The sequence below is a fragment of the Gouania willdenowi genome, chromosome 19 (genome assembly GCF_900634775.1).
Source record: "Gouania willdenowi chromosome 19, fGouWil2.1, whole genome shotgun sequence".
Lineage (NCBI taxonomy): Eukaryota > Metazoa > Chordata > Actinopteri > Blenniiformes > Gobiesocidae > Gouania > Gouania willdenowi.
Genome location: NC_041062.1, coordinates 6154435 through 7217494, shown reverse-complemented (window position 1 = coordinate 7217494; position 1063060 = coordinate 6154435). Strand labels below are relative to the sequence as shown.

The 1063060-nt window shown below is 36.5% G+C and overlaps 24 protein-coding genes across 44 annotated transcripts; 9 read left to right on the top strand and 15 right to left on the bottom strand.

The window, feature by feature from the left end:
* Positions 1 to 6044: 6044 nt before the first annotated feature.
* LOC114481254 (uncharacterized) lies at positions 6045 to 24557 on the bottom strand. Of its 2 annotated transcripts, none has more exons than XM_028475922.1 (7): positions 24401 to 24557; positions 22773 to 22903; positions 22558 to 22658; positions 22324 to 22472; positions 20357 to 20585; positions 20038 to 20258; positions 6045 to 7297 (listed from the first exon to the last, which is right to left on the bottom strand). In XM_028475922.1, exons 2-7 carry the CDS (start codon positions 22889 to 22891, stop codon positions 7130 to 7132), a joined length of 987 nt encoding a protein of 328 aa, XP_028331723.1. In that variant the 5' UTR covers positions 22892 to 22903; positions 24401 to 24557; the 3' UTR covers positions 6045 to 7129. The 2 variants fall into 2 exon arrangements, with proteins under 2 accessions (XP_028331723.1, XP_028331724.1); XM_028475923.1 differs by having other exon boundaries at positions 24397 to 24551.
* A 13900-nt stretch (positions 24558 to 38457) lies between these two features.
* On the top strand, positions 38458 to 45665 carry LOC114481253 (G-protein coupled receptor 26-like). The gene is made up of 3 exons (XM_028475921.1): positions 38458 to 39329; positions 42069 to 42182; positions 44959 to 45665. Exons 1-3 carry the CDS (start codon positions 38662 to 38664, stop codon positions 45185 to 45187), a joined length of 1011 nt encoding a protein of 336 aa, XP_028331722.1. The 5' UTR covers positions 38458 to 38661; the 3' UTR covers positions 45188 to 45665.
* Positions 45666 to 51357: 5692 nt separating this feature from the next.
* cpxm2 (carboxypeptidase X (M14 family), member 2) lies at positions 51358 to 79585 on the bottom strand. Its single transcript, XM_028476773.1, has 14 exons — positions 79144 to 79585; positions 74197 to 74295; positions 71480 to 71589; positions 69634 to 69773; positions 65388 to 65472; positions 64213 to 64363; positions 62559 to 62647; positions 60166 to 60289; positions 59843 to 60039; positions 58059 to 58235; positions 55389 to 55686; positions 53890 to 54029; positions 53653 to 53752; positions 51358 to 52787 (listed from the first exon to the last, which is right to left on the bottom strand). The coding sequence occupies exons 1-14, from the start codon at positions 79412 to 79414 to the stop codon at positions 52537 to 52539; spliced, it is 2232 nt and encodes a 743-aa protein (XP_028332574.1). The 5' UTR covers positions 79415 to 79585; the 3' UTR covers positions 51358 to 52536.
* A 9723-nt stretch (positions 79586 to 89308) lies between these two features.
* chst15 (carbohydrate sulfotransferase 15) lies at positions 89309 to 131906 on the bottom strand. Its single transcript, XM_028477169.1, has 8 exons — positions 131668 to 131906; positions 107571 to 108149; positions 104992 to 105331; positions 98265 to 98408; positions 93223 to 93379; positions 92056 to 92212; positions 90475 to 90622; positions 89309 to 89711 (listed from the first exon to the last, which is right to left on the bottom strand). Exons 2-8 carry the CDS (start codon positions 108009 to 108011, stop codon positions 89509 to 89511), a joined length of 1590 nt encoding a protein of 529 aa, XP_028332970.1. The 5' UTR covers positions 108012 to 108149; positions 131668 to 131906; the 3' UTR covers positions 89309 to 89508.
* A 33609-nt stretch (positions 131907 to 165515) lies between these two features.
* oat (ornithine aminotransferase) lies at positions 165516 to 177473 on the bottom strand. The gene is made up of 10 exons (XM_028476920.1): positions 177313 to 177473; positions 173063 to 173281; positions 172311 to 172535; positions 172126 to 172221; positions 170603 to 170730; positions 170229 to 170351; positions 169373 to 169501; positions 169158 to 169271; positions 167935 to 168079; positions 165516 to 166511 (listed from the first exon to the last, which is right to left on the bottom strand). The coding sequence occupies exons 2-10, from the start codon at positions 173274 to 173276 to the stop codon at positions 166351 to 166353; spliced, it is 1335 nt and encodes a 444-aa protein (XP_028332721.1). The 5' UTR covers positions 173277 to 173281; positions 177313 to 177473; the 3' UTR covers positions 165516 to 166350.
* Positions 177474 to 178707: 1234 nt separating this feature from the next.
* On the top strand, positions 178708 to 202174 carry lhpp (phospholysine phosphohistidine inorganic pyrophosphate phosphatase). 2 transcript variants are annotated; one of them, XM_028476379.1, is made up of 7 exons: positions 178708 to 178862; positions 178963 to 179150; positions 180192 to 180345; positions 180433 to 180496; positions 181125 to 181217; positions 182989 to 183080; positions 200766 to 202174. In XM_028476379.1, exons 1-7 carry the CDS (start codon positions 178801 to 178803, stop codon positions 200860 to 200862), a joined length of 750 nt encoding a protein of 249 aa, XP_028332180.1. In that variant the 5' UTR covers positions 178708 to 178800; the 3' UTR covers positions 200863 to 202174. The 2 variants fall into 2 exon arrangements, with proteins under 2 accessions (XP_028332180.1, XP_028332179.1); XM_028476378.1 differs by having other exon boundaries at positions 178723 to 178858.
* A 10676-nt stretch (positions 202175 to 212850) lies between these two features.
* On the bottom strand, positions 212851 to 236107 carry fam53b (family with sequence similarity 53 member B). The gene is made up of 5 exons (XM_028476819.1): positions 235978 to 236107; positions 224874 to 225096; positions 223095 to 223137; positions 219604 to 220361; positions 212851 to 213738 (listed from the first exon to the last, which is right to left on the bottom strand). The coding sequence occupies exons 2-5, from the start codon at positions 224961 to 224963 to the stop codon at positions 213430 to 213432; spliced, it is 1200 nt and encodes a 399-aa protein (XP_028332620.1). The 5' UTR covers positions 224964 to 225096; positions 235978 to 236107; the 3' UTR covers positions 212851 to 213429.
* Positions 236108 to 240031: 3924 nt separating this feature from the next.
* Positions 240032 to 245232, bottom strand: hpdl (4-hydroxyphenylpyruvate dioxygenase-like). Its single transcript, XM_028476157.1, has 5 exons — positions 244436 to 245232; positions 244169 to 244335; positions 242681 to 242832; positions 241833 to 241960; positions 240032 to 240630 (listed from the first exon to the last, which is right to left on the bottom strand). Exons 1-5 carry the CDS (start codon positions 245086 to 245088, stop codon positions 240423 to 240425), a joined length of 1308 nt encoding a protein of 435 aa, XP_028331958.1. The 5' UTR covers positions 245089 to 245232; the 3' UTR covers positions 240032 to 240422.
* A 740-nt stretch (positions 245233 to 245972) lies between these two features.
* Positions 245973 to 261704, top strand: zranb1a (zinc finger, RAN-binding domain containing 1a). The gene is made up of 10 exons (XM_028476155.1): positions 245973 to 246300; positions 247049 to 247890; positions 252406 to 252593; positions 254218 to 254371; positions 255902 to 255973; positions 256750 to 256948; positions 257076 to 257196; positions 259131 to 259260; positions 259375 to 259604; positions 260905 to 261704. Exons 2-10 carry the CDS (start codon positions 247074 to 247076, stop codon positions 261118 to 261120), a joined length of 2127 nt encoding a protein of 708 aa, XP_028331956.1. The 5' UTR covers positions 245973 to 246300; positions 247049 to 247073; the 3' UTR covers positions 261121 to 261704.
* A 12937-nt stretch (positions 261705 to 274641) lies between these two features.
* ctbp2l (C-terminal binding protein 2, like) lies at positions 274642 to 418936 on the bottom strand. Of its 5 annotated transcripts, none has more exons than XM_028476131.1 (11): positions 390054 to 390369; positions 371480 to 371525; positions 340518 to 340718; positions 296577 to 296731; positions 289713 to 289857; positions 288126 to 288332; positions 283854 to 284068; positions 281411 to 281541; positions 278963 to 279090; positions 278724 to 278841; positions 275506 to 275686 (listed from the first exon to the last, which is right to left on the bottom strand). In XM_028476131.1, exons 3-11 carry the CDS (start codon positions 340573 to 340575, stop codon positions 275506 to 275508), a joined length of 1338 nt encoding a protein of 445 aa, XP_028331932.1. In that variant the 5' UTR covers positions 340576 to 340718; positions 371480 to 371525; positions 390054 to 390369. The 5 variants fall into 5 exon arrangements, with proteins under 5 accessions (XP_028331934.1, XP_028331932.1, XP_028331933.1 ...); XM_028476135.1 differs by lacking the exon at positions 371480 to 371525 and adding an exon at positions 277417 to 277491 and having other exon boundaries at positions 275553 to 275686; positions 390054 to 390368; XM_028476133.1 differs by lacking the exon at positions 371480 to 371525 and having other exon boundaries at positions 274642 to 275686; positions 390054 to 390368.
* Positions 418937 to 420153: 1217 nt separating this feature from the next.
* mmp21 (matrix metallopeptidase 21) lies at positions 420154 to 437465 on the bottom strand. 2 transcript variants are annotated; one of them, XM_028476665.1, is made up of 7 exons: positions 437042 to 437465; positions 435548 to 436331; positions 433708 to 433847; positions 433436 to 433577; positions 432100 to 432357; positions 431860 to 432032; positions 420154 to 420240 (listed from the first exon to the last, which is right to left on the bottom strand). In XM_028476665.1, the coding sequence occupies exons 1-7, from the start codon at positions 437177 to 437179 to the stop codon at positions 420205 to 420207; spliced, it is 1671 nt and encodes a 556-aa protein (XP_028332466.1). In that variant the 5' UTR covers positions 437180 to 437465; the 3' UTR covers positions 420154 to 420204. The 2 variants fall into 2 exon arrangements, with proteins under 2 accessions (XP_028332466.1, XP_028332465.1); XM_028476664.1 differs by lacking the exon at positions 420154 to 420240 and adding an exon at positions 428676 to 429065.
* A 77-nt stretch (positions 437466 to 437542) lies between these two features.
* uros (uroporphyrinogen III synthase) lies at positions 437543 to 443409 on the bottom strand. The gene is made up of 10 exons (XM_028476667.1): positions 443336 to 443409; positions 442822 to 442897; positions 442662 to 442745; positions 442492 to 442588; positions 440276 to 440350; positions 439897 to 439974; positions 439738 to 439821; positions 439093 to 439178; positions 438914 to 439012; positions 437543 to 437882 (listed from the first exon to the last, which is right to left on the bottom strand). The coding sequence occupies exons 2-10, from the start codon at positions 442882 to 442884 to the stop codon at positions 437736 to 437738; spliced, it is 813 nt and encodes a 270-aa protein (XP_028332468.1). The 5' UTR covers positions 442885 to 442897; positions 443336 to 443409; the 3' UTR covers positions 437543 to 437735.
* Positions 443410 to 443703: 294 nt separating this feature from the next.
* On the top strand, positions 443704 to 448072 carry bccip (BRCA2 and CDKN1A interacting protein). The gene is made up of 7 exons (XM_028476666.1): positions 443704 to 443892; positions 444987 to 445061; positions 445130 to 445210; positions 445292 to 445378; positions 446197 to 446384; positions 447447 to 447612; positions 447689 to 448072. Exons 1-7 carry the CDS (start codon positions 443731 to 443733, stop codon positions 447857 to 447859), a joined length of 930 nt encoding a protein of 309 aa, XP_028332467.1. The 5' UTR covers positions 443704 to 443730; the 3' UTR covers positions 447860 to 448072.
* A 4559-nt stretch (positions 448073 to 452631) lies between these two features.
* On the bottom strand, positions 452632 to 582675 carry adam12a (ADAM metallopeptidase domain 12a). Its single transcript, XM_028476005.1, has 23 exons — positions 582521 to 582675; positions 558665 to 558786; positions 556857 to 556930; positions 512975 to 513053; positions 505728 to 505804; positions 503080 to 503266; positions 494127 to 494192; positions 493249 to 493320; positions 492197 to 492366; positions 490713 to 490797; positions 484676 to 484824; positions 474113 to 474290; positions 470747 to 470836; positions 469117 to 469312; positions 468910 to 469018; positions 467604 to 467802; positions 465372 to 465449; positions 461741 to 461849; positions 460520 to 460655; positions 460156 to 460270; positions 458049 to 458300; positions 454272 to 454438; positions 452632 to 453331 (listed from the first exon to the last, which is right to left on the bottom strand). The coding sequence occupies exons 1-23, from the start codon at positions 582630 to 582632 to the stop codon at positions 453262 to 453264; spliced, it is 2892 nt and encodes a 963-aa protein (XP_028331806.1). The 5' UTR covers positions 582633 to 582675; the 3' UTR covers positions 452632 to 453261.
* A 6122-nt stretch (positions 582676 to 588797) lies between these two features.
* Positions 588798 to 609017, bottom strand: c19h10orf90 (chromosome 19 C10orf90 homolog). The gene is made up of 11 exons (XM_028475388.1): positions 608892 to 609017; positions 607722 to 608442; positions 605904 to 605967; positions 603696 to 603787; positions 601420 to 602689; positions 598581 to 598736; positions 598185 to 598288; positions 596639 to 596795; positions 594654 to 594717; positions 594394 to 594484; positions 588798 to 588968 (listed from the first exon to the last, which is right to left on the bottom strand). The coding sequence occupies exons 2-11, from the start codon at positions 608280 to 608282 to the stop codon at positions 588930 to 588932; spliced, it is 2598 nt and encodes an 865-aa protein (XP_028331189.1). The 5' UTR covers positions 608283 to 608442; positions 608892 to 609017; the 3' UTR covers positions 588798 to 588929.
* A 2539-nt stretch (positions 609018 to 611556) lies between these two features.
* On the top strand, positions 611557 to 822574 carry dock1 (dedicator of cytokinesis 1). 2 transcript variants are annotated; one of them, XM_028475386.1, is made up of 53 exons: positions 611557 to 611738; positions 632473 to 632556; positions 634512 to 634552; positions 634643 to 634698; positions 636409 to 636505; positions 637588 to 637736; positions 637940 to 638075; positions 640539 to 640696; positions 640817 to 640898; positions 642875 to 643010; positions 644061 to 644133; positions 647147 to 647226; positions 653553 to 653678; positions 653755 to 653879; positions 658602 to 658700; positions 661567 to 661639; positions 667032 to 667135; positions 668516 to 668699; positions 674479 to 674576; positions 676588 to 676677; positions 678072 to 678172; positions 678296 to 678424; positions 681111 to 681219; positions 682833 to 682844; positions 685907 to 685977; positions 690052 to 690158; positions 696309 to 696436; positions 699617 to 699712; positions 756206 to 756307; positions 757407 to 757501; positions 768884 to 768962; positions 769219 to 769319; positions 773182 to 773240; positions 774183 to 774331; positions 775920 to 776005; positions 776926 to 777082; positions 777852 to 777892; positions 778190 to 778280; positions 784631 to 784750; positions 787198 to 787287; positions 787700 to 787804; positions 791101 to 791242; positions 791889 to 791970; positions 795009 to 795093; positions 796443 to 796529; positions 797055 to 797231; positions 798976 to 799059; positions 808513 to 808650; positions 813161 to 813303; positions 814608 to 814806; positions 815386 to 815554; positions 818364 to 818515; positions 822014 to 822574. In XM_028475386.1, exons 1-53 carry the CDS (start codon positions 611693 to 611695, stop codon positions 822107 to 822109), a joined length of 5619 nt encoding a protein of 1872 aa, XP_028331187.1. In that variant the 5' UTR covers positions 611557 to 611692; the 3' UTR covers positions 822110 to 822574. The 2 variants fall into 2 exon arrangements, with proteins under 2 accessions (XP_028331187.1, XP_028331188.1); XM_028475387.1 differs by lacking the exon at positions 682833 to 682844.
* insyn2a (inhibitory synaptic factor 2A) lies at positions 705440 to 743398 on the bottom strand. 2 transcript variants are annotated; one of them, XM_028475389.1, is made up of 4 exons: positions 742973 to 743398; positions 729369 to 730584; positions 722049 to 722120; positions 705440 to 706440 (listed from the first exon to the last, which is right to left on the bottom strand). In XM_028475389.1, the coding sequence occupies exons 2-4, from the start codon at positions 730577 to 730579 to the stop codon at positions 706257 to 706259; spliced, it is 1467 nt and encodes a 488-aa protein (XP_028331190.1). In that variant the 5' UTR covers positions 730580 to 730584; positions 742973 to 743398; the 3' UTR covers positions 705440 to 706256. The 2 variants fall into 2 exon arrangements, with proteins under 2 accessions (XP_028331190.1, XP_028331192.1); XM_028475391.1 differs by lacking the exon at positions 722049 to 722120.
* A 4973-nt stretch (positions 822575 to 827547) lies between the features above and the next one.
* foxi1 (forkhead box i1) lies at positions 827548 to 829901 on the top strand. Its single transcript, XM_028476729.1, has 2 exons — positions 827548 to 828416; positions 829275 to 829901. Exons 1-2 carry the CDS (start codon positions 827819 to 827821, stop codon positions 829718 to 829720), a joined length of 1044 nt encoding a protein of 347 aa, XP_028332530.1. The 5' UTR covers positions 827548 to 827818; the 3' UTR covers positions 829721 to 829901.
* Positions 829902 to 865743: 35842 nt separating this feature from the next.
* Positions 865744 to 870962, bottom strand: clrn3 (clarin 3). Its single transcript, XM_028476705.1, has 3 exons — positions 870615 to 870962; positions 868120 to 868305; positions 865744 to 866318 (listed from the first exon to the last, which is right to left on the bottom strand). The coding sequence occupies exons 1-3, from the start codon at positions 870844 to 870846 to the stop codon at positions 866041 to 866043; spliced, it is 696 nt and encodes a 231-aa protein (XP_028332506.1). The 5' UTR covers positions 870847 to 870962; the 3' UTR covers positions 865744 to 866040.
* A 3804-nt stretch (positions 870963 to 874766) lies between these two features.
* On the top strand, positions 874767 to 942260 carry LOC114481100 (receptor-type tyrosine-protein phosphatase epsilon-like). Of its 9 annotated transcripts, none has more exons than XM_028475486.1 (22): positions 874767 to 874898; positions 903268 to 903517; positions 918932 to 919009; positions 921408 to 921504; positions 923292 to 923365; positions 924038 to 924082; positions 926215 to 926351; positions 928008 to 928098; positions 929267 to 929343; positions 929575 to 929611; positions 929696 to 929793; positions 931180 to 931299; positions 931998 to 932161; positions 932955 to 933090; positions 933179 to 933328; positions 937525 to 937618; positions 937720 to 937796; positions 937892 to 938026; positions 938128 to 938253; positions 939535 to 939686; positions 939778 to 939913; positions 941249 to 942260. In XM_028475486.1, exons 3-22 carry the CDS (start codon positions 918937 to 918939, stop codon positions 941321 to 941323), a joined length of 2094 nt encoding a protein of 697 aa, XP_028331287.1. In that variant the 5' UTR covers positions 874767 to 874898; positions 903268 to 903517; positions 918932 to 918936; the 3' UTR covers positions 941324 to 942260. The 9 variants fall into 9 exon arrangements, with proteins under 9 accessions (XP_028331287.1, XP_028331285.1, XP_028331289.1 ...); XM_028475484.1 differs by having other exon boundaries at positions 931995 to 932161; XM_028475488.1 differs by lacking the exon at positions 924038 to 924082.
* A 10042-nt stretch (positions 942261 to 952302) lies between these two features.
* On the top strand, positions 952303 to 969838 carry entpd1 (ectonucleoside triphosphate diphosphohydrolase 1). Of its 4 annotated transcripts, none has more exons than XM_028475497.1 (11): positions 952303 to 952781; positions 953559 to 953710; positions 962784 to 962911; positions 964568 to 964685; positions 965332 to 965482; positions 965659 to 965818; positions 966688 to 966891; positions 967006 to 967263; positions 968103 to 968216; positions 968337 to 968474; positions 969310 to 969838. In XM_028475497.1, exons 3-11 carry the CDS (start codon positions 962786 to 962788, stop codon positions 969514 to 969516), a joined length of 1476 nt encoding a protein of 491 aa, XP_028331298.1. In that variant the 5' UTR covers positions 952303 to 952781; positions 953559 to 953710; positions 962784 to 962785; the 3' UTR covers positions 969517 to 969838. The 4 variants fall into 4 exon arrangements, with proteins under 4 accessions (XP_028331298.1, XP_028331297.1, XP_028331296.1 ...); XM_028475496.1 differs by having other exon boundaries at positions 953556 to 953710; XM_028475495.1 differs by lacking the exon at positions 953559 to 953710 and having other exon boundaries at positions 952304 to 952781.
* A 1082-nt stretch (positions 969839 to 970920) lies between these two features.
* LOC114481102 (potassium channel subfamily K member 1-like) lies at positions 970921 to 977484 on the bottom strand. The gene is made up of 3 exons (XM_028475498.1): positions 977031 to 977484; positions 975801 to 976205; positions 970921 to 972219 (listed from the first exon to the last, which is right to left on the bottom strand). The coding sequence occupies exons 1-3, from the start codon at positions 977383 to 977385 to the stop codon at positions 971909 to 971911; spliced, it is 1071 nt and encodes a 356-aa protein (XP_028331299.1). The 5' UTR covers positions 977386 to 977484; the 3' UTR covers positions 970921 to 971908.
* A 13355-nt stretch (positions 977485 to 990839) lies between these two features.
* On the top strand, positions 990840 to 1044288 carry psme4b (proteasome activator subunit 4b). Its single transcript, XM_028475500.1, has 47 exons — positions 990840 to 991033; positions 992136 to 992276; positions 1007702 to 1007818; positions 1009132 to 1009176; positions 1009351 to 1009500; positions 1011101 to 1011164; positions 1011482 to 1011556; positions 1011634 to 1011756; positions 1012878 to 1012970; positions 1013276 to 1013454; positions 1015879 to 1015965; positions 1017086 to 1017272; positions 1018310 to 1018399; positions 1019667 to 1019731; positions 1019912 to 1020062; positions 1020643 to 1020741; positions 1021513 to 1021582; positions 1022405 to 1022472; positions 1022734 to 1022937; positions 1024749 to 1024906; positions 1025536 to 1025631; positions 1025745 to 1025800; positions 1025931 to 1025987; positions 1026082 to 1026137; positions 1026229 to 1026327; positions 1026408 to 1026470; positions 1026560 to 1026655; positions 1026752 to 1026883; positions 1028669 to 1028878; positions 1028977 to 1029113; positions 1029943 to 1029996; positions 1030108 to 1030237; positions 1030391 to 1030472; positions 1031229 to 1031382; positions 1032631 to 1032697; positions 1033243 to 1033368; positions 1034403 to 1034555; positions 1034665 to 1034769; positions 1035717 to 1035808; positions 1035925 to 1036056; positions 1036836 to 1037038; positions 1037977 to 1038062; positions 1038308 to 1038436; positions 1040362 to 1040517; positions 1041546 to 1041684; positions 1041897 to 1042030; positions 1044043 to 1044288. The coding sequence occupies exons 1-47, from the start codon at positions 990840 to 990842 to the stop codon at positions 1044175 to 1044177; spliced, it is 5439 nt and encodes a 1812-aa protein (XP_028331301.1). The 3' UTR covers positions 1044178 to 1044288.
* Positions 1044289 to 1046430: 2142 nt separating this feature from the next.
* Positions 1046431 to 1052351, bottom strand: chac2 (ChaC, cation transport regulator homolog 2 (E. coli)). Its single transcript, XM_028475499.1, has 3 exons — positions 1051996 to 1052351; positions 1050056 to 1050091; positions 1046431 to 1047742 (listed from the first exon to the last, which is right to left on the bottom strand). The coding sequence occupies exons 1-3, from the start codon at positions 1052128 to 1052130 to the stop codon at positions 1047347 to 1047349; spliced, it is 567 nt and encodes a 188-aa protein (XP_028331300.1). The 5' UTR covers positions 1052131 to 1052351; the 3' UTR covers positions 1046431 to 1047346.
* Positions 1052352 to 1063060: the final 10709 nt, after the last annotated feature.

The window sequence follows — 1063060 nt, the reverse complement described above, 5'->3', positions numbered from 1 at the left end:
TTTGGCAGAAAGATTAATGAGCTAAAGGTCAAATTGTTTAACGTGACCGTTGGAAATGAAAGTGTGTGGAACATGACTTTGTTATTGTGGATGGTGATATTTTAGTGTGATGGAGGAGTGTTTTGATGTAAACCAATAACCCACTGCTTGACACCGTTCTCAAGTGTAGGGTGTCATAATGATCCATCATACGGTAAATGGCTGTGTTTATTTCCCCCCAGGACACAAAACCACTAACACTTAAACACCAACAGACCCAGAAACACTTTTCTATTACATGTCATACAATGTAATCCACTTGAAAACATGAAACCTGTTGCATTTACTTTAGAATGCGTGTTTTTAATTATCAGGGCGCGTCCCTATGGGGACACTTCCTGTTGTAATTTGACTTCTGGTTCTTTTCAGGTGAGAGTCTTTGTAGCTGGCGTCTAATGGCTTCATGTCCACAGGGTGGAGGTTACAGTTTGTCTTTGCTACAATTAGCATTCACGGCGAGCTTAGCTGGACAAAAATAATACACAGCTCGGGTTTCTGTTTAGCCTCTGGGTGAAGATGGTAAACATTTAACCAACTGCTTATTGTATGGATTTATCAGCAAACATGAGCAAAACAAGCCAACAAACCACCCTGTTTGAACGAACCCTTAGAAAGTCATGGATTACAAGTCTTCACGTTACTGTAATTGAGTTGCTTTTATGAGTACTTCATCCGTGCACCCTTCGTTCTTTGGTTATTTTGTTTCAAAACCAAATAGGAAAATAGAAAAAAATGATTGTTTTTTTTTTTTGTTTTTGTTTTATTAATTTAGAATCAGAAACAGAAAAATGAAAAAAAACCAAACAAGCGGAATCGAGCTTCATCTTTTAATCTCGCCACATAAAACGGCCATTTCACCACGTTTTATACCACGTTTTGGTCACTTTGAACCTATTTTATTTTTGATTCAAACAAGGATTTACATCTTTAAGATGACTACATACTATGGCACAAATAAAAAAGAAACTTCCTGGATAACAGTGGATATTATTCCGACAAATTATTTCTGCACATTTTTTCCACTTTAAAGACATTTTCGTCACTTATAAACCCTTTCCATCACTTTTCCCATGCATCTAATGTCATATATTGTCACTTTAAACCTGTTTTCACCATATTTCATGCTTATTTTTGCCAATTTAACAACATTCACAAATTGTCATGCCCATTATTTGCCAGTTTAAACTAATTGTTCTGACTAATTCTTCCAATATTGACACTTTGAACCCTTTTTAACACTTTTTCTGCCTGTTTATGGTCACTCCAATTTGCAACTTTTAACAGAGTGTTTTTTTTTGTAACTCAGTGTTTTTACGATGGAGTCAACAACAATCATTTCTCTCATTTTTCCAAAGAACTACCTTCACTTTGTTGATCGGAGGCCTAAACTGTCTGTCTGTGTTAAAAAGTGATATTTATTGTCGCAAGCAGCTTCTAACACTAACTGTCGACATTTAAAAGACAAAAACCACAATAACCCACAACCATCCAGAGAGCTATTGAGAAGAAAGCTTTAGTATATTGAAAATAAGTAAATAAAGATCCATTTTCAGAGTGTTTCCTTGAAAAGACTCCATGATTATATCAGTCACGGATGAAATTCATTTATGTATTTCACTCGTGTGTTTAAAACTCAAACCTTTGGTTAAATAGGAGGGAAAAATCCATGCTATTGAACACAAAATACATTTGTCATTTCCTAAGTGCATCCTGTCTGAGTGATAAGTGACCGCCGTGCATTATGTAGACAAATCAATGCCACACAAAAAAAAACGGAGGTGTTTTCATAAACAGCTTTTGATTATTGGACATTATCAACTTTGGTGAATTCACTGAAGTGAAACAATGCGCTGTCCCCATCAACTCTACGCACAGATTAAGCAAACTAATGTGAACATGAATCCATTTGTTGGGTCGGGGGCAATGTTTCTGTGATGCAGGGGAAAAGTCAGCTTCTAATTCATCATCATCCACACATTATACTATTATTGATGGTTTTAGCCCCGGGCGAGTCCATTTGTTTTCCCAGATACGTGACAGGGAGCGGAATACTGGACGGAGGTTTATTTTGAACTTTGCCAGCAGCAGCAGCAGCAGCACATACTGCTCTTTCATTTATGTATTGACCATCATACCTCTCAATAATCTGGCACCTGACACATTTCACAACGTTATTAGGAACAGGTCAGAGGACAATGCTAATAAAATGGCTCGATGGATGCTGTTATCTGCAGCATTAACTCAGCATTTAGCAACACGTGGCTGTGACCTTGTGTTGCTTTTTGTGGGAAATGCAGAAGATAAAGGACTGAGGTTGTTCCGGAACGTTTAGATACGCCGCGTATTATGTTATGGTTTCATTTATTCAGACAACTTTTTTTTTCATGAAATGTACTTTGATCTCCTTACTTGTTTAAACTGCCAACTGCCAGTCTTCTTCAGAGGTGTCTGCTGATCGCTTTGCTCGGTCCTTGACATTCGCATAAAATTTCCAGCAAGTTCTTTTTGTGTTATTTCGGTTTCATTTATTCAGATGACATTTTTTCAGGAAATTTCAAAGACACAGATGCCTCTGAGGAAGACTGGCAGTTGACAGTCGAAAAATGTCACAAGATCAAAGTAAGTTTCCCGAAAAAAGTATCATGATTATTGTTATTCAAGAAGATGACAAAATGAATGCTGGAATTATTATGCGGAAGTCAAGGAAACATCAAAGATATCAGCAGATGCCTCTGAAGAAGACTGGCAGTTGACAGTCGTAACATGTCAGAAGATCAAAGTAAACTTCCTGAAAAAAAAACTGTCTGAACAGATGAAACCTTAAATTATTTAAAAATGACTTGCTGGAATTATTACGCAAAAGTCAAGGAAACATCAAAGCAATCAGCAGACGCCTCTGAAGAAGACTGGTAGTTGTCACTCAAAATATGTCAGGAGATCAAAGTCAATTTTCTAAAAAAAAAGTTGCCTGAATAAATGACATTTTTACAGCACATGAATGCTTTATTTTCTTTGCTTATTGGGGATTTTTTGTGGATAGTTTTAAGGATTAACAACAATATACTTTAAAAACATTTTTCAATATTTACCTTTTATGTTGTCACAGAAAATGATAGTTCTTTCAGGAGCAGAATATCAAGCTGGTTTTCATAATTTTCTTGCTTTTCTTTATAGTAGTGATACAATAGGAAGAAAGCAAACACATTTTTCTTTGATTATTAGAGAGAAGAAAAAAAAGACGTGTTAAAAATCACATTTGTGCAAGCGTCGCTGTGAATGAATTCATAAGAGATGGGGCTGTAACACCAGGTATGAAGTGAGCTGTAGTAAGACGTCTTCCATTTTACCCTGGCTAATGCATCCCTCTCAATAGCCAGGGACAAGAAAAGACTGCTTGTGTGTGTGAGGCACAAAAAGCCTCATCGTGGCAAAGGAGGTGAGTTTCATTCACCCCGTGAATGTCTTTTGTTGTCAATATTTCTGCAAGTGTACTTTTTTGGTGAGACTTTTCAAAACAGGTGATATTCCTGCAGCCTCCAGTCCTGCTTCGTCCATATGGCCATCGCTGTTATTTCATTTGAAATACTGTATATATTTTTAATTTAGATGAAAAAATTATGATTTTTCAATCCCTTCAGGAAAGCATGGCTAGTACAACAAAAGTTTCATGAGCTTTAAATCAACTATGTTGTGTTGTAGAAGCAAACCACATAACCACGTGTATTTATTTATCTGAATAATATCTACTGTTATCCAATAAGTTTATTATTAGGATTATCATTTGTGCCATTGTATATAGTCATCGTGAAGATGTAAATCCTTGTTTAATAAGAAAAAAAATAGGTGAAAAGTGACTAATAATGTTGGAAAAAGGTGGTAAAATGGGATTTTAAAAAACAGAAATTGGTAAAAAGTTGCTAATTAGAGTGGCCAAGAATAGACAGAAAAAGTGACTTAAAAGTGGCAGAAATTGTGTGTGTGTGTGTGGGGGGGGGATGTTGGGGTAATGTAATTTAAAAAAGCAGGAACAATTAGTTTACTCTGGCAAATAATAGGCATGACAAATCGTGAATGTGGTTAAATTGGCAAAATTAAGCATGAATTATGGTGAAAAGAGGTTAAAAGTGACAATAATGGATCAACATATGTGATATTAGCTGGAAAAGTGGTGGAAAGCGTTTATAAGTGCCAAACATGTCTTGAAAATGGAACAAATGTGCAGAAAAGGAATTGAAATTTGATGTAATGTAGCAAAAATGCATTAAAGTGATGAAAATAGGTGTAGTTATAGAAAAAGGGTAAAAATAAGCAAAAATGGGCTCAAATTGTTCAGAAAACATTCTTAGTTTCATAAAGGCATCTGACGAGCCCACCCCAGTGTCCTGCGACTCCAAGTAGGGTCCTGACCCCTAGGTTGAGAACCCCTGGCACAAAGGCAAACGACACAAAAACGTACTTTTGTGATTTGTGTCAGTTGAAAATTCTGATACCAAAAATATAAGATGAAGACGCGAGCATTACGTATCTACCAGATGTAGATGTAGATTTCTACTTTTTGTTTTAAAGTTTTTTTTGGTATTTTCACGTCCTGAATAAAGGAGCGGCCCATCAAACCAAAACACATGATCTGGCAACAATCAATGAGAATTCAGTAATGGACAAATGATCTGCTGCTGGTTCATAGGTTCTTAAAGGCAGGTTACGAATGCTTGACATGTATATATGTTTAGTGAAAATGAGAACTAATCGATTCGGTTCTTCCTAAACTCAATATTCAGGTGGATTTCCAATTCAAAGCGAACCTTTATTGATTTAGCCTCCTAAAGAACTGCAGCCTTACCTTGTTACCTTGTCACACTATGTTCTGGTTTGATCTTTATGACTATTTCCACTCTGCTTCCCCTCCCAACACCGTTTTTTTTTTTATCCCATTAACAAACCCTCTGTGATTCATCCCTAATCCTTGACTGTGGCTTTGCCAGCTTTCAATGAACATGGTGAACTGGTGATGGAGGTCCTGCTCATAACGAGACTTTGATGAAAACCATTGGTTAAGTCGTATAAAACCGCATGGAATGAGGTGCATTATCGCACGCATACCTTTAGAGAGATTTTTTTGCCAGTAATAAACAGAGTAATTCATAATATGAGCCATTATTGTTTTATTAGAACATTTAAAAAATACAGACATAAAACTACAAAAGCTATTAAAAACAACAACAACAACAACCATAAGCACCATTTTAATTGGCTTTCATCATGTAAAGTGCTTTAAGGAGTATATGGCTAGTAAAATATAGCAAGATAAAAGTGAATGGAATATCTTTGGAGCGTTTCCAGTTAATTTTTACAGAAAAATATACTTTGGTTTATACGGAAGCGGATTAGGGCCAGTTTTGGTGGAGAAAATAATTTTGGGCCAATCAAGAAAAAAGTTGAAATTACAAGATTAAAGTTGAAATATAATGTCGAGATTAAAGCTTTCTTCCATATTTGATGGAAACAGATGATTTAACTTAATTAGCAAACCTTTGACTTTTATCCCAATATTGTATTTTATTTTATTTATTTTAGAAATTTTGACTTTATTCTCGACATTTTGACTTTATTCTCAACTTCATTGTAGATATTTTGACCTTAATCTCATTTTTTCGACTTCAATCTTGACATTATTTCATTTTTATTCTTGACATTTCTACTTTATTCTTGACATTTCAACTTTAATCATGTCTTTTTTTACTTCAATCTCTACACTATCTTTCAACTGTGATCTCGACATTTTGACATTATTCTTCATTTGCCCAAAATTATTTTCTCCATCAAAATTGGCCGTAATCCACTTCCGTAGATGCAATTATGCCTTATATGAACTAAAATGTATCAAATTTAGCCATAGTTGACTGAGGCCTCTAACCATGAAGATGACTTACGCTAACAGACTGTCCCTCAGGTAAACAAGACGGTTATAAAAGTGAAAGGTTTGAGTACAGTGTAATGATGTTTCAGGTCAGCAGAAAAAGCTCTTTTTATTACATTACATATAACCACTGATATCTTGATGGAAATAAGTTCTTTTTGGCTACGTCCAGGCCTATTAAATACATATTCTAGCTGTTTGCACAGCTTTGCTAACTGAAGAAAGAGACTTTGACACCCATATAACTGGCTATTACTAGGTATAATAATAAAGACCTTTACTGCCTAAACCAGGGGTGTCAAACTTATTTTAGTCAGGGGGCCAAATACGGAGAAGTTTGATCTCTAGTGGGCCACAGATTTTATGCGGGAAAACAAGTAATTTCAACATTGGTTGGTGGCCTGGTTTATACTTTTAAGTAACATAAAATATGTAAGAAATCAACCACATCCAAGCAATAAGTGAAAGATTTCAGTCCCAACACGATCTTCACTTTAAATTTCCTAGATTTTGTGACCAATTTCTACTTAATTAACAGAAATATTTTGTAACAACTTGAGGAAAATTGAAGGATTTTGTAAGAATTTCATGTTAAAAATGACTGCAATCATGCTATATAAGCACCAGGATTGTTGAGTTTCATTTTACACAATGATTCATTGTTTCTCTGTAAGTTTTACTTTCTCCTGCAGGCCGAATTAGATGCTCCAAAGGACTAGATTTGGCCCCCGGGCCATGAGTTTGACAGATGTGGCCTAAACACACCACGAATAAGTTCCTATTAATCCTGGAGAGGAACACACCAACACATTCTAACCTCCACAATTAGCACATCAAACACTTGAGTCCTGAACTGCTGTGGCACAATTAGCTCACACAATAGTTAAATAATGTATGTTGTGAAGTGTGGCAGCCCTAGACATTCAACACAAGAGAAAGTTAATCAGGGTAGTGAAGTGATATTAACTTAGCTTAAACAGAGACAGCAAATCAGGAATACTGCAGCCGTTTTTTCAGCTTCTCCTCATATAATGACAATCGTATGTTAACCCAATTAACCAAAGTACGAACACTGCACAGTAAAAGGCACTTAGCAAGTTCTCGTTCTGAAACGTTGAGTTATTTTGAGCACACCCCCAGTTTTATACACTTTCTCTCCCTCTTGCCAACCTGTTAAACACTCAGTGTGATGCTTTCAATGGAGCTTGCTTGGATTTTGGTGTCCAGCTCCTCCCCACTGATCCTGAAGGTCACACATGTGTTGGAAGGGATGGTTGCCGTGGCATTCGGGGACTTACCCAACCAACCCTGAGATCCACGTTTATACATTTTAATCGTTACCTGCAGGATGGAAAAAGAAGAAAGTTGACTTTTTTTTTTTTTGGCAAAATAAGATAGACATTCATGAGTTCCAACTTTAACATCAACATTTGCCCTCAGACAAGGTTTAATAATTACATTAATAAAAACACTGTCCAAACATTCAAATACGACTTGAACCAGATGCCTTCAAGAAACTAGCGATATTTTTGAACAATTTGAGCCAATTTTTGCTTATTTTTACCCTTTACCTTCAAACTTGCCATAGTTTTATGTTCGTTACATTTTAAGCGTGCAGTTGAAACTGCGCTCCAAACGACAGACCAGAACTGAATGAAAATTAAGTTAACCTTGTTCTCACCGTCAGCTTTAATTCCACATTTCGACCGGAGTCATACCGCTCTTGATTTTATGTAGGTTGTGGGGCATAATACACTGACAATAGAAGCCTTAACTAGATTTAGACATGCAGGTAATTGAACCATGTCTATTTAAAAAAAGAATGCCTTGCTGCTTCTCTTGTTTGGCTGCATTTACAGGGTATAACAGAATATTACAGTGCCTTTTCACAGCTCCATTTTCTTTCACTTTAGCATTAGGCAATTTTTCAATTATATATTTTTTTCAGTGTACTTTCATCCCGAGCGCTCCATAATGTCTCGGCCTTTTAGTTAATGGTAGCGACAGTCAGGGCCCGGTATATTGGCCCTTGTCCATTTTGCAGGTCATTGTGGGAGCCCAATAGGCCTTTTATTACGCCGACATCAAAAGGCAGATAAGCATTAGAGGTGGGGGAAAATACCCTGCACTAGATATGCTCCCTCTTTCCTTTGTCTGCTATTGAAAGTGATCATTTTAATAGTGAAGAGGTTGCTGAGCTTCGGGGCTGATGGGAAGTGCGACACCCCCGACAGCCCACGAATACGAGCACGTCGATAACACAACGTGAGCACACCGCGGACCCTCCGCACCTGCACACTCTAGCTGCTAACCTAATTATCTACAACAAAAGCCGCCGTGATTTCACTCACAGAACCTTTCACCATTTACTTACTTATTACAGAGCACTGAAACCCGGATGGAGACATTGGTCGGTGGAAGAAAAAAAAAAAACTAAACAATTGTGTCTCACATTGAAGCTTTGGCCAAATGTAAGTAATGTACAAAAAAATAATTATTTGACAGCTGGTGGCAAAAAGCCAAGACAAAGAGTGGAAATAAATGTAGCGTAACCAAAAAGTTGGCCTTTATTATGTCAATGCATGAGAAACAAGAGCTCAAACCTCCGCCAAATGCCAAATCTGCTCTTTGCCAGATATTGTCAGTTATCTGGATCAGATCTGATCATAGTGCTAGTATTATTCACAGTTTAAAGGCTTGGGAGAAATGTATATCTCAATAATAATGATACAATAGGTCCAAATGTATGGGCACCTCTATTTTTCAAAAAATAATTTAGATAAAATGCACAATCCGGATCTGATCCGCACGAAACTCTGGAGTCATTGAGAAACCAATTCAACATAACTGAGTCAAAGTTAATAAATATTAGTAAATTATGAACCGAGATATACATTTTTGGAAGTTTCGCCAATGATCCATCACTTAAACTGATCCAGAATCAGTATCTTGATCCAGATCCTCTCCAATATTCAGTTGAATCTTTCATGGTTTCAGGTCTGTCTTTAGTTAAAAATTTCATCAAAATCCGTTAAGCCGGGGGTGTCAAACTCATTTTAGTTCAAGGGCCAAATACGGACCAGTTCGATCACAAGTGGGTCACAGGTTTTAGGTGGGAAAACAAACAATTTTAACATTAATGTGCCCAAGTTTGCATTTCCAGTTTTCATTTGGGAAGATTTTGTAGAATAAGAAAAAATTCAGAATTTTGGAAAAAGAGTTCTCTCAATAACAATTTACAACTGAATTATTTAGTAATTAACAAAATGATTCCTGTTTTCTCTGCCATTTTTACTTTCTTCCGCAGGCCGAATCAGATGCTCTGAAGGGCCGGATATAGGCCCCGGGCCTTGAGTTGGACACGTGCTTTAAGCTAACCTGGTGCAGAATATCAAACATACAATAAGAAACATCTTGTACAACCCAGTCCAGATTAGCAGCACCTACAGGAGAAAATCAGTAACAGTACCGCCACACACTGTTCGCTGTTGTACGGTAACGCAAACACTTATGGAGGGATTCTTCTTTGTTGGTGTTCGGCGGACTGGGTATCAAAAGTAGGAATCGAAATTTTTAATATGAACATTTCCGAGAAAATTGGAAAGTTATTCCCGGAACCAATCGACAGAGGTGTAAAAAGTACGGATATATCCTACTCAAGTAGAAGTACTGTTACTTGATTGAAATTGTACTCAGAAACAAGTAAGTCTTATGTAAAAAGTAAAAAGTAGCTAAATTAAAGAGTACTCAAAGTATGAGTTACTAGTTACTTTCACCCCCCCACATTTCATCTAATGTATAAACCTAAAAAAGAAAAGAGGAAAACTTGCATAATTCTTTTTTTAAATAAAACAAATGATCAGCTACTTATAAACTCAAACAGAGAAAATACCTGTCATTCAATGCCGTTTTGGTGCCGTGCATTACATTTAATTTGATTCGTCGGTTATGATGGGATGCATTTGATTGTTGTCTGCTCATTTCATTTTTTGTAGTTTCACAATGTCCGTTGATCACTTATAAAATGAAAAATGATAATTTACTCAGTAACTGTTTGGTGTAGAAATGTAACGTTTTTTTTATTTTTAAAACATACTTAAGTGCAAGAGAAATTACTGATTTAGAAATATACTCAAAAAAGCACCCATAAAACAAACTCAATTACAGTAACATGAGTACAGTAATCTGTTACTTTCACCTCTGCCAATCGATGCCCAACCCTATTTATGATCAATGGGAATAATTATAATAATTAATGAAAAGGTGTCAGTGAGATGCCTATACAACAGTTTGTTGACAGTCCTTCAATAATTGTGTTTGTCTCAACTTATAAAAGGTAAAACAAATGTCAGACTAAGCTCTAAATAGCAACAACCTGCCTTAGTGAACAGGAAACCATTAGAGCCTCGGTAATAACCATTACACCCAGTCACCCAGCTTTGACTTCATTTCCATCCACATAAGTGCATTTTCTGCAAGAGGTTAAAATATGAATCTCCTCCTTTTTTTCTCCTCAGTGGGTCTGGCTGTCTGGCCGACTTAAGAGGGCACAATCTATGACTGATTTAATTTTCTCTTTATGAACATCTCTAACACTATTACTCCCGGAGCATACACTGACTGCCCCCATCCGACTCCATTAAGAAACAAATCAGGTTTAAAGACCATATTGATGCCGTCCGTTATTAAGGGTGATTATCAAAACAACAGACAATGGGCCAAAGTGTCTGTTAACCAGCTTAGTTGTAATTTCACGTAACTGTAACAGATGGCGGGGCTGTCAATTATGTTGTAGGCCTGCTGCTCACATTAGCCTTTTTACATTAAATGAACGATAGTCTGCTCACAGGTGGTACAAACAAACAAGGACAGAAATAAGAGTTTACACATTTACAGTTGATGCATTTTCAGTCTACGATTAGCACGTATTCCTCTTCTGCACCTTTACTCTCCTCAATTAACGAGAATGGCTTCCAATGCTGTAATTAAGGGCCTCCGCTCCACTCAGCCCTCTTCATTATTCATGAACCCACAATCGATCAAATCTCATGAGTCCATGCAGCAGGCTTCACTCTTAATATCCTGAATCCACAAAACAGATATGATCTCAGAGCTTGCATTAATAGCTTGGTTACTAGTCAAATAAAAGCTCCTTTTAAATAGCATGTGAAGCATTTCAAGGCAAAAGTGGCTCAGGCACGTTGACAAAATAATGGTTTGATTTTTAATTTAGAAAAAATATAACTACAAAATATCTTTGCATTTTTGTCAAATCATGTGTACCCCCTCTTCATATCATAGTACCCCATAGTTCCTCCTTCCTGTGTCTCGAGCTTTGGTCTTAAGGCTTAATCATAAACTCAAATGAATAAGTGCATTTAAGAAAAAAATACCAATGCAACTTTATTGTGATTATTTTATTAGTAAGTAAACTCAATCAGCCTTTGTAAGTGTTCGAAAGTCGGATTAAAGTGCTTTGACGGCATGAATTATTCCTGTTTCGATAAATTACAAGAAAGGACAGCATTTATTTTACAGAGCAACATTATTGTTAATTTTTGGTCAATATGTCCCCAAAAATAGCCTAAAAATGAACTAGAAACATTTTCTCGATATTTTTTAATTGATTGATAAATGTTTCTGAGTATGCAAACCTCTGTTTGGGATCCACTGCTTTAACACACCTGAATGTAACACATTGTATCTCGCCAACAGGAGCTAGAGGTCAAGGATTTTTTAAATTCAATTAATACCAAAAACATTTATTTTACAACATTCTTTTCTTTTTTTTGTAAGAACTGAGGATAAATTAAAAAATAAATAAAGAAAACATATTTCTGAAATATGATTACGTCTATTCGGCCTCTTTACAGGGAGTAAGCTCGAAGTGGGTCAAATATGCTCTATAGTAGCAAAGCATTTTAAGGTTTTAGCCTTTTTTCCCCCCAGTTTTGGTCCTGAACAGCAACAAAACAAGCTTAAAGTAATAATAATTAAAAAAAAAAAAATCACATCTTTAGAAAAAAATATTCTTTAGTCATTCTTACTAGCCTTTAATGTAACTGTTGGGAACCCAGGATCCCAACAGGACCTAAAATCAGGTTATTTGAAGACATTTCCTTTAAGTGACCAAGGCCAAGGCTTTTCTGTGAAGGGTTCCTGGTACTGAAAATTAAAGCAGAACTAAGTAACTTTTTCACCCTAATAAATCATTCTCGTAGTCCCTGTGAGGGTAATAAAAGTGTTTATTGGTTGATTAGGGGGTCTTTTATCTCCCCCTGCTGTCTCTGGCCAGAAAACAGCACTTGCAACTTTCCCTGCCTCCGACCCAGTGGCAAGACGTACTGCTTTACGACAGCCCAACACAAACTAATGCTAGATTATGACCAACCCCCGTGGCTGCACATGGTTGTCTACAAATTAACTTTTCTCAGACTTTTATCATGGCGGAGCCAGCAAAAAAAAGGCAGAGAAGACCTTTGTCCAAGCAATCACACACACCGTCGTCGCATCACACATACTCGCAAGCCAGCGCTCCATCAGGCATCACACACACAAACATCCATCCATCCATCTATCTATCATCCATCCAGTTTCAGAGTCGCTTTGTCATCAGACAAACAAACACATCACACACATTTCCACATCCCCTTCCTTATTACTCCCACATCATTCATTTATTTTACTTGTCTCTCTTCCTCATACTGTTCACATGGTCACATGGGACTATATGTGTGAAAGCACCCTTAGTGTCACTTGTATTAGGATTTTTCAGTGATCAGTTGCTACCATCTTGGGAGAGCAAAGGTGCGCATGTAGCTGTGGGGTGGGGCAGGAGGAGGGGGACGTGGAGTGTTTTACGAGAGTGACATAACCAAAAGGGACCTTTAGGGGGAGCTCTAAGTTACGGCCAAAATTGATTTTATTGTTTTTTTTACTAAGATAAGCCTGAAATATCAGTGTTCAATTTTTCCTACCCCTCAACCTTGTTTTAGGACACCATTTTGAAAATGGCTGTCTCCAAGTTAAATATGCCTCATAATGACCCTTCTAAGTTACATACAATCATAAACTTGGTGTCTAAACTTGTGTTTTTGATTATGAGTAAAATTATGGTATATATTAAAATGATTATGGAATCGCTGTCATTTTGAAAATCCAATATGGCCACCAGAAAATATGAAATTTTCCATGCTTTTCAATTAACGAGTGCTGTGATGGGCATATTTTTGTCTAGAATTATGTTGTCTACACTCAATAACCTATAGTGATGTTCAGGTTTATCTCTCATGAATTTATTTTATATATCAACAAATTAATAGCTAGTTTAGAATTTTCACATGGCTGAAAGTCATTTCTATACCATGCATACGATTAATGTACTGTATAGAAGACAAGTGTGATATAAATTGGGAATCGAAGGGTGGGAAAATTGAACCCCAGTATTTCTGAAATCCAACTAAGCCAAAAAAAACAGCCAAAATGACATACCACTCCAGACTAATAGGTTCATTGGTCCCTACAATGAAAAATGGAGTGAAAGAGTTTTTATATGGTTGGGTCACACAGATGTTTTTATGGTCAGGCTAGTATAGAAACATTAAAATGAAGCAACGTTATAGCTATTGTATCTGTATGTTATTATCATTACATAATTCAGGATTCCTAACAGTTTGTAATAATATATGCCGTCTTTTGCAGCATCCTCTTCCTCTTCCTCCTCCTCCTGTATTTGATGTAATTAGTTAATGCATAATAATGTATTGTCGCTCAATTTTAAACATGAATTCATACATACAGAAACTCGCCTGTGTTAAGTGGATGAGTAAAACATGAACTCCAATAGCTGGTGTTTAACTAAATTAACAAAAGAGGCCTTTGAAGAGCCCTTTAAACTGACTGATGCTGCATGCAGAGCGATGAGTTTGGAGGAAACGCATGGAGTCATCTTCAAATAGTCAGATGTTGGATCTCTCCACTGGGACTCGATGGAAAAGAAGAGATTTTCTAACAGGTTTAATCACACATTGTCACAAGGCAGCGTTTCATCATTGCCTTCCCCTCTTTAAGTGCTGGTGTCTTCACGAGTTCATTAGAGACTCTTGTCATTTTGCCGCACTCCTCTCTACTGTAATTGCGTGGCTAGTTTCCCTCTAAAGCTTCCTACACACTGCCCTAAATGATTTCCAACACTTTTTTTTTTTCAAGAGCGTCACTGCAATTACAAACATCAGAACACTCTGCTAAAGCAAACGCTAAAAGATTTTTCTTGTTAGAAATCCATCAGAAAACTTTGCTTATATTAACTCTGCAGGGCTCAATTGTTCCTTTAATTTAATCGGTTTGTTGACAAATCGTCACGTGACTTGAACTTCCAGAAAAGTTTCGCCACATGCATTGTAGGATTGGTAACCCCCATAGAACACATGTAGGGAAACAAGCCCCTTTCAAGTTGACCTTTGTCCTAAAGACCCCCTCTCTAACAGGATTTATTAGGGAGCCTGTTTCTTTATCACAAACAGAATGCTGTTACAGTAACTTTGAAGTGCATACCTGACCCTCATATTCACCATTTGGTGAACATAGGAACCCGTCTCTTATCACCAACTGTTTACATGATCCTTCTTTCATCCCACTTAGAAAGGGAAAAAGCTAATAACTGGAACTCTAACCAAAACTTTGATCCACTGTCACCTCGGACACATCCCAGGCCTTCCCCAAGAGTCTTTTTTCCCCTCCAAAATGAGAACAAAGAAACTGTTAAAATACGTTTGAAAAGTCACAAAAGGAAACATTATTGGAATGGTTCCTGCAGAAATTGAATTGAGGTAATTCTGTATACAACAGAATGCTATTTTACATGTTTCATCATTTAAAAAGTGCTTAAAATACCAGAAAATATCACGAAAGTTAGTTTAAGGTATTTACTGTTAACAATATAGTAAAGAAAAAGCATAACATGATTTTTGACATTCATGTTTAACAGTAAAGTTCGATATGTGAAACTATGCTATTTTTTAGCCGTGTTTGATATCAAAGTGTCCCATAATACATGATATTTCAAGAAATAATGTTGAAAAGATCATTTGAATTACGCTGAATTAATTATCATCATTGGTGTGTTATGTTTAGAACCCCTCTGTTTGTCTGTCAAGTGTTTAAGTAATATTAAATTATCAAATAATTCACACAAATGTAATAAAAATCCACAGTATTTGCACAGTTTTGTCATGCTTATATCACAAGATGGCAGTTATTTTCAATCTGAAATTGGAGAAAGAATGTTACTTTCTTGCTATATTCCTTAAAGTTTCCCACAGAATTGTTGCAAAATCAAGAAACTTTATGTGAATTTAAGTTTAAGGTCACATATTGTTGGTTCCTTTCATACCTTACAAATGTTTTATACAAAGAAGTGCATGCCAGACCACATTAATGATGAAATTGCAGGTTTTCCCACTAAAATGTGTGGCCTATTTACGATCGCACTGGTCAAAATGATGAAAATGGGGCGGAACACTTCTTAAGTTACCTAAAGAAGTTTTTTTTACTTCACTATTACTATAATTTCTTTTGTTTCTTTGCCAGAGAAGGAGTAGACACCATTTTTGTTCAACTTTAAAAATTTTTTTTTTACAGGTATTCCCCGTGATATGACGTCACACTGTATTGGGTTGCATTCGGATGTTTCAGTTTGGGAACAAATGCATTTTTCCCAAATGATGAAGATCAAAGCAAATTTTTGATTGTCAATTTCGAACCTTCTATGTTTGTTTGTGAGTAAATAATCTTTGATTTATGAATCTATTAGGCCTACAATATGTCACATTCTCTGTTTTATTTCACTTGGTTATTTTTAAACACAAAAATACAGCAAAGGATTCGGGATTCTCCGGCGCAGCCTTTTGCAATTTTGCATCACGCGTTGACTACCATCTCTCTTATGTGTGGAGTATATGATAACCTATAGTACACTCTGAACTCATCAGATTGATAAATTCGTACAGTGTGAAGAACACTACATTTGCAACATTAATGGCTACTTCAAATGTTTTTCCTATTATATGAAATGAGAGTGAAAAGCCACGGCAGCTGTCAATATGAGCTACTTAGGCGACAGAATTCTTAGAAAATGCTTTCCTACTGGCCTTTTGTGTTCCTCCATTCATTATCAGCACAAAGTGGTTGATGCCTTCCCTTTCTGGCTTTTTCTGTGCCGAGCACCCGACGCACTGTGGCTTTTCCATTTCAGGTCCGTGACGCGTGCAGGCCAAACAGAGAAGAATGTTAAATGAACAAGCTGTGCTAATGTGGACATCGCGGTCAGTAATGTAACTCCGGCAACCAATATCTAATTATTGGCAGTGATTTCTGTTAGCGGAGATGTTGTCTCTGAATTTACAGCTTTGTTTTCCCCCTGGTGGGTTTGTTCCTATTAATCAGCTAAAGCATCAGGTTACAGCCAATTGGGTGTATTTTTAGTTGTTTCGCTCAGTGGTTCTTAAAGTAACCCATTTTTCTTATATTTGAATCCAAGTACCGCCATTTGTCCGACTAGAACATTTTTCTCAGAATTCTGCGAAAAAACAACATAATGATGGTATGAATGAGTGATAATACACATTTTTAAAAAATCTCATTTTGTAAATAAGTAGAATGAAACAGTATTTAGTGCCCCCTGAATAAATTTATACCTTCAGTTTTGATCATTTACAGTTGTATTTTCAGTTCATGTTCTAATCAGCATATTTTCTATAATCATTTTGTGTGTTTTTGGTGTCATAGTGTAGTTTGTTCTTTTTATTATTCAGTATATTTTTCTCTTATTTTGTGTGTTTTTGTGTCTTGTTGGTATTTGTTATTTTTGTGTATTTTGTAGTGATCTTTATTTTTCTCTCAATTATTGTGTGTCTTTGATGTCGTTTTGTGTGTTGCTGGTAACAGTAAATATTGGTGTGTTTTGGGTGTCATTTTGTGTAGTTTGTCATTGTTTGTCTGTTCTTTTTATTCTTCAGTATATTTTTTCTCTAATTGTGTGTGTTTTTGTTGTTGTTTTGTGAGTTGCTGGTAATATTTAGTATAAATATCATTTTTCAATAAAAATAAACATAAAACCACATATTGTTAATGCTGTCATTTGTTACATTTTCCCTCTCTCTTTCTCAAGTACGCCCTGTTGTGCCATTGCGTACCCCTAGGGATACACGTGCCCCCTTTTGAGAAACATTGGTTTAACTGTTAGACACACAACCAATATTTTTATTTTATCTTTTTAAATTCAGGGTTTCCTTTGAATAAACTCAGTTACATAAAGTGATAAAAAAAAGGCCTTTTAAATCAGAGAATGGGAAGACATTAAGACGAATAAATAACCCCCCCACACACACACACACACACAAATTATGACATGAATGGATCTTTAGTTCTTTGTCTCTCTCTTTAACACACACAGACACACATCCACGCGCTGTAATTACCCCCACGATCCATACAAATTGAATGAAGCCAGAACACTGGTCTAAGAATAAAAGGCCATAATTAATAAATTACAGCCACTCTACTCAATCATTCTCCACTTTGGGGTGAGCAGACATGCCATTCTTTGTCGAGTAATTGGCCAAGCTCACAGAACACACACACACCTAGAACCATCCATGGTGGCTTTTTGAATGCCCGTGGTGGTGTATCTCACAGGCAAACAGATGCTGGAGTGAAAGTGTAGATCATCACAGATATATTTGAGCCTCTGTTGTGTTTACAAGTGACAAATCAAAAGGCGTGCATTTTTTTTCTGTGGCTTGAATTCATGCCTGGGGGAGCTATCGGGTTTCCCCCGGCAGCTGCTGCTCACGAGCAAAGGGTTAATTAACAATGCTATTAAAAAGCAGCAAATTAAACTTATGAACGATCCATTAACACATTTAAATTAGGATGACTTATGATTGCCGATGTAAAACAGACGTTTCAATGGTTATTTGTCCTTATTCTTTTACATTTGTTACTGGCTACATTTACATGAGAGCTTTAACTCTCCTTTAATTCAGAATAAAAATTAAAAAGACTAAAAATCCCCTCGTAAACACCTAATTCCGAATGAAAATGGCCATTCCGCTTTGAACTTAAATCTGAATTAAATGGCTGGTTTGTTCTGATTTTATTTCCGAATGAAATTATTCCAATATTTTATCAACATTCATTCCACCATAATCCAAGATGGCCGCTCGAAGCAAGCGTTGGACTCGAGCCGAGACTATTTATTTAATAAGAGCCTTAGAAGATATAATGAAAAGAGTGGACGGAGGAGTAAACACACTCACGGACATATTACAAACACACAGACATCGGCAAACGAAACAGGCTTCATCAGGGGACATGAAGCCCCAGCACGAGCTTCACAAATGTCGTGAAAAAATCCCCCAAAAAAACAAACGAAACAAAAAAATGTTGCGCTGGTCGTCCGAAAGTTGTCTTTCCACTCAAAATCAAGTAGAGTGGAGGTAAAGAAGCTGTTGCATTAACCATTGGCTTTGATTGGCCAAAGTGCGGTCTTCTATCTCCCTTCTACTTCTCAGCTGACGAAAGTCAAACAGTATGTTATTGTCGAGTTGCTGCTTCAAAACTACAATCAAACCAAAAGTGAAAACAGTTCTTATTATGTGGTCTTTTATGTTGCAGCCAAAAAGGAAAGGTTTGTTGTGTGTTTTTTTCCGGTAGACGTGAATACGTCACTTTCGGCCCTGTCCAATCAGAAGCGGAATCGAACAAAGGCGAAAAAAAATGTATTTTCCATGTAAACCTCAAATCAGAATTACTACTTCTATGTAAACATGAAGCAGAATACTTTAATTCTGAATTATTTAATTCTAAATAATTAATCCAGAATTCAAAAATATCATGTAACCGTGGCCAATGTGCCTCAATCTACAAATATTTCTTTGGAAATTATTATTATTTTCCTGTCGCCGTGTGTGTGTGTGTGTGTGTGTCCCTGGGCTATAAAAGGGCCCACAGAACACTGTCTAATGACTGTTGGGTCATGTATCAAACACACAGCAGTTGGTACATGCAGTCTCAGGGTGGAGGGGGGTGTGACGGGGTAATATCACAGCAGGAAGCTGTGGCTGTGGATGGGTGGAAATGCGTAATAAATCCCCAAAAAGCACTGATCTTCAAGACACATTAAGACACATTGTTTACGTTATAAAAGAAAGTGTTTATAAAGCTTCTTTTTTAGCAACAAATAAAACAAATAATATTTAATTATTTCTACTTTGCAAAGATTAAAATGACGATATGTTATAAGGATTCATTTATTCAGATAACTCTTTTTTTCTTCTTTTTTTTTTCTTCAGGAAATTTACTTTGATCTCCTCCTGACATGTTTCGACTGTCAACTGCCAGTCTTCTTCAAAGTCTTCTTCAAACTGCCAGTCTTCTTCAATTTATTCAAAATTGAATAAAAAGTTGCCAGAAAAAAATGAAACCTTAACATATTATTAATAAAGACAAAAAGGGAAAAAAAGATCTAGAATTATTACGCGGAAGTCAAGGACACATCAAAACAATCTGCAGAGGCCTCTGAAGAACACTGGCAGTTGACAGTCGAAACATGCCAGGAGATCAAAGTACATTACCTGAAAAAAAGTTGTCTGAATAAAAAAACCTTAATATATTATTCAAAGAGAAAACAAAATGAACTAGCTGGAATTATTAAAATGACTTGTTACATTTTTGGCATATAGCAGTGGTAGGATTAGTGGTGTTTGGTTATTTTTGTAAATACATGGAATTTATGATTAACATCTACCAGTGTGTTGATGGAAGAAACTGGAATAGCCTACTACGGTAATAATTTTAGAATTCCCCATGATAAAATTCAGTTTGATTCTCAAAAGACATTTTTGAGGGTTTGTATATACATTTATATCATCAAAACTAATCAAATTTCAATTTTTGGCTCAAACCGAACCTCCTGTTTAGATTGATCCCAATAATGAAGGAATTAAGATATAAAGTACTAGTGCCACCTACTGGTTTCTGTGGGCGCTGACAAAGGATTGCTGGGAATTATAGTCACTGACCTGAGGAATATGACCCAGTAGTGCCCACAGAGAATGAGCAGACAGCGTTCTGATTCTGGAGAACTCCAGAGTGTCCACCTCCTGGCGGTTGAGTGCGATGAACGGGCAGCCCTGGTAGTCTCCTTTCAGCTGTTCACCTCCATGCAGCCTCAGCAGATCCCACGTGCCCACCTTCCTTAACACTTCCCTCACAGTCTCCATTTGTCTGTATGACAGATGACCTACAGGACAAGAAACCCCCTCTTCAACATCCTTTTAATCATGTTAAAAACATGATTTACCTCTGATCAATTCTTTTTTTTTTTAGGGCAATTCTCACCAGAGATCCACGATGGCGTCAGAGAATCTGATATCCAGGTCATGTAGCTTTTTTTGAAAGACTGGAGAAAGTCATCAATCTGTTGGTGGAAGATCAGCTCCCTCCTCTTCCTCAGGTCCTCATCCAGCTCACAATCAGAAGAGAGGAATATAACTCTAGGGAAGAAAAGGCTTTGGCGTACGTGGACTCCATTCCTCTTCAGATGAGCACATAAGTTAGCCATCTTTAGCTAAAAACAAGGAAATACACAACGATCAAGGGATTTGCTTACATACATTTCTTAAAAGACTTTAAATTTGGGATTTTTAAAAAATGTTTTTATAAATGTTACTAGTGAAAAACGAATAAACAACAAATCATTATAAGACAGAGGCAAGCTACAATGGCCTCATGTAAAGGATTTTCAATATTGGCGAGTGGTGAAATAACCCAAAGTTTGGGTGCAAAATAAAAATGAATTAGTTGCATAAAGAAAAATAGTTTCACTTCCCATATACTATAAATTAAAACAGATGAAGTTTTTTCTTACATTCCCACATGTAGTTATGGGCCAATGAAAATAGTCAAAAAACTTATTTTGGGGGATTTCAAGAGACTGTGACCCAAGAACCAATGCATATGTGACTTATCATTAGTAATGTGAACAGTCTATGTACATAGCTCAAAGCTGATCAAATTACAGGGAGATGAGGCATATGCTAAGTTGTTTACTGAAGGCCCAAACATGTTCCAAACCCAAACCCTGACAAACGGAAGTTGAAAATGGATGAAAAACAAGGACGCACAAAAATCGGCACATACCTTCCTCACTAAATTGGCCATATCTCAAATAGTATTTATCCGATCAAATTAAAAAATGACAGTGTGCCTATTGAATGATCACGGAAACAAATGGTCAAAATGTCAGAATTTTGTAGACCAAAGTGCATGGACCATTTGTTGAAATGACATGGAATGACCCAGATACATTGTATCTACTCTGTTTAGATCATAGAAGTTATTCAAACATCATTTCAACAATAAAGCATCTGTTTGCAGATTCCCCTTCAAAATGGAGCATCCATAGAAATGCAAATGAATGACTTTAAACAGACCCATAAAGGTGACAGCTGTGCTAAGGCACCCGTCTGCTTCTCAACCTGGGGAACATAATTATGGCCTTTCAGAGTAAGAGTGGCCACTCGTGAAGTTTAGGAAGCTCTGCTTCTGCCGTGCTGGAAATTTCCATATAAATTGTTACTGTGACTCAGAATCTCTTCACCCGAATGCAGTTTGTTTAAATACTATTGACTAAATCAGTGTTTCTCAAATTGGGGTACGTGTGCCCTTAGGGGTACGTGATGGCACTACAGGGGGTACTTGAGAGAGAGAGAGAGGAAAATTAACAGTCAGTCTGAAATGACAAAACCTATAGAAATAAATGTATTCAGGAGCCCCCAAGTGTTCCTCAACCTTGTGGTTGGGACCCCATGTGGGATCGCCTGAAATTTCAGAAAAGTTGAAATAGATTTAAATGTTTTCATTACTGTTTTTTTTTTCAAATCAAAACAACACACAATCTTAAACTGCATTGTTATACTTTCACTTTGTGAAATATAAATATAGTTCAACTAAAATGCAGTTAAAAAAAAAATGTCTTTGCGGTCGCCAGAAATTCTTGATATCACATGGGGGTCACGAGCCAAAAAAACTGCACTAATTACTGTTTCATTCACTTATAATTACAAAATGAGATTCTTTAAAATATGTTATAACTCATTCATTCCATCACTATGCTCGATAGTTGTTTTAAATTGTTTTCTAAGCAAAATGTTGTAGTCGGACTAAGGGGGTATTGGATTAAAGAAATAAAGGGGGAAAAAGGGGGGTTTGAGCCACAAAAGTTGGAAAACCACTGGACTAAATGATGCGATGGACCTTTGATTTAAGCGTTTTCATTTTTTTCCAAATAAAGGAGAAGTTTTTACCATGAGAGCTTTTAAAGGGTCTTCCACTTGCTCAATGTAGGTGTTGGTGAAGTTTTGGTCCTTTTCTTTTACTTGTAAATGCCATTGATGGTTGTGATCTGACAGAGTTCCCCTCCAGGGTTTCACATCGATGCAGAATATCCCCTGGCCTTTGACGAAAAAAACAAAACAAAATGGAAAGCATAAAACTTCCATGCTTTTCTCCAAGCAGGCCCAAGCGTCCTAGTCACCAACCTGAGAGGATAACGATGTCGATGTCATCCTTAGCCGTTTGATGGTGGTCAGGGATGCGCAGGTTGTTGTAAACATAATCTTTTCTCAGTCCAGTGAGTTTTCTGTTATGACAAGGAACTTCTAGATTTAGCCTGACAGCTTCTCAGCAACATGATTCTCTTGTTTTCTAGTTACCATGTGATATGACAGTAAACAAACAACTAGGGAATACTTGCATGACATGTTGCAAAAAGTCGGGTAGCGCTGCCGTCTGTTTTAAATGTTGACTGGAAACGCTTTCTGATGGTTTGGAGCTGGGGTGAAATTGCGTTAACAGACTTCCGAGCTGAATCATCCTGGTGTCAGTCTGAAATGAATCAAGTTTTGACATTGGTAGTCTCACAAATCTAGATAAATATTGGGACAAATGTCTATTCATTTAAAATGTTTAACGACATTTGGTTTCTTTAAGCTAATCAACAGAGTATCGATATCATTAACTCCAAAATAAAACTCACTTCCTTCACACATTTGTTTTTAGGTTGGTTTACTGTCCAAAGCAAGTCTCAACATGCTAAAATTAGACCCACTGATACTAAAATTCTAATTAGTCATATAAATCCAAAGCTGTATAGATTCCCTTTTTCGTTCCCGTTTGGGGCCCGTACTACGAAGCTGGATAAGTACATCCAGGATATAGCTCCATTAGCTTCATCTAAACAAACATTCTCCATCAGAGAGCAGCTGTACTACAAAGCAGGGTATGAATACGTTCACTTTTGCGAGGTGATTTTAGCGTGGCTATGTGTGCGCTCTAGTGAAATGGGTGGAGGTTGCAGCGTCAGACCAACCACAATCACAGAGAAACTGTGTTGAGCAAATTACATTACAAATGAGGAATAATTCTTTAAAAATATGAAGAATTAAAATCAATAATTCAGACCAAAAACAACACTGTTGCTGTAGAAAAAGCAGGAAGAAAAGAACACAGGCAGGAAGCTGCTGACACGGTTAATGCGTAAAAGCATGAGATTATACAAGATTAATAATCTTTCTTTCTTAAACACATTTGTCAGATCTGACACCGACCAGGACCTTCTAACAATGGGCAGGTCATTTTCCAAGCGAACTGATTGGTCAGGAGGCGGAACTTTAGTCGCTCAGATCTTATCCACTTCATAACCTGGTTCCGCCTAGGTTATGTGTTCAGCCTAAGTTACCATGGTGATTTAGCCCGGTAAAATGTTAGCTAGCGTCGTAGTGTAGCACACACAAAATAAATCACAGAAGTTAGCACGATAATAGGAAATCCAGCCTCGTAGTACAGGCCCAAAGCGACTTGATGAGATTTTTAAGGAGCAAAAAGTGAGCCTGAATGCAGCAATAATATGCCTAGTTTGCGTACAGTGACAACAAATGTTTAAAAATGCATTTATATCAAAACCATTGCTTTCTAGTGTACTAGTAGAACTAAAGCAAAACAAAACCATTTACACATACGTGTCACCCCAGCAAAGTTTTAAAACGTCAAAGAACGAAATAAATGAAAAACTCCGCATTATTAAGGCTTAAAAACAACAAAAAGCAAAGCAAAACAGCACATAAGTGTAATGCCAGCAAGGTTTTAAAACGTCTATTTTTTTTTTTTTTTTTTTTTAAAGAACGAAATAAATGAAAAACTCCACATTATTAAGGCTTAAAAAACAAAAAATAAAATACATTCAATTAAATTAAAAAATAAAATAAATTAAAAAAAAGAAGAAAAAAAAAAAAAAACAGCTTTGTGCGGGACAATTGACCATAAGAAGACAAAGCCTGCACTAAAGCACAAACATACACTAAACTAAAGCACAAACATACATACTGCAGATGCTGTAGAAGAGTCTTGGAGCAGAACTGTGGACGTGGACTCTCAGTGGAACATATTTCTCTAAACTTAGTATCGTTATTTTACCAAACGCTGAGTAACGTTACTTCATCCACGAGGAACGTTTCCCAACGTTGGCCCCTCCCCCTCCTTTTCCTCTGGAAGAAGTAAACAACGGACCACGTGCACCACCTGCGGTGTCAGGTTTCACCTACGAAGACGTGACGTAAGATGAAAACAATGTGATGCAATCATGGAGATCCCCTGATTAAAATAGGCCTGTATATTATGCAAGCCCTTTTAACATTTAATAGCTAGTGTGGATATGTAAGACACATATCCTCAATTGAATTCTTCCTAGTCAAAATGAACATTAAACAACGACATTCTTCCTATCCACAATTGTAATGTCAGATATCCACTACGTAATTCCTCCTAGGATAAATTACGTCACTTTCTCCATTGATGTGTATGGGGTTTGTCATTCCAGATATCTTTAATTCAGTCATGTGAGATGTGGATATCTGCAACTAAATTATGACTATCCATAACTCCATTTAGAGATATCTACATGTGCATTCTGACGAGTCACAATTCCAAATCAAGATATCTTCAACCCCCATCCATTAAAGATGTCTTTAATGACATTTGTGGATATCTTTAATTACATTTTAACTAGTCAAAATGGCGTTATAGCTATCTTCAACTGGAATTACGTCTAGTCAGAATGCACTTGTAGATTTTTCTAAATGGAGTGTTATGGATAGTCATGATTTAGTTGGAGATATCAATTATCGAGATAGAGATATCTTTAAATTATTTGTGGTTAGAGATATCTCAAATTTGAGACATCTTTAACTTTAATTGTAACTAGTCAAAATGTAATTACAGATATCTTGAACAAGAGTTTCGACGAGGTGAATTGTTAGCTTTCTGTAATTGTTATGACAGGTTGGAGGAGGGGTGAACAGTGTATGGCAAGCCCTTTTAACATTTAATAACTAGTCTGGATAGACTGCAGTGGTTTTATCATCTACATTGGGTTCGTTTTTGTTGTCGTTCTGTTGTTAAATCTAAATCTTAAACTTAAATACAAAATGTTAAATCTACTTGTTCAATATTACATCTAAATCTAAATGGTAAATCTAAATCTAAATGTCAAATGATATATATAAATCGAAATGTTAAATCTTAAATCCAAATGTCAAGGGTGAAACCAAATTTTTTGCTAATATGCAAATTCACCAAAAGTACCAAAATAAAAATGCAAGAAAAGTAAATATCACAAATTTCACAAATATTGCTGTAAATCTGGCCAATTTTTTTGCAACATTTATCAACAAATCAAGATTAAAAAATACATGTGAATTTGTAATGTTATATTTGTGAAATTTTTTATCTCGTAAAAATACTGTCAATGTTAAATCTAAATTTCAAAGTTGAATATTAAATCTAAATGTTAAATGTTAAATACTAAATCTAAATGTTGCATTTAAATAGAAATGTTAAATGTAAATGCTGAATGTTTATTAAATCATAAATCTGAAACTAAATGTTAAATCTAAATGTTACATTGAAATATAAATGTTAAATCTAAATGCTAAATGTTATGACATTTAGCACATTTTCCCACATGCAAAACTTTCATGCAAATCAGGCCTTAAGGTTGACCTGTAAAGGCTGTTTTTTTTTTTTTTAAATATTGTGTTTTTTGTCTGACTTCATAGATATCCAAAAGTATTTGCTGGCACACCCTACAAGTTTCTCACATCCTGCATGGGTCGACAAAAAGGATATTACAAAAGTGATAAAGAATATTTAATTCAGTGGTAAATACATAGTGAATATCTCAATGTGGTGATAAACAATATCCGGATAGCAGAAAATACTGTGAAAGAGCTGAATATCAAGAGCAGATAGCCAAATCAGCTCATATGGACTCGGTGGGAGCCAATAAACAAAGGCACTCCGCTTCTCCTGACCTTCACTTCTGGTTTAGATGGGGCTGATAAAGCAGGCACGACCTCAATAATACTCACACAATGGAGTAAAAATAAATAGATATTAAATTAAAGCAGAGGCAATACTGAATGATCTGCGGCAGGAATTCGAGAACAAAAGCTCCTTTGTGCAGTTTAATATTGTCTACAATCACCACCTTGTGATACATTTCTAATGATTTTCATCTTTTACCTTCATGTATCAACACATATTATCCTCCATAGTATTGGAACTGACACGTGCACAGTCATGTCTATATATTAAATCTGCTCTATGTTTATAGTTTGACTTTAATATCACATTCATAATCTGCCACATCTGACTGTCCAATGAAGGAGTGTATGAAGTCAAACCTTGTGAGGGCATGTTTGTCTTGCACAAACTTTACCTGAGGGACTTTGAAAGATTAAGTGTCTCACTAAACACTCAAAATGAACAACTTTGCTTGCAATATTTTCTTGCACATGTCTGATACGGGTTTGTATAGGGGAAATTATATAACGGTCAAAATATATTGTGTGAAAATCATATACCAAAATCGCAGAAACACACCAAACACGTTTTACTCATGCCAAACAATCAAAAGAAACTCAGTGTGGTTTGTAAATAGAAAACATCATTTACATATGAATGCATTTTTTTTTGCAAATAAGAAACATACCTATTAAACAAACAAGACACATTTTTCAAGTACAAAATAAATATCCTTCAGGTAAAACAAAACAAAACAGGGTATTCGTGTGTGGATCTACGGGGTGAACAATAGTCAAAGTAAAAAGAAGGTAGAGAAAATGTAATATCATTGGTTGTTTTTCAATTTCCAATCTGTTAATTTGAAACATCTAATTTTCAAAAGAAATGGGTACACGGTGTCTCTGATGCCTTGGGCACTAAATTTTGCTCATTTCCGTTACATTATTAATTTGAGAGGTTCTCCATATACGCTCTGAGGATCTATTACAATTTGAGAGGGTTTTCTTTTAATAGTCAAGAGTATAAAGATCTTAACTGCTCCAATCAAACAGGGACATTATAATATTTAACGGCAGGGTTGCACCTACATAACCCCAAGAAGATAGTCTGAAAACATCAAGTGCATTATTAGGACATTTTGCAAGAAGAAAGCGAGACACTAAAATCCGAAAACATCCGCTAACATTTCAGGGACAGAGTAATTGCAGCCCCGTACTGCGTGCACAGGCTGGAATATCACCAAATTGATCATTTTACCAATTGTTAGACCTACTGTCTATAGCAGGGAGCAAATATTTATTATTAATGTTTAGCTAATGCAAGGTTAATACTAATTAAGCTAATGCTAGGTTAGTTTTAAAGAAGAACTAAGTAACTTTTTCACCTTAATAAATCCTTCTCATACTCCCTGTGAGGGTAATAAGAGTGTTTATGCTGTGATTGGGGGGTCTTTCATCACCCCCTGCTGTTTCTGGCCAGGAAACTGCACTTGCAACTTTCCTACCTCCGACCCGGTGGCAAGACGTACTGCTTTACGGCAGCACAATACAAACACACTGTCGTCGCGGCAACAGGAACTCACACACACTCGCAACCCATTGCTCCATCAGGCAGCACACACACAAATATCTATCCATCCTTTCAGAGCCGCTTTGTCAGCACACAAACAAACACATCACACACAGTAACCAATAAGGGACCTTTAGGGGGAGCGCTAAGTACAAGTTACTTAGTACTGCTTTTTAATGCTAGGATAATGCTAATGCTCGGTTAGTGCCAATGATAGGTGAATGCTTTTGCTAGGCTAATGCAAATATTAGCTCATGCTAGTAAATGCTAATCCTAGATAATGCTAATGCTAATGTTGATGCTAGCTAGCTAATGCAGTGCATCCCCACTTGCATTTTCTTCAGAAGGTGCAAATATTCTAGTTATGTCTGTAATTATGATGTTGCTATTATCATAATTTATGTTGAGGGACCTCTCCATGTACTTTGATTTCAATATAAAAAAAAAAAAAAAAAAATGGTTTTCAAGCGTTTCCGAGCAGTGCCTGGCGGAATGCATTAGGAACTAATTGCCGGTAAATAAAGCTCAATAAAATTTAGATAAACAATAACCAGGAATATATATTTGCTCCTGAAAAAACTTTGATACTGATCGGTCTGGTCTGCGTTATAAAAAATAATGTTTGCTTGAGGTTTTTAAAACACTAAAGACCGCATTAATAACGGTAAGTTTTTGATCTAATTCATAAAGCTTGAAAAAAAAAAACTTTTTTTGGATATTCCCCAGAGAGCAATCACGGTGACTGTCCTGCTTCTGTAATTAGCAGTGCCATATGAAGAGGTAATTTTTATGCTAAAGTTTAATTGTTCAATTATCCCTGGACGTGAGAGGAGACCTTGATGCCATTTCATCCAGTCTGAAAATAAGGTTGAACCCTTTGTGCCCCGTTTTGTAATAGTGTGCAATTACACAGAGAGCTCTCCACCTGAGATGACTGATGTAAAAGCCTGTTCTACCTGCACGCTGCATTAGAGTGAGTCCCATTCATCCTGTGGAGCTGAACCAGTCGGGCTCTCAGGATGGAGAAGGACCTCAACAAGCAGTAGATGGAAGCTGTAAATATCAACCGTTCGAGTACAGCTGAGGAGAACATGTTAAATCAACATTATGACGGAGTAAACAAGAAGAGGACCTACTGAGCATTGAATGCTATCAGCCACTGACAGAGAAAACTTTGGTTTATACACATGTTCCTTTAGATAAGGGGCTCTTTCAACAATTTGAGACAACTTTTGCTTATTTTTACCCTTTTTCTGCAACTGCACTAAACTTCCCATATTTTAACCAATTCTCATCACTCATCAAGGACGCACCTCTGGACGGCATGGAATTCCACCCCCAGATGCCTTCAGCCCCAGCCAATGCCCACAATTCAATTGAACTTTATTTATATAGTACAAATTACAACAATAGTCATCTTGAAGAGCTTTGAAAATATATATATATAAAAAAAAACCAACAAGGCCAGATACCATTGTATACTGATGGCATTCACCAAAGTCTTTGCCTGAGGAGGCTCCGCTATGTTTATGACTACAGCTATCAGCAACATACATAACACTGAGAAGACAACAGCAGATTTCACTGAGGCATACACGCTGAAGGCTTGTTAACCTCTGAATCCCACACCGTTCTGTTCCCCAAAACCTTTTGACCAAACAAACCCTGTGTCCGCATCTAACCAGCAATCCTAAAGCTTCTTTTCATCCACACATTGTTAGTTTCAAACATCAGCAGCATGTGTGCTAGGTAGTTAAACTGCCCTGCTACACCACATACTATTGGATTTTGATGGTTAACTTCAAAACAAGAGCCCTAATTTCAAAAATGCTAAAAACTAATGGAAGACAAAAAGGGAGGCTTTTGTTTTGAAAAGGAGATGATTTTTAGCTTAAAGCCGGTCCCAGAACAATTTTACATTCCACTCGCAATGCATCATGGGGCTGTTGAGTATGACTAGTGTGTCCACCGTGCATACCTGAAAAATATCCTAATATAGTATACATCCAGGTATTTCTCATATACTCAATCTTTTCATACTTTCTAATGTGAATGCACTGCGTATTAATTTTGACATCAAAATTAATGAGTAGTACGTTAGTATGACATTTACAACACAGCCAGAGATTTTGCACCCACGTTGGAAGTTTTCATTAATTTCATTTCAAGGTTTTTTTTTTATTATTCCATAATACACATTTCACACATGAAAACAAGTAAAAACAAGTAACAATTTGATGAATGAAATTTTCAAATCTGAGGTACGACAACAGTTTTTTTTCTGCTCTCCAAACAGCAAGTGATCCTTTCTACTTCCTCCACTTGTTGCTTTAAAAACTACAACAACTGTACGATTGTGGTTGTCTCCAAACAATGACATTTCTCTCCTCTTTACTCCCCAAATCCCCTCATATCATTTCCACAAAGGAATATAATTAGTCTGTCATTGGGTCTCGGGGTATTAGTCCAATATAGGCCTACTTCATGACAACACCGTTATTAGTAGTAAGCTGAGACTCAGGCTAATGAATCTGCCTCTGTTCAGGAGGCCAAGGCTTTTTTTCAGGGGATAAATTAGATAAATATAACAATTCTAAAATGTGGATGACAGTAGAATCAGATTGTCAGGCTTACAGACACTGGCCTCTGTTATTCTATCATCCCTGTGGCTCAGACCCTTATCATTCACAGGGTAATTTCCTGTGTGTTGTAATTAAATGAAGGCTTTCTGATTACAAGTGACTACCTTTAAGAGGTACTCCATGGGTTTCAGGGGGAAACGGGTGTTTAGTGGACTGTTCATCTCCATGTAAATGACGCTTTGAAACAGAATGATGGATGTTGATATTTACGAATGTAATAAAAAATGACAGGATAAAAAACAAGCCTACCTGCAACCAAACACAGGATGACCAGGGGCGGGTCTAGAAAATCTTGGTTAGGGGGCACAGACTTGGATTGTGGTGGCAAACTAAATTTCAAATGATAAAACAACCACTTAAAATCCCAGTTAATACTGTTTACCCTAAATGATATAATTATTTGCAACATGGGCTTTTCCATGATCTTAAATAATCTCACGCAATCTGTGTGTGAAACAGAGGTATATTGTAATTAAGTAAATGTACTTTGTTACAATAGTAGTTTTGTTTGCTGTTGATTTGTACTTTACTCGAGTTTCATTTTGTTAATCAGGACTTCTAGCTTGGACTGAAACACAATTAAAATATTTTTAAATTTACTTTTACTGTTGATGTATAATACCTGTGTATGCCTACTGCAAAGTGAAATTTTTAGGCAAAGTATAAATCAGTCACATTAAGGTTTTTATGCAGGTATATTTGTGTCTTTATTATTCAATGAAAAAATAAATGAATCACTTCAATTAAAAAAAACAACATTTACAATAAAAAAGTTTACTTTAATTTTCAATCAAAGAAAAAAGTGTTCAAATGCAAAAAAAAAAAAAAAAAAAAAGACATAATATGGCCTAAATACAAAAAAAAGGACTTTAATTAAAAAAAAGTTTACTTCAACTTAAAAAAAACAAAAAAAAAAAAAACATTTTCAATTTAAAAAAAAACAGGGTTTTTGATTAAATTGTTTTTATTTTTATTAAATAATGACAAATCTACCTCCATATATTTTAGGAGTTAAACTCACCGTTGAAACTCAAAATATCCTCCTTCTGTGTTAAAAACCCAACTTTTTAAAATATATTTTTTTGATGAATCTTTCTTTTTTAATTGAACATTGCTGCTTCTGCTGGATTCCTCTTGGCCTTAATCCCACTCTCATATAAATTCATGACTTCAGAGAACAGGGTCATTATGGAGGTTGTGTCTCTATAGAAGAAATGGGACAGTGGCTTTCAGCTTTAATGTGGCTGCTATTAAATCTCAACAAGGGTTGAAGTGGCCCCCATTACAGCAGAAAGAAGCAGGACAATGGCCCCCAAATGCTGCCTGGGTTAAATCCAGTTTAGCTGTTTGTGCTGATCTCTGACATTACAATTATAACATGCTCACACTTACTGCTCGAAACTGGTGCTAAATATTACATTTGTGCAGATTTTCACACATAAATGCTTCCAATGCTTCCAAAGTTCACTTCCAAAACCCGTGACGTCACAGAAAAATGTCCATTTTTTGTAAATTGATTTTTATTAGAGGTTTATAATCATCTTTTGGTGAGAATGTGACAGCATATAAAGTTTATCTGCACTGACTTTGCTTTGCCACAAGGAGGAAGCACATGTTAGGTTTAATTTCCTCTTTATGTTTTTGTATCAGGATGATGTAATACTGCAGTAATTCACTAGATGGTACAATCACATGATTTATGACTAAAGTGCTGATAGATCATAAACCTGCAGCACAAACAGCAGATCCAATGTTGAGTGAGGAGCAGGAATGGGGTCAATTATAATTGTAATTGCATAGTTGATAATTAATTACAATTATGGCATAATTAGAATTTTAGCAATCTGTTGCTGTTGTAATTGTAATTGAGTTTAGAAAATTGACTTTGTAATTGCCATAAAAAAAAAAAGAAATATATATATATACATATATATATATGTCAATTATAATTTAACGCAAAACTGGGGAACCATGTTACAGTTCTATGTAGATAAGAATTATTAAAATATGTTTCATATAAAGCTTTCCTACATTTGACCAAAATGAGCCTTAGGGATATACTGACACATAAAGACTCAGGCGCCCACACCAAAAATATTAATACCAATATTTTCATTGATTAGGAAGCCTAATAAGGAAACCAATAGATAGGAATGAAATTACATGATAGATATTTGTTTTTAGTGTATTTTACGGCTGATTTAGCACCCGTTAGAGAGATGCTAACAGAAAGCTAACACAAGAGGAAGGCTAACTTTCATTCAGTTATTTACTTCAGGCTCAATAATTGTGAATAATTTTAATTGAACTTTAGTAATTGAGAATGTAATTGCAATTGATTTTCTGAGGATAAATAAATAATCGGAATTTATTTGTAATTGTATCTGAAAAATGTAATTGATCTCAACCCGAGTCAGGAGTATTAAGCGGATCTATATGGACTGGAGCCCCAGACATGACATGGTAAAAAAAAAAAAAAAAATGTTATCTGTGGCCACGAAATACAAACATTTTGCTAAAAATATAAATTTGTGGCCACAGAGTGCATTTAGTTTAATGGACTGCATGTATTCTGGCTTCAGTGGCAACAGAAAATGAACAATTAGTTAAATGGTGGAAGTACTAACGCCTAAAAGTTACTTACATATGTAAAGTAATGGAAATGACAGACAATATCCAACCTTTAATTTTTCTCCAGTTTGTGAGCAATTTTTTATTCAATATAGAAAAAAAAAATTGTGGAACAATTGTAATAAAATTGCAAGAATTAATAAAAAATAATAATTACAGTTTGTGATTAAAAATGACAGCATGTGATAAAAGTACTACAAAACCACAGTTTGATTGACTACAGAAAGCTACTGGTTTATTAAAGTCATAGTGTATATTTTGGACCGGTACTGATACAAAACGTGCAATCAAACTAATGGGACTTTAGCCTTATTGAGCCAGATTCCAAGTATCGGGCTATACTCTATGAAATTCACAGCTCTTACACCTATTGTGTCTCCTGCTGGAAAATTAGAAATAGGAAGATCGATTCCGTACAAATTGTGTTTGTTTTCCCAATTGCCGGAGGATGATGGGCTTTAAGGAGCTGTGTCAACTCATCTGTGAAATAAGAATATGAGACAGACAGTGTGATAGTTGAGTTGCCATATGACCAGAAGAAGGTATACATGAGATTTTCAAGGATTGTTATAATGCATAGTAAAGATGACTGACTTCAGTCAATTTTTTGGTTGAGGTTAACCCAAGTGTCCTCTTTATGAAGGTCAAAATATGGTCACCTGAACGTGCACCCAAACCCCATACTTTTGGTAACTTTTCTATTACTTTAGGTTACTTTAGTTAAAGGGGCCAAATATGAACCAGTTTGAGCTTAAGTGGGTCAGATTTATGTGCCCTGGTTTGCACTTCCAAGTATAAATGATATATAAATGATAAAGTATATGAGTATATCAGTCCCTGCAAGATCTTCAATAAAATTTCCATGATTTTGGAAAATTTTGTGAAATAAATTGTGGTAAATTTGCCAGGTTTTGGAAAAATTTTAAGTTCTTTTAACAATTTCAGATTAAAAATTACTGCATTTATGTGATATAAGAACTGGAAAACTGTGCTTTGCAAATATTGTGGATTTTGTTTAAATTTGTGTATTTGGAGGGGCTGAGATATCTACTGTACAACTGAATTAGTTTGTCTATAATACTTTATAAGTCGTATCCTTTTTCTCATTAAACAGTCATAAATTGTTAAACCTGGTGGAGATCAAGGCAGCTTCAGGTCTAATGAGGGCATTAGTAACCAGTTGAGTTCTATAAATATACCTCATTCATATAGCCAGTGATTAGTCCATGTAATCAACCCTGTCTGGTTATTACAGGTCTGCTTCTGATGGAAATGCATTTAACCCACACTCTAAATATCAAACCCATAAACATTTACGATAACTATTATTCACTGATGCACCCAACATGCATTTTCACACATAATGTGCCACCGTAGTTAATGTGTTGTTCAGAAGCCCGGGGGCCCTCGCTCTAATTTAGAGTGGTCCACAAAGTTAAACGCACAAAATGACTTGAAAAAAACACAAACGCACACAAAATTGTGAAAAAGATTACAAAACAACAAAAGTAAATACACAAAAATGTCTCCAAACTCAGAAAATGACAACAAATACACAAATTGCCCATAAAAAAAACCCAAATTAGAAGAACATAAGCAAAATGACTTAAAAAAAAAAGACAACAAAAGGTAAAAAAGGGAGAAAAATAGACAAAACAACCACAAAAAAACAAAACAATAAATGACCAAAAACACATGAAATGACAACACAAACTAATTTTTCTTCCCTGTATTAATGCTCAGATCACTCATTGTCCTAAAATTCTGACGTGAATGTTGATAATGAGGCCCTCGGATCAGACAATCACATTTTTGTGGCCCTGCTGTGGTAAAAGTTGCTCACCTCTGGTGTAGTAAATAACCACACAACACTAAGTTCTCCTGAAAATTTTAATTTTGATGTTTAATTATTTGATTAAGTCACAACCTGAATTTTTTGAAGTGTGTTTGCATTTTTTTACTCACTGAACAAATCATGCAGTGAGGGAGGAAAGTCCTGTTCATTTATCTCACTTAAGGAGCCACATGGACTCCATCCCAACTGACATTCAGGAAAAAGCCAGGGCACACCCAGCATGGATCTCCAGTCTGTGACAAGGCTAACACATTCAGACAGTCAATAAATCACACACCGACACACCCTGCAGGGCCACTTCAGATTCACCATTTAAGTTCACAAAGTTGTGGATTGAGTAATAAAAAGCAGAGAACAGTGAGAAGTTGTGCAGGAACTGGAAACATCTTCACACACAGGTTGATAGTGACAACACAAGCCACCAGAGCGTGTGAACCATTAAACACAGGATGTGATGTTCATTTAGCATTAGCATTAGTTTTTGCACTTTTTTTCCTCCTTTAATTAATCTGAACAAATAATGTCAATTTGTTGATAAAAGCACTTTTAAATAGCACTTGTTACAGGCTATTACCATCAGCATTAGATAGCATTATCGTTAACTTTAACTAGCATTAGCATTAACTAACATTCGCATTAGAATTAGATAGTATTAGCATTAGCATTAGCTAGCATGAACATTAACATTGGTATTAGTATTATCTAGCATTGGCATTAACATTAACGAACATTAGCCAGCCTTAGCATTAGCTAGCGTTAGCATTAACTAACATTAGCCAGCCTTAGCATTAGCTAGCGTTAGCATTAACTAACATTAGCTAGCTAATCTAGCATTAAAGCTGATATCCGGAGTTTCTGAGAAATCTGTTTTATTAGCCTAGCATTATCATTAGTCTAACAATAGCATTAACCTAGCATTAGCTTACCATTAACTTAGCAATAGCTGAATATTAGCAATAAGGTTAAAATGGGTTGAAAAGGTTGAAATGCTGAAATTTCCAATAGAAATAAATGAGAAAGAAAATTTGTAATTAGTTAAAAAGTTTGAAAGTAACAAATTATAAAGTACAAGCATAAAGCCCTGATTTTTTTGAAAGCTTATTTGTCAAAATCAGACAAACAATGTGGAGGAGTTAGCAACGACGAAAGAAAAAACAGATTTATTAGCGAGGATGCAGGAGGCATCCTCACTAATAAATCGGTTTTTAAAGATGTGAGATAAAGAATGTTTCAGTATATTTATATTGTGTTGTTTTAGATGTTTAAGAAGATGAAAAAAAAACTTGTCTTTCTGGGTAATAAATATTTTGTTGCCAATTTACATTTTAGAGTTCAGTTTCTCCTAAAAACTGCGTAAAAATGCGTGATTTTATTTTTTCTTTTTTCAAAATCATCAAAAATGATAGCGTGCTCCCTCAGTCTTACATCTTCTGAGCCATTCTGAATACATTGTCTATTAATTTTCCTTTGTCTATACCAGTTCATCTCATTTGAGTTGTGTATTTACAGGGTTCCTCATGGATGCTAAATATTGTCTGTGGAGCTGCCATTTAATTATGTAAAGGATAATTAAAATGGGGACTGCAAGCTGCACATATGAGATCAACTGGTGGAGGCGTGCTGATAACAGCCCCCGAGCAGACGAGTTGGCACTTGCATGACAGAGTGCTCGTCTCACCAAAGGGTGATTGTCACATCACATAAAGAAAAATAAAATAAAAGAATATAATGGCGAAAATGCAAAGCCTTCCTCTGGGGTTGCTTTTGTCACGGCAAATTTGCGGTTGACCTCATTTGACACTTTTCAGCAGCTTTCCCATCAGCAACAAACGTGCAAACATGTACAAGTATGTGGAAAATATCTGTTTATGTTATTTAGAAATAAGTAAGACACCCAGCACAGTATAGCTTTAAACTCAATGTGTGCAGCTCACGTGCTGCAGCACAAACTACTACTGTGTGATGTGTCCTATGCTTCAGAGGAGGAGGGGGGAGGGTGTGGGGGGATGTAAAGTCTGGAGGGGCAGCAGAATGCGGGGGCGTTCAGCTTTCAGGGAACCATGTTGCTTCCTATCAATTAGATGGAGCAGATCTAATGAGGAGGACGGCAAAGGAAAAGACAAGCATTGAACTAAAAGACATCTTTCATCACTCCCTTTAGAGTTTAAGATAAAAGCGACAGAAATAATTATGTACAGTAGTATATTTCAGATCTACTCGTTTTTCTCAAACAAAAAAAAACTACTACAGTATAAATACACATTAGGGCTGGGACTTTGACGTGTTAATTGCGATTGATTAATTAATTTTAATAATAATGCAACTAATTGTTTTGGTTTTTTTTTCACTCCAAACAGCGTGGAACCTTTCTCATTGCACAAGTTCCCAGTGTACCCATAATACTGATGCACAGACCACAACACAAGAAATGGGAGAACCCGAGGATAAGTTGTTGCTTTCTAATATTATGTGATTAATTTACATTATTTAATTGCAAAGTATTGCGTTAGATAAAATAAAATTAAATGAGTCCCACCACTAATATATATCACAAAAAAATATGAGGTAATACCATATCAAATTAATAATAATTAATTAATTTCAAGGGTGGGACGATAATCATGTGACAATATATCACAATATAAAAACGTCACAGAATATATCGTAGGAGTGGTATCGCGATAATTCAGGGGTTTGGTGAATAAGTATAGAATACAGTTATTTGATATCTATTGTGTGTAATGTGTGTTTGGGAAAAAAAAACATTCAAAAAACTTTTAAAATAGAATTTTAATCCGTTTTTTCACTCAGTAGTTGTTGTTATTGTTTTTTTCCTATCTATTACTAGACATTTCAGGCGACCCCATTTTAATTCCAGGCAACCCCACATGGGGTCCTGACCCCAAGGTTAAAAAAACACTGGTCACCCACTTTAATTTCTCCACACCTGTCACCAGACTGGCTTAACTGATACACAACACAATATGCACAACTGTTCACACCACCTTGCACTCTTACCTACCCTGACTCTCTCTTTCCTGTTCCCTTCCCCCCTCACCTAGGTGAAACACTGCCCTCTCTTTTTATAATCTCCCTAAAGATTTTCTTACCCTTCCTTGGGGGTAATAGAATAAATGTATTCATTTAATTGCAATAATAACACATTCATTGTTGTCGCTAAAAGATTACACTGCATGTAGTGTTGACCCTCGACAGCATGTAGACAAAGTTTAAAAAAACAACACTGGTCAGTTTTATTTAGGATAAAGTTGAATCTATCGAGGTCTTTTCTTTCAAAAGTGTATTCATTCAGAGTTTTTGCTGTCTTTGGTGAGATGAAAGAAGATGCTCACTGTACCACCAGTCGAGGGGTGATAGTGATGGTGATAGTTGCGCATCATTGCGCGCCCAGCGCAGGACGCAGTGCCAGAGCAGAGCACTGAGCAGCGGCATGTGACATCGACACTGTGTTTATTCAATAGAAAATCCTCATTTTCATCCGTGCACATCGTCTACTCTACAATGTAGAGCGGAGAGATGCGCGCTCAAAGCGGGTCAAAGTGAGAGCCTGGGTGGGGGGGCTCAGGATGGACCCTGCTCAGCTCATCCTCTCTGTGTTGATGGTCGTTATTATCATAGTTTCTTTGCTTTCCAACGTCCTGGTGCTGATCTGCTTCCTCTACAACCCAGAGATCCGTAAGCAGGTCCCGGGTCTGTTCAACCTCAACCTCACCTTCTGTAACTTGTTGCTGACGGTGTCCAACATGCCGCTCACCCTGGTGGGGCTGGTGAGCGACGCCCAGCCGGGTGGGGACGGCTTCTGTCAGACCCTGGGCTTTCTGGAGACCTTCCTGTCCACCAACTCCATGCTGAGCATGGCCGCGTTGAGCATCGACCGCTGGGTCGCGGTGGTTTTCCCCCTGAGGTACCACTCCAAGATGCGCCACAAGGACGCGGCGTTGGCGCTGGGATACACGTGGGCGCACTCCGTGTCCTTCTCCGCGGTGGCCACCTGCCTCTCCTGGGTGGGCTACCACCGGATCTACGCGTCCTGCACCCTGGCCAACCCCAGGACCAGCAGCCGGACCCAGTTTGTAATCTTCACAGTGTTCTTCCACTCCTTCACCTTCCTCCTGTCTTTTATAGTCTTATGTGTCACATACCTCAAAGTCCTCAAAGTGGCCAGATTTCACTGTAAGAGGATCGACGTGATTACGATGCAAACTTTGGTTCTACTGGTGGACATACACCCAAGGTTAGACCCTTATTTTCTCCTCTCTCAACAGAATAGTTTTTGTATGAGACATTGTTTATTATACCAAAGATGAAATATAATAGATTACTAGTACTCATGCTACTGTAATTGAGTTGCTTTTATGGGCACTTTAAGTATATTTCTGAATCAGTTATTTTACTTGAACTTAAGTATGTTTTAAAAGAAGTAATTTGTTACATTTATACATTATTAGATTTGTGGTGATCTTTAACCCTCCTATTATATTGAAATATTATACACATTTTACCCTTGGGGTCAGTCTCACCCTAGGGATATTTTGTCTCCAGAAAATGATTTTCAGAAATGTGTGCGTGTGTGTGTGTTGTGGTGGATAAAAGACTATTAATGACCTTTGCCATCCTTCCATTGACAATCCTAATGGTGTCCTCAGTATTCAGAGGGGATGCAGCATCCGATTCTACTGAAATGTCATTCAGAGTGATTGCTTCCCTCTGCTTCGATATACTGAAGTGTGGTAAAAGGAATATATAGCCCGCGTGTGTGTAAAAATCAATCAATGTAAGCCAGGTTACAGAGCCTACACTGTAGATCATGGCTGAGATCTAGGTGTATCCGCTATTCTAAATCCTGCCGGTCATTACTCAAACTGATCGCCTCCGTTCAATAAAGTATCACTCAAAGCCAGAGGTGTAAAGAGTGTAAAGTTTGTCAAAATGTACATCTTTTTTGAAAATAATAACACCAATGAATTCAATTTAAAATGTAGAAAATTATCTAAACTCTAAAACAGTGCCATGCAAAATGTTCATAAAGAGACCATGAAATGGAAATATAAAAAGAATCATTAAATTTTATAGTTTTAAAACGTGCTTAAGTACAAGTAAAATTAGAATATTTGCATTTCCTGAAGAAATGGCAAGTGAGGATGCAGGTGCTGGCCCGCGTCACTCTGTGTTAGCTTAGCATTAACATTAGAAATATCCTAGCATTAACACTTAAAAACATTAGCTAGCATTAGCATTTAATGGCAATAAGTAGCATTAACATTAAATAACATTAGCCTAACAATAGCATTAACTTAGCTTTAGCCTAGCAATAACATTAACCTAGCAATAGCATTAACCTAACAACAGCATTAGCACTAACCTAGCATTAACCTAACAATAACAATAATTTAGCATTAGCACGACCCTAGCATTAGTATTACAATAGCATTAGAATAACAATAGCATCAGCCTAGGATTAAAACTAATCTAGCGTCAGCATTAGCCTAACATTAGCATTAGCCTAGCAATGGCACTAATCTAGCATTAACCAAGCAATAACTGTCAGTGCCCAATCAAGGACCGGATCCTTTCAGATCCTTTCAATGCATGCGCGCAATGCGTCTACACCCGGGCCTAATCCTTTCGGATCCCTCCAATGCAAACGCGTCTCCATATGGTTGGCATTTTTTACGGCAGTTTGTGTACTATTTAAAATGTTGAAACCCTGCTATTTAAAAAGAATTACAAATGTATGTTTTGAGTGAATTCCTATTTATTTTGGTTTTTATCTCTTATCTACTTTTTGTTTGGTTTTTGATTGTCAGTGTTGTGTATTGTGTTTTTATCCGTTTTATTTTTTAAATTAACAATTAAAAACACCACAAAACAGTCACATATTTGTATGGTCGGTTTACATTCAAATAACACGTCCCAGCAGCTCTGTCGTAAGGATTGCGATTGAAGAAAGTGACGTTGTCTACGCGCATGCGTTGAAGGGATCTGAAAGGATCCGATCCTAGCATTAACATAATCATAGCATCAACCAAGCATTAGCACTAACCTGGCATTAACCAAGCACTAACCTAGCATTACATAACAATAACATTAACCTAGCATTAGCATTAACCTAGCAAGACTCTTTTGCCATGGCTCCCTATATATTTTTTTTTGAATATATGAAAATAATGAATTATTATTTCTTACAGAGGGTACTGACAATTAATGACATTAACTTCAAATGAAATTATGATAAAACCATTTTTTTAACCTAAAAATAAATCATATTGTGCAATAACTGCCACCTTCCTTCTTCACCTCTTATCAACTTTCCTTGCACTTATGGCTAACCTTAAATTTTAAATCCCTGGTAAAATAACTAAACATTCAAAAAGACTATTTTAGAAGAAAATAGTGATTTCATTTGTGTGGGGAAAGTGTTACTTACCTGCAAACATGCTGTCTTAATATGCACTCTTGATACTGCATGTTGCAAGAAATTAGCAATTAGCATGTGTTGACAAAGTAATTTTTTGTAGCACTTCGAATACTTTAACTCAAAAAATGTTATTTACATAACAATATTTGAGATAATTGTAACTGTATAGAATTTTACACACACTATTGTCTTCATTGAGAAGACATTTGTTTCGGCTCCGGAAGGACTTTAATCCAGGTGAGATTAGACAAAATGGCTCCTTTAAAAGTAAAGGTTGCAGACCGCTGAGCAATAACCTAGCAATAGTTTAACATTAGCAATAAGGTTGAAAAAGCCACATCCTCACACAGGAAGTGAGGATCCTCTTTGCATTATATGCCATGAATGTTTATGACTATTGGCATCTGCTTCTGTGTTTAACCTCTTCTCAGACACAAATTTGCACTTTGTTTGGACTTTTTTTAAGCCTTGCTAATACATATATATATATATATATATATATATATATATATATATATGCACATTAGCCACTAATTAAACAGTTTTGCTCTCCAGTGTTCGTCAGCGTTGCCTGGAGGAGCAGAAACGGAGACGACAAAGAGCCACGAGGAAGATCAGCACCTTCATTGGCACCTTCATGCTCTGTTTTGCTCCTTATGTGATCACAAGGTGACACACACGCGCACACACACACGCACACACACACTAGACTGAGAGGATGAGATTGGCTGACCTTGTGATAAGTAATACGCCTGAGCTCTGCCGTCGCTGCTGCTGCATTAGCACTTTTTCTTTTTTGCATAAGTTTGCTTGGTGCAGCTCAGTTTGTAAAGTAGAGCCACTCACATCGGACACAAGACAAGCTGAAGATTTAAAGTGACAATATTAAGTGGTGAACAGAGGAGATCTATTATGTGCTCATATGGGGAGGGAAGGAAAAAAAAAAGAGATTTGCAATGTTCAATAGTATTGTGGGTGCTGGGGGTGGGTATCATATCGAATTGCATCCTTGCAGCACAAGTTGGTGAAATAAAACCCTGCTGACTTTTGTCTCTTTCTGTGCAGAGTTTGCATGTTCTCTCTGAGTGTGTGTGTTAGTGTATTCCTTTATGTTTGGACAAGAGAAAAGCAATTTTCAGACCATTTTTGGGACAAAGTGCAATAAAAAAAACGTGTTTTGATGGAAATATGTTACAGTAAAGCTGCTACTCCCTATTATTTAAAAAAAATATATATATATTATTATGATAATATCTATGCCTCATAGATCAATGAATCAAACAATTTACTCCAAAAAGAAAAAGGAAACAGTTTTTTTACATTTTGTGGGACATAGAGTCCTGTAAACAGATGCCTGGAAGTGTTTTTACTTCATTTTTACTGTGATTTCTTGTTTTTTTACAAGGCAAGGAGGAGTGATTCACTTTTGTTGTAGTTTAAGTAAAAAAAAATGTCTATGAACCTGTCTTTTAGACTCCACATCCCACAATGCAATGCGCGATAATGTTAAACTTTTGCTTATCAACTTTTGCTTATCAACTTTTAAGTATTACATTTCATATCAGTAAAAAAAAACATTTCTAAACAAGGTTTATTAAATTGGAATTTTACTTGCATTTTAACGACCAAATTTGAACAGTATTTAACATGTGTGTATAGTATTTATTTGTCAAGTCTTAAAGAAACAAATCAAATATTTATAAACATTCTTTTTAAACATACATTTTTAACAAAATGAGATTGTTAAAAGTAACTTAACTTAATATCCTTTAACCCAGGTGGTATTTTAAGACTTTTAAGCAATGCAGATCATTTTAACCATTTTATCTAAACTTATTATTATTGTATTTCACATTAACCAAATCTAGTTTCAACTACACAGTTAACAAGGCACCTGAAAAAAGCTTAATACCTCTTTAAATTAAACAAGTACATCAGACTAAAAAAAAACATTCCTTGAATTTCCTATTAAACAGTACACATTTGCCAAACTTTACAAATCAATGAACAAAAAAATGCATTCAACTGAAGTGCCAATGCTAAACAATGTTTGTTTCCTGATTACTTTTGAATGAACTGTATAAGCAACAGAAGTTTATATGAAACCCGTGGCTATATTTTGAGGATCTTACCATGAGCTGTTCATCTAAACATGAAAAGATTATTTCCATCAAAGTTCAGGCCCAATGGAACTGTTTCCTCTGTAGCTGCTAAACAAGCGCTGCCATTGCCCCAGTTCACCCACAGTAACAGGTTAGTGTCATTAACAGAATCAGGTGTGCACACTCACAAGTGGGAGGGGCTTCCCCCGGCCCCTCCCCTGCTCACAGGCACTTTTTTCTTTCTTTTTTGGAATAAATGATGTCCAATTCAGGGTTGGGGTCAATTACAATTCCATTCTCAATTATCCATGTTTAAGTACAACTCAATTATGACTATGGTGACCAGTATTTTTTCCAATTACAATTATATTTTTTCCCCCTGAAAGTCTATTACAATTATATTCTGAATTACTAAAATTCAATTACAATAGTTAAATTACAATTAATCACAATAACTGAGCCTTTAATAAATAAGCCCATAAAACATAACCTTCCTCTTGTGTTAGCTTTCTGTTAGCATCGCTTATGATAATGGGTCAGTTTTGACCCATATCTTCAATCAGCTGTTAATTACACTAAAAAATGTAATTTATCATGCATTTTGGTTTCCTTGTTAGGCTTCCTTATCCATTAAAATATTGGTTTTTATATTTTTGGTGTCTGAGCCTTTTTTGTGCGAGTGGAATGGAAAATGGTCCTGGGACTGGGTTCAAGCTAAAAACCAAACACTGCCTTTTCAAAACAAAAGCATCTCTTCTTGTCTTCCATTAGTTTCTTAACACTTTTGTAAATAGGGCTTTTGTTTTGAAGTTAACCGGAAATTTCGTCAGTAGCACAATGGCGGGTTTCTGAAAATGTCGAAATTAATTGTGTATTTTTAGTAGTTTTATAGATCAAATGAGCACATGTTGATCTTCTACTTGGTCATTTTCTCACTTATAATGTTTTGAGAACTTTCAAAGGTGGAAAATCTACGGAGATATTTAGCCTCAGTGTGCTGCAGGTTTTTGTCATTGTAGATTCCAAATGTACTGTATCTTGGGAAACTTGGAAGTATACTTAAGTGGGAACGCTCATCATCCTAATCATACTAATAGTATATAGTAGACAGTATATACTCATTGAGTTTGTAGTACATAGTACGGAGTGTGATATTTCAAACACAGCCAAAGTTCTCAGGTAATTGTATCAGTTGAGAAGCTTTCCCAAACAATGTTTATAGTTCCTATAGTATGTTTAGTTCCTATGGTATCTATCGTTCCTCTAAGCTGAGAACATGAGCATTTCACCCCTCTCACCCGCTCTTTATTCTCTGACAAGCCCTTTTTTTTGCTCGCCCACAGGATTGTGGAGTTATTTCCAGCGGTGCCTATCAACCCTCACTGGGGAATGGTTTCTAAGTGCTTGGCATACAGCAAAGCGGCTTGCGACCCCTTCGTGTACTCGCTGCTGCGACACCAGTACAAGAAGACATGCTCCGACATCGTCAACAGGCTGATGAAACGCAGCTCTCTGAACGCCACCAGGGGCCGACATGAGAACAAGGGCAGTGGGACACCTCCGGGCCAGTAAAATGTTGCTCACCGCTGCTGGGTTGGATCCGGTCCCTGGAATATCTTTGACTATTGTTACTGAGATACAAAGACGTGTTGGTTTATCCTGTGTACAAGCAAAACTAACTGTTCCAGCATACACTGGTCCCTGGACATCAGATCTTTGCAGTGAACTCACTTCTTTCTCTATTTGGAGGGATTCATGTGCTCACCCAGGAAGAACGGCCAGGGGTCCACTCATTATCTCTACGATGGTAGCTCAAAGTCTGATGTGACATTCTGTTCGATATGTATTGATTTCTTACTAGGTTTGTTTTGACACCTTACTCTACTTCGCAGAAGCATCATCTTCTTTCAGAACGATCTTTCCAAGAAATCATCCGAACGGCACTTTATCGTTTATTTTGTGCAATATGCTCGCAAGTGACTTGTCGTATGTAATTTCAGCAAGTTCATTTTTGTCTTCTTTTTGAGTCATATGTCATGGTTTCATATATTCAGACAACTTTTTTTTTTTTAAGGAAATTTACTTTGATCTCCTGGCATGTTTTGACTGTGAACTTCCAGTCTTCTTCAGAGGAATCTGCTGATTGCTTTGATGTGTCCTTGACCTCCGCTTAGTAATTCCAGCAAGTTCATTTTTCTCTTCTTTTTGAATATTAAAAACAACAATAACGTAGTATTCAAAAATAACTTGCTGGAATTATGTTGCTTTTCAGACAAATTTTTTCAGGAAATTTAATTTGATCTCCTGACACGTTTCGACTGTCAACTGCCAGTCTTCTGCAGAGGCGTATGCTGATCAATTTGATGTTTCCTTAACCTCCGAGTAGTAATTTCAGCAAGTTCATTTTTGTCTTCTTTTTGTATGGAAGTCAAGGAAACATTAAAGCAATCAGCAGATGCTTCTGAAGAACACTGGCAGTTGACAGTCGAAACATGTCAGGAGATCAAAGTAAATTTCCTGAAAAAAGTTGTCTGAATAAATGAAACCTTAACAAATCATTCAAAAAAATTTAATTAACTTGGTGGAATTACAACGCAGAAGTCAAGGACACATCAAAAAGTGCAGCAGACCCCTCTGAAGAAGACTGGCAGTTGACAGTCGAAACATGTCAGGAGATCAAAGTAAATTTCCTGAAGGAAGTTGTCTGAATTAATAAAACCTTAACATGTTGTCGTAGCACTAAAAGTTTGCGTAACCAGAACTTGATGCAGTCAAAGATTGAGAAGAAAGATATATGTGTAAAACTATCGAAGACAACAGAAAAATCTGTATTTCCGTTGCAGTATTGTTGCTAATAGAAGGAATATAAGGTCTTTTTCTTGTGTTAAGAGCTCATTGCTTTAATGTCACTGACTTTAATCTGAGTTTCAGTGATGTAAAACATAAAAAATGGTCCATCGATGCAGCTGCCTTTGCTGCAGTGACTGACATGTGCCCTTCAGGTTGATTCAGTGGAGCGTGATCGACTGTACTTTCCTCAGACACCAGTGACCCAGAAAGATTGGCTTCATGCTTTCTAACACATTTGGACAAGATAGGGCAAAAAGGGAAAATGTTCAGGATACGATGGTGTGTTTTCTGCCCCTGTATATCAAATTACAAATGAATACAAACATTTGGTACATTTGGTTTAATGCATGAGGAAAACATTTACTACAAATTAATTCTGATTTGATATTGAAGCACTTAAACAAAGGTACTTTGTTTTTCTTTGGGATTTCATAGTTTCATCCACTTTTAGGTTTATAGTTATGAATGAGATTGATAGATTTATATAAAAGTTTATAAAGGCCGAGCTAAGTGAGCAAGCGAGTGTTTCTTGTGTCAAAATATATATTTTGATAAAAAGCAGTTATCGTTATCATTATACAGGTAGATCGTAAAGCGAGAGAACTGCTGACTTTGTCGCGGAAATTGTATTGGATTTTTTCTTTATTTAAAAAAGGAAATATATATATATATATATACATATATAGTGCATTTATTTTCTATTTATACAACTGTGAGGAAGTGAGTGCCAAAATATATAAACGATGCCCAGCGAGCCAACGTTAGTAGCTAAAAATATGGATTCAACTATTCATGTCTTCATTTAAATGTTTTAAAAATAACTATATGAACTAAAATGATGTAATCCATATTTAAGTGTCCCGTAACTAATGCCTTAAAATGCTGGTTGCTTTACAGTCTTTTAGGATCATCATTGCCTTATTTACTTCAGTTCACTGACATTACAGATCCAATTTCTCACTGATGCACATTCATTTAATCTTGTAAATGTATATATATATATATATAATAATAATTTATGACAAATAAGCTCCCATTAAGTTCAGTATGTGTTGACAGAATTAGATAAATGCCAATGTGAAAAGTGTTTTCAGGTCTTTTTGATATTACAGTGGGATTATGTAATTTGAGGTTTTCTAGAATGTGCTGCTTTTAATGCATTTAATGCTAAGAAAAAAAAAAAGGAAAAAAAAATTACCTCATTTTGTTGGTAGAATTAATACCAGACTGCCAGTTATATGTTTTTAACAATCTGAAATCTTGGATTGATGCTGCTAATGATGGATAATCAGATGTGATGTCAGATTGTGTAATGTTTGTTTTCACCAGCTGGGAATAATATTTATGTTAATGGTTGTTGTAGCTGTTATACTGGTGAAAAAGAGTAAGATAGCTGTTATAGACTTTTTAACATAATAAAGTTTCCTTTAAACTTTAAGCGCAAGGTCTCTTCATTTCAGATGTTTTTTTTTTAATTGGAAGGAAATTGAAAAAAATGTAAAAGAAACATATACGGTCAGAAGATGTAACTTGACCAGCCAAAAAACCTGCATTTGGAGACCATCTGTTGATATGTTAATAGAGTTTTCAAAAAACAAGTTAAAAAAAAAGGTGTTTCATTGAAGATAACCTTTTTTCAACGTACATTCAAGCCAAAGCTTAAACTCTTTTCAAAAGTGTTCCACCCTTTTTTTACTCGTCTCGTTTGCCTTTAATTAAAACCTGGCATGTACTTTTAGTGATAAAACATGTTTGCCAAAACACAAGTAGATAAGCACATTTAGCCAAAAAACAGCTTTTGCTTTTACTTTTGTTGTTTGGAGCAATGGGTGCATTAAACAATGCATTTTCTTTATGACGACTAGTAAAATACACTAAATACAAAACAAAAGCCAATGAAATATGTGCTGTAATAAAGTGAAAGTGACTGTAAATTATCTGATTAATCAACATTGTATAATCTCATGATTTTACGCATTAAGAGTGTTGACAGCTCCCTGCCTGCATTCATTTTTTCCTGCTTTTTCTGCATCGGCAACAGTTCTAAATTATGGATTTTAATTCTTCTAATTTTTAAGAATAATTGTGTGTCTTATGTCACAGTACATGAGATAAAGGAACATCCGCGTGGTTTCTCCGTGTTTGTGATTAGTCTGACGCTACAGTTTCCACCAGTTTTATATGAGCGTGCATGCTGCAGGTTGGAAAACCCTGGGTTAAGTTAACGCGTTGCTATCCTGCTTCGTAGTACAGCTGCTCTGTGATGAAGAATGTTTGGTAAAGTCAGTGGTTCCCAATCTTTTTTTTGGATTGTAACCGTCCCATGGGTCACCCCATCACAAATTTCTGTGGTGACCCCAAAGACATGTAACAATTTACCCTATATAGATAAATAAATGAGAATATATAGATTTGATTTGAACAAGAATGTAATAATTGAATGTATGTTTTTTAATAATTCATATTTTTTATTTAATTACTATTCCAGGTGACCCCAAGGTTGAAAAACACTGGGTTAAGTGAAGCATGCTAACATAGAGATAAATCGTATATATTTCTCCAGCTTCGTGGTACAGGCCCTAGATTTGTCTGTTTTGCACCTTTTCTCCTCATGATGATGAACTGCCTGCCAGGTGCAGTTTTATGGAAAGTTATGACTTATGGAAACATTCAACCAAAGCGATTGTCTCACAAAACTATAATCCAGCCATTGTTTCTTTAGGCTTTTACACCCATGAGATCAGGAATGAAACAACACCTCTCCACAGCTCTTTTTAAAGGGATGAGGCGTCTTATTGTCCTCATTCTTTTCTCTTTGATGTCCAACAAAGCTTTAGAGTGTGTCAACAATCCATAGAATGAGACGGGTAAAGGTTAAGAGCTGGTTTACCTACACAGCATGGCTACTCTCTGCTGTGATGTCGTAGCCTGAGCTCTTATATTCTTCAAAGGCTGGACTGACTTCTGAAGAAAAGGCTGGTCTTTCAACTGCTGGTGCCCATGGCTTCATAAACATCTGCACAGTGTCACAGCTGTAGACCTGAGCAGCTCCTCTGCACGTTCTTAACAGTGTAACAAACCCTCTCCTATCAGCCTGTTCTTTTTACACTTGTCTGTTGTGCACGTGCACAGCATTTGGCCAACAGTCTTTTTTAGATACTCCAATTAGTATCTCACACCAGACCCAATATTTCAACAGGTTTTCTTATTATAACTTATAATAAGTTTAGTTTTTTTTAAGTAGCAAGAGCTCAAGAAGCAAATTCACCATTATAAATGTTTTAATTCTCTTATGTTGTGGATCAAAACAGTTCCTTCCATAATTAAGGATGGAGCAGGGGTGTCAAACTCATTTTAGCTCAGGAGCCAAATACCGACATTTTTGATCTCAAGAAGACCACAGATTATAGGTGGGGCATAAATACATTTCCACAATGATATGCTCTACTTTAAGACAAGTAAAGTATGTATAGGCATCGATAATATCCAAGCAATACTTGATTTTATGATTCATTTTTTATTCAATTTGGTGAAATATTGTCGAATAATTTAAGTTAATTTTCAGGGTTTTTGGAAAAATTGAGAGTTCCTTCAACAAATTGCTTATAAAAACGAGTGCCTTCATGTGAAATAAACTTGGAAAAACTGTGAGCGCGAGCAAATATTGTAAAGTTTCACTGAATTTGTGTATTTTGAGGGACTATGATATCTACAACCAATTAAAATTCTGTGTTCAGAAGGACTTTTATCCTCAGTGTTTGTGTGTCTTCAACAGTCCGTGATTTACTCGCTAACCTTAGCCATCAGAGCGTGCAAGCTCACTGTTTGGGGGAGAGTAAAAGGTCCCTTAGGAGAGCTCGTCTTCTCTGCCTCATTGTTTACTACCAAACCACAGAGTTGGAACTATTGCCGCCTGTGGTCACACACTGATTTTATCTTCTTTCAGTAAACAAAAGAGGTTTACATCAGCATTTTAAACTTTTCCTGGTTTTTTTTTCGAGCAAAAACAATCTGCTTAAACTGGCATATTGACCAAAAAAGCGGATTAAATGATCTAAAAAGCTGGTCGAATGCTTCACTCCGATAGAAAACGATGGAATGTTCAAGTAGTCCCATTTTTAAAAGGCAATTAAACAAATATGGTGCATAATAATGTGTTTTGTTAGGCATAGATCATGTTCTAATAAGTACATTTCAAAAGATTTTAGGAGGATCCCTTTAAGTGTATTCCAGTAAATTGAAATAAAAGCTCACTTTCACTCATTTCTAATGGAGCAGTTCTGCTTTATACGCCCGTGTTTTGAGATGACAGGTGTGCACACCTCCATCCGATACCCTTTAGAGGATGAGATAAGAGGTGGAGGTCTCCCTATAATTGCATGTTGGCCGTAGAGAAGGCAGGCTGGTGAGCCGTAAAAGCCCCTGTAGAGCTCTGATAATTACAGCCTTTCGACTTCCACAAATCCACACTCCCAAGATACAATCTCTCAGCTGCAGAAATCAAACGAGATGACGCTATAATTAACCAGAGTCCGTTAAACAAAGTTGTACATTTTCCATCCAAGTTTTTAAATTCCCTTCACGGTGATATTAATCTTGACCCTGTTTTACAATCTATTAAACAGAAATAGCTTAATGTGAGAATTTTTAGTTTTGCTTTCCTTTCAGAGAGAATAAAAAGAGCAAAGAAATGAGCTTGTCGATTAATTAGAAATAACACTGATGTTCAAATTGATAAAAGTAAAGTAAATAGAATGTAAAATGTACAAGTTGTCAAAAAATACATTCAATACTAAGAAATTAAATATAATTCTTTGAGAGAGGATAGTGACTATAGCTTGCTGTACAAACATTTATGTTTACATTTCCAGTGAAATACACACAGAACCGTATTAGAAGCTGAAAACTTTAATTTGGGAAAAAAATATAACCAACAACTTTGTGATCAACAACAAGCTTGAAAGAGCAGCCAACGAAAGCTTTTGTTTATATAACTGTGTTAGTAGGGTGGCAAAGGGGCAAACAATTACAGGTACATTTTCACTTAGTTCCTTAAGCTTGGGAATTTTGGGAATATACAAAAATGTAAACTTTTTGGGGAAATTATTAATTAAAATTACTCAAAAATTGGAAGTAACTTCAAAAATCCTTGATTTTGTGACAATTTTTTTTGATTTTTCCAATAAGACTGCAGTCGCGTGATATAGGCACAAAACATTTGGAGGGAGAAAGATAGATATAACATACAATATTTAGTATTTGATGCAATAATTCACGTTTTCTTTTCCATTTTATCTTTTTTCCTGTGGGCCGAATTGGAGGATCTAAAGGGCTGGATTTTGCCTTGAGTTTAGCACATGTGTTTTAGATGATACTAAAATACATTTTTAAAACTATATTTAAAATCACTGATAATTAGGTCCAACTTTCAACTTTGAAAATTCCCCTTTTTATTCTCATGGAAAGTCTCCAACTTTTAAAATTTCCAGAATTTTTCAAAGATAGTATTAAATTCCATGGATGCTAATACTTATGTTTGGATATGATACAGTTATTTGAAGATTTCTTCAATTTCTGGTTAATTCCAATAAATAATTCCCATTAAAAGTTTGCATTTCTAAATATTCCCATATTTCCTGATCTTAACTTAGTTTGGAAATGTTTCTGCCCCTTTGCGATCCTATTTATAACATAAGTTAATACGTATATGTACATTATTAGATTTGTGGCAGTTCTATTAGTGTGTTTATTATATGTATAAAAACACATTCGTCATCTCATGGCATACATCCAAAATGTCTTTACTTTGCATTTATTTAATTATAGTTGAGGACAAGTGGTGGAGCTATCAGTTTGTTAAAAATAAATGGGGATTTTGTTTGGATTTGGTGAATTGAAAGAAAGCTCGTATAACAACGAATTCAGCAAGAGCCGAGGCCGAAAAACATCAACACAGTCCCGCACTTTACATGACGCACAACTTTTACCCAAAACTCCATTTCCACAGACTGATGCAGGTCCATAAACCAACCCTTGGTTATCGGATCGGATGTTTGCATTTGAATTCTTCATTATGTCCCAAGGCGTCTTGACCTCATAGCTTGGAGCTGCCTCGCTGACAGGCGGATGGGCTGCTTGTTGAATTTTTCCATTATTTCTTTGATTCGTGACAAGTTGGTGCGACCGATGGTGAAGTCGCACCTGGTTGCTCCCATCTCGTAGCCCACTTCACACTTCCTGGTGCTGAGGCTGTAGCCTTCGGCTCTGGCTATGACTTGGTATTCTCCAGGGTTCAGCAGGCGCCAATAATCCCCGTCAGCAGCTGAGGACACAAACATGGCCGGTAAATATCATTTTGAAACACTTTTTTTTTTTTTCATCATATCTCTAATCAATTCCGATGTTTAGCAAGTCCAAAGGTAGAAATGATATGTTTTGCTAGGCCCTGTGAGAAAATAAACATCAGAAATTTAAAATTAAAGTGAAGTCTAATCTATTGGTTTCCCACAGCCAGGGTTGAGATCAATAACATTTTTAAATTACAATAGAGTAAAAAACATCATCTATCATGCAATTTGTTTTTCATCTCTTGGTTACCTTGTTAGGCTTCCTTATCCATCAAAATATTGGTATTAATATTTTTGGTGTGGGCGTCTGAGCCTTTTTTGTGTCAGTATACCCTTAAATTTCAATTTTTTTACTTGGTAAAATGAATCTCAAGAAAACTGATATGAAACATATTTTAATAATTGTGACAGCTGTTGTTCACAGTCCCCGCCCCTTTCTTGGGACTGGAGTGCCGTCTTTTTTACAGTGTGTGGTCTGGAGGAGTAGAAGATGGAATTAGCCACTTTTCTGCTTGAAAGGTAATTACTGCTGCTTGTTTTATATGATGTTTGACTTGTAATAGTTACACTAGAACTCTGTGGTGCATGTGTTGTTCATGTGCGCGCAGCAGCCTCTGTTTGGGCTGCTGTAAGTGACACTGTGTTGTTGTTGTTGCTGCTGCTGAGGTGTGTGCACATTGAGAGAGAGAAGCGCTGCAGTAATATGCTTTTAACAGAGCATGTTATATTACTGTGATTTTGCTGTTGGACTAACGTTAGCTTGAGGGGAGGGAGGGAACTGAGAGTTGCGGAGTGCACCTTTAAAACAGTACGTTAAAAAAGCATCAGGTTATAGTTCACCAGTGTGAATATCATGGCTGATGCCTTCCACAGAGATAGTAGCGTTAGCTATTCCACGTCCTTGCAGGTCCCGAACGACTCCTTTAATCCCACGATGCACCTGGAAGTAAAAAAGTGTTCCAATCAATTATGTTTCTCAATTTTCTAATCGCAATATTTTCCATGGAGTATCACAAATGAATGTCATGCTTGAGTTTATTTTCACAAGTTTTGCTTGTATCATCATGTGAGCCGTACCTGCTCCATGAAGACGAGAAGAGACTCTCGGTTGTTCTCCCACTCCTCTGGCAGCTCGTTCTCGTGTGGGAATTTGTCGCAGCCCACGTACATCGACAGCTCAAAGCAGTTTGTGTGCAAATAGCTGAAATCGTTCATACCTGCCAAGAAAGAGCGAGAGATATTTGTTCACCATTGTGTTTGTGTGTCGCTGGCGTGTGTTGGTCGAGGCTTGACTTGATTCATGATGTTTGAGGTTAAAGCCGTGAAGGGGCCACGGCTCAAGAGCTCAGACACAGTGAAAGGACCAGTGAGAAGACACACATGTAGAAATGGACACTGGCTAAGTTTCCATTACCCTTGGAGATGTGCAAAATCTAAATATCTCAATACAAACTGGTAATGGAAACACCTGAATTTAAAAAAAAAAAAAACAGAAATATTGCTAAAAGGTTTTTACGCTTTCATGAGGAGGAATTTCAGAGAAAACATGGCGCTGTACGTGTGGACAGAAGAGGAGACCCAGACATTTCTTATAGCTCGGCAGATATGTCAAAAAGATGCTCACTTCAAGAAGAAAGTATGACAATTTGTAATATGGGTTTTTTTTTTTAATATGCTGAATCAATTTTTAATGGAATCCACGCTGGCAAACCAACGATTCCCACTCAAAATCAAGAAATCCAAGATGGCCACTGATTGTGACGAAAGGGCTTAAAATACAGTTATTTTGATATGTGCTGATGACTGAGAAATAAATCAGTGTTGCAAATGTTGATGCATCACAGTTTTACTCCTTCCATTTTCATTCCGACTTTTCATTTCATTATAGAGGTTTGTTGAACTTCATCAAACAGTTGGTTGTCATATTGGATCTTGCTCTATATGCAATATATAGTATTTTGAGCCATTTCATTACAATCGTTGTCCCCAAAAACCTACATTTTGCCACAAAGATCATGTTTATACATCAAACAGAACCAAGATTTTGGTAAAATTTAAATTCAAAATGCGGATGGCAGTCATCTTGGATCTTGCTCTGAGCACAATTTACAGTATTTTAAGACATATTATTGAATTCCTTGACCCTGAAAACCTATAATTTGCCACTGAGATCATGCTTATATATCAAATAGAACAAAGTTATGATAAAATATCCAAACTGGCAATACGGATGGTGGCCATCTTGGATTTCTTGATTTTGAGTATTAAAATAAAAACGGTTTGAGCATACTCAAAAACCCCCATGTACAAATGTTCATGGTTTCTTCTACATGTGAACATCTTAGACTAATATTACGACATCTGCCAGACTATTAGCATTATACTTAAAAATGATTACTGCCAAATTAGACGTGAAAAAACAATGCAGAGTGTTAGAAGGAGGTTTGGAGCTTCTCTCGCGGGATGAGATTTAGCAGAAAATAACCTTCAATGGAAACAAATTATACTTCGTCAAAATTTCAAAATACCGCTTTTATTTTGCGAAAAAAAACTGTAATGGAAACACAGCTACTGACTTCCTGCTGCCGTGTGCCATGAGGCTCCATTGATGGTGCCGTCCTCTTTGGCGAAGTCTTCCGTGTGACAGACCCGTCGGCTGGCATCCGTCATCAGCCGGTGGGTGGACGCGTAGGAGAAGGCCAGCCAGCGAAAGACGTGATCATCCGGGGTAGGGGTCTGCTCCCTGGCCACCCACTGGGAGCGAGTTCTGTCGTACGGGAATGTCACCACCAGCTCTCCTCCCTGGAGGTTCCCGCCCAGGACAAAGGGCATCTTCTCCATCCATGCAATCAGAGCTCGTGTCTCCAAGGCAACCTTACAGAGGGGAGGGTAATGTAATTCATGCTATGATAGCTAAATTAACTCCTTTATAATGAAAACACTTTTCTTTAAATGGAATGTGAAGAGGGGGAGTAAAGCTGTCAGCTACTAGGAGGTCATTTACACATTAAGAGCTGTAAACAAACATGCATATTCCTCCTCAACAGGCACAAATTATTATTATTTTTTCCCAATGTACTAGAACAGTGTTTCTCAAATGAGGGTACGTGTCATGTACCCCTAGGTGTACGTGTCGTGTACCCCTAGGTGTACGCGATGAGTTTTATGATGTTTATTTTGAGTTAAAAATGATAATCACACTGAATATTACCAGCAACTTAACAAAAACACACAAAACAAGAGGAAAATATACTGAATAATAAAAAAAAACAGACAAATAACAACAAAATACACAAAATGACACCAAAAACACACACATTGTGAGAGAATTACAATTACCATTACCAGCAACACACAAAACAACAACAAAGACACACAAAATGAGAGAAAAACACACAAAATCACTACGAAATACAGAAAAATAACAGAGGAACATGCTAAACGACATAAGCAACAACTGAAGGACACCAAAAACACACACACTGAGAGAGAATCATTTAAATAATGCCAACAACACACAAAAACAACAAAAACACACAAAATAAGAGAAAAATATACTGAATTAGAAGAAACAACAACAAAACATACAAAATGATGATAGAAGTGATCTTGATTGGAACATGAACTGAAAATACAAGGATCAGTCTTTATTCCACACCAGGAGGGAAATGATAAAAACTATGAAAATCAATCTATTCAGGAGATACTAAATACTGTTTAATTTTTCTTATTTACAAAATGAGAATCTTTAAAATGTGTGTTATCACTCATTCATTCCAGCATTGTGCTGTTTAGTTGTTTTTTTTTACAGAATTCTGAGCAAAATGTAGTAGTCGGACATACTTGCATTTAAAAGCAAAAGGAAAATCCCCCTGACATCCAACCCCCCCTCATATAATTAATGAACAGCCTCATCTGTGATCAGCTGTTTGTCTGGTCATTTAGCCAGGCAGGCGAGGATGGATTTCACAGCTCTTTGAGTACCAATGGGAATCCTGAACATACAGCTGCAGCATCTATTCTGGAAGCCGCGTGTGACTCACTCGCCAACGTCAAAACACTCGTGAGGATGAGGTTTTAATAGATCGCTGGGTGTATTTTAACTCACAGCCCCTTCGTCACAGATGGCAAACGCATTATGCGTCTCTCAAAATAGCCACACTGTCGATATGCCTCCATGAATGTGTTACCCTTTTCAAAAAGGTGCACGGTCTTCTTCGCTGAGATTTGGCAGGACAGGAACACAGTGTGATAATTTGTCACCTTCAGGGGAAGTTGGCGATCATGGTGTTGAAATAGATTCACGTGGGAAATTAAATTTGCAGACAAATAGGAGTGTTTTCTGTGTTTTCTTTGGTTTGCTAACCAGTTTAGAGGAACAGATTCTTTAAAGCAGGAGGTCAGGATCCAATTTGGGGTTGAGAGACACTGAAAAACTGAGAATTTAAAAATTTTTGCTTATTTTTACCCTTTTTCTGCAACTACACCAAACTTGCCATATTTTAACCTATTTTCACCCTTTTTCTTGCAATATTTTTGCTCTTTTTAATGCATTTTCTCTACATTACTCCCATTTCTGCCACTTCTTTATGAAATTTCAATGCCTTTTCTGCGCATTTTTTCCAGTTTCAATACATTTGTGGGACTTTTAAATGCTTTCCACCACTTTTCCAACTAAATGCACATATGTTAACCCATTATTGTTACTTTTAACCTCTTTTCAACATAATTCATGTATATTTTTGCCAATTTAACTCAATTTTCTGATTTGTCATGCCCATTATTTTCCAGTTTAAATTAAGTGTTCCGTTTCTGCTAATATTGACACTTTGAACTATTTTTACCTCTTTTTCTGTCCGTTTTTGGCTACTCTAATTTGCAGCTTTTAACCCATTTCTGTGGTTTTCAAAATCCCATTTCACCACATTTCTCACCATTTTTAGTCACTTTTAATAATTTGTATGACTATGTACTATATAACAGTGGATATTGTTTAAATCAATAAATACATGTGGTTATCACAGATTCATCAAACAATGGAACATCATTTTTGCTGACTTTATGGATGGGCCCCAAAAAGCTCCCCCCTTTATTCCAGATGGCCCTGTCTCCACATGACTGTTCTTCAAAGTTCATGTCTGTGTTCAACCACAGCATCGAAATCTCTACATTTAAAGAGCTCGCATCACACAAAAACATTGAAAACAACCTAAATAAACTGACTGGTACATTTCAGGAACACTCACTGAGGCGTTTGATGACAGGTACCACTCAGGAATGGGCAAATGGCTGAACATTTTGCGAGGAACGCGCTTCATCGCCTCCAACTCCCAGAGAATAGAGTTGAGGTCAGGGAAGTTATGATGGATGTCAATCCCATCATTGCTCCATCGACCCAGAGACCACCCACTGAGCTCTGAGCCCTGTGTCGGAGCACAGGAAAACACAACATGCAAGAGTAAACACAAAAAGGTTATCAGTAGAAGCAGAGGTACAGGGTTTGAGACGTATAACTGTTTTGAAGTTCCATAGAGGCTTCGTAATTGTGTTTCAGACTAAATCAAGAAAAAAAAAAAAATATATATATATATATATATAGCTCCATAAACCGTTACCAGCCTCTCTGGTGCAAATGGTCCTATTCATCTTTCCTAAAGGTTCTTATTTTGTTGTAAATGTGTTATTATTACTTTGTGAAAAATGCTCTTTCCAATCAGATCCTTTTATTGTAACATGTATTTAGTGGTATCTACAAAAAAAACATGAATTGGTCATTTCATTGTTCAACATAGTAGCCATGGATTTGTGGTAGATTGAGTCCCCCAATAACTGAAGGGTTGGGGGTTCGAATCCCGCTCTAGCCAAGTCATTGTTGTGTCCTTGGTCAAGGCACTTCACCTACATTACCTCGTATGAATGTGGTGTGTGAGTGAGTGTCGGTGCTGGTCGCTGGTCAGAGGGACTGATGGTTCACTATGGCAACCACACTACTATCAGTCTGCCCCAGGGCAGCTGTGGCTACAATAGTAGCTTACCACCACTGTGTATGGAGTGAAAGAATAATATGCATCGAAGTGCTTTGAGAGTCTATGAAAAGCGCTATATAAAATCCAATGCATTATTATTATTATTATTATTATTATTATTATTATTATTATTATTAACGTTTAGGTATTCTACAAACAAAATATCAACCATCTTGGCAGAAATCGTAATGGTAGCAATTTATGTTTTGCATAAGTAAGAAGAGTTTTTTCCCACCTTTGTTCAGGTTTTAAGATGGAACATAGGGGATTATTTCAGTTGCGGTTAGTACAATGAAAACATCAGGATCATGCTGATCAACCATATCTTGTAGTCCCTAGAGTCAAAAAAGTAGTCGGTAAATTTTCATTCAAATATAAAGCTCCATTTGACTGGAACATTCTCCCATTATTGATCCGCTCTCTAACCTCTCTGTCTCTGTTTAAAAATGCTCTTATCCTCCATCTCCAGAATATCTGTCAGTGTTTTTGATTATAGGCTATGTAACCGAAACCTTTTTTATTCATTTAATCTAATGAAAGTTTTTACTATCATTAGATAGCTACTATTAATGATATCACTATTATTACTTATTTATTTTTGTATAAAACATTTACTGTTTTGAGCAACTGTTAAATGTATACTGTGTGTGTGTGGGTGTGTATGTGTGTGTGTTTATCTATATTTTGTTGTATTTATTATTTTTGAAATATTGAATTTTTGTATTGTCTGCTCTGCTGTATCTGTCATTTTATGTAAGTTGAGGACCCCCTCGAAAACGAGATGCTCCATCTCAAGGGGCATATCCTCCAATAAATAAATTTGAAATTTACTGTAAACAGGTTACTAGTTTTCTATGCAACCAATTTGGGATTTCATCCCCTCGATCATTTAAAATTGTTTATTTTTTTTACCTGCACCATCACAACATGGACTTCTATCAGGCCTGTAAAGCAGTCATGGTGCTTTACATTACATTATGAGGTCAGTAATGGCTTAAACTTACAGCTTCAAAGGCTTTCTCGTAGCCATCGGGGTTGACAGATGGCAACAAATGGATCCTGGTCTCCTCCACCAGGTGACGTATCCGCTGGTTTCCAGAGAGATACTCCAGACACATGAACTGCATCAGCAGGAGCAGCAGCTCCCGTCCCAGCGCCTCGTTTCCATGGGAACCAGCCGTGTAGCGAAACTCTGGTTCACCTGGTCGTAGGGTTTGGAGAGTGCAGAGAAGATTAGTAGTTATACGTTGGTACAACATCAGCTGCATAGAGGAAAATAACACCAGGGATGTGAGTTGTCTAATGTGGTTTTCATCAGAGAACTTACCAACTTCATGCTCTCCTGGGTTGTCAGAGATCTCGATTGCGTACAGTTTGAGGCCAGCGTGGCTTTTTCCGATGTTGTAGATCCGTGTTATGTTGGGGCACATGTCATTGACCACCTTCATAAGCTGTTAAAGTCCAGACAAACAGAAAAGATCAATTCTGGTGAACTTAGTAATGGCGCCTGGCTTCGAATATTGTAAACAGTAACAAATATACCGAAATATTAAAATATTTTATGCTTGCTGGTCAGATACGGACACAGGGTTTTATTATGTCAAAAGGTTTTGGGGAACAGACCAGGGTTGGGGTCAATTACATTTTTCAGTTGCAATTACATTTTCAATAATCCACATTTAATTACAATTCAGTTATGATTACAGTGACTGCAATTTTCCCAATTACAATTCAATTACAGTATGTTTTAACCTCAGAAAGTCAATTACAATTACTTTCTCAATCACTAAAGTTCAATTACAATTAATCACAATTACTGAACCTGAAAAAACAACCTAATATAAGTTCCTTCCTCTTGTGTTAGCTTTCTGTTAGCATCTCTCATGATAACGGGTCCTAAATCAGCTGTAAAATACACTAAAATAATAATAATAATAATAATAATAATAATAATAATAATAATAATAATAATAATAATAATAATAATAATAATAATAATAATAATAAATTGGACAATGCCGATGCATGTGAAGAAATAAATAATTATTCAAAACAACAATATTAATTCCTAGATGTGTTATTGTGATTTTCATCCATTTTGTTTATTTAAGTGAGAAGGAATTTACAAGATCATGAATTTGGTTTATGAGCAGATTCTAAAAAGACGGCACTATCTTATGCACAGAAATCTAGGAAATAATGTTTTTCAGGTATTTTCCTATAGGTTTAAAAGGAGACCAATAAAAAGATGTGATGTTTTGCACATTAATGGAGTCTTAAATACTCTCAAAAGGACTTTGTGCTGGTTAGGATGTTACCGTTTGTGAGATAAATACTTTACAGATAGTACGGTATTGTAAAAATGTTGAAACCAGAGTCGTGAGCAATGGAGTGGATCTCTTTAATGGTGTATATTGTATTTTAGAGAATCCACACGGAGCTGTTGGGACTTAAAGGTCAAGTGCTTTTCCGTCCATAAAAAAACCCACTTTGGCTTTAGAGTTCAGTAAAATGTCAAGGTTGAAAATGTTTTTGAAATATTGGGTCAAAGGAAAGCTTGCAAACCCATCCTGTGTGACCCCCACATTAGCCTCTGCAGAGAAAGAAAGGAACAAAAATGGTAAATCACGTTGATTCTTCTTCTGTGGTATCTGAGGGTCTATCAGTGAGCTGCTCACGTAGATCTGTACACGTTTGGTTATGGTGGCGCTCAGCAGCGGTTCAGGACACCTGTGGTGGCACAGGAAGCTGCTACATTACTGGAAATGAGAATACCCAGGAGCCGTGTACACAGTGACAGACCCAGCTGTTCCCACTGTGTCGTACCAACAGGCCTCTGGTCATGACAGCCATAGAAATACGTTATAAGACAAGTCACAAGATGCTCTATGCATGTTCATGTGGCTGAGTGACCGCGCTGGGTTCATTTCTTATACTAATTTTTACAATTTTTCTGCAACGACACCAAACTTGCCATATTTTAACCTATTTTCATCACTTTTTCTTGCTATATTTTTGCTCCTTTTAATGTGTTTTTGCTACATTACTCCCATTTCTGCCACTTCTCCACCAAATTTCAATGCCTTTCCTGCACATTTTTACCACTTTCAAGACATTTTTGGCACTTACAAATCCTTTCCACCACTTTCACCACCTATTGTCACACATGTTGACCCATTATTATAACTTTTAACCTCTTTTCATCATTTTTCTGCTTATGTTTGCCAATTTAACCACATTTACGATTTATCATGCCCATTAGTTGCCAGTTTAAACTAATTATTCATATTAATTGTTCCAATACTGACACTTTGAACCCCTTTTACGGTTTTTTCAGTCAGTTTTTAGCCATTTTACCACCTTTTCCACCATTTTTGTTCACTTTTAACCCATTTTTTCTGATTAAAACAAGGATTTATATCTTTAAGATGACTATATGCTATGACATGAATAATAATAAACTTCTTGGATAACAGTAGATATTATTCAGATTAATAAATAAATGTGGTTATCACATATCTATAAAACAAATGGACCATCATTATGACGACTTTATGGATGGGCCCCGAAAAGCTCTCCCCTGTATTCCCCCTCATAGATGGCCCTGTCTCCACATGACTGTGTTCAACCCCCTTCAGGTACCGTGGGGGTCCCTGGTCTCTGGCACCTTCATTTTGGGGTCGCGCGTTGAAAAGGTTGAGAACCACTGCTATAACTGACCTGCCTCATTTCTTTGTAGCCGTGATGTCTGAAGTCCAAGTCGTCCGTAGTTATGACTTCGTTGCGTCTGTGGTAATAGTTGTTTGGATCTAAAACGAAACATTACGCAAGTTGATCAGATTAAAGATGGAAGACGGTAAACAGGTCATGTGTTTGTCAAAGTGTAAGTACACCCTAAAACCATTAGATATGATTAGGTATGAAGTAATGTAGTTTATTGACACTAGTCCCACTCTTAAATTTAGCATTTTTAATTTTAGTAAAATGTCAGAGTGACTACCCTCTATGGATTGAACGCTGGCTATTGCAATTTAATTTTTCTATTGGCTGAGATTAGATCAGTGATGTCACTAACGTCAGTGTTGGCCCCGCCCCCTCCTATAAAAGAAGGGAGGACAGACTTGATTTCCTCGTCTCACAGCAGTGAGCATTAATTGACAGCTCCATGTGGAACTGTGCAGCGCTGTAGGGGGCGGGGCTGCTGTGGCTGGGCGTGTCTTAACTACTCAAGAATCAAGGGCTGCGTTCGAATAGTCCCTCCTATCGCCTTTCCTATCCACTTTTCCATAAGTTAACCAGAACGACACATTGACATTCCATCACTAATATGAATTATGTTGAGTAAAACAAAATGTGGCTAAAAATGTCTCTGATTCCTTGTTTTTAGCCACACAGTGTCTGTTTTATGTCAGTTATAATGTGATAATATGTCTTACATATAATAAGATATGGGTTTTAGATGATTTATTTTAAGTTGTTCAAGGTATATTATTGAATTGGTACGGTCATCGCGAGTTTCCGTGAGTGCTCGGGTGTGCATTTCCCTTCAAATGTTGTCGCCGCAAGGAATTGTGGGTCAGCATTATCTCATCTCCTTAGGTAAAGGATGCACCAATGCTTCCCTGGCTAAAGGAAGTAAAAAAGAAAGCATTGAGCCTTTTTTCCTGCGCTTAAAGAGAACTCGGATGTTCTTTATCATGGCCGCCACTTAAACAGTGGATAGTAAAAGAGATAGGAGGGACTATTCGGACGCAGCCATCACTTTTTTTGCATTCCCCATTAGTGCCAGATCAGCAAAAACCTGGGCGTGTACTAAAACTGTTCTGCCATATTTCTTTAAACGAATGATTTTCTCTTCTTTTTATCATTACTTTGGTCACAATGCAAAGAAACTGTACTTTACATGGAGCTAAGAGAGTACGGGACAGTCAGGCCCATCATTAATTAAACACAACTAAAAATATACTGTACATTAGATGTGTGGCTTTCATTTTATGGGACTTGCATCCAAGACAGTCAAATGATGGAATTACAACTGATTTTCTTTGGCCGGCTTGTTTTTTTTTGGTCATTTCACTTTCACTATTCAAATCTATGTATAAAAAAATAAATAAAAAAATTCCTTGCTATAATGTTAAAGCTTTGCATGGTTTTCCAACTCTTCATCTCCACTAAAACATTGGCTTCTTTATTACATCATACAAAATAATGATACATAGAGGCCCATTTACAGAGTAAGTACAGTATCTGAGAAATGTGATATGGTGACCAAGTGACCCAGTAAAATGTTTTCCACATAAAAGTCAAAAGGAGTGTTTAAAGTAGCAGGACTCCAGGCTGTCAGAGATAGATCATGTGTCAAAGCATTGTTCACCTGGCATAGGACAGCCCAGGATCTCCACTCTCATGCAGACGCTGCCGCTGCCAAACCACGACTGAGGATTTACTCGGATGTAGCGAGCGATCACGGGCGCTGGGAACACGTTTCGTACGGGAATCTCTTTTTCCTTGTTGGCGCTGAATATCTACTGAAGCACATGTAACAAGGATGAATTCAAATGTATTTAATTACAGATAAAAATAATATAATATTACATTATTTTCTTAAACCTCTTTGGGGTCAATTTGACCCCATTCAATGTTTATCCTTCAAAAAAATTTATAATTGACTTTTGTTTGCTTTACATTTCATGACTTTTCGTAATTTGACCAAGCAAAAGATTATCTTGATGATATTTTAACACATATTGTAGGCATTGGTGTTCCTCTGGGGTCAACTTGACCCTAATCTGTTTTTGCTGTATAAAACTTGTCTGTGTGTGAGCCATGTGTGAGAATACATAATTAATTATTATATATTCAACAAATAAGCAAAGTGCCTGACACAAAAAGGTGGTCAACAATGTTCTGAAAATTATTTTTTTATGAAGGCAAATATCCCTTGGGGTCAAATTGACCCCAGGGGTAAAATGTGTTAGTAATATTTGAGCTTCCACGGTTATACCATGATGAAATTCCAACAAAGACATCTCTGTACATTGCTTTTCTGTGTTTTTTTTTTCATTGCAGAAATTTGGATTTAATGCTTTTCCTTATGTTTTAGTCAACATAGCCAAAGGTGTGTTTATCTATAAAGAAATCTAGAAACTGCGATGTGATCCATAGAGAGCAATAAAAATGATTACTTCTCAGCTAAAAAAAGAAAGAAAGATCAGATTTGTTCTGTTTTGATAACAGGATTACTAAAATTGTAATATAGTTAATAGTTATAGTCAAATACAGAATTAAGTTTACTGGCAACAATTGCTAACTATCAACTGTAACTAATACATCAAATTAAAAGCTGAAATATAAACAAGATGGAAGCATGAGTGAAGTTCCCATCTGTTAGAGGATCATCATTAATTAATAATGATTGCGGCTTCTCGTCTCATTAAGTTTGGAGATTGGTGGGAATCTGAATCTTCATCTGCAATGGATCTCAAAGCAAACGTCCAGAGTGAAAAACATACGAAGCAGGAGTTTATGTTGCTGGTTTTTGTGACTCACCATGTCCTCAGAGCCGTTCTTTAGTGTTTTCCAGGTGTGACTGTCGTTGCTGAACATCACCTTGTACGAGGTCACCCAATCACTCCTATTGAACATCACAGGCACAACAGGAATTACAAATATATGTAATATTAAGGTGAGTATAAGGGTAAGAGGTCTGAGCTGCTCTATACATTTATTCAAGAGTTTATCATAAAGTAACAAATACAATCACAGAAACACATTTTCCTCCCGAAGCCAAAATAGAAATACAAATTGTCTAAGCCAGAGGTTCTCAACCTTGGGGTCGAGACATAATTTGGGGTCACGAGACACTGGGAGGGGGTCGCCAGATGCCTTCAAGAAACTAAGATTTTTTTTTTTTTTTTTTTTACAACTTGAGCCCATTTTTGCTTATTTTTTCCCTTTTTCTGCAACTACACCAAACTTGCCATATTTTAACCTATTTTCATCCCTTTGTCTTGCCATATTTTTGCTACTTTCAATGCATTTCTGCTACATTACTCACATTTCTGCCAATTCTAGACAACTCAAGACACTTCCAGCACAAACCCATTCCAATGTTGCATATGTTGACCTATTTTGTCACCATATTTCATGCTTATGTTTTGCCAATTTAACCACATTCACGATTTGTCATGCCCATTATTTGCCAGTTTAAACTAATTGTTCCAGTTTTGTCTCATTGACCTTTTCTGTCCGTTTTTTGCCACTCTAATTTGCAACTTTTAATTAATTTTGGTGGTTTTTAAAATCCTATTTTACAACTTTTTCCACCATTTGAAGTCACTTTTAACCTATATTTTGGATTAAAACGAGGGTTGACATCTTAAAGATGACTATATACTATGGTGCAAATAATTATTCCGATAAATAAATAAATGTGGTTATCATTCACTAGATTCATAGAACAATGGTTTTTAAATGAGACGTTTTCATGTACAGTATGGGATGGAGTCCTAGTGGTTGAAATGCAATGTATTTAAAATTGCTTGTCTGATGATTATTTCCCATAAAGACAGACAGAGCTTGATCCAGAAAGTCCTGCTTGTAGGTCCCACAATCTTCAACACAGACTTCAGCTGATTGTTGGTGCAGAATGGCATAAATTCCCAGTTTACCCAATTAGAAACTAGTGTTTTTACCCTGGTGTCCGGGACAGTTACACACCCTCTTGTTCTCATCGCAGAGATCGTCTTTGTAAGTGTGTGCAGCTCCTTTAGAAAAATTACACCATCGCCAGACTAAGTATTTCCCAATGGTTCTAAACTGGGGAAACATTGCTGAACTGGGCCACCCGTTCCAATTAAAATGAACAAAGAGCAAAAAGTTGTCCAAAAGGTTAAGCAGAGAAAGAAACGGCTGAGGGAACGTATAGAGAAACTCAAAAATGTCCTATTCTTTCAGTAATAATAGTCGGTAATAGTAAAAGTAAAAAGTAAAAGTGGTTCAATAGTTCAATCAAACACCAACTCATTGTCTTTATCTTTTAAAGGGCTTTGTGAATCCAATAGAACAGACATAGACAGCTGGAGGCCCAGGGGCCAAATGGGGCCCTTGGTCTAATTTTTTGCAGCCCCCAAAATCAAATTATTATTCATGAAGTTATATGAAGTCCAACATTGCACACAAAAGTCCAGCAATGCAGAAAACGACAGCAAAATGCACACAATGTCAACAAAGACACACTAAACAAGCACTTAAACACAAAATGACTACAAAAACCAAAACATACACAAAAGGACTTTAAAGACACACTAAATGCCAACAAAATTGCAAAAAAAAAATGACAGAGAAAAATATACAAATTTACAACAATAACACAAAAAAATTTGGAAAAACACACATAATGACTCGCAAATCACATAAAAATGCTACAAAAATTTGCCATACGGACAAGAAAATAGACAAAAGGAATTCAAAAACACAAAAAAAAAAAAAAAACAAAAAAAAAAACAAAGAAACAAGAAATGACTAAAATCCCACACAAAAGGACTACAAAGATAAAACCCTTTGTTCTTCCCTGTATTAATGCTCAGATTGGTCATTATTCTAAATGCTCACATGAGTGTTCATAACGTGACCCATGCTCTGATAGAAGTGGCCCATCTCTGCTATAGAAAAGCTCAATTACATCTGATTAATCATCCATGAGGAAGAATAAGACCTTGAGTGTAATTAAATGTTCCTTTTCATAATGTAACCAATGCCACTCTTCAAAGAGGAGCAAGACATCACTTTAATAATTGTGCAACGATCTTTACAGTTTCATAATGAAGCATTGAGTCTAATTTGACCCCTTATTTTATGCAGGAGGCAACCATTCAGTTAATTTGTGCAGAACTTTAAAATAGTCAACAATGACGTGCTGCACAAAAGACGTAGAATTTACAAATCTACATTGGAAATGTAGAACCACTGCTTTACATCCTCCATCGCGTGTTCTTCCTACAACATCATGACCTTTGAGGAGATTTGAAAGAATCTTTGTGTACAATCATATTTATGAAGCTTTATCTAACAGGGAATTCTGAAAAAGGCAAACAGCAGTAAAGATGAATTATAGGGGTGTACATTGCCATGGTCATGACGATACGATACAATATATCCAGATACTAAAAAATATGATATACATCGCGATATCAATAATTACCTATTTCACCTTTACAAGTACAAAATGGTGTCAAAAATAATTTATTTAATTTTTTTTTTTTAATTGCAAGAACAACTAAATAATACGTGTCAAACTCATGGCCCGGTGGCCAAATACAGCCCTTTGGAGCATCCAGTTCGGCCCACAGGAAAAAGTAAAAATGACAGCGCAATCATGAATCATTGTATGAATGAAACTCAACAATATTTGCAGGGGCTCACAGATTTGCCAGTGCTTATATCACATGATTGCTGTCATTTTTAAAGTTCAATATTTGAAAATAAACATTTGCCTTGATTAGATAGGAAATTTAAAGTCAAGATCCTTTTGCAACTGATTTCTATCATGTATGGCTTGGATATTGTTGGTTTCTTACATATTTTTATATTTTGTATATTTGTAGAAGTGCAAACTAGGACACAATAATGTTGAAATGACTAATTTTTCTGCATAAAAACTGCTCCTTATTTGGGCCCTGTAATAAAATGAGTTTGACACCCCTGAAGTAAATGGTAACGAACTGTATTTCATGTACCAATATCAAAAACATTACATTTTTCAAAAAAGTTTAACTTTTGCTTCAACAACCGATTCAGATTCTGTTAAGTTTTTTAATTCTTCAAAATAAAAAGTAACCACATACAGACCCTTTCCAAAAAATTAGAATATCAAGGAAAAGTTGATTCAGGGCCCACAATTTAAATGATTTCAAGTATTTATTTGTTTATTTTTACATAATTTAGGCTTCCAGCTCATAAAACCCATGAAAATAGGAATTCAAAATATTGGAATACTGTGAAGAAATCACCATTTACTTTTCAGTTTTAGCAGAAAAAAAAAGTGGAGAAAAAGGACTGGACTGTTGGCCAGTGGTCCATGGGCCTCTTTTCAGATGAAAGTATACTGTGCCTTTCATTCGGGAATCAAGGTCCAAGGGTTTGGAGGAAGACGGGGTGAGGAACAGAAACAGAACATTGCACCCCAAATCATGACTGACTGGATATTTCACACTGGACCTCAAGCAGCTCGGGTTCTGTTCCTCAAATTATGTAAAAATAAACAAATAAATACTTGAAATTTATAATCTCTGAAAGTTTAACTTTTTGAATGGAATTATGGAAATTAAACAACTTTTCCATGATATTCAAATTTTTTGGAAAGGGTCTGTACATCTATAAAAGTGCCCAGTATTTCATTGCTATAAAGTGCATTCAACTTCCAAGCTAAAATGCATTGAGGACTGAGGTAGTTTAACAAGGTCTGATGTGGTGCTATGTATATTTTAGCAAAATTAAAAAAAAATTCTGTTAAAAATTATGATAAAAAAAAAAAAATCAATTTTGGACATATTTTTGACATATTTTCGCACGAAGAAGAATCATGATATATCGCCAAATAATTTTTTTTACACCCTTAGTTAATTAGAGTTCTAATGTGACCATATTAGAACTGCAAACCAGCATTTTCTTTCCCAAACCTGTGTCCCATAGGCACAGTTTCTATTTTAGAGGTTTGCGTGCGTATAAAAATCCTCATCCTCACTGTGCAACCATCTGCATCGCTCCGTGCACGTCTGCAGGGGTTTCTACTCACGACCAGAGGGAGTTCCTGCCTTGTGTGACGACCCCCGTGAACTTGGTCAGCCTTCTGGCGTCCACCTCAAACCACTGCAGCGGGTCGTCAATCCCGGCGCACCAGGCCCCATCGTGGAGGTCATCTTCATAAAGGCCAGCCTGGAGCCATGGAACATCCATGTTTTAATTACACATTTACAGTATATTTCAAATAAACTCACAGACATTCCTCCTCATCTACAGATTACAACTCAGCTTCTACCTTTCTCAAGTCTTTTTAAAATGCCTAAGCTTTGTATGACATGAGGGATTTACAGTACATGACTTAATCCTCATACATTGGTTAGATCTTTTAGTTAAACACGATGACTGTTCTGATTATTATTGATAACGATAAGAGGTGGATATAAAGGGAAAGACATTATTATGCGCATTATTGTTCCCATAATGATCAGTAATTTGCATCTGAATGAAATGCTACCAGTGTGAAACAGGACGAAGTCAAATGTTAATGTTAATGAGAATATCACCTTTTACAAAATCATACAGTAATGGTCCCTAACCATTAATTTGGTGCAGCAGGTCTCTGAAAAGAATCATAAAGTTTTTAAATAATGAAATGTATTGTATTTTCCTGATTAGGGCCAATTATTGATGGCGGAAAAAAAATATTGAAAAATAAATAAAGTTGAAAAGTCGAAAAAACAAGATTAAAAATGAAATTTCAAAAATAAACTTGAAGGTTTGCTAATGAAGTCAAATCTATGGAAGTGGATTTTTGTATTTTGAGTTCTAAATTTTCAAAATTGAAACTTTAATCTTGATTTTTTTTTTTTTACTTTAAGCTTGACATTTCAACTTTTATTTAGGAGTTAATTCCTCCATCAAAATTGGCCCTAATCCTCTTCCGTAGATGGAGAAGAACTCATATCAATAAATCAAAGATCATTTGCTTATAAAAAAAATATGGAAAAGGTTGAAATTGCTGCTTTTTAGTTTTACCACTGCACATAGCAGGTTTATTGTCATTGTCAGAAAAGTGTTGCACATTGCATCATACCTAAATTTGCATGAGATACAATAACGACAGTAGTTAATGATCAAATAATGTACATTATTTAATAAATAAAATCTACTACTTAAAGAGATTTTAGAAGGTTACTGGTAATATTACATATTAAGCATAGTACACACTATGCTATATATAGTATTTTTGCTACCTTCCTGATTTTTTTTAACTTTCTTTTTCACATTAGTAAATACATTTCAGCACTTTAGGTTGTCATTTAATCTCAACAATAATACAAATAATTAACTGGGTACAAATTGATTTAAAAGCAACATCTGTTCCCCCGTCTTTAGCTTCTATTTTGTCTATTATGGAGTTCTTTGTCGTTTAAAGTCAGAAAATAGCGCATGAGTGTGTATGTTTTGTTAGTTGTGCTGTTGGAGTTGGACTTAGTGCAACATCCATCATCTTAAGATGAGATTTAACTGCAGATTGCGTGCAGGCTGAGGCTAGTACCCTTATAAAACAGTTAGTTTTAACCAGAAATACTGTATATCCAGTCCTCCCCATTGAGGAGATGTGCTCCTGATTTAATGGGAGCAGTTTCGGTCTCCATATTTCATGAAGGAGTAGGTTCTTTATCAGCTTTACCATCAATATAGAATCATACATGCACAACGTTAAATATGTATTATTCAATTGATTATGTAATGCTTCTTTGGGGGAAAGAAAAAAAAAAAAAGACTAGAAAATAAGTCAAGCCTTCAAGGAAAAATCAGCACAGCCCGAGGAATAATGCATGTCCCAACGTTCCCATCAAGCTTTCCCAAGCCGTGCATGTACATTCCCATCGTACCTGAATATTAAGGCGACCTCTGTGTGCACCGAGTCCATAACGTTTAGTGGTAGAACCGTGAAGCTGGAAGTCGTCAATCTTCAGCCCCTCCAGTCCCATAGGAGGGCATTCTGGGTGAAAAATGCAGAAAGGAATGAAGCAGTGATGTAATGCATGTTGAATGATGTTACATGGCTTTGTTTTAATGGATTGCACAAAAGCCTGGTTTTCTTTTGGGAATACTTGTGGAAACGTGAGCCATCAGACTTTTACCATTAATTGCAGACACCCAAGAAAAAAGATTCAATATCATTAAAAACCAAGCCAACCTGAAACAAAACAGTGTCTTTTTGACATTGTTGCAAACAACTTCCTGTCTTGTTTTAGCTTATTGATACTTAGAGCTTATTTGCAACTTCTGACTGTAAAAACTTGCAGATTTTGAAGCCATTTCGTCCAGTATCGGAACATTCAAGAAGGAAATCGCATACTAATGTACTACACACTACAAACTCAAAGAGTATATACAGTCTACTATATACTATTAGTTTGATTAGGATAGTAAGCGTTCCCACTGAAGTGTACTTCCAACTTTCCCAAGATGCATTTGGAACCTACAAAGACAAAACTTGAATCACACTGAGGCTAAATATCTGTTGATTCTCCACCTTTGAAAGTTCTGAAAACATTTTAAGTGAGAAAGTGACCAAGTAGAATATCAACATGTGCTCATTTGATCTATTACACTCACGTAGACACATTTCATGCTGACATTTCTGAGATTTTCGGAGACCCTCCATTGTCAAAACAAGAGCCCTATTTACAAAAGCGTTAAAAACTAATGGAAGACGAGAAGAGATGCTTTTATTTTGAAACGGGGATGTTTGATTTTTAGTTTGAAGCCGGTCCCAAGATGATTTTACGTTCCACTCGCAATGCATCATGGGGCAGTTGAGTATGACTAGTGTGCCCACCGTGAATACTCAAAAAACATCCTAATATTGTATACATCCGGGTATTTCTTGCATACTCAGTCTTTCCATACTATGTATTGTGAACACACTAATACTCATTATGACAACAGAATTAGTATGAGTCATACGTTAGTATGACATTTACAACACAGCCAAAATCTCATGATCTGTTTTTAACAATGCAAAGAAAAATCACCTGACTATGGGAGAACATGCAAACCAACAAATACCAGAGCTCTGAACTCTAAAAGCTTTTGCCCATTGAAAACAAAGGGAATGTTGTCAGAACCAGCAAAAACAGTGAAGGAACAAGTACATAATATACTTTTCTAGATGGGGTTGAATTATTAGAGGAACAACAATGAGAAACCACCACTTTTTTTTTTTTTTCTCTTGACATAATAATGGATCAACTCTGAGCTCCTCACCCTGTCTCTAATATCTGTATCTAATATTGTTGTTTTGGTTAATAAACAACCTTGCTCAGGATCTCCTGCTGTTGATTAAAATGTTGCCTTTCAGGGTGAAGAGTCAAGTGTTCGCTGATGGCCTGGAGCTCTTCATGATATACAGACTCTTCTTTTTATAGCACTGAGGATGTTGTCCATTTGTGCGAGAGAATAATTAACGCAAATTAGAGTTGACGTGTATAATCTCTGCTGCGTTTTTAGCTCTCGGGTAAAACTTAGACTACATTGGATTGTGGAAAAGGCATTTGGAAACATGTATTATACCAACTGGATTCCATTTGTACATGTGCTGCACATGTTGCCTTAACATCTGCGTTCTCTGACAAAAGAGAAAAAACCTAGCGTAAATCTAGATTCTGAGGTTCTTTATAGCCATGTGCATAGACGCTATACAAGGTTTCAGTGTGTATTATTATACCTACTGCATGGAGGAAAACAAGTACAGACAAAGCTTCAGCAGCAACTCCAAGAATCGAATTTAACATGAAGGGGAAAAAATGAGGCAAAGCCTTAAATCATGATTAAATACCACAAAAATACTTCATCTGTCGTCAGCAATGACTTTCGAATAAAATGTCTCAATAGACCCAATATTATTAATGGATTCAAGGTTTGTCAGCTTTCCATATGTTTTTCAAAGCGGAACTGTTATTAATTACATACATTATGATGTTTATACCCAAGAAAGAAAGAAAGAAGGAAAGAAAGACTGAGTTTAGGCCAAAAAAGCCACACATTATGATGTTTATACAAAAAAGAAAGAAAGAAAGTCTGAGTTTAATCCAATTTAGCATGAGTTGTTGAGTCTTGACTGTTAAAGCGATGCAGGTATGCTGGCAGCTCCTGTTTTCCAACGTGGAAAAGTTTCCAATTTTTTGTTCTGGTTCACCTTTGCCAAATTTGAAATGGCAGCCTTAGTGCTGCTCATCCCAGAGAGAATTATTAAAATAGCCTTAACATAAAAACATGGAACCAGAGCCATAGTTTGTGCCCCAAACACTAAAATCCCAGAGAGCAGTCATTTTAATAAAGGCAGACATTCGCTGTGTCTGTGTAAATACGTCATGACTCACAGTTGTGGTGGAACGTCGTACTCATCATTGGATCCAAACACTTTAGTGTGTTTAATCCATTATCTCATTATTCTGTGATGATTTGAAGCCACACACAGTGCTTCACAAAATGGGCATCATCTTCTCTCCTCTCAAGACAAATAAGCTTCGTATAAACTACTCTGGAAATAAAGCAAAAATCTTTGTGCAGCTATAGGGGAAATCTAAAGTGTATGACCCACCTATCATCGACTCGTCTTTTCCATCTCTTCCTTGGATCCCATTTGGATTTTTCAGGCTGCTCTTCTTGGTCTTCTCTGCCTTTTTATTGGTTGATTTCACTAAGAAATGCAGAAAAAAGATTCAGACCATGAAGACCAAACCTTTCCTTCTTTTGTGGTCCATAAAGTCAGCAAAATTGTGATCCAATGATATGTGAATATGTGATAACCGCATTTATTTAATTGTCTGAAAAATATCCACTATTATCCAGGAGGTTTATTATTATTTGCGCCATAGTAATATAGTCATCTGAAAGATGTAAATCCTTGTTTTATTCAGAAATAAAATGGGTTAAAAGTGACCACAATTGGTGGAAAAGGTGGTGAAATGGGGAAAAAAAAAAAAAAAAAAATGAAATCGATTAAAAGTTGCATGTTCATGTCCCATAGAATTAAACCAGGGAAATCGCACACGCTGTTTTATTATGCACCTGAAAATAAACCCCTTTTCTTATTTGGAGATGATGTCGTTTCAAAACGTTAGTTTGACCGTACGCTATTTAGACCGGACAGACCTCACCCGGAAGTGATTGACGGCAATGGCTGCTGTGTTGAAAGCTACACATTTCTCTGCAGCGCGTGTGTGAGAGAGAAAAAACATATATTACAGAAAAATACACCAAACGACAACAAATTGACTTCAAAATACACTAAACTAAATACTTGATGACAACAGAAATGCACAAAACTACACAAAAAAACAAACATACACAAAACTTACTCCAGAATCACACTACAATGCCAACAAAAAACAATAAATATACAAAAAATGCACAAAAAAACAACATAAAAAAAATTACACATAATGATGACTTAAAAAAACTTACATTACAGAAAAATACAACAAAAATATGAAAATGGCTCGAAATACACAAAACTAAATATTTCTACTAAAAATACATAAAACTAAATATTTTCACACAAAATGACTCCAGAATCACACTACAATGGCGACAAAACAATATTTATATAAAACATGCACAAAAACGCAACAGAAAGATACAAAAATACACATGACTCCAAAAAACATACGTTACAGAAAAATACACCAAACAAAAAAATATGAAAGTGATGATGAAGTCATGCACATGTCCCATAGAATTAAACCAGGATAATTCCACCCGCAAATATACGCCTTATGCTCCGACATGAATGCATACTTCCGACGGGCACTGTACTAGTTGGATATAATTGTAGGAACAATTAGTTTAAACGGGCAAATAATGGGCATGACAAATCATGTGGTTAATTGAAATAAGCATGAAATATGGTGAAAAGAGGTTAAAAGTGACAATAATGGGTCAACATATGTGACATTAGGTTGGTAAAGTGGTGGAAAGTGCCAAAAATGTCTTGAAAGTGGAAAAATGTGGAGAAAAGACATTGAAATGTGATGGAGGCGTGACAGAAATGGGAGTAATATGACAAAAATACATTAAAAGGAGCAAAAATATCACTAGAAAAAATGATGAAAATAGATTAGAGGTTCAGTGAAGTTGCAGAAAAAGGTTAAAAATGACCAAAAATTAGTTCAACTTGTTCAGAAAACACTCTGGCGATCCCCTCCCAGTGTCTCGCGACCCCAAATGTGGTCCTGACTCCAAGGCTGAGAACCCCTTTATTAAAGGACTAAATCAGAGTGGTAAGATACATTGGATAAGGGCAGGAGGGAGGCTGGGAGAGGAAGTCAGCTCTTCCAGGAATAAACCACAAATCCAACAAGAAGAGTTAGTTCAACAACTGTAACATCTGTGAGCTGAATCATGACAGGAATTAAGGAGCTGTTTGTAAAAGGGAGAAGAGAGCTGCTGAAATAGCTTCAGCCACAGCTGAAACTATGGATCTGACTTTAGTAGATCTATAGAAATGACAGTTTGGAGCTGATTAAAGATAAAGATGCAGTACAGGCCTCATAGATCAATTAATGGAAGATTATTAGCCAAAAGATTTGAAAGGTTAAATTTGCTGCTTGAAAGTTTGTTTTGATCTCCACTGTAAACACTGTATTCTTGACAATGTCGGAAAAGTTTCACGCATTGCATTGTGGGTTGTGCCGTCCTGTAGACGGATGCATAGAAGTGTTTGTTTTTCGCCCACAAACTCTGCTAAAGTGATTTTTCAACACATTTCTGGTGTTTTCATAGACTAAAAGTTGCAGCAAAACAATGGCGGAATTTTAATTTTGGCGTTTACATGGAAAAATTAAATGTCTTGCGCGATATTGCTGGGAATTCTGGGAACAAACTATAAGAAAAATGGTGTCAAGCAAATCACTTTCCTCCATGTCTGCTACATCTATTTTTTTTTTTTTACAAATGATCTTGGGTTTATTGATCGATGAGGCCTACACTGTGTCTTTAATAATAAATATGTCCTAATCGGTTTCTACTTATTATCTTATCATTTATCACAACTCTTATCATAGGCCGTGGGAAAGCGTAGTTTTCACCCACTCTCATCTATTTTTGTTTGAAAGATAAAGAAGCATTTGTAAAATCTAACAAGACTACATCAACTACTGTACAGTCACATTGTACCACTGCTCTAGCACATAAAATCTGTTTCATATTAGCCATGTTTGATATTTATTAGCCACGTGTTTGCAACCGACCATCACTTTAATCTGTTTTTGCTGGAAAAACTCATTGCAAAAGTAGTTTCACTGTGGAAAAACATACAATACCCAATACAAGGAAGTGAGTAGGAAGAAAAACGGTGCCTTTAAAATGATTTGGATGGTGAATAAAATAATATTTGAAAAATATTGTTAAAATATCTCAAGATTAATTTATTTGGGACATCTTAGGAAAAAAAAAAATACAAGTTTGTTAAAAAAAAGTTCAACACTCATACAGCAGGGGTTCTCAAACATGGGGACAGGACCTTATTTGGGGTTGTGAGACACTGGGAGGGGGTCGCCAGATGCCTTCAAGAAACTAAACATATTTTCTGAACAATTTGAGCCCATTTTTGCTTGTTTTTACCCTTTTATTGCAACTACACCAAACTTGCCATATTTGAACACATTTTCATCACTTTTTCTTGCTATATTTTTGCTGCATTTAATCCATTTTTGCACCATTACTCCCATTTCTGCCACTTCTACAACAGATTTCAATGCCTTTTCTGCACATTGTTTTTCACTTTCAAGACACTTTCTGCATTTTTGAACCCTTTCCACCACTTTTCCCACCAAATGTCGCATATGTTCACCCGTTATTGTCACTTTTAACTTCTTTTCACCATATTAAATGCTTATTTTTGCCGATTTAATTTCTGTACGTGTTTGGCCACTCTAATTTGTAATTTTTAACCAATTTGTGTGTTTTAAAAAAAAAAAAGGAAAAAAAATGACCACCTTTTCCACCATTTTTGGTCACGTTTAACCCATCTTATTTCTGATTAAAACAGGGATTTAAATCTTTGAGATGTCTATATACTACGGTACAAATAATAAACTTCCTGGATAACAGTGGATATTATTCAGATAAATAAAGAATACTGCAAAGGTTGAGAACCACTGATATACAGTATATAGAAGTGTGTTGGTTAATCCACCTGCAGCAGGTTCTCCACCTGAAACATGAAGTCACATGCCTGAAATATGAGGTCACTGCTCTGCATTACTCTACAACCAGCCAATCACAGGGCTGAATTTCTAAACATACCTACAAGCCGTCAGAGAAACATGGACCACATGAGAATAACCAAGCCTCTGGGAAAATGTGGATTTCAAAGTTCCTCCCCAAAATGCACTGTTGACCTCTGCAGAGCACGAGGCACTTAATAAAGCTGCTGCTGTGCAGGAGCCTCACAGGCATATGGAGGTGGACCACTTCAGGAAACCATTGTTGTTGTTTTTTTTTTTGCACATCCATCTCAATGCGATCAATCAGGAGTTCACAGAGAACACGGAGGTAGATTTTATCAGCCCAGACTTTCCACTATCATTTGTCAAACAGCATGAGAGGGTGCTGGAGATAAGTTCATAAATAGTAGCTGTTGGAAAAAAAAACAGAAGAAAAAATTCCTGCAGCGTCTTGGGATTTATTGGAAAAATATCAGTCATTACTACAAGCAGCAATAAGTCAGTTTTTTTCTTTTTTCTATCCATGCAAATCTTCGCATCTGAAGACTTGAGATGATAGCATAAGTAGTAACATTTTATTATTTATTATATAAGTTTTTTGAAGTTTTATACATAAAAACTAATATGTCATTATTATGACATGAAACACCTGTCATTAGCATGAATAAGGTGTAATGTCATTAAGTGACATTTGTTACCATAACCCTTACCCAAAAAATGCCAACATAGCTCCAAAGATGTCATAATTTAGAAAATGTCTGTGTTTAACTGAACACACATATTGAAAAAGGAAAACTTGATTCTTCATTTTATTTTATTAAAATTTTAGTTGCTTTTAATTGTTTTTTTTTTCTTTCTTTTTTTTTTTTTTTTTACAAATCCTCTTCTTTTATCATCATTCTTTTATTTTTCTCATCTATTTCTATCCCTACCTAACCCGAAAAATGCCAACATAGCTCCAAAGGTGTCATAATTTAGCGAACGCTAAATGTCTGTTTTCAACTGAACACAGACATATTGCTTTTTTTTTTTTTTTTTACAAACCCTCTATTTTTTTATCAATGTTCTTTTATCTTTTCTCATCCATTTCTATCTCTACCTACCCTAAAAAATGCCAACATAGCTCCAAAGGTGTCATAATTTAACTAATGACAGCCCTTATGACACCTTATTCATGCTAATGACAGGTGTCATGCCATACAAATGACAGTACAATGTCAGACTAATGCATAAAACTTCAAATAAAGTGTTGCAGCATAGGTTTTACTTTAATATACAGAGATAAAGATGATGTTTTAAAATATTTTGTTGACTTTTACCTGCTTTTGCATCGTTCTGCTTGCCTCGCTCAGGTTTCTCTTTGGTTGTTTTACTTTCATTGTGTTTTCTCGGGTCTTCGTGTCCATCACCAATCGAGGTCATTGGTTTCTCCATCGTTTGGATCTGGTTGTACTGCTCTCTTTTGAGCAGCTCCTGCATGTAGTAATCCTCATCCTGAGCTACGGAGCTTCGGCTGTGGTGTGCAAAGCCCACAAGGAGTCCCAGGACAGCCAGAGGAGTCAGAAGGTTGAGGCACGGTGGTCTTGTCATGACCCAGGAGATTGTCTCCAGCTGAGGGTCCTGCGGGGGTCTCCAGAGGAGTCCTCTCTCTCTCTACACCAGTTCGAAAAGATCTCAGAGCAATCCAAGTTGCTGACAAAAACAGGAGAGCCAGAGGGTCCATGGACACCTCAGCTTTGGGGAAAAATGCTGTGAGGGAGGGAGAAGTGCAGAGAGGAGGGAAGAGTAAGGCAGACAGGGCAACTTTCCATTTTAAATGCTGGCAGGTGAGTGAAAAACAAAGATTTTTTAGACTCAAACCAGTCCCGGCTGTTGTGCTCTTTTTCCTGTTTCATTTTTTATTATTTTAAATTGAGAAATGAACTGGAAGTGGCAACAAAACTATTATCTGATTTAATTTATTCTAATTAATTTCTCTTTAAATCTCTCTCAAAACGTTATAACATCAACCTTTGGGTCAGGACCCCATTTTTGGGTCACCAGATGCCTTCAAGAAACTAAGAATATTTTCAATTTGAGCCCTTTTTCTGCAACTACACCAAACTTGCCATATTTTAACCTATTTTCATCACATTTTCTTGCCATACTTTGGCTCATTTTAATGCATTTCTGCTACATTACTCACATTTCTGCCACACCTCCATCAAATTCCAATGCCTTTTCTGCACATTTTTCCACTTTCAAGCACTTGTAAACCCTTTCCATCACTTTTCCCACCTAATGCCGCATATGTTGACCCATTATTGTCACCGTTAACCTGTATTTACCATAATAATATTTTTGCCCATTATTTGTCAGTTTAATCTAATTGTTCCAATATTGACACTTTGAACCCTTTTTACCACTTTTTCTGTCCGTTTTTGGCCACTCTAATTTCTATGGTTTAAAAAAAAAAACATTTCACCACCTTTTTCACCATTTTTTGGTCACTTTTAACCCATTTTAACTACAATGTTGACACTTTGAACCCTTTCTACTGACTTTTCTTCCGCTTTTGGCTATTTCACCACCTTTTACATAATTTTTGTTCACTTCTAAATCATTTTATTTCTGATGAAAAACAAGGATTTACATCTTTACGATGACTATATGCTAAAGGGTGAATAATAATAAACTTCCTGGATAACAGTGGATATTATTCAGATAAATAAATGTGGTTATCACAGATTCATAGAACACCTGGCACCTTTATTTTGGGGGGTCGTGGGAAGAAAAGGTCAAGAACCACTGCATTATAAGATGCTTTAATTATTCAGAAATGTTGCCCTTTTTCCCTTAATTTTTAGAAAAAATGACCAAAATCAAAAGCTTATTCTTAGGATTCCTGATTTATCTTTGGTATAAGCACTTACACGATTAATAAGTAAGTATGACTTTGACATTAAGTCAACCTGAGGCAAAGAATATAATCCCTTCACAAGCCCCATCACTTGGCTTACTTAATGGATGCTTCCCAATGCAAATACAGTGAGTAATTACACAGAAGTGAAGGAAACTGCAGGAAAAGGTTAAATGGAAATCCTGAGTAGACGTGGGATCGAAGGGCATGAACAGAGCTGAGGGGATTGGGAGAGTGGGTGGAGAGCTTGTGGTTTTAAACTGGTCTTACTGACTGGGCAGACGTTCTCACCGACTACTGAGCCGTGTGTGTGTAAAGAAGAGCAAGAAAACAGAATGGCTGCAAGACGTGAAATGTCACATCTCCCCTTTCCTGTGGGTGAGGTTCTTTAATGCACGACCACACAAAGACTGAAAATGCTCAGCTGTGAGCTCCACATAGACTTGGTTTATATAACAAGCTAAAGAGAATCAGACTAAACCTTCAATCATCTATTTTTTTATTTTCTATAGTATTGTTCAAAAAGAACATGATGAGATTGTTATGCAGAAGCCAAGGAAACATCAAGGTGATCAGCAGACACCTCTGAAGAAGACTGGCAGTCGAAACATGCCAACAGATCAAAGTAAATTTCCTGAAAAACAGTTGTCTGAATAAATTAAAACTCAACATTTTCAAAAAGAAGACAAAAAAAACTTGCTGGACATAGTACGCTCAAGTCAAGGGAACATCAAAACGATCAGCAAACGCCTCTGAAGAAGACTGACAGTTGGCAGTCGAAAAACATGTCAGGAGATCAAAGTAAATTTCCTCAAAAAAAGAAAGTTGTTTGAATAACTGAAACCTTAACATAGTATTGAAAAAGAAGACAAAAATAACTTGCTGGAATTATTAAGCAAAATTCAAGGAAACATCAAAGCGATCAGCAGACGCCTCTAAAGAAGACTGGTTGTCAAAACATGCCAACAAATCAAAGTCAATTCCCTGAAGAACAGTTGTCTGAATAAACGAAACCATAACATATTATTGAAAAAGAAGACAAAAAGAACTTGCTGGAATGATTAAGCAGAAGTCAAGGAAACATCAAAGCGATCAGCAGACGCCTCTAAAGAAGACTGGTTGTCAAAACATGCCAACAGATCAAAGTAAATTTCCTGAAAAACAGTTGTCTGAATAAATTAAACCTCAAAATGTTATTTAAAAAGAAGACAAAAATAACTTGCTGGAATTATTAAGAACAAGTCAAGGGAACATCAAAGCGATCAGCAGACGCCTCTGAAGAAAACTGACAGTTGAAAGTCGAAAAACATGTCAGGAAATCAAAGTAAATTTCCTGAAAAAAATAAATGTGTGAATAAATGAAACCTTAACATATTATTAAAAAAGAAGACAAAAATAACGCTGGAAATTATTAAGCGGAAGTCAAAGAAACATCAAAGCAATCAGCAGGAGATCAAAGTAAATTTCCTGAAAAAAAGAAAGTTGTCTGAATAAATGAAGCCATTTCTTTTCCTGTTCCTCTTTGTTTGTTAAATTTAAGTGTAGTACTTGCGGCTATTTGTTGTGTTTTTAAAAGCCTCTAGGGTGCTTTTGGGGAAATAATGTAAATACACTATTTTTATGTTTCCACATTAGGTTTTTCTCTCTCGGTGTGAATCGATCTATTTGAGCTATGGCGTTTGACTTTCCCAGTTTATTTACAGGAATAGAAAAGGTGACACCATCATTTATTAAAACATGACATCATTTCATACAATGGCTGTCTGTATCTGTTTTAAATACCTGTGTGTGCCTGCGTGTGTGTGTGTGTGTGTGTGTGTGCTCTCTTAAGCAGACGGATCAAATGGCTATTTATCAGGAGGTGACACATTTTGTGACTGAAGCTGTGTGGAAAGAGCCTCAAAGGCTTCCGTCTCTCTCCATAATCCCTTATGGGAAGAAAATCCTCATCTGAATTCCCATCAATGGGATGTCAGTGTATGGGGTGATAGTTGAGAGGCTTAGTGGCAAATACCTTCACTTCTGCTTTGTCACCTTGTAATTGGTGAATAGAGCTTGAGTTTGAGTTAGTTTATCCTATAAAAGGCTCATGCACAACAGTGTTCTAGTGTTCCACATGGCAAGGTGATGTTTCTCTGAATAGTATTAAACCCAGACTGGTTGGAGCATCTTTTGTTTTTAGATTTAACATCAAATTTGTTCACATATTTATATATATTTCTATTTATTTAATATTTTTTCACCTTATCTTTCATTTGCACATTTTCTTTATGTAGTCGCTCCTTTTTTCTGCGTGTGTGTATGATTATTATTATTGGTGTTATTTTTTTTTTTTGTTTTTTTCAATATGCCACTCTTTGCCGTTCTAATTACCCCTCAAGGTGTAATAAAGTATTTTCTGATTCTGATTTTCTGAAGTTAGTCAAACAAACACAGCATTACCGAAAACCAGGGTTGGGGTCAATTAATTTAAAAATTAAAATTACACATTTTTTCCAATTACAATTAAATTTACAATGATTATTTCCCCCCTGAAAGTAATTTCCAATTATGTTCTCAAATACTAAAGTTCAATTACAATTAATCACAATTATTGAGCCTTTAATAAATAAGCCCATTAAACGTAACCTTCCTCTTGTGTTAGCTTTCTGTTAGCATATCTTATGATAATTGGTCAATTGTAGTTAACAATTGAAAAATAATTTTAAAAAAAAATGAAATTGAAGGGTATACAGAAAACTAATAATAAACAAAAATAATAAAACCAATATTTCCATGAATTAGGAAGTGTAACAATGTAAACAAGAGATGAGAAACAAATTAGATGGTAGATGATATTTTTTAGTGTATTTTACAGCTGATTTACGACATGGATCAAAACTGATTTGTTATCATAAGAGATGCTAACAGAATTGAACTAGAACATCTTTCACGGGGAAAAAATAATTTTAATTGTAACTGGAAAACATTCCGACCATTGTAATCGTGATTGAGTTGTAACTGAACATGGATATTTGAAGACGTAATTGTAATTTAATAATGTAATTGACCCCAACCTGACCTTTTTTAGCTCTAATTTAGTACTGCATCACTTTTTAATTTCCAAGTATGATTATCTTTCATTTAAAAGTGGTTATTCATCCCGCTAGCTATAGTGTAAATGTAAGCAATTCAATGTTAAAGATGCTTAAAATCATACTCTGAAGTATATGCATTCACAGGATATGTAATTTGCGAATATGCACAGTGAGCTGTTCCAGCTCATTGAACAGTAAAAGGTTTTTATTCCACATCTGTCTCTTGCACTGGAATCTGCCAAAGTCTCTGTTTTTTCCTTCTCTGCGTCTCCGGCCGGTCATAACTTTGTTGGAGGATTTTTGTACAAATCAGTTACTTTTGTCATATTTCCACCATTACTAACAAAGGTTTATAGGGTTTATGTTTCTCGGTTGTCCAAAAAATCACCACAATCAGTATTTTTACATCTTAGATTGGGAGAAAACTTGATTTAACAAAACCTGGACGGTGTAGAGCCTTCTTTCTGAACTCTTGGGTTTACAATTGTGTCCAATATTTTCTTAAGGTTGGGTGTGTAAACTACAGAAGCGTATTAGGGCCCATTTTGATGGAGAAAAAAGTCAGAATTTTGAGAATAAACTGAAGTATAATGTCATGGTTCGTTTGCAAATGAAATCAAATTTACGGACTTTTATCTTGACATTATATTTCGACTTTATTCTAAAAATTTAAACTCTAATCTTGACATTTTGACTTCGTTCTTATTTCAAATGTATTCTTGATTTGCTCAAAATCATTTCCTCCATCAAAATTGGCCCTAATTTGCTTCCATAGGAAACACAATGTGTAGGATTTTGTGTGGTTTTAAACTAACGACTAACACCCGTTTCTGGAACAGGTGAGTTTTTCTGAGTGAGATATGAAAGAAGAGAACAAAAAGGACGTGTGATTAGGTCTGTTTTTGGCATCTTGAAGGACAGCCGTCAGTTCTGCTGCTTCCAGGAAAGTCTTGGCCTTTCGACGTAAGCACATTAGCTTGCAGAGCCGTGCCTGCTCTTAAATGCCAGGCTGGAGTCTGAGGTGGAAGCTAATGCAGTGCAGTGATTCTGGAAGTGTTGCACCTTGTTAACAGAGACATGACAGCAAAGGCAGTGACAGCTAGAGGAAACAACCAAAAAACAAAAAACAACAAAACCCAAATTGTAGCTCTTTCAATGATTTACATGAATAAACAAAACCATCAGGATGACTGATAAAATCATACAACGTGTGGCATTTTCCAATCGATGGAAACATGTAAAGTTAACCGTAGCAACAGTGTAATATGGGGCGTCAATTGTAAAGTTGTGCGCGCTAAAATAAACAACTTTTTGCGACATTGAGCAAAAAAAAATAAAAACACCTTACTTTTGACCAGATTTATAGCAATATTTGTACAATTTTGGATTTTTTGTTCTTGTAAAAAATGTAGATGTTAAATCAAAATCTAAATGTTAAACATTAAATCAAAATCTAAATGTTAAATTTAAATCTAAATGCTAAATGATAAGTCTCAATCGAAATGCTGGATCTAAATGTTAAATCTAATTCTTAAATGATAAATCTAAATCTAAATGTTAAATCTAAATGTCATGGGTGAAATTAATATTTAGCTAATGTGCAAGTTTACCAAAATTAGCTTTTGGTAAACTTTGGTATTTTGGTACTTCTGGTGAATTTGCATATTAGTAAAATATTTAGTTTCACTTGTGACATTTAGATTTAACATTTAAACTTTACATTTAGATTTATATATAATATTTAACATTTAGATTTATATATAATATTTAACATTTAGATTTATATTTAATATTATATTTTTACGAAAAAAAGAAATATCACAAATTTCACAAATATTGCTTTAAATCTTGTCAAAAGAAAAAGTAAAAATCACACATTTTTTTGAAATTGGGATTTGTTGCTAAATGTTGCATAAAGTTTATTTTAGCATGTGCAGCTTTACAATTGTCACCCCATAGCGTAGCTTTGCAGACTGTGTGAAGAAACACGCGGGGCAATCAGTAATCACGAACATGGCCAAGTACGGACCAATCCAAGTGCTGCAGTGTGTGTCCAAAACCGATTAAACTGCAAAAAGACTGTATATCACAAACAGATGCTTTGGATTGAGACATTCCAGCCTCAACACTGCCCACGTTTAAGTTCTATAAAAGAGAGCATTGTGGTTTCCTGACTAACTTTCAGCAGCAGATGAGATTTGACCCTAATAGCGAGTGTTTTACCACAGATGTGTGTTCTTTGGTGCATTCCTCTCTGACTCTATCAGCGGACATGATGTTTATTCCTCTCACAATCTGGCAACCCATCAGAATACTCAGTCACTTTAATAGATGACTGTTTGCTACATAATCGTGTTAATTTGGATGTTTTTTCTCTTGTTATCTCAAGGAAGTCTCTGTTTGTCAAAAGATGGTTTTCTAATTGTCTCCAGCTTGTGTGAAAGCAACACTGGACGAGTTTAAGCAGGGATTTAGGCCTTTTTTAAAAACATGGATATGTGAGCTAACATTCCTAACAAGCTTCTATTGTTAAACAAAAAACAAAACAAAAAACTAGGGGAGTAACGATTCGTTTTGGCAACGATTCGATCACGATTTTGCTGTTGCCGATTTAATTTATGGATGATTTTGGTCCATTTAGAATGATTTGATCCAAAACAATTGACTTGAAATCGATTCAGTAACTTTTTAGCCAAAATAATAATTCAACCAGTGTGACCAGGGGTGGAATGGCCATCTAGCATCCCGGGCATCATCCCGTTGGGCCGTCAACCCAAAGTGGACCAGTCCGCTACATATTTTCTGTTGATTTTTGGTTTGTTGGTTTTGATTTGAAAATTGACTATAAATGGGCCAAAAGCAGTCAAGAATGGCCAAAAAAACATGCAAATAAAGAGGAACCAGGTGGTATGTAATGCAAAGGGTAGCTTAAATAGGCTAAATGTGGCAAACAATAGTGAGAAAAGGAATAATTGTGGGAAAAAAAGAGGCAAAATGTAGGGAAAAAGGGTAAAATGTAGAGCAGCTTCCCATAACACCCTGTTCACTTTCCAACCAGCATGATGGAACAGGCTTCATATAGCTGGAGAAGAAAGACTTTTGGAGGCTGATATGACTTCTTAAATTTCCCAAGTCTCGATACAAAATTGTAGAATGTATCAATGACGGCATACGCAGGAGTTTGCAGGCGGCAGGGGGAGTATTGCTTCCATAGTGGTCAAAAGTTTTCATTGCAGTTTTCCTGAATTAATTCGAAAAAAGTTTTTTTCTCATGAAATAGTTTTCTACTGCTTTGATTCTAACATATTACTGTTAGTTTCATGTCACAGATGTTAGTTCTACCTCAGGTGTGTCGTATATGTTTTCAGTGAAATGGTTCCAAACTTTTGACACTTTAGGTTGGTTCTTCTTTTGTTGCACAATTCTTGACAAAATGAATTTCAAATAAGTGGTCCTAATGCAATGGCTGATGTGAGGAAAGGATCCTCTCTATATAACTGATGGTACATCTGTAGAAATATCAGGCCCCTCATGTGTTTCAGCTGTGTTGAGTTTAGTGCATCCTTTTTGGAAAAGATGTCCGACCCTGAAGGCCAAATATCAACTCTGTACTTATATGTTCATAAATCTACTCCACGAACTGAAAACCTGTGACTTTCCATTACACTACATCACATTCTCAGCCAAACCTTTAACGCACAGACACTCTGAAGAAGTGAGTTGAATATGTGTTTGAGAAAGTCTCTGGAGTTTCTCCAGGGTCAATAGTTGTCCAGTTTCCTGTTTCTCACTTGTAGTCTGACATGTCACAGCCAGGGATGAAAGAAACCCTCGTGATATTTGTGATTTCTGAGGAAATTGAAGTTGGTTGGAGCTTTTCTTTGAAGCCAAAAGCCTTGAGCTGAGCCGGCCAGATGAGCCATCCAAGCTCTAAAGCAAATATGCAAATGATTTGCAGCCACTTGTTCTCCAGGCAGATTGTCTTGATTTAAGAAATCCAGCCTGGTTCTGCACTGTTTGGAAACAACTCCATCTGATGGTGATGGAGATGAATAGACCAGTGTGAGCAACAAGTTATTTAGTCATCTTTTGCAAAGTTTTATTAAGATTTGTTTGGATGGTTTGTGTTTGTGTCCTGGAGACTTATCATGTGAATTTTACATTATTGGGGCCCATCAATAAAGTCAGCAAAATGATGGGCTATTGTTCTATGAATCTGTGATAACCACATTTATTTATTTATCTGAATAATATCCATTGTTATCCAGGAAGTTTATTATTATTATTTGCACTGTATAGTCATCTTATAGATGTAAATCCTTGTTTTAATCAGAAATAAAATGGAAGAAAAGGTGGTGAAATGGGATTTTACAAAATCGCATACTGTAAATTGATTAAAAGTTGCAAAGTGTGGGTAATAGAATTTGAAAATATTGGGGAAATGTATTTAAACTGGCAAATAATGGGCAATAAAAATCGTGAATGTGGTTAAATTGGCAAAAATAAACATGAAATGTGTTGAAAAGGGCTTAGAAGTGACAATAATGGGTCAACAGAAAAAGCACTGAGTAATGTAGCAAAATTGCATTAAAAGGAGAAAAAATATGGATAAAAAGTGATAAAAATGTGTTAAAATATGACTAATTTGCTGTAGTTGAACTTTTAGTACTAATACGTAAATGTTTTACACTGTTCTATCAGTCTAGTCTGCCCTCTAGTGTTGAAAAATCCTACATTAGTAGAAAAAAAATCGTTTATATCATCATATTATCAATATTAAAGAGGGTCAGTTTTATTCAAGCCTCGTATTTTAATAACACAGACCATCTCATTGTATAGTATAAAAATATGTACTGTAGCACTTTATAACTGTTTTTATTCCTTTTATTTGTTGTACTGCACAGCACTTGATAGTCACGATAAAAATTTAATTTGGCTTTTTTGTTGACATTATTCAGTTACATTTTTACGGTGGCCCTGAAAGCTCAAAACGCAAGACAAAAGCCACAACGGAAGAAGAAATTCCACGAAGAAGAAAAAATTGGGAGGTTTACAAAAAAATAAAAATAAAAATCCACGAAGAAGAGTTCAACCTAAAGTGAGAATCAAACGAATACTAGCAGCAAATTAGTATTTTGTCCTTTATACATAAATTACAGTTTTAATAATCTATGGCCATAGGAATTCCTACGTGACGTCATCTAACTTCCGGTTAGTGCATTTTTGTAAATATCCCAGTAGATGGCGCTGGTATTTCAATGTTTTATTTAAAGTGTGACAGTAAGTATGGCCAGGAAGGTTTATGACAAACTATATATAAATCTTCAATCCGTTATTCGTATTTGTATTTGAAACAGACCGGCTAAACACTAATTTACACACTTTAAATAAAAATAAGAAAATTGTCCACAAATATATTTTTTAACATAACTTTTATTTTGTACATCTGATCATAAAAAAAACCAAAAAAACAATTTAAATCACAATTTGACTTAAATCCACAGTCATTTACACATGTTAAAATAATAATAATAATAAAAAACCCACCAAGTCTCTTGTGCTTTTTTTTCTCTTTGATTAATGTTTGGTTTTATAACTTAAGTAATAATTTAATTTAAAAAACATAGCTTTTTATGGGCACTAAAGTTTTGTGTTTTCCAAAGGGTGATGGATGATCAGTGGTTTTAAAACTGAATTATGTGAGATGTTCATCGTAAAGAAGAGACGTTCTCCCACAGGAAGGAGTTATTGTGGAGAACTTTGGCCAGTTTTTCATTGAAGGGCGTGTAGAAGTCCCTCAGGATTTCTCTAGTGATCCCCAACATTGGTCCCAGGTTCTTGTCGGCAGGTCGTCTGGTGTTTGATGCTGGACTTCTGGTGATTCCTGACTCCAGCTCTTTTGTCAGTGGTCCTGTATGTAATATATAAACACACAGACATATTTTTCACATGGCCATCAGACTTTTTTCTCTGGTACAAAACAAACGTACGTTACAACAAGTTTTTTTGTGTATTTTTGTTGTCATTTTGTGTTATTTGGTGTCATTTTGTGTATTATTGTCTTCATTTTGTTAGTTTTTGTTGTAATTTTGTGCGTTTTTATCTTGTCTTTTACTGTATTTTCCTGCAATGTTGTAATTCACTGTATTTTTTAATGTATTCTTGTTTTTTTAGAACGAGGGCCGCATGTGGCCCCTGGGCCACCATTAGCACATGTCTGCCCTAAAGCCATACAGATAAAATAAACTTCAACAAACAAAATAAATGCAATATGAATACTTAAATAAATGCTGAATAAATTGGAAGAGATCAGAGGTGAAAGTAACGGATTACAAGTATCCACGTTGCTGTAATTGTGTTTTACTTGTCCTTAAGTAGAAGTAAAATAATTAATTACATTTTTATACCAAACTGTTACTGAGTATATTATTATTTTTAGTTTTCAAATGATCTACGGACATTGTGAAACTACAAAAAAAAAAAAAAAAAAAATGAATTAAATTAAAAAATCTGCAAGATTTTCACAATAAATTGTAAGTTTTTATTTATGTCATCTTAACGTAGAAACCGAAAATTAAAAAATTATTAATGTGTTTTGAATTGTCAGTTTGAGTGCTTGATATACAATATGTGTTGTGTGTATTTTCACATTTTGGGAGGCGTCGCTCACTCACCCAACTTCAGGAAGTCAAACACTCGATTCATGGTGTATTTCCTGTTGGAAGCGTGATCCTCCAACCTCAGAACCAAAATCTGCTCCTTGCTGAAGACGGTGAGCCAATCCAAAAGGTACACGATGTAAAGGCCAACCTGCAGTCGGACCTGATGGCACCATGTGGAGAAAAAAGGAAAGATTCATGGAAGACATCCTCCGTGAGATAAAAAGAAGCTCTTTCAAGAGATAAAAGGTGCACAGGAAGAGACAGTGGTGGAACGCTGAGCAACTCAGAGCTTTGAATAAAACCTAATAATAGTAATAATAATAAACTAATAACTATACATCTTATTCTATTGCTACCATTTTCACATTGCACTGCAAAACCTTCTCATAATAAATATAAATAAATTATTTTAAGGTTAGATTTTAAAATCTGGATTTAATCTTTGATTATTCTAATAGAATGAGCTCCCAGTCCTCAAAAGACACTGTTTAAAAAGTAGAAAAAGCACCTGACACCATCATAATGGTTATGAAAATTAATTTTGTGCCTCCTGATATTACAAAGAGGAAGTCATAAAAATGTTAGATTGATGATTTGTCTCTTTCATTAGTCTCTAATCCAGGGTTTTTCAACCTTGGGGGTCGTGACCCCATGTGGGGTCATCTGAAATATCAAGTAATGACAAAAAAAAAAAAAAAAAAAAAAACTGATTTAAATTATATTTAAGCATTTTAAATGCTTTTTTAAAAACTAAATTAAAAACAACTTTTCAAAATAAAAACACATTTAAAATATATATATATATATTTTATATTATTTCACAGTAATAGATATACAGTGCAGGAAGTGGCAGAAAGCCCAAAGAGCAAAAATAAATTGTATTTTTCTTTCTAATAAAAACACCACACACAATCCCAAACAACTGTATTCTATACCTTCACTTTCTCAAATATAAATTGTAGTTCAAATAAAATGCAGTATAAAAATATCTGAGCTGTGGCTTTGTAAACCGATACTGGCTACTCTGTATTTGTAACACAGTATAACAAATATGATCAAATAGGGGGGAAAAGACTCTGGGGTTGCCAGACATTTGTGATATAAAAATAGGGTCACGACAAGAAAAAGTTTGGAAACCACTGCTTTAATCAATATCTTGTCTTATCTTATAGCTGTCAGAGGCCTCAAGGGCAACTGTAAAGTTTCCAAATTGGATATTAACGGAAAAAATGTTTGTCAAAATGAGTCATTATTAGTGAATAAATGTGCAGCCCAGGGAACCTGCAGAGTTGGAGACATGGAGATACAGGAAAGCTAAAAGAAATAAAATCATCTGCTGTTCCTTCTCCTCTCTCCTTATCCTGTTCTGCCCCGAGGGTGGAAAAAGCTGGACACTGCATGCTTTTAACACTAAAGACTAGGAAAAGTTCACAGCACGGGCAAAGCGGCTTGGATTTCACTCAGAGGGTGGGGGGTTGTTTTACCAGTGGAGACAATTATTTTCACAAACTTCTCTATTTCCACTTGTTTTACCTAATTTCTTTTTCCTTCCAGATGAAAGACTGAATGCTGCAGGGTAGAGGAAGAACTTACGGGCATGGCATTGTTGACGGTGGTGTTGTAAACACAGGAGCGGGTGGAGGACTCGCTGAGACACCCCTCAAACAACAGCAGGGACTCTGACACCTTCTCATGGAAATCCTCCACAGATTTATTGGCAATGCCAAAGTAAAGGTAGTCAGAGTAGAGCCTGGACAGGAAGTGGGAAACATATGAGAAGTAATATTAGAAAGCCCTTCCTGAAAGACAAATGTTGGCATTTTTACTTCTGATTTATTTATTTATTTTATTTTTTTACCTAAAATTCAACAGAATATCCCATTGGTCGTCATTGGTCTCTTAGCTTAAAGCTACACCACATAAATCACACTTTTTTTTTTTTTTTTTTAAATGTACCTGTATATCATCCAAAAACAGTGCAAAAGTAACATTTCTGGTGTTTTTACTCATTGAAAAATGAAGATGATCAACGAAACCAGGACAAAAATGATGAATCGTCTTCATTGTTTAGCAAAGATACACAAGAAATTGCAATAAAATCACTTTTGCACATGACCATTTGACAACAAACCAATAACCAATAATTTGTTATTGGTGGAGTCAAAAACAAAGTTTGGAGCAGCAATTTCTACCTTTGACATTTATTTATGAGTATCTAGAGAATTTAGGAGAACAACTTTAGGAGGACATACAGGTACAGTTTAAAAATGTTGCACACCCTTGAATCAAGCAGCAGCCATGTTGAAAGTCTCGGGTCAATCTGAGCCTGATTCGCAGAGATATTTGAGGAACAGACACACACACTCAGACAGACAGAGATCCTTGCTTTTATAGATATATGTAAATTTACCCAAGTTAACTACGATTTAAAGCTCTGATCTCTGCAATTCATGTCAACCCGTTTGAAAAACAACGCTACAGAGATTGATTTGAATGCTGTAAATGTTTTGCCTACTTTAGTTTGATGCATTGACTTTGCTGAGGCAATGTGTTCATTGTAAAACAGTCTCACGTTGTAGAAATTTGCACAGCAATCAAACATAACAGTTCAATCCCACAAAGGTTGTGATTTGTACAGGCGCTCTGTCCGATAAAGGTATCACATTCTTTTCTGACAGTGTTTTTGATGAAGAAACTACTGAATTGTTGGTTAATAGTCATTCCTGCCAGTGATGTATATCTGCATCACATCACTGCTACCTTTCCACGGGGTCCCTGAGCATCACAATGAAGCGGGCGTCAGGCTGGAGGGCATGGATGAAATCTTGGATGAGAAACGGAGGCTCGCCCTCAGTGGTGTTGTCATAGAAATACACCCATGCATTGTTGTCCCACATGGTGGACGCACTGGCTTCTCCTGTGACACACACACAAACACACACAGTGGTTGAAACCAAAATGAGTATGCAGTAAATGACACCGTTAAATGTTTTTGCCCACGCTTACAGGAAACAAGCCACACATGTTCAGAGAGATTTACACTTTTAGTTCACATTCTACGACATTCCTGTTCAACCTACATACTTTAAATTTACCATTATTCATTTATTTTTCTAAATTTGTCAAGGATCTTTTAATAATATGGAAGACACATCAATATAATGTGTTTCGAACTCATGGCCCGGAGGCCAAATCCGAAAGAAAACAGGAATCACTGTGTAAATGAAACTCAACAATATTTACCCGGTGCTTATATCACATGATTGCAGTCATTTTTAAGGTTAAACTGTTGAAAACACTCCAAATACTTCCAAATCATCCAGTTTTTCTCAAAATATGACATAATATTTCCCTTAATTAAATAGAAATTGGTCACTTAAACTAGGAAATTTAAAGTGAAGATCCTGTTGGAACTGATATTTATCACTTATTGCTTGGATGTTGTCAGTTTCTTACTTATTTCATATTTTATGTCTACGTAGAAGTGCAGACAAGGGCGCAATAATGTTAAAATTCCGGCATAAAATCTGTGGCCCTCTTGAGATCAAACTGCTCCGTCTTTGGTCCCTGAACTAAAAATGAGTTGAAGTTCTTGTCTGCATCCATTCCAATGCAAAAGTGCATTTTTCACTTGGTGCTGTTATAGATCATACACTAATCTGCAGAGGTGGAAGTAATGGATTACAAGTACTCACGTTACTGTAATTGATTTGCTTTTATGGGTAGTTGTACTTTTTCTAAATCAGTAATTTTACTTGTACTTCAGTACAGTTTTAAACGAAGTAAAGTAAATGTGTTACATTTCTACACCCAACTATTATTTTTGTCAAAAAGATAGAGGTGTAATGAGTACTGATATATTCTACTCAAGTAGAAGTACTGCTACTGGATTGAAATTATATTAAAGTACAATTAACTCATACATAAAATACTGAAGTACAAGTAAAAAGTAGCTCAAGTGAATAGTACTCAAAGTAAAAGTCACTAGTTAGTTTCACCTCCCATGTTTATTTTTGTTAAGGATGAAAGAGAGGAAATAATGAGGGAGACATAACTGACCATGAATCTACACACATTTCCTCACTTTCTATGTTTTAACTGCACTTTTATTCGCCGGACATCACTCGTCAAACTATTTGAAAGCTAAAACTTTATCAGGCTTCGCTAAGAAATGCTATCCCAGCTTCATTAGGCTGCCTGCGCCTTCATTATCCTCTTATCTGGGAAACGTCGAGAGATGCGTTTGAAGGGAACGCAACACGAGCCTTATCTTCCTTCCTCCTCTGTAAGAATACGCAGGGATCATAATAATAAGAGCCCGTTTTACAGAGAGAGTGAAACTGGATCAGTTTGCCTATACATGCCGTCAGAGAGTTTTTCATTACAGCTTCCAAATTCATTTGTAAAAATACAATTCTTAAAAATATTTGCACTGTATGGCACTGCAGCAAAAATGAAGCAGAAAGCATCCGAGCGTCCTGATTTTTATCATGAATTTACAACGTTAATCTAAAACTTAGGATTTTTAAAGACACGGTCAGCCTCACAGAACTAAAAAAATAAGAAGAAATCAGGGCGGAGCTGCTTTCTTCTTGTAAATAAGACGTTACATTTGATTTTTTATTACAGCAGTTTTTTTAAAAATTTTTGAATGTCTTAGAAAATGAATGAATGTCGCTATTTTTCATTCTCCAAATAATTGACTGTAGCTGTGTTTCCATTACACGACAAACTATAATTGCGATTTGAATATGTTTCCATGTCCCGCGACACTTTGCTGCAGGAAGACGGACGCTCCAAACCTCCGTAGAACACTCTGCATTCCTTTGTTGCTTCACGTCTAACGGGGCAGTAATAATGTTTAATTATAACGCTAAGAAATGTCTCCTCTTCTGTCCACATGTACCGCGCCATGTTTTCTCGGTGAGAAGTGGTCACGTGACCAGGTACGTCGCGTTCCGTGACGTGTATTTGCGGAAACAGTGTTTTCGTTGAGCTTTTGCGACACATTTCAATACCGAAATTCCCCCTCGTGAAAGCGTAAAACATGTTTTAGCGATATTTGAGTGTTTTTTTTTTTTCGAAATTCAGTTGTTTGCATTACCAGTTTTTATTGCGCCATTTAGATTTTGCGCATTTTCAAGGGTAATGGAAACACAGCTTGCGTTTGCTGTGATGGTTGTGTCTTAGAATGGATTAAATTGGTTAAAAACAGAAGATTCTAAGCTTTCAAACGATATATAATACTTGTGATATGCTGCTGTAATTGAGAAGCATTGAATCCTTTAAGAGCATGAATAAGTGAGAACATGCATTTGGACGTTAAGGGATTAAACGACGCCCCAACGCAAATTTTTGTTGTCAACATTATGAATTATGTCAAACTCTGCCTATGCATGCTGTGATCAGGTCTATTCAATACGTCTCCACGTCAATTAAAAGAGCTTATTTTGCTCCCACAAGTGTGTCTCTGACAGGCCAAACAAGTGAAGGAGTCCCACTGGAATGTTTGCGGCATTTCACGGGAGCTCAGACGATACTAGGGCATGCTGGGAATACTGAGCACACTCCCTCTCCCTTACGACCATTATTCATTTCAAGAGGGGAAACAAAACAGGGCAGCATGCTAAAGCTGCACCTCAAAGCACCAACTCTATCCAGACAGAAAAAAAGGCCATCATGAAAAACAAATGAGTTTCTCTCTGTGCCTGAGCTGCGTTTTAGAGACGATGGAAACAGGATATGCAGATCAGCTTCTCCTCCTCCACTGTGGATACGTTTGCTTCACGGACACACAAAAAATAACAAAGATTCCTTTATACAGCACTTCACTGCATAGAAGTGGCTAATCCTGGGGTGTAAAATTCACTCATTTTAGTCCAGGGGCCAAATACAGAGCAGTTTGATCTCAAGTGGGCCACAGATTTTATTTTACATTATTTTGTACTTCTACGTATATATTAAATACAAACTATGTAAGAAACCGTCAATATCCAAGCAATAAGTGATAGATATTAGTCCCAACAGGATCTTTACTTTACATTTCCTACATTTTGTGACCAATTTCCATACAATTTCGGGAAATAATATATAATAGTTTTAGGAAAATTGAAGGATTTTGTAAGAATTGTTTGTTTTTTGAACAGTTTAACATTAAAAATGACTGCAATCATGCAATATAAGCACCGGGAAAACTGTGAGCCCCTGCAAATATTGTTGAGTTTCATTTACACAGTGATTCATGTTTTCTCTGTCATTTTTACTTTCTCCAGTGGGAAGAATTGGATGCTACAAAATACAAAGGGCCGGATTTGATCCCCGGGCCATGAGTTTGACATGTGCCCTGGGGAAAGAGGTTTTCCAGGTCATTGGAATCCAGCGCAGTGTTTAATCTCACATCTTTGCTATATTGTGTGTATTTTCCCATGTTTCTCCTGCATTCCAATCTATTGTAGAAACTAATTTCATGCTTAATTTGTTCATTTGGGTGTTGCTTTCATTTACTTGGACCAAATAAGTTTTTCTAATACATCTTATTTATTAAAAGCGGCTATGTTTGACACATGTGGGCTAATTACGTGTCTCCTTTGGGCTGAAACACCGACTCGAGTGGAAGTCGCTGCTCGCTTACTGTCTGCTGCTTTAATAGCAGCTTTTGTAATATTACAGACACGATTACAAGTGAAGTCCCAGCCAAGTGTCAGCCCACCCCCAAGCAAAACGCAGAACCCCTCCTTGCATAGATCACGGCGCTGATGCTGACGCATGCCCAGAGTAACTACTAGACTCAGTGAGATGCAAAAGAACAAAAAGACAAGGATTAAGCAGAACAGGAAACATCAGTGCCTAGAGATCTGATTAGTAAGATGTCTGATTACTATCTTACAATGTTTATTTAGCTTATCATTAACTCAATGCTTGTCTTGATGTTATCATTTAGCAATAGCTTTAAGGTGCTCTATGGCAGTGGTTCTCAATCTTTTCAGCCCGCGACCCACATACAGTATATAACACAGACATGAACATTAATTTATTTTTTTGAATAATACCCACTGTTATCCAGGAAGATTAGTATTATTTGTGCCATAGTATAAAGTCATCGTAAAAATGTAAATCTTTGTTTCAATTAGAAATAAAATGGGTTAAAAGTGACCAAGAATGGTGGAAGAGGTGGTGAAATGGGATTTTAAAAACCACAAAAATTAGTTAAAAGTTGCAAATTAGAGTGCGCAAAAACAGACAGAAAAAGTGGTCAAAAGAGTTCCAAGTGTTAAAAAATTGGGAACAATTAGTTTAAACTGGCAAATAACGGGCATGAAACATTGTGAATGGGGCTAAGTTGGCCAAAAAAATAAGCATGGAATATGGTGAAAAGAGCTAAAAAGTGACAATAATGGGTCAACATATGTGACATTAGGTGGGAAAGGTGGTGGAAATGTCTTGAAAGTGGAAAACGTGCATGAAAGGCATTGAAAGTGTCAGAAATTGGAGTAATGTAGTAAAAATGCATTAAAAGGAGCAAAAAAATGGCAAGAAAAAGTGATGGAAAATAGGTTAAGATATGACAAGTTTGGTGACGTTGCAGAAAAAGGGTAAAAATAAGCAAAACTGGGCTCAAGAAAAATGTTCATAGTTTTTTGAAAGCATCTGGCGACTCCCTCCCAGTGTCTGACCCCAATGTTGAGAACCCCTGTTCTATGAGATCGCTATAAAGTCATTAAAAAGAAAAACTTGCAATATCAATCTCAAAGATAACCACTCATTTTAACCTCAGATGTACAGCACGTGTCGTTTTCCCTTACCGATGATGATGTTTGGGTGGCTGGGCGACCCGCTGGTATTCGCCGTGATGTTCCCCTGAATTTGGTAAGCAGCTTGATCAAACAAGTCCAGGTAATCTTCCACTGGGTATCGATCATGGAAGCCTTCGCTGAGACGAATGATGCCTGGCGGAAAAAGGAACACATGAAACATTTACAGCTGCTGAGTGAATCTGGGAGGAATTCAACAGAAAATAATCTGGGTTTGTATCCTCCTCTCCTCTTTATGCGCTGCAGTCGCCAGGCTGATAGAGGAACATGAAATGATTATTTACAAGGTGGTGGTGAAGGTGTTGTTAGATTTGAAGATACTTTGACAGGTTTTCCACCAAAGCAACAACATCTTCTATTTACAAACACCTTCATTCTGAAATATTGAACCAGAGTTTCACTCATCTATACGTCTTGTTTTAAAAGGTACGACAGCTACGGTCGGAGATTAGGGCCGATTTTGATGGAGAAAATTGTTTGGGGCAAATCAAGAATAAAGTCGAAATGTCGAGAATATTATTCTCTGTCGTTCCTTTTAAAGTTCAAATAACTACAAAACTGAGATTAAATACGACACGTTGCTTAATGTGTCACATCAGATCAAGATCAATCCACCAATCAGGATTTGTGAGTCTTTGTGAGGATTAGAGACGTCATCAGCAACTGGATGGACTTCAGAGGCATTTCTTTGGCTATGACAGCAAAGCTTTCCTAATATTTATGATGAAAACTAGGATGTCCTGTGTATGCAGTGCTCTTAATTAAATTTAGACCAATAGCTCAGAGCAAAACTCAGTGTAAGGAGGAATAACTCAGATCCACGGAGAGTTTCCCACGCTAAACTGACGTGGTATTACAGCTGCATTTCTTGAAGAAGAATTACAAGATTATCCGTACACTGTAAGTACACAACTCAGTATGAAGCCATTATCTAATCTGCTTTGGATTTCATAAGCACAGTGGAAAGAGAGATCAGTGTCTTACAGCAGGGGGTCCCAAACTGTTGGGTCGTTGCCCAGAACTGAGCCGTGTGAAAATGGATGGGTTTCTTTTAATCTCTGCTGTCCGTTTTTTCTTGAAATAAATGCCTAACACCACGATAACTGAAGAAAGAAACATGGCTGTAATAACAAATTTTAACTTATGTTGAATCACAGTGTGATTTCAGGTATGTTAAAAAAAAAACTTTACTAACAGCATTCTATCTAGAATCATTCACCATTTACAGCAGAAACCAGATGAACTGGAACACACTGTAGTAAAGTGAAGTGTATCAATGTATTTAACATCTTGATATTATAAGGTTTATACTCTTTTCAGCTAAGGTTAACTGTTTTCAATACATCACAGTGAAGAGCTTGGAGGCCTTCATTTTTGAGTCAAAAAAAAGAAAAACATCTAGAGATATATTTAAACTTGGGGGTCAAACAACAAGCTCCCTGTTTCACTGATTTATATGTTGTCTTTTTCTCCAACTATTTCTAGAGCATGGTAATTCCATATATGGTAATGAGCTAAAGTTATAGATATGACCCCGTTGTATGACCTTTCATCTGGTCTTTATAGGCACTAGCTTGCTGGGAAATGTTTTAGAGTTTGCAGTGTTTGCAATGATCTGGCCAGCAGCTCTCAGCAAGTTTTGGCACCCTGGTTTTGGACTCTGATTGTACAATAAATGTCATAATATTTGCAATTCAGTTGTCCCGAAGAGTTCTTCTACGCCACCTTTTTGGTCATCACCGGTTGTCACACGGGCTGTCTGTGTTTCCAAAATAAAAGCGATATTTCAACAAAGTATAATTGTGCTTTTAACGTGTTTCCATTGTAGCTTGTTTTGGAGCCTCATAACTCCTGGAAAATCTCATCCCGCGAGACTCTGCAGAAAAAGTGTTTCCATAGCGCTATAGCCATACATTTCTATATGGTAACTTCTGAAAAAACTCCTCATGAAAGCATAAAAACTTTTTAGCGATAATTTAGTGTTTTTCTTCCAAAAATTCCGATGTTTCCATTACCAGTTTGTATTGAGCTATTTAGATTTTGCACATTTCCAAGGGTAATGGAAACCCAGCTACTGTCTCCCATTAAACACACCTAGGAATGATTCAAATAGATACATGCAATAATACAACTGCAACAGGTCAGGGCTTTTTTTCAGCATCAAACTGAACAAAAGGTCGATTTAGGGATTTCAGTAAACATATGCTTTTGTGTCAAAATATTAACTCAGGAGACTAATAATGGCATAATATATTTTAAAATAAATCAAATCACTTTGCTTTACTCAGGACAGAATGAAGTGAAGTGCAACTTTACACTTGTATTAAATTTTATCACAATTTATTGTTTTACTTTATATACTTTTGTTCATTGTAAATTCTTGCAGCATGTTTTCAAGGTCAATAGAAGGAAATACACACATTTTGCGAGCATAGACTTGAAAACCCAGCAGAAAGACTGAGACTTGAACCCACAAACATTTTTACTAAGCTTCTACAGAACGGCCATCTTAATAGAGAGTTTCTCATTTTGGGTTCCCCCCCCTCCAACATTTTGCACAGCTTTTAATCCCATCTGTGCTGGTTTGGTGGGTATTATGGAACCACAGATGCTCATGGAAAAAGAAAAACCAAGATGGCAGCCACACTTTCAGATGACAGAACAGCCATATGCCCAGATGCCTGTTGCTGCCAGGCTGCTCTGTGCACAGTTTGACGGTTTGTGTCTTTATTTGATAAATAACGTATTTGAATAACCACCTGTTCAGAATTCTGACTGCCAGTATCATAAGCCTCCATTGTTGGTTGTGCAGTTTTCATAGAAATGGGCTTATGCTGAGAAATGTACACTTACATCAAAGTGATATGCAGTTGATAAAATGTGCAGCGTATACGATTCTTCTATACGTGCTTTACTCATCCTGATGAGGTCACGTGATGCTGCTGGCAGGGTTGTCAATTATATGATAATTAATTGCAATTATGGCATAAGTATATTTAATTGTAATTTTAAAAATGTATTGCTGTCGTAACCATTTTTAAATTGTAATTAAGTTCAGATGATTGACTTTGTAATTGTAATTGCAATGAAAATTCTATAAAAAATTGCCAATTATAATTTAAAGCAAAAATGGGTCACCATGTTACAATTGTCATTTTTTACCATTTAAAAAATATGAAATCTAGGGCTTTACTGACACAAAAAAGGCTCAGGCACCCACACCAAAAATATTAAAACCTATATTTTCATTGATTAGGAAGCCTAACAAGGTAACCAATAGATAGGAAAGAAATTAGATGATAGATATTTGTTTTTACAGCTGATTTAGGACCCGTTATCATTAGAGATGCTAACACAAAGCTAACACAAGAGGAAGGTTAAGTTTTATTGGGTTATTTATTTCAGGCTCAGTAATTGTGATTGAATTTTAGTAATTGAGAACAAATTCGCAATTGACTCTCAAGGGGAAAATGATAATTGTAATTTATATGTAATTGGGAAAAAATACTGGTCACTGTAATCATAATTGAATTGTGATTATTGAAATTCAAAATGTAATTGTAACTAAAAAATGTAATTGACCCCAACCCTGGCTGCTGGACCCCAGCGCGGCTTATGATGGGAACAAGGTCGGAGACACACTGAACTGGTCCCTACTACTTCCATCGTCACACAATGACTAAAATATTCAAGGCACGCACACACGCACACACACACACACTAATGAACCTGACCTGCTAATGTTACAGAAACTAGCACGTGTACTCACTTGGTTCTTTTTTTTTCTCCTTGACAGAGACAAATGTGTCACCCATAAGGCTGAGCTAATACAACTCTTTAACCTTATGAATACAACTAATGGGAAATGCTGCTGCACAGTCTCAAGCAAACACAGTGAGTGAAGTTTCACTAATAAGAGGCTAATGATGATTTAAACCCACACCAACAGAAGTTTAGAGGGGAAAAACAATTAGTGCTTCGAATGTTTGACGAGAAGCGATGGAGAATGTAAATAAAGATTTAGCAAATGTGACGTTTCGTGAGTTTGAAGTTGATTCTTATGTGCAGCACGTTGTGAGTATTGAATATTCATTCATTGGGTAATTGCATTTGAATTGTTCAGGGAAATTGAAAGGCACGCAGGAAAAATTCCTATTAAATTCCATGATAAGGTTGATATGTAGCCAATTTCATTTGCCAATTGCCAAAGACAAGCATATTTTGGGGAATACAAGATATCTAGAAAGTTCTACTTTTAATATTCTGTATGGGACTTCAATAAAAGCTGAAATGTGCATAAAAACTAGTAGTAAATAAAAAAAACTTGGCAAGACCTGTAATCGCAAGGCAAATACACACTTGGCAATTTGAAAGAAGTGGCAAAAATATCAATGATTTGTTGACAAGTTTGTTCTTTTTACTAATTAAATTGAAAGTAATAATGCATGAAAAACAGAAGACTGACCTTGACATTAATTTTGACCTTGAATGAAAGTCAAGGTCACACATTGAAAGGAAATGTTGTTCAATGGTACCAGTCTGAGCACCGTATCTCAATTTGTGACCAAGTTATAGGGAAAAAATGAATGTAAGCTTGCACGATAAATATTCGTAGAGATATACAAAATGTTGGTTTTTGACACTTGACGCGACCTTGACCCTCCAACAAAGGTCGACTGCACATCCTTGACATAGCCCCTATGAGATGACATACGTGTCATTAGTGATGCAATAATAGCCTAGGAGGAGTTCTACGACAAAGAAGTTGCAGAAGAAAAATCAGAACTTTTATGATAACAATGTATTACAATTATGAACACTAGGAGAAAATCACTTTTAACCCTTGGAGCGACTTTGGTACCAAAAATGACATTTTGGGTGTTTTAATTAGTTTGGCTCTCAATATTCCGGTCGTTTTAAAGGGGACATATCATGCTAAATCCACTTTTTTAGCCCTTAAATGCATTTTGAGTGTTTAGAAGTACAGAAAAGTTCAAATTAGTCTCTTCAGGTGCTCCGTTGATATCTTTATATTCTGTTTCGGTCATATTTTTCAATCTGTTTCGATTTTTCTATTCTTTATTACGTTTTTTGAACAATAACGTCACAGAATTTGCAGCAGAACTGCCAAATTAGGACATCGACTCCAGGCCTAACACTTTGAGCAATCCGCCATTTTTATTTCTCGCTTTTATTTTGTAGTCCAAGCTCAAGGATGCAGAAGTTACGAGAGGATTAGTCAAAATGTTTGGTTGTTGGTGTAATGAAGCGTGTGGGTTACTACATCCGTCTCCCAGCATCAGAACCTTTTCGAAGGTCCTGGTTGAGTTTTATTTTTCACGGAAACGTACCCACATCTGTGGGTAAGGTCATTTTTGTGTGCGCGAAGCACTTCAAGGATGACTGCTTCTGCAACCTCCGCCAGTATAAAGACGGATTTGCCAAAAGACTTTGTCTGATTGAGGGATCAATTCCTTCTATCTTTGGAGACGACGAACAGAGCACTTCAGTAAGCTGTAAATAACGCTAAAAAGTGTGATGATAAGACGTCCCTGTCATTGTTTTGTTAGCAATAGCAGTTGCACCGTCTTCATATGTTAGCGCTGTGTGCTCGTTTTAGATCCTTGATGATATGGCCTACGGGATTTAATTTAAGTCTAAAGTTTTCATTAGTCATTTCATTTTGCCATTTTTGTCTTTGAAAAGACTGTATTAAAATGCATTTCGTGACGTTAGCTTGGCGCTAGCGTTAGCTTGGCGCTAGCGTTAGCTCGGCGCTTGTGTTAGCTCACTTGTTAGGGTTCTGTAGGTTCATCATCATTTTCATCTCGCTCCGCCGGGTCCGACTCTGGCTCGAACATGTAAGGCTGGATGGACAAGTCTTCTGTTGTTGACATTTTGTAAATAACGTGGGAATAAAAAGTTTCTGCGCCGCTAAATAATCGTATCTCTTCCATCAAACTACAAAAATGGCCGAACAGGGTGGAGTTGAACCGAGTGTCACTTCTGCAACCTGGAGAGGGGGCGGGGTATGAAGTGTCTCATTTGCATTTAAAGAGACCGCACCAAAACGAGTTGCTCTCCGAAGCACATCAGAAAAGGGGTAGAAAAGGGGCCTGTGGAGCTATAATAATGAGGAATTCAGACCCAAGCATTGCAGTTCCGCTTTATATAGACCACAACTGTATGATTTATATGTAAAAAGGAAGGACTTAAATGCATGAATGTCTCCTTTAAAGGCTAGCTGTATAAATTTTACGACTAATGTTATTTCATGTTCATTTGCTTAATTCTAAAGTCCTGTGTATTGGAAGTGTACAAATTTGCCCCATTGACTCCCATTATAACCACATATTATTCATACACTGTAATCATGACATCATAATGCTTTATCAATTAATACCTAATAAGGCAAGTGTGGCCAAAAGTTGAGAAAAAGTGCCAAATTCGGCCTGCTCAATTCTAAACTTCCTGTTGAATTTAGGTTATGGCTCCAAATTATATTTTTGCTAGTAAGGTCCAATCCATATACCTACCAAATGCCATCCAGCTAGTTCAAACCAGTGGAAAGTTAGAAATGTTAGGTGGTGCTAAAGAGTCCCATAATTGCATCAAAATAACTAAGTTACATTTTCCACTAAACTATAGCCTCCTGCCAAATTTCATGAAATTGCACCACAAAAGACCCTAAAAAATCCAAATAAAAGCCTCTACTCACCAAATCTCTTGCGAGTCCACCAGTGTGGTTCTTTGAAAGTGGTGAACTTGACGTGTGGGTGTAGCCTCAGTCTATCATACAAGTCCGTTGTGCCACACTTTGGCTGGCCGATGATGTAGAAATAAGGAAGGCATCGCATGCGGTAGAATTTTCCATTATGGTGAAGCAAATGTTCCTGGAAAGCGCTCCTCAAGTGCTGGAAAATTGTCCGAAAGCGCCGTGAATAGCGTCCATACAAGTTCGTCCCGTATGGGTCTGCGGTTAAATTTCCCGTGTGTTCTTTGTACCAGCAGGGATTCTTCACACCAGGCAGAAAATCCCGAGGGATCACTGAAAACATCTGTGAAAAGACAGTAATTTCAACAAATGGCCCATGCACTTCAGTATAAAAAAAAAAGAACTACTACTGCATATATCTGACTAATCATTAGTGATGTGAACAGTCTATATGTACAAAGCTCAAAGCTGATCAAATTACAGGAAGCTGAGTCACATGTAAAGTTGTTTAATGAAGGCACAAACATGTTCCAGCCCCAAACCACGAAAAACATTTTTCCAGTTTTGAGGGTCTGGCATGCCCACCAGATTGGATGTATAGCAGATATTTTTGTAAATTCTGAGAGAGTAGATGGAGCTTTATTTTTATACCAAATTTCAGTTTCCTATGTGGTGTAGTACCTGTGATATTGGAAGCTAAAAATTGAATAAAAATAAGGATGCACAATAATCCACCCATACCACCCTCACTAAATTGGCCATATCTCAAAAATTATTAATCCGATCACATGAAAAATGTATAGTGTACCTATTAAATAATCACAAAACAATTGTCAGCATTTTTTCGATACCGAAGTACGTAGGATGTCCTGAAAATGTGTTGAAATGACATAGAATGACCCACATGTAGCTTGATACTCACTACTACTATTCAAAGATAAATTGTATTTTTACACCTATAGGCTTAAACGTGTGATAATATTTCAATAATATTGATCAAATATGTTGTTAATTCCAGTGTTTTCTTAACTGCAGCATCTGTAATGCTGTTTTGTGTTGTGACATGCACAGAATGAATTCCCCCAGCAGGAAACGTAGCGTGTCCTTAGCTCATTCACCCAAAAACAAAGCAGAATTTGCATCCTGCTTTAAACGCGTATACACAGTCAGTGCACACAATTAATAGTTGTGTACATTAAGGTGAGCTGCAGGTAGCAAGGAGTTGCACATAATTATTTTCAACATTTAGTAAACATCTGGACCAGTTCAAAAAGGTAAAAGCAAAGAGAACAAATTGATCTCTTATTTTTTGGTTGGGAAGATTATCTTTAGAACTCTCAGGCTTTGCTTTTATTACCCTAAAAACATCACCATGAAGGTAATGAGTGACTGACCAGATACCTTCAAGAAACGAAGAATACATTTTGAACAATTGGAGCCCATTTCTGCCTATTTTGACCCTTTTTCTGCCACTACACCAAACTTGCCATATTTTAACCCATTTTCATCACTTTTTCTTGCCATATTTTGGCTCTTTTTAATGCATTTTTGCTACATTACTTGCATTTCTGCCACTGCTCCATCAAATTTCCTCTTATGAACATTGGTTCCACCTTCAATAACATTTTCAGCACTTTCCAACCTGTTGTTGCATTTGTTGACCCATTCTCAATTTGTAACCTTTTTTCACCATATTTCAAGCTTATTTCTGCCTAAATTGACACGTTCACGACAATAATTGTAATGCCCATTATTTGCCAGTTAAAACTAATTATCCCATCCTTTTCTAATTCACAATTTGCAACTTTTGACCAATTTTTTGGGGGGTTTTAAAAAATCCCATTTCACCACATTTTCCACCATTGTTGGTAACTTTTAACTGATTTCTGGTTAAAACAAGGATTATTCAGATAAATATATAAATGTGGTTATCACAGATTCATATAACAATGGATCATCATTTTGCTGACTTTATGGATGGGCCCCAAAAAGCTCTCCCCTTTATTCCCCCTTATAGATGGCCCTGTCTTCACATGACTATTCATCAATGTTCATGTCTGTGTTCAACCACTTACAGTGGGGGTCCCTGGTCTCTGGAATCTTTATATTGGGGGTCGCGGGCTGAAAAGGTCAAGAACTACTACTTTAAATTACCAATTAATTGAACTATGCTTTAAGGTTGGATGGAAACCCAAAATTATCTGTTGATAGCTGTTAAAAGACAATATTATATTATTTAAATTTTTTTGTTTTTCTTAGGGATGCTTTATCTTCTTAATTAATATTAGATAGTAAAACCCGAAAGTAATTTCCCCTGTTGTATCTCTATTGAAATGAGCCTTGAATACTAATTTAAAGCACCCTTCATCTAGCATTTAATTATGTTAAAAGACAGATCCGAGATTGTAAATTAAATGATAGATCAGTATCATGCTGTTTCACTTAGGGAGACAAATCTAATTCCAAACCAATGGGGGGGACTATTGTGCATCGATAAATTAACATCAAATGTCTTTAGTTCCACAGCCTTCATTTGAATATAATCAGTAAGCACAGAGGATGGAAGAATGTTTGCTGCTTACATGTGGTTCACTCTGAACCAAAGTCTTTCGCTCCGGAAGCTGTCGGCTACTGCCAAACTCCACCTTAGCCATAATGGACTTGACAACCACTTTTATATGTGCATAATCCTTAAATGAGGAGATGTTGAAGGCAAAAGGCCCAGGGCTGACCAGGCTGGTAAAGTGGTAAGGGGAGGGGGTGAGGAGGAGGCCCTTCTTGTCCCCCGTCAAAATGTACGAAGCCATGATGAGGAACATGACGGCCAAGCCGAACAGGAAGCTGTAGAGACGGTTCCGGCGGAGGTAGCTTAACGTGCTCCATCTCTTCGGTAGTTCCCGTTTGACCTCTAAAACTGCAAATAGGTTGAGTGGCGTTTCGTCCACCTGCAGCAGCAACGGCCTCTTGTGGTAGTCGTCCACTGTGGAGCCCAACAGGCTGTATTTGTAGTCCATCTGTGTCATGGTCCGTGAGTCCTCGTTGTCACAACTCAGACACGAGGGGCCGGTGTGAAGCTGGAGGCATCAGGACCACACCATAGTATGCATCCATGATGGGTTGTAGAGAACAGCCCACCTCTTCCACCGACCGCCCGCTGCTCACTGGACAGAAAAAATGAGTAAACCAAATGAATACCTTATGTGATTACTGTTGTCTCTGGTTCTGAATGTATACAAAGATTAAAAAGTGGACAATTAGATTCTGATGGAATACAGATGGTTTTAGTAAAGAGTTTGGGTGCGTTCGAAAAGTCCCTTCAATCTCCTTTCTAATCCACTTTTCCTCTACGTCACGGGGTTAAGGTAATGTGTTAGGAGACTCCTAAAGGAGTTAGGGAAATGCCATTGCGTTTGTTTTGACAATCAGACGCACTTCCACTAGGTGACCTAATTATCCAATGGCAGCAAAGGTTAATGACGTCTGCTGTGGTTAAAAAAAACTACAAATTTCCAAAAATGGACTACTGAAAGAGCATTTATAACGCTTTCCCCTGTGCCACCAACCGCTGTAATAATCTCAAATATCACAAGGTTTGAATATAAATCACAGGAAAAGAGGTTATCCGGGTACAAGAAATGCATAACCGCACAAAGCATTCCTAGGTGAATGAAATATGTTGAATAAAACACAATGTGGTTAAAAATGTCTCTGATCCTTTTTTCTTGAACGACCGAGTGCTCGGTTCTTATCGTGAGTTTCCGTGAATGCTTGGGTGAGCGGGTCCCTTTAAATGTTGTTGCTGGAAGGAATTGTGGGTCAGCATTATCTGGTCTCCTTTAGTAAAGGATGCATCAGTGTTTCTTAGGCTAAAGGAGGTTATAAAGGAACCATTGAGCTTCCTTTTTTGAGTTTTTAGAGAATTGGAACGCTCCTTATCATGGCCGTTATGTAAAACACTTCCGGGGGTTAGGGAAAAGTGGATAGGAAAGGAGATAGGAGGGACTATTCGGCCACACCCTTTGAGATCTTTTTATCTCACCCTCTAGATGTACATCCAGTAACTACTATGTCAAGAAAGGGCAAACTAATTGACCTGACTCCCTCCCTCCTTTAATCAGCCAGCACAGCAGCATTCATCAACCGCCTTACCCTTCACCCACCCTCTCCCTCTGTCAACCCATCCTCCCTGTGCATTCAAGTCACAATATGGAAGAGGCGATAAAAGAAGAGGGAGAGATGCAGCCTAGTAACTTTGATGAGAAGCATATGAAAAGCCTGACCTGGACAGCAGGAGAGATTAAATGATCTGGAAATAGTGTCACATGGACCAACAGTCATCACAAGACAAGGAAAGGAGAGGCATTGACTCTCCTTTTATCCTTGGGGTCAATTTGACCCCATTACATCTTTCTCATTCAAACCTTTTTTTTGCGTCATATTTCATGAATTTTCTTATTTGATGGGTAAAATTGATTAAGGATAAAAATATTACGATGATACTTTTTGAATGTGCTGAACCCATATTGCATGCAAAGGGGTCAATTTGACCTGCAAGTGCAGAGTTGATACTTTTGAGTTGCTACATGACATGGGGGGAAGGGCACGCCCTCTTCTGTTTGAAAATGTCCTCTAGGAAAAGGTTTATTGTCAATGAGGTATAGAACAGCTCTTTCATTAGGTTTTGGAACAGCTCTTTCACAGTGAAAGTGACGTAGAGGAGAATGTTTCTGAGACAGAGGATTCTGTTGAGAAAGACATTGATATTGAGGCATTCTCATCTGATGAGAATGAGTGTTGACCCTCCAGCAGAAACAACCCCTTCCAAAAAAGACAATATAGTCCCTTTCCCCACTTCAACAGCAGGGTAGACTTAGCGAGAAAGATTTTCAAGACACACTAACTCTAAAGCTGAAAGTTTGACCTGATGGTGTTGCTGCAGGAAGGTTCATATCACCACCACAATCAATAGGGTTCATACTTTTGTGGTCATTGATGTTGTCAGTAAATTGGAGAAAATTTGGATGAAAACTATTCAAGATTAATGAATTCTAATTTAAAAGTTTGGCCTGGTGGTGGCGCTAGAGAACAGGTCACGGTTTCATTATCAAGAGGTTATTTATGTATTCAACAAATTGAGCATCGTGTTAGTTCAGGCAGGCATTAAAGTCAAGCTAGCCCAGCCCCATCAGCTGACAGTAGCTGTTAACAACTCACAGCATCATCCCCTTAATTCAGTCAACCATCCAGCTGGTTATATTCCAAGCTTCCCATTGGTTAGAGTTAGTCATAGCACTGCCTTTAAAACCAATGCAACATGTCTTCTTCTGCACGCTTCGTCCGCAAAAGCCTCGTAACCCAAACCCCACCCCAGCTCCTCCTCTGTCTAATTAAACAGTGTCGCCTGTTGCCATCTAACATCTAGGGGGTCCTGCTGACCGCCCTCTCTGCTTATGCCTCTCCATGTAGCTAATGGAAGAACGAGGGAGAGCTCCGTTCACTTTGGGCTTTTCACGCAGCTGTGTGAAGAACGGAATAGAGCCTTAGCGCCAAATCTAAACTGCATGCTAGTAAACAATTTGACTAAAGTGATCCTGACTGAAACAACCAAAGTGCCTGACACAAAAACTTGGTCAAAAACTTTCTGAAAATTATTTTTCTGGAAGCAAATATCCCTCGGTTATATTGACCCCAAGGGTAAAATATGTTAGGATTTGAGGATAATAAGAGGGTTAAGATAGAAAGAATGGATGAAAATTAATCACATTGTTCATACAGAAGATTTTTTTTTTCTAGTTGTCTGGAGCTGAGCCAATTATGGGATGAGAGTGAATTACAAAACAAGGACAAGAAAACATCAATAGTGGAGGGTATTGCACACAAGTAGTAGGATTATCTGAAGGATGGCTGAAGTATCTGCAGATAAATTACATCATCAGATGTATATATGCAGCCAGGAGGCTAGTACTGTATATGATGTATTGGTATCCGGTGGCTATTCACATCATGAGATAAGGGGAATATTGAAGTGAGTCATCGCTTCCCTTGGAGGCTGGGTGATGTTGTCTGCCGACTGCTGCCGCTCATCACCTACACCCTGAGCACGACTCTGTTTTCACACAGCTAAGGGCAGGAATGATAAGGCCTGTCTGCTCAAGATTTGCCATTTACACCAAGGTGGGCCTTTCTCCTCACCATCATTACAACAGTCCTTCTCAGAGACAGATGTACCGAAAAATGACATGACTGACTCTCACTCGTCAACTAACATCAGTTCAAAGATCAGGATGCAGACGTAAGCACAGAAAGGTCGAAACATATTACAGCTTTTAGGAATGATTGATATTAGGATTTAGAAAAATCAGACTCCATAGTGACACCACGGTGGTTAATGTAAATGCATCCATCAGCCAAGCCACCGTGGGAACGTGCTTCTAATGTTTGTTTATGAACGGAGCTGATACTGTGAAGAAAGGATAGACACCCGACCGAACTCTGATGGGATGGTTTCGGACAGATATTTTGAACTGGCGTACCTCTAGGGGTACACGTACCCCCATTTGAGAAACACTGCTCTAAACTATATGTAAAAAACACTTACGGTAATATTTTGGCTATTTGGGTTGTGACCATTAATCAATCACTGACTTAAAACATCTCTAATCATACACTTGGCAATTAGTCATTGACATCTTTTTAATATGTAATCAAGTTTAATTACAGAGTAAAAGACAAGTAAGTTAAACAAATCACACAAGATCGGAATGAATAACAACCAAGAGGCCTCTCTTATAATCAGTCGAAAATGTGCGGCAATTACCAATTTGTTGCTAATCTTTAAAGACGAATGTCATCTGACTGGAAAGATCAAAGGAATATTACCCATGCGAATGACTCGAATTCAGAATGATTGTAATTGACTTCAAAGACACGGGCATCAGAAGCGATGGCCGCCATGCTGTGCTGATGGCTTCCCCTCTGTGCTGTGTAATAACTCATCTGAGGGAGGCTTCTCTTCCATACTATTGACCTTGTCTTTTTGGAACATGTGAGCAAAACAGGCAATCAGGCAGACTTGTTTAAACTCAATAGTTTACACTGCATTGAGCGAAACCAACCCCCGCTAATTGCTACTTTCCATCGCCGCCTCATTTAACAATGCACGTCTTTTCTTTATTTTAACACTCATTTAAAAACGCCGCATTGTAAAAGCGTCACAGATTATCTTGGTCCTGAATTAACTCGTCTGAAAATGTCACTGCTAGACATTTATTATTAAGCCTTCAAATCAAACTTCAAACAGAACAGGTCATTTGTTTATAAGTTTCCTTTTGTTATTCTCAGACAAATGATGTCACAAAAATAACAGTCAAAGCTTTTCTGTGTTTGTGGTTTCTTAATATTGTTCTGTTTCTTTCTCCTATGTGAGGTCGTTGAGTTTTTTGTAAATTATGTCAATATTAGGGCATTTTAACGCATTGTGATAAATTAATTACAGGAAAAAATGACAGTCAGAAAAATAATGTTTATTTTTAAGCGCAAAACCATTCTCATTTCAAGAGTTACGGGAAACTACTGTGCTTTTGTTGGCGTTAATAGCTACAGTGTTTGGAAATGCGCAAAATTTAAATAGCGCAATGAAACCTGGCAATGGAAATTTGAAAAAACACTAAAATATCACTAAAAGGTTTTAACACCTTCATAAGGTGGAATTTCAGACGTTTCGATATTCAAATGTATCGCAAAAGTGATATGGAAACACCTTCTCCGTCATGTCATGGTCACATGACGTGAGGTCCCTGGTCACGTGACCACTTTTTTTCTGAGAAAAAAAGGGGCAGTACGTGTTGACAGAAAAGGGTCATTTCTTAGAATCATACTTAAAAATTATTACTGCCACATTAGACGTGAAACAACAAAAGAATGCAGACTATTATAAGGAGGCGCAATTATAATTTGTCGACATTTAGAAATATCGCTTTTATTTTGCGAAAAATCTGTAATGGAAACCCAGCTAATTTTGACTTATAAAAAAAGAACAGATAGAAGACAAAAGCCCAGTTATGTGCAAATTGTGCAAGAAAGAGTTTGTCAATCACTGGAGCTTTTGTAGCCTTTGCCAGCACCTCAGTGCTAAACATGTAGCAGCTAGCACGGACAGCTAACGCGGACTCTCAGTCAGTGCTAGCTGCAACATGCTGCAAGCACACAGTGTCTCCAAGCCACACAGGGTTCAGAGCCAAAATTAATAAGTCCATGAGTGACAAATAAACAACGTCACTGGATAAATGTTATTATCTGAAGGAGAGAAAAAGAAACAAGTTTGGTGTTCAATAATAGTATTGCTCAGAAAAGTGTTCTTACTGTTTTTGATGTGCTAACTTATAGCGCTTCATATGGACCTGATGTTTTATTCCATTTGTATTTTGTATTATTAGGAGATTGATAACGTACACAATATTTATATGGTCAAAACTAAAGGTGGCAGCAGCCCTTGGGACTAGTTTCACATACAGCATTAGAATCAGAATCGGAATTACTTTGTTTATCCCAGGGGGAAATTACTTGTGTTACAGAGGCTCGAGAAATAATACAAATAAAAATAACACACACTAAACAAAGAAAGAAATAAAGATGAAGAAAAACGTACATAATTAAGTAAAAGACTGTTAATTAAACACAAGTGCACACATTACAGTAGAAAAAAATAAAAAGATCAAATAATAATAATACAAATGTGCATTTGTATAATACAGATACAGTGTATACAGCAGAATGTAAATGCTATGCCTACATCCGTTCAAGTCTGTTAAAAACAATAAATTACTTTATAAAACCACTTTGTTGTATCAAACCATTGATCTGCCATAATAATGTCATTTAAATAAAAACACCTCAAGTTAAGGGCGTTTCTCAGCAGTTTTTAGGTGAGATTAGAAAAGATATTACTTAATAACAGAGCATAGTAATCACTTTTTTTTTTATCTCTTGACGGCACTAGTAAATGTAAATACTATACATAATATAGGCATCCATCAGTCTTTTTTCATTTACTGACCCTTTGCACTTGTGGAGAGAACTAGTCTAAGCTGCGTAGAGCCCACTGCCCTGCTCATCCCTATTGTCTGTTGGTTCAGAGGAAATTAATTGCATTACCTCCTGAACGTTAGTGCAATTACCTGCTGAAATGCCCTTTCCCTTTCGATCCCTCCTTCTTTCAGTGTCAATGTTACTCTTTCTTATATTTGCCTGCTGGAATTCCAAAAAAGCAGATATTTCTATTAGACAGTCAAATCCTTTTTTTTGTTGTGGTTTCTTTAAATAAAAATACTCTTGAAGAGTGAGAGCAGGGTAAAGCAGAGGGCGTTAGGGGCTCGCAATAGATTTAAACAGTTTATTTAGACAGTGAAGGTATACAAAAGACCAAGAGAGACGAGCTCCTTGTTAGTCTAGTTGAAAGCTGGTCAGCAGTGCAATGGGGAACACAGACAAACAGAGCAGCACTGGGACCACAGCTTAAATACACCTGAGAAAGAACGATTACAGCTTGTAAACACAGGTGAGGTGAATGAGCTTAAATTAGCAAAGCAGGAGCTGGAAAACTCTGGCTGTGTTGGGAATGGTACACTAAACGGGGTCACCCCTTTAACAATAACAACAGTTACACATACATTTCTATATGATTTTAAACTTGAAATTGGATGTAGTCCAATCTACCATAAAAGAGTCAATTTGGAAGAAATGTTGTTTTGAATATTTTTAAGCACAAATTCTAATAAGTAAAAAAAAATATGATGTGATATTATGATAATATTTGATCATATCATAGTTAGAATTTAATATTTCCTTCAAAATAAAATCCCAGGATTGTTTTTCTTTCATTTATTTATTGGTTTATTTAACAGGGACAGTGTACATTAAAATTAATACTGAAAATATACCAGATGTAAGAATGTTCAATTGTCACCCTAAAAGAATACATTTACACAAATTACAGGAAATGTGCGATAAAATATAAAGTGAACACATGCAACTACATGATAATATATAAAACCTCCATTTACATATAAAAACAACATTATGTACAATATTCCTACCCTCTCCCACATTTCCATGACCCCCCATGTATCTATCCATCCATTTTCTGCCGCTTATGTAAGGTTGGGTTGTGTAAGCAGCATTCTTAGCAGTGAGGCCCAGACTTTCCTCTCTCCCAGCCACTTTGTTCAGCTCCAGAACAGCCGAGAAACGGGCTGTTTTTGAAATGGCACACTACAAACTCAATGAGTATACTGTCTACAATATACTATGAGTATGATTAGGTTGATGATCGTTCCCACTGAAGTATACTTCCAAGTTTCTCAAGATGCATTTGGAACCTACAACAACGAAAACCTGAAGCACACTGAGGCTAAATATCTTTGTTGAATAAGAATATCAACATGTGCTCATTTGATCCATAAAACTCATTTACACATTTCATTCCCACATTTCTGAGATTTTCAGAGACCCTCCATTGTGCTACTGACAAAACCATTTTACATTCCGCTCGCAATGCACCATGGGGGGGTTGAGTATGACTAGTGTGCCCACTGTGGATACTCAAAAAATGTTCCCATAATAACAGTGGCTTAGATTTATATAGCATTTTTTTCAAGGAGACTCAAAGCGCGTACAGTAACCGTTATTCATTAACACCAGTCACTCATATCAGACATACCAGTGATGGTAAACTACAATGTAGCCACAGCTACCCTGGGGCATACTGACAAATGCGTGGCTGCCATTTCGCGCCTATGTCCTCTCTGACCACCACCAACATTGATGCACAACTCATACCCATTCATACAAGAAAATGTGGTTGAAGTTCCTTGCCCAAGGACACAACGACAATGACTTGGATAGAGCTTAACCCTTCGGTTATTGGACGACCAACTCTACCACTGATCCACTCTTAAAAAGTACTGAAACTTTTATTATCTGTAGATGAAATCTATCCGTTTTCTTGATAAGTCCATCTTGAGACAGATTTGTTGGTCTAAGTTCTGACTTTTATTTCAACATTTCTCCCTGAAAATGGAAATTAACATTATCAACATTTGAGTATGAGTAGTACATGTTAGTATGACATTTTGAACACAGCCAAAGACACTTCAAAACAATTGACCTTTCCACGGACAACCAGAAGAAAAAGAAGACGTTCCTTTCGAATGTTTAGGGTTTTAATCATTCATATGATGCCAGGTGACTAAGTCGTGGTTGATTATGGATCACTTCAGCAGGTACCAACACTAACAGTCTGCCTCTGCCTCAGGTCATCTTTTTACAAGAACAGTTGAGATCAGCGTTAGAGAGGGGACCATAATATGAAATTGAAATGATGAAGAGAGTGGAGAGACCTTGAGAGCGGAACAACACATTGTGCCTTCTGATGAGTATGAGGGTATGAGGGCAGTTGCCCAGCACTACTCTCATCAAGATAGATTTCACCGTTCACTGTCATAGCAACTGTTTGTCATTCAGAGACGCGCTTGTCTGGCCGGCCAACCTCAAGAAAACGTCCCTTTATGAATACTTACTGATCCCCTAAAGCAAATAAGCAAAGAACAGCTAGGAGAGGAGGCCACTAATGACTCTGATTAGACTGATCTAAATGTCAACCACCAACAGATTCAGCCACTATCCTGTTGTGGCTTTTTCCCCTTGAGAAACAACTGAGGAGCTGATTGCAAAAGTCAATACCAGCAGAAGAGATGCATTAGCTTTCTGTTTGCATTAAAGAAACCATCTGTATCTCTCAATATTCGGGAGTTAGGGAGTATATTTTGGTTCAAGTCTATTATAAACACAGGAAGCAATGACAAAGTTGGGTTATAGTTCAGTCTGAGGCCACAGACAGAGTGGTGAAACAAATTATCTTGATTAGAAGAGGGAAATGCTTCATGACTTCAGATACCTGACCTTAATAACTGATTTATTTGCTTAACATCAAATAAAAGTGTGACTTTCCTGCAGTGGTAGAGCTATCAGTTACCAGGGAACCTCGGGTTCGACCCAGGGATTACTAGATCACTACACTGTTGCATCTGCACATGTCCTAATTAATATAGACAATTTGACTGGACACGTATAAAAGGTGTTGTCTCCAAAGTTATAAATTAAACAAACTTAGGTTAAATAAGTCTGTGACCTAACATCAGTCTGAAGAATTTGTGTTGCATTACTCTTAAGGTGCGTTCACACCGACAGATCCTAGAGCGTGTTCGAGTGAATACGCAAACAAAGTCAAGAGCGGATCAAACAGACGAATAGTGTAGGCCTACCTGGTTTGATAAATCAAAGATCACTTGCTTGAAAACATTTTTTCAAAGTTTAAATTGTGGTTTATTGACATTGTCAGAAAACTTTCGTGCAATGCATTATGGGATGTGGAGTCCCATAGATGTGGAGGACAGTGATTTGTTTGACACCTTCTTTTCTAACTAATTAATCCATGAGGCCTGCACTATGGCCCTCATTCATCAACCACGCGTTCGTTCAGATCTGAGTAAGTTTTATTTCTTTTTAAGGGTTTTGTTAATGTCTTTCAGTGTGAAATGTATTGCCTAAAGCGTGAGTACTGAGGCCAATAAACAGCATATTTCTGTGTCTCTCTGGGTTCTCTGCTGTGAGGTTTGTTCCCACTGCACACAGGGGGGCAGACGTCACCTACTCGATAGCTGATGATGCTGATCCTTTTCCACAGAGCGTTTTAATGAGCACCTTTATGCGGTGGCTGACAGGGACAAACGCGCCGCAAACAGCAAAACGATGCAAACACAGGTATGCTGCAAAACCATGCCTTTAAGTCCAGTTTTCACACTGTCAAAAAGCAAATCGGTGTTTTACTTCACCTCAGAAGTGAGGATTTTCTTCTTTTTCTTGCCAGTGTTTGTTTGATCCTCAGTGGACGGGGCCTCCGAACCAGGACGTTTTAAGGGCATAACATGTTAATAATGATTAATCGGCAGCCGATCATTTGTATGCTGGGATTGGTCAACAACAAATGTTCAATAAATCACACGATGGTCCTGTTGTACGACTAAATGTGAACTCAAATTTGCACCTGTATTAATGCAAGGTTGATAAATGAGGACCCATGTCTTGATCTAATAAAATAAGATAAAAGTTGAATTCCTCGCAGCTTTGAATAAATATTATATTTATTTTGTTTAATGAATTTGTCCAAGTAAATGAAAGCAAGATTTAAAGTAAGCATTAAATGAGTGTATTAGATTAATACCCACAATATAGCAAAAAGATGTGAGATGAAAGAGCTGGATCCCAATGACCTGGCAAACCTCTTCCCCCAGGTTAAGTGTCAAACTCATGGCCTGGGGGCCAAATTCAGCCCTTCGGAGCATTCAATTCGGCCCACAGGGGAAAGTAAAAATGACACAGAAAACATGAATAATTGTGTAAATGAAATTCAACAATATTTGCAGGGGCTCACAGTTTTCCCGGTGCTCATATCACATAATCGTCATTTTTATTGTTGGACAATTGAAAAAACTTAACATTTTTCCAAAATCCTTTCATTTTCCTTTAAATTATAACACAATATTTCCCTTAATTAAATAGAAATGAGTCACAAAATGTAGGAAATATAAAATGAAGATCCTGTTGGGACTGATATCTATCACTTATTGCTTGGATATAGTTTGTTTCTTACATGTTTAGTATTTAATGTATAGGTAGAAGCGTAAACTAGGGCACAACAATGTTAAATTCACTCGTTTTCCCGCAAAAAATGTGGCCCCTGAACTAAAATGAGTTAGACAGGCCTGCCCCAGGGCCTGAAGTCTAGTGAGATCATGTAAATCACAACCATGTAACACAAGCGAGACACAAAGCATCAGTATTTGCTTCATGTGGATTCATTGTGAGTCACGGCGAAGTCATCCATAACGTCCTTCCACTTCACTCGCCTCGTTGACCGAGTGGATAAGAATTTCACCCCCGGGAGACCCCGTGGACCCCCCCAACCGACCACAGGACAGCCAACGAGCCGCCTGGTGGAATTATCAACAAAGCTTTGCACAGTGTCTCTGTAGAGCAGGAGTGTGTGGCCTCTGCCCTGCATTCATCACCACACACACACACACACACACACGCGCACGCACGCACGCACGCACGCACGCACGCACACACACACACACGCACGCACACACACACACACACACACACACACACACACACACACACACTTCAGCACTTTTCCATTCATCTTATCTTTTATTCATTATTTTAATTTCTCTGTCAGCCTCCCCACAGTCAGGGCTCTTTATGAAGGTAAGATAAGTGCTTATGATTGTCGATAAATCCACTCGCCATAATTTGAATTATTGATTTTTTTTTGGTGATTAAATCTGCGAGGAAGAGCTTGATCTTTTCCTTTTTTCTTCCACGAACAATGAGAAATAAAACCAGAACAATGTTAAATAATGACTTCTTTTAATCACAGTAAAAAATCAAGGTTATCTCATGTGAATGAGGGGCATATGCAAATCAGCACACCAGCTTCCCATGAATAACTCATCAAGATGAACCTAAATGTAGTGTATCCATGACGTAGGCTCTAACTTTAGAACAATTCACACTCAAATCAACTAAAAGGTCACTTGTGTGCGGATGCTTGTTTTTCCAGGACTTTTGAACATAAATGAAAACCAAGCACTTGTTTTTATTCCATTACTCTCTCTTGTTTTGTTCAGCGTTTTGTCCCAGTTGGATGACGATGCACACATTCCTACTTTGTAAATAGTCATCAGTCTGACTGAAAGACTTTCAGATGCAGGCTGCAGCAGAGAAAGTTTCACAACTTCGACTGTCGGGAGGTTGTTGTAAACTACAGCAGGACAAAAAACGCAAACATGATATAACAAGGGAACGCCTTGATTTTGTTTAGCTATTCTCAGAGGGACGATGATGTTTGGGGATTTTCTCAGAGCTGACGATTGAATATTCTTCCCCGCTAGCTGCTAGTTCACTCTCTGATGATTTAGGCCTCATCTACTGTACATGTCTCCTTATTATTCTGTGTAGAAAACTATATCCTTGTGTGTTTTCCTGTGATTTTCCTTGCTCTTTTCTATATTTTTCTGTCATTTCTGTGTATTGTTGTTGTTTTTTTGTGTGTTTTGGTTGTTGTTTTGTGTGTTTTTGGAATAATTCTGCATTTTCTGTTGTCTTTGTGAATTTTGTGAGTTTTCTCAGTCATTTTTTGTTTTGTATTAATGCTGTTTTCTTTGTATTTTCTTTTGTCATTTTGTGTGTTTTTAGTCATTTTTCGAGGACAAGATGTAAGGAAACTCATTGATGCAAGAAAGCACAAAGGGTTTTGTGTGTTTTCCTGTCATTTATATATATATTTGTTTTTTTTCTTGCATTTTGGTTGATGTTTTGTGTGTTTTTATTAAATTCTGTACTGTATGTTTGTGTTTTGCTATTCTTTTTTGTATTATTGCTGTTTTCTTTGTATTTTTATGACATTTTGTGCAGTTTTTGGAGTAATTTTGTGTTTTTACTTTGGGGGGCCTCACAAAATTAGACCGAGGGCTGCATGTGGCATTCATGTATGTGAAAAACTTAGAGTATATGAGTCAAAGTAATTATATACAGCGACATAAACAGAGTATTCAGATTGTAGGATACCCTAAATATGAAAGTTCTCAATCAGCAATATTAAATCTGCACATAATCACATGTTATAAATGTAAAAAGCAGCGATCTGCACAGTTTCTCTCTTTCCACATAAAATGTGACACAGGTTCTCTTAGAGGAGACCAAGGTTCAATCAACTGTTAATCTTGCTTTGTACAGAGAAGCAGACAGACCAGTGGAAATGAAGTTGGTAATTAATCTAATGGGAATGTTCCCTTCCAGTGAAATGCCTGTGAACCCACAGAGCGGCAGAAACGCCTCTGACCTGAATCAGCTACAGCAACATTAGTGAAACCAAAGTACACGATGAGAGGAAACACTAGTAGAAAGAAAAGCAGTCAAAGGTTAGGAGACATTGAGGGACAACACTGTAGTCGATGTTTTCTGGAGTTTATCTCTAAACATAGTTCAGTGTTTTGCAGATCAGCCCTCAGCTTGTTAAACCCTTAAATGTGACTTTATTGCTTGGCTGTGCAGTTATAAATACATCACGTATTTTGGGAAACACTCCATGGGACATTCGCAGTTTCATTGTTTGGATCACAGGTCTGTTTGGAAGTTTGCAGTGATCACGGGAATTACTTCACAACTATTTCGTTTTTCAATATAAAAACTTCAAATCACAAAGCAACAGTAAAGTTGTTCAGGGCCGAATGCCTTAGACACTAACAGAATTTGTTGGTCCTTTTGATGTGAGTTGAGAGCTGATTTTATTTTAATCCAATGCCTATCCAAAAATCTTCCCAATGTGTTGGATTATGGGCGGTTTTATTTCATTATTGCTTTGCTGTCTGCACTCCAGGTTGGTGCAAACTGAATATTTCTGTCATCATGGCGTTCCAAGGATGAAATTCAACCTTTCGATCAGCAGATAATCAGTGTTTAGCCGCATCTGTTTATGTTACAGCTGATTTATCGCACCAAAGTTCATGGATTTTTTGATGCCTTGGAATGTGTCTTATATGGAGCGTGAATACGGCTTATAGATAAAACAACAAAGTGGAAAAAATGTGCAGAAAAGGCATTGAAATTTGATGGAGAAGTGGCAGAAATGGGAGTAACGTAGCAAAAATGCATTAAAAGGAGCAAAAATATGGTAAGAAGAAATTATAAAAAATAGGTTAAAATATGGCAGGTTTGGTGTACATTTTGTGTGTTTTGGGAGTAATTTTGTGTATTTTTGTTGTCATTTTGTTGTAGTTTTGTTTATTTTTCTATAATATATGTTTTTGGGAATCAATTTGTGTATTTTTAATTGTTGTTTTGTATGTTATTGGAATAATTTTGTGCATTTTTGATGTCATTTTGTGTGTTTTAATTGTTTCATGTGTTTTGATGTCATTTTGATGTTGTTTTGTGTGTTATGGAGTTATTTTGCGCATTTCTATTTTCATTTAGTGTATTTATTTATTGTCATTTTGTGCATTTCGTGTGTTGTTTTTGTGTTTTTGGAGTCCTTTTATGCATTTTTGTTGTCTTTTAGTGTATTTTTTTGTGTTTGCATTTACTTTCACAAAATTAGATCGAGGGCCGCATGTATAGCAAAAAAAGTATTCATGCAACAAAGAAGTTCCAAGGCAAGGTTGCAAACTTTTAATATAGAATATCTTCATCCCTGTTGAAAACAGAACACTAAAGCTAGAGACAAACAAACCACCGTCATTGGAGGCTTTAAATGGAAACCTGATCTAATGAGAAGTTCTGTTTCCTCTGATATTTATGTTCTTCAATCCCAGCAATGCACCAACTTCACAAAGAAAAAACTACCTGTCTCTTCTTTAATGCCCTGATTTCTTTGTTGTTGTTTTTTCCGGAGGACGTATAATAATCCTACGCATCGCGTTCACAGCGAGAGCTTCATCTCACAGCGCTAAGAAAATGAGCCTCGATCGAGGGTTAGCCTACGACTGCCAGAAAAATGTGCAAATTAGCCAGACTTTTCTAATACACTGTCAGCTGGCTCTCTGCTCCATCACTCAGGAGCAGGTTAGTTTTAGGAAAGATACTCGTGGGCATCCCAGTGGATCCATAATATTAACTCGGGTCTATTTAGGATGCCGTACTTCGGCTCAACCCCTGCTGCATTATACATTAGATTTCACAAACAGAGATGTTTTGATGAAGCCTTCGGGCTTCGACAGACGAGATGGGCGGGATAATTCTCTCAATGCATGTTTTATATTTAGCAGATACATTATATATATATATATATATATATATATATATATATATATATATATATATATATATATATATATATATATTGTAATAGAGTGTGAGTTTCTTCGGCAACAAGATTGTGTCAAAATAAAAATGTCAAACATTTCTTCTTCTAGCAGGTCTGAAAATGGATGGATGGATCTCTTCTTCTTAACATGTTAAGGTTTCATTTATTCAACTTTTTTTTCAAGAAAGTGAAATTGACTTTGATCTCCTGATCAAAGTCAATTTCAGGAGAAATTTACCCTGGTCTGCCCCACACCTAGGCATGGCCAGCCTGACAGAACTGTGAAGTTGGCCACACCCAGAAATAGCTCATAAGGGCACATCAAAGCAAGACGCCCCTGAAGAAGACTGGCAGTTGACAGTCGAAACATGTCAGGAGATCAAAGTAAATTTCCTGAAATAAAACTTGTCTGAATAAACAAAACCTGAACATATAATTAAAAATGAAGACAAAAATAACTTTCTGAAATTATTAAGCGGAAGTAAAGGAAATATCAAATTGATCAGCAGATGCCTCTGAGGAAGACTGACAGTTGGCAGTCAAAACATATCAGGAGATAAAAGTACATTTCCTGCTAAAAAGTTGTCTAAATAAATGAAACCTTAACATATTATACAAAAAAAAGACAAAGAAAACTTGCTGTAATTATCATTCTGAAGTCAAGGAGACAGCAAAGCAATCACCAGATGCCTCTGAAGAAGACTGGCAGTCGACAGTCGAAACAAATCAGCAGATCAAAGTAATAATTCCTGAATAAAAAGTTGTCCGAATAAATGAAACCTTAACACATCTTTCAAAAAAAAAAGAATAAATAAACTTGCTGGAATCATCTCTTTTTCTTCTTAGCCACAACCTGAGAAATAAACCTGCACATACAGTAAAACTTTAGCTCCAATTTAGCTTGGCAGGTATAATCCTACAGTTTGATGGAGAATTCTTTGGTAAATGCAAACCAAAACACCAAACCTGTGCGATGAGAGATGTTTAAAACAAAGTCTAAACTGGAAATGAATCTGTCTTTGTGATGCTGTTTAACTTTTTAACTCCCTGCAGGTCTATGTTGGGGCTCATTAGGGTGACATCTGGAAGACAGATACTGGAGTAACACACAAACACACAACCACTAACATCAGGTCCTCCTCCTGCTAACCCAAGGGAAGCCATGGCAACACATGAAAGAATCCATAACCCAGTGGTGGAGGATCTACAAAGACTGATGTGCAAAAACAGAACCACTGGGTAGTTTGGAGACATCCACAATCACCAAGTGTTCATTTTAGCATCATTGTAAATGAAAAACAATATTAAACTTAGCATTAAAATTAAAGAAAAAACATGAATAAACACTAGAATCACTAGTACACTTCTAAGTATTTCTTCTAAATTCCCAAAATCTGTGAATTTAACTGATTATGCAAAAACTAGCAGACTTTTTATGCTAATCATTTAAGGATTTCGGTATTTTGAAATCATATATTTTTTGGTATTACTTAATTATTTCCACAAACGCTGCAATTTCTCTGAAATAGAAATTCCTACAAATTGCAATTTTTTAGACATACAACGCAAATTCAAGTCAAATAGCAAATATGATTGTTATTGCTCCATACTTAAGGATTTTCTAAGTGAATTACACACATTGTTCATACAGTGAAAAGCATATTGTTGTAATTGCACGTTTTTCATCAAAGAAATCAGTATTTTTGTGGTTCGACCAACCTGAGATCAAACTGGGTTGTAAATGACCTGGAATTAAAGCGAGTTTATGTAACTCCTCCTTGTAAAAACCAAATCTATCAATCAAACTTTGTTTGTGTTTCAAGTTTTCATTTTGTGGGAAAATAAAAAGAGAACACCCAAGTTGTTGCTTCTCTTCGTTGTGTTGACCATAGCCAATAAAACCAGATTAAAAAGGCTTAGATGCACGTCATTGGTTAAATAAAGCAGATTAATGTCCGTCAGCCTGTGAGCTTAATCAGTGAGACCTCATCAATCCACGTGAATGATAGTCTTCATACACACAGGGTCCTCCACAGCCACATTAATCCTCTCCCGTGCTCCACCGCTCTCATCAGGAATACATAACATAACTCCACTGGAGGACACATCCATCACTTCGTGTCTTGCATGCACCATTATTTTCACAGATCAAATGATGAACTTGAGCAGAAGGAATCGGAGAATCAGAATGTCCGCAATTCATTTTTTTTTTGTTTCAGGTAATTAGAAATAAAATGGGTTAAAAGTGACCAAAGATGGTGGAAAAGATGGTGAAATGGGATTTTAAAAACCACAGATATTGGTTAAAGAGTAGCAAAAAAAAAAAAAGAAAGTGGCAGAAATGGGGGGAGCGGTGGGGTTGGGTTCATCATAATAATAATAATAATAATAATAATAATGCATTGGATTTTATATAGCACTTTTTCATAGACACTCAAAGCACTTAACATTGATGTGGATTATTCTTTCACACCACGCATGGTGGTGGTAAGCTACTATTGTAGCCACAGCTGCCCTGGGGCAGACTGACAGAGGTGAGGCTGCAACATCGGCCCCTCCAACCACCACCAACACCCACTCACACATCACATTAATACGAAGCAATGTGGGTGAAGTGCCTTGCCCCAGGGCACAACGACAATGACTTGGCTAGAGCGGGATTCAAACCCCAAACCCTTCGGTTATTAGACGACCCACTCTACCACTGATCTACGGTTGCCCAATAATCAGTGTAAGTTAAAAAGTCAAAACAATTAGTTTAAACTGGCAAATAATGGGCATGACAAATGAATGTGGTTAAATTGGCAAAAATAAGCATGAAATATGGTGAAAAGAGGTAAAAAGTGACAATAATGAGTCAATATATGTGACATTAGTTGGGAAATATGGTGGAAAGTGATGAGAATGTCTTAAAAGTGGAAAAAATGTGCAGAAAAGGCATTGAAATTTGATGGAGGAATGGCAAAAATGTATTAAAAACAACAAATATATGGCAAGAAAAAGTGATGAAAATAGGTTAAAATATGATAAGTTTGGTGTAGCTGTAGAAAATGGGTAAAAATAAGCAAAAATGGGTTCAAATTGTTCAGAAAATATTCATAGTTTCTTGAAAGCATCTGACCCGCTCCTACTGTTCTGGGACCCCAAATGGGGTACTGACCCCAAGGTTGAGAACCAGGAATATATTGTATTTTTCTGTTGTGATGAGAATTTTTTTGGCTGTGATTTTATGTTTAAATTGTACTAAATAAAAAGCGCTCCACTAGCTTTTGTGCGCAGGAATTTTCTGCTTTTAGCTGCAGGAAAAAAAAAATTCACCTTTGAGTATTTACACCTGTTTTCATAACATGGCGTTCCCAGCTTGGTAAATAACATATAACTTAATTACAGAAACAGTTTGTAGTGCACTAATCTAACTGCCTTCTAATAAAGCTGAAGCTTTTCAGTATTTGGTCAAACTAAAGCTGAAAGTATTAAGAGGAGCATAAAGAGGAAACCAAAAACCCAAACCACAGAGATTCAAACTAAATCTGCTAAACTACTCAATGCAGATTTCTTCAACAGAGCATTCTTTCTTTAGTTTCCTGCACAGATAGACAATGTGTCAAACTCAAGGCCCGGGGGCCATTTCCGGCCTTTTAGAGCATACGATTCAGCCTGCAGAGGAAAGATAAAATCTTGAACCATTGTGTAAATTAACTAATAAACTAATTCAGTTTTTTGATATCTCAGCCCTTTCAAATACAAACTCCAGCACTTCTTCAATGCTTATATCACATGATGGCAGTCATTTTTTACATCTGAAACTGTTGTAAGAACTTCCACTTTTTCCAAATCCTGCAACTGATCTTAAATTATTCCACAAAATGACCACAAATCAACTAAAAATTGGTCAAAATATGAAGGAAATTTAAGGAAACGTCTGACACTTTTAACTTGGATATTGTTAAAAGTGACACTAATGGGTCAACACATGTGACATTAGGTGGGAAAAGTGATGGTTTATAAGTGTCAACGATGTCAAAGATGTAAATCCTTGTTTTAATCAGAAATAAAATGGGTTAAAAGTGACCAAAATGGTGGAAAAGGTGGTGAAAAGGGATTTTTAAAACCACAAAAAATGGCTAAAAGTTGCAAATTGTGGGTAATGGGATTTAAAAATGTAGAGAAAATTAGTAGTCAAATAATGGATATGACAAATCGTGAATGTGGTTAAAATGGCAAAAAAAAAACAAGCATGAAATATGGTGAAAAGAGGTTAAAAAAAAGACAATAATGAAAGTGATGAAAAGGGTTTATAAGTGCCAAAAATGTCATAAAAAAGGAAAAAATGTGCATAAAAATCCTCGAAATTTGATGGAGAAGTGGGAAAAATGGGAGTAATGTACCAAAAATGCATTAAAAGGAGCAAAAATACGTCAAGAAAAAGTGATGAAAAAAGGTTAAAATATAACAAGTTTGGTGTAGTTGCATAAAAACGGTACATAGCGTGTAATTAATATCAAGGGAATTTAAGTGAAGACCCTACAGAGACTGACGTCTGTCACTTTTACTTTGAATATTGTTATTGGAGTTATTGGAAATGCTTTCAATTGGTTTCATGTATTAGGATACAGACGCACTTTAGTGTCAGTTTCCGTAGTCGGCCACAACATATAGTTCCTACTGGGTGCCCTGCAGCAGTAACTGAAATAAAAGACCCTGAAGAGAAGTCTGATGCTTCATTGGAAAAGCACAGAGTGTTGCTTCAGGCTGAAAAAGAGATGCAAAGAAGAAGAAAAAAGACTCTGCTGAAAGTAAACAAAGCAGAACGTGAACGCATCATTTCCTGAGAAGGACAAACAGGAAGTATCTGCAGATGCTGTTACTGCCTGGAGGTGTAAAACGTTAGCTAGTGATGTGACGAATGATGAGCAAATGTAAAGTAGGAAAAAAACACCCATTTATCAAGTATGTCCAAACTGCTTGGTTTTACATTAATTCATTATAATAACCATTGTTTCTATTGTTCCATGCAATGCACAAAAAAAACATTGAAAATAAACCAAAAAAATGAATAAGATTATAATGCAATTTGCACAAATGCGTCTCAACTGATAAAAGCACAATAATTCCAGCAAGTTTATTTTGTTTTCTTTTTGTATAATGTTAACGTTTCATTTATTCAAACAACTGTTTTTCAGGAAAATTACTTTGATCTCCTGACATGTTACGACTGTCAACCGCCAGTCGTCTTCAGAGGCATCTGCTGATCGCTTTGATTTTTTCTTGACTTCTGCCTAATAATTCCAGCAAGGTATTTTTTGTCTTCTTTTTGAACAATATGTTAAGGTTTCATTTAACAACTTTTTTTCAGGAAATGTACTTTGATCTCCTGACATGTTTCGACTGTCAACTGCCATTCTTCTTCAGAGGCGTCTGCTGGTCACTTTGATGTTTTCTTGCCTTCCACGTAATAATTCCAGCAAGTTATTTTTGTCTTCTTTTTGAACATGTTAAGGTTTCATTTAACAACCGTTTTTCAGGAAATGTACTTTGATCTCCTGACATGTTTCGACTGGGAACTGCCAGTCTCCTTTAGAGGCATCTGCTGATCGCTTTGCTGTGTCGCCTCTGAAGGTTAACTTTTCAAAATAATATCAAGTAAATTTCCTGAAAAGAAAGTTGAATAAGTGAAAACTTAACATATTATTCATAAAGAAGACAAAATGAACTTGCTCGAATTATTTTGCGGAAGTCAAGGACACATCAAAGCGATTCACAGATGCCTCTGAAGAAGACTGGCAGTTCCCCGTTGAAACATGTCAGGAGATCAAAGTAAATTTCCTGAATAAATGAATCCTTCACATATTAATAAAAGCGCAAACTGCTCAGCATTTGATTTCCAACACAATTTTTCCTTACAATAATCCAGCATGTATAGATGCACATGCTGATATATATTGTATCCATTGGCTTCAAACGACCTCAAGCACATGAATCTGTCTAAAAACGCCGGCTGCCAAATTCTTTCCAGTATTTTATGATCTAGTGACCTTGAGAAGGCTATTGAACCGACTCATTCCCTCAGCTGATTCAATTGAATTTTCTTTCCCATGAGAATTTTCTTACAAAAATTCACCAATCGTGGCATTCCTGTGATAACAATGAGCCGACAGCTGGTCGCTTACTAAACTACAAATACAAATGTGATCACACACGCTGTGTTCTACTGATGACATTAGCATAGTAAGAACATCTATTTAGTATTCTCTTTATAAAGGAAGTAAATCAATATCTATTACTCTTCACCTCTATGGTTCAACTTCTCTTTAGCTTTAGTCTTGTGAGGAATACACTAAACGAAGCAGAAAGGCTGCAGAGTTGTACACACTGCACCCATGAAATCTCACTAATCATCCATCCCACTCACTGTATAATAATATATTTCACAAAGAAGCGTGTTTCCGACTCCTACATCTCGTCTTCCCACACAGCCTCGACGTCAACTCACAAACAGCCACACACACCGCACAGCAAACACACGATAAAACAAAAACAGCACTACTATGAGAGTTCAGCATCAAAAATGTCGGAGATCTGTGTTAAACACAAGTATTTCCATAATAAAACCATGCTGTAATCATTTAAAGTGGAGAGAATGAATGCGTAGTAGTTTTACACTATAGGGATGTCCGATATTGTCCAACACTAATATGTATCTCCATATAAATAAGAAAGTGTCTATTCATACGGTTGCCGTACAGACAACCCCGGGCGCTATTGTTACGTTTACCGAAGAACACGTACGTAGCGTCTTAGGGTTAGGTTATAACCCTATATCGCAACATTTTTTAGGGTTAGGGTTACGTTTAGTCTTAGTCACGTGACCTAAACTGGCCAATGAGGGGCGTTGCAGATAGAATGTCGGTATATTGATACGGCAACCGTACGAATAGCCAACAGGTAAAGGCTACTGTTAAAGTGATGCCCACTGGATGTAGTTCACAAATAAACAATATCGGAGCAAAAAAACAAACAGCTTATTTAACTTCAGCAATGGAAAAAGTGGCCTGATAACTTTTAATACATTATGTTCACGAAGCGGTTTTTCAATATCAGTGGAAAAACCGATGCAAATGTCAACCGATATCTACGAATGTGGATAAATTTTGATGGAGAATATAATTTTGGGCAAATCAAGAATAAAGTCAACATGTTGAGATTAAAGTTGAAATTTTGAGAAAAAAGTTTAAAGATAATGTGGAGAATAAAGTCGAAATGTTGATAATGAACTCAAAATTGTGATAGAAGTCGAAGGTTTGCTAATAACGTCAAATCTACGGAAGCCGAGGAGGGCCGATTAATCTCAAAATTTCAAATGTATTCTTGAAATTTCAACTTTAATCTCAACATTTCACCTTTATTCTTGATTTGGCCAAAATTATTTCTCCATCAAATTTGGCCCTAATCCACAGAAATCACATTAAATGGCTAATATCGGCAAATAATATCGGTGGACCAATAATATTGCTCATTGCTAGCATGAAAAAAACAAAATGTGTCACCAGTGTGCTATAATTGACATATATTGATAGATTTTTCTACAGTAGTTGATCAATAAACATCTGTAACATTAGTGCTCATAACGGATCAGAATCAGAATTAGAATAAGATATACTTTATTGATCCCAGGGGGAAATTGCTTTTTAACATATGCTCCAGCAATATTTCCAATGAAAAGAAGAAACACTAAAACATAGAAAAGTAAGAAAAAGAAGAAGACGTACATAATTAAATAAACGACTGTCCATCAAATAGGGAATAAACACAAGTGCAGATCTCCAGTAAAATATAATACAAATGTACATCTAAATGTCCTTGCTGATGCAATGTTGTGCAATAAATTCAATGTAAATTTGGGTTATTGATCCCATCCAATAACCAACGACTCTTTTTACACGATGTGCATCATTACAAACAGCTCAGGTTGTGGAGGAGGCTTTGGTCATTGGAAGTGAGTTCAATACGCACTGATCCATTACTTTAGAGCCTCCTGAACACTAAACACAGGCTGACAGATAACTGAGTGCAGTGCGCGGTGCGTCAGTGCGCGGTTTCACACGAATTTGATAGAAATCAAACTGAACAGGGCGCTTCTGTCTGTGTGTCTGCGGCTGGTGTTTGCTTTCTGTGGTGCGTTCATGGTCTGAGGGAGACAGGACAAAGAGGAGAGGAGAGGAGAGGAGAGGAGCGCTCCGGTCCTCGTCGGGCTTCCCTCGGCTCCCATTGGTCAGCGGGGAATCCTTTTGTTTTGGCTCTCACGGTTGAAAAATCCCCCATCACATGAATGGAAACCTCACGATCTCTGAGAAAACGTCTCACTTTCATTTACCGAAAACGCAATCCTTTACAATCCAACACTACTTTGTTTTCTATTGTTTTCCATGTGCGTAATGGAGCGGTTAAGTGCGCGTAAAAGGCGACACAGACCAACTCCAGTCCTCAGTCCATCCACATACATAGGAACCCATTCATTCTATATAAAACATGCCTCGGAGCTGAAAGGAGCCCCTTATGTGGGCAGAGGTCTCCGCTCTTAATCACACCCCAAAAACTTTTCCATTTCTGCACCAACGCCGCTTTAAAAAAAACAAACCAAAACAAAACACGGAACACAAACGTCATAAACGCAACACAAATGAGGGAAACAAACAAGCTGAGTTACGGAATTAGAATAAAGAAATGTTTAAAAAAGAAAAGAAAACGCTCACCATGAGTTTTCCTCCCAGCGCTGAGATCACAAACAGCCTCTCATTGTCGGGTCGTATATTTCCATCCTGCCGTTAGACACGGGATTAAAAGCATTTGATCAATCCGTCTAATAATAATAATAATAATAATAATCAATTTATTATTTTGCTTTCCGTTGGTGGTGACAGGAGAACAAGTTGTTGAGTCCCTGATACGTGACAGAGTCTCTGTGCAGTGGATCCCCATAACACAGCGAGATGTGAACGACAGTCAGTCAGTCTCTCTCTCCCTCTCTCTCTCTGCCCCCCCCCCCACCCCCACCCCCACCCCCCCGGGCATCCATCCAATAGTGATGCACCAACACCGTCACCCCCAACAATATGATTTAAAATCTCGGTATGATTAAATCTACCATAGAAGACTCAGTGTTGTTTTGAACATTTTTAAGCACAAATTCTGATATAAGTAAACAATACTAGAAAAAAATATTGAGCTGTAAAGAAAACCAAATGACTGCTGCCTTTTGTTCGACCTAAAGTAAGAATAACGTCTTTATGTTGGATATATGATAATATTTGAATAATATTTGATCATATCATAATCAGAATTTGATATTTCCTTCAAAATAAAAGCATGTGATTGTTTTCCTTCCCTCGCCCACTTTTTCATGACCTCCATGTATCCATCAATCTATTTTCTGCCAATCGCCTATGTGGTATGGACACGGGGGCAGCATCCTTAGCAGTGACGCCCAGACTTCCGTCTTCCTGGCCACTTCGTTCAGCTCTTACTGCTGGATCCTGAGGCGTCCCGAAGCTAGCCAAGAGGCATAGGCTGTGTTTCCATTGCCCTTGGAAACGCGCAAAATCTAAATAGAGCAATAAAAACTGGTCATGGAAACACCTGAATATTGATGGTGGAGTACATGTACAAAGAAGAAGAGATCGAGACATTTCTTAGCATTGTACTTAAAAAGTATTACTACCACATTAGACATGAAACAACATCTTCCGGCAGCTCCAAAGTGGGCGGGATGCTAAGCGGGGTTATCGACGATCCTGCAAAAACGACAAGCAGCCATTTTTTTTTAAGCTCGCAAGCGGCTTGTCGCAATCGCGCACATCCGACAAATAAACATTTAAAAGTGAGTCCCATAAGACACAGCAGTGGTCAGAGGAGGAGAACATTGTTTCCTGGTACTGTGTGTCGGTTTCCATAGTAACGCGTTTAAGGTAAAATACATTGGTTTGAAAAGAGCATCAGATGGTTTAAAGGACTATCATGAGTCTCCAGGGACGTGAGGGAGATGATTCATCACGATGCATCAAAGCCGAGCTAAAGTGGCCATGCAGCATGTGGTCAAATTCATTTCCATGACCATAAGTTATAAAAACATTTTTGATGAGTCAGCTGTGACTAAAGGAGAACTTTTAGCTCGCGTTCCTCCAGATTTCATCCCTTTAAAGTGTTGCCTTCTTCCTATTCTTGACAACGCACGCTTCACTAATGAGTTGCATCCTCCAGTAAATATCTTCCTCCCTCCCAATCACAGACGACGTCTAAATAAGCCCAAGCACACAATGTTGATGAGGTGATTGTGTAACGGCTGGTTCTCTCTTCAGAGAAGTCCTCCACAGCATCTGAGTCACTGCGCCTGCAGCGTCTGCACTCAGCCCTGCCTCAGAGCAACCGTCGATCTCATTCTGCGTGAAATCCCAGAGGAAATAAAATGAAAAAGAAACAAACACCAAAAAAAAAAAGAAGCAGCAGTTTGTTTGGGTTCGTCTCATTCAGATTCTGTGCGTTGATTCTTGATCTTCTTTCCGTACTTGCTTCATCTTTTTAGTTTTCACAGTGTGTTCAAAGCTTCATGTTTGATAAGAGAATAACACAAAATAGTTGATGAAGCCAAACTGTCGACGGTTTACTATGAATCAAGATGCAAGAAAATCATTTGAGACACATTTTTTTTTGTTGTAAAGATGTGAAATTTGATTTAAAACTCTTTTTTTTCCTCCTCTTCTGTTGGTTGTTTGTCTGCCTTTAAAAAAAGAAACCTCCTACCAAAATAAATGGGGTTATTTCATGTCATTTCAACAAACGGCCCACCCAATTCGGTTTTTTTCCAATGTGCACAATATAATTTTTTATTTTGATAGGATGAATACTTTTTGAGATATGGCCAATTTAGTCAGGGGAGTGTGTGTCAATTTTTGTGCTTCTCTATTTTTATTCCATTTTCAGCTTCCATTATCCCAGGAACTACATCACATAGGAAACTGAAATTTAGTATAGTAACACAGCTCCACCTACTCTCTCAGAATATACAAAAATATCTGCTATACATCATATCTGGTGGACATGCTAGCTCCTCAAATGGCCTCATGTAAAGAATTTTCAATATTTGGAAGTGGTGAAATAACCCAAAGTTGGGGTCCAGAATAAAAATGAAGAAGTCGCATAAAGAAAATTTGTTTAATATCCTAAGAAAGAGTCATCTTCATACAATAAATTAAAACAGTTATCAGATTTTTTTTTTTTCTTACATTCTATGTTACATGCAGTTATGGGCCAAATAAAATAATTTTTAAAAAAAAGTATTATTTCAGAGTTCAAGAGACTGTTGCCCAAGAACCAATGCATATATATAACTAATCAATAGTGCTGTTCCTGAGATATTAGAAGCTGAAAAAAAAAAAAAAACATACTCCAATGAATAAATTGGCCATATCTAAAAAAAAAATTCCATCTAATCAAACTAAAAATGTAGAGTTTGCCTATTGAACAATTAAGGAACAATTGGGAGAAATTTCTGAATTTTTGAGCGTGGGATGGTTGTGAAATTTGCCAAAATTACATGGAATTAACCAGTTAATAAAGACTTTAGAAACATTAGTATAACAAACCTCTCATATTAAAATCTTGTGGTTTTCTTGTTAGTTTTTCATAATCGTGTGGCAAGAAAGGTTTTAAGTGTTGCAAAAAGCTCCACAGGAGAGTTAAATTGACTCTGAAGTAACGTCTTTTGCATAAGCCTGTGGCTTGAAAAGATTTATGATTAAATCTTAACAGCATTAGCAAACGTTGACCTCACCTCTTATCTGATTCACTGTTTCTATCGAATACAACATTAATGTGTTTTGTTGTTGAGGAATTCGACTCCCCAGAGCAATTTGACAGCAAATGTTGTCCCATATTGATTCCAGACTCTGTATTACTCATCTCAGTCATTTCGAGCTGTCCGTGTCAAGGTTGAGCAGTAAATATTGCCACAAACTAATTATATAGTGGGAACCTTTTTATTATATGTGACATAGCTTCCCACAGGTGAAATAATACAGCTATAAATGTGAAAAAAAAGGCAAGGAATGCTCATTCAACGTAAATACCAACACATTTTTAAATGCACTGAATGTCTAATTGAATTACTATCCTCACTATGGAGATGTTTATACAATTATTGCAGTAATGAATACCTGGAAGAAGATTGGAATTTAGCCAGGAATGGACCACAAGTCCTATTTTGATGGTTAAGACCCACAGAGTAGATGGAAACGAGCCCATTCTTTTCTGTACACACAGTGGAGAACAAAGGTGCATTCTGGGAGGTGCAGTGCAGTGATAATACACTTTAAAAAAAAGTATTTCAGCTGTTCTCAAAGTTACTTAAAGTTCTGAGTGAGTTTCATTCAGCTGCCTTTTCTTGAACAGGGGTTCTCAACCTTGGGGTCAGGACCCCATTTGGGCTCGCAAGACACTAGGAGGGGGTCGCCAGATGCCTTCAAGAAACTTTGAATATTTTCTGAACAATATGAGCCAATTTTTTGCTTATTTTTACGCTTTTTCTGCAACCACACCAAACTTACAATATTTAAACCTATTTTATCACCTTTTCTTGCCATATTTTTGTTCCTTTTAATACATTTAAGCTACATTACTCCCATTTCTGACACTTCTCCGTCAAATTTAAATGCCTTTTCTGCACATTTTTTTTCCATTTTTGGCACTTTTAAACCCTTTCTACAACTTTTACCACCGAATGTCACATATGTTTATGCAGTATTGTCATTTTCATGCTTTTTTTTTTTTTTTTTCCAATATAACCACAATTACGATTTGTCATCCAATTATTTGCCGGTATAAATAAATTGTTCCCAATAGTTATTCCATTGACACTTTTAACCATTTTCTGTCTGTTTTTAGCCATTCTAAATTGCAACTTTTAACCAATTTCTGTGGTTTTTAAAATATCATTTCACCACCTTTTCCACCAATTTATGTCACTTTTAACCAATTTCACTTTTGAGTAAAACAAGGATTTACATCTTTAAGATGAATATATACTATGGCGTGAATAATAATACATTTCCTGGATAACAGAAGGAAAGGAAAGAAGAAGAGAGGATCAGTTTAAAAAAGAGCAGGATTTTACAAATGATCATTTTAGAAAAACAGAAAACTGAACAATGACTTGCCTTTAATTTTAAGTTAAACAAATGCAAAACAATGATGAATGTCAAATAACTTCATTCATTTAGGTGTCGCCAAATGAAACAACTATTTCCTTTCTTTCAGTGAAGCCACCACACCATTGTGCTGCCCTTTCACTATCTCTCTGCAGATGAAAAACTTTTTTTTAAAAAGTTCAGACGTACCAGAAAGATCTAAAGCAATCTTCCAACAGTCTGATCCATTTGAGTCACAAACGCAAGCATCCACTGAATTTAAACAAGGGATTCCTTTTACCTCGTGTGGTCCTGCCTTTACAGAACGGAGCAAATAATAACACCCTGGGTTAGATTCAAAGCACTTTACAATCTCTTTTTCTTTTCCTTTGCTTTCCCTAACCATTAAAATATCGGTCACAGTTGGCCAAATGTGACTAATGCTTCTTGTGATCAACACTGATGTGTAATTTTAGAGTTCAGAGACAACGCAGTGCATTGTAGTTTATCACTGCCTTTTTACTTGGATCAAATGATCAGTTATCCACAGTACAAGTTTAATGAAGTCTGACTGGATAACTATAGAAAAACAAAAATGTATGGATCTAATTGAGCTGAATATGTTAACAGTGGCACAATCACCTGACAGGGCAATAATAGAAGCTTCCACTTTATTGTTCTAGCTCTTCCTTTCAATCCATTTGTTTGAATGCGAAGATTAAATTGAAAAAAATCAGAATCATAATTTGTATTTATATGTGATTAAAGGAACCAGAGGTAGTGTAATGAATCGACTGGTGTTCCTTGTGTGTTGACGGCTGCAGTTAGTGGCTGGCGGTATTATAACGTGCTAAATAAATATTTTTACTGCCCTCAAAAAAGCTGCGTGACTGTTTTTACAAAAGTGTCAAATCATAAAAGTTCTCAAATCTATTGTTCCTCACACCAGCCTGTCAGTCACTAGTTTATTTGGATATTATTTGGACTGTAACAGTGTTTGGTAAAGTTGGCACAATATTCACAGATTCGGCCTTCCAGCATAAGTATAAATATAAGTAATTTATTTTAGTATTTCATTTTATAAGCGCTTTTTGCGGATAAAATCACAAAGTGCTGTACAGAGCTGTGGTGAAAATACAACTGCAAAATCACAATAGAATAATAAAACTTGGGTGCATATACATCATAAGAGCAGCATTATAAAAGGATAAAAGAAACAAACATTTAAAATCCAGTTAACTAAAAGCTTTGCTGAAAAGCGATCTGTGTGTCGATGAAACGTCATCGACACACAGTTAAACACCTCTTTGCCATCGGTGTGTGAGGTGGACAACAGAACAAGATTTAATTTTCAAACAGAAAAACGCTGCTTGTCTGTTTTTTGATTTTTCTGTATGTCTGTTTTGATTTGAAGTCAGTAAAACAAAATAACCGTACTGTTTGTTTGTTATTTTGATTCGGTTTTAAAAAAAATAAGAGCAACCAAAGAAGGAAGGGTACATGGATTAAGGAGGTGTGCTTGTTTTTCTTTTTCTTTCACTGGGTTTCCACTCGGCTCTGTACTGGGTAAACAGGGTGAATAAATCAGAGCTGACATCAGGCTTGACTTAATGACTGATGGTGGTGAAAATGAATAATAATACAGCCTAACGTTGGTTCTGCTGGTTCGTGTTTCCCAACAACAATCTGTCAATCACAAACAGACGACTGGACAGAAACCATCCAGGTGCTCGGAGGTGACTTCACAGTCTCCATTCACACAAAGTCCCTTTTCATTTAAAATGGGAAGAATAGCCAAGAGTTGAAAAACTGACATGAATACAAAAAGTACTTTTTAAATTTGGGGGGGAAAAATACATTTTGTGCCTTATTTCTATTGGAAAAAATGAGGATGGTTAGACAAATTAGCACCGCAGTAAAAGTCTATCAGAATTTTCCAGAATTCAATGCCAATTTAGTGATTTGCAATTGTATTGCAATGTATTCAAGGCCAAATATCTGTTTTAAAAAGAAAACCAAATTTGACGTCAATGCTGTCATCTCTCCACCATCTTTAAGGAATGATTCCAGACGGTACTAGTGGTGGGTCAGAGCATCTCCAGAGCTCTGTGCAGTCTGACAGACGTGGTCCAAGGAAAGAGAAGCAGTGAACTGGTGATGAACAAGACTCCCTAATGCACCGTTGGGTCAACGAACGATCCACCGTCACTGTACGATACGCAGAGCATCACGGCTGGTTATGAAAGACTGAAACAATATCGGGCATCAGAGGTGTTAATACAGAAAATGATATATATACTCAAGTAGAAGTATTTTTACTTGATTGAAATTGTACTCAAGTACATGTACTAGTAAATCGTACATGAAAATACTCAGGTACAAGTAGTGCTTCGAGATGGCTATTGTTGTAATTTGCGGAATATAAATAACGTTGAGTTGAATTGAATTGATTTAAATTAAAGTAAAAAGTAGCTCAATTAAATAGCACTAAAATTAAAAGTTACTGTAGTTACTTTCACTCTGCCACTTTTATTTTTGGTAATAAATCTTGCCACGGTTCTCTTGCATACAGTAAACATCTCAGACCAAATTTTGCACAATTGGAACTTAATTTATTTTTCACAAAGGCATCTGTATTTGTCAAAATGTAAATGTAATATAATAATAATAATAATAATAATAATAATAATAATAATAATAATAATAATAATAACAACACCAATGAATTAAATTCAAAATAGAATAAGAAAAATGACCAGAATCTAAGTATAGCTACATTTATGAACTCTAAAAACTGAGAAAAATAACCTCCATTTAACGCTGTTTTGGCGCCGTGCTTTACATTTAATCTGATTGGTCAGCGATGATGTGATGCATTTGATTGTTGTTTGGTCATTTAATTATTTTTGTAGTTTCACAATATCCTTTGATCATTTTCAAACAAAAAATAATAATTTACTCAGTAACGGTTGAGTGTAGAAATGTAACGAATTACTGATTTAGAAGTATACTTAAAAAAGTACAAATACCCAAAAAAAACAACTCTCTGTCAGGCAGTAAGCATAGGTAAGCATGTTATGGTTTTAATTTATTTATTTTTTTGTCTATCCTTCAATAAAAATGTGAATTAAACCCAAACTGTGACCTTTCAGACATGCTCAAATAAAGACTGAAAAACCATGTCCTTTGCTTCTTTTCATCATCACGTTTGTTTTCATTCTCAGGGAGGAATGTTGGACTGAAAGTCAGAAATTCATAACAGTATAAGAAAAACATTTGATTTAGCGATATATCGGGATATTTCACCGCACGATTATCGTATCGATCCAAAAAAATGTCAAAATCGATTGTTTTCTGATCATGTTTTTTCAACAAAAAACTAATTTAATTGCACTAACATATACAGTACACCTACACTTTAAACTTTAGAATGTAAGAACGTAACAGAATCATAATCTGTTGTAGAAGCAAAAGATGAACTTTTTTGAAAAATGTAATTTGACAGTTTGATAATTGTTTTATTTTTAACATTGGTACTTGAATTATATTTAGTTACCATTTACTTGTTCTCGCAAGTTTAAAAAAAAAAAAATGAAATAAATTGTATTTCATACCATTTTGTACTTGTAAAGGGGAAATTTGTAATTATTGATATTAACATTGTTATCATTTAATTTTCTCTTTCTCTCACTTATTTCCGTAAATATTATCTTAGATGAATATTTTATGCAGAGCATGCATGACCAGGGTGTGTCGTGCTCATTCTAAACACGGTAGGCTAAGCTATTCTAATTTGTGGAAATGCTCTTTTATTCTCTCGTCTTCTCCTGAAAGTTAATGACTTATTTCCGTCCGTTCTTCCTGTACACTGTTTATCCGATAAATCAAAAGGAGACAAACTCCCTCCAAACAAAGGAAGTGAAGCATGAACCCACGACAATGGCTGTGAGGCGACTGTATCCCTAACCAATGTCTCATCGAGCGTCCCTTGATGCATGAATTTTATGCTTCTTCAAAAGGAATTTGTTTCTGGGCAAAACACAAAACAGATTGTTTTCTTGTCTATATTTCTAATGCATGTAATTCATTTTTTTTAAAAAATAGTTTCTCCCCTGCCATCTTCCCATGCAGCTTCTGTTTGAGTTAGCAAAGCCAGGCGGATACTGCCGCACATTATCTTTTCATGGCTTTGAGCCGCTAGAGTCCTTTCAACCAATTAGCTCAGACGGTTAGGGCCTCCAACACGAGCTGAGAGGAGGGCGTGTAAAAAAGATTTACAGCTTTGAGCCAAATCCACCCTCATGTCTTATCTCATCCCGCTGGGATTCTGGCCACCGTGCTGTAATGCTGGAAGCTTTAAAAGCTGGATAATGGGTCAGTCCCATGCTTTCATGGTGATGGTACCCACTGTGTCCCACTGGGAGAAACTGGGCCACATAGTTTACAGGGTCACCAGTCGGATTGGGATCAGAGTCACCACCACCACTCAACCATATTTTCAATATGCATCACTCACTTCACTAAATCAATTAGTTTAATTCATCTGGGAAACTATTAAAACAGCAGGAACTTTTTTTTTTCTGTATATTTTGCATATGTTTTGTGTGTTTTTGTTGTCATTTTGTGTGTTTTTGAAGTCATTTGTGTGTTTTTTTGTTGCTGTCAGTGTGTGCTTTTGTTGTCTTTTTCTATATTTTCCTTTAATTATCTATATTTTTCTAAACTTTTTGTGTATTTGGATTTATTTTTGTTATTTTGTTTCTTGTCTCCATGTTTTTAGAGTCATTTTGCATATTTTTATTGTTGTTTTGTTTATTTTTCTGTCATTTTGTGTATTTTCATTGTCGTTTTGTATATATTTCTGTCATTTTGAGCAACTATTATGACAGCAAGGGAATCAAGAATGTGCTTGTGTGATCTGATGGCCACGTTGTCAACATTCATGTCAGCATTTAGAATAAGAACAAATGGTTTGTGTTTTTGTTGTTGTTGTTTTGTATATTTTCTCTTCATTTTGGTAAATTTTTGATGTTTTGTGAACTTGTTTTGTGTGATTTTGTTGTGATTTTGTGTGTTTTTGTTGTTGCTTTTCTGTTGCAGTTTTGTGTGTTTTTTGGGGGGGCATCATTAATACAGGAAACTTTGTGTGTGCTTTTGTTGTCTTTTTCTATATTGTCCTCTAATTTTATATACTTTTCTCACATTTTTGTGTATTTTGATTCATTTTATGATATTTTTTTTCTTGTGTGTGTTTTTGGAAATTTTTATTGTCATTTTGTTTATTTTTCTGTTTTGTTTATTTTTCTGTTGTTTTGTGAGTTTTTTGAGTCATTTTGTGTATTTTTGACGTTTTATGTTTTTTTCCGTCATTTTGTGTATTTTTTGAGTCATTTTACACATGAACTTACTTTTGGGCCCACAAATTTAGACTATGGTACCACATGTGCTATTTGAGATCTAATAATGTGCTGGTGCTTTTATTTTGGTGGACCATCAGAGTAGACAATCTTGACTAAATCAGAGGTTCATGCTTGGATTTTTCACAGTATTATTGTGTCCACGATTCAGAAGCAAACTAATTTCAATTCCTGACCATAACTTGGAGCACACACACAATGCAGAATGTGTGTTCTGTCATTGTCTGCAAGTCTGGCCATCATTCTTATTTTTGTGCCTGTGAGATACTGGAATGAGAGTTCATTTACCATGAGTGAAACTTAAAGAAAATAAATGGAACGAAGCCACGGCAGATTTTCAGAAGGCAACGATGAAGACAAATAGCAAAGATGATTAAAGAGGTGAAGACATAGCAATATGGCTGAACACCTTTAATTCTATTCTTCATATTTTTTACTGTCAACAAGCACTGGACCACGTTTTAGAAGTCAAAACATGGAATGATGGACATTTCATGAGGAATAATCATCTACAGGAGCAAATATATGTAAACGTTTCTTTATATAGGCCTTGTTTCGGACTGAATACATTAACTAGGTTTTGTTTTATTAGGATAAAGGAAAATATAAATAAATAAAGATCATTTTAAAAGTATTACAGAGAAACATTTGAAAAACCTCCCAATTATCTGAGAAAAACACATTTATTCTAATATGTTAAGGTTTCATTTGTTCAGACAACTGTTTTTAAGGAAATTTACTTTGATCTGCTGATCGCTTTGATGTTTCCATTACTTTCATTTAAACAATTCCAGCAAGGTCTTATCTTCTATTTGAATAATGTGTTATGGTTTCATTATTTCAGACAACTTTTTGGAGGAAATGTACATTGATCTGCTGACATGTTTCAACTGTCAACCGCCAGTCTTGTTCGGGGGCATCTGTTGATTGCCTTGATTTTTCCTTGACTTACAGGTAATAATTCCAGCAAGTTCATTTTGTCTTCTTCTTGAATGATATGTTATGGTTTCATTTTTTTCAGGCAACTCTTTTTCAGGAAATTTACTTTGATCTCCTGACATGTTTCAACTTAAAACTGCCAGTCTTCTTCAAAGGCATCTGCTGATCGCTTTGATGTTTCCTTGACTTTCACCTAACAAATCCAGCAAGTTCTTTTGTTATCTCTTTTTGAATAAAATGTTAAGGTTTCATTAATTCAGACAACTTTTTTTCAGGAAAATTACTTTGTTCTCTTGACTGTCAACTGCCAGTCTTGTCCGGGGGCATCTGCTGATCGCTTTGATTTTTCCTTGCCTAACGTGTAATAATTCCAGCAACTTGCTTTTGTCTTCTTTTCTTGAATAATAAATTATGGTTTCATTTTTTTCAGACAACTTCCTTTTGTTTTTCGGGAAAATTTACTTTAATCTCCTGACATGTTTCGACTGTCAACTGCAAGTCTTCTTCAGTGGCATCTGCTGATTGGTTTGATATTTCCTTGACCTTCGCATAGCAATTCCAGTTTTTTTTCATTTATTCAGACATGTCTGAATAAATTAAACCTTAACATATTATTCAAAAAGAACTTGCTGGAATCACATTTATTATACTTTTAAATCACTGATATATCCTCCAGATATTTATAATATGCAAAGTTCTTACACTCTTTTCTTTTGGGAAATATGTGCTTTGATCCCAGCTTTGTTGTTTTGGTGTTAATACGAGTGCCTGGTAAAATTCCTTAGTGTTTGTCAAAGGAACATCTCTGTGCACTGCAATTTTCATGTGGAAATTATAAGAGCTGCAGGATTCCAGTGGAAAACTCTTTCTGGTCAGTTCTGAGGATCGGTCTGTGTTGGCTAACGTTGTGTCTCCAAACATCCACCCACACTTTCCTCCTCATTTATCCTCCTAAAGGTCAGCGTTGTGTTTTTGGAGCGAGAATCAACAGCTGCTGCTTCTTCTTCTTTGGATGTGACTAAAAAGTGAAGTTTAAAGAGAACATATTGAAGCTTGTTTAGGTGCAGAATATAGTAAAACACCTGCAGTGTCTCTGAAAACGTTGACGTCGTGGGCTTGTTTTTATCAAGCTCGTGGCGAAACCGTGTTCCACAGCTGTCGCTCTCACAGTAAGACGGGAGTCACATATCGACCTCTTCCTGCCAATATACAGCTTTACGACACACTTACTGTATATATATATATATATATATATATATATATATATATATATATATATATATACTGTATATATACACAAGCTGAGCCATATCACATTTTATACGTCAGAGCTTGTATATGGGTCAATGACGTGACACCTACATATTCTGTCTAACTGCATTTATTTTAGTTTAAAAAAAAAAAAAAAAAGGTTTAGATGCATGAAACGAGACCAAATTTGTAGTAACTACGATCACTCTTATTTTTATTTTTGTTTACTTAAAAATTATGTTACTTACTAAATGACGTCTGTAATTTCTTCTGTTCATCAAAGTGTCAACACATCATGTGGTACGAGTGTCTGTCCATGGCTGTTGTCTTGAAAAAAACTTCAAAATTACTCTAAATGTATTCAAATTTATTGTCTGCCCTATTTTAGTTATAGACTATAGTAGTTTTGGACAAGATTTCTATATTTATTTCCATAATAATATTTGTGCAAACCTTGCCCGATGATGCCCATTTTATGAAATATCATGCAGTGAAAATCCTTATGTCAATGACACATGTAACAAAGAAAAATACAAATACTGTACAAATGTGGTTAGTTACGCATGTGTGAAATTCATCCTAGAATTGGTATTGAGATTTTCACGTATATATACATATATATCAATTCATATATATTATGAATTAATCAATTTATTGATCTATATTTTTATTCAATAAATGTTTTAATCCACAACTATAATTGTATTTATCCATCCTTTTTTTAATATCCAAATACTTAACTATGTTTTTATTTATTTATTTTTTTATTTAAGTGCATTGAGATGACTTTGTTGTAATTTGCGCTATATAAATAAAGTTGAATTGAATTGAATTGAATTTATATATATTTTATTTTACTATTTTTTATTCATTCATTGTTTGTAGTTTTTTAAACAGAATACTTAGAAATCACCCTTTATAATGTAATAGGCTTATTTCAAATGTATGTGGTTTGTGATTAAATATACAATGTTTTTTTTAATGTTGAAAAAAAACAACAAACCGAGTTTAAACCTTTGTAACTAAATCACATTCAATGAGCTCTCGTGATGGGAAAACAAGTGTTGTGATGTCTGAAAAAAGAAGGAAAAAATAAATGTCTTCCTGAGGCAGATCAAGTGATGTTTTTACACGCCGTCTATTGCATATTCATGAGCATCCGTCGCTAATTGAGGATAATCCCACGTGGTTGTATGTTTCTATCTATAGATAAATATGGCATATATTCTAATCTCTAACCCTTGGAAAGATGTCATCCGTCAGCCACCCACTGCCAATCAGTGTTGCAATTAAATATAGGATATAGGATATTTCCTAAATTAGCTGAATGTTGAATATCCTGCAATTTAATCCCATTAGAAATGTTTTTTTTAAAAAATCACAAATTCACACATCAAACGACACGTTACATGATAATTACAGGTACTTGCTTTAATGCAAAGTAGAAAGCAAAACCAACAGCTGTGCATAGCTTTTTATTACAATTATTCAGTTACAATTAGGGATGTTAGAAATTAGGTTTTTGCAGATATTGTCCAACACTAAATTTCTGATTTCCAAAATTAACCTACGCCAATATATACCCAGGTAAATTACAGGTAAAGCCGACTTTTACATGTGATGTCCAACTGGAACTTTTCCACAATGTGTGGGCCCCAAAGTCAATGCAAAAAAAATGACTCCAAAAATACACAAAATGACAGAAAACAGCAAAAAAAAAAAAAGATTAAAAAAACATAGCAACAACAAAATTACATAAAACAGCAGCAAAAATACATAAAAACAAAAATACATAAATCAAGCAAATATACATAAAACAGCAGCAAAAAAAAAACATATAAATGAGCAAAATTGCAGAAAACGGCAAAATTGCATAAAATGGCAAAATGACATAAAACAACAGTAGAATGACAAAACAACAGTACAATGACATAAAACAACAACAAAATGACATAAAACAACAGTACAATGACATAAAACAACAACAAAATGACATAAAACAACAGTACAATGACAAAAAACAACAACAAAATGACATAAAACAACAGTACAATGACATAAAACAACAACAAAATGACATAAAACAACAGTACAATGACATAAAACAACAACAAAATGACATAAAACAACAGTACAATGACATAAAACAACAAAATTACATAAAACAACAGTAAAATGACATAAAACAGCAACAAAATTACAAAAAACAACAGTACAATGACATAAAACACCAAAAATACATAAAACAGCAAAATTACACAAAAAATCACTTCAAAAACATGTAATTTAGTTTTCTAACAAGATGACACCATCTTTACAATTTATCCTCTTTTGCTGATAAATGAGGTACAAAGGAAGGAAGTTACTTTTTCTCTCTCTCTAAATTTTGATCCAAACTATTGAAGAAATGTGTTTTTTTTGTAGTGGGAGTCACATAAAAGCCTATTTTTTATTAGTAGATGATGAAAATTTAATACAAAGTTTGCCTTAATTTTGATGATTTTAATGTTTTTTTGATTTTTGAACTGTTTTAATCACATAACGCATATTGAATTCCCTTGTGTAAGAAATGCTCTACACAAATAAATGTTGCCTTGCCTTAACAATGGAGATGAATTAAAAATGTACGAGTAAATCCATAAATGCTTGGTTCGCTTTTAGTCAACCTTTCTTTTGTCTCACTGAGGTTCAGTGTGTCAACGCCTCTCCTTGTTTTTAACATTTCTAACTGTTCAATGTGATCAGCAGACGCCTCTGAAGAAGACTGGCAGTTGACAGTCGAAACATGTCAGGAGATGAAATTCTGGTCTGAATAATTGTAAGCTTGACATATTATTGAAAAAGAAGACAAAATGAACTTGCTGGAATTACGTCTGTGTCTATAGGACTAAAGCGCGCTCTCCAAAGCTGCTGCTGGTACTTGAACGTCTCCTTTAAACAGTGAGAAGCAGCTGCTCTGAAACCTGCAGCCATACAAATGATGGTTTTCCATCCTGAGAGAATAGATGGAGGCAACATGAGCCCAGCACCACAAAGCTTTATGACAGCTGCACATAAATGAAATTGATTTTTTTTTTTTTTTTCCAAACAAGCCCTGAAGCAAATCAGTGGCTTTATGACCCTGAGGAAAAAGAGTCAGTGAAGTCACTGGACAAAGTGAACAGTTCATCTTTATGTGGAGAAGTTTGGCCTGCAGAGACAAGAGTAAATGACTGTAGGATTTCCTTTTTTAAAAAACTATTTTTAGAGGAAGAATTGCCTGCAGATATATTGCTTTTTTTTGTAGAAAATTTACTCAGCCTTTACTCACCGAAAAATGGGTTAAAAGTGATCAAAAATGGTGGAAAAGGTGGTGATTTGGGATTTTAAAAACCACAGAAATTGGTTAAAAGTTGCAAATTAGAGTGAAAAACAGTGGTAATAAAAAAGAGTTCAAAGTGTCCATATTGGAACAATTAGTAGGAACAATGAAAAAAGGTTAAAAGTGACAATAATGGGTCAACATGTGTGACTTTAGGTGGGAAAAGTGTACATGAATGTTCATACAGTCTCTGTCACCTTTATTTTGGGGGCCGCGGGCTGAAGGTTGAGAACCACTGAAGTAGAGGACATATAAACGCGCACTGTGCATTGAGTCTATGACATCTGGACACACGTAACATCCCACATGACGAGCGACATGTAATCCTTGAATAGTCATGCACTGACTATGTATTTGTCCAACATCACTGATCTCCACTGTGGATGTGTTCATATTGATCAAGTGAAGCAAGGTCCTTAGAAGGACGGGTCCCTCCCACCAGAACTGAACCACACTTGGCAGCATATCTAGGACCCATCGTTTTAGTTGTAACACGTTCACTTGATTTATTTCTCCATCACGGTCTGTAATATAAAGCCTTGGAAAAACATGCCTGAAAGAGACTCATAAAACAAACACTCTGGAGAAAACATTACAAGTGCTAAGTGGCTAATTTAAGTGTATATAATAAATCTGACAATTTAGTCATCATCATCATAACTACTTCAAAAACTTTTCCATTGCTCACTACAGCAGTGGTTCTCAACATTTTCAGCCCCCAAAATAAAAGCCCCAGAGACCGGGAGCCCCCACTGTACCTGAAGGTGGTTGAACATTAAGTAACAGTCATGTGGAGACGGGGTCATCTATAAGGGGGATTAAAGGGGATAGCTTTTTGGGGCCCATCCATAAAGTCAGCAAAATGATGGTCCATTGTTCTATGAATCTGTGATAAATACATTTATTTATTTATGTGAATAATATCCACTGTTTGCATAGTATGTAGTCATCTTAAAGATGTAAATCCATGTTTTAGTCTTATATAAAATGGGTTAAAGGTGACCAAAAATGGCGGAAAGGGTGGTGAAATGGGATTTTAAACACCACAGAGACTGGTTAAAAGTTGCAAATTAGTGTGGCCAAAAATGGACAAAGTGGTCAAAAAAAAAAAAAAAGGGTTTGAAGTTTCAATATTGGCCTAAAAATGGCAGAAATGGGGGTTAGGGTGTAATGTAATTTAAAAAGTAGGAACACTTAGTTTAAACTGGCAAATAATGGGCATGTCAAATATAAGCATGAAATATAATGAAAAGAGGTTAAAAGTGACTATTTTTGGTCAACATTTGCAATATTAGGTGGAAAAGTGGTGGAAAGGGTTTTAAAGTACAGAAAATGTGCAGAAAAGACATTGAAATTTGACGGGGGAATAAGGGGGGTATCTTTTTTGGGCCTATTCATAAAGTCAGCAAAATGATGATCCATTGTTCTATGAATCTGTGATAACCTTATTTATCTGAATAATATCCACTTTTTGCATCAGGAGATTAAAGTAAATGTCCTGAAAAAAGTTGTCTGAATAAATTAAACCTCAATAATTATTATTATCAATGACAACAATAATTGACCCCAACCCTGGCTTCAACTCAAGGAGGATGTACTTTTACATCACACGCAGTTGAAGTAAAATTCTGATGGATGTCAAAGGGGGTTTGTGGCCGTGAAAGATGCCTGTAAGTAATTGAAGGACCCAAGCCGCAGACAGACCAGTCAGTGCTGTCCTCCTCCTCCTGCTGCTGGTCAGCAAAGTGTCTGGAGGTCACACACCAAAGGGTCTAGAACAAACGTTTGACCACAACAGATTCAGACAAAGCTGGTTCGTTTTCACAAAAGGGAAAGAAAGAGGGCAAACATGGAAGGTTGTGGTAAAGCTGTTGCTGATGGAAAAAAAAAAAAAAAAAAAACTGACCAAGGGAAACAGTTCGTCCATGATAGCCACAGGAATTCAAGTTCTAGGCCTAAAAGCATGAAGCAGCTCAATCTGCACCAGTATAAAAACCAGCACATAATGGTTGGTGTGAGAAACAAAACAAAAACTAATCCTTGAAAGATTTATACAAAACTTTTAAAAAAGTCATCTATAAACCAACAAAATGTTATTTATTCCTAATTTTTCTCCACTCGTGCATATGCATAAGTAGGCCGCAAATAAGCCTGTTTGTGTAGAGTTGCTCAGAGAGTGACTTTTCAGAGGCTAAAACTCTGGAAAACAGGAGAGTTTGGGAAAATAAACCTCAAATACTGTTTTTGGGGTTCTCAGAACAAATGGAGATGGTCTGACCTTTATCAAAAAGATGACCCAGATTGGTTTAGGGTTAAACCCAGACAGTTGACAATATCAGGATACGCAACAGACGGAAGACTCTCCAGGTCGTCATTGATCCAAGACAAGGTGGTTTCAGACATTTATCCATCGCAGTGTTTACCTCCGAGTGCCTCCAATATGGCCGCGCATCCGGGTTACTGCCCAGATCGTGACGTTGGTGAAAACACAAGATTTTTGATCGTCCTCTTCTCTGAATTCAAAGTGGTTCTGCGGGGGCTTTGATCTCAAAGTGTCCTCCAATATTCTGCTGAAGCTGCACATTCACACCTCATGGCATGTTTGCACAGTTGTTTCTTCCCATGGGAAAATCTAAAGCCCCCCCCCCCCCCCCCCCCCCCCCCCCGATGCACCATGGTCTCTGTCACAGCCCTGAGCCAGAGGCAATCGGTTCTCTGACTCTGACAGCTCAGCTCAGAGCTGGACCTGCTGATGCTACACACACACACACACACACACACACACACACACACACACACACACACACACACACACACACACACACACACACACACACACACACACACACACACACACACGCACACACACACACACACACACACACACACACACACACAGGAATACCAAGCAGGGTTTGGAGTCAATTACAATTAAGTATTCAATTACCCATGTTCAACTACAATTCTATTGGGATTATTGACCAGAATTTTTTCCACATACAATTAAATTACAATATTTCTTTATCCTCAGAAAGTCAAAGTCAATTAGAATTACGTTCTCAATTACTAAAGTTCAATTACAATGAATAACAATTACTGAGCCTGAAATAAAAAAAACTTAATAAGAGTTAACCATGTCTTGTGTTAGCTTCCTGTTAGCATCTCTTATGATAGCTGGTCCTAAATCAGCTGTAAAATACATTAAAAACTAACATCTATAATTATTTAATTTTGATCTATTGATTACCTTGTTAGGTTTCCTAATCAATGAAAATATAGGTTTTAATATTTTCTGTGTGGGCGTCTGAGCCTGTTTTGTGTCAGTATACCCCTCGATTAAAACATTTTTAAAGCTTGATATTAAACATTTTAATAGATTGTTCACTACACGTGTATAGAACTGCACATAGAACTGTAACATGGTTCCCCAGTCTTGAATTAAATTATAATTGACAATATTTAAGGATTTTTCATGGCAATTACATTTACAAAGTCAAATATCTGAACTCAATTACAATTTAATTACGATTATGACAGAAACTGATTTTTAAAATTACAATTATAATTATAGTTATGCCATAATTGTAATGAATTATCGATTACGCAATTACAATTGTAATTGACCCTAACCCTGATACCAAGTGTGTAGCTTGTTGATTTTACTCTCAATGATTTAGTGTGGTAAAATTAACAGTAGAATTATGTGCTTTAAAAAAAAAAAATCCATTAAAGTTTTCTGATTGTATTTTTTAAAACATAAATCAGATTAAACCACATCTCAGATGTAATTGATATATAATATAAAGGCTGCATTAAGCTTGAAATGGGTGACCTTTGTGCTAACTGTGATTTAATGCAGTGATTAGATCTTCTTGGCTGTATTTTTCAAAGCATACATTTGTCTTCCTAAAAGTGTTGACACAGCAATAACCTGCCCTTTCAGCAGTCTCAACACAACGCACGCTTGCATTACAGAAGAAAATACCAAAGAGGCCTCCCTTGATATTTTTGCAATATGAAATCCATAAATGATCTGTATTTATGACCAGATGGCGGTTTGCGTTTATTACCAGACGTGTGAAAGATGTTGGTCTAGCAGCATTGTGGCCTGCCGACCACATAGTCTTTAATTAAGATTACCAATTCATTACATGTGCGTTTGCAGTCATGAAAAAATGTCATGTTTTCTCCTTGTCAGGGAGAGAAAGAACCAACGAACCTTGATAAATGCACCAGTTTTCATTTTTGACAATTTTCCCTTGACATTTGGACAGATACAGGTGGTAATATTTTAATAAGGTATTTGTAATTTAGTTTAGTTGGTTGTCACAGTGTCATTAGAAAAAAACATGAATGGACCAAAGCCTACTGGGTCATTCCATGTCATTTCAACACATTTTCAGGACATCACACACTCTTTCGTCTCAAAAAATTCTGAAATTTTTACTAATCAAAACAGAGATGAGATTTTTTCTTACATTCCCACATGCAGTTATGGGCCAATGGAAAGAGTCAAAAAGGTATTTTTTGGGGATTTCAAGAGACTGTCAGCCAAGAACCAATCCATTTATGTGACTAATCATTAGTGATGTGAACAGGCTATGCACATAGCTCTAAACTGATCAAATTACAGTGAGATGAGACATATGCAAAGTTGTTTACTGAAGGCCCAAACATGTTCCAGACCCAAACCCCGACAAACTTCTTTCCAAATTTGATTGGCTGGCATAGCCACCAGATAGGATGTATAGTCAGATATTTGTATATATTCTGAGAGAGTAGGTGGAGCTGTATTACTATACCAAATTTCACTTTCTTATGTGATGTAGTTCCTGAGATATTGGAAGCTGAAAATGGAAGAAAAATAAGGAAGCACGGAAATCGAGACATACCCCCCCCCCCCTCACTATATTGGTCATATCTCAAAAATTATTCATCTGATCAAACTAAAATCTACAGTGTGCCTATTGAATAATCACGAAACAATTGGTTTTTAGACCGAAGTGCATGGGCCATTTATTAAAATGACGTGGAATGACTCGACTCTTTTAGAAGAGAAATTTAAAGCTACGTGCTCCAAACATGAGCCATATTTGAATAACACACAGGCCAAAACATTGGCGCAGTACTGAAAGAGGAGCTAATGAATGGAAATGGAAAGGTATAAAGGCCCAGAAATGGGAAATAATAATAAAAATACAGTTAAAACAGTAAATTTGTTGCCATTCTTTATTTGGGAAGCAAAACTCTCCCACACACTGTCTCCAACTCACTTTTGCAGTCAAACAAAGATTTGGTACACATTTGTTACACTTCATTGGAAATTTCTCAAATTTTTCATATCGTATCGTGAGTGCTTCGTATTGTAAGTCCTATATTGTATTTTATATCGTATCGTGACTATTTCGTCATTTCGTCACACCCCTACTTTTAAAACCATTGTTCTCAGGCAGTTTGATGATCAATGTGTTTTGTGAGTTAATAAACCACATTAGATCAGACTGACCAGCCACAAAAGCCTCAGCCATGCTCACTTTATTCACTGATTAGCACTCTAAAAGGGATCTGAGCCAAATTGTAGCTATTGCCCACACAGACGTAACAAGCCATCAGACAGCTGAGCTTTCTCACTGACCAGCTCCTTCCTCTCACCGACACTAAGTCAAATGGCTTTTTTTTTTTTTTCCCCCTCTGCAGACATTGGAAGCAGTGTAATGTTTCATAATCAAGCTTCTCTATCCAAGCGTGGAGAGCAGCTGGACAGGACGGATATTAGTATGCCCCCGGTGTGGCTCGTGACACCAGTTCTCTCTCTGCTCATTGCATGGTGTCAGAAGAAGAATTTTATGTGGCAGAAGGCAGAAGAAAATGTGCCACAATTGAATAGAAATAATAGACTTTTTGTTCAAATAAATGTAAGTCTGAAAAGTGATATACACCATAGTTAAGCTGTATTGGTGCTCAAAATAGTGAGCACATGTTCTCACTACTAGTAACGTACACCGTACTAGTAAAGCCAAATCGTCTATATAGTAAAGGGGTTCTCAACCTTGAGGTCGCAAGACACTGTGAGGGGGTCGCCAGATGCCCATTTTTATCCTTTTTCTGTAACTACACCAAACTTGCCATATTTTAACCCCTTTTCATCAATTTTTCTTGCCATATTTTTGCTCATTTAAATGCATTTGTGCCACTTCTCCATCAAATATGAATGTCTTTTCGACACATTTTTTCCTCTTTCAAGACATTTTCAGCACTTTAGAAACCCTTTATTTTTGCCAATTTAACCACATTCACGATTTGTCACGCCCATTATTTGTCATTTTAAACTAATTATTCCTACTTTTTAAATTAACTAAGCCATTGCTTCCACTTTTAAGCCTATACTGCCACTTTAAACACTTTTTTTTAACCAACTTTTTTGTATGTTTTTAGCCAACATTTAACCAGTTTCTAGGGTTTTTAAAATCCCATTTCACCACGTTTTCTGCAATATTTGGTTACTTTAAACCTATTTTATTTCTGATTAAAACAAGGATTTCACATCTTTAAGATGACTATACACTACGTTGCAAATAATACTAAACCTCCTGGATAACAGCGGATATTATTCAGATAAATAAATACATAAATGTGGTTATCACAGATTCATAGAACAATGGACCATCATTTTGAGAACCATTGTACTAGTAGACAATTGTGTCACTAGAACTACTCACGCTCTAGTGGGACAAAAACCTTTAATAGCAAAAAAGAAAAGAAAACAAAAGTTGACACACTCCGAACCTCACTAGTAGTGCCAGTAGACTGTTTACTGTCTACTAGTTGTATTAGTAAAGCCAAAAGATTTCCTAGTAGTACTAGTAGATCTAGTGCAAATGAAGTAGGAGGGATTAGAACCAATACCAATATAGAATTTCATTTTTCATTTTTCCTCCCTGCTTATTAGCATATAAGGCTAACTTGTAGCTAGTGACACGTTTTGCTTCATTCGTGAAGACTACTCGTGTACCATTCATCCATTTTCTGACCTGATTGCTTCTTTTCAGGGTTGCCGGGGTACTCCAGTAGTAGTAAATGAAATTTGTGTGCATGTACTTGAAATAGAAGTACTAAAATTTCAGCTTTATGTCTTTTAAAGTAATTCTGTTCACATTTTTAACATTTTATAACATTATAGCAAAGAGCAGGTCATGATCTGAATCCATTTCCATGTGGTTTATCATTATCTGTTCTCTTTGTCCTTTTATTAAAAGAGCATTCATTGGTTGCCAGGTTTGGGACTGAACCGCTGATAGAAAACGTGTAAGTTTACCCACCTCAACATTTTTCCCAGTGAATTGCAATTCCTGGAATTTAAGCTACATCTCTTCATAGACAGTCTCTTTTGTTTTTTCTTATTTCTTATTGATGAAAAAACACTATCTCAGCGGCATGGCTCTTATAAACAGGTTTTTACCTTCTTGGAAGGGAATACATGGTGACAGAACATGGAGGCAGTCTATTTATAGCAGCTCATGTACACAATGTGCTTTTGTTTCCCTAAGGTGGTGTTGGAATGACAAAGTTGGTTTATGAAACATCGATATTTTGGAAAATAAGGATGTGAATTGTTGTAATTTTTCAAGAAACCCTGTTTCTTTATTGCTTTTATGATTTACAGTATTAGTCAAAGTGACTGGTTTAATCCTTTTTAATCCTGTGAGCTGTAAAAAGAGTGAATGATGTGTATCACTTTCTTTTGAAATAAAATGAGAATATCTGAGGACTTAAAGCATTTGCTTCCTCCATCTTAAAGGGGTTAAACTATAGAAGACTTGGTTTTTCTACAAGAATATGCCCCAATTATGCTCCTCTTTTGATTACATTAAATGTTTCACCACACGATTCTTCCATTTATTTGTTTCTTCTTCATGTATTTTAGGTTTCATCTCCTACAGCCATCGTTTCGTTCTCACCACATCAACATGGTGTCAAACATCGGCCCGTGGGAAATATGGACCAATTCAAGTGCTTATCAGTGGAAACCATAATTGTGAGATTAATCCAGAACAATTAAGTCTACAACCAAAAACTCACATTCACAAATCATTACAGTAATAAGACATCATGGTTCTTTCCCTGTTTTTCAAGGTTTACCCGTGTTAGTTCACACTATTTAATCCTAGAGCAAATTCAGAGCGTCTAAGAATGATTAATCTATTTATATTTGAAGATGGGCGATATTATCGTCCAATATTAGCCATAATGTGTATATTGTTTACATCAGTATCAGATTTTCTGCAAATATTGAAAAACCAATGTGTCCTGTTGTTTGGGACAACATAATAAAAAGGAAAATGATCAAAGTTGAATAATTATTCTTGTTTAGTAGAGATGATATTTTTTGTGTGCGTTACATCCAGTGGAGCATTGCATTAAAAGTCCAGCCTAACCTATTTCCATTATGAGGGAAGGGGGTCTATATACACTAGGGGTGTTGGAAAAAAATAGATTCGGCAATATGTAGCGATCGATTCAAAATGCATCCATATCGATTTTTTTTTAAAAAAATGAAAATTGTAACCTTTATTTAACCAGGAAAGACTTTTCCACTGCAGGAGACATTGTAACTGCACAAAGAAGTGCGCTGAAACCTGAGCATGTTGACCAGCTTGTGTTTTTTCCAAAAAATCCAAAAAGAAAGTATTAACTTTCTGCATTTATTTGTTGTTCTAGGACAGTGGTCTGCAACCTGCGGCTCTGGAGCCTCGTGTGGCTCTTTGACTCTTTTGCAATGGCTCCCTATAGCTTTAAAAATACATTAAAATTATGAATTGTTACTTCTTACAGAGGGTATTAATGATACATGACATTGACGCCAAATAAAATCATGATATAACAATTTGGTCAACCTAAAAATAAATTGCTTCACCCCCTAAAACATCTACAGACCTTTCCTTCCACATGTGGCTAACCTTAAGTTAGTTCTGGTAAGATAACTAAACCAACAAAAACACTATTCTGGAAAACAACAGAGATGTATTTAATTAACTGCCAATGTGCCGGCTTAATATGCATGCCTCATTTGTTGCAAGAAATTAGCAATTAGTACGTGTTAACAGACATGATCATTGGTTTAAAAGCCACAGGCAGATTGTATGTTATATTTTTTATTTTAAATTGTTGGCACATGGCATGTTTTTTGTGTAAAATATGCCAAAAAAATATATTCCACACATAATTTTCTCATGAAGGTGTACACATTTATAGATTAATTGTTTCTTAAGTCATATATACAAAAAAAAAAACCTTTGATATCGGGATATATTGTATCGTATCGTATCGTATCACGACCTATATGTATCGGGATACGAATCGTATCGCCAGATGCCAGGCAATACACAGCCCTAATGTATACATCGGCATCAGTAAATATCAGAATTTTAGTGATGGACAATAAATATCAGCATATCGACAAAAGAAAAAAACAAAAAAAAAAAAGAAGCCAACATCGAACATCCCTACTAATAAACTATTAACACATTTTGGTCAGATTTTGATGGTTTTACTCTAGTTAAGTTTTGATTTAAATATTTGCAACTTCTTGTAGTTTTCCAAAGCGCTTAGTAGAGCTGAGTGAATCCAAACCCAAAACCTGAAGATGAGCAATTCTCTGTATAAACATTCTACCAATTCAGGAAGCAGTCGTATTTGGGAACGCACTAAAATGCTTTCCATCAATGCAGAAGCAGCTAGCTGTAGGCTATGTGCTAATCTTTAGAACTGAGAAAAGCTAGCTGCTGTATTCAATGTGAGAAGATCATAGATTATATTGAATAACTACGCAGAGGAAAAAAGGTAATTAACAGATTTGGACAGGCAATCGAGTAGTTGTCATTGTCTATCTGCTCTCTAGTCCTTTAAGCTCTGTGTTGTGAGCAGAGCTTCAGGAAAATAGATTGTTGGTTTTGACGTGTGGCGCTAAATGGAAAAGCAGTGGAATAAATGAGAATGTGTAGAACAAAGACAATAAGTCTATTGTGGGTGTCAACAACAGCTAAATCCCCTCATTTATGTTTCTTTGTCTAATGTTGAGGCTTCTGACCATCTCTCTCTGTGTGTGTGTGTGCGTGTGTGTGTGTGTGTGTGTGTCATATGAGACACTTACACGCGCTAAAAAAGTGCTGACACTGCTGTTTTTCTCTCTTTCTGCCACACTAGGTGAATTCGTGTTGCTTTTCCCTCGCCTCCAGACATGAATATTGCATTTTAGTTTGACCCAAACGCTGACATTATTTATAAAGGCAGTCATCAGCAGCTGTGAAGTGAGCTGCCTGCACCAAACTGCTGACTTCTAACACGCCTGTTTATGTTCATGCAGCCTGCTAATGTGTTAATAATGTAGAAGATAAACTTAATTTGGGCCAGTGTCACTGGTACAAACACAGATCATATCTTAAGGTTTCATTTAACTGCTTTTCAGGAAATTTACTTTGATCTTCTGACATGTTTTGACTGTCAACTGCCAGTCTTCTTCAGAGGCATCTGCTGATCGCTTTGATTGTTTTCTTGACTTCCGCGTAATAATTCCAGCACGTTCATTTTGTCTTCTTTTTGAATAATATGTTAGGGTTTTATTTATTCAGACAACTTTTTGCCCACTTTGCATAATTTCTAAACATTTAGCTTTACACTTGGCGACTGATTTAATATTTAGATTTACCATTTGGATTTAGATGAAACATTTACTTTTAACATTCAGATTCGGATTCAACATTTACTTTTATATTTAGATTTAACATTTAGATTTAGATTTAGATTTGACATTTATAATTGACTTTTACATTTTGATTTAACATTTACATTTAGATTTATTTTTCTGTGTACTCATTTTTAACAATGATATATTATAGAACATGCTGTTTTACATGAATTGGCCTCAGATAAAAGAGAAACGTGAAGGAAAATTAGCTAAATGTTCAAAATATATCGGCTATGAAAGAGTGATCGAGTTTTTACATTCAGCACCACATACAGTTAGGAGCAGATATTAATATACGTATTAATGTATGTATGTATGTATGTATGTATATATGTACAGTATGTATGTATGTATGTATGTATGTATGTATGTATGTATGTACAGTATGTATGTATGTATGAACAGTATGTATGTATGTATATATGTACAGTATGTATGTATGTATGTATGTATGTACAATATGTATGTATGTATGTATATGCTGGGTTTAACTCATTTAGCTCATTTCAGTCATTCAACAAAATCAAGATTAAAATTATTCTGCAAAAGTTCTTTAAAGGAATCCCCTGAAATATGTCCCCTGTTAGATTTTTTTACTTATTTTTTTAAATGGAGCTCATTAAAAATTTAAACGTGAAGTTGTGAGTCATCTATAAACTTTTTTTCCCCTGTATTACTCATAAAGAGGATTGGAGGTAAACACTGAATTATCGCGTCACGGCGGCTCATAAATGGAGCTGAAAATGCAGGTACGTTCACAGGAGGTGCCAACACATTCCTGTTGATTTGTTCTACCTTAAAAAGCAAAGAGCGGCACACACACACACACACACACAGACATACAGACAGAGGCCTCAGGCTCACACCTCCTTATTGACTTTAGGTCATTAAGGTGCTAGGCTAGCTTCCACTGTAAACAGCCCACCAGGGTCGTTCCTAATGAGCATCTGCACCACTGTCATCACTGCGGTGCATGTTTGATGGCAAACATTGTAATGCATTATTCCGTTCAGGCGGAGAACAACAGAACAATGTGATGAGAAGAGAGGAGGAAAAAAAAGTGTAGGACATGCAATCAGGCTGAACAGAACCTGCACATGAATAAAACATCAGCACAAGGAACACGTTTCCCTATATCTGGACTTTTTACTCTACACAGAAAACCTCTTTCAGGCAGTAGGTGATAATACACAGAAAGTCACCTTTACACACGTCTCACTTTGGCTTCGCACCTGTTTGGATATTACTGCAAGCTCATGGTTTCTGTTTGACAGGTTTTAGGCAAGTAAAAATACAATATTGGGGGGTCAAAACAACTGTGTGTATTAATGAAGGAGAACATACTGTAGACACAAACCTGGAGAACGTACAAAAAGATCAATAAATTGATGATATTTTGCTGTAAATGTTTGAAATTGCAGCTTGAGCGTTTTATGATAATATGTTATGGTTTCATTTATTCAGACAACATTTTTTCAGGAAATTTACTTTGATCTCCTGACATGTTTCGACTGTCAACTGCCAGTCTTGTTCGGGGGCATCTGCGGATTGCTTTGATTTTTCCTTGACTTACATGTAATAATTCCAGCAAGTTCATTTTGTCTTCTTCTTGAATGATATGTTGTGGTTTCATTTTTTGCAGACAACTTTTTTTCAGGAAATTTTCTTTGATCTCCAGACATCTTCTTCAGAGGCGTCTGCTGATCGCTTTGATGTTTTCTTGACTTGTGCCTATTTGAATAATCATGAAACAAGTTCAAAACAACTGGTAAAAATTTCAGAATATTTGGACACCAAAGTGCGCAAGATGTTCTGAAAATGTGTTGAAATTACATGGAATGACCCAGCATCATTTTTAACACAATACGTCTTTTTTCAAGCAAATAATCTTCCATTTATTAATCTTTGAAGCCTACACTTTGTCTTTATTTGATTATAAAAAGATAAAAGACTAGTCTCCAGCAGCTTTTAAATCCAAAACAGCTAAATGCTAACATTTGAGCGCAGGCTGATGTGATTTATATTCATCTTATTAAAAAACATCAGGATTAAGCTTCCTCATCTTCCCATAAAATACCAATGCCTGACTGTGGCCTTCAGTGCTCTCCTTACTGAGGTGCTGTTTTCCGTCTGCCTCTGTGAAATGTGTAAAGAAGCTGCTGTTCCACCAGGCTTGGCTGCACCTCTGAGACTGAGCCTGAGTTTACATCCACGAGAGGCTCACAGGTTTTCATATTGCTACATTAGAAATTCCTGAGGGCTTGTTGCACAGTGCTGGGACTGTTCAGAGCTCCAGCCAGGACCTTAGTAGCAGACAAGCCTATATTTAGTCGTGTTTATAGGCTGTTGGACGGCACTTAAAATAGTTTGGAGGGAGACACTTCTCTAATGCTGCCTCACAGAGATTCATCAAAATGAAAAATGAAGAAAAATGGTTTCACATTCCAAAAACGATAATCTATATACTATAAACTAAAACAGAGATCAGATTTTTTTTAGTAAGAGAGACCATCACCTAAGAACCAATGCATATATGTCACTAATCATTAGTGATGTGAACAGTCTATGTACAATGTACAAATTACAGGGAGCTGAGGCATATGCTAAGTTATTTACTGAATGCCCAAACATGTTCCTGACCAAAACCCCGACAAACTTTTTTCCAATTTTGAGGAGCTGGCATGTCCACCAGATAGAACGTATAGCAGATATTTTTGTATATTCCGAGAGAGTAGGTGGAGCTTTATTACTACACCAAATTTCAGTTTCCTATGTGATGTAGTTGCTAAGATATTGGAAGCTAAAAATGGAAGAAAAATAAGGACGCACAAAAATCAACACATAGCCCCCTCACTTAATTGGCCTCAAACAGTTTTCATTATAACATAACCAAACTGCTTCAGCGAACATGAGCTCATCTGTAAACGGTCGCATTTGCTGGTACAATGAACGGGAAGAGATTCAAATTCTGATGTAGCTGGTTATGATTTACAGTCCACATAAACAGTACTGAATCATAACATAACCAAACCACTAGAGCGGACATGGGCTCGTCTGTGAACGGTCGCATTTACAGATCTTGTAGTCGCTGTTAGCTTACCAACAAATGGAAAGAGATTCGTCACCTTTACAATAACTGCTGACGAGGCCACTGGGAGTGAGGTCCAAGACCAAGACTTGTTATTAATGTATCATGTTTATGCAGTCAGTGCCTTCTCCTCGTCCTTCTCTCTCTGCTCTGTTTCAGGTGTCGTGAAGCTGAAGATGGCAGTTCCTGATCTGTGGTTCACGGCTCAACTAGTCTGAGACACTCTGATGTTCTATCTCTCTATCCTGTTCTGTTGGTCCTTCTGTCTACTAACCCCAACCAGTCGACGCAGATGGCTGCCATCACTGAACCTGGTTCTAACGGAGATTTCTTCCTGTTAAGGGAGTTGTTTCTTCCCACTGTCGCTAAATGCTTGTTCATGTGGATCTTGTTGGGTTTCTTATTATGAATTTTATATTTTGATAAGGGCTTTGAGATGACTTTGTTGTAAATTGCGCTATACAAATAAAGTTGAATTGATCAAACTAAAAATTTACAGTGAGCAACAACTGGAACATTTTCAGAATTTTTTGTGCGTAAAAATTTTTAGACATTTTGAGACCGAAGTGTGTAGGATGTCACAAAAATTTGTTGAAACCACATGGAACGACCCTTGACTAAGTTTTTCGAACCTGGCCTGCAAGATTAAACAACATTTATGAAGCACAATGACAACCCTCAGCATCACATACATCTTTGTCAGCGAAAACCAAGAGAGTGTGCAGCTGGGGCGCGCACACACATAGTATCAACAAGCATCTCCATTTATTCTAAAGGAGACTTTGATGAGCGTCTGCAGTCAGACGCTCAGAGACAACAATCCCAAACGTGGGCTACACCTTCGACACCCACATGTTTGATGCATTTTTAACTCTTGAGATTTACAGTAAACTCAACGGCACACTATAAAACAGCATGAACTTGCTCTGACATCTGTTATTCACATGGGAGGTTTTATTTTTACCACATCACATGGTCTCCAGTGAGGTTGTCTCTCAAGTGTAAACAATAAAACTGAGAGTAAAAGAAGCAGAAAGCTGCAACTACGTGAACAACTGAGGTCTGATGATGAGGCTGTAACGGTTTTTTTGGGGTTTTTTTTTAATCATGGAAGGATCCAGAGAAATACTGGGGGAGAAACTGACTGTATGACCTTCCCTTCCCACTATTGCATGGGTGACCATACGTCCAGATTTCCCCAGACATGTTGTCTTTTCACATCTTGTCCGGGGAACACGTTAATTTAAAAGAACGTAACTCTGCTAATATTTGCTGAGGAATTCCACGTTTCTGAAAGCTAAGGAGTTGGTCTTTATGGTGTGATAACGGTAATTTTACTCACACGTGACATAATCATTAAAGATATCGCTTTGTTTTGATGAAATCATCACACATGAGGAAAAGAGAAAGAGGACCAAGACCAAGAAAAAGAGAAAAGGTGATTAAAAGAGACCAAATAGTGATGAATTTAATTGAAAAGGCTATTCATTGATATTTAATGATATTTACCGTTCTGTAAGCCTTGAGGTTTTTTGTTATTGTTTTAATTTCTAGGAGACACTTTTTCTCATTGTTTCAATGATTGAGAGATTTCCAGAAGGTGTACGAGATTTTTGAAGGACAGACTGTTATAAAGACAATAATGGACAATAACAATCTATTTATTTATGATATTGTATTTTGCCATTACAAGGTAGATTCAGGAAAACGTTGAGTACTTTGAGTATGAAGTTGTCAGCCCAAGGAAATCAAAATACAGCCACTCTACGCTGTTGTAAACACCGGAACGTATCAACTCTTTCTCGAGGCTGAAACCCTAAGAGCACCATCTGGATTGTTGACATTATAGGCCCATACATACCACAGCCATATTTCCCACCAGCGCACATACAGTAAAATGTAATCGATCCAACTTTGTGCTTACATTACATGACTTTACTACACTACACTGCTACTATTGTGATCCCAGACCACAGCAGAGTGGGATTACACAACATTTTGTTCTGAATCTCAACAACAACAGCAGAAATCCACCTGCAGGAAGCTTATTATGTGCGACCAATGGAAATAGAACGACAACGGGGTCCAGGCCTGTGACTTTTTGAAGGGTTATTTCAGACAACCCATGAATATCAAGCAAAGCTGCTGCTGACGGCAGAACGCACGCCCTGATCACGCCCTGATTGCCTTCCTCCCTCTGCGCTCAGAATCTGAAGCAGCTCTGGTGGACCTCTGACATGTTCCCTATGCACAGCAATGGAATGGGAAAACAACGTGGGGTTGGTTTCCCTTGAGGCTACACAGCTGTTCACACGTCTGACAAATCTGGTGCCAGTGACAGCAAAGGTGTCTCTCTGTGATGAATGGAATATAATTATCTGATTCAGTTTATAAATAATTTATTCACTTTTCCATCCTTAAATCACAAGTATTTACCGTTACATGGATTTGAATTGAATTTGATATAATGAATCAGGAAAAAAAACAATTAGGGTGCTGCAAATACAATAACATAAACTTATTATATGATCATTTTTTAAATAGTTTGTTAATTTATCATTTAATTAATATTATACATATTTAAAATAATTTAATAATATATAAAGTAAAAAAATGTGAAGAAAAGGCATTGAAATTTAATGGAGAAGTGGCAGTAATGTAGTAAAAATACATTAAAAGGAGCAAAAATATGGCAAAAAAAAGTGACAGAAATTGATTAAAATATGGCAAGTTGCAGAAAAAGGGTAAAAAATAAGCAAAAATGGGCTCAAATTATTCAGAAAAAGCTTATCCAGTCTCTTCTCTGAATCAGTAAAGTCAAGCAGTCAAACACTTTATTCCCTTCACGTTTAATGGAAACAAAGATTTTACAGCAACTTTACTTAAATTAATTTGACAGGCTCATTGCTACAGTCCCAACCTTACTAAGCAGTGCATGGAAATCAGATTCTTACAATATGTGGGGGTCGAATACAGAAGAGGAATGAATGCAAACACGGAGAAACGAAGACAGAGAGAGACGTTAATTAAAAATAAATCAGCGTATAAGCTGGTTCTGAGTAAGGATGCATTAGATGACAGTGTGGACTCATGGTCGGCACATTTCTGTGTGTCACCCTGTGATAATAACCCTCTTCTGATCAGCTGACTAACTAGATTCCACTCATTTTTCACAAGCAAACTCCATCCTTTGCTGCTCCTCTCTGTGCTTCACTTTCTATGAAATAATGATCTGAACTTTTACCCTGTGCAGTAAAGGCTGTTTAAACACAACTCTAATTATTAGGTGCTTCTTTATTATTAAATATGTTGAGCTGAAAGTTAATCAATCTGTTTATGAAGGAAAAGATGGTTAAGAGACAGAAATTGGTTGGAAAGCTTGTTTTCTTAACTTTCATTTTTGAATATTCTTGTTTCGTGGAAAGGTTGAGTTGTTTTTATTATCAAAGCTCTATATTTTCGTATGAGCGGAGTGAGATGGTGTATTGTTGTAATTGACGCTATATAAATAAAGTCAAATTATTTTTTACTTTTTGAGTGATTTGTGCATTTGTATTTTCATTTTGCCGTTTTGTTTTCTGTCATGTTGCGTGTTTTTGGAGCCATTTTAGTTCGTTTTTTGTCATATTGTGTGATCTTGGGAGTCATTTGGTGCATTTTTGTTGCTGTTTTGTGTATTTTTAGAGTTGTTTTGTGCGCATTGAGATGACTATATAAATTGCACAATAAAGTTGAATTGAATTGAATGTAGTCGTGTTGTGTGTTTTTGGTCATTTTAGTTCATTTTTTTTTTTGTTGTATTGTGTGTTCTTGTAGTTATCTTGTGCAAATTTAGTATCGTGTTAGTTCGTTTTTGTTTTTTTTTGTTGATCTTGGAGTGATTTGGTGTGTTTGTTTCTCCGTTTTGTTGGGTTTGGGAGACCATTTTGTGAATTATTTTTGGTTGTTTTGTGTGTTGTTCTGTAGTGTGTCGGAGTCATTTTGTGTGTTTTAGTGCCACGCTGTGTTTTTTAGTGTCTTTTGTTTGTGTAGTCCTGCATTCATTTTGTGTTTTTTCATGTTGTGCATTTTTTTTGTCATTTTGTGTTCGTTTCCTTTCATTTTTTTTAATATTCATCTTGTTTTGTTTGGTTTTAGAATCATTTTGTGGGTTTTTCTTTGAGCGAAGCCGCCAGTGGCCCATTTTTGCACTAAAAAGATACGGTAACTAGTAATAATAAGTGTGATTTTAATTGTCATTGACATTTTTTTTTAACTATGGATACATGAGTCAGTGAAACTTTGTGTATGTACAGTATATTTAATAATCACATCTCTGCTTGCAGTTTAAACTTTTGCATCAACCTATGCTATGAGTAGTTTCAGTGTGAAGCTTTTTCCAAGCCTTAGTGATAATTCAATTTGAGTACAGCACCACCCAGTGTTCAACTGACTGCTGGGGTCACATACTGTATCGAATGAAGCTGTATATTAATATAGCTGCTTTGGAACCTGAATAAAAACCCAAGAGGGAAACGTTACGGAATGGCTCGCCAATCCATAACAAACACACACACATTCCAAAATGTGCACTTTTGAAATTTGAGGAAATGTATATGTTGTTAAACAGACTCCGACTTCACAAATGTTCCATGCATTTAATGATTCACTGGCTTGAGTAAAAGATCCAGATCAATGGACTCATCCAACAGGTTTCATTTCTGGTTCAGACAAAACAAATAAAAAGATCAAGTGTTAGATCTTTTTTTATTAGAATATCTTTGCATTTAGGAAAACATTCAAAATGGGTCATTCCTTTGAAAAAGAATAGATTCCATCAATGCAGCAAAATAATTCAATTTGTCAGCTGTAACAGTGTGAGTGTGACCTTGCGTTTTCTTTATCAATAAAATACAGATTATTCTTAGATTTGAGCAAACTGCACAATAGAGATTTTCAATATTTTCTTACATAACACATTTTTTGTATCATATTGACTTGGTTCCGTAACAGATGTCAAAATAATGGTTTAATGCACTTTGAAAATGGAAAGACGAGAAAAATAATATTTCTGGATTAACCAATTTAAAATGTTTTTCCAGATTTCCAGAGAAAACCACAATTATAGCATATTAATAGCCTTACTGTGTTAGTCCTGTATGAATAATTCAATGTTCCCTCTCTCATGGAAGAATAAAGCAAGATTGTAACTTTTGTGTGTGTAAGCCTATTTATTTGGTCTTCATAAAGTTTGAACAATATTAAACAGTCTTTCATGAAGACAATAATATAATTTTCTTTACAGCAGTTTTTCTACATAAAGTCTGCTTCCCCATGGAAGCACAGTATCTATTCACTGTAGATCTACAGTAAGCACAGTATTACTGCACGTGGGAAAAACAATTAAGTGGCAGAAATATGTGGAGCTGAACTTTTAAAATCAAATTGTTAATTACAGAGAACAGAGGCTGGCTGATGTTTAGAAGGACAGGATGGTTTTCTGGATAATGTCAATGCATTCTCGGAGCTCGTGTTCATTGATGATGAGGGGCGGGGCCAGGCGGATGATGTCACCGTGGGTGGGCTTGGCCAGGAGTCCGTTGTCACGGAGACGTAAGCAAACCTTCCAGGCATCGTAGTCTGAGACGGGTAAAAAAAATCCAGACATTTAATAAAATCACTTATTGAATTTAGACTAATGGTTATTTTTGGATTCAAAGTTCTTAAATGTATTAATCAAGATTCAGTAGGTTGGTAACTATCACAGTATAATAACAAAAACATTAGCCATTACACTACATGATCATTTGAAAATTGATGGACTGCTGTGAAAAAAAATACATTATTATAGACTGTGTACTATTTTACAGATCGGGTTGACAGTCACCATGGCAACAGTGACAGCGTAAGCAATAAAGGATTTTGCATTTGCATCACCTGAGTTTGGTTATACTAGGTTTGGTTTAAAAATTTGTACAACCCTATTTTAATTTTGGAGTTTGTGGATTCTAAACCTGGTGCCAAGATTTCCCAAATTATTGGAAATGTATGTTTTGAGCTACTGTAATTCCGATTTATTATGGTTTATGATTTTTTATTTTGTTTTCTGTTTGGTTTTTTATTGTCAATGTTGCATATTGTGTTTTGTTCAGTTTTTGTATATTTTGTTAATGCGAATATTTTTTTTTTTAAAAAACAATATGACATCTTTTTTTTCTACTTTATTTACACCAAATGCATCAATTCACAATACCGCCAATTTCAATCTCTAGCTTTTGTGTTAGCCAGCAGATATGGACTTAATGTCTGGTTGGATAAATGAAAATGTTATAAAAATGGACTGGTTGGGTGCATCATTCAGTGCAATGACAGTAGAGTGAAAAGGAGTGTAAAGATGATGGTACTCCTGATGTAGCGTAGGATAAATAAAGAAAAGGTTCTGAGCGTTTCTTCTGTGTTCTGAATCATTAAACGCACATAAACGGAATAAATAATAACAGTCAAGAAGACAGTCATCAACATCCCCCGCGAGATTGGTTCTCATTATAACTCACAACCTAGATCTACAGTATACATAAGAAAATATTATCACATCAGAATATAAAATTACTAACTAAACGGTTCCTAAAAAAAGCTGTCCCCTTTGAAGATAATTAAGAAAAACGGAACAAGGGCAATAACTCCAGAGAAAATAATTGCGCACTTCTCATTTTCAAACTCCATCAAGGTACCCTGAAGCCACACACCGAATTTGATTATCCTATCTTAAACGGTTTCTAAGAAAAGCTGTCCCCTTTGAAGATACCTCGAAAAGAGAAAAAAATGGAACAAGGGCAATAACTCTGGAAAAAATAATTGCATGCTTCTCATTTTCGAACTCCATCAAGGTTTTGATATCCTAAAGCCACACACCAAATTTGGTTACCCTATTTTAAACAGTTTCTGAGAAAATCTGTCCCCTTTTTCCTTGAGTTGACATCGTACGTCGTGCTCTTTGAGCTTGTTTTATTCTCTCTTCGTAGCTCAGAGTGAAAGGAAACAAAAGTAATATTGTGTACTTTACCTTTGGTTTCCTTGATGACGACGGCGTTGAGGAGGCCTTTCCCTCTCACTGTGGTCACAATGTCTTTGGGCAACTTCTGCAGCTCGGTCCGCAGCAGCGCTCCCATTTTTTCAGCGTTTTCTGCAAGTCTCTCCTCCTCCAGAACCTTCACGCGCAACAAAATGAAAGTCAAACACTAGTTTAATGTCGGATACGATGTTAAAGCTACTTTATTTAAATAGAGGGAGAAAATATTGTGGCATGATGAAATCAGGATCTGACAGTGAGGTTTGTTACTAAGGGTGTAAGCAAAAAATTAATTCATTGATATATCGCAATATATATATATATATATATATAAATAAAATCTGTTGTAGAAGCAAAGGTTAAATATTTTTGAAAAAAGTAATTAGACAGTTTGATATTGATATTTCTACTTGAATTACAGTTACTCACCATTTACTTGTTCTTGCAAGTTTAAAAAAATTAAACATTGTATTTCATACCATTTTGCACTTGTAATTGATAATGCGATGTGTATCGTATTGTTTAGTATTCAGATATATCGTATTGTGAATTTTTGAAGTTTACACAATTTTATTAACAATGTTTCAGCCATTGCAGCCATTTTAACCTTTTTCAACTTTATTTAGATTGTTTCAGATCCTTCAACCTATTTATTTACTTTATTTTTATTTTTGACTGATTTCAACAATTTTCATCATCGTCTGCATTATTTCAAAGGGTTCACTGGCATTAGCATTGTTAATGCTAGGCTAGTGTTAATGCTAGGCCAGTTTTAATTCTAGGTTAATGCTAGGCCAGTTTTAATGCTAGGCTAGTGTTAATGCTAGGCCAGTTTTAATGCTCGGTTAATGATAGGCTAGTGTTAATGCTAGGCCAGTTTAAATGCTAGATTAATGCTAGGCTAGTGTTAATGCTAAATTAATGCTAGGCTAGTGTTAATTCTAAGCTAATGCTAATCTAACATTAATGCTAATGCTAAGCTTATGCTCGGATAATGCTAAGCTAACAATAATTCTCAGCTAATATTAATGATTGGTTAATGCTAATGTTAGGTTAATGTTAGGCTAATGTCAATGCTAGATTAATGCTAAGCTAATGTATAGCTAATGTTAATGTTGCGCTAAAAATGAAATAAGTTGTATTTCAAACCATTTTGTATTTGTAAAGGGGACATCTATAATTATTTACATTGCGATGTATTTTGTATTGTTACTGACCTGTAGTGAAGCAATTGCGACTTGGCAGGCCAGAGGATTCCCTCCATAAGTGGAGCCGTGCTCTCCAGGTTTGATGGTCAACATGATCTCATCATCACACAACACGGCAGAAACCTGAAAAAAAATAAAGAAATGAAAGAAAAATAGTTCATGAAACAAGTACAGAATCATAAAATAAATCTCATTAAAGCCGATGTAGCAGAAAAACTAAATACCGGATAAACTCCTCCTGACAGAGCTTTGCCCAGCACCACCAGATCTGGGCGAACAGCCTCGTGGTCCACAGCCAGTCGCCGACCAGTACGAGCCAAACCAGTCTGCACCTCGTCTGCAATCCACAACACCTGGAAAAAGAGCCGATAGCTTTAGCATTTACTATGTTTACACTCACATAAAACCATCAGCTCGGAGACCAGATTCACACAGACTTTTTCCCCAACAAAATCCAATCAGTTTTCTCCCTGAGAAAATGTCCATGACATGTTATAGTAACTGCATTTTAAAAACTGTGTGGTAAAATACACACCTTTTTACTTGATTTCTCTATTAATGGGAAGAAATAATGAATCAATATCAACATATTTAATTAGCTAATAATTCCAGCAAGTTCATTTTGTCTTTTTTTTACTATTCAGACAATTTTTTTTTAGGAAATTTACTTTGATCTCCTGACATGTTTCAACTGTCAACTGTCAGTCATCTTCAGAGGCGTCTGCTGATCATTTTTGATGCTTCCTTGACTTTTGCCTAATAATTCCAGCAAGTTCCTTTAGTCTCCTAAATAATTTGTTTAATGGAATTAATACGCAGAAATCAAGGATGATTCAAAGCACTTAGCAGACGCCTCTGTAGAAGACTGGCAGTTGACAGTCGTAAAATGATAGTAGATCAAAGTAAATTTTCTGAAAAACAGTTGCCTTAATAAATGAAACATTAACATGTTTAATTACCACTAACACTAAGAACAAAACATTTATATTTATTTTTGTCATTAAAAACCTAGACATGAAGACTAGATATACTTTGGTCCATTTTAGTCCAATCTCAGAATTATTTTTTTTCCAAACTTACGTTATATTTTGTGCAAAGGTCTCTGACTTTGGTCAGATATCCGTGGTCTGGAACCACCACACCAGCTTCACCCTGGATTGGCTCCACCATGAAAGCTGCAACATTTGGGTCTTGCAGGGCTTTCTGTGGGAAAAAAAAAAACCCCACTAATGATTAGATTATTCTAACTTCAGTCAATCATTTACTTTCCGCTAGGCTTACGTTTCATCAGACATTTGGAAAAGCAGGTTAGTCATTTGGACTCAACTCAATTCCAAACCTTAAACAAAATCAACGTAGGCCACAGCTAGTGAGGGTTTGTACACACATTACTGTGATATCAAAACTTTCGTTGCCATCGTTCATGTCTTAAAGCTATGAATCAAAGACTTTACCTCCAGAGCTGGAATGTCGTTAAAAGGAACAAGCTCAAATCCTGGCATGAAGGGCCCGAATCCCTCATAGCTGCTGGGGTCAGTGGAGCTGGAGATGGCTGCCATGGTGCGGCCCCAAAAGTTTCCCTCTAATAATAACCACATTTATTTATAGACATTCAGAACACTGCTTTTAACTAATCTCAGTCCAAAACCCAGAATACAATTGTAAGACCATCTGACTAACGATAAATAGCACTGTGCTGAAAGGGATCCTCCACTGTTTTTACAAATGTAGCCTAAAACCTTTGAAATGTACTTATTAGTAGATATATGCCTAGCAAAACACATTATTTTGCACCATATTCATTTTGTTAACTCTTAAAAATGGGACTACTTTACTGTTTTAGAGCCTGTGTTCCACTATCTTAAAATCACATCAATGATGATGTCACTCGGCCCCACTGTCTGTAAACATCCCATTGTTTCTTATTGGAGTGAAGCATTGAGCCTGCTTTTTAGATCTTTTAGCAGCTTTTTTGGTCAAAATGCCAATTTGTGCTGCTTTTGGTTGCTCAAATCAGGGGTGACAAACTCATTTTAATTCAAGAGCCAAATACGGACCCGTTCAATCCCAAGTGGGCTGCAGGTTTTAGGCAGGAAAACAAACAATTTCAACATCAATGTGCGCAAGTATGCACTTCCAGTTATAAATTAGACATGAAATATGGAAGGCATCAACAATATCTAAGCAATAAGAGAGAGCTACCTAAATGCATTTTTATTTATTTATATTTTGAACCCATTTTTATTTAATTTGGGGATGATTTTGAGGAATAATTTGTTCTTTCAACAACAATTTACAACTGAATTATTTGGTAATTTACACAATGATTTCATGTTTTCTCTTTCATTTTCTCTTTCTCAAGTGGGCCGAATGGAATGCTCTGAAGGGCCGGATTTGGCCCCCAGGGCTCTAGTTTGACACTTGTGCTCTAAATAATCAGGAAAAGTTAAAGATGCCGATGTAAACCTCTTGTCCACCGAAAGAGAATAAAAACAGCAGGGAAGAAGAGCTCTCCTAAGGGACCTTTACTCTCCCTTCAACAGTGCGCTGACACGCTCTGGTGGTATGAGTATTCATGGACTGCTGAAGGACTCCCACCCAAAAAAGACATCAATCCTCAGGGTTTGTGTTTCCTGATTATTTAGATCAACAAAAAGCAGCATAAATTGACATTTTCACCCAAAAAGCTGCTAAATGATCTAAAAAGCAGGCTGAATGCTTCACTCCAATAGGAAATAACGGGATGTTTACAGGCAGTGGGGCCGTGTGACATCATCAATCGCATGACTTCAAGATGGCAGAACACAGGTTGCAAAACTGAAAATTAATGCCACTTTTAAAAGGCAAAAACAATGAATATGGTGCATAATAATGCATGTTGTTAGGCATAGATCTTCTAAAATGTACATTTGAAAAATTTAGGCCACATTTTTAAAAACAGTGGAGGATCCCTTTTTACTTTTGTTTGGTCGATTACCTGCAAATATGATTTTGGCCTTGTTCTTAGGAACCCCTTTCACATTGTAGGCCCACTTGCGGGCGAGCTTGCAGGCTGTCTCACCACCTTCGACACCTTTTAATCAGGAGACATTAGAAAAAGTAAAAACTTTGAACAAATGCATTTATTAAAATGTACTTTATGATGTCAGGGGTAGCATTTACCTGTATTCATGGGTAAAACTTTGTCATACCCAAACAATTCAGTGATGTACTCCTCATAGGCTCCTAGAACATCGTTGTAGAATGCTCGAGAAGTGAGGGTGAGTTTGGACGCCTGAGCGTGGAGAGCGGCTATGATCTTAGGGTGGCAGTGACCTTGGTTCACAGCACTGTAAGCACTGAGGAAGTCATAATAACGGTTCCTGTCTATGTCCCACACATAGATACCTGGAACAAAACAGAGAAAACCTCAGTAAGTTAAAACCTGAGTGTTGAAAATACAAAAATACTGAATAAAATTTACAAATACGGTATAAAAGATGTGGCATATGAATGGTATCTAGTTATTTAAAAGACACAAAACAGTTTGTCCAAATTAATAATTTAAAATCAGATGTTTGTAATATTAGTTGTGGGGTACCCCAAGGGTCAGTCCTTGGGCCTATACTTTTTCTTATTTATGTGAATGATGTTGTGTCCAGGAACTGTGGAGGGACACCAGGTGCAGCAGACTTCTGTTCTCACTCTAATTTGCCTGTAAATATCCATATATTACACAAACACAAGAATTAAAAAAAAAAAAAACAGAAAAACGCTGCTTATCTGGTTTTTGATGTTTTTGGATTTCTGTTTTGGATTTAAGACAATAAAGCAAAAATAACCACACCGTTTATTTGTTATTTTGATTTGGATTTAAAATGGAATAACCAAAGAATGAAGGGTACATTGACTGTGCTTCGTTGCTTTGTTCTCACCTTTTCCTCTCTCCAAGGCCACAGGCAGAGGATGATAGTTGTGCGCTCCACACTTGTCTTCGCGAGCATAGATTTCCTCCGAGGTGAGCGCACGGTCAGCGTTCTTTTTAGAAGCGGCGGCAGACGCCGTACGCATGCCCGAGTGGATGCTTCGACTGAAAAACGGTGACGCACTGCACACGGTGCGGCTGACCTGGGCGATCATGCACTTCATCCTGCCTAAAGGATTGAATACACAGAAAAACCAAAGAAAAACCAGACCATTTAGTCATATTCAAAAAGGACAAACAACTGTTAACTTTTACATTGCCATAAGCACTACAAAAAAAAACTGTGAATATCAAGTAACTGTTTCCTTGAGGCAGTGCTTCTCAAACTTTACAGCCCACGACCCCCAAAATAAAGGTTCCAGAGACCGAGGACCCCCACCGTACCTGAAGGTGATTGAACACAGACATGAACACTGAAGAACAGTCACGTGGAGGGGGAATAAAGGGCCATCTATAAGGGGGAATAAATTGGAGAGCTTTTTGGGGCCCATAAAGTCAGAAAAATGATGGTCCATTGTTCTATGAATCTCTCATAACCACATTTATTTATTTATCTGAATAATATACACTGTTATCTAGGAACTTTAGTATTATTTGTGCCATAGTATATAGTCATCTTAAAGATGTAAATCCTTGTTTTAATCAGAAATAAAATGGGTTAAAAGTGACAAAAAAATCATGGAAAAGGTGGTGAAATAAGATTTTAAAAACCGCAAAAGTTGGCTAAAAGTTGCAAATTAGAGTGGGCAAAAAAAGACAGAAAAAGTGCTAAAAGGGTTCAAAGTGTCACTATTGGCTTAAAAGTGGCAGAATTGGGGGAGGGGGGTTGGTTTAATGACATGGCATGACAAATCGTGAATGTGGTTAAATTGGAAAAAATAAGCATGAAATGTGGTGAAAAGATGAAAAAAGTGTGACAATCCCCATGATAAAACTGCTCATTCAATGTTTTATTTTCTTTCTCTTCCATTCTTTCTTTCGTATTGTTTTAAGGTATAAGGTAATCTTATATGTGCTGTACAGTATTTGCTATTGCTTGTGTAAAATACCTGTTGCAGGAATACCTTCATTTACATTTGTCATTGCACTGTAACCTGCTGTACTTCACTCCATACTGTGGTGAATTGTGAACAAGATTTTTGAATTGTTAACAAAAATAAAAAGTTTTAAAAAAAGTGACAATAATTTGTCAACATATGTGACATTAGGTGGAAAAGTGGTGGAATGGGTTTATAAGAGCCAAAAATGTCTTGAAAGTGGAAAATAATGTGCAGAAAAGGCATTGAAATTTGTTGGAGAAGTGGCAGAAATGGGAGTAATGTAGCAAAAATGCATTAAAAGGAGCAAAAATATGGCTAGAAAAAGTGATGAAAATAGGTTCAAATGTGGCAAGTTTGGTGTAGTTGCTAAAAAAGTATAAAAGTTAGCAAAAATGAGCTCAAATTAGTGGTAGACACACATATTGGCCAACCATATCGGTTGATTTTGCTGCATTCGCCGATTCGCATTATTTACAGAGCAGAAATATTTTTTACTTGTTGTCATTCTACCTCACCTTTGTTAATTTGAGGGAGAAAAAGTAGTATTGGCAGTGTGTATTGGTCATCGGCTAAGGCTGATGGAAAAAAAATCGATATCGGCATCTGCCCTAACAAATCCATATTGGTCTATCCCTAGTTCAAATTGTTAAAAAAAAATATTCCTAGTTTTTTTAAGACATCTGACCCTCACATGCACGATTTGAGAAAATATCACACATTTATATACAATTCTTCACCATTCGGGACTTTAATAGACTCCAATGACATGTGATCAGGGAAAGCCAATGAAACAAACAGAACAGAGAAGTGTAAAACGACGCAGGAATGGTTAAACTTTGTTAAATTTAGAAACTGAAAATCAGTGCCTCTAGGGATGACAAGTTGGTCTTTCAGATTGCTTCTGAATTCATATCCTAACCACTGGCTACAACTTCAGGTTTCTCCATGGACACATATTCCTCTCTTCAAATAATGGGATCATCAAGCACTTCACATCAGGAAACAACCAAAAATGCAGGGTGAGAGAACTGCACTGGGGTGTGGTCAGCGAGCACTCCACTGACATGGCATTTACAGGCCTGCTGAGCAGAATTTCTCTTTCAAACTGAACACAATGGATTTAAGAGGCCTTTTGTTATGGCAATTATTATATTCATCATCATATCGTCAAATGTGTGTTCATGTGTACAATTTGTTATGTTTTAATACACGATGACTGCATTACTCTTTGCACTTTTGAACAGCTGAGTCATGTTAGATTAACAGTACAGATTGTATTGTATCCACAGTGCCAGCAACACACAGTCTCTGCTGAAGGCCAAACTCAAACTCACATGCAGATATACACGCACACACACTATCAAGGACAGATATCAGTGGCGCCAGCCTTCCTCATGACATACGCGTCTTCATCATTCTCCAACGTCTCCACTGTTGGGCATCTGACCCCCTCCTTCTCTCTTCAGGGTTGGGACTTTTTCTCATATCTGTATAAAGCTTAAGCTGTGAAACTGTTAGTTAGTCCTGCATATCCCAAGCCAGGGAAGAACCACTCTGACCATCCTGCTTGGTACCTGGCTGCTTGCCCTCCCTACAGGATGGGACACTCTTTTTTTTTTTTTACTCTTTTTCGTTTAGTTTATAATAAATCCTTTTTTATAAAATCATCACGCTCTGACTGGACTCCATCATTCAACCAGGGCTCCAATCATTTCTCCAAATGAGGTCAACCGCAAATTTGCCGTGACACTTTTCAACATATTCTGCTAAAGCGATAGCTCAAAAACATCATGCTATCACAAAAAGAACTTCACAAAATGTGCCTGATGCTGTTGAATTAATTAAATTAAGATTAGATTAGATTAATTAAATTAAGCATGTAAAAAAAAAAGTATTTATTATCAATCAATCCATTTCCCAAGCTCATAAATTAATAATTTTGGCAAAACGAAACAATTATTGCATAAATATAGTCGCCTCACCAACATCACCGTATTATTTTCTGACAAAATTTAAAAAAAAATAAAGTTTACCACAATTTAGAATGGACTGGGATGATTTTAAGAGCTTAAACAATAGTCTGTCGTGTATAATGACGATGTTATGGACAATCTTGCGCAACATTAATTGTGAAGTCAAAATGTTTCTGACTGTTAATGTCACTTTTTGTCATCTGACGGCCAAAACAAATGTCAAAGTGACTCAAACTGTTTTATTAAAGATGTGTCTTGTCATCATTGTCGACATTTTGATATCAAATATGACGTTTAAAAAAATGTTTTGAAATATATTTATTTGGTAATTACATGTTATCGATAAATTGTAAAAATCGACACCAGGGTATATCAATAAAATGTGCTCAAAAACACCCCTGCCACCAATTCTGGAGACCACATAATCATTTTCTCACTTCTTATAGATCATACGTTGAATTTTTAAAAAATAATAATAAATACAGTTGTGTTTTGTTCTACCATGGGAAGGGGTATCCGCAACAACAATATTCTGCAGAATTATTTCTTAAATCATGCAGAAATAACTCTTACATGTTTCACTGGATGTGTAACCTAAATTTATATAAATTATTGGTTTTTATAATGGAAAACATTTGAACAAAACAACAAAATTAGCCAGCAATTGCAGAAAATGCCTTAGATCAATAAATACCTCCATAAAATTAAATTACCGAGGTTTTTTATTTTTTTGTTTGTTTTTTTTGGACAGACTTGAATAACCGGTTCCAGTTCAGAAAGGCCAAGGACAGTAGCTGTGCCAAAAGGGCAGATAATCCCTGTGAAGAGACGATAGGTTGTTAAGGGGATCTGCCTCCAAAACCCACCCACCACCAGCTAGAAGCTAAATACAGACCGGAAGTGAGAGTGTGTCCCGTTAAAGTAGAAATGCACCTGGAAAAAAATAAAACTAACCTCAAGCACCTCCATGAAAAACGTTCAACATATTTCTAAGTATTATACCACGTCACACTAATAACCCAGTATCCATAATGAGTGGCTAATACTAAGTGTAATACATTGTTACAATCGAACACAGTGACAAAAAACACGTACTAACATCGCTTACTCGATTCAAATCTAAGCTAGCATTAGCACTTCTCCGCTGTATGTTTCATCATCACCGCCTTCAAAAATCATTAGCATACCTTTCCGAGGTTTTCTCACAAATTATGGGAGTCGAGCCGTGTAAATAATACAAGTCCCGGTGGGCGTTAAAAGTCCTCAGCGGCTTTTTTTGACGAGTGACAAGAAGAAGAAAAAGCTTGTGCAGTCGGTGTGGTGTGTGTCGATTACATGAAGTTACGTCACAGACTCCGCCTTTGACACTGCAATTGTTTGTGGCTATTACGTAATGTAATCACCATCGCATCAGCGATAAATAAACAAGTATAAGTAATTTTAAAAAAAAAATACAATTAAATACAATTCAAAACTTAAATTTAAATTTAAAAAAAATAACGGTGCAAATAATCTCAAAATATATTAAATTATTAAATATCAGTAAATGAACAAAAGTGCTCTGCTCTCACATTTATTTATTTATTTCCTGCTGCAGACACTGTCGGCAAGGGTGATAGATAATCTGACTGTACGGAATTCCCATTTGGGCCAAAGCTATGGAGGACCAAACCTGCCAAAATTAAAAATAAATGACTAGATGACTGAATTTATATATATATTTATTTATTATTATTGTATTTTTATTTTATTTCATTATTATTATTATTATTATTATTATTATTATTATTATTATTATTATTATTATTATTATTATTATTATTATTATCTGTTATTTTTATTTAGTTTGCACATATTAGTTTAACTACTCTTATATTTATGTTTATACTTCTTTTTTTTATTTATTTATTTTTCTTTACTTTCTTTACTTTCTTTATTTTTCTTTATTCTAGTTGATTGTTATTATTTAACGTTACACTACCTGAGAGAGCACAGGTCACCAAAAGAAATTCCTCGTGTGTATTCATACACCCCTGGCCAATAAAGTTGATTCTGATTCTGATTCTGATTCTGATATATAAAGTGGAAATAATCTCAAAAATATAAAAAATTAATTAATTTATTAATTTCCGGCTGCAGATACCTATGTTGTCAAATGAGAGTGTGTGTGTGTGTGTGTGTTTCAAACAAAATAAAATGACTAATAAAAAAAACCGTTTTTAGACCCTAATAATTGCATTTTTTAATTGAATACACAAATCTACATATACTTTTGCACTGTGATGTATGTGCCTCACTTATACAAATAGGCAAACGAGAAAATGAAATGCTAAGACAAGCATAAAGTATCTATCTATCTATCTATGACTTTATTTATCAATAAATCAGGCCATTACAGCAGGTTACAGAGAATAAAAAACAGAGAAAATGTAAAAATAAACATACAACACAGCAAAAAAAAGTAGAAATTTATATTTAAACTGTAATTACAAAAAAAGAGAAAAGAAACTTGTTTTTTTTTTTTTTTGGATATTTTCCAACACAAACTCCACCGACCCGTGTACAGTGCAGTCCGCGCATGCGCAGTTTGATGGTGGTACTAATGGCTGTCTCCTCCTTCCCAGCGTGTGTGAGTGAACTAAAAGGTGTGATTCTGGACCTGTGTGGAGTTCTTTATGACAGTGGAGAAGGCGACGGGGTGGCTATCCCTGGCTCAGTGGAAGCTGTCAACAAGTGAGTGAGTAGTGTTTAATATTGTCGCTTTAGCCGTAAAGCTAAGTGCTAATTTTAGCATTTTTTTTTACTGTCACTTTCGTGTGAAAACTTTCACATTTCAGGCTCAAAGCGTCAAACCTGAAGCTACGTTTCTGTACCAACGAGACTCAGGCCACCAGGGAGAAGTTTGTGGGGAAACTGCAGAGACTTGGCTTTAATATTAATGTTTCTGAAGTGTTTCCTCCTGCTCCAGCAGCCATAGCGATCCTCACACACAGAGGTTTACGGCCCCACCTGCTGGTGCACGACGGTAATTACATCCATTCAATTTAAACCAGGTGTGTATAATTAATTAGTTAATCTCAGGTGGATCATATACCAGTATAATTTATGATTTATTTGTTTGGTACACAATAGATAAACCTCTTTTTACAAGGGTTGGGTTGTTATAGAGTTCATGATATGGTGCAATAAACCACATGTATCAAACTTGAGGCTCAGGGACCAAAATCTGGACCTTTAGATCAGGGGTTCTCAACCTTGGGGTCAGGACCCTATTTGCTCTCACGAGACACAGGGAGGCAGTCGCCAGATGCCTTCAAGAAAACAAGAATATGTTTTAAACAATTTGAGCCCTTTTTTGCTTAATTTTGCCCTTTTTCTGCAACTATGCCAAACATGCCATATTTTAACCTTTTTTCATCACCTTCTCTCGCCATATTTTAATGCATTTTGGCTACATTACTCCCATTTCTGCCACTTTTCCATTAAATTTCAAAGCCTTTTCAGTAGAGTTTTTTTCCACTTTTAAGACTTTTTTGGCACTTAATCCCTTTCCACTACTTTTCCCACCTGTCGCATGTGTTGACTCATTATTGTCAATTTTAACGTCTTTTCACCATAATTCATGCTTATTTGTTATAGTCAATGTGCTTTTTTTTTTTTTTTAACAACAACCTCTAAAGTACAATGACAACTTTCCTTGTCATTTCTTTATGTGCAAAAAAAAAATCTACATATTTTAATGCTTATTTAATTCTCTTTTTCAAAACATTAACGCAAATTGTATGGCGTTTCTTAAGCAAAAGTGCATGTGTGCATTACAATTTACAACACACAAATCAGAGTCAGGCTCTACGTTGGCACGGCAGATTTAATACCAGGTTTCAGGTGATAAACAACGTGGTATTTTACTTTATGAAAAGTAACTGAAGAAAAAATAGGAATAGCATTTACTTAGACTAAATAATCACAGGTAATGTTTTTTCATCCATCCTGGTTATTATATGAGATCATATACAAAGTGAAACGAACCTTTTATTAATCTTTCCCGTGGTTTCCTCCTCTGCAGGACTTCTCCCAGAGTTTGACGGTGTGGAAACGACCGACCCAAACTGTGTGATCATTGGAGATGCAGCTGAGAATTTTTCCTACCAGAACTTAAATCAGGCTTTTAAGGTCCTCATAGAGCTGGAGAAGCCTCTGTTGTTCTCCCTTGGCCAAGGGTAATATCTACGTTGTTTATCTAAAGATATACCTAAAAGATTACCCCTCGTTTTAAACTTGCGTGATGATACTTTTTGTGTTTGTAGGCGTTACTACAAGGAAACGGATGGTTTGAAACTCGATGTCGGGGTTTACATGAAGGCTCTGGAGGTACATCGAGTGCACTCATTGTCACAAAGTTACTCCAAAACACACACCAAATGACACATGATTATGACAAAAATTTCAGGGAAAAAACGAACCACATAAACCATAACACAAGCACACAAAATACAAGAAAATATGACACCAAAAAACACACAAACAAAGCAAAAATACACGTGAGACAAATACTAAACGACACCAAGGACACATAAAATAGCAGAAAAATACACGAGTTAACTCCAGTACACAGTAATAATAATGTATTTTATTTTTAGTGCACTTTACATTCATGCTCTTAAAAACATCAATAGAAATCAGTAAGAGTTGCAAAATAAAAACGTTTTTACTCCCTTTTTAAGAGACTCAACAGTCAGTGAATGTGAGAAAAAAAATGTTAAATGACACCAAAAACACACAAACAACAACAAAGACTCACAAAAAGCAAGAAAAATGTACTAAATTATACCAAGAACACAAACGACAACAAAAATATATACGAAAATGAGAATAATACTGTTCGGATTGGTTAGATTCTAAATGCTGACGTGGTCTCTCATGACGTGGTCTTTGAATCAGACAAATATATTTTTGTGGACACAATCCAACTCACTAATGGTATCCTTGTTCTCTCCAGTATGCCTGTGACATAAAAGCTGAAGTTATTGGAAAACCATCCCAGATGTTCTTTCAGAGTGTTCTCAGTGATATGGGTCTTCAACCACATGAGGTTAGTAATGCAGGTCGTTGTCTGGAGTAAAAGGAAATGATTGCTCTTTATTTTTTTTTACAGTTTACTCAACCATTCGTCCCAGTTGAACTAGTAGAAACTATGGCTGATCGATTCATTGCATTTGCGATATTATTGCGATATCATAACATAATTTTGTAATCGCAAAGGCTGCATTTTTATTTTTTTTAGTAATTTATTTTAAGTTTGTTGGGAGTTTGATTTACCGAGAAAATGTGTAATTGGTTAAAGCAGATGTTAGTTCTTACCTTTTTCTGCACTTTAGTATGTGTGATGTTACTGACTGGATATTAGTAAGCTTTATTAATTTTTTTTACATCTGTTTATTTTATTTATTTATAGACTGTCCTGTTAAGTTCAGAGAGTGTTTAATGATGCTTCATGAAACGTGTAGTTGGCTAGATATGTTGAATAGGTAAAGCCACAAATTTGTTTGCTTTATTGTTGTAATCTGTGCTTTAAAATATTTATTTTATATTTATTTAAAGTTTAAATAAATCTAAAATTGTTTATTATGAAACTGATTGATTTATTGCTTGTGTACATTGAAAAATACATGACAAGAGGCCCTTGAAAAAATAATCGCTATCGCAATTTTGAAGAAAAAATTTGCAATTAGATTATTTTCCCATTATCGTTCAGCCCTAGTCGAAACCCATTGATCTACATCCCAATTTTTGCCCATTAAAAAATGAAAATCAAGCTTCTTCACATTAATAAAGTTTTCTTCAGAATATATTTGAACATATTTCAAAGAGCTGTCCCAACCATGTGCCCCTCCTCCATGTGATATTTGGTGCTTCTAGCTGCTTGAATTATAGATTTGCTCGCAGGGTAATCGCTTTGTTTCATTTGGTCAAATGAAAGACGAGTAGAGAAGAACACGGACTGAAATTGACCTGCTGCGATCAGGTGATGTTTAGTGAGGAGGCAGAACCAATGAGAAGAATAACCTAAAAATTATGGATAATTAAGTCCTTATTACTCACATTAATACAATGATCACAGCACATTCCTTTCTTCACCACGTGACAGTCGTTAATTTGATAAAAATGAAATGCTTTAACCACTTTTTGCCAAATGCTGCTCATACTAAGTCTGACATCAAAATGAGTATGAAGTGCGTTCACATTAGATAGTATGAAAAGATTGAGTACGCGAGAAATACCTAGATGTATACTATAGGGACATTTTTTAAGTATGCACAGTGGGCACACTACTTATACTCAACCGTCCCTTGATGCATTGCGAGCGGAACGTAGAATGGTCCTGGCACTGGCTTCAAGCTAAAAATCAAACATCCCTTTTTCAAAATAAAAGCATCTCTTCTTGTCTTCTATTAGTTTTTAACGCTTTTGTAAGTAAGGCTGTTGTTTTGAAGTTAACCTGAAGTTTTGTCAGTAGCACAATGGAGGGTCTCCGAAAATCTCCGAAATTCTGGAATGAAATGTGTAAACGTGAGGTTCCAAGTGCATCTTGGGAAACATGGAAGTATACTTTAGTGGGAACACTCATCATCCTAATCATACTTATAATATATAGTAGACAGTATATACTCATTGAGTAGTGTATAATACAGAGTGTGACATTTCCGACACAGCCTTCGTCCCATTATTGTTACGTTATATACTTAGTTACAGTTTATAATCCATCATTCTCTTCTATCGTTAAAGTTGTCCCATATTCTGCTTTGTTAGCCAGTCACATTTTTATGTTAGGTCTAATATTATCCTTCCTCTTCCCCTTTCAGGTGCTGATGATAGGAGACGACCTTGTGAGCGATGTCGGGGGAGCCCAGAGCTGTGGCATGAAAGGGGTTCAAGTCAGGACAGGAAAATACAGGTCAGTCACATCCCGTGATACACCTCAGTTGTTGTTGTTCGGTGATGAAATAAAACTAACTGCACAACAACTGCCTTTGTTCACTGAAGTTAACAAACATAGCACAGCTCAGCATCCTAAGCCTCCGCATTGGTTCAAGTCGTCATTATTTTATTTTCAGTGTGATTTGCTTATTTTTGTTCATCACTGAGGAGATACTTTGTCATTAAGCAGTGTTTAACTGGTTGTCTGTCTTGCGATGTGTACATCTCAGTGGTATTTCTACTGATAACTTATTATAAGAGAATGTTTTCAGACTGGCAAATAATGGGCATGACAAATCGTGAATGTGGTTAAATTGGCAAAAATAAGCATGAATTATGGGCAAAGAGGTTAAAAGTGACAATAATGGGTTAACATGCAACATTAGTGGAGAAAGTGGTGGAAAGGGTTTATATGTGCCAAACATGTCTTGAAAGTGGAAAAAATGTGCAGAAAAGGTATTGAAATTTGCATTAAAAGGAGCAAAAATATGGCAAGACAAAGAGATGAAAATAGGTTAAAATATGGCAAGTTTGGTGTAGTTGCAGAAAAAGGGTAAAAATAAGCAAAAATGGGCTCAAGTTGTTCACAAAATGTAGTTAGTTTCTTGAAAGCATTTTGGGTACTCGTAGATTTTTATCTTGATGAAAAGATTTACAATTAAGTGATCTTAAAATCTATTGAACTTTGCCAGCGGGGGGCGCACCTACACTAGAATTAGTGTAAACGTTTCCTCAAAAACACGCGCACATCCTGTGAGTGAGCCAGCAACCTCATTCCTAAATCATCCAGATTTGTACTTTTGATTGAGAAGCTGCTAAAGTCAGCTTTTATTTCCTCCACATGTTAAGTTCTTCACGTTGGTGTCACCAGAAGGATTTATGGACTCAAATCTGGAGATTACAGGGGTTGCCTCCCACGTGCTGTAATTACACAAACATATGGCTGATGATTGTGGAACACTTTTGAGCCATTTTTGGAGTGAAAAACACAAGCAGGGCTGGAAAAGGGAGAAATGAAACTAATGATTGTCATAAAAAAAAACTATCAGTTATCCATGTCTGTATTGTGTCATTTAATGCAAAGCTTCTCAACCTTGGTGTCAGGACCCCATTTGTTTTGAACAATTCTAAGCTTATTTTTTAACCATTTTTCTGCAACCACACCAAACTTGCCATATTTTACCCTATTTTCATCACTTTTTCTTGCCATATTTTTGCTTATTTTAATGCATTTTTGTCACTTCTTCATCAAATTTCAATGCCTTTTCTGCATATTTTTTTTCCACTTTCAAAGCATATGTGGCACTTATAAACCATTTCCACCACTTTTTCCACCTAATATCACATATTTTGACCCGTTATTGTCACTTTTAACCCATTTTCACCACATTGTGTGTTAGTTTAACCACATTCACATTTGTCATGTCCATTATTTGCCAGTTTAAACTAGTTGTTCCTACTTTTTTCTGCCAATATTAACACTTTGAACCCTTTTTACCATTTTTTTTGTCTGTTTTTGGCCACTCTACTTTGCAACTTTTAATCAATTTCTGTGGTTTTTAGAATCACATTTCACCACCTTTTCCACCATTTTTGGTCACTTTTAACCTATTATATTTCTGATTAAAGCAAAAAAAGAAAGCGGGACAGTTGAGAAATATTTCTGAAAACGTTTGCTATTAATGGTCAGAGTTATTGTGATACAGCAGTGAAATAAAGATATAAAATAAATCTTTCACCTTAGCAACACAACAACAAGGATGTTTTAGTGCTGTTTTTTTTGTTTTTTGTTTTTTTGTGGGTTTCATGAACAGTCCCATGGCCTGTAGACTTCAGTCATGTGACCACAAACCCTGAGTGATCTTCTTGAGCATCATTTAGCTTTAAATCCCGCCCTAATAGCTCAGTCATTCACTGTAAAAGCCATCCCATTAGCACAGCTTCCTGTGTGTGTGCACATGTGTAACTGTAAATGTGTGTGAGGACAAATGCAAGCTGCCTAGTTTGTGGCTCTTGACAGTTTTCTATTCTAGAGCAGTGTGCGACTTCTCAATGTGCTTTAGCTTTAAGCCTGAGTTGTAATTCTACTGAAACATAATTTATCCAATGTGAAGAAAGAACAGCTGGTAGGAATTGAGAAGAGCCTGTGTGTAATCAGTGTCTGGTTACATGACATTTTTGGGTTTTATGCGGGATATTCTGGGTTTATGGAACAATCAGCGAATGGAGAAGTTACAGTAAATTGTCCTTATCAATATCCAACTTTCAACTTGAAAACTGTAATGTTGTCTGGGCCTTTAAAGTTAGTCATGCAAGCATATGATTATGTTGAAACATGACCCATTTATAAGAAAAAATTGATTTGGCGATATTTCACCACACGATTATCGTATAGATTTTTTAATCATGTTTTTTAACAAAAAAAAACCCAAAATATTTAATTGAGCTAACAATAGCATAGCACGTAAACGCCTGGTCACTAGGTGCCAGTGAACCACATCAGACCTTGTTAAACTACCTCACTCTTCAATCATTTTAGCTTGGAAGTTGATTGCACTTTATTTTCATAAAACATACTGGACACTTTTATAAATGTATGTGGTTAGTTTTGATTTAAGAACTTATCGGAATATGTCAGAGAAGCAAAAGTTAAACCTTTTTGAAAATTGTTATTTGACAGTTTGATAAACACACCACTTGTTTTTGTATTGGTACTTGAATTACAGTTAGTTACCACTTGTTCTCGCAAGTTTAAAAAAGTAAATAAATTGTAGTTTATACCATTTTGTATCATTTTGTAAAATTTGTAGTATTGGATTATATCGTATCGTGAATTTGTTAACTTAATACGAATTTATTAACGATGTTTCAGCCATTGCAACCATTTTAACTCTTTCCATCAATGCTAAGCTAATGCTAATCTAATATTAATGCTTATGCTAGGATAATGCTAAGCTAATGTTGATGCTAACTAAGCTGATGCTAGGTTAATGTTTAGTTAACGTTAATGCCCGAATAATGTTAACGCTAGATTAATTTTAAGCTAATGCATTCATTATGTTAATGTTTAGCTAATGCTAATAGGAATGTGAATGCTAGGTTATTGTTAAGCTTATGCTAGGTTAGTGCTAAGTTAATGGTAATACAAATGCTAAGTTAATGTTAGGCTAATGCCAAATAATGCTAAGCTAATACTGATGCTAGGCTAATGTGAGTCTAATGCAAAGTTAATGCTAGGCTAATGCTAATATTCTATAAGAATATATATTGTAGTTTCTTGTTATTTTAAAATTTTAGGTAAAATAAGACCTAGGAAGGTGGCTCCGTGTTGTTGTTTTTTTTTTTTTTTTTTTATAAATTCCACTATAATGTGTGCACTTGTATTTAATCTTTATTTAATTAACAATTTTTTTCTTTATGTACATTTTTTTTTTCTTTATTATATTTCTTGAGCCTCTGTACAAAGTAATTTTCCTCCTGAGATCGATCAAGTATTTCTGATTCTTTTTTTTTTTTTTATGGAAGTTTCTCACTGATAAGAAAAAGCTTGTTTCTATCCTTACCTTATGTTTGTTTTAACGAAAAGAAACAACTTGCTCAAGTGCTAAACACTGACTGTGTTTTTATTTTAGAAGTCCATCTGTTCGATAAGATAAAACCAGTAGAAATCAATTTAAAACTCACGGGAAAACAGGAAATATATTTAAAAATGTTTGTAATGTGAGCCTCCCTCCGGTCCCTGTCAAAACCTGTAGAGTTGATTTGTGAAACAGCTGAATTAAGCAATGCATGATAATGTTTGGAAACCAAAGAACAGGTGATTGATTAGTTGAAAAGGAAAGGTGATAAGCATGGTTAATGCTGGCATGCTCTGGCATAAATTACAAACTGAAATAATCCACCCTCTCACAGACAGGACACACACTGACAGGACACTAAACTGTGACATTTCCCATGTTTCATGTCTCTGTGGGAGTCAAAGTGGAGGGAGACGTGAGATTTAACTGTTTGGCCAAACAGACTCAGTTAGTTTGGGCAGTTTTAAAGCCGCAGTCGGACCTGGAAAAACACAGTTGTTTCCAAGTCAACCAGATGTTGTGCAGACGGTTCTTTTTCTCTTCCCATCAGGCTTAAAGAAAATACTTTTTTAAAATTTTAAATACCCCCTGCAGACCCAGGGACAAGACAGGAAGTGAGGAAAGATACAAATCACGGATAACTGATCATATGTTTTGTGTTATCATCATACAAGTGTGTGAAACAAACAAAAAGCCATGATAATGGTAAAAAAAAGTACTTTTTTGTGTGTGTGGAATGCAACTAAATAAGGATTTGAGATTTATTTTTATATGTATTTAGGGTTAAAGTTAATTAATAAAGCTTTGTGTATATTTAATACTTAGGTGATTGTAACAGTTAATCTCTGCTAGTAGTTTCTTCTTCATGCAGGGGTGGACTGGCCATCTGGCATACCAGGCATCGTCCCTGTGGGCAAGTCCGGTCTGCTACGTATTTTTTATTTTTTTGGAGGCTGACATGGTAACAGGTGGCCAAAAGTGGCAAAAACATGGCAAGAAAACAGTGTAAAGTGACTAAAATGGGCCAAAAGCAGTCGAGAGTGCCCAAAAAATTGGCAATTGAAGAGGAACCAGGTGGTATGTAATGGAAAAGAGTAGCTTAAATGAGCAAAATGTGGCAACCAATAGTGAAAAAGGGAAAAAATGTTGAATGAAAAGAGGTCAAATATAGGGGAAAAAGGAAACAAGTGGTCTTTATTGTGCAAAAGTTTGCTTATTGGGATGAAAAGTGGCCCAAATTTTTTTTATGAAAGGACAAAATTTGTGTCAAAAAGAACTTGCAAAAATGGGCACAAAATAGGGAGAAAAAAAAGGGTATTTATGGCAAAGAACTTTGTGAAAAGGGGCAAAAATGGGCCAAAAGAAATTGGTAAAAATAAAAAAGGGTTAAAAAGTTTCCCCCTTTTAAGGTTTTCTGGGGGAACAATAACTAAAATGAAGACAGAAAGAGCCACATGTTGAGCATCACTGACTTTATAACAGCTTCTTCATGGTGTCCCTGATAATATAGTGGACTGGTCTGGACAGAAAATGCCAGGGCTGAATTTTTGTCCCAGTCCACCCCTGTCTTCATGTAACGAAGGAGTTAAACGTTAGCGCACCTTCAGGGAGCCACTGTTCACTTTGCTAATGTTTAATGTAGAACAGATTTGCACAGAGGGGCCTCGCGTCAGACCAGTTGATGGAAATCAGACTGGAAGTTCTGGTCTGACTGTTGATGTTAATCAACTGCATGGGAACAATGTGCAGACCCCCTTTTTTTAAGTTCAGTTTTTATCTTTGTAGCAGATTAGTAATGGTTTATATCTAACGTTTTACAGCTAAACTTTTACTGATTGTTTTTGTAAACAACCAACCTACCTGTGAGGTGAAGTTTTTAGTTTCAGTTTAATTGTTTTTTTATCATAAAAACCTTTTATTAGTAGCAGGGAATGGACAGATAGTCATTGAGTGGATATTTATGGTCAAAACCAGCTAAACAAACTGGCACTCCCGTGAGTAAATTAATTAATAAATGTTAGAATGAATGAATAGTTGAGAAAAACAAGTAATGTGTGATAAAACTCTACTATAAACTGAGAGTTAAATGTATTGGCGATGTTTAAAGCAGCATTTAGATAATAGTTTTGGTAATAAAATAATCTAAAGCAGTGGTTCCCAAACTATACACAGTTCTGTACCCCTTCAGACATTTTTGTGTTAATGTATTTATTGAATTTTCAGAAAAACATTGAAACATAGTCTTACCCCACACTAGAACATCTTAAAACCCATTGTCACTTCAGACATTTAACATGGGGCTATGAACCTCTATACTCCTGCACACTTAAAACATAATGTTGGCCCTACACTGAAATTTGTAGCTCTCATCATATTTGCACTTTTTTGATGAGATTGTTTCTCTCTCACCACTAGAGGGCAGTCTTACAGTGGCCAATTTGTAATTTGTGCATGGAGGCTCCTGACTGTTGATCTATTTATATTCTAGTTTCCCATTTTTAATTTTTTTTTACATACCTCCTATGACAGTGTTTCCCAAACTTTATTGCCCCAGCCTTTATTTCTTATTGCAAGTTCCCCTTCGCTCATTTTTTGCATTATTTATTTGTGTCTGTAGGCTCGTCTAAACGTTTTCCTGTGTCTCATACAACATTAAACTTGAATTTAGGCCTTTTTTTTCATTTAAACTTCATCTTTTGGTGTATTTTAAAGAGTTGTGCCACAAATTATTATTGATGGACGGGAAAAAAAATCTGTGTGCATGTAAAAAAAAAAAAACTATAATGTTTCTGTATACCTCATGAGAAGAGTTCAAGTACCCGTACCCTACTTTTTTACCTAGGATCTAAAATAAGTTGGGTTTTTTGGAGACAAATTAAACCTCTGTTATTTTATAAGCAAAAAGTGATACTTTCTAAAGGTGTATTGTTATTATTACTATCATGGTTTTTGTTTATGTTCAAGTTACTTTGTTGGAGAAATATTAGGTTCTTCTATCGTCATTATAATAAACGACTGATTCAAACCTACATCAAGAAATAATATAGTGATTGGCATAAACCCTTATTGTATAAAATTGTACCAAAAACAAAAGTGTTTGGACAACATGATACATAAACACACTAGCTCTGCCCTCATATAAAGGGTTATGTATATTTTAGGCCAAACACAAACTTGTATTATTCAGCTTCACACCAGTCATCTAAAGTGCAAGCATGTGATGTGTTGCGTATCGCTTTAAAGAATCCAGTCTTTCCTACTTGAGAAGTTGCAAATTCAGTGTTGGCAACGATGAGATAGAGAGAGAATGATTAAAACAGGAACTAGACCAGGACACTTGTTACCTCAGGGTTTGGGATGACGCAGAAGTAGTAGCTTGTTTGAAGCATTGCTTGAAAAGTGTTTTGGGAGATTGGGTTTAAGTTTATAGTTTAGTATTAATCACACTTGAGAAAACAAGCTTCTCTGTATTTTATCCTCACTGTTTGTGTTTGGTGGAGCAGCTCGGTCATTAGTTTTGGGTCTTTGTGTCTTTGTCCTGTAGTCTCAGGTCTTTAAAAAAAAAGAGAGAGAGAATCTCCCACAGTTTGTGGCCTTCGTGTTCTCTTATGATCAAAGAACTGAATCAGCAGAGAAATGGACAAAGCTTTGAAGATCAAGTCGTGCTTTTCCCTCGTGCACTGTTTGTTGGCCAGTGAGGTTTGCTTCTACTGTTTTATCTGTGAACTGTATCCGTCACAATGAAAGATGTTGAATTTCCAAACAAGACGAAGAACCTCAGCATGGGTACGTGTTATTCTACCAAAGGTGAACGCGGTCAGATAAATACTATTGATCAGTGTTTTTGAATGAGGACCAGTGCCTTAGAAGAAGCAGTTTTACACAGTAGAAACTTTTTGCACTGTGAACATCTACAAGTGGGAAAGAAGCAGTTTGGGCCAGAATAAAGCTCTAGAGAGAGAACTATAAACCATTTTAGAAAAAGCCATGCTGGTTTGTGACCTTTTTGTCTGAAGCCATCATCGAGGGACGCAACAGGAAGCAGGAGGTCAGTGTTCATGTGTTCACAAACCAGACCACTGTTCTCTTCAGCAAAGGTTGTTTACTGTTGCTGTGAATGATTAGGATGAATAAAATCCTTATAAATACAACATTAATTCCACTCTTCATGCCTCTACCTTTTGCCATCATATGAAAACTAGGCATGTAGAGTGTCGGGGCCTACAAGACGCAGATATTGAAAATTACAGAATTAAAATAAATACTTTTCAGGAACCAATAGCAAGCGGGTCAAAAAATGGATGGAAATACGATCCGCCTTGAACTCGGAGTATTTTATTTTGACCTTTATTGCTGTTACGCTGCAGTTACACATCCAGTGGAAATTGGGGGTCAGTGTTTTCCTCAGGTTTCTTCTTAGAGACCAAACACATGCATGTTAGGTTAGTGAAGTCTCTAAGCCAAAGGGCTCAAACTCAGTTTCTGGAGGGCTGCGGTTCAGTGTCAAATGGTGTGGCATCTTGCATCTCTACAGAAATCTTGTTATTAAGTCTGGCCTTCCATTCAGGTTTGTTTGAGCAAGGAATGATCTATAACATGCTGGACTGTGGCTTTTGATGACCAGAGTATGAGATCCCTGTGGACCAGTGATCACAGCAGGATCCACACAAAAGTAATCGTCTGATCCGAGGACTACATTTTTAACATTCATGTCAGCGCTGAGAATAATAACTATTCTGAGCATTAAGGCAGGAGAGAATGAATGTTTGTGTGCTTCTGTATTTTTTGCAGGTACTTTTGTCGTCTTTTGTGCTTTTGTTTATTTTTCTTCTTTTTCTGGATGTTTAATCTCATTTTGGGTGTTTTTGAGGTCATTTTATGCATGTGCATGATTAGACTGAGGGCCACATTTGGCCCCAAGGCCACCAGTTGCCCATAACCATAACAGGGAACATGTGTACCTGAATTGTACCCAGCTTTGTCCTCTTGATCAAGGTAAACGAGTGTAGGCGATGTTTGGGTGGTTTTTGTTGTAGTGATGTCTCCTTGACTCAAGATGATTTCATAAAATGATGAGGCCAAGTGTTGTCAACGGCCCCAAGATAAGATCACTGTTTTTTAGGAATCAGACGGACTTTAGACAGAACAAGGAAATGCAATGTCAGGTTTTTGCCTGAGATTTGTAACAGTGAACCTTGAAATGGTGATCGTGTCTTTCTAATCTGCTTTTTTAAGCGGAGCGCCGCCTCTGGGAAAAGCTCTCAGGTACATACTGTATTTCAACCAAGCTTATCTTTCACTCCTTCACTGGTGTCCTTTACCTTCTGCACGCGGATATGATAATGCACATTGTCTCAAGTGTGAGCCACATTTTGTTTTTAAAGGTCTTCATTGGTTATGAAACGTCTTTCAGCCACAGTCAGATCATTGAATTTGCTGGATTAAAGGTGCAGTCATGCCTGAGCAGGTTAAGCTTGAGTCACACTTTCTCTGTACTGATCTGTGTCTGTACTGCACATTTTCCACTGTTGACAAGAGTTGAGGTATTTTATAGAGCCTATTACAACAGCAGAGTCCCACGCCCTGTCCTTCTAACCACTGCTAGCGTGTTAGCTTTGTCTGTGTGGGAAGGAAATGAAGTTATCGCTGTGCATTCTTCTCCGCTGAGGCTGTGGGCTGTGAACTTGTCAAAAGATCATCAACACAACAGACACTGTGTTTTGTGGAGCCCTCACACCACAACAGTGACTTTATGCAGCAGTGCAGGGACTGCGTGCACAATGTGGCCTTTAAACTGAAACTGAATGCACACGAAACCTGACATTAGGTTAGTAAAACTACCCAAAACGTAATAAATACTCAATAATACGCTCCTTTACAGCTCCTTTTTAGCTTCTCGGGGAGAAAACAGCACAGCCCTGGCAGGATATTTACATGATTAAATGGGAAAATACATGTTTGCATAAGGTTTTTGTTTCCTCTGCTTTGGCATCCTTTCTGTTTAAATTAAGGGGGAAACTGCAGAGTTTTTTTGTTAAACTTCTGACTTCTTGGCACCTTATCTCCTCTCCCCCAGAGGAGGGTGGGTGAGATATACATTAAAAAAACACCCTTTTTTTTACCCACAAGAGTTACAGGACTAAGGCATAACACAAGTACTTCTACTTGAGTATTTTATGTGTACCTACTTGTACTTGTGTACAATTTAATTCAAGTAACAGTACCGGTACTTCTACTTGAGTAGGATATATAGGTACTCTTTACACCTCTGGTGAGAAGTAGTAAAGGGAACAAATTAATTGCTTGAATCTTGAAAGAAATCTTACTTTTTCACTTGTTTTATTGTAAGAATCTCGTTTGGCTTTGACAAACCTGGATTAATAAGATCATATAGTGTCTTAAATTAGCTTCATCCAGTGGAGCGATGGCAGACGGAGCACAAAGAGGTTTAGGAGGGACTCCACTGTGCGCCCAGGCCTGGTTTGCCATCTTTTGCCACCCTGGGGTGACAGCTTCCCCTATACCTGCAGGTTCCTCTAAAACCTGCTGTGTGTTAAGTCAATGAGGTATCAATAATTAACCTGAGCTTTTTTTTTCCCTCACCATCAGACCAGAATCCAATGGAAAACAAAGGAGCTAACACAGAGTGCTCCACAGTACTTTTCCACCTGTGTGTGAGTGAAAGCCCACAGATGGCAGGCTGAAACATGGCACTGCCTCTTCAACACATGAATTGGGGAACCAATCCCTCTGGCAATTACCAGCTAACAAGCTGCTTGGCTCGGGGGGGAAGCTGGGCCTCTGCCTGGTTACCGTTGGTGTGTGCGTGCGTGCGGCCTGCATGTGCTTTCCCTCATGTTTTTTCGTTCCATTTTCTGTCAGACAGCAGGTGAATCAGCAGTTATCATGAAACCCAAAACAGTGGGCTCAGCAACTCTTCAACTGTCATACACAGACAGGAATTCATAGGCAATGCACACATTCACTCCAACAAGCTAACATGCATGTTTTTTAGACTGTGAAACCCGTGTAAGTTTGGGTCTGACAGTGAACAGTATTTTAAATCAATTTCAGCAAGTTAATTTTATAGTCTTTTTGAATAATATGTTAAGGTTTCATTAATTCAGAAAATTGACTTTGATCTCCTGACATGTTTCGACTTTCAACTGCCTGTCTTCTCCAGAGGCGTCTGCTGATCGCTTTGATGTGTCCTTTTCTGCTTTAGCATGTTTTTTCCCCCATATCTTATTAATCTTATTCCTCTTGCTGCAACCTTCTGATTATATTGCAACTTCCTGTATCCAAAAAGATACTGTAAGCTAAGCACTGAATTCTCCTCTTTTTGCTCTATTGGACACAAACATCTACGAAAGCTTTGAAAGCAGCCTTCACAGTCGAAACATGTCAGAAGATCAAAGTAAATTTCCTGAAAAACAATTGTCTGAATACATTAAACCTTAATATATGTCACGTCATATTTTTGTGAAGGATAATTAAAGCTAGAGACAAAATATAGTTTTTATAGTACGTGCATGTGCATGTTTAACCTTCTCACTCTAACAGGATGGGGGAAAAAATCACATTGCTCCCATTGCTGTAACCAGGGATCCTCCCTTTTTGTGAATAGGACTGTTAATCTGTGGAAAGTGTGAAAACTTTGTTCGGCAGCTGTTTGCCTGTCATGATTCTTTAATACACAACCTTTGCACTGGCAAGTGATTCCATTTGCTGCGGAGGCAACAAACTGAGCAGAGGATGTGAAGGTTTTGAGTGATTTCTGTTGCCACAACAAGCAAATAACCTAGTGGTTTCCTCTCTTTAGTTAGTTTCATAAGAAGAGACATGCACAGCTAGAATAGACAAGTGCCCTGTACGTAGGGGTGTGTATTGCCATGAATGTGACTACAATACTATTCACTATTTGCATGTCACGATACGATATACATTGCAATATATTTTATATACATATATTCTAGCATTAACATTAGCCTAGCATTTCACTTCGCAATAACCTAGCTTTGGTATTAGCTAAGCATTAACCTAGCATCAGCTTAGCATTAGTCTAGAATTAGCGTTAGATTAGCATTATCCTAGCATTAGCATTGGTTTAGCATTAATACTAGTCTAGCATTAATATTAGCTTAGCATTAAACACTAGTCTAGCATTAACATAGCTAATGAACCCTCTCTGAAATAATACAGAACATGTTGAGAATTGTTGAAATAGTTTGAAGGATCTGAAACAGTGTTAATAAAGTAGTATAAAGTTTTTAAAAAATTACAATTTAGATGTCACAATACAATATATCTTGATTCTAGACAATACTATTTACGTCACGATATATTATATCTACATATAGTGTATATATTCTAGTATTAACCGAGCATCAGTTTAGCATTAGTCTAGAATTAGCATTTAACAGTCTAAAGTTGAAATAGTTAAAACATTGTTAATAAAGTCGTATAAAGTTAAAAAAAAAAACACACACACAATTTTCATGCCTGACGATATATCCCAATACTAAACAAAATGATATACATCACAATATATCTCAATATCAATAATTACTCATTTCAAAAGTACAAAATGGTATGAAATATAATTGATTAAATTTTTTTAACTTGTAAGTACAAATATTGAAAACAACTTTTAATATTCTTTTTAAAAAGAAAAGTAACCACATACATCTATAAAAGTGTCTAGTGTGTTTTATGAAAATTAAGTGCAATCAACTTCCAGCTAAAATGCATTGAGGAGTGACGTAGTTTAACAAGGTCTGATGTGGTTCTCTTACAACTAGTGACCAGGCTTTTACGTGCTATGCATATGTTGGCACTATTAAATGTTTTTTTTCGCTAAAAACATGATTAAAAATGATCGATTTGGACATTTTTTGGATCGATACGATAATCATGTGGAGTTTTTCTTTATGGAGAGAAGACAGTGTTTGGGCTGGTGGAGGCTTTACTTCTGCATAACAATAACAAACCAGTTCAATGTGTTTTCCATCCCACGCAGCCAAACTTATGCTTTCTTTTCTTTTAATGTCAGAGTAGGTATTAAAAAGGGATTCCTCACCATGTGAACAGGTGTGGCAAGGAAAGTGTGTACATAAAAAAACAAAATGTATGGACTTCAATTGAGTCACAAAGCAGACTTTTCACAAGGAAACCTTTTTTTTTTTTTGTTGTACATGTAGTTAAAAGTCAGCTGCTTTTGTAGACTTGATTACATGTTCTTTACTACTTTTATAATAATTACTGCTGACAAGCCTACATTTTTTCCTGACTTGCAGAAACTAGTTTGAATCTTTTTTCTATACGTTATTACATGAAGTTATTTTAAAAGTGAACGATATTCAGCTGTGGGCCTTCTGCAGAGCTGCAGAATGACAACTTTATCTATTTTTACGTCTGAAACTGCAACCCTGCAGGGAATAAGTTTGACGGCCCTGAAATAAAGTGAACATGGAAAGCGTGTACTTCTCATTGAACAAAAGTACATATGATGTAGTTTTGTGCAAAAGTATATCACAAATTAATAGTGTCATTTCATTATAAAAAAAAGAAGCCAGCCATTAGGCTTTCTGCTGAGTTGCACTACGACATACTGTAGGTTGTGTTGTAAACGTCATACTAACGTACCACTCATACTAAGTCTGACGTCAACATGAGTATGTACTGCGTTCACATTAGATAGTATGAAATTGTGTACGCGAGTATGCACGGTGGGCACACAAGTCATACTCAACCGTCCTGGGACCGGCTTCAAGCTAAAAATCAAACATCCCCTTTTCAAAATAAAAGCATCTCTTCTTGTCTACCATTAGTTAGCATAGGGCTCTTATTTTGAAGTTAACTGGAAGTTTTGTCAGTAGCACAATGGAGGGTCTCCTAAAATCTCCAAACTGTCAGAATGAAATTTGTATACGTGGGTTTTATGTATCAAATGACCACATATTGATATTTTACTTTGGGGTGTGAAATATGGACCAGTTTGAGCTTAAGTGGGCCACAGATTTTAGTTTGGAAAAAGAGGATATTCTGCATTAATTTCATGTTTTTTTTTGATAATTTTTACTTTCTTGAGTGGGCCGAATTTCATGCTCTAAAGGGCTGGATTTGGCTCCCGGGCTTTGAGTTTGACACATGTTGATATTCTACTTGGTCACTTTATCGCTTATAATACTTTCAGAACTTTTAAAGGTGGTGAAATAACGGAGATATTTAGCCTCAATGTGCTTCATGTTTTTGTCGTTGTAGTTTCCAAATGCATCTTGGAAATTGTGGAAGTTTACTTCAGTGGGAACGCTCATCATCTTAATCATACTTATAGTATATAGTAGACCGGTGTTTCTCAAATGGAGGTACGTGATGGCACTACTGGTGGTACTTGAGAAAGGGAGAGTGAAAAATGAACAAATAAAAGCATTAAAAATATGGGGTTGATGTTTATTTTTAGTTAAAAATGATAATCATAATAATGTTGATGGAAATTATCTTGATTAGAACTTTAACTGAAAATAGAAGGACACCAGGCAGGAGATGACCCGATATGATAAAAACTATAAAAATAAATGTAATTGATTCCATCATTATCCTCTATATTTGTTTTTACATAGTATTTTGAGCAAAATGTTGTAGTCGGACCAAGGGGGTACTTGGATTCAGAAACAGGAGAATGGGGTACATGAGCCAAAACAGTTTGAAAACCACTGTAGTAGACAGTATATACTCTTGGTTCTAGATCAGAAACACATCTACACATTTAGAACTGCTGCCTCGAGACCTTTGCTGTCATTCTTTGCCCCTAAAACTAAACCAGTCAATGGAGTGGCAGCTGTGTTGTTTTAGATTCTTGGCTGCTCCTCACCACCTACCTCATAGCTGACTTCATCCCTGTGTGAAGCCTGTGGGGTGTCAGTCAAGCTCTAGGGCCAAACCCATCTCCTCACGTTGCCTATTGATACTGCGTTGACCTCAAGGACACGCAGCTATTACCTCACCGGTAACACTAGCTGCATTGTGCTGAATTTTGCATGGTCACATCGACCTGGTAACCCCTTCATTATTCATGGCAACGGGAGAAAAGAAGCAAAATGAATACACACAAGCAAACATGCACTCACGTGCATGCATATGGAAGCCTCGGGTTCAGAGACACAGTGAGTTTTGTGCTCTCGGTGTGCCACTGGTAACCCAAGAGACGCATGACTAACCTGCAGAGGTTTGTGAACTCATGTCAGTCTTCAGGCAAAAAAGGAGCGCAGGAGACATAACACCCCGGCCATTAGTGGACTGGCTCACATAACCCCAGCACTGGCATCTCAAAGACTTGCGTAAATACTAATGCTGTGCCGATACCGATACTAGTATCGGAGTAGGGTTGGACATCGTTAAAATTCAAGTATACATTTTAAGTTTCCCAAGATGCATTTGGAACCTACAACGACAAAAACCTGAAGCGCACTGAGGCTAAATATCTCTGTTGATTCTTAAAGTGACCTAGTAGAACACGTGTCAAACTCAAGGCCCGGGGGCCAAATTTGTCTGTTCAGAGCATCTGATTCAACCCTTAAGAAAAAGTGAAATATTAACAAAATGTCAATTTTTCTCAAATTAGTCCACAAAATCTCCCCAAATTTAATAACAAGGACATTTAAGTATCTATCACTTATTGCTTTGATAGTGTTGATGCCGTCCATACTTTGTCTAATTTGCTGAAGTTTGCACCCAGTTATGAATCAATCTTGAAATTGTTCATTTTCCCACCTAAATCCTGTGGCCCACTTCAGATCGAACTGGTCTGTATTTGGCCCTTGAACACAATTAGTTTGACACCCTTCATAATCAGTGCCAAACCAAGCCACGATAGCAATGATTTTTACATCCAAGTGAGTATGCAGCTCAAAAACGGGTCATATCTTTTTATAAACACCATTGTATCGGCATCGGGTCCAAAAGAGGGCATCGGAACAACAATCGTAAACACGTGGCACTGCTTTGGTGGCTTCAGTATTCAACACTACTCCTGCACACATCCCGAACCCCACCCCCACCAACTTTCCATTGGCAAATGGCGACCCTCAAAATTGAACAAAACAACAAAAATACACAAAATGACTGAAAAAAACATGCATAATTACAGCAAAAGTACTGAAAAGACAAGAAAAACACAAAAAATACTCCAGAAACACACATAACTACTACAAAATTGAACAAAACGCCAACCGAAATACACAAAATGACTCCAAATAACACAAAACGACAACAAAAGTACACAAAATAAATGACTCAAAAAACATGTGAAATTTCAGAAAAAGACAGCAAAATTACAAAAAATTGACTCTGCAAACCCACGGTGCTAGAAACAAAAAAATGCAAAAAATCACAACACAAATACACAATATGACTCTAAAAGACAAACATTTTACTGGAAAAATACACAAAAGGACAACAGAAATACACGATCTACATACACAGAATGACAGAAAAACATGCAAAATTAGGGTACTGTAAAAACACTTTAACACTTTGTTAATGGTCATTATTCTAAATGCTGACAATGTTGATAATGTGGCCCTTTCGATAAAAAAACACATTTTTGTGGCCCCCCACCACCGGCTAGCTGCTCCTTTCTTTTGCTACACTTGGGCGGCTCACAGATATTTGCTGTGGTCCTCTGCGAGCTCTCAGAGGGCAGGATTAATGGTGGTGTGTGTGCCGCGCACCCCGAGCCAGACAAAGAGACCCCATCTGGAGCTCCAACCCGTGACTGGAAAACAGAGGCAGCACACAGAGCCCCAGCCATGGCCGTGGCCCACATCTATAGGAACCCTTTGCTAAATGCACAGGTCTCCTGGGCAGTGCCGCGGATGAATGAAAAGGGACTCTCCGTCTCTTGATGTGACGAGGAGGAAAAGGGCGGTGCATGAACCTGCCACACCAAATGGATTACATTTCCCTGACGAGCTGATTAAACACTCATATCTATATCCATCTATGGGCCTGATAGTGGCTGATGGGGACGTAAGCAAAGCTACCCTTTGGTCCCTACATCTGTCCCTTCATTTAGCTTTGTCACAAACTTGCACCAAGAGTTTCTAGAAAAATACGGAACTTCTACTGATCATTTTTAGGTGTAGGTTTGGGAAAAGAGCAATTTGAGCAGTTCGAATGTCTAGTCATGCATTGCCCTTCATGTCCTGCAGAGGCTTTGTTTTTAAGACCAGATCAATAGACGATAAAGTACATATATTTATATTTTTCACTTTTGTAAAAAGGAAAAATGACCAAAAAAATAAATGCTGTTGAAAAAATAACCATGCCTTTGTTTTACTTTAACTCTGGGCATACTAATCTATTGTATATGGAAGCCCATTTCTGCCAATAAAAATATGGATAAAAAATCATCATGGCAAGTCATAGTTATGAGAAAGTCCTAAATATGAGATAGAAAGTCACAGTTATGAGATAAAAAGTTATAATTATGAGGGACAGTCATAATTATAAGTTAGAAAGTCATAGTTATGAGATAAAGTCATAATTATGGAGAAAAGTGTCACAATTATGAGGTAGAAAGTCAATTATTAAATAGAAAGTTATAATTATTAGATAGAAAATCATAATTAATTAGGAGAAAGTCTTAACTATGAGAAATAGTCATAATTATATAATAGACTTTTTATGTGATTTTTTTATTTTCTTAGTAGCGGAAACAAGCTTCTATATATGTATGACTTGTGACCTTTTCAACTCAATATGAATATAAAAAAAATAATACATTTTGTGAAGTTTTAATATCGCTATAGCTTGTCGCACAAAACAATTGAAGTTGCTAGAAGCCATATTTATAAAGCTGCTGCTCTACAGACGGTGTATTTGATCCAGATCCACTACTTTAGAATTCAGTGACGGCGTTCTTTACATTAGTCTAGAGGTCTGCACACCCGTAATGTCTTATTTATAGACATTATTCTAGTTTTCTATAATAATCCTTTAAGTATTGTTGAAGTAGGTCACTTCCTGTGTAATTGTTCTTCTGGTCTTTCTGAGTACCATCATCCTGTGTCTTTCCTCCTCAGGCCCAGTGATGAGAGACATCCGTCAGTCACTGCTGACGGTACCGTGGATGACCTGGCCCAGGCTGTGGATATGATCCTCAGTCACAGGGGCCACTGATTCAAAGCAGATATAGTATACTAAACACTGAAATAGCACCGTAACAAAAAGAAACATGTGGTATTTGTGTAGGTTGCTGTGAAACACAATTACAGTAATTTTCTAGGTGCAAATGAAGCAACAAGACAAGTTTGACATGATATAAATCAATCATGTCAGATAGTGTTGCATAATAAACAACAATCTGCAGACTGGTTTTATCGTCTTTTGCACATCTTTTTGGTTTTTTTTGTGACACATTTCGATTTATTTAATTTCTTCTGAATGTTAATGCTTCCAGAAGAAAATGATCTAATTAGCAGATATGTTTTTGTATGTTTACTAATGGTGTGCTAGCATAGTTTGTGTTGGGTTTTTTTTTTACGATAACATTGAGAAGTTCAAGAGGCACAAATCCCCCCCCCCCAAAAAAAATCCCCAGAAATTACCACAACTAATGCATTTAGCATTTTAAAATGAAATATAAGCACTTCTTCGTTCAATATTTAAATAATTTCGTGGTTCTAAAATGTTCTTTTTTCCACCGTCACAACCGAATTTCAACAAAATGGGTTAAAAAGGTTTAAAAAAAAAAAAATGACTATGCTTCTTCAAAACTCGTAAGACTAATATTAAAGAATGTTTTGGAACTAATTTAATGAGTACTTGTGAAAGAGTCGATTTATTCAATTTATCTTTCTTGTTTTTAAAGTAAGTTGTATTTCGTGTCCAAATAGTCAAGGAAAGCAATGAAAGGCCAAATATTGCATCAGTTTTTAGTCTGTAAAATTGAGGTGTTTGGTAAAAGCCTGTAATATTTTCATATGAAACCAGTACAACAAAGTACATTTAAATACTGTTTCCTGACTGTATCAGAGATATTTGTGTTTTAACCTCAAATATTCTTAGACATCTTGAGGCTTAACAAACTAAATACAAAGGTAGCTTTGAATGCTAAGGTGCTACTACTGTGTGTTTTTAGGACGTACGTGGCATAAATAAGATACAGTTACTACAGTTAACGGTGAGTGTGTCTCTCACTAGTTGCTGATTGACAGTGAGATTAGGAATGTGTTCAGACTCTCACCGGTTGTTACTGTGTCACTAAGTTAAGTAGGAAAGTTGTAAAACTGCTGACTTTGACTTTTTGGTTGGTTTTTTTTTTCCCACAAAACGACAGCTTGTAAACAAACTGGAAATATGAGATGATGACATGTAGCCTGTCAAACTAATGTGTGCGTGAACGGGAGAATAAACAAACTATGCACTAGTATTGATGAGTATGAATATGAGTTCGACGGCGTATTAATGCCACGTTAAAATAAAATTGAATCTGAGCAATACGAGATTAAAGTCGTAATATTTCGAGAATAACGTCGTATTTTTATGACAATAAAATTGAAACACATAGAGAATCTTGTCTGTGTTGGTTAAATTTCAAAATATTTTATTAAGATACAACTTTATTTTCATAAAATTACACCTCTAATCTTGAAATATTATGACTTTAATCTCAAAACTTTTTATTAAGATACTAGTTTATTCTCATAAAGATACAACTTTAATCTAAAAAATATTACGATTTGTCTTGAAAAATTATGACTGATCTTGAAAAGTTGTGACTTTAATCTTGAAATATTAGAACTTTAGTCTCATGAAATTAAGATTTTATTCAAATACGACTTTAATTTTGTAAAATTACGACTTTAATCTCGAAATATTAAGACTTTAATCTCATGAAATTACGATTTTATTAGGAATTGACTTTATTCTCATAATATTACAACTTTAATCTCAAAATATTACGATTTTAATCTTGAAATATAACTATATTCTGATAAAAGTACGGCTTTATTAAAATATGACTTTATTCTCATAAAAACACAATTTTATTCTCAAAATTTTACAACTTGATTCTTGAAATATTACGACTTTAATCTCATAAAACTTTTTATTAAGATACTAGTTTATTCCCATAAAGATATAACTTTAATCTAAAAAATATTACGATTTATCTTGAAAAATTACGACTGATCTCTAAAAGTTGTGACTTTAATCTCGAAATATTATAACTTTAATCTCATGAATTTAAGATTTCATTAAAATACGATTTTTAATCTTGAAATATTACGACTTTAATCTGATGGAATTATGATTTTATTAAGATTCGACTTTATTCCCATAATATTACAACTTCAATCTCAAAATATTGAAATTTTAATCTTGAAATATAACTTTATTCTGATAAGATTACGGCTTTATTTAAATACGAGTTTATTCTCATAAAAATACAATTTTATTCTCAAAATTTTACAATTTGAATCTTTAAATATTGTGACTTTAATCTCATAAAATTACAACTTTATTAAGATACAACTTTATTTTCATACTACAACTTTAATCTCGAAATATTACGATCTTGAAATATGACTTTAATCCCGAAATATAACTTTAATCTCATAAAATTGCGACTTGATTGTCATATTACAACTTTAATCTCGAAATATTACTTTATTTTCACAAGATTAAGATTATATTCTTGAAATTTTATGACTTTAATCTCGAAATATATTTAAGATACGACTTTATTCTCATATTACAACTTGAATCTTGAACTATTAGGACTTCAATCTCATAAAAACTATAACTTTAATTAATCTCGTAGTGCCCAGATTTTTATTTTATTTAATGTGTCCCTAATAGGCCGTCGTAATTGAGCACTTTTCTCTCTTTTGTTTTGTTTTGTTTTGTTTTGTTTTTAATGAAATGCCTTGTGTGTTTGTCATTTTGTAATTGCCATAAATAAAGCAGATCTTGAACTAAATCTGTCTTTATCAGATGTATCTTGAAGCACTTTGGAACATTTGTTCTTGACTGTGTTGAACTGCACCTCACATCGAAGCAGTTTTACTAGTTCTACAACAACAAATCACTGGAAATGGGAAGTGAGAGACGATAAGTGCCCAGCCCTGACAAATGTGATCAAGTACATGCTGTTTGAGCTCATATTTCCTTCCCTGTAAACAAATGAATCATCTGAGTAATGAATCACAACCCAACTTTATTTACATGACTTAAAGCTGATCAGATATCTCTCGTTCATTGGTGGTAGCGGTGCCAGTTGGATCAGTGAGGCATAAAAAAACGATGATCCTCAATCTCTGCCCTCCAGCTTTTTATTGAACCAAATAGATTCACATGAACAAAAGCCCATTGCCAAGTAGAATGAGTGAGGTCTTTCTGGTTCGTTTCACCATTAGCTGACACAAGCTTTTTATTATTGGGAAATTAGAGGTGAAGAAATACCATGTTACACAACTATGTTAGAGATGGGCCAAATAAATGTTTTACAATTTGAACTAGATCATTAATTTATGCGAAGAACAAACTGCCTTCAGCTTATGAATGGTTTCTCAAGCAATTCACATAAAGTTTGCCTATCACAGTGACCCACAGGCAACCTGCGAATCCTAAATAACATGCACTCCAAAAACACACAAAAATAGCTGAAATTCACAAAAAATATACTAAAACACAGCTCGGGTCCACTGGTGTGTAAATGTGTGAATAAGCTGATATCGTAAGCAGTTTACGACTATTTATGTGGTAATAAAGCACTATATTAATCAAGACAATATACAAGATGACTACAAATAACTGAATGATCGACAAAACAACAAAAATGACTTCAAAAACACACAAAACAACTAGAAAAATATACAAAATGACAACAAAATTATGCAAAACAACTATACAGAAATATACAAAAAGACAGAAAAACGTGAAAAAATACACAAAACGACAAACACACTAGACAATTACAGAAATGTACAAAACATTAAAAATGACTACAAAAACAGAACAAATGACAGAAAAATATAGGAAACAACAAAAATATGCAAAATTATTCCAAAAGACTCAAAACGACTACAGAAATGGACCAAAAAAAGACAGAAAAACAACAAGAATAACATTTGTTCTGTCCTGTATTAATGCTCAGATCAGGTCATTATTCTAAATATTGACATGAATTAGGGCTGGGCGATATATCGAATATACTCGATATATCGCAGCTTGTAGTCTGTGCGGTGTTGAAAATGACCATACCGTTAAACTCGCGGACTTTTTTTTTTTTTTTTTTTTTAAATATCTTAGTGGCATTATGCACAAAAGGTGCACTTAAATTTAGTGTTGTTTTGAAATGTCATCTTAATGACAACATGCACAAAAGGGCACTATTTGTTTTAAAATATTGTAGTGACATTATGTACAAAAAGTGCACTTTAATTTTGTGTTTTGAAATGCCATGTGAGTTGCATCCTGCACTAATGTCTTGTTTTGAAATGTCTCTGTGACAATTTTGCACAGAACGTGCACTTTCTGTTGACAATTTTATGTTTGAGCCACTCACTGTTTAATAAATACAGTTATGTCAACTTTGACTTAGTTGTGATATCCCCTTTTTTGCATGAAAGTTTAAAATTGGCATATATTAATGCAGTATGATCAAGAATCTTTTAATGTAGACATATAGAATCATCATACTGGTGTGATTTTGTGCATCAAAGTGTTAATTCAAGGGTAATGCAACATATCGAGATATATATCGTGTATCGTGACATGGCCTAAAAATATCGCGGTATTTATAAAAGGCCATATCGCCCAGCCCTAACATGAATGTTGATAATGTGGATCAGAAAATCACATTTTTGCGACCCTAAAAGTTGCAGATCTCTGAGCTATATGGTTTAAAACACACACACACACTACCTATTGTTACAGTAGGTAGCCGTTCCTCCCAGGTCACCCTGAGGTAAATCCACTTGTTATAAATGACAGTCCATGTTCTGCCAATGCCATTGTTAGGTAAACACAGATCTATTTCTCCTAGAGATTACCTTGAAGAAAACAGCCATGACCTCATTCCAGGAGACATGTCTGAACATGTATGATGTCACCACCAGGACATATTGACCCAGCATAAACCTACCTGACTAATCTGTTGTGATTATCCAGCTGAAGACAATTGCCACATCACTCCGTCACCTTTGGACTCATTTTCATTCTAAACGCTGTTCAGTTTCTTTCTATTGACACAATTACATCAACATATTGACAGCAGCAGTAGCTCTAAAGCTGCCTGAGACCCAACGATAATCCAATATAGGTTAATAATTCAATAGATAATAGTGGCCTGTGTCAAACTCGAGGCCTGGGGTCCAAATGCAGCCCTTTGGAGAATCAATTTCGGCCCATGGGAGAAAGCGAAAATGATAGAAAACACATGAATATTTGTGTGAATGAAACTCAACAATATTTGCCTTAAATTACATGATTGCAGTCATTTTTAATGTTAAACTGTTGAAAAAACTCAAGATTCGTACAAAATCCTTCAATTTTCCTCAAATTATTCCCTAACATTTGCCTTAATTAAATAGAAATTGGTCACAAAATCAAGGAAATTTAAAGTAGAGACCTTGTTGTGACTGATATATACAGTATCACATAAAGTACATATTTTGTATTTTATGTTTACGTAGAAGTGCAAACTCAGACAAAATGGCTGCGTTCACATTAGCTCATCATCACTTGTTTTCCAATCGTTAGCATCGGGCTCTTATTTTGAAGTTAACCAAAAGTTTTGTCAGTAGCACAATGGAGGGTCTCCGGAAATCTTCGAAATATGGGAATGAAATGTGAAATGTGCACATTTTGATATTCTACTAGGTCGCTTTATCACTTAAAATGCTTTCAGAACTTTGGTATTTAGTCTCAGTTATTGTCGTCGTCGGTTTGAAATGCATCTTGGGAAACTCGATAGTATACTTAAGTGGGAATGGTCCATCCTAATCATACTAATAGTACATAGCAGACAGTATGTACTTAATGAGTGTGTAGTACGTATGCTGCTATTTCGAACACAGCCATACTCAACTGCCTCCATGATGCATTGTGAGTGGAATGTGAAATGGTCCTGGGACCGACTTTGACCAAAAAATCACACAACCCCTTTTCAAAATTAAAGCATCACTTTTTGTCCACAAATAGTTAGCATAGGGCTCTTATTTTGACGTTAACTGTAAGTTTTGTCAGTAGCACAATGGAGGGTTTCTGAAAATCTCCAAAATATCGGAATGAAATGTGTAAACGTGTGTTTTATGGATCCTAATCATACTTATAGTAAATAGTAGACAGTATATACTCATTGAGTTAAGTTTGTAGTGTATAGTACGAGTGTGGCCGATAAGTCGAGGTCTCTCTGTTGTACGTGGTGTGTTTGGGTACGGCTTCCCTTACACACACACACACACACACACACTGTTGTTCTTGTGTCACACCTGCGTTTACCCACCGTAACGACTGCCAGCTGTATGCCACCTCCAAACTTTCATCTTTGCTCATTTCTCTCTTCCTGTTTGACAGGAAGCAGCGGGGTCACCTGACCAGACATAGCATCTGCACCTGTGGCCCTGAATGCACCATTATCCGTGGAAACGCACAGTTGTTTTTACAGCGGTCGGTTATTTGTCCCCTCCCATCTGTGTGTGTGTGTGTGTGTGTGTGTGTGTGTGTGTGTGTGTGTGTGTGTGTGTGTGTGTGTGTGTGTGTGTGTGTGTGTGTGTGCGTGCGTGCGTGCGTGCGTGCGTGCGTGCGTGCGTGCGTGCGTGCGTGCGTGCGTGTGCACTAATGCATGCCAAGCCACATGGTTTTCCCCCCCTGTTTCATCACTCCTCTTCACTTATGGTCAGCCGTGCCAGCAGCTCTTAGTGGCGTGAGATGATTCTGAAACATTAGAAGTCATCAGGTTTAAGGCCTAAAGCCTGAATTTCCTTCTACACCTCACGCGCACACCCCACCTCAATCCCAACCCCGCCTTAACTAACGTCTTTTCAAGCAATCTTAGAAGTTCACGCTGCTCTGTGTGCTTCACTGATATGGCCTCAGTCATCACATCCCATTTTAAAGGACCCCACCCCTACTCAACTGTCCAATAAGCATATTATTCAAAAATAAGATGAAAAGAACTTGCTGGAATTAGTACACGCAAGTCAAGGAAACATCAAAGCAGACGCCTCTGAAAAAGACTGGCAGTTGACAGATGAAACATGTCAGGAGATTAATGTAAATTTCTTGAAAAAAAAGTTGTCTGAAAAAGAAACCTTAGCATATTATTAAAAAAGAGCTTGCTTGAATTATTACGCGGAAGTCAAGGAAACATCAAAGCCATCAGCAGACGCCTCTGAAGAAGACTGGCAGTTGACAGTCGAAACATGCCAGGAGATCAAAGTAAATTTCCTGAAAACTGTTGTCTGAATAAAAGAAACCTTAACATGTTCTAAAATAACTTGCTGGAATTATTACGTGGTCGAGTCAAGGAAACATCAAAGTGATCAGCAGACGCCTCTGAAGAAGACTGGCAGTTGACAGTTGAAACGTGTTAGGAGATCAAAGTAAATTTCTTGAAAAAAAAGTTGTCTGAAAAAGAAACCTTAGCATATTATTAAAAAATAACTTGCTTGAATTATTACGCGGAAGTCAAGGAAACATCAAAGCCATCAGCAGACGCCTCTGAAGAAGACTGGCAGTTGACAGTCGAAACATGTCGGGAGATCAAAGTACATTTCCTGAAAAACTGTTGTCAAACCTTACATATTATTCAAAAAAAGACAAAAAGAATTTGCTGCAATTATTACGCAGAAGTCAAGGAAACATCAAAGCATCAAAGTAAATTCCTGAAAAAACAGTTGTCTGAATAAAAGAAACCTTAACATTTTGTCCAGTAAAGCCTGAGATTTTAAACTCCCTGGACACACACACGACTACCATGATGCCAGAGTCAACCACGTGTTGTAAAATCCAGTTGTGGTCGTATGTCAACGCTCTGTGTAAACTAATTGTCTTGGTATGTGAAGGTCAGGAAGCAAACAGCTGAACCTCATTGCTTAACCTTTCCAAGGCAACTGGGACGCTTTCGTTAATGTGTTTTGCATTTTTGGAACATTAGGGGTTTGAGTTTGAAAAACGTACTTTTGTTTTTGAATCACCGCATTTTAAATCCTTTGGTCTTCTCAACAAAATGCAGTCTTAACTTGATTTCCTTGCTAGAATTAGAAGCAGGTGGGGTGAAAGGTCAACAAGGGAGGAGCCTAAAACTAATGAGGGACAGCTTTTTTTATTTCCACAACCTTGGAAATACGACTTCTTGATGATCATTTTCTTGATCTACTCAGTTTTACTTTAGTGTGTTTTCTCTGTTATTTCATGTGTTTTTGAAGGCATTTTGTGTGTATTTGGAAGATTTTGTGCATTTTTGTTGCGGTTTCCTGTGTTTTGTGGGTCATTTTTTAATGATTTTTGCTATTTTGTTAATTTTTCAGTCATTTTGTGCAGTTGCTTTGTTGATCAATCATTACATCCAGTTATAATGGAGTGAAAAAGAAACCACCCATGTAGACATTTTTTTAACTAATGTCTATGTTTTCAAGATCAGGGCTAAGTTTTACTCATTTAGAAAAACACTTGCTGGACTGGAAATGTTTTGTGGCCGAGTGGAATAGTTAAACTGGTTTCCACTCTGACCACATTTAGGGGCTGCCAAGCTAGAGCATAGACACAGAACCCACAAACTACAGCCAACACTCCGCTTGTTTCACACACGGCTTGAGAAGCACCATAAAAGCCCTTTAAGTGTTTGGAAGTGGAATTTTATTAATAAGTAAAAATGTTAAACAGTTGTGGAAAAATACCTGGGTGTGATTAAAGCGGTGCGAACGAAACACCTGAAACATTCAGGACACAAGTTGACATCTGTTGCCTGAAAGCATCATTAGTGCAGATAGGAGCGTGCATAACGTCCGCTGACAGTTCAAAAGTGACCACGGCTGTGGTGGAGTCGGTGCTGGAGGGGGTTGAGAGTGTGACGGGCCTGGGCTCGGCTCGCCCACCCCTCCTGTTGAACTCATATCTTCGCTCCAAACACAGGCTTCTTTCACTGCTGTGGCTCTGCTGATTAAAGGCCGAGGGGCCCTCGGTGTGTCTGTGTGTCCGTCTGCTGCACAGCACGTTAACGCCACCTCTGTTTACCATTTCCTCCTCCACTCACTGCATAGAAAGGCCTCAATCCTCCAAGTAGAGGATTAACATGTAGAGAACTAAAGGGATCCTCCACTGTTTTAAAACTTTAAAATGTACAAATTAGAAGATCTATGCCTAACAAAACGCATTATTATCAGAGGTGAAAGTAACAAATTACAAGTACTCACGTTACTGTAATTGAGTTATATATTTCTAATTCAGTTATTTTACTTGTATTAAAGTATGTTTTAAAAGAAGTAAAGTAATTTGTTACATTTCTACACCTAACCATTACTGAGTAATTTGACGTTATTTCAGTACGGCTCTGATTGGCTCTGTTGCTTTCAAACCAAGGACGTGAGCAGAAACGGCGTTACCACACCCACTTTCTTACAAAAAGTAAGGAAGTGGGTGTGGCTTATCAGTAAGGCTAGTTCTCATCCTCTTTCAGTAAACAAAAGAGGGTTACATCTGCATTTTTAACTTTTCCTGTTTTTTAAGAGCAACCAAAATCAGCATAAATTGGCATTTTGACCTAAAAAGCTGCTAAATGATCAAAAAAACAGGCTGAATGTTTGGAAACAATGGGATGTGTACAGGCAGTGGGGCCTTGTGACATCATCAATCATGTGATTTCAAGATGGCGGAACACAGGCTCTAAAACTGTAAATAGTCCCATTTTTAAAAGGCAGTTAAATGAATATGGTGCATAATAATGTGTTTTGGGGGGGGTATAGATCTTCTAAGTACATTTCAAAGATTTTAGGCCAAAGCTGTAAAAACAGTCGAGGATCCCTTAATAGCGTAGCTTAATGCTGTGTGTCAGACAGTTTTTATATGACTTTAGCCGACTTTTTAATGAGCCTTACACTTCTAAAGAACGGCATGGGTCGTTACAAGTCTGTGGAAACATGCAGAAGAGGAGAGAAGAGGGGTATGCAGTAATAACAGAGCAGTGAATTTGAAAAGTTTAATGACGGTGTAAGCTTTGGAGGTTTCAGCCACGGTCGGGGAAGGAAAGCAGCAGCATTAGCAGCAGCTCTGACACATGGCCCACATTCACAGCCACCTCCCACGTCACCAGCTCTCCTCAGAGAAAAGGCTTCTTTTGTTTCCCAGAGCAGAGTGGGAGGCAGGTCTCTGGGGTGAACCGTCGCTCGGCTCTGCTGCTCCACCCGCCATCAGAGAAGAAAAAAAAAAAAGGATCATAATAAAGAAAGAGGGGACCGGACTTCCCACCCCGGGCCTGGCGTCCTCCCTACACGCTCATCGCTCCAGCACACAAACACAGGCCCATCAGGGGTTCCACTACGGTTATGATTGTCTTTTCCTGCTGCTTAAGTAGGTCAGTCAGTTTGGTTTGCATTAAAGACTTTAACAACAATGACAACTTGCTTTACGATGATCGTACGCGTCTACGCAGTAGAAGTGATAAACGGTTCAAATCCTTTTACTAATAATAAGGGAAAAGCAACTTGGATTTTAGGTTCAAGGTTGAAGGTTTTTTTTATCGTGATTTTCACGTTTCCATAACTCGGGGCCAGCTGTATACAGGAAAATAAATAGAAGAAGAAGAAATATTAACCGAAATAGAAAATGTAAAAATTAACCAAAATATGGTGTAATATAAACATTGTACAACAAAGAGGAATATGAAATACGCTGACCAGGAGCCGAGAAGCCGCTGCATTACCGCGTGCCACCATTATTTTGGAAATCATTTTGATCATTTTAATCACTAACATTAGCTGTATATTTGAAATTATTGATTATTATTTGTTAGTTTATATTCCACAGTATTCTCCACAGTACCAAACCTGTAATTCCAACAAGTTCTTTTTGGTTTTTTTAAATAATATGTTGGGGTTTTATTGATTCAGACATTTTTTTTTTTTTAATTATTCAGGAAATTTACTTTGATTTCCTTACATGTTTCTACAGTGCACTGGCAGTCTTATTCAGAGGCGTCTGCTGATTGCTTTGATGTGTCCTTGACTTCCGTATAATAATAATTCCAGCAATTTCATTTTGTCTTTTTTTTTTTTTTTAATAATAATATGTTGGTTCCCATTATTCACAACTTTAAAAAAAAAAAACTTCTACTTTTATCTCCTTACGTGTTTCTACAGTCAACTGCCAGCATTCTTCAGAGGCATCTGCTGATCGCTTTCATGTGTCCTTGACTTCCGCAGAATAATTCCAGCAAGTTCATTCTGAATATGTTAAGGTTTCATTTATTCAGACAACCCACAATGTTGAGTCTTTAAATGTCATGAAGACATCTTATAGTATGTGTCAAACTCAAGGCCCGGGGGCCAAATCCGGCCCTTTAGAGCATCAAATTCTGCCCACTTGAGAAAGTGAAACATTTAGTGAATTACCAACTAATTCAGTTGTAGATATCTCAGCCCCTCCAAATACAAAAATTCAATTAAAATCTAAAGTTTTCCAAAATCTGGCACATTTTTCTCTAATTATTCCATGAAATTTAAGTGAATATCCTGCAAGGATTCATATACTAATACTTTAACATTTATATGTGTATTTATAAGTGCAAACCAGGGCACATTAATGTTAAAATTGCTCTTTTTCCCACAAAAAAATTATCTGTGGCCCACTTTAACTCAAACTGGTTCATATTTGACCCCTGAACTAAAATGACTTCATGCTTTATAGAGTTCTGAAGCACTGGCCATTGCCTTTATCAACATAGATCTACGTTTATAAATAATAATTTATTTTATTTTTGAAAGATCTAACAAATACATTTAGCTACAATAAAGTGAAGTGTACGTACACACCCACGTTTTTATAAATAAAAAGAAATCGGTAAATAAAACTTTCAATAAAGTTATGTTGGATCAAATTAAATAAAAAATAATAATAAAAATAAAAGCACACAAAAAAGTGAAATAATGCAGACATTACAGATGACACCTTTCAAAGTGTTTATTTGTATATAGAAATACACTTCTGTCCTTTGTAGTTACAAATCATTAAGATAGAATAAAACCCCTATTAGCGTCACTAAGGTTCTTTCCGATTGCCAGGAGCAGAGATGTGAGGGAGAAACCTGACGAAACTGAAATGTTAAGCTCTTAGATCGACTAATAGGCACCGTGTGTGTGTGTGCGCGTACAGTTTGTTGATGACGGTGAACAAAGGGGCTCCGCCTACAATGGGAAGTTTGCGTTCCCTCCACAATGTACCCGGGTACTACAGAAGAACGTCTGAGGCCATAAAAAAACCTTTCTTGTGCAGAGAATTGAAACAAACCTGCTGTGAATTCTCTTTACGTAGAAAAATGTTAATCAAAGAAAGTTAGACGTGGACATGACGTTTGATCTACGCTCCAATCCCGATCTCCTGAGATACGACAGTGAGGCCCAAGCTTCTAACTAAACACAAAACCAAAGGTTCCTGCTTAATATCAGAGAGAAAGCGTTACTTTTTACGCGCATTTCGTCCTTAAGACTCATGGTTTCTGTTTGATGGACCAGCTGTGGTCCAAGCTCAGTTCCTCTCGATTTGCTCGATGTCGATCTCGCCCCCCAGCTGATACGTGTCCTTTCTACAAAGCCCCGCCCACAACGCTTGGCTGTCCTTCCCGTTGGGCGTTTCCGGGGTCACATTGCCAGAATCTGTAGAGATCCAGTCCACGTCGGGGGACGCGTCGCCGGTGATTGTGATTTCTTTGGTCCAAGTGTCGTCCAAGTCGTCGTCGTCAGCGTCGCAAAGCGTGGAGCTCCTGAGAAGGTGGGGGGGGTCCTGCTTTGAGTCGTGGTCGTCCTGGCAACTGAGGCTGTGGAAATTCTGAAGTTTCTGTATGAAAAAAAGAAGATTTTTTTTTCCATTATTTCTTAGAAACATTACATTTATCTTCTCGAGGATGGAAGATTAAAAAAAAAAAAGGCTGCGTCAAGGGTTGCCATGGCGACGACTATTCAAAAACAACAAACATGTCCCTTTATCCCGGATAATGACCCACGTCTGAACTAAGATATAAACACAACTTGAGGCGTACAGCGAAAGTTATGGTAACAAACGTTTGGATGCTGGGTTTGAGTATGAGGTTTTAGTCAATATGAACAAAAGAGTGAGAGACAGTGGCAGGAGGTTTAATCACACACACACACACACACACACACACACACACACACACACACACACACACACACACACACACACACACACACACAGATCTACACGTGAGAAACCCAGAAACCTCTGACAATGAACGCTGCCAACTCTGCTGCAGGCGAGTGTGGCGACAGCTGTGGACGTAGGAATGAAAGGCTTAACCAATGTGGAGAGGGCAGGACAGCTGCCTAGTGCCGGACCGATACGGTGCGGGGGCCACAGGGACCCCGGGAGAAAGGCGCCTCTGTCCGACCTGCATTCATTAGTGTGCTAGCTTACGTAACACCTAACAAGCCAAGGGACTGATGGGAGATGCGTCTAATGGCCAAGTTTGAGAATTACTGCTGCATCTGTGTAAGAGATTAAAGATGCTTTGGTTTACATTTAAAATAAACTAAAACCCAAGACAAGGATTGAGTCTTAGAAGTCTTAGGCTGTGTTGGAAATGTCACACTCTGTACTGTAAATTGCAAACTCAATGCGTATATACTGTCTACCATAGACCATAAGTATGATTAGGATGATAAGCATTCCTACTGAAGTATACTTCCAAGTTTCCCAAGATGCATTTGGAACCTACAACGATAAAAACCTGAAGCACACTGAGGCTAAATATCTCCGTTGATTCTCCATAGCCTGGCAGATATGACAAAAAGATGTTCACTTCTGGAAGAAAGCATAAACATTTGTACATAGGGGGTTTTTGAGTGGGATCCCACTCAGAATCAAGGAATCAAGATGGCCACCATCCGTATTACCCATATTTTGTCATAACTTCTATTTGACATATAAGCATGATCTCAGTGGCGAATTATAGGTTTTCAGGGTCAAGAAATTCAATATTGTATCTTACAATACGGTAAATTGTGCTCAGAGAAAGATACAAGATGGCCGCCATCTGCATTGTGAATTTCAACCTTACCATAAAAAGTAGAAAAATTATCTTTGTGGCAAAATGTAGGTTTTTTGGGGACAAGGATTGTCATGAAATAGCTTAGAATACTAATACTATATAATATAGAGCAAGATATGAGATGGCCACCACACAATTTACCCATTAAACATTGGTTATCTTGAGACTTGCTACATTATCTGCTGGGCTACCACCTTTGAAAGTTCTGAAAGCATTTTTAGGTGAGAAAGCGACCAAGTAGAATATCGACATGTGCTCATTTGATCCATAAAACTTGCAGAAACTTTAATTTATTTTGAAGACCCTATATTGTGCTACTGACTAAGCTTCTGGTTAACTTCAAAATAAGAGCCCTATGCTAACTATTGGAAGATAAGAAGAGATGCTTTTATTTTGAAAAGGGGATTTTTGATTTTTAGCCTAAAGCCGGTCCCAGGACCATTTTACATTCAGCTCACAATGCATCATGGGGCAGTTGAGTATGACTAGTGTGCCCACTGTGCATACTTAAAAAATGTCCTTATATAGTATACATCCGGGTGTTTGTAAACGCACTACATACTCATTATGACGTCAGACTTAGTATGAGTAGTACGTTAGTATGACATTTACTACCAAACACATTATTTTACAAAAATAAATAAGTACACTTTCTCAATCGACGGACATTCGTTCCCATCACATGGGACCATATTTACAAATCCATTTAGTGATATATGAAATTCATGAATGTGAGACCCGTGGAAGACTGGAGGTGTAAATGGAGAGTTATGATCCATGTCTGAGCAAACATGAGTGAGAAAGGAATCCAGCATAGATCCAAAGAGGCCCTGCTGCTGGTTTATATTCTGCTACATTTGTCAGCCGTGGGCCAGTGTCACATTTTTAAAACTTCACTGGATGCAGTCAGATTTTTTGGCCCAGGCCCTGGGACATCACTGATAAGGCTATTATAAGTAGGCTAAGTGCACTAATCTAATGTTAAAATGACTGAGAACCAACGCTGGAGACTCTCCTCCTACTGACCTTCACTCAGAGTCATTAAATGTACTCGATAGCTCACGATAGCTCACGATCCATGCACTGAGCTGAATTTACAGGGATCAATACGTCCTCACCCCATGTGGCGATCTATAACCTCTGCCACAGCTGCTCTAGTTCCTGACATTCACAGAACCACGGCACTAAACACCGTGACTAATCACTGAGTAGAAAGGTGACTTTGAATCCAGACAAAACAGACGTCTCCATTCTAAATAACTGCCCGATAAAATTACTATTATATCCTATCTTTACTCAATGGTTTTCAAGCCAATCTGTCACATTCAACGTCACTTTATTGCTTTAAAAATTCCTTGGATTTTGTCTTTTTTAAATAACAAGACTCACAGATATTATCTGAAGTGTTTATTCCTTAAGCACAGCGCTGTATGACATTGTTTCAGTTTAGTTCATTTCTATAGGGGACAGTGCAATTTAATAAAACACATGATTAAACATGAGTAAAAAAGCCAGAATTAGCCATGGAGGCTATTTTTCATCTGTAGTCTTCTGTTATTGAAAATATTAATTTTATTTTAAAGCAGGGGTTCCCTAAGAATATGTTTTGAACAATTTTATACTTTTTCTACAACTACACCAAACTTGACAAATTTTAACCTATTTTCATCACTTTTTTCTTGCTCCTTTTAATGCATTTTTGCTACATTAACATTTCTGACACTTCTCTATTCTCAAATTTCAAGGTCTTTTATGCACATTTTTCCACTTTCAAGACATTTTCAACACTTTTAAAGCCTTTCCACCACTTTTCTCATCTAATGTTGCATATGTTGATCCATTATTGTTACTTTTAACCTCTTTTCTCATGATTCATGATTTGTTATGCCTATTATTTGCCAGTTAAAACTAAACGTTCCAATATTGCCACTTTCAACCTTCTTTTACACTTTCTCTGTCCATGTTTGGCCACTCTAATGCGCAAATTTTAACCAATTTTTGTGGTTTTTAAAATCCCATTTCACCACCTTTTCTAGAGGTGTCCCGATCCGATATTGATATCAGATATCGGTCTGATATCAGCCAGAAAAAAAACATCAGATTTTATCAGACTGCATCTAAGCTTTCCGATAACATTTTCGGCTCCAGCACTTCTATCCATAGATGACTGTGGTTCACACTCCAACAAAGTAACCTACTGTTGTTGACTATTGTTTTCTGTTTGAGTGACATCACTTGATCAAGCCTTTTCTAACATTCCACACTACAAAATAAGTAATAAAAGTATGTATGATTCGTGCTGATATCGTATCAGATCAATATCGGTATCGGCCGATACGCAAGGCTGCAATATCGGGATCATATCGTAAGTGAAAAAGTTGTATCGGGACATCCCTAACCTTTTCCATCACTTTGGTCACTTTTAAGCCATTTCATTTCTGATTAAAACAAGGAATTGCATATTTAAGATGACTATATACTATGGCACCAATAATAATAAACTTCCTGGATAACAGTGAATATCAATCAGACCAAACTGAATGCAATGACAGTATAACATTAGCTGTGTTTACATTACAGTTTTTCGCAAAATAAAAGCGATATTTCTAAATGTCGACAAAGTATAATTGTGCTTTGAACGTGTTTCCATTGAAGGTTGTTTTTGGAACCTCGTAACGCTCGTGAAATCTCATCCCGCGAGACTTCGCTGCAGGAAGATGGACGCTCCAAACCTCCTTATAATACTTTGTTTTTTGCTGTCTAATGTGGCAGTACAAATGTTCAAAGTATAAAGGTAAGAAATGTCTGGGTCTCCTCTGCTGTTTACACGTACTGCGCCATGTTTTCTCAGAGAGAAGTGGTCATGTGACCAGCTACGTCATGCTCTGTGACGTATAATTGCGAAAAAATTGTTTCCATTGAGATTTTGCGATGTTCTTCAATATGGAAACGTCTGAAAAACCTACGCATGAAAGATGACAAACTTTTTCGTGATATTTTAGGTTTTTTTTCCATTTCCAGTTTTTATTGCGCGATTTAGATTTTGCGCATTTCCAGAAGTAATGGAAACACAGCTATTGATACATTATCACCCCATGGTTATATTGTTCACCTTTGTGTGTATGTGTGTGTGTTGTCGTGTCACAGTCTTGCTTGAGATGCTGCTGAACTCTAATTGACTCTCTTTAAGGGTCCAAGTCCAGCTGTATGATTGTCACACTTCAGTGTGTCTGTCTGATAAAGCCAGAAATAAACACCAGCCAGTAGTTATGAAGATCCAGTGATTATTTTCACAATACCTGGGGGAAGTTAGTTTTTATTTAGCCCTTGTGCCCATACGCACGTACACCTGCATAAATGAATAACGGCCTGGAGCAACGTTTTACAAAAAGTGCTGATGAAGAACTTGCGATGGCCAAACTGGAAGTGTTTGTTGTCAGTGTTGCTCTCTAACATGTTGGATAAACACAGTAAAACAGACTAATGTGTGTGAAAGTGACGGGCCCTGGCAGATCTTGGTGCTGGCACCAACATTTCCTGAGAACAGATCTGGCCTGTGATTTTTATGGAATTCCAAATGGGGGTGTTTGTGGGTTCGTACATGAGAAAATGCTTGGAAAGGAGCCCAGGAAATGAGTGGTCTTTAAGCAAATGTGGGATACGCCCCGGCTCTAAACGACATTCAGGACCCCCTGCCTGTCTCTGACTTCCATTGTGACTTTCTTTGTGTCCTAATATGTTAAGGTTTCATTTATTCAGACAACACTTTTTAAGGACATTTACTTTGATCTCCTCACATGTTTTGAATGTCAACTGCCAGTAGATGCATCTTCTGATCGCTTTGATGTTTCCTTGACTTCTGTGTGATAAGTTCTTTTTGTCTTCTTTTTGAGAAATATGTTACAGCTTCATTTATTCAACTGAAATTGACAGTCAAAACATGTGGAAGTTGAGGAAACATCAAAGTGATTAGCAGACGCCTCTGAAGAAGACTGGCAGTTGACAGTCGAAAGATTGCCCCCAAAAACCTTGTTCCACGGGCCAACATTGCCCCCAAGGTTTTGGCAACAACTTAGTATTTTCCAGACATAATGTATATATAAATTTCTTTAGAAACTGTAGGTTTATTAAACTTCTATCATACTTGTGTTTGTTTTTAAGGTGTTTGTGTAAAATTTACAGGCTGTTAAGAGCTAAATAAACCCATGTGTCTTCTTCTTTCTGTAATAGCTGCTGTACTTGCAAACTTCTCTGAAAAAGAAAGGGTGAGCTTTTCCTTTATTTGCAATGTGCATTGTAATCTCTAAAAATATCAAAGCTCTAAGTTTTTTTTTTTTCATGGCCCCCATTTTCTAAATTTTCGTAGACAAAATTACCCCCAGAATATTTTCTTTATTTCATACCCTGTCTGGGGAACAAAGTAAATTCCCTGAAAAACAGTTGTCTGAATAAAAGAGACCTGAACATATTATTCAAAAAGAACTTGCTGGAATCCTACTTTAATACCCCCCAAGCCCTAAGTTGAGCTCATTAGATTTAAATGAAGTGTTTTTCCTGTTAAAACCTGAATGTTTAAACATTCTCCATAGTGGGATTTGTATTTTACAGATCAACGAATTTAAATAATGACCAACCTGGGTCATTTTGGCCAAATCCAGCGATGGCCTTTGTTTCTGCGTGTCCGCTGGTCGTCTGCGCTTCACTCCGATCTTCTTATCGTTAAGAACACACGGCTGTGAGCGACTCCTGGCAAGGCCGCCTGGTCCTCCGCGGCGCTCCAGCTCTGGAGTGGAATCAGGAGAACTGGAAGGTGACGGTCCACAAGGCTCAGGGAGGCAGATTTGTTCGTGCGAGAAGAAGAGTGGGCGCGGGGAGGGCTCCGAGGACAAGGGGATCCGGCCAGTGAATGCGGCGGGCCAGGGGCGGCGCTGTTGCTGCTGTGTGAAGCTAGGGGGCTCCGTCAGGTTAGAGCGGGTGGGCAGGCTGAAGCTGGAGCTACGCTGCATGGCGGGAAATCCAAGGTGGATGTTCCCAGCGTTTCCCCGCTGGACACTTCCCCCGCTGTGGCACCGCCTCTTCTCCACAGCCGTCCACACGCGTGAGCCCTGGGGCCGCCACCCACTACGGCAACTGGCCAGCTCGTCTGAGCAGGACAGAGACCGGCACTGTCTCTTACTGGGGGGAGCGGTTGGGATGGAGGACGCGGGCTCGCTGAGCTTCAGATCCTGCAGTAAACTGGTGATAGTGCTCGAACTGTGGCCCACATCCCAGTCCCAGTGGGTGGAGCTACTGTGCACCTCCGGTAAAACATCCCACAGGTTCTCCAGGCTGCTCCCAACAGGCTGCTTCTGTAGGACACAGCTGTGAGCGACCTCACGCCACCGACTGGTTTCTGTGGGAAACAGATCGCATACATGAGAAATTATAATGAATCAAGCTTCAGAAAAAGGAACAAATAAGTTTAGGAAGCTAATATTAGTAATGCATCGAAATTCAGGCCACCGAAAATTTTCGGGCAAAAATGGGCCAACAGAGCATTTTTGGTTTTCGTCCGAAGAACATTCTTGGAAAATAAATGAAGAAGAGAGGCTGATTTTCATCAAGAACTTCAATACACTTTATGTTTTAATGAGAGAACATTTGTAATTTGACTCTTTCAGCAGCCCAGTCTGTTATAGGCGTGTACAGTATTTTTTTATGTATGAGAGGGGTCAAGTTAAAAATTTTATTTTATATTGTGCATTGTTGGAATGTCAGTGCTAAATAAATATTTTCATATTTTTAATTGATTCATTCTTTGAAGCATTAATATTAATTTATACAACTGTACTTTGGTGAGGTTAGTACACATTCACAGCCATAAATGCAACAGGACTAATAATTTGAATAATAATTTATTTTGGTGTTTCAGTTTTTGGCCAATAATTTTCATTTTTGTGAGTCACTTGCTGCTGCTATATATTTACATTTTTCAACAAAATGCTATGTACAAATGTTCCAGCATATTTTATATAGTTTAACCTTTATTTTAAATTCAGTGATGCCAGTGAACAGTTTCTGATTGGATGATTATCTTAAATTTCAATAAAAAAAATCCAACATATTACATTTTTCCGTGCACTGAGCAGGAATTTAGATCCAGCTGTCTTTATGAATACATGTCCATTAATATAAAATGTGCCAAGTGTGAGTGTGTAAAACATACATACATACCAAAACAAAACTCTTGTTTTGGCCAACCAAACGGCTTCCCTTCTGGGAGTTTTGCAACCTCAGCACGAGCCACAGTTTGAGCACCTCGTGTTGACACAACTCACTGCTTCGTCCGATTCGTGCTAAAAATAAATCCCGTCCATCCGGGCTCAGTGTCTGTGAGCACAGCTGGTTTGAAACGGAGCTCAATGTCTGACTGACTGACTGTTATTGGTGCAAATACTGGTAACCACCGTGAACACTGGACGCTTTTTGTACTGGTTTGATAAAACAAACGTAACCTGTTCGTTAGGTCGGCTCTGAACCTTCCTTCACTGCGTCACCGCTACAGGGAAACAGCTGTTGATGTTGGGGAAAAACTCTTGAGTTGCTGATGAGCTTTGCCAACTCTGAGTCAGACAGCGAGGCCCCTACCCATTACTGGTATGCAGAAGGTCTGTTCATCTTTACTGGGGATTAAATTACAATTCTTAAACGAATCCGCCACTGTTTTTACAAATGTGGCCTAAAATCTTAGAATTTTGCACCATATTTGTTTTATGAACTTTTGAAAACGGGACTACATCACAGTAAGAGCCTGTGTTTCACCATCTTTAAATCACATGATTGAGGCCCTACTGCCTGTAAACATCCCATTGTTTCCTGTTGGAGTGAAGCATTCAGCCTGTTTTCAGATCATTTAACAGCTTTTTTGGTCAAAATGACAACTTGTGCTGCGTTTGGTTGCTTTAAATAATAAAGAAAAGTTAAAGATGTTGATGTAAACCTCTTTTGTTTACCAAAAGAGAACAAAAACAGTTGTGACCACAAGGGGTGCGACAGTTCCAACTGCGGTTTCGTAGTAGACAATGAAGCAGAGACGAAGAGCGCTCCTAAGGGACCCCCCTTATACAGAATACTGACACGCTTTGGTGGTTGAAGTTAGCGACTAATCATGGACTGTTGAAGGGGAGAGTTAAGGTCCCTTAGGAGAGCTATTCTTTTCTGCTTCATTGTCTATTACCAAACCGCAGAGTTGGAACTGTCGTACCCTGTGGTCATAGATTATTTTTCGGGTCACAACCATTTTCATCCTCTTTTCGTGAACAAAAAACTTAACATCTGCATCTTTAACTTTTCCTGATTATTCAGAGCAACCAAAAGCAGCACATGTTGTCATTTTGACTGAAAAAGCTGTTAAATGATCTAAAAATCAGGCTGAATGTTTCACTCCAATAAAAAATAATGGGATGTTTACAGGCAGTGGGGCCGTGTGACATCATCAATCATGTGATTTCAAGATGGCGGAACACAGGCTCTAAAACTGTGAAGTAGTCCCATTTTAAAAGTTAATAAAATGAATATGGTGCCAAAAACTTTGTTTTATTAGGCATAAATCTTCTAATAAGTACATTTCAAAGGTTTTAGGCCACATTTGCAAAAAAAGAAAAAAGTGGAGGATCCCTTTAAAGAAGCACAAAAGGCTAACAACTGCTGTTCTCTGTCAAGGCTTTACCAGGCTCAGACTTTAAAAACATTTCACCAAGGACAGAAGTGAGCCAACTCTAAAGGTCAGTACTCTGTCATCACCATGCCTTTGTAATCATAACCTAATTTCCAGTAAAGGGACAGCCTCTGCCTTTGCTTTGACGCTTCAAGGTGTGTCGTGAGATCACGGCTAATGATAACCAGCTAAAGTGCAGACATGAGCATATATTTATTTTGACTAAATAGACCTGCCTGACTTGTTTAACGCACACTCAGCTAACCATCGACCTAACCCAGCAGCACATGCCCTTGGGCTATTTTTCAGTTGAGTTTTTAAAATCAACGCCAAAACAATTAGCTTCAGCAACCTACAACAAGTGAGGTTTGTGTTTACTATTTACATCAGTGTGTGTGTGTGTGCGTGGAAAATATGAACAAACCTTACCCATGAGTCCACAAGTGAAAAGTGCAGTCCCTTGGCTCATGGTCTGTGAACGCACAGAAAAAGACTCGATGACTTATTAGATCCGTCAACAAAAGAACAGCAAATGCATAAATTCACACGTCTCAAACTCAAGGACCGGGGATCAAATCTGGCCCTTTAGATTGTCCAATTCGGTCAATTCGACAGAGAAAACATGAATTACTGTGTAAATTACCAAATAATCCAGTTGTATATAATTAAAATTCACCAACTGAACAAAACTCTACAATATTTTTAGGGGCTTGCATTTTTCCTTTGTTTATATCATATGAATGCAGTCATTTTTAATTGCAAAACATCAAATTTTTCCACAAATCTTGCAATTTCTCACAAACAATTTCACAAAAATACACAAAAATTGGTAACAAAATCAAGAATTTTGGAAGTAAATTGAACTGATATTGAAAACTAGGGCACAATTATGGTAAAATTGTTCTTTCTTCCCACCTAAAATGTGTGGCCCACTTGAGATCAAACTGGTCTATATTTGGCCCCTGCACTAAAATGAGTTTGAAATCCCTGATTTACAGTCTTTTGCTGCAGATGTACTTTGACTGAGCACTGATGCCTTTATTTCACATCATTAGTGGGAGTATTTTTTCACCCAGCGCTGTCACAAAGACCGTTTCCCAACAAACCCAACAAAAAAACAGCCCTATTTGGCCTTTTGCTGCAACTGAAATGTCATTTAGACTCCATTCTTTTATATTTTGTGATAGTTAGCAGCCATTATAGGACAATTATCGATAATGATAACATAAATATCCCGGAAAGTTCTTTTTGAATAATATGTTAAGGTTTTATTTATTCAGACAACTGTTTTTCACAAAATTTACTTTGATCTCCTGACATGTTTCGACTGTCAACTGCCAGTCTTCTTCAGAGGAATCTGCTTGAGATCAAAGTATATTTCCTGAAAAGCAGTTGTCTGAATAAATGAAACCATAAAATATATATACAAATAAATAAATATCATCTACAACTGAGCAGTTCCTTTAACAAACTTTCAAACTCATGGCTCGGGGGCCAAATCCGGCCCTTTGGAACATCTAATTCGGCTCGCAAGAGCAAACAAAAAATGACAGAGAAAACAAGAATCATTGTGTAAATGAGACACAACAATATTTGCAGGTGCTCACAGTTTTCCAGGGGCTTTATATTGCATGATTGCAGTGATTTTTAATGTTAAACAGTTGAAAAAAAATCAAGATTCTTACAAAAACCTTCAATTTTCCTCAAATTATGACATAATATTTCCCTTAAATAAATAGGAATTGGTCACAAAATCTAAAAAAATTAAAGTGAAGATCCTGTTGGGACTGATTGTCACTTATTGCATAGATATTGTTGGTTTCTTACATGTTTTGTATTTTATCTTTATGTAGAAGTGCAAACTAGGGCACAATAATGTTGAAATTACTCATTTTCCTGCATAAAATCTGTGGCCCAATTAAGATCAAGCTGGTCCATATTTGGCCCCTGAACTAAAATGAGTTTCACACCTGTGCTTTAACATCTCTGCCTATGGATTATCAAATGAATATTGGTTCATTCTTTTTTCTAAAAGGTTTGAAAGTAAATTTTAGGGCTGATTATACTTACCAAGGAATGGAAATCAAAAATAGAACCATGAACTGCAGTATTAATGTGAATGGTCACTAGTTCACTAGTTAGTTTTTTTGGAGGGACATTAAAAAACACAGTTCACACAGTAAAAATAAAAAGGAAAAATCATCTCACCAGGCCCAAATTTGTACGTTTGTACATCACATCCTCCGCACCCTTCTTTTCCGATGTTTTCTTATAGATGATTACCATGGCAACGCACATCCCGTTTCCAAAGTGTTACAGTAAAGGTAAAGGGAGCAGGCAGCCATGCTGACAGGGGTGAGGTGAGCAGGTTGGGCTCTCAGAAGCTTAACTCAACTCCTGCAGGAATGTGCTGCACCTCCTTGGCTCATTTCTGGGTGGGTACACAAAAGATGAGCAAAGGATTAGAATTCACTACATTTCTGACCTCCTCTCCACCATATTAGCAAAGGAAGTGAAGAAAATAGATCCTACAGAGGAAAGTTCCTAAAAACATAATTCATGCAAAAAGCAAACCAAATGCTGCTTAAAAACGATTCTCTGATTAAAATCTGTTTTCAGAGTGACATATATAGGGCCCAACATATATGAAACCGACAAGAAGATACTAAACAAAGCCAGTGCCAATTCTGGCAGATTTGTTAGACTTTACACCCTTATGAGAGGATCTCATTTATTCAGGCAAATTTTTTTCAGGAATTTTACTTTGAACTCTTGACATGTTTCGACTGTCGACTGCCAGTCTTCTTCAGAGGCGTCTGCTTGAGATCAATGTGAGTTTCCTGAAGAAAAGTTGTCTGAATAAACTAAACCTTAACATATTACTCAAAAAGAAAACAAAAAGAACTTGCTGGAATTATTAGGCAGAAGTCAAGAAAATATCAGAGCAATCAGCAGGTGATTGCTTTGATGTGTCCAATGCTTGGACACAGTCTTGTCCATGACCTACACATAATAATTCCAGCAAGTGAATTTTGTCTTCTTTTTGAATAATATGTTATGGTTTAATTTATTCAGACGTTTTTTCAGGAAGTTTGCTTTGATCTCCTGACATGTTTCGACTGTCATCTGCCAGGCTTCTTCAGAGGCATCTGCAGATTGTAATTATCACACAAAAGTCATGAACAAGACTGTGTCTAAGCATTGGACACAATGAAGTGATCAGCAGATGTCTCTGAAGAAGCCTAGCATGTCAGGTCGAAACATGCAAGGAGATCAAAGCAAACTGAATAAATTAAACCTTAACATATTCAAAAACAGACAAAATGAATTTTCTGGAATTATTACGCAAAGTCAAGGACACATCAAAGCAATCAGCAGACGCCTCTGAAGAAGCATAGCAGCTGACAGTCAAAATATGTCAGGAGATCAAAGTAAACTTCCTGGAAAAAGTTGTCTAAATAAATAAAAGCATAACATGTCATTCAAAAAGAAGACAAAATTAACTCACTGGAATTATGAGAGCATCTGCTGCTCTGCATTGAGCTTGTAGCTAACATTAGCATGCAAACACACTGAATTGTAACCGATGTTCTTCGTCTCTCTTTAAACTAACACAACAAAGATTTTGATGCATGCAGATTTGCAAAAGAGTTTCAGCCACAGCAGTGCAAAAGAAGGCGTAAACAACTGCACAGTGCATAGTTACGTTAATTTTGCTAAAAGACTGCAATTTACTTTGTATTGTAAAGAGTATGTTCAATATAAGTGCTCGTTAATGTAAAAAGCAGGTTTTGGAAGCAAATAATAAACAGTTTCCATCCTGTCTCATGTCACAGTCAGAAGGAACATCCTGTTTAATGTATACGAGAAGAGTAGAAAAAGACTCACGGAGGTTAAACATGCTGGGTGCTCGACAGACTGGGAAACAATCTCTAGTTCACTGACCCACGTTTTGCTCTCAAACAGCCATCGAAAAGTTTTCACTTCCACCTAAAACGTCTGGCATGCCCCCAAAAGTGGAACTCTATTCTTTTTGTTTTATTCCTCCTTGTTGGGCGAGTTTTCTTAAATGTGCTCCATAGTAATGCACATAGAGGGAAGTAGAACAAAGTCAAAGTTTTGTTATTGAATGCTTGAGGGTATGCTGGGAGTGTCCAGCTGTGATTTATCAAAACAACACATTTAGCATTAATTCTGTGCAACGATCACAATGAAAGATGACGATAAAGGAATACTTTCATCTATGTTCATCACAGAGTTCTGTTCCCTGACTGAGGCATTGATAGTCGGTCGTGATACGAGACCTTTGAACGATCCCTGCAAGGTCATAGTATGTTCTCTTAAATTACAGAGAGAGAAAAGGAGTGAAACAAGAGTGCCTGATGCACCAAACATGACACAGCGTGGGAAAGAAAAACATGATGGGTGTATATGTGTGTGCTTATGTATTAGGATTAGTTAGAATTGGACAGCATTCCATTGGCTGAGCAGGAGCACATATATCCAGTCATCTGTGTTTCCCCAACCAATAAAATTATTGACAGAACACAATGTAACCCAAGAAGAAAAAACCTAAAAAAAGCACTGGTCATGGGTTAATTCCAACCGATTTCTTCTAGTTTAAATCTAACAACTAGCGATGGACAATATATCGAAATTTAAGATATATCGACTTTTTGATTTTGGCGTTATAGAAAATGACAATATCGCCTATATCAATATATATGGTTTTATAGCTTATTTTGTATTAAAAATACTCGTTTTAGGAGTCACACTACAGAACTCACTCACACATGCTGTCCCTGAAGAAAAAGCCAAAAGTGGCACATATTGTGCAGCTGTTTGTTAAAAAGTACCTGTAGTGGAAATGTATACAAAAAAAATGTTTTAATGTAAGATAAGATAAGATAACCTTTATTAGTCGTACAAGGAAAAAAATTGCACAGTTTCAGCAGCAGATAAATAAAATAAAATAAAATAAAATAAAAACAGCATAATAAAAAATGGGGGAAAAACAGAAGATATGAACACACATGGGCCTGTACACATTATTACCAATAAACATAATATGTGCAGCTTTTTTAAAAAACAAAACAAAAAAAAAACACATTAAAAGGAGTCATATCCTTTCCAAAATGGCAGCTCTGCATAGTTTATGCCCCAAGGTAAAAAAATAAAAATAAATGTAAAAAATCCTTTTAATGCTTTTTTTTTTTTTTTTTTTTGGTAATGCAATAAACACTTTTTTTAAAAATACAATTTCCACTACAGGTACCCTTTAATAAATGTGCCTGTGTGGCATTTTGTATCAGCAAATTTAACCCAGAGTGTAAATTATATATCAACATTTTGAGAAAAAGACATCGATATGAGTTTTGGTTCATATCGCCCAGCCCTACTAACAACAAATTATTTTGGCATATCGATGAATAAAGTCATATATTAAACACATCTGTGTCAGTGTCAGTTTTCTGCCATAGATGTAAATAGAAAAGAGACATAAGTGGATCAATTCATTCTAACTCTAGGTGAAAGAGTGAAGAAGTAGAGAGTCGAATGCAATGATGAACAATTATCCGTTGCATTTCTATTGCTAGAGGCACTGCTATATGATACTGCACTGTTGCACCGTGGGAAAGATCTCTTTCAGTAGATATACCATCTTAAATCTATCAAAGCTAAAAAAAAAAAATAAAAGGCATTGTAATTTGTAACTTCAAGTAGTCCAAAAGTGCTAAATATTGTTCTTCATTTAAATGGCTGTCTTTTAAGTTAACTTTGCTTGATTACATAAGTACTGACATCCTAATTGATCCAAAGTACGATCATTTGACGAGGGTTGAATCAAATTGTTGTTTAATTTTTTATTCAGTCTTGCCATCTCAGTTATTCAATTATTAGGCTCCAATTTTCACTTTTTAGCCCCCAGCGCTCCACCCAAATAGTTATCTTTGATGCACACTGACTGTATTTTCCTGCTGCAACAGAGACTTAGCCCCGGCATTGAACTTAGAGAAAAAAAAAACACTTTATTTTTCACTTTTTTTACTGTACACATTGTATTGTTCATAAATGATATCAGTTTTAAAAGGTAAATAAAGTGTTCTCCAAATGGGACAGTGCCTTCTACTCATTGGGGCGAAGAAAAGAATCAGATGAGAACACATGTTAAAGATAACATTTTAACTCATTTTAGCTACTTTCACTGGGTTGCCACTGAAAACAACGCTAAGAAAATGCTAAAAAGGGAAAGCTTGGAGACTTATCTGTAACAAGGTCATGAAATATGGTGAAAAGAGGTTAAAAGTGACAAGAATCAATCAATCAATCAATCATCTTTATTACTAAAAAGCACTTTTCATACAAAGAAATGTAGCTCAATGCTTTTACATATGTGACATTAGGTTAAAAAAGTGGTGGAAAGGGTTTAAAAGTGCCAAAAATGTCTTGAAAGTGGAAAAAATTTGCAGAAAAGCCATTGAAATTTGATGGAGAAGTGGCAGAAATGGGAGTAATGTAGCAAAAATGCATTAAAAGGAGCAAAAATGTGGCAAGGAAAAGTGATGAAGACCAGTTAAAATATGGCAAGTTTGGTGTAGTTGCAGAAAATGTGTAAAAATAAGCAAAAATGGGCTCAAATTGTTCAAAAAATATTATTAATTTCTTGAAGGCATCTGGCAAGGCCCTCCCAGTGTGTCGCGACCCCAAAGTTGAGAACCCCTGCATTACACGATATTATGCAAACGATTGATTCCATGACATATGTAAATTCCTAAAAGTGTGATTAAATCGTGAATGAAATCATGCCTGGAGCATGTATTGGCAAAGGGAAGGGAAATAACCTTTAGTTTTATTATGCAGGCAAACTGAAAAGCAAATATACAAGTCATAGCAACACTACATTTATTACACTTAGTGGATACACCCAACACAGTCACTGCTGTGTTCACAAACACAATCCACCAAATAAGAAAAAGTGTGGAAGGAGACAGAAAGCCTCTATAACCGATAATGTTTTATCTAAAACAGGAGAGAAGTGTCTAATCTTAGAGAAGGGAAAGACCATACAGGACGTTTCCTCAGACGTGGCTTTCCATCACATGCACTGACAGCAACACTCCTACCAACGCAACAGTTATTGCTGAATTGGAGGAGCTGATGGGACTCCGTACATCCTGTGTGGTCACTGAAGACCTTTAGAACACCGCAAACCACGTGTGGAAAAAAACCAAAAACCAGTCTGCTCTTGCATTGCAAAAGTGCGATAGGGCGAGAGCAGAAACCTTGCGGTTGATGAGTCTGTGTCAAAGCGGGACCTGCTGTTTTATGTTTTATTACACAAACGCTGCCAGGGTTGGGGTCAATTATAAGTGGAATCACATATTTGATCATTAATTAAAATATATTTCTGTCGTAACTAAATTGTAATTGTGTTCAGATAACTGACTTTATAATTGTAACTGTCATGGAAATTCTATAAAAACTGTAATTATTTACAATTTAATAATGCAAAACTGATGAATTAGTGTATTACACATTTGTAGTTAATAATTTTTAACGTGTTTCATATCAAGTTTACCTGTCACTTCTCTTCAGGATCATTTTATCATTAAAAAAAATTAAATCTCAGGATATACTGACAGAAAAAAGGCTCAGATGCCCACACCAAGAATAATAATACCAATATTTTAATTGATTTGGAAGCCAACAATGAAAGAGATGAGAAATAAATTATATGATAGATTATTTTTTTTGTGTGTGTATTTTACAGCTGATTTAAGACATAACATTATCATAAAAGATGCTAACAGAAAGCTAACACTAAAGGAAAGCTACGTTTCATGGGCTTATTTATTAAAGGCTCAGTAATTGTGATTAATTGTAATTGAACTTTAGTAATTGAGAATGTAACTGTAACTGAACATAGATAATTGAAGACGTAATTGTAATATAAAGATGTAATTGACCCCAACCCTGAATGCTGCTATATTTAAAGTAACACTTAAGAGAAAAGCAATGTTTTTTTTTTTATTAGACTCACTAAATAAGGTCAAGTCCCAACAATTAGCTTCACGATTTAAACTTTTAGCGACAAAAGCTCTCAATTAGAGCAGCTTGTCTATACATTACACAGACTGTAATCCCACAAGTCAGGCCACCGTTACATAAGGATTGGGCAGCTTTGTGTCTGACTCACAATTACAGCTAATTCTAATCCATTTTGTAGCATTTGGACAGCTGGTGGACAAAAAACACACACATTATTGACTTTTTTTAAAAGAAGCTAAATTAGGATTTTATGCTACAGTACTTATAATCCTGTAGATCCATCTTTTAGGCTAAAAAAAGTTTTTTTCAACCTTGGGGTCTTGACCCCATGTTAGGTTGCATGGAATGTCTCGTAATTGATATATATATATATATATGGCAAGCCGTTCAGGAAATTATATATATATGAGACTTAATATATATATGAAAGACTTAATATATATATATGAAAGACTTATTATATATATGAAAGGCTTAACATATATATGAAAGTGTATTTATATATATATATATATATATGAAAAACCCGGACGCCATCTTTGTAGTCATTTATATCGTTCGAGACAGAAGAGTAAATACAGGCAGACACTGTGCAATTTTTTCAATCATTGTATCAGCTCCAGCTCAAACTCATGTTCTCACACCTCTTCTGTGTCGAATGACTTTGAGTAAATGGGCAAAAGTTGTAGACAGAGGCTGTTAAGGGACTTTCTAGAGAAGTGCTGCACCTCGTTTTGTCGCCTCGTGTTTAGTATCATTATATATCATATCCTGACATGAAAATTGTCAGATTCATGAAAATGCACACCCCTAACACCCGTGCATCCATCCATCCATCTTCATACCCGCTTATTCCCGTTTAACAGGGTCGCGGGGGTCTGCCGGTGCCAATCTCTGGCTCTCATAGGGCGCTGGGCGGGGGTACACCCTGGACAGGGCGCCAGTCCATCACAGAACACCCGTGCACTTTAGAGGAAATCCTAAAAAGCCTGCTCCCCAAGTTTTTGGCTCTACTTCTTACAAATACACACAATCCATACTTGCCCTGGAGAAACGGAGCAGTTTCTAGTGTCATAATAGTGGCTGTGATATATAATATATCCCTATATCTACACAAAAACTTTTTCAAACTAACTCCTTTTGTTGGTGGTGTCAGTTATTAGTCCTCCAGAGAGCAGGTGCCACTGGGTACAGTCAGAGCTTAATGACTAAAAGAAATGTATGAGCCTCATTGTGATGGTGCACGCCATTCCACAGCTGTCCTCATGTTCACAAAAATTAGCCTCTGTCAAACAGAAACAGGAGGCACACTCTCCATGTAAAGCAGCCGTGTGAATAGTCAGAAATGAGCATGGCAGTGAGGTTTCAATAGCAGTGATCAGGCCCCGTCGAGGGCTTGGGGTCCAGCCAAGGTCTCACAAGCCTGCAGCTGCCCACTTACCATAAACACAAAGGCCCAGCATGGCTACGCATGCTAGCCAAGGAGGCCTGCGCTTTAAAGCAGGCCCGCTGTTTAATTATCTCATACATAATCACTTGCACTGTAGACATTTGTCCAAAAACAAGAGTATTGTTGCTGAGCTCCGTAATCAAAGCTTTCAACAAACCTGTCCTGAGTTGGAGAGAAAACGTTGTCCACTTGAATGCTAAGTCTGATGAAGTCGCTTAATTACAGAAGGATTTAAAAACTCAACATCCTCTGCAGAAATAACGCAGATGCACATCTAGAGTAGAGCTGGGCGGTATATCGAGATTCAAGATATATCAAGTTTTCTGTTTCGCCTATATATAAAACATTTTATAGCTTATTTTCTTTTAAAATATTTGTTTTACGAGTTGCTGGATTCACTACTTCTCAGAACAGCATTAAAAACACAGTTATATGTATTTCTGAGCGTGTCCTAACCCTAAACAAGCCGCACTCCAGAATTCAGCTGTCTCTTATCGTATTCTGGTCTGCGAGGGGAGGAATTGTGCAAATTTGTCGACAAGCATGAAATTTGGCATACTTGTAGTTTTTGACCTGCTGAATTCAAATCTGGTGGGAGCCGGAGCCAATTCTCAAAATGGTGGTCACCCAAAAACATGTTTTTCTGTTACTAGCCAACCAAAAGTCACATAATCAACATTAAAAACACATTTCTAAGTTTCTGGACCTTTAGGGATTCTAAATATGATGCCTATATGACAATAACCTTGACTAGCATCACCATATTGGAAAATTCAATATGGCCACCTGTCAATATTTAACATTGAACATTTACGACCAAAAATGTCTTTATTTTACAACATAGAAGCCTGGCATCCCAGATCAACGTATCCTTAATTGATCAACCACATCGATTGTTTGGTAATAAATGTGCCTATGTGGCATTTTGCATCAGCAAATTTAACCATGAATTATATTTCTGGTCAGACTTCACTTGGATTAAAGTTATCGAGATATGAGTTTTGATCAATATTGCTCAGCCCTAATCTAGAGGTTCTCATTATAACCCATTCAGTGATGAAACATTGTGGGGAAAATAGTTTTACATGTAGGAATGTTTTATCCCTCCACATCATCAGGTGAGCTATATATTGTTCTATAATCACATTACCAAATACAGAGTTTTTATATAATTGGATAAATATGTCTTTGTGTGTACTTAACCCTCCTATTATCCTTTTTACCATTGGGGTCGATCTGACCCCAGGGATATTTGCCTCCTGAAAATGATTTTCAGAAAATAGCTAGGTTTCCCATACCCATGGAAATGTGCAAAATCTAAATAGCACAATAAAAACTGGTAATGGAAACACCTGTACAACACCTGAATGTCGAAAAAAAAAACTCAAATATCGCTAAAAAAACATGTTTCCGCAATTACACAACACAAGATGTGACGTACATATGACCACATGGTGTGGTACATGACATTTCTTAGCATTATACTAAGAAACAACAGAAATAAGTGTTATAAGAGTGTTATAAGGACGTTTGGAGTGTGCATCTTCCTGCAGCAAAGTCTCGCGGGATGAGATTTCACGGTAGTTACGAGGGTCCAAAACAACCTTCAATGGAAACACACTTAAAATGGCAATATACGTTATAAATCAGGATAATTTATTTCAAATTAAGTCAGCTAAAACAGCTCGGAGTCAAATTGACCCCAATGCGTGCTATATTTTCAGCACATTGAAAAAATATCATCATGATCATTTTATGCTTTATCGATTGCATCTATCATATTTGGAAAATGTCATGACATAAAAACCAAAAAAAAAGTCAGAAAATATTTTCTGAATGGTAAACATTGAATGGGGTCATATTGACCTCAGAGGAACACCAATGCACGCAATATGTGTTCAGCACATTGAAAAAATATTGTCACGATGATTTTATGCTCAATTATACCCATCAAATTAGGAAAAGTCAAGCAAAAAAAATTATATTTTTTGAATGATAAACATTGAATTGGGTCAAATTGACCCTAAGGAGAATAGGAAGGTTAAGCAAAGCTCGTCAAATTATTTTTCAGATGAGCTTGCAAAACCCTCCAGGTGGATGCTTTCTCAGTTTCAGAAAAATAGGCCCTGAAAACTGAGCACAAGCAGTCCATTAAACCCCTTTTTTCCCCCAAAATCCCCTCATGAAAGGAAAAGGAGTTTGGCTTAGAAAAATAGTGTGACTGGATCTTGCAGAATGTTGCACATAGGCTACAGAGTAAATACCATTGCAAATCTAACAGAACGATTACAAGCTACTACCTTATCGTAAAATATGAAATATGCATACACACCCTAAGGATTGCTCGGAGTCCTTAGAAAGCCCATAGTGAACTTTAGAAAAGGCTATTTATGGTAATGGCACATTTTAGAAGAGTTCAGGTTTAACTAGTCTCTTGTGTTTGTGATCCCGATGAGCACTTAAATAGCAGAATCTGCTGGATTGTGAGACTTTACACCTGAAGGAGGAAGTTAAACTTGATGAAGATGAAACAACAACATTCCTGTGCAACAGCAGAGTGTGCAACACAAAAGGAACCAAGAGAAATAATACATTTAAAATGAAGTGTCTTCCAAGAATGACCAAAGGGTTGTAATGTCACCAGGTTTAATTCAAACAAATTAAAGCCAAAAAATGTTAGTTTACCATTTACATTCAATTGGTTATTCAATGTATCCATGTTATGTTCAAAAATTGGCCTAGATTTACATTTCAAAGACTTGGTAAACAGATTAAAACTGTGTAGTAACTATGTATTAAAAGGGAAGAGCGCCATGTAAGTGTATAGGAGGCTATATTAGAGCTGGGCAATATGGCACCAGAATTCATATCTTGATATTTTTTTCTCAAAATGGCGATATACGATATAATTTGCGATATTTTGAACTCATTAAAGTCTTACCAGAAGAAAATTCTAGGTTCAATTTCAAAATAAGCTATAAGGAAGAAAAAAAATTCATATAGACGATATTGTAATTTTCTATATCGTCAAAATCGAAAACTCGATATATTGCCCAGGCCTAGGCTATATATGTCAGTACACAGACTGAACAAATGGGGGATGACTGAGGCAGTTAGGCCTGGGCAATTTACTATCAAAATTCAAGATATATCGAGTTTTCTATTTCGGCAATATAGAAAATTACAATATCATCTATATCGAAATACTTATTTTTTGTAGCTTATTTTGTATCAAACTACTTGTTTTCGGAGTTGCTGCTTTCACTACTTCTCAGAAAAGCATGAAAAGCACAGTTAAGATGGATTTCTGAGTGCGTCCGAACCCAGATCGTCCCCTAAACAAGCCACACTACAGAACTCACTCACACGTGCTGTCAATTATAGGAGAAAAAGCCAAAAGTGATACATATTGTGCAGCTGATTGTGCCTGTGTGGCATTTTACATCAGCAAATTTAACCCAGAATGGTCTTTATGGTCAGACTTCATTTTAATTTAAATTATCAAGATATGAGTTTGAGAAAAAAATATCGAGATATGGCCTAGCTTTAGTAGGAGGCTATATGTCAGTACACAGACTAAACAAATGGGGGATGACTGAGGCAGTTCACATGAGGAAAAGCTGCTAAGCTAACTAATAATAATAATAATAATAATAATAATAATAATAATAATAATAACAGCTACATTTAGATTCCCTATAGGAGTCTACTTGTATCAAAAAGAACATGAATTAGCATATCCAACTAAAGTAAGTTTGGGGCTTTGTAAAGTTAGTTGTTATTACACTATAATGAAAGAAAATGTGCACTCACAAGCGTTGCAGAGTCCCTGGTTATGGTGTCCAGCAACTTAAACTTGGCTAAACATGTTGAACAAAAGCACAAAACGTAGTTTTCAGAGAGAACAGGACGAGCTGCTCTACTCCATCACGACAGTGCTCTTCTACTGTAGCTGGCTGTATGCTAACGAGCCTCTGACAACATACACGGACCGTACCACTTTACACAGCAGCAGGGGGAGCCCTCGGTACAATAACTCATCTATCTATACTCGCAAAACTTCTTTACCACATATAAAAAATGTAATTTTCACTGTTTAATATATCTAAATATTTTATACTGATGAAAGAGAAAACATTTCATCGCTTATAACGTTTTTATAAATATATGTCGTCGTAGACCCCCCTACGGTTATAATGAGTGGTTCAACCCCGCCTGAAGTAATGAAAAGTAATCATAGTTTCAGCTGCGCATACAGACAAAGTACTTTCACAACACAAACATAAGGTAGCACGATAACCTACAAACTGTTTTTGAAGGTGTGTGGCACCAATACAAATGTTACAAAAAACAGCCATAACAGTATGACCACTTGTTGCTTTTACATGTTTGACAACACTAGTATAGACTAGTAATTACCTAAACTAGGGTACATGGATATACATATATACACACAAAGACAAATGTATTTGAATGCAAAAATAAGATGAACTTGAACTTTTTTTTTTAAATAAAAAAATATGTATTTTTTTCATCAAAAAGAAAAAAAGTGTTCAGTTGCAAATTTTTGCATGTAAAATATTTGTTTGGATTTAATGGGTACATGATCCCATTGCCAAAAAGTCATAATACATGGGTTTTTTTTATTTTTTATTTTTTTTAAATGAAATTAGAATTTTGTAAGTTATTTTAAAGGATTATTTAATGGCATGTAATGGTATCACCTTTCTTACAATGAATTGTATTAAGCTTTTACTTTCATGGGGAAAAAAAAAATCCCAAAAGATCAAATTAACTTTGATCATATTTTTGGTTGAATCAGATCAATAAACATGTATTAATCTCACATTTACTCATTGTTACTACCCCGCCCCCCAAAGGTTTTATAAGGTTATGTCATTCCTCATAGCATCGTGTACAGTAAGTTGAATTGTTAGAGGGGGCTAATGTGTACACTTTGTCCTCAGAAGGGTGGGGGGCCATGGCTCACCCCTGGCAGACACTATTGTTAATCATGGGGTAACATCTGCTGTGTGCCTCTAATCTCCCCCAGACTGTCCTCCCTGGTTTTAGACTGTCTGTCTTTTGTGTTGGAGACTCAGGATTTGTCTCTTCAAGCAGACATAGTCATTGCCCCCCCCCCCCCCCCCCCCCACCAAAATAAAAAAAACCCAACAGCCCTCCCCACCCCTCCTCAGCCTGAGAATAGGTGATGTAGCAACAAGTACACAAAATTGGGAAATGTGCGTGGATTGATCTTTCTTCTTCAGATAATCAATCACTGTAAGTAAGGAAGGTGTTCTCAACCTTGGGGTCAGGACCCCAAAACTGGGAGGGGGTCACTTGATGCCTTCAAGACACTATAAATATTTTTTTTGAACAATTTGAGCCCATTTAAGCTTATTTTTAGCTTTTTTCTGCAACTACACCAAATTTGATATATCTTTAACCTATTTTCATCACTTTTTCTTGCCACATTTTTTCCACTTTCAAGACATTTTTGCCATTTATAAACTCTTTCCACCACTTTTCCCACCTGATGTCGCATATGTTGACTAATTATTGTCACTTTTAACCTCTTTTCACCAAATTTTTAAATTACATTACCCCAACCCACCCCCCATTTCTGCCACTTTTAAGTCAATATTGACACTTTAAACCTTTTTTTTTTAAATCACTTTTAATGTTTGTATTTGGCCACTCTAATTTTAACCAATTTCTGTGGTTTTTAAAATCCAATTTCACCATCGTTTCTTGGTCATTTTTAACATATTTTATTTCTGATTAAAACAAAGAATTACATCTTTAATATATACTATGGCGCAAATATTAATAAAGTTCCTGTATAACAGTGGATATTATTCAGATAAATAAATAAATAAATAAATAAATGTGGTTATCAGTTTCATAGAACAATGGACCATCATTTTGCTGACTTTATGGATGGGCCCCAGAAAGCTCTTCCCTTTATTCCCCGTTATTGATGGCCCTGTCTCCACATGACTGTTGGTCAAAAGGTTGAGAACCACTGAAGTGAGGCAACAGGTCTGTTAGCTTGTGTTGTAACTGTCACAACCATAGAGGGCACTATAAACTAAAAATACTTTAGATATACAGATGTATATAAATACACAAGAACCCAAAAGCTTTGATTTTGTTGCTACTTTGCTTTTTTTTTTTTTTAATTATAATTTTTTTTCACTATGGTGATCTGTTTCATGGATGTGTTGAACAATGAATGAGAGGTCATCATATTTCTGTTCCCAGTGATGAATGCAGTGCAACGTGCCATCTGTGGCTCACACTGACCAGGGACAGATGGTCTTAAGGCCTCCTGTTACTGGAGCCATCCTTTCTCATCTTTAATCAACATATAATCCTTTCCATTACATGCAGTTTTTCTCCTCCCAACCATTGCATCTGTACAATCTCCCCTCCCCCCTATTTTTTTAAATACAATTTACAATACAAATGCAGTGAATCAGTCATTTATTTAAACTAAACAAACAGAGATTTTATTTACTAAGTGTTTTTTCTGATAGTTTGCCATTCAAACAAAGAGCAACCAGGCTCTAAACACGCAGTGTGGGTGAAAAGTGGATTAAAGGAAAAACACTGACACCATTTGTCTAAATGCTGAAGTACATGGACTCAGAGGTCTGTTGTTGATCTGTTAAAATGGCCTAATGTTCTCCAGAGAGGGACAAGCTACACCCAGGATGGGAAACAACCATATGGTCTTCATCTAAACGTCAATACCACTCATCTCTTTGACTAATCCCAGCTAATAATGTTAATAACTGGCGCGTTGCTGCAAGTTTGGAGATGTATTGTCTTTAAAGAGGTTTTTAAAACCATGTTTTTACGAAAGCAGATATTACTGTTTAATTGACAGCGATTCTCACGCATCTGCTGGTTTAATAATACATAAATCACACATTTGAAACTGAGTCTGTTGTGTGAATACATATTTTACAGGAGATTTAATACTTCTAAAGATTAAAATAAAAAGGGTGGGAATCATCGTTTACATTCTATAAACTTTGATTTCCCATTTAACATACCAAAACTATTGCAAGTAACATAATACAAAAACATACAGAATTAATTTTTAAATATCATTATATTTTATAATATTTATATAACTTCTTATGAATACATATATATATATATAATAAAGCAGTAGCTAATGTATACACAGCAATTTACATATTGTACATGCACACAAATACATGTATATTTAGTATATAACGTCTGAAAAAGGGTAGGTAGAATTATTTTAATCTTACCCCCCATGTATATAAATAAAACACAAGCTTTTTTACATTTGTCTCATAACATTAAATTAATAATGAAAAAAATTAATTAATTTTGCACTGACAAGTAATCAATCAAATTTGCACTTTTTTCTTCAAAATAAAATTTAAATAATTACATACTCTGTAACTTTACTGATTCATTTTACGTTTTAAATATTTTTTCCTTGTCTTTGGAGTCAAAAGGATTTCCCAACCCATTATATTTCACAAAATAGGCATCATCGGGCAAGGTTTATATGAACATTATAATGGAAATAAAAATAGTTATACTATGTATTCTATGAGATATTATACAGGAACTATAATATATCTAATTAAGGTCAGAAAATACATTTGAATAGATTTAGAATCATTTTAAAGATTTTTTAAATTCAGCAGTCATGGCCAGACAGGCCAACAAGATATTTTGACAATTTGAATAACAAAAATAATTTTAGTAACTCTGACTGAGCATGTCTCTACATTTTATTGTGTCCTTCTCATTTGCATAAATTAGTAAAAAAAGACAAAGAATGCCCTTCATAATAATGATGCAGTGCCTTGGTAAAAATGTTTTAATGTTTATTTCCCAAAGTTTTCAGGAAATCTTCATTAAAAATCAGGCTCAAATTGAAAGAAAACGACGTCATTTGAAACAAATTGTGGTTTCCTCTTTTAATAGGAAACAGTTCTAGATTATATTATTCCATCAAATACATGAAAAACAAATGTCTTTTCACTTACGCAACAAGAGTGTTTGTTTTGTAACTTTTAAAGAAATATGTCCAACATTTTGTTAAGTGCCACAGTTCACAGTACATATAGATTTAAAATAGATTTCTAAATCCATAGCACCAAATTTGGTAAAAGTGCAACAAGTACAGTAGGTTTACAGTATATTCATCTTGCTCCAAACATGGTTGATATATTTCAGTAAACATGCAGCACATTCTTTAAAGGCTAAAACTGGTTGGTTTGCATAGTTTTTGGTGAACTCTCTTCTGGAGAACGGCTCCTCTCGTTCTCGTTCTCCATGTAGGCCTGCACCGACCTCCACAGCGCTCGGATGTTCCCCTCGCCAAAGCCCGTCGCTCCTCGTCGCTCGATCAGCTCCAGGAAAAATGTGTCCTCTGCAAAAATGGGTTTGGTGAACACCTGGAGAAGGTACCTGAGGATGAAGGGATTGACAGTGAAAATTAGATATTGTTTAAATTTTAACCCACGTGTGTCAAACTCAAAGCCCGGGGGCCAAATCTGGCCCTTTAGAGCAGACATAGGCAACTGGCGGCCCAGGGGCCACATGTGGCCCTTGGTCTAATTTTGTGCAGCCCCAAAACAAATCCCCAAAAATTGCATTTCAAGAAGTTGGAAGGAATACAAAGCCTAACATAAACATAATACACAAATAAATAACTCCTGAAACACACAAATCGAAAGCAAAATGCAGAATGCAAAGTACACAAAAACACACACAAAAATAAAACAATACACAAAATAACTAATAATAACTAAATAAACTAGATACAAATTGACAACAAAGACAGACACAACAACCAGTTTAACAAACTAAATGACTATGAAAACACACAAAAAAACGACACGTTACAGAATAGCATCAAAGTCACACAAACTGTCACCAAAATTACACAAAAAAAAAACCAGGAAAATACAGAAAACAACAATCAAAATACAGAAAGTAACCCCAAACATGCACAAATCGACAACATAAATGCAGAAAATGACAGAAAAATACACACAATTTCAACAAGAACACACAAAGTGAGATCCTATCACATTATTGTGGCCCCTGCTGTGATAGTGTTGCCCATCCCTGCTTTGGAGCATCAAATTCAGCCCGCAGGATAAGTCGGAATTTAAAAAAAACATGGACCATTGTGTAAAAATACAAGGTAATTCAGTTGTAGATATCTCAACCCTTCCAAATACATAAATTCAATAAATATCCACAATATTTGCCAGGGCGCACAGTTTTCCTATGCTTTTATCACATGATGATGCTCATTTTTAATCGCAACTTGTAAAAAAAAATATATATATATATTTTTTCCAAAATCCTGCAATTTTATTAAAATTGCTGTACACTTTTTTCCCAAACAGAATAATGTTAAAATTACTTGTTTTCCCACCTAAAATTTGCTGCACTGGTCCGTATTTGGCCTTTGAAATAAAATATGTTCGACCGACTAACCCATCTCTCAATAGAAACTTATCCAAAAGCTCAAAAAAATGCAAGATATGGCATAAAGTGCAGGAGAATTATGCTTCTGTTAAGTACAGAGTTTAGAAAAAGTAACACTTCCATGTAAATGGATGGTAGTTGAATGTGAAATGGTTGAGAGTCTCACTCACCGTCTGTTTTCATTGGATCCTGATGGTGAGGTGAGAACCTGGTGCAGGTCTGTATCCAGGAGAATACCATGCTGCGCCAGCATTTGAGGGCTGTGTCCTGCTTCCTCTATTTCCTGCTGTTTTCCCACCTGTCAAAGCACACAGGAAGTGGAAAAGGATTCCCAACCAGAGGTGCTACACACATCCAAGATTAAACAAGACTTTTTTAGGTCCACACAGGGGAAATTGTGTCCTCCAATTTGGTTTCCTTGGATAGTTTGATTTTATTTGGCGGTTTGAAAGTGCTCTTAAAACTCTGGTGTACATTTTAGGACATGCTCAGGTCTCAGAGTGGGGGATCAGGAAAACCTCTGTCATTATTCAGACCAAACGGACTCATGACTCAGCAAAACGTCCGTCAAATGAAACAGCATCAGGCTTCAAAATAAAAATTATCTGACTCAATGGCCTCAGGCTGAAAAACACGACATGGTGTTTTATTTTGAAGGAAACGGAAGTACACATGGCGAAGTAAGTTGAAAAGCCGTTCTTCTTTTTATTTTTCAAAAAATGTATTGTTTTATTAATGAATACATAGTTAAATGGAACGTTGATATACATTATTAACTTTTAAAAATGAATCGACAGAAAAACAGCTTTCAACTTTACTCTTGTATCCAAAGCAGCACATATTAATGACGTCACGTGTATTTCTGGTTTCTTCAAAATACAACGTCATGTCGTGTTTTACGGCCTGAGACCATTTTACTTGAGGCTGTTTAGTCTGATGACTTTTATTTTGAAGCCTGAGACCGTTTCATCTAGTTAACAGACTGGTTTTCTATAGCTGCGAGTAATACAACACAAACCTCAGTGTAGTACGCTGGAGGTGGGGAGAAAAACCGCACACCTGCCTCTGCCATGGACTGTGCCGTTGACAGAATGTTTTTGGTGTAAAGCCCGATGTGTTGGATCCCTGGAGATCGATGCTGCTCCAGGAAGGTGTCCACTTGGTTACTGCCTAAAATAAACCAAAACACACACAATAATAATTAATTAATTACAATTATGACATTATTATAATGGTACAATATGTTGCTGTTGTAATAGTAATAGAATTGTAATTGGGTTTAGATATTTGACTTTGTAATTGCCATGGAAATTCTATAAAAATTGTTCATTTACAATTTAATTAACCTGTACAGTTCTATGGCTTACACATTACTCAAATATGTTTCATATTAACTTTTCCCACCACCTGTCAGTTCTTTTATGAATCATTTTACCATTAAAAATAAATAAATCGTGGGCTAAACTGACATGATTTTAATGGAAAAGGAAGAAACAAATTAGATGATTGATACTATTTTTAGTGTATTTTAGAGCTGATTGAAGACATGGGTCAAAACTGACCCATTATCAAAAGAGACGCTAACAGAATGCTAACACAAGAGGAAGAATATGAGTATTGGGTTATTAATTTCAGTATTTGTGATTAATTGTAAATTAACTTTAGTAATTGAGAACGTAATTATAATTGACTTTCAGGAAAAAATAATGCAATTCTAATTGTAATTGGAAAAAAAATGTCGGTCACCACAATATGTAATAGCAAAGGGTAGCTTAAATGGACAAAATGTGGCAAACAATAGTGAAAAAGGGCAAACATGTGGAACAAAAAGAGGCAAAATGTAGGGAACACGGGAACTAAGTGTTATTTATTGGGCAAAAGTGGATAAGTGTCAAAAATACTTGCAAAAATTGACTAAAAATAAAAAAAGGGATAATTATTAGCAATGGGTTGAAAAAAAAGTGTCAGAACTTTTTGAAAAGTGGGCCATAGGAAATTGGTAAAAAAGGGTTAAAAAGTTTCCCCCTTTTAAGGTTTTCTGGGGGAATAATAACTAAAATGAAGATGTAAAAAGCCACATGTTGAGCATCACTGACTTAATAACGGCTTCTACATGGTGTCGCTGATAATGTAGTGGACTGGTCTGGACAGAAAATGCCAGGGCTGAATTTTTGTCCCAGTCCACCCCTGAACAATGGAAGCCCATTTCCTCATAACTCATTATTATGACTTTGTTTTTTTTTTTTATCATTTTGACTTTCTATCTCATAATTATGACTTTGTTTTTTTTTTTTTATCATTTTGACTTTCTATCTCATAATTATCACTTTCTTTCTCATAATTATGACTTTACTAACTCGTAATTATGACTTTCTATCTCAATTATGACTTTATTTCTCAATTATGACTTTATTTCTCAATTATGACTTTATTTCTCATAATTATGACTTTACTAACTCATAATTATGACTTTGTTTCTCATAATTATGACTTTGGTTGTTATTACCTTGTTCAGGCAGAGATTCTGCGATAACAAACTTGCAGTCAGGCTCTGATTTCTCTACAGATGGGAGGATGATTCCAGCCCTGCTGCATTTCCAGTACTCCATGGCAGTGAGTCGCAAACCAATACCCTGTTGGTTTATTACAAATCCTCCTTCGACATCTTCATTACTATTAAAAAAAAGGCAAAAAAAAAAACCAAACAAACAAAAATCAGTGTTATTGTTGCAGAACAAAAGGCACAAATACAATGGACAACTGATGCTCTCACCTGTCAATGAAAAACCTCTGAAAACCAAAGTGCTTCTCGTACCATCTCATCACCTGATTGGTGCTTTTTCTGGGACAGGCATACGTGATGTGATCAAAATGTGTGATAGGACATGTGGACACGTGATGCTCCTCTAAGCCCCAGCCTTCCTCCTCTTCCTCAGTGACGTCAAACCCTGGTAAAAAGGGCCCCTCATATTTAGTCCTATCAAGCAGTGTGTGGCACACGTTTCCCACCACGGATTTAACAACTGAGTAGGTGACGACCCCATGGTCATCCTCAACCTCGGTCGGGGGCACCACGAAATGACAGCCCAGCTGACCGAGCACCTTGAATGACCTTTTCACATCTTCCACCTCGAAACACACGTTGCTCACAGTGTCCACGGAGTGATGCAGGTCCACGTCGTAAAGACACACCGGGGAGTCTCCATGCTGGTTACACCACCCCTTCTTCTTCTCATTCAATCCTCCTTTCCTCTCGTTGACGACAAACACAGCTGTTCCCTTCCTAAAAGCCAACTGCCGGGACTTATCAGTCAGTCTGCTAGCAAACAAATTAAATTTGAACTTAGAAACTAAGTCGTAAGCTATTTTCTCCACGTTAGAAACGTGAAGGGTAACGTGGTGTAACCGCTTCAGGAATACAGCCATGTTTTAATGTGACGTCATAAAAGGGGCGTGTCCTAAAATGACAGTTATATATTGCTTTTTAATAATGAACGAGCACGACGGAAAAAAACACATTTTAAAATTATGAACAGTATTTATCCGTCCAAATAATTACTTAGATTACGTTTTGATATTGAAGATAATGCAGACCATATAAGTATATATATATTATTATTTTTTTTTTTTTTTCTTGTGATGTAATACAGATATTTTGGCACAGTATTTCAAATAGGATCAAACCTGTGTCCATTATTTCCAGCATAGCGATGACATAACTTTTGGTATGATCTTGCAAAAATAAACATGTGGAACTCTGCTATAACGTGATTTCATGTTTAGCCAAATTCTTTATCCACAAAAATACAGTACTAAAATTGTCCCCCGAATTTGTTGTTTTCATAAACAAATTGAACTTGTATATGAAGTCTTTCAAAATATGTAAAAGCACAAAAAATATATGATACTCTAAAAAAAAAAATCCCCACTGACCTAGATTAATTAATGTATTTTTATCTATTCTTTTTATTCTAAATGAACAAAATTTTGATTGATATTTGTTTACACATTGTTTCACATTTGGTGTGATTTTTTTCCCCTCCAAATATGCACAAACGATATTCCCTGTCTTGTTTTATTGAAGAAAAAAAGAATACAAATTGTCCAAAAAACATGGAAAAAAATGGCACAAAAAACAAACCAAAAATACAAATAATTCAGGACAAAAAAAAATAAAAATCAAGTGAATGCAACACGCTTCCGTATACTTGTAAATTCTTGTTAAATACATAGCGTTTGACATTTAGTTGCTAATATAAATGTTATGGCACTTTGGTTATCCAATCAGGTGACGAGCTGGGCCAGATGATCAGTGACGTCACCATGCCAGCGTTTATTTTGGCTCCGCTTCTCATTTGTCTTTCTGTCGCCGCCATTAAACAACACGGAGACGATGTAAACCATGGAAATACACGGATTTACACCATGACTCGGGCTTTTCGAGGCCTTAGCGAAGGGTTCCATTTTTCCCGGGAGATGTTTAGAGTGTCCACGGTGGTAAACATGTGACGGACAAGGTAAAAGAAAAAAAACTCGGCCTTGGAAAGGTTTGATTGAGCAGGAGAAGGAGAAGGAAAGGTACAGGATAGTCTGTTTTTGGGTTTCAGCGACACCTGAGAAACAACCAGTCACTAAACGGTAAGTTATGGACATTTATAATATTCATACTTAAAACATAGTATTTTCTATGTAGCATTCAGAAAAATCCTCTTTTGCTATCACAGCTGCTAACACTTTACGTGCTATGTTAGCTTTGTAGCTTCAAGGCTAAACACTAAAACATCAATATATTAATAAACCTAGCATTGCGATTATTAATAGATAAATAAATAAAAATACATCTTAACCATAGACTGTTATGGATATAATAATTTTTTTTTAACCAGTCGTCTAAGGTGGTTATGTAATATAGATTTTATTTATCCCAAGCTGGCAAGTTTTGTCCTCACATTGATCACTACTTAGTTAAAGAATATAATTTAGTAAATGTGGTAGAGGACAAAATATTTGCATATTTTTTCCCCACATTATTCCAGAAAATGTTCCATGTATCTTAGATTTAAATGCACAATTTACAGCACTATTGTTATTGGCCGCGGCTATTGATACGGAAACGTATCCATAGACTATTTGTCTATTCATACGCCGTGCCCCTCATTGGCCAGTTTAGGTGACGTGATAGGTCCACCACGTGACTGAAAGTTAAATTTTATTTTAGCTCATATTTATTTTTTAGCTACCCTGCTAACACTTCTATTTTAGCCCTAACCCAGGAAATACCATAAAATGTATGACTAATCCCTGATACATACAGGACGAAAAAAAATATTTTATCATTTTGAGGTTATTTTTCTCTGCTTGTGTTTTGCATGATTCACCTCAACAGCTGGTCCTGAAAAAGGTGATCAACCATGACGGAACAGAAGACAAAGTGGGCTTGTGACTATTGCACGTATGAAAACTGGCCGTCCGCTGTGAAGTGCACCATGTGCCGCGCGCCGAGGTTGCGGAGCCCCATCATCGCAGAGGAACCGTTCAAGAACAGACCAGACCTGGATGCCGGTCCAGAGTGGGACTCTTCCAGAACTGAAAGTGGGAGCGGACTGCTTATTTGTCCTGACTCCAGTGCGAGGCCGAGAGTCCGGACTGCCAGCGTGGCTGAAATAGCCAGTAAGTGGTCATGCCAGATGTGCACCTATCTGAACTGGCCCCGTGCAATCCGATGCACCCAGTGCCTGTGTCAGCGTCCCAAACCCACCAGCCCCACGGAGTCCCCTCAGACCTCACACAGTCGCCCTGCCCTCCACTCCCCCGTAGACACCTGTGAGGAGTACAATGACAGGAACAGAATTAACACCCACCAGCAGCTCTGGACTTGCTCATCTTGCACTTACCAGAACTGGCACAGAACTGTCAAGTGCGTGGCCTGTGACCTTCCCAAGCCCAATAGTCCAGAAGCAATTCAAAGAGCAGAATCCTCAGAACCGTCGCCTATGATCAACGAGCAAGACCGAACATGGTGGCGTGGCACCTGCAGCGGGGGACAGGGTCAAAGGAGGTCCCCTCCTACAACAAAGAGGAAAGACCTGGGTAAAATGGACTTCCAGAGGATTGAAGTGGCTGCAGGTGCCATGAGCAAAGAGGAGCAGGAGGTGGACTTCAAGAAGTTGAAGCAGATCAGAAACCGAATGAGGAAAACTGACTGGCTGTTTCTCAGTGCGTGTGCTGGTGAGTACAACAAGCATCCCTTTGTTTGGCATTTCATAACTGCTCGCACACATGCCACTTCTACTTCATTTCTTCTATTGTTGTTCTCCTTTTTATTGAAAAAACAACAACATTTAAAGTATGGCATAACTATGAAGGTGCGTTCCCACCAAACACGACTCTGGCTACTAGATTACATTAAAATTCAATGTAAATGACCTCCTTTCAAACAAAGGGACTTGCGTGATTCTAGCGACTTTTTTGCGTGTCCTGAGTCACTGGAAGTTGCTCAAAGTTGAAGAATGTGAACTTTTCAAGTGATTTCAAGGGACAACTTCCCCGGTTGCTGCAGCCCTCCCTCTCGCTACAGCGAGAAGGCTGCAGCAGGAGGGCTGTACACTTCCTCAACTTACTGGGCCAAGTGAAAGTGACATATTCCTTGAATAAGCCTTTTAAGTTCTAAGTATATTTTGAGTGAACTCATCCTTTAGTAACTCCGTAAGTTGAGCATTTGAACCGTAAATACAAGTGGAGCAGTCCATGATCAGTGCTCTAAACGTACGGCCGGAGAAGAAGTGATCAGCCCTCTCTGTGCTGCCGCTGGGTCCGCAGACACTATTCACTGGAGTAATAAAGTGACCAAAAAACGCGACATTGTTCAAGAGACTCATCACGGGCAAGTTAAGCAACTGTGGTTAAAGTCACACTTGGTGTGAACGCACTATGATTTTGTGGGGCCCTCAGGAGAAAATAATCTAGGTTCTTTGATTGAACACAGCAGAAATGTGTCGTTTAAAACTTAACTCATCAAAGACTTCGTCCTCTGCCCTTTCACTGAGAGTGTCTTTGACCAACCAGAGAGGGTGTGTGTGGTTCCCAGCTGGTGGTGATGAATGGGTCATCTGGGCATCAAGATGAGAGTGAAGCCTGTGGACCAGCAGGCCCTGGCTCACAGTCAACAAACCTCATTAACAGTGTTGCTAGTGTTGGGTAAGCAAGGCCCTCATGGAGACAAAAATAAACCCAAAGAAACAATGCAAAAGCAAAACATAAAAAGAGGGAACATAAAGGCTTAGGTGCACATGTCGAGGCCTGTGTGCATCAGTTTGACTTGATGCTAATGCAGTGTGTGCTTCCTAAGTAGAGGAAATGCCTGAGTCAGGCTGGACGTTATGGCCCAGCCAAACACTTCCTGAGGTTTCAGAACTTGATCTCACTTGTGTTTGGCTACATTTGTGCTCCCAGAAAACCAGTGTCGGATAATCCTGTTGATTTCACAAAATCGTTGGCTTTGCTTGTTTAACGTCGTTTTTTTGTTACATTGCAAAACAAACACTTCAGTGGTACCTATGTAAAAAAAAAAAATAAAAAAAAAAAATGGCGTGCTGGTTGGTTAATATTAATCTGTTAAAAGAACTTGTTTGGCTGCCTTGTTGCCGATCCTCTTAATATTCTACACCCTCCAGGAGAAAATGACTGCTTTTGTGATAGAGAAGAAACAAATCTTGGCTTTATAATATTTTACAACCTGTTTGCAAAGGTTGATAAACTAGAAACTAGAGCCAGGGTCAGAATCACTGTTATATAAGAGTCTTAAAGCTTGAGTTTATAAGTATTGTAGTGTTATAGCAGCATCAGTGCTGGAGGCTTTCCAGTTACACAATTTACCACCTTTTCTTCTTATATTATCCAGTATGTGGGATGACCTCGTTCTGTCTGACTGCGTCTGTATGGGGCAGATTATTATTCTATAGACTAATAGCAGCTCACAGGGTGTTTTATATTTTATAGGAGACCTCCCGATGTCAATCTTTCACAAATACTAAAAAAAAAAGCATGTATTATAATTCAGGATAAATCACAAGTTTCTTGACAATACGATATGGTTTAAAATTTACTGATGTGACAAAGTCTGCGACGATTCCATTTCGATCCGATTCAGGGTCCTTTGATCGCAGTATAGAGTGCATTTAACCATGGACGGCTCCGCTGTGTTTGACTCTCAGGCATTTCACACTATAAAATTACGTTTTATCTGAGTTAATCACTGTGGTTGTTTATTTATGTAATGTAGATTTTTAGGCCTTTATTGAAGTAATTATTTTTGATAGATTCTTGTACATTTGTTTTTGTTTTTAACATCAAAAAGAGCTTAAAAATATTTTTGTGATTCGTAAAGTCTGTTGGCTATGGAACAAGATCAAGAAGCATCAAAGCTGCAAAACGTGTGATTTATCTTGGAATTAATCGATAATAAAAAAGCCTTATAACGTGTATTAATGCAATATGTAATGTATTACTAAGCCTAAATGTAACAGAATCTATCAAAGCTTTATAGTTTTAAAGGAGGTGATCAAATCCTTAAATATTTCCTAGCTTTGCTTGCTGCAGTCACATTGCGTACAAAATATTTCCCAATCTATTTACAGAGTGGTGTCTGAGGGTCACCTAGCCTAGCTAGCATGCTGTGTAAAATGAGATGAGGTGTTTCTGTTCACTCAAGGTAAGATGTCCCTGCCAGAATAGAACATCCACTGGTGCCTGTGCTGCTCATTTCACTGATGACAGATGTTGACACTGCTATAGCTAACAGGAGGAGGGGGCGGGACACTAAGCTGCGCAAGCCATCCTCTGTCTGTCTGTCTCGCCATTATAAGCCACACTGTTCATTTTCTTCTGCTAAGCAGCGGCGTGACGGTGCCATAACTCTGCTAATGCTGGACTAGCAACTACGTCAAACACAGCTCGTCATCTTTATAAACTGACGTCAAGACCCAGTGATTTATTTTCTTTTATTTCGAGTAGGGACAAGAAAGGAAAACAACAAAGAACAAAAAACTCTTTGTGTACAAGGAAACCCCAACAGAGAAAACAAAGCTGCTCAAAACCACATATGATCAATGTATTGTACACTTACATAATGTTTGCTCGAAAAGGACTGGGAAGAAGAAAGACTTCCTTAATTATGCAATTTTATCATATTGCTTCCTACAAATACTAAACAGAATAGGAAAACTAACTAATGATCAGTAAGATATACAAGAATACAATGCAAAACACCAACAATGGTAATAAATTCACAGATAAAGGCTAAGACTAACCGCAAGACTAACCGTAGATGTAATAGACTTGGATATGCAGATTTCTCATGAATATTATCAGTAAAAGGGTGATAATTTGAAAAAGTTAATTCAGATTGGGTTCCTTTCATTGAACCTTGATTATATATCCGCAAAATTTACTTAAACCTTTCGGCCAAGACGTTAAGTATGTCTTTAAAACTCCTTGACATTGATTGCTATCATAAAATATCAATTAAAATATTGTCGTACTGTATGTTTATTAAAGCGATTGGAGTTAAAGATAAGTCTGAAGTTTCTCGTGAAATGTTTTTTTTTGCTCATGGGGAAAAAAAGCTATTTAAAGTGTAAATATACCCCCAGGTTTTTACAAAAAAAAAATTGTCTTAAATTATTAAATTAAGACAAAAAAAGTTAATAACAGTTTGTCTTGCTTTCAGTGGCTCTGTTTTTCTCCCAGTGGCCCTAATCCTTTTCCATAGATATTTAAGCCCTTCTAAATAGTCAATTCTAATTTTCCCCATGCTTTTATCACATGACTGCAGCCATTTTTTTTTTTTTTTTTTAGAACTTTATTTTTCTCTTTTTAATAGTAAACTTGAGAAATGACGTTACAGAACATTCCTCGACAGCAAGACAGAGTATGCACAGCAATGTAAGAAAAAATAAAAAATTTGAATAATACATTATAGTAAAATAAAATAAGGAAAAAACATGTTGGATCCCAGAAAACCGAACAAAGCTGACATGATACAAATACACAAATCGATTGATGGCAAATCAAAACATTACAGAAAAGTGTAGACCCCTCAGTTACCCAGGTATCTCTCTATGGGTGACCATCTCCTCATGAAGACCTCATACTTCAACTGCAACTTTGCTGTTAAAACCTCCATTCTATACACCTCTCTCACTCTTTGCTTCCATTGTACAACGGTTGGTGGCTGTGGATTCGACTGCAGCCATTTTAAATCCTAAATTGTTCGAAGGACTTAATTTTTCCGAAGTTGCAGCTAATTATTTCCTTAAATTAAATAAAAATGTGTCACAAAATCAATGAAATTGAAAAGAAAAAATCCTGCTGGGACAGATATCTGTCACTTATTGCTTGTATATAATCGTTTTACATTCTTTGTCATTTTATATGTCAAAGTGCTAAATTATTGTTGAAATTGCTCGTTTTCCTGCCTAAAATCTGCGGCCCACGTAAGATCAAACTACTTTATATTTGGCCCTTGAACTAAAATGGGTTTGACACCCCTGCTTTAAACATTTCTTCACAATATTATTGTTTTTTTTTTTTCCTTTAAACATACAAAGCAAATGTCACATATCTTGGTTTCCGTATCAAGCGTGAAGTTCCTAGACATTTATGTTTTATTTTTTCATGCTTGCATCATGTTGACTTGTCTCAGTAATTGTTTTCTAAGGGTGTATGTCTTTCCTCTTGTCGTAGGTGTGGTAGAGGGAGACTTGGCGGCGGTGGAAGCGTACAAATCCTCCGGTGGTGACATCGCCCGACAGCTCACTGGTGACGAAGTGCAGCTCCTGAACCGCTCGTCAGCGTTTGACGTGGGCTTCACTCTGGTCCACCTGGCCATTCGTTTCCAACGGCAGGATATGCTCGCCATCCTGTTAACGGAGGTACCCCTGCCCTTATAATTCAGTTCAGATAATTTACTTTACAATTGTAATTGGCATGAAAATTCTATTTTAGAGAAACCTGTCAAATACAATTTAATTAAACCCAAAACTGTGGAATGTTACAGATCTATGGCTTACACAAACGTAGTTAACAATTATTAAAATATGTTTCAGATCAAGTTATTCCACTACCTGTCAGTTCTTTTGAGGATCATTTTACCATTTAAAGAAAAATTAAATCTAGGGCTATACTGACAGAAAAAAGGCTCAGATGCCCACACCAAGAACATTAATACCAATATTTTAATGGATAAAGAAGCTTAACAAGGTAATGAAGACATAAAAAAAACAAAATTAAATGATAAAAAAATATTTTTTAGTGTATTTTACAGCTGATTTAAGACATGGGTCAAAACTATCATAAGAGATGCTAACAAAAGAGGAAGGTCACCTTTTTTGGGGTTTATTTATTAAAGACTCAATAATTGTTATTAATTATAATTGAAAACGTGATTGTAATTGACTTTCAGGGGGAAAATAATTGTCATTTTAATTCTAATTTTAAAAAAATGCCATAGTCATAATTGAGTTGTAATCGAGAATGGATAATTGAAGACGTGATTATAAGTGAAAATTGTATTTGACCCCAACCCAGGTGCATTCCATATTATAGTCATTTTTTTGTCTTTGCATTTGGGTAAATGAAATATAAACCCAAATATTCACTGTAGCCAAACGTGTGTATTTTTTTTTTTTGTCAATATCATTGGCCTGTAATTGTTGGGTTTCTTTCTTTTTAAAGAGGTCGATGAAGAACAGATGCCCACAATGTCTGTAATTACAGCAGGAGTGCTTTTTGTGGATTAGGTGGAGGATTAGCCCGGTTTCTACTCAGTGCTTGGTTTCTAATGGACAAACCAGCAAGCAATGTCTGTTTTAAAATCTGATCTGTTTTTATTTAATTTATAGAGTAAAGGTTACACTTTTTTTTCCTAATTCGACTTTTTCATTCTTATTTTTGACCCCAAATTTGTGTTATTTTAACACTCGCAGAAATTGAAAATCTTTTACATTGTAGTTTGCATCTGTCTTTTAATTTATTGTTTATTTGTGTAGATTGAAAGTGTTTATTGTTATTTGCACAGTGAATAAATATGTTTCCCTGCACAATGAAATTCTACTTTGCTCACCACACTGGATGCCACAAAAAACAAATTTGAAACACAGAACAAAAAAACCAAACAAGTATAATAATTTAAAAAGTAAGAGATATTTATGTACAAGCTAGAAAAGATAGAAAAGTCAAAGATAAAGTGTATTGTGCATAGTTTAACTAGTAATATAAAAAACATTGCATCAGAAAACAGTTATTTTTGAAAACAATATTTTTTTTCTCATAGATTTTTTTTTTGACACTGAAATATGTGGGATGTCCTGAAATTTTGTTAAAATAACATGAAAAGACCCACTAGTAAATAATAAGAAACTATGTTAATATTTGATTCTAATTTGCAGGTTGGTGTATTGATTTTAGCGACCTGACCTGGTTGCACGTTTAATGAACTAATAAGATTTTTTTTTTTCCAATACAGTGTCTGATTATCTCATTCTTCTTGACGTGCAGGTAAACCAACAGGCAGCTAAGTGCATCCCCTCCATGGTGTGTCCTGAGTTGACGGAGCAGATCCGCAGGGAGATCGCAGCGTCACTTCATCAACGTAAAGGAGAGTTTGCCTGTTACTTCCTGTCTGACTTGGTCACCTTCACTCTGCCTGCAGGTAACGGCAACAACTCACAAATAAACCAGCCTCACCTTGGGATTCGCTCGTATTTGTGTGTCGGCACAAACAAACAAAGATAACTCTAGAATTTAATGCAGCTGCTAGTATAATGATTCATTGTAAGATTTCTGACAAATTCTATTGTAAAGTTCAAACTTAAGCTCAGGAATTTTGGAAAGATTAGATAATAAAACTTGAAATTAAGGTAATAATTTTAAATAACTGAATCTTATTTAAACATACTGTAAATATCAGCATCCATTTAAAAAAACAAAAAAAAAACAGTATTTCCACTAGGGTTATAGAATTCTGTGATATTTCAGAGTTGGAAACTTTCCATGGGATTTAAAGTGAAATTTTCCAAATTGAAAGTTGACCCTTAAACGGGTTTTTAAATATAGTTGGTAAAATTTATCTGAAATTTCCAAAATGACCAAAACATACACCACTTTTTTCATTGTTTGGCACTTGTCAAACCTGGCATTTGCCTGATTTTTGTTAGTAGAATAAATTGTTAATAAAATGATACTTATTTCAACATTAAAGAAAAAAAAATGTATATGTTGTGTGTGTGTGTGTGTGTGTGTGTATATATATATACACACACACAGACGCTTATTGCATTTACTTGAAAATAATATTTTTTTCTGATTCATTTATTTTTTATTTCGTTCGGTTTTTTTGGTCCGAAACAGGTTAAAAAAATTAGCACAAAAAACAGAAAAAAATAGCCCAATAAATAAAATGGAAAGATTTGTATATAAGAATATATATGTATATACAGAATTCACATGAATGCAACATGCTTCTGCATTATTATATATATATATTTTTTTTTATTTTTATTTTTTTTGGGAAAAATATCAGCATACGTTATTTTAAATTTCTCCCAATTTTCTTGTTAATTCTAACAACTAATTCCCATGAAAAGTTTTCATTTTTGAATATTCCCAAAATTCCAGAGCTTAAGTCCCTGTGGAAATTGATCAAGAAGTTGCTCCCTCTTTACAACCCTTGTTCTAAAGTTATTTGATCACAGTTTGTTCATGTCTGGCCTCAGAAATGTCCTTTTTTTTTTTTAAGACGTTAGAACTGTGGTTTGCTTTATCTCTGCATGGTTGCGTCCGTGTGGATTTGTGTCCTCACTGTAAAGACGTGCTCTCTTGCTTTAATGAAGCGCCAGTATTCGGATTCTTTTCCGCCTGTGCTGCTCTGGTGAAACATTACGCAGGCTTCACTGATAACTGTGAGTTTTTCATGTGATGTAACGCCAACCGTTGTGTAGGCTACATGTGCCCAGAGGCCAGCTGCCTGCAGGGCCTGTGCAGACAAAGCCTGTGTCATTCACTATTCTACTGGACTAGAGAATAGCCACCAGTGTTTCAGACTGGCTTTGTGCTGTTGTTTACAGACAGAATGTCACCATAGAACAGCCTCTCTGTGTGACGTTAGCGTAGCCTCAGTGTGAGCTAACACCTAGCTATAATAAGCATAGAAACACTGGAACTGTACTGTGTGTTTGTGCAGATATAGAAGACCTTCCACCGGCCGTCCAGGAGAAGTTGTTTGATGAAGTGTTGGATCGAGATGTTCAGAAAGGTACAAAAACCTCGGCTCATTCTTTCTAATCCACTGAAATGTTAGCGTACCAGTTTGTGGAATCTGGTGTATGTGGTTTGGCCTTCCAGTAGATGTTGTACTAACTAAACATACATCAGCTTTGGAAATGTTTGTTCAAAATGAAAATTCAACCAATGGAAAAAAAATAAATTGACAAATTGGGTAATAATTTAAACTTTTTGAAAGAAAAAAAAAGATAAAGATTGTAAGTATTCCTCTTCAAAACGTATAAAAATAACATAAAATGTGCAATCCCGATGAAAAACAAATGTGTCCTTTATTGAAAAAGATAAACAATTGTGAGAATTCTTCTTCAAAACTCATAGAAATAACATAAAATGTGCAATGCCATTTTTTAGAAGAGTACTAATAAAGTTATTTTAGCATGATCTCATACACCAGATTCTGCATTACTAGGACATTTGATGTTAAGGTTTTCTTTTTTCTCAAAAAGTTGTCTGAATAAATGAAATGGTAACATATTATTCAAACAGAAGACAAAACAAAGTGGCTGGAATTATCAGAAAATTTTACGTTTAATTTAACAAATAATCTAAAAAATCTTGGATTTTTGTACCATTTTATTTATTATTTTTTAATATATTATACTGTATGTGTGTGTGTGTGTGTGTATATATATATATATATGTATTAAGAATATATATAAAAAATTATTTATGTCTTTTTTTTGTAGGACATAATGTTTTTCAGCACTTGTCCTCTCTCAGTTTCACCCCGTTTCTTTCTGTGTCCAGAGCTGGAAGAGGAGTCCACTGTGATCAACTGGTCCCTGGAGCTGGGCACCCGCCTGGATAGTCGACTCTACGCCCTGTGGAACCGCACGGCTGGAGACTGTTTGTTAGATTCTGTTCTACAGGCCACATGGGGCATCTACGACAAGGACTCAGTCCTTAGGAAAACCCTCCATGACAGCCTGCACGACTGCTCCCACTGGTGAGAGCCTCTGCTCAATAAGAATATAGACATTTTAATTAGCAGCAGTTTTGTGGATTTAAACATTTTTATACAGACTAATTTTTATTCTAACCGTATAGTGTTTGTGTTTTTTTTTTTTCTTTAGGTTTTACACTCGCTGGAAGGAGTGGGAGTCGTGGTACTCTCAAAGCTTCGGTTTACATTTCTCCCTGAGGGAGGAGCAGTGGCAGGAGGACTGGGCCTTCATCCTGTCATTGGCTAGCCAGGTTAGCATACGCTGCTAGTGTTGCTACTGCTGTTTCCTCTTCAACTCATTTCCACCTGTTCCAAAGAGCTGCTCCGTCTGCTCTACAACCAAACATGATGTTTGGAAACGCATTCACTCATTTTTAGCGCTTTTATTCATGAAGTGGTTTTTTCCTCGAACACAACTCGCGCTGCAACAATTTTAATCCATTTTTGCTCATATTTACCCTTTTTCATCACTTTTTTCTTGCCATATTTTTGCTACATTACTCCCATTTCTGTCACTTCAAAATCCAATACATTTTCTGCACATTTCTACATTTTCTGCACTTATAAACCCTTTCCATCACTTTTCCCACCTAATGTCACATATGTTGACCCATTATTTTCACTTTTAACCTATTTTCATCATATTTCATGGTCATTTTTGCCAATTTACCCACTTTCACGATTAGTCATGCCGATTATTTTGTAGTTTAAACTAATTAGTCCTACATTTCTGCCACTTTTAAGCTGATTTTAACACATTTGAACCCTCATTACCAATTTTTCAGTTTTTTGCCACTCCAATTTGCAACATTAATCAATTTCTGTGGTTTTCAAAATCCCATTTCATTTTCCACCATTTTGGTCACTTTTAACCCATTTTATTTCTGATTAAAACATGGATTTACATCTTTAATATGACTAATAATATAATAATAAACTTCCTGGATAACAGTGGATATTATTCAGATAAATAAAAAAATGTGGTTATCACAGATTCATAGAACAATGGAGCATCATTTTGCTGACTTTATAGATGGACCCCAAAAATCTCTGTTCTTCATTGTATGTTCATGTCTGTGTTCAACCTCCTACAAGTACAGTGGGGGTCCCCGTTCTCGGGGACCTTTATTTTGGGGGTCGTGGGCTGTAAAGGTTGAGAACCACTGCTCTAAATAAACATGCAGCCCTTAGTTTCCCAGCATGTGAATAAGCAGCTGTAGCAGAGAAGGAGAGGCATCTCAAACACGGCACCACCCTGTTGTTCACTGGGCGAGGTGGGAATCTTGTGCCAATGACAGGAAGGACAAAAGTAATTACTGCTGATCTCCCCCCCTGAGACGAGTTGGTCACATGACTCGACTGCTGACATGGCACTTCCTTTGAACATGTGACCTCAGGATTACAGGCAGTTTAGTGCTGCAATGGAAGAGAGAGAGCAGATGTAAAGGATCAGGGGGGGGAGGAGGGGGGGCGTCTATTTATTTGGTTTGTTCTGTTGTCGTATGAAGAAGAGCAACATGTAGATTTTGGCTGTGTTGTAAATGTCATACTAACGACATATAAACTCATACTAAGTGTGACATTAAAATGAGTATCTAGTGCGTTCACATTAGATGGTATGGAAAGATTGAGTACGTGAGAAATACCTGGATATCTACTATATATGGGGACATTTTTTAAGTATGCACAGTGGGCACACTAGTCATACTCAACAGCCCCATGATGCATTACCAGCGGAATGTAAAATTGTCCTGGGACCGGCTTCAAGCATCCCCTTTTCAAAATAAAAGCATTTCTTCTTGCTTTCATTAGTTGTTTTTTTTAAGGCTTTTGTAAACGGGGCTCATTGAATGAAAAATGAAATGTTTCTGTGAGTACATGTTGATATTCTATATTTCTCACTTAAAAAAACTTAAAAGAATCAACAGATATTTTTGTCGTTGTAGGTTCTAATTGCTTAGGGAAACTTGGAAGTTTACTTTAGTGGGAATGCTCATCATCCTAATCATACTTATAGTATATAGTAGACACTACAGTATATACTCATTGGGTTTGTAGTGTATAGTATAGAGTGTGACATTTACAACACAGCCAGGGTCAGAGCTGCAGGTTTTCCTCATGTTTACATGAAATGTTCCACCTGATTTCTCTTCTTCTTCTGTGGTTTTTCCTGGTTCTCTCCCAGCCTGGTGCCAGTCTGGAGCAGACCCACATATTTGTCCTCGCACATATTCTTCGCAGACCAATCATCGTCTACGGAGTGAAATACTACAAAAGTTTCCGTGGGGAAACGTTGGGATACACTCGTTTTCAAGGTGAGACTGTAGTTCGTCAACATAATAAAATATTTAACGATCTCACTGATTTGATCATTTCTGCAGAATATATACCTGACGTGCTCTGTGTGTGTGTGTGTGTGTGTGTCTCAGGTGTGTACCTGCCGCTGCTGTGGGAGCAGAGCTTCTGCTGGAAGAGTCCCATCGCGCTGGGCTACACACGGGGGCACTTCTCCGCTCTGGTTGCCATGGAGAACGACGGCTACGACAACCGCGGCGCGGGCGCCAACCTCAACACGGACGACGACGTCACCGTGACGCTGCTACCACTGGTGGACAGCGACAGGAAGCTGCTCCACGTTCACTTCCTGTCGGCACACGAGGTGGGAGTGATTTGTTGGTGGCGTATCGTGAGCTTGTTTATTTAGTCTATATGTAAACAACTTCGTCCAATGTATGTGAGAATGTAAACAACTAAGGAAGGAGAAAGCTATCAGAGGTTCCTGGATTCATACTTAATTTTTGAAGTTCTAAATGGTCTTGCCCCTCCACCTTTATAAGTACCAGAGCCTTAACTAGAGGAGACAGACTAACTTTAGCCAAATTATGTCTATTAGAGGCACAAAATTATAGAATACATTTCCAGAAATTGGTAATTACCCAACCTTCACAGCAATTTTCAAAAATTGGTTGAAAACAAACCAGTCCTGCACCCATAGATAATAATGTTCTACTCTTTTCTTTGGCTCTGTTAACTCCTGACTGTTGTTTTTTATTGTAAATAGTAGGGCTGCTCGATTATAGGAAAAAAAACTATAATCACAACTTTTTGGTTGACATAATTATGACAAACTATTATTATTATTTTTTTTTTTTTTTTACAAAACAATGTAAAATATATTTTTTAAACATAAATGAAATTCTTCAAACACTATAATCAAGTGTGTTCACTATTGCACAAAACAAAAAAATCTATAAAAATATGTGCTTTGGAATGCAAATAAATAAAAAGGTGCAAAGTATTAATTCTTTGTTTACCATGCGTTATTGCTGCGTTTCTCGAGCAACAACTTTTCTTGTGCTGAACTTGAGCTCAAATTTAGTATTAGTAATCGTTTTTTCTCGTGTGTGCCAAGCTTTATTCTTTGTAGATATCCTAAATCATGGAAGTGTGTTTTATTTAGCAAATAGAAATATGTATAAATAAAAATACATACATAAAAATACCATTTTCTTTTTCTCGATTGTATTATTTTTGTAATCGTTGAGTGTAATAATCATAATCAAATTTTGATTAATTGCCAATTTGTCTCATTGTGCCATGTTGCTTAACTATATGTTAAATGTTATTGTTCAACTGTATTACTGTATATGCAGGGTTGGATTAATACAATACAGTTTTATGATTACATTTACCACCATTTTTCTAATTACAATTCAAATTACAATTATTATTTTCCCCCTGAAAGTCAATTACAATTATGTTCTCAATTTCTAAAGTTAAATTACAGTTAATCACAATTACCAAGGCTTCACCAATAAGCCCATAAAACTAACATTCTTCTTGTATTAGCATTCTGTTAGCATTTCTTATGATAGAAGTCAGCTGTAGAAAATACTAAAAAATATGAAATATAATAAATTAAAGTGTGTGACCACATGTTTCTTGTGTTCGTCTCTCAGATTGGGAACGAGGAGCAGCAGGAGAAGCTTCTGAGGGAATGGTTGGACTGCTGCGTGACGGAGGGAGGGATGCTGGCCGCCATGCAGAAGAGCTCCCGCCGCCGCAATCACCCGCTGGTCACCCAGATGGTGGAGAAATGGTTGGACAAATATCGACAGATTCGCCCCTGTGCCTCCCTCTCTGATGGCGAGGAAGAGGACGATGAAGACGAATGACGTAAATGGAAGCTAACCATGCATGTTCTCTGTGGTAGAAAGAAAGCAGAGCGGCGCCGTCCCACAGATTCCTGCTCCACGATGCACTCGGAGTCGTCCCGGTTCACTTTGCTACATTCAGAGCTCTGATACGAGCACTTGTACTTACTCGTAGGAAACTGCGTGGAATACTGCGTAATCCCCGACATGCACTAGAGCAGAACTTGATTTCCAGCTTTGCCTGACGCCACGTTTAAAGAGCACCCTATGTTTCTTATCACTCATCCCCCCCCCTCTGCAAAACCTCTTTGTTGGATTTATTTATTTGTTTAGGAGAGTCGGGGATGCAGAGATGACAGATTTTTGTTTTGCTTGTTGTTTTATCCGTTCAATCCATTGCAGTCTTGAAGTCTTTTATGTTATTTTGCAAATATAAAAACCTACATTCTGTTGATACAAATGGTGTTTAATGATGTGCAACTCAGACCTTCATGTGAGTGGATCGTGGTGATGATGCTCATGAGAAGAAGAAAAAAGAAGTCGAACACTTGAGCTCTTTCAATGAGAGCAGTGATATTAAAAATGAGCCACTTGCATCTACTCCAGTTGTTGTTTGGTTATTTCATTGTTTTACACCAAAAATAATACCAATATTTTCATGAATAATGAAACTTAACAAAGTAACCAAGGCTGAGAATAAATTCAGATCTGATTTAGGATATGGGTCAAAAACGACTCACTATCATTAAAAATGGTAACACAGGAAGGCCACGTTTTATGGGGTTATTCCCATTTTTCATGCCTTACTGCATTTTCATCCTAGTATAAGTATGATGATCATATATAAACCAGTTTTTAGGGTCCTATGATAGCATTATCTCAGAAAAAAAAATCCAAAATTATTTTCCATATTTATGCCTTACTATAGACTTACCTCAGACTTTGTGTTTTTCACAATTTTCCCATTTTTCATGCCTTAATGCATTTTCATCCTAGTATAAGTATGATGATCATATATAAACTAGTTTTAGGGTCCTATGATGGCATTATCTAAAAAAAAAAAAATACAAAATTATTTTCCATTTTTATGCCTTACTATAGACTTACCTCAGATTTTGTGTTATTCACACTTTTCTCATTTTTCATACCTTAATGCATTTTCATCCTAGAATAAGTATGATCATCATGTATAAACCAGTTTTTAGGGTCCTATGATAGCATTATCTCAGAAAAAAAAAATCCAAAATTATTTTCCATTTTTATGCCTTACTATAGCCTTCCCTCAGATTTTGTGTTTTTCACACTTTTCTCATTTTTCATGCCTTAATGCATTTTCATCCTTGTATAAGTATGATCATCATATATAAACCAGTTTTTAGGGTCCTATGATAGCATTATCTCAGAAAAAAAAAAATCAAAATTATTTTCCATTTTTATGCCTTACTATAGACTTACCTCAGATTTTGTGTTATTCACACTTTTCTCATTTTTCATGCCTTAATGCATTTTCATCTTTGTATAAGTATGATCATCATATATAAACCAGTTTTTAGGGTCCTTTGATAGCATTATCTCAGAAAAAAAAAATCCAAAACTATTTTCCATTTTTATGCCTTACTATAGACTTACCTCAGATTTTGTGTTTTTCACAATTTTCTCATTTTTCATGCCCTAATGCATTTTTTTATCCCAGAATAAGTATGATCATCTTATATAAACCAGTTTTTAGGGTCCAATGATAGCATTATCTCAGAAAAAAAAAAATCCAAAATTATTTTCCATTTTTTTGCCTTACTATAGACTTACCTCAGATTTGGTGTTTTTCACACTTTTCTCATTTTTCATGCCTTAATGCATTTTCATCCTAGTATAAGTATGATCATCATATATAAACCAGTTTTTAGGGTCCTATGAAAGCATTATCTCAGAAAAAAAAAAATCCAAAAATATTTTACGTTTTTATGCCTTACTAAAGACTTACCTCAGACTTTGTGTTTTTCACAAATTTTTAATTTTTCATGCCTTAATGCATTTTCATCCTAGTATAAGCATAATGATCATACATAAACTAGTTTTTAGGGTCCTATGATAGCCTCATCTCAGAAAAAAAAAAATAAAAAAAAAAATAATTTTCTATTTTTATGCCTTACCATACATAGCCTTACCTCAGATTTTGTGTTTTTCACAATTTTCTCATTTTTCATGCCTTAATGCATTTTCATCCTAGTATAAGTATGATCATCATATATAAACCAGTTTTTAGGGTCCTATGATAGTATTATCTCAGAAAAAAAAATTCCAAATTATTTTCCATTTTTATGCCTTACTATAACCTTACCTCCGAAATTTCTGTTTTTCACAATTTTCTAATTTTTCATGCCTTAATGCATTTTCATCCTAGTATAAGTATGATGATCATATATAAACTAGTTTTTAGGGTCCTATGATGGCATTATCTCAAAAAAAAAATACAAAATTATTTTCCATTTTTATGCCTTACTATAGACTTACCTCAGATTTTGTGTTTTTCACAATTTTCTCATTTTTCATGCCTTAATGCATTTTCATCCTAGTATAAGTATGATCATCATATATAAACCAGTTTTTAGGGTCCTATGATAGTATTATCTCAGAAAAAAAAATCCAAAATTATTTTCCATTTTTATGCCTTACTATAGCCTTACTTCCGAAATTTGTGTTTTTCACAATTTTCTAATTTTTCATGCCTTAATGCATTTTCATCCTAGTATAAGTATGATGATCATATATAAACTAGTTTTTAGGGTCCTATGATGGCATTATCTCAAAAAAAAAATACAAAATTATTTTCCATTTTTATGCCTTACTATAGACTTACCTCAGATTTTGTGTTATTCACACTTTTCTCATTTTTCATACCTTAATGCATTTTCATCCTAGAATAAGTATGATCATCATATACAAACCAGTTTTTAGGGTCCTATGATAGCATTATCTCAGAAAAAAAAAATCCAAAATTATTTTCCATTTTTATGCCTTACTATAGCCTTCCCTCAGATTTTGTGTTTTTCACACTTTTCTCATTTTTCATGCCTTAATGCATTTTCATCCTTGTATAAGTATGATCATCATATATAAACCAGTTTTTAGGGTCCTATGATAGCATTATCTCAGAAAAAAAAAAAATCTAAATTATTTTCCATTTTTATGCCTTACTATAGACTTACCTCAGATTTTGTGTTATTCACACTTTTCTCATTTTTCATACCTTAATGCATTTTCATCCTAGAATAAGTATGATCATCATATACAAACCAGTTTTTAGGGTCCTATGATAGCATTATCTCAGAAAAAAAAAATCCAAAATTATTTTCCATTTTTATGCCTTACTATAGCCTTCCCTCAGATTTTGTGTTTTTCACACTTTTCTCATTTTTCATGCCTTAATGCATTTTCATCCTTGTATAAGTATGATCATCATATATAAACCAGTTTTTAGGGTCCTATGATAGCATTATCTCAGAAAAAAAAAAAATCTAAATTATTTTCCATTTTTATGCCTTACTATAGACTTACCTCAGATTTTGTGTTATTCACACTTTTCTCATTTTTCATGCCTTAATGCATTTTCATCCTAGTATAAGTATGATCATCATATATAAACCAGTTTTTAGGGTCCTATGATAGCATTATCTCAGAATAAAAAAATCCAAAACTATTTTCCATTTTTATGCCTTACTATAGACTTACCTCAGATTTTGTGTTTTTCACAATTTTCTTATTTTTCATGCCCTAATGCATTTTTTATCCCAGTATAAGTATGATGTTCTTATATAAACCAGTTTTTAGGGTCCAATGATAACATTATCTCAGAAAAAAAAAATCCAAAATTATTTTCCATTTTTATGCCTTACTATAGACTTACCTCAGATTTGGTGTTTTTCACACTTTTCTCATTTTTCATGCCTTAATGCATTTTCATCCTAGTATAAGTATGATCATCATATATAAACCAGTTTTTAGGGTCCTATGAAAGCATTATCTCAGAAAAAAAAAATCCAAAAATATTTTACGTTCAATGCCTTACTGAAGACTTACCTCAGACTTTGTGTTTTTCACAAATTTTTATTTTTTCATGCCTTAATGCATTTTCATCCTAGTATAAGCATGCAAATCATACATAAACTAGTTTTTAGGGTCCTATGATAGCCTCATCTCAGAAAAAAATAAATAAAAAAAATAATAATTTTCTATTTTTATGCCTTACCTCAGATTTTGTGTTTTTCACAATTTTCTCATTTTTCATGCCTTAATGCATTTTCATCCTAGTATAAGTATGATCATCATATATAAACCAGTTTTTAGGGTCCTATGATAGTATTATCTCAGAAAAAAAAATCCCAAATTATTTTCCATTTTTATGCCTTACTATAGACTTACCTCAGATTTTGTGTTTTTCACACATTTCTCATTTTTCATGCCTTAATGCATTTTCATCCTAGTATAAGTATGATGATCATATATAAACCAGTTTTTAGGGTCCTATGATAGCATTATCTCAGAAAAAAAAATCCAAAATTATTTTCCATATTTCTGCCTTACTATAGACTTACCTCAGACTTTGTGTTTTTCACAATTTTTTATTTTTTCATGCCTTAATGCATTTTCATCCTAGTATAAGTATGATGATCATATATAAACTAGTTTTTAGGGTCCTATGATGGCATTATCTCAAAAAGAAAATACAAAATTATTTTCCATTTTTATGCCTTACTATAGACTTACCTCAGATTTTGTGTTATTCACACTTTTCTCATTTTTCATACCTTAATGCATTTTCATCCTAGAATAAGTATGATCATCACATATAAACCAATTTTTAGGGTCCTATGATAGCATTATCTCAGAAAAAAAAAATCCAAAATTATTTTCCATTTTTATGCCTTACTATAGCCTTCCCTCAGATTTTGTGTTTTTCACACTTTTCTCATTTTTCATACCTTAATGCATTTTCATCCTAGAATAAGTATGATCATCATATACAAACCAGTTTTTAGGGTCCTATGATAGCATTATCTCAGAAAAAAAAAATCCAAAATTATTTTCCATTTTTATGCCTTACTATAGCCTTCCCTCAGATTTGTGTTTTTCACACTTTTCTCATTTTTCATGCCTTAATGCATTTTCATCCTTGTATAAGTATGATCATCATATATAAACCAGTTTTTAGGGTCCTATGATAGCATTATCTCAGAAAAAAAAAAAATCTAAATTATTTTCCATTTTTATGCCTTACTATAGACTTACCTCAGATTTTGTGTTATTCACACTTTTCTCATTTTTCATACCTTAATGCATTTTCATCCTAGAATAAGTATGATCATCATATACAAACCAGTTTTTAGGGTCCTATGATAGCATTATCTCAGAAAAAAAAAATCCAAAATTATTTTCCATTTTTATGCCTTACTATAGCCTTCCCTCAGATTTTGTGTTTTTCACACTTTTCTCATTTTTCATGCCTTAATGCATTTTCATCCTTGTATAAGTATGATCATCATATATAAACCAGTTTTTAGGGTCCTATGATAGCATTATCTCAGAAAAAAAAAAAATCTAAATTATTTTCCATTTTTATGCCTTACTATAGACTTACCTCAGATTTTGTGTTATTCACACTTTTCTCATTTTTCATGCCTTAATGCATTTTCATCCTAGTATAAGTATGATCATCATATATAAACCAGTTTTTAGGGTCCTATGATAGCATTATCTCAGAAAAAAAAAATCCAAAATTATTTTCCATTTTTATGCCTTACTATAGACTTACCTCAGATTTGGTGTTTTTCACACTTTTCTCATTTTTCATGCCTTAATGCATTTTCATCCTAGTATAAGTATGATCATCATATATAAACCAGTTTTTAGGGTCCTATGAAAGCATTATCTCAGAAAAAAAAAATCCAAAAATATTTTACGTTCAATGCCTTACTGAAGACTTACCTCAGACTTTGTGTTTTTCACAAATTTTTATTTTTTCATGCCTTAATGCATTTTCATCCTAGTATAAGCATGCAAATCATACATAAACTAGTTTTTAGGGTCCTATGATAGCCTCATCTCAGAAAAAAATAAATAAAAAAATAATAATTTTCTATTTTTATGCCTTACCTCAGATTTTGTGTTTTTCACAATTTTCTCATTTTTCATGCCTTAATGCATTTTCATCCTAGTATAAGTATGATCATCATATATAAACCAGTTTTTAGGGTCCTATGATAGTATTATCTCAGAAAAAAAAATCCCAAATTATTTTCCATTTTTATGCCTTACTATAGACTTACCTCAGATTTTGTGTTTTTCACACATTTCTCATTTTTCATGCCTTAATGCATTTTCATCCTAGTATAAGTATGATGATCATATATAAACCAGTTTTTAGGGTCCTATGATAGCATTATCTCAGAAAAAAAAATCCAAAATTATTTTCCATATTTCTGCCTTACTATAGACTTACCTCAGACTTTGTGTTTTTCACAATTTTTTATTTTTTCATGCCTTAATGCATTTTCATCCTAGTATAAGTATGATGATCATATATAAACTAGTTTTTAGGGTCCTATGATGGCATTATCTCAAAAAGAAAATGCAAAATTATTTTCCATTTTTATGCCTTACTATAGACTTACCTCAGATTTTGTGTTATTCACACTTTTCTCATTTTTCATACCTTAATGCATTTTCATCCTAGAATAAGTATGATCATCACATATAAACCAATTTTTAGGGTCCTATGATAGCATTATCTCAGAAAAAAAAAATCCAAAATTATTTTCCATTTTTATGCCTTACTATAGCCTTCCCTCAGATTTTGTGTTTTTCACACTTTTCTCATTTTTCATGCCTTAATGCATTTTCATCCTTGTATAAGTATGATCATCATATATAAACCAGTTTTTAGGGTCCTATGATAGCATTATCTCAGAAAAAAAAAATCAAAATTATTTTCCATTTTTATGCCTTACTATAGACTTACCTCAGATTTTGTGTTATTCACACTTTTCTCATTTTTCATGCCTTAATGCATTTTCATCTTTGTATAAGTATGATCATCATATATAAACCAGTTTTTAGGGTCCTATGATAGCATTATCTCAGAAAAAAAAAATCCAAAACTATTTTCCATTTTTATGCCTTACTATAGACTTACCTCAGATTTTGTGTTTTTCACAATTTTCTCATTTTTCATGCCCTAATGCATTTTTTATCCCAGTATAAGTATGATCATCTTATATAAACCAGTTTTTAGGGTCCAATGATAGCATTATCTCAGAAAAAAAAAAATCCAAGATTATTTTCCATTTTTATGCCTTACTATAGACTTACCTCAGATTTGGTGTTTTTCACACTTTTCTCATTTGTCATGCCTTAATGCATTTTCATCCTAGTATAAGTATGATCATCATATATAAACCAGTTTTTAGGGTCCTATGAAAGCATTATCTCAGAAAAAAAAAATCCAAAATTATTTTCCATTTTTATGCCTTACTATAGACTTACCTCAGACTTGGTGTTTTTCACACTTTTCTCATTTTTCATGCCTTAATGCATTTTCATCCTAGTATAAGTATGATCATCATATATAAACCAGTTTTTAGGGTCCTATGAAAACATTATCTCAGAAATAAAAAAATAATATTTTATTTTTATTTCTTACCATAGCCTTACCTCAGATTTTGTGTTTTTCACAATTTTCTCATTTTTCATGCCATAATGCATTTTCATCCTAGTATAAGTATGATCATCATATATAAACCAGTTTTTAGGGTCCTATGATAGCATTATCTCAGAAAAAAAAAATCAAAATTATTTTCCATTTTTATGCCTTACTATAGACTTACCTCAGATTTTGTGTTATTCACACTTTTCTCATTTTTCATGCCTTAATGCATTTTCATCTTTGTATAAGTATGATCATCATATATAAACCAGTTTTTAGGGTCCTATGATAGCATTATCTCAGAAAAAAAAAATCCAAAATTATTTTCCATTTTGATGCCTTACTATAGACTTACCTCAGATTTTGTGTTTTTCACACTTTTCATGCCTTAATGCATTTTCATCCTAAAATATGTATGATCATCATATACAAACCAGTTTTTAGGGTCCTATGATAGCATTATCTCAGAAAAAAAAAATCCATAATTATTTTCCATTTTTATGCCTTACTATATAGCCTTCCCTCAGATTTGGTGTTTTTCACACTTTTCTCATTTTTCATGCCTTAATGCATTTTCATCCTAGTATAAGTATGATCATCATGTATAAACCAGTTTTTAGGGTCCTATGAAAGCATTATCTCAGAAAAAAAAAATCCAAAAATATTTTACGTTTTTATGCCTTACTATAGACTTCCCTCAGACTTTGTGTTTTTCACAAATTTTTAATTTTTCATGCCTTAATGCATTTTCATCCTAGTATAAGCATGATAATCATACATAAACCAGTTTTTAGGGTCCTATGATAGTATTATGTCAGAAAAAAAAATCCAAAATTATTTTCCATTTTTATGCCTTACTATAGACTTACCTCAGATTTTGTGTTTTTCACAATTTTCTTATTTTTCATGCCCTAATGCATTTTTTATCCCAGTATAAGTATGATGTTCTTATATAAACCAGTTTTTAGGGTCCAATGATAGCATTATCTCAGAAAAAAAAAATCCAAAATTATTTTCCATTTTTATGCCTTACTATAGACTTACCTCAGATTTGGTGTTTTTCACACTTTTCTCATTTTTCATGCCTTAATGCATTTTCATCCTAGTATAAGTATGATCATCATATATAAACCAGTTTTTAGGGTCCTATGATAGCATTATCTCAGAAAAAAAAAATCCAAAACTATTTTCCATTTTTATGCCTTACTATAGACTTACCTCAGATTTGGTGTTTTTCACACTTTTCTCATTTTTCATGCCTTAATGCATTTTCATCCTAGTATAAGTATGATCATCATATATAAACCAGTTTTTAGGGTCCTATGAAAACATTATCTCAGAAAAAAAAAATCCAAAAATATTTTACATTTTTATGCCTTACTATAGACTTACCTCAGATTTGGTGTTTTTCACACTTTTCTCATTTTTCATGCCCTAATGCATTTTTATCCTAGTATAAGTATGGTCATCTTATATAAACCAGTTTTTAGGGTCCTATGATAGCATTATCTCAGAAAAAAAAAAATCCAAAATAATTTTCCATTTTTATGCCTTACTATAGACTTACCTCAGACTTGGTGTTTTTCACACTTTTCTCATTTTTCATGCCTTAATGCTTTTTCATCCTAGTATAAGTATGATATTCATACATAAACTAGTTTTTAGGGTCCTATGATAGCATTATCTCAGAAAAAAAAAATCAAAATTATTTTCCATTTTTATGCCTTACTATAGACTTACCTCAGATTTTGTGTTATTCACACTTTTCTCATTTTTCATGCCTTAATGCATTTTCATCTTTGTATAAGTATGATCATCATATATAAACCAGTTTTTAGGGTCCTATGATAGCATTATCTCAGAAAAAAAAAAATCCAAAATTATTTTCCATTTTGATGCCTTACTATAGACTTACCTCAGATTTTGTGTTTTTCACACTTTTCTCATTTTTCATGCCTTAATGCATTTTCATCCTAAAATAAGTATGATCATCATATACAAACCAGTTTTTAGGGTCCTATGATAGCATTATCTCAGAAAAAAAAAATCCATAATTATTTTCCATTTTTATGCCTTACTATATAGCCTTCCCTCAGATTTGGTGTTTTTCACACTTTTCTCATTTTTCATGCCCTAATGCATTTTTATCCCAGTATAAGTATGATCATCTTATATAAACCAGTTTTTAGGGTCCTATGATTGCATTATCTCAGAAAAAAAAAAATCCAAAATTATTTTCCATTTTTATGCCTTACTATAGACTTACCTCAGATTTTGTGTTTTTCACACTTTTCTCATTTTTCATGCCCTAATGCATTTTTATCCTAGGATAAGTATGGTCATCTTATATAAACCAGTTTTTAGGGTCCTATGATAGCATTATCTCAGAAAAAAAAAAAATCCAAAATAATTTTCCATTTTTATGCCTTACTATAGACTTACCTCAGACTTGGTGTTTTTCACACTTTTCTCATTTTTCATGCCTTAATGCATTTTCATCCTAGTATAAGTATGATAATCATACATAAACTAGTTTTTAGGGTCCTATAATAGCATTTTCTCAGAAAAAAAAAAAATCAAAATTATTTTCCATTTTTATGCCTTACTATAGACTTACCTCAGACTTTGTGTTTTTCACAATTTTTCTCATTTTTCATGCCTTAATGCATTTTCATCCTAGTATAAGCATGATGATCATACATAAACTAGTTTTTAGGGTCCTATGATTGCCTCATCTCATAAATAAATTTAAAAAAAAAAATGTTTTTCTATTTTTATGCCTTACCTCAGAATTTGTGTTTTATTTACAATTTTCTCATTTTTCATGCCTTAATGCATTTTCATCGTAGTATAAGTATGATGATCATACATGAACTAGTTTTTAGGGTCCTATGATAGCATTATCTCAGAAAAAAAAATTCCAAAATTATTTTCCATTTTTATGCCTTACTATAGACTTACCTCAGACTTTGTGTTTTTCACAATTTTCTCATTTTTCATGCCTTAATGCATTTTCACCCTAGTATCAGCATGATGATCATATATAAACTAGTTTTTAGGGTCCTATGAAAGCATTATCTCAGAAAAAAAAAATCCAAAATTATTTTCCATTTTTATGCCTTACTATAGACTTACCTCAGATTTTGTGTTTTTCACACTTTTCTCATTTTTCATGCCCTAATGCATTTTTATCCTAGGATAAGTATGGTCATCTTATATAAACCAGTTTTTAGGGTCCTATGATAGCATTATCTCAGAAAAAAAAAAATCCAAAATAATTTTCCATTTTTATGCCTTACTATAGACTTACGTCAGACTTTGTGTTTTTCACACTTTTCTCATTTTTCATGCCTTAATGCATTTTTATCCTAGTATAAGTATGATCCTCACATATAAACCAGTTTTTAGGGTCCTATGATAGCATTATCTCAAAAAAAAAAATCCAAAATTATTTTCCATTTTTATGCCTTACTATAGACTTACCTCAGACTTTGTGTTTTTCACAATTTTCTCATTTTTCATGCCTTAATGCATTTTCATCCTAGTATAAGTATGATGATCATATATAAACTAGTTTTTAGGGTCCTATGAAAGCATTATCTCAGAAAAAAAAAATCCAAAATTATTTTCCATTTTTATGCCTTACTATAGACTTACCTCAGATTTTGTGTTTTTCACACTTTTCTCATTTTTCATGCCCTAATGCATTTTTATCCTAGGATAAGTATGGTCATCTTATATAAACCAGTTTTTAGGGTCCTATGATAGCATTATCTCAGAAAAAAAAAATCCAAAATAATTTTCCATTTTTATGCCTTACTATAGACTTACCTCAGACTTTGTGTTTTTCACACTTTTCTCATTTTTCATGCCTTAATGCATTTTTATCCTAGTATAAGTATGATCCTCACATATAAACCAGTTTTTAGGGTCCTATGATAGCATTATCTCAAAAAAAAAAATCCAAAATTATTTTCCATTTTTATGCCTTACTATAGACTTACCTCAGACTTTGTGTTTTTCACAATTTTCTCATTTTTCATGCCTTAATGCATTTTCATCCTAGTATAAGTATGATGATCATATATAAACTAGTTTTTAGGGTCCTATGATAGCATTATCTCAAAAAAAAAAAAATTCCAAAATTATTTTTTATTTTTATGCCTTACTTTAGACTTACTTCAGATTTTGTGTTTTTCACACTTTTCTCATTTTTCATGCCTTAATGCATTTTCACTTCAGTTTAAGTATGCTCATAATATCTAAACTAGTTTTTGGGGTCTTATGATAGCTTAATCTCAGAAAAAAAATAAAATCTATTTTTATGTCTTACTATAGCCTTACCTCAGATTTTGTGTTTTCCACAATTTTCTCATTTTTCATGCTCTACTGCATTTTCACCTCAGTTTAAGTATGCTCATAATATTTAAATTCGTTTTGGGGTCTTAGGCATTATCTCAAAAAAAAAAAAAAAAGAAAAGAAAAAAATTTAATTTTATGCCTTTGTGCTTTTCACATTTTTTTTCATTTTTTTATGCCCCACTGCATTTTCACCTCAGTTTATATGTTCTCATCATATTTAAACTACTTTTTAGAGTTCTTGTGATAGCCTTATCTCAAAAAAAAAAAAAAAAAAAATCCAAATCATTTTCCATTTTTCTACATTTTTCATGCCTTATTATAGCCTTACCTCAGAAATGTTCGTTTTTCATTCATTCTAAATAATTATAATTGACCACAACACTCCTCTTTACACTTGCACAAGATCATAATCAGCAGCTGTTGTCTTTGTCTCCCTCTTGTGGCCATGTTCGGAAATAAAAACACGTGCATCCACAAACAAGCAGCCGCTTCTCACAAGTGATATATTTTCTTTTTTTTTTTTAATTATTATTTGAACTGCACTGAATGCTAAATGTTCACCTTGTACAAGAAACAAATACAAATACTCACACTAAAAACCAAAACATTCCCAATGGCTGCCTCTTCTGCTATTGTTGGGACACTAAAGTAGGTTTAGAGTTTTCTCTCACAGAGTTACAAAGAACCTGGCCTTCAATAGAACAAAGCAAATGATAAGGACAGAGAGGAGGAGAGGGTCTGGATCACATAGGTCTATGGTTATAGGAACATTTAACTATAGGTCATAACAAATCTAACGGGACTCTTCAAAACGCCGGAAAAACTTGGGATGAATCTTGTGTATAAAAATACCACGATGATGAAAATGATGAAGAAGGAAGAGAGTCCGACTAAATTACGCGCTAGTCCCACTTTTCCCCAGAATTCTGCAAAAAAGCCTCAAAGTTTTTCCTGAGTCATTACAAAATAAATCTTGTTTTTTTTAACCCTTTCCTGTCCTGTTCTATCACTGGAGTGGAAAGTTACGCCCATAATTCTGACAAAAACTCACATTTTTAGCTCAAATTGATTGAAAAACTTTAAAACAACGTGTATTTTTAAATGAAACGAGATCAGACATGTCAACATTTAGAATAATGACCAATCAGAGCATTAATAAAGAGGGAAAAAAGATGCCTGTTTTTGTCTTTGTCTCTGGTTTTGTTGTTTTGTCAGTTTTTAGTAACTTTCTGTGTTTTTGGAGTCATTATGTATGATTTTTGTTATTTGTCGTGTTCTTGTTGTAATTATGTCTATTTTTCTGTCATTTTCTGCATTTTTGTTGCCTATTTGTGCGTTTTTGGGGTCATTTTCTGTATTTTTGTTGTTGTTGTTTTCTGTATTTTCCTGTCGTTTTTATGCAATTTTGTTGACATTTGTGTGTCTATTCTGTAATGTATTTTTTGGGTTTTCATAGACATTTTGTTTGTTTAAGCGGTTGTTGTGTCTCTTTGTTGTCATTTTGTGTTACATGAGTCAATTTGTGTATATTTTTACATTTTGTGTGTGTTTCTTTGTACTTTGTGCTGTCGATTTATGTGTTTGGGGAGTTATTTTGTGTGTTTGGGGTGTAATTTGATGTATTACGTTGAGCTTTATATTCCTTCCAACATCTTGAAACACAATTTTTGGGGATTTGTTTTGGGGGCCGCACAAAAATAGAGATAGAGAAGATGCTCCCCCCACTTTGTGTTGTGGGTAACTACATGTGTTGTAAAACATGTTTTCTAGGCAAGAAAGGGTTAATACCATAAATTAGGACGAATCCTTCCTCTCGCTGAATGATAAATATATATACGAGTCCATAATCCATTTGCATTCATTCACACAGAAAGTAAAAACACTTCTGAGGTGTATTGAGGGGCCTAAATACCACATGGATGTTACATAAAAAGCTGGGCGGGGCCAGGAAGGGAAAGGGGAGGAGTAATAAGGTCCAGTAGCAGGTGATGAAAGGTTTTTGTCTCTTGTTCTTCTATTGTTTTTGTTGAGATGAGTTTCATCAGGTGACCCTGCAGCACTATCGTAGGCATTTGTCCACAAGAAAACCCCCAAAAAGAAACCAAAAAAATATTATCAAAGAGTGAAGTTGATCCGGAACCAAAAGACACGGCGCGTAGAAACCGAGAAAAAAAAAAAAAAAAAAGGTTAAAAGTACAAATTCTCCCGTCACGTTTCCTCTGTTCCCAGTTGCTGACTGGGTCAACACTGTCTATTGGTCCCAGTTTGTCGGTGCTGCTTGGTGATTGGTCGGATGAGAGGGTTTTTTTTTCTTCGTTTTGCCAACTGAATCCTTTTTTCTGCTGCTATTGTTCGGTGAGGTGCTCTCTGGTTTCGCCGTGTTTGGACGGCTGGTTGGGCGACGGCGCCTGGGAGGGGTGTGTACCGGACGGCAGGGTGTGGGCGATGGGAACCCCGCCCGGAACCATGCCCTCCAATGCCCCCGGGAGGCCGCCCGGAGCAACTCCAACCACACCGGGAGGGAATCTGTGGACGGAGACATTACAGGGATGAGTCAGTGAAGTGCAATACTCACTAAATACTCAGTTATTAGACATACACGATATTATCGACCGATACTGGCTTTGAAATCAAATATCGACCATTCCGCCAATAAGATTAACCAATAAAATATCAGACTTTGCTTCCTTGATCAACCATTAAAACATAATATCTTAAGGTTTCATTTATTCAGACAACTTTTTTTTCTTAAGGAAATTTACTTTAATTTCCTGACATGTTTTGACTGTCAACTGCCAGTCTTCCTCAGAGACGTCTGCTGATCGCTTTGATGTTTTGTGATGAGTTATTTACTTTGCTGAAAAAAGTGGTCTGAATAAATTAAACCTTAAAAAGTAATTTAAAAAAAGAAGAAGAAATTAAAAAACAAAATTAAATTATTTGTACTTAACTATAGGCCCTTATATTAAGAAAAAATAGAAGAAAATTAAAACATTTAATGAACTCTGAAAAAGGAACAATTAAAAAGGAAATAGGACAATATTTCTAAAAACTATTAATATGTATGTTGATCATTGGATTAGTATTTGAGCATGTAAAAATATAACTTAATTAAATTATTGTTATAGCTTTTCACTTTGCATGTTTTGACTGTTAACTGACAGTCTTCCTCAGAGGATCGCTTTGATGGTGTCCTCGACTTCCGCGTAATAATTCCAGCAAGTTCTTTTTGTCTTCTTTTTGAATAATATGTTAAAGTTCCACTTTTTTTCATGAAATTTGCTTTGATCTGATGACATATTTCGACTGTCAACTGCCAGTCTTCCTCAGTGGCATCTGCTGATCACCTTGATGTGTCCTTTTGAGTTCTCTTTGGGCATTGCCAACTTGACAGTTCTGTCACATCATGGACTGAGACAACGCAACAATAATTGGGACAGAAGGAAACAAACACCAACGCTGGATCAAAGGACACATCAAAGCAGGACAGGAGATCAAAGTAAATTTCCTGAGAAAACGATTTCTGAGTAAATGAAACTTTAGCAAATTATTTAAAAAAGAAGAACAACATGAACTTGCTGGAATTGCTGTGTGCAGATGAGTGAAGATGGAGAGAATGAGTTCAAAGGAAAAGAAGAAAGGAAAAGGAGGGAAAGTATTGACCTTAACAGCTGACAAGCATCGACATTTCCATCTCGTAAAATATCACATATCTTTTAATTTCTCTTTGTTACGACCTCCTTAAAACACGCTCATTAAAACTGTTGTTCCACACTCGACTCAGAACCATGACTGATTTGCTGAGTTGTTTGTGAACGTCCTGATATTTGTGCAAACGTCCATTAAAAAGCCTCTCAGGTGCTAACGCTAGCTCGTTATATGAAAGACACTGCGGCTAAATGCTTCTCTGACTTATTAGGAAACATTTCCACCGTAAAATGCAAACAAACGACGCCGTTAGCATAATCGGACGATGTGCTCGTGACATATGCGTGGTTCGTAACTGACGATATTTAATTTGCATAGACATTAAAGGACAAAGTGATTTCATCGTCTAATTGTCACTACAATAGAAAAAGATATTTGCGCACACACCAAATGGGATTTTAATTTTCAGTGCCATTTTTTCCAACATAAAAAGAGGGTGTCATTCATCTCATCCTGAGCTCAGTCAAACAGGAAGTGCATGGGTATCATAGGGGAGGGGGGGGGGTAGGAGGTTAGAGGCTCTAATCAGGGACCCGTGTGTGTTTTACCTGATCCTGATCTAGGCAATTATTTTGTCTTGGGGCATCCCGGTCGTTACGGCCGGAAGAGTTTGGTTGACGTGGCTGCGTGAAAGAAGCACATGGAGGTAGACATGCTGAGCGTTTAGTAAAGGGAGCGGAGCTCTGGGATCGACATCATCAATTCATTTAATCACAGCTCAACAAATGATCAAAATCATGTGTCAAATTAAAAGTAAAGAAAAACAAAAAAACAACAAAAAACAATGAGGATGCTGCATACACAAGTGTGAGATTCTTTAAAGGGATCCTCCACTGTTTTTACAAATGTGGCCAAAAACCATTAAAATGTACTTATTAGACGATCTATGCCTATTAAAACACATTATTTTTGCACCATATTTGTTTTATTAACTTTTAAAAATGAGAATACCGTTTTAGAGCCTGTGTTCCGCCATCTTGAAATCACATGATTGATGATGTCACCCGTCCCCACTGCCTGTAAACATCCCTTTGTTTCCTATTGGAGTGAACATTCAGCCTGATTTTTAGATAATTTAACAGGTTTTCGATAAAAATTCCAACTTGTGCTGCTCTTGTTTGCTCTAAATAATCAGGAAAAGTTAAAGATGTCGAAGTAACCCTCTTTTTTTTTTTACTACAGAAAGCGGATAAAAATAGTTGTGACCCGAAAAATAATCTATGATCACAAGGGGCGACAGTTCCAACTCTGCGGTTTTGTAGTTTGACAATGAAGCAAAGAAAAACAGCTATCCTAAGGGTCCTTTACATCCCCTTAAACAGTGCACTGACATGCTCTGGTAGCTGAAGTTAGCAAGTAAATAGAATTTTTAACTAAAAATAAACATTACAAAACCCATTACTTTTTAATGCTTTAATTTGTTTTTCATGTTTTCCACTCACTCATTCTCTGAAGTATCCCCTATAGTGCCATCGTGTACCGTACCCCCATTTGAGAAACACAGATTTAGAGCAACCAAAGGGAGCACAAATTGTCATTTTGACTGAAAAAGCTGACAAATGACCTAAAAATCAGGCTGACTGCTTCACTCCAATAGGAAACAATGGGATGTTTACAGACAGTGGGGCTGTGTGACATCATCAATCATGTGATGTCAAGATAGGAGGAACACAGGCTCTAAAACGGTAAAGTAGTCCCATTTTTAAAAGGCAATAAAACAAATATTCTACAAAATAATGCATTTTATTAGGCATAGATCTTCTAATAAGTACATTTCAACGGTTTTAAACCACATTTGTAAAAACAGTGGAGGATCCCTTTAAGAAAAAAAAACAGATGCAATGTTTATTTGTACCTGTAGGCGACGCCATTGAGCTCAGGGTGAACGCTGGTCTGGTCCATCACAGCCCATGGTGCTGAGCTGACAAAGAACTCCTTGTTGACGCAGTTTCGTAGACTGTCAGGGATACGGCCTGTCATCAAACACACACACACACACACACACACACACACACACACACACACAATATTAAATACTTCAAACCTAAAAACACACTAATGGAAGCCCTAAAGTGAAGCACTGGTACTACATGCCTGTGATGGCTCTTCTGATCTCAGTGGCTGCTGCCTCTCTCATCTCCAGCGAGGCTTGCTCACTGTACCAGGCTGTGTGTGGTGTACAGATGAGGTTCGGGGCATCTTTCAGAGGCCCCTGAGCAAAACTACAACACAGACATTAGAGAAAGAGATAAAGATGATGTCAATCATTGAGAAAACGAGTGAAAAGGATGAAATTATAACAACAACATGGAGGAGTCACCATAGACCAAGGGGTGTCAAACTCATTTTAGTTCAGGGGCCAAATACGGAGCAGCTTGATCTCAAGTGGGCCACAGAATTTATGCGGAAAAAACAGTAATTTCAACATTATTGTGCCATTGTTTGCACTTAATGTATGAATCAAATACTAAATATGTAAGAAACCAATAATATCCAAGCAATAAGTGATAGATATCATTCCCAACAGGATCTTCACTTGAAATTTTCTAGTTTTTGAGACCATTTTCTACTAAATTACGGGAAGGAAAATGTAAGAATTTTGTAGGAATTTTGAGTTTTTTAACTATAAAAATGACTGCAATCATGCAATATAAGCACTGGGAAAACTGTGATAACGTGAAAATATTGCTGAGTTTCATTCACATAATGAATCATGTTTTCTCTGTCAGTTTTACTTTCTCCTGTGGGCCGAATTGGATGCTCCATCGGGTTGGATTTGGCCCCCAGGCCATGAGTTTGACACGTGCCCAAAAACACTGATTAGATCATTAGCCATTAAGTTTACAACATACCATCATTTCTTTATTTCTCCTCACTTATTTGTAATTTGACATCAGCTTCATTCCATTAACACTGTCCTTTTTCTTTCTTTTCTTCAACCACATTGGTTAATCAGAGAATCACCTGAGTCTACTCACTTTAAATATTTTATAGTATGTGGTTGACTGGTTGTAATTTGACACCAGCCTCATTCTGTTTTAAAGAGTTCAGTCTTTGTCTCACTCGAGGCCTTTTTCTCATCGACGGATAACAGAAGAAAATAAAGATTTTCTCACATGCAGATACTGTATGTTGTCCTAAATGTTAGTAATTTGACACCAGCATCGACCTTTGGATGCAGATTGGCGCATAAAGTGATATTAAACAAGCTAAACACGCACATACACACAATTATATTCATATATTCATAAGGTCACCTCTAAACTTGTAATATTTGTATGTATGATGAGTCGATTTGATGCCAGAGGGTTAAAATGTCACATCCTGTTATTCACAAATGTCACCATCTTCTTCTTCTTCTTCTTCTTCTTCTTCTTCTTCTTCTTCTTCTTCTTCTTCTCACTGCTGAAAGTAACACACTCCCTTCCTTCTCCTGTGTGTTGTAAAACCCATTCATCCCTCTGATATCTCCTCCTTCATCCCTGTATCACCTGACCTGGTCTCATCAGGTCAGCAGAGCATGAAGATCCAGAGTCAACACACTCACTTTCAGGCTGTGTAACAACAAGACGCCACCAGACGTCACTAAAGCCTCAACAGTATCTGACAGCAGAATAAAACAAAATGACAGAAAAGTATACAGAACGACAACAAAAACACACAAAATAGTAAAAAAACAAAAAAACAGAAATACAGAAAAGTATACAAAATGACAACAATAACGTACAAGATCGTGGAGAATACACAACATGACAGAAAAGTATAAATATGACCAAAGAATGACTCTAAAATTATACAAAATGACTCCAAAAATACACTAAAAGACAACAAAAAAGGCACAAGATAGTAGTAGAAAGTATAAATATGACAACAAAAAATGACTCCAAAATCACACATAATTACTCCAAAAGAACAAAAAATGACCACAAAAATGCGTGACAGTGGAAAAATACACAAAATTACAGAAAAGTATACAATATGACAATAAAAATCCAAAAAATGACTCAAAAATTCAGAAAAAGACATCAGAAATGCACAAGATAGTAGAAAAACACACAAAATGACAGAAAAGTATAAATATGACAACAAAAATCCAAAAAATGACTCCAAAAACACAAAATGACTCCACAAATACACAACAATGACATAAAAACATACAAAAAGACAGACAGCAAAAATACACAAAATGAGGACAAATATACAAAATTACATCAACAATATACAAAAAGACAACATATACACAAAACACAACAACATTAACAGGAAAATATACAAAACAAGAAAAAGAAAACAAACGCCCCCCAAACTAACATGAACAAATGTTTACTAATATACTAATGTTTGAAGCAGAAATGGGCAATTTTGATGTGTTTTTCTTTGAGTCAGTTTGTCTATTTTTGTTGACCTGTTATGTATTTTTCTCTCATTTTGAGCGTCCACTCTGCACATGTCTGGTTTAAAGGTTCCCGTGTCTGTGTGTGATCCTTTCTGTGAGTTATAAGTGTGTGTGTGTGTGTGTGTGTGTGTGTGTTTTGCACGTACGTGAAAGGCTCCGTCTCGTGGACGTCCAAAGCACCTCCACGTATCCTGCCTTCCTTCAGAGCCTGAGCCAGAGCTTTTTCATCCACCAAACCTCCCCGTGCAGTGTTGACCAAGAACGCTCCTTGGCGCATCTACGACATCCAAACATGTTCAGATAAGCTAATGTAACACAGAACAGGCAACTTCATCACACAAAAATGTGAATAATAAACAATCTGAACATTTTTGTACATTTTATTGTTGTTTTATATGTTTTTGTTGTCATTTTGTGTGTTGCTGGTGTCATTTTGTTCACTTTAGTTGTCATTTCTGTGTTCTTGGTATCATTTTGTATGTTCTCCTCACATTTTGTTTGTTTTTGTTGTTGTTTTGTGTGTTTTTGCTGTTATTTAGTAAATGCTTCGCTCATTTTGTGCATTTTTGTTGTCATTTTGTGTATTTCTGGTGTTATTTTGTAGATTTTTCTCTCATTTTGAATATTGTGTTCTTGTTTTAATATGTTTTTGTTGACATTTTGTGTGTTTTTACTCAGAGTTTGTGTTGTTTTTTTTCACATTTTGTGTGTTTCTGGTGTCATTTTGTGTTTTTTTAATAGTTGTTTGTGTGTTATTGGTTCCGTGTAGTACATTTTCCTCTCTTTTTGTGTGTTTTTGGTGTTATTTAGTATATGTTTGCTTCATTTTTGTTGTGTTTGTGTGTTTTTCGTATCATGTAGTAAATTCTTCACTCATTTAGAGCCTTTTTGTTGTTTTGTGTATTTCAAATGTTATTTTTTAGATTTTTCCTCTCATTTTGTGCATTTTCGTTGTCGTTTTGTGTGTTTTTGGTGTCTTTTAGTATATTTGTCTCTCATTTTATCTGCTTTTGTTGGTGTTAGTTTGTTTTTGTTGTTTTTTTCAGTTATTTTTGTCGTCATCTTGTGTACTTTTCTGTCATTTTCTGTGTTTTTGGAGTCAATTTGTCTATTTACTTGTAGGGTGTAAGTTGCCTATATCTGGTGTAGAATAGCACACACATCCCCAGTGTGTTTTTATTCTTCTTCTTAAATAAACAAACTGTTAAACTTTGTGTGAATGTCACCTTAGCGCACGGATTAATCTGCTAGATCTGCAGCAGCAGATCAAAGCGTTTGAGGATTTAAACATAATATCTCAGGGATAAAGTCAGCAAAGAGGGCCACCTTTGTTTACATGTGACACCTGAGAGATCCAGGAGACAGAGGCATCCTGGGAAAAAATACTCTTAGACGTAGGATAAAGAAAAAGCTGAGAGAGATGATAAGGATGAGGCAGAAGCGGCGGGGCTTTAAATGAAAAAAAAAACAACAAAAAAAACACAACAACAAAAAGTGAGAGAGGAGAAAAAAAAAAATCTAATGAATACGCTGATGAGAAAGTAATCCCTTAATCTTGACACAAGCTGATATCCAGGCTCACAAACAGCCTTTACTGCTCTTATAATGCTCGCTCTAGTAAACGTGTGTCAAACTCAAGGCCCGGGGGCCAAACCCAGCACTTTAGAGCAGTGGTTCTCAAACTTTTAGGACCGAGTGCCTCTTTTTCTTATTTCTGAATGCCAGTATCCCCCTTATGTCCAACTATTTGACTCAGAATTCTGTGAAAAAACAGCTATGGAGCATAATGATGGAATGAATGAGTGATAACACACATTTTAAAGAATCTCATTTTGTAAAGAAGAAAAATGAAACAGTATTAAGTGCCTCCTGAAGAGATTTATTTCTTCAGTTTTTATCATTTCCTGTCATCTTCCTCCTGATGTTGGACCAAAACTGACATTTGTGTTTTCATTCATGTTTATTTCTATCATTATTTTGTATTTTGTTGTTGTTTCTGCTCTTTTTTTTTTATAATTTTGTTTATTTTTCTCTTATTTTGTGTGTTTTTGTTGTCATTTTTTGTGAGTTGTTGGTATTATTTAGATTATTTTCTCTCTCTGTGTGTGTTTTTGGTTGTTTCTTATGTTGTTTTGTATATGTTTCTCTGTTATTTTTGTGTATTTTTTTCCCTGTTTAGTGTTTAGTCTTTGTTGTCGTTTTGCGTGTTGCTGGTAATAGTAAATATTGTTCTCTCATATTATGTGTGTTTTTGATGTCATTTTGTTTATTTTATTGCCGTCTGTCTGTTCTTTTTATTATTCACTATATTTTTCTCTTATTTTGTGCCACTTTTAAGCCAATATTGACAATTTGAACACTTTTTACCACTTTTTCTGTCTATTTTTTACTCTAATTTGCAAATTTTAACCTATTTCTGTGGTTTTTAAAATCCCATTTCACCACCTTTTCCACCATTTTTGGTCACTTTTAACACATTTTATTTCTAATTAAAACAAGGATTTACATATTTAAGATGACTATATACTATGGAGCAAATAATAATAAACTTCCTGTATAACAGTGGATATTATTTTTTTTGGCGTGCACCTGTTTGATGGTGAAGTCGTTGATGAGGTGGTGGTTGTGCTCGTTCAGGTTGCAGTGCAGAGACACACAGTCGCTCTGGTAGAGGAGGTCCTGCAGCGTGTAGACGCGCTGCACACCCAGCGAGCGCTCCAGGCCGTCCTGCAGGTACGGGTCGTAGAAGATGACGTTGAAGCCGAAAACTTTGGCGCGCACGGCCACGGCCTGGCCCGAACGACCTGAGGAGAGACACATAACTCATTAAATAAATACAAATTTCATGAATATTTCTTTTTTTATTTAATAAACAAATGCAAACAAAATTTTATAATAAAAAAAATCATATATTTTTTTTAAAAACAAAAAGTAAAAATTTAAATGGAAAATTGTACCTTCTGTTTAATGGGTGATACAATATTGACATGATTAAGATAAAATAATAAGAAATACACCAGAGAAAAGAGTGGTCAACATTAGAGGAAAAATTGAGGGGAAAAAAACAGCACAAACCCTTTGTTATTTCCTGTATTAATGCTCAGATTGGTCATTATTTGTGATAAAAGTTGCCCATCTTTGGATTAGTGCATAATAATAACCTAAAAAATAGGATTTTAATCATAGAGTAAAAGTACATTAGGACTTTATAAGACTTGTTGGAAGACAGAATGGTGGTTATGGATTAATAAAATCACATCAGTTGTTTCTAATCAGACACTAAAGCTGTAGCGGAGACGCTTCTAACAGTCTCACAGCCATTTGTTGTGTAGGTGTGTGTGCGTGTGTGTGTAGCTGTGCAGGCAGTAGAGAGCTTTGTTCTTTCTTTTCAGCAGCAGCTCAGAGATAGTAATGGAGAGCTGGATGTTGTTGAAGCGTAAAAAAGGGATCGATAAGGTCCTTTACTCTCTCAAGGTTCTGTTTTTGTGATGGAGCATCACGTCCCGTTTTCACCACAATCATCCCCTCGGTGTCAGACAGTCAGAGATGACAGGATAAAGACTCAGTTGTAGCTGCACCTACTTAAATAAATCTATCTAAAGCTATTCCTCAGATGATGGAGATGGATTAGAGCTCAGGTTAAACAGCGATTGATACGTTCATTAGGATTGGATCGCATAAAAAAAAAAAACAACTCCTCTGAAGTGAGATATTTTTGATCTCCACTAAGCTGATGTGCTTTTGCTTCAGTTACTCAGACTTGTTACATTCATGTTGGTTTTAAAAAGCAGTGTGAGGGATGACACACACACACACACACACACACACACACACACACACACACACACACACACACACACACACACACACACACACACACACACACACACACACACACAGCAGCAGCTGACTCGGCTGATTTAAAGAAGCATAAGGCAGGATTTGAGAAAAAAATAAACATTCATTTTAAGCTAGTACAGTGCCTGTTGGAAGTATGCATTCATATAGTGGGAGGAGCTTAAGTAGAGTATGTGTTTGAAGGTTGGTTGTACAAAGAGGTGTACATACTCTGTACTCTGTAGTGTTATAAAAAGGTATATTTGCGGGTGCAAAGTAAAATAGCGTGTGCAATTTCCCTGGTTTAATTCTATGGGACATGCGCATGATAAATGCATTTGTCTTTTTTACTCATTTTTATATTTTTTCGTTTGGTGTATGTATCTGTAATGTATGTTTTATGGAGTCATTATGTGTATTTTTGTGTCGTTCAGTTGTGTTTTTGTGCATTTTTTGTATAATTATTGTTTTTTGTTGTGATTCTGGAGTCATTTTGTGTATTTTTCTATTTTTTTTGGTCTAGTTTTGTGCATTTTTGTTGTCATTTTGTGAATTGTTTCTATATATATTTAGTTTTGTGTATTTTGAGTCATTATCAAATTTTTGTTGTTTTTGTTGTTTTCTTGTTATTTTTCTGTAATGTATGTTTTTTGGAGTCATGTTGTGTGTTTTTGGAGCCTTTTTGTACATTCTTTGTATTTTTTTGTGCATTTCTGTTGTCGTTTTGTGTACTTGTATAAATATTGTTTAGCTTTTTTTGTTTTATTTTACACATTTAGTATGTTTTTAGTATAAATAAATAAATAAATAAATGCAGAGACATGTGCACAGGTCTTGTAGTAAATAGTCACATGAACGGCGAGTAGATAAATAACCGTGTTACAGTTGGAGTGGCTGCATTTCCTCGTCCTCGTCCAACCCAACAGTGAAAACATAATTTTTTTCTTAAATAAATTACATATTTACGTTTGCTTTTAGTGTTAAGCACCAATTTCAATAACAAACAATTGTTAATGTCAACATCAGATCAGCACACGGTCTATTTACATAATCCATGTATCAAAAATAAGGATAATCCATGTTATTGTGCAGAAAAATGAATGTTTCAATGGTGTATTCTTTATAATTTTCATATTTTATTTAGTTTTAGTCTTCTGTAAAAAAAAAAAAAGTGATTTAATTATATTGTTTATTTCATGTAAATTTAGTCAACTGATTTGATCTATTTCAGGTAAATAAATCTGACCTAGTGAGCGTACTTAACAAAAGTAAAAAAAAAACATTTAAGACACTATTCACATGACTAAACTCGCAGGATGAGGCATTAATCATTAGATAGATCACTGTAGAAAACAGTTCCAGAAATCCATAACTAAATATAGAAACATTTAAATAATTTGTACACAGTTGTTTACATTTTACATTATGAATCATTAACAAAGGAGCAGTCAGAATAATCCAGGTCAGTTCAATTTATATCTACCTTTTAATTATTGTAGCTTTTTTATTTTTAACATACATTTTTGTTTAATAATGGTTTTCTTTTTATTAATATTATTCATTTTGTTTCCTTCCAGGAGTGAAAAACTAACGTTTTCTGAAAAAAATTCTAAATGTTTTTGTTTTTTTTAAAAAACAGAATAAAATGGAATTTGGAAAAAAAATAAATGATTTTTATAGGGCCCTAGAAATGTTAAAACTAGAGCAAAAATTTCATTTTTTTTTCCCTAAACGAAAGAAGACAAGCTTTTATTCAACTCTGCTTTATTCTGTCAAAGATGCACTGCCTCAAACCAAACCAGACAAATGTTAGTGTAAAAACAACAACACAAAACATGGTTTCGTTCTGTTTCGTTACTGTCTCATGGCTGCCACTTCCTGTTCTCCTCATGACAAAGTTCTCCTACGATCCATTTGGATACGATCGGCCCTCAGGAGAGTTTTACACTTCACATATAAAAGCAGATGTTGGTGTTCATAAAACAAGGTGAGACAGTAAAGAAACAGAACAAAGCAATGGTTTTTTTTTATTTTTTACACCAACTTTTGTCTGATTTGTCTGGGACAGTGCATCCTAGACAGAATACAGCAGAGTTGGAAAAATATTGTCTTCTTCCTTCTTTTAGAAAAAAAAGGACATTTTTGCTCTAGTTTTAACACTTCTAGGACCCTAGAAAATCTATTTTACTTTTCCAAATTCCTTGCTCTGTTTTGGTTGTTTTTATCTTTTTTCCAGAAAATGTAAGTTTTTAACTCCTGCGAGGAAACAAAACAAAACATTATTCGTAGGAGAACTTCCTGTTCCCCTCAGCCTGTGTGTACTGTGCTGCCAGCTGCCTTAGTGTGTAGCATCCTTGTACTGACAGGGTACCCAACGATCCAAATCTCCCCCCCCCCCCCCCGAAAATGGACATTGTTCTGGAAATGGTTGGAGCCAAGAAGAACCGTAGAGGATGCTGAAGTTTGGAGGATTCAGCGAGATGGAGAGACACGTGTGTGTGTGTGTGTGTGTGGACGCAGAGATAAGGTGGCACTGTGAGAAGAAAGAACATGTGACCGCCTGTTTATGTTGTGACAGGGCAGAGTGACGCAAAGGAGCACAATCAGTTGGAAAACAGGTGTAGGGAAGGGAATGTGTAACCACACGCACGCACACACACGCACGCACACACACAGGTTGAATCTAGTCCAGCATGTGGCCGGATAATGGCAGAGCACGACGTCGAGGGATGATAGAGAAGGAGTCAGAAACAGAAGAAGGAGAGAATAATGGAAATATAATAAGAGAGCATCAGAGCACAGGAAAGAGAAACAGAGTGTGGCAGAAAAAAAGGAAGTGAGCCTGGAGGGAAGGGGGGGGGCAGACAACCTTGAGATAATCTGTGGGTTTGGGCAGAGGGAGAAAAATAACCTTATCAGAGCAGGAAAACAGAAGGCGCACTGAGCCGGGAGAGAATATAATAAAAACACAGGAGGGAGAGATTGAAAACAAAAAACAGACAAAGCTTTTTCATCGATGCTCACCAAAACCGATGAGGCCCAGGGTTTCGCCACGGATACGTGCAGCACCGGAGGCCACCTCCCGGATCTGCTCCACACTCTGGACCCGCGTGCCCTCACGGAGAGCCTGGTAAAGCCAAGTGTTTCGCCGATAAAGGTTGAGGATGTGGCAAAGGGTGGAGTCTGCTGTCTCCTCCACGGCCGCAGAGGGAATGTTACACACGGCGATGCCTGAGGAAAGATCGGTGATGAACAATTTAGAGTTTATTACACGACACCGCAACCATAGAACGCCACAGTCTGAATGTGCTGTAGATCAGTGGTTCTACAGTCAGCAAAATAATGGTCCTCTGTTCTATGAATCTGTGATAACCACATTTATTTATTGATCTGAATAATATCCACTGTTATCCAGGAAGTTCATAATTATTGGCGCAATAGTATATAGTCATCTTAAAGATGTAAATCCTTGTTTTAATCAGAAATAAAATAGTTAAAAGTGACCAAAAATGGTGGAAAAGGTGGTGAAATGGGATTTTAAAAACCACAGAAATGAGTTAAAAGTTGAAAATTGAAAATAAACTGGCAAAGAATGGGTATGTCAAATCGTGAATGTGGCTAAATGGGCAAAATATATATATAATAATGGGTCAACATTTGGTGGAAAAGTGGTGGAAAGGGTTTAAAAGTGCCGAAAATGTCTTGAAAGTGTAAAAAAAAATTGCAGAAAAGCCAGTGAAATGTAATGCAGAAGTGCAGAAAACAGCAAAAATAAGCAAAAATGGGGTCAAATTGTTCAAAAAACATTCTTTGTTTCTTGAAACTGGTGACCCAATCCCAGTCTCTTCTGAACCAAAATTGGGTACCGACCCCAAGGTTGAGAACCCCTGCCGTAGACGGACGTATAGAAGTGTTTTTGCCGGAAAAAAAACTCTGCCAAAGTGACTTCTTAAAACATTTCTGGTGTTTTCAAAAACTGAAATTTACGGCAAAACAATGGCTGACGTTTATTTTCAATTTTAAAAGTGAATGAGATGATATCACGGGGAATACCAGGAACAAACTAGAACAACAAACACTATCCCCCTAGTCTGGGGAAGAAACACAAGAAATCATAATAAGAAAGAAGTCAAATCCCTTCAAATCCCCACAATGCAATGCATCAAACTGCTCTGAAGTCAACAAGAGAGTGTTTACAGTAGGGAATGAAATAAACTTTCCAAATGCAATTTCAACCTTTCATATCTATTTTTTCAAGCAAATAATCTTCAATTTATTGTTCTCTAAGGCCTACACTGTCTTTATCTGATAAAAAACAAAAAACACAAAAAAAGAGCTTTAATGTGACATTACCAGGCCAAACAAGTCAGCACAAGAAAATCAATACAACATGGGAGTTAAAAAAAAAGAAAAAGTAATGGTGACAGAAAACGCATCACATTTAATAAGATGTTTCTAGAGCATAAAAACAAATCCATTAAATCAATGTTAATGTGGAAAAAAAGGACATCGATGAAGTTTCATTACCGCATTTCACACACTGGCAAATGACTTCTGTGCATTTTTATTGTATTATGGAATGGAATCGGTTTGTGTTGGGGATGTTCGTACCGAGCTCTCCGGCAGCTTTGATGTCGATGTTGTCGTAGCCGCTGCCGATGCGGATGATGATGCGTAGGGCTTTAAACTTCTCCAGGTCCTCTCTGGTCAGGGTGATGGTGTGGTACATCATGGCTCCCACCGCCTCATTGAGGACCTGCACACACACACACACACACACACACACACACACACACACACACACACACACACACACACACACACACACACACACACACACACACACAATGACAATAAAAAGAATAATTTAAAAAGGTATAATAAATGTGAAACACACCCTTTCCAATGACTTTACATTGTCTCTTTCAATTTAGTCTGGATGTGTGACATTTTAAACAACATTGGAGATGTTGGTGAATCTTCTGCCCATACAGTATTTATGTTATTTTATTGAATTTCCTTTGATTTATTTCACCTCCTTCATTGCATTGCCTTTTTGCATGTGTAGTCATTCTTGTTCTATTCTATATAATTCTGTTGTGTTGTTTGCACATTGTGTTCTTTGGTTTATAGAGTTTTGTTTAGTAAAAACTAGAGATGTAACGATTAATCGTAAGGCAGTTAAAAATCGATTCATAGGTATCACGATTGACATCGATACTTTGAAAATTGAATTGCAGTACTTTTTTTAAACAGCATGGGGCGCTATATATTTATCCCTGCTCTTGTCCAGCAGTGTACGTGGCGGGCGGAATCTGCTACTACTTTCTTTCTGGACGCCATCTACTCTTAAACATGTTAATAAATGATTCATTACCCCTTTAGCACCGAAAGAATATCTGTAATATTACGTGAATATCTGTAAAAGTCACGTTATTCTATTAACTCTGTCTGCTAGCATAGCATCTCTTCTTCACTGCTAGATTAGCTGCATGCCAACCGACCACTGGGTTACCAGCGCCCTCTGCTGGTCAAAACAAATATCTGACGTAAATCAGTGCAATGACGGGTTTTTAAGGCAATTGTTAAGGCACAAAACACATTTTCAGTTGCACTTTTAAAAAGAAAAATAACTATTGAGTAGTTTAAACCAGAATTTAAATGAATCGGCTTCTTCTTCATTTGTATTATTTCTTTATTTATTTCATTCAAGATTTATTTTTAGTTAAATTGCATTATTTTGAATAGTTTACCATGGGATTCTTTTGAAAAGGAAAAATAAATGGAAAATAGAACAGTATTTTCTAGTTTTCTTCCCAAAAAAAATACAGGAATATTTTTCATCCATCATTTGACTACAGTCCCATTTTGTAAAATAAATCGTGAGAGAATCGTATCGTGAACCCAGTATCGTGAATTGAATCGTATTGGGAGTTGAGTGAATCGTTACATTCCTAGTAAAAACCAAAGTAAAGTAGAAATGTTTATATTTTATTTTATCTTTTGATTGCAGTGTTTTGCATTGCTTTTAGACCATTGTTGTTGTTGTTGTTGTTCCTCCCTGAGGACATGTGCACTGTACCTGTAGGTGTTATATTGTTGTATAGTGTAATAATACTCCAATTTTAAAATAAGTTGTATTTTTTCTCAATGGTTTTTTTTTTGTGTCACAGAATTGCATTGTTTTGTCTTGAAGTTTAAAATAAATAATAATGTGTAATGTAGACATTTTTTTTATTATCATTTCTATTCTTTAAGAGCTTATGATGGGGTCATGCAGCATGTCCATTTAGTCCATTTGAGATCATGACAATCACAGGATCACCATCAGAGGAGTCGTGAAAATCACATGTCCGACGTGACTTTGGACAAATGACTTTAGAGATTTAACAGCGCTAGCTTTAGCTGTCACGTGTGTCCCATGCAGCATTGACACAGCACCCATTAACACGTCAACACTGGAAACAAAAGGTTCTGTTACGCTTAAATTTATTAGAGCTTAGCACGTGGAAATTAACCGTCACAGACGACAGAGACGAGGCTGATCGTAAAATGAATCCTGAAATAATACATGAAAATATTTGATAACTCTTTGAATAACTATCTAATATTATGTCGCTATTACTTAATGCCTGAATAACTGAGCTTGTGTCATAAAAACCAGCAAAGGATCCTTACACACAATAATAAGTAAAAATGAAAAGTTTCAGTTTTGTTGAGTGGAAAAAGTCATCTAGATAAAGACGTTTTGAGCAGTGCATTATGACACGTGTCAAACCCAAGGCCCAGGGGCCAAATCCGGCCCTTTTGGCCTGCAGGTGAAAGTAAAAGTAAAAATGACAAAAGAAAACATCAATTATTGTGTAAATGACCAAATAATTCATTTGTAGATATCTGAGCTCCTCCAAATACACAAATTCAATGAAGCTTCACAATATAATGCTTATATCACATGATGGCAGATTTTTTTCATCTTAAATTGTTATAAGAACTTTTTTTTTTTTAGAATCTTGCAAATTCCTTCAAATTATTCCACAAATTGTACCCAGAGTAAATAAAAACATTGGCACAAAATCAAGGAAATTTAAAGTAAAGATTCTGCATGGACGATATCTATAACTTATTGCTTGAATATTGTAGGTCCCTTAAATACTTTATATCAATTACAGTATATGCAGAGGTGCAATTTAGGGTATTATTATCATGGTGAATTTGCTGGTTTCCCCGTGTCAAATCTGTGGCCCACTTAAGATCAACCTGGTCCATATTTAAAAATGAATTTGACACCCCTGCATTATGGTATGTGGAGTCTCGTGGAGTGAAGTGAAAAAACTAGAGCTATAATTACGTCAAGTGAACAAGAGAAATCACGATAAGAATGAAAGTAAAAACACTTTTATGCATTCGTTGACGGGACTTCACCTCCCACAATGCTATGCACCAAACTGTTTATATAGACCCTTTAATGGCCCACGTCAGGAGTGATGTGGCTGGAGGCAAAAACAGAAAACGGCGCTGGCTAAAGCATAGATATATATAAACACTCGATGACGCAGGCGGGACTCGCCAGCGTAGCTCAAACAACTGACGTTCTGACATTCTGACGTGCTCTACGGTAGCTGTTGGAAATACATACCCTTAACTTGATTAAATATTTACGGATTTATAAATGGTTTGCCTTATTACAAACCTTATTATACGTAGTTATGACATAGGAGGATTGTACATGTTGAAATTGTTGCTTGCCGTTTAAAAATTGGTTGAAATTGAGCAACAAGTTAGGGTTATTTAAACAGTACATGCACCATTCACATCGATGAAATGAGCGAGGCAAGCTGTATGAGGTAAGATGGCCGCCACATTGCTAAGTCGCTCCCATTGTCTAACAGCGCAGGTAAGTCATCTAGTGTTTATATATATATATATATATAGATATATATCTATGGTGGTTTGCCTCCAGGCTAAGCCCCGCCCCAACAAAATACATCACAATGTTTACAAACAATCAAAGGGTCTATGGATAAATCAATATTGTCTCAATCAGCTTTAATCACGTGCAACAATAATAAGAAACTCTTTGTTATCTGCTAGCTTGATTTAATACTTGATATTTACTGCACCATCATTGCACAGAGTTACTGCTGCTGAGCTACTTAACATGGACAAGGTGACCTGTCCTGGTGTTCAGCCTGATGTGGATCTAAACTACACTCTGTCAGTATTAGCTACAGGCCCTTTGAACACCTAAATAACTGCTCTGCACTCACCTCCAGCCAACCTGCAATAGCAGTCCTGGGATTAGCAGATTCATTTGCATATACGGCTACAATTCGCACCGTGGCAAAGATTCAAGGTTGAAAACGTAATCGTCTGGAGAAAAATTCATCCTGATTTCAGTTTATCTCAGTGGAAACCAATACATGCATTACTACTACTAAACCAAAGTCATTCTACGTCTGTTATTGAATCCACTACGCTTTAATCAACTTTAGAGTTTCCTGACGAGGCCTCAGTGAAAGGCCTCGTTTTAGATTTAGTGTGTGTGTGTGTGTGTGTGTGTGTGTTTGCCTGCACTGTAGTTTTTTTTTTTTCCCTGGGAGGGAATTTTGTGGCTATGACATCATCCCACACAACCATCAGAGTGGATGTAGAGAGAAGAAGAGCTGGATTTAACACTGAGTACAGAAGTTTTCCACAGCCTGTGTTGTTATAGAACAAGAAAAAGGAAGAAAAACAAAAAAAAGACAAAAGGGATAAATAGAAGAAAAATAAAAGAAAGAAGAAAAAAAAATTGTAATTTTTAGAAAAGAGAGAAAAAATACAATTGTCCACAGGTTCAGAGCCTGTGCTGTTATAGTACAAGAAATAAGGAACAAAAAGGGGAAAAAAGAAGAAGAAAAGTGAAAAAAAAAAAAAAAAAAAGGGAGGAAAAAGAGAAAACAAAGAAGAAAAAGAAAAGAAAGAAAAACAAAAACTAAGGTGTTAACAGGCACGGTGTTGTGCTGTTACAGTACAAGAAAAAAATGGGGAAAAAAAAGAGAAGAAAGAAGAAAAAGAAAAGAAAGCAGAAGAAAAAAGAAAAAAGAAAGAAAAAGAAAAAAGTTAAAAAGAAAAAAAAAACTAAAAAGAAAAAAAAGGAGGTGCGGGAGCCTGTGCTGATATAGTTCAAGAAAAAATAAGGAGAAAAAAAAGGAAAAAAAAAATAAAAAAGAAGAATATTGCAAGAATATTTTTGTTTTTCCACAGATACGAGAGCCTGTGCTGTTAGTACCAGAAAAAAGAGTGAATTATCACACAAAAGATCATTTATGTTTGTTTAAATTACCAAACATTGCTCGTCATTAATTGCAACCCTACATTTATAAAGCAGTACTGGATGAATAGAGGAGCCAGTTCTCAGTGTGATGGGCTGATACTGACTCGGTGCCAGATGGGCTGATGTCCAACTTCTCTCTGCACATGACTTGTAACGACAGTGACTAAAACACGGGATCGTCGACCTTGGATGAGGAGGAGTGTGTCACGCAGGTGCTTTGTGTAGCTTTTCATCTCATTCTAGTGGAATAGCAACCATGATTTCAGTCCCAGTCCAACAGACGGAGCTCCAAACCTATATGGTATATTGTCATGACTCTATGTATTGTGTGTGTGTGTGTGTGTGACGGCGGACCCTGAACATTACACCTCAGCATCAGCATCCTCACTGCAGATGGAAGGAATGGGACTTTTTCAATTTATACCATACGTCCCCTCTGGGTATCTAGACTGCAGGTTATTACTGCAAAGTGCTGAATATGCTGGCGGGGCAAACATAATAATCATGTTTTCCTTGATAAGGCTGTGTTAAAACAAACAAAACGCCACCCACTCCTTTAGGCCCCCACCATGCACCATTGAATTGATCTCTATGCAAATGCTTATGTTTTAATAGGCACTGTTTTCCTAATAAAAACAGCACAATCAGAGATGTAGCAGCTCTCAGACAGAGAGACATGTAGCACTCAGGTGATACACTGCATGTCTCCACGGCCATATATTGTTCTCCAGCATAAAAGCAATAAAGAGCCTCTACAAGGCGATGTAATTACACGGCATCCTCATCACACCAGACTTTCTATTAGAACAACGGCACTGATAGAGGCATTTCGCTCTGTGCCACAAACTGACATCAAATCATAATGAAAGCGCTGAACTTTAACTGGCACGTGTGCACGGGGTGGTTGGGGGGGGGGGGGGGGGGGGTGACAACACTTCACATCTGAGCGCCGTAATAGAAAAAGAAAGAAGCAGGTGGGGAAAGGTAGAACTTCATCATCTGCTCATCCAATGTCTGTATGTTTTTTTTTTTTTTATCAGAGTGGATGTAGAGAGAGAAGAGCTGGATTTAATAAGTTTTACACAGGAGCAAAAGCAAAAGGAAAGAAAGACAAAAACATATTTTTTCCTCTGGAACTTGGGCTTGTGCTGTACAAGAAATAAAAGGGGAAAAAAGAGAACAAAAAGGGTTAAAAGGAGGAAAAAAAGAAGAAAAAGGAAAGTTTCCACAGGAAGGGAGTATATGATGTTACAGTACAAGAAAAAAGTAGAAAATAAAAAGGAAAAAAATAAGAAATAACTCATTTCCACAGGGCACAGGAGCCTGTGCTGTTAAATTACAAGAAAAAAGAAGGGGAAAAGAGAAAAAATAAAACAAAAGAAGAAAAAGAGAAAAGAAGAAGAAGAAGAAGAATTTTTTTTCCCTCAGGTACTGAATCCTGTGCTGTTACAGTACAAGAAAAAATAAGAAAAAAAAGGAAAAAAGAGAAAGAAAAAGAAAAAAAGAGGAAAAAAGAGGAAAAAAGGGGGAAAAGGGGTAAAAAAAAAAAGAGGAAAATTTTGAAAAAAAGAGAAAGGAAAAAAAAGAACTTTACAGGTGCAGGGTCATGTGTTGTTACAGTAAAAAATAATAAAAAAGAAAAAGAAAAAAAAGAAGGAAAGAAAAAAACATTTTCCACAAGTGCGGGAGCCTGCGCTGTTACAGTATAAAGAAAAAAAAAGAAAAAAAAAGCAAGAAAAAAGAGGATAAAAGGGAGAAAAAGGGGAAAACCAGAAAAGGAAAGAAAGAAGTTTTTTTTTCACAAGCACGGGAGCCTGTGCTTTTGTTTATTAATTTAAATGTTTTTAATGATGATTTTAATGTTCTTACTGATTTTTAAGAATGTTTTCTGTTGCACCTTTTGATCATGTAAAGCATGTTAAATGCCTGGTGTATGAAATGCGCTATACAAATACATTTCCTTTGCCTTGCCTACAGCATGAGAAAAATAAGAAGAAAAATAAGGAAAAAAAGAGTTTGTGAGTTTATTTTAAATGATCACTCAAGAGTTAGAGGAAGATGACACTAATTAAATTTAATTTAATTTATGGTTGTTCAAATTAACACTTTCATCCCCTCATCCACCATCTGTGATGTGTGAGTACTATAGTGTTTTCTACCTTTTCGTGGATCTCCTGTGTGGATTGGGCGTCACAGAATGCAACGGTTGCCAGGTCTTTGAGGATGGGCATCTCCACCGTACAATCGCGCCCGTCCAGCAGCGCCACCAGGGGGCGCGGGTGCATCGGGCCGTTCATGATCTGGGGCCGAATACCTGGGGAGAGAGAAAGTTCAACACTTATCTCACTGTGAAGTGTCTAAGTCACTCTGGGAAATACATTTAAGATAGAAAGACTTCATAAAGGTCAACCTAATCATACTTGATACACGCGTCACAGACTTTAGTAAAACACTCTGCAATTCAAATGCAATCAACTATAACAAATGTCAAATTTATCCTTTGAAATTCATATTATACTAGCTGATTTTTTTTCATCATATTTCAAACTTTCATTTAAACTCATTTCAGGGATTTTGTAAGAAAAAAAAAAACATTTAAACACCATTTTTTGTCTCTTTTTCTGTAATGAAAGAAAACCCCAAAAAACATTTACCATAATCTTTCAATATAAATTAATAATAACGTCTTTAGAGTCACCAGAAATGTGTATAATTAAAAACGTTGGGAAGCACTGCCTTATTTATTGAACTCACAAAAAAAGTAAAGATGAAAAAGGAAATAAGTATCATTAACTGAGAAATTTGAGCACGTATAAATAGAACTTAATTAAATTATTATTATAGCGTTTCACTTTGCAGACAAATGTCTGAATGAAAGCAAAGTAAAGAGAGTCTGGAGTCAAATGGAAAAGACTTTCTGGTGTTTCTTTCTTCCTCTACACATTAGTGCTGGTGTCGGTGAGGCTTCATTGAGCTGACAAACGTCTAATAAATCGATGCAGCTCTTCACAAGTGGATTAGAGTCAGTCTTACATCAAACAGACACAGGTATCTGCTTAAATAAACATGTGGATGTACACTTGCTCTATCACACGGGTTCTCAACCACGGGGTCATCATCACATTTGTGCACGAGACACTGAGGGGGTCACCAGATGCCTTTAAGAAACTAAGAATTATTTTTTGAACAATTTGAGCCCATTTTTGCTTATTTTACCTATTTTCATCACTTTTTCTTGCCATATTTCTGCTCTTTTTAATGCATTTTTGCTACAATACTCTCATTTCTGCCACTTGATCATCAAATTCCAATGCCTCGACTGCAAAATTTTTCCACTTTCAAAGACATTTTCGGCACTTATAAAACCTTTCCACCACTTTTGTCACCTTTTGCATATGTTGACCCATTAATGTCCCTTTTAAACTCTTTTCACCATATTTCATGCTTATTTTTTGCCAATTTAACCACATTCAAGATTTGTCATGCCCAGTTCTTGTCGGTTCAAACTAATTGTTCCTACTAATTGTTCAAATATTGACACTTTGAACACTATATATGATATATAGATGGCCCTGTCTCCACATGACTGTTCTAGAATGTTCATACAGTGGGGGTCCCCGGTTTCGGGCACTTTTATTTCGGGGTTTCAAAAGGTTGAGAACCATTGCTCTATCATATTCCACACTGACACTTCATAGTTTTATTGTTTTCATTTCCCAACAAAAAGTTAGCATCCAACATGAGCTCAGCAACCAGATGTGGGAAACAATTAGAAATAAGCTCTACTGCTGGTCTGGCTCAAAAAAAAAAAAAACAATCCATCATTGAAATGAGAAGAATTTCATTTAATGCAGACAAAGAAACAGTCTGACACGCTAACACCCCGTAAGTCGACCTTCTCTCGCATCTCCCGAAGGAAATGTGTCACACTCAGATTTCCAACAATTCCCAGCTCTGCTTTATACAAAAGTTAACAAGTAAGAAGAAGAAGAAGGAGCATCCATATTCATGCTGCTCCTCAGCATTGTGGATAGATGAAGCTGAGACAGAGGGCGAGTGTTCCCTGCAGAGTACCAGCACACTAACACTGTGCAGGTCAGAGTCCACACCTATGAATCTCACTGAGCTGACAAAACAGGCCAAAACAGTCAGCGCGGATAAGATCTAGGACAATAAGCTATTCCCAGTAGATGTAGCCGTGTGCTCCTCTTATCTCATCATGTCACGCTTCTCCCCCCCAGATCTGTATCTGTGACCTCACTTCATGCGTGCATACATCTGTGTGCTCTTAAAACTTATCCTGCAGATTACAGTGACATCAGACTCTGCGGTTGCGATAGAAATAATTGAAAGGAGAGGCAAAGTGGAGGAGGACTCATTACGGGCCCATAGGCGGAGTTTGAGATTCTTGCTGGGGGGGGGCAAAAAAAAAAATAGAATTAATTTGCGCCAACCACAATGTGCGTAACATATTCATGATAAATCCGTATTCTGACTCTTTTTTTGCTGTAGTACCATATATGAACAACTGGGGTCAGTGACACTTCACCATTTACATTGCGAAGAAGAATTGGGCAACACAAGAAGAACCAACCTAAAGTCTCAAAAGTTTCGGACAATTTCACTGAAAACTTATACATTACACACCTGAGGTAGAACTAACATCTGTGATACGAAACTAACAGTGATATATTAGAATCAAAGCAGCAGAAATCTATTATATATTAAAAAAAATCTCAATAACATAGCCTTGAAAGGAAGACACTGGCACTTAAAATTTTTGTATTATGTACATTATAATAAGAATTAGATTTTTTCACGTATATGTTGGGATTACAGCATAAGAGGCTGAATAAGAGAGGTCATGGCCAGATAAGGATCAATTCAAATGGGGTGAGTTTGTGTGGCCACAGAACAAACAAGTGAAAGAAGGAACTGAGAGAACTGTCAAGACAGATGAGTTCAGTAAAAAAAATGTAAGAGATTAAAGCTCTGAGGAGCTCCAGGAGAGCAAGAGGCTGTGAGGCACAGAGCCAAGCTGACGGAGACTGAGCAGTCCAGGAGGGCAGGAGGAAGAGGAGGAAGAAGACAGCAGAGGTGTCATCCTCCCTTCGCCTTCCGCCTGTTGTCATGGAGATTACAGGCTTTAGTTGCCGTCTTTAATCCATTTTATTTTCAGCATCACCGGCAATCAGTGCCAAGTTCTAAACGTACGTCCCCCCTTCAGCCTCAGAAGGCGAAGAAGGTTCTTCCATCGCCTCACGCCATCATCAACCACATAACCCTCCTATTATCCTTGGGGTCGATTTGACCCCATTCAATGTTTATCAATCAAAAAATATTAGTCAACTTTTTTTGCTACATGCGGCCCCAGTCTAATTTTGTGTGGCTGTCAAAATAAATGCACAAAATGACTCCATAAACACAAAATGACAGAATAATACACAATACGACAACATAATTTCAGAAAATTACTCCAAAAACAGACAAAATACATAAAAGGATAACAAAACAAACAAAAATGACTGCTGAAAGCTAAAACGACAACTAAAAAACACAAAATGACAGAATAATACATAAAATGACAACCAAAACCCGCAAAAAGTCTCCAAAAAATGTGAAATGCACAACAAAAATAGACAAAATGGCGCCAATATTACAGAATAATACACAAAAAAACAACAAAACGCACAAAAATGACTGCCGAAACCTAAAACGACAACAGAAAAAAACAAAATGACTCCAAAAACACGTGAAATTGACAGAAAAGGACAAAGAATACACAAAAATGCATCCAATAAAAATGTAAAATGACAGAATAATACACAAAAGGACAACAAAATGCATAAAAATGACCTCAACAAAACCTCATATGACAACTAAAATACAAAACTTCCAAAAAACACAAAATGACAGAAAAATACACAATACGAGAGCATATTTTGACAAAATTATTCCAAAAACAGACAAAATGACAGAAAATACATAAAAGGACAACAAAACGTACAAAAATGACTCCCAAAACTAAACTAGCAAAAAAAAAAAAAAAATTGACAGCTAAAATACAAAAAGACTCCAAAAAACACAAAATGACAGAAAAATACACAATATGACAGCATCATTTCACAAAATTATTCCAAAAAAATACAAAATGACAGAAAAATACAGAAAAATACAAATATTCCAAAAACACAAAATGAAAGAAAAGTTCATAGAAAATGACAAAAAAAACACATTGTAATACTCAGAATGGTCATTGTTCTAAATATTAACATTATTATTGATAATGTGATTGTTTTTGTGGCCCCCGCTGTAATAAAAGTTGCCGTCTCATGTCTACAGAATGATTACAATAGGATTAATAAAACATCAAACGGACGCTGAATGTTTATTAGTGAAGGTGGACTCTTGTATTTGCTGGAGGTGGGTGTGCAGGTGTGACAGTGTGGGTGGATGGAGCCGTGCTGTAGTTGGCAGGTGATGTTCCAGCCTGAGGCAGAAAGTGAAGCAGCTGCAGTCCATGAAACATCTCCAGAGTTCCTCCGTCTCTCTCTGACTTTTCACTCTCTCTTTAAATCCTCACATTCAACATCTACAGAGGTACATTCTCTAACTCACTATGACACCATCTGACGGCTCTTCTTCTCTGCATTTAAAATGTCTCACTGTGGTTATATCATTGACTAACGTTATCGTTAGCCCTCTTTCACTCTACAACTCTTCCACCCTCACCTGCCATTCATTCTCCCACTTTTTATGATTTTGCGCTCGTCCCTCTTGCTACTTTTTAGCGTGTATTTGTGTGTGCGTGTGTGACAGATTGATTCTCACTCTGCTGATTCTGATGGAGAGGAGATGATATATTCAGCCAATGGGGGGTGGATAGGGAGAGGGGGGGGTGAGATGCTGACAGCATGCTCATCAAACCAGCTTCAACCAGAACCTCTGGGTCTGTCGGCAAGACAACAACCAGCAAACACTTCTCTGGTACGTGATGCATTCACTGACAAGGTGAACAGCACCTTTTCACATTTGTGGTCATGGTTGACAAGCATACCTCGGATTGGCGCAAAAGAGTCGGATATTTTCTACGCTAGGAAAGATGATGAGAAAGTGCTTAATATCTGCTTTTGTTTCTACTTATGATTATTTTCCAGCGCTTTCAAACCTTGCCTGGAATAATAGCGGACTGTCAGCCACCTATGCACAACCAATGGCCACAGTTACATAATTTAAGTCGAAATTAAAGTATTCTGCTTCGTGTTTACATGGAAATGGTAATTCCAAATTGAAGTTTTCGTGAAAAAACACGTTTATTCACCTGTATTCAATTCCAAGTTAGGTCTGGGGGTTGGGAAGGGTTCCAATTGGACAGGGCCAAAAGTGACGTATTCACATCTATCGCATAAAAAAACACAACAAACATTTTCTTTTCGGATACAACAAAAAAGACCACATAATGAAAACTATTTTCACTTTTATTTTGATTGTAGTTTTGAAGCAGCAGCGCGACAATAACATACTGTTTGACTTTTGTCAGCTGAGAAGTATAGAAGGGAATTAGAAGAAGTACTTTGGCCAATCAAAGCCAACAGTTAATGCAACGGCTGCTCTACCTCCACTCTACGGGATGTTGAGTAAAAAGATGATGACCTGTGCAACATTGGTGAAGTTTTATGTCCTGGTCCAGGGCTTCATGTCCTCCGATAAAGCCTTTTTTGTTTGTCCATCCAGTCTTTTCATTATATCCATGTTTTCTAAGGCTCTTATTAAATAAATAGTCTCGGCTCAAGTCTGGGCCGCCATCTTGGATTATGTCGTCACCAGCGAGTCATCGCTAGAGAACTAGCATGCGCAGAAGGGCCAGAATTAATTTAAACCAGAATTAAAAGTTTACAAGATAGAGGAGTTACTCAATTCAGAATTAAAATTGGAATAAACCAGGCACTTACTTTGGATTTAAGTTTAATTTGGAATGGCAATTTTCATTCGGAATTAGGTGTTTACAAGGTAGTTCTGGGCGATACATCAAGATTTTCTATTTTGGTGATGTAGAAAATTTAAATATCGCCTATATCAATAAATATATATTTTATAGCTTGTTTTGTTTTGAAATACTTGTTTTAGGAGTCACGGCTTTCGCTACTTCTCAGAACAGCATTAAAAGCAAAGTTAGATGGATTTCTAAGTGTGGCCACACTACAGAACTCACTCACACATGCTGTCTAGAAAAAGCCAAAAGTGGCAACAAATTTGACCCTGAATCGTCTTTCTGGTTTGACTTTATTTGAAATAAAATTATTGAGATTTATATCCCATATCGCCATTTTGAGAAAAAAAAAATATCGAGATATGAGTTCATATCGCCCAGCTCTATTACAAGGTGATTTTTAATCTTTTTAAAGAGGATTTCACTTTTATTCTGAATTAAAGTGGAATAAAAGCTCTCGTTATCATTTACAATAACAGTTTCAACCCTCATATCGAGTGCAGACAAAAAGAGGGCATCGCAGATAATAGTAATAACTTCTTCTCAATGCGCGCCGAGGGCAGGCGGAGGGTTATGGATAGTTGGAGGTTGTGCCAGGGCTGCAGGAGGGAGAGTGCTCCTAAATTCTCTTCTCCATTAATTAACCTGCCACATGTTGCCTCTGTCTAACGCTGCTGCTTTCTCTGCTAGTTTCTAAAAATGATGCCAAGCTGCAAAGTGTTTTTCTCCAAATGTTAGTGTTTGAAATGATTTGGAATGAGTTCATTATGCAGTGTAAGAGCCAGCTGTTACTGTGGACTCACCTGCCAACGCAATAAATACGGACACAGAGATGGATTATAAAGTCTGTAGCCCTCTGGTGATGATTAAGAGTGTACAGATCTGATATTTATATTGAATATCAGTCCAACATCATGAAAAGAAAACAAGTATTGGATTGTATCCACTGTATAAACGCACTAGAATACATAATTATTACATTTTATTCTACTTTATTTTTTATTTATTCTATTCAATTGTAGAATATGCTTTCATTTTGGTTTAAACTAATGGTTATTTTGCACTTTAAAAATATAAATTTTTGTTTTTTAAGGGTCTTTTAATTAAATTTGTATTACTTTATTCAGTTTTTCTCATATAAGTAATACAAGCATGTTTGATGTGCAGTGATATTGTACAAATATTGCTATTGTATCAAAAGTGAAAAAGTTGTATCAGGGCCACTCCACGTAAGGGTGTAAGAAAAAAATCGATTTGGCGATATATCGCAATATTTTACAGGGCGATTATTGTATCGATCCAAATGTTTTTTAACAAAATAAACCATTTAATGTCGCTAACATATGTAAACGCCCGGTGACTAGGTGTCAGTGAACCACATCAGACCTTGTTGAACTACTTCACTCCTCAGTGCATTTTAGCTGGGAAGCAGATTGAACTTTCAAAAAACATACTTGGTACTTTTATAGATGTATGTGGTTACTTAAGTTCTTAAATTCTTTTTTTTTTTTTAACAGAATCAGAATGTACTTCATACCATTTTGTACTTGTAAAAGTGAAATTTGTAATTATTGATATTGCGATTTACTGTACATTGTATTGTTTAGCATCAGGATATGTCGCATCGTGAATGATATCGTATCGTCAGATTCATGGCAATAATAATCTGAAAAGTGTGTTTTTAAAGCACAGAGTACACTCAGTTTAATTTAATATTTAGGTTATTCAAGATATTTTATACAATATTGTTGTATAGGAGTGTCAAACTTATCATAGTTGAGGGGCCAAATATGTTTGAGCTTAAGTGGGCTACAGACTTTTTTAGTGGGAAAAAGAGCAAATTCAACAATGTGCCCTGGTTTATACTTTAACGTATAAATGATAAAGTATGTAAGTATATCAGTCCCTTCATATTACAAGTACCCCCTTCATAATTCTTCTCCTAAACACCTGCTTGTGTCTGGAACATCGGTTCCCTAAGGTTTAATCTATAAAGTTAAAATAAGTTTTTTTAAAACAATGCAAATGTCATGTGAATGTAAGTAAATAGTGTCTTCTTTGTAAAACATAATTAATATTTGTCTAATTATTGTCTCCTGTTGTGTGATTAAATTCCCTCTACAGCATACATTAATCCAGTTTCAATAAATTACAGGAAAAGAGCAAATGTATTGAGCAGTAGTGATACAATTGTCCACAAAAAAGCCTAAAAAGGAACTAGGAACATTTTCCTATTATTTTGAAATGAAATGAGAAATGTTTCCGAGTACCCCCCGCAATGTGCTCCTGTACCCCTTGGGGAACACGCACCCCTGGTTGGGAATCGCTGCTCTAAAGGACTGGATTTGGCCCCCGGGCCTTGAGTTTGACACGTGTTGTATAGGCTTCATTCAATCGAGGCTGCCTCACAATTTTTTAATATTCAAAACATTTATCATGTAGATTTTTACAATAATTATCAAAGCTTTATTGATACTTTAAAGACCTAATGACTCAACTGTATAACTGCAATCAGTCAAAAACTTGCAGATCCCCTCTAGCAGCTGGAGAACCTGAGCCAGCGACACTTAGTCAGAGCCTGGCAGCAGGACGCAGCCGAGCGGCGCACCGGGGATGAGGCCAGACTTTCCATTATGTGGTGGAAGGGGGGGGGGGACGTACTTCCTACCACTGGCCCCTGGTGTAGGTTTTATGTTGCCTCCATTAGGAAAAGAATGAAGGAAAGAGAAGAAGTCGTCGACTCTTTAGTTGTAACAGCGAGCCAGGACTTGTTCCTCCGCCACAGCATCCTTATCTGCTGACAATGGTTACCTAGCAACCCTAAGCTGTTGTTTGCAGGTGGTCTTGTCAACAATATCGAGTGGGAGCGACCACTGAGTGCTTTACCATTAAGAACCCAATCAACCAACTCTTTGCTACCATCAACTCACATACATAGATCACAACGAGGGCCATTGGAAATGTCAATATCGGCTTTTACTAGAATCTGTGTGGAGTTTGCATGTTATCTCTAAGACAAACAGCTAAATTACAGAATAATACACATAAGGTCAATAAAATGACCCAAAATGACTCAAAAACATAAAACGACCATAAAAATACACAAAGTGACTCTAAAAAACACAAAATAGCAGATAAATACAGATTTAAAAAACAAAAATACACAAAATTATTCCAAAAACACACAAAATAAGAGACAAGTATATCAAACATTACAATACAAATACATAAAACAACCAAAATATACGACAAATGCATATAAAATGACAACAAGAACAGGTGTCATTTTGCAGGTGGTCTTGTCAACAATAATGAGTGGGAGCGACCACTGAATGCTTTACCATTAAAAACCCAATCAACCAACTCTTTGCGACCATCAACTCACATACTGTGATCACAATGAGGGCCATTGAAAATGTCAATATCACTTTAGGTAAATTTGAACCACGAAGGGGAATAATTGACGTTAAATCTCCAGGTTTTTTTTCCCAAAGGCTGATGAGAAACTTATCAGTTCATATCCTAATGGTGTTTTGGCATATTTAAAGAGAGCAGATGAGTTTTACCCATGACGCTGCACAGTAAGCATTCCCAAAGAGAAGTTCTAAGAAATAAATCCTGTTGAAATCAATAAGAAAATGTAAAAAGTCAAACTATGTACCCCAAGATGAAAACTCAAAAGAGAAGCAAGCAGATAATAGGAAACGTAAGCTGGGTTTTTAGACCGTCAGGTTAGTTTTACTTTCCTGATGATAACAGTAATCACAATTGTGTATTTGCATTGTTAAATTTGTAAAAAGCATAAACAAAAGAAAGAAAGAAATGTGTAAACTAGACTAAACTATTTTGGGGTACAGTGCTAGTTTTAAAAATAAGTTTATGCTTTATTTAGCAAGTACATACAATGCTAATCAGAGAGCGTGTAGTGCACTGAAAATCAGTCTGCAGAGTCACACACACGCATCCTTCAAATCAAAAGGCATCCAACATTCATCATGTCATACAACTAATTCTAATTAGGTCAAAAGAGATTTAAAAATGTTCAATCACAATAAGACCTTGGCTACATGTGACTTTTGTTAAACTAGGACCTTATTACTGTTACTCAATGGTGACCAATCCTCAGTGGGCTGTAACAGCTGTGTACAACTTTGGTAAGGTGACCAAAAGTTGTACATGTCCTCTTCTCACATCTTGTCCGGATGGATTTTTAAGACTCATGAAAATGTCCAGGTTTCCCAGGGACCCTGAACGCATGTTGGGGACAGTTAATTTAGAAGACCGTGACTCTGCTAATATTTGGGCTATCAGAGAAATTCCAGCAGCTTTTACTTAAGAGTCAGTATCATGTCATTACGGTATTTTTACACACAAGTGACAGAATCATTAAAGATGCCACTTTGTTTTGACGAAATGGTCAAACAGAAAGTCCAAGATGATTGAAAGAGACGGAATACTGATGGATTTAATGGAACAATTTAATCATGGAATACCCTCCAGGATGATAAAACCTCTATGGAGGTTCAGAGAGGGGTCTGGGATAAACTTAGAATGTAGGACGTTATGCGTAAAAAAAGTTAATTTCTGTAGCTAGTCTTTATGTGTATACATTATTTTTTACGCTTTTTAAACCATATGGACAATAACAACTTATTCATCTACTATATCATATTTTACAGTTACATGGTAGATTCAAGAAAACGTTGAGTGTTTTTTGAGTATGCCGAAGTTATCCCAAGAGTCCACTTTTTTGGAAATCAAAATATGGTCACCCTAACTTTGGGAATAAAAAAAAAAAACTCCACAAGAAATCACAGCGTGAGAAGAGACTTTGAAAAAGTTATTGCCAGTAACTTTACTCCTGTTTCACTGCTTTCTACCAGCATACCAACTTGTTATGCACGCTTCATCTGCATTGAGAGCACGGGGTCACTGCATGAGTCGTAGTGGTTAAAGAGAAAGAGAGAGAGAGAGAGAGAGGTGGGTATAAGCATCCTTTGTTGGCACCATGTCCCTCCCTTCACTTCCCCAAATGTAGCACACAAAGGCTACTTGTCCTGCACTGCCTGTGCCTGTGCCCCACCCGGCTGCCCACCATGCCAATCCTCTTCTGGGTATGAAAAAAACAGAGCGCATACGCCTATTTTTAAATGGTACCCTCTGTCTGGCCAAGGCTTACACTCCACTACAGGACAAAAGCGAGTGGCACAACCACACCGGACCTCCCATTTCCGTTACTACCCCCCTCCCCCCCAACCCCCTCTTCCTCTTCCCGCTCTTTTATTCAGTGGCGTTGCCCCGGGCGATAGAGCTCAGTACAGCAAAGGCAGCGAAAACCACGAGAGCCAAGAAGAAGAAGAAGTGGGACGGCACAAGACTGGCAGACCAGGAACTGACAACACCGGACAACTGGAACACCAACTTGAGCCACACACACACACACACACACATGCTAATCCATGCCCTCCCCTCCCAATCCATACACTCCCCTTGCACCTCCCTCATGCCAGACGTTATTAGACATCTAGAAAAGAAAACAGGAAACATGCAGCTTGCCTGGAAAATGTTGTCTCCACATTCTTCAGCTTAAAGTCAACACATTGCAACAAAAAGGAGAAGATTGAGGACTGCAAATAAACGAGGGGGGGAGGGGGGGAAGACGCCTTTGTATTAATCCAAGAATGGGCACCCCCGCCGCCCCTCCTCTTCTGTCCTATACTCCTTAAGCCCCCCCCCCCCCCCTCCCCCTCCTGTGGACTTGCTCCTCTTGGTCTGGCCCTGTTTGTAAGGGTGAAGGGGTTTTTCTGCGGCACGAGGTCTCACTTAAGCCCCCCGCTGCATCGTCTTTAGTCCACGCCTTTTGAAGGCTGGGTGGGGAGCACCACCATACACCCCCGTGGCGTCCTTATGCACACGCACGCACAGGTTGAGGAGCGGATGGTGAGTGGATTGGCAAAAGGAGGAGGGACAGAAGCTTTTTGTCCTGGTTTGTTAAGAGGAAAAAAAAGACAATTCCGGTCAGGGAGCACGATGGATGTAAAAAGTATCTCCGATGCTTCTGCTGGGCTATTCGGCACCAGTGTCTCTCTACCTCCTACCTCCCTCGCTCTCTTTTCAGCTCGGTTCCTCTGGCTTTGTCTCTGCTGGTGGTAAACCAGAAAAGGACAGAAAAATGATCCTGCTGCATTAAAAATAATTTGATTGCTGGCTAGAATGTGAATGTGCAGGGCTGAGCATTTACTCGCAATGTTCACTTCACAGATCGGCGCACATAACACACTCCTGTGCAAATTCCTCCTCCCATTTCCCTCCTCCTGCTTCTTCTCCCCCTTTTTTTTAATGTTTTATTTCTGATCTGGACTCCACAATGTTTTGAGAACGCCTGCCCCTCCCTCCCTCCCTCCCTCCCCCCATCCTTTTTCTCTTCTCTCCCACCGTCACCTCCCTTTCCCGATTATTTGGTTTCCTCTGCTGCTGCTTTTCCACTTTCACCCCCCCAACCAGCACAAAAACTGGCCCCACACTGGCATTTTTCTGGGTTACCGGTAAAGGGATTGGACACAGCGATACACACTCTCTCTCCATGCCAATGGCAATGGTGGCTTTTTCACACCATCAGGGAAGTCATCATAGTGAAGTGTGTTAAGTTCACAATTGAATCCCTGGAGGGGAACAAAGTGACAGATCGCTCAACTGAACAACTGCAGGGAAAACACAATAGTGAGTGCTAAGAAAAACAAATTAAGGCTTGCAAACATAGAGCACGAAAGATCCAGCATGGTCATGCGCCATTATTGATTATTGGTGGCAGTAAAAAAAAAAAAGGTGGGAATATCCCACGATAATATAGCTACTCTTATTTCATTGTGTGATAATGAGATGTGTGTGTGTGTGTGTGTACTTAAGCGATTATATGGGCTGTTGTTTTTCGGAGAGGGGTAGCGCAATGAGCTGAGGCAAGGCATGTTGTCTGAACCATGATACGACTGAGAGAGTGTGACCATCGAAGACAGCGCCATGCTGACCACACACACACACTCCTACGATCATACTCCCTAACAGTCATATTCTGACAGCAGTTAGCTACTATAATACAATAGATGTGATAGATCACAGCTCCCCTAAAGCCGTTCTGTGATGTTACAAGTAACAACAAAGTAATAAAAAAGGAGGACGGGGGCGTATCTAAGTGAACTTGTGAAAACTCATGAGTTCAAAAGTTAAATATGTATTATGTTCACTCAGAAAAGTAATACTGGTTTTTGTTTCATCCATTAAAGCGTAAGTACACCCCCAGGTTTTTGATGACCTGCCACTAGGGGGGGAAATTTAAAAAAAAAAGCTTTAATTATGGGCGTTGCTCTTAGAGTAGTTAAGACACGTCCAGTTACAGCAGCCCCGCCCCCATAGCGCTGCACATTTCCACATGGAGCTGTCAATCAATGCTCACTGAGGACTGTGAGAGGAGGAAACCAACTTATTTTTTCTTGCAGCCAACTTGAATATGTGCTATCACCACCAACTGTACATGGTTTATTTCATTACTTTTTCAGGAAGAAACCTGGTCCAACAGAGTTAGTGACGTCACTGATCTAATCTCGGTCAATAGCAAAATTAAATTGCAATAGCGGGCGTTCAGTCCACTCTGACATTTTAGAAACTAAAAACGCTAAATTTAAATACTTAAAGTACATTCACACCAAATGCTACTTCAGCGACTATAGTTGCTTAAATCGCCCGTAATGAGTCGCTTGAACATAGTCACACTTTTTTTTCTCACTTCATCTACCCTATCGATGTGACGACCGCGGGGGTGACGTGGGAAGAATCTCGTTGCCGATTGGATGTCGTGACACAGCGTCACTCGAAGTAAAAAAATTTCAACGTTGAGCGACTTCCAGCGACTCAGAGTCGGGTCCCTTAAAGGGAGGTCGCTTGACATTGCGTCATTTATATTGATTTTAAATGAGTTGCTGAAGTCGCGTTCTGTGTGAACAAAACTTTATACTAAAATGTGAAGAGTGGGACGAGGATCAATAAACTTCATTATTTCATACCTAATCATATAGTACGTATTCAGCAGAAAAAAATGGTTTTAGGGTGCACTTACACTCAGAAATGTAATGCTGGTTTGTGTTTCATCCATTAAGGTCGTCAAACTATTTTACTGACTACTCATTATTAAAAAGGGTAGGGTAAGGGTTTTATACCCATTGTGCTTCAGTACGCTAAAAGTGCAGGTGACCAAAAACAGTACACTTTCACTCACTACGTTCAAAAATGTGTTACTGCAAATGAATGTTTAGATAAGAGAAGGCTGCCTGCCTTGTTATTTGTATTATGTGTACAAGTGTTAGCAATTCACGCAAGTATTTTGAGGAAGATACATTTGCAAGTAAAATGAATGAAAATATGTAAATAACAACAGTTCAAATTAGTAAGAAAGCAGCCAATGTGTAAGCAAATGGAATCCTATTACTCAGGAATCCTCTGGTACCCAAGGCAGAATTAGAAAGCCTTAAAAAAAAAAAAAAGATAATAATAATAACAGAGAAAATTGACAATATTTTTTTTAAAAATTCTATGAGCAGCGTTTTACAGACATGATTATATAATGTGGGTTATTAGGCATTTATTTTTAGAAATGGATATTGTCTCTCAGTAGGTATAACAGTCCATTTCCTAGGTGAGAATTTCCATTTCTCTCCTGCTGCGTGACTTCTTTTAACGCTGACCTTTAGTTTAGTGAGACATCAAGAGCAGAAGGTCACGCTTGGGAAATCCCCACAAAAGGCTTGACTTTCCCTTTAGTCTGTGGAGGTTCACTTTGAAAAGGTATTACTCGTGCACTCCTCTGTGCAGAGGAAGTCTACTGTATACTGTGTATGCCCTTTCCCTGTAGTCACAGTGGGCTGGAGGTAGAAGTCAATTAAAGAATCCCTAAAAAAACTCCAGCTAAAAGAGAAGACTTTGACATTCCATGTTTGGACCACAGGTTCAGGGATCACTTTAATATATAGATGTTATTTTTCTTTCTTACAGATGTTTTAATCTACTAAGGGTGTAAGAAAAAAAATGATTTTACCGCTCGATTATCGTATGGATCCACAAAAGTCAATTTTTTTTTTTTAAATCAGGTTTTTTTTTTTTTTTTTTTTTTTAGAAAAAATAACATTTGATTGTGTCAACACATACATAGCACGTAAACGCCCGGTCACTAGGTGTCAGTGAACCACATAAGACGTTAAACTACTTCACTCCTCAATGCATTTTCACTTGGAAGTTGATTTTTCATAAAACATACTGGGGCACTTTTTTTTTTCTTTCTTATGAATTCAAGAACGTGAATCAAAATCTGTTGTTGAAACAAAAGTTAAACTTCTTTGAAAAATGTAATTTGACAGTTTGATAAACATACCACTTGTTTTCGATATTGGTATTTGAATTACACTTAGTTACCAATTACTTGCTCTTGCAAGTTTAAAAAATAAAAAAATAAAATGTATTTCATACCATTTAGTAATTGTAAAGGTGACATTTGTAATTATTAATATTTCGTATTGTTCAGTATCGGGATATACAGTATCATAATGTGACATGCAAATCGTGAATCGTGTCGTATTGTCAGATTCATGGCAACAAACACCCCTAAAATCTACATTGGAATAAGACAACAAATAGAGAAAATTAACCAAGCACAAACACTTCATGATACTTACAACTTCTGTTTCTGGAGAGCCACAATCCGGCACGATATAGACCCTTTGATTGTAAACATTGTGACGTATTTTGTTGGGCGGGGCTTAGCCTGGACGCAAAACCACAATTGTCTTAATTTTTTTCCTGGGCACGAGTGTCCGCTGGAATCCTATAAAACTTTAATTTACGTCCACTAACGTTATTCCTCCTATTCTGGCACTCAAACACACAACAAAACGACATTCTAAAGCTGTAACATTACTAGCCTCCACAGTCTTTAGCCAACGGCGTTTCCTGTTTGCCTCCAGCCACGTCGGCCATTAAGGGGTCTATGGACGCCTTTCTTTTCCAACATCCAATAAAAATTTCGCCACTCAGCCATGCAGAACGCCCGATGACAAGCAACTCAACACATTTGAGATGTTGAAGCGTAGAGACGCGTATAATAAACAGGGAAGCAGATCTCAAGCAACATGATGGAGACTACTTAGACTTCTCCTTAGACACCTTTCACAACCATAATTCACTAATGCTTAGAATTGATATGAATAAAGAGAAACAGGTTTGTAATCTAACGCAAAACAATTGGAAACAGTCATCGATGTCAGTTCTATACTTTGTGCACAAGATGTAAATAAATGCGTAAAAAGTTAGAAATTTTAATGCAATCAACTAAATCTATGATGTTGCTCAGTGGAAAGTAGAAGAAAGCAGAGGGGCTATATTTTAAATCTGATTTCCCTACGTTGAATATTTGTTTAGGCTTATCCACAGAGGCACCTGTCCTGACAATGGCAGCCGTGGTAAATAACCCCAGCAGGCATGTATGCAGACACGCACACAAGGCCTCACCAATGGTCCAGATAACAACCTTGAGTCAACACCGCCTCTCGCCTTTTGTTTTTCTCTGCCTTCCTCTTTCTCCGCCATCCAGTCCCCAGCGGAAGTGCAAGGACAGAAAGATGCAGGGATGAGCGACACAGATAGTGAACACAAAAAGAAAGAAGAAAGGACAGCGGGGCAGTAAATTACAGCACGGGAATGCAAATGATTGTGTTTTAGTTCGGGGAGGGCAATCTAGCTTTATTTTCATGGCTGGAATGCCCCCCCCCCGCCTCCCCTCCCATGTGGCCTCAAGATCCATGGCCAAGGTTACATTATGTTTTTATTCAAAATATTGGACAGGACCAAAAGTGACGTATTTACGTTAAATGGGTAAAATACACAAAACAAACCTTTTCTTTTCAACTACAACATAGTAGACCACAAAACAATTTATTTTGATTGTAGTTTTGAAGTAGCAGCTCGGCGATAACAAACTGTTTCACTTTGGTCAGCTGAGCAGGAGAAGAGAGATAGAAGACCGTACTTTGGCCAATCATAGCCAACGGTTAATGCAACCGCTGCTCCACCTCCATCTACAGGATTTTGAGTAAAAGGAGAACTTTATGATGACCCGCACGTCATTAGTGAAGCTCTGTGATCTGGTGCAGGGCCTCATGTCCCCCGATGAAACCTGTTTTGTCTCGGCTCGAGTCCAATGCTTGTTTCGGGCAGCCATCGTGGATTATGTCGTCATTTAAAGCAGAATTAAGCGTTTACAAGATCGAGGGATTATTCCATTTGGAATTAAAATCAGAATAAACCAACCACTTTTTAGTATCTCTTTCCTCATTTTTATTTTTTCAGTTCTGAAGTGCCAGGTTTCCCCATTTCTTGACAGATAGAGGGGAAACGGAGTAAGAATTCCAGCTTATGCTGGTGAGAACGGATAGAGGAAGAGGGCCGAGCCAGCAGCAGGTGGTCTCCAGATGTGGTGGCTCTGGGGACAGGCCACTCAGAACACCCCCTCTTCCCCCTCTATTTCTGCCATTGCTCCTCCTCCTCCTCCTCCTCCTCCTCCTCCTCCTCGCTCAGTGACAGGAGCCATCTGGCCTGGCAGTGAAAGCAGAGCAGAAAGTCCAAACCTCCCCAAGTGTGGTCTCTGCGTGCCACTCCACAGAGTGCATGAGTAAATAAAATGCATGCACGCACACAGCAGTATGTGCACACAAAGCCCCCCCCACCCCCGTACACCCCCCTCAGAAAGCCTGTCACAGGGCTATTAACCCTTGGAAGCCGCGGCCCAGCTGTGGTCCATTACGGTAAATACGCCGAGGTCATGGGGTCTTGTCAGTGAGACGTCAGCCGTCGTACACTCTGAGGAGTTCACTTACTGCCTTTAAAGCCCACTGTGCTAAAAGAGTTCAAGACCATTTTATCATCATAACCACCCCCCTCCGTCAGCACAACCCTCATCATCTTCCATCTACACTTACAAAGACCAAAGACACTCTCCCCCCCCACACCACCCACTTAGTCTTCTACCTCGCCTGACTGTAACAGATGATATTTCACACTTCCTCTTCTCCAAAAACCAGTAAAACCATTGGGTGTGAGTGTGCAATTCAGGTAAACAACACCACACCTGGGACACTGGACACCTTAAAACTACACTTCACTCACACTAATGCACCCAAACCTGCTTTTCTACAAGTTGATGTTAGACAAATACTTCCTGAACCTCAAAACAATCTTTTTTTTTATTTGATAGACGGACTATTGACCAATAAATACAAATAAAAAAACCAAAGCTCCACCAATTCCTTTTAGACAAATGTCATGTATGGCTAAAAATACGAGTTCGTGGTGGTGCAGACTAAGATATTGTGTTCAAAATGGCACACTACGTACTATACACTACAAACTACATACTGTCTACTATATACTATAAGTATGATTAGGATTATGAGCATTCCCACTGAAGTATACATCCAAGTCTTCCCAAGATGAATTTCGAACCCACAACGACAAAAACCTAAAGCACTCTGAGGCTAAAAATCTCCGTTAATTCCACCATTGAAATTTCTGAAACCATTTGAAGCAAGAAAATGACCAAGAAGTGTTCCTTTGATCCATAAAACTCATACTTTATTCCCATATTTCAGAGATTTTCAAAGACCCGCCATTGTCCTAGTGACTAAACTTCTGGTTAACTTCAAAACAAGAGCCCTATTTAACAACTAGTTATCAAATATGTGGTCATTTGATCCATAAAACCTGCAGGAACACATTTCATTCCAACATTTAGGAGTTTCCGAGATTGTCCGCCATTTACTACTGACAAAACTTTCAGTAAACTTCAAAACAAGAGCCGTATTTACAAAAGTGTTAAAACTAATGGAAGACAAGAAGAGATGCATTTGTTTTGAAAAGGTAATGTTTGATTTTTAGCTCGAAGTTGGTCCCAGGACAATTTTATTATGCCCTGAATGTCTGCTCGCAATGCATCATGGGGCGGTTGAGTTTGACTAGTGTGCCGACCGTGCATACTGAAAAAATATCCCAATATAATATACATCTGGTTATTTCTCGCATACTCATTCTTTTCATATTAATTAATGTGAATGCACTAGTACAGGTGTCTGCAACCACATGTGGCTCTTTGACTCTTTTGCAATGGCTCCTTGTAGCGTTTAAAAAAATATGGTCTTGATGATTAATGACAATAACTTAAAATAAAATTATGATAAAAGAATTGGTTACCCTAAAAATTAATCACATTGTGCAATAACTTTGCCACCATCCTACTTCACCTCCTGCAACATCTACAGACCATCAACTTTCCTGCTCCTGTAGCTAACCTTAAGTTTTAAATCCCTGGTAAGATAACTAACCCAACAAAAACACTACTTTGGAAGAAAATAGAGATTTTAATTATGTGGGAAAAGATTTATTTAATTGCCAACATGTCGGCTTAATGAATGCATGCTTGATTTGTTGCAAGAAATTAGCTTTTAGCATGTGTTGACCGACATGATCTCTCACATGTCATCAAATTCAAGTTATTTTTTTGTAGCCCTTCAAATCCATTAACTCATACAAGTATTTGATATTATTTTAACTGTATTGTCTTTATTGAGAATGTTTTTTTTTTTTTTGGCTCCAGGAGGACTTTAATTTAGGCGAGATTAGGCAAAATGGCTCTTTTGAGAGTAAAGGTTGCAGACCCCTGCACTAGTACATACTAAACTTAGTACAAGTAGTATGTACCATTGGCTTAAAAGATCAAGAAATAAAATAATTTGCTCGAAAGAAAGCACACTGTCGGAAAAGTTTTGCGCATTGCGGAATGTGTAGTCCTGCAGACGGAAAACTAAAAAATACAGTCAACAGTAGCTTTAAGAAGAGTTTTAGCTGTTGAAGTCCTTTCCTGCTTCCTTTAGGAACGTTTCGTCTTTCTACACTAGGAATTCCTGGGTAATTGTACAGCATAAAAAGGGGGAATGGAAGGAAATTGCCTGTAATGATGGAAAGGAAAGTGGTTCGTAGTAAGACAAGGGTGACGCGCGGTCAGTGCTGCTTAACCGTGTCAAATGATCAAATGGATGAAACAGCCAATGTCCTGCTTGCACGTACAGCATTCAGAATGATGGAGGAGGGACAGCCTGAGTGCTTTTTATTTTCTTCTATAACTTCTTTCATTCTTTATCTTAACATCTGCTCTCTGGCACAACGGAGACTCAGCACTTAGCATACTCATTAGTGGAATAAAGACACTCGTGCCAGCAAAGTGTGCGACAAAGGAACAATTGAGCCCAGATCAATAAAAAGCAGTAATCACGTAATTGAAGAAGAATCATAATTATGGCATATTTATTTTATACACAACCAAAACAATTCTCTATATTCAATTATAATTTTACGCTAAACTGTGGAACCATGTTTCAGGTCTACACATACGTAGTTAACGATTATTAGAATATGTTTTATATCAAGCTTTCCCATATTTTACCATTTAAAAAATAAATAAATCTCGGGGTACAGTGACACAAAAAAGGCTCAGACGCCTACACCCATAAATATTAAAGCTTATATTTTCATTGATTAGGAAGCCTAACAAGGTAACCAATAGATAGGAAATAAATTAGACGATAGATATTTGTTTTTAGTGTTACAATTACAATTTCATTTGGATTACAGCAGCAACCATTTTTAAAAAATTACAATTACCATTATAATTATGCCATAATTAAGCGATTACAATTAGAATTGTACAACACACAAAAAAAAAAACCTCTATTTACTTTTCAGTTTCTTCTCTTCTAGTTTAAAATGAATTTGATCTTTATTTTTTGGCGTCCTTTAGCCATTGCACAAACCTTTAAAGAATAAATATGGGCACAAAGTAAAGCAATTGGTTATCCTTTGATGCCCTGGCAATGAGATCTGTTCTCTTTTCAACTGGAATAAAAAAGAATCTAAGACGAGGAGGTGGTGGTGGGGGGAGAAATTGCAATGTTGGCCACAACTTCAGAGAGGATATTCAATATCCATGAGCTTTTTCATTTCACACTGATGAATAATTCAGGGTGACCTGCCCACTAGTGAGTGAGAGAGAAAAGAGGGGGAGGGACACACACACACACACACACACACACACAAAAAAAAAAAAAGGAAAGGAAAAGGGCCGAGGAGGTGTGCAGGAGTAGTTGTGTGCTTTAGTGGATGCAGCTGTTGCTGGTTGACAAGCATGAAACTGGTCTCCTCCCAGCTGCTGTGGACAGGGCGAGGGGGGATAATACACTGCAGAATGGACGGCAGATAATTGGGGAGATTATGTCAAAGCTCCGTCATACTTATGATGGCAAGAGCACGTCATCGCTAACCTGGTAGAAAAAAACTGTCCCGCAGTGAAAAGAAGGAACAGGCAAAAGCTTCACTTAAAAAAATGTACACACATACTTATCCTTTGTAGAATGACCAAACTTCAAATAACAGATTAGCGCTGCAGCTATTAAAGATTTTCAGTAATTATTGTATTGATTTTTTCATTGATAAATGGTGTAATTGGATCAGATATATTTTTGCTTAGTTAAAGCTACATTTTAAATATACAACAGAAAAAGACTGATCACTTATTATTAATAATAATAATAATAATAATAATAATAATAACCAATTTCTTTCAGATTTTTATTTATTTTTAAATAGCAGCATCACTTCGCTATAATCCTCACTTTTAATGTCTCCCCTAACTCCCTCTCCCCTGTTTTTTTTTTTTACATTTTCACTTTCAATAAACTTCAGCATACAAGCAATATAAATTTATTATTTTATTTGTGCAAGAATAAAGCTGTCGATTGAATACAGGTTGCACTACATGTAGTGTTGATCTTTGACAACATATGCAAAAAAATAATTAACATTTACAGGTATTTATTACAAGCTTATTATGCAAAAAAAAACATGCATAGAAAAAATTTAATGGCAATATTTTTGGTATTTGAGTATTGTATCGTTTTTGCCCTTGATTAATCGAGTAATTGGATCAAATGATCTTTTTCTTAGTTAAAGTTACATTATAAATATGCAAAAGAAAATAATACCAATTACTTAATAATAATAGCAACCAATTTGTTTCATTTGAATTGAATTTCATTTATGTATTTATTTTTTAGCAACATCACATACTTTCAGCGCAAACTAAATCCTCCCTCTTAATGTCCCCCCTTAACTCCCTCTCCCTTGTTCCTCCCCCTCACTAGTATGTAACGCTGACCTCTCTTCTTACTTTTTCACCTCCAATAAAGTCTAAGCAATGTAAATGTATTAGTTAATTTTTGCAAGTGTAAAGTATGCAACGGTTGCACTAGACCTTTGACAAAATATGCAGATAAAGGGAATAATTTACATTTATTTTTTACGAGCTTCGGATGCAGAGGAAAAAAAAAAAACATGCATATTTTTCAAGAAAAGATTCCGTGACAAATGCAGACATGGTTAAAAAAAAATTACATAAATATTAAAAAATAAAGTGCAAGTATTTGAAAAAAACAAAAACAAACAAGGCTTCGAGGCAGAGAAAATTAATCAATAATTTTTTGGAATCGAGGTACTCCAGGATATCGTTGCAGCTTAAAACAGAAATAAGAATAAAAGTAAAGCAAGCTGTGCAGAGTAACTAAAAAAAAAACCCTTAAATTTGCAAACTAGGAATCGGATTTGCAACCCATGCTGTAAGGTCAGCTGCTGCTATCAGGTCTACACACACACACACACACACACACACACACACAAGGACAAACACACATTCACACACACAAGCTGTCACAAGCAGGGCGATACCAGCTGTTCCTCATTCGCTCGAAGGCTCCGTTTCCACCACAAGTGTTGCTGCTTTCACAGAAACCATTAATCCCCCCAAACGCCACCCCACGGTTCGGGAAAAATCCACCAGAAGAAAAAATAAAGAGGCAGAGTAAAAGGTAGAGGGGTGGTCGGCTGAGAGAAATGACACTGTATTTGTTGTGTTTTTCTTTCCCTTTCCAGAGATAAAACTACTGCAGTGGAAAAATAGGTTTTCATGGCCATAATTTCCCCGGGGACACAAACAATACAGAGGTTGAGTGGAGATGGAGCAGCAGATAGTTCATGTAACATTTACCAGGTTCTCAGGAAACTGGAGATAAACTGTAAACTGCATGTGGTCTGTGCACGGATGAATGTTTAAGAAGACTATCGTAGAGTCAGAGAGGAGAAATATACACAATTCATTAAAAAAAATAACTTAATAAAATAAATTTAAAAAAAGGAAAGTATAGGTAAGGTTTTAAAATGGTATGTTTTTTAAAAAAATGTACTGAAACAGTTAATTAAGTAAGCATTTTTAATATCTTGCTTTAAAACTAGTGGTGGGACACAATAAAAGATAAATATCTAATTAATTACAGACTTTGTAATTAATTAATCTCAATTAAATTCATCGCCTAACAATATTGGACACGTTTTTCCAATTTAAATAGATTTTTGTATTTGACTGAATCAATGAAAACAATAAAGGAGCTTAAATGACAAAATTGTGTGTTATTTATTTAACACTGAGTCCTAACATAATGTACAAAATTTAAGTTAATAAAGAATATTATGATTGCATTGTGCATTGTTCACAAAGTACAAACTTAAATTTAAGTGAGCTATATTTATTCTTTTCTGGATTTTTTTTGGAAACTTTCTAAAGCAAATTTGTTTTTGTGTAATTAAAATAAAAAAAATCGTTAATTTTGGTAATTAATGGCAATTATTGCGTTAGCCTTATTCAAAACATTTTAATTGTTCTATATAGGGAAGCAAAAACATTAAATGACCAAATTAAAGTATTCTTTGTCTATTTACTCAATCCCTATAGAATTCCTCTAGTGGCCAAATTATTATTTTTTTAAATTTGACTATTTAATTAGAGAAGTCCTCCAGTTTGAAATAAAACATTAAAGGCTTTAATGCGTGCAACTAAAGAGCATATAAAACATATTACAGTTACAATCCCTTTACCACTTCACTGGTGAAAGAAAACATTTTCTACAAAGTTTCAAACGTCACGCGCAACCTTGTAGCTTTCAGCTCATTTAATATAGATTCAACCCAAAATTGCTTTGGAGTTACCTATATTTACATGAATGTAACACTTGTGCTGCTTTTATTCTAAAGCTTCCTATTTCTTTTTAATAAGTGCGCAAGGTCAAATAGGCTTTCAGCAAAAACCTTTTAGTAAAAGAAGTTTGCTGCTGATAGAAACGATAAAGAAATAAACGCTTCATTCTCGACTTCATAACTGCATCACTGCACATGTGTAGGGTTGAATGAAAATATTGAAAAGTAAATGTATTGCTTTGTTTTTTTGTTGATCTTCTCTGACCAAACCTTTTGTCTGCCTCCATTTTTTTTGTATTTCATATTTTTTCACACTGAAATAAGAGTGCTTTCACATGTTGGGGAATAGAAACAAACAATAGACTCACTTTTTTACAAAGATGTACACACATTTACAAAGACCCACAAATAGAAAAAAAATAAAAAAACACCAGCGGGCGAACAACGTATGCATTTGCTTCTTTAAATCTGTATTTTTTAAGCCAGGTCAACTAATTTTGTGCAGCTCTCAAAGTAAAATGGCTGAAAATACACAAAATAAAAACAATAATACAATGAAATATACAAAAAAATACAATATTACAGAAAAACAAAGTAAAAGACAAGGGTAAAAAAAAAAAATACTCCAGAAACACACAAAACTACTACAAAAATGTATAGAACGACAACAGTAATACACAAAAAGACTCAAAAAACATACAAATTTACAGAAAAGTACACGTTGATACAAGAAAAACACAAAAAAATTACTCTGCAAACCAACAGTAATGCAAACAGACAAAACGACAAAAGAAATACACAAAATTGACTGCAAACAAGAAAAACAACAACACAAATACACAAAATGACTCAGAAAGACATACATTTTACAGGAAAAATACACAAAAGCACAACAGAAATGCACAAAAAGACTTAAAACAAGCAAAACAACAACAAACATACACAGAATGACAGAAAACACACAAAGTTACTATAAAAACTATGTGTTTCTTTCCTGTATTAATGCTCAGATCGGTCATTACTAGGGTCTAAAGTCCCAGAATGGGACAGACGGACCCTATTGTTTTTGCTTTTATTCTAATTACTTTCATGAATGTAGGCAGGAGTTCAGACTGAAATCATTGTCAAAGATCGAAACAGAGTTTAAACCGTGGGCAGCTGAGAACACTTAAGGCACAAATCCTTGTAAATGTTTTCCCAAAAACATGCAGAAGTAAAAATCAGATTTAGGCCACCCATGAGAACAATGTACTGACAAATATGACAACCAAACTGTTTGTAAAGCAGTGCCTGAGAACAGACTTATAATATTATAGGTGAACTGACCCATCCCAAACATTTCCAAGTGTCAGATTTACTCCTTCCTGTTTGCTGCAACAGGCCCCGCCTCCAAACACTCCGCCAACCATCTTCATCCATGCTCCGCCTCCTAAGTCTCCAGCCAAGAAAAGCACAGCTGAAGATGTTCAGCGGATTATCTCGACTAGAAAACCCACGTGCGAGCAATCACTTTACTAAATCCATGGAACACGAACACAACTTGGTCCACTAGCCAATCGGATCGCTAGCTAGAGGGCGACTACTCAACCTCATGTGACCCTGGTAGATTTACCCACCTGTGCTGCTCTGTTGGTTGCCACTGACGGACAACTCCATGGCTATAGCGACTGGTGCAAAGCCCTCTCCCTGCTCTGGTTGGAGGGAAACTGCTGCAACTAAGCTTGACGCAATGGTTTAATGCCATTATTAACAGTACTTATGGCTTTAGCCAACCAATACAGCGCCCAGTGGAAAGGAACGCACAGCGAGGGCCCTCCCACCTGATGTATATCATTGTTACTCTGCTTTGAAATGTAACTAACTCAATGAACACTTTCATGTATTATTAAAAAAACGAAGTGTAATTTACACTGGGAAGAAGTTCCAATTCATTCACAAAGTGTCACCTTTTCATTAAAATGCATGATTGAATATAAAACATCAAGTGTGCCATAGGGCTGGGCAATATGAATCAAAACTCATATCTAGATATTTTTTTCTCAAAATGGCAATAAACTATATGAATTCAAATATTTTTAACTTAGTAAAGTCTTACCAGAAAGACAATTCCAGGTTAAATTTGCTAAAGTAAAATGCCACACATGCACATTTATCAACAAACAGATATCGCGATATATTGTGATATATCGGAATATATTGTCCCGTGACATGCAAATTGTGAATCGTATAGTCACATTAATGGCAATGCACACCCCTAGTATTCATAGCACTGCATTAAATATATTTTCAGGATGAAATGATGAACAAATAACAGGGCTGGGCGATGTGAATCAAAACTTATATCTAGATATTTTTTCTCAAATTGCCAATATACAATTTAAATTTAAATTTTTTTTTTTTAATTTATTAAAGTCTTACCAGAAAGACCATACCAGGTTAAATTTGCTAAAGTAAAATGCCACAAATGCACATTTATTAACAAACAGATGTACAATATGTGCCACTTTTGGTTTTTTTTCTTATAAGGGACAGCACATGTGAGTGAGTTCTGTAGTGTGGCTTGTTTAGGGCAGCGGTTCACAACCTATTAACCCCCAAAATAAAGGTTCCAGAGACTGGGGACGCCCACTGTACCTGAAGGTGATTGAACACAGACATGAACACTGAAGAACAGTCATGTAGAGACAGGGCCATCTATAAGGGGAATAAAGGGGAGCGCTTTGTGGGACCCATCCATCACCATTGTTCTATGAATCTGTGATAATCACATTTATTTATTCATCTGAATAATATCCACTGTTATCCAGGACGTTCAGCATTATTTGGGCCATAGTATATTGTCATCTTAAAGATGTAAAACCATGTTTTAATCAGAAATAAAATGGGTTAAAAGGGACTAAAAATGGTGGAAAACGTGGTGAAATGGAATTACGTTAAAAGTTGCAAATTAGAGTGGGCAAAAACAGACAGAAAAGCTCTTAATAAAGGCTTCAAAGCGTTAATATTGGAACAAGTGGTTTAAACTGGCAAATAATGGGCATGACAGAACATGAATGTGGTTACATTGGCAAAAATAAGCATGAAAAATGGTGAAAAGAGGTTAAAAGTGACAAGAAAATAGAAATCTCGATATATCTTCTATCTCCATAAATTGCCCAGGCCTAGCGTGTCACAAGAAAAGCTTCTTCCCGCACAAAAGAGGAGAGGTAATTTCTTATTTCTTGAGTTCTACATGCTCAGCAGATGGGAGAGAGAGAAAAAAGAAAGGTTTTCAACCAGTGGCCGACAGAGTTTTCATGTTTTTACTTAATTTATTTCTGCCCCAAGCTAGTAAAAAAAAAAAGAAAAAAGATTAAGTGCAACACTGCATGCAGTGCAGGGCTCCACTTTTTTCCCTTTTTCTTTATATAGGAAGATCATCCATCAGTGATTACCGCTGAAACCTGCGTTGCCTAGCAACAAACAATTACAAAGTATGCTTCCCGATTGACAGCAAAGCATGCCTGTACCTGTTCTCTCACAAACAGCTACACATGTCAGATACATGTAAATGAGTTTGTACTTAAAGGTGTCATCGGTTCTGTCTGGAAGGGGGGTTTAGTCACTGCTGTGACTTTGAAGAGAAATGTTTATTTCCCAGAGGCACTATAAAGACCACTTAAAGCATTTAATTATCCTTCCATGTTTGATATCACACCTTCTCCTGATTGTCTTGACATCATATTGAGGAAAGCCACTCCATAAAAAAAGTAATTAGTCTTTTAAAAGTGCAGCAGCAGCTCAGAGATGGGTTAAGGACATGGGGTTATGTAGCTAAAAAAAAAAACAAGGGTAAAACATGTACGGTATTTCTTCATTCAAGTCATGTCAGAAGTTCAATTCAATTCAATTAAACTTTATTTATATAGCGCAAATTACAACAATAGTCATCTCGCAACGCTAGTTAAAGCCTTAATGTATGCAAATGAGCCAGTAAACTAAGGGCAACAAATGGCTTCATTGTGTTTGATGCAAATAAACCTGTATATTAAGGCTGATTACACTGAATATATTTACTTTATTAGTACTAACTTTCTTAGCTGGTAATTTATCGAAAAAACTCATATAACTCAAAAACTGCTACAAGTGTCCACAGTTTTATTACCATTGGAGATATCTTTTTTTACTTGAATACAATGCTTAATGTCTACTAAAATAGAACTTTAACTTTGACTTTCCTTTCACAAAAACAGGTACCTATTATAGCCTACATCGGCACACATCCTATAACTGTAATTGGATTTCAGTTGGTTAAGCCTGTGATTAGGAGAGAGTTAAGTGTAAAATAGAAAGACTGCATCTCTATAGCGTGTAAATAAACCTTTACGCACTAAGAAAATGTTAAATGCCAAAGTCCATCGATAGAAATACAGGAAAAAAATGTATAAAGTTAACTTGTTCAGATTTTTGACCACAATGACAAACAAACAGAATTCAAGAAGTCATGCAAAGAAGCCAATTAAGCATCTTCTACATACTCCTGACAATCAATCCAAGAAATGTAAAAACACTCAAAAACTGTTGCCCTCCACATCAAGAGCACTGTTCACATGAAATGCTTCAACTTGGTGATGAGAAAAGATCCCCTCTGGCAAATGACACAACACTGTTGCAATACATGTATAAATAGTTGCTGATTTTTATATGAAGAAAACCTCTCAGTGCAAAGCAGCTTAACTTGTCAGATACATCTTTCATGCTACTCTGCTGCATGAAAAGAGTGATTTTCTTTATGAATTTTGCCAAATAAGAAAATCATACATGCAGAGAATCTTGACTAAAAGACACATAAATCACACCGTAATTCCCCTCCAAAAAATGAAGGAATAAGGACAGAGAATACACATAGAGAGTTTTGAGAAAATGTAAATTTGACATTACTTGTGTCAGGCGTGGTGGCCATGGTTGAGACTATGACGGGTGGACCAGTGCGGCGTCCGACCAGCTTGTTGTTGTTAAGGTTTTGTGCTTGAAGAGAAGATGAACTGACGGGAACGTGGGTGCTCTCTGAAGCACCGGAGATCCCTTTTCGTAGAAGCTGTGGGCTGTGGAGCGGACTAGCTGCTGCTACCATAGGTGATGCCGGGGGAAGGTTGGGGGCTCTCTTCATCAGCTCTATGGGAGAGTAGGAGCCAGAAAAGGTTTTTGGCGCCACTCCAGGGGTTCCAGGAGCAGGTGGAGGTTGTTGTCCGAGGGCAGACATGGTAAGACCGGTATGGGCATTGTACATGGGGAAGGTTCTTCCTTGAGATGCAACGCCAGTGTACCCTCCCGGGCTAACTGGGAAGGTTCCGGTTGCCACAGGCCGAACACCTGGATAGGTGGTGGTTTCCAGGAGATGTTGAGATGGTGCGCTGCTGGGTCTCCTGCCCAGAAACTCTCCCATTCTAGGGGACATGGTCTGAATGGTGGTGGGAGGCTGCTGCATCAGACTGGGATCCATTGTCAAACCCTGCGGTGGCATGTAGAGGTCGTTGCGATGGCTGAAGCTGTTGGATCGAGCACGTGCTGTTGTTCCCCCCGCTTTGCAACCCAGCACAACGCGGGACAGAACACGGGCCTGGGCCAAGTTAGGGGCCACAGATCGAACATCATGGTCTTCCATCATTCCCAGCGTGGAGAGCGAGTCAAAACCATGTTGCAGCAAGAGAGTAATGGAACTCTCAGCCAAACCTTCAGCTCGAAGAAAAGCCAAGAATGTAGGGTCTACCATTTTTTTCGGGTCTGCAGCACTGGGATGATGAGGAAGCATGTTTGAGGTCATACCAGCTGTGGCAGCCACCATGGCCATGCTGGGGTCATAGTTTGGGTCATAAGGAAGCCTCTGCGAGGCCACTGCTCCATAAGCCCGAGGGAAAGCTCCGTCCATTCCCTGAGAAACTTGGTCCACCACTGAACTGGTGGCAGTAGGCTGGCGTGGGTCCAGGGGCAAGCTGTTGATACTGTTGTAAGTGTGACGCCCAGAGAGACACGGCGCTTCCACGGCGTAAAGAGGATGCTGGGCCTGGGCCCCGTAGACAGCAGGTGAAGTAGATCTGCCACCAATACGCTGAGCGTCTGAGATCATCTTAGATCCCAGAGTTTCCCGGTACAAGCGGCTCAGCTCATGAAGGGGAGGGGGAGGAGGAGGTGGAGGAGGCGGGGGAGGAGGTGGAGGGGGCAGGGGAGCAGGTATAGGTGTAGAAGCAGAAGCCAGGACGGAAGGTGTGGCCCGAACATGCCCTTGATCCCAGTAATTCCTCCCCCCGCCAGCGCTCAGTCCGTACTGAAGGCTTGATCTGTTGTGCAGGAGCTGGTTATTCCTGTAAAAGCCAGACTCTTCAGCCGACTGACCAGGTAGCGTAGCATCAGTCAGGTAGTAGTCCAGAGGTGTTGCTGCGGCCTGGCTGGCCATCATTTGCCTGAGGTATAAACTACTGCTCAGATCAGACATTGACTGCTGTCCATGCTCCTCCTGCTGGAGACGAGTCTGTTTTTCTCCTGGATCTGGGTGATGGTGAAACTCAACTCCTACTTCTCCTAAAGAGTTCCTACACCCTGTTGCGGTGCCACAGAAGTGACAGCGACTTGCAGCTCTGTCGTTTCCACCTTCATTCCAAACAGAGCTGCCGAAATGCGACTGCTCACTTGGGTTAGGCATCAGGGAAGACAACATGGAACGGGCAGGTTTAAAAGCAGAAAATAGAGCTGGGTATTTAGTTTCACGTCTCCAATTACACTCAGTCCCAATCATAAGAGAGAAAATTGAGAGGACAGAAGAAAAGGCGAAGCCGTAGGTACCTTTTTACCTGATCAGCAGCTGTCCCCTCCCCTCCATTTACCCTCAGGTCAGGGCTATCATGTAGCTCCCTGCTGGTTGCCTATCTAAATAATTCAACCTTGGAAACATAAGAAATCAATGACGACACAACAAACACAAACACACACATGCATCCAGTGAAGTAACACACCTTTAGAGCGCTCATCTATTCCACTCTAGTGCAGGGATCATGATTGTGACGAGCATCACAGTTACAGTTAAGAGTAAGTGGAAGAAATTGGGGGTAAAAACACATGCGGGACAATGGCTAGAAAATGGAGGAGGGGACGAGACACTCTAATCCACTGGGGGTTGTTGCACCGCTATTGGCAGCAACAGCCCTCACGTCCACTGTGTTTGCCACAAGCGGATTAGCATCAAGCTAAAACCTGCTTACATCCACTGCCCTTCTGTGACATCACTTGAACTAGATAGTGCACGCAGCCAAGGCCACTGAATGTGTTACATTACAGCGTCAGGCCATTGTGTTACTGGTACTTACTCCTAAACTCTGAGTGTCACAGGAAAATATCCTTCAGTGGCCGTCAAGGTGAGGAACTGATGATTAGTGTATATAAATTAGGGTGAGGGGGGTGACAACTTGGACAAATACTCTTCCAGTGGAACTGAATAATGTCACAGTGCATTAACCATCATCCAGTTGTAGTTTCAAACTTATAAGAAAGACGCAATTAATTTAATGTTTTTACTAATTTAGCTTTTTTGTTTAATCAACTGCAGTCTATTTCAAGCAGTCATAGGCAACCGGTGGCCCTCATTCTAAATTTGTAACAGTAAAAGTACAAACTGACTGCCAAAAACATACAAAATTACAGAAAAATACACAAAATGACAACGAAAAACACTTAAATAACAGAAAAATTTACAAAATGACAGAGAAATGTATTAAACAACAAAACCCCACAAAGATGACAACATAAATACACAAACAAGCAACAAAAACACACAAAACCACAACATAAATACACAAACAAGCAATAAAAACACACAAAATTAAGAGAAAAACACAACAAACCACCACAAAAATAAAAAGACACCAAAAACAAAACAAAAACCACAACAATAAAAGAAAAAATGACCACACAACCCCTTTGTTCTTTCCTGTATTTTTGCTCAGATTGGCCATTATTCTGAATGTTAACATATTGTGGCCGTCAGATCAGGAAATCACATTTTTTTGGCCCCTGGTGTGATTTACATATATCAATGCATTTAGGCTATATACTTTAAAACTCACAGTGTTAGTGCTGGGCATTCTAAACAATAAATATTGTTACAAATCCTGACATTAAAAGGTGTTTTTTTTTTTAAAGGTAGCATTAATTGATATTACATTATATACTGTATATAATTCTTGGGATTTGATTTTTGGTGATTTTTGTGGCTACATTCACCAGATGAGTAATGGAGCAGACCCGTCCTATCTGACATGTTACTATAAAAAAAGAGCTAGTGTTTACGTAAAGTGACAGAAGCAATGTAAACAGAGGCTGGAGGAGACGAGGAAAGCTTTGATAAGTGTGCGATGGGAAAAAGGCTGATAAGGAACAACCACGGCTAGTTTTGACTTCACCTCCAATCTGAGGATAGAGCAGCAGGGGAAGAGGATAAGACGGAACAGTTACGACTACATAGCTCTACCCTGTGTTTATCTTTCTACGTGCATTGACTGTTTTTGGAACAGGCAGCGGGAAATGATCACGCTTTTTTTGTTGCAAGCCTGCAGTGAATTCATTCCAATGCTCCTGAAGGTGAAACTCTGACAGTGTGACAGAAATGAGCTAAAATTATTACAGTTTTCAATAAGCACAAGACCGTAATGGTAATGTCAAGGAGGAAATGCTGGTAACTATGGGGTGAGATTTGTTTCAAAAATATTCACAAATATATCCACAAGTTTCACATGTGTTTTTTCAATTTTCACGTGTTTTTTTATTCTCCAATTTTCACGTTTTTTTTCTTTGTTTTTCTCGTTTTTCATATTTTCACGTGTGTTTTTAATTTCCACGTTTTTCAGATTTTCACGTTTTTTTACTTTGATTTTTTTTTAATTTATTTATTTATTTATTTATTTTTTGATTTTCATGGTTTTTTTTTTCGATTTCTACGTTTTTTTCATATTTTCACGTTTTTCAGATTTTCACGTGTAATTTTTTTTTTAGATCTTCACTTTTTTTTAATTTTCACGTGTTTTTTAGATTTTCAAATGTTTTTTCGATTTTCACGTTTTTTTTACATTTTCACGTTTTTTTACATTTTCACATGTGTTTTTTACATTTTCACGTCTTTTTCAGATTTTCACGTGTTTTTTTTTTTTTTAGATTTTCACATTTTTAAATTTCTACACGTTTTTAAGGTTTTCACATGTGTTTTTAACATTTTTTTTTTTTTTTTTTTTTTTAGACTTTCACATGTTTTTGTTAATTTTCACGTGTGTTTTTTAGATGTTAACATGTGCTCTTTAAAAAATTCACAAATTACGCATGTGACAAATCCAAAACAAGAAATGTTAAAATTGTGGATACATTTGTGAATATTTTAGGACAAATCTCTCCCCATAGGTAACCAGTTGCTTGTTAATCTCCAACCCTACGTGACGCAAATGTGATGAAACACAGAAAAACTACAGAGCATCAGAATGGGAGAAGATTAATAAATAAAGCTGGCCTGGTGAAGTCCAAGATGAAGCACAGTTTAGGGATGGTTTCCTATATTCCAAGTGAGGCATTGCTGTGATTTCTCTCTTCTTGGTCAAACCATTAATCACTGCTTTTCTGTATCTCTACAGCGATAGCAGACAATAACTTCTTTTAATAAGCTTCTTCCAGGGCTGTGTGTCACTCACATCCACGCTTCTTGACAAAATATTAATAACAATAATAAACATCTGAAGTACGTTCTGCCTCTTGCTGCAGAATAAGGCGCGTCGTATCACCCCAACCAAATATCTGCATTTCCCATAATTCATAAGCAGGAAGAAGCCGGGGTACCAAATTAATCTTGCCTACATTCGTTGACGTGCCTCTCCGGAGAGCTGCTCCATAATTAGGTGAGCAAGCTCTGCTACACTCCTCGTGGAATGGGGGGGGGGGGGATCATGTATTTGCTAACATGAATAATACAATACAAGAAAAGTCCCGGGTTGCGCTTGAATATGCACTCTGGATATTTTTTTGGAGGAAGAGATGGAATCTGATGCCAGAAGTCGAGCTTGTAGTCTTCCAGCCAATCTCCTTTTAAAGACCTCTAGGAACAATGTGGTGAGCAGGCGCGGCGCGTGGAGCAAATCTGGACGTCTTTCTAGGGCACGGGACGCTAATGGCACGACTTGGCAAGGCGGCGGTAACTGCAGAATGATTTAGATAGCTGTAGCTCTACAACGGCTGCTGATCCATTAAACTTTCATAGTGAGTTCATAAATTAAAACCAGGGACTGGAGGAACTTGGAAATTTCTACTCAATTATTGTGATTGTACAGTGTATTAAAGTTTTAACAAGCCTCCGGGCCTTTTTCTCGCTCTGCATCCAAGCGAATCAGGAGAAAAGAAAACTCATAGTGTGTAAAAATGATTTTAAAACACTGTCCTTTGACTTTTATTCAGTAATTCAGTCGCTTTAATGGGTAATTGTACTTTTTTTCTAAATCAAAAATTTTACTTGTACTTCAGTTTTAATTACATTTTAAAATTACAATTACATCTTCAATTATCCAAGCGCAATTACAACTCAATTACGATTACGTTTATCAGCATTTTTTGTCATTACAATTAAAATAAACCTATTATTTTCCACTTGAAATCAATTACAATTACATTTTCAATTAATAAAGTTAAATTCCAATCAATCACAATTATTGAGCCATGAATAAATAAGCCCATAGAACATATCCTTCCTCCTGTGTGAGCTTTCTGTTAGCATCTCTTAAAATAACGCGTCAATTTGACCCATGTCTTAAAACATCTGTAAAATAAAGAACATTTTTTTTTAATCTATAATCTAATTAGTTTTAATCTCTTGGTTACCTTGTTAGGCTTCCTAATCAATTAAAATATTGACATTGATATTTTTGGTGTGGGCGTCGGAGCCTTTTTTCTATCAGTATATCTCTAGATTTCAATTTTTAAAAAGTAAAATGACTCTCAAGAGAACAAACAGGTGGTGGGAAAAGTTGATATGAAACATATTCTAATAATTGTTTATTGTATATGTGTATAAGCCACAGAACTATAACACGGTTTCACAGTTCTGCGTTTAATTACATTGTAACCGACAGTTTTTATAGAATTTGCATTCCAATTACAATTACAAAGTCAATTTTCTGAACTCAATTACAATTCAATTACGATTACAACAACAACAACAACAGATTTTTCAATTACGATTAGAATTATAATTACGTCATAATTGTAATTAATTAACAATAAGGCAATTACAATCATAATTAACCCCAACCCTGACTTAATTACATTTTAAAAGAAGAAAAGTCATTTGTTACATTTCTAAATCCAACCGTGACTGAGTAAATTATTATTTTTTGTTTTAAAATGATCAAAGGACATTTTGAAACTAGAAAAATAAACAATTAAATGACATCACATCATAGCCGACCAATCAGATTAAACGTAATGCACGGCGCCAAAACAGCATTGAATGGAGGTTATTTTCTCAGTTTTTTAGAGTTGTAAAGGTAGCTGTACTATTTAGAATTTCATTGAGTGGTGTCATTTTATTTTGAAAAAAATTGTACATTTTGATAAACCTTTTATTTCATACTGGAGCCTTTGAGGAAAATAAAAATAAAGATTAGGTCTCTTCCTTTTGAAGTTTCTACATGAGATGTTTACTGTACGCAAGGGAAACGTGGCAAGATTTATTATTGAAAGTAACGAGTAACTATCTTTATTTTGAGTACTATTTCACTGAGCTACTTTTTACTTGTATTTCAGTATGTTATGTAGCTACACGACCATGGCCTCTCACAGACGAACTGATGTAAGCAGTTGATTAGTTTTGTCGTCTTCTTTTTTTAACTGCTTGGTTCTTTCTATCACTGCTTCGTCCTTAGAACCACACTTGGCCGGCCTGTTATTATTAAGCCAGTGGCCCATACTGCCTCACAGATGGACCAGACAGACGGGAGAGGAGGCAGCCCGCTTGGTTTTTGGAGAGACGAGGGGTGTGCAGCTGAGTTAGAGAGGCGGGGGGAGGAGGGGAGGGGAGGGATGGTCAGAAACAGCAAAATATTGTTTTGCTTTACCTCAACAAGAATGATGGAAATAATAAAGTTTAGTTAAACTACTAGGGAAACTATTTACAACATTGTCAGAAATGAAGGTTAATGTTGACACTCGTGGTAGGACTCGATTAAAAAAAAATCTAATTAATTAATTAGAAAGTTTGTCATGAATTAATCTTAATTTTTCTAAATTAATCGCACAATTTGACACTAGGATCAACGTTTTTCCAATTTAAATGGATTTTCGTAAATGACTGAATCAATGAAGAAATGAATGAGCCTAAACAACAAGCTTGTGGTTATTATCTACATCACTGAGTGCTAACAGAAATGTGCAAAATGAATACAGAATATTATGATTGCATTGTTCACAAAGCACAAACTGAAATTTAAGTAAGCTATATAATCCGTGTACCCGTTTGTTCTTTGGTTATTTTGTTTCAAAACCAAATTAAAGAATAGAAAAAACTGATGCAAAACCAGAAAGAGAAAAACAGAAAAACCAAAAACCAAACAAGCAGCGTTTTTCTGTTTTGGGAATGAATCTGGTTCTGTTTGTGTGATATTTGGATATTTACGGAGAAACTAAGACGAGAGCTTCATGTTTTTATCTCAACACATAGAACGACCAACAGACAGACTTTTATTCTGCTGCGTTTGATATAAAAATGATCTTGTATCATGTTGTCCACCTCACACTGATGGCAGAGGTGTAATTTGTGTGTCGATGATGTTTCGTTAAAGACTTACTGATGCTGGAAGTCTGTGATTGTGAATATCTGCCAACTTTCCCAAACAGTGTTACGGTCCAAATAATATCCAGATAAACTGGTGACTGGGCGGACTTTTGCTCCTGGTCCGGACATAAAAATAAGCAACGCATAAGTCACATTACTGGTGAATTGAAACAAAATCAAAACCAAAAAATGGATGTTACGTAAAACATGCACATATGTGAAACCAGAGGTGGTGTAATGTATTTGCTGGTGCTCCTCGTTTCTTGTGATCGACTTCCGTGTGTGTTGACGGCTGCTGTTAGAGGTATTTATAACGTGCAAAATAAACATTTTACTGCCCTCAAAAAAGGTGTGATTGTTTTTGCAAAAGTGTCAAATGGTAGAAGTTCTAACATCTATTGTTCCTCACACCAGCCTCACAGTTTATAGTCAGTCACCAGTTTATCTGGACACTATTTGGATCGTAACACAGCAAAACAAAACATAAACGTGAGCAGCTTTTTAGGAGATAAAACATCCACAGACTGAATGAAAACAGGAGCAGGACCAGAAAACTGCTGAAATAAATCCTATTGTGTGTGGAGACCTGATCCAGGACCTGGGGAGGGAAACGAGGTGCAGCGGACTTCAGTTCTCGCTGTAATTTCCCCGTAAATATCAAAATATCACACAAACAGAAGAGGTTCAAATAAAAAAATTAATCTGGTTTTTGTTTTTTCTGTATTTCTGTTTTGGTTTTAAGTCAGTAAAATAAAATAACCACACTGTTTATTTGTTGTTTTGATTTGGTTTTAAAACAGAAGAACCAAAGAACGAAGGGTACACGGATTCTATATTCACGCTTTTCTAAACTAAATTAAAATTGACGTTCACGAAGCACAACAACGACTTCTCCTCGAGTTCTCCAGTTTCTTGTGTTGTGGTCTGTGCGTCAGTATTATTGGTATACCGGGAACTCGTGCAATGAGAAAGGTTCCACACTGTTTGGAATGCCAAAAAAAAACAAAAAAAAAAAACAATTACCTACATTTTTTTTTTTTTTTTGTGCATTATTTTTCTGTAATTAATTCATTAATAGCATATAACGCACTAAAATAACATCCCTAGGTAAACTACTAGGCAAACCATCTACAATAGGTTCTTTTATTTCTTCTCTCTCATAGGCAGAAATAAAAGTTCATGTTGATACACATGAACTTTTATTTCTGCCTATGAGAGAGAAGAATTGTTAATAAAGGTCAGTATGAATATTCTAATCTCTGCTGAGAGTTTGGCAGTGACTACTTAGTGCACCCCCCCCACCACCACCCCCCCCAAGTGAAAAATACACAAAATGACAACAAAAATTATCAACAATAATAGAACAAGACAATGACAAAAATACACAAAATGACAATAAAGTATGCAAAACAGCAACAAAAATGCAAACAATTGCTCCAAAAAGACACATAACAAAAGCAAGCAACAAAATAACAAACTTCCTTACTGCTCATAAAGTAAAATAAATACATTTCACTACAAAAATCCAACTTTCTTACTTTCCCAAACTGCTCCACATGAAGCCTGTTTATTTAAATAAACAGTTTAATCAATGCTCATAAAGTCTGTCGGCAAAATCAACAGTTTTTGTAATGCAAGAAGTCACAAATATGCATTCTTTCAAGACAAATACTGTATACTCATCACTTGTAATAGTTTGTCTGCGTTTGATTTCTAAAACTATGTTAAAGAATCCCATTTCTAAATACAAAGTGTTGTGTAGCACAACTTGAAGAAAAGGGAGATGCTGATTAAAACATTATCCGACTAGATTAGAGCAGCTCTAATCTAACCTAGGGGTAAAATCTTTTCCAGTCAACAAGCAAAACATCAATCTTAGAATAATTTAGATTAAAAAAGAAAAAGGCGCCGTCCCTGATTGGAGCCTCTTGACCTAGTTGCAGCAGAATGATGAACCACTGGCTCCCGTCAAATGAAGCTGTGAGCTTGAAAAGGAGCAGATAGATCACTCTCCATCTCTTTATGTGACAGATAGAAATCTATCTGCTCAGCAGAGTGAGATTGACAGAAGAACACAGAGCTTTCCTTCAATCTCTCATAGTGCTGAATTAAAGCTGATGCCTCCGAGCAGCTGCTTTGATGGAGCTGACGGGCATCTCCATCAATAAATAAATAAATAAATAAAAAGAAAGAAAGCTCTCTGGCTCCGTGTTTGTTGATTGGCCAGATCAAGCTAAACTCGTTTCCCTCAAATTAAAGGGCTTGATCAGCTTTATCATCAAGTTTTTCAAACATACTGCATTTGTTGTTGTACTGTAAGTCTGTGGCAGTGTTTGGTAAACTTTTTTTCAGTTTTGGAAAAAAATGTAGACAAGTCTGGGCTCGCTTTAACTACGATGGGACTATGGATGGAAACGAGCATAAATTCGGTGAATTTACAACTTCGGCTGTACATTAATACACACTGTCCCACTCAAATAAACAAATAAAATCAATAAAATAAAGCTGTAACCAGGGCTCGTTTCTTCCCGGCTCAGGCTAGTCTGGATTATAACGGGGGCCTAGGAGGAAAACTCAGCAGGGTCTATGAAGCGATTCCAAAAGCGCATTGTGAACGCAAACCAAGCTACATCAAGCTAAAATATTATCAGATGTTCTACTCCCATTTAAACCGAGTCCTGGTTTAACCTTATGTTAAAGCAAATTAAGTCTTCTGACCAAAATCTATTTTATTTTTACTTTTGGTTCAGTCAACTGGTATTGGATAGTCTTACATTTTTTTGTCAGTTTCTTTTCTTTCAAGCCTAGTTTTTATATTTTTGAACAAACTGTCAAACATTTTAGTCATAGTTTCCGTCATTTATGCTTTTGTTTGCCCAATATAATTATACATAATTCCAGCAAGTTCTTTTTGTCTTCAAGTATCCCTGACTTCCGAATTATTACGCGAAAGTGAAGGACACATCAAAGCAATGAGCAGATGCCTCTGAAGAAGACTGGCAGTCGACAGTCGAAACGTGTCAGGAGGTCAAAATTAATTTCCTAAAACGTCAAGAAAAAGGTTGGGAACCACCGGGATATACTCGCACGTACATGTCTTGGGAAAGTATCCCACATATTTATGAAATTGTCACCATAAAACAAGTGGTTGAATGTGTAGCAAATTTAAAGCCTGCAGCTTCGTTCGGCTTTTCTGAAGTTTAAAGAGAAAAAAACCAGTTAACGCCGTAATTCGCTATACAGTAGAGCATTTTTGGCACGTTGGGAGGTTTAGTTTTACTCAAGCCGATGAAACAAAAATGACTTGATCTTGGCAGAGGTGAATCTTTTCCATTTTCATACAGTAAACATCTCGTATAAACTTAAAAACGAAGAGACCAAATCTGTATAAAATAAAAGGTTTGTCAAAATGCACAATTCTTTTTAAATAAAAAACAAAACAACACCAATGAACTGAATTCGAAACAAATACAATTCTCAGGCTCGAAGTATAGCTACATTTATTAACCCTCAAACTGTAAAACTGAGAAAATAACACACATTCAATGCTGTTTTGTTGTCTGGTTATGTAATTTTTTGTAGTTTCACAATGTCCATTGATTATTTTAAAACAAAAAAATATATAATTTACTCAGAAATGGTTGGGTGTAGAAATGTAACGTAAAATGACTGATTTAGAAATACAGTATACTGAAAAATTACCCATAAAAACAACGCAATTACAGTAACGTGAGTACTTGTAATCAATAAAATACACCTCTGGATTTTGGTATACTGTGAAACAGGTATACTGTGAAACAGTATACCAAAGTGGAGCAAACTGGAAATGTCAAATTGGACGCCCAACACCAGCTTTGTCATCAAAAAGAAAAGTTGTGTTTTTTTTTTCATTCTCTCTCATTTTGATTGATTGATTGACAATAAACGATGAATCTAAAATAAATACTAAACTGAATCACCCACACTCACTCTCACATTTCCATCATACCAACACATTTCTGTACCCATCAGCCAGTCTGAAAAGTAAGCCAATGCCACTATTGACCAGCTTTAGAAGCGATTCACTAAATCAGCCACATTTCACAGCACAGGTGAGTCTGTATCTGTGTCTCTCGATTAGAAACGATAAGCATCCAGCTGTTGGATTTAGCAATCGCTCCTCTGGGAATCGCGTTTCGTCTACTCCACTGGTCGTGAGTTTAAAGACCAAAGCAGATGTTGAGATGTAACAAGTGTCGCTGTGATTCATGCAGGGCTACTTTATGTCGAGGCGTACAAAAACAAACGCCTGCTCCAACACACTCCAGATGGCCATCATATAAGATCACTAAATCAGCCCTGTGGTGTTAAAGAAGAAGATAAAATTAAACTGCTTTATAGATTGGTGATTTATTATGAGCCATTGTGGCCAGACGGGGTTGCTTTGTTTATTGCATGTAGCGGTTGTGATAAGGCTGCCATGGTGATTGTTTGAAAGTGAGGAGAAAACACACATCGAGAATCCGTGTACCAAAACACGGACCAAACCAAACCAAAACCAAATCAAAATAACAAATAAACAGTGTGGTTATTTTGTTTTACTGACTTAAAACCAAATCAGGAATACAGAAAAAACAAAAACCAGACAAGCAGCGTCACACACGCACGCACGCACGCGTATAATCTATTTCTTTTGGTTATTTTGCAACTTCTTTTGCCCCATTTTTTTTTTTTTGACACTTTTTCAGACTTTAGCGACCTTTGCCAATGAATTCAATTTTTTCCTATTTTTTGTCTATTTTTGCAAGTTCTTTTTGACATTTTTATCCAATTTTTGTCCTTTCTTAAAAATTTTTGGCCACTTTTCATCCAAATAAGATACATTTGCCGAATATATACCACTCGTTTCATTTTTTACCTACATTTTGCCTGTTTTTGTTGCACATTTTTGCCCTTTTTCACAAATTTTTGCCACATTTTGCCCATTTAAGCTACCCTTTGCCATTACATACCACCTGGTTCCTTTTTAATTGCCCATATTTTGGTCACTCTTGACCGCTTTTGGCCCATTTTAATCAATTTTCACTCTTTTCATGACACGATTTTTTCACTTTTGGACCATTTTTGACCACCTGTTACCATGTCTGCTTCCAATCTCTGTTAAAAAAAACCAAAAAGAAAACACGTAGCGGACCGGACCGGCCCGGCCCACCGGGACGATGTATGGGGGGCCAAATCTGGCCCGCAGAGGAAAGTAAAAATGGCTGAGAAAACATGAATCATTGTGTAAATTACCAAATAATTTAATTGTTGATGTATAAGGGTTGCAAAGGGGGGTAAAATATCTGGAACATTTCCACAGAAACTTTTTTTTTGGCAATATAAATAAATGAATAAAAACACCATAAAATTTATTTGGAAGTATAGAACTTTGACATTGGCACTTTTGACTTTGTGACAAATTCAATGAAACTCTTCAATATTTGAAGGGTTTGGCAGTTTTCCCATGCTTGTAGAACACGATGGAAGTCCTTTTTACTCTCAAATTGTTGACTGAAAACCATTTTTTTCCAAAATCCTGCTGAATCCTCAAATTATTTGACAAAATGTTCCCAAAAATAAATAAATATTGTCACTACCTGTCACCTATTGCTAGGATATTGTTGGTGCCTTATAATCTACATACTGTGCGTTTATTTAATTTATACATGGAAATGCACACTGTAGCAATGTGGACATCAGGTGGTTTCTACATTATGCAGCATACACGTCCTAATAATCCACTAAAACATTCTTTACTAACCAATGTAAAAGCTGACTGCTTCCTGACAGCGTGGAAACCATTCCATCGTTCAACTCAAATTCAGATTCACCCGTGAGCAGCAGACACTCACACTCAGACCAATAAAAACAAACCTTGAGCGCATAAAAAGGCCAGGGCCACGGCTATAATCTCATTTATATCCAGCACATCACTGCTGCTCATACACCAACGACTGTAGTATCTGACATGTGCCACCTGCCAGGAGGAAATTACAGCAATCACAGCACACAAAACAATGCCATGTACAGAAGAGTTGTTTTGGCTTGAGCATGAGAAGCTTTAAACTGTGGCAAGAAAAGACTACATTATTTTGCAATAACAATTTTTTTTGTTGGTTTACACCCCAGTGGTTCCTAACCTTTTTTTTTGGGGCCGGGACCTCGTTTTGATATCACACATTTCTGGTGAATTCTTTCTAGAATTAGTTTTTGATCATGTTTGTTATATCGTGTTACAAGATGCACCAGCTCTGATATTTTTATACAGAATTTTTTTTTTTTAAACATTTATTTGAGAAAAAGAAAGTTTAGAATAGAGTTATTTGTGGTTTTAATTTGAAAAGAGTAATAATAATAATAATCAAAAACATAATTCTATATCAATTACTACCCCAAGGTTGAAAAACACTTGTTTTATGTTTATAATTTCCAATGAACTTAAACCGTTTAAAGCACTTCCAGTTAAGCATTGTATTTCCTCTTAAATTTGTCCAATTGTAAGATTTTGGCTTCAGTTTCACTTTCTGAAAGTTAATAAGTTGCATCTTACAGTGCAAATTGTGGCGTTTATTCACGATCACGTCACAAACTGTTCACTGAGCGCGGCAACGACAGGGGGGAGTGAATAAAAGAAAGCAAAGCAGGGAACAGCGTTTATTCGTTTTTATAGAAAAAAAGGAAGCAGGAAGAGGACAGTTTCGTCTCATAAAACCTCGATGGAGATTTAGACAGACGTATTGACAAAGGAAAAGAAGCAAAAATGTCCAGGCCAACATTTTAAAGGGCAAAAGAAATTACAGCTCATGTTGACTATAGTCAGCGTCTTTAAAATGTATTGAATTGTTTCTACAATCTAGGTAATAAACTTTAAATGGGACCACTCAGTAGGTTTATGAGTCATAAAACTGCAGAGGAAGAAGAAGAAGAAAAAGAACAAGAAGACGACGGAGAAGCAGAACAAAACTAATGAACTAATGTTTCCTCACCACCTTTAGTTGCAAAATCCACCCATTAATCAACAAACTTATTTTACCAAATCATCTCAAGAGAATCTGAGGTTTAATGGACAAGTTCTTGTTGTGGTGTTACCTTCACAGATCCGATCCAGCCTCTGTCTCTTTACTTTGTGTTTGTCAGTCAGGGACATGGCGTGAAGCACAGGAAGGGACGGCACGGCTCGGCTCAGCTCGGCGAGGAATCTCTCCTCCTTCGCCAAAATACGGACAGGGTTCAGACTCCTAGTGCACAGTCAGCACTATTCCCCGGGGCATACCGCCTCGGCACATACACCTGGAAGAAAAAAAAACACAGAGAAACCAGGTAAAACACACAAATAAAAAACCCACTGTTAATACAGAAGTAGAAAAAAACCAAAACTCTCCTCACATGGGAAAGCTTGAAGGAGTCCTTGACAACAAAGTCACCCGAGTCACATGTTTCACAAAGAGCGCGGGAAGCCACAGGCAACAGATACACAGAAAATGAGTGAATCAAGCAGCAGACACTCTGGCACACGAGCGTTCGGATAATGTCGGCGACAAAGTCTTCAACTTGCTTTAACAACTCGGAAAAAAAGCCTCCGTGTGCTCTAAAAGCTCCACTTTTGTTCCATTTAAATAGTGTTTTCTATCCTTGACAAACACTCACGCTGGGGCCCCGGCTAAGTTGTCACTCATTGAATCTCATACAGAGTGCAGCAGCATTAAAAAAAAAGAAGAAGAAGATAAGAAAAAAAGCACTCTACCTTTTCAGTGTTTTTACCATGAGGGACATCAAATAAAGCAGAAACAGGAAGTGGAAATAAAAAATGGGGATGAAATGTATACAACGTGTAAAGGGGAATTTATAATCTGACAGATGGAACACTAAGTAGATTGTAGTGTAATGACATATTAGGGCCAATAGAGGGTGGTTAAAAGCTATATGTAAAGGCCAGTTTGTATATGAAACATCCCATACACAGTGAAGAACAGTCATGTGGAGACAGGGCCATCTATAAGGGGGAATAAAGGGGAGAGCTTTTTGGGGACAATCCATGAAGTTAATAAAATGATTTATTTTCTGATGTGAATAATATCCACTGTTATCCAGGAAGTTTAGTATTAATTGCGCCATTGTATAAAGTCATCTTAAAGATGTAAATCCTTGTTTTAATCAGAAATAAAATGGGTTAAAAGTGACCAAAAATGGTGAAATTAGAACTTCAAAACCACAGATATCGGACAAAAGTTGCAAATTAAGAGTGGCCAAAAAACGGACAGAAAAAGTGGTAAAAAGGGTTCAAAGTGTCAATATTGGCTTAAAAGTGGCAGAAATGGGGGGAGGGGTTTTTTGATAATGTAATTTAAAAAGTAATACCAATTAGTTTAAAGTGGCAAGTAATGGGCATGACAAATCATGAATGTGGGTAAATTGCCAAAAAATAAGCATGAAATATGAAGAAAAGAGCTTACAAGTGACAATAATGGATCAACATATGTGACCTTGGGTAGGACAAGAGGTGGAAGGGGTTCAGTGTCAATATTGGCTTAAAAGTGTCATAAAAAGGAGGAACAATTAGTTGAAACTGGTTAAATTGGCAAAAAATAAGCATGAAATTTGTTCAAAAGAGGTTAAAAGTGACAATAATGGGTCAATTATGTGACATTAGGTGGGAAAAGTGGTGAAAAAGGTTTATAAGTGCCGAAAATGTCTTATAAGTGGAAAAAACGTGAAACAACGGCATTCAAATTTGATGAAGTGGCAGAAATGGGAGTAATGCAGCAAAAAGGCATTAAAAGGAGCAAAAATATGGCAAGAAAAAGTAATGAAAATAAGTTAAAATATGGCAAGTTTGGAGTAGTTGCAGAAAAAGGGTAAAAATAGACAAAAATGGGCTCAAACTGTTCATTTTTGAAAAGATTTGCAGTGAGTTTGAACAATCAGCAGTAATGAGACTCAGACTCGTGTCAATGTCAGACATGCAGACAATTATTAATACAGCAGCACCCTTGTCCAGGAGAGAAAAACTTAAGTATCCATTTATTGTCCAACCTGAAAAGCCAGCGTCAGCATTTAGGAGAATTTGAAAGAAAAAAAAAAGTCAGGAATATAACTGCAGTTTATTGTCGACTCACTCAAAATTGTTTAGTGTGCTGGTCCAGGACGGGAGCCAGAGGGGCTTTTCCTCTCAAAGTGCTGACATCACAAAAATATTGATGTGCAGTCAACACAGAAAGTCTCCAGTAGACAGAATTACAGCGTAAAGATGACATGATGGAGCTGATGAAATGCATAGGTAATAAAACTACTGAAATCATGAAATCAATCATATTATAACGATAAGAACTCTCCTCTTAGGGATTAAAAATTAATTAATTACTTAATAACTAAATTGTTTCATTAATACATTTATTTTAGCAAAGATTATAACTATTGACGTATTGATCTATTTTTACCACACTGTCATAACCTTAATTATTATTTCCTCAGCAAAGGAAGTAATATTTTCAACAGCATTTATTTAAATATGTGTTTTGACTGTTAGCAGGACTGCGTCAAAAGTGCTAAACAGATTTTGACAGAATTTCAGCCAAAGATAGGCCTTACGCGGCTTCAAGCCAAAAATCAAATTGCCCTTTTTCAAAACAAAAGCATCTCTTCTTGTCTCCCATTCAGGATTTTTTCTTGAACTCTTTTGTAAATAAGGCTCTTGTTTTGAATGTAAGTTTTGTCAGTAGCATAATGGCGGGCTTTCGAAAATCTCAGAAATGTGGTAATACAATGTGTTTCCACGAGTTTTATGGATCAAATGAGCACATGTTGATATTCTACTTGGTCACTTTCTCACTTAAAACGCTTTCAGAACTTTCAAAGGTGGCATGGTTACGTCCAAAGGCAGCGTGGCAATCTTACGTTTTACGTAAATGGTTTTCATCTTGGGGAACTGACTGCGCATGCGCAAACACATAAAAACACGCAGCAATGTGCTTTCGGGATAGGGTGTGGCCTCCTCCTGGCCCCTCCTCCTGCCTTACAGCGGAGTGAGACTGTGCAGCGTCTCTGCCGTACCAGGAAATAGCGACGTTTAGTCATTTGGCTTATGAAAAGCACAAAATGCTGACACTTTCAACCTTATAGGTACTGTAGGCTATCAGAAATAGAAAAATAAATAATTTATAATTTTATTATAATTAAAACAAATAATTAAAATATCAGTTCACCCTTGGGTAGGCACTGCCTACCTTGCCTACCCTGACTGCACGTCAATGGTTTATATCGAGTTTGTCATGTACGGAGTGTGACATTTCGAACACAGCCTATCTCTCATCATTCGTGAAATTTCAAAATGTCATCTCCGTTCGTAATTGACCAATCTTTATGAAATTTATGAAATTATGAAACCCGGCTTAACACATTATTCTCGGGTTGGTTCCTTAATCACTCCACTGAGTTTCATCTGGAGCGGATGGATCCGGATTGTGCATTTCATGGTGTTTCTTTAAAAACACTGGGACTGCCCATATATTTGGACCTACTGTATAGTTATTAATGGGGATAGACATTTTGTAGGAGCTTTTAAAATGGTACTATGATCAGGTGATCAGTGATCCAGATAACTGCCAATATCTGGCAAAGAGGAGATTTGGTCCTTGGTGACGGTTTTCGATCTTGTTTTAACTTAATTCTGATCCATCTTTTCAATAAGATGGATATTTGGTCCTTGATTGATGACAGACTAGTTGGGAACCAATAATAGTGTGAGTTTGATGTTGATCACCGTTCACTTCCCTCCACAGGAGTGGATCTTTAGTCTAGATTTGACGGAGGAGCGAGTATGACAGGGTTACTTTCACGGGGCCGTTTTAACAAAGCCTTGCTCTGGCTCCAGTCAGTTATCTGCGGTTGGGAGACCTCACCCTCACACTTGATTCATATCAGTCTTCTCACAAGAACCTCCATCTCAATCACTGCTTTTCATCTGTTCTCTCTCTCTCTCTCTTTCTCTGTAGCGCTGGAGTCTCTCACACAAGGTCATCAATCAACAAGCCATCTAGTGTAAGTGTGTGTGTGTGTGTGTGTGTGTGTGTGTGTGTGTTTGTGTGTGGTGAAGGAAAAGTGAGAGTGACAGGGAGGTTGATAGAGCTAACAGAGGCTAACTGCTTTTCTCTAGTCCAAGGCACATTTCCGTCCTGCTTCATATTTTGAGAAGCCCAGATAGTAAGGGTAGGAAAAAATATTGTTATTTACAATATATCGTGATTTTTTTCTAACAATATTAAAAAATCAATACTTTTCTCCGGATATTTTTTTTCTTTACCATGTCTTCATATGTCATTATGAAAAGTGGGACGATATATTGTGCAACACGATATTGCAATATATCATCGAGGGTATGAGTGGCATTGCAAGGGGGGGATCAGATAGATAAAAAATCTAAATAATCTACAACAGACTAGACTATTATGGTTTGTTTTTAATGTTTCATATTCCTATTAAGTTGAAAAGGTCGTTCTCAGTATAAGTATGTAAGTAAAGTCTAGAATTTGAGTTAAATAAAAGCGTTTTTATTTTTCTAACTGCATTTTTTGCATTCCTTTTCAAAAATATTGTATGTTTATCGTTTATCGTGTTTATCGTATTGCATCATTATCTCACTAGGGGTGTGCATTGTCATGAATCTGATGATACAACTCACGATTTGCATTTCCCAATACAAAATATCCCGATATATATATATATATATCCACTAAACAATACAATATACATCGCTATATATCAAAATATCAATATTACAAATTTTACCTTTACAAGTACAAAATGATATGAAATACAAATTTCTTCATTTTTTTTTTTAACTTGCAAGCACAAGTAAATGGTAACTAGCTGTAATTCAGGTACCAATATAAAAAACAAGTGGTACGTTTACGTGCTATGCATATGTTAACGCAATTAAACTTTTTTTTAATTAAAAAAATGATTTCGACATTTTTTGGAACATAATGCATATCTTAGAACTCATAGTGTATCAGCCGACCCTCAGTTGTAATTGGTTAACACTACATGTATTGTAGTGCACGTTCATGTGCGGTTGAAATAAATGTCCGACCAACTGAGTGACTTGAAAATATGACTCACATATTGTTTTAAAAAGTGTTATGATTCAACTTTCACTTTTGGATAAAGAAAATAATGACATTTCAACCACAATAACTGTTTTTATCAAATCGCAATATATATCAAATCGGCACTGAAGCATCATAATAGAATTTCATCAGGAAATAAGCATATTATCTAAGCCTTTATAAACCTTAGACAAACACAACTATTGATTGTTAATTTAAACATAAAACAAGAAGTAAAGTACCTCTCACTAATGTCTATAATAAAGTAAAGCCTGGAAGAGCTTACAAATAATTGCTTAGGCAATAACTTCACTCCTACGCTCAACACAAAAGCCATATATATAATGAATGATAATATAAGGAAGCGTTAAAAGTAAGATGATCAGTGTAACTTCCTGCCAGCGGGGCTGTCGCTCAGCCAAAGGGAAACATTTGTCTAGAAGAATCTGAAACGTTAAATGTAGCGATTCATATCTGCAACAGTGCTCTCTGTTTCTGAACGGCTCAGCACTGAGGATGACCTCTGTCCATAAACTGTTCAATGTCAGTAACACACAGAGATCACTGTCCGAGTGTGTGCTGTGCACGGGAAGGGTGGGGTGGGGTGGGGTGGGGGACACTCAGTGGAACAGAGCACAATAGATTCAGACAAATGCATTACATGGAATGAATGAATTTACTGTGGCAACAAAGAAAAGCTGTTGAGGGAGGAATTCATGCATCTGATGATGTGGATGGTGTAACATGTCCAACTGTTGACTATCTGTTTATTAAGAGATGGATGTCTTTAAAAGCAGGGGTTCTCAACCTTGGGGTGAGGACCTCATTTGTGGTCGTGAGACACTACAAAGGGGTCGCCGGAAAAACTATTTGGGCACATTTTATATATTCTTTTTACCCTTTTTTCTGCAACTACACCAAACTTGCCATATTTTAACCTATTCATCACTTTTTCTTGCCATATCTTTTGTTCCTTTTAATGCTCTTTTGTGACATTACTCCCATTTCTTCCACTTCTCCATCAATTTTCAATGCCTTTTTCAGCACTTATAAACCCTTTCCACCACTTTTAAACCTAATATTGTATATGTTGACCCAATATTGTTACTTTTAACCTCTTTTAACCTCATTTTATGCCTATTTTTTACTGATTTAACCACATTCATGATTTGTCATGCCCATTATTTGCCAGTTTAAACTAATTTTTCCAAGTTTTTACATTACATTACCACCAATTTCTGTTACTTTTAGGCCAATATTGACACTATAAAATCCCATTTCACCACCTTTTCCATTATTTTTTGGTCACTTTTAACCCAATTTATTTCTGATTAAACCAAGGATTTACATCTTTAAGATGACTATACAGTATACGATGGAGCAAATAATAATAATCTTCCTGGGTAACAGTGGATATTATTCATATCAATAAATAAATGTGGTTATAATAGATTCATAGAACAATGGGCCATCATTTTGCTGACTTAATGGATAAGAAAAGGTCAAGAACCACTGTTTTAAAGGATTTTAAAATGTAAGATTGTTAACACAAAAGAGGTTAGCCTCAGCTACAGCGTAAATATGTATATCAATACTTGTGAAGTTGTATCTAAGGAGCTGAAAGAACATTACAGGCAAATGATTTCATTTTAAAATGTTGTTAAAATAGAGTGTAGGAAGTTAAAAGACCAAACTGAAGGTTAAATATTCGGAGTGACTGTGGATAAGTTTGATGGATTGAATAATTTAAAAGGTCAGGCTACCTTCCTGCTGCGCGTCACCTCACACACGCACTTTGTTGCACACTGAGCCTGAATAGAAACATCTTATCAGGGCATGATCAGTTTTCATCCAAACACAAGAAATGTAGTTTGTGAACTAATTGGGGTGAATCCATAATTAATTTGCTGACATTAAGCCTTGGGGTCTGCTCTAGAAAGCATCTGCCTTCTAAGGATGCAGCCAAGTGCGGGGCCAACGGCGTACACTTGTTAGGGTGGCGTAGCGTACAGGTCAAAAACCACACACATGTCCAACAGCAGCGCATTCATGCACTGACAGCATTCCTTTAGTAATAGATTACTCAAGGATGGATGGCTATCTATCTATCTATCTAGCTAGCTAGCTAGCTAGATAGATAGATAAGTAGAAAAGTAAAAACAGATACAGTATATTCATTAATTGTGTGTGTTAGCAAGATAACTTGAAAAGTTATGAACGGATTTGGATGACATTTTCAGGAAAATTGATAAATGGAACAAGGAACAGGTGAATTTCTGGCCAAAATAACCATTCAGTTTCCCGTCCACACTGTGGAACTTGTGAAGATATCATAGGTTCTCTCAGAGTCAACAGCTCAATGTTTAACAGGTAGTCATGGTAGCACAGCTCAATGTTGACAGGTAGTCATAGTAATCCTGAGTTTACCATGTTACCATTTCAATTAAATCTTGAGTATGTACAATATATACTTTGGTTTAATTAAATAGTAAAGCCTCTTCACTTCAAGTAACCAAAATATGAAATTGAGACTCATGTAGGCTATAGATGTTTTTATTTTGTTTTTTTAATGAGTTTTCTGTTCTATTCCCGGAGGCTCAACTGTAAATATTATTATTAATATGGCTACAACTTCCAGTGCGATAAAACATGTAGCAGTTAGCCAATAGGGAATATTGAAAACAGTGGCAGTGCCTGCTAAAATAATTTACTTTGTGTTTGTGCAGTTTCATAACCTCAAAATGATTTAACAAGAGTTGATGTTATTGGTTGATTTGAGGGACTCATACTTAAAACCAGAAAGACAAAATTTGGGTATTTATTAGTAGTTCTATGTGAAAATGTTCAACAGCTGCTGTTGGATACAACTTAAAGAATAAACCGCGAAAGGATTGGAATTAGAGGACAACAGACAACTTATGTAATCTCTTTAAATTGTTTTATGTAGCTACAAATCCCATCACTGAACAACACGTCTTCTGTTTTGAAACATTTCTATTTTGTGAGGGAAACAGACAGAACCAGGGCTTAATCAGTCTTTGGATTGGATAAACATCAATAATGTCTGGAGAATGTCACATCTTATGAAGAATGGAAAACCTTTTTGTTTGTTTTTCTTGGTTATGACTGAGTTTATTAACACTCCGCTTAAGGCAGCTTATCTAATCCTTTATGAATGAAGTTAGAAAGATTTAGATTATCTCAAAGATTATCTTAAATCAATTGCCAAAGAACGTCTTGTTTTTTATAAGCCTTCAGGATACGATGGCTGATGTCACTTCTTAGAATTTTAAGGTAATGTTTGAATGTTGGGTTCAATGGGAATCCAGTTTTTCACAAATACATAAAGTTATCTTACAAGATCTGAATACCTAGCAACAAAATCATCCATATTTCTATCAAAAGCTAGAGCTCACCAGGCTTCTCCACTGACTAAGAAATATGTCTCTGAGAAGAAAAGATTCGACCCTGCAATAGAAAAGAAATGCCTCTATCTTCTTCATTTCCTTCAGAAATCACAAACCCAACTCTCAATGACAAGTGTGTTTACGCTATTGATACTGAAAACCATTTTCCCCCCATTTTGTTGTTTTCTCCCGCTCCTGTTTTCTTTCCACCAGAGCCCCGTTGGAACAATAGAGTCAATTTTTTCCCCCTCCTTTGAGATCCTGGAGTTCCTCCAGAGGTAAAATCTGTCAGCACTGGGCCAAAACAAAGAAAGAGAAAACAGCAAGGTGTGGACACCCTGCAGCACCAGCTTAGCTCCACTATTAATATCATCTTACATGCCTGGATCCTCAGCACTCCAGGCAGGGGTGAGTGCGATTTCCCTGAACTAAACATGGCCTGTGATAGCGTAGGAAGGTGACTGCTTGACACAATTATATTTAGCTCTCCAAGCATGCTAAAGTGAAAGTATTTCTTGCAGCTTGTTGGATTTTGAAATTGAGCATAGTGTTAGTTCAGGCAGACCGCAGACGTCAAGCCAGCCACACCTTCAATCAACCAACAGCCCTGATTGGCTCCCTATTGGCCAAAGAATACAGGATGCACTACTTAAACTGTGACGGCTGCCTCATACCTTCTCAGCAAGCATCTCGCAACATACCTCCACCACAACTCCTCCAGGTCAGTATGTATCCAACCAGGTGCCATTTTGTTGTCATTAACATCTGTTCTGCTCTGTTCCAGGGGATTTCTACCAACAGCTCTCCTTGCTTTAGCCTTTTAGCAAGGGCTCATGGAAGGTCAGGGAGGAGTACGCTCCCGGCTTCCGGCTTTCCACGTAAGCATGCGGAAAGGGCATGGAGGTCCCGGAACAGACCTATACCACCAAATATAACATTGCCTGCACATCAATGTAAAGCATGTGAAGGTGCTACATAAAATCCAATGCATTATTACTGTATTTAGTGGTCCTGACTGAACTAATGGTTTGGCGATGGAATCAAACACCTTGTTGGATTTACTTCCAATCAGTAGAAGTTGTGATGTTAAAACACATCCTAGGATGGGAAAATGCCTGCAGCTTGCCAACCTTGAAAGCAGAGAAAAGGCGTGGCGCGATGAGAGAAAGTGAGGTAAGAGCCACCAGTTCAGTGTCAGCAGGAGAACACACTGGTTTAGACAGCCTAGCTTGGCCCAGCTCCCCCTGGGTCCTTCCAGGAAGAGACAGTATGATTCAGATCTTCCTGGTCCTGGAGAATGAGGCGCTTCCACTCCCTTTACTCTAAATGTACCCACCAAAATACACACATACACACACATATCACTCAGCCCTCTCTCTGTGGACGCAGAGAAAGCCAACTCCAAGCTGTACTCAGGCTTACATTGGGAGGACGCCAAGTCAAACAACGTGTTGATAAAGTCCAGACCAGAGGGGAACACAGAGAAAGAACATGCTCCGACACACAAGAAGGGGGGGGTTGTTACTTTACACAGCCAGGAACACTTACAGATAATTCCAGTTTGTCTTATTTTCGTAGGTTCTGGCACTCTACTCGCCCTGTGGTTCTTTTAATTGCTGAGAGCTAAGGGAAGATGACAGCATCACCTTAAAAAGCCCCCAGTTGGAAAGAACTATGCAACATCTCTGGCATGTTTGAAACAGACTGATTGAGCTTACCAGTTTGAGGGAAAAATGTTGAAATTATTACCCAATATTCCAGAGTAAACATCCTTTATCGGAACAGCTTGATTTCTAACCATGATTCCATCCACAACGTGCCATAACAAGTCCATTCTAGAAATGATATGGATTATGATACTTGTATATTTAAATTGTATTTGTACACATATTTATTCCTCATTTAATATTCAATCCTTATTCTTGTGTTAATATAATTGTCTTGGTCTCAATGTTTATTTTTTTATTTTTGAATCACGTATGTATCCTTTTGTTAGTGCTTCTTTTCACCTTGTTATAATTTCTACTTGGAGACACTGTAACAAAAGTAATTTCCCGCTGAGTTTATGAAAGTATTTGGGATTCTGATTCTGAACCTATTCCAATCGTCTATTTTCTATAGAGGTTTTATTCCTGAGATACCCGATTTATGGCCTTGATTTCAGGTTACGCAGAGCCAAACTGGACCTTTTTACTAGTCCAGCACAGTACAATAAAATTTTGACAATCCTTTGAGGTCACAGAGCACAATGTTTTCTTTAAAACGTTTTTTTAACCAGGAAAGTCTAATTGAGATTAAGAATGTCTTTTTCAAGGAAGTCCTGGAAGGGTTAAGGGACTTGGTCATGATCCCTCAGTGATGGCCCACAATGGATTTTAACCAGTGACCCTCCAGTAACTTCCTTAACCACTAGGCAACCACTGCCCAAATTGAAATAAAATTAAACTAAAAAAGGAAATATTGCTCCAAGAATGAGACCAGAAAAAAGAAATAAAGAGAACTTCTAAAACCTGCAGGAAACCACCTCCAGGGGATGTAACTCGCCCCAAATGGACCCAATAAAAACCTGTGACACTGGGAAACAATTAGATCTGCCTTATCAAATGAGGCAAACTCTTCAATTCAATTCAGCTTCATTTATATCGCACTAATTACAACAAAAGTCCTCCTCAAAATCGCCCTACCTGTTAGGAGAGCAAGGTTTTGGACTGGCCGCACCACTGCGTTAGCTATCTCTTCTTGTTATTAAAACGGAGCCCTTGCTGTGGTTTGTAATGGTCAGGTAGTGATTGAATTGATTCTGTCGAAGGTGCATCGCAGGGAGCGAGATATGGAGATGGCACCGCGAGTCAATAGCTGCGCTGTTTTTGGCAGCCACATTAGCAAAGTGCATTTATTTGATTAAGTAACGCTCAATGTAGCGTTTCAGAAAACAACTCGGAAAGTAGACAAAACTTCTAACAGTGATGAAAGTGATTTTAAAAAACTGTCTTTTATCATTAGGATCAGCCTTAGGAGTAATCCATTGGAGGTTTTAGTTGCTCTATCAGTCATTATCTGACATTTACAAGAGTGTCTTTTATCTAAGTCCTTGGGATGGGCCTAAAACATAAGGTTGGCCTCCCTTTCTGTACCTTCTATAATGTTGAAAGGAACCAGGGCTGACACACACACACACACACACACACACACACACACACACACACACACACACGTCAATTAGTACTGGCCCAATCTTGCAGCTGTGAGATAAATGGTGTACAGTCTCAGTAGGCTTTCACGCAGCGCTGTGCACCATGTCCTCTTTATGTAGAACAGCTCTCTGGAGGAGCCACCAACACCACAAAGAGATAAGGCGAGTGCACAAGGCTGAAGATGGCCTGAAAGTGCTGAGGCTTATATTAATATGTGACCATGAGGACCCCCCCAACCCCCACCCTACTCTCTGATCAGAGCTGATCTGAATCACCACAGGAGGAAGTGGGGTTGGGGGGGTGTGTGAAGCTGAGTGTAGGATTTCAGGTCAGTCCACTCACGCCTCATTACCCTTTGGTTAGTGGTGGAGAGTTGTAACCTGCCTGCTGCAAGATATCTAATAAGATGCAGCATGTAGAATGTGCTTTGCACACATACATATCAGTGCTTTAGTTGTTTATTTTATAGGGGAATATAACAGCTTTTTCTGTTCATTTTTCAAATCGAGGATGGCATAGTGAATAGCTAATTGGTTAAAGAGTTAAGATGATATTTAAAGAGCTTTTCCCATTATTCTTCATTCAAAAAGAAATGTTTTCAGAAATAAATTGAATGAACTGCTGCTGGTTAAAAGGTGCATGTTTTCAGTACAGGTCTGGTGTAAGACAGTAGGGCACTATAATTTCCATGTTACCAGAATCGCGGACAAAATCCCGGAATCGGCCAATGAAAACGGAATCCACTGTTGAACGCAGGAAGTGAAATAATGTGAATGAAAAGCCGCCATCGTGATGCGAAGAATGTTTGTGATGGGAAAATGGTTTTTGTAGAAGAGGCCACCAGAGCCAGGGATTGTAGAGTCTTAAATGTCGTAGGTTATTGATAACTTGTTAGCTTCTAATACTCTACAATATTCTGGTTAAATATTAGCGGTTAAATGGATTTTATATGGCCCTATGCAAGGGGAAGAGTGAGTTTCCAGGATGTTTTGACTGTTTTAAGATCATCATAGCCCTTGACCTGCGTTGCTTGATGTAAATAGCCAGGGAGGATTGATCTATGTTGGATCTTTGGTCCTTCACTCCCTTAAAACTTAAAGAAGTTCCTGAAGTTTGGGGGAACACCAAAACATCTGAGGTAAACCCACACAAGCTCAGGGAGTAAATCCAGACTGGAAACCGAAGCCAGTGGAGCACGAAACCCTGATCTCTGCGCTAACCTTCAAAGCACCCAAAAGAAAAAGAGACACTCTCAGAGATTAGATGTAAATCTGAGCTTTGACAAAATGTCAGCATCTCTTCCCTCATAGTGTAACACTTTCTCATCGCATTCTCTGGCAGCACAAACGGGAAACAAGTTGATCAAGGTTTGTCACCTGCAGGTATAAAAGAACTAGCATGCACCATAAGTGTCTTTAATGTTTTCTTCCTTCTTTCCTTTTATTTTTTGAAAAGAAAAGTTTTCTCTTTGTGAGATTTAAAGCAAAGACTGAGGTTTAAGCACTTTAGTGTGGAGGTGGTCACAGCAGGCAGAAAGCCTCTCCTCTACCAGGGTCGTAAATCAAGAGGCTGAGCAGCATTATCTGCAGCAACATGACAATCCTTTTAACACCTGACACACCTTGGTAACAAGTGGGGTCCCCCACCTCTGATATATATGGTTCCTTCCCACTCCTCACTAACTTTCAACAAGATGCCATTCAATCAGGGGATGCTCGGGGACACACACTCTTAAATCAGATGTATATGTTCATATGAGCATCCATTGACACCATGATATTAAAACCCACACACAGGCAACTAGACTTCACCCCCAAGGTGAAAAATTACAGTTGGGGGGTAGAGTGTGCATGGCCTGGTGGATTAACTGCAAGATAAAAGTGCTGATGGGCAACAAAAGAGACTAAAAAAAAAAATCCTCACTATTCATCACCTTGGCACAGGATCAAACTTGCACACTTCTAAAAATGCCCACCTTGAGTTATCGTAGAGCACAGCTCTGGTGGCAGCTCCGCAGATAATGCTGCCCTTGCTGAATTGATTATGGTGCAGATGCAACCCCCCCCCAACCTCTTTTTTTTCCAAAGACGGAGCACATTTCTCCATCCACTCGGCAGTGAAGTGAGAAAAATCTGTTATTATGTGTTTAACGGCGAGGCGGAGAGGACTGTTTTTTATCCTGTCGCAGTGTTTTTGGAGATCATCAAGCATGAACCCTCGGAGTGGTAATTTTCTCCAACAACTGCGATTGCTGAGCGGAGCAGCAGAGGCTGCGTTTTCTGCTGTGCCAGCGTTTCTCTCAAACTCAGGGAAAACAAAGTCGGGCACCTGTGAAAAACCCAAACCTTTTATTATTAGCTACAGATGCTGAGACTGTGCTGCTTCTCTCTCTCGCTCGCTTGCTAAACATTTCATGTGTGAACCACAAGCCTACAAGCACGTACATGTGGATCATTGATAACTTAAGGCTGCTTCAGGCATGATTCAGCATTAGTGCAGATGAAAAAAGCCCTTCATCTTTGGTTATCTTGGTTCTTCGTACACTTAAAAAGTGATTTGTCAGAAGATTACTATTACAACAACACAAAACTATCAAACTGCTCCATTTCATTTATTGGTGAATTCCAAACTATCGTCATACAGTTACAGTGAGACACAAACAACACTTCTGGCCATTCATCACATTCCGGTTCGTGTCCGATTGTCTTCCTAATGTCTTGCCAGCTAAAGTACATTTCTGGACAGGGACTCAACTCTCCCTCACTTTAGACAAATTTAGGCACAAGTCATGACTTTGTTACTTTAGCACCACCTTCCCAATTTGGTCCGGCCCCATACATCCTGTAAAAGACCGTTCTGAGCGCAGATTAGATTGATTAGCAGTCTCAGCATGCTTAACAATAATACAAGTCATGAATAAAGTCATGGACATGGGCTATTGGAAATGGCACACTCCGTACAATACACTACAAAATCAAAGAGTATATACTGTCTACTATATACTGTTAGTATGACTAGGATGATGAGCGTTCCCACTGAAGTATACTTCCAAGTTTCCCAAGATGCATTTAGAACCTACAACGATAAAAACCTGAATCACACTGAGGCTAAATAGCTCCATTGATTCTCCACCTTTGAAAGTTCTAAAAGCATTTAAAGCGAGAAAGTGAACAAGTAGAATATCAACATGTGCTCATTGGATCAATAAAACTCACAGAAACACATTTCATACTGACATTTTGGAAATTCCGATATCGTCAGCCATTTACTACTGACTAAACTTCCGGTTAATTTCAAAACAAGAGCCCTATTTACAAAAGGGATAAAAAACTAGAGTTGCTTTTTATTTTGAAAAGGGGATGTTTGATTTTTAGTTTGAAGCCGCTGGTCCCAGGACAACTTTACATTCCGCTCATAATGCATCATGGGGCGGAACAGTATGACGAGTGTGCCCACTGTGCATACTTAGTGTACATCTGGATATTTCTCACGTACTCAATCTTTTCATACAATCTAATGTGAACACACTACATACTGTACATACTAATATTAACGTCAAACTTAGCATGAGTAGTACATTAGTATGACTGTTCAAACACAGCCATGGTCTTCTTCTCCTGTAAAAGACAAACATTACCTTTCAGATTGACTAAGTACGGAAGAAATTAATAATTTTGTCTTCCGATGCGAAAGTTTAAAGCTTCAACAAATAATATTGATTTAAAATTCAGCTAGAAAAGGTAATTTTGGTATTTTCCAATGACTAAAAATGCTTTTCATTCACTCAGCGTTGAAGCACACACATGAATATCCGAGACTGCAGCATAGCACTTAATGAAAAAGTTGGCTTTGGTTTTTTTGCCACTTACTTCTCAATAATTTAATTTTCATTCGTTTTCTACACCGACTACGCGTTTCAGTTTCAGGTTGTTGTGGGGTGTTGGTACACATTTAAGCTGTGAGCAAGATTTACAAAGCACTGAGTGAGTAAAACATTACATGTGGCACAGCCAAAAGCAAACACTGTGAGTAAATAGTGATGCACAAGAAAAAATACACAGCTTTGGTAAATCTTCCTTCAGTTAAACGGTCCTGATTGGGGATTTTTCTACACCTTTTAATCATAAGTGTGTTTTCCTCTGATGTATTCTTCGGTCTAGCGACAATTAGAACACTTCAAAATATTATTTTTCTTGAAATTTATGTAAAACAGTGACATTTCATCTCATGGTTAAGTCAGCAGCAGACCCTCAGCAATCTCTGCTCTCCAGGCTGCCATCTGTTACAGTTTAGTGTTTTAGCTGAAAGACCAATCGCAGCATTATAATAATTAACTACCAAAGCACCAAAAGAGGCTAGTAAACTATCATTAGGCAGAGGAAAGTCATATTTTTTTTCATCTACAAACTGGTACAGATGCAGCTCTCCATTCAACGGGCAGTTTAAATGCATCAAGTTCACGGTCACCAATATAAAAGTTTCACAAATAGGAGATTTTATGACTGTCCTTTTAAAGGGGACATATCGTGGTTTTAAATCCTTCCTTTTTACATATAAATCATACAGTTGTGGTCTATATAAAGCGGAACTGCAATGCTTGGGTCTGAATTCCTCATTATTATAGCTCCACAGGCCCCTTTTCTACCCCTTTTCTGATGTGCTTCTGAGAGCAACTCGTTTTGGTGCTGTCTCTTTAAATGCAAATGAGACACTCCATACCCCGCCCCCTCTTCAGGTGACACTCGGTTCAACTCCACCCCGCTCGGCCATTTTTGTAGTTTGATAGAAGAGATACGGCTATGTAGCGGCGCATAAACTTTTTATTCAGAGGTTATTTACAAAATGTCAACAACAGAAGACTTGTCCATCCAGCCTTACATGTTCGAGCCAGAGTCTGACCCGGCGGAGCGAGATGAAAATGAAGATGATGAACCTGCAGAACCCTAACAAGTGAGCTAACACAAGCACCAAGCTAACGCTAGCGCCAAGCTAAAGTCACGAAATGCATTTTAATACAGTCTTTTCAAAGACAAAAACGGCAAAATGAAATGACTAATGAAAACTTACCGATGTGGGTACATTTCCGTGAAAAATAAAACTCAACCAGGCACTTTGAAAGGGTTCTGATGCTGGGAGACGGTGTAATGAAGCGTGTGGGTTACTACATCCAACAACCGAACATTTTGACTTATCCTCTCGTAACTTCGGCATCCTTGAGCTTGGACTACAAAATAAAAGCGAGAAATAAAAATGGCGTACTGCTCGAAGTGTTGGACCTGGAGTTGATGTACTAATTTGGCAGTTCCGCTGCAAATACTGTGACGTTATTGTTTAAAAAACGTAATAGAGAATAGAAAAATCGAAACAGATTGAAAAATATGAGCAAAACAGAATATAAAGATATCTACGGAGCACCTGAAGAGACTAATTTGATTTTTTCTGTACTTCTAAGCACTCTAAATATACAACAAAATGTATTTAAGGGCTAAAAAAGTGGATTTAGCATGATATGTCCCCTTTAATACAATTTTGTTCTGTTTATGTGTAAATCAGCAAAAACATGACAAAACAAAACAAAAAAATTTACAAATCTCTCCTTATTCTGTAGATCCAGAATAGAGAAAAGTAATCAAAAAAATAAGGAGAAGAAAAGGAATTGATTTTGTTTCATCCTAATTTGTTCTACATCCGATGTGAACCATTTTTTGGCTAAAATCTGACATCTTGTATCCCTCACACGGGCTGGCAGAGAGTTTTTGCTGCCCTCCATCAGCCATGGGAATTAACGGTGGCCTCCATTTCAACTCAGTGGGTCACGGGGTCGTCACGCCTCTTGAAAAAAAGAGAAAAGCCCTTGTCACAGTGCAGGGTTTCTCTCCTGACAGCCTCAAAATGTCTCCTGACACAAAGCCCTTGCACTAGTATCAGTTCACTTCCCAGACAGTGCCAAGGACTCCACCAAATACAAAAAAAACCAACAAAAACAACTCTCATAGCTAACCTCTACCTTGCCGACTGAAATAAATGGGGAAAAACACGTGTTCAGAAACTCTACCAGAGCAAAAAGCTATTCTCCCCCTTGAATGTGATGGCGTCACCTTTATACTTTATGGTGTTAAAGGGATCCTCCACTGATTTTACAGGTTTGGCCTAAAATCTTTGAAATGTACTTATAAGAAGGGAAAATCTGTGAGAGTTCCAACACTTTCGGTTTGGTAGTAGACAATGAAGCAGAGGAGAAGAGCTCTCCTAAGGGACGCTTAAACAGCGCGTGGCTGATGCTCTGGTGGCTGAAGTCTGCGATTAAATCACAGACTGTTGAAGACACACAAAGAAGTCCTTTTGGGTGAGTCAGATGTTTTTATCGGTTTTTATTCTCTTTCGGTAAACCAAGAAGGTTTACATTGGCATCTTTAACTTTTCCTGGATTTTTAGAGCAACCAAAAGCAGCACAAGTTGTCATTGTGACTAAAAAAGCTGCTAAATGATCAAAAAGCTGCAATTAAATGAATATAGTGCAAAAGTTTTGTTAGGTATAGATCTTCTAATTAGGAAATTTCAAAGATTTTAGGCCAAACTTGTAAAAACATACCATCTCTGAAATCCATCTCCTGAAATCCACGTCTTGGAACATAAACTGTGAAATATTCAAAACAGAAGAGCATCGTTCAGGTTACATTTGAAATCCAACATGAACCGTTGACCATACAAACACTAAATAACTTTGAATTTGATTATCCAACCATAGTTGCTTTGCCTTGAAGTAGATTCCATCGTGACTTAAACTGTGTGAGCGATGTGATATTTGATATTTAACACGCCAACAATGTCTTCCAGGGTGCGACCTCACCCATCTGCTCATACAAGCGTGCAATAGTCCCAGAGCACACACATTCCAACCACACACACACTGATTAAATAGTAGTGTGGGGAGCAGGGCCTCATTACCCCCATGAAAGCCATTTCACAGGTTGCTTTGCCATCCAGCAGACCCCCACCCCCCAACCCCCGCCCTACACACCCCCAATCTCAGCTGTACGTGGCCATGGAGGAGGAGGGATTCAGCCGCTTGTGGTTTGACCTGAGTGAGACCTTAGGGATGGGGGTCAGTGGGCCAGGGCCAGCCAATAACAGTGAGGTTAAGGAGTGGGGAGAAACATCAGTGGACTCATTAGGATTTGGGCATCAAGATTACAAATTGAGAGTGTCTTTTTTTTTTTTTTTTTTTTTTTTTATCTTTGTCGAAGTAAAAAAAATATCTGAATATGCACAAAATAATGCTAGTAGCCAAATTAACTTTAATTCACATTGACAGGGGGAAGAAAAGTTGCAGGAAACAAAGGAAAAAGTCAGGTTTGGGTGTGTTTGTACGTGTGTGTGTGTGTCCAGAAGTGTGTGTGTGTGTGTGTGTCTAGAAGTGCGTGTGTGTATGTGTGTGTGTGTGTGTGTGTGTCTAGAAGCATGTGTGTGTGTGTGTGCGTCTGTAATTGTGTGTGTTTGTGAGTGCATGTGTGTCTGGAAGTGTGTTTGTGTGTGTGTGTGTGTGTTTGTGAGTGCATGTGTATCTAGAAGTGTGTGTGTGTGAGTGTGTGGGTGTCTGTAAGTGTGTGTGTTTGTGAGTGCATGTGTGTCTAGAAGTGTGCTTGTGTGTCTAGAAGTGTGTGTGTGTGTGTGTGTGTGTGTGCATGTGTGTCTAGAAGTGTGTGTGTGTGTGTGTGAGTGTGTGTGTGTCTGTAAGTGTGTGCTTTTGTGAGTGCGCGTGTCTGTGTGTGTGTGTAAAATTAACACACACACACACCCAGGACTGCACTGAATGCATGAAGTGCATGAATTACGTCTCAGATAGGGCTGAATTAACTCTATATGTCAAGGCAGTTTAAACATGTTGGGGGTTGAGGCCTCACGTGATGACTTATGTGGGGGGGAGGGGGGAATGGGACGAGTGGATTCCATAGACAGAAAGAGGAAAAAAATAAGATAAGTCAACATTTCTATCACCAACCATTAAAGTCAACCATTTCTGGTGTCATAAAAGTGTCATAAAGACGTCTGATTTATGTATTCCACCCCTGCCCAGGCTGCTGTCTTTACTATTGCACAACTGCAATTAATTTTTTGTGTTGCTCTTCATCCCCTTTCTGTAAATTTAATGAGATTGCACCACAGAAAACTGCTGACTACCGTTAATTTGCAATTCATTAATAATACCAAAAGCTGGCCAGCGAAGAAGCTGAGACAGTGCGTGCTTGGCCAATAACAGCCTTTCAAAGGTACTTTTTTTTTTTTGTCAGGCAAGCAATTTGCTTTATCAACTGCAATATTTCTTTTACATTAATGTTTCAGAGACTCAACACAACTTGAATCGGGCTTTCGCAAACATGTCTGAGTGGTTAAAGAAAACAACAAAAAGAAAAACACTCTCTGTGTTGAATCTATTTGTTCAACTACTTTACAAGCCATTAGTTGTCCCGTTCTAAAAGACATGAGTTGTTTTGAGCCGCTGCTAAAATATAAAAGACAACTGGGAGAAAAGCATTACCAAATGCTGCTGAGCTAAGCAGACGAGGGAAGGTTAGCGAAGTATTCTTATAACAACTTTAAGACGTGTTCTGCAGACAGGCAGAGATGAGATAACCGATGGGCTTTCTAGGGATAATTGAGTTGCATGCTTGGCATTAATTGCTGGTTTACAGGTGGAGGTTTTAATTTGACTTTTTCTGGTCAAAGCTAAGCACATGCCCTGTGTTTTGCCATAGTGGAGCTTTATTACCTTGTAAACCTGTCTTATGTAGGCTGTTAAAACCATGACGTAGATGAATTACTGCTGAACCTAAACATGGGGGTGCTCTTATTGATCCCCAGTCATGTCAATACCAAACTTTCTCATAGAAGCAAAATCCAAACGGGTCATTCCATGTCATTTCAACAAATGGCCCATGCACTTCGGTCTCAAAAAAATTCTGAATTTTTTACCAATTGGTTTTTGATATTTTTTACATTTTATTGTTTTTTAGTTTTGCACTAGTAACAAAAACAATGCAAAAAAAACGTTAATGTATATGAATGGCATTCATATGGCAGTAGACCATAGTAAAAGACTAGTTGGGTATTATTATGAATTTCAAAAGAATCATACATAAACATACTGCAGATTTCTCAGAAACTCCAGATATCAGCTTTAAGGTTAGCTGCATGTTGAGGACTAATAGAAGATGGAGGATACATGTGTTTCCAGCTTGTTTTGCTTGTGTAACATGGAGAACATTCATTAGGCCTCTGTGTGGAGGATTGGAGGTCTGCTGAGCGAGAGGGACCCGGCCTAAATGAAGCATGTCAAATTAGGTCCAACCACAGCTACTGGGACTCATTAACATGCCAACAAATACAACATTGTGTTCCGTACGCTCGTATTAATAACAAAGTACATCATATGACTGTGTTTTTTTGTTGTCGTATTTATCAGTTTGTCAGCTCTCATGTGTCTAAATCATAAAGTAGAAAACAAATTCCATTCCCTGAATAGAACTGCTCGTTCACAAGTCTTTACTTTGTGCAACAGCGACGTGAGAAAGTCCTGACAGAAGGCCTCCACCCGCCCACACCAACCGAACCTCAGCTTTTCTGAAGAAAAGGAATAAAAAGTAGCACAGCAGATATTTTGTGTTTCATCAATTTGTAGAAAAGAACGAGAGGAGAAAAAAAAAGGCAAGACAAACAAAAGGTTTGAAGTGAGAAGCCTGAGGGAGAGAAACACTGACAGTTTGTGCTTCAGTTTGAATCAAACGCTTGGATTAAGTTATTAGAGGATTTCTGCTGTTACAAATACTTATCAGGATGTCGTCGCTCTACCACAGTGTTTTTCAACCTTTAAAATGGGGTCACCTGAAATGTCTAGTACACATGTGTCAAACTCAAGGCCCAGGGGCCAAATCTGACCCTTTAGATCATCCAATGTGGCCCACAGGAGAAAGTAAAAAATACATTAATTATTGTGTAAATTACCAAATAAGTCAGTTGTAGATATTTCAGCCCTTCTAAATACACAAATTCAATGAAACGCTGCAATATTTGGAGGATCGCATTTTCCCTTGCATGACTTAAGTCATTTTAAATCCTCAAATTATTTCACATAATTACACCCAAAATTAAATACAATTTTAATCAATCAAAAATCAATCAAATTTAAAAGAGAAAATCCTGCAGAGACTGATATCTGTCACTTATTGCTTCGATATTGTTGGCCCCTTACATACAGTACTTTATGTATCATTTATAAGTCAAAGTGCCAACTTAGGGACATTAACGTGGAAATTGCTCATTTTCCCACCTAAAATATGCATACCATTAAAGAGCAAACTACTTCACATTTGGCCCCAGAACTAAAATGAGTTTAACACCCCTGGTCTCGTAATTGGTAAAAAACAAAAAACAAAAAACGTATACTTTAAAAATTTTGACATTAAATACACAATAAATATCAAATAACTGTATGCTATACTTAAACATTCTCAAATCTAAATCTATTTCAAATGAAATGCAGTATAAACATATCTGAGGTGGTGCACTAATCCTGGCTATTCTGTTTGTAACACACTTTAATAAACATGATCAAAAACTAATTCTAGAAGAAGAAAAAAAGGCTCTGGGGTCGCTGGACATTTGTGATATTAAAATGGGGTGACGACCCAAAAAAGGTTGGGAACCCCTGCTCTGTCATTACTGATGGTGTTCCCCATCATGGTTCCCTGTTATCACATTAACAACAAGAAAAAAAACAAGCTTCATTTTATGAATAAAAACCTGTGATGTTTTCCCTGTCGGGCAGAGAGGCGTGGCACTTCCTGTCTCATCCTCCTTAACCATGTCCCCCCCCTCGCCCATTCTTTAGATCATTTCAAAAGGCTTTGGAGATCAAAGCCGCCCTTTCTTTCAAACTGGACACGACTGAAGAGGCAGTGTATTAAGTTAATCATTTATCAAGGGAAACCCCGCCTCTCTGTTTTCTACTTCACTTTCCATCACACTGCTCATCTTTTCCCTCCTTTCCTTGCTTCCAGTTTCCTCCCAATGCCCTGATCACCACCTCTCCAGAGTGTTATTATGTAGAGAGAAGAACTGATGCCTTATTAGACATGATTTAAGTCACGTGTCAAACTCAAGGCACAGGGGACCGCAGGAGAAAGCAAAAATGACGAAAAAAGTGCAAATTAGGGCTGTTTATTAAAATTAAAATTAAAATTAAATTAAAATTATCATCACAATTTTTTTAGTCATAATTGAAATCACAATTATTCAAACGATTGTCAACCAAAAAGTTATTTATGTCATGTACAAAACAATGTAAAATCTATTCTTTAAACTAAAAAACACTAAATTCAAGTATGTTGTTCACTTTTGCACAAAACAAAACACTTTTTTTCTTGTGTGTTCCCGGCTTTATTCTTCGTAGATATCCTAAATGGTGGAAGTATGTGTTACATAGCAAATAAAATACATGTATAATTAAAAAAAATAGCTTAAATTTTTTTTTTATTTCGTTATTTATTATCGTTTTTTTCTCGATTATGTTATTTATCGTTATCGTTGAGTGTAATAATCGTAATCATAATCCGATTTCAATAAATTTCACAGCCTTAACATATAGTAAATCAATGTGTAAATTATATTCAAATATATTTGCAGGCCTCACAGTTTTCCCTGTGCTGCTTATATTGAATGATTGCAGTCATTATTATTGCTAAACTAAAAATTCTAACAATATCCTTTAATTTTCTTCAAATTCTTACATAACATTTCCCTTTATTAGATAGAAATTGGTCACAAAATCAGCAAAATGTAATGTGGGACTGATATATGTCACTTATTGCTTGGATATTGTCGGTTTCTAACATATTTTGGAACTTATGTATATGTAGAAGTGCAAACTAGGGCAAAATAACGTTGAAATGACTCGTTTGGCAATGCAATGCAAAGAGAATCATGATAAAAGTGTGCATCTGTGGCTGTACTGTAGTTATAAATGAGAGGGCAAACTCCTGTTTAACACAGGTGTCAGAGCCCACTGAGCAGCCATGATTCTTTTTTGTTGCTTTATTCCCTTTTCACCATCTGACCTAGATGTTTGAATAAGCATGGTAAAAGTGTGAATCCATCTGTGTGTGAATGTGCGCTGGGTGGTCCTGTCTGCTGCATCATCAGCACTGGCTGTTAGCTAATGCCTTCTGCCTGATTCACCTGGGACATTCTACCTCTTTGTGAGCTTTGCTTGTGCTCTCCTATATCGAAAGGAAGGCAGAGCGACTGGACCGCACACGGGGAAAACAGAGGGGGCGAAAAAGAGGAGAAGAAGAGAGAGGGAATTGGACAAAAGGGACTGGAGGGAAGAGTCCAGATGAGCCTTTTGAGTGTAGTCGGTCAGGCAGAAGTGGGCCAAACTGGTGTTGCACTCCGGAGACGAGACAGACGACACATAAACCAAATACTCAATTCAGGAGAACTCTTATTTACAATTAGAATGGAAATTAATTTATATATAAGCAGAGGTGTAAAGAGTACTGATATTTCCTATTTAAGTAGAAGTACTGTTAAATAAATCATACATAAAACATTCAAGTACAAGTAAAAAGTGACTCAATTAAATACTACTCAAAGTAAAAGTTACTAGTTACGTTTTTTTTTTGGTAATAAATCACTGGTCAAAAGAGATGAAATCTAGCACAATTGGAACTTAATTTATTTTCAACAAAAACATCTGTATAATATAAAAAAGTTTGACAAAATACACAATTTGTTTTTTTTAAATAAAATAACACCAATATATTAAATTTTCTTTTTTTTGTTTTCAAGTATAGCTACATTTATTAATTATTATTTTTTATTTCTTTGTTTAGTGTTTATTCTTTTCATTTGTAATAATTCTCAAGCATCTCTACTAGTATTTATTCTGATTCTGAAAGTGTGCAATTCTTTTTAAATTAAAATAACGGCAATAAATTCAATTAATAATTCAATAAGTTAAAAAAAAAAAAAAAAATCATCAGGCTTTAAGTATAACTAAATTTATGAAATCTAAAACTGTGGTGTGTTACGTTTAATCTGATTGGTCGGCTACGATTTGATGCATTTGATTGTGAAATTACAAAAAATGAAAAAACCGGACAACAATGTCCGTTGATCATTTTAAAACAAAGAATAATAATTTAGTCAGTAATGGTTGGGTGTAGAAATGTAACAAATTACTTTACTTCTTTTAAAACATACTGATTTAGATATAAGTACCCATAAAAACAACTCAATTACAGTAAAATGAATACTTGTAATCCTTTACTTTCACCTCTGTATTGTGTATATATATAAATAATAAGTGCTATTCATGCTGTATTCCACTGTTATCGTCACTTTCAACAGAAAAAAACATGGAGTGTGAAGAAAGACTCTTTACTATAGATTCTTGTATCAAACTAGAAGACAAACAAACTTCACTTCATGCAGTTTTTAACAGTTTATAAGATGTATTATTGATTAAATGGTTGAGCAGATAAAGAGAACAATCAGCCGCTTTTCTGTTTATGAGCCTGTAATCAAGCTTATAACTGTAGAAAACCAAAGTCCCTGTTATTTACATTCAAGTATATAATCTCTCTCTAAAACAACCACAAAAACTGAAATACTGCAGGGTTTGACCAGTAATTATTAGTGGCTACTGTGGCTGATGAAGTGTTTTCTGGACAAAGGTCAGAGAGCCAGAGGACAATAGACAGAGCTTAGGAACAGGTTCATTAGGTCTTTTAAAGGGGAAACGCATTGAGGGCTTTCACAGGTTAATTACAGAGCAACACACTGACAGGAAGTCTAATGGAGTCATGCAAAGCAGACGGGTGGTGCCATTATGATATTTTGCTGACAAATGTATATTCATGTATGCCATCTAAAATGTTCCACCTAGACCAGATGTGTCAAACTCAAGGCCCCGGGGCCAAATTTGGCCCTTTGGAGCATCCAATTTGGCCCACAGGCAAAAGTCAAAATGACAGAGAAAACATGAATCATTGTGTAAATGAAACTCAATAATATTTACAGGGGCTCAGAGTTTACCTGGTGCTTATATCGCATGATTGCAGTCATTTTTAATGTTAAACAGTTGAAAAAAACCTCAAAATTATTACTTAACATTTTCCTTAGTTAACCTTTTGCAAAAGCCCCGCCCCCCTTATTTACTTTTGGGACGTCCGTCATTTTCCTGAGTTGGTCTTGTCGGTTAACCTTGCCTGCAAAATGGATTCTCCTGGTGTTCATAAACATCAGAATCCATCTTGTGCTGTTTTCGCCTTTGCCTTTTGAATCCGAACTGAAACGATTCGAACCAATCATGAGGCAGTGTTGTGGTTTAGGGCGGGACATCTGGGTGTGACGAAGGCAGAAGCGCCGAAGCTAAACAGGCGCATGCGTGATGAGATTCGTCACCTTTACAATAAGTGCTGACTCGGCCACTGGGAGTGAGGCCCAAGGCCAAGACACGCTGACTTGTTAATAATGTATCATGTTTTTCTGCAGTCAGTGCCTTCTCCTCGTCCTTCTCTCTCTGCTCTGTTTCAGGTGTCGTGAAGATGATGATGGTTCACGGCTCAACTAGTCTGAGACACTCTGATGTTCTATCTCTCTATCCTGTTCTGTTGGTCCTTCTGTCCACTAACCCCAACCAGTCGACGCAGATGGCTGCCATCACTGAACCTGTTTCTAAGAGAGATTTCTTCCTGTTAAAAGGGAGTTGTTTCTTCCCACTGTCGCTAAATGCTTGTTCATGTGGATCTTGTGGGGTTTTTTCTTTCTCATTATGATTTTTATATTATGATAAGCCCATTGAGATGACTTTGTTGTAAATTGCATTATACAAATAAAGTTGAATTGAACTGAATTGCTTAAATATTGTCGGTTTCTTTTGTACAATATGATGGCAAAGAAAAGGAGAGTGTTAAATCTGCTATTTGGTGTTTTACAGTAAATAAATTGTTCACATTGTATAAGAAATATTGAGACACCAAATTTAGAAAACAAAAACAGCTATATTATTGCACTACGGTGACATTCTAACCCATACTATCCTTCTTTGTCTTTTCACATTTCTTCCCCCATCATTTCTAATTGCAAGATTTATTCTGTCGTGAAATAATTACATAAAGACTTAATTGAGTAGTCTGTAGCCTTCAGTGAATGAACGTAGGAAACCCTCAAATAAGTCCAAGTGGGAACCGTAGGACGTGTTAAATTACGTTATTTCTACAACAGGAAGCAATGACCCCTGACGGCGTAGCTGCCACTCTCTACAGGAAGTCACACGTCTTATTCCTCTTTGGCCTTATTACCTCCTGGTGATGAGAAGAACGTCTACAAACACAGGCGTACACTTCTCTCTACCCAACATGAGCTCATCATTAGCACATTCATAATTCAGTGTAATGGATTATGTAATTGCTCCATTAATCAGATGAGCCTCCTCAGCATACTTTCCTCTGCATATGTTTAATCATGAAGGATGTCTCTGTTAAATTAAATATTCTGTTTGCAGTAGTCAGTAAGTAGTTTAATGCCAAAAGTTTTTTTTGGTTTTTTTGATAAACTGACAGACAATTATTCTGTAATGAGACATTTTAAATTAATTGACCACTTGTCTACAATATTGTTGACTTATGCCACAGAGCGACCTATCCATGGAGTTTATGTTTTTCAGCCAGTCGGCAACATGGTGAACATTTTTGTTTTGTTTTTATTAGTTGACGAAAATATCAATACATTTTGATATAGTTTGCATTTACGTGTATTTTTCATTTTATTAGTCATAGTTTTGTTATTATCATTTTAAAAAAATGTAAAGGATGAAAATTAGGATAAAAATGTTTAGTAGTATTCTGTATTTTTGTCTCGTCATCCTCGATAAAAAAGGTCAGCTAGAGCAGTGGTTCTCAACCTTGCGGTCAGAACCCTATTTGTGGTCGCGTTACCAGATGCCTTCAAGAAACTAAGAATATTTTTTGAGTTTGATTTTTGCTTATTTCACCCTTTTTCTCTTTTTCTTGCCATATATTTGCTCCTTTTAATGCATTTTTGCCACTTCTCCATCAAATTTCACCAATTCCAAGATATTTTCAGCACTTTTCTAAACCTTTTCCACCACTTTTCCACCTAATGTAGCAAATATTGACCCATTATTGTCACTTTAACCTCTTTTCATCATATTTCATGCTTACTTTTGCTGATTTGTCATGCCCATTATTTGCCAGTTTAAACTAATTGTTGTACTTTATAAATTACGTGACCCCAACCCCCCATTTCTGCCACTTTTAAGCCACACTTTGAACCCTTTTTACCACTTATATTGGCCACTCTAATTTTCAACTTTTAACCAATTTCTGTGGCTTTTAAAATCCCATTTCACCACCTTTTCCACCATTTTTGGTCACTTTAAACCCATTTTATTTCTGATAAAAACAAGGATTTACATCTTTAAGAAGGTGCAAATAATACTAAACCTCCTGGATAACAGATTAGATTGTACAGATAATGTTTTTATTTACACATTTTGTCCTTTTTTGACTTGGAGGAAAAATTTGATATTTTATACCAGTGCTGGTGCATACAGTATATACTCTGAAATAAACCCCACATCCAAATGTGCTTCAGGTAATTGGTCCTTCAGTCACTACCTTCACAAAAACAAGCAACTAAATGGTTTGTTGCTACTGTCAAAATGTTGGCAAAGCTCCACAAAGCTTAAAGCCTCCTGCCAACACCAGCCTGAGCCAAGCGGAGCTACGCGGTGGACAAACGCCCGATAAAAGATGGAAGAAGATTCTTTTTCCATGGCCATGTAATAGTCTGAAAAAATAAACAAGGTCTTACACATTCACATCCTCAGAGTGACATTTAAATAAACAACAGCTATTCCTCTCCTCGATCCCTGTTTTTTTTCTGCACTTCCCCTCTGTGCCCGAGTAATTTGAAGCCGTCACAAACAAAATCCTCCTCACAGACCTTTCCAAAATGTCAGGCTCCATCAAGCGCGTCGACAGCCTCCAAAATAAAATACAAAATCAGGACCTGGCGAACTTTGTCATCGAAACACAACAGCGTGTATGAATATTTATGAGGGTTAGTACATTTACTGCAGGAGGGACTGAGCCACGCATCTGACAGGGACCAAACTTCATATTTTTAAAGATTGTTGTTCAGCACTTTTATTTTATTTTTTTTTTCTTGTGCAAACACAGTGAGAAGAACTACGGGTACAGTTTCCTGGACCCATCCATGACTGCTTCCTTTAATAACATGAAATATCTCTTATCTTGTCAACCAGACACTGCCTGAACACGCCACGTCCTCAATCAAACCCGTTTTACCACCTGTGTAACTATATTGGCTTAAAATGCCAATAGGGTGGGGTGCCGAAACACATTTTAACAACAGTTTCCTGAAGAGAAAACAATCTCAAAGCACAAGACTTGAAAAAAACAGACCATTAAAAAAACACACGTGTGTCAAACTCAAGGCCCAGAAGCCAAATCAGACCCTTTAGAATTTAGAGCATCAAATTTTTCCCGCTCGAGAAAGTAAAAATGATAGAAAACCATGAAACTTTACCAACTAATTCAGTTGTAGATATCTCAGCCCCTCCAAATACAAACATTCAATTAAAATCCACAATATTTGCAGAGCTCAGTTTTCCAGTTCTTGTATCACATGACTGGAGTCATTTTTAATCTGAAATTGTTGAAAGAACTCAAACTTTCTCCAAAATCTGGCAAATTTTCTTCAAATTATTCCACGAAATTAGGAAAATTTAAGTAAAGATCCTGCATGGACCGATATACTCACGTATTTTATCATTTATATATCATATACTGTATACTAGGGGTGTCTCAATCCAATATTGATATAGAGGCAAGAGGAGCTAATCAATTCTTATTCACCAATTCCTCTCCAAATTCGGGATTTGCCCGTCTGCGTACTGTTCGAAATCCTGCTATTTATCTCCAAAATGTCGACTTAGGGTTGATGACGCACCGTGAAAACCCTCTATACTGAACCATGTGACCCGGAAGTGTACTCTCAACCGACGCTAACGGCTATGCTAACGGCAGTTCGGCATGACAAGATCGCTTCTTCCAACTGTGCATCCGAAACGTGTCCTTTTCGCTTTACCTGGTGTTGGCCACAGAACCTCCTCATGGACCTTTCAGAGAATTTAGAGACTCCTAAGTGTTGCAGAGCTAAAGACGTCTCGGAATGTGTAACGCTTCACTTCCGGGTCACGTACTTTGGCAAATCGGTAATGGAGAAAACGAATAAAGGTGTTCGTTTTCCGTTTTTCGTTTTCTGTACCAAAGAAAAAGAGCTTGAATTTGAAAAACAAGGCGTTTTCCGTTTTTTTCATCTTGGTTTTAGAAACAGTGTTTTTTTTTTTACGTTTTTCATGTTTTTGTTACATAATGAAAAACTAATGAACGAATGATGCACAGATTCACTTATGTAGGATTTACTGTTGTTCACTGTAATAGTGTATTACCTTTGCATTTTAAACAATGCAGTTGCGTGGAACCGGTTGACATAACATAGTTAAGTAAAATCAACCTTTCTTTTCTTAGAGTGTAGTCTTCAGTGGCATTTCATGAACTGTCTGCCACTGGCTCAGTGTGCACAAAAGGCACGCAGCATCAATGAGTCAACACGGCTCCAGCCGCAGCTAGAGTGGATACAGACTGCTCAGCCAACAACAGACACGCATCTAAGAGCAGATTAAAAATCTAATTACATTTGGACATGCTGGAGGGATACACATTTTGGAAATAATACTAATAATAGAGCAAAAAAGAAGAAAACCGTAAAAGTTGGCTTTGCGGAAAATTAAGTTTGGGGTTCTTTTCTTCACGAGTGCAGTTTTTGTGAGTCAACTAATCATTTTTAGTACTGAATAGTAATACCCTACGGCCTATGGTTCGTCTCTGTCCCTGTTGTTCCCTCGCATCAAGCACAAGTTCTGAGTCTTTAATATGGCTGCCATGGAGTCAACAGCCATTTAACAACAACGCAATAGTTCCTCACAGCGGTGGTCCGGTGTCACTCACACACCCTGTCGAGTGCAGATGGTACATCATTGTCTGAGATTCACCAAAACATTCTCCTTTCTGAGATGTTTTTACTTTTTCTCTGCCCTCTGTGTCACAGAAACAACACTCGCCCGCTCGCTCGCTCTCGGGGTCTGGGCGGTTATTTTGTAACAGGTCATCTTTAAAGTGACTGGCCACCACCAACCAACCCTAGAGGTGATGTGAGAATGAGTGTGAGCCTCTCACATGTGCCTCAGCGTCCCGTGGCGGGGGACATCTGGAGGAGGCGTTACTGTGTACACAGAAGAAGAGAAGAAGAGTTCAGGCTGGAAAATTTATAAAAACATCATCGTCTTCCAAGGACATCCACTGGCTTTCATTAACACACAAAAGAACAGTGGGAATGATGGGTGAGATTTATCCAGATCGATGTGGTTAATGGAACCATAAGATAGCAGCAGGGATGGGGTCAATTATAAATGTAATCATGTATTTGCCAATTAATAACAAGTATGGCCTAATTATAATTTAAATGGTAGTTCAGATAATTGACTTTGTAATTGAAATTGGAATAGACATTTTATAAAAACTAATTTACAATTTAATTAAAGGCAAAACTGTGGAACTGTGTTAGAGTTCTATGGCGTACACATATGTCGTTAATTATTAAAATATGTTTCATGTCAAGTTTACCTGTTAGTTCTCTTGAGGATCATTTTAACATTTAAAAATAAATAAAATTGAGGGATAAAATGACACAAAAATGCTCAGACTAAAGATATCAATACCAATCAGAGGTGTAAAGAAAGAGTACTGATATACTGTGTTTCCTACTCAAGTAGAAGTACTGGTACTTGGTTGAATTTGCACTCAAGTACAAGAAAGTCATATATAAAATACTCAAGTACGAGCAAAAAGTAGGTCAATTAAATAAAAGTTTCTAGTTACTTTCACCCTTCACGTATATTTTTGTAATAAATCTTGCCATGGTTCCCATGCATACAGTAAACATCTCATGTATAAACAATTGGAACTTAATTTATTTTCCACAAAGGCATCTTTAAAGGGCCCATGTTACGCATAATCAACTTTTCTGTGCTTTAAACATGATAAAAGCGCTATTTGGGCTTCATACACATGCCCAAAAAAATTTGATGTCACGTTCCCACTTTGATGACAAATTTGACACGGCACTGAGCTGGAGAAGCCACGCCTCCAGGAAGCTCTCTGCTGTGATTGACATGTAAACAGACACGCCCACGAAGGTGAGCATGTCAGCGTCCTTCGCGCAGTGCTGTGTATGTATTTTCTACAGTCTACGTATGTACCGGTGAAGGCCCCGCCCCCACGGCTTCTGGCCCTACGTCACCGTGCGGGGAGGAGGAAGTCAGTGTCCTGTCTGTAGACACGCCCACTCATGAATATGCATAAGTAGGCTGCAAATCAGCCTGTTTGAGTGGAGTTGGTCAGAAAGTGACTTTTCAGAGGCTAAAACTCTGGAAAACAGGCGAGTTTGGGAAAATAAACCTCAAATAATATGTTTTTAGGGTTCTTCGAATAAATGGACATGGGTGAAAAATAGTATGGCATGAGACCTTTAAGAAAAAAGTTCGTCGAAATGCATAATTCTTTTTTTAAATAAAATAACACCAATGAATTCAATTCAAAATAAACACAATTCTCAGGTCAATTCATTTTTTGTAGTTTTTAAAACAAAAAATAATAATTTACTCAGTAACGGTTGGTTGTAGAAATGTAACAAATAATTTTACTTCTTTTAAAAAGTACTTAAGTACAAGTAAAATGACAGATTTAGCAAAAAAAAAAAGTACAAACACCCAAAAAAGCAACTCAATTACAGTAATGTGAGTACTTGTAATCCATTACTTTCACCTCTGAGTCCAATATTTTCATGGATAAGGAAGCCTAGCAATGTAACTGAGAGATAAAAAACCTATTAGATGATAGATAATATTTGTTTAGTGTATTTTATATCTGGTTTAAGACATGGCCAGTTATCATGACAGATTACATTTTAAGGGATTATTTATTAAAGGCTGAAATTGAATTTGAACTTTAGTAATTGAGAACAATTGTAATTTATTTCAGGGGCAAAATTATTTTAACTGGAAAAAATGTCACCGTAATCGTAATGGATAATTGATGACGTAATTGTAATTGAAAAATGGCATTGACCCCAACCCTGGTAGTAGTAATCCATCACCTTGTTTGGTTTTATCCAAAAATAACCTATAGTTTGTTTCAGATGCTGCTTCTGTTCACTGCTGAGACCAATTAGAGCCACGTTTGGATGAAAATCACCAGTAATTCGGCGAAGGAGAAAAAAAAAAAAGCTTCCGAACGACCAATTGGCGAGAGGTAGATGTTCATTATGAGCCAGCAGGGGAAGAGAGAAGAGCTTCTTCTTCATAGAGTGTCAGCCATAAACATCCCTCATCATCATCACTGGGTTCTGCCATTTGATCTCACCCCTGGGGGGTTTAGTGCGCCGGGCATCTTCATTCATTCCTTTGCCTTTTCACTGCCTGTTTACTCAGTAATGGACTCTGCCAAGAGAGTTGCTACGAGAAACAAAGTGAAAAAAAAAAAAAAAAAAGCACGGTGCTTTCTGCTGTGGCGATGATTAATGACCGAATAGGAAAACAACTCCAGGTCACCTTCTTTAACAGTGTGATGGATGATCTGATGGAAGGATGTGATAGATTTTCAATGGAGCTGAACCAGAACCTGGATCATAGGTAGGGGTGTACATCGCCATCAATCTGACGATACGATTTGTGTGTCACAATACGATATACATCGCGATATAAATAATTACAAATTTAACCTTTACAAGTACAAAATGGTATGAAATACAATTTATTTAATTTTTCTTTTACTTTCGAGAACAAGTTAATGGTAACTAAGAAAGAAATTAAAACTTGGGGTGTCTGATGATACGATATATCACAATACGATATACATCGCGATATCAATAATTACAAATTTCTTTACAAGTATAAAATGGTATGAAATACATTGTATTTCTTTCTTTTTTTTAACTTGCAAGAACAACTACATGTTGACAAACAGTAATTGAAATCAGTATAAAAAACAAGTGGCATACTTATCAAACTGTCAAATTACATTTTTCAAAATAGTTTAACTTTTGCTTCTACAACAGATTGTGATTCTGTTAAGTTCTTAAATTCTTAAATAAAAGGTAACCACATACATCAATAAAGTGACCAGTAGGGGGTGTGCTTTGCCATGAATCTGCGCGTCATCATACAATATATCTCGATACTAAACAATACGATACACATCATGATATCAAAAATGACAAATTTCACCATTGCAATTACAAAATAGGATGAAATACAATTTATTTCATTTTTTTTTTTTTTTTTTTTTTTTTTTTTACTTGCGAGAACAAATAAATGTAACTAAGAATGAAGTAAAACCTTGGGGTGTGCATTGAAATAAATCTGACAATATGATACGATTCATGATTTGCATGTCACAATACGGTATATCCCGATACTAAACAATACGATATATCACGTTCTCAATAATAATTTTTTTTTTACACCTTTAATCTCAGCTGGAATTGCGTGTGTATCAGCATTTGCAGGTGTCAGTAAGTCGTGAATATGCTGTAATTACCAGAGGACTAAAAATGCATTTAGTTTCACTGTGATGCTTTGATCACCGATCATAAACATGTCACCGATGAGTGTGAAATGTTTGACAAGGGTCTGCAAAGCCCCAGATATCACAGCTCAGGATCAGCTGCATGGATGCCATTTTTTTCCCTTTTTTTCTTCCGTCACAGGCAGTTTACAAGAGTAGAAACGAGGGCTGCCATCTGTCTCACCTCGATGGGGTGCACAGAGGGACATTTTGCACAGTTTTGGCATGCCTGACTTCTCCTAATGGTGCACAAATGTTGACATTACACGAGTGTGGAGACCTTCACTCACTCTGGTAGAGAGAGAGAGAAGGGTTTATTATGTGTAGAAAGGAAGCGATAAGAAGCCTCCATCCTCTCATATGTCTTCTCATATGTCTGACAAACATTTTAAAATAGTGGTTCTCAACCTTTTCAGCCCAAAACCCCCAAAAAAACGGTCCCAGAGACTGAAGACCCCCACTGTACCTGAAGGTGGTTGAACACAGACATGAATGCTGAAGAACAGGTCCACCAATAAGGGGGAATAAAGGGGGGAGCTTTTTGGGGTCCATCCATAAAGTCAGCAAAATGATGGTCCATTGTTCTATGAATCTGTGATAACCACATTTATTTATTTATTTATTTGAATAATATCCACTGTTTTCAAGCAAGTTTATTATTATTTGCACCATAGTATATAGTCATCTTAAAGATGTAAACCCTGGGTTTAATCAGAAATAAAATGGGGTAAAAGTGACCAAAAATGGTGGAAAAGTTGGTGAAATGGGATTTTAAAAACCACAGAAATTGGTTAAAAGTTGCAAATTACAGTAGAAAAAGTGGTAGAATGTGGTAACTAGATAGATATGTCATGTATTCAAGGGTTCAAAGTGTCAATATTGACTTAAAAGTAGGAACGATTGGTTTAAACTGACAAATAATGTGCAAGATAAATCGTGAATGTGGTTAAATTGGCAAAAAAAAAAAGCATGAAATATTGTGAAAAGAGGTTAAAAGTGACAATAATGGGTCAACATGTGTGACATTAGGTGGAAAAGTGTTGGAAAGGATTTATAAGTGCCAAAAATGTATTAAAAGTGGAATGAAAAGGGGATGAAATATGATGAAGAAGTGGCAGAAATGGGAGGAATGTTGCAAAAGGAGCAAAAAATGGCAAGAAAAAGTGATGAAAATAGCTTACAATCTGGCAAGTTTGGTGTAGTTGGAGAAAAAGGGTAAAAATAACTCAAATTGTTCAAAAAATATTCTGTTTCTTGGAGGCATCTAGCGACCCCCTCCCAGTGTTGGTAAAGTCAACAGTAAAGTTTTGTAAATAAATAAAAGTTATCCGATACACACATGCTGAGTAAAGAGTAGATGTGTGCTACATGGTGTTGTTGCAATGTGCTGCAACAACTATGTAACCGCTCACACTTTTATTGAAACCATCCTTCAAACAATCGTTTCAACACTCGTCTAACATTTTAAGTGCATGAGTAAGACTTGTGTTACCGCGTTGAAAACAACTGCCTAAGAAAGTATCTGCTGACAGCTCGGAGAGAAACATTTCAAATAGAGAGCGGCTGGCTCAAAGGAGAGGTGATCGTGAAGACAATTAAATAAAGCTCTTACTGGAAACCAGAGAAAAAGTAGCCTTAGCTGGAAGAAGGCACAGACCACTGAATGTACCTAAAACCAAGGTACCAGTATATTTATTAAAGTTCATGGTCAGTTTTTAACCGTTTTAAAATCTCTGACTATAGATTATATGCCACCCGTTCAAAGGGAAAAATACTATTGGATTTTGTGTGAAATGACTCCAAAATGTTATTTGTGAAACCTTTAATTACCACCAACTCAAGTTTCGCACGATCATCAACCATGCGACGTGTCACCAACAGCAAAACCTGTTTTTATACCAGTGCCTTACGGATTTTAATGTCCTGGTAATAATCTGAACCGCTTGTTCATCACAACACATTAAAAACACAACACTTATTTTCAATCACAGGATAGCACGAGCACTAGACAGACCGTTACACGTAGCAAGAGGTTTTGAACAAGATCAATAGGACATATATCGATTTGTTACACTTTCTGGTGAAAAATAGCAAGTTAATGCGTAATATTGTCGCAGAAAATGCATATTAGGCATTTCCATGTTTTTGTAGGACCTGATTTTAAATGAAGGGAAAGAAATGTACAAAACCAGAATGTCAATTCAGTTTTTTTCGTCTGTTTTCCACAAACATGTAAAATTTGGCGACCCTATTTTATGTACAGCAGTGTTTCAAGAATAAGAGAAAGGGGGTACTTCAGCCAAAAACGTTTGAGAATCACTGATTGTACAGTATATGCAAGTAGATTTGTGTTTTGGTGTTGTTGGATGTCGGAATTGTTGCACAACTCGAGGGTCATTGTCCAGGGAAAGTGACATTGTCTGAAACGTAACCTAGCGCTCGTTCTTTGGCTCCCGTGGGCGAAGTCGTATTAGCACAAAAAAAAAAAAAAAGGTAAGATGTCGTCAGGAATCAGCAGCACCGTAATTAGATTTCCTAATTATTTCCTCACAACTTATTACATTTTCATTTATTGCACATTAATTGATGCGCTCCAGAACTCTCGCGGAATCCGCCAAGGATTTCTCAAAGGCGCGCACAAAAGGCTTTTATTATCTTTAAAGGAGGAAGCAGTCTTTTGGGACGTGAAGTGGCTCTGCTCGATTGTGTATTACATTACGAAACAGACGTAAGTGAAATGAAATTACAACATATCATCAGCTAGTGAAGGATCCTATTGAATAATTAGAGAGCAGAGGCTTTTGTTGTAACGTCAGCCTTGTTCTTTGGGATGTGACAGAAGGGCTTTAACGACGCCCTCATGCAAAGGGAGTATAAAAAAAAAAAACAGCTTCAAGGTTAAACTGTGTGAAGGCCAAATGTTTGGGGAGGGTGGATTAATTTCATGTCCCATAATGTGATTTGCAGTATAGCCTCCTCTCCTGCCCTTGGTTTCTTTGGAGATGCCTGAGCCTGATGAGAGCTGAATTAAGGGAGGGGGTGGGGGTGGGGTTGGGCTGCTGTAACTATCTGCATTTCAAAGTGTTTACAGGGAAACTAAATGAAATTAGGAGAAGTGGTTCATGCTTACAAATTTGCCATCATTCTGGGACCAAAGCCTTATTGCTGATTACAAATTCAGACGTTATTCCTCAGGTGCACGGAGGAGAAAACGAGCTTTCTCACATACATGCAGCAGCCATGCACAAACACATCTACGGTGTAGAGATATTTACATAAAAAGCAGGAGAACACTAGGATGGCTTGAGATCAGCGTGCATCATTAATTACATGGTGGGGCTATAATGGAGGAGCGTGGTAACAACAGATCCTTAGCACTTCTGTAGGTTTCAGCCACTTTATCAGACAGCGTCCCAGTGCAGCTGTATCAACCAGCACAGTTATTTTGAAATGCTTGGTTTGTTGGTGTATCCAACACTATATGGATGTTTTTATTATTATTATTATTATTATTATTATTATTATTATTATTATTATTATTATTATTATTATTATTATTATTATTATCTTGTTATTTTATTTAGTTCTGCACATATTAGTCTCAATACTGTTTATATTTATGTTTATATTTATTTATTTTTTTCCTAGTTGATTGTTATTATTTAATGTTTACACTATTAGAGAGAGCACAGTTCACCAAGTCAAATTCCTCGTGTGTATAACATACATTACTTGGTCAATAAAGTTGTTTCTGATTTCTGATTTTCTGAATTGTTCATTTCTTTTTACCATAAAGACTGAAAAAAATGTACATTGTGTTCACGTAAACTGAGATGCGTAAGAATTTGAAGATCCAAGACACTGTTTTATTTCTTGACGTCAACTTAAACTGTTTTAAGCTGGACATTTTCAGCGTTCGCTCATAGGTTTTCACCTTTGTGCGCAAATACGAGTGAAATAAAGCCGTGTCATGTAAAGCAAACAACTCTTCGGTGTAAATGAGATGAGGAAACAACGCAATGAGAGCATCTACAGACAGTTTCATCACGACAATGACGTCATTGATCAGACTGGCAAATGAAGACATTACAGCCGATCACATTAATTGCATAAAATGCAAAACATCAGCCGATCCGATCGGTGTAAAGCCTATCACAAAGTGTGATGTTTACATTTTAAAACAATGTCAGGCTACAGTGACTACTAGTGAAAAGTTTAAAGCCACCTCAGAATGTTGTCCCGATACAACTTTTTCACTTCCAATAAGGTACAGACATTGCAGCCTTGCATATTTTGCAATTTCAACATTAAAGGTGCAGTTCGCAACTCTCAGATCCCTCTCTCCCCCTCCCTCCCCACTGCTCTCTTGCCCTGCCTCCAAACTTTCCAAAGTCCCTCCCTCAGAGGAGCTAACAAGCTAACGTTAGCCAGACAGCAACATCACAGTAATATAACATGCTCTGTTAAAAGCATATTACTGCAGCGCTTCTCTCTCTCAATGTGCACACAGTACACCAATCTATCAGCAGCAGCAGCAACAACACAGTGTCACTTGCAGCAGCCCACACGGAGGCTGCTGCGCGCACATGAACAACACATGCACTACAGAGTTCTAATGTAACAATTACAAATCAAACATAATGTAAATCAAGCAGAAAAATCACCAATTCCATATTCTACCCCTCCAGACCATACACTGTAAAAAAGATGGCGCTCTAGCTGCGGGAAAGGGGCGGGGACTGTGAGCAACAGCTGTCAGACAGTCCATCAAACACAATCCTGGCTCTGATGGGTTGTTTTTGCTCGGTCGCGGTGCATTCTGGCAATCTGCCAAAGGCTGCAGGAGCAGCAGGGGGCGGGGCTCAATGAGTCTGATTTTTTCACACAAACTACTAGTTTGATGTAAAGCTGTCCTTAAATAGTGACAGTTTTAGCAAATATGACAAAAAGTTTTATAAACTTTTATAAGAGTTGCAGACTGCACCTTTAATGTGCTCCACTTCTAGGTATTAAATTACACATAACGTATATGAGACTGATTTTATCCAAGCATTAAGTGATCTTGCACTTAAATAATCTTACATTTACTTGATATTATGAACAATTGTTATTGTTATTGAGATTAAATATATATAAACAAGGGGAATTTGTAGACTAGCACCATGTGTAGAGGGACTGGCTGAGATATCTACAATTGAATTATTTTCTAATTTACACAATGAAACATGTTTTTCCTGTGATTTTTACTTTCTCCTACAGGCTGAATTAGATGCCCTAGGGGCCGGATTTGGCCCCCAGGTCTTGAGTTGGACACGTGCCCTACATCATCTTGCATTTATAAGTTTCATCCAATGGAAACTATAGCGGTTTGTGTCAGAGAGTGTTGTAAATCTCTTATGGATCTCATCCTTTTGTGCAGCACTAGCACAAGGTCCTACTTATGCCCATGTCTCTAATTATCCTTTACTTGGTGTGGAGCGCCATAGAGCACAATCGCTGCTTCTGTCAATGAATTTAAAGCACAAGGGACGTAAATGATGACGGTAGAAAAAAATGGGATCACTCGTCTCCAGCCGACCTAATTCACTGCACATGCTCAGACGGAGTGTGTGCTAATAAAACAGATACAATAAGCATCAGGAGCAGTGAGCACGTTAAAATGACAAGAAAAAATGCTTCTTAAGCAATCAGTAATTTTACTTGTACTTAAGTACATTTTAAAATTAGTAAAGTAATTCATCACAATTCTAGAAACAACCGTTACTGAGTAAATTATTATTTTTTTTTGTTTTAAAATGATCAACAGTGAAACTACAAAAAAAAAGAAACAACAATCAAATGCATCACATCATAGTCGACTAATCAGATTAAACGTAATGCACGGCACCAAAACAGCAATGAATGGAGGTCATTTTCTCAGTTTTAGAGTTCATAAATTTAGCTATACTGTAAATTTTAGTTTTACGTGTTTTTCTGTTCTTTTTGTTATCTTGTGTGTTTCTCCTTTTTTTGTTGTCATTTTGTATTTTTTTGTTATTTCTTTATATTTTTGTTGTTGTATTGTGTGCACTTTTGGGAGTGTGTTTGTGTATTTCTGTTGTCATTTGTGTTTTAGGAGTCATTTTATCTATTTTGTTGTGGTTTTGTAGTTTTCTGTCATTCTATATAGTTTTGGTGTCGTTTTGTGTGCTTTTCTTTCATTTTTGTGTGGTTTTGGAGTCATTTTGTGTATGTTTGTCGTTGTTTAACGTGTTTTTCTGTTATTTTTGTTGACATTTTGTATTTCCTTTTCATTTGTTTGTGTTTTTGCTGTCGTGTTGTGTGCAGTTTTAGGAGTTTATTTGTTTATTTCTGTTGTAATTTGTGTTTTAGTCGTCATTTTATCTATTTTGTTGTGGTTTTGTGTAGTATTCTGTCATTCTGTGTACTTTTGTATGCTTTTCTCTTGCTTTGTGTGGTTTCGATGTCAAATTATGTTGTAGTAGGACTAATTTTTGTGTATTTTTAAGGTTTTCTATACTTATTCAGTCATTTTTCTGTATTTGTTTGTTTGTCATCTGAGTTTATGCCTTAAATACTGGGGTATTTTTCTGTCATTTTATGTGTTATGTTAAATCATTTTGTGCATTTACCTTTGGGGGCCGCACAAAATTAGACCGAGAGCCGCATGTGGCCCCCGGGCCGACAGTTGCCCATGTCTGTTTTTTTATTTTGAATTAAATTATTTGGTGTTCCAGATTCCTTTTTAAGTTTATACATGAGATATTTACTGTGTAAAAGGGAACCGTGGCAAGATTTATTACCAGAAATGAATGTGGGGGGGTGAAAGTAATGAGTAACTTTTACTTTGAGTGCTATTTAATTGAGCTACTTTTTTTTTTCTTCTACAAGAGTACAATTTTAATCAAGTAACAGTACTTCTACTTGAGTAGAAAATATCAGTATTCTTTACACCTCTGAACATTTCTAAAGGTCAGAACAACACAGAATATTAGCTTTAGCAGCTCCAGTAATGAAGTTGTCACAAAGTTAGTTTTGCACTTAAATGTTCTATTTAAAATCATTTTTAGGGAATCAGTTTATGGTTTTAGAGCCAATTTTTTTTTTTTTCATCAATGGTGCCTTTGGTTGGAGATAATGAGCGCGTTCTGCAGGCGTTCTTCTTTTCAACACAGTCACATCACACACACACACACACACAGGCACTTTTCACAGAAATCTCCACCAATTAAATACACATCTTCAAATTGACCAGAAAGGAACATAAAAGAGCGTGCATTTACTGCTCTGCATGGTGCACTACCCGCTTAGAGGTTTAACCAAAATGTCTTCAACTCGGAGAAATAAAGTCCATCTCAACAGACCTCGAGAAAAAACAGGATGTGCAATCAGCCACTCAGAGGTTTACCAGCTCAGTAGTACAGCGTGCATACATTAGTAGATCCTTAATAAAGACCAGAGTGAATATTAGATCAATACAAAAAAAAGGAGAATTACTTGACTTATATGTTGCCTCGATGATGCTTTACGTTCATTCATACATTCATTCATAGATACATACACATCTCATATTTTGGTATTTCTACTAAATCATGATGTGTCCTATGTAGATTATAGGTTTTAACACGTGACGATAAAACTAAAAATAAACACCAATCAATGACAAAAAAAAAAAAACATCTTCAGCTTCAACATTTTTGAGTTTTTTTTTGATGTTTTCTATACTTTCTCTAATCATCTTATGTGTTTTTGGGGTCATTTGGGGTATTTTTGTAGTCACCACAGACATTGTAACCTGCATCTCAGTCTTTCACTTCCATTCTTAGCTTCGTATCTTCAGGCTAGAATCATAAATATTGAAGTCATTAAAAATATACGGTATAAATCAAGGATATGAGGGGCTCTTACTCTGAGATTTTGCACTACAGTACACTGCTCTTCCACGCATTCAAACATACTGATAAAATACATTAGAAATGGCAAAGTAAACTGCAGTGAGAATTTTAATCCGTGACTTATTGGAGGATGGAGCTCAGCGGGGGGTTCTTCCACGGTGCTTCCGGGGGGGAAGTCGTTTTCATAAATCCCGTCTAATGGCGACTGAAGAGGAACTTTTTAACACAGAACTTATCATGCCGCTGTTATTCACCCATAGAGCAAGAGTCTAGGGATGACGGATGGTTATAAATATTGCACGGGGCTCGCAGAGGTCCCCTCGGAGACGTTCAATTGCCTTGAGTGATAGGGCAGTGCTCAGCAACACAGGGAGGGGAGGGGGGGGGCTCTTCATGGGGTCTGCTAACTGAGACTGTGCCACTTCCTCTGTGCTAATGTGACATAATACGCTACGGTACACAACAATGAGCGTAATGCAAAAAATTAATGCTGAAAAACAGAATTCTGTGTGAATGGTCCTGGGTAAACGCACAAAAGTAAACGCACAAAATGACTTAAAAAGACACAGAAAATGACAAATTAAGCCAAAAACTCAGATGCTGACCACAAAAATACAGAAAAATAACTGAAAAAAAGTATAGAAAACATCAGAAATACACAAAAATAACGCATACAACACAAATTGACTCCAAAACCACACAACTTGAGAGAAAAGCATCCAAAAACCACAACAAAAAGTACACAGAATGACTATACTATATAACTATACTACATATAGAAACACAAATTACAATAGAAACACACAAAATGACTCCCAAAATGGCACACAACTCAACAACAAAAACACAAACAAATAACAAAGATACTGATAAAACACACAAGATAACAAAAATAACAGAAAAAACATGAAAAACAACAACAAAAATACACAAAATGGCTCCTACAACACAAATTTACTCCAAAACCACACAACATGAGAAAAAAAGCAGACAAAACGACAACAAAAGCACACAAGATGACAGAGAACTATACAAAATAGATAAAATGACTCCTAAAACACAAATGACAACAGAAATATACAAATTGGCTCTCAAAACTAAACACAACACGACAACAAAAACGCAAACAAATAAAGAAATGAAAACACGCAAGATAACAAAAATAACAGAAAAAAAGCCTAAAACAACAACAGAAATACACAAAAATGACTCCTACAACACAAAATTGACTCCAAAACCACACAAAATGAGACTAAAGCATACAAAACTAGCGCCTTGCATGGCAGTCCTGTCCCACTGGTGTGTGAATGTGAGAGTGATTGGGTGAATGAGCTGATATGTAAAGCGCTTTGAGACTGTTTCAGTGTGGGGATAAAGCGCTATATCAAATCAAGTCCATTTACCATTTACCATTTACAAAACGACAACAAAAGTACACAGAATAACAGAAAACTTTACAAAACCACAACAAAATACCCAAATTGACTCCCAGAACTGCACACAACATAAAAGCAAAAACAAATAAAGAAATACAAAATGACAACAAAAATACTCAGAAAACACACAAGATAACAAAAATAGGAAAAACACATAAAACAACAACAAAAATACACAAAACGACTCCAAAAAAACATATAAGATGATTAGAAAAATAACAATAAAACAACAACAAAAAACACACAAACCCTTAGTTTTTCTTCTAGTATTAATGTTCCAATTGGTCATTATTCTAACAGACGAATGTTCATACTTGGCCCTCGGATCTGACAAGTCACATTTTTGTGATAAAACTTGCCCATCTCTGGTTTAGTCTATTAACTGTGACACATTTGAAAGATAAAGCAATAAAACATGTGTTAGCAATGACTGAGAACACGCCTGACACGTGAAGAAAGAAGCAACCCTCGGGGGTTAAGACCACATCGTGTCTCCGCCCACTTGTACCTCAGCTTTCTAACTTGGGAGCTCCGTCAACCTCATCTGTCCACCACCATCTTGACTGTTTTCTTGATAATGGCTGACAACGGAGCAGATGTCCAGTCAGGAAACACATCATTCCTTCAGGCAACACACACACACACACACACACACACACGCTGGTAATATGGACCAAAAAAAGAAAGCATCAACAAGGTCACTTGCTTTCTTGCTTCTTCTTGCAGGCATTAAATAATGAGGATTGATTTAAAAAGATCACAAGCTTCCAATAAAGGTCCAAGAACAATGACGGATAATTACAGATTGTTTTAATTAATGAATGAATGATCCCCAAATGAGGAAACCCTTTCATTTGTCATTAACGGAACAAATGTCGTGTTGTCACGAATTTGACAAGTGAATTAATGACTCTAATGATAATGACAAATAACTTAGTGTATGTAATTAACAAGTTAACACAAGGCAATTAGCAGGCAATTCATACTGTGTCTGTAACCTAACAGTGAGTGGATAAACAGAAGAGAGTTTTTATTAATATACAGCCAGATGCCGCTAACGCAATCCTCCTCCCAGTGAATTAGAGCTCTGGGAGATGAACTAATCTGAATAAAATGTCAGAAAAAGTAGGAGCAAAAAATAGGATTGTGATGTTTTCCTTCAAGGCAGAATGGTAGCGCTAAGGATACATGGGTGTAGTTCTGCAAAGGACTTTTCAATGCAATTTAAATGCTTATTTATTTAATGGCTGCACAGGTTTATAGACAGAAAATTAACAGAAAATGTAAAAAAGAAATCTGAACAGTTTTTTATGATTATTTATTTGAAATTAGGAACCAATATGACACGGAAACACCTCACATGCATGTTTTGGGACAATATCATGTATTTACAAGCCCTATTTCTCCAGAAAACAGTTAACAATATGTCTAACAAGTTTAGCAAATGGACAAATATGTCAAATTTTGAGCGTAATTTTGTTCAAAATCTTGTGTCAAGTAATTAGAATTAGGGCTGGGCAACATATCGAGACTTAAGATGTATCAAGATTTCTATTTTGGCAATATAGAAAATTACAATATCGCCTATATTGATATATTTTCATTTTCTGGCTTATTTTGTACAAAGAAATACTGCCTTTAGGAGTCGCTGCATTTACTACTTCTCAAAACAGCATGAAAAAATGAGTTTGATTATTGCTAAATGCATCCTAACTCACTCACACGTGCTGTCCCTTATAGAAGATAAAGCCAAAAAAAAATGTTCATATTGTGCAGCTGTTTATTAATAAATGCGCCTGTGTGGCATTTTGCATCAGCAAATTTAACCCAGAATTGTCTTTCTGGTCAGATTTGACCGAATTAAAAATACTGACATTTATATTGAACATTGTCATTTTGAGACAAAATATTGCGATATGAATTTTCAATCAGTCAATCTTTATTTGTCACTGCACATGTTACAGAGCAACAAAATTTCATTTCAGTTTCTTCCCGTCCAAGAAACATGAAAAGACAATCACATATAACATGGGAGGACAAGGGGGGGAGAACTGCGGGTCTCCACACGGGCAGTGCCCCGTATTTAGATGAAAAGTGGGGGGAAAAGGCAGGTCTTAAACTGAGTTCTCTATTGAAGCACAGTGTAAAACTAGGAAAAAACCTCCTCAGCGTCCATGCACAACAACAAAACACAGTCACAACAAGAACTCAGGTGGACGACCTCTGCATCACCTGGTTCAGGTCATACGGCTAAGAAACTGTTTGAATCCATGCATACGGGTACTAAACTTTCCAACAATCCTGTGTGTCCCAATCTTGCACCACAACCAAACTTTTCACTGCAACAATAAACCGCATCAATCCGACAAATTATGACGACCTCTAAAATGTAAAACACGTGTCAAACTCAAGGCCCGGGGGCCAAATCCGGCCTTTTAAAACATCTAAATTGACCTGCAGGGCAAAGTAATAATGACTGAGAAAACATGAATCATTGTTGAAAATACTAAATAATTTAGTTGTGGATATCTCAGTAGGGTTGCAAAGAGGCGTAAAATATCAGGAAACTTTCCACGGGAACTTAGGCACAAGAATTGTGTTAATATTTTAAAAAATGGAACATTTTTATGTGAATTATGATTTGAAATTAGCCAGAAAATGTACATATTGGTATCCATGCAAAAATAATACACATAACATTTCAACAGATTTATTTGGAAGCAGAACTTTACAATTATTCAAGTGGAGTTTTAGTGAATTTGAACAAGAGAATATATATTATATAATATATATTACAGTATTTGCAGGGGCTTCACTGTTTTCCCATGCTTGTATAACACAATGGAAGTCATTTCTACTCTCAAATTATTGAAAAAAGACAATTTTTCCAAAATCCTGCTTAATCCTCAAAATTATTTGACAAAAAAAAATAAAATAAATATATTCACTACCTGTCACCTATTGCTTGGATATTGTCTGTGCCTTACACCCTACATACTTTTATATAATTTATTATACATGAAAATGCAAAGTAACACTAGTGTTGAAACTCTTTGATTCCCCACCTCAGTTTGCCAGATTTAATAAAGTGGTTTAGTTTCAAACAAGCTTGAAATTGCACACAACTGTAATCTAGAGCAACGTTTCTCAAATGGGGGTACGTGTACCCCTAGGGGTATGTGACGGCACTACAGGGGGTTCTTGAGAGAGAGAATGGAAAATGAACAAATAAAGTGTTAGTGTTAGTCCCACACTAGGTGTGAGATGACCAGAAATGGTAAAAACTATAAAAATAAATCTATTCAACGAGGCACGAAATCAGTGATTTTTTAACCTTGGGGTGGGGACCCCACGTGGGGTCGCTTGGAGGTTAAATAGGGTCGCCTGAAATTTCTGAAAACTGAAAATAGATTTGAAAAATGTTTTAATTATTCTTTTCTTTTTAAAAAAATAAAAATAAATAAATCTAGTTCTCTAAAATGAAGTAAAAAAAATAAATAAATAAAAGTAAACACCTAAGTTCAAACATGATCAATAACTAATTCTAGAAAAAAAAATGTCTTTGGGGCCACAGTACAAAAAAGATTGGAAACCACTGCACTAAATACAGTTTCATTCCACTTATTTACAAAATGAGATTCTTTAAAATGTGTGTTATCACTGGTTCATTCCATCATTATGCTCTATAGATGTTTTTGAATAGTTTTTTTATGCTAAATGTTGTTGTCAGACAAAAGGGGGTACTTGGATTCAGAAATAAGAGAAAAGGGGGTACTTGAGCCAAAAAAGTTTGAGAACCACTAATCGAGTACAGGTGCATCTGCATCATTTACAAAAAGTGGGCTGGGTTAGGTGTCCTACTACTCAAAGCAGGTGTAGAAGATGGATATATTTAGAATATATGAATTATGGAAGCTTGACAGGAAGCTTTCCTGCGTGAAAAAGCAAATATGACATCATTTACTAGATGCTATTGCTTTTCTGAATGCTCCCAGTTCCCCCAATAAAAACCAATGCAGGAGTTACAGTGAAAACAGGAGACATGTCATCAGATGGATGTGTGGGATCTTTCGTCATGTGTGATAGAAAAAAAGTCCATCTTATCTTTGATCTTTTTTTAATGTCACCTGGGGTTAAAAAAACAAGGCAAAAGAAAACATCTCTGTTTGTCAACCACGTAACACAATGTACTGAGATTAAACTTCATAATACTTCAAGATTAAAGTCGTAATTAGGGCTGAGCGATATATCGCGGATCAAATTATATCGAGTTTTATGTTTTGAACATCGATATATACCGTATTTTTCGGATAATAAGGCGCACTATCAATGAATGGGTCTGACCGGGTCTATTTTCATACATAAGGCGCACCGGTTTGTTGTTATTATTATTATTATTATTATTATTATTATTATTATTAAGACGCGTTAAGTGAAACAAAATAGTCAGATAAGTCAAACTTTATTCAACAACTCATTAACAATAATTCTCAACATTGTTCAGGTTTAACACATAAAATATAGAACATTACACTCGCATTTTCAGTTCAGTATGTTGAAGCACAGTACAGGTACATATCACTACGGTAGCCCTGAAGGGCCAAAAATCCATCAAGTGGTGCAGCTTCATAGTTTACCAAAGTTGTACTAAAATATTTTAACATATTCATTTCATACATAAGGCGCTCCTGATTATAAGGCGCACTGTCAATTTTTGAGAAAATTAAAGGATTTTAAGTGCGCCTTATAGTCCGAAAAATACGGTATATATATATTTTTCTATAGCTTATTTTGTATCAAAATACTTGTTTTAGGAGTCGCTGTTTTTGCTACTTCTCAGAACAGCATGAAAAGCACAGTTAGATGGATTTGTGAGTGCGTCCTAACCCTAAACAAGCCACACTAACAAACTCACTCACACGTGCTGTCTCTTAGCGGAGAGAAAAAGCCAAAAGCGACACTTATTGTGCAGCCGTTTGTTAATAAATGTGACACATTTCAGAAAATTTAAGCCATTTGAATTAAAAATTATCAAGAATTATATCGTATATCGTCATTTTGAGGGGAAAAATATCGAGATACGAGTTTTGGTTCATATCGCTCAGCACTAGTTGTAATATTTCAAGATTATGTATATATCACCTGGGGTTAGAAAAACAAAAATAAATTTAAAAAAAATAAATAAAAAAACACATCTAAATCCGTGCACATGTTTAAGGTTAGCACCAGTGTGATGCAGCGTGGGACAGACATAGTAATGTAGCACATGCACGCACGCGCACACACATAATAATGACGTCTTCCCCTGCACGATTCTTTGCCTTAAAAAGTCAGAATTAATGTGAGGTGTGAGGGCACGCGCACACACACACGCGCACACACACACGCACACACACACTTCCCATTTCTTTTAACCGACACGCTCACTTCTCGGCTCGCGCGGACTTAATTGAGTCCACGCACAACAACCTCGCGTGCAACTGCCTTTAATGTCCTCGTGCTGTGTAAAAGTCTCCACGAGAGACACACACGGTCAGAAATGACGTCCCCGTGCGTGCGTGTGTGTGTGTGTGTGTGTGTGTGTGTGTGTGTGTGTGTGTGTGTGTGTGTGTGTGTGTGTTTGCAGGGGGGGGAAAAACACAGTCCATTCACCATCTCCGTGGCGCAGGAAGGTGGACACACAAACACACACACACACATAGTAGGCGCACACACATATGGTGGGAACACACACACCGAAAGCTTTAAAAAAAAAAAAAAAAAATGTTTTATGCAGGGTTGTTTATGTTTTTTTACCTGATTAAACGGACGTAAGTTGTGATTCTCTTCAGTCGCTCGTCGGCATCATCATCATCATCATCATCAGCTCAGGGACAAACGGGAAAGATTTGGAGTAGGAATTCCGGATTCCTTCCTATTAATCCTCTGTACGCCAGCAAAGCGTCCTCTTCACCACACACACACACACACACACACACACACTACATGGACCGGACGATGAACACAACTGAGTGTTTCTTTGAGAAGAACAAGGCAGTGGAACCACAGGAAGGTGTCTATGTAGAAGTGTTTCACTGCCTTCTTCTTCTTCTTTTTACCTCCCCCCCCCCCTCTCTCTCTCTCTCTCTCTCTTCTCTCTCTCTCTCTCTGTCTCTCTCTCTCTCTCTGTCTCTCTAGTCACACACACTCTGTAACTCTCCTCTTTGCCAAGGCGGGGTCTCAGGTCGTTCAAACCAATGACACACACCAAGAAAAAGGAAAGAAAAGAAGCCTCCAACACACACACACACAGTGGTGGGACGATAAAGTTCATGAGAAGAGACGATATACAATCCTGGGGCTTTCGATAACACTACAGGGGGAAAGGCTATTTGAAAAAAGAACTATGCTGTTATATTATGTTTTTCATGTATTACCATTCGACCAATTTATATGTGTTTTTGTGTTTATTTGTATGGTTTATATGGACCCGGAGTCTGAAATAAAGCTATCTAGCTATCTATCTATCTGTCTATCTATTTATCTATTTATCTATTTATCTATTTATCTATCTATCTATCTATCTATCTATTTATCTATCTATCTATTTATCTAATCCAGTGGTCTGCAACCTGCGGCTCTGGAGCCTAATGTGGCTCTTTGACTCTTTTGCAATGGCTCCCTATAGCTTTAAAAAAAAACAAAAAAACAATTGAAATAAATATTTTTTTTTTTTTTTTTTTTTTTTTACAGAGGCCAATAACGATTAATGACAAATAAAATCAAGATGTAACAATTTGTTAACTTAAAATAAATCACGTTGTGCAATGACTCAGCACCTTCCCACTTCACCTCCTGCAACATCTAGATAGTTAAACCAACAAAAACACTATTCTGGAAGAAAATAGAGATTTTAATTGTGTGGGAACAGATTCATTTAACCACCAATGTGCGTCTGTATTTTGTGTCGTTCTTCTGACCAAATGTTCTCAACCTTTGGGTCAGGACCCCATTTGGGGTCACGAGACACTGGGAAGGGGTCACCAGATGCCTTCAGGAAACTAAGAATATTTTCCAAACAATTTCAGCAATTTTTTTTTCTTATTTTAGGTTCACCAAACTTGCCATATTTTAACCTATTTTCATCTTATTTTCTCACCTTTGAATGCATTTTTGCTACATTACTCTCATTCCTGCCACTTCTCCATTAAATTCCATTGCTTTTTCTGCACATTTTTGCCACTTTAAAGACATTTTCAACACTTGTAAAGCCTTTCCACCACTTTTACCACCTAATGTTGCATATGTCGACCCATTAATTGTCACCTTTAACCTCTTTTTTGCCAATTTAACCACATTCACGATTTGTCATGCCTATTATTTTTCAGTTTAAACTAATCATTTTTACTTTTTAAATTACATTACATTGTTGATAAATATAGAAGCAAACAGGCAAAGTTGTGATGTAAATTGTTGTTTTCATTATCTCCCTTAACGTGGCAAAGGAGAGTAGTGTCTGATAGTCGCGTACAATTAATTTGAAAGGACTTTAGAGGGAAATCATGTGACCTCAGCACTTTGTGAACACATGGGCGTCACAGATGACATCACGAGATTGATTTGTACCCTCCTCCTTTTCTGTAACTTGTTGCACGAAGTGCAAACAGTGAATTCATATCATTATATTCATCCATGAAGGTTTGACTTGACTTTCTTTATTCATGTTTTGTGCAGACAATTAAACAGCAGCAAAATGTGAAGTGCCAATTATACACATCACTCCCCTTCCTTTTTTATCCTTTTATTTTTCATGTCTGCATTCAGCCTGGCCTCCATATGCTCTCGTATTGATCTGTCCATCAATGATTGTCCCCCTCTTGTCAGAACGCAGGCCGCATGTGGGGGGTTGGAAACTTATAGCACAAAAAGACTCAGCAGGATAATTAAGCAGATAAAAGCTTGTGGCAAATGTGTGAGTACTTTTGAGTGTACAGTAACTAAAATTAGGGTTTGAGCGCCGGGAAATGAAAATAACTCTTGGTATATGAGGGTTGTATACAAGTTTTATATTGTTTTAAAAATAAAAACTCTTCCAATTCAATGCAAATGAGCACACAGGTTGATTTATTTTGTTTTGTGTGGATTTTCTCTAGTTTTTTATGGATTTTGTAGTTTTTTCCAAGTCATTTTAATTTTTTTATCGATTTTTTTAGATGTTTAGATTTTTATTTATTTTTTGTTGTTGTTTTTTTCAGTCATTTTGTGTTTTTTTAAAGACTTTTTTTTGTATCTTTTATATTTTTGTTTTCAATAGATTTTGTAATAAAAATTTTTGAGTTTTTTTTTTTTTTCTTTTGCCATTTAGGATTTGTTTGTTTTGTTGCTTTTTAAAAAAATATATTTTTTCTCTCTCTTATTTTTCTTTTTAAAAGTTTTTTTTTGGGGGCGGGTTTGTTTGGGAGGATTTTGAGAGTTTTATTACTTTTGCAGTTTTTTTGTTTAATTTTTAATTTTTAAAGAAATATAGATTTCTTTTAGATATAAATTAAACTTTTTCCACCTAATGACAATCACTTAATGACAATTTCACGTCATACGTGTACATCTAAATATTCTATTATCAACATTATTTTTAATATTATCAAACCGCATATAAATTAACAACAGCATTCATAGTTTTGATATTTATTTTTAATAAAATATCATAAGATATGTTTAAATTTCCATTCAAAACTAATGTGATTAAATTAAAAAGCACATTCTTAATAAAATTGACCTTCGACCTCCATGTCTATACTCGCAAATTCACAGCAAGAGTTCCCACAAAGTCTCCACGGAGGGCTGCAAACATGATCTACACGCTGTCCGCTGGAGACACACATCAATCAATCTCCTGATGAATTATTGAAGGCACACCACACCACCCCCACCATGTTTCCCACATTGGTTTGAATGAGTTGTTTCCATGTGAGCTCAATTGGTTTATCATTTTCACAACGCATGCGAGTCAGGTTTCTGTTGCTCTCCCCTGGCGTTCTTCATAATCCTGCAGCATCTTATTTAAAAAAAAAAAAGAGATTCCTTCAGATATGAATGCAGAAATCCAACATTCTTCATTCGCTTTCTTCAGATCTTGTCGATTTGGTGAATGTTTTGTAAAAGGCAGTAAAAAAAAGACTTTACGGCTGTGATTTTGTGCACCCACACCTCCCCCAACAGATCGGCTCGAACTTGTGGAATAAAATAGCGACGGCGGTTCCAATGAGCTCAGCAGCAGACTGAAGCCCCCCAGGAGACTATGATGAATCAATTCTCCTAATGATGTTTGTAATTTAGGAGGATGATGACATGGACTATGAAGTAGAAGATTGCATGAAGGAGAGAGAGAAGTGTTGAGAACCAAAAGTCTTAACGTCTCAAAAAACCTCCAGTGCAGGGATTTTAAAATTACTTCTAAAATGTATAAAACAAGCAATACATTTTAAGCCAGGGGTTTCAAACTCATTTTATTTCAAGGGCCACATATGACCCAGATTGACCCCAAGTGGGCCAGACCAGAAAAACCCATGTTTTTCTGATGGAAAAAACACAAATCCAAACAAAATCTTGAATGTTAAGCAATTGGCAAAAATGCTGTGACTTTGCAACACATTTTCACAAAATTTGCAATGTAATTTGTAAATAATGTAGTACTGCAATCCCCATCGTATGTTTTCGAAATCAGTTTTCCAACCTTGGGGTCGGGACCCCATGTGGGGTCGCTTGAAATTTCTGAAAAATTCAAATAGATTTTTGCATTCTTTTATTTTATTTTATTTTATTTTTTAAATTAAAACAACACAATCTCAAACAACTGTATTTCTATAGGTTCACTTTATGAGGTTAGTCCAACTAAAATGCAGTAAAGGGAATAAATATCTGAGCTCAAACGTGATCAAAAAATGTCTTTGGGGTCACGATCCAAAAAAGGTTGGGAACCACTGCACTGAATACTGTTTCTTTCCATTTATTTAGATTCTTTAAAAGGTGTTGTCACATTATGCTTTTGCATTATGCATTGTTTTTAAATAGCTTTCTAAGCAAAAATGTTGAAGTCGGACAAAATAAGAGAAATGGGGGAACTTGAGCCAAAAAACAGTTTGAGAACCACTGGACTAAATAATCAGGGCAAAGTTGAAGATGTCGATGTAAGCCTCTTTTGTTTATTGAAAGATTATAAAAACAGTTGTGACACAAAAAAAAAAAAGATCTGTGACCGCAGGGGACGACAGTTAAAACTGCGGTTGGGTAGTAGACAACGAAGCAGAGAAGAAGAGCTCTCCTCGGGGACCTTTACTGTCCCGTAAACAGTGCGCTGACACGCTCTGGTGGCTGAAGTTAGCGTGTAATCACGGACAGCAAAAGACACACAAACCCTGAGAATAGAAGTCATTTTGAGTGGGAGTTCTTTAACAGTCTTTAACATTTTAGATAAAAGTTCAAAGATCCTTGTTTGTTCAAAAAATGGAAGGCACCGTTAAGTGTTTTCTGCGCTCTTGTTTACACCAGCTATGTCTGATCCTTTGCAAATTCAAAGGCTTATGGATCAGCACAATTGAAACAATTGCACAAACACAGTCAGTTGTCTCTTTTCCCCAAATCCCATTTACGTGCTTGAGTAAAATTGTGCATGCCGACTCTGTGCTTGCAAGTGGAACATCTCAAATTCTAGCATTATTACATTAAAAATAAAAACAAAAAAACAAGCAAACATGTTTTTCCTTTTTAAGATTAGAGTAAGTCTAGTGCTGATGTGAATCCTAGGTGATCACAGAGTTTTTGACAGTGAGTTCAAGTGTATCAGAGTTTAGTCAGTTTGGTTTTTATCCTTTGGGTATGAAATCTATTTCCCGAGAGACAAGTAAGTGTTTTTTGTGTGTGTGTGTGTGTGTGTGTGTGTGTGTGTGTATTGCAGTCTTTATACTAATGCAGTGGTTCTCAACCTTTTCAGCTCGTAACCTCCAAAATCAGCAAAATTATGGTCCATAGTTCTATGAATCTGTGATAACCACATTTATTTATTTATCTGAATAATATCCACTGTTATCCAGGAGGTTTATTATTAATTGCGGCATAGTATATAGTCATCCTAAAGTTGCAAATCCGTGTTTTAATCAGAAATAAAATGGGTTTGAAAGTGACCAAAAATGGTGGTGGTTATAATGACATTTTAAAAGCCACACAAATTAGTTTAAAAGTTCAAAGTGTCAATATTGGAGCAATGAGTAGGAAGGACAGTTGGGGGCTCGTCTCAAGATCTAAATACATCAGATAATGAGGTTCGTGCAGAAGTTTCCTTCTTAACATTTCAGATGGAAATCAGTGTCTTGCCTGTTAAATGATTGACTAGATAAATAACTTGTTAAAATGTTATTTTTGGTGGTGGTGAAATTGTTGAAAAAATTCTATTTTTTCCTCCCAAAAACAAAAAGAATGATGAGGGGTCTAAATTTTTGATATGATTTGTCTTGTTGCTGGAACACATTGCCTGTATTTTTTACTATAAATCTAAATTTAATTGGGGATTTTGCCTGAAAATCCATGAAATGGGATTTTAACACAGAAATTGGTTAAAAGTTGCAAGTTAGAGTGGCCAAGAAACAGACAGAAAAGGTAATAAAAAGGGTTCAAAGTGTCAATATTGGAACAGTTCATTTAAACTGGCTAACAATGGGCATGAAAAATTGTGAATGGGGTTTAATTAACAAATATAAGCATGAAATATGGTAAAAAGAAGTTAAAGGTGACAATAATGGGTCAATACATGTGAAATTAGGTAGAAAAGTTGTGGAAAGGGTTTATAAGTGCTGAAAATGTCTTGAAAGTGGAACAAATGTGCAGAAAAGGCTTTGAAATTTGATGGAGAAGTGGCAGAAATGGGAGTAATGTAGCACAAATGCATTAAAAGGGGCAAAAATATGGCAAGAAAAAATGTTCAAAGTAGGTTAAAATATGGTAAGTTTGGTGTAGTTGCGGAAAAATGGGTAAAAATAAGCAAAAATGGGCTCAGATTGTTAAAAAAAATATACTTAGAACCCCTGTACTAGTGCACGTGTCCCTGCATGTACATATCATATCTGTCTGCATGCAACAAATGAAGGATGATGACAGAACATGATTTGCATGCAGAATGTATTGATACGTGTAAACCACCATAGGCTCGTCGTTAACAACCTGTTTGAAGACTTTGTCAATAGGTGCCGAGGCAACACAAGAGGCAACATTTCAGCCCTTCACGCTCAGCACACCATTCCGTCCACTTGCTCTTCTCTTCTTCTCTCATTAATATGGAAATGAGTTGCTTATTGTTGTGAGAGAGGAAAAAAAAGCTGTCATGTCGCTGATGACAGACTCTATGGATGTGTTTGGATTGCGCGGCTCACTGTTTTCCAAAAGCATGTCTTATCTTTGTTTAGCCAGTGAATCAAAAATGTAAACATCACTTCATTAGCATCTGTCAAGAAGCTTAACGCTATGATGTTAAATACATGGCTTAGCTGCTAAATAAGCAAACAGGTTTCAATATTTGGTCTTATTTTATCCACACTTTATGTACAAACTGCTTTTCTCTGAGGGAAACTTCATAGTGCATATAACTCCCTTTGCCTATATTATAATTATAACATTCCTTCTGACTTCCTGTGGGGAAATAGTTGTTTATGCTGTTCCTTATTTGCAAAAATAGGAATATTTTACTTTAAATTAACCTTTAATTTACCTGGAAATCATCACTCGGATTAAAAATCTCTTTGATACGGAAGTGGATTTGGGCCAATTTTGATGGAGAAATATATTCGAAAATGTCAAGATTAAAGTGGAAATATAATGTTGAGATTAAAGTCAAACAGACAATATCAAAATACAATATTGTTATAAAAGTGGAAGGTTTGCTCAGAGAGTCAAATCTACGGAAGCTGACGAGGCCCATTTGTGATGCAGAAAATATTTTCGGGCAAATCAAAATGTTGAGATTAAAGTTGAAATTCTGAGAATAAAGATGAAATATATAATGTTGAGTATAAAGTCGAAAATAAACTAGAAAATACCAATACACCTGTCATGATAATCTGTAACGCGCATCACAACGCAATAAAAGCACACTTCAGATGAAGCTCTGCTTTCATTTTCTATCACAAGATAACATGATAGTTACTCGATGTGCTACATGTAGCGAGAGATTCTGAACGTGATAAGAGAGGGAGAGAGAGAGAGAGAGAGAGAGAGAGAGCGAGTAAGTCATTTATTTATAAAGCGCTTTTTGTAGATAAAATCACAAAGTTCTGTACAGAACTGAGGATAATTTAAAATAACAGGAGCAACAACATGAAAGAATAATAAAACAAAGGTGCATTTACTTCAACAGGAGCAGCATCATATAAAAATATCTGTTTAACTAAAAGCTTTTTTGAAGAACGAAAAAATAGCTAACTAGTGTTTTACTATGGTCTACTGTCAGTGGTCATTCATATACATTAATGTATATAAGCCCCTCCTTCGTCCTATACAGACCCCTATACAAATGAAAACTATTGCTGACTGCACACAGCCAATTGGCTTCGACTTTCTGTTTTTTAGACTGTCAATCACAGTGAATGCAGAACCGTGCACGGAAACAAGGCCACGAGTCACAACAGCAAACAGGTAAATATGATTTTGGCTCTTATCTGACCCATAGCGTACAGAAAAGTAGAGGCGTGGCTTCTGGTCGATTAGCCGATGCAGTGGGAGGAAGTGAGGCTGTTTAGGGCGGGACATCGAGATGTTTCTCAGAAACTCTGGATAGCAGCTTAAAAAGTGTCCACACAGTTGAGCTCCTGGAGAAACTGGTGCAGGTTATTCCAGAGTCTGGGGGCCACAGTCTGGAACACCAGGTCTCCTCGAGTTTTAAAATTAGTTTTTGGAATCTTTAGGAGACCTTGGTCTTAAGACCGAAGGCTGCGCCCTGAAGTGTAGGGGCACAAGTCCAAGATACTGTATATTGAGGGGCCTGCAGTAGGCAAATGTAGATTCATCAGCTCCAGAAGATACTGAATGAATGAATGAGTGAATGAATGAATAAATGAAGCTCTATTGGTTGATCGCAGTAGATTTTTAAAGAGGAAAAAGCCAAAGAAATTCATAACCAACATGGAAAATATTGAATAAGGTTATTTGTTGTTAAATCTAAAGCTTTGCTTCCATTTAATGAAGAATCAATGATCCAGTCGTCTCTGATTAGCTGATGTCGTCGTCCTGTGGCAATAATACATCTCAGATGTAATGATGTATCGGAGCCCACTCAGATTCATCTTTCCCCCTTTTCCTAAATCACTTCAGATGTTTTGTGCTTCTAATTGTCTATTCAAAAGTTGTTCCACTTGCTGAAGTGCCTTTATGAAAAACAGGGGGGGAAGAGGAGGGTGAAAGGACGAATGTGTATGCAGCGTTTCTGCATTTGTATTCCTCTATTTATCTCCCTTTTGTCAGAACAGTTTCATTTCCCTGTCAGTGATTTATGTTGGGAGATAGTAGTGAGCCTGTTAATGGGATATTTCCTCTGCTCTCCTCATGAACAACAACATGTCAAAATACAGATAAAAAAAAAAAAAAAAAACCAAAGCTAGTGGCTTGTCGAAGAACGAATTAGGTCTTGTGGCAATATGGAAAACACGACATATTCCATCATTCATTCCAAACTCATAAACATTGAAGAGTCACCAATCTGATGTGCTCTCCTTTTACCTCCATGAGCTGTAATTGAAACTTATGCCTTTTAGAACAGGGAATATTTCACCTTGAAAATATGTTGATGCCGATTAATAGCAGAACAGTGTGAAGCTATTTTTGTCCAAGGGTAAATAAAAATGCATATACAGTAACAAATGTACCTAACTAAATGATACAGGTCTCATTTTAAGGAGTTGCGATGTAGAGTTGACCTGTAGATTAAAGTTTCCACATCTTACTGAGTTGTTTAGGTTTATTCAAGAAACAAGATAGCGGGTTCAAGAGATCATAGAGACCATACAATATTTTGAAAATGACAAAAGCACCAAGAGCATAAAAAAAAACATATAATTGGTATATTTTTTTTAAATCAAATTAGTACATTAGAGTTTTTAGGCCTGGCTACCAGACTCAAAACGCCACTCACTTTGTTGTTCTTGTTGTACATTAGTTAAAATCGCTACTCCTCTGTTATTCGTGAACAGATCGGGCTGAAATTTGGTAGCTATAATCTATGGATGTGTACGCATAGACGCTCCTTGGCCAATTTTCGATTTAAGAGGCCCCAAAAGAAAAAACTAAACGAATGTTGATTTCTCATTTATTTGCGAGTCAAATATTATGACGGTTGGCAGTACCAAATCATTGGCACATACCCATATATAAATAGGGCCCATTACCCTACGGGGGCACCAGGGGGTCCTCATTTTTCAAATGACTACTCCTCCGTTAGCTCTCGTTAGATCGGAATGCAGTTTGGTATGAATACTCTATGAAAGAATATGATGAGACGCTCAGAGCCCTTTTTTTCGGTAATTTCCAAATTTATGGGAACATAGTCATGTGATATGTTGTTTCAAAGGTAATTCAATGTTACTCCGTATGTGCCATGAGGGCGCCCCCATTTTTTTACTTGGTGGAACCGAGTCATTTGACTGAGTTCTCGGTAACGTGGTACGTGCCATTCGGCGCGGAGACTTCCACTAGTTCATCCAAACTTGTTAAATCACTTTTTCAAATTAAAGTTGAAAAATTTAGGGTGCTTTCACACCATTTTAGTTGTGAACTCGGTCCGAATGGGCAGAGGACAGATGATAATTTTATTATCTTGGTTTGAAAAGACGTCTCCAGACAGAAAAACAAAAACCCATAGAAGAAGCTCTCAACAATGGGTCAAAGCAAGACTTCTACCTCTTCTGTTTGTTCTTTCACAACATTCAACAATGGAGCAGCAACAAGTTGCCGTACTTTTGGTGGTTTTAGATCACCCACAATACCACGCACTCTACGTCATCGCAGTTACTTCTTGTGTTTGATCCACTCCGAGAGCAGCTCCTCCTAATCGCTCTCGACTTCGATTGGAAAACACTGTTAGACTGACAGAAACAAACGCTCTAGAATTTGCCTGTTTGATCCGCTCTAGACTTCGTTTGCGTGTTCACACCACCCAAACAAGGAGGACTATCCAAGTAAACAAGTCCTAGAGCGTTTTAACCACTCCAACATGCAGCAACATACCTCGACTGCATATAGTCCAACCAAAGAACAACAACAACATGGAGGGTAGAGAGAGTCAGCATGTCTGAATCTTAAGAGAAAAACAGACACTGCTTGACACAACGTGAACTCCTGACGAGATCATGTAAGAAAGTGTTTCTCAATTGGGGGAATGTGTACCCCTTATACTTTAATAAACTAAAATGTGGACAAGTATATACACCTAGTATACTAACAGTATATAGATGAGTATACTTTTGTCAACTTAAAATGACCTTATAAAGTATACTTAAAGTATAATTTTATAAACCTAAAATGTTCCAATTTAGTCCGAAGAAGAATTCAATTAATATACTTTCAAGTACGTGGTCCATAGTATACTTGGTATACTTATACTCAAGCATACTTAATAAAATGAACTTCAAGTATACTACTTTTTGCAAAGGGAAGTTTGAAAACCACTGGTGATATTGTCCCATGCAAACGTCTCTATTATTTGACAGTAAAGTCTTTTTGACTATAAGTTCCTACGTACTGTACATTTCCCTTTTTTAGACCTGTATCTCTTTTCAAATTTCATGTGGGTTTCTTCAACCACACCTTTGAAGGATGTGAGGTGCTTCCGTATCTGAAGTGAGCCATCACCTAACATTGCCCTCTGGAGTATCGGTGTACCCCTAAAAAGAGTTCATATCCTGCAGGGAGTCGGCCATCAAGGTAATGGGAGCCTGTGGAGAAGTGCAGAATGAATTACTGCCATTTCGCTGCTTCTTCTCTGTCATATAGAGAGAAGAGCATCTGCAGGGCCAGATAACAAGACGATAGGGCAAAAATGGAGAAGTCCCCGAGAGCAGTTTCGTGTCATTTAAGCTTTTGGCAGAACTTGTGATGAGGTCATTCTCTCAGTTTGTGGTAATGTCAGACCACACTGGCAATGACTGGCAATTTTCTTTTTGTTCCATTTGCTCCCACTTAACGTAAAATGAACATGAAATGGCCTGAATTGCTTTTGGGGGACGTGATGGGACAATGATAACCTTTGTGGTATAAAATGATAAAAACGCATTAGCATTAGAGCTTTTGAACCTGTTAGAATAATTGTAAAGGGTGTAGGTTGAAGCAAAGCGTATACACACCTGCCCCATCACAACAAAACAAAACAAGGTTCTCGACATAATATCACACGCAAAAAAAGGAATTTTAACCTTATATATATATTTTCACAATATACATTCAATATATATTCTGCACAAGTTGTAAATATACAGTTTATACATTCACATCAAACATACTGTATAAACATAGGTACACACATATACTGTACATGCATACACATGAATGTATATGACATGTACATAAAATTTATTATTTTATTTATTCATTTATTGTGCTTATTAAGTATTAATATATTTTATACCATTATATACATATTATTGCTGTCCTATAGAATTGTTGCTCTTTTTTCTTAAACTTACTAATGATATGTGTCTTAAAAAGCTTTTTCTACTGGTTTATGTTGGTGCTTTGTTTTATTTCATCCTTTAGACAGTCCCATAATTGAACCCCTGCTATTGTTATACTCATCCTTTTCACTGTTGTTCTACCATATTGTATCTTGAAATGCAGTTTTCCTCTGAAATTATATTCCCCTTCTCTCTCTAAAAATCTTTTCTGCAAATCCTTTGGACAGTTTTGAGAATCTGATGTTTTTAAGAATAATCTATTTGTGTATCCTGCGTTATGTATCAGTCTGATGGCTCTTTTTTTGCATTATGAATAACGTTTGGATGTTTGTCATGTATGTATTTCCCTAGACAGTAACTCAATTATGGTAAAACAAGTGTACAATTTACAGTTCACCATCTTTTTTCCTCCCCTAAATTTGTTTTCCAATGCCATATATATTTATTAGACTTGTTATTATCTGAATATTTATAACGTTTTTTTTATTTGTGTTTGTTATTGGGTACAGGAAACACACATTTCTAAAAGCATCTAAACTAATTGTTTTTTGTTGTTGTTGTTTTTTTTACATATTGCATTACAATTTTTGTTCTATACCAATTATTCAAGTTAATAGTGAGGTAATAATTGAAAATTGTTATAATTAATCCAAGTGAAAATTGTAAAGCTAGTTTAGCACAAAAAAGAGCAAACAAAACAACACAATTCATATAAAGTGAGTGTGAAATATATCTATATTTTAAGATAAACTGAACATTTTTCTCTGCACTTAACATGTGTGGACAGGGGAAATACTCAAGTATTTATTGATTTTCAAAATGCATTAACGTGTCAACTGCGCCGTCATCAAAATAGTTTCCCATAAACATCTATTTAACCTTTTCAGGGATCAATAGTCCAGTATCTTTGTCTCTTTTTTAGAACACAGGGATTACACGTGGCTTAGTCGCTACATTGTGTTCATGTGATTATCAGACAAGGAAAGCTGATATGTTTCTGTGAACATCCTGAAAAGGAAGTAAACACAGAGGCTCAGAGGTTCATTTACAGACATTTTGATTTACATCATTATTTCCATTTTAGGCAGACATAGGCAACCGGGGGCCACATTTGGCCCTCGGTCTAATTTTGTGTGGCACCCAAAACAAATTTCCAAAAATTGTAATTCAAGAAGTTGGAAGGAATATAAAGCCCCACAAAATTATTCATAAAAACAAAAAATGACAACCAAAACAGACACAACAACCACTCAAACAAACAAAATGATTAAGAAAACATAAAAAAACAACAACAGAATAGCTACAAAGACACTGTCAACAAATTTACACAAAATGACAGAAAAATGCTGAAAACAACAGCAATAATCCAGAAAGTGACCCCAAAACAGACTCAAATCGACAACATAAATGCATAAAATGACAGAAAAACACACAAAATTACGATGAGAACACACAAAGTGACAACAAAGACAGACACAACAACCATTTAAACAAACAAAATGACTACGGAAACATAAAAGAACAACAACAACACATTTCAGAATAGCTACAAAATCACAAACTGTCAACAAATTTACACAAACTGTTGACAAAATGACACAAAATTCTGAAAACAGCAATCATACAGAAAGTGACCCTTAAAACACACTAATCGACAACATAAATGCAGAAAATGACAGAAAAACACACTAAATTACAATGAGTTCACAGAAAGTGACTCATAAAAACACAAACTGACAACAAAGACAGACACAACAACCACTTAAACAAACAAAATGACTACGGAAACAGAATAGCTACAAAGACACACAAACTGTCAACAAATTTGCACAAAATGACAGAAAAATACTGAAAACAACAGCAATAATCCAGAAAGTGACCCCAAAACAGACTCACATCGACAACATAAATGCATAAAATGACAGAAAAACACAACAAGAACACACAAAATGACAAACAACTTAATGCTCAGATTAATCATTATTCTAAATGCTAACATAAATGTTGATAATGTGGCCCTCGAATCAGATACAATCACATTTTTGTGCCCCCCCCGCTGTGATAGTGTTGCCCATCCATGATTTAAGGTATAGTAAAACTACAGTAAACCAGCAAATATTTCATCTATCAACAATTATTCGGCACATTTGAGACTTCTTAGACATCAAGGAGAAAGTAAAAGAAGAAAAACGAGAGCGTAATTAGGTCAAAGCTTTAGAAAACGGTGGAGTTTGATTCATCTTGCTTTGAACGTGTCACCTGCATGCAAATTATTCCCTTTTTTCCTTCCTTTAACCAAGAAGGAAGGAAAAACTACTTGAATTCATTAATGCTATTGTCTCTCATGAGATACAATCAATCGTGTGAGTGGGTAAGGGAGGCAGGATGAGGGGCCTGTGGAGATTAAACACAAGCCCTCACACCGCCCATGTTCCAAAAACAAAATAAATCCATTCATCCAATTACCGGGGCTGCGGAATATTCCAGTAAAACACGAGTTGGGATTGGAGCTTTTCTACTCATTTACACACTGTTTCATTTTGAAAATCCTAATAGACCGGACAAGATTACAGATGGCATCAAAGGACTGGAAAACAAATAAGACAGAGAGCACTTTAAAAACAAGCCTGGGTACACAATCTACACCGTGTGCTTGTTAAATAGACTTTCTCTATCTAATGTTTGAAACTCCTGCTCTAATCACGAGCCTTTGATAATCATTTTAGATTTAGTTATCTCATAAAATGCACGATGCACATTTACTCCGTTTAAAACGCAACAAAGCTTAGCTGTTAAACTTTGATTAACACTTGCATGTTCTCCACCCTGCTGTGTGACTCCCTCTGTTTGATGAATCTGGGTCTGTTTGTTTTCCCACTTCTCCTGTTATATGATGCATGACAGCGAACCCTCTAAAAATGAAGCTTTATTCCACACAGAGAGGGGGGTACACACACACACACGCACACACACACAGTTAAATGTATATTTTTGGACTGTGGTAGGAAGCTAATGAGCCACAAATGCACAGGGAGCCTTAATCGTGCTAGACTCATGAATATTACAACAATAAAAGCTCGACATGAAACATTAAATATCAAGTAGTTTGAGAAAATATACATTAATATGAACCCTGAAATGATGAGGGGAAGCATTAAGGCAATTTTCTGCATTTACTTTTCTTTTATTCATATATTCACAAAATATATTGTACATCACCACCTTTTTGTTTCAAAATTACCAGTTATTCAGAAAATTTTGTCAAATAAAAAGTGAATTTAAAACATTTTTTTATAATATATATATATATATATACAATTTAACAATATTATTCTTATTAGTCTTATTATTACTGTTATATAATAATAGTAGTATAAATATCATTAGTACAATTAATATTATTTTATCATAATATTCATATTTTTATTTTTAAATATTTCTAAACAATGATGTAAAAATTAGCAGTTATTCAGAAAATTTTGTCAAATAAAAAAGTGAATTTTAGAGATTTTATATATATATATATATATATATATATATATATATATATATATATATACACAATTAATTATATACAATGATACAATTAATACAATACATTATTATAGTGTGTCTATATATAATATACAAATAATATACCTAATAATATTATATAATAGTAGTATAAATATTATTAGTAGTACTATGAATATCATTATATCACATTTTTCAGTATTTTTATTATTTGATTTTAAAATATATTTGTAAACAATAATACATGTGAAAATAAAAATAAAAACATGACATAATATGAAGATTTTATCAAATGATAAATTCAAAGGATTCTTTTAAAAAAGAAATTGAATTGAATAAATTCTCCTGCATTAAAAAGCTTGAAAACTTGAGCAACTGGTAAAAAAAAAAAAAACCCCAATACAATGAATTATTTTTGCTTTCTTTAGTCATTAAAATGATTTATGGTACAGAATTAAACCATTTCCAAACAAAATATGAACTCCAACTCCAGATATAGTAAAAGTACATTAAAATCCACATAGTGTTCAGCAGTGAGACAGACTTAAGAGTTGACTGAGAGTTGGCATCAGTATCCCTGAAGTCTGTGATGTCACATTGTGGCAACTCGTACTGATTCAGGCCTCAAATGGACTGATTTCGCTGACTCATCGTATCTTCTGCTAAAGTCACATCCCGGTGCAGTTTTTCTGCAGAAATATGGGGGGGGACACACTCTAGATAAACCTTCCATCAACAGTTTCTAGCCTCATATTCTGACTCCGTGCTGCACAAGCTGCCACTGCCATGGAAAGAGGCAATAAAGCAAGACTATTAAAACAATGTGCGCGTGGTGTTTCTTCTGCTGTAAAAGAGCCGAGCAGAGCCACCATCCAGAAATCAATGGAGCTCTCCTCGTAAAGGGATCGTCAAATTCAAGCCAGTGCAATTTGTTTTGTGATAACTCTGCAGGCTTACGCCGTGGAATCAATATAAACGCCAGTAGCAACAACAACAACAACAACAAAAAAGGGGGGGGGATAGAGAAGAGGGGGTGTATTGATTCACACTCAGCATTGCAAATGTTTGCCTTTGATTTTGTGTGTGTGTGTGTATTCTGATTAGATGCAAAACTAACAGTAAGCGATTTACAGTGCAACCATTTATTCTCCCACTTGACCTTCTCAGAAAAACTCGAAGCTGCTTTTTTTTTTTTTTTTTTTTTTTTTAAACATTTAAATCAAAGGACGCTCTTTGGTTTTAAATAAAAACACAACCTGCAGAACTTTCTCATCTAAAAGCTTAAAAATCCTACGAGGAACAAACTTCATCGATTTCTCCTTTTCCTTCACTTTTCGGTTCCATACGTCAAAATAATGCGACTGTGATTTATTCCCTTTTAGGATACAGCATGCTGAATATGTTTTATAGTTAATCCCCTCAATAAGTCATGACAGTGTGAAGTGAACCATAAGTTGTCTGACTTACTTCACTTCTCTTCCTGCAGGTATGAATCACGTAAGTCAGACTTCAAAGACTTTCTTGGTCGAAAATTCGTTTTTTTATTGTGCTTTTTTTTTTTTTTGCTGTAGGTACTGTGTTACAAATACAGAGTAGCCAGGATTAGTGCACAAAGTGACTGTTATTTATACTACATTTTACTTGCATAGTAATTCCAGCAAGCTCTTTTTGAATAGTATGTTCAGGTTTCATTTATTCTGACAACTTTTTTTTAGAAAATTTACTTTGATCTTTGATCGCTTTGATGTGTCCTTGACTTCCGCGTAATAATTCCAGCAACTTGTTTTTGTCTTCAAGCGTCCTTGACTTCTGAATTATTATGCGGAAGTCAAGGACACCTGAAAGCGATCAGCAGATGCCTCTGAGGAAGACTGGCAGTTGACAGTCGAAACATGTCAAGAGATCAAAGGAAATTTCCTGATAAAAAGTTGTCTATGCATTTTATTTGAACTAGATGTGAGAAAGTGAACGTATTGAATACACTTACACGGCGTGTAAATCATACATAAAGTATATAAGGGAATAGGTGACAGATATCAGTCCCTGCAGGGTTTTCTCTTTTAAATGTCATTGATTTTGTTACAATTTTTGTTGAATTTGGGGAAATTATGTGAAATAATTTCAAGGAAAAATTTTGTTCTTTGAACAATTTGTGATTTTTTCATAAAAGCATGGAAAAATTACCATCCTCCAAATATTGTGGAGTTTCATTAAATGTGTGTATTTAGAAAAGCTGAGATATCGACAACTGAATTATTTGGTAATTTATGTATTATAATTTAATATTTATTTATTTATTTATTTCTGTCTTTATTTTCTCTGATTTTCTCGAATTGGATGGTCTAAAGCAGCAATTCTCAACTGTTGGGAGACCTGTACTGGGTGAGTCACAGACAGCTGGTCAAAAATAAATAAATAAATAAATGTCTCTCATGTTGGACTTGTCGTGAAATGCATGTTGCACAGGAAATTATATAGATTTATGTTTAAATAAAAATGACATATGTCTGTGTTTTCAACAGCTATTTTTGAAAAACTAAATTTTGTTGATTGAATAAAAAAAAAAAAAAAAAAAGGGTCACAATTTAATGACCGTGGCAAAATGTGGGTCCGAGGGCGAGACCAGTTGAGGACCCCTGGTCTAAAGGGCCGGATTTGGCCCCCGGGCCTTGAGTTTGACACATGTGACCTAAGCTTCTCCAAAAGTCAACATTTACTATATTTTACCACCATTTTGTTTTTAGTTTTCTATGATGAGAGGTGAAACCATGCCCCTGCTGACTGTAAATTCTGGGTCCAGATGTTACAGCACACCTTTGGAGGTTTGGTGGAGGCCAACTATACGAGTATTCATATTTGGAGTGTTAAGTTTTCTTCTGTCGCTCTGTGAAACAACTGAGCATCAGGAAGTAGCAGCTTTCCTTCCTTTCCTGGAAAATCATTACACGATCTGACAAAGAATGGAAGATTGGATGCCCAGGCTTGCCGCCTGTTATTGCACCATTAATAACTTTAGCTGCTTTCCACAGAGACAACTGTGAGCCCAGTTGGAACGGTGCCGACTAATGCAGTCAGTATATTTAAACCATCACTGTTTTTTTTCATAAGATGATGCACCAAACCCTGATGTCAGAGCATTCTCAGTCTTTTTCTCTCCTCCTTACGTTTATTTCTGTCATGGATTGTGAAGTTACAATGATTCTAATTTCCTGCTGAGCAAACAACCCTCAGAGGCTCCAAAAGCTGCTGCAGTTACTTGACAGCAAAAAAAAAAAAAAAAAAATGATGCAATTATATTGTCTGGAAATAGAAGTGTCACCTCACAAACGCACAGATCCACTCTGTGCGGATCAGAATAGGAAAAGTGTGGATTATTTGCTCTTCTTTTTCTATTTTTCCTCCCAGTTCGATTGAAAAACGTTGTCAGAACATGTTTGTAATTAAAATTTTTACAATTCAAGGAAAATGCCAAGGCCTGCGTCCCATGAGCTGCACATATATATAGGTTTTTTGTAAAGAATAATGATGTATGGTTGTTATAGAAACAACACAAGCTGCAAGAAGGAGCTGAGAATGGCATCAGCCTCGCTTGTGGAAGACACAAAACTGCAAGTGTATTAAAAAAAAATAACTCAAAAATCAAGCTCAAATTTTAGCAGAAGCCACAACTTGTTGTAATCTGTGAAATTGGATGAATTTAAGTTGTTTACCAAATGGGATTAAATTGTATTGGCTGCAGTTTGCTGAGCAGGAAAGGGGCGGGGGGAAGGGGACGTTTTAAATGGGAATGGATACGGATGTATTAGAAAAAAAAAAATAAAAAAATGCTCTCTCCCCTTATATTCAGCACAGAGAAGAGCTTCCAGTGGGAGTCAATGGGCTCAGGGAGGCTGAAGTGCCAAGGCTTAACAAAGTGTGTGTGGGAGGGCTTGTGTACAGTGTGCAGCTCATGAAGTGGAGCATTGTCTCAAGTTTTTTTTTTTTTTTTTTTTATCCCCAACTGCCAACCCACACATTACAGTCACAAAGCAACAACCCTGGTTACACCTAATCACTGTGAAATGTTCACAACAGCTAAACCTAACCTCACTAAGTGCACGTGTGCTTGAACTAACGCACTTAAAAACTCACCCCATGCACATCATTGAGCATCAGCGTGTTCATACATACATGCATACATACATACATACATGCCATCTTATCTGTACGTTTGTCTAAGTAATGCACATAATCAACATTTTGCAAGGAAATCACATTCCTTAGCATTACTGTAATCTATGACTCAAACTACTTTTAAGGAAATAATACAAGCTTGCACAAATTTAAATGAGATTCGACACCAAATATTGAATCACAGAGCAAAAAACTAATGTCAAGCATCAAACTCAAGTTAATGATATCATCACTGATGGTTTGCTAGTTAAAATCCCACTCCAACCTAGACATCACTTGACCACACTGCTCCGTTTGAATGTGAAGTGTAACTAAAATGTTGGAAGGGCATATGCAACCGCGGCTACAGTTATAGCTTATCTCCACAACTGCGAGCAGTAGGGATGGGTATACCCGGTGAGTCGTCGACCAAAAGTGGGCCGGTCCGGTCCGCTACGGTTTTTTGACAAGCAAGAGGAGGTAGACATGTTAACAGGTGGCCAAAAATGGTCCAAAAGTGGCAAAAATATGGCAAGAAAAGATTGATAAGTGACTAAAATGGGCCAAAAGCAGTCAAGAGTGGCTAAAACATGGGCAAATAAAGAGGAAGCAGGTAGTATGTCATGGCAAAGGGTAGCTTTAATGAACAAAATGTGAAAAACAATAGTGAAAATAGGCAATAATGTGGAACAAAAAGAGACTAAATGTAGGGAAAAAAGGAAACAAGTGGTATTTATTGTCTACTTTCTAGCATCACTTACTTGATGGGAGGCAGTGCATGGATGTCAGCTGGATTCCTGTCACTAAAATGGACTAAAATGTCTGTGTTTTGTTCTTGTGATTAACTGGTGGTGACCAAGGAAAACAACATTTGGGACCATTTTGTGCTATTCTGCGAAATAAGAACATAATCAGAGCATTGTTTTGTTGTTGTGTGTGCATGGAAGATATGATCTAAAAATAAGTTTTTCTTATTTCTAAGATTTGCATGACTGGAGACTGAGAGATCTTAAAAGTTTTAATAACTCATTCTAAGTTATATTTCACTTGCATTGTACAAATTTTGTGTCTCATAATAAGGTTTTGAAGCTTGAAAGTAGTATTTTTCTACTGAAAGGAAGCGTGTTTTTTGGTAGCATTCTTTTTTATTTCAGGTGTTTTTAACTCATTTTAAGTCCTAGACTTAAGCATACCAGACTAGAGTTAAATATTTTTGAGTCATAATAATCCATTATTATTAGCTATAATGTTAAGACATAACCTACTTCAAGTAAGACAAATGCGTAGCTAGTCTTTCATTAAACCAAAAGGCAAAGTTTCAACATGAACAAAGGTCTTAGTAAAATTAACTTTTGCACTGTAGTCACTCAAACGTAGACTAATAATGAAATCAGATACAGTCTCTGTGGGGTGGGGGGTGGGGGGTGGGGGGGTCATGCTGCGTCAAAAAAATGAAATCACCTCAGAAGTAATAATTTAAAGCTGTTTGAAAGCTGATGGTGAAAATGTAGAAAATCATTAGGTGTTGTTGTTAATTCAGGGAGCATAAAAGTGAATACACATAAATCATATTACACCTCTGTTGTAATTTTAGGGTGATTATTTACTCTCCCACAGTTAGCTAATGGTATTAGGAGATCGGAATCTTGGCGAATGGACTTTTTTTGCTCTCGTGTCAAAATGAAAAACAGCAGCTTTGGTGTCGACTATCAAATGTAATGAGTTTTTCTCCTGAGTTGATAATTGAGGATGTAATGAGTGAGAAAGAACAAAAACAGACTTAGCGCGCGCATGTGTGTGTATGTGTGTCCAAGTGTTCCATTTTTTGAGTGCAGCCTGAGGGGTTCTGGTGTGAACACGCCCCCCCCCAACATTACAACCCCATTTTTGCACCCTTGCGCAGAACGAAAAGTGTTCGTAGGGCTGGGCAATATATTGAGATTCAAGATATATGAAGTTTTCTATTTTGGCGATATAGAAAATGACCTGGCCATGTTTTACATGAGCTTTAATTCCCATTTGATTCAGAATAAATGTTAAATCCTCTTTAAACTGACCTATTAAACACTTCATTCTGATTAGGTGGCTGGTTTATTCCGATTTTAATTCAAAATTAAATAATTCCTTGATCTTGTAAATGCTTAATTCCGCTTTAAATTAATTCTCGTGTCATGGACTGAGTTTCCCTCGTACAGCTTACTATTGATTCGAATAAATACCTTTTTTTTTTTTGTGTTAAGCATTAATCTTTTAGCGTCAAACAATCGTTGACCAGTTTGCATTTTCTTTTCCAATTTTATTTGAATGTGTTTGTTTCCTAAATGTATTTTAGGGCGGCCTTACAGCTATAATTCACAACGTGTATGTCACGATGGGTGTTTTATATTCACTTTATCTCATTTTATATTTACTCAAAGGTGGAAGTCTGCAAATGTTATTTCTAGTTTTTCACAAGAATGGGCCATTTCATTACTTACTGTAAATGTTTCCTACATCAATAAGATCTGTAAGTTGTGTGGATGTTTGACTTAATTATACTTGAATAAATCCTCACATGTTTTAGTTGTATTTACACAGCAATAAAAGAGTTGGAGGCAAAGGAGATTCTTTTAGTCTGTTTTTAAATGATATCTAAAGGCATTTTCATGACATGAACAGTGAATGGTGAACGACCCGGAGGTATAATTCAATTCAAATGAGGGTTGGAGTATAGCATGTGTTTCCATTAGATTCTTGATTTATTGTTTTCAAAAGCTCATACATGAAGCTATACTTCTGTATACCGCCGCTATCATGTCTCTGTCAATCATACAGGGGGTGATAATGTTGTACTTTCTGCTGGTGCAGGAGAATGACAGACAGGAGGAGAAATACTCGGCACATTCCTCTCTTTTCATCTGTTTTCTATCCCTGTCTGTACCTCACTGCGTGACGGTAATTGCTGCCAGCAGGGAACACATTCAATTAGACGTGTTTTCTTTGATTCAAGCAAAAACATGTACATTCCTTGATAGAGAAGATAGAATCTTACAAATTAAAGAAAAAAAAGTGAAATGAGATTGCTTGTTTTCTTTGTATTTGTTTTTTTCAACAAGCTCAAGAGCACTTAAATGAAATTCAATCACTGTTTTTTTTTTTTTTTTTAATTTCATTTTTTTTTTTTTTTTTGCTTTAACAGGCATAAGAGGCAATTAAAAGCTGGTAGAGGGGTTAACTAACACCCCGTGGAGGGAAATCGATGAGCGGCATCCTGCTTGAACTAATCACAGTACTGAGGGTGAAGCCATCCAGTCGACAGGAAAAGTACAGGAAGCAGTGACGGGGCTAATGGTTCGGAAAATGCGGCTGATAAATAAGGAGACGTAGGTGGTGAGTGCAGTCTTTGCCCTGTTTCATTTACCTTGCTCCTGGGCAATGGTTAGATGGTTTTTATTTTTACTTTAACCTGTTAAGCCCCACCAACTTTTCTCTGAAAATCACCTACCCATACCAAATAACGTTTTTTCTAAGCTTCTACATTACCTACATGGATCATTTTTGTTCAGATTGAAGTAGGACCCTTAGTGGTTACAGGTGATGTGAAATTTTGGAAACATATGATACTGACTGACAATAATTTATGTTTTAAGTACAGAAATCTGTAATACGCCCAAGAAAACCTAGAGATTCACATCAAATATAAAACCAATTCTCAGTAGGGAAGGCTACAAAAGCAGAAATAATTGAACTAATGTATGGACATCAACTGCAGCAAGTTTGGTGAAAATAAACATTAGGCCAAAGATAGACATGTTGTTGCAAAAAAGGAACAAAAAAAAAATGTTCAGGCGGAAGCCCACTTTGGCACAACTGTGGGAAAACAAGTTTGGGAAAAAAAAGTGTGTGTGACAAATAAAATGCATATGTTAGGGTTTCATTTATTCAGACAGTCTTCCTCAGAGGCGTCTGCTGATTGCTTTGATGCGTCCTTCACTTCCGCGTAATAATTCCAGCAAGTTTGTTTTATCTTCTTTTTAAATAATATGTTATGGTTTCATTTATTCAGACAACTTTTTTTTTTCAAGAAATTTACTTTAATCTCCTGACATGTTTTGACTGTCAACTGCCAGTCTTTTTCAGAGGCGTCTGCTGATCGCTTTGATGTGTCCTTGACTTCACTTAATAATTTGCAAGTCAATGACACTTGAAGCACAAATGAACTTGCTGGAATCTCCGCCAGAGAGATTCCAGACAACAACAAAAAAAACAATGCTAATGCTCAAGCTGAACAACATTAAGCCCATCTGTCATTCAGACAAAATGAAATGACTCTTACTTAAAGTCTTGGTTGTAAATTACAGCACAAGCCTGCTCAACTATGGTACCCCCACTCTACAGCAGGCGGCTTCATTTATCATTTTAGCAGCAACTAGCAAAGCTAATGGAAGCGCTCGGCATTAACAAGCAGAAGCAGTCGAATAATGTTCTATTTGCATCCGGGCCATTGTTTGATCCATAAAAGAAAAAAGAAAAGAAAATAAGGAAAGAGCAGCAGAGGCGAAAAAGGGAGTCTTTGTTTCCCATGTTGAAGAGAGCGGTCTTGGCAAAAAAAAGAGTAAACAATGCAGCTCCGGGTACAGCTTTGAGACTTCATAGAGCCATCACCATGGCAACTCCATTTTCCAGTCATATCTTTAATGAAAAGGTAATGAGAGAAACATAACAGTCCCAACTTCATTACCGGAGTAAGTAATAAAGTAATAAAAAATAAATCAGGGCTTCTATCATTTGGAGAAGGAACCGCAGCAGCAGCAGCAGCAGCAGGTCAGCGAAAAGCAGCAGTTAGAAAAACAGACTTTAGTAATTGGAAGTAAAGGGACATTTGCGGTACCCAATATTAAGAAGAAAAACAAAGACTGTGCAAAAAAATTAGATCTCACAATCTATCAGGAGTGGAACTCACGACTCTGGGCATGGAAACCAAAAACTTTAACTCTGTGCCACATGATGCCATATTTCATTATTGATCCCAAATATATAATATGGGATATAAAATGATTGTTAAATAACTTATACCTTTGCAAGCATTTGAATAATTCTGAGGTTAATCCATCATATGGCATCCCCCTACTCTACTTTTAGGGGGTCCTTTAGAAATCTATCAAATGTATTAATTGTAACTTAATCTAAGGAGGGGATATCTAACCTTTATTATTGATGGCTTAATTAGACCAGGGGTTCTCAACCTTAAGGTCAGGACCCCATTTATGGTTGTGAGATGCCTTCAAGAAACTAAATATACTGTATATGCTTTACAATTTTAACCCATTTTTGCTTATTGTTACCCTTTTTCTGCAACTACACAAACCAGATTTTTTCACCTTTTAATGCATTTTTGCTCCATTACTCCCATTTCTGCCACTTCTCAATCAAATTCCTTTTCTGCACATTTTTATCCACTTTCAAGATATTTTTGGCACTTTTAAACCCTTTCCACCACATTTACCACCTAATGTTCCATATGTTGACCGATATGTTGACCACTTTTAACCTCAATTAACCATATTTCATGTTTATTTTTGCTAATTAAACCCAACATTGACACTTTGAACCCTTTTTACCACTTTTTTTGTCCGCCACTCTAACTTGCAACTTTTAACTTTAATTTCTGTGGTTTTTAAAATCCCATTTCACCACCTTTCCTACCATTTTTAGTCACTCTTAACCCATTTTATTTCTGATTAAAACAAGGATTTACATTTTTAAGATGGCTATATATTATGGAGCAAATAATAATAAACTTTTTGGATAACAGTGGATATTATTCAGATAAATAAATAAATACATGTGGTTATCACAGATTCATAGAACAATGGACCATCATTTTGCTGATTTTATGGATGGGCCCCAAAAAGCTCTCCCCTTTATTCGCCCTTATAGATGACCCTGTCTCCATATGACTGTTCTTCAATGTTCATGTCTGTGTTCAACCACCTTCCGTGGTCTGTTTTCCACTCTTTTTACCTTAAAAACAAGTCTGATAAATTAAAGATTAGACATCTGAGCATCTGATGAAACTTCTGCAAAAAAAAACAAACAAGCCAAAACAAACACACGGAAAATTCTACACATGTTGCAGATACCATCCACGCAGTTTGGTTTCTGTGCTGATGGCTTTTTTTTTTTAATTTAGAATGCAGTTTTCAGAGGAATGTTTTTTATAAAAACGTGCAGAAGTGAGAGAAAACATCTCTGGCTTCTGCTCTGGTCTGTGACTGGGGATGTGTCTGTTGACTGTACGTAATTAAATGCATGAACTTCTACTGGTTTTTGCATTCCTGTCTCGCATTAAAAAAAAATGCCATACATGAGCGGTTAGAGAATGTTAATGATCAAACTCTCCTGTTTTCACACCAGGAGGAGAATCCCATTTTTTTTTCCATTTTACACAGAGTTCCACTTCTTTTATGTCGTTAATTGGATGTTGAACTATGACGGGGTCGCCCTGTTGAAAATTAAATATGGACTCCTTTAAGAAAGCCTTGTAAAGTAAATATGTGTCACCTTTGAATCCACGCCTCGGGGCAGCAGTTTACCTTGTCGTGCTCTCCTCATTATCATAGAAACCTTGTGATCTGGACGGTTTTCTCCACCGTAATGATGCACGGAGCTCTGAGAGTAATGTTAATTTGGATCAAGGAGATGTAGCTGACAGGTATCAAAGACTTCTGGCTGCGTTCTACGAGATGCACGAAGTCCACCTAGTAGCCAACCTTTCTCAGCTCCCTCCCCCACAGCCCTCAGACATCTCTGAATAATTAGGTAGAGTCCTGGGAGAAATGGGGATTTTTTTTTTCCTACTTAAGATGAGCATTAAGAAGCATAAAGGCATGTATTATTTCACAGAGGAGTCTGTCATCAGATTTGGCTTTTTTTCCCCTTCCTCCAGAGTTCAAATTTGCAATTGTTAATGTGAAATATTAGTTATTTATTGTTTCTTTAAGACACGTGTCAAACTCATGGCCTAGGGAGCAAAAATCTAAAAGATTAACAAATAAAAGGTCTGCCTTCTCTCCTACTACTGATACTTAAATACAGATTAAACAACTCATATACATAGCAAATAAATCAAATAAACACGCACCTTAGAACCCTCAATGATGTATATTCATAATTGATCAATCAATAATATTGTACATAACTGGTATTTCTTTAATAAGCAGTAATCTTCATCTTTATTTAGCTGTAATAACTAATTGCTTATATATGATTCTATATGTAAAACCAATGTTACACAGGCTTATAAACTATAGATAAAATGTGTGTATGTCTTTATCACTTCCTACTGGATGTGAGATAAACCAAATGTTGCAACTCTGTCAATCAGAATGTCTTACGTAACATAGCATAGTGCACACTAGTGACAGACCGATTTGCGTTTTTTACGTGTATCGGTATTGGCCGATGCGGGCTGCTGTGTTTGCTGATCCGCATTATTTACAGCGAACAGAAATATTTTGTTATTGTTCTACATCACCTGTTTTTTTATATTTGTTAAATATTTTTTACTTGTTATTGTTCTACATCACCAGTTTTTAATATTTGTTAAATATTTTTTACTTGTTATTGTTCTAAATCACTTGTTTATGATATTTGATAAATATTAATTACTTGTTGTCGTTCTACCTCACCTTTGTTAATTTCAATAAATGTTCCTTTTTTAAAAAAAAAAATTGAGACTCGTACCATTTGTTATCATCATTGTGTAATTTTTATGTTGTAAATTGAGGGAGCAAAAGTAGCATCGGCTCAAGAAAATCGGCAGTCCGTATCTGTCATCGCTAAGGCTGATGGGAAAAAAATCGGAATCGGCATCAGCCCTAAAGAATCCATATCAGTCCCTACTCCACTTCAAAGGAAGAGATAACAGCTGGATAAAATGCTGAGGAGTACAACAACAGAGACTGAAAGATGGCCGACACTGGACCTGTTGGTTCGGACAATGTATTTGCGCGTTTTGGAATAGTTTCGTCTCCAGACCACAGTTGTATTATATGTTTTCCCATTGACTTGATATTATTGTTGATTCCTGTTCTGTTTGTTTAAAATCTGTTATTAAACGATTGATTGATTGATTCAAGCAAAGCAAAACCTCTCTATATCCACTCTATTCTAACACAATTCTATTTAAACAACCTTCCTAAGTGCAAGCAAACAAGCTGAAATGATAACAGTGGTGATATCTGAGCCAGCTGGAGGGGAAATTAATTTGTCAAAGTAAGACAAATTATTAGAATTGCGCTTGTGGCTACAACCCAGATCTGCTATGAATAGATTCAAGGATAAGTGACTGGACTAGTGTGTTTACAGAATTATATCAATGCCAAAGCTGAGCAGGAAGGAGGAATGTCTGTGTGTGTGTGTGTGTGTGTGTGTATGTTCTTTTCACATTGTCCTCCTCGCAGACACAGGGATCATTACTGGCTGGAGTGGACACACACGCTCTGGCAGCACCTGCTTTCATTACTATGCAGCAGCCGACGCCAGTTTAACAAAGGGGATTTTTTTTTTTTTTTTGTCTTGCATTTGTTTATCAGAAAGACAGATGATGGTAGCAGAAGGTAGAAGAACTGCTCAGATACATTTGAACCAACTTTGTGCTTTGCATTCCCTGCACCTCCGGTCTGGAGTGCAAGTAGCTCACAGTTAATAAACAATTGTGCACGAGGGGAACAAAATAAATTAGAATATTTGCATTTCAGAATTCAGAAGATCCATCCATCCATCCATTCCACTCTAAAAATGAGATCGGAGCTGAAAAGTCACCGCAGTAGCAGGACTATAGGTCAAAAACTGTCAAAAATAGAGAAAACCTGAAGATAACACTTGAAAGACAACAGACTGTTGAATATTTTAAACACTGAATGGTTGAAGTCTGTTGAAGAATGGCTGAACAGCTCTAGTTCAAAGCTGGGGGGAAATAAACGTTGATAAGGATGAACTTCCTAATTGAAATAAATGGGGAAATATTTGAACAAAAAAAAAGTACAAGCACCCCTGTGTTGAATTTTTGACACATTTTGATATGTTATTTGTCAAATTCAGTCAAACACTGAAGGAGTCAAAACGCGCAAAAATTCTGCGACGGAAGAAAACGGCAGAATAACAATAAAGTAACAGGATTAGCTAATGTTGAGATTAAAAAGCCAAAAAGTTGAGGTTTTTACCCTTATAATGAAGTCTTCATTGATCCCTGAGATCACAGATGGAAAGTAGACCTGACTTTCTCCTCAGGGCGCGCGTGTGGCAGAGTTATCGACATATTTCTGTACGAGGGTGGAGCTCTTGGCTTGTCCTTGACCTTCCTGTGAACCAAATACATCAGGAGTCAGTGGGTGAGACGATTAAAATGAGACAACAATGAGGCACTGCAGGAGTGAAACAGACAGAGGCTGAATCCAATAGATGCATGCAACACACGCCTAAAGCCGTGTGACACACACACGTCTGCACACAGCGGTGGGTTAAACCGATTGTGTATTGAAGAATCAGAATCTCCTTCTCTGCTGTGAAGTAAGTCGTTGAGCTTCCTGCTGGGATAACAGAAGCTCAGCTTTGCTTTATTTTCAGTGATTTATGACACCGTGGTGCAGCGGTTAGCACCTCTGCCTCATAAAAGCCTTACTTTCAGTGTGGAGTTCATTTGGAGCAGATAATTATCCCAGTTTATTGCTCGATATTACATTTTTTGAGTAATCCAGTGATATCGTAAGAAACTTTTTCCTACCTTAGGCTGCTTTCACACTGGTAAAGTCCTGGACTTGGGCTGATAGGCAGAGGTGGGAACAAGTCACTGCTTCTCAAGTCTCCAGTCATGTCACTAAAGTTCCAAGTCAAGTCCCTAGTCAAGACATTTAAGTCAAGTCAAAAGTCCTCAACTTTAATTTTCTTAAGTCATGAGCTCATAATGTACCACAGCTCGTGCTATTTTACAAAGAAAGGTCATTGAACTGAAAAACAATAGAGTACATAATTGTCAAAAAAATATTGATATAACCTGACATAATGTTTTTATAAACAAATCAAACAAGAATCTTTTTAGATTTTAAAATGTCCACAGTTCCTTTATCACCAAACAATCATTAATCATACTGAAAAATAGAACAAGATTTAATTTTTCCAGAGCAATCATTAATCACGGGATAATCTTTAAATCTAAAAGATATCATTCTTGGAATAATTTCCTCTGCTAGATGTTTTGAGCTGCTTCCTGATTGGCTGTCAGTTTGTTTAAAAGTGGACCTGTCAATCAAAGTCATGTTTGCCTTCGAATGGCAGAGTGCCATCCCGCAGGGGTTTGAGCAGATTTTTTGCTCACTAATAATAATTGTGTTTTATAAAAATCTTTTGTCATGGAAAGGTATAAAGTCAAGTCTTCCCGTGTCAACAGGCTTAAGTCTGAGTTAAATCACGAGTCAGTTGTTTTCAAGTCCAAGTCGAGTTGCAAGTTCTTTGTGATTTTCTCAAGTCGAGTTTAAAGTCATCAAATTTGTGACTCGAGTCCAAGTCATCTAACTCGAGTCCACCCCTCTGCTGAATGGAGCCTCTGGTGCAGTTAGTCACTTGGGGGCACCATTACTGCAGTAAAGACTTCTCTGGACAGATAAACAGAAATGAGAAGAAGAAGGTTTTATCAATTGGTTGGCTCTCCGTCTGTTCTTTTACAGCATTCAACAACGGATCAGCAACAAGTTGAAGTGTTTTTAATAGTTTTGCTGTTTAGTTTCGCACCATGGCCGCAGTCCTCCAGCCTAAGTCATCTTGGACACTTATCGTGTTTGGTCGCACACCTGAATCGCTCCAGACTTCGATTGGAAATGACCAAATTCAATCACTCTAGAATTACCTTGCCTGATCTACTCTAGACTTTGTTTGGGTGTTCAAACTGTCCAACGAGATTGACTATCCGGACAAATGAATCCTAGAGTACTTTATTAACCGCTTTAGGATTCATATAAAGAATCCTTTTGGACAGGGGACTGTGGCATTGTGCACTAGTCTGTAAGAAAAAGTCATTCAAATGTCCTCTCAGGAGCAGATGCTTGATTGGATTTTAAGTTTGGGATTTTCTAAGCTCAGAATTCCCCCAGATCTCAACATATTTCCCCTTGTGTTGAATGTGTTGGACAAACCACTGCAATAAATCAACATGTCTGATACTATATCACAACTTCAATCCCAACCTTTATAAATCAGTTGGTCATAATATTTTGCGAAGCTATTCTGTGAGCCTCTATCACAGTGAAGTGCGCCATCATTCTGTAGATCCAGAGAGAGCTGCACCTTAATACAGACAGCAGGTGCAGATGGTTGTAGACAGGTGCTCGGTGGAAAAGAGGAGAACAAGAGGAAAGGCAAAGAGAACAAACACCTGGTCCCTCTGTTGGAGCAATCTGGGGCGTCTCTTGCAGTGATTGGCTTTGTTTCTCCAACAGAGCGCAGCGAGCAACAAGACCTACAACTTCATTAGGGTGAAGCACGGCACCCCTTTGCCTTTTTTCCTACACTTGACTGCACAGTGTTGGAGGATAGAGTCACTGCGACCTTTAATCACAAGCAGAGTTTCAGTCACCAGCAAGATGCTACACACTGGGGCTGACTAGTTACAAAGAGCGAGTGCAGAAATGTATTTACCGCATGTCTTGGATAAACGACACCTCAGGGGTCGACCTGTAAATATTCTCTTTGCCAGATATTGGCAGGTATCTGGATGAATGATCCTGATCATGGTACCATGATCATTAATAACCACACTGTAAGTTATTTTCTCTACCTTCTTCCCGGTTCATTTAATTGAACAGCTCTGAGTACAGATGACAAGATTTGGTCTTTTTCTATGTAGTTTATTTTACAGTCACAAGTCAAGTTTTTGCAGACTAAGCACACATTCAGGTGGCCGGAGAAAGAAGTCTGTGTCTCAGTCCAGTGGCGTCACTAAGCTGTTTTATTCTGGGCTGTAGACCGGGATGTTGTTTAATTGATCTCGAATATCATTTTTTTTGAAAACAAAAATAAACTTTCCGACGGTCCCTCGTTTACCGCACGACAACAGAGCGATAAAATCTTTGTATTCTCCACCATCAACAACATTAGGATGACCATACGTCTGGATTTACTCTGTGATATCTTATAAATTAATCCATTTGTCCGGGGTTCCCAGGGGACCTGAACGCATCTCGGGAACACGTTAGTTTAAACAACTTAACTCCGCTTATATTTGCTTTATCTGAGAAATTCCACCAGTTTCTGAAAGCTAAAGAGTTGCTCTTTATAGCCAGTATCGTGTCCAGTTTAAGGACAATAACAACTTATTTATCTGCTACATTGTATTTTGCCGTTACAAGGTAAATTCAAGAAAACGTTGAGTATACTTTTTCAGTATGCTGAGGTCAGCCCAAGTGGCCTCTTTTTTGGAAATCAAAATTTGGTAACCTAAACAACTTATTCTACAATATAAATGAACGGTGAACAACACTCACTTATCTCACTTTACTCTGAAATAACTTCAATGGGACTTTAGAAGTCTGGGGATAAGCAGTAAAGGAGTCAGGTAGATATTTAGAGCTAAAATAAACGGCATATTGAAACAGTGAATAGTTGTGTGAGTGTTCAAACCAAAGCAACAAAGAATCAGGGCCTACAAAAGACAAATAATGAAAAGTACAGAAATAAAAGAAACAGAAACAGTGGGTACAGTGGGTCCAAATGTATAGGCACCCCCATATTTTGGGAAAAATCGCAATGAAATGCGCAATCCGAATCGGTGGGATGGAACCAATCCGACATAACGGAGTGAAATTTGATAAAGATCAATTAATTACGAACCGAGACATGAATTTTTGAAATTTCGCCAATGATGAGAGATCTGGATCTTGATCCAGAATCAATTGATTTGGGTGCCCTTTAAAATTTAATGGAATCTTCCCCCTTGTGAGGTCTGTCTTTGGTTGAAGTACTTTTGACGTAACACTGCTTACAAAATTTACTGTGGCTCAGGTGGTAGAGGGGTCGTCTTCTGATCAAGAGGTTGGGGGTTTGAGCCCAGTCTATACCTGTCTATGCGTCGAAGTGTCCTTTGGCAAGACACTGAACCCTAAGTTGCTCCCAGTGGTTGAACAGCGCCTTGCATGGCAGCTCAGTCCCATTGGTGGGGGAATGAGTTGATATAAAGTGCTTTGGGACTACTTCAGTGAAGCCATGAAAAGAGCTATATATATAAATCAAGTCCTTTACAATAAAAGTTTTTGTGTGAATTAACCTGTTTAATCAAGAATCTGCAGGTTTTTCCAAGGGCAGAGCTGCGTTTTCAAGGACAAGCTGGAAGGAAATATGGATAACAGAGTAGTGGTAGGGCCAGAGATTGTAATGCCCACAGATTTGCTTTATTCATGGCCTCACTTCAACTGTCAGCCAACCATTTAATAATTGAAGGAATTATCAGACCAGGGGATCCAAAGCCCCTCAGAAATGTGTCATGCCCCCGAGCAAAGCTTGGAGAAAAGGGGGAAAAAGAGTAAGAGGGGCCTCCTTTTTCAGAACTGTGTGTGCAAAACACAACACGACAAAAAGGAACTCGCAATCCACCTACATACAAAAACACAAGTTAAAACCCAGGGTGATGATGCCACAAATGGCAAGCTTTGACTGGCAGAATATCAATCCTTTATAACCCATGCATGTCAGATACATTTACGATTCTCTCCCAAATGCAGCTCTGCTATTTTTCTCAGCATCAAAATGGGTGTTTTTGATGTAGCTAGGTTTCACCATGCAGCTTGGCCAGTGTCCCTTATACAAAGAATGTGACTGACGCAACATTAATCTCCAAACAAAGAGTCTGGCACAACTACTCTGCACAATTTCAGGGTGATGAGGTGGCAACGTCAGTCTCGATTTCTCACTGCTCCTTCACAACCTGCTCCACTTTCTCCAAATTCTCATTTAGATCAAACGAAACACTCACACAAAAAAAGGAGGTGAAAGTGAAACGGCACCATTTAAAATCCGTGACACACATGCACACAGGGGACCTCCCTCTCAATTTCTAAACAGAGTCGTGGCAAGAACTTTTTAAATTTGCCTTAATAAGGTGTGACCTACATGGGAAGGAGCTGAAGACCAAACTATGAATGGAATTCTATTTAGGAAAAGAGATCTGACAGTAGACGAGTTTCCATTACAGTTTTTCGCAAAATAAAAGCAATATTTCTAAAATTTCGACAAAGTGTAATTGCACTTTGAACATGTGTCCATTAAAGGTTGTTTTAAAGCCTCGTAACTTGTGAAATCTCAACCCATGAGACTTTGCTTCAGGAAGATGGATGCTCCAAATCTCCTTATAACACTCCGCATTCCTTTGTTGTTTGATTTCTAATGTGGCAGTAATATTTTTCAAAAGTGCTAAGAACTGTCTTTGGCTGTTTTTGAAATGGTACACTCCATACTATACACTAAAAACTCAATGAGTATAAACTGTCTACTATAAACTATGATTAGTATGGTGACCGTTCCCACTGAAGTATACTTCCAAGTTTCCCAAGATGCATTTGGAACCTACAACAACAAAACCGTGAAAGTTCTGAAAAAATTTGAAGAGAGAAAGTAGAACATCAACATCACGAAAACACATTTCATGCTGACATTTCGGATATTTTTGGAGAGCAGCTATTGTGCTACTGACAAAACTTGCGGTTAACTTCAAACAAACAAGAGCCCTATTTATAAAAGTGTAAAAAACATTTTATTCCACTCGCAATGCATCATGGGGCGGTTGAGTATGACTTACTGCTCATGACTTGGATTCTTCCATCAAATGAGCTTGTTTGATACACTGTATATATTCTCAAGAGCAAACATGCAATTACGGTGCTATATTCATTAGACATAAAAACTCGTGTCTGCACAGTCAATCTAGAAGAGTGAGAGACGTCTTGGTTCTGTCATTTAAAACAGGGCAAATGTAAATGAAAACGGGGTAAATGTAGTTTTCTGACAGCGCTCTTTCTTATTTTTTTTCTTCTTCTTTTGGGATTTTGCGTCTAACGACCACATGGAAGCTTGTGTTTTTGAATCGTAAATCTCGTTTACCTCCTCAAAAGCAGACGCCCCCTTTATAAACAACACATCGCTCCAAATGATTTGATTGAGCTTTTGAAACACTGATTTGAAATTGAAATTAAGACAGTGTTTTCTGCTTTAATCCCTTTTTCCTAAAGCATAAATAACTGCCAGGAGAGACAGAAGAGAGTGAAGGAATACATGAGGACATATGTATGCAGTGCCAAATGTAAAAACTGTCACTGTTTCGTAGAGGACAAATATTCAACATTTAGCTCACTTTCCTCAGATTTAGCACATTTTTCTCATGTTTAGCTCATGTTTTACTTTTACATTTAGATTTACATTTAACATTCAGATTTAGATATACCATTTAGATTTAACATTTAGAATTGGATATAACATTTAGATTTAAACACAACATTTATATTTAGTTTTAACATTTAGATTTAGATATAAAATTTAGATTTCACATTTAGATTTAGATATAACATTTAGATTTTACATTTAGATTTAGATATAAAACTTAGATTTCACTTTTAAATCTAGATATAACATTTATATTTAGATATAACATTTTCATTTAACATTTTGATTTACATTTAACATTCAGATTTAGATATGATATTTAGATATAACAATTAGATTCAACATTTAGATTTAACATTTAGATTTAACATTTAGATTTAGATAAAACATTAAGATTCAATATTTAGATTTACATTTACCATTTGGAGCTAACATTTAGAATTAGGTTTAATGTTTAGAATTATATTTAACATTTAGATTTAATGTTTAGATTTAGATATTACATTTAAATTTAGATATTACATTTAGATTTAGATTTAACATTAAATTTATTTTTCATGTGTACACATTTTTAACAATGACAACATGCTGTTTTACATGAATTTCTGCCTCAAATGAAGGAAAAAATAGCCAAATGTGAGGAAAGGGAGCTAAATGTTCAAAATATGTTGCCTATGCTTTGAAACAGAGACCGAGTTTTTACATTCGTTACCTTATACATGTGTGTGTGTCTTCCAATGTGTATTTAGGTTTGTCTTTGAGGTGAAAAAAGACTTTTTTTTTTTATCGACTCCAAACAAACCAGTGCCTTGTTATCGGTGCTTCTCATTTAATGCTGACAAAGGCTTTAAACTCACAATCCGCTTTTCAGGAAAGTTTGAATTTCTAACTTGTTAAGGATGGAATAAATCTGCAGTCTGTACCTCAGTGTAACTGCTACTTCAAATTCCCATTATTTAAAATGGTGAAACAGACCGTGAGAGTAGAGAAACTCTTATTTTCACTCACATGTTAACATTTCGGCAAAAAACGCTGCAATCAAGTGTAAGAAATAGTTTTTGGTTAAAAAGTCCATCACATACAGTCAATATTCAGAAAATGTGAAGAAATAAAGCACAACATTGACCTAGAGATGACTTCCCGCGGAAATGCTAGCACGTGAGGGCTAAAGGTGTGTGCTAAGGTCTCCATCTAGTGGTTGATTTTATATAGCACAAAAAAGTTTATCACTTGGCAAGCACATCATTTATTTAAATCATATTTGAGTTTAAACATGCTTTGCAAATTTACAAATTATTTTAAAAAGTTTATTTTGTAGTAAAGCTAATCTGAGGTTCACCAAATACTTTGAATAAAATCCCAAAAATGATTCCTGTAAACTCAAAAATCAGACGACTAAGCATAGACCTAAAGTACTCACATTGTACACTTTATATTATGCTTTTCTGTATTTGCATTTCATTAATGTATTAAATTATTTGAGAACAATCAAAGTATGAACGTTTAACACACGCACGCACGCACACACACACACAGTAAATGCAAATATATATACTGTATATATACACAAGATTACATAAACAAAAATGACTCCAAAAACTTGAATACAGAAAATTATTCTCTCCATCACCAAAAATACAAAAAACGATCGAAAAATAGTACAAAAAACAAAAAAATAAAAACAAAAAGAGAATAAAAATGGACAAAACCACAACAAAAATACAAGGAAAAAAAACTCAGATTGGTCAATATTATAAATACTGCAAGTTGCCCATCTCTGTCCTACAGTATTACTCTTTATAAACCTAAAACCAGACTCATGTTAGATACTTGCAAAGAAATAAATGCACCAACTCATCATCTCATCACATTATATTTGCTTCTTTTGCTTGCCATTGATTTTTACATCATTTTATAAACCTAGCCCACACAGCGCCTGCAGCTCAACACTATACAGCAGCTAATTCATGCTCACCAGGGGCTTCAGTTGCTAATGTAATCTGAATTAATAAAAGTATTCATGTAGCAGCATATTGATTACTGAATCGATAACTGTTTTTGTGGCCTGCATCGTATAATTACAATAGAAGGAAACGTGTGTGAACAAGCTCCTTTACCTTTATCAATCTTTTATATCATCATTATTTTCATCTCACGAGGTGTTCAAAGAAAATGGATCACCTAGTAGTTCTTTTTCCAGCCCCTTCAGGTTGTTATAAATGAAACTCATTTTCACATCAGGCCAAATGCCTGCTGTGCTGTGTAAGAGGAATAATTGTGAAAAAACAAATAGGGACTTTAACTGGTCACCATTACTAAGTTGCTTGGTGCCCAAAAACAAACCTTTAACTATTTAATTCATTAATATCTGCATTATGACAATGTTTAGATGCAGATCCGGTTGGTAGGGTTGGTTTGTTGGAGACTGATCAGATGTTTATTTCAGTTTTCTCAACATTTGGCAAGTTTGCAGTTGTATAAAGTGATTTAAAAAAAAAAAAAAAGTTGCAGTAAAGGTTTCAAAGTAAAAGCCTGTTGAGATGATATAACCCACAGTGGGTGGTGTTCCCTGTTGTTCAGCCTTGATGTTAAATATACCTTTATTTATTTGATTTTTTTTTCAGGGGAAAATATAACATACTGGTGCCTTGCATTGTTTACTGTAGCTGGAATAAACTCTATATTTAGCAAAAATTGTCTTTTAATGCATATTAATTAGCATTTTTCTCAGACATGATTATTCGTGAACAAATATATTTTATTCATGTTCAGGAAATAATTGATTAGATTAAAACAGTGGTCCCCAACCTGTTTACGTAAATGAAAACATCAAAGCCATCAGCAGACGCCTCTGAGGAAGACTGGCAGTTGTCAGTCGAAACATGTCAGAAGATCAAAATGGATTTCCTAAGGAAGGAGTTTTCTGAATAAATGAAACCTTGACATAGTATTTTTAACTTATATATCTATATATATATATATATATTATTAATTACTAGACATATTAGGCGACCTCATTTAAATTTCAGGCGACCCTACATGGGGTCACAACCCAAAGGTTAAAAAACCCTGGATTAAGAATTTGATTTTTTTAAAGGCCTTGAAAAAAGACAAGATTGACTAAATGTGTTTTATTCTTTAATTCGCACTAAATATTGTTACAAACTGATATTCTCATTTGTTGTTGTGCATTAAAACATTTCAAAGTGATAGACAGTGATACAAAGAGCAGCTTTTCATAGATAAAAAAATACTTTAGCAAACAAAACGTAGAATTGTTTTTGTCTTAAATTATGAATATTTCTACCAGTCGTTCCCTAGCTACAGATACAGATGAAAGCAGCACTTCTTCTACAAGAACAATTCACAAGATTATTTAACAAAGAACTACAAATGACATCAAGACTACAAAAAAAACCCACACAAACATAAACATACATAGAATTACAGAAAAATATAACAAAAATAATCAGAATGAGTTAAAATGATTAAACCAACATAAATAAGCACAAAATGAAAACTAAAAATACAACAAAATGACTCATGAGGCACAAAAACAACAACAAAAATACACAGACTGAGAGAAAAAATAACAAATGACAACAAAGATGACTAAAAAAAAACAACACAATATACAACAAAATTACTCGTGACGCACAAAAAACCAACAGAAATACATAGAATTACAGAAAAAATTGATAAATAACAACAAAAATCACAGATACAGATGTGAGCAGCAGCTGTGCTCTCAGTTTTTCATCTTCAGAGCGGTGGGATGAACGTTGCAGATGTCAAACCAGTGCTGATCCACCTCCTTGTGCGGCAGGAGGCGGAACCGTGGGAGGAAGGCTCTCCGCCGCCGCTCACGGCTGACCGCCACTTGCCAGAAACGGGTGCCTTTCAGTAGAAAGATTGCATTGTGGGTGTAGGAGAAGTAGGCGGCGTCCAGGTGGCCATCTGGATGGTCTGAGCTGGACGACGCAGGGAAAACGTCTCCAATGTTTTTAGGAAAGCCTCTTGCCAAACTGTTGGCTCCCACATTGAATGCATACACCTGTTTGAGAGGATAATCGTTTTTCTCTGCTTATGCAGACAACAATTCAATTACTGCACGCGTACAAATCACAAAGGAGGTGCAGCAAATTGGTTGGTTTAAATATGTTTCTTCATTTCCCCACAAGGCTGAGGAACATTTAATCAGCCACAGCTTCTCAAGGGCTTTTCCCTCCTGGAAATGTACCGTACATGTCATATAAACACTAGATTACACATCACAGGTGGAAACAGCAGGAAATACACACACGCCTTAAAGTCCCTAAAGGTTTTTGATAGATGGGAGCTTCAGTATATATACAAGTTGAAGTTTGAATTCTTTATTATAGACTAAGTAAATGCCGAAATGTACTCCAAAAAACACAGCAATCACAGCACAATACACAAAAGGACAAGAATACACACTAGAAAACCAAAATGACCTTAAAAAAGACAATTAAACATACAAAAGGGCAACAAAAATACACAAAATGAATTCAAAAAATGCACATAAATAAAAGAAAAGATGCATAATGGCTACAGCAAAACACAAAAATGAAACAGAAATCTACAAAATGACCCTTAAAAATAATACAAAATTACAAAAAATACACAAAACAACTACGAAAATTCACAAAACGGCTACAAAAATATACAAAATAAAAGAAAATATACAAATCGTCGACAGAAATAACCAAAAAATGTCCTTAATATGGGCTTCCAGCTTTCCGTTCCACAGACTTTATGCGGCCTGCGGAACGATAAAACTGACAGATCATCTTGTCTTCTTTCCTGAACCAACAGGTCATTATACCGACAGACGTGGGACCAGGAACAATTGAATGGATATTGGCAGTTGGGCAGGGCCCCACTAACCGCAAACGAACAAACAAGTTCACACAAGCACCCCAAACCCAGACACAAGAGCCTCCTGGGTGACTGGTTCAATTAACATCTGTAAAAGACGATTCTTCCACAAAGTCTGGGAAAAACATACCAAAATCTGCCAAAAGTCAGTGGCTAAAAAGAAAAAGCTTTTTGACACAAGGAGGAACTGAATTCTCTGTCCTGAAACCAACTCAACCAAAAGCCGAACCTACCAAAAAGCCGCGTCCAATTGGCGCAAGAACCACAAAGATTTCATTTCTACTGTTCGAGTAGCAAAGATTTTCACTGCAGCCATGAAGGATGGAAGACCGCTGTCTCCACCCCCACCTCACCCCTATGACCCAGACTATATCCAGTGTCCTTACTGTGTAAGTGGAGGTTCAAAGAAAGTGCAGCAGACAGACACATTAAAATCTGCAAGGAGCAACATGCACGGATGCCCAACAACGGCAAGCCTGGAGAAGCCTCCACTCGCATACCTCAGAGATCAGGCGTCAGACAGCAGTCTGGAACCCCCTCCTCTAAGGCTTCCTCAGCGGGTTCAGTGAGGAGCGCCGGCCTCACGAGCCCACCATCAGGAGCGGCAAACAAGCCCCAGGTAATGAGTTCTGGTTACAGATCAGAATTTGATCTGGTTCAATGTAACATCTGTATAAGACGATTGTTCCCCAAAGACCGGGAGAAACATTCCAAAATCTGCCAAAAGTTACTGGCTAAAAGGAGAAAGGTTTTTGACTCCCACAGGCAGAGAACAGGAGGAACTGAAATCTTTTTCCTGAAACCAACCCAACCAAAGCCGTCCATATGGCGCAAGAAATGCGAAGATTTCATGGCCTCACGAGCCCACCATCAGGAGCGGAAAACAAGCCCCAGGTAATGAGTTCTGGTTTCGGATCAGCGAGGAAGACTAACCCTGAAACAATTTTAATCCAGACGAAATCACTGGCACTAACATTTTTTACCACTATTGACTTTTCCCTTCATTAAAGCTGAAATGTGTGACTACATTTTGTCACGTCGCTAACCACATTCAGGACGTTGTCCCTTCTAGAAAGTGCGTAAACAGCCCCTTGCTGTGCAGAGCCTTACCCTGGATTTCCACTGGATGCGTATCTGCACCGAAACTGCTCCGCTGCGTAACTTCAGCGCAATCTGCAGTCCATCAATCCCCACCGCCTCCGGTTTTGCTGCGCATCTGTTGCAGCGAGGACTCAGAAGATCTCGCTAATTCACCTTAAATCGCGCGATACATATACGTGATTCAACCATGGATAAATGCAATATTTATATGTAAAATACGATTTTAAAAATACAAAAGTTCATCAAAAATACACACAAAAAAAAAAAACTACAAAGATACACATGAATAAAAGAAAATGTACAAAATGACAAAATATCTCCAAAAACACAGAATGACTCCAAGGACACATGTACAACAAAATAACACACAAAAAGAAAACAAAAATCTACAAAATGGCACTTAATAACAGACAAAATTACAAAAAAAAATCAAAAGAACAAAAATGAAATACACAAAATGACTACAAAAATACTTAAAAGAATAATGCAGGAAACAAAGACAATAAAAAAATGTATTTAAATGACTATACAAACATACATAAAACAACAACTACAATAAAAATTAAATTAAAAAAAAAAAAAAAACAGGAAAACAAAATGACAATAAAAATACACAAAATGACTGCTAACACACACAAACACAGCAAGAACACAGAATGAATGTTAATAATGTGGCCCCTGCTGTGATTAAAGTTGCTGGAATAATAAATCTTGTGTATTGTAGCTGTTGGGTATGTATTTATGTATTTATTTCCTCTCTGACTTTTATTTTAACTCAAACAGATGTGATTTTTACTCCCCAGATTTGTATGAATCAGAGAAAAAAGAGACAATAAGACACGTCCTACCATAGTGTTCTTAAAGAAGTAGATATGGGAGCTCCTTCTGTCATAAAAGGCCGTGTCGATGGGGCTGGGGACCCCTGGGAACCCTTCAGAGATGAACCTGGGGTAGGGGTTTCCCTCTGGATCCAGTGTGAACACCCGGTCGTTCTCAGTGTCGTACCTCCAGAACTGAACACCTGAGACCATGCAACACTCTTTAGATTCAGAACATTTGCAGCTGCAGTGAGTGAGTGAGTGAAATACCTTTAAAGAAGAACGCAGCGTCTTTATTTCTGGACCACACATGGACGAAGGCATCCACCCCATCCTGGGGGATGCCTTGCCAACCGGCCTGTAGTGAAACTGGATCCCCATAGCGTGTTCTGTTATTCCTGTTCTCATACAGCCAGTACCAACTGTCCCTCATGAAGTAGGTGTTGAAGCGTATTACCACGTCTCCATAGGTGGTCCTCTCCTTTCTGATCCAGTCAAACACAGTGTCAAAGTGACCTGTGCAGCCCCCTGTATGGACAAACAAACTATTTTGTGAAGCCCCCCAAAAAAGTGACAGAAAAAACACACAAAATGACTTAAAAGAAACACAGAAAATTACAAAAAATATACACAAAATAATAACAAAATTACTCCAACAACAAAAAATACAACAAAAATACAACAAAAATACAAAAAAGGACAAAAAAACACACATTACAAAAAATACACGCAAAATGAAAACAGAAAATATAATAAATTACTCCAACAACAGAAAATACAACAAAAATGCACAAAATGACTCACAAGAAACATACAAAATTACAAAAAATATACACAAAATGAAAACAAAATTACTCCAACAACAAAAATACACAAAAGGACTAAAAAAAACACACAAAATTACAAAAAATATACACAAAATGAAAACAAAAAAACAATAAATTACTCCAAGAACAAAAAATACAACAAAAATACACAAAATGACAAAAAAAACAAACAAATGACAACAACAATACTAAGAAAACCTAGACAAAATTACAAAAAGGTATACAAAATGAAAACAAATATACAAGAAAGTACTCCCAACAACACAAAACGCAACAGAAATACACAGAATGACAGAAAAATATGACCAATGACAACAAAATAAGTCAAACACACAAACACACACACAAAAATACAAAAAATAAACACAAAATAAAAACAAAAATTACAAGAAATTAATCCAACTACACAAAATACAGCAAAAATAAACAAAACGCATGATGCACAAAAACAACAACAAAAGCAGACAGAATGCCAGATAAATACAACAAAAATACACAAAATTACTCCAAAAACACAAACGGCAACAACGAAAACACACAAAATTAAAATAGACATCAATACAAAAAACATACAAACATGGCTGGAAAATACACACACAAATATTTATTTGTTCCTGCATTAATGCTCAGATTGTCCATTAATTATAATTGTAAAATAAATTCTGATACTGTGGCCCTAGGATCAGGCAAGCCCAGTTTTTTTGGCTTCTGCTGAGATTAAAGTTGATTTAAAGACTTCTTCTTCTAAAAAAACAGCAGATGGCGCTCTGATGCTTTACCATAAAGATTCTGTATTGCCTTTCTGTCCATCCAGTCCATCTCAAAGCCAGCCTCCTGGGGCAGATAGCTGGGCTGCATGATGGATCCAGGTCTATAGATGTGGGGGAGACCCAGGACGTGACCGATCTCATGAACAGCCACCTTATACACACACACAGGGAGGGGAAAACAACACGTCTAGATCAGAAAAAAAGGACAATCTCTGAAGCTTTGATAACTTTCTAAAACTCATCAAGCTTTGACCTAGTATCTAGTGTTACATGCTGCTTACTTTCAGAAGGCTTATTCCACTGCCTGCATTGGGGGCAGTGAAATGTTCATCATCATCAAAGTGGATATCACCCAGAAACCAAGCATGAGCAAACTCCTGTCCAGTCCCATCAAACCTCTGTGTGCATCCTAAATGCCTTCCTAAAAAGAACACACTAAAGGTTAGAACAGACAATAGTATACACACAAGAGTTTTCCTTCATTGGTTCATTTAAATCACTTGGGGCCCAAATATGGCAGTGGTTCTCAAACTTGTTTTTGGCTCAAGTACCCCCTTTCTCTAACTTTGGAATTCAAGTACCCCCCTTTGTCCGATTAGAACATTTTGCTCAGAATTCTGTGGAAAAAACTCACTATAGAGCGTAATGATGGAATAAATGAGCAATAACGCAATCATCTCATTTTGTAAATAAGTGGAATTAAACAGTATTTAGTGCCTCCTGAATAGATTTATTTCTATAGTTTTTATCATTTCTGATCATCTCCCCTTGTTGTGGAACCAAGACTGACCCTTGTATTTTCAGTTCATGGTCAAGATCATTTCTAGCATCATTTTGTGTTTCATGTGTGATTTTGGTGTCATTTTGTTGTTTGTCTGTTCTTTTTTTATTCAGTATTTTTTTTTCCCTTATTTTGTGTGTTTTTGATGTTGTTTTTGTCAGTCCTTGGTATTATTTAAATTATTCTGTGTGTTTTTAGTGTTTTTTTGTGTGTTTCTCTGTTATTTTTGTGTATTTTGTAGTGATCGTGTGTATTTTTCTCTCATATAGTGTGTCTTTGTTATCGTTTTGTGTGGTGCTGGTAATGATGAGTATTTTTCTCTTAGTGTGTGTGTTTTTGGTGTCATTTTGTGTATTTTGTTGTGTAGTTTATTTGTTCTTTTTTTATTATTCAGTATATTTTTCTCTTATTTTGTGTGTTTTTGTTGTAGTTTTGTGAGTTGTTGGTAATATTTTGTATGATTATTGTTTTTGCCATGCTAATCTTCTCTGTATCGTTCCAATTTTAGTATATGTGTGGCTTGTAGCCGCACGATTATTGTTTTTGACTGAAAATAAACATAAAACAACATATTTTTAATGCTTTCATTTGTTAATTTTCCTGTCTCTTTAGTACCCCCAGTAGTACCATCGCGTACCCCCATTTAAGAAACACTGCTTTACGGCATAATATTGGGCCTGCAGGGAAAGTAAAAAAGACATAGAAATAATGTGTAGATTATAAACTAATTCAAATGTAGATATCCCAGCTCTTACAAATACATTAGGTTTTCCATGTTGATATCAAATGATAGCAGTCGAAAAAAATAATAATAATTATTGACAAAAGAACTTTCAAATAATTCCACAAAAAAGAAATTGATATTATATTATCTGTCAATTATTGCTTTGAAATTATCTGTGCCTTCCATCAAGTTAGATATAATTTATACATGGACGTGCAAACTAGGGCATAATGATGTTAAAATTACCAATTTTTCTACTCGGTGTTTCATCATAGCTTTTAATCGACATTTTTCAAGTGGCAATAATAAAACTATAACTAATTAAAAAATAATAATACTTGTGATTGAAAACTATACAAAAATAAATGGATATTTGTGTTAATTAATAAAAATAAATATATAATTTCATCACTTGGAACAAAATCAAACCAGAACTCATTAGATCTGTGGCATTTTAGCGCAAGTAAAAGTTTTTTTCTGCAAAAAACAGTATTAAAAAATCATTTTGGAAATCAATTGGATTGATACAATAATCGCGCGGTGGAATATTGCGATATATACACCACAGAATGGATTTTTTTTTTTTTTACACCTTGACTTGGAACCATTTGTGTACCTGTTCCAAAGCCTAGCTTGATATCAACATCGTCCAGCGGCGAATGAACATCCTCCACAAACTCCAGAGGTGACACTTCGCTCCACATCCTGAAGGCCAGCCTGAAGATGTGTCTCTGCTCCTCCACGGTCAGCTGACTGCTGTAGCCTTCTCCGATCAGCCTCCAGCTCAACGCCGTCTTAGAAAAGGCCATGTGACCGCCAACGTCTCGCCTCTTCCTACTTTTCAGATGACGCTCCCTGTGAGATACTTCCTCCCTGGTCACACTCATATTGGACATTTGGTTTGTTATATTTTCTTCATCCATGGTGTTTTGTAATGAATAAGTCATTGTATTGTTGGTTGAAATTCCGTTAAGAAGACTTTCTGTATCGTTAGATGTTGACGCGCTACCGAAACGAGCTTCATTCGAGCTGTTGTCGGTTTCATCTTCGATTTCCGTATCATCTTCATGTTCATTTTGGGCGTTGAGGGAAAGCTCCTTATCAGGAACCCCACAGCGAGGTTTGTTCATGGCCGCCTTGGTGGCATCGTCAAACTCTCCTGTAACGGGAAGGCCCGATACCTTCTGGAACTCTTCAAGTGCTGAAACAAACGCTCGGTTCTCTGTTTCACTATCATAGCTTTCATGTTCACCCTCTAGAGGGGCATCTCTTGGATTGGGAACAGAGATTCCCTCCTGGATCACAGCTTGAAGGTCATCGTTCATAAACGGGTCGGAATCCTCAGACTGAACGTCCTCCCAGTTCACTGGCTTGATGAATCCATATTTGGAGAGAAAAAACTGGAACAGAATACAAGTTAGAGAAAACATTCGGAGACCAAAAAACACAATTCCGGCAAGGTGTTTTTGTCTTCTTTTTTAATAAGAACTTTTTTCTCAGAAAATGTACTGCCAGTCTTCTTCGAAGGCATCTGCTGATTGTTTTGATGTTTCCAAGACTTCTGTGTAATAATTCCAGCAAGTTCTTTTTGAATAATATGTAATGCTTTCATTTATTCAGACAACTGTTTTTCAGGAAATTGACTTCGATCTCCTGACATGTTTCGACTGTCAACTGCCAGTCTTCTTCAGAGGCGTCTGCTGGTCGCATTGATGTGTCCTTAACTTCTGCTTAACAATCCCAGCAAGCTCTTTTTGAATAATATGTTATAGTTTAATTTATTCAGACAACTTTTTTGAAAAAAAAAAAAAAAGAACCAAGATTCAAAGAAACATCAAAGTGACCAGCAGATGCCTCTGAAGACTGGCAAGATTAAAGAACATTTCCTGAGAAAAAAGTTGTCTCATAAATGAAACCTTTTTGTGAAAGATTTTTGCTGGAATTATTACGCCAAAGTCAAGGAAACATCAAAGTGTCCAGCATATGCCTTTGAAGAAGACTGGCAGTTGACAGTCGAAACATGTCAGGGGATCAAAGTAAATTTCCTGAGAAAAAAGTTGTGTGAATAAATGAAACCTTCAAATATTACACACAGTTTAACGTCTTTTACCTGAGCTGTGTACATGTCTGCTACGACCTCCGCGTGGTGGGAGTGCGACACCTCCACGTCTGAACGGTCCCGATTGTGAAAAAGTCTCTCGGCATTTGTCGAGACGAGCAGAAAGATCAGCTGGATTAAAGTCAGCATCGTGGATCGAGTTTTATTCAATGATGATGAGAGCTGCTGCAGCTCCTCTTTTGTAGTCCGACCATGGACCTTGGCCACGCCCACTCACAGGTTTCAGGGTCTCCACCTGTGTGTGAAAAGTAAACCTCCCTTTGGAGAGCTTTACATGCTCCACTAATTTTAAATGCATTGTCACTGTGTATGGCAGGAGGATTTTCCACAGGTCACACACTTCAATAAACAATGCCCATGATTTCCAGAGGTGAAAGTAACAAGTTACTTTAACTTTGAGTACTATTTAATTGAGCTACTTTTCACTTGTACTCAATCAAGCAACAGTACTTTTACTTCAGTTGGATATATCAGTACTCTTTACACCTCTGATTATTTCACACACCAACATATTTATTTCAAACTCATCGAACATAGGGAATATAAATTAGATTTACATGATATTTCATATTTTTTCCATAGTGCAAAACATCCGATGTGTCCAAAAATATAAATATATATATATATATAAGCATGAATTAAAGACACTTAATAATAAATAAGCATGATATAAGATTGAATGCATTCATGAGGCGAGGTCAGCTGCTGGTTTTTCTAGAGCTTTGGCCACAGCTGCTGCGAGGTGTTCAGCTGTGGGTTTCTCTGCAGTGCAGCCCACAGCGAGGCCTTCTCCCACCATGGCGTCCCGCGTGGTCGGCCCTATCGCTCCAAACTACAAACACACAAGTTGATGATTGTTATCATTATTATCCATCTCTAAACCATTTCCCAATTAAAACTCATGGTCCCTCATTTATTAACCTTGTGTGAAAACCGGTGCAAATTTAAGTCCACGTTTGGTCGTACGACAGGACCAACGTGTGATTTCTGAAACATTCGTATCTGACCAATCCCAGCGTACAAATAATCTGTGTTTCAGAGGTCCCGCTCGCTAATGTCAAACAAGAAAATATTATTTTCCAAGATGAAAATCGCCATTTTTACATCAGAGTTGCAGCAAAACAAAGATGTGCTCTTTGAGCGTGTGACAACTGGACTTAAAGGAGATCATTTAAATGATCTGTGGAAGAGGATCAGCTACTGAGTAGGTGAAGTCTGCCCCCCCGTGTGCGCTGAGAAAAACTTCAGAGAGACACAAAAATAAGCCGTTTATATAGACCTCAGTTGTATGCATGCGTTAGGCAATAAATATCACATTATAAGAAATGAACAATGGAAACCCTTAAGAAAGCCTTAAAAAAATACTTAATGTTGTCCCTTGTGTGTGTTTATTATACCTTAAGCCAATTTCCCCTATAATTCATCACATTACTGATTAAATGCTGCAGCACATTTGTAAAAGTTTAACCCTCCTCTTAACCTTGGGGTCAATTTGACCCCATTCAATGTTTGTATTCCGTGAAAAAAAAAAAAAGGTTTAAGTAATAACGTGGACTTTTTTTAAAAAAAAAAAAGAAATTATTTTAATCAATTTTTATCTGTTTTGAATGTGTCTGCTTATGCTTAAATGACAGCTGAGGTTAGTGTAATACTTTATTTTCAGTCTCACTCACATTTTGCTGTTCTCAACCACAAATCCAATCAGATTATCGTACACGAGCTCAGACCTGACGTGAGATCTGATTGTAGCGTACGTTCACGTCAAAATTGATAAATACCAAAGCTTGCGTGAAAACGCACGTCGTACGCTCCGATCTGAACGTACGAACGGTTGATAATTGAGGGCCATAGAGAGGGGCGCACCTTTATTCCCGGGAGACGTTCACCAGACAACCTTCGTATCACATCGAGGCAAAACTTCACCCCTGATGGACTGAAGAACGCTACACTAGCAGGGATGCCCTGTAGATGCAACACACGTGAAAAAAAACAAGCATTTACACTAAAGTAATGATTGAATTTAATCAAAATCAAAGTTTTACCAGCTTGTTGAAGTAATTCTTGAGATTTTTCTCCAGATCGGGATGTTCAGCAGTTTGATAGACAGTCAGCGTTTCCAAAGGAACTCCTGTAAACAAAGAATAGGTTCTCAAAGTAATGAATGTAGTTAATCAGCTTCAAAACTCAACAAAAACTAAATTATTGTCCTACTGACCTTTAAATTCTTTTTTTTTTTTACCTGCCTAAGGACTGCAGATGCAAACTAGTATTCCTGCTATTATCGGCAATATTTATGTACATTGTTGTTGAAATAGATGTTCATCTACGGAAGTGGATCAGGACCAATTTTGATGGAGAAAATAATTTTGGGCAAATCACGAATAAAGGTGAGATTAGAGTTGAAATCTTCAGAATAAAGTTGAAATATAATGTTGAGATTAAAGATGAAAAGACAAATTTCAACTCTAATCTCGCCATTTCGGCTTTATTCTTGATTTGCTAAAAATTATAATCTCTCAACATTTTTATTTTATTCTCGAAACTTCCACTTTAATCTTGACATTTAGAGTTTCGTCTTCATTTTCCCAAAAATATTTTCTTCCTCAAAATTGGCCCTAATCTGCTTCCATACATATTTATATCACCTTGAGTTTTAAACATGATGTGATTAAAAAAAAACAACTCACCTTTATCTCGTAAAGCTGTGGGCAAAACTTCTCTTTTGATTGAGCCGCAGGGGAAAAATAGAGGTGGAATACTTGTGTCCTCTCCTACCATAACAATAACGCATTAGTAATGTTTGTTACATCACACAGAACATAATTCATATGAAGATATGAAATTACTTTCAATGATGACGCGTGACAGAACCTCTGCCGTGCCCGTTTCCTCTCCCAACGGCTTCAAACCCAGATGTTTCACGACTGTGGAAGAAATGCAACACTTTGAACTTATTCTGTTACAAGGGGAAGAAATGAGATAAATTGGAGTGAAGGAGCTGAAGCATGTGACAGGAAGGTGCAGCACCTGCTCAGCGACAGCAAACTGTCACCTGTGTATAACAGACGACTGGAAACAGTCAAATGACTTCACGTCTGTGTGTGAGCACCAGGTGTCCGACACACTCCGCTGCCATTAGCACGTGTGTGTGTGTGTGTGGAGCACAAAGAAGGATTAGGATGAATGCTTTCACATCACTGTGGTGCAGCTGGGACAGTGTCTCACCTAATGCACCGGTTGCTTTTCCAACCACGTAGATGGACTTTTTATTCCACTGGTTTTTCACTGATGTCTCCCATTCTGAAAATTAAGTGAATGGGATCAAATGGGAAACAATTCGGAAACTGACACAGATATCAGAATCTTTAGATTACACATCAGTATAACAGAAGTCACAATAATAAAAAGGGAAGAATTAGAGAAACATGTTTACTAACTTGCAATTTTTCATCGCTGTCATCACAGTGGCCATTCAATTCATTTCATTTATTTATCACATATAACATAACATAACCACTAGAGCGGACATGGGCTCATCTGTAAACGGTTGCATTTACTGGTCCATTAAACGGGAAGAGATTCAAATTCTGATTTAACTGGTTATGATTTCCAGTCTGCATAAACAGGACTGAATCATAACATAACATAACATAACAACTAGAGCGGACATGAGCTCATCTGTGAACGGTCACATTTACAGACCTTGGAGTCGCTGTTAGCTTAGAGAGATTTGTCACCTTTACAATAAGTGCTGACTAGGCCACTGGGAGTGAGGCCCAAGGCCAAGACACACTGACTTGTTAATAATGTATAATGTTTTTCTGCAGTCAGTGCCTTCTCCTCGTCCTTCTCTCTCTGCTCTGTTTCAGGTGTCGTGAAGCTGATGATGGCAGTTCCTGATCTGTGGTTCACGGCTCAACTAGTCTGAGACACTCTGATGTTCTATCTCTCTATCCTGTTCTGTTGGTACTTCTGTCCACTAACCCCAACCAGTCGACGCAGATGGCTGCCACCTCTGAACCTGGTTCTAACGGAGATTTCTTCCTGTTAAAAGGGAGTTTATTTCTTCTCACTGTCGCTACATGCTTGTTCATGTGGATCTTGTTGGGTTTTTTCTTTCTTTGTATGATTTTTATATTTTGATAAGCACATTGAGATGACTTTGAATTTAATTTAATTGAATGAAAGAAAAAACATCATTAAAGGTGCAAGGAGGGAACAAACAAGCCTAAAGAGCTTCTTTTAATAAACACATACAATTGAAAATAAAGGCTAACAAGTAAACACAAAATGCACACTTAATCTTTGATATATGAGGAAAAATAATATATAGCCAAAGTACACAAAAATCAATATCAAAAGACAATGTAAATATTGAACAAAATACTAATTGAAAATCAAAAAAGAAATACAAAATTAAAACATATATGCATATACATACATTAGGGATGTCCCAATACAACTTTTTCCACTTCCGATACGATAATAATATTGCAACCTTGAGTATTGGCCGATACCAATAACAATCCGATACGATATCAGCACAAATCATGCATACTTTTATTACTTATTGTGTTGTGTGGAATGTTAGAAAAGGCTTGATCAAGTGATGTTACTCAAATAGAGAACAATAGTCAGCAACACTAGGTATGAGAAAAACTGACCCATTTATTATTAACCACTTAGTTACATAAATGTTAACCTTCAACATAAAATCTACAGTATTCTACAATTAAAATATTAAATTAAAATATATTGGAGATTATAGATGCAGTCTGATAAAATCTGAAACTCGTTTTCTTTCGGATCAGGACACCCCTAATATACATACACCCATATATATATACTGTACATATGCAAATAGAAATATACACATGATACATGTGGACTGTAAATAATAAAAACAACCCCTGTAGTCATGAAACGACAAAAAAAAAAAAAAAATTACATTCAAATTCAGGCTAAATATCAGCACTTAAACCTGACCTTCAATGTCAAAATATGTGGGAAACTGTCTATAGTAGGGGTGTACGGCACTGATAATATCAAAGTAATTTGAGGAAATTTTGTGGAATCATTTGAAAAAAATTGCAGGATTTGGGAAAAATTTTGATTAAAAATGACTGCCATCACTTGATAAGAGTTAGGATGTGGGAACATGAAAATCTTGCTAATATTCTGGCGTTTCATTGAATTTGTGGATTAATTTGGAGATATCTAGCTGAGATATATACAACTAAATGAGTTTAATTTACACACGGATTCATGGTTTCTCTGACTTTTTTTGCTTCCTGCTGCAGGCCAAATTGAGTTTGACACGCATGGTCCATAGCGTACTCATTGCATTGAAAATAAACATACTATTTATTTATTCATTCATTTATTTACATGAGAACAAAGTCAGTGAATGAAATGCAACATCACACTTTTTATTGTTTTACCTTGTCTGGTTTCCTCTGGTAATAAACACGTCTTCACAGCTTCCACTGCTCTAGGGCTGGTAAAAATGAGGCCTCCGTGTATTTCTGGTTGAAAAATCTATAAGAAAAATAAATATATTAATATGGATGAAAAATAATCAGGGATATAACAATACAACAACTGAATTTACCTTATCTTTGAGGGCGTTTAATGAGACAAACTTAAAAGACAACACAGGAATCAAGGTGGCTGTATGTCCGTATGATTCCAGCTCCTTTAACAGCAAAACATATTTATGTTTATATGGTTCATCTTCTAAAAATGAGGGGGAAAAATGTCAGTGCATCTACCTTAATGTAAGGATCAGGTCCAGATTCTCCATCTTTCGGCTCTTTGAGAAGCAACACATGCATTTTGGATCATAGCCTTAAAAACAGACGAGAAAGCAGAAAAATAAACCAAATTACACAAGACAAATTTACAAACTGCTGCAATGTCAGTGTGTGTGTGAGCAAAAACACTGCAGACAGTGGGTGTGAAAGTATACACCCTTCATGCAACCTGCTGATAAAAATACTGATGAGTCACGATATCTGGATAACATAAAAACACACACATAGTAAGTAAAATACAAATAATGACAAGTGACACGACTTAATGCAAAAGAAAACCTTAACATTGTGCTTGTGAATGTAACTGTACAGTCACTGTTACACAAGAAGGTCGTACAATTAAGCAACCATTTGATTAAAAAAAATCCCATCCAGCAACTGCTAAAGACTACAATTGACGTAAACGAAACATTAATAAAACTTTAAACAGTAGAAAACGTCAAAGAAATAACACAAGTCGAAAAATGTTTACCTTAGCTATCCGGAACGACGATTTTATAACCAACAGAAGGAGAAGGGGTCAAAGCAATGCTTGTTTAAATATAGTCCCCAAAAAATTTATAAAAGGACAAAATTTAAAAATTAATTGTTAATTTTTGACTTCTAAAATGTATTTTCTGTCTCAAAACAATTACAAATGTATGATAATTAAAATTTATACAAACCCGTATTAAATATACTCCCCCCGTGTTACTACATGGTTTATTCCTTTCCGTTTCAGGCAACACGCTGACATTTTGGCTCCTCGGGAAGCAGCGATGAGCTGTAAGCAATTTAAAGCGAGAGCCAAAATGGCAGCATCGGAGTTTCAGTTTCCTACTACACCCGATGAACTTTAAGCCTTCGCCACGCCCCCTCTAGTGACACATGCTCTGTGTTTGCAGCATGGCTTCATCAGCGAAACGTCGAGCGGTGGGTTTAGGTGAAAATCCCCAAGAAAACGACAACAGCTCCGATGAAAGTCCAGAGGAAGAAGAAGAGGATTCCGGAGAGGAAGACAGCGAAGCGTCTGAGGAGGAAATTAATGAGGTACACACAGTATCGGGAACTAGCTAGTTACAGCAGCTAGGTAACTCCATTCATCCATATTAGTGACAGGCTAACGCAGCTAGTTAGCTCGACTTTCCTAGTTGTGGTTTAACAAAAATAAACAAATAGAGAAATTTTGGCAAAGTGTCTCGAAACCAGAACCTAGGTTATTTGCACGCGCACACGACAAATGAGGTTATAAAAAATAGATACTATGAAATACGTTTTTCTTCCACCAGGCTAAACCTTAAGCAGCATAACTTAAGAAGTTAACGTGTTTTGATTCAGGGGGTATGTTTATTTTTTAGACTTTCAATGGCTTAGATAAGTAAATAATTTATTATGATACCCACGCAACAACTTTTACTATAATTTCACTTACTTAATTTCACGCTTTTATACTAGTGCTTCCTGAAAATAAAAACATCATTTTACATTACGTGAAATTAATTGTTGATAAAATTACAATCAATGAATATGTACACTGATTATTATTATTTATACACTCATAGTATAGAGAAGGCACATGAAGTTTAGTATTTCAGCGTCTCTAAAGTATGCAAAAAGTAAAATGCATAAAATCTGAACAAAAATGGATGAAAAAAATGCCAATCAATATACCCAAAATGATGACAAAAATACACTATACACACAAAATGACAAAAATACACCATACACACACAAAATGATGACAAAAAAACCAAAAAATGAATAACAGGAATATATAAAAATGAGACAAATACCCCAAAAAAAATCCTCATCAAGGGTCCTAGAAATTTTAATTGTCATTGTGCATAACATGTACTGTACATAACAAAATAACGGCTCCAAGTTCCTCCGTTGAGCCCTTAAAAAAGAAAATAGAAAGAATAAAATAGAAAAACAAATTAAATAAAAAAATACCAGTAATATAAATAGAATATATACAATACACATACAAAATACCAACAAAAACACAGAACATTAACAAACCTATATTTGAGAATGACAAGATAACATGTAAAACGACAACAGAAATACACAATAACCTTGATAAGTAGGTACTTAATTCATCCTAGTGATGAAATGATTTTCTCTTTTTATTCCTCCTACAGGAGGTTGTGGTAGATTTTGAAGCTCACACTATTTCAACCAACGACTTTAACGGCATCAAGAAACTGTTGCAGCAGGTTTGTGCGTTTCATCACTCGCTCAGTGTCTGTTGTGTGTTTTATAACGCGTGTGTGTGTGTGTGTAGCTCTTCCTTAAAGCTCACGTGAACACGTCTGAGATGACCGACATCATCATCCAACAGAATCACGTTGGAAGTGTCATCAGGGTAACTTTTGGTCGTCCCTCAGATCAAATGGAAAGTGCTGCATTTGAGTTTTTTGATTTTTTGTTTTTCCTTTTCCTGCAGCAGGCTGAGGTCCCAGAGGACAGTGATGATGACGATCCTGACGAGGTGTTCGGCTTCATCAGTATACTGAACCTCACAGAGAGGAAGGTAACCACTAATATCCCTCCCATATCAGTCATGTGATGATGTAGATCACCGATTGCATCATGGGATTAGACCGGGAAAGGGGTGGAACAATTATAGTAAATTTCCACAGGAATTAAGATCTGGCATTTGGAAATATTTAAGGAACATTTTGAAATAATTGTGTTATATCTGAGCATAGATATTAGCACTATTTTTTTTTTTTTAATCTGCTGCAGAAACTGGAACTAATAAAGGTAAATAAATCTTAATGCAAAATAAAACAGTTTAAAAAAAAAAAATGATATTTCATCTAGGGTTGCAAAATTCCAGTAATTTTCAAAGTTGGAAACTTTAACAGGAAGAAAAAAAATCAGATAATTTACAAACAAATCATCTAAAATAATAAACAATGGTTTCATTTATTCAGGAAATGTCCTTTGATGTTCAGACATGCTTCGACTGCCAGGAGATCAAAGTAAATTTCCTGAAAGAAAGTCATCTGAATAAATGAAACCTTAACATATTTAATAAAAAAAAGACCAAATGAGCTTGCTGGAATTAAATCATTAAATTTAAAATATCAACTTTCCTTGAATTTTGGGAACCTAGTTGTAATGTTTTTTTAATTGCATTATTACGTTTATGTTTGGATATGATGGTTATTTAAAACTCAATTTCTGGTTAATTCCAATAACTAATTCCCATGAAAAGTTCATATTTTTGAATATTGACCATGTTGCCATGAAAATATACAAGTGAATTTTCCGTCCTGTTTCAACCCCACCAGTGATTTAACTCCCCAGGGTTTTTAACTAATGTGTCTGTGATGTCATGGCCAGGGTGTCCAGTGTGTGGAGGAGGTGAAGGAGCTGCTGGTGGATCAGTGTGAGAAGAACGCAGGGCAAAGTGTGACGAAGCAGCTGGAGCAGATCCTCAGTGATACCAGTAAACCTGTGGGTTTGTTGCTGAGTGAGCGTTTCCTCAACGTTCCTCCACAGATCGCTCTGCCTTTACACAGACAGCTACAGTGAGACAGCACTTTATTTTACTACTTACCATAAGGCAGGGGTTCTCAACCTTTGGGGTCGCCAGATGCCTTCTAGAAATGTTTTATTCTTTTAACAATTTGAGCCCATTTTTGCTTATTTTTAAACCTTTTTTCTGTAACTACACCAAATTTGCCATATTTTTTACTCTTTAAAGCATTTTTGCTACATTACTCTCATTTCTGTCACTTCTCCATCAAATTTCAATGGCTTTTCTGCACATTTTTTTTTTTTGCCACTTTCAAGACATTTTCAGCACTTTTAAATCCTTTCCACCACTTTTCTACCTAATGTCACACATGTTAACTCATGATTGTCACTTTCAGCCTCTTTTCACCATATTTCATGCTTATTTTTTGCCAATTTAACCACATTTACAGTTTGTCACGCCATGCACCAATATTGACACTTTGAACGCATTTTACTACTTTTTGTCTGTTTTTGGCCACTGCAACTTTTAACCGATATTTGTGTTTTTTAAGGTCACATTTGATTACCATTTTCACCATTTTTGGTCACATTTTAACCTCTTCACCATATTTCATGCTCATTTTTGTCAATTTATCTACACTCACGATTTGTCATGCCCATTATTTTAAAGTTTAAACTAATTGTTCCTACTTAACCCCTCCCTCCCTCCATTTCGGTCACTTGTAATCTAATATTGACACCTGTCTGTTTTTGGCCACTCTAATTTGCAACTTGAACTAATTTCTGTGGTTTTAAAAATCCCATTTCACCACTTTTTGGTCACTTTTAACCCATTTTATTTCTGATTAAAACAAGGATTTACATCTTTAAGATAACTATATACTATGGCACAAATATGAATAAACTTCCTAGATAACAGTGGATAATATTCAGATAAAAACCATCTTTTTGCTGACTTATAGCTGGCCATGTCTCCACATGACTGTTCTTCAGCGTTCAACCACCTCTGGTACCTTTGTTTTGGAGGTCTTGGGCTGAAAAGGTTGAGAACCACTGCCTTAGGTAACCTGTGCTGTATGGGAAAGTTATTTAAAACAAATATTCTCCTGCAGGGAGGAAATATCTGAAGCTCAGAGGACGAATAAACCCAGTGGGAAGTGTCACTACATCCTGATGATCAGCAAAACCTGTAAAGAGGCAACAAAGAGTGTCCCCAGAGGAGGAGAACCTAAAGAGGAGCACGAGTTTGTCAATGCAGAGGAGGAATTCTTCTTCGAGGTAAAACCTGATCATTTAAATCAGTCACTTACCATCTTAATGTTATATAAGCGTAGTGTTTGTTTTTTCATTACAGCAAGCAATCATCAAGTTCCACTACTCAGTCCAGGAGGAGGCGGATTCTTGTCTGAGTGGCAGGTGGTCGTTTGATGACGTTCCGATGAAGCCGTTCAGAACGGTGATGCTGATACCATCAGATAAAATGCCTGCCATCATGGACAGACTTAAGGAATACTTAACTGTTTAAAGGCTACAATAAATTAACACATACTGGTAGAAAAACCTCATGGAAATGCTACACATTTCGCACCAGCAGTCATGGTTTTTATTTTCTGGAAAAATATAAGATTTATTGTTGATATCCAAACATATTCAAGTTGTTTTTTTGTTTTTTTTAAATAAGAAACATGTTTATTCTTTGATTTGACATTACTTCAAATAAATGAAATTTCAATCCTTTTAAAGTGTTGACTTTGATTAAGGTAGTGTGCTCACAATTTATTTTATTGTTATTAAAGTTTGCCAATTTTTTTGTTTCTTTTCAAAATCAATAATCCCACGTTTTTTAAATTTTTTTTTAACTTTGTATAAATACGGCAATGGCTTCAAACTCATTTTAGAGTCATACCTGCTTTGTTTTTGTTTATTCTATTTTATTATTGGACCTATCCTTTTACACACATAGATACAGTTTAAGAAAATTTTATTGTGAATGTTATTGTATAAATTGTTGAATTTGAAATAAAAACTAAGTCTAAATAAAAAAACTAATTTTAGTTTAAGAGCCAAATACGGATCAGTTCGATCACAAGTGGGCCGGAGGTTTTGGGCGGGATAACCAATAAATGTAAACAATGTGACCAAGTTTGTACTTTCAGTTATAAATTAGACCAAGTATGGAAGGCAATAAATGACAGATGCTTAAAAGTCCTTTACATTTTTGTTTTTGATCAATTTGTATTTAATTTTCTGAGATTTTGCAGGATTTTGGAAAAAATTACAGTTCTTTCAACAACAATTTACACCTGAATTATTTGGTAATTTACAAAATGATTCATGTTTTCAGTCATTTTCCCATGCGGGCCGAATAGGATGCTTTGAAGGGCCGGATTTGGCCCCTGCGCCTTTAATTTGACACGTGATCTTTTTACTTTAATGATACACCAAGCGTTGGGTTGTTCACCCACTAATAGGAAATTAGAGCTTGTTAGTTTTACCGTACTGGTGACGTATTGATGCGATAATAATTCTGTCATATTAGAACCAAAAGGATCTAATACAAAGATGAGTGTGGTTTAAACATTTCACGGCTTTGAAAAAGAGACAGAATTCTATTTAAACTTGTTAATTTTCCATAACACTTAAAAAACTACAAAAAAAACATTCAACACATTTTTGTGGAAAAAACACTTTTACTAATACTGTTAGAATGTTCAAAATACAATGACCAGACACTATCAAATAATCATTGTTCTTTAAAAAAGAAAAGGCATTCTCCATTAAGACATGATCAGCTGTAACATACATACATACATACAGAGAACATTACAGACAAGTGGACACAATTACTGCGTTTAACAAAGTACAGAGCAAATCAAACCAATAAGAATGCAAAAGTTGTGCAGCCATATGAAAATTGCAGTATCAAAAGTAGAAAACATATCCTCCATTCGTTCCATAGCCGACTAATATGTGAAAGTTTAAATGCGTCAAAATATGAAAAACTACTGTATATGAGATACGTGATGGTTTGAAGACGAATATTTCATTCATTTGTCACACTCAGATGTTTTAGATCGTTGGATAAAAGATTTCCACAAGAAGAAACATTGGAAAAAACCAAAATGGACTGCTTTTAATCTAGAACAATTACAAAAACCAATTCTAAAGCTTTGGGTCTCAGGATAACAGTAACTTAAATTGACTTTTTGTCTGACGAGCAGCAATTGTTCCTACCTTTGATGCATGGTTCAAAATTGGGGGAATTCTCCCAAAAAGAACAAAACCATAATTCAAAAAGTAACTAAACACCAACTTTGACATTTAAGTCAAAGTATTTAAATTTCACGAATTTTCTTGTAACAAGTTCTGATGAACTACGGTCAGGCCTGCGGAACGTCTACGTGAAATGACTCGGTTCTACCAAGTAAAATAAATGAAATTGTGCAAAGTAAAATCGTAATCTACATTGAATTGCCTTTGAAATGATATATCACATGACTATGTTCCGATAAATTGGGGTACCAAGGTCTCCGAGAGGCTCTTAACATCCACTCATAGGATATCCATGTCAAATTACAGCCCGATTCAACGAGCATTAATGGAGTAGTAGTAATTTGAAAAATGGGGCCCCTTGGCATCCCCATGACACATACGGAATAATGCGCTCCATTCATATATTGGCATGTGTCAATGATTCGGTACTACCAACTGTCGCAATATTTGACTCACAAATAAATGAAGAATCAACTTTAATGGAAATTGCCTAAATAAGGGGGGTGGGCCGCTAAGGGAATTGTGCGAGGCATAATCGTAATCTCTGTTGAATTACCTATGAAACGATATATCACATGACTATGTTCCCATGAATTTGGAAATTACCAAAAATGGGGGGTGGGCCCCAGACAAAAAAAAAGGGCTTCGAGCCTCTCATCATATTCATTCACAGAGTATTCATACCTAACGGCATTCCGATTTAACAAGACCTAACGTAGGAGTAGTTATGTCAAAAATCTTGGCGCCTCCGTGACAATGGGGAATGGGCCCCATTTACTGTATACAGTATACTGGTATGTGCCAATGATTTGGCACCGCCAACAGTCGTAATATTTGACTCGCAAATAAATGAGAAATCAACTTTTTTTTTTCCTTTGGGGCCACCCTGGGCCCCATATCAAAGATCGGGCTCCGAGCGTCGATCCGCACACATCCATAGATTATAGTTAGCAATTAGAGTAGCAATTTTAACTAGTGTACACAACAACAACAAAGTGAGTGGAGGTTTGAGTCCCGTAGCCCGGCCTAAAAATGTATGAGTAACGCCCTCTATGGGTTGAAACCCACCTGTTAAAAAAATGAAATTTTTCTATTAGCTAAGAATGGAGGCCAATGTAATTTAGTGGCACTGTTTGCCCCGCCCCTCCGATAAAAACTAGCACTTGCCGACTCTATAATCTGTGGCGAGTTGGTGGGATTGAGAGAGATAGAGAGCTATTGTGAATATTGAGTAGCTAGTTAGCATAGCATATTGTTCTTTGGATATAGACTGTGGCTGTGTTGTAAATGTCGTACTAGCGTACTACTCATACTAAGTTTGACGTCAAATGAGTATGTAGTGCGTTCACATTAGATAGTATGAAAAGATTGAGTATGTGAGAAATACCCAAATTAATACTATATTTGGGCATTTCTTAAGCCATACTCAACCGCCCCATGATGCATTGTGAGCGGAATGTAAAATGATCCTGGGTCCGGCTTCAAGCTAATAATCAAACATTCTTTTTTCAAAATAAAAGCATCTTTTCTTGTCTTCCATTAGTTTAATGCTTTTGTAAATAGGGCTCTTGTTTTGAAGTTAACTCGAAGTTTAGTCAGTTGTACGATGGCGATTCTCCGAACATCTCTGAAATGTCGGCATGACGTGTTATTCAAATGACCACATGTTGATATTCTACTTGGTCACTTTCTCACTTAAAATACTTTCAGAACTTATAAAGATGAAGCATAGATGCATGTTCGCCAAAACCTTTGGACTTAATTCCTTTTTTTTTTAAATCGCATTTGCAGATTAGTCTGTTTCAACAACTGGTATTTACATAAGCTTGATGATCTAAAACATTTAAGTGTGACAAACCCCCCGAAGAAATAAGAAATTGGTTAAATATTGGTTCATAGCACAAGTCCGCGACGTATAGCGAATTATTATTATGCTCAGTGTATTTATGATTTTGGAGCAGGTTGTTGCTTCCTCACAGTATTTGTTTTGTTGGCATTAAGAATTCACGTTGAATAAAGCAATATCCGACTGATTCGTTTCTGTTTGCAAAACAGCTTTAAAAATGTGCTCCAAGACTAATGATTTAAAATAGAGTAAAATACCGAACGTAGAGTGAAATACCGAACGTAGAGTAAAATACCGAACGTAGAGTAAAGTACCGAACGTAGAGTGAAATACCGAACGTAGAGTAAAATACCGAACGTAGAGTAAAATACCGAACGTAGAGTAAAGTACCGAACGTAGAGTAAAGTACCGAACGTAGAGTGAAATTCCGAACGTAGAGTGAAATACCGAACGTAGAGTGAAATACCGAACGTAGAGTGAAATAATGAATGCACACATGATAGGGATGTAACGATTAATCGTAAGGCAGTTAAAAATCGATTCATAGGTATCACGGTTGATATCGATTTTCTGACAATTGAATCGCAGTACTTTTTTTAACCAGCAGAGGAAGTGTTGGCGGTGGGCGGAGTCTGCTAATACTTTCTTTCTGGCTGCCTTCTACTCTTAAATATGTTAATAAATGATTAATTACCCCTTTAGCACAGAAAGAATATCTGTAATATTACTTGAATATCTGTAAAAGTCACGTTTTTCTATTATTCTGTCTGCTAGCATAGCATCTCTTCTTCACTGCAAGAATATCTGCATGCCGACCGACCACTGGGTTACCAGCGCCCTCTGCTGGTCCAAACAAATATCTGACGTAAATATAGTACAATGACTGTTTTTTTTTTTAAAGTCCAATTGTTAAGGCACAAAATACATTTTCAGTTGCACTTTTAAAAAGAAAAAGAACTATTATGCAGTTTTGCATTGTTTACTATAGAACCAGAATTTAAATTAATAGGCTTCATTTTCATTTGTATTATTCCTTTATTTATTTAATTCAAGATTTATTTTTAGTTAAATTGCATTGTCTTGAATAGTTTATCAAGGAATTCTTTTGACAATGAAAAATAAAAGGAAAATAATACAGTATTTTCTAGTTTTTTCCCAAAAAAAAAATTTGTCTACAGTCCCATTTTGTAAATAAAAAAATCGTGAGAGAATCGTATCGTGAACCCAGTATCGTGAATCGAATCGTATCGGGAGTTGAGTGAATCGTTACATCCCTAACACATGACGTTCGGGATGTTTCCGAAAAGTTGTTTTTTCTTCAGAAGAATGATGATTTCCTTGGGTCTTGAAAGCTCCAGATAAACCAACATCCAATTGATGTACAGATATTATCTACAACACCTCCTCTTTGAATTGCACAATAGTCCTTCCCATGGTAAAAAGCATCCCTTCATTAAAAAACATTTCACAAATTGTCATTAATTTACTCTCCAGTCACTCTCCCTCATTAAAATCAGTTTAGGAAAAAAACCCCCAAAGTAAACAACTAATGAAAAAGTTGCTAGTTGCTACCATGTATTAAAAGTGTCTGGCACAGTGCACCCTGTGGCAATAAATACAGAATATAAATACTTTACATGTACCTGAGCTCAGACTCGTAGCACCGTTTAGAGGCAGAGCACCAAAGGGACCAGGCAGATCTGCTGATTCAAAACCCAAAGAGGCTGTCCTTTTTTTTTCCTTAAGGTTTTCATAGTGCAAAAAATTTCATATGTCTCACCACGACAATGTCCCTTCAGACCAAAGTCTCAGTTGCTGTATTTAGCGTTGGCAATAATGCAAGGCTTTGGTAGTGTTGGAGGATGATTGGGACTCGATCTGGAAGAGAGAAATGGGATATTTATGACTGAGCAACACAGTTTTGGTGCTGATACTGAGGTAGGGCTGGGCGATATATCGCGATTCAAGATATAAAAAAGTACAAAGATGTTTCTGAATTGTTTATTTTGTATCAAAATACTTGTTTTAAGATTCGCTGCTTTCACTACTTCTCAGAATAGCAAGAAAAGCACAGTTGAACCTTTTCTCAAACCAGTGTTCCTCAAATGGGGGTACATGTACCCCTTGGGATACGCGATGGCGCTACAGTGGATACTTGAGAAAGAGAGAGTTGGTCCCACCCCAGGCTTGAAATGACCAGAAATGATAAAAACTATAGAATTAAATCTATTCAGGAGCCACCACATCAAGGTTTTTCAACCTTGGGTTTGGCTGAAATTTCTGAAAAATTCCAACAGATTTTTGAAAATTTGAAGCTGTTCTTTTTTATTATTATTAAAACAACACAATCTTAAACAACTGTATTTTCATACTTTCACTTTGTGAAATATAAATCTAGTTCAATTAAAATAAATCTGAGCTCAAACATGATCAAAAACTAATACTAAGAGAAAAGGGGGACTTGAGCCAAAAAAAAAGTTTGAGAAAAACTGTTCCAAACAAGCCACACTACAAAAAAAAAGCTAAAAGAGGCCCAAATTTAACCCACAATTGTCTTTGTGGTCACACTTCATTTGAATGTAAATTATCACGATTTATATCGTATATCGTCATTTTCAGAAAAAATATTGAGATATGAGTTTTGGTCCATATCGCCCAGCCCTATACTGAGGTATAGATGTTGAGGCCCAGCCCTATACTGAGGTATAGATGTTAAGGCCCAGCCCTATACTGAGGTATAGATGTTGAGGCCCAGCCCTATACTGAGGTATAGATGTAAAGGCCCAGCCCTATACTGAGGTATAAATGTTGAGGTCACCTGGTGATGTGTTTGAAAGGGCGAACAGGTCTGGGCACACCAGATACTGGCACAGGATCACAAACAGCCGGTCTGTGGCCCTGCGTGGCAGATGGACTCCGCACTAGACGGGAACTTCTGGGATCAGCAGGGAGAGGTTTCTGTGGAGGAGTGGGCTTCTCAAGCTCCTGTTAGAAAAAAAAGAACAAGAACAAGCATGGTTAGATTAGTGAGTGTTTCCACTAGGTGGCGGTCAGGGACTGACTTCTGCACTGACATGAACCATCATGTGTTTTTAATCTCCTCTAGAAACGAAGGTCAATGCAAAGGCTACTTCCTATTCGTCATTTGGTCTCGTTCACCTCATCTCATTCTTCAGGGCTGAAGGGAAAGTTCCAGAAACAACAGAAAGCGGCTGGAACCTAATTCAGTCATGGAAATAAGGCTGCATAGAATGGCACATATTTAATACAGCGAATATATACGTCTGGAAAATTAGAAAACCACATGTTAGCAAAAACAATAACAGTCACATGGCTCTCAGACTAGACAACCTAGGATATCAAATGAATGTAAATTATATCTGGACAACTTCAGTCTTCACATTTAACCCATCCCTGAGGAGCAAGAGTGCTTTTGACCTACAGATAACTGATGGATTCAAGCTATCAACTTTTTACCCGCAAGTCTGCTTCTCATACCTTTGGGCCACTCCTGTCTATGTGTGTGCATGTGTGTAAAATATGTTTAAAAGCAATGATTTGGTTTAAAATACCACCATAACCCCAGAGGTAAAAGATAAGAATGAGCTGCTAAAATATATGCCTTTAGCTGTTAGCAATATTTATCAACAGCAATTAATTTTCTCTCAAAATTCACGTTAGAAGTTATCTTCAAAATCTCTTTAGCTCGAGGTGGAGAACCAGCACTGAACACGGTTGGTAAAAGCTAATATGCTAATTGCCATGTTTGAGGATAACATTATCGCAAATATTTTTGCTAGCTGGATTATTGTCAAAGGAACCTGCTAATGATTAGCTACAAAGGCTACTTTTGCTACAATGACTCATCAAGTATGCAAACAGAACATATCATAGTTTTAGGCCAGTGGTAAATAGCCTTTAACTCTGCAATAATTATTAGCTACAAGGGCTACTTCTGCTACAATGACTCATCAAGTACTCAAACGGAACATATCATAGTTACAGTGGCCAAATGTCTTTGTCTTTGGTGCATTTATTAAAAACATTACACTTGTTAGAGTTTATTAGATTATTTTAAGAAGAAGAAAGAAGAAATATTGTAAGATAAATAACCTAACTCTCCACTAATGATTAGCTACTTATTTACAAAGGCTACAATGACTCATCAATTATGCACCAGTGACTAAATGTAGGAACTTGCTAAATGTCTTTGTCTTTTGTGTCTTTATTAAAATCATTACACTTTTAGATTATTTTAAGAAGAAGAAAGAGGAAATATTGTAAGATAAATAACCTAACTCTCCACTAATGATTAGCTACTTAGCTACAAAGGCTACAACGACTCGTCAATTATGCACCAGTGACTAAATGTAGGAACTTGCTCAATGTCTTTGTCTTTTGTGTCTTTATTAAAATCATTACACTTTTAGATTATTTTAAGAAGTAGAAAGAGGAAATAGTGTAAGGTAAATAACCTTTAACTCTACATTAGTACAGTGCTTTACACAGCAGTCATGGAGCTTGACCAAACAGCAGTTACTGAGGTGTGCTAGCAACAACGATCACTCTGACATTAAACACAACAAAATTAGCAGTTCCACTTTTCTGAAGCCAAACACTGCCAAGAGCTGTTGCATGTCGCCTGCTGCAAAGAACCAACATTCTAAGTGGAATTGAGACAAATAACAAACCTGGCGTCCTTTATAGTGTGCTAGACTTTTATACATTTTCTCCATCGTGATATGTTGCCTCGCATTATCCCAACAATGTTATCATTTACACTGCATCGTTGTCTTTATTACATTATTAGTCATTTGGTGTTTACGCGTCAGCCCTTTGTGACCCTGGAAGAACATTTGTTGACCAATAAATGGTTGTTGCAACTATATTAAAACATTTTATCACTAAGATGAGATATATAATCAATACTATCAACAATAACCATTTGTCCAGTCCAGGGAGTCTTACTCAGAGCAACCTGGACAGGGCGAGGACAGGAACAGAAAAGCCAACACAACCAATTCTACATCTACGTTTCTATACTATTGATAAATGAAACTAATGAGCAACCAATGCAACAATTTAATCATTGTAAAGTTGTACTTTCATTGTAGCGTAGGACAGTTCTTGGGTATGTGCTGGGAAAATGACCAGGAAGTATGCAAATATAGTAATTTCTAAAGCCATTGTTTAATAAAACAAACTAAGGAAAGTGGAAATTGTTTGACTATTTTGCAAAAAAAAAAAAAAACCCGCTTAAAACATAAAAAAAATAAATAAAAAATCTATGGAGATACATTTGTGTCTTTATTATTCAATAAAAAAAAAAAAAATTCAATCAAAAAACCCTTTTAATTCAAAAACAAGTTTACTTCAATCAAAAACGAATATTTTCAATCAAAAAAAAAAGTGTTCAAATGCAAAAAAAAAAAATTGAGACCCAACTAATTGCATTTGAACACTTGTTTCTTTGAAAATGTTATTGTTGTTTTTTCATTAAAGTAATTAGTAGTAGTAGTATTTGGGCCATATTATGGGAAGTACATATGTGTTTATATTATTCAATCAAAAAATAATAAAAATCATCTTGTTGTCTAATTTAAATGTTTCCCTTTTTTTGTTACCAATTTCATGATTTGGATGATATTTTACTTAAAGGCACACGGTGTAACTTTTGGCCACTAGGGGCGCTAGACCTGTAACTTTCACGTCAAGCACCCCTAGTGGCCACAAGCACTGCAGCACTGTCGCAAAAATCAGCAAACAAATCCTGTCAGTCGGGTCAGCCTCCCTTGTCTTTTGATTGTGTACGCAGACCGTAGTTGACCTGTAACTTCAGAATAAGGATTGGCTCTAAGGGTTGGGTCGCTCGGTCTGGGCTCGCGCTGAGGCTGGAGGAGCAGACGCCAACGCCCTCCTCTCCCTGCCGCCAAAGACCCAGCGCTCAGCCCTCCTCGCCGCGTCAGTGGTGCTCCCCCCCTACTCCCTGGCCTCGCCGCCATCATCTTCCCCCTTCGCCTGGGGTCTGAATGGCGGCTGGAGTCGGGGCGGACAGGGGACCTGGTGTACGCGGGGCGGTGTCCGGCGCAAGGCGGCTCTTTTTAGCCTCCTCAGAAGCAGTTTTAAACTTTTTGCTTGCCTCGGCCATGACCAGGAGTCGAACAAGCGGAAAAATTGTAGCAACAGCTTTAGCCCAATGAGTTTATCCGAGCCTGTGGTCACGTGACTGCCGTAAAGTGATACGTTTCCCAGGCATTCTCCAGGTCACATGACCTGGCCAAAGACGGTCTGTCTCTCCAAACTTACTGTACATGGCTAGGATTTGAAAAGGGAAGCCCCGCTTGGAGCATTGATACTGTCAAGCGGTGTATATTGGCCTGAGGAATCATTTAAAATAACTCATATGGGTCAACTCTTGAGGTCAAAAAGTCCGTGGTGTGCCTTTAAATTAGCTATTTTTTTTAACAAAGAAGCATGAAAACCATTGCCATGTAAACACCAACCTGAAAGCCAAATCTTTAGGGTAATACATGTGGAGTAAAGTAACATGAGTGAATGAAAGGTTTCCCACTGAGGGGGCAGGACAGTGACTCACCATAACCATTCTGCAGGAGTTGTGATGTGGGGCGCTGCGGAACGACGTGCCTCGGGGTGCGACGGGGATGTGAGGCGCGGGGGCTCGGTGAGGCGGAGGCACTGGTGGTCGGGGGCCAGGGGAGAGGGACAGGGTGACGGTCACGGGGAGCGGGTGGCTGAGGTGAACTGGAGGGCACTGGGGCAGTCTGCGTAGGCTGGTGGTGTGCAGGTGGGCTGGTGGGGGGGCCGGCTCTGAACCCCAGTGAGGAGGCTGCAGAAAGACTACAGTCAGGTCTAGAAATCTTTAGAAACATAATCAGCTCAGATATGTCAATCAAAACCCTTGTGATTGTTGTTGACTAAAAATGGTTTTCATCTACTACATTTTATTAAGTTACAATAGATTAGGTTGTGTTGTAAATATCAAACTAACATCATAATTAGTGTGTAGTGCATTCAACTGTAATTGTGATTAAACTTTAGTAATTGAGAACCTATTTGTAATTGACTTTCAGAGAATCAAAAAAATTATTGTAATTGGAAAAAAAATGCTGGTCACTGTAATCGTAATTGAATTGTAATTGAACATGGGTAATTGAAAACGTAATTGCAACAATGTGTCACCCTTGCCATGCCAACGTCTCCTCAGACACAGCTTTACTTATCCTTCAGCCACGCAAACTCAATCCCGTGTCACTCTCCATTACAGCCGTGTAATGAAGGAGCTAATGCATGTGGCCATGCGTGCACGTATGCTATTACAGGATAAATGCATTTCCCTGTCTTGCAATTATTAGCAGAAGGACGACTTTAGGTGTCAAGCACGCAGCAGCAGCAGCGTTGCTATTCCTCATGTGCTAAACGTGCAAATAAATCAATTCATCTCCTAACTGGCAACTGTTAATGGCAAGAAATGTATTAGAGCATTGAGAAGTTACTGCACATGCCACAGTCTCCATTATCACCACCTCCTCTACATGTCCACATAAGCGGGGATGATTTAATTGGATTTGAACAAGGAGCTGCCATTGGTACAAAAACAACATGTCAATCCTGCAGAAATGATTCGCTGAACGTCTGCAGCAGAACGTTACGGTGCCCATCATCTGTTGCTGCTTGATTCCAATATTCTATCCTCTATATCAGAGGTTCTCAACCTTAGGGTCAGGACCCCAAAGATGCCTTCAAGAAACTAAGAATATTCTCTGTACAATTTCAGCCCATTTTTGCATATTTTCATTATTGACCCTTTTTCAGCAACTACACCAAAGTTGCCATATTTTGACTAATTTTAATCACTTTTTCTTGCCATATTTTCTGCTTCTTTTGATGCATTTTTGCTACATTACTCCAATTTCTGCTACTTCTACGTTACATTTCAATGCATTTTCGGCACTTTTCCTATACCTAAGTGACCCAATATCACTTTTAACTGTGTATTTTTTGCCAATTTAACCACATTCACATTTTGTGATGCCCATTATTTGCCAGTTTAAACAAAATTTCCCAAAATCTTAAAATTCCATTACCCAGAATTTGCAAATTTGAACCAATTTCTGTTGTTTTTTAAAATCCCATTTCATGGTGTTCATTGTGTATTTTCTTGTTTGTCTGTTCTTTTTATTATTCAGTATATTTTTCCCTTAATTATTTGTTTTGTTTTGTTTTTGTTGTCATTTTTGTGTGCTGGTATTATTTAAATCATTCTAGCTCTGTGTGTGTGTTTTTGTTGTCGTTTGGTTGTTTCTTATGTCGTTTTGCATGTTTCTCTGTTATTTTTGTGTATTTTGTACTGATCTTGTGCATTTTTGTGTGTCTTTGTTGTCATTTTGTGTATTTTGTTGTCTGTTTTTTTATTATTCTGTATATTTTTCCCCTATTTTGTGTGTTTTTGTTGTCGTTTTGTGAATTGTTGGTAATATTCAGTCTGATTATAATTTTTTAACTAAAAATAAACACTATGAAACTACACATTTGAAATGCTTTCATTTGTTAATTTTCCTCTCTCTCAAGTACCCCCTTTAGTGCCAATGCGCACCCCCATTTGAGAAACGCTGTTCTATAAGATGTGTTTTTAATGAGCCTGTCCACTGTAGATAGGTGTGAGTGTGAGATCTAATAGTGACCTTGAAGATGGTGGCGGCGTGTGGCACAGGGGGGGCCGGTCTGGATGGAGACGACGTGCTCACAGTGGGAGGCTGGGACGGAGCGGATGATCCTCCGACTGCTGCGCTCACTGATCTGAAACGTGAGATTAATCACAAATCTCAGCTTTAACACTTCATTACATCAATGTCAATCAGCGACAGAAATAATATGCTTTACACGATGGAATCTAAATCCATCGCACGGTAACTGTTTTCCACCTGTGACCAATTGTTTTTCCACCAACAAAAAAAAGCATCTGTCACTCATTTATGTATAATGTGTATAAACCCGTCGGAATGAAACGGAAACAAATGAGTTCATTATCGCAGTCGGTTTGCACACCTGAGCTTTTCAATCGGGTTCTTTTTACTGGTGAAAAGAACTCCCAGCACCGTTTTCTTCTTAATGCAGACGATCAAAGCCACTCCCATCACAGTGATCAGTACTACGAGGATGCCCACGGTGAGATTCTTCCCATCTGACCACAAAGAAATAACGTTATTTTGTACAATTATGAAACGCTAATATTTCATCTTTAACACTGTGCTTCTCGGCTTAGAAATGCATCACTGTCACGACTCAATACAGCAGGGTTGGGGTCGATTCTAATTGCAATTGCGTAATTGATCATTAACTATAATTCATCACTGTAACCTGACAGCTTTGATTGTTGTACATGTCTGTATTAAATTTGTACATTTGTATTATCACTATTATTTATGTCATTTTATAGTTTTCTACCGTGAAGTGAGCACATTATTTTATTAACAGTCTTTTACTTAATTATGTATGTTTTTCTTTCTTTCCGAGTAAAGTGTTTTTTATTCTTTTTATTTGTTTCTTTCTCAGCTCAGATAATTGACTTTGTAATTGTAATTGGCATGGAAATTCTAGAAAAAGTGTCTGTGCCAAGGGATAAAAATGGAAACATTTGGATTTGCCATCACAAGACCCTAAAAACGAGTTCAAATATCAGTGAAAATCTGGTAAAGCATTAAAATATATATATAGTAAGGCATAAAAATGTAAAAATATTTGGCTTTTTTTTTTTTACTGTTGAGACCATTTTAATATTTGGGGAAAAAAACCCTAGGGGTATACTGACAGAAAACAGGCTCAGACTCCCACACTAAGAACATTAATACCAATATTTTCATTGATTAGGAAGCCTAACAAGGAAACCAACAGATAAGAAATACATTTGAAGATAAATAATGTTTTTGTTTGTGCATTTTACTTCTGATTTAAGTTATGGGTCAAAACTGACTCTTACCATAAGAGATGCTAACAAAAAGCTAACACAAGAGGAACATTACGTTTTATGGAGTTATTTATTTTAGGCTCAGTAATTGAGATTAATTGAATTCGGACTTTAGCCATTGAGAATGTAATGTAATTGACTTTCGTGGGGGACGTAATCATAATTGAGTTGTAATTGAACATGGATAATTGACGATGTAATGGCACCTTCTTTGATTTTCTAGTAGAATTTTCATGTTCAAACGTCCAAGAATTGAAATACGAGAGCTTTGATGACATCTAAAGTCATTGTCAGTGACATACCTGCTAGTCTGATGGGTCCACTGTCAACGCTGCCTCCGAAACCAGTCTTGTCGCAGAAAGGAGGAGCCCAGTGAGCCTCGCAGTGGCAATTTTTGTTATTGTTGCACACCTACGAGACAATAAAAATGCTAATTCAGAAGGCAGGGTATAAAGCTGAACATGATTCAGAGGAAGCTCCATTTTCCCCACAACAAACAATGATCTTTTCTAACATAACCATAAATTAATAGAGGAAAAAAGGAAAACTTGTTCTGTGATAAACACATTTACAGTATATATTAATCTGAATAACATTCACTGTTATCCAGGAAGTTTATTATTATTATTATTTTTTACGCCATAGTATATAGTCATGTTAAAGATGTAAATCCTTGGTGGTGAAATGGGGTTTTAAAAAAGGAGAAATTGGTTTAAAGTTGCAAATTAGAGTGGCCCAAAACGGACAGAAAAGGTGGTGAAAAGGGTTCAAAGTGTCAATATTGGAACAATTTGTAGGAACATTTAGTTTAAACTGGCAAATAAAGGGCATAACAAATCGTGAATGTGGTTAGGTAGGCAAAAAAAGCATAAAATATGGCGAAAAAAGGTTAAAAATGACAATAATGGGTCAACATATGCAACATTAGGTGGAAAAGTGGTGGAAAGGGTTTAAAAGTGTCGAAAATGTGTTGAAAGTGGCAGAAAAGGCATTGAATTTTGATGGAGAAGTGGTAGAAATGCATTAAAATTAGCAAAAATGTGATGAAAATAGGTTAAAATATGGCAAGTTTGGTGTGGTTGCAGAAAAACGATAAATAAGCAAAAATTGGCTTGAATTGTTAAAAAAAGAAGCCCTGTTTTAGATAGGGACAAATGTGATTTTTTTTTCTCTGCATTTATTCTTTAAAATTGAATGTGAAATGGTTGTAAAAGGCAGCGTAGACTGTGTGTGATATACTGTAAGTGGTGAATCCTCACATGTCTCTGTGTGGTCCTGTTTCAGGATGAAATATGTGGTCGTGAGTTATTAAATTCAATGGATGGTCCCAGAATATATATTGCTGTGACTCTCTTTTTGTTCCCTTATCATTTATAAAGAAAGAAACACTTGTAACTGTCTTTTAAAATTAACACTCTGGTTTGTTTAATGGCCATAGTTGTTTGTCTAGCACCAGTTAAGGCAGCTCTATAAAAACCCAAGGAATGGTTTACGTAATGAAATAAAAGGATGTTAGTCCTCGCAGGGACAGGGCACCCCCCCACCCCCCCACACGTTCAGATTAGATCAAGATGTTGCCTTGGAACGAGGCCGCCGCCTGTTCCACATTATCCAGAGAGGGAATCCTCCCAGACTTTATCATCTCTGCACGACAGGAAGACCAGAGAGATAATAAAATAAATAAATAATAAAAAAAATGTGTTCCAGAAAGAAACCGTGATTTCTTTGTGTCTGCTGACTCGGTACTTACACATAATCCATTGAAAATCAATCAATCCACTAATAATCTTTAGGAAAAACCCCAAACATTGACTTTACAGGACTGTTGGACCAACATATGACACTTTATTTACTGTCTTTGTGATCAGCCACACACACATTCTGACTTTTTATTAAGTTTGAGACATGTTTTCATTTTTTAAAACAAAAAAAGCAGATTTGCTGCACTCAAGGTTACAGCTACAGAAAAATACCAACCTATTCAATAGGTGTGTTTCTGAAACAAATAACATGCAACGAAGCACACACACAAATCCTGTGGAAATCCAACAACCCAATTACCTTCAATGTATGTATAACGTATCAAGTTACCCACAAACCTGGCCGTATATACTGTGTGGTCTCATTCCAGTCTCTCCTCCTATAGCACACTGGTATATGCAGGAAAACAAACTGAATTGTTTCTACAGAATAAAGACAATAAAGAACCAGCTTTAGAGCTGAAGAATCTCAGGTAAAAACTCCAATTTCCAATACATTTGCACTACTTTTCTACTAGGTTTTGACTGGACTTGATCATTCATTGTAACCATTGCTGGGATTCTTTATTTATCTAGTAAGGAGTGCCACAGATTACAACACAAGTTTGTGTTTAAACTGGTGAGGAGCTTGGTTTACATTGAGGTAATTTGTAGTTTAGTGTCTTGCTCAAGGGCGCTTCAGCACAAATCCTGGCAGCCTTTACTCTGAAGGTGGATAGTATTTGCCTCCTTTCTAAAATGCATTTTGTTTTTAATTTGTGTTGCAAATGAAGGTAAATTCAAACATGGCCGCTTCTTGGCGGGTTAATTATCCGCTTTGCGTTGACGTTTTTGAACAATTTGAGCCCATTTTTGCTTATTTTTACCCTTTTTCTGCCACTACACCAAACTTGCCATATTTTAACTTATTTTCATCACTTTTTCTTGCAATATTTTTGCTCCTTCTAATCCATTTTTGCTACATTACTCCCATTTCTTCCACATTACATTTCAATGCCTCTTCCGCACATTTTTTCCATTTCAAGACACTTTCTGCACTTATAAACCCTTTCCACCACTTTTCCCACCAAATGTCACATGTTGACCCATTAGTGTCACTTCTACCCTTTTTTCCGCCATCATCTAGAGAAGTGGGACACTGAAAGTGATCCATGGATTTTTGATAACTTTTATGGTGTTTGCAGGGCGGAGCCGTGAATTTTGGGCAAAAATGACAAAATATTAAATTTTTAGAAAATGCTCCCATTTGCACATACCAACTCCAATTTGCATCAAATGTGAATCAGTTGTCAAACTCCTGGCCCTAAACCAGCTCAATGTGGAAATACGGAAATTGCTGAGTTAGCGCCCCCTACAGAGTAAAGATAATTAAATATGGGGGGAAAAAAATCAAAAATGTTTTGAATTTTTCACTAACTTCGTGTTATTTTATATCGCGATTCTCTCCATTTTGCGTGGCACACTCCTCCTGGAGCTACTATTACTACTACTACAACTCCAGCATTGTTCTTGAATGTGTTAGTACAACAAAAATCATAAATATGTCTAAGTTTATATCTCAATAGTACATTTCTGTCTAAACAAATCAATAATAATGCATTGATAGTATAAAATTCACTGTTATATTATGTCTTTCTCATAGGCAGCGCATCGAAGGCTGCACAGCAAAGGCGGCACATCAAAGGCGGCACATCAAAGGCGGTGCAATTTGGTGAACGCGGCGCGGCAAATGCCGTTTATCACCACTTGTGGCTATATTTCATGTTTATTTTTGCCAATTTAGCCAAATTCACAATTTCACATGCCCATTATTTGCCAGTTTAAATTAATTATTTCAATATTGACACCTTTTTGCCACTTTTTCTGTCTGTTTTTTGGACACTAATTTGCTCATTCGTTTCCTAAAATCCCATTTCACCACCTTTTCCACCCTTTTTGGTCACTTTAAACCTATTTTATTTCTGATTAAAACAATGATTTACATCTTAAAGATGACTATATTTACTATGGCGTAAATAATAATAAACTTCCTGGTTAACAATGGATATTATTCAGATAAATAAATAAATGTGGTTCTTTAATGTTTATGTTCATTTTGGGGGCCGTGGGCTGAAAGGGTTGAGAACCACTGATCTAAAATTAATTTAAAAATGATTAAATATAAAGTACTTACCCCTCGACCACTGCACTTGGCTGAACAATCATGAACGCCGAAGACACTGACGTTCTGACATTGACGATTCAGACACATCTGAAATCAGACAAACATTAAATATTCCCTCATAAGCTCAAACTTATTCATAAAATACGGTATGATCCATTTTAGCTTTTCTCTCAATTTCCTTCAGACGAAACATTTCAGCCTTAAATTTAGATTATTTGTCAGAAATGATCTCAAAGATGCCGAAGTTATTAAAATAGCTTTTTTTTTAAAGACACTGCATAAAGACGTGCCTGACAGAAGTGGACAGGGAGAGCAATGTCACGACTCATCGCAGTTAAATCTGAAAAAAGAGCATTGAAATGACCAATAATATAAAACTAATGACCACTGAGAGGCGAGAAGAAAAAAAGACTGACTAACAGTTGGTAAAATCAGGCATGTGAATCATTTTCAGTTACGCATAATGAGGACAAAGCCTGAAGAACGTCATAAAACATTTCAGTCACATTATTTCAACAGCCCATTTTTACGTCCTCGATTCCAAGCTGTTAATTGTGGCATATTAATTTAGTTTTTATGCCTGCTCACACCAATGGTACTCTACTAAATGTGAGTCACAGCTGGTTTAATATCCCTTTTAAAGTCAATTAACTCTCAGCCAAAATTATACAATCTTCAGTCAAATTTATGTATTTTATATAGTTGGTAGTTGTAGTACCTAGACTATCTGTACTATTTCTTTTTGTTAAAATGTACTAATGATTTAAATTTTATGTTAATTCCACTGCAGAAAGTAGATGATGTCTAGGGCGAAAAATATCTTTTTTTTTTTTTTTTAGAAGAACATTAGGGTCATTCCACAAATGCTCTACGAACTTCGGACTCAAAAAATTCAGAATTTTTTACCAAATTGCTCTGTAATTATTCAATATGCCGCTTGTAATTATTTTTTTGATTGGATTAATCCTTTTTGAAATATGGCCAATTTAGTGAGGGGGGTATGTGTTGATTTTTGTGCAATTTCTGCGCGTCCTTATTTTTCCTACATTTTCAGCTTCTAATATCTCAGGAACTACATCACATAGGAAATTAAAATTAGGTATAATAATACAGCGCCACCTACTCTCTCAGAATATACAAAAATATCTGTTATACATTCTATCTGGTGGACATGCCAGCTCCTCAAAATTGGTAAAAAGTTTGTCGGGGTTTGGGGCTGGAACATGTTTCTGTCTTCCGTAAACAACTTAGCATATGCCTCAGCTCCCTGTAATTTCATCAGCTTAGAGCTATGAACATAGACTGTTCACATCACTAATGATTAGTCACATATATGCATTAGTTCTTGGGTGACAGTCTGTTGAATTCCTAAAAAATACTTTTTTTTAATTATATACTGTATATTACTATTTTGGCCCCTAACTGCATGTGGGAATGTAAGAAAAATGTGATCTTTGCTTTAATTTATAGTATAAAGATAAAACATTTTTTCTTTATGCAGCTTAATTTTTATTTTGGACCCCAACTTTGAGTTATTTCACTACTCGCAAATATTGAAAATTCTTTACATGAGGTCATTGTAGCTTGGCTCCGTGTCTTATAATCACTTATTGTTTATTTATTTATTTTTTTTTAGTTCACCAGTAACATTAAAAATTTTTGGAAAAAAAATCATTGCATCAGAAAATTATCATCAACAATTTTTTTTTTCTTTAATTCCTACTTTATGAGGTACAGCTTCTTGTGTTCAAATGACATAGAATGACCCATGAACGTACACAATACAGTAATGTAAACATGCTGGTTTTGGCAAAGAAATGCTAGTGTGGTTTACATCCCTAGTCCTTTACGTTTAACATTAAACATAACAAAAACAACATACATTGCATTACATTGTACAAATATACAGACAAACAATACGTTTTGTCCAAAGATGTTTTGTCTGAGTGGCCTTAGTGCCAATACCACTGTCTATTTTGCGGCTGATGTATGTGTTTCTGTGTTATTCAGAGTTAAAACAACCCGTGCACGCCTGGATGTCTCTTTTGTGTCCAACAATTATTACGACAGTGCCAATTAAAACAGGAATTAACCACAGAAAATACCACGTACATTGCTGAAAACGCACCGTAAGGGCCCCTACACTCAACAGCGCTGGTGAGAACCCTGATATCAGTCAAACGAGTGGTAAAATATAGATCAAAAATTCATAATCGTGCATCGATTTATCCCAACTCTCACCGTTCCGTCTCCACACTTTGTCCCCGTCATAACCAGGCCAGGGTCAGGCATGTCGTCACCCAAGTAGACGTGGGTACCACGGCACAGTATCCTCCCTCCATCCTGCAGGGGAATGTTGGTTTCTATGGAAACAGCGTTGGTGCCAATTACTGGCCGATTAGCTCCTCCTTGACACTGGATTTTGCCGCATTTAGCATCTCTGAAAGCACGGAAGAAAGACAAAAAAGGATTCCAATGAGAAATTGTTGTTTGCATTTTTTTGCATACAATTAAATAATCCCACGCTGTCGGTCTTGCCAACAGGCTTCAGAAACAGGCAGCTTGATTGTTCTGCTTTCAGATGTCGGGTTTGAAGCTTTCAGGGATAAAAACCTGTAAGAGTTCCACGTTTCAGGACATGTTTTTTCATAATATCAGCTCGTTTTGGTCAGTTTTGCAAACTCACTAAAAGTAAAACTGTAAAACAAATACAGCAGGGTTGGGGTCAAGATACTGTGTGTGTGTGTGTGTGTGTGTATGTGTATATATATATATATGATTGCGGAATTGATAATTATTACAATTATGGCATAATTGCCATAAATTGTAGTAGTAATTTTAAAAATCTGTTGGTGTTGTAATCGTAATTAAATTGTAATTGAGTTTAGATAATTGACTTTGTAATTGTAATTACCATGAAAATTCTATAAAAAATGTCAATTTACAGTTTTATTTACAGTTGTACACATATGTAGTAAGCAATTATTAAAAATATATTTCATATAAAGCTTTCCCACATTTTACCATTTGAAAAAAAAAAAAAAAAAATCTAAACTGACACAAAAAAGGCTCAGACGCCCACAAAAAAATATTAAAACTAATATTTTCATTGATTAGGAAACCTAACAAGGTAATCAATAGAACAGAAAGAAATGATGAGAAATGTTATTTTAAAGCTGTTATCATAAGAGATGCTAACAGAAAGCTAGCACAACAGGAAGGTTGAGTTTTATTAGGTTATTTATTTCAGGCTCAGTAATTGTGAAAATTTGTATTTGAACTTTTGTAATTGAGAGTGCAAATTTAATTGACTTTCTGAGTACAAAAAAATTAATTGTAATAAGAAAAAATGCTGGTCACTGTTCTCATAAGTGAACATGGGTAATTGAAAACTGAAAAATATAATTGAGCCCCATGGTGCATTTTGCTTTTCTGTCAAAATAAAAGTTTTGGGCAATGTAACAATATAAAATTCTTGTAATTTCAGTGGGTTTTTTTTCCTTCTACAAATGATCCTATTGGTTTCTGTGGCAACATCAGGACTCACCGCGCTTCACATTTTGCAAAGGAGCCTTTTGAATCCTTTCCACAGTTACCATAGGGATCACCTGCAGAGTTAACCCTTTCAAAACAAATGCCCGGGGCTGGCTTGGCTCCTGCAAAACACAGTAAATGACCTCATCATCACCTTTGACAAACTCACAGTTGGCACAAGGCAACAACAGAGATTATTTTTTATTTTTCTTCCTCCAACCTTGTCCCCACAGTGTAATGCACTGCTGCTCGTGAGTCTGGCACATGCCGTTATAGCAGTATCCGTCCACGTTGTGGCAGGCGTGGCCGTCGTGGAGGTAGACGTTGGGAGGACAGTGGGCACTGGTGCCGGTGCAAAACTCCGGCAGGTCGCAGGAGTTACTGGATTCTCTGCATTGTGTCCCTGACGGCTTTAGCTGCAAATCCAACGGAGAAGGAAAGAGTAGAAGGTCATCAGAAACAAAGAGGAGGATTTATGGTAGTAGTATCTGTTTCTTTTTGTACAGATCCACCTCATTCTTTGAAGCCTTACTTTAGACCAGGGGTCACCAATCTCTCTTTAATTAGAGGGTAAAATAATAAGGAAGATTCGAAGTAACTTAAAAAAGTAGAAAATGTTGAAGTTTCAACATGAACACTGTATTTCTATTAATTTATGAAATTCAATTTCCATTACATTTAATAGAAAATTATCACCTTCCTATTTTACTAGTTACCGTACTAACAAACAACTTTTAACTAATCCTATAACACATTTGTAAAATGTAACAATTGTCATGTTTTATATTAAATATAATATACCACAGCCCACACACCAAATCTGCAACACTAAAAATAAACATTTAAGTGTTTCAGATAAAATAAACATTTAAAGATGGTAATTTAATACTAAAACTGTATCACCTGCAGCAGTATTTAACTTTATTAAGTACTAACTACATCTTTCATATGTATTTATCTTTGTGAGTTTGAATCCTGGAAAGTAAATCAGATTTTATGGAGTTTATTGGTGACCAGAGCTCCTGAGGGCCCTTCACATGGTCCAGGCGGGCTACCTGGGGCCCGCAGACACCGTGTTGGTGACCCTTGCATTAGAAATAAGGGTATCACCTCCTGTGTGATAGTGATTAATAAATGAAAACAGTTTGTATAATATGTTAAGGTTTCGACTGTCAACTGCCAGTCTTCTTCAGAGGTGTCTGCTGATCACTGGAATTATGAACACTTATGAAGCTTGTTCTTAATATGATATTGTCAGTCATACAATTTTTTTTAAATCAAACCAAATCTAAGCTCTTATTAATGATATTGTTATAAAAAGTGTGGGTTGTTTGTATACCAGTAATCAATAACTGAATTTGTGACTTTTACTGTGAAAGGCTTGATAAGGAAGTTGGTGCTCCGTGTCTTCAGCTTTTGACCGTGTGTGTGCATGGCAGCAAATGTATTTATTATTTGTTTATTTGGAAGGGACAACATGTGTAAATATACCAGATTTAACAATTTAGCTCATTTTCATCCATAAAAGCAATTTAACACAAACATATGGACAGTACTAAGTTATAATACAATACAATAAATACCATAAATACTAACCTTCAACAAAACTTATCATCCAGTTATGTACAGTAAATTACACTTACACTTAGTTTCAGGGATCAGATTCAGGTTAATTACTTTAATTTTTATTCTAATTAACTTTTTGACAAGTTGACAATACAAATAAAGATTCCTTTTTAATTTATTTAAAATCACTTAAACAATTAAAATCCACACTTCAACATGAATTAAAAAAAAAGTAAGCAAATGCCAATACTAAACAATAATAAATCCATTGTGTTTGTGCTCACCTGACAGTCCTGGCAGCACTGCCCATGAGCACAGACAGCATCTCCTTTCAGAGTGCACGTAGTCGCATTACAACAGGGATTCAAACATTCCTTCAAGTAGAAAAGAAGCAGAAGAATGCAAACAATGGAAACTGTGAAGTAAATTGGAAAGAAGACGGAGCAAGGAAAGCTTGGGGGAGCTTGGTTGTGTCTATACAAGTCTCACGATTCTACATACTGCAGCTTTAACTCACTGAAAACACCATTTGGATGTGTTTTTGGGGTCACATTTGCATTAGGAGTGAATAAGAACACGTTTTAAATGATGGTTCTGTTTAAAAATTATGACTCGTGTATATGTAGCAATCGTCACAGGCAAGGTTGGGGTCATTTATAACTGTGATTGATAATTCATTACAATTATGGCGTAATTATAATTTTAATTGTAATTTTAAAAAAATCTGTTGCCGTCATGATCGTAATTAAATTGCAATCGAGTTTCAATAATTTACTTTGTAATTGTCATGAAAATAAATATATAAATCAAAGGGTATACTGACACAAAAAGGGTTCAGATGACATTTACACCAAAAATATTAAAACCTATATTTTCATAGATTAGGAAGCCTAGCAATGTAACCAATAGATAGGAAATAAATGATATGATAGATATTTGTTGTTAGTGTTTTTTAAAGCTGATTTAGAACCCGCTATCATAAGAGATGCTAACAGAAAGCTAACAACAGGAAGGTTAACTTTTATTAGGTTAATTATTTCAGGCTCAGTAATTGTGATTAATTGTAATTGAACTTTAGTAATTAAGAACATAATTGTAATTGACTTCCTGAGCAAAAAAATTATTGTAATTGGAAAAAATGCACTGTCACTGTAATCGTAATTGAATAGTAATTGTACATGGGTAATTGAAAATGCAATTGTAACTAGGGGTGTCGTGATCAGATATCGGTCCAATATCAGCCAGAAAATGAAAATCGAATTTCATCAAACTGCATCTAAAATCTCCGAAATAATATATGTTGTTTTTTTTATTTATTTTTTCAATATCTTCTATTTTATTTTATAATTTATTTTATTCAATCATAGAATATTCTCATTCTAAAAGGTTAATTATATGTAATCCATTAGTTCATAATAAATGGGTCTGTTTTTTTTTTTTTAAATAATCAAGCTTTTTCTAACATTCCACACAACAAAATAAGTAATAAAAGTATGTACGATTCGCGCTGATATCATATCGTTATCGGTATCGCCAACACTCAAGGCTGCACCATCGGTATTGTATCGAAAGTGAAAAAGTTGTATCGGGACATTCTTAATTGTAACTGAAAAATGTAATGAACTCCAACCCTGGTCACAGGTAATAGTGACAGATTTTATTACTAACAGTAAATGAAGAAAATGTATTCAAGTACAATAATGTAAGGTGATCATCACTTTTATGCACTGCTGTTGTGTAGAGAGACACCAGCATCAGTGGAGATAATGCACTGCAACAGTTCCATCTCACTACGGAGGAGCAGCTGTTTTATGTTGGCCGTTATGGAGAAACGGCCCAATCAGCAAACGTCTACCCTTTAAAACAAATGGAGCCCAGAATTCAATCGAGGCTAAGTGCTTGTGATGCACTCTGAGTATGTACGCGTGAGAGTGTGTGACGCATTTCATGTATGATCTCAGACACAGGGCGGCTTGATGGACCCCCGGGGATCTGCCTTTTCTGTGCTGCCATTACACTGTGAATCATGTAAAAGTGAGGAGGGAGGGAAGGAGGGAGGACAGGGATTATATGATGGGCCTTCCAGAACTTCTATTAGACTGGAAACCATTAAGGACCTTTCCCATGGTCTCTGAGGCCAAAGGAGGCTGGAGAGAAGTAACCTGTGATAGTGAAGAAAAGGACTCTCCTTTTCTAATATAATGAGGACGGATAACGGTGCAGAAAGGTTCTGTCTGATCCAGCCTGAGGTCACATGATGCAGCTGGACTCTAGGGAGAGATTTATCGCTACTAATGGCTCAGACCTCGCAGCTTGTCCTGGTTCTTTATTTTAAAGCAACGGTTCTCAAACTTATTTTTTTATTACTGATTCCATGTCCCCACTTCGTCCGATTACAACATTTTACTCAAAATTCTGTAAAAAAACAGCTATAGAGCATAATGATGGGAATGAATGACTGATAATAAGTGGAATCAAACAGTATTTAGTGGCTCCTGAATCATTTTTGATCATTTCTATCACCATTTGTGAGTTTTTGGTGTCATTTTGTGTATTTTGTTGTTTGTTTTGTTGTTCTTTTTGTGTGTTTTGTAGTGATCTTGTGTATTTTTCTCTCATTTAGTGTGTCTTTGTTGTTTTTTTGTGTGTTGCTGGTAATAGTAAGTCATTTTCTCTCTTACTGTGTGTGTTTTTGGTGTCATTTTGTGTATTTTGTTGTTGTTTGTCTTTTCTTTTTATTATTTGGTATATTTTTCTCGTATTTTGTGTGTTCTTGTTGTCATTTTTGTGTGTTGTTGGCGTCGTTCTCTCTCAGTGTTGGTTTTTGGTGTCGTTTAAATCGTATAGGAGGAGCACATGCAAACATGCACATTTAAATCATGTATCATTAGTAAGTAGAAGGAAGAAGAGCAACAATTTTGCCTAGGACAGCAATAATTTATATATATATTGGTATAAAATATATTAATACTCAATAAACATAATAAAAGGTATATATTGTGACAGAGTATATCATGAATTTCAATATTTCCACTATATTTTGTATCATCTAAAATTCAATTGATGAAATTTGTGTAGTAGCGTATATTAAGCAGTAAAATATGAATATTGTGTACATGTCATGTACATCATGTGTATATATATATATATATATATATATATATATATATATGTGTGTGTACATGTATGTGCTGTATATATGTTTGATGTGTATGTATAAACTGTATATATAGAAATTATCACATTTTTTGACACTATTGTGATATTAGCTTCCTAATTATTTTTTTTGTGATATCATCATTTTGGCTAATTAGTTGGACATTTGAGTGTTTTTTATTCTGTTTCTATTCTTATTATTGCCAAAATAAATTCAAATTTAAATGAAATAACTCAACACGTGTCACTAACTCTTGCACCATCCCCAATGGCATAAGCTGAGCCAAGAGCCACATTCTAGTCTAACTGTAACGTAAACTTAAACACTCTCTGTGCTCTGGAATGGCTGATTAACTTTAAAAACGAGACAAACACTTGATGTATTGTTGTCTAGAGTCTTCTGTGGTTTGCTCGCTCTCATGTAATTATTTTTCTGAGGTGCATGAAGGCATCATCAACTATAATTTATGGCTCCTCAGAGACTCCTTCCTCACCTCCAGTTCTCCACAGTCACACTCCTCCCCTTCCTCCACGTAGCCATTGCCACACTTCTGCCCTCCGTACAGCACCTTCACCTCGGGCATGTTGAACAGACACATGCCCACGCCTTTTTCAAAACTGGCCGTCAGGTCCTTTTTGCTGCAGCTGCTGAACACCGTGGGGAACGGGTACCTGCAAAGGACAAAAAACAACAAAAAACAGGGTTTTTTGTGAATGACACCAAGCGGGAGAGAAAATAAGGATGGCTGAAATCCACATGAGACCCCTCGAGTCTGATGTAATCAGCGCTAATTGCTGCTAATCACAAAATCAATTAAGCACTAGAGCTCATGAGCTTCTCTAAAGCGCCATCAGCATGTGAGCAGCAAAGGACCCTGTAACCCCCGTCTGTGCTGGGAGATGTGATCCCACATATTTTATGAGATCAGTGCATCATTACCTTAAAAAGTGCTTCCTTTGCAAGAATTACGGCACGCAAAATCTGAGAAAAAATGTGTTTCTGGACAAGAGTGAGTGTTCTCTGCAGCCAAATACTTTGATACAAACATCATGTAACTTTGTTCAGCTTTTCTCTGGTATTATCAAGTTCAGATGACATATTGTGCATAAAATCCGGACAGATTTGTATGGATTGTATTTGATTTTCTGCTTGGTTTTGAATATAAAACAAGCATATTCTAAAAATATGCACAAAAACAATGAACAAGAAGAGGGAATAAATGAATAAGTATGTGCATAATCTAGTCCAGGTGTTCTCAACCTTGGGGTCAGGACCCCATTTGGGGTTGCGAGACACTGGGAGAGGGTCGCCAGATGCCTTCAAGATACGAAGACTATTTTTTTTTAACAATTTGAGCCCTTTTTTGCTTATTTGTAACTTTTTTCTGCAGCTACACCAAACTTGCCATATTTTAACCTATTTTCATCACTTTCTGTTGCCATATTTTTGCTCCTTTTAATGCATTTATGCTACATTACTCACCCACTTCTCCATCAAATTTCAATGCCTTTTCTGCACAGATTTTCCACTTTCAAGACATTTTCCGCAATTTTAAACCCTTTCCACCACTTTCTCTCTGCTCTGTAATTTGGTATGCCGTTTTCTTTTTTGTATTTTCCTCTAATTCTATGCACTTACTTTGGGAGACACACAAAATAATTATCGACTTAGCACACAGAAAGTTGCACACAATGAGGAAATACAGTGTCGTTCCACAGAGAAGATTTTGTGACATCCTATGAATAAAAAATATGTAGCGTAAGTGTGAGTAAGTGGATTTTTTATGCAACGAAGCTTGTGTTAATATAAAATGTGTTTATTTTTGACCTTCTGATTGGCTCACGTCATTGTTAACAGGTTGTGGAAGTTGTCCTCTGTATGTGTGTGTGTGTGTGTGTGTGTGTATCCATTCTCTTGCTTCCTTCCATGTCATGTACATCTGAAAGCTTTGCCTTTCAGCTTGCTGGTGACTTCCTTCTCCAAACTGCTGTTGTTGATTTCCCATTTTACCCCTGAAGCTGGAACCCAAATTGCTCGCTCAAGTTTCACCCCTCGAACCCCCTCCTTTGATGATGAATTCATTCAATTTCCATGAAGTCAGCCCTGCTCTTCAATTACAAGCTTGGGCAATGCATGACAAACACTCACATCCTTGTTTTTTTTTTTTTCCTTCCCCCCTTGTATTTCTTCATAACTCTGAGATACACGAGCAGCTCAGGGATCCAGCTGTTCTTTATGAGAGGCAATAGAGAAATAATTGGTCTACCCTGCAATAGTCTGAGGGTAGGAGGACGAATGATGGTTATGAAAAGGCAATGGTGCATTACGGCGGGATGGCATTTAGCAGCTGCAGTCCCACCGGCAAGTAAAGCAGTGCCTGGTCACGTACTGCTGGCACATCTGGAGCTCGTGACCAAATTAAGACGATGCAGTTTTACATTAAAAGTTGGGTTACAGTGTTGAATAAAAAGGCTGTGAATCTGTATTGGGTCACACTAGTGTTTACCTCTGCCCTAGGGCAGGGATGGACTGGCCATCTGGCATACCGGGCATCTTCCTGGTGGGCCGTCGACCCAAAGTGTGCAGGTCAGCTATGTTTTTTTTTTTTTTTGTTAAACGAGCGAATGGAGGTAGACATGGTAACAGGTGGCCAAAAATGATCCAAAAGTGGCAAAAACATGGCAAGAAAAGAGTGAAAAGTGACTGAAATGGGCAAAAACCAGTCAAGATTAGCCAAAAAGTGGCCAAATAAAGAAGAGCTATGTGGTATGTAATGGCAAAGGGTAGCTTTAATGGGCAAAATGTGGCAAACAATAGTGAAAAAGGGCAAAAACGTGGAACAAAAAGAGGCAAAATGTAGGGAAAAAAGGAAATAAGCTGTATTTATTGGGAACCATAATTTGACAAAAGTGTCAAAAAGGAAAAAAAAGGGATATTTATTGGCAAAAGGGCAAAAATTGAACAAATGAAATTGCAAAACAGCCAAAGGAAATAGGTAAAAAGTGGTTAAAAAGTTTCCCCCTTTTAAGGTTTTCTAGGGCAATAATAATTAAAAATTAAGACAAAGAGCCGCATGTTGAGCATTACTGACAACTTATGTTGAAGCCTGAGGCCGTGTCATTTGACGGCGTTTCATTTGACGGAGGTTTTGCTGAATCGTGACTGCGTTTGGTTTGATAAATGATACCCGACACCTCACTCTGAGACCTGAGGATGTCCTAAAATGTACAGTGTACTGCCCGTTTGTTGTACCTCCGCTGTTCATCTGTGCATTTCTAAGTTACAGACACTTCTTGGCAGTGAGCCTTTGATGTGCAGCACTTGGTAGTTGATGCGCTGCACAAATGCAATCACTAACCCGGAGCGTGAGCCAAACAAGGCTTTAATGGATCTGTGGGAGGTCCGTGATAAGGAATCACTTCCAGGTCTATGTCCGACCTCCGGACCTGCCCCACGCTGGGATAATACTGCAGTGCTGAGAGTTCTCAGACAACCCTGCTGTGTCAAAGAGAGTGCGTCAACTTATTATGGCTGTTAACCTTAAAAAAGACAGCTCTAACATCCTAAAACAGATGTTCTAAACTTCAGTTAAAGGAACATTATGACCTCTTGGATGAGGTAACACTTTCACCAGCGTTTATTAATCGGTGGAATGTTCGTATGAAGGATTGTCTCAAAAACACTTCACGGATTTTGACAAAGTTTAAACCAAAGATAGACTTTACACAATGAAGAATTCCCTTAAATTTTGGAGGGGAACCAGATCAATAAACTGATTCTGGATCGGTTTCAAAAATCTCTTGGCAAATTATTGGCAAAAAAAATAAATAAATAAAAATCAAATCAAATTTCCAACAGGAAGTTTTTTTTTGCATTCAATTGATTGTCTGATATTTTATTTATAGTGTTCTAAGCAAAATGTAATGAATATATGTGAAACAATTTCACTATTAAAAATGCAAATAGGTAACAAATGTACTTTATATATAATTATATTGACATGAATAATAATTGTACAATTTGGGATTTTTGCTCCAAAACAACAGGCTGTATTTAACCTTCCACATATTGATAGAAATGGTTTGCTCTTTCACGTTCCGTCTCTGAGGTGCACATCACAGAGACTGTTGTCAAATCCATCAAACACAACCGGCACAAAAAGCCAATGTTGCATTTCTTGAGCTGTAAAAACAACCATCAGGCATGTGAGTCCAATCTGTCGTCCCCTCCAGGCACACATCTGCCACCACACTCTTTTTTTCCTTTCCTATCACGCATTAAAAAACATATCTGGAGAGAATAGTGATTGTAATAACATTAACCAAGGACTATATGCTGGACAGTTTGGTTTTCTTGATGGATTTAATGGCGACTGACAAAATATGAATATTTTTTATGCAAGGACAGCAGTCCCTTTATTACATGTTTTCATGAATTTGACAGATTCCTTGGTGCAGCTGGAGTCCGAGCCTCAGGGCCATGCATTAGGTGATATGATCTGCTGTTGGGACGCGGTGCCATGTAGTCTGGCCTATGTGGAAGATACTGAGGTGCATTCTCTACATTGATTTCCCAATGGACCCAATTAAACAAGGCATGCTCAGGAAGATCCTGTTGCTCAGTTGGCCAAGTTGGTATTTCTTTCTTTTTTTTTTTTTTACGGTAGCTTGGACCAAATCCTTTTTGCGTTCAGAATATTTCATCATATTTCCATTTCCGTCCCGTGGTGACTGTGATATGCAGCCTTCGGACAAATGGTTGATCTGAAAACCAGGCAAGCAGTCAGGTATTATACCATGAATCAAAGATAATTCAGTTATTCATCAATGCATTTGAAATTATATCCAACACGAGCACCCAGAGAGCGCAAACCTCCGCCAAGTGCCAAATATTCTTCTTCTTTGCCAGAAATGTGCAGTTATTCTTTGTTGTTCAACAGTCGCAATGAAATTAGCAACACGGATCTGACCTGGATGAAACTCAGATATGTAAATGAGGAGTTATTCAATTTCACAAAGATCTATTAGTCAATGACGTACCGAGTTACAGTTATGGATGAAAGTATTGCTCCCCCCCACCCTTGTCATTTTTCTGGAAAATACACAACTTTTCTCAGAAATAGTTGCAATTACAAATGTTTTTGGTGGTACACGTGTTGATTTCCTTAATGTGCATTCAAAAAAACTAGAAAAAAGCCAAAATGTACTTAATTTTACACAAAGTAAAGAACTCTTAAAACTGTGTGTAAACATATGATGCTCGTTTTGTTTAAACTCACCTGTGGCAAGTAACAGCTGGAAATATAGAAATCACACCTGATATGTGTGTGTGTTTGTCACACCAAGCTTAGAGAAGAGAAAGAAGAGCCCAGAACTATCTGATGACTTAAGAAACAAAATTGTGGAAAATATGAACAATCTCAAGGTTACAAGGTCATCTCCAGAGATCTTCAAGATCCTTTGTCCACTGTGCGTAATATTATCAAGAAGTAAACATTTGAACATTTGTAATTGCAACTATTTATGACAGAAATTGTGTATTTTCTGGAAAAATTCCAGCGGTGCAAATACTTTAGTCCATGACTGTATGAATTTTTGTAATGTCACTAATAATGAGATTTTTTTGCTTTTGGAAACTGATCCAGAATCAGTATATTGATCCAGATCCCCACTCAAATTCCATGACGTAAGGTCCATCTTTGGTTAGAATTTTGTCAAAAGTACTTTTGAAGTAGTCCGACAAAAAATGGTGGTAAAAATAAATACTACTTCCTTGGTGTATATAACTACATCATCTGCATATAGTAACATTGGTGAGTAATTCTCTGAGGGCAAAGTGGATATGATATGACAGTTTCAAAGCCCTGTTAAAATTCCACAGGGAAGATTATGACACTACCTGGAACCCAATTCTCAAACTAGACTTCTGTTTTTCTGACATTTATCTATTCCATTCTGTATAATCTTGTCCTTACAATGATCAATGAGGTGCTGGAGCATAATCCTGATGACTCCACAGGCAATAATACACAATTTATTGCTGAGCTAACTTACATTTAAGGCACTCCATTTAACCTAACATTCATGTTGTAGGTCTGTGGGGAGAAAAAACAATCACACGCTAAAATTAAAATGTAGCATTTAGGATAAAAACTCCAAGCAGAGAGCTGGACATGAGTGGATTTCAACCTCATTATTCTACTCGACACCACTGAGAGGCCTCGTTCTGATAAGTCGTTGGCTTGAAATCTTTAATACATGTTCTGAATTCATTTCTGGAAACGTCTGCTAGCAGAGATTAGGTCAACGAAACAATGAACCAAGGCAAAGAAGCGAGCTTTTTCATAACAATGATACATAACTCTGCAGACAGACGGACAATAAAACGGGAATGGAAAAGAAATTGAACAAACACAAACCCAGAGCTGCGTAGAGAAGCCCAGCATTGGACTTTTAAAAGAGATGCGCTCCCTGTGTGTGTGTATATATTTGTGTTCTCGTCCATACGCTGACATCAGGATTTAATTTGTTGCCGTGTGTGTTTCCTGTTCGTGATTTCAATAGATATAATCTCAAAGGATGACAAACGCCAGCCTGTTTTCATTTAGGTCTAATATGGGGGGGGGGGGTTGGAAGATGGATGTATAGTTGGGAGACCTGGGGGGGGGCATGACAATTGGCCGTGACCACTGTGAACAGGATACAAGCAACACACAGCTGTTACTGAGCAAGCTTGTAATTTTAATGGCGCATGGCAAATGCCGGAGGATTACAAGTACTCACGTTACTGTAATTGAGTTGCTGTTATGGATACTTGTACTTTTTTGAGTATATTTATAACTCAGTAATATTACTTGTACAGTATGTATGTTTTACAATAAGTAAAGTAAAACCTTACATCTACACCCAACTGTTACTGAGTAAATTATTATTTTTTGTTTTAAAATGATCAACGAACGTTGTGAAACTACAAAAAAAACTAAAATGACCAGAAAACAATCAAATGCATCACATCATAGCCGACCAATCAGATCAAACGTGAGGCACTGCGCCAAAACAGCGTTAAGCGCTGGTTATTTTCTCAGTTTTAGAGTTCATAAATTCATCTATTGTTAACTCTATTGTTGAATTTTGCTATTTTGAATGGAATTAATTGGCGAGTTTTTATTTGAAAAAGAATAGTACATTTAGACAAATCTTTTATTTTATACAGATGCCTTTGTGGAAAATAAATTCAGTTCCAATTGTGCAAGATTTAGTCTCTTCCTTTTTAACTTTATACATGAGACGAGATGTTTACTGTATGCAAGGGAACCGCGGCTAGATTTATTACCAAAAATATACGTAAGGGGTGAAATTAACTAGTAACTTTTACGTTGAGTACTATTTAATTGAGCTACTTTTTACTTGTACTCGTATTTTATGTACGACTTGCTTGTACTTGTGCTTGGTTACAATTTCAAGTAACAGTACTTCTACTTGAGTAGGATGTATCAGTCCAGAGTCCAGCCTTGTATCAAACAGGGATGATGCACATCTTATTTTGTACATGTCCAATTATATTTATTTCTGGTTCAATCAGAACAGAAAATTAGGATTTTCAACCAGCTGAGTGGAGCTGATTTCTTGTGTTTGAACAATTACTGCATGACGCTGATAATCAGAGAGACCTTTTTAGCCATTCGTCACAGGCCAGTCTTTGAGCATGGCCTGCTTAAAAAAAAAAAAGACCTGATTTCCCAATTGGGAAAACATTTGATGACGACAGAGAAGATTCAAGTGATTGCAGTAAAGCGTGTATGTGTGACAGCATGACATTTGAATCAAAATCAGAGCTGCTTAAAATAGGCACGGACTGATGACCTGAGTGTGAGGGGCAATCTACACATTTTTCACCGATAGTGTAGCATAATGTGGACAAAAATTCCTTTAAAAATGACAATATCTGGTACAGACAGCTTGGTTTAAAAATATATTAAGGGTACCTTTAATTGTATATTAAAGGGATCCTCCACTGTTTTCACAAAGATGGCATAAAACCTTTAAAATGTACTGATTAGAAGATCTATGCCTAACAAAATGCATTATTTTGCACCACATTCTATTTTATTGCCTTTTAAAAATGGAACTACTTTAACGTTTTAGAGCCAGTGTTCCGCCATCTTGAAATCACAGGATCGATGACGTCACACTGCCCCACTGCCTGTCAACATCCCATTGTTTCCATCGGAGTGAAGCATTCAGCCTGATTTTTAGGTCATTTCGCAGTTTTTCTGGTCAAAAATGCCACTTTGTGATGGTTTTGTTTGAGTTAAAGATGCTGATGTACCTAAAAATCTGGTGGCTAACTTCTGCCACCAGAGCGTGTCAGCACACTGTTTAAGGGAAAGTAAAGTTGGAACTCTCACCCGCTGTGGTCACAGTTCACCACTGTTTTTATTCTCTTGCGGTAAAACAAAAAACGGTTACATCATTATCTTTAACTTTTCCTGATTATTTAGAGTAACCAAAAGAAGCACAAATTGGCATTCTGACCAAAAAAGCTGATAAATGATCTAAAAAGCAAGCTGGTGCAAAATAATGTGTTTTGTCACGCATAGATCTTCTAATAAGTACATTTCAAAGATTTTAGGCCACATTTGTAAAAACAGTGGAGGATCCCTTTAAAGTCTCTCTCTCTGATCTCAGGTGATTATTTAACAATATAAGTGAAAACTGAAAAGAATGGAAGGAAAGCCACATCATAAATGGTCTTATTTGTAAGATTTTGTTTATTTTGTTTCCATATTTATAAAAGACTGAGGATGGGGATGGGGATGCCCCCCAATTGAGACAAAATATAAATCTTCATCTTTCCAGCTCTGTTGTCTTCTAAGTCTATAATCAAAAACAGGGTTTACATGTTTTTTATGGGTCAGCTCCAAACCAAATGTTGAGGATGTTTCCAGCATAAACATGCTCCCACATACCACAAAAAACTTGGCTGAAAAAAGACACATTTGGACCCAGAACATGCACCAAACATTAAAAATACAACAACCCCAGCTCGGGCTTTGCATGTTTGAAATGCAACTTAATGCAGTTAGAGATGATGTAAAACAATGTGTGAAGTCAGGAACATGTTCTTCTCCCACGTGTGCAACGCAAAATTATATTCTTAAAAGGATTATTGATATTGAGAAGAAATGTCTTCTCTTGCCCTGCAGTACAGCAGCAATCATTAACTTTATATTCAGAAAGTCGGAACAGCTCGGTGCATGAGAACAGATTTAAATGTTCCTACCCAATGGGTAAAGCTTTAAATCATGCATGTTTAACTGCTGATAGGAAAGATCCCAATATGGGCACCTGGTGGGACTTAAAGTGAATATAGCAGCAGTTTAATGAAACAAATTGTGTTGTAATATTACTGTAAGGCATTTGGATTGTCTGATAGCTCAGCTAGTGCCACAGCAATGGATATTTTAGTGAAAACTAAGGAAATCACTACCTTATAAGTTAATTAATATATGAGCACAATGTGAAACTCCTATTGTTCATCTAATTTTAGCTTTTTTTTTTAGCAATAAAACAGATTCACAACATTAAAATTGAGAAATCTTTCAGGGCCTGTACTACGAAGCTGGATTTCTTCTTATCGCGCTAACTTCCAGGATTTACTGCTGTACTGTGATGCTGTTTACCTTATAACGGGAATAAATCACCATGGTAACTTAGGCTGAACACCTAACCTGGTCGAGAGTAGGTTTTGTTCTGGCAAGGATCTGAGCGAGTATGAAAGTCCCGCCTCCTGACCAATCAGTTCTCTTGTAAAACGACCTGCCCATCAAAAGGAGGATCAAAAATGTGTGAACACGTCACTGTGTGGATCTGATGTGATGTTGAAAGGAGAGAGACAATATTTAGTTTCATTCACCTGATGACATCCTATAGAAAACATAGATGTTTATCTGATGGACTGACCTACATTAGTCAGCTGATAAAGCCTGTGTGCGTTGGACGCTTTCAGACAGACATATTTATTTATTCATGTATTCTGTGGTGATGCAGAGAGCCTCAGTCCTGTAAGATAATATAACATATAAACATATTCTACCTTATGATGTAGGCTGAGCACAGCATCAGAGCCATCAATCAATATTGCATAATCTCACTAATTTAGGCATCAATTCCTGCATTCCTTCCTTCCTGCTTTTTTTTTGCAGCAACAGCGTTGTTTTTAGTCTAAATTATGGATTTTATTCTTCATATTTTAAAGGAGTGCTCACGTCGCCTGCAGCTGAAATCTCCTGTCTTAAGTGAACGTGTTGATAGCCTGCTTCGTAGTACATCTGTTTTCTGATGGAAAATGTTTGGTTCGGTCAGTGATTTCCAACTTTTTTTTGAATCGTGAGCCCATTTTAATATCAAGAATTTCTGGCAAACTTCTATAATTAGTTTTGTAGTTTGTTATTCTGTATTACAGAAACAGAATATCCAGGATTAGTGAAAAGTTGTTACTGCATTTTAGTTCAACTAGATTTATATTTTTAAAAAGTGAAAGCATAGAATATAGCTTAAGATTGTGTGTTTTTTTCATTAAAAGAAGAAAAAAAATTCAATTTAGGCGACCAAACATGGGGTCCCGACCCCAAAGATTGAAAAACTCTGGGTTAGGTGAAGCCCTCTACTGTAACTGGGAAATATCCCGGGTATATTTATCCAGCTTCGTAGTACAGGCCCTTTAAGCATTTCGTAATCCTGTCATCATGATTTGACTTGTCGTCATCTTCAATCCTGGCTTTTCCTCCACAGGGATTGCATGGTTTGCTGGAGCCTCTCCCAGCTCAACTCAACTCAACTTTATTTATATAGCGCAAATTACAACAAAGTCATCTCAGCACGCTTAACAAAATTTATGGTCCATAGGAAGAAAGAAGCTCACTCAGCCTGCATGCAGACTACGTCAGAGCTGAGTAGTGAGCAACAGAAACGCATCGACACCAGCCATTGCACCAGGAATAAGCTGATAAATTGGCGCCACGTTGCTAAATATAAACTATGTATAAAGTGCTCACCCTGTGGATGGAGTCATGATGCAGCCTCCGCGGTCTGCCGTCACTCTGCAGCCACACCCCCGCTCTGGTGTGTCGTGGTTCATTCCAAAGTTGTGCCCGAGCTCATGAGCCATAGTGACCGCAGCCCCCAGAGGATTGTCTGAATGATCCTACAACAAACATCAAACACAGAGCAGACATATTAGATCCTTCCACCTCAGACATTTCTACACTTCATTGGTCTCTTCACAGGTAATACTTTATTTACGATGCTCGAGCAATCTCAATCATTCTGATTTCTTTTTTTTAGCAAAACAGACCAAAACTAATTAGAAACAGCAGTGTGCACTCTGAGGAAAATGCTAAGTAACTAAATGTTATGCATGCCAAGTTGTTGATCCCCAAAGGACCGACTTGGAGAAATAGATTTGAGTGTAATTGTACAGCGCAAAGGACTAAACAAACAATTCTGCTGGATCTCATTAGAGCGTGTTGTTGCACTGACACGTGAAACGGAAAAAGACTGCTCGCTGTCACCTTGGGTTACCGCTCCGAATGTGCATCTGTCTCCTCACAAATAAAGACATCCCAAATACAAACAGGATGAGGTCACACACACACGCACACACACACACACAAAAATGATAAAAGATGAGCTAAACAGGGTTGGGGTTAATCATAATTGTAATTAAAAAAAAATCTGTTGCTATCAAAATCGTAATTAAATTGTAATTGAGTTCAAATAAATGACTTTGTAATTGTATTTGCCATGAAAATTCTCTAAAAATTGTTAATTATGATTCAACGCAAAACTGGGGGACCCTGTTACAGTTCTATGTTCTGTATAGTTCCACATATATGTAGTTAACAATTATTAAAATCATTTTAATTCAATTTTATTAATATAGCACAAATTACAACAATTAGTACAGTGCCCATTGGAAGTATGTATTCATAAAGTGGGAGGAGCTTAAGTAGAGTTGTCAATTTTGGCCAAATGAGTGTGTGTTTGAAGGTTGGATGTACAAAGAGGTACATACTCGGTACTCTGTATTGTTATAAATTGGTATATTTGCAGGTGAAAAGTAAAATAGCGTGTGCGATTTCCCTGGTTTAATTCTATGGGACATGTACATGATAAATGTATTTTTTTTTTTTTTTTTTTTAACTCATTTTTATTTATTTTTTTGTTTGGTGTATTTTTCCATAATGTATGTTTTTTGGACTCATTATGTGTATTTTTGTATGTTTTTTGGTGTAGTTTTGTGCATTTCTGTTGTCATTGTGAACAGTTTGAAACACTAAATTACTCCAAAATAACGGATACACACACTCGCTCTATTTGGAAGCCATTGACAAAGTTTCAGGTCCAACACACACATATTTGTTCCACACACACGCACACAGAACATTCTTGCTTTCATACGTAAATCTAGGGGGATATTGACAAAAAAAGGCTCAGATGCCCACACCAAAAATATTAAAACCTATTTTTTCATTGATTAGGAACCCTAACAAGGTAACCAATAGATAGGAAAGAAATGAGATGATGGATAATATTTTTTAGTGTATTTTACAGCTGATTTAAGATATTAATTAAACAGACCTGTTATCGTAAAAGGGAACACAAGAGGAAGGTGAACGTTAAGTAGCTTATTTATTTCCCACATTTTACTGTTCAAAAAAAATGTAAATCAAGGGGTATACTGACACCAAAAATATTAAAACCAATATTTTCATTAATTAGGAAGCCTAACAAGGTAACCAATACATAGGAAAGAAATGAGATGATAGTGTAATTCACAGCTGACTTGGTACCAGTTATCATAAGAGACGCTAATTTCAGGCTTAGCAATTGTGATTAGTTATTTGAATGAATTAAACTTTAGTAAATGGGAATCTAATTGTAATTGAGTTTCAAAAGATAAAAAATAATTGTCATTTAATTGTAATTGGAAAAAAACGCTGGTCACTATAATCATGATTGAATTGTAATTGAACACTGGTAATCGAAAAAGTAGTTGTAACTGAAAAATATAATTGACCCCAACCCTGGAGTTTAAGATTAAAGTTAAATCTGTGATTGGTTAAGGTGCGGAAAACATGAACGTATGAAAAAAGCTGGATGTTAAATGCACCGGACTGTGCTGTCATCTTTTTGTAGAGTTAGTGCTGTACGTCTCTGGAGTCCTCTGTCATCGTGTATTATTCAGCAACTCAGTGCAAGACTCACAGACTCAGACGAACTGCTCTGCTGGGGCTTTTGAAAGCAGCGGTCATTAGCTGTCAGCGCTGCAGTGCAACTGCACAGCAAAAAAAAACAAAAAAACTCTGATCCTATTTCTCAACACCTCTACAGCCCAACCAAAGCTGAAAAGCTCACGAGGGCACTTCATGCCACTCTCTGTTTTACGTCTCACCACACCAATTAGATAAATCTGACGAATGGGTCTGGGAAATGCAGATTCCAGATGTCTATAAATGGCTGTAAAAGATTTAACAGCCAGATGATTAACAATGGCACCCAAAGGAAAAGGCTAGCTAATAAGTTCAAAGGAATTCTGTAAACAAAGGGACACGACTGAGACGTTGGGTTGAGGATTTGTTGGACTAAAAGCAGCCATGAGCAACTTAAATATTCACAAAAACTGATTCCAAAAATTACAGAAAAACATGCCTACATGAATAAATGAGATCAAAAAAACACAAGATGACTACAAAAATATACAGAAAAACAGAAAAAAAATATACAAAACACCCAAAATACACAAAAGAAAATCTAAATTACAAAAGATTACTGGTGCTACAACAACAGAAACACACTAAATGAGAGAACAATACACGAAACATTGAAAATACACAAAACAGCAAAATATAAAATATACTAAACCACAGATATATACAAAACAACAAAAAATATACAACAAACACACAAAATAACAACAAAAACACAAAACAACAACAGAAACACACTAAATGAGAGAACAATACACGAAACATTGAAAATACACAAAACAGCAAAATATAAAATATACTAAACCACAGATATATACAAAACAACAAAAAATATACAACAAACACACAAAATAACAACAAAAACACAAAACAACAGAAACACCAAATGAGAGAAAAATATCAACAAAGCAAATATACAGAACAAAAATTAAAATACACAAAATGACTCATGATATAGCCTACTGAACAACAGAAATATACCAAGCAACAACTAAAAATACACAAGAAATATTTAAATGCTCCAAAAAAGAAAAATACAAATAAAAAAACAGAAACATCAAATCAGAGAAAAAATATTAAAAACAACAACGAAAATACACAGAATGACAGAAAACTACACAAAATGATTGAAAAAAACACAAAAAAATAAATAAAAAATAACCTTTTTTCTTTCCTGTGGTAACACTCTGATTGGCCATTATTCTAAATTATTCTAAATCAAACATGAATGTTGATATTGTGGCCCTCGGATCAGATACAATCACACTTTCATTGCCTCGCTGTGATAAAAGTGTCTGCATTTGGCTCAGAATAACACCAATCTTCTGTTAATTGTCACACGTGCACTTCTTTAATTCTGTCCCAACTGCTCCATGTGGGAGTCTGAGAATGAAGAACCATCTGTGGGGTCGAACCATAAAGCTTTACAGCTCGTCAGGCCCCAAAGACAAACACTCACTCAGACGCAGTGAGAGTGGAATAATGGCACCACGACTTACATTATTAGAAAATGAATCGTGGGAACAATCTGTCGCAGTTCTCCATACAGTCACCATTTATTCCACACTGTTGTATGTTCATTTGGGATGGAATAGGTGGTACCCTGAAGTCCACTCGTTTGTTGAATCTCATTAAAAAAAAAAAAACACGAGTGTCTTCTAAAGCAATCGATGCGCTCTGATTTATGAGAACAAGGCAGAAGGCTCCGTGGATACTCGCTACTTGGCCTACCTGCAAAAATACTTAGTGAGGTGTGTAACCTGATATTAAAAGGAATCACGATGCTCCACTGTTTTTATAAAATGTGGCCAAAAACCTTTGAAACTTACTTACTCCACATCCATAAATCTAAATTCCAGACACTTTACAGCTCTCAGCATTTAGTGTACTGTATATATTACGTAGAATCCATCAAATTAATCAATAATAAGACATCTATCCACACATTCACTTTGATAAATTATTTATTTAAAGATTAGAATTCTGACTGCTTTGTAACCTCTTTAATCTAGACTGATCTACCTTATTTTTATTTCCTTTATACAATGACTTTATTCATTTATTTTCCTTCTGTATTGTTGTTTATGATGTCATGTTCTATACACTTTTTTTGTATGAATGTACTGTGCATAATAGTCAATAAAAAATAAAAATTCCAATAGTTTCATATTGGAGTGAAACATGCTTTTTAGATCATTTAGTAGCCTCTTCAGTCAAAATGCCTATTTGTGCTGCTTTTGGTTGCTCTACATAATCAGAAAAAGTTAAATATGTTTTAAAGTATGAAGCAGAGAAGTAGAGCTTAAATAGTGCGCTGACACGCTCAGGTGGTTGAAGTTAGCGAGTAAATCACAGACTATTGAAGACACAAAAACCTTGACAATATTGGGAGGGTGTCCTTCAACAGTCTATGATTTACTCTAACTTCAGCCACCAGAGCATGTCAGCGCACTGTTTAAGGGAGAGTAAAGGTTCCTTAGGAGAGCTCTTCTTCTCTGCTTTATTGTCTACCACAAAACTTCTGAGTTGGAAATGTCGCCCCCCTGGAGTCAAGGATTTTTTAGGGTCACAATTGTTTTGTAATTCTCTTTCGGTAATCAAAAGAGGTTTACATCGACATCTTTAACTTTTCCTGATTATTTAGAGCAACCAAAAGCAGTACAAGTTGGCATTTTGACTGAAAAAGCTGCTAAATTATCAAAAAGGGTTTCGTAGGAGACAATGAAGCAGAGAAGAAGAGCTCTCCTAAGGGACCTTTACTCTCCTCTTAAACAGTAAGCTGACATGTTCTGGTGGCTGAAGTTAGAGAGTAAATCATAGACCGTTGAAGGACTCCCACCCAAAAGGACTTCTATTCTCTGTTCTATGTGTATCTTCAACAGTCTGTAATTTACTCGCCTAACTTCATTTCGAACTGTCGCCCCCTTTGGTCACAGGCTTTTCGGGTCACAACTGTTTTTATTGTCTTCCAGTAAACAAAATAGGTTTACATTGGCATCTTTAACTTTTTTGGTTTTTTAGAGCAACCAAAAGCAGCACAAATTGGCCGTTTTTACCTAAAAAGCTGCTAAAAACCCAAAAAAGCAGGCTGAATGCTTCACTCCAATAGGAAACAATGGGATGTTTACAGGCAGTGGGGCCATGTGACATCATCAATCATATTATTTCAAAAAGACAGAACACAGGTTCCAAAACTGTAAAGTACAAATATGGTGCAAAATAATGTGTTTTGTTAGTCATATAACTTCTAATAAGTACATTTCAAAGGTTTTAGGCCACATTTGTAAAAACGGTGAAAGATCCCTTTAAGTAAATATCAACTGTTAAATCCTCAGCTCATTGGTCACAAAGGAGACGCAGTGGGGGTAATTCAGGAGGCCAGGATGGAGAAAAAGAGAAAAAGGAAGTTCAGCCTCTAGTTTCCAACACTCCAGAATAATACAGACACAGGCGGAGCCAGTCTGTGCCAGTTTCCTCTAAACTTCTACACATTCTAAACTTCTACACATTCAAGATTAAACTGAGCTGTACGTCCAATAGGGACAATATGGCTTTTTGGGGTCTCCTGAGACACTAAGAAGAAACATTATGGAGAAACGATATAAAAAGGTTAATGAGTTGCCAAAGCACTTGAGCAATCTTTATGTCTCTTTCCCATAAGGAACATTATTACAAAGCCTTGAACAGTGACCACGTTTTTGTTTTTTTTGTGTTCTCGATGCAGTAGAGGTTGCTGCGTGGGTGAACGTAATGGTCGCATTTGTTTCCATGAGTACAGGAGTGAAAATAAAGCCTTAATGGTATTTATATGATAAAAACATACCATGACAATTCCTCCGGACTGCTCTGCTGTGCACATGCTCATGATGGGTGCCATGCCGATAGTAGTGCCTTGGAAATATACCCCACTAAAAAAAAAAACACACAATGGTTATCACATCTAATCGCTACTTAATATACTAATCCTATTTAGACGACACTGAACAGTAGAATAAAATCTCTTTATTATCATTGTAAAACATTTACTACAAAATTAAAATGCCAAACTAAATAAACGCAAAACAAAGGAGATAATTACACAGTCGTCACATTCTGTTCCTGCGTAGTCCCTCATAGCACTAGCGTCTTTTTGTGTTCATTGTATTTATTGCTGTTGAGTAAAAATTCACAAAATGTGTTTGCCACTGCATTGTTAGCACTACTTTAAGTACTGTAGCACTGATGTGCAAAACTGCTAAAATGACATTGGAATTAGCTGTTAGCAAGCAGCTAATTGAAGAGTGCTGCAATATTCCTTTACAAAGAATACTTTTTGTCATGATTTGCTAGGTTAATGCTTAGCTAGTGCTTGGCTAATGCTATTGCTATGCTTACGTTAATGCTAGGTTAGTGCTAATGCTAGACTAATATTAATGCTAGGCTAATGCTAACACTAGACTAATGCTAGCTAATGCTATGTTAATGCTATCCAATGCTAATGCTAGTTAATGCTAATGCAAAGCTAATACAGCTAATACAGTGCAGCTCAGGCCAGTACCTGTATCCTCACTTCCATTTTCTTCAGGAAACGCAAGGGAGTGGTGGCCTAGTGGTTAAGGACGCTGGGCTTGTAATCGGAGGGTTGCCGGTTCAAGCCTCACCTGGGCCATCACTGTGGGATGTTGAGCAAGTCCCTTAACCCCGAACTGCTCCCCAGGCGCTGCAAAATGGCTGCCCACTGCTCCTCAGGGATGGGTTAAATTATTATTATTATTTCCTTTTTTCCTCTCTCTTTATTATCTGGTTAACCTTTCAAAGGAAAAGTTAAAATACCTGCCTTTAAACATCAGTGGTGGTGCTGTAATTTAAATACCAACATATTGAGCTTGTCAGCAAGAGGTTGAAATGACCAATAAACACAGTAAAAGCCACATTAGCCTATGCTACTTCACATCTTCTTCTAGAATGCGTGGAAATTAGGTTCACTTGAGAAAACTCATCTCAACTTGTTTCTGTGCGATGCACGGCTCTTAATTATTCATCTAATGGATTTGTTTAGGGTTTGTTTTTGTTGCTTGTTTTATGGATCAAATTTGCCGGAATTACTTTGTGACGAGTCAAACTTACGTTTCATTTCTTTGTATGAGCATTTATCGAAAACCAACAAAAACTAACTTTTATGTGCACTGAATTAGCAATAAATGAATAATAGGATTTCTTGTTTGTGTTGTGTTGTGCCTGTAATGACACTTCGTTTATTATGGTGAACAAAATTATTCATTATGTCTTTGTTGCACGTAATTAAGCGAACGCTCATAAAAGCAATACCTGATGAGCTGAGCGTTGTCGTGTGGCTTCTGAGTCAACAACTTGACTTTCCTCCAGTCGAGGAACTCGTGTAAGGTGGTGAACGGGTCCTGGGAAATGGGACACTTGTCCACATCGTTCCATACTTCCAAGCCCACCAACGCTACTCTTATATTCAGAGCCCTGTAGAACTAAGAAACATTGGAAAGGAGAAAAGTTTTCTATATATTGCTTCTGCGCTCTTCACTTGATATTATGAAAGCCAAAAAAGACAGACACAGGCAACTGGCGGCCCTGGGGCCACATGCGGCCCTCGGTCTAATTTTGTGCGGCCCCCAAAAACTAAATTGTAATTCATGAAGTTGGAAGTTATACGAAGAACAACATAATACTCAAAACTCCAGAACCACAGAAAACGACAGCAACAAGCACCAAATGTCAAGACAACAAAGACACACTAAACAACCACTTAAACACACACAATGACTACAAAAACAACAACACGTACAAAAGGACTTCAAAGACACACGAAATTATACAAAATGACAAAAAAATACACAAAGTGACAACAAGAACAGAAAAAGCATAACAGAAACACACATAATGACTTGAAAAACACACAAAAAGGCAACAAAAATGTGCCATATTGATGAGAAAATCTACAAAATGAATTTAAAAACACAGAATGTGTGTTTTCAAGCTTATATTAATGCTCAGATTAGTAATTTTTGGCCCTCGCACATTTTCGTGGCCCCACTATGATAAAAGTTGCCCATCTCTGCCTTAAGTTATTTGGAGCTCTGACCAAAAGCTAAAACATTTAGTAACACAGCCACTTTCCATATGAATAAATAATCTTTCAGCTCTTGTTTTATTAAACTGCCACCCGCTGCACAATCTATTACACACCGGTGCCGTCACAACACATCCCCACTGAGTTTTTGCAATTGATCATCCGTTCATAATCCAATCAGCCCTTTTCTTATGGGTTGGTTAATTCCCACCATGCTCGATGTGACCTCTAATAAATTACATTCCGCCAGTGCTTGTGCCTCCTTTGAATCAATTGTTACCTTGTCCACGTAATTGGCGATCTCAGCCATCCGCTGTTTGACCTTCTCCATATCCTTGCCTTGTTTCTGAAACTGAACAATGGAAGGGAGGCAGAATAAAGACAAGGAGAAGAGAGGTGATCAGACCTCATGAATGTGTATTATCAACAAAGAAAGTGTTGTTGACATATTAGCATGTAGTGTCAGGCAGCTAAAGTGTTCTGTAAAGTCGGTTACACACACAAAGATTTTATAAATCTGAAGAGATTTTCACACATGAAGATAAATGACTGCAATCATGCAATATAAGTTTCATTCACATAATGATTCATATTCATATTCAGATTATATTCACATTTTTACTTTCTCCTGCGGACCAAATTGAATGCTCCAAAGTGCCGGATTTGGCCCGCCCGCCATTAGTTTGACACGTGCTATAAAACAAAGTCATCTACCAGTAACTATTAGGAAGGGGGGAAATCTGGAAAAAAAAACACTCCAATTATCTTCATGCGTGCACCCAGCTTTAGATACAGTTTAAAATAACTATCGTAGTTTTTCCACTTTGTGACTTAATTCTTTCTTTTAAGAGCTTTTCCATGACAGCAAAGACAACATGGTCCCTGAAACCTTAATGATACCCAGCATTAATTCAGCCACTGAGGCTTCAAAGTATGTGACATTGACCTACATCGTATATCTTTTGGATTTAAGAGGAGACACCTTTGTATGTCAAGTGCTCAGGGACTCACGCGCTGTATGCATAAGTATCTAAACAGAGGAAGGGTAAGTGGCATCAACAGCACAGTCCCCCCAAGGGGGGACAAAGGAGGTTAAAGTAGGACTTCCTCCCTGCAGGGGTTTAGGTGGAAGGTGAAGAGGTGAAGAGGGGGTCTTACCTCCCGGTTGTCGGCCACGATGATGAGCTCCACGTACTTGGTCGTAGTCTGTACGTGACGTTTATGCTGTATAAAAAATAAATGTTGATATTTAAAAAGGAAGCCAAGCACCAGGCACTCTTACACATATGTTTTGGTCCTTCCCAAAACTAGACGAGTTTTTGAAACTGATATTCTCATCATTTACAGATGTCTTAAAGGGGCAGTACTATGAAAAATGTTCTTTATAATCATTTTTGCTACAGTGATATACATTCCTTTAGTCTCATTCAGAGGGCCAACGTTCCCTCCCTCCCTTGTTATTCCACATTTTGTAAAAAGTCAGCTCCAAATGGGCGAGTTGGATTTTTCCTCGCCTTATGAGTCATAAGGTGGAAACGCCTCCTCCTGACAACCCTGGCTCCTCCTACCCTACAAAAGAATGTGAGTTCCTCACTCTCAAACTACCTCACAGGTAAAACAAACATAACAAAGGCATGTTGACATTATAGTTATTCACACAGTTATTAACTTTATGTTACGTTAAGACAATCAGTTTCATTTTTAGCAACCGTTGTATCACCGCGTATCGCCTTTATGGGATGATCTGAGGCGTTTGTGACCCAATGCGACGCAGCGGTTGGAAAAAAACAATGGACTATCATCTAAAATGGACTACTGATGTGATCAGAAGCGATGAGGATGACAAGAAAGCGACGTAGCAGCTCATGTGAGTGTTTGAAACAGCTGACAGTTGAGAGTTTACTTCCCTACGGCGCAGTCCGAGCGCTTACAGTTTCACTTTTAGTAGCCGTCATACCGCCTCGTATCGCTTTTTTGGGATGATCTGACATTTTGTTACCCAATGCAACACAGCAGTTGGACAAAACAAAGGACTATTGTCTTGAATAGACTATTTGTGTGGTCAGTAGAGGTGATGAGGAGAAGGAAGTGACTGTTAATGATTTACTCTCCCTCCTACTGCTGTGATAAACACAAACTGAAGTAGTGCGTATGTTTACGCCCAATAGTGCATATGCATGCAGGCCCAAAAAACAGCCTGTTTTTAGGAGTGCTCTGAAAGGGACTTTTCAGAGGGTTAAAACTCCAGAAAACAGGAGAGATTGGAAAAAAATCCTCAAATGCTATGTTGTTGGGGTTCTTAGAACAGTTGGAGATGGGTGAAAAATAGCAAAATTCTGGACTTTTAAAGATATCATAAAAACCCACTCCTATAACAGCATTTTTTGGGGTCATACCACCCAAGTTATATCTCAGTCATTGGGCAAAAATCACTTTTAAATCACGGGTTAACTTATTATTGTTCATTTCTAATATAAGAAAATATGATACACCACAAGAGGCGGAATGCTGGTCACTGTAACCATAATTGAATTGTAATTGAACAATAAACAATCATTTAAAACGTAACTAACTGAAAAATGTAATTGACCCCAACCCTTGTATGCATAAATATATACAGTATAGGCATGTATCTATTGTGTATGCATTTGTGCATGTGTACATATGCATATATTTATTTTGTATATCTCCTAAACCTACTATAAATTACTATTCACAGCATGTTTAAACTTCTGTTTCTGATTATAATACATTGAGAGAATAGCTTTGCTGGAGCTATGGTGCGGAGGAGGGGTATGTTGCACTGTTCTCAATTGAAACATCATTAATGTTATTGTATATAATTACAAAAAAAACAATAAAACGACCTTGACTAAATATATATATATATATATATATATATATATATATATATATATATATATATAAGGCAGAACAAAGATGGAAGTGAAAGCGACAGAAAGGCATAGATGAGAAGCAAAATGGAAGAGGGAACAGAGGGTGAATAAAACAAAAGTGATAAACCAGGGGATAAAAAAGAAGAAGGGGGTTGGTTGAGAGAAAGACATTAAAAGGACGCACTTAACGACAACTTTCTACAAAGGGCAAACTAAATTTAGCAAGTGACTGCTCTGAATGACTTTTCACCTGAAATGCACTCCACAAAGGAGTGCAGAAAGTGGAATCAGCACAAAGCAATCAGCGACTCTTCACATCTGACCCTGTAAGAGCTGCTGAGGTCACACATATCTCAATAAAACTCACGAGCAGTTATCCCATTAAGTAATAAATCAGTTTCTGAGCATTGCCTCCTGCATACATGGCTTACCTGCAGGAAAACTGATTATTTCTGGTAATTTTATACCCACAATAGCTGGGTTTCAGTTGTTTTCATGCATACATAAATGAGTACAGGCAACATAAGCCAGGAGTTTCTTACAAAAGTATTTAAAATAAGTATTTAAAATCTGCAGAGCCACGTGCTGTGGGCTGAACTGAGGAAGAGAACATAGGAGGGGCCCCGTCCCCCAGGCGGAGCCTCGTCCTCTCGAGCAAGACAGCAGGAAAATGGCTGCTGGCAGGAGATTAAAAAATTACTCAAAAATATGTGAATCACTCTGAGCAACACTGGAGGTATGTTTTTCAGGAGGGAATGACACACTAACATGGTATAAAGCTTGAAAAAGTGATTTTTACATGATACCCTCCCCTTTAAAAAAGAGATAAGAAAAACCCTCACTTTTACCACATGTAGAGTGAGACTCTGTTTCACCTGAAAGGAAAGACACGTGCACACACACACACACACACAGATCCTTTCCTATACTGCTGGCTCAGGTCTCTGCCTTTACGCCATGGCCTCCTTTCAACCTGAGCCTCTTTATCCTCGCTGGCCTGGCAGCCTTGATTCTCTGTGTGCTTATCTGCCTCCTGCATAGATAAGCCAGTTTGTGCTAGTGTGCTCTAAAGGCACCCCGTGGTGATAAATACGTCTATGGGAGGAAGAAACGCACATGAGCACGACTAAGTTCCCATCAACCCAGCGAGAAACATCCATGTTTTTCTAATGGAATCCATTTGGAAACATGAATTTACAGCACGTTTGTTGCTGTAAAACTATTACTAACATTGGAATGAAATGTGAAGTCTCCAGCCACTTCCAGTTGGTTTATATGATTTACCAATAAATGTTTTAAAGCTCCATCGCTCTGAAACGTCAGGACCATTACTTGCTAAATCTGACACAACTTTATGTCCAAGCTACTCACAGTCAAGGATTAAAACCAGCTGTGGTTGATGATGAAGCCTGGTGGATTTCTGTATAACTATGTATGCAGGGGTGGAGCAGCCATTTTAAAAGTGAGGGTGTTCTAAAGGTAGGGGAAATTAATTTACTAAAACCATGATAAAGAAATTCTCAAAAGGGGAAACTTTTTAACTTTTGCCCAATAAATAACACTTGTTTAATTTTTTCCCTACATTTTGTCTCTTTGTTTCACATTTTTACCCTTTTTCACCATTTTTTGCCAATCTTCACTACTTCTGGCCCATTTTAGTGACTTTTGCACTCATTTCTTGCAATGTTTCTACCGCTTTTGGACCATTTTTTCCCACCAGTTACTCATTTTTTGCCACTTTACTCATCGCTGTTAACTCTTCATCAAATGGCTGGCTCTGATTGGCTTGATCACCAATCAATCAATCTAACTGGACCAATAGGTTTTCAACAATGAATCCCTCTGTGAAAAGTGAGGAGGATGAATTTTTGTTTTTATGAAAGTGTGGGTGACTCATCCCCCTGCATCCCCCACGGGTGAGACGCACCTGCATGCTTGTGTCAAATGGTAAACAACATTGTCAAGTTTAGCTGTTCCCAGAATAATAAGCATGATTACCATACTCCTTAGAACAGACATAGGCAACTGGCGGTCCGGGGAACACATTTGGCCCCCAAAGTAAATGTACAAAATAACAGAAAAACGCACAAAACCAGAGCAAGAACACATACACAAAGAATTACAACATTGCAGGAAAATACAGTAAAAGACAAGAGTAAAACACAGAAAATACTCCAAAAACACACAAAACTGCTACAAAAATTAACAAAACGACATCAGTAATACACAAAATTACTCAGAAAATATACAAAATGACAGAAAATTACAACAAAAGTACACCAAAAGATTAAAAAAATAACAAAATGACTCCGCAAACCTACAGTACTGACAAACAAGCAAAACGACAACAGAAATACACAAAAATTACTCCAAAAAATGCTAAATGAAAGCACAAATACACAATATGACTCAAAAAAACATACACAGATTGAGAAAAATGCACAAAACTACTATAATAAATAATTGTTCTTTCCTGTATTAGTGTTTAGATTCCTCATTAATCTAAATGCTGACATGAATGTTGATCATGTGGCCCTGCGATCAAACAAACACATTTTTGTGGCCCCGCTGTGATAAAAGTTGCCTACCTCTGCCCTTTAGCAACGATCCTTGCCAAGATGTTGTTTTTCAAGCTATAAGGAGATGAGATCCAATAATTTGGTTCCGTTGTTTTCTCCAATCGTGATTACAGGGATTCACTTTCGTCAGCTCGTCTCTTTCTCTGCCCGTCTCTACTGACTCTCATCATCATCTGTGGCTTTCTGCCAGCAAACCTCTTTATTCTTAGAATCTCAAGTAGTGGCACTCTGGAGCTTATCAAAGCGGCTGTGCTCACGTTGTGTAACTTATTTAATTGAGCTCGCATTTCAATGCAAATACAGACTTAATAAACTGTTCCTGGTGTATATTTACTCATCTATACAGAGACAAGTACACAATCTTCCATTTTATAGTGGATATCCATATTAAGTTTTAATAAAACACGTGAGGTATTAGATTAAAACCAAATTAAACAATTGTGCGAGCCAAGAAATCAAATATATCAAATCCAGTAATTATTGCTAGCAGTCTCCGATTTCTTTTTCATTTATTTTTAGTCATGATCGTTCTCTCTACTGTCAAGATTTGTCTGCTTATGAAGGATTTTGCCAGCACCGTCCTCAGCCTCTGAAAGCTGTGAAATAAAACAGTCTGAAGACTTCTTCTTACAAAACGAATCAATATAAAAGCACACAGCTCGAGGACAAAGCCTTTTAGCCAGCTTTTGCCATATGTTTGGACCACTTCCCACATTGATCTCAATATCTACCGGAATACGATGACTGCAAAAACAAAGCTCATGGAAAGTACCTCACAATTCAGCTTTTTTTTTTACGACCTTAATATTGCACAGCCTCCTTTTCAGACTTTTGTGACTCTTTGAGTACATCAGCCATATGCGTTTGTGTAAAACACGTGTAAAAACTCAAGCAAACTCAAATCTGGCCCTTTAAAACAGTTCTTTGGCTCAAGTACCCCCTTTCTTTAACTTTTGAATTCAAGTACTCCCTTTGTCCGAAAACCGCATTTTGCTCAGAAAAAAAAAAACAACTACAGACCATAATGATGAAATGAATGAGCGATAAAACACATTGTAAAGAATCTCATTTTGTAAATAAGTGAAATAAAACCGTATTTAGTGCCTCCTGAATAGATTTCTATAGTTTTTTTTTTATCATTTCCTGTCATCTCCCTCCTGATGTGGGACCAAGATGTCCTTGTATTTTCAGTTCATGTTCTAATCAAGATCATTTCTATCATCATTTTGTGTGTTTTGTGCCATTTTGTTATTTGTCTTCTGTTCTTTTTAATTATTCATTATATTTCTCTCTTATTTTGTGTCGCTTTTGTGTGTATTTAAATTATTCTCTCTCAGTGTGTGTGTTTTTGGTGTCGTTTGGTTGATTCTTATGTCATTCTATATGTTTCTCTGTTATTTTTGTGTTTTTTGTAGTGATCTTGTGTATTTTTCTCTCTTAGTGTGTGTGTTTTTGTGTATTTTGTTCCTTGTCCAAACTTTTTATTATTCAGCATATTTTTTTTTTTTTTTGTGTGTTTTTGTTGTTGTTTTGTCAGTTGCTGGTAATATTCAGTGGTCCTATCATTTTTAACTAAAAGTAAACATAAAACCCTATATTTTTAACGCTTTCATTTGTTTATTTTCCCCTCTCTCTCTCGCTTTCTCCCCTGTAGTGCCATCACCTACGCCTAAAGGTACACGTACCCCCATTTAAGAAACGCTGCTTTAGAACGTCCAAATTGGCCCGAAGGAGACAGTAAAAATGACAGCAAACATGAAAGTTACCAAAGACATCTCAAATTCACCAATTTATTTTTATCACATGAATGCACTCATTTTTTATTGCAAATTGTGGAAAGAACTCTCAATTTTTCCACAAATCTTGAAATTTCTCAAACAAATCCATATAATTCCTCTAAATTACACAATAATGGGTTACAAAATCAAGAATTTTTGAAAGTGAAGATCTGACAGGGACTGATATTAAAAACTATTGCACAATTGATGTTAAAATTGTTATATTTTCCACCTAAGAACCACGGCCCACTTCAGATCAAACTGGTCCATATTTGGCCCCTGAACTAAAATGAGTTTGACATCCCTGGTGTAAAACGACAAAGATCTCTGGCTTTTTAAAGATTTACGTAACCCCCTTTTCAGAAGAAAGACTCACGTGTCACCATCAGTTGGATTTATCGTTCAGGTCAATGAATAAAGTGAGATGAGGTGAAGCATAGTGAGCAGTTTGTTTAAGTCTAAGTGAACGAGTCCTGCTTTGGTCCCTCAGTCTGACCTCAGGTTGACAACAAATGTAGCCACTTAACAGTCAAACTGCTGTCAGACAGCGATTACCAGGCCTCACCGCCGTACACTACAGAACACTAATGGGTGTCATTAGATCAAATGGACAGGATGTTGAATAATTCAATAAGTCGCGGCTTCAAAAGTGTGTGGCAAGGCCTTTCCACGATATCTGGGTTACAGACGATCTTATAAAGACTGGCTGGTGTGAGAGATTTCTGTTCCATGCGTTGGCGGTCGGAAAGCATCGGCGTTCAACAGCACAGAAAAACACATTTAGAATAAAAAAAGGAAAAAAAAGAGAAAAAAAAAAGAAGAAAAAGAAGAGAAAAAAAGAAGAAAACGAAAGAAAGAAAAAAAGGACAAAAGGAATAAATAAATAAAAGAATACATTCACTTATTTGGGGTTCCTATAGCTTCAGTCAAATTAAAGTCAAGACTTTAATGCTTTTTAAATTTGAAATAAAATTTAAGACCGACTTCACAATAAACATAATTAGAGAAAAAACCTTACCTTACGGCTTTGACTGCTGTATGTATCTGTTCTACTGTTATACATGCACTTGTATTTAATCCTTATTTAATTAACAGTCTTTTACTAAATTATGTAAGTTTTTCTTTCTCTCTTGTGTTTATTCTTTTTATTTGTAATATTTCTTGAGCCTCTGTAACAAGTAATTCCCCCTGGGATAAATGAAGTATTTCTGACAACTTCCTTAGTGACTACCTATAAGCAATATTTCTGAGGTTATTGAGGAAAAACTCTTAGTTAATGGGTTAATTGGTTGTATAATGCAAAATATGGCATTAATAAGTACTTAATATTTACCAACTAAGAGCCAAAATGTTACTAATTTACATGCTAATTAATGGTGAATAGGTGTACCTTAATATAGAAGTGTTATCCAGATGGATTCACTTCATTTTTTTACTTCCATTGAACCTCATTTGAACCTTTACCTGGCTTCATACATCTTCTGACTCCATGATTGGATTTATGAAAAGACATGATTTAGCATGTAGGACCTAACGTCTTTTCCTATTTCCTCGCTCATATTTCCAGACATACTGTATATATGCCTTATATCAGGGGCTCTCAAACTTTTTTTTTTGGCTCAAATAGCCCCATTTCTCTTACTTTTCAGTCCAAGTCCCCCCTTTTTTCCACTACAACATTTTGCTCAGAATTCTGTGAAAAGCAGAATGATGGAATCAATGAGTGATAAAACACATTTTAAAGAATCTAACTTTATAAATAAGTGGAATTAAACGGTATTTAGTGTCTCCTGAATAGATTCTTTTCTGTAATTCTTATAATTTCCAGTCATCTCTCACCTGGTGTGGAACCAAGACTGACTCTTGTATTTTCAGTTCATGTTCCAATCAAGGATTTCTTCTGTTTTTGGTGTCATTTTGTGTATTTTGTTCTTGTTTGTCTGTTTATTTTATTATTGACCATATTTTTATCTTACGTTGTGTGTTTTTGTGGTCGTTTTTCTGTGTTGTTGGTATTATTTAAATTATTCTCTCTCTCTCGCTGTGTTTTTGGTGTCGTTTGGTTGTTTCATATGTTGTTTTAAATGTTTCTCTATAACACAGATATATATACACAACAGTCAAAGCCATAAGGTTACAATAATGAACTGTACAGATAAGAATTACAATATGTTTTGCTTAGTATGGACTTTATAAGGTGGCAGTACCACCAGTTATTGAATATGAATATGGTCTGTTCTTACATAACAAAACACAATACTACAAGTGTTAATAGTGTCCAAATACCTCTAAATTAAGTCTTTGTTACTTAAAATAGTGATTCTCGAACTTTTTTGGCTCAAGTGTCCGCTTTCTCCTATTTTGGAACAACATTTTGCTCAGAAAACAAAGAAAACTATAGATTATTTACATTTCATTGTGTTGTTTGTGTCATTTTGTGGATTTCGTTAATGTTTGTCTTTTCCTTTTATTATTCAGTATAATTTTCTCTTATTGTGTGTGTTTTTGGTGTCGTCCGGTTTTTTTTTTATGTCGTTTCGTATGTTATTTTTGTGTATTTCGTAGTGATCTTATGTGTTTTTCTCTCATTTAGTGTGTTTTTATTGTTGTTTTGTGAGTTGCTGGTAATATTCAGTATGATTATCATTTTTAACTCAAAATAAACATCATAAATCCCATATCCCTGTAGTGCCATTGCATACCTCCATTTGACAAACACTGCCTTATATCATACATATATAAAATCAAAAAAAAAGTTCCAAATTAAAATTAAAGTAAGAACTTTCTTGGAAGCCCCTACTTTATTTCTTTTTAAAATGTACTTGTAAGTGTCAAGTAGACATTTAATATTTCTTACCCGTGAGCCAAAGGCTCTGAAAGGACTGCTGTCTGCCCGTGCCGTCGGGCTCGATACGTTGAAACCATGACCGCAGGTGCCAGGAGCAATATTGAGGTGTTCAGCTGAGTAAATCCAGTGAGTTCCATTAGAGTGAGCAGGACATGGTTCCAGTACATACGATCTGTTTTCAAGAGATATGAAACCCCTGTGGAGGACAGATCAAACCGTAAGAGCTTTGTGGACATTCTGGATTCCACTAAAAATTGGTGACAAATGGAGCACGAGAGGACAGTTTGTGTCCTATTGGGTTAAATATGTGTGATTTTTGACTTATATATATATATATATTTACACAAGTATGAAAAGCGGTTTGCTTTTGAAACTATTCCAACCAATCAGAGAGCTTTATTAGGTTATAATCCCTCCTCCTTCATTTGAATTTTGTCTCCTAGTTCTACTAGTGAATCTTTTGGCTTTACTAGTACTATTAGTAAACTACTAGTGAGATTTTGAGTGTACTAGTAAACAAATTGTTTGTCTTACTAGTAAAGGTATTTGGTACATTAGTGCGTGAGTAGAACTTACTAGAAAAGAAAAATAATTTACTAAACCAGCAGTTCTCAACCTTTTCAGCCCCGACCCCCAAAATAAAGATTTCAGAGACCCCCACTGGACCTGAAGGTGGTTGAACACAGACGTGAACATTGAAGAACAGTCATGTAGAGACAGGGCCACCTATAAGGTGGAATAAAGGGGAGAGATTTTTGGGGCCCATCCATAAAATCAGCAAAATAATGGTCCATTGTTCTATGAATCTGTGATAACCACATGTATTTATTTATCTGAATAATATCCACTGTTATCCAGGAAGTTTAGTATTATTTGTAGTATATAGTCATCTTAAAGATGTAAATCCTTGTTTTAATCAGAAATAAAATGGGTTAAAAGTGACCAAATGGGATTAAAAAAAAACACAGAAAATGGTTACAAATATAGGAAAAGTAGTTTAAATTGGCAAATATAGTGCATGACAAATCTTGAATGTGGTTAAATTTGCAAAAATAAACATAAAATATGGTAAAAAGAGGTTAAAAGTGACAGTATTGGGTCAACATATATACCGTTGGAAAAGTGTTGGAAGGAGATCATCAGTGCTGAAAATGTCTTGGAAGTGGAAGGCATTTAAATTTGATGGAGAAGTAGCAGAAATGGGAGTAATGTAGCAAAAATGCATTAAACGGACAAAAATACGGCAAGACAAAGTGTTGAAAATAGGTTAAAATATGGCAAGTTTGGTGTAGTTGCAGAAAAAGGGTAAAAATAAGCAAAAATGGGCTCAAATTGTTGGCATCTGGCAGTGTCTCACCACCCCAAATTATGTCCTGACCCCAAGGTTTAAAACCCCTGTAATAGTAGACAATCTTGTGTTACTACTAGTATGAGTACACTAAAAACATGTTTCTAGTAAAAACCAAAATCTTTACTACGACTACTACTACTTGTTTTTTTTTATTTATTTTTTTATTTATTTATTTTTATTTTTATTTTTACTACTTGTAACAGTGGTTGTACATGTATCTGCCTGTAAAGGGGGACCCATCCTCTAACCCTGTTTGGGCTACAATAGATTGCGGCAGCTCTGTGACCTAAATGTGAATAAAGTATATAAGGAAAATAAAAGGATGGTCATGAATAATAGTGCGTTCTTAGTCATGGAATATATTTCGCACCATTTGAAGATGAAAGTGTCATCTGCCTACAGAAAGATCAGATGAAATTGAAATTATTCAGAACCGCATGAACCGTGAAAAGCTAGGGCTGTTAGCCTATTAGCAGGTCAGCTCAGGTGCTGGAACTCGAAACTGACAAAACTGAATTTTTTTCACCTACACAATCCTGCATGTGTTGGTGTTTTCCACCTGAATCCAATACTCCCCCTTATGAATCCATGCTTGCAATCACACGTGTGGCCCTCAGGCGTCCTTCTCACTCCCCATCAGGGATAAGGAGGTGAATAGCACTGCTGTATTCAAATCATTGTGCAGAGGGCGAGGCCTCATCGTGGGTGTATGAAAACATTCTTGATGGTTCCACTGACACTGTTGCACTCTGACATTTGCAAAATGGTGTTATTCCTAACATTGAGACACTTCAATTGCAGAGTGCATGTTTTTAAGTGCGCTGCTTTTCATCAGCATGCAGAATCTTTTTTTTTGTCCTTATTATTCATTAATTCATAGAAATGAATAATTAGATTTCTTGTGTTTCTTCACCAGATACGATAGAAAGTAATTGGCATCATTTTTGTTCTGGTTTTTTTATGGGGGTCCCCGTAACATGACTTAAAATATTGGCCATATTCAGGTGTTTCTGCGGAAAGCAACAAAATCAACATCTGCCATTGTTTTGGTACATTTTTTATGCCACGTAAACACCAGAAATGTCAGGGTTTTTGGAGCACAATGAAATCAAAGTAAAGGATCGTCCCCAGTAGGTTTAAGACCCACAAAAAAATAAAGGTTATTTTTCCACCTATTAAAGTAACAGTTGTCTGTAGAATGGTCCAATATATGCATTTCGGCTGTTTGTGTCAAATGTGTTCAAAAAGACTACATTAACGTTTAAAGCGTCATGATAAAAATTAAGAAGCAGTTTGAAAAACTTACTTTATCCCATCACAAGTGCTCAGACTCACGTCTGAGTGGGCGTGGCCCTCCACCTCCCCGTGGTAAAAGCAATTTGGCTGCAAGAAGAGAAAATGCACAACTTAGGTTTTAATAGTCACTACAGGAAGCGAGAGACGTGTGTGAAGCAAAAACACAAGTTCAACTTTTCAACAAGATCAACTACTTCGCACCACCTCAGGTGATTACAGTGAAATAAGACCGTAATATCTACACGGGAACAGTCTTTTGCAAAGTAGGCAAAAGCCATTTCCCACTCATCACCCACAGGCAAATGTTGGCCGAGATCTGAGTTTCACATTCCCCAGAACAGCTTTTGCCGTCTCCTGTCCTCCCAGGTACCCACTTTCACGGACCACCTGTCAAGCAGCAATAGGGAGTAAAGAATGTGAATTAACTCAATGTTTTGTTTTTCCCTAAATGTGTCCTGGCAGAAAGAAAGAAGACGGGGAGGAAGTTTCTGGTTAGAAGTGAAAACATGCCCTTAGCTCAGGTGAGGGGCCTGTCTGAAAGCTCTGGAAAACAGGCAATATGTGCACATTTTCCATCCCCACCTTGACTGCTTCTATTTATAGAAAACATGGTATACATTTCAATGTCTGGCCTTTTTCAAGGTGATTATCCCGTGATGGAAGCACATCTTGTATGTACTGTATCATTTGGACGTTTGGCTGCAGTGGCACATTTTTGTTGCTTTAAAATCCTTTCCTGTAGAAATTTTGTAAATCCAACAATGTTTTCTTACTCTCAATATAAGCACATTGAAAATAAGCTTTTGTAGTTTTGTCAGACAAAAGAGACTTAGATCCATTATCAGCAATAACATTCCCCAAATGGTTATATATAGAGATCTCTGTGATGTTTTCATTTATTTGAAACCATTGCCTGCTTCCAAAATTGGCATAAGACAGCATAAAACACTTACTACGGCTCCTTGGACACTTTGTTAGTTTATCAGATTGATTTAAATCCCATTGAGGGATGTGAAGCTCCAGGAACGTATCGCAACATGTATCTGGAACTCAACACTCCTTCCTTTCTTTACTCTTAGGCTCAAAAATTTCTCCACAAAACAACAATAAAAGCAAGATGTTGATTACATGTTAAAATAAATTTCATACACCTGTACACCTGTCTTCTTTATTGTTTTCTTTATTGAATATCGCAAGTGTCGGCGTCATGGAGGGAGCATTCGCAGGCCGTGCCCCCCCAGCTGACCTACATTGCTGCATCGCAACAAAGCGAGAGCAAAAAATTCAGATGGAGGTCAGGAAGTGAAGCTTGAGAATCTGCCATCTGAAATAATCAAAATGCCCATGTTTTGTGTAATTTACTGCTCCAATCGTTCTAACCGAGAAAGGGAAAAGAGATTTTATATAGTACCAAAGATTGTCTTTCACAAAGGTGAAAAATGTAAAAAGCTCACAGAACAACGCCGTAAAAAGTGGTTTTTAAACCTACGTCTGCGGTGGGGAGGAGCAGAGTCTGCTGATCTCCGTGTCTGTAGCGACCACTTTGTCAGAAGTATGTTAGCGAGCTAACTTTGTGTTTGTGGCTGTGTTTATATAGCATTAGGTTGTCATTAAATGCTCATTTACTATTATTTACTACTATTATTTTTGTGCCATCCTAGAGCCTCTTCTTCTGGTTTCTGTTTCACTGCCTAATAAAGCTTCTACTCTAGTAATGGTCCCCAAAGCGGTTAGCTCATTCAACTGCACCGGAGGCTGTTTGGTGCAGATCAGAAGTCGCGCTCTGAACGCAAACTGAGCATTGACCAGAGCTAACCTGGCTACCACTGGGTTGACGGCCAGCTTGGGGCGCAGGTCCCAAGCTGGCCGTGGTGGTTCCGGGGATCCACACCACCAGCAGGAAAAACAATCCTGATCCGGGGGGGGGGGCGCCGTAGAGAGGTCCAAGGATCAGTCGCCGGAGAGGACAACCTCCCCGTCTTCCAAGGCGCTTCTTTCAGGGAGGTAGCGTATACAAACAGCGAAGGCAGGAGGGGATGGACGCACAGACATGCAAAAGAGTGTTGTAGTCTCCCGATTTTGTTGTGATAGTTCTTCAACAACTTATCTGATCCTGCGGAGAGTCGCGTGGTCGTAAACCAGCAGAGAAGAGTAATTTTGGACATAAACTGACAAAAATAACAAGATAGCAAACAAAACAGACAGCAGCAGATGACAAGCCGAGCTCAGTGGCGCCATCTTGGCTGACAGTTCACTCAAGGTAATAAAATGATTACCTGTCCTCCGCATTGCAAAGCTGCTAATGGACCTGAACAGATGCTTCGAGAGAGTCAAGTTTGGTCCACAGGCCACAGGTTGTATGTACACCAACATACAGCCTCTCAAGCTTTGTCCCTTAGTACCAAAACAACCCTTTACCCTACTGTTGAAAAGGCCATTGGATCCCAAACTCAATTGCCCCAATCATTCTTTTCCATCTATCTCGATTAACGTGTTCTTTACATAGGCCTGTACATCACAATTCTGTAATATTTGGGGTAGCTTGTGCGTGAGATTACGTCTTATTCTACCTTAACCATTTGTCAATTTTGGTTTCACATGTTAATGGTTTCAAAAGAGCACAACTAATAAAGAGTTTTGACATCCTTGGGCGTGTTTTCGACTTTGTAGATTGAAAACAAACCGTTGTGAGGTACAGAGGTGCATGCAGAGGACAGCACTATATAAAAAAATATGACATTTTAGCATAGCGGGGAAAGAGCAGAGGTGTGAGCTAATGCTACCGCCTCATGTTTCTTTGATGAGATCATGGCTGTGATGCATAGATGTAAGGGATATGAATAGACTTTATGTTTGAGGGTATTCTGCAGGGGAGAAAGGCGAGAAAAAAATGCTTATGCATTCCTATCCGACGCTAAGAAGATCAATGACTAATATCTGGATTATTATAGAAAGCAACCTGGGGTGTGAACATTAGTGTGTGTTATAGTTAAGCATTTATTATCCTGGGTGAACACCTAAATATCATTGGAGGTCATTAATATCCCCAGGGGGCAGTCAGTTATCCTTCCACACGTGCAGACGTAGAACTAGCGTGAGAAGAAGAGGTTTTTAAAAACATATTCAGTGACTCACACTGAAGTCCCACCCAGCAGCATCTTGCCTCTGACACATAACCCAGTCCATAAGTTTACTCTGCCTCGTTCACTGTATCGGTCCCTCCCTACTGGGAGGACAAATAAATTACCAGTGGATTAGCTTTAGATGGTCTGAAAGCTTCCAGTAAAAAGATCCTCCCAAGAAAAACTAAAGCTGTGGTCATGAGACAGGAATGACAGGTCGGACAGATTATTTATCCAAAGAATCAGAATCAAAATCAGTTTTATTGCCAAGTAGAGTTTTTAAAAAATACAAGGAATTTCACTTGGTTGATGGTGCGAACACAGACAAAATAATAATAGTGATAAACATATTCATATAGATATGCATATTATATAATATAGATATTTTAGACAATGATTTTCATCCTAGCTTTTGTCACCATATGTTTTCTTTTACTTGAAGGAAGAAGGAAGGAAAAAAGCAGGAAGACTAAATAAATATTGAAGTTTTTGTTCATAAAACTAGAACAAATGCTAGGACGATGACATTGGTAAAGAAATGTAAATATAAGTATTATAATAGAGGTCTTCTTCAGATGATTTTATTTAAACAAAAACTTTTTAAAAGCTTTTTGTGTTGCATTATATTCCATTTTACATCATTTAAAAAAAAAACTTTATTGAGGACCTTAGGACAGATTTTTTCCCAGACCAGGGTTAAGAGAGACTTTTGTAATCATTATTGTTGATTTAATGTTTTTACCGCTGATTTTAATATTTTTATTGATTTTTAACAATATCAATCGATTTACAGCACGTTCAATTGCCTTGTGTATGAAATGCACTATACAAATACATTTGCCTTGCCTTAACTTTACCCCTAAAACAAACATTTGGGGACCTTTAAATGCCAGGTCATTGCCAAAACAATCGACACAAATACTTTAAAGATGCAAGTTTTCATCATTTTTTTTTTTCGTGGATAACTCGTTCCTCACCTTTTGTCAGATATTACCAGCCAAGCGCGCTGGCTACTAAAGACAATCCTGCCATCTTTAAGTTTAACAGTTATTGATTATTAAATGATATACTGACTCTGAGAGGTAATAGTGAGGGGTATACACCCTAACGTTTTCAGAGTAACATTCTCACTTGCAGTTGTTCTAGTTACCATTTACCGTTTTAAGTAAATATGTGCTCGAGTATGGTAGTGACAGTCCAGCCTTTTATTCACAGCCTCCTCAACCATAAGAAATGTGTTTATTTTACAGCGTGTGTGTTCAACAAACAGTAAAAAGTAAATAATTATGATGATTTCCTCTTTTACAGGATTACACAATAAGTTGCCTTAAACAAATCATAAGCAAGAGGATTTACATGCCAAAAAAAAACAAACAAAAAAAAAAAAACACACTCAACATTTAATTGCTTCTAAACTACAGTTAATTAAAGAAAGTGAAGCCAGGCAGGCTTCCAGGAGCTAAGATTCTAATCCATGTGCTTTGGCCTAAATCGTTTGGTACATTCAACGCTACAATGGCGGCTCTTTTTTCTTAAAGCTGAAAATACATTTCTTTCAGCAGCAAGGTATTTATAAACCCATTGAACGCTTTTAAAAGGATGTGTAATAAAAACAGAAAATCCAATTTATGAAAAACTATTTGTTTAATGTTCCGCCGCAGCAATGAAGCACATTAAGGTAACTAAGTACACAAAAAGCATGGCTGCCGTGCATGTTTCTGCGCAGAAATCTACCGTCAACCTTGATTCGGAAAGTCATTCGATGGCATTTGCAGAAGTATTTTTTAAACAAATATGGAATCCCCATTTATGAAGCTGATAAGTGCAATGCAAGCTGGTAAATATTTCATAATCGGCATGACTTCCAAAGTGCATTTGGATGTTCACTAATTTAATATTTCCTAACAGAACTGCACACCAAACCATTTTGGGGAAGATTTTCAGCTTATTCATTTTTCATGTTACCTAAAATTGAGGATATTCTATGACCCCTATTGCCCTTTTATTAAATTAAATATAAATCTGGTGGCTGAAAAAAAAAACCTCTCGTACCACCTTTACTTATTTTATTCGTATGAAAATCCAATTCCAGCTAGATTAAAGTGGGTCTTTCTATGCAGCGAGGACTCCTTTAATTGGTGCACCACGATGTAGCTGCCGGTGACTCTGCATCAATTATTTTTGGAGATCTCATCCAACTGATCTCATTGGAAAAAAACCAACGTGCTTTTTCTAAACGCAACAAAACACAGCTTTTCTCGATTTTAGCTTGGTGGTTTGTATTTTTTTAAAGTTTAGTTTTACCGATTCTGTGAAGTTTTCAGTTTATTTCAGTCTTATCAGCTTAAATATAGGTTAAAATCACAAAGGGACTTTTTCTCAGTTAGAGTTTTGTTTTGTTTATGTCTAGTTTTTTTCTATTCCTTGATTTTATGTTGTGATTATTTGTTCGTGAAAGTTTGGACGATATTGTGTGCAATAATACATAGTGATATTAAACCATCACAAGGTTTTATCATCGATGGTACAAGTGGTATTGCAAAAGGGGTCTGATTAAAAACAAAGAAAGCATTTACTACACACCAGATTGTTACAGATTATTTGAATTTTTTACATTCCTATTGAGTTGACATTCTCATACCTAAAAAAAAAAAAAGTAAGCAAGTATGTCCAGAGTTAAAGTAAAAACAAAAAAGCATGGTTATTTTTTTATTTGCAATTATTTTTTCCTTTTCAAAAATATCGTATTGTATCGTTATCGCAAGTCCGGTATTGTTTAATGACCATTTTGCCATGGTCATTAAATTGCGACCCATTTTTTTTTTAGAATTCAACCAACCAAATTTAGTTTTTCAAAAATAGCTGTTGAAAACACATTTATAATCTTTTTTAAAACGTAAATCTATAGATTTCCCTGGGCAACATGCATTTCACAGCATGCCTGTAAAAAGAAAAGTCCAACGTGAGAGACGTTAAAGGAACACTGTGTAACTTTTGGCCACTAGACCTGTAACTTTCACATCAAGCGCCCCCTAGTGGCCACAAGCGCTGCAGCACTGTTGCAAAAATCAACAAACAGTCAGTCGGGCCAGCCTCCCTTGTCTTTTGATTGTGTATGCAGACAGTCGTTGACCTGTAACTTCGGGATAAGGATTGGCTCTAAGGGCTGGGGTGCAAAGCGGGGCTGGCCTCGTGCCGCAGCTACGGTCTATGGGTTGGAGTAGCAGCTAAACTTGTTTCAGCTGCCCACAACAATGGCGCCGGGTCGGGAAATGCCCGTATGTTGTGACGTCACGTTGGAACTATATATTTCCGATCCTGTGGTCACGTGACTGCCGTAACCACCAGGTCACATGACCTGGTTAAAGGCGATCCGTCTCCTCCAAACTTACATGGTCGGTATTTCAAGAAGGAAGCCCAGCTCTGAGCATTGATACTGTCAAGCGCTGTATATTGGCCTGAGGAATCATTTAAAATAACTCATATGGGTCAACTCTTTAGGTCAAAAAGTCTACGGTGTGCCTTTAGGTATTTATTTATTTTTGACCAGCTGTCCGCGACCCACCCAGTACAGGTCCACGACCCACTGGTTAAGAATCTCTAGGTATCGTCAACTCACTGTATCGTTACACTCCTACTGTCTATGTTTCTCTCTCTGTTTTGATTTCAGTCGACTCTGTTTTCAACACATTTTAGTTCTTCTTGTTTCCACTCAGGGGTTCCTTATCTCCTGATTGCCCTTCCTCACTATGTAAAGTTTGCTGTCATGGATTGTCCAACCAAGCTGAACCTGTCCTTGTCCTTTTGTTTTTCTTTTCTGTGGGAAACTTTTGATGGACACCTTTCATTTACACTTTTCTAGTCTTGTTTTATACTTAGTTGATCAGTGTGTTTGAGTCATAAGTTCTTCTTCTCTGAGCTTGTTTTTTCTCCGATTGGGGTTTGGGATTTTGAGCTCGAAATAAATAAACACTGTTTTTCAGCACTATTTTCCATTTGGCTGCTCCAACATATCGCCTACAATACCTGACACAACTGAATAGGTGGGAATGATTAAAAACACTGTGGGGGGGAAATGCACAAATCCCAGATTTAGACATCATTATTTCAAATTAATAATTTAAAGATGACTTACTGTGGTTTTATGAAGACCTGTGACTGAACTGCCATCGTGCAGGTAATGGGTTTCAGTGTAGTTCCTCGCAAACAGCCCCCTAGAGAAGATAAACAAAGGCATCAAACACTCGGTATTGACCCTGGGGGGGGTTCATTACAAAAGAGGGGGGGAAAAAAAATCAATCATAATGTCTTAAGTCACTGAACCACTGCCAGCCCTGCATGAAAGATAAACAGTGTGACGAGATTTAAACCTTAAGCCTGCTTGAGGATAACCTGAAATCGAACCGTGCATCAGCGATCACGAGCCAAAATGAAATAAAAAGCAGGCTTTTATGGCATTTTCTAATAAAGCGCATTTAATAAATGTGTTTGCACCAAGAGGTCATCAAAACCAATCAATAACTCATTCTGAGTCCCCCACTTGAACAGGTATTATAGACCATGACGAGTGAAAGCAAGCACACTGTAGTTTACTGACAGATTTCAAGCTCAATATAAATCTAAAATGACAACTTACACAATAAAACAACCGGTTTACAACAAAAAAGTCATTTTATTCCAATTTTAAATTAAATTATCAATCACAAACATTTTGAAGATATGACTTTCAATGCACAACCATGATTAAAAGCAAAGATGGGAAGAATGAGAGAAGTATGGGAATTTAATAATCCACAAGGCTTACTTTAAGAGTACATCCCAGTTAAATATATAGAACTTTTATTTAGACTATTTTAGTCACTATTATTTTACTCATAATTGAAATTATGATTATTGAAACAATTATTTGTCAACCAATAGGTTATTTATTTTTTATAAAACATGAATAGAATGTCTTAAATCATTTTTTATCCATTGTGTTATTTTTGTAATCGTTGAGTTTAATAATCGAAATCGTAACCAAATTTCCATTTATTGCACAGTATTGGTTTGCTTGGGTGCCAGTTTAATCATTCGAGAGCTTTTATTGTGAAAGTCACTCTTATAATCCTACATTCAAATCATCAAATGAGAAACTAATAAAGTAAAAACACAGATGTTCGTGTCATTAATATTCTCAAACATTTATAAATGGCTGAGTATTGGGTTCTTCCTAAAATTAAAGCTAACTCAATCTGTCTCTGAGTAAAAGCACGTACATAACACCATAAATCATATCAGTCTTTTACTTTCCACTGATACGATGTAAAAACAAAGAAGCCAAGTTAGAAAGTGAAGCCGCCAGAATTTTAATAGCTGCCTGGATGATGCATTGTCGAAACAATCCATTTCCTAATCTTGTGATACATTTACATTTAAGTGTGTCAGGATGCTTACATTTACGCAATAATGAGACAGTGTAAAAAAAAAATAAAAAAAAGATTTGTCTGTGAATGTAAATTCATACAAATGTTGGCCCCGTGTGAACCTTCCAGAAGCCCCTGTGGATCTATTCAAAGCTGTAGTTGTGCTATTCCAAGGTGAGTGCAATAAAAAAAAGCACTAGACTGTTCAACTGGGTCCGGTAAGTGAGAAACGAGCTAACAGATTCTTCACTTTTTTTTTTGGTGTTAGCAGAGGCTTCACACATGTTTTGCACTGGCTCGAATGTTTGAACATGAATGTTTCAACTCCCACTTGTACAGTATATGCTTCCTTACACACACATAAATCATAAACATCAGTTGTAGGGGTGGGGGGGGGGGGGGGAATCAATTCACATAAGAATCAAGAATCTAATCATCCACAACTTAAAAAAAAAAAAAATTCATTTTTTATTTTTTCAAATTAATTTATTTATTGTAAGTCAAACAATACAAGTAGAAACACAAAACCAAAACAACAGCAAAAAAAAACAGACAAAGTACAGGACGAAAGCATAGTATATATATATATATATATATATATATATATATATATATATATATATATATATTAGAGGTGTTGAAAAAAATTGATTAGGCGATATATCGAGACATTACGTCGCGCGATTCTCGGATCGATTCTAAATGCATCCATATCAATTTTTTTTAATTAAAAAAATTAAAAAAACTTTATTATTGTTATTTTAACATTTATTTAACCAGGAAAGTCTTTTCCACTGCAGGAGACATTGTAAATGCACAAAGAAGTGTGCTGAACCCTGAGCATGTTGATCAGCTTGTGTTTTTTCAATAAAATCTAAAAAGAAAGTACTAACTTTCTGCATTTATTTCTTGTTCTAGGCATATACCTCAGTTAAGTTGCACTAAAGTTAAAAGCCACAGGCAGATTGTATGTTATTTTTTTATTTTAAGTTGTTGGCACATGGCATGTTAAAGCTAATGTTTTGAGTGTGAAATATGCCAATAAAATATATTTCACACAATGTTCTTATGAAGGGGTGCAAATTTACAGATCAGTTGTTTCTTAAGTCATATATATATATAAAAAAAAATCACAATAATCACCTTATACTGTAATATCGGGATATATCGTATCGTATGTATAGGGATACGAATCGTATCGCCAGATGCTGAGGAGGAGCTAAATAAGTACCTGGAGGCTGAACCACTGTCTCTCTCAAAAGACCCTCTTCATTGCTTTCCCTCTATTAGCTGAACACTACGTATGCATCCCTGGTACTAGTGTTGCAGAGGAAAGAATATTCTCCACAGCTGGAGATATTGTGACAGCACAGCAAAACAATGTCAGTCCAGAACACGTAGAACAGCTTCTTTTTCTGCAAAAGAATTTAGATGTTCCTGATGGACAGTAATCCCACATGGACAATTATGGACTGTGTAATCCTACACACCAAGCCCAACATGTGTCCATCCTTGTTATGTGATTTGTTGAGAAATCACAAAATATCAGTTAAAGTTTGCAGTGTTATTTGTACAATTTTATTTTTTCAAATATCAAAGAAAAGCTACCCTAAGCTTTTATTTAGGCAATTTTATTTATTAACAGAAGCTTTATTTTTTGTATAACTTATTCTTGTAGTCAGTGAAAATTGAGACTTACAAAAAAGTTTCTATTTTGACCAATTTGTGTTATTTGTGTACTGTTTATTTTTGTAACTTCTGGGAGAAAAATGCAGCTAGCCTAAGCTTTTATTTAGCCAATTTTATTTATGAACAGAAGTTTTCTTAGAAGTTTTTTGTATACCTTGAACTTACTTCTGAAAAAGGGGCAGCTGGAATAAGCTTTTATTTCAGCAATTTTATTTATGCAAGTTATTTGTTGTACAGTAAGTTTTTATTTGTTTAGCATGAATATATGTTACCTTTTGTCTTAAGTTTGCCTTTGTGTGATTGCATCATTGAAATCAGTTTAATCAAAATTATCTTATACAAACTGTATTGTTTTGATGCCATAATTTTCCTTAACTATGCATTGTTTCAATTTTTTAATCAAGAATATTTTGAATCAAGAATCGTTTGAATTGAGAATCAATTTTGAATCGAATCGTGACCCTAAGAATTGGAATTGAATCGAATCTTCAGACACCCAAAGATTCACATCCCTAATCAGTTGACACCAGGGGTGGACTGGCCATCTGGCATACTGGGCATCATCCCGGTGGGCCTTCGACCAAAAATGGGTTGGTCCGGTCCGCTACGTTTTTTTTTGACAAGTGAGTAAAGGCAGACATGTTAACAGGTGGCCAAAAATGATGCAAAAGTGGCAAAAAACGTGGCAAGAAAAGAGTAAAAAGTGATTAAAATGGAAAAGAGTGGCCCCAAAAAAATGGGCAAATAAAGAGGAACAAGGTGGAATGTAATGGCAAAGGGTAGATTTAATGGGCAAAATGTGGCAAACAATAGTGAAAAAGGGTAAAATAGTGGAACAAGAGGCAAAATGTAGGGGGAAAAGGAAACAAGTTGTATTTATTGGACAAAAGTGAATGAAAAGTGGCCAAAAAAATTGAAGAAAGGACAAAAATTGGATAAAAGTGTGAAAATGAGAGGGTTTTTTTATTGCCAAAAGGTAGCTAAAGTCTGAAAAAAGTGGCAAAAACAGGGCAAAGGAAGTTGCAAAATGGTCAAAGGAAAGAGGTAAAAAGGGGTTAAAAAGTTTCCTTCTTTTAAGGTTTTCTGGGGTAATAATAATTCAAATTAAGACAAAAAAAAATGTCACTGAGCATCACTGACTTAATAATGGCTTCTACGTGGTGTCCGCTGATAATGTGAACTGGTCTGGACAGAAAATGCCAGTGATTCATTTTTGCCCCACTCCACCCATGGTTGACACTTTTACTGATATTGCGCAAAAACACAGAAACCCAGATAGAGATTTCCTCCACTGGTTCTATATTTTAGTGTGTTAGCATGCTGGTGTTTACCCCATAATGAGATACTGATAAATATTTGATTTGCAATGGTTTTTTGCATTGAGAATTTGTGTTCTCATTATGTCTCTTACTGCATATTATTTTCCCTGTGTGGACCTTCCAGAAGCCCCTGTGGCCTTTTCGAAGCTATGCTAGTGTGCCATTTCAAGGTGAGAGCAATAAATGCCCACTGGGCTGTTCAGCTGGATCCTGTCCAGTCACCAATAATGCTCGATACGACAGAAACAGAACGCTAGTGGCCCGTGGTTCCCTGAGGGACTGAAATGAGGACGCAGCAAAAACACAGTAGAACAGTTCTAGAACTTTGAATTTCTTCAAGCTAGCAGATATATTGCATTGTGCTAGGAGAGTATGGATAATACTACAATGAAAATGTGAATGAAGGAGCTCTCAGAATGTCCAAACCTCAGAGAACTAGGGCTCAGAGAACTCCAGTGACCTGGACATCAGTCAACTTCTTTGTTTCATCACTTAACACAGACGACCAGATTTATTAACATAATCAATAACCCTGACACAGTACATGTGGTATTCAATAACTTGATGTATGTAATGCTACAAGCTGGATCGAGGTTCTCCGTTTCCTTCACAGCACAACTTTATTTTGAGTTTCTCACATACTTCAACCCATTTCAGTCTTCTTCTTTCTTTAGCTTTTTTCACCTTTTTCAAACTTCTTCAGCTTATTTCTACTTCCAATGATTTTCCAACATGTTGTAGCCAGTGTTGGGTGGTAACGCAACTTTACATTTGACAGTAACTAGTACTCTAACACATTTTTTTTTTTTAAAGAAATAACAGTTATCGTTACAATATGGTGCGTTTGTCCGTTACTTTACTAGCTGCAGTATACTTCCTGTTTACAGTGGCGCTACATATTTTTGTGGGATGCCGTGCCAACCACGGAAAAACAGAAGAAGAAGAAGAAGAAGAATGGTCATCGTGTCTCTGTTTACATCACGTGCGCCAATTGTGGCGAGTCAATGCGAGAGCAGGACGAGCTTCTCAGATCTGAAAGATACATGCATCAGTGAAGCTCTAAGCTAACGCTGTGTTGGTGGACGCACTGGACGTGAAAAACACCTCTGCACCGAAACAACAGCGGCTGGATTTGAAAGATACTGTGACTGTTATCCAGGGACAGATCAACAAAACTATTGCACGGTATGTTGTTGTAAACAAGCAGCCTGTCGCTACTGCTGAGTCACCGCTTTCAGTAGCTTGTTAGCATGATACATTTTGCATTGTGTAGCTGAGAAAATATTTAGCTTTCTAAGTATTTTCAACAGCAGAATGTGCACTTGGAATACACACAGCTTACTTTTCATTACTGTGCTAAGGTTGAAAAATTGCTGTTTTGATTTTTGAGCAGCCGTTTGTGCTTTATATGCACATCATTTATCAACATTTTATAGCAGTTTTTGTTAAGCAGAGTTTGTCAAAATGTATTCCGAATGTTAATTCAGATTGCTTTCATTGATTTTTTTAGAAGGTTTTTTTGTCTTGATGTTGTACATTGATTCTGAATAATATTCAGGTTGTTTTGTGTTATTTATTTCACAATTCCTTGTAACATTTTCAGTTTCTGCTGGTCTCAGGCAAATAAACTGGCATTGAAAGAAAACTTAAGTGTTTGTGTCTTGGTGTTTGTAAAAACTGTAAGGTTGGATACAATAAGATTTCATTTTTCAGAGGCTTTTATCCAAAGCAATGTTAATACAGGAGCAATAGTGGTAGGAGGGATTCAAACCACTGACCCTCTGATCACAAGCCAGCATCCCTAACCACTATTCCTCCACCGCAGAGTTGATCAACAGTGGATTATTTTCTGATACAGCACAGATATGAAGCTGTACGGACACAAATGACCCCAAAAATATAATACATTCTTTAAGTAACTCAAAAGTTACTTTTTCCAGTAATGCATTACTTTTTGGTGTAAGTAATCAAAATAGTAACTGAGTTACTTTGTGAATGAAGTAACTAGTAACAGTAATCAGCACAACACTGGTTGTAGTCCATATCTATGTTCTTTAACACATTTCTACATTTTCTATCACGTCTTCTGCATTATTTCATACAGGGTTCAGTAGTATATTTAAGTAAATGCATTTTAGAATAGAATAGAATCCTTTGATTGTGCTGTGTGTGTGCAAGAATATGTTGGTATGAGTGGTTGTGCTCCCCAGTTATATTTTCAACTGTAATGTTGTACAATATGTAAAAAAAACACCAAAGGGCAGCCTGAATTTAACTATAACCATCCTTTTTCCTATACTTACTTTGGAGTGAATATTGTTGTGAATAATGTTTGTTAAGGAAATAAATAATACATTATTAAAATATATACTTTTGGAAAAATTTTAAATTTATGTCTAAAAATCTATTTCCTAGTACCGGTACGTGTCAGTTTGATCATACCAGTGTGATTATCTCTCCTTAGGTCAGACGTACATACTGCATGTATCATATGCATGGAGCATATGTACAGTGTTAGATTCCTGGACATCAGCAGATAGTCGACTCCTGCTAATTACCAACAGAGGAATGAACATCAGCATGCAGCTGTATTCTCTTACTGACCTCACTGCTGACACCCCAGCTGGGAGTTTGAGATGAAACAACCATGGGTTGGAGGTTGTTTTGTTTGGGAGCTGTCAGCATGAGACACAATGCTTCCACACCCTCTCGTTCTTCTCTGAGCCAAAGAGCTGCTAATAATCATTGCATCAAAGTGAGGCCAAAGAGTCACAGCCAAATAAAATGATGTATCTTAAGCCCTAATTAGCTTAAAAACTCAACATCTGCCCACGATAGATAACTCTGTATGTTTAGGCCTGTCTTTGCCCCACTGCAGCTCATAGGAGTGTGGGTATGATCAAGAACAGTGCAGACGACCATCTGTCATCCACATGTTCACTTATTGTGACTTTAAATGTAATAACAGCTTAGAGTTCTCCCTGAGAACGTCACACAGGAATTAAACTATTAAAAGTTTCCGTCACTGTGGGATATCTGAGCAAATGTTTGTGATTATAGCAAAATATATGAGTCATGGTCACAAGTGTCCTGTAAAGAAAATGGTTCTCTGCTGTCTCTTGTTTTATACAAAAAGCTGACATTACGCGTTCATTATCTGTCATTAGCATAAATAAGGTGTCATGATGGCTGTCATTGACAAGGTTTACATGCAGCCAATAACCTGTTCATAACCGGAATATTAGCAATAACCCGGTCGCGCACTTTCATGTAAACACCGTCAAAAACCTGAATATGACCCCTGGGTTACTCCTTTTCTAACCCGAAATTTCAGTGATGTAAACACATCTCGGGATATCCTCAACAAAAAGAACATTAGTTTGTGTTCTGCGTATCTTCTATTCGCAAATAATCTTGGTCTTTTGGGTAAGTTCTTGTATGCGGCACACAGCCTACCGGAAGTAAACAAGAAGCAGAGCCAAGCATGGCGAAAGCACGCAGCACCACGCCGCACTTTTGGAGCGAGGAGGAAACCGGCTACTTCATTAGTGTGGTGAAAAACATGAATGTAATGTATTTAGTTGATGGTGGAAAACACAGAGGTGTGTTGCCATGTGCTGCTGCTGTTGTTGTTTGCGTCATGACGTTGTCGGTACATCCAGACATTATCTGTGCATTGCGTTTTAGTTCAGGATATTACAAATTCCATGTATACAGGAGTAACTCTCTGCTCACGCATGTAAACAGGGTTATTCCTAATGTTTCAGAAAGTCAAATATTGACTGCATGTAAATGTTGTCAATAAGTTTCATTCGATAAATTATGACACCTTTGGAGCTATGTTGGCATTTTTTAGGTTAGGTGGAGAGATCTAGTGGGTTAGATTGGGTTAGGGTAACAAATGACACTTAACATATACAGTATGGAGACAGTCACCCCAGTGGTATCTGTCATTGTGTCCTTGTGCAAGACACTTAACCCACATTGCCTAGTATGAATGTAGTGTGTTGTTGGTGGTGGTCGGAGGGGCCGATGGCTCACTTTGGCAGCCTCGCTTCCGTCAGTCTGCCCCAGGGCAGCTGTGGCTACAATAGTAGTTTACCACCACTAAGTGTGGAGTGAAAGAATAATCTCTTAATTCTGTAAAACGCCTTTGAGTGTCCAAAAAAGTGCTGTATGAAATTGATATATTATATGTGTGTATATATATATATAAATAATTACTAGGTATGAAGTAATGTAGTTTATTGATCCTAGTCCCACTCTTCACATTTTAGTCCAAGTATTAAGCGTTTTTTTTACTTCTATGGGTTGAACGCTGTATTGCAATTGAATTTAGCTATTGGCTGAGATTAGAGCAGTGACATCACTAACCGTCACTGTTGGCCCCGCCCCCTCCTATAAAATATGGGAGTAAGGACTAGGTTTCCTCCTCTCACAGCCCTCAGTGTTGTGTGTACCCTAGGAGCCCTGCCCATAATCAAGGCATTTTTTCATTTGAAACTTAGGGGGTGTAATAACTAGGGGTGTCCCAATACAATATTGATATTGAATAGCGGTCTGATATCAGCCAGAAAACGAATATCGAATTTTATCGGACTAAAATCTCAGATATAAGCGCTCCGATAAGTTATTGTTGTTTGTTCCCGCCCTTAGTTCCCACCATATACTGACAGTAAAAAAATAACTGCAGTGAACTTGAATTGTTGACTATTGTTCTCTGTTTGAGTAACATCACTTGATCAAGCCTTTTCTAACATTCCACACTACAAAATAAGAAATAAAACTATGTATGATTCGTGCTGATATCGTATCAGATCGATATCGGCCCAATATTCAAGGCTACAATATCGGCATCGGGTGTGAAAAAGTTGTATCAGGACATCGCTTGTACTTACACGGCGCATTATGCATCTAAATTCACAAAAAAAAAAATCCATACAGCAGCTTGTTGTTTATCAGAGAGTTGGGAGTGAACTTTAAAGGGAAGAAGGAAACAGGGTTTCTCGCCCTTTTTCCAATTTAAACTGTTCTGCATGCAGAGCAGAACTCTACAGCAGGAGTCACTGACAGGGAATCCACAATGAAGGAGAACCCGGAATTCCACTTCATACCCATTAACGCCACCACATCGGAATGAAAACGTATTGGCATCTTGACATCTAAGCAACCAGAAGCAAGGTTAATATCCCCGAGAATGTAATATGGTTATAGGGACATAGAAAGCCATTTTAACTTCCTCATCAAGCTGACAGGTGCGTACGTACGCCGTCTTTATGGCTGTCGTGTTTTCATCTTACAACCTTGTCCTCGGATACCTCGCAGAGAAAATAGGGTTTGAGCAGGATTTGCCTGTCAGTAAACTTGACAGCACAGACAGAAAGACTATAAAATCTCTCCGATCCAATCCCGAAAGGTGAAAAGCAAATGTCAATTCTGTTCTTGCATCAAATTATCACTTGTTTTCATGTTTTGTCTGTGGTTTCTTTGTCAGCAGCATGTGTCTGCCTTTCAATGGAAAAAATATAGCAAAAAAATCTCATCTAAATGTAAAATCATGGTGCAGAATTATTAAAACACAGGTGGAGAGCATGAACTCAAGTACTTGATACTTTGCTGTTAAGTCAATAAACTCATGCAGGTTTCTTTCTTTTTAATTAATGCCCTGCTTATATGTGGGTATATAAATACTGAGCCATGTCAGGTAAGTCAATTAATTAAAAGTGTAGCACAATTAATCAACCACCTAAAGGGAAATGACCTCCAAAAACAATTAGCATCCTGTAAGCCAGATTCATGCAGGTCATATCAGAAATGTCACTTACTAGTGTTATTTGCCTTAACAACACAATGCAAAAGTAAATAAATCATAAATAATAAAAGACATTCAGAGTTATGCACTTATAAATCCGAAGAGTAGAGACATTTTCATAAAAAAAAAAAAAAAAATGTGTTTCTCTCAAAACCATGAACTGCTTAGAGATACTGTCTCAATACTTTACGCTTTAATCTCTTTATTCAACTGGATGTCATCAGAACCTGCGAAAGTGCTGATTTGCACTTATTTTTAAGAAATGCTGACTTGAGGGGAAAAAAAATAAAGTATTATATATATTTATGCATAGTAAGCTTTAATTTTGCTGATCATGATAAATACTTTAATGTGATCTGATAAAAATATCATCAAAAACAATAAATGTATTCGACAGCAGTGAATTTAAGCCAATCTTTCATCCTGAGAAACAAAACTAGAAAATTTAATTATACAACTGCTGTTTTTCCATTTCAAATTTCCCCAAATTGCGTCTCAGGGTGGACCTGTTTCTGTTTCATCAACTTTCCTTCATTTGATGTAATTACTGACATTAAAATGACCAAAAACATACCAAAAAACAGGGATTCATTATGTTAGATCTTGTAGGTGTATTTTCATTGCTTTAATAGTATTCTCGCCAGATGTCGTAGCACAACATTTAGTGCGACATATGACCGTTTAATGGGACAATATATTGGGAATGTCATAAGGCAGGTAGGGGAAAAATAACTATTTACGTTTCATGAAGTTACTACAAAATCAGATGCTTGCATAATCATTAATACAATATAACAGAAAAAGGCAACTGGGTGCATGCAGCCCTCGGACAAATTTTGAGCACAAAATGATTCCAAAAGCACAAAACCACAAAAATAAATGACTCCACAAAATATAAAATGACAGAAAAATCCACAAAATGATTTTAAAAATGCACAAAATGGCTTCAAGATCACACAACATGAAAACAAAAACACCCAGAAAAACACACAAAATGACACGAGATGTACGATACAACAAAAATACACAGAATGACTACAAAAACATACAAAATGACAGCAATAATACACAAAAGGATAACAAAAGTTTACAAAATTATGACTAATTTTGTGTTTTTTTTGTTTTATTTTTCATTTTAAAGCACACAAAACTAAATTAAAAAAACTCCAAAAAACACAAAACGATAGAAAAATCCACAGGATGGCTCCAAGATCACACATGACAACAAAAAACTCAGAAAAATACACAAAATGACACAAGATATACGATACAACAAAAATACACAGAATGACTACAAAAACATACAAAATGACAGCAATAATACACAAAAGGACAACAAAAGTATACAAAATAACTAAAATACAAAAATGTAAAACCACAGAATTAAATAAAATGAATCCACAAAATGACAAGATATACGATACAACAAAAAAACACAGAATGACTACAAAAACATACAAAAAGACAGCAATAATACACAAAAGGACAACAAAAGTATACAAAATAACTAAAATACAAAAATGTAAAACCACAGAATTAAATAAAATGACTCCAAAAAAAACAAAATGATGAAAAAATCCACAAAATAATTCTAACAAACGCACAAAATGTCTCCAAGATCACAGAAGAAGTCAGCAAAAACACAGACAAATACACAAAATGACACGAGATATATAATACAGCAAAAATACACAGAATTACTACAAAAACATACAAAATGACAGCAATAATACACAAATGGACAACAAAAGTATACACAATGATAACTAAAATACAACAAAAAACATGTAAAACCATGTATGCTTTGCTGAGATTGGTCATTACTCTAAATGCTGACATGAATGTTGATAATGACACGTTTTTGGCCCCTGCTGTGATAAAAGTTGCCAATTTTTGCTATAAAAGAATACAAAAACAGCCTGGTTGTGGCTGCTAATGCTAATCTGATTGATCTGACTGACTGATCAATCAGAACATCCATCAGTCCTCTCCATTTCATTTAAACTGACTTAAGCACATTTCTAAAAAATGCGTACTCACCTTAATCCTGGATTATGGATATAATCATGATATAAACTTCCTGTGCTGTGTTTTTATCTAAGTATTTTCCTCTGAAATCAATGAAATCAATGCTCCAAACTATCTGATAATGGAAAGTGTTATTCATTTTCCTCTAATGGATTTACGGTTATGAATAAATGCTTTCTGATTGCAGTTTGAGTTTATTTATTCGGCTCTGTTGGAGTTTCCTTTGTCCTCAGATGAAGAACAAACACTTGAGCAAATAAAATGAGACGCTGGCAACAATAAAAAGTACTTTGAAATAACTAAACCATTCCTCTTATGGCCTATAAATCCAATGTCTCCAATTGACTTGGAGACGAGACAGATTTTATTAGCATTTTGAAATACCGGCTAAATTAATGTGCAGTAATTTGGTTGTCACTGGCTCCAATGTGTGCCGTTACATTCAGACAACCTAATAAGGGACTTTTGGATAAAGCTTTAGTCAACAATGATGAGAATCGCAGCCACGATCTGTAATTTAGTAGAGAACTAAATAAAAACACTTTCACACTAATGAAACCCTCAGCAAAAAGAAGAAGCCCGTAAAACCTGATGTGGGAGTATATTTAACTAGTATTTACAGGGTTCCTACAGCTTCAGTCAAATTCAATTCAAAACTTTTTAAGACTTTTTAATGCCATTTGATATAAAATTTAGGACAAAATTCACAGTAAACACAATTGAAGGAAAAAATGACATCAATTACATAGGGTTAGGCTATATTTTTTACATTATTTAGTGCAGACGTGTAACTGGATACACAAAAATACACAAAATGACAGTAAAATACAGACAAAAAAAACAGAGTAAAATAATCAAAATCACTCAAAAACTAGGAATGCACCGAAATGAAAATTTGTGTAAAAATTCATGTAAAATATAAACGCTTGGCCAAATACCGAATGTGGTTGTTACATTTCTTTTTAATAGTGCATAAATAGCCTAGAATACATTTTTAGACATGTTTGTTTTTTTAAAGAAAGTAAATGTGTATTGAATATTCTGACATTTTTTAAACATTCCAGTAGCCTTTCTTTCCCCAAAAAAAGCACAACAAAGTTTTTATTTATATTAGCCCTTCAAATAAAACAACACTGCATTCCACAAAACTAAAGTGCATTAAAGGGGAGGTATGATGAAAAAATCATTTTATAATGGTTTTGCTACAGTGATATACATCCCTTTAGCCTCATTCAGAGGGACAAAGTTGAAAAAGTTGTTTCCTCCCTCCCTTGTTATTCCACATTTTGTAAAAAGTCAGCTTTAAACGGGCCAATTGGATTTTTCTTGCGTTGTGAGCTCACAACGCGGAAACTCCTCCTCCTGACAATCCTGGCTCCTCCTACCCTATAAGAATGTGAGCTCCTCCCTCTCAAACTACCTCACAACTAAAACAAACATAGCAATGGCAGGTTGAAATTACAGTTCATATCTTTACACTCAGTTTATAGATAATCCAGTATATAGATAAACCGAAGAGCGCTCACAATCAGTTTCACTTTTAGTAGCCGTTATACCACCTTGTATCGCCTATATGACATGTTTGTAACCCAATGCAATGCAGCGGTCGGACAAAACTTGTTCAACAGCAAAGTAAAGCACTGGTTAAAGTTAAACCATACCTGCAAACACACTGTAAAATAATTATATTTTAGCATTGTGTATGTATGTATCACGGTTTGCCTTTGTCTGTTTTATGTTAGGGACCAGGTCTACATAGCATCGGTAGCTTTTTTTTTTTTTTTAATCTAACAATGCTCCCTGTTCTGTCCCACCTAAATAAACTAAAAAAGCTAAAAAACAAACAAACAATGGACTATAGTCTTAAATAGACTATTCCTGTGGTCAGACGTGGTGAGGAGGACAAGAAAGCAACATAGTAGCTCATGTGAGTGTTTAAAACAGATGACTCAGCTGATAGTTGAGAGTTCACTTCCCCGCGGCGTAGTGCGAGCGTTCACAATCAGTTCCACTTTTAGCAGCCGTTATACGGTAATGCCTTTATGGGATGATTGACACGTTTGTGACCAATACAACGCAGCGGTCGGACAAAACAATGGACCATCATCTTCAATTGACTATTTCTGTGGTCAGTAGAGGTGAGGAGGAGAAGGAAGTGACTGTTCATGATTTACCGCTGCTGCGATAAACACACACGCTGAAGCAGCCTGTTTTTAGGAGCGCTCTGAAAGGGACTCTTCAGACTAGGGCTAAAACTCCAGCAAGTTTCTGAAAATAAACCTCAAATACTATGTTGTTGGGGTTCTTAGAACAATTGGAGATGGGTAAAAATAGCACAATACTGGACCTTTAACATCTTAAGTGAAATACCCGTGAGACAATGTATGGAGCTGATATTCTCATGCCTCTAATGTGGCCAGTGGCAAGAAACCCAGCTTGACATGGAAAAAAACCCAAAAACAAACCAACCATCTCTTCTCTGAAGAGAAGAGATGGTTGGTTTGTTTTTGGGGTTTTTTTGGGAGAAAAAGGGAAGAGGGCCAGTCCTTTTGGCTGTGATCTGACTGACATCAGGCAGAGTTGCAGGCAAGCGCCAACTGGAGCAAAGAAACAGAATTCCCCTTGCTAACCCGGGGCTCATTGCAACTCCCAGGCTTCATGAGGCATGTCATGAACAGAACAGCTAAAGCAAGCTGGCCAGGGACTCTTGATAAAAAGGAAAAGAGAAATAACAAAAACCAGGAAGTAAAAGGCAGATGGTTTTGACTGTATTTACACAAGCTGCAGTGTTCAGTAGCAAAGCAACAACAAGCAGCGCAGTGGAGACCTTGGCTTCATCACGCCACTTCAACCACGCAAAGACGAGTTTGGCTCGTGTTTAAACGCAGCAAACACAAGCTTGTCATATTTATTTTATCCCCATCAGCTTTTATTATTTGCACTTTAGAACCTTCAGATCAAGCCATGCATACACATTGGGGTTCTGATTCTGCACACCAGGGTTGGGGTCAATTATAATTGATAATTAATTACTTATTATGGCATAATTATAAATGTAGTTGAAAAAATCTGTTGCTTTAATAATTTAATTGTAACTGAGTTCAGATATTGGAATTTGTAATCAAAATTCTATAAAAAATGTCAATTATTTATAATTTAACGCAAAACTGTGGAACCACGTTACAGTTCTACACATACGTAGTTAATTATTAAAATATGTTTCATATCAAGCTTTCCCACATTTTACCATTTAAAATAAATATAAATTGAGGGGTGCACTGACAAAAAAAATGCTCAGATGCCCACACCGAAACTAATAAAAACCTATAATTCCATTGATTATGAAGCCTAACAAGGTAACCAAGAGATAGGCAAGAAATGAGATGATAGATATTTGTTTTTTAGTGTAGATTACAGCTGATTTAGGACCAGTTATCATAAGAAATGCTAAAAGAAAGCTAACACAAGAGGAAGGTTAAGTTTCATCAGGTAATTTTATTTCAGGGTCAGCAATTGTGATTAGTTATTTGAATTAATTTAACTTAAGTAATTGAAAACGTAACTGTAATTGACTTTCAGAAAATAAAAAATAATTGTAATTTAATTGTAATTGGAAAAAAATGCAGGTCACTGTGATCATAATTGAACATGGGTAATTGAAAACGTAATTGTAACTGAAAAATGTGCGATGGACCTTGGGGTGAAACAGTGGCCATGACTGTCATACAAAGATTGATGTGGTTACGGTGAGGCGTGTCCTGTGAAATCAATAATGTGTCATTTGTGTGCAATGTTCACAAGATGGATTACTTCACACAATCCCAATTACAAAGATAGGATAAGGATTACAACCCAACCGATAATTGGAATGAGGACAGAAATGCGGAGCTAATCTTTAACCAAGTGAAACAATACAACAGCGGTCGAGCGTCAGATGCAAGAGTCAATGAAATTCCATTAAAAGAAAGCATGCAAATGTCATCATGGAACCATGCAGAGGTGAAAATAACAGTTTACAACTACTCATGTTACTGTAATTGAGTTGCTTTAATGGGTACTTGTACATTTTTGAGTATATTTCTAAATCACTAATTTTATTTGTAGGTTTTACAAGTCGTAAAGTAAATTTCTACACTTAACCGTTACTAAGTTAATTATAGTTTCTTTTGTTGATGATCAACGGACATTGTGAAACTACAAACAATTAAATGACCCGACAGCAATCAAATGCATCACATCATAGCCGACCAATCGGATTTAACGTAATGCACAACGCCAAACTGGACACAAAACAGTTTTAGAGTTGATAAATGTGTGATAAATTAGAGCTATTCTATTTAAAAAATACCCGCACATTTTAACAAACATTTTATTTTATACAGATGCCTTTGTGCAAAATTTGCTCTCTTCCTTTTTAAGTTTATACATGAGATGTTTACCGTATGCAAGGGAACTGTTGCTGAAGCTTTATTACCAAAAATAAATAAACGTGCGGGGTGAAAGTAACTAGTACCTATTTAATTGAGTTAAAAGCAGTGAAGGCTGATTAGGAACACGTATATCTTCAATTATTGATTTATAAAAGCAACACCCTGGGCTGTGAATACATTGGAGATGGACTCCATCCATGGGGAGTCGTAATGGGAAAACCGACTGTTTGATTAACTAAAGCAACCAAAGTGCGTTTGTGCATTCTACCTCTGTAAGCGGAGCACATAAGGATCCATTTTAAACAGGAAAGTTAAAAGTAGGCCAAGAACGGTTTGACAATAATAACAAAGTAACAAAGATAGATGAGTGGGAGGTCAATGGTAATGAGGAAATGGGGAAGATGAATGTGGTCTTGATCAAGTAGGCACTGCTGGAGTAGGGTGAGGTTTCATCTTGACCCGAGTCATTCTAGTTCACGTTGCAAAGAGGATTTCTGTACATCAAAGGTTCCCAAACAGGGGTACGTGTACCCCTAAGGGTACAGAAGCACATTGCAGGGAGTACTTGGAAAGATTGTACAATTAATTTAAAAATAATTGGGAAATGTTCCTATTTTTTTGGACAAATTCAAAGGTTGAGATTCAGAGATATTTAGCCTCAGTGTGCATCAGGTTTTTGTCTTTGTAGGATTCAAATGCATCTTGGGAAACTTAGAAGTATACTTCAGTGGAAATGGCCATTATCCTAATCATACTTACATCATATAGTAGACAGTATATACTTATTGAGTTTGTAGTGTATAGTACAGAAAGTGCCATTTCAAACACAGCCTATGACTAAAATTAATACTAAATTTGCTAAAAAACTGGCTCTGTAATTAAAGCTAAGATGACTCTCAGACTACCAAAACTATCCAGAGAGTTGAAATTTCTCTTTTTCAAGTGATAAAACTAATTATATAGTATGCTACAGTAACACACACTCCAGTTGCCTTTGCTGGTGTGAATCACTGCAGGCGAGAACCTTGATACTGCTTTTCTAGACCAACATGCCTCCTGGGCTGCTGTCCCTCTGTGGCACAGAGCCAGCCTCAGCTCTGCCGCTTCATCTCCTGTAATGTGTCAGTATGAAAAAGTTAAAAAAAAGAGTGTGTGTGTGTATCCCTGCTTCTGTGCAGGAATGACTGTATTCGCTGGCAGCTCAGTGTGATTTACACACAACTCCTGAGCGTCACCTGATACCACAAACTACTTTATTTAGCCTCAGTGGAGGACAAACAATATTGTTTTCAGTATTCTTCAACTTCAATTTATGACGGTACGGTTTTCAGGTTAGGTATTTCTAGGAACTCTGATCCTACTATTGTTACAGATATATCCCAAGTCTCCAAGGTCATGGTACCGTCTGTACATCTGCTGACTGTTTTATCATTTATGCCTGTTTTTCCAAAGTCCTTCATTTCTCATTCAAAGGCATCTTTATTCTTGAAGACTTAGCTCATTTGCTTTGATATTGGCATGCAGAAAGACAAAGACAGTTGAGTTCCTGTCAAAGCGTTCGACTACAAACAGCATGACTTCCTGTTGACCTATGGAAAGCTATTTGAGCATAAGTTTGATACTGATGATACCAAACAAATTCGGTGTACATGTACTTTGGTTTACTAGTGCGTGAGTACACTTTACTTTTACTAGTAAACCTTTTTGGGGAATTAGTGCGCGAGCAGACCTAACATTTTGTATTACGAGTAGTACTCGTAAAGCTTTGAGTTTTTACTAACAACATATTTTAAGTCTATTCAGTGTACTAGTTTACTACTACTACTTTACGAGAAAGGTCTACTCACACATTAGTGTGCCATAAACCTTTACAACTGGTACAAAATGTTTGTTTACCAGTACTACTTTTACAATCAAAATCTCTCTCGTAGTGCTAGTAGACATACTGTATGTTAAGGTTTTATTTATTCAGACAACTGTTTTTCAGGAAATGTACTTTGATCCTTAGACATGTTTCGACTGTCAACTGCCAGTCTTCCTCAGAGGTGTCTGCTGATTGCTTTAATTGTTTCCTTGACTTCCGCGTAACAACTCCAGCAAGTTGTTTTTGTCTTCTCTTTGGATGACATGTTAAGGTTTAATTTATTTAGACAGTTTTTCAGGAAATTTACTTTGATCTGCTGATTGCTTTGATGTTTCCTTGACATCTTTGGAAAAAAAAAAAAAAACAGCTGTCTGAATAAGTATACCCCTTTTCATTCAATTGGAGGTAAAATATGGAATTTATTATTGAACAAATGATGCCAAAATACTGTTAATTCAGAATGGCCTTGCTAAACCTTGAGCATGAAAAAGTGAAAATTGCACTTTTTTTTAATAAAGAGCTTTGTAAAATGTTATTTTCAAGAATAGTCCATTTTTTGTCGCAATGGAAATGTGCATATTTACCCTTACTTTGTCATAGCAAAGGGGAAAACTTGAAACCTATTTTATTGTATCCTTGACCCCAAAAATGTCCATTTTGACACCAAATTTGTCATTATAGCTATAACAGAAGCAAAGATAAGGGCTCTAGAGTATTTCCGGCAAATGTGTCGCCAATTTTGAAAAAACGCGTCTATCTCCAATTCAAAGTGTGATCTCACTTGTGTCTTGGAATACATTTATATGTATGATGCTAAGGTACTTCCATACCAAAGGGGACCTTTGCATCATGAGTTAAAATCAAAGGCCTATTTTTTAGGATTAACCTCCCTACTAGTCAATGTGTCCATGTATACGAATGCCAAATCTTGAGTGCTTTTAATGCATCTCTACAAACCCATCAGTGGAATGAAATAGTGCTCTGAAACACAATAAATGTGTAATATAAAAGTGTGTTTCCTCTTGTTTTATACTCTAAATGACTTATTACTCTTATTTTGGCTGCAATTAGGCTGCATTTTAAAAAGACAGGCAAAGTAAATTGCGACAACTTCTGTTTTTTCTTTTTTTTTTTTAAAGAAATTAACAAATTACCCTGTCAGACCAGTGGTTCTCTACCATTTTCTACAAAGGCTTCCTGCCATATTAGAGTGACCATTCGTCATTCGACGTCAGATCACGCTAATGATCTGATTTTAACCCAAGTTCACCACTTTCTTTCCCAATTTGACTTTCAGTCCAATTTTGCATCATGCCTGCAATTTTAAAACCACTGCGTAAGACTGGTATTGATGTCCTCTAGCCTTTTGCAAAATCAGGAAATAATAAAAACCCACAAAAGGAAATCCAATCCCCTGAGTGGATGTATTCCAGATGGAAACAAATTTTTCTGCAAGCAACTTGGAAACAATTATGTGCATCAGGGAGTTTTCAGTCTGTTTTGTTGACATAGTTTGGTTGCATTTGTTTATCTTTAATGATAATCTTGTTGGTTGAGGCTCACACAGAAAGAGAGAGAAAAATATGCATTTTTGGACATGTCGTGTGTGTCAAACACCCTTTTTTTTAAAAAAAATAAATACATAATAAGCTCCAAAACTCTTGCATCATTATTCATTTTTTTTTACCTTATGTTTAGTAATGACCAGCTCTGGGAACATCCACTTTTTACTCATTATTCTTCCTCCCAAGAATAATGCACACAGGATGAAAAATAGCATTTCTGATAATTAAACCTGGCTGTGATTCCACCCCTCCTGTTTTCCAATGAAAGATTGCACTATTGGGAACTGAATACAAAAGTTCTCTCTCCCTCTTTGTTGATTGTGTCTGCGTGGGGAAAGTCCTCGCCTTTTCTATGAAAAGCCTGATTGGTTGTGCACTCTGACCTTGGGTTGATCTCCATGATGACTGACTAGAGAAGAGAGCCAGAATGATAATAAATACAGGAGAGGAAAGAAAAACAAATAAATTATTTAAAAATCAGTGATTTGCAAGTCCGCGGTCACTTAAAACAACAGCGCTGGACAGTGAGAAAAGTTTCTACACCAGTAGTTCTCAAACTTACTTGGCTCAAGTCTCCCCTTTTTCTCATTTCTGAATCCAAGTACCTCCTTTGTCCGACTACATCAATTTGCTTCAAAAACCATTTCAAAACCACTATAGAGCATAATGATGGAATGAACAACTCGATTACACCTTTTTTAAAGAACCTAATTCTATAAATAAGTGGAAAGAAACAGTAATGAACGCAGTGGTTCCCACCGTTTTTGGATCGTGACCACCATTTTTAACAATTTCTGGACACTCCCAAAGACATTTTTTTTCTAGAATTAGTTTTTGATCATGTTTGAGCTCATATAGTTTTTTAAAATGTATTTTAGTTTAACTAGATTTATATTTCACAAAGGAAAGTGTTTTGTTTTGGGTTTTTTTGATGAGCGAGTGAAGGAAGACAGGTAAACAGTTGGCCAAAAAATGGCAAAAAAAAGTGGCAAGAAAAGACTGATAAGTGACTAAAATGGGCCAAAAGCAGTCAAGAGTGGCCCAAAAATGGGAAAATACAGATGAACCAGGTGGTATGTAATGACAAATGACAGCTTAAATGGGCAAAATTTGGCAAACAAAAGGGAAAAAATGTGGAACATAAACAGGCCAAATATAGGGCTAAAAAGGAAACAAGTGGTATTTATTGGGCAAAACATAGCTTATTTGGATGAAAAGTGGCCTGGACAATTTAAAAAGGACAATAATTGGATAAAATTGTCAAAAAGAACTTGCAAAAATTGACAAAAAATAGGAAATAATTGATATTTATTGGCAAAAGGTAGCTAAAGTCGGGAAAAAAGTGTGGGAACTTTTTGAAAAGGGGCAAAAATGGGACAAAGGAAGTTGCAAAATGGTCAAAAGAAATAAGTAAAAAGGGGTTAAAAAGTTTACCCTTACTTAAGGTTTTCTGGTGGAATATTAATAAAAATGAAGACATAAAAAGCCACATGTTGAGCATTACTGACTTAATAACAGTTTAAAGACTGACACTTTATTTGTTAATTTTTCACTGTCTCTCTCTCTCTCTCAAGTACCCCCTGTAGTGCCATTGCAACCCCAAGGAGTACACGTACCCCCATTTGAGAAAAAGTGATCTCCACTATGCATTGATCCCATTAATGGATTTATGTAATGAATACTGATGTTGCTTTCAATCATTTTCAAACTCGTTCTGACAGCGTTGACCCATTTCCCAATAATACACCCTTCCATCACGGCCCATCTGTAGCCCATCAATATTCATTGGGGGAAATAGCTGCCGTTGTTCGGCTGATGCACCGGGGAGGAGGTGGAACTTTATAGACTCTCCATGAAATATTGTTTACTGATGCTACATCATACATCAGGCTGTGCAGATGGCGCACACAGCTGGGGCTTTTTAATTTCGCCTGCACTGATGACCCACTGAGCAGAAAAAAAAATAAAGGGAGAATACATCATTTGTTTGTGCATTTTAGAATTTTCATTATTAAATACTAAGATAATTTTCAAGAAAACACACTCTAGTTTAAGGAATTACAGCAATGTATTGGATAATAAAAGAAATAAATTGAAGATATTTAAAATTCATGCACCTTTATGGCTTATCCATATACTTTAAAATTACTCATACAATACATGTATGATGCAAATCAAGGGCTAATATGGCTTAATAAACCACACCACCTTCTTTCACTGGACCAAGGATTGACAGAACACAGTAATGGCATCTTATTATAATAATAATGGCTTGGATTTATCGAGTGTTTTTTTCTTAGAGACTCAAAGTAGAAACCATTATTCATTCACAACATTTACTCACATCAGTCATACAATGGTGGTAAGCTACAATGTAGCCTCAGTTTCCCTGGGGCATACTGATAGAGGCAAGATTCAAACCCTTCACTCGTACGTGGCTATAAAACTACAAAACCCACAACCCTACCTGGTGCAGCAACTTTCATTTTCCGACAGCAGTCTTTTCCTTCAAAATCTTCAAAAATCCTCTTTAAACTAATGGTTTAATATTATCGATGTTTAATGTATTGGGCTTCACTGAGGAAAAATAAGTATTTAAACCAAAAGAATGAAAAACATTAAGGTCCCTAACCAAAGTGCCTGGGAATAGATCAGTAATATAATAATAATAATATACTACTTTTGGAATAAAATATTTCAATTTTTCAAAATTACTATATTAGCCAAAACTAAAAAAAAATGATTACATGTTATTTAGGTTAAATATTATTAATACATGCAATATTTATTTTTATTTATTTATAAACTTGGGTCATTTTACTTTAAATGTAAAGTGCATTATAAATACAATTTATTATTATTATTATTATTATTATTATTATGTAAACAGAATATTCTAAGAAACCAAGAAGATTCTCAACACAATTTTGCGATCCAGTTTACATTTCCAAAAAGTAGTGGGAAGAAGTACATACTTTTTTAATCCCACCCCCATCACAAAATCCCTTTTTTGTTCATTAACTAGCTTCTCATTATAATAATTAACATAAACTCTTCATTTCACCTTACAAAGTCTTACAGACTATTTAAAAAAAAAAACAAATTCAGAGTCAACATATACTAGGGGTATTGAAAAAAATCGATTCGGCGATATATCGCGATATTACATTGCGCAATTCTCGTATTTGGGTATGTCAGAAACCTGGGCATGTTGACCAGCTTGTGTTTTTTCAATAAAATCTAACTTTCGGCATTTTGTTGTTGTTCTAGGCATATACCTCAGTTGAGTTGCACTAAAACATGTTGCACTAAAGTCAAAGTTGGCTTAAAAGCCACAGGCAGATTGTATGTTATTTTTTTATTTTAAGTTGTTGGCACATGGCATGTTAAAGCTAATGTTTTGAGTGTAAAATATGCCAATAAAATATATTTCATACATAACGTTCTCATAAAGGTGTACAAATTTACAGATTAGTTGTTTCTTAAGTCATAAATAAAAAATAAAAAATCACAATAATCACCTCATACTTTAATATCGGGATATATCGTATCGTATCGCATTGTATCTTGACCTATGTATGAGGACACGAATCGTATCGCCAGATGCCAGGCAATACACACCCCGAGCATATACCAAAATACAATTTTCCACTATAAATATATAGGGTAAAACAAATTGAAATTTACTGCTAAGGGATGTCGTCTCTATATTTTGGAAATAATTTATTTCCATCTTTTATTAAATTGCTTCATGCATGGACAATTCCTGAGTTCCGTATCCAGACGGTTCCATATCCTAAAATTTTATTAACTAAGTTTACGAGAGAAATCGTGAGAAAAATACATGTAAAACAAGATATTAAATGGTTAATACGGAGACAAAATGACTTTGTAATAGTTTTCAAATAATAAAACCTTAGTCAAGATAAGCTGAATTCAAACCAGCATTAAAATGTTCAAAAACTTTAATTATTTTGAGTTAAGTGTGAATTACAGCGCTTTCTGCTTTTGGCTCCGACTAATCATGTGTTCCTTTGGGAAGGAGAAAACATCATGCATGTTCACAGCACTTGACAAAGAGATCGATTTAAAATACTGTCTGTTATGCTGAACACAAAAACAGTTTGGTAATTGTTTTTGGGACAAATACAAAAAGTTTGTCCTCAGCATGATGGGTGTAGCAGTAATACTCTATGAGAAAGAGAAGGTTCCAGGCTAATGAATTTACAATCTGCCTGAGATCCCTTTACCCAGAAACACTATTGATGGTTTGAAGTAAATAGTGTTGAAGTTTGGCTTTGATAGCACAGGATTCCGGCTTCCCAAAGCAGTCCACAGCCTCTTTATCAAACCCCGGCAGCTCCTATTATTGCTGGCAGCTCATTGCTGTGCTCTGTGCTGTGCTCTGTGCTGCAGGGATTAACTGTGAGTGCAGAGGAAGATGTAGGGCCGACCAACGGAGACCCTGGCCTAGGGCTGGGCCATATGGACCAAAAATCATATCTTGATGTTCATTCTCAAAATGGCAATAAACAAAATAAATTCCAATAATTTTAATTCAAATAAAGTCTTACCAGGAAGACAATTTTTTCTGATGTTAAAACAACATCACGGTGCTTAAAGATTGGTAAAAAAAAAAACAAAAAAAAACATGTGCGTGTATCACAAAAATGGGCAACTAGCGCTGCTAAAAGTAAATGCACAAAATGACTGCAAAAAATACACACGATTACTACAAAAACATACAAAAAAAACAGAGAAATACACAAAAGAACAACAAAAATAAGGAAAACGACACAAAAAGAGAAAAAAATGCACTATGGGAGAACAGAAATAGATAAAAAACACAAATTAACAAAAAAATACATAAAAGAACTACACAAATAATAGGACAACAAAATATTGTACGTGTATACATCTATTTATTTTTTGACCACTTCATCTATGGCGTTGTTTGTTCAAAACAGTTTTGGGAGGCGAATCATAGAAGACTTGTTCCTTGTGTTCTTTCCGCTGCAACTACCAAGTTAAATTCCTTGTACTGTTCTAAACTGTACCTGGCGAATAAAATCGTTTTTGATTGTGAAAATAAACAAAAGGAAGAAAAAAAATTCAAAATGGGACAACATAAATACATGAAAGAACTAAAATAAACAAAAGGAAACCAAAGACACAAAAAGAGAAAAAATAACCAATGGGACTGGAACATTTATTAACAAGTAGCAACTCCTAAAATGAGTATTTTAATCCAAAATAAGCTATAAAATAATGTATTGATATAGAAAATGAATCTCGTATATTGCCCAGCCCTAACCTATCCTGTCCCCATACCGTCCACAACAGAGAGATAATAGACGCTGTTGATGACCAGAAAATGACAAGGCAAAAAAGAGCGATGATGAGGAAGAGGCAATTGCCCACCCTTCACATTCCAACAGATGAAGGAAAAACAGTAGAATCTTTACCTCCCTGTGTGTCCATCTCCGTTAAACGGCGCCTCCGAGCCATTGGCCCAATGACGAGTGGGATGGGAAAACAAAAACATCTGCTTTCTGCATGGCGAGTAGTCAGAACTCCAGGTCCCTGACTTTCTCTGCACCATTTGCTTTTATCACTACGCTAAGCTTAGTGATGAAAGAGTCGTTCGAACTTCAACTCCAACATGCGTTTCCCGTTGTGTCTCGCTAAGAGTTAAAGCTTTAAATGAGACACAAGCAGAAAAACACTAAGATGAACGCACTACAGGGGGCAGATGCCACCTTTCAGACCAAGAGGGAGGAAATCAGATCACTTAGTTTGTTTTATCAGTCAACTGGAAAAAATGCTTTTTATGCTAAAAATTCAGCATTTATTTTTTAAGGGAAGACATCTCTATCGTTTGCTAAAAAGAGTACAAAGCATAAGCAGAGTTTAGGATTCTATAAAATATATAAATTCATTATATAATAACAAAGACCGTCTTGAGATTTGCACCAACCACAATATGTGTAACACAATTAAAATGTAAAAAGGATTAGTAACGTAATTGATCATCTTGGATCCATAAACTTGCGTCGACCAGTCATTTAATGTTGTAAATAAATGATAAAATCAGGCCGGCAGCTGCTTTCTGCTTCATTTTTCTTGCAGTACCATAAATGAATGCTGGGCGCAGCATCGCTTCACCATTTACATTGTGAAGGGTGCGTCCGAATAGAATCTCCTTTCCAATACACTTTTCCCTTAACCCTGTCACATAATTCACGGGGTTAAGGAAAGGTGTTAAAAGACTTCCTAAAGGTGATCACGTTGTTTTAACAATCAGATGCACTTCGGCAGAGGTTAGTGACGTTTACCGTGGTGAAACAGCTACAAATTTCCAAAAATGGACGACTCAAAGCACCCCTGTGCCTCTAAATGCTGATATAATCTCAAATATCACAAGGTTTGAATGTAAATCAAAGGAAAAGAGGCTACCAGGCTACGAAGAACAAAAGAACGTCACATTGAGAATGGTTGCTCACGCTCAAATATCAACATTAACCCAAAATAAGTATGATTTTATGAAATTGTTACACTTGTGCAGGATATCGTTCTACCTAACATTGTATGCATACACATGTACAACCATACAAAGCAGTCCTAGGTGAATGAAATATGTTGAACAAAACATAAAGTAGCTAAAAGTTATCTTGAGTTTCCGTAAACGCTAGGATGAGCAGGTCCCTTTAAATGTTGTCGCCACAAGGAATTGTGGGTCAGCATTACGTGGTCTCCTTTAAGGATGTATCAGTGTTTCCTAGGCTAAAGGAGGTTATAAAGGATGCATTGAGGCTCCTTTCCTCGGCTTTTAGAGAATTGGAATGCTCCTTATCATAGCTACTTAAACACTTCTGGGGGTTAAGGAAAAGTGGATAGGAAAGGAGAATATTCGACCATTATGCTGAAAACTTATACTAGTATTTTTTTTAAAAACAACAAATGAATCCATATATACAGTATTTTGTAGAGTCACTTGTATATTATGTACATTACATTAAGAATTGTAATTTATCAAATGAATTTGGGAAAACTAATGAAAACTTCTGATTCCTTCTTAACTTCTCCCCAAATGTGACCGTCTGACCGATGACCACACGTGGCCTCTTCACTCAGTCATTGACCCCGAACGCAGGCGACGCTTGTCAAAAAAGGTTACGAAGACTGTGAGAACAGGATGAGGAGCAACATAAACCCCGCCCCCCCAAGTTGACTTAAACTCACACTGTAACTCAAGCAGGTCTGTTTGTGTGTCTGTCAGAGAAAGGATAGAAGCCAGGACTTTGAGCCCTGGACTTATTATCTTCACGGTCAGCAGCCACAGAGGTTAAAACCTGGGAGGGTTTTTGTTTATTCCCTTTGGCACCAACGAGTCTTGAGAAAATGAGATTTCACTTGAATTTATAGAGTGAGAGTTTGTCTAAATAGGTGAAAGGGAAAAGTGCAAAACCAGAGACAAAAAGACAAGATCATTGCAGAGTGAAACTTAAGGCCAACTTTAGCAAGAACTCCAGTTTAAAGGGCTTTGCATTCTAATATTTGCACAGTTTGATTCTTTTTAGATTGAGAAAATATATTACTGTACATTATTATCCCACATAATGTGGATATAAATCAAGTGTTTCCAGACAGAAAATGTGTTTTGTGTGTTCCATTATGAACACAAAGACAGTGTACTGTATATCACTAAAAAGCAATCTGAAGAAGAAAAAGCAATCTGAACCAGGGTTTTATTTTCTTTATTTAAAATCTGGCTCCAATATAACCTTGAAACACCTCCATTGCATGTCTTTGAGATAATATCATATATTTATATGCTATTTTCCACAGAAAACATTTGACTGAATGTCTGGCAAGTGAGAAAACGGACGAATATATCCAATTTCACTCATAATCTTATTTAAAACATTGTGCTACGTGTTAGTGATGGCGTTATCCTGTGATTGAACATTAAAAATACACTCATTGAATGTGTTTTTAATGTGTTTTGTTGAAATTGTTTAGATTATTATGACTGCATTCAAATATATTTTTTTAAAAAAGGAGCAGGTACAAAGACAGGTTTAGATGTGGGTGTATTAGTTCATTTTACCTGGTGACACGTCGTCACGGCAGAAGCTTTTACAATCACACACCTATGCAGGGTTTCGTGCAAAATGTGTGGGTGATTCACTGGTTGGTGGTAATTAATGGTTTTACAAATAACATTTTGGGATCATTTCACACATTTTTATGTTTTTTGGGTTTTTTTTGGCTGATAAAGCTATCGTGATGTAATCTTGAGTGATTTCAGCGTAACTCTGCCAGCTTCCTTAAATCATTCGTTGCATATAAATAAATAAAAATTATAGTTACTGACTAATTAACCGTATTTTGCATGTTTGGTGCGATTTTGAGAGGTTCATTAGCCAGTAAAGTCACCTAAATAGGAAAAGACCATTTTAAAATGGAAAATCAAAGTCCCATTACACACATATATATATAAGTTAAAGAGAGAAACTTGTATATAGCACCTCTCAAATGTAGGACATGTAGCCCAATGTGCTTTACAAGAACAGACAGATAGCAAAGACCAATAAAAATACAGAATGAATGAGGAAATAAAATCAAGTGAGTTAAAAACATATAATAAAAAAGAAAGACATTACAAAATAAGGATTATTTGAGTGTTAAAAGCCAAATTAAAAAGATGCGTCTTTAGTTTTCTTTTAAAAACATCAGTGGAACTCGATAATCTAACAGTTTAGGGGCGTAAAAACAGAATGATCTCTCCCCGGTGCAGGTGTGGGTCAAGCTTGACTGCTGCTATGAAGGCACTTGCGTCAAACTCAAGGCCAGCTTGAGAAAAAACATGAAACATTTTGTAAATTCTCAACCCCTCCAAATACAAAATTAAAAAACTCCACAATATTTGCAGAGCTCAGTTTTCCAGTTCTTAATCACATGACGGCAGTCGTTTTTAATCTTAAAGTCTCAATTATTGCAAATGTTTGTTCAATTATTCCACAAAACTGCCCCAAATTTACCATTTATGTATCATTTATACGTAGAAGTGCAAACTAGGGCACATTATTGACGAGTTTGCTCTTTTTCCACCTAAAATCTGTGGCTTACTCAAGATCAAACTGGTCCATATTTGGCCCCTGAACTAAAATGAGTTTGACACCCCTGTATTAGGAACATAAAACTAGAAGTTTGCATTGTATGGAGAAGCAAGGCCATTTACGGCTTTAAAAACTATTAAAATTATTTTTAAATCGATTGTAAAAGAGACTAGAGCTAAAAACCCAATGAAGCGTAACTTCTTACGCACTCCTGAATGTCAAACAGAAGTTACATAAAAGAGTTAAAATGACAAACATGGCCTACTTTACCTTTAAAAACCCCTGTATTGAGAACTTGCAATACAATCCTAGAAAGCGTTGAGGCTGGTGTTTGAAATGACAGGCTGGCATTTATGGATAATGCACAAAAAGGCTTTTGTTTGGGCCTTGAAATGTTGCATTAATTCCAAAAATCGTGTGCACCAGGTTCAGGATGGAACAATGGGGGAGGGGGGCGGGGGGATGCTCTTAAAAGATGAGTCATGCACCACGCTGAAAACAGCAGGGTAAAGGCTGCGTGGACTCGCTGCCAGCAGCACCCGAACACTTGACTGGTTACACAAATCCTGATCCGCATCCAGGAGATCTTTTGCCCCTGTGGCTTTTTGATAAACCAGCAGCTGCTTGATGGCTTAAAAATCAGCTTTAGAAAAATCAAGCTTCGCATCCCTCATCAGCTACCAACACACGTGCCCCATGAGCTCAGCTTATAATGCGTTTTATCATGTGTTTTGTTGTTGTAGGATTAAAAAAAAAGACACCAACAGTTTGAAATAAGCAGCATTGATTTAAATAGCGCATACGTGGCTGTTTTCTTTCATCCCAAATAGAGACTACGGTATCTCCTCGTGCCATCGCAGCTTCCTGCAGTTCTTTGGAGAGCTTGTGAGTGATGGTTTGTCCTCCAGGGAGAGGATACTGCTTTCAGGAGGTTAAAAAAAAAAAAAAAAAAAAAAAAAAGTGAATGTAACCATGTCGGAAATAAACTGAATAAATAAAATAAATAAACCTCTAACGTCTTCCTTTCTAGTGAAGAGAGGAAGGCAAGGAGATAGATCTAACAGCTGGAGTCCTCCAGAGCCCAGTCGTGACCCACTACCATGTTCTGTCTGGAAAAAGGGCTCAGTGAGGACATTTCTGTCCCTCCCTGCACTAAAAGCTCTGTTTTATCAATCATTTTTGTCACTACGAGCTCCAGAAATTGGCTCATCCTCATTGTGGCTCGATTCCAACAATAAAACTTTATGGTACTATTCTGTGCGGTATATAAAGTTTAAAGTGATAGTATCAGATTTAAGGTACATAAAAAGCATCATATGCTATATTAAAGCAATAAAGAACACAAGTTTCCAAGAAAATGCTAAAAATGACTGAATCCACTTCTGTATATTCTGTACTATTTTTCCTGCGTAAGCTTGTTGTTTTCTTCGATTCGCTAATTTTGCCGTTGTATGAGACAGAGTTAATTTTGTCAACTAAAACTTATACAAAAACTTTAATTTTTGTGACTAATTTGTGACAAGAATGTAAATTTAACAAAAAATGACAGCAAAAATGTTATTGAAATTCAAACATTCAGGATTGTGGCTTTATTCGTGCAAGTTTTAAGTAGTTTACAATATCAAGTTTTCATTTTTTTCAAACAACTTTTTCTGGAAATTTGCTTTGATCTCCTGACATGTCTTTGTCATGTCAAGAGATCAAAGTAAATTTACTGAAATAAAATTGTCTGCGTAAATGAAACCTTAATATGTTATTTAAAAAGAAGACAAAAAAACTTTCTGGAATTATTACACGTAGGCCAAGGACACACCAAGGCGATCAGCAGACGCCTCTGAAGAAGACTGGCAGTTGACGGTCGAAACATGTCAGGAGATCAAAGTAAATTTCCCAGAAAAAGTTTTCTGAATAAATAAAACTTCAACATATGATTTTAAACAAAACAAGTGACTTTAAATGCTTGTTTTCTTTTACTATTCAAGGGTAGTACGGCACATTTGTAGTTTTAATGACTTAGCACAATGTGAAAGGCATGCTTACAAAGGAGTTTTTGCTACCATGACAAATATGGCTCGCAAGATTGTTTTTGACATCATAGAGAATTGGTCACATTACTTTAACGTTGGAAAAGCTTCGTGCATTGCATTGTTGGATGGGGAAATCCCTTAGATTTCTGATTTTTTTTTTCATTGAGATTTCTTGGACAGTGATTTGCTTAATGACATTTTTGTTCTGGTTTCACTCCGCGAGACATTGAATTTCAGCCATGGTTTTGGAGCAACTTTCGATCCGTAAATACATTTGAAATGACACTTTGGCTGCAGTGTTTTTGAAGGCACATTTGCATCAGTAATGAATGGGAACGACCTTTGAATGAAATACAGCTCCAGCAATGAATAATATATCGTCCCTTGTGGCTTTAAAAAAAAAAATTGTAATCACGGGTAAGTAATAATTACATTATGTACACGCATTAAGGTGGTCCGTGATATAATGGGAAAAAATAAAGTTTATTGTAACCCAGCTCCACAAGTTTAAAAATGTTCTACGTCATAGAAGAAAGGAATGGAGCAGAATGACACATGTTTACATTTTGTATTTCTTTTTTGACTTTCAATTAATATTTTGTTCATTATTTCCATTGTCTTTAATTTATTATTTTTTCTCATATCAAAAATGTACTGTGCATTTTGTCTCCTGATTTCATGTGTTTATTTGCTAGCCGTTATTTTAAATTGTATGCGTTTATTGACATTGGTGGAACTCTTATACAAGCCCTTTAGGCTTCGTTCCCTCCTTCCACCTTTGATGTCATTTTTTTTTTTTTCTTTAATGTCTGCTAAATAAATGAATGAAAATGATTTTTACATAAAAGAGCTCTTTCCGACTCGTCCTCAAAAACTCTGTTAAAAACTTTTCCCAAATAGAAAGTTTGAAGTCCAACTCATTAATTACAACTCAAAGCTTTCAAATCACTGAAGCTTTAAAGAAGGTAGCTCAAATAAAAAGACGCTCCGTGCAAAGACTCTTCTCTTTTGAAGGAGGCAGTTAAAAAGGTGCAGGCTGTATACAAGATGAGCCCGTTTCCTTTATAACTAATGAATCACGGTGTATCGTGGCTCTGCAGCTGCAACAGAAGCAAGAAAAGCTTCACTCCTGTGTTTGAGCAGAATTATAGGATCGTCTGGTTTATTTATGCGGGGATGAATGTATTTACTGTACGTGTTTGTCGATAAAAATAAATACATTCACCTCCTTGAAAGAATAATGTGACAGACAATGACAGTTCAGGCTTAAAGATGGTGCAAGCTATTATTCAAACCCTCACTCACGATGACGCGTTTGCTAAATACTCCTGATCTGTCGACTCGGCAAATATTTTCTGATGTTTATTTTTTTTTTCTGATTATCTTAACTGATGCTACGTTGTTGGATGTGCACGCTTGACGGCGGATAATGGAACAAGGCTGTAATTGGATGTGATATCTGATGTATGATAACATCTTATTGGTTTGAGAAAAAGAGAGGAAGAAATATTAATTTATGATCGTCAACACATTTTGTCAGCTTTACATCTTTTCCCTCCTGCCCTAAAGCCTCTTTCTTCCTTTTGAAAATGCTTAGGTGTTCTTCATCCATCACATTTCTTATATTATACTGTATAAATATTGTGCGACAAGATATTGTGATATTAAAATGTCACAAGATGCACCGTCGAGGGTATGAAATATAATATAATATAAAAAAAGCCACACAATTTTACTGCATCTATATTTTTTATATTCCTACTAAGTTTATGTAAATATGTCTGAAACAGAGTAATAGTCAGCAACAGTGTGAGGAAATCATTTATTATCAACAACTGGGTTGCATCAATTTTAACCTTAAACATAATAAATTGAATAAAATAAATTAAAATGAATCAGAAAACCTTGAAAAATAACCTTAATAAATCGATAAAAACAATATACAGTATATCATATCGGAAATCAGCAATCAGCAATGTGATGCTACAGTTGTGCATATTGTGTTAGATATTTTAGATTTAGGCAGATTTAGGCATTTAGGCTGCTGATATCGGACTGATTTGTGATAATATTGGATCAGGACAACATTATTATTATTTCATATCGGTATTGCAAGCCCATTATTGCCTATTGTATGGTGAATTTAATACATAAAAGTATATCTGAAGTATAAAGTAAAATGGGAACACTTTATGAAATACTAAGAAAGCACGACACTAATAATAACCAAGCCAAAATCAAGATGCAATTTGCAGTCACATCTTGTGCCATGAACACACGCTGTCAAGGTGGAGAAATTGGCAAGCAGCAACATGGGAGGGACTGAAAAAAATACCACAGGGCCTAGTTTAACATTAACACACGCTAAAGTAAAGGGACTTCTCGTTTTTGTTCAAGCGCCCCATAAGACCCAGTTTAGACCTCAAGTGGGCCAGACCAGAAAAATCCATGTTTTTGTGAAGGAAAAAAAACATCAATTCAAACAAAATCCTAAATGTTAAGCATTTGGTGAAAATTCCTTGACTTCGCAAGAAATTTTCTTAAAAATTCTAATTGGAGTTTGAAAGAATTCTGTGGGGATAATTTGTGAGAATTCTACAGGTTTTTAAAAATAATTTGTGTCAATATTACTGTAAATAATGTACTTCATATTTTATCTACAATTTATATGTCCTGTTTTTCTGTCATTTTTACTTTGAACAAAATCTATGTATGTGTTTTAGACGTTTTGTTATTTGTGTTTAGCTACATGTTTTATAATCACTATGAATGGATGGATGGATGAATGGATGGATGGATGGATGGATGAAGATGCTTGAAACAATGTTTCCACTTCACATTTTCAGAAACACATTGGCTGATGCTTCTTGCTACTGTTGGCACAAATCCAAAGCCTCTTTTCCCAATTTGCACGTTGGGAATTATATTGACATTGAACAGACACCATTGGTACTGAAATAGTTCTATAGTAAGTGGGTCAGAGCTAAATTTAATTGACTAGTTTGTTGGGAAATCGCAGCAGCACTAAAATGCACCGACACCTCACCTTTAAAAACAAAGGATGTTTTACAGGTTTTAAACAAAGACAATATGTGTAAAAATGTGCGTTGTAATAACTTAATGGGCAAGTTAACGACTAGTAAATGGGGTTTGTTTGGGATTTAGGTCCATGCGCTACACCATGGGTGTCAAACTCATTTTAGTTCAGGGGCCAAATATAAAATAGTTTGATCTTACGTGAGCCACAAATTTTAGGCGGGAAAACAAGCAATTTCCAAAATAATTTCCCCAAATTTGCACTTCGACGTATAAATCTTACATAAAGTATGTAAAGTGCTGATAATATCCAAGCAATAAGTGACAGATATTTTTTCTTTTAAATTTCATTGATTTTGTGAACAATGTGTATTTAATTTGGGAAATTACCAGAAATAATTTCTGGAAAATGAAGTTATTTGAACAAATTGAGATTTAAAATGACTGCATTATGTGATAAAAGCATGGTAAGATATGGTGGAGTTTAACTGAATTAGTGAATTTAGAAGGGATGAGATATTTACAACTTAATTATTTGGTAATTCACACGATAATTCGGTATTTTCTTAACTTTCTCCTGAGGGCCGAATTGGATGGTCTAAAGGGCCGTATTTGGCCCCCAGGCCTTGAGTTTGACACGTGTTCTACAGATACTATATGTGTCTTAGCAGAATGGCAAATACAAGCAAGAAAATGTGTGTTTTTTTTGTGACGTACTTTTGGACCTTGGTTAGTTCAAGGTCCCACGAGAGTCCGTTTCCTGCCCTTGTTTTCAGTTGACTTTAGTAGCATCTGCCTTAGTGACAGCAGGTCACTAGCCAGCAGCAGCATCCCAGTCTAAGATAAAGAATCATTACTATCGCTAAAGTATTGGAAGTAAGAGGACAGTATGTATATATACATACAGTATGTTACAATCCAACCCTATACTGATGGAATTTGCTTTGCAGGCTGGATGTTTACATTTCCCTTGGCTGCCCTGAGTCAAAGAACAAGACCAGATTACAGCCTGAACAAAGCCTGTGAGATGCACAGCCCTACATGCCTATTGTGCAAAAGGATTAAACATCGTGATGAAAAAAGCGAAATCCCTGTGCTGGCAACATGAAAACATGCTCCACCAATCTGATGAGCCCTAGGTGTCCATCCACTGATCCTTCAGGCCATTAGAGAAACATTCTGCCTGCATATCTTAAAAACTCACATTCCAGATGCAAACAGCCTTTAGATTAAGATACTATGTTCAAAAGTCAGCAACTGTCCTCTGATGTGCACAAACATCAAAGCCGGATTCACTCAGAAGGACTAACGCTGCGTTCGATTGCACTGGGAACCCTCAAAGATCTGGATGGTCAACCATCATGTGACCTCCGAGGTAAATGCGTTTTATTCAGTGAACTCATGACACATGACAATCCACAGTAAACTGAAGTTTGTTTTGATATTTTTTGAAGATCATAATTGCCTACTAGGGAAATATTATAGCTCTTAGGGCTAAGAAAGAGAAAGAAACGTCATATTCTTTAAGTATGACTTGAACGCACCAGTGATGGGAATCCTGCATGCGTCTTTGAACCAAAGACTGTAGAAAGAATGCATTGAACTATTACGGGCATCATTACTTACGCAGAGCGAATGGATGTTGAAATGGCACTACAAAGTTAAAGGGCCCATGTTACACTAAATCAACTTTTTTGTGCTTTAAACATCATAAAAGTGCTATTTGGGCTTCATGCACATGCCTCGCTCCAATTTCATGACGCATTCCCACTTTGATGACAAATTTGACGCAGCACTGAGCTAGACAAGCCGCTCCTCCAGAAAACTCTGCCGTGATTGACATGCAAACAGACACGCCCACAAAGATGAGCATTTCAGCGTCCTTCACGCAGTGCTATGTATGTTTCTACAGTCTATGTATGTACCGGCGAACACCCCGCCCCCATGCTCTATCTCGTGTTTATAAAGCAGCATGAGCTCGGCTACGGAGTGGGTGGGAGGAGGGCGGGCCGTCTTCTGGCCCTACATCACTGTGCGGGGAGGAGGAAGTCAGTGTCCTGTCTATAGACACGTCCACTCATGAATATGCATAAGTAGGACGTAAATCAGCCTGTTTGGGTAGAGTTGCTCAGAAAGTGACTTTTCAGAGGCTAAAACTCTGGAAAACAGGCGAGTTTGGGAAAATAAACCTCAAATACTATGTTTTTCGATTTCCTAGAACAAATGGAGATGGGTGAAAAATAGTATGACATGAGACCTTTAAGACATCATTCTGAGTGACTGCTTGGATCCTCAAACCGGCGTCGACTTTTCCGAATGGTTTTCCAGGTTCCGAGTGCAATCAAACACAACAATAGACACACTAAGTGTATACATTCTCAATAGCTGCGTTTCCATTACATTTTTTACAAAATAAAAGCAGTAGTTCTAAGATTTCGACAAAGTATAATTGCAATTTAAACGTGTTTCAAATGAAGATTGTTTTGGAGCCTCGTAACTCTCGAGAAATCTTATCCCGTGAGACTAGGCTGAAGGAAGATGGACGCTCAAAACCTCTTTAAAACACTTGTTCGCATTACTTTGTGGTTTGTGGTCTAATATAAGTATTAAGAAATGTCTCGGTCTGTCCACACATGCCACGCCATGTTTTCTCGGAGAGAAGAGGTCATGTGATCAGGTACGTCACATTCTGTGATGTTTAATTGCGAAAAGCTTTTGCGATACAATTGGAAAAACCTCTTCATGAAAGCGTAAAAACTTTTTAGCAATATTTAAGTGTTTTTTTTTTTTTCAGAATTCAGGTGTTTCCATTACCACTTTTTAATGCGCTATTTAGATTTTGCGCATTTCCAAGAGTAAAAGAAGCGCAGCCATTATCTACCTTTTTTGTGTTTAAAAAGTATGAAAAACTACAGCCCACAGAGCTTTCTCATTCTTATTGGACTTGACCTCATTAGTAAACCTGCAGAAACCCTTTAAACTGAATCTACTCTTCTTCACTGTCCGGTTCGTCCATTTGTTTTTAGTGGCAGGAAAAAAACCTCCAATCATCCCAACGGCAGCAGCCGCCTGAGCTGATGATGCAGTGACAAATAGATCCATGCGTTCACACCGTCTGCATCACATCCTGACCTTTCCTTCGGAAAGTTTCAGCGGAAATCGGAGCTTATTAAACTCAGCAACATTTGTTCAATCTTAGGATGTCCACGTTTGATGAGAATGTGTGAACTGTGGCCTCCGCTTCATTCCAATTCTCTGCTGACGGAAGCAATAGTCAGTGTGCTCTTGGGCTGTCCTAGCTTCAGGATTTAATGTGTGAAATAATCTTTCCACTGTACTTGGTTGTTTTGAGTCTTTTCTTCAATCAAAAATACTCTTATCAACATTTTATCAAAATTATACTGGCCTTGATTTCCAAAAAAAGATTCAAAGTACTCGACGTTTTCTTGGATCTACCTAGTAACGACAAAATACAATATCATAAATAGATTGTTATTGTCTTTATAACAAAGACTTAATAATAGCTGAAATCAATAACGACTCAAGTCAATCACCTTTATTATGCATTTTAACCATCTGTCCTTCAAAAATCTCATATACCATACCTTCTGGAAATCTCAATCATTGAAACAATGGAAACATTGCCTCCTATAAATTAAAACAATAACAAAAAACTCAAGTAAATAATCATTAAATAACAATAAATAACCTTTTCAATTACTGTAAATCCACCACTATTTGTTTTCTTTTAATCACTTTATTTCTCTTTTCCTCGTGTGTGACAATTTCATCAAAACAAAGTGGTATCTTTAATGATTATGTGAGTAAAATTACCATAACACCATATTGGCTGTGAATACCAACTCCTTAGCTTTCAGAAAATTGGTGGACGTTCTCAGATAAAGCAAATACTAGCAGAGCTATGGTCTTAAATTAACGCGTTAACGGAGATGTGCTGCGGGTCTCTGGAAAATCTGGACAATTTCACTAATTTGTAAAATATCAACTTTAAATATCAATATATTGAAAGAAAAAAAAAAAAAAGCAAACAAATGCAACTGCAGAAGTTTCTAGTTGACAACATGACAGCAAAAGACCCTATGGAAACCTTTCAGGAATCAAATTTCATAGTGCAGTCAATAGGGGTTTTATTTCACACACCAACACACAATGACATTTTTCTTCACACAGCGGGTGCCCTTTACACCCCAACAACACACTGCTTTGTGTGTGTGTCCAGCGATGCTTCAGGCATACCAGGGGAACTACATCTACACTCTTCTTTACACACACACACACACACACACACACACACACACACACACAAACAAACAGGAGGAAAATAACTCAAATGTTGCATCACACAACACAGAACTAGGCTTTTGTTAAGTTACAGGCTTTCAAAATGTCCTCGGTGGCTGTGACGCAGGAAGGCGCATCAAAATACTGGAATAAACTGTCATTTATTTGGAGCAGAATAGCTGTAATAACTGCAACACTACAGGACGAAGTTTGTTGTGGAAGAATTAATACAGCAAAAACGAGGCAGATGAGCCTGATTTAATCCATAAATGTCACTGTTTTATAATTTTGCTGCATCTTGGACAAACAATTACCCTGGTTACTGTAAGACAGACATTGGCAACTTTTCTGTCATTTGGCATATTTTTGAGTCATTTTGTGTATTTTTTTTCTCTTTTGTGTATCTTTTATGTTTTTTTTTTGTTTTTTGTTTTGTTCATATTTTGGAGTCATTTTGTTTGTCTGTGTATTTGTTGCTGTCTTGCATAATATTGTTGTCTTTTTGTGCATATTTATTGTTCTTTTGTGTATTTTATCTGTTCTTTTGTCTTTTTTGTTCTTTCGTGTATTATTGTAGTCATTTTGTGCATTTAGACTTTTGTTCTGTGTATTTTTGTTTTCCTTTTGTGTATTTTGATTGTTCTTTTGTGTATTTTATTGTCATTTGTGTATTTTTGTGTATTTTTTGTTAATGTATTATTGTAGTCATTTTGTGTATTTTCAGTTTTGTTCTGTGCATTTGTGTCCTTTGTATATTTCTTGCCGTCTTGCAATATCATTGTTGTCCGTTTGTGTATTCGTAATGCACTTTTGTGTATTTTCGGTGTCTTTTTGTTTATTTTCATTGTGCTTTTGTGTAATTTTGTTCTTTCGTGCATCATTGTAGTCATTTTGTGTATTTTTTTCTACATTTGTTTTTCTTTCTCATTTTGTGCACTTACAATAAATGATGATGCTTGACTTTTGACTGATTCATCAAAGCACAAGTAATGTTTTCTGGGAAGTCCAGAAAATCAAAAGCAAGAAACCTGAATCTGAGAAACATCAGCTGTGTCTAATTTTTTTTTCTCCCTTTTTTGGGCTTCAATTTAAATTCTATACACAAGCTTTAGTAAGAATGACGGATGTTTTCCACAAATAGAAAGTAGCTCTCCCTGAAAATCTAAACTTTTTTTGCACATGAGTTGTGTTCACGTTTTAAACTACATAAATGAAACATGTTCTGCCATGCAGCACAGCCCCCTTCATGTTTTACCACCATGCTACCTCTTATAACATACCTGGAAAAAATATCAAAGTACAAATAAAAGCTTAAGACGCCAGTTTTTTTGCTTTTTGACTAACTTTTTTTTCCCATGAATGTGAGCTGTGTTTAAACAACTGGGATTCATCAGCAGCGCAGAGTGCGGCTGCCAGGAGCTTTAGACAAGAACCTGTACTACATGTCAGCACACCAGGTTTAGTCATCGCCGTGCATGCGCACACACACAAAATGTTCCCACATTCCCTGTCCAGCACTAGGAAATCTCATTTCGAACAAGTTACTTTTGTCAAATCCTGTTACATTTTTTATATGCAAGTATGCAAATGCAGATAGTGAATCATTTGTTTTATTATAACAGTTATTCTCCCGATATACGACACAAAAAAGACCTAATGACGCAACATGACATGGCAAGTCACGACTTCATTAATTCCAAAGAATTTACCAGGTTGATGACAGTTTAAGCAGCTTTGAATCAAGGACAGAATGAGTAAGAAAAGAGTGCGGATATATATTTGAAGTTTATTTTTGTATTGTTATTGTTTAAACCAGCTTGTCTCGCACAGCAGTGTTTGTCCCATCCAGCAGGGGACCCCCGGGGTCTGCGTGTCACAGGTTGGAGGCCCCAGAAAGCAACACAAAACATAAAATAAACCATAACTAAATCCCTAAAGACCTTTTTTCTATTGAAAATAAATGTATTTGGGTATGAAGTAGTGATGTTAAATGATTCTTGTATTTTGTGACTACCGTTAATGGGTTGAAACCCAGCTATTACAATCAAATTTTGCCATTGGTTGAGAATGGCTGTTTGTGATGTTTTGGTGGCTTTTTGCATCATACACTAGTACTGTATAAAAACTAGCACCTGTCAACTCAGCAATCTGTGGCGAGCCAAAACCTCTGGGTTTGAATGATTCTTTAAATCAAACCAAAGATCTGCCATGAAGGTAATAATCCTCCACAATTGGATTTTTGTAGTCTTTCCCGAGGATAAATCAACCTTTCACTTGTGTCTCCCAGTTTGATTGGGACACTTTTGCTGCCAATGGGCATAGCTTTCATATTTATTTCAAAACACTTCATTAAGTGACAGATGATGTGATTTTTGCATTGTTTGAATGAACCTTTCCCTTTAATATATATTAAAGTGTGGATTTCTCTAAAATAAGCGTTAAATTTAGCAACAGTTTTTGCGACAATACACTGCAATAATGAAACGTCATAAGATCTGTCGTTAACAGTACCAGTGGTATCGCAATATCGCAAAGGGAGGCGGAGCCCACATTTGCATCCATTTCCAATTATAAACACTTGGATAAATGCACTGATACAGCTTGCATGTTATAAGGTAAAGAGCCTCTGTTGTTCGAGTTTCATATTTGAAAAGAACTTGTTATGCAAAGTTCATGCACAGATGGGAATACTTTTTAGAAGAATTTAATGATGACGAAATTATTTGGTTTTGATTTTAGACTTTAGAATTGTTTGTCTTCGTTTCTGCATTCGATTTGCACTTTAAATAGGTAAAGTTGTCATCATTCATGCTTTTTTATTTTTATAATATGCCTATTGAGTTGAAAAGGTTATACCCAGGATAAGTATATATACAAGTATGTCCAAATATTAGGAGACGGTTATTTTTCCAAATACAATTTTATTTTATTTTTTGCCTTTTTCTTCTTTCCAAAATATTGTTTCGTATGGTTTTTTGTGAACCCATTATCATCTATCGTTTTCCTCCCACCCCTAGTATCCATATATAACTTGGGTCTTGGGTTCCCGCCCAAGTCCTTTTTGTGTGGACTTTGCAGGTTGTCCCGTGTCAACGGTCTCTATTTCTCCACTGGTGTTCAGTCTATCATACTGACACTGATTTAAGAACGCACTGAGGTTTATTTGTGCTAGGTTTTTTCATCACCACTCATTTGATGGATCTCAAGTGCCCGCCCCCCTCCCTCAATGACCTCTGTGTGGAGGTGTGCTGGAGCTGTACTGAGGGACAATGATGACAGACATTAAGAATCACACGCGTGAACTCCAGCGCTGCTTATTAAAGTCATCTACAAAGTGAAATGTGAATGTAATTTCCCTGCTGTAAATACAGCTGGTGAAAAACTGACTGAGGATCAGCTTTAAAAAAATCCCCACCTGTAAAAAAAAAAAAAAAAAAAAAGAATAACCGGAGAACGAGATTCATTCCCCACTTTTGACAAATCCGAGTAGGTAAGCCATACAATTACAGTTGCTCTTGTTCCAGAGTTTGCAGGTGTAATTTACATAATACTGAGCTTGAAAAACAACGGTAGACTCGTGGCTGACGGTGGCAGAGAAACCCACTCGCTCCGTCTCTCTCTCTCTCTCTCTCTGCTTCCCGTCTCTCCGTCTCTCTTTATCTCCGAGACAGCCCCGCTTGTTCCGGGGTTGCTCATGTGTGGCAGCCGAGCTCGATGGAAAACATATTGCTCCATCAATCACGTCCCATTCTTCTCAGCGAGCACGCTCAAACTCAGTGAGTGACTGCGAGGCCGCACTGAATCAGCCGTTGCGTTAAAAAATGCAAAAAGTGACAAATATTTCTTTAAAGACACCCAGAGCTACATCTCTGTCAGAATGTTCCCATCCATACGAGTTGATCGCTTTCAAATCATGTTCCTCACTCTCTGACACTCCCGACGCTGACATTTTATTGACAATATCTTGACACAATGTTATGAATGTACGCTCCGTTCTAACAAATACCCATTCTCTCCTGTTCTAAAGCAAATAGATCAAATGAAATGATAGAGGGAGAAAACAGGTGAAGCTGTCAGTGTTCATCAACGTATGCATGATTTATTCATGAATGCACACGCATTGTTTACTAACCCACTAAAGGCCAGAAGTGAATGTTAATTTTCTCGACTAAAAATGTTCGTCATAGTTTTTGTCGACTACATTTTTTCCAGTGACAATAACTATTAATAATGATTTTTAAAAAAACAAGTGGAGAAAAACGATATCAAGAACTAATACTATTTTTTTTTTTTTTTAAAGAATAAAAACAACACTGGATTTCATCACATGGGACGAAATCCAATCATAACATGATAAATGTTGATCAAATCTTTAAAAAAAATGCAAAACTCTCACGCTTTATATTTTAGTCGACTATATCTGTAACAGATTTATATGTTAAGGTTTCATATATTCAGGCAACTTTTTTTTCAAAAAATTTACTTTGATCTCCTTGCATGTTTCGACTGTCAACTGTCACTCTTCCTGAGAGGGGTCTGCTGCTCACTTTGATGTGTCTTGTCGTGCCCGATGGTCTCTGGAGGAAAGAGTCCCAGGGGGCGTGGCCAGCATGACAGAACTGTCAAGTTGGCCAAGTTGACTCTGACTATCGACTATGTAAGTTTAGTCTCTGTTTAGAGCTAAAAAACGTGGATTCTTTAGTAAGGGAAGTCGGCAAGTCAGATTCGTAACTTTGGGAGAAGGATTGCCCCTTGTGGCCAGATCAGTGATTCTCAACTGGTAGGTCAGGACCCAAAAGTGGGTCGCGGACCTGTACTGGGTGGGTCGCAGACAGCTGGTCCAAAATAAACAAACACTTAATATGTCTCATGTTGGACTTGTCTTTTATTTCAAAAGACACTTTTCTTTTGACAAGCATACTGTGAAATGCACGGTACACAGGAAAATATATAGATTTATATTTTTTTAAAAATATGACGTGTGTGTTATCAACAGCTATTTATGAAAAACTAAATTTGGTTGGTTGAATTCTAAAAAAAAAAAAGTGGGTCACGATTTAATGACTGTGGCAAAATGTGGGTCCCAGGGTGAGAGCATTTGAGAACTCCTCATTTAGATGATTAAATCTGGACTTTAACTGAAATACTGTGACTAAAAGTTAAATTTGAGTAAAAACACTTCTATGACTAAAACTAAGTTGCGTTGACTGAAACTAAATTGCATTCCAGTCAAAACACTATGACTAAGACTAAATCAAATTAAACACAGCTGCAGTGTAAATACAGCGACATGCTGACACAATAAGATATTTCTTTCCCAGCATGCCTCACCAGTTGTGCCTAACAAAACCTTACAAGCCCCCATTTGTACGTTCACACACTCAACGAGGAAGCAGAGTTTGAATGAAAAGCACTTACTCGTTTTTCTGGAGAGTCAGGACAAGTTGCTCACCTTCCACTTCAATCAGGAGCTTCAGCGATGCAGGATGACTCTACAGGAGAGAGAGAGAGAGAGAGATTCATGCCGGATGCCACCGATTTGATTAAGAAAAGATGGCAGTGTCTGCTCCTCGGAATATTTCTGCATTAGTGTGCAAGGATTAAACTAAACACAGTTGATCAAAACTGGCAGCCTTTAATAAAAGCTTTAATATGTTCTTGTTGAAACTTTGACGGAGCCACCCGGCAGTACATATGAGAGGGGGGTGTAGGGGGGGAAACGTGTGTGAGGCGACTGTTCAATTGATGAGAAAATCCTCGTGGAGCTACTTTTGTATCCAAGAACAAGAGCTGAGGGGATTAGCTTGATGTTTCTGTTGCGTTTGACATTAATCCTGGAGAAAGCCGAGAGCATTGGCACCTCTGAGTTCTACGTCTCTGTTGGGTTTTAAATGAAGTGGCACATTGTTGCATGTGTCCTCTGTGTCTGCTGTGCTATACAAAAATAATAAAAACCTTCAAAAAGGTCAACACACACACACACACACACACAACCTTCCCTTTAATGTGTCACATTCTTAAACCAACCCATTTCCTTCATATTGCCGGGCTATTACAAACGCATCAAACCCATGTACTTCAATCTGGGTGAGCTGCATTGATGAGCAGCGCTCTAGGTTAAAGTCATCCATCAGCTGAATGTCTAGTGGCTCATAAGAGGATATAGAGGCATAACACTTAAAGCTGTAGGCAGTATCATTTCAAGCCACCAAGGCCTGAGGTTTCAACCATTTTTAAATTCCAAGGGTTTTCATGCTCACGTTCGGTGTAATGATTACAAAAACAGCTGCTACAGTCACCTTAAGGAAAATCACACGTCGTGCTTTTGGTTTTTGATCTACGACTAGGCGTTATTCACAGCATTTGCTAATCTGAGGTTTCTGGTTTTTCAAAAAAACAACCCAAAGAAACATTGTAGACTATACTAAAAGCTATACTTTGATCTGGAAGTATATCACTACAAGAGTGATATAATAAAATGTAATTTAAAGTGCGGTCATTCCATGTCATGGCAACAAATGGCCCACGCACTTTGGTCTCAAAAAATTCTGAAATTTTTACCAATTGTTCCGTGATTATAAGACAAAGGAAAGCTACAATGGCCTCATGTAAAGGATGTTCAATATTCGCTAAGTTAAGGTCCAAAAATAAAAATTAAGAAGTCGCATCCATTTTTACTTAAAAATAAAAATAATTAAAGCAGATCTGTTTTTTTTCTTTCATTCCCACATGCAGTTATAGGGCACTGAAAATGGTAAAAAAAAAAAAAAGTATTTTGTCAGATATCAAGTGTTTAAATTTTAAAGATTTTTTCAAAACAGAAGTCGTGGCTAGACGGTCGCACCTCATGATATTTTGACACTATAAATTACAGAAGTCTTTTAGTAAGTACCGTTTAAAAGAAAAAAAATCAAAGTGAACGCATATATACTAGGTTATTACATATTTGATATATTTTTATGCATTTAAACCTTTTTTTAAATAAAAAAAATACAGCTGAACAGAATATTTGGGTGTCACGTCATTGACCCTTATATATACTGTATATGTTGCCGTCATATAAAGGTTAACACACTATAAAGTACTGTTTCACACAACGTTGGTTTATTTTATTCTGATGAAAACTGGTCAGGATATTTGCAAAGTCAGGGGTTTGTAAACATTGAGCCAGTTATTACTGGCTTTTAATTTGAAAAACAAATATGCTTTGCGTGTGTTTATCTTACCTGAGACTTCAGCGAGCCGAGTGGTTTCCACTCTCGTCCAACCAACCAGAGAGGTACCGTTGTTGCATAGCGTTTTTGGATTTCCGTTGTTCTGTGTTGAACATTTGAATTCAATACAGTGACTGCAAAATAGAAAGGAATTAAGATAAGATTTTTTGGTCATTCAGATATGCACATTAATGTGCAAGAATGAAATAATGCCATTGCTCAGGTGAGGAGCAATGGAGTTGACCTAAAAACAACAATATATTAGTCCTGTACTGCATTAAGGTGGTTCACAAAATCACTTTTCACCTTTTTGCCTTGTTACAATTGACTTTGGGTGCTTTCACACCAGCACTATCTGGTCCGCATTAAGTAGACTCGAGCTCGGCGCACCTGCAAATTTGGTTAGTTTGGGCTGGTGTGAAAGTGGACCAATTTGATTTGGTTCGAACTAAAGAACCATACCGAGACCACCTCCAGACAGTTCCAAGCGGAGTTCAGTCACGTGTGGTGAGAACGTTGACCAGCCTCGGTTTGGCCCAGTGCTGTAGCAGCCTTTTTGGTCTATAGATTCCTCCGTAAAACGCCGTGCAGTGTATTTTGGGGAGCGCCAACGTCATTTCTTCACACAAGCTTTTGTTTGGAGCTAACTTCGAGATGAATCGGGGACAAACGTGGTCGAAAGAGGCGGTACAGTGCCTCATAGAAATATGGGCAGATGAGCACATTAGTGCTCAACTATATAACATTCATAGTCGTTGGTTACTTTGCAAAAACACTGGTGTGAATGAGAACCAAACTAGTTGAGAATCGCAACTATGTAATCTACCACACTAACAGGTGTGAAAATAAGCACCCTTTATTAGCATCTGTTACCAAGAATGGAGTCAATTGCTGCACATTTAAGGGTGGCACACTTTTTTACAATGTCCAAATGTTTTCTATTTTCAGGAATAGTGTTGTTTAAACTGTTTTAATGTTCTTACTCATTTAATATAAATACAGGGAGAGACTATTAATGACCAAACTTACCTTTATATTGTTCAAGTTTCTGATATCTGTGAAAGCTACGCATTCTTCGGTTGAGCAATAATAATTGTGGGAAAGTGTGTCATGATTTACCGACGTTATATTGGCTTACAGGTGTTCAAAATGTCAATAGTGACAAGGCAAAATGCGATCTGGCAAAATTTGGAAAACTTTTACTTATACCATCATATTGCTATGAATCTGACGAGACGATTCACGATTTGCATGTCACGATACAATATACCCCAATACGATATATCGCAATATCAATAATTACAAATTTCACCTTTACAAGTACAAAATGCAAGAACAAGTAAACAGTAACTGTAATTCAAGTACTAATATCAAAACCAAGATTCTGATTCTGTTAAGTCCTTAAATTAATTATATATGTAAAATATAATAAAAAGTAACAAGTGCAATCAACTTCAAAGATAAAATGCATTGAGGAGTGAGGTAGTCTAACAAGGTCTTATGGTGCGTTCACTGACACCGAGTAACCGGGCGTTTACATTAGAGCAATTAAATAGTTTTTTGTTTAAAAACCATGATAAAGAATATTGATTTTGAATTTTTTTTGAATCGATACGATAATCGCACAATCATATTGCGATACATCGCCGAATCACTTTTTTCTTGGAATAGAACAGAATACACCTTTATTGATCCCCAGAGGGGAAATTCACATTTGCAGCAACACAGTATAAGACGAAAAACAAATGCTAACATAGGATAGTACACCCATATATTGTACACAACAATAAACTACCATGTGAATAAAATATTTAAACCTGATCAAGATGAACAGTTTCCGAAGTGGTTTTTATTCTGAGATCTTTGTGTCACAGCTCAAAAAACAAACACTCCGAGTGTGTTTGTTTTTCAAAGCCTGCAATCATTCAAGCTTCCAAAATGCCATTGCTCCTACAATTCAAGCATATGTTCACTTTCTTTTTTATAGGCTATCAGTAGAATGAAGCCTGTCTCCTCTGCCAAGACGACGTCGTGAATACAACTCCACTAAATAGCACCCTTTAAACATCAAGCTCAGAGAACGTTTAGCCCGTGGCAACACCATAAACTCCCCCTCTGCCACTCAAGCTGCACAAATCCCCTGTAGTTCTTGAGGAATGGTGAGTTTTGAGCAAAGAGGAGCAAGGGGTTGCTGCTGTTGCTGCGATAACTCGGAACACGAGGCTGGAGTCCAGGATGCAGTGTAGGGATTAGACGTGGCTTTGGGGCATTGTTCCCCAACAAGCTTTTATCTTCTTTCCCACTGTTCCGACAGTGTTAACCGAGTCACCGAGGGACTACTACACCACTTAAAAATGCAGTGCTTTGCCAGTTATTTAAGAACGTGTTCATCTTCAAACTCAATATTGATTTTCCCAAGTGTAGTCAAACATTCTAAATCAAATGTTTGCTTGAATTGTTTTTGTCTCGCAGTGATGCTTCATCCGGCGTCTCCCAACAGCACGCTAACAGATTTGGGAGAATGGTTGTATATCATTGGACTAATATCAGTTACTCCATCATTTATGGCAGACATAGGCCACATGTGGCCCTTAGTCTAATTTTGTGCAGCCCCCAAATAAATCCCAAGAATATTGTATTTCAAGAAGTTGGAAGGAATATAAAGCCCAACATAACACAAAATAACTGCCAAAACTACACAAAATGACAAGAAAATACAGAAAACAGCAACAAAACTACAGAAAGTGACCCCAAAAATGCACAAATCGACAACATAAATACAGGAAATGACAGAAAAATACACAAAATTACAACAAGAACAAAAAATAACAAACAAATATTGATAATGTGGCACTCGGACCAGATACAATCAAATTTTTGTGGCCCCCGCTGTGATATAGTTGCCCAACTCTGATTTATGGCAAGGGTTTTTCAACCACTTGTGAGAGTAGGGCTGGGCAATATATCGAGATTCAAGATATATCGAGATTTCTGTTTTGGCGATGAAAATTACAATATTGCTTATATCAATATATCTTTATTTTATAACTTATTTTGTATTAAAATACTCGTTGCTATTTTACCTACTTCTCAGAACAGCATGAAAAGCTCCGGTAGATTTATCGAACTCACTCACTCACACATGCTGTCCCTTAGAAGAGAAAGTGACACATATTGTGTAGAAATGTGTTAATAAATGTGCCTGTGTGGCATTTTACATCAGCAAATGTAACCCAGAATTGTCTTTCTGGGTTATTGAGTTAAAAATATCAATATCGTATATCGACATTTTGAGAAAAAAATATTGGGATATGTATTATGGTCCATATCGACCAGCACAGATGGATTCCTAACCCAGACCTTCCCCTAAACAAGCCACACCTAAGAACTCACTCACATGTGCTGTCCCTTATAGGAGAAAAAGTCATAAGTGTCACATATTGTGAAGAAATGTGTTAATAAATGTGTTTGTGTGGCATTTTTAATCAGCAAATGTAACCCAGAATTGTCTTTCCAGCAAGGCTTAGTTAAAGGCGAAATGAGTTAAAAATATCAGGATTTATATTCTATATCGACATTTATTTTTATTTACTTATTTTCAGGAAAGTAAAAACCTTTTTTAACATATCAGACGTAACTTCAAACATCTTCGCATTATTCTACGTGACTCCGAATCCCAAAGTCCAAGTCACATGACCATTTGTAGACAAACCAGACGTTTGTAATCGAAGCAAAAACAATCTTGCGAGCGGCAATTTTAACCTTTGACATTTACTTTGGAGTAGGATTGCAAAGGGGCGGAAAATTTCCACGAGAACTTAAGCTCTGGAATTTTTTGCAACTTTAAAAAATATAAACTTCATGGTAATTATTTCTTGGAATTGACCGGGAATTGGTAGTAATTTCAAATAACTATCATAATCAAACATAAATATCAGCCTTAATACAGTTAAACAAAACATTTCAAGGAGGAATTTTCTACATTAAAAACTTTCCAAAGGGAAATAACTGGAGTATATCACCATTTTGAGAAAAAAAATAGTCTTGGTCCATATCGCCCAGCCCTAGTCAAAAGCCAATACTTTCACATACAAACAAAGGAGGTAATGATTACATCTCTGGAGGACCTTCAACACTTTTTACAGGTCATTGGTTAATTTCAGGTGTCAAAATAAACTCATACCAATTATTTTTACAAGCATTTTTTATTCGTTTTGTTTCCTTTAGTTGTCCAATTCAGCGCCATCTGATCCAAATCACCAACGCAGCACATTGTCAGACGTTAATAACCCCATTCAGACGCGGCGCTCCCCAGCTGAGCTTTGTGCTGGTTAATCTCTGAGGAAACCAGAAGTGAAGTTCATCACTGAGTCGTTCCAGCTGATAGGAGAGTCACAAGTTACTAGCTCAGCAGTTCTCATCCACTGCTAACCTTCTGACGAGAAGCAGGCTCAGACAATGACAGCAACACACACACACACACACACACACAACAGTGGGAGAAGCCTTTCGCCCTCATTAGTCACATAAAACCGCTGCATCATCTGGTGAAGGTGGAAATGCCAGGGATATTAGCGCACGTTAGCTCCTGAGTAAGGCTTTCAACAATGAGGACAAAAAAAAAAACAGAAGAAACGCTCGACAACAAAAGCTCAAATCTATATTCAAACTTCCTCATTTTCTGAGCCTTGAAAATCTGGAATTAAACACTATCACATTTTCCCTGTGATTAGCTCAGTTTTCTATCTTCAGAAAAAGTGGTAAAAACGGTTCAAAGTGTTACTATTGGCTTAAAAATGGCAGAACAAAGTCGGAAAAATTTGTTTAAACTGGCAAATAATGGGCATAACGTGGTTAAAGTGGCAAAAATAAGCATGAAATATGGTTAAAAGTGACAATAATGGGTCAACATATGTGACATTAGGTGGGAAAACTGTTGGAAAGGTTTTATAATAGGGCTGGGCAACATTTTGAAATTCAAGATATATCGAGCTTTCTCGTTTAGTGATATGGAAAATGACAATATTGCATATATTGAGATATAAAGCTCAGTAAAGCACAGAAAAGGCATTGAAATTTGATGGAGAAGTGGCAGAAATGGGAGTAATGTAGCAAAAAATGCATTAAAAGGAGCAAAAATATGGCAAGAAATATTGCTGAAAATGGGTTAAAATATGACAGGTTTGGTGCAGTTGCAGAAAAAAGGTAAATTCTAATTCTCAAATTATTTAAAAAATATTCTGTTTCTTGAAGACATCTGGTGACCCCCTTCCAGTGTCTTGCGTCCTGATGCCAAGGTTGAGAACCCCTGTATTTAACCATAATAGACACCCATTGTCACACAATAATGCAAAACAAGTTGGAAGTAAACACTACGTGAAAAAAATAAATCAGTCAAAACAAACAAAGCTAAAAGTAAGATAATGTGTATAACCATTACGCTAATGCACTGTGCAATGGGCTTTATTTCCCGCATACAAATGAGACGTTTGGTATCAAATCATATCAAATCAGGGCACAATGATGGTGCAGTCTAAGTGGCTTTTGTTTGATACACACCAGGAGCCTAAAGTGTGTGATAAAGTCCCACAGCCTTTATTTATATGTTCAATAAAGGACAAAGGTCTTATTAAAACATCGTTTCTGGCAGTGATTAACACTCTTTAAGCCCCAGTGAAAACAAGGAGAACTTGTGGGATTTATATGGCCTCAATAAAGTGAAAGCGCAGGAGGACTAGGACAGTGTTTGTATGTGTGGAAAAAAGGGGACTGAATGTCTGCAGGTCAAAGAAACGTGATACGGAGGCGAATGAGTGAACATCGTAATAAATTTGACCTTAACGTAGCGGTATGACAAAGAAAAACATGTTGTACAGCCACTTCTGTTCATACATAGAATGAACAGTGGTAACACATTAGGAGTAAGGGTGTAAAAGAAATTGATTTACCGATATATCACAATATTTCACCACAATTCAAAAAATGTCCATGTTTTTTTTAACAAAAAAAAAAACATTTAATTGCGCCAACATACAGTATGCATAGCATATAAACGCCCTGGTCACCTTGTTAAACTACCTCACTCCTCAATGCATTACAGCTGGAAGTTGATTACGCTTTTATTTTTTGCACACATAGTGGGCACTTTAATAGATGTATGTGGTAAGTTTCAAGAATTTAAAAACTTAACAGAATCAGAATCTGTTGTAGAAACAAAAGTTCAACTTGTAGGGATGAGTATTGGCAAGGATGTTGCAATACGATACGCATCGCGATACAATATTATCAGAATGTATTGCGATATTCTACCCAGTTAATATCAAAATCAAACGTAGAGATAAAAAAATCAAGCTGATGTATATGTTCATCAGAAGATATTGATCATTCACGGGCGACCGTGGCTCAGGTGGTAGTGGGTCGTCTTCTGATCGAGAGGTTGAGGGTTCGATCCCAGTACCTGACTATGTGTCGAAGTGTCCTTGGGCAAGACACTGAACCCTAAGTTGCTCCCAGTGGTCGACTAGCACCTTGCATGGCAGTCCTGTCCCACTGGTGTGTGAATGTGAGAGTGATTGGGTGAATGAGCTGATATGTAAAGCGCTTTGAGACTGCTTCAGTGTGGCGATAAAGCACTATATAAAATCAAGTCCATTTACCATTTACCATTCAGAGGACAAATTCAGTCAAATCTATTTGCTTCAAAACATATTATTATTATTATTATTATTATTATTATTATTATTACCAGAGTGGAGGTGCGGAAGTGGCACAATTTTCAAGGTTTTTATGTAGGTACAAGAGCTGGTCAACACACCCAGTAGTACTGAACAATGTCTCCAACAGTACAAAACACACGTCCACGTAACTGTAAAAAATACAATTGGAAAAATGTTGAAAAAAAGAAAAAAGATTTAAAATCGGCAATATATATATATATATATAAGGGTTTTTTTTATATAATCCGTTGCATTCACAAATTCAGCATGAACCGGTGTTTACAATGAAAATGACAAACACACAGAAGAAATGTGTTAATTAAACACGAACAACCAACAACTTGCACTTTAAATGGGATATTTGCTTCCAATCACCAGCTAAATGATAATGCACAGCACAGCCATCTGTATTGACTGTTGCTAAACGCTTCCTAGTATGCCATTCAATTCTGAATAAACTAATTGACGTTCATTGTGTTTGCTTGAGCAACCACTCGTGACAAATCGCTGCCTAACTCTTGCATCAATGAGCCTTGTTTGCACCTCAACATATTGCTGATTCTCCCCTTTTTTTCCTTCACAGCTCACAAAGTTTGTTCCACCTTGCCCAAATCATTATCAATGCCCATTTCCCCCTGATTGGAACACACAATCAGGGGGAACTACACTTGCTTTTGTAGCAACATATTCCTTTCTGACACTAACACAGACATGGGCAACTCGTGCCCAATAGCCATGTGCATCCCTCGGTCAAATGTTGTGCACAGAGTAAATCCAAAACACACATAATGACTCCATTAACACACAAAACTACAATGAGAAAACATAAATGACATAAAAACACACAAAATGACAACAAACGTACACAAAATGTCTCCAAAAGGATAAAAAACAACAATTTGCAAAAATTATCATAAAAACACACAGATTGGCAACAAAAACACAAAAAAACTACAATAAGAAAACATAAAATGACCCCAAAAACATGCATGACAGAAAAACACACAAAATGACTCCAAAAAGATAGAAAACAATACAGACTAGTAAAATGACCACAAAAAATGGCAACAAAAACAAACAAAACTACAATAAAAAAAACAAAAAATGACTCCAAAAAACACAAAATCACAGAAAAAACACACAAAAACAAGAATATACAACAACGAAAGGCAACAAAATACAAAAAAAAACCACAAAAAACCATGGTCATTATTCTAAATGCTGACATGAATGTTGATAATGTGGCCCTTGGATCAGACAAACACATTTTTGTGAAAAGTTGCCCATCACTGCTCTTAACAAAGCTAACAGAGCTAATCGACCCCATTCACCTGCAGTAGGTGAAGATTAAGTCATGGCGGATCCGTGTAAATTCATCACACAACATTCTTTGCCCTTCAAACTTCAAGGTGTCTTTTGTTTTTGTCCCTTCACAGCTCTTCCTCCTCCTCCTCCTCCTCCTCATCCCTTCCTTCCTCACTCCCCCTCCTCCACTGAAATGAATCAACAACTGTCAGTCTTCATTAAACCCCAGTGCCTGCTTCCTCAAAGCAAAGCACACGTCTCTCCTTGACAGCAACCAGCAATAAAGTATTCAAAGTAGTAATCTTCACTTCTTCCTCACAAATAGGGTGCAGTTCTTCTTTTCATCTGCTTATTTAATGATGCCCCCAGTCTCTCTCTCTCTCGTCTCTTACACACTACAGTGTCGTCACAGCGATGGAGCACACACGCACACGCACACGCACACATCAATAAAGAGCGCTCCAGATGACAGCAATGTCTCAGTCCAGTGACTGACCCAAGAAACGCACACAAGGACAACGCCACAATGTCATTTCTACGCCAATTCTCTACCATCCAGAACAGTGTTAGTACACTGGTGTATACCGTAAGAAATCATCCACTAAGTTTTACACGTTAGATCAAAGATGTGTTACGTCATGACGTCAGAGTATGTATATGTTTCTGCGTTAAGTCAACAGTTGGCAGTAGATATCACAAGCAGCTGTACGGGGCTTTGAAAGTTGTTTGTTGTTGGAAAATCTGTTTTTCACTATTTCCAGTGCAGTGTTAATTTTGACAGCAATTTTCAATTCAGTTTTAGTCGATCATAAGTTATATTACAATGTAGTTTTAGTCAAAATGTAGCCAGTTATAGTCTAGTTTAAGTTAGGGCTGGGCGATATGAACCAAAACTCTATGTTTTTTCTCAAATTAGTGAGATACCATATAAATCGTGATCATTTTATTTCAAATGAAGTGTGACCAGAAAGTCAATTTCTGGGTTAAATTTGCTGATGCAAAATGTTACAGACACACCTATTAACAGACAGATGCACAATATGTGTCACTTTTGGATTTTTTTCCTCTAAGGGACAGCACGTGTGAGTGAGTTCTGTAGTGTGGCTTGTTTAGGATGCACTCAGAAATCCATCTGACTCTGCTTTTCATGATGTTCTTAGAAGTAGTGAAAGCAGTTACTCCTAAAACAAGTATTTTAAAACAAAATAAACTATTAAATATAATATATATATATATATATATATATATATATATATTTTGATATCAGCAATATTCCAATTTTTCATATCCCCAAAATAGAAAACTCGATATATCTTAAATCTCTATACAGTATATCGCTAATATAAAGTGTAAAGGTGTGTTCACCCGACTCTGGCGACAAGATTACATTCAAAATCAATGTAAATGACGCAACGTCAAGTGACCTAACTTCAAGCGACGCAACTTACACAATCTCAGCGACTCAATTGCACGATCTGAGTAAATGGAAGGCACTCAAATTTGAAAATTTTGAGCTTAGGGGCGACTATAACTAAAGGGTTTGGGGTTTTGAATCCCGCTCTATCCAAGTCATTGTCGTTGGGCAAGGCACTTTACCCACATTGCCTCGTATGAATGGGTATGAATTGTGCATAAATGTTGGTCGTCATGGTGGTCAGAGGCGCCCTCCCTGCGTCACTAGGGTAGATGAAGCGAGCAAAAAGCGGGACTATGTCAAAGCGACTCATCATGGGCGATTTAATCAACTGTAGTCGCGTTCGGTGTGAACGCACCGTAAGAGTTCAAGAATTTTTTTAAGATCCAATTATAATTGATCAACCTGGTATTGGATGGTATTGATGTTTGACAGATTTGATGTGATAAATGCGTAAGACCACATGAGCACATGAGTTCTGATTAGATTTCGTCAACAAAAATATTAATGTTTTGTAAACATGTTTTTTTTTGTTTTGTTTTTTTTTTTTAATTAGACAGTCTAGTTATTGTCACCTAACAAAATCTAGTTGTCGAAAACTATGACGATAATTTTTAGTCAACAAAATTAACACTGTTCCTAAATTCCACGATGTGCAGTTTCCTAAATATTGCTTTCAATATTCACTCAGGAACAAGCAAGGGCGTTAATCTCCATTTTCATACTTGCTTTGGATACGTACTACATTTAGATCACTTGTTTTCACAAACATGTACAAATACAGAAATTGGAACAGATTGAAATAATTAAAGAGATTCAAAAGAAATTGGCTGGATTCAAGTTGGACAATGAAACAACATGAAAAACAGATAATACCAGTCTCTCATATTCATATGACCATGTGGTTTTCATCAAGAAAATGTAATAAAAATGACCTCTTTCTCTGCATCAACAGCTCGTGTCCACATGCACTGAACGTCAGAAGTGATGCAGCAAAGTTGGCAAGAGAATAGTCCGTGCTGACGTCAGCCCAATAGGGGAAAACTTTGTAATGTTTATGGCTGTTGCTCAGGAGGTAATGGGTGATTGACAGCGATATCATGGACTTAATTTATCTCCATTTAGACGAAGCAAATTATGCTAATTCAAAGAGAATGGCACTTGGTTAATGACTGATTGAGAATGTATTGTGAGGAAGAGTCATCAACCAGATGTTACCTAATAAATTACTTAGGAAAAAAATGTAACTTTAACTTTACTTTTTAAAAGATTGCAATTAATGTTGATTATCAGTGTCAGTTTGATTATTTTTAAGGATTAATTACTGTAAGAAGTTAAAAGACTTTAAATCAGACACTCAAACATGAGTGATAAGTAACCAAATATTAGATATAAGCACCAAACATTCCAATGGGCATTAGTGTATAGTAAAACTTATAGTTACTATTGGGTGTTTGCATGTTGAACATTTGTAGGTTTCACCTAGTTTCTTTAAGAACCATTTAAGTAATTGTGTCTGTACTGGGTGTGTGTGTTCATTCTGGAAAGAATTGGCAAACCACAAAATCTGTAACTTGTTCATAAAAAGGAAAGGCAGAAAAAATATTGAGCTATCAGGGGTAGTATTATTATTTTCTGTGAATATGGCCACTTATTAAAGACGATAAAGGAGAATATCCTACAATTTATCCGCTATAATCAGGTTTTGTTGACAAAAGTCGTGCATAAGTCATGTTATTTGTTAGTATGCTATTGAAAAACTGTAAAATTTCTCCATTTAAAAAAGTTTGAACAAATAGTTCTTGCTTTTGACGAAGACGCAACCTTTTAGCACAGGGTCAAACCCTATTTTATATTCGAATTTGACTTAATTTAAAGTGTGGGATCAATGCTTTCATGTTGTTCCACAAAAATCGGACTAACTTCTCAATGTTACAGTAGTTATTTAGACCTGATGGATTATTAGACCTATGATTAGACCAACTTTTCTGATTTCTCTATTTTTTGCGCTAAATATCGCAGCTGGTGCACAGTACCATTTTATCAAAATCAGTTTAAGGGATTAGTGAGTATTTTAAATGGGTTTCTATTAAAACTTAAACACATCTCTGAAGAATTACCAGTAATCAGTACGTACCGATGACCTTTTGTGTTCATTCCTTCCTGACACTGCACTAAAAGGTACCATATTTTTTCCCGACATTTAAACTGCCACATTGCCTAATCTTTGCCTTGTTAGGTGCGATATGTTGAAAGTTTTCAAGGACTGCACAGTAAAGGTGAAAAATGCTCAGTAATCTTGGCTTGAGTCCATTGGAAACATTGAACCCAACCTTGGGGACGTTATGTCAACGCACACAGGAGCCATATTAGGACACATGATGCTAACGGGCTCCGTTAATTAAACCTGATCAGTTGCGTGACAGAAGGCAACACAGTGGGAGTTGTTAAATGTTCTATTTTTATGGCGGATTCATTCCCGAAGCTCATTTTCAAACTGGGCTCCCTCTACTGGTACACAGCTCTTTTTTGGACTCCATCCAACACATCTACCTTCCCACTACCCTTTAGCACATAATTACTATGAGGGGAATGAATGAACGAGCAGCAAAAAACTCCCCTTGGCCCAGCGGGAGGTAAACGTTGTCTGAGAAAGATGTGCCCTCGGCTGGGTGACAACGTTAGACACCCTTCCTCCGCCTCTTACTGTGTGAATAGCTCTTTCTACCTGGCATGTACTCTTAGCGATGAAGGTCACATCTCCATAATGCTGTTCAAATCCTATTTTTCTTTGGCTGCTACGATGAATTCCATTTAAAGCTCCAGTGTAATTATGGGTACAGTCATTTTAAACCACTCAAAAGCCAAAGAAATAAAAGGTTTGAGATCGATGCATGTTTGATGATGTGACGCTACCTCCAACAGAGTGGTTCCATTAAATCAACAGTATATATATATTTTTTACATTATCTAAAAGTGAAAGGGCTACTCAAGCTCACATTTCCACTGACAAATCTCTTCTTACAAATGTCATTCATCGGTAAACACCCCGCTCTACCGCGATGGTGCAAGTAAAAGTACGAAAAATCTCTCTGAATGGCTATGGGTGCTTCCACACCAGTTTAATCCTGGACTTGGTCTGAATGGGTGGAGGACAGTTGACAATTTCATCACCTTGGTTTGGCTTGGTTTGCGTTCAGACAACTTCTGATCCGCTCCAAACGAGAAGCCCCTAACTACAGCCTGCAGTTCGGGGCGGCGCTCAACTTAAGGGGTGGCACTCAACATTCAATAAACCAATCGCGTTCAGACTTACTCTAACTCTAACCCTCACCCTAACCCTTACCCATATCTATTTTGTATGCCTAAAAAATTATGTAACATGAAATTATTTATATGGCATGATTTATTTATTTTGAGGTTGATTATTTTTAAGTGTATAAGAATCACACAGCACAATAGCATGCCGCATTGAGCTCCGCCCCCAACTGTGGACCAGTTGAGGTCGCTGTTACCTGAGTAGAGACTTCTCTGGGCAGAGAAACAGAAACCCAAAGAAGAGGCTCTCAACAATGGGTCAAAGCAAGCACTTAAAAGTGCTAAGAAACTTCTGCCTTCTTCGTTTGTCCACAACATTCAACAACGGATCAGCAACAAGATGCCTTGCTTTTTCTCGTTTTAAAGCCCTGTGTTGTGCGCCCTGATCACCCACAATACAGCGTGCTCTATGTTATCGCCAATATGTCCTGTGTTTGATCCGCTCTGAAAGTGGTTGTGTTCACGGCGCTATAGGCTTCCATTGGAAAGACTCCGAGACCAGCAAAAACATCCACTCTAGAATTTGCCTGTTTGTGACTCTCTAAACTTTGTTTGTGTGCTCACACCATCCAAACGAGGCGGACTATCCAAGCAAACAAATCCTATAACGTTTCAACCGTATTTTAGTCGGATTTAACGCAGCATCAGTCATACCGGTATAGGCCATATGTCGACTTCTGGAAGAATGCAAATTGCACCTCTAGTTGGCACAAATCTGGTCAAAATTCTATATAGCGATATTACCGCTTCAACAGATTTCCTATAATCTAACTTCTTTTCATTACCCAAAACAGACACAGAAAAGCTATGCATGTAAAAGCGTGCATTTAAAAGACGAGATACATGCATCTTTTGTTCTCTGTGCTCGGTTAAATTTGCATGTGTCACGGTCATTTCAGTCCAGCTCTTGCAGAATTTATCTCAAGAAAGGGTTGGAAAACAACCAAAACGAAACTTTTAACGAGCCAACGTTGGTCAAGGCTTTAACTCAAAACTTCCTTTGCAACTGAAATGTGCTGCTGGCGCTTACTCAAGTAAAAAATACATCACAGTCAGCCTTGGCCACCATCCACAGACAGACGCAGTGACTAACTCCAGCAGAACTTGGGAGAATTTGTCAAAGCTCACCCAGGTTGGAGGTGATCCGTCTTGTTACTGTTACACTAGAGCTCATGTTGTAAACTCTTTCTTCTGATGGCAGGAGGGGGGGGGGAGGGGGAGAACGAAACGTGCCCTGATGCTGAGTGTCAGGCAGAGAGATAAGATTATCTGTAGCTGAGACATAAAATTATGTTTTAAATCTCAGTGGAAGATGACGGCTGCCACGATGGATGAAATCTACTAAAACTGGGGCATGTTTCCCTTCTGCACCTAAAGCGCAGCGTGTTTATCTGAAACTTCAAATAGTCTCACGTCTGTGAAATCTTTAGCGCTCATTTCAACAATTCACTTTAACATCTTTTTTTTTTTTTTTTTTAAAGATGTTAAAATCCATCTCTAACATGTTACACCTTTTTACCGCTGAAACTTTGACATGCCAGAGAATGGGTGGAACTAAAACCACTGATTTAATTTAGGTTTCCCAGTAATTCAATACAGGAGTGCTGAGGACAGCTAAGCCCTGAATTCATGTACTTTTCTGTCACAACATGTCACGATGACAAGCTTTAAGAAGGTTTTCATTCTGTCATTCTCCTCATGGTTATTAAATTCTCACATCTTTAAATCTACCAGAACCACATTTGCTTGGTAATAATAACCTTTCTGATCAATTCCTCTCCCTTCACACTATGGTATTCACTTCACACCATAGTTTTCATCTAACAGAACAAATATACACTACTGGGCCAATATGTGCTTTCAGGAAGAACCCTTTCCTTCATAAAACACCACTGTAGAGGGATCCATCCCAGATTCCTTCTTCAACGTGACTCGCAACGCAGAAAAAAATGCAACGAACGAGCGTCTGCACCAAGAGAATGAAGTCCTGGTTCGCTGGTATTTCTCCCTATAGAGATCGGATCTGAATCTTTTCTATCCATGCAAGAAAAAAAAATACATGAACAAGTAAAAGTTGTGGATGTCTGAACCAAGTATGAAAAATTAATTAACTTGGAAAAAGTTGTTACATCCAAAGTCCACTGACTTTTGAAAAAAACTATAGCCTACATCATTTCCATGCAAAAATAATGAACACAACAGTGGACAAAACCACAACATGAGATAACGTTAGAGGAACACCAGGGGAATCAAACCCAAGACCCGTCAAAGCAGGATTATGTAAATCAGTTTAATTTAATTACAGTAATTTCTTACTGCTTATAGTTTGTCCTTTAAAAAACAAAAAAACAAAAAAAAAAAAAACTACTGCAATTACTCTAAAATATTTCCTAAAACAAAATAAAAAATAAAAAATGGCAACAAAATTCACGACTTCTGAAGTACAAGTTCTTGGAGTTACTAATATCTTTGACATTTTTTTTTACAACTAGGATTGTTTAGAAAATCCAAGTTGTAAAAAAAAGATGTGGGATTGAATTAAACCGATATGGGATGTTTAGGGTCGATACCAATATCGGGGGTTCTTAAAAAGCCGATATTTGGTGTGTTTGCCGATAGGGATGCACATCGTTATCCGGTTTCGTTTGGGAACCGGTTCTTAATCAAATGATTCTTTGGAATCGCTAACAAAAACCCTTCATGATTCTGCTATTGATTCTTCCCGGGCTGCGCCGCCACTGTAAACAAACGTACCCCACTTGTAATGACGTCACACACACAAGCTGCTGCAGAGCAGAGGTGAGCTGAGCTGCTGCATTCTACAAAAAAGGACGACACCTCGGGGATCGTCACCTGTAATTCCTGCAAACATTTGGCCACACAACACAGCACTATACTCAAGCAATGCCGTGTCTTTGACGCACTTAGCAGCACCAGTGCTAGCACTAGCACAGTAGATAAAATTAAACAACTCTCTGCCGCTGGCTCTACGCCGCACTAACTCCATTGATTCCTTTAAAATGCAGCTAAAGACACTTTTATACAGACAAGCTTTTAATTACCCTCTTTTATTAACTTGGTTTAACATTGTGTTTTCTTTTTCCTTATTTTGAAGGACTGTCTTGTATTGTATCTTTGTAAATCACTGTTTATTCAGTTTTGTGAAGCACTGTGTTTTTACTGTAAAGCGCATTGTGATTTCTATCTATGGAAGGTGCTATATGAATAAAATGTACTTACTAACGTTGTGTGATAATGATAAAAATGATTTATTATCCTAGGCCAATAGCCACTTGACTTGTGGACTCATTTGAGTATTGTTTATTCTCAGCGCTGAATAATTAAGATTTATATTAATAAACAAGGTTGTATTCTTTTCTGTACTCATGTACTACTTGTTTTTCAGCCTATCTGGGAATTGATAAAAAAAACAAATCGATCAATATACATCCCTATTTGCCGATGACCAATACTGTATATCGGCCAATATATTAAACAAGAACACAAACACAACATCTAATGATAAGAAGTAGAAGTTAAACACTACTATTTTAGCATAAGGACTGTAAAGCCACTGATAGATAAGAAAAGGGAAACTTGTGCATTGTGTATTTTTGGAATACAACGTAAAAAAAATAATTAAAAAATAAAGTTGCTCAAGTCGGAAACAGTGAATATGGATAAATAATAAAAAGGCAAAATGTAACTGTAAACAATGAACTAGTGCACTTCTCAACAGATTAATTGGCATGTCGATTAATCTGCATTAGCTAAAATCATCCTGATTAATTGGTCGGGCTCGACCCTGCATGTGACTATAAATACATCATAATGTGTATACAGAAGATTGAATGCTCTTCTAAGTGTTTCAGTCTGAAACCTTTGTTCCCCGCTTATAAAACAAGACATGTTTGATCTGGACTATGAGTAGTAATCTGGTCTATTACTGATTGGCATTTGAATGTTTTTATATCATCATATAAACCAACTAATGCTGGGCAAGTTAACGCATTATTATAGCATTAACGCCTTAAATTATTTTATCACACATTAACGCTGTTTTTTAATTATTATTTTATTTTGAAAGGCAGTTGCTCATTGGGTCAGATGTTGTTATGTTACATGATGAAGAGAAGGAACAGAAAATAACTCGGGGGACAGAAACAAAAAGAAAGGTACCGAGCTCTTACATTTTAATTTTAAATCACTTCCAGACGGCCATTTGGATGAAACTAGCATTAATTGTAGCTACTGCAAAGCTCAATTTTCTCATTAGCGGAGTACTTCAAGTCCTAAGTATCACTTAAATGCAATACACACCGTTGACGCTACCAATCACCCACTTAAACAAACAGCGAACAGAGGCTTCGGCAGTCCACATTGGATGCATCAAAAGTAAGACAATCTAACGGCAAAGTGGATAGCTATGAACTGCAGGCCGATAAGTACCGTTGTAGATGTTGGTCTGAGGAACGTTCTTAGGATCGCAATGAATGACGGCAGGTACAAGCCTCCCTCAAGGCGCACCATCACGAGAAGAATACACGAGTTGTATGGAAAATTGTTGACTATAAAAGTGACAGCGTTACAACATGCACCAACGGTTGCTCTCACTGGTTCAGATGAGTAGGGATGGGAATCGAAAACCGGTTCTTTCTGAGAACCGGCTCCCAGTAATCCAATTCCTAGGAACTGTTTGCTTGTATTTAAATTCCGCTTATCGGTTCCTCTTACGTTGCAAATATGTAACAATAAACTCCCCCAGGTCCTGTATATTGTGTGTTTATGCTAGCACCAAGTGAAACTCCTTCCACCATATAGTTGTTTGCTGTCCAATGCGGAGAATCCGCCGCCTCCGCCCGCAGCTGTACTGTCCTCCGTGCTGTGTTTGTAGCATCTCTGTTGCTACGCTACTCACTTCCAGGTTCTGTACACTCGCGCTAAAGTTGCTTCTTGCACTGACATTTCTTCTGAAAACAACAAACTTCCACAATAACACACACCTTGGTGCCTGTTTCTATCCTCATGTCAATGTCAATGTCAACTTTATCTATATAGCACATTTAAAAACAGCTACAACTGCTCAAAGTGCTGTACAACAAACACTATAAAACAAGTAATCAGACACGGGAGACGGACTGGTACTGATCGTTGTCTTTAGTTTGCTCTTTCACACTGGTTCACACACATGGCTGATGTCACAATTAACAACGGGGACGGCGTCTCTGAAGGTCCATTTATAGAAATGTAAACAAAGGCTAAACTAAAGCTTTACCATTTAAATACATAAGTGTAGCTGTACTTTTGGTTAATATGGTCTTTTTTACAGAATAATTATTTGTTTTATGTCTGAATTAGTTTTAGATCACGTTGTTCAAGTTCAAAAGGAGCACTGTAAATATTCTCAAATGTTTGTAGCCAAAATGTGTCATATGTTGTAATAATAACAATAATAATGTATATATTATTATCCAGTGAAAACATTTAATTCCCTCACCCAATGAGAATCAATAAGAGAATCGGTAAGGAATCGAATCAAAAAGCAGTATTGATAGTGGAATCGGATACCCTAAATCCCTACAGTGAGCAAGAAAATGTAACGTTGTAAAGTAATCTTTTTTATTGATTTGTTTTCACTCAGATTCTCCAAATAAAATCTAGTACAACACGGACTTCAAAGACTAAAAAGTCCCCTGCACAGGAAATTGCAGCTTTGTACTTTTTTTTGTGTGGTCAGCCACTTCATCTCACTCTTTACATGGACACTTGCTACTGAATATAGCCTGTTTGTGCTGCTCCCGAATAAAATAAAAAATGTTTCTGATTTAAAAATGTTGCTGTTACTCAGACGGTTGATACTGGCTCTGTTCTCTGGGGGTATATTATGTTGTACTACTGTGTAAAGGGGATTTTGCTCTTAATAAGCACCTTATTTGTTTGTGTTAAGTGTTTAGGCCAAATGTTGTTGCACTTCATACAGCAGTACTTTGCAAACAAAAATGTGCAATACACTACATTTTACATTATTGAATTTTGCTCACAACACTGCAATTAATCGCGATTAAATCTTTAAATCGTTGCCCAGCACTAAAAACAACAAAATAAAAGTTTTTCCAACTGATGAAACCAGAAAATAATGCTTAAAATTAAGCAGACCAACAAGTCAAAACTTTTCTATGTTGGTGTGAGAAACTGATGATGTAAATTCTAAAGTTGCTTCAACATGGACGCTCTGAGCAGACGGGAGGGAAGAAGGGAGGACGCTTGATGAGAGCTTTTGCTGATCTCAACTCTGACCTGTCTGGGTGTGAAAGTGTGTTGAGAGAGTCCAGACGAGCCAGATCAGGTTTCAACTTGTCCTTCAAACATTTGTTGAGAAGAGGAGGGGCGGCAGCGGCGGCGGGAGTGGGGGGGGGTCGAATAAGTCCAATGCAGATTTAAAGAAATTGTTGCAACACATGTGGGACGAGGAACTTGAGTACAACCAAGTATAAATATCCCCCCTACGGATTATAGCAACTGTCTGTGTTGATGCTGAAGCTCACATTGGGGCCAATGCTTCTTAGCAGAAGCTCACATTGGGGCCAATGCTTCTTAGCAACCTCCTTAGTAGGGCTGGGCAATATATCGACATTCAAATCAAGATATATCAAATTTTGGCGACATAAAAAATGACAATATCGCCTATATCAGTGTTTCTCAAATGGGGGTACGCGATGGTACTACAGGGGGTACTTGAGAGAGAGAGAGAAAGATTAACAAATGAAAGCATTAGGGATGTCCCGATACAACTTTTTCACTTCAGATAAGATACCAATATTGAAGCCTTGCGTATCGGCCGATACCGATATTGATTCGATACGATATCAGCATGAATCATACATACTTTTATTACTTATTTTGTAGTGTGGAATGTTAGAAAAGGTTTGATCAAGTGATGTTACTCAACCAGAGAACAGTAGGTTACTTTGTTGGAGTGTGAACCACAGTCATCTGTGGATAGAAGTGCTGGAGCGGAAGATTTTATCAGAGCACTTATATCATCGTCTTATCATGCAGTCAATTTCTGATTGGGACACCTTTAGAAAGCATTAAAAATATGGGGGTAAATTATTTTATTTTACTTTAAAAGAATGTTACCATTTATTTTGAAATGACAGACTAATTACAATTTAAAAAAAACATACTTACTGTGTGTTCAAATCTAAGACTTTTGAAAGATTGATTTAAGACATTTTAATGACAATTAAGGCTAGGAGTGTGACGATATCTCAATACGGCGATATATCGGGATATTTTTCCACACGATCGATTATCGATATGCTCCCGGTAAGTATCGATTTTTTTTTTTTTAAACCTTTTCTGCTTTTTCACTAAAATGTGCAGGAAGGTCTTCACAGTAATGTTGTCACTGTTTGTTGAAGGAACCAATATATCGTTTACTGGAATATTGCACTATAATGGTGTCACTGGTAAGAAAGACCCTATTTTTTGTTTATAGAAATCACTGTTGGAGATAGTTATTCGTTTATTATTCCTTTATTTATTTCATTCAGGATTTATTTTTAGTTAAATTGCATTGTTTTGAATAATTTATCAAGGAATTCTTTTGACAATGAAAAATAAAAGGAAAATAGTACAGTATTTTCTAGTTTTCCCCCCAAAAAAATAAAGGAATATTTTTCAATCATCATTTGTCTCCAGTCCCATTTTGTAAAATAAATCGTGAGAGAATCGAATCGGGAGTTGAGTGAATCGTTACATCCCTAGTAGCCAGAAGTTCTCACCCCTAATTAAGGCCTTATTTTTAGATTCATGAATTTTATGCCTTTTAAGACTTTTTAAGGATCTGTGGGAACCCTGGTTTTGGTTCATATCACCCAGCCCTAGTCCTCAGTCAAAATATCCCAGGCAACTCATCTGGAAGATCAGACTCCATTCAGACTGACAAGATACTGAATGACACTGACTTCAGATGAGTCACATCGTGGTGATAATGTCTCTCTGAGGGACTACGCTGAGTTTTTTTTTTTTTCCCCCAGGGTCCAAAAATATATCCACAGCTCAACTTTCATTTGTCTGAGGGTGCAGCACATGCAGGCGGACAGAGTTCTGTGTTCTGTTCCGTTCCGTTGGCTGGGCCAGGAAATGTTGGCAAACACCACGCGTGTCCAACATGTGAGGAAATAGTTTACCAACGATCACAGAGCTGGACAGAAACAAGCCTCAGACAGACACGGAGGATCAAAGAGACACAAAAAGATGAAATATTCAAACAAATATGACATCACTGGTGACTGAACAGCTCGATTGTTTCTTCTCAGCAATAGATTCTAAAATGTGCACAGGGAGAGAGAGACTCAGTATGAGCTCCACAGAGAGAGAGAACGTCTAATATTTATTAGATTACACAAAGCAGAGCAGCAACTAAGAAGATTAATTCATTTTTGAGAATTACTTCAAAGATGTGAGCGTTTTACTCGTGTTCACACAGAGCATCCAGAAATAAACAATCTGCTTTAGTGACAGAAGCAAATAATAGAACTTATCAATCAGCACACACTCTCCAAATACAAAATTTGCAACTTTAATTACAGTGAAGGGCCACAAAAAGGTGAATGTTTTATTCTTTCATTTCAGCATTTATAATAATGACCAATCTTAGCATTAATGCCATATAGAACAAAGTATTTATGTGTTTTTTAAATAATAATGTATATTTTTGGTTATTTCTATATATTTTTGTTGATGTTTTATTTGTTTTTAGGAGTAATTTTGTGTACTTTTATTAAGTTTGGTATGTTTTCCTGTCATTTTGCTTATTTTTTGTCATTTCATGTGTTATTGGAGCAATTGTGTGTATTTCTCTGTGTTTTAGAACATATGATAGCGTTTTTGTTGCAATTTTGTATATTTTCTTGGTTTTTTTGTGTATTCTTGTTGTCATTTTGTGTATATTTGTTGTCGGTGATGTATTTTCCTGTCCTTGTGTGTATTATTTTTGTCATTTTGTTTGTTATTGGATTCATTATGTGCTATTTTGTTATTTTTGTCATAATTTTGTGCATTTTGGGAGTAGTTATGTGTCATTTTATATATTTTTCTGGGATTTTTGTGTAATTATTATTTTGGCATTTTTTTTTTTGATTGGTATATTTTCCTGTCATTTTGTATATTTGTGTATTCTTGTCATTTTTTGTTTTTGGGAGTCATTTTGTGTATTTTTGTTGTTGTTTAGTATATTTTCCTGTCCTTGCGTGTATCTTTTTTTGTAATTTTGGCTGTTATTGAAGCCATTCTGTGTATTTTGTTTGTCATTTTGTATATTTTTCTAAGTTTTTTTGTGTGTTTTGGGAGTCATTTTGTGTATTCTTGTCGTCGTTTTGGTATATTTACCCGTCATTGTTGTACATGTTTGTTGTTGGGCTGCCAGTTGACCATGTCTTCTCTAAATGAACCTTTTCATCATCATAACTAAGGGACTATTTAGCATTTGGAAAAAAAAAACCGATTAATTGATGTAAGCGCTGACGATGTGTTCAAGTGTCTTTCAATGGGGAACTTGTTCAGACGTTGGCCTCAAACTATCAATCTCAATCAGACTAAATTACCCCAAATTGGGACAATTACCCACCACGGCACATCATCTTAGCCACAAATGAATTGGCCATTTTCAACAACTCTGAGCCCATGGGAAAGATACGCTAACTGATGATGATGATGAACTTCTGATGAATAAATGAGGAGCTTCCAAACAGTTTTATCCCAGTTTTAAACATGTGTCCATGCTAGTGTTGCTGTGTGTGGCCGTGGCTTCAAACAGTAAGAGCAGTGTCTCCAGGATGGACCTCACCTCCAGCTCTGCACGCTGATGGTCACTCACATGTCACCAGCTTCAGCCCCAAGCAATGCAATAAAAATGTGAGACAATCACACAAAAAGCAACGTATAAAGACGTCTTCTGAGATTTTATAGATGAACAATTCCCACAGATCTCAAACACAGGTTTCATTAACGTTTCTACAGTTTTAGTAGAAATGTTTGGGTGTCTCACGATTCGATTAGATTCAAAATCGATTCTCGTTTTAGCCGATTCTTGATTCAAACGAAAAATTGACAATGCATGGTGTCTTAAGACAAATTATGGCATCAAAACAATACAGTTTGTACAAGATCATTTTAAATAAACTGATTCCAATGCTGTAATCACGCAAAGGCAAAATTAAGACAAAAGGAAACATTTATTCACGCTAAACAAATAAACAAACACACACACACACACACACCCACCTTGTGCTGTCTATGTAATACATTGTAAGTTGGGGTCGCTGTTGTTTCCTGTTGAGATCGCGTCACAGACTGTAATGCTGCGTTCACACCGGATGCGTCTCGAAATGTCCGTACGTCCAGATTAAATACAAAGTCAATGAATAGATGCGTCCCAGATGCTAAATCTTTCCAGTGCGGCGGTCCGCACGTCGCGCACCACTCGCGTTAGTTATTCACCGGCGCCGCCATCTTTGTTTTGGTCAGACAACGCATCGGCGCGCATATTTCGCGTCAACATATTTTTTGCGTCAACGTCATCGATTGTGTCGGAGGCATTGTCCCGGCCCTACTTGGTATCGCCAAAAACACGGCAATAATTCACCATTTCTTTTCGTTTGACGTTGGGAAGCTGCTTTGTTTACCTGCTAAATATCTCCAATATGGCGACTTACGGTTTGATGACGCACCTTGAAAACCCTCTATATATACAGAACAGATGGAGGGAATAATAAAAGCGAGCTGTATTAATACGTTTGCATACAGACTGTATGAACATGTGTTGGAGATGTGAACAAAAGCGCACAATGACATGAATGCATGAGTTCTAACCCCCAAAAATACCTCAGGAGAGCATTTTATAAGTGGTGCTGTGAACCTGCAGTGTTGTGAGCTCTTCTTGTATATATACATATAAAAATGCCAGGAAAACTATGGGCAACTGCAAATATTGTTGAGTTTCATTGATACAGTGAACCATATTTTCTGTGTCCAAAGGGCCAGAGTTGGCCCCCGGGCCACGAGTTTGACACATGGTGCTGTCCCAGTGATGCTGTGAGCTGTTCTTACCTTCAGCAGGTCTTGGTAACACTCTGTCACATTGTGACATAAAGACAGAAAGAGTCTGAAGTGCTGTGACTGTCCAAAGCCACAAGTTCAGCCTCCAGCTCCCGGGCTTCATGGTGCTGGAGCGCGCGCGCTATTGTTTTCACTGAGGCTCGAGCATCCTCCAGCACGCACACGCACACGCAGCCTCCACGCAATTTCAACAACAAAAAAAAAAAAAAAAAAAGGAGAGGCAAGAGGATTGAAGACTTCCTGAAATGTGATATCAGGTAGTCCACGAGCTCGAGACCCCGGTGACAGCTGATTCCAGCCCTCCTCCACGCGCTCCGTCCATTCAAAATCAAATCAAATAAAAACCTCCTAATGGAGTAAAAGTGAGGTGTGTTTAGAACGCGGAGGAGCAGCAGCTGTGGTGATGAGACACTGAAGAAGAGCAGCTGCTGATGAAGAGTTGTTAGAAGGAGAGGAAGAACCATGTGCTCATAAAGCTCCGCCAGGTCCTAAAAAACCACGATGGTGCGTCAAGCTAGCGACCAACACAGGAACTCTACCAATCTAGGATTTCAAAATAAAAGATGGATTTATTTTATTTGTTTTGCATGCAATATATTACTGATATTAGTTTAACACCAGTGGTAATAGTTATTATTATTTAATTGATTTAAATCCATGATGATAGTGATAAGCAACAGTGTTAGTGCAGCGCACCAGGAGGGAACGCTGGCAGCGAATCGCTAACTGTGGATGCGTAAAAGCGTCAGATTATGTCTGATATTAATCCATTGGATGGGATGATAAACAGACAGCGCAAACAGTTTCCCTTTATTACAGCACACACGTTTTTCTATTCAAGTAGACGTATTTACTGCACCAACAAGGTCGTTTTATAAGAGAACTGATTGGTCAGGAGGCGGGGCTTTCTTACTGGCTAAGATCCTAGCCAGAACAAAACCTGGCGCTGACCAGGTTTGTCGTTCAGCCTAAGTTACCATGGTGATTTAGCTCCGTAAGACGTTATCGAGCTTCGTGGGACAGCACACACTGATTAAATCCTGGAAGTTAGAGCAAAGTTATGCTTTGTGGCGTACCCCAAAATGGACTGCAAGAACTCACAAAATATTGGGAAAATGCATAAAGACACAATGAAAATACACAAAATGACTATTCCCAAACATACAAAATTTAGAGAAATGCACAAAAGGTCAACACAAATATACAATTGTCACTAAAAACAAACGACGACTACATATATAAACAAAAACAACTGAAAAACATACAAAACAACTCAAAATATACAAAACGACACTGTAAATACATAAAATTACACAATATTTTGTATCATTTGTTTTTTCACATATATTTAAAGGTGTAGACAGGTGTCTTTTATACAGATAAGTTCTAAACAAGTGGAGGATAGAAAAGCTTCTTCAAAAATAAGTAACAGGTCTGTGAGAGACAGAATTCTTGCTCCTTTGTAGTTGCCAAATACTCATTTCACACAAGAATTTACAAAAGAATTATTTAAAAATCACATGTGATTTCCTGGATATTTTTTTTCACATTGTGTCTGTCACAGTTGTACCTATGATGAAAATTACAGACCTCGTCATTATAAATGGGACAACTTGCACAATGGGTGGCTGCAAAATACCTTTTTTTGCCCCACTGTATTCTGATTATTTGTATTTAATCCTTGTTCTTGTGTTAATATATTTTTTCTTTTACTTTTTTAATCATGTATGTATCTTTTGTTAGTGTTTTTTTTTTCATCTTGTTGTAATTTCTACTGGGAGCCGCTGTAAAAAAAAGTAATATTATTATTATTATTATTATTATTATTATTATTATTATTATTATTATTATTATTAATAATAATAATAATAATAATAATATTATTATTATTATTATTATTATTATTATTACCTCTACACCATGAAAGATTTCATAAAATTTTGGAGTGTGTGTGTGTGTGTGTGTGTGTGTGTGTGTGTGTGTGTGTGTGTGTGTGTGTGTGTGTGTGTGTGTGTGATTTAGTTACAGTTACAGTTAGTGATTCACTAGAGAACATTCCAACCTTCTACTACTGCAGAAAAACCTGGACCACTATAATAATCATAATAATAATAATAATAATCATCATTTTATAATAACATATCATTTTGTATTTTATTCAATTGTATTTCAGTCATACTTCAACAATCTTTTATCAATATGTTTCGCTTTAATATATACCACAGGATGTTACACATTATACATTTTATTTTGAAGGTCCGTGTTAATGGTTTCCCTCTAACTATCAGACTTTGTTATTTAGTTATTTAATCTCAGTGCTGAACTGATGGAGATCCGTGTTTATGAAGCCAATTTAAAACAACAAATTTGTATTTTGCCTTAAAGTAATAAAGCTAATTATTAGCTTTGCTTGTTTTTGCTTAAGGGAAAAAGAAACAAAGATTTGTCCTTTACTTCCTCAAATCCTTTTCCTGCCTCATGCATCAGGAAAAAAGGAAACATTCAGCATTTTAGGGGAATTTGCTTCCTGGCACAGGATTTAAGGTACAATCACAGCTCAGCATATCCTATTGTTGTCCTCTGGCCTTTGGAATTGAAAGGTTGCCTCTATACTGTATATTTAAGTGCTGTGACATTGAAGAATGACATATTGTCTCAGGGCTTCCTAAAGGATGGAATACATTACTAACAATCTCTATAAAGCTCTCTGTGTTCACACAAAAAGATAGTTTGTTACTATATAAAGTACATGTTTCTGTGCAGCCAACATTTATCATTAATCATTTATCATTTAAAATTTACATTTAACATTTAGATTTAACAATTAGATTTAGATTTAATGTTTAGATTTAACATTTGGATTTAGATTTGACATTTGGATTTAGATTTGACATTTGGTTTTAACATTTATCATTTAGATTCATATTCAACATTTATCAATTAAGATTTACATTTAATATTTAGATTTAACAATTACATTTAGGTTTAACATTTAGATTAAGATTTAACATTTAAAATGTATCATTTAAAATGTATCATTTAAAATGTATCATTTAAAATGTATCATTTAAAATGTATATTCAATGTTTAAATTTAACAATTAGATTTACATTAAACATTTAGATTTAGATTTAACATTTGGATTTGACATTTATCATTTGGATTTGACATTTATCATTTGGATTTGACATTTATCATTTGGATTTGACATTTATCATTTAGATTTAGATTCAACATTCATCAATTAACATTTACATTTAACATTTAGATTTAACAATTAGATTAAGATTTAACATTGACATTATATTTTTACAAGAGAAAAAAAAAAAAACAGTGACTTTTTGATTCAACATTTAACAATTAGATTTAGATTTAGATTGGCACCGGCAGACCTCTCGATTTCTCGATCCTGAAATAGGATAAAGCCGCTCTGAAAATGGATGGATGGATTTTGATTTAACATTTAGATTTATCATCCATACATCCTTTTTCAGACCCGCTTGTTCCTGTTTTTACGGGCCGTGGGGGTCCATAGTAAATGTCCATAGGAGCATTTATTCCTATGGGCAATTTAGAGACTCCAGTCAACCTAACCCATGCAGCACGGGGAGAACATGCAAACTCCACACAGAAAGGACCTAAGTGTCCACCTCAGGGCTTGAACCCAGGGCCTTCTTGCTGTGAGGCGGACGTGCTAACCACTAGTGTGCCTTAGATTTAACAATGACATTATATTTATATCACAAATTTCACAAATATTGATGGAAATCTGGTCAAAAGTAACATAAAACATTTACATACATTTTTTAAACGTGCTTTGTTGCTAAATGTTGCAAAAAGCTTCTGTTTATTTTAGCATGCGGCGCCCCATACATTATTACACGGTAGAAAAAATAGGCAAAGTAAATACTTTGTTTTGCGTGAGAGAAAATGATGGATGCAAGAACTATTAAAAACATTAAAACTCCACACACTCATTAGTGAATTCACTGATGGAAGTAATGAAAAGAGCCTCCAAAAGTAGATAATGTCCTTCTTTTCTGATGAAAACACACTAATGTGTACATACAGGTTATATCCATGAGCACTAAGTGAAACAAAGTGAGACAAAGATCCCATTGTAAGGTATTTTCTATTAACAGGGAGACAAGGTCACAGTCCTTCATCTTATTGCTATTATCGCTAGTGCTGAACGGTGCCTGCAGCTCACTTCAGACTTTCCTCCACTTATTGGACACAATGAGAATGGTTAAAGACTGTCCTGGATGGGGAATGCTTTGTAACGTGCAAAAAAAAAAAATATATATATATATATATATATTGAAGAAATGAAAGTACATCAGCAGCACTTCATCATGCAGCGAGAGGATCTTCTGCATCCCATTACCTCCAGCATTCTGGAGAGCAATGGCAATTTGCAGTTAAGTGAAAATAAGATAACTTTGACAAACTGCATACATTAGAAAGTTTGGGTTTTACACGAGAGGGTATCATGTAATTTGAGGGGGGTTCTGCTCACATTATGGCAGGTTTTTATTTCAGCAACCGTCACTTATAATTAGGTAGCAGAGTGGAAATAAAACTACTGACAGGCAGGGGAAAAGGAAAAAAAGGTTTGCAAGAGTGCTATGAAATGCACATTTTGCCTGTTCTATGTCTCTCCAGCCTCCTATATTCCTTTACATATATATTTATTTATCTATATTGCTCAGCAGGATGAAAAACATTGCAACAAATAAAGATATATATTCTTTTTTGGAGTGTATTGTAGTGATTTTATTCTGTTCTTGGAAAGCTGTAAGTGCTATTAGATCTACTCAACCTTTCACTGCACTTTTTTCCTGAAGATGTTTTCAAGCTCCACAAGGACGCCTCTGCTCGAGTGCGATTAGTAGTTCTCTCAGTGCTTTTGATGTTTTCTAAACCACCAGCACCAAACCTAATTTTCTTCTTCTTCTGTTATTTGATGGCTAGACTACAACAACAAAAAATATGCACATTTTTGTTGTTAATATGTCACAAAATGTCACTATCTGTCAATTTCTCTTGACTTCTGGATTCACTTCTCATTCTCGCTTCTCTCTCGATTTGAGCATTTTTGTTGTCATATTGTGTTTTTAGTGTATTTTTGTTAGCGTTTCGTATATTTTTGGAGTGATTTTGTGTATTTTAAATCAGTGATTCTCAACTGGTGGGTCTGGACCCAAAAGTGGGTCGCAGACCTGTCACTGGTTGGGACACGGACAGCTGGTCAAAATTAAATTAATACTTAATATCGCTCATGTTGGACTTGTCTTTTATTTTGAAAGAAACGTTTCTTTTGACAGGGGTGCTGTGAAATGCATGTTACACGGGAATATACTGTATATACATTTATGTTTAAATTATGTGTGTTTTTAACAGCTATTTTAGAAAAAAATTATTTGATTGGTTGAATTCTAAAAAAAAAAAACTGGGTCACAATTTAATGACCGTGGTAAAATGTGGGTCACAGGGTGAGACCAGTTGAGAACCCCTGTTTTAAATAACTCCAAAAACACACAAAATGATGGAACCAAAAAAAAAAAAAAAAAAGATTTGAAAAACACACAACATGACTTCAAAAATAAACAAAATGATGGAATAATACACTCAATAACAGCAAAAATACACAAAATGACTCCAAAAACACACAAATTCACTTGAAAAACATGCAAAATCACAGAACGACACTGAAAATACACAAAATGACACCAAAGATACACACAAAAACACCAAAAACCTATGAAATGACTCAATATAATAACATACAACGCCATTTTTTTCCTTACAATCACATTTTTGCTGCCCCTGCTGTGATACAAGTTTCCCACCTTTGGATTAACACATACTGTATAAGCTCTTGTTGAGCCCTTTAACAGTAACTTGGCTCATCAAAAAAAAAAAAAAAAAAAAAAAATATATATATATATATATATATATATATATATATATATACACACATATATTACATTTAGTCTTACAAGAATTTTCTCCAGTTTTTGGTTAAAGACGTAGCGACCCTGCGTGACAGTGAGTACGTATATACGTCAATTTGGTTACAACTTTTGTCATCCTGTGTGTAAAGTGTTTTCGTATAGTCAATGAGTCAATGAATAACCATATTTGAACATTGTCACTGTATCAATACATGAAGAACCTGAGGTTTTTTGAATTTATAAAAAGCAATCCAGCTGTGGCTACTTTAACATCAGTATATTTACAGTATATGATGACCATGAAATAAACATAAAAACAGAAATACAGGCTTTATTTTCATCCATTTTCACAGTGTTATTATTTGTAGCGTTATTTCCATACATTTTGAACATTGAAAGCACTGGATGTAGAGGATTCATCTCCTGCTGCAGCCTCTGATCATTTAGATGTTGCTCCTGTGCAGAAGTTTATTCAACACTCTCTGGAAACACACAAACAGTGATGGCATTAGATTATCATAGACCATGTTTAATCAGTGGCCAAATACCGACCAGTTTGGTCTCAAGTAAGCCACAGATTTCAGCATTTCCACATGTAAATCAAATGATTGTCTCTGGTCTTTGGAGAGAGCAGACGTGTTTTCATTCGCTCCGATAACATGACTTTGGCTACAGCTGGCTACAGCTGGCTACAACTGAACAGCCTGAAAAATTGGGCCCAAGACTGAAGTAAAATGGTGAAAAAACCGCAGGGAGGCACTTCAGAACCCAATTCGGGTTCGGAAGAGGTCAAGGAGATGATACGCGAGGGTCTACGAAACCTATCTGCCGAGATAAAGTCGTTGGAAAAGACGCTGGAAAACTCACTGGAAAACATACAAAGCGAAGCAAAGGTACTGGAAGAAAAGAATGAAAGAAATGCTGAAGAGATAAAATTGTTGAACGCCAGGGTTGAACAGCTGGAACAAAAGGAAAGAGAGAAAGATGTCATCATCACAGGCCTAAAGATAAAACCCAGGAGTTACGCGAGTGACGAAGAAACAAAATCGATTGAACAACAGGTCATTGACTACCTGGAGTCGAAGGACATTGTCCTGAACCCTGACAACATCAACTCCTGTCATCTCCTGCCAAAGAAAAATGATAACAGAGCTGTAAAAATAACCTTCACGAATATGAAATTTAAAGGAGAACTACTGAAGCAAGGAAATAAACTGAAGGGAACGAAGATGTACATCAATGAAAACCTGACGAAACAAAATGCAAGCACTGCATGGAAGGCACGCCAAATAAAAAAAGGAGGAAAAATTGTGAGGACATGGACAAGAAACTGCAAGATTTATATCACACCACTGGGAGAAGAGAACAGAAAACCAATCCTCATCAAAACGATGGAAGACTTGGGAAAATACGAAGGATCCACCTAAACAACAACATTACTGATGGTAATCATGGATATGGACCCAGATCTCTATAAACACTGGAAACAAAACTCAGACTGTGATTATTTTACGGAGACTGAATTAAATGTGGAAACCAAGAGTAAAAAAGGTCTGTCATTTATTCATTTCAATTGATAGGTGGTGGGGTGATTAAGGATTACATTAAATTTAAATTCAAAGTGTTTATTGTCATATGTGCAGTTAGAAACACGTTTTCCTGTACAATGAAATTACTACCTTGCTTATGAACTAAGATATAATACAATGAAATTACTACCTTGCTTATGAACTAAGATATAATAATGTGTTTATACAAGTTAAATCTAACAGTGGAAAATACAACACTGCCAATAGAACTAACAACAGCTGGATTAACCTTGATGTAGAGACAAAACAAGCTGCAAACTTGTGTCCAAAAGAGACATTCCCGAGTGGTGACATTATGGATGAAAAGGGAAAAACCTTCCAAACACCTTCGAAAGAGGAACTATTCTTGAACTGGAGGAATGCTAACAACGTCTGGCAGGGAACAAGGCCAACACGAACAACGATAGAGAGGAGGAGGAATAAAAACAAGACAACACTGACTACAGATGAGAATACACAAAAAAAGGACTGTTCAGAACAACTCAAGAATGTTTGACCAGAGAGACATGTAAACCCATGTAAATTTGCGATGGTAAAACAGGGGACGGGACCCAGATAAGCAAACTGCTTCTCTCGTCTCCTTTTTCGGCATGTACAAAAAAAAAAAAAAAAAAAAATGTAAAAAAAAAAAAGTGAATGTAACCATGTCGGAAATAAACTGAATAAAAATAAATAAATGTGTGTCTATAAATTAGGTAAGAACAATAAACGACAGGTATCAGTTACTACAGAATCTTTACTTTAAAATATTTAGATTTTTTGGTGGGGAGGGGCATCCATAAAGTCAGCAAAATGATGGTTCATTGTTCTATGAATCTGTGATAACCACATTTCTCTGAATCTCATTCACTGTTATAAGTTTATTATTACTTGCGCCATAGCATATAGTCATCTTAAAGATGTAAACCCTTGTTTTTATCGGAAATAAAATTAGGTTGAAAGTGACCAAAAATTGTGGAAAATGTGGTGAAATGAGATTTTAAAAACCACAGAAATTGATTAACGGTTGCAAATTGGAGTGGCCAAAAATGGACAGAAAAAGTGGTAAAAAGGGTTCAAAGTGTCAATATTGGAACAATTATTTTAAACTGACAAATAATGGGCATGATAAACCATGAATGTGGTTCAATTGGCAAAAATAAGCATGAAATATGGTGAAAAGATCAGGTTTAAAGTGATAATCATGTGGAAAAATGGTGGAAAGGGCTTATAAGTGCAGAAAATGTATCGAAAGTGGAAAAAAATTTGCAGAAAAGGAATTGAATTTTGATGGAGAAGTGGCAGAAATGGGAATGATATAGAAGAAATGCATTAAAAGGAGCAAAAATGTGCCAAGAAAAAGTGTTTAGTGTTGTTGCAGTTTCTTGAAGGCATCTGGCGATCCTCTCCCAGTGTCTTGTGACCCCAAAAAGGGTTCTGACCCCAAGGTTGAAAACCACTGCCATAACGGGCCGGATTCGGGCCCCGGGCCTTGAGTTTGACACGTGCATTAGATAAATGGTGTGTGTGTGTGTGTGTGGGTGTGGGTTTGTGCATGTGTGTCCTCTCTCAGCCACTGAGAGCCTTTTGTTGGTGGGTGAACACTGGCCTCATACACCCACACAATGACACTGTTCACGGCTCCTCTCATAATGAACGCAATGGGACGAACCAATCCTACACAGTTCTTTATAGAGGTCAAAATACAGGACGTGCTGGTGTAGAACCAAACATACATACATACATACATACATACATACATACACCAAGTGTCTCAGATTGTCATCCTTTTAATAAGACAGACAACAGCTACATCTAGAGGAAAAATGATTGTATTGCTGTGAGTGCAAATAAAAAAAAAATACTCCAAATATCTATCTTTTTATCTTTATCACATGCACACACACACGCACACGCCCCAGGACAGGGGTGTCAAACATATTTTAGTTCAGGTGCCAAATACAAACCATTTTGATCTCAAGTGGGCTGAATATTTATTCAGTTTCAACATTAATGTGTCCTCAATTTGTACTTCCACGCAAAAATAGTATGTAAAGTATGTAAGGCACAGACAATATCCAAACAAAAGTGACAAAAATCAGTCTCTGCATGTGCCAAATTGTTAAAACAATTAAATAAAAACATGTTTTCTAAAAATAATTTTGATTTTTTTTTTTTTTTTCAATATATAAAGCATTTTTTAAGATCATTTTCTACATAATTTGTAATAAAGATTTATAATTTAGGGCAGTTTCATATATTTAGTTTGCTTTAACCTTCATTTACTGTATATGGAACAAATCATTTTAGCTTAAAGTGAAATTCATATTTACATTGAGCCAAAACAATCACTTTACCTCAATGAACGTAAACAGTTGGCAGGGATTAAAAAAAAGGATTAAAATGAAAATGTTTTTTTTTACATTGAGTCAAAGAAAAAACATTAGATTGATTTACCTTAATTTTTTTAAGTCCAACCAATGTTTTACTTTTTTTAATTGCAGGATCTTTACCTTAACATATTATTAAAAAAAAAAAAGACAAAAATAATCTTGCTGGAATTATTAAGCGAAAGCCAAGGAAACATCAAACAACATCAAAGCTATCAGCAGACACCTCTGACGAGGACTGGCAGTTGACAGTCGAAACATGTCAGGAGATCAAAGTACATTTCCTAGGGAACAGTTGTCTGAATAAATGAAACCTTAACATATAATCTTTACTTTAATAGTTTTGTGACCATTTTCTTTTTAAGTTGGTAAAATTTTGTGGAATTATTGAAGAAAAATGGATGGATTTTGCAAAATAAATTAGAGTTCTTTTATATTGTGGAGTTTTACTAAATGTAAGTGTTTGAAGGGACTGAGATATCTGAATTAGTTGGAAATATACATGAGGATTGAAATAGAAATAGAAATTCCTACTGAGAAAGTGGTGGGTTTCCATTTGCTGAATTGTATATATAATTAATTTATTTTAAATGCATTTCCTTTTATCTCTGTTGTGCATAGATTTCTTTGTTTTCTGGGTGTTCTGATTCAAGGAATTACATCCACAAACTTAAATAAGTGGAAAAATTTAGTTTTAAAAGCTCAAACATACACATGATTTAATAAGACGAGGATGAAACCAGATAAAGACATCCATTTCAGCTCTTCTTCATTCATCCCTGTGATGTATATCTGGTAGCTTTTGTGTTTAACTAATGAGTGCACAAGGTTGTACGTTTTACTTCAGCAGAGAAACAACCCCAATCTTTTCTTTTATAAAAAAGCTTGGTTTTTGTCATTCTGACATCCACTCCAAACTTGTTTATTCAGTAACTCTATTATCGATCCAACCATCCTTTTAAATACACATTTTAAACTGCTACTCAATTTAAATAAGATAGAGAAAAGAAAAAGCAGCGACATTGAGAAACCTTTTAGTTTGGATCAAAATGGACTGCAAGAACTCACAAAATATTGGGAAATTGCATAAAGAAACAATGAAAAAACACAAAATGACTAGTCCCAAACAGACAAAATTGCAGAGAAATGCACAAAAAGGTCAACACAAATATACAATTGTCACTAAAAACAAAGGACGACTAAATATATTAACAAAACCAACTGAAAAACATACAAAACAACACTGGAAATATACAAAATATACCAAAAATACATAAATAACTCCAAATATCACAAAATGAATCCCCAAAACAAAGGAAAAATGCACACAATTTCAACAAAAAAATAAACAAATTGTCTCTAAAAAACACACGACGACTACAAATACACACAAAACAACTGAAAATATACAAAACAACACTGTAAATACATAAAATATACCGGAAATACAAAAATCAACACAAAAAATCTACATCAGTAAATCCAAATCAATCCCTAAAAACAAAGAAAAAATGCTCAAAAGGTCAACAAAAATATACAAATTTAATCTAAAAACACACACAACCACTACAAATATACAGAAATTTAAGTGAAAAATATAAAATGACATCAAAAATACACAAAAGAGACCGACAATACAAACATAAAATACAAATGAATGACTCCAAAAACAGAACATTACAACAAAAATACACAAAATTACTAATTTTTTATGAGATAAAGACTTAAAGTGACTAATCCATTGGAAACAGATTTAACATTTTAGATCATTTAATGGATACATTTGTTAAAGTGCTCTTATTTGGGGGGCAATTTTTTTTTTTGGTAAGATTTGTCATATCTAAAGGAAGATTCTGTGCTATGATTTTATTTTTGAAGGATTTCAGGAGTATACGACAGTAAAGCTATAGAGTCCATCCTAGTTTTGCCAAAAGTTGAATAGATTATACCTTTTTGAAAAGGTCAACCCGCTGTCTATTGCTCAGACAAATCTTTCTCCTCCTGTCTTCATCTCTTTTCCTCTTCACCTCTGCTGGCATTCTGTAACAGAATTAATGACCTTAGGTGCATATACGGCAATGAAGGCCAGCGGTATAGGAGACAGTGAAATAATTTAAATGTAAAGAGGAGAAGAAAGAAAGAAAGAAAGAAAAAAAAAAAAAAAAGAAAGAAAGAAAAAGAGCGAGAGAGCATTTCAAATAGAACTCACTGCTTTGGTCTGAGCTGAAACTCTTTCCCAGTAATGGCTCCGTCTCGGGATCTGAAAAGGTTATCTGAAAAAACACAAGCATGTCCACACATGCAATGAAGAAGAAGAAACACCAAAAAAGAACCCTTTTGCATTCTAATGAGATTTAAAGCTTATTTTGTCCAAAAACAACCATCCAATTTTAAAATTCAAACTCCCTTAGACTTCACAAAATCAACTCTGCATGATGTGTCATCAATGGACAAATATAAATCAATATTTATTTATGCTAGTAATCTATTTCCCACTGGTGCAGTTTGGTCTTACAGCCAGTAGAGGGCAGAAAACACTGTGCCACAAAGCTGAAGCTTTTATTATTTACTGTAAAAGCCCTGCTTGGCACTTTGAATGAAAACCTAATCACTCAAAAATACTTCAAAAACTTAATAACATCAGAAGGTCAAAGAAATATTTCAATACAAATATAACGTGTGCAATCAGTCTATTTCTATTCAATAGAGAAACTTACTCATTCACAACACACAGCCATCTGTGGTTGTTGATTTTCTTATAAACCATATTCATTATTATGCCTTCCCAGTCGATCAGTTTGAATGAAAGTGTGAATAAAGATACGTTTCAGGTAATAATTTGATTTCTGCTCTCATGAAAAGATCTTTTTCCACCAATAATTTCACAAAAAGTTGTTGTTTGCAGTGATTTTCTGCAAGTAAAGTTAACTAAAGTAAGCACTATGGGGTAATTACCTGTACTGGGTTGTCCAACTCTGTGTGTTTTTGAAGGGTTTAGGAATAGAGATGGGCGATATTATTGGCCCACCGATATTATCGGCCGATATTTGACAAAAAATGTCATATCGGTTGAAACTGTACGGAAGCAGATTAGGGCCAACTTTGATAGAGGAAATCATTTTTGGGCAAATGAAGAATACAGTCGAAATGTAGAGAAAAAAGTTGGAAATTTTGAAAATAAAGTTGAAATTTTGAAAATGAACTCAAAATACAATATTTTGATATAAGTCAAAGGTTTGCTAATAAAGTCAAGGAAGCTGACTAGGGCCAATTCACCATACGACAACAAACAGCAGATCGTGGCCGTCTACAAAATGCCGTGTATCGATGACTGTGTTAAACTATACTTCAAAGTTGGGTTTAATAACAAAGAGATTATTTCTCCTTTAGCTCATAAACATAGTGTTTTAATCTCTTTAAGGACTTTGAACAGATATTGGCAAAAACATAATCTGTTCAGAAGGAAAAAACAGTCAAGTTTGGAAGAGGTGGAGCATTCAGTCCTTCTGTGGCTATTGAGGAGCTACGGAAACAGATTAGGGTCAGATTTGATGGAGAATTGGCCCTAGTCAGCTTCCGTGAATATGACTTTATTAGCAAACTTTTGACTTTTATCACGATATTGTATTTTGAGTTCATTTTCAAAATTTCAACTTTACTCGTGACATTATAATTTAACTTTATTCTCTTTATTTTCACTTTAATCTTTATTATATTATCTTATATTTCAACTTTGTTCTCGACATTTCGACTTCATTCTCGATTTGCCCCAAATTACTTTCTCAATCAAAAATGGCCCTAATCCACTTCTGTAAAACTGGTATTGGTTTTTCTACCGATATTTTGAAAATGTGCTGTTGTTTAAAACAATGATTATAAAAAGGAATGTTGCAATTTTTCTATGAGTGACGTAAACATAGTTTTCTTATTTTGCAAAGATGATGTTTTATACCAAACACATCCAGTGGGACGTCACATTGAAATAGGCTTAACATGTTAACTTCATTGAGTGATATACTGTATCATGAGAGCAAAAATTAGGATGGGAAAAGGTGTCTATGTATGTATCGATATTGGTAAATATCGAACATTGGCAAAAAGCTCATATCAAACATCTCTATTTAGCAATAATTGCAGCTAAAATGACAATGTTATGGAGAAGTAAAATAATTGCTGTGGCAGCTGCTCTGTTACCTTTAGGAGAAGCCGATTGGTCGCTGTGGGCTTTTCTCTGGCTGAGTGCAGCATCTGTCCGTGACACATCCCTCCTTTCTCGTGCTTTTCGCTCCAGCTCTCGTATTCTGCCCTGAGATCGACTGATGAAGTCTGGTCTGAACTTCTCCAACGCTTGCTGGAAGAGTCACATCTCTGATATCTCAACACTATTATCTTTAGAGTTATTGTTTCAATGTTTTATTAGTGATTATGCAGGAAGCATCCTCACTAATAATATCTGTTTTTTTCTTCTGCCTGAGAATCTTGGAGTGTTTCAACTCCTTCAGTGTTTGACCAATTTTGACAAAATGTGTCAACAATTCAAGATTTTTCACTTAATTTTTCTGTTAAAAATGTCCCCATTCATTTCGATTGGGAATTTCAGCGTTTAAAGATTTAAAGGCTTCAACTTTTAACTTTTAATACATTCAGCTGTCTGATGGTTGTGCTAGGCTAATGCTAATGCTAAGCAAATGCTAACTATAGGGTAATGCTAACTAATGCTATTGCTAGGTTAATGCTAAACTAATATTAATGCTAGGCTAATTTTAATACTAGGTTAAAGTTATTGCTCGATTAATGCTATTGTTAGGCTAATACTAATAGTAGGCTAATGTTAATATTATTTTAATGTTAGGCTAATGTTAATGCTAGGCTAATGCTATGTTTGCAAATATTACCTAAATATTAATGCTAATGCTAGGCTAATGCTATGTTTGCAAATATTACCTAAATATTAATGCTAATGCTAGGCTAATGTTAATGTGAGGCTAATACTTGCTAATGTTTTTGCTAGGTTGATGCTAAACTAATGTTAATGCTCAGCTAATGTCAATACTAGGTTAATACTAGCTAATGTTATTGCTAGGTTAATGCTAATGTTCGGCTAATATTAATGTTAGGCTAATGCTAATGTTCGGCTAATATTAATGTTAGGCTAATGCTAATATTATTTTAATGTTAGGCTAATGTTAATGCTAGGTTAATGCTAATGTTTGCAAATGATACCTAATACTGGCTAACACTAGTTAGAGCTAATGCTAATCCTCTCTACCTAGTTCTGCTGGAGATTTCTTCCTAAAAAAAATTTGAAATGCCGTTAAATGCTTGTTCATGTGTACCTTGTTGGGTTCTTTCTTTCTTACTACGGACTTCATATTTTGTTAGGCGCACTGATATGACTTTGGTGTAATTTGCGGTATATAAATGAAGTTGAATTGAATTGGGTTGAATTAATGCTAGCTAATGATAGATAATGCTAGTTAATGCTAATGTTAGTTCAATGTTAGGCTAATGCTAGATAATGCTAATATTAATGCTAAGCTAATGTTAATGCTAAGCTAATGTTAGTGCTAAGCTAATGTTAATGCTAATGCTACCTAATACTAGGCTAATAGCAATGCTAGGCTAATGTTGATGCAGTGTTCAATGACGAGGGCCAGTGCCTGCATTCTCACTTGCATTTTCTTAAAGAAATGCAAATATTTTATTGAGTTGTTGTTATTTTGTTGTTGCATGAACTAACCTGTAGAGAAACCGGATCAGGTGGCTGATCATCATCATCTGAACAAAGTGGAACAAAGCCTGCTTCAGTGCAGCGTTGATCTGATTTGATGCTTTTCATCTCATCTGTCACAACAGTAGCAAAAGGAAACCAAACAATTGATGTTTTATTTACAACTTTCTTCACCTCACTTCACCCAGTTCTACCAAATCCCTATGGGCTCGACATGCTAAGAGGCTTCTTTGATTGAATAGGCACTACTGTCGCTATGTGACAACCAAACACAACAAACACTTTGATTTAAGCAGAGGTGAGAAATAAAGGTAAACAAGGCAGCTCCATTTTTAGCTCCTCAGAATAGAAATAAAACATTTTATTTGGGTTATATTTGAAGGTGATTGAGAAAAAAGGCAATACCAGTATTTCCCTGTGTCGTCACAGTCGGGTAATTCTTCACATCTCCATTTGGTGTTTTCTTCTTCATGCTAAGTTCCCGCTGGAGTTTGATGTTGGCAATAATCGCTGCTGCATTGAGGGCCAGCACCTCCTCTGGAGACTGATTGGAGTTTGGATCTGAAATATAGGCCAGCTTTTGTTGTAAGTGAAGAAACAAACATGAACAAACACTAGGACAACAGTTTACAATACCGATTTCTGGCATCAGCTTCATTTAAATGCTGATTGTGTTAAACAATGACTTGTAATTAATCAAAAAAACTTTAATGATTGCGATTAAAGATGATTAATTATTCTGTAAGACTTCCAAGACGACTGTGCAGTAGCTCAGCAGAAAAAGGCCTTATTTGCTTTATTTTACTCATTTGCCTGAAGCTTTGTATTTTCAAAGGTATTTTACTGACCAGATGTAATAATGATATATGGAGGCACATCATATAACAACATCTATTGTTTCGTGCTTGTCAACACAATTTTCTAATTTTCTTCATACTGCTTGTAACAAATTTCAAACTCATGTATTTTAGTTGGAAGTTATTTCGTGCTCCCCACAATGATTTTCAAATGTCAATATGTCACTGTACAAAGAAGGAGTTTAATTGTATTTAATTTCTGAACCTTATTTACAGCTGAATCAAACATTTTATTAAGGGTTAGGGAAATCTGTTCCAATTGAAATACAGTACATCTGTTTGAAATTTGGTCCAAGCAGCACAAAAACATTTAGAAAAATGTGTTGGTATGCACAAAACAATAGAAAGATCGATTTACAGTTTCACAACTACTGTTAATTTTGTTGACTAAAAGTTTTCGTCATAGTCGACTATATTTTTTTAAGTGACAATAACTCGACTATCACTACTTAAAAAAATACATGAGAACAAAAACTAGCAAATTATGAAATCCAATCAGAACTCATGGGATCATGTGTTCTTACGCATTGATCACATGGTACCTGTCTGTGTGTATTTACAAACATTGATACCATCAAATAACAGGTTGATCAATGGTAAATAAATCATACTACTGTAACTGAAATAATCATGATGACAAAATGTTGCATTATAGGCAAAAGACAATGACTAAAATGTAAATACTGTTAAAATAAAGGCAGTGGCTATCCGTACGGTTGCCGTATCAATATACCGACATTCTATTCGTACGCAGCGCCCCTCATTGGCCAGTTTAGGTCACGTGACTAAGACTAAACCTAACCGTAAAACCTAACCTTAACCTTAACCCTTAAACTTGTTGCGATAAAGGGTTATAACCTAACCTAACCCCAACCCTAAACCTAACCTTAAACCTAAGACGCTACGTATGTGTACTTCGGTAAATGTACCAATAGCACCGGGGGTTGACACTTTCTAACATAAACTCTGTTCAGCAGTTGTTGAAGTAACTCAAAATTCTGACTTTAATTTGTCATTATGTCTCCGATCTTTCAAAGAAATCAGATTCTATAGTTTTTCAGTTTTATGAAGTAATTTTCATTAAATCCAAGAATCATGTTATATGTGGAGAAGGAAAAAGGAAGATAGTATCAACTTGGAAAGGAGCAGGATTTTACTTTTGGGTTTTACAAATTATTGAGTTGGTAAAAATGAAAACTTTACATTGACTTGCCTTCATTTGAAGTTGGACTAATGTAAAACATCGAATTGAGAACAATTCATTTATAAAAAACCATGTCAATTAAATTATTTGTGTTGATCTAACTTATTAACCTAATTCATTTAGGTGTTACCAATGGATACAATTTAACTAAGTTTGTCCAACTATTTCCTTTTTTTAGTGTTGGCTGTCATATAACAACAGAGCTGAACTTGAGTTGCACTTAAGTCAGTTTAAAATGTCCCTAAGGCTTTTTCAATACACACTTATCTTGATAAGACAAACAAACTCACCACTAATGAATTTAGACTGTTGGACTCCAAAGGGAATGCAAAATTCAATCAGAAAGACCAGAGTTCAGATTAACTAGAGTTCCAGTCTTTTAGGTGTAAATTAGTTTTTCTCTGCTCCACTTTTTTGCTCTAGTTATGCAAAACTCTACAAGTCTATTCAAAAATTACTTTGAAATGTAACCAACAAATAAACACATTGGAAACATGCTCCCCCCTCAGGATATTTGCACCTCAAACATGAAACTGCTGCCATGTGACCATATATTAGCTTTGTGCATGAACAGGAAGCAATAGGCAGCACGTAACCTGTTATTATCCAAAAATAAACCTCCTTCTATAATATGCATTCACCTGATATGTGCAAAAATAAAATAAAATGGCATGCCAGACTTTGCTGCACGACAGAAACTGATTTCTAAGCTTCTCTCGAACAAATCCGAACACTTTATTGTTCTTGGCAGCTGGTGATTTCCCGGCTTACCCTGTGCTGCCACTGGAAAGTGGGACTGTGTTAGATTATGCACGCATGCAAAGAGATGCGTGGGAAAAAATGGAAGAAGGTGGAAATGAAAAAAACATGCCAAGGTGCTGATGAAGCCTTTGTGTCTACACAGTGTGACGTGACATCAGTCCATTTATCTTGTCTAAAGTGTCAGCTGCACTCAGCACAGCAGCAATCATCCTAATGAAATTAAATACTGCACATCAATAAGACAATAAAGGTGGAACACAGTTTCAAACCATCATGGCTGTGGAATAACTTTGAGCCAGAGCACACAAATGGCACGGGGAAAGTATATTTAGACTGTGCCATCCTTTGAAAATGTAGATCAGAGACTGAGGGAGAGTGTTTGCTGACAAGTAGATTGTCAAAGTGGGACAGAGAAACCCACCCGGTGCCTTGATGAGCGTTAGACAGGGGGACATCCTCCTCATTGCATTCCCTGGGGGTGAAAACATTTTTTCTTTTCTTCCATTTAGTTCAATGGTGTCAGCCACTGGCTCAACTTCTTTTTTTGATGATTTTTTAGTGTGGATAAAACTACTACCAGGGTTCACAAAGTTGCCAGGGGCGTCTACCAAATGCCCAGAGCTTAATCTCCTAGTAGCTGGTCGTGTCTTGATCTCCATGTTTGTCTCAGTATGTCCCATCAGGTTGCCATAGCAGCTCAATGGTCTGCGAGGTCTGTCCGATGTTGGTCCACCAACCTTTGGAGAAACATCTGAGGAATCACGTGCTGTAACCGATTTAGGGCTATTCACAAAAAGACACAATGTGGATCTGTGTAGGGTTCCGTTTGTTGTGACTGCATTTTGTGGTCCTGAATGCAGTCGATCGTTTGAAGGCTCTGTTTTTCTCTGCCATTGGTTGTCCAGACTCAAGCGTCTGATTGGGCCTTCTGTGTAGCTGTGTCTGTTCTCTGGGTTTTTGGGACCTTTCTTGGGTGGTCTGTAGCTTTCCCTGTGCTCGGTCACCTTGATAATCATGGCTTTCCTTCTGTGAACCGCTGTTTCCAATGGACTACCCGCTTGTGATATTCCTGCCATACCTGTGTCCCGTACAGTTTTTGAGATGACCCTACTCTCTGTCACTTTCAAGATAGTGGCCTTCCTATGTGTCGTTCCCTGACTGGAGTTCTGGTGCATAGACTGGTTATCGAGGGTAGGAGAAGGAGATCGGCTTGAGGTACAGGAACCAGGAAGACTCGCAGATTTAGTGACCTTTCTGGAAGAGATGGTGATGGAGGAGATGCCGCTTGTCGCCACAGCTGAGGTTGTTTGTATGTGTGAGGGCTGTGTCCATGTGTCCATCCCACTAAGGGGAAGTGTTGCCCTCAAGGGCTGAACAACCCTTGTCCTTTGCAATGTGATGTTTGTCCCACACGTCCCTGTGGGGTTTGTTCCTTCTGGTGGAGTGGGCGATCCAATGAAAGCAGCAGAATCCGTGCAATATGGAGAGGATTGCTTGAGGGTTGCAGTGCTGGTTGTATCCTTCAGTGGGGAACTTGTGCTGGAGTCTGCGTTGTTCCTTTTGGGATGGACATTGGACTTCTTGCTGCCGGGGAAAGGGAACAGCCTGCTGGTGTTCCACCCTCTCTTCAATGCTTGCCAGCTCACAAGTCGTCCTTTTGCGTCAACACCAGAATGATGCCCTTCCGTCACCTACAACATGTGGATCAGAGAGATTGTGTTTGATGAAACCTTGCACCTACACTTCAGTTATTTGTTCTTGTGGTAATCCTAAAAGTTTTATCATCGATCACAGCTACAAATATGATGCTTTTCACAGCTAATGCCAACTTAAGATGAAGTCTTCAAGTGTGAAACGTACAAAACAGAGCATAACCCCATTTAATGTGACATGAGACATTGACAATATGACATCTTTTTAAAGCCATATTTCAGCAGCAAGTCAGCTGTCTTGTCTTTCTTCAGGGCTTTGCTGTTTGTTCTTCAGTCAGATGACTCTCCCCATGCCTGACACACTGAATGCCCCGCCACCAGCAATAGAAGGAATGGAAGCCCAAGCAAGCTCACAGCGTGACTTATCCCTCACAGAATAACAATGAGACTCTATCTTCTATAGCAGCTGAAGGGCGAAAAAAAAAAAAAGAAGGGAAGTGACTCTAGTCGTGGTGCTACAGGGTTCTAATGGTGTTTATGAAGCATGGGAGAGCACTGACGCATCCCTTATGCCTTCATGATTTCTCATTTATCACATCTTTGTATTTCTACGCTACTTTTAAGGATTCAATTTTCCAATACTTACACCTTATAATACATTTCTGTTGAGAAAAATTATCCAACACATTGAATTTTAATTTTAATTCCAATCACAGGCAGTTGGGTTGTTTTTTTGTTGGAGTTGCTGCCATCTTCAAATCAATGTTTCAGTGCAAATAAATAACATTTGGTGATTTTATCTCCTTTGAATAGACAATAATGTCATTGAGTCCACGTGGAAGCAGTTTTTTAAAGAACAGACACATGCAGTACAAGCAGAGGCACACATTTTGAACAACAGACACAGATGCTGGTGTCAGTGATAGATAGATAGATAGATAGATAGATAGATAGATAGATAAGGCAAAATGTAATACCCAATATCAAAAGATACCATCAAGTCAAGCTTTTACTCTAACAAATGTAAAATTCAGATCTCAGTTACCTGTTTATCATCCGAAGATACTGGATTATGTGTCTGCCACGTCTTCACACCCAAAGCACTCGTACTGCTGCGACTCTTCTCCAACTCACCGTCTGTACGTGTCAGGACAAAACAGCGTTAGACTCTTATAACAACAAACACTCCGTCACTGCTTTTGACATATACAAACACACATCAGGTTGTCTCTCTGGCTCCATGTTGACAGTGTCAATAATGAACATCCTAGGCTCAGCAAAGCACCAACCCACTGCTGTCACTTTTCGGCTTTACACAGGAAGGCCAAGGAGTACTGAATGATATGCTATTGCTGCGTTGACTGCTTGTCTGGCTGCATTTCCACCTGCTGCTGCCGTTACCAAGGCAACAGGCTCTCACTTTGGGATAGCCATTGAATGCTGTGCAGATGCTTTCATTTTAAAGGGAATGTGCAAATTGCAGTACTTTGTACAAGCAGCCAAGTGTCTCTTTTGAACCCCCCCACACATCGGACAACCGTTCAGGTCTCATTATGGAGAGCTTTAATGCTCCCCTGGAAAGAGCTCCTCCTATTACCTCTACAAGCTGAGGTCAAATTACCATTATTGTCGATCAACAGCTGACCTCAGAATCCTGAAGGGAAGTTAAAGACACAAAGCCATATGGCAAATACTGCAGATAGAGCCCACTTTCCCTCACTGTTCGTATGGTATTATCACAGGAGATGTTTGGCAACCTGTTTAGACATGAATACTTGTTAACATCAGGACATTTGGTTTTTCAAAAAATGTGTTGCATACTGACATACTACCATACTCTTATTAAGTCTGATGTCAAAATGAGTATGTAGTACGTTCACTTTAGATGGTATAAAAAAATTGAGTACACGAAAAATAACCAGATGTTTTTCAGGACATTTTTTTTAAGTATGCATGGTGGGCACATCATGCAACCGCCCCATGATGCATTACGAGCGAAATGTTAAATGGTAATAACACTTTAAAAAAAAAAGGTATTTTTTGTCTTTTATGTTTGCTCACCCATGAACAAACCACTTACAGTCACATGACCCTTAAACTACAGCACAGTTTTAACATTACTGTGTTGCAGTTTTCAATATCAGTCCCTGCAGGATCTTCACTTAAGAAATTCTGGATTTTGTAATCAATTGTTGTGTAAATATTTGTGAGAAATTGCAAGATTCTATGAAAAGTTTTTGATTTCTTACCATCATTTACAATCAAAAATAATGGATTTATGTGCTATAAGTGTGGGAAAACTTTGAGCCCCTAAAAATATTGTGGAGTTTCATTGAATTTGTGAAATTGAGATATCTACAACTGAATTATTTGGTAATTTATGCAAACATGTATGTTTTCTCTATCATTTTTACTCTCTTTTATGGGCCAAATTGGATGCTCTAAAGGGCCAGATTTGGCCCCCGGGCCTTGAGTTTGACACATGCTGTGAATAATGAGAGGTGAATCTATTTCAGTGTATCGATGCATTAAGTAGATTTCCTTTTTTTGTGTGTGTGTTTGCTTAAAGCTCATTCCTTACCATGATATTCAATGTATAAACAAGGAAAAGGTTGAAAGATCAAAACACTGATCCAACCCAGGCAGAGCATGACTGCATTGATTAAAGATTAACACAGTGCCTCCTCCAATCAGTCTGCATCTCTGCTTATCAGCCACTGTCTGGCTTCCACTCCACCTCTTTTCATCAGCCTATAAGGATAAGTAAAGCCTGTGTCTCTCGCCTGTTGTGCCAGTGCCAGAGTACCATTGTGCAGAAGTGGGGACAAGTTGTACTTGAAAATTACTTTGTTTTGAGGGGGAATGTTGCTCAAATTATTCAGTCAGTCCATGTGGAGCGTTTGGAAGAAGAAGGCAGGCACAGCATTTCTGCAAAGACCTGATTAGAGGCAGGTAAACTCCGTGGGAAGTCATCCTTGAAATAAGCTCTTGTTCTCTAAATCTTCTCTACGTGGGCCCTGCAGTCACCCCGTGGTCGTGTATATTAAAACACTGATCGAGCACGGAGCATCTTTTTTTGAAAGGATACATTTCTGTGACCTTTTTTTCAGGGGCGGGGGGTAGATTTGTTTTGTCTTTGACTTTTAGTTGTAACCTTTAACATAATGGTTAGACATCCATAACTGTTTCCGACTGGAAAGTTTTCAGCTTGTGTTGTGATACCCACAACCAAAAATACTGGATGGTAACATACCCTGTGTTATGAGTGTTCCTTGAGTCCTTTGAAACATCGGCGTAATCGGCTGTTTCAGTTTTACCTGCAAACACAAAACCCTTGCAAAATATTACCAGGCCTGCAAAATGGCATTGTATTTAATGTGTTGTATGTGAAACTGTTAGTAAAATAGCTGATATATAATTGTAAGTCCAGTTAAATAAAGTAGTTTTAGTATGTTGTGATGTTTGACTATTTTAACTAAATGATAAACTTATTTCCAATTCTGAATGTTTTTCAATGCAGACTGAAAAATGTAAATTTTGGGTACTCAATCTTGGGGTCAAGATCCCATTTGGGGTAGCGAGACACTGGTAGGGGCTCTCGTCAAGAAACAGAATAATTTTTTGAACAATTTAAGTCCATTTTTGCTTATTTTTACCCTTTTTCTGCAACGACACCAAACTATTTTCACCACTATTTCTTGCAATATTTTTGCTCCTTTTAATGCATTTTTGCAACATTACTCCCATTTCAGCCACTACTCCATCAAATTCCAATGCCTTTCCTGCACATTTTTTCCACTTTCAAGACACTTACAGTGTAAACCATTTCCACCACTTTTCCCACCAAATGTTGCACCATATTTCATGCTTTCATATTTTAGCCAATTTAAACACAGTCATTGTTTGTCATGCCCATTATTTGCCAGTTTAAGCTAATTGTTCCTACTTTTCAAATGACAATATGTTTGTACTGTATGTCTTCCTCACTATTGTTTTCCATATACTTTTTATTACTATAGAAAAATTTTTTTCCTGATACTTTGCGCAACAGACTTATTCATATTTCACCTACCAGGGTACCTCAGTGTACAATATACTAAAGATACTACTTTCTTTGCACGTTTTCATAATTTTAACGTCGTTATAATGCAGTTTACTAACAATACTGACGCCAAATGGTTATACTGACTCTGAGGATTAAGACTAAGGGTTATACTTACTCAGTTTATGCATCCTCACTTCATCTAGTTTTATTACTTTCTCATATCTGGCAAATTCAAATGACACTTCTGATCTATGTGCATTGACGATCATCCTCATCTGGTACAAAGCTCAATCTCTGCCTCCACAGCTTCACATGAGTCATAAACCTTTTGAAAACGCAGTGAGTTCGTACAGAGTAAGCTGTTTCAGAGGAGCCAAGGCATTTTGCCCTCTCTCCCGGGCAACAGACTTGACTACAAATGGACCTCTGTGGAGCTTTTACTCTGTCTAGCCTGGCACAAAGCACTGCCACCTTCATCACACATCAGTACATTTCAGTTAGGCAGAGCTTAAGAAAGGCTCAGACGTCCACGGCAAAGACATTAATACCAATATTTTCATTGATTAGGAACCCTAACAAGTTAACCAAGAGATGAGAAACTAATTGGATGATAGATAATATCGTTTAGTGTATTTTTGTTTAGCTGATTTAAGATAGAGGTCAAAACCGACGTGTTATTATGAGAGATGCTAACAGAAAGCTAACACAAGAGGAGGGTTACATGGGATTATTAATAAAAGCTCTCCAGTACTTGTGATTAATTGAATTTGAACTTTAGTAATTGCATTTGACTTTCAGTGGAAAAATAATAATTGTAATTTCAATTGTAATTTGGAAAAATGCTGGTCACCGTACTCATAATTGAGTAGTAATTGAACATGGATAATTGAAGATGTAATTGTAATTGAAAAATGTAATTGGCCCCAACCCTGATTCATGCAACCACTAAAAATAAATACATTTTCACATCGTAATTCAAAAGCTATAATCAAGCAAATGTCGCGTAGCTGAGGTAGCATTTCTTACCTGGTCCAAAAACTGGTTTTGTTTGGAAGTATCAGCCACCATCACTTTTCTCTGGACTGGCAGCCAACCAGTTTGGACTGGAGCTAGATCACTCACTTGAGCTCTTTCTTTCCTCGGAGTTTGTAAGAAATGAGCTCGCTCCCAGCTTCCTCTTTGTCTTGGAGGGCAGAAAAACCCAGTTCTGAGAGAATCCTGACTGCTGAAAGAACTCTCACAAAGACTTGAAGTATCATACAGGGATGAACTCCTGCACTTCTGTTTCCAAACATGTCCTGATGGATCTTTGTTCTGAACGGCTCTTGTTTGATCGTTTAAATACGGAGCTTTGTTGTCAACAGGCGTTTTAATCTTGCTTTGCATTGTCTGTAGGTGCTCCAACCAGGTGGCCAGATGCCTTCCTTCGATGGCGCTTTGGGGTCTAGGGCGACGTGATGGCTGAGAAACACTAGTTGGTCTCTCCCTCTCTGTCTCTGATATGAAACTGTCCCAGTGGGACTCGTCTCCTGATCTTCTCCAGACTGGAGATCTCCTGAAGGTAGCAGATGGAGTGCGGAGAGCCATGTCTCTGTAGCTCAGGTAACAGTTGACAGACGTCTTGTATGGGGGTCGGTATCGTAGGGGTATTAATGACAATCCCTTGACCGAACAGCACCACTCGCCATCAGGTATGGCAGGGATGGAATCAGTTGTTTGAACAACATGCCTGGTAGTCCTTTATTACCTGTATAAAGACGACAAACTCTTAGTTTTCTCTTGGTTAAATTCAGGGTTGACTGGTCTTTGTTAGTCATGCTTTATCGATCAATTATTGAGTCAGTTCTCACCTTTTCTTTTATTGGTTGGTTTAGATCTTTAAATATGAAAAACAAAAATGTCTTTTCGAGAGATGAGTCAGCGTCTGGAGCAAAATAATGCTTGTGACTCAGGAACCTCGTCAGGGTCTGTTTAATAGTCCATCATGTCAGATAACTCACATCCTACATCAACAATTTGAGCTTCTCCCAATGATCAAAACCAACTTTCACTTACTTTCACTAAACATTATTATTTCTGGTCATAAATCTTGCCACGGTTCCCGTTGGTGACCCCTGCTCTAAGTATAGTTAAATGTATTAACTCTAAAACTGAGAAAAAAACCAGCATTGTTCTCTGCTTTCAGTTGCTACTTACCAATAACCAATGAATTATCCGATCACCACTTTGACTCCAGCGTCTTCTGTCCAGTTCAACTCTCTTCCGTACCAGTGGGTAGCGTCTCCAGTCAGGAACGTTGACGTGAGTGGTGCCTTCTTGAACAAAGACTTACACAGCAAAAAGAGTATCCAACACAGAGAGGGAGATAGGAAGATATACAGAAATGGGTGGGGTGAAGAGAAGTCACTTGTTGATGCAATGCAATCATATTACAAGGCTTTTATTTGTATGAAAAACATCGTCAAAAGTCTTTTTTTAGATTATTAAATTATATATTTATATTGACATTTATACCTTTTTAGCTGTGAAAACAGAAAAGTGCACAACATTTCCCTTTTTCTTTGCCGATTATATGATACTGTGTGACTGATGCGGACATTGCAAGCTAAAAACAGCTTTAGACCCCTTAAAAATGTATACATTTTTAAAGTTTTTTCTTGTATGTAGGTAGCACCTTATACTCTGCTCTCATCTTGTTTTCAAGCTAATGCATATAACTCGATTTCAACTATGTAACTGTTACCATTCATATCAGCATTTATAATAATGACCAAACCATTAATACAGGAAAGAACCATAACTTTTGGGTGTTTTTGTTGTCATTTTGTGCATGTTCTCCCATTTTGTGTATTTTTATGTTGTATTTTTACAGTTTTTTTGTAGTTTTATGTATTTTTTGTTGTCATCTTGTGTGATGGAATCCTTTTGTGTATTGTATTTGTGCTATTTGTGTGTATATCTATAATGTTTTGTGTATTTCTATGTTATGTTGTGCGTTTTCAGTATAATTTAGTGTATTTCTTTTGTCGTTATGTTGTCCTTTTGTGTATATTTCTGTAATTTTGTATATTTTTTAACATTATTAGGGCCCGAGCACCAAGGACCCTATTGTTTTTTTGGAATACTTTTGTGTATTCTTGCTGTTGTTCTGTGTATTTTCCTGTCCTGTTGTGTGTTTTTTGTGTTTTTGGTGTACTTTTGTGCATTTACATCATTTTGTGTAATTTTTTTTTGCGTTTGCCCCTCAAGCCGATACACATAAGTCAATTTTAACTGTTTATGATAAAATAAGCCAGGCGATAATGGAAATGATTGTACTTTCATGTTCATACTACAATAACTAAGCTGTACTAATACCTTCAGTGTTCAAATTTCTTTTAGAGAAACTTCAGAATGTTATCTTTCAAAAGAGACCATCCCCATTCATGTGCACCAACGGGTTCAAACACAGGACCCGAAATCTGGGTGGACCTTAAGGAGTTAAATAAAAAAAATATTTCCAATAAAATAAATAAGACAACGTCCTCAATTAGTGGATTAAACTTTGCCACAATCGTACGTTCTGAAAACATTCTGAAGCATCACTAATGAGCAGATTGTCCATGTCATTCCATAGCTACCACACTGCTTTGGAAACAGCCTTTGTTGTTTCTCATCTGCTTCCTGTGATCTCGTGGTTGGAGTCTGATGATGAGACACTGCTATCCTCAAGCCTCAACCCGAGCCCATGTGACTCAAGCAAGACTGGCTTTAAATGAACCAGTGTCTTCACAGTTAAGTAAGTGAAACCCACTGGATGTCCCATAATGGATGATTGAAGGCTGTTTACGAGACGTGAAATCTTGCTCCAAGCAAGGGGGGAAAGATTTTTGTTGTCGATTTACAGTTCAAAGGCAGAAAAACACAAAAGAATGCACAGATATGACTTGGCTTGCTTTGATCTTTGGTGAAATGTGGCGTTTATCTCTAGAATAACAGCAATCGGTAGGATTTGCAAAGCTTCGCAGATAATTTGCCGATTGAGATACTTGTCGAAGACGGTGCGTGAGATAAGTGTTTAATTCCTCTAACCTGCTTTAGGCAATTTATCCATGGTAAAATTGTAGCATTTCAAAGCAGTTTGCATATATTTTTTTAATTTACCTACAGAGAACAAAATGTCACAATATAGAGCAGACATGGGCAACTGTCTAATTTGTGCTGTCCCCAAAGTAAACACACAAAATGACTTCAAAAATGCACAAAATGATAGAAAAAAAACACAGAACAAAAGCAAAAACAGAATTATTTCAAAAACACACAAGATGACATGAAATGAATGTCATTTTTAGTTGTCACTTCATGTATTTTTGCTGTTCTGTATATTTTGAGTGTTTTTAGTGTAATTGTATGTCCTTTTGAGTGTTTTTAGTGGAATTTTTTGTCCTTTCGAGTGTTTTTAGTATAATTTTCTGTCCTATTTTGTGTTTTTGGAGTCATTTTGTGTGCTTTAAGTGCAATTGAGTGTATTTCTCTGTCATTTTTAATTGTCATTTTGTGTATTTTTGCTGCTCTGTATATTTTGTATGTTTTTGGTGTCATTTAGAGTAATTTTCTGTCCTTTTATGTGTTTTAAGAGTCATGTTGTGTGTTTTTAGTGTAATTTAGTGTATTTCTCTGTCATTTTTAGTGTAATTTAGTGTATTTTGTTCGTGTACACTGGAGGCATGGACATGTAATAGGACATATAAACACTGATGTGGATATAAGAAGTTAAACTAATGATTAGAGTGAAATTAGTGGTGTAAACAGAGCAACATGTGAATGACCAGAGGCTGATTAAAGCTGTTCTCGTCTCTTCTCTTCCTCCCTCTGGCGGACCGTCCTGCTATCGGAGGAAAATGGCTGCTCGGAGTTCCTCTCCAAAGCTCAGAGAAAACTGACCAAAAAGTCTTCTTCACCCACCTCACTTCACTGCTGGACTTTTATCTGGACGCAGTGGAGAAGCCTGGGTCCCAATGATGTCTCGCTGGGTGCCCACTAAGAAGGAAAAGTATGGAGTTGGTAAGTAAAAAAAACTTGATTGTTAGCTCGTCCTTAGCTCACATTCACAACTTAGGGAGGAATAGTGATTCCAAGCTGGAGCTGCGGGAAATCTTCTTCTAATTGACCTCAAACTACTGCAACGCATACTTTCGTGTTTGGAAAAGTGTTATTTAGTTTGCATAGTGCGTAAAAAGTGTGTGTTTTAGTGAGGAAGGGGCTGTTAGTGGGATTCATGTTGGAGGCGCGCCTTGTTCAGGGACGGTTTCCCGTATTGTGGGCCCTCCGCTACAGAGTTACCAGTGATTTACCACCAAATAAAATACGCACTGGTTGTTATGATTTATTTATGTATTTATTGTTTGTTTGTGTTTACGACGTAGTGTTCCGCTCAGCACAAAGCTGCTCTATGTTGATTTATAACTTCCTTAAATGTAGTGAGTGAAACTTGGCCACAGTGATTTGTCCTTTAGCTTTTACATCACAAGAAGTAACTGGGCTTTATTTTCTATTATTATGGATTATTATCGCGGACTACTATGTACACTGATCTGTTGTTTTTTTTTTTAAAAATTTTTTTAAATTGTATTTTCTGTATATTTAACTTATTCCTGGCAGTGCTATAGGCACAGCTTCCTGCCTAGAGGATGGTTTAAAACAGGTTTTGGCAACTGGCGGCCCAGGGGCCACATGAGTCTAATTTTTTGTTGTGGACCTCAAGGAAAATGCACAAAATGACAGAAATATACACAAAATGAAAACGAGTCTGCACAATATTATTACAAAAGCATGCAGGATGACTGCAAAAATAAACCTATGCAAAATGACTCCAAAAAACATAGAGAAATACACAAAATGAGAGAAAAATGTGCAAGATGGCTCAAAAAAAAAAAAAAAAAAAAAAAAAAAAACACACAAAAAACACCAAATCAAAGAAAAATACACAAAATGACAACAAATGTGCACAAAATTAATACAAATAAAAACAAAGGATGACTGGCAAAATTTCAGAAAGAGACAAAGAACAGCAAACATACACAAAATAACATCAAAAAGAACGAAAACAATTACATAAAACCCCACAGGATGACTGCAAACATGACAGAAAAATGCATAAATACACAAAATGGCTACAAAAAACAAACCAAAAATACACATAATGAAAGAGAAATACACAAAATGACAAGAAATCTGCACAATATTATTACAAAAGCATGCAGGATGACCGTAAAAATGACAGAAAAAACACAGCAAACCTATGCAAAATGACTCCAAAAAACATACAAAAATACACAAAATGAGAGAAAAATGCGCAAGATTGCTAAAAACCCCCCCAAAAATACACTAAATCAAAGAAAAATATACAAAATGACAACAATTCTGCACAAAATTATTACAAAAATAAATGTCAGAACGATACAAAAAACAGCAAACATACATGAAATGACTCCAGAAACACATAAAATGACATGCGTAATGTATACACAAAATTACAAAATCACAAACACGATTACAACTGCATGACTGCAAAAAAATTTTTCATTTTACGATAGCAACACTAGTTGTGATTTATTCATGTGTAACAGTAACCTTTGAGTGGAGGGGTGATATGAGGACAGATTATATCTCTCCAATGGATCTTTGAGAACTGATGGTGACACCACAGGCCAGGGTTGAGATGGAAGTCCTGCTTTTTGGCTCCAGTTTATCTCCTGTCTTGAATAAACTGGGAGAAATGGTGACTACTGGGGATTATCTGGCACTGGTCTGCTTGTTAAATATCTACAATGAATGAACACAGACCCAATTAGGTGATATTATTCATCATTTATTGACATTTCTAATACAGGTTCTTCTGCCTCCAGGCTTGACCTTTTTTGCCATTTGCACATAATGATTAGCATTAGATTGATATTGGATATGATTGTGTAAAAACAACATTTCATGCTCCAGCGACAGATAGATGCAGCTACACAAAGAATGACTGGTTTTGTCCTGAAAACAAAAAAAAAAAAGACTTTGGTGCTCCAGATGTCATTCAGTTAATTAATTTTTATTTATACAAGAAGCACAATTTAAAAACAGATCCCCATTCATTCCCTTCCCCACTATCACCATGTCATAGACATTTATTACCCATTTATTACAGGTTGAACTGGGTGTGTTTGAAATGAATAGCTTGAGTGTTTTTATGTTGTGTGTTTTTTAGTGTAATTTAGTGTATTTCTGTTTTCCTTTTGTGCATTTTGTTGTCCTGTTGTCTATTTAATTATCATTTTGTGTAAATTTCTGTAATTTTGTATTTTGTTTGGTGCAATTTTGTATTTTTCTGTCAATTTTGTAGTCATCTCGTGTGTTTTTGGAATACTTCTGTATATTCTTGCATTTGTTTTGTGTGTTTTTGGTGTAAATTTGTCTATTTTTTGTTAGTGTGTTGTTTGGAATAATTTGGTGTATTTTTGCTGCTGTTCTGTGTATTTCTCTGTCATTTTGCATTGTGGTGTAATTTTGTTTTTGTTTTTTCTATAGTCACCTTGTGTGTTTTTGGGATATTTTAGTGTGTATTTTTCTGGCCTTTTCTGTTTTTTAGTATAATCTTGTGTATTTTTCTGTAACATTGTGTGTTTTTAGTGTAATTTTGTGTATCTTTTTGTCATGTTGTGTGTTTTTGTATGTGTTTAGTGTAATTTAGTGTGTTTTTGGAATTGTTTTGTGTATTTTTGGAATTATGTTGTGTGTTTGCTTTTATTTTGTATATTTTTCCTGTCACTTTGTGTGTATTTTGTGTAATTTTTATAATTTTCTTTCCTTTTCTGTGTTTTTGGAGTCCTTTTTGTGTGTTGCTAGTGTGATTTTGTTTATTTTTCTGTAACATTGTGTGTTTTTTGGATACTTTATGGCATCTTTGCTGCTGTTCTGTGCATTTTTCTGTCATTTTGTGTGTTTTCGAAGTCATTTTGTATGTTTCTAGTGTAATGTAATTGTTTTTGGAATAATGTGTATTTCTGCTCTTGTTTTGTATATTTTTCTGTCATTTTGTGTGTTTTTGTTGTCATTTTTGTATTTTTCTGTCATCTTGTGTGTTTTCCAGTAAATGTTGTGTAATTTTCTGTGCTATTGTGTTTTTGTAGTCCTTTTGTGTGTTTTTAGTGTCATTTTGTGTATCTTTGCATTCGTTCTGTGCATTTTTCTGTCATTTTGTGTGTTTATGTTGTAATCCTGTGTATTATTTGTTTGCTAGTGTGTATTTTTGCTACTATTCTGTGTATTTTCCTGCCTATTTTTGCGTTTTTGGTGTAATTTTTGGGGTTTTATTAGGAATCAAATCCTGCTCATGTTCCCCGCCTCACAGCCAATTAAATTACATATAGGTTTTTTTTTTATTTTCTTCTGCCGGTCATGATGATCGGCTATTATTTTGAAAACTTGTTATGTACACTTAAAAACATTGACTGCAGTCCCATTAGTGAGAGTTTGCAGCAGCTCATCCCTGACTGATGGATGTGTTCACCAGGCTTTGATTGGCAGCTCAGACTCTTGCCTCCAAATGAAGTCAGTTTCTGAATCCAGGCTATGCTGTATGAGGCGCCTGTGTGTGTGTGTGCTAATCATCTCCCCCCACCCCCTACACACACACACACACACACACACACACACACACACACACACTTTAAATTGTCCGTGATATGTAGAAAGTCTAAGTTCTTCAGAAATTGTCCCAGATTTACTGCACGCTGAGGCCACAGAGTCATTAGTGGAGAAAGGGAAGCAGCTACAGCCTCACCGCTGCACACTATTGGCCTAAACCCATGCACTTTTAATACTTCATGTGTTGACCACCAAGCACTAATGAGCACTTCAGTGAGACCCCTAACTCTGCCAGTGCTCACTGTGGACCCATTTCTGCCGCTGTGAAACTTTTGTCATAGCATTTATAGCTGGCGTTATTATGGCGTAGCGGCTTTATTTAGAGCATGTGAGAAACATGTCCACTTCAACATTTATTATTGATAACAGTGCCAAAATGACTATAGTGTGTGTGTTGTACAGCCATGATTATAAATTGCTTCATCAAACCATTACAGTGTTTGGACTTAGCCGAGAGTTGGCTTGAACAAATATTGAATAATGTGGCCTTACTAGAAACTATTAGAGATGGATTTTATTATCTTTGGCTCCTTGGTCTCTTGCTGAATATTATGTATTATGCTTCATAATGGGGCAGAAAGGTTTTCCTTGTTAATGAGCAGATGCATTATTTCCTCAGTGCAGAAAAAGAAGCACCATTAGTTGCATTTGATTTATGAAAGACTCTTTACAAATCTCAAGATGCTTTTGGAAGTTTTAGTAGTGATGATGTCATTGTGTAAGGTGGAAACCCATTTCCCTTTCATTTCAATGTAATAACTGGCTATTAAACGTCCCAAAAGCGTGGCAATACCGGTAATTGGGTGAACCATTGCTATTAATTTCATATTTCTATGCGTCAGATGTGCACTCGACTACCCAGGGTGAGGTTTTGCTCCATTTGCTAGTCATTCAGCCGCTCCTTTTACTGGGAGAAGTATAGTGGAAATGCATGATATTGTTCCAAAATATGAAGGTCCGTGAATGTTTAGTCTGTGTTATATATTGTAGCTATTTCCATTTCAGAAGGTGAAGTCTGTAATATTGCAACATTTGCGTCTGTGCTACGCCCTTAAATAAAGACAGTAGCGCTGCACAATTAATCGAATTTTAATCATGATCATGATTTTGATTTGCCACTATGAAATAAATCTGATTGTCTGCAATATTTACATGTAAAATATGGGCTCTGCACTTTGCAATGTATTTATTGTGTTAGCCTTTGGTACATTTTCAATTCTTGGGTTAATTTGAAATAAATTTTTTTAGTATAATTCTTATTTAAAACTTCATTTTGCACTGTAAACCAGTGGTTCCCAACCAGGGGTACTTGATCACATTGTAGGGCGTACTTGGAAACATTGATGAATCTAATAAGCCTATTTCAGACACTGTACATGCTTTCCCAAACGTTGACAATAAACTGCATTAATGAAATAAACAATATTGTGTATAGTATTCAGTCGCAATTGCTACATTGAGGGAGAAAAAAAATTTGCAATTAGATTATTTTCCAAAATCGTTCAGCCCTAATGTGAATGCACCACATACTAATTTTGACATCAAACTTAGCATAATTTGTTGTACATTACAGCCACAGACATATAGAAATCGCTACAGATTGCAATTTCTGCATAATTTTGTTTAAATTAATTAAAATATTCATGAAAAATCATTTATTAATAATAACGCGGAAAATCTAAAGCCGAAATGTAGTTTTTTAGTAGTACAGAAAAACACACGTTAGAAAATAAATGGCTGACTATTTTATAGTCTTAGTTTTGCATTGTACTGCATAAAGAAAAAAAAATAATTGCATCACCCACAACTTAAATAAATTTGCACTTTTAATCCAACAATACCCGTCCCATCATTTCCATTCCACTTCTTTTCTACCATCAACATCAAAGCACAGTTTGCTAAATTCTGCGTTTTTAAAGCTGACGCTAATGAAAAGAACATTTTAAGATGTTTAAAACACTTGACAAAAACAAGGACAAAGTCCATTTCAAGTGCTGCAGTCACTTGTCTTACTTCTTCAAAATTAAGTATACCTTTAATACTTGTTGTAGTTTGCTTTCTCCACATCAGCAGATTTGGTTCCTCTACTGCAGGACAAATACTTCACTGTCACTGTTACTGTTCACATTCCTCCCTGTGCGTCTCGGCTGTCTGTGACTTAGACACAGACTCATAGTATCTGATGGGTTTTTTACGTGATTTAAAAGCAAAACAAAAAAAAACAGGCCGCCTCTAAAATCTTCCTTATTGCTGCGGAAGCAAAAAAAGTGTGGAGAAGAAGATGACTGTCTGTCTTCAAGATGCATTACCTCCACTTCCATTTTTTGAACGATCTCTTTTGCTGTCTCATGCTCACAATGCTGTTTGTTCAACTTTCATTTGCTTTTCTCAAGCCATTTGAACACCTTCATGACTTGCATTAAATTAACTCAAATTGACATTAAACATTGACTTTTATTTTAGAAAACAAAGTTATGTCTGTGGATAAAATGGACAAAAAGCTCTTTTTTTTTTTTTTTTGTTTTACATCCTTTCAGTTTGTTTTATGCTTTTAGTGGAATCTGAGAAAAAAAAAAAAAAAAGAAGAGTATTACCAGCACACAAACACAGTTGGGTGCCCAAACCATGGAAAATAGTTCTCCCTCCCAGTCTCATGTTACACATTTGGCCAAACAGGAAATGATACTGCTTCCTGGTAGACCATGGACTGTCTGCTTATCTTAAAAGGAATAATGGATGCACACATTTTCAAAGTGAACTCCCAAGAACTTGCTTCCATTCAGGGAGAGATTCCTATTTTTAAAAATCCATGCTTGACAGAACAAACGCTTGATTTTCTTTACAAAAATAACTTTGCTATGTGTGTTAGCACATCAAAGACTGGGCAGATGTCCAGCAGACTGGAAATCCCCAAAACAATACACTCATTTCAGATGTTTTTTAGTTGCATAGATGTTAAAGAAGTGGCGATGAAAAAGCTTTAGTGCTGCCTATTAATTTCATCATAGATGTGACGCTTTTTGGCGACGACTAAGAATTACAGAACGTGGTTAATCTACTTATTTTTGAGTAGTGATGTGCAGAATTTGTTTTGTGGTGATTAGGGCCGGAACAATGCTTTGACGTCATCGAAAAAAATACGTAGACGCAAAATATGCGCGCCAATGCGTCGTCTGACCAAAACTAAGATGGCGGCACCGGAGAATAACTCAAGTGGCTCCTCCGAGCTTCAAAAGTGAGCTTTTCATGCTGGTCTGAGAAGTAGTAAAAGTAGCAACTCCTTAAACAAAACAATATCGGCGATATTGTAATTTTCCAAATCGCGAAAATAGAAAACTCTAGATTTCTTGAATCTCGATATATTGCCCAGCTCTAGAGTTTACTAGGGGCATTGCCATGAATCTGACAATACAATACGATTCACGATTTGCAAGTCACGATACGATATATCCTGATACGAACCAATCAAGATATACTGAAATATCAGTAATTAGAAATTTCACTTTTACAAGTACAAAATGCCATGAAATACAATTTATTTATTGATTTTTTTTTTAAACTTGCGAGAACAACATGGGACGACCGTGGCTCAGTGGTAGAGTGGGTCGTCTAATAACCCAAGGGTTGGGGGTTCGAGGGTAGTTTAATGAGGTCTTATGTAGGGCTGGGCGATATGGCCTTTTATAAATACCACGATATTTTTAGGCCATGTCACGATACACGATATATATCTCGATATTTTGCATTACCCTTGAATTAACACTTTGATGCACAAAATCACACCAGTATGATGATTCTATATGTCTACATTAAAACATTCTTGATCATACTGCATTAATATATGCCAATTTTAAACTTTCATGCAAAAAAGGGGATATCACAACTAAGTCAAAGTTGACATAACTGTATTTATTAAACAGTGAGTGGCTCAAACATAAAATTGTCAACAGAAAGTGCACGTTCTGTGCAAAATTGTCACAGAGACATTTCAAAACAAGACATTAGTGCAGGATGCAACTCACATGGCATTTCAAAACACAAAATTAAAGTGCACTTTTTGTACATAATGCCACTACAATATTTTAAAACAAATAGTGCCCTTTTGTGCATGTTGTCATTAAGATGACATTTCAAAACAGCACTAAATTTAAGATATTTAAAAAAAAAAAAAAAAAAAGTCCGCGAGTTTAACGGTATGGTCATTTTCAACAACGCACAGACTACAAGCTGCGATATATCGAGTATATTCGATATATCGCCCAGCCCTAGTCTTATGTAGTCCGAGTAACTGTGCTAAGTATATGTTGGCTCAGTAATATTTTTTTTGTTAAAAAACATGATTTAAAAAATCGATTTGGACATTTTTTTGCGATACGATAATCGCACTGTGAAATATCGCGATATTTCACCGAATCAATTTTTTCTTACACCCTTAGAGTTTACTCATTTCTGCGTGATTTCCGAATCAGTTTTTTTTTTCATTTCATCATCTTTCCCAAATCATACACTGAACTTCCAGAAATTGTGCCAAACATCCTTAATACAAGTACTTGTGTAAACTATAGTCATTAATTTCATATTTCTCTGCTGTATTTGCACCAAATACATGAAAGATTGTGCAAGATTTGATGTTGGTTCGTTTGTTAAATTTGCTACACATCAGGCCACTCCTTTTAAAGTGAAAAATTACTTTGTAAATGCGTGATATTGTCCCAAAATAGTCCGTATCGTACAACCATTTCCATTTGACGAGGTGAATCCAGTCACACTGCGTCATATTACATCAGATTTTGCGCAATAATTGATATTTCAGTCTCTTTGCTTGCTCGTTTACGGCCAAAAATTGCATGTAAAATGATATCGTTCCAGGGTATATTCAATTTCCTGTCATCTAGAAATAACAACAATATTGATAACAATATTGCCATGTCTTTCAGGAAGTGAATTCCATTTTTTCACATAGAAAATCTAAGCCCCTAGATGAGCGACAAAACAAGAGGAATGAATACATAAATGAATGATCTTAAAGTGTGAGATGAAACCAGTTGTTCATCATGCATAGCCTTGAAAATGTAGCGCTTTGTTTGTTAATGTTTTATGTTGTTTATCACAACTTTTAATTTGCTCCCGTCTTCATATCATACTAAAACTTTGTCAGAAGTTTGTGAACCAACTCAATCATTTATTATTTAGAGGTCAAAATGACTTTGCTATTGTTCATTTTAAAAGGGAATTTTGTATTAACAGTGGGCCTCTCAGCTTGCTGAGGCGGCTCTAATAGCATAGATCCCCATGGCTTGCTGTGAGATTGTGGTTAAGACAAATGACAGCTGGCCTGTTTAATCAGTGAATATCTAAATGGTTCCACACTTCGCTCAACTCCAAGAAAATGCAAGAGCTCGTCTCTACTGCCACTTTTGAATTTAAATTAAATGTAAAGTGAAATATATACTTTCATTAAAAGTAAAAGTATTTGTAATTGTCCGCTTTGGAGCATTTAGTATACAAGAAATGTCAAAAAAAAGCAAAAAAAACAAAAAACTGGAGAAAGTCAGAAGTGCATCAACCTCTTGCATAATCCCAATTTCTCACCTGAAAACCTGGTTCAGATGAATGTGTACTGTATTATAATAGGCTATTTAAATAATGGCCATTGAGGCATGTACAAAGGTATCAACCAGTGAGTTTGTTCAGGTCTATTAAAAAAACCAAAAAAGTACATTCTCTACCAAAGTTTCCTTTTATTATCCCCCGCCACAAATGTGGAAGGGGGTTATAGGTCCGTCCGTCCGAGTTAAAGGGGACAGCTTTTCTCAAACTGTTTAAGATAGGATAACCAAATTTGGTGTGTGGCTTCAGGGTATCAATACCTTGATGGAGTTTGAAAATGACAAGCGCTCAATTATTTTTTTCCGGAGTTATTGCCTTTGTTTCATTTTTTTTCTCTGTTCGAGGTATCTTCAAAGGGGACAGCTTTTCTTAGAAGCCGTTTAAGATAGGATAACCAAATTCGGTGTGTGGCTTCAGGGTAGCAATACCTTGATGGAGTTCGAAAATGAGAACCGCGCAATTATTTCTTCCGGAGTTATTGCCCTTGTGCCGTTTTTTTTACTTCGTGGTATCTTTAAAGTACCTTAGTACTTTTTTTTTGCACTTTTTTAAATTTTTACATTGTACTTTCCCTGCATGCCCCTGTGTTCCCATACCTGTAAGCTGCTGGAACTGTGAATTTCTCTTGGAGATGAATAAAGTATCTATCTATCATCTATCTAGCTTTTCTTAGAAAATGTTTAAGATCTGGTTTCATTTTATCTCATATCCAGAGTGAAAACATTAAATGCTTTATTTTTTCTTTACATTTATTAATGTTTTAACTAATCATATTTTATCATGTAATTTTGATTATTGTAAATAATTTATTTCATATATGCATATATATTATATATACAGTAGCTATGTTTTAGAGAAGTGTTTAGTTTTGGTGACTTTTATAGTGTTAAGTTTTTGTGCGTGTGTGTAAATGTGAATTTTGTCTTATATTCTAATCAAACGTATTAGTGATTTTATTAGATACATGTATAAACTTAACAATTCAGGTTTTGGTCTGAGTGACAGTTGCATTTAAACCCAAGTGAGACACAAAGAAAGAAGAACAGAAGACATAATTTTAGCATACAGACGTTTCCTTTGGTGGGCCACAGGTCCTCCCCTGCCCTCAGTATCGATTGTGGCCATGCTTGGCCTGTGTATTGTGTGAGAGCTGCAGCCCTGCTGTGCTGCCTAGTTTGGCTTGCCAGATGGTTAGTGGTTTGTAACACGTCAATGTGAAACAAAGGTTACTGATTTAGACACGTCTTAATGTTTCATTTGTATTCAGCTGCATTTAATTATTAAACAAGAATCTTTTGATTATTATTATGCTGAGCAGTTGATTTATTTAATGTAGTTATTTAGAGTCAGTATCATCAATCTATTTGATTATTATTTGATAGGGGTGTGCATTGATATGAAGTAGACGATAAGATAAATTTTGATACTAAACAATATGATATACGTTGCAATATCAATACAGTAATACATTTCACCTTTACAAGTACACAAAGGTATGAAATACAATTTATTTCATTTTTTTTTAAACTTGCAAGAACAAGTTAGAACAATCTCTCTTGAAATGTTAGTTTTCCAAGTACTTCAAAAGGTGAAGTCTTTCTGGAAATTGATTTACTTTCATTCACACACATGTTAAAAATATATCCCTCTTTTAATGCAACATTGTTGCATTAAGCGCACTGCTGCCATACGATAGAATGGCCTTTAGTGTGTGTGTGTGTGTTGTTTTCCTAAATACTTGATGAAGTTAAAGAAAGGGACACAGATGTTGGTTGGCATTGAAGGCATTTATGGATTTCTGTGAGTGGCAAGTGATTAGTGTCATTGATTTCAATAAAGTTTCTGCATCAGCTACATCTCAGGCATCCCCCCCTTTTTTTTTTTCCAGTCGAGTTAAATTAAATTGACAGTAATGATTCTTGATTGTGTATTCAACTTTCAAAATAAAGTATTTACATTTTTAAATAGTCAGAACCACGGTTGGGGTCAATTACATTTTACATTTATCCATTTTCAATTATAACTCAAATACAATTATGGTGACCTGCATTGTTACCTCCGCCAGGAGCGAAGCGAAGAGCTGTAAGGTTATGTTTTACCCTCTGTTTATCTCTCAGTTATTCAATTCAATTCAACTTAATTTGTATAGCGCAATTTACAACAAAGTCATCTCAATGCACTTAACAAAATATCTGTCTATTAGCAAGATAACTTGAAAAGTTATGAACGGATTTGGATGACATTTTCAGGAAAATTGATAAAAAAAAAAGAGAGATTCTATTAAATGTGTATTATCACTTGTTCATTTCATCATTATGCTCTACCGTTGTTTTTGAATAGTTTTCTATGCAAAAATGTTGTAGATGGACAATTGGGGTACCTGGAATTAGAAATAAGAGATAGGGGTACTTGTACCAAAAAAGTTTGAGAACCACTGTCCTAGAAGAAGCCTGAGTTTGATACATAGGGTTCTACAAAGTAGATCATTTATTGCCACTGCTTACGGAGCAAAAGTCAATTGAAAATCATTGATTCAGTTGCTATGAAAGTGCAATAAAGCTTCGGATTCCAAAGTTTTAAAGGCAACCCACTGCTGTAGTTCAAGGCGATATGGCAGTCAGAGGCATCTGTTTATTCACAAGCTCTCTTTTGAACATTTCTCTCACATTTATTTATTTTTTTAGAGTATTTGACATTTTGATGTTGGTGGTAAGAGATGCTGGTTTGCTGCAGAAAAGCCTTTTCTACTGTTATCACTGCTACTTCTTCTGAGCCTCTTTTTTTTTTATTTTCTACTGGACTTTTCAATGCACCAATGCCAGTCTGTGACATCTGCGTCACCAGAACGCAACCTCGGGGTTGTAAAAAAAAAACGTTTCAAGTAAACAGTATGAACTAGGTCCAAGGCATTTCCTGTTGCATACGCCTTTCCTCTTTGCTTGATTACGCTGATCGCACCTGCTCAAAGGTCAGATGCTGTTAAACCATTTGTGAGTGAAATTAAGTCACGTTTCCAGAAAATAGCCAGGAAAGTGCTTCAGAGTGAAATATGCTGAGTCACTTGAGAGTTTTTTTCTAAATCTCTGATTTCATGCACTCATTGGGGCTGAAAGCACTCAGCCATCAATGTCTTTCTGTGCTAAAGGTATTGGTTAGAATTGCCATTATGTGTAATGTTGATATAGATTCAAACATCTATGAATTAAAATAATTATATCTTCTATTTCACCAATATTCTTCATGTTACTCGTGTTTGATATTAAAAATCTGTACAGACCGTCCCTGTAGAGCAAATTCTGACATTTTCTTCTTAACACATTAAATAGGTCATAAATATATTCCTTAAAACATGTAATTGTGGAGCTTGACTTCAAAATCTGTTTCAAATTTTTGTGTTCAGGATTTAATGAGCGGGTCAGAAATCATAGCCGCAATTATGTAACGGAGCCATTATTAGCATAAACCCGCCCCTTCTGCTGAAGCACACCAAACTTCCATGGCCTCCTAAACAGTACACTCCCATAGGGTTAATACACGGAGGTGGCGCCCTTTCTGCGTGTGGGCGTTGTTCCAGCGCCTCTAACTGACACGCCCCCAGCGTCTCAGAGCAGAGAGAAGTGCTTGTTTTTCCATGATTTTTAGTCCTAATTTGACCAACTAGATTTGATCTATCAATTCATAATTCATTCATTCATAGTTTGGATGTGAAAGAACAACGTTGGCTATGTGGGGAAATACTTTTCTGAGAGAACGAATGTCTCTACTTCGTCCCCTGCATCTGCCAATCAATCAGAAACTACGCCTCTCCGTTTGTGCACGTGCATTGCAAAACATAACAAAGTCACATAACTACAAAAATTACACATTTATTGTTAGAGTGCCATAACTTTTGATTAAAACATGTTTATTAACTGTCCATGAGAAGTGTCGCCAAGTCCCTCCCCTTTGAAAAGCAGTTCCGAGATAAATTCTGTTGTGGTCACGAAGACGTTTATCCACAAGCTTTGGACCCGGACTTTTCTTTTTTAGACGCTTTATATGTTGGCAATTGGCGCATTCACTTTGATTGACAGTGGCTCGCTCCAGGAAGTCGAAGCCTATTGGCTGGGCGTCGTCGGCACTTTCTTGCCTTTGTATAGGGGTTTATAGGACGAAGGCGGGAGTTATATACATTAATGTATATGAATGACCACTGGCAGTAGACCATAGTAAAAGACTAGTTAGGTATTTTTTTGCATTTCAAAAGAACCATACATAATTATAGATTTCTCAGAAACTATAGATATCAGCTTTTAGGGTAATGAAAGTGAAGAAAGGCAAAATTGTCCTGAGGAAGTTAAAAAAAATCTAAGTACTTGTAAAATCATGCTATCGGACATCCTTACAGCACAAAGTATTCAGTAGTAATATGTATTCACAAATAGTGGTGGGAACCTCTGGGTACCTCACAATACGATACGCGATACAAAGCTCACAATAACTATTATCTCACGATATGACGATACTGCGATTATTGCTATATTGGTCAGAAATCAATCTACGATAATCTATGACATAACAGGAAAAAAAAAGATTAAGTGAAAAAATTAAATTTTTATTTTATATCTCTGAAAGACAATACATTGAAAAAGTGTCCTATGAATAGTGACACTATTACTGTAAATAAGTGTCAACATAAAATAGGGTATTTCTTACCAGTGACACCATTATAGTGCAATATTCCAGTTAACAATATATTGGTTCCTTCAACAAACAGTGACAACATTTCTGTGAAGATGTACCTGCACATTTTAGTGATAAAGCAAAAAAATGTTTTTGGGAAAAAAAAAATTAAAAAAAATTCAATTCTTCTTAGCATATCGATAATCGATCGTTCCAAAAAAAATATCGCAATATATCGAGATATCGTCACACTCCTATTCACAAACAAACAAGATAAAAATAGAAATTCGCCATTCGTTGGAATTGCGACCCACATTTTGGTGACAGTCCACAAGTTGAGAACCCACGCCTGTACGTAGGCTAGTGCAGTAGAAGAAGACGACGCTACAGTAGCCGCTGTGCTAAAGCTAATGTTCAGCATCCTGTAATGAGCTCCGCTTCTCTCTGTCTCCCTGTTGTATTAAAAATGTGATTTTCAATTAAAGGCATAACTCAGCACTACGGAGGCAACAGAAGCTGAGTTATCAACCTGGGTTAGATTGTACCCCAAAGGCTCGGGGGTGGCTGGGTGGGGGGGTGTGCACCACTTGGCTGGAAGTTTTGCTACGTGTGGTGTCTTCATTTTGTAATGTGTAGATTTCTCCTTTCACCTGATGTCTTTTTCTATTCCCTAAACCCTTCTAGTTAGCTATTTATATTGGGTTTTTCAGTTTCCAAATATTTTTTTAAATACCTCCGGTGCATTCTTAACCTCCCTCTTGCCGTAAAAACATCAGCACTTCCTCTTGGCTGTCTGGAAGCGCTCCATGTATTGTGATCCAGTAATATCTCACATGGTATTTCCTGCATCATGTTTTCAGTAAGAGTAACGCTGGTTTTACCCGTTGGGATTGGTAAAAAATACCTCCAGGGTTTTCTGTCTCGCATAACAGTTGCTAAAATAAACGTCAGGTTATTTACATTAAGATCATCTCTACATTCCATCTGCTGACAAACCCAAGAGTCTCTTTGTGTTTAATGTCTTAAAGAAAGCACGGGGTTTGTTTAAGATTTAAATATTACAGTCACGATTAATCTTCAAAAGCCATGGGGTTAGCAAGATATCTGCCAGTATTTGTCAAGTACGTAATTAGAGCCACTTCTAACCGTGTGTTTATTGTTGCAGATCATACATTTAGATTGCTGCTTGTCTTTTTAAAATGACTGTTCTGACTTAATAGTTCAAATGTCTGTGACTATAGGAAAAGTAAACATGAGGCAGATTTTTATAATTAAGGCTAAAATAAAGCCTCTAAGAAACAGTAGCACAGGTTTACCCCTCATAGGTTTGAAGAATCTGATTGGCAGGCTTACCTTATTTCTCCTAGTGGTAAAAACACTTTTATATTTACTGTATATGGTTACTAATGGATATTTTCTTTATTCTCTACTCAATGTCAGCATTTAGAATAATGACCAAGCTAAGCGTCAACACAGGAAAGCACTAAGATTTTGTGTAATTCAGTTGGTTGTGTTTTTTTTTTTTTATTTGCTGTCTTTTTGTAGGAATTTTTGTGTAACTCTGTTATCATTTTGTGTATTTTTTGGTTGTCATTTTTGTGTAATTCTGTTGTCATTTTGTGCTTATGAAGTAATTTTTGAGTAATTTTGTTATAATTTTGTGCTTATGAAGTAATTTTTGTGTAATTATTCTGTTATTTTGTGTTTTTGGAGTGGTTTTTGTGTATTTTTTGTTGTCATTTTGCGTTTTTGGAGTCACTTTTGTGTAATTCTGTTATAATTTTGTGCTTATGAAGTCATTTTTGTGTAATTCTTTTGTCATTTTGTGTTTTTGGAGTCACTTTTGTGTATTTTTGTTTTGTGTAATATAGTTTGTTGTGCTGTGTGTTTTAGTTTTGCATATTTTTGTTTATTTTGGTTTTCTTTGTGTGTATTTGGAACGATATTTTTTTTGTCATTTTTGTGTATTTTTGTTGTTGTTTTTATGTATTTTTTCTACTATTTTTGTAGTTGCCTTAGGGGTTTTTAGTGAAATTTGGTTTTATTTTTGCTGTCAGTTTGTGTGTTACTGTTTTTGCTTTTCTTTGGTGTATTTTGTTGTGCTTTTGTGTGTTTTTAGAGTCCTTTTATGCGTTTTCTTTGCCTCCTATCTGCCTTCATGTCTGAGAGTTTCCTCTTGGTCCAGTTTTGCTTCTATTTTTCCTAAAGTGCTGCTGTCTGGGATTCCCTGATTTGCTCCTCGGGGACATCAACCAGATCCATTCCCACTAACTTTCTCTATGTACTTAACTTTTCCTGCCTTTGCTAATCAGCCTACTGTATTCTCATCAGTGTAATGGTATCTTATACTCTGCGTAGATTAGTGCAGGTAATTAGCAAGCGTTTAGTGTAGAATTACAATCAGTCCAGTGTTTGGATGAGGCTGTGTATAATTGTGGAGAGGGCGTAGATGTGTGGATCGGTCGGTAATCTGATCCCTCACTCATTTCCTGACAATAATGTTTTCTGAGTCTTATGCAAGAGGTTATGGATGATAATGAGCCCCAGTTGAATGATGCTCCCGTTTCTTGAGAATAATTTGCATGTCACGGCACGCTCATCCTGGGATAATACAGTCCACTTCCTGTTTGACTCCTTCTTGAGATGGATCGTCTCCTTTGTGCTGCTTCCTAATTGACTTCAGTTTACTTGGGTATGCAAATGCATGTTGATGAGTAATCATAGCTGTCGTTTAGCCCACACCTGACAGGAAACACTTTAATTCTAGTCATAGATTCTACCAGCATTGCTCCGACATGATGTTTTAGTCTCCATGGCAGCAATCACAGTGGTGGTTTGTCATCTTCTGATAAAACACAAATCTCTCTGCCTCAGTGAGAACAGTTGCTAATTCATCTTAGCACAGTGGCTAATATATGATGGGACCCATTGGTTTGACCTGTTAACCTGTTCTATACAAACTCATGTTTTCAAAACAAAGGAAATTGCATCTTATTAAAGGTTATGTTGCTACATTGCATTTTATACTGTATGTACAGTATATATATATGTATATTCTCACCAGCGCTGTTGAGCGTATGTCGCCCTGAAAACACAGCGTAGGGGGCTTTTCTGTTGTTTTTTCCATTTTTAATCGGTACATTCATAATAATTGTTGCGCACTTGGACACCCAAAGGACTTCCAGGGGTGCATGGTTTGTTTTAACTCTCTTTTTAATTTGCATAACCAAGAAACACGTCAGTCACATAACGGTCCCGTTATTACTGCGGGTCCCACATAATACCTTATTTAAAAGTCTGTTGTCAGGCTTTACATATTTCTGCGTCAAGTTGCACTTTTCCACTGTCCACATGACTTTACTGGCTATCAAACTTCCAGAAGTCGTATCAAACGTGCCAAATGAAGTAAATGAAGTCATCTTCTGTTGTTAATTTAATATTTCATATGCTATAGTTCAGTGATTTTTGTTAAGGGGCTAAATACGGACCAGTTTGATCTGAAGTGGGGCACAGATAGTAGGTGGGAGGAAAATGTTAACTTTATTGTGCTCTAGTTTTCAATATCAGTCCCTGCAAGTTAATCACTTACAAAATGTTTTGATTTTACAACCAATTTTTGTGGAATTATTTGTGAGAAATTTCATGATTTTTTTGGGAAATTTATTTACAAAGATGACTGCATTCATGTGATATAAGCGTGGGAAAACCTTCAGCTCCTAAAAATATTCTGGAGCTTTATTGAATTTGTGAATGTGAGATATCTACAACTGAATTATTTGGTAATTTACACAATAATTCATATATATATATATATATATATATAGGATATATTCCTATATGTCTTGATATTAAACAGTGCGTATACATACTGATATTTCGCAATGTCATTAATTACAAATTTGACCTTTACAAGTACAAAATGGTATGAAATACAATTTTTTTTTTTCGATATAATCGCGCTGTGAAATATTGCGATATATAAGGCTTATATACTGTATCTATTATATATAAGCAAATTGGATTTTTAATAATATCATCTGTTTAAAAAGCTTGTAGATGTGTGATATTATCCCAAAAATGTATGTGAGGCATTTTTGTGTCATATTATACCTGTTTTTCAATAACGAGAGAGAGAAAAAAAAATGGGTCAGATGGCTTTTTCCGTGATTTTTGTTTCTTTCGTTCGTTTATGGAAAATTTAAGGCCCTACAATAGTTTATACGAGAACACAGGCTCGCTAACTAGGGGTGTCCCGATCCAATATCAATATCGGATATTTGTCCGATATTAGCCTGAAAACAAATATTGGGTTAAAAATTCCGGATTTTCTGGAATTATTATTATTATTATTATTTTTTTTTTTAATTAAATTGTAGAATACTGTAGATATTATGTTGAAGGTTAAAATTCATGTAACCAATTGGTTAATAATGAATGGGTCAGTTTTTCTCATACCTACTGTTGCGGACTATTGTTCTTTGTTTTAGTAACATGCGTAACACTGCAGCGCCGTGGGGGCGGGGCTGCTGTGACTGGGTGTGTCTTAACTACCCTAGGAGCCCCGCCCATATTCAAGGCATTTTTTAATTTGAAACTTAGGGGGTGTAATAACTAGGGGTGTCCTGATCCGATATTGATATTGAATATCGGTCTGATATCAGCCAGAAAACGAATATCTTCGATATAAGCGCGCCGATAAGTTTTTGTTGTTTCTGTCCCCGCCCTTAGTTGTTCTAGCAATAGCATTAACCTAACATTAGCACTAACGTAGCATTAGCCTAGCAATAACATTAGCCTAGCATTAACATTAGTTTAGCATTTGCATTAGCCTAGCAATAGCATTAGCCTAGCATTAACATTAGTCTAGCGTTAGCAATAGGGTTGAAATGGGTTGAAATTTCCAATAGAAATGAATGGGAAAGAAAAACATTTAATAACTCAAGAAGTTTAAAAGTTGCAAATTATAAAAGTACAAGCATAAATCCCATGAACTTTCTGAATTTTTTGGTAGTTTATTTGTCGGTAAAACGGTGTTGGAGGAGTTAGCGCAGACGGTAGAAAAAATGGATAATAATAGTGTGGATGCCTCCTGCATCCTCACTAACTAGCTGTTTAGATGACAAGTAATTCTGCAACATAATAATTGATTCACACGCTGCACCATCAGCCTGCCGGGGAAGCACCCGCGCCTGCATTCAGTGTTTTCCTTTTTTTTTTTTTTTTTAATTAAGCTGTCATTCACCCCTAGAAGCCTCTAGTGGAGCAGAGCTGTCTGCATTCCCACAACACATTTATAGAAAGACTCCTGGGTCTGTTTTTCCTCCTGTGTTATTACGAGCTGTGCATAAATCAGGGAAACACAGTACGTACGTTGATGTAGACACACGTTAGCAGAGCCTTAAAGAGGCGACGTGAGCTGTTTGAGTGAAGCATGTGTAGGAAACTGTCACCACTCAGGATTTGATTGTCTCTATAGAAGCGATGACATGCTGACTCAGCGGTTTGCTGTGCCGCGTCCGTAGCTGCAGAGAAGAATAGGGCCACTTGTTTTGGTCGCTGGTTGAGCACAGAATAAAAGGACTGTTGATGTTTGTGGTTTTGAATTTTGATTTGATTTTAATTGAAGCTTTAAAATATTTTCTTTGCTTCTCTCTTTTTTTTTTTTTAAAATATTGTCATTTGTGAAGCTTTAAAATGATGAAAAAAAAAACTGGATGAGTTTGTTTTAGGCCTCCGTAAAGCTGTAAAAACAATGTCTTAAAACGTGAATTCAAATTGGATAGTTTGGTAGACATTATGCAATTAGTTGAAGTTAAACATTATAAATTTGAAAAAAATAGTAGGCGTGTCCCACGAGTTTTTCACTTCCGATGCGATACCGATATTGCTGTATTGATCATTGGCTGATATCAGCACAGATCATACTGTATATATTTTTATGACTTATTTTTTGGAGTAATGTTTGTGCATTTCTGCTGTCTTTTTGCTTGTTTGTTAGTACTGTGGGTTTGCAGAGTCATTTTTTGTGTTTTTCTAGTCTTTTGGTGTACTTTTGTTGTCATTTTCTGTAATTATCTATATTTTTCTGAGTAATTTTGTGTATTACTGTTGTCGTTTTGTTTTTTCTGTTTTTCTCTTGTCTTTTTCTGTATTTTCTTGCAATTCTTTAATTCTTTGTGTTTTTTTTAATGTATTCTTGCTCTTGTTTTGTGTACTTTTCTGTCATTTTGTACATTTACTTTGGGGGCCGTGTAAAATTAAACTGAGGGCCGGATCTGGCCCCCGGGTGTCCAGTTGTCTGCTATATGCTATGGTGCAAATAATACTAAACTTCCTGGATAACAGTGGATATTATTCAGATGAATAAATAAATGTGGTTATCACAGATTCATAGAACAATGCACCATCATTTTGCTGACTTTATGGAAGGACCCCAAAAATCTCCCCCCTTTATTCCTCCTTATAGATGGCCCTGTCTCCACCTGACTGTTCTTCAATGTTGATGTCTCCAAAGGTTGAGAACCACTGCTAAGGAACAAGTAAAATTTGTAACAAAACCTCTCATCAGTGTCACTTCGCTTGTCGTGTTGTTATATAACATTACATTATTGGTTTCTTGTCAGTAGGCCCTACAAATGTGCTAATATAACACTCAACATTGACAGAACCACGGCCTGACCGTCACCGTGTCACACCGTGTGGGTGGTTGGACATATTGTGTACGGTTGATGTCTTCGTTACACATCGCAATGGCACCGAATTATCACCACGAGGGAGCCAAACACTTAATATATCTCCTCCCACCATTGATGGTTCCTCTCTCATCTTTCTCCAGCGATCTATAACTACGACGCCCGGGGAGAGGAGGAGCTGTCACTGCAGATCGGAGACACAGTTCACATCCTGGAGACGTATGAAGGTGAGAACATGGACTACACCCACACACACACACACACCCATTTATATCCTCCTCTTTTGTGTCTCACACTCGATCTGATCTTTTGATATGATGCCATGATGATCATTAACCATTAATGTAAAGTTCTTATTAAAGTCGTATAGCAGTGTTAATTTTGATTACAGATCTTTAAATTATTGTTTATCGTCTTCTGACAAAAATGTAATTATTAATTACATTTTGTCATCAGAATTAGTAAATTTATCTATTAAAGCAATGAATGTCTGTCTGTCTGTCTGTCTGTCTGTCTGTCTGTCTGTCTGTCTGTCTGTCTGTCTGTCTGTGTGTCTGTGCCTCAAATATCTCTGGTGTTCAGGGACAGACAGAGCTCATACTTGCTACATAGCTGCAGCTTGGTTGAAAGCTGTGCGACGTCGCATAATGCTACAGTTAATGAATAATTTCATAAAAAACCTGGAGAAAAAGCTGGAAATGGATTGATATGTAGATGTACACACACGGAACAAGAGGGCAAACGCACGCGTGTGGCACTACAGAAACACACACACACCACACATAAAGTATTTATAATAAAAATATACTAAATGAGTAAAATAAAAAAAAAAACCTTAACATTTATACAAAAAGTACACAAAACAATAACAAAAATGCACAAAACTATACAAAATGACTCCAGAAACACACAAAATGACAACAAAAACCAAAAAAGTAACTGTTAATATATAGAAAAAGGCTCCAAAAACACACAAAATGAAAACACACATTATAGAAAAATACACCAAACAAATTAAACCAGGGAAATCGCGCACGCTATTTTACTTTGCACACACAATTAAACCCCTTTATAACACTACTGAGTACAGAGTATGTACACCTCTTTGTACATCCAACCTTCAAACACATACTTAAACTCCTCCCACTATATGAATCCATACTTCCGACAGGCACTGTGCTAGTTTATTTAATTACAAGATATGAACTGTGTTTTTTATATTATGGAGGTACCATAATATAACCAAAAATATTTTCAATCAAATAATAGAATTGTTTAAAAAAATAAGTAAATAAAAAAAAAAAACATTTAATTTGCATTATGTTCTTATTATGAATTTTCTATATTTTTAAGGTAGATTTGTTTCTTCATTATTCAATTAAAAAATGGTACTTAAACAAAAATATAATCAGCACAGAATGTATATGGGCCCAAATACAAAAAACAAAAGAATATTTCAAATAAAAAAATTACAATCAAATAGCTTGCTTTATTCATTAGAAATACCTTTTCAATAACAGAATAAAATTATTTGTATGCAAATAAATTATTGACATCTATAACATTGCATTTTAACACTTTTTTCTTTGTTTTAAATGTTTTTTTTATTATTATTATTATTAAAGTGTTTAAGTAACTTTTTTAATTGAATAATACGATTGTTTGAATGCAAATTAATATTTGACACCTATAAAATTGCATTTTAACACTTTTTTTTTTTAAGTTAATATTTGATTGAAAATACTTTTTGGAATTGGTCAGCTTTTTTTTTTTGGTATTTGGTCCATATTATAGGTAAGACATTGTGTTCTTAAATCCCCCCCAAAATTTAGCTTAAAGCAATCAAAAAATGTCAATAAAAAGTACAAATTTATTCAAACCAAATAAATAAAAAAAACCTGTTCAAAGGCATTTTAACACTTTAAATGTCTGGTTGAAATGTTTAATTTTATTTATTGGATTTAAAAAAAAAAATTAATAATAAAGAACAAATGTAATTAACATCCTTTAACATGAACTCACCCCAACTTTGAAAGAAAACTAATCATAGTTGGTCTCATTTAAATGTCGTCAATAAGAGTATTTTGAAACATTCCCCCAAAAAGAAAAGAAAACATGTTTATTTTCTTTGTAAAGTAACATTAGTGGTGCATGAATGTTATATAATTATGCTGTCATTTAGACTGGTACAGAGGGCACAGGCTGCGCAGAAAATCTAAGAAGGTGAGTGGCAGAGTTTCACTTTGGTTACCAGTTACCAGAATTTCCCAGTAAAAACTGTGCTGATGGTATTTTGATCTCTTTCTCTTTCAGGGCATATTTCCTGCGTGTTACATCCACCTGAAAGAGGCCACGGTCGAAGGCAGCGGGTTAGTACTGCTCCACTCTTACATCACATGTGTTCTATTAAGTGCAATACCTGCTCGTGTTTTTCCTTGTGCTTGGGTTTTCCTGCATCCCCTCATCCACCTCGACTCACTTTTCTTCCCATTCAAGCCTCTTCCGATGGCTGAAGGTGAAAGCTGATGTGAAACAATCAAAGCACTTTGTCCTTTTAAGTTTTCCCCCATGTCCTGGGAGGCTTGTTGACTTGCTCAAGCAGTTTTTTTTTAGTTTTTTTTACTAGAGATGCATCCATTTTGACCCAAAATGTAATGATCAAAAGATGTGACACTCCTTTGTTTTGATCATCTATCTTGAATTTTTCTCGTGCCAACAGACTTACCACTCAGCTAAAAAAAAAAAAGACCCTGAAATCCAAAGATTACAGGTCATTTCAACACATTTTCAAATTTTCACATCACTTTGGTGCAACATTTTTACCAATTGTTCCTAATAATTCAATAGGCACACTGTAAATTTTCAGTTTGATCAGATGAATACTTTTTGAGATATGGACAATTCAGTGACGGGGGAATGTGCCGATTTTTGTGCGTCATTATTCTTCTTCTATTTCCAATATCTCAGGAACTACACCACATAGGAAACTGAAATTTGGTGTAGTAATAAAGCTCCACCCACTCTCTCAAAATATACAAAAATATGTGCTATACATTCTATCTGGTGGACATGTCAGCCCCTCAAAATTGGAAAAAAGTTTCTGTGTTTGGGTCTGGAACATGTTTGGGCCTTCAGTAAACAACACATGCCTCACCTCCCTGTAATTTGATCAGCTCAGAGCTATGTACATAGACACATCCCTAATGATTAGTTACATATATGTATTGGTTCTTAGGGGACAGCAGTGGGCGTGCACGGGAGATGTTGTCACTCAATGTTCTTGAAGCCAAAATATGGTGCTTAGAGGAGCTTCCATCTTTCAAATTTGATGTCATTTGGAGCCAGAGTCTGCGCAGTAGGGTCCAACGGGAGGAGCCCTGGTAACACGCCCCGCCCATTTAGTGTACTGCCCTGATGACTTTAACGCAAGCCCAGCTATGTAAAATCTTGTTTTTCAACCTCAAATAACTTATTTAAAACAAACTTCACAGAAAAATGAGCACTTGAACACAATGTAGGGTGATAATAACTAATGATCACAGCAGAGTTTAGGTTTGGAAAAAAATGTGTTATCATTGAGGAGGTGGTGTTTATGACCTATACTGCAGCCAGTCAGCTGGGGAGCTCTAAAAATAAAAGCTTCACTCCAGCAGGCAACTTGTCCCATTCATTCTTTTTACAGTTTTACAGTCTTTTTTTTAATTTTTTTTTTTTTTTTTTTTTACCATTTTTACTGGCCCATAACAGCATGTGGGAATGTAAGAAAAAGATGAACTGTATTTTAATTTATAGTGTAAAGGTTACTCTTTCTTGGGATGTAAATCAATTTTTCTTTATGCAACTTTTTCTTTTTTTTTGGGACCCCAACTTTGGGTTATTTCACTACTCGTGGATATTGAAAATCCTTAACATTGTCGCTTGCCTCTGTGTCTTATAATCATTTAATGTTTATTCATTTTTCACTGTATTACTATACCAAATTTCAATTTCCTTTTTCATGGGAAATGCTGCCATGATGGACAGAGGGACATGATATGGTTAAAAAAAAAAAGTCTCAGTAACTGGTTTGTTCAATGCAGGCAAAAAGAGTCAGTGATTCCCACGGAGCTGCCGCTGGTCCAGGAGGTGACCACCACACTGCGGGAATGGGCGACCATATGGAGGGACCTGTATGTGGTAAGCTACGGTCAAATAAATACATCACAACAACATCAGTGGTTCCCAAACAACAAAATTATAACAAAATGGGGTATTTTGTTTGTTTTCTTTATTAAAAAAAGTCAACATTGTGATTCTTCTTCTTACAAACTCTTACAAATTAAAAATTCCTTCCATTGTCCCACCGTAACTCCCTCTCCCATGTTCCTTTCCCCCTCACAAAGGTGTATCATTGCCCTCTCTTTTCATATTTTTTTTTAAAGTTTTTCTTACGCACTTTTTTTGTTTTTGGACGATATTATAGGTAGGACATGGGGATCTTATTATTCAATCCCAAAAAATATTGCTTCACTCAAACAAAAACTTCAATGAAAAATACAAACATTTTTATTCAAAGTAACAAAAAAATATGAAATGAATTTTTTTGGGGTGTCAAATATTTGTTGTATTCAAACACGTTTAATGTTTGGTTAAAAAGGTTTTTTATTTTTTCATTGCGCTAATAAAACATGCATATCTGTCGTAAAAAGACTGCACTACATGTAGTGTTGACCGTCAGGGGGCGCCCCCCCCAGTTTGGAAACTACTGGCGTAGATAAACGCTTTAAACGCTTGATAGGTTTCATAAAATAATCCCATTCAATATTCACTAAAATTGTAATCTTTCATCTGTAAAATGTAATAACTCCCACTCACATCACAGATTGAATCTGTTCTCAAGGATTCTTTAGTTTGAGAGATGATCCGTATCTGTCTTTGATCAGGCTTTCCTCAGTCATCAATCACAAGTTCTGTATGTGCGATATTACTCCTTTAAGCCCCCTTTAGATATCCTTGACATGATGAATTTGCCTCATATTTCATGAAAACCTTGCAAAGCAATATGAACTATCCATCATAGCTTCTTTATTCCTGCCCTGCTGGTGGATTGCAGGTAGTTTTCTGTGCCCGAAAATGGGCTTTGCATTGTTCAAACATCCATATTTAAAGATATAAATCACTTTATTCCTACTTAGTGAAACAGAATAAAGCTCAAGTATCAGTTTAAAAAAAAGAAGTCCTCTCCTGTCTAAGATGTTCGCTGCTGTTGTGTCTGTCAGGGCGACAAACGCGAGATGTTCAACTCTGTTCGTGACATGATCTATGACCTCATCGAGTGGCGCTCGCAGATCCTTTCTGGCACCCTTCCCCAGGACGAGCTCACTGAACTCAAGCAGAAAGTCACCTCCAAGATCGACTACGGCAACAAGTGAGGATCAAGTTATGAGACTAATTCTAATTTCCCCTGCTTCTATCGATCTGTGCTGATATCAACAAGAAACCTTTGGAGCTTAAAAGAGAAAAGGAAAACATTGGAGCAGCTGCATGTTTCTTGTATCATTTTAAGTAGTTTTAGGCTTTGATGTTGGTGAGATATGACTCGGGTTAACCAGGTTTCTGCTTTATTTTCAGGTACTTGGATCTAGATTTAGTCGTCAGGGACACTGATGGGAACATATTGGATCCAGAGCTCACCAGCACCATCAGTTTGTTTCGTGCTCACGAGGCAGCCTCCAAACAAATCGAGGACAGGATCCAAGAGGAAAAGGTGCATTAATGCCTCTTTGTACACCTGTATTTTATATATATATATATATATATATATATATATATATATATATATATCTAGGGCCTCCAATTTGTTATTTGTGACCGCTGAAAATGAACTGAAAAAGACGGAATTGAGTTCTGCAATTTAAATTCTTTCTCAACATTTAAAATCGAGCCCAACATGACTTGGAAATGCCTCACATGCATGTTTTGGCACAATATCATGCATTTACAGCTATTTATCAGTGGAAAACGAGTATTTGAAAGTCTAGAAAGTTTATAATTCCAGCAGGAAGACAAAAAAACTTGCTGGAATTATTACGTGGATGTCTAGGAAACATCAAAGCGATCAGCAGAAGCCCCTGAAGAACACTGGCAGTTTGCAGTCGAAACATGTCAGGAGATCAAAGTGGATTTACTGTGGAACAGTTGTCTGAATAAATGAAACATTAACATATTGTGTGGAAAGTTTGACAAACAACATTTCGCCCATAATCCTGTTGAAAATCTCATGCGATGTGTTGTGGTTTGAGTAGTAATCAGGTTATCTTGTGATTGAAAATACAGTAGTCCCTCGCTATATTGCGGTTCAGCTTTTGCGGCCTCGGTGTTTCGTGGATTTTTTTACAGTGCAATCCTGGATGTATTTTTTTACGCATTGTGTTCTGCGTTCTGATTGGCTAATGCTGCGTTCACCCACCAGCGACACATCCAACTCGGGGAGTTTCACTGCCTGCTGCTCTCCTTTTTCTCCTCTCATAAACATAAACCACCAGTGAAAAAAGCCGGTGTGATTAGCGACTAATGCTATGCTAGCTCAGTGCTACAGAGAGAACTTTTACCTGCTACTACCACCTCCTCGCTGATTCTCCTCCACGCCTAATCCTTCCCAGTCGTGACCATTTATAAAGTGCCAATTTATTTTGTTTAAACATCCCCTTACTACACTCTGTGTTGTCTCTCATTTACAGAAAGTTACAATTTGTGAGTGAACGCTAAGTTATTTAGCTTAGTTAGCAGTGGCGCCGTGCATCTTAATGTAAGTTGACAGTGTATAGGAACTGTCACATGCTAAAGACCCCGCAGATATGTAGTTTCATCCTGTGTGACCTTTTATTTCAAAGGCCTTCATTGCATATGCATGGTTAATGGGGAAAAGTGTCCTGTCCACGCAATGAATATTAATGAGCATATTTTGAAGGGCAACCAGGGAGGTTCAGCTTATGTGCTTTTAATGTTGCTCCTGTCATGGAGATCAAGCAGATGTAAATGCTCTTTACGAAGTGTGAAATGCATTAGGATCGACTTCATTTAAATTTACAGTTAGGATTTTAACCTGCTGGATGTCTCGGAAAAACACAAGAGGAATGTATTGATCTAGAAATGCACATTTGAAGTGTTTGGCCAAGGTTACGAAGAAGCCGGATGAATGTTAAATAAATACACAAAATGACTCGATAATATACAAAATGACAGAAAATACACAAAATGACTGCAGGAATTATCAGTATTGCACCAAAACAAACAAAACTCCAAAAATACACAAAATCAATCCTTAATAACATACAAAATTACAGGAAAAATTACACAAAATGACAATAAAAAATATAAAAGACAACAAAAATAATCAGTATTACGCCTAAACAAACAAAATGACTCCAAAACTGACAGCAAAATATACAAAATAATGAAATGAATACACAGAATAAGAACAGAAATGCACAAAATGAGAATAAATGATGCAAAACGGCAAAGGAAATGCACAAAATGACACTCTAATAACTGAAAAACTACAGGGAAAAAAAGCAAAATGGCAACAATAATACACAAAACACAACTAAAATTATGAAAATTACTCAGCACAGAAGATGACAAGAAAAATACAAAACACTGAAAAATTTACAAAACAACAAAAATACACAGATACTCTAAAAACACGTAAAGCAACAATACATTCCTCTTGGTGCTTCGAGATGACTTTCGTTGTAATTTGCGCTATATAAATAAAGTTGAATTGAACTGAACAACAAACCTACACAAAATGAGAAATAATATGACAAAAATCACATAAGATGACTCCAAAAATAAACAAAACTGACAGGAATATATACAAAATAACAAAAACCACAAAGATTAAGAAAAAAAAATGCACAAAATGTCAATACTGTACATTATGCAAAACAACAACAAAAATACACAAAATGACTCCAAAACCCCACAAAACAATAACAAACCTACACAAAAAGACAAACAATATACACAACCACAACAAATACACACAAAACAACATCAAAAACAAGCACACTTTGTTTTTAACGCGGACAAGAATGTTGATAATGTGACCCTTTGAATCCAACCATGACATTTTTGTGGCGCCTGCTGTGATAAAAGTTGCTGTTTCTGCTTTAGAGGCAGAGAGGCAGGGCCTGTTGTCACTGTGACTCTTCTGTTTCTCTCACAGTCCCAAAAGCAGAATATTGATCTGTCAAGGCAGGCCAAGTTCGCCTCCACGCCAGCGTTCGCCCTATTTGTCACCCTGAAAAACGTTGTGTGCAAGATCGGGGAGGATGCCGAGGTGCTCATGTCACTGTACGACCCCGTGGAATCCAAGTTCATCAGGTAAACTCATGCATTTGTTTCCCCTTACCACGTGAAAACACAAGAATGAAAGCTGTGTCAAATGAATTTTTGGTGCAAAACGTAATGCAATTTTTTCTCCCCTTTCATCCTCTCTCACAGTGAAAACTATCTGGTTAAATGGTCAAGCTCAGGTCTGGTTAAAGATATCGACCAACTTCATAATCTCCGTTCTGTCTTTACGGTGAGTGAGTTTGCCTGAGGGAGTGTATTTCTATAGTTCACTGTTTGGACAGCCGTGTTATGAGGAATGTGAGAGCCTGTTTACGGAGCTGGTATTTGTTAGAGCCTGCCTATTTCACCCATTTACCAACGACTTCATCTCTCTCTCAAATTGAAGCCCAAGGGTGGGTCAGCGACTCAGCGTGCACCCACTGGGAGCACTTTCCCTGCTTTCTGAAGGAAAATAATGTGTGGACGTAATCATAGGTGTTGTTTGTGATCAAAAAAGTTTGGATTTAAGCTTCTGAAGCTGTTCTTTCTCAACATGTTTACTTATGCCTGATGGAGCTTTGATTAAAGATGCACAATTTTAAAGGGATCCTCCTAAAATCCTGTAAATGTGCTTATTAGAAGATCTATGCCTAACAAAACACATTTTTTTGCACCATATTCAGTTAATTGCCTTTTAAAAATAGGACTTCTTTACAGTTTTAGAGCCTGTGTTCTGCCATCTTGAAATAATGTATATAATATAACCTTTATTGATCACCGTAGTGAAATTCTTCTCTGCATTTTTACCCATTTTCCCCGAGGGGTAGCAGTTGGATTGGGGTTAAGGGACTTGCTCAACATCCCACAGTGTTGGCCTAGGTGAGACTCAAACGGGCGACCCACTGTCCTTATCCACTAGGCCATCACTTCCCAATCATGTGATTGATGATGTCACATGGCCCCTCTGCCTGTAAACATTCTAATGTCTCCTATTGGAGTGAAGCATTCAGCCTGTTTTTTAATCATTTAGCAGCTTTTAGGTGAAAATCCCGACTTGTGCTGCATTAGGTTGCTCTAAAATAAACAGGAAATGTGAAAGATGCAGATGTAAACCCCTTTTGTTTACCGAAAGAGCATAAAAACAGTTGAGACCTGAAAAAAATCTGCTGTGACAGTTCCAACTCTGCGGTTTGATAGTCGACAATGAAGCAGAGAAGAAGGGTTCTCCTAAGGGACCTTTACTCCCCTTAAACAGTGTGCTGACATGCTCTGGTGGCTGAAGTTAGTGTCGAAGACACACAAACACGAATACATCGGCATCTTTCCCTTTTCCTGATTATTTAGACCACATGTGTCAAACTCAAGGCCCGGGGGCCAACTCTGGCCCTTTAGAACGTACAATCTGGCCCGCAGGAGATGGTAAAAATGTAACACGGATTTTTTTGTAAATTACCAAATAATCCAGTTATAGATATCTCAAATTCACCAATTTAATGAAACTGTACAATATTTTAAGTGTCTTGCAGTTTTCATTGGTTTATATTACATGAATGCAGTCATTTTTAATTTTTCCAGAAATCTTCCAATTTCTCACTAACAATTCCACATAATTCCTCTAAATTACACAAAAAATTGATTAAAAAATGAGGAATTTTTGAAAGTGAAGATCAGGCAGGGACTGATATTAAAAACTATTGTACAATTAATGTTAAAATGTTTTCTTTTTCCCACCTAAAAGCTGTGGCCCACTTGAGGTAAAACTGGTCCATATTTGGCTCTTGAACAAAAATGAGTTTGACACAACTGATTTAGAGCAACCAAAAGCGGCACAAATTGGCATTTTGACCAAAAAAGCTGCACAATTATTTAAAAATCAGGCTGAAAGCTTCACTCCAATAGGAAACAATGGGTTGTTTACAGGCAGTGGGGCCGTGTGACATCATTTATCACGTGATTTCAAGATGGCGGAACACAGGCTCTAAAATTGTAGTCCCATTTTTTAAAAGGCAATTAAATGAATATGGTGCAAAATAATGTGTTTTGTTAGGCATAGATCTACTAATAAATACATTTCAAAGGTTTTAGGCCAAACCTGTAGAAACAAGGGCGGATCCCTTTAAGGCGTGTTTAATTTCACAGTTAGGATCTGAAGCTATCTGACTGCGATAGGGTAGCTGAATATGATCTGCTTATTAAAAAGTTTTCGCACTGTTTGTCTCTCTTCAGGACTTGGGCAGTGAAGATCTAAAGAGGGAGAAGATCAGCTTTGTGTGTCAGATTGTGCGAGTGGGACGCATGGAGCTACGGGACAACAACACCAAGAAACTGACGTCAGGGCTTAGGAGGCCGTTTGGAGTAGCTGGTAACGCGCACACACATGCACACACACACTGATAAAGAAATAAGTGAATTCTAAAAGTTCAAAGTAGTCACCTCTGAGACGAAGGATTATGGTAAATTTAAGCTGATCCTGGCTTCTCTCACATCTCAATATGTATCAGTTGTTTTGCGTCATTGTTTGACGTGTTGTGCCAGAATCCTTTGCAGGGTGAATAAATACATTTGGCTGGATTTCTGAGCTCTAAAACAAAGAGATTATGATTTCATGTCATTTGGCTTTCCGCCTGCTGCATCATAACCTAATTAGATTGGCGTTTTGCCCTGGGTTCTTTAGTAGAGAGAGAAAATGGTGCTACTCCTTTACTTTTTTATTTATTTATTTTTTTTTAGTGCAACTTCAAGGAAAGTTGAACTAGATCCGTTTCATCCTTCAAGATCAATAAGCAAAGGTGTAAAAACTCTAGTTTGTTTGTTTTAATATTGTTGCATTTACAATCAGAAAATGGGGCAAAGGAACAAGATTGATTTATTTTTTTTGCCAAAAAAAGTTAGATATTTACAACACAAATACATCCTACTATAATTTTGAAAGGGCTTCATTTTGTAATTTTTCCAACAAGTTCATTTTGTTTTGTTTTTTGAAATAATATCTTGTGGTTTTATTTATTCAGACAAGTCGAAACATGTCAGGAGATCAAAGTAAATTTTAAAGTAAATTTCACTTTGATCTCCTGACATGTTTCAACTATCAACTGTCAGCCTTCCTCAGAGGTGTCTGCTGATTGCTTTGATGTGTCCTAATGAGTTCTTTCTGGGTGTGGCCAACTTTTTGACAGTTCTCTCAGGCTGGCCACCCCCCCTGTTGCCCGATGGCCACGCCCAGAAATAACTCATAAAGACACATCAAAGCGAAAGTAAATTTCCTGAGAGAAGTCTAAATAAATTAAACATGAACATATTATGGCTTCATTTTGTGCTTTAATTCATAAAAAGATAAAAAGATTACAGGTTTCAGACTTGGTGTTAAGTTTGTAACCCTTTCTCTTTATTGTGTTTTTTTTTTTCTTTGTAGTCATGGATGTTACAGACATAATAACTGGCAAAATGGATGATGAGGATAAGCAGCACTTTATACCGTTCCAGCCGTAAGTACACACGTAAAAGCACACTTATGTTGGGAGTTGTGTTCCATTAAATGAAAACGTTCACCAAAGTCTTCTTTTATAAGTGTTTTAGTTTTCAGATAGAAAGCAGTGGAAATAGTAGAGAAGTTTAAAGACAATCTCAATCACATTTGTACGTTTCAAAGGCAGCAGTGACCTTTATCTTCATTTGCTGCAAAATTGCAAATGTTTCAACCCACTCTGCGTTTTCCGTCGATAAGCATACATCTTTGAAATTACAGCTTTCAAGTAAGAATGGATTAACAGGTTTTAAGAAGTGATATTTGGTGGACCGAAGTTTTGATATACGACTAAAAATAAAATTATTTTGTTGTAGTTTTTCTGCACTGTTTACAAACTTGCTGACAGCTATTATTTCCTGACCTTTTAATTAATGTAATTATAAATGAATCCAAAAATGATTGTGCACTTCCTAAATCAGTAAAGCGCCCCACATTTTTTTTTATTATGCCAAATTTAGATTTGAATTAACTCAAATCTTAAACAATTTATTTTATTTTATTTAGAAAAATATGTAATTGATGCAAAAAAAAAATATATATATATGTAATATTTCTTCCTGAGAACCAAATTTTACATTAAAAAATAAATAATTATTTTTTTTTTTTTGTCATGGTAAAAATGTTGTCGTAGTTTTTGTGGACTGTTTGCAAACCTGCTGACAGCTTTAATTTCCTGACTTTTTAATAAATATAATTGTAAATGAATCAATACAAAATATATAATTTGTACTTCTTGAATCGGAAAAGCTCCCCACATTGTTTAAAAAAAAAGAAAAATCTGTTTTATGATTTTTTTGGTCAGGGTAAAAATTACGTCGTAGTTTTTCTGGACTGTTTGCAAACTTGCTAACAGCTTTAATTTCCTGACTTTTTGATAAATATAAAAAATACATTATTTGTACTTCTTGAATCAGAGAAGCTTCCCACATTGTTTTTGTTGTTGCTGAATTTAGATTTGGATTAAATCATTTTAACAATGTAAAACCATTATTTTTTTGTTTATTAAACAACAAAATTTTTTCTGAAAATCAAATTACACATTAATACAATTTAAAAAATCAGTTTTATGTTTTTTTTAAAAATCAGGGTAAAAATTTTGCTGTTGTTTTTCTGGCTTTATTTCTGGACTTTTTATTAAATCTAATTGTAAATAAATCCAAAATGTATTATATATACTTCCTGAATCATTAAAGCTCCCTAATTTATTTTATAAAATGGTTTAGTTTTGATAATACTACACAAAGTGAAAACCTCTAAAAACGTTACATTCAGTCTTGTTGGTTGACTTGAATATTTTTCTCATGAACGTATAACATTTCTGTCCTGGTTGTTGTTTTGTTTAAACTGAGTTGGGATTTAAGGTGGCAGACAGCCTGGGAGGGAGATGATCTTCATTGCTCCCACCAGGCTCTCATTAGCACTGCCTGCTCCTTCATCGCTTTAAGTCTTGTTTACTGCAGATGCCTTGTCAGCCTGTTGTTCTTCAGCTGCCAATGTGGACGTCCCCACATCACATCTGCTCCTGATGCTCAGGGCATCCGTCGTCGTGTACACATTAATCCCTGTGATGTAAAACACTGCTGCATCTATTAGTTGTTATCTCGTTTAACGCAGACATTATAAATGTGGATATGTTTGATGTTTAACATCAGAAAATGTTTCAAAACTGGGAGGGACGATGGCTTCAAGTGATGTAGGAGCTTCATAGATGCTGACATCTGTGTGATTTCCTCAGGGATTATTTCTATGTGTTTCTTTTATTACTCATACTGGGTCAACTTTGTGTCTGTCATTGTATTCACATCATCAGGGTTGGGGTCAATTGTAATTGTGATTTAAAAAAATCTTTTGTCGTCAAAATCTTAATTAAATTGTAATTCAGTTCAGATAAGTGACTTTGTAATTATCAATCGCCATGAAAATTCTATAAAAATTGTCAATTGTGATTTAATGCAGAACTGGGGAACCATGTTACAGTTCTATGTTAAAATACGTTTCATATCAAGCTTTCCCACATTTGATCATTTTCAAGAAATTCAAATCAAGGGTTATACTGACACAAAAAAAGCCTCAGACGCCCACACCGAAAATATTAAAACCTATATTTTCATTGATTAGGAAGCCTAACAAGGTAACCAATAGATAGAAAAGAAATTGGAAGATTTTTGGGTAACAATTTACTTGAAGTTTCATATATTACGCTATCATTAGGCTGAATAAGGTGTCATGAAGGCTGTCATTAAGTGTCATTCGCTAAATTATGACACCTTTGGAGCTATGTTGGAATTTTTGGGATTAGGTGGAGGGATCTAGTGGGGTTAGGTAGGGTTAGGGGTTAGGATAACAAACGACACTTAATGAGAGCCTTCGTGACACCTTATTCATGCTAATGACAGGTGTCATGTCATAATAATGACAGCGTAATGTCAGCCTTTATGTATTAAACTTCCAGTAAAGTGTTACCTCTCCCCCCTGACCTCCGTACCACAGACTCCCTATTCAGACAGTCCTACACCACCTAGTCACGCACTCACCATCTCATTGGCGTTTTCTGTTTTATTCTGTTGCTCCTGTTTTTATTGTTTTTATGACTCCACTGTACAGTGTCCTTGGGTGTTTTGAAGGGTGCTTTTAAATAAAATGTATTTTTATTATGACCAATATTAGCTTTTTAGTGTCTTTTACAGCTGATTTAATACCCGTTATCATAAGAGATGCTAACAGAAAGCTAACAGAAGAGGAAGGTTAAGATTTATTAGGTTATTTATTTTAGGCTCGGCAGTTGTGATTAGTTATTTGAGTTAAACTTTAGTAATTGAGACCGTAATTATTATTAATTTATATGTAATTGGAAAAAAATGCTGGTCACTGTAATTGTAATTGAATTGTAATTTAGCATGGGTAATTGAAACTGAAAAATTGAATTGGCCCCAAACCTGTTAGAAGCTCATCATCTCCTGTTGTTCACCCAGGGTGGCGGGGGAGAACGACTTCCTCCAGATGGTCATCAACAAAGTTATCTCCGCCAAAGAGGTCAATCACAAGGGTCAAGGTATGGACAAACCAAGTCAACTCTTTTTTTTTGGTTAATATATTTTCATTTAATTTAAAACTCATTGATAAATTGACTTCAAAATATACTTCCACTTAAAACGATTTTAAGTTTCCTCACACCAATACTAAAAGAGTCATTCCATGTCTATTCAACAAATGGCCCAGATAAAATTTGTTTATAATTAATATTACCGGTATGTTTTCTGATACTATGGTTGTTATATTTTTTTTTTATGTTTCTAGTGAAAACTGAATAAATAATAAATGATTATAAGACACAGAGGCAAGCTACAATGGCCTCATGTTAAGGATTTTTTATATTTGTGAGTGGTGAAATAACCCAAAGTTAAAAAAAGTTTTATATCCCAAGAAAGATGAATCTTTATACTATAAATTAAGAGATCAGATGTTTTCTTTCATTCCCACATGCAGTTATGGGTCAATGAAAATCGTAAAAAAAAAAAATATTATGGATTTCAAGAGACCGTCACTCAAGAACCAATGCATATACTGTATGTGACTCATTAGTGATGTGAACAGTCTATGTACATAGCTCTAAGATGATCAGATTACAGGGAGCTGAAGCACATGTAAAGATGTTTACTGAAGGCACAAACATGTCCCAGCCCCAAACATTTTTCCAATTTTGAGGAGCTGTGATGTCCACCAGATAGGATGAATAGCAGATCTTTTTATATATTCTGAGAGAGTAGGTGGAGCTGTATTAATATACCAAATTTCAGTTTCCTATGTGGTGTATGTGCTGAGATATTGGAAGCTGAAAATGGAAGAAAAATAAGGACACGTGAAAATGGACATTGGCCGTATCTCAAAAGGTATTAATCCGATCAAACCAAAAATGCACTTTGTGGCTATTGAATAATCACGGAACCATTGGTCAAAATATCAGAATTTTTTGAGACCAAAGTGCGTGGGATGTCCTGAAAATTTGTTGAAATGACATGGAATGACCCAGAAGTTTCTGTAAGTGGATCAATGACAGGATAGGACAATTCACCGCTTGATATTGGCAATCTTTTCCTTTCCTTTTCCCCACCATCCACCCCACCCTGCCCACGTGCTTTGTTCTTGAGTTTTTGTTGTGACTGTGTTTTGTTATTGGTGTATGTACGCTGAGGAGGTTTTTTCCTAGTTTTACACTGTCCTCCCCAATAGCGAACTTAGTTTAGAACCTGCCTTTTCCCCTCACCTCTCCTCCTGTTGTTCTCCTACTTTACAGCTAAATACAGGGCTCTGCCCTTGTGGCGACCTACAGTTCTCCCGCCCCTGTCCTCCCATGTTATATGTGTTATATGTGATTGTCTTTTCATGTTTCTTGGATGGGATGTAACTAAAACTTTAAATTTCCCCTTGTGGGACAAATTAAGAATATCTCATCTCATCTCTTATTCCTCTAAAACGTATGCTGTCTCTTTTTACTTCTGGGAGTGCTTTGACATTTTACTGCTACGCTTTTTCAAATAACAGTTCTTGTCTTCGTAGCTAAGTTTAGCAACGTTCACCAGAGTTTTTCTATGCAATTGCCTAGTTTTATTCCCCACATATTGCACAGCCTGAGTGCTAAGACCACTGACAGGTAAAGTGAAAAGCACTAATTTTCTTGTCTTTGTTACCATGGTGCTGGTGTTATTGGACATTAGGTGAACATTTCGTCCCCCAGGTGAACATTTAATGTGTTTAAAGCTGCAATAGAAAATGGCTTGTGTAAGGACTTTTTGAACAGGAGCCAACCTATGAGGGCGGGCTGGCTCCATGCAGGTTAAAGCATCTTTTAACTTTAGACCCACTATTGGCAACTGGCGCTTTAATTTTGTGTAAATTCACTGAAATGATATACACAACAAAAGCAAAACGATAACCTATGCAAAATGACAACAAATGAACACAAACTCATTCCAAAAAAAAAACCAAATAAATAACTGAAAAATATTCAAAATGACAGAAAAAATATATTAATTGACATCAAAAACACACAAAATGACAATACAAACATACAAAAATATCTGTTCTCACATCTGCACATTTAGATACATGGAATTATTTTGTTTTTAATTATTGTAAATGGCTTTATACATTCGAAATTGTATATTTTTGTCAAAAAAAATCTGTTGTTCATGTGAGCTTTCATTGTCTCCTTCCTACTAAATCTCAGAAAATCTATTTAGTTTTTATGTTTTTCTTATGTGTAAACTGATACTACACTGGTTGAACATATAATAAATTGTAAAAACAAGCAACTGCCAATTATTGAAAGTCTATGGAAAAAAGGGGAAAAGCACTTCCTCATAGGAAATTTACTGACCATTTGATTTTATAGATGAAATAAGCAAACAATATCCAGGCGGAGATGTTAATATTACAGGTGTTAAAGGGTTAATGCTCAGATTGGTCATTATTCTAAATGCTGATTTTAAATTGAGTCATTGAAATTTGTTTTTATTAATGTAAAAAGTTGTATACATTGTAAATTTGATATCTCTGTTAACAAATCTGTTACTCATGTGAGCTTTTATTGTGTCCTTTCTACTAAATCGCAAAAGATTGTTTTTTGTGTTTTTCTTGATTTTAAACTGATATTACACTAGTAGAACGTGTAATAAATTGTAAATAAAACCCAAAAAACTAAAAAAAAAACTGTGTTAATTTTTGAAAGTCTAAAGCGTTATGTAAAAAAGGGTAAAAGCACTTCCTCAGGACATTTACTGACCATTTTATAGACAAAAATAAGCAAAAATATCTATTAACTTAATTAAAAAAAAGTTGTCTGAATAAATGAAACCTTAACATATTATTCAAAAAGGGGACCAAATAAACTTTCTGTAATTATTACGCAGAAGTCATGGACAAAAAAGTGATTGGCATACGCCTCTGAAGAAGACTGGCAGTTGACAGTCAAAACACGTCAGGAGATCAAAGTAAACTTCCTGAAAAAAAATTGTCTGAATGAATGAAACCTTAACATATTATTGAAAAAGAAGACAAAATTAACTTGCTAGAATTATTACGTGGATGTCACGGGCAAAAATGGACACATCAAAGCGATCAGCACATGCCTCTGAAGAAGGCTGGCCGTTGAAATATGTCAGGAGTTCAAAGTAAATTTCCTGAAAAAAAGTTGTTTGAATAAATGAAACCATAACATTTTATTTAAAAAGAAGACAAAATAAACTCTTTGGAATTATTACGCGGAAGTCATGGACAAAAATGTGTCAAAGCATTGGATACATCGGAGCAATCAGCAAACACCTTTCAAGAAGACTGACAGCTGAAGGTTGAAACGTGTCAAAAGATCAAAGTAAACTTCCTGAAAAAAAGATGTCTGAATTAAGGAAAGTTTTTCAAGAAGAAGATAAAATGAATCAACTTTGTAGCTGTTTTGGCAACAATAGCAGGACCTAATAATGGCTGATACATCCATGGTGTACAAAGCCCTTGCTAATGAAATCTATTATTTGTTCCTGATGACTACACTCCATAAATACAAGTTCACATCACCATGAGAATAGTCCAAGTCCTCCAAATGTTAATGAAGTGGGCAAAGCTTTAGTAAAGACCATTGCTCCAGTAATTTAGCATCTGTTATTATAAGAACGATGTCCACCCAAGGGACCGAAGCAGCTAGAGGGGAGTGTTGTCCCAGCGGTGTTGTCACACCTGATGAAGACATGCATGAGCAAGTGCCAGTTCTCCTCTAAACCTCCCTGGTACAAACAGCGGAGTGCTGACAGCAGCTGTTTTTGGTGGTGCTCGCGTATTAAACAACTGGGTAGGGAATCTGTCACTCTTAACAATGTGGGGGCCTGGAAAGTAAAAGTGAATCAAGCCACCAATCCCCGACAAGGACCCCCTCACTCATGTGGCCTGTTAACGAGTGCGCCCCACACACCACACACCGCCATATATATATAATAGGATGCTTTTTAATGTCACATTGCGTTGATGAGTGCAGCGACATGCTGCTTTGTTTTTCCACAGAGAAATTTAAAAGAAACTAAGTCACCTTTGAAATGTGCATACAGAGCTTAATATGGCTCACCACTAAAGATCCTGTAGAGACGAGAGCTGCTTCCACTTCAGTGTGGTGGAAAAGTAGGGCAGGCATGATGGAGAATATATAAGAAACTTAAAAACTGTGACCAATTAACATATCATTAATTACTAATTATTTTTTAATATAAAAACAAAGAGCTACTGGTAAATGTATCCTAAATGTATCACAAATTATTAACTTATCACTATTCACTGACATTAATTAGCTAATTTATAATTCCAGCAAGATGCTTTTTGTCTTCTTTTTGAATAATATGTTAAGGTTTCATTTATTTAGACAACTGTTCCTCAGGAAATCCGCCTCGAGCTCCTGAAACTGCCAGTCTTCGTCAGAGGCATCTGGAAATCGCTTTGATGTTTCATTGACTTCCACCTAATAAGTCCAGCAAAATTCCTTCTGTCCTCAGGAAATTTACTTTGATCTCCTGACGCTGTCAACTGCCAGTCTTCTTCAGAGGCGTCCGCTGATCACTTTGATGTGTGAAAATGTTCCCTCATCCCTAATGAATATTTTTCCTCTCCCACACCTGGGATGGACTCTCTTCTCCAGAGACCATCTGGCTACAGAAAAAACTCATAAGGACACATCAAAGCGATCAGCAGATTCCTCTGAGGAAGACTGGCAGTTGACAGTTGAAACATGTCAGGAGATCAAAGTGAATTTCCGGAAAAAAGTCTGAACAAATGAAACCATAACATATTATTCAAAAAGACGACGGAATGAACTTGCTGGAATGATTCTGGATAGAAAAAATACATCGAATCATTGGTGGAATTACAAAAAATTCACGTTAGTGTTCATAATTGACCAAAGTTTTACAAGTTTCATCTGGATCATCATCATCAATTTTCCCCTTCCACTGCTTCAGCGGGTTGGGTGCCAAGGATTTGCTCCACCAAAGGCAGGAACCTTGGCTTATCTTGCATTTCCTGTTGCAGTTGAACAAAATAAAGACCCGTAAGTTTATCATGGTTTTTCCATATGTCACGGGTATACGGAACAGAATGAGTTTTGGCAGGGCTGAGTTAGAAAGTCTAGTTATATGAGCAATGTACTTAAGGTGTTGGACAAGACAGAAGTTACGGATCGGCGAAGAGTGGGTGAGGTAGGGTATGTCAAGATTGGTATATCTGAACCTGTCTACGTTGTCTTCTTCCAACGATGGTGTTTTATGTTTTTGTCTTGGTGGTGCATTGACACGTTCGAACCCATTTCGGACATGTTTTCTATGAATATTAATCCATGTGGAGTCCAATTTTGCCAGCTGTGAGGCGTTAAGAAGACTGGCTTGGGTACTGTACGTAAGATGGCTGCACACACGCCATTACAAACTTTACCCAGGTGGACAGCTTTATTCGACGATCCGTGAGCACGGTTTTTATCTCATTCCATTTCTTATGAGCTGAAGCAATACGCTGGACAGTAAACGCAGAACAACCTTACACATTTGATGACATGGCCAAGGTATGTGAAGCTGGTAACATTCTCAACTTGTGTCTCCTTTATCTTAACAATGGACTTCAGATGGTTTTCCTTTTGTGTAACATTGAAACACATTGTCTTCATTTTTGCTACGGCAATTGTTAGACTAAACCGAGTATACTCTTCATTAAATATCCTCAACATGTTTCTTAGTTCAGTCGTGCTCTTACAAAACATGACATTGTCATCTGCATAGCTGACTTGGATAAGGCATGTATCGCCATTACAAGGGTGATTCCATCGTTGGCTTCTGTTAGTGCAGGTAATTCGGATTGCATACTTTATGAGGACACCGGGATCAGGGAGTTCTTGATCTACTCGGTCAAGAATACATTGCAGAATAAAGTCAAGGAAGATGTTGAGTGCTTGATTGCCATATTGTGCATTTTATTGCGATTTTAAAAATAAAAAAACTAATTAAATGGGGGTGTTGTCCATACATTTGGTTCTAATGTATTCTAATGTTTCCTTTTTGGTTTGTTTGTTTTGTTGTTTCTGTATTTAATTTGCGCTTTTGTTTTTAGAAAACTAAAGCTTTGATTTTCCTTTTCTGAATGTAAAATCCAATGACCAAATTATGCTCTGACTAACCACCAACACTTGACAAAACGATGTAAAGATGTTTTCCTTTGTTGTTGTTGTTTTTGTCATTTAGTTTGTTTTCTGCAGTAAGAAACATGAATTTATAAGTAGCATCTTCTGGTGTCTTCTCACAATGGCCTTATCACCTCTCCTTCTCTTTTTATTTCCTTTCCTACTGACATCAACAGGCTTGTGGGTGACTTTAAAGCTTCTTCCTGGTGACATCCATCAGATTAGGAAAGACTTCCCCCACCTGGTGGACCGATCTACAGCTGTGGCTCGAAAGATGGGCTTTCCAGAGATCATAATGCCAGGTAAAGCTTTGAAATATGACGACTCATTTCTTACTGTAGTAATACATTCGTATTCTGTATTTCGTTTTTTCAAAAGGTGACGTGCGAAACGATATCTACGTGACACTAGTTCAGGGCGATTTCGACAAAGGAAGTAAAACGACCCCAAAAAACGTGGAGGTGACCATGTCCATCTACGACGAAGATGGAAAGAAGCTGGAGGTAAATAAAACGGTGGGATGTGAATCCACATGATGCTGGAGATTTAACTGATCTTCAGCCACTTCTCAGCATTCAGGACAGTGTGATACAAAGGGTTACAAAAAATGACAAATACATAAATAAATAAATAAATGAATTAGTACTTGCTGAATGAAATGAATAAATAATTAAATATATATTTAAATAAATAGATAATTGCAAAATAAATACATAAATAAATAGTTAAATACTTATTTTCTTATGTCTTTGTTACCAGATTTTTACATTTATTTATTTATTTATTTCCTCAATTATGCATTTTCACATGCTTTTTAATTGTATTTATTTACTTAAATGTAACCAATCATGCTTCAGAGTTTATTTAGGACTGCCCATTTAATTAATATATGACAGAAATACGTGAATATTAGATACATGAATATAGAATATCATTAATTTAAAATACATGTAGAAAAAACATGCATAATTGAGGAAAAAATGGGAGACAAGTATTTAATTTCATTCATGTATTTATTTTTGCAAATATTTATTTATTCAAGTATGTATTTAATTATTTATTCATTTAATTCAGCGTGTATTTATTCATTCATTCATGTCCTTTTTTGTCCCCATATGATACAACAAAAACACACAACGGGATTCGCTTAAACTCAGCTTTTGTGTAGAAGTTTTAGTTTCTTTAAAAGATAATTGTCTGCATCTTCTAATTTGGAGTCGATGACACTCATCGTTATTTCTGAGTGTTGAATTCTTAGAGTCTAATAAAGAGCCCATGCTTTAATATGTTTAATTATTTACACCCTCTGCTTCACATTACAGATTTGTCTGCTGAGGCTGACACTTAACGCAGCATTATACGTCTAGTTTTAACTACAGCACAGTAAACAGGCTGGACATATTTTATTTTTAAGACTGAGGTCAGAAGGACATGTTTACTGCAGACTTTCTAAACATTTATTCATATCAAACAGAATTATGTGTTAATGAATTTCCTCCAGGGCCAAAAACAGCTTGCTGCATATTGTTATTATTCTACTATTTAAATACTTTTCAATTCTTTTATTTTTAAGTGTTTTTGGTAATTCTTAAAGTCTGTGTTTTTTAATTTTGTATGTTTTTGGAGGCATTTTATGTATTTTTATGTTGTTTTTGTTCATTTCGATTCTCTTTTTGTGTGTGTTTTTGTAATTTTTTGTGTTTTTGTAGTCTTTTTGTGTGTATTTATTATTTTGTGTAGTTTTTTGGTCAGTATGTGTTTTTTGAAAGTTGATTTAAGCATTTTGTCTATACGTTATTTTTGTTAAATCTGGTAGTCTTTTTGTGTGTTTTTATCATTTATATATATATATATATATATATATATATATATATGCATGTATATTCATTGTTTTTCACTGTTTTTCTATAATTATGTGTATTTTTTTAATGTGTATTTGTTGTCATTTTGTGTAATTTGGTTGTCTTTTTACTGCTCAGTTTGTCCTTTTTCTGTTTCTTTTAGTGCCTCCAGACTCTCGCTGTCTTTTAGCATATTTTTCTGATGTGTGTATATTTATTATTTTGTCCTGTTTTTCTGTCTTTATGTATGTTTCTTGGGAGTTATTTTGTGTCTTTTTATGGACATGTAAGTCATTTTGCGTATTTCTATGTATATTTGTATGTTTTGGGAGTCCTTTTGTGTATTTTTATGTTATTGTTAATTCTGGTAGTGTTTTTGCGTGTGTTTTTGTAATTTTGTATGTTTTTGGGGGCATTTTGTGTATTTACGCTGTCATTTTGTGTATTTTTCATGTATATTTGTATGTTTTTGGAGTCCTTTATTGTATTTCGGTAGTCGATTTCTATATTGTTATTTTTGTGTGTTTTTGTCATAATTTTGTGTGGTTTAGAAGTCTTTTTGTGAGTCCATTATTAGCCTGTCACAGCACCTATTTCTCTCATATTCTCATTTTCAAGTCCCGGATTAATCAAACATACATTATTTAGGACGAGGGAATGAACCCTCGTCCTAAAATGCATCTTTTTAAATCCTCAGAAAGCGCTTGGCGCTTTAAAATAACAGATTATTTGTTCTATATCAGACAGACACTGCTCTGTCTTTCCTTTTTCTGTCTCTTTTAGTGCCTCCAGACTCTGTCTCCTCCCTCTGTAGTAAAAAGAATTTGTGAGAGTCTGGAGAGAGAGTCCTTATCACCTTGACATATTAGCAGACCTCCAGCAAAGCCTCTCACCTGCAGCGAGACCTTGTCCTTTTTCTTCTCTCTTCAAACTGGGAAGCTGTCAGGAATTTTGGCCACTTAGTGAAGGGGGCCACAGTTGCTCAAGCTTCACACCTGCCCCCATATCTGCCTGGCTCAGCTTGGGGAGACGAGGTCTGTTATTCCTCATAATTGCTGGTTGTCAGAAACCATTAGTGTGGGAGTATTTCTGCAGCGCTACACTTGCAGGCCAGGGAGTCATCTGGTGTAGTGGGAGGAAACACGCAACGGATTGATATAAACAAGGCATGTTCGCCGTCTTCCTTCCAAATCTCCAAAAAGGAGGTCTGGTGTTTCACATGCACACTCTGAGCTGGTGTAGAAGTGCACAGGGGGTGGGTGTGGTGGGGACCAATTGGAAAAAGCAATTTACATGGTGGGATCAATCAGCAGCAGCTGCTCAGCTTCCATGTGCCTGGCTTTGCCTTATCTCTCCTACTGTTAGGGAAGCATAGCTGCCCATTGCTAAATTATTAATTTCTAATTTTATCTGTTATATCCACTACGCTGTGGTGAGATTGGCAGCCAGCTCACAGGTGGACATGCATATGAACATCTCCACTTTTATCATCCATCCAGCTAGATTAGGGCTCGCTTCCTCCAGGAGTGTATTTTATAAAGTGGGTACTTTCCCCTTGCTGGAAGCCTGCTAATATCATATTTTCTGACATATAGGATGCTATTTTTTTATGTAAAGTTGAGGGTGTGGTAGGGATGCACGATTGTGGCCAAAATGATGATCACTATTATTTATCATGTTAAGGAAAAATCTGTATTTTTTTTTTTTTTGCACTACTTAAAAAAAAAAAAAAATATATATATATATATATATATATATATATATACAGTATATACCGGTATATGAAAAAAAAAAGATGTTAACCCATGAATGTAAAACGTACCAAGGGTTATCTGAATGAATACAATATTACATCTGGGCATCTGGGGCATCTGGGGCTGATGCAACTCATTGGAATCAATTAGAGCTCACAGCTCTGATCAATCGCCCAAATGACTCAAAGCTGCCGCTGACTAATGGTTGAGAAAGTGCCTGATTCGATATGGAGCAGAACACACATTTTAAACGTAAATATTGCCAACATTCAGGTTAAGTTAATTATGGCAATCAAAATTGTGATTGTGATTAAAATTCGATTAATTGTTCAACCTTAGGGTGTGGGCAACATGGCGGGGTGTTTTATATGTGTATATACGTGTCCAGTGAAAGCAGGAGTCGGGATGCAGAATATTATTGACAGTTCCCCCTACAGCGGAATGACTGAACATCACACTGAACTGAACATTCAAAAACGAGCTTCAGATAATGTAGAAAAAGTGAATTAATAACATGACATATGCGTTTTGCTCCACACTCGGTGGTCCGAGTGGAGAGAAATTGCGTCTGAGCGAGTGACAGTTGAAGTCATACATCTGTTGAATGTTTGTTTTTATTTTCGATGCCTAAAATAATGTGTTTGCTTAAATAAAAAGCAAATATCGTTCCCTGCAAGTTTGTTCATGAGCGATTGCACACATTGCTCATGTAACTCACACACATGCACAGACACACACACACAGCGCTACAACAGCCTGGATGCAGTAAAAACAGCCAGTTTGTAATAGAAGGAAACCATAAACAGCATAAAGTTGCCAAATCACCACGTTAGGTTTGTTTAGAAGCGATCGCGTCTGGATTCTGACTCAAAGTCTGGACTTTACAAGATCACTTCTGGGGCTGATAGTGCACGGTATGAAAAACAGACTGACAAAGCGGTGTATCAGTCTGGATCCAGTAAAATGTGACCATAAAAAGCTGTAAATGAACTGATATGCAGACGTAGAGCAGTAAGGAGGAGACTTCGTGTGTAGGTGGAAATTCATCAGAATATGCGGAAATAACTGTTAAATCAGTCTAGCAGCCTGCCTACCTGTCCATTCTGATTGCCACTTGGCCTTTATGTGGATTTTTCTTAGTAAATTGCTAAATTATTGGACTAAATACGGTGTATTTGATGTTGTGGTGACACTATGTTACAGTTTCTTTCATTCAGACAACTTTTTTTTCAGGAAAATATACTGACATGTTTCGACTGTCCACTGCCAGTCTTCCTCAAAGGCATCTGCTGATCGCTTTGAGGTGGACTGGGACAACGCAACAACAATTGGGACAGAGGAAAAACAAACACAAACGCTTAAGATCAGGAACATTCTCACTCTCCCACACCAGACTGTCACATTGGCCACGCCCAGAAAGAACTCCTAAGGACACGTTAAAAATGATCAGCAGATGCCTCTGAGGAAGACTGGCAGTCAAAAGTCATAACATGTCAGGAGATAAAAGTACATTTCCTTAAATAAAAGTTGTCTGAATAAGACAAAATGAACTTGTTGGAATTAATATTCGAATATTCTTGCCAAAACGAGTTGATTTTTTTTTTGACAGCCTAACTGCTTTGCATTCCAGAGCGTGATCTTTCCCGGCGCTGGAGATGATGGGATCAATGAGTACAAGTCTGTCATCTACTACCAAGTGAAGCAGCCACGCTGGTTTGAAACCATAAAGGTGTGTTTCTGCACTTATTTCCACTTACAGTATTTATCATTCTGTCTTCGACAGGCGTTGTCATTACTTTCTGTACTAACACTGCATACCACCCTTTCAAAAGCCATTTGTCATCTCAACACAAGTTTTAATTGAATGAAGTTTGTTTGCTGATGTTATTTGGTGTTTGGTAGTTTGGTAACTACCTGGTAAACTCTAAAGCATGAGAGTTTGTTTTTTCCTTTTAAAAAACAGAAACATTTAGATCAACAATAGCACATGGGTGCATTCATCTCACAACAAAACTGTAAAAAATTAATAACAATAATTCTAATTTAAAACCACACTGTGTAACTATTGACCACTAGGGGTGCTAGACCTGTAACTTTCACGTCAAGTGCCACAGCACTGTCGCAAAAATCAACAGCCAGTCAGTCAGGCCAGCCTCTTTTCGTCTTTTGATTGTGTATGCAGACAGTAGTTGACCTCTAACTCCGGGATAAGGATTGGCTCTGAGGGCTGGGGCCGGGTCGGGAAATTCCCGTATGTTGTGACTTCATGTGGGAACTATATACATCGGAGCTTGTGGTCATGTGACTGCCGTAAAGTGAAACGTTCTGCAGGCATTCTCCAGGTCACATGACCTGATTAAAAACTTACATAGTCGGTATTTCTAGAGGGAAGCCCCGCTCGGAGCATTGATGCTGTGAAGCGCTGTATATTAGCCTGAGGAATCATTTAAAATAACTCATATGGGTCAACTCTTTGTCAATTGGAATTCTTGGTTTAAATGTGATTCTTTCTATGGTTTATATATGTTTTAAACTAGATCAATCCACTTGAGCCATTTTCTAGTCAAGGTCTTCCTACATGTGACTAACACATTTTATTTCTTACTCTTCTTGGCACAATTAATATGCTTTAAATCACAAAGGGACATCATTTTAAAATCAAATATAGATTTTTTTTTTCTTAAAAGCTGCCTCCAGGACTCCATAAACATGTTTGCCAAAATGTAGCCACAGAGGAACAGTTCCAGAAAATATGATTGTGTCCTTTATTTAACCTAATTGATTGATTAATTTAAATAATTTCAGCTCCATAAGCTGTGCTAGATGTGATTTAAACCCATAAACTAAATAATAAAGAAGTCCATGAAGAAAAATTGTTTTATATCCCAAGAAAGAGTAATTTTTATACTATAAATTTAAAAAAAGATCAGGTTTTTTTTTCTTACGTCCCCACGTGCAGTTATGGGTCAATGAAAATAGTAAAAAAAAAGTATTTTTTCAGATTTCCAGAGACTGTCTCCCAAGAACTAATGCATATATGTGGTTATTAATTCGTGATGTGAACAGTCTATGTACATACTGTAGGTCAAAGCTGATCAAATTACAGGGAGCTGAGGCATATGTAAAGTTATTTACTGAAGGCACAAACATGTTCCAAACCCAAACCCTGACAAACATTTTTCCAGTTTTGAGGATCTGACATGTCCACCAGATAGAATGTATAGCAGATGTTTTTGTATATTCTAAGAGAGTAGGCGGAGCTGTATTTCAATACCAAATTTCAGTTTCTTATTAAGGTGTAGTTCCTTAGATATTGGAAGCTGAAATGGAAGAGAAATAAGGATGCACAAAAATCGCCACATCCCCCCCTCACTAAATTCACCATATCTCAAAAAGTAAAACTAAACTAAAAAATGACAGTGTGCCTTTTGAATTATGAAGGATCAATTGGTAAAAAAAAATTCTGATTATTTTTTTTTTTTAGACCGAAGTGCGTGGGATGTGAAAATGTGTTGAAATGACCTTAAGTAAAGTTTGAGACAGAAAATGACACAGTGATGGTGATAAATCAAGTGTAGCTCATCTGTTGCTTCCCCACTCACCAACTCATATGATAGAGAGGTTATTGTTTGCCTGGAGGAATGTTCAACTGTAAATGGCATGTGGAAAATGTCACTCTAGCCTATTTTATTAATATCTATGTCAAGAAAAGAAACTGCTTTTCTTGCTTAAGACTTTAGGCTACGCTAGCTACTGATCACAGTTTGTGCTACTTTAACATAAATATTTACTCTAAATATAGAATAGTTTTGTTATTATATAATATTTTCATCTTTTAACCCAGAGTTGGGCAAGTTTTGTCCCAGTTGAGGCCACACAAATGTGCTTATCTGATCTGTGGGTCACGTTAACATTCACGTCAGCATTTAGAATAATGACCAATTTGAGCTTTAATACAAGACAAAACAAAGGATTTTGTTTATATTTCTGTTGATACACAAAATGACTCCAAACACACACGAAAGTGTGTTTGGAGTCATTTTGTGTATTTTTTATTAATTCTGAGAGTTATTTTGTGTGTTTTTGCAATTTTGTATGTTTTTGTTGCCATTTTGTGTATTTTTCCTGATATTTTTGTCATAATTTTGTGTATATTTATTCCTTTGGGCTGTTTTTCTGTCATTTTGTGTATTTTTACTGTATATTTGTACGTACTTTCAAGGTCAGTTTCTATATTATTTTTGTAAAAAAAAAAATTGTGAGCCCATTTGCCTGTCACAGCACACTTACTGTAGATTTCTCTCATATTCTTGTTTTCAAGACCCAGATTAACCAAACATACATTATTTAGGATGAGAAAGTGAAACCTGATGACCAGCAGGAAAAAACAGTGATTGAGAAGATGTAAATTCCATACAGAGTGACAAGTGGTGCCAATTTTTCAACTGTTGTCCTAGTTTTCTATAATACTCAGCCTTTTGTTTTTGGTTCCACTTCATAATATCTTTGTGCAACAAGAAATCAGCTTGATGATGGCATGTTTTCATTAGTACACATTTAACTTGGTGCCAATCTAATCTTGCCCTTTATCTCAGGTCGCTATTCCTATTGAGGATGTCAACCGCAGCCATTTGCGTTTCACCTTTCGCCATCGCTCTTCACAGGACTGTGAGTATAAATGTCAGCTTCTGTATAAACAATTTTTTTTCTGTACAATTGGCTCATAATCTGTGGACAGCAAACACGATGGGAGATGAGTGCAGAGATGATGCACTGTTGTTGTTGTACTGTCAGTTAAAAAAAGCTACATGTTGAACACAGACGTGGATTTCCTGGTTCTAAGTCTCAGCTGGGGACGGGAACGTTTCCTCAAGGCTTTTCATCTGTGGACTAAACAAGTCTCGGTCATGACTCCAGCCACTGATGTGTGACCTTGATTCTTTGAACCGTTGGGGAGGCCAAAGGGCAGAGAAGCTTCCAGCAGTCTTGTTAAAACCATCTGCTCATTTCAGGGTTGTGGTCAGTTAAAATTGTAATTGTAATTTTAAAAATCTGTTGCTGTCGTAATCATAATTAAATTGTAATTGAGTTTAGATAATTGACTTTGTAATTGTAGTGAAAATTCTATAAAAAATGTCAATTATAATTTAACACAAAACTGGGCAATGGTGTTACAGTTCTATGTACAGTTCTACACCAGTGTTTCTCAAATGGTGGTACGTGTACCACTAGGGGTACGCAATGGCACTAGAGGGGGCACTAGAGAGAGAGAGAAACAAATAAAGTATCAGTCTTGGTCCCACCCCAGGCTTGAGATGACCTCAAATGATAACAACTATAGAAAAAAATCTATTCAGGAGCCACTAAATCAGGGTTTTTCAACCATGGGGTCAGGACACTATGTGGGGTCGCCTGGACTTTAAATTACGTTGCCTGAAATTTCTGAAGATTTTGAAAAAATTTGAAATGTTTTTATTAATATTCTTCCATTTTTTTCTTCTTTTAATTAGAACAACACATACTCCTCAACAACTGTATTTCCATACATTCACTTTGGGAAATATAAATCTCAAACTAAATTCAGTAAAAAAATAAGTATCTGAGCGCAAAGATGATCAAAAACTAATACTCTGGGGTCACGATCCAAAAAAGGTTGGGAACCACTGCACTAAATACTGTTTATTTCTATATAATTACTAAATGAGACTCTTTAAAATGTGTGTTATCACTCGTTCATTCCATCATTATGAACTACAGTTGTTTTTAAATAGTTTTCTAAGCAAGACGTTGTAGTCAGACAAAGGGGGGACATGAACCAAAAAAGTTTGAGAGCCACTGATCTACACTTCTGTAGTTAACAATTATTAAAAAATGTTTCATATCAAGCTTTCCCACATTTTACCATTTAAAAAAAAAAATTGAAATCTAGGGGTATACAGACACAAAACAGGCTCAGACGCCCACACCAAAAATTATATTAAAACCTATATTTTCATTGATTAGGAAACCTAGCAAGTTAACCAAGAGATAGGAAATAAATTAGATGATAGATATTTGTTTTACAGCTGATTTAGGACCCGTTATCATAAGAGATGCTAACAGAATGCTAACACACGAGGAAGGTTAACTTTTATTAGGTTATTTATTTCAGGCTCAATAACTGGGATTAATTGTAAGTCAACTTTGGTAATTGAGAACATAAATGTAATTGACTTTTTGAGCATGAAAAATAGTTCTAATTTAACTGTAATTGAAAAAAAGGCCAGCCACTGTAATTGTAATTGAATTGTAATTGAACATGGGTAATTGAAAATGTAATTGTTACTCTACAAGGTAATTGACCCCAACTCTGGCTCATAGCACAACACGGTCATCTGTGTTCACGACAATATTGTTCCATGTCAAGCAGGGTTGGGGTCAATTATAATTGTAATCCCATAATTGGTAATTAATTACATCTATGACATCATTGTAACTGTATTCGTAATTGGAAAAATATGCTGCTGTTGTGATCTTAATTGAATTGTAATTGAGTTTGGAAGTTCTGTTGAGACAATGTAATTAAACGCAAAACTGAACATTTGTAATTGGAAAAAAATGATGGTCATCGTAATCATAATTGAGTTGTAATTGAACATGGATAATTGAAGACAATTGTAATTCTGAAATGTAATGTCGTGTCGTCTTGGGCTACAAAACAAGCATACAAGAGAAAAAAACTAAAGGAAAACCTAGTGGCATGCAAACCAAAATTGAAAAGTGATCTAATCGGCAGCAGCTGTCAGCCGCTAGTTCCCAAATCATCCACATTTGTTTGCTTTTCACCCCATTGCAGGGGCTTTTGGAGGAAATTGCTAGGGTCTCTGAGCTCAATGCTCATTTATAATGTAGTCGGAGAGCCTTGTTGTCATGTTCTCCTCTGGAGATTAATGCTGTTACCAGACATGCCTTTGAAACTCTGCAGCTTTGTTGTTATCTCGCTGAAATAGTTACTTTGGAAAATTGCTCTCTCCAAACTGATCTTAGGTGATTGTGGGTCTGGATGTGTGTAGATCAGGGATGTCAAACTCATTTTAGTTCAGTGGCCAAATATGGACCAGTTTGATCTCAAGTGGGCAACAGATTTTAGTTTCTCCAAGCAAAAAGTGACAGATATCAGTTCCTACTAGAGACTGTTTAATTTGGGGAAGACTTGAAGAATAAATTAAAGAGAATTGCAGGATTTGGGAAAAATTCACAGTTCTTTCAAAAATTTAAGATTAAAAACGACTGTCGTCATATGATATAAACACCGGGAAACTTCGGCCAAAGCTCTTGCTGCATGGATCAGACTGCGATTTTAGCAGCTCAGAACTAAATCATGGAAATTTGATAAAATATTTTGGAAAAGTTTAAAAAAATCAGTGTGAAGAAAGAGTGGGAACCCTGGTTGTTGTAGTAAAAGCTGTAGTTGGTGGAGTTTGCAATAATAGCATTATTCCTCTCACAGTTTGGATTGTGGCTCTGGAGTCTTCGATCAAAAATCAGGAGGAAAAAGTGTGAATCAAACGCCGCACAGATATTAGACCTTTATATTTTTTTCGTCTGCTCTCAGTGTTGTGGTTCATTCCTGCTTCTTCTCGATGCTCCGAGCCAGGGCTGAACTTTAAGTTGAAATGGCAGCAATGCTCAGATGCTCCAGGCTACTATTGGGGCTCATGCGTTCAATAGTTCAGACATTTGTGGAGAACGAGGTCCCTAATAACTCTGAACAAGACGAAGGCAGCTGTGGCTGCACCAGATCAGCAGGGTCGAGGTTGGCCTTCAAAACAAGGCTCAGTCATTTTAAATTTATAGTGACAGCCCACCTTAGAGGTGACAATCTGATGAACTTTAACATATTCTGAGTTTGATTTGCACAAAGGAATCATTGTGTCCTTAAAATAGCAGGTCACTTCCTTCTTGGTAGCATTCAAACAATGTTTGTGACCAATGTATGTGCAAGAACCACTACTACAAACCCAAGCACTGCCCCGGACCCATAGATGCAGCCAGGCCAGCCGAAAGAGCGGTGGCCAGAGAGCCCAGGCCACCCCCCCACGGCCGATCAGACGCCCCCAAGACCCCAAGCCGAGAGGCAGCCACCGCCCCCCACACACACAACCTAGAAGGCACCAAGGAGCCAAAGACCCAACACACCCCACCACCAACCCCAACCCCCAACCCCGAGGCCCCCCACCAACATACATGTTTCTTTGACCTGGAGCAAGAGCATCAGAGAACATTTTTTGCTCTGCAAAGATTTGATGTGATCTCAGCGACAGTAATGGGCTGACCCAGGCCCCTCGCAGCCTTAAGTTCTATCTTGGGAAAGGGTATATCGTTAAAGAGTTCATCTGAGGGAGGGGGCAGTCTGAAGTATATAGTGTAGTGTAGAATGCAGCAAATGTTTCATTAATCTTGGTTGGATCAATATATAGTTCTACCGTGTTAGAGCGGATAGATGCAATTAACTTAGAGAATGCTTCCCTCCTGATCCGGTGGGCTAAGAACTTCCCAGATTTTTCCCCAGACTCAAAAAAGCTTTGTCTGGATTTGAGTAGTTGTAGTTTAGCTCTATTGACGGACGCAAGGTCAAAGTCTGTTGTTAGGCTAAGGCGCTCTTTATATAGAGTTGGGTCTGGGTTTGAAGCAAACCTGTCGTCTAGATCTTTAACCTTCTTGAGCAGTCCAACAATGTGAGTGGTTTTCGTTTTATTGAGATTTGAAACAAAGCATATAAGTTGACCTCTATCAAAGACCTCAATCGATATTTGGAAAAGATGTAAATAATTTAGTCACAAAAGAACTGTCATCCCAGTTAGGGCCATAGATGCTAGTGAGTCTAACTGGGGTGCCCTGCAACTTGCCAAAAACAATAACGTAACGGCAAGCTGGGTCTGCTACAGTTTGGCTGAGCTCAAACTGAATATTTTTACGAATAGGATAGCTTTACCCGTGGCCCTTTCATTGAATTTTGAGTGATCCAGCCTCTTTTAAGCCGTGAAGTCTCTCTGTTGCGAAGGTGGGTCTGAATGAAAATCACATCACCCCTAAGATGTTGGGGTGGGGGAAGAGTTGACTGCTTTAAAGTGCGAGTGAGAGCTGATGTTATAATTGTGCTTATTGTGTTGTGAAATTTATTCAGCCAGTCTGGTGGCAAGTGTGAAGCTTGGGTATAATGGTGGTGGCCGTGAACAGAGGGAAGATGTGAGTGGTTTTATCTAAAACTGGTATTTGGGATCAATGTGTCTGCAGAACTGCAGACCCTGGTCCTGCAGGGCACCGCCCAAGCAGGGGCCACCCCACGCCATACCCACAAGCCTGCAAGGTGCAGCTAGCAGGCCAAGCCCGCCAGACCCCAAGGGCAAGCCTCTGGGCGAAGACCCCCAGGGTTTCATGTTTTTTCTATCATTTCATCATATCACTTTGATGCTCTAAACGACCGGATTTGGCCCCCGGGCCTTGAGTTTGACACGTGTCAAATGTGGAATAACTTCAGTAACTTCATTACTGGAAGTGTGAAATTAAGCCAAGTAGAGTTAATGTGGAAATAAATGTTATTTTTTAATTAAAGACAAGTCACATAAGGAAGGAAAAAAATCCACCACTTTGATGATAAACAATGTACTCAAGCTATGCATCATTTGTGCAAATATTCAGTGTTTGCCAAGCCTCGTTGCAGGAAAAAACAATAAAGAATTTATGCACCGATGCACGAGAGGCATTATTAATAACATCAGAAGGGAGCAGTATGTACTTGTGCCAATGTAGGAGCTGACTCGGGTCGTGAAGTGCTCAGATGAGCCTTCGGGAGTGTCTGTTTTTGACTGTGTGCTGACTTGTTAATGACTTGTTTAGTCAGCAAAGCTGTGTAGTTTTTTTCTAACTGTTTTATTCAAGAGAAACAGTTTTCTTAAAAATCTTAAAACAATTTTCCTGTTTAAAAATGACCAAAAACCAAAATAACCACACAAGGTTCAGATAAAAGCACAACTGTCAATATCCTCCCAAATCTGACCGTTTTTTTTTTTTTCTACAGCCAGAGACAAATCAGAGAAGATATTTGCCTTGTCTTTTGTGAAGCTGATGCGATACGATGGGACGACACTGAGGGACGGGGAGCATGACCTCATCGTATTCAAGGTTTGAAAGATTTCATAATCACTTTGCTTCTAGTTTTATTGTATCTCACTGACACCGAATGTGACACATAATGAGATGTAGGTGAATTAGAAGTAATTGTCTTTTCTTTTTTTTATTCTATAGGGGACCATGCGGTGACCCCCACAATTAAATTAAAATTGCTTTTGCAATAAAACTGTCCAGCAAATTATACCATTGGTGTCTTGGTGTCAATTTAGGTTAATTAAAAAGGCTATTTTGGGAAGAGAAACCCTATTTGATTTGTTTTTGAAATTTCAGCTTCATTCTTACACAATACAGATGTACGATATTGGATTTTTTTGGCCGAGATGACTATCAGGCAAATTAGTATTAAAATGAACTGTACTTTTGGTCCCCCCCGTGCACCTTATTGTAGAGATCATCTAGTCATTCATTCTGCAGACCCTGTCATCTTGGCAAATGCAGATGTAAGACAAAGATTACATTGATGTAACATCAGTAATCATTTTTTCAGCAAAATACTTCCACTTACATTTTGTGAAAACATGTCATCTTTATTGATGAAAAATGTTCTTAAACTAAACAATCAAGATTCCATCCTACTTAAAACTGTTATAACCTGCTTACATTTTGTATTTCAGTGGTTAAAACTACATTTTTACAAGCTTTCTGTGTCACAATACGATATATCCTGGTGCTAAACAATACAATACATTGCAATATCAATAATTACTAATTCCACCTTTACTAGTACAAAATGGCATGAAATGCAATTTTTTTTCATTTTTTTTAAACTGCTGAGTACAGGTAAATTTTAAATTAAATGAAATTAAATTAAATGAAATTTTTAAAAGTTTGTCTTTTGCTTTGACACAAATTCTGATTCTGTTCTTAAATTCTTTAAAAAAAAAGTAACCACATACATAAAATGTCAAGAATGTTTTATGAAAAAATAAAGTGCAATCAACTTCCAAACTAAAATGCATTGAGAATTGAGGTAGTATAATGTGGTCTGATGTTGTGTTCACTGGCACCTAGTGATCGGGCGTTTACGTGCTATGCATATGTGTCATTTAAAAAAGTAATTAAAAAAAAAAATTAATTTGGACATTTTTTTTGGATAGATACGATAATCGTGCGGTGAAATATCACGATATATCGCCCAATCGATTTTTTTCTTACACCCATAGAACTATATTTGAGGATTTAAAAAATATATCTAATTAATTATATCGGTGGAACATTTAATGTCCGATAATTAATTTCAAAGTCATTATCAGGCGATACAGATAACATCGTGCATTGCCAGTACGTGGGGATAATAAAAAAAAAACTGAAAATCACACAAAAACATATTCTTCTTCAGACTAAATCCTAATGTGTGCTGGTTGAATGCAGGCTGAAGCTAAAAAGCTGGAGGAATCCTCTTTGTACCTGAACCTACCTTCCACCAAGCTGGAGCTGGAAGAGAAAGGCTACTCTGTCGTTGGGAAAGGCAACCAGAACCTGGGAAACTTTACCATCTGCAAGGATTCCTTCCAGATCTCCACATTGGTCTGTTCCACAAAGCTGACTCAGAACGGTAAGGACTATCATTCATCTTATTTAACTGTAGCTACAGACTCACACACCCTTTATCCAAGGGGTGTCAAATTCATTTTAGTTCAGGGACCAAATATGGATTAGTTTGATCTGAGGGTCACAGATTTTAGGTGCTAAACTTAGTAATTACAACATTATAGTAGCACTTCTACGTATACATTAAGGTGGTTCACATTTTCATTTCATTTTCAGGAATTAGCGGAATTTATTGCTTCGAGATGACTTCACTTGTAATTTGCTCTACATAAATAAAGTTGAATTGAATAGTGTTTGAACTGTTCTAATGTTGTTACTCATTTAGTATAAATACAAGGAGCAGCTATTAATCACCATACTTACCTTTATAATATTGGTCAAGTTTCAGATATCTGTGAAAGTTACGCATTCTTCGGTTAAGCAATAAAAATTGTGAAAAAGTGTCCCACCCTTTACCGACTTTAATAATGGTTAAATTTTTGGTACAGATGTTAAAAGTGTCAATAGGACGAATGCAAAATGAAACTGACAATAACCAAGCAATATCTGACAGATATTAGTTCCAACAGGATATTCACCTTAAATTTCCAAGATTTTGTGACCAATTTGTATGTAATGAAGGTAAATATTATGTAATAATTAGAGGAATTTGTAAGAATTTAGATTTTTTTTCTTAACAGTTTAACATTAAAAATAACTGCAATCATCCGATATAAGCACCAGGAGTGTTGAGTTTTATTTACACGATGATTCATGTTTCTTCTGTAATTTTTACTTTCTCCTGCGGGGCCGAATTGGATGCTCCAAAGGGCCGGATTTGGCCCTCGGGCCTTGAGTTTGACACGTGCTTTATCCAAGCCTAAAAGATCTATTCCAACACGCTTGTTTCTTGGAAGTGATTTCATCGTTCCCCATCTGACTTTAACCTACTTTCTTTTCCTACAAATATCTCAGTTTGTAGATTCAAGTCCATAGCTGCTTGTTTACGGTTGTCAATCAGAAAAAGAGCTGCACTCTTGTCTTTATGTTTGTATATTCCCCGAATACGAAGATTTGCTATTACAGTATGCAGCAAAAAACAAAACTCCACTCTCTGCGAGAGGAAGGATTTTCTTTTACAACTGGTTTCATCACCAGCATCTGTCAGGGTTTAGAAATTCACACGGGCGTCCTTGTAGATGTTCTTTAACATGTCGGTATTTCCAGTGTTTCTGCGTGTTTGTACCAGTGTGTCCTCTGAGAAGCTTGTCAAACAAACCAAATGAATGTGTTTCAAATACATTCCTTGTTTTTTTTTTTCCTTTAATCAGTGTCTTTTGCTTGGAGTTGTGCATCACGGAGTCGAAATGTTAATTAGCACCCTGACAAAAAACCAAGTGTTTTTGGTTCAGACTTGAAGGAGTAAAAAAAAAGAGGATGATTCACAGCAGGCGGACTGGGATTGAAATAAATAGTTTATAACCCAGAGCAAGTCACTCATTGGCGAAAGAAATCCATTGTTCCAGTTTTATTCAGGGTAATATAAAAAAATCAATCAACAAGGGCAAAGTGTTACAAATCTATGAGTGTGATATACAGTATTTGATTTGGTCAAAAAGATGATCATTTCAGTCTATTATATTTTACTTTTTCAACCGTTGTGATTTATTAGTATTATTATACCATTTTGTATTCACAGAAATAACCTTTTTTGTAGCGTAACGTCTATATCAGATTGGCCGATATTTTGCATGTTATGCAATTAATGTTATCATCTGCAATATCTTAATTAACGTTCCGATCAATGATGTCATTGTCATGATGGGAAACTTTCTGTAAATGCTCCCATTGCATTGTTTTATCCGTCTCGTTTATACCGAAGTGTTGTTTGTTCTACGTGACACGGCTCTATGGTATATCACTCATATTTGTGTTTTTACTCTGTTCAAGGTATCTTCAAAGGTGACAGATTTTCTTAGAAATCGTTTAAGATAGGGTAACCATATTCGGTGTGTGGCTTCAGGATATCAATACCTTGATGGAGTTCGAAAATGAGAAGTGCGCAATTATTTCTTCCGAAGTTATTGCAGTTGTGCTGTTTTTTTACTCTGTTCGAGGTATCTTCAAAGGGAAGGGGACAGCTTTTCTTAGAGACCGTTTAAGATAGTTAGTAATTTTATATTCTGATGTGATAATATTTTCTTATGTATACATCAACTTCTTAGATTTAGGACATTTAGGAAAAGGTTGTGTGTTATAATGACAACCAATCTGGTAGGGAATGTTGATGAATGTCTTCTTGTTTAATTCATTATTTTATTGTCTTGAAACAAAGTGTGTTGTGTTTATACTTCATATATTCACTGCATAAAGTCCCTCATTTTCGTGTGATTTATTTAAATCATTAGTTAGTGGTGTCACGGTGCAAAACTTTAATGCAAAGACATTTATGATATATTCTGCGTGCTTCACTGATAGACAGACAATGCAATAAAAGCATCCGAAATGATGAAAAATAGTATTCCCACCTTTGGCTGACAATTACTTATCTTTTATAAACAGTGTTTTTCTATTAGGTGCAGGCTTTGTGTTTACTATGCACATTAGACTGTTACTTGTTGGAAAAATGACATTCAAGGCTATTCATCGCTATTAGGAATTGTAGAAAACAAACCACTCCAGCTCCTTATTGGTTGTTTTTACTTGTAAGGAAAATAAGCAGATTTTTAGTTTTGCATATGAAACACATTGTAACCTTGTCAAGTCATTTTTGGCCATTTTGAGAATGTATACACAATTATTTATTTAGTTGTTTGTTTATTTTATTTAATTTTTTTTGTGTGTGTATATACAGTATATATATATACTTTTTTTTATATGTACAATTTGTGTTAAATGTATTTGTTTTTCATTGTACAGGGATGAGAACATATGTATTCAATGTTTTGTTTTTATTGTTTTGATGTTGATATATTTTTAAATGTATTTAAATTTAATTTAATGAAATGTTTTTATTAATTAATTTATTTACATTTTTTAATCTTTTTATTAGGTCTTTTTTTCTAATATATGGTTTACCTAACTATGTATGTATTTATTTATTTGTTTGTTTATTTTTGTGTGTAAATCACAAAATGGCCAAAGAAACAACTTAGGCACTTTTGTTACAAGGGTGACAGCACAAATTATATGTTTTTTTATTTAATTTTACATACTTAGTGTAATGATTTATAATCCTCTGATGTTATTCCACAATTGCATGTTTTTTTAGTGTATCTTTTATATTATGCATTACTAATGTGCTTATTTTATAACAAGAAAAACATAATTCATTTATTATCTTTATTTTTCTGTTCTTCATTTTATTTTTATTTATAAAAATATACAAGTTGAGCATAAAATCTCACCTATGTTGCAAGATTGACAACATGAATTATATCTTTTTAATTTAATTTTACATACTTGGTGTCATGATTTATAGTCTGATGTTATTGCAGAATTACCTGTTTTTTAGTGTATCTTTTATATTATGCATAACTAAAAGTGTGCTTATTTTCTAACAAGGATTTTTTTTAAATCTTTATTTATTCTATTTATTTTATTTTTATCTATGGTTTAACAACATAAATTATATAAATATTTTTTATTTAAGTTTACATATGTAGTGTGATGATTTATATTCCTCAGTTATTCCAATAACTGTGTTTTTCAGTATTTTTTTAATATGGTTGCCTGCAGAGACCTTCATTTTCACCTGATGCTATTCACTGTTAAAGTCACTCTTCCACTGATACTTCCACAGGCTGTCCCATGAGCTCAGCCTCAGAGCAGAGTGCCCCACTACGATAAAACCCGCTCACATGATTTATCACAACTTTATCCTGTTTGTCCCTCTGAGGTGCCAAACCATTAATTCTCAAATGTTTACCACCTTTGACCGGGGGATTTTCTGGCTGATTTAGGCACGGCCCTGTGGCTAAACAGTGACAGGTTGTCAGGTTTACAGACGACGAGCATCCATCACCGTGTCGCCATGCTTGATCAAGTGTTTGGTAGCAAATGGAGCATGTCGAAGAGAGGCAGGGAGCTCCCGCTGATAAAGGTCTCAAGCAGCTTTGAAAATGCTTGTAATCAGTTGAAAGCTACACTTTCAACTCTCTTTTTCCCTACTTGGCAATTAGTTTCATTCATGAATGAAAGACTATAATTGAGATTGATTGGTTTAAAAATGAAAGGAAATTGCAGCTACAAAACGGTGCCTGTTTTGATTGATTAATGGATCGTGAATACACTTGAGCATAGGAAGAAAGATAAGGCTGTGTAAATGAGACGACTGCTTTTGGGGGACACTAAATTGACAAATTTTGTGCGGCCCTAAAACAAATCCTCCAAAAATTGTAATTCAAGAATTATGAAATAATGAGACCCAACATAATACACAAAATAACTCCAAATACACAGAAAATGACAGGAAATAGCAGAAACTGTTCACAGAAGTACACAACGTAACATCAAAACACATAGAATGATTCCTAAAATACACAAAATTACTCAAAAGACACAAAACAACCACTTAAGCAGACAAAATGACTACAAAGACACACATGCCAAAAAATTGCACACAGTGACCGATAAATGCACAAAACAAAAACAAATATAAAGAAAATGACTCCAATAATGCACAAATCAACAACAAAAATGACAGAAAAGCACACAATGACAACACGAACAAACAAAATAATAAAATAACCACACAGAAAAATCAACACCGACAAAAAGAATACTTTGAATGTGTTGTTTTTTTCGAGTTTTACACTCTCAGTGGTCTGAACAAGACCATTTGTAGTTCCCTATGAAATAATTTTTTTCTTCTTTTTTTTCAAAATTTTGTGTTTTCCACAATGATTTTTTAAAATTAAGTGTTTTGTTTTGTTTTTTTTAAACATTTTATTAATTCCATTTTTTTTTTTTTTTATAGAAAATATTGATTTTCAACTCCTATGTCAAAATAAAAATGTAATTTCAAATTTTGTATAAGCTACATTTAAAAATAGATATATAATTTTGACTGCTCCTTTTTAATTATTTCTAATACAGTGTTTCCTCTTGCTTTGTTGCTTTTATACACCTTTAACCTGAAGCCATGTACCCCCACACTTAATATCCATGTTGAGGATTAATACAGAATAATAACTAGAATTTTTGTATTTCTTGAAGAAAATGCAAGTGAGGATGCGGGTGCTGGCTCATGTTGTCCTGCCTTAGCATTAGCAGTATCTAGCATTAGCTAGCATTAAGATTAACTTAGCAATAGCATTAGCCTAGCATTATCATTGACCTAGCATTAGCTTTAACCTAGCATTGCCGTTAACCTAGCAATAGCCTTAACCTATCTATAGCAATAGCCTAGCTTTAGCTTTAACTTAGTATTAACCTCGCAATAGCATTAACCTAGCTATAGCCTAATATTAGCATTCAATTAGCATTAACCTAGCATTAGCATTAACCTAGCATTAACATGAGCTGCTCTATTTATATTCTAGTTTCCAGTGTTGTCACAGTGTTTTTAATTTTCATTCATGTACCCCATGTTTGCGTACCCCTGGGGGTACCCATACAACACTTTGGGAACCAAGGTCATAGACAATACTGGCGATCTAATAAAATGACTAGCACAGACATACTGACAGAGGATCGGCGTTGACTTCCCATTTCTTCCAGATTCTCCAATTTCTTTCCTACTTGCCACCGTCAGAGGAAAGGCTTTTTGTAAACGGTTTGTTTTTTCTGTTTGTTGTTTCCAGTCGACCTATTGGGCCTTCTAAAGTGGCGCTCCAACACCAGCCTCCTACAGCAAAACCTTCGGCAACTGATGAAAGTGGAAGGCGGCGAGGTGGTGAAGGTCAGTGAATGCTAAATATCTGCTGTGCAGAAGAGTTCATTTCAGACCTTTTAACCTGACTAGTGTGAGCAATAAAGTGTAAAGTATAAAGTCATGTAGATGTAGATTAGATGCCTCAACATTTGTTGTTATTGGATAAACCATTTAATCTTATAGAAAATATGCCTGTTTTTTAAAATGTATTTATTTTTATTTTTTATCCTAAAAGTAAACAATCTGAATATCTAATGAAGTAAACAGTAGCTTCATTCCCATCACCTTCGGAAATGTGCAAAATCAGAGAGAGAGAATTAAAAAAATACATTTAAAAAGAGATAAAACAAAAAAGGGGGAATGTGCAAAATCTTAATAAGCCAAAAAAAATTAATCAGGTAATGAAACACCTGAATTTTGAAAGAAAAAAAAAACACAACACTGGATTTGAACCTGCAACCCTTCGGTTTCAAGGGTTTCAAATTCACAGAAGCACCAAACACAGCTGCTCACTTCATCAAAGACCCACAATAAAAAAACACGTGTAGCAGTGCCAGTCATTAGCACACAGAGCGTTTTAGTATTTCTTCTACTTTTTGTTAGAGGTTGTAAATGAACAGATTAGTGCGCTAGCGCCCCCTCAATTTGAGGTCAGAATTGGAATTGTTAGGTTTCATTTTTAATATACGTGACTGTGCCGTTCTCACGTGCGCGATGGATACAAAATGTTTCTGCGATCGACCGGTAGATTGCAATCGACGCATTGGGCGCGGGATGAGATTTCATGAGAGCTACGAGGCTCCTCCCCAAAACAACCTTCACTAGTAACGCGCGATTATACTTTGGTAAAATTTTGGAAATATTGCTTTTATTTTGCAAAAATTCCCATAATGAAAATACGGCTTGTGCTGCCTGGCATAAACATATCAACACTAATGTTTCTCAGAGATGATGTTTACTAGGGATGTGAATCTTTGGGTGTCTCACGATTCGATTCTAAATCGATTCTCGTTTTAACCGATTCTCGATTCAAAAATTGATACAATGCATTGTGCATGAGAACACTAATATGTATTTGTATGTTCAGTTTACAGTGTTTCCTGAGTAAAGACTCTAAGCGGATCTACTGAATTAGAGTTTTTCTTGAAAAAATAAATAAATAAATACATACATTTTAGAAGTTGATTGTGGATGATAAGAATTGCAATTCTTATGTGAATTGATTTTTTTTCTCCACCAATAGTGTTTACCAGCATTTATTCCACAAATGCTCACTGCCCATCGTAGAGACAGGGCTGTCTTGTTGAAAATATCATCTCCACGGCTCACAAAAGATGAGAGTGATCTGTCGGAAGTATATTTGAGCACTTGGCCTGCTGCTAGAGATGAATAAATCGCAAGAGGAAAAAGATTTGAATTGAGCGATTTAGTGGATTGCAGCAAACTGATACCCTTCATTGGACACATCATTCGCACTGAATGAGGTTTGACCTTATTTGGACGATACAAGTAAACTTTGAGCTGCCATTACCGTTTCTGACACCCTTTAGCATTCAATCTGTAAAAGTAAAAACGCATCTATAATTTTGGGTGATTTTATATGGTGTCATTTCCCTGAAGTGTGTTCCCTGTTATTTTCCCAGTCATTCTCAATAGCTGTGGTTAAACAAAACTGTTGCCGTTGTTTGTTTCTCGTTGAGAATCTAATAAAGCTCGTCTGTCTTGAGATGACAGACCAAGTGGGACGTAGAGTGATAGCTGTGCTTTAAATCGTCTCAAAATTGACTAAGTAAATGGGCCATGCTTCCTCTGAGAAAGTGTGTTTGTGTGTGTTTGTGTGTGTGTGTGTGCATGTGCGTGCGCGTGCCAATACTGCATCACTGCGATGACTTCATTGACAATTGGCAAAAAACACCACACAATACATACAGTATGGCAACATTTTAAAGTAAACATGCAGTAGTTTTACTTTCGAAAACAACTGACACTAAGGTTTACATAATGCATCTAATTCGCTCTGCACCATCTGTCATTCCAGTTCCTGCAAGACACTCTGGATGCCCTCTTCAACATCATGATGGAAAACAGCGACAGCGACACGTTCGATACGTTGGTGTTTGATGCTCTGGTGAGTAAAGCAGTCGCTACTGAAGATGAAGAATGTGTTCATAGATAACGTGTTTGTCTTTGTGTGGGTGTGTGTGGCTAGAGTCAATTCTTTATTCAAAAAGAGTATAAACATTTTAATATCAAATGTTAAATACTTTAATACACTTTGTGTGTGTGTGTGTAAAACATATGGTTTCATAATGTTGCAGTAATTGTATTGTACTGGATGTTATTCAGTTAAAATAGATATACAGTATCATTAAATGGATGTAATAAAATAAATAAAGGGCTTTCAACAAGTGAATGTTAGCTTTTATTCAAATGTGTGTCTGTATTAACTAAAAAAATAAATAATAAAACAAAATATCGTAACATGCCTCAATACAAAATCAAATATTGATTGATTTTTTAAATCAGTTTTGAGTATTGTAGTTTTTGGTGCAATGTAGTTTTTTCCTCATGTTTGATCACTGCACCACTTTACGACAGATTATTTAGAAGTGTCACTAAAATTAAGTTTGTTTTATATTTACACAAATTCTAGGACTTATAAAATACGATTTCCCGGAGTTATTAATATATGCGACTATATTCTAAGTTAATTATAGACATTTTTTAAATGTGAAAATCAAAACTTGAGCACAAAAATGTAGATTTTTCTCTTTTTTAAGGTGCTAGACATGGTGCAGAAGATCTACAACATAGAAATAAAATAATGCACACACATTGAATACAAAACTGATACATATTTTGTGTGATAAAAGCACCAGTGATGCATAGAATCAAACACAATAATAGGGAAAATGACTTTTAGGCGACATTTTAAATCAATCCAAAGATGAAGCCTTTAAAAGTCTTTCAAATATATTGCATAAATATCAGGCAGTAGTAGATCACGAGACAGTCAATGCAATTATATTTCAAATATATTATGCATCACTTCTCCACACCTCAATCATCAGATTAGAGGTTTCACTTAAAACTAAAAGTTAAAAAACATATTCAACAAAATTAACGACGGGACAATTGCACTATTTCATAACATGGCATAACGTGAAGGGTTGCAACTTGAAAAAAAATAAAATAAATGGTTATTAGTCAGAAAACAGAAGTGATGGAGCAATTTCGCTTAAACTTTGTGTCAAACCAAAGGCCTGTTTTGCAGCCTATGGCCGCACATTTGAGAGGATGCTAATCAGTAGCAAATAATTGCAATGATTTTTTTTTTGCATTTTTTTTTTTCTCAGCCCACATGATTATATATGGCTGTTGCACTGGTTGAAAGTTCCACATAATTGTATCTGCAGGTGGGAGGAATAAGTGAAAATGGTTTCAGGCTTGAACGTCTTGTTTAATTTCTCAATCTATTTTCATACATATTCAGTCAAGTCGGGATATTTTTTTCTTTTACAGGTGTTCATAATTGGACTTATAGCCGACAGAAAGTTCCAGCACTTTAACCCAGTTCTGGAAACGTACATTCGAAAGCACTTCAGTGCAACGCTAGCATACACGTAAGTTGACGTCTCTTTACCGAGTCTGAATGTCAAACCCATATACTGTATATTATAATATGTATTAAATCATTGTGAAACAGAATCTAATTTACATGCTACATTTTATTCCTCTGTTTAAAGAAAACTGACCAAAGTGTTGAAAAACTACGTGGACAACGCAGAGAAGCTGACGGAACAGCTGCTGAAGGCCATGAAAGCTCTGGAGTATATCTTTAAGTTTATCGTCCGCTCCAGGGTGCTTTTCAACCAGTAAGTACTGGTGCACTAATGGTACGCAGCTAGTACAGGAAGAAAACATTTCAACATCTATCCAGCCATAATATCCAACAAAAAGCAAATATTAAAAATGTATTTGTTTAATTTCTAGGGCTGGGACTTTAACGTGTTAATTGAGATTGATTGATTGATTAAAACATTTAACATATACTATATCATCATGATAACAAATTCTAAACCAGGAACATAAGCTGCACTGTAAAAAAAAAAAAAGAAAGTCACCTCTATTTTTACTTTATTTATGATTTGAAAACATTTCTTATATATTTATTTTATGTTTTTAAAAAATATGTATTTCTGTTCAACTTTGCATGGTGACAAATTAAGAAATGTGCAGTTTATTCAAAAAATTCTTGACAATTTAACTAAAAGAACAAGAATCTATATTTTGACTAATCTGGGTTTTTTTTCCCCCTTCAAAATATGATCTCTATGTATTAAAATTGAAAGGCGTTAAGTGCATCATTAATTATTGCATCGTTAATTGTTGGTTGAGTGTCTCCTTACACCCCCGTAATTTCAGATGAATACAAAAACATGTATTTAGACATCTATTCAGCAACAAACTAATAAAAAGCAAGTATGAAAAATCTATTTGTGTCATTTCACATCAAAGCTGAGCATGTGCAGCCTGGATCAGTTTTACCTATAGGGCAGGGTAGTCTATGACGAGCTTGATTTTATGTCATTGGCTGTGGGAGTATTAAATGTCTGATAACGTAGCAGAACCACTGAATTCTGCTGTTTGCGTTAGACGAGCGTTCATATGATCCTGGACTAATTGAGTGTGCAGCCTTTGATTGGTTTTCTATCCTATGTCTAGAGGACGCCGCGTCCTCCGCCTCTCACACACCGCCGAGCGCACCACTGTTTTTCCACAGATGTCTGTGTTCACACTGCATACAGAGCAGCTTCTGTGTTGGACAAAAATGTTTGGACAAAGTTCCAGTTTAGAATTCCTCTGAAATGTAGAGCTTTGGTTACGAGGATGGTTGAGCCACTTATGCATGTTGGTTTTGATAGAAACGAACACGAAATGCATATAACAAAAAATGTGTTTAATGTATTGCCAATAAACAAAATATGTGCACCTTGAAAAAAACCAGAAAAACAACACATTGAAAGGACATTTTAAAACGATTTTTACACCTAACTACTCAGCCATGGCTCGTTTCTGCTGGTAACAGCAGCTCTGTCTGTTAGGCTAATTCTGAAGCTAAGTGGGTGCAAGGAGGCATACAAGAAGCAGGTATTTGGCGAGAAAGGCAGAGGTGACAAGTAATGAATTACAAAGACTTTGTTACTGTACTTAAGTAGTTTTTTCTGGTATCTGTACTTTACTTGAGTGTTTATTTTTTTGGCGACTTTTTATTTTTACTCCTTACTTTTTCAAACAAATATCTGTACTTTGTCCAGTAATATCAACAGCCCAACAACTATTTGAAACATCCGGGAACTCTTCCGTTGTCACAACTCTCTCTCTCTAAACGACAAGGTGCACATTTGGTTATATAGCACGTGGTGAAAATATCAGTGTGTATAATGCCGTATCCGTGGAGAAATGTGCATTTTTCCCTGTTCTCTTTCAACACAGGCCATTTCATGTGCCATTGCCCACCAATAACCTCAGGGTCCCGCGAATAACTTCCGGGTCCCGTCCGTCCGGTCTAAACAACGAATGGTCAAACAAACGTGAAAAGAAACATTTTGAAATCACCAAATAAGTCCAAAATGACACATGCACACACTCGGGCTATGTGCAAGCTGTTCATAAAGTTTCAGGGCGAACAGACACCGCGCCGGGGAGAAATTCGCTCCACTAACACGCACGCACGCATGCAGAACGTCCTTGCTTTTAAAGATATCGATGTTACTGTCCAGGTATTTGAGCGTTTTAGCGCTGGAGGATAAATTAAGTTTTAGGTATGGTTTTTAAAGCTCTCCATCTTTATAATTCATGTAAACTCTTCACTTTCCTCTAACCTGCTTCTCACAGCTATAATAAAATAACCTATTTTAAATGTATTTTTTTGCAAGCTAGCTTGTTTAATTATTTAATGCTCGAAATATGGATCATCTCTATTACCAGTGGCTGTTGAAATATGGGATTTTTAAAGTGGTATAAAAGAAATAGGATTTTGGGGATTATGAAAAGAGCTCCTCTTTGTGTTGTAGAAATGAGCTGAAAGTGTTTTCCTACCACTGTGTTCTGGTGTCTGCAGCAGTCCCAGTGTAGCGTTTGCTCTACAAAAGCACGCTAGCATACTCTGTGTACAGTGTAGCCGGTCAACCCTGACGTGACATTTGCTTTCTGTTCCTCCCATCATATTCCAGGAGATTCATTAGCATAGATCATTAATTCTTGTGATTTTTTTTTTTTTTTTTTTGTTTCCATTTGACAGCAGGCAGGTCCTTCTGGGTCTTGTCATGTTGTTTTAAATGCTAATCTATCTGGCACTTCCAGTATTGTGTGTTCATGATCCAAGAATGTTTGCGTTGATCACGCGCACACACGCATTAGTGCTGGTTGTTTTTTATTGATTGAGTTGGCACGCTTTGAACTCTGGTTTTGATTCACACCAACAACAGTTTTTGTCATCATCTGCCAATTTAATTCATCTGTTCTCTTTTTTTTTTCTTTCTTTTTCTTTCTATTCAGGCTTTATGAGAACAAAGGAGAGGCCGACTTCATGGAGTCCTTGCGGAATCTGTTCACGTCCTTTAATGAGATGATGAATAGTAATTCAGAGAACACTGGCATGGTTAAGGTACGCTGAGTATCATATGTCACTTTTTTATATAATAGTTAAATGAACCCTGCCTGCAGTAAGGAACTAAATACTTAATACAATGTTTGTTTGTGGCTAACTATGAACATTACCGTTACCACAGTTTTACTCTGGTTTTTTCTACATTTGTGACTTATTAGAGCTGCACTTAACATCAAATGAAGTCGTTTAGATAGTGCTTCACAACCGTTTTTTGTCTCATGTACCACCACAGCCTAGTACCTGCTCCTCACTAAATTAGTACCTCTTGTTTTATCTACATGCTGAACTCTCTTACATAGTAACTTAAACATGTCAACATATACAGTCTAGATTTATAAGTATAGGTTCTTGTCATTTCCAGTAAGTACAAGCATTCGAGTAAATTACTAGCATGGTTCTAACTTGAAATTACGATGGCGTATTAGGGCCACATTAAAATAAAAAAGAAGTATGAGTACTACTAGAATAAAGTCGTAATATTTTGAGAATAGAGTTGTATTTTATGAGAATAAAGCTGCACCTTTAAAAACTCGTAAAAGTATAGCGCTCAGAATTCCCTGTTGAAGTGAACGCAGCTAACATCGATAGCTCTGAAATAGACCACTTCCAGCCAGTTCTTCCTTCACAAAAGTGTCTATTTACTCCAAATCCGTCTGGTTCTTTCATTGAAACGAAAGCAAACGTCTGCAAAGTCGCTTTTAATCTTTGAAGTATTATGATGTTAATCTCATGAAATTACAATGTTTTAAAGTCACAATCTGCTGTTTGTTGTTGTATATGGGGAATTGGCCCTTGTCAGCTTCCGTAGAATTGACTTTATTGGCAAACCTTTGACTTTTTTTTTTTTTGAGTTCATTTTCAAAATTTTGACTTGAATCTAATTTTTTCGACTTAAATCTTGACTTTATATTTCAACTTTATTTTCAGAATGAAACTCTTATTCTTGATTTGCCCAAAATTATTTACTCCATCAAAATTGGCCCTCATCCATTTCCGTATATTATGTACAGTATATTGACTTGTCAAACAGAAAAATGCAGCTACAATTTAATGATTATTTTCGAGTGGATTCATTATTTTCTATCCCATATATTCTATCTAATCCCAACTGTAACATTAATCCCTTTAGCGCACTTAACTTTTTTATTTGTTGGAAGTGTCATTAACTAATCATTGTTTTTCGACATTGACTTCATTTTCAAAGGCAAACAGGAGAGTTTGTCAATGATTTCATTTCAACGTGGCAAAGAAAGAATTTATAATCCAAGGAAAATCCAAACAAATTAAAAAAAAAAATGGAAAAATTATGGAGAAGGGTCGACTAACAAATGTCGTTGTATTTTTCATGCCAACTTTAATCAACTGTTGTTAAACAACAGGAACTTTATGGTATTTAGTATTCATTGTGATCAATGCATCTCTAGCTAGCTTCCTACTTTGATATTTTGCATGTATTTCTTCTCTGCTGATGCCCATGTTCTCTCTCTTTATTTCCCCTCTCTCTCTCTCTATATATATATATATATATACTGTATATATATATATATATTTCCCTCTGACCTTGACTGTCCTGGTGTTTCTGGGTCTCCCTCTGGCCTTCATCTCTTTAGCTTCTCCTTAAGGTATTTATTTCCCCACTTTGTTCCTTTAAACTATTTTTGTGTCCTAAATCCTTCTGTCCTTGACCCTAAACTCCAGGACCTCACATTTTCCATGAACAGAGATCTTAATCTTCTTCTGTACACACATACAGTCCCAACTTGCAATAATATAATCACAGGGTCGGGTACATGCACCTTGGCACACGTACAGTAGATCCATGTGCACAGTCAACCATAGGAGAGGCTCAGGAGTCAATTAGGAGTCAGTTGCTGTGTAATTGGGTGAGATATTAGCTTTACTGTCAGTAAATTAAAAACTGATCTTGAGGAACGAGCAGGAGAGCGAGGAATCCTGGTTCCATCCCAAACCCACCTTTGGTGAAATCACTGTGACAGGTGCGAGGTAATTAGTAGACACATTATATCTCTGTTGGGCTAAGGGGATGAGCATGGTGGGGGTGATAACCAGAATCTGCACAAACATCTGTGCAAAGTTGCATCCAAGCATATGGAAAGTTTGTTCGACACACACGATTCTTTCTGAAATTAAAACAGAAAAATCACAGGTGCAGCGTAACGCAATATGGCTTTTTTTTGTCCCGTGTACCACCCTTGCATTTTAGTCAAACAGGGTTGGGGTCAATTGCAATTTTCAGTTACAGTTACGTTTTAAATTACCCATGTTCAATTACAATTCAATTACGATTAGTGACCAGCCTTTTTTCCCCAATTGAAATAAATTAAAATTATTTTTTTTATCCTCGGAAAGTCAATTACGGAGCCTGAAATAAGTATCCAAATAAAAGTTAACCTTTCTCTTGTGTTAGCTTTCTGTTAGCATCTCTTATGATAACAGGTCCTAAATCAGCTGTAAAATACACTAAAAACAAATATCTATCATCTAATTGGTTACCTTGTTATGCTTCTTAATCAATGAAAATATAGTTTTTAATATTTTTGGTGTGGGCGTCTGAACCTTTGATTTTTGTGTTAAATTGTAATTGACATTTTTTTTTTTAGAATTTTCATGGCAATTACAATTACAAAGTCAGTTATCTAAACTCAATTACAATTTAATAAGGCTATTACAATTATTATTGACCCAAATCCTGGTCAGAAGTGTGATAAAATGGCCTCTATAGCATAAAACAATCCTGTTTCAATAAATTAGAATATATAGTATTTTATTAAGCAATATTACTGTTAGTTTGTGATGAATTTGTCGAAAAAAGTAGTATAAAAAGGAACCATGAACATTTCCTGGTTATATTTTAAATTAATTGTTGAATCTTTCCGTGTACTTCTTGCAATGTGTTCCTGTACCCCTAGGACAGGGGTGTCAAACTAATTTTAGTTCAGGGGCCAAATACAGAGCAGTTTAATTTTAAGGCGGCCGTAGATTTTAGGCAGGAAAACGAGTAATTTCAACATTATTGGGCCATAGTTTGCATTTTTGCGCATACATAGAAGACAAAATATGTAAGAAACTGACCATATCCAAGCAATAAGTGATAAATATCAGTCCCAAAAGGATCTTCACTTTAGATTTTCTAGATTTTGTGACCAATTTCTATTTAATCAAGAAAGAATTATGTCATAATTTGAGGAAAATTGAAGGATTTTGTAAGAATTGAGAGTTTTTCAACTGCCTAACATTGAAAATGACTGGGAAAACTGTGAGCACCTGCAAATATTGTTGTTTGATTTACACAATGATTCATGTTTTCTCTGTCATTTTTACTTTCTCCTGCGGGCCGGATTTGGCCCCCTGGGCCATGAGTTTGACACAGGTGCCTTAGGTGTACACGTACCCCTGTTTGGGAACCACTGATCTAAAGCAAGGAATACACAGAAAGGATATTTTCCCCATACATTTGGGGGGCAAACAAAGGTGTACTAGAGCCCAGTAGATAGTAGCAGTGGAGATGCTACATCTGTGTGGCTAATCAACTTCAATGAGACTGACTGGCACTGAGGCTAATCTGCACAGATGCTGTGTAAACACACCCTAACCCACCTTGGCTGGCATTTAGCAACACCCAGAGAGAGAAGTGTCAGCTTGAGTGATCAATCCCATTTTTTATTAAAGGCCTGTGTAATCACTCACCCCCATGTGTGCGTGTTATAACCTAATTGTGAAACTCTCGAAGGAATATTGATCCGGCATGGATGTAATTATCAATACTTTAAATGAAGGACTCATTTGTTCAATTGGATTTATATCGTCAATTCCCCACTATAGTTACTCATACAGCTGGAATACTAACAAAGACATTTGATATTTAGAAGGTTTTGAAATTCAGTTATATTATCTAAAAGGATAAAGAAATTAGATTAATTGAATCAAACCTAATCAGAAAAGTGTTTTTTTTAACCAACAGTCAATGATGTAAAAGACAGAAGTGTCTGAAGAAATTAAGCTTTTTTCTGATGTAACCATGATGTGTTGTGTCAGCAAAATGACAAACCATTGTTATATGATTCTATGATAACAATATTTATTTATCTGAATAATATCCACTGTTATCCAGGAAGTTTTTTTTTATTGTTTGTGCCATAGTAAATATAGTCATCTAAAAATGTAAATCCTTGTTTTTTATCAGAAATAAAATATGTTAAAAATGACCAAAAATATTAGAAAAAGTGGTGAAATGTGATTTTAAAAACCACAGAAATTGGTTAAAATTTGCAAATTAGAGTGGCCAAAAACGGACAGAAAAAGTGGTAAAAAGGATTCAAAGTGTCAGTATTGAAACAATTAGTTTAAACTGGCAAATAATGGGCATGATTGTGAATGTGGTTGAAATAGCAAAATAAGCTTTAAATATGTGTGGGAAAAGTGATGGAAAGGGTTTATAAGTGCCAAAAATGTCTTGGAAGTGGAAGAAAAGTGCAGAAAAGGCAGAATTGGGAGTAATGTAGCAAAAATGCATTAAAAGGAGCAACAATGTGGCAAGAAAAGGGGATTAAAATAGGCTAAAATATTGCAAGTTTGGTATATTTGCAGAAAAAGGGTAAACAAATAAGCAAAAAGCTGGAGAACCCCTGCTTTAGGTAACTATTTTTCTTTTTTTCTGGTAAAGGGAGCTGCACTGAAGTACATTCCCACCATTGTCAATGATGTCAAGATGGTGTTTGATTCCAAAGAGCTCAGGTAGGTTCATACGTTTTAATCTGTGTCAATCTGCTTTGCATAAACAAAGGGAAACCAGCATTGTTGAGAGTTTCAGTGCAAGTCAAAGTAAAGTTTAAAGTGAAACAGCTCAAACAGCATTTACGCTCTCAATTGATTGGACGGATGAGGAACGATGTCACAATATGCCAATACAAACTGTATCCAATGTCAGCAGTTTCTTCACCCTAAATTAACTGCTCATTATCATTCAATCAATTAATTTTTCTTTCTGCAAAGTAGAAATGCAGGATTGGAAGCTGTAAACCTTTTTAAAAGATGTTTTTCTTACTGAATTACTAAACTGCTCCTATTTTTTTTCTCCTATAGCTGAATTAATGTTGTGTAGTGTTTGTAATCACCTCCAGGGAGTCATTTGTAATCCACTGACATCAGTTAGCGGTTGCATAAGTGGGTTGTTTAAAAAAGGAATATCAAAGGAATAAGCCTTTTTATTTCCCTAAACAGTGAAGAGAATCGAGTTTATTTTCATATGTACGTTAAAAATGAACAGGTACAACAGAGTTCTCGTGCATGTCTCAGAGTCAGGGTGGTGGGCTCTCCTCCTATAATCCACGATGAGTTCTATTTTTTCCACGTTAAGAACAAGGTCATTGTCCTGTGGACCTCCTGACTTGTTAATTATCAGATTTACTATCTAAATGAGAAATAGTTGCAACTTCAGAATAACGTCCCAAATAACGTATTTAAAGTTTTAACTGATAATTTAACAGTTTAATAATGATCTATTAACTATATATAACGAATAGTTATTATAAAGTGTTGCTGAAGTGACTCCCCAACGATGGTGGATGTTAATTTCCGATCTTACGGGGAAATATTTGAATCAGGACAAAATTAAATGTCTGGCAATCATGATGAATACGAGAAATCACGGTTAGAATTAAAAAATAACTGAAGTGAACTTGAATTGTTGACTATTGTTCTCTGTTTGAGTAACATCACTTGATCAAGCCTTTTCTAACATTCCACACTACAAAATAGGTAATAAATGTATGTATGATTCGTGCTGACATCGTATCGGATCGATATCAGTATCGGCCAATATGCAAGGCTGCAATATCGGTATCGTATCGGAGGTGAAAAAGTTGTCGGGACATCCCTAGTAAGAATAGAGTGAAAACACTTCTATGCATCCGTCTACGGGACTCCACATCCCACAATGTAATGCGCAAAACATTTCCGACAACGGAATAACGGTGCATTCACACCGAAAGCGACTCTGGCGACTAGATTACATTGAAAATCAATGTAAATGACGCAACGTCATACGACCTCCCTTCAAGCGATGCGATTCACGCAATTCCAGCGGCTCAATCGCGCAATCTGAGTCACTGGAAGTTGAACATTTTGAACTTTTCAAGCAACTTCAAGTGACGCTTTGTCAGGACATCCAATCGGCAATTGGTTTCTCCACACATGAGGATCTCATGAACCCAAAGACGACAGCGTCGAGCCTTTCCGGCCTTTTGGGATTTTGTACAACAGGTACAGTAGGATCAGTCATGTTTTATGTGAAAATGAAAATTGAGCCGGAAACGGGCTTTGAATTTGGTGGGTAGATGAAGCGATGAAGTATGCAAAAAGCGCAACTATTTTTAAGCGACTCATCGCACCCAGTGTGCTCCTTATAGAATGTAATCACCTGACCCTCGTATAAGTCACACTCCATTTTTATTCCGGCCTTGGGGATCAGCTGCTGCAGTTGTTTGCACAGACCTCACTGTGTGGCCATGCTGGAGGCGACAAAATAGAAGCCTGAGGGTTGGACGGTGTTTCATCCCCTGCCGGAATCTTTTTTCTGCCCTGTTGAGCCTCAGCGTGTCTGTATAATGATCATCCAGCCTCTTCACTGAGCAGAAAAGTGCATGTGCTGTATCTGTGTGCAGGAATTTACAACTCCAGCTTCATTTTTATTTATTGAATATGTTGTTCTCGTAGGAGTTCTTATTATTATTATCTTTTTTTTTTCTTCTGTAACTCCTTTGTCCAAGAACTCCTCCTAGGCTATTACTGCAGCACTAAAGACACGTATGTCATCTCATAGGGGCAATGTCAAGGATGTACAGTCAACCTTTTTTAGCGCCAAAGTGTCAAGGTCAAAGTCAAGGTCGTGCCAAGTGTCAAAAACCAAAATTTTCCATATCTCTACGAATATTTATTGTACATGTTTAATGCTTACATTTCTTAAAAGCTCATCTCAAGTGGAGTATTTTATTTCATTGGACCGAAGCTGTACGACCTACCAGTAAAAAGATTGGTAGGGTTCAAAGTTCATCACATCACAATGACATATTTATATATATATATATATATATATATATATATATATATATATATATATATATATATATATAGGTCATATTTAGCAGTCTCGCAGTCCAACATGGACCCTAACCCTAACATGTTGAGATTGTAATTCATATACAACAACTTCCTTACTTACTACTAATAAGTAATAATTCTGAGGTTATTGAGGGAAAACTATTAGTTAATGCTTACTGGTTGTATAATAAGGCCATGCAGAATAAGGCATTAATAAATACCTAATAAGTGTTACCAATTAGACATAGTATGGAAGGCATCAACAATATCTAAGCAATAAGTGACAGATAATTAAATGTCCTTTGTTTTATTTATTTATTGACCAATTTTTGTTTAATTTGGGGAGATTAAAATTAAAAATTGCAGGATTTTGTAAAAACTTACAACTAAATATTTTGGTAGTTTACACAGCTGAATTGGATGCCATATTTGTCCCCCGGGCCTTGAATTTGACACATTTGGTTTAGTTATTGAGAATTTCTTTGAATGTCGCCTCCAATGTTATTATATAATTTAATTTAATTTCTCGTGCTCTACTATTGTTCAGAACTGAGATGAGAAATACTACGAAACACCAAATTTTGAAGAAAAAGACGTTTACTTTAATTCCCAAGGACAATGTTTCTTATTTCAAAGTGTGCAAAACTTCAAAAAAGCTGTCCTTCCTCGGTAAGGAGATGAATGATAAACCACACGCATTTCACAACAGTTTCATATGATCAAATAAAAGGGAAACGAGTGAAAAAAGATCTGCAAGACTATTTTTTTTACCTGCAATCATTTCTGTTAGTCTGTCATGATTCATGATTTTTATCCCCTTATCTTTCATTTATATCATCCGTCCAACTTCTCTTCCACTTGATTATCTTATATCTTTTAAATATTCTGTCTAATGCATTATGCCTCTGCAGTCATTTTAAATCTTAAATTGTTCAAGGAACTCAATTTTCCTGAAATTATTTCACACAATTTCTGCAAATTAAATAAATATTGGTCACAAAATCAATTTAAATTTAAAAGAAAAAATCTTGCAGGTACTGATTTCTGTCACTTATTGCCTGGATATTGTTGGCCCCTTACATACTTTATGTATGATTTATACGTCGTGTAAAATACAAACTTGGAGACATTGATATGTGAAGGTTTCATTTATTCAGACGACTTTTTTTCAGGAAATTTACCTTGATCTCCTGACATGTTTTGACTGTCTACTGCCAGTCTTCCTCAGAGGTGTCTGCTGATCGCTTTGATTTGTTCTTGAGTTATTTCTGGGTGTGGCAAACTTGACAGTTCTGCCTGGCTGGCCACGCCAAAGTACGGACAAAAATGTGTCTAAGCATTGGACACATCAAAGCGAGCAGCAGACGCCTCTGAAGAAGACTGGCAGTTGACAGTGGAAACACGTCAGGAGATCAAAACAAACTTCCTTAAAATGTGTCTGAATAAATGAAACGTTCAAAAATAAGACAAAATGAACTTGCTGGAGTTATTGTGGGGACATTAATCAAATCTAAAATCAAAGTACTTCATATTTGGCCCTTGAAGTGTGTCCTATACCTTGAGTCTGACTATATGACTTACATGTGTGGGTGAACAATGCTATGTAATGGCTTTTTGGTCCATTGCTTACAATTGAAAGCAGTCAACCGGCTGATGACGCGGTCCCTTTAACCTTTTTGTTTTTCTGTTTTTTTCCGTCCGTTTCCGCAGCAAGTTGTTCACAGAGTTCATCCTGAAGGTCCCTTTAGGTCGCCTGGTCAAACAGAAGCTGGACTGTCTGATTGACATTGTTCACAGTGACCTGTTCACTCATCACGGTGAGCACACACACACATAAACTATATACTCCCACTCCCACAGTGAATATACCTCGTCTTACGGTTCAGTAATATAAGCAATCACTGATACCACCTGCCGCCCCCTTGGCTTACCTCCGTGAATCTGACAAAAGGTCATTCCGAGCTGGAGAGAGTGTCTTATTTTCCAGAACAGTTCTGTGGTCATCCATCCATTCATCCGTTTTACAGTGTGTATAAAAGTATACGAAGCCTCCTCATAACACTCTGCATTCCTTCAATGTTTGCAGTCCAATGTGGCAGCAATATTTTTCTCAAGTATAACGCTAAGAAATGTCTGGATCTCCTCTTCTGTACACATGTACGACGCCATGTTTTCTTGGAGAAAAATGGTCAGGTACGTCACACCCTGTGACGAGTAATTGCTGAAAAAGTGTTACCATTTATACTTTTGCAATACATTTCAATTGTGGTGGTAATGGAAACGCAGCTAATGAAGCGAGCACCAATTTATCAAAGGGTTATTCAAACACACAATTGATTACCTGTACACATTTAGTTCTACTTGTATATAACAATGTTGAGCATTCATTAAAAGCTATATTCATTAAAAGTATTAAATAGTTTGGGTACTTTATGGAATTTTCAGTGGTAAACGGTAAAGAAAAAATTCTACTTAAGTACGATACTTAAGTAGTAGTTTCAAGTATCTGCGCTTTATTTGAGTATTATTTTTGAAGGATACTTCTTTACTTTTGGAGGATATTTCTTTTTTTTTGGAGGGTACTTCTTTACTTTTTTAGAGGATACTTTTTACTCCACTACATTTTTATTTTTCTCATTACTCGGTACTTTGTCTCTCCTCGTCTCAGGTTTGTTAATTGCTTCAGTTCTGATACTAAAAAGTTTCTATTTATCGTCTTACGGGTTCTCCCTGTTCTATGGGCGACCGTGGCTCAGGTGGTAGAGGGGTCGTCTTCTGATCTTGGGCAAGACACTGAACCCTAAGTTGCTCCCAGTGGTTGACCAGCGCCTTGCATGACAGCTCAGTCTCATTAGTGTGTGAATGAGTTGATTTTGTAAAGCGCTTTTGGACTACTTCAGTGTGGCATAAAAGCGCTATATGAATCAAGCTAATCAAAAAAATGTAGGTCACGTCTGGTATTTTTGATCCAAATTCAACCTTTTTTGAAACTAAAAGCAACAATTTAATGCTGGCGATAAAAAGTCTGGTTAGCTAAACAAAAGTTAACCGAACATTACAGTTTATTATTTATTTAGTGTTGGTTAAATATACCTCATGATGCTCAAATGTTATTGCAAGTAATCCAAATATGTTTTTGTTCATAGTGGTCTTTTTTGGTTGGATTAGTTTTTTTTTCTTCTTTTTGGTCTTTGTTTCATCTGTGAATAATGGTGATTTGGTTGGGTTGACGTGGTTTTGTTAAATACAGTACAAACCTCATTATCTTGGAGATTTTTAATTACTTTCAATACTTAGAAGCTGGAAAAACAATGACAGTGGTGCCAAATGGTCAATTACTTGATGCAGTATGTTTTAAGCTCTTCAAAACTGTTCGATCGAGTGCCCATCAAATTTTTTTTATTGAGGGCCCTTAAATAGGTGCTCATCAGTTTCGCAAATGGAATAAGGTGATAACAAGGGCCAAAAGCATTACTGGAAATGTTTTACTGCTGCGGCTCATAAAAAAACATTTCATTAAGTTACAGATAATAAAAAAATAGAATATGGTAAACAGAAGTCTTTTCCCTTGGGTGTTTCTTTCAGATAACCCAAGTTCTTTTGGACCTTTCATTTTTCTACCCATCTTAAGTAGTGGTCTTATTTAAAATAATTATGTCACGTGCGAGGGCCAGGATGAGGATGTTGTTAATTGGAAATCCAGCCCTGCAGTATCTGCAGCTTGGCTAACCCGTGGCAAGCAGCCCAAGAAAACCCAGCCAAGCATAAGTTCCCTGGAAGCCTGTTGCTCCAGGCACTGATCCTCTGAGGCCGTGTTAGGTTAGGTCCTCATTTAGAAGTCAACACGCTCACACATTCACTGTGCTGGGGGAATAGATTAAATGAAAAAGGCCTGATTCATAACAAAAAATAAAAGAAGCAATGGTCATCTAATTTGGTCTGGCTGGGGAAAAAAATGAATGTCTTGCAGCAGCCAGCAAACATTAAAAGAAGCAGACAACAGCGTTTTACTTGTGGGGTCCGTTCAGAGGTTGACTGGCCATCTGGCATACCGTGCATTGTCCGCTATGTTTTTTTTTGGGGGTTTTTTGACGAGCGAGTGGAGGCAGACATGGTAACAGGTGGTCAAAAAAGCCAAAAGTGGCAAGAAAAGAGTGTAAAGTGACTAAAATGGGCCAAAAGCAGTCAAGAGTGGCTCAAAACTGGGCAAATAAAGAAGAACCAGGTGGTACGTAATGGCAAAGGGTTGCTTTAATGGGCAAAATGTGACTAACGATAGTGAAAAAGAGCAAAAATGTGGAAGAAAATGTAAGAAAAAGGAAGCAAGTGGTATTTATTAGACAAAAGTTAGCTCATTGAAATGAAAAGTGGTCTTTTTTTTTTTTTTTAAACCGACAAATATTGTATTAAAGTAAGCAAGCAAAGGACGTTGCTAAATGGCCAAAGAAAATTGGTCAAAAGGGGTTAAAAACGTTCCCCCTTTTAAGGTTTTCTGGGGGAATAATTATTAAAATTAAGACATAAAAAGCCACATGTTGAGCATTACTGACTTAACGGTTTCTACGTGATGTCCGCTGATAATGTAGTGGGCTGGTCTGGATAGAAAATGCCACGGCTGCATTTTTCTCCCAGTCCACCTCTGGTTTGGTATGTATAAGCTTTTACTTCAACCTACACCCTTTTGGCTGAAGAGTTAGACAGTTGAGTGTTGTTTGTTCTGTTTTTGTTTTTTTAAAGACTGCTGAAATAAAGTTCAAATTCAAATTTGCACAGGCTGATGTGGAACGTTTCTGCTTTTCAATAAGGTGGACAACTGAATATGCCACAGTGTAAATTTTACTCTTTATACTGAAGAATTGGTCTTTTGGCCCTGATAAATGAGTGACTATTGAAGAGTGATGCTCAGTGCTGGACTCTCTGGTCATTACTATTGATCTGTTGGTATAATTGTAGACGGCTATTCCGCCCCATTGCTTGTGAAGGGCCCGCTCATCAGCAGGCGGTGTCATTGCCCTGATGTAGACATCAGAGAACCACCCTGCTGTTGGATTATCTCTCCAGCAAACATACATTAATTGTTGTAGCCGGTGCATCCATATGTTTGTACATAATAGGATAATCAAAAGACACGTCAAGAGGGTTTTAAGTGGCTCTATGTATTCAAATCATGGAGACATAGATTCATTATCTTCCCCTGGGTGGTTCCCAGCATCTCTAGTAGACCAAACCATAAGTGTAGATAATTATATGGTCATTTTGTGTAGGCTCAGTGTTGTGCTTTTTTTTAATGATGGGAGGTTTGCGCATTCAAAAGCAGCTGAAGACGATAATTTTTTATCTGATGAAAACCTAGTGTAGGCCTATCAATAAATGATCATTTGCTCAAAAAAAAATAGATGTAACAGGTCAAAATTGACACTCAAAATTTGTTCTGATCTCCACTGTAAATACTCTGAAGGTGCGTTCACACCAAACGCGACTGAAGCGACTAGATTACATTAAAAATCAATGTAAGTGACGCGATCTCAAGCAACTTCCCTCCATGCGACCAGGCTTGCGCGATTCTGGCGACTTGTTCCTGCGCGACCTAGTTGCTCAAAGTTGAAAAATTTGAACTTTTTAAACAACTTTAAGCGTAGCTGTACGCTTCCTCATTTGACCAGGGCAAAATTAAAGCGGTTAACTTCTTGAATAAGCCTACATTCTGGGTGAACCCATCCTTTAGTAACCCCGTAAGTTGATCATTTAAACTGTAAAAGCGGCACTATCTATGATAAGTGCTGTAAACGAAGTGATTGGCCCTGTCTCCCCTGTCACTGGCTCCGCTGACATACACACACACATACACACTCACTCACGCTGTTCCCTGGTCATCACGTCACTGGAGTGTTGAAGTGAGGGAGCGACCAAAAAGTGCCACTCTGTTCAAGCGACTCATCACGGTTGATTGAAGTGACTGCAGTCACTGCTTGCTTGCTTAAATCGCAAGCGATGAGTCACTTGAATATAGTCGCGCTTCATGGCTTCATCTACCCCAACAATTTCAAAGCCTGTTTGCAGCTCCATTTTCACATAAAAACGTGGCTGATTCTACCTCGATTGTACAAAATTCCAAAATGCCGGAAGGTAAGACGCAGTCGTCTTTGGGTTCATGAGATCCTCATGTAAGGAGAAACTCATTGCTGATTGAACGTCGTGACACAGCGTCACTCAAAGTTGCTTGAAAAGTCAAACATTTTCAACTTTGAGCGACTTCCCAGCGACTCAGATTGCGCGATTGATTTTCTGGAATTGCGCGAATCGTTTCGCTTGAAGGATTGCTGAAGGAGCGCTGAAGTCGCTTTCAGTGTGAATGCACCGTTATTACATTGTCGGAAATGTTTTCCGCATTACATTGTGGGATGTGGAGTCCCGTAGATGTATTCATAGAAGTGCCTTTACTTTTTTCTAACCGTGATTTCTTGTATTCATCATATCACCTCATGCTACCAGACATTTAATTTCGTCCTGATTCAAATATTTTCACGTAAGATAGGAAATTAACATCCGCCATTGTTCTGCCACAACTTTCCCAACACAATGTGTTTCGCTATCCGTTATATGTAATTAATAGATCATTAATAAACTGTTGAATACGTTATTGGGACGTTATTCTAAACTTGCAACTATTCCTCATTTAGTTAGTAAGAGGAATTTGAACTGATAATTAACAAGTCATTGATAAGTACTTTACTAATAGCTTAGTCATGATATATTACTAATTTTATATGGTATATAGTTATAAATCATTAACTTACATTTGACAAGTAATTTATAAATTAACTAATGGTTTAGAAGTTATCTATTGGCTATCTAAAATGCACAGTTATAAAGCCTTAATAAACTGTTAATAACAGTTTATAATTCATTAACTAACAGTAATTATTGATCTTTTAACTTCTTCTAATAGATAGTTTTTTTCACAGTAAGAATAAAGTTAAAACACTTCTATGCATCTGTCTACATGACTCCACAACCCACAATACACTGCGCAAAACTTTATCGACTTCATCAATAAACGCAGTGTTTACAGTAGTGATTTTTTTAATCTATTTATCCACGAGGCCTGCACTATGTCTTTACCTGGTGTTTTGGTTTTTTTTAAGGCGTAGCTTTGAATGTATCGTTTTTTATATTCACAGATGAAATGTTATTTTGAAGTGTGTTTATTTCTGACTAATGAGGTCCATCGAAAATGTCAGAAAGTCGAAATTGGGTCGAAATTACTGCAGCATCTGAACTGTGTGCACTCACTTGTCGTGCTTTTTGCACAAAAACTAATGAGTTGGCCTTGCTTTGTAACCTTTGTTTTTCCTTGGTTACAGGCTGCTGGGTGTGTTGTGTTTTTGTCCTTTTTGTCATCTTTATGTTAAAACCTAAATTATAAATCTTTAAGGAGGTGCAAAAATATCGGCACCAATTTTGACCTTTTCCTTCAACTCGTGGTGGAATATAGCATGCATGCCAAATACATGTTCATCACTGCACAAGCATGGCATTCTGTTCTATTAGCCTGGCAATATTAATCATGTCTGTTGACATATTTACATTTTCTTTTTTTTTTTTTTTTGTGCGAATTATCATTGGAATATTTTGGATTAATGATATTTTCAAAGCAGCAATAGAGCCTTCAAAATAATAGAAAGCACTAAAAAGTGTTTAGAAGGAGTCAGTAACTGTTTTGTATTTTTATTTGAATGTTTCCACTGTGGAGGCTTACAAAGTTATTCATTAAGTATTGAAATAATATTCTAAAATATTCCATTTTAACTTAAAATGAATGACGTGTGTTCATTGTTTCAGTCTCTGAGCCTTTTTAGAGCATATGTTGCACTGCTTGGCTGGATATATTAGCCTCCCCGTGTGTTTCATGCAATGTGAACGTGTGTGTGTGTGTGTCTGTGTGTGTTTTGTTGGTTTCTCCACAGATTGCCGTGAGATCCTCCTGCCACTGATGACGGAGCAGCTGAAGTTCCACCTGGAGAAGCAGGAGGAGCTGAAGGCGTGCTGCCAGCTGCTCAGTGACATCCTGGAGGTGCTTTACAGGACGGATGTGGTGAGAAACGGCACTTTATGGTTTTATTTTTTCTCCTCATGGGAATAAAAGCAGCTCGGCAGTGGAATCCCTGTTGTAGCAGAATAAGCAGGAGGCTTGTTTTGATAGTGGCTGTTAACAGGTGTTAATCAATCTGCTGGTTTCAGGTTGTTTTATGGCCCTGCATTGCCTGAAAGCAGCGTATTTTATGGCCATGTCAGAGATTGATGTCTCAGGGTTGTTGGAGGTCATCCTTTACAAACACATGTGTCAAACTCATGGCCCGGGGGCCAAATCTGGCCCATTAGAGCATCCAATTTGGCCCGCAGGAGTAAGTAAAAATGAGAGAGAAAACCTGAATCATTGTGTAAATGAAACTCAACAATATGTGCAGGTGCTCACAGTTTTCCTGGTGCTACACAATATAATTTTTAATGTTAAACTGTTGGGAAAAACTCAAAATTCTGACAAAATCCTTCAATTTTCCTCAAATTATTACTTCATATTTTCCTAAATTGGTCACAAAATCTAGGAAATTTAAAGTGAAGATCCTGTTGGGACTGATATCTGTCACTTATTGCTTGGATATTGTTGGTTTCTTACATATTTAGTATTTTACGTACACCTAGAAGTGTACACTAAGGCACAAAAATGTTTTCCAGCACAACATCTGTGGCCCACTAGCTTAATGCACGTGTCAAACTCATGGCCTGGGGGCCAAATCTGGCTCTTTGGAGCATCTAATTTGGCCCAAAGGAGTAAGTAAAACGTTTATCATTGTGTAAATGAAATTCAACACTCCTTCACTGTTCTTATATCTCATGATTGCAGTTATTTTTAATGTTAAACTGCTAAAAAAACTAAAAATTCTTAACTTATTACATAATATTTCCATTCATTTAATAGAAATTGGTCACAATAGGGCACAATAATGTTTTCCAGCATAAAATCTGTGGCCCACTTGAGATCAAACTGCTCTGACTTTGTCCCCTGAACTAAAATGAGTTTGACACCCCTCCTTTACAATATACATGTAAACAGAGAACTCTGAAGCACAGTTTTATAAAAAGCTCCATTTAAGTGAATTATTTGTGTAAAACATTAGATTTTGTGTTGATTTAAATACTCGAAAAGTCACTCGTGCTTGTACCTTTAAATGCTAATTGATTTTTTTTTTTGGTTTCCTGCGGTTTCCAATCGTCCGTTTGCAGCAGTCAGGCTTAAATGCTCACTCACTCACACTCATAAACACTCATCTGCTTTACAAGTGTGTTTCATCCTCTGCCATGCCTGGACTCCTGATGTCCTCCCTCAGGCCCTCTCAGACCCTCATCATTGATCACTGCAGTCCGTGCCTCCCACACTCCATTCTGCGAGGGATTATCCATCGCTTCCATCTCACTGCTGTGTCTCAAATAGATGTTTTCCTTTCAGAGACTACCTCTCTTTTTCATGTCAGTCCTGTGCATCGATCACAGGCTTCCTGTGCACCAGACTAACTTATGAATAGAAGTCATGTGGTCATTGTTCTTCTATGTTATCTCTGCAGTAGACAGTTTCTATTAAAACTGCTACAAAGACTGAAGGATTACAAACTAAATGTCTACATTAAAGGCTCTTATAGACCAGTGGTTCTCAAACTTTTCAGCCCTCAACCCCCAAAATAAAGGTTCCCCCACTTTACCTGAAGGGGCCATCTATACAGGGGAATTAATCTGTGATAACCACATTTATGTATTTATCTGTATAATATCCACTGTTATCCAGGAAGTTTTTCTTTAATATTTGCATCATAGTATATAGTCATCTTAAAGATGTAAATCCTTGTTTCAATCAGGAATAAAATTGGTTAAAAGTGACCAAAAAACGGTGGTAAATGGGGTTTTAAAAACCCCAGAAATTGGTTATAAGTTGCAAATTAGAGTGGTCAAAACCTGACAGAAAAAGTGGTGAAAAGGGTTCAAAGTGTCAATATTGGATTAAAAGTGGCAAAAATGGGTGGAGGGAGGGATAAAATTAGCAACAATTAGTTTAAACTGGCAAATAATGGGCATGACAAATTGTGAATGTGGTTAAATTGGCAAAAATAAGCATGAAATATGGTTAAAAGTGACGATAATAGGTCAACATATGCGACATGTGGTGGGAAAAGTGATGGAAAGGGTTTATAAGTGCTGAAAATGTTTTGAAAGTGGAAAAAAATATTGAAATTTGATGGAGAAGTGAGAGAAATGGGCGTAATGTAGCAAAAACGCATCAAAAGAAGCAAAAATATGCCAAGAAAAAGTGATGAAAATAGATTAAAATATGTTAAGTTTGGTGTAGTTGCAGAAAAAGGGTAAAAATAAGCAAAAATGGGCTCAAATTGTTCACGAAAAATAATTTGTTTCTTGAAGGCATCTGGCGACCCCCTCCCAGTGTCTCACGACACCAAATGGGGTCCTGGCCCCAAGGTTGAGAACCCCTGTTCTAGACTACTTTAAACAGCTTTTTGATGCAGCTGGTTCAAGATTCATAAAAAGGCAACAAAGCTGGTTAGTTTATTTTTAGCACCTCAAACTGTCTTCCATTTGGAATTAATGAAACAGCAGATTTATCACCTTAATCTCATTATCTACACATCTTTTAATAAGCAGCGATTTAAAGTTGTGTCGAAACGCACCATTTGATGCATGTTAATGTAACATTTAATTAGTTCAGTGATTTGTCAGCTGCTGTGCTAGAGAGTGTGACGTAAAAACTGACCAGGAATTGAAAATGTACCTCCTCCAAGGAGGTAATAGTGTCACTGGTGTTTGTCTTTTTATTTATTTATCTGTTTAACAGATTCTGAGAAACTTTTTTAACTAAATATAGATCTGAGGCCAAGGACGATAGCATTAGATTTGGAGGAGATCTGGATCAGTTAGAAAAATTGAAAAATCCTTGTCTTCATCATTTGAATACGTTTTAAAATTCACATCTCAGTTCATACTTGGACAATATTGATGAAATTTGACTCAGTTATGTCGGGTTGGTTGCTCAGTTGCTCTCCCATCTTTCATCTATACCAGATTTTTAACTTGACAATAAAACATTATTTTAACATGATTTTGATACATTTACCTTATTTGGAAGCTTTTGAGAATTACACACCTGCTGTGTCCAAAGCTCTTTGTCATTTCAATGTGTGTGTGTGTGTTGTGTGTGTGTTTTTTGCAGGGTCCCACTCAGTGGCACGTCCAAGTCATCATGGAGAAACTGCTGCGGACCGTCAACAGGACTGTCATATCCATGGGCCGCGATTCCCCGCACATTGTAAGTCTGACCGATTTGAATCGTAAACTAGATATTGTAATGTCATGGTGATGTTTTTCCACATATCCACACTTTTCATAACATGCTCTTAATTACAGGCTTCACTTTCAGTTTCTTGTCTGCTCCTATCTATTTTCCTATTTGCTGCAATGTAGATGTATCTGCTGATCTGTGATTGGCGGTTTTGTGTGGCTTACCAGTGTTCCCACTAACACTATTCTCTTACCAAGCTGAGCGTCCTTTTGCTGCTCGTGCTGGTTATGATTATATCCAACATCAGCCGTTTTTAACTGTGCTGTAGCAACATCCTCATTTGTATTCATCTTCAGTCTGATGCATCACATTTGTGTGAGTTTTTGACACGTGTTGCTCTTTGAGGATTGTGAGTTTGTGTGCACTTCATGCTTTTATATAAATGTCAACGCTTTTTCTTTTACATTTCAAATTGCGGTAAGCTCTTATTTTAAATGCATAACTTGTATTGGAGTGTAAGCACTTCTGAAAACGATGACGGATAAAGTCGAGATATAAAAAAGTTCCAAACACACCGTGTGACAGGCAACGGAAAGTTTGTCTCCTTGTAGCTTTTATTTGTACTTGTATAACCTAACTTGTTGCATATATTATTTGTATTGTAGCCACACCAGCAGAGAGTTTCTGACTTTCTGTGTTTTTTTTTTTTAATGTCATAAGGATTTTAGTCGTCTGTCTCTGTCTGTCTCGTTGTACTCAGCTCCAGCTCAAACTGTGCAACTCAATTGCAGAGTCTGAATGTTTGCAGCTCACAATTCATGTTCTCACACTGTACGAACCGACACTCTCTGTTATTTGTGCCATAGTATTAATCATCTTAAAGATGTACTGTAAATCCTTGTTTCAATCAGAAATGAAATGGGCTAAAAGTGACTCAAAAATGTGGGATTTTAAAAACCACAGAAATTGGTTAAAAGTTGCAAGTTAGAGTGGCTAAAAAATAGGACAGAAAAAGTGGTAAAAAGGGTTCAAAGTGTGAAACAGTGTCCCTGCACCATCTGCAATAAACCTGCGTCCTTTCTAGTTAATGAAACCACTTTACCATCGACCCCATATTGCTTTTATTTCAACCAACTTCATTGTTTGCATATGCTAATGGCGTTAACACAGTGCACTGTACTTCACCGCTTTGACCTTTCAAAGTTGCTGAATTTTTAGCGTTGGTGCGAGCAGTTTCATTTGAACTTGATGGGAATTAGAGCACAGCATCATCGCTGAGTTTTAGGTAATGTTTAAAAAACGATGACGACCATCAAGCTTGATGCAAATTTTGTCAACTGACGTGGCTCTATTGCAAATGTCATAACTTTGCAATCATGGTGCTGCTGCTGCCCTCCCTGAAGGCACATTACATGGTGCTGCTCACACATCACTGCAGCCAAGCACTGACCTTGTTCCTCAGAGTGGCATCCCCTCACATTTAGATTTATGCATTAACTCCAGCTCCCCTCCTCCTTTCTGTCCTGTACTCTCCACTGGCAGGAGTGGACACGGAATGTTGATGAGACTGTGATCACAGCGACGACTCGGGGAGGCGTCGCTATTTTTTTTTGTGTTGTCGTCACTGCAGTGCTTTGCCTATTAGCAACTTGGACATAGCATCGGCACACATTAGGATCACTGTTCATCCCAGGCTAGGCTTTATATTCACATCCTCGTTCGCTCACTTTCAGATCAGCTCATGAAACGTAGCAGAAATGTTTTTGGGTGATTACGGGTTTTTATAAAGTGACGATTTACCTCTGCCCTTCAAACGAAACCAAGCACATTTGCTACTATCATTTAACTGTGGATATTTAGACATTTAGTACAAGTGACAGCATGTTGAACCTGATTAATTGTCATGCAGTCTGCAGAGGGGATTTTGTACAAATTTGATCCCCATCTTTTTAACTTTCATTCTGAGTATTTTGGTTTTGTTGCACTTTTAGTCTCTCTCTCTTTCTTTCTCTCTCTCTCGCTCTCTCTGTCTCTCTCTCTCTCTCTTTCTGCTGATTTCTCTTCTGGCCAAACTGCTGCAAAGCACTTGCAAAAAAAGCAGCATAGTGAGACATGGCACTGCATCATAATGCCACAACATGCACTCGTGACTCGCTGCACCTCTCCTCCCCTCACCTGCTCAAACTCTGTCCCCTAACTATTGTCACTGCAACGACTCTTCCGAGCCCTGGGATTTGAGTGCTTTGTTTAGTTTTTTTGTCACCTTGAAACCACAGGAGGTGATAGTAGAAGAAGAACTGATAGAAGTGAATAAAATATTAAGCTGGTGACCCTGTCGCAGGGTTAAGGTAAATGCATGAAGTCTGGAGGTAAAACATGAAAGTGTGACAGTTGAGTTTGAAAACCTACAAAAGTGTAGCGGGGTATGTAAAGGACTTGGGTTATGTTCGAAATGTCATACAAACATACTACTCATAATAAGTCTGCGTTCACATTAGATAGTATGGAAAGATTGAGTATGTGAGATACTATATGGGGACATTTTTTAAGTGTGCAATTCGTATATACTGTCTACTCTATACTATTAGTATAAGTATGATTAGGATGATGAGGGTTCCCGCTGAACTATACTTCCAAGTTTCCCAAGATGCCTTTCAAACCTGCAACTACCAAAACGTGAAGCACATTGAGGCTAAATATCTCCGTTGATTCTCCACCTTTGAAAGTTCTGAAAACATTTTAAGCAAGAAAGTGACAAGTAGAATATCAACATGTGCTCATTTGATCCATAAAACTTGTGAAAACACATTTCATATCAACATTTAAGGGATTTTTGGAGACCCTCCATTGTGCAACTGACCAAACCTCCGGTTAATTTCAAAACAAGAGCCCTATTTACAAAAGTGTCAAAAAACTAATGGAAGACAAGAAGAGATGCTTTTGTTTTGAAAAGGGGATGTTTGATTTTTTTAGCTTGAGGCCGGTCCCAGGACGATTGTACATTCCGCAATACATCATGGGGAAGTTTAGTATGACAAGTGTACCCATCGTACATTCTTAAAAAATACCCCGATACAGTATTCATCCAAGTATTTTTCGCATACTCAATCTTTCCAAGCTATCTAATGTGAACGCACTACATACTAATTTGAAGTCAAATTGCAATGTAAAATCGTCCAGGGACTGGCCTCAAGCTAAAAATCAGACTTCCCTTTTTCCATACAAAAGCATGTATTCTTATCTTCCTTTAGTTTTTTTTAAAACACTTTTGTAAATAGGGCTCTTGTTTTGAAGTTAAACAAAATTTTTGTCAGTAGCACAATAGCGGGTTTCACAATGTCTCCGAAATGTTGGAATGGAATGTGTAAACGCAAGTTTTATGGATCAAATGAGCACATGTTGATATTCTACTTGAAAACTTTCTCACTTATTTAGCCTCAGTGTGGTTCAGGTTTTTAGTTGTTGTAGGTTCCAAATGCATCTTGAGAAACTTGGAGGAATACGTCAGTGGAAATGCTCATCATCCTAATCATAGTATATAGTAGACAGTACATACTCTTTGAGTCTGTAGTGTATAGTACGGAGTGTGACATTTCGAACAAAGCACAGGTTTCCAAAACCAGCCTAAAGATAAGTTGGCTCTATCTCCTGCTCATCCCTCAGTTGTATTCTGCTCAGCTGACACAATCAGAAAGATTTACAGCCTTTCCAAGTGTGAACTGTAGATTTTCTAGCATGAGCTGAAGTTTTCTCTGCAAACATTCAGTCCAAAAAAGCACATTGAACGAAGCTGTTGCAGTGTTCGCCCAGAATTTCAGTCTTGTCTCTTGGGGTTTCTGTGCACGAAGAAGGTTCGGTCTGTTGTGCTCTCACCATTTTTCTTTTATTCCAAAAAAAAAAAAAAATAGAAGAAACAAAACTTTCAAAGGGTTCAAACTCCATCTTCAAAGACACACTGTGTTGGGCTCAGATCAGCAGAACATTTTAAGAGCTCCCCAAAAGTTTTGTGTGTGTGTTTTACATAATAAATATTTTTATTTTTTATAAAACAGTAGAAAAAGACACAGTATTGCACATCTTAAAGCAATTGCACTTCTTTAAGGTACAGATAATCCTTAAGTTATCTCTCTTAATGCTACAGCAAAACTACTGAAGAAGAAAACATAATGGCATCTACAAGAATGAGGTGTGCGATGCTTGAAACCACTAAGATGCAGCATCTTTGAGTGTGTGAAGGTCAAAACTCTGAAATATCTGCTTATGATGTATCATGACATTTATGCCCTGGAAACAACTTTCGCCTTCTTTTTTCCAGGCAGTGTTTTTTGGCTTTTAGAGTGACGAGGGTTTGGTGTTATAGCAGGAGTTTTCTACGTTTAATTTCTTTTAAATTATCGGCAGCTTTTCTAACACATAGGATGTCGTTAGCCCTATTTATTAATATACAACATGTGATTGTATACTTTGATACAGATATTTTGTTGTTGGATGTAAGTGTTAATAAAAACCTGCTTTGAGAAAGTAGACGTTCTTCACCCGACGGACGAATTAATCCGGGGGATTGGATCTTGACAACATTTTGTGGGAAAAGAGGGAAAATACATCATTGTCTTCAGAAAGGCTTGTGTAAAAGCTATAAAATATTGTGTAAAGTGGGTTGTAAAAAGCATGCAAGGCCACGCTCCTGTCACCCTGTACCGGAAAAGCCCTACTGTGACACATTCTGGCTTGGGTTCACTTTTGTGTTGAGAACAATCACAGCTTTCCTCTATCACACCACATGTGCTTTAGATCAACGCTGTTTGTCAAACGGTAGCTGTTTTTCTGCTGGTGTGTGGATTTTACTTGTTCAAGAGTTCTGTGGGTTTCTATGACTTTTTGCATTAAAGGGTACCTGTAGTGAATTTAATTTGCAAGCTCAAACAAAGTATCATGTAGTATAATATGGATGTTTGTTTGGGTTATTTTCTTAGTGTGCTTTCACACCACCAATAATGTGCCCCCTACATCATTGTCGATACTTCCTGTGTTTGATCCAATCCAAGAGCGGTTTTGTTCATGGGGTTCTTAATCGCTCTAGACTTCGATTGGAAATGCTCCAAGACCGACAGAAACAATTGCTCTGTTTGATCCGCTCTAGACTTTGTTTGCATGTTCACACCACCCAAACGAGGTGGGCTATCCGAGCAAACAAATCCTAGAGCGTTATAACCGCTCTAGGATCCGTCGGCGTTATTGCACCCTAAAAGTCTTTTTTAGAACAACCAGAAGTTCATTAAACCTGCCATTTCATCACGTTTGCCACTATATTGCATGTCAGAGTCGTAGGAGGAGTTGCGACACAATCTGTGACCCGACTACATGGTGGTCCCAGTCGTTTCAATGGCTAAACTCCACATTTACTCTTAAACTTTGGCCACCTTCTGTTAGCAACCATCAGCCACTAAAGCTGCCGGCGGATGTTAGCTTCTCAGAAGCGACAGGAATCAGCGTGTTTTTTGGTAGCAGATTGTGTCACAACTTCTATTACGCCTCAAGTTTGATGAAATGCCAGGTTTAATGAACTTCTGGCTGTTCTAAAAGGACTTTTAACAAAAATAACCCAACAGAACCTCTAGTTATCCTATTTTATTTGATCTTTTGATGAAGATTGCAATTGAAATTCATTTCAGGTACCCTTTAAGCCATATGAAGCATGAAAATTGGCACAAATTGAAATTTTGAACAGCGTGGCTTTCTGTTCTGCTTGCCTCTCACGTAAATATACTTTACTAAACCTTAAAGTGAATTTATGTGTATATATATTTATATTTAGGAAACATTTACATAGACTGATCTTTTCAACTGGATGTAAGAAAATAAGTGTTATTGTATTGTTTTTTTTTTTTTAACTTCAAAATCAGCTCATTCAAAGCGAGATTTTAGCAATAAATAAGAAAGATTATCCTAAAACTCCAATAAGTATCTCTGATGGTTTGTCCTTGAAAATGTCTTCAATTTTCCACAGTTGGTGATTATACATGAAAATTGTTCTTTTTGATTCCGCCGCAGAAATTGTATCCCAAACCATGGAAATTGTGCTTTGCAGTACCGTGATACATTGTTGATGGAGGTCTCGGAGCATTGTGGTGAAATTGCAAACCTCTCCTGGAGGCTGGGAGGAGAGAAGGAGTCCCAAATGCTCATTAGAAAGGGGGCCATCATTGTAGAACAGGTTATCACTGACGTCGGCTAGGAAAATATATGCAGACGGACAGCTGCTGCAAATCAAATTCATCTTCTCACCATGGTGATCGCTAAATATCTCTCCTTGGAGCAATTTCACACCTTGTTTAGAGAAAATTAGTTCATGAATCCGTTTTTGGTAAGCATGACATTATATATTCCACATGGAATCCACATTTGTGTCCCACAATGCATCTTGTTTTGCTTTTGACTGGTTGGGTATCCAGTTAATTTGCTTTCCAAAGACTCCAAGGAGATAAAGAAAAGAAAAAAAAGACATGGCAAATGGCAAAACGGAGCAAATAAATCCTGTGCATCGATAGGGGAAGAGGATGATCCTGTGTTTTCACAAAAACCAAAGTTTCCAACGCCCGTGCTTCTTGGAGTCCGCTTTGGATTTGCGTTTGGGGGTGGAGGTGAAGGCCTCCTGGGAATAAGGCAAAGGAGGGAATTGGACATCCTCCGTCGGGCAAATCCTCTTCATCAGCGGCTGCAGCTTGTCCTCCTGCAACTTGAAGTCCAGTTCAACACTGTGGCAACAAGCAGAGAATGGGAAATTAGTTCAAATACAGGTCAACTGCAAAGTAAAAAATTCACATTCATATCCAAGTTATTATGTGACTAAATTTTGGCAAATAGAAAGTCTTTCCTTTCTTCCTCATTGGTCAAATAACATTGTTAATTCTGACAACACATTTTAATTTAGTTTTAGTCTTAGTCTTGACTAAAATGCAACTTTGTTATAGTCCAAATTTTGCCTTCAGGACTATTTCAGTTCGTCAACTAAATGACGATTTTAGTCTCGTAAATCTGTTACAGATATAGTTGACTCAAAGATTAAGTGCAAGAGTTTATGCATTTTTTAAAGATTTAATTTATGAACCTGCTATTAGATAATATTAATATATTATTATTATAATATTTATAAATACACACAGACAGATTTGATGTGTTCAACTTGTATGACCACAATAAACACAATTAACTTTGATCCTGTTTACAGGCTCGCCCCGCCTTCGACGCAACAAAACTAGTTTTGATTGGATGCCTTCCAAAAAAGAAATTCAATTCTGATTCAATTTTGTCCTTTGGGTATTATAGTTTTGTTTTTATTAGTTAACAAAATATCAATATGTTTTTATGTATTTTTCGCTCACACTTCGTTCAAAAAATTAGCCTTAGTTTTGTTATTGTGAGTTATGAAAATGCAGTTGACAGAAACTATTACGGAAATCTTTAGTCAACAAAAATAACACTTTGCTTGAGAACAAATCATCGGAAAACATTTACTACAAAATAAAAGCACTAATACAAACTAATACTTATGTTTTTATTAGTTAATGAAAAAAATAAATGTCGTTGATAAAAATATGACCATGAAAAAAACAATACTATTGATAAAATGATTTCAAAATGATTTTCCATTGTTGTTCACTTGTGTTACTGTATGTTACCGCTTCAAATTGGTCCAAATGAAATATTTATGAAAACAAGATTTTAGCTGCGCTTGTTTTTCATTTTTAAAGAAGATGCTTTTCCCTCAGTGAAGCTTGGTTTTGATTGATTTTGACTTTATTTAACTGTTGCATGACGCTATAGTTCCTGTGTTACATTGTGGCTTGTTTTTGTTGAACCACAGCTGGCGTTCAGTCTTCTGAAATTGGCAGCGTTCGTTTTCATTTACCCTAAAATTGTAAGCACTCTAAATTCCCCAGTTTCCATTTGATTGCATCTAACTTCCCCGTCTCGACTGCTGTCGTTTTTGCTTTTGGCAATCTTATTGTGATTCATAGAGTGAGAGGCAAGTCTGTTAGCATTGTTCCCACTGCTCAGTCACAAGAGGCTGTGTCAACTCATTTCCCCTTGATAGAATTCAAAGCAAAATCTAGTTCCTTAGGGTTTCAGTTCCTATCGTTGCAGCTTTGAGCCTTGCACGCATTGGAACATCAGCACAAGGTAAAAAGGACTCAGACTGGGATCATTTGTGGAATTTTTTTTTAGACATAAACACAGCGTCTGGTCTTTCCCAGAGCATGTCCCCATCTCTAAGTGCTGGAGGATTTATCAGAACCGCAGTCATCATCATTGTAATCCCACGCCCGTCCTGTTAAGTGAAACTCAGATTACTGCCTTGGCTGCTGCAAGTGTAAAGGGACCATAAGCTGCTAAAGCTTCCTACAGCCACTATCAGAGTCAGGCTGTGAGACAGATTTACATAATGGCAGCGGGATGTCTGCACGGATTCATAAACAATTCTGCAGCGGATTTGTAGACGTGTGTAAGAAAGGAACATCTTTACAAAGTGTAAAACGATATAAGTGAGTAGAGATAACTGCCAATAAGTCTTTAGAGTTGAGTCCCTGCTTCCAGCTCTGCATTTTACTCTAAGGCTGAGCTTTAGATGAGATCATTGTTGTGCATTATTTCCCTGAGTGAATACACACTCATTTAACCATATTAAAAAAACACTATTGTTTAATTTATGTTGTCATATTCAGAGTGGTGAATTATTTAGGATGACGTTTTCCTCTAAGACAGTGGTTCCCTAAATTTTTATAGTCCCGTACCCCTTCAGACTATTTAACCTGAACCCATGTACCCCCTACCACTGCACCCTTAAAAAACATGATAATGTAATGCAGTGTTTTTTTATCCTTGGGGTCGTGACCCCATGTGCAATCGTCTGGAATTCAAATGGGGTCCCCTGAAATTAATTAAAAATGTAAGATTTAATTATTAAATTTTTAATTGTTTTTATTTTTCAAACTATAACACCACACACAAAAAACACTCTCATACAACTACTGTGTATTCCATACTTCACTTTCTGAAATATAAATCTAGTTCAAATGAAATGCAGTATAAAAATATCTGAGCTGGGGCATCAGGTTGTGCCCTCATCCTGGCAACAACAAACATGATCAAAAAGTAATTTTAGAAAGAAAAAAACAAGTCTCTAGAGACGTCAAAAAAGTGTGACATTAAAATGGGGTCACGACCCTAAGAAGTTGGGAAACGCTGACGTTAATGTCACAGACATTGTAGCCCTACAGTGAACCGTGTTTCTGAATTTTACATATTCTGTTGAATAATCGTCATCTGTAACCATGGTGGTTGACTAATGTGTAATTTGTGGCAATGCATGGAGGCTCCTGACTGCTGGTCAATTTATATTCTAGTTTTCAATTTAATTTTTTATTCATGTACCCCCATGACAATTTGCGTACCCCACTTTGGTAACCTGGGTTTAACTTTTTCGATAGGGATGTTTTGTTTTTGTTTTTTTAAATAAAGGTGTGTTTTTTATGGATTGATTTAATCTTATTTCAAACACAATGAAAACAATTAATTAAAAATAATTAATTAGCCAAACAAAGCAGAGAAAAAGTGGTTACAAAATCCTGAAGTCTGTACGTGTTCAAGAAGGAGTAGGAGGAAGTATATAAACTTATGATACCCATTTTAATATCAAGTACTATATATATAATCTTATAATATACATCTATTTACACTATACAGTATAAAAAGAATATGTACAGTACATACGTACACATAATTCATTGATATATATCTATATAATTATACAATTCATGTAATCCACGAAACATTAATCTCTCCACACATACATAAGTATAAACACACCTATTTACATTTTTTCCCCATTAACACATGCTTTGAGAAGATAAACTTTATGTATTCATGTTTAAATTTCTTTAAATTCAGACATTTTTTTTATTTCAACACACAAACTATTCCACAACCTGGTTCCGCTTCCCAACACACAAAAGCTTTTTTTTTGTTGTCCGTGTGTAGTGACCTTTTTTTTTTTTTCAAATGTTCTAACCGTGAACAGGAGTTGAAGTAACCTGGAGATAACATGTTGACATGTCGGCCATGTGCGTCACTAGTTGTGTGTGTGTGTTATGTGCTTGAGTGTGTGTACTGCTGTATGGAGAGTCAGGGATTCCTTTAATAATCCAAAGCCAAACCATTGTCATTAAAATGCTAGCCATGGTTCTTCCAGGCTAAATTCATGCCATCCAGCGTGTAACGGTCCATCAATCTGATTGATAAATATATATATAAATTGTCCTAGATTTGAATATAATCATGTTTTAATTTCCTATAAAGATAATTTTTAGAATCATTTTATTTTTATTTCTGAAACTGAGTAAAAATGTATCAGTTGTAGAATGGTTGTATAATCAGAAATGTTAGTTATTGCATCGCTGGCAAAAAAAAATCCCTCTTGTCACCAGTCAGTGGCCATGTTTACATGGGAGCTTTATTTCCTCCTTAAAGGGGATATATCATGCTAAATCCACTTTTTTAGCCCTTAAATGCATTTTGTTGTATATTTAGAGTGTTTAGAAGTACAGAAAAGTTCAATTTAGTCTCTTCAGGTGCTCCGTTGATATCTTTATATTCTGTTTTGGTCATATTTTTCAATCTGTTTTGATTTTTCTATTCTCTATTACGTTTTTTAAACAGTAACGTCACAGTATTTGCAGCGGAACTGCCAAATTAGTACATCGACTCCAGGCCCAACACTTCGAGCAATCCGCCATTTTTATTTCTCGCTTTTATTTTGTAGTCCAAGCTCAAGGATGCCGAAGTTACGAGAGGATAAGTCAAAATGTTCGGTTGTTGGATGTAGTAACCCACACGCTTCATTACACCGTCTCCCAGCATCAGAACCTTTTCGAAGGTCCTGGTTGAGTTTTATTTTTCACGGAAATTTACCCACATCTGTGGGTAAGGTCATTTTTGTGTGCGCGAAGCACTTCAAGGATGACTGCTTCTGCAACCTCCGCCAGTATAAAGAAGGATTTGCCGAAAGACTTTGTCTGATTGAGGGTTCAATTCCTTCTATCTTTGGAGACGACGAACAGAGCACTTTGGTAAGCTGTAAATAACGCTAAAAAGTGTGATGATAAGACGTCCCTGTCATTGTTTTGTTAGCATTAGCAGTTGCACCGTCTTCATATGTTAGCGCTGTGGGCTCGTTTTAGATCCTTGATGATATGGCCTACATGATTTAATTTAAGTCTAAAGTTTTTATTAGTGATTTCATTTTGCCGTTTTTGTCTCCGAAAAGAGCAATGCATTTCGTGACGTTAGCTTGGCGCTAGCGTTAGCTCGGTGCTTGTGTTAGCTCACTTGTTAGGGTTCTGCAGGTTCATCATCTTCATTTTCATCTTGCTCCGCTGGGTCCGACTCTGGCTCGAACATGTAAGGCTGGATGGACAAGTATTCCATTGTTGACATTTTGTAAATAACGTGTGAATAAAAAGTTTCTGCGCCGCTGAATAATCATATCTCATCTATCAAACTACAAAAATGGCCGAACAGGGTGGAGTTGAACCCAGTGTCACTTCTGCAACCTGGAGAGGGGGCGGGGTATGAAGTGTCTCATTTGCATTTAAAGAGACGAGTTGCTCTCAGAAGCACATTAGAAAAGGGTAGAAAAGGGGTGGAGCTTTAATAATGAGGAATTCAGACCCAAGCATTGCAGTTCTGCTTTATATAGACCACAACTGTATGATTTATATGTAAAAAGGAAGGACTTAAATGCATGATATGTCTCCTTTAAAACTGAATAAAAGTTAATTCCTCTTCAACCTGACCTTGTAAACACTTAATTCCTAATGCTAATTTAATTCCGAATTGAACTTAATTCCGATTTAGGTGGCTGGTTTATTCCGTTTTTAATTTCGAAATAAATAATTCCTCTTTTTTGTAAACGGTTAACAACACTTTAAGCCGCTTTAAGTTAATTCCGGTTGTTCTGCGCATGTGCGACTTGCAGCGATGACGCGCTGGGTGACGACATAATCCAACATGGTGGCACTATTCAATGAACCTTAAAAGACATGGATATAATGAGAAAAGTGGATGGACGGAGGTATAAACATGCACACATTCACACAGACACATGGACTTATCACACAGATGGAGATCAACAAACGGAACAGACTTAATCGAGTAAATACGTCCCCATACTGCTGCACAGGCTGTAATATCACCATGTTTATCATTGTAACGGTTGTTAGAGCTACTATCTTTACCATGGAGTAACTATTTATTCCTGGTTATTGTTTTACTGGGCTTTTGTGGGCTTTTCCGTCGACCAAAGTGTGTTATTGTTGAGCTGTTGCTTCAAAACTACAATCAAAATAAAGATGAAAACAGTTCTCATGTGTGGTCCTCTGTGTTCCATCCGACGTTAAAAGGTTTGTTGTGGGTTTTTCCCGCAAGTAAACTTCAGTTCGGGAATTACTATTTCGATGTAAACACGAAGCAGAACACTTTAATTCCGAATTATTTAACTCAGAATAACTAATTTCAAAATAAAAAAACATCATGTAACCGTGGCAATTAATACATTTTTCATAATCCAAAATGTAAGGAAAACCTTATTCAGTGGATTGATTACATTAGTTCATTTTATTCTAATGAACATTTCAAAATCTTTCTTACATAAACACCAGAACTATTTGTTAAATCTATTTAGTTTGCATGAAGCTAAAATGTCAGGAAAAGACTAAAAAGAAATAATACATTCTTAGTTGCTGCAAACTTACGGTGGATTTGAGATGAGTGTGTCTGGTATAAAATATAGTTCTTATTTGATCAAATTCCCCTGAATCAACCCAAACTGAAATCAAATCGTGTTTTTCTTCCTAATCATATAAAAATGCCAATAAGACAACATTTGTTATAGAAACATCATAAAAACACATTCTTCACAATCACTCTTAATATGAATACACTGCAATATATGGTTTAAAATTATATAAGCACTTTTAGTTATTAGAATATTTAACATATTTTTAAATATCTGCAATGCAATCTCACTACATACTTGGGGACTTGCCCCAAACAACAGTATGAGGGTTACCAAAAAAAAACATGAAAGTCACTTTAAAGTGTGCAGACTTTTTGACACCACAGCAGTGGAAAAAAATAGCTGGGAAACAGAATCCACTTAGCTTTGCATGGGAATTAAAAGGAGGAGAGAAAAGATATCTCTTCTTTGAAATATTCTTGAAAGACCTGGTAATGAAAGATTTATTAGTCTCAACTCAGCAACACCTTTTATGTAAGTCTCATTTGCTGCTGCTGCTCTCTCCACCATTGTGTGTTTTCTGTTCGTCTGAAAGCAAAACATTGTCGGCAATTTCGTGTCCTTCATCACACGAGTGCATTTTTGGATCAGAAGAAGTTGAACAAAGCACTTTAGAACTTGTCAATCTTTAACCTCTCCCGCGGGCTCATCATGACTCGTTTTTTTTTTTTTTTTTTTTTTTTTATCTTTCTTTTCAATGTTTACGCTTTGGAAATAAAGCGAGACCTCAAACGAACTTTAACCGATTATTTATTTATTATTTTATTTTTTTTTGCAATGCAACTAACTATCAGCAAGATTTTTATCTTTTTTAATTTTTTTTGCACGACTAATTATCAGCAAATCTTTAAAGTCAACCCTGGCCTTTACTTCCCCTTAACCCTCCTATTATACTCAAATATTACTATTAACACGTTTTATGAACGTTTACCAATTTATTTTAAATTTTTTTGCATAGCAACTAATTATCAGATATTACTATTAGAAACATTTTACGAACTTTCACCGATTTTTTTTATTTTTTATTTTTACATTTTTTTCATAGCAACTAATTATCAGCAAGTCTTTAAAGTCAACCTGGCCTTTACTTCCCCTTAACCCTCCTATCATCCTCAAATATTAATATTAACACTTTTTTAAAATTTTGTTTTTATTTTGAGTTTATTTTTTCAAAACAAGGACAATACATATTAATAAACATATATATATACATGTAAATATGCAAGATTATAGCCAATGGCTAATATCCATCTTTAGCCCTTTCGGCAGGTTGATGTCAACAACATAAGATAATAAAATCAATCAAACAACAGTAACAACAAGTAAAACAGTATGAGCAGTAGGAGTAATTACATAGAGAAAAACCTGTCCTTGAAAACACAATAGGACAGAAAATAAAAAAGAAAGCAAGAACAATGAAACAGTATAGTGGATCATGAAACAAAGGTGAGGGAACCATATGTATTTGACTAGTGTTAAATGCTAAAATTAGATATCGAAGAGCTGATTAAAGTGTGGAGTGTTGAAGTGTTAGCGTTGGGTGCGTAATTATATTGCAGATTTTTTGCATAGTAACTAATTATCAGCAAGTTTTAAAAGTCAACCCTGGCCTTTACTTTCCCTTAACCCTCCTGTTTTCCTCAACTATTAGCACATTTTATCCTTAGTTCGAATGAGAATCATTTTGTCTTTTTTTTTTTTTTTGTTTATTCAGACGAGGTTTTTCAGGAAATTTTTTTTTATCTCCTGACATGTTTTGACTGTCAACTGCCAGTATTCATCAAGGGAATTCTGCTAATCGCCTTTGATGGAAACTTCAAAGGAACCATCAAAGGCGATATATATATATATATACTTTTTTTTTAAAAATCTTTTTGTCTGGATTATGTAATTTTTGTAATTGTTGAGTGTAATAATTGAAATCTTGATAAAATTTTGATTAATTGCACAGCCTTCAATCCGATTCATATTTGAGAAAGTGAAAGTATAGAATAGGGCTCCACGATTATGGCCAAAATGATGATCACAATTATTTTTGATTAATATAGTAATCATGATTATAATCACAATTATTTATCATGTTAGGGGAAAAAAAAAACCTGTATTTTTATTACATTACTTTTAAACAAAAAAAATATGAGTACAGTTTACAGTGCTTTAAATAATAATTATACTAAAAAAAAAACAAAATATACCAAAGGCTAACAAAATGAATACATTATTATTACAGAGGGCAGAGTCCGTATTTTAAATGTAAATATTGCAGACGATCAAGATAATTTAATCATAGCAACTAAAATCGTGACCATGATTAAGATCCGCTTATTTGTGCAGCCCCAGTATAGAATTTTTTTTTTAAGATTTTGTTATGTTTTAGTTTGAAAAAGAGAATTTCAAAAATGTTAAGACATTTTTAATCAGCAGTTTTTTTTTTTTTTTTTTAGCTATTACTAGATATTTCAGGTGACTCCATTTAAATTCTTCTCCACATGAAGCCATATGAAGCAAAAAATAAAATTAACTTAATTTTTTTGAATGGGGTCAAATTGACCCCAAGGTTAAACATTGCAGTGTCTTTATCTAATCTTTCCTTTAACATTTGCTGCCCCACACTCTCATCTCCTAGTCTTTATAAGTTGTCTTATCTTCTTCAGGTGTGAATGTGCTCCACGACTGTCCTCATTTTTCTTTCACGCTGTCCGTCCAACCAAAAACCACTCGTGTAGCTATGGTAACCAGCCCACCATTATGTTGGGAAAACGTCATTATGCTCGCACAAAAAAAAGAGATATCCATCCCCGACACACAGGGCTGCGTGGTAGGACAAACTCACCACTTAGTCATTTCCATATGTTATTAAAATATAATCAGGGCTTCAGCCTTTAGCGACGCTTAATTGATTTTCATTGCTCATAGCAGAACAGATGAGATCATTCTCCATTTCCTTTGTTGATTTTTATTTATTTATTTTTTACAGATTTGTCGTGCTTTGGTTGCAGTGCAGCGTTATTCAAAGAATGTTGTGCCATCAGATAGTTAGCTTAATGATCCGCCGTAGCGCCCCGCTAAAGAAGACGAGGAAGCTAATGACAAAATTGGTTCTGTGGAGATAATTGTAGTCCGTTGTGATCAATGGCAGGGACCTCCCTCCAGTTGCATTTTCTAATCACATCTACTTCATTGTGTTTGATCAGCACACTTAGACAATTTAAATGCGATGCAAAGGGAAATGAGATTACAGGCATCAAAATGCATTGTTGAATGTAAAGCAAAGCATTACACAATCCTGGGATCGTTTGTACCATTTAAAAAAAGACAAAAGACATCCATTTCCATGACGGCATATCAGGGCTACATTAAAACTGAAAAAAAATCTGGGCACTACGAGAGTCGTATTATTTAGAAAATAAACTTGTAATTTTAAAAGCACAGTCATCGTAATAAAATTGTAATTTTATGAGATTAAGTCATATCTCATATTTTGAGATTAGTCGTAATATTTTGAGAATTGATTTATTTTATGAGAATGAAGCGGTATCGTAATAAAATCATAATTTTTTGAGATCGTCATTATATCTCATATTTCAAGATTAAAGTCATAATATTTCAAGAATAAACTTGTAATTTTATTGGAATAAAGTCGTATCGTAATAGAATCGTAATTTTATGAGATAGTCATATGATCTCATATTTCGAGAATAATTGGTAATTTTATGAGAATAAAGTGATATCGTAATAAAATCGTAATTTCATGAGATAAAGTCACATTATCTCATATTTCAAGATCAAAGTCGTAATATTTTGAGAAGAAACTTGTAATTTTATTGAAATAAAGTCGTATCGTAATAGAATCGTAATTTTGTGAGATAGTCATATGATCTCATATTTCAAGAATAAATTGGTAATTTTATGAGAATAAAGTTGTATTTTAATAAAATCGTATTTTTATGAGATTAAGTCATATCTCATATTTCAATATTAAAGTCGTAATATTTCGAGAACAAATTTGTAATTTTATAAGAATAAAGTTGTATTTTAATAAAATTGTAATTTAATGAGATTGTCATATCTCATATTTTGAGATTAGTCGTAATATTTTTTATTGTATGAGAATAAAGTGGTATCGTAATAAAATCGTAATTTTATGAGATTGTCATATTATCTCATATTTCAAGATTAAAGTTGTAATATTTTGAGAATAAATTTGTAATTTTATGAGAATAAAGTCGTATCTTAAAAAAAATCGTAATTTTATTAGATTAAGTCATATCTCATATTTTGAGATTAAATTCATAATATTTCGAGAATAAACTGTTTCATATTCTGGTGGAAAACAGGAATTTTCTAAAGAGAGATAAATAAGAAAAGTATTCTAGTCGAGAACAAAAAAGGACAGTAGCAGTTTGGATATTCTGTTTGAAGTCTATTGAAAAGGACTGCAGCGTCATATTGATCTGCTGCCAGCATTTTATTGAAGGTGGGTGAGATTGTGTTCTGTATTTTTTTTTACAAAGTACAATCCCGACGTCTTCATTATGCTACAAAAGGAATGGACTGGAACACCGACCAGCCTTAATATACATTATATCATCATTTTTGCCAGTAACACATCGAGTGTTGGAATAAAATGTTCAACCTAGAGGTGGGACTCGATTAAAAATTAATTCGAGGTTTTGTAATGAATTAATCCCGATTTATCTAAATTAATCACATCACAATATTTGACACGAGAAGCAACATTTTTTTAAATTGATTTTGGTATATGACTGAATCAATGAAAATACTAAATGAGCTTAAACAACAAAGCTGTGCTAACATAATGTGCAATATGAATAAATATATATAGTTTTAGTGCGTTGTTTTTCTGTAATTAATTAATTGCAATTAACGTGTTAAAGTCCCAGCCCTAACTAAAAAAAAACCAGTTCTTATCCCTTTTCCTGGTTATAATGTTTTGGATGATCAGTGTGTACAGCATTCATTTGAAACTTAAAGTCAACCCCTCAAAAACGCGATTCCGTGTATAACAACTAACGTCTAAAAATGTCGAAGGCATCTTAGTTTAAAAATACGCCACGTGTTTCTTAATGGCTTCCTTTTTTCAGGGATTTTCCGCCTCCAGAGGTTGTTTTCATGGAGATCTCAGTAATTAGATGCAGTTTAATCCTCCTGTACGTGTGAATAGAAGTGCTATATTTAATTCTGTGTCCAATCAGCTTAATTTACCATGCCAAGTGAGTCTCATAAGAAGTCAATTTAACCGATTTAAAACATCTTAACTTGACTTAACGACGTCTGCCATTCATTAAGTTAAAACAGTCAACAGACTACAAGGTTTGGGAAAGAAAGACTCACTAAGTTGTTTTTTTTTTTTTTTTTTTCAGTTTTATCAGGCTTTTCATGTCCAATGAACTGTCTCACAGTTCCTTTAGTTTTTTTTTGTAGTTTTTTTGCTTTATCAGTGAATACTTTTATTCATAATTTTGGACTTTTCTGTTTTTTTTTTTTTTTACTTTTTTAGAATCTATCTTGGATTTGCAGTTTATATTAAATGGGCACTGTTTGGAAATGTTACTCCTGCAAGCCCTTCCTTTTTTCTTTTTTTTTTATCCGAACGATTAAAAATAGATGAAAATGAATAAACATGGAAAAAATAACAGAAATCTCTAAAAAAAAATAAAAAGCCAATTTCAATATGATTATTATATCTGTATTCTATTTGTACATTTGTATTTTTTCTGGAGGTGTGCACTTTTATGTAATCCCGATTTAATAAACAGTTTTTTTAAATTTAATTACATACATTTTATTTCCCTTTCTTCCTTTTCTATGTTTTAGTGTTTGTTTTTTTCATTCAATATTCTGCATCATTTGTATAAAAAAAAAAAGCATTTATCCCCCTGGGTTTAGGTCTGATTGTGAAAAAGGAAGAAAGAAACTGAATGTATATGCTTTTTTAAGTACTGTAAAAAGTTCTATAAACAAGTTCAGATGATCTACGGCCAGGCCCGCGGAACATCTTTGCGCTGATTAGCACGTACCATGTTCCCGAGAATTCAGTCAAATGACTCGGTTCCACAGAGTAAAACAAATCGAGTTACGCGACGTAAAATCTTAATCTACGTTGAATTACCTTTGAAACGTTATATCACACGATTGTGTTCGGAGACATTTAGAAATTATCGGAAAAGGGGGTGTGCCCGTCGGGTCCCTAATCAAATTATGCGAGGCATAATCGTAATCTGTGTTGAATTACCTTTGAGACAATATATCGCACGACTATGTTCCCAATCATTTGGAAATTACCGGAAATTAAAAAGGGCTCAGAGTATCATATTAATTCATACCAAACTGCATTCTGATCTAACGAGAACTAACAGAGGAGTAGCCATTTGAAAAATGGGGTCCCCCCTGGCGTCTCCGTGACACATACAGGGTAATAGGCCCTATTTATATATTGGTATCCGCCAATGATTCAGTACCACCAACCGTCGTATTATTTGACTCGCCAATAAATAAGAAATCGACTTTAGTTTTTTTTTTTTTTTTTTTTGAGGCCCCTCAGGGCCCCTCTGGACCCCAAATCCGTTCACGAATAACAGAGTAGTAGCGATTTTAGCTAGTGTATGCAAGAACGAGAAGAACATAGTGAGTTTTGGCGTTTTGAGTTTGTTAGCCCGGCCTAAAAAGCAGAATCAATGGAATATTATGTGATGTCGCTATCAGATTATCATAACATGAGTGGTAGGTTTTTACTGAGTCATTTTTACATAGACAGATGTTTTATAAATAATAAAACTACAGAATGATGACATCACAGCAGGTGGTCCCATCCTATTAAATGGGAATCCTACTGTCTGTTACCATGGCGCTCACTTAGTGTACAACTCTCTAATCTTTGTGGCGATCATTTTTGTCAAAGCACTATTATTTTTTTTTAAGTGTTTTTTTTTTGTTGTCGTCTACCCTGAGGCAGTGGGCACCCCGAGGCATTGGTGACCCTACTTCGGTTTAATAACACGTTACACCAGCGTACATCCTACTTTAGCCCAACATCATGGGTTGAAAAGAATAATGCCCTACTCCTTGATTTTTCAGCTGTTGATTTAACCGTGGCCACAGGCTTTCTCGCTATCAGGGAAAAGAACGTAGAAAAAAAGAATTTAAGTGGCTTTTTGGAGGAGGAGATCAAACTGAGTGGAGTCAAACACATCTTTAAAACAGCTTTATTGATTGCCTTCTGTTTTTATTCTACTCTTGTTTCAAATACTGTTACCAACACAAATATCTTGATTTGTTCTCCTCTCCCTGTCTACTAACCAATACACTAGGGGTGTGCACAGAGGTGAAGTACTCACGTTACTGTAATTGAGGTGCTTTTATGACTAAATTACTAAATTAGTAATTTTACTTGTACTTAAGCACATTACATTTCTACACCTGAGTATTTTTTTATTTTTTTTATTATTATCAACGAACATTCTGAAACTACAAAATCTGAAATAGCCAGACAACAATCAAATGCATCGCATCATAACCGACCAATCAGATTAAAGGTAATAACGGAACAACATTGAATGGAGGTTATTTTTTTATGTTTTATAGTTTATAAATGTCACTATGCTTAGAATTCATTGGTGTTATTTTATTTAAAAAATAATTGTGCATTTTAAGTTTCTACATGAGTTGTTTACAAAAACCTTATTAAATGGTTATTAATTAATTTTAAAATTCAAAATCTTTCTCATATTTTTTTTAGTTAATATGTCAGGTAAGTAAATGGTAACTAACTGTAATTCAAGTACAAATATCAAAAACAAGTGGTATGTTTATCAAACTGTCAAATTACATTTTTCAAAAAAGTTTAACTTTTGCTTCTATAACAGATTCTGATTCTAACTTCTTAAATTCTTTATTTATTTAAATAAACACAAACACTTATAAAAGTTCCCAGTATGTTTTATGACAATTAAGCACAATCAACTTCCAGCTAAAGTGAGGTAGTTTAACAAGGTCTGATGTGGTTCACTGACACCTAGTGGCCGGGAGTGTACATGCTATGCATTTGTCAGCGCAATTAAATGGTTAAAACATAATTAAAGAAATCGATTAGGACATTATTTGGAAGGATACGATAATCGTGCCATTAAATATCACAAAATATCGCCAATTAGATTTTTTTTTACACCCTTACAAGATACTAATCAATACCCAAGGGGGCAATATCGGTATCATATTAGACGTGAAAAAGTTGTATCGGGATACCTGGAGTTTCTTGTCTCTAATCGCCAATACTTGAGTTGTTGAGTTTTTTCATTCAAACATCACTTTATTATGTGCTTCACGATTTGTCATGCTCATTATTTGCAGGTTTAAGCTAATTGTTCCAATATTGAAACTTTAAACCCTTTTTACCACTTTTTCTGTCCGTTTTTAGTCACGCTAATTGATTGGTAATATATTTTAACCAATTTCTGTGGTTTTTAAAATCCCATTTCACCACGTTGTACACCATTTTTGGTCACCTTTAACCCATTTTATTTCTGATTAAAACAAGGATTTACATCTTTAAGATGACAAAATACACTGATGCAAATATCTTCCTGGATAAAGCATTTTTGCTACATTACTCCCATTTTTGCCACTTCTCCATCAAATTTTATGCTTTTTTTTTTTGCACATTTTTCCTACTTTCAAGACATTTTTGGCACTTATAAACCGTTTCCATCACTTTTCCCACCTAATGTCACATGTGTTGACCCGTTATTGTCACTTTTAACCTCCTTTCGCCATATTTTGAGCTTATTTTTGCCAAATCAACATAATTTTAGCTTTCATCAGCCAATTCAGCAGTTTTTAATGAGTAGAATTTATTACTTTTTATTACTTCCATTTCTGCCACTTCTGCATCAAATTTGAATGCCTATTCTGCACAAGTCAGTTATTATAAGACATTTTTGGCACATATAAACCATTTCCACCACTTTTCCTTCATTATTGTCACTTTTAACCTCTTTTCACCATATTTAATGCTTATTTTTTTGCCAATATAGCCATATTAACCATTTGTCATGCCCATTATTTGCCAGTTTAAACTAATTGTTCCAATATTGACACTTTGATCCCTTTTTACGCCTTTTTCTGTCTTTGTTTTTGGCAACTTTTAACCAATTTTTGTGGTTTTCAAAATCCCATTTCAGCACCTTTTCCGCCATTGTTGGTCACTTTTAAGGCTGCTTGAGTCTGTCCTATCTAAAAGCATTGACTCACCTTTTTTCTTTAATTGGTTGGAAATGACGTAATGCCCAGATCTAAATACAATTTCAGTAACCTAATGCAAATAAAGCAGTTAGGATCATCAGAAAAATGTTTTTCTAGTAGGAGGGAGAGCATGTTGTGTTCTCACTAATGACATTTATTTTCGTCCTGCATCTTATGAACAAAATGTCCTCAAAGTAAGAGGACCGGGCACGTTTTTTCCACCGTCTTTCAAGAAGAATGGCCACCAACCTGTAAATGATGCACGCGCTGTTACGGCATGTGTCACAGTTGACCGTGTCCTGTCCAGTTCGATAGGCGAGTCTGCAGGGACGATAAATAAGAGTCGTGAATAAGTAGAATAGCACACTTGTTGAGTTGCTTCTCACATACAGTCCTGTCCTTTCTCTCATCCTGTTTGTCATCCCTCATTAGTGGAACAAAAGTAAAAGAGCTCGGGTGATGAGGAGATGCAGTGACCCCTTGTGTGGCTTCTGGCCTGCAGCCAGAGCGCAAAGACCAAAGTGTCGGCCATTACCCGCGGCTGACTGATTCCAGGTCAGACGAGGCCAAATCAAAAGCATAGTGATTTACTGAGTTGCACTATTACACATGGACTTCCATGACCTTACAATTACATCACAAAGTTTTTTAATTGTACTAAAATACTTCCTTGTGCTACCATTGATGAAAAATGCAATGGCCATTTAATTGCTTCATTACCTTCATTACTGTGTTGTTGTGAAATGTGAAGTAAATAACCTAACATTAGCATGCAAATGGTTTCAACAGAGCTGTGTAATGCGAGGCCAAAAAGGTCACTAAATTAAATCATTATGAATTATTGTTATTAATGCTGCCGAGTTCATGCAAGCAGCAGCAGTTCAGCATTTTAAAGAAAATGTATTTATAACTTAAAAGTGATTTATCTAAATCAGGGGTGTCAAACTCATTTTAGTTCCGGGGCCAAATATGGACCAGTTTGATTTTAAGTGGAGAAAGAAACATTTTAACATCAGTTGTGCCCTAGTTTTTAATATCAATCCCTGCCTGATCTTCACTTCAAAAATGATTGATTTTGTAATGTTTTTGTGTATTTTAAAGGAATTTTGTGGAATCATTTGTAAGAAATTGCAAGATTTGTGGAAAAATTGAGAGTTATTTCCACAATTTAGAATTAAAAATGACTGCATTCATGTGATTTAAGCAAAGGAAAACTGCAAGCACCTAAAAATATTCCAGAGTTTCATTAAATTGGTGAATTTGAGATATCTACAACTGGATTATTTAGTAATTTAATAACAATTCATGTTATCTGTCACTTTTACTATTTTTTTTGCGGGCCGAACTGGATGCTTCAATGGGCTGGATTTGGCCCGCGGGCCATGAGTTTGCCACTTATTATCTAAATGGATACATTTTGTCTTGTAAAGTGTTTTCTCTTTGTTCGACTAAGCAGCTCTCCTTACTGTTTGTTGGTATTGATGTTTTTTTGTTGTTGCTCACAACAGTGAAATATCTCCATTGATTAATCCATTCTGTGCACTCCAAAAATATAATCTGTAGTTTGTTAGCTTTTCGCTCAAAAGAGAAGATGAATATAGATCCAATAAACATCTAAAAGTTGACATCTTTCTCAGACATATTGGATTTAGGCGGCAATTACTAACTCAATATCTCCATAAGCTTTGTGTGTCTTTGCATAAAACTGTCATCCGCTGTCTAATATATAAAACGCTGTCATGGGCTAACATTTCATTATGGTTTGCAATTTCTCAGGGGATCGGTAAATACTAAGTGAGTAAACAAGTTACGTCCTTCTCAAACTCGGTGGGTTTCTAATTGGTGTAGCTTGAAGAAATCTGCCTCCAATATTGATTGACACTTGTTTACCCTGTAATTAATGCCATATTACCGTAAAAGTGCATCAAATTGACCCAAAGACATTAACATTACCGGTACGCTGCTTTCTATGCAATGGTTTGTTCGCCTTGGGGTCAAGACCTCATTTGGGGTCACAAGACACTAAAGAAACTAAGATTTTATTTAATTTTTTACAATTTTAGCCCATTTTTCCTTATTTTTTTTACCATTTTTCTGCAACTACACCAAACTTGCCATATTTTAACCTATTTTCATCACTTTTTCTTGCCATATTTTTGCTCCTTTTAATGCATTTTTGCTACATTACTCCCATTTCTCTATCAAATTTCAATGCCTTTTCTGCACCTTCGTTCCACTTTCGTCACTTATAAACCCTTTCCACCACTTTTTCCACATAATGTTGGCCCATTATTGTCACTTTTAACCTATTTTCAACATATTCCATGCTTCTTTTTTGCCAATTTAACCACATTAACGATTTGTCATGCCCATTATTTGCCAATTTAAAATAATTGTTCCGGTATTGACATTTTGAACCCTTTTTTTTTTTTACCACTCTTTCTGTCCATTTTTGGCTGCTCTAATTTGCAACTTTTAACCCATTTCTGTAGTTTTTTTTAAAAAACCAATTTCACCACCATTTTATTTCTGATTAAAACAAGAAGTTACATCTTTAAGATGACTATACACTATACTATACTATATACGCACAAATATTAATAAACTCTCTAGATAACATTTAATATTATTCAGATAAATAAATAAATGTAGTTATCACAGATTCATAGAACAATGGACCATCATTTTGCTGACTTTATAGTTTGATGCTATGGCACATTTGTTGTTGGTATTTATTTTGATTCTTTTGTTGAAGCTACTGCACAATGACGGAACAGAGTTCAATAAGTTTCAAGTTTCCTGCTTGGATTATTTGGTTGCACGGGGAGGGAGGCCTCGGCAAGGATGATTCTTCACAAGATGAGCCACTCAATAAGCTGATGGTGGGATATGCAGGATATGGGCCGCGTCCATTGAATTCATTCCCCTCCCTTTTTCCTTTCACTATCTCACAGTCTTTCTCTCCTCCAATCTTCTCTCTCCCTTCCCCCATCTCATACTGAGTTGATAAGAGCAAATAAGAAAGCGGAGCTCATTTCAGCAGCCCTCCCTGGGGAAAGTGAAGCCAGAAGTGCCATTAACAGAATATTTATACACTCCTCCACCTTTGTGCTACTGGGAGAGCTCTCCCAAAGGTCACAGGCTGGGGTCGGTGTCCACATGCACAAAAACACGCCGCCGTACACAGCGCTAATAGACGGGGCTCGCAACAAGTCACTGCGACTGAGATTAATTGGACTAAGCTTGCCAACGCGCTCTGATGATGCAGCGTTTTTTAGCTGAGTTTTAGATGCTCTCCGATGCAAGCACTGATGTACTTCAGAAAAACTCTCCGCAGTCCTTTTTTTACGACTTGTACTCGATGCAGGTTTTAAAAGCGGCATATGCAAACCGTAAAAACCCCACTGAATATTATGTTCTCACCCAGCTACGTGTGAAAGTGCACCAGTCGCAGATTAGTGAAGAGTTTTTATTAAAAATCGGACCAATGCCAAGACCTTATTTCTGTGAATATGTGAGGACTTCTTATGTACAGTATGGCCCAAGCGTAGTCTGCCTTAATTTCACATTGAATTATAGAAAAATAGATTCTCCAGACTTCTATTCATTCTTCTTAAGATTGAGGATAGTTCATAATCCAAAAACTCATTGCATAATAATCACTAGAAATGAAAATGTTTTGATACACATTGTTTTTGGAAATGTACTTTATCATTTTCTCAGTATCATTGATTTACAGCTTACACTTTAAACTAGTACGTGAAGGAAACATTTTTTCAACAACGACAATTTATAAATGTTCCTAGTGTTGACTATGTTCCCTGGCCAAAAGGAGTGTTTACTGGTTTTTTTTTGTATTTAAAGCTGCTTAACCACATACATAAATCCTATTTTTTAAACCATACCTTTATTTCCCCTCAAAAAAACACTGTTAATGTGACATTTCTAGTGTTTACACAAATTTAGTTGTGGACAAAACAAGGGCGGATTTTAAAATTGCGTCTTCCAAGGAAACTTCCAAATATTGCCGAAATCGAAGTGACGTCACATCACAGGAAATAAAAATCGCAGTAAGAATGAAGTGAAAAAACACTTCTTTTTTCTTTTTTTGTATCCTTCTACAGGATACAAATAATGGCATGCGTGAAACTTTTCGGAGGTTGTTTATTTATTGGTGAGGTATAAAACAAACTTTTGTGTGCCAATTTCTACCTTTGACATTTGTTTGTGGGGTAAATCCCTAGCAGAGGATTAATGGGAACAACTTTTGGATGACATACAGGTACAGTTTTAAGAATATGAGTGATGCGGTTAAACAGCATTAATGGTAAATGTCGGAAAAGTCTTAACTAGGAAATCACTAAAGGTTTTTCTATTAAAAATGCTGACCAATTGGTGCCGCTGCGATTATTTGCCTTCATTAGATCTATGTGTGAAGCCTTTTTTTCCTCAGCATGTGTTGGTTTTGTTTCCCTAGTACTAATCTATACTAGCAAGTAAGTGTCACTAAATTGACTGCTGGTGTGAATGTGCGAAGGCAAACACTTATTTTTCATCTACAGACTAAAGTAGAAATCTTTCCTTTTACATTGAACTGCTACGGCATTGATTTACACCTGCTGATTGATTTCTTTGCCATAAAATATTCAGCAGAGGGTAATGATGTCTGCTGTTGAGCAACACACACGCACAAGTTGTACAACTCTGAAAGTCTGTAATGGGAATTTACAGTTACTTCAGGGACAAGCTGTTTTTAAACTGACAAAAATGTCCTTGTGGTTTGTTTTTCCCTCCCACGTGAGAAGAGTCGTTTGCTTTGGTGCTATAGCAGGATCTCAGATTTCATCAGCCAACTCAGCAGTTTTTAATCTGGGTAGAATTTATTTTAGCAATAAGTTCTTTTATTACTTTTTATTACTTTCATTTCTGCCACTTATCCATCAAATTTTAATGCCTTTTCTGCACAAGTCAGTTATTCAACCTTCAAGACATTTTTGGCATGTATAAACCATTTCCACCACTTTTCCTACATTATTGTCACTTTTAACCTCTTTTCACCATATTTCATGCTTATTTTTTGCCAGTTTTTTTTTTTTTACTAATTGTTCCAATATGGACACTTTGATCCCTTTTTACACCATTTTCTGTCCGTTTTTTGTCAACTTTTAACCAATTTCTGTGGTTTTTATAATCCCATTTCACCAACTTTTCCACCTTTTTTTGTCACTTTTAACCCTTTCTGATTAAAACAAGGATTTACATCTTTAATATGACTATATACTATGGCGCAATAAATCATAAACTTCCTGGTTAACAGTGGATATTATTCAGATAAATAAATAAATTTGGTTGTCACAGATGCATAGAACAAAAGTAGTAAGATGGCTTTTTTGCTCCGGCGCCCTAGCAAGATCTCAGCTTTCATCAGCCGATTCAGCAGTTTTTAATCCGGGTAGAATTTATTTTAACAATAAGCTCTTTTATTAGTTTCAACAGTAAAGTGTGGAAATTTCAATTTGATTCAGATTGGTCTGTCACACATGCAAAGTGATGAATGTACAGAGAGTGGCATTTCCTTCAATAAAATACAATCGCATTACAGGAGTAGGTATAAATCAGTTGTAATTGCTCTCACAATTCACCTACATCCGAATGGGTTTCCCTGCTTTTATCTTTATGTAAGGGGAACATGTGGCTAATGGTCGGTGAATAAAGCTGCAGTAACAATTTTTTTCCCCCTACTGAAATTATGTACAGTACAACAAAAAAAAAAAGAAATAAACACTTCCTTGAACAAATAGAGGCTTCTGTTAGCTTTGGAAGGATTACAGAAAGCTTATCCTGCTCACAGACGACAGCTAAATATAGGTATTTGTAATTACTGAATGGAAACACAAAGTATTTGTTTTCTTATACTGTGAACAGATAGTGCAGTTAAATAAGGCCATGAATGGTTTTAGAAGAAGTAGTTTTTCCTTAATTTCTACCCTTTACTTATGAGTAACAGCTGATATTCAAGGCGTGTTTGGCAACTTAAGAAGAAAAATCAAAGACTATTCTATACATAGTCTTTGCTTTAAGATATCTCCCTTGCTCAATTGCCTTGTTAATCGTTTAAAGATGATGAAATTACAGTTGTGTGAATGTTTATTACTTGTGATGGGTGGAATCCATTCAATGTCTTTTCAGTTTCTGATGATTTTCTAAGCACCCGCTCAATAAATAGTTTGTTTTGTTTGCTTCATCGCTTTGGACAGACAATTCCCCATATCGGCAGACTTGATGCTATCTGTGCTGCTTTGTTTTTTTTTAATTTTATTTACTCGGCATCTATTGGACAATAAGTGGCCTCTTCAAAAGCCTGGTGCTCCCTACAATAATAAATTCTGCAGATTGGGAGAACCATGTTTCCTTTGTTTTCATTATCGCAGAATAAACTTGCATCAATAAGCAAAATTGGATCGAGACAAAATTGTAGATCTATATATGTTTTTCAGACAAACCTGGACCGTTAATGCACTTGCTATCTGGCAAGTCTTTCAAGCAGAACCTTTACCCGACCATGTTTGTTAATGGCAAACGTAATCAGGTAATACATTTTCTGCAACATCGTTTATTCAGGCAGTACATCAGAATTTACACAGTGCTACCGGACTCCTTTCATTCAACATTAGCATTAGAGTCTAGCTTTAGGGTTGCTGGTTAGATGCAGACAGAGTTTATTATGTCAAAGAGATTTGAGGAACAGACCAGTCTGTGATGTCAGAGGTTAGCAAGCCTTCAGCGTGTGTGTGTGTCTCAGTGAATCTACTGCTGTTCAGTGCTCTGTGTTATGTATATTGCTGATAGCGGTAGTCATAATAGCGGCGCCTTCTCAGGCAGAGACTTTGGTGCGTACTATCAGTGTACGATGATATCTGGCCTGCTTAGGGCAGTCTGACCAGAATCGACCAGGAAAGAGTTCTGCAATTACATACCAAGCATCACCTTGGGCTCCCCAACTACATCATTAGGATTTGGCCAGACATGACCATGGCACTTCTATGTTTGAGTGGGGCAAAGGTAGGCGCGTTTCACCTAACACGTTGAGAATCTCTGCCATTGACATGCAATCTTTATATAATAGAACGATAAGCAACATATGCTTCTAGATGCATGTTTTACTCTTCCTTTCTTCCATATTCCTCACGAATCCACACAATCACACTTATAATGCACTGTTTGATTATCTTTGGGGGGTTTATTCAAATTTACTAAAAACCTGACATACAGCGAGATTGTTTCAATTATTTATTAGTACAGGGTTGTTAGAAAAAGACAAAGGGTCTTGAGAAGGTACTTTTCTTGTTCAGGTTAGATGTGTCTTTCAGGCATGTGCTTTATTCGGCTTGTGTTGGACATTTACTCTGTTTCGCTTATGTTTCTCGCTTCAAGTTCTTCAGCAGAAAAAGTGTCTCTAAAAGATTGATTTGTTCACTTCACAACTGAATATTTTCTGAATATGAAAAGCATGTCTTTGTTTCAGTTTGTTCTCGTCTTTTTGTGTGAGCTTTGAATGAGACGCCTTACCCTTCTCTGTGGGCTTCTCCTTTTTCCAGTTCCTGGATGACTCCCAGCAGTACCTTGATGGTTTCTTGGCTTGAACTGATGAGGTTTTCCATGGCCTGGAGCTGTGCTTGAACCTCCCCGTCATGGTTTATAGGCACTATTTGCTTACAGGCTTCTCGTGTATGATCCGATGCTTCCCCGTCAGCTTCCCCACCCGTGCATTGGGGCTGATGCTCCTCCACGCCCCGTATAGGCCGTGTAGATAGTTGTCCCGTGTGACACTGAGCCTCTGCAGTACATCTCCCACGGGACAGTTGTAGGGTCTCACTCATAAGACCATTGAGCTGCAGGTCTTTCTTCCGCTTGTTGCGCACAGATGGACTGTCTAAGCACTCCACCTGTGTGAGGGAGTTCCACGCGATGGGGCCCGTAACCTTGGGGGCCCTGTCCGGCAGGGTCCTAGATGAGCCTTCCTCCAGGTTGAGCAGCTGCTTCTTAGAAAAGCAGTCTGCATCTGCCTCCCAGTGTTGTAATCCTGTTCTGGCTTTGGACGGGACGCTGCAGAGCTGGTACTCACCCTGCGTTCCAGTTCTTGGTCCGAGTCGCGCGTCTGTGTCCGCAGCGCAACTGAGCAGCAAAGCATCCGAGCACAGTCCAGCAGGTGCATTATGCTGCTCCACTGTGGCAATGCACTGATTAGTATGGAGCAGAGCCCGGGTCCTCAGGACTCCTCGTTCCCCACAAGCTCCTTCTTCGTCACAGCCTGCGTCAGATGCCTTAGATGTGCTTACGTCCATGACAAAACCGTTATCCTGACCTTTGTACGTTTCCACTGCCGCCACGTGTTTAAAGATGTGACTTTTTTTGCGCTCAAAGGGAAAAGTCTGGTATCGCTTCTTCAGGTCAGGGGACGTTTGGACCCCGGTGCTTCTCGTAACATTTGGAATTGATCTGCGGGCTGGAACCGTCATATACTTGCGGTACGCAACTTTGTATGACATTGGCTTGCCACTTTTCCCAGCCGCCTGCAACTCCGCCTCCCTTTGTTCATTCTGGGCCTCACAGATATCCTTGAAACGTACTTGCAAGGCTTTATTCCTCTTCCTCACCTGTCGACTGGCTTCAGGGGAGTACTTCACCTCCAGTGCTAGGGAGGTGGAGGGCAAGGGCGTGGCCTCCGAGTCAGACTCTGAGTTGGTGAGTGTGCATTTTCCCTCCTCCTTGCTCACCATGTTTCCTAAAGTGTACAGAGGGAAAGATTGCATTAATCACTGGATATAGTGGACAAGGAAATGCATTCTCCCATTTAAAATCCACATTTTGAGAAAGGCAAATTGTCCCTTACATCTGTAGGTCAGAACTCTTCTGTAATGTGTTAATGCCTTGTGACTCATATATCACTAGTCTTTTGTTTCATCACTTGCTGTTTTTAAGTTACAGATAGTGTAACTTTTAAAAGTTTATATCCAAATAAGCACAGACTTGCTTTTTTGTACATTTTGTCTACAGTTTATAGAAAACTGTTTTTTTCCCCCTAAACCTTGCTGTTCGTGTGGGATGTTCATATCTGCAGTGGTCACGATTTCTTCAATATCATTCTAGGGAGCTCATTATCTTTCCATCTGCCATTTGCTAAATAAACAAGGTTTGAACCTTTTTATTCTTTAAAGCAGTGGTTCTCAACCTTGGGGTCTGCAAGACACTGGGAGGGGGTTACCAGATGCCTTCAAGAAGCTAGAAATGTCAGCCCATTGTTGCATGTTTTGCTTTTTTATGAAAGTACTCCCAACTTGCCATATATTAACCTATTTTCATCACTTTTTATTGCCATATTTTTGCTCCTTTCAATGCATTTTTGCTACATTACTCCCATTTCTGCAACATCTCCATCAAATTTCAATGCCTATTCTGCCCATTTTTTTGTCTTTCATGAACCCTTTCCACCACTTTTCCACCTAATGTTGCGTATGTTGACCCATTGTTGTCACTTTTAACCTTTTTTCACCATATTTCATACTTATTTTTTTTGCCAATTTAACCACATTCATGATTTGTCATGCCCATTGTTTGCCAGATTAAACTAATTGTTTCTACTTTTTAAACCATGTTATCCCTGCTTTAGAGGACTGTACAACCGCTTGAGAAAAAAGCAGCTCGTTGAAGAGCCTCTAAGGTTTTGATATATTTCTTCTTTTCCTGCTGGTTTCCAAAAAAAAAACAACCACCAACATTCCATACTTTTACATGGACTCAAAAATTAGATCAGTCATTATCCTTCTTAGTTTATCCACCCAGACTGCTCTTCATCATCAGTGAATCATTTCATGTTAGAAGTCTGTTGGTTTACCTCTACTGGGCTTTGACTCACTGTCTTCGTGATTGCCTTCATTCATCACGTGGCCCAGCTTTTATTAAATTAAAGCTTGCTGGATGTTGTCCTGCTACAAAGACTATAAATATAGTCATCCAAGTAATTCAGCCACAATACAGAAGTCATCAAATGACCTACAAATATGTTTCAATGTTACCGCATAGATTTTTTTTAAGGGTGTGAACAGTATGCATCAGTGAGAAAGCTGACTTCCTGCGAATTTAAAAAAAACAACCAAATATATAGTATAATATTTCTTTGCCGGTGATTTTTCAGTAAATAAACTGTTGTGTTTAAACTGTCAACATTGACATTTTTCATTAACAAAGTCTATGTTTAAAGCCGCAGAAAGCTACTCGTGTTAGATTAACCTAGCAATGTCACACAGTGACAGTTCTCCCCTGATACCAGTTTAACGCCGCACCATTAATTTCTTTGGGAACCGAGAGCAGCACAGCATGGCCATAAAGACAGGTTAGTGATGGCACCTTTCTGCTGTGCAGGCAAATGCTTGTTTGATTCTCAACTAACAGGTAATTACCAGAGGACCAGAAAATATAGCCTGATGCACGTGTCAAACTCATGGCCTGGGGGCCAAATCTGGCTCTTTGGAGCATCTAATTCGGTCCGCAGGAGAAAGTAAAAAACAGAATAATTGTGTAAATGAAATTCAACATACTTGGTGCTTATATTGCACGATTGTCATTTTTAATGTTAAACTATTAAAAAAAACCTTAAAATTCTTTAATTTACCTCAAATTATTACATATTTCCCTTAATTAAATAAAAATTGGTCACAAAATCTAAGAAATTTAAAGTGAAGATCCTGTTGGAACTGAATATTGTAGGTTTCTTACATATTTTACGTAGAAGTGCAAACGAGGGCAAAATAATGTTGAAACGACTTGTTTTCATGCATAAAATCTGTGGCCGACTTGAGATCAAGCTGCTCCATATTGGGCCCCTGAACTAAAATAAGTTTGACACCCCTAGCTTAATGCGATTTAGTACATTTTAGATATTGCATTTATGCACTGGTAACCACTGTTATAGCAAAAGCTCTGGAAACAAACTGTTCATACAATGCAGAATTGTACATATCTGATATGACAAAGCTAACTTTTTGGTATGTTTCACTGTTTTAATGCAGTGTCTTATCCTGTAAAGAATTCAGCCAAGAGACATGTACTGGTAATAAAAATCCAATCCAGGAGGTCACATTATTTATTCCTTGTGTAGAAATGGGAATAAGCATAAATTAACAAACAACTCAATGCCCTTTAGAAGTTGTAAGATGAATTCAATTAAAAGTCAATATTGTATTCAATCATGTTTAGAAAGAAAGATACTGTCCATTTGTCATTCTAAAACTGCGTTTTAAATTTCGATATGTTGATAATCTGAATTTCTGACAACACGACTCAATAGTATACAGTATTTCACACGAAAAAAGGTCAACACAAACTATCCTCAAATAATCAACCCATTTATTACAACCAGTGCAAAAATGAAGTTTAGATAAGACAATCTCAATTTATTCTAATACCAGTAACAGAGCTGTAACCCCTTAAAGATCTCTGTTTGTATAAAATCACACAATGACCAAAAGGCTCTCTCCATTAGATTGAGCTGTGAACGCTTTGGGGCTTTAAATAAAGTAGATTATAACAGTTAAATACTTAATACTGTACATTTACTGCGCATAGCTTTATTCATTTAAAAGGGTTCATTTAATCGCACCAGTCATTGTAAAAAATAATGTTTACTAGCTCAGTTCAGCTCATTGTGTCCTTTAGTGTTAGCCCTTTGTCTTATCAAGCTGAAAATAAAAACTGAAGTATTTTAATTTTATGATCTCGATTCCATATAAACTCTCCCTGTACTCTTATATGATCAGATAAATCACGTAAACAACACATTAAAAAAGACAAATACAGATAAGTAACAAAGATGGCACGGGTAAGAGAGCATAGGTCATTGAAAAAGAAAATCAACAAATTAAAGCATTAAAAATGGGATTTTGTTTATTTTTAGTTAAAAATGATAATCACACTGAATATTACCAGCAACACACAAAAACACATCAAAAACATACAAATTAAGAGAACATTTTTCTGAATAATGAAAAGAACAAATGACAATAAAATACACAAAAAGACACTAAAAACACACACACTATTACCAGCAACACAATAAAACAGCAACAAAAACACACTAAATGATCGAAAGACACACAGGATTACTACAAAATACACAAAATAAACAGAGAAACATAAAAAACGACTTAAGACACAACCAAACGTCACCAAAAATACACAAAATAAGAGAAAAATATACTGAATAATGATAGAAATGATCTTGATTTGAAAATTAACTTAAAATACAAGGGACAGTATTGGTCCCACATCAGGAGGGAGATGACCAGGAATGATAAAAACTATAGAAATAAATCTAATTAGGAAACACCAGAGACTAAGAGAGAAAAATACTATTACCAGCAACTCACCAAATGACAACAAATGAGAGAAAAATGCACAAGATTTCTACAAAATACACAAAACTAACAGAGAAACATGCAAAAACGACATAAGAAACAACCAAACGACACCAAAAACACACACAGAATTATTTAAATACCAACAACTCACAAAATGACACAGAATATTGATAGAAATGATGAACATGAACAGAAACTGAAAATACAAAGGTCAGTCTTGGTTTCACACCATGCAGGAAATGACTGTAAATGATAAAAGCGATAGAAATAAATCTAAATACTGCTCATTTCACTGCTCTATCGCAAAATGTTGTAGTCGGACACTTGGACGGGTACTTGGATTCATAAATAAGAGAAAGGGGGTACTTAAACCAAAAAAAGTTTTAGAACCACTGCACTGAGGCATAAATAAGGGGTCTTTGCTTATTGCCTTGGTTTCTACGTTCAATTTAGAAACTCAATCTTACCCGAAATACACATTTATAACTGAATAAAAAATTAAATGATTTACCCGAAGAAAATTTTTACAGAACATTGAAAGTTTGCTCCAAGTTTTACCTTGTGCTCCATGGTCTATAAAACTTTGCTGGATTTTTAGATTATCACTGCTCAGCATGGCGTCTAATGCTGCTCCAGTATCAGTGTGAGCACAGTCCTCACTAATCCATCTTTATCTGCACTAATTTACCGTCTCTGTCATCTTCTGCACATAATTACACATCTTTGATCTGCATGCTGCCTTCGAGGACACTGATGACGCAGAGGGCAAAATGTCGCGTCGGGAAAGGTCGTTCAGCAGAGCGTTTTGGTTGTTGACCTATTTTGTGTCGGAGCAAGTGTTGGCGTGCTGCTGATCTCTGAGTGTAAACATGAGTAAATATAGCTGAGTGATGCGGTGCAAGTCAGTGCTGAGAGAATACAGCAGTGGAGTACATAAACCTGGCAATGGTTCCTGCAAATCTGACAGGTAACGTTGGCGCCATGCAGTAAATGGTAAATGTGAGGATTTTAGAGGTTAAAGGTGAATTATGCATTTGTGACTAAGCTAATATTCACAATATCAACATGTATTTAAAATAAGTATAATTTTACCTGCCAGGCAGATGTGATAGTTAAAAGGATGGCTTTGAAGTAGCTTCAAAGACTGATGTTTTGTGCTCTGCCTGTATCAAGACCTGCATTATTATTTTATTTTTTCCGTTACAGCAAGTTGGTTTTAATCATGATAGAAGTTTAGTTACGAAAAAAAAAAATGCATATTAATTTTCTAGACAGGGGAATGTGCAGATAATCATAACAGTTTGGGAGTTATTAAATGGTAATCACTTTTTATATAGTATTATCATGATTAGTCTAATTAGCTTTTATTTCCTACAGATTGTTAGAATTCCTTGCAGTTTTAGAACTTTGTATGTCAGAGTTTCATCAAAGCGATCAGCAGACCCCTCTGAAGAAGACTGACGGTTGACAATTGAAACATGTCAGGAGATCAAAGTCAAATTGAATAAATGAAACCTTAATTCAGTAGTCCCTCACCGTTCGCGGCCTCGGTTTTTTGCTGATTTTTATTACAGTGTAATTTTGCATGAATTTTTTTTTTACAGCGTATGAATGCACATTGTGTTCTGCGTCCTGATTGGCTAATGCTACGTTCACCCACCAGCGACACAAATAACTCGGTGAGTTTCACTGCCTGCTGAAGCGAGGAGCTGCTCTCCTTTTTCTCCTCTCATAAACATAAACCACCAGTGAAAAAAGCTGGTGATTAGCGACTAATGCTATCCTAGCTCAGTGCTACAGTGAGAACTTTTACCTGCTACTACCACCTCCTCGCTGATTCTCCTCCTCGCCTAATCCTTCCTAGTCCGGTCCTGGTTATAAAGGCCGTGTCATACAGCTCCAGATGGTCACACACAGCTTCTACTCCATGGTTGAATGGGTGAACAAACTGGTGTCCGTGTTGACGGCCTGATGTCATCGTCAACAAAGACTCTGAATGCGTTCGGCATCAATGTCTGATCAGTAGCAGTGTGACTCTGAAGTGCTGTATGTTTGAAAACAGGTTTATGTTTAAAAATCTATGAAGGTTTGAACTTTGAGGATGTTTAAACAAGAGAGAAATATTAATTTGTGTTTGAGAAAAGTGTATAAAGTGTGTGGTGAGGGGTTTTAAAGCCTTAAAACATGTATAATAATAGTAAAAAATAAAGCTGACTACTTCGCGGATTTTGCCTATTGCAGGTTATTTTTTAGAACATAACCCCCACGATAAACGAGGGACTACTGTACACAAAATGAACTTGCCGGAAGTTTTAAAACTTTATTTGTTTTTTTCCTTTGTTGAGCATCATTCCTTAGGTGTCGAGAAGTGTTTTACGCATCATCTTCACATCTACAAATATCTATAAATCATTCTCATAAATGAGCATTATACACTAGGGCTGGTTTAATTAAAAAAAAAAAAAATCAATGAATTGATTTACCTTCATTAAATCCTAAAATCGATCATTTAAGAAATGTTTTCTACCCTGTGTAATGCATTGGTGTGTGCAGCATTAACTGAATTGAAAATCGAATTGAATCAAGCTTTTTGTGAATCAAATCAATTTAGGAAATCTAAATCCATACCCAGCTCTATTATACGGTGCTTTCTGGATCATTATTTAGCTCATGTTTTATGCTTGAACTCTTGACTGCTTAATGTGAAGTATTGTGATTTAGTACTCACTCTAGCCCTGAGGTGTTCTACTCTGTTCTTTCTTTTCTCTGTAAGTGTTTGGCCTCGTGTGCAATCGGGTTGCAACGCGAGACCTTGGTGAATGTGGCATCAACATGTTGTTTTAACATGCTGTAAAGGGAAATCTGACCTCCACTAAAGATTTCTACTATAGGATCTCCATTCTGCTTTCTCAAAAATACATTAATGTATCTGCAGCAATGAAAAAACATGCCATACTCAAACAGCCAATAATCATATTAGAAAGATGTTTTTATTTTTTCTAAATAAATTTATGTATATGTATTCCTTAGGGATGTAACGATTAATCGTAAAGCAGTTAAAAATCGATTCATAGGTATCACGGTTGATATCGATTTTCTGAAAATTGAATCGCAGTACTTTTTTGAACCAGAGGTGTAGGCGGCGGGCGGATTCTACTGCTACTTTCTTTCTGGCCGCCTTCTACTCTTAAATATGTTAATAAATGATTCATTACCCCTTTAGCACCGAAAGAATATCTGTAATATTACTTGGATATCTGTAAAAGTCACGTTTTTCTATTATTCTGTCTGCTAGCATAGCTTCTCTTCTTCACTGCTAGAATATCTGCATGTCAACCGACCACTGTGTTACCAGCGCCCTCTGCTGGTCCAAACAAATATGACGTAAATCAGTGCAATCACGGTTTTTTTTTTTTCAGTCCAATTGTTAAGGCACAAAATACATTTTCAGTTGCACTTTTAAAAAGAAAAATAACTATTATGCAGTTTTGCATTGTTTATTATAGAACCAGAATTTAAATTAATAGGCTTCTTCATTTGTATTATTCCTTTATTTATTTCATTCAAGATTTATTTTTAGTTAAATTGCATTGTTTTGAATAGTTATCAAGGAATTCTTTTGACAATAAAAAATAAAAGGAAAATAGTACCGTATTTTCTATTTTTTCCCCCAAAAAATAAAGGAATGTTTTTCAATCATCATTTGTCTACAGTCCCATTTTGTAAAATAAATCGTGAGAGAATCGTATCGTGAACCCATTATTGTGAATCGAATCGTATCGGGAGTTAAGTGAATCCCTAGTATTCTTCCTTGGAACAAACTTCCCCCCACTGTCCAAAAACATGTATTTAATCAACGTTAGATTTATTGATCATCACGAAATGACGAAAGATCTGAAAGGGTGTGAATGGCTCCTACTCTCCATGGTCCTGAACAAACTATAAAACATACATTAAACTCATTTTAGTTCAGATAAATATTTTTAAAACAAAAAAAAGTAAGCATCAAAGATACATTTATTGTACATTGTGGGCAAGTCTTAAAAAAATGGAAATTTTTACCTTTAAAGTTAATCTGACCATGTAGTTTGAGTGCGGTGCAATATTAGCAGAGTTCAGTCAAATCATAATAAAAAGCTTAATGGCCTAAAGCAGGTGTGTCAAACTCATTTTAGTTCAGGGGCCAAAAATAGAGCAGTTTGATCTCAAGAGGGCCACAGATTTTGTGCGGGTTAACAAACAATTTTAACTTTATTGTGCCCTTGTTTGCACTTCCATGTATACATAAAATACAAAATAATAAGAAACCATCAATATCCCAGCAATAAGTGGTAGATATCAGTTCCAACAGGATCTTCACTTTAAATTTCCTTGATTTTGTGACAATTTCTATTTAATTAAGGAAAATGTTATGTGATAATTTGAGGAAAATGTTTGGATTTCATAAGAATTTAGATTGACTGCAGTCATGTGAAAACAGGGAAAACTGTCAGCCCCTGCAAATATTGTTGAGTTTCATTCACACTGTTTTCTCTGTAATTTTTACAAATTGGATGCTGCAAAGGGCCGGATTTGGCCCCCGGGCCTTGAGTTTGACACGTGCATTAGTGGATGAATGGATGTAAAACATGAAAGGGAAATAACAGTGCAGTTCAATCACTAAAGGTCAAAATAGGTAATAGTTTCAGGGAAATTTCACTCATTCCCAGCGGAAGTATGTAATAGTTGTGCAAAGTGGTATAAACCCAGGCAATGGTGGATTAGAGTGTGAGCGGATAGCAAAGCTGATGCAAGCCAGCTGAGGGCTGTCGGTAATGCAAATATTGGGATAAAAGGTTGCTTTTCTTCTGATGTGACAGTACTAGGTCTAATCATGTCTGTTCTCTGAGCTGAGCTGGAGAAATGTTCTTTTTTTTCTATTATCCTTTAAACAACAGACAGTCACGATGTTGTGATGCATTGCAAAAGTTAGTAAAGTGTTAACAGGTTACTATTTGTAAATTGGTTTGGAATTGACATAACATGGGGATTTAGTGGGTAACGTAATGTTAGATACAAAAGCTTGGTGATCCTGAATAGTGGAAACACGTATGAAAGATTCTGTTTTTAGACTTTGAAGTTCTGCTGCTGCTGTATAAATAACCAAATGGGTATTGGTCCAGAATCTGTGTATCATTCATTCATTTGTTTTTCATTATGTAACAAAAACATGAAAAAACGAAAAAAAAAAAAAAACACTCATTATTTGATATTTGTTTCCAAAACCAAAATGAAAAAACAGAAAATTCAAGCTCTTTTGCTTCGGTACAGAAAACGAAAAATGGAAAACGAACACCTTTATTTGTTTTCTCCATTACCGATTTGCCAAAGTACGTGACCTGGAAGTGTACGCTCATCCGACGCTAACGGCTATGCTAATAGCAGTTCAGCATGACAAGATCGCTGCTTCCAACTGTGGATCAGAAACTGTCCTTTTCACTTTAGCTGGTGTTGGGCACAGAACCTCCTCATGGACATTTCAAGGATTTAGAGACTCCTAAGTGTTACGGCGCTAACGATATCTCGGAATGTGTAACGGTTCACTTCTGGGTCACGTACTTTGGCAAATCGGTAATGGAAAAAACGAATAAAGGTGTTCGTTTTCCGTTTTTCGTTTTCTGTACCGAAGCAAAAGAGCTTGAATTTTCCGTTTTTTCATTTTGGTTTTTGAAACAAATATCAGATTAATTAGTGTTTTTTTCGTTTTTCATGTTTTTGTTACATAATGAAAAATGAATGATACACGGATTGTCCAGAATGTCTTCTGTTGCACTTTTTAATCATGTAAATCACATTGAATTGTCTTGTGTATGAAAAGCGCTAGAGAAATACATAGTTTTGCCTTGCCGTGCTTTTTTAGGTATAATCAATGCGTATGATGACAGTTTTATAAATGAAGAAATAGTCAAACAGGCTTTTCTTTTTTCATTCTTTCCCTCTTGTTACTATAATTGTTTTTCTATTTTGCCTCTGGGCTTGTTGAAGCTCCAACTGAGCTCCAAGTGCTGTGTGGTGGAACACAAATTCTACACACGCAGTAGTTAACAGAAGTCTGTCTCCCATAAACTGAACACCTTTCATTTCAACTGTGGGTTGTTGCTGTGGCCCTCGTAGCAGCAGAAGAAGGAGGAGGAGGAGGGAAAATCAAAATTCTAATGAATAATTCCATTAGCACATGAAAGATGACATCTGGCTTGTCCTAACCGTGGTCATTCTGCTCTGTGAGAGCAATTTGTTCTCTGGCTGACTGATCCCATGAGAGATGAACCTGCAAATTCACTTATTAACAAACCTTTGCACTTTATTTATTTATTTATTTATTTATTTTTTGACAGTCATTCTATGTCACTTCAACACATTTCCAGGACATCACACGTACATAGGTCTCGAAAAATTCAAATGCAGCATTTAATGACTGTTATGATAATGATGGTGTATATTGTATATTTTGAAGGCAAAACACCCCCAAAAAGAGAAAATTTAGAAAATGAAAAATGTGTTCATAATAAATAATGTTTTCAAAAGTAGATAATTTTCTGATGCAATGGTTTTTATATTTTTTATTGTACTAGTGAAAAACAAATAAACAATAAATGATTATAAGACAGAGGCAAGCTACAATGGCCTCATTTTTCAATATTCGCCAGTCGTGAAATAACCCAAAGTAGGGGTCCAAAATAAAAATGAAGATGTTGCATGAAGAAAAAAATTATTTTATCACAAGAAAATGTCATCTTTATACTATAAAATCAGATTTTTTTTTCTTATATTCCCATATGCAGTTATGGGCCAATTAAAGTAGTAAAAAAAAAGTTTTTTTTTCTGATTTCAAGAGATCATCACTCAAGAACTAATGCATATATGTGACTAATCATTAGTGATGTGAACAGTCTATGTACATAGCTCTAAGATGATCAGATTGCAGGAAGCTGAGGCATATGCTCAGTTGTTTACTGAAGACCCAAACATGTTCCATCCTGAAACCTAGACAAACTTTTCACCAAATTTGAGGAGCTGACATGTCCACCAAATACGATGTATAGCAGATATTTTTTTATATTCTAAGAGAGTAGGTGGAGCTGTATTAGCGTACCAAATTCTAGTTTCCTTTGTGATGTAGTTCTTGAGATATTGGAAGCTGAATATGGAAGAAAAATAAGGTTGCGCTAAAATAGCATGAAAATGGACACATAGCCCTCCTCATTAAATTGGCCATATCTCAAAAAGTATTGTTCTGATCAAACTAAAAATTTGCAGTGTCTATTGAAAAATTAAGGAAAAAATGGTTAAAAAAAAATGCAGAAATCTTTGAGGCCAAAGTGCGTGGGCCATTTGTTGGTACGACATGACCTTCCCTTTCTTTTTGGCTTTTGTTTCTGCAATGTGCACAACATCTGTGTGCCTGTGCCTGGTTGTAACCTCATCCCAGTTTAGACGCTTTTAATGTGACCTTGTACACATGTGACATGCATGCAGCTTCTTTCTGCAAAGCGGATCAAAAATTCCATATTTCTTTCCTTGATTGCTTCTGGTAATGCTACACAGGAAAGCAATATTAAATGAAGAAATACATTGAGCTCCTTTTCGTTTCTGAGTCACATCCTTTTATTCTTCCTGTGCTGGTATAACTGTATCAGTTCGCCTTAAACACAGAGGGCAATATCTCTTTAAAGTCCCTCTTGAAAGTAATTTGCTTCTATCCTCCTCTGACTTGCTTGTTCATTTTTCACTCTCAATGTATTACTACCTCTATCCCCCATTTATCTACAGTTATCTGTTTTCCACCCTGTCATCTTCTTAGCATCTTCAGGAGATGAAATAGTGCGGAGCGAAGATGCTGTTGGGGTGTTAAAAGAGGAGATGGAGAGGTTTGTGGGGCTGAGTGGGACTCGATTGCATTTTCATGTTAACTGAAGGATGGCTGATCCCTTTCCCCCCGCTCACTTTCACTCACTCAGCCGTTCACCATTTACGCACAGTGGTAGCAAGGAGATGATGACTTCCCGAAGTCCATTAATCTAAATTAGTCTTCAGTCGCGTCTGATGCCCCCATACCCACGATTCTGTTTCAACGCTCTTACCATCAAAGATATATATAAAAAAAGAAAGAAACGCGCCACACAACAATTCTGCAATGCCTCCATTGACACAGATATCCGTGGGTTTTATGTAACGCTCACTCACAGAACAAACCTGAGACAAAATGCAGCATCATGCAAAGCCCTCTTTGTGCGTAAGCAACGTTTCAGCAGGAGATGCTGGTCCAGTCAAGTTAAATCTGCATCACGATTCTCTTGGAAACAAGAAAAAAAATGCAAAATCAGGAGGTGGGGGGAAACAAAAAACTGTGACCTGCCAGATTGGATAAATGTCAGATTCTTCTAGCAGAATGTTTTTTTTCTTCTTTTTTTTCTGTTTTCACTTGAAGTTTGAGCATCTTGATGCTTAAAGTTTTTCAAAGTCATTCAACCATCACCTGGTGTACTTCTCAGGAGCTTCAACCAGATGAAGCAGGAAGGATCAAATCTGGCTTTACTCGATAAAGACCTTAATTAATAGACAATCGGAAAAATAAGCCTTGGAATCATCTTCATAGCTTCACGCCCAGCACAGAGATTGAGATTTCTCTAGATCTCCTTCTAACAATTGTTTGAACGGACTTGTCGTCCTTGCACTTGCTGACTAAGAGATGCAAAAAAAAAAAAAAGGGCAACTCACCTCAGACTGTAAGTTATTGACGTAAAGGATGCAAAAGCCTAAGTTCCAGTTCGTGCCCATGCATGTCCGTTCCTTTAGTGGAATGGGAAGCGAGCTGGAAACAAGGACCATGCCATGGCAGAAGTTAGGAGGACACGCAGACGTCCGTGCACTGAGTAGTTGTTGCACATCAGCCTCCTGACGGACCTAGCACTACTCCCCCTTTCATGTACTCCTCTTCACCACCACCATCTCCACCCCCCTCCTCCTGACTTTGCCCCTCTTTCGTCACACTGTGTCGGAACTCACTTACTCCCACACGATGAGGAGGTACCCGCACTGTGGCTAAACTCCAAACACCTCAGAGGAGGAGACAACAATGCAGCCAGAATAGGAATATCCCCATTGCCTTTGCAGCTCTGCTCCCATGGCTTTGCTGGCTTTCCTGTGTTTGTGAATCTGTGAGAGAAAGAGAGAGAAAGATTATGCGAGAGAGGGGGAGGGAGCATGAGAGAGCGAGAGCGGGAGGGGAGAGGAGGAGAGAGAGAGGAGATGAGTGAGTGCTGGGGGAGAAAGGATGGTCGGCTGAAAAAAGTAGCGCTCTACTTCATGCTGTTTTTTTTACTCTTTATAGTTGAAGGTGTTTTTTTTAATGCCAATTTTGATTGAGCACAACATTATTTTTTTTTACAAGTTTCCTACCCAGTGGTTTTCTAATAATAAAAAAACAAACTGTTATTTGTGTTGTATCATTACATAGGTTTATTACTACTTATGGTTACCAATGCATCAATGAAACAAATAACTCAAATATAACTGACATTGCTTTTAATTCAAAGTGCATGACAAATATTATTATTATAATTATAAAACAAACATACTTTATATGTACAGTATATGAATACTGTACATATAAGTGCGATGGCTCCCTCAATGTCTTCAAAATTGTGCCAAAGAAAACAAAAACATAATTTTTTTCTTTCAAATAAATGTGCACATATTTAGTTTATTTGTATAATACAGGGGTGCCAACACTTTTTTGGCTCGCGAGCTACTTTTACCATGGACAGCTCTTCACGATCTACTGTGTTTGGGGGGATTATGATTGTAAATAACTTGATTTTAATATTTACACTATTACAATTATTATTATTACTATCATAATTATTACATTAGTTAAAAACTGAGTTCGATTGAAATCTATTTTAAAAAATACAAATAAAGTTTGTTAAAATGTAGCCTTTCCATTTGATCATGGCAGAACCAAAACTCTGAAAGTGTGATGATCAGGAGTTGAAATCCACAACAGCACAAAGCACAGCTGCTCACCTCATCATTTAGCGATGCTAGTCAGTACGACACAGAGCGTTTCAGTATTTATACTTTCTTTTTGTTGTTTAGATGAACGTCTATGGCTGTGACCAACTTTGGGTTAGCTAAGGCTCTTCTTCTACTAATTTGAGGTCGTAAATGAACAGATTACTCCACTCGCGCTCCCCTCAAATTGAGGTCAAAAGCTGAAGTGTTAGGTTTCATTTTTGGTATACGTGATTATGCCTCTGTGATCAACCGGTAGATTGCAATCAATGCATTGGGCACCCCTAGTTTAATACAGTATATAAGACTAGTACAGATAGTTCATGTCTACTACTAATATCTTAAATATTTAAAACATTCAAAGAATTGATCGATCCAATGGCGTTCAGGGCTACAAAGGGCCGTATATTGTGTTTAATTAACATGAGGATTGAGAGCGAGTCCTTAAAAAATGTCCTCCCTTCTTAGAAAAATCTAAATACTTTGTGAACCCTTGTTCTAACCAAACGACCCCATTGAGAGTTGACCTTAGCTCACACCACTTGCAGCCTGATGTGCAGCGGTTTGTCACAAGATGCCCCCCAAGCAGATGTGTGTGTAAAACGCGGCCAGCCTGGACGCACACCTGTGTGTTTAATTCATTCGCAGGCTGTTCAGCGTCCCCAAAAGAAAGACGCCTCTCATGTATTATCAACCCTAAAAGCTTCATTCTCCTTCTGTCATCTCAGTCCTTGAGTCGTTGCAGCTCTTTGAGCAGTGAAGAAAGTCCCATCTGCCTGTTACTCCTCTGTAGGACTTGTTTGTCTATCAATCTTTGATGGTTAGGAGTTCAAATGTGCGGGGACATTTCCATTCCAGTCATAGATGTAATTGGATTAGCTGTTTGTAAGTCAAAACAAGAAAAACACCAAATTAGTCAAAACCCTTGTGTTGTAAAGACGTAGCTAAAGACCCTATGATTTATTTTCCTCAATAAAGTGATATTTATTACACTAAGAAATCCCCAAATTTATAAATACATGATAAATTATTCCAACCGTGTGAAGAACTAATCTTTTATCCTCTTGTCACATGTCACACCAGATTTATTTAATCTATCCAATAAAAGCCTTTTCTCATTTAACTGTCTTTTCTTATTCTGAGTCCTTTCTTATTAGTGTGTCCATTCTTATTGTAAGATCTGGTTTGTGTCAGTTTTATCCTCCTCCACTGTCTTTTTCTCTTTTTTTTAAGGATTCCCTTAATTCACTACTCACGATGCTTGTCTCATCATCAAGATTAAGTCTTTTTCATGCCATTTATTACAAGTGTTATGGTCATATTTGGCTCGATCCTTTGTGGCATAATACATAGCTGATTTTTACTGAAAAAAGATATGGAAAAAGGACCAAAAGAAGTCCCAGAATTGTTTTTTTTTTAATATTTATTTATTTTTTATCTGATTATGCAAACATATATATACATGCTGCCCCTTTTGTCTTTCTTGAGTACAGAATAACCTCTTAGAAAAATAGGATAAGCGATCATTTTGATTTGATTTTTGTTCTTTATCCTTTTCCCACTGCCTCACTGCTCACTTTACTGAGTACCGGATGAGACACAATGGAAAGTTTTGTTCGTCTTTCTTCATTCCCTGCCCACATCGACTCAATCCTCCACAATGTGACATCAAATACCTGTGCTGCCTGTCTGACTGACTGCATCCTTACACAGCAAAGCGTTGTAGAAATGTCTTTTGATTCTACACTTGTTATTGCCTCTTTGAACGTGAAAGTGGTTGAAAAAAAAAAAAACTGAATAATGTTTGTAAAGATTTGACCTTGTAAAGTCACACAGCTTTAGAGGTGTTGTGCTTTTGCCCTCAAGATAATGGCTTTACTTTCAAGGTAGAAAGCCCTTTATTTGAGAGGCAGAAGTCCTGAGGGAGGGGATGCCTACAGTATGTCAGAGTGGAATAGGCTGCCATTTTCTTTATTGGAAGCTCAGCGACCCGCTTGTGTAAGCAAACTGTTTCTCAGATGGATAAACCAATGCCAGTGGAGAAGTCACTCCAGGGACTACCCTCTCCTATTGATTTCATTACCTCAAAGCCAAGGCGTCGGGGGAGTCCTGTGTGATGTCCTTGTCCCCTGTATGTACATTATAAACAGTATTAAAGGCAAACCAAGTTCCAAACCTGGTCTGAACTCAGTTTTTACTGCCTGCCTGTTTGGATTGCAAATTGATTTATGGATTATGTGGTTTGTAATTTAACTATGGAGGTGCCTCTGTTTGCGACTGCACTGGCAATGAGTTTTCTTCTTCTAACTTCAACTCAAAAAAATCACTTTCCTCTGCTTTATTCGATTCTAAATGACAACATACCTGTTTGTCTCAGTATTGAGATCTGTACTGATTCAAAGACTTTGATGTCCTCTTACTGCCACCAATTTTGTGCTAATTCTCTCCTAATGCAGCTGTTACACTTGTGTCAGGTTGACTTCTTTGCAGGATTGCCTTATTTACAAGAAAATTGGCTTTTCTCGCCTTAATCAGTATTTTCCATGTGTTCCATCTTACTTTCCTTTCTTGACTTTTCTTTTTGTCACTGTTAAAACTTGTATTTCATTTCCCTTTACAATCCTAGAGCTGCACAATCAAGAAATATGTGAAATGCACATTTGTACTAACTTCTAATTGTAGCGTTTCACAACAAGAGCCTTAAATCAAGGCCTTGCATACAAACCGGTAATTAACAGATCATTTGAAGCGAAACACAACCCAAGCTGAGTATTAAAACTTGGTTCCAAGTGCATGTCAGAAAAGTCTTTATCATTTAGAGCAACTTTTAACCTTTAAATAGACATAATAGCTCTTTTATGTGTGGGCATCGCCATTTTGGAGATTTCAGCCAATCGGCGTTGGCAAATTGTTTGCATGTTTTAACATCTTAGTGCTTACTTGCGTGTCTCCAGTTCCTTGGAAGGTATATGAAGGTATTTCTAAGACCAGGAACATGTCGGTGGACGGATTTTGACGATACACAGACCAGGAAATGATGACTCAGACCTTAAAAATGCTGATTTGGACGCCACTATCTGCCATAATACTACAACTGAACAAGGAAGACGGCTGATGCTACGATCAGAATGATCAGATGCCTTTAACCTCATAAAACCAGCTGGAGTTATGTGAATAAAGGACTTCCTTGAGTTATTTTCATTTAATGAATGTATTTGCCTTATTTAACCTCATAATCAATCATTGTGTGAGGTTTCAAATCTTTTCACTACATAGATATTAAACTGTTGAGTTTAATATCTTCCTGAAGGCAAACTCTCAGCCAGAGAAAGAGCTGTCAGTTTACAACAGCTCAGACCTCCCAGGAAAGAGACAATACCATCAGTGTATTTTCAAATGGTTGAAAGACTGATATGTTGTGACTCCCTGTGCAACAGCACTGCGAAGTGTCTCGTTGAGAAGCAGCAAAACTCAAAATGTGCCCAGCAGATACATCCATCTAAGTGTGTCCCTGTCTGCCGCGGTGTTCATCAAACACACACACACACAAAGCTTGGTCTGAGCCCGGCCTCAAATGCGTCCAGAGGCTCGTCCGAAGCTTTACGCTTTTAGCAAGAAACACGAAAAAAAAAAAAAAAAAAGAAACACGAAAAGGAAAATAATAAATTTCTGTCGTGTGTTCAGTTGTAGCCCTTAAAAAAAAGTTGCATTTTCAGATTTCATTTCGCCACCACCAGCCACTACATGTAAAGGCTGTTTTGACCTTTAGTTAACAAGTCGTCTAGGCTTAGCATGGTGTTGTGGCTTCAAGACTAAGAAACAAATAACTGACGCGCAATCCTCCCTCCTGCTCTAATCCATCTTTTCAATCTGTCACACTGAGCAGGCAAGATCCAGTAACACACATTTATTTTCCAGTTGTTGATGGGAATTGGCACAAAGACCTTGAAAAAGAAAGCATCGGTACTTCACACCATGGAGTTTCTAGTAGAAATTAAGATCTCCATTAAAAAAGAAAAGTGTTTTGGTGTATTGGTGAAAGTAAGGAGCCCCTTCAAGCTTGTCTTAGTTAAATTCTGCCTGAATATATTTCAGAATTGGTCACATTCATGGTAAAAAAAAAAAAAATTCATATTAACAATTATTTTTGTGAATTTTAAAGTGCCATTGCCAACCATCGTAGATCAGCACTCCAAAAATAGCGTTTCCCAGCTAGCCTTTAACATGCTCTCTCTATCTTTTAATTGGCAGACCCCCAATTTTGTGTCTGTTGTTGGTACTAAGTGGGCTTTCTGCATTGTATGCCAGTATATTTTGTCTTCTCTTTGATAGCCAGTGTGAAAACTGTCTTAGTGCAGCAGGCACATGTTTCAACACTTTTTGAAATTGTTTTAGTTTGTATTTGGTTGTGGGTGGTGTGTGGAGAAAACCTTGGATTTGTATTGGATTCCCTCTTCAAATAAAGACAAAATTATTATTATCAGAGGATTTAAATCAACTGCACAATATGAAAGCATGATTATAATTTCTGGTGGTAGATGTAACTTGAGTTTTATATGCCATTAGAGTCACCCCAGTTCTCTGCTGACAGGCAGTGTTGAGGAGTTTTAAGGATTTCTACTGGGTAGATCACGTTATTTCTTGTCAGTCTTTAATGTGATGCATAAGTAGTTAAATCTCACCCTCTTACAAGAGAGCTTTCTCTCTCTGACCTCTCGCTGAAGAAGTCAGCAGTTCTAATCTCGGGGATTGATATCCTGTAGTATGTCTTTTATTGGTAAATGACCTTTACTTAAGTAGCGTGTTATATTACAGGCATAGTCTCACTGATGGTTACGTTCACCCAGTCACACACTTCAGGACTCATAGGCACATGAGCAGTCATAGATGGAACCACATATCTGGAGGTGAAATACGTTTTTTACAGCAGCGTCTTCACACTTTGGTATTTTACATCAGATATTTTTTTGTCTTCTTTTGCGAAACTTTTCCGAAAATTACTTGATTTTTCGTGCGTGGCTTCTAACAGCGGATTTCCACTGGAAGCGTAAGTATTCCATAACGTCTCCGCTGCGTAACTGCTGTCAGTCAATCCCCACCGCCTCCGTCTGTGAAGCGCAACTGTTGTGGCAATGACTCAAGAGATCTCGCTAATTCACGAGCAATTGCGCAATATAGGGAGTTGTAGTCGATACAAAAAGAACCACATAGCCATACAAACAGTGTGAGTCCTTCGAGAGGAAATCGACTCAACCCTGCTCTGTAGATCTTCCACTTTTGTGGAGATTATGGTGATTCAACCGTGGAAAAGTACAATATTTATATGTGAAACACAATCCTCTGCCGCCTAGCGCATGAAGAAAGCTGGTGATCTCAGCAGACCTCTGTGACCCTGCAAAGGAGCAAGGGGAAATACTTCATTGAACATGGATGTTGTATTCTGTGTCTTGTGCACTACTTCCTGTCCCGCACAAGCTTATCTTTGCTGAATTTATGCGTTGTTGCTCCTGCGTCTGGCAAAAATACAAGGTATCTGTTGCGGAGGGCTCCGGCATTACGGAGTAGTTACGCAGTAGTGGCGGACTGCATACTCTTGCGCTGGAAGTTTTGAATCCCTTTTCTATCAATTCTTCTTTATGCTGTTAAGATTAAGGCTTTTATGTTAAAAAGAGCTTCTTTCATCCTTTCCATATGCTAAGGCTTGGTGGAGATTTGAGGTTTTTTTGTGTGCTCATGTAGTTTCCTTTGTAATGAGCCAGGAAATCTGAACCCTATCAGACTCAGGGCTAATAGAGACAGGAAGGAGGTCACTTTTATCCCTGTTTATCATCAAATGCCTTCCTTATCGTCCCTTTTAGTTCAGAGTCAGTTTCCGTCCTCCGGAGATGTATTGAGGCTCGTGGAAATGACTCTCTGCAGGCCGCTGTGTCATTTCCCCACTGGTCTAATTAAACAGTTAAAACAATGCTCTGATAATGGAGCAACTCTTCACTGCCAGACCTAACGCCAATTTCTACCTCTCTGCTGTCATTGCACTAAAGTGAGATGAATTATCAGCCAGACACAGGTTAGAGAGACAAAGTATCAGCTCTTTTATTGTTTTCAGCTGAAATTCTGTTTCATTTGTGATCAGATATAAGATTGATGTTGAGACAGGGTTTGGTAAATCTCCAGCTAGAGAATTTCTAATGAGCTCCATCTGTAAAGTCTGGCTTTGGTTTATGGTCTGGGGAAACATTTTGAGCAAATAGACAATGGAAATTGATGACAACTCAATTGGTGGCCATTTAGGTATTGTTTTGCAAAACGTCTTCAACAAACCTGCCTCCGTTTTGCTGCCTTATTATCACCGGTTGGCCTCAGAGTCCTTGTCTGACTTTGTCTTTTGGGTTATTTTTTTGTCCTTTTTGGTTTTTTAGGTTATCACAAGCAAAACAACTATTTCTTCCAATGCCAAAGCACTGATATGGACTCCTGGGTCATTGTTCAAGCAGAATTGTATATATATATATATATTTTTTTTTTTACCGTTATCAGCACTTGAAGGCTCAGATTGCATGAACAATTAAGCTTGCACCTAAAAGATGTAAATTACAAAGGCACAAGTAAACATTATGTAAACTAAGATAACAGAACCTATGGGATCAGCCATGCCTATTTTTAAAATATATTTTATTCAGGAGGTTTCAGAGCTCTGTTTCCCCTTGTGCCCCATAGAATGAGAATCACTGCTTATAAGATTATTTAGTGATTTTGTAAATCCATCACTATATAGAGATTTATTTTCCTGTATGATTTGATTTAGATTTACTTACATAAAAACCTAAACAAAAAAATGCACTGTAAATTTAATATAAACCCCTTGACACACCTAATCACCTAACCCATCCCCTTAAGGATCCCAAGTTTTGCATAGCCTGGCTGCCGACTGGTTACCATTTAATAACAAAAGGCTGTTTTATGATTTCTTTTTCCTCTTTATTTTTGTTTTATTTTTTGCAGAAAAAGGACTACATCTGTTTAGCATGCAGGTAATAAGTAGTAACCATTTTTTTCTCCTCAAAAGCCTTTCTCTGGAAATGCCTGCTTGGTGAACCACACAGAAATTCAAAATAATAGACTGGCCTAGACTTGTAAGGGTAGTAAGTCAGTTTTTTTTCTTCATATTTTTCCTTTTCCCCAACATTGGTTTCAATGATTTTTCCTCCTTCTTTCAGTCTTTGCCCCACTTCAAAATTCATGAGTTGTCATGGTTACAGTATTGGATTCATCCCGGCTGTAAAAGTAAAAAAAAATAGATAAAATAAGAATTGGCTAATTCACTTTAGGCATTGCTCATCACTGACCCACAAGCAAGGTCGTCTGTCTGTAGACTACACCCAATGTTTTATTTCTCATCGGCTCACATTTATCAGGTATAATTTGCTTTTGCAGCTGCTGTGGCATTTGTTTTTTTCAGATAATTAGGATCCTAACAGCTGTTGAGTGCTTTTCCAGGATGGATTCCTAATTGTATACCACCCAGAAATGAACACAAGCTGGAACTGTGGTTGCATGGTTTTTGTCGCCAACATTTGCCAAATTGTTCCTGCGCTGCGAGCAGCAGTTTGCAAGATTAGACTTTAAACCATAAGCAACATGACTCCAGACTAAAACAACATTGGCAAATGTATGGCAGCGCTGTAACCAAGAGTCGAATGTGGCGTTGTATGCTTTAAAGGGCTTACTCTGTTGTATGCAAACATAAACCCTAAAGGCAAGTTGAGGTTTGCTCAAAGACTCGTTATCAGTGGGAATGATCCACAGCTGAGAAGATGCCACACAAAAAAAAAGCAGTTAAGGAAAAAAAAACTCTACTTTTCAATCAAATCAAACACCTGAAAAATATGATCAGTACTGTTGTTGCAGGAACACCAAAAACAGAGTATTGGCAAAACACGTGCCACTGCAGGAATTTTTTTAAATTACAAATTAAATTAAAAATAAATTGTTAAAATGTCTTTAAAATATATAATAATTATGTTTAAAAAAAGGTTTTTATTTATTTATTTATTTTTATTTAAAACAGATTATTGTTCATTGGACAAACATACAATAGCCAGTGATGTTTTCTCTTACTTTTGTACGAGTCCTCTCGACCACTCGTAACACTTTCTCTTATTGAAGATGAAATAAGAAAAGAAAACTTTGGTGAATCTCAAATATCAAAGGCTACTAAGGGTGTGTTCCCACCGGCGGATCCTAGAATGGTTAAAATGCTCTAGGATTCATTTGCTCTGATAGCTCGCCTCGTTTGGTCGGTGTGAACACGCAAACAAACTTGAGCGGATCAAACGAGCGGATCAAATGAGCAAATTGTAGAGCAATTGTTTCTTTTGGTCTTGGAGTGTCTCCAATCAAAGCCTATAGCAATTAGGAGCCCCATGAACACCGCTAATCTCAAAATGGCTCAACCACAGGAAGTATAGGCAATGGCGTAGAGCGCATTGGCATTGTGGGTAGTCAATAGAGCTGGAAACGGCACAAAACACAGCTTTAAAATCACCAAAAGCATGGCAACTTGTTGCTGAATACTGGGAAAGAACAAACGGCGAAGGAAGAATTTTCTGCGCATTCTTAAGTGCTCACTTTGACCCATTGTTGAGAGCCTCTTCTTCGAGTTTCTGTTTTTCTGCCTAGAGAAGTCTCTACTCCAGTAGCGGCACTTTCTATTGGTTAGCTCATGGAGCGGATCAGATGGTGCACTCTGAACTCAAACTGAGCCAAACCAAGGTGATAAAATGAATACCTGTCATCCGCCCATTCGGACCGAGTTTGGAACTAAACTAGTGTGAAAGCAATCTTAGGCACATGGAAAAGTCATAGCCTGGGATTGAACCAAATACCCTATGATCAGAATGAATGTAGGTGAAATATGATTTTTGCAGCAGTATCACAGCAACGTCTTTATAGCCCGAACCCTGAATTGTGAAAAGCACAAACCGAACCAAACCAAGGTGGTCAAATGATCCACCTGTTCATTCAGACCAAGTCCGGCACTAAACCAGTGTGAAAGCATCCTTAGTAAGGATTTTTTTCTTATTTACATGCATGAGGTCCCATGTCGTGCGATAATGCTCGATTTGCATACAACACACATCCATTAGCTTTGGAATCCACTTCCAGGCTGATAGTGAGTTGGTGTTGAACGAATCATCTTTTGGTCCTTTACAACTACTTTATGAACTCGTTTCATCTTCTTTCAAGTGTCTTTTTCTACGTTGAACTTTGAAGAAGTCACAGCGTTACGCTTTGGGTCTCTGCGAATAATTCCCAGCACAAGAAGAGCTTGAGTCATTGTGATTACTTCAAGGAAGGAAAGTCGGGGAAGGTAGAGTTCAGAATCATGTCGTTGAAAGATGTAACAGTTTAAAAAGATGCAAACATTAATCTTACACAATTTAATCCATTATCCAGTTTGAATCTGAAGTTATTTTGACAAGTTGTGGTTAATCTGGTTATTGAACTAAAATAGTAGAAAATACACTGATTGATGGACGAATGAGTGACATTTATAGCCTTTTTGATCCAATGGTGGATTGTGACTATTGCATGGAGATATGAATACAGCTTTCATGTATTAATGGATAAATAAACATATGAAACCCCAGTTAATGAGGGACGTTTGAAGTAAATGTGTGTAGGTGTGTGTGTTTACCGTCGACTGCACTGTTTTGTTTGTTTTGTGTGTGTGTGTGTGTGTGTGTGTTAGATGTGATTTCAGCTGAACTAGCGATTTTCTAGCTCCTCCAAATGCTTTGTGAGGATTAACTGTATTGAACAGCCACAGTTATTGGTATTTTGTTTTTGCTTCGCTGCCGTAGTCCTTACTTTGCCAAGATCATTTCAGCCAGACGTTCCCGCCTGCACAGAGGAAATTAAATCTACTTTTTTTTAGGATGAGTGTTTATGTGGAGACAATAGAGGCAGACTTATAGTTTTTATATCGCATCAGAAAAACTTCATAGCTTCTATTTTGCTTCCAGGTGGATAGGCGTAATTAAACGGTAAAAAGTAAGGTAATTGTAAGTGCTCGTACCAGTACAAGTTGAGTGGAATTTTTAAGTGTGAACCAAGAAAATACCAATTATTCCATATAATGGTGCACTAATATTATGCTTCTTCACTTACTTACAGACAAGGAAGTTTTTAGCTATAGACCTTGTTCATAGAGAAACATTAGTGTGGTGTTTTATTTCATTTTGTGGACAAATGAAAAGGGAATGACAGCAGAAGGGTAGGATTTTAGTTACAGTAGGACATATTTGTTACATTATTCAGTATTACAGCCATTCCTGAATGTGAACATAAGCATGTAAGGATGGTTGCACAATTGTGGGGTTTTCAGAGTTGGAAACTTTCCACAGGAATTTTACAAGAGGTTTACAAAATGGCTTTGAACAGGACTTTTTTAGAGCGGGTTTGTGTCATTTTATTGAATTTTCAAACAAGGGTTCAGGCAGATTATTTATTTATTTTTTATTTTAGTGAAAGTATTGATTGCACATGTCAAACTCAAGGCCCGGGGGCCAAATTTGGCCCTTCAGATCATCCAATTCGGCCCATAGAAGAAAGTAAAAATGACCGGAAAAACATTAATTATTGTGTAAATTACCAAATAATCCAGTTATAGATATCTCAAATTCACCACTTCCAGATTATTTGTGGGCGCTTGGTTGTTTCCTTTGTTTATATCATATGAAGTAATTTGTAATTGCAAATTGTGGGAAAAACTGAAAATGTTTCCACAAATTTTGCAATTTCTCACAAACAATTCCACAAAATTCCTCTAAATCAGTGATTCTCAACTGGTGGGTCGCGGACCTGTAGCCTACTGGTCGGGTCGCTGACAGTTGGTCAAAAATAAATAAATAAATAAACAAATGTACTCGTCTTTCATGTTGGACTAGTCTTTTATTTTGACAGTCATGCTGTGAAATGCATGTTGCACAGGGAAATATAGAGATTTATGTTTTTTTTAAAAAAAAAGTTCTTATATGTGTGTTTTCAACAGCTATTTTTTAAAAACTTTATTTGATCGTTTATATTAAAAAAAAAAAAGTGGGTCGCAAGTTAATTACTATGGCAAAATGTGAGTCCCAGGGTGAAACCAGTTGAGAACCCTCTGTCTAAATTACTCAAAAATGGGTAAAAAGAAAAAAAGTTAAAGTGAATTGAACTGATATTTAAAACTATAGGGAACAATAATGGTACTTATTATTTTCTTTCCTGCCTTAAATCTATAGCCCACTTGAGATCAAACTATTTCATAATTTGTCCCTGAACTAAAATGACTTTGACTCTCCTGCTACAGGATTATATAGTTGCTAATATTTAAAAAAACTGTACCCATTTTGCTAAAAAAAAAAAAAGCCTCTATTTTGTGCTGCTTTTATCCTCTGACTATCTTGAACATTTTATTCCTGCTTACGTTCATGTTTTCCTTTGTTTTTCTAGCTTCTGCGCTGCTACTCTTCATTTCTACATTTCAGATTTTGTCCGTACCCCTCAAAGGGTTGACACTCGAGCAGTAGCAACTATCATTTTCTGTCTATTCTCGTGCTGCTCATTGGCTTCTACTTTATCTCCACTGTGCAGCACATGTACACAGCGCTAAGTAGAGCCGAGCTCTGACAGCACTTTAAGGCTTCATAAATGTTGTAATCATTGGAGACAAAGAGCCGGACAGTGGAGGGCAGCAAGTTAATGAGATCACACTTTAAGTAAAGCCACCAATCCTTTCCGACCTAAACCCTTTCAGTCCTGCTTCAGCCACTCATGTCCAAAGGGAAAAAAATGAAGCAAAAAAATCTAAAATGTTGGGTAAACCTATTCTGTCCTCAGTTTTCAGTTTGAACTTGATTGCGTTCTTAATATGACTCTTTTTTTTTACTGCAGGGTAGCTTTGTGGCCAGCATGACTGCCACTCTGAGGCAGATGGATGACTATCATTACACTCATCTGATCGGCACCTTTGGCAAAATAAGAAGTGATGTGGTGGTGAGTACATCTTATCGCAATGTCATGAGACTCTTCAAATACTCACTTTGGCTTATATTTTTTTTCCTCTCAGTTTGGCTTATTCTTGAATCAAAAGTGAATTTAGTGTCACTTGAAAAGATTTTCCTCCAACAAAAAAAGTGTGAATTTTAATCACAGTCTTTGCTCCAAGGCTACTTTTTTTTATCTCCTCAGGCTTTTCACTGATTGTCCCTCCTGAGGGAAACGGATCGATTGTTGCTAACAAGTTGTAATGCAAAGATAAATCTTGCAGACTTTATAGAGCCTAGCTTTAAATAACGTTGTTTTTCTCCCGCGCATTAGCATGCTTGAACTTCACTTAAGCACAGCAAAACAGATTCATCCATTTCTGGGTGTGACGCACTAGTTCTTAGGTGATAATTTGTTACTTTAGTGTCATGTTCATGCAACGTACAAATCATAATTCATTTTGGCTTAAATATATGTTAATACATTCTGAGATTTCAATATTTTTGTCTGTTTTCTTTGTGTTTTTCATTTAATTTTAGAAATTGTCAAGCAGAATTATATAAAATAATAAACAATAATAATAAAAAAAGAAATAATAGAAATGATATTAAAAGTAGATTTTAATGTAGGTCATTTCACAAATGGCCCATGCACTTGGAACATTGGTTGTACCTCTACAGTAATGATGTCATCAGTCCTACCTCCACAGTGATGATGTCATCCCTATGTTCCAGTGGTCTAATATTCTAACTGATGACATCATCACTGTTAGGCTAGGACTGATGACCTCATCACTGAGTTTGTCGACTCAGGAGGTGGGGCTTAGGGGTGGGGCGTCCAAACAAATCCACTGTTGCACACCCTTGAATCAAGCAGCAGCCATGTTGAAACTCTCAGGTCAGTCTTATCCTGATCCACAGATATATTTGAGGAACACACACATATACACACACACACCCATGTCATTATTTTATAAAAGCCATGAATTATGTGTATATCCTTTAACATGTGGATTGCAGTCTCTTCCGCATGACGTTCTATTTTACATATTTAAATTAAGAAAACTTATCTGAACATTCATTTTTACAACTGTCTCTCTTTCTTGCAGGATTTCCTAATGGAAACATTTATCATGTTTAAAGATCTTATTGGGAAGAACGTCTACCCCTCAGACTGGATCATAATGAATATGATGCAAAACAAGTAAGTAACGCTGCTGCTGATTGCTCATACATGCATAAACAAAAACATACAGCGTTGCCAGGAAATGTCATTCAGTTGCGTTGATGAATATTTTTGTATGTTTTTCTCCCCTTTGCTAAATATTGGCAGCAGTGTAGCAATCAGATGCTGCGATCGCTGCCACAAACAATTAGAGGAATGGTAGATGCACTGGTGTATGTTGACTGCTAATCTCTAAATTTAGCTTCACTTTCTCTTGTTGTTTGTGCTGCTTCTTCTGTTTTATTGATGGAAGACTTTCCTGATTTCATTTAGTGGAACATATGAAGTGAGAGAAACTTTGTTTTGTACTGAGCAAGTTCTGTAGAGATCAGTCACAATTAAGAGTTTTTTTGTTTGTTTCTTTTTTCTTTCTTTTTTCTTTCGTCTTTCTTTCGTTTCTTACTTTCGTCTTTCCTTCTTCGTTAGTCGTTGTCTCTTTCTTTCTTTCTTTTGTTTTTTTGTTTGTTTGTTTGTTTCTTTTTGTTTCTTTCTTTCTTCATTAATCTTTGTTTCTATCTTTTTTGTCTTTTTTTCTCTTCTCTCCTCGTCCTTTCTTTCTTACTTTTGTCTTTTTTTTTTTCTTTCATTTTTTTTTTCATCTTTCCTTCATCTTTCTTTCTTTTTTTTTTGGTCTTTCTTTCTTTTGTCTTTTTCATTTCCCTTTTCTTTCTTTCTTTCGTCTTTTTTCTTCCTTCTTTTTTCATCTTTCTTTTGTTGTTCTTTTGTCCGTCTTTCTTTCATCTTTCTTCTTTCTTTCGTTTTAATATTTGAGCTGTATTAACTAAGATTGAAAATTCATTATAAATGTATGTGTAAAAGTCAAATACTTCTTTCTTTCTTTCTTTCTTTCTTTCTTTCTTTCTTTCTTTCTTTCTTTCTTTCTTTCTTTCTACATCACATTTGGAATCTTGTTTATGAAAGATGCAGAAAGGCAGCAAAAAAAGAGCTTTAATGGGACAATCTATTCACAAAAAAATATATATATCTACTGAAACATGGTAAAGGTTTGGCATGTAGGATGTGACTACAGAGCACAGCCTTAATCCAGTATCCGTGTATTTTTCAGTTATTTTGAGACACAAATGTATAGAAAACACATTTTTAAAACTCGTTGGAGATTTAACACGCTGCACTTTTCTGTCCTTCGCACATCGTACAGTTTCTGGCCGATTCACACGTGCCAGTTCCCGGCACATGGATTTTCAACCCTTAGCATCAGCAGACGCTCTGCTCATGTTCACACATTCTGATCGCTCTGCTAATGAAGTGGTCATCACCTCCTACTTCTTCCCTGCCTTTCAAATCTTAACTCCTCCACATACCGAAGTGATTTATTGGCTCTATCTGCACTGAGTATAGCAGTATAAGGCTGGTTAGCAATAACAAACTTCCCCAAGCCAAACGGTCATGGTGTTATTGGGACACATTTGATTTTGAAGAATGTGCCATCACATGCCATTTGATTAGATCTTTTTCCCTCTGCAAACATGATTCGAGTCCATTTTAATTACCTTTGTTAAGAGTCAAATATAATATGCATTGTCAAATTCAAATCATGCTTTATGGAGTTCCTTATTTTATGTAATCCTGACTGGTAATCCTGCACTAATGAGGATGACAAAGAAATATGACATTGTCGGAAAAGTCTCACACATTGCATTTTTGGATGAGGAGTCAAACTCAAGGCAAGGGGGCCAAATCCAGCCCTTTGGACCGTCTAATTCGGCCACAGGAGAAAGTAAAAATGATCAAAAAAACATCAATCATTGTGTTAATTATACTCAACCGGTGCTTATATCTCATGATTGCAGCGATTTTCAATGTTAAACTGTTGAAAAAAGTGAAAATTCTTAGAAAATCTATGAATTTTCCTCAAATTATTACATAACATTTTTGTGAATTATATAGAATCTGGTCAGGAATTTAGGAAAAAAATTCCTAATTTAAAAAAATAGGAACACTTGTTAAACTGGCAAATAATGGGCAGGTCGAATCGTGAATGTGGTTAAATTGGCAAAGATAAGCTTGAAATATTGTGAAAAGATGTTAAAGGTGACAATAATGGGTTAATATATGTGACATTAGGTGGAAAAAGTGGTAAAAAGGGTTTATAAGTGGTGAAAAAATGGGAAAATTGTGCAGAAAATGCATTGCAATTTGATGTGGCAGAATGGGAGTAATGTAGCAAAAATGCATTAAAAGGAGCAAAAATATGGCAAGAAAAAGTGATGAAAATAGGTCAAAATATGGTAAGTTTGGCTTCGTGACAGAAAAGGGTAAAAATAGGCAAAATTGGGCTGAAATTGTTAATAAGAAAATATTTTTAGTTTCTTGAAGGCACCTGGTGACCCCCGTCCAGTGTCTCGCGACCCCAATTGGGGTCCTGACCTTAAGGTTGAGAACCCCTGCACTAGAGAATAGGTGAAAACAAAAACAAAAATGTTCAAACTGGTAATCGAGTACAAAACTAACTTTGATTTTCAAAAATGTAACTTGTGTGTTTGATTGGGTCTGATTATCTCAAACTGTGTCCTGAAAATCTGAATCCAGTACAGGAAGTTTTGTTCTTTTCATATTTAAGAGTTGGGTTTAGCCCAGGCAGCATTGCCTCATTAATAATCTGTTCACGCATTGACAAGCTTTTGTCATGGATGAAAAACTGTTTTGCTGTCATCGAAACATCTCAGAAAGCTCGTTTTCTGTTTGTGTGGGTGATGGAAGGAAGCTTTCTACTGCTGTGAAAGAGGCATCGCCAAGCCTGGGACTGCTCTGTCAAAGGAACTGCAACCTTTTATCATCCTATTTGCATAACAGACGGACCCCTGCTCGCCTGTGGGGTCACTCCTCAATATCCGCCCTCTTCTAATCCACACACGCCTCAATTTTTACCCCTTTGTTCTAGACAATGACTGTTAATCTCCAGTAATATATTTTCTGTTTATATGCCACTATTATTAGCTTTAAATCTTTCCTCGTACCAATATTTCTTTAATACTTTAAAGTAATAAAAGAGCTACTTAACTTGCATGTCAACATCCTGGCTCTGGCCTTTGTATCTAGAATCGAGTTCCACCCAATGAACTTATAAATGTGTGTGTGCACATGTATGGACTGAATGATGGACGCACACTAGGGCTGGGCGATATGGACTAAAACTCATATCTAGATATTTATTCTCAAAATGGCGATATACGTTACTAATCATAAGATTTTTAACTCAAAGTCTTACGGGAATGACAATTCTGGATCAAACGTGCTGGTGCAAAATGCCACTCCTAAAACGAGAATTCCAATACAAAATAAGCTTCAACATAAAAATATTTTCTTATGGACGATATTATAATTTTTTATATTTCCAACATAGAAATATTGATGTATCTTGAATCTTGATATATTGCCTATAGGCCTAACATACACCCGTTCATCCATCTTTAACCCATCACAGGTGATTTAAACTGTCCATTAAAAGGTTTATGTACGCAGAAAGACATACGGGTTAACAATTTAAAGCTGTTCTGCAACAATGAAGGTTGAATCAGCCTTGAAAGCTGGTGCTACTAATTCCTACAGGTGTTCCAACTTTTCCTGGTTACTTCCAACCCCCTCTGTCTGCAGAAAAGCAGTGTTGGAACAAACTGTGGTACCAGACCCTCATGAGCACCAGGTGAACATAATTGTTCATGGATTCCATCATTTCTTTTCCAACTCAAATTTTTTATTTGTTCTATGCTTTCATTTCAGAGTGCAATGACACAATAAACTGAATAATATTCAGTTTCTAGGCTTGTGTTCTAAAACTGTTGACCGGTAGTGTATATTCATAGTGTGTATCTTGCACTTTGAATACAAATGAAAACCAATGCATACCTCAAAGCATTAAAATCTACTTATTAAACAGGTGCACCATCAACACAAACTCTAAAAAATAGATTTTATTCTGTTAAACTTCAAACTTATTTGATTGTTACATCGTAGCTCTAGTTTGGTGACAGTATTTAAACAACAGTTTTTGTTTTTTGACCCAATGGTGCATTTTAGGTTGTAATAGCAGTAGAATAAATGGGTATCGCATTAGCATATGCATGCAGTCATTATCATCTTTTGCCCTTTCACACTTACCATACTCAACCCAAACACATTTTTCACCTAGTTTTTACCAGGTTCCATGTAAATAGTTTTTGTCATTATGTATTTGCTTCATTTTGCTTTCAGTCTTGAGTAGAGATGCGCGATATTATCAGCCGAAGTGTGACACTGGTGTGATATTGAAAAACCAATACGAATTAAACGTATTAAAAATTGATATGGCACTTTTTCCTTTACTAAAGTTGAGTAAGTATTCTTATTTTGCACCGACAATGTTTATTTGTGTAATACTTCCTGTGGGAAATCACTTTAATTGTAGCCTTAACCTGTTATTTCCATGGATAGATAGATAATGTTGCCTAAAAATATGTTAGGGGAGGGGCCTATATATCCATAGCTGTGTTTCCATTACAGTTCTTCCATTTTAAAAAGTCTAATTGCACTTTAAACGTGTTTCCACCTTATTCTCCTCTTCTGTCTACACGTACCGTGCCATGTTTTCTCAGAGAGAAGTGGTCATGTGACCAGGTATGTCATGCCTTCTAAATAAAAAAATTTCATTGCACTTTTGTGATGCATTTCAATATCGAAACAATCGAAAAACCTCCTCATGAAAGCGTAAAAGCCTTTTATCCATATTTTAGTGTTTTTTCAAAACTCTGGTTGTTCCATTGCCAGTTTTTAATGCACTATTTAGATTTTGTGCATTTCCAAGGGTAATGGAAACGCAACTAGTATCCGCAAATATCAGGTATCGAAAATTTAGTGTTGGACATATTGGATATCTGCAAAAAAGCTCATATCAAACATCCCTAGCCTTGATTTAAAGAAGTTAATAAGTGTTAAAATTACAGCAAATGTCATTTGTAATCAAAATAAAATTGTGATCCAGCCATTCCACTAAAATTTAGAATTTTTGATGGAAAAAAAGGTGAAATCAGTGAACAGAAAGGTTGATTCTTCATGCAATAAATATGGTTATACATAATAGAAACCAAATGGTATTCAGAGAAGTGGTTATATTTTTCGTACATGTTGAGGGTTGCATGCATCTAAATATAGATCATTAACAATCAAATCAATTGATGAAAGCGATAATGAAAGTTTTTGACCTTGTGTTATCTCGTCATGCAGATTGATATGGCAGCTATTCAGCAACAGTATGTAAATGGTTTCTGATCATTATCGGTAATGCTCTCTGAACTCAATTAGCAAGTCTGATTCTCCTCCCCCCGATAACTTTTAATTAGCATATGAGCTCAGAGTCTACGAGGCAAATCTGAGACCATGGCTGTGTAAAAGCAACACTGGTATAAAAAAGCAAATCCTCTGTTATCTTTGCTACAATGTAAATGTGCAGCTCAGCCATCAATAAGCACTAATGAGAAGACTTTTTTTTTCTGTATTCGTATGCTGCCAGTTTGATATAGGATATTTATCATAATGATGCCATATGTAAAGTGCTATCAGAATGACTTGGGTATGTAACGGAGGCTGTGTTGATCTTGCGCTGGTTAATTAAGCAGCAACTGTGTTTTCTATCTGCCTAAGCAGAGAGTGAGTGAGTATCATGTTGTGTGGAGATGATTAGCGCAGCTCTGATTTCCCCGCTGAACTTAACTTGAAACAAAGGAGAAAACACGGAGAGGCAATCTGTTTTTATCAAAGATTACATATTAGGAGCAGCTCTCAGTTTCACAGCAAATTTAGATTTCGTTTTTTCATTTTTCATAGTAATATTTTTGTCTTTTGACTGAAATGCAAGTCAGTTTTTATCAAAATTTGTCATCAAGACCAGTGTGTCTCAAACGGGGGTACGTGTACCCCTAGGGGTATGCAATGGCACTACAGAGACAGTACTTGAGAGAGAGAAAGAGTAGAAAACTAACAAATAGTGTCAGTTTTGGTTCCATCCAAGTCGTGAGATGACCGGAAATGATCAAAACTATAGAAATAATTCTATTCAGGAGCCACTAAACCAGGGTTATTCAACCTTGGGGTCGGAACCCCATGTGGGGTCACCTGAAATTTCTGAAAATTTTGAAAAAATGTGACATTTTTAAATTTGTATTATTTAATTAAAACAACACACACTCTTCAACAACTGTATTCCTATACTTTCACTTTGTGTAATATAAATCTAATTCAACTAAATTCAGTAAAAAAAAAAAATAAATATCCGTGCTCAAACATGATCAAAAACTAATTCTAAAAAGAAAAAAAAAGTCTCACTGGGGTCGCCAGAAGTTCTTGGTATCAAAATGGGGTCACGATCCAAAAAAACAGTTGGGAACCACTTCACTAAATACTGTTTATTTCCACTTCTTTACAAAATGAGATCCTTTAAAATGCTTTTATCAACCTGATATAGGATTATATTAATGTTTGTAAATACACACAGGCAGATTTGATGTGATCAATGTGTGAGACCACATGAGCCGTCTTACGTCCGCAAACACAACCACCTTACTTCCTATTGGATCACTTATAGTTTTTGACCTGCTGTATTAAAATCTTCCAGGAGCCGGAGGCATTTCTCAAAGGGGTCCCCATATTTAAAAACCATAAACAGGTTCTTCTGTTACTAGCCAACCAAAAAGTCACATGATTAAAACACTTTTTCTAAGGTTTTGGACCTCAGGGATTCTAAATGTAATGACTATTTGACAGTAACCTTGACTGGCATCACATTATTGGAAAATCCAATATGTCCACCTGTGAATATTTCACATTGAACATTTACAACCAAAAATGTCCTTATTTTACAACATAGAAGTCTTTATATATATATATATATATATAAACAATTGCAGTCTTTACTTAATTGTAGTTTTACGCACATACATTGTTAATGTTTCCCTGAGATTATTGCAGCAAAAATTGTCAGTTGTTACACTTTCTAATGCATCATGTTTTGTCCACAATAATTTGAGGTTCATTTAGAAATATATATATTCATCAGTCACCAACGAAAAGGTTTTCTTTACTTGAATCCTCACTGAAATGTTCTTATTGAGTGTTTTTGTCTGGACTCACAGTGATACAGAGTATATCCTATTTTTGTCCACCTCATTAGGGTTTTCCCTTTAATTAATGGCAGGATATGCTCACAGATGAGCTCTCCTGTCTGTTCAGTGAAGCCCATTATGTCTGCACTCAGCACTAGCAAAAGGCTTGCGTAGGCCGGCCGTCGGCTTGTTAATATTGTATGAAATACAACACAAAAGAGAACTTTAGAAAAGCTCAGTGTTCAGTAGAGGGTATCATCAAGCATCAAGTGTGGAACAGGGCATGTCCCAGAACGCAAGATCAAGAAGATTTCCTCACCTGTTGATCCATCCAATCTGGCCAGAAGCTGTGGAGAGCATTGATCCCGCCTCCTTTACTCACAAAGCAGTTTGAGAACAGAACCAACGAACTGAAGAGAAACGAGAGGAGGTGTAGAGCTCACGTCCTTCTCCTCCTCTAATCCAACCCTTGCAATCTGATACAGTCCGACTAAAGAAAGCTGATTGTAAAGCCCAGGAGTTGTGACTTGATCTTTTTCTTCTGCTTTATTAACCCTGTTGATCCCGTTTCAGGGGGAAGTTATTCAAGAGTTTTCAACTAGAGCTGTTTTTCTTAACCACTCATCATTATGTATGTGCTTCTATTTGGTTTGCCCAATGTAGTGTTATTTCAATTATTTAGCAGTTAGAACGATTATTAAGGCCTTGTAAATTGTACAAACAAAAGTTGCAAAGAAAGATACTAGTCCTTTGGGTGCTTTCACACATGCTTCTTTGCGCCGCAACATGCTTCGCTTCCTCGGATACTCCGGTCTTTTTGCGATATGTGAAAGGTCAATGGAACTCTGGTGCGGAGCAAACAAGCGAACTCTGGTCTTCTGAAAAATGTAGGTCTCGGTTTGGCTCAAGGGAAGCATTGTGCGGTCTTTAACCATGTGAGAAAGCAACCAGGACCAAACGTAGGACTTTAAATTACATGCATCCACAATTGTAACGGAGCAACTCCATCGGTGACAGTGCTCAGCGGAGCGGCATAACCTACTGTTGACCAGCTCCTGTTCCTACATAAAAACCTTAAAAATTGTGCCACTTCCGTACCTCCACTCCAGTAGATGGCGCCGTAGATATAATAATAATAATGATGATAATAAATAAGATGTTTTGAAGCAAATAGATTTGACTCAATTTGTCCTCTGAATGATCAATACCTTCTCATGAACATATACAGCAATTTGAATTTTTCATCTCCACATTTAATTTTGATATTAACTGGGTAGAATATCCCAATATATCACGATATCGTGATAATATTGTATTGTGATACGTATCGTATTGCAACAATCCTCACCCCTATTGTTCATAAAGAAAATACTTAAATGTAAGTAAGCTATATTCATGCTTTTCCAGATTTTTTGCAAACATTTTAAAACAAATTTTGTTTTTGTGTATTACTTTCCACCTCTTTTTTTTCCCTTTTTATATAAATATTAGTAATGTATTTGAACAGGTTTGTATTTTTTTTTTTAAACGTTATTGATATTTTGTAATGGTGTATAATTGTGTTAATTTTTTTTTTATTATTTTAAGTATGTTAAGTTTTATGTGTATTTGCTGATAGATTCATTTCGTGTTCAATTATTTCTTCATTTATTTATTTTTATTTTCGTATATATATTTTACTCAATTTATTATTTTCCCTAATTAGAAAAAGGACCATTTTGTTGTGCTGTTTCATCAATTACATACATTTAATTTGAGGCGTAAGCACAGGGAGATGCATAATTTATAAGATGCAAAAATGCATGTAATTAAAACAGGATTAAATTTCAATATGTTGCAATAAAGTCACAAAAAAACTACTTATGAAAAAGAAACACAATAAATGCTTGAGATACATCAACATGTTCACAGCTGCAGTAAATTGAGTGAGGCGTGCACTGTGGTAATAACCCGTGCGCGGATCAGAGTGGTGGTAACAGGCTGTTATGGTTCTGTAGAGGTTGCTGGGAGAATTCCAGAGGCCAGAGAAGCAAACTTCTAATGGCGTACCCAAAGCTGTTCAATGACCTTTGGAGGAAATGTGCAATGTGAGACATAAATATTTTAAAAGTAATAGTCAATGCTGGTGTAATAGGTCTGTCATTAAGGTTCAAGGGCATTGTGCAAAAAGGAAACTACAGTCAACGATAGAGAATTTCCCTTCTTTGAGTTTTATTGTAAAAATAGGGAGACTAAAGTGAATACTAAAAAAAAAAAAAAACATCACTAACTGACGGAAGCGTATTCTATTCACTTGGAAATGTATTCATTCATTTTTTTCTGAATAATTTATTTTTTTGGTTTGTTTTTTGGGCCATTTTGTTTTTCGAACAAATTTTTTTTTTTATGTTTTTCGGAGTAATTTATTTCTGGTATTCGTGCAAAAACAAAATTCTGAATTAAGAAATAACAATAAATGCATCATTTGTTTCAAATGCCCTCTAAGCTCAGAAAAAATAGTCAGAGAAACAGGGGAATAAATTAAATTATTTATTCCCCAGTTTTCAAACTATGGGGAAAAATTTTACACAAAAAACAGAAAATAAAGAAAAAATGTCCCAAAAACAAAAAGAAAAATAGTGAGAAAAACAGAAATTATTTTGCATGAAAAACAAAAAAAATTGTCCAAAAAATAATCTGAAAAATTAATTTTTTAAGTTAATTAAATATGCTTCCGTACTAACTCTACTTCAAAGGTCCTTATTTTCTCACTACGCATGTTCAGAATAAATGCCATTTGGATGATTGTAAGGCTGTGTTCCCTGTATTAGTTTTGCTCATTTGAAGCTAAATTTGGCAGCCTTGGTTGAAGCAGCTCGTCTGCTCACCTGCCAGTGTCGCTTACTAAAGCTTTACATCTTAATGCAGCTTTATTGCCTGCTCATGAAACCCTGATGCAATCTAATCAAGGGGCGTCACAATTGTCCTTGTTTCCCCTTGCCATTTTTTATTACATCCTGGTAGACACTCGTATGCCGCTACATGCTATCAGCTGTTGGACTTTGTCGTCATTGTTGTTGATTTTTAAGCTCAGATGCTATCAAACGTAAGAACCTGGATAAATATCTCTAAATACAATAAACAAGATATTTAAAGGGGGGGGGGGATCTTAAAAATACCAACACATAATCTTCTATGGTAGGTTTAAGCAGGAAATCAAGTTAAACAGCGGCAGAACCTTTGACTCAGACTAGCAATCATAATTCCCCTCTAAAAGCTTCATGCCACTTAAGTTATTAACTTTTAATTTGGCAGCATCAGTGCAGATTAACCCATCAGACTGCATTCTTTCTCATTAAGATCCAACATTAGGTCTTTTTCACTAAGAATTTTAAATGGTTGAGGAGCACTTCAATCTGTGAATGTGCAAACATGGGGTGCATCTCTTAATATGTATCTTCAGGGCTCATTTATACTCCCTTCCTACATTCACAGGAACTAATGTTTGTTCTTCATGTATCAGGAGATTTAAAGAGCCACACCACCCCCACAGTTCCTGGTTATTGTTCCATTAGCACATTTGCCATAGCTTTTAGTAGGAACTAAATAAAAGCAGAGCACTGATTAAAAGTCTCCATCACTATCTATATTTAACACTGAGCATAAATAGACCATCAAGACCAGCTTCATACAGCTACGACACAAGATTATCACCATGGTTTCAGCTTTCATTTTTGTTCAATGTGGTATTTAAGCAGTTTGAACACTTAATAAACCAGTTTCAATTGAATAACCAAGTTTATAAAGTTAAGTAAAAGGAGGAAAAGCCACACTTTATTCTTTTTGAATAATATGTTGAGTTTTTCTTTTATTCAGACAGGTTTTTTCAGGACATTTGCTTTGATCTCCTGGCATTTTTTGGCTGTCAACTGCCAGTATTCCTCAGAGGCATCTGCTTATCGTTTTAATATGTCCTTATGAGGTGGTTTTTGGGCGTGGCCAGCCAGACAGAATTGTCAAGTTGGCCATGACAAAGCAATCAGCAGACGCCTCTGAGGAAGACTGGCTGTTGACTGTCAAAACAAGTCAGGAGATCAAAGTAAAATTCCTCAAAATAACAACAATAATGTCTGAATAAAAGCAAACTAACATATTTATATGTAGAAACTGTACAAAGACTCTTTGCTCTCGGCCACTTTTTTGTTAAACTATTAGTAAAAACCGTCATAATTATGATTGTTTTTTCTTGATGAAAAGAAGACTTGTCTTATGAATATTTTTTTTTCAGGGTGTTTTTACGGGCCATCAATCAGTATGCAGCAGTGCTGAGCAAGAAATTTCTGGATCAAACAAACTTTGAGCTACAGGTGAAACATTTTCTCTTTTCTTCAAAAGTCCAGATACTGTGTGTTGCTTTCAAGAACATTTAAAAGCTGTAATTTATATGTCTTTTTTTCTTTTCACTCTACACTTCCAGGCTTAGACTGAGGTTTTTGCTTTGTTGGACTTGATAAAAGAAAATATTCTCAATGCCTGTAGAGAGAAGATCCTTTATTCAGCCATTTTCTATCTATCCGTGAACATTAAACCTTAGGTCTCTCTCTCTCTTTATGTCTTGGTCAGCTGTGGAACAATTACTTTCACTTGGCAGTCGCTTTCCTCACCCAGGAGTCGCTGCAGTTGGAAAACTTTTCAAGTGACAAAAGAGCCAAGATTTTCCACAAGTGAGTACGAGTGACATTTCTGTTCCCCAGCAACGCAGCACAAAGGACTCAACAGCTGACATCATCTGGCCTTGATAAGATTTATAATCGTTTGTACTTCTTTTCATCACAAAAGTTGAGGAGTTATACAGAGAACAACTTATCCTAATTTGTTGGCAATCGTGACTGCTTTTTTTTTTAAAACTTTTTTTTCTCCACCAAACAAACAAATTGAGGCAAAAGATTTAGGATTTTTTCACAGTCAGAGTCATATCCACTAAGCCTCATTGTTTTACGCAGTTTCTCTGACTTTTTTTGTCACTACTTTTTTTTTAAACCCAATAAAACTAGATTGAAATGCTGAACCAGGGCAGGAATACTAAAACCTTGACTGAAAATGTAAATAAAAAGCTATTCATAAAGATTCTTTAAGGAAAAAAATGACTTTTCTGAAACTAGGCGGGTGGTGGTACATGTTTCAATCGGAAGAGGATAATACAGGGTATTGAATGCGATTAAAAGGGATTTTTATACGGAAGTCTTATCTTGATGCGGATTTATTTCCTCCCCCAACCAGGTAATATTTTCCCCAGCATTTGTTTATTCACTGCTTTGTCTTTTAGCAGGATTATGTCAAAAGTATTTAAAAGATTTTGACAAATTTTTTTACCAAAAAACACCTTACACCATGGAACATTCCAATAGATTTTGGAGAAGATCTGGATCAATTTACTTAGTCTGGATCAGTTTAAAAAAAATCCAAAAATCTCTATCTCTCATCATTGGTGACATTACTTGGTTCGTCATTTATTTATTTAATTATTTGATAAGGACAATGCACATTAATGAACTGCCAATATCTGTAAAAGAATATATTTGGTGCTTGTTTGTGCTCTCTGAGTTATGATTTACAAGCTCTGTGGATTTTTTTTTTTTTTTTTTTTTTACCTAAAAACCAGATGAAATCAAAATTTGCTGTGAAAACAAACATTTCCACACAAGTATTTCTCTGAGTCATCCGAACAGGAAACTGTTTTCTGGGCAGACGTGGAGCATACTGACTCTAGTGGCAGAAGATTGTGTCGCTACAGCTTACGTCACATGTGCTCGTGACTGGCAGTGAGACTCACACGCTGCTTTGCAACATAATTCAGACACGACGCAGTCCACGCCAACCCGACTGTTTCGTGGTTTCTCCAACACAAACAGCCGCCATTTGGTTCCCCACATGAAAGAAGCGCAACTTTCTGTGTAAACAGAGAAAACAGCTGATCCGTCTTCCAATTTCCAGACCTGCCAGGTACATCCCACAGCAAACAAGAGCGATTTTACTCAGGAAATCCTCAATTTTCACTCCTTTATACCTCTATCCACTTTAGTCTCATCACACACTGCTCGCCTTCTCTTTTTTTTTTTTTTGTCACTTCTGCATCCTGTTTCATTGCGTGCTGGAGCGTGAACCATACTAATGGATAGGCCTTTGCTTTGAAACGAAGAAGAGAGCATTAAAATCAAAGCACGTGTCTATAAACACTGAATTCTTTTCTTTTTCCCAGTTTTTCACTACAAAGGCTTGCATAAAAACAAAGTTATGCTGACATTCAGACCTGTTAACAAGCAGTAAAGAGGATAAAAATGTATCTTTAATGCTGTGTGTTTCACCTGTTTTTTTTTTTTTGGGGCATAATTTGTATCACTAATTGAAAGTTTTTACCTGCTGTGTAATTGCAGTCACTCAACGTGGGTTTTAAACATACATTTATTTTGAAGAATAAAATACAGCACATTATTTAGTAATTGGATGTTCCAGCTTTTTAACGTTATTGAAGGATGATTTTTTTTTTTTAGCAGATAATTTACCTTTGTTGTAAGACTTTAAGAAATTAAATGCAAACATAAATTTGCCATAGGGTTACATCCACCTATCATGTCTAAGTGAATTGGTCAAAATTCCTTCAAATTCCAATACATTTTCTCAAAACTTTCAAACCAATTTGCCAGAATTTTTTGAGATAATTTGCGAGTATTTACTGGGTTTTAGAAAAAAGTTGCGACTCATTATTACTGCAAATACTGTAGTACTGAAAACACAATCGTGTTTTTATTTGTGAATTTGGATGGAGTGAGATATGGTGATTTACGAAGATTTTTACTTTACTTTAGAAATTATATGGTGAGGTCGTAAAATAGTAAGAAATCATGTAGTTTGGAGAAAAAGTGTCTATCCATTGCGCAGAAGTCAAGGAAACGTCAAAGCAATCAGCAGACGCCTCCAAAGAAGACTGGCGGTTCGGTCAAAACATGTCAGGAGATCAAAGTAAATTCCTTGAAAAACAGTCGTCTAAATAAGTAAAACCTTAACATGCTATTTAAAAATAAAACATAAAGAAAACTTGCTGTAATTATTACGCTGAAGTCAAGGAAACATCAAAGCAATCAGCAAACGCCTCTGAAGAAGACTGGCAATTTACGATCAAAGCATGTCAGGAGATCAAAGTCAATTTCCTGAAAAACTTCTTAGTGTTAAAATCTTGCACGTTGCAGGACAAGTGTTCGATTTAAAAGTTTCTATAAATTGGCTGCAGGAATTTAAATACTTTTCTCTGTGCATGTAAGTCCTGTGATGTATGCTGCCTTTTGCAGACTGTTAGGCTTCAGAGCTTCACAAACTTATTATGTATTCTAGAAGCAGAGAAGATGCGTGGATGATTCATTTCTGATACAGATTTTAAATTTGGAAAAACCTTTTCTCCACCAGTGGTGCTAATGTTGTTGAAGCTTTAGAATGTATGAATGTTGACTGCTAGCTAATTATTATTGAAATTGTCCTGTTTTTTTAATTTTTTTTATTTATCAATCACAGCAGACTCAAAATACTAAGTTTACTTTATTGACTTTCACAATAAAAGCCCAAGACAAAACGTAAACATGTTATATTGACCGATCAACTCCCATTTTTATTGATTGGCCACTTCCTAACGGCAACTGTAAGCATTTCCATGGATGTCTACAATAGTGCCTTTAAGAATTGGGTGTTGATTCAAGGTATTTCCCATGGCAAGTCCTGTAGTAAAAAAGAAAAAAAAAATCCAAATGATTGCGTCGCAGCATGAGCTCGACTGACTCGGTGTGATTCACCTGATTATCAAAGAATAATGGGAAGAGGTGAGAAACATCTCCTCGGTGGCCTTGTTTCTGTGGCATTTGAGCTGATTTTCAAACACTTGCTGGCATGAACACTTATCAAAAGTGTAATTAAAAAATGGGACTCCAAAAATACAATATCACAACATAAATTAATTTACTCGCAAAACGTCAAAAAAACAACACAAACACAATTAATGACTCCAAAAAAGAGAAAAACAACACACGTCAAATATGATAAACAACACAATAGCATAAAATGCACAAAATGACAGAAAAATGTCCAAAAAAAACAACACAAACACAATTAATGACTTCAAAAAAGAGCAAAAACAAATCACAAAATAAAAAAATATAAAGAAATTACTCCAACCACACAATGTGACAACATAAAATGCACTAAAGTACTCACAAAACACATAAGACGACTAAAGAATATATACACAATGACAGAAAAATATACTAAATAACAATAACAAAATTCACTTAAAAAAACTGAAACTGTCAACAAAAATACACTAACCCTTTGCTGACAGGAATGTTGATATTTGTAACTTGTTTGATCTGTTATTATAAAGATATCTGACTGTACCCATAATCCTAATTCTCATCACCCTTTGTGAAAAATGATAAAACACTAAATAAATGAACTGAAGGTGTGCACGTCTGCTTAAATCTTTGTTTTTTCTGCACTGTGTTACATTGCTTTGATTTTTTTTCTTCTGCGTCTGTGTTTCAGATACCAAGACATGAGGAGACAGATTGGCTTTGAAATCAGGGACATGTGGTACAATCTAGGTAATTTGTTTTTCCTGTATCAACATTTTACACACTAAATAGAAAAGAAACAATAATAAATACATAAAGGTGATTTATTTTCTAAACAAAGTTGTTAGCTCTGCTCCTGTTTTTGTTGGGTTTTTTTTTATTTGACCATCTGTCAGTCGAGTACCTCTGATGTTATTGCAACTGCATGTCAGCTCAGAAAACGATTCCAGTGCAGAATAGACTGTGATGTGCTAACAAGCTTTATGTTGTGCGATGAAAGACTGCTGGCACTTTAATTTACAGGATATTTCAGATCTGGGTGTTAGATGGTGTCATCTGATGTTCTGTTCTCATTGTGACCTGCATCATGTGACTTTATAGCAGGAATGGGTCACTTTTATCCCAGCTCTAGATTCTACATGACAGCATGTAGAATCTTGAGTCGTCATTGAATATCTAACCAATGTAAACAATGTTATTGTTATTTTTCTATATTTCTGTTGTTGTTTTGTGTTTTTACTGTCATTTTGTTTATTTTCTTTCTTTTAATTTTGTGTGTTTTGGTGTTTGCTTTCTTTGTATCATTTAGTGCATTTTTCTCTCATTTTGTGTGTTGTCTTTGGAGAAATTTTGTTTTTTTGTTGAATATTTTTCTGCTATTTTCCTTTATCTTTGTTGTCATTGTGTGTATTTTTGTTTTTTTGTGTGTTTGCTTTTGGGGACCGCACAAAATTCTTTCAAGGGCCGCCAGTTGCCCATGTCTGCTCTTCCACAATTTTCAATTTAACATATTTTGCAACAATATTGCAATAGCTTGGCTATTGTAACTGCAAAATAAGATTCAACAGATATGAGAAAATCTTTTTATTTATTTCTGCAGTTTTTACTTATTTCATCAAACAGGACTCATATGTGCCATCTATAGTTTGTGTTGATACATAACCGATGCATGATTTTTTTTTTCCTACAAAGGTCCACACAAGATCAAATTTATCCCTGAGATGGTTGGCCCAATCCTGGAGATGACGCTTGTACCTGAGATAGAGCTGCGAAAGGCCACGATTCCCATTTTCTTTGACATGATGCAGTGCGAGTTCCACTTCACCTGCAGCTTCCAACGGGTAAGAATTATTATTTGTGCCTTAGTATATACTGTAGTCATCCTAAAGATGTAAATCCTTGTTTTAATCACAAATAAAATGGGTTAAAAGTGACCAAAAATGGTGAAAAAGGTGGTAAAATGGGATTTTAAATACCACAGAAGTGGGTTCAAAGTATCAGTGCAGATATAATGGAACTATTAGTTTAAACTGCCAAATAATGGGCATGACAAGGTTAAAAGTGACAATAATGGATCAACATATGTGACATTAGGTGGAAAAGTGGTGAAAAGGGTTTATAAGGGCCGAAAATGTCTTGAAAGTGGAAAAAATGTGCAGAAAAGGCATCAAAATTTGATGAAGTGGCAGAAATGGGAGTAATGTAGCAAAATGCATTAAAAGGAGCAAAAATATGGCAAGAAAAAGTTGTGAAAATAGGTTAAAATATCAATCAATCAATCTTTATATAGCGTAAATGACAACAAAGGTCATCTCATAGCACTATCAAAATATAAAATCCATAATAATAAGGGAAAAGAAACAACAAAATCCACATGAACAAGCATTTAGTGACAGTGGGAAGAAAAAACTCCCTTTTAACAGGACGAAATCTCCAGCAGAACCAGCTTCAGAGGTGGCAGCCATCTGCGTCGACTGGTTGGGGTTAGTGGACAGAAGGACCAACAGAACAGGGTGGAGAGATAGAACATCAGAGTGTCTCAGACTAGTTGAGCCGTGAACCACAGATCAGGAACTGCCATCATCAGCTTCACGACACCTGAAACAGAGCAGAGAGAGAAGGACGAGGAGAAGGCACTGACTGCAGAAAAACATGATACATTATTATCAAGTCAGCGTGTCTTGGCCTTGGGTCTCACTCCCAGTGGCCTAGTCAGCACTTGATGTAAAGGTGACGAATCTCGTCCAGTTTATTGGCAAGCTAACAGAGACTCCATGGTCTTAGATGAGCCCATGTCCGCTCTAGTGGGTAGGTTATCTTGTGAAGTTTGGTGTAGCTGCAGAAAAAGCGTAAAAATAAGCAAAAATAGGCTCAAATTGTTAAAAAAAATAGTCTGTTTCTTGAAGGCATCTGGAGACCCCAAGGTTGAGAACCCCTGGTCTATCAGATGGACAGATTTGTATCCAAGAGGATGGGGCTTATTGTTCAGCTAAGGCAAAGTAAAGCCTTCTTGTTGAGTGACAGTATGTCAGAACGTTCTAAAGGCTTCACATTAATGTCCATTACATCATAAAACATTTTCTCAGAAACTGCTTTGTGTGTTTAGACAGTATTCTACAAATAACTTAGCCTCTACATGCTGTGCACCAGTAAAACATCTTGTGTAGAGGATCTTTTTTTTTTTTTTAATCTGCCTGTGTAATGGCAGAGACCAGCATTTTTCTCTTTTGGCTGTCCTTCCTCTGGTCTGCCTCGAGACACTGAAATGGGCTTTTGTCCAGCTGCTACCTACAATAAGAGCTAATCTATCAATGTCTGCAACAACACAAGTAAAGCGAAGGGGATTGGTCCCCACAAAAACATTATTATGAAGAAGGTATTAGAGATGAAACACAAAGTCTTATTGATGTGAAATCTGTCTAATTGCAGTTTGAGAATGAAATCATCACCAAGCTGGACCATGAGGTGGAGGGGGGTCGTGGAGACGAGCAGTACAAAGTTCTCTTTCAGAAAATGTAAGTGTTGATTAAAGGGATCATCCACTGTTTTTAGAAATGTTGCCTAAAACCTTTGAAATGTACTTATTAGAACATCTGTGCCCAACAAAACGCATTATATCACACTGTGGGGCATCACACTGCCCCACTGCCTGGAAACATCCCATTGTTTCCTATTGTAGTGAGGCATTCAGCCTGTTTTTTAGATCATTTAGCAGCTTTTTTGGTCAAAATGCCAATTTGTGCTGCTTTTGGTCGCTCTAAATAATCAATAAAAGTTAGAAATGCCGATGTAAACCTCTATTATTTATCTAAAGACCCTAACTCCCCCTTAAACAGTGCACGGCTGAAGTTAGTGAGGAATCACGGAGTGTTGAAGACGCATAAACCCTGAGAATAGAAGTCCTTTACTCGCTAACTTCAGCCACTAGAGCGTTAACTGTGCACTGTTTAAGGGAGAGTAAAGGTCCCTTATGAGAGCTCTTCTTCTCTGCTTCATTGTCTACTATTAAACCATAGAGTTGGAACTGTTTCCCCCTGCGGTCACATATTTTTTTTTCATTTTTCTATTGTTTTTATTCTCTTTCGGTAAACAAGAGAGGTTTACATTGGCAAATTTCCCATTTTTTTTTTTTTTTTTTTTACAGCAACCTAAAGCCGCACAAGTTGGCTTTTTGACAGTGTGACATCATCAGTCACATCATTTCAAGATGGCAGAACACAGATTCTAAAACTGTAAAGTAATCAATTTTTTAAAAGTTAATAAAATAAATATGATGCAAAATATTGCGTATTGTTAGGCATACAGTTTACATTTACTAATAAGTACATTTCAAAGGATTGTGCTTCTTTACACAATATTCACTCCTTAGTGCTCAAGGCTCATTTGTCTCTCTTTTTTTTTTTTTCCCTTTTGTACCAATATGAATGAAAACAAGTTTACTGGAGCACTGCAGGAAGCACATGTACTTGGCCCGGACTGGTGAGAACTTTGTCACCCTGGTGGTGCGTCTGTTGGAGAGGCTGTTGGACTACAGGACCATCATGCACGACGAGAACAAAGAAAACCGCATGAGCTGCACGGTCAACGTACTCGTAAGACAACTCACTGTAATGTTCAAATGCACACGGTATGTGAGGATATTTAATGACAAATTAGCAACTTAAAGTGTAACTACACCCCCAGGTTTTTTGCTGACCTGCCACTAGGGAGGGAAATTCATAGAATGCCTTGATTATGGGCGTGGCTCCTAGAGTAGTTAAGACACGCAGAGTCACTGCAGCCCCGCCCCCACAGCACTGCACAGTTCTGCATGGAGCTGTCAATCAATGCTCACTGATGGCTGTGAGAGCAGGAAACTTAGTCCCTCCTCCCATCTTTTATAGAAGGGGCGGGGCCAAAAGTGACGGTTAGTGATGTCACTGATTTAATCTCACTCATTACTTCATACCTAATCATATATGTGTTCAGCAGAAAAATGTGGTTTTAGGGTCTATTTAGTTACACTTTGAATTAAAATACTCATAATAGTGAAAATCAATAGCAGTATTTTTTTAGGTCACTAGTTTTTAAACGGAATTAAAGATTTAAACTATGTTAATAACTCCGGAATTTAAAAAAAAGCTAATTTAAACTAGTGTCATGCAAACATGAATATACCGTAAAAAAAAATCAGAATCCAAATAAGTGAAAAAAATGTATAGAGTAAAAATCATACTGTTTTTTTTTTTAGCTATATGTATTAAAATGGTCAACTCTTTTTTGCTTCTACAGCCCGCCAATCATTCACAAATTTAACAAAATGCATGTTATCAGTGAAAATCTAAAATCTAATACAACGTTCTGTCTCTTTCTACGTAATAGAACTTCTATAAGGAAATCGACAGAGAGGAAATGTACATCAGGTAAGCCCTCGTCAGTCATTGATCCTATTAAACTTATTCAGGTTTTCATGCTATGAAGCTCTTTATTTGATGTAACAAACATTATGCTTTATATGTTTTTTGTCAATGCTTACATTTGATGTTTCATTTTGGTCATCAGGCTTATTTCCATTCATTGAATATTTTGTTGGACAAAAAGTGGCAGTAAACGCGGATCAGTCTTGTAGAGTTCACCCTCTGTCTTTAGTTAAATAAATAAAATTAAAAAAAAAAAACTTATTTTGGCTTGACCCGTGAATCATTGCTACATCCTGCCAGGTACCTGTACAAGCTGTGTGACCTCCATAAAGAGTGCGACAACTACACCGAGGCTGCCTACACTCTGCTGCTGCACGCAAAACTGCTCAAGGTACAGACACACACGCACAAGATGTAGAAATAATGGATCCCAAACATGGCGGTGACAGGTTGTCATGCAGGTGGCAGCGTTTAACCTGTTTGAAAGATAATGTGAAGTAAAGTTAGAAACAAGCAGAAGCATCGTGCCAATGCAAAACACAGGTTGTGTGTATTTCGTATGGAAAAAGTCACAAAATAGGAATTTATAAAGCTACTACCAAAGCTATTTTTATTCGATAAAATCAGCGTATGCCCTATAGAGCAATTAATCAAACATCATTTACTCCAAAAAGAATGGAAACAATTTGAAATTGTGGCTTTTGACATTTTTGCACGTTGTAATATTGGATGTCGAGTCCTGTAGACCAGTGGTTCTCAACCTTGGGGTCACGAGTCGGGTTGGGTACCGAAACGTGGTTCCAATAAATGGCAGTAACCAGACCGAATAATAACGAACATTTCGGTGTCTCATTTCGGTTCCCCCGCCACCCCCCCGGTTGTTGATTGTGACGTCATTGTTGCTACTCATCAGATTCAGCACACCCGTTGCTCGTACCTGACAAGGAGAGGATAAAAGACCACATAGAGTTTACTTAAAAGCCGAACAATGCATCGTGTTAATGATTATTGACAAATAAAATCATGATAACAATTTTCATCTCCAGTATTATATAGTTTATTCCAATATTGTTTTATTTGATATTATTTCAATGTTTTTTGTTTATTATTTCCATATGTTACTTGTATATATATTATTAAGTTAATATTTTGTTTAATTTGGCCCTGAAAATAAAAGTTTATTGTATTTTGTATGCAGTTTAATTTTTTTGAAAAGTACCAGTTTAAGCACCGGAACCGTTTATTTTTACCCTTTTTCTGCAACTACACAAAATTTGCAATATTTTCATCACTTTTTATTTCCATATGTGTTGCTCCTTTTAATGCATTTTTGCATTAAAAGGAGCCAAACACAGAGCATTACATTACTCCCATTTCTGCCACTTTTCCATCAAATTCCAATGCATTTTCTGCACATTTTTCCACTTTCAAGACATTTTCAGCACTTGTAAACCGTTTCCTCCACTTTTCCACCTAATACTGCATATGTTGACCCATTATTGGCACTTTAATTTTAACTAGAGATGCACGATTATGGCCAAAATTATAATTACGTTTATTTTGATCAATATTGTAATCACAATTATTTATCTTATCAGGTAAAAATCTGTGTTTTTATTGCACTACTTTTAAACAAAATGTGTACTATTTACGATGCAAAATTAAGCCTTAAAATGGAATTATAATAAAAAAGATAATTATTTTAAATGTAAATATTGCCACGATCAGATTAAATTGATAGTGGCAACCAAAATCATGATTAAAATTTGATGCATCCCTACTTTTTAACCTCTTTTAACCATATTTCATGCTTATTTTTGCCAATTTAACCACATTTACAATTTGTCATGCCCATTATTTGCCAGTTTAAACTAATTGTTCCTACTTTTTAAATTACATTACCCCTAATTCCATGATCCATGATGCCTACACTATGATTTTATCAATAAAAAATGATCATGGGTTGCTGCATTAATATTCAAAGCATTTAAAATGTAAGCTTCAATTGTCTTAAATATGCAGTCGATAGTATGAGGGGAAAAAAAAGACAGATTTGAACTGTGGCTCGGACAGAAAATTGCGGCCGATCCTCACACTGCAAAAATATCAGTGTTTTTTCACAAATAACGCTTTTCATATTAAATGTGTGCCCTATCATTTTCACAGATTTAAATGACATTTACAAGCGTTAGGGAATGCTCCGTCTTCCATGATTTCCAAACAGCCCAAAAAAATGTCATCATGGCCCAGTCCGCTTCCTGGTAAAAAATAAGCACATCAGACTTACATGAGTTGGGTCTATTTACACGTGGTGGGCGTGTCAGGAGTCTGGATGGGAGAATACGTGTGAGAGATACGTGCGTAAATGGGAAGACCAGGACCCTATGTCACCTTTTAGAGTTTATGATGAAAAGTTTCTGTCTTGAGGCAAAAATCTTCCACAAAAATCCTGTCTGTCCTTAGTCGGTTTGGTATTCTACTCTGAATTTTGAAGTTGTTCCTTTCGGCCATTTATCCACAACAGCAGCATCACACTTTTCATCTGTATTTGCATAAATAGCTGGCTGCTTCACCTTTTTTTTTCACATCTCCCGACAGGCTGTGACTGAATCACATCGAGCAGTCGTTGCTTTTTTTGTGTCTTGTTTTGTTTCATTTCCTGGCATGTGTGTTATCCAGATCATAGTGCAGCTTCGAGGGCCTCACTATTATGGGTTGGAAATGGTCCATTGTTGTACCACTGGTTCCATTTTGTAAAATATTCAGACTAGACATAAGTAAACAAGATTAAATAAGGACAAATGATGGATTTCTGATCATGACTATTTTGTAAAGCCGTTTAATGTAGTAAGAGGTAGTTTTCCAATCAAGTAGTGACAGACGGGGGTGGGGTCAATTGCATTTTTCAACTACAATTACATCTTCAATTATCCATGTTCAGTTACAAAGCAGTTATGATTACGATAACGTATTTATTCCAATTCCAAATAAGTTATGATAATAATTTTCCCCCTGAAAGTCAGTTATAATTATTATTAATAATAATAATAATAATAATAATAATAATAATAATAATAATAATAATTCATTTTATTTGTATTGCACTTTACACATGAAAACACATCTCAAAGTGCTACAGGGAAATAAAATCACCAAACATATAGAACAGTAAAAATAACATATAGAAACAGTAAAAACAGCAAGAAACATATTAATACAAAATAGGTGGGTTTTTAGTTTGTTTTTAAAAGCCTCAATAGACTGTGGTACCCTGGTGTATGTTCTCAATTACTAAAGTTCAATTACAATTTTGTGTACAATGTCATTTTAGCATCTTTACATTATATTTTAGTGCATTTATTATAATATCTGATGTAAAAGCCCAACTAAGTCCAAGAGTTGGAATTTACCAACATCTATAAACTTTTTGTACTAAACATCAGTTCCATTTACAGTATTATTAATACTCTTTGTATTGTCCCTATTTAAATAAAATCATTTTTATGTCCTAACTTCTAACCCTTACCACCTGTATGAGTGTAAAGATTCACTGACAGGTAGTGGGAAACTTTAATATTAACTACATAAGTGTAAGCCATAGAACTGTTTTGCATTTCATTAAATTGTAATTGACATTTTTTAGTGAATTTCCATGGTAATTACAAGTACAAAGTCAATTATCTGAACTCATTTCAATTACGATTACAACGGCGACCGATTTTTAAAATGACAATTACGATAATAATTACGCCATAATTGTAATTAATTATCCACTACGTGATTACAATTGAAATTGACCCCAACCGTGGTGAGAGGAGCATAATAAGAAGGCAAAGTTAAAGCTTCCCAGTATCTGTTGTTATTTTGCAACAGTGTGTGTGTGCGTGTGTGTGTGTGTGTGTGCGTGTGGCAATTACTTGTTCAGCCATCACTAGCTCACACTAGGCCTTTAATGCATAGGTAATCTTAGCTGTTTGGGTTAGTTCTAAGATGACAGGAATCCAAATAAACCTGGCAGCTGATGAATCGCTCCCTACAGACACCTGGGATTATGCTTCCTCCGCACGCCAGCCAATCAGATTGTCTGTATACCCTGCCAAGCTTCTCAAGCCTTTCACTAAACTTATTATCTTTGACAAAAAAAGGAGAAAACAACAAGCATTAAAGATCACACCTGCATTTTTTTTTTCTTTCTTTCCTGTCAGTCATTGTTTCTAAAATAAACAAGATTTGAATTGAACAAACTTATTTTACTGAAGGCTTTGAGCTTTTTGGATTGCTAACGCAAGCATAACTATAGGCAAAGCAAGGTTAATGTATTTGTATAGTGCATTTCATACACAAGGCAATTCAATGTTTTTTACATGATTAAAAAGTGCAACAGAAAACATTTAACAGTTTAAAACAATAAAATCAGCAGTAAAAAAAAAAAACATTAAATCAACAATATCATCAAAAATCTTCCTAAACTATAGATATAGATTACATTTTAACTGTAGTAAAATCCCAAATTTGATTTGCATTTGGCACAAATTGTTGGAATATGCAAATGTTTTTAGTTCACATTTTTAATAGAAATGAGTAAAAAGAGTATTTATATGTCAGCATGGCAGGTCCGCATCAACAACCAGGGAGTGGGCAGCCATTGATATTCATTCTGTACTGTTGTTGACAGCTATTCAGGCAGGTATGAGGATGCGCACATGCATGGTTCATGTGTAGATGTGTAGCTGCACATGTGCACTTAAATATGTGTGTATATGTGGGGGTGTATGTGCTGTGCAGAGGTAAGTGTATATATGTGTATGTACTTTTTCATATCTATTTTGTAGTCATATTTGCACGGTAATTATTTAAGAGGCTCAGGGGTTTGGGGTGAGGGGAGGGCGGGGCTTTCTTTGTTTGGTTTGGATCAAGTTTTTGTCTTTTTTGTCCAAATTGTTCAATTGTATAAAAAGAAAAGAAATTGTACGCTTTTGTATTCAGTTATATCTGTGACTTGCATTTCATAAATAAAATGATAAAAAACAAAAAAAAACAAAAGAGCATTTATGCAATGTAATCTTATTTAAATATATGTTAATATAATATTTAGACATAAAATTAGGACCATGAACACACACTATGCATCTTCTCCTGCTGTCACATGAATTTAATACTATCACTGTCCTCTGGGAACAATGGGAACACAAGGGATTCAAGGCTTCAAGGATTTTTAATTGTCATTCGTGCCCATGTGAACATGTACAGAATTAAATTAAGTAACCGAGTCCCCTGTTAGGCACTTAAAAAAAATATGAATATAATAAAAAAACACACGCATATAAGCAGCAGGTAACAAATCAGTATCACAGTAACACGTGTGCATGTGTTGAAAGAAGTGTAGGTGGTGTGCGTGTTTAAGAGCGACTTAGACTAATGATGTGGTGCTGCACGCTGCATACATTGGTATTCTGAAAGTGTTGGAACACACACACACACACGCAGCTGCCATGCTCAAGGACACTTAAACCACCGACCTTCCAATCAGAAAGCAACCTGCTCGACCACCTGAGCCGCTGCCCTCGTGTCGTGGAATGTTTCTGCAGCAAAGGAGGAATTTATGTTCTTAAAATGTTATATTAAATACCTGCAATACTATATTATGAGGTGCATGTTTTACCTAAAAAGTCCTGTTTTGATATATATTGAGATTTTGGTTTAACAAGCATTGCGATTTGATAGTAAGGATTATTGTAATGTGTATTTCCTTATTGTTATTAAGTTGAATTATACACTTGGAGAAACAATATATGAGTCAGAATTCCAAAAAAACAAACGATACACATCGCAAGTTAATCAGTCTGAAGATTATTTTAACCACGCATGAAAGTTCACCTTTGAGCACATATGCAGACCTAGTTAAATAAATAAATACAAATATTTTTTTTTTATAAAATTTTTAAAAATACATTCAGAGGAGTAATATCAATTTTCGATAATGTTGATTTTTAATTGATCTTTTAGTCACCCCTATTAAATAAGTTATAAAATCACAGGCGTATTATCATGTATAAGTAATTATATGAATTTGTGTGTGTGTGTTTGCATAAATTTACAAGTTTGGCCTAAAAATTTTTAAATGTCCTCATTAATAGATCTATGCCTAAGAAAACACATTATTTTTGCATTATTTATTAACTTTTAAAAATGGGACTACTTTACAGTTTTAGACCCTGTGTTCCGCCATCTTGAGATGATGTCACACATCCCCACACATCCCCACTTCCTGTAAACGTCTCATTGTTTGTAATTGGAGTGAAGCATTCAGCCTGTTTTTTAGATCATTTAGCAGCCTTTTTGGTCAAAATGTCAACTTTTGGTTTCTCTAAATAATCAGGAAAAGTTAAAGATATTGAGGTGACCTTTGTTCCCCACTTAAACACATTTCGAGCCTCAAATTTCAATAAATGAATCAATCAATCACATGATTTGAAATGGTCAAACAGAGGCTCTAAAACGGTAAAGTAATCCCATTTTTTTTAAAGTTATTAAAAACCAATATGGTGCAAAATAATGTGTTTTCTTAGGCATAGATCTTCTAATATGTACATTTCAAAGGTTTTAGGAAAAAACTTGTAAAAAATCCCTTTAAAAAGACAAAAGAGAGCTAACAATTTGTATTACGATGTTTTGGCTTTTGTTTTATCATCACTGTGGGCTTTTTTACACCATATATCATTATTGAACTGTTCTGTGCAGTGGTCGGATGAACCGTGTGCCGCCCACCTAAACCAGAGGGACGGCTACCAGGCTGCAACTCAAGTGCAGCTTAAAGACCAGCTCTACCAGCAAATTATAAATTACTTCGACAAGGGCAAGGTAAGACACGCACATATTGTCCAATGCACACTTGCAGAGGAAAGCTCATAATAGATGAATGCTGTGAAGATGAAGTCTGTCATTTCTAAAAAAAAAAAAGCGGCATGACTGGGAATTACGTCCCCTGACAGGTATTGAAGGCAATCTTCTGATGTGACCTTTCAATGTCATTTTTACTACACAGGGATTATTAATTATCCTTTAGCTGATGGTTTTGTGAGTTAGGTTTTTTTGTTTTTTTAATGACACCTCACAGATGTTAATGTTCCTGCTTTGTGTTGCTAATTTTAAAATCAAGTTGAAGCCTTTGAAAGAAGCCTTTCACTGTCTTTTCATCATTTCTTCCATTCACAACAAGACTGCTAACATTCAAATGCCATTTTCTTTCATTTGAAATGTAGTCTTTTTGGGTTTGATTGCTGTGATTCTTTATATTTTCACCTCCATTGGTTTAAAGAAAATTCTTCTGCCAAAAATGGTTCAACGGTCTGGCAGCCGCAGCTTCTGGGAATGGATGTCCAGGGGGCTCTCCATGTGTCATCATAGTTGAAGGGTGCTGCAGCCACTCTTGGTTTTCTATCCATCTGTCACTTGCAGATACTCAGTGAGACCACCGTTTGAAAAGAGCCTTTGGATAAACGTAGACACACACACACATCAACCAGACTGAAGTGGACGTGTTGCACAGGAATATATCAACCAAGATGGAACCATAATGTCACTTGTACTGGTCTGAGTAATCAGGCCACCGTCCACCAGCAGCCTGCTCTATCTCGGCTTAATTCAACACAGCTGCTCAAGAATCCACTCAGAAGGCTTTCTGCATGTGTTCAGGGATCCAGATACTCTCCTCTGTCAAATGGAAACAACTACTTTTCTATTATTGTACAGTGTTTTTTTGTTGTTGATTTAATTGAATAAAATAGAATAGACTATTGTTTTTACACAGTGGTATGAAAAAATTGAATGCTCAGACCAAAATCGGTGTGCAAAAAATATGAGAGCTTTTTAGAGCTGGGCGATATGGACCAAAACTCATATCTCGATATTTTTTCTCAGTGTCGATATATGATGTTAATCTCGGTCATTTTAATTCAAATAAAGTCTTACCAGAAAGACAATTCTGAGTTAAACGGCTGCACAATATGAGCCACTTTGGCTTTTTCTCCTATAAAGGACATTACGTGTGAGTGAGTTCTTTAGTGTGGCTTGTTTAGGGGAAGGTCTGGGTTAGGATGCACTCAGAAATCCATTTAACTAAGCTTTTCATGCTGTTCTGAGAAGTAGTGAAAAGCAGAGACTCCTAAAACAAGTATTTTAAAACAAAATAAGATACTAAAAAAATATTGATATATCTATTGATATAGGCGATATTATGATTTTCAATTTTGCCAAAAAAGAATCTTGTTATATCTTGAATCTTGATATATCACCCAGCCCTGACAGAAAGATACATAAAATCCCTGAAAGTAGCTGCTGTGAAACCTCTGTTAAAAAAAAGAGAAACTTTGAATTTGACAGATTACCAATGTCCTGTGGGCTGTAAGGTTTATTATCAGCTACGCAGACGATACACAACTATATGAGTGAATCCAGATGACAATGGTTGCGTAGTGGTGTTGTATGACTGCTTAGAAAAGATAAACTGCTGAATGAGGGAAAACTTTGTTCAACTTAATCATGACAAGATGGATGTGATTGTCTTTGGTAACAGGGAACATTTTTAAACTGTTTTAAACTGTTTAAAACATTGAATTGCCTTGCGTATGAAATGTGCTATACATAGAAATATATCTTGTCCTGCCTTGTAATAAATATAACTTAAAGATAAGGATTTACAGATAAAGTATAAAATACAAGAGCTATATACAGAAAAAAGATAAAAGCGAAACTTAAAGATATATTTGTGCTTATCCTGTAAGGAAGGTGCATAGGACCTTTTTCATTTCCCACTGCTTACAGTATTCTACTTGACATCTTATGTGCAGCATTACAGCACCGTGAATGATCACATTATATATTGAATTATTTATGTATAAATTATATTAATACATGTCTGGAAGTTTCATAAGTTTTAAAATAATTAATCCACATGATACATGCTAATATTCAAAAATAAAAAAATGTGGTTTTTTTCTTCTTCCCAGTGCTGAATGTTTAAAAACTTATTTTTACATTAATTTGCTAAAAGTAGAACGTTTATTTGTGCTGACTGAAAATATTAACCTGCCCTCTGGTTTTTAAAGGAATCCTCGGCTGTTTTTGTCTCACATTTGTGTCTTTAAAGAAACACTAAGGACAGTAACAATGACATTCTTTTCTAGCAGTAAATGTTTGACTTAAAGACTTAAACACAGAATACTGTTGAGAGATTGAGACTGTAGCCAGCAGGAAAGCAACGCCTCACCCCAGCTTTTAACTGAATAATGAACTCATTTTCCCAATAGATGTGGGAGGAGGCAATCATTTTGGGAAAAGAACTGGCTGAACAGTACGAGAATGAGATGTTTGACTTTGAGCAGCTCAGTGCCTCCTTGGTAAGTATCATTCTCATCTTTTTTTTTATTTTTTATTTCACTCGGAATAAAATGATGCCATTAACATCAAAATGACTATTGCATCTCATCCACACTTTTCAAAACAATGGAATATAGTGTGTATGGCGTAATGTTACTTTATTATTAGAAGTTATTCTTCAAGCAAATGATGAAAGTAAGTCAAGTCAAGATGAGAGTTATGATAATAAGGCGACATAAATGTTTTAAGGATCACATTTTATATCATATTTGTAGAATTCAAGGCCCTACAAACTGTTTAGCAACCGACAATGTTTTTAGAGTAAAAAAAACTTTACTTAAGCTACTACTGTTACTTTAGCAATATAGGGCTCTCGTTTTAATTTTTCTTCTTTTTTTCATCCACACGCCTTTCCATTGTTTTTCCCAATAGCGAAAACAGGCTAAATTCTACGAGAACATCGTGAAGGTGATTCGGCCCAAACCGGACTACTTTGCTGTCGGCTATTACGGCACTGGATTTCCTTCTTTCCTGCGAGTGAGTATTGAGATCGGAAAACATTTCCCACCAACACACATTGATTGTAGTGTGATTAGGGTAAATTATTGTTGGACCGCACTGTCCGAGACCAGATTACATCAAGACCAAGACAAGACCAGTAGAATCAATTTTAGAAACCTCTATTGATTTTAGTTTTACATGTTCACACGAAGAAATCCTTGCACACAATCCCATGAAAACAATGAAGTCCTTGAACCCTTAAACCCTTAATTTTCTTTTATATACACTACCGGTCAAAAGTTTTAGAACACCCTAACTCTTCCAGTTATTTATTGCAATTCAAGTCGTGCCAGTCCAATGAATAGCTTGAAATGCTACAAAGGTAAGTACTGAACAGCCAGAGGTTTAAAAAAAAGGTTTGGTTACACAAAACTGATAAATAATGTACATTTCAGAATAGATTTTTCAGGGAACATGAAGTGGGTTAAGAATTTAATTAATTAATTAATTATTTAATTAATTTTATTTGTCTTGGACTGACAAAAACAAGATGTCTTCCACTCTTTCAAAGCACTTTACCAAAATTGTGTTCTAATCTTGACAAATGTATTAAACTCAGTTCTTGCAAAAAATAATTTCTTGTATGTATTTAAAAGCCACTGATGATCCTAAAATATCTGAAAAAAAGATTATTATTTGACAGGTAAATGAGACCTAAAGAAAGTGTTAAATTTCTCATTATAGAAATAAGATAATAAGATGTTTGAGTTTTTACATGTGATTTCCAAAGATCCAAAGATTTCCTTCAGTATTACAAAAATTTTGGTCTTGAGACCAAGACCAGTCCCGAGTAATACAACAATCAAATTTTAGACATAAATGGTTGTTCTATTTAACTTATAAGTGATGTATTTATTTTTACTTTGGTTTTTGTTATTTATTTATTTTCTGAGGGTGGTGTAGCTGTGAAGTTATTTCAATGTATTTATTTAAAAATAATACTCCTCTCAGAGGTACGTTTTAGAATTCTTACAGTTTTCTGCAAAAAAAAAAAAATGAATATCAAAGTTAAGTTTGTCCAAAGTAAAAAAAAAAAAAAGACAAAAGTAAAGGCTGATTGTGCTCTAAACACTATTATATCCCCAGATTTTAACCATTGCCTTATCATTTGGCCTTTTATAAAGTTATGATTTTCGGCTCATATATGCACACCTTTTGAATTATTAGCACTTTGATTTCTTGTCACTATCAGAAGCTTCCTTTCCTTTGATTATTTGATGTTCCGTCTTTTGTAATGTAATGGTGTGTTACGGTGGGTTTGGTATTGAACAGACTTCCTGTTTAGGAGAAAACTAGCGTTGCTGACAGGAGATTTACGAGAGTTCCTAAGTTGGCTGCTTTTTCCAAAGGGGTTCCCCACATTTCAAAGAATAAGTTGCTCAGATTTAAAAAAAAAAAAAAAGTAAAGAGACAAGGGACGAAGAAGAACATTAAATCCTGAAAATACCTTTATGTTGTGCTCAGAGGAACATTCCTTTCACCAGGGTCTCTTGTGCTTTACCAATTTCCATCTGAGCTGTAAATGTGTCCTGCTGTTTCTAGGTGAGAGTGAAATTTTAAGATCAATTGATTTATATAATCTTCCCCACTTGTCTCCATTCGTTGTGCTACAACACCACTGTGTCTGCCAGGAACACTCACTTACTGTATGGGGGGAGGGGGGGATCATATTTTCTGGACAATTTGAGCCAAATCTTTAGTTATTTTTAGCCTTTTTTTCAACTACACCAAAGTTGTCATATTTTAAATTATTTTTGGCACTTTTTTTAACCATATTTTTGCTTCTTTCAATGCATTTTTGCTACATTACACCCATTCCTGCCACTTCTCCATCAAATTTCAATGCAATTCTGAAAATCTTTACATTTTTGACACTTATAAATAATTTTCACTACTTTTCCCACCTAATGTTGCATATGTTGACCCATTATTGCCACTTTTAACCTCTTTTCACCATATTTCATGCTTATTTTTGCCAATTTAACCACATTCATGATTTGTCATGCCCATTATTTTCCAGTTTACACTCATTGCTCCTACTTTTTAAACTACATTACCACCTCCATCCCCATTTCTACCACTTTTAAGGCAATATTGACACTTTTGTCTTGTTTTACCACATCAATTAGGCCAGATTTCAACCTTCAACCTTAGCAGATAACTTTCTCTACCTTTTGAGCTACTGCTGGCACCTTTTTATGACTAAACTTTATGATTGCTCATCAAAACACCTCGACTAAAAGCTTATATTAAATTGGTTTGTTCTGTAGAGAATTCAGAATAACTTTTATTTCAGAATTAGACATGCCTCTCATGTCACTTTATCTTTTCACATTACAGCCAAATTCATACTCGCTTTTATATTTATCTCTTTTATTTCTAATTTAAACTTAATCCCCTACCCTGCATTTTTTTTCCCTAATAGCTCAGCTTAAGGAGCATCTGAGGATGTGTGAAATATGCATTGTGAGACACTGAAATTCAGACACACGTGGAGGATGAGCTGTCATGCTGTATCATTCAAAATGTTCCTCAGACAAACCCCAGAGAAGCATTCATACATTTTTAGGAGCTCTCTGTGCTCTCACTGCCTTAGAGGTTATTTTTTGCTCAGCCTTTGTGTTCATCAAATCACATTTTGGCTCATTACAAAGAAAAGAGGCGTCTAAATCATATATAAAGGGTTTTTAGTCACGTAGGATGTTTTACTCTCACCTGGAAACATTTTGATTGTGTCATTTACCTTAACTAAAGAAAGAGGAACAGAAAACGTACTTTATTAAACCAAGATTAGTTTGTTCCTTTCCATAACTACTGATTCCTTAACCCTTTGTGTACTATAGGCTTAGTTAATCCACTATTTCAACCTGAATTTAACGTGTAAGTAATTTTCTATAGGGGTTTTATCTTAATTTATTTTTTTCTAAGATGCTGAAAGTTTTTAACTTTAGGTAAACATCTGTGACTAACTAGGGCTGATATTAGATCAGGCTTGCTAGTTTCATTCATTCTTCTGGTGAAATGCTTCATCACTAAATCACCTTTATTGGAAATATGATGGTATTACATCACCATCCATGAGCGTTATTCAGCTGCTGGATGTCAGCCTCTGGTATACGGTCAATGAGATATACATGTATATGGTCGATACTGCTACATTATGTCCATAATGTGTGTAAATTATTGGTATGTCAGTCGACACATACACACACACACACTTCTAATAGGGCTCCTGTTGTAATAATACATTTTTTGTAATTATTGTGTTCCAGAACAAAATGTTCATCTATCGGGGGAAGGAATACGAGCGCAGAGAGGACTTGGAGGCGCGTCTCCTCACTCAGTTTCCCAACGCAGAGAAAATGAAGACGACAACACCGGCCAGCGAGGACACAAAGTCTTCCTCCGGACAATGTATCCTGACAAACATTGTTTAATCTGTTTAATTTAACCATGGACGTTTTAGCTTTTAGGAATAACAAGACCTAAATTGAGTGCCCACACTTTTTGACTCCAAATTAACTTTTATAAAAACCACATCCTCAAGGTCTACTCTTACAGAAGGTTATCAGCAAATGATAAAATAAAAAATAAAAAAATCAATTATTAATTGATTTCAATCAATTTTCCACAATAAACAACTTAGCATATGCCTCAGCTCCCTGTAATTTAATCAGCTTTGAGCTACAGTATGTAAATAGACTATTCAAGTCAATAATGATTAGTTTCATATAAGCATTGGTTCTTGGGTGACAGTCTCTTCAAACCCATAAATATTCATATTTTTGTTTACTATTTTCCTTGACCCATAACTGCATGTGGGAATGTAAGAAAAAAAATTGACTCTTTCTTGGGATATAAAACAGTTTTTTTTCTTCTTTTGGACTATTAACTTAGGGACTTCATAATTCAAATCGTTTACATTAAGCCATTGTAGCTTGTTTCTGTGTCTTATAAGCATGTATTGTTTATTCATTTTTCACTAGTAACTAAAAAAACACTAAAAAAAAAAAAAATTGCACCATTTTTGTGTTATCTTGCCTTGACATTTTGACTAAAGACATCCAGTGTTTTACTGTGAAACCCATTCTTGACCTGCCTGCCAAGTTCCAGAACAAGCCTGTGTCTGAACAAATTGTTAGGTAAGCAGTTTGTGTATTTCAATCCCACAACACAGTAGAGTAAAAACACTTTAACTTGCTTGTAAAAGGGATTTATGTACTTGTGTGTGTGTGTGTGTGTGTGTGTGGTGCCGGAGGTAACCAAATGTTGCATTTAAATGAGGATTAGTGTTGAACAAGCACAAGTTGACCTCTTTCTTATTGGAGCAGTTATTAACTTTCACCAGCCACCAAGTGCAGCATTGTTAGTGTGATGTGTGGGACATCAGGGCCACGGCAAACATTGGGTCCTCGCACTCTTCATTTGTCCACATTCTGTACGCCAGCAATGCCCCGCCTCACTAAGCTGTGCAAATTCACTCCGATACGCCTCCCATTGCATCACTGGACATAATTAAAGAGGATGTTTGCTGGACAAAGGCTCCAGGCAAACATACCTGGCTGCAGATGCTGTCATGAATCTGCATCGTTTGTCACATTGTCCTGGATTGAACTCCTCAGCAGCAGCCTGATGGTCTGTGTCTATTGCACATGTCAAACTCATGGTCCCGGGGGCCAAATCCGGACCTTTAGAGCATCCAATTCAGCTCGCGAGAGAAAATAAAATGAACAGAGAAAACATGAATCATTGTGTAACTAAAACTCTACACTCCTGGTGCTAATATTGCACAATTTTAGTCTTTTTTTTTGTGTAAAACTGTTGAAAAAACTCAAAATTCTTTCAAAATCCTTCAGTTTTACTCATTATTAGATAATATTTCCCTTAGTTAAATAGAAATTGGTCACAAAATCTAGGAAATTTAAAGGTAAGATTTCTTGCATATTATGTATTTTATGTATGCGTAGAAATGCAAACTAGAGCACAGTAATGTTGAAATTACTAATTTTCCTGTATTAAAATCTGTGGCCCACTAGAGATCAAACTGCTCCATATTTTAGTCCAGTTTTAGTCTTTCTGTTTATTCTCGTCAAGTTTTAGTCTTTCTGTTTATTCTAGCCCAGTTTTAGTCTTTCTGTTCATTCTAGTCCAGTTTTAGTCTTTCTGTTCATTCTAGTCCAGTTTTAGTCTTTCTGTTTATTCTAGATCAGTTTTGTTGGTGAACTATTTTCAGTGCTCATTCTGGTGTTGTCTGATTATTAGTTTTTTAAAACTAACTTTTCTACATTGAATCATAAGCCAAAGGGTCACAGGAGGTGATTTATTGTCTCGTTATTAAAATAGATCTATAGAAATGCCCCGTTGTTGTAATTTAAAAGTCTTTCTCTGTCTTTGTCAGTGAATAATAAAGGGAAGCATCTCTTTGCTAATGCGTATAACAAGCTCTGGGTCTTACAGACCATTTAGTCGAACAACAAGCTCCCATTATGTAATCTAAAGCAGACGGTGCAAATCTCCTTTTTCCAAGCCATATGTAACAAAGTGCATTAAAGCCCTAAGTGAGGGGAGTTTGCCGAGGTATTCTCATGACTTTGCCTCATCACAACGCGATAAATAACTCATCTGGTCTTGTACTGCTAATGGAATATTTACATATTTTTCAAAAGTTTTAAATCTCACTGTGACCTTGTCAGTCATGACTATTAATTGTTTCTTCTCCAACTATATGTCATCTTTGCAGGCCTTGTCTTATCCTATTTTAGTTATTGTATTATATGACTACTTGTCTTTATTTCATGTCCCTTTTTTTCTTGTCTTGTTTTGTGACATGTTGTTTCTTGTTTTAGGGTTAGATCTTGTCATTTTATGTCATATACTAGTCTCTATTGTCTTTTATTTTTTTGTGTTGCATTCCCTAACCTTCTTTGCATTGTCTTGTCTTGTTGTCTCTATCATGGAGCGTCTGTAGCTCAGGTGGTAGTGGGGTCATCTTCTGATCGAAAGGTTGTGGGTTCAATATAGTTATTCACCAAAATTTCGGCCAAAGAAATGTCGGCCGAAAGTGGCCCAAAAAAGGCATTTTCGCCTTTTCTCACCGAAACAAGGCGACCGAAACAGGATGATGCGAGTAAACACTGTGTATGTGTGGGGTCAATTTAAACTTTTTATTTTCTTTGTTTTATATTGTGCATTGTTGGAATGTCAGTGTCAAATACTTACATAATTTGATTGATTTATTCTTTGAAGCATTAATATTAATTAATACAATTGCAATGTTTACATTTTAGTGAGGTTAGTACACATTTCTACCCATAAATGCAATGGTACTAATAATTTGCATGATATTTTTTTTTCAGTTTTCGAACTTGGTTTTCTAATTTTCGTTTCTTGGTTTTGGCCAAGAATTTTCATTTTGGTGCATCCCTAGTTAGATTTCTTTTTATGTGTCGAAGTGTCCTTGGGCAAGACCCCAAGTTGCTTCCAGCTAGTTCCTTGCATGGCAGCTCTGTCCCAATGATGTGTGAATGGGTGAATGAGCTGATATTGTAAAGTACTCTGGGAATACTTTGGTGGTAAAACAAGCACGATATAAACCAAGTCCTTTTACCATTTTATCAGTTTCTAGTCTGACGCAATCTGTATTTTTTTCCACATTAAGTAGATCAACCCATTGTTTTTTTTGTTAGATGCATTGATGCATGGTGGAAAACACACCTAATGCTTTCACAAACCAACCTCAAATTACAGGGGCTTTACAATTTGCATCTGCCCCATATTTCCAAAATTGCTAATAAAGCTAATACCAGCTATTTCAACCATATGCTGCGTTTCCAGGGATCGACGATGCAATATGGTGTTTGAGGATAATAGCTCTGTAGCTGTTTTTCTTGGAGAGTGGGAATCCATCTCTCTGTCATCAAGAAACGGAAATAAAAGGAGGGAAATGTGTATCACGCTTTTGTCGAGTAATTTGTTGCGTGTGCTTGAGCATCTATGAGATGTCCATGAACCTGATCTCTCCTGCTTTTACATTTTGAACAAGGTGGATTATTACTATTCAATAAAAGACTATTCTATTCTATTCTACTGTGTTACAGTTGTGTTTAGCAGCAAAACTTGGAATCAGGCTAAAGATTGTCCCCAGAATGCATGAATTTTTACAGATCATGTCTTCCCACAGTTTCTACACTGTAAATGAAGTGCATAAATTCCAGTATTCCAGGCCGGTGAGGAAAGGAGAGAAGGACCCTGACAATGAGTTTGCGGTAAGCTGCTTGGCCGTGTATTTGTTATTATCGGTTAAAAAATTAGTTTAAAAACCTTCATGGAGATGTTGTAGGAGTAACTACATTTCAACCATTGTAAATGTGATAGACTGGTGTCGTGTTTAAGGTTTACCTAACTTTGTGTCAAGTGTGAGATGTACAACCAATATTTACATTAAAGGCATCCTTAAATCCATTGATTTTAATCTTTTTATCTAAATTTCTGGTAAATAAATAATAATAAATCATTTAACGTGTTCATCATTTCATGTAAATTGCAAATTGACATGATTGAATTTTTTCTCTTCACCACATTATTCAACCCATTAACATTTAGTGATATTATGAGTCATAAAGCTGAAAAGAGGGCAAGAAATGAAAAGAATAAAAAAATTTTATAGCTAAACATTATATATATATATTATATAAACATCACCTCCAAAGATCTGCTTTCTGCAATCGTTTGTTTATATGGTTGTCATGGCGTTCAATAAGTCGCCTCAAAGTAATAAGTAATCAACTAAAATTCCTCAATTTATTTGTAGCAGTTTAACAACTAATCCTCTATATTCCCATTTATTAAATAATCATGTTGGGGGATTTGACAGTTCAACTCATTACAGTAAATCAGATTTCATGTTAGCTTTCTCCACAAATAGATGAAGTACTTTAATCTATCTATTTATCTTTTAATCTAAATTACAAAATGTTCAACTTAACTTTTCTGCACACACACAATACATTTTCTTGCCTAACTGAGTGTGCAGCAATTTGTGTTGGTATATAAGCATCCACAAACCTCAAAAAATGAATAAAAATCTGCACCCATTTACTCTTAAAATTCTTAGCCCTTTAAAGCTGATATCCGTAGTTTCTGAGAAACGTCTCGATGTCCCGCCCTAAACAGCTCCACTTCCTCCCACTGCCTCTGCCAATCGACCAGAAGCCACGCCTCTACTTTTCTGCACGCGTATAGCAGAACATAACAAGGTCGCATGGGTCAGGTAATGGCAAAAATCATTTACCTGTTTGCTGTTGTGACCCGTGGCCTTGTTTCCGTGCACAGTTCTGCATTCACTTTGATTGACAGTCTGAAAAACAGGAAGTCGAAGACGATTGGCTGGGCGCACTCGTTGATCATTTGTATAGGGGTCTATAGGACGAAGGAGGGACTTATATTATACATATTAGTTAGGTACTGTATTTTTGCACATTTCAAAAGAATCATACATAAACATAGATTTATCAGACACTCCTGATATCAGCTTTAACAATACATTTAGCAAATACAGACATCAGCCATTCATTGCCTCTTTTAATTGAATTAATAGATGACTTTGTGTCTGCAGGACATGTGGATTGAGAGGACCACGTATTCAACGGCGTACAAACTCCCCGGCATCCTGCGCTGGTTTGAGGTCAAGTCTGTCTCTACAGTGAGTTTGAAGGAGACGTGTGTCACATGTCATTCGTATTTAACTTATTAAATGATATATGAGTTTTAAATATATAGACAAACACACAGTACGTAAACATTGTTTTTACATTGTAATTATGTTCACATTTTGACTAATCTCACAGAGGAGGTTCTCACCCACTCTTCTGGTAATTTTACCCCAAAGTGCTTTCTACCGCCTGCTCCATCTGCTGCTCATTAACACGCAGCGTTGGACTTTGTTTTCACCAAAGGGGTCACCCTGCTCGTGTCACCGCCAACACACTAATTTTTCATCCAAAACGAAGCAACCACAGCCCAACGAATAAATATACTTCAAATGTTCTTTGTCTGAGGTTACATAAAGCCAACATATTTTTTTTCACATTTTTACTATAGGTCAATTTTTTTCTAGTTGTTCAAATTGTCTCCATTTATATCTTTTTTCTTTATTAATACACTAGGTAATGAAACACACAACCTTACATTTTTTTCCCGACACACCAACACTTGTTTTGCCGTACAGGAGGAGATCAGTCCACTAGAAATCGCCATGGAAACAATGCAGCTAACCAATGAGAAGATCAGCAGCATGGTGCAGTTGCATCTCAACGATCCCAACCTTCCCATCAACCCTCTCTCCTTGCTGTTGAATGGGATAGTGGACCCAGCTGTCATGGGGGGCTTTACCAATTATGAGAAGGTAATCAATTTGAAAGTGGCTTTGAATTAATTACCACCATGATGGTATTTTTTTCATTACATTTTGAGATGCATGGGTCATTTTAGGATGCCTTTCTTTTACTATTTTTTTTTTCAAAGAAAAAGGTCCAAAATGATAATTAGAAGGTTATCTTTTTTAAATTAAATGTCCACATTTGTACCAAAGTCCAGCAAAATATGGTATATTGATTTTTTTTTTTTTTTTGCTTATTTTTAACCTTTTTCTGCAGCTACACCAAACTTGTCATATTTTAACTTGTTTTCATCACTTTTTCTTTTCTTATAAAATCTTTGCACCACTTTTTCCACCTAATGTTGCATATGTTCACCCATTATTGTCACTTTTAACCTCTTTTCACCATGTCTCATGCTTGTTTTTGCCAATTTAACCACATTCATGATTTATCATGGCCATTATTTGCCATTTTAAACTATTTGTTCCAATATTGACACTTTGAATCATTTTTTCCACTTTCTGTTTTAGGGCACTCTAATTTGCAACTTTTAACCAATTTCTGTTGTTTTTAAAATCCAATTTCACTACCATTTTTGTCACTTTTAACACATTTGATTTCTGATTAAAACAAGGATTTACATCTTTAAGATGACTCTTTGACACCTTTATTATGGGGATTGTGGGCTGAAAAGGTTGACAACCACTACTTTACAGCACTTACAGTATGAATCAGAGATAAAGTGATGTAACTTCAGTCCACTTATAGCTATGAATCATAACGTCTTGTCCTCTGAAGCATCTTCTAGTCTAGATCATTGCAATATGTTTGTATGAAAGTATCAAAATGTTGTAATCGTGCTTGAAGGAAATCATTCTGAGAAACCTCTGAGAAATCACACATGAATGACTTTTCAGACTTAAAGTGGCAATTTCAACCTTTTACATTTTTTTTCAGAGCGAACAATCCTCAATTTATTGATCTATGACATTTATGTACCCCCTCTCTTCAGATTAGGAGAACCCCATCATCACTCCAATTTAGTACTCCTTTCTTGTTTTATTTACATGTTGTTAACACGTTGGCCTCTGAAATCTCCTACAGCTTGAAAATATCAACCTGTACGTTTAACGCTCACTAAATATCAATATTGTGCGTTACAATTATTGTATATCAAAGAATGTACTTACCTAAATTTTTAGTAATGTGCATAACATGTTAGTAACAATGTAGTAGGACATTAAGGCCACAATATTGTTTATTTTATTAATGCTGTTTATTGTCAACGGGTGGAAAAGATGTTGGATGAGGTGAGACCTATATTATTACTTTATCTGATAAAAAATTATAGTCCCGAGCATCTTTAAATCTTTAAATTTTTCTGTATTAAGTTACAGAAAAAAATCATCACTGTGTGACATTTTAAGTTTTTAAAGATGTTGGTTTTCCTCTGTCACTCGTTGTCTGTGCTTTATATTTCGCTAGCAGTGTGAAACATGGTGGTGTGAGTCTGAAGAGGAATTCTTTGGCCTTGGGTCACTCACTCATCTCAATGAAATAGTGAAGGTGGCAGAGGCGAGATGGAAGCTTAACTAAATTTCTCTCATCCTAACAGACTCTGACAGGAAAACCTATTCGTTTTCTTCCACATTCATTTTTCTTCCTCTATATCAGCAATGTCACATTCCCAAAATGTCTTTTATTTTCTTCTTTCCTTTTCTCCATACAAATACATTGTGTTCAGTTTCTATTTTTCCTTCTGTTGCTCAGGCTTTCTTCAATGACAAGTACATGCTGGAACACCCTGATGATCTGAAGAAGATAGAGAAACTAAAGGACCTCATTGCCTGGCAGGTGAGAATCAAGCTTTTAGTAAATAAATATTAGTAGACATGAGATATAAGGCATATAGTTATTTACACGTGTTTTAGTACTGGGAGAACTACATTGACCTGCCTTTGGAAAATATGTCAACACATAAAATAGGGGCTATCTTTGGTGTATTTTTTAAGATTTTATGGTCTTGACTCTATACTGGTTTCTACACATTAGAATAAAAATAAATCTGAGCACTACAAGATTAAAGATGTAATATTTCAAGAATAAAGTTGTAGTATTTTGAGAATAGTTGTAATTTTTTGAGAATAAAGCCATGTCTTAAAAAAAAATGCAACGTACCAGCGATAGCCTATAAATCGACCACTTCCAGCCACTTCCTCCTCCACAATAAAAGAGGCTATTTGCTCTAATCCAGTCAGGTTCTTTCATCAGAACAAACGCAAACGTCTGCAAAGTGGCTTTAAAATCCTTAAACTGATAACAGTGGTCAAAAGGCTCAGTATTTCACCATTTGTTAAACCTAAAGAGAAGTATAATCTCACTAAATGTTCCACATTCTCTATAACACACACAGTGACCTGTATTTTTATTCCGATAATTATTCTCGATGTATTGTAACTTTAACCTTGAAATATTATGACTTTAATCTTGTAAAATTACAATTTTATTAAGATATGACTGTATCCTCATAAAATGACTGTAATCTCGTAGTGCCCAGATTTAATTTTTTTATTCTAATGTGGCCCTAATACGCCGTCGTACAGTAGCTTTCAACCTGAAACATCCTGCTTCAACGTAACCACAATGTCTCTAATGTCCCAGTAATAGTATTTTTCATAGTATTCCATGGAATTTCTTTTGCTGGTGAGAGGAGGATGCACAACACTGGGGGTGGATTGCTTTTTTTTTTAATTATTATTAATAAAAAAGCCTTAACTGCATTAAATTCTCTTTCATATTACATTTTTTAATACCATAAAGATATAGTGTAGGACCCATTGATCAATAAATTGTATGATTTTTTTCACGGAAAAAAGTATGTAAAAAATTGAAATTGCTGCTCGAATGTTTGTTTTAATCCCCACTGTAAACACATAAAAGTTTTGCGCATTGCATTGTGGGATGTGGAGTCCCATAGAAAGATGCGTAGAAGTGTTTTTACTTCATTCTTACTCAAAAATGTGTGACTTCCCGACACATTTCTGGTGTTTTCACTGACTTAAATTTACATGGAAACAATGGCGTATGTTTATTTCGGGGCTTCAATGGAAAGATCTGAAGTTGAATGTCTAGAGGAGTGAGTTGATATCACGGGAATACCGGGAAAAAACTAGTACGAAAATGAATCGCAAGAAATCAATAAACACAAAAGATCACTGTAAGAATAAAGTAAAATCAATTTGTCAACGGGACTCCACATCCCACAATGCAATGAATGTGGAAAATACTGCATACTGTGCCACATTTAGACAGCAGTGCTGTGTTAAACATAATGTGATCTTGGGTGAAAAGGCAGGCACATAGTATAAAAATGTAACATTCTTTGAAGGGGTTCTCAGGAGTGTCTGAAGAGAGTTTGAGAAGAAGTGAGCAGAGAAAAACACGGTCAACAGTTCAGTGGAGATAAAGTCAGGGAAGAGGCAAACATCTTGAAGCTGTATGGATCCACAGGAAGGGATCAGAAAGGCTGTTTTAAGAGCTTCACTCTCAGAAGGTGGAAAGGCAAGACATGCAGCAACTCCTGCCGTGTAACATGGGCTAAAAAAGCACATGCACGATGCAGCTCCACGGACATGTTCCCTTTTCTGAGAATTATGTTGGAATTAAAGACAAATTTGAGCAATTTTCAAACACTTTTCCTTTATGCAGGTCATCAGGTCTTTTATTTTGTGCACAGTTGAAGTTGTTAGTAAGTACATTTTCACAGATAAAAATCACTGAAAAAGTGCTGTTCAAAACATAGGTGAGTTTTAAACAACAGGAGCAACATCATTAAAGGATACCAAAGTTAAAAATCCTCTAACCAAAAGCTTTTTTGAAAAGCAAAGTCGTCAAATGCTTTTTTAAAAGAATCCACAGAGTCAAGCTCACGGGGGGGCTGGTGCAAGTCATTCCAGAGTCTGGGGGCTACATCCTGGAACACCAGGTCTTCCCTGGTTTTAAAATAATTTTAGGTATTTTTAGGAGACCATGGCCTGAAGACCGAAGGCTTCAGGGGCACAACAAATCAGTGATATACTGAGGTTCTTGACCAGGCAACGCACGGAAAGTCAGGACTAAAATGTTAAATTCGATGCCAAATTTGACTGGAAGCCAATGAAGATTGGGGTAATGTGAGCTGTTCTGGGTGCACCGGTCAAAAGTCTGGCAGCAGCATTTTGTACAATCTGAAGTTTGTTTAGAGGTGACTTGTTGAAACAAGTGAAAACAGAATTACAGTAGTCAATGCGAGACCAGATGAACGCGTGGATGATCATTTCGAGATTCGATTTAGACAAAATTAATCACTTTAGAGATATTTCTCAGGTGATAAAACAGTTTTTATTCAGTTGACGACAGTGACCCTCCAAAGACATTGAATAATCAAACAAATTCAAGGTTTCTAAGGGTGGTTTTCACAGACGAGCCCATAGCACCAACGGAGTTCTTAATCAGGGGAATCTTTTTATCGGTAGCATTGATCAGAGTTTTCGTTTTGTTAGAATTTATCCGAAGATAATTCGATGACCAGTTTTTGGTGCAAGATAAACATTCCAAGAACTCGCATAAAAAGTGAAACTCTGATTCATTGAAGGAGCAATACAACTGAATGTCATCTGCATAAAAAATGATGTCACATTTTCAAAACCTCAGATCAACCGAACAAACGGCATCAGGTACAACAAAAACAAAACAGGTCCCAGAACAGAGCCCTGAGCAACTCCACATGACAGGTTCGACACATTAGACGTTAAATTGTTGATGGCAACATTAAAAGTTATTCCATTTATATGTGAAGAAAACCACTGGAGAACAGCCCAGTTCTCCAGAGGCTGTTCCTTGATTTTAAATGCTACTGTAGTTTCTCTCACGGTTATAAAATAAGTGAACTCTGTTCTTTGGGGAACTGTGAAAACCCAGCAATTCTAAAAAGTTTTGTTTTTTGTGTTTGTGTAGCCTTTTTTTTTTATCTCTGTAAAGCTGGGTACTCACATCTAAATCCAAAGAGATGTTTTATCTGTTACTACTCACACACGAAGACAAAAAAAGTTTCCTTGAAAGCAGCAATTCATGTTTCTCAGTCAGCTTGCTTCTTGATTGGCTACTTTCCGTTTCATGTCACAAATCACAGAGTCGGGAGTTGTCGACTTTGGTCGTAAATATTGAACGAGTTTAATATTTACGATTGTCAACTCCAACCCTTTTCAAAGCCAATTATGGGGACAAATTTACACTTAACACACCTCAGATCACAAGATAATCTGATTGGATAATCTTACAACGCATAAAATAGTCTGGCGTTTGCCGTCCTTGGTCAAGAAGGGGTAAAATCGGAACCAAAACTGCCTGATTATCTAAAATGTGTGTACCCCGTTTTAAGCAGGCTGCGTTGAGTGATACAAAAACAATCAATTTCAGTGCTTGACTGTTTGTTTGTTTGTTGATTTGTTTTGCATGAGGGAATTTTGATGTTTTCTAAATTTGTCTTGCTTCTTCCTCTGAAAAATAGACTGATGCACATAGTCACTGACTGAAGTGGTAACTACACTTATCAAGTAGGTTTTTGGATTTTGTGAAAGATATATGAGTGGGTTCTACCTAACGTTTGTATGTCATGGCAATCACAAAGAAAAGGCCTTGAACAGTGACGTTGGTATGACTACCTTTGTGCTGCAGCTTCTAGTGCACCACTTCACACATGAAATAGAAACTTCCATTTTAACATCAGATCTCAACACACAGTATGCTGGAAATAATTCTACACCTGACACATTATTCTGTCGATCAATAGGATCGTTGTGTTGCGTGCCAGTCCAGACGGTATGACACAACGGCTCTGAAATGTTTGAAATTAGTCTAAGAGAAGTTGTTTCTTTTGACTGTCGCAGAAACAAAGTGTAATAAAAGCTGACATTTCAGGTAACATAACACAGCACACGACAGAGGAAGATGTGACTTGTCATCAGTCGTTTCCTGTGCTTGTTTATCGCATTGCTGTCTAAATGAGACAAATGAAGGCAAGCTTCCGTCAGTGAGTAAACCAAATGAAATGAACCAGAGAGCACTCTTATTGTGAAGTATCCATTGTCTTAAATCTGGTAAATAAACAGGTAATGAGTGGCTGGAAATTAGGCATCATAAAAAGCTCCCTTGAAAACACAAAGTAGCTGCTTTTCCAGAATGTTAATGTTGATAATGAGCGAGCGCTCACAACACAAACCTAATTTAGTGGCTGAAACCCTTCACAGCGGTGTGCCTTATTCCATTAAAACTTGTTAAAGGTGGGTCACTCATCAATATTTGTAATCAGTGGGTAGGATTGTTTTACACCCAGGCTCTAGCAGTATATTCCCAAGTGAGTGAAAATGTTTTTTTTTTTGTTTGTTTTTTTTTTTCAGAAATATTTGCTTTTGTACATTCTGACTATTTATGAGTGCTTCTGACTCACCAGCTGCTGTGAATGTCTTTAAGACGTCTGTGGCCTTTGTTAACCGTCTCATTATGTCACCATAGCCTTGAAACTAGCATATTTCTAAGCCAGGATAGTTATCTTAGCATCCCTGGGTGAAACTCTTGCATATTTGTAGCACAAACCTTTTTTACCCAAAGGGTCCAATAGAGAACAGTGAGACATTAAGCTACAGTTTCTCTTCGTTTACGCTCGTTTTGTATTTCTGTAACCGAGACGACATTTGCAATCACTGCAATGCAGCATGAAATGCAATTATTTATTTTATTAATACAATATCTAGTTGCCTTTTTTAAAACTGGAGTGTGCGGTGCAAACAAAATCATGATTGTATTATGAATTAAATTTACGGTTTGCTGTTCAGTCAGACCCATGTCCTTGTGTTCTGTAGACTGCAGTCAACATTAATTATTAAAACTATTTTTAAAAAAAAAAAGAGCTCATGAAAGATTTTAAAACAGCATTCATTTTAAACATCACCATAATTCAACGTGGGATTGAAAAGTAGCCTCAACAATGAAGGTGCTTTTTTTGGTTTATTTCTAAAATAAAAACCCAATTTCAGTGTAAGCTTTCTCACAAGCCTCCCTATGTGAACATCAATTAATAAATAAATGCAGGGAATATAGTGAGTGTGATAGATTCTTGATGATAGCCATGAGATAAACTGACAAATTGTATCAGACGAAAATCTTGAGTTCTGAGCAATAAGTTAAGTTCTTCAGAACAGTGGTTCTCAACTTTTTCAGCCCGCAACCCCCAAAATAAAGGTTCCAGAGACCGGGGACCCTCACTGTACCTGACGGTGGTTGAACACAGATAATAACGTTGAAGAACAGTCATGTGGAGACAGGGCCATCTGTAAGGGGGAATAAATCATTTAAAAAGTAGGAACAATTAGTTTAAACTGGCAAATAATGGGAATGACAAATTGTGAATGTTGTTAAATTGGCAAAAATAAGCATGAAATATGGTGAAAAGAGTTTAAAAGTGACAATAATGGCTCAACATGTGCAACATTAGATGGGAAAGGAGTTTCTAAGTGCGGAAAATGTCTTGAAAGTGGAGAAAAATTTAAGAAAATGCATTGAAATTATATGGAGAAGTGGCAGAAATGGGAGTAATATAGGGTAAAAATAAACAAAAACGGGCTCAAAATGTTCATTATTAGTTTCTTGAAGGCATCTGGTGACCCCCTCTTAGTCTCTCTCTTGACCCCAAGATTGAGAATTCGTGCTTCAGAAGATGAAGTTTAACTGCATTTTCTTCATATTTTTATTGTAAAAATCACATTTGTTTTCTTAGGAGATAATATCGGGGTTTCTTTGCAATCCATATTGAAGTAGATTTAGCTGTAACAGTGTAGCTTCCTGTTTGTGCCTGAAGGCGTTATTAGATAGTTTAGGCTGTAATTAGATAATTACACGTGTACATAATAGGTTGTATTGTGTTTCTAAAACAAGCATTTGTTGATAAAAATACAGATAATTGCATGTAGGGTGTGATATCTCCTTATTTAGCATCACTGCCTGTGTTACAGTTCATTTTAAAATACTCAGAAATGAAGAGTTTTTGATTGATTATTGATCAACATGACCAAGGAAGCTCTTTTTTACTGTACCTCGTCTTTACACTCCAGCGTAAAAACAACTCACCTCATGCACGTGCATGTGTACGCTGACATGTGTGCACACAGAGCGCGAGTGCAAAGTTAAGCTGAAGCCACCGAGCACAGCGATCTGTTGCCATGCCTCCACTGAGTCGTGCTCAATCATCTGGCAGGCTATAAAAAGATGTGGGTATCCTGGGAGACGTGCATCCTGCCCCAGCTTTCACTTTGGTTTTTTTCAACGCGCTTTCGTTTCACATTTCACCTGACCGAGTCAATCTTTTTTCACATCTGTTTTACCCTTTTTCCTCCTTCTCTTTCCGGTCCTTAAGCTTTTATTTTGTTTTCTCCACTCTGAGAAGTCCCAGCTGTGATGATGAAGGTGCTTAATATCAGGGGAAACCCTTGCATCGTGTCTGTAGCCTCCTCATTTATCTTTTTGCACTGGAACTTTGATTCAGGATGTAAAATTTGGCAGCTTTTTTGCCACTGTAAAGCCGTTTTTTTCTGCTTTTCAAGGTTGCGCAAGCTGTTTGTTATTGGACAAATATGCCCACAGCGAAGGATTTGTAAAGATTATTTGGCAAAACTCACATCATGCGTTTCTACATTCCTGAATAAAACGTTGATCAGGAGAGATTTTTACAAAACGTTGCATCACAGCTGTGTTGTGTCGTGTGTGGCAGTGATTGAAGGCAACCTGCCAGAAAACGCTCTCATCACTTTATGTTAGGAATGGAAGAAGTGGGTTTTTAATTTTAATAAGCTATAAAGAGATGTATTATTTTTTTCAGTGAAGCTTATTTTGGATGTGGTCAGCTTTAAAATATCTGACTTTAACACCTGAACCCTAATGAAGACAGGTTGATTATACAATCCTTTTCCTCCCTAATGTATATCTCTATTCAGAAGGAAACTTTGTCATTATTCATGTCAGCATTTAGAATAATCACCAATCACACCATTAATACAAGCACTAACAAACATTTTTGTTGTTTTTTTGTGTTTTTTGGAGTCACTTTGTGTATTTTTCTGTATCTCATTATGTGTGTTTTTCTGATTTTGTTGTGTGCTGTCCTACGAAGCTCGCTAACGTCTTACGTGGCTAAATCACCATGGTAGCTTAGGCTGAACGACCAACCTGGTCGGGAGCAGGTTTTACTCTGGCTAGGATCTTAGCGAGTACTAGAGCCCCGCCTCCTGACCAATCAGTTCTCTTAGAAAATTACCGGCCCATTGTTAGAAGATCCTGGTTGGTGCAGATCTGATAGCTGCGTTTAGGAAAGAAAGATTATTAATGGATAAATGCAATCCTTTCATTTACCGATGACATCCTTTAGGAAAGATATAGATTTATATCTGATGGACTGATCTACAGCCAGTTGATGAAACCTGTGTCTCTGTATGCGCGGATGGGTGAAGTCATTCACTCATTCATTTGTTCATTTATTCATTCATTTGTATATGCGAGTGAGGCTGACCATATCAGCAGGTACATACTACAGTGAAACAATGCGCTCTCATCCCAGTGTGTGTGATAAATAGGTCTACTTGAATAGAAAAACGTGTGTGCAGTAATAAAGTTCAACTGCAGAGTGCTGTCCATTTATCATCCAATGGTTTAATATCATAAATAATCTCATGCTTTTACGTATTAACAGTGTCAGCAGTTTCCTGCCTGGGTTGTTTTATTCCTGCCTTTTCTTTGGTCTGAATTATGGATTTTATTTATTCATCATTTTAAAAACCAAACCTGGTCGGGACCATGGTTATGAAGTGGATCAGATCTGAGCAAGTATAAAAGCTCTTTTTAAAGCAATTTTAAGAGTTTGTGTTTTCTTGTGTGTATTTGGAGTAATTTGTGTTTTTGAAGTTATTTTGTGTGTTTCTGTTGTTGTTTTTTGTGGTAATTTTTTGTAATTCTATCGTTGTGTGTTATTAGAGTCATGTGTCTTTTCGTTATTATTTTGTGTGTTTCTTTTGTTGTTTTGTGGATTTTTGTTGTCATTTATGTTCTTTTTTTAACTTGTATGTTTTCATTGTGTTTTTAAGATGTTTTCTGTTTTTTTTGTGTGTTTTTAGAGTCGTGCATGTTTTCATTATTATTTTGTGTATTTTTGCAGGTCATTTTGTGTGTTTCTGTTATTGTTTCGTGTGTTTTTGGAGTCATTTTGTGCATTTACTTTGCGGGCCACTCAAACTTAGGTGGCTCATGTCTGCCATTGAATCAGAAATGGGCATATATGACGTATTTGCATTGGTTCACTTCACCATTTTAAAAAAGAAAATACAATTCATCACATTTTGTTTATTTTTTTTAAATGAGAATAGTTTTATTTTTTTTCTCCTGAGCTAAAAACCCTCAGTGTTTCCTATCTCTAACAGTATTTCACACTTACAGCATAGAGACAGGATAGGATTTTTTTTTATTTTTTCCCAGTTGCTAAGGGAAAGCAAACTTGTGCTATTACCACCACTGACTACACAGCCGCGTGACGTCTTGTCTTGTGTCTTGAAGGTTACTGTGCATTTCTGTCCTGCTTTTCTCAGCTGAAGATCACATGGATATGTAAGTTTAACCAACAGGAAGGGAGAGAAAAAAAGCGAAACAGGGATGATGCTTTTTGCCTGATGCCAGATTTAGTCGTGCACAGCTTGCAGACGCTGATGATACCACCGGGATTTCCTAATTATCTGCTTTCTGCTGCTCTATCTGCGCCTTCAATCTCAGTCTGATGGCTTTAGACTGTTTTATTCACCAGCTTCCTACACACACACACACACACACACACACACACAGAGAACCAGCAGCATGCTTGAAAGGAGAGAATTGTGTCGTGATGTGCGTCAGAGGAGAAAGACAACATCTACCGTAATGTGTGAAGTGCGATCCACAGTCAGCGTCTCGTTCCTATTATTTATTGCACATGTGGTGTGGTATACTGATGATGGTGCTGACGGGGTGGGGTGGGGATATCCTGGCAGCCTCTGTGATATCTGCTTTGCTGAATATGCACAGCCCGAGGCCACAGGTCAGCCACATTAAATCAGACGCATATAAAGGGACAGTAATTTATTCCTGGGATGAACGAAGAATCGACGCGTCGCTAACCTATCATCCTTCAAGGGGGTCAATTTGACCAAGTTTTATTTATTTATCTATCTTAAAACTCTTGTCGTCCGCACACAGATTCCTCATCTGGCTGAAGGTGTTCGTATTCACGGGGAGAAGGTCACGGAGGCTCTGAGGCCTTTTCACGAGCGTTTAGAGGCCTGCTTCAAACAGCTGAGGGAGAAGGTGGAGAAACAGTACGGGGCGAAAACTCTGGTAAGAGCCTTTTTTTTTTTTTACATCACACATCCAAAAACACATTATAACAGGCAAGTTGTGTTCTCAGTCTACTCTTCATCATGGTGAGTGAATATCCTAATCCTTAATCTGATAAAGAAATGATACAAAACAGCCCCTTTTGGGTGCGTTATCACATTTATGTGGTGGCATCTGTTCAGCGTTTGCTTTTATGTCACACATATCAGATAAATATCAGTTTGGCAAGTCATTTCCTGACAGCTGGATCTGTAACTGAATCGTTATCATTGCAGCACCAAAAACATGCAGTGTCTTCCTGTTGTTGCAGCTCATAAAAAACCTTTCAAATTCATAATTCAAACTTCATCTTTAGCCATAAAAGAAAATCCTCTTTTTGACTTTTATCTTGATATCAAAGACCAATGAGGGAGTATTTGAATTATGTTTAACCCTCATTATTCACATTTTTACAAGTGTGATGGTTCTGCACGTACGATGTTTATCTTCATTTCAAATGCCAGAACTGAATAAAGTCTGAAAGATAGAATTTAAAACTGGAACTAAACTAAACTTTTCATTGTTTTTTGTCTGTTTTTGTTGTGATTGTGTGTGTTGTCATTTTGTGCCTTTGTATTTTTGTGGTTGTTTTGTATATTTTTTTCTCATTGTGTTGTTTTTTTGAAGGAGTCATTTTGGGTATTTTTGTATATATTTTCTCATTATATGTGTTCTGTTGTTATTTTGTGTATTTTTGTCGTCATTTACAGCATTTTTTTTATTTTTTAATCTCATGTTTGTTTTCATTGTTATTCCAAGTGTTTTTGTTATTATTTTGTGTGTTTTTGGAGATCATTTTGTGTGTTTTTGTTGTTGTTTTGTGTATTTTTGTTGTCATTTCTATGTTCATTTTGTGTTTTCATTGGTATTTTAAGAGTTTTTGTTATAATTTTTTTGTGTTTTGGGGGTCATTTTGAGTGTTTTTGTTATTATTTTGTGTTGTCGGGGTCCTTTTGGGCCTATACTACGAAGCTAGATTTCCTCTTATTGCGCTAACTTTCGGGATTTAATCGATATATCGCCATGGTAACTTAGGCTGAACACCTAACCTGGTCGGGACCTGGCTAAGATCTACTAAAGTTCCTCCTCCTGACCAATTAGTTCTCTCAGAAAACGACCTGTCCAATAAAAGGAGGATCATTGTGTGAACACGTCACTGTGTGGATACAATATATGAATATATTCCACCTGATCTGTATGAACGTAGCATCAGAATACGGACAAGGTAAAAAGTGAAAGTGAGACTAAATTCATCATTAACACTCATCAATTCCTGCATTCATTCCTTACTGCTTTTATGGCAGCAACAGTGTTGTTTTGATCTGAATTATGGATTTTAATTCTTCATATTTTGAAAGAATTATTCCTCAATTGTGACATAAATTGCTCTCCAGTTCCTCTGTGATTGTGATTGGTCTGACACTATAATCTCCACCTCTGCCACAACAAGAGCGTACATGTAGCCAGGCTGAAATCGAGTTGATATCGAGATTCGTAGTACAGCTTCTGTCTGACAGACAATGTTTGGTTAGGTGAAGCCTGCTAATGGAGATAAATCCAGGATATAATTATCTAGCTTCGTAGTGTTGGCCCTTTTTGTGTATTTTTGTAGTTGTTTTGTATATTTTTCTACTATTAGATGCTGTTGTTTTGATTATTTTTGGGTATTTTTGTTGTTATTTTGTATATGTTTTCTCATTATGTGTTTTCATTGTTATTTTAAGTGTTTTTGTTATTATTTTGTGTGTTTCTGTTGTCATTTTGTGTATTTTTGTAGTTGTTTTGTAAATTTTTCTACTATTAGATGCTGTTGTTTTGATTATTTTTGGGTATTTTTGTTGTTATTTTGTATATGTTTTCTCATTATATGTGTTTTCATTGTTATTTTAAGTGTTTTTGTTATTATTTTGTGTGTTTCTGTTGTCATTTTGTGTATTTTTGTTCTTTTTTTTCCATCTCATTCAGTGTTTTCATTGTCTCTGTTGTTTTGTGTGTTTTTGTGGTCATTTTGTTTTAAGACCAATATTTTCCTTCACACATCTCAAGTCAGACTAAATACTTGTGTGGTGGCATCTGTTCAGCGTTTGCTTTTATGTTGCACATATCAGATAAATATCAGTTTGGCAAGTCATTTTCTGACAGCTGGGTCTGTACCTGAATCATTATCATTGTAGCAGTTTAATAAATAAAAAAGACCAAAAACATGTAGTGTCTTCCTGTCATCTTAAGTTATGAAAGAAAATCCTCTTTTGACTTTTATCTTGATATCAAAGCCCGGTAAGTATGAGTATTTAAAGTAATGTTCATTGTCTCTAACTCTCATTTATCATGTATTTATAAGTGTGATGGTTTTGCATGTGGGATGTTTTTCATTCCAAATGCCAGAACTGAATAAAGTGAAAGATAAAATAAAAAAAATGAAACCAAACTAAATGACAGACTTCATAAATAAACACTCACACTCACACACACACACACACACACACACACACACACACCCATAAATGGCAGCAGCAACAAAGAGTTGTTATCTCTGCTTGAAACAGTAACTGTGTGATGATTGCATTACAGTTTTAAAATGGAAAAATAAACCTTGTAATTAGCACAGTATGTGTTTTTTGAATTATATTTAAAAGGAGTGATGACTTCAATTATTAAAAAATATACTGTATAGCAGTGGTTCCCTTAACTTTTCACAGTCCCGTACCCCTTCAGACATTTAACCTGAAGCCATGTACCCCCTACTGCTGCACACGTTAAAAACATAATGTAATGCAGAGTTTTTCTAACTTGGGGCATGACCCCATGTGCGGTCGCTTGAATTTCAAATGGGGTCCCCTGAAAAGTCTAATTTATAACAATAAAACAAAACACTGATTAAAAATACATTTTTAAAATTTTTGAATTATTCTTAAAAATATAACACCACACACCAGGGGTTGAACAGACTAGTCAAGTAGTCAACTTTAGTGTTGTCTCGCGACTCTGTCCACGTGACGTCGACTAGTTGCAGCACCTGACTTTTGCCCAAGATGGCGATGCAACACAGCAAGCGAGGGTCCTAGTACCCCTGCACGACAAGGCAGCACAACATCAAGTGTTTCTCGTGCCTTCCTTGTTTGAGCTCAAACTGCAGCTGGTAGGCAGATACTACGGTTAATATACATGATAACGTTAGCTGTAGTGGTAACATGTCTGTGTATTAAGCAGATCTGGAAAACATCAGGACGGGGGCTCCGTTAGCGAGGGAAGACCACTGTTGTGCAAATATCTGTGACTCAAAAAAATCTGTGACTGCAGATGGCGACAGTTCCAGTCTCTGCTGCTTCTGGGCGGACATTTACTCCCCCTTAGACACGTTTGTAATTCTTCTCCAGTCTGCATTTACTTCACCCACTGGAGCGTCATGTTTAAGGGGGAGTAAATAGCTCCTTAATAGCTACGAAGAGGTTTAGAACTCTTCTGCTCTATCGCCGAGAAGCCGCAACGGTCACAGATTTTTTCGGGTTACGGATTTTGGCACAACACCGGCTTCGGTGAAGAAAGCCGAAGTTACCGTAAAAACAGCCCAAACAAAGTCTAAACGCCCAGTTCTGAGGAAGCCTCGGGACTTTTACCGTAGACTTACAGTAGGTGAATCAGCTGTGTCCCTGGGTTCACTTAGCTTCTATGGCATGTCCCGTATCCCAGAGGCTGGCTGTGTTGTGCCAAAATCTGTGTGGCTTCTCGGCAGTAGAGAAGAAGAAGACCTCTTCTTAGCTATTAAGGAGCTATTTACACCCCCTTAAACATGACACTCCAGTGGGTGGAGTTAATACAGACTGGAGAAGAATTACAAACATGTTTAAGGGGGAGTAAATGTCTGTAATCATGGGTAGTCTTACATCAGCTAATGTGTAATTTGTGGTAATGCATGGAGGCTCCAGACAGTTGGTCGATTCATATTCTAGTTTCCAATTTGTATTTTTTATTCATGTACCCCCATGACAATTTGCATACCCCTGGGGGTACCCGTACCCCATTTTGAGAACCTGGGCTATATATTATACCAGGAGGAACACGTTTGTCACTGCCGTATCTTTGCTTTCACTGATGTCAGCATGTTTGTGATGAGACGGAGCTGCCAGGGAACGCCTCTCTTTTCTTTATTTTTACAGATTTAATAGTTGCTTTTCCAGCTTCACCTTAGCTGAGCTAAAGGCAGCGCGAGTGACCTTTAATATGAGAAAAAAAAGCCCTCACTTTCCATGGTGTGATAATGAGGTTTCCCTATTTGATGTATAATGACCATTTTTCTAAGAGGAGAACATTTAAATGCTCAGATTTTCATTTCACAAGTAGTGGATTTGCTGCAGGTAAAAAAAATGGATAGCCTGAGTAATGCACTTTTTCACATTTACGGTTTTGTTTTTGGATGTTTAGAAGCATTTTGACAACGTTTCTAAAGGTGTAATAAACCCTTTAATCTCAGCCTACAGCAGATGAGCAGCGAGGTCCTCGTCCCTCCTCCATGGTGCGATCCTTCACCATGCCGTCCTCCCAGAGGCCTCTGTCAGTAGCTTCAGTCACATCCATGTCCTCCGACAACTCCCCATCCAGACCTGGCTCAGACGGGTAACAATCGCTTTATATTTGTCATTTAGAAGCAGCTAAAGTTAGCAAGTTATTGTGCACAGTTTGGTTTTTGGTATTTTTTTGGGAGAAAAAATCTCCTATAGACCAAATATATTGAGAAAAAAAAAAAAAATGTATATATATATATATATCGTATCCAAACATATATATATTAGCATCTATTCAAAATATTCCTAATAAAACAGCATAACATTTCAACTAGGGTTATTTTCAATTTAGCAAATTTCCTAAACTAATCGCCGGCCCTTTACATGAATGTTAAATTTATTTGGGGAAATTTTTTTTTAGCATCATCTAAAATGTTAAAAATTTATCATTGATATATAATTTATACGTGGAAGTTCAAACTAGGGCTCATTAATGTTGAATTTGCGCTTTTTTCACCTAAAATCTGTGGCCCAGTTAAGGTCAAACTGGTCTGTATTTGGCCCCTGAACTAAAATGAGTTTAACGCCCCTAATATAGACCAAAGATATTTAAAAATTAGGGTTGCAAAGGGGTGAACATTTCTGGTAAATCTCCACAAGAACTTAAGTCCATGCATTTTTGGGAATGTTAGAAAATATCAACTTTTCATGCTAAAAAATGACTGTAATTTCAACAAAATCTCTCTAACGTATCCAGACATAAATATTAGCATCTTTTCAAAATATTCCAGATATAAAGATTCTGAGAATTTTCAAAGTTTGAAACTTTCCATGGGAATTAACAGGAATAAATGGTAAATTATCCAAACTGAAGTTCGGCCCTTTACAGGGATGTTAAATGTTGTTGAAAAAGATATTTGAGCGTCGTATAAAATGTTTAAAATGTAAAACTTATCTTAAAAGCACTCCCATTTTAAAGTTTACCAAATAATTTCTGGTAAATTTCCACGGGAATGTTCAAAAATCTTAACTTTTCATGGGAATAATTTATTGGTATTACCGGTAACCAAAATTGTGAGTAGCTTTAAAATAAGTCTTACATTTTAAACATTTTATATGATGCTAAAATATATTTTTCAACTATTTTAAACATCCCTGTAAAGGTACTCCCATTTTTCGGTTAATTCCAATAAATAATTGCCATGAAAAGGTCAAAAAATTACCTGAAATTATTAGCTTTTTTTACACTTTTTATTGATTTTCACCCATCTTCACACAGTGCTGCCACTTTTAACCATCGACATGTATAAAATAAATGAAAAACGACCTGCACTCTCATCACTTGATAATAATAATATTGACTGAGATTATTAATTGATCATCTGATCACTTAAAGTACGTCTTTGTCGCTTTTAGCTTCACCCTGGAGCCTCTTCTACCAAAGAAGCAACACACCAAGTCTCAGGATAAACTGGACCGTGACGAGCCTGAGAGGGAGCGGAAGGAGAAGAAGAAGGAGAAGAGGAACAGTAAACACCAGGAAATCTTTGACAAGGAGATGAAGACGACAGAGATCAACCTGCAGCCGGCAGAAGCCGTCATTCTCTCAGAGACGGTACTTTTTCTTCATTTTATTCCCATTTTTAAGTTGAAAATACAATATTAGTTTTTTTACGGACAAGAACAGGAAAGCATTTCTTGTGAGAAGGCATTTGAATCCTCATTCTAATGTTTGATGTGGAACTTAATCGACTTTATTTTTGTCTTTATGCCTTTGTATATATATTTAGCTGCTGTTTTGCTTGTGAATTGTAAAGGCTTTTGTTTTCATTTTTAGGGATTTGCAAGCTTGATGTTGCGTTTCTTTCCTCTGGCTGACTATTTGCACAATTGCAAAAAGTGTATTTGGACAAAGAACAAGAATATATATAATCTAATGGGTTTAATTATGAAGTTGGTAAAACACTGTGAAGCATGAGAACAATGAAGCCTTTCCACAAATGCATTACTGTGACCCCGAAGGGGGTTTCTCTTTCAGGACTGTAAAAAGTCATCTTATTATATGTGGATGTTAACACAGGTGACCCAGAGGAGGTTTTAACACTCATTTCTCTCCTTTTCATGAGTTTTTATTCATTATCTGTTCTATTACCAGCAATAATTTGGTTTCACTTCATTCCTCTCTCCTCTACAGATCAGCCCTTTGCGTCCACAGAGACCAAGGAGTCAAGTCCTCAATCAGATCAGTGGAGATCGCCGTCTCTCCGTGTCCCCTGGACCGCCTTTATCCACCAGCGCCTCACCTGGACCCCCACCCATCACACCAAGGAACAAACCCACCTTTAGCCTGCCCCCGGTGTCAAGTAAGAGCTACTGCACCTAATCAATCCCAGTTAAAAAAAGGTTTTCTTGGGAAAATGAATGCAATGTAGAAAAAAAACAGGTCTCTTTATATCACCAGTGCTTAATTTGTAAAAGGTCTTGGAACATCGGCTGCGTGTTGTTCCAGCAGTAAAAGAGAGACAAAAATGACACAAAATAAAAATATTTTTAAAGCTCACTAAATGGACCAATAATATCACGTGAACACAAACAACCAGTTAACCTAAATGTTTGATAAAATAATGATGAATTAGCGTTAAAAAAGCACGGACGATCACCCGTTACGGAGCGTATCCGTCTCCCACTCTCTGTCACATCTGCCATGTTTCAGCACCAAGGACAGCGTAAAGTCACCGTTCATTTAGCCACAAAGGTCACTAAACTTTCAGAAGAAAAAATACAAAATATTTACAAACGTTTCCACCCATAGGGCCATAACTCCTCTAATGAATCAGCAGCACAGCAGAAAATGAAAAAAACAAAACATGTGCTTACCTTTTATTAGTCCAAAACAGCCAAAAAAAAAAACCAGCCATGGAGAACTTTGTGTTATCGCAACTTTTAAGCCAATAATAGCAGCTCATCTTGGCTTTGAACTGAGCATCTGGCCGTTTTTCAATCTGTGTACTTGTGTGGACTCGTGAAACGTTATCAAGCGCAGCCCAAGTCCAGTTCCAATTCAAAGTCCGCCTCTCAGCAATTCCACTGTAAATCCCCTGGATGACAAGTTGCTCCGCCCGTTTTTTCCGAGCATGCATCAGAGGAGACTTGTGTGCACTCCGCCAGCTATATTTCCCAGCATGCACTTCGAACACGCGCATGATTTCAAAGGTGACGACGGAGGAGGATAAGCTGCACATGTGTAAGTAAAAAAAAATACATTAACCAGCATATTGAACATAATAATAATAATAATATTGCATTAGATTAGGAGTTTAATTTCATACCTGAACTGAATTTTTTATATTTTTTAAATACCTAAAACATGTAAGTAAAAAGGAGAATTACTTTTATTTTATTTTTTATTATGCTTATTATTATTATTATTATTATCAGTATTATTAATAATATTATTCTTGGTCTTAGTGGGCCTAAAGTATTTCCACAATCTATGCAGAAATATTTATTTATTAGTTGATGTTTTTTTTAGCTTATTTTTATTTTTTATTTTTACAATTTCTGCAGAAAATCACACTTTAGACGTAGCGTGGGGGCGTAGCTTGACTTTGCCCTCTCTTCCTCACTCGCGCTCAATGATATTTCCAGTGATTTCAGCATAATTAAAATCAAAATCTAATACTTCAAAATGTAATCAAAACACCTAAAAGCAAATGAGGTGCTGGAAAAAAAATAAAGAAATAAAAATAAGAGGTGCTGGATCCAATCAAAAATATGGGAGGTGTCTGATCCTGCTCCAGCATATCACACACTAATAGAGCAATAGTTTTTTTTTTTTTTTTTTAATATATTACGAGCCCAATATTGACTTAAATTAATTTCCTTTTAAAATAAATCGCTTGCGCTTCGTTTTCCTTTTTTTTTTTTTTTTTTTTTTTAAACGCTTCATCATTTCCACCCACTAGTTGTTATTTTTTTTAATCTAATTAAACTTCCTGAAAAACACAGTTGGATACTTTAGGAAAACGAATGTGAGGAGCGACTTTCCTCTCACATGCTCTCGTCACACATTTTAATCTCATCTAATGGACAATAAAGTGTTTTTAGCAAATAATTAAAGCCCATTATTTTTCACTAGTATAGACGTAAGACATGGGGTGGAAAGTCGAGCCTCTAAATGCTAAATGACTCATCCATCAGGCTTGTTTCTTACTCTGTGTTGTGTTTAATGTCAACAAACAGCCCCAGGGAGGGAGTTTCTCTCTGAAGAACCATAAAATGAATTCGATTTGCAGAAAAAAAGTGGGAATCAGCTTTTAATAATGACTTTTAGATTATTTTTCTCATTGCTTTTTATTTCAATTAATGAAGGATTTAATTCATTTCGGCCAAAGCGCTCAAATGTCCACCTAATCAGCCCTAAGGTTGTAGGTACTTAATCAGAAAAAATAATTAGGAAACTAATATCTTTATTTTTACAATACACTTTCAATATATAGTGTGTCCCCAATTTGAAATGTTTTATGTATACAGTGTATACAGACACATCAAACACATACACGCATATACACACACACATACACATATATGTACATGACATCTACATAATATTCATATTTTACTATTTAATATACACTATTCATAACTGAATTATTAATAATACGAAATATAAAGTGACAAAATGCCAATTCATACTATACTCTATAACAATATGTACCTTTTATTATGCTTATTGACTAAGTATTATTATATTTTGTACCATTATACACATATTATATGCAGTAGTAGTGGTGAAATTGTTGCTCTTCTTCCTTATACTTACAAAGCTTTTTAAACTGGTTTCTGTTGCTGCTTTGTTTTATTTCCATAATTTAACCCCCGTTATTGTCATACTCATATTTCAATAATTCAGTTATTAGAACTTTTTTTTAAAAAAATGATCAGATTAATAAAGTCTTATCCTGTGTTTTGATTGTTTTTAGTTGTGTTTTAGTCAACAAAATACTCTCATAAAATTCCAGAGCTGTAACCTTGTAAATAATGAATGCCTGACCTGCTGTTTTCTAAACATTGAAGCGCTTTGATGATGAATGTGAGCTAATGAACACCCCACCCCTACCCCACCCCACCCACCCCACCCCCCCTCTCTCTCTCTCTCTCTCTGTGTCACAGATTTGGAGCTGAACGGGACGAGCTGCTCCGACAAGAGTGAAACTCCTCCTCCGCTGCCGTTGAAAGGCTGCTCAGCTGATTATGGAAACCTGCTAGAAAATCAAGACCTGACGAGTCCCTCAACGCCTCCACCACCTCCGCCACATCAAAGAGTAGGTGCTTTAATTGGACGCTTATAGAGAGAGAGCGTTGGATTAAAACAGGTGACTGTTACACACACTTGACATTCAGGTTAAACTCCTCAAGCTCTGATTTAGCTCCAGACGTCCTGCGGAGAGTGAAGCAGGAAGCACACGTCAGGGTTTTATCATCTGACGAGATTTTTTAAATCTCAACAGACCTCACACGTGAAGATAAGACATCAGCCTGTGTGCGCGTGTGTGTGTGTGTGTGTGTGTGTGCGCTCGCGTGTGCGTTCCGAAGATCTCAACCAGGTTTGGGCTCAATTTTAATTGTAATCATGTAATTGCTAATTAATCAAAAGTATGGCATAATTATAATTGCAATTGAAAAGATTTGTTGCTGTGGTACAAACTGAGTTGAGATAATTGACTTTGTAATTGGAATTGAAAAGGAAATTTTATAAAAACGTTTATTTACAATTTAATCAAACGCAAAACTCATTTTACTCGTGAACTTTTACAATTTATTTGTTTTTAAAATGAAATCAAGGGGTATACTGACTACAACTTTTTTGAGCTTTTAACCTTGTTAAAGGTTAAATGCTTTAACAAGGTTAAAAAAATCATTTTTTTAATTTTTTTATACAATTTATGACAAGGTCTACCAGTGTAATATCAGTTTGAAATGAAGAAAAACACAAAAACTGAATAGATTTTTTGAGATTTAATAGGAAGGAAACAATGAAAGCTCACATAAATATCAGAGAACAAACAACAAAGACTGTATAAAACTAGTTACAATAAAAAATTCAATTTATCTAAATAGATTTTTTAAATGTTTTTAATTGTCATTTTGTGTGTTCTTGTTGTCAATTCTTTTTTTCTGTTATTTGTTGGAAGTCTTGTTTGTTCTTGTAGTAATTTTGTGTTTATTTGTTGTCATTTTATGTAGCCTATTGTTTTTTTTTCAAGTCATTTAGTGAATTTACTTTGGGGGCCACACAAAATTAGACCAGGGGCCACTATTCGCCAGTTGCTGAAAAAAAAATGTCTAAATAAATGAAACCTCAACATATTATTCAAAAAGAAGACAAAAATGTACTTGCTGGAATTCTTACGCGGACATCAAAGGTGCAATATGAAAGCAATCAGCAGACACCTCTGTAGAAGACTGGCAGTTGACAGCTGAAACATGTTAGGAGTTCAGAGTACATTTCTTGAAAAACATTGTCTCAATAAATGAAACCTTGACATATTATTTAAAAATGAACTTGCTGGAATTATTACGCGGAAGTCAAGGAAACATCAAAGCAATCAGCAGATGCCTCTGAAGAAGACTGACAGTTGAAACATGTCAGGAGATCAAAGGAAAATTCCTGGAAAAAGTTGTCTGAATAAATCAAACCTTAACATATTATTCAAAAAGAAAACAAAAATGAACTTGCTGGAATTCTTACGCGGACGTCAAAGGTACAATAATAAAAAAGCGATCAGCAGATGCTTATGTAGAAGACTGGCAGTTGACAGCCGAAACATGTTAGGAGTTCGGAGTACATTTCCTGAAAAACGTTGTCTGAATAAATTGAACCATAACATATTATTAAAAATGAACTTGCTGGAATTATTACGCGGAAGTCAAGGAAACATCAAAGCGATCATCAAATGCCTCTGAAGAAGACTGGTAGTTGACAGTTGAAACATGTCAGGAGATCAAAGAAAAATTCCTGAAAAAAGTGAATAAATGAAACCATAACATATTACAGGAGAATCTTATAAATCATAATATAATCTGGTATTTGTGGAAATCTGGATAAAAACCCTGTGTGTACCCCATATAAATATGCTTTAAACTCACATTTCCTGTGTATTCATGGTTCATTCTTTGTTTTTTTTCCCTGAGTATGTCTGACAGGAAAGGGAAGACATGGAGTTAGAAGCACTACCAGTCCATCCTTACCGTTACCGTTATTTTTACTGGCACCCCCAGCCGGCCCCAGTGCTCAGACGTGATTGATTAGATGATTACTTTACCCCTCACATCCATCAGAAGGCCACCTGCTGTTAATCACCGACTCGTCCCTGCACACTCGCCCACTTCTACTGGACAAAACTATCATTCTCGCGTCTCCCCCTAACTAATCTTCTTTATCCACCGTCATGGCTCTCGGGCGGGTTGTAAAACAGCACGTATGCGGCGCGCGGCGGTGGACTGACAGTAATGTAGCGAGGGCAGATGTTCTGAGGCTGACTGACAGCTATTCTTCATCTGTGATCTTTGATAGAGGTGGAGGGGAGGTCAGGAACATTAGTTGTTGTCTCGTGTCGCTGGATTAAAGTGAGACGTCTCAGGAAGGGCATGAAGGATGGCTGAAAGTGCTGAGTCATGCTAGGTCGAGAGTGAATAGGAACGTTTCTCTAGGAATTACCGTACGACATCTCCAAGAAACGTGTTTAATGAAAGGATGAGAGTCCTTTTATCAACGTCTCCAGAAATAAACTCAACACTAAAGGGTTATTAAGTAGCTGCCCATTGACTTCATTTGGGATTTGCAAATTTATGTTAAATGAATACAGTTAAATTTTAATTTTAAAAGATTGTAGATGGATTACCAAATAATTCAGTTGTAAAAAATCTAAATTTTTACTGAATTCTGCAATTTTTCTCAAACTATTGAACTAAATCTCCCCAAAACAAATAAAAATTGGTATAAAAAAAAAGAATCAAAAGACATCTAAGTATCTGTAACTTATTGTTTAGATATTGTTGATGCCTTTCGTACTTTGTCTTATATATCACTGGAAGTGTAAACTTGGTCACATTAATGTTGAAATTGTTTGTTTGTTGTCTAACACATTTAATTTGAGATGAATATGTGTGTTTGTGTGAGTCATGTGACCACCACCATAAAGCCAGAAGAATTAAGTTACGTAAGTGACTCTTTTTTTTTTCTGACCTGTTCTAGAGCAAATGTGTCAAACTTAAGGCCCGGGGGCCAAATCCGTCCCTTTAAAACATCCAGTTATAATCTGATCAAATGTCTTACATATAATAATATACAGTATGGGTTTTAGATTATTTATTTAAAATATTTCGAGGCATATTATTGCATTGGTACGGTCATCGTGAGTAAGCGCTCGGGTGTGCGTGTTCCTTTAAATGTTGTCGACGCAAGGAATTGTGGGTCAGCGTTATGTGGTCTCCTTTGGTAAAGGATGCATCAGTGTTTCCTAGGCTAAAGGAGGTTATAAAGGAAGCATTGAGCCTCTTTTCCTCAGCTTAAAGAGAACTCGGACGCTCCTTATCATGGCCGCCACTGAAACACTTCCGGGGGTTAAGGAACAGTGGATAGGAAAGGAGATAGGAGGGACTATTTGGACGCAGCCATAGTGTAGGCCTCATCTGCTTCGTTTTCGAGCTCATCAATACTTTAGTGGTAGTTCTTCGTTCTCAATATTGGGGCGTGGACGTTCCGTCGTTCCAAATCCAGCCAAAAACTCAATGTTTTCTCTGTTGTGGTCTTTCCGCAGAGCGTTCCTCCTCCGCTCCCCAGCAAGACCCCCCCAGTACCACCTCCCAAGACCACCAGGAAACAGACCTCTATCGATTCAGGAATAGTACAGTAAACAAAGACGCTGACAACACAACAAAAACAACATCAACAGTAACTGTAAAAAAAAAAAAAAGCTTGTTTTTTGAGTTTTTTGTTTTTCCCACACATTCCTCACTGTCTGTCCCAGCTTGAAAAGATGAATACCTCACTGCAGCCCACCCCCTTCTTTTATTCTTCTGCCTTCTCCTTAATAATAATAATAATAATGATGATGATGATGATGATGATGATGATGGCAGCAGAAGCTCACTGCAGAAATGAGGAATCGTTAGACGTATACATGTGCGTTTAAAGCTAACTTCACTTCAAGGACTTTTTCTCCTGATTGAATCAGATAAGCTTTATGACCCAGCAGAAGAATCTCCACTGTTTTTTTTAGTCTGTTTTTAGTCTCACTGTGTACAGACTTGTGTAAATAGGATTTTATTATTTTATTGTAAGTGACTCATCTTTTTTATAATAAAAACATATTTGATGACGTGCCGTTTATATAAGACACAAAGGGCTTTTGATGATTTTGTGTTGACAGGGGACTCGACTTTGGATTTTATGAGATGAATATTTGGAGTGAACATTACAAACGACAACACTCGTGTTGAATCATTGTTTTCCACGTCTTGTCCCAAATTGCTGTAAAACCTTTGGATTTCAGCAACATTGCTATCAAATCACTACTGACAAGACTTCTGAATAAACGCTGAAATGGATGTATTTTTAAAGAAACACATGTTTTTCCCTCATTGTTTCTCTGGAATGTTCTGTCGTTTGATGGTTTTACACGTATGATGGTAAAATCCTCAGCTGGGACGACCAGAGGGTTTTCTTTCCAGCTCCTCTGTGGGAATCCCAACGCTTTTCTTGGTCAGATGAGAATTCTAATCCCTCCAGCGTGTCCTGGGTCCACCCGGGGTCCAATACCCATCTACCTCAGCTGGCTCCTTTTAACGTGGAGGAGCAGCAGCTCTACTCTGTAGCCTCCCAGATGTCCGGTCCCCCCAGTGGAAAAAACTCATTTCAGCCTCTCGTACTTGTTGAAAAATTATATCACATCAATAGAAAGTTTATTAGTAAATGTATATTTATATATAGTGTACAATCATGAAATAATAATAATAAATAAATAAGAATTCATTTAAAAATTAGAATTCAAATCTATTTTAATATGTATATAAACTCAATAATATTTACATTTTTGATTTATTAAAAACAATGTAGGTTACAAATGTGTAAATAAAAATAAAAAAGTGAAACATAATATAATAGTATATTTAATAGTATATATATATATTATTATAGTTATTATTATTCAAATTAGCCCTGCCAAGGAGGTAATATTTTCACCGGCGTTTATTTATTTATTTTTTTCTGTTAGCAGGATTACGTCAAAGGTTAACCAAACTTCCACCTTGGAAGATTACATTAAATTTTGGAGGGAATCCAGATCAATATACTGATTCTGGATCTGATTAAAATATTTTTAAAAAAAATCCCATCTATCTCTGTTATCATTGGGGAAATTTTCAAAATTCATATCTTGGTTTGGAATTGATGGATCTTTATGAATTTTGACTCGGTTATGTCAGGTGGTTCCCCTACATTTGTACCTAAAGTTATGGTTATTATTGAGGATAGAAATGTCTTCAGAGCCTTAAAGCTGGGGTGTCAAACTCATTTTAGTTCAGGGGTCAAATACAGAGCAGTTTTATCTCTAGTGGGCCACAGATTTTATGCAAAAAAACGAGTAATTTCAACATTATTGTACTACAGTTTGCACCTCTGCGCATATATAAAATACAAAATATGTAATAAACCGACCATAACCAAGCAATAAGTGATAGATTTGAGTCCCAACGTGATCTTCACTTTAATCTTCCTAGATTTTGTGACCAATTTCTATTTAATTAAGGGATAATTTAAGGAAAATCAAAAGATTTTGTAGGAATTTTGAGTTTTTTCCCACTGTTTAACATAAAGAATGACTGTAATAATGCATTACAAGCACTGAAAAATCTGTGAACCCCTGCAAATATTGTTGAGTTGTTTTATTTACATAACGATTCATTTTTACTTTCTCCTGTGGGCAGAAATAAATGTTCCAAAGGGCCAGATTTGGCCCCCGGGCCATGAGTTTGACACACGTGCCTTAAAGTTAATGATCAGGATCATTGATCCAGAAAACTGCCAATATCTGATAAAGAGGAGATTTATTTAGTGTTTAGCGGAGGTTTCGCTCTCTGACTGCTCTCGTTATTTGTTTATTGACATTAGAAATATACTGTATCGTGCCTTTAGGTATTTTATTGATTCATCTTCATTTTGTTTCCTTTTATTTGAGGAATATTTATCTAAACTCAGTTTTTATTTATACTTTACATTTATTCTCAATTAGATTAGTTAATAATTTATTAATGAATTAGTCACTGTTAAATCTACTTAAGAATGTCTTCAGTGCAAAGTTTTGATTCCTTAAAATCAGAAAACTGCTGAACATTATAAAATAATGTAATAATGCAGAGAAATGATTGAGATTCTTTTGGTTCCGTCTCTATTTTTTAAAGTCTAATATTACACGATGAGCAGAAAGAAAGAAGCCCTGGGTGAGATGATTCTCCTCACTCTCCTTTTGAGTCATGACATTTCTGTATCCCTCCACCTCTGTGTGATTAAAATCAATATCATCTTATTTGAAGGATCTGAAATACTTTCCCTCCACTGGAAGTATGTGAATGTGTTCTCCTGCTGATGGATGGACTCTAGCTTTTTGCCTGAGGAACCAAGGTTGGGACAATGCTGCCCTCGTTTGGAGAACAGTGGTAGTGCTGCAAATATTTAACATCTTAGTAGTAGGAATAATGTACTAATATCACCAGTAAACAAAATACGTGTACATTTATTTCAAAACAAAATATTAAAATGGTTTTTTTTGCACATTTTTATATTGGAATGAGACAAATATTACACTTGACATTGATCCAGCAGTTCATCATTTCTATTATTCATATACCATACATGTGAAGTATGTTTGTTTTATTAGTGCATTGGTCCCCATATGTAGTTATACATTTTGTAATAAAAGGATTTATATATATATATATATATATATATATATATATGTTTCAAGGACCATCAAGCTACGACTCAAGGACCTCAGTTTGAGAACCACCACTAAAGGATTAATAAGTAACTGTAAGCATGTAAACGCAAACAAGAAGCTAAGAGTAAACCTACTGACGTTTTTATATAGGTTAAAGATTCAAAAGATGTAGCAGTAGACCACATCTGTCAAACATGAGGCCCGGGGGCCAAATCCGGCCCTTAAGAGCATCTGATTCGGCCCGCTGGAGAAAGTGAAAATGACAAAGAAAACGTGAATCATTGTGTAAAATTATCAAATAATTCAGTTGTAAATTGTTGACTTCTCTAAAATTTTCTCAAAATATTTCACGAAATCTCCCCAAATTATATAAAAATTGGTTAAAAAAATAAAGAACTGAAAGGACATTTAATTTTTAATTGTAAATGCAAACTAGGGCACATTAATGTTGAAATTGTTCATGTTCCCGCCTAAAACCTGTGGCCTACTTGTGATTGAACTGGTCTGTATTTGACCCTTGAACTAAAATAAGGCAATAATGACATACTGTAATAATGCTCTAGACTCTTAGTCCAGTAAGGCACCGTTGTACAACCTTTCTTTTTCTGTAATTTTGTCCATGCATTTAAATAAATAAATAAATTAAAAAAATACAAGCATTGCCTGAAATTCTGAAGACATGGACGTCAGGCTTGTAGTGCATTCAAACCCTGGTGTGATAGTTTCAAATGATGGTAAATGTCCACCTTTTGTCTTTGACATGATGCCCAAGCTGTTCTTTATTATTTAGGTTTACCTACTCCATGTAATCACAGCTGCTTTTCTGTCATTGTGAGATAAAATACACAAACATCGCTGAGAAATGATAACGTACGTCATTAGTTTGGCACAGGTATAAATATACGGTATATTTTTAATCTGATTTTCTTTTCTCAGCTCTGACTCTTCAACTACATCTGCAGCCTTCAGGCTCCAATGAAGGAGAATGTGGTTCTTTTGTCAATATGACAAACTTAGCTAAGCTGCTAATGTTTTTCAATGCACGCTTACCTCAATGGTGATGAATATTTTACTTACATTCAATCATTTATTCAACATTTTGTACTTAAAATGTACTTGTACATTTTTATTTATTTATTTATTTTTTGAGGGGGGATGTAATGCAGTAAAGTGAGGAATCCACTGACACAAATGCTGAGTTTTATTTATTTAACAACAGTTTAAACACTCTTGCTGCCATGAATGTTAAATTCTATCGTTAGTCTGGTAACACACTTTATATTAAAAAAGGAAGCTATAGACACTGTTTATGAAAGTTATTGTTGCAATTTTCTAATGTATTATTTAAGTCCTGAACAAATAAAGGAAATTAATACATATTGATTAAAGTTATTCACTATGACTGTCAGTTAAATTGAAATAAAGTTAGTAAAAGCCAAAAGCTTTAACAAAGTGGTCCTGTTTTTTGATGAATCAGCCATTATTATTTAAATAAGCATCCATTTGTTGAGTTTTTCTGGTGTTTTTCAGATCCTCAGTGAAGAAACCAACAGTAAACTGTAAACCCTCAGTCCAACCAACACCCTGTGCTCCAATGTCTCCTCTGTAACACTATGAGGCCTGAAGAAGCTGCACTAAGGCCAGTGATAAACCTCTGTCTGCATTCAATTTGATTTATTTATTTATAATTATTTATCTATATCAACACCACAGACCTATTGTAGCCCAATATCCACCCAATATCTGACACAGTAATATTACATTTATTTTCTTTTTAACTATATAACATATACAGTACATATGTTAAAAGGGATAAACCTAAAGGAATAAAAGAAACAGTTTGGTATATGAGTAAATATTTTTATTTTTTATTATTTTTTATTTTATTTGTTTTAAAGGTTGCCTTAGGGAACTCGATTTAATTGACTTTCACTGTTTCACATCATTAAGCGCGTTTATTTATGTGTGTGTGTCGTGTTTTACACACTTGTTGACGCGTGGCCCTTGTTGTTGCAGTGTTTATTGCAGTGACACACACACACACACACACACACACACACACACACACACACACACACACACACACACACACACACACACACACACACACACAGTGTACACAGCTGATAAAAATAAAAAAGACAAAAATGTCTGCAGTTTTAAAGTTATATCTATAAAGTTCATGCGCTGTGTTTCACTTTTATTCTATGTAAAAAGTGAAATGAATCCAAACTCTTCCGTGCGTAATAATTCCAACAAGTTCATTTAGTCTTTTTTTATTATTATTATATTAAGGTTTCATTTATTCAGACAACTATCTTCAGGAAATTTAAACATGTCAGAATATCAAAGTAAATTTCCTAAAAAGTAAAAAATAGTTGTCTGAATAAATGAAAACTTAAACTTCCGTGCGTAATTACGCACGTGTACCGGCATCCGTGACTGGTGCGCCTGAATCTTGGCGTTAAAATGTGATGTTTTTTGTGGCCTTTGGAGCAGAGAATGAGAGGGGTGTGACTGTAGAAGTTTCCACCTGTGATCCGTACCCATAAATACACCCCCTCCTCCTGGGGCTGAGCTCAGACCTCAGGGACACCAGGACACCTCCGGGTTCGCTCAGACTGGATTATGAACGCGTTTGGGCACCAACCATCCAACCAGCAGAACTCCTCCATCCAGAGCGCACAGGACATCCTGGACATGGCCATGTACTGCGACAACTATGGGGTCTACCCTCCTCCAGCCCTGCACCACCACCACCACCACCCGCAGAGGGCGGCTCACCCCACCGGGTACGGCCTGGGAGACTACCCGTCCCCGTCCTCCAACCCGTACCTGTGGCTCAACGGCCCGGGCATCAACTCGTCCCCGTACATCCCCGGGAACAACGGTGCGTCCTACATCCAGTCCGGGTTCGGGTCCAACCAGAGGCAGTTCCTGTCCCCTCCCAGCGGCTTTGGGGGCGCAGACCTGGGCTGGTTGTCCATCTCCAGCCAGCAGGAGCTCTTTAAGATGGTCCGACCTCCTTATTCGTACTCTGCGCTGATCGCCATGGCCATCCAACACGCCGCTGACAGGAAGCTGACCCTGAGTCAGATCTACCAGTACGTGGCCGAGAACTTTCCCTTTTACAAGAAGAGCAAAGCTGGATGGCAGAACTCCATCCGACACAATTTATCCCTGAATGACTGCTTTAAGAAAGTGCCACGTGATGATGATGATCCAGGTGAGTTCACAGATTAAGAAAACATTTACTGTTTAAAAATCAATAACAACATTCAAATCAGCAGTAAAAACCTTCAACATCAGCAGTAAAATCATTTAAAATTAATAGTAAAACATTTAAAATCAATAGTAAAAACATTTAATATCAATAGTAAAAACCTTTAAAATCAGCCGTAAAATCATTTAAAATCAATAGTAAAAACATTTAAATTCAATAGTAAAACATTAAAAATCAGCAGTAAAACATTTAAAATCAATAGTAAAAACATTTAAAATCAATAGTAAAAACATTTAAATTCAAGAGTAAAACATTAAAAATCAGCAGTAAAACATTTAAAATCAATAGTAAAAACATTTTTAAAAAACAGCAGTAATAACATTTAAAATCAGCAGTAATAATATTTAAAATCAACAGTAAAACATTTAATATCAATAGTAAAACATTTAAAATCAATAGTAAAAACATTTAATATCAATAGTAAAATATTTAAAATCAGCAGTAAAAACATTTAAAAAGAACAGCAGTAATAACATTTAAAATCAGCACTAATAATATTTAAAATCAACAATATTATGATTAAAAATCTCCCTCTCAGTCATACGCAGAGGAAAACATTTCCTTTAACTTGGATTTAAAAATGTTCCCATGTCATGTTAACGTCAGCTCTGCTGCCAGCTTGTTCCACTTCTTTGCAGCATAACAACTAAAAGCAGCGTCACCATGTTTGCTGTGAACTTAAAGATTAAAGCATAGCTCTAACTTCTGTTCATATATTAAACATTTAAATTCCTAATGAATGATTAATGACATATTTATTTTATTGGAGAGAAAGTTGACTTTATTGTTTTTCCCACCCAGGAAAGGGGAATTATTGGACCCTGGACCCAAACTGTGAGAAAATGTTTGACAACGGAAACTTCAGGCGTAAAAGGAAGCGCAGGGCGGACCTGAGCGGCCCCGACCCCTCATCCATGCCCATCAAGTCCGAGGACAGTCCCCTCAAACTGTGCGACACCTCCAGCCTCCTCAGTGCCTCCCCGCCCAGCCTGCGTGGTTCCCCCAAGTCCTCCCCGCCCCCGTCCGCCGAGCACAGCCCGTGTTTCGGTAACTTTGTGTCCGGCATGAACTCTCTGCTGGTGGACGGTTCGGGTTTGTCCCAGAGCAGGGATCTGAACCCCCACTCCCCTCCTCCTGTGATGCCTGTGAACTCTGACAGGGTCAACTACTACGCCTCCGTCCACAGTCTGTCCAACAACTACTGTTTAAATAACCTCAAATATAGTCGGGAAGGAACCGAGGTGTAGGAGAATGTATTAACATGTGTCAAACTCAAGGCACGGGGGCCAAATCCGGCCCTTTGGTGCATCCAATTTGGTCCGCAGTAGAACCTAAAAATGACAGAGAAAACATGAATCATTATGTAAATGAAACTCAGCAATATTTGCAGGGGCTCACAGTTTGTCTGGTGTTAATATCGCATGATTGCTGTCATTTGGAAAAAAACCTCCAAATTCTTACATAATATTTCCCTTAATTAAAAAGAAATTGGTCGCAGAATGTACGAAATTGAAAGTGAAGATCATGTTGGGACTGATATCTATGACTTATTGCTGGGATATTGTTGGTTTCTTGCATATTTTGTATTTTATATATACGTAGAAGTCTAAACTAGGGCACAATAGTCAAAATTACTTATTTTCCTGCTTAAAATCTGTGGCCCACTTGAGATCAAACTGGTCCATATTGGGCTCCTGAGTTTGACATCCCTGCTTTAGAGAATCCAATGTGGCCTGCAGGAGAAAAAAAACTACAAAATTCACTCCAAATATTCACAGTATTTACAATAATCAACGGCAGTCGTTTTTAATCTTAAACTGTTGAAAAAACTCCTAATTTATCCCAAATCCTGAAATTCTCCTCAATTTGTTGCACAAAATTTCCTCAAATTAAATAAAAATTCATCACAAAATATAGAAAATGTGAAGTGAGGCTCCTATAGGAACTCATATCTGTCAGTTATTGCTTGGAGAATCTAAAATCTTGTGGCCCCACTTGAGATCAAACTGCTCCGTATTTGGCCCCTGAACTAAAATGAGTTTAACCTGTTGTTATGTAGTAAACTGACCTTACATTGAATTCAAACTAGTTTCTAAAACTCTTCTTGACACAAAAATGTAAGAAATTCTCACTGTACGTAAATGTGAATATATACACCAAGCTTAATTATTTCTAAAAACACACATATTGTCTTCTTTTCGGGAGGTTGTTGGTTTATTCCCCTCTTTAAAAAAAAAAAAAAAAGAAGGGAAATAAGTGCCTTGCAGGATAGCCAGTTGGTTCCTTTTCATCTTCTCATCTGTACAAACATCTTTTGTATATAATTTATTAAGAATGAGTCAAGGTATCGCGATGTTAAAATAAAATGTCACGTGAAGTGCTGTCGTGACGGGGTCTGTCGGGGGGGAAGTCGTCTACACACCGGATTTATACAATTTGTTTTATATTTTTTAATTCCTGTTGAGTTGAAAATGTCATTTCCAGAGAAAGTATGTAAATAAAAGCATGGTTATTATTTTTTACAACTGCAATTTTTTTGGTCTTTTTTTTTCCCTTTCTGAGATATTGTATTGTGAGGCCATTATAACTTCGTCTATTGTCCCATCCCTAATATTTATTTTTGATTTTAAGTCTCAGTTGAGTTTTCTTTCATTTTGACTTCCATATATGATGCTACCACATGTTTTTCTTTCCTTTCTTCATGAGACGACACATGAAGAAACATGGCAAAGACTCGACACTCAAAGTTGCCTTAAAAGGAAATCCACATGGTTTTCTTTATTTATCTCCTGATCGCTTTAGGGATTATTTTTGTCCTTTTCTCTTCATTTTTCAAATAAAAAAAACTCTTGAAGTTTTATTCTTGCCCGCATGATCTGTGAGGTCATTTCGGTTCACGAATATGTGACGCACGAATGTCGGTATTTCGCCTTTGCTGTTAAAATAGCCTTGAAATGTATAAATGTATGGATATATTTTAGTTTCTTGAAAAGGATCCGTAATAAAGATGCAACAGGCTGTCAGGAAAGCTGAAGTCAAGTGGCCGTAAGCTGTAAAGTGTGAAGGACTGCAACATTTTCCGCTTGTCACTTCCAATAGCCCCATTAACAAGCACCCAGGCCTTTTAACTCGCTACCACCCGGTTCAGAAGTTCAGCTTTTTGTCTGAGCTGGATCCGACCCAGCCGGTGGCAGCTGGGCTTCAACCTTCAACCAGAATACTGCACCTGTCTTCATCTGTTCCCAAAGTCTGGTCACGCAAAACTACCTCTGCCTCGAACCAGTAGAACCCGTCCCACGCAGAGAAAACGTTCATGTGGTTTAACACCATGCTTTGGTCTTATTTCCCAACAATACGGCTACGCACGGAATCAAAGCCTGTAAATAAAAGGAAACACCTCTTAATTGGTTGATAGTTGAATTCACTCAGGCGCTCTGTGCGTCGGAATAAAAGGAAAATTAATTGACAAGACTTTCGTGCCACTTGTTAGAGCACAATGGAAGTTGGCAATTCAAGAGATCCCCTCCTGGGCTCGAATGAAAATATTACAATCTGAAGATCTGGGAACAAATGATCTCCCTCAGGCCACATTTTGCTCTATTATCTGTCGAGCATGGCCGTCCATCACACAAAGAAGATTTTTGTCATACAGCGACTGGTTCTCACAGTTACAACTTTTCTGCTATAATCCCTGTCACGTTCACTGAATGGAGTAAACTTCACTTCACACACACACTCCAAAGCATGAGCTACAAGTTTATTTTCTCTAAAGCTGTAGTTTTATTTGTAAAAGAGTCATTCCATGTCATTTCAACATATAGTCCACTCACTTCTGTCTCAATAGGATTATTCAATACTCACACTATGCATTTCTAACTTGAACGGATGAATATTTTTGGCGATATGACCAATTTAGTGAGAGGAGTATGTGTTGATTTTTTGGCCATTATCAGCTTCCAATATCTCAGGAACTACATCACATAGGAAACTGTCATTTGGTCATTTGGTATATTAATACAGCCCCACCTACTCTCTCGGAATATATAAAAATATCTGCTATACATCATATCAGGTGGATATGCCAGCCCCTCAAATTTGGAAATAAGTTTACTGATTAGCCACATACAGTATATGCATTGGTTCTTGGGTGACAGTCTCTTGAAATCTGAAGAAAAAAAATTTTTTTTTACAATTTTTATATGCCCATACAGTAACTGCATGTAAGAATGCAAGAAAAAATATGATCTTTGTTTTAATTTATATTATAAAAATAACTCTTTCTTGGTAGTCATGGGAACAACACAGAAGTGTGTGGGATGTCCTGAAAAGTTGTTGAAATAACATCAAATGACCCAAAAGTGTGTTCGTCACCGATTTATAACAACTGGGTCCAGATGGTCTCCACATCCCACAATGCAATGCGTGAAACTTTTCTGATGATCTCAATATAAGAGAGAGTTTACTGGAGATCAAATAAAACTTTTGAGCAACAATTTCAACATTTTGCTTTTTTTTTTTGTTTTTTGCGCAAATAATCATAGATTTATTGATCTTTAAACCCTACACTATGACTTTATCTGATTTTTATCTATTTTTTTATTTTTTTAAATCATAGTCTTCAGCAATTTTAATTTAGTAAATGTTGAAACCGTATCTTTTTAATTTGCGTGAACATTTTTATGTTTGTTTGACCATTTTTTTTTACTACTGAGGCCTTTGTGTTCAACTGGTTAAACATAATTTACTGTCAATAAAAGATTGAATATTTTTGGCAGTTTTAAAATCATGCCTATGTTTCTTTTAAAAGCGCTGGTTGTGAATGCTCAGACGTCTTCCACCCTCACCCTCTTCATGTGTGATTCAGGCTCTTCTTTTCTTAGAAATGTAACGCTCCACTGCCCCGCGCCTGAAGGGCCTATTTACCAAGTCTCTGCGTTTCTTTATCCTGGGGCCCCTGGCTCCGAAGCTGGAGACCCAGAGCCAGCAGAATGGGTCCCCGCACTGACCAGTAAGGCTAAACCCATAATGATGGGGTTCATCCTCGGGTGGGGGGGGGGTCATCACCATTAAGAGGAGGTTGGCTTTAAATGGAGGGAGTCGGTGATTCAGAGGAGCAATTTTAAAATGTAAAAGTCTAGATCTATGATATTAACGATGACAGGCTGTGTTTTTATTGTTCCAGAGAAGAAGAGTGACGTTGGTCTCAATATGGGCAAATTCTTAAAAGATTTTTGAACCTTCAATTATTTCTAATGATACTTTAATGCAGGGGTGTCAAACTCATTTTTGTCCAGGGGCCAAATTTGGAGCAGTTTGATTTCAAGTGTGCCACAGAAAACGAGTAATTTCAACATTATTGTGCTTTAGTTTGCAATTCTACATATACATAGAATATCCAAGTAATGAGTGATAGCTATCAGTCCCAACGAGATCTTCACTTTAATTCCTTGATTTTGCGACCAATTTATATTAAATTAAGGCAAATATTTGGTCATAATTTGAGGAAAATTGAAGGATTATGTAAGAATTTTAATTTTTTCAACTGTTTAACATTAAAAAATGACTGCAATCATGCGATATAAGCACATGAGCCCCTGCAAATATTGTAGAGTTGATTCATGTTTTATCTGTCATTTTTACTTTCTTCTGCGGGCCAAATTGGATGCTCTAAAGGGCCAGATTTGGCCCCCGGGCCATGAGTTTAACACATATGCTTTAATGCTTTAAAAAGTATTTCTCAACTGGAGCTTTGCTAATGTCCCTCAAACAAAATGAAGGACATATTAATGAAATTATAATGAAAAGACAGGTGACATTTCATTTAATTTGACAGAAAAAAGCTTTGGCTGGCAATAAAATGAGGTATTTGTTACCACCTACAGTCTCCTGCAGAAATGAACCCCTTTCAAAATAAAGCTCCCAGACTTCAGTTTTTTTCCCACCAATGTAAAATGCCGTGACCTGCTGAATATTGGTTCACGTCTTCATTATAGGTCCGCCTCACGACTTGATAACCTCTGTTTTCAAGGTTATTTTTAAATCAATATTTCTTGTATTTTCTTCCAATATGTTGGATTTCAGACGTTAATGTATTTCTGGAACCGTAAAATTCTTGCATGACATAATTTTACAGCTAAATGTGAGAATCTGAAACTTCCCATCTGTTTGTAGCAGTCAGTTGGCATTAAGGAGGTATATTCTTGTATTACAGCTCAATCATTCATGGTAGTTTAATATTTAAGAGAACAACATGATGACAGCGTCTGTGGGTGGGGGCTGTACTGTCTGCCATGTGCAAACGATAGCTGAGGAGAATGTCCATCAATAGGCGTGACGTGATTCAGGTTTCATGTTTTTACCATCAGAGGGACATAAAAGGCATGTTTAATACAGAACAGGAGCCAATGAATGGCCTCTTAAAACACGTGAACAAAGTGTGGACATCTTTTCCTGCATCTCTCTCTCTGTCGACAAAAACTTAAACGTAAACTTTAACCCTTTATTCCGTGACTAATTTTTAATGAATTATAAAATATACAGAACATTTCAGAAAACTTGTCTTGCACTTTTTCTAACTAGCCTTAGACATTTGTTTTATTGTGCATATATATATATATGTATAAGAGTATACTGGCACATTCTTAGTTTAAATGACTAGTAAAAACATAGTTAGAGGTATGCTCATAATAGAGTTTTTACTACCATGATAAACATGCTAAATTTTGCTAAATCTATTACCCAATATATCAAAAGTGTCAACATAATAAATAAGACTAAAATGAGACTAAAAGTAAAACTGTTTATCATGGGCTACGTTGTAACAAAAACAAAAAAGACTAAAATCCTGTCTTTGATGAATGATTATGACTAAATGTGAGATTAAAACTGATTCCCACCGACTAGATTTGAACTAAAACAAAACAAAATAATGTGACTTTAACTACATCTAGTCTTTGCGTTACTAAGACTAAAATAGGACTAAAACTGAGGCTAAAACTATAAAGCTATACTTAAATATTAAAATGTGACTTATTATATTATTATACTCGTAAGAACACATGAAAGTGATCAATAGATGCCTCTGTGGAAGACTGACAGTTGACAGTAAAAACATGTCAGGAGATTAAAGTAGATTTCCTGAATTATTACACTATCACGTTTATTACAGGTACATAATTTCATAAGTTGATGATTTATCTGTGACCTTTGTCACAACAAACGATGGAACTTTCCAGGTTTGTTAAATAACTTTATTTCTGTCTTTCTACCAAATGATTGGCAGCTGTTTATTGACGTGGATATTTCTTTAATCATTTTTGTCCAGTGAAACAATGACGTGCAGGGTCAACTATTCATTATCTACACACCGTGACATGATGTGAACAATATCCAGCTCTCATTTCTCTGTGCAGTGCAGCAGAACAAATATCTGAGCCTGTGTGTGACCACTTTAGTTCAGGGACCAGTTTAAGACTGGACAAGGTGGTGTTTGATCTCATCACCAAAGAGAAACAAACCAGCGTTGCTAAGTAACAACAACAAAAAAAAAACAACCTTTGGTGCATTTTTAAAGCAGAAGTTAAGCTTTATCTTCAAAAAGGAAAATAACATGTTGTGTGCAGCTCGTACCACCCGGTGTGCAACACCTGCTAGCTATCATTACCTGCTCTTCACAGACAGGAAGTGGTGACAGACGAAGGAGGAAGTGGCTGCCCAGGGGGATTTTTTTTTTTTTTTTTTACTGGTTCCTGTTGGTGATATGAGGGAAGTGAAGAGATCATTTGGTTCTCTGGGGATCTTGGAAATAGCCCGTCTGTCGTTGTCCGGAGTGCTAAGGGAAGTTATCTCTCAGTTTAGACGTTACGTCGCACAAAGCCCAGGTTGTTAGAAGACACGGACCACCTGGACCACTTCTGGATTCAGTGATGCTTCTTGTTGCTCATCATCATGGAGCAGATATGACGTTTTTGTTTCTAGACACTCAACTTGAAGTGGCAGTACTATGAAAAAATCACTTTATAATGGTTTTGCTACAGTAATATACTGTACATCCCTTTAGCCTCATTCAGAGGGCCAAAGTTGAAAAAGTTCTGTTTCCTCCCTCCCTTGTTATCCCACATTTTGTAAAAAGTCAGCTCCAAACGAGAGAGTTGAAGTTTTCTCGCATGTGATGTCACAACGTGTAAACTCCTCCTCCTGACAATATATATAAGAATGTGAGCTCCTCCCTCTCAAACTACCTCACAGCTAAAACAAACACTGTGGTTTAATATAGAATATACATTATACTTTATTGTCATATATGTAAAGCCACATACACCATAACCCCTCCCTGACTAGCAATGGGCGCCCAGGGAGCAGTTCCATTTTTAGTATCTGTTATACGGCCTTGTATCGCACATCTGACATGTTTGTGACACAATGCAACGCAGCGGTTGGACCAAACAAATGATTATCATCTTAAATGCACTTTTCCTGTAGTTATTAGAGATGAGGAGGGGAAGAAAGTGACTCAGCAGTGAGTGTTTGAAACAGCTGACTGACTCCGCTGCTGCTGCTGTGATAAACACACAGCCTGAAACAGCGCTATGACATACTCACAATCATAATAGCTGCTTAAATATTCATGTGTTTTACTGTGATGTGCAGTTTTTTGGATAAAAAGAATAACAAAATGTCTGGATAGCAAAAGAAAATCGCTTTGGTGACCATTGATCTCACGCGCAAGAGCGAGGCATGAGGTCTGCGTCTATAGACACGCCCACTCATGCAAATGCACGAAGGCCCCAAAACATTCTGTTTATAGAAGTGTTAATAAAGGGACTTTTCAGAGGGCTAAACCTCCAGAAAACAGGCTAGTTTAGGAGAATGTGTAAATGGAGATGGGTAAAAAATAGGTTGTGTATCAACAGCTGGACTTGGTCTGGTCCTAATGAGACCCCCTCCTGCTCCTTCTATTCTGATGCACGCTGATGGAGAGTCACAGCTTTACTCCAAAACTCGTCAAATGCATTTAATAGTGAGAAGCAGATTTACAATCCTGATTGAAATCAAATCCAACTCTTTATTGTGTTATCCACAGATGATCCCGAGCTGCAAATGAGTTCAAATTGGGGCTTGTGTATAAAGGCAGGTGTGACCCACTTCTTTCAAATCCCAGATGGCACTTCAAGGCGACGGTTGTTTTCTGCTCCGTGACAGAAGCAGCACACGCTGCCCAAAAGTTTAACACATTGCAAACCCTTCATATCAGAGATGGGCAACTTTTATCACAGCAGGGGCCACAAAACTGTGATTGTCTGATCGGAGGGCCCCATTATCATTAGAATAATGACTAATCTGAGCATTAATACAGTAAAGAACAAGAGGTTTTGAGATTTTGTGTATTTTTCTCATATTATCTGTGATTTTTGACATCCTTTTTTATGTATCTCATGTTGTTCTGGTTTTTGGATTCATTTTGTTTTTGTTTTCATTTTGTGTATTTATCTCATATTTTGTGAATTTTTGTTCTTGTTTTATATGTTTTTGGTGTTATTGTGTGTGTTTTTCTCTAATTTTGTTCTGGTTTTGTGTATTTTGGAGTCCTTTTGTGCATTTTTCTCATATTTTGTCCATTTTCGTTCATGTTTTATGTGTTTATGGCGTTATTTTGTGTATTTTTCTCTCATTTTGTGAATTGTTCTCATATTTTCTGTGATTTTGTTCTTGTTTTATGTGTTTTTGGCCTCACTTAGTGTATCATTCTCTCATTTTGTGTGTTTTTGGAGTCATTTGTGTATTTTGGTTGTCCTTTTGTGTATATTTCCGTGATTTAATATGTTTTCGGGGACTCATTTCCTTAGTATTTTTGTGTCATTTCATTTTTTGTGTGCATCCATCCCATTTAGTGTATTGTACAATTTAACATAATAATGAAATCCAACACTATTTCTGAGTTATACACAGAGAAATAAGATGCTGGTGTATTAACGAAGAGTTCAGACAAACGTCACAGCCATGTAAGTGTGAGGTGTTGACTCTACTATTGGAGTCTTTGACCCTAAACAGCTCATGTGTCAACCATAAACACATGGCATGCACCCTGTCAGGAGACGCTAGGCTAACGGCTATGCTAACGGTGCTGAGCAGCTTCAACCCATTTTCTACAGTGTGTTCCTCTTTGTCCTGTGATGGCATTCCTTTGTTGTGACATAACCCGGGATGCACATGCACACGTGCACGCCTGCATGTTTTCGTATGTGCGTGTGTCCATTGATGCTGAGAGGGACAACATCATCCACAGGGCTGCAGTGGCATGCCCCCACTTGACAAAGAAGACTTTTTTTTTTACTATTCAGCTATGGGAGAAAATAGGTTTTTACAAGCCTGAGATAATTGGAGGGACACAAAGGCACAATTAATGCACTGACAGAGCTGGACAATACTTTGCTGATGAAATAAAGAGGTGAGAAGTAAATTACCGGGTCGTCCACCGCCCTCTGACTCACTGATGGAACATTTATTTCATCTGAGGGAGAAACAATGTGAGAAAAATCAGAGAAAAGCAACAAATACAAGAGAATTCAGACAGCGCAACATTATGTTTGTGTATTTTTCTCTCATTTTGTTCTGGTTTTGTGTGTTTTTACTCATTTAGTGTATTTTTGTTGTCATTTAGTGCAGTGATTCTCAACTGGTGGGTCGGGACCCAAAAGTGGGTCGCGAACCTGTACTGGGTGGGTCGCGGACAGCTGGTCAAAAATAAATAAATATTTAAAGTCTCTCAGGTTGGGTTGGACTTGTCTTATATTTTGAAATAAACTTTTCTTTTGACAGGTCTGTTGTGAAATGCTTGTTGCACAGGCAAATGTATAAATTTATGTTTAAAAAAAAAAAAGATTAATGGATTAATAAAAAAAAAAAAAGTGGGTCGCGATTTAATGACGATGGCAAAATTGGGTCGCAGGGTGAGATTAGTTGAGAACCACTGATTGAGTGTATTTTTGTTGTCATTTAGTGTATTTTTGTTGTCATTTAGTGTATTTTTGTTGCACTTTTGTGTATTTCTCTGATATTTTGTGTAGTTTTCTATGATTTTGTTCTTGAATTCAGAGAGCGCCAAATATTCCTCTTTGCCAGAAGTTGTCAGTTATCTGGATCAGTGATACTAATCATGGTACCATGATAATGCACACTTTAAAGGCTTAGAACAAATGTATATCCCCATTAATAACCATACAACAGGTCCAAATGTTTGGGCATGACCATTTTTTAAGATAAAAAATCGCAAAGAAATACGCTATTCAGATCCAATCCGGATGAAATTTGCTGCGGAAATTCAGAACCCAATCCGACATAACTGAGACAAATTTCATTAATATTGCTCTATTACGGACAGAGATATATGCGTTTTTTAAATTTCACCAATAATGAAAGATTGCGTTTTTCCGATTTTTTTAAACTGATCCAGAATCCAGTTATCCTAATCCCCTCCAAAATGTAATGGAATATTCCGTAAATCCAAGTTAAAAACTTTTCTTTGCTGAGTTGCTTATGACCGAGAGGGATTTTCAACCATTTTATTGTTTATTTCAAACTCTGCTAACGTTTTCATTGTTTTTTAAGCTGTTTAATGTTTTTTGTTGCACTTTTTAATCATGTAAAGCACATTGGCTGCGTTTAAATGAGAGCTTTAATTCCCTTTTAATTCATAATAAAAGTTAAATCCTATTTAAAAAAAGATTAAAAAAATCACCTTGTAAACAACTGATTCCAAATTAAACTTAAATCCGAAGTAAGTGGCTTGTTTATTCTGATTTGAATTCTGAATTGAATAATTCCTCGATCTTGTAAACGTTCATTCCACTTTAAATTAATTCCCAACCCTCAGACCAGGTGAATAAACATGTTACCATGTAAACATGAAGCAGAACACTTTGATTCTGAATGATTTAATTCCGCATTAAAAAACATCTTGTAAACGTGGCCATTGAATTGGATCTTGCCTATTTTTAATATAATTCTGCTAACAAACAAATAATTAAATAAACGCGTGAAAATATGACCTCCTTGTAATAACGTAGCAAAACATTGGAGAGAGATGGTTGCGCAAGTTTTTCTAATGCTTCGCCAGATTAAAAAAAACATTCTTCAAGTGTGTGATAATATTAGTCATTGTCTTAATCCCTGATGTGTTAAAAAGTAGATGTTGAGAGGTTCACACCTTTATTGGCCAAGAAGCAACTCACTGACAAGGACGTGGGGTTGATATGTCACTCTGTCTGTATGAGGCGGGTCAGCCTCTGGGCAGCTCTATCCAGCACTCATCAATGTATAATATGTGTGATTATCCCTTTCATTACACTCATCTTACGGCTACCTGAAGGGCTTCAGGGGAGTGTCATCCTCATTATGCTAATAGAACCTTTGACTACCACATTTGAATTACAATCAGAAGAATTGGGAAAGTCTGCCAGTCTAGTAGATGACCCCAGTGCAGGGACCAGTGTGTCTGCAGCGTGATAGGTTGTGACATGTCCGCAGACCCACAGGGGCCTTCTAACCAGGAGGGGAGTGGTGCCATGCCCCCCCCCATCCGTCCTGCAGGGCATGTCTCTCCCTGACCTCCAGCACTTTGCATATCACTAACCCGGTCCTGTTTGAGGTCCATTTTATCATAAGTCCATAATGACCCAGAGAAAGACAACAAAGCTTTATCAGGGCTCCGATGGCGTCTGGAATCCCTCTTACATCTCTTACCTGTTTGTAGGAGGGACAAACGTTTACCAAATGTGAACCCATGGCGCGCTGAGAACAGTGTGTTCAAGAAGGAGTGGCATTGGTTTGAATGAGTGCGGCACACTGCCATCTGTGTACATGTCAACACTGGGAGCTGGTGGGCCTAATGACCAAGCTTTCAGTCCATGAACAAACAACTAACACATTGTAATTTATATTAAAATGTACTTAGCATTAAAAAAAAATGCACAATTTGTTCAAATCAAATAATTTTCATTTTAGAGAAAGAGACAAAGTTGGATTGGTTTATTGCATACTTACATTTTCATTATTAGGACAATTTTAAAATTGACACTCATCCAAACATAATAGTTTTTCATGTCCTTAAAAAACAAAGAAAGCTGCTTTACCCCCAAGAGATTTTTCATCATCAATGAATCAAACATAATTTACTCCAAAAAAAAGGAAAAAGGTTGAAAATTCCCACTTGTGTTCATCTCCACCCTAAACGCTCCGTTTGTTGGCATTGTTGCGCATTGCATTGTGGGATGTGGAGTCCTATAAAATAACACATGAAGATGGTGGAAAATTATTGGGCAGAAATGGACAGAAAAAGTGGCAGAAGTGGTGTGGGTGTGCGTGTGTGCGTGTGTGTGTGCGTTGGAGTAATGTGATTTAAAAAGTAGAAACAATTAGTTTAAACTGGTTATGTTGGAAAAAACAAGCATGAAATATGGTGAAAAGAGGTTAAAAGTGACAATAATGGGTCAACATATACAACATTAGGTGGGAAAAGTGATGGAAATGGTTAATAAGTGCCGAAAATGTCCTGAAAGTGAAAAAATGTGCAGAAAGGGGATTGAAATTTGATGAAGAAGTGGCAGAAATGGGAGTAGTGTCGCAAAAAATGCATCAAAAGGAGCAAAAACATGTCAATAAAAAGTGATGAAAATGGCAAGTTTGGTGTAGTTGCAGAAAAAAAACTATAAATGGACTCTAATTGTTATAATGTATTCTTTTCTTAAAGGAATCTGGTCACCCCTTCCCAGTGTCTCGCGACCCCAAGGTTGAGAACCCTTGATCTATGAGGCATACACTATGATTTTACCTAATTATCTAAAAATGATCGGTGGGTAGCGGCTTTAAAATAGTCACCGTACAAATAAAACATGTTATAGTGACCTACGTCTTGTGTCTTTAAAGCTAGTCACACAGATGTTCCCTGTACAGAGTCTAAAACCAGACCAGGTCATCCATCCAATAAATATAATGAGGATGAATGGCAGAGTTGTGCTGTTTTTAATGGTGTGTAATAGTATGAGCACTGACAGCATAATAACCCTGACTCTTATTACTCTCATGGCCGAGGCCGAGGTCGATCACTATATTTAACCATCGCGGGGCAATTTTCATCCTGTGCCCATATATTACCATCCAGCCTTTAATGAAGAGCACAATCATCAGACATTAGGTCTAATGAAAAGAGCCACCTGCTGAAGCTCATGGATATACCTTAGAGACAAAGCAGCATTTAAATTCATTTTGAGATGATTTATTACTCGGAGACATAGTGAGTAAAATATAGATTGGTTATTGACTGCACTTGGATGAGATCCTGCTGTGTGTTTCTCTCTCTGTAACATCTGGACAGATGTGAAATGCAGTGACTTTGTAAAAGTAACGAAAACTGTAAAGAAGTGTATTTTCTCAGCGTGAACAAACTGAAGGGGGTAAATAAATAAAACTTTCAGTCTGTATTTTTGCCATACAGTATGTTAACATATTTTCATCACTGGTCCACGATGCCCAGCTCTCTGGAACCAGCAGCTGCTGAAGGTTTTGAGCTGATTATTTTGACATTTTATTTGATGAGCACCCTCTTCACAGCGGGTTGTGCTCAAGCGCGGGCAAAAGAAGCATTCCTTTGTTCGCCGTTTGTGCCCCACTTAGTTTTCAGAGCGCACAATGAATAATGTGGAGAACGGGTTTGCTTCTCAGCTTCCGAATTTGAAATGAGAAAGTTTTGATTTGTGAGAGTTTTGAACGTGGCAGGCGTTTCTCCGTGTAGTACAGTATGTGTTACTCATATGATATCTAACCCGTATGACTGAATGTGCATTTATGTTCCCATATTTCACTGTTTATGTCTGGGGTCATTGCAAATGCTCTCACCTGTATCTCACATTGAAGTCTTGGTGTAAGAACATCATGCTGGGATAAATCATCAATCAGACATTTTCACCTTGATGGTTCCCATACATCTCCTGTTTTATTGTGTCTTAGGATCCTCTGTCTTTATACGGCCTCACAATGGAGGGGTTTTTGGTTTCTGGTGCGACACGGTTGGATAGCTTTTTAAAATCATGGCACCTACACGTTATGTAGATAATGAAGGTTTTATTTCAATCCAACGTGAATCAGTAGGAAAACAAATGGTTTTATATGTTTTGTAAGACATTTTGGAGATAGTCTGCAATTTGTTTCAACCTGAGATTAGTCAGAGAGACAGAAATTCAGAAGTTGTTTAAGCCAGATCTTTGTTTTTTTATGTCAGTGAAACATTTAAAAACAGACAAATAATAAACAGGAAGTGAATCAACATTTTTAACCATCCGACCCACAGAGAGTGATAACCAAACGGGTGGGCAACTTCTATCACAGCGGGGGCAACAAAAATGTTTGTTTGATGGAAGGGCCACATAATCAACACTCATGACAGCATTTAGAATAAAGACCAATCAAAGAAGAAAGAATTTTGTGTGTTTTTCTGTTATTCTGTGTATGTTTGTAGTTTTCTTGCCCGTTATGAGGCATTTTGTGCATTTCTGTTGTCTTTTTGTGTCATTTTTCTGTAAAATTTATGTTTTTTGGAGTCATAATCTGTATTTATGTTGTCATTTGGCATTTTTTTTTGAATAATTTTGGTGTATTTCTGTTGTCATTTTGCTTATTTGTATGTACTGTGGAGTAATTTTTTGTGTTTTCCTCCTCTTTTTTGTTGTCCTTTTCTGTAATTTTGTATATTTTTTGAGTCGTTTTTGTATTACTGTTGTACTTTTGTTCATTTTTGTAGTACTTTTGTGTTATTTTGGAGTGTTTTTACTGTATTTCTCTGCAATGTTGTAATTCTTTGTATTTTTTTTTTACGTATTCTTGCTTTTGTCTTGTGTATTTTTCTGTCATTTTGTACGTTCACTTTGGGGGCCGCATAAAATTAGACTGAGGGCTGCATGTGGCCCCCAGGCTGCCAGTTGCCTATGTCTGATTTATAACATCATAAATCACAATTTGCTTCACTGATTATTAGAAGAAAAAAAAAATTGAATCACAAATAATTGTCCTGTTGCACAGTCAACCTTGAAGCTGCCGGTGTAAAAATAGAATTTTTATATTCAAAAAGTACAAATTAGCCATTAGCTTGATCAGTACCTACAATAAAGTGATTTTTAGGAATCAATCTTAGCTTGAAAAATGACAACAATCAAAAAATGTATATATTTTTTTTAAATATATCAATACAGAGCGTATGTCTATTCATTTAGATACAATACAAAATCATTGAAAAATGTCAGTAAATGTTATTTCATCCTTAAATTTCATGAAAGCAATGTTATAATTTGTTGTCGTAACTTCTCAAATCTTTTTCATTCATGTTAAGACATCAGTAGATGCTCCATGTACACTTTGTGGATTCTAATTAGAAATGTAAATAAGGAAATAACTTGATATCTCATTAAAAATAACTTTACTGATCTTTCTTGTTTAAAAAAAAAGGATAAAGTGAAAGAAAACAGAACAAAAAATATATATAAAAAGTCTGAAGCAGTAAGGAGTTTGAAATTTAACACACTACCTGTGTTAAATAAAGTTAATTTTCAGCCTAATCCTAATTGTTGAAACCAGAGTTTAGCTGAGATCTATTAGTTATTTGGTGACACAAGTGATGAAAATGTTAATGTGAACCTAGACGGACAGATTTTGAAATACTTTTTTAAATTCTAACTTAATTCACTTCTGATTGTTACGCTTCAGGATTTAAAACTACGCTCAAGTGTCTGCGTTGCTCAAAGGAACTTGGGTGAGGAAGCTTAACGTGTCAGTGGTGTTCTCCTGTTTCAACTCTGAGTGACTGAGAGAAGATGGACATCACTTACTCATCCCCAGGGCACCAAATTCCTCCAAGACTTAGTGTTTTCCTCCAAAAACCAGTTCCCAAGCCAATTCCTTTAGTAGAGCTGGGACAGGCTTTCCAGAAGCTTCCCAGAATGTAGAACCAGCCAAAGGGCAGGGTTTTGTTCGACAAACCTCAGAGGGTGTAATCCACAGCGGTAAAAGCGCGGTGTGTGACCTTTGTCATGTGGATCTTCATCGTTGTGATTCCTCATTTTTGTTCTCCAAAATTAATTTGGGACAGTTTCAGTTTTAGTTTAAATTTTCAAGTTTGTTTCATTCTAACATAAAAAAAAATATTCAAACATAAATCACAATTTAAAAAATATAACAGGACTGAAAAAGGTTAAACAATCTTTAACAAGTTATACACACAAAAGAAATGCAGGCTTTCAACAAAGTACATTTGAGTTGGATTTTTTCAAATAATGCAAAAAATAAATATATCTATATACTGTATGTGCTTCACATAACTCTCTAAAATATATTTTCTTTTTTTAAATAATAGTGTGTCACAAATTTCTATTTCTTTATCAGCATTATTCCACAATTTAATAATAATAATAATAATAATAATAATAATAATAATAATAATAATAATAATAATAGCTGTGTTTTTAAATAGCGCTTTAAAAAAAACACTTTACAATGATCTTACAGCTAAAAAGAAAAGAGTACATGTAATAATTTTAGTCATTAAAAACCCTTAATCCCTAGAACAGTCATCTTTGTTTTATTTCTAATCTTGATTTTGGTAAAATAAACATAAATTGATCTCTTAGGCTGTATTTTCTGGTCTATAGAAAGAAGTATTTTTGAACTCCTTCTGGAAGAGCATTTATTTTTGCTTTTAACATTAATTCTGTTATTTTATAAGAAAGTAATATCTTTAAATTTCATAAATTTGATTTGTGTATGTTCATAATATTCTGCTTTGCTTTGTTTATCATTCGTACATCATTAACTATGGTTTTAAAAGTGTTTCCCCAGAGTTCTACACAGTATGTCATATATGGCTGTATCAAAATACAATACATTTTAAACAAGGAATTGTAATTAAGTAAATTTTATATTAAGTTTTATGTAACACACCAAGTGTTTTAGAGGTTTTTGTCTTTATATAATTTATAACACAATAAGCAGATGACAGGGTATCCACGGGGGCTATAAATCACAGGGTGAAAGATGAGTGACGGTTCTCAAATGTTTACATGCAGCCCCTATTCTTGTGCCGTGGATCGGAGGAACAGTTTGGGGGTGCAGGCTCTTGTGCTCATGGCTTCTCAGAGCTTGTGTTACTGCACCCATACATCACCCTGACACAGGTGCACTCACCGAGACGGCCCAGTCCGAGACCCGTTTCAAGATGATGACATATTGCCATTCCACTCAGTCAGGTGTGTTAGCATCCTATCACTCTCGTCACGCCACTGTCATACGTCCAGCAGCTGAATCTCACTCTCATTGGCCACGATTCGTGTTTACATGGAAATAGTAATTCAGAATTCAGATTTATTGTAACACGTTTAATCGCCTTTATTCAATTCCGCTTTAGTTCTGGGGGTTTGCAAGGGTTCTGATTGGACAGGGCCAAAAGTGACAAGAACACAAAACAAACCCTTTCTTTTTAGCTACAACATAGAGGACCACATAACAAGAACTATTTTCACTTTTATTTTGATTGTAGTTTTGAGGCAGCAGCTCGACAATAGCAAACTGTTTCACTTCTGAAAGAAGTAGAAGGGAGATAGAAGACCGTACTTTGGCCAATCAAAGCCAGTGGTTAATGCAACGGCTGTTCTACCTTGTGCTCAAGACCACATTATCCTAGAACAAGACTTGCCTGAGACCAGAATGCACCGAGTACCAAGTTCTTCTCCACATTATCACATTAGTGAAGTTGAAGAATAGCAGAAATCAGTGCTGGTCTTGACAAAAAAATCTCAAGTTCAGGCACTCCGAGACCAAGACAAGAGCAAAGATGCTTTCAAGTCCGAGACAAGACCAAGACCTTTAAAATCTGGTCTTGAGACCAACAACACTTCTAGCTCCACTCTACAGGATTTAGAGAGGAAGGAAAACTTTAGGATGACCCGCGTGATATTAGTGAAGCTATGTGGTCTGGTAATAAGTCCCTGAATGTCCACATGTTTGTGCTTCTGTCCATCCACTCTTTTCATTATATCCATATCTTCTAAGACTAAAAAAATTGTCTTGGCTCGAGTCCAATGCTTGCTTCAGCGTGTCATTGGGACAGGACGAGCATGCGCAGAACGACTGGCATTTATTTAAAGCGGAATGAAATTTTACAAGCTCGAGGGATTATAACATTCGGAATTAAAATCTTCCGTAAAGTCTTCCGCACCCCTTCCATCGTCCCACCCTGGCTCCCTCGTCCATTTTCCCTTTCCCCTCACCTAGGTGTAACACAGCCCTCTCTTTTTATATTCTCCTTTTAATTAAGTACCTTAGGGAGGGCTGCTGATGGTCACAATTATGCAATAAAATAAATTCTTTATTTAATTGCAATAATAAAACATACATTGTTGTGGCAAAAAGATTCCACTACGTATATAGTGTTGACCTTCAACAGCATGTGCAGACAAGGCAAAAAAATAAATAAAATCAGAATAAACCACTCATTTATTTCAGATTTAAGTTTAATTCGATTGGCCATTTTCATTCAGAATTAGGTCATTTTTAAATCTTTTTCAAGAGGATTTAATTTCTATTCTGAATTAAAGCTCTCATGTAAACGTTGCCATTCAGGTCTTAATTTGTTTGCTGACTGAATGTCACTTTATTTTGTCTCGTGCAGCTTAATAAATGGACCTAATTAGAGCCATGACCCCAACACCAAAGATTGTGTCATGGATACTGCCCTGACCCTTTGTGGGATTCTCCTCCTGCACATCTTCCCCTGCTCCTCCTGGGGGTAATGGAGGGAGGAAGAATGTGAAAGGAGGAAGTGGGTTTCCTCCAGGCAGATTTCAGGATGGACAGGCTGAGAGATGGACAGATGACAATGGCAGAGGGGCCATGAGGGCCTGAGTGTCGCCTCGGGGAGGGCCCAAACTCTGCTATATACGTGTTGGCTCTGGCTTGCTACGCTAAGTGCACCGAGCACAGACCCTGTGAGCGGATTTGGCAAGGTGATCCCTTCACTTCACCCACCCCCCATCCATCTCCCGCCTTTCTCACTACTTCCCACTTCAGGCCTGGCTCCTCTTCCTCTCTGCGTTGACACCCAACTGGAAGGTGATGAGTTGACACAGCGGGTGAAGACAGGCCTGGGAGTTATCGTCACCACTGCTGCTTTTTACTGCGCTGCTGTGTTAACGCCGTGTGATGTGTCTCAGTGATCCAAGTCTTGGTCATTGTGGTAAAGGTGACTGGACTTCCTTTGATTTTTCCTCCAAGGTGTTTTACTTCTCACACATGATGCTCACTTACCGTCAAATACCTATGAGAAAAACCTAAACAGTGGCTTGTGCACAATATAAAAATAGAAATACTTCAACTGGACGCGGCACACAACTTACATTTGTACAATTTTGCATATGAAGAGGAGAATAAACAGTATGTAAATTAGTTTTTGTGGATTTATAAACAGTTCTTTACAGGAGCAAATTAGGGTTAATTTTAAAGAATAAAGTTAAAATGTCCAGAATAAAATCAAAAAACAAGATTAAAGTCGAAATTCTGCCACGATCTGCTGTTTGTTGTCATATGGTAAATTGACCCTCGTCAGCTTCCTTAGATTTGACTTTATTCACAAACCTTCGACTTTTATCACGATATTGTATTTTGAGTATATATTCAAAATTTTGACTTTAATCTTGTCTTTTTGACTTTAATCTCAATATTATATTTCAACTTCATTCTCAAAATTTCATCTTTATTTTTTACATTTAGACTTTATTTTTGTTTGCCCAAAATTATTTTCTCTATCAAATTGGCCCTAATCCGCCTCCGTAGTTTTAGTTGTGGGACAATAATAGTTTTTTTTTGGTTGATGATATTGCAAATTGCTATTTCTCACCAGAATCGATTTTTTTAAATTAAATGTATTTTTACAGTCTGCATACAGGGTCATAGGTTAAAACTAATGGAGTTCACTTTCATGTTGAAATAAATGTCAGGCCGACTGACTGACTTCTTTATAGCATATGATTCAACTTTTGTTTTTGGATAATGAAAATAAGGAAAGTAAAATCACAATAATTGTTCCTGTCCAATCAAAATACTTCACAATAAATCAGAATCTCAATCCCAAATGGTTGGTGTGGGCATATCCATTGACTTATTAAAGATCAAGTACTTTTATTTTGAAGGAGAGAGTTCCATATATTCTTCTTTTTTAACAACAGGACGCCGTAATGTGGAAATTTCTCACGATCCAAGCACCAATAATGTTATCTATTTGAAATATAATCTTTAATTCAGTTGTTTTGATTTTAATTTGAAAGAAGGATGTTGTTTTTTTGGTTTGTTTTGCAAAAATCTTTAAAAAGTCAATTAACAGCAACTTAAATGATTAACAGTGCTATCATTATACAGCTCTTAAGGAATATTTCCAGGTCATTTTTCCTTGATTAATAAGTTACGGTTTGTTTTTAAGACAATCATTTGACAATTATAATGTACCAGGGGTCCTGATTATGACCAAATAATCCAAAATAAGTATTGCATTTATGTATGTAAAGTCATTTTTTTGCACCCAGAACGTGTCCATGTTACATTTGAGCTAAAGGAACAAATGTAATTTACTTTATTTCTGTGCAACTGAATTTAAATCACATTATTTTAAGTAAATGTCACTTACTGATAGAAAAACATGCCTAATAAAGTTGAATGAATGTAAGAGGCGTGTGCTGGTACAGCTTTGACAAATTGCATGGTTAACATATAAACAGGGCCTGCAGCACTACTGATCCATCCAGCTGCCAGACAGCGTGTCTCCACGTTGGCGTGAATGACACAGAGCGTTGCATCCAGGCTGTAGTCTCTCATCCAGGATTTAAAACTTGCAATATCAGATTCAGCCTCATTCAAAGAAGCTCTGTTTTATCAAAAAAAAAAAAAAAAAAAGGCGGGCAGGTGATCGCAGGCCTTCACATCACACGCTGAGGTGCCACAGCAAAAAGCCAGAAGAATAGAGTAGAGGAACAGAAGTGTTGAATTACAGCAACATTCCTCAAACATAAACTTTTTTAAGGAGCAGTAGTAAATTGAAGTGTCTTGTGTCACGGTGTAAATCCCAGGTTGTTTTTTTAGCTCTTGTTGCTGAGGTGTTGAGTAGAGTATGGATTGACGGATGATGTTATAACTCCGTACAACAACAGTGGATCCAGGGCAGGTGTGACAATGATTGACGACTCTATGACAGAGCTTTTCAAATCCTTTAATCCGTTCATGGAGCTCAACTGGGAGCACTTGATGCACTTTATTCCATGGCTCATGCTGTCCATCTGACTTCTGTAAAACACACTCAGTGCTGTCAGATGATCAGCCACGAGATAAAAGCTTTTCATACAAGCAGGACACTTAAACCAAGATTATTTATCTGTTATACTGTATATTTATTTAATCCTAACTTTGGTAAATTCAACATTTGTGTTTGCCTATTTTTCAATATCAGTTCCTACAGGATCTTCACTTGAAAAATCCTTGATTTTGTGACCATTTTTGTGTAATCTATAGGATATTTGTAGGATTTGCAAGATTTTAGAACAGCTGAGAGTTATAGCCACAATTTGCGAATACGATTGCAGTCGTGTGATTTTGGTACGCAAAATAAACAAAAAACTCTGAAATATTGACCACTTTTATTAAAATGTCTACAACTGAATAATTCATTTTTAGTATTTCCCAAAGATTTACGTGGATTTTCAACTGGTGGCCCGGGACCCAAAAGTGTGTCACGGATCTGTACTGGGTGGGTCGCAGACAGCTGGTCAAAAATGTAAAAATACTTAATGTCTCTCATAATGTTTTTTTTTGTGGAAGAAACTAAATAAATAAAATATTTTATACATGTGTGTTTTCAACAGCAATTTTTGGAAAACTAAATTTGGTTGGTTGAATTCTAAAAAATAAAAGTGGGTCGCAATTTTTATGACGGCGGCAAAATGTGAGTCCCAGGGTGAGACTCAATCTGGTCCAGAGGAATTTTCTAGGATTTGCAAGATTTTATGAAAACTGAGAGTTCTTTCCACAATTTGCGATTTATACGATTGCAGTCGTATGATAATGGCACGAGAACAATTTTCGAGCTCCAGCAATTATAAACGGCTTTCATTAAATTGTCCACAACTGAATTATTTTGTAATTTGAACAATTATTAATGTTTTCTTTGTAATTTTTTACTTTTCCTGTCCTGGGGGCCACATCGGATGCTCTAAAGGGCCGGAAATGGCCCCTGGACCTTGAGTTTGACACGTGCTTTGTGAGAAAAGTAGAAAAAAATTTCACAATTTCAAATTTTATTTTGTAGTGATTATATGCAGACACATGAAAACTGTTTCAACACTTTATTGATGTGACCCCAAAAAAAACCCTAAATCCTCACATTACCAATAATCCTAAATGTAATAAACTATTTTTATTTATTATAAAATATGTGTCATTGTTTTTAAAATTGAGACATGGGACTGGAGATTTTATCAGTTAGAATAATGGTCCAATATTCACATACAGTATCTAAATGTACAGCAGGTGTACATAGATCCACAAGTAGCTACTAAGCTTTGTATTCCTCCACATTTCAGGCTCACCATTGTTTTCCTTCTTCTCAGATTCTATTTGTTTGCTGCCATCTTGTGCAAAGCTGTAGTAACTTGTTACTTTTGAAAAAAAAAAAAAAAAAAAAAAACTCTGCTGCCAATCAGCGTAGTTTTAAACACTTGTCATTTTTGTTCTTGGCCACCTTGATGAAAAAAACTGTGAAAACCATTGTGGAAAGACAAACATCGCAAAATGCAGAACTTGAGCTTTATTTTGAAACATTCCTAAATTCTCACGAGTCACTTTGTCACACATTAAAAATACTGACTTCAGTTCAATTAATCCTGCTTTGATACCTATTTTAAATGTACTATGTGCAATGAACCAAATAAGAGTTTATTGTTAATATTTTCATCGGCGTTTGTTACTTTCGAAAACGATTTTCGCAAGTACATTGGTCGTCATGTTTGTTTGTAGAAAGTGTTTGTACGGACAACCCCCGGTGCTATTGGTACGGTTACCGAAGTACAAGTACGTAGCGTCTTAGGGTTAGGGTTAGGTAATAACCCAATTTTTGGGGTTATGGTTAGGTTTAGGGTAAGGTTTAGTCTTAATCTCGCGACCTAAACTGGCCAATGACTGACCTATCAATGTGACCTAAACTGGCCAAATATGGGCGCTGCGTACAGATAGAATGTCGGTATATTGGTACGGCAACTGTACGGATAGCCACTGCCTTGTTTGTGTGTGTGTTTGTCTGTGTGTGTACACTATAACTTGAAACGTTATGAACGGATTTTGATGAAATTTTCAGGAAATGTTGATAATGGGACAAGGAACAGGTGATTCAATTTTGGTGATGCTCTGGATTACCTAAAATTAGAAAATGCTTTACAACAAAATTGGCTGTATTCAATGTGTGTCTGTCCTCAGTTTTTGACCAATCCACTTAAATTGTTTCCTGTTAATTGGTTTTTGGGCACAGATGAGACCATTCATTTTTGGTGAAGGTAGGTTCAAGATGAAGGTCACAAAAAAATATCAAAAATCACAAAATTCCCTGCCTTTAGCATGGGGCAAAATTTCTACAACTCATTTCTCCGTCAGATCTTCATCGATTCGTTCAACATTTTGCAGGATGACGTAAGGCTGTGACGTGCAACATCTGACCAAACATCATCATCATCATGTGATATTAGCACTGGGAAAACTGTGAGCCCCTGCAAATATTGACGAGTTTCATTTACACAATAAATCATGTTTTCTCTGTCATTTTTACTTTCTTGGAATTGGATGCTCTAAAGGGCCGGATTTGGCCCCCGGGCCTTAATTTGGACACGTGTGTGTTAAACTACTCGTGCTGTTTACGTTTACTGTAATTGTATTAAATCTAGAAGAAAATAATCTGTCACGACCCTTTATTGATGCTAACGTTTTCCGCATGCTCAGGTCAAAAGGCTCCACTTCACTGTAACTGTATTGTGTCATACACACGCTCACTGGTATACATCACGCCTGCCAATCAGAGCACATTAATCAAGTGTGGCGTGAAGATGGATGGGGCAGAGAAAGTGCTGGGCTTTCCTTTCATCCATCACTGTAAACCATGGACTGGATTTCCACTCATATCAACCAGTCAGAGAGCAAATAGCAGATAGAAATCTGTGGAGATGAATTGGTTTGGTTGATGTGAGGCATTGATTGTGAGATCAGGCACAGGTATATAGCCTCTCTGTCTCCTCTTCTTCTCTCCTTGTCTCTCAGCCCTGAGCAGGTAAAGTGGAGAATTGGCTTCAGGTGATTTGGAGTAGATCTTATCTCCTGCTAACAGAGCATTGACACCATAATGGAGCGGCAGGGGTGCCATTACCTTTTAGTCCTGCCCCGCCTTTCTGCTCCCCCTTCGCTCGCCTTCACCTCAAGCCTGTGCTGACAAATTAAGATTAATGACAGAGATAAGTAAACAGCCTGCCTGGCAACAAGATCACACAACCAGCATCAGAGCAGCAAGAGACAGATTCTAGATTCTAGAGATATGATGGCAAAATATGTGAGATTAGGCAATATTATTGGCCAATATTTGGCATAAAATATAATATTGGTCAACATCGGTATTAGTTTTTCTACCGATATTGACAAACCGAGATGTACCGTTTGAGAAAACCCATTAAATATGATTATGTTTAATGTTAATGAACTAAAATGAATTCGACACTCCTGCTCTAAAGGGCCAGTTTTGAATTTGACACGTGATATTGAGCAACAGCAAACCACCGTCAGCCATTTTTAAGGACATATTTAAAGGATTTCTTAGTTTTATCAGCCTATTAAACTGTTACCAAAATACATTTAGTACCATTTAACATTCTGTTTGTAATCTGGTGGAAAAAAACACAAAAAACTATCTTGATTGAACAAAAACAGTCAGAAGGAAAATAGATCATCTCTTCCTGTCTCCACAGTCACCAAACTCACCAAGTACTGATAACCTGGGATTAAACCCTGACCGCTCACTGCACGTGATGGGATTAAAGCAGAAACTTTTGTACTTGTGAAACCTGAGCCTTCCAGGTTCCGCTTTACAGGAGCCTGTGAAACTGATCCCTCCAGTTGTAGAGCTGTAGGGAGGGGGGGCTCGGGACCATCAAGGCAGTGTCCACCAAAGATGGAATGACAGGGGTCTACATTTGGGAATTATTTCAGATTATGCAGATTAGTAGATGTAAACATGGAGTTTCTGAACCAGACAAGGTTCCCACTACAGTCAGTTTGTATCTCTTAAATCAGGGATGGGCATCTCTATAACAGTAGGAGCCACAAAAATATGATTGTCTGATCCGAGGGCCACATTATAAATATTCATGTCAGCATTTAGAATGATCTTTTTAATTATTATTATTATTATTATTATTATTATTATTATTATTATACCTCAATTTTATATAGCGTTTTTCTAGATACTCAAAGTCGCTTTACAATGAAGGGAGCAGTGTTGGGGTTCAGAGTCTTGCTCAAGGGCACCCCTTGATTTTGTTGTTTTGTCAGTTTTTAGCAATTTTGAGTTTTTGTTATTTTTTTGTGTTCTGTCATTTTCTGCATTTTTGTCGTTTTTGGGGCAACTTTATATATTGCTTTTGTCATTTTGTGCAATTTTGTTGACAGTTGGTTGTTGTGTGTGTCCACACATTTTTGGAATTTTTTGCTGTCAATTTGTGTGTTTTGGGAGTTATTTTGTGTATTATGTCGGGCTTTAGATTCCTTCCAACTTCCTGAAATACAATTTTCAGGGATTTGTTTTGGGGGCCACACAAAATTAGACCGAATGCTACATGTGGCCCCCACGCCGCCAGTTGCCCATGACTGTCTTATCTTGTGTTCACCTGTAACACTTTAGCAGCAGCTTTTAACACAATTTTTATACAGTGGACACACTTTATTAAAAAATAAAACAATCATATTCCTTTAGCATAATCTCATAAATGATTATAATCATCAATGAAATGGCTTAATTAGGGATGTTCGATATTAGCTTTCTTCTTCTTCTTCTTTTTTTCCTTTTTTACTGCTTTTGTTTTTCTTTCTTTCTTTCTGCTAATATCTGATATGCCAATGTTGTCCAACACTAAATTTATGATTTTATATTAACAAATATTGATATCTTCACAGAGCCCCTCCCCCTTCAATTAGCATTAGGTCACATTATACATAACTCCATGGAAATTGCAGGTTAATCCTTAATTTATGAAATGTGTCATGTTTTTTCAATCATTTTTTTTTTTTTCTCAAATGGGCCGAATTTGATGCCCTAAAGCACGTGTCAAACTCAAGGCCCGGGGGCCAAATCCGGCCCTTTAAAGCATCAAATGATGTTGTAGACATCTCAGCCCCTCCAAATACAAAAATAATTAAAGCCGCGAGCGGCGTCATAGGTTCCGATGAAGCGGCCGGGGGCGGTAACCCACGGTCACGTATACCACTGTTGGGGATTTGGGAATTGGCCTAGAGTTATAAGCGTTTTCGTATAACGACGTAGTTATGGCGAGGGATTTTCCTGTGTCATGATAGGCCCCTCCCACTTTTCACAGCCTGCTCTATTTGCCATAGCAATGTGCTTCCATCTAATAAGATTCATCCTACAGTGTTTTGAAGTCAACACGACATGTCGTCTTGCAGCTAGAGCTGCTGGTGTAGGACAACCCAAGAAGCGGCGCCCTCTGAGAGCGCAAGGCATTGTGGGTGTTTTTGGTTATCGTTTGTTGTTTGGGGCTGTACGGTCATCATGTGTATCAAAAATGAAGCAGTTTGAACTTTGCACTCTAGAGTTATAAGCGTTTTCGTATAACGGCGTAGTTATGGCGAGGGATTTTCCTGTGTGATTATAGGCCCCTCCCACTGGCCATGATGGGTAATTTGGTCATCTAGCGTTGTTCATCGATGGACAATCATCGTGTGTATCAAATATGAAGCAGTTTGAACTTTGCATTGGAGCGGTATAAGAATTTTCCTATTATAGCGTGTTGATTGCGAAGAGTTTTCCAGTGACATTTTAGGCCCCTCCCACTGACCACAGTCTGTTTTTTTCTTCCATAGCAATTTGCTACCCTCTGTGTAGGTTCATCCTACAGTGTTTTGAAGTCAACACGACATATCGTCTGTCCGCTACAGCTGCTCGTGTAGGACGAACACAGAAGCGGCGCCCTCTGAGAACGCAAGGCATTGTGGGTAAATTGGTTATCGTTTGTTGTTTAGCTCTGGACAGTGATCGTGTGTATCAAATATGAAGCAGTTTGAACTTTGCACTCTAGAGTTATAAGCGTTTTCGTATAACGGCGTAGTTATGGCGAGGGATTTTCCTGTGTCATGATAGGCCCCTCCCACTTTTCACAGCCTGCTCTATTTGCCATAGCAATGTGCTTCCATCTAATAAGATTCATCCTACAGTGTTTTGAAGTCAACACGACATATCGTCTGTCCGCTACAGCTGCTCGTGTAGGACGACCACAGAAGCGGCGCCCTCTGAGAACGCAAGGCATTGTGGGTAAATTGGTTATCGTTTGTTGTTTATCTCTGAACAGTGATCGTGTTTATCAAATATGAAGCAGTTTGAACTTTGCACTCTAGAGTTATAAGCGTTTTCGTATAACGGCGTAGTTATGGCGAGGGATTTTCGTGTGTCATTATAGGCCCCTCCCACTGGCCATGATGGGTAATTTGGTCATCGAGCGTTGTTTATGGATGGACAATCATCGTGTGTATCAAATATGAAGCACTTTGAACTTTGCATTGAAGCGTTATAAGCATTTTCCTATTATAGCGTGCTGATGGCGAAGGATTCTCCCGTGTCATTATAGGCCCCTCCCACTGCTCACAGCCTGTTTTTTCTTCCATAGCAATTTGCTACCCTCTGTGTAGGTTCATCCTACAGTGTTTTGAAGTCAACACGACATATCGTCTGTCCGCTACAGATGCTCGTGTTGGACGACCACAGAAGCGGCGCCCTCTGAGAACGCAAGGCATTATGGGTAAATTGATGCTCGAGTTTTGTTTATGGCTGTACGGTCATCATGTGTATCAAATATGAAGCAGTTTGAACTTTGCATTCTAGAGTTATAAGCTTTTTCCTAGAACGGCGTCCTGTAAATGCTAACCGTGTACGTGACCTTAAATGACACCGGTCGAAAACACAAGGCATGATGGGAAATGTTTCAAAGCAGTCATGACCAAGCTTGGGCACATGTCCTTTGTGTGAAATTTGAAGCTGATTGAAGTTTGTGTGTCAGAGTTATGGAGATTTGGAATTTTTTGCGTGCTAACGAAAATTAGCATTGCATTTTTGTGGCGGCGCCACGACCAAACCGTGACAGATACGAAAATTCTTTCGATAACTTTTCATCTTCAATGGGTCCTATGTGGTGTTGCCAAGTTTTAAGCGAATCGGATGAATCCCCTCAGACTAGATAGCGCAGATGCGTTTCGAGGGCGAAACGCCATTTTTGACCTTTGACCCAAGATGGCTGACTTCCTGTTTGGTTTTGGGCGGGGTCACAATGTAACTTTTTGCTCATTCTGGGGCGAAGACTACATGTGGCGATTTTCGTGCAAATCGGTCAGACCTAGCGGTCGTGTGGTTGCATCGTTTGTTTTGGCGGCGAAAACGCACGCTACGCGTGCGTTTTCTGTCCGTTTTTTTTCACGCCACCAAATTATCAAATTTTTCGCCAGGCCTGAGGTGCGTGCAAATTTCGGTGAGTTTTCGGGCATTTTTAGGGGGTCGAATTAGCGATCAAAGGCGGGCGGGGTATAATAATAATAATAATTAAAGCCGCGAGCGGCGTCATAGGTTCCGATGAAGTGGCCGGGGGCGGTAACCCACGGTCACGTATACCACTGTTGGGGATTTGGGAATCGGCCTGGAGTTGTAAGTGTTTTCGTATAACGGCGTAGCTATGGCGATGGATTTTCCTGTGTCATGATAGGCCCCTCCCACTTTTCACAGCCTGCTCTTTTTGCCATAGCAATGTGCTTCCATCTAATAAGATTCATCCTACAGTGTTTTGAAGTCAACACGACATATCGTCTGTCCGCTACAGCTGCTCGTGTTGGATGAAAACAGAAGCGGCGCCCTCTGAGAACACAAGGCATTATGGGTAAATTGGTTATCGTTTGTTGTTTGGGGCTGTACGGTCATCATGTCTATCAAATATGAAGCACTTTGAACTTTGCATTCTAGAGTTATAAGCTTTTTCCTATTACAGCGTGCTGATGGCGAAGGATTCTCCTGTGTCATGATAGGCCCCTCCCACTTTTCACAGCCTGCTCTTTTTGCCATAGCAATGTGCTTCCATCTAATAATATTCATCCTACAGTGTTTTGAAGTCAACACAATATATCGTCTGTCCGCTACAGCTGCTCGTGTTGGACGACCACAGAAGCGGCGCCCTCTGAGAACGCAAGGCATTGTGGGTAAATTGGTTATCGTTTGTTGTTTAGCTCTGGACAGTGATCGTTTGTATCAAATATGAAGCAGTTTGAACTTTGCACTCTAGAGTTATAAGCGTTTTCGTATATATGGCGTTGTTATGGCGAGGGATTTTCGTTTGTCATTATAAGCCCCTCCCACTGACCACAGTCTGTTGTTTCTTCAATAGGAATTTGCTCCCCTCTGTGTAGGTTCATCCTACAGTGTTTTGAAGTCAACACGACATATCGTTTGTCCGCTACAGCTGCTCGTGTTGGACGACCACAGAAGCGGCGCCCTCTGAGAACGCAAGGCATTGTGGGTAAATTGGTTATCGTTTGTTGTTTGGGGCTGTACGGTCATCATGTCTATCAAATATGAAGCACTTTGAACTTTGCATTCTGGAGTTGTAAGCGTTTTCGTATAACGGCGTAGTTATGGCGATGGATTTTCCTGTGTCATGATAGGCCCCTCCCACTTTTCACAGCCTGCTCTTTTTGCCATAGCAATGTGCTTCCATCTAATAAGATTCATCCTACAGTGTTTTGAAGTCAACACGACATATTGTCTGTCCGCTACAGCTGCTCGTGTAGGACGACCACAGTGGCGGCGCCCTCTGAGAACGCAAGGCATTGTGGGTAAATTGGTTATCGTTTGTTGTTTAGCTCTGGACAGTGATCGTATGTATCAAATATGAAGCAGTTTGAACTTTGCACTCTAGAGTTATAAGCGTTTTCGTATATATGGCGTTGTTATGGCGAGGGATTTTCGTGTGTCATTATAAGCCCCTCCCACTGACCACAGTCTGTTGTTCCTTCAATAGGAATTTGCTCCCCTCTGTGTAGGTTCATCCTACAGTGTTTTGAAGTCAACACGACATATCGTTTGTCCGCTACAGCTGCTCGTGTTGGACGACCACAGAGGGCGAAGAATTTTCCAGTGATATTTTAGGCCCCTCCCACTGACCACAGTCTGTTGTTTCTTCAATAGGAATTTGCTCCCCTCTGTGTAGGTTCATCGTACAGTGTTTTGAAGTCAACACGACATATCGTCTGTCCGCTACAGCTGCTCGTGTTGGACGACCACAGAAGCGGCGCCCTCTGAGAACGCAAGGCATTGTGGGTAAATTGGTTATCGTTTGTTGTTTAGCTCTGGACAGTGATTGTATGTATCAAATATGAAGCAGTTTGAACTTTGCACTCTAGAGTTATAAGCGTTTTCGTATATATGGCGTTGTTATGGCGAGGGATTTTCGTGTGTCATTATAAGCCCCTCCCACTGACCACAGTCTGTTGTTTCTTCAATAGGAATTTGCTCCCCTCTGTGTAGGTTCATCCTACAGTGTTTTGAAGTCAACACGACATATCGTCTGTCCGCTACAGCTGCTCGTGTTGGACGACCACAGAAGCGGCGCCCTCTGAGAACGCAAGGCATTGTGGGTAAATTGGTTATCGTTTGTTGTTTAGCTCTGGACAGTGATCGTGTGTATCAAAAATGAAGCAGTTTGAACATTGCATTCTAGAGTTATAAGCTTTTTCCTAGAACGGCGTCCTGTTGATGCTAACCGTGTACATGACCTTAAATGACACCGGTCGAAAACACAAGGCATGATGGGAAATGTTTCAAAGCAGTCATGACCAAGCTTGGGCACATGTCCTTTGTGTGAAATTTGAAGCTGATCGAAGTTTGTGTGTCAGAGTTATGGAGATTTGGAATTTTTTGCGTGCTAACGAAAATTAGCATTACATTTTTGTGGCGGCGCCACGACCAAACCGTGACAGATACGAAAATTCTTTTGATAACTTTTCATCTTCAATGGGTCCTATGTGGTGTTGCCAAGTTTTAAGCGAATCGGATGAATCCCCTCAGACTAGTTCGCGCAGATGCGTTTCGAGGGCGAAACGCCATTTTTGACCTTTGACCCAAGATGGCTGACTTCCTGTTTGGTTTTGGGCGGGGTCACAATGTAACTTTTTGCTCATTCTAGGGCGAAGACTACATGTGGCGATTTTCGTGCAAATCGGTCAAACCTGGCGGTCGTGCGGTTCCATCGTTTTTTTGGCGGCGAAAACGCACGCTACGCGTGCGTTTTCTGTCCGTTTTTTTTCACGCCACCTAATTATCAAATTTTTCGCCAGGCCTGAGGTGCGTGCAAATTTCGGTGAGTTTTCGGGCATTTTTAGGGGGTCGAATTAGCGATCAAAGGCGGGCGGGGTATAATAATAAAACGATATAATAGCGAAAACAATAGGTTCCTCTGTCCCATTCTGGGACATCGGAACCTAATAATAATAATAATAATAGGAAATAAAAGCGAAAACAATAGGTTCCTCTGTCCCATTCTGGGACATCGGAACCTAATAATTAAACTCCACAATATTTACAGAGCTCAGTTTTCCAGTTCTTAAATCACATGACGGCAGTCCTTTATTTATCTAAAAAACTCATAGTTCTTGTAAATGTTCGTCCAATTATTCCACAAAATTGCCCCAAATTCCCAAAATCAGGGAAATTTAACAGTATACATCATTTAAATTTTATATGTGGGAGCACAAACTGGGGCCCAGTCTGACACCCCTGCTCTATATGATTTTAGTGGAGAAATAAAACTTTCTCTGATGGCTGACATCTCAGTGCTGGAGGATTTATAAACGTCCCAGCAGGTGTTTTGCACTAAAACCTGAGTTTCACACTGTGTCTCTGTAACTGCAGATGTGTCAGCACTTTGCATTGAGATGATTAATAATTTGGCGAGACAAATTTAGCAACAGGTGAGGCATAAAACTGAATATTGATCTCACTCAGGAAAAGTAATACTGACTCCACAAAGGGTTGAGCTTTTTTGATTTAATATGTCTTTTATGTGTGAATTCGGTGAAGAAAAAAAAAAAAAGCCTATTTTGTCAGAAATTGAATATGCAAACACAGGCTTGAGAACAAAGCAAACCAGTGAATCCTTCTAGAGCACTTAATAATAATGATAATAATACATCAATTTTAAATAGCACTTTTTTTGGGTGCTCAAAGCCGCTTTACATGAGACAAATAAAAATAAAAGAAAGAAAGAAAGAAATAACTCAAGGCTCTGGGGCCAAAGCTAGTGGTTTTCAAACTTTATTAGCTCAAGTAGCCCAATCCCCTATTTTCTGAATCCAAGTACCCCCTTTGCACTATCGTCAGTCTGCCCCAGGGCAGTTGTGGCTACAATAGTAGCTTACCACCACTAAGTGTGGAGTGAAAGAATAATCCCTATTATTCTGTAAAGCGACTGAGTTTCCAAAAAAGCACCATATACAATTGATACATTATTATTATTATTATAATTACAACATTTTGCTAAACTAGAGCATAATGATGGAATAAACTAGAAATAACACACTATAAATAATCTACTTTTGTAAATAAGTGGAAAGACAGTATTTAGTGCTTCTTGAATAAATTCATTTCTATAGTTTTTTTTTTTAATATCATTTATGGTCATCTTTAATGCTTTAATTTGTTTCCACTCTCTCTCTCTCTTAAGTACCCACTGTAATGCCATTGTGTACCCCTATTACCAAATAATTTAGTTGTATATATGCATCTCAAATTCATGAATTTAATGAAACTCTGCAGTATTTTTAGGGGCTTGCAGTTTTCCTTTATTTATATCACATTAATGCAGTCATTTTTAATTGCAAATTGTGGAAATAACTCTCAATTTTTTCCACAAATCTTGCAATTTCGCACAAACAACTCCACAAAATTCCTCTAAATGACACAAAAAAATTGTAACAAAATCAAGAATCTTTGAAGTGATATAGAAAATTCAGGAGCGATGATGTTAGAATTGGTCTTTTTTTCCCCCCCGCCTAAAATCTGTGGCCCACTTGAGATCAAACCGGTCCATATTTGGCCCCTGAACTAAAATGACTTTGACACCCCTGTTCTAAAGGTTCCTTGATGTGTGACTTGAAGGCCGAGTGCTTCTTTTGATGACTGCTAGAAGACGTTTTAAGGCTGAGAGGTGCTGGAAAGGGCATGTCCAAACAGACTTGATGCTCTGAGTGATGGGACAGGGGAAACGGTAACAGGACACCATGTCCTTGCTCTCATGTCTCTCACACACACACACACACACACACACACACACACACACACACACACACACACACACACACACACACGCACACACACACACACACACACACACACACACACACACACACACACACACACACACACACAGTCATGTGAATCACCAGCTGAGAGTGTCTGAAGATCCAGGAGACAAAAGAAGTCAAACTCTCAACTAGATCATCGTGAACAAAGTCATGTGTGGCTTCCCTTCCTGTAAAATCTAGAATAGAGTTTAAAATCCTCCTGTTATCATACAAAGCTCTACATGATCAAGCTCCTGTATATCTTAAAGACTTGTTAGTACCCTATCGTCCAGGCAGAACACTCCACTCTTAGTTTACTGGTCTACTGGAAGTTCCAAACGTGTCTAGAAGTAGAACAGGAGGCAGAGCGTTCATCTACCAGGCTCCTCATAACATAACCATGAGAGCGGACAGGGTCTCGTCTGTAATGGCCGCATTCGCAGACAATTACGTGCGGCCATTGCAGATAACAGCCCCATTCGCACGGGATAAGTATTATCTGGGGACCCCATGTAATAAATAAATGACCCCCCAGCGTCTGCTATTTATGTAGCCTGAGATTTTGCTGAAATTTACGGACACATCCGTAACATTTGCTCACATTGTTTTCAACATGGCGGGCGCTAAGAAGAAAAGTAGGCACCGGACGCGAGAAGAAACCTTAAACTCACCTAACTTAAATAAACATGCGTCCCTTTAACAGAGAAACTCGTAATCACGCATCGGATTCTGCGCATTTCTGTCCAAATCACGAGAGGCCTATTCGCATTGAATTAGTATTATCACAGGAGCTTGGAGTTCAGCAAAATACAGTAGGTAATTTGCAGGGGAATATTTACTTCACAAATTACTGACTTGGCTGATTCACACGGGATTAACATTACAGACATTCTCCACAATTATTACAAATCGCATGTGGTCCCTAGGTAAAACTAATCCTGTGCAAATAGGGCTAAAGTCTCGTCTGTAATGGCTGCATTTCAGACCATGGAGACACTAACCTAACAACCACAAACAAAGCCCAAAACCATGCAGGCAGACCTGATAATACTGTATCATGTTTTTCTGCAGTCAGTGCCTTCTCCTCGTCCTTCTCTCTCTGCTCTGTTTCAGGTGTTGTGAAGCTGATGATGGCAGTTCCTGATCTGTGGTTCACGGATCAACTAGCCTGAGACACTCTGATGTTCTATCTCTCTATCCTGTTCTGTTGGTCCTTCTGTCCACTAACCCCAGCCAGTCGACGCAGATGGCTGCCACCTCTGAACCTGGTTCTGCTGGAGATTTCTTTCTATTAGTTCCTGGATGTTGTTAAATGCTTGTTCATGTGAATTTTGTTTGGTTTTTTCCTTCTTATTACATTTTTTTTGTTTGTTTTTTTTTTTTTAAATGACAAACCGCTCACAGAGACTATATGTTTTATCAATTTTTATTCAACCATTTGCTCATTTTAAGGCTGAGCTATGTGTGAAAGGGCGGGGCATGATTTTTAATGAGCCAATCAAAAGTAAATCCTACAATTCATTTTGTGTGTTTTGTCATCAGTTTGTGTTTTTGGAGTAAATTTTGTGTATTTTTGTTGTCGTTTATGTTTATTTATGTGTATATTTGTAGCTGTCATGTGTTTTTGTATTAAATTTCGATATCTTAGTTGTGCTTTGGTGCAATTTTGTAATTTAGTGTGTTTTTTTTGCAATTTTTTTGGATTTTTGCTGCCGTTTTGTGAATTCTGTCATTTTGTGTGTTTGCTTTAAGGTCTGCACAAAAGATGGATTGGCATAAGCATTAACTGGATTGAGCAATACTTATTCAAACAAAATGATTTAATAATATTTCCAGGGACAGATTTATTTATTCATTTATTTGTGAAAGAAATATATATATATATATATATTCCTTTGTTTTTTTTCTTTCTTTTGTGGATGAGACTAATAATAAGGCTTTATGTTGTGAGTTGACTTGTATTTCTACCATTTCTGCAATAGAGGGCAGTAGATAGCCGTGAATTCCCTGCATTGCTCCCAAACCACAGTTTCCCCTCAGTTTCATTTTTTTTTAATTGTTCTGATCATTAAAAAAATTAATACAAACCCCTCCCATTTTTTTGTGTGCAAAAACCCTTCATGCACAAAATAAATATGCTTCAAGAATGCAATTTCATTTTAAGAACACAAGGATACTACTACATCACATCATTTGATAAAAACACTTGAATGATAAAGCTTGTATTGATAATGTGACATCACAGAATAACATTGTTTTAGGGCAGGAGCGTCAAACTCATTTTAGTTCAGGGGCCAAATATGAAGCAGTTTGATCTCCAGTGGGCCACAGATTTTATGCAGGAAAACTAGTAATTTCAACATTATTGTGCCCTTGTTTGCACTTCTACATATACATAAAATACTAAAATATGTACAAAACCGACAATATCAAAGCAATAAATGATAGATATCAGTCCCAACAGGATCTTCACTTTAGATTTCCTAGATTTTTGGACTAATTTCTGTTTAATTAAGGAAAATATCATGTAATAATTTGAGGAAAAGTAAAGGAATTTTGTAAGAATGTTTATTTTTTGCAACAGTTTAACACTCAAAATGACTGTAATTATCCGATTTCAGCACTTACATTTACACTGTAATTCATGTTTTCTCTGCCATTTTACTTTCTCCTGCAGGCCGAATTAGAAGCTCCAAAGGGCTGGATTTGGCCCCTGGGCCATGAGTTTGACACGTGTGTTGTAGGGCTTTGATTAAAGTATTAGTGCATCATCATGTGTAATCTTTCACTGCTGCAGGGTTACATAAAGTCCAAAGGAATGGAGGAAAAAATCTGTTTTCAACGTCTCATTTTAATACATCATTATTTCTTTAGGTGCATCCTCCGTAGGCCTCTGCTGCTCTCTTCTGTGTGTGTAGACCGCGTGATCATAAGCGTAGATCAGGCCAATGGAAATCAAAGATAGAATAACGTATGGAATCACCAAGAAGTATCCCAGCTTCATCTTTGTTGTCTTATCTATCAGGTCCACAGGAACACCTCCCACAAAGTTCTCCACCACACTTTCAGCCATTGTGGTCACATTGATGTTCACGGCAAATAGGATGAGGACCACGACAGATAAACAGGCTGCGGGCGAAAATAGGAACGTCAACTTTAGATATACAAACAATGTAGTGGTGACACTATACATAGACATTACGCTATGTCATTATCTGTCATTAGAATGAATAAGGTGTCATGAAGGCTGACATTAAGTGTTGTTCACTAAATTATCAGACCTTTGGAGCTATGTTGGCATTTTTTGGGTTAAGTGGAGGGTCCTAGTGGGGTTAGGGTTAGGTAGGGGTAGGTAAAGGAATGTTTTTTCTCAATGAGACCCCCCAGGACAGAGGTGTCAAACTCATTTTGGTTCAGGGGCCGAATACGGAGCAGTTTATCTTAAGTGGGCCGCAGATTTTAGATGGGAAAATAAGTAATTGAATCATTATTGTGCGCTAGTTTTCACTTCCACATATAGATAAATTTGAAAACATTATAATAAAGCAGTAAATTACAGATTTCAGTCCCTGCAGGATCTTCACTTTAAATTTTTTTGATTTTGTGGCCAATTTTTCTTATGTAATTTGGGGAAGTTTTGCGGAATAATTTGAAGAAAAGTACAGGATTTTGGAAAAATTGAGAGTTCTTTTAAGAATTTGAGATTTAAATTGAATGCCATCATGTGATATAAGCATGGGGGAAAGTTTGAGCCCTGCTAATATTGTGGAGTTTCATAAAATTTGTGTATTATAGATATCTATCTAGACTACAATTGAAATAGTTGGTAATTTACACAATGATTCATGGTTTTTCTGACTTTCTCACTTTCTCGTGCGGGCCAAATTTGATACTCTAAGGGACTGGATTTGGCCCCTGGGCCTTGAGTTTGACACATTTGCCCCAGGGAGTTCTAAGATATGGACCAACGCATGGACCGACGCTTGTGATTTGTGTTCCTTTCTTCCTTGTGTCACTCATCAAAAAGTTTGTGATATTGTATCAGTGTTAAGTTAGGGTTAGGGGTTAGGGTAACGAAGGGTTAGGGGTTAGCGTTTGTCTGCAACCTTTACTCTCAAAGGAGACATTTTGCCTAATCTGACCTAGATTAAAGTTTTTCAGGAGCCAAAATAAATACCTATTCAATGAAGAATATATGTGTTTAAAATTCTATACAGTTGAAATTCTATCGAATAATGTTATGAATACAACATTTTTGGAGTTAATGTATTTAAAGGCCGACAAAAAATATCTTGAATTTGATAACACATAAACATGACGGTCAACACATGCTACATGCTAATTTCTTGCAACATATCAAGCATTGATATTAAGCCGACATGTTGGCAGTTAAATAAATCTTTCCCCACACTAATAAAATCTCTTTTTTCTTCCAGAATTGTCTTTTTCTTTGTTTAGTTTACTTACCAGGGATTTATAACTCGTGCTAAGCCACAGGTGCAGGGAAAGCTGATGGTCTGTAGAGGTTGCAGGAGGTTGTGGCAGAGTTATTGCACAATGTGATTTATTTTTATGATGATCCAGTGGTTTTATCACAGTTTTATTTGAAGTTAATGTCATTAATCACCAACAATTCATTATTTTTATATTTTTTCTCAAACTATAGGCAGCCATTGTAAAAGAGTCAAAGAGCCACATGAGGCTCCAGAGCCACAGGTTGCAAAGCTCTGGGTTAAGGTAACAAAGGGTTAGAGTTAGGGTAACAAACGACACTTAATGACAGTCTTCATCACACCTTATTCACGCTAATGACAGGTGTCATGTCATAATAATGACAGCGTATTGTCAGCCTTTATGTATAAAACTTTGAGTAAAGTGTTACCAACATTGCTTCTTTACCACTGGTTCCATCTGCGTCCGTGTCACTTACCGCTGAGGGAGCTGCAGGCGTAGACTCCCATTGGCCCCAGATAGGTCTCATAAGGGTTGCTGACGCTGTTGTAGAGGGACAGTAGCAGGCTGCAGGCAGAGAACAGCAGACAAAGAGCCAACAGGAACACCATCAAAATGTGCAGCACTACAGGAGTGACTTCTTTCTTTATAATCGTAGGGATCACTGCAGACACAGAGAGGTGGAGGGAAAAAACAGTGACATTTGTTACATAAGTTTGGTTGTTTCAATGGCAGCCAAAAGGAGAATGGGGATTTGGGATATTTGTGGTGCTGTTTGCACCTGAACATTGGTCTTTAGGGGAGGGAATGAGTGGAAAGATGCACAGAAATGGACTTGAATGAAGGGATTAGGATGTTCTTCCTTAAACTGTCCCCTGAACTCTAATAAGGAGCCGTTGGAAGCAGGTCTTTGACTGAAATAAAGCTTTTGATGAACAACAACAACTTAAGATCTGAAGGATGTCTTTATAACTCAGCTGCAGACCAAGGCTGTGTTCAAAATTACATACTAGCGTACTACTCATACTAAGTCTGACGTTAAACTTCCTATGTAGTACGTTCACATTAGATAGTATGAAAAGACCGAGTACGCGAGAAATACCCGGATGTATACTATATGGGGACATTTTTTAGGTATGCACGATGGGCACACTAGTCATACTCAATCATTTCATGATGCATTGCGAGCGGAAAGTAAAATTGTACTGGTACCGGCTTCAAGCTAAAGATCAAACATCCCCTTTTCAAAACAAAAGCATCTCTTCTGTCTTCTACGTTTTTTCAGTAGCACCATGAAGGGTCTCCAAAAATTTCGGTAATGTTGGCATAAAATGTGTTTCCCGCGAGTCAAACACAATCGAAGCTGTTCATCTTTAAATCACATTGACTTAAATCTTGGTTCGCTTTCAAAAGCTTTCTGGCAACCTCATGAAACATATTGAGGTAAATCAAGACCTTATTTCACCTGCTACTTTGCTAATATACCCACTGCTAACGTTACTGCTGTGTAATATTGTAAATATAGCTGTATCAGACAATATCAGAGTTTTATGTAAGATAACAGAGATGTTAATGAATTCATAATGGTCCTGGTAATAAGCCCTTATCTTAAATTTCTGCTTTGATAAATGAAAGTAGCTGTTACCTAATGGGTTTAGTGGTAAATGCTAGGGGTGGGACAATATACACAGTTCACAAGACAATGAGACAACACACGATACTGGGCTCATGATATTGATACAAGACAATATTTCGGACAGGGAAAAAGAAAACAAAAAAAAAAGTTTAATAAATATTAATGCTTTAATTTGACCGACTTTGGGCACAATGACATATTTACATATACTTTGCATATAACCTTTTCAACTCAAGAGAATACGAAATGTAAGATAAAACAACAAGATAAATAAGATATATTTTTCCTATTTAAAATGCAAAAACTCCCAAAAGTGGGACTATTAAAAACCAAAAACCAAATCATGTATCTGCATGAACTTTGCATAACATTTTTGAACGTCAAACTAGAACAGCCCAGATTTCAGAAATGGAAATGTTCTTTTTCCGATTATTAGCATATCTACATTATCTGGGAGCAATTGAAACCTTTGGAAATTGAATTTGTATCTTTTATGTTTCCCCCAATAAATCTTGTCATGTTCTAATATCGCAATATCTTGTTGCACGATATATCGTCCCACCTCTGGTAGATTCATGTTGTCAAGGAATTTCATTACATGGTATGAGTTCTGCTCTATTACAGGAACCAACTTGTATGATATTTCTTAAAGTGCTCAATATTATTAATGTTGGGAACCTGGATTAGGAGGTTAAAGTGCCTTAATATATGCACTATTACTCAGTATCCATTGTAAAACCCCACTTACCACTTATATATATTTTTTCTGTACTGTTATCTTGACCATATGGAAGCCCGTTTACGCCACTAAAATGAAAATAATTCAGTAATTTTAGTGGCGGAAATGGTCTCCCATATGACCAACAATCTATTACTTATTTTATTTTTTATTATTTATTTTATTTTTCCTTTCTGTATTTGTATTTGGCTTTCTTAATCTTTGTGTCTTTGGCTGCTGTCACATGTGAATTTCCCCACTGTGGGATAAATTAAAGTATAATTTAATCTAATCTAAACTCAATCATGCAGACCATAGATTATGTGTAACAATTGTACTGTTTTATTACTTGCAATTTCATACAACAAATGATTCTCATCTGTGACTTCCACTTTTACTCATGTTTTTTTCATCAGTAGGCTACTTTTATTCAGAAAGGTTGTTTTTACTGCTTAATACTGATGGTGGTAAATATTTTTCAGCTACATAATTATTTACTGAATGAAAAGACTGACGGGGATGGATGGATGAATGGATGGACAATCAGACGACAGACAAATCAGAAACTATCTGGTCATAATAACACATCACAAAACTTTGACTCATCGTCTCTTATTACCTTCAAATTTTTCTTGTCCTCCAAACCCTGGACAAAAGTTTCTTTGCAATGTCCCATTAAAAAGATCCAAGATGATCACTGCACTCCCATTAAAGAAACCAGTTCCTCCTCTTGCGCAGGACATGGTGGCCTCGGCCCACTGCTCCGACATGCCAAACCCCAGCAGTCCCACGGATATAGAAGTTACCAGCCCGCTGGACATGAAATACAGTATTTTCTCAATGGAGGGCATTATTGCTGTCTATATTCCAGTTGCGTGAGTTAAATCTAAATCCCAGAGAAAACCTCTGATCCTCTGAAGATTCTGTGTTACCTTCCAGGGTGGAGTGAAATATGAACTGCTGGCAATAAAACCTCTGCTTTATGACAGTGACCTTTGGTTTGGGTGAAGGTAGAACTGGTTGTTGTCATGGTGAAGATACCAGTTCCACCAACCTTTAGAAACACAGTGTGGTCTGTATGGTTGTGAAAGGGAATCACATCGTTTGGTTGAGACTAAGGCAAGAAAGGTTGATGGTTTACCATACGGTCCGGTATCTTTAGCTGTCAAAGTAGGAAAGTTCTTTTCATATGATTACAAACCAATAAAACTTGACTTACAGAAAGAGGAGTGGCCAAATAAAAAGTGTCAAATTTCACCGGTCATTAATGGTTCTGCCAGTTTGGGTAAGAATACAAGCTCCAATTTTTAAGCTCTAACACACCACCATAACATTGTTAGCATTATTTATAATTAAGGGGCTCAAAAGATTTGCTCGTAACACTGATAACAGTTTGTTTTATGACTTTCAGTTATTAAAGCAGAGATGGCCACAAAAATGTGTTTGTCTGATGATCCAAGAGCCACATTATCATCATTCATATACTACCAATCTAGATTGGATTAATCTCCGTTAGCTGGCTTGAACTAACCAAACTTTACTTCTCAGACACAAGCTGTACCACGAAGGTCAATCACCTGTGATCACAACACGCTAATTTAAGTGATTACAGCCTCGCTACATGCGCGTGCACATGAAAGGGGTGGAGATTGCAGCGTATGACCAATCAATGGAGAAAACTAGCAGACTGAGCGTCTTTACAACGAATGGAGGAACAGCTTATGATCTTAAACAAATATAATCAATATAAATCCATGATGACAGTGAAGAGCAACAGTAGATTAGTGCAGCTCACAGCAAGGAGGCGGAGCTTTTATACTCGCTCAAATCTGATCCACTTCATAACTTTGTACCGACCAGGTTGGTGAAGTTTAAAATGATGAATAATTAAAATCCACAATTCAGACCAAAGACAACTCTGTTGTTACAGAAAAGGCAGGAAGGCAGAATATTTATGATATTGATCCATTGGATGATAAACGGACAGTGCTCAGCAGTTAAACTTTATTACAGCACACACGTGTTTCTATTCAATTAGATCTCTATCACACACATTGGGATAAGAGCACATTGTGCATGTTCCTGCTGATAATGTCAGCCCCAGCGTATGAATGAATGAATTAATTAATTAATAAATTAATGATTTCACTCGTCCGCGCACTTGGATCGACACACAGGCTTCACCAGCTGACTGTAAATCAGTACATTTGATATAAATCTATATCTGTCATCGTTTAATGAAAGGATTGCCTTTATAATTAATAATCGTCTTTCCTAAACTCAGTTGTCAGATCTGCACCAACCAGGATCTTCTAACAATGGGCAGGTCGTTTTCTAAGAGATCTGATTGGTCAGGAGGAGGGGCTTTAGCACTCGCTAACATCCAAGCCAGAGCCAAACCTGGTCGTGACCAGGTCAGCTGTTCAGCATTAATTGCCATAGTGATTAATCTCCAGCAAGCTTCGTAGTCCAGCACACACTGATTAAATCCTGGAAGTTAGCGCGATAAGAGGCAATCTAGATTTGTAGTACACCCCCTTTGAATAATGACCCGTCTGAACATTTTTACAGGAAAGAACAAAGGCTTTTTGTCTTTTTAGTCCTTTTGTGTAGGTTTTCTTGATTTTTTTTTAGTTTTTAGAAATTTGGTGTTTTTGAATTGATAAGATCTATTTTCTTGTCAACGTGGCAATATTTTTGTTGCCTTTTTGTGTGTTTTTGTTATATTTTCTGTGTTATTGTTGTCATTTTGTGCAATTTTGTTGGTATTTTGTGTTTGTTTAGTGTGTCTTTGTCATTGTTTTGTGTACTTCTGTCGACATTTTGTGCATTATGCTGTCGTTTTCTGTGTTTCTGGAATTTTGTGTGTTATGTTGGGCTTCATATAAATTCCAACCTCATGAATTGCAATTTTGTTTTGGGGCCACACAAAGATAGACCAAGGGCCGCCAGTTGCCTATGTCTGGATCAAAGTTTAAACTGTCTGTGATGCTCGACACAGGAACTGCCAAGACGTTGGCTGTGATTCAAGAGGCTGCCACCGTCACTACATGTCCATCCCTGGCATTTCTACACATATCATTCATTCATCCTCTGTTCTAGTTTGTTCTGATCGCAATAAGCAGCTGCCAATCCCAGATTACTCAGCCTGCAAGACAGAGTACAAGACGACCAGGTCAGGAGTTCATTGAAGGATGTACACACAGAGATGGAGGCGCGTGAACACACACACATCCACTCATTTTAAAAGTCTAAATTTACCTTAATTAACACTTGCTGACAGCAGAAGACAAACTAAGAAAAGCCCAACGTTTGTGTGCCATGGGCCAAATCTATCTTTTATTTACCCTTTCTAGGTTCATGGAGCTCATTTTAGACAAAATGTCCACACACCGGAAAAGTTGCCAATTCCTCACAAGATGTATCACACTCTTCACTAAATCTATCATGACATTTAATCATATCTTTGGGTTAACGTTATGGATTATGGTTAGGGGAATAATTTTCGTGACCATCTCTTGCTCTCTTGGGTTGTTCTGGACTTTAGGGAAACCAGACGACCCAAAGAAGTCACACACAGTCAGCAAGATCATTATGAAAATTAGGATTATTATTAACAAAAACAGCCACCTTGATTAAGTTATCGCAATGATGTAAACCATCAGGAAATTGCCCAGTCAAAAATTGAAAAAAGTCCAACAAAACAACAAAAATAGGTTGGCAGATACGTTTTTGTCTAAGGAGCATCATGTTTAAAATAGGGAAGCAGATTAGGGCCAATTTTTGATTGAGAAAATATTTTGGGCAAATGAAGATTAAAGTCGCAAAGACGAAATTAATGTCAACATTTTGAAATTGAACTAAAATCTACAAAATTGTGATAAAAGTCAAAGATCTGCTAGTAAAGGAGAAGCTTACGAGGGTCATTTCACCATGACAACAAACAGCAGATTCATGGCCGTCTACAAAATACTGCGTATTAATGAATAAACTATAATTCAAAGTTGGGTTTAATAACGAAGGGATTCTTTCTCTTTTAGCTCATAAACACAGTGTTTTAATCTATTTAAGGATTTTGAAGAGATAATGTCAAAAACATAATCTGTTCAGAATGAAAAAACCAGTGAGGTTTGGAAGAGGTGGCGCATTCAGTCTGTCGGTGAATTGGCCGTAGTCCCCTTCCGTAGTTTTGACTTCATTAGCAAACCAACTTTTATCATAATATTGTATTTTGAGTTTATTTTCGAAACTGTGACTCTACTCTCGACGTTATATTTCAACGTCATTCTTGACATTTCAACGTTTATCTCGACATTTGGACTTTATTCTAGATTTGACCAACATTTTTTCTCCATCAAAATTGACCCTAAACCTCTTCCGTAGATTTGACTTTATTGCAAACCTTCAAATTTTTTTCACAATATTGTAATTTCAGTCTTTTCGACTTTAATCTCGACATTTCAACTTTAATCTCCACATAATCTCCATCATTTGAAGACTTATTGGCTGTTCTTTAGTAGGTGGAGGTGAGGGGATTTCTGCCATACTTTTCTCACTCTCACACACACATTTTTGGCGTTTTCATCTGTTTGGACCATAAATTTCACATTTTTTATGGACCAGTGGACCGTGACGCGCATCCTGGGTGTTTTCTTCTCATTTGTCGGTGTGAGGACTAAAGCCATGGTTGCAGTGAAGGTTTCTGCCAGACTGCGGCTCTCTCTCTTTGCCTCTGGAGCCCTGTGGTGGTGTGCGTGTGCGTGTGTGTGTGTGCGTGCACTCCGACTCTGACAGCCGGTAAACACAAACTCCTCCTTCCCCGTTGACAGGCGGCAACGCTGAAGCGTCGCCTCGCCTTTTCCAAGACAATCTGCGGCCAGGACGCGATGTGGAAGCGTGCACGGTGAGTGAAGCCGGTCACCGTGTTTGCTTACGTTGTCTTTTATCCTTGGTATTTATTTTTTTTTATTTTTTTTGTAGTTGTCTTTTGTAAAGCAGAGGGAGTAGAAGCCGTGTCGCGCTTTACGCTGCGTTACCTACCCGTTACGCACGCTGATTTCACGCGTGTATCGTTGATTTCAGGTGTGCGTTTTTACAAAATCGTGTATTTTCTGCATTCTCATTTCCTGGTCGTTTAAAACAACAAAAAAAAAAAAAAAAAAAAAAAAAAACAGCTGCGACTTCAGTCAAAAGCTGGGCGGCAACGTGGGTTCATGGATCAGGCATTTGGAGTTTGGCTCTGCGCTCTTTTGTGTCTTTTTTCTCTAGTATTGTGATTTTTTTCCCCCACCCATAAAAACCAACACATGTTTGTTATATTTAGGCTGTTTAACATCCACTGACATCAAAGGCTCATCACCTAATATTATAGGTCCAAATCTCGCTTTCATTGCGCAGTAAAGCTACCCACCCACACCCAGACCCTGCTCTTATCCGTGGATCTGAATATAATAATCACTGGGATGTAACATTAATCATCAAAGGCAGATTCTGTCAGGGGAAGGTCAGAGGTCGCGATCAGCAACATCAGCATCTCAAGAGCAGCTTAATGTCTCCAGCAGGGTTTTTGTTTGTTTGAAGGACGCAGAAAAGCTGCAGCAAGTCTGACAATCTGCTTTCTCTCAGAAGCAGAACAAGTATAAAACAGAGATAGAACTGCTGTGACTCATTGATGTTCTTTGGAAGCTGTTTGCCTCACTTGCTCAATGAAATGCCAAAATATGTGCCAAGGCACACAGTTTTCCTGTACTTCTAGCTAGAGATGGGTGATATTAAAGGCCAATAATTGCCATAAAACCTAATATAGGCTGGCATCACTTTCAGTTTTTCTACCATTATTGAAAAACCTATATGTGTTATGGTTTGAGACCTGTTAAACACATTATGAAATTATTTTCATCCGAGTATTCATATTTTACAGTTTATGTTTGTAGAAAACATGCATTAAAAGTAGCCTTAACCTGTTAAATTGAGTGGAAGGGGACGGTCTGTGATCGATTTACATCGGAAAATCTGAAATTATGTATTGGAAAATATCAGCAAAAATGTCATATCAAACATCTGTACTTATATCACGTGATGACAGTCATTTTTATTCACAAATCCTGCAGTTTTCCTCAAATTATTACACATTTCCTTACATTAAATAAAGATTAGTCACAAAATTTTAAATGAAGATGTTGCAGAGACTTAATGTGAAAATATTGTAGGTGCCTTACATACTTTACATATCATTTGTACACGGAAGTGCAAACTAGGGCATAATCACGCTGAAAATCTTTTCCCTTTTGTCCTTTATCTTTTTTGCTTTCTTTCTCCCTTTCTTTCTGTGTTTTTGTGCATTCCATGAGGAAGAATCCCAAAAGCTCTGGCAGAAAATAATGAGCATGCAATGGGATAAACAAATAGTCTGCAGCCGCCAAGACAAACGAGGGTGTCGGAGAGAACCAGCCTTTGCCTGCTTAGTGCTGTGTGCAGGTTCATTTGACTTTTATGTCCCTGGGATCCATATTTCACTCAGTTCAAAATGCACAATGTATTCACAATATTATACTGAAATGCAGGATATGTAAATATAAGTTATTTTCTGAGGACATCTCAGAAATTGAATATTTTTTTCAATAAAGTGTGAAGTTTAATATTTCAAAGGAAACATTTCTTTAAAATAGGTGAAAGTGAGAAGCTGTAGGTTATACTAGTTCCTGTGTGCCTTAATAAAATGCTAGTGCTTTAGACAGTTCTTTGCGGGTAGCATTTCATTTGGGTTTAACACTGTCAAGATGCTCTTTCGTGTTTTTTTTTTTTTTTGTTCTCTCTATATTCAAAGCTGTAAAATGCTATATTGGATTCCTTGTTATTTGAGTGTGGGTGTGCTGTGCAAACAGAGCAGATGTGGTAATTAATGAAAAAAGTGTGCATACCTGAAGCTTCCAACATCTATCATTCGTCCTTCCAAGTCTTTTAGATTCTATCTTTTAAAGACTGCAGAGAGGCTGAATACTGTGTTGTGTTCTCCTTGGGCCTTAAAACACTTTTATTCTTCTCTGGGACTAAATTATATAAACTGGCTATAGTCAGCAGGAAATGAAGGCTTTTGGAATAGAGAAGAGAAACATCATCAGTAAGCCAAACCATCTTGCCAAGATTTGCTTTCATCACTACCTTTAATTCAACAGTCAAGTTAGAGCAGTGGTTCTCAACCCTTTTCAGCCCGCAACCCCTAAAATGAAGGTGCCAGACACCAGGGACCCCTACTGTACCTGTAACATTATGGTCTATTCTTCTATGAAACTGTGATAACCGCATTTATCTATTTATTTGAATAATATTCACTGTTATCCAGGAAGTTTATTATTATTTGCACCATAGTATACTGTATACTGAAGGATTATCCTTGTTTTCATCAGAAAAACTGACTGAAAATGGTGGAAAAGTTGGTGAAATGGGATTTTTTAAAAATCACATAAATTGGTTAAAAGTTGTTAGAGTGGCAAAAAACAGACAGAAAAAAGGGTTCAAAGTGTCAATATTGGCTTAAGAATGACAATAATGGCACAACATATGCGACATTATGTGGTAAAAGTGGCGGAAAGGGTATGAAAGTGTTGAAAATGTAATGTAATGAAAATTGAAAGTGGAAAGAAATGTGCAGAAAAGGCATTGAAATTTGATGGAGAAGTGGCAGAAATGGTAGTAATGTAGCAAAAATGCATTAAACGGAGAAAAAACTGAAGAAAATAGGTTAAAACACAGCAAGTTTGGTGTAGTTGTAGAAAAAGGGTGAAAATAAGCAAAAATGGGCTCAAATGGTTAAAAAAAAATATTCTTGGTTTCTTGACGGCATCTGGCGATCGCCTCCCAGTGTCTCGCGACCTTAGTTGAGTTATAGGATGTCAGGAAAGGCTGGAGAAAGTCCAACATTTTTCAGACAAAGGTGAGACTTGGATGGATCCACTAAACTGTGTTACCTCACAGTGAGGTGGGACGATCCGAGCCGGCTTTATTAAACACATCACCAACGCACAGTTGCTGGACAGTCTACAGCTGTGCAAACTTCCACACAGGCTCTGCTTCCTTCCCCAAATGTTCATCCTCACCCCAGTTACCAGGGGCCTCTGGAACCAGAATAGCAGTGAAAGACCTGCTATAGATCCAAACCTACTGCGTTGAAATAAATCAATTGATACATATGAAACTAAGACTTAAAAAGTGACCATTCATTGTTGCATGGACCTGAGGAAATGTATTTTGATGCTCATTCAAAAAAGTAATACCTCATTATTATAGCTAAACTTGGATGTGCTGGACTATTCTTTTACTATGTCTAGAAAGTAAGAGTGTAATGAAATAGTGATATTTCACCGTACGATTATCGTATTGATTGTATTATTGTCTTTAAGAAAAAAATCCATTTAATTGCACTAACATGCATAGCACATAAATGCCCAGTCAGTGAACCACATGATCAGACCTTTTTAAACTATCTCACTACTCAATGCATTTTAGCTTGGAAGTTGCACTTTGTTTTCAAAAAACATACTGACTACTTTTATAGATGTATGAAATTTGTAATTATTGATGTCGCGATATATCACGATGTGTATCGGGATATATTGTATCGTGACATGCAAATTGTGAATTGTATTGTGTCGTCAGATTCATGGCGATGCACACCCCTACTAGAAACGTTGATGCATTGCATTTTGTTGCAAATAATCCTGTTAAAAGATGAAAAAAAACCCCACATTTTTGTTCGGGGGTGTTCTAAACTTCTGATGGGACTATTTCATTTCCAAAAATACAAAATCGATATTGTAGCCTTGAGTAGCGGCCGATTCGATATCACCATGAAATACACATACTTTTATTACGGTAATTATTCTGTAGTGTGGAATGTTTAAAAAAGGCTTGATCAAGTGATTTTACTCAAACAAAACAATTGTCGGCAACAGTTGGTATAAGAAAAACAGACCCTTTTATTATTAACCAATGGGTTACATCCATTTTAACCTTAAATGCATAAGAATATTCTACAAAAAATAAGAAAATAAATGAAATGGCACTGAAAGATAACCTCAGTCAAATAAAAAAACAAAACTATGTATTCTTAAAGCATATCGTGCAATTCACATTTCCTTCTAATTTCTTACAAGAAGTTGCAGTTCTGTCATTTGGTTTTATCTTGTATGTAAATCTGAAGTAGATTGTGAGTTCCCTTTTGTCACATCCTCTTGTAAGCCATTTTTTTGTAGTTGAAAACAGGAACCCTTGTCTTTAACCCTGTCTGGTCTGGATAGGGAGGGTTGACTCAGGGCTGGACTAAATGATGTCATGTCACAAGTAATAATGATGTTGTATTTCCAGGGCTGGACATAGTTTCTCCATCTGTCGGCTTGTAACAAATTATATCGTTAAACTATCAAATGACACTTTTTTCTGCACTCACACTGGTTTGTTGGTATTTTAGAGTTTGAATGTTAAAATGTAAGCATATCTAACACTTGCAGTTTGATCTCAAACGTGTTTAAATTCTGCTGAATATGTGGAGTGCTGACAAGTGTTAGGTTCATGCACCTTTCGTCCTCGATTAAAATGAAATGAAAGCAAACACGTACTGGAGCTGTGCAATCTCTAGTCCACTTCAGCCACTTTATTTGATCTAGATGAGTGATTCAGAAAAGTAAATATTGGGTTTTGTGTGGAAAACAATGGGAAAGCCCAGAGGCTTGGTGAATATTATAGTTTTGTAAAGCAAGGGAAAGAAAAAAAAAAAACAAACCCCAAAACAGCAAAAAAAACTTGCTGTTGTGGATTTCTTTGAAGGCAGTTTGTTTGATGAGGGTGAATCTGATGTGCAGTCATGTGCAGACAGAAAACCACGCCCACGCATTCCTAGATCGCTCGATGTTTATGATGATAACCATGGAGTCAAAAAGAGGACGTGAACAGTGTGAAACTCAAGCGTCTTAAGCTTTATCTCAGAGTTGTGTTTTGAACATGTGACGTTTGTCATTTGTTCGTTTTTTTTTTTTCTTTAAACCGTATTTAATTATGTGACCATGTGACGTCTTTAGAGGCCAAGTGTGTGCTTGTTTTTACTCCACCCTCTTCTTTATTTACTCTTCCTCTGAAGTGTATTTTTAATGTGTTGTGATGAACAAGCGGTTCAGATTATTATGACTGGAAAGGCACTGGTTTAGCTGTTGGTGTATTGATACAAATGGTGATGAGTTTAGTTTACCTGGTGACGCATCACAGCAGAATTCAATTCAACTTTATTTATATAGCACAAAATACAACAAAGTCATCTCAAAGCGCTGAACAAAATATAAAGTTCGCAGTAAGAAAGAAAAAAACCCAACAAGATCCATATGAACAAGCATTTAAGTGACAGTGGGAAGAAAAAACTCCATCTTTTTTATAGGAAGAAATCTCCGGCGGAACCAGAAGCATCTCCAGTCACACGGCTGCAAAACAGGAGCTCGATTCACCGGTTAAAGGTTTTAGGACCATATCAAGTGTTTCCATGGTGTTTTTCCCTATTAAACGGTTAACTGAGGGACTAGCAGTGTAATATGTTAAGGTGTAATTTATTCAGACAACTTTTTTTTTGGAAATTTATGATTTCCCAACATGTTTTGACTGTCAACTGAAGAAGACTGGCAGTCAACAGTCGAAACATGTCAGGAGATAAAAGTAAAATGCCTGAAAAGAAAGTTGTCCGAATAAATGAAATCTTAACATATTATTAATGAATATAAAAGACAAAATTAACTTGCTGGAATTATAATTTGGAAGTCAAGAAAATTACAAAGCGATCAGCAGACGCCTTTGAAGAAGACTGGCAGTTGACAATCGAAATATGTCAGTAGATCAAAGTAAAATTGTCTGAATAAATGAAAGTTTAACATATTATTCAAGAAGAATACAAAATGAACTGACTGGAATTAGCACGCGGAAGTCAAGGAAACATCAAAGTGATCCGCAGATGTCTCTGAAGAAGACTGGCAGTCGACAGTCGAAACATGTCAGAAGATCAAAGTAAAATTCCTGGAAAAAGTCCTTGAATAACTGAAACCTTAACATATTGTTTAAAAAAAAGATTAAATGAACTTGCTGGCATTATCACTCAGAAGTCTAAAAAACATCAAAGCGATAAGCAGATGCCTCTGAAGAAGACTGGTAGTTGACAGTCAAAACATGTCAGGAAATCAAAGTACATTTTATGAACAAACGTTAAATTGAACTTTAACATATTATTCAAAAAGACGACTAAATGAACTTGCTGGAATTATCACACAGAAGTCAAGAAAACATCAAAGCGATCAGCAGACCCCTCTGAAGAAGACTGGCAGTTGACAGTCGAAACAATGAAACCATACCATATGATTAAAAAAAAAAAGACAAAATGATCCTGCTGGGACTAGCAGTGTAGCTAACGTTAGCCTCGCAACGTAATCTTGCGTGATTTCAGCGTAACCATTGTGTAAATTATCTGAAAAAGTATATAAAAATAAAATTAATCACAGTAGTTTACTCTTTTAATCCTATTTAGCATGTTTGGTACAATTCCAGACCGTTTAATAACCTGCAAAGTCTAAACAGGATAAAAATGAAATAAAATAGAATTTGGGAAGATTCAGTACATGCAGTAATTCATCCTTTTCACTCTATAAAATGCTCACTTTTCACTGAACGTGTCAAAATGAAAGCTTTTTAAATGCACAAAGATCGTTATTGAATGTTGGTGGACGAATAAGTGAAGTTGATGGAGTCGGAGGAAATAAGGCTTTCGTTGTATCATCATCACAGAGGTGGTGGACATGGGGGAGTGAGTATGAATAATGGATGCTTTGCTGGAGTAATTCCTATTCATTCTCTGGAGGCTTCTGTGCACTGTTCAGTCTGATCTTTAAGTCATTGGCAGTAGTCAAAATTTTCTTTGTTTTAGGGAAAACCAATAAAGCTGGAAACCGACGAAAACATTTCACCCAAACAACAAAAAGTAATATGAATTGATTTTTGCGGTAAAGCAGTACACACTCCTAAGCTTTGAAAACGCACAAGCATGAATGTAAATTGCTCAACTAAACTAAACTAATTTATGTATTTTTCTTGTCCTTTCTGCTTTTTTCTGTAATTTTGTGTTTTTCTGTGTATTTCCGTTGTTTAAAAAAAAAAAAAAGAAAAGATTTCTGTTATCGTAGTGTCTACTGTTAGTGATTGTGAGTTTTTGGAGCAAATTTGTGTATTCTTATTTTGGTTTTTTTTGCATTTAGTTTGGTGAATTTTTGCTGCTATTTTGTATATTCTTTTGTATTTTTTATTTTGGCTAATATTTAATATTTTCTTATGTCCTTTTTTTTAATTTTTGCTGCTATTTTGCATATTCTTCTGTATTTTTTTTTGGCTAGTATTTAATGTATTCTTCTGTCCTTTTTTTTAATTTTTGCTGTCATTTTGTACATTAATTTGTTGTTTTTTTTAAATTTTTGCTGTCATTTTGTATATTCTTTTTTGGTTTTTTTAATTTTTACTGTCATTTTCTAAATTCTTCTTTCATTTTTTTTTAATTTTTACTATCATTTTAAAAAAAAATTTGCTGTCATTTTGTATATTCTTCTGTCATTTTTGTGTTTTTCCTTGTTATTTTGTGTGACTTGGATGATGCTCTATTGTGTGTAGAGGTTATTTGTGTTGGTCCGATCTCTTACATTAACAGCATCTATTAACTTGTGACCTGTGGAAAGCTTTGCACTGCTCATGCTTTTTTTTTTTTTGATGATGATGATAATGAACCTGTTGAAAAGACATGCAGCCATGAGCCCACTGACGGGGCGCTCATGGCTAACACGCCCTGCATGCTGATATAACACGTGAGTCTCAGGCGAGTAGCAGAAAGCACTAATGTATGTGGAGGCAATCAGAGCTTGTCCAGGCTGATATAAAGGAGGAAGGTTACAGAGCAATCTGGGATCATGTTGTTCGTCAGGAATACGATGACGTAAAGGGCTTTGACCAGGATTCAGTGGATCCACCAGTCAGTGGTTATATTCTGCTACTATTGTCATTTTAATTAACTGTACAAGTTGGTTTTAATATAAGACACAAATGTTAAAGCAGAAAGAACATCTAGGACAAAATAACAAATCCCAGAGTAAATCCTATGTGATTCAACATTTGACAAAGATGTAATATTCAGTTTGCTTTTTGGAAAGTTAAAGTGGAAATGTATAAAACATAGAATGTGTTTACCAATAATAAAATATTCATATTTTAATATAACAGCACACATTTAAAGTAGTCGTTGATTCCTGTGTAGTGTTTACAGTTGTAATTCACTCCAGCTATCCTTTAAGTCAGGTTTAGGCAACTGGCGGCGCGAGGGCCACACGCAGCCCTCTGTTTTAATTTTTGCGGCCCCCAAAATGACAGCATGAATACACAAAATTAAAAAAAAAAAAAAAAAAAAAAATTCACTTAGACACAACAAAAATCCACAAAAATTACAAAAAAATGCTCAAAGCAACAACAAAAATAGTAATAAATAACAAATATACACAAAAATGAGAGAAAAATCTATAAAACAGAACAAAAATAACTCCAAAACCCAAAATGACAACAACATTCTACAAAACAAAAACTAAAAATACACAGAATGACAAAACATTTACAGTGACAACAAAAGTACACAAAATGACTTCCAAACTACACACAAATTGACTGAAAAAATACAAATGACTCCAATAACTCGCAAAATAAACACAAAATGAAAAATAAATATACAAAACGATAAAAAAATCGACTAAACGCTTTATTGTTTATTGTGTTACTATTTTAATTGGTCATTATTCTAAATGCTGGGATGGTATTCTGATATTGTGGAACTGTGTTATTCTGTGTGTGCTCATTATTGCAGCATTTGTTCATGCAATATGTTTCTTTCCTCAGCCGGGAAACACTTATGTTGACAATAATGCTAAACGCTGCCAAAGCCTTTCTCTGCTCAGCCAGACACCATTTGCTTTGAATTATGAGACATTTGTTTATCATGATTAGAGTCTGTTTCATACAAAGCTATTCCACTTAACAGAGAATTAGACATGATGTGTGATAAGAATAGGTCAATAGTTTATTTACTTGGATCACTTTTGTAATAATTGCATGCTTTTTTGTTGGTTTTAAACTTTATTCATTGAAGACATGACATATTTTGTACGTCTCACACACTACACAATGACTCACGTTGGTGTTGTCATACAGCTCTGCAGAAAGCCTGCCAAAGAGTAACTCCTCCCAAACGTTAGGGAATAGAAACATCTAAAACAGAGTTTCTCAAGCTTTTGGAATCCAGGGAACTCCTCACAGGGTAGAAGTTTTTTTTCTCAAGGACCCCCTTATAACCATTACGTCAGTTATACACAATTTAATGCAATTTGTAGCCCGCATTTGTAAGATGTTTGAAGTGGACATGAACTTAACTTAACTTCGTAGCTGTGCTAGTCTTGTAAATAACATAAACTGTGTTTAACGTATTTCCAATAACAAAATATGTGCACATTTAAATAAACAAATAGAATTGAAGTACTTTTTTTTTTTTTTGCATGATTTTAATAGTCATCACACTTCACTGTGATATTGCATAAAACTTAAAATTACGAAGCCCAAAGCTACGGATTGTGGACCCCAGTTTGAGAACCACTGATCTAAAACATGCAGCACTGTGATCTTTCTTCCTAGAACATGAACAATAATGTTGGGTGTAGCAGACGAAACAATCAAAAATACTATTTTTTACCAAATACCACAAGGTTGTGATGAGTCGTGGATGTAATTGGTAGATTCTGTTTTATTTAAATGATCTATTTGTTGAATTATTTACAATAAGTGAATGTAATCTCCTTTTAACTAGACATATTTTACAGGTAACATCATAATGTTTTATTTTAACTTCTTTAAAGGTTTTATTAGCCTTAAAATTAGCCTCTGACGGTGAATAAAATGTTGGAAAAAAAACCTTAAGTGTACACAGTGGTCATTTAATCTTTAATATATAAATATTCTATTCATTCGTGCACTCGCTGTAGACACTGGTGATAGTTAAACATGTCCTTCCCCTTTTCAGAGTTTCTCTATCGCAGGATCTGAAACAAAAACCATTGATTGTTGATGAATACTTTCCCTTGGAACTGTTTTTCAAAGAGATCTGAAGCAGGGAACAGAATGAGATTAGAGGTCAGTGTAATCATAATAATAATGTGTCCCTGGGCTGAATAGGGACTGTGTCTCTCTTTGGGGGCCAAGCCCAGTCAGTGGGTGGCTTTTCACAAAAATCTCTCTTTTTTTTTTACCACTGGTGAACTGCAGATTGTTCAAAACCTCCTTTCTTTACATCAGGAGCCAAAGATAACTCACAACACAAAAGCGTCTACTTTACTATGTTTTTTTTTTCATTTAAATTGTTTTAGTTGCTTGGATTCCTTTTATCTGTTTTATATCTTTAAGTCCTCTCTGGGCGGCACAAATCTAGACTTTTCTTCCAAGTGGGACATAGCATAGACTAGTTCTTACTGAGCAGAAAAGGCCCAACAGGGAGACAGGAAGGACTTGAACATCAGATCTGTTCTCCCCGGAGAGGGAAAACGCCTTTCTCTCCAACACTCCCTAATCTGCAACCTTTTTATGACTGCCTGAGACAACCTAGAGCACGTGTCAAAATCAAGGCCCGGGGGCCAAATCCGGTCCTTTAAAGCATCGATTTCGGCCCACTTGAGAAAGTAAAAATGATACAAAAAAACGTGAAACATTTTGTAAATTACCGACTTATTCAGTTGTGTAGATATGTCAGCCTCTCCAAATACAAAAATAACAATTGAACTCCACAGTATTAGCACAGTTTTTGAATCACATGATGGCAGTCATTTCTAATCTAAAAATCTCAAAATTCTTGCAAATGTTTGTTCAATTATTTCACAAAATTCCCCAAATCATGGAAATTTAATTGAAGATGCTGCAGGGACTGATATACCCACATACTTAATCAATTACATAATGATTTATACGCTGAAACAAACAAACAAGGGCACATTATTGATGAATTTGCTCCTTTTCCACCTAAAATCTGTGGCCCACTTGAGATGAAACAAGTCCGTATTTAGCCACTGAACTAAAATGAGTTTGACACTCCTGACCTAGAGACAGATGAGGAATCCAAACAATTAATGGAAAATCTGCTTTTGCTAACATCAGGCTAGACTTTTTATCACAAAAGAAAACACTCGACCGGTGTTTGATATGAAGTTGTTGAATCTGCCAGATTTTGAGTCTGACTTGGCTGACACATATTCAAACAAGGCTTGGTCTTTATTGTGCTATTACATCCAGCTGCTGGGCCACAGCAGGGGGGCTTGTTAGCCGCTTAGTTAGCCTAAGCGGCGCCTTTAGCTTCTTGGAAAAAACTCATTAGCGCAGACAAGTAAGTTACAGTCCATTTTCATTTTGCTCTAGTGAGTCATTGGATCTTTATTTCATGCAGATTCATTCTAAAACAGCTTAACAGGCTTTGTTTATTTATGTTTTCTTTCCAACTTAGCGTGATTTCACTTTATTTTGGCTTTTATTTTACCCGAGCTCAAAGAGGTGAATGAAAAGGTCTGTTTTTTTTTAGTTCCCACCCTCGACATTACTATCATATCATGACCTACCGTAGATGCTCCAATCGACACATTTCACTCTACATTCCTATGCCTGGAATTGGTTATTGTCAAAAACCTGTCAGAAGGGGGGTTGGGTGTAAGCTGTGAAAAAGGAAATAAAAAGAAAAAAGGAGAGAACATGGGGGTGGGTAAGGTCTATGTACCATAACGTCTGTTCAGTACACAACCACAAGCACAACTTGTGAAGATGAAATACATTGAGAGATGATTACAGTTGCCAAAAATCCGTCCCCACCCCCAATGATGAAGAGGAATTTTAAACACATCTTTCATTTGCATGCATCCAATTAGATCTTCTTCAGATCCAGAGTGGGTGATGGTGACAGGGGCTTCTTGCCATGGGGGTCCCTTAGTTTGCCAAATACAGAATCATCGTGCTTGCATGGATAGAGTTAGGAACTCATCGTATTTTGATTATTATGTTAAGTTGAGGTTTTGTTTATTCAGACAAGGTTTTTCTGGAATTTTTTATCTCTTTCGTCAGATGAGTTCTGCCGATCGACTTTGATGGTTCCTTTGAAGTTTCACTTGACATCCATGTAATAGTTCAGCAAGATTAATTTTGTTTTCTTTTTGAACAGTATGTTAAGTTGAGGTTTTGTTTATTCAGACAAGGTTTGTCTGGTAATTTTTTTATCTCCCAACATGTTTCGACTGTCGACTGCCAGTCTTCATCAGTGTTGTTTTGCTGACCGCCTTTGATAATTCCTTTGAAGTTTCACTTGACTTCCATATAATAGTTCCAGCCAGATTAATTTAGTCTTCTTTTTGAACAGTATGTTAAGTTGAGGTTTTGTTTATTCACACAAGGTTTTTCAAGAAATGTTTATCTCCTGACATGTTTCGACTGCCAACTGCCAGTCTCTGTCAGAGGAATTAAAAAATATTTCTGATTATGTTATAGACAGAGTTGTCAGGAGTTTGTTTGTTTTCTAAATCAAAAAAATGTAAACGTTTGCGAGCTTTGAATTTAAGGATTTGTATTTTTGACTTTTTTGAGATGTCGGATCTTGTGGCATTGAGGTCAGAAGTTGTTCTTTAAAGAAATATAATAAAATTTCTAACTTTCTTTTGGTGATTAATTCATTTAATTAATCAATTCAGATTCACCAGTTTACCTTACCTTCATAGTTTCAGACTTTGAGGAATCAGGAGAACATGCAAACCCAAGCATTTACGCAGAGGTGTAAAGAGTACTGTTACTTCATTAAAGTTGCTTTTCCTTAACCTTTCTTTTATTTTTATTTTTATTTCTTTATTTTATTTTATTTTATTTTGTGTTTGTTTTGTTTAAACCAGCTTTGAGTCCCTAAAAAGTGCTACATTAATTTGATGCATTATTGTTATTATTAATAAGAAAGTGGCTGGCCATTGTTTAGAAATGGCACGACTAAGAAAAGATTATGTTAACATTAGTACTTGTCCAGGTTAAATGGATTTTTTCTGTCTGGTAGAATGAGCTTTTTTCACTTTTTTGTGTACACTCTTGGATTGTGTCATAATCCCAACATGTAACAGAGATTACGTTTGCTCAAAACCAATATATAGGCTGAGCTTGTTTATCTGCTAAAAACAAGCGATGATGCTGTAAGGTATATATGGAAAGCGCAGCTAGCTCTCCTGGGACTTTTCCCCCCTTGCAGAAGGTTATTGAAAAATGTTTCAAAGAAGCTGGAGGGAGTTCTTTCAACCCCTCAAAGTTACATCAGCTGATTGGCAGCTTCATCTGATGTCATTTGTTTTTTGTGGGCCAAGGGCTGGTCACGCTTAATGATTTCTAGTCCTTCTCTGCTTCCTCTTGCTTTGATTTTTTTCCCTCTGCTTCATCTCCTCCTCCTCATGCTGCTTATGATTTATAACTCCAGATATCCAATATGAACTCCTTCTGTGATTCGGCTTCTTTTCTGGTGCATTGCTAAAAAAAATGTAAACATCTGTAGATAGATTTCTTAAGGTGTACTGCCTGCAGTTATTTACGGTATACATGGGACTGAGCTGTGTATTAATTTACTACACAAGCTAAACATATGTCAAAATTCCCTTTTTTACCACGTCTATGCGTGTTTTGTTCTTTAAACAACAGCAAAAAAATTAATATTACATTTATTCTTTTTTATTTAAGTAAGTGAGTAAGTAGTTAGTTTATAAAGCGCTTTTTGCAGATAAAATCACAAAGTGCTGTACAGAGTTGTGGTAAAAGTACAAGTGCAACACAATAGAATATTTGTTGTGACCCATTATAGCATCAAAGTTAGCTCATTTAAGAGGGATTTGATTACTGGGAAAACAAGAACAATTGGGAAACCCATATAGTAATGTTTCAGGAGTTTGTGTGTCACTGCTTTGCCTTTGAGCAGATACTTTGTGATCTTCCAGCATAATTCTTGCTGGAAATATTACCTGTAAGTCAAGGAAACTTCAAAAGAAACATCGATCAGCAGACGCCTCTGACTAAGACTGGCAGTTGTCGGTCGAAACATGTCAGGAGATCAAAGTGGATTTCCTGAGGAACAGTTGTCAGAATAAATGTAACCTTTACATATTTAAAATGAAGTAAAAAAGAATCAAGCTGGAATTACTTAGCAGAAATTAAAGAAACATCAAAGGAAACTTCAAAGCAAGCAGCAGACGCTTCTGACAAAGACTGGCAGTTGTTAGTCAAAACACGTCAGTAGATCAAAATGCATTTCTTGCGGAACAGTTGTCTGAATAAATGTTACCTTAACATATTTAAAATGAAATAAAAAAGAATCAAACTGGAATTATTATGCAGAAATTAAGCAAACATCAAAGCAAGCAGCAGACGCCTCTGACGAAGACTGGCAGTTGTCAGTCGAAACGTCAGTAGATCAAAGTTGATTTCCTGCGGAACAGTTGTCTGAATAAATGCAACCTTAATATATTATTCAAAAAGAAGATGAAAAGAATATTGCTGGAATTATTTCGCTGGTTGAATGTTGTGCCTGAGAGTTTGACACTTCACGACTAATGTTTCAATGTTAATTACTTATATCTTCCACAGTAAATAGACTAGAAATAATGGTTTTAGCCTGAATTTTTAAAAATTAAACCTTCACCATGAAGATAGCCTAGTTGCACATGCCATACAACAACAAATAGTGCCGTCACTTGTCTAACTGTTGTTGACCCTATTAGAAAGCAGCCCTTTATTGTTAGCGTGCAGCACTGTCAGTTCTAGCCAAACAAAAAGCGCCATTGTCCTCTTCTGCTGCGGAAAAAGGCTAGAAGTAATCTGCCGCTGTAAAGCTGCCTCCCATTCGCTCTAATCCAAATTCGGTATTAATGACACTCTAATCCTCACATTTTTGACCCTCTGGAGAGGCTGACATTGCATCTTTGCTTTTTTTTGCTTGTATTTAATCTGTGAAAGCGAAAAAAAAACTTGTTTCCTGCTTTGGTGATGAGAAATGCAATATCCAGTTTAGATTTTGTGCCAAGAGGCTGCACTCACAGATACCAGCAGTGACAATAGGTTTCTATCTACCCAGGCCGGATTTGCCAGATGCGTCCATGGGATTCACATTGAATTCAAGCAGCTTTCCTGAGCACATACTAAATGTACATTGAGATCTCCGTCCCTGGCCATGGCGGTAATTGCATACCGACAGACCACGGTTCCCTGTTTGCTGATCCGTGCGAGGCGTACAGTGTGAGCACAGCATGCATCTTTGTTTATCACAGAGATGCAGCGATAGACGAGATGTTCTGTGAGAAATCCATCACACAGCTGCCAGTGCCGCACAATGATCAGTAACCCCATATCCCCCCCCCTTAACCCGAACCCCTCCCACACTTACTTATCTCTTTCTCTCAGCGATGCACACATGGGCCTCTGGTTCACAGCTCTTTGCACTCAACCTCACCAGTAATTCCCATGACAGGTGGCATGACAAGCCTTTGACTTAACCTACTATTTTATCATTTAGGCTGATTTCCAGGGTCGGGGTCAATTATATTTTTCAGTTTCAATTACGTTTTCAATTACCCATGTTCAATTACAAATCAATTACGACAACAGTGACCAGCATTTTTTCCAATTACAGTTAAATCCCAATTATTTTTTATTCTCAGAAAGTCAATTACAATTATGTTCTCAATTACTGAAGTTCAATTACAATTATGTTCTCAATTACTAAAGTTCAATTACAATTATGTTCTCAATTGCTAAAGTTCAATTACAATTATTCACAATTACTGAGCCTGAAATAAATAACCCAATAAAAGTTAACCTTCCACTTCTGTTAGCTTTCTGTTAGCATCTATTATGATAATAGAAACAGAGAACAATAGTTAGTAACAGTAGGTATGAGGAAAAACTGACCCATTTATTATTAACCAATTGGTTACACACATTTTTAACCTTAAAAAAAAATACAAAAAAAAAATACAAATATTGGAAAATCTGAATTTGATTCCAATGTTCGTTTTCAGGCTAATATCGGACCGATATTGGATCGGGACACCTCTAGCAGTTTATAACGTGAGAAAGCAAACCCAGATCAAATATAGAAAGTGGGACAGGGACACGGGGACAGACATGGACGGACGAAGTATGAACATCAGGACCGGGAAGATTTGTCACTGTTGGAAGTTTTCTGTCCAATGGGCGAGCAACTGGTTTGCCCGCTCGATGTTTTTTCTTAGAAATTTTATTGCTCTTGGCAAAAAGCAGTGTGAAAGCCAACCAGACTCACACCGAGTCCACAGTACTATATATGTGAAAGTACAAGTTTTAGAACCAAGGCCAGTTGGGAATTTAGATTTTCAAGCTCCAAAAATATTCACTTCATCCTCAGTCTCACTGTTTAGTATTTTGCCAATTACGTTTCATTTCCATGTATTTTTATTCCTTTCTTTTAATGTTGTAAAAAAAAATGTGGCCAAATCATTTGGGTGTCAAAAGTAAATGAAGATATTTCCATATCCAGATGGACACATTTGAATAGCTCCAGAGTTACTGTATGAGTGGAGAGGCTGTTATGTAGTGTGTGTGTAAATAATCCCGTTGCCCTTCAGTGTTATGATGTGTTGAAAAGGTTAAGAGTGCCTTGATTTAGGTCAGTGGGAACTAACAACATGACAGTTCATCACGTGTCAAACTCTTTCCCCCCATGGGCCAGGCCTGTCACAACAATATACGACAAGTGCAAAGAAAGACGTCTACCTTTTACGACTCGAAAGCATTCATCACCCAAAGTGCATCGGATTACTAACCTGATGGCTTGGAGCATCACTTCATGTTCTCTGGAAACTTAATATGACAACCCTACTGTTTACATGTAGCAATATACTTTGGATTAGCATCATCGCTGCTTGTTTGATTCAAATCATTAAGGTTTTCTTGCACTCTTTTTAAATAAATGATTGTTTATTTTAGGCCTGATATCGAATATTGCCCAACACTAAATTTCCTATTTCAAATATTTACCGACACTAACTGATATATCTGATGTCTATGGTACATAAACCTCCTCCCCTCCACCTAATTTTAGGTTACATTATATATAACTCCATGGAAATTACAGGTCAAGACAGCTTTTAATGTGATGTCCCATTGGAAATATTCCATCTCTGCAAAATAAGAATACTTTTCATTTTCGTGTTAAAGATGTTGTTTCAAATAACAACACATCAGGGTTTTTTTTTTATTATTATCGGTAGGAAAAACAATACCGTTGTTGACAGGCATTACATTTTATTTGTATGTTGGTCCGATATCAGCAAAAAAACAAACAAGTATATGGGTGAATGAGCTGATATGTAAAGCGCTTTGAGACTGCTTCAGTGTGGAGATAAAGCGCTATATTAAATCAAGTCCATTTACCAGTCCATTTATATATATATATATATATATATATATATATATATATATATATATATATATTTTAATTGGATTTATTTAGGTTATTTTCCAAGGTCTTGTGTATTTTTTTTTTATTTTCATTTATTTATTTAGCACACAGTAAAGAATAAACAACATTAAAAGTGCAAGGAGGGAACAAAGTCCTTTCAATAAAAAGATCCAATTTAAAATAAAAGCTAACAAATAAACATTTATAAAATGAGAAGAGAAAATGCTCAATAATCTTTGATATACAGTATGAGGCAAATTAAAATATAAACAATGTAGAATAGCCTAAGGCCACATATTGTTTAATCAAAACTGGTGCTCTTGTGCGGTTCCTCAGATTTTGCTATTAAAAGATAAAAAAAAAATGTGGAAAATTTGTAAATTTACCAAAAGCGGAGCTTGGTTGGTGTTTGCTTTTTCAATTTTTTGGCCACAAATTGAAGAAGAACGTAACCGTTTACTGCCTGATCATTATGCTAATACAGTATTAGAATTTTTCCGTTTTTATTTTTTGACAATTTAGTCAATACTGTGTAGTATAGTAGCCAGACCTTTACAGCTTCTCTTAAATTCATTAAAAGCCTCTTTCACAATTAATGATTACCAACGAGTTACGTCTTTTAACTGGCAATAAATCTGGCCAATGGAAATAAATTGCTGTCAGCTGTCATTGTTGCCTGAACTCATTTATCAGTTTCATCTGCTGAATTTATCACTGCTGTATCGCGGCAAATCCTTTAAAATGTTACATTATCTTGAATCAGCAGTTCTGGGCTGTACGCGATGGAAATCAATGGCGTCGCTGCTTGAGTGTGATGCACCATCCATCAGTGTTGGCTGACTGGAGCGTAGATGACTTGTTGAATGGGAAATTTCCTTTGATCTGGTAAAGATTCACCTGTTTCTTGGTTGGTTTCTCTTCACTTCACTGTAACGGAGGCACATTAGACATAAAAAGTATAAAAACACACTTAAGCATAATTACTTATTCTATTAAATATACTGAAATTAAGTTAAACATTGTTTTTTTTTGTTTAAATTTTTCAAAAATCTTCTTATCAGAGGTGTAATATGTAACCCCGGAGCCTTTTTTGTTACATAATCGCACTGTTTGTTTTTCACAAGGTGTGTTGGCTCGTTGCATTATTTACTTAAGCTCAAAGCCACGTCTTTAAATCGCCTATGCTGCGATGACTTTGAAATGTTCAATACAAAATAGGTTTCGGCCCCTGAGGATTATTTTCTAAATAAATAATTTTTTCCATTTTTCTTAGTTTTTTAACAAACTGGCACCAGTAAGAAAGAAAACAGCAACACCATTTTACTTTTAACAACAAAACTTCATTTGTGCCACGCTTTGGGTTACTTTTAGTACAACCTGTAGGAAGTTAGTATTTTACTGTTTCCCCTTTTATTGAGCTTTAGGGATGTAATGATTATTCGTAAGGCAGTTAAAAATCGATTCATAGGTATCACGATTCACATCGATACTCTGAAAATTGAATCGCAGTACTTTTTTTAAACAGCAGAAGGCGCTATCTATTTATCCTTCTCTTGTCCAGAAGCGTAGGCGGCGGGCGGAATCTGCTACTACTCTCTTTCTGGCCGCCTTCTACTCTTAAACATGTTTATAAATGATTCCTTACCCCTTTAGCACCAAAAGAATATCTGTAATATTACATGAATATCTGTAAAAGTCACGTTTTTCTCTTAGCTCTGTCTGCTAGCGCATAGCATCTCTTCTTCACTGCAAGAATATCTGCATGCCGACCGACCACTGGGTTACCAGCGCCCTCTGCTGGTCCAAACAAATACCTGACGTAAATATAGTACAATGACTGTTTTTTTTTTTTAAAGTCCAATTGTTAAGGCACAAAATACATTTTCAGTTGCACTTTTAAAAAGAAAAAGAGCGATTATGCAGTTTTGCATTGTTTACTATAGAACCAGAATTTAAATTAATAGGCTTCTTCTTCATTTGTATTATTCCTTTATTTATTTATTTCATTCAAGATTTATTTTGTTAAATTGCATTGTTTTGAACAGTTTATCAAGGGATTCTTTTGACAATGAAAAATAAAAGGAAAATAGTACAGTATTTTCTAGTCTTTTTCCCAAAAAAAATAAAGTAATATTTTTCAGTCAACATTTGTCTACAGTCCCATTTTGTAAAATAAATCGTGAGATAATCGTATCGTGAACCCAGTATCGTGAATGGAATCGTATCGGGAGTTGAGTTACATCCCTATTGAGCTTACATCGTGTTGCATTTTAAAACATTCATGTAAGCATTTATAATGATGAGTAATTTGGGCAATAATAGAATAAAAAATAAAGAATTTGGTATTTTTTGTTGTTCTTTTGTAAAAAAAAAAATATTTTTGTTCCTCTAGTTTTGTGTGTTTTTTCTGTCAGTTTTGTAGTCATCTTGTGTGCTGTGGTGCCATTTTGACGTTGTTTCATTAGTTTCTGTTATTTGTTTGTGTTTTTGGTGTAGTTTTGTGTGTTTTTTGACTCAATTTGCATATCTTGTGTGCTTTTGGAGTCATTTATGTCTATTTGTGTAGTTGTTTTGTGTATTTTTTGTCCTGTGTTTTTCTTGTGGTTTTGAATTTCTTCCCTCTCGTTTGAATAGATTTGTTTTGTTTCTTTGAGATGTTTTCTGTCCTAGGAGTCATTTTTGTGTTTTTATGATGTCGTTTTCTATATTTTGCCATGTATTCTAGTCATCGTCTTGTTTGTTTTTGCAAGAAATTTTATTTTTCTGTCTTTGTGTGTGTTTTCAGTGCCATTTTGTGTGTTTTCTTTTGGGGCCGCACAATATTAGTGACTACTCGTGTGTCATGGGAAATTAATTTCCTCCGATATTTTGCAGCCATCCGGTTTATAATTATTTTATTCATTTATTTATTTACAAAGTGAGTCATGTTAGGAAACTAATGTATGAGAACCACCCACGTGAAACGGTTTAGGTCAAAGTTCACAGTTGCTTAGTTTTCCTGTATAATCTGCTTTTATGCTGCACAGTTGAGCCAGAATAAAGATAGTGATGCGTGTCTGAGATGATTCTGTTTGTCTTCCACTCCCTAAAGTTAGCAGTATATTATGTTGAAAATGTAAAAGAAATATTGCAGTTATTAACAGTACTTCTCATACTGTATGTGTTGCTTTGTCTCCCAGTCCATCTAACTTTATACCCCCACATTTGGCTGTAAACCACAGTCCACACACAGGATATGATCTAAACCTTTACCTTCCTGCTTGTGAAGCAGCTTTTCTGAGTCAGCTTTAATACAAGGACAAACACAAAGACAAATAAGACAAAGACAGTTCCTCCTGAAGCTGGAAATAAATTTAGAATTGCAGTCGGATTATTTTATGAATTACAGATCCTGATTTATTCACATATGAGTTGCAAAGAATAAAATGCAAGAAATGTGTTGCGTTTTGTTCACTTCAGGTTAGTTACAGGTAATTTGTGACAATGGAAGGGTGGTTATTGTCCAGTTATGTTATTAGAAAGTATGACAAAATAAGGTTTCCATTAAACAATTCACAAAACTAGAAAAGCACTCGTAGAGCGAAGACCTATTAAACCACAGTGCACTATTTTATTTAAATGGTGCCACATTTATTCTTTTTTTAAGATTTGTCACAAACACGTCAAGAGTACAGCACGAGTACCGGGCGTGACGTACAGTACGCACAATGCACTTCCCTACCACTACTACATTACCCATAAGCCACCACGCTTAAAGGAACAGGCTCAGGCACAGCTCACATCCACCCATTTTGTGATTACCACGAGTGGTATTTTCTCACCAAATTATCACCAAAATGTAATCACCTGTTTCTTGTCCCACGGGCGACCGTGGCTCAGGTGGTAGTGGGTCGTCTTCTGATCGAGAGGTTGGGGGTTCGATCCCAGTACCTGACTATGTCGAAGTGTCCTTGGGCAAGACACTGAACCCTAAGTTGCTCCCAGTGGTCGACTAGCGCCTTGCATGGCAGTCCTGTCCCACTGGTGTGTGAATGTGAGAGTGATTGGGTGAATGAGCTGATATGTAAAGCGCTTTGAGACTGCTTCAGTGTGGTGATAAAGCGCTATATAAAATCAAGTCCATTTACCATTTACCATTTATCAACATTTGCTGAAAATTTCATCCAAGGCAGAGATTGGCAACTTTATCATAGCAGGGGCCACAAAAAAGTTGTTGCATCTGTTGCAAGGGCCACGTTACCAACATTCATGTGAGCATTTAGAATAATGATCGATCTGAGCATTAATGGAGGGGTACAAAAATAGGTTTTGTTTTCTCAGTTTTTAGTCATTTTGTGTGTTTTTGTTGCAATTTTGTGTCTTTTTTCTGTCATTTTCTGTATTTTTGTTTTTGATTTCTGTATTTTTGTTTTTGATTTCTGTATTTTTTTGTCATTCTGTGCAATTTAGTTGACAGTTTGCGTGTCTTTGGAGCTATTCTGTAATGTGTTGTTGTGGTGGTGGTTTTTGTAGTCATTTTGTTTGTTTAAGTAGTTGGTGTTTTTGTTGTAATTTTGTGTCTTTTTCTCTATTTTCTGCATTTTGTTTTCGATTTGTGCATTTTTGGGGTCACTTTCTGTATTTTTGTTGTTTTCTGTATTTTTCTGTAATTTTGTGCAGTTTAGTCGACAGTTTGCGTGTCTTTGGTGCTATTCTGTAATGTGCTTTTTGTATAAGTGGTGGTTTTTGTCAGTATTTTATGTCATTTTGTGTGCTTTTGTGTACTTTCTGCATTTCGCTGTTGATTTGAATGTTTTGGGGGTTATTTTGTGTATAATGTCGGGCTTTATTATCCTTCTAACTTCTTCAAATACAATTTTTTGGGGGGTTTGTTTTGGGGGCCGCACAAAATTAGACAAAGGGCCACATCTATCTTTGGTAAAAAAAAAAAAATGTCAAAATCTGTACTTTAGACAAACAAAAAAGTAAACAGCGGTGAAAATATGAACTCCTTGGTTGTGGTACGGTAACAGTTGAAGTTATAATTGCACAACAACATGTTGAAGTGGCCAGTTTTTAAAGTGCACAGTTCGTGATGTCTGACAGTAACTATAGCAGACCACAGCACAGTGGTGAAAATGACTCCTCGTGGCTGTTTCCTAATAAAGGAAGTGGAGGCGTTAGTGACTCCCTCTGCGCTGTATGAAAGAAAATCCCCAGACAAGGTTTTACAGGCAGACAAGACAGTTTCATTGGTCTGAAGCCAGATATAAATACACACACAAACACACGCACACACGCACAAAATCCACCGAGCATTTCCACTGTTTGTGTAGGCGTACATTAGCAATACTGTCAGCCTAGGATTACAGCACAGTTTGTGAATACATATCTGCATTAATGAATGTTTGTTCTGCATTGCCACACTTTCTTTTTTCTTTTTTTTTTTGTCATAAATATTAACCAAGTAGGACTGGTGGAGGTAAAAACCGTGTGTGGGGGAATCGTCTCGGGACTCGTTTAATCCTCCTCCTGGTCCCAGGCGTCTGTTAGAAAAAAGCTTTGGGAAAGGATGTAGGAGCAGGAAGCCAAGTGAGACACCACCAACAAGGGAATGTGTGTGTGTGAAATATTACTCAATCCAAGCCTGAACAATGTGTGTGTTTTACATGCTGCACTTATAGCCTCAGGCATGATGTAAATCATGTTTAAATTGGGAAATGAAGGTGGAGGAATTCAATTCGTGTTGTTTTGTAAACCGCAATAGTGTAATGTAATTATAATAAATAGTTTGGAGAATGGAATATAATTAAAATGTGCTCAACATAGAATCAATTTACAGAATAATAATGTTCTCCATATGGATTTGGACCAATGGAGCAGTAGTGCTACTAATGCTGAGTCGTTCTTCTTCTGAGATACAAAAAAAGAACATTTCTGGGAACAATGACTGTAGAAGCTAGTGACCAACTACATCAATACCAGATATTTGGAAACTGGAGGCTTGGGGGCCACATGTGGCCCTCGTTCTAATTGTGTGTGGCCCCCAAAGTAAATGCACAAAATGACTCCTAAATCTTTCAAAATTACAGAAAAATAGACAAAATGACTGAAAAATAGACAAAACAACAGCAAAAAAACACAAAATGACACCCAAAAACATAAAAAAAAAAAATTAAATAAAATGTCAACCAAAAACACAAATTTGCTCCAGAAACATGCAAAACCACTACAAATATACACAAAAAGACAGAAAAGTGTATACAAGACAACAACGAAAAATACAAAATGACAGCAAAAATACACCAAATGACCCCATAAAAAAACGAAATAACAGAAAAGTGCAAAAAAGAACAACAAATATGTACAAATTTCACTCCAAAAACACACGACCACTATTAATATACACAAGGATAACAGAAAAATGTACAAAACAACAACTAAAGTACAAAGAATATATACAAAATGAACCAAAATGAAACAAAATGTAAAGAAAAATGCAAAAAAATAAAATACACAAATTTGTTCAAAAAACACAACAACAAACCACTGCAAATATACAGAAAAATATTAAAGTATACAAATAACAACAAAAAACAAAATAGTCATAATTCTAAATGCTGATATGAATGTTGATAATGTAATTCTTGGGTCAGATAATCATATTTTTGTGGCCGCTGCTGTAATAGAAGTTGCCCAGTTTCAAACTAAATAAATTATATTAGAAGGCATTTTATTAGCACATTGTTGCATATTTTATTAATAGATATGTTCATAAATATCACAAAGAATAATAAACAGTGCAAATCTCACCCGTTTTTCCTCATGCTGGGATTGCTGGGAGAAGCTTTTCTACTTCTCCACCATCACTCTTCAGTCAATCGATCTAAAAGGCAGTATTGATTATTGATCATTTAGATTCTGTCCAATAAAATTACAGTATTGATGCAATCTGTCACATAAGCAGTCTGTAAATGATCCAGACCTTTGGAAAAAAAAAACGTCAAATCACTTGAAATATTTATTATTTGGAAGAATCTGGTTTTTTTTATATTAATTCTACTGTATTTCTAAGGTCTCTCCTCATTAGAACCAAAAGGCAGGGATTGAAATGGACAAAAGGAGGAACTTTAGACACTTTGTTTGACTAAAACATTAAGTGTGTGTGTGTGTGTATGTGTGAGTTACCCTCCTATGAAGTCCACTCACATTTTCTTTCCTGTGGTGCCATTTATTATAATTTCTGCTGCTGCTGTTTTCGTCTCGCCTCTGATATTGTGCCCTTCAAGTTTGGACGTAAACACCATAAATCATCATGTGTGAGGTGCTGATCTCTCACTTTTATGTCTCACTCGGTAAAGCAGGTGCTGTGATGTGAGCAGGTGTTTCTGGCCTTAAAGGAACATCGTTAGAATTGTACTTTATAGGGCTGGGACTTCAATGCGTTAATTTGCGATTAATTATTTAGAGAAAAGTAATGCACTGAAATAAATTAATTGCCTTTTTTTTCACACTCCAAACAGCTAACTAACTATTTTGCACTGTTCAGTTTCCACATCTCTGGAATATTCTGTACTAAGTAGGGGTGGGAACCTCTGGGTACGATACACGATACAAAGCTCACGATAACTATTATCTCACAATAACTATTATCTCACAATATGACGATCTTGCGATTATTGATATATTTGTCAGAAATCAATCTACGATAATCTATGACATAACAAGAAAAAATTAAGTGAAGAAATACAATTTTTGTTTTATATCTCTGAAAGACAATAAATTGAAAAAGTGGCCTATGAACAGTGACACTATTTTAGTGCAACATTTCTGTAAATAAGTGTCAACATACTAATGTAAACTAATAAGTATCTCCAATAGTGCTTTCTGTACACAAAAAATAGGATCGTGCGTAAAAATATCGTGATATATCGCCGTATCGAGATATCGTCACACGCCTAGTACTAAGTGCCGTTTTTTTTTTAGCACTCAGTGATGGAAATAATAACACTATTTTGCTGTTTAAGCTCAGTTATTCTTCATTTAAAATGGAAAACGTTGCTTCTCTTGTCAAATATTATGTGATTAATTTAGATTAATCGAGATTAAATAATTGCAAAGTCTCAAAATAATTTGATTGATAATTTTAAATCGAGTCCCACCACTTGTAGTTTAATAAAACATCCTCATTAAGAGCATTGGACAGTTAATATGACGTGTAACTGCTATGGTGACCTCTTGTGGAGGTTCACGACTGTTGATGGAGTATTTGTGTTTGGAAGTGACACAAAGTCAAAGGTCACAGAGGAAAAAATGCTAAATACTGCAAATAATAATGCACTGATCTGATGCAGAGACTTGATAGTGACTGAAGGTGTGCTTATCTGTTTAATGAGATTTGTTTTGTTTCTTGGAGCGACTTTAAAGAGGTGGACGGCTCAAAGAAAGCATTGAGCTGTATCTATTTGTTCACTTAGTCTCGACCAGGAGTTACCAACCTTTCTGAAGCTGTGAGTTATTTTATAGGTACTTTATAGTCCAAATAAAAGAAAAAAAGAAAGAAAAGCACTTCTTTTGGAAACTAAAATAATAACAGTAACAATAATAGTAACAGTAACCTAAAAAGGTCCATGCAACAGTTTATTTTTCCTAATTTATGCAATTGTTTCATTTCATTGTTGAAATTCACCTTGTGTTTTTAAAGATACATGTTATAGGGCTGGGTGGTTTTGCCTAAAAAAAAAAAAAAAAAAAAAAAAATCTTTAGATTTTTTTTAAAGAAAAATTTGAGTTTCGATTAATTTTTTTTTTCAATGCACTTAAAAATGACTGCAGACATCAGATAAATTGTCAAAAGTGTAATTTTATTGCTGTGATTGTCCTCAAGAGTTAGAGGCTCAATTTCAAGCTTTAACCCAGGTTTAAGCAAAAGTGCAACAGCAACTTCACAGTAGCTTAAATTTTCTCATTAAAATATCAGATAATTACATATTTTACAATATATAACATTACAATTTGAAATGACCTAAGCTTAATATTTGTTTGCCGGCACAATATCTTCTCTGGAAAGAAAAATTATATCAATAAAAGAAATATTAAGGAATTCTTGTGAGAATTGGAAAGAAATGGAAAACCTCCTGATTTTTTTTTTTTAAAAAAACACAAAAAAGGAATATCTTGAGTGAAGTTTGCATGTTCTTGCAGTTCTTCATGAGCACCATGATGAGGTTATGAATGAAATAAAACACAAACATTCGCAACTTTTTCTTATTTCAAAGCGTCACTCAACATTTCTGTGATTGTTCACGCGTCCAACATACATTCATACTTTCCTTCAGCTGTTTTTGTGTTTATGACGATGCTGCACGTGACGCTCGCCATTGATTGTATTACGGGAAGCTTCTTCTATTATTCATGATGCTGCTTGATCTGACTCCACACTGTCAACCCTCGGATTAGTTATTTATGAACCTTTGAGATGATACTGTGTGTTTTTTTTTTCTTCTTCCAAACATCTGCTGCTGCTGCTGCTTTACAGTGATGGACCCGCGTAAAAGTTTACTCTGACTGTATCCGTACGTTTTCTATATGATCTTTATCAAAGCGTTTATTTTAACAGGACGTGCATGTGCGAGGATGCTTTTATTTGGTTTTCCATCAGGGAGGGATTGAGTTAAAGGAGACATGGTTTAACAGTGACAGATTATTATTAAAGGCAAACACGCACAGACAGAGAGAGAAACCCCTCGGCCTTCCTCGAGTTCAGCTAGACAGTTGCCATAGCAACCATTATGCCCCCTTTTATTATTTCCTCATGCAAAATGTTTCTCTTTAGGAAGGAAGAGTAAAAATAAAGAGCAGGGGGAAAAGTACATTAGAAACAGTGTGCGATGTTGGTTTTTTTGTCTTGTTTTTTTCCACGCAAAAAAAATTGTTCATGCACAAGATGCATACGTTCTTGTATAATAAGCACATAATATTATATACACCTCTATTTATACATGATTAATTGTCATTATGTGCATAACATGTATTGTACATAACAAAATATCTTCCCCAAGTTCCCCTGTTAAGCCTTTAAAAAGAATATAGTCAAAGAAAATATTATAAAATAGAAAAACAAATAAAATAGAAAAATACCACTAACATAAATAGAATATACTGTATACAAAATAATATAAATATACAATAATAATGATACATCAATATACCAAAGACCAATCCAATAGAACACCTACAGCAGCACAATACAATAAAACATAATATAAATAAATATTATATTTATATTATATATGTTTAGAATATATGTATTATAATATTATGTTTTTTTTTTTTTGTTTTTTTTTTAATTATTATTCCACTCATGTTATTCACGTTTTATTTATCTTATCTGATCGTATCGAGCTAGTGGTGAAATGAAGAGCAACCAAGTCCAATATTATTGTTAGCTCCCATTTTTTTTTATTAGAATCCAAGTTGGACGAGATTAAAAACATATTTTCCCTCTTGCTTTGTGTTTTTCTTGCCAAAGGGACTTTTGGAGTTTCACAATGTGTCCCTAAAGTCTCTCAATATTACCTCACAGCCTCGTACGTTGAGGAGAAACTCTCCTCTAAACTGCTTTCTTCAGCATTTCTTAATACACGCTGTGTGATTTTTTTTAAAAATATGTTAATATTGTAACACACACTCTGTTTCACTAAAGGTGATGGCACTCCCTCCAAGACCTCCAGTGCTGCTTTGTAAAAGCTGAGAGTTCCATAGACGGTCTGAGACCCTCCACTGAACCCAGGGATTGTCAGTCAGGGGGTGTGAACCCCTCTCCTCCACCTTCTTCTTCTTCTTCTTCTTCTTCTTCTTCTTCTGAACAATGTGACCCCTGGACTCAGTCAGAGCAATGAGACCTACTATTATGGACCAGAGGATCAACATGCATTGAGTCAACGCTCATCCAGGTAATAACAGGTCTTTATTTTCACTGCTATTAGTTCCTAATTTGTTTTTTTTATGGGGTGGAAGCATTTTTACTGGTTCTAAAAGTTTGTCCGACAGACCAAATACACACACATATATATATATATATATATATATATATATATATATATATATATATATATATATATATATATACTTGCTACAACGCAAAGTCTTGTTCTGTATTTTGTTTTCATGTTTTTCACCACTAGAGGGCAGTCTTACAGAGGCCAATGTAGAATTTGTGGTAATGCATGGAGGCTCCTGACTGCTGGTCTATTTATATTCTAGTTTCCAATGTTGTCACGCTCGTGTACCCACCAATGACAATTTGCGTACCCCTTGGTGGTACCTATACCCCACTTTGGGAACCTAGGTTTTAGGGTATACTTACACTTTAAGAAAAAGAAAAAAAAATACCATCAAAATTGAGTTTGTTGTTCTTTTAGTCCTTGGTGACTCTTCATGTGTTTCCTCTGAATGCTTCATTTTCCTTTCAGTCATAAAACTCCTGTTAACAAACAAACAAATAAATAAACACCGGTTAATTTTACTTCATTAGCAGAAGTAAAAAAATAAGTAATCCGATCCGAGAAAAGGAGACTATTTCCGTTTTTCTGAATAAAAAGTGTCTTTGTTTGTCCAGTTGTTTCCTGTCGAGGGCAGAGTGGTGCAGGAAGTACAGTATGTAGGTACAGGAAAGGAAACGTACTCCATAAAACATCAGATGCGCTTACAGTACACAAACACTGCATAGCGTTCAATCAGATTTGATTTTTTTTGTTTAAACGTCACCTGTGGAGAAGCGAAAAGCTTTCTCTGTGGATAGTGCCGGGGTGTCAAACTGGTTTTGGTTCAGGGGCCAAATACGGAGCAGTTTATCTTAAGTGGACAATGAGTAATTGAATCATTATCGTGCTGTAGTTATAGCGCTGATAATAACAAAGCAGTATCTTCACTTTACATTCTTTTAGATTTTGTTGCCAATTTTTATGTCACTTGGGGAAGTTTTTTGGATTAATTTGACAAAAATTGCAGGAGTTTCATTGAATTTGTGTTATTTAATTTTTTTTGGAGATATTTATCTACAACTGAATTAGTTGGTCATTTACACAATGATTCATTGTTTTTCTGACTTTTTATTATCTTACTGACTTACTTTTAAATACCTGTCACATCTCCATTCCTCTGTTGAATGCTAATAGCAGCTCAGTCAGGGTCTGCTCAGTCCTACAGAGCTTTTGTGGTAGACCAGGACTTCCTTTTCCTGGTGGAAACGAGCTCTCCAAGAGGCCTTAACTCCAGTAGTCATTTGCTGTCCATACGCATGCGTGTCTTTCCCTATTCGTGTTAGAAACCCTCTTAGCAGAGAGGACAATGAGGCTCAGTATGGGGGCCCCCAGGCCTCTGGGAATGACTCATATTCCCATAGAAATCAGGCAATGACCAAACAACAGGGTTACACAATCTTAATCAGCAAAGTGAAGCTTAAAATGTGATCCTGTAAAAGAGGATTTTGAAGAATGTGCAATGTTGAGGCTGGATTTGTAGGTGTAGGCAGCGTAACTATAGCAACTACTGTACATAAACCATTATTATTAACTATTATTAACATTTAGTTTTTCATGCTGCTTGAAACATTTTTTATTTTAAACTTGACATTTATATTTAGATTCAGATTTAACATTTATACTTATATTTAACATTTACATTTAGATTTAACATTTACATTTAGATTTAACATTTAGACTTGTATATGACATTTACATTTAAATTTAACATTTAGATTTAACATTTAGATATAACATTTAGATTCAAATGTAACATTTAGATTTAGATTTAATATTTAACATTTATATATAGATTTACATTTAGATTTTAACGTTTAATATTTAGATGTAAATGTAAAATTTAACATTTGTATTTAACATTTATATTTAAATGTAACATTTAGATTTACTATTTAACATTTAGATTTACCATTTAACATTTAGATTTAGATTTAACATTGAACATTTAGATTTAGATTTTACATTTATATTTAAATGTAAAATTTAGGTTTAAGATTTAATGTTTAGATTTAAATGTAACATTTAGATTTAGATTTGTTTACATTTATGTTTAAATGTAGTATTTAGATTTAACATTGACAATATATTTTTATGAGAAAAGTAAGTATCACAAAGTGAAACTTTAAATGGGATCCTGTAAAAGAATGTGCAACGTTGAGGCTGGATTTTTGGGTGTAGGCAGCGTAACTATAGTAACTACTGTACATAAACTTCTAGTTTCCCCGTCGTACGTCACTGCTTCACTGTGTAAGCAGTCACTGTTCTGTGTTTTTTCTTTTGTAAATGGGATACGGTAGCAGGGGCTACGGTAGCTGTTAATCCTGAGGATAAATGATAGCTTCTGCGTAGGAGGACGATTTGCTGCAGCCGCTGCTAACCCTGCACATGAAACGTTGTAGAGATAGTCACTGTGTTTGCTTTAAAAAAAGACTGAAGGTAATGTGAAGGAAAGCATTAAAGTATCTGCACAGTCTCAGCAGAGGTAGCTGCATGAGCCGCTCTCATCCTCCCATCTCCACCTTTCCTCCTCCTCCTCCTCCTCCTCCTCCTCCTCCTCCTCCTCTCTTTTTCTCCCTCAGAATCAAGTGGCTTTTTGTTCTCCCGCAGCAGTGCTTATCACTTGTTTCTCCACCGCTGCCCCCCCCCTCCCCCCTCCTCCTTCCTTTCCTTCTTTCTCATAATGAAAGGATGTTTTCGAGGACCAAACCAACCTTTCCTCCAGTACTATGGTTATCTGTCTCTGTGTGTCTGATGGTGGACGTTTTGTGTGGAGGATATTTTAAAATGTCATGTCAGATCTGTGCAGGTGCTGACACTGCAATTGGTTTAAAATAAAATAAAGTGAGGTTGGTTGCACATGATGGCTGAAATGATGGTTTGATTGGCCGTGCATTACCTGGAGGAACCCCGATATGTCACCTCAACTTGTGGATGAAAGCTGAGGCGATACAGTTGAAGAGTTTTTTTGCGAAAGCAGATAACTCGGTTTTTTATGAATTTTTGGAAAATGCGTTTTGGTAACACTTTACTTGAAGTTTTATACATAAAGGCTGACATTATGCTATCATTATCTGTAATGGCATGAATAAGGTTTCGTTCACAAAATTATGACACTTTGGAGCTATGTTGGCATTTTTTTGGTTAAGTGGAGGGATCTAGTAGGGTTAGGGTAACAAACAACACTTAATGACACCCTTCATGACACCTTATTCATGCTAATCACATGTGTCATGTCATAATAATGACAGCGTAATGTCAGCTTTTATAGTATAAAACTTCAAATCATGTGTACCCCCTCTTCATAAGTAGCTTCTTCATAATTTCATTAGTGGAAAAGCAGGCTCTCCTAAACCCCAAACTGTGTCTCGAACATTGGTTCCCGAATTCAAAACGAGTGAAATTTAAGTGGAATTGTCATTTTATTTTTTTCAAATACCAATGCAATTTTTATGTGATTACTTCAATAGTAAGTAAATACGGTCCACTTTGGAAAATGTAGCTAATTATTGTCAGAAGTGTGTTAAAATGTCCCCGACAGCATATAATAATCCTGTTTCAATAAATCACAAGAACATATAGTATTTTAATGAGCAATAGTGCTGTGAGTTTGTGGTGAATTTGTCCAAAAATATGAACATTTCAGGATTATTTTTGAACGAATTGTTAAATCTTTCTGAGTACCCCCGCAATGTGCTTCTGTACCACTAGGGGTACACGTACCCCTGTTTGGGAGCCACCGGTTCAGATGATATGAGTCAAAATGAAGTTGAGTGGCTTTGACTAAAGACAGGATATCACCTCTCAAAAGCCACTCAACTCACTTGAATTAAATTCTGAATATGTTTAAAAATGGAATTATTTGCTTTTGCGACAGATTTTTTTTTTTTTTTTTTAAGTTGTGTTTACATTTGTTGGCCACACTTGTTCACAACAATTTCTGAATGCATTTTTTGTGCAGAAAAGGAGAAAATCTACAAATGAAATGAATCAACCACTAGCAATTACTGTATATTAGTATGCTTTTTGTCTTGCTTGTTCTCTGTGTTTGGGTCTGATTCTATTTAAATCATATGGACTAAAATGATTTGGTCAACAATACTTTTTCAGATGAATAAAACTGGTCTCGGACGGAATACGAATAAGCTGCTGCACTAAAACTCCAACTGAAATGCATGAAAAATAATCGAAATGTTCTTAAAGACTAAAATAGCCTAAAACACACACACACACACACACACACACACACACAAGCTAAAGACTCTTTACTGTCTCATTAAACTTTGTTTGAATTTGCACATACTGCTTTTCTCTTTTATGTGGGCTGCTTATAAATCCCTCACATCTTTTTTTCACACTGATACTAACTTCACTGCTGTGGTCACAGTGTGCTTGGCTGTTAATGAGAAGTGTCACAGATATGGCTCCAGTGTTTCCAGCCCAGCTGCTGTGCGTTTAGCAGGCCATCGACGGCTCTGATTCCTGCCAATAATCGCTCTACCTGCAAATAATTGAAAGAGGAGAGGAGGTATAAATCCCTGAGGTGTCAGGCTGAAAGCAAGATGAATGCCGCAGTGTTCAATTATGTCAACTCAGTGGATGTAAAAATGTCCGGAAGGTCACAAGGACATCTTTAGTGCCCTCCCACCCAAAACATGCCTGTTTACACATCCCAATAGGTTTTATACACTTTTAGTAAACCAACCCATTCTCACGGGGGATCATAAAAGTGTGACGTAAATTAATTAATCTATTGTTTCGTGCTTGCCACCAGGAATTTGGCATGTTTTTCGTGCTGCTTGGAAGATTTTTTAAATCTTAAACCCGTGACATTTATATTTAATATTTGGATTTAGATTTAACATTTAGATTTGGATTCAGAGTTAACATTTAGACTTAGATTTAACGTTTAGGTTTAAAATTTTGATTTAGAGTTAACATTTAGACTTGTATATAATATTTACATTTAGATTTAACATTTAGATTTAGATGTAACATTTAGATTTAAAATTTAGATTCAAATGTAACATTTAGATTTAAAATTTAGATTCAAATGTAACATTTAGATTTAAAATTTAGATTTAACATTTATATTCAAATGTAACATTTATATTAAAAATTTAGATTTAGATTTAACATTTATATTCAAATGTAACATTTATATTAAAAATTTAGATTTAGATTTAACATTTAGATATAAAATGTATATTAAAATGTAACATTTAGATTTTATATTTAACATTAAGATATTTAGATTTAACATCGACGTTATTATTCATATTTTTACGAGAAAAGTAAATATCACAAATTTCACAAATATTGCTGTAAATCTGATCAAAAGTAAGGTAAAAATATTTACATACATTTTTTAAATGTGGTTTGTTGCAAAAAGTTGCTGTTTATTTTAGTATGCGCAACTTTACAGTCGGTGCCCCACACATGAGTTTACAGTTTTTTGCCACGGTGGTCCTCTCCTCCAATAGACTTCAGAACATGCGCACTCCCTGTTATGGCTTTGCTATAAAACGATAAGTGTGTTGACTTTTTACATCCTGATCAGCACATCAGAAATGATTAACAGACCAACATGGCTCCTTGAAGATTGTGCATGTACAGTATGTGTGTGTATAGCAGAAGCTAAGATGTGGTGTTGAGAGCAGACGTAAGACTGGGGTAAATTTATGAGCAATTATTCTCTTGGTTTCCCACACACACACACACACACACACACACACACACACACACACACACACACACACACACACACACACACACACACAGAATGCTGCCTGCTGACGGAGAGCTGCTCTCAAATGTTACATTTATGGCTGGAATGTTTTAAGAGGATTATCAATAATCACTTCTCATCTCATGGTGTGTTATTTTTAACCAATATGCAACAGATAAAAAGCTCTTGTCTGTTGTCGTTGTGGCTGCTTTAATGTTTAATAGCTCTGCTTTCAGGGTCAAACACAGACGCCATCATTACTCAGGCAACAGGATGTTTTTACCTCAACCTGGCAACCACAGCTACAATCTCTCTTTCTCCTGTAGGGAAACACACATACACACACACACACACACACACACACACTGTCTTTCTCCTGTAAGGAGACACACACACACTGCCTTTCTCCTGTAGGGAAACACACACAATGTCTTTCTCCTGTAGGAAAACACACACGCACGCATAAACATAGACATAGGTATGCACACACACACCACACACAAACATAGACATAGATACGCACACTCACATACATAAACATAGGCACGCACACACACACACAGAGGTACACACGCAGCGGTATACACACACACACACGCACAGAGGTACACACGCAGCGGTATACACACTCACACATGCAGAGGTACACACACACTCGGACAGAGGTACACACACACACACACACACACACACACACACACACACACACACACGCAGAGGTACACATGCAAAAGTACACACACACACACACACACAGAGGTACACACACACACATACATGGGTACACAGACGTGGAGGTACACACACACACGCAGAGTTACACACACGCAGAGGTACACATACAGAGGTACGCACACATACACGCAGAGTTACACACACACACGGACAGAGGTTCACACACATGGACAGAGGTATACAGATGCGGAGGACTTGAGTCCAGGCGTTCCTGCTTTGTCCCGCAGCCACACACACACACACACACACACACACACACACACACACACACACACACACACACACACATACACACACACACACACACACACACACACACACACACACACACACACACACGCACACAGTATTTGTTGTGCCATAGGTATAGGGCTGACACTGCAGAGGTCATTGCTAATGCTAATGCTAGTGCTACGTGTATAACGGCCCCATAGGAAGGAAGCAGCAGATGATTAATGACAACTCAGAAGCTCAGGAGGGGTTGAACCACATGGGGAGGCTAGCAGCGCTGCAGAGGTGCAGTGTTGATTTGCTAAAGATAGCTCTGGTTTTAGACACTGCAGAGTGAAAGACTGAACCAAAAGTACCTTTCAGCAGAAATGTATACCTTTAGCCAAATTAAAACTTCATGTTGTTGGCTCATGTTTTGGATATTTTTGACCGGCATTTTCTTTGATTTCTCTGTTTTATCGAAGATTTAGAACCAAACTTGTTAGCATCTATCATTGCACAGACAAAACCCATTTCTCACATTGAGGGTGATCTACATCTGGTTTTACCCAGATATCCTCTTTGTCCTCTTTTCACGTCTTCTTGTCCAGGGATTTTTTTCAAAATAATGAAATTGCCTGGGTTTTTCAGGGACCTTGAAGGCATCTTATAGTATAAAAGACCTTAACTTTGCTAATATTTACTCTATTGAAATGAGAAATAGGGCCAAAGTCCAAGAGAAAGAGAGAGAGATTTAAAGAGAGAAAAATAAAAGTGGGTTTATTTGAAAAGTTAATTTATTGAAGTGTATATTTAATGATTATTTACTGTTTTGTAAGCCTTGAGTTTAAGAAGGTTTGATAATAATAAAGGTGATTGACTTGAGTCACCACTGATTTCAAATTTTTTAACCTTATTGACAAGAAGAACTTATTTATTATATTGTATTTTGCCGTTACAAGGTAGATTTAAGAACACCCTACATTTCTGCAGTTCAAAGCTTTAGACAAAGGAAACTGAGGTTGAGATGTCCATTTTTGACTCTATGCCTGTTTGATCAAGCAAACCTCTTTCACATACCACAGACACATACCTTTAAAGCTATGTTGGTCACGTTGCTATGGGAACGCCCTGGGGGGAAAACACAGCACGCACAATGACACAAACCTAAGAAAAAAAGGTCTCATTTAGTGTTGTGTCCACTTCATGATACATTTATTTAGGTGTTGATACTTTTCAGTGACCAATGATGATAAGGAAGTTAAACATCTGTGGACACTTCAGTATTACTCAGTAATAGTTTGAAGGGGCAGGGCATAATGGTAAGGTTGCAAAGGGGCGGAGCATTTTTGGTGAAATCATTGCAAATAGTTCCTGAAATCATATCCGAGCATGAATATTATCATCCATTTAAATTAATACAATTTAGAAACATTTTAACGAGTATTGCAAAAATCTGTGAATTTTCAAATTTGAAGGATGGCCTTGAAGGTTGGTTGAATATATTTGGGAAATCATATCTTGGCATCATTTCAAATATCAGCATTAGTTCAATGAAATTACTCCCAATTACAGATTCATTTCAATGAATAATTCCCATGAAATGTTACATTAGTTAAAAAATATTATGTCCAGCTGGAAATTTACTGAATCAACACTAATCAAAAATCTGCAATAATCTTTAAAAAAAAACAAGCTTTAGCTATAATAATACATTTAGAATTAAAATATTTGCATTTCCTGAAGAAAATGCATGTGAGGATGCAGGTGCTGGCCCATGTCACCGAACACTGCATTAGCTTAGCATTATTTAGAATTAGCCTAGTGTTAACTTAGCATTAACTTAGCATTAAAATTAGCTTGGCATTAGCTTATTACTAGCATTAGCCTATCTTTAGCAATAGTCTAACATTAGCCTAACAATAGCTTGGCTATTGATGACTGAAATACGGTTAAAATCTAAAATGTCTGTGTTCTACCTTTATTAGCCTAGCATTAGCTTAGCATTAGCATTAACCTAGCATTCGCTTTAGCCTAGCATTAATCTAGCATTAGCATCAGCCTAACATTAGCATTAACCTAGCATCAGCCTAGCATTAGCCTAGAATTAACATTAGCTTAGCATTAGCATTAGCGTAGCTTTAAAATTAGCTAAGCATTAGCCTAGCATTAAAGTTTTGATGACTGAAATAAGGTTAAAATCTTAATATTCCTTCATTAGTTTTGTTGTTGTTTCTGTGAATAACTATTGTGCTGCTCTCTTCACCAGAACATTCAGGCACAAAAGTTTTCCAACTACAACAAGGTTTTTAATGTAAAACACTGCAGGAGCCAGAAAATGCACAGAAGGCTTGAGTCAGAGGCTGTTTTTTTCTCTAACCAACCAGTTTGCAGGTTTAGTTGCAGAAAACAATCCGGGTTGCCAAAAGCGTAAACAATCTGACATCTTTTTGCTCAGAGGACACAGCGTACCTCCAGCCTGCTCACATCACATCGCTCCACACACCCACAACACATTTTACCATTCGGATGATGCATTTAGGAGACAAAGACGCTCTGTGCACAGAGAAAATACAAAAACAGTGCAGTGAACACCACATTTTCTGTCAAACAAAAAGACCCTTTTTTTCATCTCCCGATTTTATCAAACTTGTAGCTTTGGAAACAAAACACTGTCAAGGTGAAACATTTATGCAGTGTTTCTGTATCTTAATCTCTTTCATGTTTGCTCCTATATGGGAAACTTAAGTGTTCACATTCCTCTCAGCAGCCTGGCTTGTGTTGTGCTGCCTTTCTGTATAATGTGACATGCTGTGATGTGTGCAGGTATTAGAGGGAGGCAGGTTGTAATCAGTGGAAATAGAGCCGTGACTCACCGTGCATACCACAGCGCTGTGAACAAACAACTGGTGCTGAGGTGTTGACGTGCGCTCTGCGATAGGCCAAGCAAGAGCAGGCTTGTGATGCGTATTTATAAACCCACACTGCAGTCAGCAAATGGTTGTTTGCATCTTATCGACATTTAGGTGAGAATTGGGAGTTTATTTTGCTTTGTGAAACGGATAATCCGTGTAAACGAGGCTTCCAAATGATGCATATTCATTAGGGATATAACGATTCACTCAACTCCTGATACGATTCGATTCACAATACTGGGTTCACGATACGATTCTCTCACGATTTATTTTACAAAATGGGACTGTAGACAATTTTCCTTTTATTTTTCATTGTCAAAAGAATCCCTTGATAAACTATTCAAAACAATGCAATTTAACTAAAAATAAATCTTGAATGAAATAAATAAAGGAATAATACAAATGAAAATGAAGCCTATTAATTTAAATTCTGGTTCTATAATAAACAATGCAAAACTGCATAATAGTTCTTTTTCTTTTAAAAGTGCAACTGAAAATGTATTTTGTGCCTTAACAATTGGACTTTAAAAAAAAAACCCGTCATTGCACTGATTTACGTCATATTTGTTTGAACCAGCAGAGGGCGCTGGTAACACAGTGGTCGGTTGACATGCAGACATCTTGCAGTAAAGAAGAGAAGCTATGCTAGCAGACAGAGCTAATAGAAAAACGTGACTTTTACAGATATTCAAGTAATATTACAGATATTCTTTTGGTGCTTAAGGGGTAATGAATCATTTATTAACATATTTAAGATTAGAAGGGGGCCAGAAAGAAAGTATTAGCAGACTCCGCCCGCCGCCTACACTTGTGGATGGTCAAAAAAAGTACTGCGATTCAATTTTCAGAAAATCGAGGGGTTCTCAACCAGATTCAAGAAACTAAGGATATTTTTTAACAATTTGAGCCCATATTCGCTTATTTTCATTCTTTTTATGTAACGACACCAAACTTTCTATATTTTAACCTATTATCATCACTTTTTCTTGCCATATTTTTGCTTTTTTTATGCATTTTTGCTTCATTACTCCCATTTTTGCCACTTCTCCGTCAAATATCAATACCTTTTCTGCACATTTTTTCACTGCTATGCTAACATGATGAGGATCTTTGATCCAGATATCTGGAAAAAAAGGATATTTGGCACTTGGCAGAGGTTTGCTTTCCAAGTGCTCTTGTTTTCCAGTGTACCATTGGTTTTTCAAGCTTAAAAACAATTCTCTAATGTTTCTATTAATAACTGTTGTGAAAATAAAAGTCTTCTAAAGGTTCCACTCAGTTGAATGCACACTTTCACTCTCCGCCCTCCTATCCTTGAGTACAGTAATGCTTTTCTTTAAGTGGTATTGGCTTTGGATCAATATCACAGTGACAAATCTTTGTAGCCAAACAACTCGGCTAAAGACTTCACATTTTGGTGTCTCCTAGTTGGTCTTCTTTGGAAAATCATACTAGATGGTTAAAAAAGAAGTTATTATTTACCACTTTTTCCTGATAGAAATGAAGGCTGAACGATTAATTGCATTTGCGATATTATCGCATTATCATAAAACACGATTTTCCAATTGCAAAGGCTGAGATTTTTTTTAAATTTTATTTACATTTTTTTTGTCTGCACATGCTGTCTAAGGTCTACACTACAAGAAGCACAATCTTTCTATATGTTGACGAGGTAAAGCTACAGATTTGTTTGCTTTATTGTTGTAATCGATTTACTACTTGTGTTCATTGAAAAATACATGACAAGAGGCCCTTGAAAAAATAATTGCATTTTAAATTGCAATCGCAATATCGATGAAAAAAAATCGCAATTAGATTATTTTCCAAAATCGTTCAACCCTAATAGAAACGCAAAAAAGTGGATTTTATTGACATTCAGCTGAGGCTGCAGAGCTAACCGGATGTTTGTATTTCCTCAATGCCACCACTAAAATAACTGGCCGTCTGGTGGGCCAACACAATAAATACTCTTGCCCAAAGCTACACTCAAATGTGTCGTCCTGACAAATAACACTGCCCTCGAGCAGACTTCTTCTATGACCCATTTTCTTCTTGGCTAATGGGTGATGACTAGCTGCTGAGCGCTAACGGCAGGAGGACAATGCACAGATGAGAGCACACACACAATATGAGGATAGCAGTTTGACCCTAACCAAACGATGACTAATACCAAACGTCTAATTTTAGAGATTTCATTCTGGCTGGTTTGAGCAGCAAAGGTTAGCGACACTGCCTGGCGTGGGTTTGAGATGTTGTACGTTTGCCCAATATCTGATATGCCAATATTTTACAGCTCCTTTAGCAAATTCATAGAGCACATGGCTCTTTAGTCATGTAAAATCATCTGGGGACTGGCTTCAAGCTCAAATCAAACATCCCCTTTTCAAAATAAAATAATCTTTTCTTGTCTTCATCAGTTTTTTAACGGTTTTGTAAATCGAAACCAGAAGTTTCGTCAGTAGCAAAAACTCAGAAATGTCGAAATTAAACGTGTTTCCACGAGTTCGACGGATCCAATGTTGATATTCTACACTGTCACTTTTTCGCTTTAAATGCTTTCAGAACTTTCAAAAGTCAAAGGTTTTATAGGCACATTCTAAAGAATTCTGTTCCTTGCCTCTTGAACGTGACATATGAGGTCAAGCTTGATGTGTTTAGGTTACATACAGGAAGTAATGACAAGTTTTGTTATAATTTCCGTGTGTGTGAGAAACTGATTTCCACAAAGACATGGAAAAGTAACTTTTTATTAGAGCTGGGCGGTATGACCAAAACTATACATTACAGTATTTTTCAAAATTCTAACTGTTTCACGATATATGACGGTAATTTTTTTTCATGCATAATCAGGTGTTCACAGCATTTTCTACTGGTTGAGAGAAGAATTACTGCAGTAGATTGACTTAGGATGGTTTATTTTACTGTCATGATGAGTGAATATTGTAGAATAATTCCACACTAGTAGTAATACAAGTTTGCAACAGCAGCTCAATGGCGCTTTGCCGCGTTAGCTTAGCTTTAGCATTAGCTTGATTTCTTGCTTTAAATGCTGCATACTCAGTGGTGTGGTGGTTTGTTATGGTGACTATGGTAGCGTTTTGTTTGCAGCTCCACCAGGACTTATTTGCGCGTTACGGGAATTACAAATTGTGATCCTTTGCTCTCTTTTTTTTACCGCCGACATGCTAAGCTAACCATACCTCCGTGTCCGTGAGTGTTGTTCTCCTGTAGCAGAGGCATGCGCACGCTGGCACATGCTCACATGCAGCTTCACAGCTTTCAATTGTGTCTTTCTTATTCATTTACACGTATAATTTACACTGCAGCTAACACCAGAGCGCTACTGTTTACCTTCCTATTTAGAAGTGCAACGTTAAAAAGGGTCCGGTCTGAAACACGGCGCAGCGTAGCGTTCCGAAAGTTGTGTAATCAAATACACCAGTACGACGCTATATTAAAAATTCATATCATATTGAAGTTTTATACCGGTATTCGGTATGAACCGGGTATATTGCCCTGCCCTACTCTTTATTCTCCTTGGAGATATCAAAAACAAAGGTCAGGCAGGCAAGAGACAATAAAGAGAAGAGAAAAAAGCTCAAATCTGTGTATTGAACAGCCTGTGGTCCCTCAGGAGTAGTGGGGCCACACGGGGGTTAGAGGCCCCAATATGACGGGACGACATTTTCAGAGGGCAGCGAGTCGAAGGCCAAGAAGCCGCAACACTTACCCATACAGTGTACTCAGCTGTATGTCCGTGTTAAGCAAGCAAAGGCTAGCAAACTGAAAAAGGACGCGTGCAATTTTGTGTCGCAAATTCCCAAACTGTGCTATAGATATATTCCCACCAACCTGCCTTTCCGTTTGGAAACTCACATTATTATCCTCTCCCTTCTTCCAGAGTTTGTGACATTTACTGAGAAGCTTTCAAAGAGATGAATAAAGGAGGAGGAAGAGAGAGATGAGGCTCTAGCTGCTCCTGGTTCTCATTAGAATTCTCTCATCGGTCTTCCCCGCAGAGCAGGGGGCTCGACATGTCAGGGTTTATTAATCGCTCCACGAAATATTATTGACCCGAACCTTCTGCTGCCTCTGCCTCTACATTCCTCTGCTGTCCTGTTCTGTTCTGTCTGGTCACATTACGGGACAGGACACTGCGGCACAGCACGGAGGCTTCAACAGTGTCTTCATTGACTAATTCACACCAGGCCGGCCAGGGGCTTTCTTTAGACTGCAGCTGCACACACACACACACACACACACACACACACCTGCAGCGTCAGACCCTGCTTTGCTTCTTAGTGGTTTAATAGCTGCTCTATGCTGGTGCACATTGCTGATACTTACATTTTTTCGATTGCTATGGAGGTCAAAATACACATTTTAAATCGAACCAGCAGCTTTATAAGTAAACAAGTAAACTCAAATCAATATGGTGTGAACAGACCAGTCTGAAAGCAAAAATGCAAAGAATCGATCACACGCGGTCACCCAACCGTGACCCCAAGATGTTACTGCAGAGGTTTAAACATAAAGGCTGACATTACGCTGTCATTATTATGACATGACACCAGGGGTGGACTGGAACAAAGATTCAGCCCTGGCATTTTGTGTCCAGACCAGCCCACTACATTATCAGACACCATATAGAAGCTGTTATTAAGTCAGTGGTGCTCAACATGTGGTTCTTTTATCGAATTTTTGTCCGTTTTTTTTTTTTTTTTTTTTTGCCACTTTTCATCCAAATAAGCTGTACATCACACTTATTTACGTTTCCCCTACATTTTGCCTGTTTTTGTTCCGTATTTTGGTCCTTTTTCACTATTGTTTGCCACATTTTGCTCATTAAAGCTACCCTTTTCCATTACACACCAGCTGGGTCTTCTATATTTGTCCATTTTTTGGCCACTCTTGACTGCTTTTGGCCCATTTTAGTCACTTTACACTTTTTTCTTGCCCTGTTTTTGCTTCCTTTGGACCATTTTTGGCCACTTGTTAACATGTTAGTTACATATACAGTATGCATTGGTTCTTGGGTGACAGTCTATTATTATTTTCATTGACCCATAACTACATGTGGGAATATAAGAAAAATCTGATCTCTGTTTTAATTTATAGTATAAAGATTACTCTTTCTTGGGATATAAAACAACATTTCTTTATGCGACTTCTTTATTTTAATTTTGGACCCGAATTTGGGGTTATTTCACCACGAATATTGAAAATCCTTTACATGAGGCCATTGTGGCTTTCCTCTGTGTCTTATAATTCACTTTTTATTACCGTAGTTTTTTTCACGAGTAACATTTAGTTGAAATGACATAGAATGACCCTTAACTGTTTGGACTTGTTGTGATTGCTTTAGAAAATCAGAGCAAGTTGTGTAGTTTTTGTGAGATATTTTAAAACAAAAACCAAAAAAAATTGCAAATATTGTAGTATTCTGCCACCTTGTGGATGCATCTGAGAATGCATGGGAGGTTCAGAACAATGCAAAAATGCAAGAGAAGGATATGGATGTGTTGTTCCATTGTGTCTCCCTGAACTTTGCACCCGTGTGCACATTCCAAACAGCAAAAGTCACAAATTTAAATCATAATCATCTGATCCGTCAGGTACTCGTCTGGGACCTGAATGGTTGTATTCATCCAGCGTTCAATGTTCTCACGAGCCTGGACTTCACCAGACATGTCCGGCTCTAAATTTGATATCCGTCTTGGTTTGTTTTTCCCCCAACAGTCACAATGGTCCCACTTCTGCTTTTAGTGGCCACAACAACAACATCAAATTCCACTGGTAATGGCAACTATACACAAGGTAAGAGCTCCACATGTCACATATCGACTAATCCCAGACTCAGAGGTGTAAAGAGCACTGATATATTCTACTCATGTATAAGTAAGTAATACATAAAATACTCAAGTACAAGTAAAAAGTTGTTCAATTAAATAGTAATAATAATAATAATGCATCAGTTTTATATAGCGTTTTATCATAGACACTCAAAGTCGCTTTAGAGAATTAAGGCATTATTCTTTCACTCCACACTTAGTGGTGGTAAGCTACTGTTGTAGCTACAGCTGCCCTGGGGCAGACTGACGAAAGCGAGGCTGCCATAGTGCGCCATCGGCCCCTCCGACCACCACCAACACTCACTCACACACTACATTCATACTAGGCAATGTAGGTGAAGTGCCTTGCCCAAGGGCACAATGACTGCCACCCCACTGTGGCACCTGGAATTCTCAGTGGTCTCCCATCCAACGTTCTAGTAGAACTGTATTTGATGTATGAATGGGTATGAATTGTGCATAAATGTTGGTGGTGGTCAGAGGTGCAAGTCTGCCCCAGGGAAGCTGTGGCTACATTGTAGCTTACCACCACCGGTATGACTGGTGTGAATGAATAGTGGTTTTTGTACGTGCTCTGAGTCTCCTCGAAAAAAGCGCAATATAGATCCAAACCATTATTATTATTATTATTATTATTATTGTTATTGTTATTGTTATTACATTCATTTCTCTTCCTTTTTCTCCTTTGCATCAAATAATAAGAATAATTAAAAAAATTTAATATAATATTAATTTTGTAATTTTATTTATCAATTACCGGACATTTTTGGCGACCCCATTTGAAATCCAAGCAACCCCAAATGGGGTTACGACCCGCATACTCAAAGTAAAAGTTACTAGTTACTTTAATCCCACGCACACACACACGTTTATTTTTGGTAATAAATCTTGCCACAGTTCCCTTGCATACAGTAAACATCTCATGTATAAACTTAAACAGGAAGAGACGAGATCTTAATTTATTTTCCACAAAAGCATCTGTATAAAATAAAAAGTTTGTCGAAGGGTACAATTAGTACACTAATGAATTAAAATTAAAATAAAAATAAAAATGTCAGGCTCTAAGTATAGCTACATTTATGAACTTTAAAAACTGAGGAAAATTACGTTTAATCTGATTGGTCGGCTATGGTGTGATGCATTTAATTGCTCTCTGGTCATTTATTTATTTTTTTGTAGTTTCACAATATTCAGGACGTTAATAATTTTAAAACAAAAGTAATAATTTACTCAGTAACAGTTGGATGTAGAAATGTAACAAATGACTTTACTCCTTTAAAACGTACTTAAGTTCAAGTAAAATGACCGATTTAGAAATATAGTCTGTGTAGTACATATTGTACGTTTATTGCATGCGTTTAATATTTTATTAATTTACGAAAAAAAACTTTTTTACTGTTGAAACAAAATCAACTCAATCGCAGTAACGTGAGTTCTTGTAATCCGTTACTTTCCCTCTGCAGACAGCACCTTTCCCTAAGATATCATTAGAATATAGTTTGTGCACACCATGCATCTGTTGATAACAGCCTGTTGTGCAGGTTCCTTGTTATTACCAGATCACAACGAACTTCTGCAGCTCCAGACAGTAATTCAGGGCTCACTTTGTGACTCTATAAGCACAGCTAATGGCAGGCTGGCTGTAGAGCTGTGACTTTTGGCAGAGACTTACTTACTGTAATTCTTCCAGCTTCTCATTTTCTGTTAGACGGACTAACCAGACTGAAGCTGATGCTTATCTCTGCAGACAAAAAAAATACTACTTATGATACATATTCCTATAAGCAAACCACGCACACTCACACACTGAAGGGAACAGGAAGTGCCTGCCATGCAAATATCAGTTTGATGACTGTATTCACGTTACTGTAAATGAGTTGCTTTTATGGGTACGTGTACTTTTTTTTAGTATATTGTTAAATCAGTCATTTAACTTTTTTTAAAATAAGTAATTTGTTACATTTCTACACCAAACCGTTACTGGGTGAATTATTATTTTTTTATAATTTTGTTTTTGTTTTAAAATGATCAACGGATATTGTGAAACTACAACAAATTAAATGACAAGACAATAATCAAATGCATCACATCATCGCCGACCAATCAGATTAAACGTAATCTGATTGTTAATAAAGTTAATAAAGGTATTTTATCTAAGTAACTAGTAACTTTTAATTTGAGTACTATTTAATTGAGCTACTTTTTACTTGTACTTGAGTATTTTATGTGTGACTTTCTAATTAAGTACCAGTACTTCTACTTGAGTAGGATATATCAGTACTCTTTACACCTCTGATGATTAGACACATTGATGTTATCATCCTTGACTCCATGTGTCTCTTTTTCTTCTTCTTCTTCTTCAGAAGACGTTACGTTCCCCAGTCACCACATCCTCCCCACCCTGCTGGTTCTGTCCCTGCTGCTGCCCATCATCGCTCTGCTCGCCTGGTACTTCCTCAGGTAATGAACTCACTGGGTGTGTCCGAATCGTCCCTCCTATCTCCTTTCCTATCCACTTTTCCTTAACCCCGGAAGTGTTTAAGTGGCGGCCATGATAAGGAGCGTTCCAGTTCTCTAAAAGCAGAGGAAAGGAGGCATAACGCTTTCTTTATAACCTCCTTTAGCCAAGGAAACACTGATGCATCCTTTACCAAAGGCGACCACTTAATGCTGACCCACAATTCCTTGCGGCAACAACATTTAAAGGGACACGCACACTTGAGCGTTCATGGAAACTCACAATGACATAAAACAGAGCACTCTGTTGGTCAAGAAAAATGGATCAGAGCCACATTATGTTTTATTCAACATATTTCATTCACCTAGGAAAGCTTTGTGTGGTTGTACATTTGTATGTGTACAACGTTATGTAGGCCTTTATCTTGCATAAAGGTAACAATTTCATAAATTCATACTTATTTTGGATTAATGTTGATTTCTGAGTAGAAGGTGAGTGTGAGCAACCGTTCTCAATGTGACGTTCTTTTGTTCCTCGTAGCCTGTTTGCCTTTATTGCTTTGATTTACATTCAAACCTTGTGATATTTGAGATTATATCAGTAGTTAAAGGCACAGGGGAAATTGTTTTGAATGCGCATTTTGTAGTCCATTTTCTGATTGTCAAAACAACGTGATGGCCTTTCCTTAACTTCTTTAAGAAGTAGAAAAGGAGATAGGAGGGACTATTTGGACACACTCTCGCTCAATTCAGTTAAATTCAAGACACCTTTATTGGCATGAGAAACAAGTTTGCATTGCCAAATCAAGTGTGACATAGAACGATGTACACACAATAGGGTTTCACTATATATGTAGAAGAAATGTTGTTTTAAAAGGTGAAAAGGTTGAGTACACACACACACATATGCGTTCGGTTCTACAGGTACATACACATATACATACTGTACAGGTACACAAACACTTGCATATCTATATATACATACATGTAGTGAGACTATGGGGTCTAAGGGGGCTTACAGGTCATTGGCGTTCATTTTCCTGTTCCTGTGTTTGCACATTGCTGGACTTCCTCGAGCAGGTAGGAGAGTTTGTGGACGTCAGGCAGGTTCTGAAAGACTTAGTGGGTGTCTCTCTCTCTCTCTCTCTCTCTCTCTCTCTCTCTCTCTCTCTCTCTCTCTCTCTCTCTCTCTCTCTCTCTCTCTCTCACTTCACCTTGGTCCTTCCCTGGCTGTGAGCCAGACTCAGGGGGCAGAGCTCACGGTGACTAACGCTTCCTCCTCTTTTAGTCATTGAGGCGGAGCCCTGTGAGGAAGTGGCTTGTGCTGACGAGAGCTCTCTCTCTCTCTCTCTCTCTCTCTCTCTTTCTCTCTCTCTCTCTCTCTCTCTCTCTCTCTCTCTCGCTCTCTCTCTCTCTCTCTCAGTCTCGCGTGTCTAGTAAGAACAGAACAGAACAGAACAGAACAGGCTGTGACACAGGAGCTGCAACTTTGACAACAGAACAAATCCTCCAGAACATTCAGAATTCACTGCTAGATCTTTCCAAGACATCAGCTAATGAGAAAGAATAGCTTCTCCAGCTTTAGATGGTAGGACGAACAGAAATGTGCTCTTTGTTGCCCAGAATTTAAATATTTTTCTTATGTTTTATTCTTTTTTTCCCCCTTTTTTTACATTTCATTATCTGTTGTCTTCTTCTTCTTCTTGTTCTTCTTGTTCTTCTTCTTCTTCTTCTTCTTGTTCTTCTTGTTCTTCTTCTTCAAATTTTCACGTGTTTCTTTTCTTTTACAGGTTAAAAAAACAAAGAAAAGCAGTCGTCACCACAGTTGACAAGAAGATACCCAATGGCATCCTGGAGGAACAAGGTAACGTTTGTTTAATTTTCATTTTTAGTCAAAATTCAACCAGTTGACAAATGAAGAGAAATGTTTATCATGAGATGAACAGATGTAAAAAGGACATATGTATCGTAGATTGTGGTAGATAAATGCCTTGTGGGTGTGTGACACTTCCTGTTGTGAATGTAAAGCGCCATAGTGTCACATTAGGTGCATTCTGTTAACTTTGACATTTTTTTAATTTATTGCAAGACAAACAGTACAAGAAAAAATACAAAACCATAGGGAAAAAAAACAAAAAACAGACAAAGAACAGGATAGGACAGAAACAGATGAACTTATGCAGTTCTATAATAACATATACATATAAAAACAAAAGGAAGATGACTTTGAGTTCTTCATTCTGAAGGGAAACTGTGTCAAGAGTTGATTTTGGGAAATATTTCTTTATCTGATTATAAAAAGAAAGAGTGTGTTGTTTTTTTGCTAAAAGCTTCATTGAGATTAAAACAAAGTCTTTATTTACTCTTCTTAATAAATCCAGATGTTTACTTAATACTTACATTTAAAAACTAGCATCGCTTTTTTGTGACTTCTTTTTTTTGTATTTTTTTAATTTGAAAAAGTAACGTTTTGTTTTCATTGCAATGCGTAGCAAATGTGCCGTCAAGTGATTTAATATGTTTATTGTGTTTTTAGACTTTGGATACAGTACTGACTCATTATGCCCCATTGTACCAGCAGGTCAGGTATTCAGTGTCCCAGGAACTTTGTTTCACTAACAAACACTTGATACTTTTTCCCAAGCTAATATTTTCTTAACTTTTATTCCTGACTGAATGCAAAGTAAAGCTGTCGCAGAGGGTTCTATACCTGGGTTCCTTTGGTGCTTTTGTTAAAACTTCTGATGTTTCACAACCTGTGACTCTGTGCACTTGTTATTTCATTGTTGTTTTACTTTTTGATATCGTTGCTATGCAACCAATCAATCAGTGTGTTTCTAGAATTTGTGATTTCTAACCTAATTATCTTAACAATTAATAATACAAAAACTTTATTATCATGTAGTACCAGAGGTGTACTGATATATCCTACTCAATTCTTGCACAATTGGAACTTAATTTATTTTCCACAAAGGCAACTGTATAAAATAAAAGGTTTGTCAAAATGTACAATTCTTTTTAAAAAAATAAAATAACGTTTAATCTGATTGGTCGACTATAATGTGATGCATTTGATTGTTGTCTGGTCATTTCATTTTTTTGTAATTTCACAATGTCTGTTGATCATTTTAAAACAAAAACAAAAATAATTTACTCAGTAACGGTTGGGTGTAGAAATGTAATAAATTACTTCTTTTAAAACGTACTAAAGTACAAGTAAAATGACTGATTTAGAAATAAAGTCAAAAAAGTACAAGTACCCATAAAAGCTACTCAGTTACAGTGACGTGAGTACTTGTAATAGATTTATTACTTTCACCTCATTATAAGTATGTTTATTGTGTGTGTTTAGTATTAGTTGGCAAAGAAAAAATCTATTTAATTTACTAATAACTGTATTTGGTATGAAGTAGTGTTATTTTTAATTTGGCATATTTTGTTGTATAAATGTCTGAGTGAGTTGAAACCCAGCTATTACAAATAAATGTAGTTATTGGCTGAGAATATTGGTTTGTAATAATTTGGAGGTCGTTTTCATCCCAAAAAAGAAATACTGTTTGTCGTGAATGGGCGTGGCTTAACTGCTCCAGGAGCCCCGCCTATAATGAAGCAGTTTTTTTCAGCCAAAACTCTGGAGTTTATTCACACTTTAATTAAATACACAATCACTGCACTCAGAAAATGGGTTTTATTGTGGTCACGTGATCAATTGGGCATGTGTAACAAAAGTAAAACTGAATTACATACTTGACACTAACACTACTGTCTTAAACCCAATGAATAGTCAAATAGACAGTGGGTTTTCTAGATCAGTGGTTCTCAACCTTTTCAGCCTGTGACCCAGAAAAAAAAGGCCCCAGAGACCAGGGACCCCCATTGTACCTGAGGGTGTTTGAACACAGACATGAACACTGAAGAACAGTCATGTGGAGACAGGGCCATCTATAAGGGGGAATAAAGGGGACAGCTTTGTGGGGCTCAACTATAAAATCAGCAAAATGATGGTCCATTGTTCTATGAATCTGCTATAATCACATTTATTTATTTATCTGAATAATTTCCACTGTTATCCAGGAAGTTTAGTATTATTTGCACCCTAGTATATGGTCATCTTAAAGATGTAAATCCTTGTTTTAACCTTTTCCCACCAAAAATGGTGGGAAAAGGTGGTGAAATGTAATTATAAAAGTAGGAACAAGTAGTTTACATTGGCAAAAAACGGGCATGATGAATCATGAATGTGGTTAGATTGGCAAAAATAAGCATGAATTATGGTGAGAAGACAATAATGGGTCAACATATGTGACATTAGGTGGGAAAAGTAGTGGAAATGGTTTATAAGTGCCGAAAATGTCTTGAAATTGGAATAAAAATGTGCAGAAAAGGCATTAAAAATTGATGAAGTGGCAGAAATAGGAATAATGTAGCAAAAATGCATTAAAAGGAGCAAAAATATGGAAAGAAAAAGTGATAAATTGGTTAAAATATGGCATCGTAGTTGCAAAAAAGGGTAAAAAATAAGCAAAAATGGGCTCAAATTGTTCAAAAAATATTCTTAATTTCGTGAAGGCATCTGACGACCCCCTCCCCAGTGTCTCGTGACCCCAAGGTTGAAAACCCCTGTTCTAGATAATCTTTAAGGAGTCTACTATTGTAACCAGCCTTTATTAGTTAATCAGAAATATTAAATTCACCATCTTTTCACTCCCACAGAGCAACAGACGGTGGTCCTTCTACCCAGATCCCCTTCAGCCTCTAAAACCTACCTCCCAATCCCACTGGATCACCTGGAGGAGAAAAACAGGCTCTGTTCGGCCGATGATGGCAAACTCTTCAGGGAGGAGTACAACGTAAGAACCCATCAACTGTTATTTTCCTCTGGTCACAGTGTGACGGGTCAGAAAGCTGAGCTGGAACTAGTCTTTACTGCAGAATGTGATGAGTCACTGCGCCACGTTCATACTTCATCGTTTATCTGAATGCTATAGCAGGGCCTGGGTTTGTTTTCACTGTGGTTTAGGAGTTTGTGACACAATGCCACCTCAGTATTATCTGTTTGTTCAACGTTAAACAGCATATTTGACTTGTTTTTGTCAAAACCTTTACATCACGTGTCAAACTCGAGGCCCGGGGGCCAAATCTGGCCTTTTGCAGCATCCATTTCGATCAATTGGAGAAAGTAAAACTGACAGAGAAAACATGAATTCGTTGCTTCTATCACACGATTTCGGTCATTACCTCCGTTAAGCGCGAAGCGCAGAGCGGAAGGTTATGTTTTACCTTCCGTTTATCTGTCAGTGTGTTAACTTGAAGATAACTTGAAAAGTTATTAAAGAATTTGGATGAAATTTTCAAGAAAATTGATAAATGGGACAAGGAATAGGTGATTACATCTTGGTGATGTTCTGGCTACCAATAGAAATATATAGATATATACTGTATATCTCATTTTTTTTACCCCATCCACACTGTGGAACTTCTTGTTGATAATAATAATAATGCATTGGATTTTATATAGCGCATTATCAATAGACAATAGACACTCAAAGCGCTTTACAGAATTAAGGAATTATTCTTTCACTCCACACTTAGTGGTGGTAAGCTACTATTGTAGCCACAGCTGCCCAAGGGCAGACTGACGGAAGCAAGGCTGCCATAGTGCGGTGCCATTGGTTCCTCTGACCACCACCAAAACTCACTCATACACTACATTCATACTAGGCAATGTGGGGAAAGGGTCTTGCCCAAGGACACAATGACAGATACCACTGCAGCGACTGTTAGCTGAAGCATGTTAGCTGAGCTTGAGCTGCCTGGCGGATGTCTGCGCTCTTTGTGTGCTTTTCTAGTTTTTAATGTTAAACTGTTGAAAAAAACTCAAAATTTTTGCAAAATCCTTCAATTTTCCTCAAATTATGAGGATATATTCACCTTAATTGGTCACAAAATCTAGGAAATTTAAAGTGTTGGGACTGATATCTGTCACTTATTGCTATGATATTGTCGGTTTCTTACATATTTAGTATTTAATGTGTACGTAGAAGTGCAAACTAATATTGAAATTACTGGTTTTCTTGCATAAAAGCTGTGGCCCACTTGAGATCAAACTGCTCCATATTTGGCCCCTGAACTAAAACGAGTTTGACACCCCTGCTTTACATTATAAGAATTTTTTTTATGTTTAATAATAATAAAAACATTTTAAAGGGGACTTTTTGTACTGGAAACACACATTCGGTGTATGTGTCACTTTGTCCATGACACATACTGTTCACACACTGAACACACGCACATGTTCCTGTCTACAAGTAAATGACTAACAAGACCATTAAAGTACATTATTAATCAGGTTCTGAGGAAGCTGTAGTGTTGTGGGTGGAATGTTTATTGTAGGTAAAAGAGGAAGTTTCACTATCGACGCACAATGCAACGGCCATGAGCTGCTGACGGATCATTTTTCAACATGTAAAATGAAAAAAAAAAAAATTGCTACTTGTGCTTTGCAGTCTTTGCCTGGAGGTAATGTAAAGGGAACGTATGAAGAGGCCAACAAGGACGATAACAAGGAGAAGAACAGATACCCCAACATTCTTCCCTGTGAGTGTCAAACTTTGAGCTCAGTTTCCTGTTTCCGTGCAGCTCTGATGTGTTTTAACCCCTCAGAGGTTACATCTTTAGTTACAGCTGGTTTACTCATTCACAGTTTCACATCCATACAGTTGGAAATGCTGTCATTTATTTTATTTATCTTTTTACACTCAGATTTTATACTAAAAATAAAAAATTCAAATAATTTTTCAACAATTTGCAATTGTTGGCCCAAGTCAAGAAAATGATACTGATTGGTCTTTATGATGGGACCTCTTTGTTGTCCAAATGTTTGATAAAAACATAAATGGGATACCCTAGATCACCAGTGTCAAACTCAAGGCCCGGGGAACAAATCTGGCCCTTTAGAACATCCAATTTGGCCCACAGGAGACAGTAAAAATGACAGAGAAAACCAAATAATCCAGTTCTAGATATCTCAAATTCACCAATTTAATCAAACGCTACAATATTTCAAGGGCCATTCAGTTTTCTTTTGTTTATTTCACATGAATGCAGTCATTTTTCATTGCAAATTGTGCAAAGAACTCTCGATTTTTCCACAAATCTTGCAATTTCTCACAAACAATACCACAACATTTCTCTAAATGACACAAAAATTGGTTTCAAAATCAAGAATGTTTGAAGTGAAGATTCGGCAAGGACTGATATTAAAAGCTATTGCATAAATGATGCTAAAATTGTTCTTTTCCCCACCTAAAATTTTGTATATTGTCAAGTTGTAACATATTTTATATTTCATGTATACGTAGAAGTGCAAACTAGGGCACAATAATGTTGAAATTACTCATTTTTGCCGCATCAAAACTGTGGCCCACTTGAGCTCAAACTGCTTTGTGCATTTTTGTTCTAATTTTGTGTGCGTTTTGAGAATTTTTGTTATTTTTGAGTAATTTTGTTTATATTTATTCATTATTTTTTTCCCATTTTGTGTGCGTTTGCAGTCATCTTGTGCATTTTGCAAGTCATTTTGTGCAATTTTTTGTTTTTGGAGTCAATTTTGTATATTTCTGTTCTCATTTTTTGTGCGTTTGCAAATCATTTTGTGCGTTTTTGTTGTAAAGTAGACAATGATGATGGAGTATTTTCAAAATAAAATCCTGTCGGGTGTTCCTCATGTAATGCAAATTCTTCCGACTCTTTTTTTCACCCTCAGACGATCATTCCAGAGTGGTGTTGACTCAGCTGGATGGAAAACCCTGTTCAGATTATGTGAATGCTTCATATATTGATGTGAGTCTTTTTGTTGATTAATTACTGCAACATTATTATCTATGGAGCTTATCTTTTATTTTTTAAAGTAACAAAATGAAGCATTAAAATCTACAACAAAGATTTAGTTCCACTGTCTAATAAAGCGAATGTAATATTGTTAATGTGAATTGTCAATGATTATAAACCCTGATTTACTATGAGGCCGTTTAATGTTGTTCTGCAGCAAATGATGAACTTTTTTTCTTTCAGGGTTTCACAGAAAAAAATAAATTCATCGCTGCACAAGGTGAGGTCCTGCCTTTCCAAAAAATACAAACTTAATGTTTTTTTTTTTTCTTAATGAAGTGTAAACAATTGTTTTTTTCCTCAGGTCCAAAAGAAGAAACCGTTGCAGATTTCTGGAGGATGATTTGGGAGCTGAAAGTAGCCACTGTTGTCATGCTGACGAATCTGAAGGAAAGAAAAGAAGTAAGATTTGAGAATCTACAAAAATTGTCAATGAAGTTAAGTTTTTTTATCTTACCAATCAGCGCCTGCCCTTTTTCCCTTTCATTACCCAATAATAATAATAATAGTATTATTTCATTACCTAATAGTAATAATAATAATGCATCAATTTTATACAGCGCTTTATCATAGACACTCAAAGTCACTTTACAGAATTAAGGCATTATTCTTTCACTCCACACTTAGTGGTGGTAAGCTACTATTGTAGCCACAGCTGACTGACAGAGGCAAGGCTGCCATAGTGCGCCATCAGCCCCTCCAACCACCACCAACACTCACTCACACACTACATTCATACTAGGCAATGTGGGTGAAGTGCCTTGCCCAAGGACACAACGACAGATACCACTGGGGTGACTGTCCCCCCACTGTGGCACCTGGAATTCTCAGTGGTCTCCCATCCACCTACTACCCAGGCCAAGACCTGCTTTGCTTCCGAGATCTAACGGGATCGGGCAATGACAGGCTGGTATGGCCTGTCAATGTATATTTAATTTAAAACACACGTGTCAAACTCAAGGCCCGGGGGCTAAATCCGGCCCTTTAGAGCATCCCATTCGGCCCGTAGCAACAAGCAAAAACGTCAGAGAAACCATGAATCATTGTTTAAATTACCAACTAATACTCCACAATATTAACATTTTCCCCATGCTTATATCACATGATGGCAGTCATTTCTAATCTCAACTTATTAAAGAACCCCAGAAACAATTTTTCCAAAATCTTGCAAATCAATATATTCCACAAAATTCCCCCAAATTACATAAAAATGGGTCACAAAATCAAATGAATTGAAAGTGAAGATCCTGCAGAGACTGATATCTGTCACTTACTGTCAGTGTCATACATATATTATCATTTATTTATACTGTACGTGGAAACCAGAGCACAATAATGATTAAATTACTCATTTTCCTGTCTAAATTCTGCAGGCCATGTAAGATAAACTGCTCTGTATTTGGCCCCTGAACTAAAATGAGTTTGACACCCTTGGTTTAAAAGATTCACCTTATTCTTCCTTTTCACATCAGTTTTTTTGTTTTTTTTTCAACCCGATCGATTCAACCTCTTTCACTGCACAAGGAGAGAGAAACGCAGACTTTAAAGATCAATGAAAAGAGATTTGGTGAAGATTTAAATCAGTCTTTGGATGGGCTGAAATCAATGCCCACATAATGTGCAATAAAGTCCTCCAAGGCAGGATCAAAATCACTCAGCCACGTCACATATCCAGTGCTCTCTGATCTAGACACACAACAAACCTGAAGCTTCATTAAAGCTTCAATACTAAACATTCAAATACTATTTATTATTATTGAATAAACTTTGATCCTCACCCTCCTGCAGGATAAATGTTACCAGTACTGGCCAGACCAGGGCTGCTGGACCTATGGCAACGTGAGGGTGGCGGTGGAAGACTCCACCGTCTTGGTGGACTACACAATACGCAACTTTTGCATACAATACGTAAGTTTCAGCTGCTCATCTTTAGTTCCTCCTTTGATGTTGTGAACGCAAAGCTTTTGTGCACATACAGTATGTCAAACTCAACGTAAAAATACAGCAAAAATAGGACTTTTTGAAAATGATCCTATAAATTGTAGATCAAATACAATAGATGTTATAGTACTACATTATTTGCTGTAATATGAAATTGCAGATATTTTCAAAAATCTGTAAAAATCTCTGAAATTATCCCACAAAATTCTGGCAAATTAAGTTTTAGATTTCCAGAAGATTAGTTGCAAAGTCAAGGGATTTTGACCAATTGCTTAATATTCAGGATTTAGTTTGAATTTGTGCTTTTTTCTTCACAAAAACATACTTGAGGTCAAACTGAGTCGTAAGTGGCCGTTCAACTAAAATGAGTTTGACGCCCCTTCTCCAATGCTTTTAACCCTAATGGCTAACATCAGTATCTGCAACGTGTACAGAATTAAATACTCCTCCATGTCAATAGGTGGCAGTAGACAGCAAAACAAGACTACAACCTAGATTTTATTTTGAACATCTTTAATTAAAACCAAAATCTCATCATATACATTTTAAAAAATACAATACTTTTTTGCAGTGCATGCTTCTTCTGATTATATCAGATTAGCTAAAAACACAGTTCTGCTGTTTTGTGTTTACGTTGCCAATAATTATTTCCTTTTCTTCAGCAGCAAGCTAGTGATTCAGCTAAAACCCCTCGGCCGGTCACACAGCTCCACTTCACCAGCTGGCCTGACTTTGGGGTTCCTTTTTCCCCAATCGGGATGCTCAAGTTCCTCAAAAAGGTCAAAGCAGTGAATCCACCCTTCGGTGGGCCCATTGTGGTCCATTGCAGGTAATAAAAACCTGACACTAATATTAAAAGCCACGAGTTTTATCTTTGTTTGCTCGATTAGGGTTATCGTTGGTTAAGTCAGGGGTTCTCAACCTTTGGGGTCAGGACCATGAGACACTGGGAGGGGGTCGCCAGCTGCCTTCAAGAAACTAGGAATAATTTTTGAACAATTTGAGCCTCTTTTTTGCTTATTTTTTCCCTTTTTCTGTAACTACAGCAAAGTTGCCATATTTTAACCTATTTTCATTATTATTTTTGCCATATTTTTTGCTCCTTTTTATGCATTTTTGCTACATTACACATTTCTGCCACTTCTCCATCAAATGTCATGGCCTTTTCTGCACATTATAAACCCTTTCTACCACTTTAATGTTGCATATGTTGACTCATTATCACCATATTTCATGCTTACTTTGGCCAATTTTACCACATTCATGATTTGTCATGCCCATTATTTGCCAGTTTAAACTAATTGTTCCAATATTGACACTTAGAACCCATTTCACCACCTTTTCCACCATTTTTGGTCACTTTTACCCATTTTTATATCTGATTAAAACAAGTATTTACATCTTTAAGATGACTACAGTATATGCTGTGGTGCAAATAATAATAAACTTCCTGTATAACAGTGGATATTATTCAGATAAATAAATAAACGTGGTTATCACAGATTCATAGAACAATGGACCATCATTGGTCCCCGGTCTCTTGCACCTTTATTTTGGTGGCTGCAGGTTGTTGCCAGTTGTTGTTTCACTGGTTTTGTTTTTTTGTTTTTTATTCACTCCAGTGCTGGAGTTGGCAGAACAGGAACTTTCATAGTCATCGATGCCATGATCGACATGATGCACGCCGAGCAGAAAGTGGACGTGTTCGGGTTCGTCTCCAAGATACGAGAGCAGCGATCTCAGCTCATCCAGACAGACGTGAGATGAGTTCCTATCAGATCAGATCAGATCCCGTCTGAAAGCATCCAATCACAGCTCATGGCTTTGTGTTGTCTCCTCCCTATAGATGCAGTACTCGTTCATCTACCAAGCCCTGCTTGAATACTACCTCTATGGAGACACAGAGCTGGACGTGTCGTCTCTGGAAGGACATCTGCACAAACTGCACAACACCTTCACAGATGGGGACCGAGTTGGTCTGGAAGAAGAATTTAAGGTTTACTTTCCTCTCTTACATTCAAAACTTGGAGCGTGTGGAGGCTAGCACATAATGTTTGTAGTTAGTTAATAAACTTGATTGTATAAATACTGTATGTTTTTAATAAATTGTCACACAACCAATGGCATCACATTTAGAACAGAGACACGTATTTAGGGGTTGGGCATTGTTTGAATTTGAACAATTACATTTCCAGTTCCAACAGATGTGTGTTTTATTTGTTTATTGGGTAAGGGTTAGGGTCAGGTTATAATCTCAGTAAGGACGTAAACTCAGTACGTGACACCAGTTATGATTCCGGTTCCTGAATTTGAACAATTCGGATTCCAATTTGGGTTTGTTTTGATTTTGATTCCATGAATTTGAACGGTTCCGGTTCCGATTCTAGTTGTGATTCCTGTTCCTGATTTTGAACAATTCGGGTTCCCATTGATTTGGGTTCCGATTTGGCTTCTGGTTCGAATCCAGAAGGAACCCGAATCCAATTCGGGTTCCTATTCCGGTTTCTAATTTTTGATTCCGTTCCTGAATTTAAACAATTCAGGTTCCTATTCCGCTTCTTAATTTTGATTCCGATTCCTGAATTTGAACAGATCCGATTCTATTTGTGATTCCTGTTCCTGAATTTGAACAATTCGGGTTCCCATTTGGCTTCCGATTCCGGTTTATTTCAAGATCCTTGTTTCGATTCCGATTTCTGAATTTGAACGGTTCCGATTCTGGGTTTTTTTTTTTTTTTTTTTTTTTTTTTTGTTTCGATTCTTTTGAGAGCCAGGGTCAAAAATGTTTTAAATGAGCTGCTAACCAGAGGTCTTTCTGGATGAATTAGTTGGAATCTCTCCATTTCTTTTAATCCTATGAACTTTTTACTTTGATGAACTTTACTTGGAATTTTTCACAGGGCTGTTTTCAACTAGTATATAAATATCAAATCTATTAAGTTGAATATAAATCTCAGGAATTTTCTTTTCACAAGAGCTTTATTTTTGAAAACCTCATGAAAACAGATGCACGTTAAAGGAGAACATGCAAATAAAATCTCTGACCACTGGCTCAGGAACTTAATTAGAAGGAAACAGCAAAACCGCTCTTACTCTGAACTTAACCCTTAATTATGTTCAATCTTACAAATATAACAAACGCTACTGTAAATAATGTAATGTATGCAGCAGAATCTTACATATATTACATCAAAGCCAGTCAAGATAAAATGGACACTGTTGGACCATATGCAGAGTTTGCAGTCATTAAAAAAATACAATCCACAGAGGCTGGAGGGGGAGCACCGCTCCCCTCCATCCCCCTTCTTTTAATTACACCCCATACATTCACCAAACACACACATTCACACAGGGGATCGGGAAGTGCCTCTCCATTGGGGAATGGAGAGGCACCATAACAGGGTGGTGGGTTGGTACACATATTTGGGCCTCTCCGGTGGGGGCCTGGCCCCTCTGTTGGTGGCTGGGCCACTGCATAGAGTAAAAGCACATCAAGATGGTGCGGTCGGGCGTGGCGGTGGGTCTCGGGGGGGCTTTGCCGGGGTCTCTCCTTGCGGGGTCTTTCCGGGCTGTGTCGGCCGGGTGGGGCGCGGGGGTGCCTCTCCCCCTTGGGTGTGGCTTGGTGCTTGCTTTGTCTCCTGGTGGCCTTGGGGGCGGGCCCCGCGGTGTGCGGGCCCGGGGCGGCCTGCCTCGCCGGTTTGGGGGGTGGGTGTGCTGGGGGGGTGCTGGTGTCCTCACCGGGGTTGGGGCAGGGTTGTTTGGCGCCTCGGGATGATGCTGTTTACTGGGGGGGCGGCGTTAGCTGTTCCGATGGTTGAGGTTGCTTTCGGCCGCCTGGTGGGTATGTCCTGCCATCTGCGGACTGGTGGGTGGGTCCGGGGCATCTTTGGCTGGGGGCTGCTGTCCCGCGCTGGATGTGTGCCGTTGGGGTGCCTCCGTCCCCGCGGTGGGGGTCGCCGGTTGCTCGCGGGCCGGCGGGGGGCGCTGCCCTGTGGCTTGCGCTGTCCGGGGGGCGGCGGGCCCTGGGCTGCTGGCCTTGTGCCGTCTGGGGCTGTGCGGTCCTGCTGGGCTGTGGCCGGGACCTGGGCTGGGGTGGGGGGCGCGTCCCGGGGGGCTTGGCCCGGGGGCTTGCCCTTGGGGGGTCCTGGTCCCTGGGGGTGCTCCTGGGGCCCGGGGTGCTTGGCCGGCTGGCCGGGCCGGTCCTGGCGGGGGTCTTCTGGGGCGGGTGGCGCGTGCCGCGCCCTTGCATACCTTCTGGTGCGGCCCCTGCTTGGGCAGTCCCCCGTGAGGCAGAGTGTCGGGGTTAAATTAGGGGGCCACATCCCGGCGGGGCGGTCTGGCTTGGCCTCTGGAGGGGGCCCTGGCTTTAAAGAACTGAAGCTCGTGGCGCGGGCGGCATCAGCATCTGGGGCGCCCGGGGGGGCTAGGTTGGGGTGCCTGGGGACCGGCGGGGGGACTCCCAGCGGCCCCCTGGTGCCGTATGCGGCTTGGGGTGTGGTCGTTCGCCCTGGGCGGGCTGCTCCTGGTGCTGCATCCATTCCGGGTCCTCCTGGCCTGGGGTCGGGTCCTTGCTGGCTCTGGGCTCACCGGCGGGGGCCCGCCGGCTGCCCGTTCGGCGTGGCTCTGGTCGTCTGCTGGGCGTGGGCTTTGGCTCCTCCGCTGGGGTCTCGGGCGGGGGGCTCTCTGGGCCCTCCCCTCGGGGGGCTGGGCGCGGGGGTGTGGGTGGTGGTGGGGGGCTGGGGGGCCTGGGGGTTGGGGGTTGGAGTCGGTGGTGTGGTGCGCTGGGTCCTTGGCTCCTTGGGGGCTTTTCGGGTGTGTATGGGGGGGGCAATGGCAGCCTCTCGGCTTGGGACCTTGGGGGCGTTCGGGGGGCTGCCTGGCCGTGGGGTGGTCGCCGGGGGCCCCTAGATCTCTCGCTCTTTCTGCTGGCCCGACTGCTTCTTCGGGCCCGGGGGCGGCTTATGGGTTTTGCAGTAGCGGCTCTTGGAATCACATTTGTCATGGACGCACTGGCCTCGGGCTGCGGGATAACACTCATACTGGGCTCAACCATAGACACGTTGTTCCCAAATACCTGTTTTATGTAACTTCCACTCACTTCCTCCTCTGCTCACAGCCACCATCATTATTCCTAAGCCGCACACTGGTCACCAGACTGGCTTGATAACACAACAATAAGCACAACATACACAACCACAATTTCACATCACATCACTTGAAACTTATTGATTATTCCCCACCCATTCGTTTTCCTATCTTGTATCCCTCCTCCCTGTTAACTCCCCCCCCCACCCCCCTCACCCTGGTGTAACACTAAAAAAAAAAAAAAAAAAAAAAAAAAAAAAAAAAATACAATTCCTAATATAATGTGCATAATATACACACTTTTAAGTGTCATAAAACACAGTGACTGTACAAAATTTATATGATTTCATTTGTTGTTCTTTTAAAGATATTTATTTATTTTTTGACGCTCTAGTCTTATGATCATCGTCTTCCTTTCTAGGTTCTAGCGGAGCCTACGTCTCTCTGTAACTCATTAAAAAATGGATATAACAAGGTTTTTAAATGTCCTGCTTCAAAGGATTTAGAAAGTAAGGAAAAGAAGCAGAAAGCGGCTGCGGGACTGATTTTTATCATGAATTTACAATATTAAACATTGTGTCGAAGCAATTGTTTTTCGGTTATGTTTCTAATTATTTTTGCATTATTATTCCCTCCACAAAGTGTGGGACAGAGCTCCGTCCATCCGTCCGACCTAAAGGGGACAGCTTTTCTTAGAAATAGTTTAAGATAGGATAACCAAATTCAGTGTGTGGCTTCAGGGTATCAAGACCTTGATGGAGTTCGAAAATGAGAAGCGCGCAATTATTTTTTACGGAGTTATTGCCTTTGTGCTGTTTTTTTTTCACTCTGAGGTATCTTCAAAGGGGACAGCTTTTCTTCCAAACCATTTAAGATAGTTAGTAATTTTATAATCTGATGTGATGATATTTTCTTATGTATAAATCTAAGTTCTTAGATTTAGGACATTTAGGAAAAGGTTGTGAGTTATAATGACAACCAATCTGGCGGGGGATGTATATGTTACATACACACATTTTGCCTCACCTGGCAAGAATCTCAAACTCCGCCTATGTGTTTAAACACAGTTTTCTTCAAGATTTTTTTTGACGTTTACTTCCTACTTAGAAACTGACCAACATGAGAATCATGAAGGAGAACATGAGAATGGGCAACCTCCCAGCTAACATGAAGAAGAACAGAGTTCTGCAAATTATTCCATGTAAGTAAATTAAAAAAAAATCAAATAAAAATCAAATGTGACCTTCACTGAGCTACTGAGTCCAGGTTGACCTACCTGTCACTTTGCTTTTCCTGTTCCAGATGACTTCAACAGAGTTATTCTCTCCATGAGGAGAGGCCAGGAGTTCACGGATTACATCAATGCCTCGTTTATTGATGTGAGCACATTCTTCTCATTCTTGCTGTAGCTTTTAAGTATTCCTGCTCATGCCTTGCTAATGGAAGCATGCTCCGTGTTCCCCCTGTGCTGCAGGGCTACAGACAGAAAGACTACTTCATAGCCACGCAGGGCCCTCTGCTGCACACAGTGGAGGATTTCTGGAGAATGGTGTGGGAGTGGAAATGTCACTCCATTGTCATGCTCACTGAGCTCCAGGAGAGGGAGCAGGTATGCTATTAATGACCAGCATCACACATCCATTTCTCAAGGGTCGTTTAATCATATTTTAAGCATAAACTATTGAAGAATTTAAAACTGTGTTTGTGCAGGATAAGTGCTGTCAGTACTGGCCCACTGAGGACTCGGCCACATATGGGGATTACACAGTGGAGCTGAAGGGAGACACTCTCTGTGAAACCTTCAGTTTAAGAGATTTGGTACTCACCTTTGTCCCGGTAAGTGAACAACTTTTATACTTTCACATGCGCGGCATTGGGGTTTTAAGAGTTTTAGCTGCAATTTGTCAATAGCTGAAAAACTTTATGTAGAGCATTAAAGAAAAATGCAAAACGGAGATCAATAACCCAAATTTCTAAAATAGGAAAATTTCACTTCAGACTTCAATGAACTTTTTGACATTACACACAGGGATGCAATGATTCTTACAAACATTTCTGCTTGATCAAAGAGAAAAGGGGTGACGAGGTTCATTCACGAGTGTCGATTAGGTCTTGGAGAAAAAAGAAATGAAACGAGGATGAAAAGGGGAAGGAAATGAAACGGCAAAAGTCAGGGGCTATTTCTACAAGAAATGCATGTGACTGTTGAATGAACCGAGTTTTGAAGTTTGCAAAGATGTGACTTTTTAACTGTGTTACTTTCAGTGCTTTGGCAATAATGATTGATGACTGACTGCCACAATGAGATAAACTACAAAGCATTTTTTGTGCTATACCACATTTTCTTATCAAATGCAAAGTATTTGGGGGGAGGGGGGCACAGAATGAGACATTTCCAAGTTTTATTTTTTTTCCATTGGACAAGGACCACCCTAGTATACATCAGTCCCTGCAGGATCTTAACTTAAATTTCCCTGATTTTGGGACTTTGGGGAAATTTCATGCAATATTTTTATTGCCAGATTTTGGAAATTTGAATGTTCTTTCAACAATTTGAGATTAAAAATGACTGTTGTCATGTGATATAACAACTGGAAAACTGAGCTTTGTAAATATTGTGTATTTTAATGTATCTCTTTTTGTAGTTGAAGGGGCTGAGATATCTACAACTGGATTTACAAAATGTTTCATGTTTTTTCTATCATTTTTATTTTCTCGAGCGGGCCAAATTTGAGGCTCTAAGTCTAAAGGGCCAAAATTGGCCCCCGGATCTTGAAGTTGACACATGTGGTCTACGGGATACCACTATGTCAATAAGAAAGTGTTTAGAGTGGAGATAAGAACAAACATTTGAGCAGCAGTTTCAACCTTTTACATCTTTGATTTATTGATCTATGATGCCTACACTATGGATTTTTAAAATGCTTTATAAATTGTGTTTTTTTTTAATTTGTGGAGATTTTCTTACCATTTCAATAAGAGAATATTCCAACTAAATAAACAGGAACTCTTGAGCGTTAACAATGTGAGAGGCTCCCACTCTCATGCTTTTATACACACCGCTAAGAAATAATTCTATTTAAAACCTCTTCTCTGCTCGCTCACTTCCTCCCTCAGGAGAAGCAGACAAGGGTGATCCGGCACTTTCACTTCCACGGCTGGCCTGAGATCGGCATCCCAGCCGAGGGCAAAGGCATGATCGACATCATCGCCTCCGTGCAGAGACAGCAGCAGCAGTCTGGGAACCATCCCATCGTCGTACACTGCAGGTAATGCTAATGCCTTTGTTTCTCTACATGTGTGAAATGTTTACGAGCAGCGAGTATTGATGCACTTACGCTTTCCCTGTGCGTGCCGCAGTGCTGGTGCAGGGCGAACAGGTACATTCATTGCACTGAGCAATATCTTGGAGCGGGTCAAGGCAGAAGGCCTCCTGGACGTGTTTCAAACTGTGAAAAGTTTACGAATGCAGAGGCCTCATATGGTCCAAACAGTGGTAAGTGTGACCAAAACGAGTGCACAGAATGAGTTCTCTCCCTTTTTTCTGATTTATTTCTACTGATTTTTACTCTTTTATGCCAAGTGTAACACATTTAATCTACAAAATGACCCCAAACCCAACCATATACAATGCATGTTTATCCTAATTGTATTTAAGTGCACAAGCATTCACTTTCAGGGTCAATAAATTGACTCCAAGTGGTTATATCCCATTTCCTAGAGAGCCTCAGTTCTAATTACTGTGAGTGGCTAATAGCTTCACATGAGACACACACACACACACACACACACACACACACACACACACACACACACACACACACACAGATGTAATATGTTTACATTTGTTAAAACAAAATAAATAGAAAAACTAAGATCATAACAACTAACTAAATGTCAAAGAATTAAATTCCATTGTCGATTACTGCATTTTCTTCAATCATAGAGGTAAGTTGTGCTCATTATAATGTCTACAGTAGTTTAATAAATAAGGTGGTCTTGTGAATGAATATGGATCTACATCAGACATGGGCCCTTGACTAATTTTGTGCGGCCCCCAAAGTAAAATGCATATCATGACTCAAAATATACACAAAAGGACTCCAAAATACACATAAAAAACACAAAATATACAAAATGACTCCAGAAATACACAAAAGAACAACAAAAATGCACATAAAAAAGATAAAATATACAAAATGACAACAAAATACACAAAAATAACAAAATGTATACACAATGACAACACAAGTACACAAAAGTAAAATAAAATACACAAAATGACTCTAGAATTATACAAAAGAGCAACGAAAATACACATAACTAACACAAAATATGCAAAATGACAACAAAATACACAAAAATAACAAAATGTATACACAATGACAGCACAAGTACACAAAAGTAAAATAAAATACACAAAATGACTCTAGAATTATACAAAAGAGCAACGAAAATACACATAACTAACACAAAATATGCAAAATGACAACAAAATACACAAAAATAACTTATCATACACAAAACAACAGAAAAAATTACACAGAATGACTCCAAAAACACACAAAATGACAGCAAGAATACACAAAATTAATTAAAAAAAAAATACAAAATAACTGAAAAATACACAAAACAGCAACAAAAACGCACACAAACTCTTTGTTCTTTCTCGTATTAATGCTCAGAATGGTCATTATTCTAAATGCTCACATAAATGTTGATAATGTGATCAAAGTTGTCCACCTCGGCTCTCGTATGTTTTGCAGACCAGGTTTAACCGAGTTATCAGACACATCATTTATTCAGCTTTACGTTGATTTTGTCTCTGCAGGAACAGTACGACTTCTGCTACAGAGTGGTACAAGACTTTGTCGACATCTTCTCTGACTATGCCAATTTCAAATGACAAGATTTGCCTTAAACACATTTAAAAAATATATATGATTTCTTTATTTAAAATGCAGGTTTGTTGGTCTTAACTTGGTCAAATGAACTTATATTTTGCTATGCACATGTCAAACCATTAACTCAACCTCCTGTCTAACATATTATGGTATGTCAGCAAATGATACATGTACATGAAAATGTTTAATAATGTATATTTCATAACATGTATGATAATTTTGTCATGAAATGTGATTCCGGTTCTGTTGTATAATATTGTAACTAAAGTGACATTTTAAACCGATAACATAATATTTTTAAAGACTGTAGGTATTGTAAATGTATTTATGTATTGACAATGACATTCCTTTGTTGAGTTCAGAGAATGTTAACTTTTGCTTTTAATGATTAGACGCATACATTTCAATGTATTGACACATTACCAGCTTGCTTTGATTCACTTAGTTTTATCGTACAAGTGTGATATTATTTCCAATGGAAACATCTACAGGAAAAACTAATTTTTAGCCATAACAGACAGCCAATTATGCAACTGAGGTCAAAGGTGAGGATACCTGTGTTGGTTTTTTAATACGATTCAGGCACAAATATTCATAGTTAATAGTTAAATATTTACAAAGCCATGAATACTTATAAAATATACTGGATTTGTACAATATTTAGACCAACATGAGGTCTTTAACAGCTTTTAAACCTTAATGTAATGTTACCAAACTCTGCCTTTTGTTGCTAGAAATTCAACTTTTTTGCTAAAATATCCACACAGAATTAAAAAAAAAAAAAAAGCACAAAACTTAAAGCATTTCTCGACAAAGCTCAGTCTCTTCTCTGCTTTTATTTTTTTTATACTGAGAGATTAAAATGAAGCTTTTTAGGATTGAGTGCCATGTGTCTGTTTACTGTCAGACGATTGAAAAAAAAAAAAAAAAAATGCGGCAGAGATGAAAGGATGTTGTTGGATTACCAAAGCAGTAATACAATTTAAAATTTACGATGCAACGTGAACTCAGTATTAAAAGCTCACACATAGTCCTGTAAAGGCAAAAACCAGGTGTGTCGTTTCAGTGCCTGCTCAATGCCAGAGAAACAAACCCCATTATGTCTAAGTATGCTTTATTTTTACATTTATAGACCGTGTTTTTTGGTAAAAGAACAATCCTGAATGTTTTTACTGAATATGTCCAGTGCCACATTGATTTTTTTTTTAATGTGAATCAGCTCGTCTGTGCATTTTCTGGTTCACCTGGTACTCTGATATTCACCCAGCTGTGTTGTAAATGCTACCAAGCGCTAACGCTGCTGAGCGGCAAAGATCCGTCCTGTGAGTGCTCGTGTTTTTTTGTGCTAACTAAAAACAACTAAAAACAGAGTTACGGTAGCTAAAGAGTACGGAAGCCTATTGCATTCACTTGGAGAAAAACGAAAAATAATTTTTTCCTGAATAATAATTTTTTCTGGTTTGTTTTTCGGGCAATTTTTTCATGTTTTTGGGAATATTTTTTTTCTTCATTTTTTTAAAGTGTTTTTTTCTGTTTTTCATGCAATTTTATTTTTGTTTTTTTTTTTTTTTTTTCAGACTAATTTTTTTTTTCAGTTTTTCTTTCAAATGTTTTTTGTTTTTCAGACACATTTTTTTTCTCCTGTTTTTCATGCAATTTTTTTTAGTTTTTCCAGACAAAGTTTTTTCAGTTTTCGTGCAAAGTTTTTTTTTTTTTTTTCAGCTTTATGTATATATATATTGGCCATGTATGTTTAACACGCAGGGGATTTAACTCATGCAGGCACCTGAGGACTTTGCGGTTGTTCAGGAGGAAATCCCATTAAAAAATGTGTCAGAAAAGCAAAAAATCAAACCTAAATATTTAAAAAAAACATACTTTTTTTTTCTAAGTGAATGCAATACGCTTTCGTAAAAAAGATCTCCTTTCCCATCACTGCGGTTTTTTTTTTTGGTTTTTTTTGCGGGGGGGGGGTGGGGTGTTATTGTGTCTCTAATCATTTCAAGAATATTATGGAGGCCCTGCTGAAGCTTCTGCTCTTTGCCTTCTCTGTGGGTGCTCGGTCCCATTCTGGACTTCTGGTGTCTTTAAAATGTAAGTTGCAATATTAAATTAATCTAAAAACCCTATGAGTGTCTGAAAATGTTCTTATGATTTTTTTTAATTTTTTTTTCCAAATGGAAAAAAAGTGCTGCAGTGCAATATCCAATGCTACACTTCGGAAAAGTCAGTTTGGGGTGCGGAAGTGTGACTAAATACTTGATACGATCAAATTAATGTGATTTGCTGCATTTACTTGACATCAGTGGTTCAAACAAGGAAATATTTCACTTAAAAAAAAAAAAAGAAGAAAGAAACATGAGTTAAACAAGGTTTTGCCTTCTTTTATTTTTAGTCAAGAAGTGAATCTTTAGAACACAAAATCTTCTGTAGTTTTAAGCCGTAACCTCATTGTATTTCAAATAAAAAAGGCAATTAGAAAAAGTAAAAGTATAACACTGCCCTCTCTTTTTATATCCTCCCTTTAATAAAGTATTTCTTACCCTTCCTTATGGAGGGCTGGCAATGGTCACAATTATGCAATAAAATAAATTATTTTTTTTAATTGTAATACCAAAACATGCATTGCTGTAAAAGATTGCACTTCTTGTCATGTTGACCTTTGACAGCATGTGCATGTGGTCGGACCTGTTACCAGTGAGTTGTGGATTAAAGAACTGCTCATCCTAAATTATTTCACAAATAAAATAATCCCAGTCTCATTTTAGTCCAAGCTAAAATAAACTTCTACCCAACCTCCCTTTGATTAAGTCAAATTAGTGTCTGGGAATCAAACTTGGACTTACATTTGCACTCACGCTAAAACCTAAATATCCTGAGGGTCAGCAACTTCCTGTTATTGTCCCAAGAACCGTGCAATAAATTTAAATCCCTTCGCTCGTGTGTGTGTGTGTGTACACACATTTTCCATGTGTACGTCTAGGCCACAACACGAGTCCGGTTTCAGCTATTTTTGCCAAACAATCATGTTTCCTAAAGAGACAAAACCCCTTATTGTTTACAATTTCCACTTCCTGGAGAACTCGGCGCCATGGTAACGTACTTAACTGTGTGCACCCCTTAAAAAAAAAAGGTCAGGGAAAGCACAAGCCACATGAATTATGTATTAACCCTAACTGATATATATTTAGATGGAGCCCTAACTAACTCTATTTTCTCACCCACAATGCAGTCTGCTGTTTTTCTAATGTAATGTGGAACATGAGCCATTCACAGGCTGGTGGCCTGAGCTCCAGCCTCTTTACAGATAATGCTTTTATGTGTAGTTTTGGAAACAAACGTCTGGTTATGCGGGGTATGTGCATAGCAAACAGAGTCAGGTCACTGTTAAAGAATCCTTGTACAAAGCAACAGTTGCAAACTCCATCTTTAAATAACTATAAAACAGTTGCTCCTTCAGTCTTTGTTATTCCTCTATAACTCTAAATCTACTCGACTGTTACTAGTGTTGTATTCTAGACCACGCTATCCGAGGGCCAGACTTGCCAGAGCCCAAGTCACGACCAGGGCTGGATGTATACGACCTGTATATCTGGTCATTTTTTCAGTATGCACGGTGAGCACACTCGTCATACTCAACCGCCCCATGATGCATTCTTGCGGAATGTAAATTTCATCCTGGGACCAGCTTCAAGCTAAAAATCAAAACAAAAGCATCTCTTTTTGTCTTCCACTTTTGTAAATAGGGCTCTTGTTTTGAAGTTAAAGCTATGTTTAGCGATTTTCTCCAGATACAGTTTTTACGTTTTTGGCTGAAATTGTCTTTATATCCTGACAGGAATTAATCCATCAACTGTAGCAGCTGTTAACCTGCAATAACTTCGACCAATGGAAAGAAAAGTGAGCTAATGCGAAAAGGAAGGAGGTACTAAAAAGCCTTTATTGTAATGGCTAAATTATTAAAAAGCCAACATGGACTTCATCAGGGCTAACAAACATAGTCCGAGACTGAGACCAGGCAGAGTATAAATGCTCACGGGTCTGAGACAAGACCAAGACGATCAAAATGTGGTCTCAAGTACTACAACACTGTTACCTCAAATAGGCAATGGAAGCCTGTAGTTCCTTTGTTTACTGATAAAGGCACTAATCAAAAAGGTAGAAGATGACAGGGTGACACTTTACTTCAAGTTGTAGACATAAGGCTGACATTACGCTGTCATTATCTGCCATTAGCATGAATAAGGAAGTCATGAAGGCTGTCATTAAGTGTTGTTTGCTAAATTATGACACCTTTGGAGCTATAATGGCATTTTTTGGGTTAGGTGGATGGATCCAGTGGTGTTAGGTAGGGTAACTTAGGGTTAGGGTAACAAACGACACTTAATGACAGCCTACATGACACCTTATTTATGCTAATGACAGGTGTCATGTCATAATAACGACAACATAATGTCTACCTTATCTATAAAACTAAAAGTAAAGTGTTACCGATGACAGCTTCATTCATTCTCTTACAAGACTTGGTGATAAATGTGTTCATTCGTACACACATCCTGAAATACTAGAGTCACATTATTAGCAATGTTAAAAGACCAGTGAATATCTCTCTAATCCTAAAGACTGGTCGTTTGTAGGTTATAGATAGGATTTCATTCATGTTAAAACTCTTGTATCTGATTGTGGTAATGGGTGATGGAAAGGGTCAGACCGCAGAATGAAATAATGATATCCTGATCGTCAGGGTGTTTTCTCTCAGCTTGTGAAGAAGTTCTTGTGAAATGTGTTCTCTCACTTACTGTTCCTCTTTGGTTGCTCTATTCCGAGCGCTGCACTGAAACATCTCGACACACAGTTCAGGTCTGACAGTAACTCAATCAGACTGCTCTTACTGGAATGTTAATACGACACAGGGGCTTCCAAAAGTGCATTATCAGTCAGATATGCTTTCAAGTTTCTTCTTCTTCAGGAAATGCAGCGCCTGGTAGGATGGTTTGAACTTAAAATGATCTAAACGTTAAACAGATGGAGGTAGAACTATTGTATTTAAAGCAGCTTGAGGGAACTCACTTTTGTGCTTCTCTAAGAAGAAACAATTTCATGCAACAGTCAAGTGAATCTAATTGAAAGTTTAACCTGTTTTTTCAAAAGATAAATCTATAGACATTTTAGTTGATAAGATTTTCACTATCAAATTATCACAATGTTTCTGAAAATCTCTCAAAACATCGCCTGCCACTAAAATATTAAAGTACATTTTAATGCTTTTAGATGCCAAAAATGGCTCACATGCAGCAAATCTGTATTTTATAGTCATATATAATAATGTATTGTCTTTTAACCGTGCTGATAACACTAAATACTGCTATATTACTGATCTTTAACTGAGTGTTTTTTTTGAGGAAGGTAACGAACAACCCTTACAGTACAGCAATGCTTTTTTTTTATTCAGAAAAAATGCAATGTGCATATCATTTGTACTTATAGGTGCTAAAATACCACTTACACAACTGGTTTTTTACTGAAAGTTATTCAGTTTCTTGTGTCATTGCACTCTGAAATGAAAGCATAAAATAAATAAGCAAGTTGAGTCGGAAAAGAAATGATAGAATCCATGAACAATTATGTTCACCTGATGCTCGTGAGGGTCTGGTACCACAGTGTGTTCCAACACTGCTTTTATGCAGACAGAGGGGGTTGGAAGTAACCAGGAAAAGTTGGACCACCTGTAGGAATTAGTAGCACCAGCTTTCAAGGCTGATTCAACCTTCATTGTTGCAGAACGGCTTCAAATTGTTAACCCACTTCCTGTTCCCTGAAAAAGGCTATTCTGAAATGTACTTTATTTTTCCGTTTTTGGGTAACCAAACCTTTTTTTTTTAAACCTCTGGCTGTTCAGTACTTACCTTTGTACCATTTCAAGCTATTCATTGGACTTGCACGACCAGAATTGCAATAAATAACTGGAAAAATTAGGGTGTTCTAAAACTTTTGACTGGTAGTCTAGGTCACTTCCATGTATGTTAGGGATTCCCCATTGGAAGCAAAGGTATGTAAATGCCCAAATGTTTTGCTGCAGACGATAAAGCAGTTTATAGATAACAGAAAATGGATTCATTTGGTTCACTGGGCCATCTAGTGCGCTCGCTTCAAAAAGAGATACTAAACTTCAGAAGTTACTTAAATCCAAATGGTTAGAGGAAAGCAACAGAGGCAATAAGTCTTTGTGCCACACCACTGAATAGATTATGATTATTAATGATAATCGTCATATTTAGTGACAGACGGATAACAACAGCAACTTAATGTCGTCTTGAATTCAACCAAAAGCTTGTCATTTATTCCAAGATTAGTTACAAGCTGCTGCTGTTGTTGTCATGTGTTCGAAATCACATACTAACGTACTACTCATACGTACATAAGTCTTACGTCAAGATTAGTATGTAGTGCGTTCACATTAGATAGTAAGAAAAGATTAACCCTAGAAGTCCCAGGGATTTCTATATCCCCCCAGAAGTCCCAGAGCAGGGTCAAATGAACTCTAGGACCAAACTGACGACTCTGATGGCTACAATTTGCATCTATTCATTTGTAAATGAATCACCTGAGAAATCAGCAGGGGGGAGAGCCTGACTCTAACAATGGAAGTCTGGAATGTTAGGGGGAAGTGCCCTGGAAGCTAAAGTCACAATGCCCCGTTTATTAACTCGTTCTGCTTGATGCTGGGGGAGAACAAACACAGACTACAAACATTGAAAGAAACAGAGTCACCTCTTCCAACACACCTGATTCAAATGATTATCAGGCTTCTGCAGAGCTGGATGATCATTTGAATAAGGTGTGCTGATTAGTGGCCCTCGAGGACCGGAATTGGACACCACTGGAATACCATGTTGTCATGCAGCCTTTTGTGCTGTGGGGAATAAATAGCTGGCTGCTTCCACCTGCTGACACTCCACACTTATTCTACTCAAAATGCAGAGAAGGTTTACCACTCAAGAAGCGTTGGAATTGATCCTGAACAATGCAAACCCTTGTGACTCAGATGGGGAGGACATAAACCTTCAGCCAAATTCGGATTCGGACTCTGAGCTGTCTTCAGGTTAGATTTCCCAAACATCCTATTTTCATTTCCTGACTTTATTTTTATTTAAAACCGAAGAAAAGAATAATTTGAATTTGTTCACATTGCAGATGACGCGACTGCTCCTCATCTGGAAAAGAGAGCTCGGTTGGAGAGTGAGCCCACAGAGACGGCGAAAGAGGGCACAGTGTGGCATGAAGAACATGTGGGTACAATTCTCCGTTTCACTCCAATGGAACCGTACGCTGCAGATGGAGAGCCAACAGCAAAGGCCAGAAGAAGAATCAGGAGTCGCCTTCAGAGCTTCCTCTGTTTCATTACTGTTGGCATGCTCCGTCCCATTCAAGAATGGACTATTCAGCATGCACGGCAAACGGAGCAGACGGACTGGTTCATGATCCTCCATGAACTAATGGCATTTATTTCTGTTATTATTTTGAGGGGGGTGACCAAGGTTCCATCTCTGCGTGACAGCTGGTCAGCATGCCTGGGAAACCCACTTATCACTGGAATTATGTCACGAAACCGTTTCCAAGACATCATGCGTCACCTACGATTTGATGACATGTTTACGCGCAGTGAGCGAGTGCAGACAGATAAGTTTGCTGCAATTTCGGATGTGTGGGGATCGTTTGTTACCAACTGCATCACATGCTACAACCCTGGTCGACACATCACAATTGATGAACAGCTTTTCCCATCGAAGACTCGCTGCTGTTTCCTGCAGTACATTGCAACAAAACCCGACAAATTTGGCATAAAGTTTTGGGTGGCTTGTGATTTGAAAACAAAGTACATCTGCAATGTCCTCCCATATCTTGGAAAGGACCCCAGTCGTCCCAGTGAGGAGAGACTTTCTGAGAGTGTGGTGATGAAGCTGATGGAACCATTTATGGACAAAGGCAGGACGGTCACCACGGACAATTTCTTTACATCACTGACACTTGCACGACGACTGCTCAGCCGGAAAACCACCATCCTCGGGACAGTCAACAAGATTCGCCGGGAAATTCCTCAGTCAACTAGAAAGATGGACCGCAAGGAATTCACCACTCAGGTATGTTGTTGGTCTTTTTTATTCCATCAACACCTCTGAGTGTGTCATTGTGTTTAAAACCGCTATAATAACAACAATTTCTTCTTTTTTAGGTGTTTTCCACCACTGGTGCCACGCTGACGGTGTATGCGCCCAAACGAAAAAAGACCGTCTACATTCTCAGCAGCATGCACAGCGTGGTTGAGACTGAGGAAACCATCAAAAGGAAGCCAAACACCATCACCCAATACAACACCACAAAGTGCGGAGTGGATGTGATGGACCAGATGGTGCGGGAGTACAGTGTGCGCACAGGAACACGGCGATGGCCAGTCGCCGTGTTCTACAACATGATCGACATGGCGGCACTCAATGCACATCTGCTTTATCAAGCATGCACCGGGGTGCAGGAGAGACGGGTGGACTTCCTGGTTCAGCTAGCAAGAGAGTTGGCTAACTCTCATGTGAGTGAAAAGAAGGCACTCAAAGAGCAACTGCGCCAACAACAACCGCCTACACCTGGCCCTGGGAAAAGGGCTAAGTGTCAGATCAACCATTGCTGCAAGAGCAATCGCGCAACTGTGCGATGTGTTCATTGCCACAAATACACATGTGGCAAATGTAGGAGAGAGATACCGTGGCAGTGCCAAGTATGTCACGAGTCTCAATAAGAGGATGAAGGAGATTCTTCTAAATATGTGCACAGTTGCTTTGTTATTATCGTTATTTTTATTTATTTTGTTTGTTTTTTTTTTTTTTTACACAAATAAAAACCATTGAAAACAAATCACAGTTGTTCTTTTGCACATTTCTCACACCACACTGTCATTAAAAATAAATAATTTTTGTGTTCTCTTTGGGTCAAATGACACCTCTCTGGGTTTTATAGGTAAAAAGTTCATTTGACACCTCTGTGGGACTTCTAGTGTTAAGTATGCAAGAAATACCCAGATGTATACTATTTGGGGACTTTTTTGAGTATGCATAGTAGTCATACTCAACCGTCCAATGATGCATTGCGAGCGGAATGTAAAATTGTCCTGGGACTGGCTTCAAACTAAAATCAAACCACAAACATCTCCTTTTCAAAATAAAAGCATGTGTTCTTGTTTGGAACTTAATCGGAAGTTTTGTCAGTAGCACAAAGGCATGTCTCTGACGATCTCCACAATGTCTGCATGAAATGTGTTTTCTGCAAGTTTAATGGATCAAATGACCATCCATCCATCCATCCATCTCGTGTCCTGGATCTTCCTCTGGGTCGCCTACCGATGAGACGTGCCCTAAACACCTCACCAGGAAGGCATCCAGGGGGTGCATCCTAATCCGGTGCCTGAGCCATCTTATCTTGTTCTTTTCAATCTCGTCCGAGCTCCTCCTAGATGACTCAGCTCCTCATCCTGTCTTCGAAGGAAACTCATTTTGGCTGCTTGTACCCGCGATATTGTTCTTTCAGTCATGACCTAAAGCTCATGACTTTGACCAAATGAGCACATGTTGCTATTGTACTTGGTCACTTTCTAGCGTAAAATAACTTTCAAAGGTAGAGAATCAATGTAGATATTTAGCCTCAGTGTGCTTCAGATTTTTGTCGTTGTAGGGTTGAAATGCATCTTGGAAAATTTGGAAGTATACTGGGAACGCTCATCATCGGTCATCATCCTAATTGTACTTATAAAGTAACTAGTAACTTTTACTTTGAGTACCATTTCATTGAGCTACTTTTTACCTGTACTTGAGTATTTTATGTATGACTTACTTGTGCTTGAGTTCAATTTCAATTAAAGCTGCACTCGCTGAATCTTGAACCATGACGGAGGGGCGTGGCTGAATTGGAACCATAAATTCCATCCCCCACTCTGATAATCCCTTCCAGTCTCCTCCTCTCACCGGTGAAACACTTTGCCACGCAAAAGGATGCACACATAATATAGAAAAATGGAACATTAGATGACCTGTCTAGAAGGAAAACAGCAACGCGCGCACCCAAAGTTAGTCCAAGGCTGAAAACAAGTTTGCACCGTGCACACGCTTCACTATATATTGCAGCAGCCAATGAGGAGGTTCCATTGTGGGCTCTGCTCACCCCTCCTTTCTCTAAAATCTGTGATTAGAGCTGGAGGGGGTGACCGCGTGATTTTGTCTTCCGGGGTTTTATTAACTAAAATACTAAATTATAAGGCACAGACAGCACGCAGACGTACAATTTTTTCAGAAATGATTACTTTTACGATATACTATATGATGCTAATAAGAATGTTTTTGTTTTTTTTTATATTAAAGAAAATAACTTGAGTACCCCAGCTTTAAGTAACAGTACTTCTACTTGAGTAGGATATATTGGTACTCTTTACACCTCTGCTTATAGTATATAGTAGACAGTATATACTCATTGTGCTTGTAGTGTATACTACAGAGTGTGCCATTTCCCACACAGCATTTGTCTTTCTTACATTACAAAAATCCAGTATGTGGCAGCGTTGTAGATTTCCTTCAATACCATTTGCACTAATTGTGCTTTCCACTTAGGCGTGCACTCATATATTAACTGTTTCCTGCTGATGACAGCAGCTCGCATGACTGTTTGTGACCAAAGCGTGTGTGAATTTCCACCTCCTGTGATGGTGACTCTTGCAAACAGAGGTGGGGATTGTTTCGCAGCCTTGTGAAATGCGCACAAAGCATACACACACACACACGCACACGCACACACACACACACACACACACACACACACACACACAGAGGACAGGTAGCAGTGTACAGTACAGTATATCCCATGACCCTGGACTGAGATAAGGTTCCATGTTGGTTTTTATAAGCTCTCTGTAAACCTCAGTGGAGCTAGTAAGCTGCTGTTTGGTAAGAGGGCAGTGAAGGTTTTGCAGTGGGTTCATCAGCGTCTTTCTCTCTTGGTTCAGTTCCAGTTCTCATCCAGATCTAACATTGCTTTTATGTTTGACCCACTTATACCGATACAGGGAACATGAAAAAGTGGAACATGCGTCAGTGATAAAGAAGACACTGGAGGAAAAGAAGAGTTGGAAGAAAGGATTTTTTTCCTGGAGTGGAAGCAGGGATGATAAGGGAGAGAGAGAGAGAGAGAGAGAGGAGGAAGGGAAGTAGGCTGAGCAGGAGGGAGGAGGGAGGCTCTGCTTCCCTCTTAATAAAGCGGGTGCATGTGAAGAGAGGTGGTGAGAAACATCAGGCTGAGCAGAAGGTTGTGTTGCCACCACAGAAGAAGAGAGAGTTCAGCAGAAAAAGAGAAACAGAGAGAGAGAGAGAGAATACAAGGAGCATTGTCTATCTGCTGAAAGAGAACCCATGCCTGCACAAAGAGGTAGGTGTAATGCTATGACACACACACACACACACACACACACACACACACACACTGGGTGTACCATCTCTAATCAGTGTTGGGTACCAGCTGGATGGGTTTTCTCCCCACATGTGCAGAGGTAAAACTAAGTACTCATGTTATTGTAATTGAGTAGATTTTATGCTATACTTGTACTTTTTTGAGTATATATTTCAAAATCATGAATTTTACTTGAACCGTTTTAAAAGAAGTAATTTGTTACATGTCTACACCCAACCGTTACTGAGTAAATTATTATTATTTTTTGTTTTAAAATGATCAACGAACAATGGGAAACTACAGGAAAATGCAATAACCAAACAACTAAATGCATCGCAATTATAGACGACAAATCAGATTAAACGTAACGCAAACAGACACGACATTTAAAAACATCTGTTTTAGAGTTCATGAATGTAGCTTTTTATTTATTTTTTATTTAATTTATTTGTCTTATTTTATCTTTTAAAATAGAATTGTACATTGCACAAACCTTTTATTTTATACGGATACATTCCAAAGTTCCAATTGCGCAAGATTTGGTTGCTTCCTTTTTAAATTTATTCATGAGATGTTTACTGTACGCAAAGGAAGGTGAAATTAACTAGTAACTTTTACTTAAAGTACTATTTTATTGAGCTACTTTGTACTTGTACTTGAGTATTTTATGTAAGACTTTATTGTACTAAATGAAGTAACAATACTTCTACTTGAGTATGATATATCAGTACTCTTTATATGTGTCCCATCCAGTAGCAGCTGTGGGACGTACAGGTGTGTGAATTTCCAACAGCATGACAGGACTTTAGAGACCGGACAACCATGTGTGCGTGAGGACAAGTGTAGCTCAGAGTGAGATCCAACGCCCACTGGATTGTGTTCTAGTTTCACATTCACGTCAATACAAGGTAGTATAAGATTTATAGGAGTTTGTGACCAAGGTTGATTATGTAGCTGCTATCTGACTAATAAGTGATCATATCTGAAAGGGTTACAACTTAATGATCCTCACTTTATCTCAGTATTTTTAGATTGATGGTTTCACAAAGCAATCGGGTTGTTTCTGTTTGTGTAAAGTAGAACGGCAACAGGTTGAGAAATCAATTGCCAAACCTCGAGGTCGGACTCACGTATTCAAGAAGTCCCTCTAAACTGCTAAGTTTACACCTCCAATGTGTTACAAGCCGCTTTTTCTAGAAAGAAACCCACCTATTGATCCATTTCTTAGGTTACTACTTTTCTTACTCAGCTCCATACCTTCAAATTTAGACGACAAACAATAAAATCTATCATAATCTCAGTAAAATAGCAATAATAGTATGGGTCATTTAGAGCAGTGGTTCTGGTTTGGCTTAAGTTCTGTTATTTCTGATTTCAATTGATTCAAGGATCAAAGTGTTTATTGTTATTTTCACAGTAAAAAAAACATGTTTCCCTGCACAATGACATTCCTACTTTCCATACTACACACTGGATGCCACAAAAAATAAATGTGAAACAAAGAACAAAAAACTAAAGAGAAAAGTATAATAATAATTATAATCATTTAAAAAGGTAATAAAGATATATATGTACAAGATAGAGAAGATAGAAAAGTCAAATATAAAGTGTATTGTGCATAGTGAATTATATACAATTCTATCGGCTGTTGAGGAGTCCAAATACTCAGAATTCTGTGAAAAAAATACAACTAGAGAGCATAATGACGGAAGGAATAAGTAATAACACACATTTGAAAGAATCCCATTGTAAATAAGTCGACTGAAACAGTATTTAGTGGCTCCTGAATGAAGACATTTCTATAGTTTGTATAATTTCTGGTCATCTCTCACCTGGTGTGGGACCAAGACTGAACCTTTGTATTTTCATTTAATGTTCTAATCAAGATCAATTTTATCACTATTTTTACGATTGTCATTTTTAACTAAAAATAAACATCATAAAACTATGTTTTAAATGTTTTCATTTGTTGATTTGTACCCACATTTGAGAAACACTCATTTAGAGGATGAAAAATTCAGTTTGGCCTTAAATGATAAATTCCAACTATTGAGATTCTTTTTCTTTGTTATTATTTGTATTCCACATTTAGTCTGATTTGACCAATCCTGTTATTTGTACGGTGATTTGAGCACATATACAGCATTTCTTCTTCTTCTTTATGTACTTATTTGTTACTTTCAGTACAGAAAGAAGCAGCAGTTCCTTTTTTCTCAGCCTAAGGTCATAGAACACACGTCTAGTGCGTGGTCAGTGAAAACCACTTCCCTGTAGCGAGCGGTGACGCTTCCTCTTGTTTCTAGTCATCAGACTCTGTCAAAGGTTTCCTTTAGCTACATCGCCATTTCTCAACAGCACTGATATATAAACATATATATATAGGAACAGTGCTAAAGGGAGTGAACTAAACTAATCTGGCATGAAAGACAAAACTGACAGCATAACTTTAAGTAAAGAACACATTTAATGTATGTAGCTGTACATATATGACAACAATAAAAATGATCTATCACCTGCTTATCCTTATCCTTATCCTTATCCTTATTCTAATCCTTATCTTAATCTATAGATGACATCATTGACATGTGACATAGATTTTTTTTTTTTTTTCGAGCTCTTGTTTGCAAACCCTGAGTTGGAAAAATAGTTTCTGTTAAAAAAAAATTTTGTTTTACAACAAAAAAAAAGGCATATAACCAAGATGAACTAAAATCATTTAAACCTTTGTGATATACAGTATTTTGCTTGAGTTGTTTAATTTCCTATTTTAAAATAAAAGTCTAGTTTGTTACATTTAGTTTGCGGCATTTTCACATTCATGATATAATGCAATAGACAAATAGCAATGGCTTGTTGGAAGTGACGTTGGTAAAATCTCCTCGTAGCTTAAAATGCATGGCTTTAAATGCAGTCAATTTCTATCTTATATTTCTATTTTTATCAGTTTCAACAGGAAAAGATGAATAGATCATTTAAAACAATATTATCAATTTTTTTTCCTATTCTCACTTATTTAATTCTCTCCATTTTCCTCCTTTTGCAAAGTATAAAATTCTTCTGATCAATTATTAATTCCATATTTACCTTTGTTATTTTCATAATTAGATATATTTTGATTAGTTTTTCCTAGTTATTTACACTATAAACCTCTAATGGCTGTAGATAAGAGACTGTGCAACGTTGATAGCAGGAACAACTGTTAGCTTGATGTTCAATCATTCAAAATTGACAGAAGTTACACTTATAAATAGATTTATTTTCTAAAAGGAAGTTTGAATGATAAATCTACGGAGCAGAAGCTGATATTTGTTTCCTGGTTTCACCATGTTATTAGCCATGTTTTCTCATGCTAGCTTAAATGTTCATTGTGGTGTCTGAGATGTTACAGCTAGACTTCAGAAGCACAACAACAGATGTTAAAACAAGCCTCGCTGAGACGTTGTCTCGCCAATCTGTCATGAAACCACAGCGTGTATCAACACCAAATGATTCACTGCTCTAATAACCCTAGCATCACCTGCTGAGTCAGCAGCACCACCTTTTCCATCCTTTTTCTTTTTCTTATCAGCAGGAGTGGACTGGGACCAAAATTCCACCCTGGCATTTTCTGTCCAGACCAGACCACTACATATTTGAGCTACGTACCTTTTGCCAATAAATATCCATTTTTCCTATTTTTTTGTAATTTTCTTTGACACTTATCCAATTTTTGTCCTTTCTTGGCCTCTTTTCATCCAAATAAGCTATAAATATCACATATTTTCTCTTCCCCCTACATTTTGTCTCTTTCTGTTCCACATTTTTGCCCTTGTTCACTATTGTTTGCCACATTTTGCCCATTTAAGCTACCCTTTGCCATTACGTACCACCTGGTTCCTCTTTTTTTGCCCATTTTGTGACCACTCTTGACTGCTTTTGGCCCATTTTAGTCACTTTTCACTCTTTTCTTGCCATGTTTTTGCCACTTTTGGATCCTTTTTGCCCACCTGTTACCATGTCTGCCTCTACTCGCTCGTCAAAGAAAAATGGAAAATAAAAAAACGTAGGGGATCGGTATCACGGTCTGAGTTCATTTCCGTACTGAGATTATAACCCTAACCCAAACATAATCCAATAAACAAATAAAACGTGTGTCCGTTCACTTTGAAAACAAAAACAAACAAAATGAATACATTTTTTGGGAAAAATTAAATGTGCATATACAATCTCAGTACGATGTGAACTCAGACCATGACACCGGATCGGCCTACGGGGACGATGCCAGTATACCAGATCACCAATCCTTATCAGTCTCTATCTTTGTGAAATTTGGTGTTCACAGTTTTAGATAAAGAACCAAAAATATAAAAGCGACCAGAAATGTGTCAGACATCTACAGTGTGACACAGCTATTACAGCTAGCTCCTCAAGCTAGCGTCATTGTGTGAGCGAGCTTGTGAGCAGTATTTAAATAATAGGCCTACCTGTTAAATTATACAGTAGCTTACATTAAATATTTTTATTGTGGTAGTTTTAGGTATAGCAGAACATTTAAAGTCAGCTTGTGTTTCTCTGTTGCTCTTATTTTTAAACCACAACACCTTCCTCAAAGTGTCAAAGTGTGAGACATCTCGGCCTCACCTTAACATTTAGTGGATCATAAATGGAAACTCAGCATGTGTGTGTGTGTGTGTGTGTGTGTGCGCGTGTGCGTGTGCGCTTATGTAACATTGTAGACCTTTAAATCTCAGAAAATCCTTTAAACGAGTAACTGCATGTACAGGTGTGAGTGTGTCCCATGTTGATGTGGATTTTAAAAACAGTTTAGCAGTTAAAAAAAGAAAAAAAAAAAATCATACAAAAATTGTAATATGCCATTGGTGACACAGATAGGGTGAAGCTGTAAAATTGAAATTAGTAAAAAAAAAAAAGCAATAACAATAGCAATTATTTTGTCTTTTTTGGCTCACGTACATCCCTGCGTGTACCCCAGGGATGGACTGGGTGAAATTGTTGAAAATGTGGAACCAAAAGAGGCCAAATGTAGGGGAAAATGGAATAAAGTGGTATATATTAGTATTCATAGCTTATTTGAATGAAAAGTGGCCAAAAAAATTAAAGAAAGAACAAAAATTGGATAAAAGTGTCAAAAAGAACTTGCAAAAAATGGACAAAAATAGGAAAAAAGGGACATTTATTGGCAAAACGTACCTCAAATCTAAAAAAAGGGTCAAAAGGGGGAAAAAATGGGATAAAGGAAAGAGGAACCAGGTATATGTAATGGCAAAGGGTAGCTTAAATGGGCAAAATGTGGCAAACAATAGTGAAAAAGGGCAAAAATTTGGATCAAAAAGAGGCAAAATGTAAAGGGAAATGGAATAAAGTGGTATTTATTGGTATTTATAGCTTATTTGGAAAAAAATTGAAGAAAGAACAAAAATTGGACGAAAGTGTCAAAAAGAACTTGCAAAAATGGACCAAAAACAGTAAAAAAGGGATATTTATCGGCAAAGGGCAGCTAAAATCTGAGAAAAGTGGGAAATGGGACAAAGGAAGTTGCAAAATAGCCAAAGAATATTAGAATAAAAGGGGTTGAAAAGTTTCCCCTTTTAAGGTTTTCTCGGGGAGTAATAATTACAGGTACATTTAAGATGGCTTCGATATGGTGTGTGATAATGTAGTGGGCTGGTCTGGAAAGAATATGCCTGGGCTGAATTTTTGTCCCTGTCCATCCCTGAGTACACGTACCCCCAATTGAGAAACACTGTTTTAGAGTATTAATAAATACTAGATGAAATAAAAGGGAAACCCGTGCAAGTTAAACGAGTCCATAATCCATGTTGGTGATGCTACTCCGCCAAATCCTTGTGAAATTTTGAAATTCTGACTATCCAGACATGATGTAACTGTTAAAAAGAGGGGGTCACGTCCAAACAAAGCTGGGGTGTTATAAGTGAAGACAGCTGACATCAGTAAACACAACAACGGGGCGGTTATTCACTTCCCCAGCAGGTACAGATGTTTCCACATTTCCAGAGCCGACCTTCATTTGAAGTTTGATGTTTCACTGCAGAAATCATGGCATGTAAACATGGTACCAAAACATTTGTCATTTCCATGTTTGTTTCAACGTTTCCCTGGTCTCAGCCGCATGCCAAAGCCTTGATGAGTACCATCATCCTAAGAATGCAGGATTCTACTTTTAATATAACACACATGTTAGCACGGTTAGGGTAAATGACTGCCCCCACCCCCCCCAACTTTAAAGCTTTCAATGACGTGGACTCAATAACACAAGCACAGTTGGATTTCTCCTGTGTACAATAATGTGCATTTATGAGTTAAGTCCCCTCAAAATGATTCCACAATATTTTATACGTATTTAACTTTAGCACAAACAGTTAGACTCCATAATCTCACGACCCTCAAAGAGGCTTTTTTGAGCTCGATATGTAACAACAACCCAAATTTTTATGAGAAATTAATGTAATGAATCCAAAATGTTACAACTGGTCAATAATGTCAAGATGTTGAGCCCAAAATGCAAAAACATTTTGGCTTTTTTATGTATATAAACATTTTTACATGTGTATTTGTGTATGATAATACTCTCAACATTGAAGCAATAAGCCTCTTTAATTCATGCAATTAATTTTGGCAAAACTTTACTTTTTGGTCTTAGCATTGTGTTACATACATACATACATATATATTATGGCAAGCCATTTAGGAAATTAAACATATATTGACTCTGGGAATGTATGGAATGAATGGAAAGTCTGAATAAATATAAGAAAAGTTTGAATATATACAGATGCTGGTCATATAATAAGGATATCATGAAAAAGTCGATTTATTTCAGTAATTCCATTAAAAAAGTGAAACGTGTATATTATATTCATTCATTACACACAGACTGATATATTTCAAATGTTTATTTCTTTTAATTTTGATGATTATAACTGAAAACTAATGAAATCCCAAATTCAGAATCTCAGAAAAATAGAATATTACTTAAGATCGATACAAAAAAAAGATTTCTAGAAATGTTGGTCAACAGAAAAGTATGAACATGAAAATTATGAGCATGTACGGCACTCAATACTTAGTTGGGGCTCCTTTTATTTATTTTATTTTATTTTTTTGCCTGAATTACTGCAGCAATGCGGCGTGGCATGGAGTGGATCAGTCTGTGGCACTGCTCAGGTGTTATGAGAGCCCAATTAGCTCTGATAGTGGCCTTCAGCTCTTCTGCATTGTTGGATCTGGCATCTTACATCTTCCTCTTCACAATACTCCATAGACTTTCTACGGGGTTAAGATCAATAACGAGCAGGGATACCATGGTCCTTAAACCAGGTACTGGTAGCTTTGGCACTGTGTGCAGGTGCCAAGTCCTGTTGGAAAATGAAATCTGCATCTCCATAAAGTTGGTCAGCAGCAGGAAGCATGAAGTGCTCTAAAACTTCCTGGTTGACGGCTGCGTTGACCTTGGACCTAAGGAAACACAGTGGACCAACACCAGCACATGACAGGGCACCCCAAACCATCACTGACTGTGGAAAATTTACACTCGACCTCAAGCATCATGGATTCTGTGCATCTCCTTTCTTCCTCCAGACTCTTGGACCTTGATTTCTAAAGGACATGCAAAATGTACTTTGATCAGTGACCATACCTTAGGACCACTCAGCAGCAGTCCAGTCCTTTTTGTCTTTAGCCCAGGTGAGACGCTTCTGGCGCTGTCTCTGGTTCACGAGTGACTTGACATTGTCTTGCAGACGCCTGTGCGTGGTGGTTCTTGAACCACTGAATCCAGCTGTAGTCCACTCTTTGTGAATCTCCCCCACATTTTTGAATGGGTTTGGTTTCAGGGTGCGGTTATCCCTATTGCTTGTACACTTTTTCCTACCACATCTTTTCCTTCCCTTTGCCTCTCTATTAATGTGTTTGGATACAGAGCTCTGTGAACAGCCAGCCTTTTTAGCCATGACCTTTTGTGTCTTGCCCTCCTTGTGAAGGTGTCACTGGTCATATTTTGGACAACTGTCATGTCAGCAGTCTTTTTCCATGATTGTGTAGCCTACAGAACTAGACTGGAGACCATTGAACCTCTATTGAACCTCTCCACAATATTCTAATTTTCTGAGATAATGATCTAATGATCTGAGATTAGTAAATTAGACCAGCACCTGTATATTGAGTTATAGACTGAATATACAGTATATACTGTATATATTCCAACTTGTATATACATATATTTAATTTCCTAAATAGCTTGCCATAATATATCATTCATATTTCATACAATGGAGCTTTCTCATGTTCCCTGTCTGATAAAAGAAAAAAAATACACGGTGAAATAAAATAGAAATTTAAAGAAGTTCAGCATCATTGAATCTCCATAGTTTACAGTTGTTACTTAATCATGACCAAAAGTTTGCTCTGTTGAGCGTGAAGTATATAAAGCAGAGTCGGTTAGTGGTGTAATATAAATAAACATAGCGCAATAATGGATAAACACATTTTGCAAGGGGCCCATCATTTGTAGTCTGTGCACACACGCACACTCACACACGCACACACACACTGCAGAGAATAGCAGGGGATCCCAATCCGTCACTGAAATGACATCACAGCCTGCCAGCATTAAAAAAAACTAAACAAGGGAGTCCCTCACTTTCCCTCCCTCCTACACAGAATGAACAGAGAGAGAGAGAGAGAGAGAGAGAGAGAGAGTCTGTTGTAAAGGCTTCACACACACACACACACACACACGCACGCGTGCACAAAGTATGTCTCCATAGAGACCAACTCGGTTGCCCTGGCTTTGGGAGGAAATGCCAAACTTTGTCCTTTAGAGACGCTGTACACACACACACACACACACACACACACACACACACACACACACACACACACACACACACACACACACACACACACACACACACACACACACACACACACACACACACACTCTCTTTTCTCGTCCACTATTAGGACCTAATGGAAAAAACAACTTCTCGTCATTTTATCACCGAGCTATACCTCCCTTCGTCTGTCTGCACATACTTTCCCACTCTTTCACTGCCAGTCACTTTCCCTCCCCTCTTTTCCTCTTTTTCACTATCTCTTTCTTCCTCCTCCTCCTCCTCCTCTCCCTGCCATGCTCCATGTTGCTCCCTCCCCTCATCAGAGGCTATTTCATTGAAGTAGAGGACAGAGGTAAGTGCTCTCTCTTGCTGTTTTAGATGCCGAGTTGCTGCTTTAGTGCATTTTAAGTTTCAGGGTCATTGTGTTTCCCCCAAGGTTTAATATTCAACTAACAGCTCTGAACAGACACTATACTCTCCTGTGGGTGTGTGAGTGCAATGTGTGCCAGCTGTGCTATACAAGTCTACACAGTCTGGCAATAATCAAACAGCCTTGTGCTGTGTGTATACTCAAGATTTGAGACTCTGTCATGGTTATATATTTTAGATCCAAATAGCAAACATTTGAATCTCTGTGAGTACTTGGGAAGGGTTGGGAATCCTGGTGTGATCCACCAGAAGCCCATAGCAGGATGTTGGATTATTTGCCAAATCAAGGACTATTACTAAAGAAAAACTATTCACAATTACTCTTTATAATGAAGCCAACTGTTCCCAGTGTTCATGTAAACATTAGCTTTTCCCCGAGATTACAGTTTTTGATCTGGTTCCAACAAGGAGTTGCTTGGGGGAAATCTTATATTACGTAAGAACCTTGATGAGGTTTTTCTGAGTAAAATCAATGAATGCATCGGCACTTGGCCAAAGCATCTGCAGTCATGGTTACAAAGGAAAACAAAACAAATAAACTATTTGTTTGATGTTGTAAAATGACTTCATCCACATCTGGATGCAGAACTAGCCTGCACACATCTTCATTCTATTTCTGTTTTATCCTTATGTCCCCTCTTTCTATTCCTCCTTCTTCTTCCTGTCTGTCTGTCTGTGCTTCCGCCCCCGCTCTCAGAGATGAAAGAGAAGAACCCCTGGCATATGCCTGTGACCATCATCATCTCTGTGATTGGTGTCATTGCGATTGTTGCCTTGGTGACGGTGGCGGTTTTGCAGAACAAGCCTCTTCATCAAAAGTATAAGGTACCCACTTTCTCTAACTTTTGAATCCAACTACCCTCTTTGTGCGACTACAACATTTTGCTCAGAATTCTGTAAAAAAAAAACTATAGAGCATAACGATGGAATGAATGAGTGATAACACTTATTTTAAAGAATCTTATTTTGTAAATAAGTGGAATGAAACTGTATTTAGTGCCTCCTGAATAGATTTATTTCTATCATTTCATCTCCCACTTGGTGTGGGACCACGACTGACTTGTATTTTCAGTTCATGTTTTAATTAAGATCATCTAATCATCATTTGTGTTCATTTGTGTCATTTTGTGTTGTGTTTTTGGTGTCATGTTGTGAATTTGTCTGTTCCTTTGATTATTCAGTATATTTTTCTCATTATTTGTGTGTTTTTGTTGTTGTTTTTGTGTGTTGTTGGTATTATTTATTATGATTAGCATTTTTAACTGAAAATAAACATAAAAATAAAAATTTCTTTAATGCTTCCATTTGTATTTTTCTCTCTCCCCGTTTAAGAAACACTGCTATAAAGCAGGGGCGTCAAACTCATTTTAGTTCAGTTTGATCTTAAGTGGGCCACAGATTTTAAGAAAACAAACAAGCATTAATTCAACATTAATGTTCCCTATCGTTTCACATAGAAGTATGTAAAGCACCTATAATGTGCATGCAATAAGTGACAGATATCGGTCCCTGCAAGATCTTCACTTTAAATTTTTCGGGACCACTTTACTTGAAGTTGTATACATAAAGGCTGACATTTTTATTATGACACCTAGCATGAATATGGTGTCATGAAGGCTGTCATTAAGTGTCGTTCTTTACCCTAACCCCACTAGATCCCTCCACCGAACCCCAAAAAATGCCAACATAGCTCCAAAGGTGTCGTAGTTTAGTGAACAACACTTAATGACAGCTTTCATGACACCTTTCTCATGCCACTGACAGCGTAATGACAGCCTTATGTATAAAACTTAAAATACAGTGTGACCAAATTTGAGCGCAATCTCTATTTAATTTGGGGAATTGTTGCGGAATAATATGAAGAAAACTTCTGAATTTTGGAAAAAATTAAGAAAACTTGCAATTAAAAAGGACCACCATCATATGGAGTTTTGTGGAATTTGTGTATTTGGAGGGCTTGAGATATCTACAACTGAATGATTTGGTAATTTAAACAATGATTCATTTTTACTTTCCCCAGTATGGGCCACATTTGATGCTCTCAAGGTCCAGATTTGTCCCCCGGGCCTTGAGTTTGACACGTGTCCTTTAGAGGAAGGTTAATGTAGCATGTTTATTTCTTCTGTGAGAGCCAACTTTGTGACATGAGGACCTCCGTCCAAAGTCTAAATGGCCAAATATGGTTATCTATATGACCTCAACCTGTACACTGGCTTTCAGAGATCCATCACCAAATATGGCCAGTCAATGTTTATACAGATACCAGTCACATCTCTTCTCACAGTGAGAGTGTTGTTGCCATTATTGATTGCATTCTCAGTGTGGGCCATTTTTTCCCCTAAGTGAGTCTCTTCTATTTCTGGAAACTTGTAAAAGCAGTTTAATGGCTCTTTGGAAACAGTGTTTGATGGTGCACATCTGGTTAAAACGCATCTGTAACTAATTACCTTTTCCCCCCAACCATCATTATCCTCTGTCCAGTATGGGATTGTGCTGGATGCTGGTTCTTCGCACACGGCTCTTTATATCTACCAGTGGCCAGCGGAGAAAGATAACAACACTGGGAGGGTGGAACAGACACATTCCTGCAAAGTCAAAGGTAAAGAACACAAAGAGGGATGTAGAGCATGCACGATATTACCCTGTGTGCCAGTATCTGTGCTATAACTATGGTAAGGTTTATGTGAATAACAGCAAAAGTATTTATACTTGTTGTTCAACACTTCAATAATGTTAATAATCACAAATGTAATAATGCTGACTTCTATTTTCCAAAGTATATCAAAACGTTTGCTTTTTCTTTTCTCTTCATATCAATATCTGCCTGTTTGTGATAAATCAAGTTACTTTGTTTTGTGATTATAAAAGGATATATGAAGATTTTCCAGAAATTAATCAAAGATATTCACAAATTATTAAAGTGAGAACCTATTTATTTAAAAATATGGTTTTAATCTTTTAGGGATAAATGGATTGGGTTCTCACCAATGCATCACAATAATAATTGTTTTACATGTGTCTGTTTACTCTCCCAAACATTTCCATCATGTGAGATTTAACTCAAAAATAATCTAAGCATTGCTAACTGCATTTCCAACTGATTCTGTGGGATTCTTACATTGAAGACTTTCTTCTTGTTTATTAAATTCCAGATGACAATCATTTAATCCTACGCCATGTTCCAACAACAGGTCTTCATCAGGTTTGAAGCTGAGCCTGAATATTTACATCTTGTTTACCCACAGGTAAAGGAATTTCCAGCTATGCAGCTGATCCATGGGGAGCAGGAGAGTCTTTGACAGTGTGCATGCAGGAGGCCAAACAGCAGGTGCCTGTCAAACGACACCACGAGACACCGTTGTATCTCGGAGCAACAGCAGGAATGAGACTGCTCAAGTACGGTGTACCTAGGCAGCCTTTTTACTCCTGAATTCATCAACGTGTCAACATAAATCTTGTGTAACTGCGACATCCATCACATGCAATGGCTTGTTTACAATCTGATTTTGTTGCATTGATGTAAAATGTCGATGTGGGTCGCTCTATTAAATGTGCCTTTTGTGTGGATGAAGTATGGAGAACAGCTCGGCCTCGGACAAGGTGTTCGAAGCTGTGGAGCAAGCCTTGCAGAGATTCCCCTTCTCCTATCAGGGAGCGAGAATACTCAGTGGCCAGGAGGAAGGTGCCTTTGGCTGGGTTACCGTCAACTACCTGGACGACCGCCTCGAACAGGTCAGCAGCATTAAAGCTCAATACACGTTTGAGTGGATTGATCTTCTTTCAGATGGCTAATAACCACAGCCAGCAGTAGATTTAAAAGGTTCACATGTCAAAAAACAATAGCAAAAAACCTCCATCAAGTGCCAAATCTATAAATGTGGAGAAAATGGGAGAAAATGTTGACTTTTTAAGAGAGGCTTTTCTAATAATTACCTTTAAAGTAGGTAATGAAAGAAAACATGTACAGTAGGGGGCAACTATTCAAGTTGGTTCCAACACATCAATAACCAAGGAGGAGGAGGAAGAGGAAGAGGAAGAGGAGGAGGAGGAGGAGGAGGAGGAGGAGGAAGAAGAGGAAGAGGAAGAGGAGGAGGAGGAAGAAGAGGAAGAGGAAGAGGAAGAGGAGGAGGAGGAGGAGGAAGAAGACTCATCAAAGGGGCCGGTTGGCTGGCTTGTTGTCTTGCACACACAAAGTAATGAAATAAAACGTACAGTAAGTGGCGATATGCACCTATTTAAGTTGGTTGCAACACGCCAATAACCAAGAAAGAAGAAGAAGAAAGAGAATGAGCAAATGTCATAAAATGATTCTGTAAAACATTGTTGATGTAGTTTAATGTGTCATAAAGTAAGAAAGAGACACTAATGATGACCCTGCATGAGTATAACCTATAGTTCATCAATAGTGACAGTTCAGAGGAATCTGTATCAAAGCACAAACCTTCATCAAAGCCTTGACAAGAGTTACTTTTTGCTTGTGTGGCTTTTTTATAAGGCAATGCCTTTGTCTGTTGTTTTAGTCACAGTTAACCTCACTCATCACCACATCAATGTAGGCCACATCACAGTCTTCATCACAGCCTTTTGTGTTTCCATTGTAGGGCTTAGAAACCACAGGAGCTCTCGACCTTGGTGGGGCTTCCACTCAAATTAGTTTTGTTTCGGATAAGTATGATGGATCAGAGTCGCCCAGTAACTCTGTGACCTTCCGGCTTTATGGAAATGACTACAACCTGTACACCCACAGTTTCCTCTGTTATGGGAAAGACCAAGCACTCCGAATGGCGCTGGCATACCAAACCCAGGTAAACACATGAGTGGGGCCATCGCTGAGAGAGAGAATGGTTGTATTGCCCACGATGTGTTCACTAACCTCTCTGTGTCTGTGTTGGATCTCTTTATCTCACTCTCTCTCCTAGTTAGGTCCAAGAACAATATCAGATCCCTGTTTCCACCAAGGTTACAATGTGTCGAAGGAATACTCTGAGCTCTACAACAGCCCGTGTGTGTCAGACAGGAAACCAAATGGACCTCCTGTAACCTTCAATCACCAGGGAATGGGAAACTTTCAACAATGCCAAGAAGTTGTCAAACGCATCTTCAACCTTACTTCCTGCAAATACAGCCAGTGTTCTTTCAACGGGGTCTTCCAGCCACTTTTGCAAGGACCCTTTGGGGTAATACTGCACTGAACATACTTATCAGACTTCAGGTTTTTTTTTTACAATCTATTTATTTTTGGTTAAGAATGCATCACAACACATTTAGCAGCAGTAAGAAGAGCACAAACCTCCACCAAACACCAGTTATCCTTTTAGCCAGATATTTCAGTTATCTGGATCAATGATTCTGATCATGGTACTACTATCATTCACAATTTAAAGGCTTCAAAGAAATGTATATCCCCATTAATAATGATTAGAGTAGATTTGAATGTATGGGAACCCCCGTTTTTTTTTTTTTTTTAAATTGCAATGAGATGCACAATCCACTTCCGATTCGGGTGTAAATTGGCAAGGTAATTGAGAAACCAACCTGACATGCTGGTATTTGAGTCAAAATTCATAAAGATTTTTATAAATCGAGGTATGACTTTTTGCCAATGATGAGAGATAGAGATTTTTCCATTATTGAAAATGATCCAGAATCAGTGTATTGATCCAGATCCCCTCCAAGGTTTAATGGACTCTTCCATGGTGTAAGGTCTATCTTTGGTTAAAAGTAGTGCCTCCTTGGTAGAGTAATTAAAGCCATTCAATCCTGGCTCCAACTCCACCTTGAACCCTTGAAAAAAGGAAAGTCATTTAGTCGGAATTGGATTTTTGAACTCTAGCTCTCTCAAATCACCACTAAATGATTTGAATTTTGCATTAGAAGGAATGCAATGTTTGGCTTTCTTAAAGCATTTTCTTGCCTCCCATGAGAAGATGAACTGTTATAAAGTGACTACGTCATTGCTAAACATACCAAGACAATGTGATTTCCTGTAATTTCACTTCACCCTTCATTTTTTTAGGCTTTCTCTGCATACTACTTTGTGATGAACTTCCTAAATCTGACGGACACGTCCACACCTCTGGAAACAGTGAAGGATAAGCTGACACAATACTGTGCTACCTCTTGGGCTCAGGTCAGAGCACTGATTGGTTGTTGATACACATTTTCAAAAGTGTTCCCCAACACTCTGCCTCACACCGTTTTTAAGCCCCGATGTAAGGTCTGATGATATCGCTGCGTTTGAATTTAACAGATACGGCTGGAGCATCCAAATGTGAAAACCAAATATCTGGCCGAGTATTGCTTTTCTGGTACTTACATTCTCACCCTGCTGACTGAAGGATACAACTTCACCTCCGAGAGCTACTCTAATATTAATTTCATCAAGAAGGTCAGTGGATTTTGCTCGATTTTTGGTTTCAGGGTCATAAAGCTTTGATGCACCCTGTCTGTTATGTCCAATTAACAACTAATCTCTACTTAAAAATGGAGGATTTGTTGTACCAATAGTTTTTTGTTTTTTTTGAACACTTTGCTTTGAATGACCTTAAACATTTCGCAAAAGTTTAAACACCCATTGATCTCCTCAGTTAGCACTCAAAGTTTAAAACATGGATTATATGGTCATCCTCGTAAGCAAAGCACAGAACACACATGTTCGAGTTTGCAGACGTTCCAATACTCGACTTAAAAAAAAGACACTAAATAGCTGAGTGAAGCTTGGCTTTTATTTGCCTTACTTATCACACAGTCTTTCCTGTTGTGACAGACCAGTGCCTGCAATAACAATGAGTTACTGGCAGCACGCGTTTCTAATTAAACTACTTAATACATGTGTGTGTCTCCAGAAATGCACTATCCCACTGTCTGCAAACTCTTTTTAGCCAAACTTAATGCTTTAAAAATAAACCTCTTACCAAACAACACAGTTTGCACCACTTTGATGCTTGAATACTCCACCTACTGCCCCCCTATGGCATGGAGGGTAATTGCAGCAATATTCTTCCTCAAATTCTATTGGCCAATGGCGTTAAATCTGCTAAGGATTTACAGTTATTTAAAAACACTGCAGTAATTTAGGATTACCACATCTGTTGTAAATTGTAGCTCTTTGAGTTAGCATCAAAACATGTTTCCAAATATTTTTGAGCAACGGCCTGTTGTGGTGGGCCACAGACCAAAGTTTGAAAATCAGTTTCTCTGATAAATTTTTATCCTGTTTCCAGATAAAGGGCAGTGATGCTGGATGGACTCTGGGCTACATGTTGAATCTGACCAACATGATCCCAGCCGAGGCTCCGGACTCTCCCCTTCTTCCCCATACCGGCTATGTCTCCATAGTAACCGTGATGGCATTGCTGCTCTTCCTCCTCTTCATCCTCAGTTTGCGTCCTCTCTGGCTACGTTGCTCCAAGCGACCACAAATTGTATAAACACATGTTTGGTTTCTTCTTTGTATGTACAGTATACTGTAAATTGTAAGTCAGAGGAAGAATGTGTGTGTGCGTGTGTGTGTTCAGATTTAGTTTCATGGACTTTTGATAAATGGTAAATGTTGTCAGTCACTGGGACACAGTTCTGTATCATTGGTTCAAGGCAGTTTTTGGCATTACGTGTGTGTGGATGCATGTGTGTGTGTGTGTGTGTGCATGTGTGTGTGAGTGAGTGTGTGAAACAACTGATTGTGGATGGCTCTTGAATTTCCAATGTGAATATTCCACTGTATAAATAAAATGACCCTGATTTGTATAAAAATGTCGGGTTGGCTTGTCACTTGTACACAGATAAACACACAATCTTTTCTCAAACATTAGCGGTTATACTAAGTAGCACGGTTTGTGGCTCATTCCATGTCATTTCACAAATAGCCCACGCGCTTCCATCTAAAAAAAATTCTAATAAAAAATAAATTATTATGGGACACAGAGGCAAGCTACAATGGCCTCATGTAAAGGATTTTCAATGTTCGCAAGTGGTGAAATAACCCGGGGTCCAAAATAAAAATGTTGTTTTATATCCCAAGTTAGAGTTATCTTTATACTATGAATTAAAACAGAGATCAGACTTTTTCTTACATTCCCATATGCAGTTATGGGCCAGTGGAAAAGGTAAAAAAAAGTATTTTTCCAGATTTCAAGAGACTGTCATATGCAGTATGTGACTAATCATTAGTTATGTGAACAGTCTATGTTAGGGATGTTCCAATACAATTTTTTCATTTCCAATATGATACTGATATTGCATATCGGCCGTTACCGATATCAGCATGAATCCATCCATACTTTTTCTTTTCTTTTATAAATAATAATGACTTATTTTGTAGTGTGAAATGTTAGAAAAGGCTTAATCAAGTGAGTAGGTATGAGAAAAACCCATTTATTATTAACCAATTGGTTACATACATTTTAACCTTCAACATAATATCTATGGTATTCTACAATTGAATAAAATAAATGAAAAATTAATCGGGAAAAGAATAAATAAAAAATTACCGGTAAATTAAAAAAAATAATAATAATATCGGAGAATCCAGAAATTTGAATCAGATATCTGATATTCGTTTTCAGGCTAATATCGGACCAACATCCGATATCGGATTGGGACACCCCTAATCTATGTGCATAGCTCAAAGCTGATCAAATTACAGGGAGGCATATGCTAAGTTGTTTACTGAAGGCCCAAACATGTTCCAGCTCCAAACCCTGACAAACTTTTTTCCAAATTTGATGGGCTGTCATGTCCACCAGATACAATGTATAGCAGATCTTTTTGTATATTCTAAGAGAGTAGGTGGAGCTGTATTATTATACCAAATTTGAGTTTCCTATGTGTTGTAGCTCCTGGGATATTGGAAGCTGAAAATGAAAGAAAAATAAGAATGCACGAAAATAGACACACCCCCCTCACTAAATCGGCCATATCTCAAAAAGGAAAAACATTTACAGTGTGCCTGTTAAATATTCTCGGAACAATTTGTAAACATTTTGGACAAGGAATGACCCTGATTTTAATATAAGAAAACGTTAAAAAAAAAAGACTTTTAAAAGGCAAACGGGAAAATTTTAGGAAGACATGTATTGTTTTAACAATAACATGACAACTATACCCAGACATGAAACATTTGAGCTGCAAACTGACAACTGTAACAACTTCCTTCCACAGAGGTTTATAAAACAACCCTTCATTGGAAATAGATAAATAAAATCACAGGGTTGCATTTTAGTGAACACTTTAAAACCCTTTTTGTAGAAATCTCTTTCTACAGGAAACGATAAATCCCAGGAAAACCCATGTTACAGTTAAAAAAATAAAAATACCTCCAACATTAAAGTGCTTCCCTCTAGTGGATAAAACAGGGATAACACGCTACAGTAATTTTAAGGGCCACTCAGGGCTGAACGTGATTAGGAGAAATCTTTACTTTCACTGATCTAATTATTTATTTCATTCACAAAATAGGGAGAATTGATTAATTTTATATGCAAATACCAACTATAATACAAAGACTGCCTATTGGCATCCAGACTTTGGCAGGAAGTGAAAACCTCTGGGCTTCCCTCCATTTGAAGAGGCCCATCCCTTCCTCCGTCAAAGATTTATATCATGCCGGGAACCGGCTAGCGGGAGGATAAACAAAACTCTGTTGATAGAGAGCGCCATGCTGCTAATCTGCGGGCGGGTTCTTGCTTCCACATCATAAACGTGTGTTGGTGTTGGCAATGGCAAACAGGACTCGCTCCTTTAAACAATCAAACCGCCTCAGACCACGTTCACAGAGGTCAGGAATGTTTCATCCGAGGTAGATGTGCAGCTTCAGGGAATCCGTCATCCCACTTTCATATACGGTGGATTGATGGGAACAGTTGAACCAGTCGCGGGCGTATAAGTCGCGATGCCACCCTGCCGTAGCGACGCCGCTAGTTCCGACACAGAACGAATAGCGGATTGTTGATTCGTCGTAGAAGTGCTGTTCACCTCGTCACTCGTGTCCTCCGGCTCGATGATGTTGGCCGTCTCGGAGTCCAAGTCCTGGGCGTCTTCTTGGTAGAACCTTTGTCTGATGCTCCTCATCTGGGGAAGCTCAAAGCAGGTCTCCAAAACCACCAGGATGAAGACCAAGCCCAGGAGCAGGTAGACTGCAGAGCAAGCACAAAGATCATCAATGAATTCTCAGCACATGCGACAGAATGTAGATAAATTAGTGATGCCATTGAAAATGGCCCAAATGTGCATTTTCGGTTTTTGGTTGAAACACTTTTCTCATCAAAACAAGGCGAACAAAACAGGATGTTGTAAAGACACAATAACAAGACAACAAGATATCGCGATATTAAGACGTTACAATGTATCGTTTTTGCTTTTTTAACGGTTTTTAAAGGTCCAGAGAAAGTATGTCCAGAGGCAAAGACAAACAAAAGCATTGTAATTAATAATTTTTCACTTTTCCCCATCCCAAAAGTATTGTATCGTTATCGTGAGCCTATTATCGTCTATAATATCGTATCGTGAACTCAGTGTATCGTCCCACCCTGGTTGTTATCAATGTTTTGTTTATATAAATGCATATTTTGTTGAGTATTTAAGTATGTACTATAAATGTTCAACTTTCTGTCTGCAGCTTTTAAAAGATGATTTTGAGTTTACATTTTCTGATTAATTTTTGTTACTTATTATTAATGAATTTATGTTTTAAAGCAGGGGATCTTTAAATGGATTTAAAATTGAAGAAAACTTAACCATAATTATGTTTGTTAGTTTAAATAAATCCTTAAAGGTAACAATGTTAATGCATTTAATTGTACATTATGTGAGATGTGCCAGGCACGTTTGACCAAAATTATGTTTTACTTTTAATGTTAATAATAAGGTATGTGGAAATAATTGTTCTTTTCTTTTTTTTTTTATAACATTTAATCACTGCCCAGTACATTCATCTAAAACTCCATTATAGGAAAAATTTGGACAAGTTCTGCTCAATGAGAATACATTTAGTTTTTTTGATTAAATAAAAGCAGATTTTTTTTTCTTTATTCCTATTTGTGTCAGTTATTATAATGTGCAGTAGTATAAACGTCCATTAAATCCTAAATGTTATTCATATTCTACGCATGTCTAAGGAGAACTTGAGCACAAAGGAGAATTTAGTTTAAATGTTGAGTTTACCTGCTTGTTATTGAGATCTGCATCTGGTTTCGGTTTGGTTTCAATTAATTGAGCTTAAGCCTATTTTTACTCATTCCTGGAAACAAGAGATCTAAAAGTTAAAAGGGAGAAGACTCAGTCTTTAGTAACCTATCAGGTAAAAAAAAAAGAGTTTAATAGACAGATTTCCCTTTCAGGAGTTAATTAGGAACACAGAGCAAACGGATTTTGACTTATATTATCCAGATGGACAGAAACGTGACTTCAATTTCCTTCCTAACAGTTGGCTGTGTGAATATGCAAATAGTGTTCGGGTAACGCCAGCACCTTTCGGTGCAATCTGCACAGCTAATGACATTTTCCCCATCTGCCAGTGCCAACACACTAAAATTTCAGTGCAGTTGGACCACAGACAAATACATAAAACACAAAAAGTCTTTGATAAAGGTGAGCAATCCACGTCTCAATATACAAATTTAACATTTGCAGAACAATGTGACTAAAAGCTTTAAGAAATCTGCAGTGACATATTTGTCAAAATGCACAGTTTAGGTTTATTACAGTTTAACGAGGGGTGTGCATTCATTGCCATGTGTCTGACGATATGTTACGATTCACGATTTGCATGTCACAATAAGATATATTCTGATACAAAACAATAGGACATACATCGCGAACTATCGCAAAATCATTAATTTTTAAAATTTGCATTTTAAAAAGACAAAATGGCATGAAAAAAAAACCTTTTTTTTTAAACTTGCGAGAACAAGAAAATGGTTTATATATATATATATATATATATATATATATATATATATACCAAAGTAAAAGTATAGAAAACAGTTGTTTAAGATTGTGTGTTGTGAAAATGTGTTTTTAATCAGTATTTTTATCAATTACTAGACATTTCTGGCGAAACCCCTTTCAACTCTAGGTGACCCCACATGGGGTCCCGACCCCAAGGTTGAAAAATACTGGATTACATAGTAAAGAGCTGATGCCTGTCTGTGTGTGTGTATTTGTGTGTGTGTGTTAGGGCTGCTCGATTATAGAAAAAATAATATTCACAATTATTTTAGTCATATTTGAAATCACGATTATTCAAATGATTATTTATCAACCAAAAATGTATTTATTTTTTGTACAAAAAAAAAAATATATATATATATATATATTCTTTAAACATAAATAAAATCCTTCAAACACTAAAATCGAGTGTGTTCACTTTTGCACGAAACAAAACACTTGTGATGTGTCTTTGCTCCAGGTCTTCATCATCAAACCCAAAGTGTTCCCATAGAAGATAATTTAACTTGTCTTGCTTGTTTACCTAGTGTTTTTGCTGTTTCTCCTGCCATGTTTCAACAACTGTCCTCGTGTTAGCCTGCAGGCTAGCTTTGGATTTGAGAGGGGTGGGGCGGAGGGGAGGAGCTTGCATGTGTGTGGATTAAACAACTCAAAGTTAGTATTAATGACATGTGTGTGCCGAGCTTTATTATTTGTAGATGTCCGAAATAGTGGGTTTCTTTTATTTAGCGAAATAAATTTGAATTTTGATTAATTGAGCAGCCCTTGTGTGTGTGTGTGTTCATCATATGCACATCTAACTTCATGAATGAGTGATTTGGTGCGGCTGTTTTTTTTTTTTGACTTTCTGACTCAAATGATTATTGGTTGAAATTACATTAAAATATCCTTGGATTAAATACTTACTAATAGCGTTGGGCATCGAGTATCGAATGACCAAGACTAATGTTCCGATTCTCCCAGAATCCTTCAAATTTTTTAATTTCGATTGCTACTTTCTATACAACAGTCCGCCTATCGGAAGAAGAAGCCACGAACACCAACGAAGAAGAATCCACTGGAAGTGTTCATTAAATGTGATATTTATATACTAGTTTAAAACTGACTTGTAAGAAATCCCTCATAAAAAGTAAAAAGTGCATAGGATTAAAATTCATGGAGAGTTTAAGACTATTTCATTCAGAAAGACCTCTGGTGAGCTTGCTACTTTAAAGATATAAACTTTTTTCACCATGACTCTTAAAAAAAAAAAAAAAAAAAAAAAAAAACCCGAAATCGGAATCGGAACCGGAATCGTTGAAATTCTAACCAATGCCCAACCCCACTTACAAATTTCAATGGTAATGAGTAACGACTTACAATGGTAGTACAATGGTGATATACTGACAAATTACAATGGTAATGAGTCACTGCCATTGTAATGTGTAAGTATATAATCCATGGATATTTTCAGGTAATTTCAACCAATAATCCTCATGAAATGACCTGTTGGCAGGTGTCACTATAGCCTAATAAATACGTTTTTTATTCTTTCATGTATTTGATCTGCTCTATCCGTCTCTTCTGGGTGGATATCCAATATAACAGAGATAGGGATCAAACCAAAGGTGAGTTAGCTCGTCTTAAACCTCCACACAATATCATCAAAGGCAAAGTGCTATCATACACAGTGACTTTTCTCCACAGGGGGCACCTGGGGGTTAAGTGAACTGTCCGCAGATAAAGCACTTTAGCTGCCCCCTGAAGAAAGGCAAAGTAATATACTTACTTGTAACTCCCAGTTTGTAAAGGTTGGGGTGTGGGTTGGGTTCATTATCGTGGCTTTCGCCGGGGACATAGTCCCCAAGGCCGATGGTCGTCAGGGAGATGAAACAGAAGTACAGCGACTCCAGATAGTTCCAGTCTTTCTCCAGAGTGAAAAAGATCCAAGCGGGGATGATGAGGAAAAGCAAGGCCATGATGAGAGTGAGACACGTGGCGTGAATGGCAGCCATCTTGGATCTGGATATGGCCCATCGCCGGTGGAAGTAGGACACCGGTCGACGACTGACGACGACCATGAGCCTCTGCACCACGACGGAGAGAAAGAAAAGGGTGATGGGGACACCGAGGAGCGAGTAGAAGATGCAGAAGGCTTTTCCTTCGTCAGAGAGAGGAACGGTGTGTCCATAACCTGAAGAAAAGAGACAAACAAGCAGCGTGAGTCAGTCTAAGGAGAGGTATGATTACAGAGAGCGTCTGACTAAAATAGCAACTAAACTGACGTCACACAAACTCTTTATATCTGCAGTATTAAACTCAGGACAGAATAATATATCTTTTCATTTGAACATATTTAACATGGCAAATTCCACCTATAAAAATACATATACAAAAAAATAAACATTTTAGGGTATTTCCTATCCTGGGTTAGGGTTAAAATAAAAGGGTTAGCGGGGTAGCTAAAAATAAATAAGAGTTAAAATAAAACTGACGAAAATTTCAGCCACGTGGTGCATCTATCACGTGACCTAAACTGGCCAATGAGGGGCGCTGCATACCAATAAACTGGCAGTCAATTGACGCGTATTACGTACTGATAGCCACTGCCTTAATTTAATATGAACTTTAGTAATTGAGAACGTAATTGTAATTGACATTTAAGGGAAAAATAATAATTGTAATTTTAATTACAACTGGAAAAAAATGCCGGCAATTGCAGTCATAATTGAGTTGTAATTGAAAATGTAATTGACCCCAACCGCGGTCTCTGGCGGCTTTATTTTGGGGATCGTGGACTGAAAAGGTTGAGAACCACTGATATACTCCAGTGTTGAGGTCTTTAAATAGGTTAACGTTGTTTTTTTTCCCCGATTAGAATCTTATTTGGTTTGTAAATAAGATCTTTAACTAAAAACGGGTTAAACTAACAGGTATAGTTTGCACAGGTAAGTAGGTAAACATAGCTTTCCTCTGAAGGTGAACGTGTAATATTTACAGTGATAATAAACGGCCTCACCTGTGGTGGTCAGAACTGTGCTGGTGAAGAACAATGACGACACAAAGTCCCAACCATGGCTGTTGTTGTGGTTCCCCAGCACCGACACCCCGAAGCTGTTGGCGTCCAGAGCCCGGGCCAGGAGCTCCTCTAGCCGGGCGTCCGACACGCAGGTGTTGTTGCTGAGGAAGTCCCGGCGGGCCGCCCTCACCTCCCGCAGCAGCTGGCTCTCATAGGGCAGCTCAATGGCGGAGAAGATCCCGGCCCCGATGACCAGGTAGAGGACGTAGCCGGCCACCAGGAGCCAGAAGCTGAGGGACGACTGGTGTCTGTAGGCTAGCCGAGCACAGCAGTCGGAGGAGCAGCCAAGAACCATCCTGGACCTGGAGGCCGCTCTGTGGCCCCCTCTCTTTGAGGTGTGCTGATACCTGCTGCTCTACTCCTTCTTCTTCTTCCTCATTCTTACAGTGATGACGTCATCCGCCCAAACAGGTGTGTTCTGTACTCCTTGAGTTTTTGATAAGTGTCTTTCCTGCTCAACCGGTTTTCCTGTTTTTTTTAGTTTAAAGTATTAACTTATTCAAACTCTTATCATCATCATCATCATCATCATCATCATCATCATCATCATCATCATCATCATTGACAACTTTATTACAGACCAACTTCATTCATCAGTTATTAAACAGTAATAACCAATAACAAAAACTTCTGGAGCATAAAGGTGTAACCTGGACATGTCATCAGTCATCCAAGGTGACAAATATATTAGTCATCTTAAAGATGTAAATCCTTGTTTTAATCACAAATAAAATGGGTTAAAAGTGACCCAAAAAACAAATAATAATAATTTAAAAAAAAAATGGTCGGAAATGTGGTGAAATGGTATTTTAAAAACCACAGAAATTGGTTAAAAGTTGCAAGAAAAAGAGAAAAAGTGGTTAAAAAAAATAAAAAAATGTTGAATATTATCAAACAGTAATAACTAAACAAATTAATATATATATTGAGGGATAGAAGATGTGATGTATCTATTTTAATGTGGAGCTTCACTAGCTAATCAAAGTGTCAGATAATTAAGCCAGTGGTTGGGGTGGTGTAATTTAAAAAGTAAGAACAAATAGTTTAAACTGGCAAATAATGGGCATGACAAATCATGAATATGGTTAAATTTGAAAAAAAAAAAATAAGCATGAAATATGGTGGAAAAAAAAGGTTAAAAGTGAAAATAATGGGTCAACATATGTGACATAGGTATAGGAGAAGTGATGGAAAGGGTTTATAACTATAAGTGCCAAAAAATGTCTTGTAAGTGGAATAAATGTGCAGAAAAGGCATTGAAATGCGATGGAGAAGTTGCAGATATCAGAATTAGAATAGTTTTATTGGCAAGTAAAGTTTAAAACAATACAAGGAATGTAACTTTGGTGGATTGTGTGAAATCTTTACCTCAAACTAAATATTATTTATTGTTCAATTGTGACTAACGTGATTATAAAGCCCTAATCATAATCCATGTTTTGTTAGAAAAAAAGTGAAAAAAAAACCTGCTTAAAGCCTGATCAGTGTTTAGACATAAATACAATCATGATAATAATAATACATTGCTTTTAAATATTGCTTTACACAAATACTCAGATAAAACACTGAAGACAGACAAAATAAATGTTAATGCAGGTTAAATGCCTGTTTAAAGATGTCGGTTTTTAACTGTGTTTGAAAGATAGTAATGAATCAGAGGCAAAATAATGCTTTTAGAAAACTATTTTTTCTTGTTGAAGCTTAAAGTAAAACAATAAAGTTATTTACATGAGTGGTCTGGTCAGAACAGCATCTTAAGAACATATTTTAAGGTAAAACAAACAGAACAACAAACCACAAATATAACAGTGTTAACAGGAGTTGATGGCTGTTTTTCTTTTTTTTTAGATTAGAACACCTTTGTGTGGTAATTCTTTACCACAAGGGGGGAGTAGACACAACATCTTCAGTTGTATGAGCTCTGTAACCAATGCTGTCATCTGGAAATGAAGGAGCAGTTGATTTTTCAGTAACAAACGCATGATACATCCTCCCCCGTGCTTTACATTGCATCTGTCTCTGTAATCCTGCAGGGATGAGTTATTCTCATAACTAACATTAAAATCAACCTGAAGTTTTTGAGTTACAATTATATTAATACATGCAGGTTGAAATCTTTACGTGTGCACCAAAATCTGGGAGAATATAGATGAAGGTCTCAGAAGATGAGGCCGATTATTTCCCTTTTATCTAAACAATACAAAGACACACAGATTACAGACGTGTTATTAAGAGAAAAACAAGGAAAAACTGCAGAACTGAGATATAAAGATGAGAAGCAGTGGATGGAAGTAGTCCATCAGAATCAGAAGTACTTTATTTATCCCAGGGGTCAAATGACTTGCCTCCACATGCCTCTTGTGCTTAGAATGAAGATTATGTGTGCATATACTCATACTGTATGTGTTTTCGGAATAATACAGTTATATTTGGATGGCTCTCTTTGTTTAATGTTTTACCATAAACATTATATATATATATATATATATATATATATATATATATATATATATATATATATATATATAAATTATTTCACACTACGGCTCGCAGACCCCAGTTTGAAAACCACCGTTTTTTTTTTTTTTTTTTGCTTAAGACTCTACTGCTGATAATTAATAACTGTTAGTAATTAGATTAGAATTAAATTTTCAGGGCTTTCTGTAAAAAAAAAATAATAATAAAAAATTCTGATCCAATTGCATTACTTTACACAAGTTCTGTGAAATAAACATTTAATTTGCCTTGTTTCTTTATCAGGCATCTTTAGGTTGTGGCATACAGAGGAATATAACTAATGATCTCATAGAAATTAATTTGCATTGTGAAAAATGCATTATTTTTCTCCTTTTCTGTAAATAAAGCAACATATTAGATTATGGTACATGTCCTGATAAATTAAAGTCGACATACAGTAATTATTTATTAACAAAAGGCATTTTTGTTCAAATTTCTCGAGAAAAACATCATTTTTTTCACTGGAAAGGAACATGTATTAGCGTATACTGTTATGTTTTTTAAATAATATTTCTACCACATTGCATGGAACCATTGACGGCTTTTATTTTGACATTCCGCACAGCAATCAAACCTGTTATTGCTATGGACAAAGGATTAATCCTGGATATCTTGAATTATAATTTTATTAAATGTTGTGCAAAGTTGATTTAAAGTGATACATAGTAGAACATAAACAATATTCATATTTGATGGACTTCAGACGTCAGTTGACTCATTTACAGCCAAGTACACTGAATTTACTACTTTCTTTCCAAAGAAATTCAAATGAGAAAATAGGTGAAATGAGTGAAAAATGCCTTTCACAAGGATACAATTCAGCCCTGAAACTCTTTTATAAACTATCTATGAATGTTCATTCTTTACTTTCAAAGGACAACCTTTGTTTTGTGTGGGTTTTTTCTCTCAGGGCCATTATGTGTACAACTGTGAAGTCAGCTGAAAACAAAAGCTTTCAGTTCTCTGATTGCTGCACAGCAATGGGTTTAACCATTCACAAAGTGAGTGTTTTCCACAAAGGAGCACTGACCTGTGATCACTTCTCCTTAAGGTCAAATCTCTATTAAGGAAAATATCATATTTAAATGTAGTTGACACAGAGTAGAGGTTTCTTTGAGAGCTGAGAGTGATCATTTGAAATGGATGAGCAAGGCTGAAGAAATACAAGAAAGAAAGAGTGATTTTCTCGATTATTCTAAAATGTAACTGAAGATTCTAAGAAGATAAAAGATCATTTAAGACTTGAGCTCCTGAGCTTCTCAAATTTATGTTATTTAAAAGTAGGAACAAATGGTTTAAACTGGCAAATGATGGGCATGACAAATCATGAATGTGGTTAAATTGGCAGAAACAAGCTTGCAATATGGAGGAAATAGGTTAAAAGTGACAATAATGGGTCAATATATGCAACATTAGGTGGCAAAAAGTGGTGGAAATGGTACATTAGTGCCAAAAATGTCTTAAAAGTGTAAAATACTTGCAGAAAAGGCATTGGAATTTGATGAAGAAGTGGCAGAAATGTGAGTAATGGAGCAAAAACTCATTAAAAGGCAAAAAAATATATAGAAAATGTTTGGTGTCGATGCAGAAAAAGGGTAAAAAAAATAAGCAAAAATGGGCTCAAATTTTTCAGAAAATATTTCTTGAAGTTATCTGGCAACCCCCTCCCAGTGTCTTGCGACCCCAAATGGGGTCCTGACCCCAAGGTTCAGAAACCCCTGATTTAATGTATTTGATTATTCATACTGTGTGCCTGATGAACCCCTGGAAGTCTCTGTTTGGCGCCAGGCATTGGAATATGTTTCTGGTGTAAAACAATCAGCTTTTTTCAGTTATTAATTTGACAGTACAGTCATTTTTAATTAGGTCCTAAAACAGTCTGCGTTGGTGATTGGATTGAACTGCTGCAGCAAATGTGATTGGAATGTAAGCTGCTTACCGTCAGGATTAAAACCTGCCGTTACCTGCTTTATATCTCCTCACATCTCCATAGAAGAATTCAAACTGGTGTCGATAAGAGCTTTAAAGCAACCTCAAGACTTCATTTTCTTTAGGTTTTCTATTATTTACAAGATTTGACTTTAAACTCCAGATGTTGTTCCTGTTTTTTATTCTGACAGTCTATTTTCTCTGTTTATCTTAGAGCTTAAAAAAAGAATCTTCGAGGAAAAACAAACAATTTCACCTATTTCACTGTTTGATTAAAAAAAAAAACATGAACATGATTTCTTCTTTCAATCAGTAAGGCTTCTGATTTAAATATGTATGGCAGGTTTGGGGTCAATTATTATTGTAATTGTCATTTTAAAAATCTGTTGCTGTTGTAATATAAGGTAAGATAATTTACTTTTGTAACTGAAATTGCCATGAAAATTCTATAAAAATTGTCAATAATAATAAACGCTAAACTGGGGAACCATGTTACAGTTCTATGTACATTTCTACACATATGTACAATTATTAAAATATGTTCTTTTTTATAAAGCTTTCCCATATTTTGCCTATTAAAAATATATTCATAAATCTAGGGGTATACTGACACCAAAGAGGCTCAGACGCCCACATCAAAAATATTAAAACCCATAATTTAATTGATTAGGAAACCTAACAAGGTAACCAATAGAAAGGGAAGAAATTAGATGATAGATATTTATTTTTAGTGTATTTTACAGCTGATTTAGGACCTGTTATCAAAAGACATGCTAACAGAAAGCTAATTCATGAGGAAGGTTAACTTGCATTACATTATTTATTTTAGGCTCAGTAATTGTGATTAATCGTAATTGAACTTTAATAATAATTGTAATTAGAAAAGATGCTGGTCACTGTAATCGTAATTGAGTTATAATTGAACATGGATAAGTGACGACGTAATTGTAACTGAAAAATGTAATTGACCCCAACCCGTACGGTAATACTGCAGTCAGTGCCTTGAAATCACTGAATCAGCTTCAAAAGTTTTTCAAACGCCCGACTCAGCAAAACTGCCAGGGACAAAGGAAATAAATATGACATCTCTAAATCTGTGGCTTCTCGTGAGCTTTTGCCAACTTATTTATATATATTGTCATCTAGTATGAGTGGCTCTGTTTTTGTACTTATTGCAGTTGTGCGTATTGTCTTTGCCAGGGTTGTTCAGTTCATACACAACAAAAGTGAGAAGCAGACGAACTGTGAGAGAATTCAATAAAAACTGTGGAGGAACAGGGCGAGTGCAGTAAAATGGCTTTAGGGGAACAACATGCCTGCCTGCATCTCAGGGCCTCCTGCAGTCTGAGGCCAAACGGCTGGGTGCTTTTATAGCGAGGAGGAGACGGCACAGAGTAGAATCCAGGGTCACTATTAACACACAAAGGAGGAGGAGGTGGGAAAATTATTATAATCATTAAAATGACATTGCAGGTGCTGTCGTCTCCATAAATTGAGCAAAAATGCATGTGAGAGGCACTGATTTAAAGATTTAAAGGGCTGACCTGGAATAATCTGAACATAAAGCTCCAATTACCTCATTTTAATTCCATTATGTTCATTTTTTCTTCTTTTTTTATCAATATGTTAAAGTTTCATTTATTCATTTATTATATATTCTCCTTTTAATGAAGTCTTTCTTACTCTTTCTTAGGGAGGGCTGGAGATGGTCATAATTATGCAATAAAAGGAATGTATTGAATTGAATAAGAAAATGAAACAGGAGGTCTATATTTTACTGGAGGGAGGAGGGAAATACAAGAGAAACGTGCCCATATATATATATATATATATATATATATATATATATATATATATATATATATATATATATATAATTTCTTCATTCAGACAACTTTTTTTCAGGAAATTTACTTTGATCTCCTGACATGTTTCGACTGCCAACTGTCAGTCTTCCTCAGAGGTGTCTGCTGATAGCTTTGATGTGTCTTCATGAGCTATTTTTGGGCGTGGCCAACTTGACAGTTCTGTCGGGCTGGCCACGCCGTCTGCCGATGGTCTCTGGAAAAGAGGCTATCGATGGTCGCCCAAAGAGATCAAAGTAAATTTCCTGAAAAAAAGTTGCCCAAATTCTTCCTCCTTTTTTATTTTTTATTTCAATAAATAAATGTATTTTATTGCGTAATTGTGGCCATCACCAGCCCTCCCTAAGAAAGGATAATAAAACCTTTATTAAAAGGAGAATATATAAAGAGAGGTCAGTGTTACACTTTGGTGAGGGGCAAAGGAACAAGGAAGAGGGAGTCAGGGTGGGACAATGGAAGGGGTAGGGAAGAGTCTACTATTTTAAGCTTAAAATGCAATGTGATGCAATTTATAATAATAATACATCAGACATTTTACAGATGAGCAAAAATAACAAAAGAACATCAGTCAAAAAGGCAAAAAAAAAAAAAAAAAAAGACAAAGGAGTGGATTGAGAATTTGTTTTTGGGTAAATCGAGAATAAAGTCGAAATGTTTAAGTTGAAAAGATGAGATTAAAGTGGCCCTTGTCCATTTCCCCAGACTTGACTTTATTAGCAAAATTACCACTTTTATCGCTATTAGTTCATTTTAATCACTTTAATCTTGGTTTTTAAACTTGAATCTCGACATTATATTTCAACTTTGTTCTCAAAATTTCAACTTCAATCTCGGCATTTTGACTTTATTCTTGATTTGTCAAAAAAATATTTTCTCCATCAAAATTGTCCCTAATCTGCTTCTGTAGGATTTGGCATAAATGTTTTCTTACTTTATTTTTTGCCAGAACAAAACCTACATAGATTGCTTTTTTCTTTAGTGTTCACCTTTGAAAAAAATATAATAATATAAGATTTATTTTTTTTAAAGACACATAGGACATTGAAAGTTGTTACACTCTCATCATAATCATAATCCTATTATCCTCGGGGTCAGTTTGACCCTGTTTAATGTTTATCACTCGAAAAATATTATTCTCATGAGAATTAAGCAATAAGAAATCAGTAAAGTGTCTGACACAAAAACTTGGTCAATAATTTTCTGGAAATCATTTTCTGGAGGCAAATATCCCTGGGGTCAGATTGACCCCAAGGGTAAAATGTGTTGGTAATATTTGAGGATGATAGGAGCGTTAAACACTCGTAGGCCACTCTTAAAGCCTCCTTCCACCAGTCACTGAACATTATGACCATTTTTTCCACACCGTCCATCCAGCCTCCTGCACCTGCAACACATCCACCTGCAGCATGAGATAGAAATATTCAGTTTGAAGCATGATTTATGTCCCTCATGCATCACCAGGGCAGGGAGCTGTGTTATTGAAGCGTTGGGTTTCCATGGAGCTGTCAATGTTTGAGACGGAGGATTATTGCACGGATGAATTCACGTCACGTTGCCCTCTCCCCATGTGGTTGTACAGGTATAGACCAAAGAGACTGGCTTTATACAGCAAAGGCACCATAATGATATAGTAAAGCTCAGGCCATTATACTGCACACATCTCACAGAAGAAACAGTACTTTTCACTTGTGTCGATGCTAAAAGGAGGTTTTGAAATTATGGGTCGGGGCCCAAAAAGTGGTTTTTAGTCACAAAACTTTACAATTACAATAATTATCACTATCCTTTTTTTTCAGCCTCAGAATAAACTTTAAAGTTTTAATTATTAAGCTGAAGTCAGCATCAATGGGAACATTTTTAAATCCAAAGTTAAAGGCTGTCTTTTTCTCTTCTGCATGTGACTGAGAGGGAGGTTTTTTAATCATATTATTGTTGATTTAATGCATATGTATCAAACTCATGGCCCGGGGACCAAATCCGGCCCTTTGCAGCATCCAATTTGGCCCGCAGGAGAAAGAAAAAATTACTTATTGCTTGGATATTGCCCGTCTCTTACATATTTTGTATTTTATGTATACATGAAAGTGTAAAGTAGGGCACAAGTAGGGCACAATAATGTAGTATTTGCCCTAACCCTAAACTAAAATTAGTTTGATGCTGCTGATTTTAAATGTTTTTACAGCTGATTTCAAATGTTTTTATTGCTGATTTTAAATGTTTTTACAGCTGATTTCAAATGTTTTTATTGCTGATTTTAAACATTTTTACTGCAGATTTTAAATGTTTTTACTGCAGATTGTAAATGTTTTTACTGCAGATTTAAAATGTTTTACTGCTGATTTTCAACATTTTTGCTGCTGATTTTAAATGTTTTTACTGCTGATTTCAAATGTTTTTATTGCTGATTTTAAATGTTTTTACAGCTGATTTCAAATGTTTTTATTGCTGATTTTAAATGTTTTTACAGCTGATTTCAAATGTTTTTATTGCTGATTTTAAACATTTTTACTGCAGATTTTAAATGTTTTTACTGCAGATTGTAAATGTTTTTACTGCAGATTTTAAATGTTTTACTGCTGATTTTCAACATTTTTGCTGCTGATTTTAAATGTTTTTACTGCTGATTTGAATTGTTTTTACTGCTCATTTTAAATGTTTTACTGCTGATTTTCAACATTTTTGCTGCTAATTTTAAATGTTTTTACTGCAGATTTTAAATGTTTTTACTGCTGATTTTAAACATTTTTACTGCTAGTTTTAAATGTTTTTACTGATTTTAATTTTCTTACTGATTTTTAAACTGTTAAATGTTTTCTGTTGCATTCTTTAATCGTGCAAAGCACCTTAAATTGCCTTGTGTATGAAATGCGTCATTCAAATACATTTTCTTGCCCTGTAGGCCGTGGATCTCTGGGAGTAAACCCACCAAATCCTCACATGGATAAAACGTATCTGTGACATCACGTTGACCTTTGCTCCGCCCACATCTGTAAGAGAGACAGGTGTGATCTATACATTATTTGACTGTGTATTAGTGATTGGGAAAAGACTGTGCTGTGATCCTTGTGTGTGTGTGTGTGTGTGTCTATAAACAGCTGCTACATGGAGGAGATTGAAACGCAAAGGGAAACCTCTCAGGTGACTATACCCCGACTGAAGATAAATCATGTGATATCACATCCCACTGCTGCATCACTTTTAACTACAAGCAGCTGCAATTAAGATAAAATAGGACAGATAAAAAGAGGAGAAAATTAACGCTGCATACCTTTATGCTACTCATTGCTCTTCCAGTTAGAAATCACAGCTGCTTGGCTCGAGCTAACATTAACGTTGCCAACTCTCTGAAAAGGAAATATAGGACATTTGGAGTGGGTGTGGAGGGGGGGATGTAGTAGAGTATTGGTGCAAAATAGTTATATGCGATTAGTGATATGCCGACCTTGACATACTTTAAAAAATACACAACATTTACTTAAACATACCTTATGATAGAGTAGTTCTCCATCCCCAAACTAAAGGTTCCAGAGACAGGGGACCCCGACTGTACCTGAAGGTGGTTGAACGCAGACATGAACATTGAACAACAATCATGTGGAGACAGGGCCATCTATAAGGGGGAATACAGGGGCGAGCTTTTTGGGGCCCATCCATAAAGTCAGCAAATAATTGGTTAAAAGTTGCAAATAAGAGTGACCAAAAACAGACATAAAAAGTTGTTAAAAGGTTTCAAAGTGTCAGAAATTGGGGAAGGGGAGTTGGGGTAATGCCATTTAAAAATGAACAATTAGTTTAAATTGGCAAATAATGGGCATGACAAATTGTGAATGTGGTTGAATTGGCAAAAATAAGCATGCAATATGGTGAAAAGAGGTAAAAAGTGACAATAATTGGTCAATATATGTGACGTTAGGTGGAAAAGTGGTGGAACGGGTTTATAAGTGCTGAAAATAAATTTAAAATGAAAAAAATGTGCAGAAAAGCCATTGAAATATGATGTAGAAGTGGCAGAAATGGGAGTAATGTAGCACAAATACATTAAAAGGAGCAAAACTATGGCAGGAAAAAGTGATGAAAATAAGTTAAAATATGGCAAGTTTGGTGTAGTTGCAGAAAAGAGTAAAAATAAGCAAAAATTAGCTTTAAAACATAAAAAAAATATTAGTTTCTTGACGGCATCTGGCGATCTCCTCCCAATATCTCGTGACCCCAAGGTTGAGAACCCCTGCCTTATGATTCAGTGATTCTCCACTAAGATCACCTTTAAAACACGAGTCACACACACCAGCCAAATAAGTGAAAATAAAGCAGTTTTCAGCTGAGATAATAAATATCACATTGTCAAATCTAGAATCATATTTTACTTCATAAATAATACTCATACAAACAAGCTTACTCATAATATCCTAACAAGGTTTTTCCTGATTTCTATAAAGACTTTATAGGGTCAAACAGGGGTTCCATGATGCCTGAAAAAGGAGCATCGAACGTCCAACATCTTTGCAGGCCAGACATCACTTTGAGCAGCATGGTGGGATCAAACAATTACACCAGCTTAGGGTTAAAGGATTTACATTGAAGTGGGAGCTGTACAGTTAGAACGGATGTGGTTGGGGGCTAAGGTGACATCAGAGTGGGAGGGAGGGGGTCTGAATGAGGTCAGCACTGTTTCCACGTATCACTTCCTGAAGATAGACTACATTGGTTATGGAAAACATTCACTCGATTCTTCTTCTTCTCTATCTGCTTCATTTTGTGCGAGCTTAAATGAGTGTAATAGGATACAACCTGGACAGAATATCAGTTTATTGATACATTAACAGGATGGAATGATTGAATACAGATATAGATTTCTACATTTGTGTGTGGGGGAAAGATGGTATTAGCCTAAGATCTTCTAGTCCAAATATATCAAACTCACAACTCAAAGGCCAAGTTCAGCCCATGAGATCATGTGGTCCGGCCCGCAGGAAGATTTTGTTCAAGGTAAAAATTACCGCAAAAACAAGACTTTTTTGTAAATTCTCATGTAAATTATACGATGATATGTTATTTACAGTGATATTAAATTTCAATTATTTAAAAAATTCTGGAAAATTCTCATAAATTGTCCCAAATTACATTGCTTAACATTCAATATTTTGTTTGAATTTGTGCTTTTTCCTTCACAAAAACATGGATTTTTCTGCTTCGGCCCACTTGAGGTCCAACTAGGTCGTATGTGGCCCTTGAACTGAAATGAGTTTGACACCCCTGTTCTAATCTCTACCCATAGTACACATAGTACACCCATAAATGAGTGTGTGAACCTATTTGTCTGTATGATCTTTGTCCTGAAACATTTAGACAATTAGAATACAGACATTTTAGAGCATATCTTTTAAACTCAAGGCCCGGGGTTCAAATCCGGCCCTTTTAGAGCATCCAATTTGGCCCGCAGGAAAAGTACCAATGACACTGAAAACATGAATTATTGTGTAACCTACCAACCAATTCCATTGTAGATTTCTTAGTGAGTTTTTCAATATTTGCAGGGCTTACTGTTTTCCCATGCTTACATCACATGGTGGCAGTCCTTTTTAATCTCAAATTGTTGAAAAAACTCCCATGTTTTCCAAAATCCTGCAAAACATCTATAACATATCCCCAAAATAAATCAAAATGATAAAAAAAAATTGAGGACATTTAGAGAGAATTTAAGTTTATAATGGATATTTTTTACATATTTCACACATCATTTATCCTTAAATGCAAACTAGGGCACAGTAATGTTGAAATTGCTAATTTTCTTGCCTGTAATCTGTGGCACACTTTAGATCTAACTGGTTCGTATTTGGCCCCTGAACTAAAATGAGTTTGACATCGCTATTTTAGAGACTGAAATGAACCTAACACACTCTATAGATGCTGCATCACCAGATCCTGTTGTTGACTCACAGTCATTGTGGGTCAGTGGGAGGAGAGCAGCCTTAATCCTATTTATAAGATCCTGCTAACATACAGTAGCACAGTTTGCTTGTCTTTACATTGTGCCTTGAGGAAACGTAGGTTAAAAAGAAACTAATTATTTTCCATTAGTCAAAAGTGAAGCTTTTTTTTTTATTGTGGTGGTATCTAGGTTTTGTCCACAATCTGAACCCATGTGATCTACTACATTTCTGACAGCTAATCTTGGCGTGACCAGCACATGAACTGTAAAATCTCATAACACACTCACTCTCTCTCACACACAAAAACCATATACCTTCCTCGTTTGTGAGGGATTGGTAGAGGTGGAAAGAGTACTGATATATTCTAAAAGTACTGTTTCTTGGTTAAAATTGTACTCAAGTAAAGTACAAGTAATTTATACATAAAATACTCAACTACAAGTAAAAATTATCTCCATTATCTTCATGTCCTTAAAGTAAAAGTTACTAATTACTTAAATTATCAGGCCCTAAGTATAGCTACATGTATGAACTCAACAATTGGAACAATAACCGGCATTTAATGCTGTTTTGGTGCCAGCCGTGCATTACGTTTAATGATTGGTCGGCCATGATGTGATAGCCTGCCGAAGCCACACCCACTCATTTTACTTTACTTCTTTTAAAACACACTTAAAGCTGCTATTCAGAGTTTCTGAGAAACGTCTCGATGTCCCGCCCTAAACAGCTCCACTTCCTCCCACTGCCTCTCCCAATTTACCAGAAGCCACGCCTCTACCTTTCTGCACGCCCATCACGGAACATAACAAAGTCGCATCAGGTCACATTGATATAGGTCTATGGGTCAGGTAAGAGCCAAAATCATATTTACCTGTTTGCTGTTGTGACGCGTGGCCTTGTTTCCGTTCACAGTTCTGCATTCACTTTGATTGAAAGTCTCAAAAACAGGAAGTCGAAGCCTATTGGCTGGGCACACTCTGCGATCGTTTCCATTTGTATAGGGGTCTATAGGACAAAGGCGGGACTTATATACATTAATGTATTTGAATGACCACCGGCAGTAGACCATTGTAAAACACTAGTTAGCTATTTTTTTCCGCATTTCAAAAGAATCATAAATAAACATAGATTTCTCAGAAACTCTGGATATCAGCTTTAAGTACAAGTAAAATCACTAAATTTAAAAATATACTGAAAAAGTACAGGTACCCATAAAAGCAACTCAAATACAGTAACGTGAGTACTTGTAATGCACTACTTTCACCTCTGGAAAGTAGAGACTAGATCCAGACACTGTGGGCCAACCTGTGCGTGCGGGGCTTTGACCAACTCAATTAGTGTGACATACTTTCACCGGTAATCGGCAGCTGAACACACAGTCACACAGTGGATTATTCCACTGTTACCTTCAGTTGCTCAGGCAGAGCAGTCACCCACAGCGGGAGAGAAGCAGGGTTTCCTTTGCACCTTTACGCACGGAACCGAAGTGACCCCCTGCTGAGAGGAGAATGACCGTGGACAGAGCTGTGTGTGGGTTCGTCCCCCAAAAGGAGATTGTGTATAACAACCTTCTGCCTTACTCGGAGCGCTTGGCCCGAGAGGCCACGGAGCTTCTGGCAGAGATCAAGGCCAACCTGTGTAGAGCGGTTCTCCTCAGAGAGCTGTGGCCCGGGGCCTCCTTCTGGTGCAGGAAGCTGTTCTCGTAAGTGTTGCTACAGGCCTTTTATGATAATAGGAACTATTTTTGCATCCGTTTTCTTAGGAATAAAATTTGCACAACAGCATTGGTTTTATAGGACAAGTTATGAGTCTTTCTTTTCTTTTTTTTGAGAACTCTGATCATTTGTAGATACAAAAATGTGTTTTTTGTGTGTTTTTTAGACAAATTCTTGAAGTGTCATTGAAGTGTTGGGAACTAATCCTTAATATTTGCATTAATAAAACAACTACACATCATGATTCTACTGTTAAATGTTTAAATGAATGTTTCTTAACCTTAATGGAGGTATTGTTTGGATGTAGATTTGTGTCTTTATTATTCAATTAAAAATATATATGTTTAATTTAAAAAAATACTTCAATCAGAAAAACATTTTCAATCAAAAAAAAGTTTACTTTTTACTTTTTTTTCAATTAAAGAAGAAGAAATATTTGAGACCCAAAAAAATTGCATTTCAACACTTTTTTCTTTGATTGAAAAGTTTTATTTTATTGACGTAAACTAATTTTGATTGAAAAAAAACCTATATATATTTTAATTGAAGTCATCTTTTTTGTGTTTGCGTCATATTACAGGTATTACATTTGTGTCTTTATTAATTAATCAAAAAAAATTAAGCAATTCAAATCTATCAAATAAAAAAGATTTCAAAGATAAATTGAGCCCCACAAAATTGTGTTTGAACAGTTTTTTTTCCTTTGATTGAAATTTTTTTTTTTTTGATTGAAGTAAACTTTTTTTGATGGAAAATGTTTTTTTATGATTGAATAATAAAGACACATACCTGGGACAATTTTTTTTTTTCTTGAATTTTTATACATTACAAGCTAACATTGTTATCATAACTTGTCTTTTGATAAACTAGCTTATTGTGTACATTTATTTTGTGTAACACATTTTCACCTTGTCTGACAGTGACTCAGGGTGAACCAAGGTTAAGAACCACTGCTCTAAACTCTGCCTCAATGAGATTAGTCTGAGCTACATATAGTGACGATTCTGCTGTGTATATATAGGCTCACTCTTATTTTACAATGTGGGTCAACTAAAGGAAACTTATGCAAAGGAATCCTTTCACCCTCAGGTTCCTCAAGCTGTATGGGAGGCGATTTAGTAAAGAAGACCACATCCTCTTCATCCAGCTTTTGTATGAGTTGGTCACGCTGCCCGACCTGGAGCCCAACATGATGCAGACCTACGCAAAACTGCTGATACAGCTTCTCAAGTGGGTGTGACGGCTTGTTCTATATATGCTTATGTGAAGGGCATGCATGTGGGGAATCATGTGACAGGAAGTATCCCTTTTATATTAGAGTGGGGAGATATCAGATGGTAAATTAGAATTAAAATGTGTTTTTCATACCTTACTGCATTTTCAACCCAGTTTAAGTGTAATCTGATATATGAACTGTAAACTTCACCAGTACGGACTCTATAGTAATACGTTTGTTGTGAAATGTAGCTACAGGCTCTTTCCTTATCAATGTTCTTAAAGGACCCATGTTACGCTAAATCAACTATTCTGTGCTTTAAACATCATAAAAGTGCTATTAGGGCTTCATACACATGCCCAAAGTGTGTTTTTCATTCATTCCATCAATCGTTAGTGAGAGGGTGATTAGCTCCTTTCTTACTGCAGGGCGAGCCCAAACACCTTGCTCCAATTTGATGATGTGTTCCCACTGATGATGAAATTGACTCGGCACTGAGCTGGAGAAGCCGCGCCTCTAAGAAGCTCTCTGCAGTGATTGACATGTAAACAGACATGGCTTAACTCCATTTTCATCCCAGTTGTAGTATGCTCATCATATTTGAACTAGTTTTTAGGGGCTTTTGATAGCATTATCTCAGAAAAAAAATTCTGAAATTTTTCCATTTTTATGCCTTACTATAGCCTTACCTCCAAAAAATGTTTTCACATTTTTCTAATTTTTCATGCCTAAGTCAATTTTAATCCCAGTTTTAGTATGCTCATCATATTTGAAATCGTTTTTAGGGACCTATGATAGCCTTATCTCAGAAAACAAACAAATAAATAAAATACGTTTTTATGCCTTACTATAGACTTACCTCCAAAATGTTTTCACATTTTTCTAATTTTTCATGCCTAACTCCATTTTAATCCCAGTTTAAGTATGCTAATCATATTTGAATTAGTTTTTAGGGGCTTTTGATAGCCTTATCTCAGAAAAAATAATTCTTAAATTTTTCCATTTTTATGCCTTACTATAGCCTTACCTCCAAAAAAATTTGTTTTCACATTTTTCTAATTTTTCATGCCTAACTCAATTTTAATCCCAGTTTAAGTATGCTAATCATATTTGAATTAGTTTTTAGGGGCTTTTGATAGCCTTATCTCAGAAAAAAAAAAATTATGAAATTTTTCCATTTTTATGCCTTACTATAGCCTTACCTCCAAAAAAAATTGTTTTCACATTTTTCTAATCTTTCATGCCTAACTCCATTTTAATCCCAGTTTAAGCATGCTAATCATATTTGAAATCATATTTAGGGGCTTTTGATAGCCTTATCGCAGAAAAAATAATTCTGAAATTTTTCAAATTTTATGCCTTACTATAGCCTTACCTCCAAAAAAATTTGTTTTCACATTTTTCTAATTTTTTATGCCTAACTCAATTTGAATCCCAGTTTAAGTATGCTAATCATATTTGAATTAGTTTTTAGGGGCTTTTGATAGCCTTATCTCAGAAAAAAAAAAATTATGAAATTTTTCCATTTTTATGCCTTACTATAGCCTTACCTCCAAAAAAAATTGTTTTCACATTTTTCTAATCTTTCATGCCTAACTCCATTTTAATCCCAGTTTAAGCATGCTAATCATATTTGAAATCATATTTAGGGGCTTTTGATAGCCTTATCGCAGAAAAAATAATTCTGAAATTTTTCAAATTTTATGCCTTACTATAGCCTTACCTCCAAAAAAATTTGTTTTCACATTTTTCTAATTTTTTATGCCTAACTCAATTTGAATCCCAGTTTAAGTATGCTAATCATATTTGAATTAGTTTTTAGGGGCTTTTGATAGCCTTATCTCAGAAAAAATAATTCTGAAATTTTTCCAATTTTATGCCTTACTATAGCCTTACCTCCAAAAAAATTTGTTTTCACATTTTTCTAATTTTTCATGCCTAACTCAATTTTAATCCCAGTTTAAGTATGCTAATCATATTTGAATTAGTTTTTAGGGGCTTTTGATAGCCTTATCTCAGAAAAAAAAAAATTATGAAATTTATCCATTTTTATGCCTTACTATAGCCTTACCTCCAAAAAAAATTGTTTTCACATTTGTCAAATTTTTCATGCCTAACTCAATTTTAATCCCAGTTTAAGTATGCTAATCATATTTGAACTCATATTTAGGAGCTTTTGATAGCCTTATCTCAGAAAAAAAAAATTATGAAATTTTTCCATTTTTATGCCTTACTATAGCCTTACCTCCAAAAAAAAATTGTTTTCACATTTTTCTAATTTTTCATGCCTAACTCCATTTTCATCCCAGTTTAAGTATGCTCATCATATTTGAAGTAGTTTTTAGGAGATTTTGATAGCCTTATCTCAGAAAAAAAAATTCTGAAATTTTTCCAATTTTATGCCTTACTATAGCCTTACCTCCAAAAAAAATTGTTTTCACATTTGTCAAATTTTTCCATGCCTAACTCAATTTTAATCCCAGTTTAAGCATGCTAATCATATTTGAAATCATATTTAGGGGCTTTTGATAGCCTTATCTCAGAAAAAATAATTCTGAAATTTTTCCAATTTTATGCCTTACTATAGCCTTACCTCCAAAAAAATTTGTTTTCACATTTTTCTAATTTTTCATGCCTAACTCAATTTTAATCCCAGTTTAAGTATGCTAATCATATTTGAATTAGTTTTTAGGGGCTTTTGATAGCCTTATCTCAGAAAAAAAAAAATTATGAAATTTTTCCATTTTTATGCCTTACCTCCAAAAAAAATTGTTTTCACATTTTTCTAATTTTTCATGCCTAACTCCATTTTCATCCCAGTTTAAGTATGCTCATCATATTTGAAGTAGTTTTTAGGAGATTTTGATAGCCTTATCTCAGAAAAAAAAATTCTGAAATTTTTCCAATTTTATGCCTTACTATAGCCTTACCTCCAAAAAAAATTGTTTTCACATTTTTCTAATCTTTCATGCCTAACTCCATTTTAATCCCAGTTTAAGTATGCTAATCATATTTGAATTAGTTTTTAGGGGCTTTTGATAGCCTTATCTCAGAAAAAAAAATTCTGAAATTTTCCATTTTACTATCGCCTTACCAAAAAAATAGATGTTTTATCTCATTATAATCAATTAACAATATACATTTAGTTACACAGTGTGGTTGTGGTGTAATGGGTAAAGAACAGGGCTTGTAATCAGAGGGTCATAGGTTCAACTCCAACTTGGTTCATGGTATTTTAAATGCAGATTAAAATTTAAGTTATTTCCATTTTTATGCCTTACTATAGCCTTACCTCCGAAATATTGGTGTTCATCACAATTTTTCAATTTTTCATGCCTAACTGCATTTTAATCCCAGTTTAAGTATGCTAATCATATTTGAAATCATATTTAGGGGCTTTTCATAGCCTTATCTCAGAAAAAAAAATTCTGAATTTTTTTCTTTTTTATGCCTTACTATAGCCTTACATCCAAAAATTTTTTTCACATTTTTCTAATTTTTCATGCCTAACTCAATTTTAATCCCAGTTTAAGTATGCTAATCATATCTAAATTAGTTTTTAGCGGCTTTTGATAGCCTCTTCTCAGAAAAAAAAAAATTATGAAATTTTTCCATTTTTATGCCTTACTATAGCCTTACCTCCAAAAAAAATTGTTTTCACATTTGTCAAATTTTTCATGCCTAACTCAATTTTAATCCCAGTTTAAGTATGCTAATCATATTTGAACTCATATTTAGGAGCTTTTGATAGCCTTATCTCAGAAAAAAAAAATTATGAAATTTTTCCATTTTTATGCCTTACTATAGCCTTACCTCCAAAAAAAAATTGTTTTCACATTTTTCTAATTTTTCATGCCTAACTTCATTTTCATCCCAGTTTAAGTATGCTCATCATATTTGAAGTAGTTTTTAGGAGATTTTGATAGCCTTTTCTCAGAAAAAAAAATTCAAAAATTTTTCTATTTTTATGCCTTACTATAGCCTTACCTTCAAAAAATTTGTTTTCACATTTTTCTAATTTTTCATGCCTAACTCAATTTTAATCCCAGTTTAAGTATGCTCATCATATTTGAAGTAGTTTTTAGGAGCTTTTGATAGCCTTTTTTCAGAAAAAAAAAAAATCTGAAATGTTTCCATTTTTATGCTTTACTATAGCCTTACCTCCAAAAAAATTTGTTTTCACATTTTTCTAATTTTTCATGCCTAACTCAATTTTAATCCCAGTTTAAGTATGCTAATCATATTTGAATTAGTTTTTAGGGGCTTTTGATAGCCTTATCTCAGAAAAAATAATTCTGAAATTTTTCATTTTACTATCGCCTTACCAAAGAAATAGATGTTTTATCTCATTATAATCAATTAACAATATACAATTAGTTACACAGTGTGGTTGTGGTGTAATGGGTAAAGAAAAGGGCTTGTAATCAGAGGGTCATAGGTTCAACTCCAACTTGGTTCATGGTATTTTAAATGCAGATTAAAATTTAAGTTATTTGCATTTTTATGCCTTACTATAGCCTTACCTCCGAAATATTGGTGTTTATCACAATTTTTCAATTTTTCATGCCTAACTGCATTTTAATCCCAGTTTAAGTATGCTAATCATATTTGAAATCATATTTAGGGGCTTTTCATAGCCTTATCTCAGAAAAAAAAATTCTGAATTTTTTTCATTTTTATGCCTTACTATAGCCTTACATCCAAAAATTTTTTTCACATTTTTCTAATTTTTCATGCCTAACTCAATTTTAATCCCAGTTTAAGTATGCTAATCATATCTAAATTAGTTTTTAGCGGCTTTTGATAGCCTTATCTCAGAAAAAAAAAATTATGACATTTTTCCATTTTTATGCCTTACTATAGCCTTACCTCCAAAAAAAATTGTTTTCACATTTGTCAAATTTTTCATGCCTAACTCAATTTTAATCCCAGTTTAAGTATGCTAATCATATTTGAACTCATATTTAGGAGCTTTTGATAGCCTTATCTCAGAAAAAAAAAATTATGAAATTTTTCCATTTTTATGCCTTACTATAGCCTTACCTCCAAAAAAAAATTGTTTTCACATTTTTCTAATTTTTCATGCCTAACTTCATTTTCATCCCAGTTTAAGTATGCTCATCATATTTGAAGTAGTTTTTAGGAGATTTTGATAGCCTTTTCTCAGAAAAAAAAATTCAAAATTTTTTCTATTTTTATGCCTTACTATAGCCTTACCTTCAAAAAATTTGTTTTCACATTTTTCTAATTTTTCATGCCTAACTCAATTTTAATCCCAGTTTAAGTATGCTCATCATATTTGAAGTAGTTTTTAGGAGCTTTTGATAGCCTTTTTTCAGAAAAAAAAAAAATCTGAAATGTTTCCATTTTTATGCTTTACTATAGCCTTACCTCCAAAAAAATTTGTTTTCACATTTTTCTAATTTTTCATGCCTAACTCAATTTTAATCCCAGTTTAAGTATGCTAATCATATTTGAATTAGTTTTTAGGGGCTTTTGATAGCCTTATCTCAGAAAAAAAAATTCTGAAATTTTCCATTTTACTATCGCCTTACCAAAAAAATAGATGTTTTATCTCATTATAATCAATTAACAATATACATTTAGTTACACAGTGTGGTTGTGGTGTAATGGGTAAAGAACAGGGCTTGTAATCAGAGGGTCATAGGTTCAACTCCAACTTGGTTCATGGTATTTTAAATGCAGATTAAAATTTAAGTTATTTCCATTTTTATGCCTTACTATAGCCTTACCTCCGAAATATTGGTGTTCATCACAATTTTTCAATTTTTCATGCCTAACTGCATTTTAATCCCAGTTAAAGTATGCTAATCATATTTGAAATCATATTTAGGGGCTTTTCATAGCCTTATCTCAGAAAAAATAATTCTGAAATTTTTCCAATTTTATGCCTTACTATAGCCTTACCTCCAAAAAAATTTGTTTTCACATTTTTCTAATTTTTCATGCCTAACTCAATTTTAATCCCAGTTTAAGTATGCTAATCATATTTGAATTAGTTTTTAGGGGCTTTTGATAGCCTTATCTCAGAAAAAAAAAAATTATGAAATTTATCCATTTTTATGCCTTACTATAGCCTTACCTCCAAAAAAAATTGTTTTCACATTTGTCAAATTTTTCATGCCTAACTCAATTTTAATCCCAGTTTAAGTATGCTAATCATATTTGAACTCATATTTAGGAGCTTTTGATAGCCTTATCTCAGAAAAAAAAAATTATGAAATTTTTCCATTTTTATGCCTTACTATAGCCTTACCTCCAAAAAAAATTGTTTTCACATTTTTCTAATTTTTCATGCCTAACTCCATTTTCATCCCAGTTTAAGTATGCTCATCATATTTGAAGTAGTTTTTAGGAGATTTTGATAGCCTTATCTCAGAAAAAAAAATTCTGAAATTTTTCCAATTTTATGCCTTACTATAGCCTTACCTCCAAAAAAAATTGTTTTCACATTTGTCAAATTTTTCCATGCCTAACTCAATTTTAATCCCAGTTTAAGCATGCTAATCATATTTGAAATCATATTTAGGGGCTTTTGATAGCCTTATCTCAGAAAAAATAATTCTGAAATTTTTCCAATTTTATGCCTTACTATAGCCTTACCTCCAAAAAAATTTGTTTTCACATTTTTCTAATTTTTCATGCCTAACTCAATTTTAATCCCAGTTTAAGTTTGCTAATCATATTTGAATTAGTTTTTAGGGGCTTTTGATAGCCTTATCTCAGAAAAAAAAAAATTATGAAATTTTTCCATTTTTATGCCTTACCTCCAAAAAAAATTGTTTTCACATTTTTCTAATTTTTCATGCCTAACTCCATTTTCATCCCAGTTTAAGTATGCTCATCATATTTGAAGTAGTTTTTAGGAGATTTTGATAGCCTTATCTCAGAAAAAAAAATTCTGAAATTTTTCCAATTTTATGCCTTACTATAGCCTTACCTCCAAAAAAAATTGTTTTCACATTTTTCTAATCTTTCATGCCTAACTCCATTTTAATCCCAGTTTAAGTATGCTAATCATATTTGAATTAGTTTTTAGGGGCTTTTGATAGCCTTATCTCAGAAAAAATAATTCTGAAATTTTTCCAATTTTATGCCTTACTATAGCCTTACCTCCAAAAAAATTTGTTTTCACATTTTTCTAATTTTTCATGCCTAACTCAATTTTAATCCCAGTTTAAGTATGCTAATCATATTTGAATTAGTTTTTAGGGGCTTTTGATAGCCTTAGCTCAGAAAAAATAATTCTGAAATTTTTCCAATTTTATGCCTTACTATAGCCTTACCTCCAAAAAAATTTGTTTTCACATTTTTCTAATTTTTCATGCCTAACTCAATTTTAATCCCAGTTTAAGTATGCTAATCATATTTGAATTAGTTTTTAGGGGCTTTTGATAGCCTTATCTCAGAAAAAAAATTCTGAAATTTTCCATTTTACTATCGCCTTACCAAAAAAATAGATGTTTTATCTCATTATAATCAATTAACAATATACATTTAGTTACACAGTGTGGTTGTGGTGTAATGGGTAAAGAACAGGGCTTGTAATCAGAGGGTCATAGGTTCAACTCCAACTTGGTTCATGGTATTTTAAATGCAGATTAAAATTTAAGTTATTTCCATTTTTATGCCTTACTATAGCCTTACCTCCGAAATATTGGTGTTCATCACAATTTTTCAATTTTTCATGCCTAACTGCATTTTAATCCCAGTTTAAGTATGCTAATCATATTTGAAATCATATTTAGGGGCTTTTCATAGCCTTATCTCAGAAAAAAAAATTCTGAATTTTTTTCTTTTTTATGCCTTACTATAGCCTTACATCCAAAAATTTTTTTCACATTTTTCTAATTTTTCATGCCTAACTCAATTTTAATCCCAGTTTAAGTATGCTAATCATATCTAAATTAGTTTTTAGCGGCTTTTGATAGCCTTATCTCAGAAAAAAAAAATTATGAAATTTTTCCATTTTTATGCCTTACTATAGCCTTACCTCCAAAAAAAATTGTTTTCACATTTGTCAAATTTTTCATGCCTAACTCAATTTTAATCCCAGTTTAAGTATGCTAATCATATTTGAACTCATATTTAGAAGCTTTTGATAGCCTTATCTCAGAAAAAAAAAATTATGAAATTTTTCCATTTTTATGCCTTACTATAGCCTTACCTCCAAAAAAAAATTGTTTTCACATTTTTCTAATTTTTCATGCCTAACTTCATTTTCATCCCAGTTTAAGTATGCTCATCATATTTGAAGTAGTTTTTAGGAGATTTTGATAGCCTTTTCTCAGAAAAAAAAATTCAAAAATTTTTCTATTTTTATGCCTTACTATAGCCTTACCTTCAAAAAATTTGTTTTCACATTTTTCTAATTTTTCATGCCTAACTCAATTTTAATCCCAGTTTAAGTATGCTCATCATATTTGAAGTAGTTTTTAGGAGCTTTTGATAGCCTTTTTTCAGAAAAAAAAAAATCTGAAATGTTTCCATTTTTATGCTTTACTATAGCCTTACCTCCAAAAAAATTTGTTTTCACATTTTTCTAATTTTTCATGCCTAACTCAATTTTAATCCCAGTTTAAGTATGCTAATCATATTTGAATTAGTTTTTAGGGGCTTTTGATAGCCTTATCTCAGAAAAAAAAATTCTGAAATTTTCCATTTTACTATCGCCTTACCAAAAAAATAGATGTTTTATCTCATTATAATCAATTAACAATATACATTTAGTTACACAGTGTGGTTGTGGTGTAATGGGTAAAGAACAGGGCTTGTAATCAGAGGGTCATAGGTTCAACTCCAACTTGGTTCATGGTATTTTAAATGCAGATTAAAATTTAAGTTATTTCCATTTTTATGCCTTACTATAGCCTTACCTCCGAAATATTGGTGTTCATCACAATTTTTCAATTTTTCATGCCTAACTGCATTTTAATCCCAGTTAAAGTATGCTAATCATATTTGAAATCATATTTAGGGGCTTTTCATAGCCTTATCTCAGAAAAAAAAATTCTGAATTTTTTTCATTTTTATGCCTTACTATAGCCTTACATCCAAAAAATTTTTTCACATTTTTCTAATTTTTCATGCCTAACTCAATTTTAATCCCAGTTTAAGTATGCTAATCATATCTAAATTAGTTTTTAGCGGCTTTTGATAGCCTTATCTCAGAAAAAAAAAATTATGACATTTTTCCATTTTTATGCCTTACTATAGCCTTACCTCCAAAAAAAATTGTTTTCACATTTGTCAAATTTTTCATGCCTAACTCAATTTTAATCTCAGTTTAAGTATGCTAATCATATTTGAACTCATATTTAGGAGCTTTTGATAGCCTTATCTCAGAAAAAAAAAAAAATGAAATTTTTCCATTTTTATGCCTTACTATATAGCCTTACCTCCAAAAAAAATTGTTTTCACATTTTTCAAATTTTTCATGCCTAACTCAATTTTATTCCCAGTTTAAGTATGCTAATCATATTTGAAATCATATTTAGGGGCTTTTGATAGCCTTATCTCAGAAAAAAAAATTCTGCAATTTTTCCAATTTTATGCCTTACTATAGCCTTACCTCCAAAAAAATTTGTTTTCACATTTTTCTAATTTTTCATGCCTAACTTCATTTTAATCCCAGTTTAAGTATGCTAATCATATTTGAATTAGTTTTTAGGGGCTTTTGATAGCCTTATCTCAGAAAAAATAATTCTGAAATTTTTCCAATTTTATGCCTTACTATAGCCTTACCTCCAAAAAAATTTGTTTTCACATTTTTCTAATTTTTCATGCCTAACTCAATTTTAATCCCAGTTTAAGTATGCTAATCATATCTAAATTAGTTTTTAGCGGCTTTTGATAGCCTTATCTCAGAAAAAAAAAATTATGACATTTTTCCATTTTTATGCCTTACTATAGCCTTACCTCCAAAAAAAATTGTTTTCACATTTGTCAAATTTTTCATGCCTAACTCAATTTTAATCCCAGTTTAAGTATGCTAATCATATTTGAACTCATATTTAGGAGCTTTTGATAGCCTTATCTCAGAAAAAAAAAATTATGAAATTTTTCCATTTTTATGCCTTACTATAGCCTTACCTCCAAAAAAAAATTGTTTTCACATTTTTCTAATTTTTCATGCCTAACTTCATTTTCATCCCAGTTTAAGTATGCTCATCATATTTGAAGTAGTTTTTAGGAGATTTTGATAGCCTTTTCTCAGAAAAAAAAATTCAAAAATTTTTCTATTTTTATGCCTTACTATAGCCTTACCTTCAAAAAATTTGTTTTCACATTTTTCTAATTTTTCATGCCTAACTCAATTTTAATCCCAGTTTAAGTATGCTCATCATATTTGAAGTAGTTTTTAGGAGCTTTTGATAGCCTTTTTTCAGAAAAAAAAAAAAATCTGAAATGTTTCCATTTTTATGCTTTACTATAGCCTTACCTCCAAAAAAATTTGTTTTCACATTTTTCTAATTTTTCATGCCTAACTCAATTTTAATCCCAGTTTAAGTATGCTAATCATATTTGAATTAGTTTTTAGGGGCTTTTGATAGCCTTATCTCAGAAAAAAAAATTCTGAAATTTTCCATTTTACTATCGCCTTACCAAAAAAATAGATGTTTTATCTCATTATAATCAATTAACAATATACATTTAGTTACACAGTGTGGTTGTGGTGTAATGGGTAAAGAACAGGGCTTGTAATCAGAGGGTCATAGGTTCAACTCCAACTTGGTTCATGGTATTTTAAATGCAGATTAAAATTTAAGTTATTTCCATTTTTATGCCTTACTATAGCCTTACCTCCGAAATATTGGTGTTCATCACAATTTTTCAATTTTTCATGCCTAACTGCATTTTAATCCCAGTTAAAGTATGCTAATCATATTTGAAATCATATTTAGGGGCTTTTCATAGCCTTATCTCAGAAAAAAAAATTCTGAATTTTTTTCATTTTTATGCCTTACTATAGCCTTACATCCAAAAATTTTTTTCACATTTTTCTAATTTTTCATGCCTAACTCAATTTTAATCCCAGTTTAAGTATGCTAATCATATCTAAATTAGTTTTTAGCGGCTTTTGATAGCCTTATCTCAGAAAAAAAAAATTATGACATTTTTCCATTTTTATGCCTTACTATAGCCTTACCTCCAAAAAAAGTTGTTTTCACATTTGTCAAATTTTTCATGCCTAACTCAATTTTAATCTCAGTTTAAGTATGCTAATCATATTTGAACTCATATTTAGGAGCTTTTGATAGCCTTATCTCAGAAAAAAAAAAAAATGAAATTTTTCCATTTTTATGCCTTACTATATAGCCTTACCTCCAAAAAAAATTGTTTTCACATTTTTCAAATTTTCCATGCCTAACTCAATTTTATTCCCAGTTTAAGTATGCTAATCATATTTGAAATCATATTTAGGGGCTTTTGATAGCCTTATCTCAGAAAAAAAAATTCTGCAATTTTTCCAATTTTATGCCTTACTATAGCCTTACCTCCAAAAAAATTTGTTTTCACATTTTTCTAATTTTTCATGCCTAACTTCATTTTAATCCCAGTTTAAGTATGCTAATCATATTTGAATTAGTTTTTAGGGGCTTTTGATAGCCTTATCTCAGAAAAAATAATTCTGAAATTTTTCCAATTTTATGCCTTACTATAGCCTTACCTCCAAAAAAAATTGTTTTCACATTTTTCTAATTTTTCATGCCTAACTCAATTTTAATCCCAGTTTAAGTATGCTAATCATATTTGAATTAGTTTTTAGGGGCTTTTGATAGCCTTATCTCAGAAAAAAAAAAATTATGAAATTTTTCCATTTTTATGCCTTACTATAGCCTTACCTCCAAAAAAAAATTGTTTTCACATTTTTCTAATTTTTCATGCCTAACTTCATTTTCATCCCAGTTTAAGTATGCTCATCATATTTGAAGTAGTTTTTAGGAGATTTTGACAGCCTTTTCTCAGAAAAAAAAAAAATCTGAAATGTTTCCATTTTTATGCTTTACTATAGCCTTACCTCCAAAAAAATTTGTTTTCACATTTTTCTAATTTTTCATGCCTAACTCAATTTTAATCCCAGTTTAAGTATGCTAATCATATTTGAATTAGTTTTTAGGGGCGTTTGATTGCCTTATCTCAGAAAAAAAAATTCTGAAATTTTCCATTTTACTATCGCCTTACCAAAGAAATAGATGTTTTATCTCATTATAATCAATTAACATTATACAATTAGTTACACAGTGTGGTTGTGGTGTAATGGGTAAAGAACAGGGCTTGTAATCAGAGGGTCATAGGTTCAACTCCAACTTGGTTCATGGTATTTTAAATGCAGATTAAAATTTAAGTTATTTGCATTTTTATGCCTTACTATAGCCTTACCTCCGAAATATTGGTGTTTATCACAATTTTTAAATTTTTCATGCCTAACTGCATTTTAATCCCAGTTTAAGTATGCTAATCATATTTGAAATCATATTTAGGGGCTTTTCATAGCCTTATCTCAGAAAAAAAAATTCTGAATTTTTTTCATTTTTATGCCTTACTATAGCCTTACATCCAAAAATTTTTTTCACATTTTTGTAATTTTTCATGCCTAACTCAATTTTAATCCCAGTTTAAGTATGCTAATCATATCTAAATTAGTTTTTAGCGGCTTTTGATAGCCTTATCTCAGAAAAAAAAAATTATGACATTTTTCCATTTTTATGCCTTACTATAGCCTTACCTCCAAAAAAAATTGTTTTCACATTTGTCAAATTTTTCATGCCTAACTCAATTTTAATCCCAGTTTAAGTATGCTAATCATATTTGAACTCATATTTAGGAGCTTTTGATAGCCTTATCTCAGAAAAAAAAAATTATGAAATTTTTCCATTTTTATGCCTTACTATAGCCTTACCTCCAAAAAAAAATTGTTTTCACATTTTTCTAATTTTTCATGCCTAACTTCATTTTCATCCCAGTTTAAGTATGCTCATCATATTTGAAGTAGTTTTTAGGAGATTTTGATAGCCTTTTCTCAGAAAAAAAAATTCAAAAATTTTTCTATTTTTATGCCTTACTATAGCCTTACCTTCAAAAAATTTGTTTTCACATTTTTCTAATTTTTCATGCCTAACTCAATTTTAATCCCAGTTTAAGTATGCTCATCATATTTGAAGTAGTTTTTAGGAGCTTTTGATAGCCTTTTTTCAGAAAAAACAAATAATTATCACAAGTTATGAAACACTGAGTTGCGTTTGAGCTAAAGGTACAATCATCATTCTTTTACTTCCTGCTTTTGTCTTTATGTTCAATTTATTCTCCAATATAGTCACATTTATCACTTCTCATTCTGCTCCAGCTGTTTCCACGACTTTCACATCCATCACCAAACAATATCCAAATGTAGGCGTCATTTGTCTGCGTGTTTTCCTTCAGATGAAAAGAGAAAGATCTGCGATTGCACCGGGTCTCACCAATGAGGGATTCATTTGACACTCAAGCATTGGGTCTCAATAGGATTCTTTTTTATCCCACATTCTTAGCTTTTCACCATCCTTTCTGCAATTGTCTCATCTCGGGTCATTTTTCAAACATCTCCGATGAGAGTCATTCCGATGGCTGTTAGATGGATGAACGCAGAGGAGGGAGAATCACTCGTAGCTTTTGGAAATTGTGAGAATTCTCCAGTGTCGCCGCTTCTTCCACAAAGTCAAAATGGGATTCTTTGGGGGGAAAAAAGCAAAAATATCAGCTTCTAAGAAAGCATTGTATGGAAGCTCATTGCATTCACAGAAGAAAAAAAGTTTTGGTTTTTCTGAATTGACGAGATAAAAATAAGTAAATTTTAAAAAAAAATAGCCCCAAAAATGGGCCCCGTTTTTATGTTTTTATTGGAAATGTTTTTAGTTTTTTTTTTTTTTTATTTGATGAGATTAAAAAACAAATAAATAAATAAACATAAAAAATGTTGCCCAGTTTTTCTGTTTTTATAGCAAATATTTTTCCTTTTTTTCTGAATTCAGGGGGAAAAACCAAAAAATATTTCCTATAAAAACATATCTCATCAACTTCAATTCGTCTTCTGTGAATGCAATAAGCTTCCGTAACATTGTCCAAGTTCCTAAATAACTTTATAAATTGACTTACTTTTGAAGATACACAGATTAATAAAACTACAAATATACAATATACACCACAAGATGTGCCATTTTCTGCCACTTTATTTTCAAACTACGATGGCCATTTATTAAAAAATATACGTAATGCACGGCGCCAAAACATCATTGAATGATGGTTATTTTCTCAGTTTTAGAGTTCATAAATGTAGCTAAACTTAGAGCCTGAGAATTTACTTGGAATTGAATTCACTGGGGTTATTTTATTAAAAAAAGTTAAGATAATTTTCATCATCATTATTATAATTTTTAACTAAAAATAAACAACAAAATCCATATTTTTAACATTTCCGTTTGTTAATTTTCCCCTTTCTCTATCTCAAGTTCTATTTCTGATTTGACTGACTTGGTGACAGTTCAATACGTAAATTATTTCAACATTCAACATCTGATAAGGTTAACTACAGTATATTTAACAACTCCCATGTATGCTTTGTTCTTGCAACAAATAACAAAATATATTAAATTTATTATATTGATTTTTAACTAAAAAATAAACATAAAAAAAACCTTATATATATATTTTTCTTTTTAAGGGAGGATATAAAAAGAAAGGGCAGTATTACACCTAGGTGAGGGGAAGGTAACAGGGAAGAGGGTGTCAGGGTAGTAAAATGGAAGGGGTGGGGAAGAGTTGACTGTTTTAAAGTGAGAGTGAGATGTGACGTTATAGTTGTGCTTATTGTGTTGCATAATCAGTTCAGCCGGTCTGGTGACAAGTGTGGAGATATTGAAAAAAACCCCCAAAAGAAATTATATTTTTAACGTTTTCGTTTGTTAATTTTACACTTTTTTCCTCTCTCAAGTACCCCCTGTAGTGTCATCGTGTTCCCCTAAGGATACATGTACCCCCATTTGAGAAACACTGCTCTAGTCTAGATGAAGCTCCATCTTTCCTCCGTTGTTCTTTTTCCCGGTGAGTAATTCACACCTGCGGAGCTTAAATTACTGTTGTCTTAAACTGTCAGTTAAGTCAAACCATAGTGAAAACAAAGAATTTCATGCTGCTGTGTTTGCAGACATGTCAGTAAATTGGCAGTGGTCATGTGGAGAGCAGTCTGTGAGCTATAGTGAGTCATTTTCACACACCTCTACAGTCTCTCTCTCTCTTTCAGGCACCATGTGGTTTCTCACCTCGGTTATTATGATGTTATGCTCTACAGGAGCTGCTCGAATCCTACACACCGCACAGACGCCAGTTAAAACCAACCGGTATTATTGTTGTAATCATAATTATTATTTCCTATGAACAGGAAGAAAGAGCTGCTGTCAAGGGAGGACCTACAGTTGCCATGGCGACCGCTGTATGATCTGTACGAGAGCGTGGCCTACTCCAAAACTGAGCACCTCGGGCTCATCTGGTTCCCCAAGTACGTCGATATGTTGTTGTGACTAATGTGTGGAATGAAGGATTTTCTGTGTGTGGACTTTACATTAGACGCCCCGACAATTAATCACCATTCATTCATGAAGCTCTAATAAAAAGAGGGAAAACATGTCCTACGTACATAACGAAATGTACACATTCAGGAACATCCGTGAACTGCTACTAATCCATAATATGTTAAGGTTTCATCAACTATTCTTCAGGAAATTTACTTTGATCTCCTGACATGTTTCTACTGTCAACTGCCAGTCCTCCTCAGAGGTGTCTGCTGATCGCTTTGATGTTTCCTCGACTTTCCAGCGCAATAATTCCAGCAAGTTCTTTTTGTCGTCTTTTTGAATAATATGTTAAAGTTTAATTTATTCAGGAAATTTACTTTGATCTCCTGACATGTTTCTACTGTCAACTGCCAGTCTCCTTCAGAGGTGTCTGCTGACCACTTTATAATTCCAGGAAGTTATTTTTGTCTTCTTTTTGAATAATATATTAAGGTTTCATTTATTCAGAAAATGTACTTTGATCTCCTGTCATGTTTCGACTGTCAACTGGCAGTCTTCCTCAGAGGCATCTGCTGATCGCTTTGAGGTTTCCTTGGCTTTCCAGCGTAATAATTCCAGCAACTTCTTTTTGTTTTCTTTTTGAATAATATGTTAAGGTTTCATTTATTGATACAAATTGTACTCAGGAAATTTCCTTTGATCTCCTGACATGTTTCGACTGTCAACTGCCAGTCTTCATCAGAGGCATCAGAGGCATCTGCTGATTGCTTTGATGTTTCCTTGACTTCTGCATAATAAGTCTAGCAAGTTTTTATGCTGAACCTTGAGCATGAAAAAAAAGAAAACATTTTTTTTAGTTCCACTCAAAGAACTTTATCATTACCGTTTTAAAATATGAAATTGCACATTTTAATTTTATTTTTATTAGTTATTAATTATTAGTTAAGAATAGTCACCACTTTTCCAATAAAAATTACATTTTCTATGCATTTTGTTACTTAAAAATCACTGTACTAATACATATAAAATAAAAGGAGTGTTTCAAAATAAGTTAATTTTCTAAGTAATTCGAAAACACTAAGTAAGAAGATTTCAATAAAACATTTATACGGATTAGGAAGAAGTCTGACTTCCCCTCTTAACCAGTGAAAGCAATTTATTTTCTAAGATATACAATGAACGTGTGTTTGATGTAAATTTGTTAAGTAAATTTAAAAACCAAAGTTTGTTTAAGACATTGTGACTATGTAGTTTTCTCTCTCTCTCTCATACACTTCTTTTTTGTGCTCTTTTGCAGCTCAGTGGAGCACATTTTGAAGGCTTTGATCAAAAGCTGCAGACTGTAAGTCTCCTCCTCTGTGATCATGTCATTTGGCAGCAGTTAATGTATTCCTTTGATCATCAGTTGAGCTGTGTACCGTAGATCAATGTGTGTATCTTTCTGCCGCTTTCTTTACTCGTCCCGCACCTATTTGCGTTTATTCGCATCTTGTCTGTTTTTCTCTTTGATTCTTAGGTATTTCCCTGTATCGTCCACCAATGAGATGCTGGCTGAGTGGCGCCCCCTACTGTGTGTGTTTGATGTCTCTATGCAGAAGGCCGTCAGCAACATGGAGTTGTTCCTGCCCACCATCATGCGTCCAGATGAGCACAGACAGGGCTTTCTGTAAGTCACATGTGTCAAACTCAAGGCCCGGGGGCCAAATCCGGTCCTTGAAAGTGGCCCACAGAAGAAAGTATAAATGACAAAGAAAACACTGAGTTATAGATAACTAAGTCCCTCCAACTACACAAATTCAATGAAACTCCAAAATGTTTGTCTAGGCTTGCAATTTTCCCACGCTTTTATCACACGACTGCAGTCAAGAACTCAAGATCTTTCTAAAATTTTGCAATTTCTCCAAAAATTGCCCTAAATTACACAATAATTGGTCGCAAAATCAAAGAACTTTGAAAAGAAGATCCTGCACGGTCTAATATTTGTCACTTATTGTTTCGATATTACTTACTTACTGTACATACTTTATCTGCCATTTACATGTGGAAGTGCTAACTAGAGCACAGTCCTTTTAAAAATCCTTTTTTTCCACCTGACATCGATGGCCCAAATGAGATAAAACTGGTTCGTATTTGGCCCCTGAGCAAAAACTAGTTTGACACCCCTGCTGTAATTGGAATGAAATTAAAACGAACGACAGCAGAAAAATTATTGGCTAACCCTAATATTTCCATAGAGACCATATAGTAGTTATTTTGTTTTCTTTTGTATTGAATAGAGACGTCGTCTATGCGTGTTCTACTGGGATACATTTGTATTTTGGATAAAAATTTGAGATTAGCTGCATTAACCCAATCATTTCCACATGAGTAGCGACTGAACAGCGAACCACGGATCAGGAACCATCAGCTCCTGTGGCAGGACACCTGAAAAATAAGAGCGAAGATTGAGGAGAAAACACAGACTGCAGAAAGAAAAAACATGATAAAGCTTTGATATTCAAAAGTATTCAGTATAAAGCATTATTTGATATGAAAGAGCATAAACAGCTGTTTGTGTTTTTAGTGATTCTATCAAGGTGGAAGAAGACTGTCCTTGAGATTAGCTTAATATGAAAGTTGAAGTATAACAAAGATACTATTTGCTCAGATAATTTTCTCTTTGAGGTATTTTGGGCCAAATAAAATAACTTTGGATTTGTCCTGTTTAAAAAGGAGAATGTTAAAGCTCATCCTGGCTATATGATGTCTTTTAGACAGGCCTGGAGTTATAATAACTGATGTGTTTCATTGTGATTTCATAGATAAATAGAGCGGTGTATCATCTGCGTAGCAGTCATAACTTATATTTTGCTTCTTGATAATGTGGAAGAAAATATAATGTAAAAGAGAATTGGTCCTAAAACTGAACCTTGTGGAACTCCATGATTGACTTTGGCATGCACTGAGGAGAGATAACTAACGTGAACAATGTGGGTTCTGTCTGATAATTCAAACCAAGGTAGTGCTGTTCCTTTAATTCCAAAAACACTTTCCAGCCTTTGCAGCAATAAATAATGACCAACTGTATCAAGACTGAGGCTGTTCTGTTCGTCTGGATTTATTCTTGGTTCCTTAGCAACTACATTGTAATTTCCATTCTACATCCTCTTGGGAGCTTTGTTCCCTGTTTTCGACTTGAGAGATCATACTCACAATTAAGACACCTGGATTCACATAAAGATTAACCGTGGCTCTATGTGAAATGTTTTTGTGTCTGTTTTTTTCAGGCTGTGGTTTGAAGAGTTAATGAACCTGTGGATGTCTGTGCAAAATCAGCCAAACTGGGAAGGGGTGAGGAACACACATTTTCATCCATCCATCAATCATCCATCCATTATTTTTTAAGACACATGACAGTGTAGCGTAAAAACGTTCTGAGGAAATGAGGCATCTCTCCAAATGACACACTTCCTTCTGCCCTTGGTGCCATTGAGCATTCCAGATTTCCATTTAGAGACAATTTTCCATTTGAGCCTTTGATTTCATCCAGCTCTCTAGCCTTAAGTGCCCCACATCTTCACTTCCCTTTGCTCCCCCAAATGGATTTTTGTAGTTCTTGAAAGCAAAGCAGTTATTTACTGATTGTTTGCCTCATGCTTTCTTTGCAGAATCTTGTCAATCTCTTTGCGCGCCTTGCCAACGACAACATCGGCTATGTGGACTGGACCCCGTACATTCCCACAGTGAGTTCTGAGCATCATCGAATAGATACCAGACTGGTGTTAAATAATGTGATGGGAAACTTTCCATGTGCTTGCAGATTTTTACCAAAATCCTGCGCAGTCTGAACCTTCCTGTTGGGGTCAGCCAAATGGTGTCACCGCGATATCTCACCAACTCGTATGACATCGGACACCTGGTGCTATGGATTACAGCCCTTCTGGTATGCAGCTTTAAGATGTTGGTTTTTGTCTGGCAACAGAAGCACAATAAAGCACAATATTTTGTAGAGCTATGTACCTGACTCCAGATACACAGTGAAACCAAATGGAATGATTTTCTAAAGTTTTTATGGATGACATTTCAACAAAATTTCAGGACATCCCACGCACTTCCATCTCAAAAAATTCTGAATTTGTACCAATTGTTCCTTAATTATTCATTTAGCACAATGCACATTTTAGTTTGATTGGATGAATACTTTTTGAGATATGACCAGTTCAGTGAGGAAGGTACAATATGTGTCGATTTTTGCGCATCCTTATTTTTCTTCCATATTCAGCTTCCAATATCTCCGGAACTACATCACAAAGGAAATGGAAATTAGATGTAGTAATACAGCTCCACCTACTCTCTCAGAATATACAAAAACCAAACATTCAATCAGCTTGTACAGAACTCAGAACTGATCAAATTACGGGGAGCTGAGGCATATGCAAAGTTGTTTACTGAAGGCCCAAACATGTTCCAGCCCGAAACCCAAATCCAATTTGAGGGGCTAGCATGTCCACCAGATAGGACTTATAGCTGGTATTTTTATATATGTGTGAAAATCGACACATACCCCCCTCACTAGATTGGCCATATCTTAAAAAGTATTCAGCTGATCAAACAAAAAATTTGCAGTGTGCAAATTGAATAATTAACAAACAATTAGTAAAAAATTCAGAATTTTTTTTAAACCAAAATGCATGGGCCATTTGTTGAAATGACATGGGATGACCCTTTGTCCTTCAAGTTTCTGAGACAAAACTACACACAACTGTACACAATTTATTGATCCCGAGGCAGTTTTTGTCATTGCTTTAACATGAATGACAAACCTCATTCTACACTGAACATTAGGACAGATGCTTAAAGCTTTCTGCAGGTACAGTTCATGTGTGTCCATTAAAATACACTGGCCTTTTTCAGCTTCAATCTGACCAAGAACTCTCGTTTTTCTATCAGAAATGGATCACAAATGAAACAAATATAGATGAAAAACATAATGCATCTTTTCATTGATAGCCTATATTTGATTTTTCTTCTGCTTAATTACTTTGAAAATCTGTTCCCCTGCAGGGTGGACCGGGGAACCCTGCACAGAAAGAGCTGACCTGTCTATTCAACAGCATTGCCTCCTTCTACCACCCCTCCAATCATGGCCGTTGGCAGGTAAATCTGTCTTTCTCTCACATGCACGCACACACACACACACACACACACACACACACACACACACACACACACACACACACACACACACACACGCACAGAGCAAATTCTACTAACTCTTCAGCTGATTGCTTTGATTTATAGCCTGTCATCTGAGACTTTGCCAACTCTATTCGCTCTTTACTCTCGCACCAACAGCAAAGCAATAAGAGCAATAAGTGCCAGAAATAAACAATATTGCACACCTACTGACGACAATCTGTTTGAATGCGTCTCTGAAGCTAAAGACGATTTTGCGTCTGCAGGCTCGTCTCATGCGTTTGCTTCAGCGACTTCCTGCTAGCGTTGTGCGCAGAGTTCACAGGGAACGTTACGCTGACCCCGGCTGGATCACGCTGGTACCAGAGAGTCAGAGGTTGACCGACGCAAACCTTCAGGAGTTCACCAACAGCCTCCTTGGAGCCGCCCTGCTGGCCATGTTCAGGTACTTTACCATTTATTCTAAAATCTGATAAATGCGTAGTATAGGCTCATAGATCAATAAATTGAAGATTTGCTCAAAAAAAAGATGTAAAAGGTTGAAATAGCTGCTAGAAGGTTTGTTTTTATCTCCACTGTAAACCTTATTGAGATTGTCAGAAAGGTTTTGTGCATTGCATTGTGGGATGTGGAGTGCAGTAAACGGATGCATATTGTGATTTCTTGTGTTTCTTTACCAGAAAAGGAGCGCAGTATAATATGTTAAGGTTTAATTTATTCAGATTTTCAGGAAATTTACTTTGATCTCCTGACATGTATCGACTGTCAACTGCCAGTCTTCTTCAGAGACGTCTGCTGATTGCTTTGATGCGTCCTTGACTTCCGCGTAGTAATTACAGCAAGTTAATTTTGTCTTCTGTTTAGTATTCAAAATGGAGACAAAATAAACTTGCTGGAATTAAGGACAACGATTTTTGTTCGAGTTTGTTCCCGGTATTCCTGTGATACCTTCACTCCGCAAAACATTATATTTTGACCAGATTGTGATATTTCTGTCTCGGCCCAAATAAACATTCGCTATTGTTTTGCCTCAACTTTCAGTGAAAACAATTGAAATGTGTTGGAAATTCACTCTGTTAGCGTAATCACGCTAAGAATTAAGTGCTTAAAACACGACTTCACATCAAAACAAACTTCCCAATGGCAATTTAAATCTCTTATGTCGTTTTTCGAGGAAATGATCCGTGGTTAATTGATCTGTGAGGCATACACTATGTCTTTATCTAATAAATCATTATCGTCTCCAGCAGCTTTAAGTTTTAGGATAGATTTTAAAATGGCTTTTTGAAACAAAGAGTCTGAGGCGACCTCACGTAGGATGGCTGAATGGTGATGATGTACAAATAGAAAGCATAGGTGTCTCTGTGGGTGTAGGTGTTAGCATGCTGCACCTCCGCATGAGCCAAAAAAGTGGTGTCGCTAAGTTGGCATTCATTGACCAGGATTTGCTTCATTATTCAAGCCAAAAATTAGCAGCCCAAATAGAGTCTAGCTGCAATGTTTTTCCACTTTTGTGTCACCGACTTTAACTTTACAATAATAATGTCTTGTTTAATGTAATAAGCAGGTGGTTAAACCATTGGTTGTCAACCTTTTCAGCCAGCGACCCCCAAAATAAAGGTTCCAGAGAACGGGGACCCCTGAAGGTGGTTGAACACAGACATGAACATTGAAGAACAGTCATGTGGAGACAGGGCCATCAATAAGTGGGAATAAAGGGGAGAGATTTTTGGGGTCCATCCATAAAGTCAGGAAAATAATGGTCCATTGTTCTATGAATCTGTGATAACCACATGTATTTATTTATCTGAATAATATCCTGTTGTACAGGAAGTTTATTACTATTTGTGTGATAGGATATAGTCATCTTAAAGATGTAAATCCTTGTTTTAATCAGAAATAAAATAGTTTAAAAGTGATCAAAAAAGGTGGAAAAGGTGGTGAAATGGGATTTTAAAAACCACACAAATTGGTAAAAGTTGCCCATTAGAGTGGGCAAAAACAGTCAGAAATAGTGGTGAAAAGGGTTCAAAGTGTCAATAATGCCTTAAAAGTGGCAGAAATTAGGAGGGTTGTGGTAATGTAATTTAAAAAGTAGGAACAATTAGTTTAAATTGGCAAATAATGGGCATGACAAATTGTGAATATGGTAAAATGGCAAAAATAAGCATGAAATATGGTGAAAAGAGGTTAAAAGTGACAAGAATGGGTCAACATATGCAACATTAGGTGAGAAAATTGATGGAAAGGGTTTATAAGTGCCAAAAATATCTTAAAAATAGAAACATTTTGCAGGCAAGGCATTGAAATTTGAGGGAGAAGTGTCAGAAATGAAAGTAATGCAGCAAAAATCTATTAAAAGGGGCAAAAATGTGGCAAGAAAAAGTGCTGAAAATAGGTTCAAATAAGACAATAGGTAAAAATAAGTAAAAATGGGCTCAAATTGTTCAAAAAATATTTTTAGTTTAATGAAGGAATCTGACGACCCCCTGCACCTGGGGTCCTGACTCCAAGGTTGAGAATCCCAATGTTAAATGATGAAAATTCTCCCATTTTTCATTTTCTGTCAATGTTTTTTTTAATTATTATTATTTCAGATGAACATCCGGCACGGTTACAGGCTCATTAGTCATCACATTAGTGCTCACATTGTTGTCACCTTGTCAGCCATGCACAGAGTTGACCATTTGAACCAAAGCCAGCTGGTTATCTAACCACGGTCGGTCACTGCACAGACTTGGCTTGGGATGAGGAGGCTAAGCCACACACAGCTAGGTCATGTGTGATTAGCTGTCTTGGGTGTGTTGTTGTTGATATTGTACAACATCATGTTGTGGGCTTACCTGCTTTTCATTCTATTGGCTTCCAGTAAAACTGGCAGCACAGATGCAGCCTACGCTCTGCAGAATCTGGCTCTGCTCACGCCGGACCTCGCCATACCACCTGTCCTCGAGAGGTACGCCTCAAAGAAACATGGGTCACACTTTACATGAACTTTTATACATAAGGCTGAGATTAAACTGTCATTAGCATGAGTAAGGTGTCATTAAGGTTTGTTCACTAAATTATGACACCTTTGGAGCTATGTTGGCATTTTTGGGGTTAGGTGGAGGGATCTAATGGGGTTAGGGTTAGGGGCGTCAACCTCATATGAACCAGCTCGACCACAAGTTTTTTTTAGGCGGGAAAACGAACAATTTCAACAATAATGTTCCCAAGCTTGCACTTCCACTTATAAGACATAAAGTATGGAAGACATCAGCAATATCTAAGCAATAAGTGACAGATACTTAAATGTCTTTTTTTTTAATTTATTATGTTGACCTTTTTTATTATTGGGCGCACGGTGGTTTAGTGGTTAGCACGTCCGCCTCACAGCAAGAAGGTCCTGGGTTCAAGCCCTGGGGTGGACTTGGGTCCTTTCTGTGTGGAGTTTGCATGTTCTCCCCGTGCTGTGTGGGTTTCCTCCGGGTCCTCCGGCTTCCTCCCACAATCCAAAAACATGACTGTAAGATTGATTGGAGTCTCTAAATTGCCCATAGGAGTGAATGGTTGTCTGTGTCTGTGTTGCCCTGTGATGGACTGGCGCCCTGTCCAGGGTGTACCCCCGCCAAGCACCCTATGAGAGCCGGAAATTGGCACCGGCAGACCCCCGCGACCCTGTTAAACGGGAATAAGTGGGTATGAAGATGGATGGATTTTTTATTATTTAATTTGGGGAGATTATGTGGAATAATTTGAGAAAAATTGCAGAATTTAGGAAAAATGTAAAGTTCTTTCATCAACAATTTACAACTGAATTTACACAATGATTCATGTTTTCTGTCATTTTCTCCAGCGGGCTGAACCAGATACTCTGAAGGGCCGGATTTGGCCCCCCAGCCTTGAGTTTGACATATGTGGGTTAGGGTTTAGGTTAGGGTGACAAATGACACTTAATGACAGCCTTCACGACACCTTATTCATGCTAATAACAGCTCATTTCAGCTTTTACGTATAAAACTTCAAGTAAGGTTTTGCCGAAAACGCCTATGAGCCTAAATTCACCAATATTATTTTGATCTAATGTTCAACAGGACTTATGCAGCAATGGAGACCCTGACCGAACCCCACACTCTCACTGCCACCCTCAGCTGCATGATTGGCATGGCGCGTAGCCTGGTTTCTGCTGGCAGCCATTATCCAGAGGGCCGGACACACGTGCTCCCTTTGCTCATGGGCTCCCTGCCCGGGGTGGACCCCAATGACTTCAGCAAATGCATGGTGAGTAATGAATGTGTTGATTAACCAGGAAGAAAAGTATATTCGGGGACAGGGGTGGACAGGCCATCTGGCATACCGGGAATCGTCCCAGTGGGCCGGGCCAGTCCGGTACTGGTACCAAAACAAGTGGCAAAAACATGGCAAGAAATTAGTGTAGAGTGACTAAAATGGGTCAAAAGCATTCAAGAGTGGGAAAAATGGGAAAATAAAGAGGAACCAGGTGGTATGTAATGGCAAAATGTAACTTTAATGGGCAAAATGTGGCACAATAGTGAAAAAGGGATGTGGAATGTGGAACAGAAAGTGGCAAACTGTAGGGAAAAAATGAAACACGTGAGATTTATTGGGCAAAAGAAATAAAAAAATTAAAGAAAGGACAAAATTTGGATAAAAGTGTCAAAAAGAACTTGACAAAAAGAATAGGAAAAAACGGGATGTTTATTGATAAAGAGTAGCTAAAGTCTAAAAAGAAGTGTCAGAACTTTTTTTAAAAGGGCAAAAATGGGACAAAGTAAGAAAAAGGGGTTAAAAAGTTTCCCCTTTTAAGGTTTTCTGGGGGAATAATAATTAAAATGAAGACATAAAGAATCACATGTTGAGCATCACTGACTTAATAACAGCTTCTACATTATGTCAGAAAATGCCAGGGCTGAGTTTTGGTCCCAGTCCACCCCTGCTCAGGGACGTTGGTGATAAACCTCCTGATGATTGAATTTCTTTCTGGGGTTGCTCAGGTCGTTGCAATTAATAATCGCCAAAAGTAGGATGAATATCCAATTTCGAGAAAAAAACGTACAATTAATGTGGCTCCGTCTTCGTTTTTTTAGCGTGATTTGTGAAATGGATTGCTTATCTTTCCTCGTGCGTTCATTACTTTTGCCGGTATTTTGTAATCCATCACCGCAGACTAAACGAATACACTTGAAAAAGTTATTTCACTGTCATCCAGCTAAATTACTTAACTGTGATCCTGTCAGTGGATGTAAATCGATCTGCTTCCCCCCCCCCCCCCCCCCCCGCTGGGCCTCTCTGTCCAGATAACGTTCCAGTTCATCGCCACCTTCGCCACTCTGGTGCCTTTAGTGGATTGTTCATCTGCTCCCTCTCAACACTCTGATCTCACCGAGGTACAAGGACACACACACACACACACACACACACACACACACACACAGAACACCATTAAACTACAGATAAGTCCTTATTTCTCTAAGAGGGAACAGCCTGTCCAATGACTATGTGACAGCAGTTAGTATTTTGTCACAGAGTGTTGAAAAAAAAATGGTGGAAAATTTAACCAAAAACATAATACTCCTATGATTCTCTAATTCCTGTAAGGCAGGGGCATCAAACTCATTTTAGTTCAGGGGCCATTTTAACATTATTGTGCCCTAGTTTACACTTCTACATATACATAAAATACAAAATATGTAATAAACCAACAATATCCAAGCAATAAGTGACAGATATCAATCCCAACAGGATCTACATTTTACATTTCTTAGATTTTGTGACTAATTTGGATTTCATAAAGGGAAATGTAATGTAATAATTTGAGGAAAATTTAAGGATTTTGTACGAATTTTTAGTTTTTTTTTTTAACAGTTCCACATTCAAAATGACTCCAGTCATGCGATAAACGCAACGGGGAAACTGTGAGCACCTGCCGCTGGAGACAGAGAAAACATAGATTGGGAACCCCTATTTTTCTGCCCGAAAAGTCGCCATAAAATGCGCGACACAAATCAGATCTGTATGGAACTTAATTGAGGGTAAATGAGAAACAAACCTGACATAACTGAGTCAAATTTCATAAAGATCGATCCATACTGATTCCTACCCTTCCTTAGGGAGGGTCACAAATATACAATAAAATAAATGCATTTATTTCACTGCAAAGAAAGAAATTAATATTGTTCAATTACAAATCGAGAGAAGAATTTTTAAATTTACGTCAATTACGAGACATAGAGAATTCAAAATTTTTGACCCATCTTTGGTTAAAACTTTGTTTAGCACTTTTGACGTAATCCTGTTAAGGTTAGGGTTAGGGACAAACAAACAAATACATGAATGCAGATGAAATTATAATTGGTATTTATCAACCATAGACTATGGTTGTATCAGTTGTAATATTTAGTCAAAAAAAAAAAAAAAAAAATATATATATATATATTTTTTTTTTTTCCGTTGGCTTATTACAGTAACCTGGCAATTCTTAACATTCACTCGTACCAATTTTTCCAACAATTTCTCCATTATTTCACATGGATAATTAGTTTGGATCTACAACAAAGAGAACACGAGTCTGTGACCTGGTGGAATACAACAATAGTGATGTTTTACACCTACTCTCATTGTTTATTTACACTGATATCTTCTTCTTCTTTGCAGATAGACAAAGATCTGTGTTTTGCTACGGCTGAGTTTGAGGACTTTGTGCTGCAGTTCCTGGACAGGTATAGGAATAAATGATCCATTCACACTTTTTAGTAAACCTCTTGTCGTCACCGTCTGAATGCAAATAGTGTGAATCTGTTTGATATGCACCTTGTTTTCCCTCATAACTCTGTTGACATTTTCATCACTCACGAGTGTTTTAAACGCGTCTCTGTGTGTGTCCCCGTGCTCTTGTGCAGATGTTTTGCTCTGATAGACAGCAGCACCCTGGAACAGACCAGGGACGACACAGAGACTGATACGCAGACTCATTTAGAGAGTTTGGTAGAGCTGGGCCTGTCGTCCACCGTCTGCACCATATTAACACAGTGCTCCATGGAAATATACAAGGTAGATAAACACGTACGCCCCAGAACTTTTAAATCATTTTAGTGGGTTTCTTTGTCACTTACCCTGAGAAACCTCTTTAATGTCCCTTTAAAAGTCACATGAATACTGAAACACAGTTAAAATAAGGTGAAACTAGTCATATTTTGGTCATTCTGTGTCATTTCACAAATGGCCCACGCACTTCTGTTAATTTTGTGATTATTACTGTAAATTTTTAGTTTGATCAGATGAATACTTTTTGAGATACGGCCAATTTAGTGAGGGGGGGGGGGTATGTGTCGATTTTTGCTCGTCCTTACTTTTCTTCCATTTTCAGCTTCTAATATCTCAGGAACTACATCACATAGGAAACTGAAATTTGGTATAATAATACAGCTTCACCTACTCTGTCAGAATATACAAAATATCTGCTACACATTCTATCTTGTGGACATGCCAGCCCCTCAAAATTGTAAAATAGCGTGTCTGGGTTTCGGGTTAAAATAAGGTCATATTTGGGTGATTCCGTCATTTCACAAATGGCCCACGCACTTCAGTCAAAAATAAATGAATTCTGAATTCTTTTCTTTACACGTTTCAGGTCGCGCTACAGAAAGTCTTTAATTTTTCCACCTCAAACATCTTTGAGACGTGTGTGTCAGGCAGGATGGTGGCCGAGATGTGCAGAGCAGCAGCAAAGGTACGCAGAAAACTTCCTAAATATCAAGTAATACTGCAGTAGATCCTGAAAAATGAACAGTTTAAAACTCTGTCTGCCTTAAAGCTGCTAGAGACGATAGTTTTTCATCAGATAAAGACATAGTATAGGCCTCACAGATGGATTCATCCAAGAATATTTGCTCGAAAGATTAAAATTGCTGCTTGAAAGTTTGTTTTGATCTCCACTGTAAAGCGTTATTTGGAGTACGTTGTCGAAAAAGTGGTGCACATTGATTCTTACTGTGATTTCTTGTGTTTGCCCCCGAATAGTGACTTCCCAACACATTCCTGGTGTTTTCATGGACTGAAAGTTGTGGCTAAACAATGACAGATGTTTATTTTACGGCTGACACGTCACAAATTTAATGTCTCGTGTTGTGAGGTGATATCATAGGGAATACCGGGAACAAACTAGAACTAATATGGTTTCAAGTCAATCACTGTAAAAAATAAACGTCTTTTTTTTCCCTTTGATTTAATGATCCATGAGACCTACTCCATGCTTTTATCTTGTAAAAAAATATCGTCTCCAGCAGCTTTATATTTTCTTAATTTAACCATATACACCGTACATGCATTGGTTAGTGCTTCCTTAAATTCAAACATTATTTACACTCATTACAGTTTCTTTTCATCAGTTTTCTTACAGAATATTTTACTGTTTTCATCTCGATTTGCATCGTCTGATGTTGTGCCTGCTTGTTTTGGATTTGGCTTCTGAATGTGTGTGTGTGTGTGTGTCCGTTTGCAGTGTCATCCCACTGAGTCTCTCCGTCTGTTCGTCCCTCATTGCTGCAGCGTCATCCTCCATCTAACCAAGAGTCAGTATTACTTTGTTGATTCACGGAGTATGTCGGTCCACTATAGATTACTGATATTTGTAGCTAAGGCGTTCAAGGTCTCTCAAGGTCAAGCAGAAAAAAATAGAGCTTCTCATCTTTGTGGTTAAGACTAGGAGGACTTTGGAGATGGAATGTTAGGAACTGTACGACATCTTAAATGGAAAAATAAATAAATTGGGCATTAAACATTTCAAACTGAAAAGTTTGAAATGTTTTAGTATATTTTGGTATTGTTTTATTTTGAAAATATGTAGAAATGTAACAAAAAAACACCAAAACAAATCAGACTCAGACTGTTTTTTAAAAAAAAAGATTTCTATACTGTATATATTGTATGTTTCCTGTAATAGTAATCTACACTGTCATTGTTAAATAAACCAAATAAATAAAATGTTGAGGACAGAAAGAAGGGTGTTAAAGATGCCCCAATAATAGGCCCCAACGTTTTAAAAAAAAACAATAATAAATGGAAAAAATAAATAAATAAAAACACCCCCTCCCAGCTAAAAAAGACACTAAAGTAACAATAGTATAATTTAATAATGAACAAAAATCATACATATATGAATATAATATAAGTATATATAGCCAATGGTGGTATTATACTTTAACTTTTAAGTAATGAGAGTTGCACATATATGGCATCAAATAAGCTTTCTTTAGTTCTTCAGCTTGTAATGGTTAAACTCCTACAGGAGCCCATTGAAAGTTTTCCGACTGATATTATTTGTTAAAATGTGTCATCAGGTGAACATTTAACTGATTCAATAATTGATTGAGTGCCTGGTTTCCTCTGTGTAGACGAGGAGCTGCAGAGTGAGGAGGGGCCTGATAAAGAGCTGCTGTGGAATCTGCAGCTTCTCTCTGAGGTCAGAGAAACTATGTGATCTAATGTGATGTAGTGCATTTCCTATAAAAACGTGTTATGCTGTGTCTTATGTGTGTGTAGTCATAAATATCAAAGAGCTTGGTCATTAACCAGAACATATTGACATCCATTTGTGGCTTGTTTTATTACTTCTGGAAGCTAAACATGCGAGTGTGAGCCAGATAATGAGATTTAGTGGAGAACATCAGTTTAATACACACCTAAATCTCCTCTGTGTGTGTGTGTGTGTGTGCTGGTTTAGGTAACACGCGTGGATGGCGAGCAGCTGTTGAAATATCAGAAGGACCTGGAGCGGATATTGTGTGTGTGTGTGTGTCTGCGCTGTAAACAGGCCTACACACACGCCTGTAGTCTGCTGAAACACACACTGCGTTCTCTGTCCCTCATCTACCCCACAGAGTACCGCAGCACCTCAGCAGGCTTCGACAGTGACCTCCCTATAAGGGTAAACACACACACACACACACACACACACACACACACACGGAATGATCTCCTAATCACAGCATCTGTTCTCTGATGAAGTGTTCCAGACAGCCTGGATGTGGATATATGTCGTCCTTAGAGCTGATCTTTTCTTTAATGAAAACAGAATTCCTTGTAGGGGGCACGCTGTAAATATTTCAGAAAAAAAAATGCAAATAAGAATATGAAGTGTGGACTTGGCCTACAAATGCCTCAGTTCTGCATCCAATCAAGAACCAGTACCTGTGGGATAAACTAGTCTGATCCACCAGTTCTCACTTACAGAACTTAAAGGATCTGCTGCTAAAACACACCCTCAGAGGTCTGATGGGAACTATACATTTAACTAAACCAGAAATCTCCTGCTTAGAAGCTTGTGAATTCAGATCACATTTGTATGTAGTGCGTTCACATTAGATAGTAGAAAAAGAATGAGTGTGCGAGAAATACCCAGATATATTCTATATGGGGTCATAGTCATAGGCTGAGGATGATGAGCATTCCCACTGAAGTATACTTCCAAGTTTCCCAAGATGCATTTCAAACCTACAGCAAAAACCTGAAGCACACTGAGGCTAAATATCTCTGTTAATTCTCCATTTTTAATGAGAAAATGACCAAGTAGAATATCAACATGTGCTCATTTCATCCATAAAACTCACGGATACGCATTTCATGTCGACATTTCAGAGATTTCCGTAGACCCTCCATTGTGCTGCTGACAAAACTACCGATTACATTCAAAACATGAGCCTTATTTACAAAAGCGTTAAAAAAACTAATGGAAGACAAGAAGAGAGGCTTTTATTTTGAAAAAGGGGATGTTTGATTTTAAACTTGAAGCCGGTGTCACGGTCTGACTTTACCTCCGTACTGTGATTCTCTTCCAATCTCAGTACGTGACTGCTACATATGTAGCATGTACCCGTGCTGGAATAGCCATGCACAGAGATTACTGTACTGATTTTAAAAAATGATTAAAACATCACATCAGTCAATCATCCATAAAAAAATCGACCAATGATAAAAAAAAATATGAATTTCATGATCAGATTTATACGAATACAACAACTTATTATTAGGTTAACTGTTATTTATTGCAATGTATATTATAATTAACCTGTCTATCCTTTCTTTGTGTCGTTGGAACCTCTCCTGCCTCGTATATTGAGCATTTGTACATTTTCCCCTTAGAAAAGGAGCCATTCAGCACTCGTCAAATAACATTAGCTTTGAAATTGAATTTTCAATCTCAGCACGGCGGAAGTAGCAAAACTCACTGCGGAACTAGCAAAAATTAATTTTCCGGTAGTGGGCATGCTCATAATCGATCTCAGTACGAGGTAAACTCAGACCGTGACACCGGTCCCAGCACGATTTTACGTTCCACACGCTATGCATCATGGGGTGGTTGAGTATGACTAGTGTGCCCATTGTGCATACTTAAAAAATGTTGCCATATAGTATATATCTGGGTATGTCTTGTGTATTCAATCATCCACTTTTCAAAATAAAAGCATCTCTTCTTGTCTTTCATTAGTTTTTTTAACGCTTTTGTAAATAGGGCTCCTGTTTTGATTTAAATCCTTGCTTTAAAATTTGGTACAGTACAATAATTAACAGCAGCACACTTTGGTAAGTCAGTAATTGAGGTGAAATCATCAAAGTAAAGCAGTTAAATGACCATAATAACTGGTAATCACAAGAGTTGATGGTTTGATTCCAGATATTTACAGAATGTTTTTGTTTATCACTAAAAGGATTGAGTAAAAGTTGTTTTGCTCTCTCCAGGACTGGGGTAGAGCCGGAGACGTGGCAGCTTTGGGTGTTTGTTGGCATGTGCCGAGCCGGCAGGAGGAGGCCTTTGTTTTCCAGGTGTTGTCCCGCCTCCTGCGCCCTGAGCTGCAGCGAATCAAGGACCACGTTACTGGAGAGTTGCCAATGAGCAGGTGAGGAGGTTTTATTCCCACTGTTTTCCAACCTAATTTAGAATAATAAATGTAGAGCTTTTGTCGGCTTATTGGTGAGCATAAGCTGAACTGTATACTGCACCAACAGCTGTTTGAAAATGTACGGAAGAGGATTAGGGCCACTGAAAAAATGAAAAAACCCAAAAAGAAAATCAGAAATGTAGAACAGCTTTTTTTTTTTTTTTTTTTTAAATCATACAGTTATCTTTCTTGTCTGTTTTTGGTTTTGTTTTTTGGTCTTAACTTTTTTTAACAGAAATTTTTTTTTAAATAAATAAATAAATAAATAAAAAGTTTAAGAGTTTTTGGTTAATTGTAGAAGACTTTTTAAAAATCACATGGTTATCTATTTTGTCTTGATTATTATTATTATTATTATTATTATTATTATTATTATTATTATGTCTTAATCTCTTTCTTGTTTTTTGGTCTTAACTTTTTTTTTTTAACCAAGAAAAATCAAGACATAAAAAAAAGATTCAGAATAAATAAAAAAAGATTTAAAAAAAATCAAGACAAAAAAGTCTTTGAAATAATACCAGAAACCATTTTATCACCACACATACTGTATATTATGTAAAAACAACATGTTCGTGTCTAAATCACAGAGAGGAGTTGTTGCAGAGTCTGGCCATTGTGCAACACTGTCTACTCGGAGCTGGAAGCCTACTGCCCCCTTTAAATGGATTACACGTACCCGACTTGTAAGACCTGCAGCTGCACACACACACACACACACACACACACACACGAGCGCGCACACACATACACACACATGTACGTTAATGCAGGCTTGTCACGTAATGCTTCCTTCCAGGGTGCACTCCATGGTGAATCTAGGGGAGATCAAGCTGCACATAGGTGTTAGCTATGGTAAGAAAATAGAAAAACTGTGATAACACACACACACGAGTGGAATTTCTCCCAGTTTCAGTGGTTGATCTTTGTATTCCGTGTCCATACACACTCCTGCGTGTGCGTGTGTGTGTGTTATCCCTTCCAGATGATTCACGAGAGAACTACAGAGAGTCCATCTGCCAAACAATGAGACTGCTGCTACGTGAGTGAAAATTTAAACTTCCAAACTTCTCCCTTTCACTTTAATACGTGAATGCAGTGAACGTTGTTATTTACACCCCGTTTCTTCAAAGCAGATCACATCTTAGAACAATCAGAGGATGATACAAAGTCACTGTTTGTCATCATTAAGGTGATCTTTCTATTATTCATGCACAGAAGGCTATATCTTTGTTTTTTTTGTCCCATCGTTTGGTCTCATGGCGCCTTTTGTCTGACTACAGATCATCAGTGACCTCCTGTTTTTTCGAGGCACTCACAAGAAAGAGTTCGACTCGCGCTGGAAGAGCTTCACTCTTGTCAAGAAGTCCATGGAAAACAGGGTGAGCTGGTAAAGTGCACCCAGCTGCCACTTCCAATGAGCCGCTCACAGACTGATCTGAATTGGTTTCCCTTTCCGTAGCTTCATGGGAAAAAGCAGCACATCCGAGCGTTGCTCATCGACCGCGTTTTGCTGCAGCACGAGGTCTGTCTCACATCAAATGAGAAAGTACATCACATCAGCTCATAGATAGTGACGACTAAGTTAGATGTGTGTTTTTCTTGTTGGGACAGATGAGGAAGCTTGTGGTTGAGGGCAGTGAATATAAAGTCATTCACCAGGAGCTTCTCTGTGACCTGCTGTTACTTTCAACAAGCACTTACAGCCAGGTAACACATTTTACACATTTAATCACGCAGGCACATCAAAGATACTTTTTTTAAAAAAAATATTTAACTTATTATTATTTACGTTTGCACTCGCAGGTTCGTAGCCGAGCACAGACGGTGCTGATGAGTGCGATGGGAACCTATTGCTTCTCCTACAGAGACCTGATCCCTCGTATCGTCCACCTGCTTTCACCACAACACACGGCCTGCACACAGCAGCAGTTTAAGGTAACATGAGCATCGCACGCTAAGGAAGTCAGATATCGGATTCTATCATATATAAATGAAGGGCTAGGCCTGAAACGTCACACGTGGTGATAATCTTTATCAAAACAAGACTTTGGAGCAGCTTCTTACGGAACCCCAGACACAACATGAATAAAAAAAAAAACAACTTAATTTTACTAATTTGTTGCCACAAAATGCTACTTAGTGGCAACAAAGTACTAATTAATAATATTATTATTCTTTCAGTGGTTAGCATAGTCAAAGAGGACCAGGGTGCTGAGCTGCCCTCATTGATACTATGTTGCTTTTATTTATGCTGTACAACAGCAACTATCATCTCATAAAAATTAGGAACGCTTCAAGCTTCAAGCAAGTCATTTTAACACTATTGTGCCCGAGTTTGGTTTTCTACGTATAAATAAAATACAGTAAGAAACCAATAATATCCAAGCAATAAGTGACAGATATCAGTCCCAACAGGATGTTTCCTTTAAATTTCTTAGATTTTGTGACCAATTCCTATTGGAATATCTGTTTGGCATTAAAAATGACTGAAATCATGCAATATAAGCACTGTGAAAACTGTGAGCCCCTGCAAATATTGCTGAGTTTCATTTACACAATGATTCATGTTTTCTGTTGTTTGTACATTCTCCTGTGGGCCAAATTGGATGCTCCAAAGGGCCGGATTTGGCCCCCGGGCCTTGAGTTTGACACGTGGAATAAATTGTGTCCATGCTTTGGACAGATCAAGGCGATCAGCAGACTCGTCCGAGGAAGACTGGCAGTTGACAGTCGAAACATGTCAGGAGATCAAAGTGAATTTCCTGAAAAAAAAGTTGTCTGAATAAATAAAACCTTAACATATTATTAAAAAAGATTACAAAATGATGAACTTGCTGGAAGACAACCCTTATTGCACATGCTCAGTTCTTAGACCAGGTAGAGTCAGGATTTTATCATTCTCTTCATTCAGCATCTGTGTACTTTTTCTTTATTGCAACTATTTTATGACATGCAATCTGTTTTGAAAATGATTTACTTATTTGATTCATAATCTAAATTAACTACCAGGTTACGACGTACATATTTAGCATCCATGCTGTACAATGTGTCTGCAGACTTGACTTCAGAGAGCAACCAACACTACCAAAGAACAGGAAACGTATTTTTTTTCAGGAAATTTACTTTGATCTCCTGACATGTTTCGACTGTCAACTGCCAGTCTTCCTCAGAGGCGTCTGCTGATTGCTTTGATGTGTCCTCGACTTCCGAGAAATAATTCCAGCGAGTGATTTTTGTAAAATATGATTAAGGTTTCATTTATTCAGACAAAATGAACTTGCTGGAGCTAACAGGAAACATTATTGGTTAAGAAGGAAATTGTGATGAATATGAACTGTATAAGAAACCTGATTCCAGAAATGATTTTTAAAAGTCATACATTGATTTTAAATATTATAAAGTCAGAAGTCACAAATCTAAGATTGTACAGTGTCTGTCGCCCCAAATAAATATATTTTCTGTGAAATAGTAGTTGAAATATAAAAGCAACGGTGGAAACACAAGCCTTTCCATGACATTTACTGGCTCAGGGTGCATCAATGAACTCCTTTAAATTCCAGCAAAATGTCACGTTTCTCTGATGTGCTCACATGAGCTTTTGAAATGTGTTTTTTTTTTTTTTTTTTTTACATTCATGCTTCAGAAATCCCCCCATCGACTGTAACCAGGCTTATTACGGTGCACATTAAAGATGCTTTGATGTGTGTTTGTGCTGCCCAGGGCGCTCTGTACTGCCTACTGGGAGCACACAGCAGCGTTAGCCTGGCCAACGCCAGGGACTGGGACAGCGTTGGGGCGGTGTGGCCCGCTTTGGTCCGCTGTGGTCTGTCGTCATCCATGACCCTCGAAAAACCGTCGATAGGTCGACTGCTCGATGAAGTCATCGATAGGATTCATCGCCAGTGGGACACCATTGGGATCTATTTCACTGTGAGCGAAGGCCAAGGGTCATGTGACTCATGATGCAACGTATCACATTAACGGTTCAGGTGCCGCTTATTATTCACTGTGTGTATTTTAACCTGCAGGTGTCAGAAAACTGTGTGGAGATAGCCAATCAAATTGCACAATCCGGCAAGACCAAACTGAGCTCAGAGGTTGCAACAATAGAGGAGATAAAGGAGGGGATTCAGCGTCAGCGAATCAGAAATGTTGTTGCTGCGCGGTATGTTTTCATTGGTTAAAAATGTTGGTAACGCTTTAAAGTTTTATACATAAGGCTGACATTACGCTGTCATTAGCATGAATAAGGAAGTCATGAAGACTGTCATTAAGTGTCGTTCGCTAAATTATGACACCTTTGGAGCTATGTTGGCATTTTTTGGGGTAGGTGGCGGGATCTAGTGGGGTTAGGATTAAGGTTAGGACAGGACAGACACGGGCAACATGCCCACTTGTGGCCCTCAGTCTAATTTTTTGCAGCCCCTAAAGAAAATACCCAAAAATTATAATTCAAGAAGTTGGAAGGAAAATGAAGCCCCACATAATACACAAAGTACACAAAAACACAAAAAATTCAGAAAACACACAAAATGACACAAACACATTTAAACAAACACAATGTCTACAAAAACACAAAAAACAACAACATATAACTGACAGAAAAGTCTTAGTCTTAGTCACGTGACCTAAACTGGTCAATGAGGGGCGCTGCGTACGGATAGAATGTCGGTATATTGTTACGGCAACCGTACGGATAGCCACTGCCTTTATTTTAATTATTGACATGAATATTAATCATGTGGCCCTCGGATCAGATACAATCACATGTTTGTGTCCCCCTCTGTGATAAAATAGCCCATCCCTGGGTTTGGGTAATGAACATCATATAATAACAGCCTTCATGACACCTTATTCATGCTAATGACAGGTGTCATGTCCTAATAATGACAGCGTAATATCAGCCTTTATGTATAAAACTTCAAGTAAAGTGTTAAAAAATGTCTTAAGTATTATTTTTGCATATAACTAATCACAGTTTGTCGTTTCTGCAGAAAATATGAGAAACTTGTCAATGACCTCCTGGACTGCCTTGAAGACGGAGACCTGTAGGTCTATTCAATATTGTCACATTCTTCTTCTTCTCCTTAACAGTGTCGTTATTTAATCAGTTTCACTGCCAGAATCATCATCGTGTTGCGCTACTTCCTGTGTTCCAGGCCATGGAAGTTTGAACATATGGCCACAGACCTGTTGTCTCTCCTGCTCAGAGAAGACCACCCACTGCCCCCCGACGCCGTCCTCTACTTCACACAGAGCCTCACCCACGACTCCATCAGCATACGCAAGGTCTGTAGCGTTCTGTGTGTCAGATTATATCTATCATTTAGTCTCAATCTCACACATGGTGAACTCATTGTTCCCAAACTCCGTTCCCTTAAACGTCCCCGCGATAATTACGCTGTTTCGTATTTTGTTCGATGCTTTCCTGTAAATGTTTAGGTTGCAATCTCAGCTGTGGCTGGTGTCCTGAAGCAGCTGAAAAAACCAAGCACAAAAGTCGCCATCAAGCCTTCAGATATCAGTGAGTTTATGCACGCATTCAAAACAGTGTTTTCATTTATCGTTCAGATAAAATTGTTTTCTTTTAAAAATGTGGTCTTTCAAATAACTTAACATCAAGGTTTTCGTGTTTTTTTAAATCACAAAAAATAGCTTAAAATAAATTTTGCTATGTATTTTTAACATTTTTGTATTTTGTGCTTGTTTTATGTAATATTTAAAAACATTTTGTTTTGTCAGTTTTACATATTCAATTTATTTGATTTTAAAAATTGATATTGGGGGGGAAGTTATTATTAAGACGAAGGGAAAATGTTAGTAATAAATAACAACACTCAGAAAAATAGATCAAATTTAAGAAAAATTGTGTTTTTTTTTATATATATATGTATGAAAATGTGTTTTTCTGTTTCTATTTAGTTTTTATAATGTTTTTTTAATACCTTTTTTACTTGGTAAGTTTTGCAGAAATGGTTATTTTGTTATTTTTATATACATTTTCAGAAAGTTCAGGTAATATGAGTCAAAGACAAAGGAGGATATCACCTCTTGAAAGCCACTAAACTTGGATTTGACTCAAATCACCTAAACTAAATTATGTAAAAACTGTTCAGAAACAGAGTTAATCTGCTTTTGCAACAGAACTCTTCAAATATATCTGTATTCGCTTTTACTTGAAGATTGATTAACTGATTTTCCTACTTTTTTGTCCATAATTCGAGCTCATCATCAAGACTAAATGACACACTGTGACACTGCTGTTGTGCTGTATTTGTAGGTGGGGTTGAGGATCTCGGGGAGTTGTGTGTTGGTGATAGAAAAGGGAATCGCTGGCTGCAATACGACAGCAACAATCTGCCTCTGACTGAAGAGCAGTGGAACTCTCAGCACTTTGTGGAGAAGTCGCACTGGGGCTATTACTGCTGGCCCAGGTAAACACACCAACTGTTTGAGTTGGTTTAAACTGGGAGGCTTAGAGCAGGGGTTCAGAACATGCAACCCCCAAAATAAAGATGCCAGAGACTGGGGACCCCGCACTGTACCTGAAGGTGGTTGAACACAGACATGAACATTGAAGAACAGTCATGTGGAGACAGGTCCATCTATAAGGGGGAATAAAGGGGAGCTTTTTGGAGCCCATCCATAAAATCAGCAACATTTATTTATTCATCTGAATAATAAAAGCCACTGTTATCCAGGATGTGTATCAATATGTATATACACCATAGTATATAGTTATCTCAAAGATGATGGTGAAAAGCACAGAAATTGGCCAAAAACAGAGAGAAAAGGTGGTAAAAATGCTTCAAAGTGTCAATATTGGCTTAAAAGTGGCAGAAATGGGGGGTTGGGGTAATGTGATTTAAAAAGTAGGAACAATTGGTTTAAACTGGCAAATAATGCGAAAGACAAATCGTGAATGTGGTTAAAAGGACAAAAATAAGCATGAAATATGGTGAAAAGAGGTTAAAGTGACAATAAGGGATCAACATTAAGTGGGAAAAGTGATGGAAAGTGTTTATAAGCGCCGAAAATGTCTTGAAAGTGGAAAACAATCTGCAGAAAAGGCATTGAAATTTCATGGAGAAGTGGTAGAAATGGAGTCATGTAGCAAAACGGAGCAAAAATATGGCAAGAAAAATAGGTTAAAATATGGCAAGTTTGGTGTAGTTGCAGAAAAATGGTAAAAATAAGCAAAAATATGCTAAAATTGTTTAAAAATATATATAATTAGTTTCTTGAAGGCATCTGGTGTCATGCAACCTCAAATTTGGTTGAAAACCAGTGGCTTAAAGGAAGCCGAACAGCTGATTGACTTCATTGCTCTGTTGATTTGATGATTGGTTTGGAGTTCATGTCTGGCTTCAGTGTTGGACGAATGATCAGGGAGAGGAGATAACTAGCAGGCTGTTAAAGTGACTTCCTGTCACGGCCTGGCCCAGATAAGGCTGACTGAACAACTTCCTGGCTGGCCCAGATAGAAGATTTGATGTATAGGTGCAGGCTTGGCTGGCTGGCTCTCTATGTGTGTGCCTTGCCTTGCTGACTAACTGACTTTATAATCATTCATTTATCCTCGCTGCTCATTTGAAGACAGTGTGTGTCTATCCACATTCATCCTGTGTGTGGTTATCTATAAATCACAGCAGTCATCTCTTTGTCTTCCACTCCTTTTTCAGGGAAATGATGATCTATGCAACTTCTGAAAAGCCAGAAGATGACCTGCCATACGACGAGATGAGCGAGGTAGACAGAACACACACACAAGCTCTAGGTCACGTGTCAAATTCATGGTCCGAGGGCCAAATAGGGCCCTTTGGAGCATCCAATTCAGCCCGCAGGAGAAGGTAGAAAACATGAATAATAGTATAATGAAACTGAACTATATTTGCAGGGGTTCACAGTTTTCCCAGTGCTTATATCGCAATGATGGGAGTGATTTTTTAATATTAAACAGAAAAGAACCTCAAAATTCTTACAAAATTACATAATATTTCCCTTAATTACATAGAAATTGGTTACAAAATCTAGAAAATTCAAATTGAAGATGCTGTTGGGACTGATATCTATAACTCTTTGCTTGGATATTGTCGTTTTCTTACATATTTTGTATTTAATGTATAATTAGAAGTGCAAACTAGGGCCAAATAATGTTAAAATGACTAATTTCCAGCATAAAATCTGTGGCCCTGTTGAAATCAAATTGCTCCTTATTTGTTTGACACCCCTGCTCTAGCTGATGCTTCATCGTTACTAAACGTACATCCACTGTGTGTTATTGTGTCGATTAGAGTGAAAAGATCATCTTTGAGTATTTCTCGGATGCCGAGTTCATCGACCAGCTGATCCAGTATCTGTCTCTGGAGGAGCGGAAAGGAAAAGACAGTTTCAACCCTCGACGCTTCTGTCTCTTCAAGGTGAAGTTTGAACCTTCAACTCATAAACGATCTGACAAAGTGTTTATGAGCAAGTGGTACCACTTGCTGCGTCTGACTCTGGCTGTGTTTGAAATGGCACACTTTATACTACGCACTACAAACTCAATGAGTATATACTGTCTACTGTGTATGATTAGGATGATGGGCATTCCCACCAAAGTATACTTCCAAGTTTCCCAAGATAAAGCAAAAAATCTCCATTGATTCTCCAACTTTGAAAGAAGTTCTGAAAACATTTTAGGCGAGAAAGTGACCAAGTAGAATATCAACATGTGCTCATTTGAGCCATAAAACTTACGAAAACACGTCATTGCGATACTTCGGAGACCCTCCATTTTGCTACTGACAAAACTTCTGGTTACTTTTAAAACAAGAGCCCTATTTACAAAAGCATTGAAAAGACTAATGGAAGACAATAAGAGTTTATTGTGTATTTCTAGAACTCCAAACAGATGGAAGCAATATGGGGAAAATTGTATAATTAATAAATGGGGGTGGGATTAAATAAGTCTTCCAACTCCTTTTTGAGCAAACATAATTTGGCAATTATAAGTGTATAAGCGTATATATTATTTTGAACATCTCTATTTGTTTTACTCTGTTGGAGTTTCCTTGTACACAAAGAAACTAACAAATGAAATGAAATGAATTCGATGCTTTTGTTTTGAAAAATAGATGTTTGGTTTTTAGCTTGAAGCCGGCCCCAGGACAACTTTACACCATGTATCATGGTTTGGTTTTTGAGTATGACTAGTGTACCCACCGTGCATACTCCAAAAATGTCCCCATATAGTATACATCCAGGTATTTCTCGCATAATCAATGTTTCCATACTGTCCAATGTAAACGCACTACATACTCATTTTGATGTCAGACTTAATATGAGTAGTACGTTAGCATGACATTTACAACTCAGCCTCCATCGATCTCAGCAGTGGAACAACAAATAACTAATCTGGTGAAAAAATGTCTGCATTCCCGCCGTGACAGAAACCTCCACCTTTGATTGACAGGGCCTGTTTCGTAACTATGGCGACATGTTCCTTCCATTGCTATGGCCTCACCTGGAGCAGCTCGCCAGTGACCCCCACGAGAGCTCCCAGCGCTGTGTGTGTGAGATCACCACAGGACTGATCAGAGGAAGCAAACTATGGAGTTTCAGCAAGGTGAGTGTAGACTCAGGCTATTAAAAAAAAAAAAAAAACACACCAATAATAATGTAAGAAACTTCCACTGACGTCTGTGTGTGTGTGTGTGTGTGTGGGCGGGGCTCAGGTGAACAGGCTCTGGCAGCTTTTGTGCCCTTTGATCAGAACGGCATTAACCAACATCACAGTGGAAACCTACACAGACTGGGGCACCTGCATGGCCACAGCATGTGTAAGTGTCAGACATGAATACAAACACACTTAGAGAGCACAGCCGGGGACAGGAACGAGAAAAGCTGTGTGTAAACAAACATGTAGATTATTTCAGATCATCTTAGTAAAACGTCATGTATGGACTAGCAATGTTTTTAAAGCAGCAGGTTTTACTCTTTAGGATTTCTTCATTTATATTTAACGTTTAGATTTATATTTAACATTTAGATTTAGATTCAACATTTATATGCAAATGTGACATTTATATTTAACGTTTAGATATAGATTCAACATTTATATGTAATTGTAACATTTATATTTAACGTTTAGATTTAGATTTAATATTTATATGTAAATGGAACATTTGGATTTAACATTGACATATTTTCATGAGAAAAAAAATCTCAAATTTCACAAATATTTCTGTAAATCTGGTCAAAAGTTAAAATTCACATACGTTTTTTTAAATGTGGTTTGTTGCTAAATGTAGCAAAAAGTTATTTTAGCATGCGCAACTTTACAATCGGCGCCCCATACTTATTCAAGGTTCTTTCTTTTTTATTTATTTCTCTTCAAATATTAATTATTCATTATTTTATTAACAATGTTTTATACATTTATTATTCCTTCTACTTGAATAATGTAAACATATTAATAAAAATACATGTGTAATCAAAAAGTTTGTCAAATGATGTTTTTATAAATAAATGTTTTAATCGTTTAACTTTAAAAAATATATATATATATAAACTATGATATAAACAATATTTATTATTACAAATTTATTGAAATCTTTCAAGTAAACAATAATGTTTTAATCTATTTTTCTAAAGAATTAGTGAACATTTTATTAGTTACAGCTAATATTTTTCTGGTTGAACAATTAGTGACATGAGTTCTGGTACCAGAGTTGTCCTGAAGATGTTCTTTCTTCTTTTCTTTTCTTTTTTTTGTGGAATGCAATAGGAGGGTCGAGACCCCAGAAAACTGCACTGGCTGTTGGAGCTGCTAATGGAAAGTCCTCTGAGTGGAGAGGGAGGCTCATTCAGAGACGCCAGGTCTGTGTTCATTATAATATCTATAGTAGCTCAGTAACCTGGAGGCCTGTCCTAAACAGAGCAGTGCTGAGTAAATGTGCTGCAGTAACACAACAACATCCCTTTGTCTGTGTCAGTTTGCTCTACGTGCTCCAGGGAGGTCTGGCCCAGCAGCAGTGGAGGGTTCCTGAGCTGCTGCACAGGCTGCTGGCGTACCTGGAGCCCAAACTCACTCAGGTCTATAAAAACGTCAGGGAACGCATCGGCAGGTACAGAAATATTCACATAAGTTAATATATTTAGTCCAGACATGGGCAACTGGTGGCCAGGAAACCACATGACGGCTTTCGGTCTAATTTTCTACGATCTCCAAAGTAAACGCAAGGAAAATATTAAAAAACAGCAGAAATGACTCAAATTTCAACAACAAGAAAAGCCTACAAAATTACACAAAACAACAATATGAAAAAAGACAATAAAAATGCACACAATGACTGAAGAAGCTGACTACAAAAATACACAAAATGATAACAAAAAACGGATATTGACAACAAAAATGCACAAAGTACTCCAAAAACATACAAGATGACTAAAAAAGTACTGAAAATTGTAGAAAGCGACAACAAAAATAGACAAAATGAATTCAAAAGCACAAAATGACAAAAAAAAAATACACAAATTGAAAACAAAAATACACAAAGTACTTAAAAAACACACAAGACAACTACAAAAGTACTGAAGAATATAGAAAGCAACAACAAAATGACTCCAAAAGCACAAACTGACAACAAAAATACACAAAGTACTCAAAAAACACAAATCAAAAAACAAAAATACAGAAAAACATTGAATTGTTCCTGTATTAATGCTCAGATTGGTCATTATTCTACATGCTGGCATGAATGTTGATAATGTGGCCCCTGCTGTGTTAAAAATTGCCCATCTCTGCTTTAGTTTGTGTGTAGTGGTTGGTATGGAAGCTTTTTATCCACCTTCTGTTTGTGTGACTCGTTCTGTTGTTTCTCCTCCTCGTCTCGTCCCTCTCCAGTGTGCTGACCTATATCTTCATGATAGACGTGGCTCTGCCACACACCCAGCCCACCTCCTCCCCCCACGTGGCAGAGTTCGTCACTCGGGTCCTGGAACGACTGAAGCCGCTTACATCAGAGCTGGAGATCCACAACCACGTCCATGAGGACAACACCCAGGAGATGGACGAGCGCACTCAGGCTGTCAACATGCTCAAGACGGGTCAGAATGTAGATGAACAGGACTTTACTGTGGAACGCTATAAATAGACTGACAGCTTGTTCCACCACACATTTTACAATTATGATGTATTATTGAATTCATATTTTAGTTTCAAGCATTTTTAAAGCAGATATTTTCATCAGTTTTGTAACTTTTTCTGTTAAAAAAAGCAACTTGTTAGAGATGACATTTTTGTGAATTTTTTGTTTGCTTTTTTTGAATTGAGTCATTTTTTTTTTCCAGAAAATTAAAAAAAAATACGTATATTAGGAATTAGTTTTAGGTAAAGATGAAGTGCTTTCATCTTTTTTTTCCTTTTGTCTGTATTATAACTGATGCTTTAATTTGTACAGAGACAGATTAGATCACATGTCAAACTCAAGGCCCGGGGGCCAAATCTAGCCCTTTTAGACATCCAATTCGGCCCGCAGGAGGAAGTTAAAAAAGACAGAGAAAAAAAATTGATTGTCTAAATTTCCAAATAATTCAGTTGTAATAATATTATGATAATGCAACAAATCCAATGAAACTCCACAATATTTGGAGGATCGCAATGTTCCCACGCTTTTATCACATGCCTGCACTTGTTTTAAAACTAAAATTGTTCACAGAACTCAACTTACCTGAAATGATTTCACTTAATTTCCCCAAATTAAACAAAAAACTGTCACAAAATAATACAATTTAAGATAGAAAATCCTGCAAGGACTGATATTTGTCAGTATTGACTGTAAATTGTCTGCGTCTTATATACTTTATGTATCATTTATACATTAATGTTGAAATTACTTGTCTTCCCGCCTAAAATCTACTTAGTATTTGGCCCCTGAACTAAAATTAGTTTGACACCCCTGGACCCCTGTTGATTTAAAATTTGATCTGTGTTTAAGTTTAAATAATTATAGATTTCTGTGCGTGTGTATTTTTTTTTATTTCAGTGTTGAAATGGTTAATGGCATCTGCAGGACGAACTTTCACCACTCCAGTTCAGCAGCAACTCCAGCTTCTTCCTCTCCTCTTCAAGGCAAGAACACACACGCGCACGCGCACGCGCACACGCACACGCACACACACACACACACAGCCACGCTATAGCGCACACACCGAGGTCCCAGCACAGCGTTATTACCCTCTCAATCTTACTTGCCCATTAAACTCAATTTCTTTCTTCATTTACTCAAAATGGTGCGTTGCCGTGTGTCTCCCCACCTTTCCCTCTCCCTCTCCCTCTCTCTCTCTCTCTCTCCCTCGCTCTCTCTCTCCCTGCAGATTGCCCCAGTGGAGATTGATGAGAGCTATGATGAAATGAAGCAGGATGCACGCACGTGTCTCTCTCTTATGTCTCAGGGTCTGCTGTATCCACAGCAAATCCCACTGTTTCGAGCAGCACTAGAGGCGGTAATAAGCGCACGTCGCACACAAATATATATATATATATATATATATATATATATATATATATATATTTTCAAATATTGATTGTCAACACATCAATGCACAGCCAGGCACCCGTCAGTGTCGCCACTCACGGTTCCTAACTTGATGTCTGAGTTTTTGAGCAGGACTAAAAACAACCAAAGCCAAATTAAAAAGTAACTAAACTCTGAGGTTATGAATGGAAATGTAATGGGGGGAAAAAAGAAGAAAAAGGAAAAAAAGAAGTCTTGATTATGGGCGGAGCTTCTGGAGCAGCTAAGACACGCCCAGTCTACCCTATAAAATCTCCAAAAAACAATAAGAAAATTAAGTCAGGCTCTATCATAAGCAGGCATTTCTATACAAAACAGATGATTAAACAACACTGATTAATGAGGAAAATGCTAATTCAGGGCCTTGCCCACCAAAATATTGATTGTTTTATAATAGTATAGACCACATGTGTCAACCTCATGGTCCAGGGGCCAAAACCGGCCCTTTGGAGCATCCAATTCGTCCCGCAGGTAAAAGTAAAAATGACAGAGAAAACATGAATCATTGAGTAAATGACACTCAACAATATTTGCAGGTACTCACAGTTTTTCCAGAACTTATATCACATGATTGCAGTAATTTTTAATGGTAAACTGTTGAAAAAAATAATAATATTTCCCTTAATTAAATAGAAATTGGTCAAAAAAAATCTAGGACATTTAGAGTGAAGATAATCACTTATTGCTTGGATCTCTTACATATTTTGCATTTTATGTATACAGTAGGTAGAAGTGCAAACTATGGCACAATAATGTTGGAATTACTTGTTTTCTTGCATAAAATCTGTGGCCCACTTGAGATCAAACTGCTCCATATTTGGCCACTGAACTAAAATGAGTTCAACAGCCCTGATATAAACTTTATAGACTCTATAGTATTTTTTTTTACCAAAAGTACATACTGCCTCATTATGTTAATGGTCAGATTGTAATTTTATTAAAACCTCTCCTCACGCACTCACAATCTAAAAACACTATGGCTGTGTTCAAACTGACACACTGTGTACTATACACTACAAACTCAATGAGTATATACTGTCTACTGTATACTATAAGTATGATTGTGATGATGAGCGTTCCCACTGAAGTATACTTTCAAGTTTCCCAGAATGCATTTCAAACCTACGACGACAAAAACCTGAATCCCACTGAGGCTAAATATCTGTTGATTCTCCATCTTTGAAAGTTCTGAAAACAAGTTGAATATCAACATGTGCTCATTTGATCCATAAAACACCCTCCATTGTGCTACTGACCAAACTTCCTGTTAACTTCAAAACAAGAGCCATATTTACAAAAATGTTAAACAACGAAAGAAAGGCGAGAAGATGTGCTTTTGTTTTGAAAAGGGAATGTTTGAATTTTAGGTTGAAGCCGGTCCCAGGACCATTTTCAGTTCCACTCACAATGCATCATGGGGCGGTTGAGTATGACTAGTGTGCTCACTGTGCATACTTAAGAAATGTCCCGATATTGTATACATTCTGGTAATTCTCACATACTTAATCGTTCCATGCTATCTAATGTGCATGCATAATGCAACATTTTGCAATAGACTTAGTATGAGTAGTACGTTAGTATGACAGCAACTATCTCACCTTATATTCTTATTAAACTGCGACAAGCTGTTGTTCAGCAAATAGTAACGTGGCTTCATTCCCTGTTGGAGAAACAAACTCTATAAATATGTATCTTGTTCTACGCCTGTAATATCTCAAATGTCTGTGTGTGTACCATATATCAACTCATGTCCACAACATGTTTGTTGAGGATATTTCATCATGTCTCAGGTGTCTGGAGGGGATGCTGCACATCTCACTTTCTCTCATTAAACTGCTTCCCTCCCGTCTATAGTTGGCAGGCAGCAGGTCGTGGCACGCTCGCTTCTCGGTGCTGACGTACCTCCAGATCATGGTTTTCTACAACTTGTTCACGCTGCTCAACATGCCTGCTGAGGTTCTCCGCATCCGAAAGCTGGTGATGCAGCTGCTGCTTGATGAACAGCTCGAGGTGATGTATTTGTAGAACAAAAAGCTGGGAAACACTGGTTGAAAGTAAAGCAGCCCCTCTGCGAGTTGTGATTGTCGTATAGAAACGCGTCTACTTTCCTTTTTTCTTCATGGTTTTTGCTTTAAAGAACCAGTCTTCCTCATTTTTCACTGCAGGCTCACCCCAGACTGTTTAGCACTCTGTAATTTAAGAGATCTAAAAATAGCTTCTCCAGTCATTAAGCACACGTTACCACTACCAGGTGATTTATTTCCACCGTTAATCCTCTACATTAAAGTCGATGTATTGAATGCAGTGAAATGAACCTTTCTCTGGAGGAACAGAGTATATCTTGGGTCCTAGTGCTGAGTTACATCAGCCTTTTGTACAAGCGCTGTCCCACTTGTCCAGCTTTTAAGCATTCACACTGTCTCTTCCCATTGATCTGGATGCACAAGCACAGGTGGAAAATCCATACCCGCTGTGCTTAAAGAACGTTGCCTAAATAACAAATGCAGTTACCACGCTTAATATTGTGTTAACGGCGAGTGGACAATTATGCGGTGTATCATTGTCTGTTTCGATGCCATCAGTCAGCGTCGGTTCATAATTTATGCAAAGTGATGCAGGAGAGGCAGTGATGTTCTGCAAGTAAATTTTACCTCAGTTCAACTCTATCCATCCTCCTCCCTCCCGTCTGCCCTCCGTACCTTGCTTTTCCCTCTTCTTCTTGCACTCGCCCCTTTTTAAAAGGGATCATCCACTGTTTTTACATACAAATGTGGCCGAAAATTATAGGCGGAGTTTGAGATTCTTGTCAGGTGGGGCAAAAGAAAAAATAGAAGTAAATATACATGAGTTCAAGTATTTATTTGTTTATTTTTACATAATTTGGGCAAATATTGTAAAAACAGTGGAGGATCCCTTTAAAGAATAGTGCATGGATTCGATTTCTGCCATAAAACTGCCTCCTGCTCTCCGTTTCATCCTTTATTTGTTAGTCCTGATTCTCATATGTTCATGTTTATATCTTATTCTTCTTCACATAGGTGAGAGACATGGCATGTAAGACCCTCAGTGGTTTACTGCAGTGCCAGTTCTTTCCTCTGGACTCCAGTCTGCAGACACCGCTCCAGACGCTGAGTCAGACTCGCCTCCCCAAGGCTAGAGGGGAGCTGGCCTCCACAGGTACAAAACCCTCCCCCCCAAAAAAACCTTCTTTTTGTCAGTTTGTGTGTGTGTGTGTACATTGCAATCACAAAGCAAAGCAATCACAGCAACACTTGCCCTATTACTTCTTTTCCATCCCCTGGGAGTTGTGCACCTTGAAATACTAAGTCAAGTGTGTGTGTGTGTGTGTGTGTGTGTGTGTGTGTGTGTGTGTGTGTGTGTGTGTGTAGATTTAATGCGGCGCCATGCGGGTGTGCTCGGGCTCAGCGCATGCATCTTGTCCAGCCCCTACGATGTTCCTGATTGGATGCCTCCGATGCTGATGGACCTGAGCGACCATCTCAATGACCCACAGCCTATAGAGGTCTGTATGCGCATGCACGCACACGCACACACACAGTGAATGTGTTGATATTTTTCTGTCTTTTTATGCTCATTTTGCATTTTTGAAGTCGATTTTGTACATTTTTCTGTTATTTTTGTCGTCGTCTTAGGTGTTTAAGTGTGTATTTTTCCATCATTTTGTGTATTTTTGTTGCAAAGTTGTGTTTCTGGTGTTATTTTGTTTGTTAATTTTTTAGTTAATTTTGTGCATTTCTGTAGACATCTTGGTCGGTTATGGAGTCCTTGTGTATTTTTGTTGTCCTTTTGTTTATTTTATGCTGTTGTTTTTTGAGTCATTTTGTGTGTATTTGTGGTTTTGTTCTTTTTTCTCGTTATTTTTGTGCATTTCTGCAGACATCTATTGGCAAAACGATAACAAATGAATAAATATGATGTCATATGTCAGCCTTTGTAAAAGCTCAGTTTTTCCTAAAGCAGGGTGGGAATAATGCATAATATCGATGAATATCTAATAAAACATTTAACAATAAATACATTATATTCTCATTTGATTTTAATCTGTGAGTAAATCACAGCATTCCTGCAAAGATTGTCTGAAATTTGATTCCAATATTTGCCGATTATTTTTCTCATTTCAGTGATGACCTTTTAACATTTAACTACATTTCTTACTGTATAGTAGGTTTGACATTAAGACTATATCACAAGTGGTGCTTGCTTTTAGAAAAAGAGGTGCTATCAAAGCCTTTTATTTATTGCACGTGCTTACTATAGAGGGTTTAATAAAAATGTCTTAATACTGAGAAATAGTGTAATCCTTCAGACCGGCCTTATATATAAATGTAAGTTTGGCCTTGAATCACACAGTTCATCATGTTTATCCAGAGGCAAAGTGAGTTTAGTTGCACACTGAGGAACAAACATTCATCTTATGGCAATGATGTTTGCATATTAAGATATATCTGAAAAGAAACCAATACATTTGTTTAAAACAATAACAAAAAAAAAAAAAACTATTCTGACTGAAGAAAGGAGCTTAATTACCTGCTAATGCCTTTTATCCACCCATAAATATGCTTGGGCTATTTTTTTTTATTATTTAAAAATAACCAACTTCATTAATAATAAACTTTGGCCAAAATAATTTAAGGAACAACTGGAAAACAAGCCAAAATCTAGGGTAGATGTTATGTTTAAGCCATGTGAAGAGTTTAGGTGACTTCATTTTTCATTTCTTTTTTTACAGCCTATATCTTAGTCTTTTTTTTTTTAAAAAATACACATAAAAAATATTAAAGAAAAAGAAAGAAAACGGGTTGCACATAGTTATGGAATTAAGTTCAACTTGTGTTTTTTGTTTGTTTGGTTCCATTTCTAATCTTGATGCATATTTACACCACTTATAAAACTCATATTTACTGAAATATTTGAAAATATTTGGAATATATGGAATGCTGTTATTTTTTACAGTGTACCTAGCATTGAATTTGACATTTTAACACAGCTTCTCTTACATTTTCTGTATATAAATAAAAAATTGCTTGGCAAGCAATAGTATATTACTTATTTATTCCTCTTTATAGCAATTCCCTAATTTTTTGTTATTTATTTAGTCAATTAATTCAATTTGGGTGAATGGATGAGTGATTGTTGGATATGCGGCTGTGAAAATATTAATTTCCCCACTGTATCAGGATAAAATATATATATACATATATATATTTTATTAGGTAATGAACTTTTGATAACTTTCCGTGTAATAATTCCTGCAATTTCTTTTATGTACAGAAAATGGACGTTTAAAAAAGTGTCATAGTTTAAAGAATGTTCAAATTTAAAAAAAAAAAAAAAAGGAAAAAAGCCCAAAAATCAAAAATTGTTTGAAAAAATGAAGTGAAAATGGACCAAATGTGTTAATTTTATGCAATGAGTGATGCATATACAGTGGAAAAAGCATTGTGAATTAGTCTTTAAAGTATCTGTGTGTGAGAATATGAGAAAATACTTTAAATATATCATTTGTCTTTACAGATGACGGTGAAGAAAACGCTCTCAGAGTTTAGACGAACACATCACGACAACTGGCAGGAGCACAGACAGAGCTTCACTGATGATCAACTGTTGGTGCTCACAGACCTGCTGGTGTCCCCCTGTTACTACGCCTGATTGGGCTTCCCAGGGCCATCAATGCACCACATGACCACTACCAAAATAGAGTGGCCAACAACGGACAGAAAAAGTGGTAGAAAGGGCTCAAAGTGTCAATATTGGCTTTAAAGTGGCAGAAATGGGGGGAGGGGGAGGGTTGTGGTGATGTAATTTTAAAAGTAGAAACAGTTCGTTTAAAGTGGTAAATAATGGGCATGACAAATCATGAATGTGTTTAAAATGGCAAAAAAAGCATGAAATATGGTGAAAATTGTTTAAAAGTGACAATAAGTCAACATATGTGTCATTAGGAGGAAAAAGTGGTGAAACGGGGTTTATGTGTGTTGAAAATATCTTGAAAGTGGAACAAATGTGCAGAGAAAGCATTGAAATTTGATGGAGAAGTGGCAGAAATTGGAGTAATGTAGTGAAAATGCATTAAAAAGTGATGAAAATAGGTTAAAATATGGCAAGTTTGGTGTAACTTTGCAGAAAAAGGCTAAAAATAAGCAAAAATGGGCTCAAAAGTTACAAAAATTAGTCTGTTTCTTGAATACATGTGGCGACCCCCTGCCAGTGTCTCACGATCCCAAATAGGGTCCTGACCCCAGGGTTGAGAACACCTGCTCTAGATATACATCAGTCAGACATACCATAGCAGTAGAAAAGCTTAAAGTTAAGAACTTAATTAACCACGAGCCAGGGTGGGATGGATGTCATATTGGTTTCTATCTATAAAGAGTAATCTGAGGAAGAATAAGTCATAAAAACTGGCCACAGAAACGCAAAATGGGAAGAATATGATGCCCTAAAGCTGGATCTACTGTCGCTAAATTTGCTTTTAAGAAGTTAGCGCAGATCTAGTATAGACAGTAGCGCATTTCAGTTTGTTGCTAATGAGGCACAATATAAAGACAAAAGGTCACTATGTTGTGGCTGATCTGTGTTGTGCTGCATATTATGTGTAATTAAAATATAAAAAAAATCATGTACATAATTAACACTTCAAATATGTATACAGTATGTAAATATATGATTTAACTGTTTTATTAATTATATTATCCGTAATAAGAATGTGAATATATGTATACATGTTTTATTGTGAAAATATATCTTTCTTTGATGCGTATAGTTTTTGCATTAATAATAGCTTTTTGATAACTGAATTAATGTATTATATATACATGCATTTAATGCTAAGGCTGTCTGCGAGTAAAAGTGACACCTTAGCATCTTAAGCTGAAATGTAAATGTTATAGTGCCAAGAAAACTGCACAGATGCTGGATGAGTAAAGCAAATAAACGCTGGTAACTTTGTGACACTATGTGCTTTTTTTTCTTCTTTCTTTTTTATCTGTGTGTATTTAAGTAACCGTGGGATTGCAGATAGAGCTGTCACTATTTATTTATGTGTGGTGGCTTTTTTTTTTTTCCCCCCACCCCGTGTTGAGTTTAAAGTGTTTACAGTGGTGCATGTGGGCGGAATAAGAAGACGTAAGCACAGGGACAATGAATGGCTACATAGTGGAAGGGGAGAGAAAGTTGGGGATAAAGATGTGTATTTAGGATTGATCTGTGATGGAAAAAAGAACCACAAAAACCAAATCTGAAATGATATAGCACGATGGAGGGTATTTAACAGCATAGGATTTAAATCAAACCCCTCTAAGAAGCCTTAAATATCTCTAAAGTAGTCCTTAAGCTCCACTGATTATGTTTTAGCACCTCATTTTAGTTTGCGGTTGAAGGGATAGAATGATAAATCCCTCCCCCAAGTTTTTGGCAGACATTTCCCTTTCTTTCTTTCTCTCTCTTTTTTTTATTATTTTATTTTAAACTAAAATCCAGGCCGTTCAATAAAAAAAAAATCCATTAAATAAATAGTAATTTTTTTTTCTAAATATGTGAGCGTGAAAGAGGGATGGGGAAGAAAGGGCTGCCCTCGGTGCTGAAAGGCTGTAATTTGTCACTGCAGCGTTTGGCGCTGAACACTAACATTAGCACGCCACTACGCTCCCAATCACAGTGTTGGAACACTATTGTTGGTCATGTAATGTGCTCAACATGATGGACATCATTTCAGTGTTCAAAATGCTATTGTTTGCCAAGTGGCACTTAAACGCCGTTGACGAGAAATAACTGGATTTGGTCAGAGAGAAAATTAAATGTGATCATGGTTTACTAAACATAGGGATTGATTGAAGTTGTATTTTTGTGTGTGCGTATATTTGGGCTGTATTACTATAATCAATCAAGAAATGTCAATCAAAGTAAAAAAAAGTCTTTTTTTTCTTTTTATTTGATTGCATGGAGGAAGATTCACATCTTTATTATTCTATAAACAAAAAAAATCAATTAAAGAAAAAACTACACTTCTAAAAAAATAAATAAATAAATTATTCAAAGAGAAAAGTGTTTTAAAAAAAAAAATTGGATTTGAACTATTTCCTTTATTTTGAAAAGGTTTTTCCCCAATTGAAGTTTTGCATTTAGGACATATTACTGTATTGGTCTTTTAAAACAAATATTTTTGATCCCAAAAACAAAAACACATTTTCAATCAAATAAAAAAACTACAGCTGAACACTTTCTTTCATTTAAGGCATGGAAGTAGTATCCCGTCTTTATTATTCCATTAACAACAAAAATTGCGTACCTAAAAAAACAATTGAAGAAAAAACTACACTTCAAAAAATGAAATAAAAATGTAGTCAAATAAAAAAAAAAAATTTGAATGCAATGAAGTACTTAATGCACCCCCAAGAAAAAATTGCATTTGAACTTTTTCCTTTATTTTGAAAAGGTTATTGGTTTTTCCCAATTAAAGTTATTTCATTGAAAAAAATAATTATTTTTTATTTTTTTTTTACTTTGATTAAGTTAAATCATTCTCACACAAATATCCCACATATGCTGATTGAAAATGTTGTTTTCTTTTTTTTAGGTTAATGTAACTTTAACTTTTTTTTGTTATTAAATTGGATAAAAAAGACAAATCTACCTCCACACATTTACACATTTTCAAATGCATTGACAAAAACATCCATTTCAATACCATTTCTTTTTAAATTACTCCTTATTACAAATTAGTTTGCAAGGTGAGGAAATGATCATTGAGGTTTTGTGAGCGACTTTTCGACCAATCTACCAGCGTATACATTGATCCATGATCATGTTTGTTCTTCATTCAAGCAGAATTGTTTCTACACATTTCATTCACTTCTTCCAGCTGTTCTCTCACTAACGTCTCCAGAGAAAACAAATGTGCGTCCAAGTCCTCGGGGAGAAAATTCCTGACTGCGTCCGCCAGCTCAAACAGGTACTCTGTGTTTTCGCCGCTCGGGCCGGTGGCGTGGACGATTTGGTAGGCGATCTGCTCCAGAGGGGCGGGGCCTAGGTAGTCGGGGTTGTCCTGAGAGCCAATATATAGCAGCGTCTGACTGGGCGAGGGGGCGATGGACGGAACGGGGTGAAACGGAACGCTGATTACCTCATAGCCTCCTTTTTCTCTGTGGTCCAGGTAGCTCTTTACTTCCTGTTCCCTGCCTGTAGGCAGCTTGTAGGCCACGCCCCAAACACACCCCTTAAGAAGAAGACGCAAAAAAGGTCACGTGATGATGATATAGTGTAAATATGTTACTTTCACGCACTCGCAACAATGCAAATATCATTTAATTACACTTAATCCTCATAATAGTCGACAACAGTGGTTCTCAAATTTATTTTTTATGGGGGGGGTGTTCCCCACTTTGAAGGAAGGCGAACTTTCAAACCTCACCTGCACCCATTGGTCCCTAAATAATCCTGACAAGTAACACATTTTCAAAGTTATTATATTTCATAATGAATCAAAAACTAAATTAAACTAATCACCTGTACGAAAAACAAAAATAAAAGTGCAGTTGTCAAAAATACAGAAAATAAGGAAACCGTGTTTGCAATCTGTGCCAAAAAGCTAAAGCTAATAAACTAACAGGGAACAAGTAACACCATGTTTTAATGAATACATTAAAACTAAAAAACGAAATGAAACTAATTACCTGCATGAAAACCACATTTAAAAGTGTTAGTTAATGACTAATAGTTAATTAGTCGAAAACACAGGAAATAAAGGAACATTGTTTGCAATCTGTGGCAAAAGAAAAAGCTTAAGAAAACCAAAAAGAAATACAGTACATTTTTTCAGTCATTTTTTATTATTATTTTTGCACTTTAGTCCCATATTACATTTTGTTCCCGGTGGCATATCAAATGCAGTCTAATAATTTAATGCTCTTTTAATTTCTGCTACATTTTTAGGTTTCTCATCATCACTTTCTGTGTGTGTAGGCATTTAGTTTAGTGTTATTGATCTCAGAAAGGCATTTGGCATGAAATTAAAATGAGAAGCACTGGTCTACAAAAATGTTACATTCATGCACATTTTTCTCTATATTTAACATAATGTGAATAAATATATATATATATATATTAGGGCTGCCAAAATTGATGCATTAACACGTTAACACAAATTCCCTTTGGCGCAATTATTTTTTTAATGCGCGATTAACGTTGACCAAGTTGCAGGCGATTGATTGAGCTTGGAGCTGTTCCCCACACTCTGTGTCAGTAGAAGGCGGTAATACTCCAAATGGTGGAGGCCGACCACCAATAAAGACCACGAAGAAGAAGAAGATCTGGGCGGCCCTGTGCGTGGTTGGTGGATAAAGGTAGAGCAGGGCGGAACTATGGACACGAAAAAAAGGGCTTTTGGATGGAAAGTTCAGCTTCAAAGTCCTGCCAGATGGTTCACGCGACAAAACAAAAGTCATATGCGTGTATTGTCGGTGTGAGTTGGCATATCATAGAAGTACGTCAAGTCTATAATATCACCTGCTTGCTAGGCATACAGTCAATGCTGTGGCCACACCTCCTCCACGCCAAAGGCAGACCACGTTGGATTGTTTACAGAGGAGACTGGACAAATCGACAAGCAACAGCAATCCCTAAATGGGTGGCTACATCCTCCAGGCTGATTAGCATTGTGCAGGATGAAGGTCTGCTTGAAATAATTTGCATCACATCAAATGACTACACGTACACAGACTTTGCTGAATACAATATGAGAGCTGTTCATGGCACAGTTTCTTTGTTTTAATTTATTTTCTAACACTATGTTGAGCCTACTTTGTAGTAAGGGATGATTTTGTGTTTTATTTCTACCCATGTGAGGTGGTTAGGCACAATCATATTGTGTGCCATTTGCTTTGAGGTGCAACATTTAGATGACAAATTGAAAACCTCTCTGCTGTGATGCAGAAGGATCAATTATTTATTTCAAGCTCTTTGAAAACTGGATGTTTAATAATTCTTTCTAAATTTTGAGTTGCACATTACACTGTCCATTTTGAATTAATGTTAATGTGCTCATTTGATGATTCACATTGGGCTGAGTTTTAAATGTTGCAATAATAATAATTTGTGCATAATGGAAGAATATTGGTGCACGCCTATGTTCATAAGAGTACTATAAGGTTGAAAAAAGTCATTTTAATGTACAATCAGAACAGATACAAAATATGCGACTAATCATGAAGTCGTGGGATTAATCACGGTTAAAAAAAATTAATCGTTTGACACCCCTAATATAAATATATATATTCCCCTTAATGGCCGACGTCACAAGTGACGTTACAACTCTAGCTGGAGGCAAAAACGGGAAACGCTGCTGGCTAAAGACTGTAGAGGCTAGTAATGTAATTGTTGCAGCTTTTTTCAATAAATGACTAAGAAAATGTGCACTTTTCCCTTAAAACGCTCTATTTTAACAGTTAAACCAACAGAAATCTATATCTATTTTAGTAAACAGATGTCTATTTAGCGATTCACAGGCACAAGGTTTTTTTGTGTAACTCACATCAGGATCTTCCACCAAGGTGACCACCCGGCCAGGCTGTAAATGGACACAAACAGAGGATCAGAAACCACACGATAAGATGATGTAACAACATAAGGTCACAACACCAAAATGAGGCGATAGTAAACATGTTTTTAATTAAAACACATATTTTAAATTAAAATATCAAGCCAATGCAAATCTAATGCTGCGTTCACACCGGACGCAGCAGGAATTTGAGACGAGGGCAACGAGCATAAACCTTTCGCAGGATCGAAAAACATTTTCCCCATATTCGCTTCATATGAAGCCAATATAAAACAGGCGCCACCCAGACTCCCTTTCTTTTCACCATCAACTATGGAGGACCCCACTAGAATCGATGCTCTTTAACTTCTGTGGAAGCTGAAGTGCCGTCAAAACGCTCGACGCCGGCGTTCCTGGATTCACCAGGTTAACCAGTGACGCATCCAACTCCGTGAGTTTCACTGTTTTCTTCAACAAATCCTGGTACTGGTGAAAAAAAAAAAACTGGCCGTGTCAACAAGGACTCTGATTGGCTTTCGCACCTGCGTGTCACATGAAACATTCGCTGGAGTTCAATATTTTCTACTCAAGCGAATGACAAATGTCACGGAAAATGGGTGGCGTGCAAGCCGCCTCTAACCACGTCTATCCCATTGACTTTGTACGTAATCTGGTCGCGCAAACATTTTGTGACGCGTCCGATGTGAACATGCATGGTGATGCCAAAGTGTTTCGTGAACCTATATTCTACTACGGTGTGTATAAACCAGTGGTTATCAAACTTTTGCTGCTGTGCCCCATCACGACAAAATGTAAAAATGTAAAAAAGCGATGAATAAATATGACTTAAAAAAAAAATATTAATAATAAAAATTTGATTAATTGTTTATTAAATCTTATTAAAAAAAGACCATAAAATTTGCAACAGTAATAAAGCTCTTTATTAATAAAGTTTTAACATGAACTTGCGCTTCCAATCACAAAAACATGGACCAAGGAGGAGAATGTGTACTTTAATCACGTGTTTACATGTGCAAATATCAGCAAATGTTCTCACAGATGTTGACATTTGATTAGGAACTTTTTTTTTGACCAAAACTACATTTCTGATATGAAGTGTATAAAAAGATTCCACAAGCTTGTTTGCTATTAATGTGCAAACAATACCATTTAAATGGCAAATTATTTAGTTTTTATTGTGTATTGACAGAATGATAGGCCATATACATGTATGCATGAACTCTGGTAACCTAATGTAGACAATAAAAAAAAAAAAAAAAAAAAAAAAAAAAATGAACAAAAACAACACTGATGAGTAAATTGAATGTGGATTAACTAATCTCCCCAGTCCTGACCTCATAGAACACTGGTTCTCAAACTTTTCAGATAGAATGGCCAAAAATGGACAGAAAAAGCGGTAAAAAGGCTTCAAAGTGTCAATATCTAGTTTTAAAAATGGCAAACTGGCAAATAATGGACACGACAAATGGTGAATATGGTTAAATTGGCAAAAATGAGCATGAATAATGGTGAAAAGAGGTCAAAGGTGACAATAATGGGTCACCATATGTGACATTAGGTGCCGAAAATGCCTTGAAAGTGGAAAAAAATATGCAGAAAAGGCATTAAAAGGAGCACAAATACAGGAAGAAAAGATGATAATAGGTTAAAATATATCAAGTTTAGTATAGTACCAAAAAAAACTGTAAAAATAAGCAAAACTGGGATTAAATTGTTAAAAAAAAAAAACATTCTTCATTTTTTGAAGGTATCTGGCAACCCCCTCGAGTGTCGCGACCCCAAGGTTGAGAACCCCTGCCATAGAGGGCCCATTTCCCATGTAAGCTAGGGAAGCTCGTCCAACACCAGTGCCTGACCTGACACAGACAACATTAGACCTCAAATATAGTTGTTTTTGTGTGAAACATGCTCACCTTTCCCGGTACTCCACGGTGGTCGGTACTGCCTTGCCAAAACCGGCGGCTGTACCCTTTAATGAACCCGATTCTCTTCTCTTCAAATGGAAAGTCCACTTTCCATATCAGGGACCCGTAGCCGAAAACCCACATGACAAGCTAAGCTAAGCTAAACTAACCAACGTTACCTTGACAACGGAGAGAACCGCTTTGGTTTCACACGGACGGACTAAAGCTAATTAGCTGATGTCACGACATAGTAGCGACTGACAAAGCTTGTCTGTTCGAATCTATGACGTGGACAGACGTGTTTGTTTAGTTATTCCTGCTCTGACACGCTTACAAATAATCAAGTCATCGTTGCATAAGCCTTCCTTACGTATGCTTGACTGCTTTTCAAAATAATACAGTCTTACTATTCACAGAGAATTTGGTCCGCATTATTTTAAACGAAATAGGTGGTAAAGGTAAACTATGTTAGCATTTTATTATTTAAGACGTCCTTTGTTATAGCTTTATATCTGTAGGTGATATTTTATTACCAAAGCCACTCAATTTAAAAAGATTTTTTTTTATTTTGAAGGCAGAGCAACTTCCGCGTAATATGAGGCTTTTAAATTTGATAACTAAAATATGAAACTGCAGTTAAATTGAATTAAATTACAAGATCATCGTTTAAAAAACAGAATTTTATTTTAAAAAAAAAATATGGATATACAAACATTAATCACATATAATAGAAATTTCACCAAATAAACATCTAAATCTTAATATCATAAAATAAAATGAGTTAAGAAACAGGATAGGTGTGACCAACATCATCTATGGAGTGTTTCAGACGAAATAAGTTATTTGAAAAATAAAAAATATTTTATTCTTTTTTTATTTTTTAAATGTGTAAATGTAAAATCCTTTAGAGAAGTTAATGTGTTCTTCCTACAGCATTTGTGTCAAACTCAAGGCCTGGGGGCCAACTCCGGCCCTTTACAGCATCCAATTTGGCCCACATGAGAAAATGAAAATTACAAAAAAAAAAAAAAAAACATGAATCGTTGTATAAATTACCAGATATTTCAAATTGTTGAGAGAACTCTGAATTTTCTCAAAATCTTTGAATTCTAATTATTCCATGAAGTTTCCCCAGATTAAATAACAACGGTCACAAAAACAATAATATTTAAATCTAGATCCTTCGAGGACTGATATCTTTCACTTAGTGCTTGGATATTATTGGTGTCCCACATACTGTATATATTATTTATACGTGGAAGTGCAAACTAAGGCAGATTAATGTTGACATTTCTTGTTTTCAACCTCCTGTATAATGGGTGGTAATAGTTCAAAAACAGAATAGATACATTACATATGATGATATTTTCCAATGACTTGGTTCTGTTATAAACATGAGTCCATGTACTCAAAGGTTACCATGACAGACCCAGTTCTATGGTTTTGTACCAGACTTCCATCCTGACACCAGGGGGTGCTGGGTTTCCTTTTCCCAGCAGTGAGTCATAATGGGTCCCCCCCCTAAATAAAATACTTTGCATGTATGTCGTGTAAGCACTGATTCAGAACCAAACAAGATAGACAGCAACAGTCTGGTCTGTAATTTAAGCTCTATGAACAACAGCCACTGTTATTCCACAACCAGTCAGACATTTGTGCAGTGAATGTACCAGGCCTCCAGCTTAGAGAGACACAACCTGAGCTGGAGTGGAAAATGTTGCAGACTGAACATCTGCCATTAACAAACCTCTTGCTAAATCCATGGAAGCCAATCCCCTCACACCTTGAAGGTAGCACAGGGGTGTCCAATCTACTGCCTGCAGGGAAAAATACCTGCAAACCCAGCAGTGGGTCTGATCACTTGTAACAGTTTATTTTAAAGTAATACAGTAGATATATTTCATGCCGCTGCAAATCATTTTTGATCCACGTATCCATGTAAATTGCAAACTGCAGTCAATTTTGTTAAAGGACATTTATTTTCCATGTAAGGGTCAAAATATATTCTATCGTGTGCACAAAATACATATGTCACTGCGATACTGAACAACTGGGTAATGCAGTGTTGTCAGTGATGCTGAATCCATTCTCATAGAATACATGGGCAACTGGTGGCCAGGGGGCCACATGCGAACATGCAAACCTTGGTCTTTTTTTTTTTTTGTGCGGCCCTCCCAGCATAAACATAGAAAATGATTAAAAAAAAATACTCTATGCAACAGCAAAAATACACAAAATTAGTCCCAAAACACATATAATGACTACAAAAATGGACAAAACATCCACAAACACACAGAAAAACCAAAAATATACTAAATCAAATAAAATTACACAAACATACTCTGTAGAAAAAATACGAGATTACTTACAAAAAAACACACATAGATAAGAAAAAAAAGAAAAAAACACACAAAATGATTAAAAATATCAGAAAAATACACAAAAGTGCTACCAAATAAATAAAAAAAAAACCAAACAAAAACAACCACAAAACAACATAAATACAGACAAAACTCTTTGTTTTGATGCATAAAATGAAAATCAACAATATACTTAACGATAACTGAAATACTTTGAATAAAATACACAAAACTACTCACAAAATCTACAAAAATAACTGAAAAAATACAACAAAAACACATAAAATGAGAGAAAAATATACAAAACAACAACAATAACAACAAACAACCACAAAACAACATAATGCATAGATTATTATTGCTGACATGAATATTGATAATGTGGCCCAATGCAATTCTGTGTTTTCCACGTCAGTAAATATTAAACAATAAATTGATTAAAGCTGTAATGCAACATATTTACTGACTTGGCCACCATTGAAAAATAACCAGCCTGAATGTGGCCCCTGAGCTAATAAAGACTTTGCCACCCCAGGGGCTGCTAGTCACAGGTTGATTACTAAAGAGAAAAAAGCAAAGGCAAGAATGTAAATGTGTAAATAAAATCAATTACTGCAATTCCCGCTCTCCCAATCTGTAACCACCAGCTGTAATTCCTTTCCTCCCCCATTTGGCCTTTATTTTAAATCACGTTCGTCTGCAAATGAAGCCGTTTGAAAACACCTTGAGTTTCCTGCTGAGAAAATAATGAGACAGTTATTATGACAATAAACCTCCACGGGGCTGCACACACGGAGCTAAATCCTGCTAAAAATGTTTTACACCTCATTGAAATCATAATCATTAGTGATTCAGCACTAATAATAGGGTTGGAATTATTCCAAGGTTGTCGCTTTTTCTAAGGTATTTGCCTTTGACGGGAGATTTTCCTTTAAATACGTTGAACTGTGCGATGTTCTCCAATTTGTTGGCAATGTAGAACGATGACAAACACAGGCATTAGGGGGAATCTAAACAGCCTGCTGTGCATGATGTTTGAATATGAAAAGAGACACTTCCCATTACATTCTATTTGTTCCGTAGATAGCTTCAGCAGGTGAAATTTGTTACGTCCCATCTGGAGAATGATGAGCAAAGATGTTTGGGTTTAAAAAGAAAAAAAAAAAAACTCTCAAGAGGAATTTTCTTGCAAATTGCACAGTTATTTATTTATTTATTTTTTTTGTAGCAGAACAATAATCCAAAAATTAGAAAATTCAGCCGAGATACTGATCCTAATTATTCTGTGACGTCAAAAAAAAAAAAAATGTTAATTACGTGTTGTGTAATCCCCCTCTTTGCTGCTGTTACATAAAGTCAGTGTGTCAACATTATAATCCCAATAGATCCAATGAGCTACTTCCTGTGTGTGGGTAGATTTGCCCAAAAGTCTCATCCTTCCAATCATCAGTGTCTCTATTCCCGACTTTATATTCAATTAAATCAATTTTATTCTCCTGAGTCTTTTTTCCTCTCTAACAAACACATCCTCTCCATTCCTGTGGGCTCCTCCTACTTTTGTGCAGAGGTGTAAAGAGTACTCAAATATCCTACTCAAGTACAAGTTGAAATTGTACTCATGTTCAAGTACAAGTAAGCAGAGGTGGCAAAAGTACTAGTCTTCAGTACTCAATTAAAAGCACTGATACTTGAATAAAAAATGACTGTAAAAGTAGAAATATTGAAGTTGCACCATTACTTGAGTAAAAGTTTTATTTTTTATTTTTTTAAAGTACATGCTACTAAATGTACTTAAGATAGCAAATTACGTATCTTTTATTTTTCAAGAACTTGTAGAATACTGGCACATGGAAACAAGTTAAATCATTTTTAAAATGTAAGGAGTAGAAAGTACAGATATTTGTTTAAAAAAGTAAGGAGTAAAAGTAAAAAGTCATCAAAAAAAAAAAAAAACACTACAAGTACAGATAGCAAAAAAAAACTACTTAAGTATAGTAACAAAGTATTTGTACTTTGTTACTTGTCATCTCTGCAAGTAAGTCATGCATAAAATACTCAACCACAAGTAAAGAGTTGCTCAATGAAGTAGTACTCAAAGTAAAAGTTACTAGTTACTTTCAGCCCTCCGCATTTACTGTATGTATTCATATGATGGGAGGAGCTTAAGAAGAGTTGTCAATTATGGCCAAATGAGTATGTGTTTGAAGGTTGGATGTACAAAGATGTGTACATACTCTGTACTCTGTAGTGTTACAAAGGGGTTTATTTGCGGGTCCAAAGTAAACTAGCGAGTGCGATTTCCCTGGTTTAATTCTATGGGACATGCACGAACCCTTTTTTTCATTTGGTGTATTTTTCTGTAATGTATGTTTTTCATTACGTGTATGTGTGCATTTTTTGTATAGTTATTGTTTTTTGTTGTCATTGTAGTGTGATTCTGTTGCCATTTTGTTTATTTTTTGTATAAATATTAAATTTTTCTGTAATATATGTTTTTTGGAGTCATTTTGTGTGTTTTTGGAGCCTTTTTGCATATTTTTGTGCATTTCTGTTGTAGTTTTGTGTACTTTTTGTATTAATATTGTTTAGTTTTTTGTTTTATTTTACTCATTTAGTATATTTTCATTAAAAAATACAATATGTGGACAAAGTTTCAGGTCGAACAGATATCGCGCCGGGGAGATATTCACTCCACAAACATACACACACGCACGCAGACCTTTCTTGCATTATAGTATAGATATGTCAGAAAGATCATCATCGGATTTTCTCTCTTGTGTTGTTTTCTCTGGATTATACTAAAAAAAAGTACAAGTACCAATAAAAGCAACTCAATTACTGTAACATGAGTACTTGTAATCCATTACTTTCACCTCTTTAACTCCACAGCTGTTCCCAAACCTTCCCATTTCCATCCTGATGAGCTTTCTGTCAACTTTTGGCATCAGTATTCTTCTGAATGTGACGTGGAAGCACTGACTCACAACGTTGCATCTCAAACGGTGTGTGTGTGTGTGTGTGTGTGCGCGTGTGTGTGAGCGTGTGTGTGTGTGTGTGTGTGTGTGTGAATAGTGCGTGTCAGAGTCCTTTTACTTTGGCATGAATAGCTTTCATACCTTTTAAAAAAAACAGTTCTAAACCTCTTAGAATATGATCAAAGAATGAGCAAAAGATGATGTCAAGTAGTGTCACTGTGGAGCAGCCTGAACTATAAAAGAAACAAACAAACAATAATCTTAAGAAATCGCTGTTCAACACAAACACTGAGAAAAAACCTTCAAAATAACTGAACATGAAGTGTCCAATCAGCATCAGAAACACTAAAGTAATCACATTTATTCCACATTACAAAGCCACACCAAGACATTTAATTAAAATCATAACATTTATTTTGATTTAATTTAATTCATTTTGATTTCTAACATGTACAGCATATACCAGTGATTCCCAACCAGGGGTATGTGTACCCCTAGGGGTACTTGAACACATTGTAGGGGTACTTGGAAACATTGATGAATCTACTTCCAAAATGCTGAGTCATTTTAAAGCCTATTTCAGACACTGTACACGCTCATCCAACATCTTTTCCACTCGTTGACAATAAATGGCATTAATAGAATAAACAATATTGTGGCCTTAATGTCCTACTACATTGTTACTAACATGTTATGCACATTACTAAAAATGGAGGTAAATATATTCTCTGATATGCAATAACTGTAATGCACAAATTTGATATTTAGGGTGCGTTAAACGTACAGGTTGATATTTTCAAGCTGTAGGAGGTTTCAGAGCGACCAACATGTGAACGACATGTAAATGAAACAAGAAAGGTTGCTAAATTGGAGTGACGAAGGGGTTCTCCTAATCTGACAAGAGGCCTCGGGGGGTACATGGGACAGAAAACGTTGGGTAACACTGCATATACCACAACGAAGAGATAAATATATATATATGTGTATATATATATATATATATATATATATATATATATATAACACCAGGGAAATAAACAAATGATCATATCCTAAAACACAAGTGAAGCCCTATAATAAATGCCTACAATGTATTGTGAGCTACTTAAATGCATATGTGTACAATACATAATAAATCATATAAAATAGGTGAATAATAATTCCACTACATATAATACTTAATTTATATACATTTCTAGTCAAATATTACACACCTATTCACGCTCAGAAATGAGATATTACAACTACAATTCTACCATTGAGATATAAAATGTAATTCCTATACATTTCTATATATTCCATCTATAATTTTTATGGTGCAAAACAAACAACCCAACATTGAAATACAATGATGATTATTGTTTTTCAATTTAAAGAAATTGTGGATGATAGATGGATGGATGGATGGATGGAAGAAAGATATGTAGCCTATCCATGGGGATTAAATTGAATAAAAAAGCCTCTTCTTCACTTGTGTGATTTCTCTTTTTTAATGCATGACCAGCAGGTTTCTCCTCTTTATGAAAGATTTATGAATTACAGAATTATCCCTTCAAGTCAAGTTTAGCCTGCCCAACTGTTCGCTTTTCAAGTCTCGCCTGGACTGAGTGGATTATCTTGCTGAAACCAGATTTATGAGAATAGATCTTCTTGCACTAAATATCTGTTCGTCATAACCCAAATCTACCACACATTTTAACTCACAAAGTTAGATTTGATCAATTTTGCACATTCTAATAATTACTATTGTATATTATTCGATCATGTGTTGTGAATTTTGAATGTCTAGGCGTATAAACAAGTGTTTACAAAGTATTTCTCTTTTTTTTTAGTATTTGATACTCATTGTAGTCATAATTTGTTAATACCAGGTGCCTAGAAGGAAGTAAAAATGAATTGAAAACATTTGTAACATAGCTAAAAATGGTGCAAAAGTGGCAAAAACTTGAAAAATATTAAAAGGTTACTGATATGTAATGGCAAAAGGTAGCCTAAATGTGGCAAAATGTGGCAAACAATAGTGGAATACATAGTGGATCAAAAAGAGGTAAAATATAGGGAGAAAATGTATTTTTAGGAAAAAAGTAACGTATTTGGATGAAAAGTGTCAAAACATGTAAGGGCAAGAATTGGATAAAAGTGTCATAAACCACTTCCAAAAATAACAAAACGAAAAAGTATTTCACCAGCTCCGAATCCATTTTCTTCCACCAGCCACCCGAGAAACTTCCAGACTAACCTCCAGCATTTAGCAGTGCTCTCACTACGTCTGAAATCCACAAAACCCATTTAAAGGTCTTCTCAGTATTGACTCACTCTGGCGAGCTGTGGTATTTGACAAAAAAAGCTCTTAAATCTCTGACTTTATCTCAGCGGCCAAGGACACAAATTGGCCGACTGAACTATAAAAGTCCATTATACGTAGAGAGTAGAGTCCAGCGGGCCATTTTGGGCTCTGAGGCTTCTGACTGTTTGATCTTAAACTACTTATACCACTCTTGAGATTTCCCTGCACGAGCACACATAGTCTCCATCTCAATCAAGCAGCGCCGCACACACACAAAATATAAATCTATTCTGGTTTCAACAACTAATAATGACGATAAGAGGCACTGAATGATAAGAAAGTAATTATTACTGAGTTCATGTTATCTATTTCGACTCCGTTTTTTAATGTAATTAGTTTAAATCGACTGTTGCAGCAGCGAAAACAGTTACTAATTAGAAAAAATATGAGTTCACGTTGCCATGACTGATATTCTGCCGTCTCATCTTCGAACACTGACAAAGCTCAAAAAGAACATTAGATGAAATTAAAGAAAAAGTTTTTAGTGATGTCAAGTTTTCTCCCTTTTTTTATCGACAACAAAAAACATGTTCAGTTATGACTTTAATATCTATATTGATGGTTGAAATCACCAAGGAAACCACATTTTGAAGTTCTTGGTCTTGTCTGCGTCTGGAACCTGGATTTTCCGTCAAGACCAGTTGAGACCTGCACTGATCTTCTATTCTTCAACTTAATCCACGCGATAATTAGGAAAATAATTTGGAACTGATCCTAATTGACTAATGTTGTAAATTGACTTAAAATATTTAGCTCACTGATGGTTCTGTCTCTTTGGAGATCTTTTTGGCAGTGGCTATCCGTACGGTTGCCGTATCAATATTCTGACAATATTCCCATTTAGCCAGTTTAGGTCACGTGATAAGTCAGTCATTGGTCAGTTTAGGTCGCGTGACTAAGACTAACCCTAAACCTAACACCTAAGACCTTACCCTAAACCTAACCCTAACCCTAAAAATTGTTGCGATATTGGGTTATAACCTAACCCTAACCCTAAACCTAAACCTAACCCTAAACCTAACCGTAACACGCTACTTCGGTAACCGTACCAATAGCACCAGGGGTTGTCCGTACGGCAACTGTACAAATAGACACTTTCAATCTTTTTCAGATCCTCGAGTGACAAATACCTGCAAAGACGAAGACATCAGTCCATCTAATTTCTAATCATAAAAATCTTACTTTAAACCTCATTGACCTAAGAAAGACATTTTTAGATGTTAAAATAATTCTGGTGTTATCTGTGGCTTTTAAATATGTACAAGAATTTTGCAAGAATTTAGTTGATCCAACTTGTCAACATTGGAGATTATTGCATGTTGTGCATGTATTTTAAATGAAAACTAAAACTAAATCGAGAATGCTCAACTGTTCAACCTTGTCATGACTTTTGAAATTGATTTCTATGGTCTTGGTCTTGAATCGGTCTCGACTCCAAAAAGTCTTGGGCTTGTCTTGGTCTTTGTTCATTCTGGTTTTGGGCAAGTGTTGATCTTGAATTGTGTGGTCCTACATGTCCGCCTGAGTATCTGCACCAACTACTTCTATTTTAGTGGTTTATGACAGAACGGATATGAATTTTAGTTTTTTTGACCTTTTTTTTTTTCATGTGGACAAAAAATACTCAGTGGGCTCATAATAAAATATAATGTTTACAACTTTATAGCCTCAGACCAGATTGGAATACTTTCTTTTCAGTGTTAATTGTAAATACTTAATATTAACTTCATTTTGCACTGGTGTGACTATATCTGTTCTTACTGCCATTAGGAGGATTTTAAAAAAAAGTTTATAGTATACAATTGAAATGTGTGTTGCTTCATAGTCATTAAGTTCTGTTTACAACTATATATGTATATATATATATATATTACAGACATTCCCATTGAGAATGCCTTTACAAATAAAAGATCAGACGCTTCTTAAGAAAATAATGATTTCTCCTCTCATGCTGTGAGATCATATCTTAGGAAACATTGCTTCTAAAGTAAAAACTAAACAAAAAGTGCATTCATAAACCCTCGCCTTAGGCAGCGATAAGAATAAATATATATTTATAAACAGTATATGATACATACTTTATCATTTATATATCATTTATACATGGAAGTGTAAAACCAGGGCACATTATGGTTGAATTTGCTCCTTTTCCACCTAAAATCTGTGGCCCACTTAAGCTCCAAATGGTTCATATTTGCCCCCCAAACTAAAATGAGTTTGACATCCCTGATGTATTTACATAAGGCCCCATGAGGCACTAGGGACCCCAAAAATTAGACTTAGACATCATGTAAAGAGAATGAATCTGTTTTTATTCTTAATAGTTTGGATTAAATAAACCATAAGTGTATTTGAGTTTTGTTCTTGTCCTAAAAACATTTAAATAAACAGTTTGTAGACTATTCATTGCATTAGGAATCCATATATACTCTAACAAGGTGGGCCCCCAAACAGCATCTTGCATAGGGCCCCAACAAAAACTAGAAACAGCCATGTTTTCTGCACTGAAGTAGTCTAATGTGATTTACATACACGTGTTATAACAAGCTATCATTTAATACATTTAATTGACTTAATCTTTAGGCTTTTTTTTCTGAAATATTGGACATGGAGATGGATTAATTATCAACTCAATGTTCTTAGAATCCAAAATCTATCATTTTAATTACTAATCAGCCAGAGTCGAGGTGATAATGTTGTGATGGCAGCTTTAGTCACCCATGCAGAACATAGTGGAATGGAAAACAAATCTTTAACTACAATGTTAGCGTCACATTTTAGGTTGGCATGAGGACAACATTGGGTCTGAGCCGGTTCAGGAGCATGAGATGAGTCAAAGCCAGAGCTTTCAGACAGCTGGCCTGAAATCAGGGCCAAAGTGAAGTAGGTATAGGCCATATATATGAAAACAGAGCCAGTGTTACTGTCAATCTGGCACAAGTAGCCTCAGTGGAGTTAAAGATGAGATTTAGTGAGCGCTTGGAAAAAATGTATATGAAATAAGATGGTAGCTGATAGGCATTACTGTGTAGGAGTGGGAGTTGATGTCAGAGACGAAGTCGCGATCTTACTAAGGAAGCAGGAGCTGATGACGAAGAAGACAATGAGTAGAGTCTAAGTTGCGTCAGAGTGGAACCAAGCAGATAATTGATGGAGAGGAGCCAGTTAAAAGCCTCCGGAGTCTTCAACGGAAGTCAAAGACAAAAAGAGCGGGAGTGGGGGAGGGGAGGGCGAGGAGGTGGTACACTGAGCCAAAGAAACCAGGGATTTATGGAGGCGTTCATTTCTTTTCATCACTTTCTCATTTCGACTGTGTGTTGATTCTAGAAGTTTACAATCTGAGGCTGACAAGGGAAAAAAAAAATCCCTGTCAATGAAAATGTTGAGGTTGG

Coding starts and splice junctions, on each gene's coding strand:
- LOC114481254 (XM_028475922.1), bottom strand. CDS start 22,891: ATGATTCAGCTCGGAAGTCTGTTAACGCAATTTCACCCCAGCTCCAAA. Junction 22,473..22,557: donor CGACATCGTTATCCTCTCAG/GTTGGTGACTAG, acceptor TTTTCGTCAAAG/GCCAGGGGATATTCTGCATC. Junction 7,298..20,037: donor TACTGGGTCATATTCCTCAG/GTCAGTGACTAT, acceptor TCCATCCTGCAG/GTAACGATTAAAATGTATAA.
- LOC114481253 (XM_028475921.1), top strand. CDS start 38,662: ATGGACCCTGCTCAGCTCATCCTCTCTGTGTTGATGGTCGTTATTATC. Junction 39,330..42,068: donor CTGGTGGACATACACCCAAG/GTTAGACCCTTA, acceptor TTTGCTCTCCAG/TGTTCGTCAGCGTTGCCTGG. Junction 42,183..44,958: donor GCTCCTTATGTGATCACAAG/GTGACACACACG, acceptor GCTCGCCCACAG/GATTGTGGAGTTATTTCCAG.
- cpxm2 (XM_028476773.1), bottom strand. CDS start 79,414: ATGACAAGACCACCGTGCCTCAACCTTCTGACTCCTCTGGCTGTCCTG. Junction 69,774..71,479: donor GAGGTCGCCTTAATATTCAG/GTACGATGGGAA, acceptor CCATGGCTCCAG/GCTGGCCTTTATGAAGATGA. Junction 54,030..55,388: donor ATGGCACACGGCAGCAGGAA/GTCAGTAGCTGT, acceptor CTTTCTTGGCAG/GTATGAACGATTTCAGCTAT.
- chst15 (XM_028477169.1), bottom strand. CDS start 108,011: ATGACACAGATGGACTACAAATACAGCCTGTTGGGCTCCACAGTGGAC. Junction 93,380..98,264: donor CCACCCAAACATCATCATCG/GTAAGGGAAAAC, acceptor TGTGTGTCACAG/GAGAAGCCAGTGCGTCCACC. Junction 92,213..93,222: donor CTCAGGGACCCCGTGGAAAG/GTAGCAGTGATG, acceptor CTTCCTGTCCAG/GCTCTACTCTGACTACCTTT.
- oat (XM_028476920.1), bottom strand. CDS start 173,276: ATGAAGTGCATGATCGCCCAGGTCAGCCGCACCGTGTGCAGTGCGTCA. Junction 169,502..170,228: donor ACCTTTGCACAAAATATAAC/GTAAGTTTGGAA, acceptor CTCTTTTTCCAG/GTGTTGTGGATTGCAGACGA. Junction 169,272..169,372: donor TGTCAGGAGGAGTTTATCCG/GTATTTAGTTTT, acceptor ATTTTTTTTCAG/GTTTCTGCCGTGTTGTGTGA.
- lhpp (XM_028476378.1), top strand. CDS start 178,728: ATGGCTGTCTCCTCCTTCCCAGCGTGTGTGAGTGAACTAAAAGGTGTG. Junction 178,859..178,962: donor TCAGTGGAAGCTGTCAACAA/GTGAGTGAGTAG, acceptor TTCACATTTCAG/GCTCAAAGCGTCAAACCTGA. Junction 180,497..181,124: donor TTTACATGAAGGCTCTGGAG/GTACATCGAGTG, acceptor TGTTCTCTCCAG/TATGCCTGTGACATAAAAGC.
- fam53b (XM_028476819.1), bottom strand. CDS start 224,963: ATGTGCGTTGCCATGGTAATCATCTATAAGAAAACATCGGAAAAGAAG. Junction 223,138..224,873: donor AACGTACAAATTTGGGCCTG/GTGAGATGATTT, acceptor GTGCGTTCACAG/ACCATGAGCCAAGGGACTGC. Junction 220,362..223,094: donor TTTCACTTGTGGACTCATGG/GTAAGGTTTGTT, acceptor TGTTTCCCACAG/AAACCAGTCGGTGGCGTGAG.
- hpdl (XM_028476157.1), bottom strand. CDS start 245,088: ATGGCTGTATTCCTGAAGCGGTTACACCACGTTACCCTTCACGTTTCT. Junction 242,833..244,168: donor AGAATCTCTGCCTGAACAAG/GTAATAACAACC, acceptor GGTTTATTTTAG/GCAGTAACCAAGTGGACACC. Junction 240,631..241,832: donor GGATCCAATGAAAACAGACG/GTGAGTGAGACT, acceptor CTTCATCCTCAG/GTACCTTCTCCAGGTGTTCA.
- zranb1a (XM_028476155.1), top strand. CDS start 247,074: ATGACGGAACAGAAGACAAAGTGGGCTTGTGACTATTGCACGTATGAA. Junction 256,949..257,075: donor CTGCACGACTGCTCCCACTG/GTGAGAGCCTCT, acceptor TTTTTTCTTTAG/GTTTTACACTCGCTGGAAGG. Junction 259,605..260,904: donor ACTTCCTGTCGGCACACGAG/GTGGGAGTGATT, acceptor TTCGTCTCTCAG/ATTGGGAACGAGGAGCAGCA.
- ctbp2l (XM_028476132.1), bottom strand. CDS start 340,575: ATGTCCCTGACTGACAAACACAAAGTAAAGAGACAGAGGCTGGATCGG. Junction 281,542..283,853: donor ACGACTTCACCATCAAACAG/GTGCACGCCAAA, acceptor TGGATGTCGTAG/ATGCGCCAAGGAGCGTTCTT. Junction 279,091..281,410: donor CACGAGACGGAGCCTTTCAC/GTACGTGCAAAA, acceptor TCTGTGTTGTAG/TTTTGCTCAGGGGCCTCTGA.
- mmp21 (XM_028476664.1), bottom strand. CDS start 437,179: ATGCTGACTTTAATCCAGCTGATCTTTCTGCTCGTCTCGACAAATGCC. Junction 436,332..437,041: donor CAGACATGTACACAGCTCAG/GTAAAAGACGTT, acceptor ATTCTGTTCCAG/TTTTTTCTCTCCAAATATGG. Junction 433,578..433,707: donor GTGGAATAAGCCTTCTGAAA/GTAAGCAGCATG, acceptor TGTGTGTATAAG/GTGGCTGTTCATGAGATCGG.
- uros (XM_028476667.1), bottom strand. CDS start 442,884: ATGCATGTGTTGCTTCTCAAAGAGCCGAAAGATGGAGAATCTGGACCT. Junction 442,589..442,661: donor TAAACGCCCTCAAAGATAAG/GTAAATTCAGTT, acceptor TTTTTCTTATAG/ATTTTTCAACCAGAAATACA. Junction 439,013..439,092: donor AGAATTACTTCAACAAGCTG/GTAAAACTTTGA, acceptor TTGCATCTACAG/GGCATCCCTGCTAGTGTAGC.
- bccip (XM_028476666.1), top strand. CDS start 443,731: ATGCTCTGTGTTTGCAGCATGGCTTCATCAGCGAAACGTCGAGCGGTG. Junction 443,893..444,986: donor CTGAGGAGGAAATTAATGAG/GTACACACAGTA, acceptor TTCCTCCTACAG/GAGGTTGTGGTAGATTTTGA. Junction 446,385..447,446: donor CCTTTACACAGACAGCTACA/GTGAGACAGCAC, acceptor ATTCTCCTGCAG/GGAGGAAATATCTGAAGCTC.
- adam12a (XM_028476005.1), bottom strand. CDS start 582,632: ATGAAGCCCGGGAGCTGGAGGCTGAACTTGTGGCTTTGGACAGTCACA. Junction 470,837..474,112: donor GTGACTGTGGAGAACTGGAG/GTGAGGAAGGAG, acceptor TTCTACTTGAAG/GAATGTTTGAATCCCTGTTG. Junction 460,271..460,519: donor AACCCGATTGAAAAGCTCAG/GTGTGCAAACCG, acceptor CTCACGTTTCAG/ATCAGTGAGCGCAGCAGTCG.
- c19h10orf90 (XM_028475388.1), bottom strand. CDS start 608,282: ATGGCTCTCCGCACTCCATCTGCTACCTTCAGGAGATCTCCAGTCTGG. Junction 594,718..596,638: donor CCAATCGGCTTCTCCTAAAG/GTAACAGAGCAG, acceptor GTGTTTTTTCAG/ATAACCTTTTCAGATCCCGA. Junction 594,485..594,653: donor TTTCAGCTCAGACCAAAGCA/GTGAGTTCTATT, acceptor ATTCTGTTACAG/AATGCCAGCAGAGGTGAAGA.
- dock1 (XM_028475386.1), top strand. CDS start 611,693: ATGATGTCTCGCTGGGTGCCCACTAAGAAGGAAAAGTATGGAGTTG. Junction 632,557..634,511: donor CATCCTGGAGACGTATGAAG/GTGAGAACATGG, acceptor GCTGTCATTTAG/ACTGGTACAGAGGGCACAGG. Junction 653,880..658,601: donor AAGATGGAAAGAAGCTGGAG/GTAAATAAAACG, acceptor TTTGCATTCCAG/AGCGTGATCTTTCCCGGCGC.
- insyn2a (XM_028475389.1), bottom strand. CDS start 730,579: ATGGTGAGCAAGGAGGAGGGAAAATGCACACTCACCAACTCAGAGTCT. Junction 722,121..729,368: donor GGAGAAGCCCACAGAGAAGG/GTAAGGCGTCTC, acceptor TCGTCCCTGCAG/ACTCGCCTATCGAACTGGAC. Junction 706,441..722,048: donor AGCGCGTGCATCATTTACAG/GTTGGTGGCCAT, acceptor TTGTTGCCACAG/TGTTGAACTGGACTTCAAGT.
- foxi1 (XM_028476729.1), top strand. CDS start 827,819: ATGAACGCGTTTGGGCACCAACCATCCAACCAGCAGAACTCCTCCATC. Junction 828,417..829,274: donor ACGTGATGATGATGATCCAG/GTGAGTTCACAG, acceptor TTTCCCACCCAG/GAAAGGGGAATTATTGGACC.
- clrn3 (XM_028476705.1), bottom strand. CDS start 870,846: ATGCCCTCCATTGAGAAAATACTGTATTTCATGTCCAGCGGGCTGGTA. Junction 868,306..870,614: donor AGGACAAGAAAAATTTGAAG/GTAATAAGAGAC, acceptor CTGTGTCTGCAG/TGATCCCTACGATTATAAAG. Junction 866,319..868,119: donor CGCCTGCAGCTCCCTCAGCG/GTAAGTGACACG, acceptor TTTCGCCCGCAG/CCTGTTTATCTGTCGTGGTC.
- LOC114481100 (XM_028475484.1), top strand. CDS start 918,937: ATGGTCCCACTTCTGCTTTTAGTGGCCACAACAACAACATCAAATTCC. Junction 931,300..931,994: donor GCAACTTTTGCATACAATAC/GTAAGTTTCAGC, acceptor CCTTTTCTTCAG/CAGCAAGCTAGTGATTCAGC. Junction 938,254..939,534: donor TGGTACTCACCTTTGTCCCG/GTAAGTGAACAA, acceptor TTCCTCCCTCAG/GAGAAGCAGACAAGGGTGAT.
- entpd1 (XM_028475493.1), top strand. CDS start 961,958: ATGTTGCTCCCTCCCCTCATCAGAGGCTATTTCATTGAAGTAGAGGAC. Junction 962,010..962,783: donor CATTGAAGTAGAGGACAGAG/GTAAGTGCTCTC, acceptor CCCCGCTCTCAG/AGATGAAAGAGAAGAACCCC. Junction 968,475..969,309: donor ATATTAATTTCATCAAGAAG/GTCAGTGGATTT, acceptor TCCTGTTTCCAG/ATAAAGGGCAGTGATGCTGG.
- LOC114481102 (XM_028475498.1), bottom strand. CDS start 977,385: ATGGTTCTTGGCTGCTCCTCCGACTGCTGTGCTCGGCTAGCCTACAGA. Junction 976,206..977,030: donor CACAGTTCTGACCACCACAG/GTGAGGCCGTTT, acceptor TCTTTTCTTCAG/GTTATGGACACACCGTTCCT. Junction 972,220..975,800: donor TTACAAACTGGGAGTTACAA/GTAAGTATATTA, acceptor CTTGCTCTGCAG/TCTACCTGCTCCTGGGCTTG.
- psme4b (XM_028475500.1), top strand. CDS start 990,840: ATGACCGTGGACAGAGCTGTGTGTGGGTTCGTCCCCCAAAAGGAGATT. Junction 1,030,238..1,030,390: donor ACTCCATCAGCATACGCAAG/GTCTGTAGCGTT, acceptor GTAAATGTTTAG/GTTGCAATCTCAGCTGTGGC. Junction 1,038,063..1,038,307: donor TTCTTCCTCTCCTCTTCAAG/GCAAGAACACAC, acceptor CTCTCCCTGCAG/ATTGCCCCAGTGGAGATTGA.
- chac2 (XM_028475499.1), bottom strand. CDS start 1,052,130: ATGTGGGTTTTCGGCTACGGGTCCCTGATATGGAAAGTGGACTTTCCA. Junction 1,050,092..1,051,995: donor ACCGTGGAGTACCGGGAAAG/GTGAGCATGTTT, acceptor GTCCATTTACAG/CCTGGCCGGGTGGTCACCTT. Junction 1,047,743..1,050,055: donor CCTTGGTGGAAGATCCTGAT/GTGAGTTACACA, acceptor CTTCTTCTTAAG/GGGTGTGTTTGGGGCGTGGC.